The following is a 1132358-nucleotide window of genomic DNA, read 5'->3' on the forward strand; positions in this document are numbered from 1 at the left end:
ACTGCAGAGGAAGGCAAAAACCCGCAAGGTCTCTGCCAATCTCACCTGGGTGAAAATTCCTTCCTGAGCCCAAATATGGTGACCAGTTAAACCTTGAGCATGTGGGCAAGACCCACTACTCAGGGGAAAAACACCTGGGAAAGAAACCTCTGTAGTAACTTAGAACCTCCCCCATAGTGTCCCATCTTCAGCCATTGGAGATACTTGCTAATAGCTGTCATGGATGGGCCATATGCCATTCTAGGCAACCTCATCAAACCATCCCCTCCATACAATTATCAAGCTCAGCCTTAAAGAAGTTAGGTTTTTCCCCACATTACTCCCCTGGGAAGGCTGTTCCAGACCCCCACTCCTCTGATGTTTAGAAACTTTGCCTAATTTTAAGCCTAAAATTATTGATGGTCAGTTTATATCCATTTGTTCTCGTGCTAACATTGGCTCTTAACTTAAATAACGCCTCTCCCTCCCTGGTGTTTATCCTTCTGATGTATTTAGAGAGCAATCATATCTCTCGTGAACCTTCATTTTCTTAGGTTAAACAATCCAAGCTCCTTATGTCTCCTTATGTCAAGTAGGTTCTTCCTTCCTTTGATCATCCTAGTAGCCTTTCTCTGCACCAGCTCCAGTTTGAATCATCTTTCTTAAACATGGGAGACCAGAATTGCACACAGTATTCCAGGTGAGGTCTCATCACTTCCTGATATAATGGTCAAATTACTTTTTGAAAATAAGCTTTGAATTATTTCAAGAAGAACGATTATATAAGATTGATGGTTTTTGAACAGAAAACACCACATCTTGATTATTTTACTGGTATATAAAAATTAGTTAAAATGGAAGACTATCACTTGGTAGCTAATTGTATTTTGGGGTTCTGCTTCAGGTCTTGGGAAAGCCACGTGTGCTAGTTTTTGAGTTACAATTAAAAATTGTATTAGTATATTATTGTATTATTCTGCTGTGGAAAATACATATAGGAAAACCCCAATAAAACGTAGAAATATCCAAACAGTAAACAGTTAGATACATCCAAACTTGAATGCCCTGATGCTTCAATAACCTATACATGTGCTTACATTTATGCGGGGGAAATAATGTAAAATTAATCTCAGGGATCAGGGCCTAAATAATGATGCAGCACTGTTGTACAAATAAACGAAAGCAATTACAGAAGCTAAGAATATCTTTGTTTGAAAAAGATAATGATTGAAATATATTTCCTTCCTTTCTTCATTTTAAAGGGTGGAAAACAGCGATTGCTCACTCAGCTCCAATGGGGCAGTGTTATGAACTCTGTTTGAGGTCTTGCCCCATTCTTTACTTCTCTGCATATAAGAGACCATGTACCTAAGACTCCTCCCATTATGCCATTGAGCTCCCGTGTATATCCGGAGTCATATCAAGCAATCTCCAACTAGGAATCACTTCTTACAAGGCCTCTTTCCCCCTCTTTTTCTGACAGCTTATTAAGACTGATGTGGAAATGTTATGTAAAGCAAGCTGTTCACCAGAAACGTTATTTATGTCATACAAGTGCTGTCCTGACATGACACATTCTGTATCTGGCTGTATGCATTAAACATATTAATTAAATACCTCATTATCCAATTCTCATCTTATCAACACCAGTTCTGAAATATATATATATATATATATATATATGGAGAGGAAAATCACTGCACCTTAGCAACACTGTCAAATGTATAATAATTTGACATGAGAAAGGCACCAGTATAGCAGAAATATCTTCCTACACCCGTGTGGGTGCTTTAAAATCTGTGCTTGCACCATCCTCCCACATAAGTATAGTAGTTTAAGAGCTTTTATATGTGCCTTGATTTTTATGATAACAGATGTCAGGTTCTATTTAAGACAGAAGATATGAGAAGCAGCAAGGGGACAATTTTGATTTTGCCTGCAATGTAGTTTTCCTTTAGGAAAGTGACACAAAATATTAGCTTGTCTGCTATTGTGTATTGGGGCAAGTGTGAAAAGATTTGCGGCAAGTGCTGTTCTAAGTGACGAGGTGATAAGATCTTATCAATCCTATAGCTATATATTCTTTCCTTCTCTCTCTCTCTCTCTCTCTCTCTCATATATCCTATTTAGATTGCATCTAGGTATAATCTGATCGCAGTGCAAATCTGGAGTAATTCCACCCATGTCAATGGAGCTACTTTGGATATATGTGAGATCTAGAATGTGACCCATAGATGCTGGATCTGATCTTCTCCCATGTATATTAGATAGATAGATTAGATTAGATAGATGCATCCTGTTTTCACAGTGGGCATCCCACCTCATCTCATGGCCGTAGCATTATATCTCTTTTTTCAGAAGAAAGTTTTGGGGTCTGAAAAAAGCAGGGTCTACTTGGATCCTACTAATTTTTGGACTCTTGTCTCCAAATTGTATCATTAAAAAAAGGAACAAGTCTAGGTTCTCCTCCTGCACCAAAAAACCTGGACTCTGATGCATCTTGGCATTGCAGTGTTGGGACATGGATAATTCTGGTGGCTAGGAGAAGCTGCATATGAACTAATTTTATACAGTAAAACTGGAGAGTATGCAGCCAACAATTAGCTGGATCCAGCAAAATACTGGTACAGATTAAGAGTATTTGCAACTATCTTGTACCAAGATGTGTTGGGGTCCACATTTTTGGGTGGGATTGTAAACACAATACTTAATGTCTGTTTTGTTGGTACAATTTCCAGGGTCTAGATGCCAGCTCTGAATTTTTGCAGCACTGTTGCACGGAGGCACATCAGGGTGTGGATTTTTAAGGTGCAATAGGAGTGGGTGAACATGCTCTTTATTTAAGCAGCAAAATGACTGGTACTAAAAACTAGAAGGATCCAGCAACATTCAGCTCTGAGTAGTTGTGGCTCATTTGCTCTGGGTTGCATTGAGATCTGGATTGCACTGGTATAACAGGAGCATTTATCCTAGGGCTCTATTTGGGCATTAGCACTAGGGAAGTAGGGGTCCAAAAAATGCCAGGATCCTGATGCTGGATCTGAGTTTTTGCAGTGCTCTTGCTCTGAGGTCTGGATTTGATTGGTGCAACTCGAAGATTTACACTTGTTCTATATTGTGACAGCGTTGAGGGGGGCGGGGGAGAACATTCAGCAGAATCCAGCTTTTGCCTTCCCCAAAAGTTTTTCATCAAGGCACTCTGGTGCCAGCACCACCACTTTCCTGCTCCCTTGGCAGCTGGGGCGTGGGGGTAGGGATGTAGGAGGTGTGTGTTGGGGGAATGGGGGCGGGGGGGGGAGGGTTGCCTTGTGTTTGGACCCTGGGGCGGGGCTGCTATAAAGGCTCGCCTGGATATTGGTCCCAGATTCATACATAAATATAGCCAGGGTGGATTTTCCCCACTTCCCTCCCCCAAAAGAACCCACCCCAGTGAGGTCATTTCAATGGGAGTGAAGGAGGCGATCAGACAAGGTCGACTTTTCTGGAGGAGACACAGCCTGCGAGTGGAGCGTGGTGCTGAATTTAATCTGCGTCCCCCAGCCTCTGGGAGAGCGGGGGAGAGGCGCTGGAGTACAGCTCCAGCCCGGGGACAGCCGAGGGAGCCTGGGCCGGGCCCGTCAGAAGCCCCACTCCATCCCTGGGCGAGCCGAGCGCTCCGGTAGAGGCTGCTGGAGACGCCGGAGCGTGACCCCGGGGTGGGATCGGAAGAGGCGGCGGTACCTTGGAGAGCTCCGAGCCTGCCGCCTCGCCAGGCGCGCCGGAGGATTGGCCCAGCTGGCCGCAGCTGCGGCGGGCGGCGACTTGCCGGGCTCCAGGCATCTGCCAACGGGAGGATCCCTGTGTGCGAGGCTGCCTGGTGGGGAGGTGCGGGGGGGTGGGGGTTTCTCCTGTCCAGTGGCGGAGGAGAGCCGCCTTTGCCTTGGGGATGCCCGGCCCCCCAGCTGCGGATCTGACGCTGTGCCGCTAAGGAGGGGGAAGAAAAGTTTGGGGGAGCCCGAGGGAGGGAGGCGCCGGAGAGAAGGCGGATGGTTTGTTTTCCGGGCTGAGCTGGAAGGAACGATGACCCAGCGAGGATGTGCACCAGCAGCCACACCATTGGGAGCCTCTTGGTGCTCTCCGTGCTGGAGATAGGACTGGGGGTCTCCAGCGTGGCCGTGGGGGCGGTCAGTTTCAGCCTGGTCCTTGCGGAGCATAAGCCTCAGCTGGGAGACTCTTCTCCGGTATGGAGCGGGGTGTGTGTACGTTAGCCATTTCACTCTCTTTTTTTAACTCTGTATGGTGATGATCCGTTTGTGTGAACAAACCCCCTCATGCAGCCCCCCCCCCCCATGCATGCCGGGCTGGAAGCCTCGCTCTGTGCACTGGTCACGCACATGGGTAGGATTTGCACTTTCGGAGAGGTCGTCCCCCCCCCCCTTTTTTTTCTTTTCTCTTTTTTTGTATGCAAGTAATTGAACTTTCTCTGACCCTCTCCCCCCTCTGGTGTGAACTCCCTGGACGCTTGTGTGATTCCAGTGTTCGGAAGGTTGGGCCATAGCTTGCAAACCTGAAACCAACGGGGAGTTTTGCTTGTAAAAGCCAAAAGGCCCTGTCATTGGGCAGGAAGGGCTAAGGGCCCCTTTAGAATAATGGCCAGGGCGTTCCAGAGCTGCTGGGGGAGCAAAAAAAAAAAAAAAAAAAAAAAGAGTTTTTGGAGCTTTACAACATTTTCTTAGGATCAGGGACAATCTGAGCTTCTAGGAATCATTTAGCTAGAAAAATTAAAAATCTGGGCAAGCACAATTACCATCCCGCCGTGTTCCCCCAACCCCCCGACAGCTTTTTTATTGTAAGTGCCACCTCTCAGAACATATCTGATATATTTTCAGTTTGAGCCTTTTGTCTAGTAAGTGCCCACCTCCAAAAACAGTATGATAACTGATGAAGCCAAGACTTGCAAATAAGGACTATCTAGGGTAAACATAAGTGAGCATGTTTAAACTCTAAAGGGCTATTTGATTATGATTAAACAACTATATTGCTAAAGGGATTGTTTACTTTTTACTTCATAAGAAGCAGGAAAACTCTTGATTACTCACCACTGATGAAGCCACAGGTAATCTCTACAGGTCTCTTCTACCAAAAGGATTAATGTAATATTATCCTTGGCACTAATAATTATAAATAAATGTATGTACATAGTGCTGTAAATATTCCTGATATTGTACAAACATAGTGAGCCACAGTTCCTGCCCCAGACAGGAACAATCACAAGACAATACAACACACCTGATAACAGGTAAGAGAGTTACCAACAATAGCGCAGCTAAAGGGGGATTTCTGATTTAAAAAAAAATAGAGTGGCCAGGATTGCTCAAAGAGCCGTGGTTAAGGAGAAATTTGAAGACAGAGGGTGAAGTCAATGGGAGTTGTGACATCGACTTATATGGGTGCCAGGATTTCACCTCAAGTAATAAAAAATTACAATTGAAAATCTTTCAAAATAATGTATATTGCCTATATAATTGTCTTCTTTTAAATAGACTGTTTTTGCTTCTTTATAATATGCCTTTCAGCAAACTATTCTGCTGTCTATAATGGCTAAAGGATTGTATTTATATTGCTTTTAATTGGAATGTAAAAGTAGAAATCTTGGGCCGGATCCTCCCGCTCAACTGCACCCCTTTAAGGCCCTCTGTAAAGATGGCTTAACCAGCCTGCTGATGATTCCCAGGACTAGGGGGCGTAGCGAGGCATGGGGAAATGCTGGTGGTGTGGCAGATGAAAAGGGAGTGGCCAGAGTGCCACTCCTCTCTAAAAATCTGTGGCTGATAGAACATCTCTTTGTGATGTTCTATCGTAACTAGACACAACTTAGAGCAACTGTAGTGGGTTTAGCCCTGGCAGCTGACCTGCCTTCTTGCCAGCTTCCGGACTGTGGTACTCCAAAAGTGGTGTAGAGCTGCCTATCCTCCCCATTGGGTCTCCTACTAAGCATATCTTGGCTGGACCAGAGGTTCAGGCTCTTTGTATGTCACACAAAGTAACTGTGTTCTCATTCAGTGCTCTGGAATCAAGATTTTCCCTTTGTGGGGAAGGTAAAAGGGAGAAGGAGAACTATTACTTTGAACCTCCACAGGGTAAACCGCTGGATATAAGCTGGATAATATCATGTTTCCAGCAGTCATGTTACCTGACTGTGCAATGAAAGACCTTTTACCCAGTTCTGTGCTCACTTACATAGATGTAACTCAGCCAAGGCCCAGTGAAGATGTGGTTACCATGGAAACCTTAACTCTAGTGTTTGTGGATTTTAAATCACACACATTATATCTGTATCTGTCTATCATGTTGTGTGAGATTTAAAATCCACAAACACCATAATTAAGGTTTCCATAGTAACCCTCATTTTTATCAGCTTACAGGAGAAACTGGGCCTCCGCTGAGTGACGCCTACATAAGTGGGGTCAGAACTGGATCAAAGGTCTTTCGTGACATTTTCAGGTAATATTATTACAGGAAATGTGATATTTGCACAGGTATAATGTACACATATACATGCAAGCAACTGCATGCAGCTGCAATCAAGATTAAAATTGTTAATATTGAAATGACATTATCATTTCAATTATAGAATGTAATAATGTTGAGTCTAAAGCATATTAGCCCTCTTGTTAAAAAAATAGACTTTCTTGTTTAATAACAGCTGTCTTGTTTATGAGCCCGATAGCAAGGTACTTAACCATGTGCCTAACTTAAAGCATGTCAGTAGTCCCACTGAGGTCAATAGGCTAGTCACATACTTACATCTAAGCATGTGTTTAAGTGCTTTGCTCGACTGGGACCAGCGTGCTCTGCACAGTGCAGCATCGAGCCCAAAGGACCTGAATAGCTGGCAATGAAGTAAAAGAAAGATGTGAATGAGCCTGAATTAGGGTACTCATCTATTTAAAATACATGAGAAAACATATTATAAATTTATAATCCCACCCATTTAATTACCCTGTTCTCATAGTTTATGAAATTGACCCCTATTAAGGTAAAGAAAATTAGTAGAGAAAAAGATCCAAATGAAAACACCTCTGTCTATGACTGATCGTTCAATCTATCTAATTAATAGATGTTTATCTAATTTATTTACTACACATACAATATATAATGTATCTGTGCTCTTTGTAAAATATTATGGTGGCTGCAAGGTTATCAAAATCCTCTACTACAGTTGACATACTATTGATTTCTGGAGTTTTTTTCTATTTGTTTTGCATGTCTTATCATGATATATTCCACCTGCTATAGTTAGCTTCTCCAAGTGAGTAGAAATCATGTTACATTTCTAAATTCCACCACTTAAAATTCAGTTGTCTGACTTAGCATAGAAACAAATCAACCACTAGCATGAGCATGCTGAACTGCTCTCACACAAGTATAATCAACCTGATAGCATGCATTGCAATGGCTGCTGCACAAAAGAAAAATCAAAACAGTATTGTTTCAGAAAATATTCCTACATAACACAACCAAATGTTCAATGTTGTCAAATGTACTATAATCAATAAGAAATCTTAAGTTGTGTGTGTGTATATAAAGTATATTTATAACTATAATTCTCAAGTATATATGGGCCTGATTCTAATTTACATTAAGATGATGTAAAGAGCTTTATTGTAAATCAGACTCAGCCCCAGACCCAGCACCCATCCCCACCACACACATACACACACACACACAAACCAGGTCTTCAGTCAAATATGCCATTTATCTTCACTCATGTGGAGACACCTAATGATGCCCTTATGCTACAACACTCAGGAATGATAGTTTTCTCATTCATGAAGACAAATGTCAAAACACCTGTAAGTGTTATGCATTCTCAGAGTGTCAGTCAGTGGCTCTATAGAAACACAGGTAATCTTTCCATGTTTGTGATTATTGCACACCTAAGTCTTCCTTTCCATTAGGAACCTCCATTGTGAACCATTTATAATTTGTGGCACAAGTACTCCTTTTCTTTTTGCGAATACAGACTAACACGGCTGTTACTCTGAAACCTGTCATTTATAATTTGGCTATAAGAATTTGCTCCAATTTGACACCTGGAATACATGATTACAGGGAGTTTTTTATTTCCCAGGTTTTCAAAAAAGCAGTTTAGTCAGTATGGAAATTTCACAGAGTAAGAGATAAGTTTGGACTGTTAAAACAATGTTGGTGGTCTGTAATTTTAAAAAATGAAAGTTTGCCAATTTTAGTTGTCAGTGCTGAGTACTTGCCTAGTTTATTTTGGAAAAGAATAGTCAGACTAAAGGGTTATTTCAAAGGAACACTCAAACAGTTCACAGTGTTATTTAACATGTGGACAAAATGCAGATGTGCTGCTACTTTATTTAAGCATGTGCATTACATTTTCATAGATTCATAGTTTCCAAGGCCACAACTGTGATCATCTGATCTAACCTCCTGTAAAACAAAGGCCATAGAACTTCCCCAAAATAATTTCTATAGCACATTTTTTAAAAAATAAATCCAATTTTGATTTAAAAATTGCCTGTCATGGAGGATCTACCACAACCCTAAGTAAATTGTTCCAGAGGTTAATTATGCTCATTGTTAAAAATGTATACCTTATTTCTAGTCTGAATTTGTCTAGCTTACCCTTCCAGCCATTCAACCTTGTTATACATGTGTCTGCTAGTTTGAAGAGCCCATTATCAAATATTTGTTCCCTATGCAGGTATTCATAAACTGTGATCAAGTCACTCCTTAACTTTTTCTCTGTTAAGTGAAGTAGATTGAACTCCCTAAGTCTGTGTGTTTTCTCATTCTTTCATCATTCTTATGGCTCTTCTTTGAACCCTTTCCAATCCTTCTTGAGAACCCTCAATATCCTTCTTGACTTGTGGACACAAAACTGCACACATTATTCCAGCAGCAGTTGTACCAGTGCCAAACACAGAGGTAAAATAACCTCTCTACTCCTACTCGAGAGTCCCCTTTATCACACTAGCCTTGTTGGCCATAGCATCACAGTGGGAGCTCATGTTCAGCTGATTATCCATCACAACCCCCAAATCTTGTTCAGAGTTACTGATTTCCAGAACAGAGTCCCCCATCCTATAAGTATTGCCTACATACTTTGTTCCTATATGTATATTTACATTTAGCCATATAAAAATGCATATTGTTCCTTATGCTCAGCTTACCAAGAGATCCAGATCAATCTGTATCAGTGATCTGATCACCTCATTATTTATGACACTCTCAATTTTTGTGTCATCTGCAAACTTTATCAATGATAACTTTATGTTTTCTTCCAGTTCATTGATAAAAATGTTAAATAGCATAGGGCCAAGAACTGGTCCCTGCAGTACTCTACTAAAAATACAGCCACTTGATGATGATTCCCCGTTCACAATTACATTTCGAGACCTATCAGTTAGCCAGTTTTTAATCCATTTAATGTGTGCCATGTTAATTTTATATCGTTGAAGTTTTTAAATCAAAATGTTCTGTGGGATCAAGTTAAATGCTTTGCAGAAGTCTAAGTATATGACATCAATGCTATTACCTTTATGAACCAAATTTTTAATCTCATCAGAAAAAGATACCAAATTAGTTTGATAAGATCTAATTTTCCATAAACCTATATTGACTGACATTGATTAATAAACCCTCCTTTAATTCTTTATTAATAGAGTGGCTGATACAGGATTCTATCTTCTTGCCTGGGATTGATGACAGACTGACAAGCCTATAATTATGCAAGTCATCCCATTTACTCTTTTTAATATTTGTACAACATTAGCTTTCTTCCAGTCTTGTGGAACTTCCCCAGTGTTCTTAGACTTATTGAAAATCAATATTTTCATCAGACTAACCATGTTTTTGGCCTGCTCCTGTTGAAAAGAATGAGCTCAATGTAAGCAGAATCAAATCCTTAAGTTGAACACAGAATTCTGAAGGGCAGATGCTCAGCTGGGGTAAATTTTTAATGAAGCCATTGGCTTCGATGCAGCAATGACAGTTTACACCAGCTGAGGATCTGCCCCTGAAGATTTAACAGGTTTCCTTTTACGTTCAAACCCTCCAGCAAGATTTTCCAGTAGACCATTCTCCTAATCTTCAGGAAATTACATACACCATATACTCCAATGGAACTTCAGCATCTATCTAAAGTTCGGCACATATTTAAGAACATTGCTGAATAGGGATGGACTTAAACACATTCATAAATTCTTTGCAGATCTGAGGCCTTAGTTGATAAGCTAGAAATAATCTTCTGGTTCTGTTTTTTTTTTTAAAGGAAAGAAAAATGTACACAAGAACACTTACATACTCTGAATGAAACATCTGATGTGAAACAATAATAATCATGGTATACAGTGAAATTTATTCTGTCATTCAGTATTAAGGCCTGATTCAAACCCTGTTGAAGTCAATGAGAATATTTTTATTGTCTTCAATGAGTTTTAGATCTCGACATTTAGGCCCCTGGCAAGCAGGGTGTTTATTCACGACTGTGTTGGAATTTGAATCACCTGAATAGGTTCTTTTTTTTTTTTTTTTTAATTTTCTTATAGGGGGAGATTTTTAAAGACACAAATGGTAATTAAGCACCTAAGTCCAACTGAAAGTTAATGGGAATTAAATGCCTAACTACCAACTGTGTCTTTGAAAATCTCCCCATTGTATTCAATATGCTTTGCTGAGATCTTCTGAGAACATCTTTTCTTTTCTATAGGTTTGAGTTGGAGGGCAGGGTTGTTTGTTTGTAATCTCCTGTTTTCTTATGGCTGACCTTTTTTCTGTTTGGTCTGCCTACCTGCTGGATTCTCTCTCTCTCTCTCTTGCTTCCTGTTTCTCCTCTGACTTGATTTCCTTATCTGCTTGTGTGGATTTTGTGCTCTTTGTGATCCACTCTGAATGTTTTACCATTGCATTGCAATGTTACTCAAAATAGGAGCCCCTAGTGATTTCAGACACTTTCTCTGGTCAGTGCACCCATCTGGAATTTCAGCTTCTTTCTCTCTTTTCTTCAGTTAAAAAGTCAAGACAGTTAAATATCAGGATTTTCTTTCTTTCATGTTAGTGAGTTCAGTTTCCTGGCTTTGCACATGACTGTCTACTTCAGACTGCCTGAGCTGATCAGGAAGTTTACAAAGCGAAAGTCTCTGCTGCTTTGCTCTTTGGAGGCAGTATATAATAACAAAAGCTCTTTTTCCTTTGTGTTTTCTAAAACCAGACTTGTATTTGTATTTATGGTTTTCATTTTCAGATACCTTCCAGTATGAGAATAACTAAATTGGGAGTATAGGCCTAAATAAAGCATATTTTTGTGCTGCTTACTTTATCCTTTAGTTGTGGGGTAATCCTAAAAAATGTTGTTTTTTCTGTGCAGAATCTAGCAGGGATATGCAGAACTGGGGGGGGGGGGGTGGCTGGGAAGAGTGCTGTGGGGCTGGGGAGAGGCTAGAGCAGGCAGCCACATACCTCTCAGTGCCCCTCGGCAAAGGGAGGCTATGGAAGCAAACTACATTTCAAAGTATTGAAAACTACATTTCAAAGGCTATGGAAGCAAACTACAGGATGGGGTAAGACATGTCGACTATTATCGGCATGCTCAAAGGCTGTGGGATTTTGCAAAGGCATTGCAGGTGGGTGCGGGTCCCCTGGGACTCCTACAAAAATGGGGGCTGCTGGCCAGGGGCAGTGTTAGACACATGCAAGCCAGACAATTGCATCAGCTGTGAGGCAGCCAGGGTGACTGACTCAGTTACTTGTGAGAGTGGGACCCCAGAATCAAGCCAGGGGAGAGGGCAGATGGCAATGGCAGAGGAATAGCTGGTGCAGCTGCTCAGGGGCTCCTGCACTTCGGGGGTCGCTGCAGACTCAGGGCTGCTCGACTGCACAATATATATGCGGCACAGGCTGCTGCCATTGTCTGCAGCCTGGTGGAACCTCTAGGTAGAGCAGTGCTCTGCCCCCCACTGCCCACATTTGAATTTGCCCAGGGAGGGAGCCTCCCAAATGGTGGCTCTGCCATGAATTCTGATTAGTGGGACTGCCAATGGCAGAGCTTCCATTTTGGTTGGAGGCCCCTCCTCCTCTCCCTTTGCCTGGGCAAATTCAAATGTGGGCAGCAGGAACCAGTTTGCTGCACTTTCTAGATGTTCTGACTCTAGTTCTGGTGGCAGCAGCCGTGGTGGTTCGCAGCTTTGGCTCCCTCAGCAGCAGTTGTGGCTTTGGTGGGAGCAGTGGCAATCGTTCTACTGGTAGGAGCACTGGTGCAGGACCCAGGCCAGAGGGAGCAGATGGCACAGCGTGGACCTGGGCAGATGGGGCAACAGGGGAACAGAGCAGGGATGCAGAGGCAGGGACGAGTGGTGGGGGATGAGGGAAGTTAGAGTTTATTTGAATGTGGGACATGTGATGGCATGTGCAGGCCCACAATAAAAACCTGGTCTAGGACCCATCTTTTTGTTCCTCTGCCACTGGCATGTGGGAGAAAGAGATGGGGGGCCGGACCAGGTGGCGCCCAGTAAGCATTTGCTGACCTTGCTGACTGTTAAATCTGCCACTAATGCTGATTGAAGGTCCCTCCCTCAATGCCTGGCTACTCAGGTTGTTTTTTCAAGGCTGGTTCCTTTGACTTATCCCCATGAAAGATTTTATACTTTTCCTCAGCCTGAGATGTGTACATCTGGGCACTGAGTCATTTCATTTTTGTAAGGAGCTTAGGTATTATGGGGAAAGGCAATATATACAACACTTTAGATTAAAAAAGGAGGTAGGTAGATAGGAGGCCTATACTATCATTGCACCAGTGCCCCTCTATGCATATTTCAACTTTAGAAACGCAAGTCCAATTGTTTGATATTGTCTTTGCCTCCGGGAGGATAAATTCTCTCTCCATGAGTATGTATTGTTGTACAGCTCCAGCCAATGATCTTACTGTGTTTCCACTGTAGGGGGCAGTGCATTCTCTGCAAGTTGCAGTCTATGCTCCATAGGTCTCAATCAGTACCAGCACAGAGAGGTTAGTGGTGACGACACAATCCTCAGGCTAACCCCCATTCCCTCATTGGGCAAAGAAGTGTTTGAATCCTTTGTAGTGAATCAGAGAGGACAGCAAGGTGAAATGGTATGAAGTAGTTGAATGGCAAGTGCTGCATGGCTGCATCCGTCCTCTTATGGCTTATTATCACCGCTAGGAAATGTAATTATATCTAAACAGGACTTTTAACAATGGAGTGATCAAAGTGACAAGATGCTGACCTTGCTGGTCAGTGTAAACAAGGATGAGTCATGCTCAGCATCAGTCAGCTAGTTGTGGGAAACCCTGCACCCAGCAGCTCCATAGTTAAACATCCAGTTTAAACAAGATTAAATATCTTAGGGAAGATGAAGTCTTAGAGGCCAGCAATGGATGGACACAGTGTGGCAAGACAGAAAATGTTGCATTCCAGCTGGCAGTATTGTGAAACCTAAGAGTTCAAAACTCAAACGACAGATCAAAACAAACCCATTAGATTTATTTCCAATCTGAACTGCACACAAGCCCTGCTTTCAGTACACATGGCCCCCTGCCTCCCACGTACATTACACCACTATTGTCAGTAATACTGAGTCCTCAGAAAAACCCAGAAAATATATGGGAACACACCATAATTCCACGGTGGGGCACTGTCCAATTGTGTGTGCCTGGTTTGCCAGTAAGACAGCACTGGACAGAGTCAACGACATAATCTCCCATGATGTCCCATTCTCTCCAAAGCTTTCTGGGGTTTTCTGAGCTGGGTGAGGCAACTGAGTTTTATAGGCTAGAGTAGCAGTTCCCTGAGTAAGCTCCCTAAATCCCTCTACTCCCATTGTGCAGCAGATTTGCACCAGTTCCATTGGGTCAGGATACGCCACCATCAGACAAAAGAGGGATGGACTTAGTCATACATTTTCATAGGATTTTAAGTTGCCTGAAACATTGGACCAAATTCATCCTGGGTGTAACTGACTTTCATAAATAATCATTATTCTATTTATTGGGCAATCCCTTTCTCTGAAAATGTACTGAGCGTGACGCACAACAATCCAAAAATACAATAATAATAATAATAATACTGTACACTCAGCAAGTGTTTTTCATCCCAGCATCAAAATATGCTTCATGAACCTTAGCAAATGTAGCCTCACAGCATGCTTGTGATATAGTCAGTAGACATGGCGTGACCTGTCAAAGGTCACACCAGAAGTCTGTGGCAGTGCCTTAATCACTGCAGAGCTGACACCAACAGCTCCTGTGTCCTGGCCCAGTGCCTTAATCACAAAACACTCTTTGCTCCATTTATGTTGATAAAACTCCCTTGATATGGTAAAAGATACTAGAGCTTAGGGCAGTTTAGCACTATTTAATATCTTTTTAGAGAACATCACAAGGGCTAAGGTAGACCTGCAGTGGTGGCTCATTTCTTAGTCACTGGACTGTCACTGAAAATGTACATTAATCCATTGGTTCAGGATGAGCTGATGCTACCATCACATGGTGGTTTGAGAAATAGCTTGCTATGTCTAGGAAGGACAGTAAATCAATAGCAGATCTTTCCAATTAGTGGATTCCAGTCCACATGAGCAAAGTGAATCTGTAAGTCTTCTGTTACTCTCTTGGCAGAATGTAAGGCTGATATTACATGTTCAGGGAGCAAAGATGTTGCTACATTTTGCACTAGCTGAAAGCAACGGAATGACTTTTGATTGTAGCCTGAAGTAGAGGGAATTGCAATAGTCGAGTCATGATGGGTGGGATTTTCAAAAGTGCTCGGTATTGGCTTAAATCTGCTCCCTTTGAAGTCAATGGTAAAACTGTCATTGACTTCAGTGGGACCGGAATTAGGCCAATGTTGCAAAACTTTTGAAAGCCCATCCAATCTGATCTATACCGTGAAATACACTGCTTGAAAATAGAGGGAGTTTTGCTTTTTACATAGTTAAAATCTGCTAGTTATATGTTGAAAATAATATTGATTATATTTTCCGGATCCTTTTTATAAGCTTGCTATAACCCATAAATGCTCTTTTCTCTATGCATTATTTTCCTTTTACTCCTGTCGAGTCACCATTAGAAGGAAACAACATTATTTAGTCTGCTTACATTATTTAGTCATCAAGTCTAGATGCGATTTATTACAATATCTTGAACAAAGAATTGTTTATATTTTCTGTGTGGACGCTGAGAATCACAAAACACTATATGTGAAAACTATGCTGTCAAGCAATTAAAAAAATTCATCATGATTAATCACATGATTAAAAAAATTAAGCATGATTAATCCCACTGTTAAAGAATAATAGAATACCATTTATTTAAATATTTTTGGGTGTTTTCTACATTTTCAAATATATTGATTTCAATTACCACACAGAATACAAAGTGTGCAGTGCTAACTATATATTATTATTTTTTATTACAAATATTTTACTATAAAAATAAAATAATAGTATTTTTCAATTCACCTAATACAAATAATGTAGTCCAATCTCTTTATCATGAAAGTGCAATTTACAAATGTAGAATTATATAAAAAAACCCTGCATTCAAGAATAAAACAATGTAAAACTTTAAAGCCTACAAGTCCAATCAGTCCTATTTCTTGTTCAGTCAATCACTCAGACAAACAAGTTTGTTTACGTTTGCAGGAGATAATGCTGCCCGCTTCTTGTTTACAATGTCACCTGAAAGAGACAGTAGATGTCTGCATAGCACTGCTGTAGCCGGCGTTGCAAAATATTTACGTGCCAGGTACGCTAAAGATTCATATGTCCCTTTATGCTTCAACCACCCTTCCAGGGGACATGCATCCATGCCAGTGACAGGTTCTGCTCATATTCATTTTCATCATCTGAGTCAGATGCCACCAGCAGAAGGCTGATTTTCTTTTTTGGTGGTTCAGTTCTGTAGTTTCCGCATCGGAGTGTTGCTCTTTTAAGACTTCTGAAAGCATGCTCCACACCTCATCCCTCTCAGATTTTGGAAGGCACTTCAGATTCTTAAACTATGGTTTGAATGCTGTAGCTATCTTTAGAAATCTCACATTGGTACCTTTTTTGCGTTTTGTCAAATCTGCAATGGAAGTGTTCTTAAAATGAACAACATGTGCTGGGTCATCATCCGAGACTGCTATAACATGAAATATATGGCAGGATGCGGGTAAAACAGAGCAGGAGACATACAATTCTGCCCCAAGGAGTTCAGTCACAAATTTAATTAACACTTTTTTTTTTAATAAGCATCATCAGCATGAAAAGCATGTCCTCTGGAATGGCGGCCAAAGTATGAGGGGGCCTATGAATGTTTAGCATATCTGGCACGTAAATACTGTGCAATGCCTGCTACAAAAGTGCCATGCAAATGCCTGTTCTCACTTTCAGGTGACATTGTAAATAAGAAGCAGACAGCATTATCTCCTGTAAATGTAAACAAACTTGTTTGTCTTAGCCATTGGCTAGTAGGACCGAGTGGACTTGTAGGCTCTAAAGTTTTACATTGTTTTGTTTTTTGAGTGCAGTTATGTAACAAAAAAAAATCTACATTTGTAAGTTGCATTTTCATGATAAAGAGATTGCACTACGGTTCTTGTATGAGGTGAATTGAAAAATACTATTTCTTTTGTTTAGCATTTTTACAGTGCAAGTATTTGTAATAAAAATAATAATATATAGTTAGCACTGTACACTTTGTATTCTGTATGGTAATTGAAATCAATATATTTGAAAATGTAGAAAAATATCCAAAAATATTTAATAAATTTCAATTAGTATTCTGTTGTTTAACAATGTGATTAAAAGTGTGATTAATCATGAATAATTTTTTTATCACGGTTAATTTTTTTGAGTTAATCGCGTGAGTTAACTGCGATTAATCGACAGTGAAAATATGAAATACACTATGCCATAAACTGAAGTTAATCTATAATGACAGAATTTTGAGTGAAATTCTAGAATCCCACGTAACATCTGAGTAAAAGAGCTTTATGCACGTATCTTGCTCAAGAGCTAGAAGTTTGAAATGTACCCCAACTTGAGGGGGAGACAGGCCTGGGGGTCGTAGTGAATCATCTCACTATCCCTGCAATTGGTACCCCAGCCTATGGGGTGTAGTAGCTTCTGTAGTCCCTCCAGCCATTGCATTAATGTAAACATAGATCCAATAGCTTGCTACTTGACCCACTCCACATTTCCCCTTCATGCCAGCATATATGGACTGGCATGAAGCCTATATATCCTGTGCTAAGTATCCTAGTGAATAACAAACAAAATCTAGCTATTACTACTGTATGCAACTGATTCAGTGCAAAAATTAAGGATCTTGATTTTTTGTGCTCATCTGTGTGCAAACACCTAATAAAGGGTTGGTTTTTTTTTTGTTCCAACTGTGTATCGCAACCACTCAACAACTGAAATATTTAATATGCCAAAATTATGTGAGGGAATAAGACATATATGGTATAGTTTATACAGACCCTAAAGGTTAACATTATTTTTACTGACTGTGTAGGGGGCCAGGTCTGTCTTGTGATGTTTTCTTCCCAATTACGGGCCAAATTAAGGTTTTCCATGGAAAACCCCACCAAAGTGCAAAAGTTGGGTGGAAATGTCCATGGCTTTAAACCTATGTAGTTTCTTCCCAGTCTTTCTGTGATGTGGTAGGGCTAGTCTCACTGAGCACAGAGAAGAAAGAATAGCCCTCTTAGCCCATGGGTTTGAGGAAAGCCAAGGAAATCTCTTAATGATGTTAGGGACTCAAAGAAGGCCCAGTGCCTCTACACGACTACTTATCCCACCTTACCCTGTGGCCCTTGTCAATTTAGCTCCCTCAGGAACTGTACTCCCATTGGTTCCCCGAGCAAGCCTGAGTTAACATGCACACGTAGGGGGGCAGGAAAAGCCATTCACAGAAAGCAAAAGGGGCACAGACAGAGCTAAAGTGGATTCATTCAAAAATCATTTATGAGCCCTAAATTTGCGTAAAGAAAAAGAAAAGGCTCCTTTCTATGGTATGTCAGACAGCCACATGTCTGAAATATGCATGCCAAAACAGGCTATAAACAGTCGTCACTGTATATTCATTGCAGCTATTTCAAATGTTAGGCCAAGATTCTGCAATCTAATTCACACAAGTGAACTTCTGCTCCTGTGCTGAGGCCCACTGGCTTCAGTGTTACCCACATGGGCTCCCTGAGTGGTTCAATTTGTAGAATAAGGGGATAAGTACTTTATATGTTTTTAAAGTATCAGAATACCTGCTCCATATTGCTGATCACTGACTTGCCAAATTTAATATCTGAGCAATACGAGGGTAAAAGAAGCATCTTACACTGGTAACATTTGTTTTTCATTTTTTGTTTATCCTCATAGTTTAAAAACAGACATTATTTAATTTTTGCTATTTTTATGAGCCATCACCCTCAGACTGACTTCTCATCCTGGTTTCTTCCTGGATAAATGTGTTTACTGCAATGAGTTATAACTTCCAGAAACATAAAATTTGTAATAAAAACACTGACAATGGTAACAACTGTATAACCTTCTGTTGTGGTTCCCCACTGCAATAACAGAGCAAAGTTTAATCTAGCTCAAGACCTTAGACTATAAAATAATTGGTATTTTTTTCCTTGCAGTTTCTGCTTTGTGGTATATGTGGAATACTGTGTGCCAAAAAAAAATCGGGACTTGTCGTAAGTTTTTGCACTGCATGCATTATGCATAAGTACTTGAAATGTAAACTGCTGTAACTTGAACTCTTCACCATAGAATCATCCTTCATTTCCAAAATGTTGCTGATAAACAAAATTCAATGCAAAGTAAACACAGGCTGGCAAAGAAAAACAATCAGCTCTTTTGTTAACACAGCAAAAGGAGGACATTTTAAAATGGTCTATAAAGTCATGTCAAAAAATGTAGCCCCTGTAGTTATGCCCGTCTCATAGACTCATAGATTCATAGATATTAAGGTCAGAAGGGACCATTATGATCATCTAGTCTGATCTCCTGCACAACGCAGGCCACAGAATCTCACCCACCCACTCCTGCGATAAACCTCTCACCTATGTCTGAGCTATTGAAGTCCTCAAATCATGGTTTAAAGACTTCAAGGAGCAGAGAATCCTCCAGCAAGTGACCCGTGCCCCATGCTACAGAGGAAGGCGAAAAACCTCCAGGACCTCTTCCAATCTGCCCTGGAGGAAAATTCCTTCCTGACCCCAAATATGGCGATCAGCTGAACCCTGAGCATATGGGCAAGATTCACCAGCCAGATACCCAGGAAAGAATTCTCTGTAGTAACTCAGATCCCACCCCATCTAACATCCCATCACAGGCCATTGGGCCTATTTACCATGAATATTTAAAGATCAATTATTTGCCAAAATCATGTTATCCCATCATACCATCTCCTCCATAAACTTATCGAGTTTAATCTTGAAGCCAGATAGGTCTTTTGCCCCCACTGCTTTCCTTGGAAGGCTATTCCAAAACTTCACTCCTCTGATGGTTAGAAACCTTCGTCTAATTTCAAGGCTAAACTTCCTGATGGCCAGTTTATATCCATTTGTTCTTGTGTCCACATTGGTACTGAACTTAAATAATGCCTCTCCCTCTCTGGTATTTATCCCTTTGATATATTTATAGAGAGCAATCATATCTCCCCTCAACCTTCTTTTGGTTAGGCTAAACAAGAGCCTGATTCAAGTCCCATTAAGATCAATTGAACGATTCTGAATTACTTCAGTCGGAGTTGGATTGGGGCCTTTCTGACCAGGACCCCATTCCTGCGAAGTAATATGTGTGTGCAGGATTGGCCCCAGGGTTACCGTGCCAAACTGATCCCAGAAATTTTAGCTGTTCACTGTTTTTAATTTCAAACTGAGTCATGATTAAACCAGTTCTAAAATAATTACAGATGTTTTCTGTTTCATATAAGAATCTGAAGTATAATAACCTTTCTGACTGCAGACAGATGGTATAATTGCTACAAAAGCAACTGCAGAAATATTTTATCTGTTAAAAATATGATCCTATTATAAAGCCCAGTGTTAAAGCTTATTTATTGTTTAAGTTTATTTCAGTATTAAAACTGGCTTTAATTTTCTATAGGCCTGACTTTTCTCTTATGTACACAAGAGTGAATTGGAACTAACTCCATGGAGATATGCTCATGTAAATCTAGCATAAGTGAAAGAAGAATCACTCTCTCTAAGGTTACTTTTGAGAGTCAGTGAACTATTCAATTTCCTATAAGAGTGACTGTCACTTTTTAAAAAAATTCTGAGGACTTCTTTATTGTGTGGAGCATCCCAACCATGCCTGATCTTTATAACCCCCATTTCTTTTGTCAAATCTGGTGGGCTCATAGATCACAAGAAACAATCCCTTACTGGTGGACCATGAACAATAGTTTGAGAAATATGTTCTTGTTAAAATTACCATCCCATTGGCACACAGCAGTGATCCACTGAGTACTGGTGGTCCATGGAGCGGTTTCAGGAGCTCCACAAAGTTGCTTCCATCACTGTGGTAAAATATCTTTGTCTTCAAGCAGTGACACTTCCTGCTACTTTTAGCCCAGTTTAGATGTTTCTGGGACCCCTAGAAGAACTTTCTGACCAGCTAAACTTAAAAAGTAGCACCTCACTGCACTCTGTATGCTTCAGGTTTTTCTTTGTCAGTTTTTTCACTTGTTTAAATTCAACCATGATTACATTTGCAGATTGCACAAAAGCTGCAGGAGGAGCAAACAAGGAGGCCAGGACCAAACTGCAAAAATTGACCTGAAGAGATTAGAACAGGAGGGGTGGGTTGGGGGCACAGACAAGCAGGAGAGATTCAGTAACAATACCACTAAAGCACTGCACTCAAGCAGAGGAAATAAATGGCACAGCTATGGAGTCTGATCTCACTATACTTTACTGATTTAACTAAGATCAAAATCAGGCCTTTGAAGTTTAGGCTAGAGTTTTGAATATACAACTGGAAGGAAATTAGGAGGCCTGAATCCTAGTCCAGTTTTTCCATTGATCAGCCATCACCTTGGGGAAGTCACATTACCTTGCTGTGCCTCATCTCTAAAATATGGATAATGCTTACTTCCTAGACGCAATCGTTATTGGGGTTAGTAATTAAAGTTTGTAAAGTGTTTTAAATTATGTGTGCTATAGATGTGCTAAGTTTTATTATTATAGTCAGGCTAACTTTCAATCTGAGTGAACATGTCTGTGACGGTAATCTCTGAATAATATCTTTGTGACATTGCCTCTCTTCTCTCTCCTAACAGATGATCCTTTTTTCAGCCTGTTGCATCTGCGGACTAATTGGAGGAATATTAAATTTTCAGTTCCTTCGTGCTCTGACAAAGAAGTCCTCCACGCTCTATTCTTTGCATCTTACTTCCATGTCTCTTGCATGCATAGGAATTGGAGGTTGCACACTTTCTTCCTGGCTCACTTGCCGGCTAGCCAGCTATGAACAAAGGAGAATGTTCTCTGAAAGGGAGCATTCCCTGCATCATTCCCATGAAATGGCAGAGAAAGTGAGTTGGGCGCCTTTCCTTATTTGGTCTGCTTTTCTTACAAAGCAACTGTATGTGTTAACATATGCAATTATATAGTGTTGTTGTAGCTATGTTGGTCTCAGGATAATAGAGAGACAAAATGGGTGAGGTAATTTCTTTTAAGAAGTTGGTCCAATAAAAGGTACTACCTCACCCACCTTGTCTCTCTAACATATGAAATAACTGGCACTAAGTTCATTCAATTTTCAACTACATATGAGGAAGAGCTTCTGGGAAATAAAATGTTAACATTCTGTATAAGCTTTATTCTGTTGCAGTATATGTAGTTATTTTTAGGTGGTGCATCTTTGCAGTACATCCATTTCAGTGAAATACATCCATTTTCAACATAATTCCATTGTATAGCTATTCAAAGGCCTCGCTTCTAAACATAGCACCTCATAAATAATTGAAAATCTTAGTTATATGAATTATCATGTATTGTACTGGGGAAAAAAGCACAGAATGCTTTCTGCACCCACATCATTTCATGTTTCCAGGATTTAAGCAATTCTTTCCTCTCCCTTCATACTCAGTTTAAAAAGCAGGCTATGTAACCACAAAGGCCACAGTTTTCATTTACTAAAGTTAAGCACCTAGATCCATATTTAGACACTTAAATAAATAATCCTGTTTTCAGAGGTACTGAGCACTTACAGCTTCCACTGGTTAAAAGAATGTTGTTGTTTTTTTAATGTAGGTGCCTAAATAGGGATTTATGTGCTTTAAATTTAAGGTTGAAGATGTTGGCCATGAGGAATATAGGATTCTTAAAGCAATCTAATTAGTGTAAGGATATGCTTCTTGCCCTGGGAGTGAAATATTCATTTTGATACTGGGGCTTCTATAAGGGCAGGGTGCCCTATTCCTTTCATTCAAGAGGTATAGTGTTTATAGAGCAGGGGATCAGGAGTCAGGAACACGGGTTCTATGCATGCCTTTACAACTGACTCACTGTGTGACCCTGCCCAAATCTGCTCTGTGCCTGTTCACCTGCCTGCATTACATATACCACCTCCCGCAGAGGTACATTAATTCATATATATAAATCTTTGTGAGATTCTTAGATAAAATGTGATGTAACAGTGAAAAATATAATAAGGGAAAATGGCTACTTTTCAGCCTGATCACTATTCACTACTTTCTTAACTGAGATTAGATTCCATGCAGAACTATAGCCTGGACTCACCTAAAAATGTTAAGAAAATATTGCTACATTTTAAAAAATTGCCACAATTATATATTGCTTTAATATGACTAAACTTCATTATTTCTTTTGAATTCTGTATGTAACAGTCAAATGCACCTCCTAAATGTCCCAATTATAATAATAATCTCTAATGCAGTACTTTCTAATATGATAATAAAACATAATTTGACTCGAATAGTATCTTTCATGCACACTCTTTCACAAAATCTTTACAGAGTTAAATAGCGTAGGTACTACGTTAAAATAATGTACAGAGAATAAATTAAAGGGGAAGAAAAGATAAATTTCATACAAGACAAAGTCAATGAGGTAGATACAGGAAGACTGTTCAAGGTGGTAAGAGCTGCAAAGAAGAAGGCTCTTGCATCAACAGTGAGAAGAGGACAGAGAGGAGGCCTTATGCAAGATAAGAACAGGGAGAGGAGTAGAGAAAGACCATGCCTGAAAGGACAAATCTTTCAAAGTACATTAAGCCCAGGGCATGTCTTTTAAAGCAAGGGAAGGCAATTTAAAAATTAATAATAAATTAGGCCCTAATCAAACATACATTTAAAGTGTTTTATATACAATAATATTTTGTATATTATATACTGATACAGTAATATAGACATGTACTATATGTGCATATGTTTGTGCTATATTTATTGTATAATTGTTATATTTATATTAGAGATTGAGGGGTATTGAAATAACCGACCTGCCCAGCTGCCCGGTGGTTCCCCTGACACCAGAGTTACCTCCAAGGTATGCTGAACTCTAGGCAGCTACCATGTTATGACATGTCACTTCAGAAAGTCCCACCTCTAAGAGGAAGGCATAGTTTCAGCTAATCAATGTTGGCTGATGCTGTGATGTCACTCCCAGAAGTACTGCATTCAGGAAAGGTACTAACAGTCAGTGAAATAATTCTACATGGTGGAGTGCTGTGATTTGGAAGTAAGTCAAGTATTTAAAATATTCACTCTAGTTGTAGACATCCAAACAATCTTGTAGACATCCAAACTGTAAGTTCACATCACTTCTAATTTATATGCTTCTTCATGTCTTAAATCCAACACCGCTTTTAAACTTAACTATGGTTTTATTGTTTAGAATAGACATGTCAGGAAAATAATGATTGTGAATATTTCATTCTGAAATTATAAGTATTCAAATAGCAAATGCTGGCAATAAATTAAAGTGATAGAAATGGGAAACAGAGACTTTCACTTCATGGTCACTAGCTCACACGTAACCCAGCTGACAGAGCATTACTATTATCTAGAGCTGTGAGACTCAGACCTCAGTGGTTCAGAAGCCAAATTAGTGATCAACATTACTCAAAAGAGCCACAGTAGTGTGAATTCATTGTTTCATTTACTATAGTACCATATATGCATATTTGACCAGTATGACTTGGAACTATTTAGTTTATATTATTCTCAGAGCAAAATGACTGCCCATTTTATCAACTTTATTTATTATTTTATCAACTACCATTGGTTAATAGCCTAGTAAAAGCATCCTGATTGGCTCATAACTTAAATTGGTTAATAATCAATTCACACTGTGTTTTAATATCATGTGTTGCAAAGGACACATTAAAGAGCCACTTGCAGCTCTGGTGCCTTAGTCTGAGTATCACTGATCTAGAGGTTGATTGACGGTTTATGTGAAATGGCTTTGGTGACCTCAGCAGATCAGTATCTACATCACAATAACCACTTCCAGAGCTCGCATTAACTGGCACCCTTTGGGGGCATCTCAGCAGAGAGGCCAAGGTCTCCATGGACATGGAGACTTACGATTTCATTCCTGCTTAGAGTGCCCTCCGGGTATGAGTGGAAGCACAGTGGCAGGACAGTGTGAGGAAGTTTGCACTGCTGCCACCTGTGCTGCATATCTGTTCCGTGGATGAAGAATGCCCATCTCTAGGGCAGTCAGTCTAGCACCTTTCGTAAGAACTCAACTCACGTGAAAAAAATGTGGTGATTTTTCTTTTTATAATGTGATTTTTTTTAAAAAAAAGATAAAAGCTTCTCTGAATGTTGACATTCAGGGCTTGTTAAATACTTACTAGACCATGAGGTAAATACTTTTTCAAGATCAATAAAATAATTTTAATTTTGATCAGTCCTTTTTTCTTCTTGTTACAGGAAATGACAGACAATATGAGCAATGGAGGACCACAGCTGATTTATAATGGAAGAGTGTATGAAAAGATTTAAAAGTTAAAGGGAAAAAATATTTTTATGATTTTCTTCAGGACAAACAGACACCAGGAGACTGATATGAAATGGAAACAGTCTTGACTTTTATTGCTAGAATTTCAGAACTGCAGAACAGCACAGTTGCATTTACCTTTAGAAACATACCTGAAATTTCTCTCCCAAGGATTTTGTGGATATACAGTATTTATTCACTCCACCTCTATTCCTTTTTTTCTTTTTGTCTGAATAACGTTCCAGAATTATTATAGCACTCGAGATAGACTTTTCAGACTCTTCTTCTCATGAAGACTTTTTTAAAAAAACCCATTTAAATGGAGAGGGTTTAACCAGAAGATTGTACAGTGGAGAGAGTGCAAATTAGACTTGTAAAAAGCTTGCATTACACATGCAGAGTCCAAATGAGTGAAAGATGAGAGTGCTGAAAACAACACTGATGTCTTTGTTTTGAAAGACAGAATGCTTTAAGAATTCCTTAAATCAAAACCTCAACAATGCCTTGTTGTAAAGAAATTGTAAATATTTCCAATTTGTGAATGAAGTATATTTCGTAATTTGTTCATAATAGATGACAAATAAAATGAAATCTAAAACTGAGAATAATTCATTTTTGCTTGTTAGAAAGATCTGTTAATCTGGATCATTGTATTTGCATATTTTCACAAAATATCAAAACGTCCTTAATAGGGGGTGGAGCACAAACAAGCTGGAAGACGGTGAGGGTGGAATGGTGGAATGGCTGGGGCAGAACTGCACCTTGGCGAGTCTGCATGCTTACAATTGCCCCTGGGGGCTATTGAAGCAATGGTACATCTCAAGGGCAGCACTCAGCACTAACCTAGTATGTTTCTGGGACCAAACAGGTCCTCACAGACCCTTTATAGAGGAGGCATAATCTGCACCATAGCATGTATAATAGGTGTACATATATGGCAAGCAGAAAAATATATACAACATATTTTATAATATACATGAACATATGCAATATACATGTATACACATTTAGGTACTATACATAGACAGTGCATGATTGTATGGGGGTGATGTAAAAATCCTCAGCATGAGTTTTATATGGTACATTTGTGAGTGGTAACAAAATATAAGTGAGTTATGTTGGGCTTCCCAAATGATGGCAAATGGAATTTTTAACCCACCCCAGAGCATATACTGTAGGTATCATGTGTTTTGCAGAAAATGAATTAAGGAATGTTTTAGCGTTTTTAGAAATTTTATTCATGCTATTTAAAAAAAATCCCTCCATTATAAAGCCAGGTGCCGTAGTTACCCAGAGTGCATACATAAAAGGCTCAGAGGGAGCCATAAAAACCTCTGAAATGATGTAATATAGCTTTCTTTTATACATAAAAATATCACAGCCTTGAAGTCTCTTAGCTTGAGATATTCTAGGGCATGGGTGGCCAACCTGTGGCTCTGACTCCAGGGCTGGAGTTACAGGTGGGACTATTCATGTGCATAAAATGAAGCACCTGAATACATTTTTGCAGAGTAAGTGCCTAAATGGGCATCTCAGGAGCATCTCAGTGCAAAGGAATCCTGGCAGGCGTAGAACTAGAATAGACAGCTCTGCGGAACTCCCACTGCACCCAGTATAAGGGGAGTTACTAGGGCAAGGTAGGAGGGAGATGGAGTGTGACAGAGGAGCCGCCAGAATAGGGTTGCCAACCTTCTCATTGCACAAAACCGAACACCCTTGTCCGGCTCCTGCCCCACCCTTTCTCTGAGCCCCCCCGCCCCCACTCTCACTCACTTTCACTGGGCTAGGGCAGGGGATTGGGATGTGGGAGGGGGTGAGGGCTCCAGCTGGGGGTGAGGGCTCTGGGGTGGGGCCAGAAATGAGGGGTTCAGGGTGCCCAAGGGGGCTATAGGCTGGGGCAGGGGTTGGGGTGTGGGAGGAGGTTTGGGGTGTGGGTTCTGGGAGGGAGTTTGTGTGTGGGAGGGCTAGGGCCGGGAGTTGAGATGGGAGTGGGGGTGCAGGAGGGAGTTTGGGTGCAGGAGGGGTTTCGACCTGGGGCAGGGGGTTCAGGGTGCGGGCTCTGGCCAGGCAGCACTTACCTCAGGCAGCTCTCAGTCGATGGCACAGTGGCGCTTAGGCAGACTCCTTGCGTGCCCTGGCTCCGTGCTCCGGAAGCAGCCACCATGCCCCTAAGCGGAGGTGAGGCCAGACAGCTCTGTACAGTTCATGCTGCCCATGCCCGCAGGTGCCAACCCCACCCGCAGGTGCCATCCCCGCAGCTCCCATTGGCCGCGGTTCCCAGCCAATGGGAGCTGCGGAGGCAGTGCTAGGGCAGGGGCAGCACACAGAGCTTCCCTGATCGCACCTGCGCCTAGGGGCCGCAGGGACATGCTGGCCACTTCTGGGAGCTGCGCAGAGCCAGAGAAGGCAGGTAGCCTGCCTTAGCCCTGCAGTGCCGCTGACTGGACTTTTAATGTCCCGGTAAGTGACACTGACCAGAGTAAGGGTCCCTTTTCAGCTGGGAGTTCTGGTAAAAACTGGATATCTGGCAACCCTACTCCAGAATCCAGATCAGAACTCTGTGACTTAGGCTTGTCTCTAGTTATTACATTTGGGATGACTGCATTATTTAGGGGCAGCAGGTTCCTAAACTTTTTAGAATCCCAAAACAAAACCAACAACCATCTATATGAAGCAGTGACACAGTGAAGGTACAATATCTTGTGAGTCATCAGAACTAGAAATAAGTGCTTTATCCCACTAGAGAGCAGCTGGGAATTTCTTATGCTATAAGGTATTTTGTTTCAATCCCTGGAAGGACATGAGATCTCAGACGTTAAAATCATGTCATTATTTCGAGTAGAAAAGCTATTTACTTATTTTTGGAGGTTTATAAAAACAGAGCCACTGATCCTGCAAACACATCCACGCACACTTATCTTCATACATGTGAGTAGGTCCAGGTTGGGACTGCAGTTATAATTTTTCTTTCCCTGTGACCTTCATTGTACTAAGGTAGCCTGGCTCTATGGACAGAGGATTACAAATAACTAAATAATAGTCCCACAAAAATATATTAAAACATCTTTAAAAATTCAGGAATAGATTTTCTGTCAAATATGCCACATAAAACCAAAAACATAAGGAGGTTTTACTTATACTTTATGTATAAAGTATACTTTACTTATAAAAGTTTTTACTGACACTTATTTTCCATGTTTTGCAAAACTTACTTGGGCCATTGTCACTTGAGGAGAATAATGCAGCATTCTAAACTCATGCTCATAAAACCTTTATACCACATCACATTATTGTGCATGTGGTCTGTGTGTATCTATAAATAAAATATATTTATATAATAAATACACACACAATTTGATTTAGGGTGTTTTAGTATTGCAGTTAAGCTGTCTAGTGTCTAAAGCTATTTTTATTTGCCGTCTAATAAAATTAGTTACAAAATGTGGGCTGCAGAACACAGTCGCTGAGAAATTATATTACAGTTTTGTAATTCAGATATAATTCATAATGCCAGTACTGCCAACCCCATGCATTCACAAATCATGTGTCAGGCCTTAAAATATCATGAGATTGGTTTGAAATCATGAGGGTTTTTTTTTTTTCCATTTGCTTTCTGGTGTTTCAGCCTTTACCATTCATGTTTTCAAGCTTTTCTCTTCACTCAAGAGGGCTAGACGCTTTCTTCACATTTTAACTGAAAACCGAAATTCTTGAATAATCACATGACTACAGAAGGTTAGACTTTAAGAAAAGCACCAAAGGTTGTGAGACTCATGATAAAATCATGAGAATTGGCTACACTGCAATACAAAACCTTTAATCAGAAATTATACCCTAACTATAGTAATTAATTAACTAATTAATTCTTTAAGGAGAAGCCACTTGGTAATGGCTCTGTGAGAAGGTCCTGCTTATGACCTTGAAAAGGACTGTTTTAAACTTTGAGCCAAATTTTTAATTGGGCCCTAACCCCGCTTCCACTAGCCCACAACTGTGCACCACACTTTGAGTACCAACAACTATGTGTGCAAGTCATTAATACACACAAGACCATCACCTCCCAGCCTGGCGGTGGGTAGTGGTGGTGGAAGATCTAAGGCCCCTAGACCCCAGAGAGCACCCATTTCCTCAAGTTTTGCATAGGGAAGGCAGTCCTAGAGGTTGTCAGCTATCTGAAGCCTGGATCCCAATCATACAATGGAACTGCACAGTTCTGCTACTTTGCAGGGCATAGGCACTTGCAGAGGTATGTGTGTGTGTGTGTGCGCATAGGTTCTGGGAGGCGGGGGGCAGGGGAGTATAATTAAATTGCTCTTTCTTACTCTGCTGCCAAGTCTGTAGCATGTAGACAAGCGGGCCAATGACTACAATATGAGATTTACATTGACGCCTTTTATGAAAGCCTTTTAAATGCAAAACTGGTGATCAGTAATTGACTATGTAATTGAAAAGACTGCATCTGTCAGAGAAATACAAAGAGCTGCAAAATATGTTTAACAAGCTCTTTCTGATCATTTTTTTCTTACTGGTTAGCTCAGCTGACACTACTGACTGTTGTCTGGCTTTTCAGTACATGTGACATACTAACTAAGGCCAAATTTTTAAACTTGGGTGTCTAAAAGTTAGGCATCAAAATCCATTTTTGAGTTCCTAAATAAGTGGCATTATTTTCAGTGATGCAAAAGCACCCATAGATTTTGATTCAGTTATTCCCAATTAACATTGGTGTAAAAGTAGATTCAAGCCTAAGGTATATTCAACATGGAAAGCTCTTCCCCTTTCACAGCAATATAAAACTTTAGGCAAAGTTCTTAACCCCAGGAGGGTACAGGAAGGAAAGAAAACAGTACTATATCTGAGTGACTTCTATATTTGTCTCTTCTATATTCCAGTGACGTGTCCTATGAGGCCCTTGTATACCTATCTTGGCCCCATAACATCCCAGGAAAATTGGACTAGGATTATCCAGACAGAACCAGTCTCTGAATAAAATACACAGTAGATTTTATAAAATACAGTTTGATTAGAATGAACATGCTAAATCCACCAATTTTTATGAGACAGATTTTTGACCTCTAGGTGTATTTGAAAGGTGAGATTAAGGACCTCAGTTAGAGGGAGAAACTCCAGAGGAGATAGAGGAGCCCTTCAGCAAACTGGTGAGATGCTGCCAGAGAAAACTAAAGAGGAAGAAATTAGGGACTTTCAAAGTAGATGTTCCTAAACTCAGTAGAGCTAGGACTGATTAGCCCCTACTATAGCCACACTCAGCCACAAGGGGGTGTTTGGGAGGCAACAGTGCCCTTTCTTCAGGCCCCCCAGACCCACTCACTCCACTGGGTTCCAGCTCAGAAACAGCCAGAACCAGTCCTTCTCAGTCTGTCAGATTCTGTCACCCTTAACTCATTCTGAGCAGCATCTTCCTACACGAGCGATCCCTACACTACTTGGACAGTGGAAAGTGGACTACAAGTGAGTCTAAATATAATTTAAGCCCACTTTAAGGTTTGTTTACATGGAACCTTAAGAGTTCAGGCCTTTGCTTCATCAGCACCACCCAGTATAGCTATTGCTTCTCTTTCTGCACTTCCAGGAGTGAACCTACTGAGAGTCACTGATCCCTTGTCTTTATCACTAGCATTCTGAAACAAACTGTTAAAAATGCCACTTCAAACTAACAAATATATTTCCCCCCCCCAAGGTCTTAATTTTCCCATTACTTAATCTGGTGTAAATCTGGATTATCCCCATTAAGTCACACTGTTGTAAATCCAGTGTGAGAGAAGAATCAAGCTTTGCGCATCCATCACTAAGACACATCCAAAGTCCCACAGACATACAACGCACGCACAAATTAAATAAGGACTGGTAAGATTTGCAAGCAGCATGAACATTCAAGGAATGAATAAACTTGTTTCAGTCTGTGTATTTCGAGACTGTCCTTTCCTATGATCTACTAAAACAACAGTTACCGTAATTTCCAATATCACATCTTAGTAAGACTATTACCCAGAAGAATTACACTGATCTGTTATAGTGATCAGGCTATGTGAAGAATATGTGAAGATGCTGCCAGAGAAAACTAAAGAGGAAGAAATTAGGGACTTTCAAAGTAGATGTTCCTAAACTCAGTAGAGCTAGGACTGATTAGCCCCTACTATAGCCACACTCAGCCACAAGGGGGTGTTTGGGAGGCAACAGTGCCCTTTCTTCAGGCCCCCCAGACCCACTCACTCCACTGGGTTCCAGCTCAGAAACAGCCAGAACCAGTCCTTCTCAGTCCCTAGCTATCCTGGTGCTACTTCCTACTTTAGAGTCTTCCCCAGCCTCCTGCCTAATTTCTTCCTCTTTGGAGCATTAATTTTCTCTGGCAGCATCTCACCAGTTTGCTGAAAGGCTCTTCTATCTCCTCTGGAGTTTCTCCCTCTAACTGAGGTCCTTAATCTTTTATGATTAACAGGTCCTTTCCTACCTAGTTAACCGCCTCAGTGAGTTAACTACTCCCAGGTGAACCTGAACTGTCTCATACTCCCACGTGGACCCTGTCAGAGGTAGGTTAGGCCTCTGACCAGTGCCAAAGTTCAGCTACTCTCTGACAGGGCCTGATTATCCCCTCTTTCTAATTTAATGTCACTCTTCAGGAGCGCATGTAAGCATTTGCTTAACTTTAAGCATGTGTTAAACGCCATTCCTGATTAGGGATGCTTTCGTGAACTGAGATCTAATACTGAGTAACACTATGGACTTTAATAATTACTCCAGATTTGCACTGGTGTTACCTGAGAGGAGAATCAGGCCCTTTATCTCCACAAATGCAGCCCCAAAACCATTTCAAAATTTCAATTGATACTCATGGGAGCTGTGCACAGATCGAGGACACTCTGTGAACCATGGTGCTGATCGATCAGGATAAGTTTAATATGTGACCTATTTTATAGTTTTCAATTAATATAATCAGAAACATCTTAATTCTGAGCCTCTTACCTTTAGCTGTAATGATTCCCTTACAGTTACCATTTTGCACAAGATAAAAGTTCACATTTGAATTTTGAAGGCTTGGTTGGAAAGATTTACTGTACTTTGTATTTATATACATGTGCATTCTGGGGACTTCCAGACCATTCATCAAGTTTGGCAAGGAATGGAAACACAGCAAATCCCCACCATCTTATTGGCAAAGAGGACGATGATTCTCAAAACAGTGCATTTATTTATAATTAAGAGTTGAATTGTCAGTACTCCCTGTTTGGAGATGCTCATTTTTGGCATCTATATTTCTATGTTTACACTGATGTCTTAAGTAAAGCAAAGTAGGAACTTTATTTCCAAATAAAGTTTCATATCTTGGCCGACATGTTCATTTTACAAATATAAGAACTCTAAATCCTTTTCCATGGAAACATATATAATAGTTCATTCCAAAAGTGTACAACAGCCAAGGAGTTCAATTATTGTAAATCCACACATCAGAGATTGCCAGTTACTGCTAACTACTGGATCAGAACATGAATTAAAATCACATCTACTTGCCAGGAAAATTATATTGAATGTAAGAATGTTCACTTAGGTTCTCTTGAAAATTACACTGAATACAGTTAATTTGAGACGTGTGAGGAGACCATTTTCCCTTAGGAACCCCCAGCTTTCTCAACTGAGTTTGAAATAAGCAAAATACAGGCATTCATCACACAAACCAGCTATGTTTTTATCAGTGTGTATACAGGCAAGCGAAGAGAGAGACGCACTTGGCAGCTAGTGTTTCAGGTACTTCTGTCAGCTAATTATTTATGGAGCATGCCCAAGGTTCTATTCTGAACGGAGCTTACTTAGGCATGTTTCCTCCTACTCTGAGAACTAGAAAGAATGGATCAGATTCTGTCACCCTTAACTCATTCTGAGCAGCATCTTCCTACACGAGCGATCCCTACACTACTTGGACAGTGGAAAGTGGACTACAAGTGAGTCTAAATATAATTTAAGCCCACTTTAAGGTTTGTTTACATGGAACCTTAAGAGTTCAGGCCTTTGCTTCATCAGCACCACCCAGTATAGCTATTGCTTCTCTTTCTGCACTTCCAGGAGTGAACCTACTGAGAGTCACTGATCCCTTGTCTTTATCACTAGCATTCTGAAACAAACTGTTAAAAATGCCACTTCAAACTAACAAATATATTTCCCCCCCCCCAAGGTCTTAATTTTCCCATTACTTAATCTGGTGTAAATCTGGATTATCCCCATTAAGTCACACTGTTGTAAATCCAGTGTGAGAGAAGAATCAAGCTTTGCGCATCCATCACTAAGACACATCCAAAGTCCCACAGACATACAACGCACGCACAAATTAAATAAGGACTGGTAAGATTTGCAAGCAGCATGAACATTCAAGGAATGAATAAACTTGTTTCAGTCTGTGTATTTCGAGACTGTCCTTTCCTATGATCTACTAAAACAACAGTTACCGTAATTTCCAATATCACATCTTAGTAAGACTATTACCCAGAAGAATTACACTGATCTGTTATAGTGATCAGGCTATGTGAAGAATTGTATCATTCAGCTCAATGTATGCATTTAGGGAATTTTCTAATAACTACAGAAAATGCTGTTCCTGCATTGCTACTACTGTATTAATGGAAGAAATCATGTCATTATATAACCTTTTAATTTTAATATTTTATTATGTTAAACTTGATGGAGTTACACCAATGATGTATTTGGCCTGGTGCATTTATACCAAATCAATCTTCATGTAAAGCTGTTCAGAAGTCAGACAGCTCATGTATTATCTGCTCCACACCCTGACTGTCTTTTGACTCCCATGGTGTTGGATCATATTAAAGAAGTTCTGTATTAAAATCACAAATGAGTTTGATTCCCCATAGTTTAAATTCCAGGGTATTACTAATTAAGAGGTCTCTTGGTTTTTGGTACTGTTTCTATCCCTCTATGTGTGAAACTTGCAAGCTGCTAATTGCATTAGTACATTCTAAGACAGAGTCTGTTCTCAAAGCAATTCACACAGAGAGAGACTCAAAGCAATACTCTGTAACAACAGAAACAGCACCCAGAGACTCCCCGCCCTTTTGTTGTATTAACAATTGTGATTAAAATAGAGATAGAGGATGTATGTGGATGGATGCTTGGTGTGGATAATAACTGAATGATCAGGGAGGTGCCAGCCTAAGAATCCAGTGTCTATCGGCTGAACAAGGTGTCAAGTGGAAATAACCAGAGGACCCCTGGAGGGCAGACTGGAATCCACCCAACAGCCTCAAGAATGGGAGAACCAAAGAACAAGATAACATCAAGTAGCACGGAGCCGTCAGGAATGTGCTATCTGCTGATTGATTCAGCAACAGCATGATGAAGCAATTCCCATAGACTGGCATAGGAAAAAACTCCTATAAAAATGGACTCTAGAAAGTGAGAACTTAGGGATATGATTCTGCAAACGAACTTCCAGGAGCATCAGATAAGCATCTGACAAGGCCCTGCTCCCTCCTCATGTCCAGGCCACCTGGCCAGTGGCTTGGCATGAGCAACTCTAAGGCTGGTAACTATGATGACAACCTTGCAGAACCTGTGTGTGTGTGTGTGTGTATGAATGAATGTGTGAATAAATATGAGATTGAATGGAATGTTATAGCTATAACTAACTGCTTACTATGATTCTTTCTGTATTCACAATAAATGTGGTATTTTGCCTTTTCCCCTTTAATAAGATCCGGCTGGTTTTTATTTTATTGGTATAACAATGGCACTAGGCTGGATGACCCCAGGATTGGTTGGCCTCCTACACAACCACTTTCTATGGCTATGTGTATCTGGGGCTGCTCCAGTTCCCACTGAAAGCAATAGCATCTTTGGAGAAGAACCTTAACACACTCCTTGCTGTATGTAACTTGCTCCTAGGGCTTTGGACCAATGGAAAGAAAATGATTTGTTGTGTTAATAGACATTTTAAAATGGCATGGCTATGATGACTTGGTAAAAAATGTACATTTTGATTACTTAAACAGTTTTTCCTTAATGAGGTAAGTTAATGGTAACATAATGATGGTGTCAATAATAACAACAATAACATTAATGCTACCATAACCTAATTTCTAATTGCCAACGAATGTGTATTTAATTGCTGCTTGTGATAATCTCTCAAAGGGAAGCCCTAACTATGTGAACCAGCTGCTTCCCTGCTGAGAGAGGGGAAGTGGCATGGAAAAAGGAAAATTGGCATGTTTCCTGCTCAGTGTGATGAAATAAAATTAAATAATAATAACAATTAATAAATAATAATAATTAATAATATACAATATTTCTGAATTCTAAAGCACCTTCCATCCAAAGATCTCAAAGCACTTCAGAACTGTTAGTTAAGCTTCACAACATCAGTGTGAGATAGGTATTCTTGTACCAATTTGACAGATAGGTAAACTGAGGCAAAGAGGTTGCAGTAAAGCAACTACCCCAAAATCTCACATTCACTCAGTGGCAGAGCTGAGGGATACAGCTCAAGAGTTCTGGCTCCCACTTTAACCACATGCACCATGCACATGCACACACATGATTCCAAAGTCATGTCAAAGTTATTTTGTAAAAAAGCAATACTGAAACCTGTCCAGTACACATCAATTTTAGGGTTACCATACGTCCATATTTTCCCGGACATGTCCAGCTTTTTGGTTCTTAAATCGCTGTCCAGGAGAAATTTTTAAATATCTAAAAATGTCTGGGATTTTGCCATTATTATTTTTCCCCAAAGAAGAGTTGATCATTCAAGAAAGAGAGTGAATGTTGATCATTCGAGAAAGAAAGTGAATGCTGATCACTGGAGAGAGTGCCCGCTTTTGCCCCCTAGCTCCCAGCTGTTTCACGTGGCTGGGAGGGAGGGGGGACAAGGGGGAATGCGGTGCGCTCAGGGGAGGAGGCGAGGCCGGGGCGGGGATTTGGGGAAGGGGTCCAACGGGGCAGGGACTTTGGGGAAGGGGTTGGAATGGGGGCGGGGAAGGGGTGGAGTTGGGGTGGGGCCGGGGGCGGTGCAAGGAAATCCCCCCCCCTCCCCGTGGAGTGTCATCTTTTTTGAATGTTCAAATATGGTAACCCTATCAGTTTGTTTGAAAAAGAAGGAAGTGAAATTTATCATATTTCCAGACAATGCAAAGTGACTCTGAGAAACTCTTTAATGGCAAAAGGAGAAAAGAAAAAGAGGGTTTAATAGTAGTAATATATGGCTTTCTGATCATTACCAATGAGAACCTCCAGCACACTTTGCTTCAACAGGCCATTAAATCTTCTAACCAGTTATTATCTGACCAGCAATGACCAGGAAAAAAAATAACAAATCATTATTCTGTAATTAATCGCAACATACCCACGGTAACTGCAATCCGCGGGGAATACTTTTTAGTAGATTTTGAAAAAAGAATGTTCAAACAGTTAAAATGCATGGTTCAGTGATACAGTCCAGGAAATCTTTTAGCACATTTGGATCTTTTCTTTGGTGCTAAGATCTCAGGCATACAATGTAGTTGGAGATATTTATAAGCAGAGCAATTGACTTAAAGAAAAACAGAGTTATTTTCAATAGCATGCAAATGTTTTAATATTTTTAAAATATTTATAATTAATCCAATTGTTTACTTTGTGTCAGGTGTCTGCAAAAGATTTTAGTTGTGCTTTTCAATGAAGCCTTCTGCAAATTCAAAACCCTTCTTAAAACTTACTAATTCCACAAAGCGTTTCAGTAATAACCTGCTAAGTATTAGATGTATAACTTCACCAAAAGCATGAAGATTCATCCTTCCCACCAATACCTCATCTGCCTTCTATGTATACCACAGATGTATGGCTCTGATCCTGCAAAAATGAACAAGTGCACAGCTTTATGCACTGTGAGCAGCCACATCAGTTTCAATGGGACTACTCACAGTGTGTTTAGTTAAGCATGTATATAAACCTTTGCAGGATTAGGGTCTATGTGTGTACAATACTGTGTGTGGCTATGCTGTCTGTACACATAATTTAGGTCCCAATCCTGCAAACACTTAAGTATGTGAGTAACTTTATTTGCATTAGTGGCCCCACTGAAGTGCACTCGTGTGACCACTCATGTGAGTAAAGTTATGCATGTGTTTAAATGTTTGTGGGATTGGGGCCTTATATTTTAAATTCCTTGAGGCTGGAAAAGTTATTTCTTCTGTGTTCCCTTCTGCACCAAACATATTATTTGTATTTGGTAAATAAATAATAATAATCACATACTGTATTCAGCAGGAGAACCCAGCAGAGCTGGAGGGTCACCGCATTTTTTGAAGATGAAGTGTTTTGAAAAGCTAATTACAATTTGCAGACCTTACGCTGGTATGTTAGCTACCCCAGAAGCTATAGTGCAAATACATAGTAGTTGCGCTTTGAATTGTTCTTTCTATACCATACAATCAGAAATGTTACCTGAACTGTAGGTACACTGGTTGCTGTCACAGGGTGGCTAGCCTCTCAAAGGATGATGGGCCACAGTCCACCTATGACAAGCTCAACTTGTCTTCCCAGGTGTGGAAAATGGGTCATGTGACCAATTCGGTCCTGTGATAAGGGAGAGGCCTGGGTAGACAGAAGCTGAAGGACACTTGAATGGAATGGCTAGGTGGGGCAGACGCCTGGGAAGCTACAGCTAGACTGAGGCACAAAGCAGTGTGGCTCCCTCAGTCACGCTGAGAAATCCGGGAGGGGCTAGGAGAGCAGCAGAGGGAGCTTGCCTGCTGCCCTGTTGGAGCCAAAGAGTTGGACGGTGCAGGCAGAGGCCTGTGGAAGGATTCCGGCTAGAAAGGGTGGGAAGTGGTTCATTTTGGTAGTTCACTTTGAGGATTGTTTTGAACAGTTGTCACCCCCTCTCACACCCCAACCCTCTGCCTCAGCCCAGTGAAAGTGAGTGAGGCTGGGGGAGAGCAAGCGATGGAGGGAGGGGGGAATGGAGTGAGTAGGGGCGGAGCCTCAAAGAAGGGCAAGGGCCAGGGCTTGGGACAGGGTGCAGGGTAAGGGTGTTTCATTTTGTGCAATTAGAAAGTTGGCTTAACTCTAGCTTTAAGGTTGCATTAACACAAGCCAATTTAGAAGATGTTTATTTGGTCCTTATTCAGGCAAATTCCCTTTGACTTCAATGGAATATTGTCTGTAGGAGGACTGAGTAAGCTGAATAAGAAATTTAGGACTTGGCCCATTGCCTTTGAATTTCACTAAACTGCAAAAAGAAGAAAAAGGAAAACCCTGACTAATCTCACAATTTACATAAATGACATATTTGCTTAATCATTCGCTTCAAAGAGAAGTAACACCACTGAGGCTCCACTTGGAGAACCGAGGGCAAGATTTCAATTGAGAGCAGGACTTTGCCCACAGTGCATTTATTTGATCGTTTTCACAAGTATAGGGATCACTAGGGATGTGTTTTGGGCACTGCTCTCACAGAGGATGCCATTATTCTCATGTTTTGGTTTGTTTTAATATAACCATGACATCTTGGGATTTTTTCATGTGGGTGGATCATGGATGTGATGGTAAACAGTTGACACAGTTTCGCTGAGAACCTTGACAGCTGCCAAGCTAAACCCTGAGCTGAGTGGGAAGCTAAGGAAAAAGCAGGAGCTCTGCAAACATCACTGAGATTAATGCGACCCTGAAGACCAAGCCAATGAACTCTCAGAAAGGAGTTTCCTGTCCTCCAGGGACAGTGAGGCTTCCATTGCCTCCAAAGTAAAAGGCATTACAGAGAGAGAGTCAAGCTGAGTGTCCATCTGGTAAGGTAATAGCTAGGCTCATAAACTGTTCAGCTGTCACCACAACACAAACACATTTGTTCTAAGGACACAATCATGCACTATAATCCTATGCTATACACACTGCTGCCTCATGTCCAGGTGCCTGTCTCCTCCTTAAGCCCCAAGACGATCCACAAACCAGGGGAAGTTATGCACTCCTCTGCCTAGCTCACGTGTGGGGCCCAATTCAGTAGGTGTGCTCAGACGCTGCCTACCAGATCAGGTCCTATTGAAAATCTGGCTGGAGGAGGTGTTGGTGCTCTGCATTGCAAAGTTTAAATCCCTTTGTGGATCAGGTCCTAAAAAATGCCATGATAAAACACTGTAGAGCATAGGTGCTGGAAGTATGGGTGCGGGTGGTGCTGCCGCACCGGCTGGCTTGAAGCGGATTCCATTATATACAGGGTTTACAGTTTGGTTCAAAAGCTCTCAGCACCACCACTGTACCAATTGTTTCAGCACCCCTGCTTTACAGATGACACATTTACAGTAAACACATGACATGCAGCCATTAAACATGTGGGATTACTGAAACAGATGCAGTTGCTTCCATATCTGGAGCTGTCATGCCCAAATATGCATACTCTCAATGAAGCTACTAGTTAAACACTATTCATGCCAGAATACTTATCCACAACCTGCCTTAAAAGACTAAATTAGAGTCTATTTTTCCTGCAATACATATACCAAATTCTTACTGATGACAAATAAATCTATTTTCGTCTAGAGAATATAGGACATGGCCCAATTTACAGCCTTATGAATTGAAACATGGTTAAGGGCTCAGTACTACCAAGGTCAATCACATCACTGAGTCCCTAAAGCAGGGTTTCTCAAACTGGGGGTCGGGACCTCTCAGGGGGTCAGGAGGTTATTACGTGGGGGGTTGTGAGCTGTCAGCCTCCACCCAAACCCGCTTTGCCTCCAGCATTTATAATGGTGTTAAATATATTAAAAAGTGTTTTTAATTTATAAGGGGGGTCGCACCCAGAGGCTTGCTGTGTGAAAGGGGTCACCAGTACAAAAGTTTGAGAACCACTGCCCTAAAGCAACACAAGTCACCTATGCTAGCTCTGCAGAGCACCAAGATAATCAGTACATTGCCATCCCCTCTGGTTTTCATGTTTCTCTGCTCATTTGAGGACTTTGAAGAGAGAGAGTTCCTCAATAAACTCTCCAAACTAATTTATTTCTGATTTGGGATTAAAAATTGACCTTTTCAGTTAACAAAAGTTGTTCTTGGGAAAGGAGCTGTTGACAGTCATGGGTAAACAGCAAAATGTTTAAAGACTTTTTTTTTTAAAATAAACATCCAAAAGTCTCGGTGTTTATCTAAACCTCTTTGTTTATAACCAGGATGGAACTCCCATAAAATTTCTGGTATTCCTTGATTCCTAGTAAATTGTAACCACAATGGATAACATAAGGAAGGTTATTCCCAGCAATTCCACTTTTGGTCCAGAATAAAACCATGGAGTGCAGTCAAGTGCCAAAACAAACAAAAAGCTAATAGAACTTTTTGAACCTCAGAGAAGATTTGGTTGTGGTTTCCATCAAGTTTTGGATGAAAGGTCAGGTTGATTCTTTATTTTCCTAAATTCTTCTTTAGACTGCATGAAAAATACACTCTTCACTATAGATGGAAGGACAGAGAAAAGCAAGCATAATAAAGTATCTCCATATATCAGGGGACTTTCTTTTTCCATTAAAGTCCATAGTTAATAAATTTAAAAAAAAATTATTTATGTCCTGATCCTGAAACCAGATTTACCTGTGTGCATAGCTGCTAACTCTGTGGGTGCTCTGTGGCCGGAGCATCCTCAAAAATAGTGGGTGCTCAGCACCCACTGGCAGCCCCATGGGTCATCTCCTCCCCCACAACCCTCCCACTTGCCGACAGGCCCCGCCAATCAGCTCCTCCCCTCCCTCCCAGTGCCTCCCATCTGCTGTGATCAGCTATTCAGCGGCGTCCAGGAAGCGCTGGGGGAGAGGTGGAGAAGTGGGGGCAGGAAGAGGCAGGGGAAAGGGGTGGTCTTGGAGGAATGGGTGGAGTGGGGGCGGAGCCTGGGGCAGAGCGGGGATCGAGCAGCCCCAAGGAACTCTGCTCCTCTGCCTGTGTAGATCTTCATGGGCCCACTTACACAGATCAGATTGCAGGACTGGGGCCTTAGGGTGACATTTGCAAAGCAGTGTAAGGTGGGTGAGGTAATCTTTTATTGGTCCAAATTTTGTTGGTGAAAGATACAAGCTTATGAGCTACACAGAGCTCTTTAGGTGTGGGAAAGGTACTCAGTGTCACAGCTAAATACAAGGTGGAACAGACTAGCCATTATCTTTGAAAACTCATGGCGATCCGGGGAAGTCCCGGACGACTGGAAAAAGGCTAATGTAGTGCCCATCTTTAAAAAAGGGAAGAAGGAGGATCCTGGGAACTACAGGCCAGTCAGCCTCACCTCAGTCCCTGGAAAAATCATGGAGCAGGTCCTCAAGGAATCAATTCTGAAGCACTTAGAGGAAAGTGATCAGGAACAGTCAGCATGGATTCACCAAGGGCAAGTCATGCCTGACTAATCTAATTGCCTTCTATGACGAGATAACTGGCTCTGTGGATGAGGGGAAAGCGGTGGACGTGTTGTTCCTTGACTTTAGCAAAGCTTTTGACACGGTCTCCCACAGTATTCTTGCCAGCAAGTTAAAGAAGTATGGGCTGGATGAATGGACTATAAAGTGGATAGAAAGTTGGCTAGATTGTCGGGATCAACGGGTAGTGATCAATGGCTCCATGTCTAGTTGGCAGCCGGTATCAAGCGGAGTGCCCCAAGGGTCGGTCCTGGGGCCGGTTTTGTTCAATATCTTCATAAATGATCTGGAGGATGGTGTGCATTGCACGCTCAGCAAGTTTGCAGATGACACTAAACTGGGAGGAGAGGTAGATACGCTGGAGGGTAGGGATAGGATACAGAGGGACCTAGACAAATTAGAGGATTGGGCCAAAAGAAATCTGATGAGGTTCAACAAGGACAAGTGCAGAGTCCTGCACTTAGGACGGAAGAACCCCATGCACCGCTACAGACTAGGGACCGAATGGCTCGGCAGCAGTTCTGCAGAAAAGGACCTAGGGGTTACAGTGGACGAGAAGCTGGATATGAGTCAACAGTGTGCCCTTGTTGCCAAGAAGGCCAATGGCATTTTGGGATGTATACGTTGGGGCATTGCCAGCAGATCGAGGGACGTGATCGTTCCCCTCTATTCAACATTGGTGAGGCCTCATCTGGAGTACTGTGTCCAGTTTTGGGCCTCACACTACAAGAAGGATGTGGAAAAATTGGAAAACGTCCAGCGGAGGGCAACAAAAATGATTAGGGGACTGGAACACATGACTTATGAGGAGAAGCTGAGGGAACTGGGATTGTTTAGTCTGCGGAAGAGAAGAATGAGGGGGGATTTGATAGCTGCTTTCAACTACCTGAAAGGGGGTTCCAAAGAGGATGGATCTAGACTGTTCTCAGGGTAGCAGATGACAGAACAAGGAGTAATGGTCTCAAGTTGCAGTGGGGGAGGTTTATGTTGGATATTAGGAAAAACTTTTTCACTAGGAGGGTGGTGAAACACTGGAATGCGTTACCTAGGGAGGTGGTGGAATCTCCTTCCTTAGATATTTTTAAGGTCAGGCTTGACAAAGCCCTGGCTGGGATGATTTAGTTGGGGGTTGGTCCTGCTTTGAGCAGGCGGTTGGACTAGATGACCTCCTGAGGTCCCTTCCAACCCTGATATTCTATGATTCCATGATTGTTTAGCATAAGAAGTTAGCACACATTCTAAGGGACCGTTAAAGGTAAAGTGGCCCATTAATACCTCTGCAGTCACAGGACAAACCATTACAACAACAGTGCAAAAAGCAGCCTAAGGAATTTAGACAAATATCTTCCATTACAGTTAATGACTTTTTTGGAAATATCATGCTTAGATGGCAAGCTTCTTGGGTTAAGGGCCATGTCTATTGGCCAAATATACGGCCCGTGCCTATTAAGTAATGAAAAATAGTGAGAGAAACAGAAAAAGTAAAGTAATATTACTGGCCAGATCCTTCTGTGCTTAGGTAAAACCTCTATGGCTTCAACAGGAGTGTTGTATGAATAAGGATATTAGGTTCAGGCTCTAAATGTGAGTGTTTTTCTATTCATCACAAAAGATAAATTTTGCACTGATCCACAGGTGCAATTCTTTTGATAATTAAATTGCATAGAAGAAACTACAGAGAAAGAGAAATAAGAGGAGCAAAAGATAACTGATGAATTATAGAACATTATAATTGAGCAGTTCTCAAACTGTGGGTCATGACCTTTGAACGGGGTTGCTATGGCTGGCTTAGACTTGAACGGGGTTGCTATGGCTGGCTTAGACCGGGGCTGAAGCTCGAGCCCCACTGCCCAGGGCCGAAGCCAAAACCCAAGGGCTTCAGCGGGCGGCAGCAGGAATCAGGTTGCAGGGATCCTGCCTGGGGCTGAAGCCCTTGAGCTTCAGCTTTGGCCTTCCTGCCCGGAGCGGTGGGGCTTGGACTTTGGCCTCCCCACCCAGGGCAGTGGGGCTAGGGCAAGCTCAGGCTTCAGTCCCCCTGCCTGGGGTTGTGAAGTAATTTTTGTTGTCAGAAGGGGGTCGCAGTGCAATGAAGTTTGAGAACCCCCGTAAAATATAATAAATGGGCTCTTGGGCTGGATCCTTAATGGGTGTCAAACAGCTAGCTTCACTGGCTATTCTCCAAATTCTTTAAACAAAGCTACAATGGTCCTGATCCTGCGAAGTAATGAGCGTTCCATGGAAGTATGAGAAGTCAGTGCAAGTTGAAAGCACTCAGCATCTCCCCAAGGGTGCTCAACACTTTGCATGTTCAGGCTGCGCCTCTTCAGAAGGATTGGGTGTTATTTTCAATTAGAACCAGACCAGTCATCTCCATACAGTAAGCACGCTGAGCCAGGAAATGGGTTTGCAAAAATGACAAAACATTTTTTCAATAAAAATTAATCGCAGCGGGCTCTTCTGAGAGGGCTACCTTTGATCCTTCAATCTTATCATTTTCAATACTTTTACTTCTTTAAAAGCCTCAGAGCAGATTTGCTCAAAGTTTCTCACAGTGTGGACCCCAACTAATAGAGAGAGTGTCTTGTGGATCATGTCCCGTCCTGTTTACAACTGTGTGGGCTACTTCCCCTCTCATCTATAATCATGTCCCACTGACATCTCTGTGGGAATTACAGCAATCGTTTACATAGAAAAGTAATGTTTTCAAATCATTTAATGTGGTTTTAGCTACTTTTACTATGATTTAGCATCTGGAAACAAGAAGTGTTAGCATCATCTGACCAGCCAGTTCTCCATAGATCACACTGTGTGCTTCACGACTACATTTTCAGAACTAGTGCCTTAGGATTTTAAAAGCCAACATGGAAGCAAAGCAGTAGCTCATTATCTATCAGCTTAAGGAAGGGTCTCTTGAGTACATGGATATAAAGACAGATAAAAGAGAACTGCTTGGATAGGTTTTATTTTTGTATTATTTTTATTTCCAAAAAAGTGATTAATAATTTAGGCAATAATGACCTCCAGATCAGCCATTTCCTGGCATTTAATGACCCCCTAGGAGAATGGAGGTCCAAAGGCAAATCCAGCCAGTTATTAAATGCCAGGAAATGCTCATCGCAGACATCATAATTGCCAATACAAATCATGTAAAACTATTAACTGAAAAAATGTAAGGTAATTACTGTCTTATCCCATTTTTTCCCTATGTTTTCTGTAACAGTCTTTTCCTAACTATTAAAAATTGGCACAGCAATCACTGAGAAAACAGGACTGTAACTTGAATGTTGTATTCTAGTTCAGATTTTTAGCCTACCCTGCTGTTTTCAGTTACTATTCTTTATTGAGAATTATGCTTAATAGCATCAAGGCTCTGTTATGCCATCTGGTGATATATTATTGAATTGCATTTGATATATTTGGTTATCACAATGAAACCTAATTGCACATAAATGTTTAATGTATTCTCTTACTGAAATTTATACCTTTTTTAAAATCAGGTTTCTATTAGAAAAATGTTTTTCTAAATGTCATTTCATGTTTTCTTAGTATTACTTTATATAATTAGCAATCATTTCAAGTTTCCTCTCAAATGTCAGACCAAGAAGCCATGCATTTTATTAGTTTAAAAATAATAATTTATGGCAGTGTTCAGCTGTGATTTTAGCTATATGTGTTTAATCCTTTTTACTGAGCAACTTCATGTATATTTCAAATGCAGTTCTACCTTGAAGAGACTCCATAAAAATGGCCCAAGGGAGTTCTGTGTTTATATTCTGTAATTACAGATCAAACTAGTTTGTTATAGATAAAAACATTTTTCCTGTCAGCCCTGCCAATTCAACCTAACATCTGAAAGTCATATATTTATGTCCAGTTCTTTCATACTCATACATCTTTAGTAGTAATAAAGCATGTCAAGGTATATTGTCCATTTCACCTGTGATGCCCTGTTGAAAGTTAATATTGTCCTACCTTTATCTTATGTTCACCCAGTAAAAGTGTTCTAATGATGCAATGCTTGTAGTTTTATATAAGGATTTACATTGAATAAGAATGCCCAGCTTAACTATTTTTCTAAATCACATCTTTAGTTAAAAAGGTGCCACCTTGTGTTTAGAGTAGGTCTCTTTTATTACTCTTATTCTGGACAAACGATTGGGTTGTTGGTTGTTTCCCTGCTCCCAGTTTGTCATCAGACTCTGTGCTTATGAAGGCCTCTGCAGCTTGCTCTGATGGTCCTTTTTTGAGTGCCCAGCAGTGCAGCTGTGTCCCTTCTTTGAGTTTTAAATGTGTTGTTTTTCCTCCCTCCTCCTTTAATTTTAATGTGAATTTAATAAATGTTAAAGAATTACCTGTTTCGTGTACAAATTAAACTAAGTCAATGGCAATGGAATCTCAAATTCAAGTTGCTGTTAATGTGAAATGTAGCAAATAGCCAACCCCTCTCCCTAGCCTGAGCCACAACTTCAAAAGCACTATTTTTAGAGGGCTAGCATGAGCTCTGCCAGGCTGAGTCCGTTGAGCCAGGCTCAGAAGCTTGGTCCCATGGACTCCAAAATGATGTGGAGACATACTATGGGACATACCAGTTCAAGTGGGGGCAGGGGAAGGAAGGGAGAGATAGCTCAGTGTTTTGAGCATTGGCCTGCTAAACCCAGAATTTTGAGTTCAACCCATTGAGGAGGCCATTTAGTGATCTGGGACAAAAAATGGGGATCGGTCCTGTTTTGAGCAGGGGGTTGGACTATATGACCTCCTGAGGTCCCTTCCAACACTGATATTCTCTGATTCTAAGTCCCTTCTCTGCCAGATGAAGGGATTTGAAGGATTGTCTCTCTTTGATGAGTATCAAACTGGACTATAGAACATTCTGACATGTTTCCCTCAGTCCTCCTACTGGAGTTGTTCCTGTTTAATTCAACAGAATAAATATTAATTGGGCCAGAGAGACCAACAGAATGACACTAGAGCGTAGTAGTAAGGGAATTCCTGTGAGAGGTAGCAGAGTCCTCTCCACATCACTTCTTCTCACCAGGTGGAGGGGAGACTTCCACATAGTGGGTGAAATACACTAACCACTGGGTAAAGGTTGTAAGAGAGGTCCTTCTTGCACTCCCCTTGCCAACTGTTTTGTGTGAAATTGCAGATACTGGGCCCAATCCAGTAGGTGTGCTTAGAGGCAGTCTACCAGAGGGGGCCTTGCATACAACTCAGATATTTGAATGCCTATCTTCCAATGCTTTGCAAATTGCTTTGAGGCTTAGGCAGGAAATAGTCAACTCCTAGACTGCACCTGGGGAACTTTTACTGTAAAAACCTAGGGTTAGGTGGCAGCCATGCAGGAGCTCTGTAGATCACAATTGAGCCTATAAACAGGAATTAGGAACCTAAGTACTTTTGTGGATCCCACCCTCGGTTACACTTTCTTTGGTTCTTCTTAGTTATGTATTAAACCTGATTCCTTCCCATAATTTTTATTAAAGTAATGCTGATCACTATTGCTATAATTCTTAGTGCATGGAATGCTATTTGTTTGTAAGGAAGGGAATACTAAAGTAAGGCCAACAAATAGTTTCAGTGTGGCTCCCAAATTGGAAATCTGTACACTTGAAATTAAAATGTTTTGTTATTAGGTTAGATCAAATTAAAGGTAAGTAAAGCAATGGGGGTAGAAAAGGAATGTATGACAGGGCCACTAGCCTTCATTATTTTCAGGCCAACCAATATCACTCATTTCGTAACAGCCTTAAATACCCCAGAACTTTGGTTTAATTTTCTCTTCAAGTACTAACTGATTTTAAGTAATTAAGGGAATTCCCATCCTCCAAGAGCATCATCAGGATATGAACAATTGATCTCTGTCTCTCTCCGTCAAACTGCAGTCTATGGCACAGCTGTAAAGATGAAGCCCCAGGTACCAGACTCCTGTAGATTCAAGGCTTGCAAGTTAGAGCGCATTAAATCAGCCCCAGGTGCCCTAACTCCTGAGGTGTCCACACTGGCAAGGCACTTAGAGCGCCTGGACTCTGCAGCTGGAGTGCTCCTGGTAATCCACCTCCATGAGAAGCATAAAGCTTGCTGCGCCCCAGCTGAAACCCCTGGGTGTCAATGTGGACGACGTGTTGCATTCTGCACTGTGATTGGCCTCCAGAAACCTCCCATAATCCCCTGATGTCAAGTGGCCACTCTTGTCATTGTTTTGAACTGGGCTGCAGGTATGTGGATATCCCCTTTCAAAGCTCCGTTTCTGACACCCCGCATGCTTATCTGCTCCGGGACAAAGCAAACCATTACTGTGGAATGATGCTGCTGTGAGTGTGTGAGAGAGAGAGGGGCAGGGGGGGTCTGCTGCTGTCTGAACTTACAAGACAACATGCTGACACACTCTCTGCTCCCCAAAACACTGTCTCTCCCCCCACATACACACAACACACTCCGTCACACTCCCCCACTTCCCCCATTTGAAAAGCACGCTGCAGCAACTTGCACACTGGAATAGCTACCACAATGCACTGCTCTTTGTGGCATTGCAAAAGCTGCTAATGTGGCCACGCCAGTACGTTTGAAGCTGACAGTGTAAACACTCGGCAGCATTTTCCCTGCTGCGGTCTCCGAAGGCTGGTTTAACTCCCAGAGCTCTAAACCTGCAAGTGTAGCCAAGCCCTAACTTTTAAAAATGCTCAGTGGATTTACAGCATACCGTCAGTGGCCAGACCCCACAGGTGGGTCATACTACTCTTACAGTACCTTTTTATTTACAATTCTGAAAATAAGAAAAAACTTGTGAATCTCTAGGTACATCTACACTATGCTACAAGTGCTACAATGGCATAAGTGCAGTGCTGCTGCTGTGGACACCTCAGTGACAAAGGAGGTTTTTCCACTGCTGTAGTAAATCCACCCCCTTGAGAGGCGGTAGCTAGGTGGCTGACAGAAGGATTCTGCCATAGGGATCCCTCCGCCTAGCTGTGGCTACAGTGGGGATGAGGTCGCGCTAAGGATGTCACTGGGATTGGGAAATCTGTCCCAAGCCGGAGCTCTGCAGTTAAGAGCATAAGACCGGCCATCCCGGGTCAGACCAATGGTCCAGCTAGCCCAGTATCCCGGCCAGTGCTGGCAGGAAAGGGCAGGGAGGCCGGGCGGCGGGGAGGGGCTGGCAGCGCCTTCAGCCCTTGCTCTCCAGGCCCCGCAGCGCGGCTAGCTCGGGGACGGGGGGCTGTGGCGGCCGCGCTGCAGGGCAGCCTTGGTTCGCGGGTAATCGCTGGGCGCAGCGCGTCCCCGGCCCCGCGGAGGAGGAGGTGGCGCCGCTGCAAGCTCCGGCGCCCGCCTGACGTATCTCCGCGGGGGCTGCCCGCCCCATTTGCCCCGGGAGAGAGACGCGGGGCTGGGCAGGGCGGACTGGCCGGGAGCCGGGTACCCCCCAGCCCCGCCGCCCCCCCGCCGCAGGGCGCAGCGCCACGAGCGCGGATCCGCTAGGTCCTCCACCCGCGCGGGGAATGCACGCGGCCGGCCACCGCAGGGGCGGGGCAGCGACCAGAGTGCGCGGGGCTGGGATCACGTGTTCCCCAGGCTCGCTCCGCCCAGCGCTTGCGCGGGATGCCGGGGAACGTCGCTTAGGCGCGCGCGGGGTCACTCGAGACTTCGTGGCGCGCGCACAGGAATCAGGCGGCAACGGATCGGGGTGGCTAGCCTGGGGTCCGTGTGACTGACCAGGGCATCTCCGGGCCCCGCCCCCACGTAGCCCCAGATGACAAAGCTTCCGCTCGCTCCGCCCACCTCGGGACGGTGCCCTGCGCAAGTGTCTAATGTAACCTACAGCCGGAACGTGCTGCACATCCACACAACTGCAGCAGGGAATCCACACAAGATGGCTGCCCGGCTCAACCCTTAGTTGCGGCGTGAAACGTCACTTCCCCTCCAGGAGGGCTCGCGTGTGACGTCGTCAGGGAGCGCCAGAGTGAATCATGTGCGCGCTCCACAGCAGGGGGACGGTTGCAGTCCGGAGCGTAGCGGACAGTTGTGGCGGCAACCTGGGGACCACCGTGGAGCTGCCGCACTCGGCGGCCCGGCCGCTGCCCTGCCCGGAGATCCCGTCCTTCGCGGCCGCCTGCCGCCTGGTGCGGAGCCGCTACTCGTGCCTGGTGGCGGCGCCGCATCGGAGACACATCGCGCTGGCGCCGCGCTACCTGAACCGGAAGCGCACCGGGATCCGCGAGCAGCTCGACGGAGAGCTGCTGAGATACTCGGAGAGGTGCGGCCCGCGGGTACAAGCCCTTGCCCTCCCCCACCGAGCGCTCAGAGACGGAGCAAGGCCCCCCCCCCCCCCGCGTGAGAGCCACCTGGTCTCCACGCCACGCGCGTTCTCGCCCTTCTACGGGCCCCGTGTGGCGGAGCCCTCCCTCGGCCAACCTCAGCAGCAACCGCCTCGCAGCCCCAGCGGGGCATAGACCTAAACGTGGAGGAATTTTCTTCGTCCCACTCCCCCCCCCCCATCAAGTTTCGTGTTGATTTTGCAGTATCCGTGTTGGTCAGAAACATTATAACACCTGGTCTTTCCTCTCCCTGTGTAGCCTCAGCGGTGTGCCAGTGGCTTATGATAACATCAGAGTAGTGGGTGAATTAGGTGATATTTATGATGACCAAGGATTCATCCATTTTAACATTGAAGCAGATTTTGTCATTTTCACTCCCAAGAAAGGAAAAAAGCTTGTGGTATGTAAAAATACTTAAGTTTTATTGTATTTTGTAGTAAGTGAAGCTTAGCTACTAAGTAGATTGAACAATTGAATTTAAATAGGTACTGTTACAGTTAGTAGACAAATACTGAACTACCTTATCTGTGGTTTCAGAGTAGCCACTGTGTTAGTCTGTATCTGTAAAAAGAAAAGGAGGACTTGTGGCACCTTAGAGACTAACAAATTTATTTGAGCGTAAGCTTTCGTGAGCTAGTTGTAGCTCACGAAAACTTATGGTCTGGTAGTCTCTAAGGTGTCACAAGTCCTCCTTTTTACCTTATCTCTGTTACTGAATCTGTTTTTCCTGCTAACTTATCAACTGTAGGTATAATCTTGTTGTAGCAGTGTCGGCCCCACGGTATTAGAGCGACAAGGTGAGTGAGGCTGTATCATTTTTGAATCAACTTCTGCTGGTGAGAGACTAGCTTTCAAGCTATATAGCTGTTCGGGGGGGGGGGGCGTGTTTAGTGTCACGGCTAAATGCAAGATTAAACAGTTTAGCATAAGTAGTTGTGATAGACATCTGTAGGACCCAGGGATCTTGAAATGTATGTTGTGCGGACCCCATCCTGAAAGAAATCTTTCCTGAATCTCCTCTTCTGGCCTTCAGACTGCTCCATGCTCATCATCAGAAGCAAGGCCCCCACAGACCAGGACAAACCAACTCAAAGCTGCACCAAGCACTGCCAGAACAACAGGTGCAAAACTGGCAGACTTATCTCCACTGCTACCGGGATCAACACTCCACAGCCCACCTTTAAAGATCCATGGTCCTACTCGTGTCTGTCATAACAGGCCATGTACCTCACCCAGTGCACTAAATGCCCACTAACAACTATGTGGGTGAAACCAGACAATCACTATACTCTCATACAGGAAAATAAGACAAAAACACTGTATCGCCTGTGGCTGAACACTTTTCAGTCCCTCTATATGTGACCCATCAGTCCTCATCCGCAGAGGAAATCTGCATAATACTTTCAACAGACAAACCTAGGAGCTTAAATTCATAACTTTGCTAGACACTAAAAATCATGCTCTTAATAAAGATACTGGATTTATGGTTTATTACAGCTGTCTGTAATCCACTAACCTCTTTTTTTGTCCTATGACTGCAAGGGCATTAATGGGCCACTTTGCATTGAATGGTCCCTTAGGATATATGCTAACTATTTATGCTACACTATCGGTTCAATCTTGTATTTAGCTGTGACACTGTTAGTACCTTTCCCGAGATTTGAGGAAGAGCTCTGGGCAGGTATACACTTAAAATGCTGCACTGATGCAGCTGCACTGCTGTAGCGCTTAAGTGAAGATGCTCCTAAGCCAATGGGGAAAGCTTCTTCCGTCGTAGTTAATCCACCTTTGCGAGAGGCGGTGGCTATGTCGATGGGAGAAGCTCTCCTGTCAACATAGCGCTGTCTACATTGGGGGTTAGGTCGGTATAACTATGTCACTTGTGTGTAGATTTTTCACACCCCTGAGTGACGTAGTTTTATCGATATAAGTCTGTAGTGTAGACCTGGCCTATGTGTAGCTCAAAAGCTTCTCTCTCTCTCCAACAGAAATTGGTCCAATAAAAGATATTACTTCACCCACCTTCTCTCTCAACTGTAGGTGTGTTTTTCCTCCCAAAGAAGGGCTGGTACAGGCGTATACCTAAAGTAATACAGAGTCTTCTCCAATAATCATAGGCACAAGTACTTGTGGTTATGAAGTGCTCTCTATTGTGATTCTGTTCTCTTTGCAGAAAAGAACGAAACGCAGAATTTTTGCTCCTGAGCATTTCAAAATAAAGAGTAGGCATATGGATCTCCTAAGAGCTTTAACACAAACATACCTCTGTGTGAATGCTTGCAAGCTTCAGAATTCAAAAAAGTAGGTCAGAATATTGGCCTACTCACATTGACACATTACATTTTTTAGACACAGTAGTTTAATATATTAACATTCTGTTCCAGCTTTGGCAATTTTTGATTAAAGTCTACTCTAGGAAAAATTCTGCTCTCAGGCCGCTGTACATATCTGTGGAGAGGCTGTCTAGAGCAGCGGTTCTCAACCTATTTACCACTGAGAGCTACATATGCAGCTTTCTGTGTGTTACGTGGGCCCCATCCACACAATATATTTACTACCTGTACATCTTAAAAAAAAAAAAAAAAAAAAAAAAAGTTTAGTATTTGTGTTATGACAGCAATACGATTCAAGTCAATGTAGTAGCTTTCATTTCAACAGTGGCAAATGTCCACTAAGAGCATTTTAAATTAGCCAAATAAGTCAAAACATTAATTGCTAACATTAATTTAGAGTAAGGGTAGCGGTGCGACTGTGCTGAGTGCCCGGAGACCATGGGTGCGGACTCTGTCTGCAAAGATGGAGAGAGTGTAGGGTGCTCCCCCAGTCAGGGACTGCACCCCCATCAATCGATCTCCCTGCAACTGTCCCCCCAGCATCTAGCCCCAACACTGGGCTGGCACACGTGCCTGCCCCGCAGAGACCGGGTGCCCTGTCCATGGCAAAATGCTAGAGGGGCAGTCTCTGGGGAAGGGGCATCTAGCCCCCCATCGAGGGACCGTCCCATGCCACCAGTCCTTCCACGTAGAATCTGCCGCCCGTGCCCTGGCTGCATCCCTGCTCCCTGCAGGCCTAGCCCCCTGCAACTTCCTCTCCATGCCTGCTGGCCTTCTGTCTTGGCTGTATGTAGCTCAGCCTGCCCTGCCTGCTTGCCACTGCACTCCTAGTGCCGGTTTCACTGGAGCTGCAATCGTGCAGGGGTGTTGACCACCATGACCTCCTGCTGATGCTGCTGGGTTCTGCTGGGGGGAAGGGAGCTGATGCTGCTCAGTCTGATCCTGCTGGTGGGGGGTGATATTGGGCCTGATTCTGCACCGCCCCATTTTTTGCACCTCCTTGCAGGCTCTGTACCTAGGGCAGGTGCCCCTCCTGCCCTACTTACAGCCCTGAGGATGTCACATGGGCCACAACTGTGTGCTGATTGGGCCACAAGCAGCCTACAGCCCGAGGAGAACCACTGATCTAGAGACTTAGTGGGCCTGAAGGTGAAAAATAAGTGTTAGAATGTCAAATAGAACACCAATAGTAATAGTGCTATTTATGGAAATAGAACATTTAAAATTCTCTTAACAAATTGTATATATGCCTTTCCCCTCCACACACCTCAAAAAAGCATGTAGACTATTTGAAAGAGCACTCATGCAGCTGCATTATGCTGACGGAGAGAGCTCGCCCGTCGACATCATAAAACCAGCTCAATGAGTGTAGTAGCTTTGTCGGCACGAGAGCATCTCCCGCCAACATAGCACTGTCCACACCGGTGCTTCTGTCGGTGAAACTTAAGTCACTCGGGCTTTCACATCCCTGAGCAACACAAGTTTTGCTGACACAAGTGCTAGTGTAGAAGTGGCCTAATTCTTTATTTTTAATTTGAAAGACTTAGCAACAATTTTTAAAATGTGGCTTCCATTTGTACAAGTGCTAAACCCATTTGCCATGCATTTGATGGTGTAGATTTGTATGTGTAAACTTTCTTATCTACAAGAATCTACAGACAAATTTACAGTATGTGGAAGAATGAAGGTCTCTTACAAGTTGTGGCCCTTAAATGTAGTATAGTCTTTCTTACATGGTTTTCTTTTCTTCTTTCAGGGTGTGATCAATAAAGTGGCCCCAAGTCATATTGGCTGTCTGATACATGGGTGTTTCAATGCTTCAATCCCTAAACCTGATAGAATGTCAGCTATACAGTGGCAAGACCTTGGGTTAAAAATAGGAGATAAACTGGAATTTGAAGTGTTGCATTTAGATTCCGACGCTGCTGGAGTATTCTTCATTCGGGGGAGACTGAATAAAGACAGGTACAGTGCTATATTAAAGGATTTTTTTCAAACTGAGCTGATTTACTGGATTTATTTAAAAACATAATACTTAAAATCAGTGTCTTGCATTAACTCTGATTTTTTCTCCCCGTATAGCTATGAATATTATATTTTAAGTCAGATTTAAAAATCTGCTAATGAAGTCCATATAGGGTCAGACCAATGGTCGGTCTATCCCACTGCCCTGTCTGACAGGGGCCAGTGACAGATGCTTCTGAGGGAATGAATGGAACAGGACAATTTTGCGTGATCTATCCCCTGTTGTCCAGTCCCAGCTTCTGGCACTTGGAGGTTTAAGGACACCTGAAGGGCAGAGTTGTATCCCGGAGCATCTTGACTAATAGTCATTGAAGGACAACCTTATCTAATTCTTTCTTTTTTTTTAAACCCGGTTATATTTCTGGCCTTCACAACATCCCCTGACAATAAGTTCCACAGGCTGACTGTGCATTGTGTGAAGTACTCCTTGCATGTTAAACCTGCTGCCTGGTTAATTGGGTGACCCTGGTTCTTGTGTTATGTGAAGGGATAAATAACATTTCCTTATTCATGTTCTCCATACCATTCATGATTTTATAGACCTCTGTCATATCCCGCTCTTAGTCAGCTTTTCTAATCAGAACAGTTCCAGTCCGTCTAATATTTTCTCATATGGAAACTGTTCCATACCCCTAATCACTTTTCTCTGCATCTTTTCCAAATCTAATGTGTATATTTTTTTGAGATGGAGCAACTAGAACTTCATGCGATATTCAAGGTGTGGGCAAACCGTGGATTTATATAGTGGCGTTATATTTTTGTCTTATCTATCCCTTTCCTAATGGTTCCTAACATTTTGTTAGCTTTTTGGACTGTTGCTGCACATTTAGCAGATGTTTTCAGAGAGCTATCCATGAGTGGTAATAGCTAATGTAGAGCCCATCATTTTTTGTGTATAGCTGGGATTATGTTTTCCAGTGTTCATTGCTTTGCACTTAAAAGCATTGAATTTCATCTGCCATTTTGTTGCACAGTTACCCAGTTTTGTAAGGTCCCTTTGCAGTCAGCTTTGGACATAACTATCTTGAGTAATTTGGTATCATCTGCAAGTTTTGCCACCTCGCTGTTCATCCCTTTTCCAGATCACTTGTGAATATGATGTACAGCACAGGCCCCATTTCAGATCCGTGGGGTTCTGATGATTTATATTATATACTTTTTTGTGTGTTTTTGGAGACTTTTTGTGTTAAAGTGGATTAATCCAAAATGTTTAAAATATTTTTTAAAATCAAGGTTTTTAATGTGAGTAACTTGACTTGCATATCACTCACTGCATGCAGTTATAGAATGTCTTGTTCAGCGTCTAGATTCATTTTTAAACAATATTTATGTGCAGTATGAGTTTTCAGGTTTAACCCGCACAGGATCATGGTCATAAATCATTTACCTAAACCAATCAGAGCTAGTCTAATCTGTCAGCATCTGTAAATATTGTGTTTTCAGCAAGATTCCCAAGCAGATTTCCATGGCTTAATATTTGTACTCATACGAGAACTTACATGGCTACAGAGCCAGGGAATTTTGGTGTTCAATTTTGAATTAATACTTTTTTTTTAATATCTGACTTCGCAACTTCAGTGGGTGCTTTTTAGACAGAATATGTGGACGTTGCCTAGAGACAGCTACTTTTTTCATCTTCATGACTATATTTGCAACCGTTGTTTGGATTCTGAAGGTTGTTTGTTGTTTCATTGTTTTCATCAATGTGGTTATTTCCTTATCTTACAAGTATAGTGGTCTCTATTAGACTAGTGAAATCATGATCTAAAACACTAGAAGTTATAACTTGTCAGGTGTATTAAATTCCTTGATAGTTCAGCTGCATTCCCATGAGTCTGAAGAGCTAAGCATGTCCTGTGTTGTCTAGTACTGATCATCTATGTAGTCAGACTACAGATATTTACATACTCTTCATTTATGTGCTTAAGTAATCTGGCATGTATTTGCCTAATAGAATACTGAATCAGAGGAGAACTACATGAAAAGGAAAAATAATCAGAATGAACCCAAGTGACAGATAATATTAATCGGAGGAACTGGAATTTAAGAACTAAGGCTAATTCTTTAACAGAATAGAGACTAACCAAGTAGTGGAAATTGGACATGTATTAACAGGTCATAAGTTGCTTTTGTTACTAAAAGACCCTAATCTTTTTTTCTATTTGAATTGCTGTGGGTTTAGCACAACTCCCAGTCTTCAGTTATGTGCTCCATGTAATTATTGCATTTCAGCAAAGCATATCATGATGTATTAAATACCTATAGAGATTTCATTCTGTAAACTCTTGCTTATTTTGTATGTTCCTTCACAGTATGCAATCCAAATATCCTGAAACAGTAACTGAAGATACGAACAGTAGAGATGAAATACCAAAGAAAAAACACAAGAAAAGAGACAGAAGGAATTGTGAGTTAGAAAATGACACAGAGCTTACAGACCATGCAGATACTACTGTGGTGGAAGATGCAGAAGAGCAAAATGCTGATACAATAAATGGATTTTATGATAAAAAGCCAAAGAAGAAGAAAAAGCATAAGCAAGAAAAGCAGAAACCTGTATTTTATGGAAGTGACTGTAGTGGTTACCAAAGTGACCATAAAAAGGTTAAGAGAAAGAAAAGAGAACACTGTGATGTAGATGAAGAGAGTGAATTATCTCAGTTGTCACAAGACCCCCAAGCCAAAAAGAGAAAGGAATGACAAATAGACTGAAGAGTCCAAAAGTCCCTTGCTTGAATGTAAGATTGTCATCTTCTTTCAGAAGTATTTGATAAACTTCCAAATAAAATCATATTTTCAGTTTGTGTATTTCAATTTTCATTTATATGACAGTAGCACTTGGATGTCCCAACCAAGATAAAGGCCTCCTTATGCTAGGCAATGTGTATATATACTCATATTATATATTTAAGAGCAGGTTAGACAAACACGTCTCGGGGATGGTCTAGGTAATACTTAGTCCTGCCATGAGTGCAGGGGACTGGACTAGATGATCTCTTGATGTCCCTTCCTATGATTCTGTACATATTTAAGGATAGGAGATGCCTCCTACTCTCCAGAGATAAAACAAAGGGTGGTAAAGAGGCAGTACATATTCCTGTTTTACAGTCGAGGAAATGAGGTACAGAGATTAAGTGACTTGCCCAAAGAGATACACAAAGTGTTTGGCAGAGCTGGGAGGTGAACCAGATGTCTTGAGTGGTAGTCAGTGCCTTAACTACAAGAACATGTTTCTTTTGTTAGTGAAATTAAACGTGGTACTCAAATGCAGGCTTTAAGTCCTTAAATTTAGTATTTTTAATGCCTCCAAACAAACTGATTTCTAAAAAGGAGGTTTAAGGGCTAGATTCTAATGAATGTGCAGTGAGAACATAGTGCTTAAGATGACTCTTAAATTCCAGAGTGTACAAGCATGCCAGGGAGTACCTGAAACATTTGCAACAAAATTTACAGTATGCTACTCTAAATGGAAAAACATCTATTTGGAGAATTGGTCATGTATTCCAGGTGTGTTGGGGGTAGGAGGGAAATTAGGTTGTTAGTGTCAATAGTGCAGTTCACTTCATTTTGTTACTATATGGTTCCATTTCCTTGTTAATTAGATCTTACTGGACTTCCACTGAGAGACTGACAGTTTTATCAGATTGTAACTCATCACCAGGATTCCTAGTTCTCCATGATTAAAAAACAAAAATTCTCTGATTAAAAAAAAAAACAAAAATCCTGTTTTTTCCATGATTAAAATGGAAAAAAAGAATGTTTCCCAAAAAACAATATTTGAACAATGTTTTATTGATAAATTTACAATTTTTAAGCAAGTTCAAAGTCTACTGGTGCCATCACTCATAATAGAATTAAATACTTCTGTGTCTCTATTCTATATTTTCAGGATTTTTTAAATGCACCAAAAAAAAGCAAAAATTACTTTTATATTAATATCACTCACTTTGAGTTAGTCCTGGTTGTTAAAAATAGAGTTGCAGCATTCCAGCCACATTTTCATCTTTCAGACGTTGGCGCTGAGCAGAGAAAAGAACCCTGAGTTTGCTGAAACTTCTTTCCACATCCGCTAAATTTACAGTCAGTTGGAGGGGAACCATTGCGTGTTTTGCCAGGTTAGGAACATGATCTTCAACAGCCATCCAGAGTAAATGGGATTCTCAACGTCTCCAAATTAAGTCTTTGACAATCCCTAAATACACTCAGCTTTAACTGCAGTTTCACAATCTTCATTTTGGATCCAGTGCACAAACAGCACAGAGAAAATTAAGTGCTGGTTGTTTATTTTTTAGCTTGTACTGTCTCAATTTTTCAGCAGTGCTTTGAGCAGCTGCAAATCTGTTTGCATTTTCAGTTGATGCAAGATGCTCCAGCCATGAAATTAAATCCAGGAAAATTTTGTACACTTTGTGTATTCAGTGTTTTTAGGACTGCAAAACAGCCAGTACTGTCACCAAGTGTCCGCAGTTCTCTGCAATGTATTTCAGGTCTGCATGCACATCTGCTGCTAACAGGCTAGCTAGTTCCTGCAAAACAGATGTATCCCCATGTTCCATTTGTTCATGCTCCTTGAACCCATGGTAGAACTGGTAGTACTGTACATGGTATTTTATATAATTGAACCATGTATTCCACCTGGTCCCAGTTGGTTTAGGTGGAAGTGTTGGTGAATCAACACTCTGTTTACTCAGGTATCTCAAGTGTCGCTTACCACGAGCTGGAGACTTCACTAAAATTGACTTAATCTCAAAGCGATCCACTTAAAGGTATCTCGCCAAGTATTTCTTTCCAGAGCGCCTATATGTGCATAGCAATGAATATGAACACAGTTTGACCACAGGTTGCAAAGCATATCATTTCAAGCCTTTGCTGTGTAGCTCGCACTGTCTGTTACAAATGCTAATATTCGATCAAGTGATGGGATGCTGAATTCCACCATACAAGAAATCAAGGCTTGTGAAACAGTGGCATATATAAGTTTGCTGAGGTACGCTGTCTTTACAAGCTGTGGTGTGGTAATGTCAGCATGCTTAGGAGAATCTACCTTGAGCAGCTGAAATAAAATGTTGAAAACTGGTCTATTTTGGAAGTGTTGTTTTGTCGGCAATCATAGCAGTAGAGTCTCCTTTCAGGTCATTGAGAAGGCACCGTCTTTCTCTTCAAAAAGAGTTGGTAAGTAATGGGAATACAATTGATCTGACTTGGGAATGGCACTGCCTCCCTTAATGAGCTTGCTCAAAAAAATCTCTGACAACAGGTAAATCCATTTTGTGCGGAGGAATGTCTGCATTTATGCACATTTGAACAAAATCTGAGGTGACAGTTTCACTCAGTTCTTTGGCTGTTGTAAAAACGCTGGAACGATCCAGTCATGATGCATTGTTTCTTTACTGTTGTCCGTGTTTCAGCCTCATTTTCATTTAGTTTGTTTAGCACTTCCCATGTGTTCTACAGTTGTCTGCCTTCTAATGTAATCAACAGCCTTGCTCCATACAGTACAGAACAGCACATTACCATCAATGTGAAATTTGTCCTTGCCAGACTGAGTGAGATGGTCTTTAGGGGTGATTTTTAAAGTTTTCAGCATCTTTTCATAACTTTAAGTACATCTGCAGGCTGAAGTGAAATTTGAGATGCATTAAAACAAACCCCTATCCGCCGTTGAGTAACTTCTACAAACCGGAAGCTGTCGGAGTATTTTTAGTTATGTAAATTTAAAGCTAATTCAAAAATCAACCACAAGAGGGGGAGGTTGCATGCATTGAATAAGTGATACTGGTATTTTCAGTAAAATTTAGTTAATTTTATTTTATCTCAATGTATAAAGTAAAGATTCTCTGTAAAGATGCAAATTCTGTATTTTTCCATGGCAAACTGATTTCTAGGATCCCTGCTCACCACACTTTCCCCCAAACTTTCTTCAGTTTTATTCATGAGTTAGTAACTGCCTGGAGTTATTTGTATAAAATGTGTGCTGCATATGTGTGGCTTGAAGCCTTCCTTGCGCTAGCTGCAAATTTCAACATATGCTAGGTGCATAGAATCATAGGACTGGAAGAGACCTCGAGAGGTCTTCTAGTCCAGTCCCCTGCAGGATGAGGGCAGGACTAAGTATTACCTAGACCATCCCTAACAGGTGTTTGGAGGTTTTTAAGAGCAGGTTAGACAATAATGAAGATTCCACAACCTCCCTGCTTAACCACCCTGTCAGGAATTTTTTCCTAATGTCCAATCTAAACTGCCCTTGCTGCAGTTTAAGCCCATTGCTTCTTATCCTATCCTCAGAGGTTAAAGAAAACAATTTTTCTCCCTCCTCATTGTAACAACCTTTTATGTACTTAAACTTATGTCCCCGCTTCAGTATTCTCTTCTCCAGACTAAACAAACACAATGTTTTCAAACTTTCCTCATAGGTCACATTGTCTAGACCTTTAATCATTTTTGCTGCTCTTCTCTGAACTTTGTCCAGTTTCTCCACATTTTTCATGAATTTTGGCACCCAGAACTGGACACAATACTCCAGTTGAGGCCTAATCAGCATGGAGTAGAGCAGAAGAATTACTTCCTGTGTCTTGCTTACAACACTCCTGCTAATACATCCCAGAATGATGTTTGCTTTTTTGGCAACAGTGTTACACTGTTGACACATATTTAACTTGTGATCCTCTGTGGTACTCCTTCCTAGGCAGTCATTTTCCATTTTGTATGTGTGCAACTGATTGTTCCTTCTTAAGTGGAGAACTTTGCATTTGTCCTTTATTGGATTTCATCCTATTTACTTCAGACCATTTCTGCAGTTTGTCCAGATCATTTTGAATTTTAATCCTATCCTCCAAAGCACTTGCAACCCCTCCTAGCTTGGTATCGTCTGCAAACTTTGTAAGTGTACTCTCTGTGCCATTATCTAAATCAATGATGAAGACCCTGAACTGATCCCTGCAGGACCCCATTTGATATGCCCTTCCAGTTTGACTGAACCACTGATAAATAGTCTTTGGTAACGGTTTTCCATTCAGTTTTGCACCCACCTTATATTAGCTCCATCTAGGTTGTGTTTCTTGTCTACACTGGCAATTAACAGCGCTGCAACTTTCTCGCTCAGGGGTGTGAAAAAACATACCCCAGAGTGCAGCAATTTGCAGTGCAGTGCAGACCTCTCTCCCAGTGCTGCCTTGCGATCACACAAGGCACGTTGAAGCGCTGCTGCAGCAGTGCTTTAGCTTTGCTAGTGTAGACTAGCCCCTAGTTTGTTATGAGAAGGTCCTGCAAGACAGTATCAAAAGCCTTACTAAAGTCAAGATACATCACATCCTATCCACCAGGCTTATTACCTGTCAAAGAAAGCTATTAGGTTGGTTTGATGCTATTTGTTCTTGACAAATCCCTGCTGTTACTCATCGCCTTATTATCTTCTAGGTCTCTGCAAATTGATTGCTTAATTATTTGCTCCATTATCTTTCTGGGTATTGAAATTAAGCTGACTGGTCTGTAATTCCCTGGGTTGTCCTTATTCCCCTTTTTATAGGTTGGCACTATATTTTCCCTTTTCCAGTCCTGTCTTCCATGACTTTTTGAAGATAATCACTAATGGCTCAGATATCTCCTCAGTCAGCTCCTTGAGTATTCTAGGGGTTATTTCATCAGGCCCTGGTGACTTGAAGACATATAACTTGTCTAAGTAATTTTTAACTTGTTCATTCCCTATTTTAGCCTCCTAACTCATTTTCATTGGTATTCATTAAGTTAGATGTCCAATTGCTACTAAATTTTTTGGTGAAAACAGCGTCATTTAGCGCCACCATTTCCATATTTTCTGTTTTTGTTCCCTCCCTCCACCCCACCCCCGGCCCCATTGAGTAATGGGCCTACCCTGTCCTTGGTCTTCCTCTTGTTTCTAATTGTAGCTGTAGGTTAAGCTTGCCAATTATATTCACCCCTTTATATTCACTGGCTTGCCTTCAGTATATTTAGCTGCTTTTATTGTATTAAGCAGTAATACAAGAAACCTACAGCTCTGTATCCTGTAAGATATTAGCTGAAGCATAACTGTGGTTAAGTATGCCGTAACCCTTGGCATAGATCAGCAGTTACCTTTACATTTTGGGAACTAAGAAGAGCTTGGTCAATAACAGAATGTTCCAGTGAGCGCTACTGGAGGAAACATGGAAGTAATAACCGCAAATCCACTTAAGCAAGGAGTGACTGGTATGATCATGAGCTGAAATGGCAGTTATACGTATCAATACGTTAACCTATAGAATAAGTACACCTCAGTATTGTGTTGGTGAAAAGGCTAAATATGGGCACGGAAGACTGCTCAGGCCCTATAACAGGGCAGTCATCATGTCATTCAGGGCTTGTTCTTCCCTGGACCTTTTCCATTGCTGTCTGCTTCTCTACAACTTGACCCTTCAACACCGTGGCATGCCAGAGACAAGGTTGGTCCTTTGTCTCCCACCACCAGGTCCTCAACAAAGGGTGTGAATATGCAATTCTAAGAGCTTATGTATAGACTGATACCATAGGTAACCCCAATATTATCCAATATTCTAATAAAGATATCTATAAGGTTTTACTTTGCCCTCAGTGTGAGTGTCTTTGTCATCTATCCCAAGACCGCACAAGATATTGAACATCATAGTGTGAATTCTGTGTAGCTTGATTCTGGGGGAAGAACCTTATCACACATCAATTGGCCATTAAATCCCAACATTATTAACTTTCAAAGAGGGTCAGACAACAATGTATTTGTAGAATGTTCTTTTCTCGTTACCCTTTATGTCTCTAGCTAGTTTAATCTCATTTTGTGCCTTGGCCTTTCTAATTTTGTCCCTACATACTTGTGTTATTTGTTTATATTCATTCTTTGTAATTTGACTTAGTTTTCACTTTTTGTAGGATTCTTTTTTGAATTTCAAATAATTTAAGATCTCCTGTGTAAGCCAGGGTGGTCTCTTGCCATACTTCCTATCTTTCCTTCACAGTAGGATTGTTTGCTCTTGTGCCCTTAATAATGTCTCTCTGAAAAACTGCCAACTCTCTTGAACTGTTTTTCTCCTTAGACTTGCTTCCCAAGGGATCTTATCCACCAACTCCAAGTTTGCTAAAGTCTGCCTTCTTAAAATCCATTTTTTGTTGTGCTGTTTTCCCTCCTACCATCCCTTAGAATCATGAACTCTATCATTTCATGATCAGTTTCACCCAAGCTGCCTTTCAAATTCTCAACCAGTTCTTCCCTTTTTGTCAAAAGCAAATCTATAACAGCCTCTCCCCCAAGTGGCTTTCTCCACCTTCTGAAATAAAAATGTGTCTCCAGTACATTCCAAGAACTTGTTGGAACATGCAGATATGGTGACAATATGTTCCTGATTGTTGGACTAGGGCCACTGTGACATCAGTCCTCTTTCAGTCACGAAGCATAGCTTTGTATATGCTGGAAAAATGAAGTATTAAGTGTTAACTCACATTTTAATTACGAGCGCCTATTTTCCCTATGCGGTGGATTGTCACTGTGGAATTTTTGGGCTTCCATAATATGTGTAACTGCATTCTTCTGAACAGCTATTATGCTAGGAGTTCAGGATGATTGTGTCCGAGCTGTTCTCTCATCTTTTTCACCTCCGTTTGCTCTGATAAATTAAGTGACCTTGTTTTTGTGCATTACTAGTTGGCATCATCAGCAACTTGGACATAGTCTTCCACTTTCTCTTCAGATGTAGAAACAATTTTGTGGGCACTCACTTTTCCGCTGTGAATTCTTTTAGCCATTAACAGGCCATTTCTCAGGTTAGTGCAATCACCTGCTTGATTGTTGCATAAGTATTCCTATCGATTTTTAGGTTGTTTTCCCCCTTTATGGTATTGTGACAGGGAGCTGGCTAAGGAAATCTGAGCCAGGCCTATGTCAAGCTAGCTGTAATCAAGGAAGGGGAATTGGAGCTGGCTGAGTAAGCCCAGACCTGATTGACAAATGGGGAACAGCTGCCAGCCTCCTTAGCCAGGGGCTACATAAAGGCTGGCAGGAAAGTAGCCAGTGGGAGAAGGAAAGCGGGAGCTCTTCCTCTTCCCTTCTGGCTGCAGGAGTTAGCAGTCCCTGAGGCTGTGAGACTGAAGCTGTTTGTAGCTAGAAGGTGGTGGGAAACTAAACTGTAAATAAAGAGAAGGGGTGATTACACCAACACAGAGGTCTCTGGCTGGTTTGTGGGCACAGCACGGGCAGAAGTGAGGAGGACGCTGTGGTGCCCCACCATGTGGGGGGCTTGTCTGGGATTGTGAGCCAATGCAGCCCTGGAGCAGATGCAGAAGGCCCTGCAAGGCTTCCAGCAGTCCCACCAGGCCAAGAGACAGGCCTTGCTAACTTGGCAGGCAGAACAGCAAAAACGTCTACAGGACTTTATAAGAAAGCAGGCCAGCATGCAACAGCAACTCCTGCAACAAATGGTGAGCCCTGTGATAGGGGATGGCACCTGGCTGCTGGGCTTGGAACTCTGTAAAATGGGCCCAGCAGATGACCTGGATGCCTTCCTTGGCACGTTTGAGTGGGTAGCAATGGGCGCCGGATGGGATAGGGCAATCTGGGCCCTACAGCTGGCTCCCTACCTTGCGGGTAAAGCTCAAGTGGCCTACATGGCATTGAGCGATGAACAGGCCTGGAACTATGAGGCAGTGAGGGTGGCCATCCTAGATTGGTTGGGCCTGTCAGCGGAGAAATACTGCCAAAAGTTCCGGTCGGCTAGATGGACAGGGGGGCCGTGTGGCCCCGGACATTTGCCCAGAGACTGATGGACTGGGCCACCCACTGGTTGAAGCCTGAGATGCAAATGGTGGGGGAAATAATGGATGCGCTAGTCCTAGAACAATTGCTACTGAGCATAGGGGTGTGTACGGGGTGTGCCAGGTGTGCCCAGGCACACCCTAATAGGTGGTTAGAATATAGCCCATCAAAGGATGCAGCATTTTGCTTTTACTGCCATTTCTTCTTCTCTAATGATGCAGCAAACAAAGGTCACACTGATCCAGCATTTACTGATAAGGGATTCAGAAACTGGCATAGGGCTAACAGATGTTTTAAAAACCACCAACTGTCAAAATCTCATGTGTTGAGCTGTTCTTCATGGTCAAGTTTTAATGAAGGGAAACCTATTGATGTATTGTTGGATGAAGGCAAGCAGGCTTATCTGTCTAAACAAGAAGAACTGTGCCATAACTGAAGTGTAATGGAGCAATTGATAGACATTGTTCTGTGTTTGGCGAAAGGTGGGAGACCATTCAGGGTCATAATGAAAAAGCTGACAGTTTTGAGAAAGGTTTATTTCTAAATCTTGTCAATAAGCTCCAAAAATATGATCCCGTAATGGCAAAGCATGTGCAACAATCTCCTCGAAATGCTACCTATCTGAGTAATCGCATCCAAAATGATTTAATTGTAGCCTTGCACAACATTGTGCAACAAAAGATTGTCTCTTCACTAAATGGAAAAATGGTCCCAATAATTGCCGACGACACTACTGACTGTGGACACCATGAACAGATGTCCATTGTGGTGCGGTATTTTGACAATGAAAAACATAGTCCAGTTGAATATTTTGTGTCTGTTCAGAGACTATTAACAGCTGATGCTCAGTTAAATGACCAGTTAAATGACATCTTTGGCATTCTTAAAATTGACTGGTCATCAGTGATGTTTGTCTGTTTTGATGGTGCATCTACTATGTCTGGATGTACTGCGGGAGTTCAAATGAAATGTAAAGAAAGAAACAGTGAAATACTCTATGTACACTGCTGTGCGCATTGCTTGAACCTCGTCCTAGTAGATGCATGCACTTCAAGTAAACAGAACAGAACTGTCTTTGATTTTTTTGGTGTTATTCAGACTCTTTATGCTTTCATGGAGGGGAGTTCTGAACAACATGAAGTAATGGAGAAGATTTCACAAGAAGTAGGATCCCAGCTGTAGACTTTGAAGTCCCTGTCAAACACAAGATGGGCATGCAGAGTGGAAGCAGTGGCTGCTGTAAAACAAAACTACTCCATCATTTTACAAGCTTTACAAGAGATTATTGAAACAACTCGCCTTGCTGACGCTAAAATAAAAGCACAGGGGCCTTATCCATGAACTAAATTCATTCAGGTTCATCTTTGCCCTTCTCATGATGCATCCTATTCTCCAGATGGTAGTAAAAGTGCGTAAGGCTCTTCAAGCTCCACATCTCAACTTACTTACTGCAATGACAGGGGTGAAAAGCTTGTGTAACTCTTTGGCTGTGATGAGAAGTGGCCCAGAATATTTTCAATCTATTTTCAATGACAGTGTGAAAATGTGTGTAGAGAATGATATATCGATTCCTCCAGTTATGAAGAGGAAAAACGTCCACTCGTATTGATGACGCGTTTGAGTCCCAGCATCACTTTGATACAGAAGAAGAGCAGGAGAGAATAACTTCATTTTACCCATTCCTAGACTCAATTATTACCAGAATTGACCAGCGATTTGAACAGGAGACTTGTAAAATTGTGACTGTAATGGGAAAACTGCTGAGCTTAGACATTGGCAGGGATGATATGAGAATCATTGCCAACAAATTTAAAGTGTCCTTGGATGAGTTGGAAACTGAAGTCTGATTGCTTCGGGTTTATGACGAATCTGTTCCTAAAGGTAGCACTACGAACACCACCAGAGAGTGGCTTGATTGGCTAAAGGCATCTGGATTGATCTTCCATGTTCCAGGCCTTTTACAAATCTATTCAATGCTTTTCAGTCTTACTTGTTACAAGCTGTTCAGGTGAAAGGGCCTTTTCAAAACTAGCACATGTAAAAAACAAACTAAGAAGTAAAATGTCCCAACAGCGCCTCGACTCACTCATGATTTTGTACATTGAACAAAAATTGGCTTCGTTAGTTAATTACAATGATTTGATTCAGGAATTTAAGTCCATAACACCTGGTGAGTGATGTTTCATTCTCTAGGACAGGAAGATGTAGAAACCTTAATCTGTTTTGGTCAATTTGGGTTAGCTCATTACCTGTTTAAAGATACAGTCAATTTTCATGATCTTTATCTTTGTATACGCCTGGTTATCACTACAGCAAAAATTTGGTATTTTGTGTCTCATTTTTTAAGTTTGTATTTTTTAAGTAAAGTTTAGTTTTTAATTTAAAAAAAATTAAGTTTAGTTAAGTTTTAGTTTCTTTAGTTTGTTTGAATAAAAATAATGTCCTTTATGATTGAGTATTCAATAAATGGTTGTATTTAAAAAAAAAAAAAATTTCCTGGGAGCACATCCTAATGAAATGTGCTGCACATGCCTATGCTACTGAGTCTCCCTGAGAATATCCAAGTCTGGGTCAGGAGACATCAGCCAAGTATGCTTGATGCAACGGTCAAGCTGACTGAGGAATACATGGAGGCAGATGTCCCCTGAAGGGGTGGCTGCTGACCCTATAAAGACACAGAATTTGGGAAAAAGCCAAGGGAACCCCCACCGGGGCAAAGGCCTGGAGAGGAAGAAGGAGGAACCGTAAGGAGCTCCCAGTAGAGCCAGCACAATTGTTTGCTGGCAGTGTGGTCAGTCAGGATATAAAAATGGAGACTGCCCAGACATGGAAGGTGCTTAGGTTGAATTTTGTGGCTGGATTAATGCTGGAGGGTGTGAAAAGGGGCAGAGGCTGTCCACCATCCTGGTGAGGGTGGGTAGGAAACCCCAGAGGGGCCTGATGGATACGGCTTCAGCCTGCTCGCTCGTCCAGAGGGGGCTGATAAAACCGCACTGGATAATTCCAGGTGCGTGGATGACTCTGGAGTGTATCCATGGGGACAGGAAATGCTGACTGATGGCCTCGGTGCCCCTAGAAGTGTGGGGCAGATTTAAATGGAAGCAGGTCAGGATCATAGAGGTGTTACCATACCCCATTGTGTTGAGTATGGACTAGGGCCTTCTCCCTAGTGGGAAAAGGAAAGGTTCCCCAAAGAAGGGGGTGGTGACCCCTAGACTGAGAAACCCTGGTGAGGAAGAGGAGCAGGGTCTTGGGAAAGCGAACATAGAAACCCCAAACAGAGCCCAGATAGGGTAAAAAGAGGGGAAGGAGGTGCAGGGGAGATGGCCATCCCAAACCCCTGAGAGGGAGAAAAGGGGCAACTGGAACGCCACGCAATGCAGCTTCTGTAAGAGGAAACGTGGACTCTGCTTGGTGGCTTGGGAGAACCTGAGGCCCAGGGTGTCCTGCAGAAGGTTGGGAAAGGACAAAGGAGAAGGGACATCCACAGGAGTGTGATTGGCTTGATGACCTGTGGCAACAGAGCTATGGGGGAATCCACCCCTCACAGTGCACTTTCTGTGGGTGGGGGATGAAGGAACCCCCAGAAGTGGCACCAGGGATCACCTGAAAGAAGGGGAGAGACTCCCCCGGACGAACCCCACTGGCAGGTGGCAGAGGCCGAGGAAGGATGAACCTGGCAGTTCGTAAGTGGGGAGGTGTGACCCTTGGCTAAGGAAATCTTAGCCAGGCCTATGTCAAGCCAGCTCCAATCAAGGAAGGGGAATTGGAGTTGGCTGAGTAAGTCCAGGCCTGATTGACAAATGGGGAACAGCTGCCAGCCTCCTTAGCCAGGGACTACATAAAGGCTGGCAGGAAAGAAGCCATGGGGGGAAGAAAGGGAGGAGCCAAAGAATTAGAGAGTGTGGGAATGCTTCCTGGCTGGCTGGCTGCAGGAGATAGCTGTCCCTGGGGCTGCAAGACTGAAGCTGTTTATAGCTAGAAGATTGTGGGAAATTAAACTGTAAAAAAAAGCAGGGGTGATTGCACCAATGCAGAGGTCTCTGGGTGGTTTGTGGATGCAGCAGGGGCAGAAGCAAGGAGGATGTCTTTCAAAAGTTACTCATTTTGTATTTTACTCAAGGTAACGTTGACATTACATTTGTTCAAGCAGGTTGTCTCTGCTTTCCAGTTGTCTTTGACACAAGCAGCTACCCTTTTTTCAGATGAAGATAGATTTGACCTAAAATGAAGTCAATTAAGAGCTCCTGGAGGTTTTGAAACAGGGCCTTAAATTGCTGTTGTCAAAACCATGGTAGCAAAAATGTCAGACCTTGCAGGATCAAACCTAATGTTCTGTTTTCCTTTAGACAGTCTCATTGAATTGTACACTGGATCTTGAATCCAAGTTTTGATTTGGAGTACCAGTACTTCTTGATATGAGTGAATCCTACTATTGTGCTACTTCACTCATGACTTAGAATGGCTTTCACTACTGTTCATTTATTTGCTTGTTTCCTACCACTTCCTTCAACATGACTAAAGTTGAAAGGTCAGATAGCTCTCTCTCTAATGCTTACAGTAGTGCCTAAGGACCAGTGAAGCACGGGGCTGTCTTGTGCTTGGCACTATATAAATAGTAGTGGATAGTCCTTGCCCTGAAGAGCCTACAGCCTAAATAAACAAGACAGATACAGGGTGGGGGAAGAGGTATAACATAAGCAAAGTGAACAGTGTGGTGGCTGCAAGTGGCATATTAGTGCCAAAACATTTTTTGGTAGGGGGTGGGGAGCTAGGAGGGGATAAACTAAAGGGGAATGGAAGGAGGGTGAGAGGGACAGGGCAGGTAGGAAGAGGGACAAGTATGGAGTGAATCCATGCTGAGGAAGCTAAGGGAGGGAGAGTTTTGGAGCAAACAGTCAATCAGCACAGGGCAAAGAAAATCCAGATAACATATGATTGTTTCAAAAATCACTAGTATTCATCAAGAGCTTTTATATATATTACAGTTAAAATGAGAAACAGGCCACTTGTAACAGCCACTGAAGGCTCATAAATGAGATGAGCTAGCCAGCTTCCTATAGGACTCTTAGCACTTGCCCTGCCAATGTTCCAGAAGCTTCTAGATGCCAGCCATACCCCTCTGCACTTCTCTACCCGTTATCCTGTATCAAATAAGTTGAGCACAGTTCACTGCAGTGCTCTATTACCAGTGCCTCAACCAGTTTCCCTGCCACCTTCTAGATAGTTCTCACTCTTGTTTCCTAATAGGCATAAGAAGAACCTTGATGATCTCATCACTTAACTATTTTGAATAGTTTTCAGTCACCACTGGAAGAGTAATTTCTGGTACCAAACTTCTAAGAGTAAAATAGAAGCTAAAGCTCTATTACATTGGCTTTTTACTGCAAAAAAATAAAAATAAATGAAGTTTTCATAACCCTGTCAAAAGCAGCATAGTACAAAAATAAGTTTCTCGGCACCACTTCTGCTCATAATCCAGCCAGACATTTGACTGCAGTTCTACGATTCCAGCGAGCTAAAGAATAGCCTAATCTGGGGATGCTGAAACCAGCCGTCTGAAAAAATGCAAGAAATCTATCAAATCATTGATCACAGAATCTTTCTTTAACCCAAAATCTATAGCATATAAGTATGTCAGATGTGATGTACCATTTTCTAGATCCTACCACTCCACCCCTGGCCTTTTGACAGATAAAAGAAAATTAAAAATAAATGCATGGCTTTTTGGCAATAATTGTGCAGGCTGAACAACCTGTTGTTTCTATGTTGCAAATTATATCATATTCCACAGATTAGATTTCTGGTCAGGGAGCATGATACCATACCACAAGTTAAGTCTATGCAATTGGATATGTCAGGCAATGGGATCTACAAAATAGTTGGTTGTTTTCTGTCTTAGAGGATAAGTCAAGAAAAGACAAACAAAAGTTTTCGCAGTTGGAGCCAGTATTGGCAGCTTCACAGCTACACTGTTGATGTTGCTGACAACACTGTTTTGGATTAGCTAACTATGGGAAGAAAACTTGGATTTTGAAAAGCAAATTGTCACTCCATGCATGACTCTAAAGGAAAAAACCCAAAACTGATTAAAAGAAAAATGTAAGATTTTTCCAGTACTTCAAATTAACTAAGGAAAGAGCCAAATTCAGACATTTTCCATTAGAGTTCACATGAAGTCCGGTCACTATAATGTTTGGCTTGCTTTATTCTCCAGGACTACAAATGGTGAGTTGTGTAGCAGTTTGATTCAGGCCAAGATTTTTAATTGTAAAGATCAAGGCTGCCTGCAAGGCAGGTATTAATGTGGATTTTGTGGATTTCACATTTGTAGGTTTACTTTTGCCTTTTTACACTTCATTGTAGATTATGCATATGGCTGTTAATCAGGGATTTGTTTGTGTACATGTGGCAAATAGAGGACTGTAAAATAGGATTTAAACCCAAATATTTAGACTGATGAATATGCCATTAAGATCTTTGTCATCTACACTGAAAACTAAACTAGGCACTTGTTCCAAATCTAACTGAAGAGAAAGGGGACTTTATATAAACTATTTTGAAATGTACTTTAACTTTTGAATTAAGATTTTTTTTTTAAATAAGCATTTCAGATAGCCTAAGAAGTTTGAACATTTAGCTTGTATTTTACTCATTTGCTTAAAGCTAATAACAGGTGACAGGAGACCAGTCTTCCTGCCAGTAGTTAACCTGAAAACTTTTTATCTAGTATGAAAAATACATTTGCAATTTAACACCTTTACCACAGGGATTCTTAGACGTTTTAAGAACATAGACCACCTCTTAACATTGTTTTCATTCATGATTACACAGACTATCTGACTGCATAACATTCCTGTGGCAATTGAAGCAATTGCTTACAGAAGAAAGTACAGATATTTTAACTGTCTTTAATACAGTAGCAGTTTGTCCTCTTAGAGCACTGATTTTCAAACTTTTTGACCTGAGCCCCCCCCAACCTTTGAGTTACAATTTTTGATTGTGCTCCCCAATACCTACCCTGTTACACGCTGTATCTCAGAGTGACACCTGGGAACCCTGATATTCACCACTGTCATAAAATTATGTTTTGTACAAAGTATGCCTTGTGAGGTATCATTCTAAGTCTTGTTCTATTAAACATCAATATCATGTTGGATTGTATGTGCTATCATTTTATATGAGGTTATGAAGTATTGCAATATGTTGTGAGGTGGGAAACCCACAGTCAGTCTTTTAGGTACAACAACGCAGTAGCCAGATGTTCCAATGGCCTATTAAATGGAATCTACTCTCCCAACAGCCATCCCAGAAGACTTCTCAGAGAGAGCATATAGACAATGGAAACTGCTTGACCAGTGGGGCAGACCCCCACATCATAGCAAAAGATCTTTCCAGCTAGCTGGAAGAAATTATAAAAGAGGGGAACTGACATCATCACTTGGCCTCACTCCCCCCTCCCGCACCTCAACACTTGGAAACACATCTGGATGACAGACTTTGAACTGGAGGAGGGTGGTCCCGGGCTGGGTATTGAAGATCTGCAACCTGCTTGTACCATCTGTCAGGGTGAGAGACTGCTTTATTCAAATCCTGTTTAGTTTGTAGAACTGCCTGTGAATTTATTTTTATTTCTTAAGTAACCAACTTTGATCTCTACACTTGCTGCTTACAATCGCTTAAAATCTATCTTTCTGTAGTTAATAAACCTGTTTTATATTTTACCTAAAACAGAGTGTTTTGGCTGAAGTTCCTGGGAAATCTCAGCTCAGTTTACAAAGGTTAGTGTGTGTCCTCTCCACATCGAGGGACGGGCAGACTGGGTAATGAACTTCCATTGGCCGGGCAGACTGGGTAATGAACTTCCATTGGCCAGGCTTCTGACCAGTGCAAGATGGTACAGGTCTGGGGTGCAAGGCTGGGGAGCTGGGGGGAATTGGGTGGAGCCTCCCTAATGATGGTTCATGAGTGACTGAGAGAGCATTCATGTAACTCAGTTGGGAGTTTGTGCTTGTGGATGTCATAGCCCTGGTCTACACTATGAGTTTAGGTCGAATTTAGCAGCATTAGATTGATTTAACCCTGCACCTGTCCACACAACAAAGCCATTTTTGTCGACTTAATGGGCTCTTAAAATCAATTTCTGTACTCCTCCTCGATGAGGGGATTAGCTCTGAAATCAACATCACCGGGTCAAATTTGGGTTAGTGTAAATGCAATTCAATGGTATTGGCCTCCGGGAGCTATCCCACAGTGCTCCATTGTGACCGCTCTGGACAGCACTCTCAACTCGGATGCACTGACCAGGTACACAGGAAAAGCACCGTGAACTTTTGAATTTCATTTCCTGTTTGGCCAGCATGGCAAACTGATCAGCACAAGTGATCGTGCAGATCTCATCAGCAGAGGTGAGCATGGAGTCCCAGAATCGCAAAAGAGCTCCAGCATGAACCGAATGGGAGGTACTGGATCTGATCGCTGTATGGGGAGATGAATCTGTGCTACCAGAACTCCGTTCCAAAAGACAAAATTACAAAATATTTGAAAAAATTTCCAAGGGCATGAAGGACAGAGGCTAGCACAGGGACCCGCAGCAGTGCTGTGTGAAACTTAAGGAACTCAGGCAAGCCTACCAAAAAACCCAAGAGGCAAACGCCCGCTCGGGGTCAGAGCCCCAGACATGCCACTTCCATGATGAGCTGCATGCAATTCTAGGGAGTGCCCCTACAACTACCCCACACCTGTACATGGACTCCTGCAAGGGAGTTTCACGCAACAGGGATGAGGATTTTGGGGATGAGGAATATGGTAGCGCACACCAGGCAAGTGGAGAAACTGTTCTCCCTGACAGCCAGGAACTGTTTATCACCCTGGAGACACTACCCTTCCAACCCGGGCTCCTGGACCTTGAAGGCAGAGAAGGCACCTCTGGTGAGTGTACCTTTGTAAATATAATACACGGTTTAAAAGCAAGTGTGTTTAATGATTAATTTGCCCTGAAGACTTGGGATGCATTCACGGCCGGTACAGCTACTGGAAAAGTCTGTTAACGCGTCTGGGGATGGAGCGGAAATCCTCCAGGGACATCTCAGTGAAGCTCTCCTGGAGGTACTCCCCTCCCAAAGCCTTTGCAAAGGGTTTCTGGGGAGGGCAGCCTTATTGCATCCTCCATGGTAGGACACTTTACCATGGCAGGCCAGTAGCACGTAGTCTGGAATCATTGCATAAGAAAGCATGGCAGCGTGTGGTCCCAGGGTTTGCTGGCATTCAAGCAACATCCGTTCTTTATCTCTCTGTGTTATCCTCAGGAGAGTGATATCATTCATGGTCACCTGGTTGAAATAGGGTGCTTTTCTTAAGGGGACATTCAGAGGTGGCCGTTCCTACTGGACTGTTTGCCTGTGGCTGAAAAGAAATCATCCCCGCTGTTAGCCACGCAGTAGGGGGTGGAGTGAAGCGATCATCCCAGAGAATTGGGTGTGTGTGTGGGCGGTTTAGTTGGGTTTGTGCTGCACGTCAACCCGAAAACATCAGCCCCGCCTTTTAAGTGGCCAATGCGTCTTTTTCAATTATACTCTCCCTTTTTTCCCTCCCGCAGCTGCAAATGTTTCAATGCTGCCACTAGCATCTCCATCCCAGAGGCTAGCGCAGATAAGAATGTGAGAAAACTGCACTCGCGATGAAACGTTCTCTGAGCTCGTGCAGTCCTCCCGCACTGAAAGAGCCCAGCAGAATGCCTGGAGGCAGACAATGTCAGAGTCCAGGAAAGCACAAAATGAACGTGAGGACAGGAGGTGGGAGCAACAGGAGAGGTGGCGGGATCAAGAAGAAAGGTGGCAGCAGCATGATGAGAGGAGGCAGGATGCAATGCTGAGGCTGCTAGAGGATCAAACTGATATGTTCCGGCATATGGTTGAGGTGCAGGAAAGGCACAGACCGCCACTGCAGCTCCTGCGTAACCAACTGCCCTCCTCCCCAAGTTCCATAGCCTCCTCACCCAGACACCCAAGAACGCCCCTATTTGTGTGATGAATTAATAAAGAATGCATGAATTTGAAACAACAATGACTTTATTGCCTCTGCAAGCAGTGATCAAAGGGGGGAGGGGAAGAGAGTTGCCTTACAGGGAAGTAGAGTGAACCAAGGGGGTGGGTTTTCATCAAGGAGAAACAAACAGAACTGTCACATTGTAGCCTGGTCAGCCACGAAACTGGTTTTCAAAGCTTCTCTGATGTGCAGCGTGCCCAGCTGTGCTCTTCTAACCGCCCTGGTGTCTGGCTGCGCATAATCAGCGGCCAGACAATTTGCCTCAACTTCCCACCCCGCCATAAACATCTCCCCCTTACTTTCACAGATATTGTGGAGTGCACCACAAGCAGTAATAACAATGGGAATATTGGTTTCGCTGAGGTCTAACTGAGTCAGTAAACTGCGCCAGCGCTCTTTTAAATGTCCAGAAGCACATTCTGCACTTGCTCAGCCTATAGTTGAACAGCTCCTGACTACTGTCCAGGGTGCCTGTGTATGGCTTCATGAGCCATGGCATTAAGGGGTAGGCTGGGTCCCCAAGGATAACTATAGGCATTTCAACATTCCCAACGGTTATTTTCTGGTCTGGAAAGTAAGTCCGTTGCTGCAGCGGTTCATATAGACCAGAGTTCCTGAAGATGTGAGCATCATGTACCTTTCCTGGCCATCCCACGTTCATGTTGTTGAAATGTCCCTTGTGATCCACCAATGCTTGCAGCACAACTGAAAAGTACCCCTTTCAGTTTATGTACTGGCTGCCTTGGTGGTCTGGTCCCAAGATAGGGATATGCATTCCATCTATCGCCCCACCACAGTTAGAGAATCCTATTGCAGCAAAGCCATCCACTATGACTTGCACATTTCCCAGAGTCGCTACCCTTGATAGCAGCAGCTCAGTGATTGCGTTGGCTATTTGGATCACAGCAGCCCCCACAGTAGATTTACACACTCCAAATTGATTCCCTACTGCGAGACCACCAGGAGAGCAGAGGGCCAGCAGAAGCGGTGGATGACGACGGTCATATAGAGAGGACCTGCGAGGTGGATTCATAGCATCAGGAGAGCAGAGTGGCAGCGGAAGCAGTGGATGACGACGACTGTTAGCAGTCCTACTGCACCGTCTGCTGAAAGTAGTATGGCACCCGCATGGAAAAAAAGCGTGAAACGATTGTCTGCCATTGCTTTCATGGAGGGAGGGGTGACTGACGACATGTACCCAAAACCACCCGCGACAATGTTTTTGCCCCATCAGGCATTGGGAGCTTAACCCAGTATTCCAATGGGTGGCGGAGACTGTGGGAACTGTGGGATAGCAACCCACAGTGCAACGCTCTGAAAGTTGACGCTAGCCTTGGTACTGTGGATGCACTCCACCGACTTAATGCACTTAGTCGCATTAAGGGGACACACACAATTGACTGTATAAAATTGCTTTCTAAAAAATTAGGTCAAATTTATAGACGTCAATTTGGTACCTTAAGTGTGGTACCTGCCAGAGGTTTGTGACTTGACATAGCATCACAATGTGAGAGGGATACCCCAGGTTGGTGGGAGAAGTTCAGCAGTGCCACAGTTCAGGTTGCACCCCGGGAACCCTATTGCACCCTCTCCCCTAGAGTTTTCAGGGTGGAGGAAGGCATGTGTCTCAGTCTCTGAGGGCAGCCTTGCAAACTCCACCTGGCCTCTGAAAATCAAGATGAGTATTTCTTGTTTTCCATCACCAGTAAATAATAGTTCTACAGACAAATTACATGTCACTTGTGCCATTCAACACCAATCAGTTTGCAATTTGGAGCTTAGTAAATGGTGGTGATGCATGAGAAAGGAACAGATTACAACTTGTCCTGTTTTAGCTGTGGTGATTCTATACAGTTAACCTGGCTAAACTGGTGTCATTTCTGGTCAGGACAGTTGATTAAATAGGCTGCTTTCCCCTTCTTTAGAGAACTTATGAGAACAGGTCACTATTGCTTGTGTGTTTGTTTGTTTGTTTTTTATTTTGAGCTGAAAGTAAATACAAAAAGCTTCCCCTCCAAAAGGAGTTTGTTTGAGACAGTCATGCCCTGCGGAGAAGGATATAATAGAATGGAAACTGGAATTCACACGACACTTGTGACCACTACATTTGGTGTGCTTTTAAAAAAACCTCAGAGGACTTATATCGTGAGCAATCACAATGTAGCAATAAAAAAAAAAACTGTAGAAGAAAAATCAGGCAACTTCTCACTTTTAGAAATCATCCTAAATTTCCCCACCCACAGTTAGAAAACAGTCTTTTAAGCTGATTTTGTTGGTCTATCATGGGGTTAGCTACTTACTACTGTGGCACCTCCCTGTGGCCACATGTGGGGATTAGCTCTCAACCACAGAGGCACCAACTTTATAATGTGCCAGGGAAGGCTTGACCCCCCCCACACTCTGCCTGAGGCCCCACCCCCACTCCACCCCTTCCCCCAAGTCGCAGCTCCGTCCTGCCCCCCTCCCATCCAGCTCCACCCCTTGCCTGAGCGCACCCCACCCTCGCTCCTCTCTCTCCTCCCCAGCGCCTCCTGCATGCTGCAGAACAGCTGATCGCGGCAGGAGGGAGAGGAGCTGATTGAGGGAGCTGCTAGTGGGTGCTCAGCACCCAGCATTTTTTCCCATGGGTGCTCCAACCCCAGAGCACCCACGGAGTCAGCACCCTCTCTGGACTCCGTTGCTCCATCTTTGTGTCTTCTTGGCTCTTCAGCCAGCTCACTATAGCTTTCCCCTTCTGGAGTAACAAAGTCACTTTGGACAAATTGTCTCAGTCTTCTGCTCCACTGCCCAGACTGCACCATTTCCCCAATGGCTGATAGGGAAACCCACCCGCTACTCCAGGTTCCAGCCCAGGGATCTTATGTCTAGCAACCACGGTCTGCTTGCTCCCAGACCCTATTGCTATCTCCCTGGACTCCTTCCTACCCTTCTTTGCTATCATGTGGCCAACCCCTGGGTTCCGCTGGAACCGCCTCTGTTCCTTGGGGATACTTCACCCTGTCTCGGTTTCTAGCTGGATTCTGTATTCCACAGCAGAACCTCAGGGTTTACTCCCCTGCCTAGAATTCCTCCTTGTCTGTTACCGACTCCCCTGCTCTCTAGGTCTAGGGAGTGACTTCGGAGTTCCTTCCTGCAGCTTCTTCTTACTACCAACTTCCTCTTTATATGCTTCTGGCAGTTCTTCCCCCCGTCTCCCCGCCCCGTGCTGGGCTTCATCAGCCATTAGGCCTTATCAGTCCTGACTTTCCTTCAGGTGCAGCCTGTCACAGGGTTAATTGATCCTTTTTTTCTCTCCTCAGGCCTTGTGTGGGATAGACACCCCATCACATATTATATTTCAGGGATCGGCAACCTTTGGCACGTGGCCCACCAGGGTAAGGCCCCTGATGGGATGGGACGGTTTGTTTACCTGCCGCGTCTGCAGATTGGGCCGATTGCAGCTCCCACTGGCCATGGTTCGCCACTCCAGGCCAATGGGGGCTGTGGGAAGCGGCGCAGGCCGAGGGATGTGCTGGCCGCCACTTCCCGCAGCCCCGTGGCCTGGAGCGGCGAAACGCAGCCAGTGGTAGCTGCAATCGGCTGAACCTGTGGACGCGGCAGGTAAACATACCAGCCCACCATGGGGCTTACCCTGGTGGGCTGCGTGCCACAGGTTGCTGATCCCTGTTATATTTATTAAGGAAACAAGCAAAAACATAAGACTGACACTGTGGGATATTCACACTTGAAAGCCCACTTGCCCTTCTTCCCCCCCCCCTTCCCATTTGCTCTCCTTTTTTTTCCCTTCCAGTGCCTACTGGGTATGGAAATTCTCTGCCTGGGGAAAAAGAGAAGCAAATCTGCTCCTTCAAGGCTTCTTTCGGATGACATTCTGATTACAAGAACAGCACTGTTAAAAATGATCTCGTGTAAACTGCTCCCTCTGGAAACTTTAAGAGTCTATTATTATTTATTTGCATCACTGTAGCACTCAGAGGCTCCAGTCAATATTGGGGCTCCATTTTATAGGTACGGCACAAATATATTTTCTATTATTTACATTGCAGTAGTGCCAACAAGGCCCTAATCAGCACTTCATTGTGCTAGGTTCTGTATGATAACTAGAACAGGGACAATTCCTTCCTGAGAGCTCACAATCTTGGATTATGAAAAAATGCACCAGGTGGCTAGATGAGCAGTTAAGGGTCCAATGGGATCAAAGACAGGGAAGCAGTAAAGATGGATATGCTTTTAAGAAAACAGGTTCTGGTACGAATACCTATAGTGGAACATGTTTTGAAATGTTAATCCTAGCTGCAGTTTACAACGATCACAGTCCTGGAATTAAAAATAAATAATAAAACTAATAAAGAGAATTCTTTTGTATTTTTTACAAGAATTTCTTTTGTTGCAAGAACCATGTTTCAGTGTGGAGAAAGGAGATTGGAAAAGCAGATAAAAACTGAACTACATTCTTTCATATTCTATCTTTGAATTTGGTCCAGCAAAGGTTTATAGACTGGGACAAATCAAGTCATAAATGTGACAGCCATAATCTCAAATAGACCATATTACTGAAGCACAAATCATAACCACAGATTTTGTTCCATTTTTCTTTGGCGCTCCAGATAGTCAAGGATGTTCAGTGCTGTCTGAATTTTAGTTACTACTTACCTGCATATTTGTTTTATGCTACTTTATTGTCAGAATACAGCTAAAACAGAAAACAAAAATATTTAACAAAGGAATTACTTGGAGGTAAAAATTACAACTTTGCCCACTCTTTCCAATATATATAGTGCTCATTGCTTTAGTTAGTATTAAAGTGCTTTTGTAGTTTGCAATACTGGACAAAGTTTTATAAATGTACTTAATTTCCAGTTTAATTTCCCTGCTGGAAAGCAGTGCCTACTTCAGGGCCACTCTACTGCAGTGTATTGAGATATTGGACATGAGGATTCCCAAGAAAGACACAAGTGTCACTCTTTTACATTGTTCTGATGTATTGTGCGGGGAGAGAGAGTGTCTACAGTCAATACCTTAGTTTGTTGCCATTTCCCTTGATAGGACAAATGTCACAAAGACAATGGCATCTGCAGTAGATTGATAGCTGAGCAATAAAAAAAATGCAAGTCGGGGTTCCCTACAAATTGATGTTCTCCACAGCTGTGTATTGCCTTTGTCTGTGTAGACCATTTGTCAATGAAAACATCTTACCAAAAGTTAGTTTAAAGAAGCTCTTATCAACTCAAGGACTTGTTTCAATTCCCATTGAAGTAAAAAATATTCCAATTGACTTCAAAGGATCCAGGCTGTGGGGGGTGGGGGGGAGGCCTGGAGCTCCCAGCCACCAGGGGCAGCGGGGTGCCCCTGCAGCTCCCACCCACTGTGGGTGGTGGAGGGACCCCAGAGCTGTCAGGCGACGGGTGCTGGGCCCCCATCCACCCTTCCCTCCCACAGCAGGGCTCAGGCTCTCATCCCCCAGTCAGCCGCATTTTCTCACGGTTATTTTCAGTAAAAGTCAGGGACAGGTCATGGGCTTCCATGAATTTTTGCTTATTGTCCGTGGCCTGTCCCTGACTTTTACTAAAAATAACCGTGACAAAATCTTAACCTTAACCATAAGTTCAGTTTTATTTCTGATGTCACAATCTTCAAACACCCTCTTTCTCAGATGACCAAAAGCTCGGCTAGAACATTTGAACAGGTACTGGATTTCTTTGTCAATGTCAGCAGTCTGTGAGAGGTGGCTTCCAAAATATGGGAAATGCACAACGTTCTCTAGAAGGTTATCTTGGATCTGTATAGCTGGTGCTGGAAGTTGTGCACCAGGAGCTTGCTGATAGAGGACCTTTGTCTTCCAGATGTTGAGTGTCAGTCCCATTTTCTGGTATGCTTCAGCAAAGGTGTTGATGATGGCCTGAAGATCTCTTTCTGAGTGAGCACAAGCTACAGCCACATCCGCATACTGAAGCTCAACGACTAAGGTCGGCAATGTTTTGGTTCTGGATTGGAAGTGGCCCAGACTGAACGGCTTCCCATCCGTTCAATAGATTAGCTGCACTACTGCCGAGATCTTGTCAGTGATCAAATAGAGCACTGCAGTGAGGAAGCTGGAGAAGAGTGTCGGGGCAATGACACAGCCCTGCTTAACCCCTGTCTTAACCTTAAAAGGAGCCATAGTAGATCCATTACAAAGGATCAGTGCTTGCATGTCATTGTGAAGGAATTGAAGGATGGTGATAAATTTCGATGGACATCCATAGTTCAGGAGGATTTTCCACAGCACTTCCTTGTTGATGGAGTCAAAGGCTTTTGTTAAGTCAATGAACACCAGATATAATGGTCTGTGTTCTCTACATTTTTCCTGCAGCTGGCAAGCAGTAAAGATCATATCAGTAGTGCCTTTAGATGGTCTAAAGACACATTGAAATTCACGAAGTCCCAGCTTCCTCTGGGCAGGGCAGCCATAAATTTGGCAGGTCCGAAACCCCATAAGGTCTCTGTGATTCGGTCATCCAGTTATCTCATAGCCCAAGTGCTCCTAAGTCTCTCCCACCGTCTCCTTTAGCCAGGGAGATGGCAGGCTTGTAATCCTGCGGTAAAAAGTTAATGTGGATTTGTGGGCAATTATATGTATTTTATCTAGGCATTTGGGGCCATATCCAAAGCTCATTGAAATCCATTGAAGACATTCATTGAGTTCAGTGGGTTTAGGATTAGGCCTCTGTATCATAGTTATTTCCATGATAACGGAATGCATAAATGCATCCAAATTTTGCAAAAAACATCTTAAAATATGATCCCAAACACTAATTCAAGTTAAGCATCACTTTGTTCCTGGTTGGTTTGAACTTATTCTTTAAGTCGGTGACAAAAGTATTATGATTAATGTTAGGAAATGCTGTTTCAAAACTCTTTATCTTCATATGAATTAAATCCAACAGCATGCCCCTTTGTAGGCAAAACAAATTCCCAAAACTTGAACTCTCCTTTTAGTTCATGAAAAGGTCTTATAAATATACAGGCAATTATTATGCTTGTGAGTACAAGTCATTTCAACTTCTCAAAATGTAAACTGGGCTTCAGAGAGAAGATACCAGAAAGATGTTGACAAACTGGAGTAAATTCAGACTAATAACAAAACAAAACAAAAACAAAAAAAGATTCCAGGGCTTGTGGGCTTGTTTTATGAGTAAAGATGAAAAGACATACATCTGTAGTCAAACACTGACTAAAGGAAAGGAGAAAATTAGATAAATGTAGGCTGGATATCAGTGAGATTTACTGGAGTGACAGTTTCCCAATGGCAGTGGTTTTAATCCCAATACTTAAGTCATTTAGGTGTGGTGTATTCAGCAAAAGGAGTTAATATTCCGTTTCAGCTGTGCTAGACATGGGCAGGGCCTGTGCTTGCCAGCAGGACTGTGCCAGTTCCCTGGCAAAAGTAGGAGGGTCATGGGGCAGGCTCTTTGCCCTCAATACCTTGTGTTGAATATATGTAACAATGTGTAAGCTAACTAACTAGGGGCAAGATAAGTAAATGAACTGCCATGGTCTATGCTTCTTCTAGTTTAGTACTGGTTTTAATGAGTTTTTGTTGATTCTGTGGAAGAGCTAAAAGTCAAATACATTTCTATACTTCAATCATTGTTGGTGTCTTCTTTTGGGCAGAAAATACAGATAATTCTGCCGCATAAACATTTTTCTTTTATATTTGAAGTGATATGTTATTGTTGTCTGGAGCAGATTTAATTTTGTAATTTGGGCTTATTTTCTTTTAGCGCATGGTGAAGAAAACAATTCTCCATAGTCTCAAAATATATTTGAAGTAGAGATGTGTGGAGGATAAAAGTTCTGTTTTGCAAAGGATTTGGAAATTTCAGAGTTTGGCTCAGTTTTGAATAGGAACGAAAACTGAAAGTTTCAAAAATTCTATGTGAAGGAAAATTTTTAAAAAATCATTTTGGGTCTTTCTAAATGTTTTGTTTGAATTGCAACTTTTTTATTTTGTATTTTATTATGTAATACAAAATAACAAAAATTCAAAATGAAAAGTCGTTTCAAAATGAAAAATCAAAACGTTTTGTTCCAAAAATATTGAAATTTTGACATTAGAAAGAACTCTATCAAAATTTTATTGCCTAAACAAAATTCTGGCAAAATTGACTTGAATTCATGAAATGTTACAATTTCAACAATACTGCATATTCTGATGAAAAATGGTTCCTTCCAAATCTGTCTGACCAGCTGTAATTTTAAGGGTAATTTTTATTTGAACAATTTATTTTGCAATTCCTTTGCTGTTGTGGGAATTTCAGGAAAGCTTGTCTTGGTAGAGAATGCTGTTTTCTTTCACATAATGCCACATGGTGGAGTATTGCTTTATCTATAGGTCCTTTTCACCATATGGGTTTCTAAAGAGCTCGGTGCTCCTCTTGTACTTAAATGACCATTTGAAGTTTCTGGTAGGCATAGAAAGATTGCAGTATATTTCAGTCTTTACGACACTAAACAATTATTGCTGTATTACTGAAACATTCACATTTGAGCAATCTTGATGATTGATAAAATCATTATTCAAAACCTGGGACATTTTGATCCAGAAGGGACATCTATGCACATTGTAAGACTTAAACCTTTTGACTATTATTATTCCAAAGTCTCAACTAAAATAATAATTGCTTTTTAAAATTAATATTGTTTTTACAGTCTCCTATGTAATCGGACACATTTTTTCTCCCCTCTTGCTACATACAAGTCACCTTGGTTATAGCAGCTCACTCTAGCATCTTTACTGGAAAACTGTTCATTCAGATAAATAATGAACTAAACTAAAATACAGCACTCCCCATAGCCAGCAGGATGAGATATAGGTATAGCAACAACAGAAAAGCATATTGTACCAACTGAAAAAAGACTATAAAAGTTATTTCTATACTACAAGACTTAAACAGACCTTAGACTCCTTTGTACTTCAATGGCAAATTCTAAGTACCTAGCCAGATTATGCTGATAATTTTAGTATAGTTCATTTTCCAGTTATTAAAATATTAGAACAATCTATTGTTAATATATATTATTCCAGTTTACTATCTGTATATTATCACTATCTGCATTTTTGCTTTCTATTCTCTCTCCACACTTTTTCTTAGGATGTTATATATATATTACTTTACATTTATCCACAATGAAATTTAAGCCCATTGATTTTCTTCCACATTTTCTGAACTCTGGGTCAGATCCTGGTCTCACACTATCCCCTTTGCCCTGCACAGGTGGGGCAAAGGAGCCAAAAAGCTGGCTTCAGGGGCAATTCAGCAAAGCAATTAAGCATGCACTTTGTCCATCCCGATTAGAGAGCACTTAACATTTGCTTAACTTTACACATATGTTTACTTCCCATTGCCTTCAACGGCCTAAGGGCTTTGCTGAATCAGGGTCTTAAAGAGCAAGGAGGGGTGATTCCCCCTGTATAGTGACATAGCCAGCTCTATACCAACTGATCATAACAGCCCCAGTTTAGTGCACATCGGGGGGCTGTGTTGGTGCAATGACCAGCATTTTCAAACCTCAGATCAAGGTTAGTTAAGATTTAAGACTCCTCCATGCGTATACCACAAATTCTATTGAATTCCGTGACAGTGGCAGATGCTCAACACTTCTGAAAATGAAACTTTTTTTATTTAGGTGCCTACCCTCAGGGTCAAAAGCCTAACAGTAGTTGTTACCCAGATTTGAAAATTCTAGTTAATATATTTTTCAGGAAGTTTTCTTGTATTTCTCCTGATCTTGATATATTTTTTAAAAATTAACTGCAATGTTTAATGGCTCTACTCTCACATCCCCTGCCCCCAGTGCATCTTGCAGGGTCCTTGCAAGAAATCATCAGGTTCAATTGATTTCAGAATGTGTCCAAGCATTTTAAATATGCTTTTTGTCTCTCATTAGACCCAACTCATTCTGATGATCAATGCCACACAAGTTCTCAACTTTTCCAACTTTTGCTTTTTTCGCTTAAAGACAGAAGGAAAGTTCTTGCTACATAATTTATACTCTTCCAGTAGGCTTTCCTCAGTGGTTGGATTTACTCCTATTCTGGTTTTCCAAATTCCTCTGATACATTTTTTTTTAAAAAGTTCCATATGATTTCTTTGGCTCAATAAATTTCATGTTATATCTCTGCCTTCTGCAGTTGACTTTTACAAGTTATGAGGCTGATAGCAGGTTAATGACTTCTCTGAACATTAATGCAAATATTGAGAAGATGTTTGAAGAAATCATCCACAACTGTTCTCCTGAAATTCATCTGTTTTACTAGTACCATTTTAAGGAACACCATTTACCAAAAGCATGCAAATGGGGGCAACTCCCACCCTCTAGTGTATTGTCCTACAACTCTTACTCACCTGCATAATTCTCATTTATGCATCTTGTCCAATTGACTTAATTGAGACTACTCAAATGCTTAGGGTTTAGTCAATTGCATTGGAACCAATCTGGGAGGGGGAAATGGAAGAGGAAACAGCTCCCATTGATATCAACTAGTTTTACACAAAGAACAAGAGTAGAATATGGTCCAAAGTGCCAACTACAATTAATAATTTTAGTAAATGGGAATTATTATTGTGGTCCAGATTCTGCCACCCCTATTTGCACTGAGGAGTACCTTACATCACAAGTACCTTCTGGAGCCATGTCTGCACCCATTCTCCACTTTTCCTCACCCATCTGCTCTGGAGGAAGGGGAGTAGCCTGCATACAGTGTCCACCTACCTCTGTCTGTCAGACCTGACCCAATTTATGAGAAGCCCATGCAGGGACAGAAAGGGGAAGACGGCTTTCCAGTTCAGGGCAAAATCTAATCCATTGAGATCAGTGGGACTACTCACATTGTAATGCACTCTTCAGTGTAAACAGGGGTGTAGAATATGGCACTCTGTTTCTGGTATTGCCAACAATGTGCTAGATGCTGTATCAATGTGAATGAGGCATGGCCTCTGTTCTGAAGAGGTTATGGAATTCCTTCACATGATGGATTATGTACATTACATGTGTTTTGTAAGTCGAATATTTATAGTATTTTTAACACTTGTCCTTAATTCTGCAGTCCTTATTTGGGTAAAGTCCCCATTGAGTCACTGAGTTAAGAACTGCAGGATTTGGACCCCATCCTCAAAGTTACATGTAAATTGGAGTTCAAATGGGCTTATTTAGTATCTGAACCATAACAACTATAATTTACCGCATTATTGATAAGATTAAACATATACACAATAAAAAAGACAGTTAATGGAAAACAGTGAAGTTTTACTATTCTTCTAATTCATGGAAGATATCCACATTGCACTGTAACAAATAATAAAGTTAGGATAGGATTCGGTCTAGAAAAAATGATTTATCTTTGGGATTTGTGTTCATCCAGCTGCACTTACTAAAACTATAAGAAAGCAATCCCAAATCTTTCACAGATATCATTCCCAAAGCCTTTAATCCATTTTTTCTTGTTAAAAGATGCTTCACAACTACCTGTCATCATTACATCCTCTCTCACCATTGAAATTCAGCAAAATACTCTGATTGTAGTTGCTTATAAGAAAATGCGTCTTTCAAAAGCACATCTGGAAGTAGACTCCAGAAAACTGGCAGTGCCCATTAATGTTTAGATTCAGTAACCCTTATTCTAAATCCCTTATTTCTTTTCCCTTTGTGCCATTTTGCCAAAATTAGATCTGAGAAAACTTCAAAAACAAATTTAAGAGTCAGCTAGGTTGCACACTGGTGTAACATACTAATATTTCATCTGAGACCAGTGTTAAAATATTGATTAAGTGACAAGGTAAGTTCAGTGGTCTCATTTCTCTGTGTGCACTTAAAACTACTAAACAATCGGAAGCAATGTAGCACAACTGATAGTATTTTATAGGATGGAACTAGGAAAGATCCTGTTTAAGGGCTGAAGAAAGCTAGCTAGTGCTCTGTATCGAGTGGAGGAATGAGTGGAAATAAAAAGCTGTGATATCTTTTTTTTTAAAATCTTCATGGCTTAGCTCATTCGTCTTCATGATGTAAAAAGGACTGGATTTGTGATTGCTCAGTGTTTTTCTACTATTTTAGACTGAGTATCCTAAAGCATTGCTATGGTGTTTGTGAGGGGATCTACCACCAGGCTCTTTGAGGCCCCCGGCTGGAGGCATCATGATCCTAGCACACCCTGCCCCAGGACAGGAACAGTGAAGGTGGGTCCTCCAGGCCTGCCTAAAGAGGCTGCAGGGAATCAGCCGATCAGAGCTCAGCAGGCTCAGATAACAGGCACTGCAGGGCCGGAGCGGTTAGTTGCTGGCTGGGACAAGAAGGGTGAAGAAGGAGTAGAAGGCCGTGAAACTCCACAGATAAAGTGACTGGGGAGAAACCCTGCTCCAGCAGGGATAGGATTGTGAAGCTCTCCAGGCAGAGAAGTCTGGGAAAGAGAACCTTGACTAAAGGGGACCAGACTGTTGCAAGCTCTCCAGACAAAGAGGCCTCAGAGAAGACCCCGAGAAATCAGGACAGAAACTGAGAAACTCTCTAAGCAAAGAGGCTTGGGAGAGACCCTGCTCTAGGGTGACCAGACGTCCTGATTTTTTAGGGACAGTCCCGATTTTGGGGTCTTTTTCTTACATAGGCTCCTATTACCCCCCACCTCCTGTCCCGATTTTTCACATTTGCTGTCTGGTCACCCTACCCTGCTCAAACAGAGAACAGATGGAGAACCCAGTAGGTGATGGAACAGAACAGGAAGCAACCCAGGGTATGCAGCAGCAGCAGCTATCAAAGAAAGCAGCACATGGCTGCTATTTATAGGGTCCTTGGGTTGGGATCTGGAGTAGTGGGTGGGCCTGCTACGTCATTAGCTGAGAGAAAACTGACAAAACGAGTTACATTCTAAAGGTGAAGACTTCAGAAATGACTGATCCAATGGAAGAATCAGCTTGTTGATCTGAAAACTTCATTGGGTAAGACATAATGAGCAAAATTCAAATGGTTTGGAAGCTATGAAGCTATGATCATCCAAGAATATGGATGTCTCTCGGAACTTCTTTCAAACCCATTTAAACTAGTTGGGCCTGGAAATCTCATGAGCTTGAATTGTGTTGTGACATACGTTGAGTTGGTGTCACCTGGGCTGTACAATAAATACAAGGACAGCCGTTCACTATTTTAATATTCCTGTTTCCAGCTGAAACCACTAAGCAAGGAGATGCATGTATTTTTAAAAAAAGTTTAGAGAATTCCAGAAATGCTTTTGGGTAAAAGCTTGGATCACTTCTTGCCTACCTCTAAGCCAAGCATTGCTAGAGAGTTCCAAACTAGAGAGAGAGGAACAAAACCCCTCTCCTCTTTCCCCGCTTCCATATATTAAATATAATCTCCAATCCCATGCCATGTAATACATAGCTGCCAATATCACAAATACTGTATAGTAAGCAGTCACACAGTCAGTGATGATAATTTGCAAATTATAAGTAAGTTGTAAAACTCATGGCAATTTTTTTTCCCCCTTGACACAACAGCAATCCTCCCTTGCCTTTGGAACACCCATTCCCTATTTTAAAAAGGAGTCTGGAGCCCAGCATGCTGGGGATGACCCTTCTTAGTTGCTTGATGGTATCTGGGGCACACCAAATCATGATTCTGTCTTGGGCTCCAGGTCTATTTTTCAAGGTAGGGGGAAATGCTACATGGCTGGAGGTTGGGGTATGGTAGCAGAGAGGAAGTCTGTAAAGACAGTGAGGGGATGAAAAATCCCAGGAGCAGGCACCTCAGTAACATGTGTCCCAACCTTTCATTCACTCCTAGTCACATGCACACAGCCAGTCTGGAACTGGGTTGGAGATTATTGTTACTAGGGGAAAGGAGGATTTGGCAGTGGAGAGAGGTTAGAGAATTCTGAGAGGTGTGGAAAGGTTTTGCCAATTCAGGGAACTGGACTGAGAGTCCTTTCCCTAGGAACATCCATTCCATGACCTTTCCCCTCCCTCTACTTATCACGCACTGCAGCTTTAGCTGCCAGCCCCGCTATCTACTTGTTTCTAATTGTCAGATTCCCTGGCTCCTCACCCTCTTATTTTAGTTCTGGCCCTTGACCAATATATATAAATCTCTGTAGTGGTTGATGGTAAATCCTGCACAAAGCAAACTCTATCCAGCAGCTCCTGGTCCTAGTTTATTGCAGGTCAAGCTCTCTCTCCTCTGGACTTGTATATTCTTCGCATTTCCTATGTCTTTTTTCCCAGCTGATTTCTCATGCCTATTTTTTGGAATGTCTTTTTAATCATACTTAAATTGGTTTACCTCTTTATTCACAATTTAGAGCTACTTTTCAGAACATAACACACTGCTATATTTACTTACTGTACTTATGTAATTATCTTCTCACCTAAAAACTATATCTCAGCTTTGTGCTTTCTACTTCGTCCCTCTTCTCTCTTGCACAACCAACAACATCCCTGGCCTCGATGGCATTTTTCTTTCCTCAGTGTCTTCTTTGCTCCCATTTATTAGGTGCTCTCTGTCACTCCATTCTTCTCAATATGACTCCAGGGAGTTAATTCTATTCCTAACATTCTTCAAAGCATCACAGATTTCCTTTAAGTTTGTAATCACCAAGGCCTGGTTTCTGCAGCTGAGGCAGAAGTTAAATGGGGATCCCCATCTGTATTTAATGTGCACTTGGCACAATGCCACCATTATTTTTTTATGCTTTTTTCCCTCTATTTTAAAGATCAAGGTTGAAATCCTGGCCTCCTTGAAGTCAATGAGAGTTTTCCCATTGACTTCAATAGGCCCTGGATTTCACCTTGAGAGAACAAATCCTGAGAGACAGATCTTATATTCTTGAAATCAAGGTGACTCTGCTCTCTGATTCCTTCATTATGTTCCCTTTATCAGCACGAGATTGTAGTCTTACAAGGTCTTCCATCAGCTACCAGAGGTGGAAATATAGTTCTCTAAGACAAGTCTATTTTCATTTCTTCCGATTTTATTTGATTTTTAGATTGCTTTTGTTTTACATATGGCAGCAAAGGATTACCTTTTTCTAAACCTTCAAGAACTTCTTTAAATCTTAAAGATAGACTTGTTACTTGGGGAGAAATTTCAAATGTATTAGATTTTAAATGTAAATCCATCCAACTTTTCACTGGTTTTTTTTCCTTCCTCTTTTGATAATGATCAAAGATGTGTTTAAACAGGAGTTTTCCCCTCTTAACAGCCCATCTTCTCCTAACTGATCAGGTAGTGAAGAAATAATGCTGACTTTGCAACATCACAAGCCATAGAAACAGACTGATGTCAAAAGCAAGACTCTGAATTCATTTCAGAATCCAGCAAAAGGGGAAACTGGGTAAAATCTTCAGTAAATGGGAAGAACTAGAAAATGCCAGCAAAAATCAATTGATTTTCTTCACTGAGCCCAGCGAATGAGCAGATGGAGGCAGTAACAAGCTAGTCTCTTATGAGATCACTAGTAGCTGAAAGCCTGTGTTGACCCACAGGTGTGGCAGCTGGACCAAGTAACCACCATCTGTGCAATTTACATCATACACCAATGCAAGGAAATTAGCTGTAGAGTAAGGGGGGAGGGGTGATTGAGTTACCTCTAAGATTTAGACCTCTAGGATGGTCTAGGATTTTTGGCATGGCCTTACTGTAGCTGTACACCACACTGATGTCATTTGTAAAGGTCAAAATGGCTGAGAACTTAAAACTTGGAGGGAAATTCTTACTATGAAATGCCACCATTTTCTTTGAAGTTGCTTTGAAAAGGGGTATACCCCTGCTGGATAACTAACCAGGGGAACCACCCATGCAGACACTCCTTGTACAGCTCCTTCTCAGGATAAATGTGGTATTTCATTCCCCCAAGGCTGAGTCAGAGTGCTCTCTTACATATAAAAGGAATCTCCCCTAGGCTTTGCCCCCTGTCACAGGGTGACTCGCCTCTAAGATGGAACAGGGCCGAGTGCACCTGGGTTGATTACCTGCTGGCCAGTTGGGGCTTAAGGGGATGCACCTGGGCCTTATAAAAAATTAATCAAGCAGAGGGCTGGGGATATCGAGAGAGGCTCCTGTGGGCTGCAGAGAGCTGTTGCTTATGGCATGTCTACACTATAAGCTAAAGTCAATTTAAGTTGACATCCAGTCACTGGAGTAATTACATTGGTTGTGCATATCTACATCACACTCCTTGTGTCGGTGGAGCGCATCCTCACGAGCAGCTCTTGCATTTGAAGCAGAGAGCTGTGCAGAGTGCAACTCACTGCAGGGAGTTTGGGGAGGGGCTTGAAATGCCTCATGGGACCAAAACATTCTCGCTAGGATGACGCGGAACATGGCTTTAATGTTCCATGATGCAGTTTTCTCCCTCCTTTGATTTCATCTGCAGCCTATAGTATTTTGCGCCTTTTTTAAACAGGCTGGCGTAGCTGTGCATATGCCATCTCCAGAGAAGCGTGGACCCTGTGCACTATTGTGGTGAGTGTAGGGTGACCAGATGTCCTGATTTTATAGGGACAGTCCCGATTTTTGGGTCTTTTTCTTATATAGGCTCCTATTACAGCCACCCCCCCCCCCATCCCCGTCCCAATTTTTCACACTTGCTGTCTGGTCACCCTAGGTGTGTGTTGCAAACACCACACGCCTTATTCTGCAGTATTTCCAGAGCCACAAGAGGAACTGCTGCGCGGAACATGGCAACGTACTTCAAGTTTCACTGATGGAAGCCCTGGAACAAAACAATTCCTGGTTGCTCTCAGCTGAACATGATGGAGCGCTGGTTCTGGTCCCAAGAAACAAGCACTGACTGGTGGGGTTGCATCATTATGCGGGTATGGAATGATGAGCAGTGGCTGCAGATCTTTCATATGCATAAAGCCACTTTCCAGGAACTGTGTGCGGCGCTCGCCCCAGCCCTGCAGTGCAGCGATATTAAAATGACAGTGGAGAAGCGAGTGGCAATCGCTGTGTGGAAGTTTGCAACGTCAGACTGCTACAGGTCAGTGGGGAATCAGTTTGGAGCTGGTAAATCCATCTGCTGTGTGCTTCATAATATATGTGAAGCAAAGGGACAGACATTTCCACAGGGGTGGGGCATGGAGGTCAATAGGCTGTCTGCTAATTTTGAACAGCCAGATACCGCAGCTATAAGAAGAGGTCAGCGTGGAGCAATGCATTTCAGGGAGGCTTTGAAAACCCATTTTAGTAATAGCCCACAGTAATGTGAGCTGGTTTTCTGTGCTGTGCCTACCCTTAGTCTGAACCTTGCTGTGACAGAAACCACAGTATTCTCATGCACATCCCCTGTGCCTCAGTTTCCCTATACCTCCCCTTCCCCCACCCTGTGTTTTGAATTAATCAAGATGATTTCATTTTCACAACATGGACTTTTATTGCACACAGACATAGACATTGAGAGATCTGACAAAGAATTAAACCTTGGAAAGATGGTGGAATAAAACTGGGAGGGGGAAAACACATTCATTTTGTCTCTAAAAGCACAGTGGCCTTGCGTGTCATACATCAGTGTATGTGCGGCTGTTATTCTTCCCATCCTCCCTTGGGGTTGAGTGGAAGGACTGTTGCCTTGTGGAACATGTGTGTTGTGGGGATGGGGAGTTCGGCGATGTTGGAATGCCATTCTATAGGGACTGCAGAGGGAGTCGAGCCTCAAGATGTTTCTCCTGAAGGTCAACAAGATGCCTTGACATGTCTGTCTGTTCCTTCAGGATCCCTAGCATCTCCTGCTGTGTGCCACGCTCATTCTCCTGGGCTGCTCTCCTGCTCATAATGTCCATGTCCAGTTTTTCAGAGAGAGCAACCCTCCATGTCCTCTGCTCAGTGTCCACTGTCCCAGAGGCGTTCAATATCTCATTAAACATGTCATCACCGGTTCTCTTTTGCCTGTTTTTTTTATCTGGGAGAGCCTCTCCACCAGTGTGAAGAAAGAGCTGAAGGCCACACTTTCAGCTGCAAATCATGCAAAGCACAAACGAACCCTTGTCAGTGCAGACCCAGCATCTAGTACAAAGATGCTAAATAAAAAACATTCTCCTCATTCACACAAATATAAAGCAGAACATTTTCATCTCTACAAGGTATTTGTTGAACTGGTTTGCTCTCCCAGCTACAGTGAGTCAGGCCTGGAGGCAGGGGCACCAGACCCTCTGCGGCATTGGGTGGGCAACTTGCGGTGGAACAGGAGGTGGTCCGGGGGTCATACCACCGCCCCTTTGTAACATGGACATTGTTTGGAGGTCAGGGACCAGTGTTCCCGCTCCCAAACTGCGTGCCTTTTCAGAAGCGGTGCTGAGGGGAGTGCTTAGGTGGCGTCTAGCCACCATAACATTTTCCTTCCCTCACAACTCCTTTCCAGTGCCTGCAGCTTGTAGTTTCTGAGGTCAATGCTGACCTTGTTACCCAAACTATGGCTATGTTTTTAAAGTGTGAGGGAAGGGATGAAAAATCACAAGGCTGGGGGAGGAGGCTGCAGGCACTACCATTTGCGGTTTGAGCAATTGAAATGAATACTACCACGGTCTCCCATAGGTCACCTGAGCTAATATTGCACTCCTGAGAGTAATGGAGGTAGCAAGGGAACAACTGCTGCAAGCATTGGGGAACAGACTGGGTCCTTATGCTGCTTTACTGTGTACTGCAATGATACCTGCTGAATTAATACTGGAGTGGTGTGGGAAAGTGTCCTACCATGGTGGAAGAAATAAGGCAGCCCTCCATGGAAACCTTCTATAATGGATTGCAGAGTACCTCCATGAAAGTTTCTTGGGGATCTCTGTGGAGGATTCCCAGGACATCCCTGTGTACATAAATCTTTTTTGCAGGGCACTCTCTGCCTAGCTGGTGCGGCCACTGGGACGCAGATAGCCACTTTACCTCAACTGGATACAAGAACATGTCACCCCAAAATATTACTTGTAATTGCGTACTCACCAGAGGTTCCTTCTCTGGCATCGTGCTCAACCATGCTGCAACTGGCTGGAGTGCTCCAGGGTTATAAACAGCTCCTGGCTCTCTGGGAGAATGAATCCCCCGCTCACTTGTCTCCCATTCTCCTCCTCCCCTTCCTTGTCCAAGACTTTCTCCTCAGTGTAGCTTGCAGTGTCCTGGGACTCTGACTCCTCAGAGGTATCCACGTATCTCTTGGGGGTCGTGGTGGGGCCACTGCTGAGAATAGCATGCTGCTACTTGTAAAAGTGGCATGTCTGGGATGCTGAACCAGAGCAACTGTTCATCTGCCTTTCCTTCTGGTATGCCTACTGCAGTTCCTTCTCCCCCATGCCACGAGCAATCTGCTCGAATATGTCTACGTTTCTTCTGCTGGAACAGCCTCTTTTCCCCACAGACCCAGAAGATCCACCACCTCCTTTGTACTCCAGGCAGAAGCGAATTTGGAGCGTGGAGCTGGCATGATCAGCTGGGCTGGTGAGCTCTCCATGCCAAACAAACCAAGAAATTGAAATTCAAAAGTCCCTGGTCCTATAGCAGGGGAGTGTCGGTTTCCTGTGTGCCAGGCTGCTGGGCAGCGGAGTTGAGAATGGTGACCAGAGTGACCACAGTGGAGCATTGTGGGACACCTCCTGGAGGCCAGTTAAGTCAACATAAGCAATGAAGTGTCTACACTGCCATAGTGTCAACCTAACTACATCGAATTAAACGCTATGCCTCTCACAGAAGTGGAGTAATTTAATTGACATATCAGGGGAGTTACATCGGCTGAAGGAACCTGTTAGTATAAACACAGATATTATTAGGTCGATGTAAGGCAGCTTGTGTAGATGTGTAGTGTAGACCAGGCCTCATAGCTCGTCCTCTCTGCCTAGAGATAAGGGGAAGGATTATCCAAGGAATTGCTGAAAGGGTCCTGAAGGAAGTAGCTAAAAGAGCTGTTGGGTGCAGCAGTTACACATGTCAAGATATAGGTTAAGGCCAAATACATAAATAAGCATTTTGACTGACCTTAAAGCATCAGCTGAAGCAAAATATTTTCTATCTATTATTAGTCATGTTGAATAGAGGAAGCTAGCAAGATTGCCTGAATTTAAGTGGGGAGAAGTAGGCAATGGAAGAGGCCCTGATGCTATGAAAATAAGAGAAAGTCACAACATTTAGGGTGTCGTCTATTGTCCATAGAAAGAAAGCTGACCTTAATTGATCACTTTAAATATTATACAATGGCAGGATCCATCTTGAATCTCCAATTGGGTGCACAGGCCCAGGAGGGTGCAATTTTCGTCCCATGCACCAGAAATGGGGAATCAAGCCTTGCGTAAATACCAAAAGCAGTAGGAGGTTTGGCGCTACCTAGTTACAATATATAGAGAGGTATAGTATTTAAGATACCTCATCACATCCTGTCATTCAGCTAAGTGCGCTGTCTCTGTAGAAGACAGAGGAATGGTTCAAGCAATTCCTTAAATGAAGTTTTATATTAACAAATAAACAAAACAAAGGCCACTGTAGTGCTATAATAATCCATTGATTGCTATAGACCTACACAGGACCAAGTCCTCAATGTTCCAGTTTCTGCCTTAGGGCCTAGCTCCTTCTGAAATCAAGGGAAGCTGTTTGTCCACAGTGGAAGGCAGAACTTGTCCCAATTTAACTGGACTTATTTACCTCACAATAGTGAATCCATGACAGTGAACTGAGTGTCGGGGGGAGAGAATGTATGTCAGTCTCTGGATCCTCTCTGGGTTGATTAAAGGAGTGGTTTTGGCAGGCTTCAAAGTGAGCTAAATTCCACCCTTCTAGGGTATTCCCCAGTTATCTGATGGTCACAAAATGCTAATACACCTTCTAACTAACTCTCACCCCACTCCTGCCTCCACCGTAGACCAAGATCAACACCCCTATTTTGGCTCAGAAAGCAAGCTAATAAGCTCTCCCATGCAATAAAGCAAGCTCATTCACAGTTGAACCCCCAAGCAATTACTAATAGAATATTTCTGACTAAATGTCATCACTTTCTCAGAGAAAAAAACAACTTGATGTGTTTTCCATACTTGTAGGGCCTCAGCCATTTGGCACAGTAATAAGCATCCAGAAATCTTGTTTGGCTTCGGTGATGATGAAATATTGAAAACAAAAAATGAACATAAATCTTGTGTGAGATTAATTTGGAATCCTCATGTGACGTGTACCTGGCTCATCAGACTTATCTCACCTAACTGAAGTGATACATTCAGTCTTAGTCATGTCTAGTTTATCTTGTCATGGCCTGAAACAGATAGGAAAAACTTTTCAACATTGTACTTCAAAAAATTGTAACCAGACTGATCAATCAATTTATTTTTCCTTTAAATGTTCCCTGATTTCCATAAGAGAGGCAGCTTGCATGCATGCTGATGAATGGCAACTCTCCCATCACAGACCTTTATGGACACATTGCCAAGAAACTTCTTGTAGCGGGGTGATCACCCCGCTCCTGCCCTGAAGGAGTTAAAAGCAGCCCTGGAGAGGCTGGGAAAAGCTGAGTGAGTAGCTGACCACAGGTGTGGCCAGCTCAATCAGGGCCCACTTGGCCCTTATAAGAGAGCTGGGGGCCAGGACCTGGGGGATGTCTCACTCTAGCCCTGGCGTGGGAAGGGCTAGCTGCTGTGGGAGAAGGTACCTGAAGTGGAACAGTGCTGGAGAAGGGCAAAGGGAGCTGCAGAGCTCCAGCCTGGTAAACCCCCAGGCTGCAGGCCTTGTTAAGGGGCCAAAAGGTACTGGGACTGCAGAGGTGCAGCCCAGGCAGAGGCAGCTGGTCCTACCCCCTTCCAGTGATGAGTGGCCATTACAGACTGCAGTCTGCCCCAGTGAAAGGGGGCTAGATGATGACTGGCAGTAGCCACTGAGGCAAGGTGGGTTTAGAGCAGGGGTCCCCAATGCGGTGTCTGCGGGCGCAATGGCGCCTGCCGGGGCAGTTGTGTGCGCCTGCAGGACATCGTGCTGCTGAAATGCTGCCGAGAAGCGTTGCCGTTTCTTGGCGGCATTTCAGCAGTGATGCTTCTTGCTGCTGCCGCTTCTCGGTGGCATTTTGGCGGCGGGGTGTCTGGCGCCCGCCACAGTGTTCTGGAAATAGGAATATGCTATTCCCACAGAAAGGTTGGGGACCACTGGTTTAGAGGGTTGGGGGTTCCCCTGGGAGGGGAAGCCCAGAGTAAGGGGGTACTGCTGGGGGCAGAACCCCGAGGTAAAGAATCACTTTGGTCTGGGAGGGACACGGGGGCAGCAGCAGGCTAATTCCCAGACAACCAGCAGGAGGCGCTGCACTAGTGATTCTCGCCTCTCTACACTTGTTTTGTGAATTCTTTAACTCCTTCTCCCCGCCCCCTTAGCACCTGAAAACCTGCAACTGGCCTGGCTTGAAAGCTGCCTTGGCAATTTTATCAGAGCGCTTACTTTGATAGCTAAAAGATGATCCTGAAGAATGGTTAATACTGTTTGGGGGTTAATGGCATGAATCTGTTAATGTACAGCTTCACGTGCAAGAATGTACAGCCATATTGCTGTATTAACACAGTAACATTGAACAGACTGTGGCAGATATAAACTCTTCAAATAGAAGCCCCTGAAAAGGGCCTGGATTATGCTTACCAGCTTGTGACCAGAAGAATGCTCTGTGTAACAGTAGGCAAGAGATAGGCTAAATGAAAAATAATAACAATAGTCTTCAAACAGGATGTATTCTTGCTCCTTGTGTGTTCCCAGTACCTATGAGTGAGAATGTTGATGTTTACCCTAAGGGGGAAATTGTCCTTCCTGATCTTTTGATTAGAAGTTACTGAGTAATGTGCATACACCACAGTATTGCCCATTGAAGTCAATAACCAAAGGTGGCATGGTGACATGCAATGATGAGAATATGAACTTGATCCAAAGCCTGTTGAAAATAATGGGAGACTTTCCACTGGACTTTGATAGGCTTTGAATCAGGCCCTATGTGATAATGATCCACAACATTACATGTTTATCAAAACAGCGAGGCCAAAATGCTCATACTTGGGTTCCCTGTATTTAGATGCCTATACCCTCAATAAGTGGTGGGACGTTCAGAGATGTTCGGCATCCAGCAGCTCTCAGGTGCTCAGCAGCTCTGAAAATCAGGCCACTTATTTAGGGGCCTAATTATGGATTTAGGGCCTGGATTAAGCATGTGAGCAGTCTCACTGAAATCACTTTCAGCAGGACTACTCATGTAGTTAAAGTTAAGCATGTGCATAAGTGCTTTGCTGGCCTGGGGCCAGATTTTTTTAAAGGTATTTTAGGTGATAAAGATGCCTGTAGGTGGCTCATGGGATTTCAAAAGTACCTAGACACCTATACTTAGATTCACAAACGTATTTAGGATTGACTTCAATGGGAATACATTGACTTTAATGGGAGTTAGGTACCTAAATACCTTTGTGAATCTCAGTTCTAGTTACCATGGGAGTTATGTACCTAGGCACTTTTGAAAATCCCACTAGGTGCCCATGTGCATCTGTAGACACCTAAATACCTTTAAAAATCTGTCCCTCAGTGGCTAACATTTAGCACCCAAGCTTCAATATTCTGGCCTAAGTAATTTGAAGTGAAATAGTAAATCAATTCCTCACTAGCCTCAAAGCCATTCAACAGAATGGGATAGAAAGTTCTTTAATTTGACTCATAAGAAATAATGTCATATATAGTACTGCTGGCTCTAGACACAGATTTTTCATGTTCAAACATTTTACCTTGGTGCCTACAAGAAATTAGCTGAGTAATTAGCTTTGTAGAGGAGTAGTTGGGGACAGCTGACATTTATGAGCTCTCTTTCCCTGTTGGATCTATGAAGCTCTGTTCAGCTTAGAGGAAATGGCTTTCCTGGCCTTTTTGCTGTATAGTAAGGTTGAGCATAGTAACAAGCCCTCTTCCTACTGCAAGGGTGTTTCTTTCCCATTCTGAAGAGCTTCAGATAGTATGATGACTGGGTGATGAGTCTCCTAGAAATACCTGTTAAAAATACTCAGATTCCATGATCTAGTCAATCTTTCTGTTGTATAGATCAGCTAGCATGCCTCCAAGCAGAGATCCATCACTTTCTGCAGCTCCCATGTCACACAAAGTTACAGATTTTTATGATTGTACAGAAAATCTGAGGAAGAAGCTTCCAATTACAAGTTTCATGATCTAGTGTTCAGAGGATAGATTATTTTAGTTTACAGATATGTCAATATGGCACCTTCCACCAGCACTCAACTCATTTAAAATATTATTTGTTGCTATACACATTGTAAAAAAAGACACAACAACAACAAAAAAAACCCACAAAAACCAACATTGAGCTGAATAGGATTTAGGACATGGTAATTTTTATATTAAACACAAAATTCAACAATTTAAGATGACATTAAAGTTGTGAAAATAACAGAGAACAAGTTCTCTCCAGTTAGAGTGCAAATGAATAACATTTGTCATCCTCTTATTTTATATATATAATATAAACTGATTTAAGTGAAACTTTGTTAAAAACATTTACCCTTCAATCCCTCCCTATGATAGGATTCTGCATGCCAAATTTCTGTTCACAACAATTTTTAATAAGAAAATCATACCCTAAAAACAGGGCTTTTACATGGAACCGCTTATGCCTTAACCTTAAATGTTGTGGAACTAATACCATTCTTACTAGACCAAAGCGTAACAGAACAGAGACCTAAGGGCAGAGAATATACAAACATATTTAACCTGTTCTTTCAATTATAGGGAATATTAATATATATTTACATTTATTTAAATCATGCTACTGTATCTATATTCACAGATAGATTCTTACCAAATAAGACTAACACCAAAAGATATTGCTATTGCTTACTAGTCTAAACTTTGCTAGGCTTTCTATGACTGAGGCTGTCAGTTCAGTTAAAATCTTGCTGAAACTGCATGGTGGTTTTGTTTTGTGATGCAGACAAATAGCATTTAACTGAGTTGACTGACCAGAAAGAATATCTCATTGTATTTATGTTCTAAGACAGATATGAAATCAGGTGTCCAAAGTGGAAACTATTAATGAGCCTGCTTATTTATCATCACCAAAATCAACACCGCTGAAGTTTAAGAATAGATTACATCTGTATTTGACAGCACAAAAATTTGTCCCTAGGATTTTTAAATTCTCTTCTATCTCTCTCTTTTTTAAAAATTTTTTTAAAGCTAGATATAGTCAGTTTTATTTTTTATTTTATTTAAGTTATGCTTTTATTCAGTCCAGACCTCCCTAGATATATATGTGGTAACATGTTGGTATCTTTTTATCAGAACCTGAAAGTGAAAAACTCAGTGGAAAGAGACTATTTAAAAAAAATAATAATGAAATTTACAAATCTGTTTTCATTTTCCAAGCTCAGAGAATTGCAAAAACTCCGCAAACAGCATGTGAACAGAAAAAGAGATTTTTTCAGTTTGTGTTATAAAGTGTTTAAAAGTGTACGCAAGAATATTTTTAAAAAATACTGTATATGATTTTTAACCTGACTGCACCCTTTTCAAAACATACTTTTATGGGCTTATTGTGTGGAGATACCATATGCAGTGGCATCTTTTCATACACAGAAAGTTCAAGTTATTCCTATATTTCCTCATTGTGCTATGTCTCGTTTAGCATCTCGGAATCCGAAACCACCATGCCTATTCTTTTATTTACTCATATTTTCTTCAAAATTAAAAATCCAAAAGATAAGGATGAAGTAGTTCATCCATTCTTACCCTAACCCATAAAATGTAAAACCAACCCGAATATACAGGGAAACATCTCTCAAATCATTTCTAAACATGTTGTGAGATTAGTTTGATAATCTGGTGTAGGGTTATCATACATCTGGGTTTTCCTGGACATTTCCTCTTTTTTGATCCTCTGCCCTCAGCCCAGGAGGATTTTTCAAAGAAGAGACAATGTCTGGGATATTTGTGGAGCAGACGTTGCTGCTCAGAAAGAGCTGGCTCTGCATCCTGATTGGTCTCTCTGCTGCAGCTGCCAGATCCAACCCATCCAGGCCCCAGCTCCCAGCCCTGGGAAGGGGGAGAGGCAGAGAGGCGCTGACAAATGGCTGGCGCTGCTTTCTGGGCCTGCCCCAGCCGCCCTGCCACTGTGAGAGAGTAAGGCTGCGAATACCCCTTACAGCACCCCCCAGGTACTCCTCCCAGTGAGCACACAGCTCTCCAGCATCCCCCAAATATCCTATCCAAGAACACACACCCCTCCAGCACCTCCCAACTGTACCTCCCTCCAGGTCCCCCTCCGCCCCTCCTCTTTTTGGGAACCTGAAAGATGGTAACCCTAATCTGGCATCATCATTCATTTCAGGTATTATCTGATTCATAAGGTACCCTTGCACCCCCATCTTTTCTTGAGTGGATCATTGCAACAATTTCTTGGATAGCTGTCCATACTTATCCAGTATATAGCTACAGTCTATCTAGAAATTTGTAGTATATCAACTTTGTACCATTTCTCCTAGTAGCATGTCACAATTCAGGTTTTCTGGGCATCTAATAATTCAGTGTAAATTAGCAAATTTTGTGCCATTTTCATGAATTAAGTCAGCAGAGAATTTGATTTGGATTACATGAGATGTAAATCAAAGAAGAATTTGGCCCTCAGTCTTTAAAATACTTTGTACTTCATTATATGTTTTAAGTTTAATGTTCCAGCTCTGGTTTTTGATGGGAGCCATGAAGGGCCTTAGGCCTTGCAACGCTAAGCATCACAGACCTAACTGTTAGACACCTAGAAAATCACAGGAACAATAATGATGACCACAAAGCCTGAGTTAAGTGCCTAGGCACCCTATAGAATGAATGGGGAGAGATAGGTACCCAAGAATGTGACCCGCAAAAGCCAGAATGCTAGGTGCAGAGCTGCGTAAGCTACCCAGTGGGAGATGTTGATGACAGGGAGGTGTGGCAAACCCTGCCATTTCTCTCAGACAGAGGTACCTAAGTCTAGGCTGCAGGAAGGTGCCTACCTCTGCTTAATAATCAATGAAAGGGAACCAACCTCCTATAGGCACCTAAGGTGTTTCTTCTGGGAATGAGATAGGCACCTGTCTCACTCCACATAAAATAGCTGCTGAAGGAGCCTCTGCCATACACCTCACAACTTTTAGCCCAGAAGTTAGAGCACTAAGCTGGGATATAGGAGACGAGGTTCAATTCCACCCCACTCTCTGTTAGAGTGGGATTTGAACAGGAGGTGTTACCCGAGGTTATCTGGACCCAAAGCTCTGTTTTCCTAGTGGTGTCAAGAAATAAATCAGTGGGGGACACAGCACCTCTGTCTGATAAATGATTGGTACACACAAGAGTGTTTCCAACCCCAAATCCTTGTTTTTACTGAATACAAAGCACACTTCTAAAATCACAATAGTCTAGATCGGTGGTTCTCAAAGTCGGTCCGCTGCTTGTTCAGGGAAAGCCCTGGCGGGCCGGACCGATTTATCTGCCGTGTCCACAATTTCGGCCGATCGCGGCTCCCACTGGCTGTGGTTCGCCACTCCAGGCAAATGGGGGCTACGGGAAGGGCGGCCAGCACGTCCCTTGGCCCGCGTCACTTCCTGCAGCCCCCGTTGACCTGGAGCGGCGAACCGTGGCCAGTGGGAGCCGCGATCGGCCGAACCTGCGGACGCAGCAGGTAAACAAACTAGTGGAACAGTCATTGGGCCAGAGAGAATCACTCTGTAGTCCGGTGGTTTGGGCACCCACATGGGTGACCCAGGATCAAGTACCCCTGTTTCAATCACTCTTTCCAGAGTACCACAGCTTCAACAGGAGAGCCTGGGGATGCCCCACATCAGAAAGTCCATAGCTCAGTTGCTAGGGCACTTTAAGTAGGAGACCCCCATTCAAATCCTTTCTCCCACTCTGACAGGAAGGGGGGAATTGAACCTGGGTCTCCCACATCCCAGGCAAGTGCAGTAAACACTGGGCTAAAAGTTGTAAGGTGGGCACCACTGCCTCCTCCCACCAGATTTAGAATGGATTCAATCGGATAGGTGGTCTCTGAGCATGCCTACCAGCTTGGGTCCTGCACATGACTTAGATGGAAGAACTTCTGTCTTCCCCTGGTTTGTGAATCTGGCTTAGGCCAGAGATAGGCAGTAGTGCACACACTCAGAGGCAGAAACTTAGGTTGCTGTGGGAACTTTTACCTTGAAAATGTAGGCACTGAGTGAATTCAGGTGCCTATTGAGTTTGGCAGGAATTTTGTGGATTGCAGTGTGTAACCATACCTCAGTGGGCCACAACTGAGAGTGCCAAATTCAGGACAACCTGCTGAGAAATAGGGCAGATACACCCCAAGACTGGTGGCTAATCCCCCCAGAGGATATACCAAACCAGCAACAAAGATAAACTTCTGTTTCACCACACTGGCTAACAAGAAGTCATAAAAGCAGGGGTTTTTTAGGCATTCCAGTCCTTGTATCACCACTTAAAACACTAGACTTAGAGATGAGTGGTGCTTTAAAACCAATCTCTTCAAATAAAAGGTTATCTGATCCCAAAGGACCAGCCACACACCCAGGTCAATATATAACTTAGATCTGACCCAAAAATCACACTGATGCCAATCCTTTAGTATCTAAAATCTAAAGGATTTTCATAATAAGAAAGAAAGGCAAGGGTTAAAATTGGTTAAAGGAATCAAATACATCCAGTAATTGCAAAGTTCTTGGTTCAGGCTTTTAGCAGTGATGGAATAAACTGCTGGCTTGATAAGTCTCTTGTTGCTTCTAAATCATTGGAAGGACCTCAGTCTCTTGGTTGGAATGCTCCCATTAGTATAAGTCCATAGTCCAGAGGTTTGAGCAAGAAAGAGGCTGGAGCAGGATAGAGGCAAAATGGAGGTGTTTCCAGGGCCTTTTATAGCTTCTGCCACGTGGAGGGAAACCCATTGTTTCAAACAAAGCCCTCAGCATAGATAGTGGAAAATCACAGGTGACCAGATAGTGTTTGGAGTCACATGGGCAAGTCACATGTCCATGCATAATTCCATCTGGACATGTAGAAACCATTACCTATACCTCAAACAGCACATTTATAGGACAGTCGATTCAGTGTACATGGGCGTCTTCCATTGTGAGTTAAGTGTCCCTTTGATGAGCCACTTAATGTGACTAGTTCCTTCAAGATGTGCTGGCTGGCTACCTTGTGGGCATTACCACAGGAGCAAATATATTTGAAATACAAGTATAAAGCCAATGCTCATAACTTTAAATACAAAAATATTACATGCATACAAAGAGCATAATCATAGTCAACAAATCATAACCTTTCCATAGGCATCTTACACGTCACATTTATATATTTACAACAAATCTTGTACAAAGAGTGGTTGCAACAGTGATCTATATGGTCATATTTTAATCAGATAACCTCACACAGTGGAGCCAAAACTGGGCCTTGGGTCTAAATCTTACTACCTTTCTGGATCTGGGCCTTTGTGCTTTCCATTTTCTCTGACAGACTGCTAGTGATACTATCTGTAGCAGGTACAATTAGAAAATACTGTGTCTTTGCATATTTAGCACCCAAATGGGGGAATTCACTCTGGCACAATATCCATACATTGTAAGAGGATGCTTTTCTAATGCTGCTTTTAATGTAGCTGCTATGTTATGTCACTGCTATCTGTACAGTGCTGTGATGGCAATAAAGAGTACCTTGCAATCCAATAAATAATAATAAGAGGGAGCTGTAAAAATGTTAAGAGAAAATAATAGTCCCCACAAGAAAAAAACTCCCTCAAAAAGTCCTTTGGATACAGAATTCCACCCACCAACTAAATGACAGAGCTAATGGTATTCCATGAGTCAGCCATAAAGTACTGGCATATAACACTACTACCACATATGTTATGATCTACCTCAGAGTAGTCAGGTCTGAGACAAAAGATCTAGGAGAGCAGTTAAGGCCAGTTTTATAAGGATTTCTGTTGGACCTAATTAGGATAGAGTAATAGGAAGGCTTGGTTCTACTGACTGCTATTAGGGCTCTGCCTGCAATTATAGAGGCCTCAGTTGTGAACTCAGCAAGAGACAGAGCTAGTAGGTGGTTTGTGAAAGGTGTACTCTCCAAGTTGTTTTCCTTAAGCGTCATTTTTCTGAACAGAGGTTTTATCTAGAGAGCAATTGTACAGAAGCATTTTCCTTTGCTGGAGTGTTATCTACAGTGGTATTTCCCAGGAGATTCTTTTTCTCTTAGCAAGTGAATTTATTAATGGTAAAATACTTCTAATGGTTTTTTTTCATGAACTAAACACTCCTGGACAGAGAAGTTGTAACTATGGGGACTCTGAGTTATGTCCTGACCTTGGGTCAGTGCTGCTGAATAATCACTGCTACCACTATCCTACCTATGCTTTTGGAGATAATTCATTAGATGTTACCCTTTTTATCCATTTAAATTTATGTGCTTTTTGTTTTGTTTTTTTGGGCAAAGTGTGATTCGTCATTTTCTGAGCATCCTGTACTGCTTTGATTAGTTTTCAATCCACTAATTGCATGTTAACTACTTTATAAATTACAAATAAGTTAGAACTGAGTGGGAAATGGTTTTTCTGTCCTATGAACACTTTCAAGATATCGAAAAATATCGGTCCTGAATGGGGACCAAAAAAAACAAACCACCCCTCAACTTGTCAAAAACCAAAAGTCCAAACAACAACATAAAAACCAAACAAGAAACAATTTGGGTCATTCTCAACTTTGTTTCAGTTTTGACTATTTTAAAATTATTTTTATTAAAATTATCTTATATTTCTAAATGTCATTTTAATTGAACTGCAATTTTTCATTTCAAAAATCTTGAAATAGGACAGTGACAATTTTGAAACCCCTTTCAACACTTTTTGAGTTGAGAAACTTGTCAAAACCAACCCTTTCCTGCAAAAAGTTTTGGTTTTGACAAATCAATAGTAAAGAGAAACCATTCTGTCAAAAAAAATTCCCAACCAGCTCTAAATTAATATATATTTACCAACTTCCACCCAAGAACCTTCAAGCATGTTACAAACACTAATTTTTCAAGCCTCATAGTTTACCTGTGCAGTTGGCATATATTATTGTCTCTTGTTAGAGGGGGGGATTTGAATCAGAACAAGGTTAAGTGATTTGCCTAAGTAATTGGCCTTGCTGGAATTAGAATCCCAGTGTCTCAGCCCTGTCTTCAAATCACAGTACCAAAAGAAGCAGTGAAAATGTTAGAAGGTGTTTATCAAAAGTGTCCAATAGGGACAAAAGAGACCTCAAGAGCTCATCTAGTAAGTTCACCCTCCCGCTCCCAACACTGAGGCAGGAATATACCTAGACCATCCCTGACAGTTCATCTTTGTAGCACACTCTATTTATACCAAATACTGTTATACATATATTTTCTTTTGTACTGGCTAAATTTCACTCCTGTCACAGGATATGTTTCAGCATTATGGCTAAGAAACAAGAAGAAGGATTTTCAGCGGCATATTTCAACAGATAGGTAGCAAAAACAGATTTAAGTCAATTACAGCTGTCTTTTCAGAGTCATCTTGTGGGACTGATATTACTATTATCCACATAAGTAGCATTCAGCCAACTATTCACTTAATGGGCTATAATTTTAAAATCTTCTTTACCCTTGAGACTCACTTTGTGGGTGTGTTGATTTTACAGCAACAGTATATAGTTCCAAATGCACAACAATACCACAGTGAAAACGCTGACTGTTAGCTCTGAATATAAAAATAAATGTGCATTTCACCATTATCACAATATTTTGATATACATAATGTTTACTTTTATCTTTGCTGTTCTAAGTCAGTTACATATGTGTATGTCCCATATTGCAGGACAAAATCACCATTGGTTTATTCACCACAAATTGTCCCTTCCGTCAACATGAAAATATAGTAGAAGATGTTTCTCTGAATAGGCTTCTTAGTGCATTGGCAGATTGAATTTTCTCATAGTGCAGCCATTTTCTCATTCTCTTTTGGATTAAAAAGAGAAAAGCCATTGTTCTGAGAAGGTGAAGTTGCAATTTTTCTGACTATAAAGTGGGTTCCTAATTGCTTAAACACATGCAGTCCTTCAGGTTTGTGACCAAAGTAACTGACTAGCAACCTTATGCATATATATAAAACTTACCAGGTTTTAAATTAGTATAAAGTGAGAAAAACTAATTGGCTGAAGGGTAAGTATAATAAATTCTGAGGAAAAAGCGTAGCTGATCCCATCATAAAACAACCCGAATGAGAATGTGCTACATAATAAACTAAGTGTTGCTATTTTCTACAATCACTCAGGCCCTACATTTTGATTAATTGCAGATTCTGAATAACTGAGAAAATGGCAGTTAATTACCTCTAACACCTTTGCAGGAACAATTTAGAGGAGACTATGAAATTAGCACTCTGATGTTTGAGTAAAAAAAAATTTAGTTTAATGGAATTTAATAATTTTGTAATTGAAATTTATGTTTCACAAAACTAATAGCTTTTAATACTGAAATACTTTATTTGATCTATCCCATATTTTAAGTACACTGACTTTTATTGATTTCTTCTGAAATAACCCTCACTTCCAGAAGCTGAACTAGGAATATGTATTTCAGCTCTCGTATTATTCATAATCCAGAACTCACAATACTGGTCTGATGTGTTTATTTTTATATTTTGGATGACTGTCTGCTCTGTATTTTACGTTTCTAAATGGTTATTCCTAGTTTTAAGGCTACGAGCTAAACTGTAGCTTAAACCACAGCCCTTGGTAGGGGGCGGTAGAGAGGTGCATTACCCATGCCAGAACTGCCAGAATAACTGTGTAAGGCCTTGATCTTGCAAATTGTTCTGCACCGTTGGATTCCTGTACCATTCCAGACTCTGGATTCCAGAATCCCATTGGTTTCAGGGGTTCAATCAGATGGAGCAGCTTGCAGGACTGGGGCTTAACCTTGTCCTCTTATTACAGTGCACTAAAATAAATTTTAAAATTTTGTTTAGAGAGCAACAAAATCCTGTATGCATTCAAAGAAAAATTAAATAACCCAGCTTGTTCCACTATGTATTTGTGATAGGCTGGGAGTTAAAGCAGAAGGTAGATGATCTCATGGAGACTTTTGGCAACTTTTGATTCACGGGAATGATTTGTTTGTTTTTAACAAAGCCCACAGGGTGGTGCTAATCTGTGTGCAGCTAAAAAAACCTGATCACTCAGTACTCACTCCAGTTCACTTTAACACTGCACATTACTCACTAAGTTGAAATTTGCTTGGGCATATTAGAGTGGAAAAATAGAACCTGATGTCCACTCAATCTATCAAATTGCACAATGAAAATTATAAATGGAGTAACTACAGTAATACAAAGCAAACTAAACAATGGGAAAATTCTAGGTAGTCTGTCTTAAAAATGTCAGATTAGATTTTATACTTAGGGAAAACTATTTAGATCTCCTTTCAGACACCCATTATTGTATTTGTATTGCAATATCACCCACAAATCCTAACCCAGGTCCCATTACTATGTGCTGTACAAACCCATAGGATGACACAATCCCTGATGACATCAAGGTGGCAGTGGTTTTTGAGGAGTGATTTGAAGGACAGGTTCACGATATTTCAGAATCATACGTTTTTCAATCCTAATTTCAAGATAATTTTGAAAGTCTAAAATAAAATCTCATCTGTTTTTTTAATTTTTTCATATAATACACTGGACAAGGCCTGGGTTTAGATTAATATATTTCATAATGAGTATTAAATGGTTTTATGTGTTCATGCAAGTCTGAAAAAGGAACAATTAACAAAAATAAATCTTACTGGAGAAGAATCAATTAATTCCATTGAAAAGATATGGCAGAAACTGATGGAGGCTAAAGACCACCAATGAACATTTAGAGTATTTTTATGTGTCAGTACAGACATTTATGCAAAGAAATTGCACAGACTAGGATTATTTAGCAGGAAAGTTAGAGGGATCGGGAGGAATTGTTGAATATTATGAAGGGCACAATTGATCACTCTTATCCTGCTCCATAATACATGAACAAGGGGACACATAGAACCCTAGGTATCTGAAGGTTTCAGGCAGTACCCAACATCTTCAGATAAACAGGGGTTTGGTTGATCAGGGAGCACAGTATTTGTTGCTGTGCTCTGGGTTTAGGGGACCCAAATTGCAGTCTCCTCCATATTGCCAGGCAGCTTTTGGGAAGCCAGCTTGCACTTCTTTTCCTCTTCAGCTGAATGGCGTTGGTGGTGTGGGGGTGGGAGAGAAGGTGTCTCCTCTCTTCACAAGAAGACCTCTCAACCTGCCGAAGCCCAAATGTGGAACACAATATACGACAAAGATCCAAAATGAGGATCACCTATAAAATATTCATGTAGGTAACTTCAGATGCTGTAGAATTCATTCCTTTATGGTAACTACTTTCCATAATGTCATGATTATAACGCTTATAAGTTTTCAAAAATTAAAGGGCACCAGATTTGTGTGAAATGTAGGTAACTTTGGGACTAAAGTTAGTGACCCTCAAAAATGAGACATTTGAGAGGTATGCTCACAATATTAGAAGTCAGGGAGGGCAGTTTTTCTCCCACAATACTCAATCTATTTAGTCTCCCTCTCTGTCTCTCTCCATCTGTTCATGGTGCCCATCACTATGGTACTATAGGAGCTTGGGTATTTCAGCCAACCTCTCCTCTAGCCCCAGAGTGCAGTGAAGACCTGCAGCACAGACTCCCACAGAGTGCCCCGTGATCCTGTAGAAGCCAGACTGTACTCCTTCACCTCTTCAGATGGCCAGCCTTGGAGAATTTGGTTAGTTGCTCTCACTGAGCTCTGGGTTATACAAAAGATGGATCTTGATTTTCATGTTTAGCATCAGTGTCATAGTGCCTGGCAGCAGGTAAGACTCTATTGAGTTTAATTCTTTATAACAGCATTGGCAGGTTCTTGCATAACAGATGATTATTTTCAGTCCTTGCCCCCAAATAGTTATTTTAAATGCAATTTTACCACCAGAAACAAATGAATTATGGCCTTTAAATATTTTGTAGCGAGACTAGAAATGCTTGTGTATTTTTAAATGGACCACTTGCTACCCTGAACTATTTGTTTCCTGCTTTGCCTTCAAATATCAACCTTAAAGTAGCTAGAGATTATTCATGTCCCATGATTCTTCATCACTGGATTATAGAGGGGGTCCTTCAGGTGAGTTAGTGAAGAAGCCATTGTGTAGCAAAGGGAGGCCTAACTTTCAAAATAGATACATGTAACAGATTAATCTCCTAATATGGAATCCTTCATGCTTCTCTGGGATGTGATAAAGGAAAACCAATTCTAATGTGGAGGCTGGTTTTAAGCTTTTTAGTCTCTGGAGTAACTAAGTCTGTCTAGTAAGTCTATTGAAAGGAGAAACTTCACACAGCTGTAACCAAAGAAGATTGCCGAAGAAGGACTCCAGACAAATTTTCCTTTGAAGTGAATTTGATATCCTCTTTAATTTCCCTCACCCCCTTTGTCCATCAAAGCTCCAATTTGTTGGCCTTCTGTGGATACTACAAGGCCCCTCTTTTCTCAGGCTTCTGGGGAGGTAATGAGCTGAGGGTTTGGGTGAGTATATTCCTGGGCAGTCCTTTTGTATTTTGTGTGTTTTGACCTACAGAAAGGCATCCAGAATGCAGGATGGGGAGCCTATGTTCAAAGCTTGTATTACCTGGAAGAGAACTGGTCATGTTTTTGTTCAGCTACATATTTTTATAGGACTACTTGAGTCTTCCTTGACTTCAAAATTTGGCCCTTAACTATAATTAACTGTGACACACTTTTATGTAAATACAATAGTACTTAGAAAAAAACAGCTAGCAGTATTTTTATAGGTAGGTCTGATTGCTTTTAGGTTCTTAATTCTTAGCTAACACATACCATCTCATGTTCCCATCACTGTCACCCTTGTCCTCCCCTTTCCCTGTCTCTTGAGTTCTACTCTGATCTGTTAAGTGTTTCTTCTTATTTGTCTTCAGGGGCAAAGGACTATCTTTTATTTTTCAGCTTGTACAACACGACACCCAGCACAGAGCAAACTATTATCCCTTCCCTTTAAATCTAACGGAAAGTACTACACTACTTTGTACTAAGGCCATGATTAAAACAATAGGCTGATACAAGCACATTACATATACATGTAAAGATGAATTTGGTCCATTACACTCGTTATTTTAAAATAATATGTCTGTTTATTTCCATCAGACCACATCATCAGCAGATGCAGCGTATGTAATTTCTCTTGAAATCTTTGTCCCAGTTAGTTTATAGTTTCTCCCCACAAAAATGAACCCATAAGGCATCTTATGAGAATGGGAACAGTGACAGAATGGAATTTAAAGGCAGCACAGTATGACAGTACATTCTGTTCTGCTGATCAGATAAAAAGCCCTTCTCTAGTAAATTGTATTTTTCTTATCCCTTAATTTGATTTTAAAAACCTCCTACATTTTATATTCAACTAGAAGTTACCATTTTACCTGCTGATTTGGTAAGGACATAATGAAGATCTTGGGCCAAGAAAAGAACCTCGTGACAAGAGAGTCCCTCAACATGTCTAGAAAAAACAACATAAATGAGCAGTTGGTAAAGCAATCAGCCCTTCATATTGGAGCATACAGCACACATATGCAATGACCTGAGCCTTTCTACTTTGATTTACAGCAGCGTTGGAAAGTAACTTAACAAGGTGGTATGGAGCTTCAAGAGCAGTTGAAGTCAATTTATTGTCTAAGTTGCTATGGATGTTAATTAGATTAGGAATTTGCAGAGAGAAGAGTATGTTCCCTTTGAAACTAAGTTTTTGTGGCATGAAAACACAGGAAAGAAGAAATCCTACACTCAAGGAAATTGTAGGGTCCCACTGAATTCCACAAAATTGTAAAAATTCCAGCAATAACAATAGTTATGAAAGAGCCAAGAAAGTACCAGACCGTTTAAAAAAATAATATACCCCAACTATTCTTGCATTATTTGGTACAGTCATGACAACAAATAGAGGATGATGGGTAAATGGCATGCTTACTGGTATTTTCTACATAGTGCCATCTAGCTAGTGGATGGATTGACTATTTAGTGTCAAAACAGAAATGTTCATTAAAAAAAGAAATAAAACTTGACTAAGGGTTTTATACTGCTACCCATCACCACTGAACCCAAGTCTTCCACATAAATCAATAGTGACGTCCCCAGTAGACTTCATGGAGTCTCTGGCACTTCTCCCTGTTCTAGAAAAACAAGAGGATCTTTTTAATCCTGCAAATTAACATCCTCTTGCATGTCTTTTATAAATACCATAATTCAGTGCTTTAACAGTGCAATGGGAATTTGCTAGACACTTTCCCCGTAACATAACTCTTTTGCATCATTCTAATTCAAAGAACTTTATTCTCTTTGAAGCCTTTCACCAAAAAGGTACATCTGGAACCTCCAAATTCAGATAGGAGCAAGAATGATGCACCTAACTGCAGCCGGTGTAAGTGTTTTGACATTCAGTATTCAGGAAAATGTTTAAGCACCTGAGTAGTCCCACTGAAATCAGTAGAATTATTCAGGTGCTTGAAGTTAAATATCTTGCTGAACAGTGACCACAGAGGAAATAGGGATACCTACTGAATTGTCAGTCCCTTTTCGTGCAGCCTTGTTCTGGTTTTTATTGGAGATATTCCATCCAAGAATTGACCAGATCTGAAAAGGGCCATATGAGAGGTTGATGTGAGGCTACAGTGCAGAGAAGCAGCTCTGAATCTGTAAATAGGTTACTCCAACAGCTGGAATCTCATGCCGGGTATTCGCTGGGAACATTTGTCCCATTTTATTGAAAAATATTATAAGGTGAATCTTAGAGTTATAGGTTTAGTTGTGTGAATAACTGATTTATTGTTTTGTTTTGTTTTGTTTGCTGACTGAACCAAAAGTTGAACACTTTGTTTCAGGGTGAACTTATCATTTGGTTCAACCAAAACATTTTGTTTCAGATTTTTTTAACTGTGTAAATAAAAATTGAAGTAAAAATTCAAAACAGCCATTTCATTTGGCAAATGTGGAAACAAAATATTATTTTTTCAGATTTTGTTTTGGGATTTTTTTTTTTACTGAAAAAGATCAGCAAATTTGTCACAAATTTACAAGATGTTTTCATCAACCTGAGTCTAGATTGGTCAGTGGAAAAAGGTTTCAGCTGAAAAACTTCACCCAACGCTAGCTACAAGAGCTAGAAAACACTCTAATCACTCTAAAAGAAAACATAGGGCTGGATCCTTGGCTGATGCAAGTCAGGGTAACTCTATTGAAGTCAATGCACCCAAGCTGATTTAGATCGGCTGGGGAGCTGGCTCATAATTTATCAGCTGTCATCCGTCTCCAAAGCCAGTAGAATGTTGAACAGTCAGAATGAGTGGAATGTTCTTGGGGAAGGTTGTGCGCAGTTTGCATGTCTAGCTTAGTCTTTTATTTTGCGCTGCTCTTTTCACTTACATCTCTCCCAGGCCTCCTTGGAAGCAGAGCACAAGGGGTTTCTCCCCATTCAGATATATACCACTAAGTAATGTTCTTGTAAATGAAGTACTGGAGTCCATATTACCGCTGTCTGTTGATCCCTCCTCTACAGTCAGTCCCCGCACCTCTTCTGGCACACAGGACCACAGTTTCAAATATGCTCACAAAACATATATGCAAACACGTTGCATGTTCATAATCAGCATCAGTATCCTTCAATCCATACAATTATTCAGAATGCAGATGCAAACAACACTGTGCATTGCTATAGTGTCTTTCATCTGATCTCAAAGTACTTAATATGCGTTAGTTATCCCTTACACAAATGCCTATTTGTGCCCCCAGAAAGGTGGCTTTTTCATGTGCAGTGGGAGCACGTACATGTTACCCAGGAACAGTTTAGAAAATAATGTTTGAAAGATTGCCCTCGGCTGTCTTCCTAGAAGATCAGTGAGTACAAAACACTGAAAAAAGTAACCATCACAGTAATGCCATCAGGGTCAGTTCCAACAGCAAAAAAAAAAAAAAAAAAAGAAAAAACCAACCAACCAAAAAAACAAAGAAAACCCCATTACTGCACCTCTGCCAGTTCTGACTGCTGCAAAGCTTATGGATAGCTTAGTGTTGGCATTTTCTCATCAGCTTGGATGAGAGTAAGACATAACTGTGCTGCAGACTCAATACTCTGTACCAATAGGAAAATATTTCTGTAATAAAATATGTACACCTCAGGGAACCCTCTGTAATATCTTAAAAGTCAGTAGTGGTTAGTGCTGCAAAATCTGTAATGATCCATTACAGTTAATGTACTACTATCCAGCATTCATCTTCACTGATTTTGGTACCATTCATTTGTGTGTGTGTGTGTATTTACATATACTCTGCTAAGTGCAGCCAGTTTAAGGTTTCGGCCAAATTTTTCAATTACAACCATAAAACACTGTTGAAGTCACTGGGGTTGCATGGATGTAACAGAGGGCAGAATTTGCTGTTACAGATCAACATTCTTATAGAATTTGCAAGGTTATATATCTTGCATTCTGCCATGTAACCCAGAACAAAGGATGGGTCAACATTCATGCAGCCCTGTGGAGTCTGCTAACTACACAACGATCTACATCATCACTTGATCTTATTTTCTCTGGAACAGCTGTAGGTGTTCCCCTTGTTTATTCCCCACCCCCTCCTTCCAACCTTGCTGCTGGGTCGCTAACAGTTACACGCTGAAATAACTATGCATCGCATATGCTCAGCTGTATGAATGCTGGTGTTGGTGATCCAGCTGGGGAGCACATACACACAACAGAATTAGGAATTCTCCTTTGTTTTTCTCCATTGTTCTCATTTCATTCATCTCTCAGATTACATTTCTGCTATTCGCCCCCCCCCCATCTCCCTCACCCCTTTCTATAGCAGATAGGCTATGTACTGATGAGATAATACTAGGTGCGATTCTGAGCAATCATTTTCAAAAACATCTGGGTTTCTTGCATAGCTAATGTCCAGCTCACACTGTTTCAGGCAGTACGTGGATCAGGATTCTGGATCATGCTTAAATAATCAAACAGAGTGAGAAAGGGGGACTATATGCATGTAGTGGGGAGTGTATATCAGTGTTTGTCCACTGATAATTTTTAATTTAGATCTTTAAGTATTTGTATAGATGCATTTAGGGTCAACTGATTTAAATCTGTGTAGCTCTGATTACAGTGGAACTACTCCAATTTACACCAGCTCAGGATCTAACCTTGAGATTTTATATGAATACATTTTGCAGCTTCTCAAATCAGTAGGACCAGCATCTAAGTTTTAATCCATGCTTGCTATCTGTGTGGCATTTAACATATAAAAGACTGTAAATGCTAAAATAATTATTAAGCCTATCTGGAATTTCTTCTATGTCCATTTGTAAAAAAATAAAAAAAAAATCCAATAATAGCTTTCCTATTCCCCTTAATTTACTGGTTCGGGTGCGGGGAGGAATCTATTAATGGAAACAATTATTTTGAAAAGCTAAGCAAGTGTAATTACAGATCCTGTAAATCAAATAATTTCTGTCTGTTTGTTTGCCAAATGAGACCAGTGGTTCCTGGAAGAGAAAAACAACAAGGAAGTATTTAAATTGGTTAAAAATAGCCTTTGCTTTGAATTTTTTAAAGCCATGTGTGTGGGAGTGTTAACTACAGGGATTTATTTAATGGATTTTTTTTCTTTTTTTTTTTTTGCTAACGGTGACAGAATTTAATCAGTGAATCTTGTACAAAAGGTGGTTTTGGCTACAAAAATTAATAGTTTGAATATTTCATGACATCACTTTATTTTGAAGAGTTGTAAGTGTAATTTCTTTACTTGGAATAGCTTGTTAAATAGCTGTTTTTGCAGGCTGGCCTTTGAATTTCTGATTCTCCATAGGAATGTGAATGTAGGTCTGTTGTGAAACTTTACACACACATATACACACCCTCTCCCCACTATGAGACTGACAGTCTGGTGGCAAGTAAACATTTATTAACACTGGACCATCCCAAAACTAGTGGATTCAAACTAGAAAATATCTTATGGATAGAAAGTTCAGGACATGTCAAATTAATGTGTGCCCTCTGAATTGGCCAGAAGTAACAAAAGTGTTTAGTTTTGATTAGAGCCTGAAATACTGTAGCATTTTGTTATTGTACAGTATGACACAAAAGTGATATGATGTAATCTGCAGCACATCTACTATCAAACAAAGTGCTCCAATTTGTGGGCTAGATTGTACACACACAATCCGCCTTGTTAAGGGACAATGCAGAGGTGCACTGCCTCAGAAGCACAATTTATTTTCTGCTCCTCTATTTTACTCCTGGTGGATAGCAATTTGCTACTTGTCCTGACCAGTGGCCGATTACAACCCTCCCACCCCGACTCACGCCAATTTCAGCTGCCCTGACAATGCACTGAGAAAGGCAGAACCCAGGTTCTGACCACTCTCTCTCCATTTGCTCGAGGGGAGAAATGTAGCTGGTGCACAGTGCCCTTCTTACTTTACACATCTGCACCCCAGGTCTGGGGAGGCCACACGGGACCATGTGGTGGCGGGAGGGGAGACGGTCTGAGGTGAGGGCTTTTTTTTTAAATACCCTTGGCATATAGCTCCTCCTCTCTATGTAATTGTCCAATGGATGCAAAGTTTACTTGGTAAGAGAAAAGATGCTCACTTCATACTACAGCATTTACATCCACTCCACATTTTCCAGTCCACACACCATTAGGCACAAGAGTACAGGCTGCTCCTGAAAGAGCTCAAACTGCCATGAATGTCAGCAACAAAGGGGGCTGAGGCTGTTTGTAAAGTGGAAAGGCGGGTGGGGCATGGAGCTAAGCACCTTTGGTAGAGATTTGTTTAACATTTTGAAATATGCTACTGGATTTGCAATCAGTTTGGCAGTGGAATCTTATAACCAACCAGATGACTCCTATGAAAATCTTTGTATGTCTGAACTGGAAGAGTTTTACCTCTCAAGCAGGAAGCCTAATGCAGAGCTTACACAGTGATATATTTTCAGTCATGTGGCCAGGACAATAAACCTGTATCTTTTGATCCGTGTGGCAGTAGTGCATGAGCTGTAGTTTTGTGCAGGGCTGGAATGAGATGCAAATCTGTCAGAAATGAGTCTGTGCTCCTGGAGCGCTTCCACACATCCTAAATTCATCAAGTGGAGACCAGAGGATTTCAAATAAATGTCTAAAGAACCCATAAAAAATATCCAGCTAGCATGATGGCTTAAGTCCTAATGTTAAAACACCATCTATATGGTATGAAACATTTTTGTCCCAGGATCTATAAATTAAATATCTTTTTTGCAAATATAAATGTATCTGCCCCCTCTCTACTTCATATTATATGAATGAATGCAGAAATATCTGTCCTGGAATGGTTAAGGGCCTGGCTAGAATTTTAAAACATACGGTAATTTAAAATGATCTCCTATTAATTGCCGTAGTGCTCAAATTGAGATAATATCCTCAGGATATTAACTAGCACTGGTTCCTTTATACCTCCTTGCCGTAGAATGTTATGCAGCTAACTGCCGCGGAACGTTATTTCATAGACCGCCTCTATTTACAAATCGAAGTGCCTAGCTTAAGCACAGTTTGCTGAAATACAGTGCTGTTATTAGGAAATGTGAGTGGGCTGAAGTGGGGATCCCTGTAGAGTTAACTTGGCAGCATTTGAGATCCTGTCTCAACCTGATATTAAAAGTGAGTCATCAGTTTACCCACACAGCAGGCCCTCACTTTGTACTTCTCACTGTGAGCAACTCAGCAGAGGGCCAGAAGATTCAGGGTTAGCTTCTATAATTAATAGCCCACTGAAAGGAACTCCTTGTTAAGGAAGACTTGTTTCACTCTTGTATTTTTGTTCTTCAATGTTAGCCTCTGATAAATAACAAAAGCACAAGTCAAATCTACCACCTGGAAGGTTAGTTTACAGTACTTGTTAGTCATCTGTTCCAGACTGCCTCATTTCTACTCCAAGCCTAAGGCTTTGGAACTATCTCAGTTCACTCAAAAGCTATTTTTATATCTGCTAGGAACTGTTTGCTGTGCAGAGCTTTCATTTTCATCAGCTCTGTACTGGCTTGTTTTCCCAAGAAAATCCATGAACTGTCCTAAGCTCACATGGGGCCTCTATCAGGAAGTACTTTGGTATTCACCACTCTTTGGTAAGTAAGGGAATAGCAGAATCATAGAAATTAGAGATGCAAAAACAGTACCAGGTTAACTAGTCTATCCCTCTCCCAGGACAGGATTGTCTCTGATATTACATATTCCAGTGCTTTGTCCAGTCTAGTTTTTAAATGTCCCATCCATCTGGACTTTGCCTTCCAGGGAATATCTATCCATCTTGGTTGTTTCCAAAGTAGTACCTAGCACTGTAGTATCTAAGCGCTGGATCTAAGACCATTACATTGAATAGCCTGTTTCACACTTTAACAGGATGAGGAAATTTTCCTCATACTGACTCTAAATTTTCCCTTCCTTAACATCATCCAATTAATCACAATTATACCCTTTTGTACTATTGTAGGAATCTCTTCTGCCTCTTTTACAGTCTTAAAAACTTGTATATGATTTCCAGAACCCTCAGTCTTCACTAATTCAAGCTACTGGGTAGATATTTTGTTCTCATCCCCCCCTTGCCCCCTCCCCCGATCCTTATTTTTTGTTCTCTGTGGCCCTGATTTGCAAAAGAACATAAGCCCGTGCTTAAAAGTTCCATTGACTTCAGTGCATGTGCTTAAGTGTCCTTCCTGAATAGGGATGCTTTCCTGAACTGGGACCTGTATTTCCACCATGATTTTTCAACAATTTTTTTGGCTCTGAGGAGACCAGAACTGAATACAATATTTCAGCTATGATCTCATTGGATCCATGTTGCAGTAGTGGGAAAACAGAGTTACAGGAACTACCACCAAGCTTATGAAATCTAGTAAGTGGGTGCAACAAAAGTTCTAAGCATATACAAATGCAACCGAGGAAGTTTAACCCCAGAATGTAGTTTTGCACGTGCCTTTCACTTTGTTCCCTTGTTAATATACAGGGGTTCTTCCAAACCTCCTCTCTTGATTTGTGTCAAGATCCATCAGTTTTACAAACTCTTCTCAGTATGTTATCCTATACTTGTGTGTATTTATGATAACACTCTCATTTCCAATTCTTCGATGCAATACTGTTAATTACAACATATAATCTCCCTCTCTTGCAATGTCATACCAGTTACTCTAAATGCACACCATTCAGTCATATGCATACTCTTGATTTCAGTTTTGTGGGTGTTCAAAGTATTCATTTCCCCCCCCCTAAAAACAAAACACAAATATAGGGAAGAAGAGATCAAAAAATGTACAAAATCTATAGAAATCATAGCTATGAGAGACAGGAATGGAAGGAAAAATTTAAGCCATTCTGAGCTGTACATGATAGATGGTCAAATGAGCTGTATTATGAAAAGGAGAATGGCTTATGTCAAGTGCCTCTTCACCCTGTAATGATACTGTGAAATATGATCGCTTGTCTTGAATAGTCTTTGTCCTAACAGCTACATTCTTGAACTTATAAACACAATTAATTGTGTCAAACATGGAATTTGAATCCAGCAGCCCCTTTCTACATTTAAACTGAATGGGTCTCATAAATTGTTGGTGTAAAATCTACTGGAAACAGTGGAGTTATATGCCAAACAGGAATTTAGTGCAGTATTTAAAATTGTGGTACTGAAGACTTTTGCCTATAGATAATACAAGATTTTTTTTCATGCCCGCAAGGATCCTCATCACTCTTGTATTGTTCCTGTTTGCAGATCTTCTGTGTTTGGACTCTTCGTTCTAACCTACATTTTACACGTTTTGGACCAGACTCTGACTGACCCTGTGCAGGTGGTACAAGGGCATGGCACAATGAGGTTGGGGAATGCAGACATAATGGGAGTGATTGGAAGGATGAAGTGAGGCTAAATCCCTGTGTAGTGGGGCGGCTGTCGCACTCATGGAGAAAAGGATTAAGAGCAGCTGAGGAAGGCTGGCGAGGTAGTTGGCCCCAGGTGTGGCTGGCTTAATCAGGCCACAGCTGGCCTGGATAAAAGGGCTGTGGGGCCAGGAGACACAGGAGTCTCACTCTAGCCCTGGAGTGGGAAGGGCTAGCTGTCTGAGAGGAAGGTACCTGAAGCAGAGCAGAGCAGAGCAGAGCAGAGCAGAGGAAAGGCAAGGCAAGGCAAGGCAAGGCAAGGCAAGGCAAGGCAAGGCAAGAGGAGCTGGGGAGCTCCAGCCCGGTAAACCCCCAGGCTGAAGGCCTTGGTGAAGGCCTACAAAAGGTACAGGGGCTGAAGACGGGTAGACCACGGATAGGCAAAGGCAGCAGGTCCTACCCCCTTGCCAATGATAAGTGGCCATTATAGACTGCAGTCTGCCCCAGGGAAAGAGGGCTAGATGATGACTGGCAGTAGCCACTGAGGCAAGGTGGGCTTAGAGGGTTGGGGGTTCCCCTGGGAGGGGAGACCCAGAGTGTGGGGGTACTGCTGGGGCAGCACTGCGGTCCAGGAGGGACATGGGGCCTAAGGAAGGTGAGAGGGTGCTGTGGGCTGGACAAGAGCAAATACCCAAGATGACCAGCAGGAGGCACGGTGCCAGTGAGTCTTCGACTTCGCTACACCCTGGTATCTGTTCCCTGCTTTGAACAGCAGAATGAACTTTCCAAAAGCCTGTTCCCATTGGTGCTGATTTGTGTGCCTCACCATTACTGCTCACTGGAGCTTTTGCTTGCAAAGGACAGTGGCTCATATCATATTGACTCTATATAAATCCATGGTATGCCCACATCTTGAATACTGAGTGCAGATGTGGTCGTCCCATCTCAAAAAAGATGTATTGGAAAAGGTTCAGAAAAGGGCAACAAAAATTATTAAGGGGATGGAATGGCTGCCATATGAGGAGAGATTAATAAGATGGGGACTCTTCAATCGGGAAAAGAGATGACTAAGGGGAGATATGATGGGTCTATAAAACCATGACTGGTGTGGAGAAAGTAAATAAGGAAGTATTATTTACTCCTTCTCATAACACAAGAACTAGGGGTCACCAAATGAAATTAATAGGCAGCAAGTTTAAAAGAAACAAAAGGAAGTATTTTTTTCACAGAACGCACAGTCAACCTGTGGAACTCCTTGCCAGAGGATGTTGTGAAGACCAAGATTATAAATGGGTTCAAAAAAGAACTAGATAAGTTCATGGAGGATAGATCCATCAATGGCTATTAGCCAGGATGGGCAGGGATGGTGTCCATACCCTCTGTTTGCCAGAAGCTGGGAATGAGTGACAGGGACTGGATCACTTGATGGTTATCTGTTCTGTTCATTCCCTCTGGGGCACCTGGCATTGGCCATTGTCGGAAGACAGGATACTGCGCTAGATGGACCTTTGGTCTGACCCAGTATGGCCATTCTTATAACAGACTGGAAATCATAGAATCATAGAATCATAGAATATCAGGGTTGGAAGGGACCCCAGAAGGTCATCTAGTCCAACCCCCTGCTCGAAGCAGGACCAATTCCCAGTTAAATCATCCCAGCCAGGGCTTTGTCAAGCCTGACCTTAAAAACCTCTAAGGAAGGAGATTCTACCACCTCCCTAGTTGGACTCAGTTTTCTGAAGTTTATTTATCAAAATCCTTCTAGTCTGAATAACTTAACTGGGCACTGGGGAACTCCACCAAGGGCCAGAGAGAAGGAACCATTCCCCAATCCAGGTTGTAGAGTAGCAGTGGAGATGCAGATCTATGGCTGCTAGTTCTAGTGGTGGGGAATAGTCCTTGACTCTCTCACATCCCCTCTCCCATGATATGGAAAGTTTCTGTGCAGTAGCCTCACATCTGCCCTGCCACCCCAGCCCACCCCTGCCTTGTCCCTACTCTCTCTATGATGGCAGCAGGCAGGGAGCACCTTACAGAGCTAGATTCTGTTCTAGGCAGGAGTTGAACACCCCTTATGTGGTCCGTCTCTATGCAGACTCCCCTTGCATAGCAGAACTATTGAAGGCTCCACTGCCTGAAAGCCCCTACAACTGGGAAGGAGCAGGCAAGATTTTCCTCAATGGTGCTGATCCTGATACAATGATCAAAATGGAGAGAACTGCCCGAAGCAAATCCTAAAACTGATACTTCTCCATGTGAATTCCACTGTTTGAACTGAAAAAGCAAACGGACTTTGGCAGTGACCCAAACTGAGTTAGACATTATGTGATGCCAAAAAAAGCCCATGTACGTTTTGGTACGGCATCTATGTGCAGTGCATGAGAGAGGGTAATGTGGTTCATATGGAAGAAATGTGAAATGTGTCAGGAAGGGAACCTTTTTACCAAAGTAGGCAGGAATATGCACATGTTGTGGAAGCATTTACTATGATCCTGGACCCCAAAGTGAAGCCTGAGTGGCTGGGATGTACACTGGGACTCTCCACTGGACCAGGGGAGGGTATCCTCCCCAAATACCCATGCTTCTCAATGACAATTGCAGTAGCTGGTGTAACCAGTGCACTCCTGGTCCAAAGGGGAGAATGGCTTGTGTCATAACCCCCTAACCCACTTCTCCCTGCCTCTCAAAGTCCCTGTGCACTGAGTTGCTGAGTATCTCCATGGGTTAGGCCAAGAATGGTACAGACTGCTAACACTCCAGAAGAAAATATGACCGTGGAGGGATGATGGCCTGTGATGGGATGTTAGATGGGGTGGGATCTGAGTTACTACAGAGAATTCTTTCCTGGGTGTCTGGCTGGTGAGTCTTGCCCATATGCTCAAGGTTCAGCTGATCGCCATATTTGGGGTCGGGAAGGAATTTTCCTCCAGGGCAGACTGGAAGAGGCCCTGGAGGTTTTTCGCCTTCCTCTGTAGCATGGGGCATGGGTCACTTGCTGGAGGATTCTCTGCTGCTCGAAGTCTTTAAACCATGATTTGAGGATTTCAATAGCTCAGACATAGGTGAGAGGTTTATTGCAGGAGTGGGTGGGTGAGATTCTGTGGCCTGCACTGTGCAGGAGGTCGGACTAGATGATCATAATGGTCCCTTCTGACCTTAATATCTACGTATCTATAGATATATCTCTGTATCTTGAAACAGAATACACTAAAATAATAAGCACTTATATAGTGTTCTACATTTTCAAGCATTAACTAATGAATATAAAAACACTCTTACCAGGGAATGTAGTTCACAGCCTAAAATGATGATGATCAGACAACTTTAATCCAAATGACTTTTGTTCATGAAAAATACTAGTACCAAATTGTGCATAAAACATCAGTGTAAATTAGTGGTCAGCTAAAAGCAATAAAACTAAATGAGTTAATAGATTTCCAAAACTTTCTGAATGCCAGCTGTAGGCAATTTTATTTGTGTGCAAAGTTAATGTGGCAAATAGAAGCTGGCTACTGTTAAGATTCCGACACCTTTATGCATGTTCAGCCGTAGCTTAGCCTTCAAACAGTACCGTTGAAATGAATGAGACTACCCACGTGGTAAAGTACTTCTCAGTGTTTGTAAGGCTAACAGAATCAAGCCCACAGTAAATACCCATCTCATCTACAGTGCATTCAACAATCCTTTATCTCAAAAGTTATCCAGAAAAGAAGATGGAATTACTTGAGACACGTGTTAAGAATGAAACCCGTGTCTGCTATCGCAGGCGTGCCATTGGGCAGCCAGAAGAACATGCAAAAGGAGCAGACCAAAATAATCCCTCCTAAAGACGCCACTCAGAGAGGGAAAACTTATGTGACTTAACAATATAGCGGACATGCAAAGAGCAGCTCAGGCTAGACAGAGATGATGGAGCCTTCTCTGTGCCCTAACTGACATCTGATTGTGTGGGATGAATTCTGATATATAATAAATACCCGTAGGAGTAAAATATTAAGATAAAAATCTACTGCATAGAAAAAGAAAAGCAAGCTGGCATAAAAAAGGATTGGGAGACCAAGCACAGGAAAACACCAACTACAGATTATTGTATAATTTAAAAATAAAAGCCACGAAAGAGATGAAACCAGCAGTTCTCAAACTGTGGGTTGGGACCCCAAAGTGAGTCATGACTCCCTTTGAATGGGGGTCCCCAGGGCTGGCTTAGACTTGTTGGAGCCCACAGCTGAAGCTCAAGACCCACTGCCCAGAGCCGAAGCCAAAGCCTGAGGGTGGCAAGGCTCAGGTTGTAGGCCCCCTGCTTGGGGCTGAAGCCTTGAGCTTCAGCTTTGGCCCCCTTGCCCAGAGCGGTGAGGCTCTGACTGTGGCCCCCCCACGCCCGGGGCAGTGGGACTTGGGTGGTCTCAGGCTTCGGTACCCCCTCCTGGGATGATGAAGTAATTTTTGTTGTCAGAAGGGGGAGTCACGGGGCAATGAAGTTTAAGAACCCCTGGATGAACCTATAGGGTGCAATGGATGTTCTATCAAGATACAAAACAGCCGGTGGAGGAGTAATCCACAAACCAGTGGGCTATGGAGATCTTAGCCACTTTCTGTCCTTACTTAGACCTCTGATTCAGGACAGCAATTTGGCATGTGCTTCAAGTTTAAACACAGGCTTAGGAATGTTCCTGAACTGGGGCGTTATAGAGGGGACATGCAATCATGTTAAAATCAGTAGAGTTGCATAGGGTATAAGCCAGGTCACCATTTGGCCAGGCATATTACAACTAAGGAATAGGAGAAATAGGAGTAGGTGAAACAAAGGCTATGTCTACGTTTGAGCTGGGAGGTCTGATTCCCAGCTCATGCAGGCATACCCATGCTAGCTGTGCTTGAGCTAGCATGCTAACAGTAGAAATTTGGCTGGTGGAGCACGGGTGGTGGCTCAGTTTGGCCACCTGAGTACGTACCCCTAGGATCCGGGCAGCCGTGTACTCGGGCAGCTAGCCCGAGCTGCTGTCTGTGCTACCCTGCTAGTTTTAGAATGTTTGTTTGATCACGTCTAACATGAGCTGGAAATGACACCTCCCACCTCAATGTAGACATAGCCCAAGTGGCAAAGGAATTTAATAGACTAACCTGAACACCAGGCTGTGACAGAGCAAAAACCAGAGTTCTTTGATAGTTCTGAATTAGCAATTCTGGTACTCCTAAAGAGAAATGGTGATTGAATATTCCCCCTCATAAGTATAAACAGATGGGAAACCACCCTATGAGCCAAAGAAAATGTCTTCTGAGAGTAAGTCTAGGGCATTCTGTAGAATAAAACACTTTTTTTGTTTACAGGTTTTTTCATAACAGCGTTAGTGTCAGTGTTCTGACATATACATACAGTACTAACTGTTATACACTGAGACTGCTTTCACAGGACTGTGTGCCAGAGCCTGAAGCCAATGCTCCGGTTTTCCTCAGTTGACTTTTACCTGAGTAAAGATGTCAGGAGTTGGCCCTCTGAGATCCACATGAGAATCAACCGTTTGTTTTCTGCTTTTCTTCAGGTTGCAGTTTGAAGGAAAGGTGTAGCTTCTCTTCATGTTCATATTTTCCTGTGCTGAATAGGGGACACCTTGTAAAATTTACTTGTATTCAAGCAAGTTCAACAGCAATCAATCAGAACTATGCAGCACAAACATTCAAATTAACATCAAGTTGACTGAGCCCCTGTTACAAATAAATACTGTGTAGTTGGATTATTTTTATTTATCTTCTTATCTTTAAGTCTTTAGGGTTTACACGGGGAGAGGTCACACACACACACACTCCCGTACACCTCTCTCTCACAGAGAGTGTGACCGACCGACCTGACCCTCCATGCCTGGCGCTCTCTGCCCTCCATGCTTAGCTGGTACCTCTCCTGGTACCTGGTCCCGCGTCTTCCCAAGCCAACATGTGCGGGAAGAACACAGGGTCACATGTTTGCGCCCCCCCCCCCATTTCTGCCAGCATTCACACCAGAATGTGACCAGCAGCAGCCTTTTGGCACTGTGAGGGAGGGAAGGGACAGGAGCTGCTTCCAGCAGCAGGGGAGGAAGAGGGGGAAGGGATGACCTGGCCTATGGCTTTGCAGAGCTCATCTCTTCCCCTCCCTCCCCTGTGACTGGAAGCAGCTTGGCCCTTCCTGCCTGCACAGTGTTGAAAGGCAGTCAATACCTCCAGGCTGCTGCTGGCCACCGAGATAACACAGCTGCCTCCTGTCCCCCAGCTACAGCATGGGCAGGAAGGGGTTAAGTCCTAAGGATGCATTGTGCACCAGGGCCCAGGGAACCTGACTGCAGGGGCTTCAGGGAACCTGGCCAGAGAGGTGGCTCAGTAGGGGATGGAGCAGCCCCGTGCTCCCTGGGGGAGGACCCAGGGCTGGGCGGGGTGTGTGTGAAGAGGGTGCTAAGCCCCTGCCCCAGGATCTGCTGTGGAGCCTACAGGGTTGGGGCATGACCAAGCTGAAAATCGCTTCCCCACCTGACACTCCAGAGCTTAGCTGAGGGGCGGAGAGGCTTCCCGTGCCAGTGCTGTGTGGGGCTTTGGCACATGCAGGGCTTGGCTCCTCCTGGTCAGTGACCCGGGCTGGAGGGTCTTGGGCTTTTCCAGGGTGCTGGCTCAGCCAGAGGCAGTGGGGGAAGGAAGGAGCTTGCCAGCTAGGCTGCTGGTGAGCTGAGCGCTCCGATCAGAGGCTGGTTCTCAGCAAAGAGCTGGGAGCTGGATGCGCCCTGCTGGGGGGAAGGGGGTATGGAGGAGCAGCAGGGCTGGGGGAGGTGAAGGGGCAAAGCAGGGAGAGGACAATGAGAGGGGGAGCATGTAAAGGGCCTATGGGTGGGCAGCAGAGGAGACACATAACCAGCCTCTGCCTGGCGCTTGTTCACACTCACCAGTCATCACAGCTCGGAGCCAGTGCTGGCCGGAAACAGGATGGGGGCTGGCCGAGAACCAGCACGCAGCAGAGGCTCTGCTGATGGATCAGCAGGGGGAGCTGCTGGCCCTGTGCGCTGCATCTTTGCTCTGCTACCAGCCTTGCACACCCATCCACATCGTCGGCCGCTGGACCCCCGCACTCACCGCTGGTGGGCGGGTGGCTGGTGAGCAGGGATCCAGCCAGCAGCAGGACCTGCCAGTACTGATCAGGGGTGGGAGCTGAAAATACGGGACAATTTGCCTGTTTTAAAGAAAAAGTCAGGACACCTGCAGGAGGGCCTAATATGGGACTGTCACTTTAAAAATGGGACATCTGGTCACCCTAGTTATTGGGTTACGCGTGAGGATGTGTTCCATGGCCTCACTTCAGCTGGAGTTCTGGAGTGAAATCCTGGCCTCCTTGAAGTCAATGATAAAACTCTCATTGGCTTCATTAGGGACAGGATTTCATCCCGGGAAGCTAATTGGGCTATAAAAGCCAAGATAAAGGCAAAGATGGAGCAATCTAAGCTCCATAGATCTCATGGTGGGCTGGAGGAGCTTGTTTTATGTTTGTTTTCTTTTTACTGCCCAATACTCTATTTAAATGTGTGAAGTCTGTTTCTGAACTGTAACATGGGTCATAATTCCTCTGCACCAGTCAAACCCCTTCTCCTTCAAACCCTCCCTCAAAACTCATTATTTCCTTTAAGCTTTCTGTGACTATTCTCACCTCTGTTGTTATCTATCCATTTTCCCATGCCTGCCTGCATTAAAATAAATGTTTCCATATGATTTGTTATCACTTCTCCTTAATCCGTTTAATTTTGATGGTAGTAACACCTTAGGTAGCACCTTGGCACTTACATCCATAAGTAACTAGGTACTTTTAAGTATGTAAATTTATGTGCACTAATTAGGGATGTAAACATTGTTTAAAAAGTTAACCGTTTAAACGATTAAAATTATATCATTTAACCGATTAACCGATTAAAGGGAGAGGGGCTGGGGTTACTCCATCCGGCCAGCGCGGCTCGGGGCACGGGTCTGCCGGGGCGGCTCAGAGTGGGGGTTGGCCAGTGTGGCTTGGGCCTGGGGTAGCTCCGGCTGGCTGGCATGGCTGGGGCTGGGGTTGCTATGACCGGCCGGCGTGGCTTGGGCTGGGGTCTGCCACTCGGCTTGGGGCAGGAGTCTGCTGGCGCGGCTCACGGTGGGTCAGCGAGCATGGCTTGGGGATGGGGATGGGGATGGGGTTGGCTGGCATGGCTCGGGGATGGGGTCATTCTGGCCGGCCAGTGCGGCTAGGGCTGGGGTCACTCCGGCCAGCCCAGGACTGGGGGCTAACACTTAGGGTGAGTTAACCGGTAAGACTAATGCTTGCTGATTAACTGGTTAACTGTTTAATATTTTACATCCTTAGCACTAATTAGTGTAAAAAGAAGAATAAAAATCAGCCCAAAGTTTTGTTAAACCCCAATTTTTTTGAGGCTCCAACATCATCAGATGTAAGTTGATCTATGAACATTATAAAGACAGATATTCATTGCACTCTTCGGGCCAGGTTCTCAGCTGGTATAAATTAGCACTGCTCCATTGATGGTAATGGAACTATACTACTTTATACCAATTGAGGATCTGGTCCTTACATTTTAGAAGACATGTTATATCTCTCACACACATAGGAAGTCACTGTCTAGCCTTATAGAATATACACATGAAATAAAAGCAATGTGCAAGTGAATGGAGAATATTTGGAAGTGGGTTTTGTTCTTGTCCTTCAACATGGATTTTTAAAGTTTCACAATGTTAGGACTATGTGATGCAAAGGTAGTTTTAATATTATGAAGACTGGTGCTTCTCCCTCACCGTCAATGATTGTATGTTACTTTATCAAGAGATCCAACCCAGCAACTCAAATCAGTTATCAGTGATTATTCTAAAAAATTATATCAATACTGATGTTGTGGAGCATTTTCTAGTGATATTATTTTACGATTATGTTAGAATATTAAGAAAATAATAGCAATTTTGCAAGTAAAATAAAATAAAACCTTGGATAGAATAGCTTGGAAATATTAAACACTGAAATGTAAGGGAGGGAAGGCAATTAATCATTTCATTTCTGGCACAGGAAAAAAAAAAGCACCACACAACCAATGTCCCCATCTCATCTCCACCAACACAAACAAGATTTGTTTATGCCCCTGTAACCACTATCATTACATAACCTCTCTCAAGATGAACTCACCAGTGGGAATGAAGGGAAGTGTGCTATAAGGCTGTACAGTGTATAAGGCTGTACCCTGTACAGCGTCCACTGTCATTGGAACCAGGGAGTCCAAGAGGGCATGGTCCCCCACATTTTAACAAAAGAAACATACGTGTTCTCTGTGGGATATTTAAGTATTAATTCCTCCACTACTTTGGCCTGGGCCCTCCCACTTCTACAAAGGTTCCAGCGCCCTAAAGACCATTGTCCCCCACCCTCCTTTAACGCTGGGAGGGAGTGTGCTGTGACCTGGCCCAGTTGGCTGGCACTCAGGTGCTGCTGCTTTGAGCCACATGTAGACAGGTGAGGGCCCAGCTGCATCTACCAAAACTGCAGCGGAAGCTCCTCTAAGTGCAGGGGACCCGTCAGGTCTGGGAAGCAGGAAGGACCCATCATCTGAGGGCTTCGGGTTGGTCAGCAGGGAGAGTAAGGTAAGGAGAGCATGTGTGCGTGTGTGTGTGGGGGGGGGGCAGGGACCCCTGGAGGGTGAAGCTGGTGGGAGGGGAAGGGGCTCTAGTAGGGTGGGACGGGGGGCCTGGGGCTCCAGTAGGAGGTACTGGGAGTCAGGGTCTCTGGGAGGCACCCGGGATCCAGGAGAGTGAACCCGGTGGGAGGGGTAGAGGCTCTGGTAGGGTGCGGCTTGGGGAGAGGGGCTGGGCTCCGGGAGGGTCAGGCTGTTGCAGTCCTTCTGGCACCCATGACAGTACCTAGTCTCTTCCTATTGAGTGGCTATACCTCTCCTAGCATTATGTCAGGTATTAGGGAACTGAAGACTGTCACTTCAATCTGTGCTGCTGTTACCCAGGTCAGCTATTCTTTTGGATACTTCACATCTTCTATGCCTTCAGACCGTAGGCAGAGGCCTGTGTATTGCTGTGTATACTGACTGTTCTATGAACAATAATATTGTTCATTTAATGTATTTTAACCCAGCACATCTGATGAGAATTTTCCTAATAGGCTTTCAGATCTAGAAAGTTATCCAAGGAGTTCCATACTCCTATCTTTCTGATCTCTGCTGGAAGTTCCTCTGTTGTAGCTAAGATAGTGGGTCTACACAAGACAATGTTACGTCGTGATTTATAGCATGTTACTGTAACTTCAGCCATGTAGTCAGAGTTCCCTTGACTTTAGTAGATGCAGCCGTAGGACTGGAGCCTACCATTAGAAATTAATATGCAGTTAATCACTAGATTTGATATAGCTTGAAATACAAAAAGAAAATCTGAATTAAAAAAATCTTCTTTACAAAATAGTTTATTTCAAACCATTCTAAGACTGATAAATCACAGTTTCCCCCTAAGATTCCTGTAGGTAGAAATCTGAGATTATGATTGAATTTCCTCCTCTGTTGGATGCTTTCTCGCTCAGGTATTCTACACAGGGGGCAATGCTCCGTTATTTTTCTGCCACATTCCACACTCAGCACATAGTAAAATCCTTCTCTGCAGACTTTCATTTTCTTTTGCATGGGTAAGTTATCAATTTTCTGCAGGATACTTGAATATTTTCTTCTTTGACAAGCCGCAGATTAAGCTGTGTCTTAATTAATTGAATCTGGCTAACTCTCCATTCTCTATCAAGCTTTCCAGACCTGCAAAGCTTTGAACTTTGCACATGAAAGCAGGAGGTATTTACTGGAATCTGCAGTGGCCCTCATCTGCTCATCTGTATCACTTGTATTCCACTTCATAAAATAATGAACACTGGAACTGTCTTATGGGAACTAGACCAGCAGTCTTGTCCAATTTTAGTGGTAAAGGTAATAAAATTTAAGTGTTCCAGCAGTGAGACCAGCTCTGTGGTAGTCTTCAAAGGACTTGCTTCTGTCTTGGCCTCAGCACTAGGGATATAAGAACATCAAAAGCTTAACATAGAACAAGGCCTAATTTTAACTACATTTCCATGTTACAGAAGTTGACTAAAGGTTTATTGAGAGTTTAAGGTGTTCCAGCCTCTTTATTGTGATAGGAATTATATTTATGGAAGCTGTTTGTCAAAGGAGTTTAGACTTTATCGTTTTTAATTTTAATTCTTTGCTGTATTTTCCATTTTATGGGGGGCTTTTCCTGTCTCCTAACCCTTTGAAACCTTAATCTGACTTCATCTGAAACCTGTTTTACTTACATTTTATGAAAGCATTTACAATAAACTTCACAGTATATTTTTAAATCAAATCATAATTTGTAGAGGAGTTGCCCTTTCCAGACAGGTTAACCAGATATTTTCTCAAGTCACTTACCTCTTCCACATTTGATTCTGCTATCTTGGTCGGCATCATTCCTTCAGTCTTCTGAGCTGATCTTGTCAGATTTCACAAGCTAAGTAGTCTTGCATCTGATTAACAGTGGAAGTGAGAAAAGTTCTTCAAGGAAAAATCAGGGTGTTGCAAGAAGTCATGTTGATGATTCCTTTAATACTGATTGAGTATTGAACCAATGTGACAGCATGGTGGTATAAGGCACTGTGCTGCATTTCCTATTAGATTAGCTGGAAACTCAAGTCCTACTCGTGGTCTTTAAATAAGCAAAGATAGATCATCAGTTGGTGTAAATTGGCATAGCACTATTGAAGTTATGGAATTACACTGATATGCATCAGCTGAGGGTCTGACCCACAGTGTTCACTGTAGTTCTTTTGCAAGACTATGGCTATTAATCCCAAAGTCAGGCCTTGATACAAATCTGGATAATTAATATTGTTGAGCATATAATTTGCAACTGATAATTTAGCTGACTAATTTAGCTGATAAATATCCCTCTTTTCCTGCTGGCAGAATATCCATAAGCAGATCACGATTTCCACATATGTATTAGTATTTATAAAAACAGAATAATTTCAAATAATTTAAACTCTATCAATTGATCATGGACCATTCTTTGCAAGTATTTGCTGTTTGTCACTTGAGCTGTACTGTTTCATTGTGATTGGTCAGATAGGTCACATGGTATTGTTTCTGGTCTCTAAGAGGATGAGTGTGTTAAGCAAATATATAATGTATTAGAATATTCATACATAGTTCTTCAGGTTTTACTGGCACAAATGTCCAGGGAAAGTGAATTCCAATTGCACAAATTTGTGCAGAAAGTAAATACAAATAGTAGGAGTGCCAACCAAAGGTAATACACTTAAAAAAATCAAGCAAATATTTGCAGTAGACATCTAGCTCTAGTAAGTACATTCTGCTTACCTAAAATCTCCCTGTGGTTTCAAATGGATGTGTTAGTCTTCACTTCCTGTCACAATCTGTTATGCAGTATTATTGTGCGCTCTTAAACTGCTGCCACATTCCATCTTAGATGTGGCTGAACCAACTCAGAGAAATAGTAGGCAAGGCCCCATGGAAAGATCAGTTAGGAAGAAAAGGAGTGGAAGGGGGCTGGCAGTTCCTAAAAAATGTAATACAAGAGGCTCAACCTCAAGCTATTCCGATGCAGAGGAAAGATAAGAAGAGCCACAGGAGGCCAATGTGGCTGCACAAGGAGCTTTTTAGCTATCTAAAAGCCAAAAGGGATATATAAGAAATAGAAGGAGGGGCATGTCACCCAGGAAGTATACATGGGAATAGTCCAAGCGTGTAGGGACAAAACCAGGAAAGCCAAAGCAAAGAATGAGTTACAGCTGGCAAGGAATGTTAGAGACAACAATAAGGGGTTCTTCAAATACGTCAGACAAAAAAGAAAGTTCAGGGATGGTGTGGGTGCACTGCTCAATGGAGAAGGTGAGCTGGTAATTGAAGATAATAGGAAGGCAGAGTTGCTCAGTGCCTACTTTGCTTCAGTCTTCACAAACAAAATAACATGTGACCAGATGACTAGCAACATTATCATCGACAATAAAGGGGAAGGGATGCAGATCAGGATAAGTAAAGAACACGTCAGAGATTCTCTGACTAATTTGAATGAATTCAGGTCAGTGGGACCTGTTGGTATTCATCCTAGAATGGTGAAGGAATTAACTGAAGAAATCTCAGAACCACTGGCAATAATATTTGCAAACTCATGGATGAAAGGAGAGGTCTCAGAAGATTGGAGAAGGGCAGACGTAGTGCCCATATTTAAAAAGCGGGGAAAGGAGGAGCTGGGGAACTATAGACCAGTTAGCCTGACTTCGATACCTGGGAAACTACAAGGGCAATATATAAAACGTTCAATTTGTGAATACCTGGAGGATGAAGGCTGATCACAAGCAACCAGCATGGATTTACTATGAACAAATCATGCCAAACCAGCTTGATTTCCTTCTTTGACAAGGTAACTGGTTTGGTAGATGGGGAAATATAGTAGTCATAATATACCTGAACTTTAGCAAGGCTTTTAACACAGTCCCACATGACATTCTGATAAGTAAGCTGGAGAAATGTGGGCTTGGCAGAACTTCTATTAAGTAGAAACATAATAGGTTAAACAACCACAAAGAAAGAGTAACTATTAATGGAATGATGTCAGATTGGAAGGAGGTCTGAAGTGGGGTTCCAGAGGAATCTGTTCTGGGTCCAGTGTTGTTTAACGTCTTTATTAATGACCTGGATGTAGGTATAGAGAGCAGACTGATCAAATCTGCAAATGACACAAAGCTAGAGGTGGTTGCAAAAACCTTGGAGAGTAGAGCTAAAATTCAGAGGGATCTTGATAAATTGGAGAACTGGCCTATAGACAACAAAATGAAATTCAACGAAGACAAAGGTAAGGTGCTACACTTAGGGAAGAAATACCAAATGCACAAATAGAGAATGGGGGACAACTGGCTTGGCAGCAGCACTGTTGAGAAGGATCTGGGAGTTGTGGTGGATCACAACCTCAACATGAGTCAACAATGCCGTGCAGTTGCAAAAAAAATAAAAATAAATAAAAATAAAAATGCAATTTTAAGTTGCACTAACAGAGGCATAGCATCCAAGTCATGGGAGGTGATAGTACTGCTCTACTCGGTGCTGGTTAGGCCTCAGTTGGAGTACTGTGTCCAGTTTTGGTCACCAATGTCTAGACAGAATGTAGAGAAACTGGAAGGGATCAAGAGGTGAGTGACAAAGATGATCAGCGGGATGGAATGCAAGCCATATAAGCAAAGGCTGAAGGAACTGGGTTATGTTTAGTCTGGAAAAGAGGAGATTAAGGGGGACATGATAGTAGTCTTCAAATACTTGAAAGGATGCCATAAAATGGATGGAGAAACATTGTTCCCTCTTGCCACAGAGGGCAGGACAAGAGGCAATGGGCTCAAATTACAGCATAACAGATTTAGATGAAATCTCATGAAAAACTTCCTAATTGTAAGAAAAGTAGGACAATGGAACAAACTGCCTAGGGAAGCTTCTTCACTGGAGGTTTACAAAAAAAGACTGGATAGCCATCTGTTATGGATGGTTTAGACACAACAAATCCTGCATCTTGGCAGGGGATTAGATTAGGTGGCCCTTGTGGTCCTTTCTAACCCTATGATTCACTGATAGGTGAAGTTACTTGACTCTCTTGAGCACTGGGGGAGCACTACCACTGTAACACCCTTTCATAACAGCGTGGTGCCATTCATTATCTTCTGTACATTTTTTATTTTAATTGAAAGCAGTTCTTGAATGAATAAATGTTGAACAGTTCTAGCCCTCCAGCAGGCAGAAGAGCCCCAAAAAGTGGTCATCATTGCCTGGAAAGAGTGTCTGGCTAGAACAACAGGGGGGATATACTGATTCAGTGCCTCCCCACTATACCCAGCATGATCCCCGTGGAGTCCCAAACAGAGATTAAAGCTGCTCTTGATTTTTTATTAAGGAAAGCCTAGATCCTGTGGAAAATGGACTAAGTGCCTGTGATCAAAAATACTTATATGCATTTTCCACTGTACTGAGATTTTAACTCCCCTTTCTCACATTAATTTATTTGGTTTGATCATATGATACAATAAAAGAAGTTTACTTTTCAAAAACACCAGACAAATACTGAAAATAATATGCAACCCACAACTCAGTATCTTTCCATAGTTACCAAAGTACTATGCAAGCCTACAATTAATGTCACATTTGATTTGTCTTGCATTTTGCTGTCCTTATTACACCAAACATTTTTATTCCCCCCTCTAATCCTGTCTAAGGCTTTATAATGGCATTTATCATCCTCCACTTTCTTCCCTCTTTTATATCACTCTGGGTTTTTTATTCCTTATTATTGCCTTAATATTACCTTATTCTGATTTTTGTTCTGCTCTACCTTCCACTCTTCCATCTCAGTATCACTTACTCCACCCTAGTTTCCTCATATCCTCTGATGGTGGTTTATGGGAAAAGTCTTCAGCAGAGTGGTGCTGGAGGATGGTTGCTGGTTTGTTTGTGAGGTGTCTACACCATGTCTGCTTCAACCACTTGATAGAGATTATTTTACAGTCCTACTGGTTTGGCAGAGCTAATATATACTTTGGAATCGTTTTACTTGGAATGTTGATCTGCTTTTTCTAGTCTGCTCTGTAGCATTCAAAGTTGACTTTTTACCAACATTAAAAAAGTATATTGGTTACTATATCAGGCAAAGAATGGTGAGACTTAACGCTGCAAGTTAATACTTGAGAATACAAATAAAACATGAAATCTAAATATTTTCTATTCCTAACTTTGTTTAGTGATCTGAAATGAGAAGGATATTTTGAATTTTGTTCCAAGCTAATTTTTTTTTTTCTGATCTGAGGATATTTTCCCCAAACCTATTATGGTCTGTTGGCTTTTCCCCAAAAAACAAAAAAATATTTCTGAATCAGGGTTTCATCCAAAAGTATTCTATTTTCAGTTTATTATTGTGGCTGATATTTTTTGTGTGTGTCAGGATGGCATTCTCTCTGCCCTCAGAAACATTTGTTTTTCCTTCCCACTAAAAAGCCAAGATAATAATTTAGAGGCTTAATAACTATGCTGCAAACTTGTCACTGATGTTCAGATTACAGTTTTACTGCTACATAAACATAAACCCACTTTTAAGGGAAAGTGCTGTGGGGCAGAGTATCTGTGCTGTTCTGAAAGCTGGTGACTAGAGGGAGCTCCTTTCCTTCTTGCAGACAGTGACTCTTGGAAGGCAATGAGTCTTTTGCTAAAGAAAAGCTATCAGTTAAAAAAAAAAGACAGGAAAATAAGAGAAATAACACACTGACTTGGACTAAGGATCATTCAGGGTGGAAGGGAGGGCTGGCAGGCAATTGAATTAAATTTACCATTTCTACAGAAATTAAAAAAAAAATCATCAGATGCCCCAAAGTCAGATATAGTCATTGGTTACACATGGTTAATTGCCTTCTTAATAGTCGGTTCACTGGCAGCTGTTAGACTAGTTATGCCAATTTGAGTTACCTGGTTCCAATAGTGGATCTTTTTGCTTCATTCGCTTGGGAAGTGAAGGCATATACCACAATAAAGAACAGTGAGTTTACAGAGGTAGGTGAGGGAGTTAACTAATAGCTTTACACTTTTAGGCCCCTATCCAGCAAAGTATGAAACCACATGCTTAGCTTTAAATATGTGAGTCTTTCCATTGACTTAAGTTGAACTAATTGCATGTTTAAAGTTAGCATGTGCTCAAGCGTTGGATCAGGGCCTTAGAGCATATACATCCATTGTGCCCAATCCATGGCATCTCATAGGCCTATTTTTCATTTGTCAGACTCTCATAACGGGCTACAATATTACGTAGCCGAGAAGACTGGGTGAGGGGGACAAAAGTAAAGACGAAGAAAGGTGAGATGAGGAAAGCACATTTATTAATGCTGGTAATTAGCATAAAAATCTAAATGTCTAACTCACCACTGCATTTTTATGCCAGTACAACTCTGAGATCAGTGGAGTTACACTAGTGTAAAACTGGTGTAAAGCATGGTGCCCCTTTCTCCATCATTTGGGTCATCAGAAAAGTTTGAACCTGGGACCTTCAGGGATAAAGCATGAGCCTTGACCATGTAGTAGGCACCTATCCTCTTACGTGTACCAGCCACTAGAAGAAGACAAAGACCCATAGTCTCCTAGTGTGGATTACTAATGCAACGGTGAATAATGCCTAGTTGTTTTAATAATATCCATTTCAGCAAGCATGCTTGTTATGTCCCAGTCCTAGACCACTAGGAGCCTGAATTAATTATATGAAGACTCATTAATGAAAGGGGTTATCTTTCTTGAACATACTCACTTGGGCTGGTCTCCTACAATAGATTTTATCAAAAACTTTCAAAAATGTATAGTCTTGCATTCAGTGGGTCTTATGAAACCTTGGCTGGCTTCTTTTCAAAGTCTTGTAGATCATGGAGAGAGTCTTTTCAAAACTATATGTTTTCTTCTTTTCACTTACTTCAGTGGGACTTTTCAAGTGCTTAACACACACCTCTCCACCTTCTAATTTTCCATTGTGTGACAGAAGAAATCAAAATGTGTGACAAATGATAAAAATGTGGAATAACAGTGTTTTGTTGTGAATCATACCATAACTGATACATTATACAGGGGTGTTTTTTTAGTATACAACCCCTTTAAGGATGTTTTCTCACTGTGTGAATCAAATACAACTTTTTTATTTTTAATGGGATGTGTTTGAACCCAGCATCTTCAGATTCCAGGCACAGACCTCTACCATTTGAGCTAAAGGAGTGACTATTATCCTTCAGGATCCAGCCACTACAGGGGAAAGATTGATACAGGAGGTTACATATGTATTAGACAGCAGTAGAATGTGGGAGATCAGGATTCCTGAGTCCTCTTCCTGGTTCTAGAGAGGAGCACGTTCTAGTGTTCAGAACAATGTTTTACAGACAGGATAAACAAGCCCAAAGATGTAGGATAGGTCCATTAATGGTTATTAGCCAGGATGGACAGGAATGGTGTCCCTAGCCTCTGTTTGCCAGAAGATGGGAATGAGCAACAGGGCTGGATCACTTGATGATTACCTGTTCTGTTCATTCCCTCTGGGGCACCTGGCACTGGCCACTGTCAGAAGGCAGGACCCTGGGCTAGATAGACTTTCGATCTGACCCAGAAGGTCATTCTTATGTTCTTGTAGACTTGACACATTCATTCTGAGAAGCAATGCACTTGAGTATAGAAGACTTGGATCTGTCATAATACAGACCTGAGTTTCATTCCCAGGTCTGCCTAAAATGGCTTGTAGAACTTCTTAATTAACTTACTTGTAAAATGGGGAAATTATACTTGACTGCCTTCTAGGGTAAAAGATTAGACCTTGTTCAATAATAAAGACTCTGAAGTGCACAGAAATATAAACAGCAGGCAGTAGAGTTGAAGCCAGAACTCCTAGAAACCTGACTCCCGGCTTAGTGCTCTGAGAGTAAGTCTGTCTGTCTTTTTCATGCATGTCTGTGGAACTTTCCCTGATTTGATAGCTCAATGCGTAAGGCAGTTCAAGGCAACTAAAATGAGGAATATCCCACAAAATCTGATACATCCAGTAGCTCTGACTTAAAGTTAAGCACATGTGACTGCATATGCAGAATCAGGGCCTAAATCCCTCCTACAGGCCTGGAGTCACAGTAGCAGCCGTGAAACTACTCCACAGGAAGGCACTGGGTTGGAGGGACAATTCCTACCCTCAGTCTTTGGTTTTTTTTACAGTATTTAGCCCCATAGCCTTAATTTATGAATACTAGTGAAGTATGCTTGTCAAATAATGAATGATGAAACAGGTTTTTAGTTATAGATGTTGAGCTTGGTTTAACGTAGTTTGTTTCCTGTTATTCTTAACAGCGTTTGTCCTAAGGAGGTCTAGGTACTTGGTAGAAATATGAGTTTTAAGACAGCAGGAAAGTAAGGTAATGCAGTTGTGCCCATACAGAGATCCCTTTATCTCCCGGGACTGATTGCTGTTCATGACCTTTTGAGGATTGATCCCCAGGTGAGTATTTTCATCACCCAGAAAGTTCTTTTAAATATTTTTAGGCTTAAGGTATTGGGAGGGAATTGAAATATTTGTGCCAAGATTTTTAGAAGTGCATTGCCAAAAATGTCTGTGCAGGGAGAGCAAAAAACAATTTTAAAAAAATTAAGGGAATTTAGTTCCTTAAATACAAATTTCAACCCCTGTAAGCATACCCGATTTCATTCACAGAATCAAATAACAGGTTAAAATGATACATTAATACTCATGCACAATACACACATCCCTCTTTGATTTATCTGATCCAGAAGGTTCACTCTAGTTTTTATATGTTGACAGTATAAACTTAGAGAGGGTTCTTCTGGAATCTGTTCTTCTTCTACCTACTTTCCCTTTATAACTTTTCTCTCTCTTTTTTCCACTTTAAAACTGCACTAGGCATTTATAGAGCTATATCTTAAAAGACTAGACTTTTTAAATCCCTTCTGAAAACATATACAAGTCTTTCCTAACCACTTAGCATTCTGAGTCTCTGCTATTATTCAACATAGTGCAATCTTTTTGGATACATTTTGTAAAAAAGACAATGAAAAATACAATTATGTTGTAAAAGATTTGTGAATATCAAATTACTAATGGCAAGAAAAGAACAAGAGAATTTCAGAATAAAGGTCTTTCTAATGAGTGTATTGCTGTGACATATATCATGCTTACATGGGATTTAAATATTCCCACCAAGTGTTTGCAACCCAAACATTATACCTTAGTGATAACTCATGAGAACCAGAAAGTGAAATTGAGTATAAACTGATTAGGAAAAAAAGCGGTCTGTTTTCATTGCCCCAAAAGTACACATAAAATATAAACAATAAATTAGATATTAAAATTATTTCAGTTTTAATAATATAAGAGCTTGACTGCACATACCCTTACTTAGTTACAATGAAGTTAATGGGACTGCTTTACTGTCATAAGGACTATGTGAATGAGTTAAGTGTTTGCAGGATCAGGCTGTAAGCTGTTTTTTGTAAGAACCATATCTCTTTGTTATATTTCAGTGATTTAAAGAAAGGAAAGAGCAAGGAACACACACAGAGGAGGAAATACAGGAAACCTGTTGAGCCTGTGGGTGTCCTCACTCAGATTTGTGGGGTGTGTGTGAGATAGGATCTATCTCCATAACCCAGGGGCAAATAATAGGGCTTCAGCATAACCCTTCCACAGCTGCCACTCCAGCCTAAGGACTAGCACTGCATTCATAGATCCTCAGCACTCTCATTACTTGGGGGGACCAGTCACTGGATTTCCATAAGCATGGATCCAACCCCAGCCCACCACATCCTCTCCTACTGCTCACACAATCAGATATGCTACAAATAATAGAAAAGCTACCCTCATTCCGGTAGAATCCTTTGACTGTAAGGTAACAATTCTCCATTTGCCAGAACAGAGAGGACACTAGTACATTAGAGACGTTCATGTATTTTTATTGATTTTTTACTCCCTTTTTAAAAAGAGTTGTGCTGTACATATTACAGAAACTCAGACTTTTACAAAGCATCGAATTAAATTTTTATTAGGGTGCATTTTCCTCTTTTACAAAAATTAATAAATGAATAATAATTCTCCACCTATTCTGATGGTATATGTTTATTTGAACTGCCTTTGCCAATTAATAGTGTTCTTTTAAACTACAACATTTATTATTTTAGGCCATGCTGCATGAGTTAGAAAAGTTAAACCTTGCTAAAAAAAAAAATCACTCTTTACATTAAAATAGGTTATTGAACTGGACAATGTGTGTTATTAAAGTACTGTGTATGTCAAATGATATATGTGTGAACAGATTTCGAATTTAACCAAATGACTTAAAAACACAGATTCAAATAGTTTAAGTGGTTAGAAATCAACCAGGAAACAATCATACTCTATTTCTAATAATCAAGAAGGGGGATTTATTTTCAATGACTCACTTCTTTTTAAATTAAATGCCAGGCATCCTTAAACTGTAATTTACCAGCACAGCTGAATTCCCCAAGGTAACAAAGCAAATTCAAATTCTATGTTGTGGAATGCTCAGTAACCTTCCACCACTGGACACCAACAAGTCTACAGTGTCTCAGAAGTGCACAGACTCAGGAGCAGAGATGTAGCAAACCATCCCCTGGAACTTGTAAACAGAGAGAAAATAAAACTCCCTCTCCCAAGCTCTTCAGTGTACTGATATTTGCCTGGTAATATTACTCAAGACTGGAGCTGAGCAAATAAGATTTTTTTTAGTTTGCTAGCCAGTCTAAAATATTTCTTTTAAAAAATTGTCAAACCAAAACCATTTTTTTTAAAAAATGTGGCAAATTAAAATATGAAAAAAATGTTTCAGGTCAAATGTAATAACTCACCCCTTCGGGTACATCTACACAGTGATTAGCAGCATGCTATAGTAAGTCTGAAAGCCCAGACTGGCGGACTTAGGCTTGCGGGACATATGCTACAGCTCTAGCAAATAGCTGTGTAGGCTCAGGCTCTGAAGCATAGGGAGGTAGTCTATGCAGCTATTTGTAGCATGAGCCTGGGTCTATTAACCTGGGTTTTGAGACTCACTGCTGTGCACGGCCACTTGCTGTTCAGGTGTGTGAGGGCCCAGATTACAGAATGAGTCACACATGGGTGCAATCAGGTAATTCCCTATAAAGGCAGCAGGTGGCTATAATAAAGGGGTAAAGACTAGGAAGCCTTGTTACAGTCTGTAGAGAGTGAGGATAGGCTTCTTCAGGGGGAGTTGATGCAGTTATGGAGGCCTAGGAGAGACTGCAAAGACCCCCAGGCAAGAAAAGAAAACTTGTGTTGTGTGGATTTAGGAATAGACGTTTGGGGATTTTGAGTTTTATTTGCAGTTTGTTATATTAATAAATGTAGTCCCCAAGGAGGGTATTTTGACTAGCAAAAAGTCTGAAGGGCAGCTTTATTTGAACAGTGCAAGAAGGGAAACTGAGGTAGGCTGCCTGTAGGTTGGCCCTAGGCCAGCATGGAAGGCAGCTGGCCCAGTTACGTTACGAAAACATTTTGTTAAACTCACAATTAAACGTTTTGTTTTGATTGCAACAATTTTAAAACAAAAATCTTATTTTTTCCCTCCCCATTCAAATAAAACACTTCATTTAAAATATGTCAGAATGGAACATTGATTCACTGTTTTCAGAATTTTTTAATTTCTTTTTGTTTTTGACTAAAGCAAGTAGGCAAAATTGACACACAACTCACAGTATGTTTCAGTGTCATTTTTTTCCTGCGTTAATTTTTTTTTCTGGAAAAAAAGTTTAGTCAAGACGTCTGCCCAGCCCTACTTGAGATGTCCATTGAGCTCATAGGACTTGGTGTTTTTGGTTGATGACGACAAGCCAAAAACTGTAACGCTGTTATTTGAATTGTGAGGAATATTGAGGAGGGGCGCTTGCTTTCGTTGTGAAATTCAGCTCCCTTTTTTCTGATCCTGCAAGTCATCCATTTCACTGTAATTGCTACCTCAGATGTTTTTGAAGAACACTTTTTTGCCTCTGAAATACAGTAGGTTGCACCAAAGGGCAGGTACTTGCACATTTTTTTCTATTTTGATTATCCCTAGGCTTTCCACAATAACACTATAGCCTCTGCACTCACTGCTGTCCTCAGTAAGGCCCTGTTTCAGCAAGGTACTAAGCTGAGTACCTAACTAAACATGCAAGTAGCCCCCTTGACTTCAAGTTGGATATATTCTTAGTCCCTTGCTGAATCAGGTCCTGAATCACTCACTTCAGACACTGGGTAGCATCATAAGGAAGGTGCAATAGCATCCTATTTTTTCTGAGTAAGGATTTTCCCCATTTGAGTGTGTGGGCATCCCAGATCTTTCCCTGTCGAGTTTCCATCCAAAAGGATCCAGCCAAATTCATCACTGTTTCCCAATTCTTTAGGCCATGTCATGTCTCTCTTCAAAACTCTTCTACTTTCTCCTGGCCTTTGTTATCAAGCTCAGGCTTTTCATCCTCCTCTTCAAGGCTCCACGTAACTCTGCTCCGGAATACATTTGTGGTCTCCCTTCCTTGTTATTACTTGTATTATGGTATTGCCTAGAAACCCCATCTGAGCTCAGTTTCTCATTGTATGAAGTACTGTGCAAACACAAAGTAAGAAACAGTTCCTGCCCGGGAGACTTACAAGACAGACAAATGGTGGGAGGGAAAAAAGAAGCAAAAAGAGAAGTGAAGTGATTTGCTGATCATCACAAAGCAAGTTGCTGTAAAGGTGGGAATAGAACTTGGCTCTCCTGGTTCCCAGTCAAGTGCTCTACTAGATATGCTGTTTGTTCTTTTTATTCTGGCAAGACCTCCCTTCCTGTTAGATTCTGCTCTCACCCTCCTCTTTGTTTGTCCATGTTGCCTCTTAGGATATGTCTACACTAGAGCTGAACGATGTAAATTCCAGCTCAAGGTGACATTCCTGCACTAGCTCCAATCTAACTACCAAGCTAAAAATACAAGTGTAGCTGCCACCGTGCAAGCAGTGGGAGGGCTAGCTATCCCAAGTACATACTTATGAACTGGGACAGAATCATACTTAGGCAGCTAGCCCCTCCTGCTGCTCAGGTTGCCGTGGCTACATTTCTATATTTAGCATGCTAGCTCAATCAGAGCTAGTGTGGGCATGTCTCCTTGAGCTGGAATTTACACCTTCCAGCTTTAGTGTAGACAAACCCGTATATTTGGAATTGCCTTTCTGCTCCTGTGCACCAAAGGTCTGACACAAAGCCCACTGAAGTCAAATGAAAATACTCCCATTTACTTCAGCAGGCTTTGTGTCGGGCCTCAAGCTAGTTTATTCTCTTCCATCAAAACTCTTTCTTGGAACCCAGTGTCTCATGGGTGAGAAGATCTGCCTGCTTTGATCATCTCTGTCACCTTGTGTGTTATATGCCTCCATACTCTAATATCTGTTTCTGAATTAGACTCTAGACTTTGTGGGGCAAGCAGGACTGTGTCCTGTTACATTTGTACAGCACTAATACATCAGCAGTTCTCATTAAATAATAATGAAAAGTATGGTATGCTTGGATGAACAATTCATAACCAAAAAAACAGCGAGGAGTCCGGTGGACTTAAAGACTAACAGATTTATTTGGGCATAAGCTTTCGTGGGTAAAAAACCCACTTCTTCAGATGCATGGAGTGAAAATTACAGATATAGGCATAAATATATTGGCACATGAAGAGAAGGGAGTTACCTTACAAGTGGAGAACCAGTATTGACAAGGCCAATTCAGTCAGGGTGGATGTGGTCCCTTCCCAATAATTGATGAGGAGGTGTCAATACCAAGAGAGGGAAAATTGCATTTGTAGTGAGACAGCCAGTTTTTGTGAATACAGACTAACACGGCTACCCCTCTAATTCATAACCAAGAATCTATCCAGTCAAATTTGCTCTTTTTCTGTTAATTAATTGTCTACAAACAAAACACAATTTTATGAATTTGTTCTCACTTCCAAACAGTCTGTTGAACATTTTTTGTCAATACATTTCAGCCTCTGGATTGCTCGTGAACTGTTTGCTGTGATATTCCTTCAGGAATTTGGTACTCATGATTCAATAGCCAGATTGTGTCTTTGGTCACCTAAGTCACATGGTACTGTTTCTTCTCCTTGAGTGGATGACCTAAGTTTTACAAATTGCTTCTGTGTTATAAACTAATTTATTTTGATCATAAAATGATTTTTGTAATTATTAAACGAATCTCAGCTATGGGAGTTGGGACTGGCTTTTATTTAGAAATCACTAAACTGTTTGCAGATGATTTTTCTTGCTATTCACCCAGTCCCAAAACAGTGAGTAGAATATTGCATTCTAGTAAAGAAAGTCTGACAGTCAAATTCAACTGTTGCATATTCCAGTATCCAGTTTAGCTTGTGCGGGGAGGGAGGAAATATAAGAGGAATATATATCAATCGGCAAGACACTGAAGGCAGGACCTGAAGCTCTATATAATCTAAAAGAATTGTAGAGAAAGATGGTCTGATTCTCATTTACACTGCAGGTTAAAGGGCTTTTAAATTGGGAGTAAATGTTACTCCCATTCTCAGGCCCCTTTACATCGCCAGAGCAGCACTAAGGGGCCTTAGCGTAAATGAGAATTGGGCCCAGAGCAAGGAAAGGAAGAATGGCAAAGCTCATTATAAAAGAGTGCTTTGATTTCAAGCATCACCAGACATACAATACCAAAAGGAGAAGCATGGACCAAGGGATAAAGAGTTCACAATGCAAATCCCACAAATAAGTTGTTGTTTTGTAATTTAAGTTCTTCAAGTGTTACAAATCCCAAAAGACCAACTTTTAAAAGCTCAATTTTCTCCATTGACTGTAATTAAGGTTTTCCTTGGCTCGTGATCCTGGTGAACTTGTAGAATTTTAAATACTACAACTAATTATTAATAATAAAAATCTGCTTTTCTCACCAGGTGGAGTTTTCCCTTGCAAATCCCAAGCTTTCCAATATATTTTGTAAGATACTTTTGTCCACAAGTTTGATTGAAGATGGAGGCATTCCACAAATCCCTGAGCAGAGATCATTTTTATTAGCAAGTTTGAGCTCTGTATATACAGGAGAATATGGGATTATTTGTTAAGAAATTTACTGCCCCAAAATTTATGGCAGTAATATAAACTCACAAGTGTCCCTTTCTGCTGCGGGGAGTCCAGTTGGTAGCTGTATGACTGATGATGTGACAAAGTGTGATAGTGAGTGCAGCTGCTGGAACAAAAAATAATAATTTTGGAAAGACTGAGATAAAACAGGAAAATACTTTAAAGTGGTTATCTAATTTTTAATTATTGTGCTAATTAATCCCCACAAATCTGCTGCTTTCCAAAAGTATGAAGAAACATTTCTCTGTTCATATTTTTGAACTAGATTCAAAGTAAATAGGTTACTTCTGTTAAGCAGAAGTCTCATTCCTTCAATATATTTCCCCCTACCTTTTGAGGTGCCACAGAGTTCTGTGGTTATTGTTTGACAGCTGAAGGTTCTATCAGTGGGTTTTTGTGAGCACATGAGGTAACTAAGGAAATCCTGTTGACCTTTTAAATGAGAGAGTTATCCTTTGCTTTTACTATAAGCCATTTTGGGTTTCTTCTAGCACCTTCTCTCTCCTTTGCTTCCTCTTTTACTCCCACTCCTTCCCCCCGCCCCCAAAGTTTGAGGAATTTAAAATTTGGATTTGAACTTTGCAGCTGGACCCTCTTTCTAACACAGGCCGAACAAAAACTCCAGATGTGAACAGTCCTTGGCTTTGCATATTAATAGTGTCTTTCTATCTGTTTATACAGAGTCTAGTACAATGACACTTTGATCTAACTGAGGTGTCTGGACCATATTGCAATCTAAATAGTAATTTGTTCTTCTATGTAATCAAGGCTACTGGTGCTTTTCCCTGATGATAGTGTACAAAAGTCACATTACTAGCCCTTCAGCATCAGAGAGCTAATTAAAACTTGGCTAAATACAGATTAGTTCTTGTTAATATTAGAAATGTCCCAATTCACGTGTCCAAATCTACTTTGAGTATAAAATTATCTACTAATTACGCAGAAGAATTTGGGTCAGGAAGCAAGTACTCACTTTCATACTGGATTATGTTAAAACGTATGGGTGATCCTATGTTATGTTGGATTTGTGATATAACAGCTGACTTCTCCTTTCCATAATCTAATGCTTCTAACCTTTGAAAAAAGAGGGAACTGTTTATCATCACTATTAGCAATAATGTTTCTTCTCGAGAGTAAATAAAGCTATTGGTTGTGGGAAACTGAAATAAATTTGTTAGTCTCTAAGGTGCCACAAGTACTCCTGTTCTTTTTGTGAGTGTTTAATGATACTCACATCTCAATTTCAACTATTTTTCACCTTTCTAGTTAATAAACATATGGTTGTTCTGACTGATATTTACACTCCTTTTGGGTATGTCATGCTTGGCTCTTTTTGTTTGTTTGTTTATAGTTTGGTCAGTGTTTTATTTTGACAGTTTATTTTTGTGCTTTACTTTCTCTTTCCAAATTCACCATCTGAGAAGACCAGTTCATTAGAAACTATATGGAAGTAATATGTATGGTATGGTAGCTGTAATTTTTGTGTATATAAGCTAGAACTTTTAGAAAGATGTAATATAAGCATGCGAGTAAAGCTAACAGAGGAGATGGTGGAAATCTATTTAGTACTAGGATGCATGAATCCTTCATAGTGCAGGTGTCATGGGCTGTGCTAACAGAACCCAGCAGAGGTCTGTCAACAGGGATTGACCTCAGATGAAACTCTGCTGGTTCACACACAGATTTTGCTTCACGTAGGACACAGACCAGCATGAAAAAAAATCTAGTATCTCCACACTTAGCTGTCCCATCTCTTCCCTATTTATAGGGAGCCATGAAGATTCATTCATTCTCTGTGTTTCTGTCTCTGTCTCTCTAACACCAGCCATACTCCCACTGTTCAGGAACTGACTAGGGGGAAGTATCACCTCGTAAGGTGAACATGGAAGTGTCCTAGCAACTGTTCTGACAGTTTATTGACAGTTTTTGTTTATTGACAGTTGTTCGAGCACGTAGTGACTAGGGAGCTACCACAGAAGGTCCCTAGCTGCTCAGTAGTAAGGCACTTTCTATTCCTCATCACTCCCTTATCCACTACAGGGCTAAACCTTGACTGTGACTGTTTTCCTGCAGCCCTATGTGGGGGCGAGCTTCTAGAACATGTTTGGGGGACCAAAGAAGGCAGTTGCTTTTTCCGGGTAGCACCTTCTTCCCTGAAACATCTGCATGAGGGATGAATGGCACCCAAGATCCCTGAAGATCCAGAGATGGGAGAGAGATGCTGCCCCAAGGACTTGGTAGGGTTCACGACACTATCCCTTCTACAGGTAGCATCTAATTGTGAAGAGAGTGGTCCTGTATCTGAAACTACAGAAGCACTTGGGGGCGGGTGGTGGAGGGAGTGAATTCATTCCTATAATAATTGAATTGGCCCTGTCTATGGAATTTTTGTAGAGCTGGGATGATGTTCACTACTTGAGTTAAAAATAGAAAGCTTTTCCATCCTGATCTCTGGTTTCCTCTCAAATGCTTCACACATACACTTCTATTTACATAAATATTCAAATAATGCATGCAACTAACCCTTGTTTTAGTAATGAAATGGAGTTCCACACGTTAATTCAGCATTGTATACAAATATATTTCCTTTTCTCTGGTTTAATATTATTCTCTCTTGATTTAAATATGTTCCCTTTTCCTTCCATTAAGATAAATAGGCCTTCCCTAGAACATTTGTTAATACATAAACAATTAACTCATATTTCTTCGTATAGAGCAGGTGCTTAAACTTTTAATAGTTAGTTTAGGGTTTGATCCAATGCCCATTGCATAGATTCCTGTTGATGGCAATGGTCACTGCATCAGGTCCTCAATGGTGGGAAATTAGGAAGGAAGAGTGGCTGTCATTGGCTTTCAGTGGTAAGACTCTTTTCTCAGTCCCGTGTCAATGTAGTGCATCCTTTCCATATTTAGTGAATAAAATGAGACGATCATGCATTCTTCCCTCCCCCATCCCCTGATCTGTGTCTTTGCACAGTGATAATGTAGTGTTAAGGTGTCACTGTTTGCACTCTATTAAATGAACTAGCCAGGAAGAAAATAGTTAAACTGTAACAAAATCCCAAGAAGACCATGAACCTCCCAGAGCAATATTTAGAAGCCAAAAGATAATCCTGCCAAAAGCTGGGCTAATTACAAACTGCAGTCATAGACTGGTTTCTTGTTTTACTTTACTGCTGTATCAGCGTTTTGCAAAGGGGAAAGTGTACATTTTGAGCATCTTTGTATTTCTTTTGGAAGACAGTGTTCTCTAGTGGTTAGGACAGGTGAGTCAGGATTCCTGGATACTGTTCCTAGTTCTAGACTCATCTTTCTGTGTGGCCTTGGCCAAGTCATTTTGCCTTCTCTGTGGCCCATCTGGCCCATCTGTAAAATGGGTATCATTATACCTACTTCACAGGAGGACTGTAAAATATCTGTTAAGCACTTTTAAGATCCTATGATGAAAGGCACTTTAGAATTGCAAAGTATATTGTGTTATATTGTTAGATTGTGTCATTTAGGGGAAGAGGGTGCCAAGCAAGTGGGATCATCACACACTCCTGAAGCCCCCAGTTGCACTGTATGCCGAGCAATCTGTGACACCGTTTAAGAGTGGTGCATAGTCTCCTCTATGTAGCCAGCAAATTCTGCTGGCTTGTGCATGGTGGATTGGCTGCAGGTGTGGTGGGGAAGGGAAGCATGGAGTCATGGTTCTACCTGCTCCCCTCCTCCCTTTCAGGCAAGTTGCTCCCAGGGGACCAACTTTGTCTGAGAGTAGGAGTTGTAACTTGCCCTTATGTGGGACATGAAAGGGAAAGGCTCCTTACTGCCTCCAGTCCCCTCACCCCCACTGTGCTGCCACATAATGGGGCACCATGATCAGACCCATCTTTTAAAATTTTATTCATTGTTTACCCTGATGATCTGCTGAACTCTGTCACAGAAACTTGGCAAGGAAGGGAAATCCTGAGGTGAGCCTTGCAGTAGTAATACAGCATATTACAGTGTCTTTCGTCTGAGAACCTTGGGGGGAGTTACAAACATTTCTTCAGCTTCATACCACACAGGTGAGGTAGGGATTACCCCCATTTTACAGAGGGGAGAGGCACAAAAAGATTAAAAGACTTGCCAGAGGACATGGAATGAACCAATGGCAGAGCCAAGAAAGGAACCCTAGCAGCTGTTTTTTTGCTCTAACCACTGGACAACTCTGCCTCCCAAAGGAAGGGTTGTATTATGTGGAAATTGTCCATTATTTCCAAGATCATGGCTAAAAGTCAGACACACTTTTTCTACCGAGGAATCATGCCTTAGGACTGATATTTTTTCAACTCCCGGGGTGAGTTTATTATTGACCTGATAAATATGGGCAAGACAAAGCATCCTAGCAATGTAAGAGCTGGATCCTGCTCCCACCCAGAAAGGCTGGATGTGGGGTGTCTTGGCTGGCCTGCCCTTGAAAAAGAAAAAGGTCCTATATTTGGTTTAAACTTTTTCCTTTACTTGTGTGAGAACTGCAGAAAACATGGGCACTGAGCATGGTACATAGTCATGGATGTGAAAAGACACGTGCTATCACATGTACCCTTTAAATTCCTGGGGGCAAGGCTTTTCTTCAGATAATAAAGTTGGAAAAAGACAAACTGGAAATAAGATGCAGCTTTTTAGCAGTGTGTGTAATTAACCATTCATCATCACTTGAAGTCCTTACACTGAGTCTGAGTGTCTTCCTAAAAGCTTTGCTCTAGTTCGGCTGCCGTTTATTGGGCTCGATAGCGTTCAGCTACGTAGAAGAGAATATTTCTTTCCATTGTAGGGAGTGAAATTCTATGGCCTTTATGTAGGAGGTTAGACTTGATGATTGTTATAGTGGTCCATTCTGGTCTCAAAGTCATGTATCTCCTTATCTATAATTACATTCACCGTGCTAATGCTTCTGTTGGGCCTACTGCTACAAGTCCTCCATGTGCAGAACTCTTATTTTATGACTGAACTGACAGATACTATAGGAGCCCAGCTTGGAATCATGCTTCTCAGATGGTCACCTAGTGCAATAAACCATCAGAGAAATGATTTTCCTGTTTTTAGTTTATCCTTTCCTATTTTATGAAGAAGTTTCCTAGCAGGACATAGAGCAAAGCTGCAATGATCCTGCAGACAGTTGGTTTGGGATGGTGCTATTTGATATGAAGTAGTGTTGTAAAGGACACATTGTTGAAATAACTAATAATATTGCAGAAACATCCACTGCATTGGGATTACTCCAAGGGGAGAAAGGGAGCCAGGCTGCAGAGAAGCGGGTACATGGGAGTAGGAGCAAAGAGAGGAACAGAACAGGTGTGATTGGGAATTAAATGAAGAGCAAAAGGTAGGGAGAGTGAGCTAATTACTTTTTAAGGCAATGTTTCAACACAGTTAAAATATACAAAGACTTTTTTGATATTACTTCCCACGTAAGTGATGTGTTATTTGCTCTTTATGCAACAAAACCAATATGAAAGAACCACAGGAGCACAGTTGGATCCCAAATAACTGTTTACTAAATACACACAGGCCTAACTACATCCATACTGCTGCTCTAGCTGGTTTCTGGGGGCTTCTAAAGCAGAGAACACAGCAATCACCACTAGAGGGCTCATAAAATATTTAAAGAGATGCCCGAAACGCCAAAGACATAATAGGAACATGATGATGATGAAACCTATTCCTATATACAGCAGAAAGCAACTGCTGTAGTTCCCACAAGAATGTTGCTCTATCAGGAATGAGCAGGGAGATGCAAGAGAATCTCATTAGCCTATTAAGATGTGGTCCTCACTATATAAAAGTCAAAACTTTTGTTTTGTATGATTTATAGCTGAGGCTAATTCTGCTTACCTTTGGCACAACGGTTCATAGATTCATAGATACTAAGGTCAGAAGGGACCATTATGATCATCTAGTCCGCAAGCCACAGAATCTCACCCACCCCCTCCTGTGAAAAACCTCTCACCTATGTCTGAGCTATTGAAGTCCTCAACTCGTGGTTTAAAGACTTCAAGGAGCAGAGGATCCTCCAGCAAGTGACCCGTGCCCCATGCTACAGAGGAAGGTGAAAAACCTCCAGGGCCACTTCCAATCTGCCCTGGAGGAAAATTCCTTCCCGACCCCAAATATGGTGATCAGCTAAACCCTGAGCATATGGGCAAGATTCACCAGCCAGATACCCAGGAAAGAATTTTCTGTAGTAACTCAGATCCCACCCCATCTAACATACCATCACAGGCCAGGGTTCATATTGCCCTGCACAAAGTGTACGTGTTCTATGTTGCCAGTTCTGTGGTACCTTTGTGTGGCTGATGTGACCTGGCAAATCAGGATATATGTGATCTTTGATTTTGACCCTTGTGTGATTTCCTCAATAAAACAGTCAAGTGTTTAATGTATTATACCTGTTTCTGACAAGGTCTCTGTTTCGAACCATCATTAGCGTTGCCTGTGGGGCCACCTTTCTTATGGATGCAGATAAGGACTTGTGAGTCCAGTGAAGACCTGTGCACTGTGAAGGTCTGTATGGTGATTGTCTTGTGGCACTTGAGCAGTGAATCCTTCGATCTACTACATCAACTGTATCTGTATCTTAGCACATTGGGTTGCTGCCATGTGTATTTTTGCTTGTGGGTGATGACTTCCTTCCCAGTATCCTTGAAGCTAGGAAATGTGTCTGATATTGTTTTAGGGCTCACATCAGAGACAAGACTGTTTATGGACTGATGGGCCATTTGGCAGACATTGTGAATGGTGTTCAGGTAACCTTTAACAGTTATGTAATCCTGTTCACTCCTGAGTACTGCAAGCTCAGATGGATAGGGCTTGAGATGGGCTTGAGATGGCATCCACCACATTGCACATTCCTGAGAAAAATGTATGCTTCCTTTACCAAGTGGGTGATTTTTCCCCCATGACCTGCTTTCACCATCCTGGAATTTTGTTCGATTCATTAGCTGTGAGGTGAAAATTTAGGTAGCCATGTTTGTCTTTTGTTCTGTCCGGGCACCCTCTATCTGTGTATTTCTCTGTGGCCTTCTTCACATGCCCTGATCTGAATAGCAGTGCTGGATGCACCGTGATTTCCTTGGTGTTGCTGGTTCTTCGGTTTTGTCTTCCTATCCTTGATAGTAGGGACCTGCCTTTTTAGTATCCACAGAATCACCCGCTATATGAACAATTGTATTGCTGCGCTAAAACCCTAGTCCTTCCTCTTCTCATTCCTTCCCTAGAGGTTCATCACAACACGTTTAAAAATTAGATGATCTCTAATGTTGTAATCATTCCTGGTTTTGCCCATCTCTAAATGAGTCTGTCTTCTGCTAATGTAATAGTCAGTCAGACTATTGGTGCTCATGTTTGCTTGGTGGTTAGCTGAGCTATTGGTGTAGCTTCTGCTTTTTGCTGTTATCCTTTATTTATTTTTACACGAATCATTCAAAGGTTATCTTTCTTCTGTGTAGAACTGTAGGCAGTATTTTCTATAGACATGGAACGTGAGCCAGTATTTTCCACATGTATAGAATTGAAACCGTTTCTTTTTTTTAAGAACCGAGGACTCATTGCAGTGAAAGTTGAGACTATTATCAACAGTTAGGAAGCTCTTTTAAAAATTTATTTTCAAGGCAGATTAAAGAGAAATCTCTCTGGAAATTTTCATAAAAGACACTACACTGCTAGGTAACAGTATTGCATGGTCAATTTTGATATTTCAAGAATCCATTCAGGGATTTTGAGCTCCAGTATAAAACCATATGGTCTATCAGCATATCCCTTTACTCTGTAAATGCAGGGATACCTATCGGGATACTCTAGTCTATATACTATATCTCTTGGTCAACAAAATCACGTCCAAATCTAGTTAGTAGAAGATGGCATGGCCAAACCAGGGGCCTGCTTCTTAAAAAATGGTGAGGTGTTGAAGGATCTGCCCTGGTTTTGGGTGGAAGTCAGAGTATGTGTGACTATGAAGGTCAATATGCATCTAGAAGAGCAGAGCATAGTCTTCTGTTTTCACTCGTAAATCATACTTGATCTGAAAACAGAGTTTCAAAAAGTAGCTAATTTTTATTGTAGAAACAGCTTTTCGTCAATTTTGTCTTGGGCTGGGTGGCTAATAAAAATACTTTGCTTGTGAAAATCGATCTTGACTGTAGTCTCAATTTTCTCAGCTTTTTTGTTTGTTCGTTTAACATGGAAACAATGAGTTTTGTTTCTCATCCAAGTGGGAAATACTTAATTTTTTCACATGCTTTTTCTTCCAGTCAGCGTTGGATGATGACCCAGAATTGATCGTGTACCACTCACCGTGTTTGTTGGGTTGGTCAGTTTAGACAGTTATTTGAGATAATTTAACATAGGAAGAAATGTGTAAGGACATCTATTTGGCTCAATAGTCCCTTCATGTGTCATGTAACCTACTACTTCACAAGAGCCATCTAGGCCAATTCCATCTAAGATTTGTGCACATCAGTAGCTCCATTTAAGTCAATGGGACTGATCTCATGCATAAGGTTAAACATGTGTGAAAGTCTTAGCAGGATCAGGGCCTTACTTTGTGTCTGTCTAAAATAGGCTACCAATATACCAGAATCAGAAGAAAAAAATAATAAAACCTTCAAAACTGTGTTGAAATACTATGCAACTAATTCTGTAGTCCTGACTCAGGCAAAACTCCTATTTATTTCAGGTGAAAGGGGAATATTCCTAGCCACATTTTCACTGGGCTGTATGACAAGCAAACTGTTCAAAATACCCAGAAAACTTTGCATTGCACAATAAGGGCATTTGTATTTTGCATAGTCTTCCTATTGTAAATCCAGACTAGTGCGTGATAGTGAAATTTATATCACTGGTTTTTTTTGTAGGACTGGGTATTTTTTTATACACTGACCGGCTTTGCAACCTGGGTGGAAGAAATAAAGGGAGGATGGAAAGCATTTTAGAAATAAAATATTAGAACAAAAATGGCTGACATTGTTGGGAATGGTGAGGGGTTGTTGGTTTTCCCACCCCCTTCTTTCTTTCTGTTCTGGCTGCGTGTAAGCATAATATTACACCCCATTTCACAGCCAGTTTGTGACTGCATGCACTATTTGTATTCTCTAGGCAGGGATTACTCATTTCATACATCATTTAGTGTTAACTGTAGTGATTCCGCAAAGTCAGTACATATCCCGAACAGAAGGTTACGAGAAATAGATTTTGTCAGTCCTCTGACATCTCTGGCTATACATATTTCCTTTTGCTTCACCACAACAAACAATTGTACAATAATCCACACAATTCTCTGTTCTAGCTTTTGAAAAATAAGGATTTTCCAAATTGCCTCAATACATACATTCATACCCTACCACTGCAAACTGGAAAATTAGATGAAACTTGAGTCAGATCGGCATTATAAAGCCAGGTGAGAAGAAAACTTTAAGAGTAATCCCAAATGTGCTTGAGGGATAAGAGCTCGTATCCACTTACTCTGACCAATGTGATAAAAATTCCAGTTTGGGGATGGACAACATATCCTAGAATGGTAGATCATTACGATCTCAAATGTGTATGATTCTCCCGCTCTTCCCTGGGCAGACTAGGAACAGCCCACAAACTGCTTGTAGGCTTCACAGTGCTGAAGAGAAACTGAATCATGCCTCCCAGTCATCCATGGAGTTTTCTTCAGTGTTCAAGGGTTCCATATTCTTTCCTTCCAGCAAAGCAGAAGACCGTCACAAGCATTTAAACTCAAATTCCTGGGCATGTTACATTTAGTTTGCATCGAGCTAAAGCTTTTCTCGTTAAGACCATTACAGACTTTATTTTGGAAGATTTAGAGACCAATTTTCAGGATAAATCTGACAATTTTAGAGAGATCCTATTTGGGCTGGGTCAACCTTGACAATGTCAATTAATGAGTACTTGTGCTCTTTTTAAAAAAAAATTATTCAGAAGAATGTACAAGTAAATGCTGCTGAAAACAGAATTAGCTGTGTTATGATTGTGACTTGCAGTTTAATTATAATTGTAGATTCACAGTCTCATTATTTCAGTTTAGAATAAAAAGCTTTAATATGTTTCATCAGTTCTCAATTGAGCTAAAGCGATCCTGCTCTTTCCATTTTCCTCTCACTTTGTAGACTTCAGGTAATTTAATATCACATTAAACTGTTTGCAAAAGAGCTAATACAATTTTGCAACGCCTGATTACAATAATTTTCCATTTCTATTTGGCATGCTCTGATCTCATAATTGGAAATACTAACAGATGGATTGTCCCAAAATATGGTGGTGTGTGCATCATATTTCATGATGAATGAAACAAGCCAATCAGGATATTTTGATATCTTCACTTATGTTGGGGCCAGTGGAAAACTGCACTCAAAACTGAAAGACATAAACAATATTAGTAAAATTGTACAGAATTTTTCCAGTTTTTGCAGGGATTTTTTGTTTATATTGCCATAATGCAGTCTAATAACCCTTCACTTATTTCCTCTTTGTCGTCTGAATCATGGCATTTACCCATTTATGCCAATAGATAGCAGACATACACTGGCCAAATTCAGCTCACCAAGTCAGCCATTAATAAGTGGCTTTGATATATAGCCTTTCATTCCATCAGTAGATATATAGCACTTTACTGTCAGGGACCTTGACATGGACAGTTGGGCCTCATTGGTCTGAGCTGGTGTCAACAGCCAAGAATCGGAGCCCAGAGTCAGGGGCCAGAGCCAAGGGTCAGGGCCAAGGTCAGAAGCCAGGAATTGGCACCGAGAGTCAGAATTGGGTTACCTGGAGAGAGGCAAGGCAGGGCTGGGTCTGAGGTGGAGCAGGGCAGGAGCAGGCTGGGAACAAGCAGGCACAGGAGCTATTACAGCCAGGGGCAAATGCTTTAAGCAGCCAGTGAACTGTGCTCATTAGGCAGTCAGGAGACTGGGTAGGCTCAGCAGCAGGCCCTTATTCCTGACATTTACAAGGGATCATTATCCCTACTTTATAGATGGGTAACTTCAGTGGTGAAGTGATTTGTTCAAGGTCACCAAGCAGGCTATTGGCATAGCCAAGAATGGAACCCAGATCTTCTGAGTCCCATTCCAGTGCTCTAACCACTAGACAAACCGACTCTCCTCTACTAAGCATCTCTGTGCAGCAAAATGAGTGAGACCCTAACCTAAGGGCTAGATAGTATCTGGTCCCTGCATGGGTGTATAGGTGAAGGACACCAGAAATCTTCCACTTCTTTTGCAAGGGCCAGGGACAACTGCAATCCCTGTGCAAACAGGGAAAGAGGAAATGTGGCTGTGGTCCTGTCCCTGCAATAAACTTACGTAAATGCATTCTATACAAAAATGATATTAAAAGTATGTTATGAAGGTTGCAAAGTCAGGTACACAGAACTTGGGGAAAAGCATATGCAACCTTAATTTGACCTTCTCGTGTGTTTGCATTACACTAGTCAGTCATTGATTATATGCTCAGATACTATTTTGGCACAGTCCCTCTTTCAGCACAGATGTGGGATGGTTCTCAGGGAAGGATCAGTGTAGTGTAATGAATGAGGTTGTTGCATGGAGGACCTTCCTCGTTGACTGTAGAAGTTGGAAAGTGTGTAGAAAATGAGGTAGGGGACTACAGGGAGAGAGGATGGTTTGGGTGCTAAGACAGTTAAAATCCTTCTGAGACAGAATCAACCCAGTGCACATAATACTTGGCCAAAGGCTATTTTGAAGGTGAGGAAGGATCCATTTTGTCCATGTCCCATCTGAAGACTCAGTTTTGTGTGGGATGCTGATAGAAGACTCTGGGGAGCATGTTCAGTGGGTAATCTGAGACTAATTCAGAGTGCAAGTGCTGATTTAAAATGCTTCTAACTCAACCAAATCTAAATAGATTTTGATGGGGATAGCAAAAGGCAGCTCCCTGACCCCAGGAATTCTCCCCTGCCAAATTTCAAAATCCTGCTGCAACCCATGGAGGGACTAGAACGCTTCAAAAAATGTCTGGATTTTTTTTCTTATAATGGGAAATGTTTAGTAATTGTAATATTAGGGTCGCTAGTAGCAGTTCCTGGGGTGTGTGTGTGTGTGTGTGTGTGTGTGTATAGATAGATATGTGAAATAATGCACAAGCTCATTTTGGGCTGAGCTCTTTATGGACAACATACACCTGCTTTGTTTTCTCAGTTTGCTTGTTGTGGTATTAAATGCTCACAGGTTCCTTCATATCACAAACTTGTTCTTTGTACTGGAAGTCATTTTTGTATTGTAAGTTCACTAATGCGTATATTGTTTATGCAGGGCTTTCTCAACTCTTTAATTTACCTGGCCTTCATTCCTCTGTGCTCTTTTCCCCTGATCTTTTATATGAGTGAGAGGGAAGACCAAGACTATCATGTTAGTGTCAGAAAAAAGGTTTTTTTAATATCCTATTTAATGTGTTATATATTTATCATGTCATCAATAGAGAAGCATAAGGTGGTGGTCTAATAATAGATACTAACTGGCCTGTTGCTCCTTTATGTCATCCGTGTCAGTTAACATGATTATCTTATTTCTTTTTATCTAATATATAGATATTTCTGTGATAATTGCTAGGTAGAGCTGAGCAAAAACTATAAAAAAATTAATGTGAATATTTGTTTGAATTTTAAAACAAATTTATATTGGCCTTGTTTATATTCCTTTTGTGTTCACTTCATATGGCTATTCTGCAGAATGCATTTACTGGCAGGGATGTTAACAGAATCAGCAAATTTTAAGCAAATATTGGGGAATAGTGTGTTTTGAATTCTCAAATCTGAATATTCATTCCAGAGATCTGATTCCAAAAGCTTCAGTCACCCAATCAGGAACCAGAGTAGCAGCCGTGTTAGTCTGTATTCGCAAAAAGGAAAGGAGTACTTGTGGCACCTTAGAGGCTAACAAATTTATCTGAGCATAAGCTTTCGTGAGCTACAGCTCACTTCATCGGGTATTTGTTAGCCTCTAAGGTGCCACAAGTACTCCTTTTCTTTTTGCCAGTCAGGAATATATCATGTGACGTAAGCACCCAATCAAAACAGCTTGAGGTTTGAATAACTGGAATGCTAGCTAAGTACATGCCAAGAATTATTTGCATAAATTATTCAGTAAATAACTTCAAACAATTATATTTGAGAAACTTGTGATCTGCTCATGATAGGGACAATTTGTGACCAGAAAGAGAGGTGAAATCCATAACATGAATGATGCATTATGAATTATTCACCCAGCTATTCTACTTCAGTGTGTGTGTGAGTGAAGGAATTGAACTCTTTTAAAGACAATGACACTTTAAATGGATTAGGAGTTGTTTCTGCAGTGTTTCAGTGTATTGTCACTGAAATTATGAAACCTATTCTGTCTGCTGTTTGTTAATAATCCTAATTGCATAATTAATAGTAATTGAATGTCAGTATGAGGGATACAAATTCTAGTACTCTTAAAGTGCATTGCAAATATTTATCACAACACCTGTTGGAAGTAGCTAAGTAACATCATTCCTACTTTACTGATGTGTAAAGTGAGGCACTGAAAGGTCAAATGACTCTCCTAAGGCCACACAGCAAATTAGTGGCAGGACTGAAATACAATGCGAGGCAACTGGCTCCCAGTCTTGCTCTCTACTCACTGGACTACCTGAATCCCCCTATCCTACAGGGACAGTATCTCAGCACCCCCCTGGAGCTCCAGTAGGGAATTCCATTGGGTTTCCTCACCTCTAGCATTACAGTAACAAATATTGTTTCTTAAACTCAGCACATCAGAGCAGAGTTACTAGCTGGTGATCACAATGTAAACATGATTTATAAATAGCTGAGAAAGTTTATCTCTTTGGATTTACAGAAACATGCTGTCATGAAAACAGATTGTTGCTATTGTAAATCTTATGGGTGCATGACATAGATGAGGCTAAAGATGAAGCCGTTCTGTAATTATCTATGTATCTATCTGTCTTTTATATGGCCCCTATCTCTGTAGTATCTTAGCTCCTCAAAGTATTTATAAATCGAAATAACAAATAAAAGATACTGAGAACAATTGTTTAGAGGGACACTGTATACTTTCACTAGTCTCAGTGGAGTCATGATTCCTCTGCATTCTGTTTCATTGGCATGAATACTTTGGTCTCTATTCTCTTCCCCTTTCAGCTATGGGATGCAATTAGTTCATGTGAAATTGCATACCAAAAGGGCATGTTTTGATGGCTTGTCGTATATAATCTTACATGGTGTTGGCTTTGAAATTTCTACTTCCCACACCCACTTAGGGTAATGTGGTTGGTGTTGGTCTCTGTCACATGATAAATACTAGAAACAGTATTGTTAAGGTATGGAAGGCATAACCATTATTTTATCTAGGGAAATTCAATTTTAAAGCCATAGTGTCGCTTTTTCCTTAAAGAGGAAAACTACAACTAAATTTCAGAATTATTTAATGTACTGAATGTGTGCAATACAATATAGATGTATGCTATAGATTATCTCCTTGATGTCTACAGCACCATCTTTGCATACCATGGAAAAAGTGGGCAGAAATCTGCATTTCCAATTTCCACTGGCTTCAGTTGGGCCAGGAATTCACTCATTAACATTTTGATGCATAGGTGGAATTAACCTCCATATTTCTACTGGCTCCATCCAACATGCCAATGTGGGAGGAGGGATAGTTCTGAATTCGGGTCACCTTGGGAGAAGGCCTCTAACCTCCTTGCCAAGGAATCTCCTAAAACAACACTCCTACATTCATATCTGACCTGGCTGCAAAATAGAGTGGCAAGAACATCTAAAACTCACAGCATTTGCGCTATATTGGAATACTCTGGCCCCTTTCTTAATTAGCAAGTACCCAGGAAGTCTGAGTGAGTAACCAGGCCTGGATAAGGGCAAATCCAGGAGGTTTCCTCTTCATGCTGAGCCTGAAGGCAAAAGCGAGTAGTCTCAGTGCAGTCTTGCTTTACTAATAACAGATATTCTGACTGGAGAGGGGGGTTGAGAACTCAGTCTTTTTGCTAGTTTGTTTCCTGATTAAAGAGTTTTAGAATGTGGTTTTACTCTATTCTATTATCTTTTAACAGGTGCTGGCTCGAATTCAAATTTAAAAAAAAATTACTTCACCAAAACCAGAGCTTAATCAGAACCAGAATCCCTTCTGATTCTTCCATTGCTCATTTCTACAGTAGTAAAGAATACCGCCTTCAATTAGATGCAATTGTCATTTATATCATATAATTTACAATTGAATTAACTCATGAGAAATATTGGATTACAGGATGAACTTTACAATGGAATAAATGTCTCACCTCATGCAAGAGGTGCAGAGGTAAAGCTTTGATGCAAGCAAATACTAAACAGCTTATTGGGAAAGGGAGGAAATATTCATTCCACATTCACATTCATTGTGTGAATGGAAGATTTTTCGGTAAAAGAGATGTCAGGCCACTGAGATGTCAGCTTTTCCTAACTGCTCCAACTAACACTTCCTTGCTCTCCATGTTGTCCAGAGAGACAGCAGCTTTTCAGGACAGGAAACAGCATGAGCCCTTGCAAGCTATTGGTTGAGATGTTTATTTCCTAAACATCATTGGTTTTAAATGATTTTCTTTTGTCAAATCGCGATGTCTCCTGTTTTGCTGCTAGACATAATTACACTGGCTTTTAAATTTACATGTAGTGATCTTGTTTTTTTTAATATACCCATTAACCATTAAGTCAGTTTCTTTTTTCCTTTCACCAAGGATTCAGTAAAATCAGTCCCCTCTGGAGATTTGCTCGAACTCTGCGTGAAGCTGTGTCATGTTTCCAATTCATTTAAAAAAAAGTCTTTTGGTAATATATGCTATGGAAGAATACAGGTACTCTGGCTTCTGACTCAGTCCCTCCTGCAGCATCCTGGTAAGCAGAGAGAGTGTACTTTGGTGTCTCCTCCTCCACCATGGTATGTCCATTCCTGGACCTGCTCCTCCTTCAGCCTGTGCCACAGGTGGCAGATGCTCTCTTTGAGGGAGTCAGGGTTGGTGCCCTGCAAAGGGAGCAAGCAGAGATACTGAGACTTGGGGGTGGGGGAGCCAGCTCTAGGCTGGGAAGGGGGATCCCAGCAGTTCACATCTCTCTTTCCAGGGGTAGCTACTGGTCCCAGCCCAATCACATAGGTTCTTATCTGCTCCCAGCCCTATCCCTGACAGCCACTCCAGTCCCTTTGGGTCCTGCTCTCGTCTCCACCTCCCAGCAGCCACAGGGCCCTGCCTGACCTGAGCATGCGAAACAACTTGCTTAAAAACAACATGCAGGGTCAGAAACATAGATCAGCCCTCCTCCAATATTTCCATGGTGGGGGCGCTAGCCCCAGTTCCGCCATCCAGGCCTGTGCTGTGGGCCTGCCTCCTCACTGCCCCTTGGAGCATCCAGGGGTGCTAGGAGGGGAGCTGTGCCTGTGCTCCTCAGGCTTGGGGACTGCAAATGTGCCTGTCTCTTGCACAGGCTATGCAAGGGGTGGGGGTGACCTTAACCTGTTCATTAATGTAGCCAAGTTTAGATAATGATGCAGCCCATAAGGGCTTTCAGGGAATAGGCAATATTAAAAGCCTGATCCTAAGTTATTCTAAACCCTTGCAGTACAAACGGGGCCTTACAGTGGGTGAAAATACATTTTGCTCACATTTTAAGACCCCTTTACACTGGCTATGCCTGTGTAAAGGAGCCTTAGTGAAGATGAAAATCAGGCCCTCCATCGGTTATACGAAGCTACTCCATCTAGTTTAATCCTCGTCCATTGAATGGAAAGGAAGTAAGGGCAGGGGTAGGTGGTCTCACACTGGTTGGCCCTCAGTAACTTACCCTGTAAAAGCGAAATATGTTATGCTATACTGAATGTGTTTCCTCTGTTTCCTGCTGCACCTCATAATCCTCACTCAACCCTCACTAGCAAATCATTCTCCTCTCAGTCAAGCCGATGCTTGTTTTGTGTTTGGAGTTCCAGGAACACTAACGCTTTGGAACTTTGCCACACTGTTTCAAGGAGCTTAAAAAATTAGAACTGTTTCCACAGTGCAGTTGGGGATGTTTATCGTTCAAGTGGGTGGTAATGTCACCAAAGAGGCTTGGGAAACTAACGTGTCCTGTTTCTCTCCGTACTCCTTGCGCTATTTGACTCTGTTTGGTTTTATCTCTCTGTAATGGGCATTGCTGAGAATACAGTGCTTGTGCACAGGTGATGTGTATGTGTGAACTGACACAACCTGCAGGTGGAACAAGTCCTTTGATATCTTCCACTTTGGTTAACGGTGGGTGAGTGTCTGGCATTCCCATGTGTACCAGCTTCCAAAAGCCTGCATTTGGGAGATCTAGAAAGGCAGAGAAGAATGGCAGCTTGCATAAGAAGAGTATGTTTCTTATCCTTTTCCTTGCAAAGGTAGCCTGGAAAATGTAGGGTAACATGGTGCAAAGTGATGTGAACCAATCACAAGGAATGGAAGAAACAAGTAGTTGGGCTTCGCGGGGGGGACACCTGAAGATTACCCCCATCCCATGACAGAAACAGAAAAACATATTTATTATGTAGACTGAGCCAGTTAAGTGTTTGGGATGGGGGGGGGGGATCAAAGAATCCCCTCACTAGCCTCCTCTCAAATTCATAGGCTGGCCCAGTGCAAAGAGGTGTGATAATGGTGAACAGGAATTGTTTACAGGTGGGAGTAGGACAGCAAAACGTGGCTTTGACCTGAATTGCCCAGAATTGCTAATGCCTCATCTTGAGGAAGTACAGCCTAGATGATGTGTGTGTGCCTGGAAGTTGGGGATATGTGGGTGACACCAGCGTGTGAGTAGACATGGGTATCAGGTAGTGAGCTCTGTGAAAATGCAGAAACCAGTTATAGCCTAAACTCAACTGAGCTACAACCCAAAGAAAGCCAATAAGTTATCTGAGCTGGGTCTCCTAATTTTTAAGTTATTACCAAAGAAGCAGTTCCAAATATTACAGCACTAGTGTACAGAGCAATCTCATGGTAATAGCTTGCATGTTTTCCTGTGTAATCTTGCAGTGATCTCTATTATTGCAAAGCCATTGTTTCTATGTTTAAATTCTTGCTCCCTTGGCATGGTCTATGTTATAGAAAGTATGTTACTGCCTGGACATGGTGACTTCACACTAGGGTGACCACCCATCCCTTATTTAAGGGACCATCCCTTATTTCATTGATTTGTCCCTTAGGATGACCACATGTCCCTTATTTTAAGATGCATTTAAATGTATTTAAACTGATCCTAAGTACCATTTTAAACATTAAATTGAAGCTAATGATAATTCCATTATACATTTGAGGGCAATAGAAATGTACATTTGCGAGAAAAATACGTCATATTCTAAAGGAAATGGTGTTTCCCTAAAATGTCCCTTAAATTGAAGTGTTAGCTCCTATTTTTCATGTGGCTTTCCATCCAGTAAAGGTTGTCACGCTACTTCACACATCTCATGCCATGCTATATGTTACTGAATTTTATATCAGTCCTTAGAAATGGGAAATCTTTACTCTTTGCACCATAGATTACGAGACGTGTCAGGAATGCAGAAGCCAGATCCTCAGCTAGTGTAAAATGGCACAGCGCCACTCAAATCAGTCTGGCCCTCAGTTTCCACTGCCAGCTTTTATCTGAATACAACACCAAAACCCCCATTTTTCACTGGTTAGCCAAACCTTTTGCAACAGAGAAGGCAGGCATTGCAGGTTGGACTTTCTTCCACCTCATGATTATTAGCCACTTTTAACCCTGCACAACTAGATAAATAACCATATATAATTTAAAAAAAACCACAACAAACTCTGGACTCCGGAACTGCCTCTTGTATCTAGCTATGATGATGAAGAAAGCAATGTCCTTCAAAAGTACAGCCAGTTATATTCCATGAATTAGCCATTGGGGGAAGTGAAAACCTGCATTGTCAGCACTTTTCTTCCCAGGAGGGTAAGGTTCAATAAATCCAGTCCTAGGAATAGGGAATAATGGGTAAGCTAATTATGTGGAAAGACGAAAAAAGCATTAATGACTGACACTTGTTTCTCCATGTATATTTAAGCAAAGTATGAATGTGTATATAACTGCTTGCTAACACAAACCGGAGACCAATTCTTCACTGTCTTGCTGCAGATGCATTGTTATTTCAGTGTCCAGTGTTATTGCCAAATGTTATCCTGAGCACATTTTGAGTGATAAGTAATTCATTAATCTGAGAGAATCAGTCAGCACATTTTATTGAGGTTGTATGTCGTTAGCATGTCAGTCAGCTTGATTCAGTTCAGCATACCTACCCTGAGAAGGCATGTTGCTAGTTCCCAAGCTGCAGTCTCATTATCGCTCCCGGAATCCAAGCAAATAAATAAAAAATACAGACTGACTACATTGTCAAACTCGGTGGCTCCACTTTTAGGGCCAGATCCTCAGCTGGTGGAAATTGGCCTCCGTGATGCTATGTAATTTACACCAGCTGGGTATGTGGTTTCATTTGGTTTTCAGCTCTGGTTATCTAATTCTTGCCTTTGGGTGTGTGCAACTATTGTACTACTGAACATGAGTAGTTAATAACTCTGCAATATAACCATACAATAATCCAACTTCCCCTACATCTAGTTCTCATGCCTTAATCTTTAATACACTAGGGCAGCTTTGTGCTCCTCTCCCATTGCAACGCTACCCTAAACCCAACTTGGCCAACGGCTGGAGGATCCCCAATTGATAGGGGAATCTTTCATGAGGTAGAACCTCTGTAATAGCTCCAAGGCCACACCTTACAGGCCCCTGGCACAGGGGTGTGGTTGGGGTTCCCTTATGCACAACTGATCCCTGACTGCCGAAAATGGCCCTTTGGAGCCATAAGTAGCCAACATAGATCAGCCTCCAAGGTGTTCTAATTTATATCGGGGGACCAAACTGGTGCAGGGATGTCCCGAGGATCAGGGGAGTATAAAGTTGGCTTAAAGCCATCTTTGTGCCCCACATCTGGAGCTGCACTGAATGCTCTTGGCTTGCAGCCCAGGATCTGGCCCCTCAAGTCAGGCCTGCTGTGTAATATCCCTGCCAATCCTAAAACAAACTGCATATCTTGCTGAATTGTGTGGCAGTTTGGTGGTACATGTACATTTTTCTAAAAGATAGAGATGAGACCACCAAACTCATTTATACTTGTGGTCTATTCAGCATTTGAATCCAAGTCACCAGAGGTGAATGGCTTTTACATATGCTTGCTGTGTGATAAAATTACAGGCAAACAACCAAAGAAAATACACAGATGAGGGAAATGATTTAATTTTTGAGGGGGGAGAGGCAAAGGGCATTTAGGATGGACACAATCTATTTGGGGTTTGATTCTCATTCACCCTGTGGCCCTTTTACACCACTACTGCAATGCAAACAAGTCTTAAAATGGGTGAAAAGTACATTGCTATTACATTTACATCTGCTTTAAGGCCACTTTATGCTGCTAGAGTGGTGTATAATGAAAATAAGAAATCAGGCCCAGAATATTCATCCCCTCTCATTTTCTTATTCACACACTTTTCTTTACAATGGGCAGTTTGCAATAATTTTCTTTTACCATGTACCCTTAGATGCTGTATTACCAGTTCTAGTGCAATTCCTATCATCAGTGTAGGAACTACTTGCTCAAACCAGTAACATCTTACTACCAGTAAAGGAATAAAGAAAACTTTTTAGCTTTGTCCTTTGTAGCTGTCCTTTTACAAGCGTTTTGTAACAGCTCTTGAAATGCAATATATTTTACACTAATTATATAAAACAGAAAACTCTTAAACTCATTTACTCCATCTCTACAATTTCAGAGTGTACCATTTCTCTTAATACACAATTTGGTTTTGTTACATTTTTCCTCTAAGTTGAGGCTTTAATACTTAGACGTTTTGGAATATTGCTTTTTAATGTTTATAAATGTCAGATGATTTTGAGCAGACCAGAGTTCAGTGTCCTGTAATGTGCGCCCTTTCGAATTTTTGGGCTCTGGAAATAAGTGTTGAAAAGAGCAGGTAATCAGTTGTATAAAGTGCTGACATTATATTTTACCATTTTATTATATAATTAAGTTGGGCATTTTATTACTTAAAGCCAACCTGAGGCAAACTAAGATCAGTAGTTAAAAGTAGAATGGTCTCCTCTGAAAGAATTACAGAAATTTCAGATTGAAAATACCTGTTAGGTTATCCAGTCTATTCCTCTTCTAATGCAACATTTCCACCATAATACCTAAATATTCTCCATTGCTTTGTCCAGTCCTGTTTTAAATGACTTGGTAGATGGGCTTCTCAAACTTCCTGTAGAAGAGTGCTCAGTGGGACAGGAGCTAATTATTACATGCAGGGATCATACATATTGTAAGGACATAGGGTCTGATTCCCCATTAATACGAGTGTAAATCAGTAGGGTTTGCAACAGTATAAAACTGAGAAAGTGAGAGGAGAATCAGGCTCTCAAAATATACGCTCTCAGTTTTTGATGGAAATACAACCTTGGACCTAGGGTAGTACGTCACCCCCACAATTCCCAGTGTCGGGACTTTACTGTTGGTTGGAACTTCCCTTCCTTACCTCTTTCTAGTTTAGACAAATGATGCTGGCACCACTAATTGCCTGGTTTCTTTTTTCCAGATCTTTCTAGCCATGTGTATTTTTTTCTATTTGAGTCAAATGTCTGCCTTGCATTTTTACTTTTGAACCATTTGATTTATCAATTAGTAAGCCTTTAACTAAACACTGTAAAGAAGGGGACAATTGGACAAGCCTTTGCATTTGGCTGGAATCTTTAAGACTCACTGTGAACAGCTGGACTCTTTACAGTCCTAGTGATGCCGATTAAATGAAAATAATACATGGCAGAAAAAAGCTAAATCATTTGAACTTCACAAGTTATAGCCTAGAGCCATTGCACTACAGCTCATTAGGGAGTTTATGTTTATAATGTAATGCCTTTAAATAGATTTGATATTTCTAAACAGGGTTTTGTAAATTAGAACTTTCCCAGGGGGCTAACCTAGTGCAAGCTATTCCAGTTGTGGAATACATCCTGGCTGAATAGGCTACAGAAGAAATGCTTCACTTAAAAATGCGGAGTCCTGTGTATTGTAATTACTTGTGGATTTAGGAATGTCACAGCCATACAAGGGAATAGGGAAATAATACCCATACTAGGTATAAATAATACCCAGTTCCCTTGTGATGTATGATTCACATCAAAAATATAGCAAAATAAATTAATGAAAAAGGTCATTCTGCCCCTCCTTTATATTGATGCAGAGGTGGACCCATATAATCAAGAGCAGAATTTGATTTAGAGTGTTAATACGTTGCTGATAGATGACTGAGACAAGGTGAGTGAGATAATATCTTTTATTGGACCAACTTCTATTGGTGAGAGAGAGAAGCTTTCCAGCTTACACAGAGCTCTTCTTCAGGTCTGGGAAAGGTACTCCAGCTAAATACAAGGTGGAATAGATTGTTTAGCATAAGTAGTTAACACACATTTCAAGGGACCATTCAAGGTGAAGTGGCCCATTAACACCCCTCCAGTCATGGGGGGAATGGCAGGCAGGGGAGGAGAAAAAAGGCATCTGAGGGGCAGGGGGCGGGGTGTTAGTGGGTTATAGATTGTTATAATAAGCCATAAATCCAGTGTCCATAAATTCAGTCCATGTTGTTTAGTGTCTAGCAAAGTTATGAATTTAAATGCCTAGGACTGTCTTTTGCAGGTGCTGTGCAGATTTCCTTTGAGAATGAGGACTGAGAGGCCAAATATAGAGCAATTGTTTTGTGAAAAGTGTTCGCCATGGATGATATGATGTTTTTGTCGTTTAACGTTTTCCTGTCATTTTAGTTTTTTCCTATTTATAACAAAAAAGATACAGTTTCTAGTGATAAATACCAAACTGTTTTGTCCTCCACTTTGTTTTGAACAAAAAGGTTGACTCACATCCATGCTATTGTTGCCTAGAAATCTCAGGAGATAAGAATGTTCGGTTTTTTAAATTTTCCACGACCTGGTTTTTCACAAGGACAGGTACACTTTGAGAACAGCCTTATGTTGTATTTCAATTCATCTTCTTCTGGTGCTAGATGAAACCAGGATCTCCAGAGGTAGTATACAAATTGTTTTTAAAATTAGTTAACTAAGCTTTATTGAATCTCAAAACAGGATGATATTCTGTAAGCAAATAAAACCAATCCTGGTCCCATTGAAATCGCTGGTTATGTTGCCAGTTCATCCATTGCCATTTATTTCTTCTGTAATCTCTCACCCTTATATATCAGCAGCTGGAATGATATATCTGTCATCTTTTTTCTCTCTTTTGTTACACACATTTATTTATTTCAGACCATACAAACTATCACATAGTCCTATAATAATTTATACAAATGCACGAGAAAAGAAAAAATACAAAATCTAAGACTATTTAAAAACCAAGGTGTAAATCCTCTGCCCTGCACCTGGTCTGAATAATTTAGTGGGGGGTGTTGGGAAAGTTGCATGGGGCAAGGTAATTGAGAACTCTTCCTTCCTGTGCTTCAGAATAAGAGCAGAAAAACTAACAGCTGGTATTCTGGCCCAAATCACTCTGCAGAGAATCGGACCAGATCGGGTCTTAAATTCTCATAGAGTATTTCCCAGAGCCCCCCAGGCCCACCCCCAACATGCTATAAAAACTCCAGGGGGATTGAAAATATTTACCAGAGCTCTGCTCCAGACAGCTCTGGCTGACTTTAAGCCCTGGACCATATGATCCATGTAGCAATGGATCCTCTGACCCACTCCAGATGACCCATGTGCAATGGGCACAGACATTCCCTGGAGACCTGGATTCCAGGGATTAGATCCCCAGGGAATCTCCGCATTATGGGACACCCTACACCAGAGCAGGATTTCCCTGTGTGGGAGACTCTTCAGCTGCTGCCTTAAAACAGCTTTAAGAGCCAGGGCTTAGAGGAGCCGAGGCGCCGGATCTGTGTCTGCTGAGGATGCGCACCTCCTGTGTAGCCTCCCCAGATGGGATCCCCCTCGCCAAATCAGTTCCACTCCACGTAAGGCCATCTCATCCAGGGAGGCAGGAGGAAGAACTGTCCCCTCCCCAAATATTTAACATACGTAATTAGAGGTGCCATATACAGTAAGTATCCATCAAATTCTCCAGGTGCAAGTTCAGAAAACAAAGCTTTTTGGCTGCGTTATCAAAGACGTTACAGAGTCTTGTATGTCCCCAAGAGTCCCTCCTCTCCCCCATGTGTTCTGCATTTATGGTATACAACTGAGAAGAGTCCGTTTTGTTTGCACAAACGAAGTGGCAAGTTGAGTTCAGCAGAAAAACACTGATTACATACGTGGCAACTTATTCTGCATATCTCGCCACTGCCCGAGATGCCTTTTGCAGGCCCCAGCACCAAGTTAAAGTTAGCAGTACTATACACTATCATTCAAAATTGTTTAGAATTTTTCTTTTGATTCATGCCGTTGCTGTATTTTGTACATCCTCCCAACCACACTTAGCAGCTGTAACAACACTTGTGGTATTACCAGTAATTTGCAACTTATCAAACATGATTGAACCTTGTTCTTTTGTGTAAACGAAACAGAACTCTCTGGTTAGCGTTCTTTATACTTTGGAAATAGTGCAAAGGAAACCAAGGCTATATTTGCATGCCAGACAATGAAACATAACACAGAGTGTATACATGCCTTTGACATTGTAATTACTAGCTGTTGTTTAGATTCCATGTATGGTCACTGGTTTTGGCTGTGTTGAAATCAGCTGTATCAACATTTAATCAAAGTCTTATAGATTTTGGTTGTATATTTTTCTAATGTCAAAATGGAAATGCTGAGACTAAAAAATAAGTTCTTAAGGATGAAAATGCATGCCTGATCCACTGCAAAAATAATGAACATTTGTAGCATAACGAACAAAGCCCACTCTGAGGTTTTGTCCCTAATGAAAGAAATCAGAGCAGGCCATTTAAAATCTGAATTCTTTCTTTGGGGTTTCAGCAATTCTTCTGGAATTCATATTCAGAATTGAATTTTAATGTACTCTCATTTATCATGCTTAGGCTGACTACCTCTTCTTAGAAAATGAGTCCACATAGAGAACGAGAGTATATGCAAGTGTTGCCTGGGCTGAAACATATCTGGGTCTTTGAGAAATTGTACCTTTAGTGCACAGTTGCACCCAGTAACTCAGACTGTCAGCGACAGACTGATTAGCGTGTGTAGGTTATGAATGAAACTGTATAAAACCATCACCTGCAATACAGAATATGCACAGACAGCATTTCTAAATCTTTGTGAGGCAAACATATAACAATGAAGCCCCTGAGACTATCCCTGCGTGTTCTATAATGCTTGGAACGTGTATCAGTGAGAGGAACAAGGTCTGTACTTAACAGGACCTGTTAAAATGAAAGCTTTAAAAGTTATATAGCAAAATATGCACTTCTAATAACCCCCTACTCTACAAACCTTATAGCCCAGCTCACTTTTATCCTTTGGAAAACATTTGAACAATATTAAACCCCAGTTACTTTGCTAAATATGGTACCGCTAAATTTAGGGCTTCATTGAACTGCTCCTCCTGCTAGCAAACACTCTTCTTAAAGGTGTCTTGGCTGACTGCTTATATTAGAAATATTTACTTCTGACGTCCCTGTTTTTGAGGGAGATCTCTTTGGAGGACTGGCAATCCAGTGGGATTAGCACATCTCCAGGGCCTGAAACCTGAGCAGTTAAAAAGAAAAAGGATTTTTAGTCATTATTTGTTCTTTTTAATTACTATTATTATATGAATACCTCAAGCTCCAGATGAACACATAGGATAAAAGCTTTCTTTGTGAAAGTTGCAACACTTCTGCCCCTTCAACTGACAGTTGAGAGAGCTCACAATCTATTTCTTGAGCCATTCAAGGAGTTTGCCAGCAGCCACAGGGAAAAGAGAGCTTAATAGTCATGATGTTTCTAAAGTTAAAAGTAAGTTGAGAACACCTCAGGAAAAAAAACCAATAAAACTTATTTATGCTTCAGAAAGAAGCAAAAAGGGCACATTTTTCTCCCGTATTAGGTTTCCTTTAAATAAAGCAATCTGACTGCAGTCTTCACAGTAAACTAACTTATCCTTCTGTTTCATTTTGCCCACCAGGCTCACTAAAAAAGGAAAAGCTTAATAATAGCTTCGCTAACAAGATACTAGGAGAGAACAACTTTTCTAAGCAAAGTAGTTAACAGAATTGTTGATAAAAAGCTTAATGTTCAAACCATGATCCCATCATTATAGTAGTGATTGGAGCGAAGCTTTTGAGGATAACAATAGATAATAATAATGCCTAGCTCATATATAGCTCTTGTCATAAGTAGATCTGAGAGAGGGGGAGGCAATTACTGTATAATATTGCAGTGAATGAAATAATGCTTAGCTGGTGGCATTTGCAAGCCTCTTTAAAAATATCATTATGAAAATTCATTGAAACATCATTTATTTCTCAAGTTAAATTCTCAAGAAATTTCTCTTGATATTTTTAGGGTTTTTTTCAAGGATCATTTTAAAAAAATCCGGAAGCTTCCTAATTGATTAATTTTGCTATGGACTCTTCTCCAAGGTTTCTGCCTTGGGTTTTCTTTTTGATAGACCATAGATCTGGGATGTGCTTTGTGGTGGTGTTGCCTTTTTTATTGCATGGGATCATTTGTCAGTGAGCCCAGGGCTTGACTTATTGTCTGTCTCAGAAGGGAGGGGGAGAGGGTTCTATCAACATAAAAATATTTCTACAGAGTGCATTTGATCAAATGGTGACCAACAGCAATTTTCTACTGTGCATCTACTCATCAGTGATTGAAAAATAACGAGAGAAACTCTGGCACTTCTAATACAGCACTGCTTTTAGCAAAGAGTTTTTCCATGAAGATATATGGAGGGCAAAATTCTACTCTTAGTTCTACATGTGTAAATGCAAAGTAAGAGTGTGATTCAAAGCCCAGTGAAGTCAACGGAAAGGTTTCCATTGATTTCCCTGGACTTTGGATCAGGCTTTAAGATCACAGAAATCAATGGAGTCATTCTGGAATCTGATTTCTACCAATTTCACTGAGAACAGAATTTGGCCCTATAGTATGTAGGGGAAGCATATGAAAACTAGTGAAATCACTTCCAAAATACTCTCCTTGTAGAGAGATTTAATTATACAAATCAGTCAGCAGGCAAAAAGAATCTAAGTAAAATGAGATTTTTTTTTAATGTAGACATTTTTTGTTACCACTTTTAAAGATTTTATTATTAGGGGAATGGCAGAAGCAGCAGGTATAGTGATTTGCAAAATGCTTTCCATTATAAACCCCTATTTTCCCATGATCAGAATTTGCTAAACATTTGCCTTTTGGGCTGACATTTTCCATGCTTGATTTTGAAAGTTTGAGTAAAAATGATTCTGCTGCTTTTGAGATAATAGAAGATGGGGGAAAATGTGTCTCATTTTAGAAGAGTGCTTGTGCTATTTTGCTGTTTGTCAGACCTACAGCTGAAATAGCTGATGTTTGTAGGTTGCAATTTGACTTGCAAATAGTCCTCCCAGTGAGGAGCAGTGCATGACCTTGCTACATGGAGGAACCTGGTTTTGAGTGGAGGAACCAAGTGTTGAGTGTTAGAATACTGCATACTGAGTAAGATGAAAACAGGAATAGATTTTCCTTCACTCTAATGGTTCATGGTCCATTTATATTGTGTCCCGTCCCCCCCAAAATAACCCACACAGCAAGTCTCTGACCTTTGGTCATCTGACTCAGTTTCACAGGACTTGCACCATGGGGCTAAAAACAGCAGTATAGACTCTCCCACTCAGGCTGGAGCCCAGGCTTTGAGTCCCTTACCATCATCAGGTTTCAGAGCCAGGGCTCTAGCCCAAGCAGAAACATCTAGCTGGGGCACATGACTTACGAGGAGAGGCTGAGGGAACGGGGGTTATTTAGTCCGCAAAAGAAAAGAATGAGGGGGGATTTGACAGCAGCCTTCAGCTACTGAGGGGGGGTTCCAAAGAGGATGGAATTAGGCTGTTCTCAGTGGTGGCAGATGACAGAACAAGGGCCAATGGTCTCAAGTTGCAGTGGGGGCCGTCTAGGTTGGATATTAGGAAACACTATTTCACTAGGAGGGTGGTGAAGCACTGGAATGCGTTACCTAGGGAGGTGGTGGAATCGCCATCCTTGGAGGTTTTTAAGGCCCGGCTTGACAAAGCCCTGGCTGGGATGATTTAGTTGGTGTTGGTCCTGCTTTGAGCAGGGGCTTGGACTAGATGACCTCCTGAGGTCTCTTCCAACCTTAATCTTCTATGATTCTATGATCTACACTACTATTTTTAGCTCTGTAGTACGAGCCCCACAACCTCGAGTGTGTATACCCGGCTCTGAAACTTGCTGCCACGTGGGGTTTTTTGGTTTGGGTTTTTTTTTTTTTTTGCAGTGTAGATGTACCTTAAGTGTTCCCTTGAGGAACCACATGCTGCACATATGTTCAGCAGTGAACTAGCTTATTAAATTCTTCACATCACAACCTTTATTTATCAGAAGTTTGAAACTTGCCATTTAAGGTGTTTGTTGATGGTCAAATCCATAGCCATCCAGGGTTTCCTTGCAGCAGAAGCAGTGTTCTGCTGAGCAAAGGGTGGGCCCAAGATTTGGGGAGAAGCCCCATTTCATGGGTGTTGGCTACGTGGCAGAGAGTGGGGGCAGATGGAGCTTCAGAAGCAAGTAGGTGGGACTGTATCGTTGTCTAGTTAGCAAGCTATTGACAACTTCTTTATCAAATATCTTTATTGCATAAAGGAAAATAAAGAAAAATGAAATTTACAACAAAATGAGAAAAAATACAAAGGTCAATATGGCAGAATATAAAGGTTTATGTGTTTGCTGATTGAGAGCCACTGTGTTCTGCACCTTGCACGATCAAGCTCTTACTGAGGCAAAGCTACACTGAAGCCAGGTGTTCTGGTTTTTGTTCTGAAATGATGGGGGTCCAATGTTATTATTTCTCTTGTGGAAGTGCAGACTGTAGTCTCAATCCTGCTTCGCTGAAAGTTTTCTCTCTCACTCTCACAAACTTCTCCTTAATTTTGACAACTTCATTGGTCCAGAGGAAAGTAGCTGTTGTGGAAAGTCATGTTCTTAGAGGAAGAGGGGGGTCTGTCACATAGCTAAGGCCAATCCCATACTGGGCTTTGAATATGAAAACAGAAATCTTGATCTGGACTCTGTATTCAGGGTACAGAGTGGAGCATTGGAGTAATGTGTTAATGACAATCTGTGTTACTAAGCAGTTGGGCAACGGAGTTTTGTACCAGCAGGAGCTCTTTCAGGGTCGCTTCATTCCTAGATGTATTGAGCTGCAGTTATCCAGTTTAAAGATCATGAATGCATAACTCACCATAGTCAGGCCTGTGTTAATTAAAATATGGCGTAATTTTCTGACCAGTTGTAGATGGAAGTTGAGGTGGGGGTTGCCACCAAAGCTATTTGAGTAACCAGTAACAGTGAGGCGTCCTAAAGGACATCAAGGCTGCAAACATACTTAACAGTTTAAGGACAGATATCCTCAACAGGGGGAATATTTTAGAGAAGGAAGATTCTTCAAAGTACTTTGTTCTTCCTTCCATCATCATCTTAGGCTACGTCTACACTCCATCTCAGTAAGGACTACTGGGATGTAAACTGCAGCCCGCCCCAACGTGTTATGATCAAAGTGCCCCAGGTGGATGCTGCTGGTGCAAACTAAAAGGGACCTACTTCACACTAATGTAGTCCTATTGGAAAGAGATATTAATGCAAACTAGGTACTTTTTAGTTCACACCAGCATCATCCACATGGGGCAGTTAGATTGGAGTTCATAGTCAGCACTGTGGTGCAGCATAGACAAACCCTGAGTCTCACCTGTATTCAACTTTAATCAGAGATGACTTTACTTCCAGGTGTTAATTTCAGCTAAGCCTTTCATTTGAGGAAGCTCTTTACATTTGATGTAAAGGGGATGTAGAACTGGGATTTGTCTAGGTACTGCTGGCAATTCAGCCTGTGTTAGCTCATCAGCTCTCCCAACAGATGAATATACACGTGACTAATGTGGAGGAGCTGTGGGAAACTCTGCAGGTGGACGAACAGGCAATAGTAACCCTGGAAGCCTGAGTAAGGGAACAGGCTATACAGTGCTGGTTCCCAGTCAGTCCAGTCCAACATACCCAGGATATTCTCAAATCAATGAACAATTCAGAGAAGAGCTGCTGTGAGCAGAATGTACATTACGTATCTATGTTAGTGGCCTTCCATCATTCTACTTCATTGGTGAAGTAACTGTTAAAAGAACTAGACCACGAGCTGCTGTAGAACTAAATGCTAAACATTTCTGCACACAGTGATACCTCCTGTTGTTTTTTCATTCCAGTCAAAATGGTCTCATCTCTACCAGAATCCCCTCCTGTCCCCTAGTATTGAATAGAAGTGTTCAGAAATAAGAGACCTAGAAGGCTTGACTCCTCTTATACTAGTGTAACCAGGAGTAACTCCAGTGAGGTTAGTGTAAATAGCCAGTGTAAATGAGAGCAGAACCAGGTCTTCACAATCAGAAGGGAATGCGTGTGTAATGCATCTGGCTCAAGCACTGAGCCCAGTGTGGAAAACAATATTATCATCACTGCCAGTGACCATAGAAAGTTCTATCTCTCTGCAACATTTGTGAATGATCCACTGAAAAATCCAGCTGTGTGGCAAGTACATGTATATCACATATACACAGCTGTGTATGAACCATGGCTTATCCTTCAGTAGAGTTGAATGATAGGACAATCCATCAGAGTGAAAGTTCTCATAAAATAATAAACCATTTTCTCTTTATTTTGCTGCCTTTATTAATTTCTTCTTTTTTTTTTTCAGTTCCCTGTTGACTTCAATTAAGACTCAGGAGCCTGCCAAACTTGGAGATTTTTTTCTTTATATAAAGAAGCTTGCTGACAAGGCAGCTTTTCCCAAACTTGCCCAGTTCTGCTGTAATTTTAGCTCTGTCTTACAGCAAAACAAAATGGTTGACATGAAAGAACAATCAATCATAACTACTCTTTGGGATGTATAAATATGTACATTCCTGGCTTCCTGAACAGTGTTAAGCATCTGTGGTTAATATTTAAACTGCAAATATGTTAAATATATTTTGAATTTTGCAGCATTTGCAATTCCAGGCATTAATGAACTTTTCAGGTGTTCACATTCATTGATAATACTGGAGCTTTTTACAAATATTGTCAGTGATATTTAAATCGAAATTCTGGAACCCAGGCAAATTAGATAAGTTTAAAAAAGTCCAGAAATAAATAACATGTCTTGATTAGTGGGATGAGTTATGCAATAACTGGAATCCTTCTGAGTAGGAAAAAACGAGAGCACTTTAAGATTATAAAAGGTCTGCAACTTCATTTTAAGTGTGATACCAGATTCGACCACTTCATCTGCCTTCCTGTTTCCCTTTCACATAAACACAATTTTCTCTAAAAACAAATCCCTGAATATGTGTTTCTCATCAAGCTGCATCATAGTATTAATGCTGATCACTAATATTTGGCTTCTGCAAGCTGTCTGCAGTGGAAAACTTGTACGGTGAAATCTTGGCCCCACTGAAGTCACTGGGAATTTTGCCATTGACTTCAGTTAGGGTAGGATTTCATCCACAACCAACATTATTCCCTATAATTATTAAAATTAATACAAAATCTTACCTTTATATAGCCTTTCACCCCAAAGAATCCTAAAACACTTGGGCCCCAATTAAGTAAAGAATTTAAGTGCATATTTATCTTTAGCATGTGCTTACATGCTTTCCTAAATGGGTGCATCTAAGTAATGCATAAACTGTAAAGGGAGAATTTCAAACATCTTTGAAATGCAGCCATTTTTGGTGTGGAGCTATACAGCAGTTTTCCATTTTCCAGCAACTGTCCACAACAGATTAGGACAGGAAATAAAGGAAAACTTATTTACCAATTCAAACTACAGGGAACGTTTTGATAGGCAGGAATCTGAGTCTGAGTAAGAACTGATGCTAATGTCTTGCCTTTCAGAGCAGGAATGATTTTGTGGTTAAGGCACTGGACTGGGACTCATGAGATCTGGGTACAATTTCGCTTTGACCATAGAATTCCTGTGTGATTTGAGCAAATCATTTAATCTGCGCTTCGGAAGTCCCACATCTGTAATATAGGGGAAACAATACTCTGTTTCTCCTTCCCTTTGTCTGCCTTGTCTATTTAGAATGTAAGACCATCAGGACAGCGACTGACTCTTCCTATGTGATTGTGCAGTGCCTAGCACAATGGATCCATTGGATCTTTTTTGGGGCGTTTAGGCAGTACTGAACTACTACTACTAAGAACTATAACATAAATTGGCATGGGATTTTTATGATAGCAAGTGATTAGAACCACAATATTATGTCTCTTCCAAAATTCCACACCTCCACTAGGATGGTATGTACCTCAACCCTCCTGGGACACAGGTTCATTCCTGACTCAGTAAACAGTGCCACTTACTGAATAACCATCATCACTTTCTGCAGGACTTTGTTGATCTTCTGAGCTGTCCCATTCAAATTCTAATATGGTCTGACACTGTTTAACTTGTGAAATCTAGAAGTTATGCTGCTTCTAGGAAAAGTTAGAGGACTGGCCAAGTGGAAAAGCACCAAAGTCATGGAAATAAAAAATTTTTAACAATCCAACATCACAGGTATAATTTTTTACCCAGAATAGCCTTTATTTTTTTCTCTCTGCCTTGCAAATAACAAAATTTATTTCCAGATACATTTGGAATCTACAGTTGCTGCTCTAAAGTCGGCGTTTGAGTGCATTTTTGGTTATGGTTTTAAAAGGTCACCTACTTGAACAAAAATTTTTCACAATTGTACACATTAGCCATGTGACTTGTTTAGTCAATCACAGCCCAGGATATTTTACATGCATTTTACAATTGTGTATAAAACCTTGTCTCAGCAACCATCTGGAGAATATTGAATTTCATAACTGGTAGGAATTATTCAATATCCTCCTTCTCAAAGGAATAACAATTTCAAAGACTTCAAAGAGTGATATCCAAGTTGAGAAAAGGTATTTAATGTTGTTAAAACTGGAAATTGTGCAGAAATTACGTACTCTCTTTGATCTACCTGAAAAATGATTTTATGGACTACGGAAATATCTTCCCCCATTGTCAAGTTTTGTGTATAACCAAAACCTTTCTTTCTCTTTTACCTCACTGAATTATATATTCTGCCCTAACCCACAACATGTCACTTTTTGACTACATCTGTGGCTATGAAGTTGATTCTGTTAGTGGGAAAGTTTTTCTAGACGTGGTTAAAAATGATTCATTATGCATTTTTACATTTTGGACCAGTTTCTGGCCACTCTTGTGCAGGTGCACAAGGTTATGATGATGATAGTGGAAATAAGGAACTTTCCCCACAACCCTCAAGACTCCTTCAGAGTGGGAAATGCAAACTTGCTCTTCATTGGGCCAAGATCATCAGCTGGTATAAATTACTGTAGCTCCACTGAAGTCAGTAGAGCTATACTGAATTACACCAGCTGAGGATCTGGCCAAGTATGCGTCCAAGGCAGCACTTGTAGAGCCATTGAACTACCAACTGGTGCCAGATACCCCTGAAAGGGTTGGGCCATGGCCCTGCCACCAAGCACTGGCCAGCAGGGCACGTTCTACCCAAGAGGAATGCCCTTTGCACTGTGATACAATATAGAAATGGCCACATCTGTGTGTGCTCCCCAAATGCTGTGCAAGCAGAATGCCTCCAGCCACTGGTGTGGGATCCTTAAATGCACCGGCTACTGCTACTTCGGCTAGTACAATTTATCTGTACATACATTGATTTTTGTTCGCCTGATGATATCCTCTCTAACTACTGGTGTGCAAGCACATACTGCCAGCCACATCAGAACTTGCTTTTCATGCCAACCTTGAGGAAGAGCAGGTTTTTTCCCTATTGCCAGCTTCACTCAGTGTTTGTGACATAGCTTAGTATCCTGTCCTGTTGAACTTGACCAGCAAAACATTACATGATTGCCCGTGTTTCTGAAAAAATGTCCAAAGATATAGTAGAGCAGAGACTGGTTTTTGTACCTGTTCAGGGGAAATGGAATATTAAAAACTTGAAAATTGTAACCTTCCTGCAAGAAATCAGATTCGTGAACCACTGACTGATGCAAAGAGTGCCTTCCAGAAAAGATTTTTTTAAAGCAGAATTTGTTAGCTCCTGTGCCACCGGAAAGGTATTTCTAGGTATATGGGTCATGATGCAGCTACTTCCCTCCCCAACTCAATAACAAATGCCTTTGGGGGAGTTCTAAGCAAAAACGATCTCATGCAAAACACATTAGTGCATGAACTCTTTTGAGTGAAGATTTGCTATCAATTTGAAAGGATGGTAACCCCTAGAGTAAACACTTATCTGTAAAATAGAGATTATACACTTAATAACATTTAATATTTTGGCATTTCAAGCCTCCTGTATAGATCAGCCTGGGAGAGTGGTGTTTATTTTTTTGCTACATGTGAAAGTTCATTCTCAGTATCAAGTTTGTTTGGTCCACTAACTTTATTAACCTTTGCATTTATTTCTGCATTTGATGGCCTTTCATGAGCAGCCGCTTTAGTAACTAGGATAAAAATGGTTACATCGGGGTTAAAGATCATAGCCATTATGGGATTTCAACTTAAAACAGTCACTGCTTTACAGGGATCACAGTATGTTTGTGATTAATTATTTTCTTTGTGAGAGTTTCTATGCAAAAGATTATTATAGTAATATATAAACCATCTGGGTAACCTTTAATATCTACCTAGTTTCTTGATGAAATAATAATCAAAACTTTGTGAAAAACAGCTACATTCCTAACTAGAAACTATAGTACCTTTCATTCGTCAGTCACTGATGTGTCTATGGAATTTCAATTAAATATAAATGGGACTGAATCAACCTTAAGTGCAAATATATTTATTAAAAGAACCACAACACTTCACAATGCCATGCAAAGTCAAGAGATTTTACAATTTTTAAAAGTATCGTTTGGGGCTTTCTTTCATGTTTTTTTAAACACGCACATGTTCATGAAATTCCCAACATGAACTGAATTTGTTATGCATCGCTGTCAAATGTATTTTTATTGAAGTCAAAACATCAAATAACATTTTCAAAGACTAATAAAATTATATTTATATCTTAAAAAAATACATTCCTAATCTCACAGTTGAGATTCATAGCGCTCAGGAGACACTGAAATCATTGCTTAGAAACAGTATTTGCTGACTTCACCAGGGTAACAGTTTAATCCTTAAAGTAATCAACTTTCACCCTCTTCTTTGGGTCTTTTGACTTTTAAGTTCTCACTAGTCTTTCTGAGAAAAAACAGTGCTAGGAGACAGCTATTATTCTCCTCCATGGGATAGTCCACTTCACTCAGACAAGTAATATCATCTTCTGTTTACACTCATCTGAAGCAAGTGCACAGGGTCACCCTCTCCACTCTGATGTTTTACCAAAGCAAAAGGAAAGACTTTGCAGCAAGAAACAACAGAGTTCCGAAACCAGAACAACCTGGGAAGCAGACACTGCATGCCTATTTATTTTTTGCATTTGATCCTTTTGGAAAAAAAAAATCCCAATGTCATGTCCCTAAAGCATTTCACATAAGCCGAAGTGCTGTAACAGAGAACAGCTTTGCACAGTATTTTCTTTTCTCTCTCTTTAAAGACATTGAGCCAGATCCTCATCTGGTGTAAACTCTACTCAACTCACCTGAGGACTTGGCCTTTTCACTTCAGTAAGTATACATCAGATTTAGTATGCGTGTATTAACGTTTTCACTAATCAGCAAAGTAATTTAGAAGAAAAAATACTATTTTTCTTGGCATAATTCAAGCAGGGTGGCAACCAAATGAAAGGAATAAACCACAATATGTACCCCAAACAAAAGTCCTCATTATTTAATCACTAGCCCTCAATCTACTGGCTACCTCCATGATTCACACCAGCTGAGAATCTGGCCCAGTGATCCTTTCTACTGCCTGTCACTCAGAGCAGTGTGTGAGACACTTCATACAAAAACTCCTCATGCTGTGCCTCCTTCCAAAGCCTGACACTGGCTTATGTGAATATGAGGCTATAGGAAGATTACCCATGCTGGGATAATTATCCATGCTGTAAAAATCATAGCACTCCTCAAATATTTAATAAATAAAAGCCTCCACCTCTGAGGGAGAAATGCACATTTTAGCTTCATGTGACCTATTCATTGACTGACTTGTCTACTGCGCTCAGTCTCTCCTGAGTGGTGTGGTCACCCGAAATAAGCAGGGAACTAGCTGCTGGTGCCAGCAACATGTAATGAGACCTCTGAAAGCAAGAAAGAGGCTAACAGTGTGGTTACGAACCCCTAGGCACATGGCTGGCCCTGAAAGATATATTGAGGAGCAAATACTTCAGAACAAAAGCCCTCAGTAATTTAATCACTAGCCCTAAATCTACTGCCTGTGTGATAATTGACTAAAGAGTTTCCAAAATGTGTGTCTAAAAGATCATCTTACTAGCTGCTCACTCCAGCTATGACCGACGTGACCACGGTGGGAAATATTTAATAAATAAGGTAACATTTCTCCTGACACCTTCTTTTTCATTAATTCTGGACCACTAGAAACCTTGAAAATAAGTACTGAGATCTCTCCTCTTCCCGGTAATTGTAAATCCCTGCTGGACATCGACTGCAGCTACCACATAGCTCTGCCCTGAAAACATTCCAAAAAAGACATCCAAAAAGGCAACATCCTCCTTTAGCTACTTTATTACCCTAATGACAGGATGTGGCTTCTTAACCCGGCTATGTGGGTGCCCCTTGCTACATGACCTAAATATCTTCACTATGCGGTTGAATAACGCAGAACATAGAAGCAGGTTATATAACTATTTTCTGACTCATGCCTGGGATATGCTCAGCAGTATGATGGAGCAGCATGCAGTTTCTTTAGGATCACACCTAAAGGGGAAACCCACATGTGCTACAATGCTGGTTGATTTAATGGGACCACTATTCTCCAGCTGCTTCTCTAAATTGTTATTAAACATTTGATTTCATGTAAGGGCTGGTCTCAGGTCCCTAGCTGCCCGTTTCCTGTGCAAAAGGTGGTAACATTTTCCCAAATCCTTAAATCACAATTGCACTTTCACCTATTAGGATACTTTCACAGTAGGTCTTTGCTCTGTGATTCTGAGTGTTCTTGGTAGCACACCAAGACCTAGTTCTTCAAGTAGATGCAGACATGTATTCCACATAGGCATGTGCGTGCCCAGTGCGCCGAAGCTGGAGACTTTTGCACTCACCAGGGTTTAAACACTGTCCTTCATGTGGAGGGGCGGTCCCCAACAGCGACCCCCTCACACGGTGCTTGCTTTGTCTCAGCGAGGCTCACCTTAGAGAGCGCTGTTCTATTTGTAAATCATTTAAGAAATGGACTCAGGGGGCGCGTGAGCTCTGCCTGAAGCAGCTCCTTCTTGAACGGCGATGTGGCCTGATACACTACGGAGGCCCTCCTCAGGCCAAAGAGTGCCCTCAGGCTCAGCACTGCTGCCTCTCGTTCTGGGGTAGGTGCCTCACTAAAGAGACAGAGGAGCCATTCTCGATCAGTGGCACCAAGGAATAGGTCTCATAAGACCAACCGGGACCGCTCCAGGTCCTGGGACAACTCCTCTGCCTCCCCCAGGAGAAGCACGGACTGGTACGGGGCCAGTTCCGGCATGCAGGATGGCACGGGTACTGCTGACCCTTCCCCGGTATCGAGTGGGAAGGGAGAAACCCTGTACTGTTGACTCCAGTTCCAGAGTCCAGGCCTCCACTGAGTTCAGTACCGATGAAGGAGTGAGATGCCAGTACTGACTGTATCCAAGTCAATGGCTTATCAGACAGCCACAGACCTCCTCTGCCTTTTGGTCCCGCCCTCACAGTCCAGGACTTTCCCACGACTGTGCCACCTGTAGCCCCTCCTATGGAGTGAGCCGCAGAACCTCTGTGTCTGTCAGTACTGCATCCAGACACTCCCCTTCCCATGGTGGGGATGGAGCTGGTACTGGAATCAGTGCGGGGGACCTTGGCACCGGGACCCTCTTCAGCCCAGCTGCATTCGATGCCATGAGTGCTCCCATGGCATCTCTCACCTCCTTCAGCATTGGCTCATTCAGGACCTCCGGTACTGCTGTTTCCACTGGCACCGATGTTGCCTGTGGCCTGTGTTGCCAGTTTTGTTGTTATTATTAGTCTGATTATTAACATTTTATATTGCGATATAAGGCATCAACCTGGTCGATGCCTCATTGTGCCAGGTACTGTAAAACCAGGTGATAATTGATTGTGAGCAGTTTAAGACTAGGAACTATCTAAAAGATAAGACATAACGGGAGAGGAGTTAAACAAGTGGGGGGAGGTCACACACAGGGTGAAATAGGTAACAAAATAACAAGATATTTTAGAAACCACTAGCTGTGTGTGCAGTTCTTACTTCATCAGTAGCAGCAATCATGAGTTGCTACTTACCTAGTCGTTATCAGATGTTGTTATCGAGGGAGCTGGTGGTTACACCTATAGTTAAGGTTACATAACATTTTCCATTCTAAGACTTTTTTTCAATTGCTTATAATTTGCCAAATTTTAACTCTTTGGTCTGAAATTTTCCATACTTGTGTCTGCCTCATGCTGAATGTTTCTGGAAAGTTTCAGCTAAAACAGTTCAGCCATTTCTGAGAATGAGGTTCGCAAAAAATACAACATTTTGCACCATGTTAAAAAATTCTTGTGATTGTTTCATTGAGAAGATCTAGCACCTCCAATGCTTTGGATCAGGGACTTGAAATTTGCCAGAGAGAAGCACTGCGATCACATAGGTAATTTAGGTTTTCTCTATGAAAATCCACCCATCTTTGGCCTCTGAATATTGCAGGCTAGCAGCAAAATTCTCCAAAGATTCCATCTGTACGGAGTATGCTCCATCCCCAGAGAACTCTGGGGAAATCACAGTGAGTATGCTCCCCCAGCACAGAACTCTGTGCCAGGCATACTGGGCAAGCTCCAGCCCTACACAGTGCTCACCAAGCATGCCCCATGGCTCCAGCGGATGACCAGGACTTTCTCTGCAATTGCTCTTCTCAGTTGCCTGGGGCCACTCTGGTGCCAGTCACTAGTACTGAGAGAAGGGAGACTTTTTTGAGTCATGAGACTCTCCTGTGTGCCTTCAGTGCTCCCTTTGCGGATGCCCCGGCAGAACCAGCACCAGGCATAAGCAGACTAAGCAATTGCTTAGGGCCCCGAGCAGCTCAAGGTGGCCCCTGTATTTGCTTTTTTTTATGTGTTTCAGGGGGCATAAAAATTCCTGCTTAGGGCCCCCAATGGGTTATCACTGCCTATGTGGCCAGGCATCATGGAGGAGGAGGAAGTGGCATGATGGAAAACAGAAGGGTGAGGAGCAGAGGTGAGAAAGGGACAGGCTGTGGAGGGCGACAGGGGTGGCTAAGGGGAAAATAGTAGCAGAGGGGAACAAAGACAGGGATAGGAGCAGAGGAAGACAGGGATAGGAACAGAGGCAGAAAGAAGCGAAGAGGAAGGAAATATGTGATCATGTAATTAAATCATAGACCCGAGTACTAAAATTGCACAGACGGACTTAATTCTGGCATTTCCTAATTTTTCAGTGCTTGACTTGGGAACCTTAATATTCTTTAATATAATTTTTGTATGTAATCTATTATCTGCATTATCTCCTAACAGTCATTGCCTGAGTCGATCATTTCTGAGATAGGCATTTAAGTGACATGTTTTCCAAAGTCAAATGGCAACTAACTTCAACATTATGGGACCCCATTTTTTTTTAGGGTCTTTCCTTTTCCTCAGACTCTTCCTCTATTTCCAGAGTAATAGAAATTTAGGCTCTGGTCCTGCAGAACTTAAGCATGTGTGTAACTTTACTCATGGGAGTAGGCCCATTGTGAGTAGTCATCCAGTACATTGTGTCTGAATTGCTTTGTGTTTCTTCCTAGCAAAACCGGGCCCAGCACTGGGGTGGGGCTGTAAAGAAGAGAGGTCGGTGAAGCAATGACAATTTATACCAGCTGAGGATCTGCAAAGCTACTCTGGGCTGTTTTCCTGGCCGTCTACAGTGGATAGGGAGGGGATGGAGCCATGGCTCCCTAACGTCTCTGTATCAACAACCAGAGCTGACTGGTGCCCAGGGATGGGTTCTGGGGTGTTGGGCCACCTCACTGCCCCCAGTGGGTGCCTTACAATAGACAATAGAGCCTTCTTCAGCGTGCAATCTATGTTGGGGCAGGAACCCAAGGTTGTCTTTTTGTCTGTACAGCACTGAGCATACTTGTTAGGTTTTAAAATACTCAGTAATAGTAATACAATATTATAACACGTATTGCCTCTAACAAGTATCTCAGCAGACATCATAAAATACAATATCACATTGAATGGAACTCTGAATGTTGTCGTTCCATACAGTATAGTCATGGTTTTCCTCTTCCCACTACTCCAGAGAGCCTTCCGTAGCTCCGTCCTGCATCTCTCATTGACTGTCTCCACCATCTTGCTAGTATCCTGGTTGTGATGCACAAGACCTTGTATAAAGCTTATTTTAGAAGCCCTGTCACATCCTACCCACTCTAATTTGCATCCTGTAAAAGAAGAAGCAACACGCCTCTTAATCAGTGACATTTTTCCATGTATTGATAGGTATGTTCATTTTATTTTGTGCTCTGGGTCTCATTCTGTGATAACCTCTGTTCTAAAGAAAAGGATAATTTATATTTCAAGTATAGAGGTGTGGCCTCCATCCCAGGAGGAAATAACATTTGTTCCTTAGGGACTATGCCTGATCCGTGACACACCAGAACTTCCACTCCAGGAGGATTTTCTCCCAATCTTCTTACCCAATCACAGCAAAAAAGCAGTGTTTAAACTAACACTACAAATACTCATCTGACTCCAGCAGAGCTATATGGTTCCTGGACTGCCTATGTTATTTGGCATTTGAGTGCAAGGATTTAAGAGCAAATACCTTTATTAAATCTCTGTTATAAATCTTTATAAGAGCCAGACCACCCTTGTGGCCAAGTGGTCGTATTTTAGGTTGATTCCTACACCCAGCATCTAATTTCAAGGGACTGTGGGGTAGAGACTGGGTGGACGTGGTACACTAACCACTAGTGCTTCCCACTGCTCAGCAGCAGCACAGCTCTGCCACATACAATGTCTGCATATGGAAACACCAAGCAAACTGCTCAAGTGATGAGCCACAGTTTAAATAATATAAGAAATCTTCCGCTTTCTACTTAAAAGGACCGTTTAAAGCACTTTAAAGATTAAGCCTAATTCATTTACTTTGTATAAAGAAAATGTCTTTGGAGATTTACTTTCCAGCTGTGTGTGCTAAGAAACCTGCAAACAGAAAGAAAGGCTCAGTTCCTCCAGGACTGGGCTTTAGGAGACATTAAAAATGTATTAATTAATGTTCTACCCAGCAGCCTGATAACATTATTCTCACTTAGATTCCCAACCACAATGGCAACTGGCTGCAGTGGCAGCTCTCCAAGCACGGGCTAGAAGCAGCTAAAGTACGCCGTGCCAATGTTCGGTTTCTTTTTGGAAGGTTTCTAGTGGGAGTTCTTCGTAATGGATGCATTCATTCTTACCAAACCAGGCTTTACAGTAGTTTGGCTGTCAAAAAAAAGAAAAGAAAAGAAAAGAATAAAGAAAAAAGATGAGCTGTTACATCTTTCACTTAAATAAAATAAAGTGGGGGGAAAGGGGGGCTGGTGTGTTTAAAACATCAGTAATATTAAGCCAAATGTCGGTGCAAAACCCATTCAAAGAACCCTGTAGGTTGGGGCTTCAGCTCTTTACTATAACTTGTGCTTTTGAATTCAGCAACACTCCTGCTCGTCTATCAAAATATGCACCAACTTTAAAAAAAAAAAAAGGAAACATCTACAGAGGACATGGAAACCATATTGTCACATTTCTCAATGTGTAAAATAACAAAACTGTCTGCCGGCCTGCCGAATACAATGGGGCCTCATGTACACCTCTAAATTGCAGGCTTTTACAGTCATATTAGCTGGTAGCAAAGCTCTCTAAGTTTCCTAACACTTTCCATTATAAGCAACTTAAAGCAGGGGCTTATAACTTTACCAAACTCCAGCCATTTGGGGTGAACTTTTCCATGCCAGGTCTCCGCCTCAGGCTGAATGTATTTAGGTATTTTTAAGTTTCAACAGAAATGGCTCAGGGGGTTGTCTGAACGAGGCTAGGGGGAAATAGGTCATTTTGCCAATGTTAAAACATTCAACAGTTTTTTCAAAGATCTTTAGAACTGGGATGTCCAGCTTATGGCCCTGGGGCCACCTTTGTCCCTCCCTATGACCCCCGAGGGTGATAGTGTTAAGAAGAAAATTTGTATTTCATTATTAATTGAAAATATGTCTCCAAAACATCACACTTCAATATTTAAACTGAAGGGTTTGGATTGGCCTCAGCACCACAGGAAGGAATCATGGGGGGCACCACCTCCCAGCCATTTCTCACTATTTCCACTGAAGCCCCAGTATAAGACAGCAGCTCCCACTTTGGCCAAGAAGAAGGTCTCTGGTGCCCACTGTGATTTCTACCCTCAGATCTTCCCCAACTCATGGTATGAATTCCCTGCACTTCTCAGCCCTCATTATAAAATAAGGCCTCATACCGCTAGCTTAGAAGGTCAGGTAGGGTTGCCAGGCATCCAGTTTTTGGCTGGAACGCCTGATTGAAAAGGAACCCTGGCAGTTCTGCTGACTGGGCCGTTAAAAGTCTGGTCGGTGGCGCTGCGGGGCTAAGGCAGGCTCCCTGTCAGAAGTATCTGTCATGTCCCTGTGGCCCCTAGGCACAGGGACAATCAGGAAAGCTCCACATGCTCCTCCTGCCCCAAGTGCTGGCTCCGCAGCTCCCATTGGCCGGGAGCGGTGGCCAATGGGAGCTGGGGGGCAGTGCCTGCAGGTGTGGGCAGCACGCACTGTGCAGAGCCACCTGGCTGCCCCTGCACCTAGGGGCTGGACATGCCGGCCACTTCCAGGAGAAGTGCGGAGCTAGGGCAAGCAGGGAGCCTGCCTTAGCCCCATTGCATCGCAGACCGGGAGCTGCCTGAGGTAAGAGCCGCCCGGCTGGAGCCCACCCACACCCACACCCCAATCCCCTGCCCCAGGTCAGAACCCCTTCTTGGAGCCCACACCCTCTCCCACACTCCAACCACCTGTCCCAGCCCTGAGTCCCCTCCTGGAGCCCACACCCTGCACCCCAACCCCAAACCCTGAGCCCCCAGCCTCAGCTCACACCCCACACTCCCTCCCACATCCCAGCCCCGAGACCCCTCCTGCACCCAAACTCCCTCTTGGAACCCCCATCCAGCACCCCCTCTTGCACCCCAATCCCAGCCCTGAGCCCTGTTCCGCACCCCAAACTCCTTATCCCCAGCCCCACCCCAGAGCCTGCACCCCCAGCTGGAGCCCTCACCCCTTCCTTCACCCCAACCCCCTGCCCCAGCCCAGTGAAAGTGAATGAGGGTGGGGGAGAGTGAGCGATGGAGGGCTGGGGGATGGAGTGAGTGGGGGGTGGGACCTTGGAGAAGAGGCGGGGCAGGGGCAGTGCCTCGGGTAAGGGGCAGGGCAAGGGTGTTCGGTTTTGTGCTATCAGAAAGTTGGTAACCCTAATGTCAGTCTCCCTATTTTACAGAGGGTGTAGTTCTCAGGGGGCTCAGCACAGAAGGTGTAGCCCAGGAACAAAGGGGGCAAAATTGCCTTCCAGTTTCCAGCTGGCTCTGGGGCAGGTGCTGTGTTATTTGGGTCTCTGTGGGCTTCTCCACAGCCCTGAATTACCAAAAAGCTCTGGGCTTCAGCCCTGTCCCTTCCCACCCACCCTCCCCCTGGTATGCCCATACACTAGAGGGCTCTAAGGGAAGGGGCAGTGTATGGCTGTGTGTGGTAACCCTACACTGTCCCTGCACTGAGGGAATTCCCCAGCATTCACCCTACTTTACTGTCCCTCCATGTTACTGGAGCAATGAAAAGGAGCAGCAGCAGGGGTATAATCTGATTCTAGGTCACTAATATGGTAGATCCCAGTTTTATCGATTTGGCCATTTCAGAAGGAATATGTCAAATATATGTGCTTGGCTTTGCTCCCTGCAACCACTGGACCATGGTCGTTCCCAGAGGCAGAATTAGAATCCAGCGTTCCTGATTTCCAATATTCCTCCACTGTACAGCAATTAGCTGTGTAACCAATGACAAAGTATGTGTTACATTAACCTCTAGTGCAGTGATACTCAGATTGAGGCTCCTGAGCCGCAAGTGGCTCTTTAATGTGTCTAATGTGGCTCTCTGCAGCACATGATATTAAAACACTGTGTGATTTAATTATTAACCAATCTAAGTTATTAACCATCAGGATGCTTTTACTATGTTATTAACCAATTTTGCTGTGAGAATTATAAATAGATTGATAGATAGATAGTAAATGAAACAATGAATTCACACTACTGTGGATCTTTGGGTAATGTTGATCGCTAATTGGCTCCTGAACCACTGAGGTGTGAGTATCACTGCTCTAGTGGCTGATCCACATGGAAGATAGCCCAGTTGTCTGTTATCAGTTACTCCCTTAGCTCAAGGAGTAGAGAGGTCTGTGTGGTGGATCTAAACGTATTGGACTCCAAGCCTGTTGATAACCAGGCTGGGGAGAGGGATCCAATAATTTCAGCTGTCCTTTTTAATTACACTGAAAGACTACATTAAATGAATGTTAAGGTTGCAAAGTCAGGCTTTAAAAATTGTTAAGATGGTCTACTCAACCTTAATTCAGTCCCATTGTGTCTGTGCATTGTGATGCAGTTTTTAGTTACATGAGCACATCCTATATAATCAAGTTCTACTAGCTCCACAGGACCCCAGTCCAAATCACTACACAGGATATGCAGTGAATGAGACTGACAGTTGCAAGACGAGAAACAATGTTCCCTTCTGTTTATGTATTGTACTGGTGTGCTGAGAGTTAGCTGGATTCTATACTTGTGCAACTGCAGACTTACTATTAGAATTGAGTGAATAACTGATTTTTCGGTTCAGGGTGAATGGTACTTTAAAAAAAATTCACTTTGGCACAAACAGAAACCAAGTTTTTTCCCGGGGGGGGGGGGGGGGAAGGGGGGTAGGTTTTGCTCACCAAAATGAAAACCAAACAAAAATATCATTTGGGTCAAACAAAATATTGAGTTCAATCTGAATCAAACTTTTTGCAGGGAGGGAGTCTATTTCTGGTCATTTTTGAGAGGTTTTTTCACCCTTTTTTGTTTTGGTTTGTTTTTTTAAAATTAGCTCAGTTTTCAAACACTGTTTCAAAACAAAAAGTCAAAACAAAATATTTTTAAATGGTCAAAATAAAATGCTTCCCTTTGAATTCGCTGAAACAAACCACTTTTACTTTTTCCATTTTCTTTGGCCAAAATTATTTGCTGCATTTGATGCAAATTCGCAAATAGTTTTGGTACCCCGAAAGCTGCATTTTCTGGCAAATTTACTATACTCTTTTGTGTTCCTTTTCTGTAAGCAATTGTATAAGCAGATTTTCCAAGCTCAAATGCTTGTGGAAAGCACATTTTAAAAACGTGCTAAAAACCTCATATGTAGCTATTTTTAAATTTGCTTTTTATGTTCATTTGCACCACTGATAAGAGTTATGATCATTCAATCAGAGAAAAGAAACATCACCATGTGACCTATGTACAGGGACGGTTCTAGGGACAGGTGGGCAAGCAGGACAGTTGCCCTGGGTGCTAACTTCCAGGGGGCATGGCCACACTGGTGTGTTTTGTTTCGCCATTGTGAAAGATGCTGAAAATGTTTTAGGATGGCAAAATGGGCCAGTCCTGCTTATGTAACCAATCGCAAGTGAGTGACACATCTCAAATAGAAAGTCATAGGGTAAATGAAATGCAAAAAACAGAATGAATAAATTATTAAATGTTTATAATGTATACTGTGTAATTTATTATTACAATAGATATTCCATATAAAGAAAAGGTGACAAAATTTAATGAATAAATTATTTGTTAAAAGATATCTGCTCAGCCTTGCTAACAAGTATTAAATACAACACTTGGAATGCATTATACTTTTGCATAACTTCTGTGTTATAAATAGTGACAGGCGTACTAATTATCACTTTCTATGTTTAATGTTAGTCAACTCTACCACACAGTGTAGAAAAGGAACTGCTAAATAAAGATGTTCATTGCTTTGTAAAAGTACCACCAAATCTCTATATCTATTAGTGCACTTCTTATGTCCTATGTAGAAGTGTCCAAAATGTATCATGTAAAGTGTTTGGCTTTTGAAAATTACAAATATATCAACATAATGACTTTTACTTGGTGAAGTTTAACCAGTTAAAACATAATTAAAATGTTTGTAAATTTCAATCTTGCCATGAAAATCACAATGTGACAGCCAGAAAGTTCTTCCAGCTTAGAACCTGTAAAGCCATTTCAGATCTTATATACACCAAATGTACCCTGGCTTAGCACATTAGTTCAGCTGGGAGAGCCACATAAGAACTAATTGAATTATACAGCATTCTGTAATAGGTCAAATAACATACTTATGTAATTAAAGGATAACTCTACCAAACTTTCAAGCAATAAACACCTATTTTCAATTGGGAAAGCTGATTGTAGTGCAGAGAGACGCTTTGCCTGCTGAAATAACCTGGCAAACCAGTACAGCATGAATATGGATAGCTCATTGTAAAGCTCACAAACTGACACATCTGGCTCTCTGCACTGAAAGGATCTCAATTAACAGGAAATCAAATGGCCCAGTTCTAAGTTGGGGAGTTATGGCCACAAGTGGGAAAGGGCTGCCTGCCATTCAGATTAGCCAGTTGTCAAGATGAAGGAACTCTTTTCTCAAAAATGGTATGATACACCTTTGAAATTATGTATCAGAGCGGCCTCTCGTGTCTTATAGCTAAACTGTTGTGACCTGTCAGGGTCAGAACTGTGGTCAAGATTTTACTTACCCAATCCTCCATTCTTTATCCATCAATCAACCAAGAGTGAGCATTCCTCTAAGAATAACAAAAAAAAATACAGTAAAAATACCATCTTGTGAGGTGAGCTCATCAGATCTCACAGTTGAGGCAGGCTCTGATTAGTTCAATAGCTAGACAGAAAACCACCAGAAAAAGGCCCTACATTTTATAAGAAATGGTGCTGATGATTCATAGTTGTTGGTGACATTGTTCTATCTGAATCAGTATACAGCCAATACTTTTATGTGTTGTCAAGAGACACGTTTATGGATGCTGCTGTCTTCCAGATGAGATGTAAAACCGAGATCCTAGCCAGTGAAGGTCTTAAAGATTTTATGATACATTTCATAAAAGCGGGGTATCGAGTCTTCTTTCTTGTCCAAATTCCAATTCAGGTTATTATCTTAAATTAGCCCTGCAATTTCAGTTGGGCATTGATATATTTCTTCTCTTCCTATCCCAAGTTCTTGTGCAGTGTTGTTGTGCGCTATTAATTAGCTGCTTCTTTCTACTGTAGTGACCAATACCCCCTACCTACTTCACAGGGGTCATGTATACGGTCTGATTAATTAAAGCCAGATCATCCTCAGATGCTGCATGGATGCAGTAGCCAGGGACCATTCGTAGTCTGTGCCCTCTTCTAATTACAGGAACTACAACCTTAAAGATTCCCAGATTCACAAGCCATGTCAAAGGGAGTGGGAGGAGGTATGACCATGGCCTTGCCACTCCTCCACACCAGGTGACAAAGGTGGTCTGGCACAGAATGAGGAGAGCAGTGCTGGTTTTTTTATGCTGCAACTGTCTCTGTACTTTTTCCACCCCGTCATGATAGATGGAATATCCTTCCTGAACTGGCTGACTAGCTGTCAGGGGTCAGGCCAGCTAAAACCAGTTACAGGCCTGCTGTCCTGCTGACTTCACTGCTAGGCAACTAATAGGCTCAGCTGCACTGCCCTGGAGCTGCCTGATTAATCACAGTGCCTGATTGGCTGCAGGATCAGCAGCCTGATTTATGAGCCCAGCAGCAACAGCAGAGCACCAGCTGTGTAATGCACATGCCTGCAACCCCTGGTGTAAGGAAACATGTCCACAAGAGGCACAGTGCCCCCCACAGTCCCACCTGCTGCTGCAGAGATACCTCACAAGTACCATGACTTTGACGTATTTGACAAAGGAAATGATGACACCCTGCCCCTGCACTGGACTGATGGCTGCCCAATCAACCTTCAGCCTGGAGCCAAGGTTCCATTCAGTCTTATGTGTGCCCTCGCTGAATTGCAACTTCAGGCTCCTCACACCTACCTGCTAGAAAACCTACAGAAGAGGTTTATCCATCTGTCCAGATTTCTGATGGGGCCCCCAATCTTCTTTGTAAATAAGGACAACTACTTGAGGCGCTGCATTAATTATCTGGAACTCAGCAAGGTGATTATTCAGAACTGCTATCCACTCCCTCTCATCCACAAATCTTAGATCAACTGCTCTCTGCTTGAATTCTCATGAAACTAGACCTGGTGTGTATGCAGGAGAGAGATGAGTGGAAGATAGTCTCCTGCACCTGGTATGGGCACTTGAGTATTTGGTCATGCTGTTCGGTCTGTGCAATGTCCCAACAACCTTCCAGCACCTGATTAATGACATATTCCAGGACATGCTGGACTGATTTTTTATTATTTACCTGGATGACAGTCTTTTTTTCCTGAGAAGCAGGCACTTCACACCATGTATGTAGTGTCCTTGAAAAACTTCACCAGAACCACCTGTATGCCAAGCTGGAGAAATGTGAATTTGATGGGACAAAATGGAATCTCAGTTATATAATCTCTCGTAAGGGAGTGGTCATGGACCCATGTAAGGTGGTAGCCATCTTGGATTGGGTGGCACCAAAGGATGTCCATGGGATACAATGCTTCTTGGGCTTCACCACTTTCTATAGGTGGTTTATTAAGGAGTTCTCCAGTTTGGTCATCCCCCTCGCCACCCTGTTGAAGAAGGGAACCCATTTTGTCTTGGCCCTGGAAATGCAGGCCACCTTCGATCACTTAAAACAGAGATTCATCACAGTCCTCATCTTGATCCAGCCAGAGCCAGCTAGACCACTTACAACTATGCCTTGAATTTTGCACTGGGAGCAGTCCTCTCCCAGCTGTCTGACTCCAATAAGTAAGCCTCACCTTTGTGCCTTCTATTCATTCAAACTGACTCCAGGGGAGCAGGATTGCAATGTCTTAGATAAAGGTCTACTGGCCAACAAGTTAGCCTTTGAGGAATGGTAGTATTTCCTGGAGGTGGCTAGGGCCCCAATCTAAGTTATCACTGATGATAAAAATCTGGAATATCTAAGATGGCCATACACCTGCACAAATGACAAGCATACTGCTTCCACTTCCTTAAGCGGTTTGTTTTCATGCTTGCCTACTACTCAAGGACAAGGAATGGGAAGGCTGGCGCCTTGTCTAGAAAGGACAAATACTATGAACCCGGCAATGCGGCCTGTCCACAATCCTTTGAACTTCATTATTAGTACTGCAGTCCATAACCTGATCGCTGCCATCCATTCGCTGCTGCCCAGTGATCCCTTTGCTGTTCAAGCAGTCAGACATTAGACAATGCCAACAACCCAACTACCTCAAGGTTCATGTTCCAGAATGGAATTCTGTATTGCAAGGGACGCATTTATGCATTCCAGTCGAAAACCGGACACCTGAAAACCCTAAATCTGGGCCCATGTACCTGCAGCACCACTCACTGTACCAATGGACCAGTTGCTTGTGACTCTAAGGCCTTCTCTGTGGCCTTTGTGATAATGGGAAATCATCCAAAATATTGCATATACAGCCTAAGTTTTCTACAAGAGTGTTATAATTTCTTTGCAAACCTAATGGAATTGGAATAATGGATTGCTCCATCTTTGGCTTGTAATGCCAAATAATGTTTCTAAACACTCAGGAGGCAGGTCTGTTAGAGGAAATGGCCTAGCGCTTTTATCAACTGCACAAGCACTGAATTCAGTCTCTGCTCTGACTAAACTTAGCAGAAGAATTGAACGGAGTGCTTGTGCAGTTAATGGAGGTGCTCGGTCTTTTCCTCCAAGACACATGCCTAGTATACACTGGCATGCTCAGACTATTAACACAGTCAATATTAGCACGGTCACACCCATTGTACTTTCTCATTTGCACATCCAATCCCATACTAATAACTGGTGCAGGTAAACTTCAGCTAACACACCCAGAGGATTATTGAGAGCAAACAATACAGTGTGCAAAAAAAGGCACATGCCAATCAGTTTTGTGGAAGGCAGATTCTATAAAGTTGTTTGTTTGAGCGTAGTCAGCATGCTGTCTTTACAGCTTCCAAATCCAGCAAGAGCGTATACCTCCTTGTGTGTGAGATTTTTTGTGTGAATCGTGGCTTGGACGTCCAGAGTCTTTTGACCTGCAACAAAAATCACACATTTTAAATAAAAGCAAAAACAAAAAACCCACATGTATCAGTGCACAAATTTCTTGGAAGACAAAAAAATGGATTTGACCTAATTGAATTTTCAGTGTTTTGGTGCTGTGTTTATGGGATCAAATAATGCAGGTTGTGTTAGACACTGCCAGAAAGTTAAGGACCCCTTACATTTTTATACTGGAAAATTGAGCTGCTTGCATGAAAGAATTGGAAAGATTATTTTTCTTTGTCAAGCAAGGCAGCCTTTTTTTCCCTTCTATTTGAGGCTCTTTCAGGCAGTTTGCTGTTATCCTTCACACAAAACAGCATCAAAAGTTAGATTCAAATAGAGGAAGCAGCACAAGATAAATTGCTGAAACTAAAACCTGCTACTGGAAAAAGTGCTTTAAAAGTTTCCACAAGGCTGTAAAGTCTTTTTTTACCCCCAGTGGTGCTAGATTATGAAAAAAACCTAATACAGACAGACCTGTCTAGAAATTAATCTATTTCAGAGCTGTTTCATACAGAGGAAATTTTATTTAAATCGTCGCTCGTTACATGCTTAAAAATTTGCTCCTTTTAAAAGTTCTCTAAAGTTTAGAGCACAGTAAAACAAACTTTGATTTTTAATTGTAATGTTTAATTGTAATGTCTTTATTGTTGGTAAATGTTACTTCAATCCACTTGCTAATTAAAAAAATTATCCAAATTATATATATAAATGTTCTTTCAACAAAGAGTTTTTGCTTGAAAGGAAAGCAGATAATCCATGGCTGAAAGTCATTCTAATGCTAATGTATTATTAAAGGGCAGTGCCAAAGCCTTGACTCTGTCTGGATCCACTAGCACGACTAATATGGTATATTTGGAAGAATCAGTCTTTTCCAATAGTATAGCAGTGTCAGTTATAGCTGTTGGTAATAGGATATCTCTTAAAAACACAGGTTTGGATAACTAAAAAGCACTAATTCTAGCCCTGTATTTTTAGTAGTGGAAACTGAATTGGCAAATGAGTTTTAAATGGCCATAGTTCACTTTGAATTGGAATGCACATTCTTTAAAATAACTGGAGTGAAAATTAACTTCCTTCCCATTTCTATTGTCTTTTCCAGATTTTTCTGCTTTACAGTGTAAAATTTAATTTAAAAAAAAAACCAGATTGTTTATTTCCAAGAGTCTGTTCTGGCACTTTGTCTCACGATGTGCTAATTGCAATATCTTTGGCACACTTTACTTGCAGGGCTGGTCTCTTTTTGCCTGCTGCATCTGTGTTTACATATCTTCTGTGATCAGTCAGAGGCCTGCTCTGGGGCCTTTCAGCTCCTTTCAAGACTGGTCCTTGAGGAGTTTAACCAAACTCTGCGTCACTAAGATCAGTTACTCCCAAGAGTCTATCCTGGTCAATTTCTCCCTTCCACTGACATTTTGACATAAATAGGCAGGCAACTGCTCACTAGTCTGGAGATATGAGGTTTGAAAAAGTGTGAATTCAAATGGTTGTTGATAAATTGCTCTATAAGGCCTTCACTATTAATTTCTGTCAGTAGACAGTAAAATGGCAATGGCTGTTCAACATTGCTCCAAAAACAACACTTCCTGCTACAGAGTAAACCTCACTACACTGACAGATTGGAATTAATCTTGCTCAATTGGATATTGAGTGCTATCTAAAATTATACAGCTGGTGTTGAACAGAGGTATTGTTCTCACTTTAGTTTATGAAACTGAACCCTAACTAAATACCCTAGAGGGGATCATCCCTCACAGATCCGCTTGCATTGAGGACCTTTCCTTTGTAGCACCATTTTCTCCCTTCTCCAGATCCCACAGGGTGTTGTGTGGTATGGGGATCCATGCAGGGACTGTGGGCGGAGAGTAGACTGACTGTGAAGGGAGTGGGAAAGCCACAGCCAGAGTGAAGGGAATGCAAACATGCATGAATCATCCTTCTTCCAGTTTGGATTTTAATTGGAAAACAAGATAATACAGCCGGGAGCCACATTATCTTTTATGTGAAATCCCATTCACAGTAAGAATCCCCATAGGAAAGTGATGCCTGGGTGATCCAGGTTCAGGGAGTTTTCCAGATTGCAGAGCTGCATTGGACACACACTACTTGGGGATGTGGAGCAGAGCCCCCAAGGTCAGAGCTGCAGTGAAATTATAAGGCCTCTGCAGGGATGGCCCTGGGTTCCCATGGATCTTCAGGGGATCAGATGGGTGTCTGAACAGGCTTTGTGGCCATTTCCCTCCCGAGCCCTCTCCTGCTGATTTTACCATAGGAAAGTGTGAGATGGCCCATAGTTCTGATGTTATGCCTGAAAGTGTTTGGGACTAGAGCTGTGCGAAAGTCCAAAATTGTCACTGTCCCAGGGTAAGGCTTCCTCGCTACAGTGAGAACTCAGACTAGCTGAGTCATTACAACAATAATCGCTGTCACCAACATATGTATTAAACAGTTGGGTTTGAAACAGCTAATAAGGGTCAAAGAAAAACTAATGGAGGTTTCTATTGGCTAGTGCAGGAGAGACTAGTCGTCAGGATGTCTGGGTTTCATTTGTAGCTCTGCCATTAACTTGGTTGGGATTGAGGAAAATCCTCTTATCTGTAAATTGATTGTAATATAATTTACAGGGGTGTTGTGATGCTTAATTAATGTTTGTAAAGTGCTTTTAGATCTTCAGATGAAATGCACTAGATAATGGAAATTGCAAAGTGCAGTATTAATATACAAAGCTCATTCATCATCATTGTTCAAAGTGCACTATTAAGAGTCTCATGGCTTAGAACCACAAATCATTTTTATACAATGGACTCAGAATGAGGTCATAACTTGGGACATGTGCCCATCCAAACTGCAGCACTGGGTGTTTTATGCTGGTTTGTTCTTTCGCAAATCCCAGTGGCTGTCTGTGTGTTGCTGAGTGTAGAGGAAGCAGGATACCTGACTTTGTTGTAAAAGTATAAGATTGCACTGCGGGAGTGGAAGGACTGAGATATACTGTGGAAGAGAGAGAGAGAACCAATACTGAAGAGATGGTGAAAGCCCAAAGGCAGTCTCCTAAAAGGGCCAACATCTCAAGTCATTTCCTGTAAGTAGTTAGAAATTCCCTTGGCGCAGTCCTTGGCTAGGTTCAAACCCAGGCGATGCAAGGCCAGAAATATAATGACTTGAAATGGTTGTTTGATCAGAGTATAAATTAATAGTGGCAAAATGAAATGGCAGTTGATAAAAGCACCAGGCCATTTCCTCTTTGCAGTCAGCACACATGTTGTTTAGCAGGTGTCTTTCATACCGATTCCTTCAACAGTGCCATTTGACAATAGCTGCCATTGGGCAAAATCCAGTGACATGAAAATCTTCCACTAACATTCTTGTGAGATAATTTGTGTATTCTCTGTACGCCTCTCCCTATGTGTTTCACTACTGGAGACGTTTGTATGGAAACAGGACGTTTATTATTAAAGTCTACATTTTTAAAGCATTTTGGCTTGCAGTTGTGTCCCTCATTTGTGAATGCAATGACCACCATTGCATATGCAAATGAGATGATTTTACATGCAAATGGCAGTGTCGATTATTTGTATGTACAATCACCCACTTTTCACATACAGTCATGGTAATTCTACATGCCAGCTAGTCATATAAGTGTTCACACACGTTGCCTATGCTGCTGCATGCTTAAATGATTTTAAATTCTGACTTGAGAGTTAATCTTTCCCGGCTGCTTATTCTGCACACAACTTTATATATGCATATTTCTGGTAAGAAAATAATGTGATGTCTGTTTGTGTCTTCATATTTGTTTTCTGTGAGAGTTATGGTAATGTTACTAATAGAATAATATGGGTCAAATTCACCATACCCAGTATGAATTAGGCCCTATGGCTTTAAGTGAAGAATAAGCAGTGAGGGCAGACCAATCCTTAGTGATAAATACCGTAACTTCACATATGTATCCCTAATAATTTAAAAAAACAAGCAAGAGACATGTAGAAAATATATTAACAGGATTCTTTTGAAATCCATTTGGCTGATATAGAGCCTTGAGATCCTAGGCTGGAAAGGGTTATATAAGTGGAAAGTTTTCTCTGATGCATCAGCAGCTCTTTAAAGCATAAGGTAACAGAAGTGAATAGTTATCTGCAGTGGTGTTGTAGCCGTGTTGGTCCCAGGATATTAGAGAGACAAGGTGGGTGAGGTAATAGCTTTTATTGGAGCAACTTCTGTTGGTGAGAAAGAGACAAGCTTTCGAGCTGCTCTCTCTCACCAACAGAAGTTGGTCTAATAAAAGCTATTACCTCACCCACCTTGTCTCTCTAAGAAGTGAATAGTGTCTTTTTAAGGAAGATAAGTGAACCGACTGCATACTTGCACCTGTGACTGCTGCTTGGAGCAATTTCCAGTGCCCCTAAAGGTCAGCCCTGGGTTTTATATCACTCCAATGGCTTTGATGGGGTGACTAGAAAGATTCCTGTAGTCAGGCGATATAACCGACATATATTGGTAGATTTTAAGAGAAATGCATCCTCAACCCTGCAAAACAGGCAAAATGAAGTGGTCTTTCATTATTGTACACTGTGGTCTACTGGGCTAATTGACTGTATTCATAGGTGGTGGTGATAAAGCCAATGTTTCAAACTGGCTGCATTTAATGGCAGCTAAAGCTAAGAACAAGAGAGAGACATCGAGGTTTGATGTGAAACTGTAGAGAATGCATACGTCTCGCTGTTTATCCTCGCATCGCAAAGCTGTGGGAGAAAGAGCCAGATCAGATTTCTTTCCTACATTCTACCTGACTTTGAAAGTATAGCATTGCCTTTGAGTCCAAGAATTATAGGGAAAGAGTGGACTCCTTCACAAACACGTAGATTTGATTGTATGCATTCTATTTATCTGGCATACAGCTGCATCTAGGTAAACAGATGGAGAAATACATCATTTCAAACATGCTTTAGAAAACTGGGAGGTAAATACCTACCATGCCTGTATTCTTTATGCCTTCATGCCTTGTTTTGTTAAGCCAAGAATTTCAAAAATAGGAGCTTAAAGTTCAGCCCCTGAATCCTTATATTTCGACCCCCTTTTTGATTAAAAACGTACTGAGCATCCAACAGCTCCCATTGGCGTGATTGGGAGGCAGCATTTCTGAAAGTCAGACAGGTGCCTAGACATAGATTTAGAAGCCTAACTTCAAAGCTTCTAGTTTTGAATATTGTGGTCTTAGAGAACAACGTCAGTTTAGCATTTCTCATTCGCTGTTTCATCTAAGGTGGGTGAGCATTGTAGGGTGATTTCTTTCCCCCAGGACTATCAAAGGCAATGGGATTTTAAGACAGTCTGACACAGAACTTCCTGCTGTAGATCTCTCCCATATTTTACTGTATGCAACAAAGGAAAACACTGCATATGCTACACATAAAACATTCCATTGATTTCTGTGGCTGTTCCATGCATGGTACAAGCATAGAGTATGTACTAGAGAGCAACATTATGGTTCACAGAAGAGCAGTTCATTCATAGTATTCACAGCACTTTTGTATGGGATTTTTGGATGCATCTTTTAGTGCTCATGAAAAGCACCATATTGACAGTCCTAGAGATTTGCATATATCCTCTACTTATTAGGCAGAACATGTACAGTATGGGCAAAGTGCAACCAGGGCTGGGTCCATGCTAGCTACCAGAAGCTGAAGGTTCTCTATGCCATTAACAAACTGTCCAGTTTCCCAACATTATTATTTCTGAAAACTTAGTTCCTAAACTGACATATGACCGAGGGTCAGAACCCATAATGAGCACACTGGCTCACCTCTCTGCTGCTGCTATAACCAGGCCAAGCCCAATAAATAATTGCTGGGTGTTTTTCTTTTCTAGCCTGGCTGTTGTTTTGTTTTTTAAAATGTACCATGATTAAAGAAGTGTGTACTAGAAACTGACTGCTCAGGCTAATTGCAGAGCTGCTCTCCAGGCTGAAGAGGAGGAAGAATAAGAGAGCCAACTGCACGCCTACAAAAATAGCCGAACACCAAACTGTCCTTGAAATATTTCATATGGTGTTCCTTCTAACAAAAGTGAGAGGACAGTTTTCTTAGACTATGCAAGTATGTCATTTTATATGCACATTTAAAAACCATGTATGAACAGAAGAAACACATGGTGTTGTTGAGATTACTTTTCATGCTCTTTCATTAAAATAACTCAGGTAAATTTATGTAAGAAATCAGGATAATTACCCATTAAACCTTATTGAAATATCTCATTGTATGTACTGTTCTTTACACTGTCTCCTCTCTTTAACTTTCTAATTCTCCCTTCTAAAGCAGAGACCATACGTGAAATCCTAGCACCATTGAGGTCAATGGGTGTTTTGCCATTGACCTCAATGGGACCAAGATTTCCCTCTAAGACCAAGTTCTGCAATGCCCTGATTCCCATGTAACCCCTCTGAAACCAATGGTGATGTAAGTCACTACAGAATCTGGCCCAATATAAACTCATCATTAAGACCCTGAAGCATGGGGGGGGCATTTAGCTTATCTCCTACATATATTGCAGAGGTTTCCCTTTCATGAGACTTACTTGCTCTGAACTACAGAGCTTTTGGTTCTAGTTGGTGCACAGAGTCTAGGGTTCAATGGGCTCTTCATATTTCAACTGTGGTTTAAGAACAAACCAATTAAAATTGTAACCAGAACTCTGTGGGTGGTGTGTTTATTTAATTTTTTCTGACTATTTCCTTTATTCTTTCCCCTCCCAATAGTTTATCATCTTTTTCTTCCCCTCTTCCAGCTTCATTCTGTCACCTGTTCATCCGCACACCAATAGATTATTCTGGAAAATGTGTTTTCCCCATAGGGAAAGATTTATAGACTCCTGAAGGGAATCTCCATTGCAGAGCTTGGTCTCCTGGAGAAATCTATCTCTGCATTTTTCAGCTACAGTGACTGTACCTGCTCCTTATTTCCATTGCCTTTCTTCTCTCTACCTTTTGGTTACCTTGTCTCCATAATTTTGAAGCTCTCACTGAGGTGACACATTTGCTTCCACTCCTACTAGACAATGAATCTCTTTTCCAATGTGTTACATTTTCTGCAGCCGGTGTTTCCTGTCAGTCATTGACAAGGTACAGGACAACTGGACTAGCAGGAATAGCCTTAAAAGGTCACCATACTGGCAGGAACCTCTGCAGAGTGTGTATGGGTGTGGGGACTCAGACACAAAGGACACTTCCAAGTTGTTGAAGTTCTGTTCCTTCCTTGGGAGATAGGTGATGTGGATTCAAATCCTTTCTCTGCATCAAATAGAGAGAAGATTTGAATCCATGTCTTCTACCTCACCAGGCTGTAGAGTCATTCCCTTGCTCACTCTCTTTGGCCCAATTGATATTTATGTTTTCAACAGGAGATATTGTGAGCAGTATAGCCTGGTGATTAGGGCACTCCCCTGCTAGTGGGGGAAACTTGAGTTTAAGTCCATGTTCCAGTGAAAATTTAAGTATTTATACAACATGGAACAGCTTCAACAGGAGAGACAGAAAGCAGCCCACCCTAGAATGGCCTATAACCAGGTGGGTAGGCTCTCTTAGGAGGTGGGAAAGTTGAGTTCAAATACTCTGCTTCAGCATGGGGATTTAATCCTGCCTGTCCTGTGACAAAAGCAAGTGTCCTAATCACTGAGGTAAAGCTTATAAGGGGACAAACTTGGTTTTCTGAATGTGGCCTGGAATGAAAAGTTTTGTATAAGCCAAAATGGACTTTTCAAATTTGCTGACAAATTTTGGACATTTTCCCATTTTTTGGTTTCCTGTCCAAACTGAAAAATCAATTATTCCCCCAGCTCTACTTGAGAGTTCTATAGACTGATGTCCTGCATTCATTCATAGGAAAGCTTCCTCATAACCCTTCTTCCAACTTGACTTGGAGGGAGAAGGTGAGTAAGACTTTATGCTTGTTCAGTCCTTGGTCTCTTTGCCAAGACTCCCAGGACACTGATTAGGGTGGGGATGGTGCTTTTGGTAAGGTGCCCACTAATGTGTCTACTAAGAAGTGGACTGAGACCACCAAACTCCTTTCACACAGGACCAATATCTATTGGTTGATAAAACTGTTACCAGGTATCATTACCATTGACTTGAATGGGCTGTGGATCAGCACCCTAGGGTTCTGCAGAAATCATTATAGTTTTTAGAGAGTGGTATGTTTTGGGGAGCTTTTTTCCTCCTTGTGCACTTTATTCTTTGCAAATCCTCTATACATACTGTGAAGAGCCTTTGTATGCATTTATTTTGTCCTACAGGCCCTTGTGTTTTCTTCCATTCTATCTCTACTTCCAAAGGCTAGCTTTGTTTAGCATGATTACTACTGTTCATGCAGCTATATTGTTTTGATTACTATGTCATGGTGTATATTCTTTAACACTAAGTCAATTTGTATTAGCCATGCAATATAACAAGCCCAAATACATAGAAAGCTAAACAAAGCCCCCCTCAGCACTCCCACAGATCTCTTTCCAAATGTACCTTAAGGGGAAAAGACTCTACCCTTCCAGTCCCTCCATTGCCTTCCTGTACTCACTGCTAATGGCCTCGCTCTCCTCGTAAACCAAAACAGCTGATCTGCCCTCTCTTTCAGTCTAATAGGTATTTATTTTTCAACAATGGCTACATTTTATCACACTTCCATAGTGTAAACGTAGGGAAGGTTTGTTATTTTGCCTGTCTCTATGCTGCTGTTTGATTATCCATTCCCCACTTTTTGCAGCAATTCCATTCCCAGCCTTCACTTTGCCAATGTGTCTATGCTTCAGGAACATACACATCCCTGTTGAGTCAGGAGTCAAGTGTGTTGTCTGTGTTTCTGGAAGGGAGCCTCAAAGGTCCTTTGTATGTATTCGACTGGAAAAATTAGCTCCAGTAGCAATGCCTCTATCTTTGATTCAGCATGGCAAGAGACACACCTCTCAACTCATGAAGGCCCAGAGGTGGGATGCAACGTGGGTGACATGAGAATTTCATTTTTTTTAAAAGAATGTAATTTTCCAGCCCTGTGCAGTAAAAGTTTGAAATTGAGACCCCTAGAGGCTCAGAAACCCTGGCCGATAAAAAGAACTCCAACATTGGTGTTTTTCAAAACGTTATGATTTTAAATCAATCTGATTGTTTTGGGAGGCCTGGCTCATGATTTTTGAACACTTGGGTTTGTCAGTCTTGCAGCACATTTCTCAAGAGCACCTGGCTTGGGGATTTCTTGGTCCCTACTGACACTTCTCAGTGCAGTGTTGTTCTCTTCTAGAAACTTTCCCATCAAGTCTTTCTGGGACTGGGCGGCTAAATTTGGCAGAACCAAGCAACTGCATCTGTAAGGTGACCATTTTGCAACTGCTGTTTGTGTTCGCTCTCTTTCTCTCTTCCTTTCTTCTTTCCTCCAAGCTGGCAAGTGCCAGTTATGTTTCCCTTTCCTATTATTTAGGCAATGGGACCTCGTCGCAAGGAGAAAGTGCCAGAGAGGGAAAGGAAAACAGAGTTATATTTATGTAGTGGGCCTGGCACTGTGGAATACGGCACCCCACAAAAAGTTGGTGCTCAGAAAGGACCTTTTACTTTAATTTAATACTTCATATGAGTTTTATGGGGACTAGTATCTCACTCCCCACTCTGAGGGCAAATACGGGGCCTAACTCATCATGTCCTATTTTCTTTACTGAATAAGGCATTTTGAAGGGAGTTTTGAAATAAGACCATGATCTTTCTACTTTAGCAGCTAACTCTGGATCACCATTAAAATGGTCAATATATATATTTTTATTTTTTCCAATATGCCAATAGAATTACTTCTTTTGTTTTACTAATAAACCTCCCATCTGTTCTTCCTACAGAGGGGCTGCTTTTAAGCATATCAGATGAAAATTGTCCTTTGATTTATTGAGGCTAAAGACAACTCAGGATTCTGATTTCCTTTCCTTGATTGTGTTGTGAAATAAAACAAGGCCCAGTGATCGGAACAGCAGAGGACTTGCAAGTAAATAGAGCTGCAATCCTGCAAACCCACGTGGTTCAACCTGGGTACCTGGGTCTATATGTATAGATCTCAAAGCAGAATCGGGGCCTAAATGCCTGTGGAAAAGAAAAATCTTGGCAAGTTACTGAGATATCAGTTGGTAATGAACATCATTCCTCGCAGTTCCCTAACTAGAAATGTCTCCACAAATTAAGTAACAGGATCCCTTGAAAAAATGTAACAGTTTTTAATTTAGTTTGTTAGTTGAGTTTGATACTTTTCTGATTTTATGAAATTGGCATCTGACTCTGGGAACAATAGTACTTGAGTATAAATAGGTTTTCTTCCAAAATCACTGGCTAATCTAATGTTTAATTGAAATTCTGCATTTGTTGACTTCATTAGGTTAACAGATATAATTTTAAAATATTTTCCCCTGTTTTGCTTTGCTGTTTAACAAACCCAAATGAACATTAGATTGACTGGAATTTATTTGCTAGTTTTCAGAAATGTCTTAACTCTCTCTCTCTCTCTCTCTCTCTCTCTCTCTCTCTTTTAATTTCAAATGTAATGCCTCCCCTGATAGCAGACTTTGTAATTCATGGCACCAGTTCAAAAAGGTATATTAACTGCCTGCATACTGCTTAGCATCACATCATTCACTGGACTTAATTGTGCATTGGTTTAATATTAATTAAAATAATTCCTTTTCTCAGTGTGGAGTTATAAGAGATCTAGATGTGATGTCTGTCTTCTGAGCTCCCACACCCAAACTAGGGCAAAACACTAGAGGCCCAGAACAGCACATATATGTCCCTTAAAGTCCTTATAAGAGACCCTCAAGGAGATGGTTTCTTTCATTCTCAGCCAGCTAGAGATAGATAAACAGGTAAAAATGTGAGGGGGGAAAAGACCATTTACTCACTGTAGCAGCAGGAAATCAAGGAAAGAAAATAAACAGGGCTTGAATTCTGGGCCTTTAACCTGTTTGTCAGACAGTTTTTCTACAGTTTCATTCTGTGTGCATTTGTGTGCTGGTCAATGGTGAAGGGGAGGTAGAGGAACTGAAGGCTTCTGGGATCCCTGGGACTCCCACAGCTACAAGCACAGCTGTACAAACACATGCAAGCTTTGTTAAGGTAGGGTGGGCAAACGGCTGAAACTGCTGAGCCTATCTGACCTACAAATCCCTTGCAAAAGCTCTGCCTGAGAGAAAGCCAGAAGTTATGTGTAAATGTTTTACCCAGCCAATGGTTATTGGTTCTCTTTAAAAAAAACCCAACACACGCTAATGTCCTGGCTAGATAATTTTTATGTACTATATTTTGGTGCTTTAAATAACCCTCTGAATTGCTGATTATCTACCCAGCAGGGGAAGGGGGAGAGTAGAGGAACTAATAACTCAGTGACTCATTCAAATGAATTCAGAGTTTTAAAGGGTATGTGATAAATTACACAAACTGACGCTGGGCCAGCAGTTATCAGAAGTTTATAGAAAGGTAATATGGACATCCAGCAGCTGGTACTGAGGACTAGGTTGGTATGTCGTCACATTTAGTAGCAAGAAAATTCTAACATCACCTGATCTGAAATGGACTGATAGCCCCCTGAAATAGCTCTAGTCTGCAGTTACAATTTAGTGTAGGGAAGCAACATTGTTACTCACTGCACACTATTGTGAATGTATATGTCGTGACAGAGTACAGCCTGACAACTACAGAATGACAACTACAGTAGAAGTCACATAACTACCCCCCCACTCCCCCCCACACACATAGGGTGGTTGTTGGTTTTTTTGTGTTTTTTTTACTTTCTCAGGCTTTTTTCCCCCTTTTCCAAACATTTCTGAACTCTGCATGACCTCCTTTAAGACTGAGTCCAAGCACCTCCAAACACACAGCAGAGTTAGATGGTAGAAAGCAAGGATAGCATGTGAAAAATTGAAGGAAGCTAAATAAAGTAATGGGAAGTGAAACAAACAAAGCTTAAGATGAAAATTGGCCAGTCTAAACTTAACGAAAGTTAAAATAAAACACATGGAGTGGAGTATTAAAACATTGCAAGCCATGCAGTCTTCCCCATATATCCTCCCTCCACATCCCACTCCAATACAAAACCTTCAAAATATAGGGGGATAACATCACACCTGGGATTTATGAAGCAAAATCAATGAGACCAATGGGAGTAATGTCACCCTCGTAAATGACTGAAATCCACCAGTTACAGGAAGGTGCTAATCCTCATCAGACACTGTTGCTGCGGTGACAGCATTTGAAGTAAATCCACCCTAGCAGTGTTCAAAGACAAGTCGTTCTGGTGGCATTCAAAGAAGTGGAGGTATTTCAGTTGAGCCCACTGCAGGCTCTGGAAGAAGAGGTGAGAAGGGAATGGATAGTAGAGAATGAGGGAGAAAGAGGGATTTTTTAAAAATGTTAATTCATACATTGTATGAAACAAAAAGTCTAGCAAATGGTGAATTATGGGGCTGGAATTTCATCTCAGGATTCTGGTGCACTTGCTACAGAAACTACCGGAGTTTTTCTCATATGGTTTTTAACATCACCCCATCAGTGGTGTTATTCCTCCATAATTTAGAGCTGCTGCTTTTTATGCTTTCAGATGATGGAACCCTCAGTTAAAGCACTGTTAATTCTGTGTTTGCTATAGAGCACACTGCAGGCATTTCTAGCTTTACTGCCTAAACACCAAAGGTCTTGTATGGCTGACAAATCAGTCTACTACAGTCATCAAGCTCTCTAGCTCCCTGTTTTGTAAGCTAATGACTTCAATTGTCATTCCACATGCATGGGGTTTGCAGAATTGGCTCTAAAGGAGAAACAATCAAATAAAAGGCCAGAACATTATTTCTAAAGGGTTTTCCGCACTTTCTCTTTCTTTAAAATCCAAAATAATTGTGTGTGCTACTCTGTGTGTGTGTGTATATCTGTTTTGTGGTGTGGTTAGACAGTTAAACAAGTATATACTCTTTGCTTTAGCCACAATTAATTTCCCCCACAAAAATTTTTCTGCAAGTGTAAATTGTAGGCAGGATAGAGACTGGATAAAATCCTGGTCTTATAAAAGTCAGTGTCCTCACAAAACTATACGCACCTGCAACGTAAATAAAGGAATTCTTTATCTCTGGAGGTACTGTCAAAATATACTTTCTCGGATTAATATAGAAAAAAGACAGCTGGCTGGTCTCCACTGGTCATCTTAAACTATGAGTGGAATTAACTACTGAACTATGGCAGTTCGGGCTCACATTCACAGAATGTAGGGGCTCACCACATTTAGAGTCAGAAGGAAATTCTGTTGAAATTGATTGGTTTTTAACCATTCTTAAGGGTGACTAGTACATGAGATAGCTGCCTCATATATCCAAATAAATAAATATATGTAAAACTTAGACTGTGCCCTAAGAAATGTAGTAACACAAATAATTAAAAAATCAACTAAAATGGTGATAACTTTTATATTGGGATGAGAACTCAGGACTACATGGATCACTACTCTGTGCTTTTTCTGAAGATTACACGACATTCCTCCAGATGACCTCAGATGAAAATGATCCTCACCATCAGTTGTATCTGTTTAGCAGATTTCTGACTGTAACTCTGCTTTGTGTATTGAATGTGAAAGGGTGTGATAGCTGGAAAAAAATTAAGAGGTAGCTAGTGGTACATTTGGCATGGGATCTCAACTGTAGCTATTGTAAATCCCTTTGTCTATTTGACATGCAGTAGGTGCCACATACAAGACAGCTGCTGTGTAACCAACTCGAAGCAGCAAAAGGAGCCAGAACTATGAAGCTGTGAAATTTGAGGACAGAGTTACTGTATATTGGGATAACTTTTATTTGTCAAATATATTTTTTCTTTTTCTTTCCTTTCTGATGTAAAGACCGTCTTCTCTTTAGGTGTTAAAGGAATGAAGAAGATAAATTAAAATGAAAAATCTTAACTTGATTTATTAATGATTTTGGTTTTAGAGGCAATGACTTGAGATTTTTATTAGTTTTTTGAATGCACTGGATACAGTGCATTTTTCCATCTCTGCTGTTCTCTAGTCTCATCATTGTTCGTCCACAGTACAGCACAGCAACACAAAACTGTGTGCTCTTCTGCAGGCAGTAATTTCATTATAAGAAAATTTGCTGATGGCAAAGTCACATCCTTTCTTTAATCACACTAAAAATATTTTTGTCTTTTCAGAACATCGTCCATTGGAAGCTTGTGCAACATTAGGAGCAACTGCTGGCTTGCTAGCAGAATGGTTTTTATAAACATAGTTGAAATATGAAATTGTGCAAGGTAACAGCTTAAACCATTTAAGCTAAATTAAATGCCATTCAGGAAATAAACCTGGTATGCCAAGTGATTCTGGCCCTGATTCAGCAAGAAACTGTAGGCACATGAGCAGTCCCACTGACTTTAGTGAAATGACTCCTATGCTTAAGTTAGGCAGGTGCTTATATACTTTCTTGAATTGGGGCCTCAGTTCCAACTGGGAGCACTGAGCAATTCACAGGATTGGCCCCTAAATCATAGTAGGCTTTTATGGCTGAGTCTTTGGAACATAAGAATGGCCATTTTGGGCTAGGTTAATGGTCCATCTAGCCCCGTATCCTGTCTTCCGACTGTGGTCAATGCCAGGTGCTTCAGAGGGAATGAACAGAATAAGCAATCATTGAGTGATCCGTCCCCTGTCATCCACTTTCTTATTCACTTTTTCTACACCAGTCATGATTTTATAGACCTCTATCATATCCCCCCTTAGCTGTCTCTTTTCCAGCCTGAAAAGCCCCAGTCTTTTTAATCTCTCCTTCTGAAGTAAGCTAAAGTGCCTATATGAAGCACTGAGTCCCTGTTCCAAATGTATTGGCAGGGTAAAGTAGGCAAGAAATTAAGGACATTGTGTACATTTCCTGCATAATTCTGTATGCACAATTTTTCACTTTGTATGCTATGTTAGTGAAGCCTCATCTCTATAGTCTGCTGATATATATAATGAAAAAGTATCAAATAACGATAACATTAGGCTATAGTTTCCTTTTCAAAAGGCAGGTTCAAAAACGTCAGCCCAAAGTGCAGTTACAAAGCTGTAATGCTACTTATGCCACCATTGTTTCCATTCCTTTCTGTAGAACGTTATCAAGTATTATCCAACAAAACCGTCTGATCTGCTGATGAAAATCAATGCTATCTGCTAATTTGAAGAAACAAAGTTCTAATGAGGGTGGATTATCCCTTTCCCATTTGCTTTTCTCTACTGCACGAAACCAATAACTCTTTTTTAAAATATGAAATAACTTACTGTAGGTATAACGTGGTGGCACAGAACATGCTTGTGCCAATCAATGTCCCAAAGATAAATCTTACACCTAGTCTGGAAGACAAGGGATGAAATTCTGATCCCATTGAAGTCAAAGGCAAAATTCTCATTGACTGCAGTAGGACTAGGACTTTACCTGAGGCCTAGCAGTGGCTCTGGTTCTAGGGCTGGTGTGAACACTGCTGCCACACATGCAGCCACTGAAGGTCCCCAGGCTATGGGGGAATCCGGCCCACCAAGTGTTATACCAATAAATTATAAACCAGCAGGATCTTATTAAAGGGAAAAAGGTAAAATACCACATTTATTGTGAATACAGAAAGAATCATAGTAAGCAGTTAGTTATAGCTATAACATTCCATTCAATCTCATATTTATTTACACATTCATTCCTACAAACACACACACACAGGTTCTGCAAGGTTGTCATCATAATTACCAGCCTTAGAGTTGCTCATGCCAAGCCACTGGCCAGGTGGCCTGGACATGAGGAGGGAGCAGGGCCTTGTCAGATGCTCATCTGATGCTCCTGGAAGTTGGTTTGCAGAATCAGACCCCAAAGTTCTCACTTTCTAGAGTCCATTTTTATAGGAATTTCTTCCTATGCCAGTCTATGGGAATTGCTTCATCATGCTGTTGCTGAATCAATCAGCAGATAGCACATTCCTGACAGCTCCGTGCTGCCAGATGTTATCTTGTTCTTTGGTTCTCCCATTCTTGAGGCTGTTGGGTGGATTCCAGTCCGCCCTCCAGGGGTCCTCTGGTTATTTCCACTTGACGCCTTCTTCAGCCGATGGACACTGCATTCTTAGGCTGGCACCTCCCTGATCATTCAATTATTATTCACACCAAGCATCCATCCACATACATCCTCTATCTCTATTTTAATCACAATTGTTAATACAACAAAAGGGCGGGGAGTCTCTGGGTGCTGTTTCTGTTGTTACAGAGTATTGCTTTGAGTCTCTCTCTGTGTGAATTGCTTTGAGAACAGACTCTGTCTTAGAATGTACTAACGCAATTAGCAGCTTGCAAGTTTCACACATAGAGGGATAGAAACAGTACCAAAAACCAAGAGACCTCTTAATTAGTAATACCCTGGAATTTAAACTATGGGGAATCAAACTCATTTGTGATTTTAATACAGAACTTCTTTAATATGATCCAACACAAGGACAGATGAATATGCTAGTTACTAATCATGCTCCAGAGTTGCTTGGGGTGGAGTACAAAGTGCTTAATGCTGACAGTGCTCTGTGCAGATGACTTGAGATCCCTGGAAAAAAATACACACACCATTTCTATACATATACCCTACTGCAATGCCATGATGCCATCCAAAATAGGGTTCACTTTAGTGGCACATAGCCCTTTTGTTGTCTTATGCACAGAGGTAAATTTCACCCCTTGAGAAAACTCTTGAAATAGGAAAATTCAGTGATATGAATATTCATAAAAACTAATAAAGGGGGTTGTGAATATATTGAAGCAAATTTGTGGTTTTAAATCTAATGAGTATTAAAAAATACTTGATGGCAATATTTATCCAGATCTTGTGAAACATACTATTTTTCAAATTATTTCAGTGTTTAGTAATATAGAGAATTATTAACAGTATGGATAAAGACAGTAAAATAGAGATTTTTTTTTAACTCGAGAGTCCCTTAAAGATAAGTGACAAAAAAATAGCGACTGCTTTTAGCGTCCCCAGGAAAATGCGGGTTCTCCATTTTTAAAGCCTTTCCCAAGCTACTGTACTGGAATCAAATATAGCAACTGTCATGCTTCATTCTTTCTAAGCAATTGAATAAAGACAGGAAGTAACTATGTTTATAGAAATGATGAATAAGACCCCTAAAAGTGCTGTGAAAGAACAGATAGTGAGGTGAGCACATTAAAAATATATTAACGTTTTTCAAGGGTCAAGTTTCATATAAGAAGTGATGTTTTTCTTGGGGAACTTTAGCTGGACCAAATCACTTATGCTGTTTGAAGTTCTCCCTGAGATCCATGTGCCTGTCTACACTGTTAATCTCCTGCCTACTTTGATGTTTCACCATGACTAGATTATGTGGGGTCCCCAAGCCTTTTTGAGATCATTCAGAATTCTAATAAAAGATGAGAATGTAAAATGATGCTTTCTCTTGGTAACCTGTTCAGAAATGTGCTGACAGAACAAATGAATACAACATATAGTGCAACCCTATTTGTCCAAGTCCTACTTAAGTAAGACTCTTTCTTTACCAAGTCACAGAAAAGTGCTCCACAAACCACAATGTAAGTATCTTTCTCAACTCTTCCCCAAATGATCTGAACCTCATTTGTTTGACCAGGTTTTTTGATGTCCTGGAAATAGACTGGTAAAATCCAAAATCAGAAGAATTCAGTTTAATCATTAAAAAGCTGTAAAATTAATAGAACAAGATCCCCCCCACTGTACTACAAGCCAAATTCTGGCTGTGGGCATGGAAGTATGGGAGAGGACAAGAACTTCCTTCTCTTGTACTGCTGCCCAGGGCAAGCCAGAATCCCTTTGGGGAGCACAGTATCTGCTGCCTGCTAGAGGGTAGCTAAGGAGAGTTTACTGCAAAGAGCTCTTTACTAGCATGTCATATAAATAGCTCCATATAGAAACAAAGACAAACACCAGGAAAAATATTAGAGGCTTAATTCTCCTCTCATACTGATATAAATCTGGAGTAATTACAGTGAAGTCAGTGGAGTTATACTGATATAAAACTATGAGCTGACACTCAGCAGCCTGAAAAGACCAGCGCAAGACTGAAATAAATGGCAGAAACTGGTGGACACCCTGTGTATCTGAGGGTGAAGGAAAAGAAAGAAAGAAAGAAAGAAAGAAAGAAAGAAAGAAAGAAAGAAAGAAAGAAAACTCTGAGTAAATGAGAGGAAAATCAGGGCCCATAGTAGTATGTAAAGATGCTATGATTCCCTTTCTATAGATCTGAGGATCTGAACATGTGACATAAGGATCACCTTGGGTTGAAGTTAGTGCAGAACTTTATTCCCCGACTCCTCTACTGTGTTGCTAATTTCTCCTCATGCCACTTGCAATTGTGAAACAACCATCTATCCAAAGGAGTATTGGTGAGAAAGGTCTTTTAATACCAGAAATGCTGATACTATAACATGGAGTCATCAACAATGTGCTGATTCTTCATGAAGTATTTTAAAACATGATGTATTAACTTTGCTGTGTCCACAGATAAGGAAGGTACCACTTATCCACCAACAGTTAGTTCAGAGTAGCACAATTGTGTGTAATCTTGCAATCTGTAAGGCCTGGTTTACACTACAAATTTAGGTTGACATAAGCCATGTTAAATCGATCTAATAATGTATGTGTCTACATTACCGAGTCCCTTCCACCAACCTCGGTGGCCTGCAAAGTCAACTTCTGTACTCCACCTCTGCGAGAGTATATGCATCTTACTAATGGACAAAGCAGCATACAGGACATCCAGCTTACTCGTGTCAAGGAAATGGAATGATTTAGAAAAGAAATATATTGGGGCAAAAATCAAACAAATGATTGAGACAATAGAAGCCTTGAAATCAATGGGAGTTATGTCTGAGAAAGGTCTGTAGAGCTAGGCCCCATAGAGGTATCAGCTGAGCAAACAAGGATAGGCATAGTCCAGAACTGAATCCTGGTTCAATTCAGAGCGAGTTTGGATAAAGTAAGAAGAGAGCTGACCCTGGATCCAAAACTCAGAAATAACTGATTTGAAAAAGTTATATTTATTTTAAAATTTTGGCACAACTCGGAATTTCCTCATTTCTTCTGGAAGCTGAAGTGCTGAAACACTGCTTAAAAGTCTGTTCCTGAAGTATCTGCAGCCTGCAGAAACTAGCCATTTCTGGAAACCTTAACAGAAAACCTGATCTCACAACAATTGCAGCCCAATTTTCAAATCTAAGATAATCCAACGAGTGGGGATATGCCAAATCTTTTGAGGCTCAGCCTTCACCGTTTTGTGTTCTGTTTTTCTTTTGGTGAAGAAGCTCGTGACCTGATTCATCCTTCAGTAGCCCCTGTGTATTCTTCCCACATCTATGGAAGATTTCAGAGTAACAGCCGTGTTAGTCTGTATTCGCAAAAAGAAAAGAAGTACTTGTGGCACCTTAGAGACTAACCAATTTATTTGAGCATAAGCTTTCGTGAGCTACAGCTCGCTTCATCGGATGCATACTGTGGAAAGTGTAGAAGATCTTTTTATACACACAAAGCATGAAAAAATACCTCCCCCCACCCCACTCTCCTGCTGGTAATAGCTTATCTAAAGTGATCACTCTCCTTACAATGTGTATGATAATCAAGGTGGTCCATTTCCAGCACAAATCCAGGGTTTAACAAGAACGTCTTTGGGGGGGGGTAGGAAAAAACAAGGGGAAATAGGTTACCTTGCATAATGACTTAGCCACTCCCAGTCTCTATTCAAGCCTATTTCCCCTTGTTTTTTCCTACCCCCCTTCCCCCCCAAAGACATTCTTGTTAAACCCTGGATTTGTGCTGGAAATGGACCACCTTGATTATCATACACATTGTAAGGAGATTGGTCACTTTAGATAAGCTATTACCAGCAGGAGAGTGGGTTTGTGTGGGGGGGGGGGGAGAGAAAACCTGGATTTGTGCTGGAAATGGCCCAACTTCATGATCATACACATTGTAAGGAGAGTGATCACTTTAGATAAGCTAGTACCAGCAGGAGAGTGGGGTGGGGGGAGGTATTTTTTCATGCTTTGTGTGTATAAAAAGATCTTCTACACTTTCCACAGTATGCATCCGATGAAGTGAGCTGTAGCTCACGAAAGCTTATGCTCAAATAAATTGGTTAGTCTCTAAGGTGCCACAAGTACTCCTTTTCTATCTATGGAAGAATTACCTTTGGCTCCCTGGTAGTAATGTGTGATCAGGTAAATATCTAGGTTGAGCGTCTCTGCTGCACCTCTAAGGAAGGGGCAGCACAAAACTTGCAACCCAGAGGGAGAGATAGCTAAAGTGGCTTTACGCTACCTTTTGCACTCTTCCAATCTGGATTGTGCTAGGAGTTGGAGAAGCCCCCTGCTGTAATTTAAACAGCCCTAACCACCTATTTAAATTATAGAAGCCTCTCAGTGCTGTCTTATGGGTTCCAGCACTTCCAAGAATCTCCACATTGCTGCTTGCCAGGGACAGGCAGTGCAGGTTTAAAATCAATACTCTATTTTACAGGTCAAGAGGCAGGGAGGGATTAATATGATTAGTGTTGCTTAAATGTGCTGCTGCAACAAGCCATCTATCTGGTTTAGGTATTTGTATTATGAACCACCATAGATCCATGTTCTACAATATCTATGCTACCAGTCACAGAAACCATGCTTACACTATGAGTCTCACCTGAGAGTTTCCTCTTGCAGATTTTTCCAGATCATTCTTCTAAAGGGACAATGGAATGTGCATGGGGGCTCAGCTCAGGGAGTCCAATGATTTCCCCAAGATCCATGCGTTGTGATGTCGAAGTTGTTCACAGTACGAATGTATCTGATGATCATTACTATTTATTTGTCACAATAGCACCTACAAACATAGTATGCTCCAGTTATTAAAAAATCCAGCAATTTCATATTATCCAACCTAGAAAGTGAATGCACTATCTGCCTTTTTTCTTTCTGTGATGGATCCTGTGCATCCCATACAATTGCCTCCCCCCCCCCAGATTTAAAAAAATCTGTACGCACACAGCAGAACTCTTGCTGTTTTAAATCTCCTGTATTTTTTCAACTGCTGCTATAAGACTTTACATTTTAGATTTTCAAACCGAAATATACAGTGGCTTTGTGAAAAAAAGGTGTGGAGCATGCAATAAAGTGCAGTATGCCAAAAATATAGTATGTTTCCTCAGATAGTCTTCCCCAGGGATTGCATTTGCATTGGTTCTGGGCTATATTAACTTTGCTTTGTTCAAGTATTTCCCTTTCCACTGTCATTTGACCATTTGTTGAAACGATTTTGATTGGTTGACATCTTTTTTTATTACCACCTTTGCTTGAAGGGATTCTGTTCCAGCTAACACAATACTGGAACACAGTATCAAGAGATTCATAAAACCGTAACTCCACTAATTCTAAGACACTTCAGGCAAATTATATGTACTGGAACATAAAGTAGTATGCTATGCATTCTTGGAAAAGGTTTCACCGACCTGGGAAACATGTATATCACTCTAGTTCCTAATTTCCAGGGTATGACAAATAGCAGCATGGGACATGTTTACAAATGGCATGAAAAATATCAGTTTAAAACTGAACAGGTAAAGTGCACACTCAGCAGAAAGTTCTGGCCTCAGCGCAATTGTTTAACATTCTACAGATATGATGTCATTTTTAGCAAATTGTAAGGGAATGGGCTTTGAAGTAAAACTTCAAAAATACTGAGTCATTTCCTGATTAAAATATAAATGGACTTCCAAAGCTGTCATTACCTAAGTCAGCCATGGGTGCAACCACATGGCAAAAGCAATTCCTTATTTGAATAGATACACAATACAAACAGATACAGCCATGGTGACAGAGTATTTATTTTCCAAAATAATATGTTTCAGGCACTGTGACATCAAAGCAGGAAATAGTCAATACATTTTTTGTCAATACACTGGCACAAAGCAAAATACTTCACATTGTGATTTAACAGTTTGGGTAATATGGAGAGATTATTAGTTAATAATACTAACACTGAGCACATATAACAATACTTGGCCTTTTATAGCACTTTTCATCCAATGATCACGAAGCGCTTTACAAATATTGCCTCACACGAAACTCCTGTGCTGCAGATAAGTAGTATCTTAGAGATGGAGAAACAGAGACATGAGGGCAGATCTAAGGTTGGTGTCAGTTGTCACAGCTTGATTGACTTCAGCAGAGCTGTGACACCAGCTGAGAATCGGCCTCATGGAGAGGTGACGTGGCTTACCCAGTTCCATATGGCATATCAGCGGCAGAGCCAGGATTAAAACTTTCTCCTACTCTCACGTCGCCAAAGGACCTGATCAAAAGCCTACAGATCTCAATGGAAAGATTTCCGTTAGGCTATGGATTGAGCTCAAAGTATATGACCATTACATTATTTATTGATTAGCTATTTTTACGGCTACAGTGACATTATAGGCATCAGTGTTATTAAGATTATTTTATGACTGAAGCAAGTAGTTAGTATGTTTCAGACGGATTCAAATGTAACATCTCTATCATCTTATTAATGTCTGCTCTTCTCTTTCTGATTCCTTCTCTGTATTTTCTCTACTGCTCTTCAGGTTGCATTGCGTTTAGTTGTTTTGCTATTTGGTTACCTGTATTTAGTTAGTTGTTGACATATCTGTGTCACTAATCATCTTATTATCTAAGGGCCTCACAATATTAAACATGTATCCAACTATCTCTAGACGTGTGTTGCCAGCTTTCATGTTTTTATAATGAATCTCATGACATTTGGTGTTTTTCTTAAAGGCCCAACTCCTGAAATCAAGCGACAATGTGAGAAACTCAGCTCCCTGCTCTTTCATCCCTCCCACCCCCATTTCCAGCCCTTATTGGTGCAGAGAAAAGCTTGGAAACATGAACCCTAAAGGCTCAAAAACCCAAAGGCAAATAAAAGGAACCCCAAATGTAATGTTATTTTAAAATCACATGAGTTTTAAGCAAATCTCAAGATTTTGTGTGACTTGAGTTGTGATTTTTGAATGCTTGGATTTGGTAAAACTGGCAGATTGTTGACCATATATCTCTCTTCTCTTTCTAAGTTTCTTTCTTACACTGCTAGGATGGTTGATATCTTCTCTGTTGGATTTAATTACTACGTGGTTGTTTGACCATTAGCTATAAGCAATCTAATAGTGTTCCCTGAATTCCCATTTTTAAGAGTTATAATATGAATGAGTGAACTACAGTAGTTTGGAATAAAAAAGAAAGCCCCCCCATTTAGCTAATTATCCCTTTCTAAAGCCAAACCCATTTTAAACCAATTGAAATATTCAGTTACATTATTTTTCATTTTTACACTTATCCATACAAGAACATAAAATTCTGAAATATAATGAGAGTGGCAGTTCTTGCCTCACCAAGATAAGGAATTACTGAGAATTGCACATTAGCCTGTTCTCATGAGATTTTGAGCTTGGTTTTGGAGGCCTGGAGGTTTAGTTATCCATGTGAAATTTTGGGTGCTTATGTGAACCAAAACCATTTTCCAATTTTTTACATTCTTCTGTCATTACAGTAGTTTATAAACTGGCCAGAACAATGTCCACCAAGCTCACTGCTGTCATTCATTGGTGAGACCTGAAGGAACAAATAACACATTCAAAATTCTGCCCTCAAATCAAGATGACAGTTCTGAACTCTAATATTCTGCTTTCAAAACTTCAAATGCACATCACTGGGATTCTGTGCATGTTGGACAGCAGACTACCAGTTGGGATCTACTCTGTGGACCTGAGAACAGCAGTTTGTTCTTTGAATGCATTTTTAGTCTGGATATTTCTAATTGAAGGTACAAGTTAGCTAGTGGCATCAGTGAGCAATTTCTGTAAAGACATTACAGGACATGAATGTCTAACAATAAGAGAGAGGCAAAGTAGGTGAAGCAATATATTTTATTGAAACAATTTCTGGTCCAATAAAGGATATTACCTCATTCACCTTGTCTCTCTAATATCCTGGGACTGATATGCCTACAATTGCACTGCATATAAAAATAAGAGAGAAGTATTTGTTGATTAATACCAACATCACAACCGTGACAGAGTCATAAAAATATGCATAGTGAGAAACATTTATTAGACAGGATCTCTCATTTGTATTATCCTAATATATTGTTACTATATTTATTATAATCTATGTTAGTGGTTTTCTGTAGCACGTAGAACCATAATATAATCCTCGATTGCTGCATATTAAACTTTGCTGGGTTAGGTAAAAGTATCATCCTTCCACAGAGATCAGGAACTTACTGCATCATGCTTTGACTTATCTCTTAGGAAAGCAAAGGGGGCATGGGAGGTGAGGAGGACAGGAAGTAAAAAGCCAATTATATGCTGATTTGCTAATGTTATTTTTCAGATTAAATGCCACTTTGAGTTACAAAAACTCTAGTACTTCAAGCTGTCAGTTTTCTGAATGCTTTCACATGAAGCACTGTCACAGCAAACAGAATGTTGGATAGTCGGGCTCCTTAGGGGAGCAACAAAACTTTGACAGAGGTTTAACAGGCCTTGAAATTATATCCCCAAACCTTGGAAAGCCTGCTGGTTTAGTGGGAAAAGACATAAACCAAGCAAGTTATAAATAAACTCTTTTATCACAGGCAATGGTGTCTTGGTGACTTCAAAGAGCAGGCAAAGGATACTGAGTTCTCTGAAGTTCCAGAGACAGTAAGAACTTATTGTACTGCACAGGCAAATCTTTGACCAGAGCTGCAATTTGATCATGCTAAAGTTTTCTCTTTATTTCCCTCCTCTTGTCCTGTTTTGATATCTTCATTTGAATTTCTGGTAAACTGAGATCACAGAACTATTGCAATCTACATTTTATGTCCGATCTGGTTGTGTTAGTTTTGCACTTTGGTTTCCTGTGTAGATTTTCTCTAAACTCAAGGCCAATAAAAAAATCTGAATGTGTGGTGTAAAACAAATCTATAATGCCATACATGACTTCTCACTGTCACAACTTCTTCTATAGGTGAAACTGACGTGATGAACTTTACAAGCTATGAACTTTATCTTATAGCATCAGTACCAACACAGGACAGCATTACATGTTCTGGCAAAGAAAATGTAAGCCTGTTATTAGCATAGCTAATATTACATACATGTGAAATATTCTTTTTTTTCTGTCGGATGAGTTCTGGAGACATTAGATAATATTTGAAATTATCCCAAACTTTCTACTTAACACAATATTATCTGATATATAGGCCAATTGGAATGCTCAACAATTCCTGAAAATCAAGCCATTTCAAAGTGTCACAGGTTGAGTAACCAAAAATGGAGGGACCTAAAATCTCATCACTTTTTGAAAATCTTGGCTGTACTAACTATGGGACATTTGTGCTAAAAATATGACACTTGATGACCATTCTATAGTGCATTTGATTTCTCTAGGCAGGGTCAGATTTTCAGATTTCAGCTCATTTAGCATGTAATGAGCTAAAAAGTCTCTCTCATCATAGATAAATTCACTTTTTTCTTTCCAGAGTGATGCCGCTTCTGGTCAGTAGGCTATCTTTTCATGAGATGCTACCATCAGTGTGGAAAGAGTCAAATCAAGTAGAGGTATGCATGTCACTTGCTGTTGTCTTTTGTGGGAAAGAACACGTGCTTGTTAACCAGTTGGAGAACTAGCAGGACATAAAGACACATAAAAGGCAGAGAGATCAGGACAGCATCAACCTGTGAAATAACTGGTATCAGGGTTCTGTCAAATATGTAGGGGCACATTGTGGTTGATGCAAGCATCCAATCATAATTTGAGAGTTTTGTCCTCCTTCCCTTGTTCAAGAGATCCTGACAAAGGAGAAAGACAATCCTGGATTTAACAAAGTGAATTGTGACATCCCCGAGTCAGTCTCTACTGCAACATTAGCTTGCATAATGTCTGCAGGCAACTTGTTTTACTCGTACCAGAGGACTGTGTACTTTTCTCTGTGTTCAAGGAAAATCGTGTCAGACACAAATACACAAAGGAAACAATGAAGCACAGAGTATTGTCATTGGCAAAGCCAAGGAAAGAAGTTGACCATCTGCCAGTATGTGCGGAGAACCAACGGAAGGAGCTTTACTCCAAAGGACACAGGCTGTGGAGTACAGAGGTGCTAGGATCTTTCATGTCAGACAAAGACAAAGAAGAAACATTGCACCTGTTTCCTGTGCCAAAGAAGCAGACCTAATTTTGTTTTGCACAGTGGTAGATAAGTACCAAAGGGACTGTATCTGTATCCTAGACAAATTCATACCCTCTCTAGTACAAACTTATCCCTGCCTGCTGAAAACAGCTAATGTCTTATCACAGCAAACGCAAACTCAGAGATAGACTCTAAAGCAAACAACATAAAATAACATCTGTACAAAAAGCAATTTATTTTGCCAGTAATTTTGTGTTCTCTTTCTTATTTTAAAGATAGAGATAGATCGATACGGATATATCACACCTTGTCTCCACTGTGTGATCCTGATGTTATGCTTCTTTGTTTATGGTATCATGTTGTGTTACAAAGAAATTATTGGTTTCAGAGTAACAGCCGTGTTAGTCTGTATTCGCAAAAAGAAAAGGAGTACTTGTGGCACCTTAGAGACTAACCAATTTATCTGAGCATAAGCTTTCGTGAGCTACAGCTCACTTCATCGGATGCATACTGTGGAAAGTGTAGAAGATCTTTTTATATACACAAAGCATGAAAAAATACCTCCCCCCACCACACTCTTCTGCTGGTAATAGCTTATCTAAAGTGATCACTCTCCTTACAATGTGTATGATAATCAAGTTGGGCCATTTCCAGCACAAATCCAGGTTTTCTCACCCCCTCCCCCCCACACACACAAACCCACTCTCCTGCTGGTAATAGCTTATCTAAAGTGACCACTCTCCTTACAATGTGTATGATAATCAAGGTGGGCCATTTCCAGCACAAATCCAGGGTTTAACAAGAACGTCTTGGGGGGGAGGGGGGAGGAAAAAACAAGGGGAAATAGGTTACCTTGCATAATGACTTAGCCACTCCCAGTCTCTATTCAAGCCTAAGTTAATTGTATCCAATTTGCAAATGAATTCCAATTCAGCAGTTTCTCGCTGGACTCTGGATTTGAAGTTTTTTTGTTGTAATATCGCAACTTTCATGTCTGTAATCGCGTGACCAGAGAGATTGAAGTGTTCTCCGACTGGTTTATGAATGTTATAATTCTTGACATCTGATTTGTGTCCATTTATTCTTTTACGTAGAGACTGTCCAGTTTGACCAATGTACGTGGCAGAGGGGCATTGCTGGCACATGATGGCATATATCACATTGGTGGATGTGCAGGTGAACGAGCCTCTGATAGTGTGGCTGATGTGATTAGGCCCTGTGATGGTGTCCCCTGAATAGATATGTGGGCACAGTTGGCAACGGGCTTTGTTGCAAGGATAGGTTCCTGGGTTAGTGGTTCTGTTGTATGGTATGTGGTTGCTGGTGAGTATTTGCTTCAGGTTGGGGGACTGTCTGTAGGCAAGGACTGGCCTGTCTCCCAAGATTTGTGAGAGTGTTGGGTCACCCTTCAGGATGCTCAAATAAATTGGTTAGTCTCTAAGGTGCCACAAGTACTCCTTTTCTTTTAAAGAAATTATTGTGATTTCACCACAAATCCAGCATTATGAGGACTCATGTCAGTGCTACCACAGAAGATTGATGGTGAGAGAGAAGACTATTATTTAAATACAAAATGCCGAAGATCCATAAAAGCAACTAGTGAGTATGGATACCTCCATACCTGGGTGGCTAATTTGAGACATCTTAAAAGGGGGCGATATTTCAAATGACGGGTGTTCAGCACTTTCTGATGCCCCTCGAAATGTCTCAAATTTGACACCCAAAAATTTGAGGTACCTAGAGTCACCAGTTACTTTTGAAAATCTTGACCAAGTATTTTTTCCAAGCAAAAGGCACAAAAGACACGTGAAAGATGGACTCATGTAATTTTAAAATTCAATGCACCTTGTAGGATTTTCAAAAGTGCCATCTGCGTCTTTAGGCATCTAAATACCTTTAAAAATCTGGCCCAGATTTTTAGATAAAAAATATCTAAATATCTGTAATTTGATTAACCTTTCTCAGCTACCTTAATTACCATCTATTTGTCACAGAAATGGGTCTCACAAGGGCACAGAAGGAAGAGACTTTCCCCAGGCAAAGTAAATACTTTAACTGATAGAGATCAGCCAGAAGTGAAATACTGGGGTTTGGATCTGGATAATGACCCCTTCAATGTTTGGAGCTGTTCAGATCCAAGGTCTGGGCTCTTGACATTAATTCCTTTTTTCCTTTCACAAGTTACAGTGCTAAAGGGAGGATTCTTGGTGTTGGCTGCGAACCTTCATACATTGCAGATGGGACTCACCTCTGGTTTATGCTAGTAGCTGCGGGTACCAGTGGCAGCTGTTGGTCCATCGGGGATAGAGTAATAACAATAAAAAATATTGCAGTTGGACTTAGAGGACCCAAATGACACTGGGGCCCCACTGTGCTATGGGTTTCACTTAGTGAAAAATGCCCTTTCACTTAGTGAAAAATGTCCCAAAAGGTGGCCAGTAATGTGCTTATTCTGAGCATCTCTTTGACAGCCTCCATTGGTGGGGCTCCTGGTATGAACTAAAGTTGCCTTTTTTTGACATAACCTCTGAGGGAAAGCAAACAGTGTTTGTTCCTGAAGTGCAACAGTCCACACTGGTACACTGAGATGCAGGCTCCACCTCCTTGCTTCAGTCAGAATGAATATGGCCTAATTTCCTTTTTCTATATCCAACTCACACATCTACAGAGAGGAGGAAGATTTATGTCTTAAGGAGAGGCAGTATGGCCTATCACACACTGGAGCGGGACTCCAGAGATATGGGTTCTATTTGTGACTCTGCTATTGGCCTCCAGGATGACCTTGGGCAAGTCACTTAATATCTCAGTCTCCCTGTCTTTAAAATGGAGATAATGACACCTTCTTTGTCAAGTACTTTACTTGGCGCTCTACTGCTGCAAAACTCTATGTAAGAGCTATTAACCCCTCCTCAGAGTTGCATAAATATCAAACTACAATATCTTCTTGGTTTTGCCATGGAGAAGTTCACATTACTAATACACTTATAGAAAATTATTACTATTATTATTTATTACATTATTATACTATTCATCATCTTTTTTTTGAGTGCCTAGAATGCCCCCTCAAGCCATGTAAGAACATCATCCCCACCTTGAAGAATGTCAGTCTAAATTTAACCTGACATTCACAAGTGGATTATAACCATAGAGTCGGGGAAGGGGACAGGAAAGACAAAGGTAGCAACAGTGTCATGGTGTGGTTACTCAGCAAGACCGGCACACCACCAACTGTTCAGAGTGTGCTATGACTATTAACAAATGAATCCTCAGAACGCTGCTGGGTGGTAGGTCAATACACATTACTATGCCTGTTAGACAGTTGGGCAAATGGTGGCAAAGAAATGAAGTGATTTGCAAAAGGCCACACCACACCACAAGTGAGTCGCAGAGCTGGCGTTAGAGCTTGGGTCTGCCTGATTTACAGTCCAGTGCTCATGTGACCAGCCCATGCTGCCACCACTAGCTTTTATCCTTTATTCTCAACGACTCACCCCTTGCTTCCGATGGTATCAGCTATGTAGGCCCTGATCCTGCACTGAGAATTGTGCAGAATTTCAGTGTGTGGGGAAGGAGGGGCGTTGGCCTTATGGGTCTCAATCCAGAACTGAGGCCTTATTGTTAAAAACAAACAAACAATGAGAATGCTTCCAATAGCACATAGTCTCTCTATCATAGGTACCTATATGGTCAATGTGTCTGCAGGTCTCATAATCATTAATGTGTTTACCTTCAGAACACCCTGGTGAGGCAGGGAAGAGCTATCATCCCCATTTTACAGATGGAGAACAGAGACACAGAGAGGCTAAGAGACGTGCCAAAGGTCACACAAGAAGTGTGTGGCAGAGCAGGGAATTAAATGCAGGTCTCCAGCATCTGAGAATAACAACCTAACTCCTGAGCCATCCTTCCTCTTTTTTCAATCACTTTCCTTGCTTTTCACCATTGCTCTCAAATGTTGGGTTTGAAGGGGTGCGTGAGTGGGTTATAATCACAGTTGCCAACTTTCACACGGTAAATAAGCACTCCGACTTTCACAGTAAGCCAAAAATCAAGCTAATCCCATTTCAAAACAAGGCCAAAACAAGCCAATCCCTAAGAACCCCAACACTCTATGTGACTAGATCACCCCTGTCTGGGACTATGGTGGGCCCCCTGTACACTCTTGACTCTCTCTCCCCCTTGCCCCTACTTGCCCCTTGTCCCTGCTTGCCAGGAGCTGATAAAAAATAGAAGCAACAAGCTACAACAAGCTACAAGCCAAAAACTAGCCAACAAGCAACTCACAAACCAATTAAGCCAAAAACAAGCCCAATTTTTGAGGTTTTTTCATGGGTATGGCGTGTCTGTTTATAATACTGCTAATCAGTAAAGGAGGTCTTAACATTAATAGTTTCACATTTTCAAGTTCACTTGTCTAGTTTGCCCCTGTGGTCCCTAAGAAAATTCTGCCCATTTCTTGTTTATAACTGGCTAGGGGACTAGCACTAAGAAAGGCTGGTTGGGGTGTGAGGGCTTTCTGACACGTGTGCAAGCTTTATTCATGGAACACTCTGTTTCTCATGTAAGTTCTTTGATGCTGAACAATCCATTTTATTCAGGGGATCACGTTTCACCTCTAATATACTTAAGTTTTGTACGTGGTTCAAGAATCACTGTTAGGGTTGTTGCTTTTTCAGTGATTTGGTCTTGGAGACCTAACAAATCTGCAGCCAACAAAAACTCATTCTTTCTGTTTCATGCCCAAAAAATATCATCATGTAACTAACAAATATCATATTTTGGTTACAGTATCAGATGGGCAGAGCTTGTTACCTCCCAGCAGATTAACCTTTGAATCTGTACCGATTCATTAACTGTGCATATCAGTCACCAGATTGTAGTAAAATTTATTGCAATTAAACGTTGCTGCACTGTAGAGGCTGAATAGGATTCTCCGTTATCAGCACTGTTAATGGCTTTCTGAACTGTTGCCAGTTCATTCACCCCACCCAGCCTTCAATAATAAAATAATTTTGACATAGGGCCCATGTTTCAACATTTTTAATAAAAACAAAATAAAAAATCCATCCATAGCAGAGCAGTAAAGTTTCCCCTCTCTTTCCTCTTTGCCAAAACTAACAGAAAGGAAAATGTCAGCCTGGCCTGACTCCAAAAAGGGAGGAAATTGAATGGTCTTAGTTCTGATTCTTTGACTAGTAGCATTGTGTACATAGAAGACTTGAGTCCTGGGCTCATTTTGATGGATCTGAAACACAGATAAGAACATAGAAGACTAGATGCTGTAATTTATAGCCAATGATTCTGTTTAAGATCTTTCAGTACCACATAACAAATCAATGTGATTTAGAAAATAACATGGTTTCTGCCATTGACATAAGCCATATGTGAACTACTAAGCTACTATGTAAGCCACAGTTATAAATTTTAGTCAGTAGGAGGAGATGCTTTATATTTTTGTGCTCAAAACAATTTAATCCATTATCAAAATTCTGAAAAAGCCCTTGCTAAATTGCAGTCTGGAAATGTACTGGAAGTTCTCTCTTACACTAAGTGAAGATATAAGACTGTCTTCCAATCAGTTTCCTGTGCAGTTCACTCAGGAGAATATGACAGTAGCATCTGTTTTAACAGCACAACCTCTGTATCGTTCAATATTGTTACTGCTTTATCACAGCACATTAGCAATACAATCAAGAGATTAAATTACATATAGTGTATTTCTGATATGGATGGCAGGGGATGCAGATCTGTAGTGAGTGGGACAGCTAATTAGCCATAGCAAGACTCAAATAGCAGATAAATGGGCCTGAATCTTCCCTGCAGTTATTACCATTTTTTAAAACAGAGTTTTTAGCTCACCCTGAACTTCTTGCTGGGAAGGATCATGACTGCTTGTCCTGATCACGGAAGTCTGACATTTCTGGCAGTTTTGATGGCACAAATGAAAAATTAAAGAGCCAGCCCTCAGCATACTGAACTTGATTTCTGATGTGGTACCATGTCTCTGACCTTGGGTGAATATGCTACCAGCTGACTCATACAGGGCCACGGTTTTCAAAGCACCATGCAAAATTTATGTGCACCCACCATGTAGGCAAAATCCCACACTTTCACATATAAACAGCCATTTGCACGTGTAGTTGCCTGATTTACACACACAAACATCAAGCTACACAGGCAAATGTGGGATTTTGCTCATTTAGGCCTAGGTTATGAAGCAGTCCTATGAAACTGCACATGAAAGGAAAATGCCATTAGACTAGACTACAAACCTCTGCACCACAGCCCACCCTGCTCTTCAGTCAGGGTACGGGAAGAGACCAGGGGCTAAGGTCCAGACTTTCAAAGGTATTTAGGCATTGCTTTGTTCAGCATTGCAATGCCTAAGTCTCATTTTCAAAAATGATGTAGTCATCTAGAAGTCTAAATCCCATTGTCACTGGTGCCGAAATCCCTTTTGAAAATAAGACTTCTGGTATTGCAACTCTGAGTGCAGCAATGTCTAAATACCTTTAAAAATCTGTGCCTAAATGTTCCCTACTCTCCACGTAATGGCTCCATCCCTACTTGTCTCGTTAATGTGCCAGCCAGCAGAGCTCATTGGATTTAAAGGGATCATGTGCCGCATCTGGTAGCAGATCTACACAGCATATTCCCCTGCTTGTGCAACAAGAGACCCAGAGGAATTGTCACTCTTAAGAGCTGTCTAAATCATAATTCCTTGGGCAGTTATGCACCACACCCTTACTCAAGACCAAGTAAACATTCAATCTGACTTTTAACATGAACATACACATTCTCCTGCTGCATGAAAAATTGATCTGCTAACTTCTTTATGGAATGAATATAAAATAAACAGCAAATATATACCCAGGGAATATTTGGCATTATATACATTCGTTGTATAACTTCAAAAATATCACAGCTTTTTGACAATGTAAAGTATTTGGAAGCAGATTTAGTGCTAAGGATAGGAGCAGATTTTCAAGGTGAAAAGACTATATAAAAGGAAATGAATCTACTTTTTTGACTGCACTTTTAAACAAATAATGGCAGGAGTTGAACATTTCTCCTTCTCATCATCAGTCTATGAAGTAGGCTTAGAAAAATGTGTTTGGACTGCCCTGCCAAAGTGTTACTACCCCTGACAGTTAGCAAAATACTGGATCTTAAAGTGTGGGAGTCAGGTAGTTTATTAAAATATTTGCATGTGTTATTGAGTGTTAACTATGTTCAACTTCAATAGTTCACAAAACCTAAAAGAAAATTAACATTTGTACCTCCTCAATGAGTCTCCCTCCCCGCAAAACTGTCTGAGTCACATGCTGTTGTTGACATCATAATTAGTTCCTGTTTCTGCCAAAAAGAGAATTTACCAGGACCAGTAAAGTTAAGTGGAGAAACTATCAGACTTAGGCTAAAATTTGCAAAAGTACCTAAGTGACTTAGGAGACTTTGTTCCAGTTTCAAAAGTGACTTGAGTACTTAAGGCCAGATTTTTAAAGGTATGTGGGTGCCAAGAGATGCAAATAAGCCCCAGTGGAATTTTCAGAAATACTTAAGAAGTTTAGGTACATAAATCCAATTGAAACCAATGGGAGTTAGGCACCTAACTTGCTTAGACACTTTTGAAAATCCACTAGATACTAACCTGCATCTTTAGCTGCCTATATACTTTTTAAAATGCATCCCTTAGGTGCTTTTGAACATTTTACCGAAGAAAACAGATGTGTAAATCTGGAGTAAGATGGTAGGACTCCTGAAACTATTAAAGTTTTAGTTCCTATTCAAATGAACTCCCAAATAGTCAATAACACAGCAAAAGTATTTTAATAAATTTGTGACATCCATGCAATGACCCATGCCTGCTGATAGGGGGGAGTCGCAGAGTGAGGGCAGCTGGCTTCAGCAGTGTTACTGAGCATGATCAGTCCATATGAGCATGCTCACTACAAGCCAAGTGTAAGGGGACTGTTGCCCCCTTACTAACATTCAGTGGGGATGTTTTGGTTGTCTAGCTCCCAGTACTAAGAAGGGGGAAGGGTCGATGGGGAATCAGGACCCTGAGACTGACAGCCCCCAGGAACAATGGGGAGAGGCCAATGCTCCAGGTCAGCCTGAATGACAGGGTGGGCAGGCTAATCAGGGAGTCAGGAGGCCAGGGAGGTCCCATCCTCCGTGTGAGCTGGATTTGCCTGGGTCAGCCAGAGTGGGGCCGAGCTAAGGAGAGAGGAGGGGCCCAAGCTGAGCTGGGGAGCAGAGCTGTGCCAGATTCAGAGGCACAGCCCAGAGAGAGCAGACTTGCCCTGGGAGCAGAGCTGCAGCCCCACAGCCAGAGGGGCCAGAAAAGCAGCCCAGGAAGCAGGTCAGTGCTGGGAGCAGAGTCACAGAAGCAGCCTGCAGAGCAGACCCTGTCCTGGGAGCAGAGCTGTAGCAACCAGAGCCAGAGGGGCCAGAGAAGCAGCCCAGGGAGCTGGAGGCAGAGCAGTAGCAGCAGTGCAGAGACCGAGTGGTGGAGCTGGGGCTGGAGCAGTCCGGAGCTGGGTGCGGTGAGCAGCTGGGGAGAGCGAGGGGGACCCTGGGCAGCGGGCCCAGCACAGGGAGACGCCTCAGCCAAGAGGCTCTGCAGGCCAGGCTTGGATCATAACCCCGACAGGGTGGGGGCGACACTGGGAAGAAGGGTCCTACCACTTAGAGCCTGAGAGCGTGTGGCCACCACCAGAGCAAGTGTCCAACCCACAGCATCCCTGCAGCACAGCCAGGCCTGAGAAGAAGGTGTGGGACTTACAAGGAACAGACTGTGAACTGCCCTGACATTCCAGAGACACTGTTTGTGATGTTCCCTGCCACAGAGCGGGTTGATGTGTTTCCTTTAACCTTTCCCATTTTTCCTTATTCTTTTTAAAATTAATTAAATAACTTGCATTTTCTTTAACTTGTATGTAATGGTCAGTGGGTCAGAGAAGTGCCCAGTGCAGAGAGAGTACCCTGGAGTGGGGACACCCTAGCCCCGTCCTAGGTGACCGTAGCAGGATTGGGGGACGAGCCCCCCAGGAATCCTGGGTCCAGCCTTGTTGGGGTTACGAGGACTCTGCCAGACAGGAGAGTGGAAGGAAAGTCCTCAAGGGCAGGGAGGCCACTGGGTAAAGGAAGTGGGAGCAAGGATCCTTTCGCTAGCCCACTTCACCGGGATAGTGCAGAAGCCAGGAAAGTTCCCCACCATAGCAGGACTATTCCCCCGCTTACACAAGCAGCAAGTGGGGAGGGAGGGTCTGCATGCCCTCTCCCACGTCTCCTCTGCATCCATGCTTAAAGAATACTGTATTCATTCTTAATACCATCTTTTTTCCCTTCCTTCAATTTCAGCCTGTTTTTACTAGACAACATTCTAATGTACCCCTAGATTTAGAGATTATGAGCTTCATTCTCATTTATACTAAGTCTCATTGACATCACTCTGACAGTGTAAAGGGGCCTTAAAGTGGTCCCAGAGAAGTTTAAAGAGACTTTAGTGAAAATGAAAATCAGGCCTTGTGTTTTTAAAAATTTTCTGTTATATTAGAACCCCAAAAGTTGAACGGAGCTACTCTGGATACTCGAACTGGTGTAACAGAGAGCAGAAGCTAGCTCTAGATTACATCAGCCATGACTAAGATAAAAGAATGCTGATGTTCCCCCATTTCTTTGTTGGAATCTGTGGGTACCATGTTTTAGGATCTAAGGGCCAGACTTTCAAAGGCATTTAGGCACCTACATAGGTGCCTAATGGGATTTTTAATAGTGCCTTGATGCCTAATGCCCATGAAAATCTGCCCCAAAACCACCACTCCTAGCAGATCCACAATTCTGTGCTTTATGAGCCAAAAGAGAAGACTCCACTGGTCTTACATTGCTGAGAAGCTATAAAGATAGCTATGTAGCTAACTCTGCCTAAAGAAGGAAGATATTGGGCTACATCCTGCTCTTATTTCAACTATACTAAATCTGGATTAATTCTGTTAAAGTCAGTGGAATTACTCCAGTCTAAGTAAGAGCAGAACTTGGCCCCCGGGTACCATATGTTCTGTATTTACTTCTCAACATGATTAGAACAGAAGTAGAATGTTGATAAAATCTGCTATTTAAATCAATAAGGGACTATAATGACATGTAATTTCTCTAGTAGTCACCAGATTTTCCTAAATACACTTTCCCTAGCTGAAGCGCTACCAGCAAAATGTAGAACATCATGTCATGGGAATAATAGTCAGCTTTCAGGCAGCTGGTAACTTATATCTCCCAAAGCGCCTGCCCTTCTCTCCCACATTGTGTTTAATCCAACTTTAGGTTCTAGACAAGCCAGATAACTAAATGGTTCATCTTAATTACTATTTCATGGTCAATATATGATGTAACAACTGTCTGAAAGTTACAGATTCATGTTTCAGTTTTATGCAGTATTGTGGTCGTTGGCCTCCGTACTAAAACCAAAATAAATGTGAGCATTTTTGGACCCTTTGCTACAACTATACCATGCATTCCTTTCATCTTTCTTTCTGGAGACATCATACAATAGTTTCCTTGTTTTAGACCTTCAGCATTGTTGACATTAATGCAATTATTTTTGACAAGTTGAAAATCTTCTTGTAATTGAGTTTGTATTTGACTTCAATGTTTGCCCCATTTGGAAAGCCCTGTTAACGGATTTCAAGCTGTGATAATAATATTTCCTTCCTCGATTATCAAACATTCTAATCTATTTTCTTTCCAGAACAGCACGACTCAAAATGGCTACAAGATATTTTTAAAGGTGGAAAAGGTCCTCTTTTTAAAAAGCCTTTTGGATTTGTATCATCATGTCCAGTGTTTTCCAAACAAAATGAAAGAGAGTATTAGTACCTCAAACTAATAGTCTGTAGTTAGAATTTAACAGAGCTGCGGTCTGTGCAGCTTTACAGAAAGTGTTATATTTTTTGGAAAATACCATGTAATATATATGTATTATATTTATTAACAAAGATATAAATAAAGATATTTGCTTCTAATTTATTTGTCTTTTCAGCTGGACCTTCTCCTCCCAACCTTTTCTGACTCAGGTTATTTTCTTTGCTTGTATGAAAAGTCTGACTTCCACACGCAAAGACAAATGAAAGCCTGGAAAATTTAAAGGCTTCAGTCTTACCAGTCTTGAACTGCTTTTCATAGAAATTACTATTCACAAACTTTCTCATTTAAGGCACGCTGACAGTGAAGTTATCGTTTTGGTTTCAAATTGATTTTTTTTTTCCTGGCAGAACAGTTTCTAGGCATTTATTCTGAGCTATCCATGCCAGGGATCACATTACTCTTAAAAACAGAATCTGGGATTTTTTTTCTGAGTATCTGATGGTTTGGATTTAAGAGATAAATATCAGCTTCTAGTCTCCCTTCAACACTGTTTATATAGATATTTAAAGGCCAAAGTTGCATTCTTCTTGTACCCACTGCTCCTGTCAAAAAAATTAAGGAACAAAAGGCAAGGCATTTATAGAAACTCTGCCAAAACAACCAAACAATGGGAATTTACATGGAGGATCATTTTTAAGACATGCCCCTCTAACCACCTCCATTCTCAGGCTATATCAGCTGTCTGCCCCCAAGACCACCAGGTTCGGCAATGATGTCCACTACTGGTCCTCAGATATTGGGGGCAGGGAAGGGTGTGTGCATATGAAGCCTTATTTAAAACATTGTTCCGATTTCATTATAGATTTTTCAGGATGTATAGATGCTAAATTCCGATCAGAGCGATGATAATGGGTGACCTCAGATATTCTTGCGTTGATGTAATCATTGGCAATTGTGCTTACATCTTTTCTCTGCAAAACTCAGGGGCAAGTCCTGTCTTTCCCAACTGGAGTGGAAGGCTCAGAACCATAACTACAAGGGCGCAATTAGGTTTATCATCTGCAGTGGAGGGGCTAGGCTTTGCTTTTCCGGAGGTTTTCTGCCCTTGTGCATAAAGGAAGTGGCAAGTTCCCAAGAAGATGCTAGACTGCTAGTTGTGAGACTACACAGATTCACCCTTAGCGATGGTCAGAAGGGTGTTACAACCCTGAGGCTGTAGTAGCTGCTGTGGAAACATTCTGTTGCTGCCTCTTGAGATAGGGACAACCCGCACCACCACCACCACCAGATCCCATGGACCTTCTTAGCACACAGGCGCTGTATTAAAGCTGTGCACCAAGAAGAGCATTTGTGCCTGAAGAAGTAACAGTCCCCATACAGATAAGCTATGGGCTGTCTATGGGTTGCAAAAAAATGTAGCTGTGAGACTTTTGATGATAAGTGGCATTACAATACATTGCAAACCTCTTAAGCCAATGACAAAACAGTGTTTCACTGCTATCTGGGTTCCACTAATAGATTATGTTAATAGAACTTGTTTCCAATTTAAAAAAAAATGAAGAATTGCCCATTTACTAGAGCTGGTCAAATAATGAAAAAAGATTTGCAAATATAGTCATGAATAAAATACTCAAAATCAGTTTGCTTCTCTTTGGGGTTCTTGTTATTTGGTATTACCAAATATTCATACTGTGCTCCTGCTGGTACAGTATCCATAAAAAGCTTGATGAATCCCCAAAGTTTCATGAACAGGTGCAAGAAATGTGGTGGCGTTCATTATTTCCTCTCTATTCTCCCTCTAAAAAATATAATTAATCCTAATCAGAGAGCAGGAAATGTGACCAGTTGCATGGTATGAATGGCAAGCAGGGGTCTCTCATGCCTGAAACTTGAGGGAATGGAAAGAAGGTGAAAACCTGCAAAGAGCAAAACCATGGAAAAAGTGCAAATGAACCCTGTGTGATGCAAAAATGCTGATTTTCACAGGACTCTAGCATTGGTACTCAAGGCAGTTAGACAAATATATGAAAGATGTGACTTGTATGATGGGGGGTTATTAAATATTTTGTAATTGATAATTTGCCACCATAACTCATTGCCTTGTTCTAAATCAGTCTCTGAGGTGTCATGCTCCCTGCTAAAAGCTCTAATAACATTCAGCTCCAGCTAGCTCTAAATAAATCTATAACTTAGCATTTAACTATAAATTGCATTTAAATATCAAAATTCCTAATACCAGCGGAGACTGCTTTTTGAGCTGAAAAGTACAGGAAGAGCACCTAGACTTGCAGTATCTGCTCAGAGTCATAGCAGCCACAGCAGCTGTGCTGGCCTGTCATCTGCCCTTCCCATTAAAGGGATACTGCTGGGGGTAATAGGCAACAGGATAAATGGGAATGGATCCCAAGTGAATGAGTATCCGTGTAAATATGATTCAGTGGCAAGTCATCTAGCGCCTACTAGTTCGCTCAGTTACGGTAATAATACATACATTCAACTGCTTAATCTTTTACTGCAGCGGTTCTCAAACTTCACTGCACTGCAATCCCCTTCTGACAACTACAATTACTACATGACCCCAGGAGCCGTGACTGAAGCCTGACCCCACCGAAGCCCTGCCGCCCTGGGTGGGGGAGGCCAGAGCCCAAGCCCCACCGTCCCGGGCACGGGGGCCAAAGACCAAGGGCTTCTTCAGCCTCAGGCAGGGGGCTTGTAACCTGAGTCCTGCCACCCTGGGCTGAGACGGTGGGGATGGGGCCTGGGCTTCGGCCCCAAGCCCCAGCAAGTTTAACACCAGCCCTGGCAACCACATTAAAACGAAGTTGCGACCCACTTTGGGGTCCTGACCCACAGTTTGAGAACCGCTGCTTACTGTCAAGTACTAAGGCATATGATATGGTTATGTGCTTAACCCTTTTTTATTCCTTTCTTTATATGAATGGTTTGTTTTCTTTTTATATGGGAAGATTTACTGACACAAACTTGAGGGACTGAACTAGAGTATGGATTCCAATTTTGCATCTGTTTGTACTATATAAATTGTCTTATAATGTCATGTGCCTTCTTAGGCACTTTCTAAAATACCCGCTTCTGAGAATCTTATGAGAGGATTCCCTGGGGACGATTCTAGTTCTCATACTCACTTATTCAGTACAAAGAATGAAAGCTCCAAAGCTATTACAAGGCTGTAGTACTTCAAAATTTAATCTGGTGATATTAAAAGTGTAGGAGTTGAAATTCCTGATATCAAGTATTTCAGAGACCCATTTGATGTATTATCAATCTAATCTTATTATTCAATCAGACTAAGGATTGAAGGTCAACTCATCAACCAGACTGATGAGTCAGCATCAAATTGGGTTTCATATATGAAGGCTTGGAAGGATTAGATTTTTATCTGTAAATGTTGGTAACTATCAGTGTCACCACTCACAAACAGAAGAAGAAAATTCTGTTGATAATAATCAAAATGTGTAGATATGCAAAGTAAAAAAAATGCTTCTTGAGAATTTATTAGAGATTGATTTAAGGATGTGTTGCTTTGTATATTTTGATATGTGATGTTGACAATTTGTGTTTTAATGGCTATAAAGTTTTAATTTTTTTAAATCTTAACGTCAACTCTCCTTAAATAACTATTGTCTGACTGCCCCACACATAATTTCCCACAACTGTGAAAATTTAAATTGATAAATTGAAAATTTAAATTGGTAAATTTAAATTGATAAAAATTGTAAAAAATACTTTAAAATAAACAGTTATATTATCAGTCAAAAATATAAACAAATAAAAAATAGAATTCTGCCAATCCTACATATATGGTCCTGTACACAAAAAAGATAATGTGAACAGAACAAAAAATACCCCACTGAAGTACATTCTCTCTGTTTAATTTTGTGTTATCTGGATGCACATGAGTGTAGCGGAAACCTAAAAGATAATGTGTCAAAGAATTGTACTCATTCTGCTGTATTCCATCCTAGAGGAGGCTGCATTTGGTGTTGGATGAATTACACAGCATATATACAAAAATCTGCTTTCCCCCCCTTATTCCCATAAATGAACATGCAGGACAAGGTGTTTTTTAGTAATAGCTTGCTTAGCTTATTTTTATCCTGATGCTTAGACACTAGCTTACTGATATGTGATTTGAAATTAATTACAGATTTAGGTAACGTTTAATGTTTTATATTTTTATAACTGATGCATAGCAATAAACAAGAAATGGAGAGAAGATAAAGAAGGAAACATTAGAAATAGAGTTCTCTACATATTGTAGCAATGAAAGTGATTTACCAATCTTGCCAGAAAGAAAAGGAGTACTTGTGGCACCTTAGAGACTAACCAATTTATTTGAGCATGAGCTTTCGTGAGCTACAGCTCACTTCATCTGATACATCAGAAGGAGTAAATAATACTTCCTTATTTACTTTCTCCACACCAGTCATGGTTTTATAGACCCATCATATCCCCCCTTAGTCATCTCTTTTCCAGACTGAAGAGTCCCCGTCTTATTAATCGCTCCTCATACAGAAGCTGTTCCATACCCCTAATCATTTTTGTTGCCCTTTTCTGAACCTTTTTATCTTTTTTGAGATGGGGCAACCACATCTGCAGTCAGTATTCAAGATCTGGACATACCATGGATTTATATAGAGGCAATATGATATTTTCTGTCTTATTATCTATCCCTTTCTTAATGATTCCAAACAATCTGTTTGCTTTTTTGCCTGCCACTGCACACTGAATGGATGTTTTCAGAGTCACCATTAAAGACATTGTTTACAAATGGTTACCACACAGCTTGCAGGGATTTCACTTCTGGCACTGGTCCTTTTAACTAGCTTCTTTGTTTTTGTGTAGTCTCCCTTTCTGAAATTAAATGCTACAGTGTTGGGCTGCTGTAGTGTTTTCCCCGCCACAGGGATGTTGAATTTAATTATATTATGGTCACTATTACCAAGCAGTCCAGCTATATTCACCTCTTGGACCAGATCCTGTGCAGCACTTAGGACTAAATCAAGAATTGCCTCTCCAGGTCTAGCTGTTCCAAGAAGGAATCATTTAAGGTGTCAAGAAACTTTATTTCTGCATCCCGTCCTGAGGTGACATGTACCCAGTCAATATGGGGATAGTTGAAATCCCCCATTATTACTGAGTATTTTATTTTTATAGCCTCTCTAATCTCCCTGAGCATTTCACAGTCACTATCACCATCCTGGTCAGGTGGTCGGTAATATATCCCTACTGCTATATTCTTATTAATCGAGCATTGAATTACTATCCATAGAGATTCTATGGTACAGTTTGGTTCATTTTAGATTTTTACTTCATGTGATTCTACGCTTTCTTTCACATATAATGCCACTCCCCCACCAGCATGACCTGTTCTGTCCTTCCAATATATTTTGTACCCTGGTATTACTGTGTCCCATTGGTTATCCTCATTCTGTCAAGTTTCTGTGATGCCTGTTATATCAATATCCTCATTTAATACGAGGCACTCTAGTTCACCCATCTTATTATTTAGACTTCTAGCATTTGTATATAAACACTTTAAAAACTTGTCACTTTTTAGCTGTCCTACTTCTTTTATTTATTACTTATTTTTAATAAATTGTACTGAAGGCAACTGGGCTTTGGGCAATTTCAGATTCATATTATTGTGGCCCCTGTGGTGAACAAAATAACAAAATGAAGGGCCACATTTTAATGGGTGTCAGCCAGGCCTCCATTTCTGCACACATAGTTTTGACCACATAAGTGAGGGTGTGGCCCAAAGTTTTGCGTAGCCAAATGGAAGTGCCTACAATGAAATCCTGACTCCATTAAAAAATGGGAATTTTGCCATTGTCTTTAGTGTGGCCAGGATTTCACCCCTAAAGTGAGCTGAGTTGAATTAACTATTACAAAAATATTCTGTGTTACTGTGTTGTCATACTATGGGTTCAGTCATGAGTGGCCTAACTTGCCCTCTTAGCGCATCAGCCAGGATAGCTGAGCCAGTGCAGAGAGGAAGTAAGCTGCCCTAGGAAAAGGGGTGGTGCAGTTTACTTCTCTCATTGGGCAAGGAGGTTTCCGTTCTCTTCTGCTCCAGACATAGCACAGCTTCATACTGCCTCTTACTTGGACAGAGTTGCCAGTCTGCCCTGTATGAATGGTTACAATTGTTCCTGTGCATGTCATGAACTGTACCCTTTTCAAACGTTTCAATTTTTAAAATACAGGTTCATCTCCTTTTGTTTTGACCTTTCCCACAGGGCCAGTGGTTTCCCTTGCTGTATGCGCTGAGATCATTTTGTTCATTCAGTCAAGACCCATACTAGTATGTGCCATTGGTTCTTCAAAAGGGCATCACCAGTGGTCTGTGGAGCCCTTCATGTTAATCTACCCAATAAAATACGTAGGGAAGTGGAAGTGAGAGATTGGCTGGGATGCTCTCCTGTAGGGACCTGGGACAGATAACCAGCTGCAACCCTAATCCCTCTGACTGATGCAGGTTTCAAAGGCCTCCTTCCCAGCTAGTAAGTAATGATGAACCCTTTGTTGTCCTTTTCTCCTGACTTTCTGCTCTTTCATTCCTCACAATCTCCAGTTGGTAACTGCAACTTATCAGAAGAGAAGAACTTTGCTAGAGGTCTAAATAGCAAACTGGTATAGCGGGGACTTTGTGCTATTTGAAAGAGAAGGAGGATGAAGTTGGTGGGATTTGGTCTTTAGTTTTAGAACTTTGTGATGATTCAGTTAGTTGTGGTGTTGATGGCAATGAGAGACGCTCCTACTGAGGTCAAGGCGGAGTTTGGTTCAGTGTGTTTGTCCATAGAGGGAATAATGGCTTTTTATTACTTTCATTTTTAGCAACCTGTTGTTACATTATTGTAAGTGTTCATCTCTCAAAGTGTGACCGAGTGCTGGAAGATAACAGGTGAACCAGCATTCTAATCATTTAGGCACCAGTCAGTTCTGCTGGAGATGGCTGATTGGAACTACGCAGTTAATTAGCCTGCGAGGGCTGATGGACCAATCAGCCATCAGCTGAGGGGTATAAAAGAAGATACAGGCTGCGTGGGAAACTTGGGTTAGCTGGGCCCAGTATGCACTGAGATCTCAAGCAAGGGAAACCTCTGGGCTGTGGATAAAGGCTAATGGGCAGAAACACTGTAAATACTTAGCTGCATGTTACTGTATTGGTGTTAGTGATGGGAATATAAATAAAGTTGCTACCTACTGACAGAACCTGAGAGGTTCCTAGGACATCAGGGGATGGGGATGGTGCATACCTCATTACACAGAGTAGTAACTATTACTATTAGTAGTAAATGTTTATATTATGAAAGCATCAAAAAGCCTAGTGGGGACTGGGTGCTGTACGAAGCCCTGAAGGGTTTACTCCCCTTTTAACTTTTCCTATCTCCTCTTATTGGTGTTGAGGGAAATCGGTGGAGTGATGATGATTTACATCAGCTGAGAATCTGGCCCAAACTATCTTTGAGAATGGTCTTGCCTTTGGCAATTTACTGTGCACTATTGGCAAATATACAAATATTAGACAGAAATGCAGGGCATAGCTTTGAATTTGGATTCCCAAGAATATTTATACTGTTGATTCAATAGAACAGTTAGTGCCTAGCTGTAATGCTAAATGGTTAATATGCATAAAATACTGTTATGCACTGTACTCAGGTGCTGATTGCTTATTCCATCACCTCACGTACTTCATAGCTTGAATATCATTGCGAGTCCAAGCAGTGCTCAGTAAGGACATAAGTAGCTGACAATGACTCATAAAATAGAAAGGAGAGAATTCTAACCCTGGAACCGACAGGGGAACATTGCTAATCTTCATGTGTTCCCACAGCTGGAGAGTCAACATCTTACATAACTACGGACTCTGCAAGGATGCCTCATACCCGGTTGCTGAAGTGGCTTTCCTGTAAAACACAGAATGGTTAAAAACACTCTGCAGATCCTGCACAATCAAAGGCCGTTGGCTTTATAAGTTCACTTTACTGCCTGAGTTTGAAGTTTTCATTTTCAATGCCAGACAGGTTCAAAAAGAATGTCTGTTTTCATTTCAACAAGCCTAATCCCTACGTAACATCCTTTCCCACTATTTACTAGACTGCAGCTATCAAATGCAGATATGATGTCTGTGTTTGGGTTAGTTAGTTTAAATTCTAATGACCATGATGTAATCACTATAATCAAGCAGAGCTTGTCTGTCTTTGCATTTTGGTCTCTTTGCCATCAGCCCAATGTGTACTCTCTAGCCTGGTCATTAAACAAACCACAATTCTGCCTAATTTTCAATTAGCAGTAAGCTTGCTATACAAAGCTGTGTGGCCCTAATTTAAAGCTTGTTTCTTAGGGTTCTTTGTTCTTTCTTAACAGTTTACTAACATTAGTAGCCCCAGCTGAACTGAGCTTTCACTGATTCCCCTCCCTCACCAAAATCACTCATTAATTCCACTCACATTCAGTGCTGATGAGACTTCTGAGTAGAGTTGCCTAGGAAGGGCTTAATTTAAATCAATGCAGAAATGTCCAAGAAAAAGCAAAACAAAGTTTTTTTAATGTGCAATTTACCGTGTGTGTGTGTTGCTGGTTAATCAGAATTTCCAAAAACACATTGGGGGGAGGGATAGCTCTGTGGTTTGAGCATTGGCCTGCCAAACCCAGGGTTGTAAGTTCAATCCTTGAGGGGGCCATTTAGGGATCTGGGGCAAAAATTGGGGATTGGCCCTGCTTTGAGCAAGGGGTTGGACTAGATGACCTGCTGAGGTCCCTTCCAACCATAGTATTCTATGACCTTTATTTGGGAGAGCAGCAAAGATCAACCCACTGCAGCAGGAACTCTGAAGTGATAGTAACCCCAAAAGCAGGAGAAAGGATAGGGGATTCAAACTGTTATGCTGTTTAGCTAACACAGTTTCTTGAGCCAATGGCTAATAATAGATTTCTTACATTTGAAACTGATTAGCTGTATTGTCGAAAGCAATTTTTCATTGCTTCCCTCTAGCTTGATCAGTCAGATTGTGAATGCAAGGTATGACACACAATAGTTTTACATTAGTGTTCTCACCTGGTCAAAAGATTTTAGTGTCAAAAACTATTTATTGTCAAGCCATTGGCTGAGAGAGTTACATGAACCTGTGTCCCAAAGCAGAGAAGGGCAAAAAAGCCCTGTGCTTGGAACATTTATATGTATCTCACAACTTGTGGGGGGGCAGTAATATTCTACTACAAACTTTAATTTTAGTTCAGTTTAGTGGCTCCAATTTATATCTCAGACTGCTCTCATATGATATCACCTATAAAATTCCATGTAATTGTGGGCTCCGTGTGACTGGAAAGATGTAAACAAATCAGAGGGAAATCAGCTAATAGTGGCAAAGGACTTGAGGAAATATTAAAAGTATTAAATGTGTGTGGCTTGGCAGATCTACAGTTAAGGGCATCTTACAGATATTTTCAATGTAAATATCAAGGAGGGAAGAAGGGGTTTGTTTTTAGTGTGATAGAGAGAGGTACAACTAGGACTAATGGGATGAAACTAAATAAAAAAGGCAAATTTAGGCTAAACATAAAGAAAAACTTCCTGACAGTGAAATGTCCGAGGACAGTACAGTAGTCTCCATAGGGAAGCAGGGGAAGCCCAATTTATTGGGACTTTTAAAACTACATTGAAAAAAAGGGACAAAATATGCTGTATGGAATAATCCTATATTAGCATAAACATGGACTGGTTGATATAGTATACTTTTATAGGTGAAAATAATTTCTGTCTATTATTCTATCTACTATATTTATATGCATTCTATATGATCTATACATTAGTGTGATATTTCCTTACCCATATTCTGCCCTTGTGGAGTTCACTAAGCTCCACCTACACCAAGGATGTCATGGTTTTCATAGTAATTATTGTACTTTAAATAGAAAAAATGCTTAGAGAATTTTAAACCTACAAAAAGGGACAAATATGTGGACTAAACAAAATGGGAGAGGGTGTTATGGTATAAAATTTGTATTGCAACTTGTTTGGGAAGCCCTCCATTATTCACGAGTGAATAATGAGGTCATCACAAACTTATGTGGATCAGGTATTCTCTCAGTATGATAGATGCAGCTTTCTTCAATCTAACCACTGAATAGCAATACATTTTTAAGGCTATCCGAGGAAGTGAAAAGGGCTTATTTGCCAAAGATCAGATTTCTAACAGTTTGCTTTAACTTTAATTCTGATGATGTCTGACTGCCCTATATTATCCTTTATCCATGTGAGAAACTGCCATTGATATCAAAAGGATTGTCAGAGCCACTGATACTCATTTATTTGTACACTTAGTAAATTTTGTGTCATCTTTATAGCTGCCCAATAATCTGCTAGAAAAATTAAGAAGCTTGAATATTAATATCAAGCCAGAGGATAGCTGTAATAAAAATGAGCTTCTGAACCTAAGCCAACCTAAAGCCCATTAGACCTTTAAAACACATGTGTAGAGAACAGCATCTATACTGACGTTTGTAATCCGCTGTGTGAATTATCACTGATGATTCAGCCATACATTATTGCCCTCATGTCAGTAAAAACTGCACTAAAATGTTCACAGTGAAACCCAACAGTATATGAAACTCATTTGTTTTCGATCTTATTACTGCAACTGCTCAAAATGTAAACCAGGTTCACAAACCTTTTGAGCAAACATGGGGCCAATTTTTGGTTTTGTATTGAAGTCAAGGAAAATCTGCTGGTTCACATGGTACTGATAAAAAGAAAAGGAGTACTTGTGGCACCTTAGAGATTAACAAATTTATGGTGCCACAAGTCCTCCTTTTCTTTTTGCGAATACAGACTAACACGGCTGCTACTCTGAAACATGGTATTGATAGAAATTCAGCAGTTTTGACTAAGTTTTGCATTGCAGTTTTTAGATTGTTCAAACCCCAAACTTAGGAGTGTGAAACCAAATAAAATGTTTGCGCAGGCAGATTTATCCCAGCTCTAGGTATGCAGATGTGGAAAAGAGCAGGAACTAGATGAAGAAAAAACACAATAAACACAAGAGGTGAAAATGATCCATGCAGAGGTCTTTACACTAAGTCAGAAGAGCTGCATGCTGTACATTAATACCATGTAACCATGATTTACTGAACACTTGTTAAGTGGAACTCCCAGTTAACCAAAGCTTTGTAATGCCCCCAAGGGTCATATTGAACTCTTCACTCACTTCTACATTTTCCAAGCCCAGAGCAAAGTGAAGAATTAGAAAGCCAGCCAGCCAGCCAGCCAGCAAAGAAAGCCTGCGTTCCAGATTACCCGGGCCCAGAGCAGAGTGAAGATTCCAGCCCAGCCAGCCAGTAAGCCTCTGTTCCCTGTTCCTCCCATCTGGAAAGCAGTGAAGATAGTTGCTTTGCAGACTGGCCAACTTTAAAGCAGCTGTACTAGCTGGAATACAGCCCTTTTAAAACTGACCAGAACCCTCTGAAATCAACAGGGTACCTCCCCTGACCTTCTGAATCCCTACTGTCTGAAAGTTTCTAGAGCTCCTGGACACCATAGGTCAATCAGGGTGGTATTGTACATGTATTTGATCTCTTTCATGTAATGAAGGCATATAGCTGGCTGTACACCTTCTTAGTCTCCTTATTTTGACTGTGATCTCCCAAGCTTTTGACCTTCTCATGACATCTCCTGAGCTTTTGTCTCACTGCCATACTCCCAAAGCTGTGAGATGCTTCCTTACTTTGTATGTGCTGGCTCCTTTTAGCTCTACTCTCTGCCCTGCAGAAGTCTGCCATCTACTGAAAATTGCAAGAGCAGAGAGCACAGCAGCTGGAGCTCTGTGTGAGTGGAAAGGAAGTCAGCTGGGCAGGCTGACTTGACCAGCTACAACTTCCAGTGCCAAAAGCTCCCCACTAGTTATGGCTGCAGTAGTGCAGAGCACAAGAAATTGTGGGTAGCCCCTTCAGAGTTATAGTAATGGAGAGAAGGATAGTGAGGCAAGGTGGGAATTTGCAATGCTACAGAGGGGAGTAGGGTTGAAGGAGAAATTGCTGGAGGATATTTAGAGCCTCAAGAAGCATTTTTGTGGGACTTACCTGGACCCCTTAACACATGCTTTACACATCTTCAAATATAACTGCGATGTAGCTGCCATTCTTCTTAAATAAGCTGTGCCTTCCTGCATTATTAATTGGTCTCTTAAAATGTTTGTTTAACCTTTAAAAACTGTTCTCTGGAGCATGCTGTCTCTCTAACTTTGTATTTAATTTTATTTCTCTCTTTTTTTGAGGAGTGAAGAGTAGCTCGGCTCCTACATTTCTAGGAATATAAGCACTCCCATACTGGATCAGACCAGTGTCCTGTCTATTCCAGTATCTAGTCCCCAACAGTGGCCAGTGCCTACCTATAGGCAAGCACTGAACAACCTGCCCACACTACAGTTTCTTCCTAGCCCTCCATTAGTTAGAGATTGACTTATGCCTGTTTCAATCCCACTGTTTTCCTTCTGCCACTTCTAGTCTCTCATGAGACATGAATTTTTTATTTTTATTTTTTCCTGTTGAAGCTTTAGAGATTTGTGTATGTTGCCTTTTATTCTTCCAACTACCTGAGTCCAAATGCTAATGAGAATAGCTTCCCAAGAGCATGAAATAATTGAACAGAAATGATGTAATGCTGTGTAAGTATGTTCAGACTTTCACAGGTCACTGTCCTGCAAAAAAAAAAAAAAAAAGGCTTTCCTCCCAAATTAAAAAATATAGATGATGAAGGCTGCTGCCTACCACCCGCAGCCACCCACCCACCCACCTCCCCAAAAAACTTGTCAACAAATGTTACAGTGAAGTACCTGATGCTTTAACTACTCCAGTCAACAGTAGTGTCCGAGTTGTCTGAAAGGCAGATTGCATGACACTTCAGGTATAAAGCAAATTACATACAAGGCCACTACTTTGCTTTAGGATTATTCTAACATATAAAATGACATGTTGGATGTGGTTAATTAATGTGTTCACTCAAACTTCATTCACCTATGGTCATCTGTTGCATGGAATAACATAACTATAAGCCAAACTAATATGAGGAGGGAAACATGCTCATTCATTTTAGGGAAACCTAAACTTTTTTTTAAAAAGAGAAATAAGGAAATACTTACAATTGCTCTCGTATTAGAGCCAGCAGTAAAAAAACAACAAACCTAAACAATCACAACAACAAAAAATGCAGATGTTAAAACAAAAACTGTGATGTTTATGAAGAATAGCAACTATTGAATGAGCGTAAAAATAGAAAAGAGCAATGTTTAACATTTTTGCCCGTTCTTATTTTAGAAGATGACTGCACAAAGCAAACTTAGAGTGGGATAGGATTTCACATTTTATTGGCATTTGGGGAAACTTTATACTCTGTCTCTGGAAAATCAGAAAGGGAAGTGGTTGCAAGGAATCCACATAATAATGTATGGGAAAGCCAACTAGAATTTACAAGGGAGTGGACTGTGCTGGTAAATCAAAGGGTTGCCAGATCACATGGTTCACAATTAATAATAGTGGGGTGCTTACCAGCAAGCAGCTTCTCCATTTTCTTCTCCTTTATTACTATTTTATTCCCACTAAGCCATTAAATGATTTTTGCTTAACTGTTGGTGCAAAATACATGTTATTAGTAAAACCACATTGTGTATAAAATGGGAAAAAAACAAGCCTATTGCAGTTTCATAAAAAGGCAAAAATGTTCCAAACTGCGGAGTGTTGTGCTTTGTTTTGCTGGGAAATAATATTTTATGGCTGAATGTTCTGAGAGACCAAGTATTCACAAGGACTAGAGTTTCTGTAGCTTGGTTTTGAGGCTCATTTTAGGTATATGGAACTAACTTAAAGTGTTGGCTATTGACTTAGCTCCAGTTTCCCAGCTGTGACTCCCAGTAAAGGAGGTTTATAGAAAACCACTGACAGAACAAGCTTGAAAGTCTTTTTCTGATGTGCTCCAAAATGCCAGATATCACATAAGCTAGCATTTTGTCACACCATGTGACTATACAGCACTCAGCTGAAAAATATGGTAAAAAAAAATTGCCTTATAAAGCAAAAAGGAATGCCAGCTGTCTAGGTAATTGACGTCTCAAAACATGGTTTACCCTAAAACCTACCAATTTTGGTTTGTTAATCCTCTTCCATATTTAATTATAGTATGGCTACCTAGAGGGCTTTGTAAGAGAACAGACTGGTAAAGAGCATTCTTGCCGCTCACATTTAGAGGAAAGAAAGGGAAAGGGAAATTCACCAGAAACTATGCATATCTTTGAACTATCCCTAGAAACATCCAAAAGAACTCGAAGTGTTTTACCAACTAGGAATTATAATGCAGCCACTACTGGGGTAGAATGCTGCAGCTGTGCATAGCAACATTTCACATCAGTTACGTACAGGAAGCTTCACTTTATAAAGTGTGTATGGTGACCTAGCGATGTATAAGAAGATAAGATGTAAGATTCAGTTTGATTTTCAATTTGAGTTCAGTGGGAGTTTGCCCTGTAAGGATTCAATAAAAAGCAAGTAAGAAGCTCAGGATTTAGTCCATAACCACTAGAGTTGAAGCTTTAATAAATAGGAAGCATGAATATTTTAGGATGGATGAAGTGAATGCAAAATGCCATAAGGAAATTTGATTGCAGTTGACGTAGGGAAATATAGTAAACTATCACCATTAAAGAACAGTTCAAACCCCAGAGGTAGAAGCTTAATATAAGAGTAAAGAAGGATTTTAGTCAGAAATATTTCACTCAAAGAATAGTAAATATATGGACTATATTGGCAAGTAAAGCCATTGAAATAAATAGTTAAATGAGTCTGAGACATCTAGACACTTTTATGAAGAGAAAAGAGAATAAAGGAGTCACTGACAAAGTAGAGAGGTAAAGCTGAGATAAACTGAAAAGATACAGGCCTTGTAAGCACTCGTTTTATAGAAATCTTACATCTTTTGCATGACTTGCATACCATTCATAGTACTGAAAAGCTATTCTACACAGCTGCTGAAATGAGAATATATATACATAAGGGAAATTGTTCACTATAGGTCCAGAATCTTGTTGGACATACTGTGTAAAAAAAAGAAAAAAAAGTTCATACTCACACAAAAAACTCAAGAAACAAGGGTACTTGTCTTAAAGGGATAAGACATCGGACAATAGGATATCTTTAAATAAAGCACTTCACTACAATGGTGCATGGCTACCAGCCTTGGGAGGGATTTTCCAAAGCACTCAGGATTGAGCAACTCTGCTCCCATTGAAGTCAGTGAGAGGAGAGCTAAGCTGATGCTGTGTGCTTTGGGGCATCCTACCCCTAATATTCACAAACGCTGAGTGCAAGGCTACGTGTCAGAATCCCCTTCCCACTCAGCACAAATAGACGCATCCACAGATTAGCTCAAACCTTCTCCCAAACTGTCTCATTTGATCATCATCCCAGTGCTGATTGCTGGACTTTCCCTTCCTCCCAATACTTCCCTGGTACCTGCAACAGAATCACTTCAGTTGCTGGATAAAGTCTCACTGTTTCCTTGTGCCACTTTGGTTCCTGAAATGCTGCCACTACCACTGCCCAGGAAATCTGGGAGGAATGTTTCTAGATTTGTCATGAGACAAGTCTCTTTCGCTCTCTTCCCCCTTCACTCTCTCCCTCCATTCTATTCCCCCCTTCCCTCAATCAGTGCCCTGGACTTGTTTTCCTTTTTCTCTCCCGTGCCTAGATGGCAACCTGTGAGCGATTTGGCAGGGAAAACTCTTCTAATAAGCAGAGGGCCTACGGGCTGCCAGGCCCCAGTGCAACATTCAGCTCTTTGGTATTCTGCTGAGTTTCAGTTGGTGGGGTTTTGTTTGGTTGCTTAGGTGGTGATGGTGGTTGTGGTTGCTCTCTCTCTGTGTGTGTGTGTGTGTGTTGGTTTTTTCTCCCTAATGAGGGGAAAGGCAGTAAAATGTCACCCAAAACTCCCAGAAGCCACAACTTTTAGTGGCTCTGGCTGATCTGAAAAATCATCCCTGGAAAAAAGACATAGTTCCCCTCTGTGCTACCAGTGCAGATCCCCTTACTCCCAGTAGATTCTCTCTTTTTCCAGCCTATTTTCCCACCAAGGGCTGCTCCCCACCATTTGCCCCATCTCTCTCCTGTTGCCTGGGCTTCTTTTAGCTCGCATAGAGTGTGCAACCCCCCCAGCTCCTTGCAGGCTGCTGCTGTCTACTGCATGCTGAGCCTGGCTTTAGGGGTAACTGAAGGGGATCAAAGCTGACAAAAGCAGACATCAGGGAGTGGAGGAAGGGGCTGCTGAACACCTGCCTTCTGCACATTCCCAGAGCATTGGCTGGGCATAACCTTCACCCTGCCAGGGCCTAAATGTGGGATCCAGTATACAACAAAGACCCAAAATGAGGAACACATACAAAGTATCCATGTAGGAAGCTTGGTGTGCTGTCAGATTAATCCCTTCCTACAAATAGTGCTTTCTGTACCCGCCAATGCAGGAGTCTTCATTTCTGCTGTAAATAATTTCAGCAACGAAAATGAGGGGACACCAAATTTGTATCATGGAATGTAGGTAACTCGAGGACTCAAATGAGTACTCATATGAGCCTCATAGCCACTTTACAACTTTTATGAGGCTCACTGTTACGTCTACGATGCAATAAAACACCTGCAGCTGGTCCATGTCAGCTGACTTGCGCTCCTAGGGCTAGGGCTCCGGAGCTATAAAATTGCAGTGTAGCTGTTTGGGCTTGGGTTGGAACCCATGCCGTGTAGATGTAACAAGAGGTATTTGGCTAAGACAGTGGTTTCCCAGGATGGGTTTTCAAAACCCAGGACTGCCCTGACTGAAACATGACTATTGGTGGGTGTGTTGGTTGCTACCCTTCTCTGCTCCCCCTCAGACTTCCTGGAGGGATCTGTGCTGGGAGACAAAGGGGAAAGATGCCTCTACTGGGTCTTTGGGAAGAAGCAGACTCATGTGCAAAGGGTCTTCATATAATGACAAAGATTATACAAATCTACAGAGCTCCATTATATTGAAGTTTTAAGTAATAAGAATGAATTATGTCACAATTATAATCCTATCAAACACACCTCTAAGGTGGTTATGGGAAGGAGCTGTCTGAGATCACCTGTTTCAAGTACAAAAAAGGCAAGTGAGAGTCTGCGGGAAAATTTACAAGAAAAAGAAAAGTTCAAATTCAAAAGTTCTTCAGAAACCAGAGGGAATAAAAATTTAGATGGAAATTGGCTATATATAGGTCGATATTTTGTGCCTCCATCACCAATTCTTCATGCACAGCCCTTTGATTGATAGAGATTTTAGTGCCAAAAATAGGGCTGCTAGCACCCAGTCTCATGATAGCATGGTACAACACATAGCCTCAGCTTAAGTCAAGTAGCTGTTGTTTATGACTTTAAGCCAAGCACACTGGAGTCCTTATTTAAACAGAGATGCAAGTTTTGTGGAATGCTTTTGGCAAGGATAGTGCTTCAGAGGTAAATCTTAATTTCCATGTCGGTGAAAGATCTTACAAATATAACATTTGTGGTAGCTAGTTTACAGCAGAGAACCTTAAGATGCATTTTGAGACTCTTAAATAATACAAAAGGCCTCTCATTCATATGACTATAAATCCAGAAGCTGACCATCTGTATAATGTTCCCACTAGCAATGGCATTCTGTAAGATGACCAGTCCATCATTATGTAGCAAACATGTAATTGTGGGTTACAAACTTGTTTTGACAACACTGCTTGCATTGGTGAGGATCGACGTGCTCCCGAATCGCTTTTCTTCAGATGGTCTGAAAAATTCATAGTGTCACAATATGACAATTCATATTCAATTGACAACTTATCAGGGAAACAAGGGCAAATATAAAAAATTTGACACGGTTACCAGAAACCGAACAGAAATTGTGTTGGCGAGCTAGCAGCAGTCCTAGTGGCTTTTGTAGAAGTAGGAAAAAGAAATATAGGTAAGGAGGGATTTCAAAGTTCTATCACTTTGAGAATACGAGAAAATCAGCAAGAGAGTCCAATGTATCAACTCTATCCGAGTCCAAAGTCCTCCAGAGTTACTCAAAAGTATATTTCTACTCACAGTAGATATGGCTCGTGCAAGATTCAGTTCTGGCCCCCAAGAAATGCCTAGTGGATGGGGGGGAAGCAATAGATGTGATAGATCTTAATTTTAGTAAGGCTTTTGACACAGTCCCACATGATGTTCTCATAAGCAAACTAGGGAAATGTGGTCTAGATTAAATCACTATGAGTGCAAAGCTGGTTGAAAAACTGTATTCAATTATTAGTTATCAGTGGTTCACTGTGATATGTGTATACATAGCTGGTGGGGTCCTGCAGTGGTCTGTCCTGAGTCTGGTACTATTCAACATTTTCACTAATGACTTGGACACTGGAATGGAGTAAAATTTGCAGATGACATCAACGTGGGAAGGGTTGCTAGCACTTCGGAGGAGAGGATTAAAATTCAAAATAATCTTGACAAATTGGAAAATTGGTCTGAATTCAACAAGATGAAAATCAATAAGGACGACTGCAGAGTACTCCGCTTAAGAAAAAAAAATCAAATGCACAATTACAAATTGGGGAATAACTGGTTAGGCAGTAATACTGATTAAAAATATCTAGGGGTGATAGTGGATCATAAATTGAATATGAACCAGCAAAAAAAGTAGCAAAAAAAGACTAATATCATTTTGTGGTGTATTAACAGGAGTGTCACATGTAAGACACAGGAGGTAATTGTCCTACTCTACTTGGCAGTGGTGAGATCTCAGCTGGAATACTGGATCCTGTTCTGTGTGACACACTTTAAGAAAGACATGGACAAATTTTGAAGAGAGTCAAGAGGAGAGCAACAAAAATGATAAAAGATTTAGAAAACCTGATCTATGAGGAATTGTTTTTTGGTTGTTTTTTTTTTGAAAAAAAGGGGGCATGTTTAGTCTTGAGAAAAGAAGACTGAGGGGGAAACTAATAACCGTTTTCAAATATATTTAAGGGCTGTTATAAAGGGGATGGTGATCAATTTTTCTCCATGTCCATTGAAGGTAGGACAAAAAATAATCTGTTTAATCTGCAGCAAGGGAGATTTAGGTTAGCTATGCGGGAAAACTTTCTAACTATAAGGGTAGCTAAGGACTGGAATAGGCTTCCAAGGGAGGTTGTGGAATTCTTGTCACTGGAGGTTTTCAAGAATAGATTAGACCAACACCTGTCAGGGATGATCTAGGTCAGCGTTTCTCAAACTGGGGTCCATGGACCCCCGAGGGTCGATGAGGGAACTCCAGGGAGTCCGCAGACCCCACTGTTTAACCCTTTCCCTCCCAGGCAAGCTCCCTACCTGCCCTGGTTCTGCACAGCTCCCAGAAGCAGCTGCCAGATCCCTGTAGCTCTAGGCACAGGCGCACCCAGGGAGGCTCCGAGGGCTATCCCCGCCTGAGTGCCGGTTCCACAGCTCCCATTGACTGGGAACCGCAACCAATGGAAGCAGCAGGGGCGGAGCCTGCGGGCGTGAGGGCAGTGCCCAGAGCCTCACTGGCTGCGCCTCCGCTTAGGGGCCACAGGGACCTGGTGGCCGCTTTCTGGGAGCCGCGTAAGCCACCAGGACCCCACACTTTTCATCCCCCTGCACCTCAACTCCCTGCCCCAGCCCAGAGTCCCCTCCTGGAGCCTATACCTCCCCAACCCCAACCCCACCTCTCAGCCCAGAGTCCCCTCCCACACCCCAAATCCCTCATCTTCAGCCCCACCCCAGAACCCGCACCCCCAGGCAGAGCCCTCCTGCATCCTATCTCCCTGCCCCAGCTTGGTGAAAGTGAGTGAGGGTGGGGGTGAGTGGGGGCTTGGAGAAGGGGTGTGGCCTCTGTGAAGGGGTAGGGCGGGGGGGTCCCTGAAAAATTTAAAATCCAAATGGGAGGGGTCCTCAGGTTGCTAAAGTTTGAGAACCACTTGGTCCTGCCTTAGCACGGCAGGCTGAGCTAGAGGACCTCTCAAGTTCCCTTCAAGCCCTACATTTCTATGTTTCTATGCCACTACTTTGCTTCCACAGTTTTGTGGCCCTGCATGGGTAGAAATAAGAGCTTTTTAATATTGGGAAGGGAAAACTCCCAGATTCTGGATGGGATCCAGCACTCTAGCCCTGGTATGAAAAAATGTATCTAGAAAAAAGCTATTTTGTGTCTTATTTTATAGATTTTTGTTTCAGCCTCTGAACCTTGTATAGTTGGACTTTACAGTAATGAAGGCACATAGCATTATTGTAGCCCCCCAAAATTTTTAGACATTTAAAAATATTTATAAAGACACTTTTTGCCAGCATTGTGGTGTATACAGAATAGAGTAGTGAGGTTGAAAGGTTTTATTGGTACTCATTTGGGATGACTAGAATAATTCACTCATGGTTTTTCTACTCATAAGGAATTTGACCATTCCAAACTCATATCAATAAAGCTTTTATACCACATGACACCATTATGTATTTGCTAGGCATATCGTTCTCTTATGGTCACTTGCTTTTTGTCTCCCTCTCATCCGTATGTGTGCATTTAAGCCAGTTCTACATCTTTGAAGAACATACTATGATATGGTAAGACAGTCAGCTTTTAAACCCAGAAGTCACAGTGGCAGGGCTAAAAGTGGCAGCTAGGACAGTGAAAGAGCAACATCAGAAGGTCAAACACACGCACAGCTACCATTTCCAATCCTCTTGTCTCCTGAACTGTAAATCGGCTTTCTTACCACATAGGCTGACTCTGAACTGATTTCCTAAAATTCTGTTGTCGCGGCACTTTTTCTGTTTTTGTTTTGTTTACATTATTTGAAGTGAAGTTAGCATCCAGGAAAGCTGTAGGAGAGGACGTAATTGGAACGTGAAGTCCTGTATTCAATCACAGCACGGGTGCAGCATAAGCAGCAGCAGCGTGCCAGTTGTAATGGTGTTTTTCATAATGTGGACGTATTTTTCCGGGAGGAACTGAAACGGCCAACTGACTTTAGATCAGATTACAGAAAGTGATGTGGTTCTATTGACTTATGCCAAGCCATCATTTTGACCTCCTCTCCTTTTCCAAGGCAAATTCAAGCCTTCGTTGTTAACAAGCTGCTTTCTCCTAATGAAAGATACCCCACGAAGCCACCTTTATTAGAAAAGAGAACCATCCATTTAAATGCCCAAAGTCTGTGCTAGCAAAACATATAGACTCCTTTTTCTGAGGAGTCTCCCTCCACTGCTTACTCTGATGTTAGCAGCATCAGGTGGGCTAGTGTTGAAAGTCTCCCATGGGTAACACTATTTTGAACACCATGTTGTTTAGACCTTCTTTAAGCTGGGTTAGACGACATGGTGTTAAAAACAATTGCAGCTCTGACAGCTTTGCCTACACTAAGGCTCCCACATGCAAACACTGATGGAGTGGCACCAGTATTAGCAATGATGGGAGATATTTCAGGGTAATGCCTACTGCAGCCCCCCTTCCCCAAAGAGTTTTCTTGGCTAGCAACTAGAAACATACCAGTTTTCACTTTGTGCATATTCCTTTGCAAAATCTAGTGTTTTTGCAAGTATTTTTATAAGATAGATAGTCTGATAAAGTACCTAGATTATAAAACATAACAGGACACTTAACTATGGCCATAGTATCATGATATGTCTCTCAGATCTTGCCAATATCCTTATACTATATATACACTCAAGTTCTTTTTTACACTACAAAATTAAGATGCATGTGTTAATGTAGCACTCTGGTAAGTACTTTAAAGTTCCTCTGTTCATGGAAATGTTATTTTGTATTGTCCCTTGTGTATTCCTATTGAAGACACTTGTTAGGTAGCATGACCTAGTGGTTACAGCTTGAGCTTGCGAGTCAGGAGGGCTAGGTTCCAGTCATGCCCTGCTACTGCCTCACTACGCAGCTTTGGACATACCATCTAAGCTCTGGCTTAGTTACTAAATCTGAATTATATAAAGATCATAAGAGAAACCTGTATCACTGGGGTGTTGTGTGGATTTGGTTAATGTTTGCAAAGCATCTGGAACGTGCAATTCAGTTATTATTGTACCTAAGCATGGCCTGTTAATTATTATTTCATTATCAGTTTGGCCCTTTAACAGGTGTGTAACTGCCACCCGTCCAGCTGCATGGTGCTAGAGAAGTGGGAGGCCCAGCAGGAACTGCAAGGGTTGGAGGAGGGTGAGGAGCCAATCTGACTGGACTGTGATGTCGTGTGGAACGAAGCAGGACGACATAGGCAGGCATGGTGTCACAAATACCCAGAGGCAAAGGGAGCAGCAGTGGGTAGAGAATGCTGCCAAATCCCTTCCTCTCTCCCTTGGAGAATAGCTCCCATTGCTGCTTGATGGTCTGAAGCAGGGGAGCTGAGAAAAGCAGCTGTTCTTTGAAAGGGCTCAAGCTTCTTGGCTGGGAGCAAGCATGGGAAGCTACCACTTGCCTAGCCACCAGAAGTATTAAATGGGAGTCTTGAACAGCTGGAAGGTTGGCAAAGAGGAGAGGTTGCCACAAGTTAGTAACTCATTGTGACATAATGGCAGCCATCAGCTACAGGGGAGAGGAGGAGGAGGGCAAAGAGAGAAGGTGGTAGCAAAGTAGCGATGAATCTGGCAGCCACCTGGTGGGAGGGGAAATGGAAATGGAGGGTGGTAGCCTCTATGGACAGTCAGAGTTGCATGGGCTAGGATAGACATTTTGGGTGAATGAGGAGAAAAGGGCAAACTCTGGGTTGGGGAGCAGTGTGAAGTTGTGTAGGGAGAGGGACCTACTTTTAAATTTTGCTTGGATGGGTTCATCCAACTATCATTTTGCCCTGGCCCATTCTGTCTGTTTAGAGTCACATTCTCTTATATATTTATTGGTCTTCACTGTACCTCAGGCACTGAGCATTAGTAGGTAACCAGAAGGGTGAGTGAACAAGTTGAGAAGCTAGTAACATTCAGCGATAGGGAGAGAACCTGGACATGCAGGCATATCTTGACAGCTTTGAGGAAGATAATGAGAAGCCCTGAAGTAAAGACCCCACATTTTGGCCAAGAAGAGGTGGGTAGTTATTTTAAAGCTACAGGCTGGAGCAAATGTGAGCACGGCAAGTTATGAAGCGATGCAGCTGGGGTGCAGAACACAAGCGCGACCAGCACGGATGACAAAACAGAGAGTTTCTAAAGTGTAGCTGTAACATGTCGGATTCTACTAGCTAAGTTATCAGAATGCACGACATAAGACAATGCACTCCAGTGTAGTCCTGGGAAGGAGTACTGTACTTACGCAGCCATGTTACCATTACCCTCTACATCATAGTGTTCCACTACAAATGAGAGTGGAAATTAATTAAAAGACCTGGTGGTCCAAAATGTGCACAGAGAGCAGTCACAGAAGGAGTTACTTTTATTAGGAGTAAAATTTTTGATGTAATGTAGTATTTCCTAGCCTCATTACCAAAAGGGCAAATTGAGTCCGAGTGGAAAATACAACTATATGCTGTGTGTATACATCTGTGCGCCTCTGCATGTGTGTCATATCTTACCTGCACACATACAGAAATAGGTTATTATATAGTAAATATACAGTATAAAAAGGATATCTGTAATGGTTGCTCAAAATCTATGGGAAATTTTGTCAAATCCTGCAAAATTTGGGGGCTTGGGGTTTTTCTTCAGATTCTGAAGAATTTTTTTGAAAACGTGCAAGAAAATCAATGTAACTTTTTTTCAATTGTGTCCCAAAAATATAATTCAACAGCACAAAAGGATCACAAAATACACATATTACAATCTACACGTTCTATAATAAAATAGAATACATCACCATGAAGATAAAGGGGCTCAGTCTTGCTGCCACTGAATTTAAGAGAAAAACTCCCATTGACTTCAGTGAGAGCAGGTTCAGTACCAGGAAGGATACATTTTTCATGCACAGCCCAGTCACAAACAGTCCTTTTCCTCACCTCACTCCTCCTTTAGTTCATTGTATTTCAGTGTTTTTCAATATTGACATATGAGCAGCAGGATCAGCACTAATGTAACTACAGTCTTAGCGGGCTCCACCATCACAAGGCCTCTTCCAGCTGCCTCCTATACCACCCTACCCATCACAGAGTTTTAAAGGCCCTCACCCAACCCCAGTACTCCTGGCAACCCATTTTTATAGTCTCTAACAGTTTTCTTGATGTCAGAGGCTGCATCTTTCACCCATGATTCTCTGGATTTGATCAACTAATTGATTTTGTAGCTGCATTTTTTATTTTTGTTTAATTAATTCATTACTTTCTTGTATTGTATTCAACATAATCAAAAAGAGGAATGGTTACATAGGAATCTGAATGTACCCCATGTTGGTATATCAGAAAGCAGAAGTCAGTGGAAACTGTTTTACATTATGAGGTACTCAGCTTATATGTCAATGTTTAGTTTTATTTTTCATTTAACTAATTAACAATATTTATCACAATTTAAAATCCTACATAGATGGATGTCAAGGAATCCTATTAATCTTCAGTATAAATCTAAATATCAAATCATAATATTATTCTTGGAAACCAATTGATTGGCTTGAACACCCCTCAGGTATCTTTAGAAGTTAAAAGTGGTAGTCAATTGATTTACTGTTTTGTGAAGTCCCAGGAGTCTGCTGGGTATATTTGTGTTTATAGAAGCTTTCTTTTTTGGTTTTGATATAGCATGTTTTTTTCAGTAGGTAAAGGTAGGTTCTGAGTTCATGTCTGCAAATCTGTAATGTGGACTTTGTTGTTACAGTCAGTAGATTTATGATAAGCATTTTTTTCAGCATAAACATTTTATTCTGTACTTAATTTTTTTCTTATCAATGCCTGCATTTTAAAAATAGGCTTTTTAGAATTTTATCTCATGGTCAGTCACCTACACTTCTCACACCCACACATACATTTATCATTGCCTTGAGATGGCTCTTTGTTGCAGGCAGAAAATGTGTCATGCCTATCACCAGTTAAGGTTAAAGCCCTGCAGAAATGCCTGAAAGTACTGGATATTTCATTTTCCGTTATCTGTAGTTCTCTGTTGATAGCAATGATTCTGTCTCATCCTGAATATGTTTCTGTCTTGGTATCTTACTGAAGAAAGGATAAAGGTCTTTTATTTTTGGTGAAGGGGACTGGGTGGGGGAGGTTAAGCAATTACAAAATACAGTAGTTCAATTAACAGCAATAAAGAGACTTGTGTTTTTGGACTAGCAGTGTGCAAGCCTTAGGGTTCTCCTTTCAGTCTCCATCAAGATGACCAGAAGGCAGCTAAATTTCATGTCCTTCCCTCCTCAACAAAATGAAAAGGGTAGTTATTTGTGAAGTCCTTTTGTAATAAGGGTGCCATCTCCTCTTGGCTGACTGTTTCTCTATTTCACTGTGCCTTAAAGAAGAGTGTTCCTTTGTCAAGAAAACAGTAGCTCTGTGGGGATTATGAAAACTGATGGGCAATTTATGAGAGACAGGCCCAAGAAGAGAGGTATACCTAGAAAGTTTATGTCTCCGTATCCCAAAAGTAAGTTCAACCTTTTATTTAGGTGGAAATCCCTTAAGAAAAGGGATCAAGATTTTCCAAAGTGATTAGTGACCTTAGTTGCCTCATATTGTAGGTCCCCAACTTGAGTGAGTTTAAAGGGGCCTTGTTTTCAGAAAGTGCTGTGCACCTATTCTCTGAAAATCAGCCCACTTTAAGGAATTCTATCATGTGACTAGCCAACTCTTCTCAGACCAAAAAATGCTATATATTAAACTGGTGCATTCTGGGATATAAGGGAAAGTGTTAATTTATTCAGTAAGTCATCCTGACACAACACTCAGAGATTATATTATTTTTTTGGAAGCAACTTGGTTATAAAATTAGTTGAAAATGCATTTTGGAGCAAATATTCATTTTAACAATTTTCAAAAAAGTATTAAGGTGGAAAGGACGTACTGGGCTAACTGTACAAATACATGAAGCAAATGTGGGCATGCAAAACAGGCAATTTGGTGTGCAAAAGGAGACAATTGGGAAGCCAGTTACAAATTCCACAATAAAAAAGTGTAGATTGAGGAGCTAAATATTCTGTATGTGAAGTTGGATCTTTTGCATGTGCACCTTAGATACATATTTCTTTAAACTCAGCCCACTAAGTTATCTGTTCCATTATCTTGTCAATAAAAGATTGGGTTATTTGTTTGTTTACTATGACCCTAATCTAGGAACATAGGTGCTGAAACTAGGTTGTGGTGGATGCTGCACCACCACCCCCTGGCTTGAAGTGGATTCCATTATATACAGGAAAAAGAAAAGGAGTACTTGTGGCACCTTAGAGACTAACAAGTCCTCCTTTTCTTTTTGCGGATACAGACTAACACGGCTGCTACTCTGAAACCTGTCATTATATACAGGGTTTCAGTTTGGTTCAATGGCTCGCAGCACCTCCACTATACAAATTGTTCCATTGACTAAGAGTCCTGAAGTGAATTACAAAAGTCACCCAATTTGCTTAAAGTTACACCCATGTGCTTTGTTGTATCAGGACTTTCACTGGTATGTATTTTATCAAGGACAGTTAAATACTTGATGGAAAGGGACTTCCTTATTTTCCTACATAGTGCAAATTTGAATAAAAGATTTTTGGTGTTGATGTTATTGGGGTTGGGGGTTGGTTTTGCTTTTGCTTTTTGCTATGGTTCAGTTTTCAGTATTGAAGTTCTACAACAGCCAAATGCATTATTAATCACAAAACAGTGGAATGTTTTGAGGTGCCTACCTTTTTAGCTTTAATTTGCTGTATTTCTTTGCCAGCACTTTGCCTTCATTGTTTCAAATGGCAAAATGATGATGATAATAATAATGGCTTTCACATAATTCTTTCTTTAAAACATTCTGAAGGCTGAATCAGGAAATGGGAGATCTGCTTCTGGGTCACTGTGGCATGAGGGGAGAAAGAAATGCCATGATAACTAAGAATGAAAGTCCTACACAAGTAGGTGAGCCCAGAAAAGATAACTAAGAATTCATTTTGAAATGAAAGTTTGCTTTTCATTCTGATTGTATCTGGAGGAGTTGGGGACGGATTCAAAGTTTGCTACAAGGCTGCAAGCTGTCAGACACGTAACTGAAACCTACTCCCGCTCCTACTGAAGTCAATAGGAGTCTTGACATTGACTTTACTATAAGCAGGGTCACCATGCCTCTGGTGATGACAACCACCCTACCAACCTTTCATCTCTGTTTAGTCTCCTTTTGGGGGATGAGGGTACAAAGAATGCATATTCCTTTCGGATGATTTAGTTAAATATTGTTGCTTGCCTTTACAAAAAAAATACTGTTGTGCTCGGGAAAATACGCCAAGTAAAAGCCTGAGACAAACCTGTTTGTTAAAGGCATACAGGGAGGTGACTTTGTTTAATTTATTAACTTTATTTTATTATATTTCAGAATTAGAGAATTCAGTAAATCTAGAAATAAATCAGAACACATGATGATTGTTCATTTGTCCCTTATAAAGCATAGGTGCTATGGTTAAGTTTTTCAAAAGCACTTAGGCTCCTAAGTCACTTAAGTCTCATTGAAAGTCAGTGAGAGTTTGGCTTCTAAATCCCTCAGTCACTTTTGAAAATGGAACTTAGGATTCTAAATCACTTAAGCGCTTTTGAAATATTAGCTCATGCTTATGCATTTCTTTTAATGTCTGTGTCTCTTAGTGAACATGACAGTACATAACTCAGTTAATTCAGTTCCTCTTTTTCAAGTGATTTATATTACTTTTCCAGTGCTCCTTTAGCTGTGTTTTCGTAGAGAAATATGTCTGCATATAGAGACAAGTAAGGACTTTCAGAAATATGTAATGTCTAATCCTCTATCCAAATTCCTTATTGCCTACTTAAAAATCTACATGTGAATTGTTCTCAGAATCCTACATACAGTAGTTCTGAAAGAAACTCAGAAAGAATCTTCACCCTGCCATTTAATCTGCAAATTAGTGGAGTCTAATCATTTGCTAACCATATAACAAAGGTTCACAGATCTTAAGCGGGAGAGATTTCCTGGGACACTCAGTCCACCTCCATACTCAAGCATTCATCTGTCCTATTCTTCTGATTTCCCCTTGGACTCCGCAAGTGTTAGTGCCTTGATGACTTCCCTGGGTATATTATTCCATATAATCCTCATGCCTGTCTAATTTCAGGCCATTATTACTGTTCTTGCCTTATTTCTCTATCCTGAATTTTGTCCTTCAATTTACCCTCAGTTCTAACAAAACCCTGCCTGGTTTATTGCCAGTTTGCTCACCCCAACTTCTAGGCAGCAGATACCCCAGGGCTTCCAGGTCCACAGCTCTGAGGCAACCCATCAGCTGGGCTGCCTCTGAATCAGAGACCCAAGGGCATCCAGGAGCTGCAGGACCAGGACAGCATACCAGGTTGACTGCCTCAGGCCAGGGACCCCCATGCAGGGTCATGGCTCCAAGGCAGCCAACCATGCAGACAGCCCCAGACCTGGGACACCACCCTCTTTCACAGGAAATTTCAAAGTTTTGGGGTTTAATTCCAAATCAGAACAAAACCATATTTTGAAATAGCAAAATACTCCACAAAACAGAATACATCTCTCCGCCCATCTCTACTTTTCAGTGCTTGGTTTTGCTATCTTAATAATAATCTTTTAACATAGCTGTTTTGGGCGTAATTTGTATTGAAGGGCCCTAGTAGCATTTAGGAAACATGTAGACTTCCTTTCTCCTCCAAAGGGGCCCAAGCCACTGCCCATTCTCCTCTTCATCAGATCTCTCTTTCCGTTACCAAGTCAAGCCCTGCTTACTTGCTGTAACTTGTCATCTGGACGGGGAGGTCTGGTGGCCTTTTAATCTCCTTCCAAAAAGAGTTCTGCTACTTTCCTCCATTAATTTTGGATGGAGAGAGCTGCGTGAGTAATAGGATAAAAATACAAAAGACAGACGAAGCTCCATTAGATCTGGTTCTGAAAGTTCTTCCAACTTAGGTGGGGAGTGGAAAAGATCTCCTGCTTTGGCAAACCCCAGTGTTTTCACAGTATATGTGTTTTGCCAGAAAACCTTAAGGTCTACTTGAAAAAGTGCTGGGGTTGGCCTGGGAAGACTTGGGTTCAAATACCAGCTCAGCCACTGTCTTCCTGTGTGACCTGGTGGAAGTCACTTAACAAACCCTGTGCCTAGGCTCCTGCTCTGTGTAACTGGGATATAAATCCTTCTCTTCCACACAGGGGTGTCAGGAGGTGAAATTGTTAAATCTACTGATGATTGTGAGGGGCTCAGACAATGAGGGCAGATGGTGGCTGCCCCTTACACAGCTGTGTGGGGAGGCTGGCATAAGGAGCCTGGATAGGGGCCAGCTGCAGCTGAAGTCTCTGTGCTCAGGGGAGTGCATGAGCTGCTTTAACCAATTCAATCCCAGTAGTCCCCAGCACCCCCAATGTCATGGGGAGGAGATGTGGACACAACCTCACCCTCCTTTACGCTGGCACCTAGAACAGGCTGCACCACACTAAAGCATAGTGACCTCTACTCATCCCCTGTGCACCCCGGGGAAAGATTGTGCTTCCCTTGTATTTGGGTGGTTCTGCACTATAGCAATGCAGGGTTGTCCATTAACTGCCTGTCCTAGCCGTAACTGTGTAGTGCTGACCAGAAACTTTTATGTTTAGAGGTCAGGACTCAGACAATCTGAATGTGAAATTAAGTGTTTAAACTTGGGGCAGAGGGGTGGGGGAGAAATCATTGTCATCATATAAATTCATGAAAGCCCATAAAAAGTATTTGCACGTCACAGCTAATCTAACTTTTTTTGGCCCTTGACTAACTCATCATTATAATGAAGTATATTTTTGGTTACTTTATTTTAGTTTTGCTTTTTTACAGTTCATATTTACCAAGTCTCTGGGGCCTGAAATTACCTCCGTCTTTTCCTTCAGGTCTACCGCTGCAGTTTCTTGCCATCACTATAGCAACGCTTGGAATGCAAGCATTGTGTTTGCTTTTCTGTTAGGAAAATAAGTGAAGTTAAAGTAGCAACTACCACCAGGAGACAGATAAATGCCTTTATAAATGACTGTAATTAAGAATTTAAAGTTGCATGGTTATGTGGAATACAAGAATGACTTCTGAGTACTTTGATATTCTAACAGGCAGTAAGTCAGCTACAACACATGGCATATTCTATCGTGCCCTCCAAATAGAAATTCAGCTAGGTTTATCATGTAAACATCAGCCAAGATTAGTTTACAGAGTTTGTATGGAAAAGAACTATTGGCTTTTCAGAAGTGACTGACTAGTTATTTTTGGGTTCCTCAATCTTTAGGTGTCCAATTTAAAAAAAACCTAAAAGGGAACTGAATTTCAGAGGGTGGGCAATCAAGTTTAGCCTCCAAAAACTGAGGCACCCAAAATCACTGTTCACTTTGAAAATCTTGGCCCTTGTCTTTTTTAGGATAGAAAAATCTCACAAGAAGAATAGAGCTTTTTTCCCGCTGAGCCAATAATCATATCTTTTGGATCATGCCAAAAAGTGAGGTGGAAGGAATTGAAATAGCTTGAAGGCCTGGAGCTGATAGGATTTGGCTTTCGATAGTCCTCTAGGGTCAATCACATTTTGTTGTTGTAGTGCCATATGACTAAAAAACCCTATAAGTATAGTGTATTGATGATTATCAATGGTGCTTTACTTCTTCATTTGTGTTGCCTTTGCTGTGCATGTATTTAATGTCAAGGTCAAACAAATAGTAGTGTCAAGTTTGTTATTAGTTGGACAGAGGAGATATTGTTCATACTTTGCATTTGAAAACGGAGATAAACTAATGATCACATCTCTGTTGTTAGCATGGCTTAGCTACTATCACTCTTCTCTTTGGACTGACAAGGTCATGGGCTTGAATTTGAAACCATGCCTTGGACACAGTAAATGCTGACATTGTAGCACAGGGGATACCAAGCCCCTAGGAATACAAAATGTAACACCGATAGACCCCAGTCGTCAGGAGGTAGGATCGGACCTCTGGAGCTAAATGCTTGAGCCTCTACTGCATGAGCTAAAAGACACAGAGCTCTTAGCTAAGGCTGTAGCAGACTCATTTATCTCTAAGTGGTCTCGGTGTGGGACAGAACACCACACCCAGGAGGTGTGTGGGTTACATACTTCCCCCTAGCTGAGGAAGCATGCCCTGAGCTTCAGAGACTTCCCAGTTGAAATCCTGGGCAAGCCCCCACTTGTAACACGGCGGGCGGGATTGAACCTGGGAACCTCTGATGCTAAATGCATGAGCCTCTACTGAATGAGTTAAAAGGCAAGGGGCCATTAGCTAAGGTTGTAGCAGACTCATTAATCTCTAAGTGGTTCAGTGCCACTAGAGAGGACAGAGTAACACTGGTTATTTATCTAGTTTTGAATTTTAATAATCAGCATTGACATCTGTTAACAATCTGAAAATCGTGTGTCCATTTGATGAACCTGACTTGGGCTGCTTGAAGAAATGTGGAGAAAACACCATTACATTTAGCATCACTTGGCCATATATAGAGATGGGCCTGAGCTGCAAAGCTGGTCACAGCACTTGCAACTACCTCAAAGTTCAAGGATTATTTGGATCCAGGGGGTTGGTATGGTCAATTACAGGATTAGGGCATCTCCACAAGTCAGATCTGCATCCAGATCCAAACTTCCCTATAGATTGGGGCTGTTTGGATCCAGAGATTTGTTTCAGGCCCATCTCAGTCATATCAGCGTTGGCTTTACCATACATACCAAACAGAAAGCTATCAAGGCAATCAAATATGCAGGGCAGCACCATGTTCAGTATCTCTTAGACTGTCAAATTTTTCTGGAAAGGGACTGTCTTTTACTATGTCTCTTACTAGCACCATAGGGCCCAGATCCTTTGGCGCTGTTGCAATTCAAATACATACATATTAATTGATAATAATTCATAATAAATGTTTGGGTGTGGGGCAAATATTTTATGGATTACTTACAACAGCATCTACAACTCGCTCAAAGCCACAACATTGATAAGGGAAACAAAATTATATATTCCAGCCCCTCCCCCTCCCATTGACTTCAATGGCAGCAGACCTTAGATCTTTTAATTTATAACTACTATATGAAAGTAAACAACACAGAATCATGCTTAATTCCAGGTGACAGCTTACTAGACCCCTACCCTTTGCTGACAGGAAGAACAGAAAAGAGTTATTAAAATTACATCCATTTGCTTGGCATATCATGTCTTCATTCAAAAAGGTTGGGACAGACAGGGTGAGGAGCAGGGCCAAGACACACACACACACAAGGCTAAATTCAGATCTTATTTACTCCATTAACTTCAATGGCATTACTTTGCATTTATGTTGGTGTAAATGAAATCAGAATCTGGTCTTGTGGGGCCATTGTTAATTAATATTTTTTTTTGTCACTGCTGGACCATGTAACCATTACAAATTGCAAATAAGGTGGAAAAGAATTTACTTTCCCCATAGTTCAAGTGGGTAAGTATTTACATATCCATGCCAGCAAATAAATGAAAGAGGGAAGCCAGCCACAGTATTGACTACTAAGTCAGCTGGATCAGATAACTCTGCACTCTATAATAAACCTATCATATGGGACTTAATTACCTATGATGCCTAAAGTACTGCCAACCATACACTGATTCTAATCACTCTTTAACTTGGTTCCCAAGAATGTTTGAAGAATTTGTTTTGTAATGTATAAGATCTTAGTTCAGGGGAAAAAAATCATACTATGTCTCTTAATTTTCAGAGAGACAAGGTGGGTGAGGTAATATCTTTCATTAGACCAACTTCTGTTGGTGAGAAAGACAAGTCTTTACATAACAGAGCACTTCTTCAGATCTGGGAAAGGTACTCAGAGTGTCACAGCTAAATACAAGTTGGAACAGATTGTTTAGCATGAGCAGTTAATACCTATTCTTAGGAACCATTCAAGGTGAAGTGGCCTGTTAACACCCCTGTAGTCACTGGACAAAAAAGGCAGATTAGTGGGTTACAGATTGTTGTAATAAACCATAAATCCAGTGTCTTTATTAAGGGCATGACTACATTTGCAGATGTAAAGCGCTTTGAGTTAAACCAGCCTTTGGAGAGTCCAGTAGGGAAAGCGCTGCAATCTGTCCACACTGACAGCTGCAAGCGCGCTGGCGTGGCCACATTTGCGGCACTTGCAGCGGCATTGGGAGCGGTGCCTTATGGGCAGCTATCCCACATAGCACGTCTTCCCATTCTGGTGCTGTGGCTTGTGGGAAGGGGGTGGGGGAGGGATTCTGGGTCCTGTCCCAATGCCCCGTGATGCATCGGTTCGCATCCCAGCAATCCCTGTCCACATTTGGCACCATCTTTCACTGTTTTTTGTACTGTGTGCTCTGTCTTCCCTTTTGGTCTGTGGTAATGGAGCCCGAAGTGCTGAGGAATATGCTGACAAGTCTTGCCAGCACATCACGTTTGGCAGTCGAGTTACTCCTTTAGATCCAAACTGACAGTGAGGACTCCGACGATGATATTGACTCCAGTAATGCATACTACACGAGACTGCTTGTGGCGTTCACGGACAGGCTCACCACAGTGGAACGCCGCTTTTGAGCTCAGGAAACAAGCACTGAATGGTGGGATCCCATCGTCATGCAAGTCTGGGATGAAGAGCAGTGGCTGCAGAACTTTCGGATGAGAAAAGCCATTTTCATGGGACTGTGTGATGAGTTCGCCCCCACCCTGCGGCGCAAGGATACAAGATTGAGAGCTGCCCTGATGGTGAAGAAATGGGTGGCTATTGCAGTCTGGAAGCTGGCAACTCCAGACAGCTACTGATCGGTCGCTAACCAGTTTGGAGTGGGAAAATCGACCGTTGGAATCGTGTTGATGCAAGTTTGCAGGGCCGTTAATCGCATCCTGCTCAGAAGAACCATGACTCTGGTTAACATGCATGACATTGTGGCTGTCTTTGCACAAATGGGTTTCCCTAACTGCGGAGGGGCGATAGATGGGGCGCATATTCCAGTGTTGGCACCAGCCCACCTAGCCTCTGAGTACATTATTTGGAAGGGGTGTTTCTCTATATAGTTCTCCAGGTGCTTGTGGATCACCATGGGCATTTCATTGACATTAGCACAGGCTGGCCCGGAATCATGCATGATGCACACATATTTTGGAACACTGGCCTGTTCAGGAAGCTGCAAGCTGGGACTTTTTTTCCAGACCAGAAGATCACCATAGGGGAAGTCGAAATACCCATTGTGATCGTTGGAGACCCCGCTTATCCTTTAATGACATGGCTCATGAAACCCTACACTGGGAGCCTTGACAGCAGCAAGGAGCGGTTCAACAACAGGTTGAGCCAGTGGAGAATGACTGTGGAGTGTGCTTTTGGCCATATAAAGGGCCGCTGGTGCTCTCTTTGTATGGGAAGCTGGACCTGGCCGATGACAACATCCCCACGGTTATATCTGCATGCTGTACCCTCCATAATATTTGTGAAGGGAAGGGTGAACGATTCACTCAGGCATGGAACTCAGAGGTTCAACACCTGGAGGCTGAATTTGAACAGCCAGAGAGCAGGGCTCTTAGAGGGGCTCAGCGCAGGGCTGCAAGGATTAGGGATGCTTTGAGGGAGCAATTTGAGGCTGAAAGCCACCAGTAATGTTTGGTGCCCTGCACGGGAGTGAAGTGCAGTGGTTCCAATGTTAGTAGGAATCTGTGTTTGCAACGCTGACTTGCAGTGCCTGTTGCTTTTCTGGGCTAAGGTATCTTTTACTTTATGCAATAATAAAGAATGTTTTCAAAGCCAAAAAATCCATTTATTGAAAAGAAGATGCATTTATTGAAAAGAAACACAACTGCCTGGGAAACAGAAAGGGCAAGGGGGTGGGGTGAGGAATGGTACAATCACAGATTTGCGTATGTCCTGTTATCATACTCAGTCTTCCTGTCTGGAGTGCTGTGCAATAAGTGCTGCACTTCAGGATGGCTATACTGCATGGTGATGGGGGTTGAGTGCAGTGGGTAAGGGTCATAGTTTTCAGGGCTGGATGGTGAAGCTACCGGTGTTGGAGGCAGCTGGTGGCAATAAGAACCTGGATGTTGGGGAAAGTGGGTTGGAGGTGACATAGGGGCACAAGGGAAAGAGTTTTGGGACAACGGCTGAGGGTGGGGCTGGGGGGAGCAGCTTGTTTCTGGTTATGAGCTTGGTGAGTTTGGGTGGTTGTTTGAAGGCCAGAATAGGGCGTTCAGGAAAGCTTTCTTTCAGCATGTGGTCCCCATCAAGTATGGGCTATAGTTGTTTGATGATACCCCATATGGTTTCCAGTGAGAATGTTGGTGACAACTAGGGATGTGCAGCTGGACTGAGGGTGGGAGGTTCTGTATTGAAGCAGGTTCTCTTGGGGTACTTGGGTGCCCGGTTCCATGATGCAATCTACTTCTCTAGTGGAGTGTCCTTGTTTGGTGAAGGTGGTTTTAAGTGTGTTAAGGTGTGTATCTCTGACTGTCTCCTTGAAGCATATTCCATGTATCTGAGTGCCTGGCTGTAGGTAACAGATTTCTTGGTGTGTTTGGGGTGGTTACTGGATCTGTGAAGGTAGGTGTGGAGATTTGTGTGTTTCTTGTATATAGTTTTCTGGAGGGTTGAAGCTGATTGTGGTGTCCAGGAAGTTGATGCTAGTGCAAGGGGGACATGCAGGGTATGATTCTGTTCCCACTGAAGTCAATGACAAAAACCTCTAATTGATTTCAGTGAAATCAGGATCAGGCCCATACTCTGCAGATGTATCTTTAACTAGATATCAGCTTTCTAAAACTTTGGTGAATAATAAATAACTGGCAATTAATCTATATCTCCAAAATGGCATACAAACATCAGTTAAACCTCACAACACCCCTTTGGGGTAAATGTTCTTACCTACATTTTTAGATGGAGAAACTGAGGCAGGGAGCTGATCTGATTTACCCAAGTGCACACAGTGAGTCAGTGGTAGAGCAGCGAGTAAATCACAGGAGTAATACAGAAGGATCAGCTTTATTAACTACTCCTTGCTCTATGGAAGCTCTATCTCCTTGTTCAATAAGTAAAACTCCCAGAGTATTGTCTCCCAGCATGCACTGGAATTTAGGTAAAGCCTAGAGTGACTTCTTCAGTGTTTCTAGTTTTGTTTTTCTAATACCCTTGAATAGAACATAGTGGGGATCTTTCATACATCCCACACTACCAAGATCTCTTCTATCCTCCTACCTTTTGTAAACAGTCCCATTGAAAGTGGAGTCCGGTTCACAAAAAAATGACACAGTGAGTAGAATATACCCAGCAAGCTTCAGCTGTCCCTGCCTCTAGACCTTCCTCCACTCTTCTTTGGTTCTGAAGCAAAAATCTTAAGCATATGAAATTCTATTCCTTTACACAGCTCCTTATCACCATTCTTCATGCTTAGGAGCTTTGATTACATGACCAGTTAGCACTGGTCAGTGGGACAAATGTTTATTTTACAAATATTCGTTAGCTAGGCCAAGAACAAAGACACATTTCCTACACTAATTTCAGTATGTTATCAGATTGTACAGGTAAATTGACATCTGAGAGGTTCCCTATCAGACAGGCCTATCTTAATATATATTCACAAGGGATCCAAGATAAAGGAGATGTGGGAAGGGAGATGTAAGAATACTGATGGTGGGAGACCAAGGAGAGAGGAGAAATCTTATCTTTGAATTTCCTGACCTCTTCAGGGTTAGATCTCACTCTTAATATTCCATCCGTGTAGCATTTAGGGCTGAATTTCCTTAGTTGTAATTTCATTTTAAGAAAAGAAAATGCAAAATGGTGAGAGAGGAGAAGGAAAAGATAAGAGAGCAAGCAAAGCAGAAGAAAGACAATAGGAGAGAAGAACGAGACTGATATCTTCCTAAGGGTATATCTGCATTGCAATTAAAAACCATCAGCTGGTCCCACTGACTTGCACTTGCGGGGCTTGTGCTAAGGGGCTGTTCAATTACAATACAGACATTAGAGCTTGGGAAGCCAGGGCTCTAGCTCCCTGGGAGGTGGAAGAGTCCCAGAGCTCAGGCTGCAGTTCAAGCCCGAATGTCTACAACGCAATTAAGCAGCCTCTTAGCCTGAGCTCCATGAGCCTGAGTCAGCTGCCGTGGGCCAGCCGCAGGTGTCTAATTGCAGGGTAGACATTCTCTAAGGCCACGTCTACACTACGCGCCGGATCGGCGGGTAGTGATCGATCTATTGGGAATCGATTTATCGTGTCTAGTGTAGATGTGATAAATCGATCCCTGATCGCTCTGCCATCGACTCTGGAACTCTACCACAGTGAGAGGCAGAAGCAGAGTCGACAGGGGAATGGCAGCCGTCGATCCTGCACCGCGAGGACATGAAGTAAGTGATTCTAAGTCGATCTAAGATACGTCGACTTCAGCTAGGCTATTCTCGTAGCTGAAGTTATGTATCTTAGATCGATTTCCCGCCACCCCAGTGTAGACCAGGCCTAAGTGTTCACAGTAGAGCTACATGCCCCCTTATAGAGCGCACAGCTTTTCCTTCTGCTAAGGAATGGTCAGTATGCTTATGCAATAGCAGCAACGTTGGGAACCCTCTTAAAGGGTTACATCGTGTTGAATTTAATGGCCAAATTTCCATTGGTTTCAATGGATGCAGGATTGGGCTTATCTACGGTGTCTCTATGTACCATGGCCCTGATTGGCCATCTTTGTAGCAGTGCAACTGTTTTGCTTTTTTATAGCTAGCATTTAAAAAATTAATGTCACAGACATAACTAGGTGTGAAACTCCACTGTGATCAAAATCAATTCGATGAATTAAAATAGCCTAGGGAAGGTGCAGCCTGTTCCTTTCTCTGTGGTTGGCCAGTCTCCAAGGCCAGAGTAGAGAGAAGTGGTAAGGTGTGTTAAGGCAACCCAGTGAGTTAAACATCAAATTAAGGATTATCTTTATTTTCCAACACTATAATTACCTATAAAAAATGTCCCATGAGGGATTGTCCCCATTTCCTCATTTGATACTTCGTCTCTTGAGACCGAGGCATAAGCTGAAGATATGAGCCCAAGCCTAGGTGCTGGGAACCTTTGAGTTTTAACACTGGTGCAGATTCCTTCAATAACCTTGGGCAAGCCACTTTTACCCTTCCTCACTTTCACTGCCTTATCTAGTGTACCTGACAGCATTGGGAAGATGAATGGCATGATCCTGTTCTCTTTTGAAATTACTGGCAAAACTTACTTGGACTTCAATGGGGTCAGGAGACTCAAGCTCCAATTAGTTTCTAGTGGCCCAATTTTTCGAGATGCTGAACCCCCACAGCTCCATTGACTTCAGTGGGCATTCCAAGCACTCCACACCTCATACTCAGGTGCCAGAAGGTGCAGGATGAAAAGTGTTATCTAGGGCCTATGTATAAGAGTTATGGATTTGGTTACTTTGTCCAAAACTTGACCCAGCACCCAGCATAGTCGCTCTGCCTGTTGAGCTAAGGGATAATCTAGTATCTATCTATCAATTGAGACTGATAAGCAAGGAATTTTGGCCTACTCTAGCCCCCCACTTTACAGGGACAAAGGCCAAAATACTACAGAATGCAGTTTAGCATAACACAGAAAACAAGAGATGTTCTAAGCATGGGGGAGCAGCGTGGGGAAAAGACACAAAAAGTCACATTCTCTGCTGGGGTAACCCCATTGAAATCAATGGCATTATTCCAGAAAAGACCTTAATCCAAAAGTGGAAAAGGAGAAAACAGAAGCAGTAAAGTTGCATGTTTGAAAAAAGGTGGGGCCAGACATGTGAGACACAGGAGGAGAAGACCAGGGCAGAGAGAGAGGCAGAGGGGGAGCTGTGTGAAACAATGTTGAGAAGGAAGAGACTGAATTTAATACACAAAAAGATAAGAACATAGCAGAAGGTTAGCGGCACTGGACTGACATGGTCAATGTTGTGAGAGAGAATAGTTGGCTGGCCCAATATGGTGGGAGGCTAAAGCATTCCTTTAAAGAAAGGCCATTCCTGAAATAGATATTTCCAACCTTTTCAGCAATTTGCAGACAGATGCAGTTGTGGAAATAATGGAAACCCCACTGTTTAATGATCACGCACATTCCCATATGCATCACTGCATGCACCACACACATTCTGGTCCTTATAGGCTTGTCATGTCCACAGTGCACTCCAGGCAATGTAGTTAAGTCAGAAGCTAATAAAATCTAGTACACGTGACTTTGGACATTAATTTTACTTTGTGTCTTCTTCAGTGCTAATCACTGTGGAGCACATGCATTGCTAACACACCGAGCCAGTGTGCACAGTATGCAAATTCTCTTGGATAATCATCATGCATAAGTCCAAGTCCTTATTGCCAGGGCCAGTTTCTGATCTGTTACACAATTGCAAAATCACATCTCCACTTAAGTCAATGTGGGTTGGAGTGAGAAAAAACTTAGTAAGAACCTTGAGGATTTTATGCAATGAGCCACAACTTACATGGGGATAAAATAGATTTCAGTTTCATTTTGTCTGTGTTTTAAGGACATGATTTTACAACTTTTTGTCGCATTAAGCAGCACTTATTCAGGTGAACATTCTACTGAGCTGTGGACTGCCTGTGTTTTGCTTGAAGTATTTATCTGGATCTTATGACAGATTCAGATTCTATAGAATCTAAGATTACAGAATCTGTTGTTTCTCTGTGTGGACGCTGCAGGTGCAAACTTAAACTAGTTTACACTAATGTAGTCCTATTTGAAGAAGGCTGCATTAATGTGAACTAGGAACCTTTAAGTTAGCACCTGCAGTGTCCACACGGGAGAGTTACAGCGTGGCACTTTAGTGTGCACTGCAGTTCACGCCCCAGTCAACTGAGCTGCAAGGCAGTGTAGACATGCTCTAAAGCTTTTTTTTTTTTTTAAAGGAAAGATTCTAGCCCTAAAAGCTGTGAAGAAAAATGTTTAAATGTGAACTGATCAAAAATCAGAGTAATCATTTATGCTTCACTTAATCAAGGAATAATAATCAGTAATAATATGGGTTAAAACTGGTTGGATAGTTTTTTTAAAAACTACAAATATTTTTGAGACTACAATTACTAAATTTTGGTTACCTATGATTCTTCTGGTGATATTATTTGTAAATAGTCAGACAGCCGCTGAGCACTTCTGAAAATGTTCATGAATCCAAAATTTTCAAGAATTTCAGCATGAATGATTATCTGAAAAGTCATACCATAAGCATGTTGCTTATTTCCATGCTCTCCCCTCTCCCCTCCCCCCCAACCCCCGCCACACACACTACTCTCCTGTTCCTTCAAATGTTTCAGTTACCTAGTCAGACAATATCAAGCAGAAGCAATATCAAGGGCAAGATTAGAGATGTCAAACATACAGCCTGTGGGCTGGATCCATCTCAATTGTTTTATGTGGCCCATATGACGTATTCAGATTGTCCAGAATCTCCGCTTTCCTTTTTCTAAGAAGAATACTTTTACCTTATAAAGTGCCTTGCATTCAAGAATGGAAATTCAGGGCCAAATTAATCAGTGGTCTATGTGGGAACGATCTATTGACATCAATGGAGTTGCGCACTTGGTTACATTAATGGTGAATATGAACCTTAGTGTTTAAACCTTTTCAGAATGAAATCACGCAATCCTGTTAAAATGTTGAGCTGTCACTTAGTAGATGCTGGCAACTTAAATCCCAAGCACATTAAATCCCAATAATGCCAATGGATGAGCTAAACGTTCCACTCTTTATTCGTGCAAATAGAAAGCCTCAAAGAATGTTATAGAAATTATTGTGCAAGATTCCCATGGCTTATTGTCTCCTAACGCTTAACAACTAAAAAATGGTCGTTCAAATACTTGCAGGGCCAGACTTGCCAGCATATGTGAAAGTTAAGGGACAGAAGGGTTAAAGGAAGGATGTCAACCATATTGTTGAAAAAAATAGCTGCAGTGGCTCGCCAGAAAGTGTTATGCCTGACAATCTCCATCATTATCTTATTTCTTAGTATCTCAGGCTGTAATTAGGGTACAGTTGCTGGGCTGAGAAATATTTTTCCACTGTTTACAGAAATCAGGGAAGTACTCCTTCAAAACCTAGTTTGGCTTCCAAATAATGTTTTATTCAAGTTACATGCTAATTTCCCTAGATATTTTTATTAGGAGAGATTTATAGGCTCTTAAAGCAATACTATTTATTAGTATGCATGTATATTTCCATATTTATATTTACCAGTCTCAGCAAGGCACAACATAGGTGCCACTAGGTAAGAAATATCATCCTTGTCTTGTGAAATCCTGAAACTGCTCAGATGCAGCTATAAATTTGTTTTATGTGGCGCACTATTTAAAATTACTTATTTGGCATCGAATTATAAAAAGACATATTTTATGTTACAGCTGGAATGCTACATCTTTGTTGTGGTCTTTCGACATTCATTTGCAGGCATCATTTTTGCCAGGGTATTATAAACCATTTTTATTTATATGAATATAATGTCAAAAGAGTAGCAGCAGAAAAAGCTAGCCTAAAACACCTTAAAGCCCCCCTACAGTACAAGACATGAGATTTATAGTACCAGAGTGAGCTCACATAAACACATTTACCATATGAACTGTCTGACAAGCAGATAGTGTTGCCTAGGACAATTATCAAGGGGCTCCTTATATTTTTTTTTATCATGTCCCAAACTGTATCATGTCTCACAAATAATGAAACCACAGCAATCCCTGCAGAGTCATTGAGACAAGAAAATAATAGAAGCAGAAAGCATTGGTAAATCCTTTCTGTAAGTTAAAAGTTTTGCAATTTGGCACAGACTTTACAAGCAGTGATATAATGAAGTTTGTACTTACATGATACATGATCTAAAAGAAAGTCCTAGAGTTAAGAGCCTCCGTCTTTGGGGGACTAAATTTCCAGGACTTTCAAGACATGAAGAGTGAACAGCCCGACTACTGAAATGTGAAACTTAACATTATCATCATGCATATCCATCACTTTTGTTTGTTAACCTATTTGAAATGACAGCAATTAAAGGGAGGAGTGGTGGTGAGCATCTGGCATGTACTAGAGTAGCCTAACCATCTTCAAAAGAACCGAATCTTGAAGAGAACATACTGACAGAGACAAACTAGCATGAACATGAACTCCTTTAAGTTATAATTCAAGCATCAAGTGTCCAATTCAGTAAAACATGTGGAGTCTGTTTGTGCCCCTCTGAAGCCCTGATTTTATGATTCCAAGCTTACACAGGCTTTTGAGCCACAAAGACTTGATGTATTAGGCCAAATCCTCAGCTGGTGAAAATTGGTATATGCCAATTTATACCAGCTGAAGATCTGACCCAGTATTTTGAGTATATATGGGCTTGGGCCCATGAGAAGTTGAGCACCTCCTGAGAGGTGCTTATTGCCCATAACTTCTACTGAAGTTGAGGGCTCTCAGCACCTCACAGGACTCAGCCCTTTGACCATATCAGAATATATAGCAACATCCACATGAGCTGTTTCGTTGTTTAAAGCCTATTTAAGGATTATAGCAGAGAACACTTGACTTTCCAAGAGCTCTATCAGGGGCAAATCCAGCCCCAGTCCACTGTGGAGGCTCCTCAGACTGGGGCAGTATCAGTGCATAGAGAGGGGGCTGGATGTAGTAGTGCTCATCCCGTGCAGCATGAGCCTCTGCTCTATGCAAGCCCCTTGAGAAGAAGCATGAAGGCATGAAATAGGTGATGCCATACAAGCCCCTGCTACAGAGACCCTCTGATCTTCTGCCCCATGGAGAAGCCATGGAAAGGCTTATGAAGGCTAGTCCAGCCATTGGAGATGTTGACATTTCAGAGCTGGTTTCACAAGATTTTGGCATCAAACTGCAGAAATCTCATTCCACCTGCTGAGTATGTGCGGTTTCTGCTGTCTTGAATTGGGGAAATTGCATGAGCTGTTTCCATGAGATTACTGCATCCTGGAAACTGCATCCATGCTAGAACCAGACAATAAGCTTTTTGGTTTGTATGGTCTGGGATCAAACCCAGAACCAAAACCGTAAGGGCAAGTTCAGATCTAGGGATTCAAACCCAAACCCCCACTGAATCAAGTTTCAAAGTGTTTGGTTTGGCTCATCTCTAGTGCTGAGGAAGCTACTGTTGCTTATGCAACAAAATGTTGATGCAGCAGTAGTTGGTAGGCTCATCAACTGAGCAATTAAGAGGAAAAGGTGCAGGTCAAGTAAGGACTTCTGTGTTACCATTTATGAGTGCTTTGAATGCATACCTAAGCACTGACATTGTCAAAAAAATTAATAAATACTCTGAAACTGAACCCACTTTATTTTACCACTTTGATGTCATGTGGCATCTAAACAAGGTTATACAGGTTGCATGTGTTATGGCTCCATGCTTTAAGTACATCTTTTTTATTGTTTCTGATGCCAAACATTGCTAGAAACGTTGCTGATAAGGAATATCATTGCCACTATTTTTGACAATAAATTAAAATCCAGAATAAAGAACATGCCAGAACAGACTCTCAAGAAATCACACATGGCCACTGCAAGCCTATAAAGTTCTTGTGACAAAACTGTAAAGCAATTAATATCCTGAATCACCAACAGAGGTGGATAAAAAGCTCATATTGTAATTATGAATCTCCGTTACTGAATAGGGAGCTCAGATATTGTGGGTGATGGGCACCATAGGAATGAATACATTGGTGACCCTGTTAAATGGCGAAAACACATCACTGTTAGTCCTCCAATAGTGCTCCTCTCCTTCATTGGGATGCAATAAATCTGATGTTATTGTTTTTATGTAACATATACTTCAGTAGTGCCCAGAGGCAGAATCTGAGCCCCACATCTAAGGTATTGTACAAACACACAAGAGACAGTCCCTGCCCCAAACAGCATAAAATCTATGATAATTTCCAGTGCTGTTACTTGTCGAATAATATTCTGAAGAAAAACATGAATAATGAATAGTTATGTGAACAAAAATGTTATTTGCTTAAAAAGTTAAGATAGGTACCAAAAATCTAGCCAAACTAGTAATTACAAATTCCAACCTACCGCAATGATTTACTAAATTATAACTCCTCCTTTTAAGAAACACTTAACAACCACAGCCCTTCAAGCAGATCTACAACCCATTAAAACTACAAATTTTTGAGTGAAAAATCTGAAAGGTTAGAATTTTGTCTTCAAGTCAAATATACTGTTCATTCCTTCCTAATGAATAGCTATAGAAACCTTTCATCCACATCTTTATCTCAAATTAGTAGTTCTGTTTTCAAGATCTGAAGTGAGAACCTTTTCTACATGTGATTTTATTATGCTTCTGAGCCAGAAACCAAGACATGGAAATACAAGAAATGTTGTTTTCTGTCACAGAAACCTGTTTTTTGTTGTTTTGTGTGTTTTTAAAATATCTTGGATCTAACCCAGTTTGTTTGTGTGCACATCACAGCAGAAACCTTAAGGACAAAAACCTGTTACATTTTTGCCTGGGACCCAAATCTCTGTAGTTCAATTCTTTTAAATATTGATGGGCCACTATCAAAAGGTCAAGAGTATGAGTTTGATTGGGATAAGCATCCAGAAGTACAAATTCTTAACCTATAGGAACAGACTCCATATGGAGTCCCCTTCCTTTCATGTCACAAAAGTCATCTCCCACACAGGCCCTTCCCTTCTACCTGGGTCAGCCAATTACATAATACCCCCATCCTCTGTTGTTTCCAGCATAGTTCCTTTTTTCCTTCTCTTCCAGAGGGAATAAAGCACTTATCTTACAGAGCCACTACTTTAGCAGAGCAACGTTATACTCTCTGTGCTTTGTGAATTTGTTCTCTTCAGTTACCGTAAAGATGTAATTCATCTTCCCAACAGTCAGCGTGATGTGTAGTATGGTTTTGCACACTGTGCCAGGGTGGCATGCAGTACCCAGGATTCATTAGGCCAATTTCTGTGCTCTCATATTGCTGTAAATCTGGAGTAATTCCATTGAGATCATAGCTGATATCAGAATCCTGGCCCATTAATGCCATACGAAACTATGGCAACTGAAAGTATTGCTCCTGTGAAAAAGCCAGTTCATTCTTGTGCTCTCTCTGTCTTCTCTCCACAGTATTCTTGTTGGATACATGTCAGAAGCTCACTGTAATGTGTTGGTTACAAAGAAAGAACCAAGTGCTTCTCACTGAATTTCATCCTGAACTCTCATGTGCAAATATTTCCTCAGTTAACACATATCCCAATTCCCACTAGGATTAGATCACTGTACCTCTAATATTTCACTGCTGGTTTGATAAATTGAAAAGATGGCATCTTCTTTACCACAAAGTCCTTTGCCCCACCAAAGAACCAGGCTGTAATAAATAATAAATATACGGTACTGCTTCTGTAGCCAGATTCCAAGAATTTTATATGCTGTAATTTAATCCTTAGAAAACCAGAGGATATTAAATGAACTAAACTGTCTTAGCCAGAAATCTCTGATTTGGGCTGCTCTTTGATGTTGGTTTCTGCAACTCTTTGATGTCTTAAAATTGTTTCAGAAATTAGAAAAAAAATCTTGACTTTGTAAATCATTTTGGGATTACAGCAATGGCAATATGATGATGAATGGCAGAGAGTTTGAAAAAAGAATAATTTCTCTGAATGTTATATTAAGCACAAAACCAAGACTGTCTAGCATTAGTTCCTGGTGACTTAGCGATCCTTTGGCATTCCAGATGCACAATGAAACAAAAATAGTCCAACTTTATTATGAGCACCTTTCCACATCTGCAGTCCTGTTATACAATAAAGTCTTGTTCTTTTGTTGCAGGATTGCACTGGCTCTTTATGTTTTTATTATCATTAATTTAAAACATGTGGGCAGAGGGTAATCCAGTAAACCATAGGCATTTCATATCAGAGCTTTCATACAATCATATGTAACATCAACCGTCTGGGTGGATGGCTAGATAGAGATTGTCTTGTATAGATAGATCATGAATGAAAACAAGGTAGAGAGACGGCAGTGATCAAATGGATATAAAGTATGTATGTGTATTTATTCACTTATATACATTAATTATTACATAATTATAATTCATTTGGACAATGCCCCATATATGGAACAAACAGTTCCTCTCTATTAAATAAAATAGCAAACACATTTATTTATACACATAAACATCTATGGACCCAATTCTCATTTAAACTAAGGCCACTTTATGCTGTTCCAGCAGTATAAAGTAGTCTTCAAGAGGATGTAAATTACATTTCTTCATATATTACACAATGTAAAAGGGAATAGGCCTATGTTTGTGTGTGTGCACACACACACAAGTAAATTATATTTTATATATTTCATAGTGTAAAAGGAGATAGTCCTCTGTATGTCTGTGGTCTGTGCATGTAAAAGAGAAAGAGATTCCTGCAAGCAAAATATTTTTTTATGATTGGAAAAACAAATTCCGTTCTTAAAATTCCACAAATCTTCTGGATGATTCAGCTGACGAGAAATAAGGCAATAATTTTCAGACAGGATCTCTGCTTTAGTTTTCAACAGACAACAATTATTATCTCTGTGAATACATTCATTTATCACCTATTTCCAAAGAGAACTTCAAAATGACCACACAAAAAAAAAAGTGTTTGGAACAGAGTAAAACAATCATTTAACAGATATCTGAAAGGGATAAGATGTATTTTTCTTTTGCCTTTTTGCCATCACAAGATATCTTACAGCACAGCCTTATGGAAACAAATAAAGGAACATTATTTTTTTATGATTGATAACCCTATTTGGGAGTTTTGTGAAAACCTGGTGAAAATTCAATAATTTGTACATCAACGCAAAATGGACTAAAACTGACCACCAATACAGACATTTTCTACTTCAGTTATTTATAGTACTGTGAAATCCAGCCTGCAAATGGGTGGAATCTTGCATATGATTTTAAAAGGGTTGCACCACATTACAAGGTATGGAAAGAAAATAGTAGTTGTATCTGAAGATTTGTTCCTTTCTGAAGCAGAAAGGAAAAATATATGAACTATGAAGTACCTGCTGCAGCATGGTATGCATTAGTGAGTTTCCAGTGTGTTTTGTAGGTAATATATCATCTAGTCATTAAGTGTACTCCAAGCGGATGTGTTGTTTTAATTTTGTATTTCTGATACTCCCTATTTCACTATGGAACCTGTGTCCATACTGGCACCTAAAGTAATGATCTGGACACTAAAGAGATTCTGGCTTGGGTGGTTGAAATGTTTGGCAAACAAGTCATCTCAGTCAGTATCTGGAGACTTTTTGTCTCCCAAATGACTTGCTTAAATCATTATTGATTTGACTGATTTATTTACTTTTACTCATGAGCTTTGAACATTCAGCCCCGGCCCCCATAGAGAACACACGAGAGAGGGAAACATTTTAAAGAAGGAGTAAGGCAAATCACTTATGCACATGCTTAACTGAAAACTGCTATGGGACTTGAAGTTAATGGGATTACTCATCTGTCTATAGTTAAGCACGTGAATAAGTGTTTTGCTGTATTGGGACCAAACTGCTGGTTTTGAATCTGTGCTAGTAAAGTAGCAGGCACATAATTTTAATCAGTGCCAAAGCCAGTCAGGATTAGAACCCAGGAGTTCTTGGCTTCCAGCGGCCCCATAATAGATGTATATATAAACATTCAGAGTTCAGAATTTCCACCAATACCTAGGCACAAAGAGCCAGACCATCTCCACCCAGTGACTAACCCAGGGGAGGGAGACAAAAAGGCTGGCAAACGCCTCAAGGTTCACCACGTGGAGTTTCCTTTTAATGCTCAGTTAGTGCCCTAACCACTGGACCACCCTCCCTCCCTTCCTCTATCACTGTTGGAAAACTTTCTGTTGTAACTGTGAACACTTAGCTTCTGCTGGTTTAAATCAGAACTTCTCTTGCCCCTACATTTTGAGTCCAGCAATTTCAAAAGTGGGAGTCTAAAATGAGCTACCCATCTTTGAATATCTTGGCCGGAAAACTTTGTACTGAATTTTATCTATGACTTGGAAAATATAGCAGGATATGATTTTAATGCAGGTGTTTTTATCCCTGTGCACATAAAAAATCAGGGCTGGTGTATACTAGGAACTTACATCGGCACAGCTACATCTCTCAGGGGTGTGAAAAATTCACACCCCTGAGGGATGCAGCTATGCCAGCCTAACCCTGGTGTAGCCAGCACTAGGTTGATGGAAGAATTCTTCTGTTGACCTAGCTACCACCTTTCAGGGAAGTGGATTACCTATGCTGACAGGAGAACCCCCCATGTCAGAGTAGGTGGTGTCTACACTGAAGCACTACAGCAGTACAGCTGCAGCAATTTAAGTGTAGACATATTCTCAGTTGCAAAAAGTCCTAATATGTGACCTTGGGATCTGTCATGGAAAAGTATCCTGTATCCACTGATATTAGCCAAAATGTGTCATGGGGAATCTGTTTAATAATAGTACGCAACTTCCTAGGTTTGGGAATGAAGTTGTTTTGTTTTCCTCCATTCATTAGTTTTTAACTTAATTAGTGATGGGATTATTGATTTGAGTATTAAATAGCTTTTGACGAGGACCCTTTGTTCCACAGACGTTTTTTTTAAATACTCGCTGGGTGTGTGACTTGCAATAACAATAACATTAAATTAATACTTTTAACCAAATACGTGATGTAATTAGGAAAAACGAGTGCATTAGTTAAAATGTCCTAAAGAAGTTTCTTCTAACACTAAAGATGAGGGGAAAACCTCACAACTGATATGGATTGCTTCTGAATGCATTAAGAAACTCCCTTTCAACACAGGCTTAAGGGAATGAGTCAAGAAATCCTGGAAAAAAATCTCTCATGACACTAAAGACTAAACCATAACCACCGTGGCTAATCTCTAATGTCCTAGGATGCTCCGTTTCAATAAACAGTATGTACTGTATGTCAGTAGCTTAATTCAGAGGGCTGGTTTTATAAATGTACCTGAACTAAGCAAAATGGATTTCTATTTCTTTCTTTTCTGTTTCCCTGAACCCTGAAATAAATATGTCCATTTTTTGCAGTCTTTCTGGAGCACCAAATAAAATGGGACATCTCATCCCCAATTTCTTTTTGACTGGATCTGACCTCGCTTCCCAAATCACATAATCCTGCTGAGATTTAGTACCTCAAAGGTACAAGTTACTGATTTCCACTGCAGTTGGGAAGTAGCATTGCCTAGTGATTAAAGCAGCAAACTGATATTCAGCAGCTAGTGATTCTGTTCTCAACTTTGCAACTAACTCATTTGGTTGATGTAAGGCATCATTTAACCTTTCTGGGCCTCAGTTTACCACTTTGTAAAATGTATCATGTACAATATATTTAGGTATTACTCAGAGGCATTGTGGCCTATGAGGTCAGTTTAGATGTTTGAATGAAAGACCCTACAAAAGTGCAAAGTAATGTAATATTATTAAGCTATGTAACTATTTTTATACCAGTCATACCCAAAAGATTCCTATGCTGTCGTTAAGGCCCCGTGTATTCCAGGATCATGTAAACTAATGTGTAACTGCAGATTATTTTTAAACTGCTGCATGGCATTGACATTTTTTAAAAACATATAAGGGCTGGATTTTTCCTCCCATTATGATCCCTGTATGCCAGTGTACGAGGACCAGAGCGTCTCTTAGCTGGCCGGGAGAAAATCCCTGCAGTGCGAGCACTGCATAGAACAGCTATAGGTTGTTTTACACAAAACCCCACAAACTCTGGGGTGGGGAGTGTGCTGGGGTGGGTCTAGAGCAGGAGGAGCATGTCCAGGATGGGAGGGAATGCATATAAAGTGCTAGATTCTGGGACAGCTCTGGGTTTTGGAACTGCTCATAGGCAGCACAAGGGAGGCTGCCATAACTTAGAGCAGCACGTGGACTGCATAACTTACACCAGGGACCATTTTGGCCCCCAACCAGCCCAGAATCTGGAGATCCTAAAGCTACATTAATGCCACCTTTGCTTGCCCTTCCCTCGGCTGTCTATGTGTGCTATGTCTCTTAAAGGGATAGCACGCAATCCCACCCTAAATCTCTAGCCCTTGTGGTTGCAGAGAGAACTTTTGAACTGTGAGCTGAATGTACACTGATGCAGCTATCTCTGCCTGAGCCTGCAAATGGCCTGAAAAATAGCCCTGAGAGAAGTGTGAACTGTTAGTATTATGGCAGTTCTCAACTGGCTCAATCAAATAATGGGGCAGCCCATTTTGCTAACTCTGTACAAACACATGGGAAGAGATGGTCCCTGCCTAGGCAATATTATAATCCAGTGCAAAACAAGAAGCAACAAGGGATTAAGACAGACAAGAGGCAAGATGGAGGGAGGACAAGGCTAATAGTATTAAGTTCAAGCGGTTACACTGGTGAGATATCTGTGCAGCTTGGTGGTCCATTTAAATAAATAAATAATACTCAATTAAATATCAGCTGCCTCTCAGTCCATCCATTACTAGCTGTCTGATTTCTTGTAGGCGTTGCAGCAGAAGTGAAGAGCTAGGGGGTAGCTAGTGAAGAAGAAGGGTGTAGTGAGTTTATTAGCCAGTTCAGGGGGAATGTTCCATGTGTAAGTGAAGGAATCTTGGGAGAAAGCACAAAGATAATAATGGGTAGCCAAGACTGGCATCATTAGAGGACTGCAGGGGACGGGGCAACACAAAATGGGCCTGGTCCATTGAGGTGCCCATTCACTTCAGTGGGCTTTGGGTCAGGCCTAAAGCGACAACAGCGGATAAATTGGTCGAGGCGGAGCAAAGATGTGAAGGGTCTTGAAGATGAAGGTCACGAAATTTGAATTTGCCACACAGGGAAACAAGGAGCTAGAGGATAGAATCAAAGAGGGGACTAATATGGTCAGAGTGATAAGCAAGGCATATGAATTTTCAGATGTCTTTTGTATCTCAATGGGCATTCAGACTGAAGTTTAAAATGCCAATTTAAATGCCACCATTAACTATTTCAATGCAGGTCATTTTAACAAAAATATCAGACTAGGGTGCTAATCCATCATTGTTAGATGTAATGGCAGATTTTTGGGCAGGTGTGGTAGGACAGCTAGTTGCTTGGAAGAATTGCCGGTGCGAGGAAAATGAGGAATTTATATTCCCGCAAGAAACCATTTAAAGTAACCCCAGGTTTTCTAACTGGGAGAGGAAAGAAAGAAATGTACCTGCCCACCAGTAAGAAAAGCTTCAGCTGCTTCCTGGATAACCAAAACCACCTCCCAGGCCTCTCTGGGTGCTAAAAGACCCAATTTCCCCCTACTCAGCTGTGAAGACTTCCAGCTTTGTCGCTGGCAACTTCCACAGTGTAATTACTTGTACTTGTACTTTGTGCTTTTCAGTACAAAACTGCAGCACACTGCAAATTTAGAATTTGGCATAATATAAAATAGCAAACTAAATAACATGAGGGGCACTGTACTGATTGGACTGGTGTGGGAAGAAGGAGAGGTCTTGAGATGACTGTGCTGCGTAATTCCAGGGTCCTGATTCATAATTTAGGTTTAATGTTCTCTACAGGACATAGTGCTTGAGCTATGCTGGTTTGCTATCACCTAAAACAGAGGAAAATTAAAACAGATTAGACACTGTACTGTGTGGATTACAATCAGGTGATTTGGAGGCAGTTCCATACATTTTCCTTTGCTGAATAAATAATGCAACCACAGGGCCTCCAAATTAGCTGGCAATGCATTTGTAGGGGAAAGAAGGCAAAGGGAGATCATGAGAGATGTAAACATGTGAAAGTCTATATGTAAATTCACCAAGAGATAATGAATCATGTAATGGGGTAAGGTGAGCCCAGGCCAGAATTTTAAAAAGCCTGATGCTCCCCTCTCCCGACATGTTTTCCCTCTTCCTTGTCCATCACTGCTGGTTTGGAATGTGGTCCCAATGTACATCCCTCCCTTAACCATGCACCAAAGTGGGACTATCCAATCAAGTCAGTGGGGATGAATGGCTCACATGAAAACCAACAAGTCTGGGATCTCGGCTGGATCTACTCAATCTCATTCTGTGCCTCAGGAGGAATAAAGGCAGCTCAGCTGGACTCAGAAAATACTACAGAGCATCCATTAAGAGGTTCATAATACTCTGTCTCAGACAGGGCAGACTCAAGCTCTCTGTGTGTTATTAGCCTTCATTGTTCAATATGAAGAGACTCACACAGGATCTTAGAACATGGTCATAGCTTTCCTGAGGGTAGTATAACATTGAGGCTAGGGGATGAGACTGTAGTGAGATTGAGAATGCACTAAAGAATGTGTGACAAATGGCAATGACAAGGTAGCCTGTGAAGCCATGAAATGGAACTCTTGCCCAACAGCACAGAGTTCAGCCCCCAGAGCAGTACAACCAGCAGAGCCCCTGCACCTGCATTTGAAAGTCGAGACTACTCTCACGAGAAGAATTCAGTCTGTTTTCACAAGCAAAAACCTCTGAGTGATATCAAGGCTGCTGCTGGCCTTCAGATCAGGAAGCTGTAACCAGCTCCCTGACAATCCCTAAACCCTCCCCTCCTGCACTGAGCATGGCAGAGAATTTGATCAAACACCTCTTTTGGTCTTCAGAACCAGTAGCAACACCAGAAGTGAGGGTGACCCACACTTACTGAGACTGATCCTGGGTGCAGCCATTATGTACTTGAATCCTTGAAGATTGAGCATTTTGCAGAATTCGTACACTGTTGCCACCTACGGGGCAGGCCAGTAGGACAAATAAATCTGAAATAGAAATGAGACCATCTCACAATAAGGAAGTACACAATCTTAGCCATACACAAGGATTTTTTCCCCTGTTGTTCTTCTAGAATAATAGAGATCCAAATGGCATCCCATAAAAATTAAAGTGAACTTTTCCTTCTTTGGATTGCCACACAAAACAAACCAACAGAAATGTGTCTTTACTACTGACATCAAATTCACCCAACATGTCTTTTTTGTGGAAGGATTTGTCACACAACTAAAGGTGTCGAAACATGTCACAATGAACTATCCTTGGGATCTTCACATACCTATTTTGTAAACCATTTAACAGATCACCTTGTCTCTTGTCCACTCGCTAATTCTAATCAAGTTGCAGAAAAGATTATGCACCCAAAATCGAATGTTTCTACTTTGGCTGGGATTCAGTACTTCTTTTTTTATTATTAACAGGTCCAGTTAAAATGAACACATTTCAATTTATATTCTTTATCAAGGAAATGGCTTTTCTTGGCTAATCCAGATATATTAAGCGCATTTTATTTAAAAACTTGTTGTAAAATATTGGCATATACCTATAACTTGTTTTCTGTGTTCTCCCCAGCTGTTACACTCAACTCCTTCTAAATACCTTTTAACCTTACAGACAAAATATTTGTATAATCAGAATATATTAGTATGTGGGGTCTAATCCAAAAGTCCACTGAAATCAGTGGAAAAGATTCCCCAAGGCTTTGGATGGGGTCTGTGGAGACTAACGATGATATAAATGTAGCATTGATTAGTCAAACATTCAGAAAACTACAAGGTCAGAAAGTAATTATTATTTGATAAAAGATAAATCCAGTACAAAAAATAATATATTTCTTAAATGCTGTTGAGTGCAGTACAAGCTGAATGTATTACAGGAAGCATGTGATTACATACATACAAAATTAACTATATTTCCATGGTGATTTCAGTATTGCCAACCCAAGCCAGTCAAATATTATGAATCAGTCAGGCCTCTCAAAATTGTGCAGTTGGCTTAAATATCATTATATTTTTTTAAACAACACATTTGGGGGTTCTTGTCATTTATCATCTGGTTTCTGAGCCTGTAGGGTGCACTTGGATAACACTTTCCAGTTTTTCTATGCAGTAACGAGGGCTAGAAACTTACTTTAAAAAAAAAAAAAGAAAGCTGAGATTCCCATGACTCCAAGAGCGGGGGGCTAAATCCATAAAGGGACTTAGGCACTGTAAGGCTGAGCATTGCAATACCTAACTTCTACGTGTCTAGCCACATAGTGAAATCCAGAGCCCCATGTTAGGCGCTGAGGCTTTCTATACAACACATGGGGACAATTAGGCACCTAAGAATGGGAGCTACAAAAGCCAGCACACTGAGCAGGGAGCTGGTTAAGCAAGCCAATAGCTCCACCCCTCAAAGGGACTTAATCACCTAAATCCAAGATGGAGGGAAGTGCCTATCTTTGCTTGGGATTCCTAGCTGTGAACCCTCTCCTGGAATTAGGTAGCTAAGCAGTTCCTTGCAAAAAATACCAGAGGAAAAGGTAGTGGTGCCTCTTCTTATAAGTTTTAGCCCAGCGGCTAGAGCACTCACCTGGCATATGGGAGACCTGGGTTAGATTTCCCCCCTCTGTCTGATGTAGAAAAGATCTTAGTCTCCCCCCTCTCAGAATACTGCCTTAACCACTGGGCTATGGGATATTCTGTGATAGGTTGCTCTTAAACTCTCATGTTGAAGCTGTTGCACCATGTACAAAAAAACAAAAATGCATTAGGCCTTTGAGAATGAATGTATATCCCAATGGTCAGAGCATCCACCTGGGATATGGGGTTCCGATTCCCTTGCTCCAGACTGGGACTCTGCAGAGGTGGTGAGACTAGGACTTGTGGATGAGGCTTCTGGGACTGGAATGAGAAGTCTGAGGAGTGGAGACTAGGACTAGTGAGGTGAGGTGAATGGGACTGGGATGAAGAGCCATGCATGGGGAAGAGGCAGGATTGGGACAGGGAAAGGTTGGTGGGGCAAGACAGAAGGAGGCGAGCTTGGAGGGAATGAGTAGAAGACCCTGTGCCCACGAGAACACAGTCCCCTCCAGACTTCAGAATGGAACCCAAGATTTCTGATTCTTGCCATTCCTGTGCTGTCAGTAAATGCTTGTGAAGCTCACTGACAAAGTGTCCCATCCCCCTCTACAGCTGGTCCACTTAGAGAATAACAACCTACTATTACTCTCATTTATTTCATTAGCTCACGTGGCAGAGGTCTGTGTAGTGGATCTAATGGCTCCTGTTGATGACCCGTGTGGGTGTCAATCTGATGTCACATAATGGAACTTCGGGGTGGGGGCTTAGTTTGCTTTTTAAAAACCTAGGAAATTGCATACACGCAAAACTATATTAAAAGACAGTCTTAATGTTGCAAAGTTAAATATTCAAAAGTTAAGAAACGCCATAATTAAGGTTGCATGTGTAATCTTAATTCAGTCCCCCTTCCCCTTTGTGCATATGCATTATGATACTGTCTTTAATTACATGATCACATACTATTTTTTCCACAAGGCCCTTGCTTGATTCAGTGCACAGGATGAACTTGTTCTGGGGATGAATCAGGGTTGTGTGATGAAAGAGGCCATTGTCTATAGGATCCCTGCCTTATTTGCTGCAGAAGCTGGAAGGTATGTAGTGAATGAAGTAGGGGATATGTAGGGAGAGAAAGAACAACCTCATGGTTAAGGTTATTGAATGCTGCCCTGGAGAATTAGATTCTTTCCCTGGCCCTGCCACAGAGTTCTTATGTGACACTGGGCAAGTCAGTTTTCACAGGTGGTCAGTAATTGTGTGTTCCTCATTTTCTGAGTGCCTGACTTGAGGCACTGGGCTTTGATTTCCAGAAGTGCAGATCGCTCACAACTATAATTGAAGTTAATGGGAGCTGTGCATTAAACGTATAAAGAGCTTCTAAGTACTCTGAAAAGTCAAGTCCTAGATGTGTCAGATTGGGCACCCAAAATTAGTGGATAGTTTTGACAATCTCTTGAAGCCTCAGTTCCCCATCTGTAAAATGGGAATAATAATACCCCTCCATCTCAGAGGCGTGTTGTGAAAAGAAATTAATTAACATCTGTGCAGTACTCAGAAGCTATAGTGATGAGTGCCACAGAAAAACCCACTAGAAATTTAATAATTCTGTCTTCAGAGCAGTATTTTAATAGTGTGCAATAAATGGGCCCACATACTGAGTAATAAGGATACAACAAAATATTGAATAGCTGCTCATTAAGTGAGCACTGTCCATTCTGTGCACTGGAATGAGGCATAGTCTAGTGGAAAAAACAGTATGTGATCATGTAATTAAAGTCTATATCATAATGTATATTCACCAGGGGACCAAGTTAAGGTTGCACAGACATCCTTAATTCTGGCATTTCATGGTTTTGAGTGCTTGACTTTACAATCTTAATTATATTCTTTTAGCATAGGTTATTTTTGGGGTGGGACTTCGGGGTGGGGTTATGTTTTTATATATATGTGTGTGTGTGTGTGTGTGTGTGTGTGTGTGTGTGTGTGTGTTTCAAGCGATGCTTTCAAGGTTTAGGCAGAGAATTTAAGCTAGCTTCATTGCTACAAATTAATCATAAAGGTTCTCCTCATATAAAATATTTTTCTTTGAAAAAACAAGTCTACTGGTCCACTGTGAAGAAATAAAAACACCAAAACATAAACAGTCTCTTGTTTTGTAGGCCCTACAGAAACCAGGGTTCTGGTGATCCTCTACTGCTGCTGCTTCAAAAGGCTAATACTGTTCCCAAAGCAGGGTGAGAATTGCTGATGGTGCTGTTGTGCATGGATTGTTTGGGATGATTAGGTGGTGACTAAACCAAATGGGATGTCAACCAATAACAGATGTCAGTTTCTGCTCCATTCAAAGCACAAGGAAAACTCCACTCTGAGGCGGTAACTGTGATTTAGTGGACTGAACATATACTTCATTAGGAATTGCACATGCACAACTGATGGGACAATCAAACCCTCTGATTCTAATTATTGCTCTGATACTAACTTGCTATGTGACCTTGGACAAGGCTTATTCAAATGAGTAACGTTGTAGGATCCCTAACCTCTCCATGTCTGAGCCTCCCATCAGTAAGATGATGATATGTGTTTATCTACCTACCTCCCAGACATTTTTTAAGATTAAGTGATAATTAGTTAATGTCTGCACACTGCTTTGAAGATGGAAAGTGTTAAGTTTTCCTACTATTATTTTATTGCAGAAGGGAAAGAAGCAAGATGGGCATGGAAAAAATATTTCCAAACTTCTAAGAGGGTATCAAATACAATCATGAGTGAGACAACTGGCTGGCTCAGTGGTTTCGCAAAGGAGACAGAATCTTTGTGTCAAATGAGTTCAAATCCCAGCCTACTTTGTTAGTGGCAGAAAGTAAATGCCATGTGATGGATGATCTGTGCCATATAAGAAACAAGCTTGTGGTCTTCCTCCCTCCAGTTCTCCGTGAGAAGTCTCCATATCACACCAAAACAATACTATTATAATTGTCATATGTGCAAGGACAGTCTCCAAAGAATGACCAGAAATTAAGCAGGTGTAAAGACCCGGTTACCCATTCAGCCTAGAGATGGTCCTACCGGATCAAGGTTAAGGCACATTGGTAGGGTTGGTTGGTGAATCTTTCTCTGCCAGTATTTATGCTGTACCTGATCTGATGATAGATAAACAAAGGACTTCCATCTCCAGAGCATTCAATCTGGCATTACCCTCACATTCTTTCAAAGGTGAGGGGAGAAAAAAACTATAAAGAAATAATCATTTATATCATAATAAAATTAATGATTATAATAATGACATGGGGAAAAACATTCCACTCTCCTAGGTAAACAATATATGTTTATATTACATTTCAGTTTCCACAAATAACAATATAGAGAAATCAAGATGAATGAAGCTATGTTTAAATTACATCACAGTTTTCACACAACCTGATAAAAAGCCAGGAAATTCAATAATACATGCCCTGTTCTCATTTCCCTCAGCCCCAGGTTACGGACTAAAGAATAAAGTGTCATTCATAAAACTGTGCACACATGATGATGAATCACATCACACCCCAACCTCAGCTATACATTTAATTTGTCTATGATTTACCCAAAACTGAACTTTTGACATTCATTCTTGGTTGTTCAGTCTCTTCTGGGGAAATATCAAGAAGTATTTTCTTAAAACCTTCCAAATGCTGTGTAATAGAATTGTAAATAGAAATGAATTGAACATTACTGGCAGAATGCTCCCTGCTTTAATTTCTTTTGCCCAGAATGCACATTTTGCCCCTGGCTTCCTACGTCAGAGAGCTGCACTGTAGTGAATGTCACATATCTCATGAAACTCCCGATCCTGCAATCTGATCTGTTCAAGCAGATGCCTATATACCCTTATAGAGTCCTACTGACGTCACACTGGAATGTGGTGGTCCATCCGCCATCGGGATTGTGGGATAAGTGCCTAAAATGGTCTCAGGGACCAGACTCTGATGTCAATAAGAGTGTTAACTCCTTTAACTTCAATGAAGTTATTCTGGATTTAGGCAGAGATCAGAATCTGTCTCCTGGGCTGCAACTCCAATAATTCACTAACTCTGAAAACAGATGGTGCTGAAAAGATATGTCATCAACACAAGGAATTTATACTGCATGTTAGGGTCAAGCTTTTGCAGAAAGCTAATCTGAATCTTGGGATTTCAAGAGGTCTCTTACAGATTCCAAGTTCCAATCAATCCAGTTCAACAAAAACTCTGAAATGGTTGCTTTTATTTTTTTCAATAAGTTGTAATGCTTACACACAAACTCCCAGCTCTGTGTCTCTATTTTGTCTTCCCCAGATGGTGTAGTCAAGCAACTCACTTGGTGTGTGGTGGCAGCTTCCAGAGGGCTAGTTGCTTGAGGCCCAGCCCAGGCAACTCAGCTCTCTCTCTAGACCCTGTCTTTAGGCTGTGTCTCTAGCCTGTGTGCTTCTATTTCCATAACATTTCAAAGGCCTTTTCTGGCTCTCTAGATTGTCAAGGGCCTCCATCATCTTGCATACTGACTTCTATATTCTCCTCTTCTCTGGTCTTTATGCCGGCTACATTGTCTCCTTCAAATCCATTCAAAACACTGCTACTAGACTCATCTTCCTGACTCATTGCTCTGCCCACATCACCTGAAGCTTTTGGTCACTCTTGGCTACCACTCCACCACTGGATCAAACACAAGCTCTTTGTCTTCGCCTTTATGATCCTTCATCATTTAGCCACTCCCTAACTATCAGATCTACTAACTTATGAAGACATCAGCCCTCCCCTTCATTCTTCCAGGAATGCCAGCCCCAATCGCCTGATTTTCTCCATCCTGCCCTCTATGCACAAGAAAAGTTCTGTTAAAATCTGTAAAGCTGCCTTCTATCCTCATTTACATCTTAATGCCTACTCTGTGGTGATCCCTACAAATCACTCCCATCTGCCATTTGTAAGGTGTGTGACGAGCTGAGAGTTCTGCTAGACGCTATTCATCATTTTATTGTAATCTCTAACCCACACACACCCTTCTTGGCTGTTCTGTCTGTATGTTGCATTCTGTCTGACATGCGAACTGCAGACTGTCTGCAATAGGGGCTGTCTTGTTTATTTGTACATCACCCAGCACAATGGGGCCTCAATTCTTGATAGGGTTCATGAGTACTACTGTAATGTTCAACAACAATAGACAAGACAGAGGTAACACTGGAGAAAGCAACTGGAATATCTAGTGGAGACTACATCAGCCCTCCTAGATTCCAAGAGCACCCCTGACATTTGATATTCAGGGTCACAGATTGAGAGTTGTGTGAGACCTTTGGCAGATCCTAGATCAAGTGTAGCCAAGGCTACTTTTCTCCATGTGAGTTTAGGAAGAAGGGTGGGGCCTTTTGTTTGGATGCAGAGCTACCTACATTTATCCATGTCTTTCTCACTTTAAGATTAGACTGTTGTAATGCATTCTGTACAGTATTGCACCTTCAGAAACTTAAGGTACTGCAGAATGCAGCTGCCTGTCTATTAAATAGCATTTCACAAAGAGTGCAGGTTACATGAGAACTTTGGGATCGACACTGACTTGCAATTAGTTTCCAGGTATAATTGAAGGTGTTGGTTTATAGCTATAAATCCCATAATCATTTGAGACCTGGCTCTCTGAATGACCCCTTCCTCCTGGTGCCACACTGTGCCAGTTGTGATCAGCAAAATGGCTGACTGTCAGCATCCTGGTTTAAGAGGGAGGCAGCGGGGGTATTTCCATACCAGTGCCTTGAGCTCTAGAACTCATCCACCCCATTTATTTTGGTTTAAGAGACACCAGATTTGCTCTCTGAGTGAGAAAGCTATAATTATTTTGTTGGGAAGCTATATTTTTTGGAGGTTGGGATGGGTTGGTCAGGCAAGCCAATTTTTTGTGGGTTTTAATCCTGCATATTTTTAATGATTCATACAAGCACCTGGACTTGTGGTGTAGGTGATTTTAAAGAAATCTGAATAACTAAATGTTTGCACAGTTCTTTGAAGATGTAAACCATCTATCTACAAGTTCTAGATGTTGTTTTTAAACTATGTGGTGTCTGTGACTGAAAAAAACCCAACCTTTGACACACAACAAGCTGAGGTTCAAAAATTAATGTGAAGCACTGACAAAATTTCAGAGTACTAGTTTAAATGATCACTGAGCAATTACTTTGTCTGGTTCAAACAAACATAGAACATAATAATCTAAGGTTTCATCAACCACAGAGCTGTTCTGGGAAGGTTTCAAAGCAGCTTCTTACAGAAAAATATCTTCCTCCCCCCACATTATTTCCGCTGAAATGGAAAACCTCTATACAAAAGTTTTGCATGGACATTATATATTTCATCCCCTCCATTTCTCTCAAGCTGTTACAATCTGCTGCATTCAAAATGTGTTAAAATATGTCTGAAATGATAGCTCACTGAATTTACTTTATGCATCTTTGAAATAAGAAGAAAATTAATATTTTAGCTTATGTTCTTTGGAAAGAGCTAAAAACAATCTTACAGCGGAACAGAATTTGACAACAGGATCCCCTTGGATTATACCCATGTACCTTTTCCATTAGAACTTCTCATTTGTCCAATCAGAATACTATGTTCTTATTCAAACCTTAATAGCAGGTGGACTCTGTAATAATCTTTCCCTGTGTATGTTACTGTATTCTGTACCCATTGTGATGCAAGCATAGGGGTTTGGTTGCTTTCTTGCTTGCTTTGCTCTTTGTGTTTTGTCTCCTAAAATTTTTAATTCAAAATTTGGACCAGAAACCAACAAAAACCTCCAAGAACACCAATCAGTGTTTCAGGAGCCGAGGCTAATCATCTGATACTTCTTCCGATCTATTTTAGCTTCATACGTCAGTGGAAATGTTGAGGAGATGTATATAGTTGAAGATTTTCAATCCCCATCCCGGTTGGTTTAATTTTCTAACGTAAATATATTCCTGATAAGGAAGTTTGCAATGGAAATAATTTGTTGTCAGCTATCCCCCTTGCCAAACAACTTTAAACTATTTTTTAGCTGTATATCTTTAAACAAAACAGATTTGAAACGATGTAAAATGAAAGAGAGCATGTTTAGTTCCTTTTCAGATAAATCGCCCTATGCGTTTAATTGCTCGTCTTCGCTCTTCAGACACTCCTGAACAATTTGAACTCTTCAACTTCTTGTGTTACAGTTCCCATAGTGCTCTGTGATGATCTTGGTTTACAGCAAATGTTTACTTAAACATATGCACAATAAATACCACACTGTCGTGGTATGCTCTCTCCTTTTTAATGTAAACCTCCTAACCACATTAGTGAGAGTGAACTGAATCTCAGCGTTGTTTCTGTTTCTTTATTATTAGATATTTAGTTAAGTAATTTAAATGCACAAAAAGCCACTAAACTTTGAAATAACACTACTAATAATGCGGGTGTAATAAGATGCTGAAGAAAGGGGCACTTTAATTTGTGAGTAAAAGGGCAGGATACAAAAGCACTAATTGATTTGAAAATGGCGCATTTTGCCTCTATTTCATACTAATTGGCACTCAGACGGTGAGTACTTGCAGAAATATTGCTTACCTGTTGGGTCGCTCATGAACGCTCCTGAGTTCCGGGAGCTGTCCAATGTACCTCTCTCCTTGTCGGTTTACCTTCAGGGTGGTGTCCCAAACTAGGTGATGTACCAGACTCCTCTGTTCTCTCCTGATCACATCTAACTGTGCGGAATAGCTCTTTCCATTTGTCTTTGGAAGCCCTGAATTGCTTCATATAAAATATATGTAAGGAAGAGTGAGAGAGTCATGTGGGAGACATAGTTCCAGCCTCAGAAAAAGATATTTGGTTTGCAACAGCTGCTCAGTGTGTTGGAAATAGGAGGAGAGCTTTGCCATCGACTGGCAATGTTTGCAGTCCTGTAGCCAAACAGGAAGGATTTTCCCGGATGGTTTGTTTGTTTGTTTGTTTTGTTTCTGGGGATTTTTTTTTCTGGGGACGTGTGATGGGGTTTGAAATCCCCGCAAAAAATTAAAGGCTAAATAGCCCCAAAGCGGACGTGGTGTGCTGACGATGCATGATAAGCATTAAAGAAATTACCGATACGTTTGCTTTTCAGAAATAAACTCCAGTCAAGGACAAAAGGTACCCCGTGTACCAACGATGTACAGTAGGAAATCGATAAAGAGATGCAATTCCAATTAAAGAGTGGTGGGTCTCACAAATGATTATACCTCTAGGGCTAGTGTGCATATCTAAATACAGTAGGTGGTGTCTGAACTGAAAAATACAACCCTCCTGCCCCCTAAAAACGCTAACTCGGCAAGTCAAAGGTAGTCAGCAGGATTCCGATTTAAAAAATCGCATTGTTCTCATTGCGTGACTTTAGCTGGTTTCGAATATGCCCAGGCGTTGATTGGGATTAAAGCCTATATTCTTCTCAAATGCAGGAAGAAAGAGTTTCACATCAAGTGCTTTGAGACTGGCTGAAACAAAATGGGCTTTACAAGCCAGTGTTTTACTGCCCCGCTGGATAGATGTTTGAACTCTAGTTGAAAGGGGAAGGGAGGAGGGAGCCGATTCCAACAGTTACTATTGGGAATGCAATATGGGGTCCCCTACAATGCTTGCTTAGGCTAATGGAGGTCCTGCCATTCAGCTCTCCTTGCACTGGGATACAGGGTAAACATTTCCCCGGTGACCCTTTGCATGCAGGTCCCCTCTTCGGGACATCATTAAAAGCCTACATGCACTTGTCTGACATCAATTGTCAGGCACGGTCGCAAGGTGCAGAGATCCGTGCAGCGAGCAGGGAAGCTAGCCCAGGGGAGAACAATCTTGGCCGCTCGGGCTTGAAAGAGGCTGAAAATCGCTTGGTTGCGGGGGTGTCGGAAGAGACAAAAGCGCGCAGCAGGTAAGAGCTAGGGACGGTTGCCAAGAAGGAACTGCCCCGATCGCTGTGACAGGACTGAAGCCCTGGGGACCTCTCTCACTGGAACATCCACGCGTCCCCGAGGGGCTGCCTGTCTCCTCTCATCAGCATCGAGGGGAAAGAGTTCATAGCCTTCCTCTTTGGTCCAGCTAATCCGGTTATCTGTTGGGTTATAAATATTAATGCCCTCGCGCCGTTCGGCTGGGGATGGTACCAGCCAAGCCCTCTGTGGAGTGAGATATCAGCCTCTTCCCAGCCCGCACACGCCCTGGGAGAATCGATGAAATTCCCAGCCGAGCGCAGCAAATGGCGTATCAGGAAGGGCCGGTGGGCGCCTCGATGCTGGACTTCGTGGCCGATCTCTCCCTGGGGTCTCCTGAGTGCCACCCCCGAGGGGTGCCCAGCCTGGACCTGTACGATTTCTCCTCCGCACCTCCGTTTGGGGAGAGAGCCCTGGCTCTCCGAGAGGGCATGGCCAGGGGGCTGCCTCTGGCCCCCTTTGATGATGGAGACCCCGAGGAAGAAGAGGAGGAAGAGGAGGAGGAGAGAATGAGGGGCACGTCTCTGCTGGACCGACCCAAGAGAAAGCGAGTCATCACCTATGCCCAGCGCCAGGCTGCCAACATACGGGAGAGGAAGAGGATGTTCAACCTCAACGAAGCGTTTGATCAGCTGAGGAAGAAGGTGCCCACCTTCGCCTACGAGAAGCGGCTCTCCCGGATAGAGACCTTACGCCTGGCCATAGTCTACATCTCCTTTATGACTGAGCTCTTGGACAGCTGCAACAAGAAGGAGGCGAGCTAGAGAGCCGAGGACGCAGGGCTTCTCCATCCAGGGATGGAGGCGGACAGCAGCATCCCAGCCCGGGCAGGGGGAGGAGAAAGGACGGGAGGCGCAGGTGAGCACGGGCAGTGCTTCTGGCGCTCTGGCTAGTGTCCGGGGTCACGCAGAGGGTTCAGGGGACGATGGGATAAGATCAAATCAAGGGGCACTCCGGGAGGGCGGGGCAGGGAGGAAAGCGCCACCATCTGTACATTCGTTGGTATCTAATGGGACTTTTGGCAAGAAAAAAAGCGACGATGATTTTTGTTTGTTTCTTTTTACTTCAAACTTTTGCAACCTGCTGCCTTTGGGGGAAAGGTCTGAGGCTCCCCCGCTGACATAGACCTGGTGGCTTTCAAAGGGGTTTTCCTTGGAGGCATCCCTGCCTTACAGTGACGAGGAGTAAATGCTTTCCACGTGCTGCCTATTGGCTCCGTTCATGTTAGCGGGGTTCGCCTGTCGAAAGTCCTTACTCTTTTCTTCTAACCGGAAAAGGCCATCTAATGCATCTCATGACAACTCACGCGTCGAATGGACCACTTGAACAGCGCTGGGAGTTGGCACGGGGGCTTCCAGCAAGCCCAGCACAGTTTCTTGGGAAAGGAGTGCTGGGAAAGGACGGGGCGGGGGTAAGGTCTGGGAGAGAGTCCAGCCGCGTCCAGGCGATGTTGAAAAGTCCCCGAAGGAAAGGAAGAGACAAGGGGGGAGGGGGGCGAGCCTGGGGGAGGGGAGCCAATGGCTCCCGGGAAGAACGTGCCCTAGGAGCGATCCGTGCTCCGGGTGAGCAGGGAAACACACGCCCCTGGGCCCGATCCCCGGCTGGCGTCAATCAGCCGGCCTCCCTGGGCTAACCGCCGCTGAGGCACTGCGATGAAGGAGCCGGCCTGGCAGCCAGCGAGCGAGGCAGGCCAGAGGGATCCTGGAGGGGTCCCTGCTCCCCCCGTCTCTGGCTCGGCTGCAGAGGCCGGCTCCGTTCGCCTCCCGCGGGCACATAGCTGGGCGCAGCGGCCGGGCGCCCCTAGAAAGCCCGGCGCGTCCTCCGTTGTGCCCCCTCGGCCCAGGCCAGGCTAACTGGCTTGCGCTAGCCCGCTCGCTGCCGTCTCTCCGCCTGCAGGTGGGGGCGGGCGGGCGCTTACTGCAGGCCCGGCGAGGGGCGAGTTTAATTATTTTGGCATTATCCGAGAGCGCCGCCGAGGTCACCCGTTCCCATGTGCCCGGGACCTATGGCAAGAGCCAGCGGCGAGTGACGAGATGAGCAGCGAAGGGGAAAACCCCCTGTCCTCCCAGCTGCTCCCCCCCTCCCCTCATCTGCCCTTGACTCGGGGCTGCTTTCCCCGGCAATAGCTCTGGCCTTTGCCCTGCAAACTGAGTCCCTGCAGGGGCTCCTGAGTGCTTTCTGAGCTCAGGTCTGGCCTGGCTCTCGCGCCTTATGTGCTTTCCAGCTCCTCTGCCAAAGCAATGGGGAAACTGACCGAGATTAGTCACCCCTGGCCATTTTTACATCCATCCTGGATGTGTTTGTAAAAGATCTGTGTAGGAATTATTTTGGCCTGAGTTATGCAGGAGGTCAGACTAGATGATCACAATGGTCTTGGACTCTAGGAATCTGGCCTTGGACTCTAGGAATCTGCCTCCTCTATTAGTATCACTGGAATTGCATCTGGTCTGGGGAAAGGAGGGTGGGCGAATTGGGGCCCCGGGGAGTGAAAATTTGACTTGTCTAAAAATAAATTTGAGATTTTGAAAAGTTTCTTAAAAATTGGCTAGCCCTAAAGGTGATCTGAAAACAGAAAAAAAATCGTAAATTTTTCATTTCATTTCCCCCCAATTTTTAAAAAATTCAGAATGTTGCAATTCAGAAAATTCCAAACACCTGTAATCTAAATCTGGAACATCTATATCTACATTGCCGACAAGTGTTTCTCTCTCTCTCTCTCTCCACATACATTCTAGTGTTCCTGCTCCCTCTCGCCTTCATTTCTCATGGTTTTCCGTCAATGGATCCATTGTTACTTCTTCTCCAGTGAGATAAATAAAACAGGTTTATTTACCCTGACCTTACATCAAAAGCATCTTAATAAACAGGTTAGGGTCTGAGTGTGCCCTGAGTGAAGTCAGTGACAGAACTCCCTTTGAATTAAGTGGTATAAATCTGCAACAGTGCGAATCAAAAGAGTGTCTCTGGATTTTTGCCAATATATCCGAGATCAGAATCTGGCCCAAGTATCTATGATTTATAGTCCATGGTTTTGTTAACTCCCATAAGGATTGTTATTGCTGTTTCTCATTATGTTTATTATTTACTATTAATATTGCTATTAACATTTGAATTGCCAGATGCTTATTCCTTACCTGTGCTGACCTTCCTAATTCAGATATCAGTTGCTTTGCAATATATCTGCTTTCTGAGTTGTTGAAATATCTTTTCTAAGAGAGGGTGGGCTGGCTAATACAGGCCAAACCTCACTATAAAACTGGGGTGCTTCCTGTATTAGAATATATTCTGCTAAAAATGAAAAATTTAACTAGAAGTGAAGATTAAACCCCTCAAATCAACAAATGGTCCAGTTGTATATTGTTATTACCACTGTATAAAGCATCAACATGAAGACAGGTTCTTTAAGGACAATGGAGTGTGCAATTAGATTTTCATTTCTTAAAACTACTCTATATTATAATTTTTATATAACTGTGCTCTCCATAGAAAGGCTGTGTATCTCTTCATGAGTGTTCATTTCTGTGTCACTGGATAAAATTAGGTCTCTATAACCCATTTTATTTTAAGCTAACAGCTTCAAAATGTAAACATGTCTGTGTCAGATAATTCAGAAATTATTGGTTTTCTCTTTTTTTGGCTTAATAACAAAACATTGGAACATTTCAAGATCCAAATTGTTTTCATACTTGTGTTAACAATTAGGAAAAAGCAGAAAGCAAAGTCTGTGTTTTATTATTTATGTATGACCCAAAATCCTGATCCTTTATAATTAATTATTATTAAAGAATTCACTGGAAATTTGACAATGGTAAGTCAGAGCTATAGTGAAATTCCTGTTTGAATCATTGATTTTGAAGAAAAAAATGCCACTGCAGTTTATGCCAGAGGAGAAAATGTATAAACAGCTCAGGGCAAATGTCAAGGACCTCCACTGGTATAAATTGCTATCGCACTATTGCCTTCAAGGGAGCTCCTCCAATTCTGTGTTGATTTACATGAGGGGAGGAGCTGACAAATGTCTTCCTACAAACCAACTATCAAGTGCAAGTGTCTGGCTTTGCTTGCTTCAATTGATTTATCACTGACTTGGATGACTTTATTAAAAAAAGCATGATCTGATGCAATCGCATCCCTAGTGCAGTGCTCTCTTGGGCTCCCATCAACAACAGTAACTAGATCTGTTCAGGCAGACCCCTTCACCCCTGTGGGACTCCACTGAAGGCAGTGGGATTCCACATGGGCCCATCCATCTGCCCCTGTTGATCCAGTTGCAATACTGGGGCCATGGTGTGCCAGACATTTTAACACATTTTGGAACCATACTGGGCAGGTTTCCAGCTGCAGTATAATCCCTTCTCATTGCAATCAAATGTACAATTGGCCTGATTCTCATCTCACTTACTCTGGTCTGATTCAGGGGTAACACCACTAAAGTCAATGGAGTAGTATAAATCTGGTATATCTGGGATCAGAATGCGATCCAGTGAAATCCTGGCCCTATTGAAGTAAATGGCTAAACTCCTATTAATTTTAATGGGCTAGGATTTTACCCAGTATATTTAAAGGTCTCCAAAACACAGCAGCCTCCAATGCACAAGCTAATCACAGCTATTGGTTCTCCTAAAGGTCCATGCCTTTATCACCGCATTAAAAAGAAAAACTGATGGTGTCAATTATTCCTGGGAAAAGATAATAATGGGGTTTTTTAAGTCTTAGAGCTGTTTGAACAAATACCATTTTTAGATCTTGCTCTGAGGCGGGTTTGTTTATATTCTCTTTGCTCACTGAAGGCTGCCTTTTGGTATAAAGCTGAGTTCCCTCATAGCTATCAGGTTACTCTTAGTATTCAGACATGTAAACCAAAAAATAAGTCTAAATGAAATCATATTTGAAAGACATTACCAAGCTTTCCAAGAGAAGGAAAAATAATCAAAAGACTTTACAATCTATAGTCAAGCTGATCTTGTTTTACAACTGCCCAACCTGAAAGCAGATTTAAGCAAATTAGTGCTGGAAACAGAACAAAATATTATGATAGCATTGAAAACTCCTGCATCCACATTCTGACTAGCTACTAAGGCCCCATGATTGGTGTTTATTATCACATTTGTCAGCATTTCCATTATAAACACACTAGTGTGGAGGGTTTATAACTCAGCTATAAAAATTCCCTCCAGGATGAAACTTGATAAGTGAGGACTTGCCCAACAACTCTTTTTTTTTTCTTTTGCAAAATTTAAAAGAAATTAGGTTTTAAAGTCACAGGGGTACTAAGCAGAATAGATGGGGTGGAGGCTTAGACTTTTTTTTTTTTTTGGTACTTCTTTAACTTCAGATCAGCTGTGTTTCTTAAAATGATTTTCTCTGCAGCTATTTTGCTTCTTAATATGAACTTGAACCCTTTGATATTTTTTTAAAAATTGCAAATAGCTGAGATAATGAGGTTTAAAGGGTGACTGCTCCATATATGTAGGACCAGTTTTCATAAGGATCTTTTTCTGTGCGTTGATATTAGTGATCCGTAATAATGAAAGTGCAGCAGGCCTCAAGAGCACCGGTTTCATATACTAGCCCTGTGCAGTACGCCTGCACCGTTGGTGGCACAGACTGCCATTCGAGAATAGGACTTTTTAGCCACTTGTGACACTTCAGCATGATACCGGGCTTGTCATCACGTACAGCCCTATAGCAGCACTGCTGTACTGGTGCAGCTGCGCCACTGTAGCGCTTTAGTGAAGATGCTACTATGCCGACGGGAGAGCTTCTCCCATCACTGTAGTTAATCCACCTCCCCGAGAAGCAGGAGCTGTGTCAACAGGAGAAGCTCTCCCATCAACATAGCATTGTCTACGTTGGGGGCTATCTCAGTATAACTACATCACTCAGGGGTGTGGATTTTTCACAGCCCTCAGCAACGTAGTTATACCGATATAAGTCTGTAGTGTAGATCAGGCCATTGTAACTGCTTTGGCGCTTGTACCATCATCTTTTGAGAAGGAGAGTTGTAATCTAATAGGGCAAACCATGCTTTTGCTAGTATGCATACACCATAACAGTTGCAAAGGCTGTTGGGTAGGCTGAAAAGGTTGTTAACAGTTCTACACAAAACTTTTTAAAGAATTGCTACATCTGAAGCATTCTCATTTAGGCCTTGATGCAAAAGAACAGACTGATCCCAAACAGCCTCGACAATTGACAGTATGCCCAGGTAAAACTACCAGTGACTTCAATGGTATCAAGAATTCAACTGCAATTGCCTTCAAGACTTTGTCTGTTTAAGGACTGTAGGATGGAATCCTTAATGGAATATAGACCTGGTTGATAAAAATTCCTCAGGTAGGTCTTTATGTTAACACGATAGACCTTAGAATGTGATTCAGCTGAATAACGTATGATCTTAAATGTTGTCTGAACCTCTTTACAAATACTTTTGTTTCTCACCTTTTTCTCCCCTAATTTCAGAGGTGACTCTCAGGTCTGGTCTACAGCAGGCTTTTATCCTCTAAAATTTTCCACTGTTGCTCCACTGGAGGTAAGAATAGTGAGAGTCCAGTCCAACAGTCCTTGGCCATTTGAAATTCCCATTGATTTAACCAAAGAATTCAAAGTTAAAGGGGTGATCCTTAGTTTTGGGATGTATAATGTTAATATTTACATGTGTATATATACTTGTAAGAGAACATATGAACTGTAAAGGTATTCAAATCTTTATGTATATTATCTTAACTTAGAATTATTTACATACATTTTAATGGCTTTAATTGTAACATTCTGGCATTCGGATCATCTTCTCCCATGGCAAAGCATTTAGGAGGAGGAAATTTCTACAAAGATCCCTTCATGGAATTCCTTCCCATTGCAGGAGTATGGACCTCACTGCCGAGGAGTAGACCAGGGGGTTTAATGCCAAATCTGAATGATCCGAGGATGGATGGTTCTCAGGAATCCATGGGAGGCCAGGGCCATTCATGCCTCTGCACCAGCTCTGTCACCTGCATATTCTCCCTCCTTCCAGAACTCCACAGAAGATAGAGTAGAGCTTCATGCTGTATCACCTTTCTCACCTCAGCTCATGGGGCCAGAAGGAGACCATGTGTGTCCACTCCCTTTTCTGAGCCACCTAGTCTCTTCCCCCTAACCCTGCATGAACCCAGGACCCCATAGGTGGGGAGTGATGCTACAAAGGCAGCTGACCTTTCACACATGTCTACATGGCAAGGGGGAGATCTGTGTGTAGATGGTCCTTTTCCATGCACAGATCAGGAGTTGATGATCCAAACTTTGATATATATTTTTTCTACTACATGTTACTTACTGTAGCATCCTTCACTTCGTTAATGGCTTTATTTTTTAAGTCTGGAATTCCATAGGTCAGAGGGAAATGGGGACAATATTTCTTATTAATGATGACTGTAATGTAAATATATAATCTCAAAATCTTGAAGCCAAGCCCCACCAGAGCTTCTCCAACAATTCTGATTCATCCCTAATGTTGCAGATGATTCTTTCTCATTAGATAAAAAAAAAATAGTCAAAATTTTCAAAGGTGACCAGTGATTTTGGGCGACCTCCATTTTTGCATGCCCAACTTGAGATACCTTACAAAAGTCCTGATATTCAGAGGACGAGTGCTCAGCACTACTTGAAAATCAGGACCCCTTAAAGAGTCCCAAATTGGGCACTAGTCACTTAAGAAAATGTTGGCCTTTATTCCAAATAATGAACACCCTTCTACACTCAGGCTCAAATGGATGTGTGCAAGTGCAATTGTACACTTCTGTATGTGTGTGTGAAATGCCTAGTGCATGTGTGTAAGTCAGGCAAATGCTGAAGTGTGCAAACACACTGGAAAGTGTGGGGCTCAGAATCTCTGCATACCGGAGCTGATGTAAATTTCTGCCTTGCACAACAAAGATTCTATGGAATCTGGTCAGTAGGCGCCATCAATCATAGATACTTTTGCTCCACTGGATTAAAGGTTATCATTTCTTCTTCACTCACTGTCACCATTCCCAACGTTTGCTATTCAATTAACAAACATGTTCAAAGTGGATGGAATGCCAGCATGTATTTTACCTTGCCCTAATGAACTACATTAACTAACCCTTCTACCTCCTCTGGAGATCAGGGAGGGAGCAAGCATGGGGTATGTATAGGGTGGGGAAGAGCCAATGGCCACATGGCTCCTAGAACTAGTGACCTGGAGTGATTTGAAATGGAACATTCCATCCTGAGTAGTTGCTCCCAAGCTCCACCGCCTCACCCACAACCCAACACAATGAAACAGAACCTTGGCCAGACACTATTTACCGTGGGGAAGGGGAGGCTTCTGCAAGCTCAGGGGACTCATACAGCATAGTCTCTCCTCTTCCAGGGCAAGAGGCTCTTTGAATTTTTTTCCTCACTGCCTCACTCCTCTTTACATTGTCAGCAGAGGGGAGCATAGAGCCCTTGAAGAGTGACTAACATTAATTAAAAGAAATCTTTTAAAATAAACATGAAACCCCTTAGGACTAAATCCAGCAACAATGCATGAGATCTCATGTTGCAACAGGGGTCAGATTTCTGTGCAAACTGGCATGAGTGCCCACATGCTGCCACTCAGCCCACACTATGTAACTCCATTTCCCCCGCCCCCCCCCCATAAGCCAAACAAGTGATGATCTGAAATCAGCCCATTAATTTAGCTGACTATCTGCCAGAAATCAGACATCTTCTAAAATGCAGAGATCCACCTGTTGTCTGCTTCCACGCAGGGAAGTGGATTTCCAAAGAGAAGTGGGTGTTGGCCCCAAATGGCTGGAATTATCCAAATGCTGAAGTACTTCATAGATTATTATGTTTTCAAGGAGCGTTTGGACCCAGTCTTGGCCACCTAAGTTACAAGTGACGTCTTTACAAATAATGTATACAACTGATCTGTGTAGCTAATGGAGTACTTTTTACATACTTTTTAAGTATCTTTAAGCTGATTCAGAGATCCTAATGTGAGATCTAAGACTCAGGACTATTCCCTGGAACACTTGGGAGTCCTTAAATGTATAAATGGTTTACACTGCGTGGCTTAAAAAGATTATTGTAATTATATATACGAAAGAAAAAAGTAAAGAGCCATAACAGCAGATCAGATATTCAATGAATATACAGAAAAGTTGAGGAACCTTTAAATCCCCATTTTAAAAGATGTGTTAGAATATGTCTGAATAGCATTAATGAAATGATTCCACAGTATCCTTCAACCTTACAATGAGAATCATTAAATCCAAGAGAAGTTGGAGGAGGGTAAATAACAGGCAGGAAAAAGAATAAAGTGACTGAGAGACAATGAAAGCAATATTTTTCAGAGGTCTTCCCTTGTTGTACTAAGGGAAGCTCTGAATTAATTTTATCCTATGTTTGAGTTTGTTTTTAATTTCCAAGTCTTCTCAGATATCTTGAAGCATTGCCATTAAGTTGATATTTTAGCTCTTCATAAAATGCTGTCCTATCCATACATAGACTCCAATTCTTAATTGTGGGTGGAGGTGAATTTCTCCATCAGCCTAACAATGTGCCCTTCATGCCTCGTATTGCAAGAGCAAGCCTTGGTTAGATGCAAAAGATAGTTCAAACCCTTAACATTATTAACAATATCAAGCTATTAGATCTAGGGGTATTTTCCCCACTACTCTGTCTATTATTTTACCATACCAGCTGTACATGCTTCCCCAAACAGTGGGTCAGTTCTCACAATTATATGTTTGATACCATAAGTAACTAACAGGCTTTATGAAGGCCACATTGATTGCCAGCTCAACAAGTGGGCAAACCCCACACCCTGACAACATGGTACCTTGGAAACGCCACAAGTTTAAATGCATGAAGTTTCTGAGTATTGCCTTTGCGAGTTTTTCTGCAGGAGGGCTTGATCTGGCCCCATATTACTGGCAATAGACTTGCAGATTTGAAAGTACCTCCACAGGTATTGTGGAGGTTTAGCATATCTTTCCTGAACATGGCTAAAAACATTAAAGTGTTATCCACATACAAGTCTCATATGCACTTGGGCTCAAATCCCTCCCCAGTGCATAACCCAAGTAGTTGACTAGGGATTTCTTTGGGGACAAGGGTTAGAAGTCTTCTCTCCAAGCTGTAGAGCCAAAGCGGATAGTTAGAAGCAGGGGCAGGGGAAGTACTGAGAAGCAGGCCCTACAAACTCTTCACAACCTCCACAGGGCCACTATTTGTGAATATGATTAGAGTTGCCCTCTCAGGGACATCTGAATAGGGAAGGGCTCCTGACACACAGCCCCACGCCCTACCCCGCACTAGCACCCAGCATAATCACAGTGGTTCCACTGAGTCTTGGACCTCTGTATGGGTAAGGGTGGAAGGATTTGTGCCCATATTCCTGTCTTTTACATTGTATAAATGTCACTTGCTCTGTTTTTCTCCATTTATTTGAACAAGAGTTGTTCCGCATAGAGAGGTTTAACATTTCTATTAGATGAATCCATACAGAGTAAACCTACTGCTTGTATTGGGAAGATTTTCTAACTAATGCAGTGAGAGTGTGAGCTACTTTGGCTTCTGTCTCCCTCTAGCATTCCAGTGCTATGATAGTGTCATGTCAGGCATGTATTAGTTCCCCTGAACCATGAGGATTTTTTAATGGTGTTTAGTCCAATCTTGACCTCAACCTCACATTTTAAACTGTTTTTTAAAATATGTTTTAGCAACTTTTACTTGCAACTTTTTAGCTATATAGTCATTTAGCTACAAACCTGAGTTAGAGGCAATGTCAAACCTCTTTGCTCTAGAACAGTGTCTGAAGAAATACACTACTCCTGTAGCTTTGGGGACTACACAGGGAAAGCATGTGCTGCACTATCCTTTAGAACAACTCAGCCTGCTCCCCCTTTACAGTGAGCCTCTGCAGGTGGTCAGCTTTGCACATCCGAGGTAAAGGGTATGGCCTGCAGAACTGTTTGGCTGAATTGGTTATGGACCCACTCATCTGCATGCCATGGGGGTGTGGTGGATTTGCACTCGGATTGCCCCAGGTGTTTGCACAGAATGTTTAGGTGAGTGTGAAGGGCTTTCCCCCTTCCTTGCACAATTAAACTAGGGTTAGGGACTATCTAGCCCAGTGGTTTTCAACCTGTGGTTGGCAGACCCCTGGGTGACTGAAGACTATGTCTAATCGTCCATGAAAAGTTGTGACAGTGGTTTTCAGCCTGTGGTCTAAGGACCGGGGGTACACAGATTCTGTCTAAGATTTCCAAAGGGGTCTTCACCTCCATTTGAAATGTTTTAGGAGTCCACAGATGAAAAAGGTTGAAAACTACTGACCTAACCCATAATTTTCTAAACACAATTAAACTGTGTTTCAAACACCATTTCCCCTCCTCCATTTTTTCCCCTTAAATGAAAATTTCTGTGCACAATTTATTGTTGGTGCAAATGGAAACATTTAGACATTTAACTAGCTGACTTCCTCAACAAATCAAGTACTTTGACACCTAGATGGAATCATTTGTTCCTGCAATTAATTGCAGGCAAAAAAAAGAAAAGAAAAGAAAAAAAAACAGGCACAATTATTTAGGGTTGAAAGATTCTGCTTCCAAATTGGAAGCCAAATTCAGCCTCCACTAAAATGCAGCCACCTCCAGAGGAGATTCCAGGAGATGCTTCACCATGCACAGCAACACTACACAGTAATTTAGGACAGGAAGTATAGAAAATTACCACGGTTGTTTGAAATGTAAGCGAATTGGACCATACCATAGCTAAGCAACTATTGATGTTAAATTTAAATAGACAAGCTGTATTATCCATAATAGAATTTGGCCAAGACATTGGGGTTAACACCTTTACTCTTTCAAGGCTGCTCTATGATTTTCAATGACCAAAAGAAGTCTGCTCCTCAGTTTAAGATCTTGACTGATAATGGCTGGGTTGAGGGGCATTTTAAATGGGATTGTATATTTTATCCCGCTTCCTCACTCTTCATATGCTACTTTCCTTTTTAGACCGTAAGGTCTTCCTCCGATGCAGACAGCATCTAGCTGTGCACTCTGCTATAATGCAAATAATATATAATCATCATCAGTGGCACCTCCACCACCATATATTCTAATATCATGTGAGGACATTGAATCAGCACTGACTCAGAGAGGAAATGCCACATCTACTGTATCATCTGTACCACTTCCTCAAGTCCTGTGGATTTTTGCTAGAGGTCACCCATCTAAGTAGAGATCAGTCCTAACCCTCATTAGCTTTTCTGATCCAACAAGATAACAACATGAGTTTGTATGGCTGCAGGCCACGGAAAGCTATTTGACCAGACACAAGTTTATCTGTAATGAATGACCATAGCATCATAGAAATGCAGGGCTGGGAGGGATCTCAAAAGAGATGTCGTCTAGTCCATCCTCCTGCACTGTGGCAGTACCAGGTATACCTAGACCATCCCTCACAGGTACTTTCTTAAAAATCAATAAAGGGGATTCCACAACCTCCCTTGGTAACCTATTCCAGTGTTTAACTGTCCTTATGGTTCCTAGTATCTAACCTAAATATCCCTTGCTTCAAATTAAATCAATTACTTCTTGTCCTATCTTCACGGAATATGGAGAACAGTTAATCAGCATCCTCTTTATAACAGCCCTTACCATATGGGAGGATGGTTATCAGCTCCCTCTTCAGTCTTCTTTTCTCAATGCCAAATATACATAGTTTTTAAAAGATTTCCTCATAGATCAGGTTTTCTAATTTTTTTTTATCATTTTGTGTCCTTCTCTGCACTCTCTCCAATTTGTCCATATCTTTCTCAAAGTGTGGTGCCCAAAACTGGACACAGGACTGCAGTTATGGCCTCACCAATCCAAGTAAAAAGGAACAATTACCTCCCATGTCATACATATGACGTAATACATATAACACTCCTTTTAGTACACCCGAGAGAGATATTAGCTTTTTTTGTAACTGCATCACATTCTTAGCTCATACTCAATTTATGATCCACTATAAATCCAAGATCCCTTTTTGCAGTACTACCACTTAGCCAGTTATTTCCCCATTTTGTATTTGTGCATTTGATTTTTCCTTCCTAAGTGTAGTACTTTACATTTGTCTTTACTGAATTTCATCTTGTTGATTTCAGACCAATTCTCCAATTTATCCAAGTACTTTTGAATTCTAATCCTGTCCTCCCCAAAGTGCTTGTAACACCTCCCATCTTAGTATCATCTACAAAATTTAGACGCATACTCTCCACAAAAAGATGGAATAGTACCAGACCCAGGACAGACTCTTATTCGTTATGACTTTCATTGAATAATCAATGTTCAGCAGAAACTCCAGGAGACATGTTTCTTTCAAATTACCCAAACTTTTGGGATAAGGAGTAAAAACAACCAACATTATGACCCTCAGTCTGGACATGGGACACAATGGGGTAAGTGTTGGGAGGTTGGAATTTGGATTTATAATGGTTTTCTTTTAATATGTGTATTGCTATCCCTTATGTGTCGCTGGGGGGAAAGGATTACTGACCCAAGAGATGACATAAACTTCACTCTGCTTCATTCTGGAACTCTTAGTACATTCCATTATAGATTATTTACCTTCTAATTATTTACAACATTTGCTATCACTGAGGGCTGCATTAGCCCATTTGCAAAATGTGTAACAGCAAAGAAAAACGTTAAATCAGACACTAGAAAACTTCATAACCTGTCTGAGTATGAACACAGACATAAACTTGGAAATATTTCAGTGGCAGGAGAATATTTTGGAATGAAGTCCCTGCTCCACCTCTGGCAATCTAGGTCATATCTTACAATTTAGGACCCAGCCCATACACATATCATTAAAATAACACACCCTTTGCACTTACTTGACCAACATACTTTGAAAACAAAGTTTTAAAGCACTAAGGAACTTTCAAGTTCTCAAGAGTGCAATTGAGCCAGAATTCTGATCAAATGAAACATTTTGTTCACTCCTAGAAATTTCATCAACTCACTTTAACTAAAATTAAAATAAATATTAATGAACAGTGGGTGAGTACTGGATGGACTAATTTGTGCCCTGTGCTCCAAAAGGGACCTCTCCAAACATTTTTTCACCAGCATCAGTCACCTTCTATGAGCCCCAGGAAAGCCCCTGTTTCCCTGACTGATCCAGGCCACATGTCATTTTAATTTACACATGGTAGGGCCTGACCTAAAGCCCTTTGAAGCTATTGGAAACACTCTCACTAACTTCAGTGGACTGTGGATCAGGCCTGTTATGATCACTGACCGCAAATGTCTTAAAAGAAGAAACAAATATTTCTCTGCTCCTGATGTTAATTATTTTTAGTGCAGTAAGGTTGAATAATGGACTCGGATATGAAAGTATGTTCAGTACAGTAGACAAATTTCAGGGTAGAATCTGTATTAATATGCTATATATATAGTCATGGAGTGGTTCACAACCATGAGTGTGAACCTCAGGGCAGACTGTCAAAAAGCAGAGCAGAGACCCCATCGTAGTTGTATGTTTTATAATTGCTAGATTTCATCAACTCAGTAACAAATGTGAACTCCTGATGCACTATAACAGTCTTACTATGGAATCACAGACGGTGGATATATCTACTCCAATCTATCTTGCCACCCAGGCAAGATGGATTTAGTGACAAATTGTCACTTGCACCAAAAAACACAAAATATTCAGGTAGCTCCCAGTCCTAAGAGACCAGTCACTCACCCCAGATCATCTGTACCTTAGATCTCACACCAAAGACAATGCTTGTAGCCAATCTTAGGATTGTAGCCAATCCTAACTAAGGATTTATTAACTAGGAAAAAGGAATTTGAGAGTTATTTACAGGTTAAAGCAGGCAACATATATACACAAATGAGTTACAGTCCATGGTTCCAAAAGATGACAGAGTTGTAGTAATCTGTCAGCACCAAAATGTCTTTTAGGGCTAACCCATGCCAAACAGCATGGGGATTTCTTGCATATGGTTAGGAATTGTTGCCATCAGAGTCCAGACAGCCTAAAAGATGGAAAATTTTCATGTCAGCTATCTTTATTTCCTTCTTTCAGAATTCAAGCTGATGGGACAAGCTTTCTTGCAGGTGTGATGGGGCAATTAACAAAGCCTTCGTATTGTAATGTAACACTATGGCCAATTTGGATTCGATAGTCCTTCCTGATGAGCTGGAGAGAACACTTTTTGTAAATATTCAGTGTTTTGTGTTAGCGAGTTACATAGTTTGGAACAAACATTTTACAGTTATGGAGTAAACACTTAAGCATTACCTGATAGCATGGGGTACAGACATTTCAAGCATTTCATAAAATCTAAACACTAACAACATTGTTTTAAGTCCAGTCTCCATCCTAACTATGCTAACACATAGGTGAGCTAGACTGGTTTCCAACAATAAATTTGTCAGCACTAGGCTGTGGCCTAAAAAGCCTTGGCCAGAGATGGCACATGGTATGCCAGCATCACATATATATAATACTAATATGCCACTAGCCCTTCTAGAAAACATTTTCTTTTAACTCCTGTCGAACTGTGAGTTAGTGAAAGATGGTATCTCAAAATAAATCATTGTGGATTCATAACTCTGATATAAAATAAATAGAATATATTATTTATGCCCAGAATTAAGCCATAGTCATAAACAAGCTCCATATGTAAAGAAGGTTCCCTGGCTGAGTATCTTTCAAGGACCCTGTGGAAGGAAGTAGGTTTTCAGCATGAAATAATGTTTGTGTTTGTGCCTCTAAGATGTGCAGCACAGAACTCACAGCCAGGGGGGTAAGGGTCTTTTTAAAGCGATCTCTGTACCTTCAGTCCTAAACTCCTATGGGGGCTGGAAAGGCCCCTGGCCTTATCTTAGAAAGCCCTTGGAGCCTGTCTAAGTTACAGCAGCCTTCCCTGGCTGTCCTATGGTCACAGCACTGCCCAGGATCTCCACAGTACTGCATGCTGTGGCCCCAACACTGACATACCTTTCTCACCCCCAGCACATCCCCTACGCCGGCATGTGTGAGGGTCAGGGGTAGGCAGCCTGCAGCTGTCTCCTGCAGTGCATCTTATAGTGGGATCCTCCCCTCACTGCATAGCAGACTTTCAGGGTCTCTTAATGCCATTCCAGACCTTTCAGACAGTGTAAATGGGCCAGAGCCAGGGGAGGGTTTCACCTCTTGTCTTCTAGTTGTGTACATCATCATAAACACTTAGGGTTAAATTCGCCTCTGTGCAGAGGGCCAACACAAGGCATATGAACCACTTTTTTGAGGCTAGAGTGGGATTTAAGTCAGACTCCTTTTTCTTCCCACCCTGTCAGACACTGTGAAAATCATACTGCATTGAGGGGTAGCAGTTAGTATTCTGTGATGTCTTGGACAATGACAGAGTTGCACTCTCCCATCTACAGAGACTTTATAGCTTCTCCTTTCCACAAAGGATATGTCTACCTTGGCATAAAAGGGATATGTTAAATAGCCTGTTATCGAACACATTTACCCACAATTTAACACCCTAGTGTAGACGGGCATGTTGTATTTTGACATGAGTTGGCTTGTGGAGGTGTACTATTGGTCCTAGAATACTAGAGCAAGGTAGCTTGTGATCCCATAACTAAGTGCTGTAGTTATTCCTTGTGCAGACCTCCCACTGGAATCAATAGCAATCTTGTATGTAAAGAGGCTGTGGGATTGGGCACTAATGTATCATGGTTTCTTTTCTTTAAAAAAAAATCTGTGTTCAACTAATGATTAGGACCTGATCCTTCCAGGGACTGAGCATGCTTACTCCCATTGATTTCAGTGGGATCTGTGAGCACTGAGCTAGTCACAAAAGCTACTTAGCACCCTTTGGGATTGACCCCCTTGAAAGGAAGGATGATCTTGTGGCTAGCGCACTGCACAGGGAGCTGGGTAACATGGATTCTGTAACTGACCTACACTAGGCTTCTTGGCTGGCTTTGGGCAAGTTACTTAATCCCTCTGCCGCCATCTGTAACATGGGGATAATAATATTATTAACCCACCTCACTGAAGGTTGTGAGATTAAATTCATTCCTGTCTGTAAAGCACTTACAGATCCTTGGATTCAAAGTGCAACATTACATAGCAATGGCAATTGTTAGCACTCTAGCTAGCGAGCTATCCTCTAAGTTTTTACATTAATAAATAAGATTTCATACTTGATTAGTGGTAATTATTTACTCACAGAACATTTGATTACCACTCCTCTATTCTAAAGCGAGGTGCTATGTTTTGTTAGCATTTGGACTACAGCTGTTATAAACTTAGTCTCTGTCCTTCAATTGTCCAAGACTCTTGGACATTAATTCTGTATTCACTTATTACCATGGTTTATATTCTGCAGTGCCCCAGTGGTTCAAACAGATTTAATCGGGTCCCGTATACTCCATTCAGAACACTCTTTTATCACCATTTGATTGATTAAGATATCAGCATACTAAGGCAGCAATAGTAGTAATGTAAACATCTCCTTTCTGTGTCCCTTTAAATTGGTGGCAACAGCAAAAGTAAACAAGTGGCTGCACATTCCACTGCTGAACTATGAGGAAACTCCTGGGCACCACATTTGGACATTTCCACTGCAGCACTGAGCAGTGTGGCAGGGTTGCACAGGACACAGGAGAGCAGGAGGTTACATTTTGGTCACCCAATTCAACGCGCTATCCAGAGGCAGGCAAATGAGATCCAGGACCATAAAGTGATTATTGGGTTGCATTTAGAAGTTATGCTCCATTGTAGAGCCTCAAGGTGTCAAAGCAGAAGGCCCTACGCAGCACAAAATATTCATGATCTTTTCATCTACAGAAACCTGTTGATCCTGGCACTACTGTCCCAGATAGACCTAAAAAAAAGGATAACCTGACACAGATGCAAACAAAACCCCTTCCCTAGAGCTATTCCGGCCCTAGAAAGGAATCAGACTGTCCTGAGAACCAGGATAACTAGGGGAAGTATGAGGTACATGTTCATTTACATAAGCTTTGACTTCCCCTAATCAACTCCTCTCATCCACAGGGCTATTGTAATCTCCTTTTGTGGTTCCTGGGTGGGAGGAAAAGATGGATGGGATCCAACCTGGCTTCCAGTCAGCCAGACTTCCAATCAGGAGAACACTGCTATTGACCTAGGAGAACATACATGTATGGTGGGACAAACTTCCATTCCATCTCACTCACACCCACTTTTGCTGTCTGCTTTAGCAGAGGTGGGGACTCCACTGATTGGTGGTCTGCTGCAGAGTCTTCCCAGTCACTGTCCTTTCTTTTATGCCTCCTTTCTTCATCTCCGTATCTCCCTCCGTGCAGCTATCAGCCAGACAGAGAGACCCTTTGGGCAACAAGTTCTTGATGTTCTCCCGCAGGTGGCTACTGTTGTCTTAGCAAGGGAAGAGACTCTCACCCTCACAATTTGTATGATTCTAACATGAATCCCATGGGCTCTGGGGTGAGTCACAGAATCCACATCTTAAAAGGAGAGCATTTGTGCAATGCTATATCCATCATCTGTGCCTAAAAAAGAGAGGAAATTTTTCCTCCTTGGACAAGAAAGTAGCTTCGGTGGCTGAAAAGACCAGGAGTCTCAGGGTGTTTCCATGAGCCCACAACACTGAAGGATGGGGCCTAGAAATCTGAGTAAAATGTGAGAACAGTCAGAATACAGAAAAGGAAATATATGGTTTAACAGCGGTGGAAGGGAAAAAACCAAAAAGATTAAAATAGCAAATAAGATGCATTATTAACATAAATAACCATTTTCCTCTGGAATATATAAACTCTCAGCAATTAAGCCAGTTTTTAATTGATACTCTGCTAAAATTTAGACATAAAACCACATACATAAGGTTCACAACTATAATTAGGAGTTCTTCCCCAGTGTAAGAACCATTGCCACAGGACTGTGGGCTTATTTGTGCCTGGCCCTACATGATCTTGCAAGAGAGAGAGGGATGAGAGTGAGAAGCTGTAAAGGGGAGAATACACAGATGCTGTTGCACACTAGGGCTTTCTTCCCCAGAGAGCAGAGGACATGTGGGAGTGCATGCTCCCCCAAGGCTCCTGTAGCCTTGAATCCTGATGCCTCCTGGAGCTGCACCCCCCCTCCTCCTGGATATGGCTCAATGCCACAGCTGAGTCCTGTACGTGGAACATAAATCAGGACTGATGGTCAACAAACAGCCCATTATCCTGGCACATAAGCTATAAGGACATTATCCTGGCTATAAGCAAATAAAAACAGAGGCAATCTACTATGATATACTCTGAGAAATATGACAAACCAACATTTGGGGGCGGGGGTCCAGCTAAAAGAAGCTACGACAGTGTTTTAAAGCAGGATGTCTTTACCCGTAGGGAAAGCAGAGCCCAACACAAATCTGGTTCTGAAAATACAGTGATTGGCTTTTTAAACAAAATCAAAGTCCCAGAGAAAAATAGAGATCAAAATGGAAGGGGAGTGAAAGTGAAATAAACACTGTAAAAGGTAAGCACATGTTGAAATGAAATGATTTCTGTTCAAAGCAGGAGAATCAAAGGTGCAGTAACATTCTATTCTGTACAGTGAATCCACAGCTAGTCAGAATTTTAGTGACTCAAAAAACAGATAGCAGAATTCCATTTTTTTTAAGTCCTGTTTTGTTTCTTTTGGCAGTTAACTAAATTAAATGACTTGATTTCCTTCAAATTTTCAACAGGTAAAAAATGACTTTAAGCGTAAGAAAAATATTAGAAATGTCAATGGTTTCATTTCCATGTAGAAGTGTCCGAACATAGATGAACAGCTTGGAAATGCCTCATAAGCAATCACTAAAGTCTAGCTCATGGCATCACTCATTGGTACTTGTAAGAAAAAGCAAATTTGCATTTGAAGAGGGTGGTAGTGAGTTTGTGGGACTAAGAAGAAATGGTGGTGGTGAATTAAAATATACCCACTCTGACTTACTGTACCCCTGAGATTTTGATGTTCTTCAAGCCCAATGTTACTAGAAAGGAAAAATACAGGCTCTAACTCTGCCCTCAGACACATCTGTGTAAATCCTATGTAACTCCAATGAAATCAGTGGAGTTACTCTGGATTTACTCAACAGCAAATAAGTATATTTTTGCATATTTTTGTACCAACATTTTAAGTAGGAAAGAGAGGTAAATTATTACCATTTCCTCCACTGATGTCCTAGTTAAGCTCTTCCTGAGCTACCTTTATTTAAAACGGGGTTCTATAGGAAATTGTGCCCTCTTGTGGTATTAGCATTACAACACAATACCTTTGCAAGTAATGTATACTTACAACTGGATAAAAAAAATCACACACTTTGGAGACAGTGTCCCAAGTGAACAGAAGTTGAACTCACGAATCTTTGCTCCTCCAGAGCAATCACTAGACTACCTGAATTTTAAAGTTTATATAGCGATAGTTTCTGAACAACAACAACAATAACAATGGAAAGATTGAAAGGTGACATGGGGTAAAAGAAGAAAGGAAAAAGAAACTGAAAAATTGGATCTGTCCTGTTCACTTATACTTTACCATATCCTTCTGGTTTGTGCTCCTCTGGATCTGTCTGTACTGTAGCATTATAGAATTTATGCACATTTTCCCTCTACACGCTTTGAAAATAGTATTCAATATGAAAGTATGTGGGTGAAATCCAGGCCCTATTGAAGTCAGGGAACTTTTGCTATTGACTTCAAAGAACCACAATTTCACTCTCTGTCTTTAGGATTAGAATGTATAGGATTGACCACAGTCCATAGAAACCAGTGGAAAGATTTCTCCTGATTTTAATTGGCTTTGGTTCAGGCCCTAAACGTACAAAATATCAGGAGATTCTAAATGTAAGGCTTTTCACATCATCAATGCAGCCACCTTGTATGTGTGTCATATGTTGCATTACTGGACATCCTGTTAAATCTGTGCTTGCATGTGTGTGTAATGAGTTAACACTGGTAGAAACATTACCTTTCTAATTCATTGACTGTGTGTTTCAATTTGTATGCTTTCTCATTGAATTTCATTGATTTAAAAAAATGTAAACTGGAATTCTCATGGTTCCATAACTTGTAACTGAACACTGAGCCACTACACCTAAAAGCAGTGGGGTTATCTATTAAGCTAAGGAGAATCTGATTTTATTTTTCAGTCTGGGGTAGTCCTATACTGGATGGTGCCTAAATTGTACACGTTTCACAGACTCTGTTCCTTTTGAGGCCTTCCATCCACATACTAGCCATGACCACCCATGACAGTTTTTAAAACCCAAATAAGATCAAGGTCATACTGACCAGCACAGACCTGATCTTTCAACCATCTAGTTGCTGCAAACTCAACTTCCTATGAGCCCCATCATTTATTCATTTCAATATGCACTTATACATCTGTAATATATATTTTAATATTACAGTTTTATAAACTACGGCTCAATAAGGAAGTCATTTTGCTGCTGTGTGCTAAGCAGTGTTCTCTCTCAGTCTAAGATCCAATCTCATAAATGCCAAGGAACTGTCTCCTTCAGTCCTCGCTCAAGCAAACCTCCCATCGAAACCACACGCTGCTGAATCCCAGTTGGCAGATTTTAAATAAAGATAGTTTCATGTTATCTGAGCACAAAAAATGACCAAGATATCTTTTTGAGTGGAAAACCCCCCGCAGTTGCATAATTCGAAAATACCGAACTGATTCTCTTTGAACTTTACACACACACACAGAGGAACCTCTCACCTTTGGGCTGAAATCAAGAGAACTTTCAAACTTCAAAAGGCTATTTCTGAAAACGTTCAGACCAGCTGAAAAGAAGGGTTTGGAATGGAAAGTCCTTCCCAGTTTTAACTTGTCTGCCTAGCAGCTCGCTTACAGTACATTCGCATGCTGTGAGAAGTACACATTCGATTTCCAGACTTCTTCTTGTGCTGGCAGTACCTGAAGGGACTTAGCTTAATTCTCTTTCTAGCAACTGATTTGTGGCTTATTAAAAATCAATCTGATGTCGATTGTTGGGTGGTTATAGCAGATCGGAGGGTATAAATTACAGATAATGCAACTGTTGGCTGACAATCCCCTGTGCAGTTAAGAAAACAGGGCATTTCACCCCAGTTGCAATAAGAAAATAACTGAGCTTGGCAGACGTCAGCAACCCCATAGTTAGGAGATTTTTTTTCTTGACCATGTTTAACATTTATTCTGCTAGCTATGGCCATTTGCTTGCCCTGAGTTTTTCATTAGGTAGAGAAGAGTGACTCTAAAGTCCATCCATCCACAAAGATCACTTTCTCCCCAGCCACTGTTTCCCTTTTCTTTGAGGTGGAAAAGAAAGAACGTTTGTTTAGGCTCCTCGCATGGATTTTCCTCTCACCGTGTTCTGTCGATTAACCAATAACACGCAGACTAGACTCTCCCGCCCCATCCGCCACCGCCACGCGCTACGAAGCGCGCTCGAAGTTCAGGGCTCTGGTGAAGGAAGGGTGCCACTTCTTTTAGAACCACGCCCCGGGGATCAGCGGTTCCGCGGGCAAGGCTGTTTTGATTGTATCCTTTTAGGCTAAAGCCTTTTACTCTTTGACTAGCTTACTGTGGACTCTCTGCCCCTCCCCACCACCTCCCTTCACCATTTTTTCCTGGCTAGATAATATTTAGGTTACATTTTGCCCTCCGATACCACGCATTTTACAGCTTTACTGCCTGCATCATAGTGAAAGAAAGAAAGAAAGAAAGAAAGAAAGAAAGAAAGAAAGAAAGAAAGAAAGAAAGATGTTATTGTCATCCTAGCAAAGGGTACGCTTGCATTGCCAGCTGCCATCAAAGCAGAAGTACTAGATTACTACTGGGAGTTGGGCAGATCCTCCTTTGGGAACAAATGATAAAATGGTGCCACCCAGGCAAGCCCTCATTCTAAGGGAAGGTGGCAATGTCAAAGGGGAAAGGCCTGTTGGTCATTGGAGAGTGACACACGCGCAAAGCCAACGGCATTATGACAACTAGCGCTTTGCACCTGCACCTTGCCAACGTGTGCGGGGCAGCGCTTGGAGCTGGCTGGCGCCTTTATCGCTTCTCAGTGAGTAACCCATCTGCTTTTCACACCCCATCGATAAAGGATCGAGCAATTTTTTGTTTAAATCAATGGGGGAAATGCCACCAGGAGACCAACCTCATTGTTCGTAACTATAATAATAAAACAACAACGAAGTAGCCAGTTTGCACAGTTATTTCGAAACGCCAACTAGAATAGTATCTAGTATGCATGCCAACGATGAAGATTCAAGCCATGCATAAAGAAATCAGGGCATGGGATTCCGATTTTTATCAATGAAAGCTTCCATCGCAAACGGCCTCAACATACCCAGGAGCAGATCCTCAGCTGGGGTCAATTGCCCCAGCTCCACTGAAGTCAAAGGGACTATGACAATTTACACCATTTGGGGATCTGCTGAGGCTCTCTGTGTTTCTTCATAGTAAACAGTCTGAGACTGGGGGGGGGGAAATAAAGCTAAATTAAGTCATTAATAAAACAAGTCACCGTTGTCTTCAAAAGTGTGAGCTTTTCCCCTTTCCTGGGATTTTCCCCCATCCATCTTTCCTGTTTAGAACAGCCGTATTAATATTCTGGATTCCTTCAATCTGTATATTTCATCTTTCTTTTCTTCTTCTAACCCAATACGTGCGGGGAACAGAGCAACGTAAATTCGGGACTATAACTGTACTGTCCAGTGCTTTGGCTTTCGACAAGGTACCCAGACAGACACTCAAAAGGTTGAGAAGCGAGAGCTACCAAAGTGTTGTGTAAACCCTGCATTAAAGCCCTGCGCTCTCCAGATACTGTGATCTAAAATATTGACCGGCCGCATTGCAACTCCTCGCCTTCGAACTCAGGCTTTCTACGGTTTGCAGCTGAGATGTTGTGAAAAATGCACAGCACCTGCCCTTTTCTGGTAGGGAACTGGGAGGGGAGGACCAAGAGCGGTGTATGCAAACCTAAAAAACCAAATGTAAAACAGACTGGCGCTATGTTCCCCCCCAAAAACACATCTGAGTGAGGGAAAACTTACTGCCTGAGCACCAGTAATGAAATCTCAGCAGTGAGGAGTTATACAACACAGTCTCCTCACTTACTTCCCCCTGTATGCGAAGTGTTGGATTGTCAGTACTATGTCAAATATGTGGGAGGTGGGGGGTTTCCAAAGCAGAAGAAGAACTCCAGGATATGCGTGAAATGAGCTAATATCAGCATTTCTCCATATTTACATAGAAGAAGGCTTCCCCCTTGCAGATTACATCACCCCAATAGGACAGACCGCCCAAGAAACCCTTGGCTCCCCCGGAAATGCAGCCCATGCACCAGAGGTGATGGGAGCGAGCGGTGTGTGTGCTAGCACCACACACTGCGTCTTCTTGTTAATTTCTTCTCCCTCCCTTAGTTCTGCAAACCTTTGCCCATCGCACGGGGAACTTGGGAGAGGGGCAGACTGCCCCAGCTGCTCGTGCTGCTGCTGCTGGGACAACCCGCCCTGTGCAGCCCGAACCATAAGGGCCGTGCTCCCAATTATTAACGGGGCTCAGGGCGCAGTGGCAAAGCCCCCCACCCCCACCCCCCAAAGCGGTCGTGTAAACGGGAAGAGCCCGAGCGGGAGGGATGGACGAGGGAGGGGGGTAGATCTCTTGTGAATGGTTTGGAAACATAATTGGGGGAGGGGGGGAGCGGAAACGTCCCTATAAAGCTCAGCAAAGTCCCTCCTCTCCACGTCAGGCCGATGACACCGCCGCTGCCCCAAACTTTCCGCCAGCAGGAGCTATAAGAGCCTCCAAGTCTGCAACTTTCTCCCAATCCCAGACACCTCGAAGGGGCTCCAAGGAGGGATCGGGAGGGGTGGGTTGTGGTGGGTTTTTTTTTTCTCCTGGATCCTGATGCCATCCCCCCACCCCCCGAACTGAGGTCCTCCTCCCTCTCCTCCTCCTCCTCGCAGGCCCGCAAGCCGCGATCCAGGGGGAGCTGGCGGGTTAGGTGCCCCCCTCTTCTCCCTGCCCCCCTCCGGGCCCGCGTCGTGTGTCCCCCCCAGAGATGATGCAGCAGGACGAATCGAGCTCTCCAGTCTCCCCGGCCGACGACAGCCTGAGCAACAGCGAAGAGGAGCCCGACCGGCAGCAGCAGCCCAGCGGCAAGCGAGGGGGGCGCAAGCGGAGATCCAGCCGGCGCAGCACGGGAGCTGCCGTCGGAGCCGGGGACGAGCCGTGCAGCCCGGCCCAAGGCAAGCGAGGCAAGAAGTCCGGCGCCGGGGGAGGCGGCGGCAGCAGCAGCGGCGGAGGCAGCCCCCAGTCCTACGAGGAGCTGCAGACCCAGCGGGTCATGGCCAACGTGCGGGAGCGCCAGCGCACCCAGTCCCTGAACGAAGCCTTCGCCGCCCTGCGGAAGATCATCCCCACCCTGCCCTCGGACAAGCTCAGCAAGATCCAGACCCTCAAGCTGGCGGCCAGGTACATCGACTTCCTCTACCAGGTCTTACAGAGCGACGAGCTGGACTCCAAGATGGCCAGCTGCAGCTATGTGGCCCACGAGCGGCTCAGCTACGCCTTCTCCGTGTGGAGGATGGAGGGCGCCTGGTCCATGTCCGCATCCCACTAGCAGGGAGGGGCCCCCACCCGCACCCCCAGGGAAGGAGACCTAGGTAAGGGAGGACGCGGCACGGGGGCGAGCCCATCCCTGCGCGCGTGGGGCTGGGAGGTGGGGGGGGGGCGGAGAGCGTGGGGGGATGGAGCCGTGGGGCAGAGCTGGGAAATATCAGGGCTTGGGCCTGCACCGAGGGAGCCCAACGCTAGTGAGCGGAGAGGGCTCCGCTTGCTGGGTGCCCAGCGGGAGACGTCTGGAAGGGGCCTGCTGTTCAGCCGGTGCCCAGCCAAGCGCCCCCGGGCCAGGCCCCTGGGAGAGGGCTCGAGCCGGGCATCAGAACCACTCGGTACATTTGCAACGCGTGGGCGGGTGTAACATACAGACGGCTTCCCGTGCGGGGGGCGGGGATTGGGGGGGACGCGGTCGCTTCGGCCAGCGTTGCATGAGCGAAGGTGGGGGTTCGGATGGTTTCCTGTCCTTGCTCTGTGTGTGTGTGTGTGTGTGTGTGTGAGAGAGAGAGAGAGAGAGAGATTATTAGTCCACCAAACCTTCATTGTAAATTCGCTTTTTAAACAGAGGAATCGGTGTCTCTGGTACACTTCCCAGTGTGCGTTTCCCAATTCCTTTCCCCCCTGCTACGGTCCCCCTTACCCCATCCCCACCGCCGGGTGCTTTAATTCCTCCTGATTGTTTTGCGTGGTGGATCACGGGCAGTTGTGTCGCATGCAAAACAGCACAGCTCGCTCGCTCTCTTTCCCCTTCTGCATACATTTTTTTTAATAAAAAGAATCAGTAACAAACCTTTCCTCCCCCTCTCTGGGTTTTTGCAGATGACATTGTTTCCAAAGAAGGAGAAAATGGACAGTCTAGAGACTCTGAAGTTGGATACCATTTTTTAAAAAAATAATAAAAAAAAATATGCCAAGGATTTTCTTGGAAATTAGAAGAGCTATATCCAAATTCAAAGCAGGGCGTGGGGAGCACTTAAAGAAAGAAAGAGGCAAGGGTGCTTGGACAGTGACCACCCAGATAGGCATCTGCACAATCCACACCTCTCTGCATTCTGATAGAAGTCTGAACAGTGGTTTGGGTTTTTTTTTTTTAATTTTGACGAAGAATGTTGGAATTTAATTTTTTTTTTTTTTTGCATGCATGCATTCCCAAGAGGTCGGGCCTATGATCCATTGAGAAAAGGAAAATACATTATTGTGGACTTTCGCCGTTCTTGAATGGTCATAATGAAAAACAAAACAAACGTTAGAGACGAACACTTTTTTAGGGGGAAAACAAACTGGGCTCAAACTGTTATACACAAACCTACCCGGTTCCTACTTTTTTATTATTATTTTTTCCTCTGAGAAAAAAAATAAACATTTTATTTATTTATTGATGACCCATGTTAAAATGCAAATAGATCCGGTGTCTAAATGCATTCATATTTTTATGGTTGTTTTGTAAATATCATTGTATATTATTTTTCTGCAATAAATAAATATGATTGAAATTTTAAGAACCTTAAAGTTTGGTCTATATGAAAACGCTGGGTTGAAGCCGGAGATAAATACCTGCTTGTAGAGCTGTAAAGACACCCAAGAGAGAGGGGCACTAATATAAACAAACGGGGCGAAAAACGCAAATAAACTAGCTACTGGCAGACACCGGCAAGTTATTTATAGAGACAGCTTTATTATTCTACTTTAGTGCTCATTGGACTTTGGGGTCGGAAATTCTCTGTGTCTCTTTATTTTAATCAGAACTCCAAATAATGTTACAATAAGTGAAGAACGGAATTGTTTTAGCCACCGATCTAAAGTAATGGCATTCTTTTTCCAGACCATTTGCCTCCGACATGTAAGCCAGAAAGATGGCATATGCCCCCCTGCCATCGCTCTGTGCACAGCAAATTGTATTGATTTAGCTAAAAAAGAGTCGAGGACAGAGAGCGCATCCGTTTTAAAGAGGCCTATAAACAGACAAGGCGAAGGCAAAGAGAGGCTGGAATAAGAAACCAAATGGATATTTGGGTTTTATGAAGAAGGTGTTGTTTTAATATTTGAATTGCAAGGCTTACAAGCCTTATTTTTGGTTGTAAAAGGGGGTGGGATACAATAACCTCACGCTGGTTTCCTTTTCTAACTATAAACAGGAGGGCTTCGCCATTTAGGAAGCATTTTTGTCTCTATTTTTCTCCGCTTTTATGGTTTAAAATCTAATGTAGGGTAAAACTACAATTGTAAATATCTTCTGGCTTCAATGATCAAAGTAATTATGGAAGGGGCAGCTATTTAAAATACTAAAAATAGCTAGTCTCTCTAGTATAGTCATCGGTACCATTGTATTTGTATTGTATTCCACCGATTAATATATACAGCTAGCTATAGCTGTTGTTTTTATTTAAAGCAAACCACAAAACTGACAAACAATGCTTCGTTTATTTTATTTTGTAAATTACAGGTTGTGATCAATATGCTAATACTAACAGGAAAGTGGGCGGTCACTGCTTAGCTCCTAAATAAGACTCTAGATCAAATTGTAGAAACTCACAAAAGGCTGTGGGTTGCAAACTATAAGTTCCTTTTGCTGAACAGATTCAGTCAATGTCTAGGGTAAATAAGATGGTGTGTTTACTCAAAACAAGTCATGTTTGCTTAGCCCAGGTTGAGTTTACTTTATTGCCTGACTGTTTTTGTTTCCATATCCACATATTACCATATATTGCTGACATAACAGTATTATGAATTTAATATCGTGCATATTTTAGACCAGTGCGCAATGTTTACAGTAGAAAGCCTGCAGCGTTTGTTTATATTAAAGGATTAGCGAGGACTTTGAAAATTGGATTTGGGTTGTGGTGGTCCCAGCACTAAGCATCGGACAGAAGGGTGAAATTTGTGTGTGTGTGCTAGAGAGGGATTCGCTATTTTTGGTGGTCCTACCAAGTGGATTTCTGACTCTCTCCATCAAGGTCTGATCGCTTGATATTCAGATTTCTTGAAAAGCTCCAGCAATGATGAGAGCCCACCATCAAGGAGAAGGTAATGCTTATCTCTGCTACCTTTGCTTACGTAAAGAGATGGTGAAAAGAGGAATGTCTTGTACCTTTTGCTGGTTTTCTCTTAGAGAGGGGAAGGCTCACCAGAAAATGTGTTCAGTATCATGGCAAATGCTAAAGAATAATTTGTCCTAAATTTGCAAAAGAGAGAAATAGGTAACTAACTGCTGGGTAATTTTGAAGGAAAGGGGAATTTACCGAACAGATTATTATATTACTAAATATAAAAAAGCAGACCAGTGGATAATAACATGGGGGAGGAGGGGGGAAGAGCAAATTCTGCTCCCATTTTACTGGTGAAAAATCCAGACTAAATCAGCTGAGTTGGATGTCGTTTGTCCTGATTGACACCATCATAAGTGAATGCAGAATTTGGCCCAATCTACATCAACTCTTTCCAGCAACTTACAATACGCTGAGGGGGGGCGGGGGATCAAGTCACTTCCAACATTTTTAATTACTGCATATACTATCCTTACTTGCCTTGTACCTTTCCTAGGAGGAAATGTAATCTGTATTTTGCAGTGATCACTATAAAAAGGTGGCAAGTACCATATACCCAATATTTTTATTGTTCCCATTACAAAAGGGGTCTGTTTTATTTGTCTAGTATCAATCGTTATCTTTATTTAAAAAAAATAATAACAGGAGATGATCCTGATTTAAAACTACAAACGTGACCTTTCCCGTTTGGTACTTTGTTACTGTGTGGCCCCCTACACTTGAGTCAAGAGCTATTAACTCAGATTCAGCCTTATTGAAGAAAAACATGAATTCCTCTTCTGGGAATGTTAAGCACTGCTGCAATCAAAAACTGACTCTGTCTTTGAAAGTTATGATTTCTGATTGATTCTTTTTGCAAGGCACAAAGCTGGACAGTTTATTTCCAGAACAAAATGTAGCATAGATGAGGTTCCCATGCAGAATGTTCCCATGTTTTGTTACACTAGCTATGAACAGACTAAACGTGTTCTGTTGGCAATCCATGGACAGTTGTGCAAGCTAACAAACCCAATGCCTGTTACAAGGAAAGCCAGGGAACAAGGGGCCGGATCCTGGAACTTTTACTCACGCCTGTAGGCTAATAGAGCGAGTAAAGGTTCCAGGATTCGGGCCCAGATGTATAGCTTGTGTCTCTCTGCCCCACGCAACAACCTCACGGCTTTGCAATTTTGAGGTTCAGTTTATTCCATGGAGATTCTTAGGACGCTACCCTCGGCCTTGTGCAAGAGAGTGGAGCATTTTGCACATTCCACGGTTTGGCAAGCTCAGAACTAGCGATTTTCTCTAGTCCAGTATCAAATTCTTCTCAGGCATATGATTTCACTTGAAGTCCTGCCCAGGAATCCTTCAAAGTGAGCGTTTGTCCCGCTCTCATGATGTCAGGCGGTTTTCCCTGCATCTGTAATTTTAAGAAAAACAAACAAACGTGTGGGGAACAAATGTGACGGAAATCCAAACAAAATTCAGTAGAGAAAAGGGGTTCACCTGCGGTGTGGGTAAACAGCACTGCCCCTGCGTGTGGATAGGGAGGACCTGGCGGGTAAATACAGTGCGGATCCCTCCCACATGGGAACCGCAGTTAACAACCAATGCTGTAGCTGCGACAAGCTCTCGTTAAAAGAAGAGACCAGTAGATACAGGATAAAAGATTGTAAAAGATGGGGAAGGATCCTGGTCCCTTTGCCGTCAAAGAGCGTCTACGGGGAGCAGGATCGGTCCCTGAACCCTCAGAATGTATCGAAAGAGAACTGTAAGGAAACAGAGGCGGAAGCGACTTTGGGGCCATTCTCCAGAGTCCTGTGTGCCCTTGTTCACACGATCAGTCACTTCACCTGCATCCCTGCAAGCTGGGAGCAGACCCCTTGTGAAAAGCGGGCTTTGCCATAAATTAGTATCTTTTGGAAGTCGGGGGGAAATGATCCGAATCAACTGCCATGGGATGCATGTGGCTAAGAGCAAAGAAGGCGCACACATTTAGTTCGCGCCAGAACTTGTTTTATTTGCTGAACAACACACAATCTGCCCGCAGTAAACATTGCACAGGGTGCATTTTACATTAACTTCTGCACCAGTTTCTTTAGACTTCAGTCCGCTTAATGTTCTTAGCAAATCAAAGCACGTGTCCTTTGAAGAAGGTGTGTAATTGGAGTTTAAGGCATGTATGGAATTCCCAGATGTCTATAAAATAAGAAAGAGCATTTGGCAGGTCACTTGAAGGTGGAGCAGGTTAAAACCACTTGCACAAATTCCCCCCTTGCCCTGTTTTTAAGAGTCTACCATTTAAAAGGGCCAAGTGATAAGAATCCTGGAAGACTTTGCACACGTTTACAAAGTAGGAATAATAAAGAGCTACAAATAGTAACACACGTTTTAAAAACCCAGAAGAAATAGTAAAATAGTTTGGAACAGCCCAGTGGGAAAACTGCAGTGAGACCCTGCCCTGCCTGTGTCTAATGCCCTCCTTGCTAGGATTATACCGTTTTTATTTCCATCGCTTTGTCGTATATAGTAACCAACACGTCGGTAATGACTTTTATAATGTGATCTGAAACTTAAAGGAACTGAATCAGTTGAACTCGCGCTCTTTGAGAACACCTACAAGAGACTGGGGTTGAGTTTCATTCCCAAACCATCTCGTTGCAAAACAAGTCGAAAACATTATCATTAATAACAGAATAAAAGTGTCTCGCTTTCGGATTTAGCCGATTAAGCTATCAACACCTGGCCTGCGGAGTGTTTCCTATAAGGAAGAGCGCAGGGAAGATATTAGCATACGCCAGAATTGCAGGGGTGTGTTTTGTTTCGAATTCCGTTATTTGGTCCGGAGCAGAAACCAACGCACGAGGATTGCACTGGGATGGTGTGAGATGTTACCTTTGGTAATCCAAGCAAAAGTTGGAATTGTTGGGGGTCAAAGCGGGGGGGGGGAGCGAAAGTATTGGCACTTTAATATTTTAGGGCTAGGATTTATTTTATTTTATTTTTTTATTTTATTTTATTTTATTTTTTGCACTGTGAGGAAAGAAACAAAGCATCGGGGGAAAGCAGCGCACAAAGCAGCCGTGGGGGAAAGGGGAGCTTCAGAGGTGGAGGGCTTTTGACATGTGAAAAGTTAAGCAGGTACCTGAAAGAGGTTTATTTTGACCAGATGTTGGAGCTTTTAGGAAAACGTCACGTGAAGGGAACAGATGTACAACTCGCAAATGGAGCCACGCCTTCTAACTACACGGAAGGAAAATCGAGCATAAATCAGTCTTGCCTTTTTCCCCCTTTATAAATGGGCTTTATTTAAACATTAATTTTTGTTTGTTTGCGGAATGGAGGACGCCCATGTGTGATCCAGGGGCCCTCTGTCTGAAGATTAGGAGTCTTTTAAACTCCACCTTCCCTCTTTGTTGTTGTTGGGGTTTGGGGTTTGGTTGTGTGTGTGTTATTTTCTCCCCCCCCCCCCCAGCCCCTTTCAGAGTCGTTTGATCCTGAGAAAAGTATCGGATCTCGGTTGGGAAAAAGCTGAGACTAATCAATTTTTGTTTCGAAGGTGGGTAGCGGCTGATAAGAAGAGTGGAGGAATGCCTCTCCGGACAGAGCCTAAATTTCAAACTCCAGGGAGGAGACTCCAGGCTGGAAGGGAAGACAGGCGGGTATGCTACTTCCAGGCTGCGGAGCTCTGCACGTTCTGTCGCGCGTTTCGCCTGGCTGCCACTGCCTGCGATCTGCTTGCCAGGAGCAGATGAATATCTGGCGTGAGTGAACGGCAGGTCTGGGACAAAAGAAGTAACGCCACGACTATGCAGGAAATCAAAAGCTGCCCAGAGGTTGACACTTCAGCAGGGCACTCTCTTTCTTTGCCACTTGAAAGAAGTTAAAGGACAAATGCACAAATCCTTCGTTCTAGGCAGAATTCTAACGTTAAAAAATCCAGGTCTATTTTAGTGTAAAGGAGAAAGTCCTGTTAAACAGGCACTGTCCGTGTAATTTCACAGGGCTTATTACATCTTATGGATGGGGGGAAACCGCAGGTTTTCAGTTGTTGTTGCTTTAAAAAGCTAACAACCTGCAAAGCCTAAACGAGGCGTCTATATCAATTCCAGTCCAGGAAAGGAATCATTCCCTAGATGTGTGTGTCTTCCATAGGTCTGGTACAGCCACGGCTTACCCTTTTGGCGAGTTGCAGAAAATGGCAACGAACTGTCCATACTCCTTATTTATTTCTGCACATATATTCATATACTCAGGCGAGTACCCAGAGCGAGTCTATCGTCTGTCTTCTGTATTTGGGGACAGACGCTCTGTATAATGTGTGTCTCTATTAAATAGTTCTTTGGTTGAACTTCGACATCGGGAGTCTACAGAGGTAGTCATAAATGCGCCCAGATTTACTGTGTCTTTTGAACGATAAAAAAAAAATGTAATTGATCACATTAGCTTTAGGGATGACAATTTAGGTATGTATAATACCAGATGAATAGTCTGCTTTGCTATGCACTGTTTATAGTCTATAGCATCAGTCTAAAAATCCCTCGGGATTCTTAATCTAGATTTATTGCCTTTGAGTCCCTCTCACATGATCTCGTAAAAAGTTTTAAACGAACGCACATACAAGATTTTGAAAACAAAAGATTAACTCTGGGGTCTTTCTTCCCTGTTATGCACCTCATAATATAAATGATGCACTTCAATTATGCAGTGACACTACTCCTTTCTGCGAAAGCCAACTTTCCTTACAATACATCCTTGACAAAAATATGGCCGAGAAGCTTTTTTTCTTTTGCCTTTTAATTTAACAAAGAACTAAGATCTTTCTTCGTGCGTATGTACCATGCACTCTCCCTCTTTCTCTCTCGGACCCTGGAGCTATCAAACACGTTTAGTGACAGAGTGATGTGCTGTCTATAAAGGGGTTGTTGATGTAGGAGCTAAATTAGTGTTAATTTCAAACAGGCGGCTAATTCTTCCATGGAACCTCAGCACTTTCAATATGTGTTGATGTGCTTCAAATTTAATTTCTGTCGATGGAAAATATATCCTTTTCCCACGTGGATAGTTACATGGTTAATTATTTAATTTTGCGGTTGTGTTGGCTTTCTTTCTTTCTTTCTTTCTTTCTTTCTTTCTTTCTTTCTTTCTTTCTTTCTTTCTTTCTTTCTTTTCATGCATCTTGGAGCACCTTTCAACTTTAATTTTTTTACACCAATATAAACCAGATCCAAAACAGAGACTTTCCCCACCCCCTTCAGATCTAAACTTAAAACATATATCATAGATCAGTTTTCATCCAACGAATTTAGGCATAGTGCTCGACCTGTACTTTCAAAGAGAATCGAAGCTGGAGTCTGCAATATTTAATCCAGTCAGCTATTAAATGTCCTCCGGCTTGAACCAAGAATTTAAACAGGAATCTGTATCGGGCATAATGACAGTAAAAGCTGGGGGAGGGGGACGTTGGATTAGGGGGAGCCACAAAAATAAGACAACTTTTGTGCCTTTGATTTGGAAAATCCCTGATTTTAGGAGACCTGTCAGAGTAATAAAGAGAAAACATGAAAGAAAATCCTTTGTTCAAGGATATGGTTTTAATGAAAATTGTCCTATTAATACCTGACAATGCCTGCTTCGGCAACTCCACTTTCTTCCCAGCCCCCAAATTATGATAAAATACGTATTTGGTTTGCCCTCTTCCTCTCTATAAATATTCCGCTCCTTGGAATGCGTGTAACGGTGCGTTTCTCTGATCATTCCCTCATTTCGTTCCCATCAGAAATCCTCCTCTGAGGCCTCGTGTTCCCTCTTCATTACTAGACTCATTTTTCATTTCCAAGGGGCTGCACCTTGAGCTCATCTTGGCGCAGTGTGGGAGTTAGCTCTGTGGCTGAAAGGGGCACTTTAGACCGAGAGGGCATTTTTTTAAACCTGGCAATCAATGTCTAGAGTTACTCTGAAAGATGATTTTAAGAATATGGGGCATTAATAAAATCTAATCAGGCTTCAATGGGAGGGGAATTAAAGGGGGACGTGGGAAAGAGGGTTAGGTTTGGTTTTTATGAAGCATATGTCTGCTCCTGCGGTTAAGACAATTAAAACTCTTTTCTGATCAAAGGGCTGCATAAATCACCAGAAGAAATGGATTGGAAAGAGGCATTTTGTCTGTGTGATTAGGACCCGGGATCAGGCTTTCGTCTGCGCCTTTTGGATACTGCCTTTAATTTACACTGCCCTCAGTGCTTCTCATTTCGAGAGTGGATTTATGGCACTGGTTTTTGTTGTGTTTGTTTGTTTAAAAAACAGCAGCAAGAATGGGAAACCTTCCTGATCACTAGTGATAATAAGACCCTGTGCACAAGGAAGTTTTGTGGGAAAGAAAGAAAGAAAGAAAGAAAGAAAGAAAGAAAGAAAGAAAGAAAGAAAGAAAACCTAAAACTGGCACTGTTGGCTTTTGGATAGAAGATAACAATACTGATAGCCAAGGAAGAAAATACGCAGAAACCTAATTCCCTGGTCCCTTAGAATTAATACCTGCGCCCTGAAATATCTGATATAATTCTTTCTCAGGAGAATAGGGCCATGTATTTGGATTACATTGAACATGTGTAAACCCCTATGCTGAAGCAGCTTTGTCAGCTTTGTTGACCGCCCCCCCGCCACCCCCCAACGCACACAACATAGAATAATTTTCTCTTGCCCCATGGAGGGCTTGTTCCGCCCCAGGGCTTTTTGATTCTCCCGGAGGGGTGGAAATCTAAGGCATCTTTAAAACGTGGCTCCTCTGACCGTCAGGGTGGTCTCCTCGCCCAGCTTGTATCTGAGCATAGGGTGGGAGGTGGGCCGAGGGCGAAGCGTATACCTCTGCTGAGTAAACGCGCAGCACCTTCTTACCACCAAGGTCCCTGCAAGGCGAAGGCAAGTTCGCTGCAAGGTCTGTTCTGGGCGCTCGCCGGCTCGTGGCGTTTCCTAGCTGTGGGGTTCTGCGGCTGTAGGTTTCAGAGGGGTAGCCCTATTAGTCTGTGTCAACCTCCCTCCCCCATCTTTACTCCATGCACCCTCTCGATAAGTCGGCCTTTGCATATAATAGGTGTTTATGGCTAGAGGGGATGCTCTTTGATCTAGGCATTTGGAGGTGAACCTCTTAGGGGTCTCAAGGCGTTTGTCTGACTTGAATGCTTCTCAGGGTGATTTATGGCTAAAGGCTCCTTCCTGACACCTCCAGATGCCAAACCTCTTACCTTGCAGGAATCGGGGGCGGGGGTGTGTGTGTGTGTTTGTGTGAAAACCTGTTTCCAATAGCCAGGGCGAGTGGTGGCTGCTCCTTCAGTAGCTGGGCTGGGTTAACAGGAGGGGCACCAGCTCTGCAACAGATCACTAGCAAGAGTGGTCCTAATAGTGTCTTCCAAACATGCACGTGCTTGGTTGGTGTCTCTTCGGTTAACACCCACAGAACTGAACCTGTCCTCATGGAGCCATGAAAGAGGACGGCCCCTTCACGCATAGGGTGACTTTCCCTAACACTTTGTTCTGGGCAGTTCACAGCCCTCTCTGGGGCCTGGTTGTGCATTTATGAGTTGTCTACTTTAAAGAATTCGAACCCCATGATCCCATTACCACAGGAGTTCCCAAGCGAGGCAAACCCAGGCATTCTCTGCCCAGCAATCCCTGGGGCAATCTAGTCAGTGTCAACCTAGGCAAAGGAGCTGAAGGGGACCCACATGCATTCAGAAGGCACCAGGCAACATGAGGCATGTAGGAATGCTAGTACTGCACTGGAATCCCAGGAGAAATCGATTGTGGTTGAATTACTGATGACCCACTAGTTTAATAGGTTTGTCCAATTGCAGTGAAATGGGTTAGATGAACATCCACAGTAAAACACTGCAGCAGTCCTGCTCTAATGCACTTCACAAAGACAATGAGCAGCAGCTGCATTCCTTGTGCAGCCCAAATTCCCATTGATATCAATGGGAGTGAAGCAAGGGAAAAAAACTCACTAAGAGTAAAGGACATCAGAATCTGGCTCAATATTTGGAAGCTGCATCGGATTTCTTGTAGCAGTGAAAAGGTGGGAGAAGACAGTTGCCACCCACTCCTTGACTTCTCTCAAAGAGGAAGAAATTCTTCCGTCTGAAATGTTATGCATACTACCAACACTGAATAGATCAGAGACAACAAGGAGCCCTGAGTGTTGAGAAGAATAGCCCAGGAGGACAGTAATAGCAATATACAGACACTGACAGTTAGGATTTGTAATAAGAAAAGGAGGACTTGTGGCACCTTAGAGACTAACCAATTTATTTGAGCATAAGCTTTCGTGAGCTACAGTTCACTTCATCGGAGCTGTAGCTCATGAAAGCTTATGCTCAAATAAATTGGTTAGTCTCTAAGGTGCCACAAGTCCTCCTTTTCTTTTTGCGAATACAGACTAACATGGCTGCTACTCTGAAACCTGTCAGTATTTGTAATGGAAGTTCTGGGGCCTGAGCCTTCCCCCATTGAAGTCAATGGAGATTTTGGTAATGGGATTAAATAAAAAGGTTACCAGACGATCTAACGTCTCACGCTGGTATCATCAAATTATTACAAAGCTTAATGCTATAAAAGATAGCTGTCCAGGCACCTAGATAGATACAACTACATTTGATTATAGTGTTCCAAACCTATATTACAAGCCTGTGTAATGTAGCCCATGTCAGTTTACCTGCTCTTAGTTTATCTGCAAATTCACAGATAAAGTTTTACTGGGTAGAAGGTAGAGAACAGGTTAGTTGGGAGAGGGGGACAAACACTCTATATAGATTTAATTTTCTCTCAGTATGCAGATGGACCTGTTTTTTCACCTGGAGGATGATTGCGGGACTGAGTCAGCTTTTACTGGTTTGCGGCTAACAGCTCCTTAGTGTAAAAACCTTAATCACAGGACAAAAGCCAAGTAAAAGTAACTAAAAATGGTGTCTGGCCTTAAAGAAAAAGGCTGCTTCTCCCCACCCCCATCCCCATGTTTGCCAACCAGATCAAATGGCTTGGATCACTTTTGTCCCGCTGCATGTATATTTTCAAGAAAATTAAAAGAAACTCCCCTAAACTTCAAACCTATCGAATGTTTAGCAGCTGAAGGAGATTCATCTTTAGGAGGTAGGCCAAAATGTCAATAACAATTTAATTATTTCTGAAACATATGGGAGCACTTACAAGACCAAACCCGTGATAGTAAGTATTGATACTGGGAGGAAACTCAACAATATACTTTCATATTTGCTGGTCAAGACCCTGTCCCCCCAAAAGGCAACACAAGCCACTGAAATTGTAATTAATCCTGACAGGGCCTCTAAAGCTAGTACTAAAGATAGATCAGTGACCATGGGGGTTACCTGCATGCAGCTTAATGATAGATTGATGCTGAACATCTATGTTCAGAGAACAACATGTGTTTAGCATTTATTAGTGTAGTCAATACGAAAAGAATATTTGCATGGGTGAGATTCTTGCTGTCTGAAATGAGTTATCTCCTTTGTGTATGTGGGCCTAGGAAGAAAGTAGAACTAGGAGACAATCATTTCATAGTGGAATAAAAAGGAAGGCCCAAATTTTAAAGTTAGAAATAGTTTCAACATAATGATTTTTCAAAGGTATTGTCAAGCCGGGGATTGTTTTCCAAGGGCTGAATCTGACGGCTGTTGGAGTCTTCCACTGACTTCTATGGGTGTTGGATCAGGCCCCTGGAGAGTGACTATGGCATAGCTAAGACAAGGCGTTGAATAAAGGAAAGAGTTGTGTAAAGTTCTTCTGGCTTAATGTAGGAGGTTGAGATAAAATAGTTTGAGAAGGCCTTCTCAACATTTTCATCGATGAATTCTTATATGGCTCCTGGGCCTGCCATATTCTTCAGAGCCATTTCAATTCTAATGAGTCACTCTTTCAAATTTAAGATTGCAATCAGATTATACATGCCAGAATTTGCAGGAATAACACTACATACACATCACTTCTGTCACTGTTTTAACTCCTGTATTTTAATAGACTGCAAGTAAAGCGGGAAATAGTAATATCACAACTGTTACAACATATAAATTTGCACCAACACAACCCTTTTCCCTTTTCATCATGTGGTGGAGACATCTATGTGTTAAATTGCAAAGCTGTGTGACAAATTGTTTTTAATCATGTTTCTTTGATCGTCTCACCTGCACTCTGCCCAATAATCTGTCTACACTGGGGCTGTTTTCAATATGCCAAATATCTGAGCAGCTTCAAATAGGCATCACTACAAGCAAAAGAAAAACAAAACACTGCCAGACAAATTTGGAATTACGCTTTCCCTCACTGTCCCCCTCCAATCCCACAAAGATGACATCTAAAACCAATCCAAAACAATGGAGTGAGGTACAGTTCAGGAAATAATTAGGCCTGGAGCAATGGCAGGTTTATAGTCTGATATCACTGAAAAACACAGTTTTCCAGCTTTCGAATAGAATACAGCACTTGCTTCTAACCTGGCAGGTCCTGAAATAGTGGACAAATTGTGACATTATGTATGAAAAAAGTTATTTTATTTAATGTGTCGAGGTTTCTAACATTTATTAGCTATCACCTTTCTCTTCCTTGGAGACCTGTACAGTTGGATTCATGGTAATTAAGGCAGCCTGGCTTCACAGAAGCTGCCTTAATTGCCAGGAATATGAAAAATAGACCCCCCCCAGTGTTGAAAACACTCTAAAATATTGTTTTTATTCCAAACATGTGGAATTAAGGATACATGATGGTCTGGTATGATATAAAGGTTTTATTGATGCCCATTGTGAAGCCCTGCACGAGTCATGCATAGATTCACCATGCCTGAGTATTGCAGCCATCCCAAATTCATGCCAATAGAATCTTTATACTGTACCATGGCATCATGTATTGTATGGACAAAGAGAAAGGCTAATCTGGTACTTAAGGGAGAGAGTTAGGAATCATGGGATATGTTTTCCCCCCTCTAGTTCTGCCATAGATTTCCTGCATAACACAAGCAAGTTATTGGGGGCAATACTGATTAATTAGTACTGATTAATCTCAAAGAATGATGCAAGGCTTAATTCATTAATATTTGCAAAGTGCTTTGAGGTCCTCAGCTGGAAGATGCTGTCAGTGCAAGGTATTATTTTACTATTCTCTGTCTCAATATATACTACACCAGTGGGAACATAATCTATAGGTTTTATAACCTATGGGTTATGTACCCATTTGTAGATATTTAGCTAATTTAAAGCAGTCAGCTATTATGAAGATTCACAACAGAAGTTGACTATGCCATTCTGAGTACTTCCCTTTATGCCCCCCTATATTATATAGCATGCTTGTGTTACATTAAATATGTTTATTTTCTTCCTAAACTCCTGGTTTGTTTCATTCTTTCTCCTTTCCTCAACTGAAATGAAATCTAGTTCAAGCTGAACCAAACAGCCTGTGTTGATGTTACCTTTATCTGTATTTGCTGTAAGCAAAATATAACATAAGGTAGGAGAGGGCAGTAGGGGGGTGTTTCTCTGGTTATTTTATGTAGCCAGTCATGCAGCACGCTATACTTACTGGACCCTGCAGTGACCCCTTTACTCACATTGAGTAGCACCTCACTCCATAAGTAGGCCTACTGAAGCCAATTGAGCTATTCATGGAGTCAGGTATTAGGACGGTCTTTTGGTTCTATATTTGTACAGCATATAGCGTGACGGGGGCCTGATCCATTACTAAGGCTACTACTTGCTACAGTAATGCAACTAAATAAACAAATAATAATTCCACGTGGGCAGAGGTCTTGGAATCTGGCCCTTAGAATTTCTTGCTTCTATTTTTTAGAAAAAGAATTAAGATCCACAAGAAATGGCAAAAATTCGCATTTATTGAGGGCTTTTGGCAAGTCAGAATAGGTTTCCAATGCAAGAGGGAAAAAATAGATTCACAAAGTAGAATGTGACTGGTGGAGTGATTTTTGTGCATCACCTTGCCAGTAATAACATGTCTTCCAGTCATAGTAATGATCTTGTAGCATAAAGTGAATAATTCTTGCAAACAGAGGGGTGGCAGGGGGAACGATGACCTTTTTACATTCTTTCCAACAGAAGTAAAAGAATAATTATGGGAGTTCGGCTTCAGCTAGGAATATTGGAACAAGCTCACATGTCATTATTTTAAAATGAACTGTTAATATTTCTAATTAACTTATTCATTTCTCCTGGGAAAACATTGCTAATTCAAGGAAGTGGTGTTTGTATAACTTGTTTAGGCTGGACATCACACAGGCTCATGGCCTAAAGTGAATTTTGCTTTGCAGATGTAGATGGCCCAGAGCCTCAAAGGCACGTAGGCACTCTTTGTTTGTGTGTCTTAGAGCAATTGTAGTCCCTCCTCTTGCCTTGAGACCATGAAGTTAGGCAGACTCTTCTGACCTGCAGTATTACTTCATTGTCATACACTGTAAGGAAATATGAAAAAACAATGAATGTGACCATCCTCTTCATGCCCATATCTTCCTACTCCTTCACTCATTCCTGGATGGAGTGAGGAAGCTGAACGTTGCTCTTGAACCCAGTCCACCAGACAGTTCAGCCAGCCCACTGTTCCGTGGTTTCCCAGATTGCTTCCCCGACATATTTTGGATTAAAAACTAAGCTCTGATCTTGCCTCTGGATCACTGTGGGTGGACTCTGATGCCTAGTGGAGCTCCTTGAAGTCAGTGATTCGATGATATACGCTTTATAAACAGGAAGCTTCTCTTTCTGGTCACAAATTAACAGTGAATGTTTCTAATTGCTCAGCAAATCTATGATGTGAATAACAAAAGGAGCTTTTCAAAATGGCCATGAGAACAAGCCCAGTGTAAACACCTTGATGCAGATTTAGCTGTGCTAGTTTTCCCTGCTGTTTTTGCTTCCTGAAAACAGTCTTGTGAACAAACACTCCTTCTCCCAAATGTTTGCAAATAAGCAAAGATATTGCAGGCACCAACAAAGTGAATTATTGGGCTTTATGCACAATGGGTGAAATTCACCTAGGGTGTGGAGGGCCCAAACAAGATTCTCTCTACCACTACTACAAAGCCCCATTTTCAGCATATGTGGACAGTCTGCTGACAGTGATTGCAGCAGGGATATCTGCCCACCCTCTATGCATCATGGAAAGAGAATGCATTAGTTCCGCATAGGCTGACAGACCAGTTGTAGGTGGGGGCAGGTAGGAAGAGGAGCTATTGATCCACATTTATACAGGTCCAGTAACTTGTTCAGTTGGCATACAGGGGCTTAGGTCATTATTTTAGCCCAGCAGTTGAAACAGCAGCTGCAGAAGGCTGGTCCTTGGTTGGGGAGATAGATTTCACCTCTTCAACTCCCCGGGCTTCACCCACATAGAGTCTGGCTCTCTGCAGGTGGAGTAGGTTTCACCCAATAATATCAATTAGCTCTTTGAAAACTCCATTCGCTCAGCTCTAGTAAAAACACTTTTGCAATACCAATTATCAATCTTGTTCTGTTTTCCTTCCATGGGACTGACAAAATACGGATATTTAATTAGCGGTAGAACCAAACAGCAATAGGAGCCTTCTCAGTTCTGTCTTTTCTTCATCACTTGACAGTAATAGGACTTATCCTCACTAGTCAGGATACATTTGTTATTCAGCAGCTCGTTTTTATCCTGTGTATGTATGGGAGGAGGGCAGTGTCTCCGATTGTTTGCATGTATGTGCAGCAGGAGACAAAAAGCTTTTGCACCGACAGGCAGAGATGATGTATTTGGTAATGTTTATTTGCAGCTATGCTTCATAAAGGTATCAGCCATCAGCTCCACACTGAACTTTCCTTTCCTATGTGTAACATCAAAGTCGAGGTTTAAAGCACTATAACCTTTTCTTGAGAAGAGCACTCGCGAGTATTTCTGTTTCTTGTTTTGCTTTGTGGTCACTAACCACAGGAGAAATTTGTCTTTTTTACATATGCTGGAAATAATTTACTGCCCTTAGAAATATTAAACCACAAAAAAAAAAACCCCTACATTAAAGTAACGTTAAGGGTCTGCCTAAAACCCACAAAAAGCCAGGAAATTGAGAGTTAAAGCTGAAACGCTGCTCGGCTACTCAAGCCTTAATTTACCTCATCATGCCTAGGTACCGCTGGCGTCTCAAGCCAGTGAGTGACTGTTGTCGTGTAGCATACCCTGTATCTTCTGCAACACCTAAACACGACAGGATAAGTTAAATAAATATTTACTCTTCATAACCCACGTATACTCTGGAGTAAGAATGTGAAGCACGCACTCCCTGAAGCCACTGTTAATTCCATTACGAGCAGCACTAGCATCCTTAGCCTGCAAACTGGTTTTGGCCAGCAGATCTGCCCATTTGCAGGTACACAGGCTTCCATTCCAAATCCTACCTCTGCGAGATACTCAGAGATTTGCAGCTCATGCCCAGAGAGCTTTGCTTCGTTGCACCCAGGGAGTCAGCAATCCCCCTACATAGTCTGCCCTTGCCCTGTTCTGTCCTGTGCAGCTTTCACTGCATTTTGGATGTTCTACAACCCTTCCATGCCTGAGAAAATTCTCACACAAGGGTCTCTAGCTTACTGACAGGACAGTTATTGATAAAGGGGAAGGACGGATCCCTCTGTGGCTTGTCACCTGCTTTGCTTTTCCAGGACAGCTGCATTTCCTACACCCTAATCTACATCATTAGCCCATCAAAATGACAACAAATGGCCGGATTCTGGTTGATTGTTAGTTAGTTTCTTATTGCATTTGTGATTTGCTAGACTGAGCCATTAGGCAAAGCTCATGTAAGAAGTGGCATGGAACTGCTCTGCCCTGGGGGCAGCTTTGGGAAGGAAAGCTAGACTGGTGCTCATCTTACTTAGCTGAGTAGCCCCTCCCTTGCTTGTCCTACTGGGCTCTTGGTCCTCAGCTCCTGCTGTCTGGATACACTGCCATATGAGCCAGTAGGTAGGGACAGGATGGAGAGAGCCCGTGGGTGGGTGGAGCTTTGCTTTTTGTTCTCCCCCCCAACTCACTGGCCAGAGTAGCTGGGGAGGAAGAAAGCGGGGACTAAGTTGCACCCTTTCAAGGTGCAAAGGGAAGAATTGTGCCAGAGGGGAGTGTCTCTGAGAACTACAATCTCTTGGTCTGCTTCTGGGGTCATGCAGCTTACACACCAACCCTTGTTCAGGGCCATGCCTGAAAGTACCAGATTGTCCCGAACATTTAGAGTGCAATTCAGAGTGGCCTGCTACAGGGGTTCTCAACATGCGGTCATGAACAGGGCTCACAAGTTGCTCACCCTCCCTTTCCCATGTTGCTAAATGGGAGAGAAATCCTGGGTAGACTGGCTAGCTAGAAAGGTGGTTTGAAGGGGTTCTGTTATGAAAAAGATTGAACCCCACTAGTCTTTTACACAGGTTTCATCCTCTCAAACAGGGTTATCCAAAAGGCACCTGTATGCTCCCAATCCTGCTTCCAGTGAGGTCAATGGCAAAATTCCCTTCGGTGGGAGCAGGCTTGGGCTAGCTCAGTAGAATTTTATAATGCCCTAGTGCTAATGATGGATATTTCGTTCCCGAAATGAGTGGAGCGGGAGGGCTGGTAAGGTATGTAATCAATACTGAATATTTAAAATTACAGCATGTTCTACCCCCAGATGCATTATCTTCTGTAATACATTAGGCCACTGATACTGTTACCTCTGCTCCTCCTCAGTGTGGAAAGTTGATCTCTGCTACAGAGAAGCCACCGAGCTGTTGAATCTGTGGGGTCTAACTTGTGCTGTACACAGACAAAAGGCCTTATGAACGTATCAGGATTTTAACTCCTCCCACTAGCAGTATCCTGTGAGGGTTTTTTTTGTTTTTTTTTTAAAGCTTTTGAGAGGCAAAAATCCTAAATACCTCGCATGGAAATGATAAACAGCCTGTTGTGCCTTTACGTTGCCCAAGTTCTCCTGCAGAGTATCATGTTTAAATAAATTGCCATTGAGTGCAGCAAGCAACACAATCATGCACGTTCAGCTGGAGCCTTTTGATCATATTCTGCAATGCAATCAAGACTCACATGAGGATTCAAGTACACACCGGCCTCATTCTATGCTAAATAGGTGATAGGGAAAAAGGAGTATTAATTGTGGATTATGACTAATTGGCCGGTGCATTAGAGTACATCTGTACCCATAGAACCTTAAACTAGTTACATACAGTGCTGTATAATTGCAAAGGGATCATATTCACAGCGCTGTACTACAAATGTATGGTCATTCACCGCTGAAAGATTATTAACATAGATTTTTGTTCTGTCTCAGCTAAAAAAAGGACTTGGGGGCTTTTAATCCACAAGGCACATTAGGGTCACCAATTGGGAATTGCTAACTGATGGATTAATTGAGGAAACTTATGGATGCTGTTGAACTTCAGCCAATAATTTAGCTGATGGATTTAAGTAGAGGCAACAGATGTGGAGTGGAACCTTTCAAGGAATGTACTGCATTGGTAGAGTGGTATCTCTGCTCTCATTTAAATTACAAATAAGAAAAAAAATCCAGTGAGAACACTGAGAGCTGATGCTGTCTGAAAATATTACCTGCTTGACAAAGATGTGCAGTTTGGAGAACAAATTCTTTGCATGATCACATGGAGATAGGCTCTGCCAGCGACAACAGCCTTGCCTTCCCTGTTTGTCTGCCTTGCATACATTTCTTGGTGCATTTCTTCCATACTGTCCCTTATGAATGATGTGCCCTCCCTGAACTGATCTGTAAGGCCACTTTTCTCTCCTACCTCTCTTCAGGACCCACTTCTTCCAGCTTTCTTGCAAGAAGTTAGCCAACTAGCACTGGCTTGTGTTGAGGGGCACTTGGAGAATGTTGATGTTTCTTTAATGTTTGAAATGAATACATTTTTACCTCAGGTTTTATTCATCTTCTCCATCCCATTCTTTGTCTTCTGAATCCGTGAGCTTTTCATGGCAGGCTACGGGTCAACTCAATGGCACTGAAGTCCTGTTGAGTAAGTGGCAAAACTCCCCTTGACTTCAAAGGGGCCGGGGTTTCACTCTGTGTCTGGACAGCATCAAGCACACAGGGATACCACGATAGTACAAATAAAGGAGTAATAATGGGCCTAGTTTTACCACTCTTATCCACACTGAGTAGTACTTTACTCTTGGATGGTGCTGGATGCAGGCATGGAGACATCTTTTTCTGGCTCAGTCCTTAGTAGGAGGGGAATCTCTGCCATTCCTGTTCCTACTTAGCCGGGGACAAGAAAAGTGTCTTTCACAGGGCCCTCTCTCATTGCCCTTCAGTGAAGCATATCTCACTCAGGCTCTCCCTCTTCTCGTGCTGAAAAAGGAAAATGGAAGAGGAAAGATTCCCTGGCTAGCCCAGTCTGCCTCTTGTTTTCCTTCACTAAAAAAGATGGGCCAAACTTAGCCCTGGCATGAATGGGTACAGCTCCATTGACTTCACTTGGCTCCATCCCAGCAACATGTAATCAGCGCGAACTGAAGGGATAACAATAGCTCTGCTTTTTGCAGAACCAATAAATAATTGTTTGCTATGATGGCTATACACTGCTGTAAACATTTAGGAACAGAAAGCATGACATGGAAAGACTTTTCAGCTACATGGTATTTTTCAAGCATCATTCATGTGTGGGGTTCTCCTCGGCTTTACTTTTCTGTGTTTGCTGGGTTTTGGGGATTGTTTCTTAAGAAAATTCCAACAGCGTATAATAGGCCGTCTCTTTCAAATGGCCCTCATTCCCCACCTCCCAGTGTAACCGCCACTATGGGACCCAATCCCATTGACAGTAATGGGAGTTTTGCCATTGATTTCAATACAAGCAGGATCAGACCCATAAACAACACTGTGTGCAACTTGAAGCCCTACCTTCAAAGCTGAGGAAAAAAAAATGTCTTTTGGAAATGCGTTACCTTGACTTCATCTGCATTTGGTTTCAGGAATGATCAGCAAAAAATTCCTGTGGTCCATGGGAAAGGCACATTTAGTGTCAGAGCTGTAGCATCTCTATATCCTGCCATCAACGCCAAGAGAAAGGAGAAATAGTTGAAAAGAAATAATGTTGTGTTTCCTATTGGTGGGGAGGAAGGAGTAAAACAGCTTGATTTTTTTTTGTTATCCTAAGAGAGATGTATTTAAATGTCTCTGTTGCTGAAGGCTATTTGGCAGGCCCACATTGTTAAATTTACATTTGTTCTTAGACTTAAAAGGGGTTATTTCATATTTGAAATATTATTCACTATTTCTTGAGCCTCCTGAGAAGTTTTTGTTAGATTGTATGATTGCTGTTTTGTAGGTAATAATTCTGCTGCATCTCTCCAGCGGTGAGGTCATTTTCTTTGTAATCTTTATTGCATTTTTCTGGAAATTCTTAGCAAATCAGATCAATTCCCTTGTCTCTCTGTAGTTCTGGGAAAGCATCTTAATTTCTCGCTACATCTGATGAACTGATTATCACCCACATTGGACCTGTAGTTGCATATTCTATGTATGTTAGGTATTTATGTGAACACCTCACAATCTTTGATGCATTTATCTTGAAAACAACTTTGTGAGCTAGGGAAGTGCTATTATCCCCCTTTCACAAATGGGAAACTGAGGCACAACTGGACTGGACTTTTAAAAGTTATTTAGGCAACTAAAAAGGCAGATGGATGCTTAGTAGGATTTTCAAAAGCACTAAAATAAGTTAGGGAACCAATCTGTTCAGGAGCTTTTGAAACTCCCACGAGGTACACATTTAGGCACCTAAATACCTGGCCCTAAGTGACTTACCTGAAGTCACACAGGACACCTGTAGCAAAGCAAGGATTTGAACACAGTTTGTCTATGTGCTGCCCTTGTACTCAAACCACTAGACCATCCTTCCTCATAGAATCACAAGGGCTTAACTTTGTAAAAGTCCACTTGTACACACCTGCTGGTACACAGGGATGCATATTCAGTGTACCAGTGGCTACCCTGTACATGGCACTGGTTTGCACAGTCCATCCTATCCCTTTCTCAAGTCTGCCTGTGGAGCAGGGAAAAAAATGGTTGTGTTTGGGTGGAAAGGGATGTGACAGGGCCTAAGAAGAGATTCTTCATATGCTGGATGCCAGAACTGGCTGCTGTTAGCTGGGACTGCAAACTTTTAAATATTAAAAATAATTAAACATTAAAAATAACTGTCCTTATGCAGTTAAGCCCCCACTCCAGTAAAGCATTTAATTGTAAGCATGTGAGCAAGTCCATTGATTTTACTGGCTCATTGAGACTACTAACATGTTTAAAGTTATGTTCAGAGGGGTTGCTGCATCAGGGCCTTATTTCTGATGGGAGTCAAAATATATATGAGTGTGTGACATTTCCCAGTTCACAGAAATGGGTACACAGGTCCAGGGTTCCTATCTGAGCTCCCAGCTAGAAGGCTTCCTAGAGACAGCTGGGACAAGCCCATCAAATCTGCAGTCATATAAAGGGAACCCGGGTCAATGTACTTGTGCACACATGGAGTGAATGTGTCCGTCCTAAAAACATGGGATGAAGTGTTTTTAGTTACAGTCTTACGGCCGCACAGCGCCCCCTGTACTGCTGATGCTAGTGCTAGCCCTGGACTAGCTGATGGCAACCCCCCCCCCCCACCTCAGTAGCTTTAAAAACATTTATACCTATTACTTGTGGTGGACATTGTTCTTCTGAACTGGGGCCTGTATAACCTCAGACTTCCTAGCCTGCATCCATTGGTTCTGTGGCATTGTTTTTTCTGAGGGGATCCATCTGTAATATTGGGGAAGGTTCCATTCTGACCTTTACCAAATGATAACAAAGGAAATGTCTTGAATTTTAAAGAACCAAAAGAATAAAAACCTACATGGGTCTGCCAACCCCTCTCCTGCTAGCTCCAAAGCTGTGGTTGGTGGAGGACACACCTTGTGCTGAGAGGGAGAGAGAGAGAGAGAGAGAGAGCACATCTTCCCTAGCTAGGCAACCCTCCCTCAGGCTTCTCACAGCCAGATGTGAAAATAGTAAGCTTCAGAGTCTGATACCCTTGATCACATTGAGTAGTTTCTTACTCCACATTTAATCCAATTGATTTATCACTCATGAACTAAGCTACTACATGTGTATGGAAATCTGGCCCAATAGTTAGTTCTAGGACTTCTGCTGGTGGCGATATAGATAGATGTACCCAAGCACGGGGCTACTTGTTTGTAAGGGAAGTGTTGTTTATAGGGACTGACAAATCCTGACAGGAACCCACCCCCCGAAAGAAACAAATGAAAAAGCAGCACTTGCTGAAGAACTCATCTTCAACTTTAGCTTCTGAATCTGGGATATCACTGGTGGTCAGCTGTGAAGTTATTTATAAATCCACTTCAGATGACAAAGTCTTGTACTATATGAATGCAATAAACAAAATAAAAGGGAAATGCAGCAGGGAAAGGGTAAACAAACATTTACACCTTCCTCAGCTCTCTGTCAGCTGCCAAAAGTGCTTTTCTAACTGCTTTTTTTGAGCGCTACATCTATCATGCATCCAGCTAAATTTGGAAGGTAATAATTTGTTTCCGCCCTTGATGTTAGAGATGCTAGAAACTTCCTGGAAACTCCGTTTAAGGAAAGGGATCTCTCGGGTGAAACAGGTGTTGAGGGTGAATCATTTTACGTGACAACTTAGATCCCTGTAACCTTGTCTGGGAAAGCGGGATCCAAACATGGAATAACACAATTCTAGATTCATTTTCGTGTTGGTTGTTGCCTGCAGGCTGGTTATTTTGTTGTCTTTTAATATTTCCCTCCCAAACAAGTAGTGCAATGAAGAAGTGTCTCTTTTTGCTTGTGGCTAATATATATACAAGGGTTAAACTAAGGGGGCTTTAGGGCAGCACAGATCCCGTCCTCTGCTATAAGCTTCCTTTCTTCTCCTGCGCTTGAGTAAACAGTGATCCCTCATAACTCCTCTTCTTGCTGCTAACGGTACACCTCCCCCTCCTGTTTCAAGGTAATTTAACTACTGTATATGCATACAATGGTGCTAGATTGTGCGGATGCACAAGAATGGGGCCTCCCTTTTACTCCTGCACTGGAGCTGAGTAATGATCAGAGTCCTGAGACTCACCTGAACAAGGGTAACGCTGCTACTGGCTCTAGTTGTTTTAAGGAGGCAAGAAAGAGGCAGGGTCACAGCCCAATCCCCACCTCTGCATATGCCGGCTGCAGAGGGGCGTGTACAGTGCACCTTTTTTAAAGGGTGGTACGACAGCCTAACTATGTTAGACTTCTAACCAGCATGGAGCAGTGCGCACCTGGCGTGATCCAGGCTAGCGTACACAACATCTATGAGTATTTAGATTTGCGTGTGTGTGTGTGTGTGTGTGTGTTTAGCATATAAGGGTGTTTAGAACTTTTTTAAGGACTTATTTTCAATGTGGGCAGAAGCAGCTGAAAGCTTTCCTCAAAATTGCAGCTGGCCTAGAAAGCATGGCCCCTGTACCGGATTCTGTCGGAACACTTTCTTTTTCACTTGGCCTCCTTTGGGAGACACGTCACTGCATATTTTGCAGCAGAGCTGTTACTTTTTTGATCAATTGCTTGCATGGCAAAGAATTTTTATTAATTGATCTCTAGCTGGCCTGAAAGTTTCTTGGCCCATCCCAGCTGTTTGCTGGGAAAGGCTCTTTCTCCGGGAATTCAGTTTGATAATAGCACAATCATCTTAGCTTCAGCTACAGTAACCCTGAGTGTTACACTCTGTTCAAAGCTATCATTTGATCTATATTTAGCAGGCCAGATTCACTCTCCCAGACACAGAGGTTGCAATTTATGTTCCTGCCCCTTCCCCCCCTCCCCCTCCCCACACCCATGGAGCAGCTGCACTAGAGAAGGGATTCATTCCAGGTGAGAGCAAATCATGAAGCTATTATTGCTCTTCCCCTGGGCTTCTGTTGGGGGAGGAGAGCTGTAAATTCTAGCCTGGGCTCTTTAGGGGCCCTTCCCACGGAGGCTGCTTGGGAGTGGCATGGAGTGAGAGCATCTCCCGTCCCAGCTGGCCTGGGTTTCACCAGCCCTCTGCCATCTCCAACCCATTGTGATGCTATGCAAGTCAGCCACAAGCCCTCTAGCAGAGCTAGTGTGGTGAGTAGTTTACATCATTGTGCTTCTGCTCTAGGTGGATTTTCTGTCACTGAGAGCCCAGAACGTGGTTACCTCTGGCTTGGAGCCATGCAACCCCTGGAGTGAATCTGGCTGTGTTTCTGTTATCAAGCCATCATTTAATCACCTTCAGAACATTGCCAGACTGAGCCGCAGTCTAAACAGGAAAGATGTGAAATGTTATGTGAGACATTCATCCTTTCAAGGACAGATTACTGTAACCCACTGCTGGATCTTCCACAACGTGTCACTGACAATTTGCTGAGGCTATGTCATGCTGCTATGGTGCTGTTACTGGCTGTGGGTGATTCGGTCAGATTACTCCACTGGATGTGTGACAGCAGGAGAGAAATGAATACGTGTGCACAGAGATCTGTGCAGGAGAACTTGATATGTGATATGGACTGCAGTGCAGATCTAACACCAGATCACCCTCCTCTATTTGCTGGAAGGGTGGGTGAAGACTATAGCATCATATGGTGGAATACAGAATTAGATGGCATGTAAGCAATGTGTTTGAATTAAGGCTGGCTTTGGAGCTTTAACTAGAAATGTCATGCTCTTTTGGGGACAGGTCCTGGCCCCTTGTTGCAGCTGCTTGGGGTTTGGCTTAGCTGGCACCTCAAGTGTTCCTCCAACATAGGGGAAATCCCTGGATTAGCTGATTTAAGGCTACCTTCTCCTGGCCTCCAGTATATGGGATAGTTCAGGAGAAGGGGCTGCATTCTGTGGCCATTATAGCGGCGTGTAAGTTAGAATATCTCTGAGGTTGCTCTGACTTGTGTTGGGGGCCAAACTGGCTCTAGAATTTGTAGGTAAACAAAGCCCACATACCACAGCCTTTATCACACCATTCTTTGTGCCCTGCACCAAACAGAGCTCTGCCAAACCAGAAGATTGAGATATTTGTGTTTAAAATATCTACTTTAACCTTACAATAAGAAAGGATTTTTGCTGTAAGTTTTTTGGGGGGAGTGGTTTTGTCTCTAGGGATTTTCATGTGATTTGGATAAAAAAAACTGCCTGGATCTCTTATTCAGATCATATAAAGGCTTATTGCCTTTTTGCCATGTGGCATGCATTCCAGGAAGCTTGGAAGTCACATGAAGGGAGTGTGGATAGTGAATAGAGGTCAGCGATGACATATAAAGGGGGGGGGAAGTTGTCAACATGAACAAATTGCACGTATTTTCCCCTCTGAAAACGTTCCCAAAATATATGTGCCTAGGGCAAAAGCTTGAGAGAAGAAAGCAAACGATCCAGCACACTTTGTTTCTAATATCTGGCTTTCAAAGTAGATCCAGACGTTGGCCAAAGAAAGTATATAAATTCTGGGTTCTATTCAGTGGGAGGTAGGAATCCCTTTTGGATTCATAACTCAAACTGAAAACCATCACTCATGGAATCTGCTCCATTTTGTGAAAAACATTCTTTCCATCTCTATTTTCCAAAAAAATATTTAAAAAAGCTCTATCCCAGACTATTTTGTATTTACACACCAAAATCCATATGGATGGATTTGAAGCAGAAGTGAAACTAGTGAGCAATTATTATGACGCTCCAGAGCTAAGGGGCAGCATACAATCTTGAGCTATCTTGATTTGGGCCATAGCTTTGTTAGCCTGTCCTTATGAATTTGTGTAAGTAAATTGAACATAGTCTCGTATGTTTATTTTGGAAAATAGAGTTGAAAAGAATTAATTTGCACTAAAAAGGAGGGCATTCTGGGAACTATTGTTTTCATCAGATAAAGTTTTTCTTGGCCAAATTTAAGTAACACAATAAGCTTGGTCACAACACTTAGCATCATCTCACACCATAGCCACTGTATTTATTTAATTAAAATTGCTACTTTATAGGATATTCATTAAAGTTAGCAACAAGTAAAATCACCACCCATTGCCAGAGAAAACAGACACTTATGGGAATTTGGTCAAATTTTCTGAGTGATATTTTGGCACAAATGTTGGAGAGTTCTCTTCTACTTATCCTCAAGCTTTGAAATTTCCATGGGCAATTTTCTTTCTTCTTTTTAATTCCCATTCTTGTTGGTCTCACTAATATCAGAAATCAATACAAGACAGAAAGATTTCAGATATTTGAGGTATTAAATTCAGGTTTTTTAAATTGTACCCTAAGTAAAGATAATCTCTGGGCCAATTGGAATCTATAGGAAATGCTGATAAAACCTGGAGAAATTTCTCAGCACAGTTCTGTGGAATATAAATTTAACAGAATACTCCATGATATTAGAATATTCCATTTCATACAGTGAACTGCTCTGTAGTCATATTTATAATAGATGCAAAAAATGGAATGACAAAGGATGAAGACCTGGTCCCACTGAAATCAATGGCAAAATTCAATGTCATGTAAGTCTGCCTATGAGGGTCGATCCTTAGCTGGCTTTGACTCTGATGGAGCTATGACAATTTACTCCAGCTGAGGATCTACCCCCTATTGTTTAGATACTGCGATGGTCCAGATAACACAGTCATTGATGCAGTATGTACAGCTAGACATAGGTAGACTTACATAGAATATTTTAGCACTCTGGGTCCCAAATAAATTGTCATGAATGTGGGTAGCTAACCTAAATGTGCCCAGGGTGGTCTGGCGTTTATCCAATAATTCCCTGGTTAATTTGCTTCATTTCCAAGAGAAAAAAATTTTTTTTCTAACTGCCAGACCTGCAAACTCAATTTTGGATCCGAAAGTCAAGCTGTTAGTTCTCTCACATGAATTATATGTAACCGTAATAAAGAGTCAGCAACAGAAAGGCAGAGCTAAATTGTGACCCCTTTACTTCTACTAGTGAGGAGTTACTCCCATGAGTTATCCCACTGACTTCAATAAGATTGCTTGTGGGCTGCTGATCAGTGGGAATAAGGCATTCACAATCTGGCCCTAAGGTAACAATTTTGTCTATGATGCTTGAAGCAGTGTAGAACATAGTTCTGTCTCCCACAGATGTGTTGCTTCTCCAGGGCTGACAGGAATACATATTTTTCAGAGTAGAATAGCACTTTAAAACTAATTCAGCAAACACAGTTTCCCTTCAGAACACTTCAGGCTGGTTCCATAATCAGAAAGGATTAAAAACTGTATTTTTTTTTAAGGTACAACAGTTTCTACAGAACATCCAGGTGGATTTCTATTCTATTATCCCCACACTCTCTACTCACCTCATAACACACTTAACATCCTCACCTTCAGTTTACACTTTTAAAAATGATTCATGTTAATTCCTTTGTGAAGCAACATTTGTACAAATGGAAAATGGGTCGAGACTAATGTCTGCTCTTCAGATTTACTGCAATACATTACCGCAGCCAACCACAGTACGTCTTGAGGCAAAATAATGCATGGAGATATAAACAATAAAAACACAAATCTGGCACATCTGGGAATATCATATTATAGAGGGCACACTCTAAGTAGACCTGATGAAGAAAGCAGACAGCAAACTGAGATAAAAACGATGATGCTGAGACAGAGTGTATAATGCAAGTGATACCGTGACAGAAATAGGGCAATGGATAACAACATATATAGAAATACCACATCCGATGAAGTGAGCTGTAGCTCACGAAAGCTTATGCTCAAATAAATTTGTTAGTCTCTAAGATGCCACAAGTACTCCTTTTCTTTTTGCGAATACAGACTACACGGCTGCTACTCTGCAACCAGAAATACCACCGTTCATATTGTTACATCCCCATAGAAACTCACATTGTACATATTAAGAGAATACACTTTCTCCTCTTACGTGCACAAATAACTCACCTCCTTGTAGATACAAATAGACATCACATTAGGCACCTTAGGAAATTACTCAGCAAAATATATAATATGTTAAATTTCATTGACAGCTGCATTCAATAATTCTTAAGTCTTTCAATAGCCATGGAAAAGATAGATATCTGCAGCATTTGGAGACGCAACCCTCCGATCATTTGGGGCCTGATCCAAAGCCCACTGAAGTAATTGGAATAAGACTCCCATTAACTTCAGTGTGCTTTGGATGAGGCCCTTGGCAATACTGTGTACTGTCTCTCTAACAGTAATTCTGCAAGCTCTTACTCTGGCATGTAGCCATGTTGAAGTCTCTGAGATTGTTTGTATGAGCAAGGAAGTTTCTGTCAGTCACACTGACTGCATTCAAGAAATGAATAAATACATAATAAGAATAATGTTGGTTACAGAGATGTGCTAGTGTTACGGGTAAAAGCAATACTCTTAAACACCCTTTTCTCTCTTTTCTCCTTACTTGTTTTGACTTAACTGATCCTTGTGTCTGTGGCAACCATTTTGAAAAAATTTTTATGCAGCTGCCCACTTCCTGTTCCCTGTGTTGGCTTATCTGCCTTTTCACCAGTAGTGATGTGAATGGGTGGAGTTCAGGATCAAGATACATTTCCTTGTTCAAATACAGAGCAAGCTGTAAATTGCTATGGGTTGTATGAAGACTGTGTTGCTACTGCCCAGATCCTCAAAGATATTTAGATGCCTCACTCCCATTGATGTCAAAGTAACTTAAGTAAGAACATAAGAATGGTTACGCGGGTCAGACCAATGGACCATCTAGCCCAGTATCCTGTCTTCCGACTGTGGCTGTGCCAAATGCTTCAGAGAGAATGAACAAAACAGGGCAATTATTGAGTGATCCAGCCCATCACCCAGTCCAGCTTCTGGCAGTTGGAGGTTTAGAGACACCCAGAGCATAACATTGTGTCCCTGACTATGTTGGCTAATAGCCATTGATGGACCTACACTCCACGAACTGAGCTAATTGTTTTTTGAACCCAGCTATACTTTTGGCCACCCCAACATCTCCTGGCCACAAGCTCCACAGTTTGCCTCTGTGGTGTGTGAAGTATTTCCTTACGTTTCTTTGAAACCTGCCACTTATTAATTTCATTGGGTGACATCTGATTCTTGTGTTATGGGAAAAGGTAAATAACCCTTCCCTATTCACTTTCTCTGCACCATTCATGATTTTATAGACCTCCATTCACCCTACCCCCGCTTAGCACTCTCTTTTCTAAGCTGATCACCCCCAGCCTTTTTAATCGCTCTTCATGTGGAAGTTGTTCTATGCCCATAATCATTTTTGTTGCCCCTTTCTCTACTTTTTCCAGTTCTAACGTATCTTTTTTGTGATGAGGTGACCAGAACTACATAAACTATTCAAGGTGTGGGCAGACCATGGGTTTATACAGAGGCATTATGATATTCTCTGTCTTATTATCTATCCCTGTCCCAGTGATTCCCAACATTCTGTTAGCTTTTTAAGCTGCCACTGCACATTGAGCAGATGTTTTCCAAGAACTATTCACAATGATGCCAAGAGCTCTTTCTTGAGTGGTAAAAGCTAATTTAGACCCCATCATTTTGTATATATACTGGGGATTATGTTTTCCAATGTGCATTATGTCACATTTATCAACACTGAATTTCATCTGTCATTTTGTTGTCCAGTCACCCAATTTTGTGAGGTCCCTTTGTAACTCTTCACAGTCCACTTTGGACTTAATTATCTTGAGTAGTTTTGTATCATCCTGCTTCTGATGTACTTAAAAATATTTCGTTGTTAGTGTTTGTGTCTTTTGCTAGTTGCTTTCAAATTCTTTTTTTGGCCTACCTAATTATACTTTTACACTTGATTTTGCCAGAGTTTATGCTCCTTTCTATTTTCCTCAGTAAGATTTGTCTTCCAGTTTTTAAAGGCTGCCTTTTTGTCTCTAACTTCAGCTTTTATTCTGTTGCTTAGCCAGGATGGCATTTTTTTCAGTCCTCCAATTGTTTTTTTAATTTGGGGTATACATTTAGTTTGAGCTTTTGTTATGGTGTTTTTAAATGGTTTCCATGCAGCTTTCAGGCATTTCATTCTTGTGACTGTTCCTTTTAATTTCCATTTACTCATTTTTTGCGTAGTTTCCATTTTTGAAGTTAACTGCTATTGTGGTGGGTTTCTTTGGTATTGTCCCCCCTACAAGGATGTTAAATTTAATTATATTATGGTCACTGTTACTGAGCGGTTCAGCTATGTTCACCTCTTGGGCCAGATCTTGTGCTCCGCTTAGCACTAGATCAAGAATTGCCTCTCCCTTGTGGGTTCCAGAACTAGCTGCTCCAAGAAGCAGTCATTAAAGGTATCTAAATATTTTATCTCTGAATGGGTACCTGCCACCTCAGGTCAGGAGTCAATGTGGGGATAGCTGAAATCCCCCATTATTATTGGATTTTCTGTTTTTGTAGCCTCTCTAGTCTCCCTGAGTAATTCATGAGCACTGACACTATCCTGGTCAGGTGGTCGGTAGTATATTCCTACTGCTGGGCTCTTATTATTCAATCATGGAATTTCTACCCACAGAGATTCTATGGTACAGTTTGATTAAGATTTTTATTTTATTTGACTCGATGCTTTCTTTCATATATAATGCCACTCCCCCACCAGCATGACCTGTCTGTCATTCCTATATATTTTGTATCCTAGTAGTACCATGTCTCATTGATTATCATCATTTCCCCAAGTTTCTGTGATGCCTTCTATATCAATCTCCCCATTTAATACCAGGCACTCAAGTTCACCCACCTTAGCATTTAGACTTCTAGCATTGTATACAAGCACTTATAAAATTTGTCAATATTTAGTTCTCTGCCTTCCTGCGATGTAATTGAATGGGATTCTTTTTCCTTTGACTATTTCTGTTCTGCTCCTACCTGTACTTTATCAATTTCTATACTCTCCTCTTTACTAGGATGTTGAGGATCCGTTTTAATAAATCCTCCCATAAGGGAAGTGTCTGTCTGAGCCACGTGCTCCTCTGCACCTGTTGGCATTCCCCCCAGCCCTTAGTTTAAAAACATCTCTACAAACTTTTTAATTTTACATGCCAGCAGTCTGCTTCCGATTTTGTTTAGGTGGAGCCCATCTTCCTGAATAGACTCCTCTTTTCCCAAATGGTTCCCCAGTTCCTAATGAATCTAAAGCTCTCCCCCAAATATCATCATCTCATCCACACATTTAGACCCTGCAGTTTTTCCTGTCTAACTCATCCTGCATGTGGAAACTGGGAGCATTTCAAAGAATGCTACCATGGAGCTCCTGGACTTTAATTGTTTGCCTACCAGTCTAAATGTGGCCTCCAGGACCTCTCTCCTCCCTTTCCCTATGTTATTGGTACCTACATGTACCACAGCCACCAGTTCCTCCTCAATACTGTTTAGATGTTTCAAGAGGTCTGCAATCTTCACACCCAATGGACAATTCACCATGCGGTTCTCCCAGTGATCACAAACTCAATTATCTATATTTATAATAATCAAATTCCCCATTACCTGTCTTTTCCTAATAACTGCAGTTCCTTAGAGGATATCGTGATGTCATCTGGAAGGAGGGTTTCCCTTTGCTCCAGCTTGATGTTCTGCTTCCCCAAGACTTTCATACTCCTCAACAACACAAAGGCTGTCAGAATAGGGTGGGACTGCTCTGCTGTGTCCTGGAAAGTCTCATCTATGTATCTCTGTCTCCCTTAGTTCTGCAAGTTCAGCCACTCTGGTCTCAAGAGCCTGTACTCACTCTCTGAGGGCCATGAGCTGCTTGCACCAAATGCACAAATATGCCACCTGCCCACAAGGCAGGTAATCATACATGCTGCATTCAGCACAGTACACTGGATAGCCTCCACTCTGCTGTTGGACTTCTGCCTCCATGATTTTGATTCTTGTAGGGTTCTTTTTGTTTGTTTGTTTGTTCTTTGGGATTTTTTTTTTGGGGGGGGGGGTGGGAGGTGGGGTTATTGGCCTAAGTTTAGAGTATGTTTGTTAGGTGTATCTGGCTCGTGCTCCCTCTCTGAACTCTCTCACAAAACTCCCCTGATTGCTGTTGCTGTTTGCTTGCTTTGCACAGCAAACGAGGCAGCACACAACAAACAATCTAACAGACAACAAAGTCACCCCGAGGGTCATGTGGTTGCTTCTCATTCACTTGGAGAACGTCCTGGCAAAACTGCCCTGTTTGCTGCTCCTCTGATTGCTTAGGAGCTGGCTTTTATTAAACCTGTTCTCTCTGAGTTAGACCCGCTCCCTTGTCAAGGGATCCTAAAGGAATTAGGGATCAAATCATAGCCGGCTAGAGCCTCATTAGGAAACTCTCAGCCTTGCCTAGCAGGTCACTAGGCTCAGCACACAGCCGCCAAAACAGTCCAGAATACAAACTTCAATCAAGGAGGCGCATGGCAAGCAAGCACAAAACAAACTCATGGACAGGCAACAAAATTAGGTACCTAAATAGCTTTGACGGTCTGGGCCTAAGTCACCAAAGCTCTGTGCAATGTGTGTGGTTTTATAGCTCTAGTATCACCTCAAGCAGTAGAAGTGGAAGTGATGTGCAGTGCTGGATCATCAGGAAGAGAGGTTTTAGTGTCAGGGCCTCCTAGTGTGGGGTGGCACCCACAGGGAGTATGTTCTAGCTTACCTTCATTTCTGTGGCATGTAGCTAGCAAAGTAAGGATAAGTGTAAATTGCTTATGTTGATTGATAAAGATAAAAAGTAGGTGTTTTCTTCACCAATTTATGTATCTGTTGGTAAAATGTGCAACGAGATAACTGCATCAGTACTTTACCCATTTGTATAATTTACAGTCACAGGGTCTGATTCATTTTTGCCTTAAGGTCCCTTAGCATCATCTATCATTGATGCTAAAGGGCTGGAAAGCAAGTGTAAGGACCCTTCCCAGTGACTACCATTGGTGCAGGAGATCTCTCCACCAGGCACAGAGTTGGTCCTGCCCACCCTGGAGAAGCTCCTAGCACAGGAGATGTCCCAAGGCAAATCAGGCTGAGCAGGGTTTGCGTTAGGTGTTTCTAGGGAGTTCATCTTAGCATCCAAAACAGCCCTTCCTCCTAGCATCTTGATTTCAGCCTAGCAGCCAAAACAGCCCTCCACTGCATCATGACTGGGAAGGTGCAAACCATCCTACTTCTGTCTCTGTAAGGCCTCAGAGTTGGCTCTTTCCCTGAGAGATCAGGAGATGGAGCAGCTGATAAAGTCATCCACAATGAGAAAAGAAAGTTACTCATAAACACACAAAAAACCCAGGCAAGTCTCCTAGTCTTCATGTGTGGCAGAAGGAGATGGAATGAAAGGGAAATACAATACTTTGGTGTATTAAAAGAAGTAATTTTAACTTGGTGCTAAGTTGAGGCAAAAGGCATAATGCCTAACTGAAACTATAGTTCCCCAATTTTGGAATTATCTTAGATGAAATGCAGCCAAATCCCTGCTGACTTCAACGGGAATAGGAGTTGGCCCAACATCACTATGTAGTTGTTAGGAAACTAAATTTATTTTAGCACCAGATATGACAACCTTCTGTTTGTGATGGCTCTCCATAGAAGAGATTCCCGTAATAATAAGAGCTGACTTTGGTATTTCCATTCTAGCAAAAGTACTAGACACAGTCTACATAGTTCAAATTGTGCTTAAGTCATTAAAAAAAAACAGGATACCACACCCAGTTCATAAACCAAGGATTCTTAACAAGCTACCCTTTTAGGCACTCACAATGATTTTCACTGTGAATAGTGGTTGCTAGAAAGCAGTCCTGAGACTCCTTTTTACTGTTGCAAAATTGTACAGTATTTTAAGAGGTTGAATATAGTGAATTGCGGGAATCATTTGAACATATTTTTGCTGCTGTTGCTATCAAGATGTCGCCAGACATAAAGACTGGTAGAAACTGGTAAACTAAGTGTTTCTAATTTTAGTTAGGGAAGCTTTGTTAAGGCTGTACCTGCAAAAACACACATACAGTACAGTACTTTTCACTGTAGCTTTCTCACTGAAATGATGGGGCTGAGATTCTGAATGGCAGCACTATGCAGCACTTTACACAGCCAATAGAAGCCCCAGTGTCCAACATAGTTTCATAGAGTTCCCAGTTAGTGTTTTATAAACATGCAGCCTGTTGGCAAATTAATCTAGCATGATGAGCTGGTAAAGAGTTACTTGAAAAGGTAAATAGACATAAAAGTGAGCCTTGTAAATAGTACTTATACAACGGCTTCCTGAAAGGATGTCACTTGGACTTCTCTGGAGCTCTCTACTGGGTTTTTTTTGGTGCGCTCTTAAAGGTCTCATGCATTTCCCCAGCCAAAGCCTAGCTCTAAGCCATTTTAGTACTGCAATTTGAGGGCTGCCATAACATTAAATTACACCCACTTAAATAATTACATCTCTTGAGCTACAAATGATAAAATAAACGTATCAGGTTTAGTGCACACCCGTTGCCTGCATTCATACAGCAGTTTACACATAACAACTTTCCCAAAGTAAGTTGTGGGGTGGGGGGGAACCCTTTTGGAAAGCTTTACCAGTCTGTTAACATATTTTATTGTGGGAAACAATAGCTCAAACAAGCCAAAAGTTTTGGTGGAAAAATAAACTAAATCAAATGGGAATAAACTACAGCTAAAAGGACAAATTTCAGTCAACATGCCCTTTATTTTCATTCGTAACCTCAATTAACTGTTTAAGGGCATCTGCTTGTTAAATGATGTCGTCTGTTGACTTCACAAGGTTTATTATACATGTTTGCCCTTTCAGGGCACATAAGACTTTGTCTCTCATTCAACTTTATGCTTGGGATCATCATTCATTGTACTGAAGTATGACAAAAGATGTGTGGGCAGGAGAAAGCAGATGGATAATTGGATGCCTGGCTGTAGTTAACAGATTTCTTTGTATGTCAGGGGTGGTTGCTGGATCTGTGGTGGTAAAGTGTGTTGATCTGTGGGTTTACTGTATATACTCAGTTGTAGGGTTCCATTGCTGAAGCTGATCGTGGTGTCCAGGAATTTGATGCTGGCGTGGGAGTGTTCTAGAGAGTTTGATGGATGGGTGGCGGTGGTTGAAGTTGTGGTGAAAATTTATGAGGGAATTCTAGAGGATGAAAATATCATTGCTATATCTCAGGTATAGTGGTGATTTTGTGGTGCATTCCCCCCCCCCACAGAAATTCTTCCTTGAAGTGGCCTGTGAAGAGGTTGGTATTTTGAGGCACCGTCCTAATACCCATGGCTTGCAGAAAGTGTTTGTTGTTAAATGTGAAGTTGTTGTGGATGAGGATGACATAGATGAGTTTGGCAATGTATTTAGGGTGGATTTCCAAGCATTGTACATTATCTTGTAGGTATTTGAGACAGACAGTGATGCCATGGTGGTAAGGGTAGTGTTCAGAGGGGAAGGGGGAAGTTGGTGAAGTTGCGGTAGTGTATTCAGGAAGCTGGCCCTTTATGTAGTGAGTTGTTTGAGGATGGTTTCTATAAGTCCCGATATTCTCTCAGTGCCATGGCCCAGCTATGATGGGGCTGCCTGGGTTCCCTTGTTCATGTATCTTGAGAAGCATATAGAAAGTCCCTGGCCTGGATTCAAGTGGGATGAGGCGATAGAGTTTTTTGTGGCATTGGATTTGATGGTATATTTAAATTCCCGTGTGACCTGCAGTGAGGGGTCTTTCCTGAGTTCTTTGTAGTAGGTGGTGTCAGAGTGTTGTCCGTTGGCATTATTGACATAGTCATTGTGATTAATTATTTTTTATTATTATTAATTATTCGCTCCTATATTGTCCTTTCCTAAAACACATGCATATTATGGAGAGAAGACAATGTCATCGTATGTATGGTTTGCAGCCTTATTTTTAGTCCTATAACTTGGCTATGCTTCCCCTTTTCTCTTGGCCTTCAGGAACCCTTTTACCCCATGTACCTGGGTTTGGAGCTCAGCTGGTCAGGAAGCACCATCTGCTTGAACAACAGTCCATGGTTCCCTCTGGACTGCTTTGATGCCAATCTGCTATCCACACACAGGGTTAATGATTCATTCCTGATTGGAGCTGGCACAGCATCTTCCTTTTCCCATAGATTCCCCCACATGCCTCCTCTACTAGGGGATCATTCCAAGAAAATACTGCAAGATGAACTTTACAGAATTTCCTGGACTCTCCAATTCTCAACCCAAGTGTTTTACCACAAGACAGCAAGATATTCCCTTTGGAGAGGTTTGGTCTGAGGAGCCAGCTTGTACATAATATGGGCGGCTTAAACAAATGGCATCCTCAGAAATCCACAACGCAAAGGAAGGCAAAACAATCAGAAACAGGCATGCGGAGGGAATTCTGAGAAATCAGTTTCCTACAGAGAGACAGAATTTTATAAAGCTCCTAAGGCCTGATCTAATTTCCAGAATCAACACTCATCCCTAGGGCCTTGCACTACCTTCTACTATGTTGTGAAGGTGCATGTAGTTTGTATCTGTTATGACTTGTGTCTGTGTACTGCATCTTTAAGAGTAAAGAGCACCCTTGCCCCGCCCCTCCCCCGCTCCCACCTGTCTGCAGGGGCATTCCCCATAAAACCATTCAAGATGATCTTCTTGCTCTCGGTGTAAAATAAAGGCCCTTTGAGACTGAAGGACTATAGTCTTGTAATATTTAGCGTATATTTGAGCCCAAGCTCTGGGAGTCATGTTATAAAGTGAGAATCTCAGATTTCTTTTTTTTTTTTAAAGAAAAAAAGCTACTATCTGCAATGGCTGCAAGGAAAAGATTGAAGATGTGAACTTTGAAAGTTCAAAAAACAGAAGGCCAAATAAATAAATCATTTTAAACATTTTATTTTTAAGCCTCTCTTGAGATTTTTTTTTGGGGGGGGGGGATTTTTTTCTGAATCATGACTTTTGAATGCTTGGGGTTTGCCCACCTATGTAGATGCAAGTAGAGAGGCCATACAGAGGCTGCTTCCCCCTCCCCTCCATCCCTCATGCTGTGACCCACCATGTGGGAAAGCAGGAGAGGGGGAGTAAGGCAAGTGACAGTCTTGCCCTATTCTCTAATTATATGTACACCTGAAAGGATGCTGTTGATCCAATTTCCTTTCAAATCCCCATGTGCACTGGCAGCAGCATTATAGGAGACCCAAAGTAGTTTGGTTGCCATGATTAAAAACAAAGGCAGTATTTAATGATATGTGTTTGTTCTTCATAACAAAAATTCAAACTATTCCTAACAGCTTATCTAATAAACTGATGGAATTATCTAATTCAGTATATTTAATTCAGTTATTCCTGCATTTCATACACAGCCCAAATAGTTCTTTTTTGGTTTTCCTGGAGATCATTCTAAAAAGGTGGTAGTTAGAAAAAACAAGAAAACTACAGGATATGATTTATATAACTGCTACATCTTCCCTATAAGCTCTCAAAGTCTTCTTTACTCGAGAACAAAAGCTTTATTTTCAATGTTCTAGTTAGCAGTTGGCTACCCTGGCTTTACACATACTAGAGACCAAGGGGGCTCAAAAGGGGGTGCTAAAATTAGAGGAAGAGGAACATTCAGTAACTAAAGAAACACATCTAAAGACCCATATGACTATATTGGGGTGGAAGGATGGTCTAGTGGCTTAATTGGGCATTAGATTAGGTTTCAGGATTGGGACTCAGGAGCTTCCTGGATCAGCCACAGACTGACCTTGGACAAGTCCCTTAACTCACCCTATTCCCCATCTGTAAAATGAGGCTAATACTTCCCCGCCTCATGGGTGTTGTGAGGATAAAAATCTATTAATGATTGTGAGGCACTTGGGCCGAGATCCTCACCAGAATTAGGTACCTAACTCACATTGAAAGCAATTGGAGGTAGGTGCCTAAATACCTTTGAGGATCTGGGCCTCAGATACTACAGAGATGAGGGGCATATAAATAGATCAATATGGTCCAATAACTTTTGCCCAATGAGAGCAAATGTAATTGTGACATCATGGCTGTTTTGTTATTCAAAAGAAAGCAAACTACAGGGAATATGAAACTAAGCAACTCCTACTGGTGTTGAACACCAGTTGAGAGCTGGTGCACACTGCCATCGGAAAATGTCTGTTTTGCTACATGAGCTAATAAAATGAGGGAATAAAAGTGGCCCATGTGCAGAGGGGGATTATGGCAGAGGGAGCTGCAAGAGGGACTGGGACTCCCTCCCAAAGGCCAAATTCTGCCCTCATTTACACCTATGTAGCTCCACTGGCACCAAAATTTCCTGTCAGGGGGGTTGAATAGAAGTAGGTGTAAGTGTGGGTCGTTTGACTCATTCTGTCACTTCTCAGTCATGCTGACACTATAGCGCCACTGTTAGGTGAACAGGGCAAAGCGTGGTGGTGAATACTGTACTAAATAACAACCTTTAAAAAACATTTGAAGCTCTTAGTCTTTCCTTCTAGGAATCAAAAGGAATGTTGTCTCCATACAGCAATGTACTTGCTTGGATGCCCTTTGCCACTTGGGGCCCATTTAGAGGTTTGGTAAAACTCTTACGCATCCCTTTTGGCCATGTTTAGCTACACTAAAGAAGAGCGTCAAGACCTGAATGGGGAGGTTTGAGGTGTGTGGTGGATGATGATTCAACTACGCTTTATCTGCATCAACAAACTGACAGACATAGAAAGAGACACTCCTAAGCAAAAGAAAAGGATGCCATCGTGAATAAATACCCCAACTGCCTGTCTACCCACACCAAGAGGATTCAGCAGGACTTGACTGACATCACCTTAGATCCACAGCCCAACTACAGTGCAGGCCTCAAAGGAGATAGTATCAGCTTCAGATTAGGCCTACAAAGGTGTAGTTTTCTTCCTTGGCATCATATGTGCACCAGAATGTCCCTTAAAGGCTCCAAAACTTACATTTTAGACAAGAGTCTATCACTGCACTAATGCCAGTCAAGGAGTGATGTGCCTGGACATGCTAAAAGACAACTGGAGTGCAGCACTATTTCTGAAGTTCTCCTCTCCACCTGCTCCCTTCTTACAGATTGCACTGCTGCTGCTCCCATGGTTGGAACTATTATGCCTCAGTATGGGCCTAATCCAAAGTCCCTTACATTCTCAGCTGGAAATGTTTTTCAGGAGGGGGAAGTGAAACTATAAAAAAGAGGGCCAAACACCCAAAGACACCTCTCCCTCCCTGTTCAGCTCACTCTTTGCACCTGACAAAAGAAGCAGCAATTGGACTCTGGGGAAGGGGTCCTGACCTGAAGAGTTTGGTTAGTAATGCTGTTGGAAGTTTGTGGTGAGAAACTTTGCCTTGAATCTAATATAGTTTGCTAAGTTAGGTGCTAGAAAATGTGTTATCTTTATTTTTCTTGTAACCATTTCTGACTCATATGCCTCTTTGCTTGTACTCACTTAAAATTTCTCTCTTTGTAGTTAATAGTAGTTGTATTGTTTTAGCTAATCCAGTGTGTTTAAGTTAAAGTGTCTGGGTAACTCTATTTAAGATAATAAGCTGGTGTATGTTATTCCCTTAAAGGAATAATGGACTTAATATATTTGGACTGTCCAGGACAGGGCTGGGCCGTGCAAGACACATTTTTTGGGAGGGAAATCCAGGACTTGGAGTGTGTTGGGGGTCACCTTGCAGTGTAACCCAGGCTGGTAAAAGCCAAAGTGTAAACCAAGTGTGGCAGGTTGCAGTTACACACAGACACTCAGGGTGTGGTGGCATGCTGCAAGGGTGTTTGTGAGGGGCCGAGGTGGGAGCTACTGCAGAAAGGCATTGTAAGGAATCCAAGGTTGCAGGGTAGGGGTGACATACACCTTTCCTGGTCTGCATTGTACCCTGGGATGTCACACCTGCTGCAAGTAACTTAAAATTAATGTTCCTAAAATGGTGTTTTCTGTAAGTAAAAACATCATTCATTAAAAGTTGTTGTAGTTAGTTATTAATAGTTGATCATTATTAATTTAGTTATGGTAGTGCTCACCATGTGATGGGTGTTTGCACACTTGTTAGAAGAGAGAGTCCCTGCCTCAGAGAGCTCACAGTCTAAGGGCAAATAGGGTGATAGCTGCACAAAACATTGGCACCAATAGCTAGCTCTGCCACATAGGGAATCTCATCCTAGCCTTGTAATTGGGTTTACTCAGAAACTGGCCCCCATGCAAAGCCAACCCCCACATTGTCCCCAGACAAAGTGCAATAAGCATGGAATGTCACACATGGATCCTACATATCTCTCACTTCAAGCATCCAGGCTACCTGTGGGGAAGGCAAAATGACCCATAGTGTCTAGTGAGGGGAAAAAGTCGTTCTCAGCACCCTTTCCTTTCCCCCACCACACACACACAATGATGATTGGCATAATACTCACAGCATCCTCAGAAATTTGGTGTCACCTTACTCTGGTTGGAGGGGAGGGGAAAAGCAAGGTATCAAACATGAATGCGCAATGTGGACATACACTCCAACCCTTGAAGGGCTATTTATCTCCTCTGAGGAGAGGAAAGGGGCCAAACAGTTCCCTCTACCCCTTTCAAAGCAGCTGGTGGGCTGTGATTGTTGAGAAGAAAACCTCTCCCCAGCTAGGAGGAATCCAAAAGGAGGTAGGGAGGAACTCATTCCCAATGGCAGAAGGATCTCAGGAGTGTCTTTACCTCTGCCAGTCCACCAGAGCACCTCCCTTTTTCAGACAGAGGAGCATTTCTGTGGCAGGTTGGTTTTAAAACAGAATTGGTGTCTGTTTGAAGTTTCTCAGAAGTTTGGAATGTTAGAACTAGTCCATGGGGAGATGGTCTAATGCACAGTGTGCAGGTGAGGCTGCAAAAGGAGACTGATGAGTGTAATTTATCACATAGCTCTGCAGTTTTTCATATGGATATCACTAACTACAGACAACCAGAGAAGCAGATAGATGAGACATATAAGCTGTTTGGGGGCATGGAACATTTTTTTAATATTCCATGTAAATTATATGGCTACAAATATAAATGTTATATAATCACAATATGTTGTACAAGGCAGATTTCCCCCCACCCTCCCTCATCAGGATGATTAAGAAGTAAAAAGACATTGAATTCTGGAGAACTAATTTAAACTGAAATAAGGCTTTTTTTTTTGCTTTTTTTTAAATGGCCTCTGAAATAGTGCCTGCAAAATCCCCATTTGTGTAGGCAAACAGGGATTTTCCTTTGCAAATCAGATACTTGTGCACCCAACTAGCCATTTGCATGCTAGATTTTCCAATTCTGTGAGCACAAAATACCACACACAGGAGCAGATTTCATAGGCCTAAATTCAGAGGCCTCTTTGGATTATGTGAATATGATGAAAATTTATTCCAAGTTAAATATGACATTTTTTATTTATTCCACCCTGGTCTTTAGCTCTTAATGAAAACTAGTATGCTATCACACAATAGTAAGCCCCCAAATTATAGTAATACGGTAGTACACTGTAGTGTTTGTACTATCACTGTGGTATACTGTATATTTCTTCCCCAAAAGGAGTAGGTTCTGAAGAGCTTTCAAAACAGGGTGTGTGATAATACATATTTTAATAGGGGGAGGATTGGGCCCACTGCAAATTCCGCAGTGCCTCAGAACAATGGGCGAAATTAAGTACAGAATATGAGCTTGGGTTTTCAGCCTTAATTCTGAGTCTTTTTTGCCTTATGTGGGTTTTAGTCTGACATATAACATTACTTTTACATTAACGTTTGTGGTTCAGTTTTTTATGCACTCCAGCTTCATCACACTCAACCCTTTATGTTTTATTAGTCAAATTCCTCTGATTCAACCAGGGTGGCAAGTTCAGATGCTGAACGTCTATTTAATCCAGATTTTTAATAACAGAAAAAAAACCGCAAAACCAGAGCAGAGTATGAAACAATCTTATTTCAAATAGCCTTTATTCACACTAGAACAAGATTAATAGTCAAATAATTATACAAAACGCAAGACAAAAGGAATTTTCACAACTTGATTGAAGTCTACTTACACCAGTCCAACGCCTATATATCTACAACCAACAAATTTTTGGAGCACAACACTACTCAAAGTCACCCAATGGATGCTTTCAGATACAAAAACGTATCAGGACTCATAATGATCCACTGGCTCCTCTTAGTTGCACAGCAATATTAATATTAACCTTTTATTCTAGAAGAGTTTTGCACATTTGGGATGATCCCACTGCTTTCCAAACAGGTTTGGCAATTTAAATTTTTCTCAGCAGCTCCTACGTTAATGAAGCTGGAAAGATAAATGACCGATGAAACTTTTAATGCAGAGAACCCAACGTATCGCTTTTATTATAGAAACAGATAGCAAACAACAATTTAAACTAAAAATTGACATTTCAACTGTGCATCTTTAGACCAGAGAAAAAATCAGCATTGTTGACATACACAGCAACAAGCTTGTTCTGAAAGATTTAACAACAAATGTACCAGGTGTTGCTTTTTGTTGTTCTACTGCATCCTTATTTTAAAATGTTAAACCTAACCGGTAGTTTAACACGGCAATAAATAAAGTAGCAAGGGTGAGGGGTCTGCAGAGCAGGACTGGCTCTAGGCACCAGCAAAGCAAGCACGTAATTGGGGTGGCACAATTCCGGCCCTCCCCCCTGCCCTTTTTTTTTTTTTTTTTCCCGCTTGGGCAGATGTGCATGTTCAGGCATGTTTGGATCCAGAGTTTAGGTCTGGATCCAGCGCTGCTTAATGGACCTCATCCAAAGCACATTGAAGTCAATGGGGGATATTCCATTGTCTTCAGTGGACTTTGGATCAGGCTCCATGCAACTTTGCCTTTGCAGATGTGCCTACAGGCAGCGAATATCCAGAAATACCCTGGGGAGTACCTTAAAATTCAGGAAAAGCATTTGGAGATTTAGCAAAGAAGAATCACCTCTCACATAATATAGTGACAGAGCTCCTAAGGTTTCTCGTTCATATTTCTGCGGACCTTATGCACACTCCAAGTACTACATGACTGGACCTACAGTGTTACAGCTTAATCATTCACATTCAGCTTTTAAAACCAAGCAGCCTCATATGCAGAATACTTTATAAATGGTCATAAAATGCAGAGCTGCAGAATCCAGCTCTATGAGGAGGGACTGGAGAGTACATACAGTATATGCAGTACCAGCTGGAAAGTTCTTTTTGTTTTTAGCTTTTCTCTTGTGGTGTGCTAGTTACTAGTGCCTAAAACTTCGCTTCTGCTGAGCTGGTAGCAAGATGCCATGGAACAAAAATCCCCCTTTCGGACCAAATGAAAATATTACATTGCTAGTCCCCAAATGGGCCATTTTTGAGGTTAGAAAGGAATGTTAGTTTCAAAGTCACAACAATCAGCAGACAGACAGTGAAATCGAACTAATAAAATACTGACTCCAGTTTGGATCTGTTACAAAACTAAGCATTTAATTGCAAATAAAGAAGACTGTTTATTCTGTGAGAAGTGACGGAGATAAATTATTCTTATTCCCACATCAAGCACAGAGGCTTCTGTCAGAACTAACAGATTTTGTACTCTGCAAAAAAAAGCATAGTTAAAATGAAACACATAATAAGTGAAGTGAAAAAGTAAAAGCTAAAGAAACAATGAAATCCCCAAACCCTTCCAATTCCAGGTAGCAGAGTTAAGAGAAATTCTTTCCCAGCAGGTTTCCCCTATCAACATATTTATTCTCTTTTACTTCCATATGGAGTCTGAAAAAAAATAACCAAAACGACCCCTCCCCCCTACCCACACACACTTTACAGTGGTTCACCAGGTCCTATGGGCGACCTTTTAAAATAAAACAACTGTGCACTGTTATTTAGGCCCTTGGAAGGACCACTGGAGCAGAACCTTCTATTTCTCTATAGTTCTCATGTTAGACAGCATCTCTCCTCCAGGCTTGTGCATTTTAGGTAAGAGGGATGACTACATGGAGTACATTTTAAGGGCAGGGCACCTAATTGTCGCTATTCTTTTTTTCCTTTTTTTTTTTTTTTTTGGAAGGGGAGAGGAATTTTCAGAGGTGTAGATGGCAGTTAGGCACTTTGCGCTACAAGTTAATGGGAGTTAGGTGCCTAATTGCCATTTGTGGCTGTGGCAATCTTCCCCTGGGTTCCTCGTTCCAGACAGATTGCCCTGGAAGTGTTTAGCTGTATGTCTACACAAACTAGTCTGTCTCCAGTTCTTGGTCTCTGCAGTACCTCTGGAGTTGGCTGCAGCACAACCTTTCTAATATTTCATCTCCAATTATGCTTCCTAGCTTCTAAGGGAGTCTGTACTCAGACAAGATATCTGCAGGAAAAAAAACCCCAAGATATTCCAGTCAGAGAATAATTTTGCCACCTTATCCTTAGCTGTGCTTTGTTGGGGTTTTTTTAATATAAAAGACAAAGTAATCTTTGCTTATATAAGAGTTATTTTTATTCTCTAGTTATTTTACTAGTTTTATATAAGAGAGGTTAGTGGATTTTTCAGGTTTGATTTCCTCAAACTAGTTTCCTCACTTTCATGGTAAGTAAAATTAAGTAGGTATGCAAGCAAAGGACCCATCCTGCAGTCTTCACATTGGCTAGACTTCTGTGGGCTTGGATTACTTTTGTGGGAAGTAAGAACCACAGAATCAGGCCCATAATTGCTGCACCTTGTACTAAAACAAATTAGTACACATATGATTCCCACAAGAAAAGTTAGAAAATGAACCACAGCATACATTGAGTTATTAGCAGTTGAATATTCATCGTTATTTCCACCCCAGTCCAGTAAAGGTATTATAGTGCAGAAAAACAAGTTGGTCTTGATATTATGCTACATGCTATCTCCATCTGGTTTATCAGATACAGGGGCTTGGAATCACTATGAGTTTCGATTCTGAATTTCCTGCAAGGTCTCCCACCTGAACCATGAACACCTATAGAAATGACAGGGGAGTGATTGTCCCCAAAACTGGCTGAGGTTCTGACTTCCACAGTAGGTAAGAGAATCACATTGAGGTCCCAGGCCTCTGTATACCTCCCTTGACTCCACCTTCTCCATGACATAATGGCTCCCATACGAATGTCCCATTGTATGAATATTTAGGCCCACATTTTCAGAAGTAATCTAATTTTGTGAGCCTCATTTTTTTGGTGGTCAACTTTAGACACCGGGGACTTAATTTTCAGAAGTGCCAGTCATGTCCAACTCAAGTTTAAGTCAATGGATGCTACAAGTCTGCCATTCCTCTGTAAGTCAATTCTTACATGTCTAAACTTGGAAACTGAAAAATGGAGACACCTAAAATTAGTGAACACTTTTGGAAATTTGGGCTTGATTTCAATTAAAAACAAGCATTTTTAAGTGGGTGGGTGTGATTATTGACCAAGAGATATGGCTAAAATCTGTGCTTAAATGGAGAGAGTCTAACAGCATCCCATGGGGAGCTATTGTTGGTAATCAAAATTAAAAAAAAAAAACAATGAAAATAAAACAGCAGCAAGTGAAACTGCCCTCTCAGAAAGCACTGGTTTGTTTTAAAGAGAGTGTTGATATTCTCCATAAGCTTCAGTCATGTCCCACAGGGCTATGCTGTATCTTGTAATGGTATAATCAAAAAGCAATGGTGCTCTGAACTTGCAAATACAGGGCCCAATCTTCCTTCCATTGAAATCGATGAGAGTTTTGTTATTGACTTCAGTGGGAACAAGAGCAGGCACACAGTCATATGTCATTAATCCTATGTGTAGTTTATCTGCACATTTGCTTCTCCAAATGATTCTAACTGGAACCAACAGTGTACAGTCTCATATATGAATGTTTGTCTATAGGAAAGCATGAATGTGTGATTGCTTTAATAATGTATTTTTAATCAAATGGTCTTGGAAATTGTAAAATGATTCCAATTACCAAGACTGACTTAGCTGATGCCTGCACATTTCCCCCCATAAATACAGAGTTAAATTAGTGTAGATCAGTCATTCTTATTTGCATATATGCTAGAAAATGCAAATAGATTTTTAGGTTATTTTTAAATCCTCCCAATTATGTATCCAAATAAAATATTACATCACGTTGTTTTAAATCAGGACAACCGTTTTAAAATACCCAATCCATCAGCCATGGTTCTTGGTTTCCTTGGAGCACAGTTTCTTTGATGATTACTAGAAAATTGCAATAACTGACAGGTAAGATTGTCATAACTAGCTCCTTTGATAATACAGGACCAAATTCTGATTGCTTTATTCATCTGAATAGTCCCATTCAAGTCAATGGACCATATTCAGCTTTGGTGTAATTCCATGGGAGAGAATTACACCCGAATGAATTTAGCCTGTTGGGACTATTTGCATTAGTAAAACAAGCAGGAATTAGCTCATAGAAGTGTGGGTAGAATTTCATTTTATTTTAAAAATTAATGAATGGTATATATCCATTTTAACATAACTCTTTCAAAATAGAAGTCTACTTCATGTTATAGCAAATTACATTCTTTTCAGATTTCCTATTTCAAAGAGTGCCTCAAATTTCCAAGATTTCCAAGAGAGTTTTTGTATAAGTAATAAAAGTCTTTAAAATTAAAATGCTAATTGTAAACAAACCCAAATGCATGAAAAATATAGTCTGACTGCATAACAAAAGAGAATTATATAATTCTATTTGAGTGAAATCTTTCATCTTTGATTTACAGGTTTGAGTCCCCTATAACTGAAACCATATTGTTCCATATCTTTCATATCATGGCATTCCCCAAAATCTTGTTTTAATTAAGGTTTCTTTCAGATTTCTGAATAAAAAGCATGACAGTCTTCACTTATGGCTTTAATATATCCTTTGAGTTTGGAAAATATATAAAAAATGAACATCACTTACTTTCAAAAGCAAAGCCAGCTTTCAAATACTGCAAGTAGAATTCTTCAAGGTAAGTAAAACAGCTCCCAGGGTTCACCGGGGGTGGGGGTCGGGGGACATTGTAAACAAAACTAAACTTGCTGTATCACAATTTGTGTTCATTTAAAGTATTCTACATAAATGCCCTGTTCCCTTTTACCTTCTCTGACAATAAGGCAGCATGTGTAATAGTTTAAGTGTTCATTATCTGCTAAAGGCACAGTTCTATGTTACACTCTCAAACATTAATTTAAGGAGTTAAAGTCACTTTTCAAGGACATTTTGCTACTTTTAAGGATCTAAAATATAGGCTAAACCCTTTGAAACTTTTTAAGCAACACTAACTTCTGTGAGTCTGCAGTAATGAAAATAATCTGTTTGCATTCAGATGGTGACGTGTAAAAAAACCTCTCAACAAACTATCACTGCAGAAACACCTGAGCTTCCAATGAGCTCCACACAAATACTTAAGCTTTCTCTTCTTAGAGTCAGGATGCAAAACAAACTAAAACAACTTTTGAAAAGTCATCCATTTTTCAGAGACTATTTGAATCTCTAATGCACATATGCTGAAAGCTACTGTCAACTCTGCAGAGTGCAGCATTTTTAAAAAGGCAGAAGATCACTCATTGTAGAGAACCTTGATTATGGTGTCATTGATATAAAATTATACATTAAACATGGATATAATTCTAGAAAGAGAGAAAATAAAACAACACACCACTAAGCACAGTACTTTGGGGGACTTAAAGTCCAGCAAGCAGTGCTTTCTTTTTAGCTAAAATTCTCTCATCCTAATTTACACGTCTTTAATTTATCCAGACAAGAATTCAATACATTGCCTTCAAAAAGACACGGTTTATGAACTATCCATTATTTCATTACACGAAGCACAGACAACAAGTTCTATTAACAATTTAACACAGTGTGAAAACGATTACCCAGTAAAAAGTTTTTCAGAATGTCAGAAAGAGTGATTCATGGAGTTTCCCCAGAATTTTGCTGGATGTTGCAATTTTTGTAGCTATCAGTAATCTATCATGTAAAATATTTTAATATTTCTATTTCACAATTTATGTCAGTGAGTGGGTCACACAGCATATTAAAAGCATGCACTAGGCTCTTTCTCTCAAGCCTAATTTATTGTAACTTTAGAATTGTAGCGGTTACATTTAAGGAATCTTTAGGGCCCTTTCAAGTCCATCCAAAGAACAAGTGAAGCTGCTGTTCAGAGTTTTGTGCCCAGTGTTTATGTTCCATCTGATCTGTGCCACCCAAGCAGCAGACAAGACATGTCTGAGGGTGCTTTGGGGGGATACACAATGATGTCACACACAGGAAATATCAGGGAGGACTTGGCACTTCACAAGGCTGGTTCTTCTTCCATGGGCTCGCCAGCAGCTCTGTAAAAATAAACAGGCAATCAGAATACAGCGCAAGAGTACACAATGACATTGTAGATTTTCATGCATAATCAAAGCTGATTTTTCAACTCTCTCTGATGTTTATTTGTGTTATTCAGCTATCCATAAATAGAGTTTCTTTCTTAGGAAGTATAAACAAATGTCAAGTGGAAAAACATTTTAGATCTAAGCAATCACTGCAAATGTTCCTGTTTATATTAAAATATGTCAGAATATTTTATAACGTCAGGTTCAGAAATGTACATGCGTTGTGTCAGCAGAGTCAATTAATTTAATGAAAAAATCAGCTGGGATACTTTTATTTTTCAAGCATTTGCAACTAAAAATTAATTACCCTTCTTCAGCTGGGACCATACCATTAAAACCAAATAGTTACCATGTAGTTAGCTGACATGCCAGTCCTCTGATTTTTCCTTCTGCACTTTCGTAACTACAGTGGTTGGTTGCATGCCTTCCTAAAATTTCTAAGACCAAATTCTGAATTTGATTAGCAGATCACTGCCATACAGCAGGCATCTGTTAATCATGTATAATCAGATTAGACACCTATCCTTTATTAGAAATCATCTGGGAGACATTCCACTCAGGCAAAACCAAAATCGACTGTTAAAGATGTACAGCTGGTATAAACTATCATAGCTCTACAACAAGTTACGCCAGCGGAGGATCTGCCCCAGTATCAGCATCCACTATATAAGGGATTGTCAAAGATTATATTAGAAACCTCATTGTTGACGATCTTAAGAATTTGGACATGACCATTTTTTTTTCCTAAGAAATAATTTGACAAACAATATCTAAGCTTGGAACTTCAATTGAAAAACAAAAAAGGCAGTTCAAGCCATTTTTTACATGAGAGGAAGGCTAAACCAAAAAGAGGCATTCACCAGTAAATCTCACTTAACGTTTGGATTCAATAAAACCTCCCCCAGGAAGTGGAAGCTCTCATGCAAGCCCTAGAAAATTAATTATTTAGGGCTTGCATAGTCTTACATGGGTTTCTGCAGCAAGGAAGCCAAAGAACTTTAACTGAATCTGGACTTTATTTAAGGCTCATCCAATGAAAATTCAGCAGTGTCTCTTTAAAGGAATTTATACAGGTTATTAATCCAATCACTAATCACTTCTGGTATTTTGAAAAAAATAAAATAAAACGAGTGTAATATGAAAAAGCAAATATCTTGTAACTAACTACTTTCCATAAAGATTTTTACAATGTGTTTGGATTATTAATCCATAAAGCACAAATCCTTCCCCCTTCCCCACGCTCTGGAGGGTCTCATATGCAAAGTAACCACTCACGTTCTGCTGCTCCTGGGAGCTGAAAGGGAATGGAATTTATGGGAGCTCTACAGAAGTGTACTCCCATGCATACAGTTCTGTGAAGGTATGTTTGAAAATGTGGCAGGAGCAGGGCTGGATAGGATTGGTGTATCTATTTCCAGACAGACTATTGCCACACATGGAAGGGGGCATAAGAATATGCCCATGTTCATGGACATTTTAGGGAAAAAGTAGGTTAAATTTTTCACTGGTATTTTTTAAATGCTTCAATGAGCTACGCAGCCATTCTGTGGCCTGATGAAGGCGTCCCAGTCCCCTCTTGAGATCACTAACACATGGCCCACTACTCAGTGTGGTGCACTGAATTCCAGTGATAGGGTATAAATGCCCCACTGACTCTGTGGTAAATATGCACTCATCACAACATCTCGAAGTGAGTCATCGCTGCATATACAACATGTATATTAAGGCGAACAGAGAAAATGTACAAAAATCAAGCTACAGATAGACAAATTATCTTAGGATGGTTGATTTGTGTGAGAGAGTAGGGATGTGTTGTATAACATAGGGTTTTCATAGCATTTGCCCCCAAAAATGCACATCATTGTCAACAGAAATGGGTCCCAGAATAGAAGCTACTAGGTTCTGCCTATCTGCTACCACTGGAGGTGAAGAGAGAGCCTCCTAGCATAACCTCTCCACAAGGCTTATCATAGCATTCCTATGATTCTATACTTGATGTATTGGCTTTTCTATGATTCTGTGATTCTTGACTGTCTCACCTGAACTCTGCTAATCCATCTCCCCAGAGGATGCATCTAATATTTCAAACTTCTGAGCAGTTTCAAATAGCTGCCATTTTGTGCTATAGACAACAGGCTGGATAAACACAGCCATCTTTCCCACAATGTGAATTCTCCCATATTCTAATTTATCCCCCATCTGGAAGGATTAGGTCCTATACCAGTGACATTAGCTACAGGTCCATTAGCTTCCTATCCTTCAGAGCTCCCCACCAGTTCCAAGGGGAGAGTCCCATCTTTTCACTAAATCCACTTACAGCCCTGGAAGATCACAAAATATCAGACTATAAAGTCATGCTATTTTTATGTATAGAAAAGTTATTAGAGAATAGTTTTTAGGGATTTCGACAATTGTGTTGATTTTAACAGACCATTTTCTTTCATTTATATTCATGCAAACCATTGACTTCAATAGGATTGCAAGGATTAATCTAAAAGCAGAAATTGGCCATATTTTACATATATATATATATATATATATATATATATATATATAATATATGTGTCTGTGTATATATATCATTACACACACACACACACAACCACCTATGTAGAAGTGATACCCACATGCCAAATTGAAAATCCATGGATTCTTAAATATATTATCTTGCAACTTTGATCACTTCACCTGGTTTCTCTGCTCACTAATCCATCTTCCTTTGAATTCATTCTCACATCACAATCTAGGAACTGACATATGGAATCGGACTTGAAACCCATCTAGTCCAGTGTTCTGTTTCTGAGAGTGACTGGTAGTAGATCCCTCCAAGAAGGTGAAAGAAGGCGACTGTAGAAAGGTCTGGGATAATCTGCCCACCCCACCTCCACCTCCCAACACACATATACGCACATTAGGTCTCATCCTTGTCTCTAATAGTTAGAGATTGGCTTGAAACCTGAAGAATGAGGTTTTGGAATCCTTTCCAAATTTTGTTATTAATAACAATAATGTTGGATATTCTTGCTATCCATATAAATAAACAATCTCATTTTCAATCTTGTTAAATTCTTGGCCTCAATGACTTCTGTGGCAATGTTTAATACATTTCCTTTCTCAGTTTTCAATTTTTGTCTTTGTTCTTGTATTTTAACAAGGAGAACTGAAGATCCTGATGTACCTTCTCCATACCATCATTGTTTTATATGCTTTATCATGTTCCCTCTTACTCGTCTCCATCTAAGGTCAAGAGTCCTAATCTTTTCAATCTCTTTTCATGTGAGTATTTTTCTGTGCCCTTGCTCACTCATCACCGTTCTCTGAGTCCCCTCTAGTTCTGTAATTGCTTTTTGAAGATGGGGTGATCAGCACAGCACACAGTGCTGCAGATAAGGATGCACCATTGATTTATATACTGTGTGCTGTGCTGATCACCCCATCTTCAAAAAGCAATTACAGAACTAGAGTATACTATAGCTGCACACAGAGCAGAGGTCTTCATTGAGCTGTCTACAATGATCCCCATATTTCTTTCTTGAGCTGATACCATTAATTTAGATCCCTGAAAAATGTATGAGTAGTTCAACTTTTTCCCTCCAATGTGCACTTTATCAGCATTGAACTTCAGTTCCCATCAAGTTGCTCATTCACATAGCTTGTTTAATTCTCTCTGAAGTTCCACTCAGTCCTCTCTGGTGATAACTAACCTAAATAACTTTGAGTCAAATTTTGCTACTCATTATTCACCCCACTTTCCAGATCAATAATAAACATATTAAATAACACCTGAACCTACTACGCACCTTTGAGGCACCCTTTGTTAACCTTTGCCATGATAAAAATTACTCTTTACTTTCTGTCTCTGAGCCAGCATTTGATGCATTACAGCACTTTGCCTCTCACCCCATGACTATTTAATATCTTTAGTAGCAGTCAAAGCCCTTTTGAAAGTCTAAACCAATTGTGCCAGCTGTTCTTCCTTATCCACTACTCTACTGACATGTTCAAAGAATTCTAAGCGATTAGTGAGACATGATTTTCCTTTGCAGAATTCAGGCTGGCTAGATCCTAACATCTTATGATCTTTCAGATACTTTGTTATTCTGCCCTTAATGAACAGTCTGGTTTTCAAAAAATCAGCCTGCTGAAAAAAAAATCCTCCTTCTGATCCCAAATCTGGAATTAAAACATTTATTTGGAATACTGTTTAAAATGATTTGTTTCTACATTTGTTTCATTCACTGTTAAGAATACAGGAGAAAAAAATTATATGTCACCGAAAAAGTGTTTTCCTCATTTTAGAAACTGGAATTACACAGATTTCTCAGCTCAACATCATCACACTGAGATTAAAAATAAAAGTACAAGGTATGGTTCTAAGCAACAGAGGACTGTCAAATGCTCAAATAGCGTAACAACATAAGAATAGCCATACTGTGTCAGATTATTGGCCCATCTAGCCCACTATCCTCTCTTCCAACAGTGGCCAATACAGGTGCTTCAGAGGGAATGAACAGAACAGGTAATCATCAAGTGATCCATCCCCTATCGCCTAATCCCAGCTTCTGGCAAACGGAGGCTAGGGACACTTCAGAGCATGGTTTTGCATCCCTGCCTATCCTGGCTAATAGCCATTGATGGACCTATCCTTCATGAACTTATCTGGTTTTTTTAATGCTGTTATAGTCTTGGCCTTCACAACATCCTCTGGCAAAGAGTTCCACAGGCTGACTGCGAGTTGTGTGAAGAAATACTTCCTTGTGTTTGTTTTAAACCTGCTGCCTATTAATTTCATTTGGTGGCCCCTAGTTCGTGTGTTCTGAGAAGGAGTAAATAACACTTCCTTATTTACTTTCTCCACACCAGTCATGAATTTATAGACCTCTATCATATTATATTCATCTCTTTTCCAAGTTGAAAATTCCCAGTCTTATTAATCTCTCCCCATATGGAAGCTGTTCCATACCCCTAATCATTTTTGTTGCCCTTTTCTATACCTTTTCCAATTCCAAAATATATTTTTTTTGAGATGGGGTGACCAGATATGAACACAGTATTCAAGATGTGGGAGTACCAGGGATTTATATAGAGGCAATATGATATTTTCTGTCTTATTATCTATCCCTTTCTTAATGATTCCCAACATTCCGTAAGCTTTTTTGACTTCCACTGCACATTGCATGGATGTTTTCAGAGAACTATTCACAATGACTCCAAGATCACCATTTGGTATGTATAGTTGGGATTATGTTTTCCAATGTATATTACTTTGCATTTATCAACATTGAATTTCATCTGCCATTTTGTTGTCCAGTCACCCAGTTTTATGAGATCCCTTTTTAACTCTTTTCAATCTGCTTTGGACTTAACTATCTTGAGTAGTTTTGTATCATCTGCAAATTTTGCCACCTCAGTGTTTACCCCTTTTTCCAGATCATTTATGAATATGTTGAATAGGACTGGTCCCAGTACAGACCCCTCGGGGACACCACTATTTAGCTCTCTCCATTCTGAAAACTGACCATTTATTCCTACTCTTTGTTTCCTATCTTTTAACCAGTTACCAATCCGTTAGAGGACCTTCCCTCTTATCCCATGACACCTTAGTTTGCTTAAGAGCCTTGGGTGAGGGACCTTGTCAAAGGCGTTCTGAAAATCTAAGTACACTATATCCACTGGATCCCCTATGCCCACATCCTTGCTGACCCCCTCAAAGAATTCTAGTAGATTGTTCAGGCATGATTTCCCTTTACAAAAACCATGTTGACTCTTCCCCAACAAATCTTGTTCATCTATGTGTTTGATAATTCTGTTCTTAACTATCATTTCAGCCAATCTGCCTGGTACTGAATTTAGGCTTACTGGGCTGTAATTGCTGGGATCGCCGCTGGAGCCTTTTTAAATAATGGGCATCACATTAGCTATCCTCCAGTCATTTGGTACAGAAGCTGATTTAAATGATAGGTTACAGACTGCAGTTAGTAGTTCTGCAATTTCCCAATAGAAATGCATTCTTAGGAACAGGTTTTCTGGTGTGGTGTGGCTGTTTCAGTGCCCAGCAGAATGTGGCCCTCGTCTAGCTCAGCTGTGGAGGATCACTACTTTGTAAAGGTGATTTCTGGTATAAGGCTCTTATCCTTGCCCTGGAATAGCAGGACAAGATAGGCAAGAAAGGAAAGGGTTTGGCCAGAATACCTTGTGCCATGCCAATCCTAGAGTGTGGTTTCCTCCCACTCGCGCTGTTTACAGTTGGCATAAATTAAAGCAGCCCTCACGATATTCTAATTTGATGCAGGTGGATTAGTCCTGCGCAGAGATGACACGAGGGTCAGAGGAGTGCAAAAACCAGCATTATGCACCTCTGCACATACACCCCCCACCATGACTGGCAGTCTATGAAAAACAGCTGCATCTCAGGATCTGGTCCTTAATCTTTCCAACAGAAATTATAACATGATGAAAATCCCAATCCTTAGTTCAGAAACCACAGAATCCTCTAAAATGGATTTTAATCCAACATCTCGGAATTACATTTCATATCTCATTTCTAATTGGGTAAAATCTATATCCAGGTAAACCAGGGCCATGAATTTAAATTCTCTTAAATGTATTCCTAAAATTTATAATGACTTGCTGTAAAACAATTAAGTACCAGATAGCCTTTGCTCCTTAAAAAAAAAAAAAAGAAGTAAAAGAATCAAGGAGACTATTGTACTGAACTTTTTCAAAACAAAAGATTTGTGAAACAACTGTTGGCCACTACAAAGCTCTAATCAGTTAAATGTGTATCTCATTTAGGTAACAAGTAGTTATCAACACAAACAATGTGTTGTGGTTAAACATGTTTATAGGACCATGGCTGTTTATTTAATTGTCTCTGTATTTAAATTTGTATTTGCATCATTCATATTTTCCCTTCTGTCCTATCCATAAATCACTTCTCCCTAATCTATTCTCTCCTGAAGTCTACAATTTCGTTTCAAATGTATATTAAAATGCACAGAGTATTTTAACAAAAAACCACCAAGAACAAAAATAGCTTTTCATAAAGTCTGTTTCACTCAGCATGTCAGGGCCAATCAAATTGAAACAACTGTCTACTTTGTGTTGTCATTTACCCCCGCAAAAATAAAATAAAATAAAATAAAAGGGAAAGAAAGAAAGAAAATGAAAAAAATACTTAGAATGGTTCTTAGCCAGGAGCATTTTATCCTTTATTCATCAGTGGTAAATGAGTCAGATATGAGTTGGCCAGAAAAAGAGCTGCTTTACCCAAAATCTGAGTTTAAAATGAGTCATCTCACTCCAAACACCAATATATCCTCCAACATAACTGGCAAGAGTTTCCTACAAAGAGACTCTCCTGCTATTGCTCTCTTCATCTGGGAGCCTGATTCTACACAGCTGAAGTCAGTGGGATCTTTACCATTGATTCAGTGAAGCAGGATTGAGTCCTTAGGATGCCCCTCCTAGAAGCACAGCAAAGAAGCTGTAGGCCAGATGCCTGTATACGTGGAGGGAGGGAGGGAGGGGATTTAAGCCACCTTTGCATCCTCTCCGGTTGCTCTGAGCTGTGGAAAGGTTCTTAGCATAACTTATACAGTTCTGGGGGCCTGTCAAAGTTACAGCACCCTTCCTAGACTGTCATGTGGACTGCAGCACTGTGTGCTTTGGACCTACCTTCAACATGACCTGGCATACCCTGTGTACCAGGGCTTGCCAGGGGATCCTCCGATGGCAGCCTTACAGTTCTCATCTTTAGTGCCAGTTCCAGTGCAATGCTCACGCAGCTGAAACCAGAGCTTAGAGGGGCCCTCTACATCTGGCATAAACGGCCTGGAGCAGGGGTGAGGCTCTCTTACTTGGTCTGTAATTGTTATATGTGTTACTGTCCTGTATGGGTCTGTCTCACTGCAGTGCTCCTTCAGTTTTATGCTGCTGTACTTCACAGAACTTAAGGGAGTTAAGATGGGGTAAAATTGGAGTAATGCAGTGGTAAATCAGGCCCTTTGTTTCTAATGCTGCTTTAGAGTTCCTCCATGCCTGTGCTAAGCACACACAATTCCTCTCAGGAGGTTCCCTGCATCTCAAAGAAAGCAGGCCTTAGAAAGCAGATTTTAGAAGTAACTATTTTTGTTTGTCTCTGTTAATAGGAAGGTGGGGGTGGGGGGGAAGGAAACATGGTGGCCAAAGCTACTGGAGAGCCTGGCTATCAGTTTGGTCCAACAGGACAGGTCCAAAGGTGCCCCTGTCATTCACTTATGGAAAGGCTGGTTTTGAGTGACCACTGTCCAGGTTATGAATGTGGTAGTGTAATCAGCAATGCAGGCATGCAAAGGTTTTATTGTGCTGCTGAAAAACCTCTACAGCACCACAAACGATATTTCAAGTGGAGCCATTTTTCCACAGAACAATTCATGACAGATTCATTCCTATTACCGTCCAGAACTGATGAAGTGTAGTGAACCTGGCAGCCAAATGAATTCCATTTGTATACATATCAGTACATCCGTTTTTCTCACACTCCCTTCAGCTGCACTCTCAATTCATTCCATGTCAAGACGGGGTGGAAATTGCCACAGGTTATCAGTAGTCAGGTGGTATATTTACATAGCATTAAGAATATACGTTGTTAGCAGAAGTACTGCTTTATTGAAGTGACTATAGAATCAATTACTGTGAAGTAGCTATAGTTTTAGATTAATATAGGTTTGTAACATGACTTTTAATTACTGATTATTCTAACCTATGTAATTTTATATGCAAAATTAATTACATTTTATTTAAGAGAGCCTAAAACTTGGCTTTATTTCATCATATTAATTAGTTACCAAAACCTAAATTATAGTCCCTTTACATTAGCCCCTCACTCATATGTGGAAAAGGTTTTTACATCCTTGGCTAACAAACGAGAGCACTAATTACCACACACTTAGATTATAAACATTTGGGTTCATTCCTTAGCTGAGGGTTAATTGATAATGTTGTGGATCAAAAATAAGATCGCTCATATGGACCAACTGTCTGTCACTGAGAGAAAAAAACGGTTCCTTCCTATGCATTTATGTATTTGTAATAATAATAACAACAATAATCATAAAAAGAAAAGGAGTACGTGTGGCACCTTAGAGACTAACCAATTTATTTGAGCATAAGCTTTCGTGAGCTACAGCTCACTTCATCGGATGCATTCTCTAAGGTGCCACACGTACTCCTTTTCTTTTTGCGAATACAGACTAACAGGGCAGCTACTCTGAAACAATAATCATAATCTATTATTCAAGTACAGATCACTAGATCTGTGTCTTTGAGTCACAGCTGCTTACTTTACTGAAAAACCCAAGTTTTTACTCTTGTGAGAGCCGATACAACTACAGAAGATTCTACAATATTCTGCTGAGTTCTATAGTTATCCCCCTTGTGCATCATCAGTAAAATTGTCAGCTGAATTCGGATTAAAACAGCCAGTGCAGGTTTTGAAGGGACTAGAACCTTACCACTCAGCCCACAGGCAGCAACTGCCAGTACATTCACATAAGTCATGGATCCATTGGCTACACTCCCACTGCTCCTTTGGCCCACCCACAACTCTCTCCTCCCTTCGATGCTCCTGTGGAGAGAGCTGTCATGGAGCACAGCTTCACAGTGCACAGGGAGCTGAGGAGTCCCCTTGTAGGGCCTCCCTATCTCCTGCCCCTTTTTCCTCTTGTCCAGTGGAATCAGAAGGTTCCACTGCATTTTTGGGTCTCTCTCCACTGCAGAGAGGCCAGGCGCGTTTGGCGGTGAAGGAGAATAAATAGGAAACTCCATAATGTAATTTTTATAATGCGACATTTCTGACTCCAACAATTCCTTAAAGAAACATTGTACTGCATATGGCCCTATTCAAGAGACATCAGTGCTTCATTTTGAAATACAGTATTGACAAAAGCGCATTGGCAGTTATTGTTCCATTTTATAGAATTGTTACATTCACATCCAAGTCGGTCTTACTGGATCAGTGTGAAATGTCAGCTGACAGGAAGGGAAAATCAGCACTCTTTATTTGATGACCTATCTTCATCGTGGTACACTAAATACAGTAGGCCTGATTCTCCACCGTCTTACTCCAGTTTTACATCATGTCACACACTGAATTCAGTGGAATTACATTAGTGTAAAACTGAAGTAACACGGTGGTGATTTCAGTCTATCCTGACTAAGTCTGTCTGAAAGCAGTTTAAATGCATTTTTATAAAGTCAAATCTAAAATAGGTCTGAATGGCCTCTCAGGAGAAGACCATGATCAACTATGCTTTGGCAATTCATGCTTTTTTCACATCAGTATTTTGCTTTTTAATTTAGTTTTTGAGGGGGGAAGGGGTGAATTTAGTAACTGTGGATCTTAATAAATATTTATACACACATTTTCAAAGGTGATCCCTCATATAGGGTGACTCTGTTTTTTGGATGCCCAACTCAATATACTTTCCTAATGGTCTCAAGCTGGGGAGTCAAAACCCAAAGCACCCAAAATTATCAAATGCTTTTCAAAATCTGGGTTCTGGTTCTTACAACACCAGGGTACAAAATCTTGCCATCTAGGTTTCCAACAACGTCCACTTACCTGTTGCCTTCCCGAGAAAAAGACTGTTCAGCGCCCACCGACAGTGAGGCCATCGCAGAGACAGTCTCCGTCTCCTCTCTCTCTTGTTTCTGAGTCTCAGCCAGAGCACAACCCACTAGCACAGGATACGGCTTCACTGACTTCCAGTACTTGCCTAAAAAAAAAAAAACCACACATAATAATTTATGGGAATTTTAGCTAGCATGGTGGTATAAGCACAGTAATCACTTCGGTCCAGCGCAGAGTGATTATAAGTTAAAATCTGTACTGTAAGCAGTTGTAATTGGGATTTCAAGCTGCCACGGATCTAAGAATGCCAAATTGGAAAGTGCTCTCATTCCAAGGACTGTGTCACACCCTTCCCCAGAAGGTAATAAACTAAAGGAGTAACACACAGCCTAACAAACTCATATTATCAGTCAGACTGTTGGCTATATCTATGGTAGGAGAAGGAAGTTCAGAGCAGATAGGTATGATAGTGCTGGGCAATAGGTGCATTTGCAACAAATGGGACTAGAAATAGGAAAATAATTGTACAAAGTGCTCACATAGCACTGACTTGAGGGGGTGGGGGGTGGAGTCACGAATGCCAGCATGGCCTGCAGTTATGTTGCCAGAACAATCAGGTTTGTTAGTCCTGGATGTTCTTTCTCGTCCAACCTCAGGGTGTGTACTAGAACAATAATTTATTTAAAACATTCATATATGCACTGGCTTTTGTTGGAATGCTACTAGGTATTATAAGAAAGACATTTTTCTGGTTTTGGGGGGTAAAAACACACCAGTGGAATAAAAGTGTGAGAGAGTAGTCAGCCTTCTGCCTGCAACAAAAAAGACTTTGAAAAACTTCCCAAGTGAAGCAAAAAATAAAGTGTAGGTGAGTAGGAATGAAAAATAATCACTCAATAATATGTTATTCAAGAACTGGGGTCAATTAGTGGTAACCAGGTGAACAACTTAAAACTTGCATACATATTCCTCATAGTATAATAATCCATAGAATTCTTACTAAATTCCAGGTGGATGCCACCTGGAAAGTAGGAGCTAGAAGGGGGCTGGAAGGGAGTTTGGGACCAGCACTTATCCAGTGGTTAGCAAGAGGCTTCCAGCCGCTGGGCCAGCGGCAGGGTCAGAGCACTTATTTGGGAATTAGTGGAAGGGTTTCAACAGTTGTGACAGAGGGGGGCTCAAGTAGGGGATCTTTTCCAAGGACTAGGAGGAAGATTTGGCAGTTGGGAGGTGGGTTGGGTCAAGGTGCTTAGCTGTGGGATAGCTGGAGGGTTTCAACAACTGGCAGGCAGGGCCAATTGTACTGCTGTGTATTCTGGACTGAGTGTTAAAAATTCCTTCTTTGATAACATGGCATATAACACCATTCCAGGCTTTTCAAAAGATGAATGTTTTTAGTCAAATGAGACAGCAGCAGTCAATCAAGATAGCAATAACCTTATTTAAAATATACTCAAAAGATGAAAGCATGAGTCAATCTCCATGATTGATAGGCAGCATGGAAGACGGGTGTTCCTTTGAACCCTAGTACTGTGCATGTTTGAACAGTTAGCAGGATCTTTAAATAATAGGGATGGTGGGGGGAATAAAATCTAAAGTGTATTAAGTATACTACAAAGTTAAGATTAAGTGTTAGAAGCTGGATTTTCCTCCAGATACATGAAAGCCATGGCTAAAAAACTATGCACATAACACTAAACCAAATGGCTAAGGCCTGGCAAATTCTATAAAAACAAGACAAAAATATTCTATGGAGACCATATTCTCTAGTCTTTAAAATAAAAAAAAAAAGTTATGTAGGCATTCCCCAATGTTCTCACAGCAGTTATATGTAAAATCAGACTGTGCAATACACATGGCATAATTTATGGGCTACATGTTCACAAGTGGGCAGGGTTTTTGTTGCAGAAACAGATGTGCAAGAAAATCAGATCTGTTGGCATGGGAATAATACACAGTTTTGCCCGTAAAAGAAATGAACCCATGTTCACTGCTGGAGTTTTCAAGGGCTCCTATTCATAAAATAAAATAGTAGTAACCAGCCACTACTGTGCTGCTCTCCTGCAGCAACAATAAAACAGCATCGGAGAGGACTGCTACATCAAATACACGCGCACTCACACACACACACACACCCCCACATACACACACAGCAGCTGCCCCCTGCCCCTGACTTTCTTCTAACACTGAAACTAACAACCAAATTCAAGCATAACTGTTGGCACTGAGTATCCATTTTACCTTCTACTCCATGTGATCATTCATTACCCTCTCCCCTTCCCTTTCCCTACACTCAATTAACATTGTGAGAGGGGGATTGGAGGTGGAGGGGAATTGCAGAGCAGGCACAGGAAGCAGGTGGCAGTATCCAGGTAGTGGTCATCGCATCTAGGTATCGATATCTGGGGGATGGAATGAGCAATGTTTGGGGAGGCAATTCTGAAGTAGTCCCCATTAGGGACAGCATCCAGTTAGCAGAGGGTACACTAAACAGGCTCATGGACTAAGTGCTCCCTGATACTTACAAGAAAATATGAGATAAATGTCTTAAAAACACAAAGCTGTATCCTATGCCAAGATGATTCTCTTTGGAAAATGAGGGTTGTAGGATTGTTTTTATAACAATGGGATGACCAACACTGTGCACAAAAGGCATGTGTAATTTATCACCTATTTTTCATGCACAACTACAACTGAATGTACAAATTGGGCCTTTGTGTATTTTTGACACCTGATTTGCATGAACAGTCTCAGCAATTGTATATGCATAGTGGAGGCAATTGCACAACTGCTTTTGCTAGCAGCCCAAATCAGTATTAAAATCCAGCTCTGTCTGAAACAAATGCACCAGGGACAAACAGCTCACAACTGACAAACTGACATTTTCACTTTCCAAGGCAGAAATGTGAAATCCCCCTCATCTTGTTATATTTTCTAATAAGAACATTTTGGAGTTCATGAAGTGGAATGAAGTGGGTTCCCGGTCCCATACATGCCCAGCTTGTGGCATAGATTACTTCTAAGAATAAACTATGAAACCAAATAAGTAATCTAGGTATGCTTTTGTTTGATGCATGAAAAAGTGCTCAAGTCTCCAATAAGGCAATGGGAACATTTCCCATTCACAAAGGAAATAGTAACAGTGAATGTTTATATCATGTAATTTGGTTACAGACATTTCAAACTTCCTTTAAGTATGTGGGAATGTTGTATGTGGCTTAGGATGACATTTTCCATGTATAAAGAGCTCGGTTCCGGGGTGGCGCCTAAGCAAGTGAGAGCAACTTATTTAGAAATACATATTGTATGGTTGTGGGGAATACTACTTCCAATTGTATCATATTCCCATAAATACATGATACCATTGTCACAAACAAAGAAGTTTATACAAATTCCATTCTACTTAGAAACAATTTGGGTTTTCTCTTTGTCTGATCTAAAATCTGCAATTTCCAGCTTGTTTTTGAAACAGAGATGGAGCAAAGGCAATACTTGGACTAAAACACTCATCAGAGGTTGTAACATTTAAATACTTGACATCAGAGCTGTATCACAGAAACATAAGCATTAAGTAATGCACATGCCAAAGCAGAATTTGTCAGTATTTTGTCCTGTCTAGTTTTAAATGTTATATGTGATGGATTTCCCCAGGTTATAATTCTACAGTTTAACACATTTCACCCCCAAAAGTTGTCTCTGATATTCAGCCTATATTTTCCTTCTTTTAATTTCATCCAGTTGTTCCTACTGAACTAACTCCCCCATGTAAAATTCATATTAGTTCCTCTCCATCACTAGTGTTTACTCCTTTCAAATATTAGTAGGCTGTTATATCCTCTCAGTCATCTCTTAGCCAAATTATGCAGATTTGGCTCTTTTAAGTCAATTCCTCCAATCACTTCCATCATTAATATGACTCTTCTCTGAACTCCCTCCATTTTGTCAAGATTTTTCTGGTTATAAGTTGTACAGAACTAAATGCAAGATTCAGGTCACATCAGAGATCTATAGAAAAAGACTATTGCCTTTGTGCTCTGTGATGAATATGGCACCTAAGTTGTTTTGATGTTTTTGCTGCCATATTACCTTGTACATGCATGTCTCATTTTTGTCCACTATTATCTCTAGGTCTCTTTCAGCGTAACTGCATTCCAGATTTCTCTTTCCATTCAACTGTTTTCTTTTTCTCAAATATTTTTTCTCTCAAATTGAATTGTGTTTTGTTATTTTTTGTCTAGGTTTCTAATCTCTCTAGCTCTCTATGTATTATTTCTCTTCCCTCATTAGCATTTGCAGCTTACCCAATTTTGTATGGTATGTGATTTTCATTAACATTACTGTCTCCTCCAGATCATTAGCAGAAGATATTAAAGAAGATTGAACCTAGCACCAGCTCCTGCAGTACTCCACTGCACATATCTCCTCAAACCTGACACTGACATTTATCATGAATTCCTGAAGAAAGCTGATTTAATTGTGACATTTATTTACCTCAGTGCATAAGTGGGAGCAGGGTAAACTTATCAGTTATGTAGCTTCACATGAGTTTTCCAGTGTCTCTTCACACGTGAAGAAATATATAAAGAACTGACCAATAATTCTGTATTATGCACATTTTAAAATATGGTGAATCTGGTTTTTTTTTATTCACCTAATACTAGCAGAACATCTGGTATTCAAACCAAATCTAAATCTAAATGGCACCAGAGGGTGATGAGAAAGAACTGGCAAATGATAGGTAGGAAACAGGAAGTCTCCCCCACCCACCCACTTAGCATGGCTTGAGGTAGCACATGGTGGCAAGTGGAGGAAGGTCTCTATAGCTGAGTTGAGGCAACTGGGAGCAGGGCAAGGTAGGAAGGTGCAGGTGGAAAACGTAGCAACAAAAACTGGGTGGCAGTAGAGGGCCACAGAGAGTTTATATGGGGAAGGTTCAGGACTGGTGTGGAGATGCATAAGTGATATGCATAGGGAAGGGGTGGTGGGAGGGAAGCACTGAATATTTTCCATGACTATCCCATGTGGCAGCAGCCATTTTAAATATCCGGATGTACTGTAGTTTTAAACTCACGTCCATTTCAACATGAATACATTGAAAAGGTATTTGTCTACAAATTGAATCCAAAGAGACAATGTCATATCCCTAATATACCCACCATATAGCTACACACACACACATATTTCTCTCACTGGATTGCAAGACTAAAATGCTTGAAATGAGAGTTATGCAAATGAAAGATTTTCAACTATATGGGAATAGGAACGCTTTGATTAACGTTAACAACTCAGCATTTTAAGTGTTAAATCATCAAGGAAACAAAAGATGTGCCAAAGAAACAAGAGCACAAGCATACATGTTATAAACATGTATCGTGAATATGCTCAGATATCATATTTTTGCTTAGTCTTTACTCTGTAGCAAAAGTTTAATCAGTTTTCTCTGACATTAATTAATAACGAGAAAAAACACTGAAACATACTTTGAATTTCAGTGGTCTTTTGTAAAGAAGCCATTGCATTCATATTAGGGGTTTGGTGCAGCATATCTTCTGGGAGAGGCTCCAGCTGCAAGAATAGAACAGAATAATATGAGCAGAATATTATGAATTTGCAATAAGACACATGGAAATAAACCAAACTGAAACAGCCTAATCCTCAAGAGAAGCTCAGCCCAAGAACTAGTTAACATTTTGCTGGTATCACTTCTAAAAGTATAGCCACAATTTTGTTTTTTGTTTTTCAGCCATGTAATTGAATTCCAAGGGGCTTTTCTATTGGCTGCAAGACTAATCTATGGAGTCTCTGAAGCAGGTGCATGTCTGTGTATTATTCATTAAAAAAATGTTAGTTATTTGTGTAATTTTTGTAGGTTCTTCACAAACCAAATTCCATTGCGTCTGTATGTGCAGCTGGGCACTCCAAACAAAACCTTGCTGAAGCCGCATTGGGACTAAAGTGTGCACTCTATTATCTTTATTTTTCTAGTGTTATTACATCTAACCATCTTACACATTTCAACATTTTACAGTGGAAAACTATAAAACACAGCTGCTTTTAGTAGCCTTGCGTTAATTTCAAGTAAAATAGTAGACAAAATGCTTAAGCATATCAACAATAAAAGTCATATAAATTTTATTTGGGCTCCACTGTACTTTTAACTGGCTACATTTACTTTCAATACCCTTTAGTTTGTTTATGTGTTTGAGTGTGCACATGCATGAAACAAAATGCCAACACTTATATGTTGTTTTCCCTATAATTCCATTTTCAGTGGCACTACCTATTCTGAAAGGAGAGCTAGTGCAGTGGTTAGGGGCCTAACCAAAGCCTTTATAAACCTGGGTTCAAGTCCCCCATAAACCAACAGATTTCCTGTATGACCTTAAGCAAATCACTTAGTGTCTTGCTGCCTTGGTTCCCCATCTGTAAATTGGGAATAATAATACTGCTCTATTTCATACTGAAATGGGGGTGGAGGGCTAATAAGTACCTTGGATAGAGAACCTAATATATCAGACATGAATGGATCCTAAATTAAATACTGGGACTTGTGAAATATCAACATGTCATGATATTGAGCACTGACATGATGACATTGTATCATGATGCATGATGATATATCATCACAAGAGCTAATCAAAAAAGGCAAATCATGTTCCACGTACATTCATTTCAATTTTTAAATGAATTCAGCTGTGCTTATGCCCCTTTCTGTATACCTTCCATTCTACACATATTAGGGCAATTAAGGTTTACTGGCACAAATGCTCACAGCCATCTGTGTGAGTTCTCATGGAAACAGCAGCTGAAATTTGTACACATAGATATTGATGGCAGAAGTATTTGCATACCCATACAATCAAAGGGTTGGAATAACATCATGTGAGTCATCTGCCCAATCATGACTAAGAAACTAGCTCTTCTTTTGAATATTTGTAAACTAAGTAAACAAATTCAAAAATATATTTGTTGAATAAATTTGTATGATGAATACTCTGGAGAGAATTTCAAACTTATATGGATATTCCGTGGGCAGAAAAAGAGGCAAAATTGTCTCACTTATTCATTGTCAATGATTAGATCAGCTCTAGTCATTAACTCAAGGAGGTTAGCCTGGATTATAAAGAGGTGACAAACTAAGCAAATTTACCCAAAGTCTCAGAATTGCTGGGATTCAGGTAAAATGATCAGCAAAGAAATATTTTAATGCTGATGAAATTCCAATTATCATCAGGCTTTTGGGTTAATTCTCATGAGATGAATGGCGCTATTCATACATCTTGTTTTTATCTGCCTATAGTCCTGCATTGGGAATCTACCTGGAAGATTTTCTTTGAAACCATAAGAATTAGCAACATAATTTATATTAAGGTAATATAAATGTTTAAATTCTCTGGAATTCAACAGGACTGCCAGAAAAAGGATGGTACAAATATCAGCCTGTACTAACTCCAAAAAACCACTGAGGATGCCAGATTGTAATGGTGGATTGCCGCTATTTTAAATGATGCATTAAGACATGCCAATCCAGCTTTAGGATTAGAGCTAGTTGAATAATAAAAATCAAAGTAAGTGATATATTTGCAATTAACAAGTCAACTTTGCTTCACTGGTCTTCATAGGTCCTAGTATTCGGTTATTTGCAAGCACTTGGATGAAAGCTGAGTATTTGTGAAAATGTTCACAAATCACTAATTTCACAAATTTTAGCACAAGTGATTATTCATCTGAAAATTCATACTGGAAGTCAGTATTTGTTAATAACTATTATTCATTTTTGTCATACATTATTCTCTATTTAAAATGTTTCAGGCATCCAACCAGGAAGCAGAAAAAATACTATGGGCCCAATGCTCAGGACCAGCTGGGCTGAGCTCAGCACAGGTCCACAGGCAGGAGAACAAAGGTGGCTTAAAGCCACATTCTTACATTCTTCCAATCCTTATGGCTACTGGGACCCAATTTAGCCTCTGGAGTAAGTTAGAACAGATTCAAGGCTACTCTAACCTGCACCTCTGGGAGCCATCGCACAGGCTGTGGAATTCTCATAGTGCAAGATGCTCCAGCTTTGCCTTGCTCCATCTTCAACATATCCTTCCTGTTCCTCTGCAAACTCCTTCTCTTGGATAGGAGTTGGTGATGTAGACATAGCTATTGTAGCTCTATGCCAACCAGTGTTTCTCCTAATCAAAGGGAATCTCGTCAGACAACTTTCATAAATTGATTGGACTGGGGTCCAATGATATGTCCTTGTGTTATTTAGGAGGCCAATCACACACCTTAATTAACCAGCAATGAACAATTAAAGTGACGAGTTCACAAATAACTCATAGGCTAACTCATCTAAAATGTCTGATCAATACTTATGAATACCAAATGCATGCACAAAAATCAGGTTAGGTTCATGAATCAACCGCAAACAGAAAAAAGGGCCAAATTCGCAATCATTATTATGCAAGATGAACATTTTGGTCAGCTCTTGTAACAGACCTGTAGCTGACATGGATTTTCAGTGTTTGTTATCTAAACTTCTTCCCCACCCCACCCAAAAAATAAATTAAAAAAAAACCCTCCCTGTAACTATTCCAGCTTGGTTTCAACTGTAGAAATGTGCTCTGTCTCCATATTCTTTGCAGTAGCCAAGCAGAATGCTGGATCCTGTTCCATATCAATAAAACCACATCAGACTCCAGACATAAGTTCATTACACTGTATACCCTGTTCAACCCTGATGCACTATTGTTACAAAAACACTGTAAAAATAAAGACAGTGGATTATTACAGCTATTTCTATACTCCTTTGGAACAGGGCCTTCTGCATCAGGGAGAATAATTTCAGTTGGCAGTGATCCACTTTTTGGATATAGCTACATAGACATAGGGGTGTCCCTGGAAAATATCAGGACACAGACCCAACAGTGAACAAAAGAAATCACTCTACACCTGACAGTCATAGCACCATCACCTTCACTCCTACACTTCTTGGCATTCAAATCATGCAGTTTATTAGAACTGGAGCCGAAGAGAATAGAAGTCGTAAAGAGCACTGGAAATATATTTGCAGAACAGAATCTTTCAGAGAGGAATGACTCAGGTCAGTGCAGGACCAACAAAGCCACTTAAGGGAGAGCTTGGATCATTTACAGAAGGCAAAATTTTCAAAGGGTTTGCACCACTAAGTTGGGCTTTTTTGTGCCCAAGGGAATGTAATGGAAAGTGTGTCCAATAAACATTTTCAAAGGAAAAAAGCAACTTGTGCACCACATTCTTTGGGTAGTCAAAAGTTGCCACAACTGAATTGTGCTCCTATCAGCAAGTGGCATAAAAATACACCGCCTATCAAATTTTCACATGCTTGGAAGGTGGCGTAAGTGATGGTAAGGGTGTAAGCAGTTTGTCAGAATTTGAGACAACTGTCATCTGCACTGGATGAGCAGCCCAGACTTGGTACCTGACTGCACTGCCTCCTTAGCCCTGCCATGTTTTAAGGAGCAGAAGCTAGATTTATTCATGGGTGTTGGTGAATTTGTTTAGAGAAAAAATGACACCCAGGAACATTTTAGGCAATCTGAGGCTTAAAGCAAGGGTTCTGGAGAAGGAGATGGTGATGGTAATAGATACGGGCTCCACAGATCCCATGGATGCCTGAGAGTCAACCATACACTTCAAAGTGGGTCTACAGGCCATGGGGGGTTTATAGATTTACTGGAGACGGGATTTTTCTTTAGTACAAGTTTGACTTGATAACCATTTTACAGCTCTGTGAAGAGGAGCCAGAAGGGTATGTGGAGACTCACACACATAGGAGCCATGACTGAGGTGGTCAAAGTGGCAAAGAGTCCTGTGGCACCTTATAGACTAACAGACGTATTGGAGCATAAGCTTTTGTGGGTGAATACCCACTTCTTCAGATGCATGTAGCCTACATGCATCTGACGAAGTGGGTATTCACCCACGAAAGCTTATGCTCCAATACGTCTGTTAGTCTATAAGGTGCCACAGGACTCTTTGCTGTGTTAGTCTATAATGTGCCACAGGACTCTTTGCCGCTTTTACAGATGCAGACTAACCTGGCTACCCCTCTGGTACTTGAGGTGGTCAAAGTCACCATTGTTCTGGGTAAGTCATAATAGCAGGCTGTTTGCTGCCTCCAACTCCATTCAACAGTTCTGTTAGCAATTCCCAGGAGTTTTAGTAATTATATTGACTTCCCTAGGGGCAGACCTGACCAACAGTAGGTTCATGAGAAAGATCTTTGACCCAGCACAGCTTCTATTCCATCCTGTGCAGATTTTGACCTCTGACAATATTCCAGTGATCATAATTTTGCACTTTTGATCATTTAGCCCCTAAATATAGGGGAGGTGATAACAGAACTGAGTACAATATCTGCAGTGAGAATAAACACACTTGAAATTCATCCCCTTTCAAATATAGAAGGCTTATACCCACACATTTTTTTTTTTAAAGTCTGACTCTTAATCTCCCCTCTTTCTTCCTCTAAAATGGCTCAAAGCTTCCATTTGAGGTCCTGTTCCTTATACTACTCTTTATTTGGATACCTTCCTTTGCTTGAACCAGCTTTTTAAATATTAGAAAATCCCTGTTAGGAGCCACGCTACATAGTAAGTATGTCAACATAAAGCTGTGCCATGATGATAGCTGTAGGTATCCCCAGGTTGTATCAGAATTGGAACAATGCTGTTCCATCTAGTCTTTCAATCTAGGAGAGATTTCATTTAGGAGTCATATATCCTTCTTGTTTTGAATGTTAGGAATTTTCTGAATATTTCTATATTTTAGGTTTATATAGAACTATTTTTGGGTGGAAATTTTTCAGTGATCCATAACTGTTATGTACAACATGAATAAATCCATTTTCATTAGGGAGTATATTTTAAAGATCTTAAGGGTGGTTAGGAACCTAATGCCCAAGGACAGTCAATGGGAGTTAGGCATATAACTCCCATTTGTGCATTGGAAAATCTCTCACTAGTAATATATCACTTTTGAACCAGTTCCTCTTCAGTCTGCTTGGCCAAGCCATCTCCTGGCTAGCACTGGCCACTTCTGGGACTATAATGTCACCCTATTGGCACATACTTAGCACTATTCTAGACTCCTCCCACCGCCGACTTTTCATTTTTGGGCCCCTTCTCCCAGGTTTATGCCAGCCAGAGTTGACATAAACCTCAGGTGAACCAATGATTGTAATTGTATTAATTATTTGGCAATAATGACAAACTCAGATTAACAATGAAGATATGAGCTGTGACCAGGCTTAACTTTCAATTTAAAGTTGATCTCCGGCAATTTTCACTTATATGTATGCTATTTGGGAAATATTTCCATTTTAGAGAGAGAAGCATTTACCTATTCTGGCAAATCACACTCCCCCCCTCCTTTTTTTCAATGCCGTGTCTGCGTTCTTAGCAGAGCTCTCTGCATAGCTGGCAAGCTTCCCCAGATTCACACCAAATTCCACAAAAATGGGGAAATGCCAACTTTTCATCATCTGAATGAAAGCTGCAGAGCACTAGTTTTCCATTTAAATGGCCACACACACCCAAACCCAAGATCCACTAATTGCAAGAAAGCAGCACAAATTTCACACTTTACAACAACAGTGTCCAGTACAGATTTTTAAATGCACGTGGTAGCCAACCAATCACGATGTTTTGTCAGATTACGCTTCAGAAGAATAATTCAAGCAGGAAGAATATTTACTAGAAGATGTTAAATTGAGCCATTTAAAAATGTTTTCCTACTTTGGGCCAAATCCAGGCTTGGCCAGCACAGTAAGAAAGAGCAGACACACTTCCTGGTGTGTCCTCTGCTACAAGGATCCCGCTGGGTGGAATGCACCATGGACTACACTTTGCTGCTCCCTCTGAGCAGGAGGACATCTGGTACTAGTTAGCACTTGCTACAGACTCTGGGACACTTGCTACAGCATACGGGGCTGGCTACTAGATACCTCCCTAAGCCATAGACCATTTCTTCTTGGGGACAAGTTGCATAGGGTACAAGTTAGCACTTGCTCCAGACCATGGGGCTAATAGCTAACCCAGAGACCATTTCTTTTGTGTGACAGGGTTCATATTGGTTTGACTGTGAGCTATGGGGAGATCCTGTATGGCTGCTTACAATGGGGGTTGAAAAGGTTGTTGTGGAGAGAAGAATTAAGCCTATGACTTCAAACCAAAGTAGTCTGGGGAAAGAAGGTTTAGCAAATCTGTCACTGCACTGATATATTATTAGCCATCACCTACCAGGGCATGGTGATGTAAGGGCCAGAGAGGTTATTCTAGCCCAATGACTGGAGTCGAAGCCATGGTTTGGGACCACTTTTACTCCCCAGCCTGGGCATAAGATTCTCACCACTACCACCCTCACAGAGATGCCCAACACCCACTCCAAATACATATATAGTAAAGTAATACACTTAATCTGTGATGGAAAAATATGGATTAATCCAGGGGTGCCCAACCTACAGCCTGTGGACCATACATGGCACACCAGAGCATTTCATAAGGCCCATGGTCTGCTTCAACACAGTACACTAACAGCTGATTCATCAGTGTTTTGTCCTCATGTTAACATCATTTTAGTTTACACAAGTGTGTATACAGACACTAGTGTACATAGAGACAACCTATCTAAATACATACAAAACAAGAGGAACTTAAAATATAAATCGATACAGGTGACTTTAAATCTTATTAAAATATGTAGAATGTGTTTGGCCCACACAAGGTTTGTGCTTGGGTTTGTGTGGCCCTCCTGTGTAATAAGATTGGGCACCACTGAGCTAGTAACGGAAGCCAACAGGGGAAAAGCACCGTTCACAGAAAATGCGGGAGCTGAATTTTCAGTGTAAGGTATCAGCATCTCAACAGCTTCCTGGTTTAAAAGTAATTTCTCTTTTCTAATTAGCTGAAACCATCTTTTCTTTTGTTTTGACAGGTGCCCATGTAATGGATGTGATCTAAAACCACTAACAGAAGACGTCTAGGACATTTTACAGCAACTTAACCACATCCTTCTTTCTGTACCTGCAGGAAGGATTTCACTGTTTTGATTTTGGATTTCAGGGGAATCCAATTGCTTAATCACTTCTCGCCTCTCGGGAAGATTTCCTTCCTAGGAGGCAACCCAGGGTGCTTCTAATTAGCTTTGCATTTAGTTCAGTAAATTGTCCTTAAAAGAAATTCAGGTTTTTCTTTTTGTGTACAAAAATCTGAATGATAAAAACTGAAATCTAGATATATTTATGTCTACAATTATGTCTACATTGTATAATTTTTGCTTCATTTATTGTCTGTACAAATAAACAACTGCTACGCTAAGTCTTTCTGATTTAAAAAAAAAGCCAATGGTGTTTATTTTGTAGAGTTCCATATATGTTTCTGTGGAATTTCCAAAATTAATGGTCACAAAACTTCTGTGGAGAAGTTCAAAAGTATTCATCACCCATTGATTGGGCTGATAACTCATTTAAATGTTGAGGTCTTCCAAGAAAAAGAGACCTTCTGAAATGGATTTTTTGGTGAGTCTTCAAAGTCAACATTTGCACGAAGGACTTTCCTTTACCATGCTCAAATTATTTAACAAAGGTTAATTCAATAGCATATTATTTTCATATTTACCCAACTCATAATTATTAAGGAAAAAGTAAAAGCTATCTTCCTAAACAGATCACTTTCATGAAGGCCACATGTAATTAAAAGCAAGTTTGGGTTTGGGTTTGGAGTTGAGGGATTTCTTTTGGTTTTGTCTTTTTGGGGTGTCAACATGTTTTTCTTGCAGAGAATCAGACACAAATGAGTTAAAGCAAGCACTTCTAGTCTGTAAGTCTGTTGTTTCATCTGCATGTCTGACTGGCTCCTCACGAAAGCTGGAAGTTACTGCTAATTTTACGGTTACTCTTTTTGTTAAAAGTTATTCTGCTGATAAGAAGACATACGTAGCAGCGTATTGCTCTGCTGACAGGTCCTGGCCAAGAACAACATAGGCAACGAAAAAAGAATTTAAAAAAACCCTGCAAAATGTCTATGAATTCTAATCCTCAGCACATGAATAAATACAACCGACAAACTGCAGAGTACCTTACAAAGGCCTTTCCTGACCTTTCTAATTTGAGTTCAATTGTATGTGCAGTGTTTAGAAGCCAAAGTTGGTCTTGCCAATGTTTTTAAACTACGGTTGCAATACCTATCGTTATTTGTAAAAGTGAAGTGCCAGATAATAAGTTATAATTACCCTATTAATCACCTGTAAATAATTGCGTTCAAGGAAGAATGCATCTTCAAATTACAATAATTGGTGACTTAAAGGAACCGATTTTTTCTGTCCTTGACTAGAGGAGACTTTGTAGTTGGCTGGGCAAATCTACAAGTATTCTGTTGAAATGAGGCAGTGTACATCCATATCCTCATCTAGTACTGATTGGCATAAGTCCATGGAAGTCGATAGATCTGTGCCAATTTACACAAGGCCCTATATCTATATGCCCTATATCTATATGCCCTTCCTTATCAGCCTACCCATCTCATCAATAACTTTAGTCACAGATTTTCTGTGAGCAGTTTCTTATGGTGGTGATAATGACATAGTTTCTGAATCTTCCAACTCCAAAATTAGCAGGAGCAGTATCTACTCTCTCCTTCCTGTAACGTTGTTCAGTTTTGGTTCGGAGATGTGTGTCTGCCTGTTTCCTGCATGTCCCTAGTTAGATTTAATACTTGGAAAATAAGCATGCTTGTATTATAAATCATAATGTAAGTGTACATGAGAAGAATATTTCTTGTGTGAGAGGTTTCAAGATCTTAATGTTCATGTCTTTCCTCAAGTGAATTATAATGCACATGCACTCACACTTGTCTTCATCTTCCATTATTAAAAGTCCTTCCTTCATTTATTACGCTATATTTTGCAAACAGATAAACCCATTGAATCACCCAGCCTACTTTATTGGCCTCAGATTACTGGTCTCCCTTAAGTGCCAATGGAGTTAGGTCAATATTTCAGCACACTCACACATAACTCACAGTGAAATACATTTCATGTCTGTTTCCAAGCATAGATATTTTTCTGAGAATGCAGAGGGTCAGCAGCTGTAGAAGCAGTAGCAGGGGTGATCCAACATTAAAACAAAACGAGGCCTTTCTCACAAAGAAGCAAAGTCATCAAATGGTTATTGTTGGCTGTAGAGAGTCAGGCCCCTGGCATAGTGGTGGGAGCATAGTTTCATTAGCATTATTTGTCTCCCCACGAGGCTGCAAACCTCAGAGAGATATTACCTTAAATGTGTCCAAGCTAACCACAGCCAAGCACAAATCAGGCTGACACATCTCCAGTCTAAAGCTGGGCAAGATTGCACCATGAGAACATTGTTGTTGTGGCTGATTTTGGAGGAGAAGGATTCAGAGGATGTGCCACCATCACCACCACAGGAAGCTGCTGTGTACGGATATGAAGTTCATGAATGATGGTGTGGGTGAGGATGGGCAGGAGGGCAGGCTGGTCAGGAGGGGCAACAAAACCTTATGAATAAGATTTTCAAACAGAGGTGCCTGAAGTCAGGCTTCTAAATTCATATTTCAGCACCCAAATAAGAAGCCTGACATTCAAAAGTGTTGATCATCCATCTCAAAAGGAGACACTGGATGTTCAGCACTTTTGAAAACTTTTCTTTATGGGCCATCTCATAGGTCACCCAGCATGGAACTCAAATAGGACTGAATATTCTGTTATGGCATGCCTGTTCCCACAGAACGCAACGGGATGGGGAGAGGAGAGACCTTTCCAGCTACCCCAACCCCAACCAGCAACCCCAACCACCTTCACACAAGGTATCATTTTTCTTTGCTCACCCCTCCATGGTGGCATTCCCTTAATGTATTAATTCCTACACTGTCCCTGGTGCCTGCAAGGGAGAAGGCTGAGGAACTGTTTGGGCTTGCTCAGAAGAGCTTCTTTGCATTAATTTCCTGTTCCCAAGAAGCTCTATAGTTCCTTTTCCTAGAAGAGGTGCCTTGTACCTTCTGAATCAGTCTACTTGTTCTCAAAACAGGCCACTATGGTGCAGAGCTAGCATATGCAGCCTGTTGGGGCATACTATGTTGACATGTAAACTAAGTTCAAGACTTGGCATATAGTAAATTTTCTTCAACCTGCAAAGGAAAAAAATTATGAGCTTGTGTCCTTTATTGCTTCTTTGTGATACATAAAGAAAGCCTGAAAGGTTTTGGTTCAAAGTAGGGGGGAAAGGCTTAGGATACGGGGGTTTCCTGCTTGTTTTAACGCTACAAATTCATGTCTTTTCTACTTTGGAAGTTTCTATGGATACTAGAGAATTGATGAAATTGAGACTTCACCAGAGCCAACAGATAGAAAACTGAGCAGCTGAAAGGGGGAAAGGATTTTTAGACAAATTGTTTAAAATTGTTTTTTTTAACATGTATTCAACTCAAATGCTTGAAGAACATTTGAGAGAAAAGATATCTTTGTTAAAGGTTCATTACTATTACCCTTTTGATTGAGGTTTGAGAGCTCCCAATACACATCTCTGAGATGCTCAATAGGTTCTCCAGAAAAACTAGGGAAGGCCTCATGTGACATTTTTGCTATTATAAAGTAAAACACAAGCAGAGAAAAACCCTTTCAGGCATTCTGTATGCATCATAAAAAACAAAACAAAAAAGGGCACAAAGGTCTTTACAAAGTCCTTCATAGGTGATCTTACAGGTTATAAGCAATTTCCACTATAAGAAACAGCACTTCACACCAATCTATTAGGCATAAAATGGTGCCCTGAAAAGGAATTAGGAGACTAGTAAGTGAATAAGTACTCTAAAGAATACTGATTATTGTAGCTGTCTCAGTTTCCAGTAAAAATAATGACTTGCAATACTGTTCCCCACAACAAGATTTCACAGACCACGGCATGAGAACACGTGACAGGGCCACAATTTAAGGTAAAGATATATTGCCTTTATGTATTTGATTCTTGTATGTGCCTTTAGCAGGTTTACCCTTTATCATTTTCACCACAGAGTGAGCATATGCAGAGAGCAGAGATTTGCCAGTGAATATCAAAACAGGCATGAAAATGTGCTTTTGCTATTTTCAGTCCAAGAAATTACCAGCGATCTTGCAAGAAGAGCCTGTTTTTCCATGATAGCTCACTCGAAGACTTGATCAATGATGAGCATCAGTGACCCCCACTGATGTCAAGGCAGGTTCTCAGCAGGTTCTCAGCACAGCATATTGAGTCCTTCTCAGGATCAAGAATAGTTTTGCAAACCCTAGAGATTCATATAAACATCTGATGGTGGGGTGCTTATCAAAACCAAAATAACTTCCAACTCTTTTGCATTTTGCTCATTACTAAGACATGTGCAAAAGGCACTTAGTTCTACACACAGGGAAAATTAAAAGAAAACAAAAAGACAGAACTGTTCGAAAACATGGATTGTCCTCTGAAACTCTAGGACTTGTCTTTTACCTCATTTCCTAGAAGGGCATTTACACAGGCTTCAGATGCATCACAGATGGCAGTAAGGTCATGTCCTCCCTCGAGTGCCAGCACCACACGACCAGCTGCTAGCTTCAGCAACTGCTTTGTTAGGTGACCAAAACCTAGCATGCAAAGACAGTAGTGCAAATTATTAAAACAGAACAAATATTAATGACATATTTTGCATCTGTTGTATCAGAAAGTAGGAAACATGAGGCTATTGCACAAAAATATAAGATCAGGACCATGGTCCATCTATTTCAGTAACCTGGCTCCAACATTGGTCAGCCCTAAATGCTACAGAAGAAAGTGTAACTCTGACCCTAGGCACCTCTGTATTCACACCCTACTGCAATGAGATTTGTACAAAATATGCCTTGTGAGGTATCATATGAAAGCTAATAACACACTGGTTATTAATATCATTGTAAAATGATACACATTCACATAGTTATATGTGAAGCTATGAATTCCCACTGTGTGACGTTACTAGAACATGTTTACGACCAGACAGGCTAGCCTAGGTAAAGGTGATGAACAGGTCTGTCCTAGAAAAGACATTGCAGATTTACCCCAGTTTACATATTAGCAGTAAACAAAACCATGAAGCTAAACCAGTGGCATTTATCCTGATCCTGAACTCAAGAGGTAGAGATTTAACATGATTCCTGTATCCCGGAGAACACAGGAGACTAAATCCCCAGGAGGCCTTCCTAACCTGCAAGACATAGACATTCCTTTGGAGTATAAGGAACAAAGAGAGAATCCACCTTTATCCTTCACCACAGGAGACAAAAAACAAAAACAAAACCAACAACAAGCGATTTGAGCTCTGTGATGGATCCTTGCCAGGCAGGCTAGTAAAAGCTGAAAATGAGCCTATGGGTAAGAGAAACTATCTTGAACAAAGACTGTATCTTGCTAAATTAAGTTTTAGACTCTTAGATGCATTTTTTCACTTTGTACAGGGACCAGCACAATGGGCCCTGATCTTAATGCACTACCACAGTGTAAAAAATAAATAATACTATATGTTACATTTTGGTGTTTGTTAAAGCCAGGGCACTAACAACAATCTCTGGAATCAGGCTTAGTGCAGGCTGAAACTGTTCAAGGTTTACCAGACAGCTCTGCTAGTGTTCCTCAGTACTGATCCACAACACTCTGTATCCCTGTATCACAACCAGAGGCTCCCAATGGAGTTCCATTGTATCCAGCTTTATGAGGGTATTCAACTCAGGTAACACCACCACTTAAATTTCATCTGAGATTAAAGTTCGGTGAAATTCTTTTATTTTTGTTTAATCAAATTTCATAAAAAGATAGATAATTTGGGGAGGAAAATTTTGAAAATGGTTGTGTAATTTCCAAGGGCAGTTTTTGCTTTTGCTTGACCTCCCTTCCAATGGTTAATGGCAGGTTAGGCCTTGAGACTTTTTAAGCTAAATTCAAAACACACTTGCAGCCTGGGTCTCACACTTCTATCCACTCTGTATTAGTTGCTCTTCTGCCAGTGGTCCCTACCATCTCCAGAGCACCTCATGTCCCCTAGGTTTAATAAACAGATTGGAAAGACACCCAGGGGTCTAGGGCTCCAGAAAGACATTTTTACTGTGCTCCAGTGAGAAAGGAATGTAGAAATTCGACATTGCAATAAATGAAAAAAATATTCTGGAGAAATGTTCTGAGGCACAGCCTGAAGCCCTGACCCTGTAAGCATTTACACAGATGCTTAAGAAGTAAGCACACAAGTAACCCCATTTACTTCAATGGGACATATAGTTAAGCATGGCTATAACTGTTTGCAGGATCGGGTCCTTAATTATTCCACATTTTGCCTAATTGTTCACAAAATTCTACTTGCCGCTTGTCCCAGGGCTGATCCCAGAACACTTGAAGTGAAATGTTAATTCTTTAAACCGTTTCACAACCTAGCGTAGCTCTCTAAGAACTGCAGTGTTGACTCTACAGAAGCCACTACACTGTGCTTCAAATTACACATGGTTTGAAAAACAAGCAAAAATTTAAATCTCTCATTTAAGCTCAGCCTTCACTCACAGTGGGGGAAAAAAAAAAAAGCTTTGCAAAAGACCAAATTTAGTAGGATAATAAAAGTGAAGGAAGAAGTGGAATGAGGATAACCTTTGATCATTAGCCAGTTTCCACTTTCTTTTACCTAGAGGATTTATTTCTGTCTGCAGACTACACATGGGATCTTCAGACTCATATCAAGACAGTGCCAGCAGTGGTACCATGAGATGAACACATAGCGTTCAAAGGAAATGAAGAAGAATGAATAGTTCCTGGGCTCCCCACATCCACATGCTGTGTAACTCTCCCTTCAGCTTTGTGGGAAGTGCAACAGGACTTTGAGATGCGATTATCCCTCACTTCACACAGTTTCTGTCAGGAAGGGAAAGTTCTACTGAAACCAATACCCTGCACAGTTTGAAAACAATATACGAACACAAAGGTCACTGCAGCCACACCATAATTTTCTGGCAATAAATTCAGAGTCTCTCCCAATAGATTTTTCTTCTTTTTGAAAATCATACTCAGTACTTGTGACAGAGACCATTACCAGGTTATTTCATTTGCTTGCTTTCCTCAAACTACTAGCAAATATCAATGTTACAATATTGTCAAATAATGTCAAATAATTAAGAGGTATGGGGGAAGAAAGGGAAACAAGCACTGTGAAAACAAGCAGCCATTTCTCCTGGTATAAGGAGACTGAGCGTGTCTCTAAATTCCCAAGTGACCAGAACTGGGGTGACTGGGGCAAGGAAGGGGTCAGACAATCCAATTTTTAATCCTAAACCTTCAGACTCACCGGAATCCTTAAAAACCAGTGGCAGATTCAATTCTTGGCCTCTTGCCTGACATTGCTGACAATCATGCCAGTTGTGATCGTGGCTTCAAAAAACAGTTTCAGTTTGGCCTTGCCCTACTGTAAAAGGGTCTGCTTTTGCTGCGGTGTATAAGATGTATAGTATGGTAGCATTTTATGCGAACAGAACAGGTTCCGATAGAGGTTTAAAATGGAAAGTCATATTAAAAACACTAAGAGCTTGATTTGCAGCTTAGCCTGAAATGGGCATCCCTTTTTGAGCCTGCAATTTGGTGGACAGAAATAATTGCAAGGACAACTCAGGCCATTTAGACATCTACGTACATTAATTGGTGAGTGCAGTCCATTACTTAGACGCGTAAATGGCTTAATTGTGCCCACAAATACTTGCACCCATGAGTGAGGGTATAAAAAGAGGATGTCATTTTGAAAACATCCAGCCCTATAGATGTTAACAATTGATTGTTTCAAGTGGATAAATAATAAGGAAAAGATTAAACACAGCCTGGTATTTCCCAAATGCTACTGTGAATGTGCTGCATCAGTACATTTCTTAATACTTACACACCAGTAGCCAGATTTTTTAGAATAGCCATTTTTTTTTGTGCCAGGAAACTGTGAGCATGGTTTTGTGTCAACAATTATTTTCAGGCACCCTGTTTATAATTCATACATTGAAGTACCTGTTTCCCTCTCAAATGCAGTACTTAGATATCCAGGGGGTGGTTTGCAAAAGTGCCCAGCATTGGCTAATTATGAGCCTATTGTATTCAATGATAAAACTTCCACTGACTTCAATGGGACCAGAGTCAGGATGGTGCGGAGCAGTTTCGAGAAGCCTGCCTCCTAACTGCCTTAAATTTTGCCAACAAAAAATCGTGGGTGCCAAACTGTGCCACAATCTCTAGGCTCAAAAAGGAAGGACAGATTATGGCCAGGTTGAAAATCAGACTTTATAAACCAAATTTTTTTCTTTGGAATCTGTAGAAATTATAAAAATGTTGAGTAGTGGAACTAAACAGCAGTGGTGTAAACAGCAAATTGTAAATTTGACACTAAAATACACGGTTAGCAACATACATCAAGGCTATGCACTTGATGGGTATTCTTAACTACAGACCCACGCCTGCAATGATTGATGCACATGTTTAACTTCACACACTACAAGTGGCCCCATTGACTTGAACTAAATGTCCATATTACTCCCCCATTCCCTCTCTCCCTTCCCGTCCCTCATTTTCTGATTAAATATAGTGCTGGTTGGAATTTTAACAAAATTCCAAATTAAAAAAAATCACAAATTATGTTCCCTTTCCCCCCCAAGCTTTATATTTTAAAGTGGGCCCTGTTAAGGGGTGCTGGATTCTACTGCACCAGACAGCATACAATCCTAGGCTGGGGTGAACAGCCTGCCGTACTGCTCCATGATGAAGGTCAAAAGCAGAGTATGCAAAGTTAACCCCTGGAGCGGAGACTTGCACAAGTGAGCTAGCTACCTGGTGGTCACCCCCAAAGCACTCTGACGTAATGAGCTAGTAGTAGGGAGCAAAAAGATAAGTCATTTCCTAATGTTAACCCATCCATAGGATAAATCACATATTGTATTCCTAGATGCCTTAAAGTAAAATCTCTCCTATAGTCACTCTGAGAATGAAACATTCAAGAATATATTGTATCATAAATCGTAACCATGGAAGAGACCATAAGGAACACTTGTTAATACACTGTGTTCAGTGCTCCTCTCTCCAAGCAGATGGGAGAGTCACATGTGGAGGGGCTGCTCCAGGCCAGTATTGTGCTACTTATGTTTTCCATAAACTGTAACATGCATAGTCTCTATTCTCTCATCAATGCACGTGCAAAACTTGTATTCAATAGGCTCTTGGTCCCAAGGCCAGAAGGAACCATTGTGATCATCAGGGAAATCCACTGGCAGGCCGGGACGGTTTGTTTATCGGCAGCGTCCGCAGGTTCGGCCGATCGCAGCTCCCATGGGCTGCAGTTCCCCGTTCCAGGCCAATGGGGGCTGCGGGAAGCGGTGTGGGCCGAGGGAGGTACCATTGTCAGGATTCTTTTGTATACTAATACACTTTTTAAAAAATTAATGGGAGCTGTGCTTGCATCTGGGAGCATAGCACCTCTACTGTATACAAGGAAGCCAGTCCTATCTTCTACAGGCATTGCTCCCTGCTAGCTGGGTAAAAAGGTGGGGTGAGATCAGAGACGTGGTCCCCCGCCTTTCCTGAGGAGGTGGTTGGTGGAAAGAGGAGGGGACAGTGCAGCCACTGAAAGGGTGGTGGAGCTGCTAAGTTACCCAGAAAACCTCCCAAGAGCTCCGCTGCAGCAGGGTCTTTGTGCACCTCCCCCCTTTCTCTCCCCCCCTGTGCTCCCCACCCCCACCAGCATAGTCAGTATCTTAAAAGCCACAATCTGACCCTAAATTACTAGCAGACAGCTGGTGATCTCCTCTGGCTATTCAGCACAGTACAGAAAGAAATACTCCCAAAACACAAAAACTCCACAGTCTCTGTCCTGGACCTACAGGCATGCATTTAACTATTATTTACCATTTAATCATGTCATTACTCTCTAATTTACTTGAGAATGTGTTTTCCTCTCATTAAAACTTTTGTGATGGTCACTGCCAAGAATCTACCCACCAGTGTTCTGCACTCTATCCTTGCGGTTCTTTCATGACTATTTGATTATTTTTCATTGATATTCTTCCAACAATCGCATCTAAAATTAAGTGGGTCAGTTTTTACATAACTTCCTGAGTCATCAGGCTACGTGTCCTAAATAAATATGTCCACACAGGAGTCAAATGACAGTTGACCCTTCCAGTGCTGGGCTACAGCTAAAGCACTTTGCAAAGCTTGTCCTCTGTTTGGAGAACAAGTTATTCTTTTAGGGTTTGAGCCTTACTTTTACTCAAGCAAAACTTCCTTTGAAGTCCATCAGAGTTTTGCCTGAGTCAGTAGGATCTGGACTTTGAGTGAATGAGGGAGAGGGATTCTCCATTTAATGCCAAATACATTCTTATGAAAGGCACTTTCCAAATGGCAGAAGTTCTTAATGCCAGTACTAAAATACCTGAGTTTACAAGACGAATATTTGACCTCCAGGCAGAGCTGGTAACTTCATGGTTTTAATACTACAGAAAGAAGCTCAGCTTTAAATTACATGTCTCATGCAGGCATTTAATTTAGATTAAATTAGACAGTAATTGTTCATTAAATAAATACCAGCATTCTCAGAAATGCATTTTTTGAGGATTAACAATTTCTATAATAGATGTTTTCCTACACAGTTGTTAGTCCTACAGTAGTATGTTTTTCATAATTAATTGGTTTTTAACTGCTACCGTGTACCTATCTTACGTTATCAAACCTCTATGGCGTACATACTTGAGGAGACACAAGACACCTAACTGAAAGCCAAGTAATATTGACCCGTCTCACCAAATATGTGCTGGAATGAGGGAGAAAAGTGGAGAGTGCAGGAGCTAGCCTTCCCCACTGGGCACAATGGCTCGGGCTTCAGAAGCCATGTGCACTGCAATGCCCCCGTCTTTCTAGGTACTTCGACGGTGGCCCACATCCCCTGAATGCCTCCTTACTACTCCTTCCGTAAGAAGCAACTTGTGCACCTCTACCACAAGGTGGCCCCTTTTGGGTAGTGCAGACATGTCAGCCAACTTCTCTCCAAGAGGCAAAGGTAGTGCATGAGGGAAGAAGCAGTTCCCCCCTCACCTCTTCCTTCAATTATCTTTTGCACTGTCTATCTCTATGACTGTAATACATAGATAAAATTAATGGAAAGGTACAAGATAAGGGAACTATTCACTTTTAGTGCTGTTATAACATTACGTTTGTAACTAAATACAGTGGAATAATGCAATGCATTTTATCGTTATGTAGTATCCAAAATACAGAGTATGGCTACAACTTTCACAGACATATTTATAGGGCTAAAGAGAAAATGAAGGTTTTAAGAAAGTGTTTAAAGAGCAATTGCCTCAGTGGCTAAAAGAGAAAGAGAGTTCTAGGAGGATCAGCCAGAACAAGAGGGAGTGACCTCTGAACAATGAACAAGGGTCCACATTCACAAGGAGGGGAAAGAGTTGCCAGGACTGGAGAAATTTATAGGAAAGTACTGCAAGTGGCTATGAAGTCAGAGAGGTAGAGTGGAAGGGATAAATGGAGAGGGTCTAAATACCAGAAAACTTGGCTTTGTCACTGAGGTCAATAAAGCTTTGGGCTAGATCTTGGATTTTATGCCACAGCTATGTGTAGGGGGATGTTCAGAGCCACACCAGCCCAGGAGAGAGGCAGGCACACTAAGTAAAGTCATTAGGCTGGCACAGATTGCTCCACCCAGTGAATTGGCTTAAAGGCTGGGCTTCCTCCTGGCCCCTTCTCAGGTGAGTTGCTTCTCATGGAGAACCATGAGTGATGTCAATGGAACTACATCAGTTTACACTAGCAGAGGATTTGGCTCACCCAAATTACTGGTCTAATCCTGCAAGGTGTTATATATCCCCTGTGACTTGCCAAGGGACCTCAGCACCCACTTATTTAAACTAGAATTGTAGACTATTATGATCAAGGAACAGTTAGAGGCAAAAAGGCATCTTTAAAAATTGGAAGTGAAATCATACTGAGGAAAATAGAAAGAAGAATAAACTCCAGCAAGTCAAGTATGAAAGCATAATTAGGCAATCCAAAAAAAAAAAAAGATTTGAAGAGCAACTAGCCAAAGACTCAAAAACGAAAGCAAAAATATTTTAAGTACATCATAAGCAGGAAACTGGCCAAACAATCAGTGAGGCCACTGGATAATCAAGGTGCTAAAGGAGCGTTCAGTGAAGATAAGGCCACTGTGGAGAAGCTACATGAATTCTTTGCATCAGTCATCACAGCAGAGGATGTGAAAGAGATTCCCACATCCGAGCCATTCTTTTTTGGTCACAAATTGAGGAACTGTTCCAGACTGAGGTGTCAGTAGAGGAGGTTTTGGAACAAACTGATAAATTAAACAGTAATAAGTCACCAGGACCAGATGGTATTCACCCTAGGTTCTGAAGTAATTAAAATATGAAATTGCAGAATTACTAGCTGTGGTATGTAACCTATCATTTAAATCAGCAATCATAAATTTTAGGAATAAATTTAAAAGAATTTGATGTCACAGCCCTGATTTACCTGGATATAGATTTTACCCAATTGGAAATGAGAAATGAAATGTAAATTGTAGATGTTGGATTAAAATCCATTTTAGAGGATTTTGTGGTTTCTGAACTGATTGGGATTTTCATCATGTTATAATTTCTGTTGGAAAGATTAAGGGCCAGATCCTGAGATACAGCTGTTTTCCATAGAGAGCCAGTCATGGGGGGTGCATAACACTTGGCTTGCACTCTTCTTACCATAGTGTCATCTTTGTGCAGGGTTAATCCACCTACATCAAATTAGAGCAGGGGTTGGCAACCTTCAGCGCAGACCACAGGAACGTGCTGGCTGCCACCTTCCGAAGCTCCCATTGGCCGGGAACGGTGAACTGCGGCCACTGGGAGCTGCAGGGGCCTGTGGCTGCGGACAGTCAATGCAAACAAAATGTCTCGTGGCAGTGGATTATCCTGATGGGCCGCATGCCGAAGGTTGCCAACCTCTGAATTAGAGCATCTTGAGGGCTGCTCTAATTTATGCCATCTGCAAACAGCTCGACTGGGCTGAAACCACAGTCTAGGATTGGCATTGCACAAGATATTCTGGCCAAACCCTTTCCTTTGCCCATGCCTCTCTTGTCCTGCTATTCCAGGGCAAGGATAAGAGCCTTACACAAGAAATCACCTTTTCCCAGTAGTGATTCTCCACAGTGGAGCTAGATTAGGGCCACATTCTGCTGGGTATGTGGCACAAAACAGCCACACCATACCAGAAAATCTGTCCCTTAGAATGCATTTCTATTGTGAAATTGCAGAACAACTAACTGTGGTACGTAACCTATCATTTAAATCAGCAGGTCTATAAAATTGTGACTGGTGTGATGAAAGTGAATAAGGAAGTGTTATTTATTCCTTTGCATAACACAAGAACTAGGGGTCACCCAATGAAATTAATAGTCAGCAGATTTAAAACAAAGAAAGGGAAGTACTTCTTCACACAATGCACAGTCAACTCGATGCCAGGGGATGTTGTGAGGGCCAAAACTATAACTGGGTTAAAAAAAGAACTAGATAAATTCATGGAGGATAGGTCCATCAATGGCAATTAGCCAAGGGTGCAATCCTATGCTATGAGTTTCCCTAGCCTCTGTTTGCCAAAAGCTATGACTGGATGTTAGGGGATGGATCACTTGGTGATTGCCCTGTTCTGTTCATTCCCTCTGAAACACCTGGCATTGAGCACTGTGGAAAGAGGATATTGGACTAGATGGACCATTGGTCTGACACAGTATGGCCGTTCTTATGTATGAAAATTAAGTAAAATACAGAGGGCCAGATCCTCCAGTTAGGCTGAATGGTGCTTGGGGCAGGACTTGTGAAGTAGAGGGCAAAAGGTGACTTGAAGCCAACTTGACAGCCCCAGAGCCTGGGATCAGTCTCCAGTGTAAATCAGATGAGCTTCAAGGCTGCTCCCATCTGCATCAGCTGTCGATGGTTCTCAGGGGCTGCTCTCACAGAGATCCTCAAGAGACAAGGAAAATCCTAGTGCCTTATCTAAGCACCTGCTAATTTTTTTCCATGGTGCTCCCCAAAGATTCTGACTTAAGCCCACAGCTCAGAAATTCAGAACGGATTGGTGCTGACTGGAGAAGGTCTACAGAATTCTGCCAAAAAGGCAGAATGGACTAGATATCTCCAGTCTGACCTTTTCACAATGTGCAGATCTATCATTCTGTGAACTAAGGCTCTCACTTTGTCATGTATTTACCCAATCACACCTACATAATCATTAAATTCAGGGACAAATCCTCAGCTTGTGTAAAGCAGCACATGCCGATGAACAGTAGCTGAGGATCTGGCCCCCATATGTAAAATAATGCACCATGCCGAGATTACGGCAATACCTACAATGGGTACAGCAAGGTTGGGTTTTCAATGATCAGGTAGCTTCAGGGTTAATGTTGAATTTCCTGGCTCAAATTGGCACCCACTCTACCAGTGAAGTCAACATGAGTTGTGGGTGCTTTGCATTTCCTATGAGTTGGTCCCTTATGTTTAATAAACTCGATTTCCTACTAGCAAGAGGAACTCAAGGAAGTGCATTTCTAAGGGATTACTGGGTAGTTAGTCACTTTGTCTCTGGCTTTATGCCTTCAAACACCACCTGACACATGTTATAATAACCCAAAAATGCACTGCCTGTCATTTATTATTGCAGAAGTAGTGTGTAAAATTCAGCAAAAGAGAGGAAACTGTGTTGAAACTGCGTTTGGGTTTGATTAATCGTAATTTCCAAATTAAATACACTGAGCACCATTCTGCTGTAGTCTGTTCAAAAGATATATGAGAATGAAGGGTCAGATTCTGCCTCATACGACAGCACTTTCTGCCTCTCTGAGGGTTCAAAGGGGCTGTAAGGATGCTCTGAAAGGGCAGGTAAGGATTCCCCCGGTGTGAGGAAAATGGATGGCATATGAATGACATAGCTGGATCTATACCACCACCTCCCAGCTCCCCTAATGTAGGAATCATGTTAGAGTCTTGTCAGGTACATTGTTATCAGACAGCAGAGGGAGGAAGAGTCCTGAGGCTGGTCTAACTTATGCCAGAGGCAAAACCAGTTCTCAGCTGCCCCAGGGAACACACAAAGGTGGCATACAGCCATCTGGGCTCCAACAGAGGACCTTTGCCCCACAGAGCAAGTCCGAAGAACTGGGACCAAGGTTCAGAATTTACTTCACTTTATTGTGATTCACAGTCAGGTAAACATAGTAGAAAATGACAAGGAGTCTGGTGGCACCTTAAAGACTAACAGATTTATTTGAGCATAAGCTTTTGTGGGTAAAAACCCCATTTCTTCAGATGCATGGAGTGAAAATTACAGATGCAGACATAAATATACTGACACATGACGAGAAGGGAGTTACCTCACAATTGGAGAACCAGTGTTGACAGGGCCAATTCGATCAGAGTGGATGTAGTCCACTCCCAATAATAGATGAGGAGGTGTCCATTCCAGGAGAGCCAAAGCTGCTTTTGTGATGAGCCAGCCACTCCCAGTCCTTATTCAAGCCCAAATTAATGGTGTTAAATTTGCAAATGAATTTTAGTTCTGCTATTTCTCTTTGAAGTCTGTTTCTGAAGTTTTTTTGTTCAAGTATAGCTACTTTCAAATCTGTTATAGAATGTCCAGGAAGATTGACAGGTTTCAGAGTAGCAGCTGTGTTAGTCTGTATCCGCAAAAAGAAAAGGAGGACTTGTGGCACCTTAGAGACTAACAAATTTATCTGAGCATAAGCTTTCGTGAGCTACAGCTCACTTCATCGGATGCATTCAGCGGAAAATACAGTGGGGAGATTTATATACACAGAGAACATGAAACTATGGGTGTTACCATACACACTGTAACAAGAGTGATCAGGTGTTCTCCTACTGGCTTTTGTATGTTACCATTCCTGATGTCCGATTTGTGTCCATTTATTCTTTTACATAGGGACCGTCCGGTTTGGCCAATGTACTTGGCAGAGGGGCATTGCTGGCACATGACGGCGTAGATAACATTAGTAGACGTGCAGGTGAATGAGCCTCTGATGGTGTGGCTGATGTGGTTGGGTCCTCTGATGGTGTCACTAGAGTAGATATGGGGACAGAGTAGGCAACAAGGGTTGCTACAGGGATTGGTTCCTGGGTTAGTGTTTCTGTGGTGTGGTGTGTAGTTGCTGGTGAGTATTTGCTTCAGGTTGGGGGGCTATCTGTAAGCGAGGACTGGCCTGCCTCCCAAGGTCTGGGAGAGTGAGGGATTGTTTTCCAGGATAGGTTGTAGATCGTTGATAATGTGCTGGAGAGGTTTTAGCTGCGGGCTGTACATGCTGGCCAGTGGTGTTCTGTTATTTTCCTTGTTGGGCCTGTCCTGTAGTAGGTAATTTCTGGGTACCTGTCTCGCTCTGTCAATCTGTTTCCTCACTTCCCCAGGTGGGTATTCTAGTTTTAAGAATGCTTGATAAAGATCTTGTAGGTGCTTGTCTCTGTCTGAGGGATTGGAGCAAATTCAGGGGTATCTTAGGGCTTGGCTGGAGACAATGGATCGTGTGATGTGTCCTGGATGGAAGCTGGAGGCATGAAGGTAGGCATAGCGGTCAGTAGGTTTCCGGTATAGGGTGGTGTTTATGTGACCATCACTTATTTGCACTGTAGTGTTCAGGAAGTGGATCTCTTGTGTGGACTGGTCCAGGCTGAGGTTGATGGTGGGGTGGAAATTGTTGAAATCCAGGTGGAATTCTGCAAGGGCCTCCCTCCCATAGGTCCATATGATGAAGATATCATCAATGTAGCGCAAGTAGAGGAGGGGCGCTAGGGGACGAGAGCTGAGGAAGAGTGGTTCTAAGTCAGCCAATAAAATGTTGGCATACTGTGGGCCCATGCGGGTACCAATAGCAGTGCCACTGACTTGAATGTATAGGTTGTCTCCAAATCTGAAATGGTTGTGGGTGAGGACAAAGTCACAAAGCTCAGCCACCAGGTGTGCTGTGGCCTCATCAGGGATACTGTTCTTGACAGCTTGTAGTCCATCCTCATGTGGAATATTGGCATAAAGAGCTTCTACATCCGTGTTGGCCAGGATGGTGTTTTCAGGAAGATCACCAATGCATTGTAGTTGCCTCAGAAGGTTGGCGGTGTCTCGAAGATAGCTAGGAGTGCTGGTAGCATAGGGTCTGAGGAGAGAGTCCAAATAGCCAGATAATCCTGCTGTAAGAGTGCTGATGCCTGAGATGATGGGGCATCCAGGGTTTCCAGGTTTATGGATCTTGGGTAGCAGACAGAATACCCCTGGTCGGGGTTCTGGGGGTGTGTCCGTGTAGATTTGTGCCAGTGCTGCAGCAGGGAGTTTCTTGAGCAGATGGTGTAGTTTCTTCTGGTACTCCTCAGTGGGGTCAGAGGATAGTGGCCTGTAGAATGTGGTGTTGGAGAGTTGCCTGGCAGCCTCCTGTTCATAGTCTGACGTGTTCATTATGACTACAGAACCTCCTTTGTCAGCCCCTTTGATTATAATGTCAGAGTGGTTTCTGAGGCTGTGGATGGCATTGCGTTCTGTACGGCTGAGGTTATGGGGCAAGTGATGCTGTTTGATCATAATTTCATGTCTGCGGAAGCATTCTATGTAGAAGTCCAGTCTGTCATTTTGACCATCAGGAGGAGTCCATGTAGAATTCTTCTTCTTGTAGTGTTGGTAGGAGGGTTCCTTTGGGTCACTGTTCAGTGGTGTGTTGAAAATATTCCTTAAGTTGGAGACAATGAAAATAGGCTTCCAGATCACCGCAGAACTGTATCATGTTCGTGGGGGTGGTGGGGCAGAAAGAGAGTCCCCAAAATAGGACAGACTCTTCCGCTGGGCTAAGTGTATGTTGGATAGATTAGTAATATTGTTAGATGAATTGAGGGTACCACTGTTGTAGCCCCCTGTGGCATGTAGGAGTTTAGATAGTTTACTGTCCTTAGTCCTCTGTAGAGAAGTGAAGAGTGTGTTGTAACTGGCTTGTCTTGTTTTTGTAAAGTCCAGCCACGTGGAAGTTTGTGTGGAAGGTTGGTTTTGTATGGGAGTCTCCAGTTTTGAGAGCTCATTCTTGATCTTCTCCTTTCTGCTGTACAGGATGCTGATCAGATGGTTCCTCAGTTTCTTTGAGAGTGTGCGGCACAGTCTCTCACCATAGTCAGTGTAGTATGTCGATCGCAATGGATTTTTTACCTTCAGTCCATTTGGTATGATGTCCATCTGTTTGCACTTGGAGAGTATGGTGATGTCTGTCTGTATCTGTGTGAGTATTTTTTGAGGTTGATGGATTTCCACTCCATACGGCTAAATTTAATGTCTTGCATGGTGTCAGGTATCAGAGGGGTAGCTGTGTTAGTCTGTATCCACAAAAACAACAAGTCCAGTGGCACCTTAAAGACGAACAGATTTATTTGAGCATAAGCTTTCATGGGTAAGTTCTTTCTTGCTACTTCCTGAAGTAAAACATGTGACTGCATCACCTCAGATGCTTTGGATTTTTGAAAATCTAGAGCAAGGGTTTTCTTGCTATTTCATTCAGTAGACATGTACATGAGAATAAAATTCTTCCACAGAACATCCCTCTCCCACCCCCCAATATATGATGCTCAAATGTTTCATTCTGTGCACTACTGAAAACCAGTGGCTCTAGGGACCACAGTTTGAGGACTGCTATTTTCAGTATTTAGAGCTTTGTCTGGAAATCCTCATCCATTAGTTTTCTGGTTTTCCAAAGGGAAACTTTGAAATAGTGCTGGCATCCAGTTACATATCCCCACGGGACCCCCGCATGAGAAAGGCCTTGAGGCAGATCAGCAATTGTCTGATACTACCCTCTGGGTCTCGCCACTTGAGTTGCTGCATCTTCCTCACTAGGCTCTGCAGATAGGTTAATGGCCTCTAGCTATCTAGGCCCCTGTCACCATAGTATTGGAGTAGCATCACAGACAGCTGACAGATCTCTAAAAAGAAATCAGTGGGATGCCTAATCTTCATTCATCAGCAGAAGGATCAATCAACAGTGCAGTTTCTGTACCATATCCAGCCCTAAACCCAAACAGATTGGTATTGAGGTGACCTGAGGAATCTAGATATTGCTGCAGCTGCAACCCCATAGTCTTCTCAGTAGTTCTTCCTTAAAGCAGAAGATTCAAGATGGGGCAATAAACGGAGAATTTCTCTGTGTTAAGAGATGGTTTCTTCAGCAACAATAACAACAGCTTCCTTAAGGGAAGAAAGCATCTTGTCTGCGGCAATCAATTACAATAATAGCCACTGTGTCTCTCCTGACTTTTACTAACTAGGAGGGACAAGGACCTAGCTCACAGATCCTGAAGGTCTCCAACAACTCCAGGACCTTCTTGAACAGCATGTACTGAACTGCAGCAAAGAAGACTGCATTTGTCCCCCAACAGACACAGCTCTGCAGCCACAGAAGCTGAAAGCTCAATCCAAAGCTAAGCAGTCCTATTCGCAAAGCAACTCCAAAATTCCTGACAGCAAGAAGTCTTTGACTCTCTCACTAGGTACAAACAGACAAGATCAAGTAAATTGTTCTAAAACTGGAGCAGTTCCACAGATCACAACTTTTCAGATGTTCTACTGCATGCAGGGAAATTATTTTTCCCTTCTCAGTTTTGGCAGAACTCCTTAGTTTCTTTTTATGAGGGAGATAGGCAAGAACCAAAATTCCAGATCTAAACACCACTCTGCTATTCAGATCCAAATGTCACAGCTGGACCCTAGTGTAAGACAGAGAGGATGTGGGTGTGTCAGAAAAGGGATAAGTGTGTGTGGTGTGTCAGTGAATGAGTATGACAATGAATAAGTGTGTGTGTTTGTGCCAAAGAGACAGTATAAGCATGTAAGGGAGAAGACTAGATATCTGAGTTCCTGTGTGAGTGAGCAACAGTAGAAATGAATGTATGTATGGGGCCAGAATGATGACAAATTGTATTTTCCTGTACTGTATATCCCATCATGAGATTTGGAAGGAGGAGGGAGCAGTGAGGGCTTAGAGATAAATCACTTCCCTCTACAAACAGAGGGGACCTAGAGCCAGAGAATCTCCCCAGGGGGATGAATAAGGGGAGATGCTTTGGTAGCTCCTTTGTAGGTGCTTCACATGGACTGAGTAATGTGTGTTTACAGGAGGTGAGCTGGAGAAGAAGGTGGTGGAACCTGGGAAGGGGTCATGAGTGATGCTTTCTGCAACATTAGATCTCACAGGCCCATGCAGCATCCCAAAGCAGGATAATGCTGACCCAATCCAGCACTGTCTTGACAGTGTAGATCACTACACAGTAAATCACACTTTCTGAGGGAGAATTCAGGGGCAACAATCAGCAGGGAAGTCCATGGAGCTGTGCTGCCATAGAACCTTGAGGTCAGTGTTGAAGTATGGTGCTCCTGTGGATCTCGAAGGATGTGTTTAGGGGCCAAACCCCCAGCCAGTTCCATGGGAAGCGCAAATCCCACCTCCCATGAAGACAATTCCAATATAACCTTCAGTGTAATCAAGGAGGACATTCCTGTGAAAGGCTGATGAAAAAAAGAGAAAAAATAAGCAGCAGTGGATCATTTCTAAAACTTTTATGCCAAATATGTAGCTCGGCTTCTGATTTTACACAGCAGAATTTATTGACCATTTTTCTTATTCACTTTGGAGGGGTGAGTTGGTATCAGTCATTGTTACCAGTTGTTTGCTCAACTCTCCTTGATATCCCATCCAGTGTGGGGAGCGCTCCTGGACCCAGGGCTTGGCTCATGCTGTCTTTGACCAAGTGTGAGAAAAGTCCTGATCAGATACATCCATTAAGTCTTTAAGGGTACGTCTTTACTGCAGGGTTAGGCCGGGCGATCAGCACCAGGCAACCAGGTTAGCCTAACCTGTGTCTGAACAGCCAGACTGCAAAGTCATACCTGAGTCACTGTGTCCCCACCGGTGTTGAGTGATCTTCTGTGTGATTTGGCAGCACTACTGGGGCCATTGTCCATGGTTCTGTGTGCTGCAGTAAGCTGAGTTGCTCTCTTTGTCCGTGAATTTTGGGAGAACTCGTCTGTCGTTCTGGGCACATGGGGGGATTTGGAGGACTGGACTATCAATACTCAAGCAGCTCAGCCTGCATCCTCACTGCAGACTGGGCAAGTTACCAGCCCGAGTGAAAGTGGAACCTGAGCTCTAACCCACACCCCCAGCTGTGCCAACTAGACCTGGTTCAAAGCATCTCTTAACGCAGGTGAGGGGTTAGTCTGTGTAGATAGGAGGCGGGTTGAGGAGAACACCTGAGGAAGAGGCTGCAGTGAAGCCATAGCCTAATAGCCAGGCCCCTGACAAAAAACATGTGGCCCAAGAGGAGATCTCACCCCTTGTCACTGCTTCAGCTATGTTTAGTATCATTGCTTCAGTCATGTTAGTCAGTGGGGGCCAATGTAAATCTGAAGTAATCCCATTGACTACAATAGAGTTATACCTGTGTAACAGCGGGCAGAATTTAGCCCAATAATTGCAATATCTTCCCCATTCTTTAATCATCACAAAAACAACCCTAGAAATTGTGTGTAACATCTACGTTCAAGCCAAAAGGACAGAGATGCATGTTTGGGAAGCAGAATACAGACCATAGCAATCACAAGGCATTAAAGATTTTCATAAGCTTCTGTAATTACACCTAAACTAGACAGTACTTAATAGCATCCAAACTTTGGTCCTACAGTTCTGTAGGGCAGCTGCTCTTTCAAACTTGTCATCATGTATGTTTTTACATATTGTATTTTGTTCTGATGGTTTGTCCAAGTGTTAAGGGCAACAGGGCAGGAGGTGCAGGGACAATATGAGGTGAAGCGAATAGTAAGGAGTCATGAGTGGGAGCAACATAAAAAGGGAGAGGGACTGTAAGAGGATGAAAACAGAAGCCTGTGGAGCACAGGGGAGGGCATGTGTAATTTGTTGGGGATTTTTTTAACCTTTTAACCTTGTAGGCACAGCCCCGCACTGGGGCCACATCATCTTCGCAGGAGCTCACACCCCTTTACAGGGTACAGCACACTACCCCAGCCAGACAGCACCACTGGTTAGCTGGGTGGCTGAGTGTGTGTGTGTGTGTAGTGAGGATCTGTGGCCCTGTTTCCTCCCTGCCCCCTTTGGGATACTCTATGTACTCAAGGAAGCAGGGAAGCAGCAGTGCCTGTGCTCTTTGAAGAGGAGGGGGCTGAATTTCTTCCTGGTTCTTATGCACTCTGTGCTGTCGATATCACCTCATTACCTCCTATCCTTGCCCTATTTTGCACCGGGATTAGGCCCAGACAGAATTTTTCTCTTTGATTTGAATATTGTCAGCCCTGCAGGACTAGCACAAGTCTGGGAGAGTGAATTGAGTTATTTTTTGCCTTGCACATTATCAAACATTTTTAACTAAAGTACATTGGCAAGGCCACCTGTGCAGCCCTACTTTCACCTTCAGGTTATCACCTCACTGATATGCGTGCAATTAGACTGTCTTCAAATTATGCACACAGTTAACCTGGCAAGCCCCACAAAAGCACTACTAACTATAATAGCTGCTAATAGGAGAAGGCTGTTATCCTAGGGGAGGGAAAGGCCCATTGATACAAAGTCCTGGTGCTGGTTGTGGAGGAATCCAACCCAGCTCTCTCTCCCCCCACCTGTGAGATGGAGGAACTCCTGCCCCATGTGATGCCCCCATAGGGGAGAAGGGCTGCTGGGGCCCATGCTGGGTTTGCTGGTTGCTGGGGGGGAAGCCGGGCCAGCATTCATTCTCTCTCTCCCCTCCACTGGGAATTGAGGGAACTCCAGCCCCACATGGTGTCCCCAGAGAAGCGGGGGCATGGGCCACTGGGGCAAACATGTGCCACTTTCTGGGGGAGCCTAGCTCAGCAATTTCTCCCACCCAAGTCCAGCTGGTCTGGCAACTCCCAATACAGTGCCTGCAGTTGCTGTTTTAGTGGTAGCATGGGTCTAGCTTTAGGATGTTCATGGGTTTATTTTGCCCAACTGCTAAAATTTTACTGAAGAATGAAAGTGGGAAAAGGGAAATGCCAATTTTTAAGTTATATATCATCTGGTATATATTGTCTTAGCTTAATGGATCCACAAGCAGATCTCAGCAAAAGCTGTACAGAATTTTATGGAACAAACAAAAGGCATTTCCCTAGACTGAGGGTGTTTTTGCTGCCAGATATCAGAAGTCTGCTGCAAATAATGGAGGTGTGAGAGCTTCTCAAAGAAAAGGTCAGAGGAATCCTTTATAATGGAAAGTGTTAGGCAACCTAAATAAAGAGGTTGCTGCAGCTCTTCCTCTAATTATGGTATTTATATAAGAACACAAATAACTGTATTTATTTTTTTAAAGCAGTATTTCAATTAATCTTTAAAATCTTTTCTTTCCTCAGTGCAAGAACATCACTTTCATTACACTGCTAGAAGTTGCACAAGTGCACTGAAGCAGTGATAGACCTCTCTGTTTGGGTATGGTTCTTCAAACCCTTACTAGAAAATTTACCATGAATAAAAATGTAGCTGCTAGATCAATAGTGCCCACCAAAAATCTCTAATGGTCCAGGACCAAAGAGAATCTTGGGTTGTCCAGGGGGTTTTACATGGGAGAGGAGAGAAAAATTAGCTACCACATAGTAAATATCTCAAAGTCTGCAATTCACCTTGAGATATGCTACAAATGGTCCCCAGCCTGACAGGCTTTGTGCAATACGAGCTGCATGCTGTTTAAGGGCCCAATTCTGCTCTCTTGGAAGTCAGTGGTAGTTTTTTCCTATCGACTCAATGAGAGCAGGATCAAGCCTTAAATGATTACAGCTGATTACATGATTCATTTGCAAATAAATTATCTAACACATTTAGCTCTGATTTATGTTCATAAATCGTTTGTGAATGCATTTGTTAGTATTTGCCAAATAATCTGTTCAACAAACTTCAAACTATAGATTGTTTGCTAACTGTTCGCTTTGACCATTCACCAGTAGTAATTCATGGCACATGGGTGATCACCAAACTTACATGGTATTGTTTCTGCTCCCTGAGTGGGGCTTTACACACAGCAGAATAGTGACTAGACAAGACAGAGTAATAAATACAAATATTCCTGTCCACACACATACCCAGGTAGTCATACAAGGAACAGCTGCTCCTCACACATTAAAGGGAACAAAAGCTTGTGCTTGAAACTATTCTTGAATAGGAAATAAAAAAGGGGAAGAAGATGGCTGGAAGGGGCAGAGGTTTGAAATTCAAACACATGTTTGCTGACTAAAAAAAGAGCACTCACATTCAACCAGCTTTAACATTAACCCGTGTCACTAGCCTCCATTTCAATCCACTACCTGATGAAACATAAAGAATGTGCTGATAAAAGTAAAGAGGACTTGGCAGAAGAACAGCAAATGATAATTCTACAAGTACTGTTTAATGAAGGACACACCAAAGGCCCCAACATTGTGATTTGATACATGCAGATGGACTGGTACACCCACATGGAGCCCTTCAAGGCGGAGACAGGCAGATATGTCATTTCCTTTGAGAACAACAAACTGCAGGATAGGTTACAAAGAGAGTAACAGAAAATGCATCTGTAACTAGGGCTGGTCAAAATGTTTCAAAATTTGAAGGCTGGGTTTTTTTTATACAACACCAGAAAATTTACACAAACATTTTTGTGAACAACTTATCCCATTTTTTTATCCAAATCTATCAGCCTAGAAAACATATTTAAAACCTTGTTTTTAACTTCATTGCTGCACTTCCATTTTTTATTTCAATTCTTTACCCTGGCTGTCAAACAAAACCTTGGCAAACTGTGATTTTTTTTCATATTCACAATCAGACAAATCACTGAAAAGCTTCATTTTCTTCCTTATGTTCCTGCCAAACTTCAAAACAGCCAGATACCGGTGTTTAGACATATTCTGACAACGTCTCTTTCTCTATTTTTTTGGTCTTTACCATGGTGAAAATGCCATGTTTGGTAAACTAAGATCAAACCAATACAGCTGATTTACAAAAAAACAAAATACACACCCTTAAAGGAACTGAATGCATAAAAAAACAATTTGGGGGCCACATGGGAGTTTAAACAGCACATTTATTTACATCTAATTTTTGTGCTGTCACACATCAGCACTGAAGGCCTGATTCAGAACACATGCAATTTCCCTTTGAAGTTTTGGCTGCTTTTTTAACAGTGGCAAAAAAAGATATAGAGAAATTAAAGTACAACACATATTATAAAACTGGGCTTTCGTGCTCTTGATTTACAAGCTGTTATTATCTCATGTTTGTAAATAAACAAACAAATAAATTAAATAAAATAAAAACACCACACCTTTATTCCCAATAATCTTTCACAGGAAAAGTCACTGATATATCTTTCTACATCAAATACTTCTCTTCTAAACTTAGTTCTCTTCTTTTTTCCTCTCTGAGTCATTCTGCTTTTATTTTAATTCACTGAAAACAGTTTATTGTAGTTTTCTGAAGACAAAAAGGGAGTAGAAAATCTGCAGCGTCTGCACATGTCAAACCCTTATTGTGTCAGTGTTTACTGTACTCCCTGTACTGTGTCCTGACTGAATTTGCAGGGTAGTTGAATGAAAAAAGAGTGTACTCGGTCTTCTTGGTCAAGTTACCTAGCAATGGCATTTTCCAAGGCTGTGCATGAAAGCTGATATTTATAGCTATTTGGTGTTATTGGTGCTGGCTTAATGATGCCATCTATATGGCTTTGAAGCATATCTACATAATAATAATCTATGTGCCTCTGAAGGCTGAAAATTTCAAAGGGAGAGGAATTATTGTTTAAGGAATATTTATGGAGATATAACCAGGAGCAAATTCAGAATAAATATTAGTTAAGTTTAAGTGGACCACTCTCCCAAAGAAAGTTGTACAAGCATAAAATACAAGCTGTATTTCAGTTGTACAAGCATAAAATAAAAGTTGTACAAGCATAAAATAATGTAAAATGAGAATGGAAAAGGCATTCAGTAATATGGTATATAGAGGAGGGAATAATCCTGCACTAGCAGAACAGATCTTTTCCATCTCTGACTTCTTTGATTATGTCATTATTTATGGTTCTTCTCCAAAGCAGTCTCTTACAAACATGAGTTTTTCTTAAAGAGTGATGCAAAAACCTGAGCACAACCTAAATCACATGTGGTATGGCCCTCCCACTGTAAATTTGATAAGGTACAGTGCACCTGCAACCATAACATGCTGACAGTGTTATTCATTGTCATAAACTAGGTAGAGTTGAGTCAGGTCAACAGGATGAAAAACCAGACTTCCAAGGAAAAAGTGGGTTATTCAGGAAGTAGGGTAGGTGATTTAGTCTGTGGCACTCTTCCCTCTGAATCAGTATTGATTTAATGCCAAAGGTGTGCTGGAGGAGCTGTTATCTTCTGGATGAGATATAACAAAAGCCCTGACTATTAAAGCATTGAAAATATCTCCTCCCAGTTTTTGCTTAAAGTAAGTTTGTATTTACCTTGGTATCCATTTTAATGGTAATACCATTTTAAATTGGAGAAATTACTCCTCATTTCCCCTCTTTAAAATAATGTGCAGTGTGGCAAATACAGACTGGTTGACATGTACCCCCACAGAGGAGGTTGCTTTACAAAAGTAGCCAAATGCTCTCTGCGTATTATCTGATATGCCCAGTCCTGTTTTCATTGAAGTCAGTTGCAAAACTCCCATTGCTTTAATGCAAAAAAAAAAGAAGAAGAAGAAGTCAGGTCAGTGATCTGTAAAGCACTTTGAAAGCTTTCAGAACAAAAGATGCAGCTTATCAATATTTTTTCTTTATTTACTATTGATTTCTATTTTTAACCATGAAAGTCAGACTACATAATACTCTCGGGCGATCTACTTGATCTTTAGTACATTGTTTAGAAGACAAATGGGTGATTCACTGTATGTTTTCAGTGTGTATGTGTGTGTATTTCCCCCCAAACTTTACTATGTCTGCGATAAAGCATTAAATGTGGTCCAGCAGATTTAATTTCCCGTTCTCTTTAAAAGCACTAGGTAAAAACTTATCTTCATTAAGTGCCACTGGGAGTCTGGCACCACATAACTAATCAGAGAATTCAGTAGCTTCATGTCCATGTGATGCCTCAAGTTCAAAGGGGACCAAGACATCCTGTTTGGTGTTTTGTTTCACTCAAGCTATTAAAACTGCCCAGGCCTCCTTAAGTGTATTTTTAAGGTAATCTTCTTTACTCCTCATCAATAACACTAACCATTATAAAATCCAATGTCAGCCTAGATAATTTTCAAATTTGCAACATGATTAAAAAAGATCAGTAACCATCAGTGAAATGGAAGGTCAGAAACTCTTGAAGGATACTCCCATTTCTAGTCTATTATTGTTTTCCATAGACCTCTAAGCATTTTGGTTCAAACGTTATGACCCTGATGCCTCTACACCAAGATGTAGGTAGGCATGCTGGGAAATTTGCCAGAGATGTGTGTTGTATGCAGGAACGAACACATCCAAGAAGGGTCAAACTAAAAAAAGGTATGCGTCAGTACACTTACCCTCTCCTCTAAAGTGCTCTTTTAAAACAACCATTAGTGGTAGCTGATACAGCTAGAAAAACAAAGTTTTACAAAACGGTCACTTTCTCTTCAGAAGGTATAGAAACATCACAATTTTATACACTCTTCCTTTGATCTATTTACATTAAATTATGAGATTTGAATCAATATGTTATCACTCGATTCACAGATTTACTTCATTCTGTTCCCAGGACCTGATTAATACTGTGTAGCTTTAGCAAACTTGCTCACTTATTTATGTTTAGTTTAATAAGAAAATATTAAATGCATCTTTTTGTGTTAATTTTTATGGTATATACTAAATGCGAGATTAAATACTATGTACCACTTTTATTTCTTACACTAAGTGTTCTGAAATATCGAAGAAAATGGGTACGTACATGTTAAAGCTGCCCCCAGACGCTGCTTTTTTCAAATCTTACTGAACTTGTTAGCATTTACAGGAATCACGTTCAAACAAATAACTTGTTCTTAAGCTATTTCTCCAGTATATGGAAGTTCAAAAGTTCTCATTTGGAGTAAATTATGAATGGTATTTGAAAATAAAGGATTTAATTTACAAGTCTCATATCTGAGACTATAGGTAATGGCTATCTTACTAAAGGAAAGAAAAAAAGATAGCATTAGTAACATCAATAGTTAGCGTGCCAGAAGTTGGAAAGTGTGAAAAATCTTGAAAGAAACAAAAATTGCTCATTTTTTCAAGTTTTTTTGTGTGGAAATTTTCCATGTCTTTTGATGGAAAAATCAAAAGGGTTTTGTTTTTTTTCACTGAAAAATAAAAATATTTAAAAAGAACTAAAATTTTCCATGAACATCTTTGATTGGAGAAAAGGCCATTTTTTACTGAAAAAAAGTTCTGGATGAAAAATTTCAACTGGATCTACTGGCAGCATGAGAATCCCATGCAGAAGATTTTAAGTTAGGGTTTTTTCCATGCTTTAAACCTGATTTGACATAGAGAAAAAGAACGTTAGAACTGGACTTTTTAAAGAACAGTCGATGCAGAACTGCACACATACATCGTCTGTGCAATCACACATGTAATGTGCATGACTGCAGGCACAAATTGGGTTGTAGTGTGTATACAAGTGATTATCTGATTCATACCCAAACACAGTAATGACACGTGCAGATTAGGCATGCAATTGTGCACCTACCACTTTTAAAAATCAGACACTTTATGTACAAGGAAATCACATAAATGTAGGACTGGAAGGCACCTCAAGAGCTCATATAGTCCAGCCTTCCAAGCTTGAGGCAGGACCAAATAAACCTAGACCATTCCTGACAGGTGTTTGTCTAGACTGTTCTTAACCTCCAATGATTGAGATTTCATAAACTCCCTTGGTAACCTACTATAGTACTTAGCTAGTCTTACAGTTTTTCCTAATATCTCACCTACATCTCTCTTGATGCAGATTAAGCCAATGACTTCTTGTCCTACGTTCAGTGGACATTCAGAACAATTGATCTCTGTCCTCCTCTTTAGAACAGCCCCCCGCCCCATTTTTTAATGGTAAAGTCTTGTGTGTTTTTTAAGATTGCGAAGCAAGTACAAGTAGAACTGAGGCTGCTTCACAAACCCATGCATCACCATCAATTTCCACTACCCAAAGGATGGTGTATAGGCAGATGTTTGTTTTGGAAGTTTTTGGAAGTGCAGCCAAAGAGCCATCCTTCCAGGATCTATATAGGGGATGAGGCTGAGAAGGCTACATGATAAAAGAGACAGAGAAAAACTCAATAGATATCAATAATTAGTAAATATGAGCAACCAGAATGGAATAGAACTGTGATGGATTGGCAATATTTAGTTGTTTTTGTACAGTAAATTATTCTTGGCTTGCTCTTACTTTACTGAACAATCTTTCAGCAATCTGCCTTTTGGACATATTTGTGCATGTTGTTTGAACCTCAATCAATGGGAAAAACGGAATCTAAAAATGTGCTTCTTTTTTATGCATTTTAAAGTACACTGCTTTTTATTAGGAAAACTGCTTCAGCTTCTTCCAAGTTATCTCCATGAAACTGAGGGAAATATTAAATCATTTTAATATTTCTCATGTGATTTCTCATGTGAGAAGGAATGTGAAGTTTTCCTCCTATAGTGAATATTTATATATTATATTAACACTTACAAACCTGGTGCCTGTTCCCAACATTATTAGAGTACTCATTTCAGTAAATCTTAATCATGCTAGTAGAGTAGTCCCACTTAAGTCAGCAGGACTACTCAAGTGAATAAGGATTTGTGGAATCTGACCCTACATTCTAGCACTTCTGGCAGTTTACGGTCGTTCATTGATAGAAGCACGAACCATTTCCTTTTGACAAAATATCTTTTAAATATTGATAAAAAGTAATAATTTTTATCATGTTCTGATATTGCCAACTTTCGTATTTTGTTGCAAATCGCATTAAATTTGGTACTTGTATTAATCTCCAACTGCTGGAATCAAGAAATGGCATGAGAATCTCAGCTTTCCTTAACCAGAAAGTTTTGAGTTCTCATGGTTACAGAGAAAAGCTTGAAAATTGGAGCAAGCATATGTGAAGAGTTCACAAACAAGCAGACAAAAAAAAAAAACCTGCCGCCAAATTTCTTATTTTTAATATATCTAATGATTTTGGGGGACTTGACTCAAGATTTTTTTAACTTTTGGATTAGCAATACTAATGTTCTATTTTAGTTATTGGTTAAAATTCAAATATAATGCACAATATTGCACATAAAGTAGATTTCTGCAACTATACTGTCCTGGGTAGGATTGCAGGATTGGGCCCCATCAGCGAATGTTCAACCAAAACAACTCCAATTATAATTCCATGGGTTTTTCTTTTTTATTGAATCTCTAAATGGACACAAAAAACTCCTACACCTTTGTTTTAAATTTGATATCTGTTTGATTTTGAATGTTTTACAAAAATAACAGAAAACAAGACAATTGTTTGGATCAAATGTAAATGAGTCTAGAAAATATCATTAGACAATTGAGGGATCCCTGTTGCTGACACCAGTCAAGCATGAAGTGTACTTGATACTGGGACAGTGTGAAAGAGATGAGTTTTCAGACCAGAAAACAGATGGCCCCTTATCACCCCCTGAGGCTAAACACACAGCAGCAAACTTCAGAGATGCCTTTACCTTTACCCTGTCTGTCCCTATCAGGATAGGATCTGTTATATTAAGGGTTATTGCCTCTCTAGCCCTCCCTGTGATCAGCTTTTGAAGTCCATGGCCAAGAGGCCAGTGTGAGAATATCACCACAGATAAGAGGTGTTTGCTTTGTGAAAATTTCAGGACAAGAATCTACGGAACCCTTCATAGTCCAGTAGGGAACCACAAACTCAAGCTAATATCTTCTAATCCCCTGTTGGTTTCAGAACTACCCACCATAAAAAGCATAACTGGCTGTTTATTTGTGCAGCCAAGCGATAGCATCTTAAAGTTACAATCTGCCTTAAGTAGTGGGGATATGAAGCCCAAGAAATGAACCATCCAAGCTCATAATCAAAATTGTGTGTGCTCTCTCCTTCTCTGCCTAATGAGATGTAAACATTTTGGCCACTAATTCTTTTTTTGAATATTAATCAAAAATAGTGGTCAAAAATCACAAAGGATAGCTCTGCCCCCAAATTAAATGGCTTGCGTTGTAGTTTTTTGAAGCTTTGGACAATATGTTAAGAAATGTTCCCATGACACAGCCAAGTAAATACTTGTGGCACATTTCTATTTATTACAAAGAATACTTCAATTCTAAGACATAAGTCATGCTCTTCTAATAAAGGCTTTACAAATTCCCAAAGAGAAGCTGAATTCCCAATGCACCAATGCTGCAAAAGATCAGACCCTTCCTTTTATGTAGAAATTCACATTTTGGAGACTGATTTCAACATTCTCCTCTCAGACAAATGCCAAGAAACTCATGCAAGTTGCTGAGCACCCTCAACACCCTTCAAATAGGCCCTAAAACTTAATTGTTATTGGTTTTCTTTGCCTCACAATTTTGTCAAGTTTAAAATATCGTGACTGGAACAAAATCCTTCTCCATCTCCCTCCCTCTTACAATGGATTACCCAAACCTTTTTGATATCAGGCAAAAGTGTGGATTGACTGAGTTTAAGTTGCAGAATCTAGATAATACACCACCAAAATATTGATTGCATGGGTTGTATTAGTTATTATCTCATCATCATTCAGTGCCTCTATCATAGCACAAAGGGAAAAATAATGTGAGTGTGAAAAGAGATAAAGGAAGAGCAGTGAGAGGGAAAAATGTTTCTTAACGGTGCAGTGGGTTCTCTTTCCATTGTAATCTATCCTCCTCCCTGTCACCAGCAAACTACCTTAAATCAAGTAACTGGCACCTGATGTATTCTGCAGATGGGTCAGCACTGTATATCTGGAACACAGTATACAGGTGGTTTTTCACTTGTGCTTGTTAGTTAACTAGCTAGAAGACACATCTTCTTTTGGGGGGGTGCGGCACTTGGAAAGGAAAATATCTCCTGGATGATTCACAAAAAGTAAGAGTAAGTGAAGGAGTAGATCCATTGAGTGTTTATCTATTAATACGTTTAGTTGTCTTCACTTCCTCCTTAGGCAGACTCTTCCTGGAAGGAGTAAGTGACAGTTGCAGCGATAAAATCTAAGTACATTGGATAGCCAGATGAATTTTTGAAAATGTGGACACAAAAAAATCAGTGCTAAGAAGAGTTCTGTATAGTTCAGATATGCTTTGGATAAGTATCCAGTTAGGGGCATGTAGTAAAACCACCAATTTATGAAGTTCTCCCTTCCCTAGTTCTAGCCAATTGTTTACTTCCTTTACCTGAGGATTTCTCTCACCTTGGCATAGTAGGTAAAATGTTCAGAAAGAGCTCTGGCTGTCAGCCCTCGGTGGCTGGGGCTTGTGCTGAAGGACCATGGACACCTGGGAGGTGGGGATAAAGGGGAGAGCCGGAGCCCCGCCATCTGGGCTCACCTCTCCCCCAACCCCAATTCCTCACCTGGAAGTGGCGGGGCTCCGGCTGTCAGCCCCGAGGTGGTAGCAGCAGTGCAGAAGTAAGGGTGCCAATGGGGCACTAAGTCTGCTGTGAAAAGTGATATTGCTGAATATCACTTTTCACAATCGAGACTAACAAATTTATTTGAGCATAAGCTTTCGTGAGCTACAGCTCAATTCATCGGATGGAACCGATGAAGTGAGCTGTAGCTCACGAAAGCTTATGCTCAAATAAATTTGTTAGTCTCTAAGGTACCACAAGTCCTCCTTTTCTTTTTGCGGATACAGACTAACACGGCTGCTACTCTGAAACTTTTCACATTGCCACCCTTACTTCTGTGCTGCTCCTGGCACAGCTCTGCCTTCAGAGCTGGGGGCCTGACCAGCAGCCACTGCTCTCCACTCTGCCTTCAGAGCTGGGCACCCGACCAGCAGCTGCTGCTCTCTGCTCTGCCTTCAGAGCTGCGTGGCGATATACGTACTTAGGGGGTGTGGGGCTGTAAATGACTACAGACACAAAAAAAGAGGGCCCCGGTCAAATAAGTTTGAGAACCACTGATCTAGTATACAGCTAACTCATATATCAGTTCCACCTCTAAAACATCTAACAGAATATGTTTCTCTGTTCTGATGCAGATATAGTTTTGGAATCTTCTATATTTCAGATGTATTACACTAGAAATGCAGATTACGTGTCTGATCCTACACTCACGGAAATCAACAACAAAGCTGTAACTGATTTCAGTGATGTAAATTCAGGCATTAGAAATGGAAGATGTGGATGACTGATGGAATGCTGCCAACAAGCTTGGCAACTGCTTTGATGAGGAGAATCTACCACCCACTCTATAGCATGCAATAATTCAACCAGTATTAAAGAAATCACTGCAAGAGATCTCACAAACTCCCATTGTTTAACATCCCTTTCCTAAGCAAGCTAATGGAGAAGAAGCCAATACTGCAATTATCCTGTATCTCCCTTGAGCAAGTCTGGGTATAGTAAAGGAACCAACACTTGTTGCTTTGGTAGATAACCTTCTCCTGTCTGTAACAGGGGAAGTACATCCAAGTCATCCAGGTGGGCCTCTGTGGAGCCTTTGATACCATCAGTTACCAAGTACTCCTGACCCGACTCCAAGAGGCAGCAGGAGTGAATGGAAATTCCCTGGCACAGCCACCTTCCTCTGAGATTGATATTCACATTATGGACAACTGTTCCTCCACCTCCAAGCTGTCACCTGCAGAGTTCCACATCTCCTGTACATCAAAAGTAAACAGCATTATCTGCTTTCCAACCCAGCTCACCCTTTGGATGAAAAGCAGCAGGCTAACAGGGAATCCAGAAAAAATGAGGTAATGCTGAACTCTCAAAGCTCATATTTTGTTGGGCTGGCTGTTTGCTTGTAGAGAGAGGAAATTTGATATGGCATCAGTGAGATACAATGACCCTGAAACCCTACAATTTACAAATTTTTGTAAACTAGAACTCCACTTAAAAAGATACCAAACCAACATTAATTTTATATGCTATCTATCATATATTTATATGGGCTTCCCTTGCCTGTCTCCTTTATAATGATATTATGTTATCTGTACATTACAGTAACTCCTAGAAGACCCAACTAGGATTGGAACTCTGTTATGCTAGGTGCTGTACAAACACAGAGGAACACATGGCCCTTGACCTAAAGAGTTTACAATCTATCTAAGGTACTCTGTATCAGACTGTACAACATTCTCTTGTGAGCCCTCTGGACAATGCAAAGTACCTCAAAAGACCACAGAGGATCAGTTATTGGAATAGCCAAATAGTTACTGAGAACAATTTATCAATCCTAGTGAAAGCAAGTAGCAAAGTCATGCTTATAGAGACAAGCCTAAGTCACTAAGTTTAGCTCCAGATCAAATGTCCCCCAAAGATTAAGGGCTTTAGTTCAGATCCTCCCCTTTTAAACATATTACAAATCTAATGCCACAGACAAACTGAAGAGAACTTCATGAGACGATGTAGCAACTTTGAACCTGGGAAAAAGCTTCAGGAGGTCACACATGACTGAAGAGACACAGAGAAAGAACCAAATAATTTATTTTGATGTAAGACAGCAGCCATAATGAGCACCCAAAAAAGAGCATAAAAATATTATTTACTACTCCCTGAGACTTCATAGTTTCTAATGTCAGAAGGGACCATTATGATTTAGTCTGGCTTCCTGCATAACATATGCACCGTAGAATTTCACCAAGTAATTCCTAGAGCAAGTCCATAACTCCTGGATGAGCTAGAGCACACCTTTTTAAAACACATATAATCTTGATTGAAAGGGTTCGCGTAATGATGGATCTATCATACTAGATAAGCTGCTTCAAAACATGGGTCTTATTTCTAGTCTGAATTTGTCAACTTCAAACATTCGATTTTAGATTAAAGACCCCTCTACTGGCAGACATATTTTCCCATGTAAAGCATGTACACTGTGATCAAATATCTGAAGAGCAGAACAGAAACTGGGGTTCAAATTGCCCATTCTCCCTCTGAGTTCTGAGAAGAACCACCAGGACCCAAAAAGCATGAGGGCTTGATCTACAGGATGTGAGCACAGCTAATCCAAGAAATGGGAGCTGCAGAGCAACCCTAATTTGCACATTAAGTTTTACAGCAGAAGGCAATATGTCTCTCGGGAAAATATTGCTGCTTAGGATGTTAGTGAATCCTGTGCTGTGATTAATGAGGCAGGCCCTGTGCTGTGATGAGCGGGTGCCCCATTCCCTGTGCTGTGATGGGAGGGTGCCCCATTCCCTGTGCTGTGAATGGTGGGATGCGTTCAGTGCTTTACAACTGATTTTATTAGTCACCATTCAAAGTATTCGATAATGCAATATTTATTTCAACAAGCTTAGAGAAGTCAATTTGACTTTCTTCAAGAAAAAAGCACGAGGATAGCAAACCAACACATCATGGGCAATATAATGGGCCTGCAGCACATTAACTTAGAGTGAGTTGGAACCCATGGATTCCATATACTTGAGCAACCGTGCGTCACTAATTTGACACAGCAGTAAGTAGGTATCCAACCTGACACTGAATGATTTACTCTTTAAATGCCTGCAGTGGCGTCTTTTCCTACTGCTAATTGTTGATCTCATTTTGCACCCTGGTGTCAAATAGTCTCCCTGGGATAAGAGAGTAAAAGGACAGGAAAACTTCAGCAAATCATTATAGCTCTTAATGAAATGCAGTTGTCAAAGAAGATAACAGACCCCAAAACATCTTACGTCTTGCTTGACACGTCTCTGTTTACAGTTTTTATGGAATGATCACCATTTAATGACCAATTGCCAATAATCCTTACTTAAGTGGGAAAATGATATAAGGGACTTTACTGCAGACAGTATACTAAGGACTATACTATAAGACAAAAAGAAAGCAATTCACATAAGGATAATATTACAGGGAGAAATTTTCTATTTATAATCGCTAAATTTGAAATTGTTGCTTTTACTAGATCCAACAAACTGCAAATTTATGGCCAGATCTGGCAGTCCTTTCTTAGATCTGTGTGCAGAGTACATCAAATGGCATAAAAATCTGACCTCGCATAGGCTATAGAAATTAACTGTAAAATAAAGTACAGGACATACCAGCTACATCTCAGCGTTCCAGATAAGGCTCAGCAAGCCAACCCAAAATCTTAGAATACCATACTCTCAACATCATTTCTCCTTCCTCCCTTTCATCCTTAATGGAGATTTTTTCATTACTCCAATATCAAAAATGGTATTTTATGCTCATATTTTTTTTATAATATACTATATATTATACTGAATTTTTTATGTTACATTATTGAAAGTTTAATAAAAGGTTAGCCATAAAAGAGAAATACTAAGATTATTCAGTAACTGATATGGGCTTTCCCCTTAAATGTTTTTGGATTGTATTAAAATGAACATTCATATACTGAACTTGATCCACACAAAGAACTTCCAGTAATATCAATAGTTGCTCTGTATGAAGATCAAAGGCAGCAGTATATGGTCCTAATTTTGGTAAATCTTTTATTGAGTGCTACAGTAAATGGCCAATGGAATATCCATAGTAGTACATTGTGTGATGAAAGGTGCTATAGAAAATGCTCCAATTGTTAGATAACATGTATAAGTTTATACAAGCTGAATAGACAATCTATATGTTTGTTTTGCATTTTTCATACAACTGTGTATTGTGCAACAAATTAATTTACAGTCAGGCTTCAATATTACTTTTCTTCAACCCAATAATAAATACACACATACATACTTGATGGTGTGGTGTACAGATTTGATTGGCATGTGTTTAGGGCATGTATCCTGTTACCATCTCACCTCTATTTAAGCTTTTGGGCCAGATCCTCAGCTGAGGAAAACTGGCATAGTGCCACTGACCTGGGGATATACCATTTCACCCCAGCTGAGGATGGTGCCCTTAGATATTTGCACATATATTTACAAGTAGCATCGTTAAGGAAATAATGCCTGCTAAGCCAGTAGAGGCTGTCAGCTGCACAGGAATGCCATTCTATCTGGATCATGATAGCTTGCTGAAAGAACAGCAATACAGAGAGAGAGCCTCCCGTTGCACAGGGCCTCTCCACAAACAGTTTTTGTAATTGATTTAACGCACCAGTGTGGATATAGTTATACCAGTACAAAGGTGTTTTGTAAACTCTCTGCAGAAACATTATGGGGTTTCACTGATTTAACCAATTGGTTTTTCTATCAATTTAGTTGAATTAGTACAAAACTGTGTGCAGACAAGCTTTTAGTAACTTCAGCATGAGAGTAGTGTTCACATGTACCCCCGTTGAGGAAGGTACTAATGCATGTAAGCTCATCCCTGTTCAGGAGAGCACTTAAGCACATACGTATGTATTACATTTAAGTTTAAGGCTTCAATTCTCTGCTATATGTGGATTCAGCTCAGAGATAGTAACAAGTGTCAGCTGCAGGGAGCTGGGTGTGGGTCCCTGATCCTCAGCTGCCCGGTCCCAATAGAAGCTAGAGAACTATGTGGCCTACTCTAACTTCTACTGCTAACACAAGATCCATAACAGGCCCTATGCCAGTGGAGGATCAGGCACCACGGCTTCCCCTTGACCAGGCTCCCTCCTGTTATGTCACATAACTGAACCACCCCCTTCCCTTTCCTTACACTGGAGGTGGTGTAGCTCTGGGAGGAGTGGTGGGTGAAGGAATCCTCCCTTCAGCAGCTGGCAAGATTAACTGGGGCCACAACTGCAGCTCAGAACTGCAGAAATACCTGTGGTTCCTCTGAATCCTCTTCATAGGGTGTTTTAGGCAGTGGATCCACATGGCCCACTGGTCATGCCACCTCTCTCCCTTATTGCCTTCAAAGCCCTTCTGTAGAACTCCACTTCATGGTACGGCTTCTCCATGACTCAGACCCCCCATGAACTGCAACTGTGCAGTTTGACTCCTTTGACACCTTTGACTCCTTCCACAACCTTTCAACAGACTGCTGGATTTGGCTCATAAATACTTGGTAAGCTAACCAAAGAAGGAATAGCTCTAGCTGTGGACTGTGCAATAAGTTAGTCTGGTGACAGATCCTCCAGCACCAGCATTACTATCATCAGAGGACTCAACTGTGCCTTTAAACTGCAGTGCTCTATCAGGCACGGCAAGGAGCACCACCACCCCAAAGGAATATCAGGGAAAGACTCTGCTTCACGGGCCATGCCGGGTATTGAATGGGAGCCAGCTGAAAGGGTATGGAGTAGTCATTTGCTGCTGATGTATTCATTTACTGTTCGGAAGCTGAGACCGGGCAGTGGCCCAGACTACACTTATTTTAAATAAAGTAACAGGCAAAAATGTGTGATTGCATTAATACAGGCTATAAATTAAACATGCTTCCCAAAATAACAGACCACAGTCATTGGACACATAGCTGGTGAGACGAAAGCAGCTGGGAGTCTAAGGGAGTTAACCAGCTGAGTTCACCAGTGGAGGAAGGTTTTTTTATTTTGTTTTGTTTTTCCCCCCTTTCGTTAACTTGCAGGTAACTCCACAAGGAAGAACCCACAATGGGAGGAAAATGGTGTGTTGCCAACACCACTGCTAGCTCCTTCTTTTCCTGCACCTGTGGGGTACCTAGTCAGACAAGCATCCTGACCCTGGAGCCTTCTACCAAGATCCTGTTTTTGACTTGCTTGGAATGCAGCCTTCATGTCTGAGCCAATGAAAGCCAGGCAAGGGAAATCACCTGGTGTGAGAGGTGTCTTGGTGGAGTCCTTCAAGAAGGAGGTAAGAGAGCTGAAGGAGGAGGTGGCTAATTTGTGTAATATCTGGGAGCATGAGGACTACATTGACAGGATGCAAATGGAAACACCTGGGATGAAGGATGGTAGCCAACTACAGATGACTACAGCAACACCAAAGGAGGAAAGAGAACTGGCTGCTCTGTGTGGAGGAGATTGGCTGCCTGCCACCTAGGGTAGGACACAGTGCTCCATCCTCCACGCAGGTCTCATTTCCAACGTGGTCAAGAACCAGTATGCTGTACTGGCAACAGGACGTGATGCCAATAACAGAGGAGAAGGAGCCATTTGCCATGAAGAGTGGGAGGCTCACGGCCACAGCACCTAACAGGAGGCGTGCTGATAGCTGGGGACTCCCTTCTGAGGGGGATGGAGATATCCATCACTCTGACCTGTCATGATGCCCCAGGAAGTGTGCTGCCTGCATAGAGCCCATATCTGACACATAAAGAAAGGTTGTTGAGGCTCACTATCCCTCTGATCACTACCTCATGCTGCTCATTCATGCAGGCACTAACAGTATGGCCCTGAGCAGATCAGCAGTGACTACAACGCTCTGAGAGTGATGGCAAAGGAGTTGGGGGTGCAGGTTGTGTTCTTGTCCATCCTCTGAGTTAGGGTAAAAGCCAAGGCAGAGACGCACACATCCTGGAAACAAATACATGGCTGCACAAATGGTGTCAGTAGGAGAGATTAGGTTTCCTTGACCATGAGATGCTGTTCTGGAAAGGAGGGCCGCTGGGAGGAGATGGGGTCCATCAAAGAAAAGGAAGAGCATCTTTGCCCATCAACTGACTAACCTAGTGAGAAGGACTTTATACTAGGTTCAAAGGGGGCAAGTGACAAAAGCCTACAGATAGGCATAAAAATGCAACCTTGACAGCTAGATGTTGTGGGGAACATGGAAAATTACAGTAGGGTCATAGGAGCAAAAAGATAGAAATCAGTGGGGGAATCTGCTCAATATCTTAGTCTATACACAAATTCAAGGAGTATGGGTAATAAACAGGAGGAACTGGACGTATTAGTGCATAAGCCAAATTATGACTTAATTAGCATCACAGTGACTTGGGAAATATCATGCTGGAATATTCATATAGAGGGGTATATCTTGTTCAGGATGGACAGGAAGGGGAAAAAAGGGAGGAGGTGTTACATTATATATCAAGAATATATACATTTGTTCTGAGGTCCAAGGAAGGAGGTGAGGGGCAGACCACTTGAAAGTCTCTGTGTAAAGATAAAAGGGGGGAAAATAGAGATGATATCATGGTGGGGGTATACTATAGACAATGAAATCAAGAACAGGAGGTGGATGAGGTGTTTTTAGAACAAATAACAGAAATATGCAAAACATAAGACTGGTAGTAGTGGGGGAATTTAAGATGTCTGCTGGAAAAGTAATACGGCAAAACACAAAATTTCCAATAAATTCTTGGATTGTGTTGTGGACAACTTTTTGTTTCAGAAATTGGAAGACATAAGGACAACAGGACAGTCATTTTAGATTTTATTCTGACCAGCACATGAGAATGGGTTATGAATCTGAAGGTGGAAGGCAATTTGGGTGAAAGTGATCATATAATGATAGATTTCATGATTCTAAGGAAAGGAAGGATTGAGATCAGCAGGGACAATGGTTAAAAAAAACAGACTTTAAAAAACCCAGAGAACTGATAGGTATTGCTGCCTAAGAAGAAAATCTAAGGGAAGGAGTTCGGAAGAACTGGCAGTTTCTCAAGAAAGCAGTATTAAAGACACAAGTTAAACTATCCTAATGTGAGGAAAAGGTAGGAAGAATAGTAACAGGCCAATATGGCTCCATCTGAAGCTCTTTAATTACCTTAAAATAAAAAAAAATAATCCTACAAAGAGTGGAAACATGGACCAATTGCTAAGGAAGAATGCAAAAGAATAGCACAACTATGCTGGTACAAATCAGAAAGGCTAAGGCACAAAATGAGTTAAACCTAGCAAGGGACATAAAAGCCAATAAGAAGAGATTCTTTAAATATATTTGGAGCAAGAGAAAGATGTAGGAAAGTGTGGGTCCTCTACTTAGCAGGAAAGGAGAGTTAATAACTGACAACATCAAGAAGGCTGAGGTGTTTAATGCTTATTTTGCTTCAGTCTTCAATAAAAAGGTGACCAGATAATCCACACCAATTAATATTGACAAGAAGAAGGAAGGAATGCAAGACAAAATAGGAAAAGCAGAGGTTAAAATCTTTTTAGATAAGTTAGATGTAGTCAAATCAGCAGGGCCTAATGAAATTCATCCTATACTATCCTATACTACTTAAGGAACTAGCTGAAACCATCTTGGAACTATTAGCAATTATCTTTCTGAACTCATGGAAGACAGGTGAGGTCCCAGAGGGCTGGAGAAAGACACAAAGAAGATCCAGGGAATTACTGACCAGTAAGCCTAACTTCAATACCTGGAAAGACACTGGAACAAATAATGAAATAATCAATTTGTAAGCACATAAAGAATAATAGGGTGAGAAGGAATAGCCAGCATGGGTTTGTCAAGAACAAAACATGCCAAACCAACCCAATTTCCTTCAGTGACAAAGTTACTAACCTAGTGGATGGGGGAAAGCTATAGATGTGATATATCTAGATTTTAGTAAAGCTTCTGACACAGCCTCACTTGACAGTCTCATAAGCAAACTAAGGAAATATGGTCTAGATCAGGGGTTCCCAAACTTGGTTTGCAGCTTGTTCAGGGTAAGCCCTTGGGGGAGACGTTTTGTTTACCTGAGCATCCCAATGGCCGCGGTTCGCCATTCCCAGACAATGGGAGCTGTGGGAAGTGGTGGCTCAGACACCTGGTCTAGATGAACCCCTGCCTAGAAGAAATTACTGTAAGGTGAGTGCACAGTTGGTTGAAAGACCGTACTCAGAGTAAGATATCAATTGTTTGCTGTCAAACTGGGAGGGCATATCTACTGGGGTCTTGCAGAGGTTAGTCCTAGGTATAGTACAACTCAATATTTTCAAAAAAAAAGGAAAGGAGTACTTGTGGCACCTTAGAGACTAACCAATTTATTTGAGCATAAGCTTTTGGGAGCTACAGCTCACTTCATCGGATGCATACTGTGGAAAGTGTAGAAGATCTTTTTATACACACAAAGCATGAAAAAATATCTCCCCCCACCCCACTCTCCTGCTGGTAATAGCTTATCTAAAGTGATCACTCTCCTTACAATGTGTATGATAATCAAGTTGGGCCATTTCCAGCACAAATCCAGGTTTTCTCCCACACACACACACACACAAACCCACTCTCCTGTTGGTAATAGCTTATCTAAAGTGATCACTCTCCTTACAATGTGTATGATAATCAAGGTGGGCCATTTCCAGCACAAATCCAGGGTTTAACAAGAACGTCTGAGGAGGGGGGGGGTTGGAAAAAACAAGGGGAAATAGGTTACCTTGCATAATGACTTAGCCACTCCCAGTCTCTATTCAAGCCTAAGTTAATTGTATCCAATTTGCAAATGAATTCCAATTCAACAGTCTCTCGCTGGAGTCTGGTTTTGAAGTTTTTTTGTTGTAATATCGCAACTTTCATGTCTGTAATCGCGTGACTCTCTGGTCACGCGATTACAGACATGAAAGTTGCGATATTACAACAAAAAAACTTCAAAACCAGACTCCAGCGAGAGACTGTTGAATTGGAATTCATTTGCAAATTGGATACAATTAACTTAGGCTTGAATAGAGACTGGGAGTGGCTAAGTCATTATGCAAGGTAACCTATTTCCCCTTGTTTTTTCCAACCCCCCCCCTCCTCAGACGTTCTTGTTAAACCCTGGATTTGTGCTGGAAATGGCCCACCTTGATTATCATACACATTGTAAGGAGAGTGATCACTTTAGATAAGCTATTACCAACAGGAGAGTGGGTTTGGGGGGGGGGGGGGAGAGAAAACCTGGATTTGTGCTGGAAATGGCCCAACTTCATTATCATACACATTGTAAGGAGAGTGATCACTTTAGATAAGCTATTACCAGCAGGAGAGTGGGGTGGGGGGAGGTATTTTTTCATGCTTTGTGTGTATAAAAAGATCTTCTACACTTTCCACAGTATGCATCCGATGAAGTGAGCTGTAGCTCCCGAAAGCTTATGCTCAAATAAATTGGTTAGTCTCTAAGGTGCCACAAGTACTCCTTTTCTTTTTGCAAATACAGACTAACACGGCTGTTACTCTGAAACCTGTCAATATTTTCATTAATGACTGGAATGATGGAGTGGAGAGTAGGCTTATAAAATTTGCAGATGACACCAAGCTGGGAAGGGGTGCAAGCACTTTGTAAGACAGGATAAGAATTCAAAATTACCTTCACAAATTGAAGAACTGGTCTGAAATCAACAAGATGACATTCAATAAAGACAAAGGTAAAGTACTTCACTGAGGAAGCAAAAATCCTCATTTGGATCACCTATCTTCATCCTTTTTCTCCCAGCTCTTCAGAGCCAGGACTTGCTGTTCTGTTAACGCTTTACAGTTATTCCTGTGTGACTGTGCTCTGACTGAAGGCCATAAAATGCTCTCCATCAGTGGTGCAGCGTCTCTGTATTGCTTCTTTACCAAGTGGGGAAAATAGTCAAAGAATCAGTTTTCCTTTTTTGATGTAAATGTCTTAATTATCAAGTGCAAAGATTGTATTGGGTCATTGGAAATCAGGGAGACCAGTGTATTAAATGGGTTCAAAGCATTAAAAATATATAAATGAAATGACAATAATCGTTTGGCTACAAGCTACAGTTTGGCCTGCAAAAACATGTTAGAATTTCTCTGTGCACTTGCTTGTATTGTACGTTTTACAAGTCTGAGAAGTAACCAATGATATTACTATTTCTTCATGGATCCACATTTAGATTACCTTTGTACTTCTTTAATATGGAGTTTGTCTCTCAAATGTTAGGTGATTTTTTGTTATAGGCAGTATGCACTTTTCTCTATACCATATGCAGGATATATGCTCTAAAAACGTATGGTGAAATTTTGAGAATTTTGGTTGAGGGAAATAATAAAATCCTTTGGCTCTGTACAAAGGACTTTATTCGTCCTTTAGATACGTGATTATTATCTGGGCCTATATTTGCTTTTCCTTTAATTTAAACAAGAGCCACTTACTGTAAATCAACTTTTTGTTTACATTTATACTGGTGTGTATGTGTGGCCTCTTGTACTAAAATTTTAAGACAATTTCAGGTTCTGTATGTGCTACGCAAAGAGGGTAGAGTGGATTCAGAACACAGAGTGGATGAAGAAAAATTTTCTTCACTGTCAGGGTGAAATTCACTCCATTCTCTTTCTCAGCGTTGCGGGGGGGAATAAGATACATCCTCCAATATACTGGTAGGTTGTGGAATTGCTGCACAGCCCATCCTGCCTGGAACAGCAAGGGGTACCTCTCAAGCCCACTGAGCAAGGGTTCCTAGCTGTGACATCCAGGTAAGTAAGGATCCCTCTGAACCAACAATTTTAGAGTCATTGTGAAGCCCTCTTGCCCTGCACACTGGGAGTGTTGAGCTCATGCAATCACAGCTCTACCCATTCCCCTTATTTGTAAAGGATAATAATAAGGACTGTGCAGCGTGGAGGGCCTTGCACGAGCCCTCCGCCAAGGAGGGATTTCACCCCCAGTGCATATCTTTGCAGAAGAAATTTAGAGATATAATAAATTAAAGGTCATTTTTTATTTGCACTCTGCGTGCATGCCACAATGGAGATAACATCCCAACCTTGAAGGAGATGGCAGTTAAGCTTCTGTGGCTGGTCAGCTCCTCACCATGGCCATGTTCCAGTTTCCTCTCCATTCCCACTGCAGATTAACACATCCCATTGGCATGCAAGGACTCATTGAGCTAAACCTTTACACAGTGCTCCCTCCTTTGCACACCAACACACAACTCCCCCTGACTCCTATGGAGTGATTTTAAATTACACTAAATAAGAATCTGGATTAGAAAACAAGTCTATTTTGTATTCCAGCATAGAATGTCAACAGTGTCTTATATATTGCAATGCTACACTGCACATTGCTCTACATATTGTTATTGGGCCAGATTTTTAAAGGTATTTAGGTGCCTAAAGATGCAGCTACCTACTGTAATTTTCAAAATGACCGTGTCACCTACTTCTTATTGATTTAATCAGCACATCCCTCGGGCCGCGCCACTTCCCGCAGCCCCCATTGGCCTGGAGCGGCGAACCGCGGCCAGTGGGAGCCGCGATTGGCCGAACCTGTGGACACGGCAGGTAAACAAACCGGTCCGGCGTGCCAGGGGCTTTCCCTGAACAAGCGGCGGACCGGCTTTGAGAATCACTGCGTTAGGGGCTTAAACTGGGCATCCAGAAACTGAGGCACTGCACATCACTAATTTCTTTTGAAAAACTTGACTTTCATGAACAGTGGTGTAAATCAGGAGTAACTCGTTTAGTGGGTTATAGTAATATAAAAACAATGTGAGATCAGAATTAAGCCTCCAAATTTAACATGTTCGACACAGTTTAAAAATGACTAATTTATTACTTCATTTGGAAGTGGGGCCTGCTGAAAAAAAGCATGAAATCTCTGAAAGGTTATTTGAATGCCAGCAAAATAAAGCTTTCAGACCTATACAAAAATATGCCAAGAGGCTCTGCAACAAGGAGTGAGCTAGAATAGCTAAGATATAATTTTATTTGTATCACATTCAGCTGGTTCCTGCGAGTTCTATGGCTACTCACGGATATTAACTAAAGGACAAATTCTTCTGTCAGTTACACCAAGGCAATTTTATATGTGTATAAATGAGGGCAAAATTTGGTTCTAAAATGAAGACCTGTCCCAGAAGGACAGAAAAAAATAACCACTTTATGACTATACATACATTTAGCTGTGACTTTGTACCCGCCTAATGGAGCATCGTGGCCTTCCACAGCATCAAATCCCGCTGATACTAGGATAATGTCCGGATCAAACTCATTGGCAATAGGCATAATCACAGTCCTGCAGAATAAAAAGGCAGCCAGTTACAAACTACAGCTCACACCTTCATTAAGCATACTGCTTGGCATGATCCCCAAAATCCACTATACAAAAACAAAAGTCTGGGCATCAAAAACATTAATATCTTCCTTTAACTAAATTCATCATCATTATATTTAGTCAAAAAATCCAACTTTTCCCATCTCTGCTTTCATTCTTTTTCTTTTCCAATTTTCTAGGGTTTTTTTTAAAGTACAGGTACATGTGAAAACCTCTAATATTACACACACATCTGTGCCTGTTTTATCCCGCTGCCTATAAAAAGCTGGCTCTTCCAGGGGAGTGACTAATGGTTTACAGAGAATATTCAAAGCCTCAGTGGAAACCTGGACGGCTCCAGTGAGTGCGAACTTGGTGTAAATTTGAACTATAAATTTCTTTTGGGAAAATGTTTGCTTTCCAAACATATTTTTTCTTAACATTTTAAAATGTTTGTCGAGGTGGGGGGTGACTCTAGCAAAGGAAAAACATGAAATTCCCTTAATCAAATCCAGGCTACATTGTCAAGCCTTTCCAAGGTCAAGCATAGCAGGAATGTGACAACCACAAAATAGTGACAGCAACCCCTGCTGGTTTCAGTCAGATAATTCAATGCTTCACATTCCCAAATGTTCTCGTTTTTTTAACCCTTTCCTTCATGTAGGTTTTATCCTGGGTTAGGATTTTTATTGTTTAGCTTAGCTTTATCAGCATTTAAAGATTTCTTTAAAGCAAATTTATTAAAGAAAAGGTAAAGCTCAAACTGGATTCACAAATATTTTCTTTGACTTGACTTTTCAGGATTCCTGCTCATACGTTGACTTAAAAATTACAGGTTCAAACACTGATACTTTATTATTGTTGACTGAGTTTAATTCTGAAGGTCTTCAATTATACTAAAAGTCAATTAAGATGCTAATCTAAATTCACTAACTCCAGAATTCCAGACTTCAGACTGAAATTCTTCTTAAAATGGATATCTTTATATATTAACTATGATAGCACCTGCCTTATTTCAAAGCATATGTCCATTTCCTTACTGATAACTGCACATAGGAGAAAGAAGACCATGTTAAGGATCTAGGTTTCATGTTAAATAAGTTAGACTGTTAACAGTTCTCGTCCATTCTGTGTGATTTTTGTTTCTGCATTTTAATTTCCTTTGTTTTGTTCCAAATTCCTCAACAGTACTTTTAACACTAGTGACCATATCCTGCACTCTTTACTCCCACAAAACTCCACTTGAGTTGCAGTCAGTCGGTGTTTTATCTAAATAATGAGTGTAGGATCAGGACACTGGAGAATCAAACGGCTGTCATGTTAGCTCAGAAAAGAGGAGAGTTCAGCTTTACTGCAGGTCTGTTACGCTTATTCCATTGAGATTGCACTGAAGCACTACAATGCAAGTATGCAGACAATTCCATAAAGACAGAACAATTATTATGTAATTACCTTTAAAGAAAGCTATGTTGAAAGAACGTTAAGTTTGTAAAGCAAGTAGTCAAAAATTAGGAAATGCCTGGGCAGCCTTAATCCAGCCCCCCCTGTGCATATTTATTATGAGACAGTATCTAAGTCCATGATCACTGCCTCATTCACTACACACCTTCCAGCTTCTGCAACAAACGAGGCAGGGGCCCTACAGACATCAGCCTTCTTCACTGCACAGCCCCAAATTCACTCTGAGAGCATTGTGCATCCTGTGCACTGAATGAGGCGGGGATGATGTGAAGTCCCAGCCCAGGTAATGCTTCTAACTCCCTTCTCCCTCATACTCCCAGCTCCTGCTCCTGACCTACAGCACTGCATCTCTCCTGCCATCCTACCACCACCCTGGTTCCTCACCCCTCTGCATTCCAGACAGGCTGCATATTCCTTATCCAAGCTGACAGCATGCCAGCAGGGGCAGCATTGAGAGCACAACAGAGAACAATTGCAGGGGAAGTCCTGCTCAGGCCCGCAGTCCTGGGATGGCACGTGCCTCTGTGGGGAAGGTGCATGAGTAAAGCCCCATGTTCATCACAAATGCAAAATAACACAAAATGAAAAAGAACATAAAAAATGGCATAAAACAAAAATGCACCCTGCAGTGGCAGCTCCTGCAGCTCTTGTCCTTCAGGGCTGGATCCAGATCCCTGCTCTGGGTGTTGCAACCTGGCACATGGGATCATAGTGCTGCACAGGTTTGCCTGGGCCCCACTGATGAAGGGGCAGCTGCGTCAAACCTGAGCAATGCTGCGAACCCATGTCCAAGTCACAATGCCTGGCATGGGGAACTGGGCCTAGACCTGCAGGACAGGAGCCACTGCTGCAGAATGAGTGCAGGTGGGCTTTATCTGCAACCCCCTGGGGTCTCCCAACCCCGAGGTGCAAGACCTGACCCCTTCCCCCAGAGTTTTCCACCTCCTGCGGGCAGGACCCAACCCCTCACTAGGTTCCCCCTCACCCAGAGGACAGGGAAAATATATAAGGAGGAATAAGTGAGGGGTCCTCAGGACTAATGGGGGACCTGGGGGGCTGGGACTCAGTAGGGGAGGTGGAATATTTAAGGGGGCTAGGGAAGGGGTTTCTGGGCCTAATGGGATTGGGGGGCTGAAGGTCAATAGGAGAGGGGTTTGACAGGTGTTAGCAGTAGTATTCTGATCACTGACATTGCTGTAGCTTGGAGACGGCTGCAGGCCCAGCTGAGGGCAATTATGCATTTTCTGATGGGGGATTGTGAGCCCCTGGGTGACAATCACTAGGTTAACAAGGTAATTGGGGAGAATATAAGGAGAGGAAACAGGAAGCCAGGGGAGCTCAAGAGGTGCCCAGAAGGAAGCTCAGAGAGTCAGCCCGAGCTGGGCAGTGAGGGCTGCAGGGGAACCTACCATGCTGTAAGCCTGTATTGCACAAGTACTGTTCTGTAAGAGGGACATAAATGCACACCTTGGTGAAAGATAAACAACCCAGTGTGTATGTTTGTGATGGTGAAACCATCTGAACTGGCCAGGCTGCGAGATTCACCGGGTACTGACGGAGGTGCCCTGTTACAAGGGGGGATATATAAGAGGGCATGAGGGTGCCTGGATTAATGGGTAAAATAAAAGAACAAGAAATTCCTAAAACAAAACAATTATAAAAAATAAAAAGAAGATCATGGGCTCTACAGTTGAGCAGCCTGGTCATCAAATAGTATCTGTGAATGGATGGAGAATGCTCGCTACAGATTGAATCTTTGGAAAATGTAGCTCCCATATTCTAACAGGTTTCTAGTGAGCATATGCAAACTGAGGCTATTATTATAACTTGACCACATTTGGTCACAGTTCCCCTGGGCAGCCAATAGGCTTATCCCTGATATCAGGGCATCCCACCCCATCTGCTGACCACTGTTCCCTCTAAGCTGTGCGTATGTGCGCGCGCACACAGATCCTAAACCCCGCACACATGGCAAAACACCGTGTGCACAAAAATTTGCACAGAAGAAATTTTTTGCGCACACAGCCTGTCAAAAATTAGAGGGAACACTGCCGCTGACCAAATTTCAAGTCCCTGCTCCAAAGCCTGGAGACACTAAAGTGTCTCAGTGAAATGGTTGTAAGAATTTTTTAGCTCAGGCAAAACATGTTTTCCCCTAATCTTGTTCTCAGAAACAGCTCAAGCATTTTAGCTGAAACATCCCAGAAAAATTCAGACTGAAGCAAAAATGCAGCATGGGAAATTTCAGCTGAAATGGTTAAATTATGGGAAAGTTATAAGTAACGAAAACAGCATCTTACAATTGGACATGTCAGGCAACCATACTTAACAGGTGTCACTATTTAGCGCTACCTGTAATGGTAGTAAAAAGTCTGTCCAGAGAGGATACATGGAAACCTCCAGACAAAAGAAAGAGATGACTTTTACAATGATAGTAACTGGAAAGGTGGGGGTGACATTTAGTACGGTTCTGTCAGTGATAGCTGAGACTATAAGGTTGAGTAAATGCCTCAAAACGCTTTTCTGAAAATTAGCAAAAAGAAAAAAAGAATGAGAAATTCTGCTTTTGAGAATGCAGATGTAAAGCATCAACTTGGATGAATGTATTTCACACCAGAGCAGTACTGCCACTCCCTCCACAAAACAATGAAGTTACTTTACAAACTGGCAGACTTTTGCTAGTACGATTCAGTATATTGCACACAGAGCTGGCCTATGAAGACCAGAAAACCTGTGTCATTGCTTCTCCTCCCTTTCATCCCTCCAAATCTGGAGGTAACTGGAATATCAGGCTTAATCTAATTCATCTTTCATGTTTTAATAATAAAAATACATGTATAGTTCTTTTCTTTTCAAAATACTAAGGAAAGTATAATTTGATTGCTAGGATAGAAAGTTAGTCCCTATTTTCTTCTAAAAATCATTAGTTGTTTATGGTTCTCACTACAGCAGCTCAAGGCTGGTCTTTGGCCTCCAAGAAAACCATAGCTGCAGGTTCACTGATTTTGGGGAGGACTCACATGGTAATGGATTCCAATGCTCCATAAACTGCTACTGATAGCACTAATGTCGCTCTCTCCCTCAAACCTAGCAGCATGAATCTAAGCTGGTTACTCTGTTGAACAACCAATATGTCTGTAAACATGACGGGGCAGTTCATCATGAAGGTATAATGCGCCTCGTCTAATGGACTACATGTAGAACTGAAAGCCAGGGATGACTCCTCTCTATGTCCAGCTCTGACAATGACTCCTTCTATGGCCTAGGCAAGTGATGGAACATCTCTGCTTACATTCCTCCATCTATAAAACCAAGACAGTGATACTTTCATACCCCATGGGGTTGCTGTCATGAATAATTTGTTTGACTCAAATATATAGATAATGCATTTCACCAGAATGCACACCAAACCCTGTGGTCACAGTGGCTCTCACAGACCCCCAATCTCCTTGACTTGTCTGGACAACTGTCCTTTGCAAAAGCTTTTAGAAGTTGACCACCATGCAAAGCCCTGTTCAAGCTGCACTTCATCAGGGCTGCACTTCATCAGGAGGCTGGGGACCCCTTGAAGATCCATCCCTTTCCCCCGCCCATACTTGAGGCTCTGTTCTTCCCTGAATCCAAGTTTTGTTTAGCTCCGGGCAGAAGGAACAGTCAGAGAGCAGGTTACAGCTCCCTGATCCTGTGCTGGCCTGGCAAGCAGCAGAGAGAGCAGCCCTGGGACCCTGCGTTAGTGAAGGATCTGCATCACACAGAGAGCTCCATCATGATCTACCCTCCCTCAGACACACCCATGACACTAGTGTGGGGTGGGGTAGTTGGCCCATAAGCCACTTCACTGAGTTTGACCAGAGTGAGTTCACCCATGCCATGGCAATTCTCCTCTGGCCTACTTCAGCCAAAATAAGTCTGGATCTGATAATAACAGAGGAAAAAAAACAATAAAATTACATTTGGATGTATTCTAAAGAATCATCTTGTTAGCCATCCCTAATTCCTCAGGACATACCTATGCTCAATAGTATATCACATCTGACAGGTTCTGGTTATGATGAATGTCAAAACACTTTCTTACAATCCCAACAAAAATACTCTAAAAGTCTCTGTAGATAGAGGCTGTATCCAAGATTAAGACTAAGGATAGTTATTATTTTATCTGGAGGGGAATTAAGAATTAGATCCAGGCAATAGTGCACTAGGGGCCAAATTCTTCTATCAGATGCAATAGTGCAACCCTATTGAAGCCAGCTGGGCTGCATGAGTATAACAGAAAGCAAAATCTATTACTAAGATATTTCTGAGACTTTAGATGGAAATACTATTGTCTGACTAGATCTGAGTTTTATATTTTAACTATTAGTCATACCCTCCTTCCCTCGCTAAAGAAAAAAAATCCAAAAGAGAGACTGATTTTCTGTTATCCTGTGTCATACAGAGCCATAATTATTGAATATATAAAGTATTCAGATGAAAAGGATTTTAGGGACTTCCCTGCTCTTTTCTTCCTTTTGCTGTGCCACTAATTGCACGTCACATTTTAAAATCTTGAGCAGTCGGGTCATGGTTTATCTCGCACCAGCGTTTACTTCACTCCATTAAGCCTTACAGTTATAGTGGAGTGACTCAAGACAATGCAGCCCCTCCTTTAGTTTGATGGCACTGGCATGGAGCATGTGCCTGGGAATTTGAAGAGATTAATTTTAGTTCCACAAAAGAGATTTCCCCATGGAATTAATGCATTCAATTTGGGTATGCTGCTGTCTGCAAAGAAGCCATGGGACGGCTTCCAGTTGGGTGTAGTCCTAGAGAAAACATCAAGCATGTGTTCTTTCCCCTCCCCAACAGTATGAACATCAGATGCAAGACATTATAGAGACTTTACCATTTACTTGATCTCATTCCTTTTATTCTTCTATTCTATTTTTGTGGTTTTACTGCACATGGGAAGCATGCTCCCAAACATTTGTTCTCCCAGAAGACATGCAGAGAAGTACCCAAGCCAGAAATTCATCGGGATGTGCCACCAAATAAAGCCGAAGATATCCAGAGAAAGGGCTAAGTTGACATAAATGACCACTCTACTTCGATAGAGTTTATAATTTAAGAGGAAGCACAGACAACCTACACAGAACATTGAGGGTGGTAATTAGTATAACTGAAGGGCAAATCCACATTTTTCTGAACCTACAGGGCATAGTGGTTTAGTAACATCAATTATTCACACTGACTACAAAAAAGTAGCACTTTCCACCCACAGTTCTCAAAGCACTTTATAAATGTTAACTAAGGAACACAATGATCCACATCCTCAGCTGGTGGAAATTAGCATAGCTATGATCTGGCCCAACATCCCTTTAAAGTAGGCATTATTATACCCATTTCACAAATGAATAAACTGAGGCAGAGGACAGGTAACTAACTTGCTTAAAGTAACACAGTGATCATTAGGAAAAACCTGGACAGACAACAGAAATCAAGAATGCATGTCCACTGTTTTAGTTACTAGACAACACTAAGTATTATTTCAGAGTAGCAGCTGTGTTAGTCTGTATCCACAAAAAGAAAAGGAGGACTTGTGGCACCTTAGAGACAAACAAATTTATTTGAGCATAAGTTTTTGTGAGCTACAGCTCACTTCATCGGATGCATTCAGTGGAAAATACAGTGGGGAGATTTATATACACAGAGAACATGAAACAATGGGTGTTACCATACACACTGTAATGAGAGTGATCAGGTAAGGTGAGCTATTACCAGCAGGAGAGCGGGGGGAAAAAAACCTTTTGTAGTGATAATCAAGGTGGGCCATTTCCAGCAGTTGACAAGAACGTCTGAGGAACAGTGGGGGGGAGGAATAAACATGGGGAAATAGTTTTACTTTTTGTAATGACACATCCACTTCCAGTCTTTATTCAAGCCTAAGTTAATTGTATCCAGTTTGCAAATTAATTCCAATTCAGCAGTCTCTCGTTGGAGTCTGGTTTTGAAATTTTTTTGTTGAAGAATTGCCACTTTTAGGTCTGTAATCGAGTGACCAAAGAGGTTGAAGTGTACTCCGACTGGTTTTTGAATGTTATAATTCTTGACGTCTGATTTGTGTCCATTTATTCTTTTATGTAGAGACTGTCCAGTTTGGCCAATGTACATGGCAGAGGGGCATTGCTGGCACATGATGGCATATATGACATTGGTAGATGTGCAGGTGAACGAGCCTCTGATAGTGTGGCTGATGTGATTAGGCCCTATGATGGTGTTCCCTGAATAGATATGTGGACACAGTTGGCAACGGGCTTTGTTTGCAAGGATCGGTTCCTGGGTTAGTGGTTCTGTTGTGTGGTGTTTGGTTGCCGGTGAGTATTTGCTTCAGGTTGGGGGGGCTGTCTGTAAGCAAGGACTGGCCTGTCTCCCAAGATCTATGAGAGTGATGGGTCGTCCTTCAGGATAGGTTGTAGATCCTCGATGATGCGTTAGAGAGGTTTTAATTGGGGGCTGAAGGTGATGGCTAGTGGCATTCTGTTATTTTCTTTGTTGGGCCTGTCCTGTAGTAGGTAACTTCTGGCCTAATCACATCAGCCACACAATCAGAGGCTCATTCACCTGCACATCTACCAATGTGATATATGCCATCATGTGCCAGCAATGCCCCTCTGCCATGTACATTTTTATTCTCCCCCCTTCGCCCCCCCCCCCCCCGCTGTTCCTCAGATGTTCTTGTCGACTGCTGGAAATGGCCCACCTTGATTATCATTACGAAATGTTCCCCCCTCCCCAACTCTCCTGCTGGTAATAGCTCACCTTACCTGATCACTCTCATTACAGTGTGTATGGTAACACCCATTGTTTCATGTTCTCTGTGTATATAAATCTCCCCACTGTATTTTCCACTGAATGCATCCAATGAAGTGAGCTGTAGCTCACGAAAGCTTATGCTCAAATAAATGTGTTTGTCTCTAAGGTGCCACAAGTCCTCCTTTTCTTTTTAAGTATTATTTATTCAGTTTCCCCACTGGCCCCTTTTGCTGAATATACATAACACGTTAGTTCTAATCTACCTCGTTTTTGATCCAAGAGGGGCCCTCCTTTAATTTGAAGTAATGTACTGCTATCTGCTAAGACTCTTGATTTCCCATCTTGAAGAAAAACTATCAGAATCGTCTCCACCGGACTGAAAGTTACATATGTTCAAGTATGTTGCTGAACCCAGGCCCAGTGAATAGATCAGTGAAGCCCAGGAGGTTGATCCCCAGCATTTCAAAGCGTATGCAATACTTGTTGGGAACAGTACCCTATGGTATCTATTACTTTTACGCATTGTTTTCATGTATGTTTTAATATAATATCATGTAAGTTACCTACTTACATAAAAGAAAACTGTTGCATTCCCTCCCTCCTCCCCCCAGAACTTCAGGTTAATTTTTTCTGTATTATTTAGTACAGTTATCTCTCCCAATCAATCTAGCTAACCTTGGATATGGCACTAAATCAGAATAAATGGGGTTTTAAAACAGGAATGAATCTCTAGCATACTTAAGGGACCTTCCCTTCTTAGACCCCAATCCTACCGACAATTAGCCAAGTGCTTAACTTTATTACTGTGAGTAGCCCCACCAATTTCCATTGAATCAAAAGGTTTAAAGGCACCCTCAGCTTTGCATCTTTTATTTTTCTTTTTATTTATTTATTTATTTTTGGCTTTTGCATCTTACATTTTTGAGCCTGAGATTATTATTCATGGGTTTCTTTTTAAATGAATAATGATTTAGGCATCCTGCCTGAAATTTTCCTAAGTTCTGTTACAACTGGAATTGCAACATCAACATCAACCAAAAAACATAAGGAATATTTACTACAATATGTGCTGATCCTTCCATTTTTAAAATTATTCTTTACAAAGGTGGTTTTCATGTAATTACAAGGGCCCTTCTACATTTGAGCTATGGCATGCCTAAATCTGATCCACTGAATTAGTTCAAACATAACCAAAGATGGGAAAAATAAATTAGCAAACAGGAGAAAGTTTAGAAAAATATTACTTTGAAATTTTCAGAAACTACAAAGAAGGAGCTGATGGTATTGTCACATGAAAATATCCAATTTCTGGAAACTATGACATACAGACATCTACAATGAGAATAAGGATCTATATTCAGATTTCAGTTTATTCACAGCTTAGCAGTGTTTAGATATAGGGTTTTAAGTTTGGCCCAATATGGAGACAAATTTCAGGGAAGTTTAGATCCATAACCAGGGCCAGGCTCCAGTGTTCAAATATGTGGCTTTAGTCCAAACCCATCCAGAATTTGCTACTGAACATAGATGCCCATCTGCGTACAGATACAAAGTGATATGTGGACGATATTTGAAAAGAGGCCAAGAGAACACATACAATAGTATGCCCCCTTAAAGAGCAGTTTTATTCTGAAAGGTCAGTATGTAAAATAGCACCTGCTTACTCAACAAACCTGCTCCTGCATGTATTCATAGTCATATGTGTTTACGTATTTTAGTGATAGAAATAAGTGTTTTTGGTCTTCTCCTCTGCAGAACCAACACAGCTAAACACTGATCAAGTTGGATATCATTCCATCTTATAGATCATAAACAAAAGTATTTAAGTTTCTTTCAGCTGCGGACCATGGTACTGACAAGTGTGACTGCAGGATTAATTTGACCTTGGAAGACCTTTATTATTGGTGAAGATGCACAAGAAGCAAGAAATCCAGCTTAACTTCTAGATTCTGCAAGGCTGGGAGTTAAAAAAACAACAACATCGTGTTACCTGTAAACTGAACACAATGACTAAGGAGAAGTAGAAAGATGATAAACATGAAACCTTATAACCACACTAACATACGTTATGCACACACACAAATACCCCACAAAATTTTGCTCTCAGGAATACCTTAGGCCAGAATTTAGCGCATGTAGTGTAACATGTGCCTATTGGAAACTCGTTTACTGCCCATCTGTTATTACTTTATTTTATATATATATACACACACACACACACACACACACACATATATATATAATCCCCAGAAGTTTTTCTGACATAAAACATAAAAGTAATAATAGGGATTAAAAAAGAGTTTTCTATTTTAAAATTTGGATGGCGTGCAATGTGGAGCTTAACACTCATATTTCACTTCTATAAAATCTGGGTACAGTACAGCATATCCTTTTTGTTAGGCTTAAATAGCTATCAGTTTTGTCTTTCCGTTAAATCATTTCTTTCAACAGAATTTTATCACACAAATCAATGGACTTGGCCTAAATCTTTGCCACAATAAGCCAACAATACTACTAAAATCCCCACAGTAAACCTAAATATTACATACTAAATGTGGTCGTTCCTGACAAGAAAAAAAAATCAAAATTTTTAATAATAGAAAAAAGTAAATGGAGAGGTCAGACTTTATGGTAAGTAAATGTAGTGTGGTTTATGGAATGCACAAAACAAATGATAGCTTGTATATGGAATTGTTTGTTTCTATGGAAAAATTTGTATTATTTTCAATAGAGACTACCTTTTAACGTGGTCTTTCCAAAGCATTTGACATCAAGAATTCCCTAACTACATAACAATCTGAGAATGGTAAAATAGAAAGGATAATTTAGTAGCTAACTTACATGCCAGAAGAATATTGAACCGGTGGGTAGGGAGAAGAAGGCCAAGGGTACTGCTTGGAATAAACTAAAAAACATTCTGCTTTCATGACCCAATGGACCCTTTATTTGTTGCAGAGACCATACAAAGCAACAGGCCAAGCCACAATTTAGAGCCTAAAATTCCCCAAAGTTCAAAAGGTATTAGGGTATGTCTACACTGCAATCATGGGTGGTAACTGCAGCTCATGTATACATATCTGAGTTAGCTTTAATCTAGCTAGCTTGAGTAGTGGTAGTAATGAAGCCATGGCAGCACGGGCTAGTTGCCCTAGTAATTACCATGGATTCTCAGCAGGCTTAATCCCAGATCAAGTTTAGGAATATTTGTGAAAATATCACTTTTCACATCCACTAGTCAGGAACAGTGTTATGCAAGATAACTTAGTTATCTTTTTACATTTTTTCCCCATATTTCACATATTCATTTTCCTAGATGTAATGAAAGCTGTGTGAAGTGAAGCTGGAAGTGTCCTCATAGTTTATCTAGTCTGGCTCCTAGTATACTTAGCATAGCTTCTAAAATGTAGTTCCTCTGCTTTTTTCTTTCTTGCCTTTAAAAGCTCTTGTGGTAATGATTTCACAACTTTTCTGGGCAGCCTATTCCATTGCTCACTTTTCCCTTGAACTGAAGGAATTCAGAAGTTGCTTTTATGTGCTTAAGCTGATTTTGTCAACTCTTAAGAGATATTACCTCAAAGGGAAGAGGTATGTATATGTTATTTCCTCCTACTTTGTCCTAATGTATAAAATGAAGCAATTGAGAAGAGTGACATGGAGATTTCCTTACACCCAGGCCAAATTCACTATGAGGGAGTCTCTCTGATCTACAGTAAGATGATGCTGTTGTCCGGCTATACCAAAAGAGGGACAGGAGACACTTGATATGAATTTAACCAGGCTGCAACTTTATTATTAGATGTCTGGGACTACCCGGTGGATAAAAGTGTACAGTGCAGGCAACTCCATGTTCATGTTCATTCAAATAACTACCCAGGACTTCCATCAGCCCTCTTTCATTTTCCATCCAGGTCCCCCAGCCAACTCATAGCTTGGACCTTACCATCCCCCCAGTAGGAGGGTTAAGGTGGGCTATAAGAAAGTGGGGTTGACTCCTTGCCATACCAATCATAGGAGCCCTGAACACCCCCCCTCACCCCTCTCTATTCTGTTCCTTTAACCAGCACCTATTTTTTTATTCCTTTACCAGGCCATTTATCTGGTCACTGGATGCCTTCCCAATGGAGTACTTGCACTGGACACCGGCCACAAGGAGGTGCCAGCAATTAGCTTGGCTGCTCCCCTCCACCCCAAACCCAGTCGGGTTCCCAGACATCTCCCAATGGCCTATTTTATAGCATCTAAACATGCCAGCCCTCAAGTCTGAGAGGTGAACCGCCATCCTCACAAAATAACTCAGTTGCCCCTTGCACGATGCCAGGATTGTCAAGGACACCAGCAGCTGGATTGCCAACGACCATGTACTGCAACACCTGCCCCGCTCTGATGGGCCATATCGGTGACTAGCGTTCCAGATCCTGAAATTGGAAGAATTCATTAAAATTTCCTTCATAACTCAGCCATGTGCCCGGAGCCAAGGATCTCCATAGCACTGGCAACATCGTACGCCGAGGCTCAGTAGTGCCAGCGGCATCTGCTCGGGTTCATTGCTAGCTCCTGGTGTGAGCTCCTGATATCTGTGGAAGTGAAAATGAGACAAGGCATCTGCTATGCCATTATCCACCCCAGGAACATGCTTGGAAGAAAAACAGATGTTGAGGCTTAAACATTGTAGCACAAATGCCCTCACTAACGTCATAACTCTGTGTGACCTGGATGTTTGGTGACTGATAACGTGTAGTACCACGGCCATGTTGTCACATCAGAAGCACAACCTTTTATTCGCTAACTCTGGTCCCCAGATAACCACTGCAACTAAAATGGAGACAAATTTCAGGAAAATCATGTCATGCACTACCCCGTTTTGCATCCAGATGGCTGGCCATTTCTGGGAACACAACCTGCTTTGGTAAAACACCCCAAAACCCATACCCCTGAAGCATCTGAATGGATTTTCAAACCCGCCTCTAATAACCATTCCTCCCTCCATAATGACACCCCATTAAATTGACTCAGAAACTGTTCCCACACCTTCAAGTCTTCCTACATCTCTCTAATAACTCATATATAATGATGTGGCCTGGCTATTTTCACTGTTGACACTGCAAGCCTGGCCACAGAATGCCCCACAAATATGCCCCATCTGCTTTATTAGGGTAATCCCATAGGAGAACCATTAAAACCTCTGGCCTACCTGGAATTGGTGCCCATGTCCATTGCACCACCCCCAGCTTGGCCCCCCTTCCCCTGCTTGTGTTCTGTGCGCCATAACCTGCTCCAACCAAGCCAAACCTGCCACTTGACACCCCCCCACCATCCTGTTTCCCCCTTGCAACCGTCCCCTACCCCTCTGGCAAGAACGGGCTGAAGGAGTTGAGAAAAGTGACATGGAGATTTCCTTATATGTAGGTTATGTGGGAGTCTCTCTGATCTACAGCAAGATGATGTTGATGCTACAGACAGTGTCCCTTTTAGGAGACGCAGGATGGTTGGCACTTCTCTATCTCAGCAGGGCTATGAACCTTTCACTGAAACCATGACACAATATTGCCAAAGAAAAAACCATTACATCACTACATTCTTTTCCAAACATGCATTTAAACAGAAGCAGGATTTCACACCCACAGTGCTACAGCTAGAAGTGAGCTGTAGCTCACGAAAGCTCATGCTCAAATAAATTGGTTAGTCTCTAAGGTGCCACAAGTCCTCCTTTTCTTCTTACAGCTAGAACAGACATTAATGAAGTACACAAACCAAACACCAATTCTGCTAATGTGGGCTGTGCAGAATTCTGCATAACTAGACATGTAGTAGAGTCCCAAGTCAGGTCCTTACAGTGATGTGCTGTAATCAGTACAACTTTTTGGCCTCTTGTTTGTTACACTACATAAACCCCCTTCCCCTTGTTCATGGGACAAGGCGGAATGCTCACAGTAATGCTACAACCTCTAGATACTACACAGTGTTAGAAACTACTACTGATTCAGTAAAAGTTCCAGCCACTGTTCAGCTAGAAATCTGACCTGTTTTGGCTCTGGATAACACTGTCGTCCTGCTTTTCTCATTTTCCCTCTCTCTTTTTGCTCAGCACAATAAAAGAAATTATAACAGATCCCAAAGTAGTGGGGAAATTCAGTGCCAGTGATCACAAACCAACTGAAGCAGGTATATTAAGAAGGGGTGGTATCACAGACAGCCAAAGGAAAGCGCTACACTTCAAAAAGGAGGAGACTGCGAATCACAATGGGCAATATCAGATTGCTGGCATATTAAAACATAAGTACACCATCCTGCAAGGTGTTCGTGGTCCTTGTATCTCACACAATGTGCTCACCTTCTAAAAGGATGGGGTCAAAAAAGGTAACTGGAGGGATGGGAGACATTGGCAGATTTGCGGCCTGTTTTTGTATAGTTGAAGTGAATGGGAATTTTGCCATTGACTTCAATGAAACCAAGAAATCAATCTTTATCACTGAAATATAAAAGAAAGATCTCATACAGAAGGAAATCCAGAAGAGAAAAGAAACACTGTCACCAAAATGAAGTTTCATAAAAGCCCAATGTCACTGAAATGATTTGCTTAAAATTGTTATCTAAAGCAGAAAACAAGATAGAGGTCAAGAGATAAACTGGGAGATTATGAGACACTGAAAGAAAATCAATGAAAACCTGTTGACTAAAGCAATGAATGGAAACTAAATGTTTTTCTCAAAGGTATCAAGCAGAGAAGAAAGATTGAAGACAAAGTAGGACCTCTGAAGAATGAGGATGGAGAGCAATAACAGAGGAATCAGGAATGGCAGAACGCCTAAATAAATATTCCCCAGTTTTTAACAGGAAGGAATGGGGAATAGACATATACACTGGGGAGGTCAATACAAGAAACAAAAAGGGAAAATACAGAGCTAAGTGGCAATAAAATGATGTTAAATAAGTATTTAATTAAACTGCTGTTGACTTCAATGAGATCAGTATTTCACCAAATGGGTTTTATTAAGGCTCTGCCAAAAAGGGGTAAGAGATGCATTGTTAATGCATGTGGCCCTGTGGCATTACACCTGTGAAAGCTAGAGCAGACATAATTCTTCCAGAAGTACTGTGAGATGGAAGTTTTGAGCAGCACCACCAGCAGATTCTGGACAGAAAGCTAAGACATCTGGCACTGGGAGGTTTACAATAGTGCAATGGGGTGGCATTTGTTCTCCTATACAGAGTAGGGGCAAGTTCAGAGGAAAGGGGCATGGCAGGATTTGCACTAGCATCCAATGTCACTTTAAAAATGATGTTGCTGAATTTGTCTTTTATTCATTCACTCACTTACAAGATACTGCACTCTTCCTGTGAAGCAAAACTGCTCACACCTCTTTCAATCATTTTTTCATTCCCATTTGAAGTGATATATTGGGTAGCCCCTTTCATGAGCATTTTTTAAGTCGCATGAAATAAGAAATACTTTTTCTACCATATGTTATAGTTAAAATACTTAAAGCTGTTTCCCATTATTGGCTGGTCCATCTTTGTGTCGTCAGTTGCCTTGGGAACTGAGATTGATCATAATTTCAAGAACATTTAAGAATGAATTGAATAGCATATTTCCGTATGCAATGTGCAGCTACATTTATATTATATGTTGGAACTATTGGCAGTGCATGCAAATAAGCATGATTTCCACTTTTACCTACGTTTTTCACTCACTTGTCTCCCACAGTTACAGACAAAATAACATACTGACATAGATTAAATACATGAGTTAATGATTATAAACTTCCAATAATCTATTGGGAAAACACCGTAAGGAGGATGTATAATTCTAATTACACAAGACTTGTTGTATACCTGTTAAATCCTCATTTTCCAGTTTGAATATCTGAAGCCCATGTTATCCAAAATCTTTATCTGGTCTTATGTCTGAAATTTTCATCGAAATCAAATTTGGTTTTATTTGGTTTATTTTATTTTGATTTTCCAAATATTCCGGAGGTCCTCCAAGACTTTCATAAAATTGGGGAGTTACGTGTACACACACTCTTCAGTTACATAAGCTCCTTCATAAACATTTATTAATCCTGAACGAGGAGTTGTATTTATAGGCTTCAATGTGCTTAAAGCAAACGGGAGAAAAGCAAGCATTTGCTTATTGACACAGTTTTGCCATTTTAAATCCTTTGCCATGGAATAGCCAGTAAAGCTTGTAAACTGTGCTCAAGAGCAGTAGTTTTCAAACTGTCTTTCATGAACTACCAGCAGTCCCCAAAGTATTTGCTGCTGCTCTGAAAAATCTGGCTGCTGAAAGAGAGAGCTCTTCATTTCCCACCTGCCACAATGCATTTAAATATAGGCAAAAATTCAATTCCTGTCTTGGACCAGTTCCTCAGCTGAAGTGAAGCATTGCCAATTTGCACCACCTGAGAATCTAACCCATATATATTTCAATAAAATGATTTTTTCAATGAAAAGTTACCATAGTTGCCACAGGGAAGTTAGGCAATTACAATGAGTGGGAAGGAGTTCTATGTGATCACAAATGGATGGGGAGACAATCTAGAGATAATCTAGGTTATGGCCCACACAGTGGAAAGGACTGAGGACTTCTGCCTCCAGAACTAAGAATTTGTCAGCCGTTCAAGATGAATAGCTATGGATTTAGTTCTGTTTTACACTTTTTATTCTTTGTTTCATTTTTCTTTAAGAACAGTCCAGGAAATTATATTTTAAAAAACCAAATGACCCTGCATATTATACAAAAACTTAGGTGATTAAAGGTTACAAACAGGATACACAACATGGCCAAGTTAAGGTTGCTTTTGGAGGGGTCACGTTAGCATATTCTGACTTTTGTGATTTAAATTTGAGCTGATCAGATAATATCCAGAGTTGATTTGGTCCACTTTTCCTCTTAAATTATTGACAAATAAGTTTTCACATTATTCAACCTGCTGCATAAGCAGGTCAAATATTATTCATCAAGTGATTTATGTGATGAATTTGTTCCTACCATTAGTTAAATTATTTTGAATAGTTTGGATGTTTATTGGCCAGTTTTAACTTCTCAATGTATCTTTCACATCACAGCAACCTGCTTTTTGCATTTGATGTACGTCCTCATTAAGTAATTAACAATCCCTTCACATTATTGTACACCTCGAGTTCAAATTAAAAAATGGTGCTGTTAAACTGTAAAGCTTAAACTTTAAGGTCACAGTCCAAAGACAATTAGTTCCAAGACATTTGCAAAATCCTGGCAACTTAGCAAACCAACTGGAGACCCACAGTCAGGGAGGAAATGGCTATCTTTGAGGAGACTTGCTTGGAAAACCTGAAACTGGAAGAGGCTTGCTTGTTACAAGACAGAAAAAATCAGCATAATTGTCCCATCACCTCGCCGCTCTGTTTTGTTAGCTGTCAGAAATATACAGGGAAGGGTAAACACCTTTAAATCCCTCCTGGCCAGAGGAAAAACCCTTTCACCATGTCAAGGTTCCTTCCCCACTCTGAACTCTAGGGTACAGATGTGGGGACCTGCATGAAAACCCACCTAAGCTTATTTTTACTAGCTTAGATTAAAACTTCCCCAAGGTACAAACTATTTTACCTTTTGTCCCTGGACTTTATTGCTGCCACTACCAAGCGTCTAACAAATTTATAACAGGGAAAGAGCCCGCTTGGAAATGTCTTCCCCCCCCCCCCCGCCCAAATCCTCCCAAAGCCTACACCCCCTTTCCTGGGAAAGGCTTGATAAAAGTCCTCACCAATTTGCATAGGTGAACACAGACCCAAACCCTTGGATCTTAAGAACAATGAAAAAGCAATCAGGTTCTTAAAAGAAGAATTTTAATTAAAGAAAAAGTAAAAGAAAAACCTCTGTAAAATCAGGATGGTAAATACCTTACAGGGTAATCGGATTCAAAACATAGAGAATCCCTCTAGGCTAAACCTTAAGTTACAAAAAGACAAAAACAGGAATATACATCCCATTCAGCACAACTTATTTTATCAGCCATTTAGACAAAACAGAATCAAACACATATTGAACTAGGTTGCTTACTGACTCTTTACAGGAGTTCTGACCTGCATTCCTGCTCTGGTCCCAGCAAAAACATCACACAGACAGAGAGAACCCTTTGTCGTCCCTCCCTTCCCCCGCCTCCAGCTTTGAAAGTATCTTGTCTCCTCATTGGTCATTTTGGTCAGGTGCCAGCGAGGTTGTCTTAGCTTCTTAACCCTTTACAGGTGAAAGGGTTTTTCCTCTGGCCAGGAGGGATTTAAAGATCGTTAGCCTTCCCTTTATATTTATGACATTAGCTAACAAGGCAAAAATGGTGATGAGGAGTACCAAGAAGCAAACAATACTTTAAAAGAAGCCTGTCCTGCAAAGACTGGTCTTATCCTCCCCCTGACTCTTCTCCGTTCTCTTAAAATGTCCTTGAATCTCTAAAGGTGTGCTCTGCCCTGACTATGGGGAAAAAAAATCTGGTAACTAGACCAACTATTTCCCCAGAATCAAAAGTACTCTGCCACCTGTGATCTGAGCAGCACAATTTTTAGCTGTATTGTTGAGTACTGGTGAACATTTATCAAGAATGGCTTAGAAGGAATTAGGAGACCGTGCTATAGTTTTAAAAAGTGAAAAGACATCCAGTACAAATGAAAATTTAGAAAATGGAATGTGACATGATGTTGTTACATCAACCATTAGGTTTAAAAGAATTTTCTATTTGTCCCCCTCTTTAGGTGCAACTGGGTTAAACTCCTGACCTACATTTCCTGTAGTATTGTTGTGTGCTCTTTACCAGTTGCTGCACTGTACTCCAGAGGTGGCTGCATTTTAATGAAGAAGTAATTGTAAAGATAGATGACAAAAGTCCTTGGGATTCTTTGGGCTAAAAGTCACCAGGCAAATATAAATTATGATGCATTTTTAGGAGACAGGAAATTATTCTCAAAATACATAATTATGAGACTGGACTGTTGAGAGATAAAATAGATATTTGGTGTTGTGGATCAACTGCTTGAAAAAATAGGTTGTGTTTACGTATTTTATACATATGTTCAATTTTAGGTTCAGCTTAACTTCAAGAGGAAGTGTACATTAGCAAAGGACAGATCTCAAGAGGTTTGGCTTGAATAAACACGTAAATGTTTTGATGTTTATCTGAAGCTCATCTATGAGGGGTCACCAATATCATCAGAATATCCCTCTCACAGTATCTCTTTTTCCGGTCCCAGGATGAAGAGGTTCACAATAGTTTTGTTTTAAGTTTCCCAAACTTTTTCAAATCTTGTCAAAGATTTGGTTCATTTTGAAGTCTGACTGAAGGTATGCTTTGGTTTTTATTTTATCCAGACTAGTTCTTCCATCCCTTGTGTAAATCAATGTGTTCTTGTCTCTCTCACTTCATTGGCTTTTTTTGCCTCCATCTGTTTTCTCTCATCTTTTCCTCTCCTTTCCTCTGCCTCATCTATGTTCTCCCTCTGTTTTCTCTCATCTCTTTGCTCATTACTGTTTCCCCACTCCTTGCTCTTCTTGTTTCCCTTTTTTCTTTTCAAGTATCCTGGAGCGGATGAAGACGAAGGACTCAATCCTGTAAGGTGCTAAGTTCTTTCAACACCAATTGACTTCTTTTAATGACAGTCAGTCAATGACTGTCTTTTAATGACTGTTGCTTCAGTATACATGAAGCATTTGAAATCACTCACACTATGTAAAGTTAAGCATGTGCATAAATCTCTTCTGGATCAGGGCCTAAATATCTATATTAAATTATTGGTGGTGACCTGACACTGTAGGCCAAATTCTGCTTAATATGTCACCGATGCAGCACCATGTATGTTGTGATTTGGATGGCAGAATCTGTCCCAACATAAATGTGCTAGAAATAATCCTTAATCTGAATTCAATCTAAAACCCAAAATAGAAGTCACTATAATTTTTTCACTTTCTTTCTAAAGAATAACTATTAACTAACACTACAAAATCCTGCAGCTGTCAGTGGTAGGAATAGGATATTGAACTTTAAGAAGCACAGATGTGATCACCATCCACTTGAGAGGAACTCACAACATTTGCTATTTGTGCACAACACCTGGAGTTCACTAATGATACTCTGAAGATATTGTCTGAGCACCTACAACTTGCTTGCGTCCATTGAAGTGGATGGGATGCATCTCAGGATTTGGCCCATCATTTCCACTTAGAGCAAAGATTTCCCAGAGCATTACCTATGTGTTTATATATCTCACTCATTATCACTCTAGTCGAGCACCTAACAAAGTTATCACCAACACAGTAAGATTCAAACATTATTATTATTAAAAATTAGTTGTATTACCATAGTGCCTAGGAGTCCTTGTTATGGATCAGGACCCCATTGTCCTAGGTGCTATACAAACACAGAACAAAAAGACAGTCCCTTCCCCAAGGGTCAAACATGGTCTACTTTCCTCTCTCCTTCCCCTGCGACAGCTAGTGGAGCTTCTAACTGCAACAAAGGAGACTACCTGCCATATCCAACAGCTAAAAATACTTCATATAAGGAGCCAGTTTTTGTTTTGTGGGACCCACAAGCTCTGCTCTGGTGCCAGTAGTCTGTATGATTCTGGAACCTTGGCTCACTCGCATATGGAATTTACAAGCTCTGCAGATCCAAAGAGCACAGTCTGCAGACACTCCTGAGCCAAAAGGGGCAGCTCAGAAAGCATGACCACTGCTCTGCTCTGGATGTTCTATCAGGCATTGGGTGCTTCCAAAATGTTCAGGGGTTTCCAAATAGGTTTTAGAAAGGAAACTGTTTATCTTGAACCTGGAGTTGCTATGACAGTTCCAAAATTATGAAAACTTTCAAAGATTTACCCCAGGGATACAATGGGCCAAGTTCTCCCATGTACAACAACTCCCACTGAATTTCCAAGAGCTACACTGGTATCAGTGGAAAGAGAGTTTGACCATACTAAATTCTACACAACAAAGATAGCTTGTTTCATTCTATCTTCCATGACATATCATATTATAGTGAACACTAGAATTTAGTAGAAACTAGGGCTACTACTAATTGTCAGTGTAAGCATAGCTATGGGCAATGGAAGCGGTAACAAGCATTTTACATTTTCAACGAGGCACAATCTGAAAGTGCCTCTTGCAATAAAATGTTGGACTCATGAAACTGAGTGATTTGGCAAAACCCTATTTATAAACAGTTATTCAGGACAGCATTTTTGGAAGGCAGCCACCAGAGTGTACTGTATTACAGAATAAATCACACTAAAAAGACACTCTCTGTCAAGCTGCAGATGATCTCAGAAAATGTCAATTACAGAACCCATCACATGTATGTGACTGTTTCTCTCTTTGCTCATGACACAAGCTTATTTCATACATATCATAAGATCCCACATGATTTCTCATAAGATTTCACACTGATCGCTGATTTTAGTTCTGTTGGAAAGGACTTGTTCACTCAGTAACATGAAGTATAACTACGGCAAGATCTTCATTTGACAGATCCCATCTATCTCCCTGAGGAATGTGCTGCTGTTTAACTATTTTAAAAGACCTTTATCCACTATTTCAGCTGCTCTGAAACTCATATAAATATTATCAGCTGTGTGTACAGTCCCTTTGTGAAGGTACTGCTCAGGACTGGCTATAATGCAATCTCACCCCAAAGTTTTATTTTGTTTATTAGTTGTTTTAAGGTAGTGCCTAGTGATCCCAGTCATGGATCAGGGCCCCATTCTGCTAGGTGCCATAGAAATACCTAACAAAAAGACATTCCCTGACCCCAAAGAATTTACTAAGTACCTGTCCCGCCATTTACTTACTTCATCAATGACCTGAAGTGGTTATCCTGTCTAGGTAAGGGAGATGGCTCTGTCCTCATCCCTACCTTCACACTAGCTTACTCTTGAGCCTCTCCTTTGGACCCCGTGTATAATGGCAGCATAATTGCACTCCTTTTCAAAAATCATCCCATAATTGTGCTCTAGAATCCTGCCATTCTGGCTGTGAAGTTAACCTTCAACATGTGGAGCAAATATAAACTGGATGCCCAAGTCTCCTGATGGACAGCCTAAAATATTAGCTCTGAGAGAAGTGTAAACTACTCCCATTATCTCAGACCTCAATTCAGGAGTACCCCTGTTCAGGACAGCAAGTTTGACTTAAGCACAAGCTTAAAGTTAAGTATATGCATAAGTATTGTCCTGAACAGAGATGGACTACAGCAAGCGTTGAAATGTTTTCCTCTATCAGGACCTAAATACAGTGTTCAATCTGAAGCCTAATGATCTCATATTAACTGTCACCAATGTTAACTATTGCAAACTGAACATTTTAGCAGAAACATCAAGCTAATATGCTCACTGTTATTCATAGAGTCCACGATCAAAAGGGACCATTGTGATCATCTATTCTAATCTCCGGAATAGCAGGCAACAGAACGTCCCCAAAATAATTCCTTTTGAGCTAGTGCATCTTTGAGGAAAAACATCCAATCTTGATTTAAAAACTGGCAGTAATAGAGAATCTGCTACGATCCCTGGTAAATTGTTCCAATGGTTAATTACTCTCACTGTTGAAAATTTACACCTTATTTCCAGTCTGAATTTGTCTAGTATTAACTTCCAGACTTTGATTATTGTTATGCTTTTCTCTGTAGATTCAAGAGCCCACTATCAAATATTTGTTCTCAATCTAGGTACTTATAGACTATGATCAAATCACCCCTTAAACTTCTCTTTGTTAAAGTAAATAGATTTAGCCCCTTGAGATAAGGCATGTTTTCAAATTCTTTAATTATTCTCATGGCTATTCTCTTCAATTTATCTACATCCTTCTTGAATTGTGGACACCAGAACTGTGCACAGTATCCCAGCAGCAGTCACACCAGTGCCAAATATAGAGGTAAAATAACCTCTCTACTTTAACTTGAGATTCCCCTCTTTATGCATCCCAGGATCGCATTAGCCTTTTTGGCCCCAACGTAGCCCCAGGGGCTCATGTTCAGTTGATTATCCACCAACCCCAACCCCCCCTCCCCATCTTTTTTCATAGTCTCATAGACTTTAAGGCCAGAAGGCTAGTTTGGATTATCTAATTTGACCTCCTGCACATTGTAGGCCACAGAACCTCACCCACCCACTCCTGTAATTGACCCATAACCTCTGCCTGAGTTACTGAAGTCCTCAAATCTTGATTCAAAGACTTCATATTACAGAGAATCCACCATTTACTCTAGTTCAAACCAGCAAGCGACCCAGGCCCCATGTCGCAGAGGAAGGCAAACCTCCCCCAGAGTCTCTGCCAATTTGACCTGGGAAAATTAATTCCTGATATCAGATATGGCAATCAGTTAGACCTTGAGCATATGGGCAAGACCCACCAACCAAGAACTTAGGACAGAATTCTCTGTAGTAACTCAGAGCTCTCCCCATCTAGTGTCTCATCTTCAGCCATATATATCTGCTCGTAGCAGATGTAGATAAGCCATATGCCTTGTAGGCAACCTTATCATACTATCCCCTCCATAAACTTATGAAGCTCAGTCTTGAAACACATTAGGTTTTTTGTCCCCACTACTCCGCTTGGAAGGCTGTTCCAAAACTTCACTCCACTTCATCTAATTTCAAGCCTAACCTTATTGATGGCCAGTTTATATCCATTTGTTCTTGAGCCAGTGTTTACCCTTCACTTAAATAACTCCAGTCCCTCCCTGGTGTTTATCCTTCTGATGTATCAATAGACAGCAAACATATCTCCCCACATCCTTCATTTTTTTATGCTAAAAAATCCACGCTCCTGAAATTTCCTCTCATAAGGTAGACTCTGCATTCCTCTGATCATCCATTCTCTGCACCTGTTCCAGTTTGAATTCATCTTTCTTGCCTGATGCATCCTAGGACTACATTGCCCTTTTTCGTTGCTGCAACACACTGGCGGCTCATAGTCATCCTGTGATCAAGCAATACAGCCAGGTCTTTCTATTCCTCTGTCGCTTCCCACTGATACGCCCCCAGCTTATAGCAAAAATTATTTGTTTTAGTTCCAAACTGCATGACCTTGCACTTTGTATTATTGAATTTCTTCCCATTTCTATTACTCCAGTTTTCAAGGTTGTCCAAATCTTCTTGTATAATATTCCAGTACTCCTCCATATTGGCAATACTTCCCAGCTTTGTGGCATCCACAAAATTTATTCGCACACGCCCACTTTTTGTGCCACGGTCATTAATGAAAACATTAAATAAGAGTCATTGCTTCCCAGGATACAGTTCCTCATCCTGTAAGTTTGGCCTACATTCTTTGCCCTTAGATGTATACATTTACATTTAGCTGTATTAAAACACATATGGTTTGCTTGAGCCCAGCTTACCAAGCGATACACACTGCTTTGTATCAGTAACCAGTCCTTGTTATTATTTACTACTCCCCTAATTTTTGTGTCAAGTGCAAACTTTATCAGTGATAATTTTATGTTTTCTTTCAGGTCATTGATAAAAATGTTAAATAGCATAGTGCCAAGAGCCAATCCCTGCTTGATGATTTCCCATTTACAATTAGATTTTGACACCTATCAGTTAGCCAGTTTTTAACCATTTTAATGCATGCCATGTTAATTTTGCATCATTCTAGCTTGTTAAAATAAATGTCATGTGGTATCAACACAAACACATTCCAGAAATCTAAGTATATTACACCAACATTATTACCATTGTCAATCAAACTTGTAATTTTATCAAAAAAGCTATCAAGTTAGTTTAACAGGATCTATTTTAAATAAACCTATGCTGATTGGCATTAATTATGTTAACCTTCTTTAATTCTTTATTAACCGATTCCTGTATGAGCTGCTCAGGATCGATGTCTGACTGACAGTCCTATAATTACCTAGGTCATTCGATTTACATTTTTAAAATATTGGCACAACATTAGCTTTCTTTCAGTCTTCTAAAACTTCCCCACTGTTCCAAGACTTATTGGAAATTGACATTAATGGTCCAGTGAACTTCTCAGCCCCTCTTCTAAAATTCTTGAATGGAAGTTGTCCAGACATGCTGATTCCAACTAACTTTAGTAGCCGCTGTTTAACTTCATCCCAAGATATTAGTGGCATGGAAAGAGTGTCATCATCATATTATATGACTACATCATCACTACATTTTTCCCAGAACAGAAACATTTATTGAACACTTCTGCTTTTTCTGCATTATTATTGATAATCCTACTATGTCCATCTAGTAATGGAATAGTGCCATTGTTAGGATTCTTTTTGTTCTTTTTGTTTGTGTTATGAGAAGTAGTAAACAACACCTCCTTATCTACTTTCTCTACACCTTCTTATTGTCCTTAAGTACTCTGCAAGCTATAGATTTTCCCTTGTGTCCCTGTGCTTCCCTTATCAATTTTCTGTGATTCCTGTCTTCTCATTTATATTCATTACTATCATTATATATAAAATAGCTGTCCTTACTTTCCTCTAAATGAGATCAGTTTTTCAATCCATACAGCCTTCTTCCTGGATGGTGAATTTTTGGGCATTTAGTAAAGTGTCCTTAAACAACTCCCAATTACCATTCACCTTTTTCTGACTAAATTCTTCCTCCCAGCTGATCTGGCTGATAATTGTTTTCAGCTCTTCGAAACTGGCCCTTATAAATTACCAAGGATACACACTACTAGTCTGGACTTTATTCTGTTTACACATTACAAATGTGATCAAGTCATAATCGCTTGTACCTAAACTACCATTAATTTTAAGTTTGTGATCAACTCCTCTTTATCTGTCAAGACAAGATCTAATATAGAATCCTCCTGTATTGGATGCAACACTTTCTGAGTTAGAGCAACAAGAAATTCCAGTTCCTCTTCTTTGTTGCCATGGTCTCCTAGCACTGTCATGTAGGCCATTAAAGAATTGGGATTAAGAAAGAATTTATCCAAAAGACAGCACACCATCCTGTTCTTTGCCTGTCCCTTGCAGAATGTTCTTTCAATTCTTCTTTGTACAGAATCCACATCAAGGATCATCTGTCTTCCTTAAATGGTTGGAGATCTCTGTGGGAAAGCTTGCTTTTCTTACAGGTTGGCTGACAGAATTGCCAGGCAGCCAGCTGAGGCAGAAGCAGATGCAGGCTGTAGCAAAGGCTGGCTAGTGTGGAAACAGGCACAGACTAGAGCAGAAGCAAAGCAAGGGCTGGCTGCTGCAGGAGCAGGATCAATGGCAGTCTATCAGAACTATAGGCAATAGGAGTGTTCCCATCCAGGTAGCGATGTTGAGTAGACTGAATAGATGGCTTCTCTTAGGAGTCTATAACCTGCCTTGGCTCTCTTGTGGATTGACTAAACCCTGGTTGAATTGTGTGGGGCCTGTCACAAGACCAGCAGATAACGGACTCTGATGACTTATCACACTCTCTGGGAGGACTCATCTGGCGTAAACAGGCTTAGGTTCAGAGATAACTCAGCGTTAGGCAGGCTCAGGCTCAGGGGTAACTCAGAGATGAGTCATCACATCAGGCCAAACAGCAATCCGCAGGTGTGTCCCATACATCTCTCCGTTCCCTTGGACCAGCTGGATTTTGAGAGATATCTTCCACAGTTTCCATGTTGAGGACCTGGTATTGAGTGTAAATTCCTAATTGTGTGAAATTCCTCCTGGTCCTTCTTACTCTGGTGGGCACAGCCTGCCCATCCTTGTCTATCTCCAGCTCTATAGAATGCCATTTGGCCTCTTGCCTCTGGAGATTATGAACTGCCAAACCTCCTCTCTGACTCCTTGGTGCCCCATTCCTTTCTTCCTTGAATTTGGGGTATTGATGTTTCCTGAACCTGGCTGTCCAGGAACTTCTCTGATTCTCAGTAGCATTTCTATCTGCCTATCCAATCCAAGAATCTTTTCTTCCAGCACAGCCACCAACATGCACTTCATATACAGGAAGTCCCTTCTGGCTTTAGGCAAGAAAGAAAATATGGCACATCTGCTGAAGGTCACCACCACTATTCCATTGCTGGCCATTGTGGAATCACACTCAGAGCTGGACCTGGAGGGAAAGTCTCTCATACCGTATCTCCAAACTCCTTCCGAAACTCTCCTTCCTGTTAGCTGCTTCTGTTCATAGGTCTTGAGTTTGTTGAGCAAGTGCCTTTTTATACCCAATCTTCCCGTTTAGTTCAGCTCCGCCCCACCCCTCAGTACTAGGGAGCAATTAACCACTAAGCGATTTCAATCAGCAGAGCTGATCAAAGGTCTGAGGGTCAAAGCCACATGGCCTTCACCAAGACACCAACAAAACGACCTGTCTCAGCTGCTTACTTAGGGACCCACAGCCCAACATACAGCCCATACACAGAGAACTAACAAATAGCAAACAAACATCCCACAGATGGACTAACTGCACCACTCCCCAAATCCTGCTACCTCCAAGCACTGAGTCTGCAGCTAAATCCTCCAAAACTTCCCTTTTAGGTGCCTCTGTTTGCAGCTCCCAAGTTTGCCTAGCAAATAACATTTTATACTTAGCCTCCCTGTTTAACTCAACTCAGCTCCACCCCTCACACCAGGGAGAGATTAACCACTCAGAGACTTCAAACCACAGGGTTGATCAACGGTCCAACGGCCAGAGCCAAACAGACATACCAAGACACCAACAAGCAGAACTGTTACTCCATCCTCTCTCAAGGTAGAGGGGCATTTAGTAGCTGTGAAGCTTGCCTGGGGTGAACAATGCAGAATTCAATTCCTCTTCCCAAATATAAAGTCATCTTTGCCCAAAAGCGAAAGGAAAAGAGGAGGTGAATCCCATCCCCCAGATCAAATTCTTCAACTAGTTCCTGGGTGCCAAAAAAAATCAAAAACACTTCCCAAGCTTTCCTGAATGCTAGTAACATCATCTGTCACCTACGCAGCTGCCAAAACCTTAGTTTCCTTCTGATGATTTCTACATTTATGCATTTTCAGTTAAAAAATCATTGGTAAATCTGGGCAAGTAAACAATTTCATAGTGATGTAAATAATCAACACCAGGAGCACTGTACTGGAAATGGAGTAGTGGTCTTTTAAATTAATGATCTCTGCCACATAATTTAAGTCTAGAATGCTAAGTAGAACATAGGGCCTTGCCTCAATGATTGAAGCAGCTATTAGATACAAACTGGATTTACTGCTAATCTCATCTAAATTATTGCACTCTTTTTTTCGGAAGCTCAAGAGAGGACCCCTCACAAACATAAACCATGGCTCTAAATTAAAGATAGAAAAACAACATTTCCCATTTCCAAAGATTTTTTTAAGTGTAATAATAAATGGAATCTAATAGGAAGTCTCTTGCCATTTTTAGCTTCTTAAAGAAACTTTAAATTCCTGGATGTTTTCCTGAGTTTCATTACCGTCCTATCAATCACTGCAGTTGTACATATGAATTAAATTAAAGCAACTCAGTACATTAGGAGAAAACACGGCAACAAAAAGCACCCCATGCTTTTTCTTAATCCCAATTTTGACCTTGTTAACAAGCAGGTGTAAGTCTTCACACCACCACTACAAATAATAAAGAAGCGTGCTATTCTTTAAACCACACTAGCTACCATTTGTTTTGTGTGATGTTCCCCATTATCCTTTTTGTTTTTTCACATTTACTGTAGTCAGAAAGGAAAAGTACAGTTCTTTGATCTCCTACATCACACAAAAGTAATCTTTGAGACTGCAGCATGTGCCGTGGTATGAGAAATGTGTCCCAATGGAATTCCAGAGTCCAAAGTATAACCTAACTAGAATATCCTCTATGCACGGTTTCTGCAGTGAATTACTCCCACTGCTATTACTGAGTATAGCAATGAAATATCACAGCCAAAAAAAGCCACATTTAATACATCAGCTAGATAATTTCCTTACATTATAGTAACTCTTTCATTCTCCCTTAGCAGCACAAATATACTGTTGTTTTAAGGTAATTTGGAATTAGAACAACAGCTGAAGCATCCACACTCCAGCAGTTAAAAAAAAAAAGAATATTATATTATGTTTTATACTTACCTAGAGAGGTGAATTAGACTGTGTGTATTAAGTGGTTTTCTTATTCAATTACTACAGGATACATTTTGACAGTTCTGTATTTGGTAGGGTCACACTAAATGTTGGTAATGCACTTCAAAGACAAAAAGTTCTAAGTAGATATAAAACATAATAAAATATACAAAAATACAAATTAAGCACTTTACATGTAACGTCACTGGCAGGTGTAAAAGAAGAATAATTCCACTGAAGTCAGTGAAGTTACACTGATTTAAAGAAAGAAGAGAAGCAAACCCTAAATTCAGAAAAAGTCGGAACGGGAACAGGTTGCTACATCAATACATAAAGTGAACATGGAACAAAAGGATTACTACTACTAAACACTTTTAAAACTATTGAAAAGTAGGACATAACAACAACAGTAATGTTCTGAGCATAAAGAGTAGTCAGGAAAACTACTTGGCCTGGAGGAATCAGCATAGAGTTGGTTATACTTCTAATCCTGTCTCTGCCAGTGATTCATTGTGTGGTCTGTTCAGTGCTTTAAATATACACAGTGTTACAGAAAGACCGTTTTACTAATATTTTTATTGTGTTTTGCTTTTCAAGTTGCAGTCTTAAAAAATGTTTTTTTCACAAAAATTGTTATGGTTGAAAACATGACTTAGTGAAGTGAGAAAATTCACCAGAAAATTACCACTTATATAAAGAACACTCTACTCATTTTAAAAAAAGTGCTGTAAAGCCTGGAAATGAACAGAATGAACAATGGAATGCTTCATTATCACTCTACCTGACTTACATCATTCATCCACCCTTAACTTTGCCCCATAAAATTTGCAAAAATAAATGCAAAGGTCAAATTAAATTACTAGTGGATTATAAAATCAAATCACCTATTCAAAGGATCACTGTCCGATATAGTATAACATTAACAAATACTACACAGACACATTCCCTAAAATCACATTAGTTGCTACAAAATACAATCAATATAGTTAAAAGTGGAGACATGCAAATTTTACATACACTTGAACACACGCAGCCTCCTCACAAACGAATATCATTACAGCAAGCAGATCAGTCATTCCAATTCTATTCATCAAAGTATTCTTCTGCTTCACCAGTACATTACAGGACGGGTATGATCAGGCTTCTATCTGATTTTGTTATGGGATTCAAACTGCATCTTACCTGGGTAAATATGAGTCCAGAATATGTTGGTTTACTGAAGTGGTAGTTTAAACTATCTCTTATATCAAGTATGGGATCAAAGAGGAAGTCTCTTGCATTTTTTTAATTTAGCCACTAAAAATGAGAGCAAATAAAATCTGCTATTTAATAAAAAGCATAACATCTGTCCATCTGGAAATATTATCTACTGAAACTTACAACCATTCACTCTATGACACATAGAGCACATTTTCTCATCAATTATATTATTATTATTATTGGATTGTACTGTATTAGAAGAGAAATCATTATATTCTGAATATTTTACTGCATTATCACTATATAAATGGATATTTTGTCATCTTATTGCATAGAGTTGTACATGCAAGTTGCTTATGAATGATAACAAAATCTCCATCAAGATAAAAAAGCTCTCTATAATGCTACCTATATATTGATCATGCTAAATTCTTGTAAGGTATTGATTAGACTCAGACAATGCTGATTATCTTTAAAGCATTACAAAACTAAATTATTATTTCAGCGGAGTAAAATGCATTAAAATTATAGAACGTACAAAGGGAAAGAAAAAAACATGCTTCTTATACATGGGTCGTTTGTGGTAAAATATTTTTCAGTTACAAGTAGCATGGCTGCATGCAGAGTATTTGAGGTATATCACAGAATGGCATAATTCCAGATTACAGTGTCTTGATGCGTATAATATTGCTGGATTAACAGAGGATCTATGCAATGTATAAATCCCAGCTCATAGATGTAACATTAGAACATAAAAAAGATTCAATTCTTTCCCCCAATGGAATCTAAAAATGTTGAGAATATTAAAGAACCCAGGAATAACTAAGGGAGACCTTGAAATTCTGGGATCCACAGTTTAGTTTGCATGCACAATTTTGTCCTTTCCTGTTTATCGAAAGACAATTATTTTAAGGGGCTCTGAGTGTGTTATGATGATATTTACAGTCACTGCGCACAAGTTTTCCTAACAGTAGCCCCGGTGCTCATTTGGCTGGAGAGGGAGAACGATCACTGCACTGTCACATGGGTGATGTGTCTTTGTTAGGCTCCACTAAAAAAACAAAATAGATGGCCCTCAAAAGTGACTCTTCAGTCCCTTATAACTTTTTTATTTTTATTTTTCTGCATGTGTATTTTTTTGCGGGGGGCGAGGGGGACAGGGGTAGAGTTTGGATCTGGATCTGAGCTTTGTAGTTTGGACCCCGCCTCCAATTAATATTGCTTTTATAACATGCCAGTGGTGGTAATATAAAATCTGGCTCAAATTTGCCAACAGTAAAGACTTTTTTCTTGAGAGGCCCAATAATGCAAACGTTTATGCAGATGTGTAATTTTACTTATGTGAGTAGTCCTATTGACTCCAACAGGACTATTTGCACAAATAAAGTTACACACTGCCTAAGTGTTTGCAGGGTCCATTCCAGGCTTCTTAAATGCTGTCTTCCCATTGACCTCAATGGGCTTGGGCCTTAGAACACTCCCTGCTTTGGTGTGCCAAGATCTGGACACTCATTGATTAGCATGAGTGCAGATCCTTATTTATCCAGCAGCACCAGCAGCTATGGGGCTAGGACCATACTCTGAAAGCAACCATCCTTGAAAGAGTAACTCACAGCTAACAGTGCTGAAATGCTGCAGTTGTTCCTGTGAGCTACAGTATTTCACTTTTAAAAGCACAGATGTGCTCTGCATTCACTGTAGGGGTGTTCACAGGATCCCTTTTGCTTTTGCAGAACACCTTTGCATTCACTCACGTTACCCTGAAGATATCAGGCCAGATATAAGGGAGTTGGTTCTTTAGGGTGTCAGGTCTGCAAACACACCACAGGGGTTTCCTCACTTATTTCCACTTCAAAGAAGCATTAAAAATAATTTCACTTTATGACAGATTTTAACTAGATTTCTTTCCTCTGTGATGATTAATTAGGCATTTGTTATAATTTGCCATCTTTGCAGCCCGAAAAATAAATGTGCCCTTCTGCAAATCAGGCACAAACAAAATGTTTTGAAAAGTAATCACTTGTTAAAAAAAATGGAAATTGGGCTTCTGTGTTGTTAGGAATGTACACACATAACAGAGTGAAATTTAACACTGGTAAATGATCTGACTACCTCAAAGTGAAGTTTTTGCCTTCCTACAGTGGCCTTTCACCCTGCCCTTTCCTCCAATCTGAAGAGAGCTGATGTTGATGGAACATATAATGGCTCCTTTCCTGTGTAGTAAAGTCAGCAATAAAGCTCAGTAATTAAGGTGACCGGGGAGGCCCAGCCCAGCAGGCTAGTGGTGTGGCGAACACTTTTAGAACTTCAAACAATATCAAAGTCACTGAGAAACGGACCTAGTTCAGGACTGGTTTGAATTAAGCCTCACTTCCACACGCACTTTTCAAATCCAAGCTCAAACAAGAAAGCCAAGGCCTTCTGGATTTCATTAGAGCCAATTATCTTATCTGTTTCATCTCAGGCCTGACCCTAAGGCTGGCAAACAGCTATTCAGTGCGTTTGTGTGGTTGTTTGAGAAAGCCTCCAGCCAGCCAATGGCCTGAGGAACTGCTAATTAAAACACTGTTGCCCCCTGCCTCTAGTGATTAAATATTTTCAAGCTTTTGTAAATAATTTTTCCATTCTTTGCCCCAAGCCTCGGAGGTCCAATACATTCAGTAATTTATTTAGTTTGTCAGAGAATACTGCTGGAAATCTGACTATAATACAAATTTAGGAAACTTTTATACCTCTCAACTTCTGAAAGTGACATTTTATAAACGAGCAAACTATGTATACTGTTTCTGATGTAATTAAGTCCTAATGACCTTATTCTGTTTGAAGTGATATAGTGTATAACAGGGCTTACATTTTGTTGATGATCATCATATTTCCTCAAATGTCAACACGATATCTAGGCTCAGGGGCTTAATGAGATCATACATATCCTACAATTGATATTGAGGTACATATATGGTCTTTAGAATTGTAACTAGAGGGTGGGGTCAGTGTTCCAAAGCCTGGCCTGGGAAGGATTGTATCCCAAGACACCATATTCAAACATAAAAATCTGCCAAGCTAGCCTGAGAATACCTTATCCATTATTTATTATTATTGTTATTACTTGTATTACCATAGCACCTACAAGCCCTTCTCGTGGACCAGGACCCCATTGTGCTAAGTGATGTACAAACACAGAACAAGACAGTCTCTGCCCCAAAGAGCTTATAATCTAAGTATAAAGCAAGAGATAACAGATGGATACAGACACATGGGGGAGTAAACGAAACAATAACACAATATTGGTCAGCATGATAGGCAGTGGTATCAGCTTACCAGTGGCCTAACCATGGTCAAGTTTTTTTGTAGGCATCACAAGGAAAAGCTTTAAGGAGGACTTTGAAAGAGGATGAGGTAGTTTTGTGGATGTTTACAAGGAACTCCTCCTAAGCGTGAGGGGCTGTGTGTGGGAGAAAGCACAAAGGTGCTCATGTGAAAATGTAACAAGTGGGCAATGGAAACTGACATCATGGGCTGCTCAGCTGAAATTTTGATACTGAATTAAAGACAATAGGTAGGATGGGGATAAGCCATGATGGGCTTTGAAAGTGAAGACAAGCAGTTTACGTCTGATGCAAAAGAGACAGGAAGTCAGTGGAGGGATGTAAAGGTGGGTAACTTGGTCAAAGTGACAGGCTAGGAAAATAATCATTACAGCAGCATTGTGAATGTATATGAGAGGGGCAAGGTGGCATTTGTCAAGACAAGAGGAAAGGATGTGGCAGTACTTGAGATATGAGATGATGAGAGCTTAGAGTTTTAGCAGTGTGCATGGACAGAAAAGGACGTCTCTTAGAAAGGTTATGCAAAAAGAATCTCCAAGGTTGATATATCCTAGATGTAAGGACCTAGAGAGAGGTCCAAGTCAAAGAAGACATATTGGTTAGGGGCCTGAATGACAGGCAGAATGATTGTGTTAACCACAGTGAGTGAGAAAAGAAAAAATGGGGAAGACTTGGGGGGAAGATTAAGAGCTCCGTTTTAGCTATATTAAGCTTAAGCTGATGGCTAGACATCCATGAGGAGATGTCAGATGGGCCAAGATTTTAGTTTGGACAGAAGGAGACCGGTCTGGAGTAAAGAGCATACCATAGAGATGGTAGCTGAATTTGTGTTTGTGGATGCACTTACCCAGAGAGAAAATGTATACGACCAAGCCTTGTGGAACCCTCAGTGAAAGATGAACGAGAGATGAGGAGGATCACCAGAAGAACACACATGATTAAAAGCAATTTGAGAGGTAGGAAGAGAACAGAATCACGGAAGCAAAGGGACGACAAGATTTCAAGAAGTGTGTCAAAGGCAGCTAACAGATTCTGTTCACCAGAGTGATGAGGGTTGAGGATGTAATTGGAAGAGAAGAACTCCAGATAGCGATTATATGCAGCGCACTCAATGAATTTATAGATGAAAGGGAGAAGGGGCGGTAGTTGGAGGGGCAAGTGGAGTCCAAGGTAGGGGTTTTATGATGGGAGAGACTAAAGTATACTTGTATTGTGAGGGGAAAGAGACAGAGGAGAATGAGAGGTTAAGGAGAAGAGTAAAGGAGGAGATGAGAGTGGATGTGAGGGAGATCAGATGGGATGGGATGGGGTCAGTGGGACAAGTGGATGGTTTAGAGGAGGCAAGTAGATGAGAAACGTCTGTGTTTATGACAGGGGAGGTGAAGAGAGTTGTAAGAGGGAAAGGAAGGCAAGCAGATGCTGTTTCAGAGAATTTAGTGAGTGCTTCTAGTAAAGAAAGAAATTTGAAGGGAAAAGGGTGCAGAGGAGTCTTAGCAAATACATTTCCATTGCTTAAAGGAAAATGCAAATGACTTGTTCTAATCATTTAAATAGCTAAATAGTCAATATATATATTGAAAAAATAAATGTTAAACCAGAGGGCTTGATTCTCCCTTTCACTTCAACTTTTACATGTGCTTTGGATTGGTGTAAATGATTGCACATCTTACTACCATTCTTATTTGGTAACATTTTACACCCAATTGCATGGTGTAAATGACAGAGAATCAGGCCCAGAATCTCCATTTGTTGAATGGTGTCTTTCAATGGTAGCTGGCATTTTGCTGATCCTCCCTAAGAGTGCATCTGATGGTGCAAAGTAGGAGTGAAATAATTGCCTTCCTTGTCAGTTACTGTTAGTCATTAGACAGTATCCGAGCTGTTGTAAATTCTCTATTTTTTTGAGTTAGCATTGATTATATGAAAAAAATTATAGCAACAATGTTTAAACTGTTTGATTTTCAGGGTTATTGGTGGCTGGTTAGTTTTTTGTTTCTTATTGAAGAAAAAGCATTTATTGTCTGATAAATGGATATTGATTGTCATTTGAAAAACTGAATCAGCTGTAGCTCACGAAAGCTTATGCTCAAATAAATTGGTTAGTCTCTAAGCTGCCACAAGTACTCCTTTTCTTCTTTTCCAGGGAGTTAGTTAGTGGAGAGGGAGCGGGGGCAGGGCTGTGCTGATGCTCCTAAGCCCTAGGGAATGATGATACCTTATCTTGTGAGAATGGAAGTGGTGGAAGGGGAAAGAGATTATCATATTCATGGCCACAGTTCCTTCATCCAGACACCTCTTGCTGGGTATTTGTGAATAAACCCACAGAGTTCCTTATCAGCCCAATAACTCAGGATCACTCAGCATAGAATGGAGAAGTCAGACAAAGCTTGTAGCCTTTACAGTGCTACTGCTGTCTAATGCATTTTCTTTATTCTCATTCTTTTCTGACATGTTTGTATTTTTAAATGTATTGTTAATGTGTCTACAGAGACTCAGATAGGCAAAGCATATAAGTTAAATAAATAATTAAAAGGACAGCAAATTATTTCAGCATATGTTGATGCAGGTGAATGCTTGCGCATTTTTTTTTTAACTTTCGTTACTTGAACAGTTGTTTAAACATAGCTAAAATAACTAATTTAAAGTCAGATTCTACCACCTTTACCCTGTTAGTAGTTCCACCACTCATTAGCATTAATGAGATTACTTCTGGAGTCAGTTGTTATTCAGTGTGAGTAAAAGTATCAGAACTCAGTCCTTAGAATATATACGTATAGAATTTACCCTGTAACAATGCCTTCTTATGATACAGCTGATTGATTCAGTCCTATGCCCTGATCCTCAGGTGTGTACAATTCTGCAGGTGTGTGGATAAAACGGAGGCCCACGTTTGCATCATCAAAAATAGACGACGGTAGCTTGCTATCTGAGCATTCTTTTATTACTATATGTAAAAAAGCAATTAAACTTTAAGACCTCATTCTAATACACTACCTCACACTGAGGAGCACCTTACTCTACAAGTAGTTCTATTCACTTCAGTGGGGCTGTTTGTGGATAAAAGCAGTATTGCCAATTTCAATAATCATGGGCCAGGTGCTCCAAAAACATGAGACTTAAAACAAAACAGGGTTCTCTTTTTTGTGGCCTGTTTACGAGCCCTTAGGGATCATGTTTTCAAGATTTTCTGCACAGCCATGTAGACTACAAATTTATGTTAAAAAAAATAAAATAAAAGCTGAAATTCTCACAATCACAGGATTCCAGGTGCTGGGGCTTTTAATAAAAATACCATATATCATGGGACTCAGGATAAAAATCACAAAAATTGGAAACACTGAGTCAATTGCTTCTCAGCATAAGACAGTGTGTTAGAATATGGCCCTTAGAGATTTATTCTTCCTTGGAATGACTGCACAGGCATTGTTCGTAGTGACCTGAAGAAGAGTTCTGTGGTGCTCTAAAGCTTTTCTCTTTCACCAAACAGTTGGTCCAGTAAAAGATATTACCGCACTCAGCTTGCCTTTTTCATGTATAGGTACTGAGTAGAATATATTTTGTATGAGAAAGGACGGAATTATGGTATGAACAATCTATGATACAACCACTCAATTCCTCTAGGATTAAAAAATACAACCCCAAGAAGTTTGTGCTACTCAACCATTAGTACACCCATGTGCACATATGAGTACACACACATACATACCACAGATGGACACACACTGACATACACAATGACACAGGTGCTTGCACGCACTTCTCTGCAATCCAAATCATGTTTTAATGGAGGCAAATACTAATTCCACTTCTTTTTTCTTCTTGAAGTATTTAAAAAATGGTGGTGATCTCATTAGCTAAACTAACTAAAGAAGGTATGAAAAAGAACTATGTAACTGAAAGGCCTCTGTTGCTGCTGTTCTTGAAATAACACTTCTGTCTGATTCTGGATAATGGGCTTTTAATAAAAATATCCACCAAAGGAAAACAATTAAACAATACATAAAGCACTAGGGTGCAATCTAGTGGTTCTGTTACAGTCTGGAGCTCTGGAGCTGTTCCAGAGGAGAACATGTGGCGATAGATAGATAGATAGATAAATAGATAGATAGGCTATAGTATAGTTATCATAAGTTATTATAAAGAAACAAAATTTTAAACTAGGGCTGGACAACTACACAATAAACCAGTGTTGATGCAGGACTTTACCTTCAGACCTGAGGTTTTGCCTGACCTAAATACTACAGATATTTTGACTATCAAGAAAAATCCTCTAATACCACTTTTTCTATTTAATTTCTTCAAGGACATATGAGGTGATATTTCTTACCTCTTCACCAGAGTATTCAAAACGTTGGCAAATTCATTCTCCATATATCCCTAGTCTTCCATCTTTTTGGCTTGACAGAAATTGGAAAATAGTAATAATGCTACAAAAGCTCAGGTACATTCCTGCTCTTTGAAAACCATGGACATTGCATGGCTTAGGGTTTTAATCAAATAGTTTTTAAGCTGAACCCCATAAACTTGACACATGCCATATTTTATTATCCTTTCTCCCCTACCCCCTAGTAGGCCATGTTAATAAAAGAAACTGTGCATCTGTAGGAAAGTAAGCCGACACTAATTAATTTCTATAATGAAAGGTTTCATATCTGTAGTTCCAGTAGGTTAAAGGAGCTTCATCTGCAATTTTAAAAAGCTGGTGCAGTTAGGGAGACAAGAAGATTTAGAGTGTTTTAGTGAGAAGTTGGGATTTCCAAATAAAAATACATAAGAGGGAAGAACAAGAGGCCACAGGATATAAGCACTGTTGCCACTTTTAGTTTGATGGTAAACTTTGAAGTCCAACAAAATGATGAGAGGCCATTTTTGCACTGTTTCAAATGACTCCCTTCTCGATTCCTTATCCAGAGCAGAAAAAAAAAAAAAGAACAACCTCTCCCTACCTATCAATGCAAATCTAAATGTGAAATGGCACTGGTCACTCTGGAGTTCTTCAGATCCAGAGGGAATGTCAGGAAACAAAGAAAACAGCACAGCTCCAAAATTTACCACCCACACTTTCAAAAATGTTACTAGAAAATCTCAGTCCTCATTCAGGACAACTGAATAAACCACATTAGAAGCTAATATATTAAGCTATTTTGAGAGAGAGCGTTCCAAACAAACATTTACATAGCAAAACAGCTCTGCATTTTAAAACCTTCTCTCTCACAGATGCTTTGTCCAGTTACCTTTACATTTTCCCCAAAACATTTTCTCTGGCAGAAGAACATACATGAGAAATTGTTTATGTGGCTATTTTCCCTTTGCACACATTCATCTGCAAAACTCACTCCTGCAATGCCTTAGTATGATGATCCACAAAGTAACAAAATTACATATTTTTAGCCTGAATAGAGGTGTGACTACTCTGACTATAGGAAAAAAAAACAGGAGTACTTGTGGCACCTTAGAGACTAACAAATTTATTTGGGCATAAGCCTTCGTGGGCTAAATCCCACTCCCATGAAAGCTTATGCCCAAATAAATTTGTTCGTCTCTAAGGACAAGTACTTCTCGGTTTTTTTGCTGATACAGACTAACACGGCTACCGCTCTGAAATCTGACTATAGAGTTATTTGTGACTCCTCTGTATTGTCTTTCTAATTTAGGGTTACATTGTGCAATTTTCACAGAAACCAGTATATGCATCTCATCTATTTATACTGTAAGCGATTCAGGATTGAGACTATCTCGGACCATATGCCTGGCACAAACTGAGGTCACCAGGCAAGTACATACAACAACACTGATCACTCTGGTTACAGTGTGTATGGTAACACCCATTATTTCATGTTCTCTGTGTATATAAATCTCCCCACTGTATTTTCCACTGAATGCATCCGATGAAGTGAGCTGAGCTCACGAAAGCTTATGCTCGAGTAAATTTGTTAGTCTCTAAGGTGCCACAAGTACTCTTTTTCTTTTTACTGATTAAAGGATATCTAGTAATAATTTTCAGAAGAGGCAATTTCCTCTACAGAGGGATATCCATAGTGGAATTGATTCCATGTAGTCACTATACTAATGTCCTAATAGTTCACTTACTTCTAAGTGTAGCTAGGGGAAACATTATCTGTTGTCTCATATTTTATTTTCTTATTTTATCCGAAAAATACTAATTCTCAGCTAGAGATTTACGCAGCATTGTAGAATGGGCATACTACTTATTAAATAGTACCATAATAATATTGAAAATATTATACAACCATTATATAAATCAATAGTATGCCATCATGTGGCATGTTACGTTCACTTCTGATCTCAAAGATGACATTGCAGAAAGAGAAGGACTTCAGAGATGGGTGACGAGTTTTAGTTATATGGGTAGTTTGAAGAGTCTGTATTATTCCTTTACTGAGATATTTAGGGTTAAAATAAAGTCTGACATCAGGTGCTAAATTTCTTGAAAGACCCATTATTTAATTAATTTTAACTCTCAAACTAATTAATGGATTAACTTGTAAATTCTCTGAAAATTCAGTCTATTCTCAAAGAATAAGTGCTGAATTTTTAGAGGGAAATGCTATATTTCTCATATCTAAATAAGAGGATGGGTGCCTGCTTTAAGTGCAAAACTCAGCTCAACCTTAAATCTGAAGCCACAAATGGCATCTCCATAATACTCAGCTATGTGCTGGTCAGCCAAAAGGTCTGAAAAAGGTAGTGAGCATACAAATATGATATGTACTTCATACTGACCAATAACTTAGAGCAACATTTCCCAAACACGAAAGCTGAACCTCACTCCTCATTAAGGAAAATGAAACCAATCACTTCAATCCTTCTAGGTTAGCAGGGTAACATGGAGGAAACTAGCATTGCCATGACTCCTCACTGCATACTTTTGGAAAATGCTGCCTTAATGAGATTCTCTTCTTCCCATGAGTGAAATATCCTGAGAACTCTGGGCATAACTAAATTACTGATATTATTTAACACATGGGGCACATACTTTTAGGTAGTTTTGGAAAAATGAGTCAGCCATGAAGTAAGAAACTACATGTATGAATGGATACAGACATCTAAGTACTATTTTAATACACAATTAGCCAATTTGCATGTACAACTGAATAAATGAGAGAGAGTGTCAGGCCTCATATTTATCCAAATCTGTCTCTCAATATTATTAACAGTTGTGTTTAGTGATGCCAAAACAAGCAAGCATAAAATAAAAACTAGTTGGCAGAATGAAAACTCTGAATTATTTTCAACACCAACTTTCCTACTTGTGTTATAGAAAGCTTTGTCCTTCTGTCTTTTAGCATCGAGCTAAATTTTCCACTTATCTCTTTGTGGTCAACAAATCAAGCACTTCAGTATGTGTTAAACTTAACATGAATAACCATACAAGCCACAGTCTTAGCAGAAACGCAAAAGAAACTGAAGGAAAAACATTTTCTTTTACACAATAGAGAGAGACATTTTCAAGCTGGCTGCATACATTTAAAACTTTTGTTTGTATTGAAAAAAATATGTGATCTGAACTCTATCTGTGCTGAAATGTGTTTTTGTTTTGTACATAAATGAGTGTCTGTCAGTTTAAAGAAGTGATAAAACAGCATGAAACCAACATGGCAGCCACAAGCCAGCATGGTGGTTTTTCACAGCTCTCCTAGCACGCCCATGGGAGCCACTCATCCAGCACACTTTTAAAGTGACTGCTCTGTACTAGGCTTCTAGCTCATCTGCAACTGGGTTCACGGGTTCTTATACATGGAAGGTGGTTTGTTTTCACTTCTTCTGTGAATACTACAGGATTTTCCTAGGTTGCTTTAGAGGGAAAAGACTGAGATTTACTCTTGTTCAGCACAAATAAGACATGTTAATTGGATTCATCTGGTGATAGATCAGCATATCAGACGAGATGTGCATTTGTGTCCGTGTGAGTGCGGGTTCCTAAGAACAGATATCTACATAAAGCATTACATTCATGACATCGAAAGTATCAATGAAGGCCGAATACCTGACTATAAAACAAAAATCTAATAGAGGGAAAAAAGCGGTGTCTGTTTCTATGGCCATTATTGTTTAGAAGGGCCTCTGTTGTGAAATTAGTGTCAATCAAGCAATAATTGGCACCCTACGCCATAGTTGCCAACATTTTAAAAAATGTGCCTACGGCAATTCTGGGAAGAAGCCAGAGCTCTGAGGACTGTTTGTATTACCGCTATCGGAGGGGGATTTGCTTCTACCTTGTCACTGCCTTCATTATGTTGGGTGGCACCATCTTGGTCCTCTGTGTAGCTCATATACCTCATTTTTTTTCATTTCTCAACATCAGACCAGCTGACAGCTGATGCTCTTTTTACATCTTCTTGGTCCTGGCTTTGGCCCTATCTGTCTGGGTGTGCCAGCTGACTGCTGCTACTCTGACATTGTCTTTGGTTTTGTCTCTATCAGTGTCCTGAGTCTGTTGCTACTTCATACAACCTGTCCCACTGCAACTTGAACAGTTGCCTTTTGCCATTGCTTTTGGACTATAGGACCGCTGGACTCAGACCTGCTCACCAGCGTGTAACAACCTCAGGTCCTCGGCTTTGTTGTAGTGGACTACCCGCTTAACTTGGTATTCTCTTAACTGTTTCTGTTTACCTGTTCTGCACTAGTGGTTGTTATTGTTTTGATCCTTTCCCTGAACATTTAGCTGCCCTTGCTATTTGGAGGCATTTCTCTAGGGATTTCTCTGTTTCTCTCAACAATCATTTCTGTAAGTTGAGAACGGGTCTTTAATTTAGGAATATTTAATGTCACCAATGTGGATGCCACAGTTCTCAGCTCTGTAACCTAAGAATTTATCCCCTCTTCTGCTTCTTGGTTTCAGGTAAAAAAAATCAGAATCTTTCTACATTCTCATTCTGTTGGGGTCACAGCACTCATCAAGCACCTTTGTCAGCTGTTCCAGTGTTTCAGGCATTATTCCAGGCAACAATATCTTCGTGAAAACCCGGGGGACTGTGGACAGGCCATTGGGAAGAGCGGTGAATTGGTAATGAGTCTGGTTTACAATAAACCTGACAAATCATCTGTGGCCACAGAAGATAGAAATATAAAAGTAAGCGTCCTTCAAGTCAAGGGCGGATCCAGGGAGGGAATGACAGAGGCCAGGAAGAGCATGCAGAACCTCAGTTTCTGAGCTATCTCTTGAGGCAATGCAGGTCCAGGATGGGATGAAGGCCCCCATTAGCTTTGGGATTAGGAAATAATGGGAGTAAAACACCTTCCCTCTCAAGTTTTGAGGTACCTCCTCCACAGCCCCCATCCATAGGAGGGTCTGCACCTCCTGGGAAAGGAGTTGCTCTTGAGAAGGGTCCCTGAAGAGGGACGGGAATAGGGGTGGGAGGGAGGGGTGGATAAAAATTGCACAGTATAACAAATTGCCACAGTATTTAGCATCCAGTGGTTCAATGTTATGCAGGACCATGCTGGGCTGACGTGGGGCAGTCAGTCCAAAAATAAAGGGGAAGCAGGATCTGAAGCAAGAAGTGGTATAATACCCTGGGGTGCACCTTCTAAAGGCCTGCTTGGACCCACCAGAGAACCTTTGTGACCCCGACGGGAGGTTGAGGTGGATGGAAATGGTTGACAGCACTTGTAACCTCTCTCTTTTCTCTGATAAGGTTCCTGTCTTGGAGGCGGAGCTGAGAAGTATGGCAGCTGTTGGGGCTTGAAGTGCTTCGTCGAATCAGATGGAGCACACTGGACTCAATGATCTCAGCAGAATCAATGGTGCCACCATGGGACCGGGGATGGAGGAATGGCCCAACGTGGGTCGCACTCCACCACCTTCCCCTTGCTTACCTTTCTTTGGCAGCAGCGAGCACCCTCTATCTGTGTGCCGCTTTTTGTGCTTCTTTCTTGGCACCAGGGATGGAGAGCAGTGCCGGGATGCACACAGTGGCGGAGGAGCACTTTGCACAGAGGCTGAAGTGCTGAATCCAAGGGGCTTAGTTCTGAAGCCGGTCTAAGAGCCGCTTCCATTAGGATATCCTTAAGTCTGATCACTCTGAGCTTCTTTGTGCAAGGTTTAAAGTCCCAACAAATTTGGCAGTGGTCTTACATGCGAGATTCTCCCAGACACCTCAGACAACTGGGCTGTGGGTCGCTCATGGGCGTAGGCTTAGCAACCATCACGGGCAGTAAGAAGGAACTGAGAGGGTGTGGAGCCGGCAGTGCCCCTTATACATGTGCATAAGCGCGCAGCACCAGAGGGCATCAGAGCTGGCCCAATGAATATCACTGAGAGAAAAATCTCTGGCAACAATCTGGCAAATAATCTTAGGTGTTCACACACCTAACGTGGAATGGACATGAGCAAGCACTCAACGAAGAGCTAAACTGGCTCTTTTTAAAGACAACTATATACAGAGATGCTGTATCTGCAGCTAGCATTCAAGCCAAGAGCACACAGACTGACTTTATGGTGCCTCCTCCAAACTCCTCCTTCCTGAAACCTGCGCTCCTCCCTCCAAATTCCATTCAGGTTGCTATATTGACAACTATGCTAAACCATCATCACAATTAGTACTAATTGTATTCATGATGGCAGTCTCAAAAGAGAGGCAAAGATTACTGAGGCAAATAGACTGAATTATCCTCTTATTCTTAAAGGAGTTCTATTCAGGGAAGGTTTGAGGCAAGGGGTGTGGTACTGAAGGGACACTTTTACTACTACACCTGCTCTTTTAGATAAATGGAGCACATCAGTATCCATTACAAACAATCCCATGCTGTTTAGTAGCATCACATTCACAAAAAGAGTTTCAAAATAAAATAATAATAACTTTAGAACAATGCAGAAGTGGTATCCACATTATTTGGACATAACTATGGGTTTTAAAGGGACACTGTTAGAATGGCATTACCAAATTTTGACATAACAGCTAGATAAAATGTGTTAAGCTGCCTACATTTTTATGTGAAGGCATAGTAGTAAAATTAAATTTATAAAAGTCTGGTTTTTTTTCAAAGTTGGAACAAGTTGTTATAGTATGGTTGCAGACTTGCTAAAATTATTTATTCTTTAATAAATAACAATATTTTTCTTTTTCTAAAATTTGCCTTTCAAAGTCTGAAGTCCTCTTTTTAGTCATGACACCAGCACAGCATGGACAGGAGCAAAACAAGCTTCTCCACAGTGTTCATGAATGTGCCTCAAACTTGACCTGTGGGGAATAGATTTAGGCTGGATCATTAATTTCCTGTCTCTGCTGTCAGTGATAAGTATGGCAGTGGTCTCTGTGATGTAAACTTCTACCCATTAAAAAGGGCTGAGACCACCAACTCATTTCACATAAGCCATAATATGGTGACAATTTCACTCACTACCAACCTGGGCTGGAGTTGAACCAGGAACGTAGAGGTGAGAAGCACTATAGCCCAGTATTAGTCCTGAGTCAGCCAATCTCCTTGCTTTTATAAAATCTCAAACAAAGAACAAGACTGACCTTGGCAACAGAGTAAATGAAACTTTTAAGGGAGTCAAATTTTGGGGCCTACCACCTTGATAATGTCCCTTGAAATAACTGGCTGTTTGGTTAGACTGTTTTAAGTAAGGCAAATGGTGTAAGTAAAATTAAAACCCTTTTCACAAAAACAGTAACAGATTGTGATTTTCTATGTTTAGGGTTTAGGCTTTGAATTCAGTTGTGTGATGTCTAAATACAAAACCTTCTTGGATACTGTACATACCACTTCATGGACCACCCAAGAGTGTTACAGAAAAAAAAAGTTTTATATGTTTGTGGTATATTTGCTTTATCGTACAGGTTCAGAGTTATATATTTTAGATATACCATTTCAAATTATAAGTCTTGACAGGGTCAGAGGTACAAGTTAGTGGACTCACTGCCATTTTTGAACTGCAGCCATTACAAATTGAAGCCTGGTATTTCCCAGCAGTTACAGTTTGCCCAGTCTTGACTGGCACTTGTTCACCAAGCCCTTCCACAGCAATAAGACCAAATGCATTCTGCTTTACTGTGAAAGGAAATGATGTATGAAATGTAGGGCTGCTGGAAGTAATCATAGAATCATAGAATATCAGGGTTGGAAGGGACCCCAGAAGGTCATCTAGTCCAACCCCCTGCTCGAAGCAGGACCAATTCCCAGTTAAATCATCCCAGCCAGGGCTTTGTCAAGCCTGACCTTAAAAACCTCTAAGGAAGGAGATTCTACCACCTCCCTAGGTAACGCATTCCAGTGTTTCACCACCCTCTTAGTGAAAAAGTTTTTCCTAATATCCAATCTAAACCTCCCCCATTGCAACTTGAGACCATTACTCCTCGTTCTGTCATCTGCTACCATTGAGAACAGTCTAGAGCCATCCTCTTTGGAACCCCCTTTCAGGTAGTTGAAAGCAGCTATCAAATCCCCCCTCATTCTTCTCTTCTGCAGACTAAACAATCCCAGCTCCCTCAGCCTCTCTTCATAAGTCATGTGCTCTAGACCCCTAATCATTTTTGTTGCCCTTCGCTGGACTCTCTCCAATTTATCCACATCCTTCTTGTAGTGTGGGGCCCAAAACTGGACACAGTACTCCAGATGAGGCCTCACCAGTGTCGAATAGAGGGGAACGATCACATCCCTCGATCTGCTCGCTATGCCTCTACTTATACATCCCAAAATGCCATTGGCCTTCTTGGCAACAAGGGCACACTGCTGACTCATATCCAGCTTCTCGTCCACTGTCACCCCTAGGTCCTTTTCCGCAGAACTGCTGCCTAGCCATTCGGTCCCTAGTCTGTAGCGGTGCATTGGATTCTTCCATCCTAAGTGCAGGACCCTGCACTTATCCTTATTGAACCTCATCAGATTTCTTTTGGCCCAATCCTCCAATTTGTCTAGGTCCTTCTGTATCCTATCCCTCCCCTCCAGCGTATCTACCACTCCTCCCAGTTTAGTATCATCTGCAAATTTGCTGAGAGTGCAATCCACACCATCCTCCAGATCATTTATGAAGATATTGAACAAAACCAGCCCCAGGACCGACCCCTGGGGCACTCCACTTGACACCGGCTGCCAACTAGACATGGAGCCATTGATCACTACCCGTTGAGCCCGACAATCTAGCCAGCTTTCTACCCACCTTATAGTGCATTCATCTAGCCCATACTTCCTTAACTTGCTGACAAGAATACTGTGGGAGACCGTGTCAAAAGCTTTGCTAAAGTCAAGAAACAATACATCCACTGCTTTCCCTTCATCCACAGAACCAGTAATCTCATCATAAAAGGCGATTAGATTAGTCAGGCATGACCTTCCCTTGGTGAATCCATGCTGACTGTTCCTGATCACTTTCCTCTCATGTAAGTGCTTCAGGATTGATTCTCTGAGGACCTGCTCCATGATTTTTCCAGGGACTGAGGTGAGGCTGACTGGCCTGTAGTTCCCAGGATCCTCCTTCTTCCCTTTTTTAAAGATTGGCACTACATTAGCCTTTTTCCAGTCATCCGGGACTTCCCCCGTTCGCCACGAGTTTTCAAAGATAATGGCCAAGGGCTCTGCAATCACAGCCGCCAATTCCTTCAGCACTCTCGGATGTAACTCGTCCGGCCCCATGGACTTGTGCACGTCCAGCTTTTCTAAATAGTCCCTAACCACCTCTATCTCCACAGAGGGCTGGCCATCTCTTCCCCATTCTGTGATGCCCAGCGCAGCAGTCTGGGAGCTGACCTTGTTAGTGAAAACAGAGGCAAAAAAAGCATTGAGTACATTAGCTTTTTCCACATCCTCTGTCACTAGGTTGCCTCCCTCATTCAGTAAGGGGCCCACACTTTCCTTGGCTTTCTTCTTGTTGCCAACATACCTGAAGAAACCCTTCTTGTTACTCTTGACATCTCTTGCTAGCTGCAGCTCCAGGTGCGATTTGGCCCTCCTGATATCTTTCCTACATGCCCGAGCGATATTTTTATACTCTTCCCTGGTCATATGTCCAACCTTCCACTTCTTGTAAGCTTCTTTTTTATGTTTAAGATCCGCTAGGATTTCACCATTAAGCCAAGCTGGTCGCTTGCCATGTTTACTATTCTTTCGACTCATCGGGATGGTTTGTCCCTGTAACCTCAACAGGGATTCCTTGAAATACAGCCAGCTCTCCTGGACTCCCTTCCCCTTCATGTTAGTCCCCCAGGGGATCCTGGCCATCTGTTCCCTGAGGGAGTCGAAGTCTGCTTTCCTGAAGTCCAGGGTCCGTATCCTGCTGCTTACCTTTCTTCCCTGTGTCAGGATCCTGAACTCAACCAACTCATGGTCACTGCCTCCCAGATTCCCATCCACTTTTGCTTCCCCCACTAATTCTACCCGGTTTGTGAGCAGCAGGTCAAGAAAAGCGCCCCCCCTAGTTGGCTCCCCTAGCACTTGCGCCAGGAAATTGTCCCCTACGCTTTCCAAAAACTTCCTGGATTGTCTATGCACCGCTGTATTGCTCTCCCAGCAGATATCAGGAAAATTAAAGTCACCCATGAGAATCAGGGCATGCGATCTAGTAGCTTCCATGAGTTGCCGGAAGAAAGCCTCATCCACCTCATCCCCCTGGTCCGGTGGTCTATAGCAGACTCCCACCACTACATCACTCTTGTTGCACACACTTCTAAACTTAATCCAGAGACACTCAGGTTTTACCACAGTTTCGTACCGGAGCTCTGAGCAGTCATACTGCTCCCTTACATACAGTGCTACTCCCCCACCTTTTCTGCCCTGCCTGTCCTTCCTGAACAGTTTATAACCATCCATGACTGTACTCCAGTCATGTGAGTTATCCCACCAAGTCTCTGTTATTCCAATCACGTCATAGTTCCTTGACATCACCAGGACCTCCAGTTCTCCCTGCTTGTTTCCAAGGCTTTGTGCATTTGTATATAAGCACTTGAGATAACCTGTTGATCTCCCCTCATTCCCAGTATGAGGCAGGAGCCCTCCCCTCACAGACATTCCTGCCTGTGCTTCCTCCCGGTATCCCGCTTTCCCACTTACCTCAGGGCTTTGGTCTCCTTCCCCCGGTGAACCTAGTTTAAAGCCCTCCTCACTAGGTTAGCCAGCCTGCTGGCAAAGATGCTCTTCCCTCTCTTCGTAAGATGGAGCCCGTCTCTGCCCAGCACTCCTCCTTCATGGAACACCATCCCACGGTCAAAGAATCCAAAGCCTTCTCTCCGACACCACCTGCGTAGCCATTCATTGACTTCCACGATTCGACGGTCCCTACCCAGGCCTTTTCCTTCCACGGGGAGGATGGACGAGAACACCACTTGCGCCTCAAACTCCTTTATCCTTCTTCCCAGAGTAAGTACAGTAGGGCATGTTTTAAATAAGTTCTTTCTCCTCTGGCCCCATGAAAACAGATTATCAAAAGCCAATGTTTCATGGCTGAAAGAGTGATCCATCATTTAGAATGAGATATTTCACTGATATTATGATGTTTCACAAGTACTTATTTTAAAGCAAATAACACCTTATTGTATTGCACAGAAGATACCATTCTTGGCCAAATCCATGAACCTTAGTAGGAGTTTTACCTGACTAAGGTGTGAAGGATTTGGCCCATATTATACTTTACTTGGTATTTTCTATACTTCTATACAATTACAATGCAGTTAAAACTATGTATTTTTCTCATGCCGGGTAAAATTGTTTACATTTAACTTTAATAGTGGTACATGTGAGGAGGTAGATGTAAAGTTGGTTTACTGCTATCATATAATAATGATGTTTATCAGTGACTGATTAAATTATCAAACATTTTCTTGTATATTTTGAGTTGATGGCCAGAACAAGTAAATTGCTTGTTTATTAAAACCTATAATGTTTCCAAGAATCATGAATTTTATAAAAAGTCTAGTTTTATATATTTTGTAGTATATTAGCTATATAGTGCCGGTATAAAGTTGCATATTCTTGATATAACTTTTCAAATTGCAAGTCTTGACAGACGTCAGAGGTAAAAAAGTTAGTGGTCTTGTTGCCATTTTGCTTAAACAGTTATTTTAAACTAGTTCCACCATGGGTCATTTTTTATGTCTTTCAGGATTACTATAGTTGTTACTTGTGTGAGCTTTCACTCTACTGCCAGTTTTGGCACTTTTAGAAGGAAACAAGTACCAACCTGAATGCTGTTAGGTACTCTACATCTCCCATGGGGGGATCCAAGCCACCTGTCCAAGCAATATTTACATTATATCCTTTGCCAAGGCCTCTTCCAACCTGAAAAGACAGGGGTAAGTGCCAAAGGGGGAGGGGAGCAGGAAAAGGGGAGATGAAAAAAATAAGAAAACATACAAATGTGTGCTTTTGAAACAAACATCAAACACCATGTCAAATCAGCCCAGCCTTGTTTGACAGGGACTGTTCTGGGTTATACACTTGTTCTCTACTGGTCCTCCAGTCCCAATGGACAATTTGGTAATCTGGTGTAATTTAAAGCACCAGCGAAGGACGAGAAAATTAGGGGTAATCATGCAAAGCAATTACCTGAAAGATGCAAATAAAAATGGGTCTCTAAAGAAATAAACCTAACCTCATTTGGGGCTCCACTGCCAGGGAAGAAGTTGCCTTCATCATAGCGATGGAGGGAAACATACAGGATGCTGGGGTCAGCATAAAAAGCCTGCTGTGTACCATTGCCATGGTGAACATCCTAAAGGGGAAATTAAATAGATGACAAATGCAATAATGTCCAACTCGGTGAGTAGAGATAAGTTCTTCTCTCTCTCTCTCTCTCTTCCCCTCCCTCCTCTTTTCTCTTTCCCACTCCCTCCACCACCCCTATACTTCCTGAACTTTCAGGCAAATTACTCTTTAATGCACTCATTTTTTAAACTGGCTTCTAAAAATCAGGAAACCACAGTGAGCGTGCCCTGGAGACTCCAGATGAGCAGTCATTGAGAAATCCCAGTCCTTTTGTACAATTAGATATTTATACACCGGCTCTTTGTACTCCTTGCCTCAGTGATGGAATCTAGCATCCTGTTTTATGGAGGAATTTTATGACTTATTAACTGCCAACAGTTCATAACCCCTCAGGCTTAATTAACTAGCCTCACTGGCCTCTGAAGAAAGACTAATGTTTAAACTACAAACTAGTATTCTGCAAAAGGATCTATGGTTTACAGAGCATTTTCGCAATTCTTGACAGAACACTAACCATAAGTGCGTTCATTGATTTGCCAAGTTCCACTACTGAGGTCAAAGGCTTTGCGACCAGCTGAGTAAATTGGCTTTCTTGAAACATTCAGTTCAGTTAGCAGTCCCTCAGCAGTTAGATCCACATCAAAAGATGCCAGATGCAGAAGGACTTCATACTTCATTTTTGCAAAATCATGACGGCAACAGTCAAAGACATAGCAGTATGATCTCATTAGCTATTAAATCATCTGGCAGAGAAGAGCTGATAGTATGGTGCCTTCCACAACCAGGGAATGACCATAGCCAATTTGCATATTTCAAACATTATATAACAGCCCGAACACCAGTGCACAGGAAATCTCTTTCTTTAAATAAAATATTTTAAAAAATATTTAGAGAATGAGCATACGATAATGGATAATGGTTTAAACTTTTCAAATTTCTTTTTTGTTTCTTCACAATTGTCTCACTGTACAGTATATGGTTAGATACATATGGGGTTTTATAAGTGAAAAGGGAAAACCCAGGTGCACTGTGGTGGAGGAAAACTGAAGGTTTTTGGGTTTTTTTCTAAACTTCCACATTGAACCTTATAAGAGGCTGAAAGATTTCAGATGTTGATTCTGCTTCTTTACTCCATCTCAGTAAAAATATAGATTTCAAGAAGCTATACCGCAAGGAGAGTAAACAAAATATTTTGAAAAGCAACCCTAATGCTTTGACTGCATTTTCATTACAAACAAGTGTCCTTGGGTCTGGGCTGATATATAGTCTTCAGAAAATATTTTATTCAAAACCTCTCAACAAAATTGCCATCTGTTCATCATTCATCTATTCACTGTGATCTCTGGGCACCAGATACAAATTAAAGGAACATAAAAATAAATGATATAAAGGCCTGTGCTCTCCATTCTTAAGTTGGCTTCTACTGTCATGGGGTTTGATTTTTTTAATATGTTCTTGTTCCGACAATTTTTAAATTATAGGAATTAAAATAGACACTTGGGCCTTTTATATACTTCTTCACCTTCTATCCTGCAAAAAAATAATTTCCTATTGTAAACTTAAATTTTGCCAATGAAAATAGTCCGGAAATGCCATTGAGTAGACAAAGATATCTGCATGGTAAGGATAGTGTATTCTACTATTAATCAGTTATATGGTTTGTGTATGGACTGGGTTCTGAGCCTATCCTTCTTGGATGAAATGTATGACTTATTCAGAAACTATGGATCAATCCAAAAACTGAGATTTATTCATAGGAAGGAATGAAAAAAGGAAAGCAGAAAGGGAGGTGTTTTTTTCCTCTGGCGTAGATGTAGAAAGTTTCAAAATGAAAAACAGAGAAGTTAAAGTTATATATACAAAAGCATTTCTGAACTTTAAGGAATGCACTGGACTGAATATTATTAATTATTATTATTATTATTATTTATTATTGTAGTAGCCCCTACAGGTCTCAGTCAGCTTGGGGCCGAATTGTGCTAGCCACTATAAGCATACAGCCTGGAAGGTCAATTAGAAATCCCAGGGTACATCTACACTTGAAATGCTACAGCGGCACAGCTGCAGCGCTGCAACTGTGCCTCAGTAAGTGTGGACCCTGACTGCATCCACGGAAGGGATTCTCCCACTGCTGTAGTTAATTCATCTCCCCAAGAGGCAGTAGCTAGGCTGATGGAAGAATTTTTCCACCAACCTAGCACTGTCTATACTGCGGATTAGGTCAGCATAGTAACATTTTTCAAGGATGTCGATTTTTCACGCTCCTAACATCTATGATTTGATGTTATCTTTCAGGTGAGACCACTAAGGGCAGTTCTCCTTTGCTTTGAATGGACATTAATGCTCTCATAGGTAATTAGTTATATTTGGATTGTGGCTTTGCCTCTATGTTCATAGAAGGGGCAACACGTTGTTGCATTGACCCTGGAGGAGATCAGGGACCAGACTGTGACTGTTCCAGGGGTGAAGTCATCTGTGCCAGCCCTCCGTACCAGCTCAGCTCAACATGTTTGTGGAGGAGAGCCAGAGGGGAGCTGAGCATTACTTGCTATTCAAAATTCAAGCTGGGTTTCTTAGTGGAGATTGGTCAAATAGGCCTCTTGTTTATAATTCTCTTCCCGGACTGGATGACAGTAACACTTATAAGCAGATCTAAACTTTGCATAGGTTTGCTAGGAGTTTATAAACTTAAAATTTACTTCATGCTAGTAAATCCCAATCACCTGACTAACCCCAGTGAGCAAATGGACACAAAATACAGTGGAAGTGAATTTGTTCACAAATCCTGATGAGTTTCTGCAGAAATATGTTTGCACTGTTCTTTCTCTCCATCAGTGCATTCCTAAACCATAGGGTAAAACTTCTGATAAATATTTGAAACCTATTCCAAGAATATCAATATTACTTTTATATTTATTTTAACCATATATTTCTTCATTTGCTATTTCTCTTGCTTACACTTTCCCCTCCCCCCTCTCTTTTTCCTTAACTACTAGTATGCACACTTAAGTAAACAAAAGTGCTAGATGGTAAGGCCATGACTTCACAATAAGATTTAATTATGAGAGCAGATATGAACAAGATTTAGACTATTAAGCCATGCACTTCAAAAAACCTTTAACATATTTTGTCTTTAAATCTTTTATCACCTGCAAAAATTAATTAAGTGCAGATGTAACAGGATAGGTTTTGATGCCAGGGTTCATTTCCTGTCTATGCTTTGTCAGACAACCTATTACACCTCCTCATGAACTGTAGGCAAAACAAAAATGGTGCTCATAAATCAACATTCAGCTTTCTCTGGGCTGTGTATTGAGCTGATCCTTTAAGTATGAAGCAAAGCTCCAATTCATTATTCATGAAAATAATATAGACAACATGCCAAACGTCATCTGTATTTAAATAAACCATCTGTTAAACAAATTAGAACTCCATTGTGTAAGAATGCATTCTATTAAAATACTAGATTAATCCAATGAAGTTGACTTTTAATCATTTTGCTCTCCTGCAGGGAATCATCCAAAGCTGGCATATAGGATTTGAAAACTTTTCAGAGAGAATGACTTGTTGATTTGTTTTAATAATATCAATGTTACTCAACAAGCAGATGGGGGAAGTGGCCAATTTGGTTACCAAAGCAACAGCATTCTTTAAAGCATATCAGACTATTTAAAGTCTGTATTCTGTAGGGAAAAGTAAACTTGGGTTCTGTTGGGTTATTTTAACAGTGGAAGTATCAATTCATTTAAGGACCATAAATGTTGCCCTGATCTGTGCCTTCTTCTCATTAAGTTGCAGTTAACACCATTAAAGTGAAACATAGATGTTTATAGTTTCAGTACTGCCATCCTGGCTTTAATGAGTTCCCAAATTCAAAGGAAATACACACCTTTATTTCTTGTAAGTATTAAAGGCAGGAAAGCCTGACATACAAATATAAATACATTATATTTTATCTAGATGCACTGAAAGTGTGATGCTTGCCAAGAATACATACCAGATCTACAATCAATATCTTGCCTATATTTAGCTTGTCTCTCAAGTATTTGGCAGTAATTGCAACGGAATTAAAAAAGCAGAACCCCCTGTGGAATAGAGAAGAACAGAAATAAGAAAGCAAATCAGTCAGGAAAACAGTTATAAATAATGTTCAGGGCATTTAAAAAAAAACCCTATAAGATCTCTGAAGCCATAAATCTGCTTCTGGGAGTACCTAGAAAGCCTTTTCAGTCATCTGCTAACAATTAGAGTTCTTCAGAGACATGCACAGTGCAGGTGATTGCCAGTAACCCTAGCGCTCCAAGATGGGCAATATTCCCTGGTACTTACATGGCTGTTGATTCTTCAGCATGATGGCCTGGGGGCCTTACAACAGCAAAACCATTCTGTAAGAACAAGATAGGTTTTCAATTATCAGATTTTTTTTGGAAAAAAAGCTGGTTTCTCTGTGTAACACAGCACAGCAGGCAAACAGAATTGGATTCTACCAGAGGCTCTTGAGCACGTTTTGCTGCCCCCATTACCCTTTCATAGAATTAGCAGAAACAATATATGTGATCAAAGCTGCATATATATCATAACTTAAAGAGAAGCAAAGAGACAGACTCTAATATAGCCAGGATAATTTGGAGCTGTACAGCACATAGATGGCAAATATACACAATAGCTATTGTTCTGTACGACACAAGCATAACTGATTTATTCATTTAAGTCCAGAATTCATAGTTGGTAGAGAGAAAGTATCACTGATCCACCCAAATTAACATTTCATCCAAATTAAATTGCTCCCTGTTGATCCATTTCAGACTATAAAACAGTAGAAAGGAAAAAAGCATTGATATTTACATACAATGGTTTCGAAATGTTGGCTCTACCTTCTGTGTAAACTAAATGATAAATTTACACTCGCACACAGAAAAGGCAATTCCTAAGAGTAGAAAAGGAGGACAATGAAAATCTCATTCTTCTCCAGTCTATAAATTAAGCTTGGAGGCCTGCCAAAGCTTGCAACTTTATTGAATTCCCTTAGTCAATTTCTAACACACATTCTGGAGTTTTATAGAACATTTTCATACACAGCAGCTATCAGAAGTAGTGATGATCAAGGAATTCCTTAACCTACAGATTCACTGCAATGCATCACGTAAAAAAAAAACCATGAAGTCCCCCCTACATGAAGTAAAGGAAAGATCTATAAATCCTTGCAGGACAGCTGCTGTTCAAAAATGTAGGCTGGATAGTCATGAAAATAATTTGCTATCATAAGGAAAAAACTGTTAATCAAAACCTGGGCCAAATTCCACTCCCTGTTATACCAGTGTGAATCAGGAGTAACTCCATTACTTTAGCAGATTTACTCTTGGTTTACACAGATGCGACGGGGAGCAGAGTTGGACTCTTGTGTGTTCAACTACTGCTTTAAAACCATAGCCAATGGAGATTTAAAAAAATGAGGTTCTAATCAATGCATAATTCTGGCAGCCAAACCTATATTTTAAGTAGTCAACAAGGAGTGCCCCAGATCTCTCATACAAAATGCAGCAATGGATTTTAAGAAAACACTGTAGAGTACTGTTGAATACATATGCCTTTTATTGATAAATTATTCTAATAAGAACTAAAGAGGCTAGTTAGGCTGCAGTGCTGCAGTACTTACTTATCCAGGAAAACAACTATGAGAATCGATGGACCTGATTGTCCTTTCACTTCCACAGGTGTAAATAATGAGTAACTACAAGTAAATCAAGGGAGCTACACTGGTGTATGTGAGATCCATTTTCTTAGACAAAAGTGCCATTGAACGTAAAAATAGCAGTTGCCTTACTGAAGGCTAATTTAACAGCCAAGCAACCCCACAATAGCATCTCATATAACCTACCTGCTAAACGCAATTCGAGAAGCCAACTACAATATTTTCTAGAGTCTAGACTATTGTGTTATCAGTCTAAACGGAGCCCAAGGCAGCTGCAAAGGGAGTTCCACTGACCCTCATTTAGAGATTTTCAGGACACTCGGCAGCATCTCTCATTGTCATACTCCTCATTTGCATATAAATGTTCATACTTTATCAAAAAGAGACACACACGTCAGATCTATGTGTCAGTTCTGAGCTATATCTCCCTTGGCAATTGAACAGAAATTGCCTGTAGATTGAATTCACCAGCGATGAAAACCAAAAACCAAGGCAACTACAAAGCCATTAGAGAGGAATATCCAGGACTGCCTGCACTCACCGGGTTTGTTGTTTTTCATAAAGCTTCAGATCTTGGAGTCAGGTGATTAAAAAAAAACGTTTCTAGCCCTCATAATTGCTGAGAAAAACTTGAAAATGTAACCTTTGAAGGCTCAAAGGCCAGATGGCAAATTAAAAGTACCCCAAATTTACTATTTTTAAAAAATTTCATCATTTTAAAGCCAATGTAACGGATAATGGGGGTTCTAACTCATGATTTTTGAATACTTAGGGTTGGCAATACTGAACAGCATTGGCTGTTTAAAGTAATTAGTCTGCTGATTGTACTTAATATACAGTATAGTGAATCAGAAGGAGGATGGGCTAGCCTATAGCTGTCAAACCAAATACTGCTAGCTAAAATCTTAGTACTTTTTGCGGCCTCTTTTTTCAAAAAATATGTTTCACAGGCAAGTGTAACAAATTTCATTCTCATTCAGACAAATTCTGAGATGTGTTTCTCCCCTCTATCATTTGTGAAAATCTAATAATATATACATTCAAGTACATGTAGGTAGAGAACCAAGAGAACACATAGTCAAGGAGGCATCACTCATCAAGTTATGACGTGTATTTTGCTCTTTCAATCCTGGAAAACAATTTGGAAATATCAGTGCAAGAATTATAGCTGCCCCTGCTCAGTTCACAGATCATTATTATCTAACCTTATCAGTATTCCCAAAAGATAGATATAATTAAGATGATTATCTCTCAGAGTACATCATGGGGGTATCTAAAGGGGAGAAAATGGGACACTTTCCTGTTTTTGACAGCATGACAGATACATTGTACACTCCTCTCTTCTGTTTCTTTACTGTGGCAATCCACAAAGGCAAGGAGAATTGTTAGAATGATCCATTTGGAGATCTAGTTTCCTTACCAGTGGCTAATTTTGGACATCTTGGGGTAGTTAACCCTGTCAGTCCCCTATGAGCATCCAAAATACCTGTGACCCCTCTGGAGCATGCATTATATATCTGTACATTACACTGAAATACAGTGCATTACAACAGGCATGTGGGGAAACATTTTTCTTAGGAAAAAACCCTATGCTGGTGATCAAGCAGTTAATTTAATCTAATCCATATTGAGCAACACTGAACAGTGATTATCAGCTAACACACAGTATTAAAAAACAACATTCATGCAACTGATAGAACACTTCACATGTCCTTTAGCTTCAAGCTTTGCACAAACATACTCTATATTAGCACAACTGAATGTCAACTCATTTATTTAGGCAATATTCAAATACCAAACTGTGAGCTCTGAACCGCTCTGGCTGAGGATTAGACAGAAATGCAAAAATACACTGTAGAGATAGACAGAGTAACGAAGAACAATATGTTGAAAATGAAGTGAACACATAAATTCAAAACATTTTTTACATACACCTATTTATACTAGGATACAGAAACCATTATATGTAAACTGATTGACATAAATGCACATTAAAGGAATGATTCACGTCTGTGGCATTATATACTTAGTTCTCTGGTTAAACTTGAAGATAAGGAGTAGACCTGCAACTAAGATGGTATAAAGCAGTGGCTCTGAACCTTTCCAGACTACTGTACCCCTTTCGGGAGTCTGATTTGTTTTGCATACCTCAAGTTTCACCTCACTTAAAAACTACTTGCTTACAAAATCAGATGCAAAAATACAAAAGTGTCATAGCACACTATTACTGAAAAATTGCTGACTTTCTAATTTTTACCATATAATTATAAAATAAATCAATTAGAATATAAATATTGTACTCACATTTCAGTGTACAGCATATAGAGCAGTTTAAACAAGACATTGTCTGTATGAAATTTTAGTTTGTACTGACTTTGCTAGTGCTTTTTATGAAGCCTGTTGTAAAACTAGGCAGATATCTCAATGAGTTGATGTACCCCCGGAAGACCTCTGCATACCCACAGCATACGTGTACCCCTGTTTGAGAATCACTGGTATAAAGTCTACACAGGCTCAAACTGGGAATGACAGAGGAGTCATATATTCAAACTTTCAATTCACAGAGAAGATGCATTTTAGATCTATGTGATCCTGTCTCCGGGCTACTGCAGAGAAAAACAAGGAGAATTCATTCCCTTCCTGTACTAAGGTAAGTATTCTGCTCCCTTTCAATGCTATACATGTGGCTGGATGCCTACTTTCCAAAGAGTAGCTGGGAGATCAGTCATGTATGCTAGCATTCTTTTCTTCAGTATTTTACTTAATTCCTTGATGCTATGCTATGCTATGCTATGCTATGCAACAGCACAATCGGACATCCATCCTGTTTCTGCTGAAATGCGCAGTCAAGGATAGTTTCCATCACATTATTGGGTTCTCTGCTGTTTATGTACAGGTTGTATGCACTGATCTTCTACGGTGGATCCACGGCATAATGGGGTAATATAGGCCTAAGAAGCATTTTGCCACAATGTGAATTTGTCCATTCACAGCAATGTGTGAGAACAAGAGCATGGTTACTGATGTTCTTCTCAAATATCCTGTACCCATACTCAATGATTCATGTGTTTATGGACACACTCCTACAAGGGGTGAATGACTTCTACAGGTGCTGGGCACCATCAACTCTCATTGGATTCAAAGAGAGTTTAGGATGATTAATAACTTGCAGTCAGGCCCTGAGAGGGTAACATTGATTCAGCAGTTGAAACCACTGCCAGCCAACTTTGACTAGTTAATTGATAAATATAACTTTTGTATTAAAATGAATGGTATTTAGTATATTATGTCTTGTTACAAAAACCGTACAGCGTTTGTAAAATATATTTATTGCGGCAAGAAGCAGGGGTTCCTTCGGAAAAAAGACATCTAATCCTCTTTTGCTATCCTCAAGTTCAGTACAAAACTGGTACTGTATGATATTTATAAGCCCACTTGTGCATTGACTGAAAGCACCTTTTGGATCTTTACAAATGAGTTTCACATGACTTCACCCTACAGGACAAATAAATGCTCCCGAGAAAGTGTTCCAGTCATTTGCAGTGTCATGCATGCCGCTGCATCCCAATGGGACAACTTGTGTGAAAAAAGCTAGCCCTGTTTTTTTTAAAGACACCGCTTGGCTGTCTAATTTTGAAAATTTAGCCTTCTTTGTCTTTTATTTTGACTGTGTAAATAGGTAAAACAGTGTGATGCTGGGACCTAAGGCTTAACAATAGTAATATTCAAAGTGCCATTCTTGGTCATCAAAACATCCCTTTGATTTTAATAGGAGGGCTTTAGCTCTGTTTTAACAAATTTTCTGGATTTTTACATAGTAATTGGGTGCACAAGGCTTCTGGATCAGGCCAATAATGACATAAGACACTACTACATTTCTCTGTTTAGACTGCACTAGTTGGGTATATGACAAGTTCACCATGCTTTCATAAATAAAATCCTTTACAGTAGCATACTTTAAATACCTTTACTTTTAATATAGTTGGCCTATGTGATTTAAAAAAAATAATTTTGTAGCCAGATTTGCAGCTGTGCAGGAGTTCCATTCAGCTAGCCGATGGGAGGGGACAAAGGTGGCCTTAAACCACCTTTGTGCTCCTCCAGTCTCTGACACTGTCAGCTCCTGGGCACAACATGGAGTAGCCACAGGGCTGCTCTAAGTCCCATCAGCTTATAATAGTCCCTTTGAAGCTGTTATCCTGGATGAGAATCACTGTGTTCCAATCATCCTGCTTCCGCATGACCCCAAGACATGCCATACCTCATGGTGGAGGGAACAAGAGTGTAAGAGGTAGGGGAATCTTCAGGTGTCTGTTTTAGGGTAGCTTTAAAGGCTATTTGCCAGAGCAGGAGCTAACATCTGGCCCTTGGTGTCTAAGAATGCTGTGTACAAGAACTCATGATATTAACAGAGCAGTACAAGCAGCATGTAGATTTGCCAAGAAAATTATAACGAACATGCAGGAATGCCATTATTTCTCACAAAAGAAGCCAGCAGAGGCCAGAAACACAAGAAATCGCCATTAAACATGTAACTGTATGATGGAAACAGAGTAATACGCAGCTGCTTGTCTGCATCCGTGACAATTCTGTAAAGATGACAGTACTGGAGAAAACTGGAAACGTGGGACTTGTAGTCTAAGATGGCTGTACCTGTGTTGGCCTGTCTAGCCATGTATATTAACTACCCTAGTGAAAAATCAAACAAACAATGGGAAGAGAAGGACAGTTGCTGTGAAGTTCAAGTGAATAATTCAAGTTGTATTGTTGTATAAAATAATAGCAATCACTTAGCTATGAACATAGCCATAATTACTAGGAGAAAACATCTAAGAGATGTTTTTGAATGCACTTTTTAAAAGACTAAAAGTAGAGCAAATAAAGGAAATGGTGTTTATTTAAAAAGCCATACTAGGCAATTATAGTTGCCAGCTTTTATAAAAACAATACAAACAATATAACAATAACTATAAACAAAGCAATTCTGATGATAGCAATTTACTCTGTGTTTGTCTTTTTTCTTCTTTCTTTTTAACTCAGTGTGCATAGATGCTGTTGCAATAGGCAGAGGGAGAGATTTTCAAAGGTAGAAATGACAGCTAAGCACCTAATCCTGAGCGTCAGTGGGAATTGGGCACCAAACCGCCCTTTGTGCCTTTGGAAATCTCTCCTGCCATGGACATTAATTCATTCATTAGGAAGATGAGAGCTGGTGGCGGTAAGTCCTTCTCAGATAAGTGGCTTGTGTTGCTGCACTCCCACAGAGCTGGCCAGCAGAATCCCAAATGTGAGTGGGGCCACAGCCACAGGAGCAGGCAGAGACAGGTTTACTAGGGGCTAAACTAAATCAGTCTCTGCTGAAAAGCCTCTGTTACAGTGGAGCTGGGATTGAATTTTAAAACTGCCATTCCCCAGCGGAACTCCTTGGGCAGAGTAGCAGTGGTATCACCTCTGGAACAGTTACCCCAGGAGAAGGTGAAAATTGCATCTGTGGGGTTGAATCTGGCTCATTTTCTTTCATGCTTCATACCTTAATATTTCTTACTTACTTCAGTGTAGTTCAACAGGGATGCATTTGGGCATTGTTCTTCATTTCCCCCTTTGCTATACATCTGAAGTTGCCTTATAGAACTACTTATCAGTAAAACAGTACCACACAAATACCTGCTAAAGTAAAGCATAAACCATGAAGCAGTTCCTTACATAATCAATATATAACTGCATATGTAACACATTAGGAAGATTGGTACAGATGAAGTTAATATGTCATGTTACTAACATGCCTCAGTCATTTTATGTGATGTAACAAGCAGAAATAGTATAGTTCTTTGTACCCAAATGGTATAACTTGTCATATTACAAAGATGGGAAGAAAAAAAATAAATCATTTCCCCCAGTATCTATTATGCACACCAACACACATTCAGGTAACATAACTAATTCAACTCTTTCATGATGATTGAAACAATATGGACATTACAACATCCCACTCTATCTGCAAATCAGCTGGTATCCAAGTTCAGTGCTGCCAAAAGTATCTGACAAACTGTATGGCACATTTTTTGCATCTCATGCACTTAATCTTGTCTGACCGTATACGTTACAGACTGAGGTGAGACAGTGGTTCAGAGACCAACACCATATTCAAGCATATGGGTCTAATTCAAAGCCCACTGAAGTCAATAGGAGTCGCCAATGAAGTTTAAATCAGTCCCTATGTTCCTAGAATAGTCTTTTAAAGAAGTTTTTTTCCTAATTGTTTTTAAGATATCAGGAGTAAAGCTCTTGTCATGCTTCTCTTTGACTGATTTCACAGACTTTTATAAAGATGCTTTGAAGCAGAAGCAGAGCCGTATTCCAATCCATGTTCCGCCCATCTTTTGACTAATAAATAACTATGCCGTCCTCTGCTATGTACAGGCCTCAATACCTTTCTCCCACGGTAAAGTCTGAACCAACTTTTTCCCTGCTTGCCTAAACTGGATTTTAGCAATACATCTGAACTGAGGGTATGGGCAATTAAAAAAAAAAATTTTTAAAGAGGTGCATTATTGAAGGGGGAAATGAACAAATATATGCCTCTCCTTTTAAAGAGTAACAAAGAAGGAGAATATTTTGGGACAAATTGTGCTTACCCTCCTCATATGAATAATATCATTGATTTTATAGTGCTAGTTCCATGAGCATGACAGGCAGGATCTGGCCCTGTATGACTTGAGCCTTGAGCAATATCAGTATCCAAACTTATTTGGAATGACAATTTCAAGTTCAATTCCAGTTACCCAGAAATAGCAGGGAAACAGCACAGTAACAATGACTGAATACAGCAAATTTATTTTGTTCCTGATGCGTGCTGACATATTGCAAAGCACCACCCCATAAAAGGATATAGTTTTTGTTTCTGAGGATATTAATTTCAAACTGTTTTAATTCAATTAAATGATCCCTGTCTAGTAAGAGGGTAATTACACCCACCCACACACCTGAAGATATGGGAAGGGGCTTGTGTTTGTTTTGGTTCAGTTTAACTACATGCTCAAGATAGTATCGGACCTTGTCATCTTTTAACTGATTTGGCCTTTTTCTTGAGTGTCCTTGCGCATAATTGCCATGGAAACTTTTAAAACAAAAGGGAATAACCAGACAAAATCCACCAGTTCTTCACAGTTGTTTGCAGAGGTCTCTTCTGTTTCATATTTGTCAAATTAAAAATATATGGTGCTTATGTGTTTCTCGCACAGAATAGAGTGTTGCCATTGCCAATGTTGACATATTAAATGAATATAAAAATAAAATGAAGAGAAATCCTTATTTTGAGTATTGTGCTTAAAATAATTAACTCCAACTTATAGTAGCACTTAATAGGGATATTGGAAACTGCAGAAAAGAGTATCAGAAATGTTCCTGTGGATTCTAAAGGCCCAGTTGTGCAATCTTACTCACATTGAGTAGTACTTAATTACAAAAGGCCCCCCACTGCATAATTAGTCCCCAAATTAGGCAGCCCCTTTCTTCAGCTACATTAGTTCAAGAATTAACCCATTTCACATCTGTTAATTTTTCTGTCAATGGGAAGGTGTGACGGGGTAGCCAAAGAAATCCAAGGCACATTACATAACCGGGAAAGACACTCAGAGATTGCATTTTCACAAGATACTATCCAGTAAAACTAATATTGCAGCATCGAAAAAGTATTTTTTAAGAATAATATTACTGAGCAATGTGTAAACATAACCAATTATAGTATTAATTTACTTATTGTTATATACTTATAAATTAATTTTAGAGCCTTAAAAGCATTACTAATATCATGAATAAGCACTGACAATAAATAATAATAGTAAAATATCTGGTTTTAAAAAGTTACCAGTATTAATAATGACAATTTGATTATCACTAGGGAAATACCAAAGACCCAAACACTACCACAGAAAGCAATTATTGGCTCCATTAAACATTAAAGGGTGAAATTCTGTGCTGTGTCGCTAAGAGGTGCAGCACAGAACTTGCAACCTGGAGGAAGAAAGCAAGGGTGTGCCCTTTTGATGCTGGGCTGCTCCAGGGACTGGTGAAGTCCCGGACATAACTTAGGCTATCTCTGGGAGCCTCTCTAAAAATATCTCTACACAGCAATCAGGAGTTGTGACTGCAGTATGCATAGCGATACCGAAGCTAGCTTTGATCTAGCTAGTTCAAATAACAATGGCAGCATGGGCAGTGGCATGGGCTAGCTGCCTGAGCACGTACAAGAATCCCGGGCAGGCTTTTACTTAGGCAGCACCACAGCTGCATCACTATTCTTATTACAGCTACCTAGATCAAAGCTACTCCGGGTATGCACACATGTGCTGCAGTCACACCTCTGATTGCCATGTAGACCTATCCTGAATTACGGCAGCATTCCTGGGTGGTTGTATCGGTTGTAGCACTGTGTACGCTGACCCTACCCACACCACAATGCCTTGTACTCACTCCCAGCATGCCTCTTCCCTCCCACTACACCAGGGCTTGCACGGAGGGAATGCTCCCTCTGGAGGACAAAGGTCTTCTTCTACAGGAATGTTTGGTCCCTTTACTTGTCTTAAAGGGCCCAGCATAGGGGTGAGGATCTCATCCCAAAAGCCTAATTCACCAATGAAGTCCATGGGCCATATTTGATAAGATCTCACACATGCAAAGAGCTATACACAAGAAGTTATTTGTAGTGCACAACTACTATTGGTCCTAAAACCCGCAAGAACTATGTTCTGTATTCTTGAGCACCATCTAGTGAACCTTATCTATTAATTATTTACCTAGACATCTCTCATCTACAGAGCACTCCTGTAACAATATTCACCTAGGTTTGACACTGGCCTCTGCTTACATACACCCAAGTTGAGGGTCCATAGCTGAGAAAAGTTTACCAGGAATTGTATTGTAGTGCCACAACTCTCCACAACCTTCCCACCACTAGGGGTCTACAGTCAGCCAGTGGAGCGCCAAAAGTTGATGGTGCTGAACAGTGAGCGGAATGGGGGATGCAGCAGGGCTGGCTGGGGAATGTGCTGATTCAATACATCTAAGGTGCAGACTTCATCAGCAGGGCTCCTAACAATTGCATTTTGTGTCTCTCAAACAAATGTATGACAATGTTTTGAGTATCTGAATTATAGACAAATTCAATTTTCAATTTATTATTTAAAAAGTAAATAGCAGATTAGCATTAGATTTAAAATATTGACTTCCAGACTGCAACCACTTCAGTGGTAACTGAGGTCTTACAGTGGCTTACACTTTATTCTTCTCAGCTACTCATTACACACAGATAAACAACCAAGAAGAATCACACAGTGTGCAAGACCCCATAAATCCGTGGAGATAAGCAATAAAGGTCTTGCAGCAGATCCTGGTCATGTCAACTGCACATACAGCATATCTGTTTATTCTTATCTAGTCCTCCTTTTAAACTCGGTTAAGTTCTGCAGGGCAACCTACAGTCAACAAAGATAAAAGCTTGCTAAAAATCTCTACAGGTCCCTCATTGGTCCCTCTGGCCAGGAACAATGCACGGTAACTGTATGCACAGTACTAAACAGGGCCCAATTTTCAAACTTCTGTGCATAAAGGCCTGACATTTAGTCAGCAGGATTACTCTTCAACCTGAGTAGAGGGCTCCACAATATGGCCATATGTTTGGGTGCCCCAATTCTTCATTTGGTGCTTCAAATCACAAATACTTATTATTTATTCATTTATTTATATTATCAGACCACATAGAGGCCCTAGTCATGGACCAGGAATCAAGCGCTGTACAAATGCAGAGCAAAAGAGCTTACACTGCCCACTCTAAGTAGAAGACAAAAGGCAACAGATGGATACAGACAGACTGACAGGAGAGTACAAGGAAACTGTCAGACAATAATCATGATTTAAGCACCTAAATGTCAACATCCAGGTTTGAAACTGAGCTAAAAAGGTACTGTCTTAACTGAACTACGCTATCTAGGGTATAATTGAAATACTGACGGAAGTAAAATTGAGATGAAGGAAATTCACCATAATTTCATTCCAGTGTATATTGTTGGTCCTAAAATATTTACCTCCTACCTAGGCTTTGGTCACGGGACTAAGTCCACCAGTATTTGGACAAGAAAATGTATACGCAGTTGCATTAAGAAGCCATGTTAGCTCCAGCAATATTTATTGGGGTAACTCTGCATTCAAGAAGAGTTATGGTGTACCTTAAATAGAGGTGTTAAAATACCAAATAAAATGTCAAAGTCTGTCATGTCTGGAGCTTTTATAAATTGTTTAGACTGGGAATAATTTGGGTTTTGTACATCATTCTGTTCAGATCACGTAGAAAAGAGAAAAATAAGGTGAGAGAGGAAGAACAATGAAGCATAGTCAGTTTGAAGTTGTTTGATGGAAAAGTATACCCTGGATCATTACCTCCCTAATCAACAATTTCCCTATTCCTCCGTAACTTGCAAGTCCACTCGTTACCTTTCCTCTCTCTGGGTGGTATTCTGAGGCTACACATACTACTCAATAATCATATTAAAAATCACTTCAAAAGGGAATTCCAGTACAGCTTGCCAGATATGTACATATTATGAGTAATTTTAACTTGGACTGTAGCTCCCTAATCACCTCTGTGTTAAAAAAAAAAATACTACAGTATACCGACAGCAAACCTTTCCCTTGTGAACAGAAGGTTTTGAGTAATAAAATCTGCCAACTACCTAGCAGAGTATTTAGATTACCACACCTTAGTGACCATCTTTCCCACTCTCTCCTCTTCCACCCTCGCCACAACTCCAGAAAAATAACATCTCTCTTTCAGCTTCTTCCCTCGTTTTCCCACACACCACGCAACCCAGACCTCACCTTCAGCTCTCCAGAGGCTACTTTGGAAGCCAGTTCGATGACACAGCCAACAGCCATGCGTGCAGCGCCGGACGAATGCAGCTCATTCCAAATGGTGTCACTGTCCACCTGAGCAAACAGTCAGTAGAGAAGGAAAAAAAAAAAAGAAAGAAAGAAAGAGAGAGAGAGAGAGTATAAGAGAAAACAAATCAGTGAGGGAGGGCTGGCAGGGTGACAGCCAATGTACAATAACATTAGTCTTCCGCCTTGGCCAGCTGAAAAGGCCTTCTGGACATGGCTTTGCTTATACTTTTTCTCTACACTGACTTCTCCAATGGAAACACATTCCTGTCATGCCTCACTGCCATTCCCTGTTTAGATTTCTCATTACAAACAGCATTACATAGGCCGGATCTGGCCTAGTTACAGGCCTGTTAGACACCAGGCCCCAGTAGTAGATACAATATATCTACTACTTAGAGGGCCCTTAGTTATACATGAAAATGAGTTTTGCAAGTGCCAGGACAAAGAAAGAATTTTAAAGAAATTTTTGACTACAGGCATTAGGAAAGCAAAAGTTTGTGTTATTAAGAAATCAGTAGCACTTATTCTTCGCAAGACGACAGCTACCGTTCATATTCCTTAAATAAATGGAAGGAATATTTTAGATTTACTGAGAACACTCACTAAAGCCATTTAAAAATTAGAACTACTAAAATAATAAATCAGATAAAGAAAAGCATCCTCAGCATAATCCCACATTTTTATAATCCCAATCCTATTTTCTCTATGCTACTTTGCTAGGATTTGCCTAGTGGAAAATAGAAATATAATCAAATAGTTTGTTAGATTTCTGAATGCAAACTATACATTTATGGTTCATTTGATTCATGCTTGAGATAGGAGCAAAATAAGGAAGAAATACAATGTGAAAAATTAATCTCTGCTGCAATTCCACTGAATTTGATGCAGTTATATCAGGGATGAATTCGGACCAGTATGTTTTAGCTACTAACATTTAATTAAAGATTAACAGGATTGCTGACTCTTCAAATTATTTTCTGTCATAAGTATTAAATGAGATCCTGCCAGCTATTAAAAAAAATAAGGGAATACAGCAGACATGAGACAGCATAGATTAAGAACTTTAGTAAATATGTTTAAAAAGTTATATTTATTAAATACTTCTGTTTTCAATAATCCATTAAATGTGCTTGCATAAAGTAATGAATGCAAAGCAGAATGAAAACTAATGAATGAAAATGGTGAAGGGTTGCATTTACATCGTATGATTTCATACCAAGCAGACACATTAGTATGAAATACTTGAATCTAGCAAATATGCAGCCTTCTTTGATGCTCTATAGGAAGTACCTTTAAATGGGAAAAATATCACACAAGTCCACTATGAAAAGAAAAAAGCTTTAGAAATACCGATTCTAGGTGGCAGATCCTATTTTTTAAAGTTTCCAAATACACTGAGACATGTTTTTAATTTGAACTTCTGTTCTTAATTTCTCAAAAACGAAATCAGGTAATTGAAAATAGATGCAACTGTTACTTGACTCTGGAATTTCTGAGGAATTCTCTGGCTAGTCAGTAGAAATAGAAAGAAGTTTGATCTTCTATACACCTGTCAAATGTGTTCATCATTGATGTTACATTACTATTAAATTTCAAGCTGTCGTAATGATCTCATTTTTCAGTGTATTGCACCTGATTCCTCTTTCTCTTTCACCAGGTTACACTGGTATAACACAACTGACTTCAAGTTGGTTAGTCCACATTCTCATCAGTGTGAGAGGAGAATTAGGCCCTTTGAATAGTAAGACTTGCATTTGCTTGTCAAGCTTAGTATAATGAAGATATTTTGTATTTTCATCTGAGGATGTCAAAGTGCTGTACAAACATGAATTAAGCCTCATAACACAAATAAGTAATGATTTATTATGCTTCTCTTACAGATGGGTAATATTATTTTTTAAGAAATTAAGCAGCTTTTCCAAGGATACACAGTAAGTCAATAGGTAGATCGCAGAATAAAACCAACAAGCACTAAGTCCCGAAGCTTCAGCCATTAGACAACACTCCTGCGGCGTTTGTCTCTAATGCTTCATATGAAGCAGCTGCCATTAAGATCTATTTTAAGTCAAAAATGGAAAAAAATAGAAGATATTTGTTAAACACAATAGAGTAGGATAAACACAGTATTGTATTCAATTTGAATGCTTATTAAGAGAAGGGCTAAACAGGAGCCCTTTCCTACCATGTGCATGGCTAGCAAATGAAGGTTAAAAAACCAAAGCAGTGGTTGATGAAAATGATTCAACTGCAGTTCAACGTGCCAAGATACAAGCAAGCAGGGAACCTACAGCCTTGGAGGGGCTATGATTCATTTCCAGAGTTGCTTGTTGAGTCAAAAATTGTAACCACAGTTTGTGAATGTATCCGCCCTTCAAAATGGTTGTCTCCTCTAGAACATGAGAAAGGGATTGCTAGCAGCTGAGCACTATCCCTGTTGCCCAGACTGTTTATTGTGTTAACTATTTTCTGTGTTCTACTGTGGATGAGGAGAATGAATTGGAACAAGGCCCAATATTTACCACTGGAAATTTCCCTATGAGCTCTTGACCCACGAGAGCCTAATTTTAAAGGGACTTGAGATAATAATGGGAAATTGGAAAACAAAACAGCATGTTTCTCCTGCTGATAATAGCCCATCTTACCTAATTAGCCTCTCACAGTTTATATGGCAACTTCCAACTTATCTGTATGTATATATATTTCTTCTTACTATATGTTCCATTCTATGCATCCGATGAAGTGGGCTGTAGCCCATGAAAGCTTATGCGCTAATAAATTTGTTAGTCTCTCAACTGCCACAAGTACTCCATGTCTCAAGGTATTTTCAAATATGACTAACAGAGAGTATAAGGGAAATTCAGCACTTTAACAGATGAATTGGGGATGGCACATGTCATGCATTTGGATCTCCCAAAGCAGCAGGTGCACACTTCCAGCTACAGAACTGTGTGTGCTGCAAGAAGGGTACAAGAAAATTAACACACACACGAAAAAGGGACGATCAACATGGGGAGATACAGCATTACATTTTACCCCTTAAAAATTAAATTCTGGAGTCCACACTCCTGCAAATCTCTATTGAACTCCATGGGAGATTTCCCTGAGAAACAACTAAAGAAGACCTTGGCACATAAAATTCAACTCCTGATGTCAGGAATGGAGGAGCTCTATTAGATGATCTAGTTCATCCCTCTGCCAGTGCAGAATTGTTTCTTTCCCTATTATTACTAGTTTTAAATATCTCAGTTGTTTGGGCCTAAGACATTTTCTTAGAGGCAATTTACTCAGTAGTTTATTCAGCAGCATGCTATTGAACTACCACTGTATAAAAAGGCAAACATGTGAAAGTTATGTCTCTTAGTTTTCCTAGAGTTCACTCTTTAATTGCAATACACTGAGATGTAAAAGAAAGCAGAAGGTAGCCCTATGTATCTTCTTGATTGCCACGATGGGCCAAATTCAGAGGTGTCATAAATAGGCTGGACACTGCAACAACCTAGTGTCTGAATGTAAATGTATGTGTGTTACTACTGTAAGAAATTGGAGAGGAAGGAGAAAGTTGTAGTAGAAAAAGTAGCCAGAATGTAAGAGGATGGGAAGCTTCTTTTTGCTTTTATGCACCTCTTGTTTATTTTTCCTGTTCCAACCCCACTCTTCTGTGTGTTTTAATGCCACCTACATATACTCACACCAATGTACTGGGATGTAACTTATACCACGATTTAAGTATCTTCTGAATGTATCATAGTCTGAAAAGAGGTATTTGAAGAGAAACAATTCTGACTAAATTGAAGGGCAATATTTACAATTATTTCGACTCTACAGATAAATGATTATTTATTAAATAGGAAACAGCTCCTCAGAAAATGTCTCAAATGCAATCCCCTGAAACATTTAAAACTACACAAATGACGTTTAATTTAAATATTTTACTGGGTGTTCCCCAGTGAAATGTGAAGACAACTGCTGTGTTAAAGTCCAGTCAGGTATACAAGACCAATTTTTGTTTGGATTATTTGTACAAGATGAATACAACAGGACAACATATATGAATAAGTGGAGTAGGATTTGAGTCTTTGTGTAGTCCATCATTACTTCCTGCCTACCTCAGGTCCACCTCATGGACAACCTATATACTTAGTGCATAACATTCTTGCTAAAGATGTCATAGTTTCTGAATCATTGCTTTATGGAAAAGTCCTATAGAATTTAATAGAAAGTGATGCCTTTTCCATAGGTGTTTTGGACCATCCTATAGACTTTAATAGAAAATGTTATCCCTGTTAGATATTCCTACAGAATGTTTTAAATAAAACCCTATATAAAATTTAGCATTTTATACTAAATTCGATTGGTTTCCAGCACAGGATCCTTTCACTTTAATCCCTATTAATGGTTGTTTTTTTCCCATGAGGAACATATGCTTTGGATGTTTTGAAAATTAACTTAGAGCATTCAGTATCTTGATAGAATAAAATATACATAACATAAAACAAAAAGGGGTTTTAATAGAATTTTGATAGCACCAAAACTTCAGTATTAAAATATAACTATACTCAGTGTTTTGGCATCAATGTTCTTATCATTTATGCAGACCTTCAAAGAATAAGAATAATCTGTGATAATGCTGTGAGCCAGAAAACACAACCCCAGTCTGAAGAGTAAAGTTTTTAAGACCCATATGAATTTACTTCATTCAGAGTTTTCTGAATGAACACTATACTTTGCAGGCTCTTTCAAGCACATCTATCATAGCTCAACCATTGGTATGAATAGCAACACTAATACTCTGTAAAGCTGCAAACGATAAAAATTAAACTACTTATTCTTGATGTAGATGTGACGATATTAAAAAGGAAGAGAGAATGACTTAAATGAAAAGCATTTATACTGTCTAAAAGCATCTAATGTTTCAAGTGTTTGATGCAGAAATGCTATATCTTATACTACCAAAAAGAACTTGATAGGAATGTATTTCTTATGATCAATTTACATCTGATATCTTGAGGCCTAACAATGAAAACCTTAACATTCCAAAAGCAAGCAAACAAACAAAAGACCTCACAGCAACACATAACAGTCCAGTTTATAGGGTGCTTGTTACAACAGCAAGACTGGGACATTCTGTGTTAGGCTGGATTGGTTAGTAGCTGAAAATAGCTGTTACCACTATAAATTACTGCCAGATGCATTGTGTGGGGAGAGGTGGAGAGGTGAGGGAAGATACATTCGGGTGGGTGGGGGGGACTGTTTATCTTAATGGCTTTTTTAATTACAAAAATCTGAAATACTATATGCCTAATACTGTAAATATACGCTTATCTTTGGTGGCCTGGATCCTATCTGAGGGATGGGTTAAACATTTTCTTGCAACTTTTCTCTCTTCTCTCTCTCTCACCCATCACATATCCCAGCCCCCACCCTTGATCTCTATTCCAAACTCTCTCCCTCCTTAAGAAGGATCCTTTCAAGATCCTGGCACCAACTCTACTCTGTGGGCATTTGGGATCCAGATTTTCTGTTCATAATATAACAATATAAGTGTGTCATTTCCAATGATCAGAGAGAGAGACAGGCAGGCAGGCAGGCAGAGTGTTCTACAGCTTATCTTCTTCTCTGAAACTAAGCTCAGTCTCAAATTCACATATACCAATAACCGGGAAATAATACAAGACAAAGGCAATGATCAGGGCCATTCTTTAGGTCCCACACTTACAAGCTCTGTAGGTTCTTCTGATTAATCAAACAGGTCCGAGTTGGAGGGGCACAACTGCGACTGAATATTATCCTTTAAAAATCAGAGTGCATCCAACTCAAATTTTAAGGTCGGGGGGTTTGTCTCAACTGCAGCGTTAGCTTGAATGATCTACTCTCTAGTTAACAGCTCTTAAGTTAGCCTCACTCTAGTGAGAGCAGTCACACTACAAAAAAACACTCAAGCCGCTCAGAGTGATGGTAGTAGCAGTTCAGAGTAGCTGAGTCCCTAGTGAATTAGTAGGTCCTGCATCAGCAGCTCTTGAGCTTGAACCCACACCCCCTAACAGGCCAGCTAGCTTGAGTTTAAAGTGCCACTTAACTGGAGCTATTCGTGTGTATCTGTTAGGAGTCAGTTAGGGGTAACACTTGAGTTACACCTTGAGCTAAAACTGCAGTGAAGACAAGCTCTAGATCTCAAATGCAAAGGGCTAGAATAACTGCTTGGTACCCTCTGACTCCTAATGCATCTCTCTCACACACACATATTGAATTAAAATGTATGCAGCTCCCCCAGTAGGATCATATGCCGGTTGGTGGGAACTGTTGGCAAAAGATGACCTTTTAATGGCAGTTACTGTATATTATATGCACAGTATCTTGGGCAAAAGCAAAAACGGGTAATTGTGGTTCAAAAGTAATAGCTCTTCGGAGTGATTTAAAGGGACTTCCCTCTCATCCATTGAACCACTAGGAGTTGTGCTAAAATATTCTCAGATGGAAGTTGTACCAACATATATTTCAGGGGAAATTGGTAGCTTAACACACACTCTGGAGAACCCATTACATTGATTTTATGTTGTGGTCAGACACGGTAAATATAAAGATGGAATGCAACAGAGTAATATTAACTAGCTAAGTTATTGGCCTTCATGGAATGGACCAACAGAAAATTGTAAGAAATACACTCGAAATCACAGATTTCCCATGTGACCATGTGATCCACAGGAATTTGTATGTTGCTTAGTGAATTTATGTGCCTTAGCAGGTATAAAAGTTTTCAGAGTCTCACACTCTGCCACTTGTGCCAGAGCAAACATGTTTCCTTCACTGTTTTTTGTTACTGGCATGTAAGTAGTAACTGAATATTTTCCTGAAGCATTACAGCCTCTAAAACGTGTGTGTGGCATTTTGAGATGTCTGCCAGCAACGAGCCTGTCATCATTGGAACGAGCTAGTGCCAAAGAGTGTTAATGCACTAGCCTGCAACAGTGTGCTCATATCCATGCCCAGTGCTACACTCCAGCTGCCATGCTAATAGTTCCCGTCTCCTATCCATATGGAATCACTGGTCACAGTGATCATTCATCACATCCATGATTTCACTAGGAATCAAAAGATCCTCTGTCTTGCTTCTCTGCTTCTGTTTCATCTCACCATGACTAAAGAAGCTAAGGTGTGTACATCATAACCTAGAAACGATCCTTAATAAATGGCCTGTCATCCATGTCTCTCAATAGTGAACAAAGGAGAGAAAGTATGTGTGCCTGGCCTGGTGTTTCCTTCATAAATTTCGTTTATCTGAAGCGTGTGAGTAGGATACTTTAGAAAGAATATATTCCAACACTGGCATACTGAGCTTCTTATAATAGTATAATTACTTATAAAACTGCAGCAGTTTACTAAGATTTTGCTTTGATAATGGTTTTCCTGATATACGAGTACTCAGAATAGCAGCTATTCAGGAATGTACTTGTACTTCCAGTTTGATTTATAGGGAAATAATAAATATGCAACCTTTAGAATCTGAGCTGGATAAATACCTCAAAATATTTTCACAGTTACTTAAAAAAACCACGCCAACAACCTGAATTCACTTGGGCTGTGTTCACTCCCCATTTGTGTTTGCTCCCTGATAATATTCTAATAAATGAGTCTACTGGCTGGAAAGTCCACGGAAACAGCAAATTTTAAGAAGATTTTGGAAAATGTTTGCAGTGTTGCAACAGCTGTGTCGGTCCCAGGATATGAGAGAGACAAGGTGGGTGAGGTAAAATCTTTTATTGGACCAACCTCTGTTTGTGAAAGAGACAAGCTTTTGAGCTTACACAGAGCTCTTCTTCAGGTATTATTGGAGACTATAGCCAGAGAGTGAATTTTGAATTTAGAAAGGCAACTATTTGCACAAGAAATGTGAATATAATGGTATGTCTACACTGCAGTCAGAGGTGTGACCACAGCACCTCTAGAGGTACCTGAGCTAGCTTTGATCTAACTAGCTTGAATAACAGCAGTGAAGCCATTGCAGCACCGCCCAGAACTCTAGGTATGTATTCAAGTGCCTAGTCCATGCTGCCCCCTGTTCTGTCTTGGTTTCACTGCTGTTATTATTTGAGCTAGCTAGATCAAAACAAGTTCGCAAAGTCACACCTCTGATTGCAGTGGAGACATACCATAAGAGTACGACATATATATATTTGGAGCTAAGCCACTCCAAACAAGGAACAGAAAAATGCCATGTTACCTATGCGTTCCCTAATCAAGACTTCTAAAGTTTGGAATAATAAATACAAATAATTAGCTACTCATGAATGATCTAAAGTCCAAAATTTATTTAGAGAAAATATTCCTGCTGAAGAAAAAAAAGAACGTCAAGGGCCCTATTTTGCCCTGTTGCATTGGTGATTGGGCTTAAAGTTTCATTGTGAATTCAACTTCTGAGCCATAAATGCCTGAAGAAGCAAGTTTGTAACAGCAGTGCTAATAGATCTTTAACAGTGAATTGGAAAACATTTCATTTTTTTAATTTTAAATGATCTTCTTTGGCTTTCAAATCACTAACAAAACTGTATCAATATAAGTGCAAGAAAAGTATTAAAATAATGTTATCTTTAAAAGAAGTAGTTGAACTTAATAACCCTCCTTAAATTCTTGGAAAGATTCAAGTTCAGGGTTCTGTGTGTCTCTTGCAGCAGCTGAAGATATTACAAACACCTCACAAAAACACAAAGTCTTGAACCCAAATTTGGATGGATATAATAGTGGTGCTAGGATCATTTCTTTTGGGGAAAGGATGGATTAGAATTTATTTTTAGAAAAAGATCATAAATAATACAGCTCGGCACAGATTCAAGTCTCAGATATGTGGCACATATCACCAGATGCTGGTAAAAAAGTTACTGCAGACCTCACCCTAAGTATTCTATTAACTTAACTCTACATTTGCTTCAGTTTTCAATGTATTTGTGTGCAAAAATCCATACGCAATTGCCTCCCTGTATTTGATGATGCAGTTCCTATGAGTTCATGTGCAAATTGAGCCATTTGTGCATGCAATCACAGTAACTGCAGATACTTACATGTAGAACTCAGGCCCCCTCTTTGAAAAGTTTGACCTCTTACTACAGAGTTCATTTTTCGGATGCATCATGTTTCAGCCCTCTTCTTGGACATAGATGATATTCTTTCTGTTAGGAGTCACCATGGAGCTATTATGGAGCCTTGGTATTTACTATGATAAAAATTACATGAAAAATACAAAGAAGTTCTTGTGCCAATTCTGGAGGCTGAATTCCATCACTGAAGCATGTCACAGTGGGATTTCAAAGTACAAATGCAGAAAGCTAAGGGGTTTCTATCAAAATCTCATGTGTGTGCGCATGTGTAAGCTTGTTTGGGGGCTATGAATATATGTATGTTGCATGTATGTTTGTAAACCGTATATAATGTAATATAAAATTATTTATAATTAACTTATGTGTATAATGTTCAATACCACCCTTATAAATAAAGAGGGATTCTCTGTTTTACATAATACTACTCTATACTTCGCAAGCTTTGGGATACTTGATATTTTTGTGGAAGCCACAAAATGAAATAAAATCCTCAAGGGATTGAATTTATGACACTTTATCAGCTTCACATTCATTCTCTGCGTTCCACATGATGTTTGGTGCTTTATAATTTGGGTTGTCTTAGTACCCGTGAAATAGTGAATGCAATTAAGAAAGAGCTTCATTATTAAAAATGAGGCAAAATAGATCTAAAGGGACAGATTCTTTGCTTTACCGAGATTACACCAGGCAGAAAAGTTGCGTTGCAAAGGGTTACACCTCTTCAGTTTTCTGTCCAGTCCCCAATCAGAGGCCTGTACAAGATTGAACAAATTGAAGCTCTTCCAACTTTTACCCATTGGCAACAAAGCCAAGGGACTGTCTGCTAGTTAAACAACACAGGACAGCTCTCACTGCCCCCAGCATGACTCTGTGCTGGGGCTTGTGGGGGAGGGGGGTGGCATAGGAGTGTTACAGAGGGAGAAGAATGGAACAGAGTATCTGCTCTTAAATCTGTATAGACTGGTGAATTGTGCTGTGGGCAGTGAACTGAAGGTAGAATCTCAGCGCCATCCATTCAAAGGGGAAGAGAAACAGTTGCGAGATCCCGGACTCAGCAGATTTGGTCTATGTCCACAGGTTTGTCAAATGGCTGCTTCAGGACATGAAAAATATCAACATTATCACAATTATATAATGTGCCTTCCAGATTCCTTCTTTGCGCCTCTACCCAAATGAGGTCTTATGTGTACACAGTTTTGTTCTCTTATTTTCTTTTTCACATACATTTCATTCTTGAGAAAGATGCTACCCTGATAGCCCTGAAGAGTGTAGTCCTCTGTGTGGACTGCTTGAATTTGCACAAGTCCAGCCCTGTCCTGCAAATAATTACTCATATGACTCGTCCTCACTAACAGAAATAATACCATTGCCCTAATAAAGCAAACTCACGTGAGTAAGGACCACTTACATGACCCAGGATTTTCAGAATTGTGCAGCTACCAATCCAAAAGATACACTAATAAACCACTATCAAGAAGTAAAGCTGTATCACTGAGAGATACGATAATACCAATCAGACGACCACATTAATTAAAACCAGAGAAAAAAAGAACAATACATAAACAAATAAATTATTCACCGACTTGATTCAGTATTTTAAAAGATAGTAACTTTAGGGGGGAAAGCTGCATGCATTTTTAAAAATATATTTATATAAACACACACATCTACACTTTCTTCTTCTGGGTAGTCAGATGGTAAAATTCTCTATTGGTGTAAATGAGCAGGACTCCACTGCAGTCAGTGAAACTGCACCCATTTACACCAGCGGATACTTTTACCTATGGTTCGTATATATGAAAGCAAAGTCACAAGGAATTCACCGTGCATGTACAGAATAGCCCCAAACCCATTGTGCACCGCAGAGAGTGGCTAAACTGATCAAACTACATCAATATTTAGTACATGGACTACTGTTCATTTAGTCCTCTCAACATTGATGCTGTGTAAGTCTGATTTCATGCAGAGTATTGTTTTGACTCTTCCACAGCTCCTCCTCTTCCAATTTAAAGATCTGACTTTGCACATCGCAGGGTGGTGGTGGTTGTTTTTTCTTGGTATTGGATGACTGCCCTATTTCATGATAAAAGTGGAATTCTCTTCTGTCTGCAGGGCAGTCCCCAGGGATCAAAGTATGAAACCCAAACTTAAATAAAATCATATCCTGTTTGCAAACATCATATTCCCTTTGCTATTCACTAATCTGGACCCATAAACCCTAGCACAGCTTGAGAGCCCATTCCTCATCTAAACAAATGCCATAAGCCTCTTTATACTTTTACAACCATGTCAGAAAATAATATTGACTGCCAATAGTGATGTGATCGGAGTTGCCTCCTCTGAGCCATAAAAGAAGTGGTCTGTTATCAATTTCTCTAAATGTATCAAGGGAACTATGGGTTGATTCAGTTCCAAGTTATAAATGACAACTCAAAAGCCGCAGAAGCTTTTGAAGCTGGGAGCCGATGATGACATTATCATAAAAGCCTGCTCTTCCTTACTTTTGTGGGTTTTTTGCCTATCAACTGGACAAAAAATATAGCTGAGAAATGATTTCAAGATTTCTTCACACAGCAGCAAGTCAGATGGGCAGGAAAACAATCACTATTTTCCGTGACATACTGGGGGGGGAAGAGATAAATTTGCCCACATTAAAATTAGTTTCTGCTTCCCATCATTATCAATTTCATAACACAGTTCATAGGGAGGTGTTGTAATAAATCAATCGCATCTCAGGTGGCATCATGTAATGATCAATCAGATCTCAGATGGTGATTAAAAAACTGTGGAACCCTTTGATAACTATCAGAGCCACAAGATAATTTGCATTTAGAATCCTCTTTTGGCCATCTCACCAACACTTTATTCATTTTTCCTGGGATACTCCTAACATCCGAAACCTCTGATCAACTTCAGGGAGTCATCATTTATTATTAAAACCACTGGCCTTAATACAGTCTTTTTCTTTCTCCAACATGTGCAATTTCTCCCAAAAATTACAACAGCATGAGGTATGGAATTGATAATAGTCCAGGAATAGTATAAAGTCCAAAAACGTGCATTTCTGAAGAAAGAAAATTAGGAATATCACTGGAAAGGGGAGATTCCCAGCCATTCAACAGTTTCAAACTGCTAGTCCTGGAAGGGCCCTGGATATAAAACCTTAAAAATTGAAATATTTGTGTGAAAGAACCTATTTCAGGCAAAGTTTAAGAGGTTAGAATTAGTCATCATTTCTCTCTCCCTGTGAGACCTGTACAGTTCAGCTCATAGTATAAGGCAGCCTGACTTTATAGGAAGAGGAATAGATTTATTTCTAATACAGTTTCTTGTAAAATTCTATAAATATTTTTAAAATATTTTTTCTGAAAAATATTTGGCACATACAGAGTCCAATTCACCAGTGACCTGTACTTTTTATGATCATTTTCACTACAGGAAAGTGAGGGCAAAGTGGATATAAAATGCTTACAAAAGGTAGCATTTTACACCTATTTTGCTTCTGTACAAAAGGTGCAGGGCAAAGCTGAATCACAGAAAATATGGGCTTCAGTATTTATTCTGGCCTCCATTTTGATTATAAGATCTTTGGGACAGGGCCTGTCTCTTGCTATGTCTATACATGGTACCTAGCACAAAGCGTCCCTGATCTTGGTTAGGACCTCTAGGTGTTGTAATAATACACATAAGAATTTGACAGGATAATGTGTCATGAAGGTTGTACTGGCCCTCATTTGGGATCATTTGTAAGTAATCCAGGCCATCCCAAACTACTACTTCTAGCCTTAGCCCTATCTATATGCATCAGCTCTTTGAGTCACTCTTCGCCATTCCAGTCAGTCTTGAAGCAGTTCCTTGGAAAGTCTGCAGCTAATCATATCCTTTTGTATGACATCCATCCATCTAGGTTTGAGTCTTCCACCCCTTCTCTTACCCTCCACTTCTAAATTTAACACCCTGTTTCCTACATATTTTTCCAATCTTCTTTTCACACGCCCGAACCATCTAAACCTGATTCTCTCAACTTTTCTACCATCTTCACATCACCTCTAATCCATTAACTCCATGGTCCATCCTTGCAACTCCAAGCCTCCATCCTAACATCTTCATTTCTACTGCATTCAAGATCTGCTCCTGTCTCTTCCTCAGTGCCCAGCATTCAGAGACATACAAAAGTGAAGGCCTAATTACCATCTTGACAGGTTTCAGAGTAGCAGCCGTGTTAGTCTGTATTCGCAAAAAGAAAAGGAGTACTTGTGGCACCTTAGAGACTAACAAATTTACTTGAGCATAAGCTTTCATGAGCTACAGCTCACTTCATCGGATGCATTCAGTGGAAAATACAGTGGGGAGATTTATATACATAGAGCACATGAAACAATGGGTGTTACCATAAACACTGTAACGAGAGTGATTACTCTCATTACAAGGTTCTCGTTACAGTGTGTATGGTAACACAGTGTGTATGGTATGTATGTGTGTATGGTAGATCTTAATTTGCAATGAGATAATTCTCCTGTTGCAGATCACGCCACTCAATTCTCTCCATTTAGTCCATGTCTTTCCTGTTCTGCTTATAAATTCATCTCTGAGTTCATCATTATCCCATACGATCAAACCTACAGACTTAAACGTCTATACTGTAGTAGTGGCTGACCCCTCAAACTTATGGTATTCTTTGTCTTCCTGAAAGGTATCATCGAATCTACAGACCATATAGTCTCTTTCAATGCTGCTAATTTTCATGCCATTTCTTTCAGGTACACACCTCCATCTCACTAAACTTTCTTCCACTTCCTTTTTGCTGTCCCACATAGCACAGCATCATCTGGAAAGAGCATGTGCCAGGGTGCCACTCTCTGGATGTTTTCTGCTAGTGCATCGTGAACAAAAAGGGGCTAAGGACTGAGCATTGATATATTCCAATTCTTACTAGAAACTGTTTAGTTTCTCCACATGGCCTTCTAACAGTGGTAACAGCACCGTAGGACATGTCCTGGATAAGTCTGGTATAGGCTATGTCCACATTTACGACAGCATGTAGTGTACAGGCACTACACGTGTAGTTACCTGCCATACTGAAAGGCAGGCTGCATCAACACTTGCCACTGTGGTGTGTAGCTACATGTCACAATGAACTACTCTGGCAGGGGGAGACAGCTGGGTTAGGTTCTGCTGCGGGCAAGCAGTGGGGAAAGGTTCTGGCAGTGGGGAGCCTTTCCCTGCTGTCTCCCCCAGCCAGAACCTTTCCTCACTGCTGGAGCTTCTCCCTGCTTCCTCCCCCCACCAGTGCCTTTCCCCACTGCCAGAGCCTTTCACTGTGGTGGGGAAAGGCTCCAGGAGGCAGTGGGACATTACACTGGTAAAAACTGCTGTGCAGACACAAAAGACCCTGCTTCCATGTGTAAAGAGCCTATGTAGGGTATATACCCTGGGCATTCAGTTGTGTAGGGCACTTTATTCTCCTTGCTTCACCTAAGCATGCCATGCTATTTATACCATGCTAGCTGGGTGTTCAGTGTTTGTACTCTACATGATGCCATAAATTTAGACATACTTACAGTCTTCCAGTATCTGTTCCAGTCTCATAAGCCACCAGATTACTTCTCTCTGAATGTGGTCATAAGCCTTCTCAAGACTGATAAATACCACATACAGGGTTTTCCTCTTTTCTCTATATTTTTCCACAAGCAATCTCAATGCAAAGATAGCATCCAATGTTGAGTTGCCTGGCATGAATCCAAACTAATTGTTACTGACCTTTACTTCTGTTTGTAGTATCTTATCAATAACTTTTTCCAGATCTTCATCATGTGGCTCATGAGTTTAATGCCAACATGGTTACCAAAGTCTTGTACGTCTCCTTTTCTCTTTAATACTGGTACTAATGTGCTCTTTCTCCAGGCATCAGGCATTGTCTCAATCCTCACGATACAATTAAACAGTTATGTCAATATGTTCATGTCTGTTGCTCCAGGCACTTCCGTACTCTGCTGGTATGCCACCAGGGCTGAGATTTTTCTTATTTTTCATGTGGCCCAATGCTTTTATAACTTTTTCTTTTAGGTCTGGTGCTACCAGACCTTGGTTTGGTTTTATTATAGGGCATGGTCCTATTGGTTTCTCTCCATTCATTAGCTTTTCAAAGTAATTTCTCCACTGTTCCTTAACCTGGTTCTCCTTTATTAATTATAGCCACTTTCATCTTTAATTACTTTGATCTCACTACTGTCTTTAGTTCACTTATCACAGGTCTTTGCCAATGAATATATTTATTTCTCACCTTCCTTCATTTCAAAATGGGCATTTAAAATGGGCTTCCATGGCTTTAGCCTTAGCTGCTGCTATCTCTTTCTTTGCCCTTTTTTTTTTTTTGGTTGTTTTTGGCTTTTTTATACTTCTGAAAATCCTGCTGTTGAAGCATTGCTTGCCAAAGTTTAAAACACTTTTTCTTCTCCTTCTCAGCCTCTCAAACTTTCTCATTCTGCCACCAGATCTTACTGGGGACAAAGGTTCTTGCTTCTGTTCACCAAGCGGGCTCTGTGCACTTTCTTGAATTTTGCTTGCAACATGAATCTACCTTTGATTCGTATTTTCTCTTAAGCCTTCTAAAGAGATCTCCTCCAACACTTTCATTTTAAACTTCCTGCTAACTTTTTAAGCTTACACCACTTGGTTTTGTGTATTGCTTTGGACTGTTTTCTTCTAATGTACTAGATGTATCCATAGTCAAGACCCAGCATTCTATGTTGAGTTGCAGTCCTTTTCCCTAGGATGACCTTGGTTCACCAATCATCATATATTCCCTATATTTTAATGCAAGAGGAGTTGATAAACTTGGTAAGTATCAAGACAACTTGACAATTTTCTATAAGTCACTAACTATAATAACCGACTCATAGACTTAATAAGCAAAGCAGCACGAAAACAATTTCTTTCGAACCAGCACCAAAACAATATTTAACTTAATAAAGCTGGCCACTAAGGCCCCAAGCCTACCAAAAATGATGCACCTACTTAATTTTAAGCATGTGCACAATTCTTTGCAAAATCGGGGCTTAAATTCCAAAAATACTACAAGGGGAGGTCAAAGTAAAAAATCTTATCATTCTCTCCCCTGTGCAAGGAACTAGGCTTAAAAAGAGGTTAGCCATATTATTATAGTAGCATAGAAAGGAAAATCACATAAACCCTGCTAAACACCCTGTGCACACTCAAATAATAAATAAAATAATAATAATAATAACAGAAAGAAAGGGGAAAAGCTACCTTCTTCGAATAACACCACTGTTTATAATATACTTTGAATGAGTGAACTTTCTCTGAGCTAGACTCTCAGCTGGTGTCAATGGACTTCAATGGAGCTACTGCAATTGACGCCAGCTGACAATCTGGCACCAGATATTTCCATTTGCAAGTCATTTCTGATTATTTATCAACGCCCCAAACACAGAACAGAGAACTCCACACAGGCTCAGAAGATCTTCTTAAAGAAGGGGAGTCTTTCATATATTCTTTCCCACTATATTCTCTGCTACAGAATACAGACTTGAATTTCATTTTCATACAAGTAAGCAAACGAAAACAAAGATCTGCTCACCAGCAAATGAGAAAACTACATTCGAAGTCATCCATCCCATCACATAAAACATTCAGACAAGCAGTATGCTGGGTTTACTGCATTATGCAGTACAACCCCCCCTTATCCCAAAAGCTATCAAATAACAATGACCCTTCACTACTTCCACCCTTATAATAGAAAGAGCTCATTTTAAATAAGAGACAACTAATTCAGCCAAAAAAAGGTCTCCTCAACTGAGCATTTACTCTGGAAAAGGTCATAACCTCCCCCCTCCCTCTCTACAAAGAGTTCCTAACCAAACACGAAAATAAAATAAAAAGAGGCAAACTAACTAGCGGTACACTAAATAGAGGGTGTAATACAACAATATATATTTCTGTTTATATGATTCTTAATCAGAAATGAGTCAAATGAGTTTGACAAAGTGCAGGTTCCTCTAAACATCTGAAAGAACAAAGGTTGGCTGAGTATTTCCTGACCTGTGTTAGTGCCTCCCATTTCTAGAAGCACTGCAAAGCCCCCCTCTCTCTCTTCACTGATTTTTCTCATTGCACACATTGGTCAATATCTTGATGACCTATTTCTCAGAAGTAAGATTTTCCAAAATTGTACCCTCCAAAACAATGTGAGCACATGGCAACCTACTTTCCCATGCTCTTGAGCAATCAGGTACCTCTTGTTAACTACTTTTTGCTCATAAATGCAGATAACATCTCCTGAAGTTATTCCTCATTTCTTGCTCAGTCCTTTCTCAAACAAAATTCCCAATAACTTCAATGACAGTTTTGCCTCAGTAGGACCTGATTTGGCCACACACACACACACACACACACACATACACACAACCTGAATATATATAGCACGTCATTACCATTAGTCGCTAGGCTTACAACACTGGACCCAATCCTCAGCTTATATAGCCACATTGATTTACATCCTCTGAGAGTCTGTTCCTTAATTCCTAGTAGTGAAATCTTTAGAAATTACCAAATAATAACAACAATTATAAAGAGAAATTGATGGTTTGTTAAAGCCTGGTAGCCTGGATATGCTTTTTGTCAGGTTCAAGCTTCACGATAATATCTCATAATAAGAAAAACCCACAGCAAAGATTACAGTGGAATGGAAATTATCCTATGTGGGGGACAAAAGCATATACAATGTGTTGGCAAGCTTCAGTAGAGAAAAAGCAAACTTGTAGTATTTCAATGGAAGTTGGCCTCTAGCTCCAATTGCACTCTAGAGACTGTGGTTTCACTCCTGAAGACAAAAACAGTGAAAGGGAGCTAGAACAAATGTGCAACTCTCAGCCAGCATATCAGTGGCCAATAATCTAAGCATTGCACCTTAATTTTACTGACAGTGATCGTTTACAGTTCCATTTAGACCACAGAACATAGGGTAGCTAAAGAAAGCACCAGTGAAGAAAATTGTAGATGGAAAATTGTTTCTAACTGTTAACGACCTTCAACAGCAAATAACAGGAGAGTGGTAACAAATGTTGATAGAGCTCTCTTCTGTGGGGAATTTTTTTTTTAATTTTGATTCTTTTCCTAATATTGGAACAGTTTCTCCTAGAAATCTGGACCCACTGGCTCAAAATGTAGCAGAATAAATAGTTTCCATAATTTGGTATTAAAAAGGTTGGTCAAAAATTCTATTTAATATTTTATTAACAAAAATTATGCCCTGAAAGTTAGTAAACAATGCCCATTATGCAAAGTGCTATTTGTGTGTACTTTATTTTTTTCCTTTCAGTGGAACATAGTGCTGGATTAACTATTCAGGACTCTTTATCAGGCTTTCGCTATAGCTAAGAACATTTCACTACAATACAGCCCCTCTAATTATCACATTACTTTTCTCAAAAACCAACGCACAAAAGAAAATATGTTCAGTGACAGACAAGTAACATACCTCCTATCAGGACAAAAATATTGCCCTGTGATACTGCAATCTCAAGATTATGAATATATTACAATGCACAGTATCTAGAAAAAAATCAGTATGGCAGTACGACAAAAGCTTCATTTTTATTTTCTGTCATTGTATATTAGCTCCTCAAGTGTAGGACCCACTGAACATGAGCCTGAAGATGACCAATAACTTTAAAAATCTATTTATGCTGTACAGATTACATTGGAACAGCCTCTACTTACCCCAAGTCCCCCACAAGGCAACAAGGAAAAGATTTTTTGAGACACGCTGCCTATATGTTAAAGAGAAAAGACAACAATAAGCATAAAACTGAAAAATAATCTTCATTAATTCAATCCTAATTTATTAATCTCTCTCAATAACTAGTCAACTAAAATACAGTTTGCAGTGTTGCTGTAGCCATGCTGGTCCCAGGTTATGAGAGAGACAAGATGGGGGAGGTATTATCTTTTATTGGACCAACTTCCGTTGGTGAAAGAGACAAGCTTCCAAGCTCCTCAGAGCTCTTTTTCAGGTCTTCCTGCAGAAGAAATCTGTGGTGCTCGAAAGTTGTCTTCTTCACCCACAGAAGTTAAACAAAAATACTATAACTTTAGAGTAACACTGTGATTAGTACTAAAAAGATCAGAATCAGTCTTTGGATTTTGGGGTTAAATTTTGAAACACTAATAAAGCTGTTAAACTGGTTAGGTTGGGATTTCCAAAGGAATGGGGGTTAGGCATGAAACCTCACTGAAAGTCAATGTGAATGCCGGTACTTTTAATGGTCCAGAAAATTACAGTATGAGCTCATTTAAAGTGTAATTATGTCTGTATTTTAATAGCTTATAATTAACATAGATAACTGTATACTTCAGCAGTACTATATGAATTGATAGCATTACTATACCAAATGAAACTTAGACAAAGAACATACAGATAACACAGTCTAATGTATTACTTTCCTTAACTTACACAATATGATGACTCACTGGATCCTGCAGTTGTTACTTAGTTTTAAGTCAGTCCTATATTCAGTTTTTACTACCTTTGAACTTAGTTTCAGAGTAGCAGCCGTGTTAGTCTGTATTCGCAAAAAGAAAAGGAGTACTTGTGGTACCTTAGAGACTAACCAATTTATTTGAGCATAAGCTTTCGTGAGATGAAGTGAGCTATAGCTCACGAAAGCTTATGCTCAAATAAATGTGTTAGTCTCTAAGGTGCCAGAAGTACTCCTTTTCTTTTTTTGAACTTAGTGTTTGCCTTATTGAGGACTATGTTAAAACTAGGTAAGAATTTTAGAATTTGACCCATTCACTGTTGGAGTATGTAATTTGGCTCTAGGCAAATCTTTCCAGGGCAGTTGTGGAAGAGAACATAGATTTCCCCCACTGTACCACTGAATTAGTTTTGTAACTTCAACACAGAGGGAATGCTAGATGGTGGATCAATTCAAGCTGCCTAGGAAGTAGCAATCCATTGCTGAGGAAGAGGCAAAGGCTAGAGTTACTTGTGTTTAACCAGTATAAATGAAGTGTATAATGAAGATTATAAACTATAGTCTTTCAGCACTGAGAGACCAGATTGGAAAGTTGGAAGAAAGTGCCTTAGTCTGATAGTAAAATCCAAGACACACTGAATTTGCAGCTATTTCTAATCAGCAGAACAGGGCATACTGATCAATTAACATAGGGTGAAAATCATACAGGTAAAGAGGGACTAAACAAAGCCATCTGCACCAATTTAAGAGCTCCCATGTGACTATGCAAGGGGATTGCCCATGCAGTAGCTGTACAGAATATTCTCTTACAGTATGCCATAGAGGGATGATTACCCCAGATATACCAGGGTAGGTAGATGCTCTGGGGCATGCAAGAAAGGGGATATGGAAGGGGGTCATCAGGTCACTTGCAATGCAGATCCAGTGGCTGAGGTGGATGGAACTTTTTCACATTTTTCTGAGGAGATGATGGAAAAGTCTGGGAAAGGGCACTAAAAAATACATAATTAAAAATAACAGGTTTGAGGTGCTGTCAAAGTATTAGGAGGGGGTGACTAAAGTTTCATGTGAGATAAAGGATGACATTTTGAAAACATTGTATAACTAGAATTTTTTTCAAGAAATCCAGTGGCTAACTGATGGAACGTGAGAGAGGAAAGATGAATTCCCAGATATCTTAATCCTAGATGCATATAGGAATTGTCACGAAAAGAGAGCAGATGGTGAAGCAAGATGTAGAAATCCATCAACAGACAGTATTCAACACTGAAGTATTGACACAGGGGAAAATATGTACAAAGACTTTTCAACACATCAAGAAATTTACCAGAAACACTCATTCCCTGTTGCACAATTGCCAGAGAAGCAGATAGCAAAGTGATAACAGAACAGGAAAAACATCAAGATCTCTTTGAAAGAACAGTATGAAAAGGTTTTGCTTAGAGGGAATAGGACGGTCACCTAATGATCCTCATAGCAATGAAAGAACCTCCAGCTTTGTTGACAAAACAAAAAGACACACCAAAAAAAGCAACCCAAAACCAGCAGTAAAAATATTCAAAATGAGACAATTCAAGAGGTCCTAATGATATTTGGAAAGATTCAAAAGTACTTGGCAAATGCCTACTGCTTGATTTTTCACAAAATGAATCAAAGAAAAAAAAAAGGATTTGAATATACCAGATAAGGTGGAAGGAGAGTGAAAATTTCACAATAAGTTCTTCAGTCTTGCATCAGGACAGGTCTTGTAAGACTGAGAGCCAAACACTTGAAGAAAATGACCATCAGGAGAAGATCTGAGGGATATGGTGTTTCAGCGGCCTACTCCATTAGTCACGGATACAATATAGAGCACAAATAAAGGAATATTAAAATAGGAGAATCACAAAGATTCCCTTTTCTGATATGTGAGACCACAAAGGAAAGGATTCTCTGATGAACTCTCATACAAAGGAAACTGTTTGGAGGAGAGGATTATGATGCAAAGTTAAGCGCCAGGTCAGCAATCCACATGGAGGCTGTAGTCTGTGTGAGTGATTCACAATGCAGGATTGAGGCTTTGGTGAGCAAAAGAAGAGGCAGCAGCAAAACATGACTTTGTGGAAAGATGGACAATCTAGTAATACTGTATGAAAGCTTGCAGAACACAAGGGAGGTTTGGGGACCTGAACTGTTTTCCAATATCAACCGTCAGATTGAAGAGGGTATTGCTAAGTGATCCCATAGGAATGCACAAAAATTGTAACATACTTACATATGCTGTCTAAATGTATCTTTTTGTTCCACTTAAAATGAAGCATATGAGCTGACAGCAAATTTTTCACATTTACAAATTTGTGGTAATTGGAAACTTTACTTTTTTAGAAACATTTTCATAATGACGGCAGGAGAGAAAAAATTCACACTGAACTTGCGGGATCTACATGGAAATGACTGGTTGTTCTGCATGTTAAAAGAGGTTTGAAATGGTGTTTCCTGTCACATTAAACCATAACGTAATATGACACATCATCTCCTGTATTAATTTGCATCACATCAAGATGTAATGCAACATGCCATGTTGTTTAACACACTGTAGTGAAACATGAGTAATCAAAAGCTTAACGTCTGAATAGTGCAAAGTTACATAATTTCTAAAAAAGTTACACAAATTGTAAAATGGTCATTTGTAATAACTGAACTCTTAGGCCCTGATTCAGAAAAAATGTAACCACGTGGATAAATTCATCCCTCTTCAGGAAAGCACTTAAGCACTTGCTTAACTATAACCGTGTGCTTAAATCCCATTGATTTATCAGGACTTAAGTATGTGGCTAAGCACCCTTTTTGAAGATAGATGTTTTCCTGAATCAGGGATTTAATATGTAATTTGTAAAACACGCACTTAATTAGCTAGTACTCCATTTCTCATGCTAGATTTACCCCATCTCCTGTAAGTCACTTTTAACAGTAGCGCCCTAAGCGGTATCTTTTTTTATTTTTAAGCTACAGAGAAAGGTTTGGATATTTCTGAATATGAAACAGTTTAATGCCATATAAATCTGTTGTTTCCACTAGGCCTACGGTCTGCGGTGTTCCACTGAAAAGTGTCTACTGTGCATGACTGTGTGAACGGTCGATGAGGGTGGGGAACAAAAGAGTGTATGATTTTGTCAACCATCATCTTTCCTTCGAGTTAGCACATGAAGCCAAATGGTAGAGCTAGTCAAAAATATTTCAACAGAACAGTTTTCTGTCAAAAAATGCAGTTTTGTTGAAATTGAAATGCTTTGCAGGAACTTACTGATTTCATGAAATTTTCAATGGGAAATATTTCACGTAGACTTTATAATCTCAATTTATTTTGCTTTGACATTTATATATTAATTCATTATATTACATTACATTAAGGCTTGGAAGGCGTACATTTTTATCAGTGAATGTTAATAAGCACTGATTTACACTGTATCACACAAATCAATGAAAAAATATTTCCATCAATAATAATTGATATTTACAGCTAGGTAAAGTAAGAAAAATGATGATTGAGAACTTATTAGAATTTGATTTAAGGATATTTACTTTGTATATTTTGACGTGATGATGACAATTTGTGTTTTAACAGTTATAAAGCTTTAACATTTTTAATCTCAACATGTACTGACATTAAATAATTATTGTCTGACCCACATTGTGTGACTTTCCCCATAATTTCCCGCAACTCTGAAAATTTAAATCAATAAAAATATAGAAGTTTAAAAATAAACACTATTATCCCTCAAAATTATAAAAAAAATTCAAATTCTGCCAAACCTAATTACATATAATGTTTAATATTGTGTGTATATAACATATTACAATTAATACAGTACAAAAGTCAAAACAAAATTGATCAAAATGATAAAGTCTCAGTGAAATATTTCAAATCTTCAGTGGTCTAGAAGTGATTTTTTTTGGAATTTTTGTTTTGTATGAAATTTCAAAATTTTCAATTTCATTCCAATTTGGACCAATTTTTTTTCCTAAAAGTCAAAATTTCCATTGTCACAAATTCCAGTTCTTGACCAGCTGAATCAAATTGTTGTGTAGTTTTTTATTTTTGATATCCCATAGACCTGGCCTAATAAAAATATAAACGTTCATAAAAAAGATCATTGTGTTTTTCTTTATCTATTCTAGTGCCTCACTGCAGAAGCAGTTTATCATTATACCTGAAGAAATTATTAGCATCACCATTTCCATACCAAAATAACTATTCTATTTTAATGTAGTTGTAGAAATAGTTATAATGAATCTCTGGGGGAAAAAAAGCTTTTGAGGGGAAGGGCATGTTATAAATATAAAGGTCCATGTCTTATACTGGGTGAAATAATAGTAGCTAAGAACTCTAAAGTGTAGAGTGCAACATTCACTATTGTAGGTGTGTCAAGATATTTTGCCTTGTGCACTACCTATCTGAGATTAGAATCTAACCCTACCGTTCCTAAAATTAAAGTATATGCTCAGCACTGACCATGCATCCGAATATAATTCTTGAGACACATCAGTGCTGATAGCTTGTTTTTATTTTTACATATCCATTAAAACCATTTAAAACTTTAAATATGATTTTATGTAACTCAAAGATACTATACACTGCATACTGCACAATTACACAAAGTTCAATTATCAGCAAAATCTGATGAATGGTATCTATATTCAACCCAACCGAAATAAAGATTAAAATAAATAAAATGAATGAGAACAGCAGAAGAACAGTTTTGACAAGCAAGTGTATTTTTAACTCCTATTTTTAGATCAAGAACATAAAGAAATAGAAGATCTATTGCATTCCAAATTTCCATAGTTACTGACTTCTGGCGGAAATGACTTAAAGGGTTAATATTAAAATGATGTAAAAGCAAATGTGGAGAAACTTCCATTGTTGTTTTCCAGCCAGTGCATTTTACTAACGTATATTGGCTTCCACTGTAACATTCTCATTTCACTTAGCAATGCATTTGGAAAAAGTGAATTTTTGTCACACTGCTTGCCAAGTATTTTAAACTGACACCAGCTATGACTAATGACAGTGCTGGAATGTGCTGTTCTCAATAGAATAGAGGCCTGTACAGACCTAGGAGTTTCCTGGGGTCCAGCTTCTGTCTGTTCAGGGGGCTGGTGCCATATAGCAGTGAATGATGTTCAGAGTGAACCAGCTGTATTTCCTCCAGACTGGCTTTTCGACCTCGAATTCGCTGAAAGAAAACAGCAGAGGCCTACAATATTCCACTGACAATATTTAGGGGGGGAAAGTAAAGGTCCAAAATAACATTTAGTATGATTAATAATGGGTTGAAATTGCGTCATGCAGGAATGTGACACTGATTTGTTTATTAAAGTATAGTAGATGAAAAACAAATGCATGTGTGGTTTATCACAAATGCTGTGCTTGAGTCTTAACTTATAGTTGGCAAGATACAGTATTTCACATAACAAAAAATAGAAGTCTCTCTCTCTCTCTTTCTTACAAGCCAATAAGTGTTAGAAAACAAATATAAATGTGTTTTCTATAGCACCCAATCCACTTTGAATATCTGTGTATTAAAGAAAACAGTGTATTCACACCTGGCAGCCACAGATGAATTTTGAAATAAAGATCACTGTGTTTTGCTAGGGCCACTATTACTTACCACAGTATCAATTTATTCTTCTAGAAAGGAAAATATAAAAGTCATACATTTAAAGGAAGCTAAAAGTACTTTTTTTCTTGAATTTAGGGTTGGTCTCCATAGAGTTTCATTCTGCCAGAGTCAGATTCATTTGCTGCCTCTTTTTTATTTGTATTGCTTCCTTGCATATTGTAACTGGAGTTTGGCCCTTTAAATACTTACCCAGCTGTTATCCTTCCCATACAGCTATGTTAAACTTCAAGGTTTAACTCCATTAAAGCTAGCTCCATTAAAGTACAGTCAGTTAAAAAAACTGTAAAAATGACACTTGCTTACTCAACAGAGCTGCTCCCTGTGTGTATTTAGTTATATTTGCTTACTACAGTGACATAAATAAGCATTACTACTTTCTTCTCCTGTTAGTACTGCACACAGTTGATACAGCTACAGCAGAGTGAAATGGATTTTATTCTCGTTCATGCATAATCAGCAGCAAGTTCTGATCACAATATCTTTATTACTGTAGAAGCAGAAAGAAAACAGTTCAACTTAAAAATCCCCAGTTTTATTTGCAGTGTTGACATTTGGAAACAGCATGGGTCAAATCCTCAGCTGGTGCACACTGTCATAACTCAGGCTGAGGATCTACATCCATCAAATATGTTCTGTATGTAAGTAAATAGATATGAAATTTACTGAGGGACAATACACATGTAACCCCCATGCTATTTTCATGGAGTCATTTTTCAAAGTATGTTTTTCCACGCTTTGGATGACTCTTCTTTTGGATAATTTCCATTTCGGAACTTTTTTTTCCTGGAGGTAAATTTCTAGCACTCAGTATTACATAACCACCCCCCACACACACACACATTGCAAAACACTAAACTCTTCTCTTCACCAGGGCACAAATGCAACAATTACATATATTTAGTGTCCTACCAAATTCACGGCCATGAAAAACATGTGACAGACTGTGAAATCTGGTCTCCCCGTGAAATCTGTATAGTCTAGGATAAAAGTACACAAAAGTTCAGATTTCACGGGGGAGACCAGCGTTTCTCAAACTGGGGTCCCAACCCAAAAGAGGATCATACAGGGTGTTGCAAGGTTATTGTAGTGGGGTTGCAGTATTGCCACCCTTATTTCTGTGCTGTTTTAAGAGCTGGGAGGCTGGAGAGCAGTGGCTGCTGGCCAGGCGCCCAACTCTGAAGGCAGCACCCAGCCAGCAGCAGTGCAGAAATAAAGATGGCAATACCATCCCATGCCACCCTTACTTCTGTGCTGCTGCCTTCAGCATTGAGTCAGGACCCCTACAGTTACAACACCATGAAATTTCAGATTTAAATATCTGAAATCATGAAATTTACAATTTTTAAAATCCTATGACCATGAAATTGACCAAACTGGACCATGAATTGGGTAGGGCCCGACATATATTTGAAGAAAGCAAGTTTTGAGGGAAAAGAGGTGTCTAGGGTGGTCCAACCAGACTGGGCATAATTTATACTAAGTTAAGCAGAGGCAAATTTTTCTGAATAATCAGAAAAATATCCCTAAAAACTAGATCTAGGGGACTGTGGAATAGTCTCCCAAAGGAAATGGTGGAAATCCTATTTGGTGCATAATTTAAAACTAGACTGGACACAGCAACGGAAAATAAAATTTAGGGAACAATCCACGGACTAAATGACATCAGCTCTTTTTTCATTTCCAAGTTCTCCAGGCCTCTCCAGTCTCACGTGAGACTTTGTAGCAGCACCTTCACATCCTTTTGACACACTGTTCTACAATCCAAATCAGCACATTATGTTTCTGCGTGGAGTCAATGATAACAATATTTTTTCTTCACAAGCGTGGTGACTGGTAAGATTTGTCCATTCATCCATTCTCTCTAAAAATTGTATATATTTCTATCAATTGTTTCACAACATATGTACACAATTCTCTACAGAGATAGGGAGGGAAGGATAGTTCTTAGGTCAGCTAAAAATGTTTTCTAATCAGATAGATAAACAGATGTGGTGTCAATGTTTTATCAGAATGAGCTTGGAATGGCTGCATTAGTCACAAGTGGCAAAGGCCCAAGTGCAATAAGCAGGTCATCTCAACTAGGTGCCCATATACCATTTACACTTCATGTTCATACACTTAGATCACATAGAGGGCTTGTCCACATGCCCATTCAGTTTGCAGCAAGTCTGGGTATAAATCCACCCCACATCAGTCTGCCATGCAACAACTGTCCAAGTGAACTGCTGCCACACACTAACAGTTCCTTAGGGCATGTCTACACTGACCGGTAGATCAGCACTGCTGCAATCGATGCAGCGAGTGTTGATTTAGTGGGTTTAGTGAAGACACACTAAATCAATGGGAGAGCAATCTCCCATCAATTTGAGTACTCCACCTCCCCGAGAAGCGTAAGGGAAGTCGCTGGGAGACATTCTCCCGTCGACACAGCTCAGTGTAGCCACCGCGGTAAGTGCATCTAACTACGTCGACTTCAGTTACGTTATTCATGTAACCGAAGTTGCGTAAGTTAGATCTATTTACCATAGTACTTTAGACTAGCCCCTAGTGCACTTTGATCTACTTCACTTTGAAATGGGACTAGACCACAGTGCACTAAAGAACTGTTAGTCAGTGTCAGAAGATTCCACATAGTTAATGTGCGGCAAGCTAGTGCAGGGTAGATTTATACCCCAGCCTGCTGCTAACTAAATGTTCATGTAGACAAGCCCATAGATTATGGAAAAACTATTTTAGAAATATTTAAGAGGGTTAGGTTTTTTTTTAACTGCCATTAATTGTTATAACCTTTGCCTATAAAGCCAATTTCTACAGTACCAAAACTCCAACTACTCAGGACTCAGGTCAGAATAATGTCAAGTTTTTCAGGTCCAATATGTCAAGACCTACCAGGGTTATATAAGTAAATGCTGTAACCCCATTATAAAATTTGGAGTCTCAGTTTTTCCAATGGTGCAAAGTTCCTGTTTTAAGTCCGCATAGGCCACAAGATGTCAGACAGCATAATATAGGCATTTCTGTATCTTTAAGTATACACAAATATAATTTATTTGTTGGGGGATAAACAGAGAGATGTGAACTGCTTTATCTGTGTCCCCTAATACTTTCAAGGTCTGAAATATGGCCAATGTAATGTCCTAATTAGTTCTAATTGGCCCTGAAGGTATCTCAACCTTTAGTAAAATACAGTAACAGACGTAAAATCATGGTAAAATACACTTTTGTTAAGGAATTAGCAATAATGTAGCAGAACAGATGGATTGCATTGGTTTTGTATTATGGAGAACTTGAAAGGGCTCATTTTGGGGTAGATCCACAGCAAGGGCAAACTTCTCTTCTCTGAACTCCACGATATTCTGCTTCCCCATCATGATTGGTTCCCTCACTGACATCAGCTTGGAGGTATGCATATGTCAAGGGAGTAGAATATTGAAGTTGGGTAATGGGAAATGTCCACCCTAGAATCAGCCAGCTATACCTGCCAGAATTGGAGGGGCCTACATCTTCTCCATTGTATTAAACTAAAAATAATTGATAATATGGATTAAACAATATTTATCACTCAAGTCTCTCAGTATAAGCAGTTCCTTTATCACAGTGACATAGAGGGATCTGCTTCCTCTAAAATTCCACTAGGTTCTCTTGTCTGCAAACATACAAATAAACAAACAAACAAACTAATGGTCTTCATAGTTTTTTCATCTTTCTTGGGATTTTTCACAGTGGTTAAATTCTCTCTCAGTTCCTTAAAACACACACACTAAATGGACCTGTTGCCCAGTTAGCAGATCAGGGTCTCTCTCTCACTCTCATATGTGCGTATCTTTCTCTTAAAAACACATGCACACAAAGACATGTTCTTGTTGCTCTGTACATACCTTCGTCTTTCCTGGTCTTTCAGTATCTAATGTGAATGTGTTTGTCATTAAAAAATAATGTTTTTAAAGTGCCCATACAGCTTTCCCTCCTGATGCCCTATCACTCTCCTACCCACACCCTTGCCTTTTGTGTCTCCTTTAGAGTTAAAGTGAGATTATGAAGAAGGAATCTTTATTTCAAAGTTCAATAATAAAAATAATCCAGGAATCTCAGACTTCTTTAACAAAAACTTCTTCTCCTCCCCCAAGAAAGTTAAAGCTCATGAACTGGCCAATGCAGCCATGTAGTAAGGCAGTAGTACCGACCTCGACAGCATAAAACATCTCCTTAATCCCCTGTGAAAGTACTGCAGGTCACATTGTGAGCTGAGAGAGCAGCCAGGACCGGGTCCATGGGCAGCGTGTATAAGAGGTGTGAGGAGGCTAAGCCTCCCTAAATGGGGCAAGAAATGCCAGATGTGGCAAAACTCCCTTTGGAGGTGTGCAGTCCTGCTGCCTTTGGAGTGCCACTGCCGGAAGCTCCTGAGAAGTGCATTCGAACCACCGGCACCCAGACCGGGGTTCCGCCCCGAGGCCCCTCTCCCGCTCAGTCTCTTCCCTCGTGGCCCCACCCGCACTGCACCTCTTCCCGCTGAGGCCTCGCCCTTGATCTGCCTCTTCCTGCCCCCACTCTGTCTCTTCCCCTGAGGCCCTCCCCCGCCTGCTGCTGCACCTTTCCACTGCCTCTCCCCCATTGCTCAACCTTAAGGCAGGATGGGGGAGAGAGGAGCAAGCAGTGGGTGGGGAGGCCTCAGGGGAGGGGAGAAGAGGAGTGGGGGGGCTCAGGGGAGGGAGGAGCAGGCAGGAGGGCCTTGGGGGAGGAGGGAGAGGGTCCTCAGGGCAGAGTGGGGGTGGTGCCTCGGGGGAGGAAGCCAAGAGAGGGCAAGGCCTTGGGCTAGAGAGGGGGGCGGGGCCACAGTCCAGGCACCGGTGGCCCTCCCACTTTTAGGGAGCTTCCAGCACTCGTGCCAGCCTCCCCAAAACACAAGAGGTATGTGCCACCTATGGCTGGGTCGCTACTTCCCATCTCATGCTAGGGAGGGGAGGAATAGCTGCAGCCTTGTCTCTACTCTCTTCCCCCCATGTGCCAGCCAGTGTAGCTGAGCCAGTACATTTGGGGATGTACTCTTCTGTGCCAGCAAAAGAGTTGGTACAACTTATTCCCCACACCGGAGCAAGTGGGAAGCAGTAATCAGACTGTTATTTGTGAATCACAATTCAGTCACTGTTCTGGCTCCTGAGGCAGCACAATTCTGCACTGCCCTGATGGTATTAATTTTGATGGACTATATGGGGACAAAGAGTTAAAGGTGTCAACATAACTCTTTCACTTTAAATAGTTTTAAACAAGGTTCGGGGTTTGGTGTATAGAGCTCTTAGTCTGCTTAGCGCTGTGGCAAGTACACTATTAAAAATCTTCTTAACTTTTTAGAATCTTTGGAAGGAAATAACTCTAGTCTGACAGCCTCTTAGATGGTAGTAATTGTCCTTTGGGGAAAAAGAGAAAAAGTTAGTTGAGATGGGTTGGAGTTGTTAAAATCCAAACTTATTTCCTAGAAGAAAAAACAAGACAAACACACACAAAAGGCGAAAGAAAAGAATAGCAAAGATAAAAGATGCAGCTTCTGTCTCTTGTGTTGATATTCACTTGCAACCTCGCTGCTGGAATAAACACGTGCATGGCACACAGTTGTATTAGTCACTCTGAAAATTAGCAAATTTGTGCCAACATCAGGCTGTTTAGGGAATTGCTTTTAACTGCCTCTTTGATTGCAGGCTTACAGCAGTGTTGCAATATATACAGTCTTGTCTGACTGAGTCAGACTCTTACTAGGCAGAAGACAAATGGAGAAGGAATGAAAAGAGAAGAAATAAGGTGGGTGTAATATTTTGGGGTGCAACTCAGACCAGTGAGAGGTTGTGGAACTGCCTGCTCTGTAAACCCAGGTGCCTTAAATGCTCTGCTGCTGTGCTCACAGCCTGTACACCAACAGCCAGCAGACAAGCATATAGTTCCCTGTGTCTCTGTGTGTGCTGTGCAACACTGATTCAGCACTCTGACCCCAGCTGGCTGCCTACAATACAACAGCTCTACCCTGGCCTCCAGCAGCCTCGGTGACTACTTGCTGTACACTCCAACTCCCAAATTTCCATCTGCCCGGAAGTCTTGAGCCCTCTCCTGGAACACTCAGAGAAGTAGTAAGGTTCATTGAGCCTTAAAAGAGATAAAAGTGCAGTTTATCATTTTAACTGGAGTGAACAATCTCTTCCATTCAAACAGGGCACTGAGCTGGATTATAGTAAAAATAAAGCAAGTTTATTAACATAGGTTAAGTGATACCAAATAGAAGGGATTGAAGCTAGAATGGGTGAACAAATGAACAAAAGTAAAAATACACTTTCTAATGACTAAGACCTAACTTAACATGGCTGACCAGATGCTCTGGCCAGGACCCAACACAGGGACCACAAAGCACTAGCTTTCTTTGTCTCCTCAGGTGTCAGATAAAGATGGAGTCTCTCTTTGACCCTTATGTTCCAAAGGAATTGTCTTTGTCCTAAAAGTCAAGAAGGTCTCCTGGTGAGTCAGTCTCCTGTGTCTCTCTGGGATGCAGGAGCCATGTTCATTCTCTGTCTCTCGAGTACAGTTTCAGGATAACCCCTGCTCATTTAGCTTGATGGCTTTGTTTTTGCTAATATATGAACTGAGGTCAACCCACATTCCTTTGTTTATGACAAACCTGTTTATCACTTTTACCTGGGTTAAGCCGTCTGGTTTTAAAGATGTTCTACTAACATTACACAGAGACCATTCATAACTTTACATATGATGTGGTTACATTCATTTTATAATGATATTACTGACCAGTGTGTTATTAGTTTTCAAATGATACCTCACAGGGCATATTCTGTATAAATATCCTTGCTGTAGTGTGTAATATGTGAATACATGGGGACCTAGGTTCACAGTGGGGAAGAAAAACGACACATGAAGCGCAGCAATGACAAAGTTTCACATTCCAGGTGTGGTTCAGGTTTAGCCAAAGCCGGTGGAGGTGATGATATCTTCTGGTTTCCCCTCTCTGGCCCAGCCTGGTCAGGCCACCTTTCAGGATCAGAATGACAGAGGCCCAGCAGTGTTAAAGAAGATCCCAGTGTCCCACGAGATAGTGCAGGTGGCAGCCATTATGTTGAAACTTGCTGCAGTGGTTGCTGGCAGACAACTTCTTCTTCTTCATTCCCCCCCCCCCAAGTCTTTTCTTTTGAGATCCCAAAAGGGAGAAAGACTAATTCAGTCTTTTTGTCTCCCATTTGCACATTTTCCCATCAACATTTATTGCTATAGGCTATTGTGTCATTTTATAAACTTTCAGTCACTTCTCATAGTTGAGCTAATAATTAGGGTAAATCTGTAGGCCCAATTATCAAAACACTCCTTACTTAGGATACATTGCAAAGTCCAATCTAGCAGCTAGGTAGCACTCTGCAACTTTCAGTTGCTCAGTTCTGATGTATCACATGACACTTACTCAGTTATCCTATGTCCATAGACCTTTGTCAGGCAGAGTATATGCACAAGCAACAGCTCATCTTATATGAAAATATTATGTCAATGTTTTACACACAAATTAAAGTCCCCAGTATTGCAAATGCTGTATAAATTATTCCATTCTAACCCTCTGTTTTCAGTCACTAATAACTTTCTAAAACTCACCATTCAAACTAAAATTTTCATGGTTTGGTCATGGGCTGAATGGGAATTCTTACTTTTCTTTAAGTTGATGGGGAAATGATCCAGGCATTTTGGAGTAAAAGCAAAGGGGAAGGAGTAAAAAACAAACAAACACCTGCTCCATTCAATACATTTTTTTTTGCAAATCTTTATATGAACAGCTAAAATGTCTACGGGTAGCCCAATGCTGCAAATGCTTTGTTAAATAAGGTTAGACTTAAGCATATGCTTAATGTTAAGTATGTCCTTAAGATGCTTTGCTGAAACTGGGCCTTAGAGTTCATGAAAAGTAAAAGACAGACTGGACTGTCAAATGAAATCCTCTCTTTAGCCAGAGAACAAGTTCAAGACAAACACCTGCAATGTGCACTTCCCTTCATCTCCCTATCAAAGCGCCTCAAATTTATATCCCCTCAGATTTCACTTTATTGGATGAAAAGGCTATTTTTACACTGGAACCATTAAAATAGCAATTTCTGAATAGTTTCAACAAAGAAGCCATTTTCCTTCAAATAATTAAACATGAATACACAACAAGCTATGAAATGTCATTTGTAAAACGTAAGTAAGCTTTCACAAAATGCTTTCTTTGAAACACATAGGTGGACCAAATTAGTTGAATGCAGCTTGAGTTAAAGTGCTTTGTTTCCTCAAAGCTCCTGCAAACTTACAAGATCCTACAAGATCTGAAAGGCTACATTTTAATTTCTAAAATAACTAAATTGTAGGGGAAAATCTTAAATATTTAATATGAAAAAGGTTATTTTGGCCTAATTTTACACATAATAAAAACGTAACATTTTTTTTACCTTTAATTGTATTCAGACCTATAAAATGTTTGAGGTCCCATTATATCACCCTTGCTAACATTGAGTACTAATCAGTGGGATGATTTGTGAAGTAAAGTGCTATAAGATCAGAGTAAGGGCATCTGAATCTGGCCCTTAATGATTTACATAACAGTGTATACAAAAGAAAGGAAACCATGCAGACCACCCATGACCAGACAACTATTATGGCAGCTGCTTTGATAGTGTTTGTAAACAATAAGGCTTTTTTCTTTTAGATGTCTCTCTGATTATTTTTTACACGCTGCTTGTTGCAGCTTCACGTAACCTGTTAACATGCCAGTTGCATAATTCTGTACATTTTCCAGTATGGGTCTGAACCACAAAGTTCCAGATCCAAATTTCCCAAAGTTTTAGAAGTGTTCAGATCCAAGGTTTGGGATTGGCTCATCACAAAGGTAGATAGGGGGCCACTCATAACATATCTATCCAAATGTAAGGGGACTGTTGCCCCCTTACTAACATTCAGTGGGGGTGTTTTAGTTGCTAACTCCCAGTACTCAAAGGGGAAGGGTCCATGGGGATTCAGGACCCTGAGACTGCCAGTCCCCAGGAACAATATGGAAAGGCCAATGCTCCAGGTCAGGCTGAATGACAGGGCGGGCAGGCTAATCAGGGAGTCAGGAGGCCAGGGAGGTCCCGTCCTCCGTGTGAGCTGGATTTGCCTGGGTCAGACAGAGTGGGGCCGAGCTAAGGAGAAAGCAGGGGCCCAAGCTGAGCTGGGGAGCAGAGCTGTGCCAGATCCAAAGGGACCAGAAAAGCAGCCCAGAGAGAGCAGACCCTGTCCTGGGAGCAGAGCTGCAGCCCCACAGCCAGAGGCACAGCCCAGAGAGAGCAGACTTGCCCTGGGAGCAGAGCTGCAGCAACCAGAGCCAGAGGGGCCAGAAAAGCAGCCCAGGAAGCAGGTCAGTGCTGGGAGCAGAGTCACAGAAGCAGCCTGCAGAGCAGACCTGTCCTGGGAGCAGAGCTGCAGCAACCAGAGCCAGAGGGGCCAGAGAAGCAGCCCAGGGAGCTGGAGGCAGAGCAGCAGCCATGCTGCGGCAGAATGGAGCTGTAGCTAAGACAGAGTGGAGCTGGAGCTGGGATTGCAACAGTCCGGAGCCGGGTGTCATGAGCAGCTGTGGAGAGCGAGGGTGGACCCTGGGCAGTGGGCCCAACACAGGGAGACACCTCAGCCAGGAGGCTCTGCAGGCCAGACTTGAAGGGGGATTGGTAACCCTGACAGGGCAGGGACAATGCTGGGAAGAAGGGCCCTGCCACCTAGAGCCTGTGGCCACCACCAGAGCGAGTGTCCAACCCGCAGCATCCCTGCAGCACAGCGAGGGCCTGAGAAGAAGGCCTGGGACTTACAAGGAACAGACTGTGAATTGCCCTGACATTCCAGAGACACTGTTTGTGATGTTCCCTGCCACAGAGCAGGTTGATGTGTTTCCTTTAGCCTTTCCCATTTCCCCTTATTCTTTTTAAAATTAATTGTTGATTAAATAACTTGCATTAGCTTCAAATTGTATGTAATAATCAGTGGGTCAGAGAAGTGCCCAGTGCAGAGAGTACCCTGGAGTGGGGACACCCTAGCCCCTGTCCTAGGTGACTGCAGCAGGGTTGGGGGTCGAGCCCCCCAGGAATCCTGGGCCCAGCCTTGTCGAGGTTACGAGGACTCTGCCAGACAGGAGAGTGGAAGGGGAGTCCTCAAGGGCAGGGAGGCCACTGGGTAAAGGAAGTGGGAGCGAGGACTCAGATCCTTTCGCTAGCCCAGTTCACCGGGGTAGTGCAGTTCCCCACAATAGCGGGACTATTCCCCCGCTTACATAAATCCAACTTTCCCAAAGACTGGGAGTGTCAGGATTCAGGGTTTCAGTTTAGGTACATCTGTAATATGAAGAGTAAAAGCAGACTCCATGATACGCTGTTGTAATGAGATATGCCGTTGGAACTTCATGGGTTCCAGAAAACTACTGGACTACAGAACTATAATGTACCCCAGTCATGTGACACTTATACCTAAGAATCAATTTATACCACATTATAGGTGCTGCCTTTCCAAGATTCGACACAGTTTACTGATTAGTAATGTCAGCTTCTTTACTGCAGAGATTATGTAACGAAAATCCACACTGCACCTTACTTATGTTCTTTTGTGTTCACTATGACCCTGAGTCAGCAAAGTAATTAGGCCTCAAATTTAGCAAAGCACTTAACTAAGCATGTGTTCATGACCCATTGTAATCAATGGAACAACTCCTGTTAGAAGTTACACATGTGCTTGAGGACCTTGCTGAGTCACGGCCTACTAAAACATTAAAAAAATGAAAGCAAATGAAAAAAACAGCCTGTTAGAGTGTTGCCATTTTGTTAAATTAGTGTATATAACAAATCCATTACAGTGCTTGTTACTTCATAGTTCTATGTGCTCGGTTCTCTACAGAGCAAAAAATCTCTGTGAATAGTTAGTGTTTCCTGAAGAAGTGACCTACAGTGCTAGTTCATGTGGATTTGCAAAAATATTAGTAAACAACACAATTGTAATGTGCAAAACAGAGTATGTGAGCCGAGGAAATGACTTGATCCTGCAAAACATAAGCACCTGCTAACTTTACTTATGGGAGTAGTGTGCACTGAGCTCTGCTAGGGCCTACTCCTGAGAATCAGTGAGCACCCACAACTCCCAGGGACTTCAATAAGATGTGAGCATGTTCAGCACCTCTCAAGAGGCATTAAAATGCCTTTCAAGATTGAGCCCCTTGTGCGTGTTTCCAAGATTTGCAAAATGATGACTGTAGGCTGTTTTCAGTCCACTTTTAATTAACTTATTATGCACTAATACACAATCATAAAATCATAGTAATGTAGGGCTGGAAGGGACCTTGAGATGTCATCTAGCCGAACCCCTGTGTGGAAACAGAACCAAGTAAACCTAGATCATCCCTGACAGATGTTTGTTCAACCTGTTCTTAAAAACCTCCTATAATAAGGATTCCACAACCTCTATTGGAAGCCTGTTCCAGAGCTTCGCTTCCCTTATATTGAACAATGTTGTAAATGTAAAGGAAATTAAAATATAAATACATTAAATGCCAAAGTTGCCCAGATATTGTCTGGAGAATTGGGCTTCAAGTGTCTTGATTTTCTGACCCAATGTCCATCTCACTCCTGGGACAGTAAGAAAAGCCTGTGAAAGCAAGTTTTATCTGCAGAAACATGACAAGGTGAAGCATGCAATTATGAAGACAATGGAGATGATTAATAAATAACACAAATGTTCTTATGCTGTTACAAAAGTAAAATCGTTAGCTGTCTGAAGAAACAATGATCCTATTGGAAAGACTGTAACTCCCTTTTGATCGCTATCCATCCATCCATCCATCCATCCCTTCCATCCTTTACATTATCTCTCTCTATGTATCCCCAGGTGGAGGACACAGCTGAAGTCTGGATTTCATGCTATGGTATTACAAGTAGAAGAAATTTACACAACTACAGGTGGAAAAATTAATGTCAGTGTGCAGATCCCATTTTAGGAGAGGAAAGGAGGCATCAGAATGTGCAATATTTTAGTAATGACAACCAATCATTATAGAGACAATGTATTCTATTATTACAGAAGTGACACAGATTTAGGCTTTATTATTTTGCCGTTTGAAGCTACCTGGTCTTTATTACCTCGCACTTGTTTAGCAACCCAGTTTCTTGCAGCCTCGACCAGATGCTTTGTATTCTTCCAGCGTGCTCGGGATGGTTGGCATAGTTGCCACACATGCATTGGTGCTTCAGCATTAGACTGTCATAGACAACACCTTCAGCATAAAGACAACACAACAAGAAAATAGAAGTAAAACTGAAATACCAGTTATAATATTCTAAACATAGTGCTTCCATCATGAACAGATTTTATTTAATACCCAAATTGACCAAAACCAAATTCCCAGATCTGAACATCCCTTAACTTCGGGCATATCAAAATATGGATCTCAAATGTGCATATTAATTATTATGACAGTACCTAGGGTCCCCAATCATGGACCACGCTCCCATTGTGCTAGACACTGTACACACACAGAATGTCGTGTCCCAGCATAGAAGATAAAAGTAGAATCACTGAGAAATAATGCTACCAGACCACGTAATCTGCAAAGAATTATATTGAAAAGTACCTTGTGAACAGTTTTGAATAGGTAGCATAATTCAATTGAATTACTGAATCATTTATTTACAGTTTATTCAATTGATATTTTTTGTGGCATGGGAAGGGCATATATTTATTGCAGATTATGGGGAAATCACTCACACAGCTCCTGAAAGTTTGATTCAATGTGTTGAAAATAATAGAAAATAAAATGTAGATTTTAAACATGCTGTGTATGACATTTAAGTGAGTGGTACAAACACAGCAGCTGGAGCCAAAACCCTTCTTTCATCAAAGAAAAGAGTTATACCCTGCATGAATTTATGACCAAATTTTGCTGTCAGGTCCAAATGCAAGGCTCCCTTTGAATTTGGTTTACTCATACATCCAAGGCCAGAACAATTTAGTACCAAACAACTCTCAGTGTCATGTCAATTTTAGTTGTATCTTGGGAGCAAGAAGCTTTTAGGGTATTTTGGTCATTGGGCTCAGTGCTAGCCTTTCATTTCAAGGCATGATTTAAAACCAAGTCTAAGACACTGACAAGTCATTTTTATTTATTTATTTTAACTCTGGTGTTTGTATTTCCCTCAGAAATGACTGAAATAAAAAATATGTTCCTAACCACTTTGGATCTTTTTCATTTGGAAAAACTTTGGATTTTTTCCCCCTTGCATTTGGATGGGACTGAAATTAACAACTTCGGTAAATTACACAATTCAACGCTTAAAACGTCCCTCTTATGCACCAACATCAGGGGAGGGATAGCTGGGTGGTTTGAGCATTGGCCTGCTAAACCCAGGGTTGTGAGTTCAATCCTTGAGGGGGCTATTTAGGGATCTGAGACAAAAATTGGGGATCGGTCCTGCTTTGAGCAGGGGCTTGGACTAGATGACCTCCTGAGGTCCCTTCCAAACCCTGATATTCTGTGATCACTGAGGATGCCAACACATTTCTGGTAAAATTGTATTAGCCTGCTGTTTCTGAACAGTCAGCCAGGGAGGAAAATATAAAATTAAAGTTCAGATTCAACAAAGCACTCAAACACATCATTCAGCATATGTGTAAATTAAGCACAAGCTTAAGTGGTTTGCTGAATCGGGGCCTGTTTGCACTATGGGCAATGCAAAGTTAAGGTTGTATTTAAAAGGTAGAGCATTCCAAATTATGGTGCTTCTGATACCTTAATTCTTCTGTATTACCAATCCTGTGCACTTTAAACCTGATCCTGTGCTGGAAGGTCTTCTATTCACTTCAGTGGGTATGAATGTAGGATTGCACTACAAAATGATAATACGCTAGTAAAGTTTACATATAACAGGAGCAAGAAAAACGACCTATATGCAACATAGCAAAGTTCATGTTGATTGAGCATCCTCGATCTAACAAACTTAAAAGTGCGTTAATGCTAACTTTTTGCATTGACTTACCTGGTTTGTTTTCTTTTAAAGGAAAAAAAAAGGAAAAAACAAAATCTGGAGGTAATCATCTAATATGGTTTAAAAGCTCTGCTGGCATGGCCGATACAGTTTAGAATTTCCTTTCTCTACAACTATTTGCATTTCACAGTTAACAAGCTTTCCTGCTTCGTCATCGGGGCTTTTAAATTGTCAGAACCAACAAATGCACACTCATGTAGTTGCATACTCACATGCTATGCATCTCTCTTCTGTGCCCATATAGCTTTATTTTTTATGCTCAGCGTACAGCTTTCCAGTGGGCATTACTTGGTTAAATAAAGCACAATTTTTTTCAAACTAACTAAAACCATATGTCTCTGGTAAGTACTATGGCCAGATTTTCAAGAGGTATTTAGACACCTAAAGATGCAAGTAGGTACCTAATGAGATTTTCAAAAATCACCGAAGCAAGTTAGGTGCCTATGTCCCATTGATTTCAGTGGTTCTGGTCACAGTGGTTCTGCTAAAGTTAAGCATCTGCAAAGTCTTTACAGGATCAGGGCATATAAAACGTATCCCTCCCTCCCCCTGGGATTTGTCCTGATTATGCTAGTTCCCAAGAGGGTCTCCCAGAGTAACCCCAATTCTAATCAACAGAAATAAAAATACTATTAAAATAAATTAAAAGGTGCTGTGTAATAGTAACTTTTTTGGAAATTATATAGACATATGTGGCTTTGACAATTTTGAGGCTATTGGGTTGATGATGCCTAGCAATGCAGATAACCATGCAAACATTACATTTTTAGAGGTGGCAATAATGTTCCATTAGCATGTTCCCTAATACAGAATAAAACAAAAATATAATTTTGTGGTAATTGAGTTATTTTCTCCAAATCAAAAATTCAGTTCAGTTTGGATGAGGTAATGGGTCACTCCTATAATTTTACGATGGAAACATCCACCCCAAAATTTTAAATGGTAAGATATTCACACCACCAAGTGCATAATTTACTTCTAAATAGGATTATTTGGTTTAAAAAGAGACTGAAATACACATTTTCATTTACTGAAAGCATCTAAATTGATTTAGGATGTGCAACTAATTCAGTGACACAAAGCACATGTGTTTGGTACAATACCACAATGCAGCAGCAGTGCTCACTGCTAAAAATAGCCTGTAGGATTTCCCCAACAGGATTCAGCCAACAATCTCCCCACCCCCACAGAGGAAGAGACAACTGTTTTCAATTGCAGGCTGCTGTGGATCATTAGCAAAAGACGGTTACTCTGTCTTTCTAGAAGAAATGCCTCGGGCCAGATTCTGATCTCATATGCCTTTGTGTAAATCCACTGAGGCCAGTAGAGTTATTCAGGATTTACACCAGTGTAACTGAAGTTCGCATCTGGCCCTTGGTGACGGAATGGAATGGTGACCTCACTCAACCATGCAATGAAAGATAAGGGACCAAAGAAATCTATCTTTCATTTGTGTCAGAAAAGGTGAGTTGCTCCTAGTCAGGATTGCATAAGTCTCATTCTATTCCAAAATTCCTTATCTGGAAGAACTTTTTTAATGCCATTTGAAACAATGGGGGGACACCTAAAATTGTGGCTAACAAATATCTTGATAACAATGTTTTCTATGAAGCTGCAGCCATAAAAAGTCATTGAGAACAATAATACCTTCAGCAAAGCTCAAGAGAAGGGGTTCTAATAAATTAAACAGCATAACAATCTAAAATAAAAAATGTCAGAAGTCTGATATAAACTGACCAAATGAATATACATCAGACAATGCCGTCATTCTCCATCTTTAGCTCACAGTCGTGTGCCTAAATACTGCAGAGCTTGCATGACAGTATTCTGAATCCCAGGATTTTCCTAATAGCGTTCTCTCCCACATCTCGCAGATCAATGGCAGTTTTAAGTCAAGCATTCAAAGGTTTGGAAATGCCAAAATTAAGGTTGACTCTGCAACCTGAATTCAGCTCTCTTGTGTGTATGTATTATCCCAGACTCCATGCCTAGCAGCACCACCTATAACACTATCACCTATCACACTTATAGCACTCCCAGCATTATCTATAATAACAACTCCCTCCTCACACTATTGGCATTTGCCTTATTGCTGCTGCTCATTGCAGGTTTATACGCATTTCTTTTGGGACATCTACAAGCTTCTTACTCTCCAAGAGTGAGAATCCTACACCAAGGATATCTTTGGAGAAGGAAAAAATGCTTAAATTGTTATCTCGTTTCTCTGAGGATGTTGTCTTGCAGTCATTAACCCACTCACCCACTTCCCCTTCGTGTTTACAGGTTACCTTCTTCAGGTGTTTTTTCTTTTGCATCTTTTTCATTTTTTCTCTGAGGCACATTTTACTATATCATGCTGATCACCTCCAATTGTTATTTCTCTCTGTAAACTTTATTTCCTGCATACTCAAGTAAATGAAATATTTGGAGAGCAGTGACTACACTTGACAGGCTGATCAGTGGTGGCCATTAAGGGGTCTGGCTCGCACTCTGTTCCACTACCCTGCCCTCAAGAATTATAAACTTTAAGAGCTAGGGTAGCTCTGCCAGTCTCATGCTAAGGAGCTAAGACCCAAGAGAGAAACCTAAGAAATAATATTTTAAGAGAAGCAAATTTATAAGTCATTTTCCCTTTCTTCCTATCAGAATAAGCAAAGCATGATTTATCTCCCACTTACAGGCACACACTGTATTTTTAGGCCAAGACCTATATTCCTACAGGTTAGATTCTATTTCTTCTGATTAGCTGCAATTGGGGAACCAGGCTTTCTGTTTAAGGCATTTTCTTCCTATCGTTGGAGACTTTCAGGCCCCTCAATCTTTCTATGGATCATATACGTATGAGCTGCTCATTGAATGTCTGGAATAGATGGTGACTGCCCAGCAAAACCTCTCCATTGATAGCTTTCACACAAAACTGTTAAAAGACTTCAAGCCTGTAGCTGACATCACTGTCCCGTGACTGATCACCTCATTTGTGCTGCCAGGACTTTGTTTTTCATAGTGAACAGCAGCACCCCTGCAGGACTGAGTGACATTCCCACTGGAATCAAATGAAGATGTTGAGAATCATATCCCAGCCTTGACACTTACTGGTGGTCTCTTTTCAATGCATTGGTGGTCTCTTTGCAAAAAGAACATGAAGAAGAGAGGCAGAGGATGGGGAAATGAAAGAAAAAATTGTAAATGACTTAAAGACACCAAAAATGCACCTGTTGCTACATTGCCAGAGCTAGTGGACAATAATAATTTATGACTGTGTGAATATTAACCCTGTGATTTATCAGCTGCATTGGTTGATTTAATGCCAATAAAGCATCATAAAACTCAGTAACGGTGAGATTAAAAATGAATGCATTGCTACAGGAGATATTCAAGGCATTTAAATCAGTTGACCCCAAATGAACAGTGCATTTACTCTGCCTATTAAAAGAGCTCCTTAGGGAGTCCTACCAGTCATGTAGACGGGCTGGATGGGCCGGTCCATTGCTGGATGAGGTAATGTGGAAGCAGCAGGGGAAGAATGGGTCCTGGAAACAGGCCGATGTTTATCTAATCCTGCCATGCCAACTGTAGCCATCTGAGCCTGGTACATTTGCAACTGGTGGATACGTTGATGCTCCAGGATCTGCTGTTGCCAAGAAAACAGCACAGTAGAAAGAAATGTGAGAAGGGATCAAGTAAGACACTGAGAGAAACATGTCAACAAATTAAGTTCATTAGGTCAGGGCTGTAATAAACAGTGTGAAAAAAAACCCCACCTAAGACCTCGTCAATAAATCCATTCAACAGATGTTTTCACACTGACACTGAGGGGCTGCCCGCATTGCTGAATAGTATGTGATGGCAGGCAATCTCTCAATTCTCACTGATGGAAAGAAACAGCTCTACCCACAGAGAGTAACATTTGACTGAAGACTTTTCTAATAAGTTGATAACATAATATTAAGCAGGCTCTCTACTGTTATAAGACTATGTGAGGGAGAAAAAAAAATCTTCCTTTAGTACCTCATTCTAAGAGAAGGATTCTGAGCACTTGCACTTAAAATGTGTTGAATCTAGTGGGCCAAATTTTACAAAGGCCTCAATCTAATTTTCATCAAGATGGCAGGAAAATGAGTAACATTTTAACAGAAATTTTTGTGAAAAATTTAGGAACATAGGAATTGCCAGGTCCATATAGTCCAGTAACCTGTTGCTGACAGTACCAGATGCATCAGAGGAAAGTGGAAGTACCACACAGTAGACAGATGTAGGAAGATAAGGGAAGGTAGATGTATCCCTTTTTTTTGTTTGTCAAAAAATGTGGAAATGCAAAATTTTTCAGTGCACTCTTGGGTGAAATTCTAGCCTTACCGAAGTCAATGTGAGTTTTGTCATTGACTTCAATATAGACAGAATTTTGTCCCTAGTCTTAATTTTTTATGCACAGTCTTAGGCCCACAACTGATTGCTGATGCAAAACTGATGGTGCAAAACTGAGATTTTTACAAAAATATTTAGCTCTAAAAATAACTGAAATATAGACCTCCATTTTAGGGTTATATGCTGCATTTTTCTTTTCCAGGCACTTATGTTTACCGATTTTCTTTGGAACTAAGCAACATATAATCAATGCATTGGCTCATTTAGTACTGCTGCATACCTGTGTGCAATAGCAAGTTCAGTTTGCCAAAGGCCTGGCCTGCCACGGAAGGTATTTTTCAATGTTCAGAGAGTGGAAGCAGAGTTCAGTTTGTACACAAAAGCAGGCGGGAGTACACTATTTCCCCTAGCTAGCTATAGAATTAATCCAAGATCCTGTGAAGTGTAAGTGGTGGTCCTGTGGGAGAGGGAATTAAAGCTTTTCCAAGGGACAGATGCTCAAAAGAGTAGTATTCAACATGAGATGAAATGGGAACCAACAGTTAAAAGACATGAAAGCCCCCTCACCCACATTAATACCCAGAGTCACCACTTCAGTGAGGTGATGTTGAGTCACAGAGAGGATAAACTGCCTAGTTTTATTGCCATAAAATGACTCAACATAGAAAGAAAATGCAAATAAATAAAAAGAGCTTTTACAGAAAGTTGCTTGGTTTTAGGTCATGAACTATTTTTTTTCTTTCTTTTCTTCTTTCAGTGGTGGTGGCATAGGGTGTTATAAATTCCCAGAGTTACTTGGTAATAGCTCAAGAAATCACTGCACCCCACTCCTTCACGAACATATCACAGGTACCAGACACACAAAAGAATCCCCCTTGCCAAAAATGCTTAATAGTATGTTGTTTTAACACATCTGCTGAAGTTGCATAATGTGTTAGTGAAGATATGTGTTGTACACCAGATTGAATGTGTCTTTTGTAGCCATAGCTGTGTGAAGCGGTCATCGAAGGGAAGGAATAGTTGTGCATTGGCAGCATAAACAGGAAACATTCTATCTGTGGAGGACAGAGGCAGAGTCGATCTAAGTGAGTTTATTCTGTTCATATCTAGCTGTGGTTTCCTGGAAGAAAGCAGGAGCAAAGTCTGAGAACCTGGATATGTGAATTCAAGAGGAGAGGGACATTGGACATCCAATATTTTTTATGTGCTTTTAAATAGTTACAGTACTTTTGACCTCACTGCACTCTATATTTGTGTTTGATCTACATGGTATCTATAAAGGGTACTGTTTTCAACTGTAGCCAGAAGGACTGATTTTAATACGTGTATTAAGTTGCGTGTATTGTATCTAATAACTTGTTTAGCAGATATTTTAGCAAGATATTTTTCTTATAAAATTTGCTGAAGACCGAGAGAAGAGCTAATTCCTGGGTTTCTTATCCTGCCAAAGTCTGTCCCCACATAAACCTATACAAGTATCTAGAAATTGCAACAAGCCTATTTGACATAACCAGTTTAGAAAGAGGAATCGTGGTAGGATATTTATTTTAATAGCCACTGCTCTACTGCTAGGTTAACACTAGAACTAATAATCTGGGCATATCTTCTAAAATTTGTTAAAATAACTTGTAGTAATTTGTATAATGGGAATTCATTTTGGGGTGGATTATTCTTTCAAGATATCACAAAGCCCCTTTTACTTTAAGAATCAAGATTTTAGATACCAAGCGGATGTCCTCTTATCATCATTGCTTCTGTTTTAGGTTTGATTAGTTTTGAGCCAGAGATTTAGGCTGAATTGCAGAATTAGGTTAAAGAGCACAGCCACTGAGCTCTTTGATTTTTTGATAAATAGCAGTGCATTCAGAAATTCCTCCTCCTATGTATTTATGCCCTGTATCTGTGAATAATGCTGTATCACACTAGTTAGGGGTTTAATTGCTAATGTATAGAGTAGCAGGGTTAATTAACACCCTTATCTGGTTTCCCAGAAAGTGCACCTGGACTTGGAAGGATGATGCTTAACTCAATACTATGAATTCATCCTTGGATTCCCTGTGCCGTAGCACTGCGAACATACGTCCATGTGTCCAGTGATAGGACAAGAGAACTGTCTGCACATCTGTAGTTAGTGATTTGTGTGAATATATCTGGAACATTTCTTAGGTTATCTGAGCCTTGTCCTCCCTGCATGAAGCCTGTTTGTTCCAGGTGCATGAGATTAGTTCATTAGAGGAGTTAGGCAATTAGGGCCTGATCCAACAACTATCCAAGGCAGTGAAAAGATATCCATTAAATTCTCTTGACATTGGATCAGCCCCTTAGTAATTATTTTGAGGAGGATTTTCAAAGCCGTATCTAAAAAGGAGATGGGTCTTTTGGAGGTATGTAAGTTAAATTCTTGTTGTTCTTCCAGTATTACCATAATAAGTGTTGCTTGTAGGGAATCTATCTCAGTTTAGACTTGATGTGAGTGCTCCCTGTAGGGGCTTATGTATTTTTTTCCTAGGAAGGTTATATACGAATTTGATTCATATCCATCAACCTAATGCTTTGTATAGACTATGAAATTTAATGAGAGCTATTTCCTTTGTTTCCAATGGGTCTGAGAGTTGCTACCTGATGTTTAGCAAGGTAAGTCAATTTTGTTGTTGTCAGGAAGTTATAATTTTCAAGATGAGATCGGGGTTCCTTCTGTTCACTGTAAAGCTGATATAAGGTTTAGTACCACCTGCAGTAATTTCTTCTGCTCCGTTGATTATTTTGTTCTGTGCCTAGTAAAAAATAGGTGCATTCATGCTCTTCTGGAAGGTTGTTGTTTCTTCACGTGGAACCCTACCAGTCTACTTGCCCTTTTTCTAAACAGTTATGTAGTTTCTGTACTGTTTTATCTGTTCAATTTATCATGATAGTTTTAGTCTACAGATTTGAGTACCTCCCCTTGTACATTTAGAAATAACACAACGAGCTCAAATTTCTCTTTCCAATATTTTGTTTTCTGATATAATTATTTTATTCTGAAAACTACTTTTCAGGCTTTGCACAGGATTATTTCTTCATTGGTTTTCAGGGAAACCTTTTTTATTTCTATCCCTATAAAATGTTCAAAATTCGAATTTCCTAAGATTGAAATCCGTGTAAATGAATTGTTGTCATAAGTCAAGCAGGTGAAACAGGTTGCTTATGCTTTATAATCATCTACAGCACCTTCTACTGATGTGCTTCTAACACAGTTGTTTTCAACCTTTTTCCATTTGCGGGACCTTCAAATGGAGGCAGGGACCCCTTTGGAAATCTTAGACATTGTTCCGTGGACCCTTGGGGGTGCACAGACTAAGTTGCAAACCACTGTTCTAGCACATGGTGCTCAGAGCCGTAACATGCGTAATGTCCATTCATCATGTTAGCCCTTTTAAAAATGCGATGGCGTCAGTATTGCCAACCCTGCAAGTTGAAAACTCATGTGAACGGCATAAACATGGTTTTAACTCTGTGGAAACTGCCCCTTTTTGTGCGGTCGGATTTCCAGAAACGACCTGGAAATGCACAAAAATAAATACATGCACAGGGTGGAGCCCTCCTCCTCCTCCTCTCACTTCTGAGGGCGGATGATGACCCTGCCTCCCCTGCTGCAGGCAAGGCCAGGCACCTTCCCCCAGCCATGAAGGCTGCTCCTGATCTCTGCTCAGCGCCCTCTCCTCTCTCTGCCCTGGAGCCCCGCTTCCGGCTGCCTCCCCCCGCACGCTGCGCCTGGAGCGGCGCAGGAGGGGGGTGCTGGTGAAGGGAGGATCTGCTCCGCCACCCCGCGCCTCCTCAGCGCATGGGAGGGAGGAGGCTGCTAGCGGCAGCTGGCCCACGCTCCGCACCGGCCGCGCGCTCCGCAGCACGCGAAGCCTCTGCCGCCGGCCGCCCCCCAGCTCAGGCTGGCAAGAGCAGCATCTGGCGGCGGAAGGCGGAACTGCAGCACCGGTTTCGGTTCAGCCCGGACCCCTGAGCGGCCGGCGGAGGCAGGTCGACGCGCTCCGGAGTGACCGGGGGACGCGCGGAAGGAAGTAGGACGAGGGGGTGGCAAGGCCGCCATGGAGCAGCCGGGCTAGGCTCCTGCGGGCAGCGGGGTGGTGTGGGACCAGCCCAGGGAGCGATGTCTAGCCAGTTCGTGCTCGGGCGCCCAGGGAGGGCGAGCCCGGTGCAAAGGGTGTGCATGGGGGAGCCGGGCCTAATCCCTGCTGCCGGGCTGGGCTCTCTCCAGCCACCCTGTCTGTCCTGGCGAGTTTTACCACCACCAGGTCAGAGCTTACGTGGTGCTGAGTCTTCGTCTCCGCCATGGCGGTGTCCCGCGCCCCGTCTGTGGAGTTCAGGGCACGCACTCCCCCAGCCAGCCTGGGCAATGTAGGGAGCACCTTGGGGGGTGGCTCTTTCCACTCCTACTGCTAGGGACCTTGGTGTGGTGCACCTGTATTTAGTAAGGAGAAAAGTCCTTTCCTCTCCAGGCTCTCTAAATAGGAGGAACTTTATGCCCAGGTTTCCCAGGGAAGGACGGGTGACTAGAAGACTGTATTTTTCTAATAAGTGAGTGACAACTTCTTTTTTCTGCTTTGGATTCAGAGTGAGAAGAGCAGGAAACTTGTCCTGTCCATCTCCTTTTTGAGATTTTTAGGTTCTTGCCTAGTTGTGTTTCCTGTAAGTAGGAATGGAACAAGTTACTGATTTAAATCAGCTGAGAAATCTGCGTTATTGAGTAGGGGAGACATTATTGCTTGCAGGAGAGAGCACCAGACTGGGACTCAGAAGACATGGGGTCTGTTCTCTGCTCTGCTGCTGACATGCTGTGATACTGAAGTCACTTCACTGGCCCATGCCTCAGTTTCCTTTCCCATAAAATGGGAAGAATGAGACTTTGTAAGCTGATTTTCAGATCTACTGATGAAAAGCGCTTTGTAAGAGCAAGGAATTATTATCTTCTCTTACACAGGCCCCTTTGTGGACCTGAGCCAAAATCCCAGATCTGAACAACCCCAAACTTTGAACAACTATTAGAAGTTTGGAGTCGGGTTACAGTCCAGGACTTGGATCCAAATTTCACAGCTGAGCCCTATCTTTGTCTTTCCAGAAGAAAGTTCTAGATGCAGACACTCCTGAACAAGAAGGTTTATTTAAAAAAAAACAAAAAATAAACCCAAAATCCTATTTGCACTTAGAAATCTTGCAAAAATAGGTTTTGTGCACATAAATAAGCACATATACATTCACAAACATTCTTCACACAAGTGACTTGTCAGTGCAAAACTACATACAAGTGGAAACCTGCCAGGAGCCTTTAATAATGTAGATCTTAAGGTTACATTTTTTAGTTGTCCTATCATTTGAAAAACCACATATAAAACTGCAAAACCCCAGCAATCCCACTGTAAAAAAAGAAAACAAATACAAAACTGCAAATTTCCATCATTTTAAAGAAAACCTCAGGAATTAACCATTTAAAATATATGTATAGCAAACTACACATAATTTAAAAATAAGTAAATACCACAATCACAAAAGGAGGGCCAGAACAAGATTGGGGCCCTGACCTGATGGATGTGAAGGAGTCAGGCTTGTGGTAGAAGTAAAGAACAGGAATCTCTGGTACCTTAACCCAAGAGAGGCAATACTTGGTAGAAATGGAGGAAACAGGTGTGTGGCCCTGACTGTGTGAAAAAAGGAGGCAGCAGGAAAGAGTGGGACTAAGACAGTCACTAGGCTGAAGGCAGACAGGGATGAAGAGGAAAGCCACAGTGGAAAGTGGTGTCTGGGAGTGACAGAGAGATACTGTGGTAAGATGGCTCCAAAGCCACCTGGGGGCTGTTTTTGCTTCCTGCTCTGTGTAAGACCTGACTTTTCCCCACAGGTGTAGCTGCAAGTATTTGACTTCTGTCATCTTTACCAGAATACCAGCTTTATGGAAACTGAACACACCACACACTCTGGTAAATATGGTACTTCGTCTAAGGTTGGATTCCTGACTCAACCTTCTCATAACTGTTTCAACACTTTGGAGGTAAAAAACAAAACAGAGTGGAAATCTCATGAATAAAAAAAATTGTACAAGATTTCTGGTACCTTCTCAGGCTATATATAGCACAAGGATCTCTCTCAGTATTTTGATGCTTCCATACCAGAAACAAGATATGCAGAGATGCACAAAAGCGAACTCTACTAGAAACTAATGTATCCCCGTATTTTACATTCAATTCAAACTAGAAGAAAATACATATTTACGATGCATATACAAGGCTCTACATGTACTAGTACATAAATAATATTGCCACAGAACCCCAGCAGCATTTAAAAAATTCAGATAAGAATCTGGTTAGCTAACCATCTACAAAAGCCTCTTGTCCACCCATTCATAGTTATAGGAAGCTTGTATTCTCAATGCTCTCCAAAAACCCTGTCAAACCAGTATGAATGGGTTATTTTATCTGAATCACTTCATCCCTGATCATAAGCCTAAAGCCCTTTCATTTTTGTTTTTGCTCAGTTAATTCATTTTTGGTATTATAAATATGTTTTAACAATGAGCACCATCTATTTTTTTAAAAAATAAAAATATTTTGCCCTCATTCTGTGCAGAAAGTACAGTGTATAGACTAAATTCAGCAATAGGCCATGTGCTCTGATAACATACATGGCCTGATTCTACTTTTACTTCATTGCTTTTATACAGGTGTAACTCCACTGGCTTCAAGATTTCTTGTGGTACAAACAGGAGAAGTCTCAAGCCCCATTGTATGAAGGAAATGCTGGGAACTCTTTGTTCAATATACTGCCACCATACATATGAACACACAAAGGACCAGATTCATAGTTGCCTTAAGGGAAGCATAAGCCCCCCTAGCAAAGATTCTCTTCTGGCCTGTGCAGAAGACTGCTATGCCAGGACTGCATCTCCTCAGTAGGAGCCCTCTGCTCAGAGGGCATTCTGGAGAGAGATAAGTGTGGTCAACACATTTTTACAGCTCAGCAATCCTGTGCCCTGGCCATGGGCCATATAGGTCACTGCAACTGGAGCACAAACTCAGCCAGCCTTTAGGGCTGCAATCATCTGTACACAATTGTTTTCTGTGAATAATAAAGAAGGGCTGTCTTTTTTTTTTTTTTTTTTTTAAACATGGAAGTTTAACCTTAGAAATATCAGAGATGTCAATATCTGGTCTTACCTTGTTTTGTTGGAGGACTTTTTGCGGGTTTCAGAGATGCATATTGTTAGTTCTCATGCCCTACTTATAGTGGGATTGGAATCCTTGACAGACTTCCTTTCTCCAAAATATTAGTCATTGGAGTTTAACAGGGGGTTAATAAAAACAAAAACACACACAATCCTCCTCCCCCCACCCCACAAGGAGAATTTTAAACAGTCTGACTCAAAATCCCTTCCCCTCTCAAGAGCTCAACTTTCACCTCCTTGGCTTTTGTGATGTCATCACTTCACTAGTTCTTCAGTCGTCATAAAGTCTTCCAGGACACAAGACCTGATTTTTTTCCTAATATAAATATACAGGGAAGAAAAAGACCCTTAAGAAAATAAAACTGAAAGCTTTCCAGACCTTCTCTATACATCATTATGAATCAAGAAAGAACAAAAGCCCGCCCCCCCCCCTTTTTTTCTCACTTGTAACCAACCACCAGCAAGTATCAGTTGAGGGGTAGAGTGGATGTTTAACTGAAGTGAGAACAAAATTGTACTGGAAACCTTGGGGAGAGTTTAAAATGTTCACTAAAGACCAGGATTGTGTGTTACAAGTAGAATCCTCAGGTTTCACTGTATTTAATATGAAGAGAAAATAAAACACTACCAGAGGGGGTTAATTGATTGGGGGAGAGGGGGGAAATCTATACTTGCTGATCTAGGAAAAAGTAGACGATAAAAAAATTGGAAAATAGCGCTGTGTCAGCACATACTATATTACAGACTGCAAAATAAAGTGTAGTCTCCAATTTCTCGACTCTCCAACTGATCTTGGACCAAGGAAGGCAGAGTACATTTCAGAAATAATCATAATATTTATTATGTTGCATGGTAAGGATGGGTGAACTTGTTTGAACTTTGATCTCACACAAATATAACATGTTTGACTCTATTAAATATTAGTCGATGCATATTCCACTTAGGACAAGACTTGAAAAAAAGACTAGGGGTTGAAGTGAACCAGTGAGAGCAGTATTGCCAACTCCAAACATTAAAAAAAAAAAAAAAGGGGGGGGGGCAAAATAATGAGATTAGCTTAAAAATCAAGAGATGTTTTAAAATTAATATATTTGGATTTCTTTTTATTTGCCTTCTGTTTTTTGAGTCTTTAGCATGCATTTGGGTCACATTTTCAGACTTTTCTTCTAACACCATGGGGAAAAGAAACTTACTTTTTATGTAAATGGAAGCTGAGTTTCTCACATAATCAGGCTTCTCAGAAAGGTTGGACTTTAGTAAATCCTCACATATCACAAAACTTTCATTAAAATCACAAGAATTGGCAACCATTAGAGAAACTGAAAAGGAACAAACTAGAGAAGAAGGAACAGAATATATTTTTTTAAAATATTTTAAAATATACAAACACACCCACCTTTCCCCAATCTAGCTTTTGGGGGTGGAGGGAAGGGACTGATTTTTTTAAAATCACTGGTCACTTTTGAAAACATAGGCCTTTATATTTCATGAAATTAGGTTGCTTTTGTTACCTAGTTACCTTAGAGAGGAAAACAGTGATATAGTCAATGAAGGAAGTCACCTAACTCAACTGGCTACTAGAATTAAGATTCACAAAACATAATTCATCATTGTGATTTGGTTTTGAGGCCAAATTCTGTTATCATGTACGCTGGTGTAAATCTAGATTAATTCCACTGAAGCCACTAGAGTTACCCTGGATTTACATTAGGATAAGGAAGTGCAGAATTTGGCCTTTACCAGCTATTCTTCAAAACAAATCCCAGAAAAGAAAAGAGAGAGTACTTCTAAAGCCCAAACAAGTTAGAGGAAAAATGTAATAGAGAATGTTGCCTTAAGTGAAAAACCACAATTTTAACTGCGTATAGTAAAAGTGAAAAGAGCCTTAAAAACCAGTCAAAGCAAAATGTTAATTCTAATTGTTCTATTTAGTTGTCCTTGATTTGTGACAGGTTTGTTAGTATGCAGATTTCCTACATGCCACTTTCCATGGGGGTGTTTACCAAGTGAAATTATGCAGACGATTTCCCCTCGCATCTCACGTCTTTATTCCTAATTATGTTGGCCCTGTGTTCACTCAGCGTTATGTTACAGTTGTCCCCAAGTGTTCTTGATTTGGGACCAGTGACAAACTAAATCATCCGATGAAGTGAGCTGTAGCTCATGAAAGCTTATGCTCAAATAAATTTGTTAGTCTCTAAGGTGCCACAAGTCCTCCTTTTCTTTTTGCAAAACTAAATCATATAGTTTATGCAGAACATTTAAAAAAAAATCATAAAAAGTAAATCCTGAGATGCTGAAAAACAGGGTTGTGCTTGCTTATTCCTCCCAACAGATGTTTACCTGTTTATTGGCATTGTTCTATTATATTTCTTAATCCCTTTTTGATTTTCCTGTTCTGTATTTAGGATTTAGCTGTTCAATAATTTCACATGGACTATATGTTTCCTAATAAAAATGTACCTGTATAACTACTGGCATGCTGCAGTCCATGGGCTGAAACCAGAGATTCAAACAGTGATGGCTAGACTGGGCATTATTGTATTCTATGGTATTTGTATTGTACTTGGATGTTCTGCCTGTGAAAGTGAAGAGCTGGTTTTATTGGTACCAGCAGACCCTGCTGGCTAATGCCTCATAGTGGACTGAAGAGTACCTAGTGCTGAGTGTCCTGAGAAGCCACCATGCCCATATCTGAAGTCCTGAGTGCTGGGACAGATAGCCAAGCAGGCTAAGGAATCACTGTGGATAGTGTGATGGGATAAGGGAACTCAAACCAGGTAGTCAGGAGGACAAGGACTCATGGTGTGTATCTAGGATGCTAAGCTCAGACCTTCACCTGTGATTGCAGTCACTGGACACTTGCCCACGAAAATTAAGGGAACAAAAAAGGATCAGCCTGATTGCCATGGGGTCTGTTACCAGCACATACAGTATTAATCAGTTCTGCCCAAAGTTAGTGTGTGATTATTCCAAAATGTGTGCCTCTACTATTGTATCAATGGATAAGGCTCTCTGGATCTTAGTGATGATCTCTGTCCATACAGGTTTGGAATCCAGGATATAGTGAACATTCACTGCAATGTATTGTTTATTTGGGAACTCAGTCATTCTGCAACTGATCATGCATCTCTGCACTGGCGTTAGGCCATGAGGACTCCAATCCCAAGATCACATACCGTGGTAGCTGGCTCTTCAGTTTTACGCCTTATCTGTTTTCCATGACGCTAATGCCAATGTCATTGGGATAATGGCCCTTAGAAAGTTATCACCTGTCAGCTGGTTTTGTGTGTATGTGGTATACAGGTCCATTGGGAATCTAAAGGAGTGGACGAGGAGACCTCTGGGACCAAAACCTGCATGTTTTTTTTAATGACAATGGTGGGAGGTGGGTGCGAAGGAAACAACCTGCAGGAAATAACCAGGCACAGTGGCTACCTCCTTTCCTCTGGTTATGGAAAGGGAGAAGGCGCCACTGAGTGCCAGGAGGAAGACAAGGAGAGAAGCAGGTGGATCTCATTCTTAATAAAAGGAGCTGCTGTGCTCCAAACAAAGGTGGTAGAGAGATGCCGAGGAAATGTTTACTTGGGTGAATGGTTCAAAGCCCTGGTGCTTCTTTGCAGGGCAGGGGAGGATTCAGATTGGAGTCCATTTTTGTTTGTTTTGTGTCTAGACTTGAGTCTGAGAATTTAAATAAATAAAATATTCCTGGGGCGGGTGGCCCAGTGAACAGAGCACTAGATTGGGAATCCTAAAACCTGGGTTCTGTTTGCAGCTGTTACTGACCAGCTGTGTGACCCTGGGCATATCATTTAACTTCTCTGTGCCTTTGTTTCCCCTTCATCTGTGCTGTCAGTTTAGACTGTAAATTTGTCAAGGCATGGAATGTCTTTTACTGTGCAATTGTTCAGTGTGTAACAAAGTGGTCTCCTGACCTCAGTTGGGGTCTCTACATGCTATTGTAATACAAATAATAAAATAATGAAAAAGGGATCTTTTTATTGTTGAACCCACCACCAAAAAAAAAAATGGTGCATTTCTCACAATTTGTTGGCCCTCCCACAAGAATTGTCTGGGGTTATCTAGATAGGGCTAATCATATAACAGATAAGAGTTAAAAAACCCAGCGAGATGGAACTGAGGAGCAAGGGGAGTGGTGGAAGAGAAGTTAGATTGTTCGCTTAGTATGGGTCTGACTGCAATATTCAATGTAGGTCCCATTGCTGAGAATCTGAATCCAACTGGTCTGTCTATCTCATGTGACTTGGAGATCATCCTTTAACCCAATGCTGATGTGCAGGGTTCCCAGAATTACTTGTTTTATTTTCAACTATGAGTGAGAAACATTTGACTTCCTGAATAGAGAGAGTATTCAAGGGCTTTTCTTTTTCTTTAAATTCAAGGGCTTGTCCCTTCTGTAACCATCTACCTGAAAAGTCAGTGCACATTTTAATAAATGTCACTGCACATCCATGTATGAATTTTTGGTCTCCACGTACTATATAAAGTGTTCTGAAGAATAGCCCCTCTGCCTCACTTCAACAAGTGCTACACAAATCTTCAAACATAGATATTGAATGGCCGTAAGTATTAGTCTGTATCCACAAAAACAACGAGGAGTCCGGGGGCACCTTGAAGACTAACAGATTTATTTGGGCATAAGCTTTCGTGGGTAAAAATAACACTTCTTCAGATGCAACTGAATTGAATAGTCTCGTTCATTGCAACATGGTGCTTTCTGAATCTGCGGCTGGCTTTTTTCAAAGCCCCTGTTCTGATATAGCAAACCTATATAACATGGTAAAGAGCTGGTTTATTTGAAGTCTGCTAAAAAGAGATGGTAATTAAACTACCACAAACATAATGACACTGTGACAATTAATAGTCAAACAGAATCAGCTGAGAAAGCAGATCTGATTCCATGCTGACTGCAGCTTCCACCTATTGCTGACCACAATAACCTTTTTGGGAAAAGTCACTTCCATCAGTCAGGCCACTATAGGGCACTGGCCGCAAGGCAGCAAAACAGTACTTGGAATAATTCTTTGCAGATGCCAGGAACCGGAAGTTTCAGGAGGAAAAATGAAAGCCATTCACTCTTCCAATGACACAGGCCTTTGATACCACAAAGTCATTTGGGCAGAGAGCTCCAAGGTCAGGAAGGCACGTAAAGATTGGTGATTAGAGAAATACTATATCAGCAAAGTGTGGCAAGCTATTAAAAGAAACTGTAGCTTTTATGATTGTGTTGCTGAAGCTTCCCCAGGGCTATTTGTATTAGATATTGAGTTAAGCATAACTTATTTAGTCCCAGCATTCCAGAAAACATTTTGATGTCAGCTACTGCAGGAAAGTAAACACGAGGCGAAGGAGGAAACAGTACTGATCCCAAACAGATAAAATATTGTAATTTAATTTTATGAACCCATGCATTTCAGAGCATTAAGAATGAGGAATTTTTAAAAGGCTCTTTTAACTTTTTTTTTTTTTTTTTTTTTTTTAAAAAGGGTGGTGGAATGAGGGAAAGCTTTTAGTCATTTTGTTGGGAGGGGGTGGGGAAAGGGAGAAGAGAGAAACCAAGTCATGATTTATCAAACGTATACTAGTATCTGCCAATACATTAATGCATTTACTCTTATGAAGGATTTTATGCACAGCTATAGCTCTCTTCTAATTTTATATACTTGCATACACATAGTATTTTTTTCATTTCTTTGTCCAGTGGCTCTTCTGCATGTCTGCTGATGGGGACTTATAACAAGTAAAAAGGACCTCGAAAATGGAATTGCAGTTTGGTGGAGCATGTCTGAGGAAGGAGATCCTTCTTTTTGGATTGTGCTGGCAAACACTGATTGAACACTGTTCACGGTACTTAGAGAATAAGAAGTAGTCCCTTACAATGTTGTGCACAAAATCTGGTTGCATTCAACGCACAGTGTAGGGGTTCTATCTCCATCCCATCTGCTTCATGCTGATACTCCCAGCTGTGCCACTCTTGCTGCCAGCGTGTTTTCTGCTGTTGGTGCCACTGCAAATCCTCAACTGGTGATATTAAAATTCTGGATTGTTAGTCACTAAATTGAGATTAACTGGTATAGCCAAAAGATTGAACTCTCAGGAAAGGTGGTTATCCCACAGATTACCAGCTCCTATACTGTACCAGAGTTGGTTTGTTTTAAAGAGGAAGCCAATAAAGCAAACAAGGAATTTTGTATATGGATTATCTATTGAATCACTGTTCTAGGATACCACAGCAGGGATACAAGGGAATCACAGACTTCAATGAATGGTCAGATTTTCCTTGGATTGACCACAATAACTGTGTACACAAGGGGGGGAAAGCTGGAACCCCAAAAGCCATACATACCTTATGGTGAAGAATACTCTCTCTCTAATACATTGGAGACACTGTCCAAGAGCAGTTTTTTTTTTAACATAAAGACTGACCTTGCAGTGTTGACAAAGCTTTGCTTACTGGCTATAGAATTGTTATGGCCACAAGTTAAAGGATCCTGGAAGTAGCTTGTTCACCTCACTTTTGTGTAAGATTTTTGGTAGCTTTGGGTTCATTCACTGGTGTTGCCTGCTCACGGGTGCCTCCCTTCTCTGCCTGTCTGTGAATCTACACACCCTCCCCAGCTTCATCACTGTAAGCAGAAGTACAGGGTACAGAATATTAGTTTTGCTTTGATGGCCAGTTAGAGTCTGATCTTGAGAGATGCTGAGCTCCTTCATTCTCATTCACCTCAATGGAAGATGAGCTATTTCAGTACTTTGTATGGAGTGCTCAGTACCTGGCATGATCAGTACAGTGCTTTGGGGGAAATTGTTCTGTTGTAACAGTGATCTCTTTTGGATCACTACAATCCTCATTCAGGACTGGAAAAGAAACCTCTCAGAAGAGGACATGTATTTTGCTGGGGGTGGTTGTTTGGGAGATGTTTTGTTTTTTTGCTGTATAGTGTGTCCTAACTACTTATGTAATTCCTCTCCAGTGAAAATATGATTATATTAGGAATATCCTGACTATGCAGGCAACATCTCCGTGATTAGTTCTTCCAGACAGAGGGTTGTATTCCACTTAGAAATGCAAATGCTTTGACTCCTGGTTATCAATATCTCCATGCAAGATTTAGTCAGCATATTAATTCCTACTACGCCCACTGCCTGGAAAGATACTGATTAATAAAAGGACACTAATGAGAAATGTTTTCAAACTATTTTATCCAAATTTAGATATTGTAGCTAGAGTAGAACCTCAGTATTACTCCTTGGGAATGGAGATTGTTCATAACTCTGAACAAAATTTTATGGTTGTTCTTTCAAAAGTTTACAACTGAACATTGACTTAATACAGCTTTGAAACTTTACCATGCAGAAGAAAAATGCTTCTTTTAACCATGTTAATTTAAAAGAAACAAGCACAAAAACACATTCCTTACCTTGCCAAATCTTTTTTAAGCTTTCCCTTTTATTTTTTTAGTAGTTTACATTTAACACAGTACTGTACTGTATTTGCTTGTTTTGTTTTGTTTTGTTTTGTCTCTGCTGTTGCCTGATTGTGTACTTCTGGTCCCAAATGAGGTGTATGGTTAACCAGTCAGTTTGTAACTCTGGTGTTGTGCTATTTACCCTTGACATATTAAGTTACAATTATATGGTAATGTCTTGATTGTAAGTCCTTCACTTTTAAAATACATTGAACTGTACTTAATCACTAATAAAACGGAAATGAGAAAAGTATGGAACACTTCACTTAACTATAGAGTTTAAGTCCATTACTTTCAGAAAGTGCAACTAGTGGGTTTTTTGACTCAGTGGAGGCATATTTGAAATTGTTTATCTTGGAGGATATAGGTAAGTGTCAGTTTTTTGGTTTTGAGCAAGGGAGATCAGCAGGTGGGTGGCTTAACAAAGAGAAAGCAGAAAAGTGCTTCACTCTGGAGCTAGCGTGAATTACTTTTGCTAATTTTGGAGAACAGCTGAAGGATTTTCCAAGAGTTTGACAGGACATGTTTAAGTGAAGTTTTGTTGTGTTAGAATTAATAATGTTAAAGTGCATTTCAGTTTTTTAGGAGTTTGTGCATTTTATAGTAATCTGGGGAAGATAACATGCTCCCAGTTCTCCATTGTATAAGTCACCTGTTTTGGTCCCTGTATGCTCATTGGGCTGCTTTAACTTACACTGCGGCTACAGTTGTGCTCTGTGGGCTGTCCTGCTGAGAATAGCAGTGTGCAGCTATTCTCTTCCTCAGTACACCCCAGGTTTGTCCCTTACTCTGAAAGTCAAGAAGGGGCTGGCATAGAGCCATCCTGGGGAGGTTCGCTATGCTGGTGATATTTGCCAAAGCCCAAATCTGGGGTATAGTTTAGTTTTATTTAACTGTTAAGGTTTTTACTGCCATGAATTCTTGTATGAAAGTTACACACTAAGAGTCAGTAATGTGTGTGACTTGCAAATTGTCTTGTCTTCATCTCTGCTCTTATTTTCCTAGGCCCCTTACTCTCCTCGTTTCGTCTTTCATTCCTAGTGTAGACTTAACCTAGGCTACACACTCTGGGAGAAGCTAGACTGGTAGCTTCTACATCAAGCTGCTGCCTGTGGGCACCTGTATGGAAAGTACCATAACGTGTCTTATTCAGTATTTGAGGGCGGTACTTCATGCCACTTTTTTCCCCTTTTAAACAAGACTAACTACAGTTCTAGTGAAGGAAAAATCTGCAGAAAAGTTGTAAAAGCAAAGGAAAAAATAGTAATGTATTTCATGCTAACATTCTTTAAATAGGAAATAAATTCTCGTTTACTGTTGAAAGATACTTGCCTTTGAAGATAAAATACCATTTGCAAAAACTGTAAGACCCTCTCTAATGTAGCTTTCATTATCTTCTGTGTTCCCCTCTCTCTGAAAACCAAATGACTGATGTCAAGATCAAGGGAGCCAATCAAAGTAGATACACTCCAGGACCTGGCCAGGAAATAAATCACTCTTGCCCCTATCCAAGGTAGATACTAACTAAAGGAGAGAGTTTACATGTTCACTATCCTGCTGGGGGAGGCCAAGTTTCCCAATCAGTCACCAATCAGGGTGCTTAGTATCACTTATCAAATAGGCTAATCAAAGTTTGAGATAAACCAGCTCTTGACCACTTCTTGCCCTTTGAACACTCCAGGGCCACCTCCTACCCTTAGACTTTTATCTCATTAAAGTTAAAGAGGGAAAATTAATCCATGGAAGAAAATGAGATAACAGCCATTGTAGCAGACCATCCTACAGACTGTTTGGCTTTCATCTATTGCTACCTGACAATTAACTCTTCAGCCGCACAGGAACCCTCCTTCATTAGAGATGGATCTGTCCCTTAATGCAGCTATTCTTTTGATTGTCTTTAACTCTGCTTCAGCTGTTTCATTTATTGCTCCACTCTGTAGTTCTTTGGACTTGTAATGGGTGCAGGTAAATAAAAAGGTCATCATTTATTCTGCGTTTCTCAAGCTTGACTTAGTGCTGTTTTCACTTACAAAATACAAAAGTGAAAACTGTAATTTATTACAGTACTAGCAATTCAAGATGTTTTGCTTGGATTCTGTGCTTGCAATTGGTTACCAACATTCTAGCCTCTCTTGCTTTTTTTGGCTACTAGCTTATTGCCCATAATTTCATTTCTCTCAATCTGCATTTAAAAAACAATTTAACACTTTGATTTTGTTTGGAAGAAATAGTGGTGTGTTCCCTTTGCTAATGCACTGCAAACTGTGTACTGTGTGATTGGTTGTTTTGTTTTAAGAAGCCATTAGGATTCTGACGACTCTCAAATCAAAAGACTCTTCCCTATCATCAGTTTAATTTCTCATCTACTAAAGTTTTTAGCACAGTGAATATCAGAAGTGGGTTCACTTCAGTAACACAGCAGCAGTCAGTTGCACTGCCAACAGAGAGACCTGCATTTTACAGAAGACTTGGGAGTCCCACTGATTGTACTTGCTTCTCTTGGAAAAGAGTGCAGGCCATGCTGTTCTTACAGCAACACCTGCTGGACACTACATGGTGGTGTCCTGGTACAAGCTTCAGAGGGAGCTTTCTCAGTGGAAGTTTAGCTTATATGAAACTGCAAGGGAGGGGAATTTAAATCACTTCAAAGACATGACAGATTTGCATTTTCAACATCTTTAATAGGAAACATTAGATTATAAAATCTATGGGGCAGGACAGGCCAAATTCAGAAATCCATGCATAATTCCTCCTTACACTCAGACTCCCTTTCGCCCACTGTACCCTGTGATAAACTATCTAAGTGGTGTCATTTACAGGCCGGGGAGCTCAATGTGTGATTTAAAGTAGCCCCCTCCTTACACCCACTTAAACTCCTGATCACAAAGAGAAAACTGGTCTAATTTATACTGCCTTTTGCATTACTTCTGAAATTGGCCACTGTCATGTGTTTTTTAGTCTGTAGAAACCACACCCATCTATGGCACAACAGCCAATGACAGCCATTAAATTCCCAACAAAGCTACCTTTAATATTGCCTTGGCCTTTGTGTGTGGGGGTGTGTGTGTATATATATATATGCAATTCTCCACACTTAGTATAGGGCACTATATAATACAATTAATTACTTACAAATAGCCATTGTAAAAGATAAGGCTTAATCTACTTTCATCCAAGTCCATGGGAAATCTCCCATTGACTGAAATGCCTACATTTTAGAGAGATGCCCAAACTAAGCCCCTGTACATGGAGCTATTCTGAACTTTGGGAGAATTTGAATCCAGTCAATATCTGAACTAATATATAGCCCTTCTGTCTATAATGACCTGAACCAAACCCCCAGATCTGAACACCCCCAAATGTCATAATGATGCCCTGAAATTTTCTCACAGGCATTTAGCTAAGGAAACAATATTGTGGAGACTTTTAGGAGTGAGAAATTAAGTGTTCATAGCCATTAATTACTCCCTCTGTGAACCTTTTGGGCTACAAGACACCCCATAAGGAGTGGGAAGGAACTGAGGCCAGCAGTGAGGGGAGTATATTTTACTTCCCAACACCCCCACCCCTGAAGTGGTGGAGCAGCAAGGCTATTTCCACTGTGTGCAGAGTTCCTTCTAAAGCACTCATTTGAATGATGCAGCTCCACTCCACAAAATGTCTGTATCTTGAAGGCACGGTTTCTTAGGTGCCAGTTAGTGCCAGCTCTAGTGGTTTTTAATGTGGACAACTATCCACTACAAACTGGACAAACTACTAACTAGAAAACGTACCACAGAGAACAATTCTTCACTGGCAGGGGGATAGTTTCTATGCATTCATTTTATATAGGCCACTGCACAGTTAGGTTATAACCGATCACGGTCACGATCCACAAGAGACCGATTTGAACCACTGACGCAAAGGCGAAAGGCTCTGTATCCAATTACCAACCCCTTCAGACATGCAGTCCCTCGTATAGTTTTTATTTCAATAACTAAATACCATTAACATTCACAGGCTACACGGCAATGTTTTCAATGGTCCTGATTCCTCATAAGTTCAAAAGGAAAGTGAAATTCAATCTTGCACTAGACTCTAAAACTTGGAGGGAACTTCTATTCCAAACAATGGAACCTCATTGATGTTTAATAATACCATTGTTCCTTATTTAAATGGGGGAAGAATAATAATAAAAGAAAAGCAATGGCTGGATTAGGATGAAATGTACTTAAAAATGTCTAAGGATAAGACGTACTGTACTAGTGGAACACACTATCCACTGGTCCTGTGCTGCTGTTCCCCCACTGTCTCATATGACTGACCATTGGCAAGAGTTCTTCTGTCTTCCTTACTGGCAGTTCTAAATCTTCTACTATAATGCCACAAAGAATGAGAGTCTGAATTCCATCCAGCATCCGAAGGTTAACACTGACTTGATCGTGATCTTGGTAAGCATGATTAAAGTATTTCAGGATATATAAACTTAAACAGAATAAGGCTGGGAAGACATAATATCTTAATCTTCTATTAAAAGATAAATTTGGAAATAACCAAAAATAATTTATGTTAAATAGCAGTTGGAGGTCAGTATTCATGTTGGAGGAGGTCTAGTTCTTTTTTCCCCCTTTACCTACAAGCCAAGTATCACTAAGCCAGAAACCACCAACCATCACAGTCTCACAGTAAGAAGATATTAATAGCCCATGGAAAAATCAACATATAATTTTATATTATGCTACTTACTAGAGTCCCTGTATTTTTTTAGTTCTGAACTAACTGTAATACTAGAAAAGGCAACAAAGTGACATACGCACATCTATGCACACTTTATTTTTTAATATATTTCAAATACTTTAAGGACTTTCTTGTGTAATTTTTAAAGCACCCTTACTTCATCCCTCAGATTACAGAGGGCTGTGGAGTTTTCTGATTTTACCCCCCCCCCTCCACCCCCTACACCTCATCTTCCAATATTCAGAGAAATATGAAGTAAGCTTGAGAGTGTATAAAATAATTCTGAATTTCTGCCATGTACCTCCCTCTCTGCCTACATCATTAATTATATGAGCCTTATTCACCCATAAAACAGAGCTGATGCACATGGAAGTATTAAGTAAATACACATGTGTTTTCATTGCATGGCAAAGAACATTTGCATTATATTCTGGGCCCTCTAGGAAGTGACCCACATACTACAGGCATATAGCCATATCCCTAATAGGTGCCTAAAACACATTAGTGGTTTTTACCTTAACCATAAAATGACTGTACAGAGGTTTGTACATGTGGAAATGGCTAACAAACTAAACTTGTTTAAACCACCACACCATGTAAAAAATACCTAACTTAGCCACCTTCCTTACTACAATTAGTGTACTAGCATTTTCCAGAACAGCTTTTACTGTTTTGCTCCCATGGGCCAATCATGTAGTATCAATAACTTGAAGTGTCCTGTTGCCATGTCCCCTAGTGGGGATTATGTAGATTAAACCTAATGCATTGTACTAAACATTCACCCCATGTGCCACAAATGTTTACAAAAACATATTTCTTGTTTGCTTTAAATTTTTGAATCAGAGCAGGCATTTGATATCTTTTGTTGGTGAAATCAAGTGAAAATAAAGGACAGCTACAGAATCATTTGATCTCATTAATTCAACGTTAAATAGCAATAAACTTTTGACTTGTCTGTCTCCCATACCTAAAAAGACATGCAAAGTGATGCCTAGACTGTCAACCAGAGTCTTTGAATCATCTATGCTTTGCAAGAATTCAAGCTAGATATGATGTGCAAAGGTGTTTCTCAATGTCAGAAGGAGTGTCAAAGAAGTAGAGAGAATGCCAAGCGAGAGAGAGGGAATACAGACACATTCTTTCTGAAGACTCATCCCCAGCAATAAAAAAAGAGCCCAAATGGGGGAGTCCATTAAGCAAATGATTTACAGGATAAGATGTTACATGGATAACTCCATTCTCACAGGCAAGTCAAGAGTCACAGTTAAAGTTCAAAGATACAGCGCTAGGTTAGAGCAGAAATGTCAGGTCTTTCTAAGAACTGTAAGTCTTATTTCAGTTATGCTGTAGAGTTCAAGGTACTTTTAAAGCTACAACATGTGGAATTGCAGCCTAGATTCATGATTATATTAAATGTTTTGCTTCTGTTTATATTCTAATGCTAAAAATTCACTTTGAAATCAGATTAGGCAGTTGGAGAAATGTTGGGTTAATCTACTCCACAGGAATTCTCACAGGTCATCAGAATGGAGTGAGGTCCTGCTGAAAGGATTTAAAAGTAGGCAACAATATTGGAAACTAAGCCAAACCAGCAGTGTTGTTTCTAAAGCTCAGGACTCTGTTCCAAACTTACTATCCCCTCTTCTCAAGCAGCCTTGTCTTCAAAAACAGGTCAAGTTAGTTCTTTTAACTACCATGATTTGGTGTCAATAAATCTTTTTTTAAGGTGACAAATCACATAAGCACCCTATGAATTGATCTACCTCACACCATCATGGAATCTGTTGTCCTATTTTTTTCTACATACCCAAGTATTTCATTCTGTTCTTTCTCTAAAACATGGAGGATTTGGATTTCTCCTCCTCCCCAGATAGTTATTGTTGGCCATCACATCAAAAGACTTCTTTTAGTGAACTCCAGCCACAGAACAAACACACCAACCAAACCAAAGGCGCCCTATTCAAAGCACAGCCCCATTTGGCAACCAATTCCTCTCATACCATTAAATCCAGTGCAAACTATAAATCTTTCATCTTGCTACCTCAACTGTGTAAAACTAGTTATTATGATGATTTTAGTAAAATGATCAGCTGCTAGAAAGGGATTGTACTGAAGGTGTAACATTTCACAGGGTTTGTCTCATATAGTTTTTTTTTTTTTTCTCTTTCCCAAAATGCTTCGAATGCTGTTCTCCAGAAAATTTCAAACTATACTTTTTGGGGTCTACTGCTACATTCCTTTTATTGTTAAATTTGCTTATGCTTTCTAGTCAGGCCCCTTTCTTTTGACAGTAATTTTTTTCCTCTATGACCTCTCTCCTCCTCTGTTGCTGTTATTGTTGACCTCAGTGACATAGCTTATCATCCGTATGCTACCAGCAACCATGGTACAAGTTTCTGCTTTAGGAAAGAACACCACTGTCACTGCCATAGGTGAGATACAGATTTGTTAAACTCTGAATCAAATTCAGGTCCCATTCAGAGCAGACGTCCGTTGAATGTATTTAATCATGCCAGAGTTGAATTTGGTCTAGATTAGAACCTGTTTCCCCAGGTTGGTGTAAACTGAATTCTTCGTCATACTGGAGGGGAAAAATGGCAGGAAAGAGATGATCTCCTCAGGTATGATTTCCTGAAAAGTTAGGCAATTAAGCTGTACTACCCAGAAAGTTCCTTCGCATCTTTATCACCAGACAGCAAACTCCTTCCTTCCCTACTTCACTGATAAACTTTGGGTCCACCTCAGATCTGAAGCTCAGTTTACCACCAGTGCCTATCTCCCACTCACTTATGCATGCTACAACCTGTGACAGAACTTGGCATGTTGCACTAAACGAGGGTTTGAGTCACAGAGATTGCAGTGGGAAGGACCTGTCAAAATGATGGCCATTCCAGTACCAGTGGCAGAAGCTCAAAATACTAACACTGGTTCAGATACAGTGCTTGTGGTAAGAAACTCTCTATACTAATTATTCTGAATGGCTAGAGTGGTGATAATTTTGGAGAAAGTTAGTTTGCCCATTCAGGGCCTGATCCAAAGCTCATTGACTTCATGTATCCCATTGAGGATAACTGAAAGTTGTGAATGGAATATGCAACTGCTTTACAGAGGTGTGCTTAGGTACAAAAGAAGGTGAAAATCATGAATGGAACATAGGTAGAAGACCATAGCTACAGAAAAACAATTAAAATTAGTATTTCCTGACCATTACCACAGTTGTCCCTTGCAATGCTTTGTAATTCTTGGTAAAAGCCAACTTGTAAATGGTAACTACTGTATATGTGGAAAGTTTCCTTAATCCTCTAATACGTTTATGGTTACAAATGCTCTGTTGTCATCTTCAGTGCAGTGTATTTATTTTTCACCAAGTCTTCTGCCGAGTGAGCTATTATACTGAAAAAAACAATGAGGAGTCCTTTGACACCTTAGAGACTAACAAATTTATTTGGGCATAAGCTTTCGTGGGCTAAAACCCACTTAATCAGATGCATGGAGTGGAAAATACAGTAGCAAGTATAAATAGACAGCACATCAACAGATGGGAGTTGCCGTACCAAGTAGGAGGTCAGTCTAACAAGACAATTCAATTAACAGTAGGATACCAAGGGAGGAAAAATTACTTTTGAAGTGGTAATGAGAGTGGCCCATTTCAAATAGTTGACAAGAAGGTGTGAGTAACAGTAAGGGGAAATTAGTATGGGGGAAATTAGGTTTTGTAATGACCCAACCACTCCCACTTTTAGGTCTGTTATTGAATGACCAGGAAGATTGAAGTGTTCTCCTACTGGCTTTTTAATGTTATAATTCCTGATGTAAGATTTGTGTCCATTTATTCTTTTGCGTAGAGACTGTCTGGTTTGGCAAATGTACATGGCAGAGGAGCATTGCTGGCACATATCACATTGGTAGATGTGCAGGTGAACGAGCCCCTGATGGTGTGGCTGACGTGGTTAGGTCCTATGGTGGTGTCCCTTGAATAGGTATGTGGACAGAGTTGGCACCGGGGTTTGTTGCAGGGTTTGGTTCCTGGGTTGTTGTCTGCAACTCAATAACAGACCTAAAAGTGGCAATTCTTCAACAAAAAAATGTCAAAAACAGACTCCAACATGAAACTGCAGAACTGGAATTAACTTGCAAACTGGACACCATTAAATTAGGCCTGAATAAAGACTGGGAGTGGTTGGGTCATTACAAAACCTAATTTTCCCCATACTAATTTCCCCCTCCTGTTACTCACACCTTCTTGTCAACTGTTTGAAATGGGCCACTCTCATTACCATTTCAAAAGTAATTTTTCCTCCCTTGGTATCCTACTGTTAATTGAATTGTCTTGTTAGACTGACCTCCTACTTGGTAAGGCAACTCCCATCTGTTGATGTGCTGAGTATTTATACCTGCTACTGTATTTTCCACTCCATGCATCTGATGAAGTGGGTTCTAGCCCATGAAAGCTTATGCCTAAATAAATTTGTTAATCTCTAAGGTGTCACAAAGACTTCTCATTGTTTTTGCTGATACAGACTAACACGGCTACCACTCTGAAACCTATTATACTGAGTGACCTAAGTTCTGCTCTCATGTCTAGTACAGTGGGGGAAAATTGGAGTAACTCCACTTAATTTAGCAAGTTATTCTGGGAGGGATATTTCCTCCAACCATGGTCCCAGATCCAGCCAAAAGAGAACTCCTTCAGCACAAGGAACTGAGTAAAAGAGCCAGCAAGTCTTAAAATGCCCACTCCACAAGCCAATGGTGCTATTGGCTGCAGGGGATGGGCCAGGAGTGGAAGGGATCAGGCTTATGAAAGACTTCACTACAGTGATTAGATGTGGTGCTATCCATATAGGCAGTTTGGCTTGAGCTACATAACATAGGTTACATTGGGCACCCACAGCAGGGCAGAATTGAGAGGATATTAATGTGGCTTAAAGCTGCTACCTTAGCCTCCTTCCCCTTGGGCTATGTCTATCAGTTGCTGCACAAAACCTCACCCTGTGTGCAGACACAGTATAAATGTGCATGGACTTTGTCCCGATTATATGTACTACATGCAGAAACACACTCAGAGGACATTTTCACAGAAAATACACAGCAACAGATTCCAAGTCTGAAGATGTGCGGCTTCCCATGACCATTTTGTTTAAGAGTTCTCCAGCTAACCTTCTGTGAGGTTGTGGTGAGCCACAAACAGGGTGGAGATCTGTTTGCTCTCCATAAACAATCTTCAAAGGGACATTCAATCATACTGCATTTAAAAAATAAAAACTGTCGGAACTCAAAGAAAGAAAAGCAACCCTCGCAGCCATTATGCTTAAAGCAAAACACACAATAAAAATTTTTACAAAAGAAACTAAATTCTGAAAACAAATTACATTTGTTTAGACTAAATATTAGAGAGAACTTTTAATAACATTTCAGAACTAGTGGCTCGTTTATTGTTCTTTGGCATATAATTGTCAATGTAAAATCACCTGATATTGATTCTGTTCTCTGCTTAGACGGCTGGAACTTTTGAAATAGAATAACATAGAGTAAAGAATAAATACCCTTATATGTGTAGGATGCTCTTGTTCATATACAAAAATGGGCCTTCGTACCGCCATTCCTCCACATGCAAGTGTTTTAAAAAATAACATCCATTTGTGAGACTGTTCACAAACAGCAACAAAACCACGAGGCCCAAAAAGTGGATAATGTTCACCAACAGAGTTTCAAAAGTAATAGATTATCTGTGCTTACAATATATAGCTCAGAAATCTAGCCCAAAGTCATGACAAAATCACCTCACTGTCCACCCAGGACTACTTAAATAAGAGCTGAAGTAAACAGACAGTTGAAGCCAATCCTGTATGGGCCAAATTCTGCTGTCACACTGGTGTGTAAGGTAACAACTGTGGACTTACACTGGTGTAGCAGAATTAAGCCCTGTATGGAATGAATTCAGCCTATGAATAAGTATTCTCAATCCTTCATCAGAACTACAGCAAATACATGACATCACCAACTGATAGAACTAGAGAAGCAGAATTGGTGCAATTAATGAACGATGGTGTTCTAAGGTTGTCCAGCAAGTTAAAGACTTTAGCATGTGTCTCTTTAAGGCATATCTGTCTGACAATAGCATGAATGTGGTAATGTGTTATTTACTGCTCTTGAGTCATGTAGCAAATGTAGTGGCTCCATGGTGCAGAACTGATTAAATTTGTGAGGTTCTCCCTACAGCTATGGAGCAATTCTCTAGGTGAGTGAAAGTACCATCACTAAGGTTCATAGTATTCATGCAGCCAACCAACTTCTCCTTTTTGCCATAGGTGGAGTCCATGGCTCCTTCCCCGTAGGAACTAGTGGATTTTAGGAAAGTGCTGAACATGCCCAGTGCCTCTAAAGACTGATGGGGAAGGCAGGTTTCCAATAACTTTCAAGGTGCTTCACATCCCTAAAACACCCACTTTGGAGTCCCAGACCTTTTGATTTAGAACTGTTAGGAGAGATTATGAGGTAATTGGTCTGTGATGAACAGGCAGGAAGAGGGAGAAAGATCACCTGTTGTCCAACACAAAAGCTACTATTTATTTTTATATTTTTAGGTTTACAGTACTTTCTGCAACTTCGTCTAAGAAGCCACTAGCATAGGTTTTCAGGGGGCGAATGAACCCTAGACCATCAGCAGTAAAAGCAGAGGTCTCTACCACCTAAGCTACAGGAGTGTCTCTGTTAGCTTGCCGAAGTAGCACAGTCTCCTCTTCGGTTGCCCAGCCATTAGAGGGGGGTACAAGCAAAGCTGAAACAGTAGGTTGTGCGAGAATGAAAAGCAAGAGAGGCAGTTTAAGTGGAGGATTGCTTCCATGCAAATCCCTTTCTGCAGCAAGCCATGATACTCAGAATAAATTGGTTGGTGGGACACTGGTTTGAGCAACAACAGGGGATTTACATAACCCGTATTACCACATAATGGAGGTCCAGGACTTGAAACAGGGTGTGACTGCATAACAGTCTGGTATTTAACATGAAATACGTCTAGTTCAGATTACTAAATCAAAAAGAACTATTTCACTTGCTTTTAGTATGAAAAATTAGGCTAGCTGGTAGATGGATTAGAGATACATTTTTAAACACAGGCATATCACACAGACCGTTAAATACAAGTAAACATATATTGTAATTTCTAAATAGGTTAAATATTGAATGTGAGAACAGGTTAATACACCGATGGCCAGATTTTTAAAAAGTCAAGCATATAAGACCATGTGCAAAGATGTACGCAAAGACAATTCCATACCTGTTTATACAGTTACCACAACTGCAGAGGCAAACCATCGTGCAAGTGCCTGACTTGCATATGCAATTATGGTACTTGTGCGTGCAAATGTAGGCACTTTATTTTCAAATGATCTGGAGTTGCAAGAGTTTTGAAAATCAGGCCCTGAGTATCTGTCACTTGTTTATTATGCCCACATGTCCCCAGGAAGGTCCCTTGTCTCCAGTTAAAAAAAAAAAAAAAACACAAAAAACAAAACACAGCAGGGACTCCCCGGATATGCCCGACAGCACAACCACATTTTTGACGAATTGCTCACAGATATGTCAACTCTTGACTTGATTAATGTAAGCTTTTCCTGCCTGGCCTCTCTGCCTCTCCTCTTTCCCACCACCTATTCTTTCCAATATGATGCAGCAAAAGCAATCGTCTCTGCTGTCTCCCTCCCCAAGCTCCAGTTGCATCACCTCTCCCTTGAATCACTTCACTGGTTTCATTTTACTGAATCAGGCTCAAGCTCCACATCATTACACCACAACGCAGTCATGCAGATTACAATCACATATTATTTTGTTTTATACCCGACTATTGTCTGCTTGCACACTCTCACCCACACACAGTCACTAGATCAATGTCTAGGTATATGCACACATCTATGTACAGTTGTCAGCACAATACCTCTATAATCGATTTGCAATGACATGGTTTCACAGCATATCAATGTGTGTTTCTAGGTAAATGGAAAACAGAGAGAAACACCTGTTAATATTGTGGGAAGTGGTGTCAGCTTGTGGTTCTCAAAACCTGAGAGCCAAGTAGATCCAGAGCTCTGATTCAGAATGAGCTTCTGACACATTACTCAGGGAATTACTTTACTTTGTGACTTTGGAGAAACCAGTTTGATTTCATTTGTAAGCAAATTCCACCTGAATACGCTAGGACATAGGTGCAGTACCATACTCAAATATCCATGAAAGTGAAGTCTGTAACTTAAACTGACTACAAAGCTATTAACTGTTGTCCACAGTCACACTTAACTTGTTCAGCTCTGAAAAAATGTAAAATAAAAAGGCTTTCCACATATAGTAGTTTCTTAAATCAAGGAATTCACCTTGATTAAAGATGCTTTGTGGAACTGACACTGTGAAAGTCTGCTTTCTTTATTCTCCGTCATGAAAGATAGAGCCCCAAAAGGCTCAAGTATGTATTACAAGTGGTTTTCCGGTCTTTAAATATTACTTAATAGCATTTACCATCTGTGGCCTTAATTCAAGAAAGCACCCATTCAGGATAGCACTGAAGCATGTGCTCAGATCGTATTGAAGCCAATGGAACTTAAGCACATGCTTAAAAGTTAAGCACTCTTAAGTGCTTTCCTGAATTGGGGCTTATAAAGTTCAGCACCGTAAATGTCATTTTACCAAATTCTAGGATTTACCACACAGATTTCTGTTAAAGTTTGTTACATATATTTCATATAACTTCTGAATTACTAAAGGTGTTTTATAAAGTTAGCCCTTATCAGGCTACTTGTGTGATGACTTGCAATGCAGTCACGCTTAGTTTTTCTTTTATAATTTCATCTTTTAAAAAGAAAAACTGAAACCTGCACCATGTCAGAGAAGAACTAAATGCATTATGATGGAACAGTTATACATAGTGTGGGGCAGCTGGAAAAGTCCTAACAGCCAAGTCTGAAATAACACAATGATACATGCTTTAAGTTTCTGCTAACAAAGCTTATTTCTGACCAGGAAGCTAGAGTATTCTTTTTTTTTTTTTTGTATATTAAACCTCCAAAAGTGACAGTTCTTCTTCATATCCTTACTATTTCCTTTTCAGCTCACCAAGGCCAAAATGTCATCTTTTTTGTAAAACAAAAAATCAAAGCCAAATGGTAAAAATGCAAAGTTTTGGTTAAACAAACAGTCAGTATTTCAGTGGTTTTATCTGTAGCCTCCAGAGCAGCTAAACAAAGCCAAGATATTGTCCATCTCTTTGACAGACAAAGAGCCTCAGAGGTCCAGAATGACATGCCCGAGGCTGGCACGTGATTGGAGTAATTAAATTAAATAGCAGGAAACATGTTTTCCATATGCCATTGCCTGGCCACACACAAACTGTAACAGTAAATCTTTTATATAACAACGGTTGGGGGGAAAGCGTAACCATTTTAGAAGTGCACGGTGCCCACAAAAATAATGTTAAAGTGAGAATAGCAGCATGTTCTGCAAGCTCCCTGTCTTTGGTCATTGTCCTCAAATGTTAAGTCAGTTATTTATTTTTAAAGGTGCGGCTCAAACTGCTAAGGGTATGTGAAAACTCAGGAATGTTCATTAAGACAAGCTGAAAACAGGTTAAAGAAAAAAGAAATCTCCACACTGAAGTCAAGGGAAATTTCAGGTATTGCCTGAAATCAAGGTGCTAACACATTTCTGACAGCATTTTATCCTAATCCAGAGCTCAACAAATACTTCAGAACTGAAAGATAAATCCCTTTTCAGATTTTTAGTAATGACGTGAACTTAAATTTTGTATTTTGTGACAACTTGTCTGAAGGATACAGCACATTTATCTACACCTTCATATATCCAGATGAATTGCACTTAGGTGGAATTTGTCACTCTTGTTTTTGGTTGGCACTGTTATTAGCACTATCTAGAATGCTAGTTTGGAACTAATATCTAGGAGTAGCTTTTAAATAGATGAGGATGTCAGATTAGATCACTGGTACAGTTTTTTGCACCACAGGGCCAAGACTGAAAACGGGAATGGAAGGCACTATTAATGAATGATTGTCACTGTGGTTTAAATGTCCAGTCACTGATATTTCTAGGAGATGACTAATGACAGGTAAACCATTTCCCATATATGATATTCTCGAAATTATAAAGTGTTTTTAACATAAAGAGGATTAAAAATCTGGGAAAATCCTACTTGGCACATCAAGACCTGTCTTTTAAAATAATTTTAATGAAACAAGAAGAAAAATGTGCCCAATATCTTTTTGGTTAAGTATTTATTGTGTATTTTTGCTAATATTTTTATCCCTAATGTGTTTCTGTAGCAGTTGGTCATAGCCTCAGCAGATATTTGAAGAAGTTTAGATTTCAGGGCAGGCACTGTATTAACATGTTAGTCTTAATAATTGATAATGATATAATGAAATCAGGATACAGTCTTCCAGCTGGAAAAATAATAGTGTAAATTTGTATTTCATAAATGGTATAACAGAGATGACAAGAGGTTGATACTCTTGGCTCTGCCTCTGGTTATTATAATATGCACTCAAATTGTTAAATTGAGATTTAGATGTAACAAGTATAGAGACTAGAACAGAGGATAGGTTTTTTTTTCTCTACTTTTTTAATCCTGTGCTTACTGATTATAATCTCCATTACTAGACCAAGAAAATTCTTGTTTAACAATAAATCTAACATTATTGAAGGAGTCACAAAGAATAGAAATGCAACAATCAATTTGGGTGTCATGCTAGGTAGCCATAAATAGTATAGTTGGTAGAACATTTTTGAATTTAAACTTTTTTAAACAAAAATTCTCAAGCTTCATGAATTGACTCCCTGAAAAAAATTCAGTGAAAATCTGTGTTTTATTTATTCAACCAGCTATAGAGCTGGTCCAAATTATTAGATTTTTTTGGGAAAACAGAAAAAAATAGAAAACAAATCACAAAATTGTACTTAAAAAAAAAACAGCTGTGATAAATAGTTCTCTAAACTATTACGTGTAGTAGGTAAAACCCAGGATCCTCAGTCTTTATCTATTCCAGAACTTCCCATTGAAGCAGTGATGTTATGAGGAAGGGGCAGAGGTGCTACAAATCAGTAGGTACAAAGGGACAAAACCCGCCATCCAGTTGAACGAGAGGGGATGCAGACCGGGCTAGAAGGGGTGGAGGGTGCTGCTCCTGTGCCATCTTCCTCTGTCCCATCCCTTTCTTCTTTCCTGAAGAACTTATGGGTGGGCTTGGAGATGGCAGCAGGGGCTGTTGTCCTCTGTTTACCTTCCCACAGAAGTCATAATTATCCACTCAGGTACCTGGGACCTAAATTAATACTGTGTGAAGCAGCAGTAACTAGGGCTCTATGCTTGTAACCCTTCTAGAGAGGGTTTCCTTTGTGCAACAGCACATGCCTTCCAATGACCATGCACCCAGGAGGCAGAAGGCCCAAGGAACACTGTGGTGGGTCTGATACATCTGGGGACTTGTGAGGATATATGAATTGTTCCACTAAAACCATAGCAGGAAGCCAGGAAGGGGTGGGCTAGGGAAGTTTCTAGGCCAAAGCTCTTCAGTGAAGCAGAGGGAAACATAATAGCTTTAGGGATAAGATTGTTCTCTTTATTCTGATAAAGTTAGAAAAGCAAATGTTAGAAAGCAAATGTTCCTGTAATTATTGTGCTCTTTATCACCGTAACGCTGAGGAACTCATGCTGCTTTCTCTGAGGAACACTAAGCCAGTTCCACAGTGAACCCCACACAATTGTCCAAAGGGACAGTTTGAAGAACATTTTGTGGCGTTTCCTTGCTGTTTTATCTCCCGCCTGTAGGTAACTTTAGTACTGCAGCCAATATTTAAAAAGGAAGTTCCCTCAAAACCTTTCTCCCTTGGTCTGTGATACATGATATTCTCTCTGGTTTTCCCACTCAAAATCATATCGATCCTTTAACCTGAGCACACTATATTCCCAATCCAAATCATCCATCCCTATTCCCCTAGCCAGACACTTCTTTGACCCACCACATTTCCCCCAAAAGCTCCTCCAGAAGACTCCCCTACCTGACAGCTGTTCCTCACAGCAGCAGCAGTTGTGATAGGTGGTTGTATTGTGACCTCTCTTTGTAGCAATGGTGGAAGATGGTTTGTACTATGGCCTCTGGCTGTGGTGTGCATTGTCAGATGGGGAGTGGGTCTTCTCTGATGGTGGGCTGGGTAGCTAAATTGGGAGCGAACACCTGCTGGTCGATAAGCTACTAAAAGAAAATATCTCCAGGCACACCGGTCATCTGCTAGTGTCTTGAATCCTCTCAGATAGGTGTCAGGCCCCAACACTTGTTCTGGTGGACGGCCTTCTCCTTGCATAGATATGTGAAGTACAGCTATACTCCTTCTTGACCCCTCTGAAGCATTTGATGCTGTTGATCAACAAAAACTTCTGTTCGTCCTGCAGATTGAATACAATCAGCCCAAAATGGCTTGTGTCCTTCCTCTCAGACTGAGTCCAGAGCCCTTACCTGCAGAGTCCTACAAAGTTCAGTCTCATCGATATTATTCAACATCTATACCAAAATATTGCTGCAGTGGGTGAGACAACAGGGGTTGAAGTATCAACAGTACATACGCTACCAGCACTCCCAGCTACCTTCGAGACACCACTGACTTCCTGAGGAAACTACAATCCATCGGTGATCTTCCTGATAACACCATCCTGGCCACTGTGGATGTAGAAGCCCTCTACACCAACATTCCACACAAAGATGAACTACAAGCTGTCAAGAACACTATCCTGGATAATGTCACGGCTAACCTCGTGGCTGAACTTTGTGATTTTGTCCTTACCCATAACTATTTTACATTTGGGGACAATGTATACCTTCAAATCAGCGGCACGGCTATGGGTACCCGCATGGCCCCACAGTATGCCAACATTTTTATGGCTGACTTAAAACAACGCTTCCTCAGCTCTCGTCCCCTAACGCCCCTACTCTACTTGCGCTATATTGATGACATCTTCATCATCTGGACCCATGGAAAAGAAGCCCTTGAGGAATTCCACCATGATTTCAACAATTTCCATCCCACCATCAACCTCAGCCTGGTCCAGTCCACACAAGAGATCCATTTCCTGGACACTACAGTACTAATAAACAATGGTCACATAAACACCACCCTATACTGGAAACCTACTGATGGCTATTCCTACCTACATGCCTCCAGCTTTCACCCTGACCACACCACACGATCCATTGTCTACAGCCAAGCTCTGCGATACAACCGCATTTGCTCCAATCCCTCAGACAGAGACAAACACCTACAAGATCTCTATCAAGCATTCTTACAACTACAATACCCACCTGCGGAAGTGAAGAAACACATTGATAGAGCCAGAAGAGTTCCCAGAAGTCACCTACTACAGGACAGGCCTAAGAGAGAAAATAACAGAACGCCACTAGCCGTCACCTTCAGCCCCCAACTAAAACCCCTCCAACGCATTATCAAGGATCTACAACGTATCCTGAAGGACGACCCAACACTCTCACAAATCTTGGGAGAGAGGCCAGTCCTTGCCTACAGACAGTCCCCCAACCTGAAGCGAATACTCACCAGCAACCACATACCACACAACAGAACTACTAATCCAGGAACCTATCCTTGCAACAAAGCCCGTTGCCAACTGTGCCCACATATCTATTCAGGGGACACCATCACCTAATAACATCAGCCACACTATCAGAGGCTCGTTCACCTGCACATCTACCAATGTGATATATGCCATCATGTGCCAGCAATGCCCCTCTGCCATGTACGTTGGGCAAACTGGACAGTCTCTACGTAAAAGAATAAATGGACACAAATCAGATGTCAAGAATTATAACGTTCATAAACCAGTCGGAGAACACTTCAATCTCTCTGGTCACTCGATTTCTGATCTCAAAGTGACTATCGTTCAACAAAAAAACTTCGAAAACAGACTTCAACGAGAGATTGCTGAATTGGAATTAATTTGCAAATTGGATACAATTAACTTAGGTTACTTTTTATAATGAATCAACCATTCCCAGTCTCTATTCAAGCCTATTTCCCCTTGTTTATTCCTCCTCCCCCCGCCACTGTTCCTCAGATGTTCTTGTTAAACCCTGGATTTGTGCTGGAAATGGCCCACCTTGATTATCATACACATTGTAAGGAGAGTGATCACTTTAGATAAGCTATTACCAGCAGGAGAGTGGGGTGGGGGGAGAGAAAACCTTTTGTAGTGATAAACACCCATTTTTTCACAGTCTGTGTGTATAAAAACATCTTCTGTATTTTCCACAATATGCATCCGATGAAGTGAGCTGTAGCTCACGAAAGCTTATGCTCAAATAAATTGGTTAGTCTCTAAGGTGCCACAAGTACTCCTTCCCATAGCTCTGGCATCCCACAGAAAAAAGTCCAGTTCAAGCTCTTTGTTCTGATACTGAAAGTCCTTTGTGAACTGGACCTAGGTACCTGAGCAGTTGTGCTTTCCCCAGGACAATGACCTGCTATACAGCCATGTTCCACTGGAAGAGTGAAACTGCCAGTCAACAGTGGGAAGTTTTGAGAGTGCAGGAGACAGAACTTTCCTCAGAGCAGCATCTAGACTGTGGAATTCACTGCCAGATGAGATGAGAATAAGCACTGGCCTCAGTGCATTGAGAGCAAGATACAAAACTTATTTCTTTGACGAAGGTTTCTCTACCTGCCCCCCCACCCCCATATCTCTAAAGTGAAATAACTAAACTAACAGAGTTATTTCTTTGAAAGGTTGGCGTAAAAGAGACATCCTTGTTTCTAAATATGCAAGCGGATTCAAATACTGTAAGGGCGGGAGACCATATGAGCACATAACTAGAGAGATCAAGAGCAGCAATTGGTGCAGTCTCAGAGAGGGCTGAAAGTTACAAGATGCAGAGTCGTTTTGGGCAGGCTGCAAAACAATATTATCCTGCCCTTAAAACCAAATGTAATGGATTCCAGTCCACCTTCATCACACATCCAAGGGTTGATTCTGTGGGATATCTCTCAAATTTAACAAGTTTATTTTACATAAAGAGTGTGGTTGTGTCGTGTGCAGTATTCACCATCCCCTCCTGCTGCAGAAATGGTGTTCCACTGCTCTTCCTTCCAACCCTAATACTTGGTTTGCATTGGTTTCCAAGGCTCTCTGTGCAAAGAAAATCACTAGAACTAATATAAAAAAAAAAAGATTATAATGAAAACTTAGTGTCCTTCATGGGGCACAAAGGACATTTCTGTTAGCAAAGGGGTTTGTGCAAGTTGATATAGTCCAAATTGCTTGCCTTAAGGCAGGGGTGGGCAAACTACAGCCCAGGGGCCACATCTGGCCCTTCAGACATTTTAATATGGCCCTTGAGCTCCAGCTGGGGACCGGGGTCAGGGGCTTGCCCTGCTCCATGCATGTCAGGGCTCTGCTAGGCTACCGGAAGCAGCAGCATGTCCCCGTTCCACCTCCTATGCATAGGGGCAGCCAGGGGGCTCCGCACACTGCTCCCACAGTTCCCATTAGCTGGCACCCACAGCCAATGGGAGCTGCTGGGGCAGCGCCTGTGGACGGGGCTGCACTTCTGCATAGGAGCTGGAGGGAGAACATGCCACTGCTTCTGGGAGCTGCTTGAGGTAAGCGCCGCTCAGAACCTGCACCCCTGCCCCAGCCCTGATCCCCCTCCGAACCCCTCGGTCCCAGCCCAGAGAACCCTCCTGCACCCCAACCCTTCATCACCAACCCTACCCCAAAGCGCGCACCCCCAGTCGAAGCCCTCACCCCCTCCTGCACTCCAACCCCCAATTTAGTGAGCATTCATGGCCTGCCATACAATTTCCATATCCAGATGTGGCTCTCAGGCCAAAAAGTTTGCCCACCCCTGCCTTAAACGCATACGATGCAAATTCTTCCTTAGGAATGAATAGATTTGAACTACTTGATGAAGTGAAATGTAAATGGAATGAGCAAGGTGGTGATGAATAGAGATCATATTTAGTGTTATTTTCTTCTTCTATCAAAACTACAAAAGAAATTGTATTGAAGATATAAGCATATGGTCAAGAATTCAGCACATTTAAAAATATCCATAAGACAATCCATCACACTACTCCACAGGAGATAAAACTTGAGCAATTTTCCATTTTGAGACAAAAGGAAACTATACAGATAAGAGAGAATAAGAACTATAAGAGACTGTTAGATAAAATGCTAGAAGACCAAAAGTAACCATCTTGGAAAAAAGAGGAGGTTTAGAAGGATTGCTGATAGGGAGTTTTTCATGTCTAAATCACTGTTTCAGCCATGGATCAAGCCTGATATATCCAAAAGATGGTCCTGCTGGCTGCTGTTTGGTGGTGTCTGTGAAACGAGTTGGCAGAATCTGGTTGCTAAGAGATGGGTGGCCAGATAAATAAAGAACTCAGCCGCATAACTAATGTTAACTGTCAACCTTACAGGCATTCTCAGCAGAGGGGGGACTGGCTAAAGACTGAACGGTCCTGAAGAGGCCCTAGAAGAGGTCCCCCATAGTCAGGTCTGAGGTTTATCGCAGAGCAGCGTGAGGAAGCTCCCCTTTCAGTTTTGCTCAGAGTCTGACGGAATCTCTTCCTGAAAACACACATTTTAAATGATAACATAAAGAATAAAAGAACAAGCACTGGGAGTCACTGCAGCGCACAAGTTGTGTCACTTCAGAAGATTGACAATGACCTAACTGTGTTGTCAGATGTGTAACCAAAACATCCCCACTCTAGCTCCCCCTCATGGTGCAGAGGGGTTCTGAAGACATGCTTGGAATGCCCTACACTCCTCCAATCCCTGGACGCATAATGGGCCCTAATGGGCCGTTACCAGATTATAATATTCAGAGCAGCTTTGAGCTGCTCTAAGTAGCACCTGAGGCTGAACTGCTCCCAGGACTGAAGGGGCAGAAGATTAGTGTAATGGCAGCCTCCACGCCTCCTGGATCCTGTGTGACACAGACTTAAGGAGCTGGCCTAGAAAGAAGAGTAATCTCATCATTGCTGAAGGCATTGAGTTGAGCTGGTATGCACTGGAGTTTTGTACCTACACTCTTCTGGTGACACAACATTTTCTCTAGAATTCTAAATACATTCAGAAACAGAATTAGGCCTCTATCCCTTCTTGTTGTGACAATATTATTCTGAACATGAACGGCAGTGCCACATCTGTAAGGCCAAAATGCTGTCCCTTGCAAAAGACACAGAAGGCTCTAAATTGGCCCAACCCAGTATGGTTACAATGTGCAAGTGGAGACTTTGAAGGGGAACCTTTCTTGCAGGGCTTTCTGGTGGTGTCGCTGGGGCCTGTGAAGGGGAGTGATGAGGAGATTCAGTGCGAAGTGAATGCATGGGGTTAAAACAACTGGCCTAGGACTGGGAGCCTGTGAAGAGCTGCTTGCTCCAAGCCAGCCACTTGGTTGTGGAAGATTATTCCCCAGCCCTTCGTAGAGCCTCCATGAAAAGCTCTTTATTCACACTCCATGTGGGGTAAATGAACATTTGGTCTTAGGAGTTGTGGACTGCCCCCCTTTGAATGTTGACTCTGAAGCCCAGTAGCAACACTTTAAAATCTTAGCATTGTTAACTGTGTCTGCACACATCATTGTGACAGGCACATCTACCTGCTCTGATTTATGGCTAGAGTTTGCCATTATAAGTGATGCTTGGTTCCACACTCTTCCCATCCCCTCCTAAGAAGGGCATCTCATTAATTTGTACAGCACCCAGCACAATGGGGTTCTGAGCTTGACTGGGCTTCTAGGCACTACTGTGTCATAGATAAGAAACTGGCCGTTGTATTGTACTGTGCTTTTAGAAATATAAGAACCATTCAGTTTTGTGATATAGAACAGAAAACAGATGCCGCTCCTAAGAATTGAAGTATACCATAAATGCCAGAAAACAGGGCTAAAAATAAATATATGCTCTATAAACATACGGCATAAAGCTAGAGCAGCACAGGTAGGAACACTGTAGATCTACTGGGAAAAATACAGACTGATATACTCTACCTTGGCTATGCATTTAGATCTGACAGAGTTAGAATAAAAAGCAAAATAAAAATCAAGTTGGGCTGAATTATACTGAAGATGAAAGGCACAAGGGACAATACACAACCAAATACACCGATGCAAGCCTGTTACAGTCAATGGGATTTTACCAGAATAAATGAGAGGATAATTTTACCCATGGTGAACTTCTGTTTTGCCTGAGGAGGACTTCAGTCAGTGTACAGTATAATGCTCAAAACTATGATCCTCCAGCAAGCAAATGAGGTACTGAAAAAGCTCTGCCACCTAGATGATGGGAATTGCATAAGGAAATCAGAAAGTAAACAAATAAATGACAAGCAAACAACATCCTTTAAATGGATAAGTAGGCCAGGCTGCTACTCGGACAGAACATAATACAGCAAAGTTAATTTTCTCACTAATTCTGGCTGCAAATTGTAGAGAGTTCATAGCCTAGCGTTTTTGGGAGTAATGTTCACAAAAATGTTTACCTCAGAATGCCAGTGAAATAAAAACAGGGTACAGCTGGATTGCTCAGGATGGATACGCAGAGTAATCTCAGCGATCCTGAAGATGATATGGTAATGATAAAAGGTGCATGACTGAATTTCTGAATGGTAGAGATATGTCAGGTTTCAGAGTAACAGCCGTATTAGTCTGTATTCGCAAAAAGAAAAGGAGTACTTGTGGCACCTTAGAGACTAACCAATTTATTTGAGCATGAAGTGAGCTGTAGCTCACGAAAGCTTATGCTCAAATAAATTGGTTAGTCTCTAAGGTGCCACAAGTACTCCTTTTCTTTTTTAGAGATATGTCAGCACTCCTCAGATTACTTCTTCGCTGCTCAGAGATTCAGCTTTTAATACTATTTTGTTAACAACAAACAATGAACAGATATTAAAGGGAAAAAAACTGTATAACAGCAGTGTATGGCTGAATAGAGTTTGTTTTCTCAGAGTACATAACTTATATGAAGCATTTTTACTAATTTCAAAGTGATTGTTCACAAATGCTACATATACAGGCTTTATTTTTGACAACAGGACAGCATACGTACCTATTGTTCCAAAGAAGAGACACCTTACCTCCCAAAAAAATTACATGTGGTATTTATTTGATTATAACTTTTGTTTCATCGCAACTTGCTTGGAATCATGGCAAATAAAGAAATCTTTTAGCTACACTCAGAAAATGAATGCTGTAAAATAAGCTCTTGGGTTATAGATGGAAAATGTTTAAAACTGCTATTCTGACATGTTTATTAAAATAACAGGCCTCATTTCAAAATTTTTTGTCAGCAGTATTCTCTACTTAAAGACTTTAGTTTATAAATAGGAGATCAATATGGTAAGTTGTTACAGCTGTATGGTTAATGCTAATTAACCTGTTTAACTTTTTCAAATTAAGCCTTTTACCATTATTCTTTTTAGCTAGTAAGTATTTTGAGTATATCACTCAGATCATGGAAAAGTAGTGCTCATACAAATAACTGTAATGTGAAACTGTATTTATGGAAACATGTTTATTCATATCTATTTATTTTAGAAACCATTTATCTTGGTGCAAGAACCACTGGAAGTGAAAGCGTTAAGAACCTAACCATTGCAGAGTTAGAGAAGATGGATAATAATTCTGCCAGGCCACCTTTTCAATATCTGATTTTCTGGATGCTTTATTTGCCCTTCACACATTCTTTGTAGCAAAATCTCAGAGACTCCTAACAATGAAAGTAGTTATGTATATTGGAATATGATTCCAATATATCTTCGTTAAAGTTAAAGCAAAGTTAGGGTCCAACTCAAGAAAGCATCACCCACCATTCAGCAAAGCACTTAAGCATATCGTTATAGTGCTTTTCAGAATCAGTGTTGAAAACCACCCTATAATTAGTCTGAAGTTCTCTCTCCAGGTTTATATTTATAGGTAAACTTTGTTTTAATCAAGGTTTCAAGAGACATCCAAAACTTTCGTCAGTTTCAGATCAACAAATTGTAGGTTATATATGAGTTTTGGAAATAGGAATGGAAATGATTTTCAAATAGCCCACATATTGGCTAATCAGGGGTCAGAAAATTTGGGTTTATCTGTATTTTATTTGTTCTGTATGGTACCATTGATAATCACATGTCCAAGACAAATGCCATGATGGGAAAATGAGCATGCATAGATATTATTTCCATTTGTTTTACAGTTTATAATGGCTGATGTAGGATCAAATAACAGACCAAAATAGACTTTGTGTAATCATTGTAAAAATAGTGTAATAAAAAATCTTGCTCCTAAAAGCTTTAATGGATTTTTTCAACAATGCGTAGCCAGCAGATTTGGTTATACAAAAAACAGAGCACCAACTAAAATTATCAACTTTACACAAAGCCAGATATATGAAAGGGGATCTTTTAAAAAAAGCTTTATTTGAGAAAGAAATAGACTTATATCAGAAGGCAAGAAAGGGAACATACAAACAGAATATATTTACAACACAAAACAAGAGATCACCTCCAAAGGTGTAGATTATAATAAATACAGTAGATTTAAAATGTAAGAGACATTTATCAATTAGAAATATTGTTATTTAACCCAGTTTTCCTTTTCACTGGTTCCAGGTAGTTTCTTGATTCAATTCAGAGGCTATCAAATTTGAATAGAATTAAAGTATGCTGGCTTTACTGGGGTAACTTTCCTGAATGACACTATAAAAGTATCTTTTGTTGTTTGTTACACTTCTTTGAAATGATATTGTACAAAAGTCTTCTCATTTGCAAGTTCCTCTGTAAATAAAATGTATTTTAAAAGATTGACTATCCCTTTTTGGTGAGGCTAAAATTAGGCTTGGTAGGAAATGAAATATAAACAGAATGGGAAAATACATATTTTCCTCTTTATATGCTTCATTATGTTGAATGTGCGTGTTATTTTCCCCCTTTGTATTTAAGCGCGGAGGACGGGGGGTATATTTAAGCAAAAACCATATATTGTCAATTAACAAGTCTTTCCTATCAAAGCTGATATTAATGTTTCAGGAGGCCTTTCTTTTACAGCAACTATTTAAGTAATTTAATTTGTTTGGAGACTTTTTATGGAAAAGGATAATGTATCTTTAGAAGTCGCAACATTTTATAAGGGACTTTTATAATATTAGAGCAAAATGTAAACAACACATACTAATAACATATATTAGAACAACTTCTACATTTGGCAAAACAGCTATCTCTTTTGAAACAGGATACTGCACCTTAAAATACCTTAGCTTTAGAAATATAAATATTTTGAATAGAAAAAAAAAACTGACAGGGACTCCAGGTCAGTTTTGGATTATCCATATTAAAGAGATCTTAATACAATGAATCTTTAACTAGCTTAACAAAAGTAAACCTATAAAACAAGGTAAACATATCAAAAGGGAATATGAAGGAAATGTTTCACTGGAAAGCTTCCTTAACAATTTCCCTACTTGCTTTGTTATTTTCTTTGACAATAAATCAATTCATAGAGTGCCCTTTAAAAACAGAGTAAAACACTATCCATCCCCCCATTCCTTCCCCCACCCCCTTACATTCCTCAGTACATGAATCACTTGGACTTCCTGTTTCCATAAGGCATTTCCTGTTCACCCCCACAGAATCACTTTTCTGCAGGAGAACAGCAGGGACCTGACAAAGTACTGACTTAAATAAACAGTGCCTTCTATTGCATTCAGAGTTGTTCTGATTTTATAGCAAAAAAAGGACACCAGCATTCTGAAAGTACCGTCTGTATAAGTGCATTTATCATTTAGCAATTGTTAAAATATTTAATTTGGTAAAAAGTGACCTTTTGCCACACTGGTGTCTTACACACTATGTCATTAATTTAGCACTTCAGTGAGACCCTAATGGTAAAGGTTATACAATATTATATGATTAGTCTTTATTTAAAAAGTATTGACTATCAGATGATCTGTGTTTTTTTCTACAATTACAGATATACCCTAATATCTGATTGGAACACAATGTTGCATATCATTCCTTGCCAATATTTGAATCTGCTTCATTTGATCATGCCTTTGTAGACAACATAATCAAATAGGGAAGAATGAAAAATACACTAAGAAGTGCAAAAGGAAAAACCTTTTAAATAGTGCCTTGCCTTGTATGTTTACTTCCACTTTGCACTCCCAATATCTCCATAATCATACTCTGTACACAAACCTAGGGCCTCTGGTATTGCAACCAATATCTGCCTAATGGAGAAAACAATCCTACTCTTAACAGTGTTCAAGACTACAGCATGATACATTATATACATATAGGTGAAAGGAAAAAGTCAAGACATCAGAAGAATTCAAAAACAGAGAAAGAATGTTTCATTGATCAGTTCTGGAAACGGACTCCAGCAACTACTGATCTCAACAAATTAGTTAAACAACAGTGAGTTCTGTTTCCCTAGAACTAACTGATGTAATGAAGTCGAGAGCGAAAACAAGTTCTCTGTATTATGCACTGACTTTTTTGTAGAATACTTGAGTGCAGCAAGTATTTTCTCAATTAGTGGCCTTTAAAATGAGCGTCACTATGTTTTAAGAGTGCACACAAATGCACCCACCTTTGTTAGATACTCTGAACAGTAAAATGAAATTAGCTAGATCCATGAATCAAAAGACAGTCAATCTCTTATTCAAGCCCTAAAAATGCATTTGATGTTCAAATAATAACTTTAATTACAAATCCTGGAGCTAAATCTTTGCCTATTACCTGTTGCATAAAAGCAGCCTGCTCCCCAGATTCCATTTGCTGGGTTTGATTATCGTCATCAGTGTCCAGTGGCTCCTCTTTCACTTTCACAGCCCCCACATGCTGTCCTATTCTGTCATCCACACAAACGCTGCAGCTGTCGTCCCTAATGCTGTTACCACTAGAGGGAGCTCTTTCTTCCTGCATAGCATGATCTCCATGAAGTTCTTCTTCAGCTTCTTCCAGATGATTGCCAGGCTGCTTTAGCTGTTCAATGGATTTAGAGAGCAGCTGAAAGAGAGAGAGAGAGAGAAATTTAAAGTTACTGCCAATATTTCTCCACAGATGCCACACGCTAAGGATTACTATATTAGTATTGACAAGTGAGTCAAAACTTTCCTGGCAAAACTAGTTAAGATGCAACTTTGCAGCAGAAGTTTATCAGAATGAAGAATGTAAGCTCCTCACTAACAGGATCCTATCGTCTTTCAATTTAGAAGATGCTATGTACAAATATAGCATTTTATAGTAATATTAAATTTAATAATAATAACAATATAGCAACATAGTTAACAGACGTGTTTATAAATACTTCCATATAGACATTTTTAAAAATGATGTTCTTCCTAAAATACCTTAGCAGTCAGACATAAATACGTTTTAATTCAAATATTTGACTTGCAGTTCAGTACATTTTACATAATATAGTTTGCATTGAACTTCTAACAAGCTTAACAGAATTAACAATACACAAAAATATAAAAAGGGGAGAATTGAGTCATTAAAAGCTCATTTTCCACGTATAGCTTGCAAATACTGGAAGGCTGAAAAACAGGGTTTCTGTGATATTCAAAATTTCAGCAGCTGAAAGGTTAATATATTTTCCCTATCTAACTAATTTAGTCTGCACCTGTGGAACTAAATTTTGTGGTAAACATTTCCCCATTTATCTTCTGCAAAGCACAGAAACTTCTGCTTTTGTTAGATTCTGTGCTTTGCTGGGTTTCCCTCTTTCCTGTCATTGATGGAGCTATGCCAATTTACACCAGGGAAGGCGCTAGGGCCTTTATTTTAAGTGGCAGTTAGCTTTTAGCAGATCTTTTTGTTAAAATATTATCAGTATTGAAACATGTTTACTGATGATAGAAAGAAAAGAGATCATGATTTACTTTAACTCAAATAAGTAGCCACATTGAAGCTGCTCTAATAATGAAAAGAAAATTTTATGTAGTGGCAAAATTAATTTGCAAAATGTGATACATGCTAAATCTTGTGTGAATTCTGGTACAGAACCCCAAAGTGAAGAATCTATTAGAAGGGAAGAGGAGGTGGTGCAAGAAGGTGTCTACCAGGACACAGAGAATCAATGAATTTCAAACAGTGAATAGCACTGGCCAGGATATGCACTTTGTCCCAGATTCACAAAGGTATTTAGGCACCCAAACCCTAGACTTAGATGTCTAACTCCCAGTTTTAGGAACCCTTGTGATCCTCAAAAGGCTGCCTAACCCTAAGTGTTCACTGCAAGAGTTCCCTTGGTGTCTCTGTTTCTGCTTCTGAGTATGGACACTGCTACCCCACTCTAGGCATCTGCCTATCTCCTGCCTAAGCATCGGAACAATCAATGAAGTGGGGGGAAGATAGGTGCTCCGCCCCCTATTGGGCCCAATCCAGTAGGAGTGCTCAGAGACTGCCTACTGGAAAAGGGGTGTGTGGGAGGGGAGGGGGGGCATTCCATAACTTTCAATCCAATGGTTACAACACTCACCTGGGATGTGGGAGGCCCTGGTTTATTTTGTTCCTTCCTCTGCCTGCTGGGGAATATAATTTGAATAGGGCTCTCCCACCTCTCAGGTGAATACTCCAACCACTAAGCTATGGAATATTCTGATGTGGGGGCTCCCTCCGTTTCTCCTATTGAAGCTGTTTCACTGTGTATAAATAGGGGGTCATTGTAGCAGGGGGACTGGACCTCCGGTCTCCCCATTTCCAGGCTACAGAGTCTCTCTCTGTCCCAATCACTCTAATTAATTATCCACCGTGGAACAAGTTCAACAGGAGAGATTGAAGGGGCCCCACCATCAGACTATCTCGTAGTTCAGTGCTTGAACAGGGAGACTCCTGTTCAAACCCTTTCTCTCCCTCTTGTAGGAGGATGAAAATAGAACCTGGGTCTCCCACAGGCGAGTGTTCTAACCACTGGGCTAAAATTGTTAAGGTGGACACTGGAACCACCAGCCCCACCACCTCCTCCAGCCATTTTGTGTTGTGCGAAACTGGCCCCTAGCTCTTTCTCACAAGAAATAACTTAAGCACCTAAGCCACCTGTCTCCAAAAGGAGGTAGTTCCTGGCTGTGGATCACAAGCAGAGATAGGTGCCTCCCAGCAGTTCAGACTTGGGTATCTATCTCCATGAGAGGGTCCCATTGGCTAGCTTAGGCAGCTCCTTGCTTAGCATGCTGGCTTTTGTGGAGAGCATTCTTAGGCACCTATCTTTCCCCATTCATTGTATAGGGAGCCTAAGCACTTAACTCAAGCTTTGTGAATTGCTTTGTTGTTCCTGCAGTTTTCTAGGTTCTGGAAAGTTAGCCCTTGCAACGCTCACCATCACAATGCCTAAGTCTCTTTGTGGATCCGGGCCTTCCTGTCTGTGCAGCTCACATGGAACTCCCTGTTGAAATTATAGCGAATCCTCTCAGCAGCAACCACAGAGCACAGGCATTAGTGAAAACAGTCAGCCATCTGCTTGCTTAAATATCTGCTGCAATGTAAGAGGACTTTCTGATGCAGGAAGGTGTGTTTTGCACTTCCTTGTGTGAGTTTCTGGAATGTGGTCCAGTAACTGCACCTCTAACTTGCTGGAAAAGATGCAACTGGGTCTGAACCTGCAAATGCCTAATCACAGGACTAGTCATTATTCATGTGAGCATACTGATTTGAAGTGAATAAGAGTTTACAGGATCAAACCCAAGATTTATCATAGAGAAGTCTTCTGTGGTAGCAGAGTCGTGTCTTTGAGGACAAAATGTAAAATATTTTCAGATCTGCACTGGCTTGAATAGAAGTTGGCAGAAAATTTTCAGTGAAGAGTCCCTCTACTCTGGAACTTATTCTCCTTTTGGTGCAGCAGAGCCCAGATGTGATATTTATTTTCCAAGGGTTTGTTTTTTTGCCTCATAGGGAAGGCTTAATGGGGTATGAGTGGATTGGGAAGTGGGGATTTATGGTAGTTTGAGATATTTATCCAATAGCATTTTGTATGATGTTTAAAAAATTAACAAATAATGTGCAGGTGCCTAAAATTTGGGATTAGTGGTTTTTTTATAAATGCAAAACATCCCTTGTAGGCTGTGGTCCACCTCCAGAATCATGGGCCGGTGTGAAAGAGAAGGATTTATGATGGTCACTGATGGAGGCAAGGGCAGAATTAACACCCCACTTTCACCCATGTAGACGTAGGATTTATGAGCAAAGTGCTGGAGGCCATAAAATCATCTTCTATTCTATTACTAGATCCCACATGCAGATCATCTACAACACATCAGTCAGATTGTTTGCCATAAACATTAGGAAGCACTGACGTGATGTAATTGAAACAAAGAGCTACATCTCCTAGGCACCAATCATTAACACTAACCAGAGCCTGCAACAGCAAAATAATAATAATAATTAAAAAAGGTTACTTTACCATTGTTGATCCTGAACAAGTTGTGTGTGTTACAGGGATAATTGGGGTTCTGGTCATTCCCCCTTAGTGGGACAGGATTACCCAGGCCATTGAAGGTGCTGAGCCTAAAAGCAGATGCGTGCACCCACTTGTGCAGCTGCATTTGCAAGCTCAGCGCTTACGTCGAATAGTTCAGCTATTTAAAAAAATTTGTCCATGATGAAAGTCTTCAGGCAAGAGAGAGAACCCTTTCGGACACTGGTACTGAGGGCCACAGCAGCCCACTTAAAAAATCTCTCTGTTACTCTAGTATTCATCTATCACTTCAAATGCATCTTCAGTGCTGCAGGTGGCATCGTTATAAGCAGAGGAATCCCTGCTAGCGCAACTAACGCTAACTGACTCCTTATAAAGAAGAATCTGGAAAATTTCTCAGATCATACCAGTAAATGTCTTCCAGTTATTTCTCAGGGGCTGATGCTGCCCAAGAAGGCAGTGGAGCTAACTACATGTATGCAGAATAGTAGACTATAATCTGTCTTTTTGTTAAACGTCTGTTGGTGATCCTGCAGCAAAATAAAATTAAAAAGAGTCTGGCTGCTGGCTGGCTAGCAAGCAAACACAAGCTAAAACATCTGTGTGACAGATAATCATATACAGCTAGCATGAGTCACTGACACTGATCCATCTGTAAAACATTCCATATGCCAGTTGTCTGACATCAGGTGGGTTACTCGGTAGGAGAATCCAAGAGAGACTGAGAGCTAGTCCACAGCACAGTTAGGGAGCATATTTCATTTCCTTATTGCTCTCCTTTCTTCTGTGCTTTCTCACTTTTATGTGGGCTTGCTCGCCTTTCATGCTACTGTATGGCACTGTTCCTGAAAGCTGATGAGGCTACTGATACAACCCCATTGTGTCATTTGGGGAAATTCACCTAAGTATGGCACGTGCTCAAATGCATTTTTGCATGACCTAATGAGTAGAGTGATGCAAGCACCTATAGGAGGGGTATTTTATTCTTAGACTACATTTACTGGTGGCATGCATTTAAATCTGCAATATTGCTGTGTTAGGGCCTGATCCTGAATTACTGAAATCAATTGGATATTTGCTAAAGACTTCACTGGGATCAAGGCCTTTGTAAGTAATAAATGTGTGCCTTGTTTCATAGATCTCAAAGTGCTTAACCAGGTGGGTATACATTGTCCCTATTTCTGGAGAAATAAAAACAAGGCAATAACTTTCCCAAGACCACATGGCAGATTAGAAGATGGAACCTTGAGTTTCCTTGAGTCCCAGCCATGTTCAGTCCATGAGTCTACAGCTACTTCCCCTCCCTCCTTGAACTTTCATTTTGTTTATGTGGTTTAAAAGAGAGCTTGGCACTATCATATTATATTGCCAAATATACCTGATACCACACGGCTCTTCTAGTCATATATATTCATCATTAATGATCTGGATGATGGGATGGATTGCACCCTCAGCAAGTTTGCGGATGACACTAAGCTGGGAGGAGAGGTAGATATGCTGGAGGGTAGGGCTAGGGTCCAGAGTGACTTAGACAAATTGGAGATTGGGCCAAAAGAAATCTGATGAGGTTCAACAAGGACAAGTGCGGAGTCCTGCACTTAGGATGAAAGAATCCCATGCACTGCTACAGGCTGGGGACCGACTGGCTAAGCGGCAGTTCTGCAGAAAAGGACCTGGGGATCATCAGTGGACGAGAAGATGGATATGAGTCAACAGTGTGCCCTTGTTGCCAAGAAGGCAAATGGCATATTGGGCTGCATTAGTAGGAGCATTGCCAGCAGACTGAAGGAGGTGATTATTCCCCTCTATTCAGACTGGTGAGGCCACATCTGGAGTATTACGTTCAGTTTTTGGGCCCCCACTACAGAAAGGATGTGTTCAAATTGGAGAGAGTCCAGTGGAGGGCAACAATAATGATTAGGGGGCTGGGGCACATGACTTGCAAGGAGAGGCTGAGGGAACTGGGCTTATTTAGTCTGCAGAAGAGAAGAATGAGGGGGGATTTGATAGCAGCCTTCAACTACCTGAAGGGGGGTTCCAAAGAGGATGGAGCTAAGCTGTTCTCAGTGGTAGCAGATGACAGAACAAGGAGTAATGGTCTCAAACTGCAATGGGGGAGGTCTAGGTTGGATATTAGGAAAAACTATTTCACTAGGAGGCTGGTGAAGCGCTGGAATGTGTTACTAGGAAGGTGGCAGAATCCAATCCTTACAGGTTTTTAAGGCCTGGCTTGACAAATCCCTGGCTAGGATGATTTAGTTGGGGTTGGTCCTGCTTTGAGCAAGAGGTTGGACTAGATGACCTCCTGAGGTCTCTTCCAACCCTAATCTTCTATGATTCGATATGTTAAAAACATCAGTTTACACTTTACTTCCTGATATTACTCCTTCAACTTGTCTGATCATTTTGTTTCTGAATCTATAGTTAAATACATAGATTTGGATACTGAAAATGAATATGTTGTTTGCTAGCATGAATATTTAGTAATAGTTTTGGAAAGAGGAGTCCTTAATTTGAGCTCTAATGAGACTATACTTTAAAATAATGATAAAGCCATGTTTCAGTTAATGTTCTAAATTAGAATTGTACAAACTGGACTTCTCCAAAACAACATGCATACATTTTAGAGTTATTCAAATTGAGACAGCAGCTTAGAGAATGACCTCAAGCTACTGTAATCCATATTGTTTCATTTTTTTGTTTTAAGGAAATTAAGCTGTAAGGAATATGCATAACCATTTTTTAATTACAAGAGTCCAACCAGAAAAGACATTAAGAGACAATTGTGGCTGCTTAGCTCTACAGGAAAACGGGGAGAGTGCGTAAATAATCTGGCCATTGAACACAGGCCTTTTATAGCTCTTTCCATGGCATACATGTATCCTTTACAATGAATAAACTGTTGTAAAATCCATAATTTCCTGATACTATTTAAATGAAAGGTTTCAGAGTAGCAGCCGTGTTAGTCTGTATCCGCAAAAAGAAAAGGAGGACTTGTGGCACCTTAGAGACTAACAAATTTATGTGAGCATAAACTTTCGTGAGCTCCAGCTCACTTCATCGGATGCATTCAGTGGAAAATACAATGGGGAGATTTATATACACAAACAACATGAAACAATGGATGTTACCATGCACACTGTAACGAGAGTGATCAGGTAAGGTGAGCTATTACCAGCAGGAGAGCTGAGAGGAAAAAACCTTTTGTAGTGATAATCAAGGTGGGCCATTTCCAGCAGTTGACAAGAACGTCTGAGGAACAGCGGGGGGGAGGAATAAACATGGGGAAATAGTTTTACTTTCTGTAATGACCCATCCACTCCCAGTCTTTATTCAAGCCTAAGTTAATTGTATCCAGTTTGCAAATTAATTCCAGTTCAGCAGTCTCTTTTTGGAGTCTGTTTTTGAAGTTTTTTTTGTTGAAGAACTGCCACTTTTAGGTCTGTAATCGAGTGACCAAAGAGATTGAAGTGTTCTCCGACTGGTTTTTGAATGTTATAATTCTTGACGTCTGATTTGTGTCCATTTATTCCTTATGTAGAGACTGTCCAGTTTGGCCAATGTACATGGCAGAGGGGCATTGCTGGCACATGATGGCATATATGACATTGGTAGATGTGCAGGTGAACGAGCCTCTGATAGTGTGGCTGATGTGATTAGGCCCTATGATGGTGTCCCCTGAATAGATATGTGGACACAGTTGGCAACGGGCTTTGTTGCAAGGATAGGTTCCTGGGTTAGTCGTTCTGTTGTATGGTTGCTGGTGAGTATTTGCTTCAAGTTGGGGGGCTGTCTGTAAGCAAGGACTGCCCTGTCTCCCAAGATCTGTGAGAGTGATGGGTCGTCCTTCAGGATAGGTTGTAGATCCTTGATGATGCGTTAGAGAGGTTTTAGTTGGGGGCTGAAGGTGATGGCTAGTGGTGTTCTGTTATTTTCTTTGTTGGGCCTGTCCTGTAGTAGGTAACTTCTGGGTACTCTTCCACACTATCAGAGGCTCATTCACCTGCACATCTACCAATGTGATATATGCCATCATGTGCCAGCAATGCCCCTCTGCCATGTACATTGGCCAAACTGGACAGTCTCTACGTAAAAGAATAAATGGACACAAATCAGATGTCAAGAATTATAACATTCAAAAACCAGTCGGAGAACACTTCAACCTCTTTGGTCACTCAATTACAGACCTAAAAGTGGCAATTCTTCAACAAAAAAACTTCAAAAACAGACTCCAACGAGAGATTGCTGAACTGGAATTAATTTGCAAACTGAATACAATTAACTTAGGCTTGAATAGAGACTGGGAGTGGATGGGTCATTACACAAAGTAAAACTATTTCCCCATGTTTATTCCCCTCCCACCCTCCCCCCGCTGTTCCTCAGACATTCTTGTTAACTGCTGGAAATGGCCCACCTTGATTATCACTACAAAAGGTTTCCCCTGCCCTCACTCTCCTGCTGGTAATAGCTCATCTTACTTTATCACTCTCATTACAGTGTGTATGGTAACACCCATTGTTTCATGTTCTCTGTGTATATAAATCTCCCCACTGTATTTTCCACTGAATGCATCCGATGAAGTGAGCTGTAGCTCACGAAAGCTTATGCTCAAATAAATTTGTTCATCTCTAAGGTGCCACAAGTCCTCCTTTTCCTTTTATTTAAATGAAATGTCTCTACAAACATACGAGGTACAAAGCACCAAGAGTGAACCTGCAGCAACAGCCACTTACATTTATTTCCATCAGAACTCAATCATTTTATTTATTAATCAAATAAACATTGGAAGAGGAGGGAAAAACAATTTTCCATAAGCATATACGTTTTTTGAATCAACATATCCATGCACTTAGCGAGCTATGCTTGTAACCAGCTATGCTTGCATAACCAGTGTATTGGCCTGTTTGAAGATAGAAATTTTGTATTGAGCATGTACATAAGAAACTAATGAGTCAGCTGTTCATTCAAAATTATTTTCCAAAGTAAGCACTGGTTCTAGTTCTCAATAAATAATCTGTCTATGGCAATGCATTATTCATTTATTGTTGCGAAAGCCTTGTCCAAAAAAGTGTGATTAGAATTTTTAAACCAGGAAGTGTGTTTGGGGTTCCCTCCTCCACCCTACTACTTGCTGGACATGGTGATCACACATAAGGATATGATGGAGAGCCAGATCCTGAGCTGGAGTGAGCTCAATGGAGGTATGCCAACTCACAGCCGCAGAAGATCTGGCCCAGACCCAGTTTTAGCATTTTGCTAAACAGCTGTTCATTTATTGCTTTAGTTGCCGAGAATTAGTTGACCACATTAAAAGTTCCTATTGAAAAACTCAGTTTTTTCTGTCAACAAACTCATGTCAAGAACTAGAAACCTCTAAATTATTTTCCCTCTCTTTATATGCTTTATCTCAGTTATTATTATAATCATAGAAACATAGACTATCAGGGTTGGAAGGGACCTCAGGAGGTCATCTAGTCCAACCCCCTGCTCAAAGTAGGACCAATCCCCAATTTTTGCCCCAGATCCCTAAATGGCCCCCTCAAGGATTGAACTCACAACCCTGGGTTTAGCAGGCCAATGCTCAAACCACTGAGCTATAATCTAAAGTACTCTCAATTCATTTCCCCATGTATTTTTCTTTCTCCTTTTCTCAACTCACAGTCATGCCTAACCATTGTTTTCTCATCCAAGTAAAAGACTTTATGAACAGATTAACAGCCTGAAGTGAAAACTGAAGGTCAAGCCCTCCTTCTTTTATCTTTAAGTTATGAAAGCAGCATTGGGAATTATAATGTATATTGCAAACTGTCCCATAACTTGACTGTTTAATTTCCCTCTCCAGTACAAAGTTTCATCATTACAAAGTAACACTGAACACTTAGTACAATATAAATATGTTATGTAATGACAATATGTGGAAGTGCTCCTACACTGATGGGGTAAAGTCCTAGTCCCATCAAAATCTTTGGGAGTTTTGCCATCAGCTTTACTGGGGCCAGGATTTCACCCACAGTCTGCACTGATATAAACCACTTCTAAAGGAACAGCGCATGTTCACTTAATTCCCTCACTGCTTTAATTTCTGAGGTTTTCCTAAATTCAGACATCTGCCAATGGCCTTGTGTTTATATTAATTATGCAGAAATCACATCTTTTAAGTAGTAAGGTCAAGGTTCTTTAGATACCCAAATAACATAAGGAGCGAAACAGTAAGATTTTTGTTGCAATGTCAGTATTTTGGTACCTGCTACAATAAGTTTAACTGGGTTCGTAGACATGCTGTTCCTTTTATTGGGTAAAATGAAGTTCTAAAATGCTGATCAAAGGACTCCACAAGGAAACAAGCTGTCATTTGGACAGAAGTGTATTAAATCTGACAACAGCAAAGCCTATCTTCCAAAAGAAAAGCCCAGTTCAGGTTTCCACACATTTGATTTTTCAAAAGCAAGGGCAAGGCTTTCCACCTACTTCTGGATGGGATGTCAAAATTTGCATTTCAGCTAGAATGTTTTGAAAAGGTCAGTGTACTAGATCCCGTAGGTATAAAGTCAGACTCTAGTGAGGAGGTGTACTATTTCCCACATCAAAAACCTGCCATCTGACAATTGACCAGAAGTAGTCCACAGGGGAATCTTCTCTTTGTTACTAAGGATAGAAGCACACCTCTTGGCTCAATGATTTGTTTCTTTTTAGAGTGGAAATGATCCAGGGAAATCTTTACCTTTGGCCTGTGTTAGGTTTTGTTTTTTATCACTCTAATCACAGCCTTGGCTTGTGGCTGGAAGTATATTTCCCTTACAAAGAAAAGGAACCATATTTTATGTCTGTAGTTTTGCAAACTATAATGCTTTACAAATCATGAGTTTAGCTGTATTGCCACTGTTTTTCCCTTGTCACTGCTATAGCTCAATTTTCCCAATTGCCATAAAAAGAGATTCCTTGACGTTCAGGGGTTTATATCATGCCATAAAAAAATATTCCAAGCTGAAACATCAAATATAGCATTTCCATTTGCATTATTAAAAAAGTATTGATTTAAAGTTTTAAAAATAAATATGTCATGAAATGCCAGTAATTTCCAGAAGGGCAGAGTAAGAAGATGCAGGGGAAAGGGATAGTATCTTGTCCTGAGCTCATAAACAACTGAGTGTTATTTTATTTCGAGAGTCTTGCCATCTCAAAAATTGCTTTCCTGGCTTTCCAAGTTAAAACTGCTAAGAAAATGCTTCAGAGTATCTGATTTATTAAATAAAGTGCACCTTTTCAGAAACAAAATTTAGGAAATAGAATGATAGATTTTTGCACACTTCACTTTACTGCCTTCTTACAGAAATGCAATGGGCAATAGGACCAGTGGGAAAACATTAGATGCACATATATGCTTGGGACATGGAAAGACGCTGCACTGTATTGTTTAAGAACCAAATAATCCAGCTTTGCAGCCGTTTTTATTTTATTTTAAATAGCCCCACAAACTAAAGTCATTAGTAGGATATTATGAACAGATAACTTTAACTTCAAGTAGAGCAAACTTTTAGCTGATCAACCCTATCCTATACAGTTGATTAATGCCTTTACAAATGTTTTAATCCAAAACAAGCGGACCACCTGGAGATGAAAAGACAGTTTTGAATTATTTCTTTTTTGCAAAATTTTAAGAGTGAACACAGTACACTCTGTGGTGAATAATTTCATAGTTCAGGTAAACATCAAAAGCTTATTGTAAGTGAAGGGCTGTTCAATCTCAAGCAATAATTTAATAACACAATTGTATGTTTCACTCTCATTCATATAACATTTTAAGTTACCACAGTACTCAAGATGATCACCCGCCTTCTCAGTTGTTCAGTCATCACTCTCTTCTATAGCCTCATGGTGGCTGTTCTTTAAATTTAATTTATTTATACAGGTTCTCCCTTTAGATATATGAAGATCACCTCTTGCTTTGTGTAGGTTTGCAGAGAACAGCTACATAATCAGAACAGCAGCATTTTTCAGTAATCTCTCTAAGATGTACAGTTACAAGAATGGTTTCAGAGCATCTGCAAAAAGAACAGGAGTACTCGTGGCACCTTAGAGACTTACAAATTTATTAGAGCATGAGCTTTCGTGGGTTACAGCCCACTTCATCGGATGCTGGCCCAGAAATCATGGCCACAATCTCGTGATCAGAAGACCAGTAAAAACGAGTGTGACAAAGTATTTCCAGGAGATATTGGGCCACTGAATACTATGGTCCTTGCTAATTTCTACCATAGATGTAAATCAGTAGTTAGATGCTGCTGACTGGCTGAACATGGCACAGTTAAGTTTACCCACAATAAATAAGAGCAATATTTCAGAAGCATTTATTCTCCAATGCCAATGATTAACTAACTAATTAAGTGTATGTGTCTCAAGACGTGATTAGTCCCACAAATTTTTGTTTCTTTTCTTAGAATTACATTTTAACCAAGAAACAAAACTTCACAATGGAACCACAGACTAAATACAGCCTTTACAGTCCAGTTCCTAGTGGGTGAACTGTGTGCCTGGATAAAATTAAAAGATTAGTAATTACTAGTTCAGTATCATTCCATTCTGATGTTGTTTGACTCAAGTTTCATTAGACACATTTAGGATAGACATCTCTAAAGCTCATATTATTTATCCCTAAAAGCTACAGACTGTCTTACAATAGAGGTTTATCTTTCATAAATACAGGTTTGATTCTTCATTTTGTGAAAAAAAAGCATGATCATTGTTTGCTGTGGATACCTTTTAACAATGCGAAGACTCAGTCCTTTACCCGCTAATAAAAAGTTCTCTTTTTTTCAGACAATTGAGGGCAGGTGAAATATTTTCAAAACCTGGAGGCTACAAGATGTACATATGCCATCTTGATTAAACATATGGAACGCATACTCGAAGAAAAGCCAACTGGAGTCCTAGTTGAGTAATCAAAACACCCTAGCTGAGAGGGGTTAACATGCAAGGATCAGCTCTGAACTTTGAAGTTTTCTGGTCTTCATTTTTCCTAATTAAGACAAGATTTAATAACCAAACCACTGTACAAACTATGTACTTAAACTCTGGGTTTGTTTCTAATTTTGTTGGGAATTCCTAACAGATTCCAAGGAATCAGCACCCCATGAGAGAAGTTCACCAGTGAGATGGGTTGATCCTTTCTCCGATGTACAAGGCCAACATGCCTGCTTTTCATCTTATTTTCTCCCATGTGACTGACTTTCATAGATACCCATCAAATAATTCTCTGACAAGATAGAAAAAGGGAAGATGCATTGATTCACATGTGTCAAAATTATTCAAAGCAGTCTGGCAAACACACATTTAACTTCAACTCAAAAATGAGTATAGTACAATGAGTAAGACGGAAGGGTGTGCACTAAAAAGGTTTTCCTGGGATTAGATCATTTAATTACTCACATATCTCAGTATTGGAGTGTGGCATTGTTCATGGCTATAACTTACCTCTTTTATAAAACTATATTGTCTCTGCTATGAATAGAATAAGGTATTACTTTATATAAGAAAGTAGTAGAATTGAGCCCCAAATGTATTAGTAGCAATAGTTGGTTCTCCTCTGACATACTAATCTTTTATCCTGACATGCAGGCAATGAACTTTTTATTACTTGTCAATTTTATATGGAAAGCAGTGTCTTGATGGAAGGTTATAAAAAAGTTGCTTTGGCTTATCAGTAAAGCCTCTAGATGGAAAAGGAGGTGGATTTTGAAGAAGTACCAATGTATTGCTCACCATTAATCAAGTAAGCTTAAAATATGAATCACAGGTAGCAACACAGAATTGCCTCCCAACAGTGAAATGGGAAGTAAAATAAGTGAAAAATAAATCCAATAATCTTTTGAGGAATCATTTATCAATATGACAGGAAACTGACTTAAAATGGTAATTTAAAACTTTGAGAGACTCTGGTTGCTGTTTCATTTAATTATATTCTTCCTAATGCTGATGCCCAGAGAACCAACTTTGAACAATCTTTAGGAATGACAGAAAATGGATATGTAGTCTAACATTAACACTCACACCCAAACCTGACATGCCTATGTATATATAATGTACACGTGTAGCAGGAACTTCCGTGCTGCTCAAGTACAGCATTGTACCAGATATCCACACTATCTTGTTAGTTTTTCATTCTCTGCATGTATTGGAAAGGCTTTAGTTTGGGAGCTCACTTTGTTCATGTGAATCTGTTGCTGGTACTGTTTCTGCTTCTCCAGGAACTGCTGGTGCTGCTGCTGAATGACCAGCTGGGCCAAGGTGCTCTGAGGCAGTGGAGCTGACTGGGTTCGATTCAGGGGCCTATGACGAGGCAACTTGTGGGCAACTCTGATGCCAGGTGAGACTCTTTCCTTTGTTGCTAATGGAGACTGTGGATGGAGAGGAACCCCTCCTGCAAAACAATGACATTTCACTCATCAAATATGAGGATCAGTAAAACTAAGAAAACATAAAAGTCAGGGAGAGCTTCAGGGTCACTGGGGTACTGAAGAACTTTGCAGTAGTATCAATAAAATGATATTCCTAGCACATGCCCAGCAACAACAGGAAGTTTGACAGCCCCAAGAGAAAGCTACTACATTTTCTGCGATCATTTTACCCTTGGAGGCAGGAGCAAGAGATTGGAGCAGATCTCACTGGAAGCACGAGAAAAAAATCAAACACCACACTGCTTCCCCCTCCTCCACAAATGGCTGAGCACTGTAGCATTCATGTATTGCATTTCATTTAAAAATGAAGTCGCTCTCTTGTAAAACTCCAGTTTAAAAAAAAGCTCTAAAGGACACTCCAGTGAAGCCTTTGATAATTACCAGTCACTAGAAGCTTTTGCTGTCTCATTTGCTCCTTCAGTAACAAATGTTGCAGGAGAGCCTGATGGCTACTGTTAGGTTTTCCCTCTAGAGCAATATGAGGCTGAGCTGAAGAGGGAGGCACGTTTCCCCCATACAGTCCAGGAAGAGCCACTCCCTGCCTCAGGGTCTGGGTCTCACACTTCTGTTTTTCTTTGAGTGAAGATGAAGCCTGTGTTAAGACACATCAGAAATGTTAGCTGCTTTTCAAAGACTTGGTCCATTAGGTCTCCACATAATTAGCTCTGCTATTTATACTATAATTTAAAAGAAAATCCCCATTTTACCCTGTGTCTATTGACTGAAAATGGAAAACATGCCAATTATTTTAACACAGTGGCATCAATGCACAGGGAACCAGAAATAAAGAGGTTGTTCTCGAAGGGCAAGACTGTGACCTTTCCTTACAATGGTGTGTAAGGAAGTGTGGCCTTCCCTAGTGCCCTGCATAACTCACTCAAATCAACACTTTCTGTACAGGGGGAAGGAGAGCAACAGGGGTAACAGGTGCCTTGAATTCAGTGGGAAGCAGGTGAGCTTTGGCTTTCCACACATCTCACACAATAGATCAATCAGCAATACTGAGCCAAAGTGAGATGGAATGTTAACTACAGCTGGTATAGACCTGGTGAATGTTATTTCCCCCAAAGCAATTCCTTCTCTGGCTACTCCTGGGGCAGCACAATTATACACTGCCTCCTTACTCAGGGTGGATTATAAAGTAACAATCTTGATTCCAGGAGTCAATGGGAGCTGCTGGGCAATTAGCACTTTAAAGCCCCCTGATTTAATTGCCTACATACAGACTATAGGACCTAAATTTAGGCATCCATTTCAGAAAATCTTGACCAATTACCATTGCAAATCTACTTCAGACATCTGTGTTCCAGTTAATGGATGCTTACATTTTCATTGAAAAATATAAACTAGATTTTTTAAAAGGGTTGATAAAAAAGTAATAAATAGCAATAATAAATATCCAATTGAGTCTTCCCAGGTTGTACATGGTTACCATTCAGTTTGTAATAGTAAAAAAAAGCTATTCCCGGATTATCTGAATTCCAGATGTTCTAGTCAGGCAAACCCTAACCTTTTTCATTAAGTTTCTTGTACATACGTTTTACTTCACATTCTGCCTCTGCCATTCTCTCCTGAAAAAATACCATGGTGGGCTACATTCAATTTAAATTACACTATCTTATTCTAGCAATTGCATAAACATTACCTTGCAAAAATCAAATACCCTGTTTGTTCAATTTCCAAAAGTAGCATTTAGTATTAACTGATCTCAATACAAGCTTATATGATGTGTGTGTGTGTGTATGTGTTTTTTAAAGAGAATAGCTTTTAATTTCACGTAATAAATTACTTTGACATTACTTAGTACCTGTTCTCAACTGGACAAGACATTTTTGCAGAAAGGAAAAATTATTTATAAGTAGTGCATTTTGGAATGTTACTCACTGTTACTTATGACCAGTATCTTAACTAGAATCATTTGCTTACAAGTGTCTGATGCAAGATTCCTAGAGAATTTATTTAGAGTTGCAAAATTTTCTTTTGCAAACTTCTCCAGGTGTCTGACGTTAGAAAATAGTACAATATTTTCCCTCAGAAATGAACTAAGTAACAACAATATATCAGAGATAATGACATTATATTGTACTGGAAAAAAGAAACAGGTATGATATAAAACTTGAACTAGATTTAGCATTCAAATTAAGTACTACCTTACTGAAAACCATAATAAAGTGCATATTTAAAATGAAACTTGCCTACTATAAAGTGACACATACTCATTTATACATGTAGAATTTATATAAATTCTACCAAATTCATAAGTCATACCACTGTGTCATAAATTAAATCTTAAATTGCAGAGATTTCTTAATAATATTCCATATTATTGTACAGAGTCATCATAAAACCTATTTTAAATCCTTATTGGCAGTCCAACTGAACTAAGAAGTCCTAGGGTAAAATTTGGGCCCCACTGAACTCAATGGCAAAACTTTAATTTACTTGAACGTGGCCAGAATTTCACCCCTAGAGTTCTGTGACTTTTTCTCAACCTGATATTCTCTTTATGAGTAAACATGAAATGTCATTCATTAATAGACTACTGTGTCTACATAGTCATGCACTTATTTTAACATTTAAATACAAAGAAATTTAAATACAAGGGACTTCTCCAAATATATTAGCTCCAACTCAGCCTGAGTCAGTATTAGAATGCCATCTTAAAGATTATTGGCTTTGGAAGGGTATTCCTGGAAGAAATTTTATTGACGATAGTAGTCACCGGTACAAAAGTAGTTCAAAAGGTCAAATTGTATGACCCACCCAGGTATCTCTCACCACTTCTGTGGCTTCAAGAATTTGTACCTATAATTCAGAAATTGTGTTTGGTACATCACTGTATGGAGCGTTATGCTTACGTTTGTTTATTCATTATTATTCAGTGTGATTATTTATTGTTTCAAGTAGTGCCCACAGTGTATCAGGTCCTGTATAACACAAATGAAGTCATGGGTCTTGCCCTGAATTGCTTACACTCCAAAAAGACAAACCAGAGATGGAGATGGCTTTTTGAGGAGAAAAGAGACCAGAGTATTCTTGTATTGTGATAGAAAGTCGACAGAAGAGTGAAAAGTTGAAGAGGAGGGGGTGGTGAAAGCAGGGATAAGGGAGGTTGGTCTCAAAGAAAAAAACATGACAGAAAAAGGACACCCTTTTAAAGTGATCACTTACACTGAGCTGGGATTGTACTGCTGGAAGTCCCAAGGTAATGTTGGGCAAAGAAGGAGACGTATACAAGCTCAACAGGTTCATCGATTCTTCACGAATCAGAATACGTTGTTGAGAAACCAAGTGCTGAAACAAGAAAAAAAATCACCTCCAGATCTGTAACACCTATTTCTATTACCCTTCGGCAACAAAAGCCAGTTAGTTAGTTATCTTTGTTAGTGTGCCTAAGATGCCAAATATTGGGGAAAAGTACTTCATTTCCTGATATACTGAGTATCCTGAGTATTGGGGCCTACTAATATTTCCCCAGGATAGCTCTGAGATTCTTTTCCTGAAATGGAGACAAATATTCACCTGCCTACCATGCTGCCTTGGTTAATCAGTTAAATTCCTATGCCGAACCAAAACATTAAGGATTCCCTGCTCCATTACCTCTTCTCCCACCAACCACACATTCATTGCTATAGGGTCAACGCGAGTTTTGCTTGAGTAAATATTCAGGAAGGATTGCATAATATGTCTTATGGAACACTGATGATTCACCTCTTAATGGATGTAAGGACACATATATAGCTGTATTGGATATCATTTGGATATGCTGAGGGATATCCTCCTTGCTAGAACTAGAGCAGATAACCTAAATGAGATTTTCATTAAAATGGAAGAAAAAGTTCTAAAGGAGTATAATTCATATGCCTTGCTGCAAAACTTCACCCAATGTAATTCAACACTATTCATTCTGAGTATCTTATCCCCTTGCCACTAAATTACCATTAGGCTACAGTGTTTAATATGGATGGAGAAAGTTTGAGTAAAAAGTGATTTAGGAAGCAAATGCCATTTAAAAAAAAATAATGTTAAAAAACATGGCCCCCATTGCTGTTGGGTGCTGAGCTGCCCCGTGAAGTGCTTAGCCTCCTTAACTCCCTCCAATTTCAACACCTTGCTGGACAGTCCCCATACTTGTTTTGAAACCATATGATAAAACCATTTATGAAGAGGACATATAATTTCTGATATGATTTTTTAAATCACCCTGCACAGAGAAACAGGTATTCTGAAAAGATCCCCCATAAGCACCCATTTTACATTCAGTGGGAAGAAGCATAAAAAGGTTACATTATCACATGCTTACTGCAAGAGGAATCTTTTTGAAGCCTCTGCCATTCTGCTTTAATGGTCATGTTTTTCAACATGTGGTCTAGTATAGTTGCTTGAATTACATTTTCTGTTTAACTCTTACTTCCCTCCCAGAACTTTTACACAATAAGAGCTACAAAGGTCTTATTAGGCTTAGGAACTCTGGCATGATATGGTCCCCAAGGGAACAACATCCCTGAAAAAGAATACCCTGTGTAACAGTATGACACAGTGACTGCTTTCTTCCCAAACAAAAAGCATATGGGGCTCCAATAATAGACCACCTCCAAGAGGGATACTGCACACTCGGGCTTTGACTAAAGTAAATATAATAACTTGTCAAGCATGTTGTGGGGAGCAGTAGATTTTCCCCTGGACAAACCTGGGATATCAATTAACTTTGAAAATACCTTGTGCTAATACAATGCAACTTCAGACTGTCACTGAAAACTAGTGCTGCACAAAAAACACAGGATGTTATTCCAAAACATAACCTTCCTCATAGTTTGTTTGGAAATAAGACCTATCACTGAGACAATAACAGTAGAAGTCTCGATGTGTAATTTTCTCTTGGTATCTTGGGAATGCTAGAAGACAGTATATGAAAGAGAAGAGATATGGACTGTATGGAACGCAAGTGTAAAGAAACTGCTTCATTTGTATATTACATTAATTTCCCATTAAAATTGCACTTGCTTGATAACATCCAAATATATACATTATTAAAATGAAGTATGTCCAAAATACACAAAACTAGTGTGAAATGCTATAAAGGTCTTACCCAAAGAGATGCTGTAAACATGTAATCCTCTTTTTAGGACATCATCAGACTTGTACTGGTTGCAGCATCTATATGGTGCTGCATTTAAAAAATATATGTTTCCTTTTTGGTTTTATGATATGCCACTGTTAAATTCCAAGGTGTGAATTGAGGAACAAGAGTGAAATGATAGGATTTAAGGAATAAGTCAAGCAACTAAAAGGCAATGCCATGGCTGTTAAAACTGAATCTCTCCTAATCTGTTCTGTTAAGCATATGTAATAAGACAGCTGTGTTAAAAAAACTGATTATTAATAACATTTGCACTGAAATTTAACAGCATGAATATGCCTCTACAACATAGTCATTTTCTTTTAACAATCAACTGGTATTTGTTTTACAACCCTCAGATTAAGCCCATATTGAGACCCGTATCCTGAAATGAGCTTTATGCTGACTCGGGGGCCACTTGCATGGAGGTTACTGTGGAATCAGGGCCTATGTCTGTCTTTGAGCAACTGTAAGTGTTACTCTAGAGACAATTTACTAAGGCTGCTGTGCCATGCATTTACTAAAAGTTGTGCAGTGTGTGTAGCTGCTGTTTGTTGGCTCTCCTGCCGACAAAAAAACTTCTACCGCCAATGAGCAGCATTTGCCCTGTTCACACTGGCACTTGTCGCGGCAAAACTTTTGTCTTTTCGGAGGACAGTGGAAGGGGGGACGGTGTTTAACACCTCTGAAGACAAAAATTTTGTCTTTCAATTGCCAGTGTAGACATAGCCTAAGCTGATGGAGCATAGTCCTGTCCCCCACAACATCCATTTGTTGAGGCAGAATTTCCAGCTTGCCAGTGTTTTAAAAGAAACAGTCCTATCAGTCAGGTTCACTTAATTCTTAAAATGTAAGTACAGTAATTAGATGTAGCAGTGTGTGGCTTTACTGTCTAATATCAACTTCTCTCTCCCTCTCCCACACACACACACACACACACACGTTATTGGAGGAAAAGGGACTATTTTCTTTTGGCTTTAAATCTTCCAAGTTGCAGACACAGTGTCTGAAGTTACCATTGCTTTGAACAGTCAGAATAAGTGGCACTCAGAAGTAAGAACTTTCTTTTATTTTATACTTCTATTCTTTTCGTTAGTTTTAAAAATTAAGTAGATTCCTTTTTCATGTTTGGATTGAATTTCAATTTCATAATGCTGGCTAGAGACTTAAAAGTTTTACCGTTGAAGACCTACTAAGTGTGCTTCTCAAAGCTGAGGTTCATAAACTAATATTATGCAAGATGGGTTTAAGAGACATTTATACCATGTGTGTTTATTTATGTCCTCCATATAATCAGGCAGTTCAGTTTCTCCTATTACCTTCAATATACCAGTCTCCAAAAGTTCTGTACACCAAATGTAAGTGGATTCTGTATGGGCCTGAATTAAAGCCCATTGAGATGAATGGGATGAATGGGATTTCATTGGGCTTTGCCTCAGGCCCTCTCTCTGCTTAGAGTTAGCACGTATGTTTGAATGGTGCCTTAGTGAGGCAAGCTGTCCCAATGAAGTCATAGGGAATCCTTGCATGAGAAAGGCAGGCAGGATTTAGCCATGCACAGCATGTCATTTGAAAATATATGGTTTGCTCCAACAGACAAATAGTTACCGCAGTGAATCTTGAACCATCAGAGACAAAACCTAGGTCTAATAAACTTATAATTGCACCTTATACATAAAAGTTGTTTTTAACTTTTAAGGCTCATATAATGACAGAAAGTCTTTTAACAGACTGGTTACTGAAATCACTATTAGAGAAATTGATAGCAAGGGGTTTATCTGCAAGGTTTCTTACTCACAGTGCTCTTCTGTGCTTTCAGAAAATTTAAATAAATGGTTACCACACTGCCCGCTGTGGGTTAAAGGGATTGCTATTTAAATGATTAAGGCAGAAATGTTTTAAAAGAATCAACATTTCATTACTGATATTGCTCTAGTCACTAAAGTGTGATCATTTACAGTATTGACTCAGATTTTTACTGGTAAATGATTCTTCTGTCATCACAACCTGTTTTTCCCCAGCAAAAAGTGTTCATTTGCCGCCATGAATACCACGGCCATACGCCCACTCGGATGTGAATACAACACTTACTGCAAATGTCACAATAACTATTAGGAAACAACAGCTGAGTGAGTCATGCAGGGTTACGGCAAAACAAGTGACATTTTGCATGGTTTTAGAACACAACCTATTATTAGAAACCTCTGTACTTTGTGTGTCTGACAAAAAATTGATTAGATAAAGATCATTCGAGAGCTGGAAGTTAATGTTCAACTACAGAAGAAATATTCAGCTGTTTGGTTACTAATAAACTATCAAATAAAATCAAAATGTACTGATGTTGAGATCTATGGAAAAATGTTTGCACCCACAGGACCACAAAATTAACAATCAAGTAACCAGTGAGGTAAAGAAGTCTCTGACTGGAGCTAGAAATGGAAGCCAGTGGTTTCAGCTTCCAAGTGTTCTGCCAAAGAGCTAAGTGAGTGGCTCCAGCACATAGAGCGCAGCTTTTAAAATAGCTTTTTAGGCTCATTTCAGCCTTCATGTTAGCAAGAGACTAATACCACCATTGCCTGGCACAGCAAGGGAAGATGATTTTGCAATGTAGTGTTCTAGCAATGCACAGAATACAGTCCTAATGGTCCTAGAGCTTCAGTCTTTCCAAACCTCTCCTGAACAGAGACTACCCATCACACCAGACTGGCCAGTTTTGGTTGTGGCCAGAGGGCTCTGCTCTTCACTGATGAAGCTGCTGCAAATTGGCTTTGGAAGTTCCGCATCCGCTAAGGAGACTACCGGATTGTAAACTGTATCTGTGGTGGTTTAATGATGTGAACAAGTGTCTAGGAGCTAGAATATTCAGAGTACCAAACACCGTAAATAAGCCCAAATAAGCATCATTATTCCCTTTTGTATTTTGTGGTGTTAGCATTAATGGCAAAGTATTCAAGTAGCTGTAGTATCCAATTCCATATGATTTTCCATCTAATATAGCATTAACACCCCTATTATACCCCTATTTGAAGCTGTGCTTCCCCAGGTGAAAATACACTATTTTAATCCCACTGTACTGACTAGTCTGTGGTCTGAACTTTTTTATATTTTGCAATACATAATCTGAATTTCTTTACAATCCCATACGGGGGCTATGAGGCAAAACCACATGTTAGCCATCAATGTAACTTTTTTGTTTTCTCTGTGCCACAGAGAGGCTACTAATCAGTGTGCAGAGGTCACCTACCTGCCCTCTGGATCATAGTTCACACACACAATTAATTCATTATGGGGAAGAGTCCCTGCTGGAGGTTGAACTAGCCAATCCAGTTTTTTTGAGGTGAATGTCCTGCCACTGACCTGGAGAAATAGCTCCATTAGCCCAAACTCTGGTAAGTCACATTTCCGCATGCTCTTTTGTTTAATCAGTAGATAATATAAAACAATTAACAGCAAGCTAGGCCATCAAAATAGTTATGATTATGGACATTAGCTGCAGAAGATAGGGTGGAATACAAATCTTAGCATTGAATGAGATGTCCTTTTGTGTGTATTGGCATTAATAGGGAAAAACTGTCTTTGGCATGTGCATTGCAAATATTGTATGAGGGAGGAAAATAATAAATAATTAGTACCTGTATTGTGCCTTCCATCTAAAAACCTCAGAGAGCTTTACAAAACAGTAATGAACCCTCCTCACACCTTTGTTATGTTAGGGAATTATTATACAGATAGGGAAAACGAGGCACAGAGAGACTGAGTGACTTGCCTAAGGGCACACATGATGTCTCGGAGGATAAGACTCCTGACTTCCAGCCACACATCCTTCATTTAATAATAACTGATAACTAATAGATTATTCAATAATGCAGTAAGGCAGAACTTTGCTTACCACAAGTTAGCATGTTTTCCAAATGTCTAGGGGGGCGGGGGGGGAGTGTATACATATGTAGTGTGCTGGGAGCTATTTTTTTATCCCTTTAAAGCCAGTTCATTAGGGCCCGCATTCAGCAGACCACTTACGCACATGCTTAATTTTAAGCATCCAAATCAATCAGAGATCAATTAGATTACTCACATGCTTAAGGTTAACTTGGATGTAAGTGCTTTGCTGAGTAAGGGCCTTGAATACCCTCTGCCTAACTGCACGATACTCAGCATGAGAGAAAAATGACTAAAATTCAAAATAATTCAAAAAATGACAAAATCATGTTTATAAATAAAAAATGTCAGGACATTTCTGTCTAATCCCTCAAGACTTTCCAGGGCTAGAGGTATATGCTGGTTGGCCCCTGGGGAAACTAGGAAACTCCACTATCCTACAGCACTGAACTTCTGTTTGTTGTTCTGACAGGTAACAAGATATTGGACTCTACACCCATCTGGAGTGATTAATATACATTTGGGTCTTAGGCCAACATAATTGGAGGTGGGGGAAGGGAGAATATTCACATTTTGAGGGACAGGGAACCACTTCCTTAGAAAGTTTATTTTTAAAATAACGCCAGATGCTTGACATTCCTGAGAGTTTTGGAATGTTAAAAGCAGTCCTGGGGCAATGGATTAGTGGGCAGAGTGCAGGTGAGGCAGTCAATGATGATAAATACAATTTGTCACATGGTTGTCAATACCACATTCTGGAGGTGTCAATAGTGACTCCATTATTAAGGTTATGTTGAGATATATACTTGAAGTAGGATTAAAATCCTTCTATTTCACTGAGAATTTTGTTTCCAAATAGCACAGTGAGTTTTCAGATGGCAATTGAATTTTCCATAATTATTATTATTAATTTTATTTATTTATTTTTGGTAAAGTATTTACTAATTTTTACAGAGGAAATTTAAAATGAGCCCCTTTTGCAATTTTTTACGTGTTGTGTGGTCCTTGAAGCTAAAGGTCCAGGGTTCCCACAAACACCCGGGTATATGCAGCAACCTTTTTGTGCCTCACTCCATTTCCCCTCCCCATAGTGTCTTACCGGAGATGTTAACCTTTTGCAGTGGAAATCTGACAGACCTGCTCAGGTCTGCTAGATAGCGGTTCCACTCTGCAGATGCACAGGAAGCACAACCCAGAGGAAGAAATTGCCCCTCTAGCATCATTCCTGCAGGATCTTAAGCTGCAAGTCTCCTCTTCCTCTCCTTGCCCTTTGTTTATAATAGAGGCTGGGACAGGGCGGGGACAGGAAGAAGTAGAAAGTTACAGTTCAGGATGCCTTATAAGTGGAGGAAATAGTAAAGGTTTAATATACATTATGGAATCGATGAGAACGCTCTCTCCGTTAATAAAGCTATTAGCCCTTGTGTCTAGCTCGTACAATCTGCTCTTTGATTTCTAATACATTTGTCAGCAGTTGGAGGGATGCTACGACCAATTATGCCTTACTGGATGTGTTGTGGTGTGTGTGTCATATCTGAAAATAAACAAAATACATTATCTTGTGAAAGGAATTTCTAAACATACTGCAAGAACATATATTTGAATGTATATCTCTATTTAATTAACAAAGCAAAACTCACCTGGCCAGCTAGTTACAACTATGATATAAAGCTATTTCACAGCTATGCTATCAACAGATTACAGCATCTCTCTTTTGTTTTTGTTTTTTAATTCAGTTACTGGAGTACGCTGCCACAAAACACCTAAATTTATTATTTTACTACCTCTGAGAAACATATGTAGGAGAACAAACAAATACATAAGTAATAAGAAAAACAGTAAATGTTGTCAATTACTATATATTACTTGGGGAGTTTACGTTACATATCTGTGCTTTCTGTTGGTCTGCCCACATTAAACAAGATGCAATACACCTGAAGTGTGCATATTGTAAGGCTGTATTTCTTTATTCACAGTTCTGATGAGCTATGCTTCACTCTTCTGGTTTATGTTTTCACTGGAAACCATCATAACTTCACTGTGCCACTTTATTGACAGTGAGTAGTGCCTTATTGTATGAGCATTCCCATGTACATTAATGGGACTATGTAACAGTGTCTCACCACTCTGACACAGGTACGGCTGCTGCCGCCTCAGTTTCCTCAGAGCCTCCCTTTCACGGTTTAATGAGTTTAGCCCTTTGGCTAAACCGAAAATATCCTACTGTGTAAACGAGAAGTCCACAATACAAGTCAGTGACTCTGGGTATAGCCCTCTTTTTGCGGTCTGTGTAACCCTGTGTAACCCTCCTTCCTTTGAGGAGCATAACCAAGCCCTTCTAGCTGGCACCTTAGTGCCACAGGGGAGCTCATGCTTTGGCCCTAGAAACCCAAAGAGTGAAGGTGACTGCCCACTCCAAATTCAATGGTCATTGCTTCACTTTCCCCTCAAAGCCGCCTCCTATATTTGTCTTGCCCCCACAACTCCTTTCCCTTTATTCTACAGTACGGCTCCCCCGGGCTCCTTCTCTGACTCCTCTTCTGGGTGTACCACCACTGGTCTTCAAAACCTGGACACTGAAGTACCTCCCCAGCTAGCTGTACCCTGCACACCAAGCAAAAAGGAGATCTTTTATATCCCTGGTCCCTTTCCCAGCATATTTTGTACCAGCCTACAGTTCCCTTGTTCCTCAGGGAGCTACAACTTCCAGAATTCCTCTGTTCCAGACTGGAACTCAGAACAGGAATGGGTCGGACCTTAGCTAGCATAAACTGTAAAAGACTATTTACAGAGCAAGGTACTACTCAGCATGAGTAAGAGCTTGTCTACACATGGAATTATTTCGGATTGTACACACCTGGAGTTAATCAGAGATAGTCACTCAGGAATAATTCCATGTGTAGACAAGCCCTAAAGCAGATAAAATTTAGCCCTACATTTATACGTGTGTGAGAGCATAAAGCATTTTGCTGGAGTATCATTTGCTCCAAATAAGATTCCAAAGCAAAGTACTTTGCAGTATCCTGCGTATCAGTTGTTTATGTTAATATTTAGAAACACTGGTGTTATTTCATGGGATTTCATTATTTCTAAGATGCCAATATTCATTATGATATATCAAAACAGTCATTCCACAATGTATCTCAGCACCATCATATCTCTGCCGTAGACCAGTTTCCACTGCCATCTGAAATACAAGACAGTTTCTCTTTCACACACAGTTACTGTGACTTCCAGGTGAAGGAAGGAAATCAGAGAGCAACTATGGTCTTTAAGGTGCTGTTTGGAATCTTTCCAACTTTAAAAAGCTAAGCAATTACCTGGTCAATAAAAGGACTGAGTGTATTATTCTTACCTCAGCTTGAGAATTAGATGGCAAAAGTGAGGTTTCATTTTCTGTCACACTTCCAGTAGGGCCATTGCTTGGTGAGCTGGGCCCTGTTCCTGGAGAACTGCTAGTAACTGATGACTCTGAAAAAAGATTAAGCACACATGAATTTACAAGTAACACAGAAATCCAGCTGCGATTATAATGAACAATATATTGCTTATGGCATAGTCTTTCTTTTGTTGAAGAATAGTTTTCCTGTATGAATGGACTTTTTACTGTCTTAAGGATTTTCTCTCAGTCCCAATTTGTTTGCAATCTTAAAAAGATAGATAGTTTCATACTTTTCTCCTCTTGATCCCTTCTGCACAAAGGGGGAATTTATTACTTGAGTTTCCTGCAAAGATGGCAAGTTACTCAGTGGCAGGCAGAGATGTACAAACAGAACTCCTAATGAGGAAAAAGGAAAGGAAGTACTTTTTATTGCATACTCTTCTGCCTCTGTGAGAGATCAAAATGACAGAAACAGTAGACTTGCAAAGGTCATGATAACATGTCATCAATTCATGAGGCCTACTGTCATTCCCTTGCTGTTTGGGAAGGGCTCCGGAGTATTTAGTTGTGAACTAACCTCTATATGAGTAACCAATAAAAAATAATACACCATTTGCAATACATCTCTGTCAGCAAGGTATGAGGGACTGTTTGCAGCATACAAAATCTTAAAATAGCATTTTGAGGGCTATAATTTACCCGGGCTTGGTGAAAAAGCTCCCAGGAGTTTTGGTTAAGACGAAAGGTAATATCAGTTTAGGAAATGATACATCTGCTATCGGTGATGTATACCATGGGAAGGTATTCTGCACTTGTAAAGGAATGGACTTAATGATCTAGTTGATCTTCATCACATCTTACTGTTATAAATCCTATACTGATGACGAGAGTTTTTTGTACAGAACAAGGAAAGAATATAAATAACTAAAATCAGAATTGTATGGTGTTAGCAGAGATAAGAATATTTTATAGAACATCTTTCATACAAACTATCTCAAGAAAATTAAGATAATTTAGAGAATTTCTTTAATTAGCGAGCTATCAATTTATGGCTATCACCAATTCTTTGCTCTCTTTTTGGGGTCAGTTTGTTAGGTCCCCACTCCTCTTGTCACTGAAGAAAACGGAAGTTTTGCTGGTGACGTTAAGGAACCATTCCTACTCCCAGCTAGAGTACATTTCTGCAATTCACTGTCCCATCAATAAACTAATAATATAGGTCTGGTCAGGAAATGTTTTTGCTCAAAAATATTTCAGGTTTTAATTTTTTTTTTAAATGAAACCACAAACTCATAATTCTCGCTTTTCAGATTCTAACAACTTTATGATCATTGGGGGTTTTTGTATCAATTTTACTTTAGTCAAAAAGCCATTTTCTTTCTAAAAAAGGATTCAACAGAAAATGTTTGATCAGCTGTACTTTTAGCCGATGGGGGGGTTATACAAAGTATGATGGGGAAAAAAATCACAAACAAGTCAATGGCAACCTTGTAAAAAGTGAGTCCTGGGAATATAATTTCAGGAATATAAGCAATCATTGATAATAAGTCAGTCACAGAGTCAAGATTAGAATAGAAACGTGCCAACACCCAGTCATGTACTTTAACTATGACTATAGGTAATGCTCTATACTAAAATCATTAATGTTCTACTTTGAAACTCACTTGAAAATATATGTATCACAAAGGAATGGGCCACTCTAGAAATATATGGAAAGAGTGTCAGTAAAGAGAGAATCAGCAATAAGATGCCAACCCTTAGATCCCCAACAAATTCAGCAATTACACTTAACACCAGTGTTTGTGAAATTAATTGGGAATATCTTGGTCAGACAGCAATATTATGGAAAGCTCTGTATTCAGCTGCTCCCTGGAGATTAAGAACAGGAGAGTGATTTTTTTTACATTTGCACCCATGTCACAATCCCATAGTCTGTAATAAACCCTGTGAAAAGCTGTCCTGAAAACTGCACTTATTGGACAGGGAACTTAATTTGTTTATATTGTGTCATATCTACATGGTGATGTAAAATCAGTGAGATGCACTGATTTAATTAAACCCTTCCTTGACTAATGGATGCCGATGTATATAACCAGCTGAGGAGTAATCAAGCACCCTTATATACACAAGGCCTAAGTCTCATCACATCGAAACAAGTGTAAACCAGGTGTGATCCAGTGGAGTTGCAGTGGTGTCAAACAAGAGCAAGTGACATCGGAATCAGGCCCAGACATTGTAGATTCTACTATTCTATTCAGATTAATGGGCCAGGCCCTGAAAGCATCCTATGTCTGCATGTTCAGGAGTCTGGATTCCAATGTGCTTGCAGAGGGGACATTTCAAAGAAAAGTTCAGCCATAATTTTCCAAGATAACATATATGATAATGGTACACTAACGCTAAACATATATAACCACTTTATGAGCATACATAATATGCAAAAGTATACTTTATTATCCAAAGATAACTGGCCTCTTCATTTACTTAGTTCAAATGTGTGGAAAGGAATTCAAAACCAATTTTAATTAACCTAAAATCTTTCACTTTGCATTTTTTTTCCTCTCTGCAACTTTTCTCCCTAAGGTGCAAAACTTTTATGTTATAACTGCTAAAAAATCCCTTCTAATTACTAGCAGCACCATCTGCTATGACTGAAAAATGTGCCAATGAATATTTAAACAGGTCTGTAAATACTTCAAGTCACATAATACCTTGGTGAGTTCTTAAAATCAAAAACAATTAAGGCTGACATTTTCAAACAAAGGGAACCAGGAGGAGTGGTCAAACATATGATTTCAAAAAGGTTGTGAAGAGTTGCCCTCATTTCAAGTTCTTTCTTTTGAAAACATCAGCTCTCACTCATCAAAATTGTTAATCCAAGCAACACTTCTAAGGAATCAGGTATCCTCCGCCGTGTTTGGAAAAATCATCAAGATGATATTTCTTATTTTGCCCATCTTGTTCAAAATGTTCAGACATTTCTTTAATCCTGGGAGATCACTCAATTCAGAGAAAGCCTAACACAGGGAAAGACATCCCAAAGACTTAGGTTGAATTTGTAACCTGCACACTCCAAAAGAAACTAAACTGTCAGATCACCCCACTATAAACTAAGCTGGCAGATACATAAGACATAATAGTGCCACTGAGGGCTATTGAATATTATGGAACATTTCCCTCTATAAAAAAAGAGTACAAGTTCTCTCACACAGCATATCTCGGTTCTCTGGGAAAACACACAAAGCCAAAAAGCAGGTGGAATTTCAATTACTTCAGTGGAGTTGTATACAGACACATGCATTCCCATCCAGAAAGCTTCATATGGTTTGTGGGTCCCTACACTTCAGAGGTCCCATGAAGGTCATTAGGTCTCCAGCAGCATCCTCTGGCGACTGAGCTCCAGAGTTCCTTCAGTGGCTGCCACTGTACTGCCTCCCTCCCTCCACTAGGAGCTGCTGCTGAGAGCCAAGAGCACAGTAGAGCAGTAGTTCTCAAAGCCGGTCTGCCGCTTGTTCAGGGAAAGCCCCTGGCGCGCCGGACCGGTTTGTTTACCTGCTGCGTCCGCAGGTTCGGCCAATCGCGGCTCCCACTGGCCGCGGTTTGCCGCTCCAGGCCAATGGGGGCTACGGGAAGCGGCGCGGGCCAAAGGACGTGCTGGCCGCCACTTCCCGCAGCCCCCATTGGCCTGGAGCGGCAAACTGCGGCCAGTGGGAGCCGCGATCGGCCGAACCTGCGGATGCGGCAGGTAAACAAACCGGTCCGGTGCGCTAGGGGCTTTCCCTGAACTAGTGGCGGACCGGCTTTGAGAACCACTGCAGTAGAGCATCCTCTCCAGCACTGTCAGCTGCCAGATGCTTCTCAATCATTCTAGCTCTGAGTGCATGCAGCTGGCATTTGACAATGGGGAGAGCTGCAGCTGGTTACTTCAGGTTGCAACAGGGGACCAGCCCTCCTCTTGACTTAATGGATGATTAACCATGTGTGCTCAAGACGTGAGTATGCTTTGCATAGTCTTTAGTTAAGCAACTATAGATAAATTAAATCTGTGTCTATTACCCATGCATTAATTAGAATACTGTTATCCGGCTCCGCTCCTCTTGGTTAGAAGAGCCCAAGAACAAGCGAACACACACACATAAGAGTGTTGCAAATAATGCTCTGTCCTGTTTTAGTTTGAGAGAACATACTTATTCAGGACATTATTTAGGTATGTGCCCAAGTCCCATTGAAGTTAATAGGATTTAAGCATGTGCATAAGTACTTTCCTGAATCAGGACCTTAAATTGTATTGGCTTCAGAGCTGTTCGCAAGCCTGTTAAACTACTGCTTTGATTTGTTAAAATCTGTGTACTGTTCGTTCTCTACATTCCTAAAGGTCTGCTTTTCTCGAAGAGATTTATTTGGGTTTAGTATTCCCTTTTTAGCTGGGAGTATGATGAGAGCTATTCATTCATTTCTTGTTCAAATTAAAGGGACAGGAATTTTGTTTATATTAAGTATTGTTAATCTATTTTTCTGATAGTGCAACCTTTACATAGTATATATTAGTATTTTAAAAGCATTCTTTTATCCCTTTAAAGCATTATATCGGCTTTTCTGTGCCCTTGCTGTCTTTTGGGAGGGGCATGGACTGCTCCTGCCTCCCTCCTTCCTCTTCCACTCTGTACATACAGCTGCCTTTTCAGTTTACATTTCAGCTTTGCTGCTACTACTACTAAACAGCCTCTTACAGAGCCTGAGGAAGAGCTTGTACACTCTCCACAGAGCAGTACAGGAGAGCGATGCGAGACCAGCAATGAACCAGTGACACTGACTACACACAAAGTGCTACCAACCCACACACGAAACAGACAGGAATAATAGAGAATCTTTTTCCTTCTAATCTCTTTTTATTCCAACAATTCTATGGGTTCCTTGTTTTTGTACTTATTATTATAAGTAAGAAAAAGTGTCCTGATGGAAGTGTGATTTTTAAGTTGACAGTGCCCTTCTCACAAGTGAATAAAGCAAATTACTGTATGCCTTACGTACTGTATGTGTACCTTAAGTACGGTTGCGTTTCTGACAGAGAAATCTCTCTCCACACCTATGTTCAATACACAATTACATTTCCATTAAACTATTTTTCAGGTCTTCTAAACTAGCATAGTAGTTTCGGCAGAATCTCTCCAGTCCTTATATGATACCTGTCACTTCAAACAGTCTCTTCTTGAATGAACTGACAACATTTCCATCCTTCCGCCTGAGTAAGGGGCTGCTTCTCCTTTCTGTCACCTTCTGTTTTAACCTGGAACGCACCTTCAAGTTGGGCTCTGAGGCTGGGAATTAAGAGAAGAAAATGGAGAATTTAAAATTAAAAAGCTGTTTCACCAAGCAGTGCTTCCTATCCTTGAAATACCGCTCACTCAGCTCCCACCTAATCAGAGAAGAGAGAGCAATTTAATTACAGCTCCTCAGCCCCCTCAAATGGCCTTAACCCTAAGATGGTGGATGGGAGGAGGACTGAGGCAGTTGCAAAGCTGGTGCTCCCACTACTGTTACCACTTCATACCTAAGGTCGGACCTAACCTCTAAGCAGACCAGAGGAGGAAGGAGAAGCTTAAAATATGCTCTTCCCAGAAATGGTGCCACTCTAGAAAGCCCCCTTAGCCACCCCCTACCGCAGCCCTGAGCCAACGGTAGGAGACAGCAGAGAAAGTACTTTATTTTTATTTCCTTTTTTTCTTCTAAGCAAAATCACTGAATCTCTTTGTTTTATAAATTTCTGTGGTTATTATTCTACAGTACTTGAATGGTATTGTGACAGGGTCGGGCCAGATGGCTATAGGAGAGTAATAGAAGGCAGATATATTAGCCCCAGGCTAAGTAGGTCCCTTTTCCCTCGGTAAGGTAACAGGGAAGGTTCCAGAGCAATCAGGAACCTTCTGGAGACAATTAAGACAGGCTGATTAGAACACCTGCAGCCAATCAAGAAGCTGCTAGAATCAATTAAGGCAGGCTAATCAGGGCACCTGGGTTTTAAAAAGGAGCTCACTTCAGTTTGTGGTGTGCGTGTGAGGAGCTGAGAGTGAGAACACATACTGTTGGAGGACTGAGGTGTACAAGCATTATCAGACACCAGGAGGAAGGTCCTACGGTGAGGATAAAGAAGGTGTTGGGAGGAGGCCATGGGGAAGTAGCCCAGGAGTTGTAGCTGTTGCACAGCTGTTCCAGGAGGCACTCTAGACAGCTGCATTAAACAGGGCCCTGGGCTGGAACCCGGAGTAGAGGGCGGGCCCGGGTTTCCCCCAAATCCTCCCAACTCCTGGTCAGACACAGGAGGAGTCGACCTGGACTGTGAATTCAGAAAAATGGCCAAGCTGAGGGCTGCCATAAAGCTCCAAGGCAAGCAAATCCGCCAATAAGCGCAAAACCCACCAAGGTAGAGCAGGAACTTTGTCACAGTATATATGTACCTAATGTATTAGGTCGAGATGTGCTTGAAAGATTTAGCAGCACAAAGCCCATTAAAAGTCAGTGAGACCTGTACTCCTAAAACCCTTAAGTTCTTTTGAAATTGTCTCTAAACAGATATATTCCCCATATACTTTTCCCTCTCTTTAATGGAGTACAGACCTACCACACTGTCAAAGATATTTATAATAAGAGTGGCATTTTGGTGGGTATGTTAAAGAAGAAAAAGAAAGAAATTTCACTAGTCAGCCACTGAGTTTATTTTTGTTTCCAGTCCTTAGCGAAATCCCTGCTATTTCTCGCTCTCTCTCTCTCTCTCATCCCAGCTGTGATACAAAGAAAAGTATCTCAACATAAGGATAGACAAAGTTTTCTATAGCAGTGAACAAACAGCAGAAATGTGGGTTATTAATATGCAGTTTTATTATTAAAATTATCCAGAGGCCAAGGAAAGCTTCATTTTACTACATTCCTACTGTAGGTGAAAACTGGTAACAGTCTCATTGGGAATCCCCTTCTGGGTTTAGACTTTGGTCTGATGGTAGAAATAGCAAAAAGCTTCTGCTGAGGCCTTTTGATTTCTTATAGGCATATAATTTATATCAAAGCCCATTGGGAGAGCATTTCTTAGTGAGCAGTTCTGAGCCCGAAACCTTCAGTATTTTCTGAATAACTGCACCAAAACAACTGCATTTACTGCCGTACTCTGAGAATATTGATACATGAAAATATAAACTCAGTCTGAAAAGGAAGAAGTAAGATCAAATGCCAGGAATCCTAGGGATTATATATGTAATGAATTCTGGCAAGTTCTTCCACCTTTTTCCTTTACTGAATGGACAAGTCTTTGAATATGAATGCTAGAGACCAGGTTTTGTGGTGTTTATTAATTTGTGGCATCTCTAATATGAAAAAATGTTTCATGTACCCATTTATCTGCTCTTCTAAGTAAGCCTGTAACAAACAGACTGCTAAGGATTAGTGCAGCCACCTGGTAGGTAAATTTAGGGTAGAATTTGTTTATGTTTCATTGTCTGGCCATGCATCTTGGCTCATCAATATCTTAACACGTAGAGGGTTGGAAAATAGGATCAGTTTTCTCTCTCTCTCTCTCTCTAACACACACACACACACTCTCTAACTATCTCTCACATGCTCTCTCTCCTGTGTGTGTGTGTGTGTGTGTGTGTGTGTGTGTGTGTGTGCACATGCGCACACACTCACACAGAGTTAGAAATGGAGGAAGAAAAGAAGAGATGAAATCCTGGCTACATTGAAGTCAGTAGAGTTTTGCCATTGACTTCAGTGGGGCCTGGATTTCTAATTCCAGCTCTCTTCTCACGTGCACTGTGAAGGCATTTGTTTCCTGTTGTTCCATGAGCTTCTAAAGTGATGAGCACATTCAAAATGCCTGAGATAGATCAATGGGGGTGCCATTTCGCCTGCTCAAGAGTGGTACAAAATGTTTAGTAAACTCAGGACTGGTTGGATTTGCAATATCTCTAGCCAATATTTGTCATACCTCTTCTAATGGTGCTAAATAGTTCCTGAGAGAACACTGCCTCCTGTGTGGTCTACAGTGTGTGCTGCTTTCAGGGGAACTATATAGCACCCTGATACAAAACTAGAAATCTTTGAAGAAAACTTTAAATTTAACTTTGATTTTACACTTTATCAGTCACTATATGACTCATCCACAGGAAAGCAAATCTGATTTATTTCTTTAGAAAGATATGGTTTTGATACAGAACTGTCAACTTACAAATTAACGTGTGATAAGATTACATTGGTGTACTAGGAACATATCTATGTGTGCTCAGACCATGAATCTCATCTAGTTATAATTGCATTTGGAAGTAAAGTAACTCATATATTGTGCTGACTCAGTTTGCGGTTAGGGTTCATTCTATTTATAATTCTCCAAACTCCCAAGCTGCAGGAGATGATTTCCATACCAGTGACTAACTAATGTGATGTAAATCCTCTGGGTCCAGAGAAAGAGCTCTTCAGCGTTCACTGGGGAGAAGTTCCACTTGTATATGAATGTATTTCATGCCCAGTCACACTGATTGCCTTTCTATTTTTAATCATGTTGCCATCACACTCTGCATTTCAATCAATCACATAAACAGAGATGGCAGTCTTTTTATGTGGATATCTGAGTTTATGCGCCAGCTGAGAAGAAAACCCTTGCATAAAAGAGGAATATCATTATTTAAATGAAAACAATAAATTTTCAAATGAAGAGGAAGAAAACAACCCAGTTTTAAATATTCCAAATAAAAGATAAAAATTAAAGCTTTAAAGAGTATGAGGTTCAGAAAAAGACTTTCTTGAATATCTGTTGTGAAATGCAGCAAACTCAGAGCACTATGCCAGACAAGACTCTTGATGATAAGAGGTGAAAACTCAGATTTTAATACAGCAAGAAGAGGGTGTTAGGGCTGATTGTTAGAGTATAGGGTTGAGGAAACAGTCCTGGGTTCTAATCCTGGCTGAGATATCAATTTGATCTGTTATCTTGGAAAAGCCCACAGGGTAAAATCCTAGCCCTGCTGAAGTCATGACAAAATGCTCATTGACTTCAACAGGTCAGGATTTCACCCACAATCTCCACAGGCCTCAGTTTATTCTGGTATCAAAAGATTGTAACAACAGGCACCTATCAGCTGTTTTGTCAGCGTTAAAAAGATACAGTCAGGTAGTTTAGACTCCAAATATAGTCTTTGTTCTTAAAAAAGGTTTATCATGGTTCAGTATTCATATAAATGATTTGTAAAATTAAAATTTTCATTGTTTAAACTGAGTGAAATGCTGACAAGTAAACTAAAATAAAAAATAGGGAAAAGTAAATTATATGTTTACATTATTTCACTTCTGACATTCAAGCTTTTTTATTAGTAATTCATACTATATAATTTTTAACATTTCATTATCCCTTTATTTAATTAATGTTTCTAAAGTGCTTGGAGATCCTTGGATAAAGATGCTAAAGAAGTATCAAACTTATTCAGTAGTAGGTTTTAAATGAGTATTTGGTATGATGGTTTAACTATTGGTTCTTAGAAGTAACTTTTGTTATGTCCCATTATCAGTGAAAAAAGACTTTTATGACTCCATATAGTGGTTCATTGATGCATTAAGACCCTGATTCAGCATGGTATTTAAGCATGTGCCTAAGTTTAAGCAAATGAGTAGTCCCATTAACAAGAGTCTACAGCTAGATTCAGCCTGGCTGGTACAGGATGGCGCAAATTCCACCTTCCTGAACCAGCAGTCCCTTACATGCCAAGGAGGATGCATCCCTAAATCAGGGCAGGAGGTGTTTCCACAATTGCCCTTCATTGGGGAAGCTATACAGGGATAGGGCAACTTAAGTTTCTCTCAGGGCCTCCATAGCATCCCTGGTGGCAGAGGCAGAAGTGGGATTACGCTGACTAAGAAACCAGCATAAACCAGAGATGAATCTAGCTCATAGCTTGTAAAGAAATTTGCATCTGGCTCTCAGCTCCATCAAGCTTTTGGATTGCCAGTCAGCACAGCACTTTGAGCTAGATCCACAAAGGGACTTAGGTGCCTAAATGCCTCTTTAGGTACCTAATGTCAACATTTAGGTGCCACTAGTATTCACAAAACCTTCACTGTCTTGCTGCCTAGCCTGTGGGTGCCTAAATTTCTGCCACTAAAGTCCCCTATGTGCCTAAGTTTCTGCAAGTGGGCATGTGCAAAACCACCTACATTCAGACACTGCTGAGTCACTCGGTGCCTACCTCATTCCTAAGCTATGGCAGGATTCTCAAACTAGGTGTTCCCTGACTATCTCACATATAGGGGCCAGTCTGGTAGGAATGCTCTGAGCATGACTTAACCCTCACAAAAGACAGCTGGGTATGAGACTTTGTGGGGCTGGCTATTTATTTCCCATTATACCCAACAGCCCAGTGGTTAGAGCACAACCCTGGGCTGTGGGAAACCTAGATCTGAACTCCAACCCTGCCTGATTTGGAGCAGAAATTTGAACCCAGATCCCAACTGTGTGCCCTAGCCACCATGCCAATGAGTATTTTAGGGTGCGTTTCTCAATCTCTCCCTTTTAAGCTGTTCCACTTGGTATAAATAATTAACTATTCATTGGAGCAATGACTTGAACCTGACTTTCCCACATCCCAGGTGAGTTCCCCTAACTACTGGGGATATTTAATTATTTATGCCAAGTGGAACAGCTTCAACAAGAGAGATAGAGAGACTTGTCTCTGAATACCCAACAGCCTGGTGATTTGGGCACTCTCTTGGGAAGTGGCAGGCCCTGGATTTAAGTCCCTGCTCCAGAGCAGGGATTTGAAAACAGATCTCCCACATTCTTGGCTAGTTTAAGTGGCTTCCTTGCTGGCTTCTGTGAATCCCTTTCTTAGGTGCCTAACTTTTCCCATACAATGCATGGAGCCTGGGCACTCAGTTTGGGGCTGTGAATTCTACTGGGCAGAAGGGCAGCTAGGAGTTGCAACACCTAACTCCATTTGTGGATCTAGCCCTTTGTGTCTAGTTTTGCTGGTATCTCCCCAATTTAAGGAAGGGAAAATGTATTATTCAAGTTTGCTTTGGATAAAAGGAAGCAAAAAGAGAGGTTGGTGGTAGACAGTTGGTGGAGTGTCAATGCACTAGAGAATCATTCTGCACGTGCAACTCTCATTTGCAGTGTGTGTTCAGATCTAAAATGTTATGGGCCATTTCAGTAATGTTGGCAGTTTAGCAACCCATCGTTATCAGTTTGCTTAATGTCTACTGAAATGCTGACCATAATATCATTCGATATTATTTCTCCAATCTATTCTAAATGGGCTACACCTAGAAATCATACAACACATGTTTTTAATTTAAACCAGCACATAAGAATTATAGGCAACTCAGGAGGTCAGCTGAGAGCAATAGCAAGAGTGCTCGAGTTCCTTCAGCTGAGAGAGGAAGGTAGTTCTGCAGAGCTGATGTTTCTGGTCCCAGAGGAAGGAGGGTGGGTTACGTCAGAATGAATTTTTGGAATTTTGAGGTAGGTGGCTGTTGAGTACCCTTGCAGGAGATGATGTTACTACTCCCTGCTATAGAGCTGTATGAACCATTAGCAAGGAAGCCAGTCGCAATGGGGTGGACTCAACCAAATGGTAGGTTAAAACTTTGTGACGCCCACCCCTTACACCATTGCAAGTTGCTCTCTGGGGCAAGTGGAAATTTCCTTAATGGTTGGGTGAGACATACAACAGTTCACACTTAGGTAGCCAGTACCTGTAGGGAGACAGTACTGCAGCAAAGAGCAGCAATCCTATACTGTTGACATTAGAAAGAAAATATGACACTGTACATAAGTACAGATGATTTCACTGAGATCACCCCTCTTACTCATCTGTATGATATCCCAAGTAGGCCCAGTCTCTCATGAATAGTGTGATGATGTAACACAAGCATGGGAGACAGAAAAGTAATACACTGAAATCATGTCACATATTACAGTGTTCTTAATTACTTGCAATGTACAGATACTGGCATTAAAGAATGCAGCCCAAGAACTGGATCACTCCCCAATGTGAAAACAAGGCTGAGATTTCTTGGATAGGATTACCTTGACTATTTCTTTAATTGAACATACTCAGATATTTAAGAATCCTGTTGGAGGAATCAAAACACCTAACATTGAAGGGGGAAAGCCTTATAAAGAAAGGGTGTTTAACAGATAATAGTACACTGCTTTCTGATGGTGCCTGGAAAACAGTAGTACTTTTGTATTAGAAAAGTATGTGCCAATTTCAAATCAGCATTTAATGAACCAAGGCAGGAAATGGGGGATGGGATAGGGGTATAGTGAGCCGGTCCTCATCTTGAGGCTAAAACCATATATAGGAAACCTGAGGAGCAGAAAGTGAGCTTTTGTCAAGGCTTAGGGTGGATCTATAGTGAAAGCATTTCCTTTTATTAGCTCATAGGCTGGTTTTAGAAAATCGTAGGGAAGCAGAGGTAGTTGACACTAACTTTGGCAATAGTGACTGTTTATTTTTTTTTTTAAATTTAACAGGCAGCAACTTCTGTATGTTTCCAAGATTTGTTGCATCCCATGTAAGAATGTCAAATTTGTTCCCTATAGTTCATGCTAAAATCACTATTCCTGAGTTCATTTAGAGAAATAATAATAAGGAATGTTGTGATGTGTTTAAGTCCACAAAGAGAAATACGACAAAGATAAAGAATTAGCAAACTATTTATTTAGTAATTTTAAAAAATTGTTGGTATTTTCTCTTTATTTTTGGGTACAGATGGCCATTTTATTTGGGGCATGGAGGGTCATATTTTATTTTGAATATATTATGTGGTATTACCATAATATATTATATTGTATTGACAAAGAAATAAAATTGCTGACATGACTAGTAGTTGTATTTCTAATCATTTAAATTGTTTTTAAACTTACAGTGTTATATCGTAGAAGTATCAATAAAGGCAATAACATTTTCAAGGGCTGATTTTCAATAAGCAAGATGATGCTTTAGACTGGAGCAATTTACCAGTCAATTACTGAAATAAAAAAGAAACCTTAACATAATACAAAACTGGTTTTAATATACTCTCATCCCTAAAACAGAGTGGTTTAACATATATAATAAAAAGGGATAACATGTACCTCTGGTACATTCTATAAAAGTGAAGGTCAGGGAAGATAAATGGACAGTCTTTTAAAAATATATATAATGTTTTATACTGAGGGCCCCCAATTCTTCTCCTAATTCTTTGTTTCCAGAAGCCTGAGCCTGCATCCTGACTTAGGTATGTTTGTACATCAATATGGGTGGGGCAGCCACAGCAATACTTGGGGAAACTGAGGCTGCTGAAGAGAGGGGACTGCTCCTATTTCAAAGAGCAGCAATCAAAAAACTACTGGGGGTAAGCATCTTTGTCCTTTTCTGTCCCCAAAGGATCCGGGGGAAGGACACACATACACACTTCCCCAATAAAGGCAGCTGAGGGAGGAATACCTGTGTCACGCCAAGAATCTGAGGCTAAGGTGAGTGCCTCATTTCACCTCATCAGCATGCCATTCCAGTGAAGACAGCTGAAGAAAGAGGAGCATATTTGCTTCCCAAGAGTCTGGGCAGGCAGGGGTGGAAAGAGGGCTCAGGAGAAATACACTCATACACAAACACCTCTGAGGTAGGAGGGACCAGAAGCTCCCAAGTCCTTCCCAATAACCTAGACAGCATAGAGGGCACAAGATTACCACACCTCCATTAGCAAGGAGTAGTTGACGCTGCTGTAGGCTCCCTCCTGAAGCTTCTGGGATGCCCAGGACCCTTCCAAAGATGGCAGAGAGCTGAGGGAAAGGGGTTCAGAGAGGAGGGTTGCCAGCTTTGACTTCCTGCTCCCTCAGTGGCTTGCTGGAGAGCTACCAGTAGCCCTTACTTTACTGGAGGTGTGTGAGGATCTCAACTTCATCCCAGGGTGCACTAGGTTCTGGGAGAGGCATAAATACTCACTGTTCTGCCTGGTGGTTTCTGGCTGCTGCTATTTTAAGCTGCCCCAGCCTCTTCAGCTACCTCAGAATATCTGTATTTATTAAAGGCCAAGATATGCCATTTAGTTCTCCCAACCCTATGATTCACTAAGTGACCTCTGTGCTTATAACGTCACTTTCCAACAAGATCCAGTAATGGGGAGTTAACTCTTTGGATACTACGGGCATCTCTCATGGCTGGCGCTCTGGAAAATGCCAGCACACTATACTAAAAGGTTCTTTAATTCTGATATTCTGATATTTAATTCTGATATTTTAAAATGCCATTTCAGGTTAAAGTTAGATTTATGAGAGAGAGAGAGCCATTTGCACCATTTCCTCTAAAGCTTTTCCAAGAACTACATGGAGCATCCATTCGGATGGGCCTGACTGTTGGGTGGTCCCAACAAGGCTAAAGCATCATGTACTGTGGTGAAGGATGAAGATGCTTTATTTTTCTGGCTTGCATCACCTAATGTGTTTTCAGCATGCACAGAAACTGTTTCCTGATCAGCCGCTTGGTTTAAAGGGAATGTTGATCACATGTGAAACCTTTTAGCCCTTTGCTTTATTTTAGTTTTGTAAAAGGTAAAATGCTTTATTTACTCAGGCTAAGGTAAATATTCAACCCCTAAATAAAAAAACAGGGTTAGTGAAACACATGTTAAAAACAGCTAATTAGATTAGAGGGATATTTCAGCCCTTTAGCTTTCTTCGGGCTATGGAAGCAGATTTAACAAGGTTAGTTGTTTTTCGTCTGTAGCCTAAAGAAGGTTCAGAACTGAAATCTTCCCTCAAGCCCATTTGTAAATTTCTACTATGCATTTTAGAATCTCCCTCCCTGTTTTTCTCTATAGTCTACATATTAATGTAAAATCTGTTTCACTGGCCATCCCAGGAAGCATTAAGTTTGGCTCATTAAGTCTTTGCTGATTTAGGTATATATATTTTATATTGTACCATATCCTCTTGCAGAGAATTAGGTGCCTTTTAAATCTAGGGAGGTGGAGCAAATGATGAACACTGGGTTGGATTCTCTATTGACATTTGGCCTCTTTGTGTCACTTGGGAAGCAAAGGCAACAGATTCTGGCTGCCATCTGCCAGAAGAGAATTCCCTGGCTATGGGGAGCTCTTGCCATGTGTGTATATGCCAGATCTGGGCCCTGCATCAGCCTTGACAAAACTCCCATTGACTTCAATGGGGCCTGGGATTTTACCTATAGAGCTTTAATACATATTATGTAGGACGCATAGACCACATTTTGTTTGGGGTTTCCTGGAGTCTTAGACATGTGCATACCTAGCTCCAGGTCATTAACTGCCCTTGCCAAAACTGAGGTGTCTCTTTCTTTCCCCTTCATACCATTCATAATTTGGATATATTTCAGCTCATGGCTTACGTACATTAGTGGGGTGAGATAACTATGTAGTTTATGCAATGGAGCTATTTATTCACATTGCTTTCACATAAGTTTGTATGTAACCACTCCATGTACTGGCCTCCAATAAAAGTCAATTTCAATAAGAACTATGTGCATGAAGTGTTTCCCTGATCAGACCCATAATTTTGGTGTTAGCCTACAGAAAAGTTTGTTATATTAAGTTATGGTGTAAGTCTGTGATTTACTGGCTTGTCCTAAATTTTCCCGTGGCATCACAGGGAAAGCCAGATTATTTTAAAAGAGGATCCTGTCTGCTATAAGAAACAGAGGAATAATAGATAAATTAAAAAACAGTCTTGTAATATGGTGGAGGGGGGGAAGGAGATCATGAATACTTCATAGTGAACTTCCCCACTCCCTTACCCCTCAAATTTAGAAATTTTGACCCCACTTTAACATTATGGGAGGAAAAAGGTGCAGGAAGTCAAGTACCTCTCAGTACACCTGTGTGAGGGACAGCCCTGATTTGGTTAGTTAGGGTTTGGGTCAGGCTCAGTGGTGAGCTGGAGCCGGTTTGCACTGGTTCGCTGGAACCGGTTGTTAAATTTAGAAGCCCTTTTAGAACCAGTCCTGCGAGAGACAACTGGTTCTAAAAAGGCTTCTAAATTTAACAACTGGTCAAAAGTGGCGCCTTAGGCGCCAACTCTGTGGGTGCTCCGGGGCTGGAGCACCCACGGGGAAAATTTGGTGGGTGCAGAGCACTCACTGGCAGCTCCCCATCCCACCCTGCCCCCAGCTCACCTCTGCTCCACTCTGCGGGAAGCCTGGGAGGGCTGAGAAGCAGGTAGCAGCTTTGCGCTCAGGCCCAGGGAGGTGGAGCAGAGGTGAGCTGGGGCAGAGGAGCGCGAGGAGGGCCGCCTGCAGGTAACACGGGGGGCGCGCAGGGGAACCACTCCCCACCCCAGCTCGCCTCCGCCTCCCTGGGCCTGATCGCGAAGCTGCCGCTTGCGTCTCAGCCCTCCAGCCCCGGAGCACCCATGAAGTCGGCGCCCAAGCCGCCACTTTTGATGTGAACAGTGGGCAAACCGGCTGCTCCCCCTGCTCCCACCCTAGTTTTGCTACCCCACTCCTAAGGGCCAGAGCCACCCCAGGTAAGCACCGCTGGGACTCCCCACTTCGCCCCCTGGCAGGCCTCTCTGGCTCTTAGGGGCGGGGCAGAGTGGGCACCCACTACAGTGGTCCACAAGACCCTCCTGCCCGGTTCCGGGGGCAGTCAGGGGAGGGGAGTGGATTGGGCAGGGGTTCCGGGGGGGTGGGCGGCAGGCTACGACCCCCTCGTGGGGTGACGAGGGAACCGGTTGTTAAGATTTTGGCAGCTCATCACTGGTCAGGCTCATGGCTGGCAGTGCTTGGTTTAAAGGAGATATCCCTGCATTGGATTAGCATCATCCCCTCTTCCACCCCAGTATACCCAACAGTGCTAGCTGGGAAACTACACAAAGCTACACTTTGTGTGAGTGTAACTAGCTAGTCCCACTCCCCATTGCACTCCCCCTAACATCCATGGAGTCATTATACTTTACACAAGCAAAATGACTCTCTCCATTGAAGAAGTGCCAGAGATAATCCCCTTACCCTGGCACTCCAAGCTTTTGCAGGGCCACAATTTGACCCTTAGATGCTTGACTTGTAGACTGCAGAATATTCATGCTCACTTCCTCTAGTCCCCACACAAGAAGGAATTATTTAATGTGATGATTAAATCCCAGGGATATTAATCTAGGAGAAAATCCAACAGTGATAACTCATCTGATGGCAGGCAACAAACTACAACACTGTATTTCGCCAGCCTGTAGAAGCCCAGTATTAAACATCACCACCTTCTCCCCAAATTTAAAAGGACATTAATTTCCTCAGTAGATGAAAGCTCAGGAAGTCTACACTATCTAGGCATACTGCTTAGGTATGGTGCAAAGGTAAGACAGAATGTCAGCATGTAGGGACTTTGCTATAGCAGTACATGATGCCAGGAAAACTAAACACAAAAAGCAATATGTCTTGATTTCAGAATGGATAACTCTGGGCCAAATTCAGCTCTGGTATAAGAAAGTGCAACTCCATTGAAGTCAGTGGAGGCTGAATTTGGCCCTGAATATTTGTTAAACATATGTTTCAATAATTCCTATGATTCTGTAGGTATGAAGGCTGATTTTGTAAAAGGAACTGTCATGTTAATCAAAGGGAGGGGAGAGAAAACCACCTGTTTAAACTCTTAATTAGGCATAGATACTGCACATCCACAATGAACTTAATTAAAACAAGTTTACTTTCAGATATGCTCTTTTTGTTCTGGGATATAATTCCAGTCCTCTAAAACTTAATTAGCTAAATATACAATGTAACCTTCCATCTGGTAGAGTAATTTAGCTGGAATAATTGTACACCACCATAACTCAATGAGACACTGAGGAAAAGCATTGAAATGCTATTTCCTTTCCTTTGGAAGAGAATTATGTACAATTTCAGCATGCTTTGCATTTCTAACAGTTAAAGCCAACAGGGAGGTATCACTCTCATTTATATTACTTTCCCATGAGAAAATCAACAGCAAAGTACAAAGCTTGTGCCGTTATTCATGAACAACTCTGTAATACTTATTTGGCTTTAGCCAGAACATGTTATTTGGCAGCTAAACCCTTTAATTAGAGTTGTGGGTTTGAACAGATTTTCATTGAAACTATGTTTTGTAGGAGTTTAAAGAAGTATAATCTTTACTAACCAGCATATTCTATTTTGGAGGGGCTGATGTCATGTGACTTCCAGTATTCACCTCTCTCTCTTTTGTCACCTTTCTATATGCTTTGATTTGTTTTCCCCAGTTTTCAACTTTTCCCTGCCACTGGTACAGTAGTGGTGAAATCCTGGCTCCACGCCATTGACTTTAATGTGATCAGTATTTCACCCCTCATATTTTGACTCTCTGGGAACTCTCTTATTTGTAGGGGAGAGATTTTCAAAAGCACCACAAAAGATTTAGGAGCTCATATCTCACTCACCTTACACGGGATTTGTGCTCCTAAGGCTCTTTGGAAAATCTTCACCTATATGTATGTATTATGCGATCTATTCTATACTCAGGCAAGTTTCCCTTGGCTTCAAAGGGATCTTTGCCTGAGTAGAGCATGTAGAGAAAGTGGCCCAATGTCTGCTGTTTGCTTTTTGATGCAGAGTATGTTCATATTTGAAAGCCTTTTTCGAAAGCTTTCTGCGTAACAAAATCTGCATGTATCATGTTAAACAATTCACAAATGTAAAATACATAGGGTGCAGTTTTGACTATTTTTCTACTTAGTAAACAAATTAGTGTGAGCTCAGAGAAGAGTAATACAAATGATAACAGGGCTGGGAGGACTGATGTAAGAAGAAATGATTATGAATATACTGCCATCTGTAAATATGGGTCTTTAGAGATGTGGTAACACAGTTTCCTTTGCTGAGGAACTTACAATTTAAGGACCTGATCTTGCTGAGGCTTATGGCTGTGCTATTTTTAGTCATGAGAAGTCCAATTGGCATCAGTGGTTATGTGATTAAAGGTAAGCATAAGTGTTGATCCTGCACCAGAGCTTACATTAGATATCACTCAAAATACATTGTTAACTGAGAATTCAAGTTTCTCAGGTGTATTTCCTAGCAACTCAATCACTTAAAATCACCAAAGTAATATCCAAGCCAGTCTCCATTCATAAGACTTGCCATCCAATCATCAAAAAACTCTGCAGCACTCACAACTCAGAAAATGAAGGAGACAAAGGGAGCATTAACAAGACAGTAATTGGACTAACTTTGCATAGTTTGGCTAAATGATGACTAATTGGGGACACAGTAATCATCTATCCACTAAGGAGGCAGAGGAATTATTTAGTGTAATACAAGGTGATGTAACTACAAGTAATGGGACTAAATTAAGAAAAGAACATTCACATTAAAATATACTGGGGGGAAGGGGGAAGCATCCTGAAAGTGAGTTCGAATAGTCATTTAAAGGGAACCCTTTTGTTTGACACACTGAAAAGTAGAGTGTGTGAATAAAATACATTACAAAAACAATCTTCCGCAGACAGGGGGATGAACTAAGGGTTTCATCCTGCTGGACTTTAAATATGGATCAAATCCTAATAGGGTGGGTCCTTTCTGTGACGCTGTCTTTAGGTTTATTTTAGCATATTGTTATTTTTGTGTTCGATTATTTTGCAGTGCTTCACAGACTAAACTGCAGCAACACAACGTTTACAACTCTAACTCAGGTAGCTACAGAACATTAATAGTACCAAATAGATTGCAACAGTATTAGATTTCTTCAGAGCTATTGGGCTCCAGTACAAATTGATTGCAACTTTCCTCTAGTCTGTTCATTATATAAATCCGGAAGAAGCTGTTAACGTCAGTTTGCTTCAGATTCATTCGTTAATCAAAAGTGAAAGTCTCCTCTGTTTCTCAAACCTATTATTACTAATTATGCCCTCCAAACTTATCAATAGAGACTTTAACAAGGCTAAAAATTCCACCTAGTAATTAGCTGTTACAGGAGAAGAAGAGTCTCAAAGCAAATGGCCTGGGAATCAGGAGATTTGACTTTTATTCCCAGCTCTGCCAAAGATTTCCTGTGTCTCCTTGGGCAAATCAGTTAGGGCAAAATTCTCAGGAGTGTCTACTAAATTTGGCAACCAGTTTTGGGGAGCCCTGGATTGTCAGCACCTCAAAGTCAGATCACAAATAAGGAGAAGTATGTTTTCTTTGCTGTATTTTCACTGTTTTAACAAAAAATATGCCCTTGCTATTTAATAACAGTGTACACTGTCCTAACCTTTAAAAGTTTATGTATATGCCCAAAGAACCTGAAAATAACTCCCTTCTGGAAATCTGGTAATTGAAGATTTGGGCCCTTTCTAGACTTTTTAAATGGAAGATTTGCAATTAGGAGACCCAGAAGAAACCTACAAATGCAGTCTTTTCCTATACTATTACTTCATGCGGGAGGGGCTGGGGGTGTCCTGGAAAATGTAGACAGAGGCAGAATGAGGTGGGGGTGTGGGTCAGGAAGGAGAGGAAGAAAAGACTTTCTCACACAAAATATTTTTCTTCTCAACTGCAGTCACTCCTGCAGATTAGTGAATCCGTAAGCATAGCAGAAACCACAGTAAGGAACAAGTTTAATTACTTTCTTTAAAAAATACATTTGCTGAATTCTGACACAAGAATCTTCTACCCCACCATAATAAAGCCAGATTACCTGCTCAAACTGTGTTGTTAGTATGCTACCTAATTAGGCTAGTCCAGCATGGTCCCATTGTTTTTGTGTTTGGAGCTTCACTGTACACAGCACACCTCTCCTCTCCTTTACCACAAATGAACTCTTTGCTTACACTAGGTTTTTATTTTCCAGTCTGAAATAATATAACCTAGCATCAAAACAGCACCTTGTGCTATTACTAACTAAACATACTGTTCTGAGTTTCATCTGTACACACTTCCAATATTTGGCTAGTAAGCTGCAAACAATTTTCTTAGATCGTACTAAACCACAGATGAAAGTCTGCAGTTGAGTCCATAACAAAGTAAGGCACTAAAGACACAAAATCTAGAGAGCTCCTTACAGAAATAGAAGTGTTGATCAGTAGCGCTGGTTTTCAATGTCTGCTTCAGGCATTTGTGCTGTTGTGCAGTAGTTTTCAACCTTTTTTCATTTGCAGACCCCTAAAAATATTGAATGGAGGTGCAGACCCCTTTGGAAATCTTAGACATAGTCTACAGATGCTCAGGGGTCTGTGGACCACAGGCTGAAAACCACTGTTTTGTGGTAATGACAACCTTTCATGGACCTCTTAGATATAGTTTGCGGATCCCCAGGGCTGTGGAGAACCACCGCCCTGTAGAGCTATTAACTTGCAATTTATGCTCAGTGTGAGGAAAATAACCTCCAAAACATTAGTCGTTAGCACTAGCTAGCACTCAGGTGAAACACAATCTATAACCCTAGAAAAATGAAAACATTATCCTCAGTAACAATTTCAAGGATAGCACCATAACTAACAGTTTATAAGAGCAACACACAATTTAAATATGAAAGTAACATGCAGAAAGGATAAGAAGCTCCTATTAGAATGTTGCAATATAAAAGGTATTCAAAAGTCTAGTCTTTTGATTGCCAGATTAGGACTCCAACCAATGGTGGTGTTCTCTGGAATTTCTTCCAACGAACGCCAAGAAATGATGCAAAATGAAGGCAGAGGCTCCATCTATAAGCAACGTTTAAAAAAGACACATGGCTTTAGTTAAAACAGTGGGCTAATCTTCATTTGGAATTTACTGGCTTTTACTGGTTTGCATCAATACTAGAGCATAGAAAGTGAAATGTTGCAGTTCCAAGAAAATGCAAACATTCTGGCTTTATGCCAGAATATTTTGTATTGTTTCAACAAGGTGAAAAGTAAGTTTTGTAGAGAACAACTCCTCCCCCATGAAATCCATCTGGTTTGTTATATTTTTTACTTTTATTCATTTTAAAGGAGCCTAGTCTAAAGATAACGTCTTCCCAGTTAGACACACAAAGAATTATGGTGTTCAACACCAAATGGCTCTCATCTAGACACCTAAATATGTGACCAGATTTTCAAAAGAGATCAGTTCCCTTTAGGCCTCCTAAAAATTACCTGACTTTCAAAAGTGTTCAACATTGAGCAGCTTCCATTGAGTGGAATTTTCAAAAACACCTGAGTGATTTAGGAGCACAAGTCCCATTGGAAATCAGTAAGTCATCTAGGTGCTTTTGAGAATTGCCACACTAATCTTAATGGGAGCTCCTGGGTGCTGAGCACTTTTAAAAATCTGACCCTACATATTGTAGGCCAAATTCTGCTCTCAATTACACAGGTGTGACTCCTCTACATGGTAAATCTAAATCCATGTATCTAACAAAGCGATGGCTTCCCCAGTCCTCCTCCTGCTCAGTCCTTCAAGAGCCTGTCAACAAAAAGCCTATCACAAAGTGATCACTCCATATCTGACCTCCCAGTCCTCGTTATTACACGAAACCTGCACATCACCTTCAAAAGATGAGCCTGGAAACTTAAATTCATAATTCTGGACACCAAAAGCCATAGGTCTAAACAGAGACACTGGTTTCATGGCTCATTACAACAATTTGTAACACACCCTGCTGCTTTCTATCTTCCTTTGTCCTATCACTGCAGTAGTGATAATTGCCCATGTCATTTTAAGTTGTTTCCTACAACATATTTGAACCACTTATGCTTAATAATCTGTCTCAGCTTGTATTTGGCCTGGACATTATGGTTCCCTTCTCTAGACCTGAGGAAGAGCCCTGTGAAACTCAAAAGCTTGTCCTTTCCATCAACAGAAGTTGGTCAAATGAAAGATATCACGTCACCCACTTGCGACCAATATGGCTACAACAACATTGCAAACAACAAATGTGAATGCCACTGTGCAAGGAGCTGCAATCCTTGTCCTAAAGACCGCAAACTAGTGTCAAACCACTGTGCACTAGAACTGCACCAATTTTACTACACACAGGTCCCTCTACACCCACTGGGGAAGGAACAATACCTGGGCTCACAGTCACTGCAGTGGGGTGATTACTCTGGAATCTAATGATAAGCATGTAAATATCAAGACTGCTAACTAATTAGCTACAATATCCAGTTATTCCGGATTTTTGTGGCTTGTAGGCAGAACTTGAGTAGAGTAGTTCTCCCTTTTACAGTCTGACCTTTGAATACAGTTGAACAGATTTAGTAGCAAGACACCATTTCTCCATGATGACAATGGTGGGATGGGGAAGGGAAGGTTGGGAAAACATTCTGCTGAAACAAAAAGGAGGAAAACCTCATGACTTATGTATGTTTCTTTCCTAACACTGTGTTTCTTGTTCACAGTTTAGCTGTTGGGATAGCATTTTTCAGCTTTGCTTCTCATTCCTATATGCTGAATCTAAACTAACTAAATATAATCAAAAGTATCCTTTGAGGGCACCATCTAAATGTAGAGAAGAGAAAGACACCTCTTGATTTTATGTTAAGAGCATCAGTAAGAACTGCGGAAACAAATCAGAACTATTATTAAAAACTAACCCTTAATTTGGGTTTTAGGCATCCCTTTCTTAATGTTCAACAGAACATAAAGGTTCGTTTTCATAGCTGACTGCATGCAGGTTCAGAATCACAGAATTCTGCTAGAAGCCAGTGGCAATAAGCATTCATAGCCCCAGGAAAAGGCTCACCCTGATGGCAAAGGTCAGATTTCTGCAGGCAGAGAGCCTGTCTATATATATGAATGTTCCTGGGACATCTTTGTCTGATATGGTCCCATGAGGATGACACAGGCTCCACAATGTCCCCTCTGCCTAAGGGATGGCCCTATAGCCACCCAGATCAGTTTGGGGTCATTTGACTTGTGTTGTTCCAGTTCCTGTTGATTTTACTCTGAACCTGGGGAACAATCATTGGAACCTTTGTGGAGCTGTTGCTGAAGGCTTAAATTAAGACTCTTCTGCTACTGGGAGTATTTAATAGGTAAACAAGATATTTATAAGAGTTGCTATATTAACAGATATAGCTAGCTATCAAATAGAGTTCTTGTCTAAGAAATGACATACTGAACATATCATCTCTGTTTACATAGTAGAATGTTGAAGTAAAAGTATCAAACACTGAAGTGACAAAAAGACTGCTACGCTAATGAATATATCATATCATTATTTGTCTATTTATGTTGTGTGTATTTTTTAAAGAGAATTATACTTATGAGTTCTATTTGTAACTGATGCACTGCATGCCCAAATATTTGGAATAATGTATGGAAAACATCTGCATTTAATTATATTATAGTCCTCTTATACAGACAATGGGAATTGAATTAAGGAATATTTTGAAACCCCCACAGAGATATAAAAGTATTAACAGCTGCACAAGAACTTTAGTGCTACAGTGTTTGAAAATGTTTTGTTTTACAGATCAACAGTCTGACACATCATAAATATCAATCATACTATCTAAAATATGTAAAAATGGAAGGAAAATTAAAACCTGCATTTTGAAAATGCAGAAACATTCACAGCATTTTAGAAGGTGCAGACTGTATTCTTTTTTTTTCCAAACCAATGTAAACATATAGCATGTTGGCACAGAAAATACATCTTGTACAATGCCATTAAGCAAAGAACTGCATAGGGCTTATTATGACAGAATAGCCTGAGCAAGCTTTTTATAGGATCCTTATATTGCCACCATAGTGTACCAAAAGCAGACTGAATAATTCAGACGGAATAAATTAGCAGTTTGTTTTTCATTCTTTACAAAAACAAGCACTAAACTATTCTTGTGAAAACATTAGGGGATATAACATGAGCTCTGAGTGTCTGTCCTGAAGAATTAGATGTAGATTGGATTTTCTTTCTGGATGCTTACTGGTTTCAAATGCCACATCTCTTCTATGTCAGTACCAGTTCTGCAGTTAGTTTTCAATCTCCCAGTGACTGAAGCACATTCAAAGGCAGTTAGCACAGCAGGGGGGTAGACTTTCTCTCAGAATGTAACTATATCACTCAACAGCAGCCTCATGCAATAAGGGATCTAATGTTTTCTTTTCTCTTCTCCCTCACCCCCTTAGTGTCTCCCTGCATTCTTGGATGCCAGTCACCTCACCAACAACCTGGGGCAAGAGGCACCAAGTCTCCATCACCAGCCCCTTAACACACTCTATGGTGTAGACAAAGTCAAGTCTACACTTCACCGATTGTCAGGAAAAGAGGTTCAGCTAACGCTTGTTTTCTAAGTGAACACTTTCTTTTAAAATGTTTCACATTTTTATTTGAAGGATTTTAAAATAGATATATTTAACCTTGGCAACCACCCAAAGAAAATGGTCTGATATAATAATTATCTATCTCCTCCCAAAAGAAAAAGAACTCTGAAGACCTTAATGTAAATTTAGTATATACTGTATGTGAGAGAGAGAGAGCCATGATTGTCAAATTAAACTCAGAATTAATATTAGATTTATTAATAATACTGCACAAGTTCCCCTGATATTGTGAAATATTAACAACAAGTACATATATCAGGACTGCTAGCATTGGGAGATACTGGTTCTTGACACCACAGGGTCAATCTAAATTGGAAAACTATACACTCAGCACCTTTGAACCTTTCCAATGAATCATGCAGCTGAATAGGCTTTTCGGGTTATGATATATACCTTGCTAAGCGACAGCCTGATTAACAACCAAGTGAGGCAGAATTGTGGGGTAGGAGATTAGAACAAACTTCTCTGACTCACCAGTTTTTCGAAGTGGAAAATCATCCTTGGCATCCTGTGCTCCTGGTAAAGTGTATTTGTATGATGGAGAGGCCCCGCTCAGGGGTGGAGAGCTTTGATCCAGTGAGGTATGGTGGGCAGCCCTGAAGCAGACACAGAGAGGTCACGAATTAGCAGTAAGTGAGGTGACCAACAGTAACCATCTACACATGTTGTCCACATGTCTCAGCTGTGTTTATGTTCTTACTCCTCCAAGTGTGCACAAACCACAGGCTCATGTAACCAATTTCACTTTTACAGTAAGTTATGGAACTGCTCAGGATTCCCAAGAATGCCATTTTTGCACTTATCAGAAAAGTCACAAAGGATAAGAGTCATGTTGCCACACAGGGATCCATACCAGATCAGGGAATTGAACATTTTAGGTTGTTGCATTTTTTTAAACTGTACCAGCTGAAGCAAAGCCATTTGATTCCTGTTTATTAAATACAAATATAAATTTAAAGTGGCCTTTACTCTGCAGTTGTCACTTTTTGTAGGGCAATTACCCAATATTTTGAAGAGGAGGTGTTACTCCGCTGGAAAAATATAGATGAGTTTGCCAGGAGTTGTAAAGGAGAAAGCAAAACCTTGTCTTTAGTTTGGGCAGCAAATGAAACTTCATAACTGCAGTACTTTGCAGCACGTAAAGTTAGTGTCAGCAGTGAAGTCCCACACTGGAAAGCTCTTTCTGACACCTGGGCAATGCAAGAAAAATTGTGGGCAGCTCTTTCAAACCATAAATGCCCAAGGGAATTGCATAATTTGGCTCAAGGACAACATAATTTACAGAGCTTTTTTCTTGTGGGGCCCTTCGTGGAACCTCATATCTACCCATTTTACTCCTGTCCTCTTGGCTGCTGGGCCAGAAATTTTACATAGTTAGTAGAACAGTGCACATTATATAGCACAAACTATTAAGCACAGTACTGCCATCGGAAACAATGTAATTACATATTAAAACATGTTACCAGGATTCTCAAAGTGTACAATACAGTGAAAACCCCAGAGGGAAATCTTTAATAACTGTTTAAAAAAAACTAACTCCAGATCAAAATGTTTAATCAAGGGACATCTAGGTGTCTTGGTAGATTGCACAACGGACTATCTTGGTAGGAATCTTGGGTTTGCTCCTCAGGTCTCTAAGCCTCTCTTGGGAAGGAGGTGAGACCAGCATGCTCCATATATTTCGCTCTATCCAGGCAGACTCAGGAATGGTGTTGAAGTCTCTTGGAAACATGTCCACTATCCTGTTTGCAGGATTGTTTTATATTGATACAGCTGCTATGATAAGGATGGCAGAAAAGACTGGACTGAAATAGTGAAAAAAGTGGACCAGAGGAATGGAAGAGTGTAAACCCTTAGGCTATCTTCCAGCCATTGCAATGCTTAGCAGCATCACTATCTCAGTAACCTGAGAACCTCATCGTCAAGGTCTCTCTCTGAGATCAGTGTGCATTCTTGGATACCTAGGGCCAACAATTTCAAAAAGAATGGTGAAAAAAGCTTAGAGATCTTTTACCACTTCTCAATATGCTAGAGAATTATTTCTAAAATCCCACACAACACATTGGACCGGAGAGCAGCATTCTACAATATCTGTTAACTTCATCTTCTACAATATCATGGCTTTGCATTATACCTGAGGCTAAAAGGAGGCTGTTTCATTGTCTGAGTCTTAATCTGATAGACTCAAGCACAAAGCCATTCCCAATGGAAAAATAGGTCAGATTTGCAAGATCGCTTGAGATTTTATATAAAAGATATAGCAGAAGAGATTACAGACAATTAAAACTTCAGAAAAGTTGAAAAGAAATCTCCACCCCTCCTAGATCCTCAAATTACATCAGCTTCCCTTTCTGGAAATGGGATGGCTCACCCTGAGTCTATCAATCTGTTATCCATGTTCTCCATGAGCAGGTGAACCACAAGGCCACAGCAAACTTTCATAACCAGGTCTAAAGCCAGACAAAAATTGCCTAGCATCATTATAAATCCTAAACTTGGCCCAGGTTCACAAGCTTTTTAGCCAGCTGAGTCAGCTTTTGAGTGAACCTGGGAAAATTATGGGTGTGGGTGGAAAACGGATGCATTCACATATTCTGTCTCCAAATGTGACAGTTTAGGCTGAGCTCTGCTTTGAGTTTGATAGGGGATGGTTTGAATGTGAAACTCAAGGTGAGACACTTGGGACTTGAAATAGGAAAAAAAAATACAAACTCCTGTGAATTGAAACCACTTTGTTTTGAAAAGCTCTAAGTACATCACTTTGAGTACAGGCTCTCAGTACTACTCCATTCAGTAAGAAGTGTTTTTATTTTGTTTCTTTATTAATGTTCTTGGGAGAATTTTTACTTTGGCCTGGAGACAGGTTCTCAATATCCCTGTTGGGGAGGAATTCGGGTGACCACCCTTAGCAAGTATATCGGTGAGACATGAACACATCTTAACATAGAACATACGTGTACCAGAGCTTGGGGTGGCGGCTCGTGGAATGATTCTTCCCATTAGTTGGAGAGTCTTTTGTTGCTGATTTACTCAACAGGAACTCTTGAAGTTTCTGCTTCACTTCTGTGCTTGCCACTGCCCCTAAAACAGATAAAGATTGAAAGCTCTTCCCATTCTCCACAACACCAGGGGGGAAAACAAAAACAAAAAAGAGCCAACATCTTGTGGAAAGTGATGGAAAATAGTAGGAGCCCTGGTGGAAATCATAGTCAAAATGGGACAGAGTCTAAATTAAATGTTCACTCTGCAGGAGACTTCTCTTTCAGGGCCTGATCCAAAAGCCCACTGAAGTTAATGGGAGCATTTAAGTTGACTTCAGTGGGCTTTGAATCAGGCCCTTTCTCCTGTGAATCCTTTCCAGGTACAGAACCAACTCTTAAATATCCCCAAATCATTAGGAAAAAGAAATGCTGACAGAAATAAAATATGGTCTGAGTCCCTTTGAGTTTGAGTTACCCACAGATAATATCTTCACTGAAAGCAATGCTAATAGCCCCTCAAACCTGTCCTCTGCCTACTGCACTGACCCCTAACAGAATGCTGCATGACGCCTCAGAGCTAAGTCTTTATTTTCAAGGCACTTACTGACCTAGGCTTGAGATCCTAAAAGATCACCTAATGATAAGGACTATGGTTGACCATTTTGCTCTTGACATAATGGAACTTTCCACAGTAAGAGTGAAGCTCATTTGTGCTGGAGACAGCTTCTTGTGGGCCAGTTGGGACAGCAGAACGAACTGCCACAGGATATGGGAACCACCTTAAACCTCACCCACCATGTTCCATTTCAAGTGCAAGCCATACTTTTTCAACCTGAAAAATAAGAGCCTGAATAGAACAGAGGAAATCTTTTGAAAATACAATTTCAGAGTCAAATTTTGCCTTCAAACACTTGTGTGCAGTTTCCACTAACGCGGGATGGGAGTTCCAATGAGTCTTTAGTTTTTAAAACCAAAAACATATTATAGAAGCTCCTGCTAAACTGGTACTATTTTCCTTATAACTAAAAAAGGCTGAGGAATGTAAATCCTGTGGGCATGGTATGCAGATCTCTTCTGGTTTGCTCTTTGTGCTCCTTCAGCTGCACCAGTAGTAATACCTCCTTGGAGCAATTCCATTTTGAATCACTTTACATTTTTGATACCCTGGAACAATCTGGTTTTAAACTGACCTTACTGAGGGAATTATTTGTATCTGTCTCCCTCTAGTGAGCATCACATTCCAGCAATGTTCTTTCTATCATTTGCCTTAAAGCCACACTGGAGCTGGAAACAGAACTCTTGGGTACATCTCAGGAAGCTGCGTCAGCAACACTGATATGCCCGTCTGAAAAGAACTAGTGATGTAGCTAGACCAGATGTGCTCACTTGAAATACTAAGTTTTCCATCTTGAAATAATGTTCAAATGAATTTCTTTGCCAGCAAGCACCCTGCTCTTTGGTAGTGCACTCCGCATGAGGTAATACAGAAACTATCTGAGAGAGAAGATCTCAAACGAAGCTTTGTGCTTTCAAACTACATAACATTATATTTTTAAAAAGGCAAGGTAGGTATCTGAGAGGAAGATATACAACCATGGTGCAACCCGCCACATCTGCATAAACTAACAGTGTGGCTGAGCCGGTGTAACAGGTGAATCTGCATTTTGCAGGCACACCACTTACTCCTGTGGCTGAATATTAAACGTTGAATAGGACCACACTTATTAGCCTTGCTCCTGGCCATTACCCATTGCAGGGGGCGGGGAAGGACATATAATCTTTTTATCCTGAGTCCTGGTACCGTGGCTCTTACTTTCTCGGCCTCTCTCTTTGCCTCTGAGGGGAGGAAGTTGCTGTTCCCTGCGATGTCTCTCTAGTTCCTGCTCTTGCCTCTGCTGCTCCAGTTTCTGCTCCTTTTCAAGGAGTTCTTGCTGTTGTTTAATGGCAAGGAGTTCCTGTTGTAACTTGCAAAGAATAAAAGACATGAGCAAATGCAGTCTGCACCGCTGTCCAGGTCAGTGTTGGCCAAAATAACCCACTTCAATAGCTGATATAAGAGCTTTCATCTGTGCTCATATTACTCCGTAACCCACTTTTCTATTCTTTCAAGTGGAATACTGTGTTATCAGCTGCCACTAAAATCAGCTCTAATATCACAAAGTAGCTAGCTGCATTGGTTTTGCTTCTTTTTCTTTTGCCAAATGTGGGTATAACCTGCACATTATTGTCACTCTCTACCAATGCAGCATCAGACTCGAGATGCTATTCTCAACTGGATTTGTCAGTCGCATCATAGAAGGGCTCACCACATTAGCAGAGCAGCAGTCTAAGATATTTCAGAAAGAAAAAGAAAAAAAACAAGACCATAATCTCTCAGTCAAAAAATCTACTTCAGTGTTTCTTCCATGACAGGTTTAATCCCATAAGTCAGTTTCTTTCATATTCTGTGAGGTAGCCTGGAGAAGGGCAAAGTGCCAAATTTGCAGCACCTGTCCCCATTTTTGCAAATATCAAAAGGCAGGAGGCCTGTCTATGTGATTTGCGGACACAGACTCAAGCAGGTGCAAAAAAAAAAAAAAAAAAAACCAGCCACATTTACTAGGCAGATCAAAATCGCTCCTACAAAAAAGGCAGCCATATGGAGGCCTGACTGAAAATTTGGTTAAAAATGTGGACTTTGATTGACTGAGAAGGTCTCATCTGAATGAGACAGAGTATTCTATTCTAATTCACAGTGCCTTGATTTTCTGCTTGTATAGTACAACACTGCAATAGCCTCTACCAATTATGCTTGACAATCTTTTTTTAATAGCCAAATGTTATCACCATCAAATCCAGTGTGGGTTTCCATCACTTCTCTATACTATGCACATGGACAACAATAATCACTCAAACTACATCTTTAAATCACAGTAAAACTTCCAGGAGAGGAGCAAACCCTTTCCAGTATTCAGCTGAGAATATTTAGCTTACTGTGGAGGAGCCCCAAGATAAATGAAAGATTTTGCTACCTTTATGTGCTCCTGGAGCTGGGCCTGGTGTTGTCGGGTCAAGTTTTCATGCTGTTTCTGAAACTCCGCAATCAGAAGTTGCTTCTGAATTTGCTGCTGCTGCTGGATCAGAAGTAGCTCCTGCTGGAGCTGCTTTTCACGCATAATTGGGTCCACCATGGGAACCATCATCCTGAGATCTGTTCGCAAGTCCAGTGGTGTGATGGGCTCCAATCCCACAGGAACCTCTGACTTTACATCCACTATAAAATAACAACAACAAAAGGAAAATATATGAATGAATGCAGATAAAAATGAATTTATGCTGCATATTGGGGAGAAATAATTTAATTATACCCCAAATTCCTTCAATCTATCAAGTTAGCAAAATGCCTGTCATTGTAAGCCATATGCAAAATCTAGTCATTTCCACTAGCAATCTAACACATTCACACACCATCCTATCACTTTCCTCCCATTTTTTAAAGAAATCTCCCCCTGAGGAATAATGAGAACCCCAGCTCCTACAAAACATTGCACAACAGGTCAGAACTTGCCAGTTTGCTAACTTAGCATTATTTAGTTTAATTGGTGAGATATTACTGGGTATGCAGTGTTGTGTAACAATACACATTTAGTATACTTGTGGTGTTTGGAATAAGTTGAAAGCCCTGGAGTTGTAAGAGTTCTTATTTTCAGTGGAGAAAGCTTACATTCAGACTGACTGCATACGATTTTACACCCTTACAGATATTCTGCATTATGCAGTGAGAGCCATAAATGTGCTACGCACAGAGGAAGACACACAGGATTATATGGGACAATACTGGGAAAAATAAAGTTTTAAAGTTTTAAATAATGAACACTCACATGCTTATAGGAGATAGAATGTGGCACATACAATGCATTACTCATCATAGAAGGAAAAGATCTTGCTAAAAAGACTGTTTTAATTCATCCTCAGTAATGGAATAAACTGCTAACACAACATCGAACCAGGTAATGAAGAATCCCTTGATCTTTCATTCCCTGAATTCAATCCAAGGATATATACAAACTTAATGATTTTCACTATGCTACACAGCAGAGCCATTTGGGTTTTCATACCAACTGAGGGGAGCAGAACACAGATCTATCTGTTCCAAAAAGGCAGAAGCACCCACCACTTGTGCTAAAAGAGAATCTCCATTGGTAGTTAGCAGTATAGGGTCTGAGCAGTTCTCACTGAGCAGAGTCTGAGCAGTGTTTTGATTCACTAAAGGGGAATTATACACAAACACACTAGTTCACTGCAACTATTTCTACTGAAAAAAAATTTAGTGGATATAAATACAGTGTCTCAAAATGACAAGCTGCACATACTTCTATACATATTTTCTCTCATGTTTTATTTACTTTTATTGTTCCCTCGGTTCGAAACAAAGAAGAGAAGGACAGAATACAGTAGAAACATTCCAACACACAGTAGTAGTATGCTGGCTGTGACAGCTAAAACTCACAGCCAACATCTTCAGCTGAGTTCTAAGCATATGCTAAAATCTGTTGGGTATACTTTGGCATCTGACATATGTGAAATAAAAAATAAACTTTTTTTTTAAAGAAGACATGAGACACCAAATCTTTCCCTTTTTATTATATTCTCTTTCTGTCAATAAACTGGTAACATCAAACATTTAGTTTTACTCCTTGAAACAGTGCTTGTAAACCTCAAAGTATAATTTGACTTCTTAACCTGCTATCCCAACAGAATGATTATGCCTAACTGCTTGCTTTTGTTCTGAGACTAATCACTAAATTGTAAAAAATCACCCTTAACTTACAAAAACTACTCTTGATTATAAATAATTGCCCCAGACCAAGAGAAAGCAGCAGTCAAGAACCCAGCCTTTCATCCAAATTATTCAGCTGCAATCCACATTCCATTTGTCTAGACTAAATATAGCAGCGTTTATACAAGAAATCAATAGTGCTTCCAGAGAGCAGAGCAGAGACATGAATATTTCATCAAACTCAGAGAGAAATGGCAATCAGCAAACTGACAGTTCTGTGTAGGTTGACTGGCCCTCCAGATAAGTCCCTGTTACTTGGACAATGGCTCATCGCCTGCAAGTCACAATCTTATCATAGGCACTGTTCTATTTTTAACATTAATTGTGTTGTAGGTGACAAAGGCTTATGATGTTTAAAGTGGAGAGATGGATTTTCTTACATCTTCTGTGACAGGATAATAAGCCTCACCAGGAGCAATAATAGTAACTAGAGCTGTGGAAACCCTGCGGGGTTCAGTTTGCAATAGTGTTTGCAAACTGAACCCTGCAGTTTGGTTTGCAGGCACTGGCTACAAACCAACCCCTGCATGTTTGCCTGGTGATTCAAGACTGATTATAAATCGTACCTCCCAGAAGCATCCCACCTCTCTATCCCCAGAAAACCCCTATCTGGTTAGGGTGAGAAAGTGAATAGATTTTCTAACAATGGAAACTTCCCTCTCTCAATCAGCAAAATGTAGCAAACCTGAAACTCACGCTCACTTTGAAGGGATTCAAATTCTTGCTGCAAAGAATTCACACAGCTCTAATATTAGCTGCATACTGGTAGCTCCATTTCAGCAAGTTCAACTTACCACCCTCACTAGTGGGGAGAAAATCAACGAGTGGGTATTCAGAAATAGAGACTGTGTAAATCAGTATACAATATTTACAGTGGTCATTGTTAAAGAGTCAATATTTTCCTATAAATTCGCATGATCCTGGAGACAATGCAGATATTTCCTGTCAAAAGTATTGGCAGCAATTGTGTTATCTCGGATACTACTGTGCAGTAACTATTGGTACAGTGATATTGACTTTTTAATGGCAACCACTGTACTGAGACCGCATCCCTGGTAACAGCTAACCTCATCAACCAAAACCTCAAAAATGATTCTGAACAAAATGTACATAAAACCATTAATTAAACAGACTGCTATGGTGCTGGCTGTTGTACAGTCCTGGGCCATTTTCATTATGGTTATTTCCTACCAATTCATGAGGATGACACAGAGGGAGCCAATCAGTGTAAAAGTGGAATAATGGAGTTCAAAGTCAAAGTCAGAGTGTATAAGAGCTTTGACATATTATGGTTGAGGTTCCTTTCCCCCCACCATTTTCATTTTAGAAAGATCAAAGAAGGCACAAAAATGTTTATTCTGATCACACTTCATGTGTTATGCACAGCCACATCACAGTAGAACACGTGTGTTTTTCAAGTGCACACAAGGTGCCTTAATTTTCAGTGTTTGCAACATGTGCACAGCTGAACTAGGAGTGGGAATTTTTAAACATCCCAAGAAACAATGGGTTCAGGTCTCCCATCTGAGGACTTACCAAAATCATTGGCTGAAGGAGTGGGAGAATGGGCATAGAAACAGTAAGCTTTGACATCCTGCTGTCTGCTGATGAGACAACTAAAGATGTTACTCTAAGCTCCAGCGATTCAGGAACTATGCCAAAATGTTAGAGGAACAAACACTCAGCAAGTTGCAAAAACAAGTATATTTGTTTCCCTTAAGAACTTCTTTTGCCTTAATCTTAAAATATAACAGCACAAGGGTCACAAAAGGGTCTCTGTACAGGCTGCATTCAGTATATGGGCCTTATGGCAATGTTTTTGACACACTAAGGCAAATATTAGCAACACCTGCAAAACAGCATGGTCCACATGGAGCTTGCATATCCATGTATAACAATACAGAAGGTCTGATTTTAACTGACTGAGGCTTTGGTTCTTGAAGCCACTCTTACACATGGGCATCAGTGGAGGAGCACAGCTCCTTTGTTGAAGGATGCCATTTCAAGCTGTTTCCAGTGACTCATAGTTTAAATTTCCGCTGACTGGCCTATTCAAAGATCAGGGTCTTACTCACCATTTTTGTAAGAAAACATCAGGAAAAAATAACAATCAGTGGCACTGACCACCATTTTCTCACAAAAGGGACAATCTTCCCATCCTTTGGCAATTACCTTCCTTGGTATACAATTATGTCATTTTTAAATACAGGAACTTTCACAAGAGATGCTGTAATCTGCTGATCAGGTTACCATTTGTCTGCTATTCTTTATTTGAAATTTAATGAAGAATTCTAATAGGTTTGCTTACTGTAACCTGTTTGATGCATTTACAGTTCTGAGGCTAGAGGAACTGTGTAAGTGCATTCATTGGCAGTGTAGAAATTCAAGTTAACCCCTCCATCACTGAATTTCCTGGGCAGCAGGTTGAGTTGTTCAGATGGGAACGGGTGGCAGACAGGTTAAAGAAGCTAAGATCAGGTCAAGTTTTTTTGGTCACCTTTTTTGCCGGGGAGAGGGTAGCTGAAGCATTTTAGAGTTTGGAGGAGTGGCTCTTCTTCTGTGGGGAGAAGGAGGGCTGCAAAAGTTGGTGAGCTAAAATTAAATGACACATTGCAACAGGGAATATGTAAAAGACAACAGGTAACCATCCTTTTCCTAAAGCTAGCAATTTTAATGTTAAGAGGTAAAGGACGATTTCTGAAAACTTATAAGATTTATTAAAATCCCAAAGAAACAAACTTCAAAGAAAGGGACACAAACTATCCAAAGTGTCAGCCCAACTTTGAGACACAAGGTATAAAAAATAGACAATCCTTTCTATAGGGCATCATTGGGAAAATGTTAGTGCTACTCTTTTTAATTATATTCTCCAAAACAAGTAAATCTTGAAATTATTACTAAGTTGTGCAGCACCATCCACAAGCATTATCTTCACTTCATAAAATGAAAACAAAAACAAACTAGAACATAATAAAGAGTTACGAACATTCAGAGAAGATAGAAGTCTTAAATTAAGATTCAAAAGTAGAGGAGAAATTAATGTATAAAATTAATATTTTTCAATGTGAAAATAGAAGGGATCGGTTGACCAGCAACAAATCATCACATGTCCATAACCAAAGTGCTGGAGAACCCACAGAAATTAGTTTCAAATGGTAAGAGTGTGGTGTGGTGGGAAAGCTTAAAAAAATCAGTTACAATGCTTTGAACTTACTTCTTACTTTAACCCCTGAACTTTGGGATTTACGTGCAGAAAATCCAGGAGTTGGGAGGAATCACTGAGGTAAAGGCTGGGGGTGTTTTCTCCTCAGGGATTTCTGCACCACTGCGGAATGCAGAATTCATGCAGAATTAATGTTCTGTGCAGAACTTTATTCTTCCCCTGCATAATTGGTGCTGCAGAGTTGCTGGTCACCACTAGGGACCACTGGACCCAGCAGAGCCCAGTTCTCCAGCTCACAAATAAAGGACACTGCCCGGGGGGAAAAAGGAGGGGAAGGGGAGCTGGAGGGTTCCCGGGAGCTGTAGTTCCCAGCATGTCCTGAAGGAAGGAGGCAGCGTGCAGGAAACTCCATACAAGCCTGGGACCCAGCATCAGGCTGTTTCTTTCCCTGGATCCCTGGGCTGTAGAGTGTAGGGGGATGGGTGTCTGGGCTGGGGGGCATGACACAGCAGGGCTCTGGTGGGTTGGGGGTGTGGGTGTCTGAGCTGCGTGGGCTCCCCATGGTTGAGTTCTGGGGGGCGATGTCTGAGACTGGAGGGGCAGAGTTTTCCCCCAAGATGTGCCCAGCTGGCACATGTGACACATCCAGACTGAGGTGCCCAACAAAAGCATAAAGATAAACAGGAACTGGGTTGTCATACGGTTTTCTTTAATGCTCTACTCCTGGGGGAATCTCTTTTGTTGTCTGTATTGTTACAGACATACTTGCTGACAAGTATTTTGAAATAAAGTTCCAAAATAATTGAAACTGGTGTGATTATGTAGTGTTATTTTAACAAATAAAATATATAGAATTTAAAATATTGAGTGCAGAATTTTTAATTTTGGGGCGTGGAATTCCCCCAGTGCTGTGATGTCCTGAAGCAGTGTGTGGAGGGAGTAGGAGAAATGGAGTGCTAGGGGGTTGCAGAAATGAGATATAGGGGGACAGTGGGAGAAGGTATAGAAGTAGTGGGCCACAAATGGGAGTTGGTAGAATTATGGGACAGTGCAGGACAGGCATGTGGGGACTGAGTAAGAGAAGTAGGGTGAGGCAAGGCCACTGGGAGAGGGTGCAGGCTGAAGAAGATCTGCCCATGCAGGGAGATCTTTGCAATCATCCAGAGACAGAATATAGGGAGAGGAGGTCAGGAGCTCAGAGCCAGTTGAGGAAGAAATTTCTCCCTGTTGGGCAACAGAATTACAGGAACATTGCATACCCTGTAATCTAAGAGCAGTTCTGGCATGCTGATAAAGTGGTGTGGCAGGACCATGCAGCCAATGTAAATAAACAAATAATGGAGTGATGTGTCAGTAGTGAGAATACTGGAAAATTAAGAGAGCAACATGGTTTTAAACAGCCAGGGATAGAGGAAACATGGAGTCTGGCAAGAAAATTATTGAAATCGTCCAATGTGAAATAGTTACACAATAATTCATCATTTTGGACATGTTCCTGAGAGAAGCTGAGCGCTCACAACTGTCATTCGCTTCAGAAGGAGCTATTTGTGTTCAATGACTCTCAGGATTGGACCCATACATTGCAGAAGGGGGCTAGAAGTTTTGATTTTTAAAAGTATTGAATACATAAAGCCAGACAGTCCATGAGCAATGAGATATGTCAAATTGAAAGGGATGCCCAGGACCAGATTCTCAGCTTCAATGGAGCAAAGTTGATTTACCTCAGCTGAGAATCTGGCCCCAAGACCTTAGCCACTAGTACCAGAATGACATGAGTCAAGACGGCCTGGAGAGAATCTCATTTTAATTATCCTTCCAGGGACACCAGCATCCTCATTTAGGACTAAAATTTAGGTTTTGTAAAAAAGGGTTTTACAAAATGTATGATCAGTAGGAATGATTCCCTACCATCACAACTGGCAAGTGAAGGCACTTGCACTGTAGATCATGGAGTGGTCACTTAACAGATTTCACTGTAATATTTTCTCTAAGCAGTTTACATGAATTACATTTTCTCTATCATAGTCTGTCCTCTGGACATCAAAGAAAAAATGGAAGTGTAGAAAAAACGATAGTATACACACAGGGAGATTTTCAAAGCATAAATGGCACAATGACTTTCAATGGGAGTTAGGTGCCCATTTGTGCCTTTGAAATTCTCTCCTCCTTTGTATTGGCCTGGAAGGGAAAGCACAAGAAATTAAACAACAGTTATTATCTTCCAGAACATAAATTTATACTTAGATCACTCTTAAAGGACCATTGTGAACTGGAAATATAAATGAATTACCAAACCTGATGAGACACTCATCTAATGTTACAGTACCCAGGAGCAGAGTAATAGATTGGACTAGAACTGTATTCCCCCTTGTTCTTCATAAGGGATCTTACCATGATTATACCTTTTCTCTCTTTCTTTTAAGCATTTGCATACATGTCATAAATGAGAAGTAAAATAAATGCAAACAGCGTTCTGGGCTTTGATTTACCATTCTCTTATTTCCCAAGGGCCTGAAAAGGAAGCTCAGACAACCACAAACTTCTAAAATATCAGTGAGAGGCCTTGAAATACCAACACTGAAATAAAAGCTAGCTGGCTGGCTGTTTTAAAAATCAAAGACTGTATTATATTGATTTACTAAATTCAGACTCTTTCTCTGCAAATATGTTTTTGAGTTAAACAGTCATAACAAACCATAATACAAACATGAATTCCACATAATTTGTAATACCCAAGAAGTTCTTAAATGTTGCAGTGTTTGCTATTACTTCACTAGTGAGTACTTAGCAAAAAGCTCCATTTATAAGCTTTCCAGTTTTCTTGCAAACATCAAGCCAACATCTTGCTGTTAACTAGCAGGGGTCAGAGGATTACAGGCAAATGAACACAAGATGTTACATTAAAATCTGAAACAAATTCAAAATCTGTTAAAACCAAAACCATGATGATATGTTATCAAAGTCAGACCTGGGCTATATTTGGATTTCCATGTTGCTCTATTTATGCTTCTGCCAGTACTGTTCTTACCCACAGATTCTCTACACCTGCTGACATATGGGACTGTTCATTTTTCAGAAACTGCCCTTTTCTTACAGGGAATCTGAATGGTCTTAATTCTAGAAATTTCTCCTGCCAGCAAGATAAAAATATGCCAGAGATAAATGTAGATATATTTTAAAATGCAGAATCTCTCCCCAACCTTTGAATTTCCTTCACAGCTCCGATGTCCATGCTACACCCATGGTGACAACTAATTAATGATAATATAATATACACACAGTATAAATGCTATGTGTAGACACGTCATATCTGTATCTACCTGGCCAGATTGTGCCTGACCGCTGCATATGTATGCAAGAAAGGGAAGGTGAGAATGCAAATGGAATAATAGAATCCTAGAAATGTAGGACTGGAACGGACTTTGAAAAGTCATCTAATCCAGCCCCTTTCGCTGAGGCAGAACCAAGTAAATCTAGACCATCCCTGAGAGGTGTTTGTCCAACCTGTTCTTAAAAACCTCCAGTGACAAGGATTCCACCACCTCCCTGGAAGTCTATTTCAGTGCTTACCTATCCTTATAAAGCTTTTGCTAATATCTAACTTAAATCTCCCTTGCTACAGATTAAGCCCATTACTTCTTGTCCTACCTCCAGTGAACCTGGGGAACAACTGGTTGCAGTCCTCTTTATAATGACCCTTAACATATTTGAAGACTGTTATCAGATCTCCTCTCAGTTTACTTTATTCAAGCATTCCTCAACCCTTATGTCCCCCATGCAATGACCAGACACAACTGTAGCCCTGTTTTCCTGTCTTTTCTTGATCATTACTGAAGACTGGATCTAATGTGACACCATTGTCTGCAGCACTCAATACACATGTATCCCCAACTCAATACAGTTTATCAATACCCTTGTTTAAGATCATGTAGCCAGTTTTCAATCCATGTGACATAAGCAACAGAATTCTAAAGTGTGAATTAGACAGGAGCATATCACTGGCTGTGTGTCTATGTATATACGCAGCCACAAACACTGATCTGAATGAATCCTTGGTGTTCAGACATGCACGCACATATCCTGTCATATTTGCAAAAAGTAAAGGATAGCTGTCATACACTGGCCACATGCTTTCCCCATCCTCCTTTCTTTCAAAAAAATAAAAACCTAGACTGTGATTTCAGCAATCCTGCGGTTCCCATCTCAAACTACTGCATGTAATCAAAGAAGGCAAAAAAACTCTCAATGACTTTTGTTCAAAATCTAACAAAGAAGGATTTTAGCAAACACCACTTTGAAACTGTCAAATGAATGTAATGTAATTCCTAAAAGGTCATTTTTACTCCCAGTCGCTGAGATTGAATAGTAAAAATATCATGGGCCAGATTCCCTGGTTTACTCTGAATAGGCTCAGAAAACAAAGGGATGGTTGTGGGAGACAGGGTGCGGGAGGGTTACATAGCTGATTACGGATCCCTGATTCTGCCACCTGGCTCTGATGGCTCTCAGGGCTCCTGTAACCAGTGCTAGCTGCCAACACGACCAAGGCACTGTCTGCCAATAAAACTTAGCCAGAGCGCACTATGTTCTGACTCCTCCTCCTCACTCCACCATTCTCTTGCGCTGGAGACTGTAGGAAGGCTGGTGGCTATAATGGCTTTCTATCAGTTGACCAATCTCCCGCAGTGGGGATAAAACCAGTTTCCATCAAATCACAAAAGTATAGGAAAGGGGCCAAGAATTTTCTCCTATCGCTGAGATCCCAAAGGAAGTATCACTTGAGTGGGCTGGTAGCTGTGTCCCCTAATACCATTTGCTACCAAATGCAGCTCATACAGTAGGCAGACATGTGCAAGTAAACTGTCCACAAATAAAGCTCAAACATGGGCTACCCATTGCCCATGAAAATATGAGTGAGGGCTATGTCAGGCAGTCAACTCAGTGCAAACCTGTCAGAGGACAGCAGATAACATAATCTAGAAAAAGTATACAAAAAACAAAGACGCTAGAATTTACATTTCTAAAAGGCATACTTAGAAAGCCTCAGCCTTTTGAATTTCTACAGCTACATGTAAGTTGTTGAGATATGAGAATGCCCAGGTTTTATCACATTGCATAGTGTAACTTAATGTGCCACAACTCACTGAGCTCACAACCTCTTGAGATGTCATTATACCCAGGAAATTAAAAAAAAGACACTTGATTATTTCAATGCCTTTAATCAATGTTTTTGGAACACCCTGGTCTTTGACAAGCAGGGAGCTAAATATGGTTTCTAATCACAGAAACAGAAAAGGGGAGGCATTGAACTTAACCTTCCTACAGTGGAGAAACAAAAATCCCGAAAGGAAGATAATAATATCTCTTTAGAAGTCTTTTGCAGTGGGGGACTGGATAAACTGGTAATGAGATACATATTGAAACCTGAACTGCTACCCAAAGAGTAAAGATCCTGTACATACAAGGTTATTAATTACTGTTTATATTTATTAGTAAAAATGATATATTTCATTGTATATTTTATCTCTCTCTTCCTCTACCTTTAATATGTTCCTTGTTTTCTTAGACTGCATGCTATTCAGGCCAGGGACTGTGTGTGTGGGGAGGTGGGGGGAAAGGAGTGGGTGTGCGCACGCATGTGTACACATGCCACACCTAGAATATTTTGGGTACTACTAGAACACAAAGGGATACAACATAAATGCAAAGAGACCACGATGATAGCAGACACATGCCATGCCAGTTCCATATTTTTGTGTGTGTCTGGTAGTGTAGTTGACACAGGGAAGACGAACGCATTGTTGAAGCAAATGAGGTGAGTGGATAAAGGGACAGGAAAATTTAGGGGTAGACTGAAGGGGGAAATTAAAGGGGATGACTGATGGAAAGGCCTCCTGCAGTCAGGCAGCACCAGTTAGGCACACCTGCAGAACATGCTTTACCTGGAGAAGTGGAGTTTAGAAGGGCAAGATTAGCCACAGAAGGGGTGCCGGGGGGCAGTTTTCCTAGGAGTAGAGAGGCTGCCAAGGACTGCTTGTGATATTCAGTAGCAAGGGCAGCTCAAAGGCAGTTACTAAAAACTTTTCCTTCAACCACCCTGTTTGGGGCAATCTAACACAATAAACTCAATCTGAGCGAAGGCCCTGGAGAGCTGCTTCTAGCCAGCAACCTGTGGTGGGTTCTGGGAAATGCCACCAGGGGATAGATTCTAGGGGACTGTAAATTGGACTCAAAAAAGACCCCAGGAATGACTTGAACTCCTGCTGTGAATAATAAGATTGCTCAGGAAAGGGCGGCTCCTGTAGGGGACTCAAGGGCAAGAGACTCAAGACACTATAGCTGAGCCAAAGCGGAGGGTCAGCTGACTACAGGGGCTCAGAAGAAGGGGGGAAAGCACAATGAGCAGGCAGCATGAGGCTTGGTACGATGAAGAGCTGCAGTTTTAGGAGTGGAGTGGGATGATGGGGACAAACAACCAATGGAAAAATTATACAGGGCTCAAGATGCAGAGCTGAGATGATTTTGATATTAGAAGGCAGCTACTGCTTCAGTTTCCCATGAGGAAGGGATGGGGAAACTATTGGGACTTGCTTCCTGGGAGGGCCCCTCTAGGTCTGGTGAGAGGATTATAGAGGACTGGATGGCCCTGATATACCCACTGCACCCTCTCCTGCAGCTGGTGTATACTTTGGAAAACAATCCTGGACTGGCTTTGGGATGGACTATATATAAATCAATAGATCTTTTCCACCGCTGGTGTTTATGCTTATAAGAGAGGAGCTTCAGTGTGAGGGATTACACAAAATGACACACAACAGAAAGTAAAAAAGGAAATCAAGGAAGTACCCATCAATCGTCACAAACACTTAGTGCATGCTACTGCCTCCCAAACATGAAGACATTTTGGTTTTACAGCATCCAAATTCAAACCACAGCAATTTACAGAAAATAATCCCAAGTCAGCCTTTTTTCCCCTCTGTTATTAAGAATGAGTATGGGGATTGCTTAAGGTAGAGAAGAAGAGAAACAGCACATATTCACAGTTCTACTCAATCAACATTTTATAGGACTCTTTCCACTGTAAACAGTGAGGTCTACTTGGCAAAGTCATACTTTGTGGGTTTTCTTCAAATATCAGATTACATTCTTGAGCTGAAAACAAAATTAAGCTGCGGAGAGATCTAATATTTAGTTCACACAATTATGTGACTTATCTAGCTTCCCTAATCTATTATACTGTGTATTTGAACACTTCTTTTTCTAATTTGGCTTCTTTGAACACATGAAATGGTTTAATCATAGAATCATAGAATATCAGGGTTGGAAGGGACCTCAGGAGGCCATCTAGTCCAACCCCCTGCTCAAAGCAGGACCGATCCCCAATTAAATCATCCCAGCCAGGGCTTTGCCAAGCCTGACCTTAAAAACTTCTAAGGAAGGAGATTCCACCACCTCCTGGTAACGCATTCCAGTGTTTCACCACCCTCCTAGTGAAAAAGTTTTTCCTAATATCCAACCTAAACCTCCCCCACTGCAACTTGAGACCATTACTCCATGTTCTGTCATCTGCTACAACTGAGAACAGTCTAGAGCCATCCTCTTTGGAACCCCCTTTCAGGTAGTTGAAAGCAGCTATCAAATCTCCCCTCATTCTTCTCTTCTGAAGACTAAACATCCCCAGTTCCCTCAGCCTCTCCTCATAACTCATGTGTTCCAGTCCCCTAATCATTTTTGTTGCCCTCCGCTGGACTCTTTCCAATTTTTCCACATCCTTCTTGTAGTGTGGGGCCCAAAACTGGACACAGTACTCCAGATGTCGAATAGAGGGGAACGATAACATCCCTCGATATGCTGGCAATGCCCCTACTTATACATCCCAAAATGCCATTGGCTTTCTTGGCAACAAGGGCACACTGTTGACTCATATCCAGCTTCTTGTCCACTGTAATCCCTAGGTCCTTTTCTGCAGAACTGCTGCTGAGCCATTCGGTCCCTAGTCTGTAGGGGTGCATTGGATTCTTCCATCCTAAGTGCAGGACTCTGCACTTGTCCTTGTTGAACTTCATCAGATTTCTTTTGGCCCAATCCTCCAATTTGTCTAGGTCCCTCTGTATCCTATCCCTACCCTCCAGTGTATTTACCTCTCCTCCCAGTTTAGTGTCATCTGCAAACTTGCTGAGGGTGCAATCCACACCATCCTCCAGATCATTTATGAAGATATTGAACAAAACCGGCCCCAGGACTGACCCTTGGGGCACTCCACTTGATACCGGCTGCCAACTAGACATGGAGCCATTGATCACTACCCGTTGAACCCGACAATCTAGCCAGCTTTCTATCCACCTTATAGTCCATTCATCCAGCCCATACTTCTTTAACTTGCTGGCAAGAATACTGTGGGAGACCGTGTCAAAAGCTTTGCTAAAGTCAAGGAACAACATGTCCACTGCTTTCCCTTCATCCACAGAGCTAGTTATCTCATCATAGAAGGCAATTAGATTAGTCAGGCATGACTTGCCCTTGGTGAATCCATGCTGACTGTTCCTGATCACTTTCCTCTCCTCTAAGTGCTTCAGAATTGATTCCTTGAGGACCTGCTCCATGATTTTTCCAGGGACTGAGGTGAGGCTGACTGGCCTGTAGTTCCCAGGATCCTCCTTCTTCCCTTTTTTAAAGATGGACACTACATTAGCCTTTTTCCAATCGTCTGGGACCTCCCCCGATTGCCATGAGTTTTCAAAGATAATGGCCAATGGCTCTGCAATCACATCCGCCAACTCCTTTAGCACTCTCGGATGCAACGCATCTGGCCCCATGGACTTGTGCACGTCCAGCTTTTCTAAATAGTCCCAAACCACTTCTTTGTCCACAGAGGGCTGGTCACCTCCTCCCCATGCTGTGCTGCCCAGTGCAGTAGTCTGGGAGCTGACCTTGTTCATGAAGACAGAGGCAAAAAAAGCATTGAGTACATTAACTTTTTCCACATCCTCTGTCACTAGGTTGCCTCCCTCATTCAGTAAGGGGCCCACACTTTCCTTGATTTTCTTCTTGTTGCTAACATACCTGAAGAAACCCTTCCTGTTACTCTTAACATCTCTTGCTAGCTGCAACTCCAGGTGTGATTTGGCCTTCCTGATTTCACTCCTGCATGCCCAAGCAATATTTTTATACTCATCCCTGGTCATTTGTCCAATCTTCCACTTCTTGTAAGCTTCTTTTTTGTATTTAAGATCAGCAAGGATTTCACTGTTAAGCCAAGCTGGTCGCCTGCCATATTTACTATTCTTTCTACACATCAGGATGGTTTGTCCCTGTAACCTCAATAAGGATTCTTTAAAATACAGCCAGCTCTCCTGGACTGCTTTCCCCCTCATGTTATTCTCCCAGGGGATCTTGCCCATCAGCTCCCTGAGGGAGTCAAAGTCTGCTTTTCTGAAGTCCAGGGTCCATATTCTGCTGCTTTCCTTTCTTCCTTGTGTCAGGATCCTGAACTTGACCATCTCATGGTCACTGCCTCCCAGGTTCCCATCCACTTTTGCTTCCCCTACTAATTCTTCCCGGTTTGTGAGCAGCAGGTCAAGAAGAGCTCTGCCCCTAGTTGGTTCCTCCAGTACTTGCACCAGGAAATTGTCCCCTACATTTTCCAAAAACTTCCTGGATTGTCTGTTTAGATCTGACTTTGCTCATATATTTATTTATTTTGCTAAGGGTCCATTTTGCTTCTTTAACACAAAGTTGTTTAATTTTTCTTATTCAATTTAGAATATTGTGATGATAGACATAATGAGCACTAAAAATATGATCCATCCGACACTCAGAGAGAACACAGATATTAAGATCTTTTTAACAATGAAATCCAAAAATACTGTATGTTATTAGGCATACTCAACATTCCCTATACCAAATAGATCTATGGATAACATCCACTGGAATGTAAAGCTATTATTTTAGCCACCAGAGGGAGTCTATTTTTAAGTCAATAAAAACACATTTAGAATTAAAAGAAAAGAAAATACAAGGGAAAGAGAATGCAAACAGACTCCCTGGTTTCTATCAAGACATATATGAATGGGCAATTTAATTAAAATCAGGTTGAATTTAGTGTGGTCTTTACTTTATCAAAAATGAAGAATAATCCTGAATTGTTATTAGAAATGTTTTCCATGAATAAAATTTCTCTTAATATAATCTTTCATGTATGACTGTAGAGTGATCAGGCTGATCTAGAATGATGTTCTAATATTCCCATTGTCAGGACAATACCCCAGATTTCCATTCAGATTAGCGTTCTTTCCTTATTTGTCTTCAAGTCACTTCCATGAGTCTTAGTCCAACTGTTTTAGACATGCGCTGGCTCAACTAACAACTGTAAACACAGCAGATTGTCTCCAATTTACTTCTGATTAAGTCATCTTGTGAGCAAGCACAGTTATGGTTTTTAAGATGCTGGGTGAGAAAGAAATTAGAATTTCCCTTCATTTAGACAAACGTTTGCCTTTATAATTTTTAATCACCAAGCAAACAAACTATAGGATTTTTTTGTGATGGCAACTTTCCAGGTACTGCTGCATTAGATAGGGAAACGACTCTTATTCTGAAAAATCACAGAAAAATGTTTGTATGTTCCATAATACTCTATAACCTAATTGCCTAGACAAATGAATCACTTCTAAATATATACAGAAATAGGACCATTAGATGAAGTAACTACACAGAACAAGTTTGTACAATTCTGCTAGGAAATAATAAGTAAAGCAAAGTATCACATCTGATTCAGAGAAACTGAGACAGAAATTATAACCCATTAATTGGTTTTCTGCATCTATGCACATCAATTTATATATAGTGGGTTGCTTCTCTTTTCCTTGTATCTGACAGGTAACGAGTCACTCCAGTAAGAGGATTTTTGGTACATTTTCCTCAGATTCTCACAAAAGATTCTTTTCCCCAGAAAGATTTTCCATAGCTGTAAGACTGCAGTAGGCCCGACCGTAAGGGACTTCCATTGATTTTAGTAGGCTTTGGATCAGACCCAGTATAAACACTCAGGTTGGAATTTTCAAATGAGTCTAATTAAAATTCAAGGATCCCAGCCTAATCAACCAGACACTGAAAGAACTATTTACCACATTAAAACTAGTATTTCTAGGTTGTTTCTGGTCTGAACTAATAGTTACGTGAGACCATCTTAACATAGTTCATTGTGAAAAAAATTGAATGGTGTTAACTGAAATTGTAACCTAATTGAAGGGGTCATATTGTGATACATAAAGACTATGACCAGGTAAGAATTTCTATTTCTGCTCTCTCAGGACATCCTCTACAACTCATGAGACCTGACTCACAATCCCTTATGGAATTATTGCACCTGATATGGTACACCAAGAACTAGGTGAAGAACTAAGTGGGAGTAACTGCTCTAAACACCAGTCATGCTGGCAGACATGAAGAAAAACTTTAAAAAGGATGGGGCTACGCGGGGGTCACAATTAATGGCTGAGCTGCAATTAAGCAAGAGGAAGGATGGTTCAGTGATTAGGGTGATAATTTAGGACTTGAGACGTGGGTTCTATTGCCTACTCTGCCCCAGACTTCCTGCGTGACCTTGGGCACATTGCTTAGCCTCTGTTCCCCATATGTAGAATGAAGATAATAAGAACATAAGAGTGGCCATACTGGGTCAGACCAAAGGTCCATCTAGCCCAGTATCCTGTCTTCCAACAATGGCCAATGCCAGGTGCTCCAGAGGGAACGAACAGAACAGGTAATCATCAAGTGATCCATCCCTTGTTGCCCATTCCCAGCTTCTGGCAAAATATTACCCTACCTCACAGGTATATGGTAAGAATAAATACATTAAAGATTTTGATGCACTCCAATACTACAATAATGGGGCCTATAAGTATCTCAGATACAAACCCAGCCATTACATTAAAGGGACAACTTTGAGGTGGGTGGATTGATGGTGAGTTCGCATTTAAACTAGAGGGCTGAGCTGTAAAATTGTGGATGAGGTAGTATCTCTAAAATTGTGTTCGTTAGTGAAATCCCATCAGTCAGCAAAGATACACTCAAAACCTTTTTTGAGATCACATTAAATCTTGATTGTAAAACTAGCTGATAGTGCTTAGAGAAAGCATCCAGGGAGGAGAGGACAAGACCGCCTAGATATTTTGGAAGCCATATGGGTTGCCAAGGGGATCATGCCACGTTTCCAGACGTTTTCAGGAAGGAATCAAAGATGGTGAACAACCTGTAGAGGCAATAGTTCTGGGGAGGGGAAATTCAAGTGGTTTGTGAGAAAGATGATAGTCATAAAGGAGGAGAGGATACATCTGTGGTGGAGGAGGTCCTTGGATTGTTCAGAGGGATGAGAATAGGAGCAGAAGATATGGGCTGTGAGCCAGGATTGAGAGTCCGTGAGATGGAAGGTTCATTGGGGAGTGGTGAAAGAGGGAATGGAGTTGAGGGGACTGATTACAGATTAAATGGATTGAGGAAGAAGAGAAGAGGGTGCAGAGCTCCAGGGAAGTCAGGGTTTAGATACTAGATTGATGGGAAGAAGTATAAAATCCTAAGATATATACACTTCAGATGCTTATCTAATTAAATCTCTAGCCCTTTTGATGTTTACTAGCCATCATATAAATTACCCTAAAAATACACCACAAATAAAAAAAGCATAGTCAAACCTTAATCTCTCAATCACTGCCTTACATCTCCAGAAGCCTTCCTTTGATTCATTAGTGCAAGTAGAATATGTAAAACCTGGTTTTAGAGCTTGCTAAAGGAGATTTCTGACAACTTTGAAAATCCTTTAGAGAAACCAAATTCAATTCCACCAAAGAACCTCTTTCCCTAAAAGAGAAAGCTGATAGGGGACATAACAGTTTTCTAATACATAAAAGATTGTTACAAGGAGAAGGGAGAAAATTGTTCTCATTAACCTCTGATGATAGGACAAGAAGCAATGGGCTTAAATTGCAGCAAGGGAGGTTTAGATTTGACATTAGGAAAAACTTCAGCGTGGTTAAGCATTGGAATAAATTGCCTAGGGAGGTGGTGGAATCTCCATCATTGGAGATTTTTAAGAGCAGGTTAGACAAACACCTGTCAGGAATGGTCTATATAATACTTAGTCCTGCCACGAGTGCAGGGGACTGGACTAGATGACTTCTCAAGGTCCCTTCCAGTCCTATGATTCTATGATTACGCAGGACCTGATCTTGCTCTAACTGAAGTCAATGATAAAACTCCCATTGACTTCAATGAGAGATGAACTGGGCCGCTATTCAATAGATATATGATAAAACTGAATTGCACGGGGAATACACTGAGAATGACCTTGAGCACTGTTGTAACTATATTGGTCCCAGAATATTAGATATTAGGATATTAGCGAGACAAGGTGGGTGATCGTGATCGGCTCTTTGGGGATAAATGCTTCTAGAACTTCAAGTGGGCATTTTATATCATATTATTTGCAGTTATATTAATTTTATTTTTCAGAAATGTGCTTTCCTTAGTTAGCTCATATTAAAACAACATTCCACAGCCAAAAGATGTTAGATTTGAATTTGAAATCTTCACTGTCCATTTTGGAAAGTTTAGCAAAACAGATTTTGAATTTTGGGTGAACAGTCAAAAACCTACAGGCATCTAATCCTTCAGTCTTCACCTCATTTCAACAAGCAGTCATATTTGATAACTTCTGGAAACTAAAGTTAGTTTTCCAGCCAAAAAGCCATTGCCCACTGATCACACGGATTCTTTTGACAAACATGGCCTAAAGTGAAACTGCTGTTATGTAAGAGGAGCTGGTTTTCCCTCAGGCATATGTATCTGTTCAAATTCCATCATCAAGCAGTTCAGTAAATAAACACACTACAGCAAGAAACTACTTGAGTAAAGAAAGAAAGAAACTGGCTCTGGAGCTTCCTTGTCATACATGCCAGATACCTAAGGTGACCAGTCATCTTGATATTATTAGGAATGTCCCAATATTAGGGGATTTGTCTTATATATGCAATTATAACCCCCATCCTCTGAAAAAAAGTGACTCGATTTTTCACACTTGCTACCTGTTCACCCTCCACACACCTCACCCAACTTTTAAACATTTTTCCCGATGATATTAATCTATTGATTTTGAGCATTGCTGTTTAAAAAGATACAGCAAAGTACTCTTCAGTAGCTTACACTTACTGTAACAATCCCAACGCAATATTAAAACTGAATAATATTAAAGACATTAAAAACAAAATTAAAATAGTTCATTGTGGAACCCACAGTAACAATGGCTATGCTTTATTGGATTATTTTAAAATTATATATTGTTAATATTAGATTTATATTTATTTAAAAATAGATATTTAGACTATGGAGGAACTTTACCAGTCAAGTTACTCGTATGACTACTTAGGTATAATCATTCTTGGGCTGAGATCATAAGCTATTGCTAGTTTTAGTTAGTGTTACTTTAAACTGTGCATCAGTTTTCCTCTCTATAGTAGTAATATTTGATGACAATACCCAAGCCCATATTACTGCACTCTCATGGGCATTTATTGAATGTAGAATTACTCACACCATCTTCCAATCTAATAAATAGAATCTTCTGCTCAAAAAAATCCAATTTATATTTCCTCTCTTCTTTGTGTGTCAAATTCCACAGGTTTCTGGGCTCTAACTACTGTCATAACAATCACATCATATATCTTGATAATGACAGTCGGGCTCAGCTCCTGGTCCACCAAACTTAAAGCTCCGCTGGCTTTTCCAGTTGTGACGTCAAGAGTCTTAATAAGCTAAAATGGTCTATGAAACTGCCTTCCACAACTTCCTAGTGCAATTCGGCTGAAACGTTTTTCCATCACAAATTCCCCATTATCATTATGAGAAAGAAAAACCAAATAACCATTATTCATTCTGAAGCAAATGTCAGTCTGACCCAAGAAGTAAAACACATTTTTATATAATTAATGTTGCTCAATTCTAAGGACTTGCATGATTCACTTCCTTTGGTATTTCAAGACAACAGGTTTTTTTAGAAGATATCTATTTATTCCCCAGCACATCTCACAGCTCTTGTTTCTACACGAGAATCATATTGACACAGAGTACACAGGCACAATGCAATAAAATGTACTCAATCTCTTATGAAAGTAGGTTTCATTTATTTATACGCACAGTGTTGGTTCGGCGGGTTCCAGGGATAGATGGCAATGCATTTAGCCTCGCAAAAACTACTGAACATTCTTGTGACCTTGCCAAAATCAAAGATAAAAAATAAGATGCAGTGAAACAGTAGCAATGATTGTGTGCATTACTTTACAAGTAATTTCTTACCTATACTCTGCCTGCTTTAAAACAACATCAGGAGATACACTTTCCTGGAAAGCATATTTGTAGCTATTTATTCTCTGATAGATTACTGGACCTTTGTTTCATGCATTAATGTCACACTGGGTTACAAAAAAACCCCACTGGTATATGTTACAGTAATTATGACTGATGATTTTATATATATATACACACATAATAAATGACACACACAGGTCAGAATGCGTAGTGCCAATAAGTCCACTCAGTATACAGCTATTACCCATCTCTTATTATGGATGAATACTATTTTCTACACAAGCTATACAACATATGTCCTATCTCATACAGCAATATCGGGAGCAGCAATGTATGCAAATAAACAATCTGACTGACAAAACACAGAGGATCGCAACACAGACAGTGCCAAAGGAGTGGCAATAAACAAGGACTTAAATGGACACCAAATTTAACTGCAATGTATTGGATAATTTTTTAAAAAAACTATTATAAAAGTTTCCTTCCATATCATGCTCTCTCTAAATCTGTGGGATCAGAATGGCATGTAAGCAACATCTCCAGCTACTAATCTGATTGTGGAACCTTATTGAGACTAGCCATTGATCTAGTGGTATTTATTGGCCTTGGAAGGAGTGCAGAGACGCTGTAACTCCTTCTTTCTGTGGTTTCCTTTTCCACAATCGGCTACACAACATTGCAAGGTACATTCGAGACCAGTATAAACTTCCTGCTAAATGACTGTGGTTCCCGACTATGGGCACCAAGGACTGAACCACAGTCTCTGGAGTAAAGAAGTATTAACACACTTCTTCAGTTGCTGAGTAAAATGATTAATGTATCCAAATACCTGTATTTTCTAGCACCGTTTGTTCCTAATGGTTTTACTAGGCTTTTTGGAATCTGTAGCTTGCATTGCTGTTAAAAAAAAAAGCCCACTTAAGGTTTCTTTTTGAAATACACGATTGCCATGATTTATATTGCACTGGATCTTTACATGCCATTAAAACTTGGTCATTTAGTCTTCGGAGTGACTATAATCTTCTTTGGGAAAAAAGCACCCTGAAAGTACGATTCTTGAAATCTTTATTTTGTAATAAAACCTGCCACAAGCAAATAAACACAGTTCTGAGCTAAAGCTGCAGAAGCATTGGGTTTCAGTGCTATCATAAAACCGTCAGTCTGGGATGGGAGATGCTGAAGAGGAAAGCAGCCTCAGCTCAGCTACCTAGACTTACCAAAAACTCTCTAAGACTTCAATCCTGCAAACCCTTACACATGTTCACAATTATACATGTGAGTGGTCCCACTGAATGTAAAGTTAAACATATGTGAAACAGAGCTGGATTACGGCACAGGGACTACAGGTTCCATGCCCAGGGCTGCAGCTCTGAGGGTTATGTGATTACGTCAGAATCTAACCTTGCTTTCTTTCTCTTTCTTCTGTAACTTTCTAGCCTCAGGTTGTGAAGGAAAGGTCAAAAATGTGATCTAAGTATAAACAATGCAGTAGCATCTGCCTGAGTCTGAAGAGAGCCTGAAACAACGCCTCTGAGAGAGGTGAACTTCCCCCATGCATCCCTGTGTAGCATCAGGGCCTTAGAAAGTTAGGCCCCAATATTATGAAGTAAATGGGAGCTGTGTGCACGCAAAACATAGAGGGATTAGAATTTCCTCAGGCATGAATTTTGATCATTGTATGCTTTGCTTGGCTACAAATACATTAGCAACTACCTACTGTAGTTCTGTATTTAGCACCAACTACTTAAAACCATATTGATGCTATCTTAAAACCTAAGAAGTTGGCTGGTCTACTGGCTTGGGAGCTCTTGCATTCAGGAATGATCTAATCCTTTCTACATTTGGCAGAGATCTGACATAGCACAGCAGTGACACACACTTCAGCGCAGGGGGTGGCACATCATAAAGGCTGATGGCTGCTACACAATGACACTGCGAACCGTTTCATAGACCACCATCATGCGTACTGGAAGATGGGGCCACAAAGTGCGTGGATGTTTCACAATATGGACGGGGGCAAGGATCCTTAGCTAAAAGGGATACAGACATGGACAGAATTCTCACTCACGATGCAGGGGGAAGTTAAACTGCTTTATTGAGCCTGGCTGCCACATGGGGTCCATCACTGGGGAAGTGATATCAAATGTCACTTCCCTTCCTTCACTGCCAGACAGGTCTCTGTCTCCCTGTTGAGACACTACAGTCCCCTCTCTTTTTCCATTCCCTGCTGGATGTGCCTGCAAAGCAGGGAGCAGCTAAATCTAGCCAGGAAGAGTCTGGCGGGTATTCAGGGACCCAGCGCAGACCTAAACAGAACCCAATAGCCTCCCACCTCAACACACTCAATAAGGGTGTGTGAATGAGGTAGGAACCCCAGAAAGAGGGAGTACATAAAACGTCTCATGATCTTTAGCCTGTAAGAAAGAGGTAGTAGAAGTGCACAGCAGAGGGGAGGGACAGAGAGGAAGGAAGGAGATAAGGCAAGAGGGATAGCTGGGATTGCAGAGAGGTAGGAGAATGCTGCAAAGTGCTAGGAAAGGGTGGCTGGGCCTGCAGAATGCCAGAATGGTAGAGCAGGCTTCAGAGTACTGGGAAGGTCTGAGAGAAGTGGCCTGTGATTGATGCTCCAATCTTCAGCATGACACGGCATGTGATCTCCACCAGGGCAGATACTGGACTTCTTTTTACTTTTTTTTTTAAATAAATGGAAGAGCTAATGTAACAAGGGCTGTTTTTCCATCTAGGGAGGGCAGCCGAGGCTGCCTAAAAGAGAGAACAAGACAGTCTGCTGCTGCTTCAAGCAGCTGCTTCCCTTGCCTCAATGTACATGAGACTATGGCAAACAAGGAAGGAGAGCCAATACCACATACAAAAAATCCTAATGACTTGGCAGGAAGAGATTTGAGTGGGACCTATGGGCTTTAAATCTCCCCCAGCCCATAAGTATGTACAAAGACTGGAACTGAATTTATTCACACTAGCCTTCACTTGTGATTAGTGAGGTTTTTAGTTCCCAGCCCCTGGCTTGCTTACAACAGCCATTAACCTATGTAAAAGTATTTGGCCAGTCAAACTGACTTATCTTATCAGTCCAATAGCCACTGCACACTATTTTGCTTTATGACCTCTGAGCACACATCCAGGAATGCTGCTTGGAAAAGTGAACATTTTCTAGGCCAGATACTCACAGAAAATCCCACAGGGGAGAAAAAGATGTTAAAAAATAGTTATGAGTTTACCTTTTTCAAGTGAGCAGGAGGCTGGGCCTACAACCCAACCGATGTGTCAAGATCTGCAAGAAAACCCCATGAACCTCACAGTATTCATGCACGGCTTGACATTTGAAAAGCATGTTGGGCCTTCCATGCTACTCCCTGATCCTCCCCTCCCCTCATGCTCTTGGCACCAGGGCTCTATTTCAAGTCATGCGGCCAGCACCTTACTGCTTACAGCTGGCCCCCCTTCCTACTTCCACCACTCCTCTAGGGGATTTGCAGGCAGCACTCACATGTCCAAGTTTTGGAATCTCTCACCTGTGCATCTAGAGTTGAAAAAATAGAGACACAGAAGTTTGCACATGCACAAACCAAAACCCGATTAAGCCCTTGGAAATGTCACCATTACGACAGCTTAATAATTACTTGGTAAGTGAATAATAAATTAGCATGTACAGAGAGCACACTTTCTTTTAAATGACAGGTTTCAGAGTAGCAGCCGTGTTAGTCTGTATTCGCAAAAGGAAAAGGAGTACTTGAGGCACCTTAGAGACTAACCAATTTATTTGAGCATAAGCTTTCGTGAGCTACAGCTCACTTCATCGGATGCATTCAGTGGACAGAGCTGTAGCTCACGAAAGCTTATGCTCAAATAAATTTGTTAGTCTCTAAGGTGCCACAGGTACTCCTTTTCTTTTAAATGTATCTCTTGGTTTTGCACCGCATCTTTAAACAACTCATGGCATTTATTACTTTGTCACACTGACAGTTTTTGTGGACATCGTATGATTCTTTGACATTCCAATAGCTACAATGCAATAGTATTTTTCTTGCAAGACTGATATCATACAATGATAGCTCTCTTGTAAAGACTGCCTTGTGATTTGGTATTGACATCATACTAAGTAATGTTTCACTGGATTAAAGTTGATCATTCACTATTTGTTATGCTGCTAGCAAAAGCTGGGCCATGGTAACTTCAGCACAATTTATATGTAACTTAGTAACATATTTATTACAGATCTTCCTAAAACTAAAAACACAGCCTGAAATCTGAAAGTCTAATTTCATGTGTTGTTTATTTATAAACACTTTCATCTGAAAACACTGCCATATTTGTTCATCACATTTGTGCTAGCAGTTGTGAAGGTAGAACACAGGTAACACAGCAATCGGGTCCACCACGAACATACAGATATAATAAAAGACAGCAGATAATACCTGCTCAGAGTAGTATACATATAATACAAGCACGAATGATATGTTGGATACAACTGTCCTTCAGAGGGAAATGATCATCCAAGACAGGATACATTTCCCTCTCCAGGTACCTAATAAGAATATATGAACAAATATCTGTAGTACTCTTTAAGAACATATCATAAAATGGAAAGATTTGAGAAAGTCATCCAAAAAATCATCCTCTACTATTTCAGTTCTATTGGCGAACCATGTATTTTCCCCCCTATAAATACTGCATGTGAACAACAATAAAGACAAAGATTTTTAAAATAGTTCACCTGGGTTAGGAACAAGCAGCATTGTGCAGGTGGGAATCACCTATCTCTGGTACAAGTGCAGATTATGTCCATATTCGACACATAGGAAGTCTCTACCAATATAAATCAGCTGTCATCACCACTTAGTAATTCATGTCACTTCAGAGCACAGCACAAATCCTTGATGTTGGTCTGTTGTCTCATGCGACATATTACCATGTCTCGAGGGAGGAAAGAGTCAGGAAATATGAACATTTTGAATGTGGAATGTGAAAGATAGATTTGTGATGTGTGTCTACAACCAGATAAGACTGCTTAGTACTGATCATCACAGGTAACAGCTACGGAATACAGACACAAATCACACAGAAGAGATAGATTTCCCATTATTAGGAGAATCAGTCTCAATGGCTCAGCACTTACTAAATCGAAACTAAACACTGAACAGGATATGGAAGTGCTTAGTGCCCCCAAAGAGTAATAACTCCACAGCAGCACTGCTTACAGCTACACTCTCATGTGTCAGGTGAAAAGGAGAATTGTACGGCTGCTTTTGAGAGCTTTCAGTTTTGCAACCTTTACTCACTTATTTACACCATTTCTGGAGGGGAGTACACAGCAGAATTCCTTTGGCCATGACCACACCTTTTTTCAGAAGTCTCAATCACTTTCCCAATATGCACCCAAGATATGAACAACTCATGCACCTTGCTTTCTGCCCCATCCCACAGATGGATGGGGCACAGCCTTTAGTCTTGTGTCACTCGCTCATTTCTTTGCAGTAAGTCTGACAAAGAGCCCAAAATGAGCAGATATGAAAATGAACCCATACTATCACTCTAGTCTTTCCATGCTTTTTGAAGGCAGATAGAAGACATTATGGCTCAATAACATGGAACAGCAGTGATGTGCTGCAGGGAGCAAGCTGGAGCTACTTATTAAAATGTCACCACGAGGGGATTCCTCCCACTTCTCCTACCTGGGTCTGTTAGCAAAGAAAACATGTATTAAAACCTTACTCCTGTGAACCAACTGGTTGGGTTCCTCTTCACAGTCAGAAGCTGATTCCTCACTGCTTCCACTCTCCCTTTCTGTCCTCCACAGCACAGGAGCGAAGGAGCAACAAGCACAAGGAAAGCACACAAGAGGCTGCAGGGTGCTTCACTTGAGAGCAAGACACCTCTCTATCCAACTTTAATTCTTCAGCATCTATGTTTGAAGGCCAAGAAGAGATTTTCATGTGGGAAAGGAGACTCAGGGGAGGATAAGAAACCATCCGGGGAAGGGGGACTCTGTGAGAACAAGACAGTGTAGAAACCCTCTGAGTGACAGGCACATTCAGAAAGCAACATGTCAGTAAGAGACTCTGAAGCAAGAGACTGGATTATGGAGCTAAATAAACAGAGGCATCTTGATTTGAACTACTTTTTTTCATTCTCCAATTTTCTTCTCCCTGACTTATTTCACAGCCTGACATTTTTGTGGTCATTTTTGGATCCAGTCGTACAAGGTCCTGAGCATGATCAACTCCGGGTGGCTTAACTGGCTCTTGTCACACTGCAGGGCAAGTCCCTCTGTGGCTGTCATGTTCTGTAGCACGTAACCGCGAATGGTAATTTGAAAAAAAAACAACTTGCTTGAATGGAATTTGCCATCCTTTCTATTTGTCTTCCAAGAACATTGATAGGAGTGGTATTTTTCCCTTTAGAAAAAGAGAAAGGAAGGATAGTCTTCTAGTCCAGGCACTTACGACTAGCCTCAAGAGAGTGAGGTTCAATTTCCCTCTCTGCTTTCTAATAAGAAAATGATAACATGTACAGAGCCTCAAGGATTCACGTAGCTTTGCAACAATGCTATTCAAATGCATCCTCACAAAGAAGTAAGAACTGTTATTTATAGCCAAATCATATTTGCTTTAATACAAAAATAAATCTGCAGTTAGACAATTAAAATCAGCTCAAGGTTTTTTGAGATATATATATATATATATATATGTGTGTATATGAATATACATATATATATATGAATATATACACACACAAACATATGTAAAGAGAATCATGAAGACTTGACTGTTTAAAGACTTATTTCAAGAACTGAGGGGGTCCTTCTACTGTTTTAGGACCTTGACCAGCGTGCCACGCTGCCAAGGGCGTCCTCTTCTGGCACACAGTGGAAGGCACGAGTCCATACACATTAGCAAGTGATCAGATGCCAATGGAAAATCATTTCACAGTCAATTTACTTCATGAAAAAGAAATTTCTAAATCAAATCAGCGGCACCTGCTACACTTTCTAAGCCATTTTCCATAAAATCAGATTTCTTAGCTGTCTAAAACTATTTAAAGCCGTCTACTTAATGCAACATATTATGGGTTACTTTTTATTTATTTTTGCAACACATAGAATCATAGAATCATAGAATATCAGGGTTGGAAGGGACCTCAGGAGGTCATCTAGTCCAACCCCCTGCTCAAAGCAGGACCAATCCCCAATTAAATCATCCCAGCCAGGGCTTTGTCAAGCCTGACCTTAAAAACTTCCAAGGAAGGAGATTCTACCACCTCCCTAGGTAACGCATTCCAGTGTTTCACCACCCTCCTAGTGAAAAAGTTTTTCCTAATATCCAACCTAAACCTCCCCCACTGCAACTTGAGACCATTACTCCTTGTCCTGTCATCTTCTACCACTGAGAATAGTCTAGAACCATCCTCTTTGGAACCACCTCTCAGGTAGTTGAAAGCAGCTATCAAATCCCCCCTCATTCTTCTCTTCCGCAGACTAAACAATCCCAATTCCCTCAGCCTCTCCTCATAAGTCATGTGTTCCAGACCCCTAATCATTTTTGTTGCCCTTCGCTGGACTCTCTCCAATTTATCCACATCCTTCTTGTAGTGTGGGGCCCAAAACTGGACACAGTACTCCAGATGAGGCCTCACCAATGTCGAATAGAGGGGAACGATAACATCCCTCGATATGCTGGCAATGCCCCTACTTATACATCCCAAAATGCCATTGGCTTTCTTGGCAACAAGGGCACACTGTTGTTTGCCCACCTCTGCACTACAAGCAGTTAAATCTCTACAGAGGGAAAGAAATGTGATAAACCGTGGGCTGGAAGACAGAGTGAGAGCAAAGATTAACCAGTGTCAGGACAAGAGTAAAATGCCCTACTTGGGAGAAAAATGCAAGTAACATGAAAAACTGCATCCCAAAATGTGGTAAATGCTTTTCAAAATTTGGCCTTTAGTGCATTGAGGTAATTTAGATTGGTCAGATGAAAGTTTGACTTACGAAATTCCTAGAATCCCCATGAATATAAATAATTTTAGAGTTCATGGCAAATGTTTATGTTTGTGCAAACATGTTGGACAATGAAACCAAACCAATGTCACTGTTTTTGTCATTTCAGTGTTCAGTTCTTATAAATTATCTCTTTTATATTACTGCAGAATTCAATTAAATCCTTCTGGCATCCCCACTTGGTAAATGATGCTCCTCCTTAAATAAAACCTCTTACAAATGTTTTAAAGTACAACTGGAGAATAAAGGTAAGATTATAATCAATTTTACTATTACAAATATCTAAAGGATGTCCAAGAGAGACTACCCGTTGGATAAAGTGACAGATAGGTAGCACTTCAGATTAAGAAATCTTGTTGAAATTTCACATTAGCCTTGCTCCTTTTTGGTGCCTAATTACACAAGTAAGGTCACCTCTATTCTTCTCTGACATTCTTGTCTTTACCATTTCTAAGTGTCTTTGACTAGTGAAAAATCCCTTCTTCCACAGTCTCAGAATGGTAGCTCAATAATTTTGACGTTAAATGTAACTGACACACGAGTTCCAGGAAACAAGTTCAGAAATCCCTCTTTGGAGACTTAAGGGGCCTGATTCAATCCTGAGAGTCTTTCCACTGATTTCAGTGGGTACTGCTGGACCAGGCCAAATCCGCCCCTTACTTTGCAACCACAGAGGACCCTGACTAAGCAGAAATAGTACCATTCTGCAGCAAAATCAGAAGGCAGGATATGGAGATCTTATGCAGAAGGTTGACATCCACTGCATGCCAGGGAGCTGTAGCTCACAGGCTTGCCTTTACTATATTCACAGCCTTGCCTTCATTATATTTGGCTGGTTTTATTATATTCAGCTGTAATGTAAGAAACCTACAGTATCCTGTAAGATATTAGCTGAAGCACAAGTTAGCATAAGTGTGGATAAGTAGGCCATAACACTTGGCACAGGTCAACAGGTACATTTAGATTTTAGGAACTAAGGAGGGCTTGCTCAATGGTAGGAGGTAGAATGTTCCAGTAAGTGCTATTGCAAGGAACATGGAAGTATTAACTGCAAAGTTTAAGCAAGGGGTGATGGGTATGCCCTGAAATGGTATGTACATGTATCAGTATACTAACCTATAGAAGGAGGACCCCTCAACATTAATAGGATGATGAAATACAAATAAGGAAAAAGAGAAAAATCCCTACTGAATATGCATTAGATACAATGGCATCAGTGTCACATAGTATAGAAGTTGCATCCCAGCCTGTGGAGATAGGAAAGAGAGAGAGAGAGATGTAGCCCTTGGAAGAGGCCAGAATGACGGTCACTGGTTATAAGGAAGAAGGTGATGGTGATGAGCAAGATAATGGCTAACATTTTAGGTCATCCTGCAATGGATGGATAAGTATATGGATGTGCAAATATACATTCTGTAGTCTCTCTATCTACCTTACTGAGTTAGAGTGTTTGTGTCTTTGCTAAATGTATTAATAAACTATTTGGAAATATAGAAGAGTTCCTATAGTGTGAGTACTGCAATTGTGCACATCAGGGTTCCCAACTATATAGTAATTTTAACAATACCAGGCCTGATCTTGGGACGAGAATCTGTCAACACTCAAAGTGATAAATGGGAATCCTTAGGTAATCAATATAATTAATTAATCTATGGACCAGGCTACAGAGCCCTGCTCCACAGAGGCTCCTTATGCTTTATTGCACAGAAGGTTGGAGGAGTATGCGCTTATGGGTGGGATATTCTCCTCTGTTCCCTAAGCCTGTAGTGGAGGTTGTGTTCCATGTGGGAGAAGGGTTCTTTCACTCCAACTCTGCAGGGCTCTCCACTGCAGATCCCACCCATTTTGGTTGCATACTGGTTCCAGGACTTGGTCCTGTAAAGTTAAGCATCTGTGGATGCTTAGCTTTAATGTGAAGAACAATGCTGATGTAAGGTTTCAGGTTTCTTTGTGACTGTATATATTCAAGTGATGCCAACATCTACTGGTTGCACCTTCCATTTCTCTCCTCATTTTCTTTTAATACCGATCAGCACGCTTACCTCCACAGATTCAGTAACTACCCCAGACACTAAAAAAATAAAAAATCTGTTCTCTACAGCCAAGCACTCAGATACCATAAAGAGACACTCCACCAGAGAAGTAGATTGCATCATGGAATGGGCCACCTAAATATCCTGGGAGAACCTACTTCAGTGGGGTGGGGGGTGAGAAACAGCCCTCCTTGTCATCTGCTACCCCACACAGGAACACATACAGAGGATTATCAAAGAGTTATAACTAATACTTATCGGGGACCACATCCTGAAAAAATCTTTCCCAAACCCCCTCTTCTGGCCTTCAAATAACCCCCCCAAATAACCCAACCTTGCCAAGCTCATCATTAGAACCAAGCTCCCCACAGACTAGCACACACCAACTCAAAATGACACCAGACCCTGCCAGAACAACAGATGCAAAACTTGTGGACATGTCTCCACTGCTACAATGACCCACACCTTCCACAACACACCTTTCAAGATCCATGGGTTCTATATGTGCCTATCACATGTGGCGTACCACCTGCAGTGCATCATATACCCCAATAACAACTATGTGGGTGAAACCAGACAATCACTATGCTCTTAAATGAACTCACACAGGAAAATGATAAAAGACAAAAACACCTGTGGGCAAACAGTATTCACAGAATGATCACTCCATAACTGATCTTTCAAAGGAAACCTGTGCAAACACTTTCAAAATGCGAACCTGGGAACTTCAATTTATAACTCTGCTAGACACCGAAAACCACGGACTTAACAGGGACACTGGTTTTATGGCTCATTACAACAATTTGTAATACATCACATTGCCTGCTACCCTTAATTGTGCACTTCAAACCCTTTATGGATAACAATCTGACCCCCACTTGCCCACTTCATTTCAAGTAACTGCCTCCAACTGTATTACCTGTTCTGCTTAACAATCTGTCCCAACTTGTATTTGGCCCAGACACTCTGATTTCCTTCTCCAGACCTGAAGAAGAGTTCTGTATAGCTCAAAAGCTTGTGCCTTCCACCAGCAGAAGCTGGTCCAATAAAAGATATTATCTCACCTATTTTGTCTCTCTCAACCTCTTCTAAAGACATTCTGCCTGCATGTCTTATTGGATAGACACTACACCTAAATTCAGTCCAGGCCTTTGAATTAGTTACTGTCTCAAACTGCTGACTGACAGTGATCCCATTGCTTTCCTTTCAGGGTGCTATATGCAGCATACCTCTTTAAGTTCCAGTTAGCCTCCTTTCTTTTACGCTATGTAGGCCATTCATATCCTTTGTAGTACAAATAGAACTGATACAGTTAATTGAAGGCTTCCCTGCTGCTGAATTTAGCTTGTTACTCTGTCGTTTGAAACTTCAGAGAGAGTTCCTATAATACAGAGCCAAAGGCGACTTCAATTTCCTCTGACCCCATTATGGGCAATAATTTTTTATAGTAAGTTTTGTGATGCAATAGCAAGCAGTGGTTTTACCCACCCAGCACTTTAGTGCATTACAGCAGTTACTGTTTAGCACTCCACTGGCTAGAGCTATAACTTTATTAGTATATACATACTGGTAGAACCATTTTGATTCTCCAAAATGAGAATTCCACCTCAATAGTCAGAGCAACATAAACAAGATATATAACCATTCTAGGTCAGATTTTTTTAAAGGTATTTAGCTGACTAAATGTGCAGATAGATGCTTAGTGGGATTTTCAAAAGCTCCAATAGGAGTTAGGTGTCTTTCAAATAGGAGGAAGCATCATCATCCCCATTAGATAAGAAAAAAAGAGACACAAAGCGGTTAAGTGACTTACCCAAGGTCACACAACAAGTCAGTGGCAGAACTGGGAACAAAACCAGGGTCTCTTGACTCCCAGTTATGTTGCTCATCCTCTAGGCTGTGTTCTTTTTGCTTGGCCTTCCACTGCTGTAACTTAGACTCATTCTATATCCATCCCATTTTCAGAGTTTCATAACTTATGCTACTGTACCATTTTGCCCCTAAGTGAAATTTAGTGCGAAGGTCTCAGCCCTAAATTTAATATAATTTTTTACCAAACTTGAAGAAGGAAATAAAGTGGGGGCTGTTTACAAACATTGCTGTTTTATATTTTCTAAAATAAATTTCTTCTGCTCCTATGGTTCAGTAATGGCTTTGTCTCTGGAAATATTTTTTCCAAGCCATTAAACCATTAAGAGCAGTGCTGCCTTTCAGTAATTAAAGGGTGAAAAAAAGCACAAATTATAAATGACTGAGATATTCCATTTAGAATATGCATTGATTGCCTCCCACAAAAATATCCTAAGGATTACAGAACAATATTACATCTGTATCAGGAAGGCTGTGCAAGACTGATGAAGCCGAGCCTATTTATTGAAACAGGACTCAGTAAGGATATGCAGTAAGTAATAATGGGGCTTTAACTAACCCAAATTTGCCTCTGTAGCTACGGGTCTTAGAAGTTTCCAAGAGACAAGGAGAAAAGGGAGCCACTACAGCAGAAGGTAAGTGAGGAAGAGCTGAGGTCTCTCCCCATCTCCTTGGTATGCATGCTTCTCTCCTTCTTGGCACTACGCAAAGGTATAACTCCAGCCCTAAGACTAACATCTCTTATGGACTGTGCTGCGCTATCAGGGGATTTGTGGGGGTGAGTGTTGGGGGAGGGGGGGCTGATCTAACAGAGAGGTGAAGTGTATGGGAGTTTATGGATATTTTTATGTGACCTCTCCTTTCACCCTTCCCCGGACCTGAGCGGTCCATAACTTCTTGGACACAAACTTGGGAGATTTTTGGAGGCATTATTGCTCTTCTGCAGTAGGCACAGGCCACAGAGTTAACTATGGGTATAAGAGGGCGATGGGAACTATAGCCTTCCCACACTTGGACATCCCAGACCCCTGCATTGGGTACCATAGGAACACCTTTTAATAAAAGCGCATCAGATATTTATGTGAATAAATATTATTCAGTTTATAAACACCTACCAGAGAAAAAATAATTAAAAGAATGAAATTAAATGCAAAACATGATGGGCCTGATGGTTGTGTCACAATGGCTTTACACTAACATAACTCCACTGTCTGCAACTGAGTTGCTTCCAGTTGGCACAAGTGTGAGTAAGATAAGAATCATCACTTGTTTACATAATGCTAAAACACACAAAAGGCCCAGGACAATGACAGTAAAGTCTATCACTCACTGGAGCCTTTTCATTTGCTAGGTCTTTTATTTTTCACAACAGTGTGAATAAAGGGATGAATATAAGTCACAGCTGTGCTATTTAGTTTATGGCCATCTATAGCTAGTTAACATTATGTAACACAATTGATGTAGTTACTGTACTTCAAGGCAATTTGTCAATAGAAAAGTTAGCACAACCGGAGTCATATTATAAATACGTTAACTAGGTATTTGTAAGTGATTTTTGCATTTATATAGAAAAACCCAAATAGATATATTTTTACAATCTTCACTAAGTGAGGCAAATGGGCTAATCATTTTTACTGTGCAAATAACATGTCCTCTAGGCCCTAATCCTGCAAAGAGATCCAGGCGGTGGACCCTTAGGCTTACAGTGAGTCCACTGACTCTCACGCATGTTCGGATCCTTGGGGCCCTAATCAGTGGCAAATTTTGGACAGAATAATTGTATCAGACCAAACCAGTGTATCAGTCAGCTTCCTCCTAAGATTTATAGAGGTTTCCCTCTAGGCTTCAACTCAACCAGTTAGCATGTGCTAAAATACAAATGCCTTTTGTTCTAGTCTACATATACCCTTAGAGATCCATAAAGGTCCTAAATTAACAGAAAGTGACAGGAGAGGTGATGGGAGGAGCTGAAGGAGCTTTGGATAATATTTTAATTCAGGCAGTATGTTATGCAAGCTTTTTATTTTATTAGTAGTGCTCTTAAAACTATGTTTTGACGCGGAAGGCCACTGGTTTTCCTTTGTTAGTTCATTACTACTTTCTCAAAACATTTTCTTCCTCTTGAAAAGTTACATAATACTATGAAGAGGATGGAAGGAGCTGTGACTTATATTCATCCCTTAATTCACACTGCTGTGAAAAATAAAAGACCAAATGAAAAGGCTCCAGTGAGTGGTAGACTTTACTGTCATTGTCTTGGGCCTTTTGTGCATTTTAGCATTATGTAAACAAGTGATTCTTATCTTACTCATACTAGTGCCAACTGGGCAGGGCTGGCTCTAGGCACCAGCAAACCAAGCACGTGCTTGGGGCGGACTTTTCAACGGGTGGCGCTCTGGCCCTTTTTTTTTTTTTTTTGCTTTGGCGGTAGTGCGGCTTTTTTTTTTTTTGTGCTTGGGGTGGCAAAAAACCTAGAGCCGGCCCTGCAACTGGGAGCAACTCAGTTGCAGACAGTGGAGTTATGCTAGTGTAAAGCCATTGTTACACAACCATCAGGCCCATCATGCTGGCATTCATCAGAAGTTGGCTTTATGCACATTTCTGAACAAAAACATTTCAGTCATCATCACGAGTGATAGACTAAGGAAATAATACATTATTTCAGAAAGAAATGGATTGCCTCTCAATGAGGAAAATTAGAGAGGATGACACTATTCTAAACATTGCCTTTTCCTCATAAGACATCAGTTTTCCTATAACTGCATTGGTTAGTCTCTAAGGTGCCACAAGTAGTCCTTTTCTTATAACTGCATGGTATCCATTATTGTTCAAATGGCTTGTTCTCTCCTAATTGGATTCCACATCATTATTTTTGCCAAAAAGAAAGGTTTGCTGTGTTCTTAAAATAATTAGGCCTGATTGCAAATCAAATTATCCAATTTCAAAGCTCTATTTTCCTCTCTGAAAATGCCTGTTAAAGAAAGACTGCAGATGACTAAGCCTTGTGTCATCCCATGTCTTTATTAGGAAAATGTTCTAAGTCCTTCACTTTCTATGTAATCAGAACTATAATTTCTTCAGGTTATTTTAAGACCCAGCTATGGCTAAAGCAGGAAACTCAATTTTATTGTGCGCTCCAGACACATTGACGCAGCCAAGCTGGGCTCCAGTTTTATAGGCTATCTTCTTACATAAAACCTAACATTGGTATTAGACTAGTCCCCCAAAAGATGCACTATGCTACCTAGTATCAGATAGCTTTCTATTCATGGAGCAAGACATTAAGGGTAGTACAATCTGCTTACAAGTCACTACTCTAGAAGTCAAATAGGCCCAACATGGCCACTGCCTTTGTCTCTTCTATTTATTTTTTCAAACTTTGAAGAACAATCCTGTACACAAGGGAATTAGAAGAGCCATAGTAACAGAGATGTACCCTGAAACTGTGGAACAGTAAACTCAAACTATCCAATTCCACTTAGTTCTTGCTCATTGTTATTGGTATTTGTTTCATTATAATTCTAGTAAGTTATAGAATTAATTCTACTAAGGCATCCTGTTCATGCTAAGACACTAATCATGCTGTAAATAGTTATATTAATAGTGTATAGCATCACTTCATAACAGGTATAATCATCCTTAAGAGCCATCTACTTTCAGCAAGCAAGTACATCTAACTACAACACTCAAAAGAAATACAACAAACTTTAAAAAAAAAAAGAAAATCAAATCAAAGTGCAATGAATTGTAAAAGCAAATTAGCTGTGACACTGCAGCTACGAGGTCTTCTTGGGGCTGTGGAAAAAATAGAACATGGTTAGTACTACACTATTTTTCAACAGCCTAAAGAAGGCCTTGCAGCTAAAATGTCATCTTGCATCTGATTTTCTGCTGCTAGGATATAATTTAATTAACTCTTACTTTTTATTATTTTGCTGTTCATAGCCTATGTAACCCCTGTATTTGCTCAACCCCTCTATCTCCCCCCCCCAAAAAAAGATACAGATAGAAGTCCCAGATAAAGAAAACTTTTGACCAATGCCTCTGGGATTACCCAATTGCCTACATTTTCATTAGATTACCTACTTCATTGCTCTTCTTTCTTCCCATTTCTCCACCTTTCTCATTTCACTCCACAAATGAATCTCACCTCACCACGCTCTATTTATCCTCTTTGTCTTTTCTTCATTTCTTTTATGCTCCCTCCTGTTACAGTGCACTGAGTTCTCGCTCTCTTTTTTTCATTCAAATCCATCCTCAGAACTCACTGGGAAGTACACAAACACTAACCCAGATTAACAAAAGTACCACGAATCACCTTTTGCCTTCCCACCAGTAGAAATGTTGTTCTAAAGCAGAACCTTCAACTGGGTCCTCTAGGATGTTTTTGCCTATCTTTCTATTTAGCCTGTAAGTTCCCCAGGAAAGAGATTGTATTTTCTTCCTTTCAAATTACATATTTTTTCCCAATTGATCAAACATTTTAGATTCGTCAACAACTCTTGTTGGTTTGTCTGGCCTATTCTGAATAATAATATCATCCACTTATACAACTATCATTAACAGGGATTGTATAAAGCTTTACAGAGGAAGGGCTCGACCGTACCTGGGACTTACCTGAGTGCACAAGGGACAGAGAAAAGTAGAACAGAGCTCTCTCCCCCTACACCATCCTTACCTCCCATGTGCAGTTCAAATTTTGAATTGCAATTGTCACTCACATCTGAAACGTTTTCTCCATTACTGTAAAGTTTAGAAACTTTTAAAAATTAAAATATTAAACCTGCAGTTTCTTTTCATGTAAGAAATGCTGGTACAAGGTACTACAAAGGACATGTCTGATTCCAATCCACTTATACAGTTCCTCCAAATCTGTGTAAAAGTCAACAAATCTTAAACGTACAGTATTTCACATAATGAAGAAACACTCCAATCCTAGGAGCAGTACCGGATATACGTCACCTGCCATGGCGCCAGGCCCACACTCAGAAGGGTCCCAGCCCGCTCCACTTGTGCTGCACCCCGAGGCCCTGCCAGCCTGCTGGCTCCTCTGCGCTGCCCACTGCTTGCTCCTCTCCGCCCCTGACCGGACCCCAGTGTGGCTCTGGCTTTGGCCAGTCTCAGCCAGTGTGGAGGGGAGGGGCCAGTGTGTGGGGCTTGGCTGGGCCCCTCCAGGCAAAAGGGTCCTGAGGGACCCCGGTTTGGGTGGGGTCAGGCCTTGGCCTGGCCGATTGTGCTGCTCCTGAAGGACCGGAATGATTCCCCACCAGGGACTGGGACCGGCCCTGGCCGCACTGCCCTCTCAGCCCAGCAGACAGTCACCTCCCAGCAGGACCGGTGAGTGCGGCCAGGGGGGCAGGGCATGGGGAAGTGGGTCTCTGAGGGTCTGTGGAGTGGTGCTGGGCTGTGAGGGAGCAGGGGGTGCTGGGCAATGGGGGAGGTTTGTATGTTTTGGGGTACTAGGAAGTGGGTGTCTGTTGGGGAGGCGCTGGGCAGTGGACAAGATCTGTCTGTGTTGGGGTGGTAGGAGTGGGGGTGCTGTGGGTGGTCCTGGGCAGTTGTGGTGGGGTGTTGGATGGGGGGGGCACTGGGCAGGGGTGGTGGTGCGCAGGGCACTGTGCATTTGTGGGAGTCTGGTGGGGAGGGGCGCTGGGCATAGTGGGTCCAGGAGCGCTGGGCATAGGGAGTCGGGGGGTGTTGGGCGGGGGGTGGAGGGAGGGCTGTGTGGTGCGGCATGGGCCTGCCCCTGAGGGGAAGGGACATGCTGGTACACAAGGCCGGGCAGGCCAGTGTGTTTCTGGTAACTCAGGTTTGTAAACAGTGCCCTTGCACTGGGCTGGGGCGGAGCAGGGCCACTCCTGCCATGCCAAGCTACATTGCCCCTGGCCAGTACCTCACTCTGGGGACTGACCTCCCTGCGCCTTCCTCGATTGCCCCCATGGGGGCCCAAATATATATTTGGTGCCAGGCCCACAAAGAATTAATCCAGCCCTGCCTATGAGAAATCCTTCATAGGCCAATCTATTAGACCCCAGTTCATCAAGGTACATACACACAGGCTTCAGTGGGACTACTCATATGTTTAAAGTGAGGTACATGCTTGAGGCCTTAATTACCTGGAATAGCTATGTATTTTATATGTCACCTTTATAATAGCGATATTTACCATTGGTTTGTTTAAATGTTTTTAGGAAGATCAGGACACAAGAAATGCTCAGAGGCATCACTATACCACACATTTGGTTAAATCAGATATTTCCTGCTGAGTTTGACTAAAAAAGTTGTGAAATGAACAATGAATTTAAAGGGATACCGTATCAACCCCAGACATGGGGACCTAGTTGCATGTCAACTGCTGCATCATCTCCATTCAGAAAGTAAACCAATTCTGAATAACAAACAATACAGAAGACTGCTATCCCTGACCAAAAGAAAATGATCTGACCTGATCTTTAGCAAACAATAGCAAATATTTCATTCAGTTTCCATTGACGCAAGGCCTGACACAAATGGCAATATTTCTGGGCCTAGGTAAAACCTGAATGTATTGCCCGGGAAGATAATCATCAAAGGCAATGAGCAAACAGGCCATTTCTGCCCTCTACACAAATAGTAAAGAGAGAGTTTATACCACAGTACTAAACTAAGGTAATTTTTCAATGGAGCAGCTGAGCAAACTAAGGATGAAATTGTCTTTTCTTTCTTGTCTTTAATTTCTACATGTTAGAAGCCCATAGGTCAATAGCATAAAGTCCCTCTGGGGACCTCTGTGGCTGACCATTAAGAGTCTTAAAGACATGCTGGAACATTTTGAATCCCTCCAGCTTTCTCATGCTCAAAATTAAAACTGTAAAATTACTGTTCAATATAATACAAGATCCAGACGAGGTTTACGTATCTGATTCAGTGTGGGTTTGAAATAAAGGTGCAGAAATAACATTTATGTTTCCCCTTTACAATAAAGCAAGTTGCCTGTTAAGACCAGTGGTTCTCAAAGCTGGTCTGCCGCTTGTTCAGGGCAAGCCCCTGGCGGTGGTTTGCCGCTCCAGGCCAATGGGGGCTGCGGGAAGGGTGGCCAGCATGTCCTTTGGCCCGCGCCGCTTCCCGCAGCCCCATTGGCTTGGAGCGGCGAACTGCGGCCAGTGGGAGCCGCGATCAGCCAAACCTGTGGATGCAGCAGGTAAACAAACCGGTCCAGCCCACCAGGGGCTTTCCCTGAACAAGCGGCAGACCAGCTTTGAGAACCACTGTATTAGACAATTTACTGAAGAACAGCAAAAAACTATTGTACCTGTCAATACTGTGTACTCTTAAAGAACCAGTAATTCAGCAGTATTCATGATTAAGAGCTAGGTGAACCCTGAAGGGTTTGGAACACAGGAAGGTTTACATGCTGAATTCTGCAATTAGGTTTGTCGGGGTGCCAGTAAACCAATCCCTTCATGTTCACTTGGCGGTTCAAGGCCGTAAACGTTGATTTCTAATAGACAATTTCTTTCTCCTCAACTCGACATCAGTCAACCCCTGGAATTACCCTACCTTCCATTATTCTCCTCAGTGGACTTAGGGGTCAGGGAGATCCTATCCTGGACTTCTAGCATGCCTGATTGCCCCACTCTCCTATCTTCAGGGGTCACCAGGCACGGCCACTATTCCACAATTCCAGGGGTCTTCCAGGGAGACTAAAAAGTATTCTGAGCACCCCCAAGAGTACCAAGAGAGGGAGGACTTCCTTCTCATCCCTCCCACTCTTGCAGTAGCAGCTCTGAACTGAGCTCATTGGCATTAAGGGCCTTTTAAGGTCTTGCTTAGTAACTAAAGAATGCTTGGAGGTTCTCCAACAATTGCGTTTTAGAAATTAGAAGGCTTTCCTTCCCAGTGCATAATCTCTAGACCTAGAGACAAGGGAACCTGCGAGAAGTCCCTGGATACTGTGCTAGAGTTTATGAAAAGTTGCATATGAAGAGCTGCACAAGCAACCTTAGTTTTGGCATTTCCTAATGGTTGAGTGCTTGACTTTGCAATCTTAATTATGTTCTTTTAATGTAGTTTTTGTGTGTGTTACTACTGATGGCTAACTTTGGATGCAGTCGTTAAATAAATGAGTAAACAACTGAGTAGTAAGGCAGAAAATTACCTAAAACAACACAAAACGCTTTGGCAGAGAAAAAGAGATGTGCTTTGTTTGCAGAAGTTTTTCTGAGATCAGAGCAGCAGGTCAGGAAACTTCCATTTTGCAGAAATGCTACCAGAAACAAATAAATAATAACAATAGTTCAACAGGTACTGACATAAGTCCCCATATCCTATTATCTTCTGCATTTGGTTTCTCTGCTCTCGCTGTCTCTGTCTTTTGTGACTTCGTATCTAAACACACTGTAACAAGATCCAAACCAGTGATATGCTCGAAGGGATATTTATGACTCCCAGGAACCACACAACACTTTTGCCTACTTGAACAGAAAAGTGGGGTAATATTCTCTGCTGTTAATCAAGGACACTCCACTCTGGATATGGCTAAATACTACATGGCCTTAGAAAAATATGCATGAAGAACAGATATTTTGTCTTTAAAATAAATCAAAACAAATTCAATATATAGTATAACAAAAACCTACATTAAAAGAACATTATTAAGGTTGCAAAGCTAAGCACTCAAAAGTCAGGAAATGCCTGAATCAAGGTTGTCTGTGCAATCTTAATTCAGCTCCCTTGTGTGTATGCATTATGACACAGTCTTTAATTACCTGATCAAATACTATTTTCCCCCACAAGATCCCGTCTGGAGCAAATGAAGCAGGGGTCCTATGGACAATAAACTCCTTCATAATACAATTTTGATTCAACCCCAGAAAAGGTTTATCCTGTGCATTGAATGAGGCAGAGGTCCTGTGTGTTTTCCCAAATCTCCCCCAGCCCCCTCACCAGTTTGCACACATGCCTCCTTCTGTTTATACATTGATCACTGTGCTGTATTATACTAATAATATACTCAGCATATTTTTCAGGAACAAAGTATAAACATTTCCATGAAATATATTTAATATAAGTTTGTTTAACAAATGATGTTGCCTCATTGGTCATGAGAAAGTTTCTGATTAATTTCTGTTTAAATAATAAAACAAAGGGTTATCCAGTCCCTCTTCTCTCTGCAACCACATGCTCCCCTGATGAATGGGGTCTCCCATACAGTGCTGTTTACAAGCAAACTGGAGTGTGTTGAACCACAGTTATGACTGGGTATTCCACTTAGACCTGGTATGAAAGGTATGGCCTTAATCCAAGGGCAACAGACAACATGCAAATACACTGCACTGAAGGAATGAAATAGCCACAGCAGATGAATGAAATATCATACTGGATCTCTTCCTGTTAACTGCTAGCTAAAACTTGGGGGAAATAGATGATGTCAGCAATTGGACTTGATAATCTTTCCACCTTGATTTCAGAGGCATCCTAAATTACACTTTACCTTCCCAACTAAAGGGCTTGAATAATGTAATTCCAGGTAATTGATAGCTATGCATTTCTGAAGTCCCAAGCTCATAAAAGGGCCACTCCTGCAAGTTGCCACTCCTGCAAGTTACAATATAGCACCGTTCGTTGTCCTGGACCAGGCACTTTATATGTACGACTGTGTGTAATAATAATAATAATTACCCTTGTACGAAGATTCTGGATGTGTGATGTAGTCGAATATTATAGTCTATCCAAATACCTGATTCAAGGTTACACATGGTCTGGCAAGATTCACTCCTATCTAAACAAATTCTCAATTCACTTCACCTACAAATTCTGTGTCAAAATGAAACCAGGGATGAGAGAATGTATTAATTAATTTCTCACCATGCAACAGGTGCCACTTCAAAATATTAATTTCTGTTTTAAGACAAATTATTTTAATTAAAGCAATATGAACAAGACAGCACTTTTACATACTGCTTTTCAAAGGAAGAAAGAAACTCACGTAAGTCAGCTGACCCTAGTGGAAAAGTTCCACAGAATTTAATAAAATATTGTAAACTTGCTATAGGTTTCTGAACTGTCCTACAATTTAACAGAAAATCATATCTTTGATACCATGGTTTAAAAACCTACAGCAAATATCTCATTCTCTAGAGTGGTTTCTATGGAACTCACTGACTTTTCTATAGGACTATTCATTTAAACAAGTCTTTTCCATAAGAGGAATCAACTGAGATAAAGTCAGAAATGGTTCTTTATTTTTATAGGAAGGGGTCTCTTTGCTTCCATTTGGTGTCTTATGTTCAGTCCAAGGAAAGAGGCAACTTTAAGGCTTCATCCAACTTCCAGTGAAGTCAATGGGGAGTATATATCTATTTTTGAAAACCTAACTAGTATCTGTGTCATGAATACTTACCATTAGATCCCAAGTATTTCCAGAGTCAAAGGACATATCTGGGGACATATCCACTAGGTTAATAGAAAATAATTACTTTTATAACTTTACCATAGTAACTGTAAATACTCTGTTAGCAAATTATTATTACAAAACAACTATGCAGCACTTTAAAGTTTCACAACATAAAGAGCTATCTCCTGACCTGAAGAGCTTACAACTGAAAGACAAAAAGATTTCTGCCATAATATACTTATGCAGTGTGATCAAGTTACTGTTGCAGTGGTTGCCATTTCAAATCAGTAAGGGATATGGGGTTTGACTCTGCAAAGTGCTGAATGCTCTGGCCCCAGTCCAGTAACGTACTTAAACACATGACTAACGTTAAGCACAAGAGTAGTCTCTTTGCAGGATCAGGGCTAAACTACTCAGCAGGATATTTCCCATGATGTACCAAACATGCACAAAACACTGTTTCACTCCTCACTTATTTCTCAACCAATTCTTACGAAACTTGCGTTAACCATTCATTCCACATACAAGTCAGGACACTGACCCTTCAATGAACTCTGCACAGCGCCTTCATTGAGCCCACATTAATTACAATGGAATAGGTAGCTCTGTACGGCACAGGGCTCAGCCCACATTCATTCCTATGGAATACGTAGATCTGCATCGGAACTGGGGTCAGCAGTGCATAGCTCTTTGAAACATTGGACCCTAGTTTTTTAAAAAATAGGCATTTTTGAGTTATCTCCAAACTCTCCAAAAGTCTGAAGAACATCTTAATACATGATTTTATTCACGTTCTGGCAACTAAATATTGGACAACTTGCTTTTACACACACGTGCACAAAACAAGGATGTGAAGTTTCAAGCCAAAGAGTATTTTTTCAGGAAAGTTATTGGCACATGAAAATAGGGATTAGAATGAAGGTGCCTCCTTTAACCCCAGTACCATATAATTTCAGCCATTAATACACAGTGTATAGATTTTCATTTTGTAGAAACAAAAAAACATTTTTCAGATTATTTTGGGCAACTTGAACACAGTCATATCAGTGTTAAATGCTAATTAGGTTTCTTAATGTCCATCATTACTTAAGAATTCAGGGTACTACTGAAGAAGAATATAACAATAAAAACAAATATAGTGGACTGGAACTGAGGCCCAGAAAAGGTGGGGGGGGGAGAGTGTATCTACACATTTTTCAAGCAACTAAACATGTCCTTGGGAAGTCTGGCAGAAATCTGAAATTGACTATTAGCTGTATAGGTGATCTGTGCAATTTGAGCTGATTCTAAAAACTGCATATCTACATAAAATGCAAACAAGTCATGACTCATATTTTTCAAGTTTTAAATTATTTAAAAACAGCTTGTTTGGTTGGTTCCCCCACCCGCTTCTCCCAAGGACAGATTTTATAACATGCAACAAAACAGAATTCAAGCATTCAGAAAATGTAATTAAATCCCCAGCTCTGGGTGAGCAGAAAATGAAAAAGGAAAAAAACTGCAAAGGAGAAATATTAATAAAAAAATTGAGTATCACTTCTTTAACTTTGGGAAGATCTATATGAAACAAGGATACTGTCAATCAAGAACATGAATAAACAAAATGATAAAGACTTTTACAGTATGAGACAGCTGCCTCTTGGCAGAGAAAATATATGAAAACATTTATGGACAGCTCATTCAAAATGTAATAAATATTAAATGATGAAATGTGCCAAACAACATGCCAGAAAATTAGATTTTCATATTCATGCCATTTTCACTTATTTGAAACCTGCTGGATTTTAGATCCCTTTATCTAAAAAAGAAACATCACAATGGTGACAAGGCCCTCTTAAGATAGTTGGGAAATGAATAATTTTGGTATCAGTTTGATTTAGTGGCCAATTCTCATTAGTATCAAGGGGGAAAAAAGCCAGGGCTATCTACTGTAGATTTTGTTATTTTTTAATACACAAGGGCAACAACAGTAATAAAATTGTACCTTGAATTTATTTTGCACCATTCATGCCTAAAGATCCCAAAGCAAGTTACAAAACCTTCTTACTTTCCTGAGTCACACAAGGTAAGTGGGATCATTGTGGAGCTAGCAGATTGGTCCTTGAATTCTCCTGGCAGTAGAGTGGCTCAGGGAAGCCAGAAGAGGAGAACAAACATGCTCTGGAGAATACCTAACTGATCTTCCAAAAAGAAGCAGGAAGAGAAACCCAGAAACACTCAATTTTTCTATAGGCTGCAAGCATGCAAATGTACATTTTATGCAAATTAGATGTCTGGTTTCTTGATGGTCTACTGTAGGCACATATGGTCTCATCTGACAGGCAGCACCTTCCTCAGCACAGTTCCTTCTAACATCATGCTGGGCACTTGTGCGTTAGACTAGGAGGTAACAGTACCACCTAGTGAATCACCAGCACACAGCACTACTTACTGCAGCACCTCCCTCTGAGATTCAGTATCCATAATATAGGGGAGGGAAGTGGGGCAAATTACTCCAGGAGGTGTGGCGTCCCTCTGGCCTTCCTCTCAGGGAGAGATGATAGGCCACCAGTGCTTGCCCCATGTTCTCTCCCCATTACTGCTGCAATCTGCTACATGCCATGGAAGAAATAGTTGCCATCATTCAGCTTTCCTGGGTAAGTAATGTGCAAAATAAAATGCCTCAGTGCCTCTGTTGCAGAAAAAGTATTAGACAGAGGCAGAAAGCAGCAGTGAGGAAATTAAGTGACAGAGTGAGTAAACAGCACTGTTGTCCCACTGGAAGTTATCAGTTTTGCACCCATTCCTGTAGGCATTTTAGTGCTATTATATGCTATATTCTAGTTAACATAAAATCATAGATAAGGCTAGAAAAAATATTAATGTCACCCTTCTAACCCCCCTCAATTCTGCAACTCTTCTCCCTATGTTACTCCACTTAATCCTGATCTCTTGGTGAATACCTGCGGTGATGGTTTTTCAGCTTCCTCCCTTGGCTGGTTATCTATGTCACTGCTCTCAATTGCTCTTACTGTTAGGAAAAAGTTCTTGCATCTTTCATCAGCCTAAAATTCCCCATCCCCTCTGCTTCAGGCCATCAATTCTTGTTTCACCACCGTCTGAGAACAAATAATTCCCTCCCTTCATTTATATTGTTACCTTGAAGTTATTTATAGCTTGTGCCCAGGGCCTCCTGAGTTTTCTCCTTTATAGGCTATAAATATAGCTCCCTTAATCCCGCTTCATATGTTTTATCCTCCCAACTTTGCATCAGTTTTGTTACTCTTCTTTATGTTTCTCTAGCTTTTAAACTGTTGAGACTCAAGCTCTGCAATTGTGCAGTGACATAATTACCTCACTAGTTTTAAAAGCTATACCACTATAGTTTTGACCACTACAATTAAAGTCAAAATACAGTTTCTGTTTTAACTACTTTCCCTTTTTCAGTTGCTCTTTCTAAAACAAATTGCTTTGAGGCTAAAATTTCCCATGTTTTGTTTCAATACAGAGATTAATCTTGTAAAGTTTCAGCAAAATACATTCAACCATTTTTGAATTATGTATGTGTGCAAATTGAGAGAGAGAGAGAGAGAGAGATGCCCTTTCACCATATGTTCCTCAAACTTTATCCCCCATATAACCCAACAGCTAAATCAATTTTGTTTAAACATGGCTTGTTTTGATCTTATTGACATTTACAGAACAATTCAAGTTTGAAGGAAACTGGTTCTGTAGTTCTGCAGTAATAAGCTTTGAATTTTTGCTATACATGTTTGTTATACAAACTTTGGGGCATTTGAGGCAATGGATCAACAAAATAGGTCTAAAGGAGACAGGAGCAGAGCCTCAGCTAGAAAAATTGTCATAGCTCCATTGACTTCAACCTGCTTCCAAAAAATGTATCTGGACTTTCAAAAAACCTTTCACAAGATCCATCACAAGAGGTTATTAAGGAAACTAAGGACTGGGCACCTGTTAACTTCTTTGGATCAGGCTTCACTTAGTCATAGGCTGAGAGTTAAAGTTTTATCTGGGATCAGAAACTATTTTAGAGTTTAAAAAAAAGAGAGTAAGAATAAACCATGGTAAAACATGGTACAAGGTATACAGTGGCAAGCCACAAAGTTCTGCAACAGTATTATGCTTTAATATATTTATTAATGATGTCAAAAAATGGGAGGAGGAACAGTGATCTGGATAAAACTGTAAGTGAAAAAAATTATTTAGGATAGTCAAGGGAAGACTGTGAGGAACTCTAGGGGTCCTAACACAGCTATGTGATTGGGTAGCTCATTGGCAGATTAAATTCACTGTTGTCATGTGCAAGATACTTCCTATTGGGAGGCTGTGACTACCTGGGGAACGTTCAGTACAGTCTATGAATACTGTGTGAGATTATGAACTCTCTGTATGTATCTTTACCAACCTGCAATCCCCATTTTGAATGTTCTGCTCCTTTGCCTTCTCTGTTGGCCACTGGACTTCATGAAATTCCAAAGGCTAGTGGCAAAAGAATAGCAAAAGAGGGTCTTTGATATTAAGTGCTGTTCCTTTGAAATGGAATAGCTCTAAACAATAGACAAGCTTCCAACCAGGAGAACTGGATTGTCAGGGGAGAGTTCACGAAGTCACCTGCCAAAGGTACCTGAGAAAGCTGATCAGGACATCCCTGACAGCGGGGGGCTAAAAGCAATAAAAGGGCAGGGACAAACTGGTCTTCTTCAGGGCCATTTTTCTCCTGCTCAAGGAGGGCAAAGCAACATAGCATATAGGATTCAAATGAGTCAGGGGACCCTGCCCACCCTCCTGAACACAGGCAGTCTCCTAACGGAAGGATGAGCTAGTGACAGGCATTGCATTTAGAATGTTTACTGTGTTCTACATTATCTGTACCTTCTGTGTGATGGAAGAGCAATGGTGCTAGAATCCTATGAAAAGTGTTTCTATCTCTATGTGTTAAGTGTTTACATCTACCACATACTCCTTGAAGAGGTGACCAGAAGGTTCACACCTTTGAGTGGAGTTCTGGGACAGGATGTGCTTATGTTACAGGGATGTCTGAGGGGTCAGCACTGAGTCCAGGGGCTAAGCAGCTGGACAACAGGTTCCAATTCTCAGAATTCTCCGCTAGGCAGAGGATCCGTGACTCAAGAGTGAGCCTAAGGACCCTAAAATGGGGCCAGTACCTGTGTTCCATTCTGGCTCTGGAGACTTAAAATACCTGGGGATCCAGCATCTGGGCCCCCTCACAGCAGTGACCAAGAGAGGGTGCTTGACTGGACCCAAAACAAAGGCATAATTTGAACTACACCTTGCTGGGCTCTATATTACCTTTAAACAAGACCTGGGTGGCATTGTGGACAAGTCAATGTAAACAGCAGGTCAATGTGCAGCAGCCAGAATTTGAAGAAAAAACAAAACAAAATTGGAAAGTATAAAGAATGGTATAGAATACACTAGGAATAGAGCAGTTCCATGTATATCAATGGAGCATGTTTGCTAGGAATACTGTGTTCAGTTCTTGTAATCCCAACTCAAAAAAGACAGCAAAAATTAAAAAAAGCATAAATTGGATGAAAAAATTATCAGAGATATGGAAAAACTTCCAGATGAAGAAAGAGTGAAAAAAGTATAAATCTGATTCTCATTTACACAGTACTGTGGCACTGTAAAGGGGCCTTAAACTGGGAATAAACATAAGAACAGTAAGAGGCCAATATGGCTGCATCAGGAGCTCTTTAATAATCTGGGAATCAAAAAGGAATCCTACCAAAAGTGGAAACAGGACAAATTGCTAAGAATAAATACAAAGAATAGCACAGGCATGTAGGGACAAAATCAAAAAGACTAAGGCACAAATGAGTTATACCACGCAAGGGATATAAAACAATAAGAAGTAGTTCTATAAATACATCAGGAGTATAAGAAAATCGAAGGAAGTTGTTGGTCCACTACTTAGCAGGGAAGATATGCTATTTACAGATAACATAAAGAAGACTTGAGGTGTTTAATGCCTGTTTTGCTACAGCGTTTTCTAAAAACATTAATTGTGACCAGATGTTTAACACAATTAATATTAACAACAAAGAGGAAGGCGTACAAGACAGAATACGGAAAGAACAGGTTAAAGACTACTTAGATAAGTTAGATGTATTCGAATCAGCAAGGCCTGACAAAATTCACCCTAGGTACTTCAGGAACTAGCTGAAGCAATCTCAGAACCATCAGTGAGTATCTTCAAGAACTCCTAGAGGATAAGTGAAATCCCAGAGGCCTGGGACAGGGCAAACATAGTAGCCATCTTTAAAAAGGGAAACAAAAAGGACCCAGGGAATTACAGACCAGGAGGCTAACTCTGATACCTGGAAAGACACTGGAACAAATGATTAAACAATCAATTTGTAAGAGGATAAAAGAGTGACATGGATTTGTCAAGAACAAATTATGCCAAACCAACTTAATTTCCTTCTTTGACAGGATTAATGGCCTTCTGGATAGGGGTGATATTGTAGATGTAATAGATCTTGATTTTAGTTAACCTTTAGACACTGTCCCACATGACATTCTCATAAGCAAACTAGGGAAATATGGTCTAGACGAACGTACTATAAAGTGGGTGTACAACTGGTTGACAAATCATACTCAAAGGGTAGTTATTAATTGTTTGCTGTCAAAATAGGAAGATGTATCTAGTGGGGTCCTCCAGGGGTATGTCCTGGCTCCGGTACTATTCAATATTTTCATTAATGACTTGGGTAATGGAGTGGAGTATGCTTATAAAATTTGCAGATGGCACCAAGCTGGGACGGGTTGTAAGAAATTTGGAATTCAAAATGACCTTGATGAATTGGAGAATTAGTCTGAAATCAACAAGTAAAGCAAGAAATTCAATAAAAATAAGTGCAAAATTCTACACTTAGGAAGGAAAAATCAAATGCACAAATCAAAATGAGGAATAATTAGAATAAATTAGGAAAAGCATCTGGGGGTTAGAGTGGATCACACATTGAATATAAGCCAACAATGTGCTGTGGTTGCAAAAAAGGCTATTCTGGAGTGTACTAATAGGAATATCAAATGTAAATGTGGGAGGTAACTATTCCTCTGTACTCAGCACTGGTGAGGCCCCAGCTGGAGTACTGTGTCCAGTTTTGGGCACCACACTTTAAAAAAGAGTGGGAGTAAAGAGGAAACTGAGCTCTTTCCTACAGCAGGATGAATTTTTGAGCATATCACTAAGTTTGTGTTTCAATTCTTCTCTCACCCAATTCCATAAGCAGGCAAAATGGTTATTGTTATTATTAGTTTTATATGTCTATGTTTCCCATTAGAGCTTTGGGAAATCTAAGACAAAGAAGTGCGTCTTGCATTTTGCCCTGACTGTGGTTATCCTCAGCTCGTGTGGAAAGGGTTCCATCACAATGGGCCCGCCACAAAAAAAGGCTCCATCTCCAGCTCTGACCAGTTTAACACACTCTGCTGAGAGTTTCGCAGGGATGAATATAATTGTCTTGGGAGGTCTTGGTAAAGGAAGAAGTGCGGTTAGTAAAGGTAGTTTAGGCACAATCGACTGACAGCCTTGAAAATCAAGATTTGGGCATTAAACTTGACCCAGTATTCAGCTCCACCAAATGGTGCACTACAGTCATATGGCCCTTTTGACTTGTGTTTGCTGATATGTGGGCTGCTGATGTAACCATCACTTCAGGGTCAAGTGGGCTATATAAAAGTAAGGTATTTTTATAGTCTTTTCTTTTTACTGGGACATCCTGAAATTTAGCCTATGGACAATGAACGGTAATGGTGCCTCTTTAATCAGGACAGTATTAGCACACATTCCACTTAATGGGGAAGTGCTATGTAATTAAGTGGTGTTTAATACAGTGTTAATTAGGTGTGAAATACTAAGCTCTGGTCTTTTCATATACAAATTACCAATTAAATTTTGAGAGGTGCTTTTTCTAGGCACTCAGGGCTTGTCTACACTTGAAATGCTACAGCGCTATGACACTGTAGCACTTCAGTGTAGATACTAACTCCATAATCCACCTACCTAAGAGGCAGTAGCTAGGTGGATGGAAGAATTCTTCAATCAACCTAGCACTGTCTACACTGGGGGTTAGGTCGGTTTAACTATGCTATTCCAGGGTTTTGATTTTTCACACCCCTGAGTGACATAGTTAAGCCAACTTAATTTTCTAGTGTAGACTAGACCTCAGTCAAGAGCAACCTTGGTCAAGGGCAGCAGAGTTCAGGTGACTCAGTGAGATCTTCCAAAGAGACCATTCCTCAAAGAGAAAGCAAGTTGTAAAGTCCTAGTTGAATACAAAGGAGTTTCTTAATACAAATCCTTCTCGGTTGAAGCAAACAAAATCTTAGACATAAATGCAGCCAGCAGATGATGGAGTTTCACAGCTGAGTAGAGTGTGTCGCTACTGTATATTGCCATCAATTTTGTTTCTCCTATAAAATAAAATAAAATTTAAAAAAACCCCAAACCCTGACTTCCAAATTGGGAAGCTAGACTGGGGAATGAAGTGGAATTTTTCTACTAAATTTGAAAAGAGTTGGCCGAGGATTGTTATGGCACCCTAAATAAATCACTTTGTAGCAAAAAAGGGGAAAAAAGGAGAAAGCAGAAAAGAAATAAATATTAAATTTACTGAACTCCTGCTACTGAAGTTTGGCATAGCAATAAAATGTAGTATATTATTTATTAATCTGTGTTTGTATAGCACCTAAGCACAATGGGGTCCTGGTCCATGACTGGGGTTCCTAGTTGCTATGGTAAAACAAATAAAAATAATTATCAGCACCACCACCACCCCTCGAAGAAAACAAATTAGGCCAAACTCCTTGAGATCCTCATGAAGGAAGCCTTTCATAGAGTCATAGACTGTAAGGTCAGAAGGGACCACTGTGAATGTCTTGTCTGACTTCCCATATAACACAGGCCATAGGACTTTTCTGAATTAATTCCTGTTTGAACTACACAGACATCAAAGACATCAAATTGTGATTTAAACATTGCCAGTAATGGAGAATCCATCACTGCTGCAGACCTATGAATATGTGCAAGTGGAGGGTGATGGGACAGAACAGTAGGTTTATGGTGCTTCCCCTCTTCCTGTTGACCTACTGAAGCCTGCAGAATGGGAGAACTACCAGATAACCATAGGAGAATCATTGGCCCCACTCACAAGCCTTAGCAAGCTTGTTTGAGCTCACCTAACCCTTGAGCCTTAGGCTACATCTGCACTGAACCAAGGATGTGATTTGCAGCCCATGTAGATGTACCCATAATAACTTTAATCTAGTTAGCTCAATAAAAAGAGCAGTCACGATGTGGCAGCACAGTCTGCACAAGCCTGCCTTACCTCCCAGGGTACATAACCAATTGTGCAGCCCACAATGAAGTGCATGCTGCTATGTCCTCACTTCTATTTTTAGAGAGCTAGCTAGATTAAAGTGAGCATGGGTACATCAATACAAGGTGCAAACCACACCCCTGACTACTGTGGTGTAGATGTACCCCCCAGAGTCTCTTGCATTTCCATGAACCTTTGTAAGGTCAGTATTACTACCATTTATTCATCTGCAGTAAGAAGAAAAGGAGTACTTGTGGCACCTTAGAGACTAACAAATTTATTTGAGCATAAGCTTTCGTGAGCTACAGCTCACTTCATCGGATGCATCCAGTGAATTCCACTGAATGCATCCGATGAAGTGAGCTGTAGCTCACGAAAGCTTATGCTCAAATAAATTTGTTAGTCTCTAAGGTGCCACAAGTACTCCTTTTCTTTTTGCGAATACAGACTAACACGGCTGCTACTCTGAAACCTGTCATCTGCAGTGTCACTCTATTAATCTTAGTTACAGTAGCTTTCCTTGTCTCCGTTTCCACTTTGCTCATGGCTTTTCTACTGTTGTCACTTGCAATTTCCTTGCTTCCTGCATAAAGTTTTCCGATTGCCTCAGTATTAGCCTTTATGTATTGAAATCAGCATAAAAATAGCAAATGGGTGCAAAATTCTAATTGGCCAAAAAGATGAAGGGGAGGAGAAATGAGTGGAAGTGTTCTGGTCTAATTCTATGTCCCCACGAACCTATGCAGAATCTGCTCTGTAAGTGCTCTATGAATGCCAAGGTGCATTCCAAGAAGGAGCCTAGGGATGTATCCCACACATTGTGACACATGTAACTTGCCCATAGTCCTATGCACCCCACACTAGACGGGTAACTAAGGGCTTGTCTAGATGAACAAATAGGTTCATGGTAAGCTGGGGTATAAGTCATCTACTCTTGTTTCAAAACAGAGTAGATCAAACCACATTACGGAACTTTTAGTGCATGGTAGTAGGGACCACACGGACAGTTAGTGTCCACATACTTACGCGAAGTAGATTTACATCCCAGCTTGCTGCGCACTAACTGTTCATGTAGATAAGCCGGTGTTGTTCTGCCAAAACACTATATGTGGTGGGGAGAGGGATGCCTGAATATTGGCTCAGAACTAATTGCTTTTGCAGCCTTAATGTACAACTGTTTGGGAGAAAATCAACGTGTGTCTGAATTTGGCCCTTACAACTTTTGCTTATTTCATAATGTTCTCATTTTTTCCGTGTGTTCTTCATTATTTTCCTTTTTTTGTATAGATCCTCTATTCTTTCAGTTAAACGTGGCTATTTCAGAATAGTTTTCCCCTTCCTTATTTTAGGTTCACTTTCCTAGCTGGCTAATGTGTATTTCAATCTCCCTTTTCCACTTCCTATGCAATTCCCTTTCATTTTCAGTTCTTTCACCAATCTCCCTGGCAGCAACATTTAACATTTTCTGGAGGTGCACCTACAATGTTAACCTTTTTGCTCTCAGTACTATGTTTCTTAACCTCTCTCATCCTTTTCCAACCACTTTCCATCTGGGGTCTTAATCTATCATACTACCTGAAGAAATATACATGAGAGCTAAATATTATTACTGAGGCTGAAATTATTTCAATGGAAACTATTCTCAATCTTTAAAAATGTACATTGTTGTCCTTTCTCTGAAAAAAGTCATTGGATGGAAAATGTCTTAAAGAAACAATGACAAGAAATAATGGCATAAACCCTTAAGGAAAATATACTATACACCTGTCTTGCTACTTTTATTAATAAAGACATATACTGGCAATCTTTTCTTTCTACCTCATACATTTTTTCTTGTGCGTCAAGATATTAAATCTCTCTGACATTAAATTATTCATCTCAGAATAAACTCCCCAAAAGCCTGTGTTTAAATGTATTTCATCTTTTTTGTTGTTGTTGTAATTCATACATTTTCCGCATGCATTTTAAACAGTTTCAAGGTCATTTCTAACCGATTCAAATTTGACTGTCAAAAACAACAGTCTAGAAGATTGGGATTGGTTGTTTAGATTCTTTTAGACCCATGAAAATATAATGTTGATCCAGTTCAAGGAAAAAGCCATGCCTTTCAAAATGACTGATGAACTAAGGATCACACAGGTGGATTAAGAGGACTAAAAAAATATTCCCAGTAGACAGTAGAGTTATGAAGGACTAAGTAATAAAGTCAATTGCTAACATATTTACTGTGGTTGCATGCAGAAGAAGCACAAACCAAACACAGTTACTGCATAACATTTGGCATTTAGAGGCTATATTCCCTCATCCCTGCAGTATTGTTACTGCTCAACACCAACAGGGCGATGGCCTCGGGCACAAAGAAAGAAAAAGGAAACTTGGATTAAGAACAGAACAAATGGGGGAAATTATTAAATTAACATTAAGCTTTCTCATTATTCCATTCCAGGCTGCACATAAATTGAATAGCTATCATTCCTCCCTGGGGTATGCATACCTCCAGCTGCATGCACCCTGGGAGAGAACAATAACCTTTGATTGTAAAAACATGATTTTGAAAATTGGCATTTTGAAAGAATTCATTTTGTGCTTGGTCTTGTCTCATTTTGATTATACTCAGTCTCAATACCAGAAGGAATGTGCTATCATTAGAATGAACCATCCTGCATTTCAAGCACCCTCATCAACAAAGGGCCTGAATTCTTGAAGCTCTTGTCATGTTTATATGCTTCCCGAAGCAGTAAGTGGTTTATAATCAGGAGACAAAAACAACTAAAGCAGATGTATCAGCTATGTTCAGATGATAATGCCAAAGTAGCCTTAAAGTAGTGTACAAAACTGCATATCTGACAAAAACAAACTATTGCTTATCATATATTATATGAATTAAGCATTAATGCAGCACTGCAACACCATATCATGGATGCTGCCATTTTTTCAAGTATTTTTAAACACTTGCATTCCAAAGTGGATATAACCCAGGGACATTTTGTTTAGTCAGGAATGTGCACAGAGGTCACAATAAGCTGTTTAATTTGGGGGAAAGTTTGTTAGACTGTTATGATATTACTGCAGTATATTTCACCAGCTCCCTGAGCAACACGTACCTATAGATCTGTCACATTATCTTCATTCTTTCTTCTTACATTGCCTACAAAAGCTACACTGAGCCTACTACTGCCCTTCATTTCACCTGTGCAACCACACTAACTTCAGTAGGGTTCTATGGGTGTAAGCAAGGGGAGAATTTAGCCCATCATAGTTATGACCTATAGCTCTCTATGTAGGATTTGAAGCTGTACAGGTAAGCATGCATGTTTTAGGGGCAGTCGGAAGGGGTTTGCTAAAATGTGTCAAAGAACTGGAGTTGCTGATTGTGTCTTTGCATAGAGAATTACAATGCACATTGGCATGTAGATGAATTGAAGACGTTTCTATTGTGGTTAATGAGTTTTCACTAGAAGGGTTGAAGCTGGAGGAGCTGTATATGTGTGACATGTTCACACTGAACACCGAGCTTGACAGTGCTTGCCCCTAAAAATAGAACCTGAATGACCCTTGTTGTCTTTGTCAACCGAAATCTTGTGATCCCTGTGACATGGTGTGTTAATTTGGACCACTTTCTCTGCCTGTGGAGAAGAGAGCGCTATCCTAAGGCATCTCTTTTTAGTTGAAGTAGTAGAGATAAAAGGGATGTTGCATCTGCTACAAGCACACATTTTAAACGATATCATCGCCCCTTAGCAGGCTGTTATCATGTTGTTTTGGCAGCAGGAAGGAATCTGTGGTTTTTCTTGAATGTTGCTCTTCTTTATTTAAACTACTAGAAATAACCCAAAAATGACAGAATGCTCTGTCTATAAATAATCATTCCGGTGTAGAGTTATATTAGGAGGTAACTCAGATGGAATGATAACGCCTAGCAGGCTAATCTTAGACCTGTAATGCCACAAGATGAAAATAACTAGGCTAAGAATAACTGACCCATTGGAGTCAGCCTGCTGAAGAGATCCACAATATAGGGCATGTTAGATTTTCATAGATTTAACAATAATCTGTCATCTTCTTTCCTCAGAATGCTTTTGGGTTATTTTGTGTTTTTAATCAAAAGAAACTGTATTAGTTTATACTGGGTTACCATGTAATGCCATCTGAAACCTCACATGGCAAATACACACGCACACACGCAGATGTGTATTAATGTTTGTATACTACATGGTCAGTCATTCTGCCTTCTCACAGCTTTTGCTTTCTCCACAAACACTGTGCAAGAGAAAGGGAAAGAATGGTTAATGCAGAAATGGAAGTTTGATTAAAGCTATGACAATGCAAATTGTATATTAAATGGGGTGAATTCTCTCCTTGCACTCAGTGCATGAAATCAATGGGTTCATACACAGGTATAAATTATGACAGAATTTGGTTCATACTATCTGCTTTTAAGTGCAATACATAGCAATCTATGGAGTAGAGCTGAAGATTTGAATACATGTGGCTAAAATAATATAACGAAAAAACCAGAAAGAGTTTAAGTCCTCCTCTATTGAAAGTTATCATGCACTGTACGCTACAGAGTTGTTGCTGGTATCAGAGAGTACCTGCAATTCAGTCAAGGAGCAGCTGCAGTACTTTCAATGCCAAGCATTCAGAAGTCAAGAGACTGGCTTAAAAGTTTTTTAAAAATATTACATATTGGATTGTTTTTATCTGAATTGGGCGGGGGGGTGGGGGGTTGTGCCTTTAAGCGTTTGTATTTTCACACTTTTCTCCATAACCGTGAGAACTAGAAATTTAAGGAAAGTTGAGATTTTCACATAATCTCAGGTATCCAGGAGCTAAGGCTTTAAGAAAAATATCAAATATCACAAGACACATGATGAAATGAGAATTGGCCAATTCCATGCCCTCTTTTAGGAAAGGTAAAGTCCAAAAGCAGTGTCGCTCAGAACAGGGCCAATCTAGCAGGTGCTTTCTGTTCCCCTTGGCTGTTCACACAGCTCATTGTAGTATCAATGTCCAGTCTTGCAGCCCTAGAGCAAGCAAAACTTCCACTGAAGTCAATGGAGTTTTCACTGCATGAGGACTGCAGTATCCATAGTACTTTGGCTCTTCTAATTCCATTAAAGGTGATGGCAAGCCTCAGAATTTAAACAGCCGTAACACTGAATAGATCCTATTTTCTCCCTTTGAGTCTGTGGGACAGAAATCACCTGCTAGATTGGCCCTGTTCTGAGCGAGTTTCTGGGTTTCATATCTACAGCAGCAAAATATTCTCTGTTTCTTGGAACATGCTTAATGCTCAGCTTTTCTGCTTATCCTCTTTCCAGAGCTCTAGAGAGAGCCAAAAAGCACAAGTTCAGGGAAACATCAAGCGTTCTCTGTCACAGTAGTGTTTTAACAGCCACAGTGCCATTGCCTCAAGATCACGAGATCCATACAGCCCCTTACCAATGTAAAATGCTATATGGTATCTAACTGAAATGGACAAATAATTCAAGTTTTCCATGAATATTAGAGATGGGGTTCTCAACCTTTTCCTTTCTGAGCCTCCGCCCCCCACCCCCAACATGCTATAAAAACTCCCCGGCCCACCTGTGCCACAACAACTGTTTCTCTGCATATAAAAGCCAGGGCCAGTGTTAGGGGATAGCAAGCAGTGCAACTGCCTGGGGCCCAACACCACAGGACCCCCACAAAGCTACATTTCTCAAGCTTCAGCCCCAGATGGCAGGGCTCAGAGCCCCAGGCTTCAGCCCCATGTGGTGGGGCTTCGGGTTCCTGCCCTGTGTCCCAGCGAATGTAATGTTGGCCCTGCTTGGTGGACCCCCTGAAACCTGCTTGCAGCCCCCCCGGGAGCCCCAGACCTCTGGTTGAGAACCATTGTATTAGAGCAAATCTTCAAATGAATTGGATTCAGCCATCCTTATGATCATTTTGCATTCACTATGCAAGAACATTTGAGCAACTGAGTTTTCTTGGCCTTGGGAAGTGGATTTCAAAGTCACACATGCTAGTATTTGCAGTCGACCATTCACATACTTATCTAACCACAGAACAGAAACAACAAACATGATTTATTCCACTCACCTCTAAGCAATGCAACTTGAATTTCTTGATCAAACCACAGAGTAAAATATTTGAAAATACATGCACTGACTAGATTTCAGGAAATTGCAGATATTTTGGAAGCAGATAGAGAGGCTGCGTTAATCATATACGTCATTCTGAATTATTTTACTTCACGGGGAACATCCTTGTGAGCCTGATAAGTAAGAATTATTTTCCTGATTTTACGGGAAAAACTGAGATGTACCAAGTTATGTAACTTGCCCAGGGCCAGCAAGTCAACGGCACATTTAGGCTTAGAACTCAAGCTCTTTCTTGAGCTTTGACCAGGCTTGTAAGCACAACACAACAGTATAGGATCAGAAGAGAAGAATTCTTTATCCAAATAAAAATGCAGGTAGAGTGCAAGGAGGAAGAATGCAGGAATCCATGTTGGAATATGGCCAGGAAAGCAGGACCAACATCCCTACCCTTCTTAAAAAATGGCAAGGAATATTTAATGAATAAAAGGATTCATGATCTTGGGTTTACTTCTCAAAGCCATGTATCCTCAGTTCTCACAGCATGGTAAATCTACTTCTCCCCTCTACACAAAGGCCAAATTCATCACTGGTTAAGCTCCATTTAATCCAATTATTATTGTTCAGTGCAAATTTTTTGCCCTGCTCTAAAAAAGCTTAGTAGTATTAAACATCAATTATTATTGTTCTGGGCAAATTATTTGCCTTGCTCTGTTAAGCTTACTGGCCTTTCACTAGAGATCAGTTTGACCCAACACACTTTCCCCATTTTCAGTGGGGAAATTAACAAGACAAAGTATTTTTTCCTTAGAGAGAAAGAGAGAGAGAGAAAGAGAGAAGTTCACTTTCTTATGTCTAAAATACATATTTGATACCATAATTTTAATCAGTATTGTCTTGTTGAAGAAACCTGCCGAGTACGTGGTAGTGCATTTCAGAGCAAATAGTACCATACATTAACATATAGTACAGTCTTTTTCAAGATCGCTGATATTCTTATTATCTGACATAGGGTGTAGGTGTTTGTAATTATATAGCTTCTTGATTTGGTGCCTATCTGGATTGTCCCATTCATGATTATACTTTGATTGGTACTTATCCAGATCATCCCATTCATAATGTGATTTACAAGCTGAGATGGAGGCAGGCAGGCAAAGCAGTAATTAAGGGAATACCAGAAGTGCTGTTTCACATGACAGGAGTATTTCATATGCCTGGTATTCTTAGAAATTCCTCAGACAGTTTGGTTTGCGAATACATATCAGATGCCCATTGGAAGTGTCTTCTTTGGGGTTGACTCCATCTATCTTAAAAATAGAGCTGAGGAATGCATGCACAGTGAATCTAGAGATTTGCAAATCTAAAAATCCATTAACTGAGTGCTAAATTTGTGCTAATTCCTAGATTTCTGAAGGATTAAGGGTGCACAGTGTAAATATTTAGAGGTCTAGTCTCTTATGATAAATATGCATAGCGCATTAATAGGAATGGAAGTTACACATGTCTACATGAGAAAACAGACCACTAAGCTATTAGTGTACACACACAAAAAACCACTACAATTAGCTGACAATTTAGCCACCCTGTCTAACACAGCCATATAGCACTCTAGCAGCCTTAGAGGAGCAACTCCTCTCTCCTATAAGCAGTAGAGCAGGTTCTGCTGACACAGACGTCTTTCACAAATTTCAGAAATGTGGGGGGTAAGGGTGTTTTCATTTTAAATCACATTAAGGTACAGCAGCATCTCATTTATTATTTGTTGCATAACAGTGTGATAAAATATTATAGAACAAATGGGAGGCGCCTTTCCAGTTCAGAAATATATGGATCCTTAGTGTTTTATTAGATTTCATCGATTGATGTGACATTTTTCATAAGTTCTGTAAAACATCAGTCAACATATAACACTGGACCCTCTAGTCACACATGTGATGGATTAAACTGCAGACTATGTAAAATGTCAACTAGTTGTATTTTATTTGTGTATTTTAAAGGTCAGCATAAATACTGAAAAATGTTTTTTGTTTTAAACAAAGTAACTTTTAAACTGTTTAAAGCCTTCAACTGGAAAACAGTCTTTTGTCTCCCAATTAAGAAAGGAAGCCATTAAAACATTATCTATTGATTTAGAAGAAGTTTTATATGTTACATGGATCTAACAATACCAGATAAAAGTCAGATGTTATCTGACATTCTTGTCTCCAAGGAAGGAAAATAGAGCTATAATCTCACAGAAAAGTACCAGTTTTTCTTGGGTTCCAAATCAGATAACTGCTGTTATTCAAATGGCACTGACTGGTAGTTCAAGGCAGCACGATGGGCTATGCACTAACTTTCCACCTCTGTAAAACTGTGTTCAAAATTGGCTTTTTTGCAAATGAAAACGAAAAGAGTGGTCCTAGTCTGATCTCTGGGTTACGTCGGTGCCTATTACAAAACCACCATACAACTATTAATCTGTGCACAGTAGGCCAGTGATTATAACAACAGGTCTATGCTTAGGTGGCTTGGCAGAGTTGTGAGAAAGCTTGACAGAAATTTCGGAGCCTAGCCTCAGTCTGAGCCGTGGCTTAAACCTTTACACTTATGAACAAATTTACCCCCAGATTTTTTTTTAAACAAGGAACCTGGCACGAGTGGCACAAAACCTATTCCCAAAACACAAAGAAACAGCTTTGGAAATTCTTGAAGAGGAGACCAAAAACTGAGTCACAATGGGAGGGGAAAAAAGCTTTACAACAGAGAAAACGGACAATACTAAGCAGTACTGGTCAAAAGTTCCCTCTCCCATTCCATTATCTCCAGGCTTGAGATTGCATTTAAGCAGTTCTTCAGTCTTTCATCACTTCTCTCAATGTATAATTATTCCTAGGTGGCCTGGGTTTTCTGCAACGGAAATTATTTACTGTGCTGTTAAGACATGTATATATCTTGGATGAAAAGGCAGGCATTCCCAGTTGACAAACTCTCACAACATTACAATTTATTTTAATATCTGAAACCAATATTCTGCTTCTCAGTTCCACCCCAGTATGAAACAAATACAACTCTCAGCTTATCCCTGTCCACAAAACAGGAAAGGAAGTAGATATCAAATATATATACTAATCATAGAAGGTTCAACAGGTGGACCAAGGATATGACCATTAGAACAGGCATGTTGCGAAGCAGCAAAAGGGTTTTTTCAGACATGCTCACACTTCGGAAAGTGGGAAGCACTGCCAAGTTTTGTGACTGTTTCAGGGGGGTTAACTAAGATTGAAGTCTATGTGAGCAATTCACAGCAAATTTCACATGCAGGTCTTATGCAAAGCCAACTTTACAAACTACTGTAATAAAGGAGAACCAGAAACAAGGAGTTGAAAGTGCATAAAGCAGATAACATTGTGTCCCCAAACATAATGAAGTTAAGCTCTGTAAAACCAAAGCCAGAACCTCACAGTGTTAACCAGAGAGAGACCAAATTTGACTTGCACTCTGGGTTCTTTTACTAAGTTATCTTGTTAAACTCTTGCAACTTAATTCAGTTTCAGTGCATCATTTGCAAGGTCTAAAACACAGATACTGCAGAAACTAGAAAATACAAGGTCTTCAAAACTGTGAGATAATATCTGTTATTCTGTAACTGCAGCTTTAAAACACCTGCTTTAAAAACACATCCAACTTACATTTTCAGTGAGTCATCACATCTGACTGGCACTGCCAAGGTTCCCAAATATGTTTAAAGGTACAAACAGGTTTAAAGTAAAGTAATATGTTTAAAGTTACGGGAGCCCTATGTAAGAAAGACACATATTTACTTTAGAATAACCAAAAATGACAGCATTATGAAAACAGAAAAGGACTTTTACAGAAAACTCTGTCTGTAAATTGAGAAAAAGAAACTTACAAATTGACCTATTCCTGCTTACAAAATGATATATGAACAAAACTGACTAATATGAGTTATATGAATTGCAGCCTGCTGATACGGTCTTGTTTGATGGAGTCTCATTCTGACTGAGCCTGCAATCATTGCAAGCCCCATTTTGCCATCACAGAAAAAGAGAGAAAAAAACCCCGCACTGCATTTTACTTGCTAGTTTTCTTTCTGCTTGGAAGCAGCAGGCTTAAAAGAAAACCACAACAGCAGCAGCAAGTGTTCACATAATATTGTTGTAGAGATAATCATTTAATAAAAAGCAGAATAAAAGAACTTGAAATAGAACCAACTCCTTAAAGCAGAAGTGCTTTACTGTGACAGTTTGTATTTCCTGAGAAAGTCACCCTCCAGACAGAGAAGCCTTAGTTATTGAACTGCCTCTTACCTGAGCTGATCATACTGTGCATTCTTTGCTGAGCAAAGAGCTGTTCACGTCCAGAAACTCCATCTGAGGAAAAACACGATTCGCTCTCGTAAATTGTCTGCAGCATATTCCAATCAGTCTGTACTTCAGCTACATGAAAGATTCATCACTGTATACAGGGGCGTCAGGAGCTACCCTCTCTAATTCTACCTCCTTCACAGGGGGGTGGGAGAAATAATAGACTTTGGTAATTAACAATATTTAAGCATTTGAATAAATATCTATTTAAAAAACAAAAGAACAATCCATTTTTACTCTGCCCCAGTCTGCTGCAAAATAATAAGGAGGACTCAGTGGACTATGCACCTCTGAGTTGGAATAGTTGTGTTCTGGAAGCCAACAGCAGGTGGATGAAGAAATGTATTTGTGCTTCAGGCTTTCTTGTGGGGTGGTGGTGGGGAGAATAAAGCCACTTTAAAAAATAAAACCAAATAAACACCGTTTCCAGGGACTTCAGCCCCTAAGGGCTTAGTTTCAATTACCCTCAGCCTTGACAAGTGTTTCTGTCTCTGTGCCCTCCTCCTTTCTCTCTCTCTTCTCCGTCTCTCCTCTCTCTCTCTATCTCCCTTTCTCTGTGTCTCTGCAAAGTTGGCTGAAGCTAGTGATAACTCATTTGCATATGAATCAACAACAGTGTGGCCCACAGGCAACAGAAATAGAACAATGGCCAGCCTGAGCCAAAAATAGGTCAAGCATGGCCCAGTGATTGGAGCCTGCATTAATGCACTTAAAAATACCACAGCAAACACAGCTGTCCAGTCTCTGTCTTTCAAACTGCAATTCTCTTGCCAATCCTCAAAAGTAATTAACCCTTTCCCACTGTCAAACTTATTTGTGCACAAATGTATGTTTCTGAGCAGCTTTTCAAGCAAGAAAACAAGACGGGAACTATAAATTAAAATTCTAGATGTCTTTGATTTCTTTCTTTCTCCTCTGATCCTCCCCATGGGTATTTTGTGAAAAGAGAACAAAATGAGAAGGGCTCTGGATTGGTTCTAAAATAATACTGGAAGCTTTTGCTCATAATGTGGTTTCTGCCTCACCCACGCACAGCAATCCAGGCATTCTATTTTTGTTGCCTGTTTCTCTGGCTACGCTGCACTTGGCTGTAGCACTAGAATCTTGCTGCTGTCTTTTAGTTTCAGGTCGTACAGTACACTCAGAAGCAGTGGCTTCTGAAACCAATCAGACTGCGGTGGGTGGGAGGCATGTTAATGAGGGATCCATTTTTTCACTTTCATTATAAGCAGTTTGTTCATTTTTAGGATGATTGATATAGTCCTAATGTCTGTTTTCAACTGCAGTACCGCATATTAGAGATGCGCTATTCCAGTGATTTATTAGTCTTTGGACAAGAGCTGCACTAGTCTGCCTCTCTCACAGCTTCAGCTCTAAACAATTTTTACTGCAGTTATCTGAGTTTAAAAGGAAACGTGGACTCAAAATAGCAGCTTTTAGACTTTCATAGAAACGTTAAAACTACGTGTTGCTGTGCATCTTGCAAGCTACTGTGTGATGCAATGTCAAGTGTAGCTGTTGCCTGCTCCCTTCTCCCCTTACTCCCAAGAACTGTTTATTTGCATTTTAAAAGGCAGGTAGGTGCAGATTATATTTGCTAATTAAGTACAAAGGTCTTTTTCCTGCACACACAGAAGTAGATACATAAGTCAATGTTACAGATGATACACCTGGTTTCTTTTGGTTCAGTATTGCTATATAGAGTTTGCTATGTGTACGCAAATAGTGCACCATTGTTCTAGCCAAACCATATCAGCTTTTTAATAGACCATATAAAGAGTATAAACTAGCCACAAACCTCTCAAGAGGTACATCAGAGTATTCCAGTTCTGAGAAGGGGAAGGCAACCACAGCAGGTTAGTAATTACGCTACTAGAAAGTCAAATAAGGCAGCAGATGCACATGTTCAATTGTCCTTATGAGACTCAACTAATCTCTGAGCCATTTCAATCATACCTCTTTTCTCTCTTGGAGGTGCAAGGTTACTAAGCTGAACTATGGATTCAATTCTGCTTTTAGGTCAAGTGTAGAGAACTGAATTGTTTGTCACTGAACTGACAGGATAGAACTAGTTTCAGCACAGATAGTTCAATGCATCCACACTAGTCATGCTGATTCGGTCTAAAGACCATTATAGTTGTAACCACAGATTCACACTAGCATTGTTCTAAATGTTTCAGTTGCAATGCCCTATGGGTAACCATCCTGTAGTTCCCCACACTGCTCCCAGAAGTGGTTTCTGGGACATTTATATAGACCATGGATGCACTGCGGGTCAGTAGCTGAAGGCCTGCTGGAACAATTTAATCCTGCATCCACAGTCTGGCTGCCGTTCTGATCAACCTTGCTTTAGGGTCCATACAAGATTTTTTGTGTGGATTCTGTATCTGAAGACCATACATTTTAAGAATCTGATGATGACCCTCTACCACTGTTGAGCATATTGAAATACTGACTTCTCATCCCACCTTCACCACCCCCCATAATCATTAAAAGAGTTTGCATGATTTGGGGCAAAGAAAATCAAGGCAGAAGAATTCTAATAAGTGAAATGCAGGTATTTAACATGTGCAATATCATCAATAACAATAATATTTGAGTAATAGGTGTACATGAGGATGAAAATTAGGGGATAGCATGGACCTCAATTATCATTTTATATAGTGACCACTCTTTTTAATGTAAAAAATATTCAACACACTATATATATCAACAAAAGAATAACATATGGAATCATTATAAATGATTACTAGTGTTCTCTCTCATTCAAACTACAGTTGAGTGTCTGCATATGAGTAATACCACTGACTACTTGTCATTGTAGTTTTCATCTGCAAATGCTAATGCTGATTTTTTTAAATCATTGCAACACAGTACACCTCCTTGACATGCACACAATATGATTGGGACTGTTACATCTACATCTCATAGACTTACAAGGCATATCACTCTCACAAGAGTACTTGATTAACTCCAAAATATATGGAGGAGAACATGAGAACGGCCATACTGGGTCAGACCAAAGGTCCACATAGCCCAATATCCTGCCTTCTGACAGTGGCCTACGCCAGGTGTCCCAGAGGGAATGAACAGGTAATCATCAAGTGATCCATTCCCTGTTGCTCATTCCCAGCTTCTGGCAAACATTCCTGCCCATCTTGGCTAATAGCCATTGATAGACCTGTCCTCCATGAATTTATCTAGTTCTTTTTCTAACCCTGTTATAAGCAAGCATGACATTGTCTGGTACAGTTTTTGAAAACAGAGACTTGGAACTGTCATTGTGCATCCATCCATACTGCAGTGGATCAAGTGCCGGTGTCTCTGGATTCAAAGCACTTTTCCACACACATGCTTGAAAATGTACTCATTTTACATTTACTATAAATGCTTCAGTTGTTAGTGGTAGGAAACTGAGATTTGGTGTTGACATTTGCCATTTTTTGCTACTGATTTCTACCATGCTTCTGACATGGTGGCACAATTTGATTGTCCGTAGCATGCAGCCATGAATTTCAACGACATCAGGCATTGCTGCACTGAGTCATCCAGAAGAGGGAGGGAGCATCCAGCTCACAGAAACTCAAACATAGTGCTTTTGCCGAGGCCGAAATAGGAAACTACTGTATCACCTGAGAGTGCATGGACAGTTAAGTCCTGGTACAATGTTCTGGTGTTGCTCTGCAGGAGCACGGATGTCTATTACAGCTCTCTCTGGTAGCTGGGGTTCGAAAATCACAGAAGAGGTTAGACTCTGTTCAAGGTAGTGGTGCAAAAATAAGACAAATACATCAGTGTCATCTGATAATAATGATATTACCAACAGATTAATGTTTTGCAACCATCACTCTTTGTTGTGCAAGGATGTTGTTGGCTTCCTCATGAGAGGTGGCCATATACTCTCCATTGATCACTACATCTCCCTGGTTTATTTCAGCTGTAGTGTTGTCACTGCCTGTGATGACTAGCTTGTGCTTTAATGTGTGTCACTGGTGAAATTTCTTGTCTTGAATGAGTTCGGTACAAACTATGCCAATCATCTGTGTCTTATTTTCAGTTACTGTCAAGTAACCTTTCTGTGGAGGAAGCTGTGTACTTGTACTCAACTGACACACTCTGCTTGTTTCTGTAGCTCTGCTAAATCTTCTGCTGAAGCCTTTGTACCTGTCAAAGACAAGGTATACATCACCTACTGCTGCCTTGTGTTTAATGTAATCTCTGAAACTGGTCACAAGTCGTTGATGATACCTCTTGCTGGCTAGTGTATTAGCCAAAGAACTACGGAACTGTCAATAATTGTGCAGGTGACCTCTTGTGAAGTATGCCTAGTTGACACCTCTGCCTGCAGCTGCTTCTATAGGTTAGACATAGCATGGGTAATCCTTATGTCACCAGAGCCAGTGAACATTGAGGTTGATACAGGAGCCAACTCACATGACAAAATATTCTTGATGCTCACCCCAGTAAGTGTCTTGTAAGCCTCTTGAACAGATAAGGTTAGTATCAAATATCTTTGTTGGACCAATCTGCACATGCTTTTTTGTCACTGCCAGTTTCTCTGTTATCCTTAGTATTGTGTCATAGAACTCTTTGGTCAGCCATGTTCAAATTCTTGCATTTGGCGAATTCCAATTTTAAGTGTGTCATGTACATTGATGGATGGTGGTGTCATTCCACCACTGACAATGTTTACCATTGACTTTGGGTGCTTAGTGGGGTGTAAAGGATTGATGCACAGCTCTAGTTTCTTACTAGTGGCTTCTCTGTCCCCATATCTGCAGCTATCCTTGACTTCATTTCTTCTTTGTAGAGCTCTTGTATTTGTGCCTCATTGGTGCTCTTTATGTCTGCAATGTCTTCTACCAGCCAGCTGCATATGTGGAGGCTATGAATCTAAGTCTTCAGGGTGATCCAAATGATGCCACTATGGCTGTGGCCATAACTCATGAAGGTAGTTTCAATGTACATGTCACTCCATCTGCCATTTCATATTCCTGGAACTTGGTGCATGACATGTTTACCCTTCATAGACCACTCTAAGATGTTACCTGACATGGATTCCTTGGATCACAAGTAATTGACATGTCCAACTACAAAGACACAAAGCAGCATCAGTTTCACAGCTTCTAGATGCAGTGGCCCATTTCCTTTTCTTTCTGCTCTTACCTATATAATGATGTCTTGGTTTGCGGGGATAAGAGGAAAGTACTAATAAGCTATACAGTTTATACAGACACTAATACAGATATATCATCTGTACCTCCTAGTTAATTCTGTTCCACAACAAAATATTAGTGTGAAGTGTTCAATAAAATAATTGAAATTTAATTAAAGTAATTTCACTGACATCTGGCTTGTGAATCAGGAGGCGGTGGTGTTCATATTCCAGTGACAAAGTGTCATCAAGGAATTTCTTTGAATTCAGGGTCTTGAAATCCATAATGCACAAAAACATTGTATGGACACTAAAACAAGATACTGCCAAAAACGTGCATTAAGCTGCCAGACCACACTGGAAAAGAGCAGTGCAAACTGACAGTTGAGAGAGCAATGATTCTTAAGACTTGTGGAAAGCAAGAATAATCCATTTTTTTGTGGAACACGCGCAAAATGATGTATGGAGCACGTTTGTGTGTGGGTGTGAGGTGACTGACAAGTGGGGTTGGGAAACCAACATTACTTAGAATAGAAAATTTCTCTAGTGTAGAAAAAGCTTTTGTCACACATATGTATGTCACAAAGCCTTTGAGCCACTCAGAGTGTGTGGCTCAGTTTCCTAATTCAGTGCCTCAAATCAACAAATCCTGTGTTACAGAATACCACCTAAAGGGTAAGTTAAAAACGGTATACAGTATAGAATGTTCATAATTTTCAAACCTAGCTGCCTAAATTCATATTTAGGCTCCTAAATAAGTGGACTGATTTTCAGTGGTGCTGGCCATTCACAGGTCCACTTGACTTCAAACAGAAGTTAGGGAGGCTTAGTTAGGGAAAATCGGAATATTTTGTAGGAGTATAAATATGCACTTGAGTGCCTAACTTTAGGCAACCTTAAATTTTAGCATACATATATAAAAACATAAACATACTATACTATCTAAATTATTATACCAGCGATCATCAGTGTTGTATCTGAGCATATATAAGAACACACAGTTTAAATTTTATATATAAAACTACATTAAAATAATGTTATTTATTGCAAAGTCAAATTTTTTTTTGCAAAATCAAGGAATATGTTAGGACTTTTGCAACTTTGATTCTTCCCCTTTGTGCACATGCTGTGATTAAACAAAGCGAAGAATCACAGAAGTGTAGGACTGAAAAGGACCTCAACAAATCATCTAGTCTAGTCCCCTACACTGAAGGCAGGACGACATAATAACAAGACCATTCCTGACAGGTGTTTGTCTAACCTATTCTTAAAAACCTCCTATGATGGAGATTGCACAACATCCCTAGGCAATTTGTTCCAGTGCTTAACTACCCTCATGGTTAGGAAGTTTTTCCTAATGTCCAACCTAAACCTCTCTTGCGACAATTTAAGCACATTGCTTCTTGTCCTATCCTCAGAGATTAATGAGAACAATTTTTCATCCTCCTCCTTGTAACAACTTTTTATGTACTTGAAAATGGTTATCATGTCCCCCCTTCAGTCTTCTTTTCTCCAGACCATTTTTTTCCAATCTTCCCTCACAGGTCATGTTTTCTAGACCTTTAATCATTTTTGTTGCTCTCCTCTGGACTTTCTTCAATTTGTCCACATCTTTCCTGAGATGTGGCACCCGGAACTGGACACAATACTCCAGCTGAGGCCTTACCAGTGCAGAGTAGAGTGGAAGAATTACTTCTTGTGTCATGCTTACAACATGCCTCCTAATACGCCGCAGAATGAGGTTCACTTTTTTTTTTTTTTGCAACAGTGTTACACTGTTAGAACATAAGAACATAAGAACAGCCATACTGGGTCAGATCAAAGGTCCATCCAGCCCGTTATCCTGTCCACCGACAGTGGCCAATGGCAGGTGCCCCAGAGGGAGTGAACCTAACAGGTAATGATCTAGTGATCTCTCTCCTGCCATCCATCTCCTCCCTCTGAGGCTAGGGACACCATTCCTTACCCATCCAAACTAACAGCCATTAATGGACTTAATCTCCATGAATTTATCCAGTTCTCTTTTAAACCCTGTTATTGTCCTAGCCTTCACAACCTCCACAGGCAAGGAGTTCTACAGGTTGACTGTGCACTGAGTGAAGAAGAAATTTATTTTATTTGTTTTAAACCTGCTACCCATTAATTTCATTTGGTGGCGCCTAGTTCTTATATTATGGGAATAAATAAATAACTTTTCCTTATTCACTTTCTCCACACCACTCATGATTTTATATATCTTTATCATATCCCCCCTTAGTCTCCTCTTTTCCAAGCTGAAAAGTCCTAGCCTCTTTAAACTCTCCTCATATGGGACCCATTCCAAACCTTTAATCATTTTAGTTGCCCTTTTCTGAACCTTTTCTAATGCCAGTATATCTTTTTTGAGATGAGAGGACCATATCTGTATGCAGTATTCAAGATGTGGGCATACCATGGATTTATATAAGGGCAATAAGATATTCTCTGTCTTATTCTGTATCCCTTTTTTAATAATTCCTAACATCCTGTTTGCTTTTTTGACTGCCGCTGCACACTGCGTGGACGTCTTCAGAGAACTATCCACGATGACTCCAAGATCTTTCTCCTGATTAGTTGTCACTAAATTAGCCCCGATCATATTGTATGTATAGTTGGGGTTATTTTTTCCAATGTGCATTACTTTACATTTATCCACATTAAATTTCATTTGCCATTTTGTTGCCCAATCACTTAGTTTTGTGAGATCTTTTTGAAGTTCTTCGCAGTCTGCTTTGGTCTTAACTATCTTGAGCAGTTTAGTATCATCTGCAAACTTACCACCTCACTGTTTACCCCTTTCTCCAGATCATTTATGAATATGTTGAATAGGATTGGTCCTAGGACTGACCCTTGGGGAACACCACTAGTTACCCCTCTCCATTCTGAAAATTTACCATTTATTCCTACCCTTTGTTCCCTGTCTTTTAACCAGTTCTCAATCCATGAAAGGATCTTCCCTCTTATCCCATGGCAACTTAATTTACGTAAGAGCCTTTGGTGAGGGACCTTGTCAAAGGCTTTATGGAAATCTAAGTACACTATGTCTACTGGATCCCCCTTGTCCACATGTTTGTTGACCCCCCCAAAGAACTCTAATAGATTAGTAAGACATGATCTCCCTTTACAGAAACCATGTTGACTTTTGCGCAACAATTTATGTTCTTCTATGTGTCTGACAATTTTATTCTTTACTATTGTTTCAACTAATTTGCCCAGTACTGACGTTAGACTTACCAGTCAATAACTGCCAGGATCACCTCTAGAGCCCTTCTTAAATATTGGCATTACATTAGCTATCTTCCAGTCATTGGGTACAGTAGCTGATTTAAAGGACAGGTTACAAACCATAGTTAATAGTTCCGCAATTTCATATTTGAGTTCTTTCAGAACTCTTGGGTGAATGCCATCTGGTCCCGGTGACTTGTTACTGTTAAGTTTCTCAATTAATTCCAAAACCTCCTCTAGTGTCACTTCAATCTGTGACAATTCTTCAGATCTGTCACCTACAAAAGATGGCTCAGGTTTGGGAATCTCCCTAACATCCTCAGCCGTGAAGACTGAAGCAAAGAATTCATTTAGTTTCTCTGCAATGACTTTATCATCTTTAAGTGCTCCTTTTGTATCTCGATAGTCCAGGGGGCCCAATGGTTGTTTAGCAGGCTTCCTGCTTCTGATGTACTTAAAAAACATTTTGTTATAACCTTTTGAGTTTTTGGCTAGCTGTTCTTCAAACTCCTTTTTGGCTTTTCTTATTACATTTTTACATTTAATTTGGTGGTGTTTATGCTCCTTTCTATTTACCTCACTAGGATTTGACTTCCACTTTTTAAAATATGCCTTTTTATCTCTCACTGCTTCTTTTACATAGTTATTCAGACACGGTGGCTCTTTTTAAATTCTTTTACTGTGTTTTTAAATTTGGGGTATACATTTAAGTTGAGCCTCTATTATGGTGTCTTTGAAAAGTGTCCATGCAGCTTGCAGGGATTTCACTCGAGTCACTGTACCTTTTAATTTCTGTTTAACTATTCTCCTCATTTTTGCATAGTTCCCCTTTCTGAAATTAAATGCCACAGTGTTGGGCTGTTGAGGTGTTCTTCCCACCACAGGAATGCTAAATGTTATTATATTATGGTCACTATTTCCAAGCGGCCCTGTTGACTCATATTTAGCTTGTTATCCACTGTAAACCCCAGATCCCTTTCTGCAGTACTCCTTGCTATGCAGTCATTTCCCATTTTGTATATGTGCAATTGATTGTTCCTTTCTAACTGGAGTACTTTGCATTTATCCTTATTGAATTTCATCCTGTTTACTTCAGACCATTTCTCCAGCTTGTCCAGATCATTTTGAATTTTAATCTTATCCTCCAAAGCACTTGTAACCCCTCGTAACTTGGTACCATCTGCAACTTAAATAAATAAATGCTTAACTTTAAGCATGTGTGTAAATCCATCCCTTTTCAGCAAACATTTAAGCACATGCTTAAATCCTATTAATCTCAATGGGATTTAAACACATGCTTAAATGCATTGCTCAATCAGCGCTTATAATACAATCTTTAACTACATTGTGATCACATCATTTTATATACATCTTTTATAGCCCCCAAAGGGGAAGGATAAAGAGGAAAATCTGTTTCATATTTCTAAATCTATGCATGTTTCAATCTGCCTTTTCATGCAGGAACATGAGTTTTCTATTCATTTTTCCCCCCAGGCATGTAACCTAGAGAGCTTTAATGACACTAGTCTTAAGAGTACACTCTTGAAGTGACATAATAGCGATGAGGTGGCAAGACATTCAGCAACACTGAAGAAACTCCAAAGCACTCTAGCAGCACTGAGATCTCATTACAGTGATTTCACAATGTTGTTCTCTCTTTGCCCCTCTAACTTGAAATAAATAAATAAATACAAGTAAATTACATTAAAAAACAGCATTAATGCCATATTAATGTTGATAAATCAAGCACTCAAAAACAAGGAAGTGTTAAGGTTTCTACTGCATGAATAACTCAGCCACATTGTAATTAAGTAGTAATTTTTTATTCCTGATTTCTTTGTTAAATGCAAACAATTACTGGTTGTTTTTTAATTTGCACTATTCAATATACATGCTATTTTTTAAGATGGCTTAATTACTGTTTCAGTGAAGCCTTAACTTTTGGAATTTCCATGCTTGTGAGTGCTAGACATCTCCGCCTTGATGTTCCATTAATGTAAGTTTCACAGCATATGGATATTACATTTAAAAAATGAAGTTAAAAGACTGCTATTTAGGTTGCAATGTCATGCCCTCGGAAGTTAGGAAATGTCAGGTTTATGGTTGCCCATGTAACCTTAATTTGGTCCTCTTATGCGTCCTTCCTTTGCAGAGGAATGAGGCAGCAGTTCTGGAGAAAACAGAGTATGTGATCGTGGAATTAAAGACTATATCATAATGAATATGCACAAGGGGCAACCATAAAATCTGGCATTTCCTAACTTTTGAGTACTCAACTTTGCAACCTAACTAACCTTCTTTTAATAAAGTTCTTTTCTGTGTAATTTTCTAGGACTCTTTTTTTTAAAGAAAAAAGTTTTAAAAATTCTATCATAAATTCTATCTAACTTTAACGCCTCTGCACCCTGTTACAAATCATTTGCAGGGTGTGAACCTAGCACCTTCAGCATTGCAGCTACCACCTAAGCTACATTAAGACTAACTACATTGGCTTAGAATCATAGAATCATAGAATATCAGGGTTGGAAGGGACCCCAGAAGGTCATCTAGTCCAACCCCCTGCTCGAAGCAGGACCAATTCCCAGTTAAATCATCCCAGCCAGGGCTTTGTCAAGCCTGACCTTAAAAACCTCTAAGGAAGGAGATTCTATCACCTCCCTAGGTAACGCATTCCAGTGTTTCACCACCCTCTTAGTGAAAAAGTTTTTCCTAATATCCAATCTAAACCTCCCCCATTGCAACTTGAGACCATTACTCCTCGTTCTGTCATCTGCTACCATTGAGAACAGTCTAGAGCCATCCTCTTTGGAACCCCCTTTCAGGTAGTTGAAAGCAGCTATCAAATCCCCCCTCATTCTTCTCTTCTGCAGACTAAACAATCCCAGCTCCCTCAGCCTCTCTTCATAAGTCATGTGCTCTAGACCCCTAATCATTTTTGTTGCCCTTCGCTGGACTCTCTCCAATTTATCCACATCCTTCTTGTAGTGTGGGGCCCAAAACTGGACACAGTACTCCAGATGAGGCCTCACCAGTGTCGAATAGAGGGGAACGATCACATCCCTCGATCTGCTCGCTATGCCCCTACTTATACATCCCAAAATGCCATTGGCCTTCTTGGCAACAAGGGCACACTGTTGACTCATATCCAGCTTCTCGTCCACTGTCACCCCTAGGTCCTTTTCCGCAGAACTGCTGCCTAGCCATTCGGTCCCTAGTCTGTAGCGGTGCATTGGATTCTTCCATCCTAAGTGCAGGACCCTGCACTTATCCTTATTGAACCTCATCAGATTTCTTTTGGCCCAATCCTCCAATTTGTCTAGGTCCTTCTGTATCCTATCCCTCCCCTCCAGCGTATCTACCACTCCTCCCAGTTTAGTATCATCTGCAAATTTGCTGAGAGTGCAATCCACACCATCCTCCAGATCATTTATGAAGATATTGAACAAAACCGGCCCCAGGACCGACCCCTGGGGCACTCCACTTGACACCGGCTGCCAACTAGACATGGAGCCATTGATCACTACCCGTTGAGCCCGACAATCTAGCCAGCTTTCTACCCACCTTATAGTGCATTCATCTAGCCCATACTTCCTTAACTTGCTGACAAGAATACTGTGGGAGACCGTGTCAAAAGCTTTGCTAAAGTCAAGAAACAATACATCCACTGCTTTCCCTTCATCCACAGAACCAGTAATCTCATCATAAAAGGCGATTAGATTAGTCAGGCATGACCTTCCCTTGGTGAATCCATGCTGACTGTTCCTGATCACTTTCCTCTCATGTAAGTGCTTCAGGATTGATTCTTTGAGGACCTGCTCCATGATTTTTCCAGGGACTGAGGTGAGGCTGACTGGCCTGTAGTTCCCAGGATCCTCCTTCTTCCCTTTTTTAAAGATTGGCACTACATTAGCCTTTTTCCAGTCATCCGGGACTTCCCCCGTTCGCCACGAGTTTTCAAAGATAATGGCCAAGGGCTCTGCAATCACAGCCGCCAATTCCTTCAGCACTCTCGGATGTAACTCGTCCGGCCCCATGGACTTGTGCACGTCCAGCTTTTCTAAATAGTCCCTAACCACCTCTATCTCCACAGAGGGCTGGCCATCTCTTCCCCATTCTGTGATGCCCAGCGCAGCAGTCTGGGAGCTGACCTTGTTAGTGAAAACAGAGGCAAAAAAAGCATTGAGTACATTAGCTTTTTCCACATCCTCTGTCACTAGGTTGCCTCCCTCATTCAGTAAGGGGCCCACACTTTCCTTGGCTTTCTTCTTGTTGCCAACATACCTGAAGAAACCCTTCTTGTTACTCTTGACATCTCTTGCTAGCTGCAGCTCCAGGTGCGATTTGGCCCTCCTTATATCTTTCCTACATGCCCGAGCAATATTTTTATACTCTTCCCTGGTCATATGTCCAACCTTCCACTTCTTGTAAGCTTCTTTTTTATGTTTAAGATCCGCTAGGATTCACCATTAAGCCAAGCTGGTCGCTTGCCATGTTTACTATTCTTTCGACTCATCGGGATGGTTTGTCCCTGTAACCTCAACAGGGATTCCTTGAAATACAGCCAGCTCTCCTGGACTCCCTTCCCCTTCATGATAGTCCCCCAGGGGATCCTACCCATCCGTTCCCTGAGGGAGTCGAAGCTTGCAGCAAGAGAAAGGTGTTTTCCCAGAGGGGTGGATGAGTTACTGGGTCGGGGAAGCCCAGTTGGCTTGGTGCGATCTCTTTCTCCTCCTGCTCCGCCGCCCCTGGAGTTAGGGGAGCTCCTTCCCCACATAGTGCACCTGGGGAAGTGTAAATGGGTATGGGCCATATGCTGGGTTTGGGAGTTTACATGTGGGGGCAGCTCAACAATTCCCCCATTCTTCTTTCCACTACAGCTGCTCCAGCAGCTCACTGGTGTCCCAATGCACTGTGTGCTGCTGCTATTCTTTGACATTGCCATGAGCCCACTCACAAGGTGTTCTGTAATTCTGGGATGTTGGTAATTTCTTACAAGTGAGAGAAGGAAAATTGTGATTTGTAACATTTTTTATCTCAATCATATTTGAATGGAATGTCCTGGGACAAAGAAAAGGTAGTTCTGTAGCCTCAGGGGGCTGCATAGGAAGTCTGCTGCAAACAGTGGAGGTGTGAGAGCTTCTCCAAGAAAGCGTTGCAAGGATCCTTTGTAGTGGAAAGTGTTAGATAACCTAGGTATAGGGGCCTCTACCAGTCCCCTGTATAATAATATAGAGTCTTTTAATACTGTTGTCTTGTTATAAGATTGTATCGTTTTGAATAAAATAACACACTGGGGCTTTTTGTAACTTTCTTGAAAATACCTGTTAATTTTTGAACAATCATGTCAAATCAACCTCACAACAAAAATAAAAATCAGTGTTATCAATATATTTACTGGACTGATGATAAAGTGCTTGAAAATCACAGGACAATCTTTTTAAACGAGATAATTTGATGCTTAAATAATGGCTAAGGCTTCTCACTTGCACTGCTAAATTTTTAAATAAACCAGAGTGTGTTTTCTATTTAATAATAATGATTAAAAACAGCAAACAAAAAACAAAATATATCTTGTTAGGAAATACAACAACAACCCAGCTGAAAGATTAACCCATGGCAAATGGTTAACATAAAACTTTGAAAGAGGCACTGTTTAAATTGGTAGATCAACAATGTGACCTATTGTACCAACTGTATTTCAGATTGTAGTTACATGCATTCACATGCCACTTTTCCCTGCTGTGATGTTCTGCTCTCTGATCGTCTTTTCTGCTTTCATTATTCTACAAACTGTATTTATTGCAGAGCAGACTAGCACAGAGAAATAATATTACACATGCAAACATACCTCTGATAGCAGAGACAAACTTAGCACTCACTGCTCTATTATTAAAAAGTCACATCTAGAACCTTTCAATACTTTCATTATAGGACCCCAGGAAATCCCTCTGGTTTTGGATGTTGATAGAAACCTGAAACTTGGCTTGGGTACTCTGTAAGTTTGCTGTATTTCTCAAAATGTTTTAGTAAACCTGGATTCATTTTTGAGCTAATCTTGTCCCTCCTCATGGGTTCTAAAAAGAGATTCAGGGGCAGATCAAGGTTCTTTCCCCACTCTGAACTCGAGGGTACAGATGTGGGAACCTGCATGAAAGACCCCCTAAGCTTATTCTGACCAGGTTAGGTTAAAAACTTCCCCAAGGTACAAACTTTGCCTTGTCCTTGAACCCTATGCTGCCACCACCAAGCGTGTTAAACAAAGAACAGGGAAAGAGCCCACTTGGAGACATCTTCCCCCAAAATATCCCTCCAAGCCCTACACCCCCTTTCCTGGGGAAGGCTTGGTAAAAATCCTCACCAATTTGTACAGGTGAACACAGAGCCAAACCCTTCAATCTTAAGAACAATGACAAATCAATCAGGTTCTTAAAAGAAGAATTTTAATTAAAGAAAAGGTAAGAGAATCACCTCTGTAAAATCAGGATGGTAAATACCTTACAAGTCGATCAGATTCAAAACATAGAAAATCCCTCTAGGCAAAACCTTAAGTTACAAAAAGACACAAAAACAGGAATATACATTGCATCCGATGAAGTGAGCTGTAGCTCACGAAAGCTTATGCTCAAATAAATTTGTTAGTCTCTAAGGTGCCACAAGTACTCCTTTTCTTTCAACTGGCATAAATTTTCATAGCTACATGGACAGTTGAGCATCTACCCTTACTGTTTCATTGAAAACCAGGCAAAACATGAGAGGTGAAATCCTCATGAAATAAATGCAAATCAGCAGAGGTTAGATTTCTCCTGAGGAGTTCAGTAAATTTAAATTTTCTTATTCAAACCTCAAACAAAAAGGCTGAAAACCACAAATAAAGCAAAATAAAAGTAAACACAAATCACTGAGCTTTCCAAATTCTGGATAAAACTAGGGCAAAGGTTGCTTGTTTTCCCCCCCTGCAAATAAATCATTAAATGTGCAGGCTACTCAAAAAAAAATTACTTTTACTTGTAACATGCTGAAGACCAAATTTTGGCACTACCAAATCACAGCTTGGAGCGGCTTCTTGATTTTTTAAACATTTGTATTCAACATTTTAAAACTAAACAATAGCAGGCCTTATAATGCAGTACCTGGAAAAATACAGAGAACTGAGAATTACAAGGGACTATGGAAAATAATGAATTACATGCACTGTATTGTCCTTGTTCAGACAACACTTCCATTTAAGTCAGCTATATATAAGTGGGGGAATAGTCCCACTATTGTGGGGAACTTTCCTGGCTTCTGCACTACCCCAGTGAAGTGGGCTAGCGAAAGGATCTGAGACCTCGCTCCCACTTCCTTTAACAAGTGGCCTCCCTGCCCTTGAGGACTCCCCTTCCACTCTCCTGTCTGGCAGAGTCCTCGTAACCCGAACAAGGCTGGGCCCAGGATTCCTGGGGGGCTCGACCCCCAACCCTGCTGTGGTCACCTAGGACAGGGGCTAGGGTGTCCCCACTCTGGGGTACTCTCTCTGCACTGGGCACTTCTCTGACCCACTGACCATTACATACAAGTTAAAGAAAATGCAAGTTATTTAATCAACAATTAATTTTAAAAAGAATAAGGAAAAATGGGAAAGGTTAAAGGAAACACATCAACCCGCTCTGTGGCAGGGAACTTCACAAACAGTGTCTCTGGAATGTCAGGGCAGTTCACAGTCTGTTCCTTGTAAGTCCCAGGCCTTCTTCTCAGGCCTGGCTGTGCTGCAGGGATGCTGTGGGTTGGACACTTGCTCTGGTGGTGGCCACACACTCTCAGGCTCTAAGTGGTAGGACTCTTCTTCCCAGTGTCGCCCCCGTCCTGTCGGGGTTACGATCCAAGCCTGGCCTGCAGAGCCTCTTGGCTGAGGTGTCTCCCTGTGCTGGGCCCGCTGCCCAGGGTCCCCCTCGCTCTCCCCAACTGCTCACCGCACCCAGCTCCAGACTGCTCCAGCCCCAGCTCCACCACTCGGTCTCTGCACTGCTGCTACTGCTCTGCCTCCAGCTCCCTGGGCTGCTTCTCTGGCCCCTCTGGCTCTGGTTGCTGCAGCTCTGCTCCCAGGGCAAGTCTGCTCTCTCTGGGCTGTGCCTCTGGCTGTGGGGCTGCAGCTCTGCTCCCAGGACAGGGTCTGCTCTCTCTGGGCTGCTTTTCTGGTCCCTCTGGATCTGGCACAGCTCTGCTCCCCAGCTTAGCTTGGGCCCCTGCTCTCTCCTTAGCTCGGCCCCACTCTGGCTGACCCAGGCAAATCTAGCTCTCAGGGAGGACGGGACCTCCCTGGCCTCCTGACTCCCTGATTAGCCTGCCCACCCTGTCATTCAGGCTGACCTGGAGCACTGGCCTCTCCCCATTGTTCCTGGGGGCTGTCAGTCTCAGGGTCCTGGTTTCCCATAGACCCTTCCCCTTTTAGTACTGGGAGCTAGCCAACCAAAACACCCCCACTGAATGTTAGTAAGGGGGCAACATATTTCTTCCTTATGAACTTTTCAGCAGTTGACAGACACATTAACTCTTTGCAGTTCACTTTTATATGTGTTTTTGCATTCATGAAAGTTGACATAGTACCCACAATGGGTGAAATCTTGCCCCATTGAAGTCAATGGGAACACTCTCATTGACTTCAATAAGACCAGGATTTGACCCATTACGCTTTAAATATTCTCAGTGAGGATGCTGAAGGAGGAAGTTGGCAAAACTCAGGCCACCATGTAAAGGGGAGTCCAGGAAAAGAGCTATTTTTTTTATAGAAGAGCAAAGCCTTAAACCCATAATTCGCAGCAGAGTTAGTGTATCAGACATGGGCTTGAACCTCACGGTGGTCAAAATCTGGATCAGAACTTTGTGGCTTGTCCCTACCTCTAATAGTAATGCAGGCCTCAGTGTATCATATAACACTGGTACTTGGTAAAAGCAGGTGGGAAGATATTGACAATACTGTCAGGAAAAAACACTTCTTAGGCCAACCAGTCAGAGCTCTTAAATGCTCAGATCACACATTCAGTAATGTCTGAGCTAGCCTGCTTCTGAATTCTCTATCTGCAGAGATGGTGCCTCAACTTCTTCCCTCACGAGCCTATTCCACTGCCACACTGCTTGGAACATTTTCCTAAGGTCCAGCATAAAACTTTCCTTCCTAAGCTTCTGACTATTGCTCACTGTTTTACCAGCTCCTAAAACCCATCCGCTTACCCTTAGACCATGTCTACACTTGGAAAAATAGGTGTGTTTTGCAATGAGATAGCTCACATGCACTAGCTATGACACTGTAAAATCCTAGCACAGACAGGGCAAGTTGCAGTTTTACCTCAGTGTTGCTGGCTGAAGTGAACCTCAGAGGAATGTGCAATGTGTTTGCTGTCATGTATATCATTATGAAAACATACCTGTTTTTCCTAGAGAAGACATGGCCTAGTGTGCTCATGGATTTTCTGAGTCCTCCTTACTCTTGCCCCTAGTGCTGTCAGGATTCACCATGGGCTTGATTCACAGCAAATCAAGAAACAAAGATTGTAACATTAAGAAAATGTGTCTTGAAAAATGTTTGTTTGGAATGGGTGAGGAAGTCTTCTCTGTCTTGGGAGATGAGTGAACATGCCCAAAAGATGTCCATGGTTCTACCTTTGTTTAGTCTGATTGGGGTAGCAAAACTGGGCACCACCCTGACTAAAAATAAATGTGTTCAGAACATCAACAAGGCTGAAAACCACACAAGCAAATAACCAACTGCTATGAAATTGGAATAAACCTGCAAAAGTTGTTTTTCACAGCACAGTTCATATGAATTATTCTAAAAAATAGCATTGTTATACTTCACAATACATTTTCCTACCATCCCCAGTCCATTTCTTTCTCTATTTTCAAGTTGTGTGCATAAAACAAGACAGCTCTTAGATTTCACAGCTATTGTCTGCAATAAGATAAGAGGGCCAGGTTTATTTGGTCAAATTCAAATAAAGTGCTATATTTAAACTTTTGAATCATGTCACAGTCTTTATATGAGTACGTATCCACATACCATTAAGGATAAAAATCTCTCTCCCACACACACTGCACAGTACATGTTCACGTACGCCACGCAAACCATGCATTTTTAGCCACTGGCATTCCAAGACCCTGAAGTTCCTATACAGACACATGAAATGAGAGTGTATTAAGGCCTGGATTTAGCAAGGTACTTAACCACGTGCTCAGCTTTAAGCATGTGAGTGCTTAAATACTTTGCCGAATTGGGGCCTAAAACATTACAATCAGTTTTGTTAAAGAATTCACAGGTACTCTTCTTTCATAAATTTTCAGACACTTCCAAATACAGCAGAGAGCCACTGACCAGCAGGCCATTTTGCTGTTTTATGTCTCATCTAGAAATGAAACAGCTGGCAAATATCAACTATCTAGCCTCCAAACAAGGTTCCAAAACACATTACCTACTAGAAGACCCCACAGACTAGCAATGTTCTTGGAATTGCTGCCAACAGAAATATCCATCAAAATCTTTTCCTGTGGAGTTATCCATTTAAGTGTCACTTTGGAATGCAGTATTTCCAGGAAGGGCATGAAATAAATTGTATGGATGACTCCTGAATCAGAAGGTAGCCCTGGCTCCAACCCATCTTGCTCTTGTATTATTACAAAAACACAGTTTGTGGAAACTCCAAATTCTTTGCAGTATCTAATGACTGCATTTTGGGACTGTCCTTTCTGTTGTGTGTGACACTGCTTCTTTCTGGAGAAGAATTTTAGGACTTTCAGCATCATTCCCTTTGGTCTCAAGGCTCAGCCAGCATTAAACTTATAACTACTGCCTCAGTGACTCATTGTTGTTCTACTTATTAGCATTAGAATTACAGTGACAGAAGTTCTAATTATCTTTCATATTGTATTAAACTGTTCTACTGAAGTTATCTTTAGGAGGCTCTAAGAGGATGACATTCTTTCTAGACAATCTATATGTCTGAGAGTCCCATGACAGTATAACAAACATCCCTTAAAGATTATAACTCTTGGCGTATACAAGGCAAATATCAGTCTTTGTTTTAAAAGTTATGAAATATATTTAGGACACAGGTTGCAAAACATTTGAAAATCAAAACCTCTAATAATCCCCCAAAATTATAATCATGGTCAGTTTTGACAGCACAGGTCTAAATTAAATTATTTTTATGCATAAGCATGGACCAATTATTTTTTTAACATTGAAATTTTCTCTTCAGTTCATTAAACATTTCTTACATAGGACCCAGCTCTATACATCATAACTCTGCATATCATCCTATTCCAGGTGTATGGAAAACAGAACGTAGGGTGAAACCATTTCTACTGGATTTTTACCAACTTCAGCCTTTCCTTTCTGTAATTTCAAACTGAGCTGATTTTCACTGCACTAGCTCACAGATCTTTCTCGTTCCCATTCTTGCTGCATACACGCACATATACACATGCTTCTCTGCAGCCTGTAATTTTCCTGTCCTGTGTCCTACAAGAGAGAACAATGGGAGCGTACCATTTGTGCAGTGAGAGGACAGAGTGACATTTCAGACTGTGCTGACATCACTGGAAAGGCTGATAAACAATCCATACAATTTGGCTGCTTTGTTTGCTAAGCTTTATATTGATTTTTTTCTTTTTAGTAACTGTGCACGAAAAAGTGGGTAAACAAGTGGTTTTACTATAAGTAACAGCTGTACATAAATGTGAAATTAACCAGAGTTGTCGATCTTCAGATTAATGAAGGAGTCTAGAATTTTTAAATTTTAATTTTAGATACAGATATGGCAGCATTCAGTCTGATTTGAAAGATATTGACCTGCATCCATGATGTCTTTTCAAAGACTTGTTTTTGCAAGCTGAACAAACCAGCCTGAATGTGACTCATTCTCCCCACTATTATCCTGAGCCAATGCTCTATTCTGCAAGCTAGCGACAAGGTAACATTAGTTACTTCACCTGAAGCAATGACATTCTGTACTATGACAGCAAGTGCGGCGTGCAGCAGTTGCGTTTTGGCTGTGCCAGAAAGGAACCTTGAGTTCCATTCATATACTGGAGGGCAAATATCCACTAGTAAATTACTGGTTATTTTTAAGTTTGCATGCTTCCATTTTTCTTGAGTAACACAGGTAAAGAACATACATAGCAACCACAATTTTTGTATGTTAATAAGGTACTGTAACTATCCGCGAAGCCCCTATTTGGAGGGCACTGTTAATGGCTATTTAATATATTAATTATAATACTTAATATGAGAGAAAAACAGTCCAAGAGAGGAAGGATGATGCAGTGGTTAGGGCATTAACTTAGGACCTGGAAGACGTGGGATCAATTCCCTGATCTGCCATGGAATTCCGGGGCAAGTTAAGTCTTGTACATCAGTTCTCTATCTCTAAAATGAGGATAATAGCACTTCCCTACCTCTCAGCGGGTTTGTGATGGCAAATACATTAGAAATTGAGGGACACTCAAAGATTGTGGTAATGGGGGCCATATACATTCCTTAGATTAGAGTATAAAGCATTAACATCTCTATAGCACCTTTTATCTATTTATAATAATCTGTAAGCTTCATTTTTGCCACCTAAAATTGGCAAACTGCAGGAGTCTACTGTAGTCTTTTATTTATTTGCATTGTTGGGAGGTACAATCACTGTTGAAAAGACAACCCTACATGGTCTCCCAGTACCACTGAGCTAGGTGGCTTCTACTTAAACAACATAAAGAAGGCACAAACAGCCTACACAAGCTTTCCTTTTTAAAAAAATGTTGTCCTTATGTTATACTTAATCCAACCTCCCACCCTTCAGAACATTAGAAGTCATGTTGTTCCACTTTATGAATGGGAAAATATCTAGTAGAAACACTGAGGAGAAAGAAGCTTCTCTGCTTGAGCATCAATTCTAAAGTAGCTTTTTAAAAATATTTTAAATTAATTTCCCAAATACAAAAAATATACCAAAATATAAGATTCATCATAATACACAAAGTAAATAAAGAGGTTAGGACAAAGGGAGGGAAGGGGAAGTGACCTATCTATCTTCAGGGCCTCCGTTAAACATAGACCTCTAAAGAGTCAGCATAAATTGCTTTACATTTTTTGGGCAGTTGCTTTCTGTGGAATGCTGGTGATTTGTTAGCTGCAAGATCAGTCATATCACTGAGCCAGGCATCAATATTTGGTGGGAATCAATTTTTCCATTTTTGCAAGATTAATTTTTTAGTAACCAAAGCTGCACTTTGGAACCACACTACCTTGTTACCAGGTGACCTTCAGGTATCAGGAATATATATCCAAGAATGAAACTCAAGGAGGAGGGCTACAACTTACCATCCAATATCAAGTTGGTCCTTTGACCCACCTCATACCAAAAATTCTTGAACCAGAAGCATTCCCAAAACATACGAGCTAATGTAGCACGAAGAGAATTAGATTTTGAAGAGTTGTCAGCATTTATGAGGCCAATTAACATTAGGCTAAGTGGTGACTGGTATATTCCAAAAAGTGTCTTTTGGTGAATAAGCCATTTTCTCAGCTCTATAGTAGGTTGTTTTTTTTTTAACATTAGATACGATTGTATTCCCTGGGTCGGAAATATTTGTGTATCCAAATTTCCATTCCAAGCAACTCTCAAATTATCAATCTTTGGCACAGTTTTTCAGGCCAGAAAATCATAATAGGATACTGCTGGCTGAGAAAATCCTGGAAGTTCCTCCAAAATAATAAAAGTTCTTGAGGTTCTCGAGCTCCCAATGCATCCAGTCCAAATACATTCACAAGTAAATGCTTTAATTGGAGATATTTCCATGCTCCGGAGCAGGGCAAGCCAAATTGTTGTTGAAAACCTACAAATGGTTTAAATTTATCATTGGCAAATTAGCTTCAACACAGTCATAATTCCTCTCTCCAGCCAATCCCTCCACATAAAGGTTTTAATGATAGGATTGCGCCATACTATTGCTTTTACATGGAAGAATGGATGGAAGCAGAATTATTTAGCCACATTTGACCAAGTTTGTCTCACAGCCATGATTGTAGGAGCTCTTTAATCATCAAATCGATAATAATTTGATCCCACAGTACCTGGAAGGAAGAGAGGGCACACAAATTATCATTCAACTGTACCCAAAGTGGGGGTCTGTGTGGTCATATCTAACAGCCACAAAGATGCCTGGCTTAACAAATAGGAGATATGATAATTTTCCAAGTTGGGAAAACAAAATCCTCCCAGAGATGGGGTAGCTGTAATTTGTTCAGAACCTGTCTAGGTTTCTTACCTGTGCTCCAAAGGAACATTCTGAAAATATTATTGAATTTCTTAAAATAAGTTTGAGGAATAGAAATAGGGAGACCCCTCTGGATATATAAAATTTAGGAAAAACATTTATTTTCAGTATATTAGTTTTACCCCTCAAACTGAGGGTTAACAACTCCATCTCCCCAGATCATTAGCCACATGGGCAATAATTGGTTCTATATTTATCGTAGTGATGTCCTGAATATTTTTGGGAATCAGTATTCCTAAAAGTGTCATATAAGAGGACTGCCTTTAAGAGTCCCAATTTAAGAAAAGGCCTTTGTGGACATATTTGTCAATGCCTAATATTTTCTGATTTACCCTAATCACTTTCATATCCTTAGATCCTTATATCCTTAGTCCAAACTTACTAATAATGGTTGAAAGATTAGGAATGGTAACCTTGGCCTTAGATACAAATATAGGAGCATCATCTGCATAGAGAATAATTTTGTGCTCTTCTTGGCCCACCTTGACACCATGAATCTGCTGATTTGCTCAGATGGCAATGGCTAAAGGTTCTAGAGCTAAATCAAACAGAAGAGGAGAAAAGGGGCAGCCCTGCCTCACACCTCTCGGTAATAAATAATACCATCGGTAACTACCCTAGAATTCAGGTTACAGTATAAAATCTTAATCCAAATCTTGCTAACACATGAAAAAGATAGTCCTTGGCTATGCTGTCAAAGGCCTTTTTGGCATCTAAAGAAATGACAGCTGTGAGTCCTTTATAATCTCGCAAGTGGCAATAATATCAATCAGCTGACTCAAACAATCCGAACCACATCTATTACAAAGGAAGCCTACTTGATGTGTGTGTGTATAACCCTTTTGCCTGTCAGAGTTGGCAGCAACAAGGGCCGGGTTCAGTATCTAGGGGTTCCATTCCAATAACACAATGCAAAACCGGCTTGAGCCCCAACCCAGTGACCTGGGACAAATATATACCACCCCCGCTGGGAGCCTCCAAGAGGCAATACTTCCTCTCTCGCAAGCACAGAGTCTGAGTGTAGCAAAAGCCTTTTAATAACAGAGAGAAACAATGTGGCATTATGTTGGGGAAACACCACCAACAGGATTCAGAACACAGCCAATGAGCAAAAACCCACCCCAAGCAAATTGGGGCATGTCCTTTCCCTTTGGTTCTTGAGTCCAGCAACCCAAAGTCACCCAAAGTCCCAAAAGTCCAACAACCCAAAAGTCTCTGTCCCTGGTCAGTGCAGCGCCAGAGTTCGAAAGTTTATCTGCAGTTTTACCTCCCAACCTGGGTGGAGATGGGGGGGCTAAGGGGGCACCTTACGTGGTTCAAAGCCGATTGTCCCCACCTCTCCATGGGGCTCCACTCTCCATAGTAAGAGCTTTAGCTAAACTCTTAGCATCACAATTGATTAAAGAAACTGGCCTGTAATTACTACATAGTCCAAGGTCTTCCCCAGGTTTAGGAATAACTGAAATTACAGTTTCTATTAAAGTAGGCAGGAGAATTTGCTCATTCTTGGCCTCAATGAACATATTCAATAACTCCTGGGGGAATTTTTGTGTCTCTCTGTAGGTTACAGACATACTTGCTGACAGGTATTTTGAAAAACATGATGAAAGCAGAGGAAGAAAAATTCGCTGTCACCCAGAGAGCAATGGAAAGGCAAATGTGTAAGATATCGTTCCATGATCATATACCAAATGAGGAGATCAGAAGGCGTACAGAGGTGACCGATGTAGTGCAGGCAATGTATGATGCAAAGTGAAGATGGGCAGGTCATGTAGTCCACAGGCAAGACAATTCGTGGACAACCCTCATCAGTGACTGGATCCACAGAGACCACAGGCAACTGCTGGGCAGACCAAAAATGTGCTGGGCTGATCCCATGATGAAACTCTTTGGCCAGTAATGGAAAGAATGTTTTCACAACAAAATGGAATGGTGGACGGATGAGGACAAGCTGGATAAATGTGACAAAGGTGATTTTGAAATAATTTATCAAAATAATTGAAACTGGAGTGATTATGTAGTTTTATTTAGACAAAATTTGCGGAAATTTAAAATATTGTGCACAGAATTTTTAATTTTTTGATGCAGAATGCCCCCAGGAGTAGGTGTTTCAATGCCCCTTGCTTTAAAATTAAAGTAACTAGAAAACGAGGCCTACCCGATCTCTATTCAGTTTACAAACTTCAAGTTCTGTCAGATGCATCTCTTGGCAGATGGCAATACCAACATTCTCTTTTTTAAACATTGAATATATTTGTTTCTTTTATTAGGGTTACTAAAACCCTCTATATTCCAGGACAGATACTTAATTATTGGAACCATTGTTGTTAATATATACTGGATAAAATATAAAGTCACTTTGTGAATAAATGAGAAATTGCAAATTTTCCTGAGCAACACACAGTTCTTGCACATCTCAGTAGCAAAATTTATATAATCTAGGAGTAGGGTATTGCTTCCCAGTACATATTCTATGGGAGTGGAAAGAAAATTCCCAGAGTGGGACAGAACAGGAGTTAAATAAGTGAAAAAAATGAAACAGCAAAGATAGTAGAGAGAGAAATATACATTAGTACCATACAATGAAAAGGAAGAATCTGTTTAAACAGTTCAAAAATAGGTTTCAGAGTAACAACTGTGTTAGTCTGTATTCGCAATGTGAATGATAATCAAGTTGGGCCATTTCCAACCCAAATCCAGGTTTTCTCACTCCCCCCCCCCCCCCCCACAAACCCACTCTCCTGCTGGTAATAGCTTATCTAAAGTGACCACTCTCCTTACAATGTGTATGATAATCAAGGTGGGCCATTTCCACCACAAATCCCGGAACGTCTGAGGGGGGAGGGGGGAGGAAAAAACAAGGAGAAATAGGTTACCTTGCATAATGACTTAGCCACTCCCAGTCTCTATTCAAGCCTAAGTTAATTGTATCCAATTTGCAAATTAATTCCAATTCAGCAGTCTCTCACTGGAGTCTGGATTTGAAGTTTTTTTGTTGAAGAATTGCAACTTTCATGTCTGTAATCGTGTGACCAGAGAGATTGAAGTGTTCTCTGACTGGTTTATGAATGTTATAATTCTTGACATCTGATTTGTGTCCATTTATTCTTTTACGTAGAGACTGTCCAGTTTGACCAATGTACATGGCAGAGGGGCATTGCTGGCACATGATGGCATATATCACATTGGTGGATGTGCAGGTGAACGAGCCTCTGATAGTGTGGCTGATGTTATTAGGCCCTGTGATGGTGTCCCCTGAATAGATATGTGGGCACAGTTGGCAACGGGCTTTGTTGCAAGGATAGGTTCCTGGGTTAGTGGTTCTGTTGTGTGGTATGTGGTTGCTGGTGAGTATTCGCTTCAGGTTGGGGGGCTGTCTGTAGGCAAGGACTGGCCTGTCTCCCAGGATTTGTGAGAGTGTTGGCTCATCCTTCAGGATAGGTTGTAGACCCTTAATAATGCGTTGGAGGGGTTTTAGTTGGGGGCTGAAGGTGACGGCTAGTGGCGTTCTGTTATTTTCTTTCTTAGGCCTGTCCTGTAGTAGGTGACTTCTGGGAACTCTTCTGGCTCTATCAATCTGTTTTTTCACTTCTGCAGGTGGGTATTGTAGTTGTAAGAATGCTTGATAGAGATCTTGTAGGTGTTTGTCTCTGTCTGAGAGGTTGGAGCAAATGCGGTTGTATCGCAGAGCTTGGCTGTAGACGATGGATCGTGTGGTGTGGTCAGGGTGAAAGCTGGAGGCATGTAGGTAGGAATAGCAGTCAGTAGGTTTCCGGTATAGGGTGGTGTTTATGTGACCATCGTTTATTAGCACTGTAGTGTCCAGGAAGTGGATCTCTTGTGTGGACTGGACCAGGCTGAGGTTGATGGTGGGATGGAAATTGTTGAAATCAGGGTGGAATTCCTCAAGAGCTTCTTTTCCATGGGTCCAGATGATGAAGATGTCATCAATATAGCGCAAGTAGAGTAGGGGCGTTAGGGGACGAGAGCTGAGGAAGCGTTGTTCTAAGTCAGCCATAAAAATGTTGGCATACTGTGGGGCCATGCGGGTACCCATAGCAGTGCCGCTGATCTGAAGGTATACATTGTCCCCAAATGTAAAATAGTTATGGGTAAGGACAAAGTCACAAAGTTCAGCCACCAGGTTAGCCGTGACATTATCGGGGATAGTGTTCTTGACGGCTTGTAGTCCATCTTTGTGTGGAATGTTGGTGTAGAGGGCTTCTACATCCATAGTGGCCAGGATGGTGTTATCAGGAAGATCACCGATGGATTGTAGTTTCCTCAGGAAGTCAGTGGTGTCTCGAAGGTAGCTGGGAATGCTGGTAGCGTAGGGCCTGAGGAGGGAGTCTACATAGCCAGACAATCCTGCTGTCAGGGCGCCAATGCCTGAGATGATGGGGCGCCCAGGATTTCCAGGTTTATGGATCTTGGGTAGTAGATAGAATATCCCAGGTCAGGGTTCCAGGGGTGTGTCTGTGCGGATTTGATCTTGTGCTTTTTCAGGGAGTTTCTTGAGCAAATGCTGTAGTTTCTTTTGGTAATTCTCAGTGGGATCAGAGGGTAATGGCTTGTAGAAAGTGGTGTTGGAGAGCTGCCGAGCAGCCTCTTGTTCATATTCCGACCTATTCATGATGACAACAGAACCTCCTTTGTCAGCCTTTTTGATTATGATGTCAGAGTTGTTTCTGAGGCTGTGGATGGCATTGTGTTCCGCACGGCTGAGGTTATGGGGCAAGTGATGCTTTTCCACAATTTCAGCCCGTGCGCGTCGGCGGAAGCACTCTATGTAGAAGTCCAGTCTGCTGTTTCGACCTTCAGGAGGAGTCCACCTAGAATCCTTCTTTTTGTAGTGTTGGTAGGGAGGTCTCTGTGGATTAGTATGTTGTTCAGAGGTATGTTGGAAATATTCCTTGAGTCGGAGATGTCGAAAATAGGATTCTAGGTCACCACAGAACTGTATTATGTTCGTGGGGGTGGAGGGGCAGAAGGAGAGGCCCCGAGATAGGACAGCTACTTCTGCTGGGCTGAGAGTATAGTTGGATAGGTTAACAATATTGCTGGGTGGGTTGAGGGAACCATTGCTGTGGCCCCTTGTGGCATGTAGTAGTTTAGAAAGTTTACTGGGAGTGGCTAAGTCATTATGCAAGGTAACCTATTTCTCCTTGTTTTTTCCTAAACCTCCCCCCCCCCAGACGTTCTTGTTAAACCCTGGATTTGTGCTGGAAATGGCCCACCTTGATTATCATACACATTGTAAGGAGAGTGGTCACTTTAGATAAGCTATTACCAGCAGGAGAGTGGGTTTGTGTGTGTGGGGGCGGGGGGGGAGTGAGAAAACCTGGATTTGGGCTGGAAATGGCCCAACTTGATTATCATTCACATTGTAAGGAGAGTGATCACTTTAGATAAGCTATTGCCAGCAGGAGAGTGGGGTGGGGGGAGGTATTTTTTCATGCTTTGTGTGTATAAAAGATCTTCTACACTTTCCACAGTATGCATCCGATGAAGTGAGCTGTAGCTCACGAAAGCTTATGCTCAAAAAAATTGGTTAGTTTCTAAGGTGCCACAAGTACTCCTTTTCTTTTAGTTCAAAAATACACACTTGGCACCCAGATCAGGTGGTTGGATTAGAGATCCTTACTGCTGTTGAGGCCCCAAACACTACAACTATAGTAATCACATATTACCAATAGAACCTTCATACATTAGTCCATAAGGAAACGCCATCTAATAAAGCAATGATTTTATATATATATATAAAGTTCCTCCTCTGCCTTGGTGGGTCCTGCGCTTATTGGCGGATTTGCTTGCCTCAGAGATTCACGGCAGCCCTCAGTTTAGCCACTTTTGCTAGTGGCTCAAACCTGCCATTCACTCAGCTAACTTCATCACTGGCCAGCATGGGGGAAAGGAAGGAGAATAATCCCTGCAGTCTGCTGATCCACCTAGTGGGTAGGGGAACAGGCCAGGGACCTTCCACTCTGGTGGGACCCACAGTCCAAGTTAACTCCTCCTATATCCAATAGGGAGTTGGGGGGATGGAGGGATGGGGGGAACCCTGGCCCACCCTCTACTCCAGGTTCCATCCAGGGCCCTGTGGAATGCAGCTGTCTACAGTTTCTCTTGTAACAGCTGCATGACAGCTACAACTCCCTGGGCTACTTCCCCATGGCCTCCTCCCAACACCTTCTTTATCCTCACCTCAGTACCTTCCTCCTGATGTCTGGTAACGCTTGTACTTTGCAGTCCTCCAGCAGTATGCCTACTCACTCTCAGCTTCTTGCACCTCTTGCTCCCAGCTGCTCGCACGCACCTTACTAACTGAAGTGAGGTCCTTCTTAAAACCAGGTGCCCTGATTAGCCTGCCTGTCCTAATTGATTCTGGTTTTTAATTGGCTCCAGGTATCCTAATTACCATGCCTTAATTGGTTCCAGAAACTTCCTGATTGTTCTGGAACAGCCCAATTCGCCAGGGAAAAGGGACCTGCTTCATCTGGGGCTAATATATCTACCTTCTATCACTCTCCTGTAGCCATCTGGCCTGACCCGTCACTATATATATATATGTATATATATATATATATATATATATACACACACACACACACACACACAGAGATATATAATTACCAATCAAATTATAGGTTTTACTTCAATGCTCCTTTTCCATGAATTAAGGCAATAGGAAGTAAATTGAAAATAACACTTTCATCCTTCAACCGCAATGAGAGAGAAAAGGAAAAGAAAAGGAACTAACATATCAATATCAACTAGCACCCATCAATTTGTTTAGAGCAGCCATATCAGATCTCAGAGAGCAATACATAAATTCCATATGGTTGGATGATTCCTAGGTGTCTCCTGTTGCAAGAGAGGAGATGGAGATTTTTGAGTAATTTTTCTGCCTCCTGAGGAGAACTGAATGATACTATCTTCTCATCATTCTTAATGTGGAGTGTTGCCGAGTATTTAATACAATACTTCAAGTCCATCTTCCTGGCCAGTTGTTTTGCTGATTGCAACCATATCACAGGGATAACCTTGAAGGAGCAGTATTTTCATTGCTGGTTTTCTCTATAACAGCTCCTTTTTCTTCTCTGGATTTCTGCAATATAAGCTCCTTAGTGGTAAACTTCAAGAACTTCACAATCAATGGTCCAGGACAACCTCCTGCAGCTGGCTTGGGGGCAAGAGCCCATTGTGCCAGTTCTATATCAAAACAAAAATCCACTGGCAGATCCAACAACTTAGTTACCAGTTTAGGAACAAATTCAGAGAATTTACCTTTCTATGTTCCCTCAGGGACATCCACAATCCTGATGTTATGTCATCTTGAGTAGCCTTCTAGATCAGTGGTTTTCAACCTCTTTTCATTAATGGACCCCTAAAAAATTTCAGATGGAGGTGCGGACTCCTTTGGAAATCGTACACAGTCTGTGGACCCCCAGGGTCCGTGGACCACAGGTTGAAAACCACTGTTCTATGATAATAACAACCTTTTGCATATGCCTTAGACATAGATTGCGGATCCCCACAGGTCCGCAGACCACAGGTTGAAAACCACTGTTCTAGATCAATTAGCTTGATCTTACTAGTCTTGATATCATTATAGTTCTTCATAACCTGTAATTTGCTCTCTTTGAGATCATCTTTCACTTCACAAATTCTGCCTTCTGTTTCACCCATCCATCCGGATAGAGCTTGTAGTGCACTCCCACTCATAGTCACAGTGGTCTATAGGGTGGAAACTGTAGATTTAATTTCAACAGTACTGTGGCCATCAGCTGCATTCCATGAGGCACCATTTTGTTTGTATAAGTGGGAGAGACAGGTCTCCTCTTGTCTTTTCGGCACTTTCAGGTTTGAAAAGGGAGACGCAGCGCTAGAGGGCATCTTGGGCATTTCAATAGTCCAGCACATTATTTCTTGAGGTTGGATGACGGGTTTTAGGGTACAATGTTGGGGATTCCCCATGGGCTGCTAGGGAACTCAAGCCAACTGCCTCCACCTCGCAGCACTATATGATGTCCTGGAAGTAGCTTTCAGAAGTGATGGTCAAGCAGAGAAGCCTTCTTTCCCTCTGTGTCTCTAGCTCCCCAGTTTTCCTATTAGCAATCCCCCCATTCATAAAGGGGAACAACATGACTGAGAGGATGCCTTCAGTAAAAACTCTTAGCAGGAAATGAATCCAGCTAATGTGCATATTAAATACCTAATATGCAAAAACAAAATAAAAAACCAACCCTTTTTATATCTTAGGTGGAAATGATACATTATTTTTCAACATGGGGGTAAATATCTTGGTCTTTAAATCTGCATCACATAATGACTTGTTGAGATTGAATGGAGGAGTCACTTTTATGCCATTCAGCTGTAGCTTCCTTTGTGGTCATATGCACTTGCTCTGCTCACTTCATCTCCAACATGGGCCAGGCATGGACAGCTAGTTTTCCTTCCATTTTGGGCTGAGGATACTTCAACAATGATAGACAATGATGAACTGCATCTTCTCCACTACATAGCTGTCTGGCCAACCTCCATCCATAGCACCCCTGACTCTGGAACCACAAGAGATCTATCCATATCGGGGTACTTATTTCCAAGGATTTTTCAGCTGTCCATGGAAGATATTTTTGCATGGCTGGAGGCTCCTGGTGTCCCTAAACCTCCAACCTGCAGAAGCTGGGACTGTACAACGGGGGATGGATCTCTCAAAATTGCCCTGTTCTATATCAAAACAAAAATCCACCAGTAGATCCACTGTCAGAAGACAGTATATTGGGCTAGATAGACCATTGTTCTGACCCAGTATGACTGTTCTTATGTTCTTAACTTCATCCACAAACACAAATTAAAGCGCCATCTCTGTGTTGAAGACTCACAGATCCACTTCCCTACTCCAGACATGTCTCTTTCTGTCCAAACTAAAATCTCAGCCTTTCTCTCTGACATCTCCTCCTGGATGCCCAGCCATCAGATCAAGCTCAACATAGCTAAATCAGAGCTCTGAATTCCACCCCCCCCCCAAGCCTTCCCACTACCTCTTTTCTCGATCACGACCTCGATCACGACATCTCTGACTCAGACCTCTCTCTCTAAATCTTTACAGCCAGGTTATATCTACATCTTGCAGATTCTTTTTGCATAACGTCTTTAAGACATGGCTTTTCCTATTCATCCACATAGCTAAAACTCTCACCCAGGCCCTCATCATGTGATGTCTCAATTACTACAACATCCTTTTCTCTGCTTTAGCAAATGTAATATTCCTCTGCTAATATCCATTCAGAATGCAATTCCGAAGGTCATTTTCCTAGCCCATCACTTTGATCACCTCACTCCTCTGTTTGCATTGCTCCACTGGCTCCCCTTTCTCTATAACATTAAACAAACTGCTTGTCTTCACTTTTAAGGCCTTTCACAGCCTATCACAGTCTTGCCTATTATCTCTCATTCAGTATCAAAATGAGAGATTCCTGATATCAATCAGCCCATGATGCCAGCCTCCATCACCTACTTCTTAAACTGTCAAGCAATCACCTTAGTGCTTCCTTCCTCCATGCTGCCCTTCAAAGTTGGGAGGAGCCCCCCATAAACATCCACAAAGCCACCTCATTATCCACCATCAAATCCCTCCTCAAAACTGTCCTTTGTCATGATGCCTAAAAAAAACTTGACAAGTGCTACACTGCTGGTGCGCTGAGACCACTGTCTGTCATGTCAACCAGTGCTGTCTCATTGTTTCCCCATCTATCTTTCTGTGTCCATCTGTAATCTCTTGTCTTCTACCTAGTCCCTGCCTCAAAGAATTTAAAAGCTATCTTTTAGTTCTTTATTTGTACAGCGTCTAGTACAATGATCCATGACAAATGCTCCTAGCCACTTCTGCAGTATTAATAAATAATAGTAATAATGGTCGATGTGTATTATTTGTAGCCATCTGTTCCTGATATATAGAAAATGTGAGTCTGTTACAGCCATGGCTCTTTAGCTCAAGTTGTAGAAACTCACACTTTTAGCTCTGTAGGTGTTTGGTTCAATCCCAGGATCCGCCAAGAAGGCATTGTCACATCTGGAATCTCCTAGAACCTAAAATGACATGAATAGTTCCTTTACTCCATTCATCTGGGCTTTCTTACTAATGGTACAGTCTGCCATCCAGCAGTATACCCAACTAGAGCATCAGGGGCACTGCTTGGAGTGTGGAGACCCCCCCACTTTGATACAGATAGTCATTATAAAGAAACTGTTGGCCATGCACAGACTGAGCAAATGTGTTGTTATTCCCATCAAACAAACAGAACAGCCCGTCCTTAAAATAAAATGAAACCTTTTCTTGCTCTATTATCTCTGACTCACACAACAGGATTCCATCACAGAATCATGTATTGTCTCAAAACATAGATTAACAAACCCCTGAAGAACTCAACCTTTTGAACTGAGTTATCACAAAAGTTCTTACACTTATTATGGGTTGGAAGCCAGGAGGGTATCAAAATTTGCTGTGGCAAATCAGTTTTCACTCCTCTACTCAGGGATGTATCCAAGTTTATTTATTTGGTTAGTTTGTTAACTTTATTTTATTAAGAGAATGTGGTAGGCCAAAAGTCTGAAGCTGATTAGACTATATGTGCACTAGGTTTATGCTAGTGGAAAAGAAGGTAGATTTTGCAACAATTTTTTTATTATGGTTATCAACATAAAGTGGCCCCTTAACAGACATGAATTTAGGGATCATGGCTCTATAGCCCTAATTATAACTCCATTGTGATCACTGCAGCTTCAGTACTACTTTGTTAATCCAAAATTTCTGCTACTCCCAAGAATACCATCAACTGCATTTTTTTTGTAGGAAATGCTCATTTGGATGAATCCCAAATAGGTTTGGGGAGCACCTTGCAGTAATTAGAAATGGCATTTGTTCCCAACCTATTGTTCACTGTTTCACATAATTGAGACTTCCATGATCCCTGTCTGTGTTGAACTCCAGTAATAAATCCAGGGCATCTATCAAGGAACAGCTGACACCAAATATATTTGTCTAGACTCCCATTGTTCCTGATAAATAAACATCTTTCCCACAGATTTTCCTTTCACTTTTCACAGCTCTTTTTTCTCTGATGCTTGCTTTCTCTATTTTTTTCATATTTGCTCCATTTTCCAAAAAGTTCTTCAGAATCCCCCTCCCAAAAACTATGATTAACACTTCTCAATTCTAATCTTCTTAGCTGCCTAAAATTATCACATATTTCAGAACAGTTTTTACTCTTTGATCCATTAATTCGTATCTTACCCCCGGTCCCTTTGTTCTTCATGTATACATCCTGAATAATTTTTCATGTTGTACTATTCAAAAACACTTCCCTCACCCACTTGTTTCCACGTTGTACTCACAGACTTTCATCTTTCCTTATACTACGTACATGCTTCTCTATGACTCAATGTCTTTTCCACCTACTGATATGCCTCCTTTGAGTTCCCCAGCCAAAAGAAGACTTCAGTCACAGTCAAAAAACACTTCTAATCCTCTTTCTTCCTCGTTTTTGGCAGGGTGTATGACCCAAAAGCACCCTTGGAGTCACACCCTACACATTAATTATCTTTGTACAAAATATGCTCATGAGATATCATTTGAAAACTAATAAATCGCAGGTCGATAATATCATGGTGAAATGTTTGTAGCAACATTATCTGTAAAGTTATGAATTCTCCCTGTATGATGTTACTTGTTCAAAACAGACAGTCCTGCCTATGCAAATGTTGTTAAAAGGGTCTATCCTAAGCAAAGGAAAGTGTGTTTACCTCAGTTTACATATGAGTGGTAAACAGGGTCATCAAGACAGCAAGGGGAGGAGATGGCAGGGAACAGAACCATTTGCATTTCAGCAAACACAAGTTGGGGAGCCTCCTTCACCACAACTCCATGTCTTCTTCCTCCCTACCTAAATAGACTTTGCTTGGAGGGGTAACCTCCAGAAGAATCCATTTCAAAGGTTCACTGGACTATAAAAGAACAGGACAGAAAACCCCAGTTATCTCTTTCACCTAAGAAGACAGAGGCACCAGCACCATTGGGCATCTGCAAGAGATCCTGACAGAGGATAGGGTTAATCACCTTCTTGCTGGAAGACTGTAGATGAGAAAGGCAATTTTGAACAAATCCCTTAAGCCAAAATTTACTAGATTAAATTTTAGACTTTTAGATCAGAGGTGGGCAAACTGCAACCCGCAGGCCACATCCGGCCCATGGGACCGTCCTGCCCAGCCCCTGAGCTCCCCACCGGGGAGGCTAGTGCCCAGCACCTCCCCTGCTGTCCCCCATCCCCTGCAGTCACGCTGCCGCGCAGGCAGTGCTCTGGCCCGCTGCTCCTGTCAGGCAACGTGGTGGCGTGGCTGGCTCTGGCATGGTAAGGGGGCGGGGAGCATGGGGGGGGGTTGGATAAGGGGCAGGGGGTCCCAAGGGGCAGTCAGGGGACAGGGAGCAGTTTGATGGGGCGGAGGTTCTGGGGGGGGACAGTCAGGGGACAGGGAGCAGGGGGAGTTGGATAAGTGCTGGGGTTCCGGGTTGCGGTTAGGGGTGGGGGCTCCTAGGAGGGGGCGGTCAAGGAGCGGGGGGGTTGATGGGTCAGGGGTTCTGAGGGGGGTGGGCAGTGGGAGGGGGTGGATAGGAGGCGGGGGCCAGGCTGTTTGGGGAGGCACAGCCTTCCTACCCAGCCCTCCACACAATTGCGCAACCCCAATGTGGCCCTTGGGCCAAAAAGTTTGCCCACCCCTGTTTTAGATGCATGTTTTAATGTTCATTTGCTTGTATCTAACTTTCTATCTTATATCTGAATTCAGTTACAATCCCATCTGCGTTTGTTAATATGCTTGTTTTACTCTCAATCTAAACCAATAGTATTGTGTTGGTACTAAAGTGAATGTCAGCTCCAGTTAATGTGCCAAACTGGTATGTTTTGTCTCCTTCAAGTAGCAAACAAGCCATATTATGTCTCTGAACTGTCCAGGAGAGGGCTGGAGATTGCAGAGCACACAGTTTTGGATAAAAAACCAGGACTGGGAGTGTGTTGGGGGGGTCACCCTACAAGTAGTAACCAAGTCTGGAGGAAGCTAGAATGGGGGCTCTGGGGCTGTAGACAGGCTGCTTAGGTCAGAGCTGCTGACCCAGGGCTGTCTAGCACACAGACTCTCAGGGTTTGACCTGCCTGCTGGCAGCTGGTTCTGAGTAGTCCAGCTTGGGATCTACAACAGCAAAGCATTGTGAGGCACCCAAGATTACAGGACAAGCAGTGAACACAACCCCTCAGTGGTGTGGATTGCACCCCAGTACATGACTGGGGGGAGGGGGATTGTGACGTGTTATAGATTCAGATAATTTCATTTTTGATTTTGTAGAAGCTACAATTTTGTCTCTCATCCTTCTCTGAGAAAATGTGGTCCTTCATATGCAACTCAAAGGGTCTGAGAGATCTTGACCCATTTGTCATCTACTCAAAGAACAAAGGCAACATCTCCTGAGTTGAACAATTTTATTTCCCAAGCCAATGTAAATCCAATGACCAGACAAGAGAAATAGAAAACACCCAAAGGGCACCAAATTGTTATGATTCTGAGGACTCAACATGTCAGAGACTAAAAATACACTGAGAACATAACAGGAGCTTTGTGTACTTGATTTCCATAGTTTGTGGTCATCTCTTTTTAGCCAGTTTCATTCCATGCCATTTGGGAAACAAATGGGAGTGAAAGCACTGTTTTTAATGGAAATCACACTAACTTAGGCTTTTTTTAATGAAAGAGGACACACTCTGTACTCTGGGAAAGACTGGCTAAGAGAAGGGACAGGAAGCTGCTGAATGCGTAACAAAGAAGAAGGAGTGATGAGGTAGTTCCCAAACAGAGATGGGAAACTTTTAAGAAACCCAGAGCAGTTTGCTGGGAAAACAAACAAATGTGGCACTTCAGGAAAAAAACTAAGATGGACCTAAATACGATGGTTTCATAGCATATGATCAGCGTTACCAGACAACACTCATCATGGATCTTAGCGATAAGCTTGCAAAACATAAAGCGAGACTCTGCAAATCCAATTGTTAATTAGTTTAAAAGCTCTCTCTCGCTCTCTCTCTCTCACACACACACACTCTTTCAGTATTTTGCTCGCTTTCTATGGATGTGTTCATGGTTCAGCTGCACCTTGCTTAAAAGGTGCTCAGGAAAAGCAGCAGAAGTACAAGTAATACTGCTCAGTTGCCTGATTGAGCAGATCCTCTGGCTGTCAACAGGGCAGCATCTGCAACTTCACTTTCCATTACCCTTTCACTACCTCTCTCTCTGTTCTCTGGTATGCCCGCTGCCTGCCTCATGTTGAAGGCGCATGCTGATCATCCATACACTTCACACTTTTACAGTCCCATTATTTGCTAGTTGATTCACAGTGACAAATGTCTACACAACCCCCCATTGCGTCATTTCCAGTGTAACTCCTCAGGACAGGGCCCACATCTTATTTGTGTCTGTAAAGAGCCAGGCACAACTGTGGTACCATACAAATAACAATGGCCCTGATCCTCCAAACACTTAAGACAGGCTTAACTTTACATACACAGAATGTAATGGGACTGTTCAGTGCATAAAGTCAAGCACACGCATATGTGTTTGCAACACTGAGTCCAGTATGCCCATTTGTTATTTATCAAATAATGCTATGCACCATTTAGCATGTCAGAAAGCATGAAGGAAGGAGAATCAATGGCTCACAAATTAAAAAGTAAAAAAAAATAAAAATCAGCACTCATCTCAGTGGCTCAGTCTATGTTTACGATAAGCCAAACTTTATAGAAGTAACAATAACAAATATGTGTGAGGTCTATCATTCTACTAAGATGTGTAACACTAGTGTTTACAGGTGCCTTCTGCCAGTTTAGCAAAAATAGCAAAGAAATTACTAGGTTATATTAAAAGATGAGTTTAAAATAAACATCATGGGCTTATGCAATGCACTTAGTTAAGTCACATCTACAGTATCTTATTGCCTTGAGCTCTGGCAACTCCTTTGCTGAGCTCTACAAATGTGCTGGTAAAGATGTAAAGAAGAGAGTCAGCAATAACTATAACATCAAGTCAGGAATCTCTCACAACCTTTTGCTTTCAATATGTGATAAATATTGCTACAATTTCCTCTTTCTTTCTTGTTTTATAGAAAATTCTGATGCTTATGTTAAGGCAGATTATATCAAACACGTGACTGATTTCTTCTGTTTAGCCATGTGGGAATGGAGTTCAGTTATGTCAAGGTTCCTTCCCCACTCTGAACTCTAGGGTACAGATGTGGGGACCTGCATGAATACCTCCTAAGCTTACTTTTACCAGCTTAGGTTAAAACTTCCCCAAGGTACAAACTATTTTACCCTTTGCCCTTGGACTTCCACTGCCACCACCAAACGTCTGACCGGGTTTATTTTATTAGGAAAAAGCCCGTTTGGAAACGTCTTTCCCCCCAGAAGCCTTCCAACCCTTGCACCCCACTTCCTGGGGAAGGTTTGGTAAAAATCCTCACCAATTTGCATAGGTGACCACAGACCCAAACCCTTGGATCTTAAGAACAATAAAAAAAAGCATTCAGTTCTTGAAAAGAAGAATTTTAATAGAAGTAACAATAAAAAGAATCACCTCTGTAAAATCAGGATGGTAAATACCTTACAGGGTAATTAGATTCAAAACATAGAGAATCCCTCTAGGCAAAACCTTAAGTTACAAAAAGACACACAGACAGGAATATCCATTCTATTCAGCACAGCTTATTTTCTCAGCCATTTAAAGAAATCATCATCTAACGCATATCTAGCTAGATTACTTACTAAGTTGTAAGACTCCATTCCTGTTCTGTCCCCGGCAAAAGCATCACACAGACAGACAGAGAGAGATTTGTTTTCTCCCTCCCCCCAGCTTTTGAAAGTATCTTGTCTCCTCATTGGTCATTTTGGTCAGTTTGCCAGCGAGGTTATCCTAGCTTCTTAACCCTTTACAGGTGAAAGGATTTTTCCTCTGGCCAGGAGGGATTTTAAAGGTGTTTGCCCTTCCCTTTATATTTATGACAAGTTAATATAGCAGACTTCACCTTCCCAAGGTATACTCACCCTTATTGTTCTTATATTAAATATATAGCTAAAGATATGATCACGATTAGCCCCCTCCCTCTCTCCACACACAATTTAGACACTCACAAAGGATGAAGTGGCATATCTAAATTAGAAACACGTCACAGCTATGGTGTTTCAAACACTGAGCCAAACACTGAGAAGTGCTGAGCTCCTCTGGAGAGGTGTTGAGGCATCCTCAAATCACATCATCTTCAATGGGAATACAAAACGATGGGATTTGAGGGTGCTCGGCACTTACAGGATTTGGCTGAATGGTTGATCAAAGAACAACAGCAAAATGAGAGACCTTGTAGAATGAAAGGGGATTTAGAATGCCCTGTTGCTGAGGCGCATTACAGAGTTGCACTATAGAGTGCTATCTATTTATATGTAGCACACACTTGTCCAAGGCAACTTGTTCAGGCAACTATCACAAGTTCTCAGTGGCTGGTACTAGGGTAAACCTGACCTAAATTATAGGGCTCTCTCTTGACCCATAGTATGTGAGATCAACACCTATTCAAAATGCAAAATGTGAACACTACTCCAAGATGTTAGAAAATGAAGGGGAAAAAACCTTCTAAACAAAACTTGTGGAACTAACAAGACATTTGTTAAACCTCACCCCTTGGTCACCTTGCTTTTTGGCCCATTCCACTTTACATCCTTTTTCTCTCTGCTTCTGTTTAGAGGGCAGCATCCTTGTCTACATACCCATCTGTAAATCAACTAATATGCTCTGAGTGCTATATAAATAATAACTAATTAAATAAAAAGTGATAATTGATGATGATGATGGTGTGTGTTAAGGAAGAAATCTGGTATTTAACTGTAAATTTATTTCAAGGCATGTTTTAACATTATTCATTTTTGTACATTGTTATTTAATCTTCGATGGATTTTAGAATACACATTAGATTAAAACGAGGCAGAAGGGAAGTGGCACTGCTGTAGTATGAGAGATGAAACTTCTTTAGAAAAGATATCAGGTCAATAGAGTCATTATGACTTAGATAAGTTTTCTCGCGATTGGATGCAGGTTACTTTGCCTTTAAGGCAAGCCAGACTCAGCCTCACCTGTGAGCAGACAGCAATGCCGCAGCTGAAGATGATGGATACAGTTATAATGGCTGACCCCAACTATGAGGGATCAGAGAGAGAGAGAGAGAATGAACTACTAAAACTGTGCTGTGAACACAGTTTTTAGGAAGGGCCAACGAAGCCAGGCTGGAAGAGACTCACAGGGCTCAAGCTCTGAGATAGGACCTGCAAAGAACAAGGAGGTCACTGATGTAAACTGCTGGAATACCTGGGGAAGGATCCATGGGGAACTGGTTGGGTAAGAGACAGCTTAGGAGGGCTAAGCCATATAGTGCTCAGATAGGGTACATCTGCCCCTGGGGGGTGGGTGGGGGTGATTCCCAGCTGAAGTAGACATACTTGTACTAGCTCTCATTGAACTAGTATGATAAAAATAGAATGTGGTTGCAGCAGTCTGAGCTGTGGGAGGTCTAGCTACCCTGAGGACATACCCAGGGTCTTGGATGGACCCCGGCTTGAGGTGGTTACTCCTTCCTGTAATTTGTACTATGGTGGTCACATTCTGTTTGTTAATTCACCAGCTCAATGAGAGCTAGCTCAAGAATGTCTTCTCAAGCTAGGAATCACAGAGCTCAAAGTGTAAACGTACCTTATCCGAGTGTTCTGTGACCTGGCCCTCCCAAGCTGTTTCTTACCCAACACTGCCCCCTTCGCCTACATTACAAGCTAGGGGGTGTGATTTCTCATGATTGCGTACACATACTTACGATAGCTCTCATCAAGCTAGCGCAAGGATAAATAGTAGTGGAACGAAGATAGCAGCACCACAGGCATGGCTTAGCTGTGCTGAGTACAACCCTCCCTGAAACGGGGTCTATACTTCGCATGACTAAGCCATGTCTGTGCACCTGCTAACCATGCTACTGTGGCTACACTGCTATTGATACTTGCGCTAGCTTGATGAGAGCTAGTGCAAGTGTGCGCACATGAGCAGGGACATCACACTCCTAGCCTATAGTACAGCTGTAGCCATAGAGATGGTCCAGCCCCGGCACGCCCAGGGAAAGAAACAGAGGTGAGGAAGTGGTCAACACATGGTACTGCACTGCTGTGTCCAGGCATGAGGGGGCATCCTAGAGTTGAGGGTGTGCTATAGCAATGCCAAGTAGTTGCTTGATCAACTTTGCTACCTTGATTGTTTCAACAGCTGTTTTGTTTAAAAATAAACAAACTATATTCAATGTAATCCTCTCAGATAGCCTGGAAAAAGCTACTGAATTCTAGATTGCTACTACTCAAAACACCTGACTCCAAAGAAGGATTGTGAAATGCTATAAATGCGTATCAGACTTCATCAACATGTAAAATACCTGGGGTGAAATCCTGCTCCATTGAAATCAATGAGAGTTTGCCATTGACTTCAGAAGGGCCCGGATTGCGTCCCTGGATCCTGCCCTAAGGAGCCTACAATCCAAATAACAAGGAATACTATAGCTGTGTGAAACGCACACACTTATCTAACAGCATAAGGTGCTGCAAAAAGGTATGTAGACATTCTGATTATGTATTGTACTTTAATATAGGTATTAACCTTTAAACGTGCAGAATAAAGATACCTGTTCCAATGTTTTTTATAGGAGGACTTTAAAACTCTACTAGCCAACTTACCAGTAGCAAGCAGTGTTCACTGGAGAGTGGGGCCATCAACTTCTGTAGAGTTTGAGCTCTCATTACAAATAATTACATTTCCAGCACTTATGGTAGGAAGATACCCTTATATATGTGAATTGCTGTAGTGCTGTCTTCCTGAGCCTATAGAAAAAAGGACATTCCCAAGCATCTGCTGCTGCATCATTGGTCCCAAGCACAATGAGACTGAAACTGACAGGACTGTGATCAATTTCCTGGCTGTTACTTAGACCCCTGGGCTGCTTGGATATTCAGGTGATAATGTCAGTTTATTTCTATTGCTTCCTGGGAAAGGTGGAAGAAGTGGAGGTGGCGGGGCACCTGGAAGGCTCAGGCTATGAGTACTACAACTTCCCAAACATGAAAAAGTAAATTCTTCACATAGGTTTCTTTTCCCCCCCATCACAATCTGATGTACAATAACACTTTATATGGTCTCTAGGTAACTCATAGGAAATTGCTTACAGTTGCCTACAACTGATAAGCTCCAAAAATAGAGTGAAACTGATCCTACAGGATGGACTGGATTGGCTGAAAAAAATAGGAAAAGAAATAAACTTTATTTCCTTTGAAAGGTTATGAATAAAATATCTCCAAACTGTAAAGCAATGAAATCTATGTCCAATCCAAATGTTTTGTTTTCCCACCTGGAGATAAGAGCTGACAATACAATTGTTAACAAAATTAGTGCTTTGTTCAGAATGTCACTATAAATAGGCCTGTAATAAAAAACAGGTGTACTGCCTATTACTGTTTTAAAGGCTTATCAAGCCACTAAAGGCCAAGTTTATTGTAATAAAAACAACACAAGAATGCAGTGGCTAGATAACTTATTATCACAACTAACAGAAAAACATGTACAAACCTGATTTATAACATACATATTTAATGTTAGAATCCCACAAACGAACCTATGGAGAAAGCATGTATTTAGGTGGAAACAGCTGTTTTTGTCAGGTATAATCCTTTTCTTATTACTAGAAAATACTGACAAATGTGAACAACAATACTCCTCTGTTAGTGGGTGAAACAAGTCTTTTCACAAATACATTTTATTTTCTTAAGAGACAGATCACAATTTTCAACACTTTTTCCCCAAGTCACACTGAAACACCAATGTCAATGTCAGCTGTATTGAAAAATGTTAGCTACATGCTAGGGAATTAGTCTTGAATTTACACTCTTGACCTTCATACCAGTTGTAATCAGTTAGTAAAGTAATTTTAAATCACCCTGATGAGTATATTTCAATCTTTTCAACCAACCGTATTTTTTACCTTTTCCTCTTGACAAAACAAACCATTTGCATTGTTTACTGAATAGACGCAACAATGTTTTTACTAAAAGTAATCTAATTTTGCTGTAATTTTTCTATCACCCTAATCTAATATTCTATTTCTAGCATTTTTTGTAACTCTTGTTTATTTTCTCAGTCTGGCATAACAAGCAGTGTAGCTGCAAGTGCTAGCAAGGAGTTAGCATTGGACTGTTTTGACTATTAAAATAAATCCATCTTTCACTGCATTCATATAAGGGTCTCATAAAAATGTCCTATTGGAACTTATGCATATGAACAGTTTCATTGTAGGGAAATCCCTTGTTGAAGTGCACAATGTAAAGATATTATAAACTGTTAAATATAAAAAGCTGTGATTTTTGCAAACACAGCCTGATCTCTGATGTGTCATAACTCTACAAAATTACATGTGACTTCAGATAGGAATTGTATGATCTGAATTGAAATCTAGTGAGACTGCTGCCAAAAGCAACAATGTTGATTTCTTTTTTTAAAAAAATACATTGTATTTAAGTTAAAGGATAAGCACAACTGAAGCAGAAACAGGATACTAAACAGTGCTGTAAATTATGATGGTTTGTGAAGAAGTTCACATACAATACTGTAGTAGTATATTTCCTAATGCAATGTTTTTGAAGGTTCATGTTATTTAGATTTAGCATTTTATAATGTATCTTGTTAATGTGTGTGCACAAGTCTGATGCTATTTATCAGATGAGTAAGCAACAAACTCAGAGACCCTGATCCAAAGGCCATTGAAGTCAAAAACTCTTGACTGGATTCAATGGGCTTTGGATTAGACCCTAAGTGTATATAATTTTGGATGTTCAGAGTGATCAAGTGTGAACTACACTAGTATGAAGAGATGGGCCATATATAATTTCAGAGGTATTTTTTCATGGACTTGCAAAAAGGTGTCAGATTTGACTGAGGACCTCAAGAATTTCATCGATCATATTATATCTTTTTCTGAGATGGGGAACTCCATTTTTTCCTATTATTGTCATTTCAGTTTTATTGTTTGTTCTCATTTTGTATTGCAAATATTTCAATCAGAGTTGAGCCAGGAAAATGGTGCTTGGATGTCACTTTGGTATGCTAAATGTTTTGGAATGTGTATTCGACAGTTAATCAAAGTTAGGGTTCAGGTTTGGATTTGATACCAAAATCTAATGACATTCTTGCAAGATTTTATCCCTAAATGGCACAATCTTGTAAAATCAGATAACCTAGTGAGATTTCTGCCAGTACAAACAGTAGCGATCACAACACTTTTGCCATCTTGGGTGAAATCCTGGCCACATTTTAAATCAGTGGGAGTTTTGTCACTCACATCAATGGAGCCAGGATTTCACAACCTGCATGATGTTCTGAGTTTTCATCTATATCATCGCCAGCACAGAGGAAAGTCTTTTTCTCTTTTGGATTTCACCTCGAATCCAAAAGATACGAATTTTTTCTTTTTTGGATGTCACCTGGAATCCAAAAAATCTGAACCACCTGAAATTCAACAGGGATTGAGATTTGAAGTTCCTGTTTCAGCTATCTGTAATATTTCATAGATATCCAAACCTAGTATCAATACTATCAGTTTTCCAAAGAAGGGCTGGTAAAACCCAGAGATGGGGATCATAAGATTTCTCTTGTGCAAAACTTATATTCATAAACTTGAAATTGTACAAGTGAAGTTTCTGATTGAATGGAAAAGTCTCTGTCAGAGTGACAACTGGATGCAAGACACAGAGGAAACCTAGGTAAGATACGGTAGGTAACAGGACTGGGTGAAATAGATGAGATTCAGTAACAATCATACAAAGTCCAATATCTGGGGAGAGGAAATGAATAATACAGATAAAGGCAGAGGGACAACCAAAAAAGACTCATAGGTGATGGGTAGGCAATAGCACAGTAAAAATGATCTTGCTGTGTGATGTCATTGCAAAAACCAGTCAGTTCCAGTCTCATACATATATTGCATATAGAGGAATAATAATATGTAATCATACCATATTTTATAAACCTGAAAAAACATGTTCAGAATGGTTAAGGAAATGTGCACACAGAATATTTTTCAGTCTCCAAGAGGTTAAAACAATCACTCGTGAATAAAATGAAGCCACTGAGAAGATTTCAATCAAGAACCTACCATCCTGTCCTACAGACAATCTGAGATTAAGATACACTAGACTAATGCCTGGGAGTAACACACTGCAGCACAGCCCATCCCCACTTATTTCCTAGCATCACCAGTCAGTGAAAGAAAAACTGTCCCCATAATATTATACTAACAACTAACGCTGATACCTTGAGAACCCTATAGTTACCAAGTCCCCTCAGGGACAATGAATTGCATATTTATAGTTTTAACCAGGGAAGTTGTTGCCTGGTAGCAGGGATGTTCACACCTGTTATAAAATGATCTCAGAGAACCCCAGGAAAGACTGAGTAAAAACATAATACTGAAAGCTTTATAATCACTTACATTAAATTCATGGACATTCAAGATTTCCGCTGAATTAATTTTTTATTTAAATTTGTATTTACATATTTTTTGTATGCCTTGTGAATTGTTTTTAAACTTTGCACATATGCCACCATGGTTTTGGTATTAAGGGGGGGGGAGGAGAGAAAGGGGGTGGGGGAGAGAGAGAGAGAGAGAATCTTTTCAGTGTAGTTTATATTCTGCTTAATGTTGTGCAAGTGCATTTGTAAAGGTAGTATGTGCCTGCAAATAATCAAGTGTAATCAAATTCCATGCAAGTAAAGCTAGTTCTCAGGAGAAAAGACCATAGTCCAGAAAATTGTACTTAATTGTTGTTAAGCACTGAAATCACTGTCTGTACCACTGAATCTGCAATGGATACAAAGATAATCCTCTAGGGTATTTTCCTCACAGGTAATCCCCAGGTTAACAAAAATACATCTTAACTACCCTTTTTTGGTCTAAGAATGACTAGATGTGGCTCCCATCACACATCCTTGCCAACTCTCACAATTTTATCATGAGTCTTGTGATATTTGGTGTTTTTCCCTTCAAGCTCTGCCTCCTGAATGCATTTAATTAGGTGAAATCTCAGCTTTTATTTTTAAAAAAAGTTTCTAGCCCTCAAGGTCACAAAGGAAAGCTTGAAAATTTGACCCAACTGTATCCTAAAAACAACAATCAGAAGGCAAATAAACAGAACCCAAAATGTATTTTAAAAAATAAATGATATTTTAAATTATTTTTTCAACTCTCAATTTTTAAGCCAATCAAAAGCATTTGGCAACACTGAGGCTGGTAATATAGCATCATTGCCCAGTAATAATATGCCTTAACTGGACAACAAAGTCATAGCTGAGTAACATGAGACATCCACATGTACCTCCTCCCAGGAATGAGAGGAGAGGACAGGCCTGGAAATTGGACTCATTTCTCCTGCACAGCAGTGCAGGTCTGGCCAATAAGGCCACAGAATCATAGAACTGGAAGGGACTTCGAGAGGTCATCTAGTCCAGTCCCCTGCACTTATGGCAGGACTAATTAACTAGACCATTCCTGACAGGCGTTTGTCTAACCTGCTCTTAAAAATCTCCAATAATCGAGATTCTACAACCTCCCTAGGCAATTTATTCCAGTGCTTAACCACCCTGACAGTTAGGAACTTTTTCCTAATGTCCAACCTAAACCTCCCTTGCTGCAATTTAAGCCCGTTGCTTCTTGTCCTATCCTCAGAGGTTAAGAAAAACAATGTTTCTTCCTCCTCCTTGTAACAGCCTTTTACATGCTTGAAAACAGTTATGTCCCCTCTCAGTCTTCTCTTTTCCAGACTAAACAAACCCAATTTTTTCAATCTTCCCTTATAGGTCATGTTTTCTAGACCTTTAATCATTTTTGTTGATCTTCTCTGGACTCTCACCAATCTGTGCACATCCTTCCTGAAATGTGGTGCCCAGAACTGAACACAATACTCCAGTTGAGACCTAATCAGCGAGGAGCAGAGCGGAAGAATTACTTGTGTCTTGCTTACAACACTCCTGCTAATACATCCCAGAAGGATGTTCGCTTTTTTCAACAGCATTACACTGTTGACTCATATTTAGCTTGTGGTCCACTATGACCCGCAGGTTCCTTTCCACAGTACTCCTTCCTAGGCAGTCATTTCCCATTTTGTATGTGTGCAACTGATTGTTCTTTCCTAAGTGGAGTACTTTGCAGTTGTCCTTATTGAATTTCATCCTATTTACTTCAGACCATTTCTCCAATTTGTCCAGAGCATTTTGAATTTTAATCCTATCCTCCAAAGCAGTTGCAACCCCTCCCAGCTTGATATCATCCACAAACTTTGTAAGTGTACTCTGTATGCCATTATCTAAATCATTGATGAAGATATTGAACAGAACCGGACCCAGAACTGATCCCTGCGGGACCCCACTCATTATGTCCTTCCAGCATGACTGTGAACCACTGATTGTTATTCTCTGAGAACAGTTTTCCAACCAGTTTTTCACCCACCTTATAGCTTCATCTAGGTTGCATTTCCCTAGTTTATTTATGAGAAGGTCATGTGGGACAGCATCAAAAGCTTTACTAACATCAAGATATACTATGTCTACTGCTTCTCCCCTATCCACAAGGCTTGTTACCCTGTCAAAGAAAGCTATCAGGTTGGTTTGACACTATTTGTTTTTGACAAATCCATGCTGACTGTTACTTATCACCTTATTATCATCTAGATGTTTGCAAACTGATTACTTAATTATTTGCTCCATTATCTTTCTGGGTACAGAAGTGAAGCTGACTGGTCTGTAATTCCCTGGGTTGTCCTTATTTCCCTTTTTATAGATGGGCACTATATTTGCCCTTTTCCAGTCTTCTGGAATTTCTCCCGTCTTCCATGACCTCTCAAAGATAATCACTAATGGCTCAGATATCTCCTCAGTCAGCTCCTTGAATATTCTAGGATGCATTTCATCAGGCCCTGGTGACTTGAAGACATCTAATTTGTCCAAGTAATTTTTAACCCGTTCTTTCCATATTTTAGCCTCTTCTGATCCTACCTTCACTGGCATTCACTACGTTAGAGGTCCAATCACCACCAACCTTCTTGGTGAAAACCAAAACAAAGAAGTCATGAAGCATAGGGCCAGCCAAAACAAAATCATTTAAAAAAATGAGACAACAGATAATACTCTAGAGCCTTAGGGAGGAAAGTTTACTTCCCCTTTCGGTTCCCCAAGTAACAGCTCCCCAAGTAACATAGCTTATACATTTAAAAAAAACAACAATAAATTTTGGTCCGTCAAGCAAAGCTTGAGCAAAAACATATTTGTCCATGTTAATTACCCAGTGGTCAGTAACAAGGAGCTTCTTCCAACAGTTAACAGTGTCTGGAACACCCACACCGATAAGACACTGACTCAACTACAGGGCACATTCTTACCTATCTACCTAAGTTTGTAGATAAGTGTATCTGTGCGGTGCATACCTCCACTAGTTATGACTCATCCAGCAGAGAGAGTTGCTCAGCTTCACATTACTAAATGCAAATCAAAATACTGTTTGATTTCTTCCCTGAGGTCCCCAAATTTTCAAGCAACTTATCACCAGAATTTCAATCAACTCTGGGAAATAGTTTTGTGCTGGTAACTGCACAGAGATGTGCCTCTATCTCCCCTTTATTTACATATGCATCCTCTCCAATTTATGCTATTGTATATAATTTGCTGGAGATTGTAACACGGTTTCTACTGCCTCCTTCTTTCTCAGCCTCTTTAACTAAGAAGAAAATCAGCAGCAAGTAAAAGCTCAGTTTTAATTACGCTAGGGCCAAGATGTAATTTAATTTAAATAATACACCTTTTCTTTTCCAAATCTCCTTTAATTCCCCATAGATATCAGTTGCAGTTTTTCATACACATCTATGAAAACCACTAAGAAGAGCTCAAAACCTCTTTGCATTTCAACTCTATTAGCAGGACAAATAACGTCTGCCTTCTCATTTTCACTACATATGATGACAGTTAGCTACCGTAAACCCTTCCTCTCTGGCCTTGATGTCAGCCATATTTGTCCTCCTTGAATAAATTCTGCTGCTAAGATCATCTTCCTAGTTTATTATTCTGACCTTATCACCCCTTTCTTTTTATCCCTCCCCTGGTTCCTCATCCTTCACCACATCAAACACAAGCTCCTTGTCTTTGTTTTTAAGGCCCTTCACCATTTAGAACCACCCTACTTATCAAAGCGACTAGTTTATCAAGCCATCAGCTCCTGCCCACTTCTCCACCAGCACCTCTGTACTTTTTTCTATGCTACTGTTACACATGGAAAATTTTCACCAAGAAAAATCACAAAATCTTTTCATGCAGACTATCATCATGATTTCAACCATACATGTGCGTGTGTATATATATATATATATATATGGGGGGAGTGGGGATACTTTTATATCATTAGATCGCATTTGTTCCTTCTTTTTATTATGCTATTTGCTTATTGAAACCGTGAGGGCTTTTTTCATACTGAATTTTTTTTAGCTTTCTTTTGAGATTTAAAAAAAGATGTGCCACATGTTAACATGGACAGCAAATAATGGGCAGGAATACATTTTGCAGCACAGAAACGTAGTTCTGGAAATTCACTGCAATATGTCTAAAATGATAGGGATTATCAGTGCTTTTGTACCACTTCTGCAATGCAGGCAAATGAGCTGGAGTGAGAATGATCATAGACAGCATGTAGAGTGCAGTAGCAACAAAATTGAGGTTAATATCGTAAACCAGATTTTTGGCAATGACTTTAGGAAATGTTTCTGCAAAATGTAGACAACACCATATAAAAATAAACTGCTAAAAGCTATTGCTCCTTTAAAAATATCAATAAATATGTACAGAAATCACCCTAAATTCATGCCCTTTTAAATAACTGCTTATATGGCACAATCATTTACAACTGTTGAAAAATAAGGCTAAAAGTAAGGGATACTTTGTGCCCAGAGCTCTCCTTCAGAAGTCAGAACACACTAAGCCTGAATCTTGTATGCAGTGCGCATGGTTGGACACTTGCTCCCAGGTGGAGACCCAGCAATTTACATGGAACTCCATGTGTACAGCAGTCCATCTGCACACATCATGGTACTGGATCAAGACCTCATTCGCATGTAGGAATTACAATGGTTTAATTTAAATGGGTTTTTAAACTGATTTAGTTAACCTGGAGCAAGTGTCTGTGACCACCTTTACTTTAATTCTATTTAAGAGTGACTTATTTTGGTCTAGTTAAAATCTGTCCCAGATTTTTAGACTTTTAGACCTTTTTTTTTAGACTTATGCTAAACCAAAATAAGACTAATTTAATGTGAATGTCCATGCAGGGGTTAGACCTAGTTTAAGTAAAGTGGTTTAAAATCATATTGTAAATTGAATCAGTGCCATTTCCTTGTGTGAACAAACACTGTTTGATTTCCATGGAGCTAAACTGATTTATGCCAGCTGAAGACCTGGCCTATTTTGATTAATCAATAGAGGGATTGCTAGTTTGCCTAAACTATTCAAAAGCATAAATTCTGAAAAGGGATAAGAAAACCTGTAACCAGCTGGCTTGCTCCATGGGCTGGAGAGCCTGGGGCTCAGCCAGCCCTGATTACAGTCTGGACTCTACCTGAGAGAAATCAGGTATTTCTTGTATAAAAGGAGCCAGCTTTAAGTGCTGAGAGGGCCAAGGTGGGGAAAAGCTAGAGGGAAAAGACTGCAGGGAGCAGGGAGGCTCCTGAATGGTCCCATGGGTAATGGGACCAATCTTATTTAATCTTTTTATTACTGACCTTGGCACAAAAAGCGGGAATGTGCTAATAAAGTTTGTGGATGACACAAAACTGGGAGGTATTGCCAATACAGAGAAGGACTGGGATATCATACAGGAAGATCTGGATGACCTTGTAAACTGGAGTAATAGTAACAGGATGAAATTTAATAGTGAAAAGTGTAAGGTCATGCATTTAGGGATTAATAAACTGGTGACACATTACTTGGAATAAACAGAGGAGGAGAAGGACCTCGGAGTATTGGTTGATCACAAGATGACTATGAGCTGCCAGTGTGTTATGACCGTGAAAAAAGCTAATGTGGTCTTGGGATGCATCAGGCGAGGTATTTCCAGTAGAGATAAGGTGTTAATACCGTTATATAAGGCACTGGTGAGACCTCATCTGGAATACTGTGTGCAGTTCTGGCCTCCCATGTTTAAGAAAGATGAATTCAAACTGGAACAGGCACAGAGAAGAGCTACTAGGATGATCCGAGGAATGGAAAACCTGTCTTATGAAAGGAGACTCAATGAGCTTGGCTTGTTTAGCCTAACTAAAAGAAAGCTGAGAGGAGATATGATTCCTACCTAGAAATATATCAGAGGGATAAATACCATGGAGGGAGAAGAATTATTTAAACTCAGTACCAGTGTGGACACAAGAACAAATGGATATAAACTGGCCATCAGGAAGTTTAGACTTGAAATTAGACAAAAGTTTCTAACCATCAGAGGAGTGAAGTTCTGGAACAGCCTTTCAAGGGAAGCAGTGGGGGCAAAAGACATATCTGGCTTCAAAACAAAGCTTGATAAGTTTATGGAGGAGATGATATGATGGGATAGCCTAATTTTGGCAATTAATTGATCTTCAACTACTAGAGGTAGATATGCCCGATGACCTGTGATGGGATGCTAGATGGGGTGGGATCTTAATTACAACAGAGAATTCTTTCCTGGGTGTCTGGCTGGTGGGTCTTCCCACATGCTCAGGGTTTAGCTGATCGCCATATTTGCGGTTGGGAAGGAATTTTCCCCCAGGGCAGATTGGCAGAGGCCCTGGGGGTTTTTCGCCTTCCTCTGCAGTGTGGGGCACGGGTCACTTGCTGGAGGATTCTCTGCACCTTGAAGTCTTTAAACCATGATTTGAGGACTTCAATAGCTCAGACATAAGTTAGGAGTTTGTTACAGGAGTTGGTGGGTGAGATTCCGTGGCCCGCATTGTGCAGGAGGTCAGACTAGACAATCATAATGGTCCCTGCTGACCTTAAAGTCTATGATTCTATGAAAAGACTGCAGGGAGCAGGGAGGCTCCTGAACGGTCCCATGGGTATGTCTACATTTCAATAAAACACCCGCGGCTGGCCTGTGCCAGCTGACTCAGCTATAAAAGTGCAGTGTAGATGTTCTGGCTCTGGGACCCCATAAGGGGGAGGGTCCCACAGCCCAAGCTTCACCCACAGCCTGAATGTCTACACAGCAATTTTACAGCCCTGCAGTCTGAGCCCCATGAGTTCAAGTCATCTGTCATGGGCCAGCTGTGGGTGCTTTATTGCAGTATAGACATACCCTGAGTGATCAGGTGGGAAGTGGCACAGGGAAAACTGCCATGTGGGTAGAGGATTTGACCTAGTTATGCAGTACAGGGACCTGGGCTGGAACCTAGAGTCAAGAGTGGGATAGCGTTCCCCTACTGGCCCCAAAGAGGGGCCATACAAATCCTTCACAAGATGAATTGAGCTCAGCAAAGGGGCTACAGACTGAACATGACCTAGCAGAAGAAAAGCCCAGAGTGGGTGGAAGCCTTTTGTTTCTGTTAATGAGTTTTGAACTTCACTTTGGACCAGTGGTGGGCAACCTGCGGCCTGCACGCAGCCCGTCAGGGTAATCTGCTGGCAGGCCGCAAGACAGTTTGTTTACATTGACCATCTGCAGGCATGGCTGCCTGCAGCTCCCAGGGGCTGCGGTTTGCCATTCCTGGCCAATGGGAGCTGCAGGAAGTGGGTTTGGGCACATCATTTTCTATTAATGAAATGATGGATTTTCTATGAGCTTGTATTGTCCAGGAGGGTGCAGGACAGTGCAAGATGCACAATTCTGGGGACAAGTCTAGCACTGAGAACTTGCTGATGTCTCTCTGTAATATAATTCAGGCGTGACTGGCACTCATATCATTCCACTTGGTCCATTTTTTGCATGTGGGTGAAAAGAGCAGGAGTGGTTGTTCTCACAGAGAAGCAGTGTAAAAGGCACCCCAGGTTGGAGAGTTGACAATACACAGCTGTTTAACAGTCCAGATTGTATCCTAGGTAATGTCACACAGAGAAACCAGCACAGAGCTGGAGTGACCATCAACAGGAGGCACTAGGACAGTGAGGCACTGCTACTACTATGCACCCCTCCTGGCCAGGCACAGTGTAAGTGGACTCTTACAAAACCCCTCCCTATTCAGGGAATAAACTACTGGACAGGCCCAAATGGTTTTCTTGCCTCAAAAATACTATTAATCCTCAATTTTAGTAAAAGTCCTGGACAGGTCATGGGCAGTAAACAAAAATTCACGGCCGTGACCTGTCCATAACTTGTACTATATATCACCCTGACTAAATCTTGGGTGCTCTGGGGTGGGGGGAGGCGGCAGTGTGCAGCCTGGCACCCCCCGCTGCTGCTGGGGGGGGTGTTGGTGGCAGCACGCAGCTGGGGATCCCCGCTGCTGCTGGGGGGGTAGGGTGGGGTGGGTGTGTAGGCGGAGCCCAGGTCCTCTGCTGGTGCACAGGAGGGTGCGGCGGTGGCCACTGCGGAAGTCACGGAGGTCCCAGAAAGTCACAGAATCCGTGACTTCTGTGACCTCCATGATGGACTTGCAGCCTTACCTATGATTTTCAACTGTTAAACAACATAAATTATAGCTGATCAAAAATATTCACTTGAGAAATTGTTTTGATGCAAAATGACCTTTTTTGCAAAATGAAATATTTTGAGGAAACTTTCTTTTTGAACTTTCCTTTATTTGACAAAGAGTTTACAATTTTGGCCTTCATCCTCCTGTGTCTGTAGATTTTTTTAAGAAGCAAAACAAGACACATTTCTTTCTTTCTAAACTTTTTGTGGAAAATATTTATCATTTTCCTACCCATTCTAGTACAGCCATTTATCCATGGTTGGAGGTTGAAAATAGCCATAGGACTGAACGTTTTGTAATACACAGAGGCAAACTGTGTGTTCAGTGATAGCATTGCAACCCTATACGTTTTCACTAGGGTTTTCACAATGCAAGGGAGGGCATCCTGTGGCCTACAGGTTTTTAGAATGGAATTTTTGAAAGTGTTCAGCATTGGTCTAACTCTGCTTCCTCTGAAGTCAAATCTAATTCAAGGGGAGCCCAATTTAGGCCAGAGCATTTTTGAAAATGGCACCCTTAATAGTTTTGAAAACTGCTAGCACTGATAAAATTTAAACTGATTTAAAACTTTATTAATTTTTTTTAGAAAGGACTTTGGAGAATAAATTCAATTTTTTTTCTAACCTTGGTCTAAATAGAAATAGCTATATAGCCAGATCCTGAAGCTCATGGAGTTATACCAGTTTACAGAAGCTGAGGATCTGGCTTGAAATGTTTAACATTAATCAAGCAAGCAGGCTATCCTCGAGTGAGAAACACAAAGTCAGTTCAACCCAATGACACAAACCTAAAAACTGCTACTGAAGAACAAAATAACATTAACTTGTCTATAAATGGTCCCCGGTTCAGCAAAACCTTCAGTGGACAACAATGAGGTATTAAGTGGCAAAATTAAAGTAACTTACTCTAATTAGATTTAGGCTACTACTTAAACAAAGTTTTGACTTGACACTAATAACTAATTTTACCTTCCGTGATCAGTGCAAGCTGATTACAGTTGATTAAGTACATAATCTGTTGGCTGTGACATGATTGTTGTCTTAAAAACTGCATTATTCATTTTTCTGCAGCTACAATTTTCTTTCTAACAGAAATGCTCAGCACACTGCAAGCTATTCTGTAACCCATATATTATGGGGGACCTTTGGACTATAAGATGATCACTTACGCTCTTCTACAATTTGAGAAATTAATTGCTGATCAGAGATTTCAAAAAAATATTGGTACTATTCATTATGGACCTGATCCTGAGATGTGAGGAACATCTTCAGTTTCAGGGCATATGTTCTCAGAGGTAGGGAGAGAGAGCAATTCAGCAGATTCAGGTGTCTGGAAGTTCCCAGTAAATAATTCTATCTGAACACAAGAAATAAAAATAAAAGTTATAAAACTCTTATCCTTGAGCTGATAGATACTTTGGTTCCAAAAGGGCCCAGTGAATAAAATGATACTGAAATTATCCACCCACATATCCCTCTTCATTCAGACCCTATTCCCACTCAGTCCTAACTACATGAACAAGGTCATGGCAGGACAATACAAAAGGCAGTTTGGGATATTTATAGTAATTCTGTGGGGTTGACAAAGAAATATCCTATAAGGCCAGATTCTGATACCCTGACTCACACTGAATAGTACCATATGCCACAAATGGTCCCATTGACTCAACATGAGTAAGGGGAGCTGGCCCCGGTGTTTTCCCCATTTAACACACATGTTGCTATATACATCTATTTGAATGTTGTTGTGATTAGTTAGCTAGTATCATCCTGGAATAGGTGAATGGTAGTAACATGTACTTGTATTTAGAGAAGGGGGGCCAAAACGCCCTAAATTCCTCCATCTTCAATAGTTGCATTCAGTATAACAAGGGTGAGAAGTTGGCCCGAAATTTACATTCTAAAACTGCAAAGTCAAAATAAAATAAATTGGAAAACAATCATATAGACACCCCTCTCTCTCCTATATATTTCTCTTTTGAAAGACACAGTAAATGAAATCTCATTGAAAATTCGTAAGTGTAATGCCTGTTCTCTATACACTGAGCCTATAAAGAATGCATATTAAAAGAATCTTCATTGTATACTAACAAATTCAAGCATGAAATTTGACAATCATGTCTTTGTCCACGACCGCTTGAAAACTGAAAAAGACTTGAGACTTTCCGAAAACCGGGAATGATTCCGTTTTGTTGTATTCAGGTTTTTTAGTAAAATTCCCCACCCTCCATACACACTTCTTCATTATACAGTGAATGACAGGCCTTTTTAATTATTCTTAAAGTAACTGATTGTCCCTGTTGGTGAGGGTCTAGTAAAAATGTCATCAGACTGATGTTCTGGGTGATTTTTTCATGGCTAGTGATGAGCACTTGCTGATCTGATTTTGTAGTTTGTTGCAGAAAAATGTTCCTCTTCGAGCCTGTTAGTTTCCTGTCTGTCCATTTGCAGTAACTGGCTGATTTTGGGATACCCTTTGTATATTTATGTAGCATAAAGTCAATGTCAGCTCTCTGTGTAAGTCAGTGAAGTTGTGCCTACTCTCACCAAAGACTGAATTTGGGATCTGAATGGGTCATAGAGGGAACATGAAGATCACTGTGATGGAAAAGCTGTTCTTATAGCCTCTTACTAGAACACTGAATTTCTCAAGGCCAGAGACCCTCCCCCTAAAGTAAATTCAGGTGTAGGGCCTTGGCAGTGGGAAGTCCCTAATGGAGAATTTGCAGCATCCACATTTCCAAGGGGGTCACAGCAGGCCAGCATAGCCCCGAAGTGCATGTAGCTGGTTGGAAATTTCTCAACAAACTTTTTGGTTGGAAAATCCAGATTTGTCAGGAAAAGTTCCTCAGGTCCAGAATGGAATTTCTGATCAACACCACAGAGAAACAGCAAGATGCCAGAACAGCCAATAGCTCAGTGATTAGGGCACTCACCAGGGATGTAGGATACCAGGGTTCAAGTTCCTACTCTGAATCAGATAGAGCAGGGACTTAAAGCTAGGACCCCCCCACTCCCAAGTGAGTGCCCTAACCACCAGGCAACTGACTACTCTGGGGTGGATCTGGGTGTGTGGTTTGTTTGTAACATTTTTTTAAAAGATTTTGTCCCAATGTACAATGGGAATTTTATTTTAAATCTCAAATTTTTCAGGATGGCAAAACTGTTTCCCACCAGCTCTATTTGGAACAGGCTTGGGAAGGGTGGACAGCAGCCATACTGAGGCAGCACATCCCCTCAGCAGACTCTGCTGATGGGGATCCAATGGAGCTGTAGTCATAAATTAAACATATTTTGTGGTAGAAAACATGAGGAAGATAATGGTGGCAATGCAGCCTGCCCTCCCCCCAGGCTTTAGTGAATCTGTTCCACATTTCATATTCTATATGCTCACACATATGCTTGTGTCTGTGTGTGTGTGTGTGTTGCTAAGAGGCTAGGGTTGCCAACTTTCTAACAGCACAAAACTGAACACCCCTATCCCACCCCATGCCCTGCTCCTTCCCAGAGGCCATGCCCATGCCCCGCCCCTTCTCTGAGCCACACCCCCACTCGCTTCATCCCCTCCCCCCCGTCACTTGCTCTCCCCCACCCTCACTCACTTTCACCGGGCTGGGGCAGGGGGTTGGGGTGCAGGGGCAGGAAAATGAGGGCTCACTCTGGGTGGGGCCGGGAATGAGGGATTTGGGGTGTGGGAGACAGCTTATGGCTGGGGGGCGGGTACGGGGTACGGGCTCTGGGAGGGGGTTTGGGAGCGGGAGGGGACTCCGGGCTGGGGCAGGGTGTGTGGGGTCCTGGCAGCACTTACCGCAGCTCCCAGGAAGTGGCCAGAGAGGCTCCACAGCACGGCGTGCTACCCTCACGCCCACAGGCACCTCCCCCGCAGCTCCCATTGGTCATGGTTCCCAGCCAATGGGAGCTGTGGATCTGGCACTCAGGCAGCGCATGTTGCCTCCGTGCACCTAGTGGCCGCAGGGATCTGGTGGCTGCTTCTGGGAGCCGCCTGGAGCCAAGGCAGGTAGGGAGTCTGCCTTAGTCCTGGGCCCCTGCTGTGCCGCTGACCGGACTTTTAACGGCCCGGTTGGCGGTGCTGACCAGAGCCACCGGGGTCCGTTTTCGACCAGGTATTCCAGTCCAAAACTGGACATCTGGCAACCCTATAAGAGGCTAGTGATCTTCATTCATGTGTACATAGGAGCATACAGCAAGACATTTAAAGAACAGGGAAAGGACATCTGGCCCAATATGCGTGCTTTTTATGGTTTATTCAGTGCTGTGCAGTTATTTTTTATGTAGAGTTTCTTTATTATCTAGAATTTTCTGCAGCTGGTTTACTGAATATACAGTAGGATTATACAGCTCCTGTCTCACACTGAATGTAAATGGAGCATTTCAATCATGCCAGTATGAATGGAGTATTTCAATCATATTACTTCAGATTTATAGTCGTATAATTGAGGATCGAGCTCAGGCTCTCTAAGTGTAAATAATCAGAACCCCTTTGTTTGTGTCCCTTTTACTATGTATTATAACTTCAGAGTGCAAGGCTGTTATTGTGGTTTCCTTCCCGCAGGGCACATATATTGGTCTGCGGTCTACAACTGAATTTACAGGGAGAAAAGAACTTTATAATATTTTCTGACTAAACTCCCAAGATGGGCAAGTTCTATCAGAATTCATTCAAGTTTCAACTGGGATTTTAGGCAAATACAACATTCCAAAGAAACATGTAGAGGACATGAACTCCTGCCAACTGCATGCACTGATCTGAGTTCAGTAAAACTGCCTGAAGTGAAACTGACCAGTTTCCCTAAGTCCAAACAACTAATTTTCCTTTGCTAATTTAAGCAAGTACCTGAAAACTTCACCTGTTCGCAAGCCTGTCTCATCTGCCACCTGCTGGAGCCCTACATATTAACTCTTCAAAATCTGCCTGAACTTCCAAAAATAAATCATAAACAATCTTACTATTATTAGTATAAGTAAATATACATCAGAAAAGGGTGAAGAATGGTGTAAGCTATTGTAATTCATTCTGATGACCTAGTATAGTGATCTCACTTTTATCTCTCCTTTGATCTGATGCAACAGTTAGGTCAGCATCCAAAATCATGAAATATGTGCCTCATAAATGGTGTACTGAATATCACAGTAAAAGCTACAGGGCCAAATTGCAGTCTTAGGTACAAGGGGGCATATCCAGAGTAACTCCCCTGTTGTCAACTGAGTTACTCTGGATATATCTGATTGTAATTGATTCCAGACTTTGTCACATTATTTTCCTGTAAATTTTTAAAACAACCTGAGTGCCAAAATATTTAGAGCATGAGAGTCACATATTGTAGGAACCTGTAAAAGACATGTGCCTTTTAGGAACCTGTAAAAGGGGTCTGTATATATTAGACAAGCATGCAAATATCTTTTCAGAGACAAACTTAGGTATAGTATTTCCAGACATGCCATATCTCACTGTAAATTGAAAGAAACTTCTTTCCTTTGCCAAATGTACCAATGTGTCAGTCCTCATGAAAGGCCAGACTCACTTCTGAATTATCATTACCAGGGCAGGCTGCATATTGTAAACTGCGAGGATGGACAACAATTTTAGTTAGGCTACTAGACTTCCTTAACCAAAGCAATGAGACCTCCTTACGCAAAGCTTACCTCCTCACTGTAAGATGAGAGGAGACATTTCTGGACCCATGTCGGCGATGCTTACTCCCAAGACAACCAAGAAGGATATCCTTTTTACTGCTTTTGGGTCAGGCAGGTGTCTCCTCCGTGGAGTAAGGGCCTAGATTCTTGTTCTGAACATTACAAGTTACCAGGGTCTTAAATGGATGTTGGGGATGCTGACCGCCTCACAGTATGGGGACTTTTGTGTGTGACCCTTTGAACCTGCATTCCCAAGTTTCTGGGATATTATAGATGGCACAAGTAGCGAAGACTATAGTTAAGGTTGCCCAAAACTTTTCATTATATGACCATGTTTTTTTTTCATTTGATTATAATTTTGCCAAAGTTTAACTATTTGGGCTGTAATTTTCCATACTACGTGTCTGCCTCAGGCTGAATTTTTGGGAAAAGTTGCAGCTAAAACAGTTCAGCTCTTCCTGAGAAGGAAGTTGGGCAAAACGATGTATTTTTTCCTTTGTTAAAAAATTCTTATAGCAGTTTCATTGAGAAGCTTGAGTACCTCCAAGCTTTGGAACAGGGACTTAAAATTTGGCTGGGGAGTTACCCTATGGTCAGAAATAGGCCTTTTGCCATTCCCAGTGAAAATTCACCTGAATCTAAAAAATCACTATTTGGACATGCTGCATAGAGGCTAGTCAGCAGGCAGAAGCTGGCAGTGAAGTTTCCTGAGCATTTTGTTTCTACTGAGCATGTTCCACCCTCACAGAGTGCACTGAGCATGCACACTCCAGGCCAGGGCTGAGAAAGACTTTTCTTGCAATTGCACCTTTGGGCTGCAAGGACTTTCCATGGCACTAGACCTATGAGTTAAATGACTGTCTGTCCTGTACTCTCTATGTGGAAGGGCAAAATCAATTCATGTGATAGATTTTTTTCCAATTTGTGTTTAAAAATTTAGGAAATTACAGGCAAGAAATCATTTTAAAAGAATGTTAAGGTTGCAAGCTCATGCACTAAAACATTAGAAAATTGCCTGTGTAACCTTAACTTGGTCCCCTGGTGTGTATGCATGATGACAATACAGTCTTTAGTTTACAAGATCACATATTATTTTTTCCACAGGATTCCTGTCTCATTCAGTGCACAGGATGGATGGTGCTCAGGAAATGAAACAGTCGTGAAGTGAATGTTACTGTAGAACCCCTACCTCATTTATTGCAGAAGTTGGAAGGTGTGTAGTGAATGAGAAAAGAAAGAGAAAAGATGGTCTCCTGGCTAAGGCAATAGAATACTGCACTGAAAAACTGGATTCTGTCCTTGCCTTTGCCGCAAAGTTCCTCTATGTTGTTGGACAAGTCATTTAAAACAATGTTTTCACAAGTGGCCCCAGCATATTCCTCATTTTCTGAGTGAATGACTTGAGATACTTGGGGTTCTGATTTGCAGAAGTGCTCAGCCCTCCGAATTGCATCTGAAGTTGAGTGCATGGTTCTATGAATATACAAAGTGCTAAGTACTCTGCAATATCAGACTTTAGGCTTCTAAAGTTGGTCATCCCAAATTCGTGGTCACTTGATAATTTTGGCTTTAATCTATGTGTCTCAGTTCCCCATTTATAACATGGGGGTGTCATCTCACCTTTCAAGGATGTTGTGAAAATAAATTAACTAATCTTTGTGAAACATTTAGATACCCTGGTCATCAGCATCATAAAAAAAAATAATTCTGTGTTCAATGCAGGATTTAGATGGTGTGCAATAAGGCAGCCTGGGGCCACACACTGAATGAGTAGAGTAAAAAGAAATATTGACTAGCAACCTATGCACTAGCAATGTCCATCCTGTGCACTGTTTAGGCAGAGACCCTGTGGAAAAAATAGTATGGGATCATGTAATTGACTGGTACATAATACATACGCTCAAGAGGGGAGAATTAGATTGCACAGCAATTTTAATGTTTTAATATTTTTGTTACATCTTATGTATGTATAAAGTCAGAATAATTAAATGTAATAATTAAATGTATTATTTTTGTTATATCTTATGTATGTATAAAGTCATAATAATTAAATGTATTTTATATATTTCCTCTATTTCTACCTGATTAGTTTATATTTATGCTCTTAAGCCTATTTATGGTATTTATACCAGGTTTCTAAAAACAAACAAAAGCAAAAATCCTAATTTCCTCAGTTAGGATATTAAAGTTCTATTTATGTAGAGAGGTGCATCATTACATCTCATTCCGAGCCAATTAGGCACAGAAGGTTAGCCCTATTTATAGATGGGGGAAGCACAAGGTTTTTTGGCACGAGGGTGTTAAGAGTCCTCTCCCGATTTCAGATTTAAAATGACAGATAACACCAAAAAAAAAAGTAATTATTCCCCTCAAATAAAGAAAATTACCTTTTCTAAACTCAAAGGTAATCTGTTTTAATTATAAAAGACTTAAATAGAAGTGTGTATGTACACACACACACGCACACTACTTACCAAAGATTATTTTAGTCAGAAATCCAAATGGAATTGGGGCTAACATCAGCTTTAATTAAAATCAGCTCAGTAAACCTGATACTGGATTTCCAGTGCTAAATGGAGGTTTACAGGGCTTTAATTAGGATATAAAGTCTCTGTTTCTAGTGGAATAGATCCTCCCTAAACCCCTCTGCTATTCCATTATCCCCAGCCCAGGATGCATCATTAGATGCCTCTGTCTATTTTAGCCTTATTAATGTGTTTAGGCTCATACATCAATGAATTAGCTCAAACTGGTCTAGAGTTTCAGCACTGGGGAGTCAGTCATTTCCATCGCATCAGCTTTACCTCTCACCCTTCCAGAAAAATAAATACCACAACCCACTCCTGGTAGTTTCCTTAGTTAACTACTTTAGATATACAACAGGTTTCATAATAAAAGATTGCATTTCAGCAAAGGTTTATATAACAAATACAAAGTTTCTTTTAGAAGGCATATATGGAGCAAATAATCCATTGGTATTCTGATTTACAAGAGAGACTTACTATCAGGACATGGGATATTTCAACCTTCCAAATGCAAAGAACTTCAAGAAAAAGTTTACTTTTAAAATCAAAGTACTCTTTTCTCTCGTTGCTATAATTCCATCAGATAAATATAGAGCTACAACTATTTATCAGGACAGATGGAATTCTTACAAGAACTATTCTTAAATTGCTTTCCTGGCTCACTTTTTGACCCAAAATACTCAGCAGGGACCCCACAGCCCTTCTATGGGGAGAACTTTTCATTGACAGAATCTAATGTCTTTGCCAATATCCCAAGTAAGAATATGTTTGTTACCAAAAGTTATTTGTTCTGTATTTTCCAGAATGTGAAGTCCCATTTTGAATTTTCAAGATATTTCAAAGCCACCTGGAACTCCAGAATTGCCATGCTCAAGTTCACACGAATCAAGAAGAATCTTAATTTTGTTGCAACTGCTGCGCTTGATTTTCAACTAAACTGAATTTTGAAAAAATGGGAAAAATCACAGGATGCAACAAATAGAAGGTAAATGTTAGTTATTTAGCTGAACATCACAATGATACACCAGTCCCCCAAAAGTAATTGAACACACTTTACTTAAACTAAACGGACCAGTTTATTTTATCTTCAGACACACCAAATTAAGGGCTAGGTTGTATCATTAGACTCAGCCCTGAGTAAGGGGCAACACCCAGCTGCACCATCCAGGAGGAACTTCAAGGACTATGACCCAGTCACAAATCCTCCTGTTTCTTCATTGGTCTGAGGAGGCCAGGCAGGGGGAGTAAATTCTGACACTATTTTTCAGCATTTTCTATTTTTCACTGTTTCCCCTCAACTGCTCCTGGAAAGAGTATCAGGCATGTAGCCCCTGCTCTTCTCACTTTTACCCAAGCCACATGACGAGTCCCTCCCCTTAGTCCCATGTTGGCGGCCTAGCACAGCCACTAGTGGTAACATGGCACAGTAAGTCTGCTACCAGCTGAACTATGGATGGCCCCTATGCATAGGTGCAAGAAGGAAGAAGGTTCCTTGCATCTTCTCTATCTTTCCCCCAGCACCTCTACCAAGCTCTCAGTTTTGGGTCAAATGTTATGCAGAGAAATCTATTATTTCACTTCAGAAGGATTTTTTCCTGAGTGGGACTGAGAAAGAAATTCAGAATCTGGTCCTACATTTCTCATTTTAGAAGGAATTGTTCTGTGCTTTGAAATGAACACAGAACTAGTCTCACTCACTGAGATAATCTGAAAACCACTGTAACAGTGAACACATAGTTACCACTTCTGCAGCACAGTATTAAGCATCATGTTTAAAATAGCTAGACTCTTGGGAATCATAGGTTCAGGTTTTGAGGGGGTCAGCTAAACCTTAATTGGCAGATAATCTGTGAAATGCAGTTTACTGGATATGGACTATGTGTTGAGACCTTAAAAACCTAGTCCAAAATTTTCAGATTTGAGTGTCTCTAGTTAGGCACCTAAATCAATATTTAGACATCTACATAAGAGGCTTAATTTTCACAGGTCCTGCGTACACAGAGCTTCCTTTGATTTCAGTCGGTGTCGTGAGTGATGTGTAGAGTTGTGCAGATAACTTATTTTTTGGTTTGCTGGAAGTTATGGAAAAATAGTTTGGGATTGAAGAAAACATTTTGTTTTTATTGTGGGCTTTTTATGCTTTAAAGTCTTTTTAAAATAAAATTGAAGGATATTTCTAAACAAAAAGTCATTTTGAATTAAAAAATAGAAACATTTTATTTCATAAATGTCACAGAGGAATGTTTTGAGGATTTGTTTTTTTGTTTTTTTTTAACTGAAACAGTTTGGTGAATTTGACACTAAATCACAAAATGTTTTGGTCAACCCGAATCTGCATTTTTTGCCCCAAAATTTTGCCCAGCTATAGTGCAGAGCACATCTACAGTGAAAGCCACTCTTATTTAGTTGCACAAATATAGATTTAGCTACTTATCAATAGAAACCATAGTCTGAAAAACTTGACCTTACCGTTTGTTTCTAGCTTTTCTCTGCAATTATCTTAAAGATCCCATGGCATTTTTCATATGAGTAGAGGTTTGCACAGAAGTCCTTGTTCAAAATGCCCCCTTCCTGTATTAGCTGCTTGCCAGGCTCAACACCAAAGATAGCTGTAGTTTGGTGGTGGTGAATGTGTAGAGCTTATAAAGTGTTTTGGGATCTTTTGGGATAAAAGGTGTATCTAAATATAAAACAGTGTTTGTGATCTTGTCAGTGCTGCATGTCATTCTCCATGCCACACCTTTGTGTTCTCTCTGAAGAATGAACCTATTATTCAGTCCAATAGTATGGAATTACTTCTGCAACTATGATCAATAAATTCAGAAATGTTCATCAGATAATAGGCCAAATTCAGAGGTGCTGGGTAGAATGGTGTAAGTTACATATCAATAAGGAACATTGGTTAGATTTGTAAGGAACACTTTGTTGGCTAATCTTATATACCGAGGGGCTAGAAGTGACAAGAAGGTATAATGACAGGTTTCAGAGTAAAAGCTAAACTTGAGGGATGAGGCGGCACTATCTTAAACCTCTCAATTGCTACTAGATACATGTCTTGTGGCCCCTTCTCTTGGAATTTACACCAACATAGACTCCACGGAACCCTCTCTTATGGACACGTAGAAATCCTGTGAATTTGTTCCATAATTTCTTTGTTAACATAACCCAATTTCTCTGTATTTCTTGAGAGAAACAGTCTATATTTGGGAAACCCACTATATACCTGGGAAAGGAGATTTTGCTGCTTTCTTGAATCGTCCTGTGACAATTAAGGGACGGGCAGAAGCAAGACTTGTCAGCAAGCCAGTTACCACTGAACATGAAGATGTCCTCAGGAAGAGTAAGGTTGTCTCTCTAAAACCTGCTGAACATGAGCAGAAGAATAGATGAGTGTTTGTGGAGGGGGTTAAAATCTACTACTATTAAAAAATTTTTGTTTGCGTTAATTTAAGATTTTGTTTTCAAATTTCCTACTCTTTCCTACTGGAACACAATGCCAGAGGCCCAAAGTATAGCCAGTGGTCCAAATTCTTCCACCTAATAATGTAGGCTTCAATGGGAAACAAGGGTACATCTGGGCATATTTTGGCCCTGTCACTTATTCTTCATCAGTATTTGTTTATAGTCTAGCTCACAACCAACATTTTCTGCTATCCAATTAAATGACGAAGTAAAATAAAATAAATAGTTGAAACTTTTTAATATATACTTGGATGTGCAGTTATATGTCAATAGATCCCTGTAAACTGATTTTATTAGCAGAAATATGGTCGTGCCTAGAGGCCCCAACTGAGATCAAGATCCTATAGCGCTAGACTCTGCAAACACAGAGTGAGAGAGAGATTCTCCACCGAAGAGCTCACAGTCTGAATAGACAAAAAGAAGAAAGGAAACTGAGGCACGGAGAAGTAAGATGGCTTGCCCAAAGTCACTTAGCGGATCGATGGCAAAGCTGGGAATACCACCCCAGTCTCCTGAGTACTAGTCTAATGTTCGACCTAGTGGACCACATTGCCTCCGAAGGTTGAAGGTGGAAAGCAGGCTGCATAGGGCACCTGAAAATTTGGGGCACCACTGGGACCATAAGTGATGATTTCTCATCTTGTCAGGGGGTGCTTGACCCCCCCAACTCTGCTCCAGGCCCCGACCCCATTCTCCCATTCTCCCAAGCCCCCACCCCACCTCTTCCTGCTCCTACTTCACCCCCGCCCCACCTCTTCCCCACCTGCTCCCCTGAGCGTGCCCCATTTCCACTCATCCCCCTCCCTCCCGGAGCTTGAATGCCGCCAAACAGCTGTTTGCTGCACTCTGGAAGCGCTGGGAGGGAAGGGAAGGAGCTGGTAAGCGTGGGGCTGCCGGCATGCGAGAGGCACAGGGAGAGGGGAGCAGAGGGGGAAGCTTGGTGCTGGTGGGTGCTCTGCACCCACTACATTTTCCCTGGGAGTGCTCCAGTCCCAGAGCACCCATCCACGGAGTCTGTGCCTATGACCGGAACAGCAGTTAAGAAAGGGTCGGCTCCCGCACACCCAGCACATGCTGCAGTCTCCTTACTAGGCAGAAAGCAGGGACCATATTCACAGAGCTGAATGCGCCAGCATAGGGGCACCAGTATAGGGGCAGTATGGGGACACCAGTATTCACAGAGCCGAATCTGCAGGTGTAGGGGCACCAGTTTAATAATACTGCGTAGGGCCCCATAAATCCTAAGGATGGCCCTAGTGGAAAGTGTTATGTACAGTAAATTCTATGTATTATTAGTTGAATGGTTAAACATCAGCTTTTCTGTTGATCAGCTATAATAGTCAGATAGCATTTACAAGATAAGCTTCATGAGGACGGTGGATACAAAATAGAGTGGGCAAGGCAACTGGTAAACTATACTCTTAGTAATACATAGGACCAACTTTTAAAAATTTCATTAGAGCTGTTTTGGTAACCAATCCATTTATATGATATGAAATTACACTGAAAATTGATTGACAAACTCATCAAGAGGCTGTGGAATCAGCTCAAATCCCTCTACCCATTAACAATTCTGTCCTTTTATGAATCCAGGATATAAATGTGCTCTTTATTGTATTCACATAGGAAAGAATAGAAAAGGTAATATTTTACTCCAGCTACTGTGAGTGTGACAATGCATTGTATGAGTCTGACAAGAATATCTGATTTCATGCATCATACTTGTGTGGAGTAGTCGACAAGACGTTATGAATATTCAATTATTGCCAAAAATCCATGGAATTTTAGACATTAATTTTAAATATTCTATTACCTACTAAACAAAAGTCTATTAGGATGCTGTCATGGCTGTAGAGGCTGCTTGTTAGCTTTCCGGCATGGCAATAAAGCTTGGGCAATGAATGTAATTGTACTGGGGATCAAAGAGTTGAGCTCCTACTGAGAAGCAAGTGTATATACTGCCAATATTTCATCATTCAGGGCCACCTTCCCTCCTCTACCTAATATGAAAGCTATAAAAACAAAACAAAAAAAGCCCCTGAAACTGTTATTGTTAAAGCCAAAAACTAATTAGTCATTGCTTCCCAAAGTGTTATGTGAAAAGTCACTAGAAATAATGGGCTGCATTCTCAAATTTTATAGGTTTACTGAGTCTAGTGTTCTCTGGTATTTCCTGTTTCCCTTGCTAGGGAAGATTGAGTAAAGTTTACAAGTCATCTTGAATAACACACAAACCTTTCAATAAAGGCAATAATTTGTGGATTCATAAAGTGTACAACTACTCTTGAAATAAAGACAAGGGCGGCAAATAAAAAAGCAATGGTTGGATTTTTGTTTGTTATGATTTTAGTTACTCACAGTGTCCAGTAACATAAACCTTCTTTAGACAGTAAATGAGTTTCCAGACTTGAGATTAGGTGACAAACTTAATAATTGTCCTTGTGAATATTTTTGTTTTTGATAAGATATCAGTATTAGGTCCAAAGTTTACAAGTCATCTTGAATAACACACAAACCTTTCAATAAAGGCAATAATTTGTGGATTCATAAAGTGTACAACTACTCTTGAAATAAAGACATATTAGAATTCGATTAAAAAAGTGTCCTGTATAAGTTCAGACTCTCTATGTACATACACAAGCTTCATAGCAATTCTAGACTGCTAAAAATATGTTAAATAATGAACAAAGAAAACCCTGACATATTTGAGACATTTCATCTAAAAATCCCAAAGCACTCAAGAAGCTGATGACAACACATACTGAGACCACTTCACCCATATTTGAAACGCACAACCTTGGCACTCAGTTGAAGGATGTTCAAAGCCATGAAAAGCGCATGAATAATGCTAGAAAACAGTTAATAACAGGAAGTACAGCATACCTTCTTTTCCAATAGAAGCTATAAAAGAACCAGGGTTAAATGTCGTTACTCTTGAGAAAAGTACATGGGTGAGTGAAATCCTGACCCCATTGAAGTCACTGCGAGTTTTGCTAGTTTTTTCAGCAGTCGGGATTTCACCTATGAGATAGTTTAATGATCCCATATAGTCAGGACTTTGGTTTTACATCTGAAAGACTCTCTAGCACAACTGTGAGGCATAATGTTGTGGCTGGCCATTGGTTTAGTGTTGACTCAAAGGGAAAAGGGCCATCTATTGAACAGCCAATAATAATTCTTCCAGCACCTGGGGCACTGGACAAGCATGCCCAAGCCTGCTTATGAGATCTAAAAAGATCACAGTCCAAGGGGCTCTGGCTGTTGCCATTTGGTTCTTTGTTTTGTTTTTAACATTTCATTTTATTTTGCCTTCAGCTGCATACATTTACACAAATCTATGTATATTTTATGCAAATTAGGGGCAATGCTTGAGGTCCTGACAAGTTGTCTACATGACCATTGGTGCTGCAAAGACTGTGCCCCACTGATGTTGAATAAGTTAACTCTCTTATTCCTAACCAGAACTGCCTTCATTTTTGGATCTGGCACAATAAGCACACTCTTAATGTGTGACAAAAAGTCATTGTCATAAAATGTCTATGTATTGTTTTTAACACAGAGAGCTTTTTGGTTTTAAAAGTTCATAAAACATATCAAAATATTTTTAGAAAAGAAATCCAAGATACCTGTTTTGAATAAACTGCTGTGTTCTGAGGTAACTGGACTGTAAAAACAAATATGAGTATTAATAAAAATGTTCCATCAGTTTAAGCCTGTTCTGATTTAGTAAAATACAGTATACCCACCCACTAATGCTGTGCTATAAAGTTACTTTGGACCTAATACCGATGTATTTGTGGCTGAATTTGTGGCAATCTCCATTAATGCTGAAATTCTTTTTGATCCCACAAATAGTCCTGCAGAGAGATGCTGGAATTATTAATATCAGTTAAAGATGGGTGAGTTAATTCAGGACAATAAAACAGAAAAACCCACCGAGAACATGTACCTATGCCCCTAGCCAAACAATGATTTTTCTCTTAATGGGGTAGAGATATTGATTTATCTAAGAACTTGCCTTTTCCCTGATTCTCAACAAGCTATAGACATAACTGCTTAGGGGTGCCAACATAGAGGTGGTGGCCTTTAAGGTTTAAAAAGATGCTGGGTACTACTAGGATTGCCACCATTAAGTTCACAGGAAGGATCCTGCCGATTGTGGAGTCTCAACACTGAGTGATTTGAACAGCTGTGGCAGTCGGTGTGTCCCTGAAGAGGATCTTTCTACCTGGAGGATTCTCAGTGCCACAAACCTGAAGAGGAATGGGGAAAAAGCACTATTTGAAATACAACAGACCTTTTGTCCTTTCTCCCTGTACTCCAACAGACGACAACTCCCTCCCCACTTTGAAAAAACATGTTGAACCCGGTATTAAATGGAAGACTATTACAGCCAGTGACCTCCCCGGGAAATGTACAGAATGAAACTGTCATAAGCATGAAACAGGACCTTGTACTTTGGGGATAGTATATGAAGATCACAGAGGAAATAAAAGGTATGTTGTTTTGGTTTTGGTTTTGTTTAAAGTCTGGTTTTCCTTGCACTAGCTTCAATAAGTGTGTTTGTTCATGGACAAAGGAACAAAAGGAAGTGCAGACCTCATGGTAAAGAAAACCATGCCACATCCATGAGAAAACAATTTGCGTAAACCTTATAATTATTTCACAAGGATGATGATTATCTCCATAAATCTACCACTAAGTTTCACACCTCATAAGTTAGTGAGGTTTTTCACTGATGCAGCCTAATTGGACCATGGATGGAGTATTGAATAGTCACTCACAGAATTAGGGTTAAAAATTAGCTTGTCTTTTCTTGGTTATTGCTTTCTTTCTCCGAATATTTGGCAGAGTGGCTATTTCTTGCTGGGCTACCAGACCCAGCTTTATGTTAATTATAATTATTCTTTACATTCTTTGAAATGCCCAGATATGGTGTCAGGGCACAATATAAATAAATAATCCTCAGTTGTGTTCCTCACTGGACGAAGAATGAAGTGACACGAGAAGCAGTGTCTATTGAGGTAAAAATAAAAAAAAGATCAGTTTCTTTAAAAGTACGTGAGAGCAACCCTAGGAGGATAATAATAATAATTAACTCTTATATAGTGACTTTTATCCATAGAGAGGTTTTGACAGGGCCTGATGGGAAGTGCTAATGCCAAGAAGGATAGAAGTAAAGGAGCTGTTGTGCTGTGGACCCTACTGTGGGAAAGGAATCTGTCCCGTATGCTACCCTAAAAGTGAGAACTGTCATCTGAAAGGAGGTGTTTCCCCGAAAGACTACTTCAATTAGCCCAGTTAATTAGTACTAAACCACTGTGACAGTGATCAGTGATTCACAAGTGAGAAACGGTTAGGGAGTGGCCCAGGCTGCAGATGACATGCATCCACCCCCAGTGGCCCTGTACAGTTCCCCATTTAAAAAAAAAAAAAAAAAGTTAATACAGCTCCAAGCTATAAAGTTAATACAGCTCCACAGTGCAGATTCCCTTGTTAATGGGGGCCTAGAGGAAGCGGCTGGCTGCTTGGGGTCTATTGGGAGTACAGAGACAAAATGGAGGCACAAGACATCTAGAAAAACGTATCCCTAGTCTCCTGAATGATCTGGGAGGGTTTGCTGTTGGGTCCCACAGCTTGACCCATGAGTGTGAAAATCCTGCCCCCCTCCCCACCCCGCGTCCAAGATGTAACAATGGAGATGCATATTGGCCAGAAAAACCTTACTAAATTTTCTCTCCCTTCCCATGGTGATTAGGCCCTCAATTTTTACTCAGGCAAACTCCGTTGCTTCCATGGGAGTTGTATCAAAAAAAATCCAAGAAAGGAGCTCTGGATTTGGTGGTTTTAGAGACATGGCAATAAGATGGATGTTGTGATGGTCAATCCCAACAGCTGTTTTCACAGGAGTACAAGGACACAAGTAGGAAACAATGTGTTTTTTTAAAAAAGATGTAGTAAATTTAAACAGCAAACCAAACAATCAGGGCAACAAGCCAGGATCAATTGATGAGTGGTAGGACGTTCATTGCTCTTTCATTACAAATGTATTTGGGGCTTGCTCCTAATAATGAATTTATTTTGTATTAACACAGATGTCATTGCCCTTGCATAAGAATTCACTTGAAGCGCCGCACTTGTTTTATGTACCATTAGAAATATAATGGTGTTGCCAAAGGGAAGCTGAAGGACAACAAGATGAAAAGCCCTAGCTGAAAGGAGGAAGTAGGAATTTGTTTGGTCTGCCAATCAGGAAGCATAATTCAAACAGAGACCAAATGACTGATTTTACTATTCAAAATGAAAGTGTTTAGGGAATGTGGATCCTGATTATATAAGTTAACCCTCCCTTTTCAACATCAGATATCCGGAAAAGCCAAGGTTTTTGCTTTGTTCATTTATTCATTGGAATGAGAATACAGTGAGTATCAAACATTCCTGCATCATCTAGCAGCATGTTTTACAAATAAATTCCTTGATTATATAAAAAAAAAAACATTTAAAATCCATTCAGTTAAGCCCATGCAAACATCTAATTTAGATGCACCTTAGTTTCCTTAATCTTTAAAGACAAGCTAGTCACTGTTCCGGAGCCTGGGGTAACTGCTGCTTGTGGAGCCCCTCCCCTCCCCTCTTCCCTCTTTCCAGCAGTAAGGAATCCTGCTGTGCCCTTACTCAGGAACTCTCAAGATAGGGTAGGGAGATGGACCTATCTGCTATTCTCCATCTTTCTGAGCTGTCTGGCTCTCTTTTAAACTCCTCCTCCAGCCGGAGAACACTCCACAGGTATGATGACCAAAACTGTTCTTTAACTCCTATCCCAGAGGGGGCATTTATATACCCCACCACAGTTCTGAAATAGGCCATTTTCTGAATATATGAGGAATAGGACTTATGAGGATTTGTTTAAATTATTTTACAGTGTAAGGTTAAAATCTCCAGCACGTGTCAAAATACAGAAAATAAATATCTTTAAATCAAGCTCTAAATTCTCAAGCAGCCTTTTTATACTTTTCCTATTTGTAAATGTTGATTACTTTCAATGGAATTTTTTTTCCCCATTGGTTTGTGTGTGTACAGTAAAATCAATATTTTCCGACAAATATCTAATTCTTCCAAGCCTAATTATACTATTTTGCATAGTCAGATTAAGGTAATTTATCCCCAAATGCTGGTAACATTCAACGTCATGTAACATTTTTAGAATTACTGAAGTAGGGAATAAAAATTGGTCACAACTAAAAATACCACTGGCCTGATCCTGCTTTCAGCTACAGCAGTATAAACCAGGAGTAATTCTATTGCAATCAAGGGAGTTATACCTATGTAAAACCTGTATAAGTGAGAGGAGAAACAGGTTTTGTACATATTTCTAGACAAAAAATATGTTAAAATGAAGTTAGAGTTAAGAACATAAGAATGGTCATACTGGGTCAGACCAAGGGTCCATCTAACCCAGTATCTATCCTTCATGAATTTATCTAGTTCTTTTTTGAACCCTGCTACAGTCTTGGCCTTCAGAACATCCTCTGGCGAGGAGTTCCACAAGTTGACTCTGTGTGTGTTGTGTGAAGAAATACTTCCTTTTGTTTTAAACCTGCTGCGTATTAATTTCATTTGGTGACCCCTAGTTCTTGTGTTTTGAAAAGGAGTAAATAACACTTCCTAATTTACTTTCTTCACACCTGTCATGATTTTATAGACCTCTATCATATCCCCGTTTAATTGTCTCTTTTCCAAGCTGAAAATTCCAAGTCTTATTAATCTCTCCTCATATGGCAGCCGTTCCATACTCCTAATCATTTTTGTTGCCCTTTTCTGATACACAATTTTTGAGATGGGGCAACCACATCTGCATGCAGTATTCAAGATGGATTTATATAGAGGCAATACGATGTTTTCTGTCTTATTATCTATTCCTTTCTTAATGATTTCCAATCTTCTGTTAGCATTTTTGACTGCTGCTTACACTGAGTGGATGTTTTCAGAGAACTTGACAGTCATTGTCAGTAATTTAAGGTAGAATGTAACACAGGGCTGTTGTAATTATTTCAGAAACAAACATTATAAATCCAGGAAATTCAGAGTTAAACCTAAAAGAAATTCAGACATGTTATGCTACTGAAATGCACGGTTAGGGTACCCAGACAACCTTAACTCTGTCCTGTAGAAGTTCCCTAGGGAAGGAAAAAGAAATGAAAAAAATCAAATGTGTTTGGAAAAATTAATTTAATCTAATCTGGGAACACAAACCCTAAAAAACCTTGATCATAAGCGTATGGTTATTGCATCACCCTTCCCCACCCAGCTCTGCACAGCAGATTAGGAGGCAGGCTCCCAGTCCCAAGCTGCATGGCCAGCAGCAGCTTCATGGTGGCGGGAGGGGCAGGGGCAGCGCAGCAGCTGCAGATAGCAGCGGAGCAGGGTATAGGGTTGCCAGTTTTGGTTGGACATATTCCTGGAGGTTTCATCACATCACATAGTCTTTAATTTGAAGATTAATCTTTAATTCCTGGAGACTCCAGGACAATCCTGGAGGTTTGGCAACCCTAGCAGGGCAGTGGGGGGAGGTGGGGCAGCATCTTCCCTCCTGCTGCAAACTTCACCCAGATGTGGTACCAAACTTGCAAGGGGGAAGGGCAGATGTCCCTCCTGTCCTCTCCAAATAGAGCCCTCCCCAGGGGCACCAAGTTACTACAGAGAATTCTTTCCCAGGTGCCTGGCTGACAGGTCTTGCTCACATGCTCAGGATCTAACTGATCACCATATTTGGGGTTGGGAAGGAATTTCCCCCGGATCAAATTGGGAGAGACCCTGGTGGGTGGGGGAGGTTCACCTTCCTCTGCAGCATGGGGAATGGGGTTACTTGCAGGTTCAAACTAGTGTAAATGGTGGATTCTCTGTAACTTGAAGTCTTTAAATCATGATTTGAGGACTTCAGTAACTCAGCCAGAGTTTATGGGTCTATTACAGGAGCGTGGGTAGGAGGGGAGGTTCTGTGGGCTGCAGTGTGCAGCAAGTCAGACTAGATGATCACGATGGTCCCTTCTTGCCTTAAAGTCTGAGTCCATGAGCGTATCACTATGGTGACTTTATCACTGTATATATCAGCATACAAGTCATATCTAGATGGAAACACACACATTCTCCACAACCAGGTTAAATTCATATCTTTTACACAGTGGGCAAATGTCTGTGTTTGGCATCCAAAACATGCAGAGCAAAGAATGAGAGTCATTTCTAGCTTGACAAAGAAAAATGATACATCACTGACAGGAAGACATAGTTTTGACACACTGTAATTGCACCACATATAGCAGGAGTTGCTGTGGATCTACTGAATAATCTCAAAATATCTCCTGATAATTTAATTTTTTTCATAGGAACCAAATGGCAACGTCACAATACCTAATAACTCAACTGATAATTGAAGATGAAGCTGAACCAAAACAATGGATCTGAGCACCTGGGCACTTAGGTGAAATTTGCATCTGAATCCAATGTGTGTGGCTCAGGCCCCTTCCAAATACTACTGAATAAAAAAACTCAGCCACTCAGGAAATTCATAATCTATATCAGGGTGTCAAACTCCTGGCCTATTTATTGTATTTTAGCTGGCCTCCAAGAAATATTCAGATTCTGTTGAAATGCAGCCTTGTTTGATAGAGATGTAATTATATATTAATTTATCTTCACAATCATAAGAAATATTATAAATATAAAATATTCCTTGTGATTTTGATATATAATATTCCTTATGGTCGTGAAGTTAACTTTCTAAATTTGAACTGATGCAATACTATTGAAGCAATCTGAAAAATAGTTCTATGATATATGTGAACTACCCCTGCACATCTTATTGGGGTGCTCATTCCGATGCCTAATAAGGACATTCAAAACTCATATTTTCAAATGATCTTAGTATGCAATTGTATGCTTAAGCTGTACATGTATTAAGGGCCAGGGGCCAAATAAACAAAAGACAGACATCTTAAAAGAGCTCTGCATCATTTTTTCCCCCAAATGTATGAAGCTGGCTGTAATAACAGTTTTATTAAATTTAGAGGCCAGCGCTAATTTAGGACACTTACTCAAGCTGAATAATACCTTATTCCAAAAGTAGAAAGACAGAATCAGGCCATAACGGTGAGCAACTGTAGAAGGGCTGTAGCCTATCCTTCAGTCTTTGTGCAAGCCTCCCACCCTCACCATCAGGAGATCTACTGTGAATTAAGGGCAGCATATGGTCTTAAACTTTGCAGCCACCAATGGACAATGATCAAAAATGTCGCTACCCAAAGACCTGACTACTGATCTAAATGGGTAAGGAAGAGCTTTCCTAAAGTTCTTGTCCAAGGCTTCTGTCTGTCAGTTTTACAGTAGCTGTGAAAGATCGCCAAAAGCCTCAAAAGGTAGAATGGGATCCCCATATTCCATGGTCAGAGCTATTACCTGGTAAACTGGGTTAGCAAGAGTAGGTCAGGCATGTCTATCCTCACTGACTCTTCAGAACTGAGAACTTCACAGATAATAGATTTTATTCAATAGAACTGCGAGGATGGATGAATTTACCAAGTAGATATAAAATCGAGATTTGCTTTGGCTTAACCTTGTCAGTTGGTGAGGTGCTTTCACAATAATGGCTCATTCTTATATAAAATGGTAACTACACATTAATGAAGAGACCCAGTGAAAAACACTATTACCAATAGTGAAAAAGCTGAATGCAGAGAGTTATATTCATGTTATTCAGGAAGAGCAGGAGGGGAGAGAGAGAGAGAGAGACCCCAAGAGGCTTCAGATGTTTTCATAAAAAAAACCTAAATCTGTTGTTCTGCAAGTCTGAGCACAATTAATTCTTAAGTGCTGTGTTTCTGGGTAAGAGACACCAGAGATTAGCATGGTATGTAGTCATCTGACAATATGTGTAAAAGGTGCTCTACTTTGACAAGCATGACCAGTAAAATTTTTATAAAGGCAAAGAATGTGCTCATAGTGGTTGTGTAAGAGATATACAAAAGGGAATTGGGGACATGCAATGCCAGCAACCAAAACAAAGCTGTCTTTTTTGCTACTCCAGGTTTGTTTTATTTAAACTGCCTTGCGTGATGTTTCTTTGGAAGAAGAATTTCAAAGGTACGTGCTTTGAAGAGGTTTGGCTAGCATTAGCCAAACAAACCTAATTTTAGTGAAGATGCTCCAAACCATTGGACACACCCCTACATCTCTTTCCAGCCCCTTTCTTCTACTAATTTTTCCACCACTGTTAGCTGAATTATGCTTAGAAGCTAAAAGAAACTCTCACAGAAAACTGAGCGTGGTATTTTTAGTAGCATGGAGGTGATGCATAAAAGGATAGAGTCTGTCTGAGATTATTTGTATTACAAAAGAGTTGAAGCTACTGCTCCAAACACCAGCAACCAAGGCATGGAGGATTGATCTATTTAAAACACCTCTTTGATCTCAAAGATGTAACTATCTTCTCTGAATAGACTAAAGAACTACAAACAGATGGATAATATGGAAAATAAGGCAATAATTCTGAATTTAAGTATTCTTGATGTTGCAAGAAGATTAAAATGTAGAGAAATTACTAATTTTATTTTTATTTGTTTTTTTAAATGTGTGAATACCTGCTATCTTTGAAACAGTTTTTGATAAATTGTCATGCTCTATATCTGCAAAGATGAACTGCATAACCAAATTGTTAGACCTTAGTATCTTGTCCTACTGGCAAGCCAGAAACCAAAGACTATTTATTGCAAGATTACCTCAAGAATTTGTGTTGAAAGAATCCTAAATCTCTGCTTTAGCCTTAGATTTTACCCTGCACTTGCTGAAGACAGCATCAACTTTCAGACATGAACGGTAGCTCTGAGCATTAGGACATCATTCTGCTGTCTTAAACCCGTCCAAAGTATTTGCTGACTCAGCTGGCCAATTGTATATTGAGCCAAAAACATTTGCAACAAAGAAATGGGAGATACCAGAGAACATTTCATTGTATGTGCTATGTGCACTAGATATTTGTAAGGTGTTCTATGCTTGGAGTCTTCCATTAGAGCTGTAAGAGCATTAATGATGTCTAGGGGCAGGATCTTAGCAGCCATGTGTTACTTGTTAGCGTACTAGAGCTTGCCAAGCTGTACTTTGCTAATCATACACTTTATAATTCTCTCTCTCTCTCTCTCTCACACACAGAGGACTTCTCAGAAAAGATTTAATAGAAGAATGATGTAGTGAAGTGTAGCATTACTAAGCCTTAATTATTTGCACTACAATACATTTACTAATATATTATGTAGCATTATAAGTGGTTAAAATTATAATAGACTACTGCACAGGTGTCTTGATAAATGGTATGTTTTGTGATGCCTTATCCTTGTTTTTTCAATATTTATCTACTTGGGCCTGATCTAAAGCCTATTTAAACCAATGGAAGAACTCCAATTGTCTTTTCTGGGCTCTAGCCAGCAAAATTCATACAAAATACTCTTTGAATCTACAGTAACTCTGAGTAAGGTCTGATGGATTTGGTTCTTATTCACTAATATGCAAATTTCAATAATTAGCAGTGGGTCTGACATTTATTAGTACACATTGGGGAGGGTCTCTCGTGTTGTTTGATCAAGAATTCTTGGCTGTATATTGCTTTATTGTGTTTTTTCCAACATTTTAAGAGAGAACACCTGCAAACCTGGCAGCTCAGTTAGTGAGCACACACACAAGAGAGCGTAACATCGGCCTTTAAAGGTCCAAATATTGATTGGCTACTTCAATAATACAAAATACATAAATAGTTTAATATAAAGAGAAGAGACAAGAAAAATGGATGCTTTTCATGAACAAATAAACAGTGTTTAACTGCCGCCTCATTCAGGGTCACTGTTCTACTAGAAGGATACACAGAACTTGAACTATTCTTCCTCAGATTAAACCTTTGTGCCATATAATATATCACAGATGTTCTCTTGGATGGATGGACATTCCCCTTTTCAGGCTCATTGTCCCCGGTCTGCCTAACTCTGACCCTTTTGGGGATTTACACACACACTTATTATTTGTACAGCTTAGTGAGATCTCAATCAGATAAATGCATCAAGGAGCTATTTCTCACCAAGAAAAAACAAAAGTGTGTTCTGTCCTTTTTATACATCTGAAACCAAAACCACAGCTAGAAGTGGCCTACTTATTTGCTTCACAACATATACGGTGTTGAAAACAATGAGTATTATGGGCTATAACTATTTGTAGATGTTATCTCCTGCCTACAAAAAATATACTGGCCCCAAACGTTCATGCTTGCTATGCTACTGAAAAAACACTTTTGTGGTGTAGGAAACAAATGTGATATGGTATTATATTTTTCTGTGGCAAGGCCCTTTTAAGATTTATGTTCAGGCATCTTATTTAGATATGGTTGAAACAAAAGAAATGACCCATTCAGCTTTTGCTTCAGCAGTTTAAGGCACGTTTTGCATATGATTGCTGGTATTATAATCATTACTGAGAAGACATTCATTTTCGGCAAACGTGTTTCATCGACCCCGAAACATCAGATGACAGCTTAGCTACCCAGGAACTTTAAGAAAAAAGAAATGGAGGAAGTTTCTTGGTTGCTTTAGTTTTTTCTCAAGTAATTTAAGTTTGTCATGACTCTGAAATATGTAAATGATGGATGCAATAAGCCATATTATTTAGGGTGTAAAGAATACTAATGACTGAATCATTCCTTCCTGTGGAAAAATACACTGGAAGACTTAAGAGTCTTGCCACATTCTCCTCTGTAGCAGGAGTAGTTTTGGGGCCCAGCTTGCTAGTATCACAAATCCTGGGAACCCATGGGGAGGAGGATTAACAGATGCATGATTGGCCATACAGAGGGGCCAATTCTCCATACTATTACTCCCCCCTGAAGGCAGCATGGTTCCAGCAGGGCCCACATTGTCATTGGTTGATTGTCCTAGCTGCAGCGTAGGGGACCTCACAGGAAGCAATGCTGCCTGAGTCAGCATTAATGCCAGAAGGTGTATCCCGTGGGCCCAGTTGGGAGAGATGCCGTGAAGAGTGACTGGTGTCACCCCTTCCCTGCCATGATCTCTGCTGATACCTGCTCTAGGGCTCTGTAGCATGACTCCACAAAATATCTCATGGAGGGACTTCCAGGAGGTTCTAGGAATGGAGTGACAATATCATGAATGAAGCATTCTTTCTCTGCCATACCCTAAAGGGGCATTTTGCCTACGTTGGGTCTCCTCCGGTTACATAAAAAAGGGGATGATATGGGCCTAGGTCATTATCTTCTGTCTGATACCTGCTACTCTGTTAATTTACATTGAATGTGGTGCTATGACTGGACAGAAAACAAAGGCCAAGAGACATTACCTCACTAGTTAAAAACAAACAAGTTAATCTCATTTAGAGACTTCTCAATTAATTAAATAAAAATGCAGCCACCAGATTTGTATTGGGGGAAGGACGTTTTTAAGAATGTTTCTAATTCAATACAATTTTAAAAAAACTTCACAAAAACTGCTTTGTAACATTTTCAAGAAAAGCTTTCCAAGATTTCAATTGTTGGTTTTAGTGCAGGGAAGGGAGCTGGATTTTTGAAATGTAAAGATATAAAGGGCTGTTTACCTTATGAAATGAAAAAAGAGCCAATAGCCATGAACGGAGTCTGAGTTCAGAAGCCAGACAGAATTCTAACAAGAATCAACAAAATCAATCATATATGCACTTGGGAACACAGTATGTCTACACAGAGAAGGAGTTTAAGAAGACATTTTAAGACAGTAACATCTAGACAGCTCTGCATTCACTAAGAAACATTTCATTTAGCAAACAGTTGGGAGAAAGAAAAGGAGTACTTGTGGCACCTTAGAGACTAATCAATTTCTTTGAGCATAAGCTTTCGTGAGCTACAGCTAGCTCACGAAAGCTTATGCTCAAATAAATTGGTTAGTCTCTAAGGTGCCACAAGTACTCCTTTTCTTTTTGCGAATACAGACTAACACGGCTGTTACTCTGAAAGTTGGGAGAAAAATGATCTTCTAAAATATCAGTGTAAATTCACAGGCAACTCTCTCTCTATTATCCCATTCAAAACACAGGTTTAGGATTCAACTGAGGATGATCCCTATTCCCTTATGTATGTGATCAGATAAGTATAATTACTCCTGGGAAAAAATATAATGGACATCACTGTCCATCTTTTAAAGTTGCTATGATTGATCAAAATAAATACCGGCTTAGTGAACCGAATGCACACATTTCCCTCTAACAATAATTACTGACATTTAAAGAATATACATGAAGAGGGCACATTTTCAAACCCAGGCCATACAGTTCAATTGTCCCTTTTTGTGGAAAAGTCTACCAGAGACAAAAAATATTCTGCAACCTCTGCAGGAGGAGCCTCACAAAGCTCCCTTCAAGAATTCTGTGAGGAAACCAGACTGTATCCCTCAGGGATCCAGAAGCAACCAATCGGAGCATCCCCTGAGCAGTGTGCCTGCAAGGGCTTCAATTATATTCTCCCTAAGTTGTTATACCACCTTCATCACCCCAGTACAGCGGTTCTCAAACTGTGGGTCAGGACCCCAAAATGGAGGCCAGGGCTGCTGTTAGACTTGCTGGGGCCTAGGGCCAAAGCCCGAGCCCCATCGCCTGGGGCTGAAGCTGAAGCCTGAGATCTTCAGTCCTAGGCAGCTGGGCTCAGGTTACAAGCCCCCCGCCCAGGGCTAAAGCCCTTGGGCTTTGCCCCCCCCCCCACAACTTAGGTGGGTTCAGGTTTTGGTACCCCCTCCTGGGGTAAGGTAGTAATTTTTGTTGTCAGAAGGGGGTCGCGGTGCAATGAAGTTTGACAACCACTGCCCTAGTATATCAGTGCCTTCCATTAATGCATTAAAGAGACAAGTTGGGTGAGGTAATGTCTTTTGTTGGACCAACTTCTGTTAGCGAAAGAGATAAGCTTTCTAGCTACACAGAGCACTTCTTTGCTTGTCTCTTTCACCAAAAGAAGTTGGTTCAATAAAAGATATCCCACCTACCTTATCCCTCTAATATCCTGGGACCAATACAGCTGCAACAACACAGCAAACATTAATGCAGCAAGTCATGTGACTACCATCTAACCAAGAACTGTGTTTAACCAAGGGGAGAATTGTGCTTGCAATGCAGTGCTATGTTTTGCTAGGATTTTGGTTTTGAGGTTGGTTGGTTTGTTTTTTGAAGTATAAACACTGTTGTGTTAATGTTAAAGGAGGCTTGCATTTGGAGCAGAAGGCAGTGAGTTATTTCCTGTGAGAGTCTGTTCCATAGTCCTAGACTGGCTCTCAAGAAAGCTCTGTCTCCTGTACAGATACATTTTACATTTATGGTAGGACATTCCATTGTGCTTGAGGAGCAGAGTTGTTGACCACAGTCCTCATCACAGAGCAGGAGGTGATCTTTTATATATCCTGGGCCCAGGCTATGGAGCATCTTGAAGATAAGGACCAAGACCTTGAGCTTGAGCTGATATTTTATGGGAAGCAAGTGTAGAATGGAAGACAGGGCTGATGTGTCATGATAGTCAATGTTGCAGAGGAGACATACGTCTGTATTTGCTGTGCTTCTGTGGGTGTGGGGTTGTAGACAGTCCCAGCCTAAATTTCCACTTCCTTTTGCTCACCTCTGCCAGCAGAAAGCGAGGGGGCCTTCAAAATTATGGACAAAATTATGGACAAAACAACAGAAATTTAAGCTCTGAACTGATGGGTGCAGTTAGGTACCACACTGCTTTTGTTAGGCCAAAAGAGGTACCACTGAGGCTAATTATTTTTCTGTGTTTCTGTCCATAAGCATTATACTTTTCAGTGTTCCCAGAGAAAACCTTTAGTTAATGAGATCCATAAAGATTCCTTTATCAGCATATATTGTGAAGGAGTATTAGAGTCTCCACTTTCACAACAGGCACATGAAATATACAGTTTTATGATATATTACTAGCATGGGAACTCACCTTCCCCTCCCCCGAACCACCTGCAATTTTTAATAGTCATGTATCGCCAGGGTACCAGAAACCCATAAAAGTTTAACCTGCCAATTAACAGCTAGGTAACGTTCCAGCCTTGTACATTTTGATTGATTCCTAGAGCTAGTCACAAATATAGCAAAGATTCCCTTCAAACCATCAGCCAAAGTTTTGATCTGATCTAGTTCAAAAAAAAAAAAAAAAAAAAAAAAGAACAGGGCAGTGGATCATAGAAGCAGCAAACCTAACATTAGATAGAAAATTGCCTCTTTTATATAGCAGGAACATTCATTCAAATATTTCCTGTAAGTGGCATACACAAAGAATGGATAGTGTTCAGATGTTAGAGATCTCTGTTAATCACGATGTGAAGTACTGTAAAATGCTTCTCATGCTATTGTTATAGATATACAGTACATATACAGACACTAGAAAGAATGGAGGATAAATTGAGTTCCTAATAATTTTCTTAGTCCTGTTTCGTCAGTTAAAACCATGTCAGTTTTCATGTGACATGAAAAGTGTTTTAGAGTTGGATAAGAAAGTACAGATCTCAAACTGTCTTCAGGAACATATCAGTAAATGTAATCTAGCCAATTGGGCTCAGGACGGGGAAATCAGGATTCCTGATTCTAATCCTGGCTGTGCTGCTAACCTGCAGTGTGACCATGGGCATCTAATTTCACTTCTCTCTGCCTATGTTTTCCCTTTTATCTGGTTAGGGTAAGACCTTCAGAGCACAGACTGTTTCTTCCTGTGTGCTTAAACAGTACCTAGCACAATGGGACCTGGTCTCTAGGGGTACTGAGAGGGTAAAAACTCATAGTCCAATCTCTCACCTTCCCACAGCACCCTGCAAAGCATAAGATAGCTATACTATGATAAATATTAGCCATATGCCCTAGACACAATGAAGTTGAACTCTGGTGCAACTCTGCATTGCCCTTAGATCAACAATTACTTGGATTCAGGCGTCAAAAACTCCAATATGGGGAGCTGTATGCAGGTTACCTGAAGATGGATTAATAGCTATGGAGGTGCCCTACACACTCTGCCGGCAGGCTGGGGTGCATTTCAATCCCCCCCCCCCGCCATTTAGACTCTGCAGAGAAAAGAGTCAATTTCACCCCATCAGAGAGGTTTTATTTTACACTATTTTTACTGATGAAGGAAATAATAAAATTTACACAAGAGTAAATTTCAGTGCTGCTAACTCTCAACATTTTATCACAAGTCTCGCAAGAATTGCTTCTTTTCTGATTGACTCCAAAACTGAGGCTCTCTACTACATCAGTATCTTGGCTTTCATTTTTTTTTTAAAATTAAGTTTCTAGCCTTCCTTGTTTGGAGAATGGCTAAAAAACATGAACCATAAAGGGAAATAGAAAGACCCAAAATGTATTTGATTTTTCTATGTTAGGGGTTGGCAAGATCAAAATTGTGTGTACTCTGCGCTTTCATTAAAATCTCTCTTAAAAAATGTTTTCTCAGAAAACACTACTATGCTTTCAGCTTGCAGTGAACTACCATTACTATTTGACATCTCATGAAGGGAAATAACACAAATGTAAGGAGTGACCACAACTTGTGCTCTCTTATCAGGCCATAAATTGAGTGAACAAACAGCAGTGCACTTCATGACACTTTCAAATATTCCTCCATCATTTTATTAACCAACTGTCTGGCTTTTTCCTGCACACACAGATTTCATAATGTGTTTTGTATCCCTTTCTTGCCTTATGAGCAGCGGAATGAAACCAACATTTCTCAGTGTGCTGTTGTTGTTGCTTTTGCAATACAGGAGTAAACAAAAACAAAAAAACCTAGTAGTAAAATCCATAGGCTAAACTCTAACATTAGGTACAAGCTGTACAGCCTGACTAAAATCATTTTGATTCCATGTCATTTTTATCTCTTCCTATTTCTCATTTGCTTAAAATCTCTCATCAGTTTCTGGATTATTTTGATTCAAGTTCCCCCCTCCCCCCCCAATAATATAACAGAAGTTACCATATTACTAGGGAATCCATTCCACCCCAATTCAATGGATTACAAAAGAATACCATCTTCTTGTTCACACTACACCATGCTGTAGGAACATGCTCCAAAATTAGGCCTCAATCCTGAAAGACTAAACACATGCTTAACTTGATGTACTGTGAGCAGTCCCATTAAAAAGCTTACCATGAGTGCAAATTTTTGCCAGAATAAAGCCATAGGTAGGGCCCTCTCAATTCTAAGGAAAGTACCATCAGAAGACTCAGGGAAGCTGGGAGCATGGCTGCCGAGACAACCATGGTGCAGGATTGGTGGATGGGCACTGGGCCTCCATGCAAATGTCCGGGATTTTCAGCATCCTGAGATGTGTGGGATTTCCCCACAGACCTTGCAATATCTGGAATTAGAAGGGCTATGCTCTTTATTGATTATGCTGTGGTGAAAAAATGCATATAACCATAATTAAAAGTTATTTTTGGGGTGTGGGAATTTGGAGGCTGGATGAGGGTCTAGACAGGTAATGAGCCTGGGGAGCCAGTCAAATCATCAGACATACTCCATTTAAGACTTCCCACACCCAGGGAAGAAAGTGTAACCATTGCATAGCGCAGAGAAAAGTTAGCAACTTCACTTGTCAGTCCTCAGATTTTATTATTGCAAAGACACAGAGTATTAGAAACCCGGGGCTACATCCTCAGCTGACATAAACTGGCATAGCTCTGTTGAAATCAATGGAACTAGTCAATGGAATCAACATAAGCAAAGCACAAATTATGCTGTACAGCAAATATAGCCACCTTGCTTGTTAGATAGCATTACACAAACACTGTTCAAGAGTCTCATGGGGGGGAGGGATAGCTCAGTGGTTTGAGCATTGGCCTGCTAAACCCAGGGTTGTGAGTTCAATCCTTGAGGGGGCCATTTAGGGAACTGGGGCAAAAACTGGGGATTGGTCCTGCTTTGAGCAGGGGGTTGGACTAGATGACCTCCTGAGGTCCCGTCCAACCCTGATATTCTATGATCATGAAAAGGGCCTACAATATTTCCTGTACTAAATATAGTCTGATATTTAGTATGTTCAGACTTTACAATCATAGACATGTAGTGTTGGAAGGGACCTCAAGAAGTCATCTAATCCAGCCCCTTATGCTGAAGCAGGACCAAGTAAACCTAGACCATCCCTGACAGGTGTTTCTCCAACCTGTTCTTCAAAACCTCCAATGAGGGTGATTCCACAACCTCCCTTGGAAGCCTATTCCAGAGCTTAACTGCCCTTATAGTTAGAAAGCTTTCCTAATATCTAACCTAAATCTCCCTTGCTGAAGATTAAGACCATTACTTCTTGTCCTACATTCAATGGACATGGAGAAAAATTGATCACTGTCTTCTTCATAACAGCCCTTAACATATTTGAAGATTTATCAGGTCCCCCACTCAGACTTCATGCCCATGGTCAGATTTTTTAAAAGCTGTTACCATTTTTGTTGCTCCCCTCTGGACTCTCTCCAATTTCTCCCCATCTTTCCTAAAGAGTGGTGCCCAGAATCGGAAAAAGTACTCCAGCTGAGGCCTCACCAGTGCCGAGAAGAGTGGGACACCTTCCATGTCTTACTGATGACTCTCCTGTTAATATACCCCAGAATATTAGCCTTTTGTGCAACTGCATCACATTGTTGACTTATATTCAGTTTGTGATCCACTATAAACCTCAGACCCTATACAGCAGTACTACCACATAGCCACTTTTCCCCCATTTTGTGGTTCTACATTTTATTTTTGCTTCCCAAGTGAAGTACTTTGCACTCGTCTTTACTGATTTTCATCTGGTTGATTTCAGACCAAGGTCATATCCCTTCCTCCCTCCTTCCCCCCCTTTCCACTTTTATCTTTTTAGACAGTAAACTCTTCAGGACAATGACTATGTGTTAGCAGAACACCCGATTGGAGGCTTTGGGCACTGCCCCAATAATAATAGGTTACATAAAACCCACTCCCCAGAATGCAGCTGAGGTTTTCTCTTTCTCAACTCTGAATCTACAGCCAGGAGCTTAAATGGTATCTTCATACTTTGGTAGCACCAAATCCACTGTGCTGGACACAATGCAAAGACATAGTAACACATGTTCAACACATTTGTTATAGTTTCTCCCTGCATTTTAATGCCCCGGTATCCTGTAGTATATTTAGACTTCAACTGTAATTAAAGCACCATCAAATTTCATTTGAAACATTCTTTTTTTATTATGTATATATAGCGTGAACAGTATGGTGTGTCTTATATGTGGAAGAAAGGTCCTAGCTAGAGAAGCTTGTAGTCCACATAATCTAAAAATGTGAAATTTTACAGTTTGCATTTTGTAACCGCCAAAAATCCATCAATAAAATCTAAATCAACATTATAATTATTTGTGTAATACCAGCTTAATACATGTGAGATGTGCTACACGTAACAATAAGTAATAATAAAATGACATTCAGCAGCAGCCTCTGTGTTTCTACATTACAACATACATGAAGGGAATGTAGGCAAATGTTACACAACTTAACATCCCCATTTTCCCCAACAAGATTCCACACATGTTAAATCTATTACTGGGGGAGGAGGTGGGGTAAAAAGTCTCCCTAGGAACTCTGTCAATTTTTGGATACCTTCAGTATTCTCTGGTGTCGTTTCCAAGAGTAATAATTATATTGGTCAGGGTCTGGGACAGCTCCTCAGCTGGCATAAACTCTCGTTCCTCCACTGAAGTCCAGTGATTGAAACTATGACAATTTACGCTAGCTAAGGCTCCGCCCCTTTGAATCCGCCCCTAAATCAGGCATCATCTTAGGTGGCCAATTTTGACATCACACAGACTTTGGCAATGGACAAGAGGTAGCAGTTTCAATAGCTCCAGAGTCCACAAAACCCATGGAAGAAAATTTGGGCCAGATAAATAGTTCCCTTGTTGCTATAATAATCCCATCCAGTTTATATTACTTACACAAGAAGGCAAATTAGGCATCAAAATAACAGTGTCAAATAACAGCTCCTTTTCATATTGTTATAACATTTTGTTTCACACTGATATTCAAAATCTATAATCAGCTGGATTCTTCCACATGTTGCAGTTTTGATTCTGCAGTTGATTTATCTGGCTTTTTAGTTCTGAGGGTCATAGGAGATTTTCCTGTTTGCTGCCTCTGAGAATGCCCTTTTTAATTTCATGATTGCAGAGAAAAATGGATCATGCAGTCATACCATATTGTTTTACTCAATGCTACAGAAATTAGCTTTGTCACACACCAGTGACCTGCCTAGTCATTTTTCAGCTTCATAAACAAGTCAAAAGGAAAGGAAATCTATTTTTATTAGCCAGCTTCTAAAACTAAAGCCATTTATAAAAGCTCTGTACTTCACTCCATTGAGACCACTAGTCAAAGGAAAAGAAAGCCAACTGCAATAAGTTTACCAGTAGGTTGCTTTATTAAAACCTATAAGGTGAAATTTTTCAACACAATCAAATCATCATAAAATATGTTATGTATTTATGGTAAATTAAACTGTTATTACACTGCTTCCTCTCTATGACACCACCCGAGGGGGGGGAAGGGTGGAAAGGATTTTGTAGGTTCCAAATGTGTTATTGTAAGGTGCTGCTCTAGTTAAGGTTAACTTGCATTTTCCATTATAAATGCTTATTTCCAGGGATTTATTACTCAACCATAAAAATCTGCTTGGGGCTGAAATGTGGTATGTAAAGACAGCTCAACAACAATTTCTTTTTTCTTTCCCTCTCTCGTTTTTTTGCACTGAATTTAAAACAAAACAAAAGTAAGAAAAGAAAACCTCAGTTTAGCTATTTTTAAATCAGACAAGCATCAACAATTCCATACAAGCAAGGATCTGAATTGGGATCTAAAGTATGCTACTAAGATCCTAAGGATGACAGAGGATAGCTCAGATAGCTCAGAGGATGTATTTTGTTTATTCACCTTATGTCAGTCACAAGCGAATTACTCCACCTAGCATGCTAGTAGTTCTGTCCAGACTTTCTACTGCCTGAGCCTGCACCCACTGGAGTCAATGGCAACACTGGCATTGACTTCAGTGGTGCAGAATCAAGTCCAGAGGCTAGCAGGAGGAACATCATGTCTGGCTTTCTTCGGCATGGTGGCAGATGTTCAAGAAAGGAAAAGGATCCCCTCTTTCCAATTTCTTTTTAAATAAGTATTATTTTATTTTATTTTGCATTTGTATCACTCAAACATAACTTCAGTGTCAAACAGGCAACTAACCCAAAATTTGATTTTATCACTTTTAATACTATGGGGAAAAAAATAAAGTGTCCCCTGTAGAGGGGTATTTTATTATGCATCAGAGTCCTAGAAGTTAATAGGGCAAGAACTTTATGATGCAGTTGCACTACTCTTGCATTGCTAGACTAAAGATGACAAGACCGATTGCATTATAATCCCAGAATTTTCATCTCATATAAATTTCTGGAAAGAAGATTTTGAGCTGAAATTTCTCTGGTTATTCTTGATTGAAATAAGATTATTTATTTTTAGCACATGAAGTACAAATGATTCGGAGCCACTGTAGTCCCCATTGTAGACACAAAACCCAATTATGTTAAAAGAATGTTATTAAGATTGCAAGGTTAAGCACTCAAAAGCTGGAAATGTGAGAATTAAAGTTGCCTGTAAAACTATAATTTGGCCTTTTTGTGCACATACATTAAGATACAGTCTTTAATTACATGAACATACAATATTTTCCCCACAGGACCCAGCCTAATTTAGTACACAGAATGGACTATGTTAATTTGAATAGCTGCTCCTCGTTTGTTTTTTCCTCATTGTTCTATGTGTAGCCACATGCCTTAATTACTGCATACTAGTCAAACTCTGCTCTGAAGACAGAACTATTAATTTTCTCATGGACTTTTCTAGGACACTCATTACTAGAATATCTGAGTGCATTACAAACATTAATTTATTTTCACAACACCTCTGTGAGATGAGCGGCTCGTATTATCCCGATATTACAGATGGGGAATTGAAGCACAGAGAGATTAAACTCAAAAGTATCCAGTAATTTGGAGGGCCCAATTTGAGATGTCTATGTCCTGATTTTGCAGAGTACTTGGCATTATATAACACTTTATATGTTCAAGCCACAGCTTCCATTGACTTCATTTGTGGCTATGAGCGCTCAGCACTTCTGATAGCAAGTCAGAACCCAGGTATGAAATCAGGAACCCAGAAAATAAGGAACACAATTAGTGACCAGTGAAAAGTTTGTTTTAAGCGGCTTTCCCATCATCGGATAGGAACTTTCAAGCAGAGACAGGGATAGAATCCAGTCTCCAGGGCAACATTCAACTGCCTTAACCAAGAGACCCTCCTTCCTCTCCTTGCAATCCTCTGCCTCATTTACTACACACTTTCCAGCTTCTGCAATAATTGAGGGAGGGGGTCCAACTGACAGTAGTCTCCTTCCCTGCAGGTCGGGCTCTCATCCCCTCTACATTTGAATAAAGCAGCTTCCTTATCCATGCTATCTGGGGCCAACAGGGGGTCAGAGAGAGAGCACAGGAGAGATAGGTTCCCTGCTCTCAGTTCAGGTGCCCAGACCTGGATGTGGTGCAGCCAGTAGTAGCCCAGAGCTGCAGCTGCAGGGAAAGTCCTGCTTAACTCCGGGCTGGAGCACATTCAGCGTGGATAGAATCATCAGGAAATTTAGCTGCTAAAATCTAAGAAGTCTCTACTGAGCATGTGCAAACTGCAATTTTTCAAATGCTTATAACTTTGCCAAATTTGGGTGGATTTTCACGGGGATAGAATAAGTCACATCCCTGAATGTAAGGCCATCTCTGCCAAATTTATAGTCCCTGCTCCAAAGCATGAGGACACTAGAGCTTTTCAATGAAGACGTTTGATTTTTTTTTTAACATGGGCAAAACAATTTTTCCCTAGCCTCATTCTTGGAAACAACTGAACTGTTTTGGCTGAGGGAGGAGAAAACAGCCTGAGGCGGATACCCAGCATGGAAAAATTCACATCAAACAGTTAAAGTTTGGCTAAGTTATAAGTAACTGAAAACAGGGTCTTATATTGGAAAGTGCTACCAGCTCTGCCGCCTTTGATAAAATTCTATTAAAAATGATCGTTTCTTTTCTCCTCCCCAATAATTTTGCTAGGAAGTTGAAAGTGAAAAGTATCTATATTCATATTAATAATTATACAGATGTACATATATAATATACACACATTAACATTTCAATGTATGTGAATGCATAAATGTCAATGTGTGTGTAATATAAAGCACACGCTTGTAACAGGTCACTGAGTGAATGACTGACAATTATTTTCTATGGTCCCATGGAGCTAGTGTCTTGCTATTTAGCACATTGATTAATTTTGGTCCACTGAATTTAAGAAAAATTATAAATTTGAACTCTGGCCTTTCCTTCCCAGGTAATCAGCAATTTCTATCAGATTGTGCATGGGACTGCTTAAATGCTTTTACATGTATACTAGCTTCAGGTGACAATTTACAAAAACTGCATGTTTATTTCTTCTGTAAGCCATTGATGCTGGGTATAAGGCCTCCACTTTGGGGAAATGAAGGACATACGAGGTAACCGTTTCTATTTATGGATTTTAGACACAATAACTTCCATATGATGTTTCTGTGAGTTATTATGGTTGCAAGCCTTGATACAATCTAAATAGCAAAGTGTTCCAATTGAGAGGCTCTAATAGATTGCATAGTGTAATACAAATATCACTTATAGTTTGTATATCCTGGAGTTTTAGCCACATGCATCTAAGGTAAATACCTAGTGTAGACACGATTTGTGCTGGTGCAACTTAATCCAGTTTGGAACCATATGTTCACTAGGCACTGCACAAGTACAAATCATCTCCACACCAAAGGTATGCAGTGGTACAGCTGCAGTGACAGCTAAAAAGCCAGTGTAGACAAGACCTTGCTCTCAATGTTTTCTAAGTAGTATCTCGAAAGACATTTTACTTTAGTACAAATTGAAACATATTGGGCTAGACTCTACGCAGTGTGAGGGCAGCTTTGCCCCTCTTTGTTAGTGCTACAGTACCATCAAGCTGCTCGAGCTCCTGCATAGTGCTGACCTGGCACAGCGTAGCTCTGGCTTAAAGCTTCCTTTGCATTTTCCCATCCTGGGTCACCCATGTATTCCTCAATCAGAGCTGAGGATCAGGACCACAACGTTCACTATTAATTAACTGTCAGAATGAACACACACATGCACACACAGAGTATATTGTGATTATGCAAGACTACACAAACCACATAAAACTTTGTGCTATAGTACTCATAATAGGAAGATTCTTCCCACTCCCTCAACATACACACCCCATTCACAGTCAAAATGTGATTTCAGGTATCCTCTTCCTAAAGGTTTTAAGGCCCCTTGTGAAAAGCTAAGTGGAGATTATTTAAACACTTAAATACACAGAAACCCGACACACTCATTTTTAATGGGCAAGCAGACTGTTTATTTAGTTTTTGAACTCTAGTCTAGATTAGGCTTTAAGAAAGAAAAGAAAAAGTCTAGGTTTCAATTAACAGATTGAAGGGATAATTTGAACTTGAGTGAAACATGTGTATGAAGTAAAAATAAAAACAAGCACTTCCTCAAAATGCATACTGCTTTGTATCAGTCCGGTTATCTGTGGTTTCGTGTTCTGGTTACATTTACACTGGAAATTGACATTGTTAATAGATTTTTTTATGAGATATCAGTCAACATAAAACAAGAATGATTCTTATTCAAAATCACTGTCTAAAATCAATTGTCAAATCTTTTAGCATTGTCCAGCTTATTAATAATGCCCGGCCTAAAGAAATCAGAGCAGTATGATCAGAATAGTAGGAACAAGAAAAGTTTCCATAAGGAACATGTCAGTGGAAAGCAGTGAAATGGAAATATTATTGTAAGAGAAAATGATGTCCCTTTGTAATGTTACTGTCAAATTTGGAAAAGCTCTGACTTCCATTGTGCAAGTTACTGACCTAGACCAGTACTTACTAGTGCTGAGAAAAATACTCTTAACAAAATGTTATAATGAAAATACATTTTCTCCAAAATCCTTGCTTTTCACAAAACAAAAGCAATTTTTTAAAAATTCAAGAACTTCCCACAATAAAAATTGTTCAAATTCTTCGGGTGAGACTCTGCCACCATTACTCAAGTGTATTATCTGATTAATAAGGCTACGATTTCATCACAGGCATTTTTAGTAAAAGTCATGGGCAGGTCAGGGGCAATAAACAAAAATTCACGGCCCTGCGACTTGGCTTATACTATAAACACCCCTGAAAAAATCTTGAAGTGCGCTGCTGGGGATGGTGCGCCCCAGGGGCCACTGCTGGGGGAGGGGGAGTGCCGCGGGGCCAGCAGCACCAACTGCTGGGGGCCACTGAGTAGAGGCTGCTCCAGCAGCCCAGGGCTGCTGAGCAGCAGCTGCTCTGGCCGCCCCAGGGAACATTGCTTGGGTAGTCCCGGGGCAGCTCCAGCGGCAGCCAGTATGGCTGGCTGTGGGGCCACCCGAGCAGCTGGCTGCAGAGTTGCTCCAACAGTGGCAGGTGTGGCTGTCCCTGGGGCCACCCAAGCAGAAGCCCTGGAGCCAGCTGCTTGGGCAGCCCTGGGGTCAGCCATACTGGCTGCGGCAGAAGCCACGGAAGTAGCGGAAAGTCATGGAATCCGTGACTTCCATGACCTCCATGACAGACATGGAGCCCTACTTATTACACATATAGTCCCACTGAATTCAGTCCAACTACTTGCAGAGAAAGGTACTGCTCAACAAGAGTAAGGCTGTCAAAACATGTTCTTTTGTTATAAGGACTAGGAAGAAGGCACATTAATCATTGGGGGGGCAGGGTTGGGAATTAAGGTTAGACTGAGTGAGAGTGGTCTTGGGATACTGATTTTGGTGATACTGTGCCAAGCAGCAATGGGCAGGAAATATGCCAGTCGTTTTGACTCATTCTTTGAGAAGTGGCATAAGAGAGGAGATCTGTGCACTGCTTTCTGTTGTAGCTACTCATGCACCTGAAATCAATCCAGGTTTTTAACTAAGGTTGTAGCCTTCTCAGGCTGGTCTCCAAAAACACTGGATGAAAAAGTGTTTCTCCACTGAAGACACAAGAAAAATTATAATAAAACAATAGCTTAAATTCTCCCTCCTTAAAAAGAACCCCTCAAACTGTTTGTACGTCTCAGACGCTTAATAACATAGTGGGTTGGCATTAAATACAGTAAAGTGCTTTTAAGTACAAAGCCACTGAAATGAGGTCCAGTCAGGAAACACGGAATATGAAGACTACTGATTCATAATTAGTATGAATGTTTTCTGTGATACAACCAGTCATAGGGTTTGCTTTACTATTCCTTTAATCTATTAAGAAGATAAATGGGCCTAAACCACAAAGTTAAGATCCAGATCTGAACTACTCATCTCTGGGTAATGTCTACTCAGCACTTTTTGAGACACAGTGCTACATAATTGTTATTTATTATTATTCTGCTTCGGTTCAACATGCTGGGGGAAACCATTAATTTATTAGTTTGGTGAACAGATCCTATGCAAAAGGATGAATGATAATTATTTGTTCAGGGTTTTTTGGGATCTGCATGTACATAGAAAATGTGGAGTTGGAAGAAGCCCTGGCTCTCCTCAAGCCTGAGAGTTAACAGGAAAATGTACAGAACTGAAAACACGATTTGTTCACCTTGCAAACCCTGAAACTAAAGCACGAGGGTTTTTGTACTGCTGATACGTTTGTGTTACCTTGTAGGAAAGTGTAGTTATAAATTTTAAAACCATTTGTATATATAAAACAAGCTCAACTTCCTGTTCGCCTCCAATTTTAGGTTAAGGGTCAGAGGTCACTCCACTTGTTCAGGGAAAATGCTTTGTTGTTTCAGCTCTTTAAACTATCTTACATCCCTTCTAATTCCCTAGTGTCTCCATTTAGGCATTCACTTTTTTGGGGGAGGGGAGGGTCTTGCTTTGAGGCCCCTTTCTTACGCCTCTAAACATTGTAACACAGCTTGGAAAATACCTGATTGCACAGTAAACCACATTTGCTGTATGTGGTTCTCTAACCCTTCTTTAACTGTTACTCATGCATATAATCCTTACTTAAATGAGTATCCCCATTCAGTAAGCCTGTGTGTTCTAGGGAGGTTTAAAAGAGTATCCCCATTCAGTGTAGATACTCATCTGAGTAAGATTGCAAGATCAGTCCTAAAATTCTAACATACATAAATGAATATTACATGATACCCTTCCTTACACTGTATCCTCAGGAAGTCACACCATCTTGTATATTACCAATGAAAACTCTTGCCTCTCTTTGGGCTACACTGTCCCTGGTCCTTGGTCAAGTGCACATGGGGACTTCTCTGCCCTTTCACACCCTACACAGAAGCCTGGAACAATGTGCTCAGAGAAGGACAGAGTTGCTCTCTCCTCGGGATCCAACGGGTGCACATTGCCCCACATGGCATTCAGACAGCATGTTGATTAACACAGCATTAAAAGTTAGCTAAAAAGCAAAGGGTCAAAAGAAGCTAGGGTCATTTGCCTCACATGCCCTATCCAAGTGAGAGCAAGCTGCCTTATCCTGTGCCACGCAGAACACAGGGAAAGAGCGTGCCTCCCCTACAGCCCAGTGTATCATGAACAGCCTCCATCCTATCAAGCTGTGAAATGGTGTGCCAAGACATGCATAAAAAGGGGACTCTAATATGGGGGACCTTCGTGTTTCTGGGTGGTAGATGGAACGTACAATTTTGCTCAGCTTTGGGGCCCATTGTCACAAGTGACTGCAATTTACAGCAAGCTGCAAAGGTAACCAGTGTCAACTGTGAACTTTTCATGGGATAAATAGTTTCTGCTTGAACACAATGACAACTGCATTGCCAAAAACTGCTGAAAAAAATCTAACAGAAGTTCCATTTGAAGGCTTAGTTTGCATACTAGCCAACCCCAACCTTTGCCAGTAGTAGCTCTGATGGCTTTGTAATCCAGTGCCCAAAGTGAAGGGCTTCCTGTACAGAGGTTTGCATCACTGCTGACTGAGGCCTCCCTTCCCTAGTGGCCTTCTCCAAGTTTTAAGTCACGTGGGGCAACAGCAACAAAAGTGATGAATGTTCCATTCTATCAGAAACCTGCCTGGGCTGGGGCAGCAGGCACTGGGCTGGAAGTCAGGAAGCACCAAGTTCTAATCACAGCTCTGCCACTGACTCACTTTACCTCTCTGTCTCGTAACACTAAATTCACAGCAGCATGGGAGGGTTAAATTAGTTACTATGTGTACTATGGTTTGAATATGTATAGCTCTAGGTAAATGCTAAGTATTGCTGGGCCAGATGGCTTCTGTTGTTCAAGCGAAGAAAAATGCAAAAGGTAAAATCAGTAACAAATTAGATTTACAAAATACTTTCACTTTAATAACTGAGGGTGCTATTTTGTTGCATGGAAAGAATTTTGTTCTTTAAACATATAGGGGCTGAATTCTCTGCCGCATCAAACAGTCCAAAATGAGATGTCTAAGTCTCCAGTTACTTTTCCACCTGCCCTCCTGTTCTGTGGCTGCCCTGCAAAGGTTATATGAGCCAGCACATCTCAGCACCCATCAGCTGAGGATTCCCCCTCATTGAGATTCCTTGCCTGCCCATTTAAGGCAGCTTTAAAGTCACTTTGACCAGTAAGGTGGCACAAAAGCCCATGATTTGGCCCACATGATTTTCATCCCCGCAATGTCCTTTTTTAAATTCTATTACGCCAGCTGAGGGGGACAGTAATGAGTTGGGGGGTGGAGGGGAGTCGTGTGTTATGGTATGCAGCAGAAATTTTCATTAGTGGTGTGCATCTATGGTAATCATGGATAAGTTTCACTGTAGATTAAGAAAATTGATTTTGTCTATAGGTCATAGTCCATCTAGGCATAAGACACCTATGGCAGATCTTAAAAGCATTATACATTTTAATACAGTTGATAATTGATTAGTGAGGCCTGGAATGATTAGAGCCGAATGTGGGATTTTTTTTTAAGAAAGAAAAGATCTTCAAGTTAAAAATGAAATATTTTTGTAGCTATCTTTGACTAAGTTATTCACTGTTCTAGTAATTTATTTTCAGATACTAATGAACAAGGGCCTGATTCTGATCTCACGCTGTTTTTTTTTTACCAATGTAAATCAAGTGACTTCACTGAAGTTACATTTGATTTACCCTAGCATAAATAAGATCAGAATTAGACCCAAAATCAGAGCTTAAATTCAGTCAGAGCTGCCCGGAGCAGAGCTCCGGTAAATATTTTCAAAACCATGGGAGCACCCTGTGGGGCAGAAGCCCTGGCAGCACCTTCCCCCCACCATGGTGCAGATAAAGCCCCGAGCCCTGGCACCGCCCCCCCACCCCGTGGAGCTAAAGCCCCGAGGAGTCCTGACTGCTCCCCCTCAAAGCCCCAAGACCCCCTGCCCCTGAGCTGAAGCCCGGAGGCCCGAATGCAGGGGGGGGGGGGGAGGAGAGCGCGGCTCCGGGAAATAATCTGTGAGAATTTAAGCCCTGCCCTAAATGTATAATGGCTTCAGAGTTACAGAATGAGCAGAAGATCAGCAATTATCCATAGAGAATAAAAGAGAAAGTACATGCGCACACTCACAAATTTATGACACTAAAAAAAAGTTTGCCAAGAAGACAAAACAGCACTCTAGTTTTCTAACATGCACTAGAAGGGAACATTATAGTCTGTGCCACCTTGTATCCAGAAAATAGAATTGAGCTAGCTAATTAACACAGTCACCACCACCATTCTGTGGATGAATTATTGTACTTCTAATGAGACTCAAACTGGGTCCCTAGTGGTACATAGGCAGCATTTCTGCCGGGTGAGCCAAAATGAAGCCTCCCTCCACCAGGTCAGTAGGAGCTGTGAAAACAGGTCTCAGCTGGAAGTTGCTCTGTCTATCTTACATATCTAACCTTACATTTGCGTTCCTTAAATTTGGGATTGTAACTGGGGAAGCCTGCAGAGTGTGCATCTGGTTCTCTACAGGAGATGTCAGTGGCAAACAAAGTTAATCTGACACAGGGACACTTGCACATAACACACAAATCTGTGTGTGTCTCTCTCTCAGGCTACTGCTGTACTGTACACCTCATGCTGTGGTGTGTACGGTATGTGTAGCTACACACTGCAGTGAAAAGCAGGTTGCGTCCATGCTGCAGTGGATGCAATGTCAGTAGAAGGCTCTGGCAGGGGAGATGGCACAGAAAAGTTTAACAGTGGAAAGTTGCGGGCGTCTTTCCCCACTGTCTCTCCCTGCCAGTCTTCCACTGCGGGAGGAAGTGGGGAAGCAGGGCTAGACTTAGGGAAAATGGCGCCCTGGGAGAACTTGTATTATGATGCCTTCCAACTCCCTTCTCCCAACTCCTCCCCAACTGCCTTCCAGGGCTCCCCACCCATCCCCCCATGGCTCCTGGCCCTCGCTGCCTCCCCCAGCCCCCTGCCCATCTCCCCACGCTCCCCCCCGACCTATTTCCCCATCTCTCCTGCTGCCTCCTTGGGCTCCCCCCACACTCATTGCTTCCCCGCCATTGCCCCAAGCTCCCTTCCATGGCCTCACACCCCAGGTCAATCCCGCTCCTTGCCTCTTGACCACAGCACCCCCCTGACCATGAAGCCCTGGGCAGTCACCCACATTGCCCACCCATAAGGCCAGCCCTGGGGGAAAGGCTCTGGCAATTTCCTGAGGTGGTGAAAGGTTCCAGCATTTCCCTGTGGCTGTGAAAGGCTCCAGCTGCAGGGGGCAGCCAGAATCTTTCCCTGTGGTTGGAGCTTTTCCCTGCAGCTAAAAATAGCAGTGTAAACAGGGGTGGCACTTGGGTGAGAAGAGATCTTGTAGGGTACATAGCCCCAGAGGGTTCAGGCATGCGAGGGTCTCACCATCTACACTGCACCGCTTGCAAAAGCAATCTCTGGTCACGAGACTAGCTCTACTGAAGTAATCGAAGTTGGGCACTAGATATTTATTTTATGAACCATGCTCATATTTTAGAGGAAAACTGTAGTTTGAAAAGCTACAGCTTTTTTAAAATGCTGCTTGCTCCATGAGTCCCTCCTCCCCTAATCCTTTGTTTGCAGATTTCAGTTATCTTGAGTGGAAACTGGCCACTACCACCTCAACAGCAGTGTTTCTAGTGTTCATAGGGCTCTCTAAAGGGTCTGTGGAAGGGGAGGAAATCTCACAAAGGAGAGGGGAGCTGATGGCAGGCCCAAGTGGCACACAGAAATTACAGAGAAAGATCATATGGCCCCAGGCTTTGGGGATTCCACATTAAGGGGAAAAATAAATCAGCCCCGATGATGGATTTGTGGGGGGTGAGGGGGAGAGATCTCCACAACAGCTGCAGAAGCCATGGAGCCTGGCTCTATTTGAACTGCAACAGCAGGGAATGCAGTATCTGTCCAGGGAACATGGTCTCAGCACAAATGCTCCTGGCTTCCTGCTGATCACTAGTGATCCGTGCAGTTTGTGGGTCACATTCTGTTGTCTGGGGGAGGCAGAAGCAGCATCTTCCTCACCTACAGTGTAATGATCAGAGACAAACCTCAGATTTCATGCCCTTTAGTCCCCTCCAGCAACTTTTATTGCAGGAGGGGGTGATCAGGCCCATTGGTTTTTATTCTTTTAGGCATAGCATTAGTTATGGGTAGAGTTCCTTACTTGTTAGACTAGTTCAAACAGAGTCAACTAAAAATATAACTGTATATACACATAAGACATTTAAATTAAGTTATGATAGTTATTGTACAATAGTGCTGGAAGTGCTGCAGAAGTCACACTGTGCCACAGAACATTCTACAGAATCCAAGCTGTTATTTAAAAATGTTTCTGGCCTTCATGGTTGCAAAGAAAACAATGGGCTTATACTTTCGAAGTTAAATGAAGCAGTGCTTTGTTTTTGAGTCTGCAGACAGCCAGCAACAAATGAGATGAGAGCTATGAGCTGTCTCACTCATCTTAAAGGTGATAGCTCTGAAACCTAATGATTGCAACACTGATGTCAACACTTAATCATTTCTTTACTGCTAATTTTCCTCACAAACATCCTGCTAGGGATTGTGCTCCTGTGATCCCAACCATACCTCACCTGGTGACAAAAGCCCCACGTATCCTCTGCACAGCAGCCAAAACCTCCAGCTTGCTGATGACAACTTTTATGATGTGGTTATGTGTTGTCAATACAAAAACAATGGCCCACTGAAAACTGACATTGCAGAGACAGTGAAAAAATAAACTGAATGTAATGCATTGCTCAGGTTAGCACATTTTCATATATAATTTATAATACTGATTTTTTAAGAATTTGAATCCGCTACAAGTATTTACAGAATTTCCACTCGAATACTGATTAATCCAATGAACTTGCAACAGACTTGCCTCAGAACATATGGGGCTTTGGTTATTTCTGTAAATTTCTATTAAACTTTTATGAGTCAGTTGAACTAGCACAGCCAGGATCTTTTTCTTTACTGTAGGGTGGACATATATTTCTAGAGGCCCTTATATTGTATTGGGACTGTGGTTTTAAAATATTATTTATTGTTTATGGCAGTGCCCAGAGGGCCCATCTGATATCAGGGCCACATTGTTCTAGGCACTGTTCAAACACTCAGTAAGAGACAGTCTCTGCCCTGAATAGCTTTCAATCTAAATCGACGAGGAAAACAAAGAGTGTGAGAAACGGAGTATTATCCCTATTTTACAGAGAGAGAACTGAAACACTAAAGAGATTAAGTGAATTGTCCAAAGTCACATGGACAGTCAGTGGAAAAGTTGTGTACAGACCTCAGAAAGCCCAAGTCCCAGCTAGTGCCTTCAACACAAGACCATCCTTCTCTATGAATTCAAATGAAGTTATTTTCTTTTTTAAAATAAAAGAGTGAGAGAGCATAAGTTTCCTCTTCTGCAAGTTGTTCTGTGTAGGAAAACTCATGAAGCTAATGGGGCACCGTGCAAGTAAAGGAATCCGTCTGTGTGGAATAACTTGTACGACTGATTTTTGTTTTAAAATCTAAATGGGAGATAGATCACTGGCCAAAACAGATCTACAATGCCCACCAATAGTCTCTTGAACAAAATGATTTGCTCTCCAGTTGCACAGAAGGACCCAGACTCATCCTTCCCTGAGCTGTTCTAAATCTGTGAAGCAAAATCAGTTCCTATGCTATCAGCCTGGTATGTGCTACTGATTCAATTAAAACATTGTATGCTATCACCTTCTTTTCTCCCAATCTTTAAGAAAACATAATACCAAAGTGTCACAGTAGTTTGGCATTTCAGGAAAAGGCCATTGTACAGCTGTTTAAAAACATCCCTAGAGACATAGGACTTCAGATCTGATCAGTATATTGCAGACTGAGTCATATTCAGACTATACACTACGACAGTAATAATTGCTATGTGTTAAGAAAATGTTTTTTATAATCCACATGGCGTACTGTTTTGTGCTGTCTGTTTTAAAACATCCAAATATCTGTGTGGTCTACTGAAAAGCTAGTTGGATTGTCTATTTTTAACATTCATCCTTGGTCATTCCAGTACTGAGCCATATTCACCCTGACACAGTTATAGCGTTAGTTAAATGTGTCAGTTTGAAAGGTATTCTAAAACTTGACTCTTTGGAATACATTTTCAAAGGCAGGCACAATTAGTGCACCCCATATTGTGCATATTGTACAACTGGGGCAACTGCATATTCAGTGAGCTCGGTGTGCAAATATGTATTTGTGTATGGGAACATGTTTGAAAGTCTGTCTCATTAATTATGAGTCCCTAAACACACACACACACCCCATATATAATTACATACAAAATCTCTACATTGTAAGATTTATTTAGGTTGCCTTCATGCACCATTCTTTGTTCTGAATGAGGCAAAGCACCCGTAATCATGTAATTAAAGACTGTATACATAATACATATGCACAAGGAGACAGAATTAAGGACCGATGGGCAACTGAAATCTGACATTTTTTAACTTCAATCTAAACCATCGTCTTTTTTGTGTAATGTTTTGTATATAATTTCCTAGGGATGTGGGGGTATGATGGGAGCATTGTTTTTAAGAAAAGGGTAAAAATCAAATCCTATTCTGTACAACCATAACAACCCCCACATCATGCATCAGCATTTGAACCTAGCACCTTCAGCACTGCAACCCACATTTCTATCACATGAACTGAAGGACTAAAGACATTAACTGGGAACAGCAGAAGGCAGTTATTACATGGGGTGGGAGGATGGGTCACTGAGGTCATGTGCTGAGGCTGCAGGGATGGTCGTGGGAGCCTAGTTCAGCTCTCCCCTCACTACCCCACAACAGGGGTAATACATAATTTTTTGTCAAGGTCCAAATTTTTTGGTCAAGGTATAATCAAGGTCCAGACTTCAGAAAAAATAATAAAAAACTCAATAATGATAATAAGTAAATAAAAAGATTTTGTGGTCCATTCAAAAGCATCTGGTGGTCCAGATTTGGCCTGTGGTCTGCCTGTTGACTGCCCCGCCACAGGAATTGGGTCGCTCCTGTCCCATGAGACACTCCAGGGGGACTGGGTCGCTGGGTACATGTGCTGGGTTTAGGGGTTAGACAGAGGGGGAGTCCTGCCTGCCTCTCTCTCTCTCTCTCTCTCACCTCCACCACTGATACACCTGCTCTGGCGGCTCCCGAGCATTCCCACCAGCCAACTGCTGCTGCTGCTTGGGCACCGCAGATGCCAGCTCTTTAGAATGTTCTTGTTCGGTGCATGCAACAGGAAGGAAATGGCCATTTTTAAACTATTTATATTTTAGATAAACCTGAATAGAAATTCATAGGATAAACAAAAAGGCACATCTCTAACCAGAGGGCTTTGTCCCTGCTGAATTTCAAAGGCCTGCTGCAAACAAGAACTTCTCAAAAGAAGGTTGCAAGAATCTTTTATAATGGAAAGTATTAGGTAATTTAACTATAGCGGTTTTCTACCAGCTCCCTCTATAATTATGTGTGTGTATATACACACACACACACAATAGACATGTGTACATCATAGAATATCAGGGTTAGAAGGGACCTTAGGAGATCATCTAGTCCAACCCCCTGCTCAAAGCAGGACCAATCCCCAATTTTTACCCCAGATCCCTAAATAGCCCCCTCAAGGATTGAACTCACAACCCTGGGTTTAGCAGGCCAATGCTCAAACCACTGAGCTATCCCTCCCCCCATGCTGAGTTGGGATGTTTCTGATGGCAACTTCAGAAGAAACACAGTCTCATCAACAAACCACTACCAAACAACAGTCTTACATCCAGAGTTTTGCCCCAGTGATTCTAAATATCTTCCCCTCTTTTAAACAACCTAAAGTCATTTAGATCATTTTCAATTTAATTTTTACAAGTTAAAAAACAAGAAAAGATTTAGCCAATGGGGCCTGAATCCCATGAGCTCCAGGATAGTACCACGGCTGTATTTTAAAAAATTTCTGGAAATCCATAAATACCGTATCAGAAATAAAAAAGGATTGTCATACACCGTTATTAGTGAGTTGGAAAAGCCAAAACAGCAACCCAGTGGGAGAGAGAAATGTTAGACTGATATGATTATGAGTCAATGCAGTTTTGCTTGAATCATGGCCATTTATTTGAAAATCTGCTGTCCCAAAATGTTTCCTAATTTGCAAAGCCTTTATTTTTTTAACTGGAGATCTTTTATATAAATTTGTTTCCATCACTTTATTCTCAGGAATTTTTCATGTTGGCCCTTGTGTAGCATGATGCCAATAACATCCAAAACAGAGGGCTCCAGGATGTCTGCCATAAGAAAATATACTGGCTTTCTTTATTTTTAAATGTTAATACAGTTGGCAACCATGAGGACATGAATGACATGATTTACAAGTTTGTGGGCCAGACAAAGAAGGATCAAAAGATTATCTGCAAGCAAAGAGTCAACGTTCCAAATGGAGGAAATAGAAATAGAAAAGGCCTCAACTGTACCCAGCCCAAATCTTTTCAACAGTCAAAGGTAAAACAGCAGAGATAGAGTGAAATCTTCTACTCTAGCTCCCTCTAAAGGAGTTAAAGTGTAATCATGTGGGAGAAAGAAGAAAATTAAGGCTAACAAAACCCTTTTTCAGATCATTCTGTCCAGCTAGGACACCAGTGCAAAATTGGGTACTCCTCTGTTGTCTGATAAATGGATAAAATTAAGAGGATGATTCCTGGCTATTACCTATGCAGTAAAATTGAAATTAAGACAAAATCTTCTGGACACAGAGGAGTCCTTTTAACCTAAAAAAAGCTTGACCAATCTTTTCACACCTCCAGTATTTCTTCCCTTCCAACTCGTCTTCCCTGCTGTCTTAACTTTCTTCAGCTCTCTCCCTTGTTGTACCTAATTTCTCCTTATTACCTCTCTGCCTCTCACTTCTCTACCAGTGAAGTATAGAATAGAAGTATATACACTCACTATCCCTGAAGTCATCCTTTCTCCCAGACCCTTAAATAAATCTCTCTCTGCTATTACCTTTACAACATGAGATAGGAGGGAGACACTGCAGACAGACACCTTCACCACAGTGAGTGGTAGGGACAACTGGTCACAACCCAACCAAAAAAAAAAAATGGAATGACTATGTCTAGTTTTAGTTGTAAACTCAATCTTTGCAAGAAAGAGTCACATTATAGAGTCTTTGTCCTCTAGGTCAGCATTTTTCGAAGTTTGGGTGGCAATCTAGTACTGGGTCACGGCATGTAAGACACTGGGTCGCTCTGGTCAGCATCGTCAATTGGGACGTTACAAGTGCCCTGGGCGGTGCTGCCCAGCTAAGGCAGGCTAGTGCCTACCTGTTCCGACACCGCACTGCACCATGGAAGCAACCAGCAATAGGTCCAGCTTCTAGGCAGGAGGGCCACAGGGTTCCATGTGCTGCCCCCACACTGAGCACTGGCTCCGCACTCCCATTGGCCAGTTCCATGGGCGAGAGCCACGCAGAGCCGCTTGCACGCCTCCACCTAGGAGCTGGACCTGCTGCTGGCCACTTCAGGCACAGCACCGTCCGCGGGGCCAGGACAGGCGAGAAGCCTGCCTCTGCATCTGGGCTGTGCCGCTGACCAGGAGCTCCTGGAGGTAAGTCCATGCCCCAACCCTGCACCCCAATCCCCTGTCCCAGCCCTGAGCCCCCCCCAAAACCCTGAGCCCTTCTGCACCCCAAACCCCTCATCCGTGGCCCCACCCCAGAGCCAGCATCCCCCACCCCAGAGCCCTGACCCTCTCCCACACCCCAACCCTCTGCCCCACCCTGATCTCCCCCAAACCCGGAGCCCTCCTGCACCCCAAGCCCCTCATCCCCGGCCCCAGCCCAGAGCCTGTACCCCCCAGCCCAAAGCCCTGACTGCCTCTTGAACCCTAACCCCCTGCCCCAGCCCAGAGCCCGCTTTTACACCCTGAACCCCTCATTCCCAGCCCCACGCCACAACCCTCACCCCCACACCCCAAACCCTTCATCCCCAGCTCCTTTAGGTCACAGGCATCTACAATTTTCTTCAACTGGGTCTCCAGAAAAAAAAAGTTTGAAAACTACTGCTCTAGGTCCTAGGTCACTGGGTTGAATGCAGCATTGGCTGGTTGTGACAAAGCACTTAAGGGGCTGTTAATTGCCTTTGTCAGCTTAGTTGTTTGCCTCCGTCTTGTCCCTAATGAACAGGTGTTCACAGTTACCCTTGCTTTCAATGCCTACAGAATCTGTGTGAAGGAGAGTTTTATATTACCAATTCTGAAGAGGGGTGTGTATATTTTAAAAAAAAGTAATCTTCTTTCCAGCTACTTTTACAGATCTCCAGTCTCTTCTTTGAGATTAAGATCCTGGATACCTGAAGAAGCAGCTGGAAATGAGGAGGAGGAGATACCATCACTTGAGCAGCCAGCCTCTACATAGCTGCAGTGGTCCATGGACTATGGTTTGGGAACTAGTACTCTAAGGATTATCCCTTACACTAACTTCTCTCTTTGACAGACACATCTGACTGCTTTCTCTGCTAACCCCATGGGAAGAAATATTTCTGTCATTCCCTCCCCTAGCTCAGCAAGGAATGTGAAGGACAGTTTTTAGCAGGGGAATGGAAAGGAGAAAAAGCAGGAACTGGATCACAATGGGAGTGAGATGGAATATTATGGGAATATTCAGCCAAATCAAATACCCTCTGGATATCGTAACAGTGCACAAGTCCCAAAAACAAAAGTAACCTAATGCTGAATATGCAACCCTGCAGACTTTATGAGCTGTACAATGAGGATCATGCAGGTATCCCTTCAAGGACATGTGCCATTTATGAATACAGCATTTGAGTTGTTAAAAAGAGTCATTACAATTTTAAATTAACACCTACTTTTAAAAACAGTTCTCCAAGTAGATTGTTGACGCAATACAGGGCTCACATTTCCAGATTTCTCTTTTTTCTGTACCCAAAAGGGCATTTTCTGAATGCAGTGACTGGGGAAACTGGTCTTTCCCCTGGAGCTCTGCAACCATTTATACAGGCAGTCCCATCCACTGAATAATGAAAGGTCTGTGTTTATGGATGAATTGTTTAACCAGATGGGCACAACTCCAACCTGCAGCTCTCTCTACCAGCAAAGTCAAAAGAAGTTCAAAAAAACTGAAATGGCAGAAAGTGAAATGGTTTTTGAATTGAAAAGCACCAGGTGTAAAAAAAAATTTTTTTCCACCAACAACAGCAACAGTTCTACAGAAGTGCAGAAACTCATATTCAAAACCGGCAACAGCCTCTAAAGAGTGGTGACAGTGACATTGCACCTCATAATATACCTGATCAGTGGACAGCAAGGGTGCTGCTGCACGTGCCCCAAAGCCACTATTTAAAATATTCTACTCATTTTAAAATTAATTTTAACACACATTATACATTTTTCACATTTTGTGATATAAAATGAAAGATAAATTCTGCCTTGGCTGCATGTACAAGGCCACCATTAGCTTCAAAGGGAGCTCAGTGAACACATCTGAGAGCAAAGGATTGTTGTTGTTCTTGTTTTATTCACAACATTGTGAAAAGCTTTCAACAACAATAAACCACAAGGGCAAAGGGATGGGGTTTTATAATATAGTACACATACATACCATGTGTGTTCAAATACAAACGCGCACACACACACACATTTATCTATCACATGGCTGTGTAATTTATCACATGGATATTATCTCCAAATGCGTGTGTATTATACAGACATACATATGTGTAACGCATACACATTTTTAACATGAAGAAAAGGAGTACTTGTGGCACCTTAGAGACTAACCAATTTATTTGAGCATAAGCTTTCATGAGCTACAGCTCACTTCATCGGATGCATCCGATGAAGTAAGCTGTAGCTCACGAAAGCTTGTGCTCAAATAAATTGGTTAGTCTCTAAGGTGCCACAAGTACTCCTTTTCTTTTTGCGAATACAGACTAACACGGCTGTTACTCTGAAACCCATTTTTAACATGTGCACTCTAATAAACTAAGTACAGATGAATGGATCTTATTTTTTAATTGTGGACAAAATACTCATCGAGTGAATTTTTATGCTAGAAACTTTTCAAATTATATCTATTCAAATTATAACTATTCAACTTTTCAACTCAACTCTTCCAAAGTTTTTATAGAAAATGAATGGTTAAATCCCCTGCACTGCTGTGAAAATCTCAATGAGCAGATAAGCAAATGGAAGTGAATCATGAATAGAGTCTATATTCAGATCTTCCAGACACAACAGATACTGGACAAAATCTCATTGCTATTTGATTTATGCTCTTATATTGCTTGGGTACTTCAACCAAATGTTTCAAATTATTTATAATAGATCATTGTGGGATCCTTATTTTTATGATTTCACTAGTTGTTGACTGCAAAAGTGATATATGCAATTTACTTTACCTTTTTGCAAACTTCAACAGAAAAAAGGTTATTAAAATTCACCCAGCTGTAGACTCCTCTTTATTCTAATCCTTCTTAGTGTGTCCTTAACCTAAGTTCAAAAGGTATGAATCTGACATTTGCATTATGTAAGAATCTTTCTTTCATTAAATCCATGCAGGAATTAAAGGGGAAAAAAAGCAATACTATATAGACATATATTACTGTATATGCACTACTATTTATATAGAAAGTCTACATGCTTATTTAATCATCTCAGGAATCCTGTACACAATCCTTTGAGCATCAGTATACTGGCAAAGAGGAAATCTATGTTTGCTTTCATAATATTGCATAAATCTAACTCTAGGGACATACCAAAATTCTTTATTAGTCACCTGCAAGTTACTGTAATATATTAACCATATCAAAAACAAACTGTCTTTAACTATACAGTCTCATTTACAATTCCCTAGCTTCCAGTCACTAAATATGAACCAGCCATAGAATAAACACTCAAAACCCTACAAACATCAACTATTCCAAAGCTAGCTTTGGTCTCTATTTTTCCTAATGCTTAGATATTAGTTGTTTCATTTTTGCTGACTGATCATTTAAACTCATATCTATTAAGTCTTTGGGCTTTAGGAGTTTCCGTTCTAACTACTGAGGAATCTGAGATCTCCTTTAGGTTTCCTGGAATGAGAGGTTAAATATTTTTCAAGAGGTGTGAAAAATGAACCATTTCCTTTAGCCTGTCTGTGGATAACTCTTCATCTCTTACCAACAAAAGCAACAGGATAAAGCTTCACCACACTAGCATTCCATAGTCTTTAAAACTGAATTACACAACAAGGAAGTAAGAAGCTTTACATTTGTAAAAATGCAGATCTTGGCAGGTAAGGAAAAAAGAACATATTGTTATTATTATCTGTTTTTTATCTTAAATCCATCAGTATATCTTTTCAGTAGTACATTCAGAGAGCTACACACATGTTTCTAATTACAATGATTGATAGTTTAGTGTAAAATATTCACTAAGAAATTAATGAAAGTCAAAATTTGAGGTTTTCCCCAAAATGGTCCAATTTCACACACACAAAAAGTTTTAAATGAAGAATAGGATAACTAACAAAAATGTAATCATATTACTCAAAAATGGCCTAATTTTAAAGAAAAAACTCATGATAGTTTAATTCAATTCAGAAAATGATCCATTTTCTTTTCAAAAACATTTGCCCAAAATTGAATGTTTGCATATTTTGGTGCCAAAATTCCATTTTGTGAAATTTGTGAAATTTTATAAGAACACAATTTTGTGGGCATGATATCATACAATTTCACAGCTGCAGTGAATGTTGGGCATGTGTGTATATGCCATCATAGAATATCTATCTATGTATTATCATTTATATTATTTCAGGTCACACTAACATGAGTATCAAGTCTACAGAATTTTCATATTCTCAAGGATGAACATATTCAATGTAATTCAATTACAGGCCATACCTGCAGACGTCCCACTGTACCACCGAGTCCGGATACAGTCGCTGGGGTTCTGCATGGGCGCAGCAGCATATTTGTGCATTACCAATTTCAATGTCAGAACCCCCATGTAAAAAATGAGTTCTATTATTTAAATTAGGATGTAATCACACAACCCTCATTTGGTTTCAACAGGACTCTTTGAATGTGTAAGACCTACTTTTACAAGTCAGGGCCACATGATCTAGCACTTTCATTGTACCGCTCCCCAGTGCTAGAGATCTGTCATTTATCTGTAAAGCACCAGGCACATCTACTATACTGAATAAATTATAAATAAATAAAGAAATAAAGAAATAAATAACAGAATTTATTATATAATAAATCACCGCAGGTGAAATCCTGGCCATTTAAAGCCATCCACTGAAGTCAATGGCAAAGTCCCATTGACTTTAATGGAGACAGGATTTCACTTTGTATGACTACTTACCTATTTGTTCCCTAGGTCAAAGTAGTGGGGCTAATACTCTGTTCCTTAACACTGGTTTTGAAGTCTATGAGTGCTATGCTGGTGTAAAACCAGTGTAACAGAATGGAGAATCAAGCCTAATAATTAACAACATTGATCAATTGTCATAATGTAGCTCAAATTCAATAGCCAACTGCAGAGGCAGGAAGAGTTTTGCACATAGGAGCTGCAATACAATGACATAACTGAGTGAGCTAAGATGGAAGTGAATTATGAGACTCTTTCAGTAGAGGACTTAAGCTGTCATCTTTAATTCTGGATGTCTTCGGTTTTATGGCAAATTTTAAGTCACACTCTTGAAGCTTTTTAGCACAGTTTTTATATTCAACAAGATGAGAAAAAGACCAATGAGTTAAATGTCTTAAATTCCAGTGTAATGGTTTTCACATATATTTTTAAAAGGAAAACATGTTGCACCGCAAAACACAGGTTGGTAGGTTTTGGCAGAATACAACAATACCAAGGCTATAAATTTGTTTTAAAAGAAGTTCAATTACTTACACGAAGTGTCATGATCTTAAAGCAAAGAATATATACACCATCATAACCTCATCCATAGATAACTGAAATTTCAAGGAACAGCTGAAGAATGTTAATGATCAATAAAGAAGATTTACCTCACAGGTTCAAAGTTGGAGAGTGGTATTAAATATATGTTCCTTGCAGAGCTAATTTTGTTTCACTTACACTTTGGTTCTGAAAGGGCTGGTATAACACAATGACATTTCAATAGCATGACACTGCATTCATTTGCCACAAAACTACAAAAGGCATTGCTTTTCCGAGAAAAGAAACTCACAGTCAAGAACCTGTAGCAGAATGAAAGACAGTAGAGAAACTCTAAGAATTTCGGTGCCAATTTTAATCTTGCTTTAAGGTTTACTGACAGCAGTACTAGGGCTTGAGTAACCGATGAAGCATCTGTTTCCACCCTTCTATCATCCATAACGTAAACGAGCAAGATCTATAAAAATCTATGCAAGTCTGAGACTCCCAGTCTGACACAAACACATAATTATGTCTGCAGCTACACAGATAGAAAGTTAGAATGCCTTTCTTAACTACATCTAGATATTGACACCCTGCTGTTAGTTAACCATTAGCTAACTGTTAAGGACAACTGGTCTGATTCTATCATCTTCCTCAAAACGTTCCTTTTAATTTCCTTTTTAAATTGATACTTTAAAATATTAAGGTCTATTTTGCCATATCCAGGAGAATTTCTTCTGTCCTTTCATTTAATTATCTATTTCAGAAGTACTGTATGTGAGTCACATGAATCTGAAGAATCAATAAAATATGTAAAATAGTTGTTATTTTAGTGCCTAATCTGAATAATCTATCTAATAAGTATAGACGGTTCCAAGCTGCAAAGTTTGGAACAGAGTCTGAACTTCTCAGAACTGAGGGCTGTTCAGATCTAAGGATTTTAGCTAATGTTCATCTTTAGCAGCAGTGTTTTCTAACAGCTTTAAGATACTGAAAGCAGGTGGAGTACAGACCTGACATGAATACCTCATACACAGGTGCGGTACCAGCTAGCTCCTTATACGCCCGTCAGGTAAGATAATGGACTCAAAAAGAAAACAGTTTTGTTCTCAGAGACATCCATTCAACCCCATTAATGTTAATGGTGCTGCATGGTGTTATTTGAGAGCAAATTTTCACCTGGGTTCTAAATTGGAAATACTAATACAATGAATCTCTCCCATGTCTAATTACATTATTTGGATACAGCACGTTGCATTTTGGTATTACATCTATCATGATATGCCTTATGTTATTTCTGACCAGCAGAAGGGCAACCAGAATTTTCATAGAGCTCTCCCTCTGCTGCCCTCCACCCAGCACCCCACACTTCCCCCTACCTACTGCCACTGTACCCAGCCCGGAGCTCTCCCTCCTACACCCACACTCACTCCCCTCCCTGCTGCCCCACACTCAGACCCACTCTCTCCCCACTCCACCCAGGTCCACACACACTCCCCTCCTGCTGTCGCACGCTGTGTCTTATGCTCTTCCCCCCGCACAGACACACATTGCCCTGCACCCAGCTCCGAGCTCTCCTCCCCGCACCCAGTCCTGTGGTCTCTCCTTCCCACACCCAAACCAGATCTCTTACCCATAGAGGTGATGTGACAGGACAGTTTGCCCCTTAAAGGCATAATGGTCAGCCCACCACATCATATGGCATGGCATGGCTGCTAAGGGTTTGAAAAGTCTGATTATACATGAGGACCCAGGAGACACTGGGTGAGAGGAAGCGGTCCTGGGAGTAAGAAGTGTTTGGGAGGAAATCCCATTACTATTTCTTAAAGGGCCCCGGGGCCAGAAGCCTTGCAGAGAGGGCAGGGCAAGGCTCCCCCTCTCTTCCCTACCAACTGGGGATAAGCTGGGGGAGCCTTATCATAAAGGCTGCCTCCGCACTCAGAGTGGATACCAGCAAGGAAAGCTGGCCTGCTGAGCAGCCTGAAGCCTAAGAAAAGGGGCCAGCTGGGGGAGAAGCTGGTTAAGGCTGCACGGCTGGCTAATCCACAACTCAGCTTCAGAGAGGAGAGGGGAGAGCTAAGGGCTCCTGCTTAGGAGAGACTAGAACATAAGAACAGCCCTATTGGGTCAGACCAAAGGTCCATCTAGCCCAATATCCTGTCTTCCAACAGTGGCCAATGCCAGGCGCCCCACAGGGAATGAACAGAACAGGTAATCATCAAGTCACCCGTTCCTAGCTTCTGGCAAACAGAGGCTAGGGACACCATCCCTGCCCATCCTGGCTAACAGCCATTGATGGACCTATCCTCCATGAACTTATCTAGTTCTTTTTTAAATCCTGTTATAGTCTTGGCCTTCACAACATCAAGAGAATCTAATTAAGAGAACTTGGGAGACTCCTGAGTAGGAAGAAAATGCGGGACTAACTAATATAGCTCAGTTCCCGACAGGAGAGCTGGGAATTCCTGCTTAAGGAAGGACAGACAGAAGTAACCCAGAGAAAGAAGTAAAAAGGGTTCCAGAAACAGAGTGTTTACATGCCCAGGAAAGAAGAGTCTCTTGAAGGAAGACCGGTAGTTGTGTGAAGCCTGAGACGATGAATGCCCCAGGTGTAGCTGAGAGCGCTTGTACTTACACTCATGGCTCTTGTAAATAAAGGAGACTCTTGGAAGGGGGCACTCTTTGATAAAAAGATCTGCCTGGATTTGTTTATAACTTGGGTGAAGGGAAGTGAGGCAGGACTCACAAGCATTACCATTCCTGACTGAAAGGGGGAACACCAGGGTGGACCACCACGCCATCACAGATGGCCAGGCTGAGGCTCACCATCCCCACCAGGGGCCAAGCAGTTCTGGGAGCCTCAGACACCATCCTCCTTCTGTGTGTCTGCTTCCCCAAGAGGCAGCAAAAGCCCGGATCCAACCCTCCCATCCTCCTGAGAACTGGGGGTTCCTGGTGCCTCATGCTCTGCTTCTCCTTGATGGATGGGAGTACCTGGTGCCAATGGATGCTGGAAGATCTACAAAAGTATGTGGGGCGCGGGGCGAGGATTAAGCTGGTCTAAGGAATAACAACGTCATGCAAATTTGACCCAGTCGCCCCTCCGTCACACCAGCCAGGCAGGGGCTCCACCATTAGGTACCCCAATCCAGTTGATGCCATTATTATGCCCTTGCTTATCAGCTCTCTATTTAGCAAAAACTGACAACTCGTTGAGACAGGCAATTCTAGAATGGATACACAAAATGTTTGGGGGTGGGGGTGGAGTGTATTCCTTACCTATTTTAGGCCCCAGTGAAGCAAGATAAATAAGCACATGCCTAACAAGTGAATAGTCGCATTGACTTGTATAGGACTATTCAGAAGCTTAAAGTTTGACCCGTTTATGTAAATTGCTTAATATGTATTTGGACCAAAATGCAAACAGACACCCACATTTTTATATGAGCAAGGGAGTCAGATAACCTAGGTGCCTCAATCTGCAAGTCCTATAATCATTCGGGATGCATCTGTTCTGGTTTATTTATTTGTTCCTGTGCAGTGAATGTTTTTCTTTAACATTTTTTTTAATACTGAAGTTTCTTGAACATATTTTTACTCTTACTAGTACATCTGATTATTTTTAATTCCTCATACCAAACCTCCAGGCACCTTTGAAAAGAATATCTACAAACAGTGTTTAGCACAGATTGAATACATTCTAGGCAATTTGTCCTAAGGCATGCAAATACTAAGAAGTAGGATACACTCAGACAGATTCTTTCTCTTATTGAGGGGTGAGGAGAGGGTACTGACTTAAATTAAAAGTATCCTCTGGAAAGAGGAACAGAGAGTGTGGCTAAAGCAGTCTGCAGTTAAAATCACAAATCGTCCTGTTCTGGACCCTGAAATCCATGTTAGCCAGCCTCTTTCTGCAGCTCCTAACTTGTTTCTTTTTGTACCTCAACCTCCTACAGGTCCTTTATCCTTAACATACTCTTTTACCCATCCTCATACACCTATTTTCTACATGCGTTTGTAGAGCAATATGATACCAGCATTAGCCCAATGCAAAGCACATCCAAGAAATAAAGTGGTTGTTGAAATCTTTCCTTGTATTAGGCTGAAATGCAATACAAGTAAATGTTTGAATGAGAAAATCTTTACAATAATAGTCTAACCATTATTCATTATTATATGTTTATTGTAGTAATATTAATTATGACAAATAAACTCATTTGTTAATAATGAAGATGCCAAGTGTATTTCAATGGGATTTTTTTGTTCAGTATTCATTAAAAGGACTATTATTTTAAACGGCTTCCAAAAATATTAATACATAATGTTAAACTGAAATCCATACTTCAGTTATGTCCGTGAAGCAACTGGCAAGGTTTGCTTAAGAAATTTCATGCCCGAGCTTTAGAAGTGTGCACCCTAACCTTCTTTGACACATAATTCAAGATAAACACTTTCTTCGTGACAGACATTTCAAGAGATCAAAGAGTAGAACAAAGGCAGAGGGTGACATGAAGCACAAGTTCTGGACCATTAAGATGAATGGATAGATTAGCTGGAAAATTCATGATGACACATTGGGCTGGCTGAAGTGGCTCTGTTTATGTAATTACAGCTTGGGTGCCTAGGGGATATGATGCTGTAAACAACAATTTTACAGTACTGCCCCTGTAGGAGAGCTCCTGCAGTATTTCAGCAAGCCCGTCCATCAGTGCCAATCAATGCAATTCACCTCACATCTCATTACAGGTTTTAAGCACTTAGATGTCATCTAGCAGAGGACAAATAGTTCATTAGAAAAACTGTTATGGAACAAATATAACCTTTATGCACAACATTCCAAACAACATTCAAGTGTATTGCCAAATAGGGCTAAATAAAAGTCAAACAAGTTAAATTAGCTATAATGGAGTGCGCTCTTTGTATAGCCCAATCACCCAACCGGCCCATGTTTATGATTTATTGACATAGTGTTCTGCTTGCCAAACACAAACGTGTTTTATAACGCATATCCCAGATACAGAGAGTGAGATTGGGAGTGTTGCTTTCACCTCTGAAGCTTTCTTTGTGATGTGAATAAGGAATAAACCAATGATTTGTTTTGTTTGCTGAAGCTCAATGTGTTCAGCCCACCATCTAAATTAATGTTTTCAGCAACGTTGTAGACCGTAAGACGGACTTTAGAGCATGCCATGACAGCAAAAACCTGGCCAAGGTTTCTCTTTCAATGGCAGTTTGAAAGGATATGTAATTAATTAAAAGTGTGATTTATGAGATTCTAAGTGGAGCTACACTCACTGATTTGCTGATGATTACAGGAAGAAAGCTATCCACACAGCTGGCAAATCCTAGAGTGCTGGAATATAGAGATAGTGGGGTGGGGGGAGGGAGAGAGCTAGGGTTTCTTGAACTTGTTCACAGGTGCCTTCCAAACAGTTGCACATTTCTTTTTCATGCTAGGAACTCCACTGCACATTTCTCAGAAAAGCAGAAGGTCTCCTCTAAAGCTAAAATTCCCTCCCCTAGAAATGAAAAAGCATAAGTGATAGGGAGCAACCCTGCAATGGCAGGAAGATGGACTAGCTCAGTGATTCCCCATATTTCTTCTCCATAAGGTGGATAACATGTTAATAGAGAATTTGTTGCCTGTTTGCAAACACAGAGACCACCTTCCTTCTCACTCACAGTCACAGCCTCCATGGCAAGAATAGCAATTGCTTACTTGGAAAGGGAATATATGAACAATAATGTATTTTTAGATCCTTTAAATGCCATTTAACAACTGGAAGCAAGGAGGATAATCAGTACCATGATGAATGCCAGCGAGTGCGCCAGAGAGCCCAGTTTGCATTCTAGTCTAGAAGTTTGCATAGTCTGCAAACTGTTGCACTAGATGTCCTCGTTGGCATTTCTCATTTCTAATTTTTTTTATTGCTATTTTGTCATTGTGGGTAACATTTTACTATGTTAGCAGGATTTAGAGGTTATAGTGGACAAGCAACTGAACATGAGCTCCCAGAGCAATACTATGTCAAAAAGGGCTGATGTGATCTTTTGCTGGAGTAGAAGTATGCTTTTACCTCTGTATACACCGTTGGTGAGTACACTGGAATCCTGAATACAGCTCTGGTGTCCACATTTTAAAAAGGATGATGAAAATTTGGAGAGCGTGCTGAAAACAAAAGCCACAAATATTATTTGAGGACTGGAAAAAATGCCTTTCAATGAGAGACTTAAAGAATCTGTTTAGCTTTTCAAAAGGAGGGCTGAGAGGCAACTTGATTACAGAATATAAAAGTACCATCCTGGGGAGAAAATACTGGTATTAAAACATTTTTTAATCTAGCAAAGAAAGGCATAACACAAACCAACGGCTGGAAGCTGAAGCCAGACAAATTCAAAATAAAGATCAGGCACACGTTTTTAACAGTGAGAGTGATTAACCATTGGAACAAACTGACAAGGGAAGTGGCAGACTTTTTATCTCTTAATGTCTCCAAATCAAGACTGGATGCCTTTCTGGCAGATATACTTTAGCCAAACATAAGTTATGCTTTAGTCAAACACAAGTTATTCGACTCAATATAGGGGTAAGTGGGTGAAACGTAATGGTCTGTGCTATACAGACTAGATGATCTAATGGTCCCATCTGGCCTTAAGCTCTATGAATCTCTATAGTAAGAGAATTAAAGGAAAAATGGCAGAATGCCAGTTCCAAACACCAGTGTTAAACTGAAGTGACCACACAACACATTTCCAGTTCTGGGTTTGATCTTGGGGCCACATTCCAGCTGCTTCATTGGCACAGGGAAGCCCTCAGCTTGGTGGATCAGGCCCCTGTGCTGAGGATGCCAGTGCAGGGGCTGTTGCCAGGATGAAGAGGTAATTGCCAGAACTCCCCTACTCCCAGGCTCCCTTAGGAAGCTGAACCAACACAGAGCAGCCCCAGGCATCTCTGCATAAATCCCTCCTAGCTGCACTGACTGCTCCACAGCCATGGCAGGAAATCTGACCCTCTGTCACATCAAAAGCACACTCTCCTTCAAGACTCTGCCCGGGGCCACCCCTGCTTACATCTCTGCCCTTGTGTCCTACTACAAAGCCATTAAAGTTATATATTTTGTCAACTGCAACCACCTTACAGTCTCTTCCAAGCTGTGCTCCAGCAAGCTTCACTGATGTAAAACATAAATTAGAGCAACTCTTAGGTTGCTCTAACTAGCAAGGCAGAAAATCAGCTTAGAGGCACATATGCCTCCCCAGGAGTTGTGTCAAGCATGACTGGCACAACTAAGGATTGCCCAGAACCTGAAAAGCACTTTCGGCAGCTTCAGGATAAAAGGTGCTATATGTTGTAAAATTAAAATATTATTTCCATCAGTATTAAGATTTTTGTCCTGGAGAAACCATGTTGTCAGGGTTTGAAACCAAGGGTACGTCTACAGTATGAAATTATTTCGAAATTATTCTATTCAAATTTTTGGAAGTTATTTTATACATTTGGTCTTCTGTGTCCCACTAAAGCGCGTGAATTTGGCAGATTGCATCCACAGTACCAAGGCTAGCATCGAATGTCGGAGCGGTGCACTGTGGGTAGCTATCCCACAGTTCCCACAGTCCCCGCCGCCCATTGGAATTCTGGGTTAAGCTCCCAGTGCATGATGGGGCAAAAACATTCTTACGGGTGTTTCTGGGTGTGTGTTGTCAGAAAGCTATGGCAGACAATTGTTTCGCGCCTTTTTGGCGTGCAGATGCCATACTTCTTTCAGCAGACGGTGCACCGCTGCTCTCCTGCTACTATGAATCCACCTCTCCAACTCAACTCTGCTCAGCCATCGTGAACCGAGCAGCACAGCTTCCGCTGCCAACTCTCCCCTCCCGCTATTGCCATGCTTCCAAGCTTCTCCATGTTGTCTGTCCTGGGGTCCCACCTCCGTGAAAGCCACAGAAGACAACCATTTTCAGCCTTTGTTCGGCTACCGTGAACCAAACAGCACAGCTTCCACTGCCACTTTGCTCTCCTACATTTCACGTCCTTTTTCCAGGATTGCCTGTGCAGGCGCCATAGCCATGGAGCCCAATCAGATCTCCGCTGCAGTTTACACCATTGTAAATACCTCGCGCGTTATCCAGCAGTATGTGCAGTACCTGCAAAAGCGGGCAAGGAAGCGACGACAGCGCAATTACTATAGTGATGAGGACATGGACACAGACCGCATGGCATGTGGTGATTGGGAGATCATGCTGCTGTTGGGCCAGGTTCATGCTGTGGAACGCCGATTCTGGGCCTGGGAAACAAGCACAGACTGGTGAGACCACATGGTTTCCCAGTGGCTGAGAAACTTTCGTATGTGTAGGGCCACTTTCATGGAACTTTGTGACTTGCTGTCCCCTGCCCTGAAGCACAAAGACACCAAAATGAGAGCAGCCCTCACAGTTGAGAAGTGAGTGGCCATAGCCCTGTGGAAGCTTGCAACTCCCGACAGCTACCGGTCAGTCGAGAATCAATTTGGAGTGGGGAAATCTACTGTGGGGGCTGCTGTGCTGCAAGTAGCCAACACAATCATTGACCAGCTGCTATCAAGGGTAGTGACTTTGGGAAATGTGCAGACCATTGTGGATGGCTTTAATGCACTGGTGTTCCCTAACTGCGGCGGGGCAATAGATGGAACGCATATCCCTATCTTGGCCCCAGAACACGGGGGTGGCCAGTACATAAACCACAAGGGGTACTTTTCCATGGTGTTGCAAGCACTGGTGGATCACAAGGGACATTTCATCGACATCAATGTGGGATGGCTGGGAAAGGTTCATGAACGCTCGCATCTTCAGGAACTCTGGTCTGTTTGAACAGCTGCAGGAAGGAACTTACTTCCCAGACCAGAAAATTACTGTTGGGGATGCTGAAATGCATATAGTTATCCTCGGGGACCCAGCCTACCCCTTAATGCCATGGCTCATGAAGCGGTACACAGGCACCCTGGACAGTAGTAAGGAGCAGTTCAACTATAGGCTGAGCAAGTGCAGAACGGTGGTAGAATGTGCGTTTGGATGTTTGAAAGCGCGCTGGTGCAGTTTACTGACTCAGTTAGATCTCAGCACAACCAATATTCCAATTGTAATTGCTGCTTGTTGTGTGCTCCACAATATCTGTCAGAGTAAGGGGAAGACATTTATTGTGGGGTGGGAGGTTGAGGCAACTCACCTGGGTGCCAGTTTCGCACAGCCAGACAACAGGGCGATTAGAAGAGCGCAGCAGGGTACACTGCACATCAGAGAAGCTTTGAAAGCCAGTTTCATGACTGGCCAGGGTATGGTGTGAGAGTTGTGTTTGTTTCTCTTAAAGTTACCCACCCCCTAAATATATATTAAAGGAAGTAAAGTCACAATTGTTTAAAAACCGTTCTGTATTATTTGTTGCACAAAACATTGAGAGAAATCAGAAGCTAGACGGGGGAGTGGGGGTATTGGGTTGGCGGGGGGTGGAGGAGGAGGGAAGAACAAGTCCAGAAACCAAATAAAAATTTAGGATATGCCAGCTTTCTGCTGCTTGTGTAGTCCTCTGGGGTTGACTGTGTGGGTCCCTGCAGCCTCCCTCTCCGTGTTCTTGGGCGTCTGGGTGAGGAGGCTATGGAACTTGGGGAGGAGGGAGGGCGGTTATTCAGGGGCTGCAGCGGGGCAGTCTGTGGTCTTGCTGCCTTTCCCACATTAGATCCACCAAACAGTGGAGCATGTCAGTTTGCTCCCCCATGAGCTTGACAATAGCATCCTGCCTGCTCTCATCGCACACGTCCCTCCTCTCTTCGTATTCATGTAACGCTTTAGGGGACTCCATAATTATTTGCCTCCATGCATTCAACTGGGCCCTATCAGTGTGGGAGGACTGCATGAGCTCGGCAAACATGTCGTCCCGAGTTCGTTTTTTCCGCCTTCTAATCTGGACCAGCCTCTGGGACAGAGTAGATAGGGGCCACATTGAAACGTTTGCACCTGCTGCAGAAGGAGAAAAAGGGAGGATAGTATTTTAAAGATACATTTTAGAGAACAAAGGGGACACTCTTTCTCAGTGAAACAGGCAATTCATAGTACACAGCACATGTTCTTTCTGTACAAGATCTCATTTTGCCTCTTATACTGAAGTTCCTCCCACTTTGGTGTGAGTAAGCCATCACATGCGGCCAGGGAACAGAATTCAGTTTGCAGGCAGTGGCCAGGCAACAGAATTCATCTTGCAGGCAGCCTACGGGCTCTCTGGGATGATCGCTTCACACAACACCCTCTGCCCCCGCCCCCAAACTGTGGGGCTCCGATGAGACTCTGAGCAGGGATGAGCCCTTTAAACTAAATGCGAACAGCCCAGCGCGGCTCTGATGAGGCTCTGAGAAGGGATGAGCCCTTTAAACTAAATGCGAACAGCCCAGCTGTTTCCCCCCACCATGTGGCTCCGATCAAGCTCTCACTCACCAGAAGTGCCTTCTCCAGGGTCATGGTCCGGGAGCATGCTTTGGGAGTAGGGGGAGGCTGTTGGCTCCAGCGTTAAGAATAGTTCCTGGCTGGGGGGAAAACAGATTCCCCACTTGCTGCCTGTGCACTGTCCTCCTCCTCTTCCTCTTCGTCTTCCAAAAACTCATCCTCTTCACTCCATGCTACTCCCCCCTTGCAGGTGTCCATGGACAGTGGTGGGGTAGTGGTGTCATCACTCCCCATAATTGCATGCAGCTCACGGTAGAAGCGGCATGTTAGGTGCTGTGACCCAGAGCGCCCGTTCACCTCCCTAGCTTTTTGGTACACTTGCCTGAGCTCCTTGATTTTTGTATGACACTATTCTGTGTCCCTGGAGTAGCCTCTTTCCGTCATGGCCCTGGAGACTTTAGCATACGTATTTGCGTTCCTTTTTTGGGAACGTAGTTCTGCCATAACATATTCATCTCCCCAACATGCAATGAGATCCAGTACCTCCCTTTCGGACCATGTTGGAGCTCGTCTGCGAATCCAGAACTGCGTGGTTACCTGTGATGGTGGACTGTTCTGATGGTCACCTGTGATGGTGGACTGTGCTGATGGTCACCTGTGACCAAACAGGAAATTCAAAAGTTCCCGGGGCTTTTACTGCCTACCTGGCTAGTGCATCGGCGTTCAGAGTGTTGTCCAGAGTGGTCACAAGGGAGCATTCTGGGATAGCTCCTGGAGGCCAATATAATCGAATTGCGTCCACAGTACCTGTAACCCGGAACTGCGATCTCGATTTTAGCGCTACTCCACTTGCCGAGGTGGAGTACAGAAATCGGAGTAAACAGCCCTTTAAATCAAAAAAACTGGTTTGGTCGTGTGGATGGAACCAGTTTTATTTCGAGGTTACTCAGCTAATTCCAAAATAACTGCGTACTGTAGACCAGGCCCAAGAAAGAATGGATGCAAACACCATTTAATTACTTCATGTGATATTACCATAATTCTGTTACTAGTATGAAAGATGCTAGCTGCGCTACTTATGTTGATAACTTAGCATACTTTTTATGGATCATATAATTACCCTGTAGAATGAACTGCCACAGGATACTATTGATGCTAGTTATTTAGTCAGATTGAGAAAAGGATTATACATATATGTGAATAAGGAACAGCATTTGACGTTGTTCTAGCTACATTAAAACATAAGCCATATCAGTCCTCATGCTTCGAGGCATAAACTAATTGCCATCTGAGGTTCGGTAGGAATATCTTGCTCATTTCATATTTGGCTGGGTGCATTACCTGTTTTTTTTTAACCTCTCTGTGACTCATCAGTTACAGTATGCACAACTGCCTAGAGGCATACAAAAATAACATGTTTTAATATTTTGTGTAAAACATAATACACATTAAACTTGCCCAATATCGTATCCTTTCTTTGTATATTATCCTTTAATACTCTCGTAAGTGAAAACTTTGTGTTGCTGTAAAATCTAGGAAGAACACTGAGAGAACATGATAAATACAACATGTAATTTGGTAGGATCATACAGGACTCAGTTCATCATTCAATAGAATAAGTCAACAGCAGTCCTAACAGTTCAGGATCATTCTTCACTGCAAAGTCAAACTGCATGCACAGGATTTTAATTTTCTAAAGTAAAATGTTGGTCCATTCAATTACTTTTACCAGTAGCATACCCTGGTATTTAGTCTACTTTTCCCACATTTTTAGACCAAATTAGTCCAGAAGTAGCCCTCAAATTCATGAAAGCAAAGTTTATCTGAGAATTCTATTACTATACAATACCATCATTAAGTTTAACTAATTTACAATGATTCATGTTCCTGTTTTGAAAATGACAAAGGTTCTCCAATTTATAAATTGTAAAAAACCCTTCATTGTGCAGGAAGAAACACCTAATGAAGAGCGATAGAATAAACCTAGTTTTGTGCACACCAGTAACAGATTGTTTCTGTTTACATCATATCTATATTTAGAAAAGGGGAAAAAAGTAAGCCAGACCAGCTAGTCTGACCTCAGTAGTATGTAAGCTTTTAAAACAAACTGTGAAGGAAAGAATAATTAAATTAATGGAGATAAACAGTAAAGGGGATGTAATGCAACTAAGGTAGATCATGCCAAATTCATGTGATTTCTGTCTTTGAGAAAATAACCGACTTTTTAGATTAGGGATGTGCAGTAGATCTATGGGCCTGTCTATACTTAAAATGCTGCAGCAGCATTTTGTAGTCCTTCAGGGACAGACAGTTTACCTACACTCCCGTCAACGTAGGTAAACTGTCCACACCGGGGATTAGCTTGGTTTAACCGCATTACTCAGAGGTGCAGCTATTTCACAACCCTGAGTGACGCAGTTATATTGACTTAATTTCCTACTGTAGACCAGGCTTAATATACTTGGATGTAAGTAAAGCATTTGATGCAGTACTACAAATTCAGGCTAGAAAACAGAAGGTTTCTAACCATCATAGAATATCAGGATTAGAAGGGACCTCAGGAGGTCATCTAGTCCAACCCCCTGCTCAAAGCTGGACCAATCCCCAATTTTTGGCCCAGATCCCTAAGTGACCTCCTCAAGGATTGAACTTACAGTCCTAGGTTTAGCAAGCCAATGCTCAAACCACTGAGCTATCCCTCCCCTCTCATCAGAGAGGTGAGGTTCTGGACTAGCCTCTCAATAGGAGTGTGTGTGTGGGGGGTCAAACAACTTAATTAGTTTTAAGAAACAGCTGGACAAATTTAGGAGTCCAACTGTATTATGGGGTTGCTTCTGATGCTAGGGGGTAGGACTCAACAGGGCTCACTTCCAGTTTATGTCAAATATTCCTAAAAGCTCATTCTTCAGGGCTTGAGCTGGCCACCTACAGGGGTCAGGAAAGAATTCCGCCCCCCCTCCCCCCGAATGTATTCTGAGAGGGTTTGTTTTAATCTCTTTCCTCTGAAGCATCAAAGGTGGCATGGCTGGAGATGGGCCATTGGATGGGGAGGGCCAGTGCTGTGAGGTGGCACTGAGCATTCTCCCTCTCAAGTGCTAGGCTGGCTGGTTCTTGCTCACACGTTCAGCATCTAACTGATTGCCATATGTGGGGTCGGGAAGGAATTTTCTCCCAGGTCAGACTGGCAATGACCTAAGGGGGTTGTCGCCTTCATCTGCAGGGTGGCAGTGCAGGTCATTAGTCAGGATTATCTGTTTATATCTCACTTAACCATTTCCCGGCCATTGCAGGGCCTCACACACCGGTGCACCTCAGTCCCTCCTAGTCTCTGCCTGTGGCACACAATACTCTAGTCTCCTGAGTGATGGAATACTTTGATCTAATTTCTGTTTGGGGTTTTGTGTGGGGCGCTGGGTGGTGTTGGCGGCCTGTGATATACAGGAGATCAGACCAGTTGATCTGCTGGTCCCTTCTGTCCTTAAACTCTAACACTCTATGACTCTCTAACAAGATCAATCATTCACCCAGTTCCCGAGAGTCACAGGAGGCACGTATGCTGGTCTGGTGCACAACAAAACACTGGGGGGCTAAGTAGCCCAAATTAAAAGGTTAGATTGTGCAGCAGTTTAACAAATCAGACTATTCTCTTGCAACCAAAGTGCATCAAACTAGAAGAACTATAGATCCTGTGGGACTTTGCCTGGAGCTCTAGTTGGTCGACTGATGTCGACTCCTGTAAAAGCAGGAATGTGCTCCAGCTAACTAAAGAGCTAGCCAATGCTGAATTAGCACTTGCATTTGGACCAAAGTAGAAGAGGAAGGGAGAGAATCTCTCAAGAACAACAACCAAAAAATTGGCTGCAAGTTTTTTGCCTCTGTCAGTAAAGGACTGGCAAAAAAAATCCTCTCTCTGTGTGAAGTAGAAACGACAATGCCACATTAAATTGCCTTTGTAAACCAGATATTTTTAAAAAACCTTGAAGGCACATTTCTTCAAATGGCTTGAACTTAACTCTTCTGCTCTGTTAACAGAGAAAGTTAAGCTGAAAAACAAGACACAGGTCCCTAAGCCACGCAAATCTATACGATTCTTTGGATCTTGAGTTCACTTACCTCCTTTTGAACACTGCTAGGTAGGCTAGGCCAGAAACAACATGTGATTTCCTCTTCCCAGATCAGAGGAATTTGAGTTAAGAGTTTGCAAAAGGTATAGCCTGAGGATTCTCATGCTTGAATTTGATTTAAAGATGCAGTTTAAATTTGCAGCTGTTATTTAAAAAAAGGAAAAACAGTTGACAGGCATAAACTCAATGTTCAATGCTTCTGGTTAAACTTTCACTAGTGATTCAAGCTCAGTAATGCCAGGTCCTACCTTGACAGCTTGTCTGATTCCAGCCCTTCTTTCCAGTGACCAAGGAGCCAGTTGGCTTGTTAAACTTTCCATTAGATTAGGAACAATCTACTCTCCAAATCACATAGGTACTGTAAGTGATGCCATTAATTTAGTCTGCCGTGCAGTTCTTTGCCTTTTATTGTGCCTTTTACTTCTATAAGCACTCAGCTAAAAGAAAGACAATGGGACTGATTCTCCATTAGCGTACCCCATATGTTATCATTCACACCAGTGCAAAGTGAGTGTAGAAGGCTGCCATTTTCATTTAGTAGTATTTACGTCCACTTGGCTCTGGTGTAAATGACTGCAGATCACGCAGGTTAATGGAGAAATGGCCTATTTATACATTAAACTTCCTTCTGAGGAGTATGTAAAGTTGAGCATAAGCTATTCTTTCCTCTCTTTAATTCAAGATGTGTTACGTTACACTCACTAGCCAATTGCTTATCTGATTTTAAAAGGTAATCCTTAATCAAAAAGGCAATAATGTTCTGTTATTCTTTACTACCAGTGGCAATATCCCCCAGGTGGTGAACTCAGGTACATAAGAAGTACCTCAACAGATCCCCGAAGGTGGATGGGAGTGGATTTAGGGTCACATTAGCTAAGCAAGGAGTCTCCACAACATTTTGATATACTTTAGGTAAAAAGCATCTCGACTTCTGGGTGCTAAAACACATTTCATTTACAAGGGCCTCATGCAAAGTCTATTGAAATGTTCACTTAGCACTAGTTTCACTGACATATTTACTCTAAGTTAGTTTTTTGTAGCCATAGACAGTTTTAAAGGAATTGTGAAAACCAATCAAATTTGAGGTGTAAGTTTTTACTTTAAAGGGCATTGAGGGCTTTAACAAGAGTATAATGTTTCTTTAATGTTTGTCCTTATAGCTAGCTTATTTCACATTGCAAATTCTACGATCCCTATTATTCCTCCTAATAAAAAACAGTGCATTTCCCTCTAGAGGTAACCTGGCAAAAGGGCTCAATCTGTTGGAAATTCACCAAAATAAATAAAATCACATTTATTCTTTAAGTTTTTGAGTATTAGACTGGTAAATCACTGGTGTTTTCCAACTCTCCCTACAGGATTTTGCCCTCTTTGGTAATCTCCTAATATAAGCAGAAATAATAGCAATAGAAAGATAACACAAAATTGTCTCTGAATGTAAACTCAATGATCTGATGCAGGCTAAAATTTTCCCTGGGGTTTGTTTATATTTTAATTTATTAAAAGCTGAAGTTACATGGTCAATGGTGCTTGCAACACATATGCAACAGATAATCCTCAAGGAAAATATGCTCCACGTAGTATCCCGTTTTCATCTGACATTTATATTTATCATTACCCTACTCTATGTTTTGAAAAAGCATTTAAAGGACATTTTATTTTTAATTGATTTTTTTGATGATGATGGTATTGCAGATACAAATAAGCCAGATCTAAGCCACAACATTTGGATTTGAATGTCTCCTAAATTGGGAAGTGTGTACTTGGATCCAGAGGTTTGGTCCATTTCCAGTTGTGGCAGCAAAGACAGCCATTTAGAAAAGGCACAGTAACACCCGTTGTGCAGTGTAATTCCCTAAAGTCTCATTAGTTAGAATCTCTCAGGGTACGTCTTCACTACTCGGCGGGTAGTGATCGATCTATCAGGGATCGATTTATCGCGTCTCGTCTAGATGCAATAAATCGATCCCCAAATCAACGCCTGTACTCCACCTCGGCAGGAGGAGTAAGCGGAGTCGACGGGGGAGACGCCATGGTCGACTCGCCGCCATGAGGACTTGAAGTAAGATACTTCGACTTCAGCTACGCGAATAGCTTAGTTCGTAACCACTCACCCCCGCAGTGTAGCCCAGGCCTCAGTCTCTCTCATTCCAGAGTTACAATGGCTCAGTCGGTGACACATTTGCCTCTGGGCTAGAACAACAGTCCTTAAGGCTGCAGCATTCTTCCTTTTCAAAACACTTTACAAACATTAACTAGTTACTTCTCATAACACTTATGTGAGGTAGGTAAGTATTAACCCCATTTTACACCTAGAGATAGGAGGTGGAGAGTTTGTGACTTTCCCCAAGGTTGTGGAGAGAGAGCAAGTGACAGTCAAGATGAAAACTACAGGTCTTACAGCACTTTCAGGAAAAAGAGAGGATAATTCCAGTGTCTAGGCTAACCCTCACAGGTAAATAGGCTCTAAAGCCCAAAATATGGTGAGGGCACAATGGCTGTCTCATTTGCCTACACAGTCACTGTACTGCAAGTATGTAACTAATTGCATCCAATGCCTTGAAGTACCTAGACATCAAAAAGGTCCTCTGCCAAATCTACTTCTATTTTATTCTTTACCTGAATGTCTAGATATCTCCATTTTCAAACGGTCATTGGGCACTGGGATTTATCAGCCATTACACAGGATGATGGGATAGAAGATTAATTCAAAAGGTATTTTACTACAGATGACCACCTTTGTTTATGAACAGGTAACAAAATTCATTTTAAAATCTGAAGGAGATTCATGAACACTACCAAGGTCACATACCACATACTCTATAATCACACTCAAGTTCCGTCTCTACTCATAATGAACTGCAATGTAGAGCAATGGTAACATGGCTGCATTACTGTATCGTGTAATTGTGTATGAAAGCTACTTGGCATCTTGTGGGTTATAATGCATAATGAAATGAAGCTAATAAGCTAAACAAGGGTGTAGCTTATTAGCCACTTTACTTTGAGTCAGTATTTTAGGAGACAAGGTTTCCTTTCATTTTCTCCATGTATTTATACTGTGACTAACCTTTTTCAGCATTAAATCTGCAGATGGATGCATCATCAAGCAGCACCCTCCCCAACCAAAACCAAGAGAACCATCAACTGTTCCAATAGACATTCATCTAGCATGATGCATCTGGCACCCTTCTGCACTAGCCCCCGCCTCTGCCTTTAGAATTCACGTCTGCACATTAGCTACCGTCAGTCTTTTTCTCCCACTTTCTAATAGTGTGAAGTGAAGTTTCATAAACAGTGAAGTGTGTTAATTCAAACAAAATACAAGACAGCAGTTCTTTCTAGGCGGTAAAGCCCTGTCTGCATATTTCAGCTCTTGCATAATTGTTACCTTTAGCCCATAAACTTCAAGGTCAATTCAAGGTCAAGAAGAAGTGGTTAGCACATGTAACGGGAAGGAATGTAGCTAGAAAGAATACATTTGAGAAAATACAATGATTGTTTTTGAATTTTTATCAAATTTTCTTCACAAAATGTATTGTTATACAGTACTTCCAAGCAAAATGTATGCATGTATATGCTATTATATGTACAATAACTGTATATCTAGAATACAAGATTAACATATCATTTCTATATGCCAGATTCTTTTACTTTCCCCTTTAACCTCCACATCAAGTGTTCGTGTTTATGGTTGTGGAAGGGCAGAACTCAGCTGGCCATTCAAACATTGATCCATTTATTCATGGGGGCCATGTCTGATCATTGAGGGTCCTTATGAAGACAAAACACTATTGAGACTGGCATTCCAGACAAGTTCCTCCAGATTGAAAAAGCTATAGGTGTTTTACAGTATATTTAAAACCAAGTACATACAATTTTATTTAATTTATATTTCTCTCCATCATTTCTAAATGATGAATTCTATATGCCAGCCATAGCTAGGACAAACTTCTCATTACAATATATATATTTGCTCCCACACAAAATAACAACACATTGTATAATCATGAAGAAAACATCCCAAAATATTTAGAAGTATATTACTGCATACAATAATGTGTGTGAAGTAAGTAATCGCTTAAATTTCTGCTAACATGCAAAAGTGGTTTCGAAAGTTGACTGTTTTTATGCTCCATTTTCACTTGCATGCTTGTTGATACCCAAGATACAGCAAATAATGTCATCAATTTCCTTACAAAGGATTAATTTGCTCCCTGGGAATACAAGGTTGCGACAGTAGCTTTTGGATCACTTGACAACAGAATCCAGCATTTATAACGAGGCTCAAAAGCACAGGGGAAGGGGGCGAAAAAGTCATTTACTTAGCATTCTTTAATTCTTTGAGGTATAACAAGAATATGTCATGATTTATGGTTGAATAGCACATTTATTTTGCTCACAAGAAAAGCCTTTCATAACCTGCTCATTTCTGTGGCACTTTAGAGTTATGAGATCTAAGTCCACTCATAAATGTGGTGTCCTGCTGAAAGCTATCAGATAGCCTTTCCATTCCAAAAAAATAGTTGTATGTACTGCAAGGATTCTAAGTCTCTGGGTTAAAAATTCTAAGTACCAGAGTTTGTAAGTATGTATCGAATGATGGATACAATTATTTATTGTATTACTTGTTTTTGAATATGGGGTCATTTATTTCTAATTAAGCATTCTTACCCTGATTTGATTACATAAAGAGCTAGTTTTGTAACACAATAGCGCGTGAAGGTCAGTATGGCTAGAGAAGAAACCTTATATACTGTGACAAATCCAATAACCATCAGGGCATTTGGTTCATAGAAATACAGCATTTCTGAAAATATTTTGCTGATTCGCTAAGGTATTGGTAGACATTTTGCTGACTGTGGAGCCTGACCTACATTGAAAGGCATATAGAATATAGTGAGGCTGTCAACAAATTTGCTTATGAGATGAAAGTTTTCACTTTGGGGAAGCTAAGGGTATATTGGCAGAACAAACAGACGTGAAGACACAGGGGCTGCTGAAAGAAAGGGAAAAAATGAAAAACAGCTACTTTTCGTCTCTGATTTCACATCTCTGCCTATTTGCAGAAACTGGAAAGATTGTGTTGGGCTTTCCCTTTGCTGGGCACCTTGAGAAACATTTTTAGTGTTGTTACATTTAACCTTTTTTAATTTTCATTAACTTTTAGAAAATTTAAGGGCATTAAGGATGTTAATCGCCATTACATTTCAAGGAGTTAAAACATGGTCGTGATCAGCAATGTATACTTCAGTCTGTAACTTGTTGGTACAATTGAAAAATGTATTTAAATATGGTATGTTTAAATCTCAAAATAAAAAAATTAGCAAAAATACCATCCCAGAAGAACACACACTAACTTATTCCAGAAATTAGTTTCAATTCTCTGTAAAAGTGTCTCAAGTAAAAGCAAAGCTACCCCCTCCCTGCAAAAAATGGTAATAATAAGACTTTAGCTCCCCCTAGAGGCTTCTAGCTTGTAGCCTGCCTTCTTTCCATTTATGCTGATTTAAGTTCTATTCCCTGATAAGGGAGAAGGATTTCAGATGCACTAAGCTAGGTTTCAGATGCTTACTGATTTCACGTTTTTAGGCATATGAGACTGTTAGAAGAATATCAGGAGAGAGATGCAGTCAAAGTAATGTTTGTGCTAGCAAAACTAACTGTCAAATCACCATATTGTTCTAACCGCTATAAAACAAGTTAACACAGCCTGATGCAAAGACCTTTGAAGTGAATGATTCTTTCCATTGACTTCAAAGGGCTTTGGATCAAGGCCTTACTGTTTTGCGTATCACAGCATGAAAATGAGATGGGGCATCAAGCCATTTACATTTACATCAGTTTTAAAAATGTAAGGGCCAAATCCTGTTCTTAGAGCACAATCTGGGGAAAGCCATTGCCCTCTCATGTCAAAGTGGTATTGATGTATACAGTACATATCCACTAGCCTGGTCCCTACATTTTTCCTGCATACTGGGCACTGCGGCACAGAGCGTGGACCATTTGTGTGGATCTCCTAGCTCCTGCCTCATTGTACAGTAGAATCACTCAGGCTCCCCTGTGTTCTCCCAGAAAAGGGCAAGTCAGCAAGTATTTTCAGCATGATTAAAAACACTGGTTCTCATTATTCTAATGACACTTTTTACTGGCAAACGTACATGATTTGTTTAGTTTTAATCAGATTTCTACACAATGGTAAAGCTTGGAAGACAGTCCAGTCCTCTCCAAACCACTGCAGCTCAAAGCTGAAAAACAGGTTAAGAAGAAACACGCCAACAACAAAGCTACTGCATGCATGGTCATAGTACTTATGGGGATTAGTGGTGGGTCAGGATCCCATGGCTGCACCTGCAAAGCTTGACACTGTGATATTAGTTAATATCCTGCATAAATTATATTCCTTCTGTTTTAAAAGCAAATAAAAAATAGCTGTGTGTGTTACTGACCTGTATTCCTGGGAAACTTGTGTAGTTTATCTTTATGGCAATGGAAGCACTTGTGGCAGGGCTTCTCCCTATTGTTCAAGTAGAATGGAAATTCAAAGCTCCCACCATCCTTTTTTTTTTTTTTTTTTTTGCTTGGAGGGGGTTGGGGTTTGGTTTGGTTTGTTTTTTTAAGAAGGGGAAAAATCTAAGAGCACAAAATCAGAAAATTCAAAAAGAAATATATGGTTCACTCTGCATGTACTGTATTCAGAAATAAAGAGAAAACTGTGCTGTCCACCTGTTTAAACTGTTTGAATATTTTTGATATGTCAAATAATGATATAATATACAAGCCAAAATTATAATGCTGGATAGCAAGGGCCTTGTGCCTTTGATCTAGGTTCAGGTTATGAAGCCAGACCTGGATGTGAATTTCACCCTAACTCCTGTTTTAATAATGGATTAAATATATCCAAACACCCATGAGCATAGTTGAATTGAAATTCAAATCCAGATCTTAACTAGTGGGTAATAGGCCTCAGCCACAAAGTATACAGATGAAGAACTTGTAAATTTTGTTTGCAAAAATAGAAGATTCGGTCAATTATTTCTCAGCAGCAGCTCATAAATCACAACTAAACAGTCTGTGTTTGTATGACATTCATATTACTATATGGAAATAATGGTGATCAAGGATGAAAATTTTTCTTTTCTGATGACTTCCCAGAATCAGTACCATATTGTTTTTAGGTCCTGGGGAAAAAATGATCCCTCAAAGTATATCTGCCCATGATAGGCCATGAAATACTCATAATCTAAAAAAAATAACATAATTCTGATCATGCTGCTTTCTTCTAACCTCCAATCCCAACATGATTTTAAGTAGTCAGTATCTGATGAATTGCTACATTTAGAGACTAAAATATTGTTTTTTTTAAACAAATCATGAACAAGTTGGTGAACCACACACATGAATAGCTATATTAATTCTTACTTGTGCATGCAACATGATTTATACACCTGATTTGTTCAAAAATCACTTCCTTAGTCTTTTTGTGACTTGAAAGATTTTAAATTGTATATTACAAAAGCACTGTTTTCTAGTTTTAGCAGTTCTGTTGACAGTACCTTCTAAAATTATATTTGAATTGAAATGTAGGAATGAAGACGCAAGAATGCAATCAGAATGGTATGGTTTTATCATCTTAACTCAAGCTTTTTGGTCTGGAAACAACTGTAATTGACTGCTGAAAGATGAGATCTCCAGTCTTCCAGAGGTAGATAATAGTCATTTCTTGCCTTGATTATTTATGACATACCCAATGTCCAAAATGTCACTGGTCCCTTGGCATAAACAGAACTTTTTTTTTTTTTGGCACTGCTGAGGAATTCAATATAGCAAGTCCCTAGGCTGGTATCAGTTTCATTTGCATTCCAAGATACTGACAGAGCCTCGTTGCCTTGTTTTTCACATGTAACGAGAAGACTGATCTCCCAAATTCTCTAGGACTACGAGGGAAATATGTGTTTTAATATGGACCTGATCTAATAGCTGCACCACATACAGAAAAGCTCACTGACTTCATAGGACTTCTGTGCACAAAAAAACTGCATAAATGGACCCTAACCCCCTACTGGGAGTAATACTTGCATTTCTGACCTTTCACAGCAAGGCCAGTTTATAAAAATGCAAATCAGTCAGAAATGGAACAGGAATCTACCTTCATTTTGACACCAAACAACAGAAACAGTAGGATAAATGGGCAAAGAACAGATAATATGCAAGTTAACCTAAATCAATAACAGCTAAATACACACAGAAAAATATGTGCTGTTCTTTAAATGTTCAAGGTAAATTAGGATTAAGGCTGATCATGGTGGGGCCACGAGATATAAAATATTCTGCCTCCCAAGACAGCAAAGACTAGGGAGTATTTTTCTTGGTACTGGGTTAATGAATAGCTAATAAAAACTGTATCTCTATAGTTCTAATGTATTATTTTCTATTTGTATTACAGGTGCACCTAGTACCAAGCCAATAGCAGGGCTCCACCGTGCGACAAACACATAGTAAAAGTCCTGTACAACCTGTACAAACATATAGAAAAAGTCATCCCTGCCTTGGGTTTTTATTCCAAATAGACAAATCAGACAAAGGGAGGGAACAAGGGGAAAACATGCAAGTAGACTACTGGGAATTGAGCCACAGAGAGGTCCAGTGAGTGGCCTAGGATCGGACTTAAACCTTGTGGCAGATCTGGGAATATCACGCAGACTTCTGAATCCCAGTCCAGTGTCTTAACCACAAGACCATTTCTCCTCCCTCTAGTTTATGGTGTAAATCAACACTGGATAGTAAAAATATGAAGGACTGCTGAGCAGAGACGGAGTCCACCTATTAAGGAAGGGGAAAGAGTATCTTTGGATACAGACTGGCTAACCTAGTTAGGAGGGCTTTAAACTAGGTTTGATGGGGGCAGGAGACAAAAGCCCACAGGTAATTCAAAAAACATGGAGACCTGGGGGAAGGGTCGGAATTTGAGGGGAGCATGGGCTGTTGTAGCAGGGATAAGGGAGAGAAGAGAGGGAACACAGAGAGGAAATCAAATCAGTATCTTAGATGTCTGTATGCGAGAAGTATGGGGAATAAGCAGGAAGAACCAGAAATGCTAGTTAATAAACACAACTATGACATAATTGGCATTACAGAGATTGATGGGATAATATACATAACTGGAATATTGGTATGGAAGGGTACAATGTGCTCAGGAAGGGCGGGCAGGCAGGGAAAAAAGGGAGGAAGTGTTGCTTTATATATCAAAGATGTCTACACTGGGACTGAGGTTGAGATGGAAATAGAAGGTAGACTTGTTGAAAGTCTCTGAGTAAGGATAAAAGAGGTAAAAAAACAAGGGTGATGGCATGGTAGGGGTCTACTACAGACCACCTAAACAGGAAGAAGAGGTAGATGAGGCTTTTTAAAACCAACTAACAAAATCATCCAAAGCACAGGACTTGGTGGTGATGGGGGACTTCAACTACCTAGATATCTGTTGGGAAAATCGCACAGCAAAGCACAGATTATCCAACAGATTTTTTGGAATGCATTGCAGACATTTTTTTATTTCAGAAGATGGAGGAAGCCACTCAGGGAGAGGCTGTTCTAGATTTGATTTTGACAAATAGGGAGGAACTGGTTGAGAATTTGAAAGTGGAAGGCAACTTGAGTGAAAGTAATCATGAAATGGTAGCGTCCATAGGTCTAAGGAATGGTACGAGGGAGCTGGTAGGTAACATCCCATGGGAAGCAAGTCTAAGGGGAAAAACAGTAAAAGAGAGTTGGCAGTTTTTCAAAGAGACATTATCAAGGGCACAAGAGCAAAACTACCCCACTAAATATGAAAGATCGGAAGTATGGCTAGAGTCTACCCAGGCTTAACCAGGAGATCTTCAATGATATGAAACTCAAAAGAGAGTCCTTACATGACTTTCCAATTAAAAAATTAGGGAAATAAAACCTAGATAGAGCTACTATAAGATGGGTGCATAACTGGTTGGAAAACCATTCCCAGTGAGTAGTTATCTGCAGTTCACAGTCAAGCTGGAAGGGCATATCAAGTGGGGTCCAGCAGAGATCGGTTCTGGGTCCCGTTCTGTTCAATATCTTCATCAATCATTTAGATAATGGCAGGCATAGTAAAATTATAAAAAGTTTGCGGACAATACCTGCCCTGCCCCTCCTCCAGGAGCCCCACTCCACCTCACCCCTTCTCCAAGGCCCCACTCTTCACTCACTCCATCCCCCCTCCCTCTGTCACTCACTCTCCCCACTCACTAACTTGCTCATTTTCACTGGGCTTGCTCAGGGGGTTGGGATGTGGGAGGGGTTGAGGACTCTGGGGTGGGGCCAGGGATGAGGGTTTGGGGTGCAGGAGGGGGCTCTGGGCTGGGACCGAGGGGTTCGGGTGGCAGGAGGGGGATCTGGGCTGGGGCAGGGGGTTGGGTGCAGGCTCTGGGCGGTGCTTACCTGCACTTGGGGTGGGGGCACATGAGGAGCCGAAAGGGGCACATGCCACTGCTTCCAGAAGCCATGCGGAGCCACGGCAGGCAGGGAGCCTGCCTTAGCCCAGCTGCACTGCCGACCGGACTTTTAATGGTTGCCTGGGTCCCTTTTCAACCGGGCATACCAGTCAAAAAACAGACACCTGGCAACCTGGCTCATACGCAGGAGTGTTGTATGCAAGACACAGTAAGTGATTCTTCCTGTCTACTCCATGCTGAGATAGCCTCAACTGGAGTATTGTGTCCAGTTCTGGGTGCCACATTTCTGGAAAGATGTGGACAAACTGGAGGAAGTCCAGAGAAGAGCAATCAAAATGATTAAAAATCTAGAAAATATGCCCTATGAGGAAAAATTGGATGTTTATTTTGGAAAACAGAAGACTGAGGGGGGCCATGATAACAGTTTTCAAGTACATAAAAGATTGTTACAAGGAGAAGGGAGGTAAATTGTTCTTGTTCTCAGGATAGCACAAGAAGCAATAGGCTTAAATTGCAGCAAGGGTGGTTTAGGTTGGATGTTAGGAAAAAACTTCCTAACTGTCAGGGTGGTGAAGGACTGGAATAAATTGCCCAGAGAGGTTGTGGAGATTTTTAAGAGCAGGTTAGACGATCACCTGTCAGGGATGGTCTAGATCATACTTAGTCCTGCCTTGAGTGCCAGGGACTGGATTAGAAGACCTCTCAAGGTCCATTCCAGTCCTACAATTCTGTGATCTTGGATTAAAATGATTCCTTTCACTGAAGCACTAAAATCCATTTTTAAACAAGCAGAAGCATAAACGGGTTACAGGCTTTGTTTTCCCTTCAAAAATTCCTCTGAAATTGACTGAATAAATGTCTTGCTTGACACCTCCAATGCGCGAGTTTAACATAGGTCTTCTGTGAAAACCGGAGCAACATCTGACACCCTTCAAAATTCCAATCCATCCTCAGGCACAAACAAATTTTATTGGAGCTCAGCAACTGTAGTAATTTATTCCTGTAGTAATTTTATTGATAAAAATGAAGAGGGCCAGTTTCATTAGGGTTGTCTGAAATGAGAGCAGGGGGATAAGAACATTAAACCCTTACACAAATGCTAAGGCCCCAGGGTGTCCATAAGACTAGGTTGTATGCTACAAAACAAGCTGGCATTAATGCTTTGATTTACAGTACCTCCTCACTCAAGTCAAAACAATACATAGTGTGTTTCAGTCTTTCCCACATGAACCTCTTAGTGCTGGGATCTGGGACTGTTTTTATGCAACACCCCTCAGTAAATCTATAATATAAAACAACAACAACATATACTGCAGGGAGTAATCCCGCATTCTCAGATAAATTACTTAGATGACGTAATACATCTTTTCCGTCTCTAATGTCTGTGCTTGTTTAGTGTTTCGGCACTTACAGTGTTCATTGGAACCTGGGTTTTTCACAATATGTGAAGCATTAAGTTAAACCTGATGCAAAGTTAAAATTAAATTAGAATACTATTAACACATGTTCTGGAAAGAGCTTCTAGTTTTAACCTGCTTTGTTGAGTAAGCTCCATAGATAGATTAGTGAAATTAAAGATGCACATTTGACATGATCTCCGTTCCCACAAGTAAAGCTAAATATTAACTAAATATAGTTATGGAATTTAGGTTCTAGGACCTCAGACCCTTCTTAGACTACGTCAGGAAAAACCTGTGGATTGTCGGATATTGCCATCTGTCTGTTCAGCTACAGAAAGGGAGGAGACAATCCAGCCTGCTGGAAAAGAAATGTACATGAAACTTCAAAAATTGAAGCTTGTGAAGCTTATGGCACTACAACCCTTTTTTTTTTAAAACCACATAGGAGGCAATATGGGCCTAGAAGCAGAAAATGAAAAACATTTAATCTTTAAATGAAATGTAATCCCATGAAATAACTACCAGTATAAAAGAAGGTAGCAAAGGATGGAGTGGGGAGTAATGCTAGGAACAGCAGAATTCTCGGTGCCTTCAATTCTTCGTGTCTAAATTTTAATTGCAGTGTCAATGGAAATAGATGATTTTTCTGGGTTGTGTATGTATAGATATGCATGCCTGTATGCATATAAATATATATAATCACACACACACTTATTAAACAAACAATTCTGAAGACTTCATTGAATTTTGTGCTTTTTTTAAAAATGATTTTTTCTAAACAATGTAGAACAAATTACACCGCATTGAGAAAAGAGATCTCCCTCTTAACCAAGCACACAAAAGTATTTAAATATAGCTTTAATGCCTTTTAATATAAAGCCACCTCCAGCACTTACTCATTTAGAACAGCTTTGATCTATTTTTTCCTCTTAAATTAACAAAGAATTTCTAGCAGTATCAGAAGCAGTGAAATCTTATGAATACATTAGTATATTATACACTATAATATTAAACTTTGCTGTTCACTTTTATCACATCTGTAGCATAAATGATACTACAGAGGAGGCTGCTTTGAAGACATACTCAAGCATATTATTTGGAAAACATTCAATAATGTGGTCAGCAGGGGGAGCCATAATGCAAAAATAACTAGTCCAGCTGCAGAATAAGTGAATAGTATAACATTCAGATGATATTTGGATTCATTTGGGTAATGTTCAGGCATCCAGAAGCAGTTATTACACTATACAACCCCTCAGTCCTTTCTAAGAGACCTTCAGCCCATACCCCAGGATACAGATATGTCCGACACAACCTCTTCTGGAGAGGTTATTCAGTATGTTACAAACCTCCCCTCCTGCTTCAGTTCACATTCCACATCCCATTCCTCCTCTCAAGCTCTTTATGGGGTGAGGACTTTCAAATTATTTTTTAGAGTTGGGAGAGATCTTCCCCATCTCATAGCATCTGATAGGCAAAAGTTCAGTCACTAGGCTAAACTAGCTTGGGAGTTGTGACGCAGCATAAACACTGTTTGATGGAGTAACAGAAACCTGTAGTTGTAACTAGCTACATCATTAAAAATGCTTTGCTATCACAGTTAAGTCTTTCTGATTCATCTCTCAACCCCATATCCCGTGTAGATGAGGGGCTGGACTAAATGTCAACCTTACAACTGCAGGGTTGGGTGTGGCAGCCTGGAGTCCTCCTCCCAATATAACCTACCTGTGGCTTTTCAGGATGCTGGAGACTAAAGAAAAAGCAATACATGGGAAATAAGACTGCCAAACCCATCTATTGGCTCAAGCCAGCAAAAAGTTCTTGGTGAGTAGAGGAGGGACATTTCTGACAATACTCCATGTTATATTTAATCTTTCATGAAAGATTCATTCATTCATTATAATCAATAGTGTAATCCAGGGTTATATATATGGTATTTTTTTATTTGTGATTACCTTACTCAGACACACTTTGTGCAAAGCACTCTGTACAATTATTGCACCAGTTTTTAATTTGCACTATTCTAACTAAACCATTGTGCTGCATTATTGCATGATTTCCTTTTTCAATTTGCAACACTAAAGCCCAAATAATTAGGATCAACAAGACTCACATATAAGAGGATAATTATGCACAAATCAGGTAAATGTGCACCTCACCATTTGATGATCCCAGCAACTTCACAGGCCAGCTGGAAGCATGACCTTCTTCTATTTTGTTGCACTAACAGAAAAATATGAGAACCAATTCATCACCAAAATAAAATACCTGAATCCTCAGAGATGTTAACTAAATAATGTTTAGTCTAATGCATACACAGATCTTCACAAGATTCACAGATCTTCACAAATCTAGAGCAATGAGGGACTCAGTGGTATCATATGCAGTCCCCAGAAGTGACATAAAATTCTCCTTTTTTACATTACATTTTATTTATTATGTAGTGTCCTTGAACCAAAATACTGAAGAAGAGTAATAGAAGGATACTGCAATAAATCAACAGAAACCCCCCCAAAAAGAATCCACAACTGGTGGTCTTGAATGAGAGCAATATATTAAGTTCATAAGAAGACTACCAGGAAAAGAAAAGGAAGTTGTGTAGAAACTGTAATTCTTCGAAATGGGTCTCCCTATGGGTGCTCCCTTGATCAGAGATTTCTAGCTAGCAGTGTCCCTTTGGCCTGTGCACACACCCTAAGACTCCTTGTTGCAGACATCGAAGCTATATAGGAGTGTGCAGGTGAAACACCCTCTTTCTCTACCCAGGCATCCTCTCAGGAACAATCAAAGTAGAGGGGAAGAAGAGCACCCATAGGGACACACCTCAAAGAACTCCAGTTACTGCACAGGGTGAGTAATCCTTCCTTCTTTCTCAAGTAGTGCTCCTACAGCTGCTCCACCTCAGGAGACGTCCAAGCCATACCCCTCCAAAAGAGGAGAGAGCTTTGGAACAGAGTCCAGAACTGAAGATAGTAGTGCAGAGCTAATTGCAGCATCGGATCTGACGGCATGGAGCAAGGCATAATGCTTTGAAAATGTATGAACTGAAGTCCAAGTAGTGGCTCTATATATATCAGATACTGATATATTCTTCAAAAATGCAGCAGACGTTGCCTACAATCTGGCTGAATGTGCTCTCACCCCTTGAGGGGCTGAGCACATGCAGACTCATAACAGGTAGAGATAAAAACCCAATACCCATTTGGAAAGTCTTTGAAAAGAGACACGAGCCCCTCGAGATCGATCTGCGAAGGAGACTAAGAGTCTAGGTGATCTCCTAAACTGTTTAGTCCTATTCAGGTTGAAGGCTAAGGCCCTTCTAAAGTCCAGGGTATGGAAATAGGATTCCTACTGAGAACTACAAGGTTTTGGGAAAAAATCTGGTAGATGGCTAGATTGATTAAGATTAAAATCCAGTGTCATCTTCTATAGGACTTTAGAATGTGAACATAAAGAGACCTTATCATTAAAGGACACTGTAAAGGGAGGATCTGCCATCAAGGCTCCAATCTCTCCGATCCTATAGGCTAACATGACAGCAACAAGAAGACAGTCTTCATAGATAAGTGAAGTAGGGAGCAGGTTGCCATTGGTTCAATTAGAGGTCTCGTGAGGGTGATTGAGGACCAGGTTGAGGTTCCAAGATGGGGTGTGGTGTCTGATGAGGGGGAAGAGATTATGCAGACTCTTAATAAATCGGGACAATACTGGGTGAGCAGAAATGGAGCAACCCTCAACTGGGGAATGAAAGGCTGACATGGCAGCTGAGTACACCTTGACTGAATTGATGGATAACCTGGATGTCTTCAGATCTAGCAGGTAATCTAGGACCAGGGAAATGGGAACCAATTCAGGCCAGAGGTATCTACGACTGCACCAATGACAGAATCTCTTCCATTTCTGCAGGTAAGTAGTGTGGGTTGATATTTTTTCTACTGTTTAATAACACCTGCTGTATATCTGCTGAGCAGCAAGCCTTCATTCCTGAAAATCATCCAGGAGCCATGCCCTGAGATGCAGAATCATTAGATTGGAGTGAAGCATGAGACCCACATCCTGAGACAGGAGATGAGGAAGGGTCGAGAGTTTGATCAAAGTTTGGACACAAATCTGAAGCAGGAAAGGGTACCAAGCTTGTCTATGAGGTACTATGAGGATAACTCTGGCCTTGTCCTGTCTGATCTTGCTCAGCACCCTTAGAATCAGGGGTGTTGGAGAAAAGGCAGAGAACAGACTCTTCTCTCCAGACATCCCCCCCCAGGAAACAATGACCCAGCTCCTCCTTGAACAGAAGAGAGGGCACTTCCTGTTCTCAGAGGTGGTAAAAAAAGATCAATCTCTGGCTGTCCCCATCTCTGGAATATGCTGTGGAGAACCTAAGTGTCCAGCTCCCATTCATAGTCATGGGAGAAGTGTCTGCTGAGCGTATTGGCTGTTGTGTTCTGGATGCCTGGAAGGTAGACCGCTGAAATCTTGTTGTGCTATACACTAGTTCCAAAGCTTTAATGGATGTAGAACGTGCAGAACACGTTGTCCATCATGACCCCGATTGCCTTGCTCCTAATGAGGGGCAGGAAATGGGGACAAGCATTCCTGACTGTCCTAAGCTCCAACAGATTGATGTGCAGACTGGCTTTGTGAACTGTCCATCTGTCCTGAACCAAGATGGGCTGCCCATCCTAACAGGGATGCATCAGTAGTCAGAGTCACTGATGGGTTTGGGCGACAGAAAGGGATGCCTGAGTTGCTCCTTCCACCAGTTTAGGAAGTTCTTTATGTGCAAGGGGCTCGTCACCTGCCTGTCCAAGTTGACCCTGCTCAGAGAGTAGGTTGTTCTGAGCCAACCCTGGAAGCAGTGGAGGCATAGCCTTGAGTCATTGGCCACAAAGGTGCAAGCTGCCATATGGCTCAAGAGTTGAAGACCGTTCCTTACTATGATCCGAAGGCTTCCTTGAATTGTCCCTACTGACAATGTCACAAATCTGTCTAAAGGGAGATATGCTCTGGTTGTCAAGGAGTCCAAGTACACCCCTATCTGTATCCTTTGTACTAGTACCAGTGTGGATTTATTTACATTCAACTGTAGGCCAAACTCCTGGAACACAGCGAGCGCTGTCTTGAAGGAGCAGCCCTTGAGTAGCTAGTTGTCTAGGTACAGGAAGACCAGGATCATTTCCTGCCAAAGTAAGCCGCCATTACCACTAGATCCTTCTCAAAACACCCTTGGGGCAGAGGATAGGCCAAAGGGGAGCACTCGGTCCTGGAAATAATCTTGGCCTCTGGTGAAACATACGGTAAGTATTTCCTGTGTGATGGGTGTATAGTTATATGGAACTAGGCACCTTGTAAGTTGAGGGCCGAAATCAACCCTCTTTCTCTATTAAAGGAATTATAGTTGCCAGGGTAACCATCCTGAACTTTTGAGGCTTTACGAACTTGTTCAACAGTCTTAGATCTAAGATCTGCCTCCAATTTCCATCCTTCTTTAGTACTAAGAAATACTTTGAGTTGGACCCCCTGCCCATGAGGGGAAGGAACTGGTTGTAGTGGCTTTAAATTTTAAGCTCTCTATCACATCTTTAATTCTAGCAGAATGCATAATTAAGTAGATGGAGGTAGTCAATGAGCTAGTTCAGTTCATCACTTTCCTCATTAGCCCACTCCCAACACTCAGTCAATGACTGATCACAGTGTACAAATAAACCTTAATTAAGGTCAATTAACCCTTCTCTTCTCAAGCTCCTTCTTCTGTGTTACCTTAATTACAAAGAAAAAACAAAAAGATCTCTTAGGAGCCCGCCAGAAGATACAGAAAGACTTATCTTGATTGCATACATGTCTAAAGATATGGCAAAGGAAATGTTCACTAACACTTCTCCTATTCAACGGGAGCAATCAGCAAAAACTTAAGTAATACTAACCACCCAGACCCCAGAGTTACAACCCCTTCCTTTTGTTCAGTAACTAACGCCCTTGTTTTAAGTCCTGAATTGTGTATATGAATATGGTCCTGAATTGTGTAAGATGCATTTTGTCACCAGAAAACTGCAGGAGGAAAAGAGCAGATAGGTTTTAAATAAACCTGAATCTTCCTATAACTCCTGTGCCTGCCTCTGCTGTCGCTCATATGTCTGCCAGTCAGCAGCAGCAGCATGAAGCTAACATGATTATTAAAGTTTCATGCCACTCACAGGGTTTTGAATAGCAGGACTGAAACTGTGCAGTCTTATAAATTTCACTCTGTTGCAGTAGAAGCTGTGGCATGGGATCTACCTGTCTGAAGATACAGCAAAATAATATTGAATCAGTTTATATTCCTGTCACAGTAGAAAGGGTTCTTTATAACCACAATGGATAGATTTCTTTTTTAAAACGAAAGGTTATGTTCTGCAAAAACTGGTATCTTAAGCCCCCACATTCACCTGGGAAAGCTTCCCATTTGCCACTGGCAAGTCGATTTTTCTAACTCTGTTCTGTGACTTATCTCAGATCTTATATTAAATTAATTTTAGTGTGTTTACCACTTTTAGCATCATAACATTATTGCTGAGGATGATTTCGCAGTCAGAGATTGTCAAAGCTCTGATTCAGGCTTGTATTCATATCCAAGACACTCATTTCTCTCAGCTTTTCCTTACCTGGGAATATTACAAAAGGTATGTCAACACTGCAATCATAGGCTGTGACTGCAGCTCATACAGACACAACCGAGATAGCTTTAATCTCGCTAGTTCAGGTATCAGAGGAGTGAAGGCACTGCAGGCTGGGCTTCAGTGTGATCTGAGTAATTACCCAGGGCTCCAGGTGGACTTGTACAGCTGCCACTGAAGGCCATGGTGCCACGGCTTCACTGCTAGCTTGGTATTGCAACTTGTGTAGATGTAGCCAAAGAGTGCTAACAAGCTCCTTCTTACTTTTACTTCTTTCTTTTTTGTCCATCTGCATAGTGGGCAGACACTTTATATTGGAGAAAAACCTCAACCCCAGAAGGTTTTTTTTCTCTGCATTGGTTTGGAAATGTTTTGGTACTTGCTGCACATGCAGTCTACTTAGCTGCCTTGCACCACAACAGTGGCCTAAAGGAGAAGTCAAAGTTTACAAGATTTAGTCCCTCACAACAGCGTTACTAGTGATTCTCCCATCTGCTAAGCACTATGGACCAGATCTATTGAGCTATGACAGTTTATACCAGCTAAGAATCTGACCCATGTATATGGACACAAGACATGACAAAAGCAAGGACATACTAGACAGCACTAGGATTTTGTTAAGAAAACACTGCATAAAAGCCATAACATTTCAGAAGATTACCCATTTATATTTATGTCCATGCAGGAAAGATTATCTTCTCTAGAGATTTAATCGGGGTTTTTGTGGGGGTAGGGAAAGAGAGGAAGTATTTTGCTAGATCTGGGCCTAAATGCACAGAAATTACTACATCCCTAGTCAACAAGGCAAACAAATGCTGTAACATGTAAACATGCTGTAATCTTGGAGAAGGGGCATCCTCCATGGATGGCCTCATCTCTGTGAATCACTTAAGAGCTATGTATGCCTTTGAATTTTTTTTTAATTATATGACCATTTATAAAACTGTGCCCCCTCTCATGCCTCTAGATGTAGGTATAAACTCAATTTAAAAACCAAAGCCATGTATCAGCCAACATGAACACATGAAGACATCACAATCATGAACCCACAATCACCGTTCCTAAGCAAAGGCCTCAGCCAAAGTATCAGGGCCTACATTGTTGCCAGCTCCTGCAATTTTAATCATGAGTTTCAGGATATTTGATCTTTCTCTTAAAGCCTCAAAGTTCTGGAGTCATGTTGTGTTGTAAGAATTTCAGATTTCATTTAAAAAAAGAAAAAAGTAAGCCCTCCTGGAGAAAAGCTTGAAAACATGGCTCTTAATGGCTTTAAAAGAGGCAAATAAAAACAAAAAAATTAAAAATCTCAGAATTTCTAAACTAATCTCATCATTCTGGGGTCCTGACTCATGACTTTTGAGCATTTGGGGTGGCAGAACTGAGTGATTCACAGAGATGAAGGCTATCCATGGAGGATGCCCCATCTCCAAGACTACAGCATGCAAATCTGTGGACTGTTAGATGAAATGCACTGGCTGAACTCAGCTGCCACACAGGGTAACAATTGGTCCGAGACCCACACCAAATAGGACTTGATAAATCATAATCAACACCCTGAACTGCACTCACAAGCCATTGGAGACTCCAGAGATAAGTTTTAATATGTCCTCAACAGTTTATACTGTTAGGTAAATGAGCAGTGTTAATCTGATCTAGCTGAACCATGTCCCCATTTGCATTCTGTGGCATCACACTCTGTAACAGCAGCAGGAAGGTTAGGGCAGAGCAGAGGCACAAAGCAGGGCTAGCTGTTCCAAAGTTAAGCAGATCTACTGGCCAAAAGTGTTCTAAAGTCCTATGTATGTGTTGTGAGAAAGTTCCTCCTCTGCCTTGGTGGATCCTGTGCTTATTGGTGGATTTGCTTGCCTCAGAGATTCATGGCAGCCCTCAGTTTGGCCCCTTTTGCTAGTGGCTCAAACCTGCCATTCGCTCAGCTAACCTCATCACTGGCCAGCATGGGGGAAAGGAAGGAGAACAATTCCTGCAGTCTGCTGATCCACCTAATGGGTCGGGGGGGACAGGTCAGGGACCTTCCACTCTGGTGGGACCCACAGACCAGGTCAACTCCTCCTGTATCCAATAGGGAGTTGGGTGGATGGGGGAACCCAGGCCCGCCCTCTACTCCAGGTTCCATCCAGGGCCCTGTGGATCACAGCTGTTTACAGTGTTTTGTGTAACAACTGTGTGACAGCTACAACTCCCTGGGCTACTTCCCCATGGCCTCCTCCCAACACCTTCTTTATCCTCATCACCAGACCTTCCTCCTGGTGCCGTATAGCGTTTGTACTCCTCAGTCCTCCAGCAGCACACCCTCTCACTCTCAGCTCCTTGCACACCCCTCACTGACTGAAGTGAGGTCTTTTTAAACCAGGTGCCCTGATTAGCCTGCCTGTCTTAATGGACTCTAGCAGCTTCTCAATTGGCTCCACGTGTCCTAATTAGCCTGCCTGCCTTCTATCACTCTCCTGTAGCCGGCTTCGCCCGCCCATTTCCCGGATCCCAATAGGATCACTCTCCTGTAGCCATCTGGTCTGACCCTGTCACAGTGTGTACTTGCGAAGGGATCACAATGGGCATGGACACTACTACAGAGCGTGCTCCAATGCTCCGCTGCTGTCACAGTAGAGGGGGACAGTTTCCCACTCAGCGTTCACTCCCTAACATGAATTCCAACAGCTGAAGCACTTACATTCAATATCACTTCTGTGATTCCACAGGTCTGTAGATGCATTTTCCACTTTTAATCTTGGAGGAGTCTCAGTAAAGGCCAGGGTTGGTTGTGGCAAAGGGATGGTTGTGCTGGGGTTTCTACCCCACATAGGCATAGATGGGGTTAATCATGCTCTGACCTGGAAGGAGTGATGGAGGTGAGTCTTTCAAGGCCCAGAGGGGCTACATGAAGTACACCCAATCGGGGGGAGTTGCAGGGAGCAACCAATCAGGACACAGCTGGCTCAGATAAAAAGGGAGCTGTAGGACAGAGTAGGGTCAGTTGCTGCTTGGAGCACAGGGAATAAGGATGGTATCCCTGGAGGGCTGAGAGAACGAATCACCTTGGAGAGCAGCTGCTAGCAGGGACTGGGGGAGCGAGAGGGAGCTCCTAGATGAACAGCTGAGTGCCCTGAGGTAAGGACAAAGAAAGTGCTGGGACGATGGGGAAGTGGCCCAGGGAAATATAGCAACATTGACAGAGGTTTCAGAGGACCATCAGGAGGTTGCTATTTACAGGGTCCCTGGGCTGGGCCCCAGAGTAGTGGGCAGGCCTTGGTCCTGTCCCCCCACTTGCCACTGGGGAAGCGGCTGGACTGTTGGACAGAGATGCCCTCTCCCCCGGAAGGGGGAAACACAGATGACAATGTAGCCAGAGGGCTGAGTCGCAATGAGGATGCTGCTGTTCTAGGAGCTGAGAGAGGAGCCATAGGCACAAGCAGAGACAGAGTGCCAATGTGCAGACCACAGCCATGGGTGTTGGCCTTGAGCTAATCCCCAGCATGACCGGGGGAGGCACCAGTCTGGAAGTGAGGGCTGCACCCCATGACAATGGTAATCATGGTAATCCAATTCACACAACACATGGGAATAAAAAAAAAGAGGTTTTAAAAGAACTAGGAAAGAAAAATATTTAATAAAAACGGGACATGAATGAACTCCCCAAAGACCCCAGCATCATCCAAAACAAGGTGTCAATAACATACCAAACAACCTCAGAGGAACTGGAGCCTGCTCCCCCTTTACTAAGACAGTTTTCTAGATAGGTAGGACTAAGGAGAGTGCTCTGACAGTGTGAAGGAGGATGAGGAGCCGTGGCTAGGAACAGCTCATTGGAGAGGATGGAAGCCAGATTGGAGTGGATTTAAGAGGGAGTTAGAAGAGACCAGCTCATTACAGTTGTTGGAATTACCCCATTTAAGCAGCACTGGGTATGTCTACGCTTCAATGTAAGCCTAGGGTTAGTGGAACTCAAGTTAGCGGAGCCTGGGTTCAAGAACCCAGGGCTTGAACATCTACAACGATTGTCAACCCTAGGTTAAGAATTTTCTAACCTGGGCCCAAAACCAGGGCTCTGGCATCCACACTGCAATACAGAGACCTGAGTCCAATGACTCATATCCCAGACTTCCTCGGGCCCTCCCTAAATGTGGACACTCTAGCCCTTTTTTCTTGGTGCAGTGTGGGAAAACTTGACTGTTCACCAAACGTGACTGTCCAGAGGACAAAGAAAGTCAGCCTGTAAGATTGTGGGATACTTCTGATGGACTCCCAGAGCACAGGTCCAGTGGGACCTAGTCTACACTGCAAAGCAATAGGGTTGAATCCTGGATCCCGGCTTGGCTCAAGCTCGGACGCTCCACCTCTGTGGGGTCCTGGGACCTGGGTCCAAGCCCTTGGTTAGTGCAATTTGTGTGTAGGCGAAAGGAGGGTTAGACTTGAGCCTCAGTTCAAACTCTGGGCTCATACTGCAGTGTATACGTACACTTACAGGCAAAGGGAGAAGGAAAATGGGATAGCTGGTGGAGAGACAAGTGGGTTCAAGATTTTTGGGTAGGGGATATTCATATTTTCTTGATTTTAGGGTGGAGACACCAGGTCATGCTTGTATACATATGTAAAGGCACTTGACGATAAGAAGGTGAAAGGAAATAGGAGGGCTGGAATGAGTGTAAGGTATAGAGAAGGCAGTAACCAGGAGGAGATGAGGTTCAGGATGCAGGTGGAGGACTGAAGGTGAGAATAGGAAAGATATCTCAAAGTGACTGAGATAAAGGAGAAAGTAATATATGGATGAGAGGGAGAAGGAAGAGGTGTGAGGCAAGGATGGGGCTTGGGCAAAGGACATGTTTCATCTTGTCAGCCTTCTTGAAGAAGTCAGAAAGATATTGGGCAAAGACAACAATGTAGGAATTAAAGATGGTGGAATAGTGGAAAACACCATCCTGGCGACCATGGATGTAGAAGCTCTTTACACCAATATTTCACATGAGGATGGACTACAAGCTGTCTGGAACAATATCCCCGATGAGGTCATGGCACACCTGGTGGCTGAACTTTGTGACTTTGTTCTCACCCACAACCATTTCAGATGTGGGGACAACTTATACCTTCAAGTCAGCGACACTGCTATGGGTACCCACATGGCCCCACAGTATGCCAACATTTTTATGACTAACTTAGAACAACGCTTCCTCAGCTCTCGTCCCCTAGCGCCCCTCCTCTACTTGCACCACATTGATGACATCATCATATTGACCCACTGAAAGGAGGTTCTTGAAGAATTCCACCTGGATTTCAACAATTTCCACCCCACATTCAACCTCAGCCTGGACCAGTCCACACAAGAGATCCACTTCCTGGACACTACAGTGCAAATAAGTGATGGTCACATAAACACCACCCTCTACCGGAAATCTACTGACCACTATACTTACCTACATGCCTCCAGCTTCCATCCAGGACACATCACACAATCCATTGTCTACAGCCAAGCCCTAAGATACAAACACATTTGCTCCAATCCCTCAAACAGAGACAAACACCTACAAGATCTCTATCAAGCCTTCTTAAAAACTACAATACCCACCTGCTGAAGTGAAGAAACAGATTGACAGAGCCAGAAGAATACCCAGAAGTCACCTACTCCAGGACAGGCCCAACAGAGGAAGTAACAGAATACCACTGGCCATCACATACAGCCCCCAGCTAAAACCTCTCCTGCACATCAATGATCTACAACCTATCCTAGAAAATGATCCCTCACTCTCAAACCTTGGGAGACAGGCCAGTCCTCGCTTACAGATAGCCCCCCAACCTGAAGCAAATATTCACCAGCAACTACACACCACACCACAGAAACACTAACCCAGGAACCAATCCCTGTAACAAACCCCATTGCCTATTCTGTCCCCATATCTACTCTAGCGACACCATCAGAGGACCCAACCACATCAGCCACACCATCAGGGGCTCATTCACCTGCACATCTACTAATGTGATATATGCCATCGTGTGCCAGCAATGCCCCTCTGCCATGTACATTGGCCAAACTGGACAGTCTCTACATAAAAGAATAAATGGACACAAATCAGACATCAGGAATGGTAACATACAAAAGCCAGTAGGAGAACACTTCAATCTCTCTGGACATTCAATAACAGATTTAAAAGTAGCCATCCTTCAACAAAAAAACTTCAAAAACAGACTTCAAAGAGAAACTGCGGAGCTTGAATAGGGACTGGGAGTGGCTGGCTCACTACAAAAGCAATTTCCCCTCTCTTGGTATTGACACCCCATCAGTTACTGGGAGTGGACCACATCCACCCTGACTGAATTTGCCTTGTTAACACTGGTTCTCCACTTGTAAGGTACATGTTTCAGTATATTTATGCCTGTATCCGTAATTTTCACTCCATGCATCTGAAGAAGTGGGGGTTTTTTACCCACGAAAGCTTATGCCCAAATAAATCTGTTAGTCTTAAAGATGCCACCAGACTCCTCGTTGTTTTTGTGGAATAGTCAGTAGGACCTATCAATTTCTTCCCAAGAATTAATTTTCCGAAGTTCCATACCTCCAAGGCACCAAATAATGCCATCTCCACGCTTGTATTCTCGCCTTCTTTGCTTAGATTGAGCAGGTTACTTCTGCAACACCTGATTCCCCCCCCCCCCCCCCGGCCTGGAGGCTTGAGTCCTAAATTCACTTCCCAACCCAAGTCTCACACAAAGAAAGCATTTGTTTCTGGAATGTGGTTAGCTTTGTGATAACCACAGATCATAACAGCTAAAAGGAACACTTCTGAAAGCCAAAGAGCTGAAACTGCTAAAAAAAAAATCTGTGTTAGTAACAGTAGGTTTCAATGAGCTGATCTGGGAGAAGCTGGGGAGCTAATTTTCCTTTCAACAAGACATTAATGCAACAAACATTTCAAATGTCAATATGCCGAAAGAGATACAGTGCCACAAAGGACAGGCATTTCCTTATTTTATTGCTATCATATTATGACTTTATTTTACAAGGGGATTTAAAAGAGTTGAAAGGGCCCTCAAGACAAGCTAGGGCTCCTTCCCCCTTTTCTTTTTCACATATTGAGCTCTTTTAAACAAAGCAATATGAGATACAGGAAGTGCTTATCTCTCGCGGTAGTCATTTTGGATGAAACCAAAATTTAAATAGGATAAAAAGCTACTTGAGAAGAGAAAAATGACTGAGGAGAGGAAAAAAATAAGAGTTGTTTAGTTTACCATATCAAAAAAGAAATTATATCTGTGATTACTCTGCATCCTTGGCTTAAAGCTAAGCAGGAGAGATCCTCGCTAGTAAACATCATCTAGCTCATTCTTAAGAGGCTTAAGAAATGCCATCAAAATGTTTTGATGTAGATTTTTGCAATAACTAACAAAATGCACACAAGTTAAATGCATATTTTAAGTACTCTATTGGAAAATTTTATTTTAAACATTTGAAACTAAATCACTCTGCTCAGAGGATTTTTTACCCAAATCCTTCAAGATACACCTTTGGACTATCTGTATGGATATTATTGTGAAGAATCCGGGGAAAAAAGATTCTCTCTTCTTGTGATTTCCTAAATGCTGCATGTTACAGGACAGAAATGGATTTCAAAAAAACCCTCAGTGCCTCAGTTTTCTACCAATAAACTGTTAGTTTTAAAATGACAGCAGTGGATTTATCTCTATAGCTGTGATTATTGCTAATGCTTGAATAGACATTAATTTCCTTATCAGATATTCAGAGACTGGTGCAATATTTTATTCATGGATAGCCATCAAAGATTATGGGTGGAATTCAGTCATTCAAAAGTAGTTTATCAAGCTGGAAATGATGATGTCACTTACACTCTGCAGTATTAAAAGGAGGTGAGGTTCAGGGCTCCCTTGATCCCCCATGCTTTTTAGTGGGAGTTGGGAATGCTTCTTAGGGGGCTGGGAAGAGAAGACCGAAATCAAAGATAGTACAGGGAAAGGTAGCTGAAGGTGGCAGAGTGGGCCTAGAAAGGAGAAGAGCCTGCTATCAAAGAACTGAATCACCAACAAAAAGTGCTGCAACCCTTTGAGAATCTTATCAAATAATTAAAAAACCCCAAACAGCTGAAATATAAACACTTATCCAACAAATACACTGAATCCTATAACCGAATTCAATACCCTTAATTCCCGTGGGCTCATACATAAACCAAGATAGAGCAGCCATAGCTTTACAATTTATTTTAAACACTGCATCAGATGTTATCCACTACAGCACACTATGTTCTTTTTATAGAACTAAGTATTCATGTGTCCCAGAACTATGCAATCAATTTACACTAGAAAAATAACCACTGTGTCCTCTAAAGACAGAGGCCAGCACAATTACAACATATTGGAAAATGGCTCAAAGGTGCTTTAAGCCAATTTCAGTGTAACTCCCCCTTCAGAGGGAAAGAACAAGTAAAGGAAGGTCACATTTTGTTATAAATAAATTGCAGAAGTATGGAAAAGGGACACTTGAAAGTTGGCTGGGTTTTCAGTTCCTCTTTAAAAATCCACAAAATGTAATGTGGAAAAAAGTCTAAAATTATTTATATAATGCTAACATAACAGCTAGTCTTTTTATCACATTGCTTTGGTTTGCTGTCTGAACACTATGTTGATGTTAATCCTGTACACCTTGACATTACAACAGAATCAGAGTAAATGGATTTTCAAAAAAAATAAATATGGTAATTACTTGAATAATTTAATAGCCACCCTGATTATTAGTTTGGCCTTATCAAATATTTAACACTTAGTATAGTGCTTTTCTTGACTAGATCTCAAAACGTTTTACAAATGGAAAGCATTTTTACTCCCATTTTAGAGGGAACTGAGTCAAGAAGAGGTAAGTGACTTGACTATGGTCATATAGCACATCAGAGGCAGTGAGTTGTAAGTCCTATGTCTCCTGGCTCCCAAGCCATGTTTACTATCCATTAGACCTCAGCTGACTCCTTTGTCAATATTCATTGGCAGAAATATCTAGTCATCTTCCTTGAAACGAAGGGCTTGTCCACACGGAAAGTTAGTGTGTGGCAAACCAGAGTGTGAATCTACAATAGACTAACTGGCCGTGTGGACCCTGCTGCCTCTGACAAAAAGTTCTGTGCCTTTTGACGTACTTCCATTTGAAACAGCAGTATGCCAAAGTGGACTACGGAACATTTAGTGTGCCGTAACAGGATCCAAATGGCCAGTAAGCTAGTGTGCTGTAGATTCACACACTGGCTGGTCGTGCATTCTCTCCATGAAGACCAGCCCTTAGGTTCTGACAGCATAGCTTTATTAACATAGCTTTACCAGCAAATCCTCCTATTGTAGATGCATCTTCAATGTTCAGAAGTGTGCTGGAACAGGTTATACCAGTTCCCCAAATGAAATAAGCTATATTGGCAGAAGCACTTTTTGGCTGGTATAACAGTATGTACACTAGGGCATTTGCAGGTATACAAATATAAAAAATAAAAACATGAGACCCCAAACCAACATTACTGGCAAACGTTTCTAGTGTAGTCTTGGCCTTTATCTTGAAAATTTCATTTGCCTGCCATTTCTGAAACGTACACTGATTTATGCCAAACTTTGAACTTCCTAAAGTGACGGTTTTTCCAAGGTTATATTGTGCCAGCAATCCCTGTATGTGCCTGTGAAAATATATACTTGATGCACACAATGACCTAGTTGTAGGTGCAAATGCCAGTCTTCACAAAAATGCCAGTTCAGTGAGCATGCACACATATTTTGCAGGTACCCCTTAGGTGTCAACTTTTCAAAATATGGCCCTCAATTTTCTTAAAGTGATACTGCATGATTCAACAACATTTCTGTCAATAAATTTTGTGTTCAAAAGCTATTTAAGTCCAAAATATTGAAGACAATTTCAAAGGCCCACTATATTTGAAAAATAACTGTGCTTGAATACCCAATATTCACTTCCAGTATAGTGCTCAGAATTTTTTAACTTTAAATGTTAAAAATATAAGTATATTTCTTCTCATTCCCCACCCCTTTTTTTACCAGCTCTACTTCAAAACTTTTGTATATGCAATATTTCTTTTGATACTGGATCTGAGACTGTCTCTATCTGTTTATTATTACTATTATGTATCCAATATTTCTCCCTTTGGGTCTGAGCCAGAACTGGAGTGGGATTTTAGTTAACTTCTTTCATAAGGAACACAGTTTTACAAAAGCAACAGAACCACCTCTCTGAGTTATCCTAGTGCCACCCTTAGGATTTACAGAAAAGCCAGAGATAGTTCTTTATCACATCTGTTCCCTTTAAGAAACCCAAAGACTTATTTTTAATACAGAATGATTTTTGGACCGCTACCATGCTTTTCTGCTGCTGGAGAAGTGGAACCCGGCAGCTTGTACTGGGGTCTAACTCCACAAATCTCATTCACAAACCGCACTGGCCTTACTTATATTTTTTCCACTTCCATTTGCTCCCCTCTTCATCATCAAACAAATCAGTTTCTAGTGGGATACTGCAGAGATCGGTTCTTAGCTCTACACTATTTAACATTTTTATCATGACCTGGAAGAAAACAAAGTCATCACAGATATAAAATTTGCAGATGACCCAGAAGTATGGGGAATGGTAAATAATTAAAAGGACAGGTCATTGATACAGAATGATCTGGATCGCTTGGTAAACTGGATGCAAGCAAACAATATATTTTAATATAGCTAAATGTCTATATCTAGGAACAAAGAATGTAGGCCATATTTACTGGATGTTGGACTCTATCCTGAGAAGCAATAACTGAATAAGATTTGGGGATGATAGCAGATAAACAGCTGAACATGAGGTCCTAGTGAGATGCTGTGCCAAAAAGCCAGTGCTGAAATAATGTATTTAGTTCTGGTGTCCACAATTCAAGAATTACATTGATAAATTGGAGAGGGTTCAGATAAGAGCCACAAGAATGAATGAAAGATTAGAAAACTTGCTTTACAGTGACAGAATCAAGGAGCACAATCAACCTAGCTTAACAAAGAGAAAGCTAAGGGGTGACTCGATTACAGACTGAAAGTACCTACATGGGGGAACAAATACTTAATAATAGACTCTTCATTCTAGTAGAGAAGGGTATATAGCATGATCCAATGGCTGGAAAATGAAGCCAGACACATTCAGATTGGAAATCAGGCATAAATTTTTACTGGGGACGGTAATTAACCATTGGAGCAATTTACCAAGGGTCGTGGTGGATTCTCCATCACTGGTAATTTTTAAATCAAGATTTTATTTGGGGGAAGTTCTATGGCCTGTGTTATACAGGATGTCAGAGTAGATGATCATTGATCACAGGGGGCCTTTCTGGCCTCGGAATCTATGAATCGTTGGGTAACCGCCTGCTTCTGCTCTCCACGGAACTCTTCTCACCTGGAACAAACCATCATCACTTGATCCCAGCCCACTGAGAACACTGTAGCTGTGGTTCCCAAGAGCAAATAAGAATGCTTTCAGTTTTATAGGAAAGTGATTTTCAGCAGTACTATATTATTCTTCAGCAGCTATGTGAAGCTGATGAAATTTAGAGGAAGAAAAGCTAAACACCCTGTTAAAAAAAAATGGCAAACAATGCAGAAGTCATAAATAAGATATTTCCAACTACACACCCAGGACAGGAAATGCACAATTAAACTGCTCCTCTCTTAATACTCAGTCCCACCCCTACCAAGAGCCATTAGGCACTATTAATAGTTATAATTAAATGGTTTTGGTCCGTCAAAGTCCCTTACAATAATTCTACTAACTATTTAATTACTAAAAACTGTTCTTGCCATTATGCTAACAGTTGAGATTAATAACAAAAGCACAAGATAATTAAACAAGGATATTTTAACCAAATGGAATTCATGCATTTATTACACACTTGGTTGCCTGACTAAAATTAGGCAACTAATCTGAATATGACTGATGAGAAACAACAATAAAAGAACAAATAAAAACAATGTGAAGATAAATGCAATGATTTTTCTCTTTTTAGCCTGAAGTGCCATTTCTATTTCTGATTATAAAAGTGGCCTAATCTGATTTCCTATTTGGTTTATCATTACAGGCCAAAAGCAAAGCACACTGTTAATTAGTCAGCACAAACTATATAATTTGTTTTTATTTATCTCTAGGCTTTGATCTTAATTTCTCTTGTGCTTCCTGTCAGAACTGTTTGTCATATTTCTGCAAAATCCATGAACCACAATGGATATGCTGATCTTATATTGAGTCCTTTACTTCTGAGTAATCTTCCTATATACTCTATTTTACATAGTTGTATTTTTAGGGGATTTTTTCCATATGGCTGTATTACTGAAGCATTTGCCAGTACAAATGAACATAAAGAGGTGTCCGTGGCATCTGCTTTTGAGGGTTACAGTTTGCATACAATAATGCTCCCTAAGCTACGATCTGGCATACACCATCAGGTAATGCCTTAGAGAAAATTCATTTTACAAAATGTCAAGGGAAAATCAGTTTGGCTATTCTTAAGCTATAGGAATGCAAAATAAAAATAGGAATTGGTGGTTTCTGGAGCATTTGTATAACTCAAATCTGGGTTTTCATTAGGCTTGCATTTGTGTACTTCTGTGGATTTGTATCTTTAGGTTCTGGAGCATTCATGCACAAATGAATAATGAATGAGCTGTTACACTTAGGAAAAAGTAGCTATCACCTATGTGTAGGACGTCATGCCAGACAAGCATTCGGGAGAAGCCATCACTATTTTTTGCCTACTTAGAATAGGAGCGCTATACTCTTTATATATTACATATAATTTAGCAAGTTATTTCAGTTCTCTCTGCCCATCCTAATCACTTGCTATTTTCAGAGATGCTGGCACTTCCAATTCCTATTAAGATCAATGAAACTCTAAAAGGGTGGCAGGATCACTGTCAGTAGAGTGGTTGTCCCACTCAGTTTTAACCCTGGAAGGGGCTGCAGACTCAATCTTCGATCATATGGCCACCATTACTGTATGATCTGAGTGGCTCACAACCTTTAAGAGTATTCATTAAACACCCAGTGAGGTAGGGAAGTTCTATTAGCCTTGCCCAAAGCCAAACAAAGTGTGTGGTGGAGCAGGGCATTGAATTAATGTCTTCCAAGTTCCAGGTTAGTTCTCTAACCACTAGATCATCCTTTTTCTCACTGTACGGTGATTCTTCCTGACTTACTGGGTAAATGTGGATCGTTAATGCCACCATGGATAAAAGGGAAGTTGGAAGTAGCCCTCTGGGAAAAGGAGCTAGGGCCTGGGGAAGAGGCTTGGGCTTGTTTTGTTTTTGAGATGCCTTGTACGAAAGCCAAACTGTAGGGGGATGGGGGAAGAGGAAGAGACAGTGCATGTGTTTTTTTCCTGTGCAAGAGCAGGGCAAGCACACAGATCATACACCGGAGCTTTGAGGATCTCAGCACCTCTGAAAATTGACGGGAAAAAAACCCTTAATATCCACACAATCAAAATGTAACAACAACAACAAAAACCCTACCCATATAACAAGATCCTAATCCCCAAAGAATAAATGACACTGTAAACCCTTGAAATAAGCCCCCAACCTTCAAATCACCCCCCTTCAAAATCTCAGGAAATAAATAGTTCGGTTTGAAACTGGGGTATCAGTTATTTAGGTCTTTTGTTTTGGTTTTGGGGAGGTTTGTATTTCTAAAGGAAGGCTGTACAAAAGCTAATATGTAGAAATATTTTCAGAACATTTTGAAAAACTTTAAATATTAAAAAAAAAAAGTTAAACATTCCTCTGTACATTGTGAATGTGAACTCATCAGCTCTGCACTAATGCATGAAAACTGGGAAGTGAAACTGAAGCAAAAGAGAAAGTAAATATTCTTGAACAGAACAGGCTTGTTTCCCTGTCCAAGTTGAGGGAAGTGTGAAGAGCAAACAAAAAAGCATAAAGGGTAAAAAAGTAAATGAGATTTTTACAATTCTTTCTGTTTTAATCATCTGTTTTAAAATATGATTTTTATGTTGCTGATATCCTGCCAAAAAGTGGTCTCAACAATCTATAAGCAAATATTTTTATTCCATCATTTTAACTAATGTTACAAAAAAATGGGGAAAATGTAGTAAAAATAGGTTCAAATAACTTTAAGGGCTTGGTTTAAATAAATATAAGCCAGGAAGTGCAGTTAAGATCGACATTCTCGTCATCCTACTCTGTTGTGGCCAGTTAATGAAGCTTATATGATCCTCTGAGGAGCAGGTAATTTTATATATGCTGGCAGCAATGACACATTAAGGAAAAGGGTTTTAGTGTTTCTGGCTTCTCTCAGTTTAAGCCAGATCTTTAAATACTATTTTAACGTAAGTTTATATGTGTGTGACTTTCTTCCCTTGTGTATGCATACTTTTGGACTGTTTGTTTCTAAGCTTTGGTGTTGTTAGGTTTTATTGGCAGGTTTTTCCTCAGTAAGAATGCGTTCTTCCTTTACTTTGTACCATAAATGAGCTGTTTGGTGGGATTTCCGCCTTGTTAGAGATTCTGCGATTTGAGGGCAGGAAGTCAACGATTTATTTTGCTCACAAAGAGTTTTGACACTTCATACCAGAAAGTAAGCTCTACTCGCTTTACATTTTTTGTTGTTGTTTCCAACGTTATATACCTGACTCAAGAGAAATATATCTTTGCAGCTACTGAGTAATTAAAATAGCTCTATTTTTGTCCACATACAGTAATTTAATACAAAGCAACCATATGTACCACCGCTTAACCAAACTGATTTTACAACAGGAATCTAGATAATGTCAATTACAATAAATCCTGTAATACCACTTTCTCATATGCATATTATTTATCATTAGATTTAGTAATTAATATGCATATTAGAAAGAGGAAATAAAGGATTCATTTAAATTTCAGGAATATTTTACAATGAACTTTTCAAGGTAAAAACTGACTTCTAAATTTCTCCAAAATACACAAAATTCTAAGGAAGGCTGCAAAATGAGGTACTTTACGGATGCCACACTTGTATCACCCAAAAGCCTTGTTTATATTGAAACTTTGCATCATGGTAACATGCTTTAGTAAACGGAATGTTAAACACATTTTTGCTCTTCATCTGGACAAAAACAGCCATGTTTACAAACATGTTAGCTAGTCATGGTTAACCCCAAGGGTAACATCACACTTAACATAGTGCTACTTAAAATGTGTTAGCTTGTTTTCTAACATGATGCATTTAAACAGTATAGTACAGGCAAAAGTGCAGCCACTGGTAAAGCTCTTAGGGTATGTCTGCACTGCACCTGGGAGCGAGCCTACCAGCCAGGTAGACAAACTCATGCTAGCAGGGCTTGTGCCAGCACAGTAAAATAGCCATGTGGACGTTGTGACACCTGTGAAGGCTTCAGATAGCCACTTGAGCTCAAGCCCACCTTACCCCCGGGTCCAAGCACAGGTGGACAGTTCAAACCATCACCAGTGCTGCAATGTACGTACAGCTATTTTTTTTGCAGGCTACATGGGCCCTGCTAACACAAGTCTGTCTACCCAGGCTGGGCAGCTCACTCCCAGCTGCAGTGTTGACATGCACCAAGCGTGGTGCAGGATCAAATGGTTGGAAAGTGAATGCAACCTGGTAAGGCCACTGACTGGAAATGCTATAGAGAAATGCTGAAGAAACCATCCCTGCATGTCAATAGCACAAAGGAAGATTTAAAAAAATATATAAATACACCCACCCCATTCCATCCTTAGTCAACCACAGTGTGCGTGGGCAGTCCAGGGATTAGGGTTGCCAGGAGTCCGTTTTTTGACCAAGGGACCTGGCAGCTCCGGTCAGCATTGCTGACTGGGCCCTTAAAAGTCCAGTTGGCAGCGCAGTGGAGCTAAGGCAGGTTCCCGGGTTACCCTGGCTCCGCGCAGCTCCCAGAAGTGGCCGGCATATCTCTGCAGCCCCTAGATGCAGGGGCAATCAGAGAAGCTCTGCGTGCTGTCCCTGCTCCCAGCTCCGCAGCTCCCATTGGCCAGGAACCACAGCCAATGGGAGCTGCGGGGCTGCACCTGCGGGCACGGGCAGCGTGCAATGCACAGAGCCGCCTCGCCGTGCCTCTGCTGAGGGGCTAGACATGCTGGCAGCTTCCAGGAGCAGCACTGAGCCAGAGCAGCCAGGGAGCCTGCCTTAGCCATGCTGCGGTGCCGACCGGGAACCACCTGAGGTAAGCGCCGCCCAGCCGGAGCCTGCACCCTGGGCCTCCTCCCACGCTCCAACCCACTGCCCCAGGTCGGAACCCCCTCCTGCATCCTAACTCCCTCACAGACCCAAAACCCCGCACACCCACCTGCGCCCCAACCCCCTGCCCCAAGTCGGAACCCCTTCCCAAACCCTAACTCCCTCCCAGGCCCCACACCCCAACCCTCTGCCCCAGCCCTGAGCCCCGTCCTGGAGCCTGCACCCCCTCCCACACCTCTACCCCAGCCTGGACCCCATACCCACTCCTGCACCCCAACCCCCTGCCCCAGCCTTGAGCCCACTTCCGCACTCCAAACCCCTTGGCCCCAGTCCAGGGCCCCCTCGTGTACCCCAAGCCCCTCATCCCAGCCCCACTCCAGAGCCTGCACCTGCAGCCAGAGTCCTCACCCCCCCCCCCGCACCCCAACCTCCTGCCCCAGCCCGGAACCCTCTTCTACACCCTGAACCCCTAATTTCTGGCCCCACCCTGGAGCCTGCACCCCCAGCTGGAGCCTTCACCCCCTCCGCACCCCAATCCCCTGTCCCAGCCCAGTGAAAGGTGGGGGAGAATGAGCAACTGATGTGGGGGGGCAGGGCCTCAGGGAAGGGGCAAGGGTGTTTCATTTTGTGCAATTAGAAAGCTGACAACCCTACCAGGGATCCCAGAGCAATGGATGGATTCTTCCTGCCACAGGTGCTATAATAACTAGAACAACAAAGAGTTGAAGATGGAGTAGCGTCTTCATACAGAATTTAGGCCTTGAACTTGCAATGAGCTGAATGCAGGCCAGTTCCTGTGCTTGTGTGGAACCCCCAAAGCACTGACCAGAGGGGTCTGCCTGGGAGCTCACTGTAGGATAAGAGTCTGTTTCTTCTACAGTCTTTTAAAAAGGAGGCCGCAGGTCTGTGCACAAATGTGCAAAACCTGTATTTTTACACACAGTTACCGTGACTGTATGTGCAGATATGCTGCTGATTTAACTGAAGCAAACAAACTGAATGAGATATTAGTTAAAACACGAAATACAATTACAGTTGAGCAGTTGACATGTAAACTGCACTCCTAATGTCAGCTCAGTGAAAGTTATAACAACTGTATTGTAAACCATTTAAAAATAAAGATTATAATGCAAACAAGTCACGGATCCCCCAGTATAAAAATGCACATGGACATAATTATAATTAAAAAATGTAACCTTGAACACATCCACTTCCACTCCAGTTATCTCTACAATGTCTGTCCATTTTATCTACTCAGTAATGTTTTTGCTATTCTCAGCAACCAAGGCTTAACACAGCGGAAGAAACTGCAGCTGCGTTCACTCTGCTTCATAAATCATCATCACCAGTCAGAGATAATGACAAAAATTTCTGACTTTTCAGTGTTCGTTTTTATATAAAAACTGCATTAAGTTAGAAGTAAGATCCAAGTGAAACCCCAAAAATGGCAAAAAGAGTCAAGTTAAGGTTGAAATTAAATGTTCTCTTACATCAAGGCACAATATCCAGGCATTACATTCAGTATGCCTTAATTCTGGAGGACATATGGTATATTTTTACCTTAATTTCAAATGTTCTCACCTTTATGGGTTTTAATTAGATCTTTAATGTTAAACTACAACTATTGTAAGGTAATTTCTTTTCATTTGGGTATTTAAAGAGACCAATAACTTTTTTATGAAGTTTCAGTTTTATCATTTATATTCTCATTGTTAGTAAGAGCCTTAAAATAGTTTGAAAACAGCTTTCTTTCGCCTCTGATTTTCTTCTTTTCTAACTGGAGACATCATTTTCCCTGTATTTTGAAGGGGGATGGAATTTTCATTATAAGTTATTTCCGAGTGCTCAGGATTGTGCTATGGACTTTAGAGAAATATCTCTGCCCCCAAAAAGCTAAACTCTAAGATCTGATCCTGAAAACACTGACACGCCTGAGTAGTTCTATTGAAGTCACTGGGAATACTCATGGGCATAACATTACTCACAGGCGTAAACCTTTGCAGGACCAAGACCTAAGTTCTAATGTGATACAACAAAAGAGGCTAAAAGACAAACCATGAAGAGGGAGGGAAGAGGGAGGACAACGGTAACAATAAAATCATGTGGTTACTTGGTTAAGGCACATACACATCTTGAGGCTTCTGGGATGTTTTAGTTTATTTACATACAAGAACTTGGGATATCTCCCTGATTACCTTGGCTAATAGCCATTAATGGACCTAACCTCCATGAACTTACCCAATTCTTTTTTTAACCCAGTTATACTTTTGGCCATCATGACATCACATAGCAATGAGTTCCACAGGTTAATTGCATTGTGTACAAAAGTATTTACTCTTGTTTGTATTAAACCTGAGGCCTATTACATTAATTAGGTGACCTCTTGTTTCTGTATTCTGGGAAAGGTTAAACAACACTTCTCTATTCATTTTTTCCACACCATTCATGAAATATAATGTCTTAATGCACTTTTCACACAACAAAGTGAGTTTTTAGGGATTTGAATGAAGGGCTCAGGGTTAGCAACTAGGGTTGGGGAGGACTGTGTTTAAAAAGGCACAGACAGGAGGAGGAAATGGATGAAGAGGACACTGAGAATGGTAGTGATTGATGCAACTGTTTAATTGAACTAGCCCCATGACTTCAGCTTCCACAGAAACAAGGACTGGTGACTAACCTGGGTAAAATAAGAAAAAACGGCTACTAATCTTTCTGTAACTGTTGTTCTTTGAGACGTATCGCACATGTCCATTCCACTTTAAGTGTGCACATGCCACATGCACAGTAGCCGGAAATTTCTCCCCTCAGTAGTATCTGTTGGGTCAGCTCTAGCAGCCTCTGGTGCCGTGAACTCATGAGCTGATATAAGGGGTCTGGCCAACCCCGCACCTGCTCATCTCCTCCTTGCCAGTAACTCTGACAGAGGGGTTGGAGGGTGGTTCGTGGAATAGACATGTGCAACACATTTTGAAGAACAGCAGTTACGGAAAAGTTAGTAACTGTTTTTTGGTCTTTGAGTGCTTACACATGTCCATTCCATGTTAGGTGACTCCCAAGCAGTACCACAGGAGGTGGGATTGGAGTTCATGGACATGCTGACCGCAACATAGCTTGACCAAAACCGGCCAAAACCTTACTATGTGATGGCATAGTGGGATGAAAATATATGTACCAACGACCAAATCGCGGCTCTACAGATGTCCTGAATCAGGACCTGGGCCAGGAACACCACTGAGGAAGCTTATGCCCTTGTACAATGGGCCATCAATATAGCCAGTGGTGGAACCCAATGCCTGCTCATTGCATATATGGATGCATGATGTGATCCAGGATGAAATCCTCTGAAATAGGAAGGCTAGTGTGTAGAGATATTGTTCCTGCTCGCATGTGGTTTCAGGAAGAAACTCGGCAGGCAAATAGCCTGATTACTGTGAAATTGCGAAACCACCTTTGGGAGGAATGCAGGGTGAGGACGAAGCTATACCTTGTCCTTAAAGATGACCATGTATCGGGGTTCTGATGTAAGGCCCTGATCTCTGAGACCCTCCTGGCTGAAGTGATAGCTACCAGAAACGCTGCCTTCCAGGAAAGATACAAGGGGCATGTTGCCAGTGGTTCTAACGGAAGGCCTGTGAGTTTTGACATGTTTAGGTCCCATGGGGGAATGGGTTCCTGAATCTGTGAGTACAGTCTTTCTAGGCCCTTGATAAAACGAATGGTCATCTCATGCAAGAAAACCAATTGGCCATCCACTTGAATGGGAGAGCTCCCAGGTGTACTTTAACTAATGAATCACTGCCAGGTGTACTTTAACTAATGAAAATTGCCAGACCTTGCTGTTTCAGATGTCCCAACTACTTCAGAATGGTTTGCAGTAACAACCGGGTGGGTGAGAGACCTTGCTGGAAAGACCAAATGGAAAAGCGCTTCCACTTGGCAATGTGTGTAGGCTCTGGTAGAAGGCTTCCTGCTACCTAGCAGAACCTGGCAGACTTGCTCCGAACACGTCAGCTCCTTGGCATTTAACCGTATCATTCCCAAGCTGTCAAGTGGAGGGTGCTGAGGTTTGGGCGGAGCATTCAACCATGGTCCTGCAATATCAGGTCTGGGAGGAGAGGAAGCGTCATTGGAGTTGCTACTGAAAGACCTAGCATTGTGGCAAACCAGTGCTGGCGAGACCAGGCTGGGGCTACAAAAATGACTCACATTCTGTCCTGCTTGCTCTTCAGCAGAACCTTGTGCACGAGAGGAATGGGGGAAGCAGTAGAACAGGAGCCTCATCCAAGGGAGCAGGAAAGCATCTGTGAGCGAGCCCAGGCTATGGCCTCACAGGGAGCAAACTGGTGACATTCCCTATTCTGCCTGGTTGCAAAGAGGTCTAACTGGGGAATCCCCCACTAATGGCAAACTACTCTTACTACAGGGACCATTAGACTGGAGAAATACCTGCTGAGGTGATCTGCCAGCTCATTCCGGGCCCCTGAAAGGTGAGATGGATAGAGTGCATTATGTAGAACTCCCAAAAGCAAATAGCTTCCTGGTACAGGGAGGAAGGGAAAGCCCTTCCTTGCCCCTGTTGAGGTAAAATATGGCTGCCATATTGTCCGTGAGCACTAGCATGTTCTTGTTTGCAATGTGGGGTAACAACACCTGACAGCCAGGCATTCTTTGCTCCTTGACATATATATGTAGGGAGAGTGCCTTTGATGGGGCGGCAGAGCTGAGAAATGGGTGGAGTGCTGGAACCTGAAGTACTTCCACAAAGGTGCTGGGGTGTAGAGACCCAGGGGCTTGAAGGTGGCTCTGGAGTCTTTCAGGCCGTGGAACTTTGCAGCCGTTTTCTCTGCTGGACCTCTGTTGGCCGTCATGTGGACTGTACTTTGCCAAGTACTCGGGGGTATCCCTGCACCCAGATCAACAACCAGATAGAGTTGACTGGGGGGGTGGGGTACTGGCTGGGGATACGACGCCACTTCCAAGTCCGATGACAAGCCTTCCTCTGGGGACCCATCGGTGCCAGGGAACAGTACCAAGAGGGGACCTGTGTCGAGACCAGCAGAGCCAGTCTCCCTCTAGACAGTATCAAGATATGCTCCCTTCTGCTCACTGGCACAGACGCTGCTAACTCTTGTATTGCCGGCGACGGCTGTACCGAAAGCACCAGCAAGTTCCTTGCCAAAACAAATGCTTCCAGGGTAGATGGAACCGCGATCCCACTGGTGCCACATTGTCCCTCCGGTGTCAAAGGTTGGTCTGGGACCAGACTCAACAGAGCCTGCATACAGGACAGAGTTAACAGTACTGCCCTCGGAGCAGGGGCAGAAGAATGGCCAGATTCAGGTCATACTCCACTGTGTTCCCCATATTTGGCTTTCTTTAGAGTCGGGCAACACCCCCTCTCAGCCAGCTGCTTCTTACGTTTTTTTCCTCGGCACCAGTGAAGGGGAACAGTGCCAAGAGACAACACTCTGGTGGGAGGAGCACTCTGCATCATGCCAAGGTACTCGGTGCCAAGTCTAACGGGCTTGGTTCCAATGCCAACTATAGACAACAAATTGACAACAGTCCAAATGAGAAATAAAGAACTGGGATGAAAGAAACAAAGGGAAAGGTAGTAATCTAAGACCACTTGAGCCATTCCAGCAACTGTCACAGGTGGTAAGAAGAAACTGAATGGGTACGGGGTCAGGCAGAATCCTTATGTTGACGCATGAGAGCACAGCACCAGAGGGATACCCCCAAAGGAAAAAAATTCTGGCGACTGTGCACATGGCACGTGCACACCTAAGATGGAATGGACATGTGCAAGCGCTCGAAGAAGAAGTAGCAGTTTTACTGTAGGTTAAAAATATTGTATTTGTTGTTTGTGTTGTTGTTTAAAGTTCCCCATGCACTCGCACTTTCTGATTTCAGCCAAAGATAAAAATAGAAGTATCTGAGATACTTGGGGGGGCGGAATACTTCTACCCTCCTGGTACTTTCAACCTCAATTCCAAAACATCTTACAAAAGAAAGAAAGAAAGAAAGAAAGAAAGAAAGAAAGAAAGAAAGAAAGAAAGAAAGAAAGAAAGAAAGAAAGAAAGCTATTTTCTAGGGGTTCCAGTTTCATTTATTGACCAAAGAGGTCTGATAAATTTGAATAAGCTTTTTGAATGTTTAGTCAAACCAAATATCTGAGTCATTTAAGGCTCAGCCTTCATAACCTGTACAGCTTGTTATAGTGTCCAAAGATGTTTGGGTTCAGACATCTCCAAATGAGCTGATCTCTTGGACAAAGTTTGTTCATTAACTTCTGTTGCAGAGAAAAAAAATGTATGTTTTGGTATGGTCGACAGAACGAGTGGCTACGCTGGGTTGCTGCCCTGCCCCCATATTTCAGCAATGAATTGTCAAATTAAAAATTAAAAGTAGTTAGGTAAAATTCCCTGATTTTTAATTATGAAATTATTACAATTATAAGGCTATTTGGATCTAAAAGCCATAACAGTTCAGTATTGTTTAGTGGTCTGGGTTAGTTAAAGCTGATTTAAATGTAGTGGTAATGACAGATACCTCATTGCTAGCTGGAGATATAAAAGTTTGTTACAGGGTTTATTTTATTTTTCCTGAAAGTTAAGTCCTTGTTTTGTTTGTTTATAACTGAAGCATAGCAAGTTAGCTGTTTGTTTTCCAATATTACGAGTTTAGCAAATAACTACAGTTATGGCAGAACAGTTCCGAACATTAGAGAACTGATCATCCCAGTTCAATGTAGAATGATCATATTTTTATAATAGTACTGATGCTGAATGATCTACAGCAAACTACCATGTATAGTTTTGGGGCAATCTTAAAGTGCTTTGCCATAAAATACACTGTATATTCTGAAAGAAACCAGGGATTAAATAAAACCAGTTCCAAGACTTCTTTCCCTATGAAACAGTACCAAAATAATAAAATAAAACAAGAACTTTTCCCCAAAAAATTTTAAAAAGTTTTGGGGCAACTGATTTAGTTTGAAAGCTTGTAAATTAAGGATATTTTGTTTGCTATTTTATATTTGTTTTGCTGTTTTTTTTATGTTCTACTCTTCAATTTACAACTCTTTATAGTAGTGGTGGGCAACCAGCAGCCCGCAGGCTGCATGCGGCCCATCAGGGTAATCTGATTGCGGGCTGTGAGACATTTTGCTAATGTTTACCGTCTGTAGGCACAGCCCCCCACAGCTCCCAGTGGCTGTGGTTTGCCGTTCCTGGCCAATGGGAGCTGTGGAAAGCAGCAGGCTGCAGGGGCATGCTGGCCGCCGCTTCCCACAGCTCCCAGTGGCTGCGGTTTGCCATTCCTGGCCAATGGTTTATAGACATCTCTCCTTCTCCTTCAACACTTATTCTAATATACTTCTCTAGTCTATATGTATGAGGGAGACTGGCTAGATTTCACAGTTCCTAGGAACGTCTCTCTCTCTTTCTCGAAAGCATTGAGTATTTACAAATTATGACTCTCAAATCCTGTATATAAAATTAAGAAAGCTCAAGTCTGCTTTCAGCTAAAAAGCTGTCCAAATAGAGCTGGAACAAAATGTGACTGTTAACACTGTTTTAATGTACTACAACACAAGTGAAGTCTGTCACATTACAATCCCAAGGCACTTTATAATTTTTAACAAAAGCCGACAAACCCCCATTAGATATGACAGAGAAAACAGATGTTTCTTAAGCATCATCTTGTATACTAAAATAGTATCTGAATCTCAAACAAAAGAAGTTCAAGATCACAGTAGCACTACAATTAAAAATATGAGACTTCCCTCCTCTTCCCCCCAGGTCTTAAATCTGAGGCTAGAAGTTCTCTTGGTTACCTCAGGACAAAGGAGTTGGGAAGTGACCAATAACCTCAAAGAAAGTGTCCCAGGCTCATGTGTTATCCACATTATCTGACTATTCACAGAACACAATTAACATTCATGCAGTATGGCAAAGCCCTCTAATGACAAGAGCTAAGTACCAAGACACATGGATAAACTAATATGATCGAGACAGACCAGTGGTTCTCAACCTATTTACCACTGTAGGTCGCATATGCAGCTCTCTATGTGTTATGTGGGCCACATCCACACAATATATATACTCTACCCATATGACCCTGAGGATATCATGTAGGTTGCAGGTGTGTGCTGATTGGGTCGCAAGCATCCCGCAGGCCACAGGTTGAGAACCACTGAGATAGACAGATCTATATAAACAGGAGCAACAAAAGCATGCTATTCCACTTACATATCATCCATGCTTTATATACGTCTGGCCTGTATGTATGTGTTTGCAGCTTTATATGTGGAATTGTCTGTGTAATATTTATATGGTCAGCTCCTTGGAGCAATGACTACATTGGCAATGACTGTATTTGTACAGCACCAAGCACATATAAATAGATATAGACATTTACATATCAACAAATTCATCTTTCTGACAAAGATTAGGGACCCAATTCTGTTTCTACTCATATCAATGGCAAAACTGCCACTAACTTCAATGAAATCACACTCAAAACCATATGGTCTCTATCCCCTAATGGTCCAAAGTACATCCCTAATATATAAGAGGATTGGCAAGTTAGATATTTTCTTCCCAGACTTATACTAATGATAAAACAATACAACTTACAGAATCTTTAACTCAGAGTTCAAAAACTGATTTGCAACTACGTATAAGGGTTGCATTTCACTGTTGCACAAAGTATTTACCTTCTGAGTGAAAGGTGAGAGTTCCTTCACAGTTCATAGCAATACCGCCTAACAGTTCAAGACAAAAGTGAAGAATCCAGTTAAAGGTGCAAGAGGCAATTTAGATATACAGAACTTAGAACTGCACCTTCTCTCCCAGACAGAAACGTGTGGAAGATATGCTGAAGCTATATCTACACTACAGCCTATGCCAGCATAGCTATAGTGGCATAGCCCCATAGCGTAGATGCAGCCTACACCAACAGAAGGAGTTTTTCGGCTGGTGTGGGAACACCACCACTCCACACAACATTAGCTATGCTGCTGATGTAAGCAATCTTCCACTGACAAAGCTGCACCCGTGGGGATTTTGTTGGCATAGCTATGTCAGTCAGATGTGTGTTTTTTTCATACCCTTGACCAATGTAGCTACATCAATTTAAGTTTTAAGTGTAGACCAAGCCTGAGTAACACTCCAGTTTCTGAAACACTGCAATACTCAAGTACTACATAAATATAGGTTGGTGACATCCCAGATTATTTGCCTTCATCCTGTTTTGTTTGGGTGTTTTCCATGTTAGTTTAATCATAAATTACTGCCTTTGGTAATTTCTTGTCTCTTCTTCCTCAGAACAAGAGGGTTCAATTTTCAAACTCAGGAACAGATACACACACTCACTCCATATGTCCTTTACACAATTATTTAATCTGGTAACTAAAGGGTTATGCACCTGTCATAGTGTATGCACACAGGCTAAGATGGAGCCCACATGAGCCATTATGCTGCTATTGTCTAGTACAGTAAAGGTGATATGCTCTTGTAACCAGTGTTGCAGCCCCAGGGTACTCAAATGTATTCAGAATATGGCCATATCATAAAACAAGGATATTAGCCTTGATTCTTGAGCAAGCAGGGATGCATGTAGCTGGTTGTGGTTCCCTGCCTTGGGGCTGCCCCGGCCTCTCACAATTTAGATCAGGAGGAATCCTACTTTAATTTACAGTGCTGGTGTAAGGATAAGAAGCTCAGCTCTCTCACACCTCCCTGCTCCTGACACACCCTCAGCCCGCACATGACAGTGCTCTTTCTTACATGGAGTGGAGTGTGGGGTCCTCTACCCTAGCAGGGGAAAGCTCTGCTGGAAAACTTCAGCCAGTTTAAGGCTACTTTGTACAACATGAATGTGAAGCATAAACTGGCCTTAGCAGAATAATTAATTTGGGTCATTTTCTCTTGGATATCTCCTGTCCAATGTCTGATCACACTTTCAAACACAGATCAGAAGGGAAGTGACCTAGCATCCCTATGGCAAATACAGCAATTACCTATATGGCAAAGTAATATTAGGATGGTATTTGATTCACCTTGTGATTCTTTTACTGTGACTTAACAGCTGGAAATAAGGAGGAGAGCTGACACTGTGACTATCCCCACAGGCCACCAGCAAGATCTATGTGGTCCACTAGTGGACCGTGGAACACACCATTTTGGAATCACTGCTCTTTTTGTTCTGTGTCTGTACAGCACCTAGCACAATGGGATCCTGGTCCATGGCTAAGGCTCTTAGGCTCTACTACACTACAAATAACAACAACCACCACCACCTGCACCTGTGTTAATTCCATTAAGGCAGACCAATGCAGAAAAGAAGCTGGGGAGCGACTACTGTGCTGGCTTTTGAAGATGTTTAGTCTGTTTTTATCGTGTTGCTACCTGGAAAACAAATCTTGGTTTAGTCTAAGTTTCAGGGATGAAATCCAGATGGGTGCTTCATGATTCTTTGATTCACAGGAAGGTAGTTACATGCTGTTTTCAACTAGGAACCAAAAGATATAGTAGGCACTGAAAAGGAAAGAAATTATCTCACGAGCTGGAAATGTTAAACTCCTCTTTAAGAACTAGGCTACCCATTGCAAGCAGAAGTATTTAAATCTATGCCCTACTTTTGGGATGAATCCCAAATAAGAGACTCAAAACTGCAAAAATATGCTTACCCTAGACCTCTATACCAACAAACTTCCAGTTAAGAAAGTAAGGGGCTTGTATTAAAATCTTCGGTCATGAGGTTTTGAAGGCAGCTCTCTTTCCCTGCATTTGCTCGTTCAAAAGTAGAGAAGCTGCTTTAGTTCAGGGTCATGTACCCGGTTTTTGGAGTGTGCATGCCTGACATCTGTAAAACAGCAGTGCTCCTGAAACGTTCATCCCTCATTTAGCATATCTGTATCACTCAACCACTGTCACAATATTGTAGGACTTCCTGTCTGGATCAGCTCTCGGGGCTCTGCTGCCATAGGCAAGCCAGGAATGGTCTGCACCCACTATAACAAGTTCACATGCTACAGACAACTGATAACAATCATTATAAAATCTAATGAACATGTAAAGCTCGGACCCAGGACTAGACTCCTCATACTTCTGCTACAGAAACACAGAGTTCTACCACTACTGAGCAGAGTAACTGCTATAGCTCCTAGCAGTAGGTCCTCTATCCCTTTTGTGGACCTGCCTCCAGGGGCAATATCACTCACTTATTCACAAAGCCAGTACATTACACTGCCAGCCTGCACAGTTTGGGAACATTTTGCTGCCCTTGGGGGTGTGTGATTAAAGCCATGATGATTTCTGCAGCTCCCTATAAGACAATGCAATGGCACCTCCCAAAATAATGATAGCTCCACCTGACAGGGAAAGGGAGGTAGAGTGGCTCTATTCAGGTATATACGCTGAATGCAGAAGGAAAACAGCTACACTGGAAGACATATTTTATGGAGCCACTTTCAAAGCTGAGTGAATTTTGGGGAACAGAAGGGACGGAAACATTTACACAAAAAGCAGTTTAATCAACCAACATTTTTTTAATTTAATTTTTCAGTATTTCAGGTTATTAGTGTTTGTTCAGCATGATCTCTCACCCAGTCCTGCCCCACCTTCAATCTAATCCTGCACTGAAGACAGAAAACAATGTCTGTGATCTCAGAACCCGTAGACATGGGAATTAACTATTAATTACAGGGAGCCAAATTCAGATATCCCGAGGTAAGCAAAGACCAGCTTAGTAGAAGGAAATGAGCCATGAGGAACTCAACTTGTGATCAAACATTTATTTTTGGATCACTCACAAACCCATCCTTCACTCCATAACCCCACAGCAAAAAAAAAAACAAAAACCAAAATCACCAAACAAACACCCTAAAATGTGATCAAATTTATTGTTAAATCTGATATAAGTGACATGGTTCTATGTTGTGAAGTTTTTAATCTCTTAATAAAATTAATTATAAGAAATATTATGCAAAACATTTTTAGAAAAATATCCTACTCAGTCACTGATTTGTTCTACACGCAGGCAGATTATTTAATATATAGATTATGCTTTTGATAGCAGTGATAACTCTTCTTCCCCTGATTCTGAAATCCTTTTCAAGAGAAAGGTCCAGATTCTACTTCACTTGCACTGGAGTAAATCAGTAATTCCACGACATCCACTTATACTGTTGTTACAGTGAACAGAATTTCGGTAAAGACCACTTAACGCTAGTAGACCAGGCTGTCAAGGATACAGGCAACTCACATTTCAAAAACCGCCCACTGAGAACAATTACTACCAGATTAAATAAAATAGATTCTAGATGCACAGGAACAGATTCTGATACCCTTATTCATGTGAAGTAGCACCTTATTGCATGAATCATTCCACTGACGTCAAGGAACAGCTTTTGGAGTAAGGTGTTATTCAGCACCAAGAAGGTTATCAGAACTTGGCCTACAATGGGGGAAAAAAAACAAAAAACCAACAGGACCTTTTCTCATTTCATCCTGATCAGTCAAGAAGGCAAACTATAACAGGTTATGTACTCTTTTTTGTTTGTTTTTAAAAGTACCAGCAGCTAACAACATGAAGAGCAGTCAAGCCATATATATGTATTTCTACCTGGCTGGAGTGTATGCTTGGTTTATTTCTGTCTTTAGCCTGATGCTGTTCATACTGTCTGTGGTGCAACAGTTTCAAGATTACACAGTCTTGGAGCCATTAATGCTGCATGTTCGTATATTTATATTTGGTGCTCAATAATAGGAAGCACATGAAAAGTGCTTTAAGAGGACCATTTAATTTGAAAAGCACAGTTTATCAGAGTATTCCATGGAATTTAGACATACTCGTGTAATTTTACTAATTTCTGTAGCGTCTAACAGAACAAAAGAGAAACAATTAACCAAAAACTAAACAAAATGCTTTGCATCATGCCCAGAGCCCGGCAAGGCTACAGCTTTGTTGAACTGCCTAGGGAAGCAAAAACTATAGACGGGGGAGGGCAGGACCTCAATTAAGAAAGCACTGGAAGACATTCTTTCAAACTTACTGATAGCAAGTACTTAATCTTCAGTGCTGTGGTAGGGTACAGAGTGAGAAGAAGATCTGTCAGTTAACTGGTTCCTGGGCTGTTCAGGGCTTTGAAAATCATCACCAGCACTGAACTGTCTGCATAAATGAAAAGGTAGCCAAAGCAGAGACGTGAACACAGGTGTCATATATTCACAACTTTCTATCTGCTACTTTGTTTCTACAGTGCCTAGCATAATGGGGCATCGTTCTTAGTTGGTCCTTAGACACTACCATAATGCACATGATCAGTAATAATGAAAACTGTGCAAGGTCTGCATTTGAGAGGAAAACCCAGTCTTCTGTCCAGTAAATGAAATCAATTTGTAGGTGCAGGTACTGCTACTATATGGTCTAATCAAGGAGAAATCACATCATCGATGGTGTAGACATAGCCCCTGCCAAATAATTCCCTACCAACAGACTTCGCTCCAGAAGCATCCAGAACTTGGCCATTACAATGGTGGGCACAATCAAAAAAAAAATCTACCTTAGATACAAATAGGCTGAGTCAGAGTCGGTTCACCTTACATTAATCCTACTTCAGAAGCTCTGCCAATTCTCATCTCTTTGAAGTGTGCATAATAATGTTACAGCAAAGTTTATTATAAAGAATGGCTTTTGGATAACACCATTATGAGCTAATAGTTGTTGGTTCAGTTTCATTTCAGGGTCCATTTCTACACAAAGTCTGAGAACATTTAGAAACGGGCTCAACTGTCATACACAGCAAGTGCAATAAATATTTCATTCTGTCTTTGGACACAACACTCAGAATCAAAGAGAGCAAAGAAAAGAAAATCCTTTAAACAGGCAGGTGATGTGGTGAGTGCTGATGACCTTTAGTACAAGAGAGGAGAAGGATGCAGCATGCAAACTACAGGTCACATCAAAATCATCACGCTTACAAAGAAAAGACAATTACCAAGACAGTTTAAATAAGCATTCAGGTCACTCTCAACCTAAATGCATTAATTTTTTATAAACAGGAATGCCCTGAAGTCAGATTGCCAATATTTTTCATTGTAGTCAGTCCCTCTAATATTGCTGCTTTGCAGCACTTTATCTGGTTCATTTTTACATGACCTGGAATGCAAACAGTCGCAACAAAAGGCAGTAGAAGTAGATCACAAAAGACAAATATGGGTCTTCAAGAAGGATCCATATGTGTAGGGGAAAGAGGTTATGAAACCTGGACCTCTCAATATTCTTACTGAACTTATCTCAAAATATAATCTCTCTTTGCAACCTAACCAACAGCTAAAATCCAATGTAACATTGACATCATTTATGACAGGCATTGGTCCAAACAAATACTAAAACGTATTCTGATGGTGGCTGGCCTGTTTATCTTACTTCGGTTCTCAGGTCCTTTTTAGCGATCTGATCTAAAGCTCATTAAAGTCAATGGAAAGACCCCCATTGACTACAATGCCCTTTGGAGCCTACTGAATTGCACAGAATGCACACTACAAAACCAGGTCTTTCCTCATTAAAAAAAATTTAAAAGTGTTATCTTAAAAAGGGGTCTAAGTTAATGAAATATACTAACACTCTTGAGGAGTTCAGCCCTTCCCAAACCAACTCCTGAGCAAAACTGGATGTTTTAAAAGTCTTCTGTTTGCGTATGGCAAACAAAGCTGTGAAGCAATGGCCAGGCAATAAGATAAAGAGTTGAAGAGAGGTGTGTGATATGCAGCAAGGTCTCATACCATCTACCTTGCCACAGGCAGGAAGTTCACTCTGTCTTTAAACAACAGTTCCACAAATAGATACAGACTTCTTGCCTTTTCTCAACAGTGTTTTTAGTATGTGGTTTAATAAAGTGGTTCTCTGAGAAAACAGATCTGGCACTTACAGCAACTAGCAAAATACCATTGAGTATCTTGCTGATTGTAAAGCTAACCAAACAATACAGTTACCAAATATTCTACTATTTTTTCCAAGTCTGCCAGGGATAGATACTTCTTCTACATCACCCTGAAATCAATGCTCCATTCTTTTATTGATTTTTTTCAGCTTATCAAACCTATCAAAACCTAGAGCTAGATTCTCTGCAAGCATCAGAGATGGGCTGCTGGAGAGCTGGCTACAGCTACCTGATTCTCTGCCCAGACCTAGCCGCACTACTGGGAGCTGCTCTAATATGTGTCTTCTGGCAACAGCCCCTTCAGCTGAGTGTCTGTCTTTCTGCAGCTGGGTGTGGCCCTGCCTGTGTATGTGCTAAAGGAGGCTTAAGAGCCTGACTCAGCAAGATTGGGTAAAGGGGGCCCAGCCTGGCAGAACAGGAGGGTTCAGTGGTATCCCAGTACATCAGGTGGCACTTTAAAGGGGGGCAACCCGTCACAATCCCTTAGGAAAAAAGGTGTGCTAGCTAACTCGAGATAAGGTCCTAGTGAAGACAAGGCCATTTGCAGTTGTCGCACAAGTTAGAAGGTTGAGTGAAAGATCTGCTAACTCGTGTGAAAACTGCAAACGGCCTTGTCTTCACTAGGATTTACCTCAAGTTAGCTAACTGGAATTAAAAACACACCTTTTTTTTCCAAGTGAGGACAAGGCCTAAGGCAGACTCAGCTGAAGGGACTTGCCCCAGCACTCAGGTGCCCACCTCCCTTGGATTGCAGACTCAAAGGTATATTGTCTTTCACTGTATAGAAAGAACTGCACAACACAAGCTCATAAAAATTTGCCCTCTCCCTCAATGTGAAGAGAGATATGCACAGCTTCTTTCCCTCCCAGATATGGATTGCACAAACTGGGTTTAATAATAAAGAAAAACAAGTTTATTAACTATAAAAGGTAGATTTTAAGTGATTATAAGGGATAGCAAACCGAACAAAGCAGATTACCAAGGAAATAAAACAAAACACGCATACTAAGCTTGGGATCTTAAAGAAACTGGTTTCAAGAAGCAATTTCCCACCCTAAATGTTATTTTAGGTAAGTTGCAGAGTTTCAGTAGCTTCAAGTTCCAGTTATTTCTTCTTACAGACTGGATCCCTGTCTCAGCCTGGACTCACCCCTGCCTTTCACTTCAGGTTAGTACCTTTGTCCCTTCAGGTTCTTTCAGCAGTCTCAGTGGTAGCTGATGACAGAACAAGGAGTAATGGTCTCAAGTTGCAGTGGGGGAGGTTTAGGTTGGATATTAGGAAAAACTTTTTCACTAGGAGGGTGGAATGCTTTACCTAGGGCGGTGGTGGAATCTCCTTCCTTAGATATTTTTAAGTTCAGGCTTGACAAAGCCCTGGCTGGGATGACTTAGTTGGGGATTGGTCCTGCTTTGAGCAGGGGGTTGGACTAGATGACCTCCTGAGGTCCCTTCCAACCCTGATATTCTATGATTCTATGATTCCTTCTTCTTGGGTAGGCAATGGAGAAGAGTCCAGATCAACCCCCTCCCCAGTCCTTAAAAAAGGATTTACCTAAGGCGGGAATCCTTTGTTTGATCCCCAGCCCCCTACAGTGGAAAAGTACCAGTAGTGTCCAAGAGGTGACATCATCACCTGACTTTGCAGTGTCAATGAAGCATCTCAGGAGGATTGCCTACTCTCTGGTGGGCATTCCCCCCAAGTATACACAGAGTTCAATTGTTACATAGTCAATATTCCTAACTTTAGATAAAGAAATGATACATACATACAAATTGGATAATCACATCAGTAATTCATAACCTTTCCAATGATATCTTACATGAGCCATCTTGCATAAAGTATATCTTAGTTATGCCATATTCATATCATAACAATATTTCTATGAAGAAACGTGCATAACATCACAGGGATCATCCACAATTGCGGGATACCTGGAGCACATCAACTTCTGGCAGTTCCTCCTCCAAACCATGACTTTGATCTTTCTGTCCCAGCGTGCCCCCTCCACTAGTGGCTGCAGGAAGGAAGGCATAGGAGCCGGCTACATCAGCTCTACATCTGCTCAGGACTCCCCCACACTAGAGGGATATGGGCAGTCTCTACACCAGTGTTCCCCAAACTTTTTCTGTCATGTCCCTTACCTTTAATGGAATCTGTCTGCACCTCCTCCCCCAGGAGCTGTGGCCACAGTCGGGAGCCAGGGACTGAGGCGGGGGCCGGAGCTGTAGCAGGGAGTGGGACCTCAGCCAGGGCCAGGAGCTGTGGGCCTCGGCTGGGGCTGGGGCTGGGCGCAAAATCCGGGGTTACAGCTGTGACTATGGGTGGGGCTAGAGCTGGTGGCAGAGCGAAGCAGGGTGGCGCTCTCTCCCTGCCCCCCATGTGGGCTGGCCCTGGTTCCTCCACATCCCGCCTTGAACGTTACTCCCCGCCCCCTAGGGGGACATGCCCCACTGTTTGGGGACCACTGCTCTACACCCTTTCCTGTAGAGGGGTGCTAGGGGAGCAAAGGCAGGCTTTAAAATTCCATCCACTGTTCACTATAACAGAAAGAAAAAAACAGGTTGGCTTTCAACAAGGTGAGTAGGGACCTAGCAGCACAAACCAAAATGAGATTAAAGGGGGTCAATGGAGTGAGACCCCTGTGCATGTTACATTTGCTATTCCCCTATCACTCACTCATTTTTCATTCTACAATCTTCCTTAACATGGAAAATATAGTTTCCATTAATTGTCCCTTCCATTATGATTTCTTTGTTTGTTTATTTAAATGGAACAATTTTCTAAAAGGGAATACTACTATCTGGGAGAGTCTCACACTTAACTCCAAATTTTTGGCAGATCTCTATATAATCAGGGCAGCACCAATTTTAGCAAATTGACAGTTCCTCCTGTAGTTACCATACTGCAGTTCTAAAGCCCTCATTAGAAGATTAGGACATTCCAGTGAACTCAGATTATAAAACAGATCTTTCCTTAGGATGCATTTTATCTCAGAAGGATATGAGTAGCCAAAGGAAACAAAAGAAAAAGAACAAAGCTGTCTAGAATTGCAGTCCCTCCCCACTAACTCCTCAGCAGAACCAAATGTTTAACAACTTCTGCAGCAAATATTACAGCATGTAAATCTGATTGTTGGAGCAGTCTATTTCTGACCTGGTGGGTGTTAGTAGCTAGTCTCAAATTAGGTGACAGACTGAATTTTGGGGGCATTAGCGCTTTTTGACCTGAACAGCTTGTCAAAATTTGAGTCTGTGTGTGTGTTTCAGTTGAGAATAGAAATTGGTGGTAGCCACGTATTTTTAGTTTGATGCAATCTTGTTTACTTACAACAAATGTACAAAGTCCTGTGTCTCTGAAAGTAGAAGGAACCAAGAACAAAAATGAGCAGTTTCTTAGCTTACCAGTGCCCAAGCCTCTCTCTAGCTTTTTTTTCCAGCGTCACATAGGGGTCAGCAATGTGTCCGTACACTGACACAAGTGTCTGTGGTAAAAATGTTGAGGTCCGTGGCAATTTTTTAAGAAACGTTGAATGGCTGAATGACATAACCCTCCCAATGCCCATCATTAAGTACAGTAATTTGGTCAAGTGTCCGTCGCACAACATGGTGGTGCCAACCTCTGGCGTCACACTGTGCTTCCAGGCTCCTGCTTGGCTTTTTATTGCCTCTTTCTGTTCTTGTCTGTGACCTTGACATCAGTATCTGTGCGTTCTCTCACACTCCCATTTACAATTGTGCTGAAAGACCAGGATCCCAAAGATCAATCTAAAAACAGTTCCATGAGGGAATGTGTTAACATAAACAGGTCAACTATCATGTAACACTTGTGCAGTTCATGTTTACTGTAACTAAGAAGTCAGGATTTGCATAAAAGCTACGGGTAATGAGTGTTTGTGGTGTGTGTGCAAGTGAAAAGCATGTTAAATATCTGTTTTGACACTTGTGGCATGCTACACAAGCTGTACAATGCTTCATGGTTTTGGAGAGTTGATAGTCGTCGTCAGTACACAGTCAAAAAACGGGAGACAAGTCTACCACCTCCCTAGCATGCCTGTCACATATTGGTGAAACACCTCACCTCTTGGACGAAAAATTTCCATTGTGCTGTAATACTCTTGCAAGAAGTTTGAGAGCACTCAGCTTTTTCATCCCCAAAGTCTAAAGCCTCCAATAATGAAGGCAAATTCATTTCCAGATATATTTCTTAGTTAACACAGACTAAACAAGGATTTTAAGTTCTTTCTTAGTCTAAGCTCTTCAAGTGGATGTAGTCTTCCTCTATGTGTCTGGAGAGAACACCCCATCACTGTGCCTCAATCCTGATTTAGCCTGATTTCAGAGTTCAATAGAAACATGAAAATGTGGCTAACTGTATTTATTTTTAAGAAAGTCTTCAAGGGGATGTCTCAACATCATAGGCCCAGACTCAGGCCAAGGTTATGTCAGATTTTTCTAGGATTATCCCAAGGGGCAGGTTCCCAGGGTGGACAATCTGCGAGAACAGGTTGTGGTAGCAGAAAATAGCTGAAATTAGCTGATATTTCCCCTCCATCAGGAGAGCAAGCTTGGTCCAAAAAGCCGGCAGCTCCGCTATAGGGAAGGCACAGGGTAACTGGAGAACATGCAGCGTCAGCACATCCCCCTCAGAAGCCTCCAACTAGGCTCCTTTGGAATCTGGACAGCAACTTAAAACTGCTCCCCATGGTGGAAACCCAGAGGAAGGACAGATGGCAGCAATACCACCTACCTTCTGTTTAGGTTAATTCTCTTAGAGTGGAATGGACGAGAGCTAAATCCAGACTATTGTACTCTGCCTCCTATTTCACCACTCTGTTCTGTCCAAGCCACACAAATCCCTCCACCCTTCAGGTCCTCCTCTCACTATCTCCTATTCCATGCAGAGTCACACCCTGTGCTCATAACTCTCTCCTGGTCCCACTCCCCTATGCTACCACCTCCTCCTTCGTGACTACCTTTGCAACTGTGTCTTCCCCTCTGCCTTTTCTCCACTTCCACTCCCAAATAAAAGTCTGTTAAGCATCTAGCAGACATTAGCACTATATACATATAAATTGTAACAAATATAAAAACTGAGTTGCAAGATAAATTCCCCTATTTGGGTTTGTTGCTACTTTAACAGTTGGCACACTGTGTTTCTAAGGTAGGTTAAATATTTGTTTGCCCTGTGATTAACTGTAGAGGGTAATCATAAATAGGAAAGTACAGAGTTTTAAAGCTTCAGCTGAATAGATAATCTCTCTCTCTTTCTACAGATAAAATTTCAGATCTCTGTCTGCTCTAATCAGACCTACTGTATTGTGCAGAGTTTAGTTGTCAAGCCAGTTTGAAGGACTTTAGTTTACATGCAAACCAATGAAGGGGACTAACATGCAGAGCCATCAAGTGCTATGACAAATGAAAAACAAGTGAAGGAAAACCAAGTGCAAGACTTCCCTTTTCCTTGCTTAGATTTTGTGTGTCATGAGAGACATTTTCATAATGCTTTGAAATTATTTAGCAAAAAGTACAAAGATTCCACTTCAAAACCTATGATGCAGGACTTCCTTCAGTTTCAAAGAGCAGCTACACAATGCCGTAGAACACTTCACATAACTTGACAGAAATAATAACACTAATAAGACCACTGGTTTTAAGGACAATACAATTTCAAGACTTGCACAACACTCCAATTTATTCATTTTTTCCAGTGTATAAAATGCAATCTAATGCAACCTCTTGGCATGTCCCCATAGCTGTTAAAAGTAATAGAGAATGAAACATAACTAAGCTGAAACAGTGAAGAAAACTAAAGAAAACTCAGAAAGAACTGCCAGAAAAAGAAACTCAGAGCCCCCACCCTACTACTCTATCTCCACCTCTTTGTCTTTTTCCCAGCGTTCACTCCCCCAGTGCCTGGAACCCTCCTCCTCTGTTGATTCACCATGCCTACTCCTATGTTGAATCACCATGTTGATTCACATAGACTACTCCAAAAAGAAAAGGAGTACTTGTGGCACCTTAGAGACTAACCAATTTATTTGAGCATAAGCTTTCGTGAGCTACATCGGATGCATACTGTGGAAAATACAGAAGATGTTTGTTTTTATACACACAAATCATGAAAAGAATAGCTTAGTATTCAACCTGAAGCGAATACTCACCAGCAACCACATACCACACAACAGAACCACTAACCCAGGAACCTATCCTTGCAACAAAGCCCGTTGCCAACTGTGCCACATATCTATTCAGGGGACACCATCACAGGGCCTAATAACATCAGCCACACTATCAGAGGCTCGTTCACCTGCACATCTACAAATGTGATATATGCCATCATGTGTCAGCAATGCCCCTCTGCCATGTACATTGGTCAAACTGGACAGTCTCTACGTAAAAGAATAAATGGACACAAATCAGATGTCAAGAATTATAACATTCATAAACCAGTCGGAGAACACTTCAATCTCTCTGGTCACGTGATTACAGACATGAAAGTTGCGATATTACAACAGAAAAACTTCAAATCCAGACTCCAGCGAGAGACTGCTGAATTGGAATTCATTTGCAAATTGGATACAATTAACTTAGGCTTGAATAGAGACTGGGAGTGGCTAAGTCATTATGCAAGGTAACCTATTTCCCCTTGTTTTCCTAACCCAACCCAACCCCCCCCCTTCCTCAGACGTTCTTGTTAAACCCTGGATTTGTGCTGGAAATGGCCCACCTTGATTATCATACACATTGTAAGGAGAGTGATCACTTTAGATAAGCTATTACCAACAGGAGAGTGGGTTTGTGTGTGGGGGGGGGGCAGGGGGGAACCTGGATTTGTGCTGGAAATGGCCCACCTTGATTATCATACACATTGTAAGGAGAGTGATCACTTTAGATAAGCTATTACCAGCAGGAGAGTGGGGTGGGGGGAGAGAAAATCTTTTGTAGTGATAAACACCCATTTTTTCATGATTTGTGTGTATAAAAACAAACATCTTCTGTATTTTCCACAGTATGCATCCGATGAAGTGAGCTGTAGCTCACGAAAGCTTATGCTCAAATAAATTGGTTAGTCTGTAAGGTGCCATAAGTACACCTTTTCTTTTTGCGAATACAGGCTAACATGGCTGTTACTCTGCAACCTGTCATTAGACTACTCCAGCTCCCTTCCGAAAAAGCATTTCTGCCAAAAGGCCTAATCCAAATCCTAATCTTCCCCGGACAGAAGTGTTAAATTAATGATAGGAATTTCTCTCTCTCGCTCTCTCTCTGAAAGTAAGACAGAAAGAAAGAGGAAATCGCCACAACTAAACCCCACATCTTTTCAACAACATCCCTTAGTAGTTTCTACATAGATTATTCAGATGGTGAGCTCATTGAGGAGAATACCTTGGGCCAGATTCTGAACTGGTGTAAATTGGTGTCCATTGATCTCAGTTAACACCTTTGCTGGCCTGACCAAATATATTCATAACTTCCTGTAAAGTACCTAACCCACTGCTAGTGCCATATAAATAATAAATAAATAATCATGTGAATTGGTTATGTAAATATGACATTTCTAAAATGTCTAGATGAGACTAATCTCTGTACTGATACTTCTTTTATTCTCCACACTGAACACTGGCTCCTTTTACCTTTAATAATGCCTCCAACCACACTAAAGAGGTGCCCTGAAAGTGCACTGGATGGTGGACAACAGCAATTTTTGCCAGAGCTGACATCTCAGATCACAGTACAATTGGTTTTCAAATATATAACTCACAGTGGAATGACAGTAAAAATTGTCAAGCTCAACATCACCAGCTAATGAAAACTAAAGTTTTAGTGGATGGACTGTAGATTAAGTATTTGGCATTTTAAATACTATTTGGCACAGTATCTCTCTTCCCCAAGGAATTACTATCATAAAACAGCTAATAAAAATGCTGTACTATCAGGAGCCTGGAAATCTTGACGGTGATAAGCACCCCTTTTAATATTAAAACCCATCATCATTATGTCTGTTTTTCTAAAGTAGTTTCTACCTATGCCTACCATTCAAAGAGCAAAACACTGCGATCTCAGAAGACTGACAACAGACAGCCTTCCGTTGTGTGCCCCTGCTACAATTACAGGATGCTGACTTTTATCAAGAACCTGTTTGAGATGTGCATTGAATATAGGGTTCACATTAACAAGACCTGAGAAATTAAACAGCCTTAACATGTGACAATCAGGGGTCAAAGTATAATTTTTTCATGAAAATGGACTTTCCCATTTACCATTAATAAGATAAAAAAATATATACCATGCACATTTAAATCATCTGCATTTCAAAAGGCTTATTATTGTTTTCTGTTCAGAACTGATACTTTTTACTGTATTTGAGATATGTGGATGCAGAGAAGACCTTATGCTTTGTTTTGTCCTCCCACTTGCCTATTCCACATTGAGAAAATTCAAGTAAAAAATTATGACTCTGATGTGAAAAGGTAGAGGAAGGTTATACAGGAGCATGCTTCTGTTTACATATACTTAGCATAAATAATTACCTCTTGAAGGATAAAACAGACAATTATATGAACTATAAGAGCAACAAAGTTTAATTCATTTTGAGATGTTTCTACATTTTGAGATGTAAATCCATCTTAAAGGAACTTGTTCCCTTAATCAATGTTTACTTGAAAGTCATACATTGTATAGGATGTATTCTGTCAGTAGCCCAAGCCGTTTTTTTTTTGACACAATCTTTTTCAGCTATTTTATCCATTTTGTTAAGAACATTAGAAATTTCTGCTACACGTCTGTGCATGCAATCAAACTTCAAACGGTCGCATCAGATGCTTCACTGCCTTGAAACATTCTAGCTAACTCAAAGCACTGCTTAATGGTTAGGAAAAAACTGCAAAAGAGCAATGGAGGAAAATGGAAATTCTGTTAAAGATACATTACAGTGACAGGATTTACATAACGCTGATTTCCATGACAGCCTTCTGCTCTTAAGTGATGAGCCCTATCACATACAAAGCAGTATTTGGACTCTGAAATATAGCTGATTAAGTAAATTGTATTTCTTCAAACTGGAAAATCCTCTCAGTAAAAAAGGATTGGTCATTAAAAACTATTGACTTCATTGCATAGTTCATTAACAAACACTGAATATCATGGGCCAAATTCATCTCCACTGTAATTCCAACAGAGCTAATGAAGTCATCCTAGGTTAAATTTGGCCCTGACTTTTCAGCAGGTCAAATTGTTTTACACCATTTTATTTTTAAGTGTTAAACATCTGTTTTGTGTACATCAAAGCTGAAAAACATACCACAGGAATGCAAAGTTAGGATGAGCTTATTATCCTTGTTTATTCAGACTACTTCCTCAGACTATTTCAGAGTATACAGGAGCTCCACAGATAAGAGACATCCATATGTATAAAATAAAAGGTCCATGATAAGATGGTATTAGAGACCTTTTAAAGAATTCCTAAGCATTTGCCATTAGTAGCTCATCTAGGTTCTAGATTTGGGTGCATTAGAAAGAGGCACAGATGAGGAGTACTTATCACCACTTCAGTTACAATCAGACAGCTGACATTTATAAGAATATTTTATACAGTAATGTGCATAGTCCAGGTAATGATAGAGTGCTGTCCTGGCAGTGACTTGTGTTGGATAGCTACTTGCGTTAGGCCATCAACCCTTGGAGTCCAACACTGAAAGTCAACTTCTCAATCTATTTAACAAAGGTACTTTTAGCCTTTACTAGGTGTGTGCGTACGTGTGCGTGTGAGAGGATATGTGCATATGCATGTGTGCAGTATCTAGAGATTAGCATCCTCTTCCCTTTTATTCATTGGGGGGGAAAAAACAGTACTATACTTTCACCTGCCTCTACACCACCTGCAGGCTTGAGGTACTGTTAGGAATCTCTACTGTGGTCTGGGTGGATACCATTTCAATCTATTACCATAAAAACAAACCTGACACTAAATATTTTGTCTGAATTTATGCCCAACGTTAAGAAAGCACCTACTTCACTTACAAATACCAAAACTATAGTAACTTCCTCAGAAATAGTGTATCAGTGATCATTTTATAACACAGGCATAAGTTCTACCTTCTTTTCCATGCAGGGTCTGATCCAAAGCCCATTGAAATCAGTAGAAAGATACCCATTGACTTCAATGGGTTTTGTTGTATTAGGCCCTTAATCCTCACTTATTTTAAATCTGAGAGCAAAATTTTCTGTTTTACAGTGTATTATTACAGTGTGTGAGCACTGATCAAAAATTAACAAACTGAGCATCACAACATATCTATGAGACACACACACACAAACCCCAGGGTGGGTATAATTAATCCCATTATACCAATTGGGAAACTGAGGTTAAATGGCTTGCCCAAGGTCACATAGGACATCTGTGGCAGAGCTAGGAACAGAATTTTGACTCCCAGTCACACATCTTAATCACAAGATAATTGATCAGTTATAGCTACAAGAGAAAATGACATTTGTTAAAATTCATTCAACATTGGGTTCTTCATTGTTCCCCTTGCAACTTCACAAATGCCAATGAGGTTGTATGAATAGGCAGAATTTGGCCGAGTGTTTTGAACTAATTACTGTAAACTCTCTTGGTTAAATCAAAATAGCACTAATTGGGTAGGATTGGCTGGAAAACAAGAACTCTGTTTCACAAAAAAGTTTTGAAGTTTCTAAATAGGTTTCTGAACCGCACTGGAAAAAAAAGAAGAAAAAAAAAGCTTTTTTGAAAATCTGGGCCAAAACAACAGCAACAACAAAGCAAAAGAGGGAGGGATACACACATACCACCTGGGGGTTAGTTTATTCACCTGGGATGGGGCTGACCCAGGTTCAAGTCCCTGCTTTTCCTGATTGGCAAATGCCCAAACCACTGGGCTAAAGAGTCAGTTTCTCAATCTCTCTTCTTGGAGCTGTTCTACTTTGTATAAGTAATTAAATATTCATTGGGCCAACAAGATACTGACTCTATAGCCCAGTAGTTAGGGCACTCACTTGGAATGTGAACTTGAACTTGTGTCTCCCAAATTCTTCATGGGGATGGCTGAGTGCTCTGCCCTGGGCTACTGACTATCCTGGGGGCTCTCTGTCTTTCATTTTGACCAGAAATTCTATCCTGGACCTTAGAACCCATCTCAATAAATCAGATTTTCTGATGAAAAACATTTCATTGAAACATTCCCAACCAGCTCTACTCATTGGGACAAATTCTGCCTTGGCTTAACTTTACTCCCATATGGAAGTCAATGGACTTGGGCAGAATCTGGCCTTTCAGTGCTTATTGGAGTGTGGAAAAATACATCCACTATTATGGCTTCAAGAACAAGTAACAAAATATATATTTTTTTAAATAACAAAGAAGTGAGAATATTTTTTCTTGCTTATGGATCCATACGTCCTTTGCATATAGAGCAAAACCCTCAAGATCATCTTCTCTTGTCAAAATATTGTGACTATAAAAGATATGCAGCAAACACAACAGTCAATGACCAAAACAAGCCCTAAGTCCCATGCATTCCACTGTATCAGAGAAGCATCTGAATGTGATGTTTTCAAAGATAAGATCAAATCTACCTCTTTCCAATTTTTTCCTAGCTCAAAATAATTTTGAACTGAGATTGAAACATTTTCCCATCTGTCAAAATATTTTAAGTAGAATAAAGCTGGTGGTAATTTGTCAAAATATTTAATTGCTTATAGTATCTAAAATTAAGCAAGCAGCTCCCTGAACTATTTAAAATGAATACGCTGACAAAGAAACAAAGCATTTTTAGAAAAGTTTGCAGGATTTTGCTGTATAACTAATGAGGTTATTTAAATTGACTGGAAGACTGATGAGAGTAGTAAAATGTATACAGAGTGAATGCTGGGCTTCATTTTCTGCCTGGAGGTTCCGGGCTCTAGATCACCATATATACATTAGATAATGAACCTTACTGGAGAAATGCTTAGGGGGATGGATATGTATCACCAGATGAGCTTCCTTTCTGCTTTCAAATCCTTCATTTAAAAATCAAATCTTCTTCTTCCACGAAGACTTTCAAAAACACCCACCAGAAATAAAATAAAGCAAAACCATCAAAAATGCAGTTTCATGGCTCTACTTTCAACCTACTGATTTTATATGTATTTTATAAACACACAAAAAATGTGTTAAAAGTCAAGCACTCAAAAGTTAAGAAAATGCCAGAATTAAAGTTGCCTGGACAACCTTAATTTTCCTCCCTTCTGTGTAATTTATCGTGATTAATCGTGCTGTTAAACAACAATAGAATACCATTTATTTAAAATATTTTTGGAGGTTAAATACATTTTAAAATATATTAATTTCAATTACAACACAGAATACAAAGTGTACAGTGCTCACTTTATATTTATTTTTATTACGAATATTTGCACTGTAAAAAACAAAAAAAATGTATTTTTCTATTCACTTCATACAAGTACCATAGTGCTACCTCTTTATCACGAAAGTTCAACTTACAAATGTAGAATTATGTACAAAAAAACCTGCATTCAAAAATAAAACAATAGAAAACTTTAGAGTCTACAAGTTCACTCAGTCCTACTTCTTGGTCAGCCAATCACTCAGACAAACAATGTTGGTTACAATTTGCAGGAGATAATGCTACTTGCTTCTTGTTTATAATGTCACCTGAAAGTGAGAACAGGCATTTGCACAGCACTGTTGTAGCTGATGTTGCAAGATATTTACATGCGAGAGGAGCTAAAGATTCATATGTCCCTTCATGCTTCAACCACCATTCCGGAGGACACGCATCCATGCTGATGATGGGTTCTGCCTGATAATGATCCAAAGCAGTGAGGATTGACGCATGTTCGTTTTCATCATTTGAGTTAGATGCCACCAGCAGAAGGTTGATTTTCTTTTTTGGTGGTTTGGGTTCTATAGTTTCTGCATCAGAGTGTTTTTTCATAGATACTAAGGTCAGAAGGGACCATTACGATCATCTAGTCCGACCTCCTGCACAACACAGGCCACAGAATCTCACCCACCCACTCCTGCGAAAAACCTCTCCCGTATGTCTGAGCTATTGAAGTCCTCAAATCATGGTTTAAAGACTTCAAGGAGCAGAGAATCCTCCAGCAAGTGACCCATGCCCCATGCTACAGAGGAAGGCGAAAAACATCCAGGGCCTCTTCCAATCTGCCCTGAAGGAAAATTCCTTCCCGACCCCAGATATGGCGATCAGCTAAACCCTGAGCATATGGGCAAGATTCAACAGCCAGATACCCAGGAAAGAATTTTCTGTAGTAACTCAGATCCCACCCCATCTAATATCCCATCTCAGGCCATTGGGCCTATTTATCATGAATAGTTAAAGATCAATTGATTACCAAAATCATGTTATCCCATCATACCATCTCCTCCATAAACTTATCGAGTTTAATCATAAAGCCAGATAGGTCTTTTGCCCCCACTGCTTCCCTCGGAAGGATATTCCAAAACTTCACTCCTCTGATGGTTAGAAACCTTCGTCTAATTTCAAGTCTAAACTTCCCAATGACCAGTTTATATCCATTTGTTCTTGTGTCCACATTGGTACTGAGGTTAAATAATTCCTCTCCCTCTCCAGTATTTATCCCTCTGATTATATTTATAGAGAGCAATCATATCTCCCCTCAACCTTCTTTTAGTTAGGCTAAACAAGCCAAGCTCCTTGAGCCTCCTTTCATAAGACAGGTTTTCCATTCCTCGGATCATCCTAGTAGCCCTTCTCTGGACCTGTTCCAGTTGAAATCATCCTTCTTAAACATGGGAGACCAGAACTGCACACAGTATTCCAGGTGAGGTCTCACCAGTGCCTTGTATAAAGGTACTAACACCTCCTTATCTCTAATGGAAATACCTCGCCTGATGCACCCCAAGACCGCATTAGCTTTTTTCACAGCCATATCACATTGGCGGCTCATAGTCATCCTATGATCAACCAATACTCCGAGGTCCTTCTCCACCTCCGTTACTTCTAATTGATGCGTCCCCAGCTTATAACTAAAATTCTTGTTATTAATCCCTAAATGCATGACCTTGCACTTCTCACTGTTAAATTTCATCCTATTGCTATTACTCCAGTTTACAAGGTCATCCAAATCTTCCTGTATGATTTCCCGGTCCTTCTCTAAATTGGCAATACCTCCCAGCTTTGTATCATCCGCAAACTGTATTAGCACACTCCCACTTTTTGTGCCGAGGTCAGTAATAAAAAGATTAAATAAGATTGGTCCCAAAACTGATCCCTGAGGAACTCCACTGGTAACCTCCCTCCACCCTGACAGTTCACCTTTCAGTAGGACCCGCTGTAGTCTCCCTGTTAACCAATTCCTTATCCACCTTTCAATTTTCATATTGATCCCCATCTTTTCCAATTTAACTAATAATTCCCCATGTGGCACAGTATCAAACACCTTACTGAAATCTAGGTAAATTAGATCCACTGCGCTTCCTTTGTCTAAAAATGGTGTTACTTTCTCAAAGAAGGAGATCAGGCTGGTTTGGCATGATCTACCTTTTGTAAAACCATGTTGTATTGTGTCCCATTTACCATTGACCTCAATGTCCTTAACTACTTTCTCCTTCAAAAATTTTTCCAAGACCTTGCATACTACAGATGTCGAACTAACAGACCGGCTCATTTTTTTTTCCTTTCTTAAAAATAGGAACTATGTTAGCAATTCTCCAGTCATACGGTACAACCCCTGAGTTTACAGATTCATTAAAAATTCTTGCTAATGGGCTTGCAATTTCATGTGCCAATTCCTTTAATAGTCTTGGATGAAGATTATCTGGGCCCCCCGATTTAGTCCCATTAAGCTGTTCGAGTTTCGCTTCTACCTCAGATATGGTAATATCTACCACCATATCCTCATTCCCATTTGTCATACTACCATTATCCCTAAAATCCTCTTTAGCCTTATTAAAGACTGAGGCAAAGTATTTGTTTAGATATTGGGCCATGCCTAGATTATCCTTGACCTCCGCTCCATCCTCAGTGTTTAGCTGTCCCACTTCTTTCTTTGTTTTTTTCTTATTTATATGGCTATAGAACTTTTTACTATTGGTTTTCATTCCCTTTGTAAGGTCCAACTCTACTTGACTTTTAGCCTGTCTCACTTTATCCCTACATGTTCTGACCTCAATAAGTAGCTTTCCTTGTTGATCCCTCCCATCTTCCACTCCCTGTATGCTTCCTGCTTTTTCTTAATCACCTCTCTGAGATGCTTGCTCATCCAGCTTGGTCTACAACTCCTGCCTACAAATTTTTTCCCCTTTCTTGGGATGCAGGCTTCAGATAGCTTCTGCAGCTTTGATTTAAAGTAATCCCAGGCCTCCTCTGCCTTTAGATCCATAAGTTCTTCAGTCCAATCCACTTCCCTAACTAATTTCCTTAATTTTTGAAAGTCAGCCCTTTTGAAATCAAAAACCCTAGTTGCAGATTTATTTTTGTTAATCCTTCCGTTCAATTTGAACTGAATTAGCTCATGATCGCTCGAATCAAGATTGTCCCCTACAACCATTTCTTCTATGAGGTCCTCACTACTCACCAAAACCAAATCTAAAATGGCATCCCCTCTAGTCAGTTCAGCAACTACTTGATGAAGGAATCCATCAGCTATCACATCTAGGAAAATCTGAGCCCTATTATTATTACTAGCACTCGTCCTCCAGTCTATATCTGGGAAGTTAAAGTCTCCCATGATCACGCAGTTTCCATTAGTATTTACTTCATTAAAAACATTAAAGAGGGCTCTATCCCTATCCAAATTAGATCCCGGCGGTCTATAGCACACCCCAAGCACTGTCACAGGGGAGGCTCTAGTAGTTTTCTTCCTCAATGTAATTTTTACCCAGATGGACTCTGTCTTATCCATTCCATTGCTTCTTATTTCTTTACATTCTACCTCATCATTGATATACAATGCTACTCCACCACCTTTACCTTTATTTCTGTCTTTCCTAAACAGCACATACCCTTCAATTCCTGTAGTCCAGTCATGACTACTATTCCGTCATGTTTCTGTTATCCCTATAATATCTGGTTTCACTTCCTGCACCAGTAGCTCTAGTTCCTCCATTTTGTTACTGAGGCTCCTCGCATTGGTGTACAAACATCTTAATTTTTGCTGTTTGGCCTCGCTCACATTCTGTATCCTATTAGGCACAGTCATTCTACAGCCAGTATAACCTATTAGACTGGAATCCACACTGCCCTTCCTCCTTATATACATTCTCCTACCCACGGCTGTATCCTTTCTTACTTCGTTTTCTTCCCTCACAATGATAAATCCGGCGTGGAGATTACCTGGACATCTCCCAACCATCTCCCCCAAATTCCTAGTTTAAAGCTCTCTTAATCAGTTGTGCCAGCCTCCATCCTAGAAGTCTATTTCCTTCCCTACTCAGATGAAGTCCATCCCGAGAGAACTGTCCTCTGTCCGTGAATGCCTCCCAGTGGCCATACATCCCAAAGTCCTCCTTATAGCACCACTGCCTAAGCCATCTGTTGATAGTCCTAATCTTGTCACACCTTTGTTGCCCTTCTCTAGGAACAGGCAGAATCCCACTAAAGATCACCTGAGCCTCGATTTCCTTAAGCGTCTTCCCCAGCCTAGCATAATCTCCCTTAATACTTTCCAGAGAGAATCTAGCCTTATCATTTGTTCCCACATGAAGGATAATTAGGAGATTCTTTCCTGATCCCTTTACAACCTTAGGTCTACATCCCGTATCTTAGCACCTGGAAGACAGCACACCCTTCTATTCTCTGGATCAGCTCTGGTTACTCTTTTAAGACTTCTAAAAGCATGCTCCATACCTTGTCCCTCTCAGATTTTGGAAGGCATTTCAGATTATTAAACCTTGGGTTGAGTGCTGTCACTATTTTTAAAAATCTCACATAGGTACCTTCTTTGTGTTTTGTCAAATCTGCTGTGAAAGTGTTCTTCAAATGAACATGTGCTGGGTCATCATCCAAGACTGCTATAACATGAAATATATGCAGAATGTGGGTAAAACAGAGCAAGAGACATACAATTCTTCCCCCAAGGAGTATAGTCACAAATTTAATTGAAACTTTTTTTTTAAATAAGCATCATCAGCATGGAAGCATGTCCTCTGGAATGGTGGCTGAAGCATGAAGGAGCATACAAATGTTTAGAATATCTGGCATGTAAATACCTTACAATGCTGGCTACAAAAGTGCCATGCAAACTCATGTTCTCACTTTCAGATGACATTGTAAATAAGAAGCAGGCAGCAGTATCTCCCGTCAATGTAAACAAACATGTTTGTCTTAGTGATTGGCAGAATAAGAAGTAGGACTGAGTGGACTTGTAGGCGCTAAAGTTTTACACTGTTTTGTTTTTGAGTGCAGTAATGTAACCAAACAAAATCTGCCTTTGTAAATTACACTTTCAAGATAAAGAGATTGCTCTTCAGGACTTGTATGAGGTGAATTGAAAAATACGATTTCTTTTGTTTATCATTTTTACACTGCATATATTTATAATAAAAAATAATATAAAGTGAGCACTGTGCACTTTGTATTCTGTGTTGTAACTGAAATCAATATTGAAAATGTAGAAAAACATCCAAAAATATTTAATAAATTTCAATTGGTATTCTATTGTTATAAATGTGATTAATCGTGATTAATTTTTTTAATTGCAAATTTTTTTTTGCGTTAATTGCATGAGTTAACTGAGATTAATTGACAGCCCTATCAGTTATTCAATATTTTGTTTCTCCTCATTTTTCAGTGTGTGGCTCCGTATCTTATTTATTGTACACTATTCAAAACACTGCTTGGATGACAGAATTATTAATTTCCTCATGGGCTTCTCTGTGGTGCTCATCAATATAGTATGACTGTGCTTTGCAAATAGTTCTTATCTCCAGAAGCCCCGTGAGGTTAAGGAGTAAGGTATTATTCCCACTGTAAAAATGTTGAGGCACAGAGAGGTTAAGGACAAAAGTTTCCACTCATTTTGGCATATCTAGGACTTGTTTTTTCAGAGTACTTAGCATTCTGTAGCACTTTATATGTTCAAAGAACAACTCCCACTGACTTTAGTCCCAGCTATGATCACGCAGAACTACTGTAGTGCATGCCACAGGGTACTAATTCAGGTACTCAAAAAATTATGAACGCGCAATTAGTGACCACCTCTGAAAAGTTTGGTTTAAGTAACTTGCCCAGCACTACACAGGAACTCTGTGTCAGAAGAAGGGATAGAATCCAATTCTCCAAGTCAGCATTCAACTGCCTTAACCATCAGAACATCCTCTGTCTTCCTACAAGCCCGGGTCCATTCACTGAACACCTTCCAGCTTCTGCAACAAATGAGTTACGGGTCCTACAGACAACATTCATTCTATTGGTATCATTCTTTTCCTGAGCACCATCCATCCTGTGCACTGAATGAGTCAGGGGTCTGATGGAAAAAATAGAACGTGATAATGTAATTAAAGACTCTAGCATAATGCATATGGCGGGGGGGACTGATTTAAGGTTGCACAGGCAATCTTAATTCGGGCATTTTCGAACTTTTGAGTGCTCAGTTATGTAACCTTGATCATATTTTAACATAGTTTTTAAGTGTGCAATTTCCTAGGTTTTTAAAAAAGCAAATTGGAAATTTTTTTTGATCATGTGGCATTATATTGACATCCACACGGGTCATCAGCAGGGTTGGAACCTTTTGATCCACCATACTTACCACCTGAGCTAACCAAGTAACTCACAGCAATAGCAGACGGTCATCCTCTTGGTGGACCAGCACTAGAGGAGGTGGGATACACATTTTGCCAGTGGGTTTCCAGGTATTTGCTGATATCAGAGGAATATTGAAATTCATATCTTGGGTTCCATTGCAGGCTCTGGAGGGAAGTGTTTTCTAGTGGGCACAGACTCATTTACCTGTTGCCCCCAAACTGGACCCCTTCTTTCCAGTCCCCTCTGACGTGCTGCTGTCCAAGATCTGTCTCTTCCCCATTCCTTGTTCCCACGCACATTCTTTAGTACTCAGGCTTCTCATCGCAGTCTTGGTCTCCCCCTCTGGGCTTTCTATGGTCCCAATCCCTTTTCTCACTCCCAGTCTCACCTACTCCCCACATTCAGTTCTGACCTCTTTACCCAGCCAGTCCAATTTCTCCCCCTCCCATCTGTCTCTCCTTTCTCTTGCCACTAACTCCCAGTCCCAGTCTCCACTCCTCAGGCTTCTGATTCCAGTCCCAGTGTTCTTGGCCAGCAAGTCCTAGTCTCACCCCTCTGGAATCCTCATCTAACCAGTCTTTCCCTCAGTCCCAATCTCCTTGTCCTATCTCAGTGTGCCCCTTCCCAGCTAACTTGTCCCAGTCTCTTTGCCCAGCCAGTTCTACTTCTCCCCCAACATCCCAACCCCCCACCATCTGTCTTCCCTCTCTCCCCCAACCCTCATGGTTATCAGTTCCAATCTGCTTGTCTAGCCATTATCAGTCTCCCCCAACTCTCTGTCCCAGTCTCCTGGCCCAGCCAGTCCAAGTTTCCCTCCCCTCTGTTAGCCTCCAACTCTTATCCCTCTGCAATCTAATCTGGCAGTTTCCTCCTCCATACTACCTGGTCAATTAAGAGTGCAGGAGAAAGAGGCACTCTGCTCTCAGCTCAGGTGCCAAGACCTGGCATAGCGCACACAGCAGTCCAGAGCTTCAATTGCAGGAAAAACCCTTCTCAGCCCCACACTAGAGCATGCCCAGTGTGGATGGAGCCTTCAGGGAATTTAGCTGTTAAAGACTTGTTTCAAAGGCTTATCACTTGGCCAAATTTTAGTAGATTTTTCATGGGGACAACAAGAGACACAACACTGACACAAAGGCCACCCCTGCCAAATTTAAAATCCCTGCTGCAAAGCATAGAGGTGTTTGAGTTTTTCAAAGAAATGGTTGCCAGAATTTTTTACCTGGGCAAAATGAAGTATTTTTCCTTATCCTTGTTCTCTGAAACAGCTGAACTATATTTTGGTAATTATTCTCCCCCTCCCCACAATATCCAGCCTGAGGCATTAAACTAGCACGGACAATTTCAGCCCAATGACTACAAGTTTGTCAAAGTTACAAGCAACTGAAAACATGGGAAGTGTTGGGCAACTGTAATAATAGTGCTACCAGCCCTGCCTTGCACATGCGAAAGAGAGAGTTTATATGTAACCTGTCTGAATACATTGTCTGTGTCATTCAAATGTAAGATCCTTGTGGGAAGGGGACAGTGCCTTCCCCTACATTTCCACAGTGTAATCACATAGATGGTGCGCAATAAAAAATAATAGTAACAGCAAAAACATAACTATCAGATTGATCCTTACCTTCCAGTCACGAAATCAGTGTCTACTTTTTCCTCTTAGACAATATTCTAGTAAGAATAGATTGGAAATCCATGCTTTCTTCTTCTTCTTCTTCTTTTTTTTCCTTAAACAAGGGGCAGATTTACATGTCCAACTCTCATTAACACTTGTGTTATATACATTGAGAAAGAAATGAATTCCTTTGTAATCCTGCAGGAACACACCATTTTTCAGCAAGTATTGTTACACACCGCACTGTAACAGTCGCTCTCTCTATAATCCTAATGCAACTCCCTTTAAAGAAAATAGAAGGATGATCATTGACTTCGATGGGACTGATCCAACTCCAATGTGACTTGATGTACCAGCAAATCTAGTAACATTACACCTTCATATTCCATTCTTTTGGAGTGAATAATGGCTAGCACATCATCCCCTTTACCCAGGCTAGCTTTCAACTCCTCCAAACCCTTTCCAAAGGAACAGGGCCACTTCAGTTGCTTCAGCAGATCTACAGATGGGCTAGTAATTACTAGGGAAAATACTGTCTGCAAACAAACAAACAAAAATTTGGAAAGGATTGTGGTGCTGGAGTGTGTCAGACTTCAAAATTTCAGTTCAAATGAAAGGCCTTCCTGAGAGATGCAAGACTGCCCTATGGTTAAGACAAAAGATTGGGAGTCAGGAGTCAAGGCCACACGACAAACTTTGTGTGTCTTTGGCCAAGTAACTTAGAACTAAAGTATGATTCAAAGTATATGTAACTGCACAAAAGAAGCAAGAAGGATAACAATCTCCCATAGGCCCCTACTGATGCTATCCAGACCTCAGGCAAAATTCTGAGCTGTGCCTCTAAGAGGCGCAGTATGGAACTTGCAGCCCTGAGGCAGGAGAGGCTAATGTGGTTTAATCCACCTTTGCACCCTCCTGCTCTGGGGGCTGGAGAAGCCTCTTGCATAATTTAGACAGGCCTCCCAGGGCTGTCTGAGTTCCAGCAGTCTTCTCAGGCTGTCTGATGAGCGTCAGTACTGCCCAGAATCTACACACCATACATGCTGCAGTCCAGCCCCGACACCCCCCTCTCCCCCATTTCCCAGCCCCACTCCTGGGACAGCCTCTAAACTGGAACTTCCAAAGGAGTCCTTGGAAGGCAGATTTATTGCTCCCTACTGCAGTATCTTCACCATGGGACTCCTCCCCACATTGGACCAGGGCTTTTTAGGCCCTTTTACGTGGCAAAAAGTGGCTAGAACAGGAGGGAGGATCCCACTCATTAGGTCCAAGTGCACAGGTGTAGGTGGAGCTGTCTGTCTGCTTACTCCTTTCCCAGAGTAGAAAGTGGTTGGGAAGGGACAAGGAATGGGGGGGGATGAAGTACAGTTTTGGTTCAATGCCTCTAATCTGCTGGCCATTGTAGTTGAGCCAACACAGAGAGGATGGTCATTAATTACTGGTACAGTTCAGCAGAAAATTAATATCCCCTGGGAGCAAATGTGATTCAGTTACATCTCTGAGGCCCAGTGACTACCAGTGCTACTCTTGGGGTTTATACACTATCCCTTGTTCAGGACAGTACCTAAAGGTAAACTCTAGCCCTTTATCTCTTTGTGCCTCATTTTCCTCAACTGTTTAACAAAGGTGTGGAAGGCTTAACTCATTCATGTTGATAAAATGCTTTGAGATCATTGGAGTGAAAGCACTATGTAAGTGCACAGCAGTATTATAGCGATCAGGTGTGCACAAAGAGAGCTCCTGTAGCCTGTACAGGGCATCGTCAGTGGGGATTTGCCAGAGACTTCACTAAGAACAGGATTAGGCCCATAATCCATGGAAGCTACATTTTAGCTAGTACTATCGCCATGTATTATTTTAATAGATAGTTTCCACTAGGTGACATTTTCAGTACTAGTAAAATATCCCTGGTCTATAACAATGACTACAGTTGCATGACCTTCTGAATAGAGCTAAATTTTTACTTTCTTGCTTAGGTATATAGAGTGTTAGACAAATGCCGTTTTTCTTCTAGACTTCTCTCTCACGCTATTTTCAGATAGCCAAATTTGTATGTGCTTTTATAACCGGATTGAAAAGCAGCATTTTATGCCAACGGGTTAAATTTTTTAAGCTCTCAGAAAAGCTGCGTAAAGCTGTATATTTGGAAAAGAAACGTATACAGAAGCGAGGCTAGACTTTCAAAGGAACTTCCATTACTTAGGCACTTACATAACTGGCCAGATTTTCAAAAGTCGTCAGCATGTTGAGCGCTCTGCTTTTTTGAAAATCTAGCTCTACATGGCACAATGGGAGCTGCTGGCTCTTCTAGCAGTTTTGAAATTCTGTTCCCAATTGTGAGCACTGAGCACATGAAAACATGGGCCTGCTCTATTTTGAAAATGCTTATGTTTTCAGAACACCTACAATATGCTATGATGCAACTACTATTATATTATGTGCCTAACCCTTTATTGAGCTAAAAAAAAGCCACATGCACTACTTTTCTATAGTAAATAATGAATAGTATGTGTGTACACACACACACACACACACACAATTATATATATTTTTATATATTTATATATATATATATATATATATATATATATATATAATGCCACTCTGTAACTCTCATTTTTTGTTCTCCTCCTTGTTTTATCCTGGTGGTGGTTCTCCAGCCATAAATTAGCAGAGACATGGAATCTTCTAACTCTGTGATTTGTGTTTACATAGCTTCAGATGCACCTGAAATGTCAATGAGTCACATGTATTTCAACTACTCTTAAAATACTGTAGCTGCCACTGCTATCAGGGACTATACATCCAGCCAGGAGGCCAAGGCAGAGTGTCAAAATACAACCAACATGTCCAACAAAACTAATCAACTGGGCTCCTCTTCCTGTCCATTCCACACTCAGATCTCCAAGCTATCTGAAAAAAAATCCCATTGTACATGAACCTAAAGTAATTTAATATACACGTCAAGTAATTTAAGTAGGCAGTTGGGCATAAAAAAAACTTGCCCAATTGCACACTTAGGATCTGATCTTGCAATTGATAGCATACAGGCAAATTGTTGCATCCACTGAGAGGCCCACTGAAGTCCATTTGTGTGCTGCTGTCTGTTGCAAGATCTGGACCACACCTTGCGTGTGCAGTTAACATGACTGAACAAATAAAACAAGTAATTGTGAAGGATAGTGGATGAATATTTTGTGTACACAATTCTACATACAAATTAGCTATGCAACTGCCTAATTTATTTGTCAATGTAGTATATTTGTTTTGTTTAATGAATGTTTCCTTACACTTTTCAAACCCATCTGTTTTATAGCATTGTCACAGGCTGACCCTTGAGGGAGTAGGGCCAGTGCACCTATGACTGGTCAGCAGACCCCAGCTGAACTTCAAAAGGGGGCACCTGAGCTTAGAGGGAGGAGACCAAGTGAGAGAGACCCTGAGAGGGGGAGCCTGGGTGAGTCAGGCTGACAGCTGGTCAGAAAAGGAATAGGGAGACCTGTAGAGCAGGGCTGCCAGAGTCCCTGGGAAGGGAGGCAGAGAAGCAGGACTGCCAGAGTACCTCAGCAGGGGAGTCGGAAGTAACCTGAGAACTAAAGGAGGGGAAAACCCTGGGAGCTGTGGCCCAGGGTGAGTTGAGGAACTGTGTTTTTCTTGAGTCCTTAGCAAGCTGGGGAGAAACACGAATGTGTTACTAGTTATTATTGACATTGTGGACCACACTGACTAAAAAAGGTAAGCACAACATGGATAATTTTGTATCAACAATTATACCCAAACAGTTTCAGAGGATGATGCTTAATAACATAAAAACAACTGCATGGCTAAATGAAAAAATATCTATAAATGGGTGGCCCTTGGGTGTTTCCAGCTATTGAAGAGCATACGTGAATTTTATTGGTAAGGAATTAGGAATTACTGAGGTGTACTCCAAGCAATACAAATCAGGTTACTGAGCAATATATTTGCTTGTGAATGGACTGAGAAAATATTTTCAGGTAATTTATAATACAACACATTTGTTAAAAATTCAGAAGTCAATCACAAAATACAAAAAAAAAAATCACAAAAATACCTAAGAATAAGTAATCAAAAATAAAACATTACAACAACGCAGAAACAGTAAATTATTCCCAACATATATCATCCTAGTGTGCACAATCATACAAAAACTTTACTCATGTCTATTGTTCTCAGACAGTCTGAAATTTGATATATTATCTTGCAGTCCAAGTAACTATGAAAATGTGCCATGTAAATACAAACCCTCTCAGACATATCCATCGTAGGCCTGATCCTACATTCCTGGCTCTGCCAAAACTCCCACTGAGCAGAATGATAGGGTGATGGTGCTTAGCACCTTGCAGAATAGGGCCCTAATTTAACTGGACTGTGCTACTGGTCAGCCCAAAAAAAAAAATCTCATTTTCAGTTGCACTCCTGAATAATTTCCCACAATAAGAATGGGAAAGTCCTATCAAAAATTAAGCCAAACATTTAATAATGTGTCAAGTATTTCCCCTGATCTTACTGCATTTCGTACGAGTTTGTCTTGACAAGAGTGAAGGTATAATTTGATAATACTGCAGGTATACTCTAGAACAGCAATCTCACACTTTGAAGTTGTTGCCGGAGATTTGTGTAGCTGCCAACTTTGATATAGCCTCAGCACCCTTATGTAATGACAACTTATTCCCTCAAGTGAAACACAACAAATCTGTTGTCCAGAATAAGTTTTACTACATATCCAAAATTAGCTGGTCACATTTGGAAAACTCACTCATATCTGAACATTTACTTCTGCCTAATCTAGAAGCCCTCTTTGTTACTCTCTGTGGTATTTGTGAGCAAAAAACATTAATTTATAAGATTCCCGTCTCATTCTAAGCAATTAGCTTGCGAAAATAAAATGTTAGTAGTGACAGCTATATTACTATTTTAAAATATAGTAAAAACAAGCAACAGAAAATTAAAAACCATCAACACTGGACTAATTTTTTTAAACTTGCTTCATTCATTCTCATTACCGAGCATGAAATTGCTTTACAGTATGGATGAATGATCTTAGAATACCATATCTTGGTCTCAGAGGAGAAAATCCAATGCAAAGAGAAAAAATATATTTGTCAAACACTTGTGCCCTGTGTTAAAATGTATTTACATTACTTACCATAGCCCCAAAGTCTATTCCAATACATGGCGGGGGATACCGTAGAATGACCCCTCTGCAGGCGTCCAAATCGTTCTGGGTAGTTAAGATGCTTCTCATAAGAGGCTTCTGTAATGCATCCCAAACATTTTCCATCTAAATCCATTTTAGTGCAAAGTAAGAAAAACACTAAGTACAGGAACATGAAACACAATTTTGATTATAGTCAACTTTCTCTACCTGAATGAACAGTTGACATTATGTTCCCCCCAAAAGCATTTTAAATGTAGCAGCCTCGCACATAAATCCATAAGAAACAAGAGCTATTATGCAAAATAGTGGATATGCTAACAATGGCTATACAAAATAAAACCACAAAATTCAGTCTTGTGACTTTCAGCTCAAGAGAGAAAATGATCATTTTAACCATATTCCACAATGGAAAATAATACTGTGATAGATCTTAGCGTTTATTTTAATTACTTACTACAAATTAGAAGCGATATCCTTGTCAAAATAGTATTTCTTGTCATAAAAATCATTTCAGAAAACACCTACGAGGAAAAGTAGGACTTGTCTACACATAGAACGCTGCAGTGGTGCAGCTGCTAAGGTTCCCAGTTTTGGTTGGACGTATTCCTGGAGATTTAATCACATGACATAATCTTTAATTCACGATTAATCTCTAATCCTGGAGGACTGGCAACTCGAGCAGCTGCACTGATGCAGGTGAAGACACTCTACACCAATGGGAGAGAGCTCTCCCATCGGCATAATAAAACCACCTCTGCAAGAGGCAGTAGGTATGTCGGTGGGAGAAGCTCTCCTGCGAACACAGTGCTGTCCACACCGGTGCTTATCTCAGTGTAATTTATATCGCTTGGGGGGTGGTTTATTCACAACCTGCGCAACATAAATTATGTTGACATAAGCTGTAGTGTTGACATCTTTTTTGTCTTTTCTAACTGTAGCGAGGAAATACCAGTATTTAAACGGATGTTGAAAACAATAGGCATATTACTTTAATTGGACCTAATTATTAAATTTACATGACTGTCCTAAGAGGGAAGTATTGGCCTTTTCTTCATTAATTTTGCCTTCTTGTTTTATTCAATCAGGCATTAAAACTTTAGACTTGATGTCAAGTATGATAACCATTCACTATAAAAAAGGCTGCCACTATAAGCAAGACTGATATTTTTATTCATACAGTCAAAAAAGCTAAACTAAACTACGAGGTTTATGTGCCTCTTAATGGAAATGATAGTTTGCCTTTTGCTGCTTCATAAGCATCTAAGGTCAAGAAGCCCAGGAGGTTGCTTTTGGTTCCAAGCGGTATCTCTCTTGGCAGCAAATATGCAAAGCCAGACCAAGTACTTCCTTACACCTTTCAACCCAGGAGTGGAGTCACAGGGCTGGTTTACAATGAACAGTGACATCTGCATAGCTACATCTCTCAGGGGTCTGAAATATCCATACCCCTGAGGGACATAGTTAAACTAACCTAACCCCCAGTGTTGGCAGCAGTAGGTTGACAGAATAATTTTTCCTTCAGCCTAGCTACCACCTCTTGAGGAGGTGAATTACATACAGCAACAGGAGAACCCCTCCCGTCACTGTAGTAAGTCTCTACGCTTACAACACTACGTCAACACAGCTGCAGCTGTGCCACTGTAGCATTTTAAGTGTACAGTATAGCCTAGAATCTACCTAGGCCAATACAGATTTATTTGAATTATACTGGTGATTGGTAGGTCTACCACAATGTAATAACTAATACAATTCTTCCTTGGCTGCTTTGATATGGAAGAAATTTTAAAAGGTCCTCAGGCTCTTCACAGCTGAAAATTTAGAAACAGAATTAGAGAGACAAGGTGGATGAGGCAAATTCTTTTATCAGAACAACTACTCCTGGTAAGAGAGACAAGCTTTCGAGCTTATACGGAGCTCTTCTTTAGGTCTGGAAAACATACTCAGGGCATATCTACACTACAAAATTAAGTCGACATAACTTACATCAGCATACAGCTACAGCAGTAGTTACATTACTTGTGTGTGTCTATACTTTGTACTCCTGAGGGAATTGCATGCCACTGCGCAATGCAGAATTTGCCCAGAATTAATGTACTGTGTGCAGAATTTCATTTTTCTCCACAGAATTGGTGCTGCAGAGCTGCTGGCCACCACCAGGGGCCGCTGGACCCAGCAGAGCCAGGACACTGTCCAGGAGAGGGGGAGGGGGAGCTGCAGCTGTGGTTCCAGGCACATCCTGAAGAAAGGAAGCAATGTGCAGGAAATGCTGTTCAAGCCTTGGATCCAGCATCAGGCTGTTTCTTTCTCTGGATCCCTAGGTTCTGGATGGAGGGGGCAGGAGATGTGGGTGTCTGGGCTGGGGCGGGGGGATGGATGTGCCGATGTCCGGAATGGGGGTGGATGTGTCTGGGCTCGGGGGGCAAGGGCACAGCTGGGCCCTGGGGAGTATGGAGTGCAGGTGTTTGATAGCAGAGGGGCAGAGTTCTCTCCAAAACATACCCAGCTGACATGTCACACAACCAGACTGAGGCATCCAACAAAAGCATAACAGAGAAACAGGAACTGGATTGTCGTAGGGGTTTCTTTAACTCTCTACGCCGGGGAGAATCTTTTGTTGTCTGTATTGTTACAGACATACTTGCTGATAGGTATTTGAAATAAATTACCAAATTAATTGAAACTGGTGTGATTATATTGTGTTATTTTGACAAATAAAGTATGCAGAATTTTGCAGAATTTTAAAATATTGTGCACAGAATTTTAAAGTTTTTGGTGCAGAATTCCCCCAGGACTACCTCCTTCTGTCAGCGATGTACATTCTTACCAGGAGCGCTTGCACCAATTGAACTGTCAGTGTCAGACATCATGGGATTGATTCTGAAAGCCAGCAACAGTCAATGTAAGCAACACAGTGTCTATATAGACACTGAGTCGACCTAAGTACATTGACAATGACGCTACACCTCTCATGGAGGTGGAGTTATTAAGTCAGTGTCATGGGCGAATTATACTGGAGTGAAATTTTAATGTAGACACTTAGGCTATGTCTACACTGCACTTTTATCGTTAAAACTTTTGTCACTCGGGCGTGAAAAAAATACCCCCTGAAAGACAAAAGTTTTAACGATAAAAAGCACCCATGTGGACAGCCCCTTGTTGGGGTGACTTTATTTTGTCATCAGGAGAGCTCTCTCCTGGCAACAAAGAGTGGCTACACTGCCTATCTTACAATGGTGCAGCTGTGGTGGCACACTGCACCATTGTAAGGTGTGCAGTGTAGACACAGCCTTAGAATTAGGTTGACGTAAACTGCCTTGCGTCGACCTAACCTTGTAGCATTGACCAGGGCTCATAGTGTCACAGCTAAATACAAGATGGAACAGATTGTTTAGCCTAAGTACTTAACACATATTTCAAGAGCCCATTCAAGGTGAAGTGCCCCATTAACACCACTCCAGTCAAAGCGGGGGGGTGGGGGGTGGGGGATAAAAGTGAGAGCGGGAGGCAGCTGGGGGGAGTTTGTTAAACAATCTGCTCCACCTTCTATTCAGCAGTCACATGCAGAATGTTTTCCAGAGCTGAAGAAGATCTCTGCAGAAGAGGGTACTGATGTCAAAAGCTGGTTTAACACTTCAGCAAACTCTGTTTCCAGGTTCTTAGTCAGTGACTTCCAGTAGTTCAGTGGTCTGACTTTCTTTAAAACTTGGCAGAAAATATGTACTGCTTAATATTACTTTTTGTATTTAATTTAAATTATTTAGGCCTTAAAATGGGTTGTCAAAAGTAATTTAAAACAGATTATTAAAAATAAACCTATATTTTATTTAAATAAAAAAATTAAACAAATTTTAAAGATCCAATTTAAATTAAAAAATTGATTTTTATGCTCAATGGTGTTCGCTTATGAGATCTCCTTTTCCAAGCACCTTTGCAGCCCACTGATGTGAAGCTGTGTGGTGTTGATTTTACCTTTTGTGGCAGGCAGAGTTTGCAAATGGATAGGTTAACCCACACAGAGGCAGAGGTACTAATTTTGGTCTTCTGGGGCCCTACTAGTGTTGCTGGGCATCTGGTTTTCACCTGAAACGCCCGATCGAAAAGGGACCCTGGCGGCTCCAGTCAGCACCTGTGACTGGGCCGCTAAAAGTCCAGTCAGCTGCGCAGTGGGCCTAAGGCAGGCTCCATGCCTTCCCTGGCTCTACGCAGCTCGCAGAGCTGGTGGCATGTCCCCACTCTGGCTCCTAGGCTCTGGGAAAGCCAGAGAGCCCTGTGCGCTGTCACCGCCCTAGGTGCTGGCTCCACAGCTCCCATTGGCCAGGAATCATGGCCAATGGGAGCTGCAGGGGCGGCACCTGCAGGCAGGGGCAGTGCGCAGAGATGCCTGGCCATGCCTTTGCCTAGGAGCCGCAGAGACGTACTGGCTGCTTCCAGGGAGCCGCCCAAGGTAAGCGCTGCCCGGAGCCTGCACCCACACTCCCTCCCATATCCCAACCCTCTTCCCCAGCCCTGAGCCCCCTCCTGCACTCCAAACCCCTCATCCCTGGCCCCACCCCAGAGCCCGCACCCCCAGCCAGAGCCCTCACTCCCTCCTGCCCCTCAACTCCCTGTCCCAGTCCGGTGAAAATGAGCGAGTGAGCAAGGGTGGGGGAGAGTGAGCAATAGAGGGAGGAGGGATGGAGTGATCAGGGATGGGACCTCGGAGAAGGGGCGGGGTGGGGCCTCAGGGAAGGGGCAAGGGATGGGGCATGGGTGTTCAGTTTTCTGCAATCAGAAAGTTGGCAACCCTAGGCCTTAAACATCGATACTCAGCTAACTACACTGTGTTATGACCTCCTAAAAAAGTAAGTGAAAACTTGTCTTTGTAACAAAAAGAGACTGATTAAGCTTTACTAAGTCATGCCATCTGACTTCAAGGGAAGACCTTTTTTTTTAATCAGCCAAAGTTTGCTGGTAAGGTACCTCCAGTTGATAGAATGTAGTATTATTAAAATTTAGTATCATTAAACACAGGTCTGTATCCAAGGGCTAAATTAGGCAGAAGTAGTGAATAAACTAAATCTTTAAATGTGATAAGGTCCATTTACACTCCTAGATGAGATTACTTTTCTTTACATTACCCAAAGGTACTTGCAAAACAGAGGGAATATATTATGCTGGTGTTAAGCAGAACTTTTTTTTTTAAAGTAGGTCAAATTTTAAAACAAAACCTTAAAATCTTATGCAGTGTTACCAAGAAAAAAAAATCTTGAGAGCTGTAATACCAAGGTGCTAATCACTTTTTAAAATATAAAAAGACTTACTTTTGCATAAACATTGAATGTAACGCTTTGAAATGCATAGTCACACACCTAAGGCTGTTCTTTCACTGTCATTTTAATTTAGTGTTTAATAACCAACTGAGTTTTAATTAACTCCATTGTTTTATTCATTTATATTTCTTGCACTTCACAAAAGACTGATTTGATGTCTGACATGCATATTTTCTGTCATCCAATTGCCCCCTTTCCCAAATAGTCACAAAGGGTTTGGGCGTTGGGACTAGTTTAGTTCTTTGGTGGGAAAGTAATAAGTGTACTTTAGATTCAAGATATTGCTGCCTTGCTTATTTTTATGTACCATATGCACATTGTTCCTGTTAAACAAAGATGGACAAAGCAGTAAAACTAGCAACAAAACTGAGACAGAAGCAGCACCACTGCCAGAGCTCCAGAAAACACAGCTCTAGCTTCAGGTTCCATTCAGACGGCACTTGCACACAGAGTACTGCGCAAACCCAGATGCATGCAAATCTCTTCATAAGAACATCGTAAGGGCCATCATTCCAATGCCTGGTCAACACCAGGAAGTTTACCCATTGCTAACAACATGACCTGTCTACATTAACCAATTTCAGAGCCATAATTCACCACTGGCGCAATACATTCAGGCTCTGATCCTGCAGCATAGAAGTCAATGAAAAGTTTGCCATTTACTTCAATTAAAGTAGAATTAAGTCCTTACAAGATGCAGTGTTAACCTCCGGCCTTGCCCCCATGAGTCCTATCTATATTACAGCTACTATTGGTGGGACTCCACCGGTGCTGGATTATGACTATAAACTTCACTAGCATAGACAGGGGTCAGCAGTGGGTACAGCTAAATCAGTTCTGAAAACAGTCAGTTACTTAGGTGAGACAAGACTTATTTTCAGAGAAATTTGATGGAAAGAAGGAGGCAGCATACTGAGAGTGTAGGCGAGATGAAGCACAGGAACAGTTCTAGTGTCTATGTCCCTGTACCATATGAGATTTAGAAGGGAGCAGTGGGAAGTGATAGCCTTAACACTGTCAGTGTATACTTTAATATTGGACAGGGTGGGAGAACTGAGATCCCAAATCCCCTGTGGTTAGCAATTCAGGAAATATTTAACAAAAAAAGGAATGGGAACAATAGAACTTCTCCAAAATAATCCCTACAGCAGATCTTTTAGAAAAACAACCAACCTTGATTTAAAAATTGTCAGTGATTGAGAATCCACCATGACCCTTGGTAAATTGTTCCAGTGGTTAATTACTATCACCATTAAAAAATATGCCTTATTTCAATCTGTATTTGACTAGCTTCAACATCCAGCCAATGTGTTATACCTCTCTCTGCTAGATTTAAAGAGCCCATTATTAAATATTGTTCCCCTTCAAGAGGGTACTTAAAGACAGTAATCAAGTCAGCCCTTAACACGCTTTTTGTTAAGATAGACTAAGCTCCTTGAATCTAAGGCCTGGTCTACCCTACGAGTTTAGGTTGAATTTAGCAGCGTTATCTCGATTTAACCCTGCACACGTCCACACAACGAAGGGATTAGCACTGAAATCGGCCTTGCCTGGTTGAATTTGGGGTACTGTGGACGCAATTCGAAGGTATTGGCCTCTAGGAGCTATCCCAGAGTGCTCAGTTGTGACCGCTCTGGACAGCGCTCTCAACTCAGATGCACTGGCCAGGTATCCAGAAAAAGGCCCGTGAACTTTTGAACCTCATTTTCTGTTTGGCCAGCATGGCGAGCTCACCTGCACAGGTCACCATGCAGAGCTCATCATCACAGGAGATCATGCAGTCCCAGAATCGCCGAAGAGCTCCAGCATGGACCAAACGGGAGGTACGGGATCTGTATGGGGAGACGAATCCGTGCTGGCAGAACTCCATTCAAAAAGATGAAATGCCATAATATTTGAAAAAAAATCTCCAATGGCATGAAGGATAGAGGCTACAACAGGGACCTGCAGCAGTGCCTCGTGAAAATTAAGGAACTCAGACAAGCCTACCAAAAAACCAGAGAGGCAAACGGCCTCTCCGGTTCAGAGCCCCAGACATGATGAGCTGCATGCCATTCTACAGGGTGCAGCCACCACTATCCCAACCCTGTGCTTTGACTCTGTCCAAGGAGTGGGAGGCAACATGGACACGGCTTTTGGGAGCGAGGAAGATGATAATGATGAGGAGGTTGTAGATAGCTCACAGCAAGGAAGCGGAGAAACCGGTTTCCCCAACAGCCAGGATCTATTTATCACCCTGGATCTGGACCCAGTAGCCCCCGAACCCACCCAAGGCGGGCTCCCGGACCCTGAAGGCGGAGAAGGGACCTCTGGTGAGTGTACCTTTGTAAATATTATACATGGTTTAAAAGCAAGCGTGTTTAATGATTAATTTGCCCTGACATTCGCAGCCAGTACAGCTACTGGAAAAGTCTGTTAACGTGTCTGGGGATAGAGCGGAAATCCTCCAGGGACATCTCCGCAAAGCTCCCTTGGATGTACTCCCAAAGCCTTTGCAAAAGGTTTCTGGGGAGGGCAGCCTTACTCCATCCTCCATGGTAGGACACTTTACCACGCCAAGCCAGTAGCACGTAGTTGGGAATCATTGTAGAACAAAGCATTGCAGCGTATGGTCCCAGTGTTTGCTTGTATTCAAACAATATCAGTTCTTTATCTCTCTGTGTTACCCTCAGGAGAGTGATATAATTCATGGTCACCTGGTTGAAATAGGGTGGTTTTAGTAAGCAGGCATTCAGAGGTGGCTGCTCCTGCTGGGCTGTTTGCCTGTGGCTGAACAGAAATCTTCCCCGCTGTTAGCCACGCGGTGGGGGGAGGGGTGAAGCCATCATCCCAGAGAATTGGGGGGGGGAAGGGTTAGTTGGGTTTCTGCTGCACGTGAACCCGGAAACTGCAGCCCCTCCTTTTAAATTGCCAACCCATTTTTAATGGCCAACCCAACGGCTACATCGTATGGGAAATGAGGGCGCTGCTCTTTGAAACCATTCGCACATGAAGGTTAAAGAAGCCAAAAGACTGTGGCTTACCATGGCTGCCTGCAAGCCGAATTCTGTTGCCCGGCCCTGCGTGAGTGATCTCTCACACCAAACCGGCATACCCTCAATAAGAGGCAAAATGCGACCTTGTAATGAAAGCACATGTGTTATGTAATGTTAACAGCAAGGTTTACCGTGAAAGAGTGTACCCATTGTTCTATAAAATGTGTCTTTTTAACTACCACTCTCCCTTTTTTTTTCCTCCACCAGCTGCATGTGTTTCTCCTTCCCAGAGGCTAGTGAAGATTAGAAGGCAAAAAAACGCACTCGCAATGAAATCTTCTCTGACCTCATGCTGTCCTCCCACACTGACAGAGCACAGAAAAATATGTGGAGGCAGACAATCTCAGAGTGCAGGAAAACACAATATGATCACGAGGAGAGATGGCGGGCTGAAGGTGGTAGGTGGCGTCAGTTTGCTGAAAGAAGGCAGGAGTCAATGCTCAGGCTGTTGGAGGATCAAACTCTCATGCTCCAGCGTATGGTTAAGCTGCAGGAAAGGCAGCAGGAGCACAGACCGCCGCTACAGCCCCTGTGTAACCAACTGCCCTCCTCCCCAAGTTCCATAACCTCCTCATCCAGGCGCCCAAGAACGCGGTGGGGGGGCCTCCGGCCACCCAGCCACTCCACTCCAGAGGATTGCCCAAGCAACAGAAGGCTGGCATTCAATAAGTTTTAAAGTTTTAAAGTGCTGTGTCGCCTTGTCCTTCCCTCCTCCCCTCCCTCCCAGGCTACCTTGGCAGTTATGCCCCTATTTATGTGATGAATAAATAAAGAATGCATGAATGTGAAGCAACAATGACTTTATTGCCTCTGCAAGTGGTGATCGAAGGTGGGGAGGGGAGGGTGGTTAGCTTACAGGGAAGTAGAGTGAACCAAGGGGGGTGTTTCATCAAGGAGAAACAAACAGAACTTTCACACTGTAGCCTGGCCATTCCTGAAACTGGTTTTCAAAGCTTCTCTGATGCACACCGTGCCCTCCAGTACTCTTCTAACCGCCTTGGTCATAGAATCATAGAATATCAGGGTTGGAAGGGACCTCAGGAGGTCATCTAGTCCAACCCCCTGCTCAAAGCAGGACCAATCCCCAACTAAATCATCCCAGCCAGGGCTTTGTCAAGCCTGACCTTAAAAATATCTAAGGAAGGAGATTCCACCACCTCCCTAGGTAACTCATTCCAGTGTTTCACCACCCTCCTCGTGAAAAAGTTTTTCCTAATATCCAACCTGGTGTCTGGCTGCGCATAATCAGCGGCCAGGCAATTTGCCTCAACCTACCACCCCGCCATAAATGTCTTCCCCTTACTCTCACAGATATTGTGGAGCGCACAGCAAGCAGTATTAACAGTGGGAATATTGGTTTCGCTGAGGTCTAAGCGAGTCAGTAAACTGCTCCAGCGCGCTTTTAAACATCCAAATACACATTCTACCACCATTCTGCACTTGCTCAGCCTATAGCTGAACTGTTCCTGACTACTGTCCAGACTGTCTGTGAATAGCTTCATGAGCCATGGCATTAACGGGTAGGCTGGGTCCCCAAGCATAACTGTAGGCATTTCAACATCCCCAACAGTTATTTTCTGGTCTGGAAAGTAAGTCCCTTGCTGCAGCTGTTGAAACAGACCAGAGTTCCTGAAGATGCGAGCATCATGTACCTTTCCCGGCCATCCCACATTGATGTTGGTGAAACATCCCTTGTGATCCACCAGTGCTTGCAGCACCATTGAAAAGTACCTCTTTCGGTTTATGTACTCACTACCTTGGTGCTCCGGTGCCAAGATAGGGATAGGGGTTCCGTCTATCACCCCACCACAGTTAGGGAATCCTATTGCAGCAAAGCCATCCACTATGACCTGCACATTTCCCAGAGTCACTACCCTTGATATCAGCAGTTCAGTGATAGCGTTGGCTACTTGCATCACAGCAGCCCCCACAGTAGATTTGCCCACTCCAAATTGATTCCCGACTGACTGGTAGCTTTCTGGCATTGCAAGCTTCCAGAGGGCTATCACCACTCACTTCTCAACTGTGAGGGATGCTCTCATCTTGGTATTCTTGCACTTCAGGGCAGGGGAAAGCAAGTCACAAAGTTCCATGAAAGTGCCCTTATGCATGCGAAAGTTTCGCAGCCACGGGGAATCATCCCAGACCTGCAACACTATGCAGTCCCACCACCCTGTGCTTGTTTCCCGGGCCCAGAATCGACGTTCCACGCCATGAACCTGCCCAATTGACACCATGATGTGTACATTGCAGGGGCCCGTACTTTGTGAGAAGTCTATGTCCATGTCCTCATCACTCTCGTCACCATCCTGCAGTCGCCTCCTCGTCACCTGGTTTCACTTTTCTTGCAGGTTATGGTTCTGCATATCCTGCTGGATAACGTGCGCGGTATTTATAGTGCTCATAATTGCTGCGGTGATCTGAGCGGCCTCCATGTTCCCAGTGCTATGGCGTCTGCACTGAAAAAAGGCGTGAAACAATTGTCTGCCATTGCTCTGATGGAGGCAGGGGTGCTGACAACATGGCTTACAGGGTTGGCTTACAGGGAATTAAAATCAACAAAGGGGGTGGCTTTGCATCAAGGAGAAACAGAATGGCCCCCTCAAGGATAGAACTCAAACCCCTGGGTTTAGCAGGCCATTGATTTCACGGAGGGAGGGAGGAAGGGGAGAAAATGAATACAAAACAAATCTGATCTATTTCTTGTTTTGATCCACTTCATCTATCTTTATACATCTTGCTGGCAGCAGACGGTGCAGTATGACTGCTGGCCATCGTCGTCTCCTGGCTGCTCATTAGAAGACGGTGCAGTACGACTGCTGGCAGGACTGAATCACCATGAGATGAAACTTAAAAGGGAAATGACCTGGCTGAGTCACTCCCATGTTTGCCCAGGAGCCCCGACCAACCTCACCGAGGTTGGCTAAAAGAGCACCCTGGAATACGGCGACGATGGCTACCAGTCATACTACACTGTCTGCTGCCAAAAGGCAATGAGCTGCTGCTGGGTAGCAATGCAGTACCGCATCTGCCAGCACCCAGGAGACATATGGTGACGGTGAGCTGAGCGGGCTCCATGCTTGCCGTGGTATGGTGTCTGCAGGGATAACCCAGGAAAAAAGGTGCGCAACGATTGTCTGCCATTGCTTTCATGGAGGGAGGGAGGGAGGGAAGGGGGGGGCCTGGTGATATGAACCCAGAACCACCCGCAACAATGTTTTTGCCCCATCAGACATTGGGATTTCTACCCAGAATACAAATGGGCGGGGGAGACTGCAGGAACTGTGGGATAGCTACCCATAGTGCAACACTCCGGAAGTTGACACACTCTGCCGTCTAAGTGCACTTAGAGCATTTGTGTGGGGACACACACAGTCGACTGTATAAAAACGCTTTATACAAAACCGACTTCTATAAATTCAACCTAATTTCATAGTGTAGACATAGCCTAACACTGTAAGGCATGTTTTCGAATTCTTGAATAATTCTTGTTGCTCTTCTCTGAGCCTTCTCCAATTTATCAACATCCTTCTTGGATTGTGGGCACCAGAACAGGACACAGTATTCCAGCAGCCATCGCACCAGTGCCAAAAACAGAGGTAAAAGGAAAATGATCAGGAAAAGTAACACATTTTCAGTCTATAATGCTAATGTAAAGTTCGAGTCTGGTTCTTCTGAAGTAGGGGCTGGTTTGAAGAGAGAGAGAAAAAAAAACTTTTTTACCTCAAGTTAATTGATTGCCATTTAACATATTTTGCACAGTGCTAATGTGGACACTTCCCATGTCTTTAATCTGGGCTACAAATTGACAACTAAGAGCTGGTCTACACTGGGAACTTACACTGGCAACATCCACACCCCTGAGAGATGTAGCTGTGTCAATTCAGCCCCCCCAAGTAGACAGCACTAGGTCGACAGAAGAATTCTCCCATCACCTAGCTACTGCCTCTTGGGGAGGTGTAGTACATCCAATGGTGGGAGAACCCCTCCCATCAGCATAGGTAGTGTCTGCACTGAAGCACTACAGCTGCACTGCTACATGTTTTTGCCCTTTGCCCAAGCCCTTACTAACTAGAGGTAAAAAAAAGTCTGGGGTAGATATACCCCAAGTTTTGTCATTGACTTCACCAGGAGCAGGATTGGTCTCTTAATTTAATCTCTACACTAAAAACTCCTAATAGATATGCATCACGTATTAAAAAGAGATGGATGAAGACTTGATCATACACAAAAAAGAATTTTCATAAGATGTGCTTTGTTCCTCCATAGGGAAAAATGGACTTGGAGAGGACGCAATTAATTAAAATTCTTGCTAAAGGACTGTTACATAATGATACTATTTGTACATGTCTAAATTTAACTGTTAATCCAAACCAACTGACTAGATAAAAGGATAATTCCACTTTACACAGTCAAATGCCTTATCATTAACCAGGGAAAGCATCACCACAAAATCCTGCCCCCACTAAAATGAGTCAGTGACAAAACTGCCATTGGCTTCAGGGAGTCCAGGGAAAACATCCCCAATCCTGCATTGTCATAGAGTTTAAGGCCAGAAGGGACCACCAGGTCATGTAGTCTAGCCTCCTGTTCATCACAGACCACCACCACCACCCAGCACCACACACTAAACCCAACAACCGAAATTAGAGCATTAAATTAAATTAAATTAAAATTAAATTAAATTAAAGCATTGCAGCCCTCAGGAAACTAAACTATTATGTTCCACTGGCAAAAAATAGGAGAGTGAGGTGCACCAATGTCCAAGGCCCCTACAACAGTAGGGAAATGATTCAGTGAGATATACCCAGACAATCCTGACAAGTGACCCACACCACACACTGCAGAGGAAGGGGGTAAAACCCCAAGGTCACTGTCAGTCTGAAGAAAGGAATTCCTTCCCAACCCTACATATGGCAATCAGTTTGATCTTGAGCATGTGAGCAAGAACCAGCCAGCCTACCACCTGAGAGGCAGAACATTCTGTGCAACCTCAGAGCACTGGCCCATCCCATCCAGTCTCCCATCTCCAGCGATGGGCATCTCTGAGGCTTTGGATAAACAGACACACACACACAAATCTTGGCACCAAGCACTAGAAATGGTTGAATATTATTGATAAACATTATTCAGCAAACTTTGCTGTTTTTCTTCAAATGATTTATTTGATGATTTTTTAAAGTATTAGATCAGCTCTACTGAGCCCTGAAGCTTTTGTTTCACTTATTCTTATCTACATATTTGTAAAGAATTGCATAGAATTTGCAAACTGGGATGGTGTGAACAAAGTAGTGGCCCTTTGGGTTATACAACCTTAGCAGTCTCCTAAGTTAACAACAGTAATAATAATCACTTGGATATCTATGATTTGATCATTTTTAAAAGAAAAATAAAATTAAGACTAAATAATAAACTACAGTAACAGGATGGTAAATTACAAAGTCGCAGGATTAATTTCACTTCTGAAGCCAAAAGTAATCATGAAAATGAAATAACAAGAGCTCCAGTGGCAGGCTTGCTTAAGAATATTAAATGAGTAACAAAGCTAAGCACAATTTGAAGATTTCAACAGCACTAAAGGATAGGAAGAGTGAAAATGACTATCAGCATCTGCTGTTTCATTGCAAGATTAAAAGAAATCTGTCCCCAAATACAAAGCTGCTTAAAGCTTTCTGACTAAGTTATATGCAGTATATTGCCTGCTCTATCTAATTTTGACTGGAGATACACAAAATTTGGGAATCATCATTCCCAGAAGTACAATACTTGCACAAAAGAATCAGGAATGGGATTAAAGTGATTAGCCAACACTGATATTTCATGAGTGATACTGTTCTGGAGAGGAATTCAAGTAACAGGATAAAAACATTGAAGCCTCCACTCTAGAGCAACCTCAAGTAGGTATTTAAAAACACAAACACACACACAACCACTCCCATGATTCACACATCTCAGGATTGGTTTATTGTACAGCACACCTTTTGTTTCCCTAGAATTGGGTAGAGAAAGTGACCCAAAAATGAAATTTATTTGGTCAATCATGCTAGTCAATCCCCAATGTATTTAACTCTCTCTACTGGCTCTTTGAATGTATATTGCCAGATTACTCTGTTGAAATCACCTTGATTCTCTGGAAGCTTGCTTCCAGCTGTAGAAGTGTTCAGAAAAGCTGCAATATGCAAAATATCTTTTCTAAGCTGCCACTCTACATACTATAAAACACGTAGGGAAATGACACTGGAAAATATAGCTCAGGCACTCCCTTCAGTTCTTACCCTCCAAAAAAAAAATTACATTTACACTAAGATACACATAATTTGTGTATGTGACACTTGCATGCAGCCTTACACTCACAATTAGTTGCAAAGGAAAAAGAATGAATCGTGGTCACAAACTTGTACCTGTCAAAATGAAGGCCAAGTCTGAAAAGCAGGCCCCATATCTGGGCTTGGAAAAATAGATTTTCCATATCTCAGAAGCAAAAGCATACAAGAACTTGGTAAGATTCAGAAAGGGAAATCATGTTTATATGGATAACACGAATATCCAGAGTTATAATTAATAACAAAAAATCTGAAAGGGATATTATACCTCATGCTTCAGGGATTAAGCTAATACCTAACTATTAGAGATCAGGATAGGATCTAATGCATGGGGCAGACAACCTTACTAACAGTTCTGATGCCTTTCTCTGAAGCTCCTGGTACTAGACACTGTCAGAGATAGGACATTGGCTCTGATCCAGTATGGCAATTCCTATATTCCAAAAGAGATTAATAGTGAGCTGCCTTAAGGAACAATACTAGGTTCAGTGCTGCTCAATTGATGTATTAATGATGCTGAAGTGGAGGGTGCATACAGTATTGCCAACCCCAACCATGAGGGCTAGAAAACTTTTTATTATTATTATTATTATTTAAACTAAAAACTCAGATACGCAAATGATTCCAGCTGCGGCTTTGGGAAAAAACAGCAACAGCCAGATCCTTAACTTGGGTAAATCATCATAACTCAACTGAAGTTAATGAAGCTATGACAATTTGCAGCATCTAAGGCTCTGACCCCAAATATTGCAGTAGTTGCAACACTGAAGAATGAAGAGTCAAAAGCTATTTATGACACACATAATATTTTGAGGGATTAGGGAGAACCATGAAGATTTCCAGAAGGAACTAACAGAAGTAGATAACTGGGCAAAAGAATAATAAAGAAATTCAATGTAGATACGCACAAGGTAATGCACATTGGGTGTATCAATCTCCCCTGAAAACAGGCCAGATGAGCCAGCCAGTTTTGATTTGTGTGATAGCTCAGTGTTAAATTATTTTATGACAAGACTGTATGTCTCTCCACTTCACTCAGATGACTGAGATCGATGACCTTAAACAGTAATGCATTCTGCAGCCCCTGCTACTGCATAACTTGTTCACTGTAAGAATTGTTATCACATTGTTTTGTTCCCTTACCTACTAGATTTAAAATGTGCTTCTTTATGGCAGTGCCCCCTAGTGCCATTAATGTTATAGATACTTTATGATTAAACTTCTGTAATAAAATATTGGTTTATTACAATATAAGAGCCCATTATTCTATAGCTGGCATATAACATTTTGCTCTTGGCTGAAACTTGACACACAGGTGCCCACGTTTTTTCTTGGACTAACCTTAAACTAACCTGTTTAAATTATTTCCACAATTTTTCAGTGAGAGAGCAGCAGGCAAAGCAAGCATGTTTAGTGGTTTCAGATGCTGTTTTACCTTCCTGTACTACATCTGTTTGTTTTCATTAAGTTTCCAGGTGATTTAGTGGAGTGCTTTCACTATTTAAAACAAAAAAGCCAAGTATAATCCAGTCAGTTTTTGGTTTTTTTAAAGTGATCACTCGCAAAAGGAAGAAACTACTTTGAAAAAAAAAAGTAGGAATCTGAGAGGGTGATGAAGTAACCACACTGACTATAGAGCTTAACATCTGTGCTCACATACCAACTGAAGTGACTCCAGGATGGCATTACCGTGGATGATGACTCCTAAAAAGCCATCAGTTTATTTTTTGTCACACATTTTTGAAAAAGCTTTCCCCAGGAACAACACTCATAATTAAATAAAAATAATTGATCATATAAATTGACCCATCCCTGTAAACTAGCAGCCCAGGACAGAACATGCCATTTATTTTGAATTTGTTTGCTTTTTTATAGTTTTGTTTGGGGCTTATATACTCAGATCACAGGTGCTGTATTAAAAAAAAAACAGCTGAAACTCCATTGTCAATACTTGTGCTTGTGTATTTAGGATCCAATCCAACTCCCACTTAAACCAATTAAATGTAGGATCAGGGCCTTAAATTGCAATGGTCTCCAAATAGTGGGTAAGCCTAATGAGGTAAATTAAGATTAGAGTTTCAGCCTTAATTATATAAGTCTAAAATAACATTACTTCAATTCAGGTTATTTAGTGCTGGTCTCACCCTCCCAGCTTTAGTAGACAGACAGACATACACTAGCGCTGTTCAAGTTAGCATGCTAAAAATACCATTGTAGCTGGGGCAGGATGGGTGGCAGCTTGGGTTAGCCACCCAAGTATGTACCCAGGGAATCCAGGTGGGTTGCACTCAGGCAGCTAACCTGAGCTGCTACCCATGCTACCCCCTGCTACACTGGTATTTTTAGCACCCATCTGTCTACCCATGCTGGGAAGCATGCTCCCAACTGCCGTGTAATCATACCCCCCGAGAATGAAATCCTCATCAACAAGGTACACACCAGGCAGAAGCAATACTAGTGTGATATATCTCCACCACAGATGGGGTAAGAGGATGGTTCAATATCCATTCCATGGCCACTGCTTAGACAAGCTACAAGTTTTCAAATTACAATAGAACCTCAGACTTACAAACACCAGAGTTACTAACTGACCGGTCAACCATACACCTCATTTGGAACCAGAAGTAGACAATCAAGCAGAAGCAGAGACCAAAAAAAAAAAAAAAAAAAGGAAATGCAATACAGTACTGTGTTAAACAAACTACTAAAAAAAATAAGGGGAAAGTTTAAAAAAAGCTTTGATAAGGTAAGGAAATTGTTTCTGTGGTGTTTCATTTAAATTAAGATGTTAAAAACAGCATCTTTCTTCTGCATAGTAAAGTTTCAAAGCTGTATTAAGTCAGTGTTCAGTTGTAAACTTTTGAAAGAACCATAACATTTTGTTCAGAGTTACAAATATTTCAGAGTTATGAACAACCTCCATTCCTGAGGTTCGTAACGATGAATTTCCACTGTAGCATCAACTGTGATGATGTTCCCTGATACATGAACACTTATTTACTAGGAACTGGATTGAGACCACCAAATTAGACCTAGCAAACAGCCACCAAATGGTTACAGGAATAAATGAGGCTGCATTCAACCAAGTGACATGGGGGCAAAGGGCTGCACACAATAAAGTACTAATACTTAACATTTACATACGGATCTACATTTTCAACTCACTGCAAAAAGATCAACTAATCAATTAATCTCTTTATCATCTTCTACTCTCCCCAACTCAGGATTGTCCCCCAACCCCCTCCCCACCTTTTTTTTGTGTGCTCTTAATACTTTGAAGAATAAACAGCATTAACAAGAATCACTAGTTAAATATACATTTCCTCATCAAGGGAAGGGGGACCTAGGCAGACAGCATGACCTCCCTTTAAGTCAACTTGTTATTTTAGCACCTGTGTCTATGTGATCTGCATTTTTCTGCATAACGCAATCCGTTATGCTGTATTTCAAATGATTATCCAAAGGCTGCAACTTGTAAAACAAAGTTTTTAACATTGCACTTAATTTCCACTTTAACCTTCACCTTAGATCTTAAATAAAATTAACTTACCGATCCGAGTGTACATTTGTCTCATTTATATAGCTCACAGTGGTTTTGAAAACTAGCAGGGCTCTGCTAATATTATAACTGACATAAAAAATTACAAGTAACAATGAAGGGAAGTGGTTAGTCAACTAGCTGTTTTTATTACTACTCCCTCCCACTGTAACAGTACCTGCCGTAGACACATCATTCAACTTTCCAACCAAGTTCCTCCTTTTGGTTGTTTTAAAATATAACTAGTTTTCAGGGGGTTATATTCAGTGCAGGTGTTACATGACTATGGCCACGATATGCAGAAGAAACTAGATACAGACTGTCCAAGCAGTACAAAGCTTCAGTTTCCCAGGATGTAAGCTCGTAAATTTATCTGTTAAAGTACCAATTTATAGAGTTATCCCTAACAGTATCCACCCTCTTTGCTGTTTAGAATTTATGCCAATAAAATGTGGACCACTTTGGGGGTGGAAGAATGTGGTGTTGTGTATTATTTATTACTGTTCAAACTTGGGAGTCAATACAAAGTTTAAAGACCCTCCAACAAGCAGGAACCCAGGCATGACCCCATTTTCAACATATATATCGCACAACATTGTGTGCTGTAGCATGGAGAAAATCAGGGATTGCTGACGCCTCAGAGGACAATACTGAACCCCAAGGATCAGGTTCAGCTATGTAAATATCTTCCTTTTACACAAGCAGGTCAGCATTTTGAAACAAGAACATAACTCTCTGTCCAGCTGCATATTTATATTACCATGGGGAATACTGATATGTGTGTTTTCTGCTGAGAGCTTTAAGAAGAAGGGGATCATTTTTAGCAGGAAACAGTGTATTGTAAAGCAGATTTTCCATCATTTCCTGCAGAATCTCACAAATTCTCCTCACGCAAAGTCATAATCCTTTGCAATCTTAACGATCAGTTGCTGACAATGTTAGTATGAAATCAAAATGACAAAGAGGATTATCAGTTAAAGCAAAGAATAAAAAGCGTGAGCAGTTCGATTTCTAAGAAGCAGAAGTTTCTTACTCAAAATAGAAAGTGTGACTCTCCCCTGCCTTGCACTTAATGCAGCCATTTACATGTATGCAAAGTGAGTGCAAAATGCATTTTACACCCACGTTAACACAGGTATAAATGAGTACTGTAAGTGCAAGGCAAGGCAGGGTTGGCTCAGAAGATGCACAAACAAAATTATTTCTGAACAGAACATTTTTCAAAGGTTTCTGAAAGCCACCTTTGCACACACCTTTCCTGAGCTGCACTGTGCTCTCCTTGGCTTCAGCCAATAATCTTGCCCACTATATCTTAGCAAATGCACTTTCAGGATTAATATGCAGCGTTCCATTAGATCATTTTATGGCATTAATTCTTAGACTATATACTCACCAGATAATATCATACAGTGCAATTCTCCCTCATCCACGCCCTTTCCCTGCCCAGCTGTGCCGCCCACTGAACTCACAGGGCTCTTATGTGGAGACTGTGAGCACGGACTTCCACACAGTAGCAGGAATGGTGAAATGGTGGCACTCTGAAGGAAGGGAGCCGAGCCTGATAGATTTGGGGCTGTTTTAGAGGGTCTTCCATGACTTTCATTGCTTCTGCAGCAAAACGCAGAGTGTATAAGCCAGCCCTTAGCCAGGACACGGGCCCCAAGAAAGTCTGTTCTTTTAACAGGTTGCTCATTTTTTTAAGATGTTCATTTCTAAACAAATTATAGCAGTGGTGCACACTGCGAGCCTCCGTCAATGTATAAAGCACCATTGCTGTCACCTCTAGGTGCCACTTCGACCGTTTATGAAACAATCATCCTCCAAGAAAACCCTATGCTCCTTTCTGCTTTCAGATGGAGGTGGTCAATGAGGCTTTTTGCATGCGTAATGTAAAGCAGAAACTGGGCCTCTGTTTTTTGCTCTCTTTTTATATTTTTTGCCATGTGACTTTTCACAATATATTTTCAGGTTCTTATGTTTACTGAATCCAAATAACTGCTGGTCCATTAAAATCTCATACAAACAACTGCCATTTAGAGATACATTTGATTTTAATTATGTGTTCTTATATACAAAATTTCCAAGACATGGCACATTACATAAGTTATACCTAGAGAAAAAGACAGAATAATAACAAATTCAGGACATCTTGAATTGCTATTTTCTGAGTATCTGTTATTCACACTGAGCAAATTTTAGTCTTCAAGACAAATGTTTAAATACAGTGCTTGATCTATGCTTAAAAGGCTAAAAATACCGAGTATTGCACAAGGTGATGGTTAGATAGGAAGGTGTTTAGAATACAGTTAAACAAAAGCTAAGGTAATTTGACTGTTAAGATGTACAGTATAGCCAGAACAATCCTACACCTGCCTTTTCTTCAATGGAATAAATCTGGTGCAATGCTTTTATATATATTATATATGAACACAGAGTCAATCATATCAGGAGTTATCTATGTCAGGAAATTATCCGGCCTTATTTACTTTCCTCCCATGTTTAGCAATAGACCAGGACTTCAGCTGTTGTGTGTCATAAAAAGAAGTCCAAAGTCACTTAAACTCAATGGGCCAGATCCTGAGCTGATGTAAATCTTCATGACTTCAATGGAACTGCACTGACTTACACAAGATCAATCCTAATATTTCACAGGGGTATGTAAAATAGGTTAAGACTGAACAGTGAATTGACCACTGTTCAGTGTAAAATTTACTGTCTTCAGGGACAGTAGATTAATTTGCACAGTCTAAGACTTAATCTAAAAGTAAACATGACTTAGGTGGAGGTGAACATCATGGAAGCACAATACTTTTTACATCATTACTCCCCAGCTGCACTTCAACAGAACTATCTACCAGCATATTAACTGCTGTGTCAATATCACCATCATGCAAGTGCCACTGCAAGGCATATATACCCTATTAAACCTTTCAAAAGGTCAGTTAAGAGGTTCTCTCAAAATATTTCCCCAAATGTAAAATGAAAAAGACCCAGCAACCCATTAACCCCAGCTATCCCCCACAGAATATAAATAGCCCTCAGGTCAGCTCCCCAGCCATTAAATAAATTCCTCTTCAGCATCTAACCAAAATAATCCCCATCAAACCCTCTCATCATGAAAAACCTGAGACTCTTTCAGAGCATCTTGAAGATTGCCAAATCTGGGCTCTTTTGAACCAAAGAGAAAAGCAAGACCCAGAGCATGAAAATAATCCAACCTGAAGGCAACTAAAACACAGTTAATAAAGTTCCAGGTCTGCGTCCACATAAACTGGCTGCTACCTGCTTCTTAACAGGAGACAATAAAAAGTCCTCAACACCAGCTGAAATCCCAACATTCAGGAAAACCTAGGAATACAATATACTTAGTTGCAGCAACTTTGAAACAAAGTATGTATATATTCCGCTCATTTCGGGGTACTGGGATAGCATAATGACTATCATTTCTTCTTCTTCAATATACAATTTAGGGTCAATATCTCAACATCCACCAGAAAGTTCATGTTCATATTAGTATCACAATGTTTATATCCATCCCCTATCCATACCACTCAAAATACACACACAGCTGCATTTATTCAACTGTTTCTGTTCAGTTAACAACAATGTAACAGAAAAGATTTCCAGACTTTTTAAATTTAAAATAAAACCCAGTGAAAAATAAATATGTTTGCTATTTTAGGGCTGTTTATTTTTTAGTAGATAAATAATTGTTTGCTGTGCTGACATAAGTAACATATAACCCTATGATTTCAAGACAGATATCTAAACATTGCTTCATCTGCTCTCTTGAGAAATCATTACATGCTCCTTCCTATTTAAAAAAATAAAAATAAAGAAAATAAAAATATCTCAACTGCTTCAATCCCCTTTTAGACCAGTTATGCATTGCTGAAATTCCTTGAGGAAGTGCAACTTTCAGAAGTTTGGACAGCTTGTTTCATTTCCCCACGCTGTTTCTTTTTAATATCTTTGCCTAAGGAAAAAACAATTTTTTTCAAGAAACAAACGGCCATGTTCACACAACATATATTGTCTTTTTAAAACTGACTTTTAAATATTACTAGTAAATCAAACTACTATAAAACAATTATGGGGAAAGAGATCATCACCATCCTATTTTAGTGTCTTGCTTTCTAATGTACCGGGAGAAGGTTCCATGGTTTTTACGAGCAAAATTATTTTACAATCTGTTCCACATATGGGGCAGCAAGCAGCTGTGTTGCTCCAGAAGCAGACCAGGAAACAGATTGTGAGAGTCACAATCTACCTCCTGGTTTTCCTCTGCTTGGCATAACACACTGTGCCACAGCACCTATATCTGGGACAGTGCACATCTCCCACTGCCGCCCTGTTGGTTGGTGAATTGTGGGGAGGGAAGTGGAGCTACTCCTTCTAATTCACACTCCATCCACCCACATGTACAGAGGCGACAGAGTCACCCCACAGAGATTGAGTAGATGGCACAAGGAAGTAAGAAAGCACCTTACACCCCTAAAAAATTCCCCTGAAAGGTGACAGAGGAAAGGCCACAATCTGGCTCTATAAAATGACTTCCCTCGGGCATTATAGAGGAAAATGAGTTTTATTTTTATGGTTGAAACACTTACTAAATTTTTCATGACATCAAAATGCCTTTACCTGAAAGCCTCAGTGTTTCCATGTCCCAGTGGTCAGCACAGAAAGGCCTGCACAGTCTAGGCTTTTAGTTGCTCCTGAGAAGCAGTGCTTTCAATGTGAGTGAAAAGAATGTTCTAACTGATTGGAAGGATCTGACCATCCTAACCAATGCAGAATTGACTTGGAAGGATTAGATTTTTTTAATCAGTAATGTTGGTAAACAGCAATTTCACAATACACTTGCAAACCAATGGAAAATAATATATAATCAAAATTTACAGATAAGCAAAGAAAGAAAAATGTTTCTTCAGAACTTGAAGTCTGACTTAAGGATGTTTACTTTGTATATTTTGACGTGTGATGTTGACTTGTGTTTTAACAGTTATAAAGTTTTAACTTTTTGAATCGCAATGTCCACAATAATTAATTTATTGTCTGACCTCCCTATTGTCTGATCCCATCCCTATAACTTCTGCATCTGTGAACATTTAAATTGATAAAAATTGGAAAAAATCAAACCCCATAATTCTGCACAACTGTGAAAAATAAAATGGATAACATTGTTTTTGAAACCCTTAAAAATGAAAATTGATATTATCCATGGAAATTATTTTTAAAAAATCAAATTCTGCCAAACCTATATACAATTATCAAGGTAATATTAATGGGCCTGATCCAATAAGCAGGCAGAACTCCCCTTTTCCCATTACGTATCAACTTACGGCTGAGATGGCTAAAAATTACTATAACAATTCCTGCAGTATTTTGCACTTGCCCCTATTACAAAATCGGGGAGTTTTTGTAAGATCCTATAGAATTTGTACACCCTCCATAAACAATTGTACCAGAGAGACTGCTTTAGTTGTCTTCATTGTGTTTTGTGGGAAAAGATATTTTGAGCCTGATTCTCATTTACACCAAAGCCCTTTTACTCCACTCTGGCAACACAAAGGGGCCTTAAAGCCTGGGTGAGATTCTGTGTTGTGCCTCTAGAGTCTGGACATGGACAAGACCACAGCACTAAGAGATTCCAGGAAGCTCTGCCATCCGTGGGGCAGCCTGGGAAGGCTTTAAGCCACCTTTGCAGCCACTGAGCTGCTCTCGGGGCTAGAGAGGCTTCCAGTGTAATTTAGATAGCTCGAGGGTGGGGTGCGGGGGAAGGCTGTCTATGCTATGGGAGATTACTTAGCTGCCCAGAATCTCTGCAGCCCTGCACCTGGCATGAACAGGTTTGCAAGGGTATCCTCAGAGTGCAGCCTTACAGCTCTCTTCCACAGGAACTACACCAGGAAAATCCTACCCAGCCAGACATGGGGCTTTTAAAGCCTCTTTATGACACTCCAACTCTTTAACACATAAAGGGGCCAGAGTGAGGGCTGTGGTATAAAGGGCCACTGCTGTAGACGAGGATCAACACTCCCCATTTTTGTTCTTTCACTTTACAGTTTTCTATCAGGTTCAAATTTTAGTGAAGTTTAAAGAAAAAAAGTTCCAAAGGTTACAAAAATAAAACACCCAGTCTCTGGGTCAGTGCTAGTGGCCTGGGTGGAGCCTCTTCATGAGCATTCAACACTGCTCCCCTCTCCCCCCGTAATCACATTATGCTGTTATTGCTGCCCCTAAGGATTGAGTAGAGACCACATTTCCCAGTTCTATGTTCCTATAACATGGACTGAATGTGTTGGAAAAGGCAATGAGGATCTCAAATCTTTGCAGACACCTTAATTTTCTTAGCAAATGTCTTTTCTCATTATCTAACATCTCTGCATTTCCCTGTGTGATCTGGTCCAAACTCCACAGCTGGATTTAGAAACTGGAGATGAGTTCAGCTCTAAATGTCAAACTATTATGAAAGGTTGCACATTTCAGTAAAACTCTTCAAGTGCTACATACTATCAGGACGACGCTAGTCCACTTTTTCTGTAAATTAAGATTCTGCACATAGACCTGTCAAAACCCACTGAGATCAGCATCTCATGCGCAAGGCCAGCCCATTGATGGCTAAAGTTTAATGGTTTTCCTATCTGCTGTGCAGTGCTCTCTCATTTACAGGAACGTTTGTGTAACGAAAAGCCTCAGCTTCAGAGTTTTCCACAGGCATCTGAGCCTGAAATGATAATAAGATCTTTTGCAGCACCTCTTTCTTGTCCACGTACCCTCTATACTATTTTCTCTCTATTTTCAATACTCTCGGTATGGAAGAAGACAGGTTGAACACTAAAGACTGTGTATAATTCCATTACTAAAATGACTGTTGGAGGCTGCCTGGGGTGAAAGTTTAAAAATTACTAGAACCTCGAGGATGAACTCTCTGGCCCTCCCCCATCTTAGAGATCTCAGAATTAAAAAGGGCCAAGAGTGGAAATGGGCCAAAATCAAAATAGCTATATTTGTAAGTCAGATCTGGAAAGCATTTCCCACCAAAGGATAAGAACTTTAAACAAGGTCAAACAGCAGGCTAAGATAGGTTGCCAATGAGCCTTTAAACTTTCCTTTAGCTTTTAGAAAGCAAATTGAATTTGAGGTGAAGTATGAAAAGTGGCACATTGAACAGCAAATCTAAAACGTGGTATGTACAAGTGGCCAATATTTTCAAAAGTTACTAGTAATTTGGGGTGCCCCACCTGAGATGCTTTAAAGGAGTCTGATGTTTAGAGGGAGGGTGCTCAGCCCTTTGCAAGTGCCTCAAGTTGAGCACCCAAAATTTAAGGCACTGAAAATCACTAGCGTTGGGACTATATGTTCCCAAATATACTAGTCCAGTATATTTGGGAACATATAGTCATAAAATAAAGAGTGTGGGGTGGGAGTTTTAATTCAGATTGGGTCTGCTTTTTAGTATGAGATGTGGGTGGGGAAGGACAAGTGCTGCTGCTGCTTTGATTAACTACATAAACTTTTCTTGATCGTACTTTTAATGTAAGTCAAGGGGGCTCGGGGCTCAGGATGAGTGGTCTTTGGGATGGAACTTTTTAAATCTAAAATTAATTAATTAAATAAATGAAATAAAGCATATTAGAAAAAAAAAAGTGCAACACCGTAGAAATTGGAAACTTCTGTGTGGAAGAAATATCAGACACTGTGATCACTCCTATGGGGGGCCCTAAGCATACTAGACAGACCCAAGGATCCTCCACTTTTTGTCCATATCCAGTACCCAAAATGGCTCATTTTATCCGAGGAGGACTGCACTGCATGGAACCACCCTTGGATCTAATCAGTTTTGCTCTTTAACTGTCCAGAGGTCACTATTGGGCAGTGTTGTCTAGTGGTTAGAGTAGGAAAGTGGCGTTCCTGTGTCCAGTTTTGGGCCCCACACTACAAGAAGGATGTGGATAAATTGGAGAGAGTCCAGCGAAGGGCAACAAAAATGATTAGGGGTCTAGAGCACATGACTTATGAAGAGAGGCTGAGGGAGCTGGGATTGTTTAGTCTGCAGAAGAGAAGAATGAGGGGGGATTTGATAGCTGCTTTCAACTACCTGAAAGGGGGTTCCAAAGAGGATGGCTCTAGACTGTTCTCAATGGTAGCAGATGACAGAACGAGGAGTAATGGTCTCAAGTTGCAATGGGGGAGGTTTAGATTGGATATTAGGAAAAACTTTTTCACTAAGAGGGTGGTGAAACACTGGAATGCGTTACCTAGGGAGGTGGTAGAATCTCCTTCCTTAGAGGTTTTTAAGGTCAGGCTTGACAAAGCCCTGGCTGGGATGATTTAACTGGGAATTGGTCCTGCTTCGAGCAGGGGGTTGGACTAGATGACCTTCTGGGGTCCCTTCCAACCCTGATATTCTATGATTCTATGATTCTATTGCTAGCTCTGCCAATAACTCACAGTACAGCCGCAGGTAAATCACATAACTGCTCAGTGCCTCAGTTTCCCATTCTGGAGAACACTTACCTCTCAGAAGTGTGTGAGGCTTCATTAGTGCTTAGATGAAAGATGCTACATAAATGTCATTTAGGAGCTGAAATCAAGGCTTCCAAAGCTGGGGGGAAGAAAAAATCAGGACCAAAATCAAACCCAGGCCACCAGCATTAAAGCCAACTGCCCAACCATAACTAAGTAGGTTGTGTAAATTAATCATTTTTTCCTTAAAAACAAATACACCTCTACCCTGATATAACGCTGTCCTCGGGAGCCAAAAATTCTTACCATATTATAGGTAAAACCGCGTCATATTGAACTTGCTTTGCTCCACTGGAGCGTGCAGCCCTGCCCGCACGGAGCGCTGCTTTACCATGTTATATCCGAATTCGTGTTATATCGGGTCACATTATATCGGGGTAGAAGTGTACTTAATTTTCATTTTGATTATTAAGGCTTATTTTTCTCTCAACAAGGCTATACAAAAAATGAATGCGTAACACAGCAAATATGAAAATGCTAAAAGTGCTCGGGAATGCAGTAAGGTCACTAAATTCACCTTAAACACTACTACTGTACCTCTTGTGATTCACAGAAAGCACCAAAAGTGTACCAGATACTGACAGACCAGTGTGCCCCCATTCCAAAGCATTAATAGACATAAATAAGGTATTCCACTTATCTCCTGTATGTTCTTCTTTGGCAGTACTTAATACAAGAGAACCAGACGTCCCTTTCTCAGGAAATCATAAACAAAGGAGCTGCTGTTGTTACTTGTGTGACAGGGCTACAGGAAAGTGATGGAAGGCAGATATATTAGCCCCAGATTAAGCAGGTCCCTTTTCCCTAGGTAAGGTAACAGGGGCGGTTCCAGAACAATCAGGAACTTGCTGGAACCAATTAAGGCAGGCAGGCTAATTAGGACACCTGGAGCCAATTAAGAAGCTGCTAGAATCAATTAAGACAGGCAGGCTAATCAGGGCATCTGGTTTAAAAAGGACCTCACTTCAGGCAGCAAGGGGTGTGCAAGGAGCTGAGAGTGAGAGAGTGTGCTGCTGGAAGTCTGAGGAGTACAAACGCTAACTGGCATCAGGAGGAAGGTCCTGTGGTGAGGATAAAGAAGGTGTTAGAAGGAGGCCATGGGGAAGTAGCCCAGGGAGTTGTAGCTGTCACACAGCTGTTACAAGAAACACAGTAGACAGCTGTGATCCACAGGGCCCTGGGCTGGAACCTGGAGTAGAGGGTGGGCCTGGGTTCCCCCATTCCCCTCCCCACTATTGGATATAAGAGGAGTTGGCCTAAACTGTGGGTCCCACCAGAATGGAAGGTCCCTGGCCTGTCCCCTGACCACTAGGTGGATCAGCAGAGACTGCGAGGATTGTTCTCCTTCCTTTTCCCCATGCTGGCCAGTGATGAGGTTAGCTGAGTGGATGGCAGGTTTGAGCCACTAGCAAAAGTGGCCAAACTGAGGGCTGCCGTGAATCTCTGAGGCGAGCAAATCTGCCAATAAGCACAGGACCCAACAAGGCAGAGGAAGAACTTTGTCACACTTGCCTCCTGCTTTTTTCTCTTTACAGAGAAAACTTTTGGGGGGATTTCCTGGTGGGTATATTTTCCCTCCACTCTCTCCTAACTTCTCAAACATTCTCCAGTCTGATTTTGTGGAACTTTTCTTCTCTTCCCCTCTCTGTTCCTTACTACAATCCTGCCAAATAGCAGCAACACACGTGGTTTACACCAGCTACCATATAAGTTCTAGCCTCAAGGATTTTAACAAAAATAAAAACACAAAAGGCAGATTGGGGATTTTATGCCACTTGTGAACTGAATTTTCTCCCCCCAGATTTTCTTCAGATACCCACATGACCACTATCTCTTGCCAACATCTCTCCCAGTTATGGTACATGAGACCTGCATGATCATATAGGTCAGTGGTTCTCAAACTTTTTTTTTGCGGACCACTTGAAAATTGCTGAGGGTCTCAGCAGGCCACTTAATGATCTTTCCAAATGTCATTTGTACCATTAGCTAACTATTGTAAAGCATTTGGATAAAAGCGCTGTATTAAAAAAACCTTAATAATTAATGTTTTTTTGTTCTACAAAAAAGCACACAACTCATATTTTAATATCAGTAGTCTTACCTTTCTAATGTGATGGATGTGCCCTCTCTTTCCCGCTGCAGCAGTCCCTCAGCTGGGACTGGGAAAGAGGGGGTAGGGGTCTCTCCCGCGAGCAGAGCCACAGAGCTGAGGCTGGGAAGGAGGGCCATCTCTCCCTGGCAGCCGCAGCCCCAGAACTGAGGGAAGTCACCTCTTTCTCTGGCCGCTGCAGCCCTCCACGTCCCAAATTTTCCCCCACCCCCTCTTCTTACCCCACTGTGCCCTCCCACCTACTCCCTAGTCCCCCCAAGGCCACCACCTCACCTTACATGTACATCTTCTCCAGGGTCCAGGCACCTAATTAGTGGAGCCACACCTGCACGGCACCACTAATTAGGTGGGTGACCCTTCATTTTTGTGTGCGGCCACCAGGCACAAACCTTAGAGGGAACTATTCACAGACCACCTGAATGGAGCTCGCACACCACAGTTTGAGAACCTCTGATCCATGTCATACAGATTGAGAACTGATGACACAGCAAGTGGAATTTCAATTTTTGGGATGCATAGGGTACAGGAAAACAGAGAAATATCCCTCCTCCCAAACCCAAATGAAAATTGGCAAAAAGCTGTCCCACCAAAACATTCAAATTTTTCAACCTGGCACTAAAATCCTCTGAAAAGCACATTATAAAAACTGCACAGTCGGTGCATATTTTATTTTATACAACTTCTACTGTTATTAAAACTTTGGGAGCATCAGACAGGGCTTTATGCTGAATGATCAGACCTTAAAAAGCAGAGCAGTCTGTAGCTGAATCTCATTTACAGGGGTTTTAGATTTTAAGCAATTCTAGTTATAACAATTCTGATTGTAATTTGATATCTTCTGTGACTGTATTGCTCTGGCATAAGACATATGTAAACCAGCTCTTTAACTGGTATGCTCTGTAAGAGGCTTAAAAGGATCACTGATCAGTTAAACATAAGGATTTTTAGAGCAGAATGTGCATGTTCATGATGGCTAAATGGATAAAGGGATTGGTGGCTATTTGTCCCTTATTTACTCCCAGAGCAAGAGAATCCCAGAGTTATAGTGTGCTAGAACTTTGCTGAAACCAGCCATGAAGTAGAGTACTTTCTATGGCACTCCACGGAAAGAAGTGTTTTAATCCTCAAAACACTGCTTTAATCCTCAACTTTATTGTAACAAGAGCAATTTTGCTGCATTCAGTGATCTCTCATCCACTGAAGTGCACACTCCCTTTGAGCTGGGTCTCACAAGTGACAATGACAGGGAGTGTTTTATCTTCAAAAACCAGGGTTTCTCAGCCTGTGGGTTGGGACCCATAACTGGGTCACCAGAATGTTTCAAAGGGTCACGTGGCAGCTCCTGTGGCTCCTGTCTCACAGGACTGGCTGGGTTCACCTCCTGGCTCCAGGTACTGCAACCTCTGGGTCCCTGCACCACGCAGGTTTGGCCGAGCTATCATGACGACAGGTAGGCCAAATTTGAATGAGTGGCACTGCAATCCCATGAGCCTGGTCACAACTTCACAGTCACAAATTTGGTCCAGTCAGAGGGGCAGGGCCAAACCTGAGCATTACTGCAACCCCAGAGATTGCAACACCCAGAGCCAAGGGCCAAGCCCAGCCAGCCCCACAGCAGAGGAGCTGCAGGAGTCACTACTCTGGGGTAAGTGCCAGGCAGAACCCAACCAAAACCACCCCAGGATCTCCACCCTCAGACTATTTACTGTGTTGTGACAGGCCATAAACACTTACAAATGGGTCCTGGGCCCAAAAAGGTAGAGAACCACTGTTCTAAATCACCAGACTCTCTGTGATAAACATTTCTTTTAAACCTTCCCCTTCCTGTCCTGGCCCTCCTTTGATTGAGCTCTCAGACCTATATAACTACCTCTCTTACTGGCAAATAAATTAGAGCCAAAGTCCAATTTCACAATGGAAAACTGAATATTATATATATATACACACACACACACTCTGACTAAATCACTTTATAATCATTAAATAATGTGAAAATGGTTCTACTCAGAGCTCCTCAATTTTTTTCCTTGATTGATTCCCAGCTAAACTGTTAAATGCTCAGTTCTGACATTCAGTAAGAAGTATTTCACTCCAAATCAGAATAAATTATATTATGGTAGACTTTCTTCTGTGTCCTCATTTCAGAAAAGCATCCACATTCAGAAAAGCACTTAAGCCATTCCTAAATCCCCTCTATTTCAATAGGATGCTATAATCTAACCCTGTTCAGGAAAGCATATTAAACACATGCTTAAGTGCTTTCTTGAACTGGAACACAAGTAGGGTTGCCAATTTTGGTTGGCTGTATTCCTGGAGATTTCATCACATGACATAATCTTTAATTAAAGATTAATCGTTAATTCCTGGAGACTCCAGGCTAATCCTGGAGGGTTGGCAACCCTAGGCATAAGAGATGCACAGTTGCATTTGATGACATGATCTGAATATGAGGCAAATAGAGTGTTCCACAAAGCAACTTTTGTACAGTTCTGTAAATGAAAACTATGCAATTACCACTGTATTGCCAAATCTAAGGAGAGAGCCATTCATTTTAATGCAATGGCAGGCTATCAAGTATGTATCTCTAAAGCAACGCAATGTTTTACAATGATAGTGCATCTTTAAATCCCCCCATTTTTTAGGCTGAGACAACATTTAACGACTGCTTCTAGCACAGAACTTAGAACACTAAGCTACTGATCCTTCTCATCAGAAATGTATATTTAGATAAACAATTTATTTTATCTGTATACCAGTTTCTCATTATTACAGAACATAAGTTCTTCCTCAAAATAACTTGCTATTTTTATATCATCACTCAGCCACATACTTCCACAAAGCTGCAAGTGTTACTTCAGATAAACTTATTGGGTTTTTGGCTAGTTTCCATATTACTTTATACCAACTTTACTTACAAGAAGATTAATTTAAGGAGGCTTGTTTCCGGTACACCCTCCACCATTACTTGAACTAAGAAAGAATCAAGAACTGATTTCTTTGTCAGTCCTCAGAAGAGCTTATGCAAAATGTGAGTTTTATGTGCATTTTCCCCCTAATGGAAATTCTTGGGTGAAAACAAATCCAACATCAAAACCACTCATCTGGCTACCTTTTATTGCAATGCATAATGTTTTCTGGACATAGGATGGTAGCGTTCCCAATAACAATATTATCCTGCCCTAAGAAGCAATTTAAAAGAGTGCTAAGAAAGAGTTAGATCTCCTAACAAAATTGTTAGTGTAAAGTTCTGACAAACATTTTTCTAAATCTGTGTTCCCCAGTTGATTTTTCTGTCATGCATTTAGCTGGAGCAACTTGAATTATTTTAAAAATACTTCAAATTTAATTCAGTGACCATACGGCATTTGAACACCAAGAAGTCAGCTAGTGCTACTTTAACAAACATACACGCTCTCCGAGGTTTAGGATCCACAGAAACTTTGAACAGCAACCTTCACAGTCAATTAAACATTTTATTTACTCATTCACAAGTATCATGGTGTGACATATAACACTATGGCAATGCCAAAAAGAAAGCCAAGGTGTATGTTGAGCTCCCCAAATCTCACAAAATAAATATTTGCAGCCTGATAGCATTCTTCTTTTGTGATGCTAATTTTTTTTGTTTAAGACTGCCCTACACTTCTTATAGAAGCAGTAGTAGCTATATATTTCCACTGTTCTTTACAGGAGATACTAACTTGTCTTCCGTTCAGGTTCTCAACATGAGTCTCTTTTGATAAAAATGGCCTGCATGTGAAAATCTCATTGAAATAAATAGGAGTTGTGAACTCAGACTGACAGACATCCTGCATAGTGCCACTTACAACTATCATGACTGATTTAGATCATGTACTGATTTAGATTGATTTAGATCAGTAGATATATACTGATAAAGAAATGCATGGAAACACAGATTATCTATAAGTACCATACTGTACAATAATATTTTTCTTCTTTTCTCTTCTAAAATATTCTAAATAGCAAATACAGGAATATTTACACATTTCTTACCAACTATGCACTTCTTTATTTACATAGGTACTTTGGGCCATATCGTGCAATCCTTACATAGAGTAATTCATACTCGTACAAAAAAAACCTTATTACTTCGAGGGGACCATTCACAAATTCTACACAATGTGAGTAAGGATTACAGAATCAAGCCTTTATTATTTAGGCCTAGAAATAGTTTAAGAGCTAGAAATATCTGGTAATGACTTAGTGAAGAATTTTGACTCAAGTAATTTACTGAATACAGTTGAGCTCTGATTTTACACTGTTATGCATACAGGTTATGCTGAGCAAGTTGGCCGTGTGGAAGATGGATGACTTTCTTTCTCTGTAGCTCTGCTCCTGTGAAGAACAGTAAGATCCACAGGAACAGGGTTTGAAGTGTGTACCTTGGAGACAGAACCAACCTTCGATTAATCATGAGTTTTCATTAACCAGAGTTCAGTACATCAGGATAAAACTGTGCAAAACCAAACTGCTTTTCAGAGCTTCAGCTCATATTAAATTCAATGGAGTTGTGGATATTCAGCAGCTCTGAAAATCAAACCCTGCATGCCTTATAAATTGCTGTTCAGGGTAGGGATTGTTTTATACTATGTGTTTGTTCAGCATATAGTACAGTGGGACCCCCCCAATCCTTATGGTAGCCTACGGACACCACTATAATACAAATAAATAACACTGAACAACTTGGAAAAAATGAACATTTTTGTAACTTTCACTTACACGTGGTTTATTATGGTCCTTCATTTTTATTTCTATACCTACTTTACCAACCGTTCTTTCTGTTTACAAAAAAAAAAAATCTTTCTTCTGGACCAAATTCTGTCCTAAATTACATATAAACTTAAATGTTACTGCCCAGGTATAACCAAAAGTGGACTCTGCCTCTCTGATTTTAGCACACAAAATTAATTGAATCTACATGCTTAAAAAAGGAGGCAAGAGGGAGTCTCTTCAGGGTTTTACTCCAGAGGGTGCTGTTTCAATAATGAAATGGTTTGACACATCCAGAGAATAAAAAGGTAAACTCCTAAATTTAAGGTACAAGCATCTCTTTAACCATATGAGTAGATGCTCATATAGCATTTTCTGTATTCTCGTGTGATTCCCTCTAAGATCTCTTCCTTTTACACTGCCCTGTATGTCTGCGAGCCTAGCAAAGAGAAAAATGCAGTGATCTATAATTTATTAGCACCTGCAAGACTGAGTGCACACTGTGATGAATGTGAGCTACACAGAAGCCAGTAATCTGCCTCAGGAGACTGTCCCTCATCTCCCTAATCGTTCTGGAGGGTGCAAACAATTAACGATTAGATTATTTACACCCGACTGTTCACAGATATTAGAACCGCAAATACAATTTAGTGCAAGAGCAAAGATACTGAGCTGGAGGTGCAGTTTTATCAAACTGCTCATCTGAATCTCTGCGGCACTTGATCTAGGTTTCCTAGTGCTGGTGGTTGTTTAATTAGCTAAATCGTAGCCTATTTCTAACTAGTCAAATTCTACTCTGGAGTTCTATGGGCCTGATCCAAAGCACAATGAAACCAACAGAAAGACTAGGCCACATTAAAGTTCACCAGCAGCATCTTGCCCCTCTGAAATACTGGCTGAAGAGAAAGGGTCTCTGAAAGATCTTTTAAACAAGCTATTTTAGTTCTTCATATAGATGCTAAAACTCTGTTTCTTCCGTAGAGGAGAAAGGGGGTCAAGTTCTGGGATGCTGATAGCCTTATATTCAAGTGTTTCCAGAAATTAGCGGAGAATAGGCCATATAGAATCTGATCTTAAAGAAACAAACTTGCAAGATTACTTATTAAAAATAACAATTTGCTAATTAAAACTGAAAGCATCTGAGAACCAAGTCAAGGTTCAAGACAGCCATATCCTGGGAATTCTACATGATGTTGATCTTGAGTCCATGCCATAGAAAACTCCATTCCAACTCCTAAAATTGCACACTGTACTGTGGAGAGGAATTATAAAATCCCTACACTCAAAAACAAAACAAGAGAACAATAGCAGCAGCACTATTACTGCAACCTTGTCCAACACAAGTGGCAGGGAACAAATTCTGGAAGCACCTTAGGAATAGCCATTTATAAAGTTCAAGTTACTGTTTTTCCCTTACCTGAGCACCATCACAGAAGCATATCCGAATGAGCGTGCACCTCTGAAATTGGCATGTGAACATCCAGAAGTGCAAACAGCTATATTATTCCCTGAAAAATCCTGGGTTATCCAGAAAGAAAAATTCTTAGCGCCAAGTTCTCAGCTGGTGTAAATCAGCATAGCTCTGTTGCAGACAGTGTTGCTATGCTGATTCATACCAGCTAATAATCTGACTCTGTCTTCTGGGACATTAATTTGGCTAAAACTGTAGTGGTAGAGGTCCGGAAAGCCAGCCAATCCTGCTTCTTGGAATTCTCAGAAGTGGAGGACTACTTATATGTTAATGTTTTAATCATTGTTCAGTGTAAGAAAGATGTGTCTGAATTCCCCTTGTTCCTTACCCCCACTGAATTTGTTGTCCATCCTTCACTGGAATGCCTTTGATTTTATAATTGTATTCAGGTGGCACTACACAAAGTGAAAGCCACCAGGCCAACTTTTGTGGATCCTAACAAGACAACTTGTCAGTTTTCATCAAAGGTAGTTTACCATTTGACCCACTGTGCTATAAAAATAAAACATCTCTCTTTTTAGACAAGAATCTTTATTGTATTAGCTAATTAACTATGTATGTGATATAGGGATATGACCTGGACTTAACCTTTGTAGTTGTATGTGTTATCCCATTTTTTTAAATCTGAATATGACACATTACATTATTTTACATATATATTAACAAAAACTATTTAAGAAAATAAATATAGCCACCCTCAAAGGAACCTTGCTCAGTGATCCTACATTTGTAGTATGACACTGCAAGTTTAAATGATTGAAGCATACTATTGTAAGCATTTCTAGTGTCATCGGACTGCAAATCTGTATATAAAAAGCATATTATGTATGAGCATTTAATTTCATAAACTGGGTCATATTTTAGTATATTAATTCAAGTTCAAGGATATTGCTGGATTGTCTTTACATTTAAGGATACCATGGTAATGGGCAACAAATAAGTGCTTGTAGTTACAAACAACAACATCATCATTATAGTCCATTTATCAGACATGCAACTTCTACCAACATTGCAGCCCTGTTTGCATCTGCACTAAAAATAAACTAGTTTCAAAAATGATTTCAGAATGGTGTGCTAATTATGAAGTAGGATAGAAAAGAGAATCAGAAAGAAGGAGACAATACCATGTACAATACTGCATATCAGAAGGTTCTGAACTGAGAAAACTGTTGCAATCCTAAAATCTTACTGATATTGAAAACATGGTGGGTGTGTGTGTGCGCACGCGTGTGTGTTTTAAACTAGCGGTTAAACCAAAAGATTAGTCAACTATGAAAAATTTCCTATTTATAATACCATCAATATTGACTCTATTCTGGAAAATTTGGAAGTCATCTAGTTTGAAATGCAAGGAAATATGAATAACTATACAGTACTTGTATATATTCAAATGCTAATGGAAAAGATGGATACTTAAGGCCTGCCATGGGAGAGGAAAAATCTCACTACCAGTTGCAAGTAATCAACCTTGCAAGATATTCAGTATAATACAGTATTTGGAATTTATATGTAAAAGGTGAGCCTACTCATTTTACTTGTATATTTGCACATCACACACTAGAATTTCTTGTCTAATTTCTGGAAAGTTAAACTATTTTAACAAGTTTGCTACACTCAGCGTATTGTTACACAGTATCTGATCAATACAATTAACCGTGTTACTACACGCTAGGATTTTAAAAAATCCCCATTTCCTATCAATGGAGGTGAAATAAAATAGCGAAGTAAAATCCAGAATTTGAAACTGGGATTAGCAATATTAGTAAATTCTTGGAAATTAATAAGTAATCTTATCTCTCTGAGCACCCCCGGGACTTGCTGAATGAACGCCTACAAGGTATTTGCATTTCTTTTTCCTCTAAATTGTTAACATTTCCACCAGATTAGAAAACCTGAACAGGAATTGAAAGATATGGAAACTCAATTCCTATGAAGCTATTTCCAACAAAATCATTTTAATTTATTCAGGATAGAAATGCAAATAAATCTTTTGAACACATACCGAGCACAGAAGATTGCCCTGAGACTTAAATATAATTATTCTGACATGAGGGGAGAAAATTGAGAAAAGTATTAGCATGGCAGCTTAGAAAAGAAACATTCAAAGCATGCAATTCATCAGATAAGCACTGACACGGGTCACATTGCCACCAAATCAAAGAGTACCAGCAGTAGTTTTCAAACTACAATCAGAAATCCAAGAGAAACAATAGAACTCTAACATAGAAGCCTGACATGCAAAAATGTAGGATAGTAAAAAAAAAAAATTCATAATATTTTTAATGGAGACAAGGTGACAGTAAGCAGCATGTCTTATTGTTACTTGATGCTGAGCAGGTTTGGGGCTGGGTGGGACAGCCTTATCATCTTCCTTTTTTTAAAAAAAAAGTGCTTTTCTCATGTAAATTTGGGAGACTGTTTTATCAGATGAATTAGGCATTTTACTTCCACCTGGGAGGAACTGCGATAATGATAAGCTATTCAAATATTTTGACCTTTATATACAGCTTATTTTCAGAGAGAGAGGTAAAACTGCAGCATAGTATATTGTGGAAATGTTCATGCCAGTCATCAAAAGGACCAGTGAAGATCAGTTGAGTTTTAACCGGAATATGCCTACAGAAGATTTAAACACCTAATATGTCAAGGAAAAGGCAGAAAAAGCTGACCCTTTCCTCTTCTGCATCTACCAGCACAAGAGTCTTCGGTCATTAGAATAAAAAGATCCCAGAAATAACAAAGGAAATAACGTAGACTATTTCCCATCAAGGTGACATTTTGTTATTTATTAAAACATAAAAATAGTTTTGTCCCAGGAATTCCACACCTTACTATTAACAAGGTGTACGGAGGAAATAAATTCCAAATTACTTAGGAAAAGTATATTTGAAAGTCTCATCAGACTTCGACTCAAATTATTTTAAGAGAAATTTGCCCACATAATGCAGTATTAGGTATTCTGAATCCTAATTACTACCCACTTGCCTGATTTAATTTATACTAAAATTGCTTTGTTGTTAAATTTTAATCTGAGTTTTTGTCTAATTTCTGTATGCCCAATTCAATGTAACAGGGCAACTGCAGTATCCCTCATCAATGAACGCAGCCATAAGATCAACATCACTTCTAACATAAAGAGATAAGAACAAAAATTATGGGAAGCCACATTATAATACTAGCAGTCACTTTAAAGACCTTACAGAGGCCCAGAAACAAAATCCCGCAAATACCTATCCATGTACATAGATATTGAACACAAGGTAACTCTATGGACATCTCTTATTATAAATTATATAAAATGTCAATAGTTCACTAGAAAAGGGACTGACACCCCCAGTTTATTTCTTATAGGTCACCAAAAGGCAGCAGATGACAATGACACTGTACCCATACCAACATTGGCTCAAATCAAAGTAGAGAGCTAGAGATGAAAAGACAGACCATATTCCAGTATTACCAATCCCCTAAATCTGAAAGGGTCATTAATTCCTAGTGATGTTTAATAAGAAATACAATATTGGATTTTACATGAAAATGGACCTCTGAAAGCCCTAAATCCATCAGATTATAGTGAAAAGATAGAAGAAAGTTATAAATGTACATCACAATATTCCATTTGTTCAGTCATTATCCTTGTCTAAATTTAAGGGCTGGAAGCAAACCTGTGTGAAAATTATTGCTAATGACAACTGGTAAATCTGCAAGAGGAGGAATCTAAATAACTGCGAAATGTGTAAGTGCAGTTGATGTTTAGGAGGGGCCAGGTGTTTAAAAAAAAACACAAAAAAAACAGTGCAGCTGTTCTCAGACTTGGGGCTGCAACTCCAAGATGAGTTATGAAACTGTTTTCTGGGTGGATAGGGCAGGTGCAAAAATGTTATAACTTGAAATGATTTGTAATAGGATGTTCCTAACCTACCCCACCTGGTTTCAAAGATAAACTTCCAAAGAGAACTGAGATAATTGGATGTACCAGATTGGCGAATGTGCAAAATATTTTCAACCAAAATACACAGGGTGAATCTGTGCCATTTGGACAAAGCCTTCTGTACGGGGAAGGGGAATGTCAAGGAGGTGCACCACACCTCAGGGAGCCTCAACAGTGATTGTGCCTCAGGTGCAGTTACTTCTAAGACTGTTCAGTGTACAAGGGGATGATGAAAATTGCCCCCCCCCCGGGTACATTGGTCTCACTGTGCACGCCAATGTGGAGGACACATGGGACCGCTGCCTTACCTTCTCTCTGCCTCCTTTTTGGTTAAATTTGGGACAAGAGAAGGAAGAGCAAGGACTGAGGAGTCCCTTTCTGTGTGATCACAATCTGCCGCATAATTTATACTCTTTTCCCCATATACTGTAAATAAAATATCAACATTAAATGCAGAGGACCAGTTCTGCACACAGCTACAAAGCTTCACATTCAGAGTAATTCCATTGGCTGTAATGGGATTACTCTGGATTTCCAGAACTGTAAATGAATGCTGAATTTGGCTCCCTGCATGTCTGTACCTACTTGAGCGATACATGGCACAATGAGCTTAAAATATCTAGCATGTTATGTATTATAGCACTTTTAGAAATCTTGACTGACATATTGCAAATGATTCTGGGAAATGGGATCATGGGAGAAAATCCTGGGCGGTTTTAGGAGCACAAATATTTAGTATCTCTGCTTTCATGTTTAGAGTCCTCAGAATTTGTCCCAAATTACTGCAAAACTTGATACTTTTTAGAAGCAGGACATTTTAATTAAAACTAATCATATTTTTAGAAAGAGAGCAGAGTTTGTTTGTACTAAAAGGGAGACAAAGATGCACTCCTGGTAGAATAATAAAAGTAATTTCATTCTACCAGTTTCGTATTTCTTTTTCTGTTCATCACTAGAAGGAGGATTTCCTGCTCAGTCTAAAATCAGTTAAAATATTCAATATGCAGAAGTGCTTGGACACTTATTTTTATGTGAGAAATATAGAAATCTGTGTTTCTGTTGAAAAGTCTAAATTTAGCTGCAGAAAAAGAGGTAGTGCAAGTGTGAAATCTGTGGTCATCTTGGAACTTCCACAGCGTTTAACTTCTTTCCTTGTCTAGATAAGCGTGTAAACTAGCTTCAGTCACGTACAACACAGAAATACTTCAGTTCCATTTGCAAACTTGGGCAAGCTGTAAAATACTAAGCTGATCTGCTACCTGCAAGAACCTCCAGAAGGTATAGTTCATAATAGTTCCTAAGACTTTGTGTAGCAAAAAAAATCACCAGTGAGAAGGCAGAGATGCACCAGGGATTGGGAGGGAGTCTGAGTTGAGGGGTAGTGCTCGATTCTGAGAACTCCTGCAAGGTGCTGGATACCCTCAACTCCAGTGCGATCAAGACCATATGTCTTAAAGCCTGATGTTACACTGATTTAGTTAAATAGGGGCAACTGTGTGGACACGCCTTTATCAATTTAAACCTGGCTTACCGCAGTTTGGCATGCTGCCATTTAATAATGGGGTCAGAGTCACAATTCCTTCCCTGTTCATAGATGCATAGATTCCCAGAAGGGACAATTATGATCATCTGGTCTGACCACCTGTATACCACAGGCCATATAACTTCCCAAAAATTATTCCTACAGAATCTTTTAGAAAAACAGCCAATCTTGATTTTAAAATTGCCAGTGATGGAAAATCCATCGTGACTCTTCGTATATTGTTCCAATGGTTAATTACCCTCACTCTTAAAAATTTATAACTTATTTTTCCAGTCTGAATTTGTCTAGCTTCAGCTTCAAGCCACTAGATGCTGTTATACTTTTCTCTGTTAGACTGAAGACTGTTATCACTTATTTGTTTCCAGTGTGGGTACTTATAGTCTGTAATCAAGTCACCCTTTAACCTTCTTTTTGTTAAGCTAAATAGAGACTCAAAGAGCTCAATCACAATAAGGCATGTTTACTAACCTTTCAATCATTCTTGTGGCTTCTCTGAACCCTCTCTAATTTATGAACACCCTTCCTGAATTGTGGATAATGGTAGCCCAGCAGCAGTCACTTCAGTGCCAAACACAAAGGTAAAATAACCTCTCTACTCCTACTCAAGATTCCCCTGTTTATTTATCCAGGGTTTTGAATTAGCTGTTTTGGCCACAGTGTCACTCTGGACCTCCTGTTGTGCTGATTATCCACCTCAACCACCAAATCCTTTTCAGAGTCCCTGTTTCCCAGGATAGAGTGTCTCCCTCTACGCCCCCATCCAGTAAGTATGGCCTACATTTTTTGTTTCTAGATGTATTCATTTAGCCACATTAAAATACATATTGTTTGCTTCCGCCAAGTTTTCCAAGTATTCCAGATCGCTCTATAACAGTGACCTGTATTCTTCATTATTTATCATTCCCCCTATTTTGTGTCATCTTCAAACTTTATCAGTGATTATTTTGTTTACTTCCAAGTCATTGATAAAAATCTTAAATAGCGCAGGGCCAAGAACCGATCCCTGCAAGACCTCACCAGAAACAGCGCTCAATGGCATTTTCTTGTTCAGTTATATTTTGAGACCTATCAGTTAACCAGTGTGACAGACCCAGACCAGTGGGGTACAGGAGTCAGGCAGAAGGCAAATATATTGGCCATTGGATGAATAGTTTTCTGTTCCCTGAGTGACCAGAGCAGGGGCTGCACTAGAGCAATCAGGAACCTGCTAGAATCAATTAAGACAGGCAAGCTAATTAAGACACCTGGAGCCAATTAAGAACATACTAGAATCAATTATGGCAGGCAGACTAATCAGGACACCTGGTTTAAAAAGGACCTCCCATCAGTTAGTGGAGGGCATGCAAGGAGCAGGGAGTGAGAAGGCATGCTGCTGGAGGACTGAGGAGTACAAGTGTGATCAGGCTTCAGGAGGAAGATCCTGCAGTGAGGATAAAGAAGGTGCTGGGGGGAGGCCCTGGGAAAGTAGCCCAGGGAGTTGTAGCTGTAGCTGTCATGCAGCTGATAGAGGTGATGTAGACAGCTGCTATCCACAAGACCCTGGGCTGGAACCCGGTGTAGAGGGCAGGCCCTGGTTCCCCCCAACTCCTGATTGGCCACAGGAGGAGTTGACCTGGTCTGTGAGCAACACCAGAAGGGAAGGTCTAATTTAGAAAGGGATCTGGCCTGTCCCTGACCCACTAGGTGGGACAACAGAGACTGCGGAGCTTGTTCTTCATTTCCCCCATGCTAGCCAGTGATGAGGTTAGCTGAGCGAATGGCAGGTTTGAGCCTCTAGCAGAACTGGCCAAACTGAGGGCTGCCATGAACCTCTGAGGTGACCAAATCTGCCAAAAAGCAAAGGACACATCAAGGCAGAAGAGGAACTTTGTCGTGCTGGTGGCAGGCTTGGGTTTGGGTGCACAGTGTGGTGGAAAAAGGAGGTGTTTGGTTTGTTTGTTTAAAGAGGGTTTATTATTTTTCTTCACCACAGTGGAGGACGTAGTGCAGGCACTGATACAAGCCACAGCTGCTCTGCAGGAGGCTACCCATGTCCAGGCAGGCGCCCAACAGGAGGCAGGGCGGCTGCAGCAAGAGACCAATCACCTGTTGAAAGACCAGGCTGCTCAAGACAGTGCTATATTGTGGGAACTGGTAAATCAAGTGAAGGCCCTTACAGAGCTGAACCGCAGCCATGATCGGACATGGGTCATACGGGCCAGCAATTGGCTGCAGAAAATTATGCAGGAGGATGATGTAGAAGCATACCTCCTAGCCTTTGAGAGGACAGCCCTACAGGAGGTTTTGCCCCAAGAACAGTGATCTGGCATCCTCGCTCCATTCCTGTGTGGGGCGGCCCAGAAGGCGTATTATGATATGTCTGAAAAGGCTGCGGCAGACTAACCCCAGCTGAACGCAGAGATCCTGGCCAGATCTGGGGTAATGACTGCAGTGAGGGCCCAGAGGTATCATGAGTAGAGGTACCAGGAAAACAAAACCCCGTGGTCCCAATTATATGACCTCATCCATCTCGCACGAAAGCGGTTACAAACAGAGTCTCAGAATCCAGAAGAGATACTAGAGGTTCTGGTCATCGACCAGTACATGTGAGGACTACCGCCAGACCTTCACACCCAGGTAAGCCAGAACGACCCCTCCACCTACAACGAGGTCGCCGCCCTGGTAGAGAGGCATAGGACAGCAAGGGAACTGACCTGACCAGTTAAGGAAGAGGCACCCCGGATTAAACTAGTGGCACCAACCCCCAGAGCTCAGGCAACTGAGCCCCCAGGAAGGCCCAGGTGGAAAAAGAAAGGGTCTGAAGGCCCACTAGAGGCCACTAAAAGTCAGAGCACTGAGGGTGAAGAGGATTGTGATGTTAGACTGCCCAAACCAAGAGGCCGGGGAAAGCCTAGGGCCCCATACAGATGTTACGCCTGCGGGGAGTGGGGACACATAGCTGCACAGTGCCCCAATGCTGAGGAGTCTGTGCAACGTAACCTAGGCAACTGGGAAAACCCATGCTCCCTAATTCACATTGTGGGGGTTGCACTAACCCCACACAAATATATCAGGCCACTGGAGGTTAAATGGAGTAGAGATCACAGCACTGATAGATTCAGAGAGCACCATCACGCTCATCTCAGGAAAGCTCATGAAACAGTCAGTTACTACAGGTAAAACGCACAGGGGTGACATGCGTCCATGGGACAGTTAGTTATTACCCCACCATCCTGGTAAAAATTGAAATCCAGGGGAATCGCTACAGAGGTAGCAGCAGGTGTAGTGCCTAAACTCCCTTACCTGGTGCTCATAGGGAGGGACTTCCCAGGATTGGATGATTTACTGCCAGTAGGTGAATTAGAGAAAGGGGAGGACCCTGAAGCTAGTGAGGCGTCCACGGTAGAATGTCAACCCCCAATTTTCTCTGAAATTTCCCCAGATTTTTTTCTCCACTTCCAGGCGGGGCAGAAAGACAAAAAGGGAAAGAAGGGCAGCTAAGGCCTTGAGAACCTGAATACTGACCCAAAGCCAGAGGGTCACCCTTGTAAGTAGGTGGAACCGGGCAGCTGAAAAGGAGGCTGCCCAGGAGGGAAAAGCACCTGAGCCAGACCCTAATGCCGCCGAACCAGCAGAAGCAGTACAGACCAGTCCCCTAGAACTTGGGCAGACCAGCCCCAGGAGGAAAAATTTCGGACGGGACCAAGCCAAAGATCCAAGGTACGACAACATTAGGAAGGAGGTAACAGAAATAGATGGGGTCCCCGTGGAAGGGAAAACACAGGGACCCCGTGGAAGAGAAATCATAAAGAAGGATCTCCTGTACCGGGTTGCACCAGGACAGGGACAGAAGGTAGAGCAGCTCCGACTGCCTCACAAACACCAGATGGCTGTATTAAGCCTCGCGCATAGTCATCTTTTGGGGGGGCATTTAGGGGTAGGGAAGACCCTGGCAAGGATCCTACGAAGGTTCTTCTGGCCCGGGATGCACGAAGAAGTGCGGAGATACTGCGCTTCCTGCCCAGAGTGTCAGCTGCACCGTCCCCATCCCCACTTGAGGACACCTTTGGTACCTCTTCCCATCACAGAGGTCCCGTTTGAGCAAATAGCCATGGACCTAGTGGAACCCCTAGAGAAGACTATCTGGGGCCACCAATATATACATGCCATTCTGGACTATGCTACACGGTATCCAGAAGCCATCCCCCTGTGGAACACAGCTTCTAAAACAATAGCCAAAGAGCTAGTGGGGATCTTTGCCTGTGTGGGGCTACCAAAGGAGACACTGACGGACCAAGGAACCCCATTTATGTCAAAAATAATGAGGGACCTATGTGTCCTACTCCACATATATACCTGAGGACTTCGGTCTATCATCCACAGACCGATGTGCTGGTAGAAAGGTTCAACTGAATCCTGAAGGCTGTGATAAGGAAGGTGGTAAGTTGAGACGGGAAGGATTGGGACACCCTACTACCATACCTTATTTTTGCCATCCAGGAGGTACCTCAGGCCTTAACTGGGTTTTCTCCCTTTGAGCTATTATATGGGTGCCACCTCTGGGGCATCTTGGACATAGCCAAGGAAATTGGGGAGGAGGAGCCCAATGAGGGGAAGAATGTAATCAAGCACATGTTACAAATGAGGGACCGGATAGCGCGGGTCACTCCCATTGTGCAGGAACACCTAGAGAAGGCCCAAGAGGCCCAACAAGCTCAGTACAATCGCCAGGCCAAAGTTCAGCAGTTCCAGCCCGGAGACCGAGTCATGGTGTTGGTACCCACAACAGAGAGTAAACTTTTGGCCCAGTGGCAAGGACCCTATGAAATAGTTGAACCCGTAGGGGAGGTAAATTACAAGGTGTGACAACCGGGACGTTGGAAACAAGAGCAAATATATCACATCAACCTTCTGAAACCCTGGCATGCACAAAAGCCATGCGCAGCTGTTCGAAAAGACCTACTGCAGGAAAACAAACCTTCCGAACAGGTGACAGTGTCTCCCAATTTAACGCCAGACTAGAAGAATGAAGTGTCTGAGACGATCTTCTGGAACCAAGATGTGTTCTCGACAAAACTGGGTCGAACCACTGAGACATATCACCACATCATCACAAACCCTGGGGCCAGAGTAACAATGAGGCCCTACCAGGTGCCAGCGGCCAAAAGGGAGGAAATAAAAGTGGAAGTAAAAAAAAAAAAATGCTGGAGTTGGGGATCAAAGAATCCCACAGTCCGTGGTCCAGCCCAATTGTGCTGGTGCCCAAACCTGATGGCACCACAAGATTTTGCAATGACTTCTGGCAACTAAATGAGGTATCCCAGTTTGACACGTACCCCATAACTTGCATAGATGAGCTAGTGGACTGTCTGGGCAATGCCCGGTACTTGACTACCCTAGACTTGATAAAGGGGTACTGGCAAATTCCCCTTGCTGAAGATGCAAAGGAAAAGACTGCATTCTCTACACCAGAGGGTCATTTCCAATATACTGTCCTCCCTTTTGGACTACATGGGGCCCCAGCTACCTTCCAGCATCTCATGGACAAGCTATTACGCCCCCATAACAATTATGCTGCTGCCTACCTGGACGATGTGGTCATCCATACCCCAGACTGGGAACCTACCTAGAGAAGGAGAAGGTAGTCCTCGATACCTTCAGGGGAGCTGGCCTTACAGTAAACCCTGCCAAGTGCACTGTAGGGTTTACGGAGGCCAAATATCTTGGCTACATTGTGGGAAAAGGTCTGGTAAAACCCCAACTGAATAAGTTAGAGGCCATCCAAAATTAGCCCCAACCAAGTCACAAGAAACAAGTCCGGGCATTCCAAGGTGTGGTGGGGTATTACAGACTATTTATCCCCCACTTTGCCACAAGGGCAAGTCCCCTGACAGACCTAGTGAAGGCCCGTGGACCTGATCTTGTGAGATGGTCTGATGCAGCAGAGAGAGCATTCACAGACCTACAGGCTGCCCTCTGCAGTAACCCTATACTGATAGCCCCAGATTTCACCAAGGAATTTATCCTGCAGACAGATGCATCGGAAGTAGGGTTGGGGACCGTTCTATCACAAATGGGGGGGAAACTCCTTCCGAGGGAATAAAAATATGCAGTGGTGGAAAGAGAGTGCCTCACCGTAAAATGGGCGATGGAAACATTGCGCTACTACCTGCTTGGGCATAGATTTGTCCTCATGACCGACCATGCCCCTCTTCAATGGATGCAGCAGAACAAGGAGAACGCAAGGGTGACCAGGTGGTTCTTATCCCTCCAACCTTTCCAGTTCCGTGTGCAACACAGAGCAGGGAGCCGTCACAGCAATGCCGATGACTTGTCAGGTGTGCACTGTCTGGCGTCCCAAGCTGCCCAACCCCTTGGTGTTGAGCAAGGGGGAAGGATATTTGACAGACCCAGACCAGTGGGGTACAGGAGTCTGGTAGAAGGCAAATATACTGGCCACTGGATGAATAGTTTTCTGTTCCCTGAGTGACCAGAGCAGGGGCTGCACTAGAGCAATCAGGAACCTGCTAGAACCAATTAAGACAGGCAAGCTAATTAAGACACCTGGAGCCAATTAAGAACATACTAGAATCAATTATGGCAGGCAGACTAATCAGGACACCTGGTTTAAAAAGGACCAACCGTTAGTGGAGGGCATGCAAGAAGCAGGGAGTGAGAAGGCATCTGCTGGAGGACTGAGGAGTACAAGCGTGATCAGTCTTCAGGAGGAAGATCCTGCAGTGAGGATAAAGAAGGTGTTTGGAGGAGGCCATGGGGAAGTAGCCCAGGGAGTTGTAGCTGTAACGCGGCTGATACAGGAGATGTAGACAGCTGCTATCCACAGGGCCTTGGGCTGGAACCCAGTGTAGAGCGTGGGCCCGGGTTTCCCCCATTCCCCCAACTCCTGATTGGACACAGGAGGAGTTGACCTGGTCTGTGAGCAATACCAGAAGGTAAGGTCTAATTTGGAAAGGGATCTGGCCTGTCCCCGACCTATTAGGTGGGACAACAGGCTGTGGAGATTGTTCTCCATTTTCCCCCATGCTGGCCAGTGATGAGGTTAGCTGAGCATACGGCAGGTTTAAGCCTCTAGCAGAAGCGGCCTAACTGAGAGCTGCCATGAACCTCTGAGGTGAACAAATCAGCCAAAAAGCGCAGGACCCACCATGGCAGAGGAGGAACTTTGTCAAACCATTTATTGATCAATTAATATGTGCCATCTTAATTTTACATCTTTCTAGTTTTTTAATCAAAATGTTGTGCAAGTCAAATGCCTTACAGAAGTCTAAATATATTACATTAATACTAGTATCTTTATCTCATTAGAAAAAGAGAGATATCAAGTTAGTTTGGCAGGATCTATTTTCCAGAAACCCATGTTGATTGGCATGTATTATATTAGCCTCCTTTAAATCTTTATTAATTGATGTCGTATCTGCTGCTCCATTATCTTGCCCAGTATCAATGTCAGACTGACAGGCCTATAAATTAGGTGGAACATCATATTTACCTTTTGTAAATACTGACAGAACATTAGCTTTCTTTTCTTCCACAACTTCTCTGGTGTTCCAAAACTTATTGAAAATCAATGTTGCTGATCCAGCCAGCTCTTTTAAAACTCTTGGATGTAAGTTCTCCAGACCTGCTGATTCAAATATGTCTAACCCAAGTAGCTGCTGTTTAACATCCTTCTTAGATACTAGTGGAATGAAAAGAATGTTATAATAAAATACAACTACATCAGTAGTTTTTTTTCCAAATACAGAATAGAAATATTTATCTGCCTTTTCTGCATTATTGAGAATTTTACCATTTCCATCAAGTAATGGGCCAAGACCATTGTTAGGATTCTTTCTGTTCCTAATAACTGTAAAAAACTCCTTATTGTTCTTAACTCTGCTGGCCATAGATTTCTCCTTATATTCTTTTGCTTTCCTTATTTTTCTATCCCCTTTCTTCCATTTGCCATTTTTTTTTAATAGTCGCCTTCACTTGTCCTCTAAACCTGACAATTTGTGTTACTCAGTTATGGGATTGTGGCTTTGGTGGGCATTTAGTAAAGTGTTTTTATATAATTCCCATTTATCATTCCCATTTTTGATCACTTGTACCTAACCTATCATTAGTTTTTAGTTCTGTGTGCAGTTCCTTTTTGTCTGCCAAGTTGAAGTCTAACATTGAATTCCCCCATGTTAGATGTAACACTGAGCAGGAAATTGTTAGTTGTAACATTCCCTATTACCCCCCTGCTCCTGGGGGGATGAAGTAACTTGCTGTAATTACTGAGTGCAGCCTACTTCCCTCCTTGTACTGGCTCAGGTCTGTAGGCCAACCCATCTCGAGTAAAACCAGTGCTCTGTCCAAAACCAGCCCCTCTCTACCCCCTTCTACCTATCTGCTTAGTGGGTTAGGTAGAATGCTAGCTATTCAACCCCTACTCTCCCTCCTCCACCTGCAGCCAGAATGAAGGCCATGCAAGGATCATCAGGGGGCCTTACTCCCCTGTATGTCCGTTTAGGGAATGGGGCCACAATCATCCCTTAGTAAATGGACTGGAAACCATTTGTATATCACTGACTGACTAAATATTTAAATTAAAAAAACTGGAGCAATCATACTAATCACGGAACTGCTCCTACAGCTGGGGTGATCTAAATCTGGAAACTCATCTGTTTAAGACCCCATGTTGTGCAACCATGTATATATCTACTTTAAAAATTACATCTGCGTAGCTTTATCGCTGCTCCTGTCAAAAACTAATAAACACTCAGTTTGATTTCCCCCTAAGACATCTTAGAACTTGACTACAAGTGGTACTATTTTAAGATCCACTTGTAAGTGGAACATGCAATCACATGCAGGAGATGTCAGACCTGCAAGTTCTTAAATCACTTGTTTCAACCAATGATAAAAAAAAAAAAATTCTTTAAAAAAACAAATTCATCCACTTCTAAGTCACTTTTGAAAGTTATTTTCATGCTTTTATATTGAAATGCTTCCAAAAGCTTTTGGAAATTGTAAAATTCTGCTTAGTATCAGTTAGTACAAAAAATTACAGGCCCGATAAAGACTGATTAATGTGATTCTTCTGCATTTCAAAAAAAACCAAACAAACCCATCACTTGTGATGGATGCAGAAGAATTACATGTCGAGGAGAGAATGGCAGTTTCATCAGAGATGACCAGTACCCGCTGACAGTGGGGGGAGGGGCAGGCAGAATGAGGGTGGCAGAGTCAACAGATGTTACTGAGCATGCTCAGTCCATGTGCGCATGCTCAGTATAAATCAAGCAGCAACTCTGGGGGGCATGTGACCCTGTATAGCGCCCCCCCCCCGACGCATTGCCTCTGATTTCAATCTACTTGTGTGGTAGAAACTGTAGTTGTGGCACTGTTAGTCTTTTGAGTGAGGGTGTGGAGTAGAAGGAAGGAGTAAAGATGCTGCTTGCTGAACACAGAGAGGCACAGAAAACAGTTTTAAAGTAGGGGAAAGGAGTATTTAGGTCTTCTCAATGAAGTAAAATGCAACAGCTAAAATTAATTAAAGCAAATAGCAAAAGTTAGGGCAGAAATTGCATTCCAAACATCAAAAGTAAAAGGAAACTGAACATGAGATTTAAGAAAAACCTTAATGCTCTAACAAAACAAACTGTCAAAGAAAATGGAAGGAAGTGATGGGACAAGGGTATGGAACTTCACTTTATTTAAGACCCCTCTCTTTGAGACTTGGACATAAAGGGTAGCTGTGTTCAGATACTATCAATGTTTTCAGATCCTGCTACCATGTTTCAAGCAAGTGCACAGTTTGGCTGTTGCCATTATGGCTCCTAAAATAAGCCCACTTGCTTCTCCCCAGGAATTTGTCTTATTCCATTTCTCTCGCTTTAGTTAAAAAAAACCAACTGTTTATTGTAGAGGTTATTCTTACTTTGACCGTTCTTGGCTCTATAGTATTTCACTTTTTCTTTTCCTATACTGGGACCTGTTTGATTCATTATATTTGTCAGACTTTGATTTGGCTTTTATTTTAATGCATTTTATACAGTTCTTATGATGTACATTACCATGAGTTCTTTGACAGTTAGTTCTGTGTGTGATAAGGCAGAAAATATTCAAATCTGTACCTGCAAGTACAATTATAATGAGATGCTCAGATTCTACACAGAGGAACATCTGATATAATACAGCATTAGGATTAGCCACAGAGGCGTACTGAAACATGTTTAAGCTCTTTGAAACAGAGAACTTGCGTATGTATGGCACCTATTATTTGAGTTGACCACCAGATGACAATTCTATTTCCCAGCAACTTTTGAAATCTGTTTTCATTCCACATCTGTGAAAATGAAAACAAGAGAGAGGAGAGCATGTGAGAGAAAGAGATACTATACCTGGGTGGTCTTAGAGTGCTGGCCTGGGCTTTCCACAATATTTTCATTGGGAAAGTCTTTGGGATGGGTACAGAGCAGGAGAGTGTGACTACAGGTGGGTGGTTTGGATAACAACCTGTGATGTGAGAGAACCAGGTTGAAGTCCATGCTCTGCCTGATTCATAATGAGATTACCTTCCCAGATCACTCCAAATCAGGGACTTCAATATTAATCTTCCACATCACAGGCCATTACCCACCCACCCAACTGAGTCTCTCTCACACTCTTTCTGTTGACCTGGACCCAGAAACCTTCCCAACAAAAGTCTCGTGGAAATTGCTAAATCTCTGTGAAACATTTCGGCAAAAATGTTCCAACTACCTATACCTGTTACAATGGGGACCCGATCTTGATTAGGGTTTTTGGGCACTATGCTAATATAAATATTAGTAATTATCTTAGGCAAGATTCTGATACCCCTACTCATGTTGAATAGTACTTTACCCTTAATACCTTACTCCACAAGCAGTCCCTTAATACCTTACTCCACAAGCAGTGACTTCATTGGGACTATTCATGGAGTAAATTATTCTAAATGTGCAAATTTGGCACATTTCAAATAGGGCTTTTCTTGTGAACATATATGGTATGTGCCTATGAATTTAGCATTATGAAACCATTCTTTGACTTACCCATGTGGGGAAATATTAAAATAAATTAGCATTTTTACTGGCTCTCTAATTGGTAGTGTCTGTTCTAAACAAATATGTTTATCAAACAGTTTGACTGGCAAAATATATTACTATAGCTGCAGTTACCCAAATTACATGCTGTCTAAAGCAAAAAGGGCAAAAGCCATCTGGCTCATATAACTTACATTTTCTAGACAGCTTGCAGCTGGTTCTGATTAAGCAGCATCTCAAAACTCTCAGAGATCTATTTTTATCTCTAAGTTTATTTTTAGGGCTCACACATCCAAGGCACATGGTGTTTACATTAATAAATGAACAACCGCCTACAGTTAAGAAGTTTGTGCAATTCTTGTGGAACAGGAACTGTTCAAGATGGATAGAAGGCTGAATAAAATAGCTTGTGGCCCAATTAGAAGAACTGTCTGTTCCCTGGCTCTTTACAAAATTGCAAGGAGTGACTGGAGAATTGAACAACGAAGGAAGCAAAACACTCATGAAAAAACCTGAGTTAGATAACTCTATTAAAGCCTTTTTTCCCCATGAAGATCTTTATTCATATAGTTTACCTCCGTAGTGAAAATTGATTTGGTTGATCTTTGTCTCCTTAGGACATTGGTACCAAGCAAAAAACTACTGTACAGTTCAGAATGATTGGCAGTCTCTGTTCAAGACAAACCCCAGAACTGTAAGGGCAAGGGTGTTACTCCTCAATCTTTACTTGCATTAGCAGGCCAATATGCAGAGACCTGTTAAATTTAAGGCTTTCCAATATTATCAAGCCTTAATTTTCACACATACCAAATGCATGCAGAAGCCAAACATTCAAGCCAGGACATTGAATTACGTATTTATTACTGTATAATACAGACATACAAACTGACCTCATCATTATATATTCAAAAAATCAAGCAGATACATAGCTATAATAAAATGCAGCAAGAACTAAAGTCAACTAGCATCTCTGCATATGCAATATTATATTGCAATATTTGTTTCCTTAAGAACAGTACATGATGGGAGAATGAGCAAAACAAATAGAAATAAGTCATCACGATTAAGACCTGACCTGAATCACAGTATGATCTTCAAATAATTGTGGCTGAGTTTTGGACAAGACATGGAAAATTGCAGAAAATGAATAATGGACCTTTCTTAATAGCAGTAATTTGGAAAAGCCACAGTAGACCTACTGGTTTAAGAAAAAATTGCTAGAATGATATAAACACTCAACTATTATGCTATGCCTGCAAATTTTTTGATAACCAGAAAATCTGGTGCAACTAGATCACATTCATTTAAAAAGAAAAAGACAGCTTAATTATAAAATTCAGAAGACTAAAAGTCTAAACACAACTGCTGTAGAAATCGAGTCTAGTCACTTTAGCCATTTACATTTTACAGGCATTGAATGTTAGTGCAGTACACCCTACTACAATGGTCTCCTTCATGCCCTGTCTTTGCTTTGTGAAGATTTGTCCGTACCGAGATACTGCACACTCAGAATCCACAGAATTAATATCGATAGTGGTTGCTTTGCTGTCTCTGCTAACTCTGGAAAATGTTGTAGAACTGAAGGTGAATCCCAAACTCTCCAAGATCATTTAATGTTCTAATGAGGAAAAAAGTGTGTGTGCTCTAATGAGGAAAAAAATGTATGCAAAATTGTGGGCTGTGCAAAGAAGCCTAACATTGTGGAATCCACCATTTCTGCAATATCGCAAGTGAAGTAGAACCTTAATCGTGATTTATTTCCTTCCAGTACATAAAGAGTAAAACTAAAAATCTTTTAGTACTTCAGTCTGTCTTGGGTTTTAAATTCCAATCAGTTTCAGTTCTGGAATGAACATCCAATGGAAGTGGTAAACAGCCCTGTACAACATGAACTGTTGAGGTGGAGTGAAAAGTCCCTACCACAACAAACATGAATTCTGAAGCCCAACTTGCCAGAGTGCCTCCAGAAATCTTCAATCCGAATAGCTTTGTTTTAGAAAAATTAATTTCTTAAATCTGCCCCTCTAATTGGGTTTATTTCAGCTTTCAACTCAGGGAAAAGTGAAACAGCACGTTCACATTTATGCTTTGTCTCCCCTATTTTAAACCTTTTTTTAAAAATGTATAATTGAGAAGTATTGGTATGGCATACTCAACTATATCCCTAAATTAGAGAATTAACATCTAGAAGTTGTATTGTCCTTTATGCATTAAGCAATTCAAAGAATAATATAAGGTAGACAGTGCTAGTCATGCTGTATATTATGCAACTGAACCAAATCAAGCAAGCAGCTTATTCCCGTTAGACGCACCTCACTTTAACTTTCATGTACTTCCACTCTACTGGTAAGTGCCTTCCCTAATACATCATTCCCTTCTATCCCTTTGATGTGCATTGTTATAATGTTATTATAATCAATGGTGCGGCCTCATCTAGAATACACTGTGCAGTATTGGTCACACACTCCACCTCAAAAAAGATATTGCGGAATTAGAGATGGGCAACAGTATGATCTGGGGCACAGAAAACCTCTCATGTGGAAAGAGATTGTTTTCCTTTGAAAGGAGACAAACGGGACAAAGTAGTTTGGGATCGTTGGTTAGCGCCACATCAGGAACTACTCTAATTTATGGGGGCTGTCCACAGCTACCAATGGGCTGCTCTGCAATCCAGAACTGATGGCGCACAGAGCATTCTGGCCACTCCCACTCTGGCCCCCAGTCACACTGCCATGCAAGGGGTTGTGATGGGGGGGGGGCACGGGTGGGCAGCACTGCCCCAGCTCTGAAGATATTCCCTAGAAGCCAGTCATTGCAGCTGAGCTATAATAAAGTCACCAAAATGGCACCCACATTGGGCTGTCTGTGCCTAAGGGAGTCTTAATTGATTTTGAGATTTCCAGATGAAGGTGTAAATTGCACCAGCTTTGAGTCCCTCATTTCAACTCAGATCTCAGCTGGACCCCATATTAGCCTGAAAAGTGTTTGGGGCTTTATTCTCTTTCCTTGCCTCCTCTTCAGAAAACAAGCCTAACCCATGCTACCACAACCCAGCACCTGTCTTCTGGGATCAGAGCTGACTCACAATCCATTTGCCAGCTGTTGCACCATGAGACAGAGTGCTCCTGACACCCACTAATGGTTGCTGCCACTGCACGGAAGAATAGCCAATCTAAGAAGTGCTGCAGCATGGAAACTGAAAGCTGAATATGGCTTCCCACTCCTGACTGAGAAGGTGCCATCAGAATACCTTGATCTTTCTATGGTCTTCAATACAGTTATAAGTTAACTATTTATAGTACACCTATGGTAGGGGAGCAATCTGAATCACTAATCAGTTTTTGACTTCACTGGGGTCAGGCTTTCACCCTGTGTGCTGCTCTTCTAGGAATGTGAGCTACTTGGTTACTCTGATGCCCTCACTGATTTCCTTATTTATGACAACAGATTTTTGACCACTACAGTCAGTGATGTAAGGATACTCCGTAATAACTATTAGGCAATGGTTTCAGAACTCTGGACACAAATTAAGCTCTCTTAATGTTTGGCAATGTCATATCCATGTCACTGTTCATGATCCCAGTGAATGCACAAGTTTAGTATTTTAACCTTATTTTACTTGGAGATCCAATGTCAGAATGATAAGACACTTCCAGGGTTTATTATACTTCTGAGATGAATAAAGATCTTCATGCTTTTCAGCATCACGCAACAAATGAAATATTTACATATATATTGCAAGTTATGCACATTGCTTAAGAATACCAACCATGTTTAGCATTAGTGCACACTATTTCTAAAGAATAGAGGTGTACTTGATTAAAAATATATATTATTTTTGTCACATTTTACCATTAAGGAGTCAAATATGGATATTTTTGGAGACAAATATCAGGAACTGGTATTTTGGGGTTGAGATGAGAGCTAGGCAGTTTACCAACCAATCTATGATTTGTGCTGTATTGCTCGCTTGAACAATGCATGTTAAAATCCAGATGTTTAAAATATGTTTCACAGGATATGGCAAGAACAAGGTCATAACTGCTGCAAGGGTGTGTTTGCATTTGAAAGATTCTCAAAGTCTGTAAGAAAACTGTTTTCCTAAACCTGTTCTGCATGGAACATCCTGCAAACTACCTAGCAAACATCTAGACTATAATTTAAAAAAACAAAAACAAACCAACCCCCCCCCACACACACAAAATCCCTCCTCTCATCTGGATGGCAAATCTGCTTTTAAGAACCAAGGAACATAGGAATGGCCATACTTGATCAGACCTATGGTCCATTTAATCCAGTATCCTCTCTCCAACAGTGGCCGGCACCAGATGCTTCATAGGAACGTGCAAGAAACCCCATAGAACTGGGATAATTTGCCCTCCATGAAAGTCTCATCCTAATCTCTAATAGTTAGTGATTGTTTTAAGATCTGGAACCTGAGATTTTTATCCCAAGAACCTCATCATTTTAGTGTACATCTAAATGCCATCTCAGTTGCAATAAAATATACAGCATATACAAAAATCAGAAAGTTCTTTATTAAATAGCTGCTAAGATTGTCTCACCCAACCTAGTCCTTTTGAGCTGCCCCAGAAACAAAAAAAATCTGGAAGCTAGCTACATTGGGCCACCTGAGAATTCGTCCAGCAGAGAAGCTCTGAGTTGGCATAAAGTCAGCATACCCAGCTCCCACACTGCTCCCTGACACAGCATAGGGTGGGTCTCAGCACATGAGAGAATCTGGTCCAGGACTTCTCATGACATCAATATCTGAGGGAGCTTGAGGCATTTCCCCATAATTAGGGCCCTACCAAATTCATGGGCATGAAAACCTCATCACGGGCCATGAAATCTGGCCTCCCCCTGGGAAATCTGGTCTTTTATGTACTTTTACACTATACTATACAGCTTTCACAGGGGAGACCAGTGTTTCTCAAATTGGGGGTCTCCAAAAAGGGAGTTGCAGGGGGGTCAGAAGGTTATTTGGGGGGGGTCATAGTATTGCTACCCTTACTTCTGCACTGCCGTCAGAGCTGGGCAGCCGGAGAGCAGCGGCTGTTGGCCGGGTGCCCAGCTCTGAAGGCCACGCCCCGCCAGCAGCAGCACAGAAGCGTGGCAATATCATACCATGCCACCCTTACTTCTGTGCTGCTGCTGGCAGCGGCTCTGCCTTCAGACCTGGGCTCCCGGTCAGCAGCCGCTGCTCTCCAGCTGCCCAGCTCTGAAGGCAGTGTAAGGGTAGCAGTACCGCAACCTTCCCGCAAAGTCCTTTTTGGCTCAGGAACCCTACAATTACACCATCATGAAATTTCAGATTTAAATAGCTGAAATCATGAAATTTCTGATTTATAATATTCTTTGACCATGAAATTGACCAAAATGGACTGTGAATTTGGTAGGGCCCTACCCATATCTTTTTTAAAATTATTATTACTCTTGCCTATGTGGGTATTTCAGTATCGTCCATCTCTCATCTTCCTCTCTCTCTTCATCTATTTCTTTTTCATCTTCCCCACGCTCCTCCCTCATTCTATTTTTTCCAGTCTCTTTCATTTGTCATCTCCTCTTGTTTTCTGTTTCATACCTGAGTTTTCCTCCTCTTCCCCCTCCCCTGCTTTCTCCCATTCCTCCCTATATTTCTTTGCTTTTTCTGTCTGCCTCTTAGGCCTGGTCGACACACAGATTTTGCACCAATATAACTATTTTGGTTAGGGTGTGATTTTTTTTAAAACCAAGATCATTATACCAGCACATCCCCTACTGTTGACACAGTTATGCCAGCATAAATGTGGATTATGCCAGTACAGCTTATTTCCCTTCTCATACAGTGGGACTGAAACAATTTGTATAGTGGGGGTGCTGAGAGCCATTGAACCAAACGGTAAACCCTGTATATAATGGAAACCACTTCCATTACAGCAGCACCCCCTGTTCCAGCAACTATGTTCTCATATGAGAATAAGCCATGCCAGTATAACTCTGCTACTTGGGAGGGAGAAGGGGTGTTGTACCACTTTATTATACTAGTATAGTTAAAGCATGGCAGCGTATGGTCCCGGTGTTTGCTTGCATTCAAGCAACATCTGTTCTTTATCTCTCTGTGTTATCCTCAGGAGAGTGATATCATTCATGGTCACCTGGTTGAAAAAGGGGAATTTTATTAAGGGGACATTCAGAGGCGGCCGTTCCTGTTGGGATGTTTGCCTGTGGCTGAACAGAAATCATCCCCGCTGTTAGCCAGGCGGTGGGGGGAGGGGTGAAGTGATCATCCCAGAGAATTGGGGGGAGGGGGGTGGTTAGTTGGGTTTGTGCTGCACATTAACCTGAAAACTGCAGCCTCTCTTTTAAAGGACCAACCCATTTTAAAGGGCCAACCCAATGGGTACTTGGTATGTAAAATGAGGGCGCTGCTGTTTGAAACCATTCCCACATGTTATGAAGGTTAAAGAAGCCAAAAGACTGTGGCTTCCCATGGCTGCCTGCAAGCTGAATTCTGTTGCCCACCAGCCCTGCGTGTGTGATCTCTCACACCATACCAGCAGGCCCTCAATATATGAGGCAAAATGTGACCTTGTAAAGAAATCACACGTGCTATGTAATGTTAACAGCTTGGTTCACTGTGAAAGAGTCTACCCATTGTTCTCTAAAAGTCTCTTTTTAAAGACTAATCTCCCTTTTTTTCCTCCCGCAGCTGCAAATGTTTCATCGTTCCACGTATCATCTCTGTCCCAGAGGCTATCAAAGATTAGAAGCCGAAAAAAACGCATTCGCGATGAAATGTTCTCTGAACTCATGCAGTCCTCCCATGCTGAAAGAGCCCAGCCCAATGGATGGAGGGAGACAATGTCAGAGCCCAGAAAAGCACAAAATGAATGCGAGGAGAGGAGAGGAAGGACGAGCGAGAGGAGAGGTGGCAGCAGCAATGCCAGAGGAGGCAGGATGCAATGCTGAGGCTACTGGAGGATCAAACTGATATGCTCCGGTGTATGGTTGAGGTGCAGGAAAGGCAGCAGGAGCACAGACCGCCACTGCAGCCACTGTGTAACCAACCACCCTCCTCCCCAAGTTCTATAGCCTCCTCACCCAGACGCCTAAGAACGCGGTGGGGGGACCTCCAGGCACCCAACCACTCCATCCCAGAGGACTGCCCAAGCAACAGAAAGCTGGCATTCAACAAGTTTTGAAGGGCAGTGTGGCCTTGTCCTTCCATCCTCCCCTCCTCCACCACCCCACCCGGTGCTTCCCTTCTCCCCCACCCCTCCCGGGCTACCTTGGCAGTTATCCCCCTATTTGTGTGATGAATTAATAAAGAATGCATGAATTTGAAACAACAATGACTTTATTGCCTCTGAAAGCAGTGATCAAAGGGGGGAGGGGAAGAGAGTTGCCTTACAGGGAAGTAGAGTGAACCAAGGGGGTGGGTTTTCATCAAGGAGAAACAAATAGAACTTTCACACCATAGCCTGGCCAGTCATGAAACTGGTTTTCAAAGCTTCTCTGATGCGCAGCGCGCCCTGCTGTGCTCTTCTAACCACCCTGGTGTCTGGCTGCGTGTAATCAGTGGCCAGATGATTTGCCTCAACCTCCCACCCAGCCATTAATGTCTCCCCCTTACTCTCACAGATATTGTGGAGCACACAGCAAGCAGTAATAACAATGGGAATAATGGTTTCACTGAGGTCTAAGTGAGTCAGTAAACTGCGCCAGCGCGCTTTTAAACATCCAAATACACATTCTACCACCATTCTGCACTTGCTCAGCCTATAGCTGAACTGTTCCTGACTACTGTCCAGACTGTCTGTGAATGGCTTCATGAGCCATGGCATTAACGGGTAGGCTGGGTCCCCAAGCATAACTGTAGGCATTTCAACATCCCCAACAGTTATTTTCTGGTCTGGAAAGTAAGTCCCTTGCTGCAGCTGTTGAAACAGACCAGAGTTCCTGAAGATGCGAGCGTCATGTACCTTTCCCGGCCATCCCACATTGATGTTGGTGAAACATCCCTTGTGATCCACCAGTGCTTGCAGCACCATTGAAAAGTACCTCTTTCGGTTTATGTACTTGCTGCCTTGGTGGTCCAGTCCCAAGATAGGGATATGTGTTCTGTCTATCGCTCCACCACAGTTAGGGAATCCCACTGCAGCAAAGCCATCCACTATGACCTGCACATTTCCCAGAGTCACTGACCTGGATAGCAGCAGGTCAGTGATCGTGTTGGCTACTTGCATCACCGCAGCCCACACAGTAGATTTGCCCATTCCAAATTGATTCCCAACTGACTGGTAGCTGTCTGGTGTTGCAAACTTCCAAAGGGCTATCACCACTCGCTTGTGCACTGTGTGGGCTGCTCTCATCTTGGTATTCTGGCACTTCAGGGCAGGGGAAAGCAAGTCACAAAGTTCCATGAAAGTGCCCTTTTGCATGCCAAAGTTTCACAGCCATTTGGAATTGTCCCAGACCTGCAACACTATGCAGTCCCACCAATCTGTGCTTGTTTCCCGGGCCCAGAATCAGCGTTCCATGGCATGAGCCTGCCCCATTGCCACCAGGATGGCCAAACTGCCGGGGCCTGTACTTTGAGAGAAGTCTGTGTCCATGTCCTCATCACTCTCCTCACCGCGCTGCCGTCACCTACTCTCCTGCTTTTGCAGGTTCTGATTCTGGTTCTGCATATACTGCTGGATAAGGCAAATGGTGTTTAGAGCAGCCACAACTGCCGCGGTGATCTGAGCGGGCTCCATGCTTGCCATGGTATGGCGTGAGCAGGAGAGCAGAGTGGCAGCAGAAGCGGCGGGTGGATGACGATGCTGACAGCAATATGGTGCCTGCACAGAAAAAGGCGCGAAACGATTGTCTGCCATTGCTTTCATAGAGGGAGCAAGGGGTAGGCTGGCAGCAGACTGTGCAGTACGATTGCTAGCGGTCATTGTCTCTTGGGTGCTTACGGTGCTGCTGGCTGGAAGAGCAGCCTGAGGCAGAATGGCCTCCTCAAGGATTGAACTCACAACCCTAGGTTTAGCAGACCAATGCTCAAACCACTGAGCTATCCCTCTGCCAATATTCCAGGCAGGACTGAATCTCCATTAGACAAAACTTAAAGAAGAGAATGACCTGAGTCACTCCCATTTATGTCCAGGCACCCCTGACAGACCTTACTGAGGTCTGCCAGGAGCACAATGTCTGCCCAGGTGCCCCGACCGACCTCACCGAGGCCGGCCAAGAGCACCCAGGAGACGACAAGGACAGATACCAGTTGTACTGCACCATCTGCTGTCACAAGGCAATGAGCTGCTGCTGTGTAGCAATGCAGTCCCACATCTGCCAGGAGACGTACGGTGATGGTGAGCTGAGTGGGCCCTATGCTTGCCATGGTATGGCGTCTGCACGGGTAACCCAGGAAAAAAGGTGTGAAACGACTGTCTGCCATTGCTTTCACGGAGGGAGGGAGGGATAGGGGGCCTGACGACATTTACCCAGAACCACCCGCGACAATGTTTTTTGCCCCACCAGGCATTGGGATCTCAACCCAGAATTCTAATGGGCAGCGGAGACTGCGGGAACTGTGGGATAGCTACCCACAGTGCAAGGCTCCAGAAGTCAACACTAGCCTCGGTACTGTGGACGCACTCCACCGACTTATGGTCTTAAGTGGGGACACACACAATCGACTGTGTAAAATCGTTCTAAAAAAATTGACTTCTATAAATTCGACCTCGTTTCGTAGTGTAGACATACCCTCAGGCTAGTGGGACAACCACCACCCATATGCCCTCTAGAGGAAGCTGTGATAAATATTTGTGTAAAAACAAAAAAGAACTCAATCAGAATTTCTGAGAGGTAAGGTTTTAGGGTGAAATCTTGGGTTGATTGAAGTTAATATGAATTAACTAAATACAGCTTAATAACCATCAGATTTGTCACCCTTAGTCACACTGAATATCTCCAATGAACTACAGCCCTGGAGTCTTTATTCAGGCACAAGTCCCACTGTGCTCCATGCAGGTTGTAGCTGAGTAAAATCAACAGGATTTGCCGAACATTCTTGGGAGGAAAAAGGACTACTAATGTAGACCCAGAAGTTAGTGAGCTTGTTGTTTCCTGTAATAGTTAATATTTCTTTTTTGATTCACATGACTGATTCACAGAACACAGAGGCAACAGGATAAGTAACAGGACTGTGCACCTACAGAATATGCAGCATGTCTTTGCCACATCACTTTCCCCAGCATTAGTCATTCATAAATCTTATACTCATGGTTGCAAATATAGTGTTCTTAAACAGGCATAATATTAATGAATAGCTACCTCTGTAGTTTTACTTCTGTGCATTTATACTTTCTGCGAAATTGAAATTCTGCTTCAACTATTACCTTTCCCCAACGCTTTGTGAGTGATGAAAAACAGTTCAAGTCCCGAGCTCAGGCAACGAGTGCACCTGGAAAATGGACCAACATTTAACCCAGTTAAAAAAAAAAAAACAGGTGATGGATGTGTATATGTTAATTATTTTCATTGATAACTTCCTACACAACACACAAGATTCCATAAAGCCATATGAGAACACAAAACATCAAAATGTGCTTTTGACAGACATGGTAATGCAAAGATCTTACAAGAACGTGAAATTATTTTCCTTAATTTCCTTCGCATAAAGAACCTTCTGTAACAAGTTTAATGTTTCACCATTTATGGCATGAGGCGACTTGGGCAAAGATAAAATCTGTGTCTAAAACTAGTTATGAGTAACAGTTGCGAGGTAGCATGCTTAAAATTAACTAATAAGCCAGCATTCGCGTCACCTTCTAGAATATGATGCTCAATACATTGTATCCTTTTACACTATGCTGTACAGTTTTAAAATTGCACCAACTTCCACATCAAGGTGCTACAAAATAGCTCCACTTTGTGAGAGTTAATCTGCAAATTACCTGTTATAAGTATTCTCATTATCATTACAGAATCACTTATTCTGCAGACACATCTGGGCTGCCAGAGACAAACTTAAGAAGTGGTGTGTGGGTAGAAAAAAATTAAAAGTTCTCAAACATACTTTCTTTGGTTGTTCAACTTAATCTGTTATTCCAATTATTTCTCCTGATATTTATGCAGCTAATCTAGTGAATTCAGAAACTACAGAAAAAGTTTGCGATGCTATAACACTTTTTACTTTGTATTTATTTAGGGTGTTTTGTGAAATTTTCTGTTTAAAACATCTTATTTCTGCAATTATCTGTGTATCTGTAGAAATATACGTACACTGACTATGTGTTTATGACATCCAGGTGCTGAACTGTAAGTCCCGGTGATAAAGGAAAAAAAAATGCATTCTGCACATACCTTTAGCAGTTTTGTGGTGACTGGAGCTTTATGAACCTTGCGGGATGTGTGTGGGGTCTAGAACATTCTGTGTAGACTTGTCATTTGGTAGCCGCTGCAATTGTTGTTGGAGAGGGAACCCAAGAATGAATTATGTAGTTTGTACATAAAGACCCACAAACTGGGCCATATGACACTTTTTTGTTGTTACTGTGTTTTCTTGCTGTTAGTCTCATCCATGAAAAGACTTTGTAGTTAGTTAAAAGGGCATGACTGGCTTAAAAGGATGTAAAGATATAATACACTTCATGTGCACCTTGCCCATTAGGATTACCTGTGACATGCCAGCACTCTGAGCAGCATCAAGCAACTGGCTCCTGCTTTTTCTTTTAAACAACTTGCCAAAGAAGTGTTTCCTTTTTCCACCATCCGCCATGATCCAGGGCAGGCAATATTCATTCCTGGTAGTTCACAGCCTATCTGGGATAGGGGCTTTGTAATGTTGGGCAATTCCTAGTTCTCTCTTTCCTGGTTGCAAGAAACCTCACAGAGAAAGTTAGCAATACCCAAGCCTCATTGCCAGGTCCCTGGACTTGGCTCCACTGGCTGACAAAAAATCTTCCCAATTAGATAGAAAATAGGATCAGCACTGACCTGGGAGAGTCCTTGGAAGCTGGGTACTGAAAAAGCAGCTCCTCCAAGGGCAGATGTCAAGCCCAACAAGTACAGAGGACAGGTGGGCAGTTGAACTATCAAGTTAACTTTGTACAGCTTGGGAAGACTGAGCTGTAGCTTAGAGACTGTCCCATAGAGACTGTCCCTTAAGGTTAAAAAAAAAATAAAAGGGGTCTTGGAGAGCCTATTATGGTGCTGTAGTGGAAAACAGAGAAACACTACCCAGGGACATGGACAGAAATGGACAGAAGCCACAGTGGAGCTATAGCAACCAAACCAGCCCAGAGTAGCCAAGAATCACCAGAGAGAGGTATAGCTACTTCAGGGGAGTTTCAGTACCACAAAAACTCTAATGGGCTCCATTATGGTTTGCAAAATCATAGCTCCAAGATCCAAAGGACATGCTGGAACCTGCCCAGAGGTTGTAAAGCCATCCACAGATACGAAGAGCAGGAGCCATAAGTTAGCACAAACCTTGGGGCCAGGGGAGGGGTGAGACAGAATACAGAGGACATTTATTCCAGTGAGCCAACCAGGGACCAAATACCAGAGCGGTAGTATTAGACCCAAGACATCCTGGACCAGCAGACACTAAAAAGAAGGAAGCGTTTAGGAAAAGAAATGTAGTTGTTCTGAAAAAAAATTTCAAGTGAGATTTTTAAAGGACAAACATAAGGATTTTTTTTTGGTTAGTTACAAGGGAAAATTGTATGGGTAGTTAACATTTGCTTAATCTTATTAACACAAGGTGATTGTTTCAACAAAGCAAAAATGTTTTTGCTTAAAAAAAATCCCTATAAATTTGCTGTGCATGTGTGCGCCCATGTGTGTAAGAGTCAGATTGCTGGGAATCAGAAGTAATATTTATAAATTTAAAATTTTAAAAGTGTGTGAGAAATAACATGGCACAATTGGAGCTGGCTGAAATTTTTTAAATTCCAGAATTAAAACAATTGTGAATATGGGGTCATCACCATCCATTGTGCTAGCATGCCTTGCTGGTAGTGTCTCTTACACCTGCACAACCAGCTCCCCCATTCCCTGTAGGGGTTCTCCTATCCACTGGCATGGAGAAAGTTGGGTATATGTTGCATTCTTATGGAAGGACCTGTATCAGCCTATTACCTCACAAACCTTTAAGCTCTTGCTTGCCGCATTCAGCAATGGATTATCTAGCAAGTCTGAATGCTTCTGGGAGGACTTCTGGATTGGAGACTGAGTACCTGCATAATCATGTGACAACTTTGGTGCCAGGCTCTTCTTTGAAATAACCTTCAGGGGGCCAATGAGTACATCCTCTCTCTAAGATCAATCAGAATGAAACTGGGTGAATACAGTACTATGGGAGTGTGCAGAGAGAAAGCATGCCCTGGTAAGGCTCAGAGAAGTCACCTTTCCAGTCCCCTGACTTGGTCAGGCTTCTTCGTGGACATGGCAATTTCCTGACCAAGGTGCGATTAACTGCAGTACCACAAAGAGCTATTGATTTTAGTGGGTTGAACCTCAAAGACTTTGGGATGCATTGTTTAATCAAGTTGGACACCCTAGTAGCTCATTACGATCAGTCTTGCAGGATACAATCTGAACATTAGTCATATGTGAAGGTCCTGCTAGAACAAATAGAAAATTCACTGGATGGTAGTAGCCACAGCACCATCCATTGGGCCCAACAAGAGGATTGGATCATAGCTCATTATGTGTGTGACATGTACTAGGATTATAAAATGTTGTGGGATCATTTTGCTAGCTTGGATCACTCTTAGATCCTGACTGTTCACTGAGGGAAGAATGATACAGTTATCAGAGCCATGGCTTCTTGTAATAAGGCTAGGCTTTTTAGCTGAAGATCAAATGGGATGTCATGCAGTGGTAGTGACTCTCTTCTGGAATAGAACAAGACTCTCCTAATTTGAACAGCAACACAATATTGGCCAGAATTGCATGAGACAGCTACTTCTGTCTTCACTTTTTCACTAAGTATTTGTTGGGAGACAGGTCATCAAGCATAAGGGCATCATCTACAGCTAGAAGCTGCCCTCCTCCCTGGGAATTTTTCAGGAATTTCATTTTATTTCATTTTATTTCCCCCACCCCCAGAGGGATAAAACAAAATAAAATTAATTCCTGAAAATAAAAAGAAAAATGATAGAAGATATTAATTTCACAGGACTCTACCTATATAGCTCGCCAAATTTGTTGTAGCATGCTGGTATCCATCTGGCTAGCACAGGGGTTGATGTATTTTTGTCAGATATTAAAACCCAGTTGAAGCAGTTTCCAGTTCCCTGACAGGACTCGGATTTGAAGGTCAGATGAGATCATTAAGACAATTTTGACCTTGTATATAGCACAGGCTAAAAAACCTCACCCAGTGAGCTCTACATCAAGCCCTCTTTGAGTATACCATATCTTTTAGAAAGACATCCACTCCACTTTAAAGGACTTAAAACTGGTGTTGAATCCATTGCATCCCTAGGTAAATTGTTCCAGTGGCTAATTACCCCTACCCTCAAAAAATTACACACAATTTCTAGTCTGACTGTCTAGATTCAGGTTCCAACAATTGGATCTGGTTATGCCTTTTTCTCCTAGATTAAAGTGCCATCTACTATCAGAAATCTCTTCTCCATGCAGGTGTTTTTAAATTATGATCAAGTCAGCTCTTAATTTTCTCTTGGATAAATTAAATAGATTGGGCTTCTTAAGTTTCTTACTATAAAGGCATGGTTTCCAGCCCTCAAATCATTCTTGCAGCTCTTTTCTGAGCCCTTTCCAGTTTTACAGCACCCTTTTTGAAGTGTGGACACCAGAACCCTCTAGCTATTTCATATGAATTAATGAAAATCTGGACAGAATATTTCAGTAATGTTCTCACTAATGAAGTACCCAGAGGTAAAATTACCTCCCTACTCTTACTTGATATTCTCCTGCTCAGACAGCCGAGGATCACATCCATTCTCTTAGCTACAGCATCAGACTGGGAGCTCATTTTCTATTGCTTATCTATTCACGCCTGTAATTATTGTCACTGCGTTCCAGGATTCAGTCTTGTAAGTGTGACCTATGCACTTTGTTCATAGATGTATGATTTTACATTGGCTGTATTAAAAATGGAGTTGTTCAAATGATCCCATTTTATCGAGCAAACCAGGTTGCCCTGGATAATTGACCCGGGCCATTATTTTTTTTTACCAGACCACCAATTTGTCACCTACAAAATTTAGTGAATTAATTTTCTTCCAGATCATTAACATTCAAGATGTTAACAACATTAGCAGAGAAGAGATCCTTGCTGGACCACACTAAAAACACCTCCAGTAGCTGACAGCTCACCATATACAATTACTTTAAGATCTATCAGTTAACCAGTTTTTAATCTATGTAACATGGGCTATTGATTTTCTTTAGTATGTTGGGGTTTTATAAGCAGAATGTCATGTGGAAGCACATCAAATTCCTTACAGAAAGGTAAGTATATTATATCAACACAATTACCTTTAACAAATTTGTGATCTCATCAATAAAAGATAACATCTTTCACAAGACTTGCTTTCCATAAAACCATGTTGATTGGCATTAATTATTTTACCTGTGACAGATATCAGACCTGGGAAGCATGATGTCTTCAAAAGATTATTTGTGAAGGGGGTGTTCATCCCGCACCAGAAAGGAAAAGGTTAAAAGCAGCTTAGGGAGGCTACACAGGGGGCGGCCAACCAGAGAGAGGCTGCATGGAGCAACCAATCAGGGCTCATTGGGCTCACATAAAAGGGAGCTGCAGGGCAGAGCAGGGTCAGTTGCTGCAGGGAGCCCAATGAGAGAGAATGGTGTTCCTAGTGGGCTGCATGAAGATAGCACCTTGGACAGAGCAGCTGCTGGCATAGACCGATGGAGCAGAAGAGAACTCCTGGCTGGCTGCTGGGACCCAATGGCTGGAGGCCCTGGGAAGAGGGTAAAGAAGGTGCTAGAGCCACGGGGAAGTGTCCCCGGGACTTGAAGCAGCACTTGTGGAGAAGTTAAGGAGAGGCAGCAGGAGCTGCTATCTATAGCGTCCCTAGGCCAAGATCTGGAGTAGTAGGTGGGCCCAGGTTCCTCCCATTTGCCACTGGGGAAGTGGCTGGACTATAGAACTGGGAGATACTTTTCCCCCAGAAGGGGGAAAATACAGTTGGTGGCACGGCCGGAGGGCTGAGTTATGAAAAGGAAGCTGTGGTTCCTGGACTGAGGAGAGTCTACAAGAGAAGGCAGGGAGAGAGGCACCACCAGGAGCGGGCGCATCAGCTGAAAGAGCTAGTCCCCAAGAAGGCCAGCAGGAGGTGCCGCTCTGGTGAGTGAATTCCATCACACTATTATATTGAAATATGCCACATCTAGTTGTATTACTGAAACCTGGTGGGATGATTCACATGACTGGAAGGTTAAAAATAAATGGCTATAGTCTATTTAGGAAGGATTGAATGGGAAAAAGGCAAAGGGAAGCAGCACTCTACGTCAAAAAATGTTTCCAACTCAGAAGAAAATTAACTTGAATGCCTATGGATTAATATCCTAGCAGATAAAGTACATGATGGGGTATTGGTTGATCTGTTAAACCAAAATCACACCAGGGAATAGGACAATCAGTCCCCATTTATAATATGTAGTAGAAAAAGCTCCGTGATCATGGGGGACTTCAATTTGAGTGATATTGAGGTCTGATGCTGCTAGTACTAAAACATCCTTGGAATTTCCAAATATAGCAGATAATTTCCTAACTCAAAAAGTGTTACATCCAACATGAGGGAATTCTACATCAGATTTCATCTTGACAGATAAAGAGGAACTGGTCACAGAACTAAAAATTGATACCTGATGTACAAGCGATCATGACTTGACCAGATATATAATGTTCAAACAGAATTCAGTCCAGACCACTAATATATTGTGATGAGCTGGGTGAAAATTTGTCTGGGGAGGGGGTTAAAACTCCCCTGAGGTTGGTAGGTGTGAACTCTCCCTTCAGTTAAAATAAGTTTAAACATGCCCCAAAACCCACAGTTTTACAGTAGAGGAAGAAGGCTATATTGGTTAAAAAAAGACTTGGTTTAGAGGGGAAGTTAAGGCAGCTATAAAAAATAATATATAACAAGTGGGGGGAAATAGGGAAGGTGATAGTAACGAATACAAATCAAAAGCTAGGAATTGCAGAAAATTGATAAGGGAGGCTAAGGAAGGGACACTAAGAGAAGTCTACAGCCAGCAGAGTTAAGAACAAGAATGTTTTTAAAAAAGTGTATAATGAACAAAAAGAATCCTTACAAAGGTATTGGTGCACCATTTGATAGAAATGGTAGGATTATCAGTAATAATGTAGAATGTGTTCAATAAATATTTGTTCCATGTTTGGAGGGCAGAAGGGGGGGGGAACGGTGTTGTAGTCAGATCACATAATGATAACACTCTTTCTATTCCGTTAGTATCTTAGAAGAGTATTAAACAGCAACTACTAAAGTTAGACACTTTTAAATCAGCAAGTCTGGATAATTTACATCCAGCAGTTTTAAATACTGTGTCCAGTTCTCATGTCCACAATTCAAGGAGGACGTTGATAAATTGGAAAGGGTTCAGAGAAGCCACAAGAATGAAAAAGGATTAGAAAACATGCCTTATTGTGACTAAGGCCTGGTTTACACTACACTGTTAGGTCAAGGGATGGCAGCTTACGTCAACCTAGCTGTGGAAGTCTCTTCACTTAATCTGGCTCCTGGTGATTATGCCTGGTAAATGCCTCTCTGTGACAATTTAATAACACCACCTCCCCAAGCAGCGTAGAGTTGGGGTCAGTGTAATTAGATTGACAATATTAATGTTGACACTACGTTACTTATATCAACTGTTACTGACCTCCAGGAGCTGTCCCACTATGCTCCCCAGTGACCACTCTGGTCACTGTTGTGAACTCAGCTATCAGAGGTCAGGAAGACAGGAAGCCGCCCCTCCCCTTCAAAGTCCCACAAATTTTTTAAATTTCTTTTCCTGGTTTCCTGGCTTGGCAAGCCCACCCAGCAACTCTCCGTTGTTGTTTGCAACGTCCCAGCTGACCATGATGACTACACGCTCCAGACACACTCCTGCGTGGAATAGACAGGAGGTATTGGATCTCCTGTGCCTGTGGAGAGAAGAGGCTGTGCAGGCACAGCTCCAATCCAGATGTAGGAACGTGGACATCTACAAGCACGTTGCTCAGAGGATGCAGAAAAAGGGCTACAAACAGGGACCAGCAGCAGTGTCAAGTGAAAGCCAATGAGCTGTGATAGGCAAACCAGAAGGCCAAGGAGCTACCCCCAAAGTAGCAGGACCTCTTTTGATTTATTTATTTTTACATTTGCTAGAAGAAGTACTGGAACAACCAAGAGAGGTTGAGTTGCTCTGCTTTTCATTCCCTTCCAAAGTTAGGCAGTAGGGGTCATGTGGAGCAGTTGTTTATGTGCACCAGGATGTCCTGTGAATCCTCTGTAGAGATCAACTTTCAAGCAGGTACTCTGCAATCCACCACTGAAGGTTTCTGGGGAGGGCTGACTTATTTCTTCATCCACAGTAGGACATTTTCCCAAGCCACTCAGCAATTACTTCAGCAGGCACCATTACAGTACACACACTAGCAGCATACAGGCGCAGGAAGAATTGGGATGCCAACAGAAGCTGTGCTCTCTTTGCCTCGGTTACCCGCAGGAGTGAGATATCAGCTAAAATCACCACTGCCTGTGGAAAATGGTGCCAGTTCTATTGCCTATACAACTAGAATAATGCAAGCGACCTAGTCCCTCTTCATGTCCCAAACCCCCTGAGGGCCACACTCACCATGGCTGCTGTGACTGGCACCATGCTCTACCAATCTCAAGCAGAAATGAGAATGGTGCTTACAACTTTTGGGGCACAAGGGGAGTCAGTTCAGCATCTTAAGTTTTGATTTCCATCATGAATACACTGACAATGGTACCTCTGTGTTTTATCTGCAGTTGCTGCCATTGTGGCCTTCAGGGTCTCCCCCTCCACACCCACAGAATGCCTGAACCAGAAAAAGAACAGAAAGAGGACTTTGGATGAAAAGTTCCAGGAGATACTCTGATGTGCTGCATCAGAGACTGAGCAGAGCCTGGAGGATCACCCTTGCAGACAGCATGGACAAGGGCAGAGTGGAGAGGAGAAGGATGTGCACCAGATGCTTGTGCTTCTCAGACAGCAAACAAAAATGCCAAAGATTCTGGTGATCCTGCAGGTTCAACAATCCCATACTCGTCTCCCTCTGCAGCCCATAAAGAACTCTATATTGGGACCTTCCTATATATGCCTCTCAACATTCCATGTGGCATCAAAGGTCGGTTCATTACCCTTATCACTCCATCCGGGGGACATTAAAGATAATCTCAGCTTCTTATACACCGACCTGAGAAAAACACGGTTGGTGTATGGAAAGTTCTAAATGACTTTTTAATTGCCTGGTTCATGTTACAGAATACAATTCTATTTTTTTGGAACATAAATTTGTCTTTATTAGTTCACAACATATGCTGGCTGTTGATGAGCAGATCTGATAGTGATCAATTTCCTGTTAGTGCAGTGTCAGAGAACCCACAACCTCATTCACAAACAATATTAAAAGGTGCATTGACAATGTTATATGCCTACATACATAGCAATCACTACAAGATTCATTCTGCTCCCCAAAAGAGCAAGGCCAGATAGAGCGTACTACATCAACACAAACCACTATGGCTCACTATTAAAAGGGCCCTTCAATGCCTCCTTGAGCCATATAGTTCTGTACTGAGCTCTTCTTATAGCCCTTGTATCTGGCTGTTCAAATTCAGCAGACAGACACTCTACCTCTGCCCTGGTGGAAGCTTTTCCCCTTTTGCTTCATAGATATTACCCAAGACACAGCAGGCAGCTATAACCATTGGGGTATTTTTTTCCACTGAAGTCCAATCTTGTAAGTAAACAATGTCCGAGACCCTTTAAATAACCAAAGGCACGTTCAACTGTTGTTCTGCACTTGCTGAACCTGTAGCTGAAGTGCTTCTTGCTGCTGCTGAGGTTGATGTTTGGTTTCATGAGCCATGGGAGCAAGGGATAGGCTGGGCTGCCCAGAGTCACTACTGGCATTTCAATGTCACCAATTGCAGCTTTCTGAACAGTCCTGTGCTCTTAAAGATGTGTACATCATGCACCTTCTCTGATCAGCCCATACTGATGTTAAGCATCCCTGGTGATCCACCAGCACTTGCATAACCACAGAAAAGTACCCTTTTCTGTTGATGTACTCTGTGGCAAGGCAGTCTGCTGCTAAAATAAGAATATGCGTGCCATCTATTGCCCTGCCGCAGTTTGGAAACCCCATTGCTGCAAAACCATCCACTACATTCTACACATTGCCCAGAGACACATCCTGCATAGCAGGGGGTGATGAATGGCTCTGCACACTTGCATGACAACAGCCCCTGCAGTGGATTTCCCAGCTCCAAAATGAATTCTGACTGACCGGTGGCATTGCAAGTTTCCACAGTGCAACTGCCACTTGCTTCTCAACTTTCAGGGCTGCTTTCATTTTGGCGTCTCTGTGCTGGAGGGCTGGGGCGAGTTTGGCACACAGATCAAGGAAGGTGGCCTTGCACATCTGAAAGTTCTGCAGCCACTACTCATCATGCCAAACCTGCAGGACAATGCAATCCCACCAGTCAGTGCTTGTTTCTCGGGCTGAGAACCAGCGCTCCACCATCTCCTCTGTGAATGCCACCAACCTTGAATTGTTTCATTCTATGTCCCACAGCAATCTAGCCTCCAAGACACTGTCATGCACTAAGTATGCATTTAAAAACTGAAAAATGAGCATGGAAATCAACGGTAAGGAATCTATAAGCATGCACCAAAAGAACTGCACAATAAGGGCAAGGAGTAGGAGAATCTTACTGTTTGATTATTTGTTTTCTGTGGAAAAAATGTGTGAATTGTTTCCATATGGAAAGGGAAATGTAAATGAATTAAAAGGTCAATTAAATAACTATTGATAATATGTGTGCATGCATGTATTAGGTAAGCAGGCTTCTAGTCACCTGTTTGAAAGCTGCTAAAATATTTCTATGGGAACTGAAGGGAAAAAGCAGCTGAACAGACATAAAAAAAATGCAACATCTTCAACCAAATCTTTAATTCATACTCAAGTTGTTATTCAGGCAAACTCCCACACTGTCTGAGAAAGGACTTCAGGGTTCAACCCACTATGAGAGAAAAAGAAAGATATATACTCTATAAACAGCAACTTCTTTCAGACCTCACCAAGGGACAAGTCAGGTTGCACAGTCAGACTAAGGCTATTTTGGATGTCTGTAAGGAGATTTGAAAGGTCAAAACACTTGAGTTTGTGCATTGCATTTAAAGTTAAAAAATGAATCTTCCTTTAACCTAGTTCAATCTGCAGGAGCTTACAGAACTTATTTTCTTTTAATATACAGTGCAGATGCAATAGCAAGCCAGACATGAATTCTGTTAAGCCATAATAAGCATCTATTCATTTGGATAATTACTGGGCCAAATTCAGCACTGGTGTAAATCACTGCAACTCCCTTGAGCTCACTGGTCTTACACTAGGACTAAATTTGGCTCAGGTTTTATTCAAAGATACTTTTGCATTCCACCTCAAAATGAAAAATTATGGCAAACCACAAACACATTTGATTCCCTCAATGTGCAGTTAGGCCCCAATTCAAGAAACTGCTCAAGCACATGCATCAGTTATATTGACTGCAATGGAACTTACAGCACATATGCAATTGTGCTACATATGTTCTGCGTATTAACAGAAGACATTCTTCAGTTCCATCCATCAAGCATCTTTTGTGAGCACTAAATTCTCTGAAATATTTTCCAAAATGAGTGGAGATGATTAGCTGGGGGGATGATATATTAAAAAGTGGCCATATGCAGTCTGTCCCTCAAACTTCCTCTGGTTTCATCTGTCCATGGTGTTTGTTGCTGGGTCTGATAGTATCAGCAGGCTGGGGTTACCCACCTCTACTAGTGGGATGTTTTCCTTCCTCTACTGGTGAATGTTAACACTGGGTTAAGGTACATTTTCTACACATGTAGGGACCACAGAAAAGATTTTAAAAATAAAAGCGAACAAGAAAACAGCTGAGGACAGGAAGAGTCAACAACTGAGAAACATGGGAGTGGGCACTATGAGGAGGAGATCAAGTCAAGCTATTCTACGACAGGAACATTAAGAATCAAGACTGCCACCAAAGCAAAAGAGCAAGGTGGCACAGAGGAGCTGCAGAAGTGGGAAGAGGAACAATTCAACAGAGGCCTTCTGTCTCTTTTCATAGTCCATCAAGAAAAAGTCAGATTCTGATGAACTCTTGTAACAACAAGAAGCTCTTGCAATGTACAAAAGCCTTTGAAAGGTTAACACTGTTACTGGAGAACAGGCAGGAAGTGTAGACAAAAGCACTAAAGAGGAGGAAAGACAAGAAGAAATCCTAGCCATCCAACAGGGACTTCTACATGTTGTTCCCAATGTTGTTCCTCCAAGGGGTGTCACTGTAAAACACCCTTGTCATAAGTCCTTCCATACCAAACCTGGAATACAACACATACAAAAATCACAGAAACATGAGACTTTGGTCAATGAGAAACCATGTGTTTCAACAGTTTGTAGTTTGAGTCATGGGGAATTTTATTTTGTAGAAAATTTACTTTCACTGTTTAAATAGCTACTGACATCTCATTAAGTTAGAGAATGAGAAAGTGAAAGGAAGTAGGGGGAAGGAGAGAGAGAGAGAGAAAAGAACAGTCACAAAGAACGAAGCCAGGAATCAGGAACTGAAAAGGACCCCGAAAGTGTAGGTGGGACAAATATAAAAGAACAAGACGATCATATAAACAAAATGATGTGGAAGCATTATCTGAAGGGGAAAAAAACCCCACCACCTGCATTTTAAATGTACTTTAATTTGGCCTACTAGAAGCAGGCCCCACAGCCAAAGAATAGTGTGATCAGTAAGTTTGGCTTGAGTGAGAAGTATAATTGCCACTTCCTAGATTTGCTTGGGGGAAAAAAAAAATCATTGTCCTGTACTCTGCTGCTAAGCCAACAGGCATCACTATAGAAGCCAGATTCTTTATGCCACCTGTGGACTGTCCCCTGTTGTTGTGGCTTCCGTAACCAAAAAGGAATCTAAACTAGCAAGCTAAATAGGGAATAGACGAGTTTTGCTATAACTTAGAAAAAATAAAATGGAGAACAGAAAAACAACACACACAGAGGTGAAAGTAAGCCGGTACGCCCCGTAAGAGCCGGTACGTACCGGTAAGAGCCGATGCGCCGTACCAGGACCAGCTCTCAGAGAGGGCAATTTAAAGCCCTGGGGTAGCGGCGGCGGGCTCAGGCGGGGATTTAAAGGGCCCTGGGGCAGTAGCAGCGGCTGGAGCTCCAGGGCCCTTTAAATCCCCACCAGAGCCCCGCCACCGCTACCCCAGGGCTCGGGCAGTAGGGCTTAGGCCGGGATTTAAAGGGCCCCGGAGCTCCAGCCGCCACTACTGCTCCGGGGCCCTTTAAATCCCCGCCTGAGCCTTGCTGCCGAAGCCCTGGGGTAGCAGCAGCGGGGCTCCAGAGGGGATTTAAAGGGCCAGGGCAGTAGCGGCAGCTGGAGCCCCAAGCCCTTTAAATCCCCGCCTGAGCCCTGCTACCCGAGCCCTGGGATGGGGGGGCTCTGATGAAGATTTAAAGAGCCCCGGAGCTCCAGCCACCCCTACTGCCTCGGCCCTTTAAATCCCCACCGGAGCCCTGCTGCCAAAGCCCTGGGGTAGCAGCAGTGGGGCTCCGGCGGGCATTTAAAGGGCCGGGGCGGTAGCGGCGGCTGGAGCCCCGGGGCCCTTTAAATCCCCGATGGAGTCCAGCCACAGCTACCCCAGGGCTCGGGCAGCAGGGCTCAGGTGGGGTTTTAAAGGGCTCAGAGCTCCAGCAGCCACTACCACAGCAGAGCCCCAGACCCTTTAAAGCTCTGCCAGAGCCCAGAGCCCTGGGGTAGTGGTGGCAGCCAGGAGCCCCCAGGGCTCCTCAGTGATTTAAAAGGCCCAGGGCTCCACTGCAGTAGCAGCAGCTGGAGCCCTGGGCCCTTTAAATCGCCCCCGAGCCCCACGGTTCTCAGCCGCCTCTGCAGCTGGTAGCTCGGCGGTGATTTAAAGGGCCCCAGGCTCCCAGCCCTGCCACTACTGCAGCTGGAGCCCTGGTCCTTTAAATCAAGATTTAAAGGGCCCGGGGAATTTAAGGCCCTGCCTCTTCCCATTGAGGCCATGCCCCTTCCGGTTGAGGCCACGCCCCCTGCTCAGGACTCTGGCGTACCAGTAAGTCCTCTAACTTACTTTCACCCCTGAACACACATGAATGTTATTAAGGCCACTGCCTTTCAGTGAGGAAAGAGATGGAGGAAACAAGCTGAATAGTACACAGATAGGGGGAAAGTCCACTTACTCTCATAGACCCTTGCCTAAAGTGGAGAACAATCAGTGCTTCCAGACTGGTGAACTGATGATGCAGAAAATGCAGCAGTTAAGGTCAAAGCCTATTTGTAATAAAAGCATGGAAAACAGCCTGGGACTGCCACACTAACTGTGGGCTGGGCTGTGCCTGGGGTGGGTTTGTACTGGAGGGGAGGAAGCCTGCACACAGCCAGAGATAAATGTAATGGATTTTGAATGGACATAAGAACGGAATTGCTTCCTATAAAAAGAAGCCATCTAAAATTGTTCAAGAGGCCTCTCTTCCCATATTTCAAATTTCCTTTTCCCCCCTCTAACCTGAATAAGCAGATCTGAAATATAACTGGGGGCATTACCTATTACTAACACATGGTGGCAATGACAATAACCTTTCATGTAACTCTGGATAAACCAGCATCTCTGTGCATAAAGGAAGGGTGCTCAGGTTATTTCTAATTAAATACAAAAACTATGTTAATGGAACATTGAGACTGCACAATTAATAGGCATCAGGTTTAAAATGAACACAAGGAAGTATTTCTTCACACAACACATAGTCAACCTGTGGAACTCTTTGCCAGAGGATGTTGTGAAGACCAAGACTATAACAGGGCTTAAAAAAAGAACTAGATAAGCTCATGGAGAATAGGTCCATCAATGGCTATTAGCCAGGATAGACAGGGATGCAAAACCATGTTCTGTAGTGTCCCTAGCTTTTCAGCATTTGCTCACAGGCTTTTGGAAAAGGGGCATGGTTCTGGGGGTGTAGAAAAACTCTTACTAATCATCTCTTTTATGTATTGATCAGTAGCTTTCAGTGCTACAGTGAGAATAAAAAAAAACCTGCTTAGTAAATTTACTGTGAAATTGAATAAGAAGTAGTCAGCTTTATATTGAATTGTGCTATGAGACACCTTGCCCACTTTTCAGAAGTTGGTAATTTCTAGAAGATCAAGACCCTTGACAGTTCAGAATCCACCCATTTCCCTGTCTTCAACATGTAATGACATTAGTCACACTGCTCTCTCCAACCACAAGTGACTCCATCCTATCCCCTTCTTCTCCTGGCCTCGAAACAGCTCCAAACCCTTTTTTTTTTAAAGTTTCCTCATAAAACTGATGTTTTCATCACTTTCCTTCTTTCAGAATAAAGTTTTCATTCACAGATGGAAATTAGGGCCACTATTTTTAATATCATAAAAATTTCAAATAATACATTCTGCTGATGTAAGAACTTTTTGAGTGACATACTGGTTCAAAAAAAATGGGGGACAACAATAAAACCTACTGGGGGGAAAACCCAGTGTTTTTACATAACCCTGCTTTTTGCAGGCATATTAGAAGTATGTTCCTTTTTGCAGGTGTGCACGTATTTCTTTCCCTTGAAAGTCTGGACAACTGCCTTTAACATAAAATAACTACCTTTCATTGTCACCCAATTTATTTAAACTGTTCTCCCGAGACTTATAAAAACAGCATGTTGGAAAGAGATAGAACCATCAGAAACAGAACTGGCATTCATCTGATGTAGACAAAACCAGCCACAAAACCATGGATTATTATTAAAAAAAAAAAAAAAAGAGCCAGCTCTCAGCTGATGACTATGTATTATGAAGTAAACACAAACACCACTAAGCATCTCTCGCCATAAAAAACATCTATGTATATATTAATCCACTACTGGGGGTTTTGCTTATTTAACCACTATTGGCAAGCAAACAAAGGAGGAAAAGTTTTCCACAAACAATACCAAGTTAACCACACCCTTTAAGAGCAAATATTTTCTTTTTTCCCCCCAACACTTTTATGTACATGGATTGGTTAAGAACATGTAACAGCAACAGGATGTAAACACTTCCTTAATGATCTTACAGTTTATAACAAGCAAAGCAAACAATCAAACACAGGCATTTTACCCCCTACTGGGATTCAGCATTTACTTTATAGCTACATGAATTAGCCACTCATTTAGCCAGGGCCTGGTCCCTAAAGGTTCACAGAGCTGCTTTCAACTTATTGGGTTATGGTGTTGTTGTAAGTAGACGTTGCTACACAGGAGGCCTATTTATTGCATCATGCAGTGTAAGGAAATATTTATTATGTGTATTGGTTCTGGAAACAAAGCCTACCCAAAGAGGTTCCTTGGATATCATCTGGATAAAACATGTACAACTCTTGCTTGGTCCACATCTGTTCTTTCAATGGTTTTGTTGGACAATGAGTTTACAAACTCAATATAAAGGGAAGCCTGTTAAAATCCAGCTCGTCTAAAGAAAGTAACTATTTCCTCCTCTTATTGCTCCAGCCCTCAAAGTTTCTAGCAATACCAACGCCCAGAACACTTCCACAGCTCATGTTCTGAAATTATAAATGAGTTTAGCAGAACATTTTACACTTGAACAAAATCTGAAAAGATGTTAAAAGAAGATTAATAAATAATGAGTATCCCATCTATAAAATGGATCAGCATGAAACATTCACTTACATACCAGTACCACTTAAATGCATAAATGACACCAAAGTGACAAACTGATATTTCACTTATTATTGCTGTCACCTTCTATGTAAATAGCATGTGTGTTATTATTTTTATATAAAAGATAAAATGTAAACTCAAAAGGGTTATCGGCAACTTTTCTCTACATCTACACCAGTGGCTCAAACCACCACCAATGCCAATAGCATTCCTGCAGTTCTTTCTAACCATGTGTGTAGAATCATAAAATCATAGAATATCAGGGTTGGAAGGGACCTCAGGAGGTCATCTAGTCCAAACCCCTGCTCAAAGCAGGACCAATCCCTAATTTTTGCCCCAGATCCCTAAATGGCCCCCTCATGGTGGGTTTGTTTTCAAATGAGGGAGCATTCCATTCCTTCACAAGGGAAAAACAACAGTACTGTAAACCTGACAGATTAAGTCCAACAATCATTCCCTACTGAAAAGTGATTTAAAATCCTTCTCAACTTCTGGCTATATTTCAGAATAGCCTTTCCTGGGTCAGACGTGGGCCCCTGGAAGCATCAAGGCCACTGGGAGTGGTCGTGCAATGGGGCAAGCTACCCGCAAGCCCTATGCTAGCCTACTGTAGCCTGATTCAACACGCCTCCTGTGAGCCTCCGCCAGTCAGGCAGCTCTGGAGCCCCTGACATAACTTAAAAGTGGCTTCCTCAAGGTGCAACTGCCAAGGGAGGGAGCCAGTAGTACTACTGCTGGCCATGCCCAGGGATGGATTCCGCTGCCAGTATAGCTGCACCCACTGGTAGAAGGGGATGCAGTTTATGTATGCAGTACCATCTGTAACGAAAAAGATGTATGCTCCTTCCACTTTGAATCCCAATGTTGCCAACCACAAGCCATTCAAAAATCACAAATCAGGCCCCCTCATCATGAAATTGACTTAATCTGATTTATCTTGTGACCCTTAAGCCTCTAGGGTTGGTGTTTTCAAGCTTTTCTCCACAACCATGAAGCTTCCTTTTTTCCCCCTTTTCTTTTTTTTTCTTTTTTTTAAATGAAAGCTGAGGTTCTTTCATGTTCACGTGACTCCAAGACCCGGGATTTTATGAAAAGTAGGAAAATTTGCAAGGGTTGACGACAAAGTGTGCAAGCAAGTATGCTTATTAACACAGAGTTCCTGTTTTTTAGTACTAAGTGAATACACTATACAAATCCATGAGTTCAACATCACATACAGATGACAGATAACTGTACACTATGGGTAGGCAGAAGTCCAACACAAAGTCCTCTATACCACACATGGGGAACAGAAGTTGGAGTGTATGCACAGGACTGCCTATACACCATGGAAACTATATCTGCACAAAGCCTAGAGGGATGTAGGCAAACCAAGAGTAGGCCAGGAAAGGAAGGTTCAAAGGATCCACGTAAGCAAAAGGACTGAAAACCCAGGGGTAACTCATGCAGTGGGGTCAAGGTTGTTATTCCAGCCCACTGGCTGGAACAGCAACTAAGAATGGGAAGAGGTAGCAGTCATGGGGAAGGTGGGGATTTTCAATCAGAACTAATACTGGCATGGGGCGGGGTAGATTTAACCTTCCTAACTTCTCTGCATTCCAGCCTAACAAGAGCCTGATCATAGGGACTTTATTTGGGAGGAGCAGATTTTAGCCTTCAGGAATAACAGCATAAATCAGCAGATCACAAGTTATCTATCTGCAGCATTTAAATTTACATTCTCATTCTCTTATGTTTGATATATAGTACAGGAATTATGTTTCTAAAAGCACATTTTCTTTTTATATGAACTTTCTTAGATTTTTGCTGCTACCCTGCATGGTGCTGGAGCAGCTACAGGTTATAAATTGCTTTCCACCTGCAGACAGGTCATTCTAAACATATACACTCTATTTGTTAAAAAAAAAAAAATTAAGTCAAGTGGAACTTAACACTATTAATTTATCTTATTTCGTTACACAAAGCTTGAAGCAACACAGCCATAGGCACAATTACTGAAAGTTACAAAGCTGTCACTTCCACCATCAGTTGGAGTCATGTTTCCCTCGAGATGAGAAACATTTTTTAAATTAAAACCAAGAATGAGTCTTAAAAAACTATCCATTGTAGCCTTCTTAATTTTCTTCCACACTGCCTGTCCCCTGCCAGAAACTTTCACTGCAGAGGGGAAAGGCTGCAGCAGCATGGAGTCACCAGGACCTTACACTGCTAAAAACAATAGGGTAGATGTTGGAGGCACGGCTTGGGCATGTAAGGAGACATGTGGGGTATAAACACTAGGGGGTTCAGGTGATTAGGGCACTCTACTCACCTAAGCCACGTCTCATCACCTACACTGCTATTTATACCTGTGCTAGCTGGGGATGCAGTGCCTGTACTCAAAATGCCACCGTAAGTGTAGACCTACCTCTAAATAGTAAAAAGCAGCCTGGTCACAGGCCGGGCCCTGTTGAAAGCTGGGATCAGGTCAGCAGTTTATTTTAAGAGCTCCTTTTTTTTTTAATTATTTCATTTGTCAAATTTTAAAAGAACTAGTCCCATGAAACACTGACCAACTATTTTATACTTTTGTGTCATATCATAGTCATTACCATATTATCTGTAATTGTTGCTTGTTACACTGTCTGGAGCAGTGGTTCTCACACATTTTTTTTCACGGACCACTTGAAAATTGCTGAGGGTTTCAGCAGATCACTTAATGATCTTTCCAAATCTTGTTTGTACCATTAGCTAACTATTGTAAAGTGCTTTAGATAAAAGTGCTGTATAAAAAAGCGTCAATAACTAACTTTTTTTTGTTCTACAAATAAAAGCACACAACTCATATTTTAATATCAGTAGTCTTACCTTTCTAATGTGATGGATGTGCCCTCTCTCCCCTGCCGCAGCAGCCCCCGAGCTGGGGCTGGGAAGGAGGAGGGTCTCTCCCCCGTCACAGCAGCCACAGAGCTGAGACTGGGAAGGAGGGCCATCTCTCCCTGGCAGCCACAGCACTGGAGCTGGGGAAAGTCACCTCTTTCTCTGACCGCTGCAGCCCTGCATGTCCCAAATTCACCCCGCCCCCTCTTCTCACCTCACTGCCCCCTCCCACCTACCCGCTATTCCCCCCCCTCAAAGCCACCACCTCACCTTACATGTGTATCTTCTCCAGGGTCCAGGCACCTAATTAGTGAAGCCACACCTGCGCGGCTCCACTAATTAGGTGGGTGACCCTTCATTCTTTAGTGTGCGGCCATCCAGATGTACACCTTAGAGGGAACTATCAGTGGACCACCTGAATGGAGCTCGTGGACCACAGTTTGCGAACCTCTGGTCTAGAGCTCTCACTGTTACCTTATACTCCCACCCCTCCACCTGTCTTTTGTATCCACCTGCTGTCTATCATCTTAAAACTCAGCCTGTACGCTCCTTTGGGCAGGGACCATCTTTCTGTTATATATTTGTATAGTGCCTTGTATAGTGGGGCCCTGACCTCCAGGAGCTCCGCCAATAAAAAAAAAATACAAAATATTTGACCTAAAGAAGTCAGTGCCCCTGTATTGTCTAGATCTGGAATCTGATCATATATTCACAGTACAGAAAGAATGATACCTGCATAGCAATTATGGCCCAGAGTCCAGAACTGCATGGACACATGTTGGGTCAGTTTGTGGCTGGCCTGCCATGTAGGTGGTAGAAAGGGTGGGAGCAGTAAAGGTAGGCTGCTTTCCTTTCCCTTTCCCCTACCTCTACTCCTCCATCTCCTTGCACAGAGACAGGTGCAAATAAACTCTCTCCTAAGGCCCCTCAGGGAGAGTTGCCACACAAAGGTCAGAGCTGGTCAGCCATGCAGCATTGTATCTACCTAAGGAGCAGCAAGTTCTCACTATAGGCCTGAGCACACTAGGAGGAATCACACCTCATCCAGCATCGTCCAGTGAACATGTGGCATGCCTTCACCTATCAGGGACATCAAGTGTAGACTAAGAGGCAACTTGAGCATGTGTTTAGGAGCTAGGACATCTGGGTTCTGTTCTCGGATCTGCCATCATTGACCTGCTGCATGAACTCAGATAAGCCATTTCACTCCTTCGCATTCTCTCTCCCCTTCCCCCCCCCCTTGTCCATTTTGACTATTTAGACTGCAAGATCTATGTTGTTATACACCATCTAGCACAAATACGGCCCTGAACTGGATTGGAGACCCTAGGTACTATTGTAATATAACCAGTAATAGAAATAATTAATAATCCAACTCCCATCAAAGTCAACAAGAGTCTTTCCAATGACCTCAACGGAAGTTGGATTAGATACTGTGCATGTGCAATTCTGAAAAGTGAGGCCTGTGGATATTTTTATTAACAATAGTTCCATAGGATAACTTGGCAGTCTAGTGGCAGCACAAAGCAGTCCCATAAAAAGATACCCATTTAGGTCTCCAGCACCAAGGCCAGAAGGTTTTTATGATGTCAGTAAACATCCCAATCCACTAACAGACACGCAGTAAAATGTAATAGCACCATCGTTCACTCTCTCCCTTTTTCTCTCTGAATTAAGAAACTGATATTTCCTGACCCATCTCCAGGGTGACAATTTGGGACAAATGAATTATGTACACTTAAAAGTGTATTATAGGCAGGGCTAGTAGTTCTGCCATTATTAAAGTTGCCTGATACTTCCCATTGTAACTTTGCCAATCTTTAACCAGTTGGGATGAAATTTTACACACTGTGTGTCTCTGCCTCAAGCTGAATTTTTATGGGGAGGGGGAAGAAATCAGCAAACAATCTAGCTGTTTCAAGAATGAGGCAGGGGAGGGGAAATATTTTTGCCCACATTAAAAAAATTCTAGCGACTTTTTCTTTGAACAGCTCTAGCACCTCCGCATTCTGGAGCATGGATTGAAATTTGCCAGAGATGTCTTTCTGTCAGATATGTGCCTTTTACTGTTCCTGTGAAAACACAAGTTACAAGCCTTTGGAAAAAAAATCTCAGTTCACACATGCTCAGTAGAGACTTACCAGAGTCTCACAGCTAAATTCCCCAAAGATTCAATCTGCACTGGGCATGCTCCAGCCTGGGGCTAAATAGGATTTTCCTGCAACTGCAGCTCTGGGCTGCTGCAGGCAAGGCCAGGGCTGGACACCAGAACTGAGAGCAAGCAGACTGTTTCTGCTGTTGTCAAGGTTCCTTCCCCACTCTGAAGTCTAGGGTACAGATGTGGGGACCTGCATGAAAAAACCCCTAAACAAAACTGGGGACAAGGAGCTAGGGAGAAATAGGAATGACTGGACAAGGAGACTGGGACTAGGTTGAGAAGTCTGTGGAATAGAAACTGGGACTGACTGGGATGCAGAGAATGATACTTGGGACAGAGACCAGGAATGGGGAAGAGGGACAGAATGGGGAAGGGACAGCACAAAGGAAGTTAAGCTTGGGGAGATGGGCAGAAGAGTCTATCCATTAGAGCAGAGACCCTCAGAGTCTGGAATGTAACCCAAGTAGGGTGACCAGGTGTCCGATTTTCAACAGGAACACCTGGTTAGAAAGGGATCCTGGTGGCTCCGCCCAGTACTGCTTACCGGGCCATTAACTGTCTGGTTGGTGGCGCCACGCAGTGGGGCTGGCAGGTTCCCTGCTACCCTCTGTGCCGCATGGCCCCCAGGAAGCAGCCAGCATGGCACCTCTCCGGCTCCTAAGTGTAGGGGCAGCCAGGGGTCTCCGCATGCTGCCCCCACCCCAAGTGCTGCCCCCAGAACTCCCATTGGCCGGGAACCACATAGCCGCCTAGCCACGTCTATGCATAGGAACAGGAGGGGGACATGCTGCTGCTTCCAGGAGCTGCTTGAGGTAAGTGCCGCCTGGAGCCTGCACCTCTGAGGTCCCCCCCGCATCCCAACCCCAGCCCCAGCCCTGATCCCCCTCCCACCCTCTGAACCCCTTGGTCCCAGCCCAGAACACCTTCCTGCACCCCAAACCCCTCATCCCCAGCCCACCGCAGATCCTGCACCCCTAGCCAGAGCCCTCACCCCCACCCATGCCCCAAACCCCTCATCCCCAGCCCACCGCAGATCCTGCACCCCTAGCCAGAGCCCTCACCCCCACCCATGCCCCAACCCCCTGCCCCAACCCTGATCCCTCTCCCGCCCTCCGAACCCCTTGGTCCCAGCCAGGAGAACCCTCCTACACCTCAAACCCCTCATCCCCCGCCCCACATCAGAGCACGCACCAGCAGCTGGAGCCTGCACCCCAATCCCCTGACCCATCCCAGAGCCCCCTCCTGCACCCCAAATCCCTCATCCCTAGCCCCACATCAGAGTCCGCATCCCTAGCCAAAGCCCTCACACCCCAAATGAGCGAGTGAGTGAGGGTGGGGAGAGCGAGCGACAGAGGGAGGGGGGGATGGACTGAGCAGGGGTGGGGCCTGCGCAGGGCCTTGGAGGAGGGGTGGTGCAAGTTGACAACCCTAAACCCAAGATTCCCAAGTCTCACAATTCCTCTGCTATCAATAAATATTTTTGAAACACAGTGGCAAAGCATGTTTTATCCCCCTCTATAGCTAGCCTACACTGAAGATGATAACTTACTACAGCTATCAGTTACTCTGTTAGCTCAAGTGGCAGAAGTCCGTGTCGTGGATCAAAAGGTTCCAACCCTGCTGATGACTCATGTGGGTATCAATACAGTGTCTCATGTGGAATTTCGGGGTAAGGGGGTGTTCCAGTTTGTTTTTTTAAAAACCTAGGAAATTACATACACTCAAAAATGTTAAAAGAACATTAAGTTTGCAAATAAAGCATTCAAAAGTTACTAAATGCCACAGTTAAGGCTGCCTAGTCAACCTTAATTCAGCCCCCTGGTGCATATGCATATGAAGGAGTCTTTAATTACATAATCACATGCTATTTTTTCCACAGGACCCCAGCCTCATTCAGTGTACAGAATTAACAGTGATTACTTAATAAGCAGCTATTCAATATTTTGTTTTCTCCTTGTGTTCAATGTGAAACCCCATGGCATTAAAAAGCTACTGAATGAAATCCTGGCTTCATTGTAGTCAATGGGAGTTTTGCCACTAACTTCAGTGGAGCTAGGATTTCACCCAGTGTAATTTCAATATAATCTTGGTTAAAGCACAAGAGCTTTCCCGTGGATGAGGCACGGATACATTAAGGTGACAGGTACCTTAGAAATACCATGGATCAATCTTGCCTCCATGTAATTTTACAGTATTGTACATAAGGTAAAAACAATGTGATCTCATACCCTGCAGATTTACAATGTACAAAGATGAAGATTAGAACGGATTAACACAATTTACAAATGCTCCATATATATGAAGGTAAGAAAGAATTTACCATTTTCTATCATCCATTTGGAATAAGAACTGAAACCACTGAAGAGATAATCCATTTATATACAGGTCAAGTGCACTGAGTAGTTCATACTGTATTTCTTGAAGAAGTCAACTGAGAGAGGCACTAATTGTTCATTCAAACCAGATACAATCCAGTCTGTTACTCCCAAGATTTTGCAGTGTTTTGGTTTTTTTCCCCCACTCATCCTTTGATTGTGTAGCCCATCAGGAGAAGGAAGGAAGCTATGCAACTTGGGGTTATAATAATTGTTAGATATGAAACTTTTCAATTTTTCCACTTTCCAATTGAATGCCATAACTGTGGGCAGTGGAGCATGACTGGTAGTTTCAATAAGTCATCCACAACTTTTGAAAACCAGACCGTGTCTTTTGGGTAATCTACAGTGCTTGTACAGTACACCCTTGCTATAACACCCTTCATTATTACAAAACTTCAGCTATAATGAACCTGGTCCCTGGATCCCTACTGCAGTACAATACTGTAATGTTAAATAAATAAATATAAATATGTTGCACACGCATGCACAATTTTTATCTAGCCTTATACGTTGGGGCTAGGGCCAACTCCTTAGTTTCTGCCCTTGAGCCCGTCTCCCTCACTTCCCAGGGCTGAAGCTAAAGTCCCAGGCCCAGCCGTCCAGGGCTGACAGCCTGAAGCCCCAGCCCCAGCTCTACCACCCACTCATTTTGATTGTCCTTTTGCTGTAATGAACAAAAGGCTTGGGTCCCGACAGGTTCATTATAGCGAGGCTGTACTGTAGTAAGATTAGTGCTGTTTTAAATTCAACAGTGATTCCATTTTACAGATAGCCGTTTTTGCCACAAAACAATTTTACTGAATGACCTAATTACAAATAGTTAGAGACACTAGATTACCATACGGTGACTTCACATTCAATTTTTTATAAAAAAAAAAAAACAACCTCTACACAGAATGGAAAGATTTCTTTATATTAGGGGTGGACACAAACACCAACCACCACCTAACAATGGCTAATTCTTTTAATAAATCAGAGTTCCAGTTTTAGTCTATTAGGGGTAAATATTCAGCATGAGGCACGGTCATAAACACACAACTCTTAACATTAATGGAAGTCAGATAAAGACCCATTGGGAGTTGAGTACTGTGCACCTAGCAGGAATAGACCCTACATACAGAACTCATATCAATACTACCCTGCTCATCAAACTGAAGAGGTCTCCTTTATGGCATTTGGAATGACAGTAGAAACTTCAATGGGCACGCATAATCATTTTCCTCCTAGTAACGAGGGTCAATTTGACACCTTGCATTAACAGCCAAATCATCTCCAACTGGAGTAGAGAGTTACACCAGGAATAAATTCAACTAAAGATCAGCAATATACATTAGAAAAGCACCATGCAAAGTGGAGGGCTGTAACATGTACGGTATATGAGAAAAGCACAGTAATACATTTCATATTTGTTGCCAAGGGGCACATACAAAACCATGAGACTACAGAGCCAAAAAGCAGAGCACAACTCCTTCAAGAAGGCAGAAGGAGAAGTCAACAACAGCCTTAACGTTCAGATCATCTAGTCCTCTTCTACAAAATTTGTTCTGCTCAGACCCAGAACAATAGGGACTTGATTTTTAAATCAGGCCTCCATTATCGGAGGCATATTTTGTATCCACAATAAATTACGTCCATCAGTTTTGACCGCAGGTCATTCAAGCTTTTTCCTGACAATTATTGCAGATGCAAAATTGTGTTTGCAAAAATGGAGGCCAAGTTTGAAATTCAGGCCACTTTTTGAGGCACTAATGTGGATACCGTTATTCCTCATTTCCATCACAATATCTCTGATATTGCTTTTAAAAAAAAAATCTTAACTGAAAAACATTCCTAAATTGAGCTGCATGATATCCCCCACAAAAAATTCAGTTAAGAGCCCTGCTTATTATTACAATTTCTTTCTTGATGTTTTATGCTAATTATTTTCACAAAAGCCAAAAGCAGACATAAATAAAATCACCTGTACAGTGTTATGTTTTTAAAGTGGAGGTGAACTGGAGTGTGGGCTATATGGGACATTGTGCAGATTTGATTCTCACTCCTCAAAGCAGTGGAGAGTAGGCGTGTTCCATATGTAACTTTTCTTTCTCTAGAACGATGGGTATTGGCTGTACCGCTCACAGTTCATCTCCTGCCAGCTGAACCAGAACTAGCTCATTCTACTGACATCAGATAAAGCAGGTGCTCAGACTTATATTAACTAAGCATGTGCCTACAAAGAAAAACATAGCAGAGCATGACAGTGTGGGCAAGTATCCTTCCACCATAGGGATATGATGGAAGGGACAGAGCAATGAAGCTCAAACTCAGACTGTTCAAACACGGCTATAATGTAAAGGTGCACAGTAATTTAATGCACAAGTATACAAATATTAAGAAAGAATAAAAATATGTTAAATATGTCTATTTGTGTTTCATTATGATTATTTGGCTCCTAAACAAGTTATATGGAAAACATTACACAAGAATTACAGAATCATTCAGTTTGTAATCCAACTGAGATAAGATATCCACACCATATAATTTCTTCATGCATACTCCTGTATTTCATTTATATGACAGTCAAATCTTAATTAGATGAAACTGGCATATGGGTCACTTGCCACCTCTAGTTCGGCTTTGAACACAGACACAGAATGAAGAATTCTGCAAAATTACAACAAATGTTAATATTCTGTGACATCTGAAAAAACTGACCTGGCTGTGTTGTGGAGCTCATTGTTGCTGATGAAACGATAAATTGTTAACAGATTGAGCCCAAATCTCGGCAGCAGTAGACCAGGCTGGAATGTTCTGGCCAAGATGAGGTGAATCTGAAGATGAAATCTAAAGATGAAAAACATAGATCTGTGCATTAACAATATACTATCCGTGCATACTTTAGCCAATTCTTCTAAACAAAATTTCTTCTACAATCATGCTCTGTAGGTTCAAGTAGCTATGGCCCCAAAAAACAAAACTTTAAAACTAAACATCCTCAAACTTTAGGAAAGTTCAAATTCAGATCTAAATTTGCACCTTAGGCCCATCTCTAGTTTCAAAATTAGCTTGGAAAAAAAAAGTCAAAGGCATGATTTCTCTTACCATGAGATCAGAGGATTAACTGTGGAAACTGAAAGGCCTGAGGATAAAGTAGGTGGATTACTATCTTTCAGTTAAACAATGGCTAATTCACAATCTGTTTCCTAATTTAGGCTTTCGGTTTCTGAAACAGTTTCACATTGGGAACTCTTTCCAGCAAATATACAGTCTTAATTTCTAATGTTTACCTTGTTTAGAAATAGACAAATTTCCTTGTTGAAATGTGTAGCATCACTGAATGGATCTCTTACTACTAACTAATGACGTCTATGACACCGTCAGGGGAATGCCGCTAGTAGGGTGGGCTGGCTTGAGAGTAGGTCAAGAAAGTTCATAGAATCATAGAATATCAGGGTTGGAAGGGACCTCAGGAGGTCATCAAGTCCAACCCCCTGCTCAAAGCAGGACTAATCCCCAACTAAATCATCCCAGCCAGGGCTTTGTCAAGCCTGACCTTAAAAACTTCTAAGGAAGGAGATTCCACCACCTCCCTAGGTAACGCATTCCAGTGTTTCACCACCCTGCTAGTGAAAAAGGTTTTCCTAATATCCAACTAAACCTCCCCCACGGCAACTTGAGACCATTACTCCTCGTTCTGTCATCTGCTACCACTGAGAACAGTCTAGATCCATCCTCTATGGAACCCCCTTTCAGGTAGTTGAAAGCAGCTATCAAATCCCCCCTCATTCTTCTCTTCCGCAGACTAAACAATCCCAGTTCCCTCAGCTTCTCCTCATAAATCATGTGTTCCAGTCCCCTACTCATTTTTGTTGCCCTCCGCTGGACGTTTTCCAATTTTTCCACATCCTTCTTGTATTGTGGCGCCCAAAATTGGACACAGTTCTGCTGTTAGACTGAATTTTTTCATACCCTTCCAGAATATTACAGTCAGAGCAAAAGCAAAAAGAAGCAAAGCTTTTGTAATACTTTACCTACTAAAAACTGAAAGTTGCAGATATATTACACTTTCAGAGGTATATTTTCATTCCAGCATGATACGAATAGCATAATGCACAACCTTCTATCTCCAGTTGCAGTGCTTTGTAACTGTGACTACCTTATTCAATCAGTGCTGTAGATGTGTCTGAAGATATTTTAATGCTGTATCTTAGCAGTTTTTGTCAAAATGTTTTTTTAGACACTAAGGGGTTTCAAGTAGAGCTGAGATGAATTTCAGCTAATAAATTAGAATGGCAAAATTTGGTAATTTTGCATTATCAACATTAGCTATGCAGGGAGAGAGAGTCTCACTTGTTTAGATGAAGAACCTGTATTAGTGTTACCATTAAAGACATAATTCACACAGATCTGATACTTGGATATACCTGGCATTCAGATATCTAATATTCAGATAAGGTGGTGGTGGGGAGAGTGCAGCAGAACGTTATGAAAAGCTAAAACTTTACAAAATTATATTTGAATCAAAATTCTTTACCATGAGTCACATCAAGAGACAAGTGTCCTCAACTCAATGAAGGCTGCTACTAAACCTGAATAGTTCCTAAGATTAGTCTGCGCTGTCTATTTTTTCTCCATTTACAAGGCTAAAGTAAATGCTACTGTGGGGAATCACTGTACTATCCAAGATCGAAGGTTTCACACAAAACAAAAAGGCAGTATCTTGGATCAGAACAACTATTATTCAATTCATAGAGCTAACAAGTGTGCTAGTGGCTCCATAGCAAAGAAATAAAAATACAATTCCTGCCTCAGAAAACTAACAAAGTTAAGCACAAAATTCTGCAAACACTCAGATATGAACTCCTACAGCAAATACTCCTATTGACTTCAATACAACTGCTTAACTAAAGTAACATGCATAGAACATTAGGCCCTAAATTTCAGACAAACAAGGAGGGGATAGAACAAGAATGAATGAGTCTTACAGCACTTATGGTCAAGAGTCTGTCACAGGTATTTTTAGTAAAAGTCAGGGACAGGTCACAGGCAATAAACAAAAATTCACAGATGCCCACAACCTGTCCCTGACTTTTACTAAAAATACTCAGGGGAGGGAGGAACACAAAGAAAGCCCTGCCAGGGTTTGCAGCTGCTCCAGTCCACCGCTGCCCCTGTGGCAGGGGGCTGACCCCCAGCCACTGCGCCAGTCAGCTGTTCCAGAAGCCCCAGGACTAGCAGCTGCTCCAACCTTCCCCCAGGCGGGGAGGGATAGCTCAGTGGTTTGAGCATTGGCCTGCTAAACCCCGGGTTGTGAGCTCAATCCTTGAGGGGGCCATTTAGGGATCAGGGCAAAAATTGGGGATTGGTCCTGCTTTGAGCAAGGGGGTTGGACTAGATGACCTCCTGAGGTCCCTTCTAACCCTGATATTCTATGATTCACAGAAGTCATGGAACATCACATGCCATGAAAGAATCATAGCCCTAATTATGATTACATAATGATTCATTTTAAGTGCATGCATCTCTTAGTAGTTTAGATAAAGTTTCTCTCTTTGGGGGGAGGGTTCCTTGAAATAACTACCATAATGGTATAAAATAATAAATTGTAATGACTCATTTACTGTGGGCATTATCAAAGGAGTCCTAGATATGGCGGCTGAAATAGTGCTTTTGTAGTGTTTTCAAGGAGGGGTTTTAAATCATGCTTTGAAATGAAATAAAACAAAACAATTGGGGTCTTTTAATTTGCTCCAAATGTTACAAAAGCACTATTTCAGCCACCATATCTAGGGCTAATATGTTAAATTTTATATGATGTGCTGTCCTGATCCTGCTTAACACTTGGGAGAAGGCTGCCAGAAGTCATGTTTTTAATGCAGCAAGTGACAACTCCACCTTGTTTACAAGGAATGTCCACTGAACTACTGAAAGAAAAAAGCCATCCAAAGAGGAAAAAAAGTTTACCAGAGATCCAGACACCATTTTGGTTATCACCAGCTGGGAGAAAAATGCCCATCACTTCAGAATGATGGATCTGATGGGTTGAACGGGTCGTTCAACTGCATCTAATATTAGAAGCAAAACCAAAAGGTGTTTGACTTTTTCCCCAAAAAAAGGTTAAACTACTTTTTGTATTTGAGAGAGTTTTACCATTAGTGGCAATTTACATGTACTTTGCGACACCCAATTGTTTAAGTATTTAGTTAACATTCAGTGCTTCATCAATAAAAGTTAACAATTGTGGTTATCTGCATTGTCGATGTCATTTCACCGATGTTCATTATTAAACTGCTTCTTTTTAGATCCTTGATATGAAATGGAAAACCCTTGAATTCCAAGATACTGATAAAGAGAATCAGCACTGAATATTTATTGGAGGATAGATTTGCTGAAAATAACTCTTGTATAACTAAGTATTTTGCTGGGATCCTTATAAAATACCTGCATAGAAGTCTTTTATAAATTCCTCTCCACTGGTAATATATTTTACAAAATGACAACTGGCATCCTGCCTAAAGAGACAGTATATTTCCATTTCTTTCTTTCAAATACAGAGTTTTTATTTCTAATATAGTACAATATTTGGTTTGAAGAGTTGTTAAAATCAAACCCGGACAACAAGATTCATGTTTTCAGAGCTCCCATTTAGTCCCATGAAAAATACCAGACCATCACTTACAGAAGTACAGATGCAATCCAATCACTCTCATTCAAATACACTTACATTTTAAAAGCGGGTATACTTCATTTCTCTTAGTGAGATGGGATGTGCAGAGAAATCCTGGAGGGAATATCATATTGTGAGCTACAGTATAAAGTGCAGTCCCAGATGTATTTTAGTGTTGTGTTTGAACTGAAGAGAATCAGAATAGTGCTGGCATTAGGTCAACATTTTATGTGGGGCACTCTAATTCTCCTTGAAGGGTAATTCCATCTCCCCAACTCCTCCGCACCCACAAGTAGAGGTGCAAAGGTCCTGACCCCAGCAGAACCATTAGTGTTCCATGTGCAAGGAGTGGTTCAGGATGCTAGGATCCTATACAGATCTGCACTCCACATGCCCCAGGATGGTGGGTGGTGGTGAAGGATAGCTCAATGCAGGCCCAGTGGATTCACCAGCCATTTCCTTCATAGAGGGAAGACAGTGGAGCAGGTGCTGCAAAGGTTAGTGCCATCCTGACCAGCCTCAGAGGTGATAGATTTCCTTTCCCTATGGTCACCATAAAGCTTAGATGCTTCTTGTGACTGTAACGAGGTACAACATTTTTAGACAGAAATGTGAATTTCAAGTTAACGTTGTTCCTTTAAGCACTGTCCTCTTCTTTCACCCCAATTCCCCAGACCACTCACTCACTCCCATTCTTTATGTTGTGCCTATATTGCAAAATTTGAGAGAATATGGTTTCTAAAATAGGATGCACTGAATAGAAATTAACAGAATTTAGATAAAATAGATGTATCTATTTCCATTCCCTCCCACCCCGAGCAGATGAACATGTGTGTGTGCGCACTTCCAAAATGCACCCAGTGGCATATACTTTTGAAATAATTTCTTAAGGAGGAAATCTCCAGAGCCCCCTCCAGAAGGATTTTACACCTTTCTCTAAAATACTTCCTTTTGAAAAGTGCATGAGGAAATTATGCATAGATTTTACAAAAATAAAATACGGCATGCTGTACTCCCTGAAATTATAAACAGGTTGGCATCCCTAATAATATGTTAAGTAATCAGAATCTCTTTCCAGCTATTTTTGCTTTTCTTTTTCTTTTTACAAGAGTAGCTTCTGTTTATCACTTGCTGCAAAAGTTCTCTTTTATTTTGACCACAAATTCTCTGGCCCTTTGACCTCAAGTAGCACAGAAAATACCCTTCCTCCTAAAGCTGTTGTATATGAATTTTTTAGACCCAAATCCTTTGTTAATACTGGTAGAGTCCCTATTGTCCAATAATATAATGGGTTTTGCAGTGTGCTATAGTTGGAAATACAGTATTAAAAAATTCTATGGCTTCAAAAACAAACCCTACCCTCTTATCACCTTCAACAACAACTATCCCTACAGGGCAGCAAGAACAGGCTTCTTCAACATAAAAACGGACTTATTCCAAATTATGGAAGTTAACACCATAATTATGAAGAGGTATCAATGTCATATATGGTGGAACCTGCTCATAAAATACTCGGATACAGTGAAAATCTATTGAAGATGGATCAAACTGACTGCAACATTGTATAGCAACAGAAAGACTACAATTCAGGTTACAGCAAACTTTGAAACTTAGATAGCGGTAAACTGACCCCTCTGCAGACAGACAGCACTCCAAGTCCACACCACTCAAGTCCTGCATAAACCATAAAAATTAGACTAGGAAATAAGATGGTATAAGGGCATGGAGACAAACAGTTCCAGGGTAGAGGTCAGGAGTCTAAAGAAATGCATACGTGAAACTGAAACAAACTGGTTTTAAAAAACACCTGTGTTTATTTTGGTTTTAGTACATTTTACATTTATATATTAACAAAATTAATACAGTAAGATAAGAATGAAGTATGTGTAAAGCCATTAGGCATGAGGCCTGTTCATAGAGTGCAATATGCATTTATTTCTAGCTCTAAAAAACAAACTATGGCCCAAATTCTGCAGTGACCTCTGGGCAATCAGATTCTTGCGCCTGCACCTTAGTCATTGTAGGATTGAGGACTGTAGCAGGGTGGTCACCCCGCTCCGGCCCCGAAGGGGTTAAAACAGCCCTGGGAGAGAGCTTCCCTGGGGCAGCCAATAGTAAAAGCAACCCTGGAGAAGGCTGTGGCTGGTAATGAGAGGAGTGAGAACAGCTGGGGGAAGCTGACTGTGTAGCTGACCACAGCTATATCCAGCTCAATCAGGGCCCAGCTGGCCCTTATAAGAGGGCTGTGGGCCAGAGGCAGAAGGAGTCTCACTCTAGCCCTGAAGTGGGAAGGGTTAGCTGCCTGAGAGTAAGGTACCTGAAGTGGAGCAGTACTAGGGAAAAGGGCAAGAGGAGCGGGGGGGGCTCTAGCCTGATAAACCTCAGGCTGCAAGCCTTGGTGAAGGCCTACAAAGGTACTGGGGCAGCCTGAGGCTAGGCAAAGGCAGCAGGTCCTAATCCCTTGCCAGTGATGAGTGGCCATTATGCTACAGTCTGCCCCAGTGCGTGGGGGCTAGATGATGACTGGCAGTAGCCACTGAGGCAAGGTGGGTTTAGAGGGTTGGAGGTTCCCCAGGGAGGGGAGACCCAGAGTGTGGGGATACTGCTGGGGCAGAACCCCAGGGTAAGCCAGCAGCAAGCGAGACGTTGGCCTACAGATGGTGCTCTATAAGCTGGAAAAGAGCTAATTCCCAGATGACCTGCAGGAGGTGTCGCACCAGTGAGTTATTACTATTGAACAACCTACTCGCCCAATCATAAGTGGGGAAAGTATTTGATTTCCATCTCCTCAGCTTGACTTTTAGCTTCTAAAATATATAGAGAGATCTATCCCTGTTTGACAGCATTATTTCACCCTCTCTTCCTAATACACAAAGTGCATGGTGGTTGAATGAGCGTTCCTGCTACTGAGGTAAGAGGACTTACTCCCAGTACTAACTCTCATGTTTAAAATTTAAGCACAAGTTTAGTCCCATTGAAGCCAATGGAACTACTCACATGTTTAGTTTAAGCTTGTGTGTCAGCACCTGTCTGAACTGGGGCCTAGACACATTAGACAGTGGGGAGGGTGCCAGCGAGGGGGGGGGGGGGAACACACAACATCCAGAAGATCCCACAGGATTTGTGGGCAGTCCCCAAGGTGTTCCCAAATGGAGGTACCCAGTCTCCTGACACAACAATCAGGAAGAAACTTATGCAAGCTGAACCTTGGAAGAGATGTTCCCTTCCTTGAGTTTCACACCAAGGAGGAAGAAGAGGTAGGGCAGAGTTGGCTACTGAACTCAATAATATTTTACAAATAGATTATTTTGAAAGAACTTCTGGTATGAAGAACTCTGCTTTTCCAGGAATCGGGCAAAGCAAGCACATTGCACCAAGTCTGGACTGAAGTCCAAGGAGCACAACTCCACCTATATCAACAGAGCTCATCTGCTTACACTCATGCTGAGTTCAACCTAATTATCCTCTCCTTTGTCTTGGAGTTTGCCCATTGCCCTAAAAACATAGGATTTCTGAAAAATTAAAAGGAGACTAAACATCATTTAAACACTGATATTGTGTTTATTACAGTAGTGCCTAAGAATGAACCAAGATCAGGATCCCATTGTGCAAATAAAGTAGTTGACAACCCCTTCCCCAAAGAGCTTACTCTCTAAATAGGCAAGACCGACACAATGGAGGGGAAAGGGATATAATTCCCTATGCCTAAAAATGTAGGGTCTTAGACCAGAACATTGTTAAGGATTTACACAAACTGAATAAAAGCCCAACAACAGTATCTGTCTAGAGCAATGGCTCTCAACCTTTCTGACAACTATACCCCTTTCAGGTGTCCGGTTTGTCTTGCATACCCCCCAAGTTACCTCACTTAAAAACTACTTGCTTACAAAAAATCAGTGGGAGCCGTGATCGGCCGAACCTGCAGACGTGGCAGGTAAACAAACCGGTCTGGCCCGCCAGGGGCTTTCCCTGAACAAGCGGCGGACCGGCTTTGAGAACCGCTGGTCTAGAGCGCTAGCAAAAAATGGTAGTTTTAAGGAACTGGAAATGGATAGGCAAATTGAACTCTTTGGAACAGTCTAATAGATAGCAACAGACACACAACAGTGTTTTACCCTTGGCTCATCTTTTATATCAAAAGTTTAGAAGCTTCTTTTTTTTAAAAAAAAGAATTGAAACATTTTTTAGATTAAAAAGAAAAGGAGGACTTTTAGCACCTTAGACCAACAAATTTATTTGAGCATAAGCTTTTGTGAGCTACAGCTCATTTCATCGGATGCATGCAGTGGAAAATACAGTGGGGAGATTTTATATACACAGAGAACATGAAACAATGGGTGTTACCATACACACTGTAACGAGAGTGATCAGGTAAGGTGAGCTATTGCCAGCAGGAGAGAAAAAACCTTTTGTAGTGATAATCAAGGTGGGCCATGATAATGAACCTCGATGAGCAGTGTGAGCAGCTAACATACAGCCCAGGAAGAAGGATGAGGATATTGAGGTGACATGATTTTAATTTCATGATCTCCTTATTCGTTTTATCCCTTTTGACTTAAGAGGTAGTTTTTAATTATGTATTTTATTACATTGTACTCTGCCTGAGCACTTCAAGAAGGATTATGAACAACAATTATCTTTATGAGAGAGTCAATAATGGTTCCAATTGTTGGGTTTTTTAGTAGTTCTTCCTCACGTGTAATAATCTTTAGTGTTATCTTGCTTTAGGCTTCATTGCTATCAAGAGTGCCGCCTTCTCCCCCTGCCCCCGCATACTATCCCTGTTCCCTCCTGCATTGTTAAATTTAATACAGAATTTTCAGTGCTTCCATTTACATTGATTTTTTCAGAAGTGCTCAGGTTTGGCCTAACTCTGCTCCTTATGAAGTCAACAGAAGTTTTACTGCTGTCTTCAATAGGAGCAGAGTTGGACCAAGGCTGATGGCTTCTGAAAATCCCATGCTAGAAGCATAAAAATATATTTCTCTAATTTCAGTGCAACAACTGTAATGATCTTGGAGTTCATTAAACAACAAACCAATGAATGAGAGAGGAATAAAACTTCAACAAAACAAACTAGAGCACATCTTTGGTGAACTGCTTGCACAGAGCCAGGCGGCGTTCCCAACTCCTGCCTCCATTTGCATCTCCAAATACCTATGTTCGTAATACTTGTCCCTTATGAGGGAGCATCTCTAAATTATGATCTTCTACAAATCTCTCTACAACACCAGGTAAGTGTTTGGGGTTTTTTTGGTTTTGTTTTTAATATAGCTATTTACAGAGCTGTGCTAAATTCAGTGGTCTTGATATGCAAAGGGTTTAATATATTTTCGGACAGGTTAGTAGATTCATGTGCATTCACACCTAAATTTTGCTTTGAATTTGGAGTTTAATTGAACTGCAGAACAATGTGAAACAAGCATATCTGCCATGGTTTACACAGTTTTTGTCTGAAACCATGATACACCACCAAGCTACTCACTGTTTGAATGAAACCGTTATTTCTATTAAAGTAGTGCCAAGAATGCCCCACCAAGATTTGAGCCCTTTTCTAAGAGATCATTTCTGCCCCAAAAAGCTGACAGTGTAAACCAGCTAAAGGACGTGGAAATCACAAGGCTACCTTTTCTCTCTATAAATCAATATGAAATGTCATGAAGGGGAAATTTCATTTTATAATACATGGTCGTACACCGCGGGCCTGCTGTCTGAGGACTGAGGAATAGTTTTCAGAAGCAGAAAGGCAAAGTAAGTTGAGACTCACCCTTAGCAAATGTTTCAAACTGCCCTGCCTCCCCATTAAAGGAACTATCTCCAGTCCTAGACACAGCATCCCTTCCACAGTATAGAACAAGATTTTTCAAATTTAACCTAATTTAGTTTGGTATGATTGTTTCTTTCTGGCTTCTGGAAAGCTAGAGGGGCACTTATTTCAGCTGGATATTACTGCTGCTGTTTCAAAGAAAACAGAACATAATATTGATATGCTGTAAAATCCGAACAGACAATGAGTATTTGGATTTATGATTCACTGCATTTTGTTCTTTTCATACTGAATGCGAGAATCCCTATCTAAGATTTATATCCTATTTAAAAACTCAGGAAAATAGTTTGACATAAAAGAAAGCAAAGGACTCGGAACAGAGTCCTGTGGGACTCTGAGAAAACGATGGAATTAAAGAAGCTGATGTGGCTACAGGGCAGAAACTGCTTGCACAGATAGATACGTGAACTAAGAAAGAATAGTCTGGTTCAAGTTGTCATGTCTCAATGTTTACCAAGGAGTGAATGTCCAATTACTTTTATTTTCATATTACAATAGCATGTAGCCGCCTCAACTGTTATCAGGGCCTCCATTGTATCGGGTGCTGTACAAACACATAGGACAGGGAGCCCCTGCCCAAAAGAGCTTACAACCTAAATAGACTAGACAGACAAAGGGGGTGAAAAAGGGATACAACATCAAACAGTTGGTGATTGCAGTCAAATGTCATCTTAAATGCATAAGTTTTTAAAATGTTGACTTTGTTTTGTTCATAATGTGTGCTTATTTAAAAAAAAAACATGGGGAGAAAAGTAAGAGATGGGTTAAGTCAAAAGGAGAAGATGGACATTTAATAGAGGGAGAAAGATATGAGAAACTGCTAAGGAGCTAAATTCTGCCCCCAAACTACAGGCACATACAATTCCCATTGACTTCAATAGGAGTTACATACCAGTAACCCACATGTGAAATTTTGTCCCAATTTTCAATCTTAGAGGAATGTTTCATATGCTGTAAACAATCAATAGCTACTAGTCAAAGTATTTCCCATGGATGCTTTTATTTAATGGAAAATTGGGTTTTTGGCTAAATGACAATTTTCAGAAGAAAGTGGGGGTGGGGGTTGTTTTGTTTTTTGGTTGTTTTTGAGGAAAGCAAAGATTACTCCCAGATTTTTGGTTTTCAACAGTTTTTGGCTGAAACTGTGGTTTTTGGTTCCTGGAAATGACATTTGTTTTTTTGACAAAGTAGAAGTTTATTGGGGAGACACATTTTCCATCCCGATCTATTAGAAATGCCTCGGATTAAGAACAGTTTAAATTTTTAAAAATTCAACCACTTGTCATTAGATACACTCTGCGTTTAATTTCTCTAAACTGGGAGGATGAAAAGCTTTGTCAGCTTTTATTTATAGTCATTTTCACTTTTGGATTCTCAGTGCTGCAGTGTTTGAAACCCAAATTTGCAAAGGAAAGTTTAAAACTTATAAATAGTTGTGGTGTAAACACAACTATTTGCATTCAATTTGTTTAATTGTAGAAACACACCTATTGGTCTTATTTAAAATAAACCTTGGTCTCTCAAAATTTAAGTTATGGAGTAAATATAAATTGATAATACCCCTTTAATTGTGGGTTTCTCTGCAATAGTTGGCTTGTGTCCGAACTATAATAATCTAATCATGGGACACAGGTATAGGCTGGGGGAGGCTGTGCTTCCTCAAACAGCCAGGTACGGCCCCGTCCACCCTCGGGCCCCCTCCTGTCAGTTCCCCTGTGCCATGGTCCCAGCTAGGACTGGGGGCTGCTTCACCCGCCCTCCTGGCACTCCAAGGCTGGGGGCCATGCTGCCCACCCTCCCAGAGCTCCGAGGTCTAGGGGCTGCACTGCCCACCCTCCTGGTGCTCCGGGCAATAGCCTGGGGCAGGGGCCAGCAGCAGCTGCGGTGTGGGGGGACGATAGGCTCCCCAGCAGGGGGCATGCAGAAGGGGTGGGCCCTCAGGCAGAAGGGGTGCAGCTGGGGCCTAGCCTCCCCCAGCTGGCCGTTCACACTCTCCCCATGATTCTAATATAATTTACTGTATGCTGATGGCTACTTTGGCAGGCATTAAGTAACACAGGAAGATTCAATCAATGCTTTGGCATGCCAGCCATGGAACAGAAGCAAAGAAAATCTAAATTCCAGCAGCAGGTAGTGAAACTGATTTCACTGAGAGATCTGGAATAATGCTTTCAATACAGAAGGAAATTTCTGTGAATTCACCCCTGTGCATATTAATAACATTTGAGAAAATATTGAAATCCCAATTTACAAGTTAGTTCTGGAATATTGCAGATAAGGTAGCCTTCAGTCAGCATTCATTGACTCTAATGGGTACAGTATCAGGCTCAATCAGAAGACTCCTTTTGACTTCAATGGGTACTGGATCCAACAACTGAGCAGAACTCAAATGAAAAATCCTGTGCCTCTGCCACAAGTGCAAAAGGGTGCTTTGGCAGCATTCCTAGAGTAGGGCAAAACAACAAAAGCAGACATTGGATTCAATAAAAAAATTAAACAGGAATATAATGCCAGTAAACATGGTTTTATGGAAAACTGTCAAAGCTGATTTTTTGATAAGATTATAATTTTGGTGTTGTCAGTGTGCACTCACCTCTTGTGAGCATCTCCTGTTCGTTGTGTGCGAACCTGCACTCTATGCTCGCTGTTGCCCTTGTTGGGCGGGTCAGTGGCTCAGACCTCTGGCTAAGTCACACAGTCTCAACACATGAAAGAACTGCTTCTGGGGCCAAAGGTCTAACAGGGCCATCCCTGTACCCTTCTTACTATCTTTAGCCCTGCCTGTGGGCTCAAGCCTTAGCCCCGTTCTGGCCTAGCTTTAAGTCTATGCCTGCCCTGGTATAGTGTAGTGCCCCCAGGGCTTTCTCCCTAGAGACTTTAGACCTTTACCAGTTCTCTAGTGTCCCTTTAAGTCTTGCCCTTTACTTGGGCCTCTAAACAAAATTTATATCCTTCTTGGGGCTTAAGCCACCTCCCCAGTGGCTGGTGGGGGGATTCAGGCCTACCCTCTACTCCAGGTGCTGATCCAGGGATCCTATAAATAGCAACTATGTGCTCCTTCATGTGCTACTGCTATTCCCTGAGCCACTTCCCACATAGCTCCTTCCTCTTCACCCTTATTTCAGGGCTGAAGTTCTTGCTCCATCCTCATGGAATAAGAGTGTCACCATCTTCTGGTTCTCCCTTGAGCTCCAACCACCATCAAGGAGCAACCTTCCTTACTCCTCTGGTAGTAAGGGTCAGATCTGCTCAGCCCCTGCAGCTCCATTTAAGTGAACCTGCTACACTAATTGGCTGCTTCCCTGCAGCATCTCTAGGCAGGACTGGAGGACCCACCTTCACTTGTCCTTTTCTGGGGTGGGGTATAATAGGGCCTCCAGCTGGGGGCCTCGAAGGGCCTGGTACCCCACATCACAAGTTGGTAAATGTGATTGCAAAAGTTATGTATTTAGACTTTTGTAAGACGTTTGACTTTGTACCACATGATAGCCTGATTAAGAAATTAGCACTATACAATGTCAGTACCACACATGTTAAGTGAATTAATTGGCTGATGGATCTTAAAAAGTAGTTGTCAATAGGGAATCATCTCTAAATGGGGGTGTTTCTAATAGGGTTTTTATAAGGATTCATACTAGGCTTGACATTCAATGATCTGGAAGTAATTACAAAATCACTGCTGATCAGCATATACGTGGATGACACAGATTGGCAGAGTGGTAAATAATTGACAAGTCTTGGATCACTCGTTAATCAGGATCCATTCAAACTATTTTTTTAACATCTAAGAACAGAGAATGCAGACCCATCATGCCTACAGAATTGGGAAATATGCCCTGGAATACAGAGACTCAAAGAATTTAGAGTATCAGCCGTGTTAGTCTATATCTGCAAAAAGAAAAGGAGTACTTGTGGCACCTGAGACTAACAAATTTATTTGAACATAAGCTTTCATGAGCTACAGCTCACTTCATCGGATGCATACAGTGGAAAATACAGTGGGGAGATTTTATATACACAGAACATGAAACAATGGGTGTTACCATACACACTGTAACGAGTGATCAGGTAAGGTGAGCTACTACCGGCAGGAGAGGGAAAAAAACCTTTTGTAGTGATAATCAAGATGGGCCATTTCCAGCAGTTGACAAGAATGTCTGAGGAACAGTACAGTGTGGGGGGAGAGGGGGAATAAACATGGGGAAATAGTTTTACTTTGTGTAATGACACATCCACTCCCAGTCTTTATTCAAGCCTCAGTTAATGGTGTCCAGTTTGCAAATTAATTCCAATTCAGCAGTCTCTCATTGGAGTCTGTTTTTGAAGGTTTTTTTGTTGAAGAATTGCGACTTTTAGGTATGTAATTGAGTGACCAGAGAGACTGAAGTGTTCTCTGACTGGTTTTTGAATGTTATAATTCTTGACATCTGATTTGTGTCCATTTATTCTTTTACGTAGAGACTGTCCAGTTTGGCCAATGTACATGGCAGAGGGGCACTGCTGGCACATGATGGCATATCACATTGGTAGATGTGCAGGTGAACGAGCCTCTGATAATGTGGCTGATGTGATTAGGCCCTATGGTGGTGTCCCCTGAATAGATATGTGGACACAGTTGGCAATGGGCTTTGTTGCAAGGATAGGTTCCTGGTTTAGTGTGGTTGTTGGTGAGTATTTGCTTCAGGTTGGGGGGCTGTCTGTAAGCAAGGACTGGCCTGTCTCCCAAGATCTATGAGAGTAATGGGTCATCCTTCAGGATAGGTTATAGATCCTTGATGATGCACTGGAGAGGTTTTAGTTGGGGGCTGAAGGTGACGGCTAGTGGCGTTCTGTTATTTGATGGGCCTGTCCTGTAGTAGGTAACTTCTGGGTACTCTTCTGGCTCTGTCAATCTGTTTCTTCATTTCATCAGGTGGGTATTGTAGTTGTAAGAATGCTTGATAGAGATCTTGTAGGTGTTTGTCTGAGGGGTTGGAGCAAATGCGCTTGTATCGTAGAGCTTGGCTGTAGACGATGGATCGTGTGGTGTGGTCCGAGTAGTTTTTCCCTGAATACAGCTGTTCATCCAAGAAATACAAACCAGTGGTTTTATAAGAATACTTAAAATGGAAGTATTATCTCAAGTCCTAGCCCCGGAGGCAAAGCTCAATTAAGCTGTGCCCACAAAATTGTAACCATCAACCGGACACAAAATTTCACATCCTATAAATGAGGAGTCTTGCCTGTAGTAAGGATTCCTGCATCTCAGTCCACAAATATGAAAAATACTGGGCTATTCCTCTTCCTATTTCAAATGAGAGACATATTTTGGCACTGACTCAGTTTCCCTTCCAGTTTTGACTAGGCCTGTGAAAATAGCAGTCTGCACAATTATTTCAGTTTTTATCTATGTGGGCTTGTTCCCCTCCCCCAAAATTTAATTAAAGGTTTAATAAACCACAAAATCTCAAAAAAAACCCCTAAAAAACTGAAAAGTTGACAATTGACGTGTTAACTACACATACAATCTATTAGCTCCATTATGACAATATTACATTCTGATCTTAATCACTTCAGTGTGAATTCCGAGTAATTCCATTAATGTGAATGACCATAGCTCAGAACGTAAAACCAATACTGAAGGAGTTAAATATTGGTAATAAGTAATTCTCAGGTTGAGGGAACCATATTAACTATATATTCTTTTTGGTTCCTAATGACAGCATATTTGCTTTCCTTTTTAAACCAGTTTGTTTTGTAAAGCATTTTATAGATGAATAGACAGAGGCACAGGAAGTTAATTGATTTGCCCATAGTCACTCAGTGAATTAATGGTACAACTGGGAATAAACCCAGCCTCCTGACTTATAGTCAGGGACTATCCCTTTAGACAGTATTGCATCCAGTAAGAAACTGTTCAAGTATTGGAAGTGGCATTTCATATGTCCAAATGTAAATATTAAATGTAATTAGCAAACTATAATCATATTACCACAGCTGGTGCCTTGAATATATAGGATGAAGTTTTCAAAGGGCAACAACCCAGCCCTACAACATTTGTGGGCTTCAAGTACTGTAGTTCAATCTCTTTATCGTGAAAGTATAACTTACAAATGTAGGGGGTTTTTGTTACATAACTGCACTCAAACAAAACAATGTAAATCTTTAGCGCCTACAAGTCCACTCGGTCCTACTTCTTGTTCAGCCAATTGCTAAGACAAACAAGTTTGTTTACATTTATGGGAGATACTGCTGACTGCTTCTTGTTTACAACGTCACCTGAAAGTGAGAACAGGCATTCACATGGCACTGTTGTAGCTGGTGTTGCAAGATATTTACATGCCAGATGCGCTAAAGATTCCTATGTCCCTTCATGCTTCAACCACCATTCCGGAAGACATGCATCCATGCTGATGATGGGTTCTGCTCGAGAATGATCCAAAGCAGAGCATGTTCATTTTCATCACCTGAGTCAGATGCCACCAGCAGTCGGTTGATTTTTTTTTTTTTTTTTTGGTGGCTCGGGTTGTGTAGTTTCCGCATTGGAGTGTTGCTCTTTTAAGATATCTGAAAGCATGCTCCACACCTCATCCCTCTCACAGATTTTAGAAGGCACTTCAGATTCTTAAACCTTAGGTCAAGTGCTGTATCTGTCCTTAGAAATCTCACATTGGTACCTTCTTTGTGTTTGTCAAATCTGCTGTGAAAGTATTCTTAAAATGAACATGTGCTGGGTCATCATCCCAGACTGCTATAACATGAAATATATGGCAGAATGCAGGTAAAATAAAACAGGAGACATACACTTCTCCCCCAAGGAGTTTGGTCACAAATTTAATTAATGCATTTTTTAAACTATCATCAGCATGGAAGCATGTCTTCTGGAAGCATGTCTTCTAGTGGTTGAAGCATGAAAGGACATGAATCTTTAGCACATCTGGCACAAATACCTTGCAAAGCCAGCTACAAAAGTGAAAGTGAGAACAGGTGTTCGCATGGCAAGTGACACTGTAAATAAGAAGCAGTCAGCAGTATCTCCCATAAATGTAAACAAACATGTTTGTCTTAGCAACTGGCTGAAGAAGAGGTAGGACTGAGTGGACTTGTAGGCTCTAAAGTTTTACATAACTGCACTCAAACAAAACAATGTAACAAAACCCTACATTTGTAAGTTACACTTTCATGATAGAGATTGTACTACAGTACTTGTATGAGGTGAATTAAAAATTTTTACAGTGCAAATATTTGTAAAATATAAAGTGAGCACTGTGCACTTTGTATTCTGTTGTAATAGAAATCAATATTTGAAAATGTAGAAAAATCCAAAAATATTTAAATAGTAGTATTGTTTAACAGTGCAATTAATTGCAATTAATTTTTTTTAATCACTTTACAGCCCTAATTTATTACACCACAGGAAATGCCTTAAATTAACAAGTCACAATGAACGAAAAATTCAAATATGAAATAAAGACACAAACATTAACTGCAAGACACCATCATGTAATGAAACACAGAAAACAAAGACCATCAGAACTCCAACCCTCTACTGACTTTACTTTAACCCTATTTGTTTATTAGGGAAACAGAATTAAAGCTATGCACACAAAATTAAAGGTGACTGCAGAATAAGCAGTTAAACTGTGCCACAGTTTGAAATGGTTGTATGATTCTTCAATAAAACCTGTTTCCCAAACCCTATGTATGCCTGAAGGTCCTGCATGAAATGAATTTGTTGGCCTCATCTCACTTCTGGGGATCTCAATCTATTTAAGAAACCCACTCTGAAATGTTGAATAATGGTTAAATCTCAATGAAAAAATCAGACTCAAAACCAAGCACCAAGAAACTCTAATTTGTAGGGATCTCACATACACAAATCACAAATGCACTTTATATGGCATCACAAGAGTTTGGTGGGAACCATTCGTAAAGAGAAGTAGTATGATCTTTTTTAAAACAGGAAAAAGTTCCAAATGTGGACAGTCAAGAGGAGAGATGAGGTCAAAGTTGCAGAAAGCAAATGGGCAGGAAAGTAGGTGGATACAAGGTCAAAAAAATTCACTAGAGTAAGTCCATGGAGAGAGTTCAAAAACAGAAGGACAATTCTCAACTGTATTCTGAGACAGGCCTCCAGCTGAGACAGTCAATGACAGCGATAATGTAAGAGGACAAGGTAGAGAAGCAGGGAGTAAGACTTTAAAGGTTTCAAACATGAATTTTCATTCACAGATTAGAGGATCTTCACAAGTGGAGGAAATTAGTGAAAAGGGTTCATGGCAATTTGTACAGTAAGTGAATCAAAGGTGTCCTGCACCTTTTTGATGTTAAATGGAACAATACAGCCAATGTCTCAGTGTTCATCAATGGGAAGATTGGAGAAAAAGTGTTTTCAGGGAAAGCAGAAGTAGAACAGGTCAATAATCTGTTAATGTATTAAAGCTTCATTCTATGCCCATTGAAACTAATGACAAAGCTCCTATGACCTCAGTGGTGCAGATCAGAGCCTTAAGCAGTAAGAGCCATTTGGACCTCACGGTCTACAGACAGTTTAGAAGATAAGGAGCTGAGCTAGCTATAATCCCAGTGGATGGTGATCTTCAGTTGCCCCACTATCTCCCCAAACACCAGCAGCTGAAACTGAATTCATGGAACTGGACAAATAATAGCCAAAAGATAAGAAAAAAAGACATAAAATGTAAATCAGTGGCTTCTCTGAAGTCATAACTTGAAACTCTCTCAAGATAAATGTTACAGCCCATAGTGCTTAATACTTCAACATACACTGAAGCACATGAAAAAATTAGATTAGAACCAGGGACTATAAAAACATAATTTACCGTTTTTTAATGCTGCTCATTTCTCCCAACTTGAACAATGAAAACAGAGGAGTTAATTTCACTTTCAGCTTCTCTCACACACAGCTGAAGCTTGTGAGTTGCAAATACTGCATGCAGAAGAATGTTTAAAAAATTGTTTGCAATAGAATTTTTTAAATTAATGGAAACATTTCAATTGGCCTTAGATTTTATAAAAATCTTATTTTCACAAAACCTAAGTTTTGAACCAAGTTTGTTCTGAGAATATTCCTTTTATAATGTCCTGATTATGAACACTTACAGCTGAAAAGCATTCCATATTTCAGATCTCCATTTGGCAACAAATACAGTCTATAAGAGCTTTGGCTACAAGTTGTGTGCCCCTAGTGCAATGTTGCAAACAGACATTGTCTTGCTTTCTCCACAAAAGGAAAAAATTGGGGTGTAGGGATTGGGGATATGGTACCACTTTTAGTCTATTAGTATAGTTAAAGCAGTACCACCTCCACACCCCAGCTAATACAGGTAAAGTGACACACTTGGTAAGGGCAGGAGGGGGAATAAAGACACTTCAGTGATTAACTAATAAGTCATGTATACAATAGCATAAATATAAAAGAAATTGCACAAGTTACCGTGTAACCAAATTGTGTGATTACTTCTAGTTTCATAACATTTTAAGTGTTAACTGACATAACAATTATGGATAATAAGGAACGTGTACTGTTTGCTTTATCCAACTGTTTCATTAAACATGAGGTATTACAAGAAAGGATTACCCCATTATGAATAAAGAGGAAGTAAGAGTTTTTGTCCCCTTGTTTTCTCCCCAACACCCGCCACCCTGCCATTAGTAAAATAAAAGTCTTTATGGAGAGGTACTTACAATTGAAAAAGCCAACAAACCGAGAGAGAGAGAATCTCATGTGTTCTTTTGTTTTGGCAGTCTAGTGAATAGTGAACAATTAGGATTGCGCCAGGAAAAAGATACATAAATAAACACAACAGATATTGAGAACTTATATTTAAAACAACTTTTCCAGATGCACTAGAAAAACTACATATAACAAAAGAATTCAATTAAAGGTCCAGAAGCAAAAATAATAAATGATTAATCTAAAATAGTAAGTCTTCTGTAACTCAGAAATAGCTTGTTAAATCTCTGCCAATAAGCAAGACACCTTTCTCACAAGATGGAGAAAATTTAGTGACCTATATTTAGCAATGGAAGTCATAATTAAATATAAGTGTCTGCCAGAAAAAAGGCATGAAACTATAGCAGCTGCTTTGATGAAAAACACCTTCTATTATTGTTTCCCTGCCGAAGCTAAACCTGGGTTCAGATAAAGAGGCAAAGCTACAACTCTGTTTTCAGAAAATGAGATCAGCTAAGTCAATAGCTTACAATAATTAAACTACAGATTCCAGATTTAACACCTCCAATTGGAATTTTCTTCACTAGTGCTTTGGATACCAATTAGCGTAAGAAAAATATTTTTATCTTTTATAACATTTCATTAGAGGATCTTAAAACATTTTAACATTAATTTAGCCCAACACCTATGTGAAACAGGAATTACTAAATTCTCTTGAGAGTTGGGAAACATGAGGCAGACCAGAACTAGAAAACCCTATCTGCCTACTACATCACTGTAGTTTCTGATTGCCTCACAATTTGTATTTATCCTCACAACACCCCTGTGAGCAAAGGAAATACTATTATTCCTATTTTACAGATGGGGAACTAAGGCAGACAAAGTGGCTTACCTAAGAACACACAAGCAGGTGGAGCAGGAAATCAGGGTTCTGTAAGTTCCAGGTTAGCACCCTGACCACTATAATGTCCCTAGAAGTCAGAGACCTGGTACAATGGCTGATTTAGCTGTGAAACACACACCCCTTTAAAACACCAGGTGACGCAGATCACCACCAGCTGTAAATCAGGTTACTAGATTATGGGTCTGATCCAACACCCTCACCTTAGACCTTAGTTCTCCTCCTGTGCCACTGACATGTTGAGTAGTCCAGTTCCTCCACTGATTATGGTCTCTCTCTCTAGTTGTGATACTTCTTCCCAAGTGAAGATAACACATTCATGATCCTCTGTCACAGTCTTTCACCAGTTCTTCCCTTGGCCTTCCTCATTTTCTCTTTCCTCTTTCAGATGCCCAGTTCAATACTTGCTTAACATGCCTCCCATCTTCCATACAGTGTACATGTCCCAAAATACCTGAGCCTTCTTTCTCTGATGGTAGTTTTTAATATGTCCCACTCTGTCAGCAACCTTACTCTCACAGTTATTATTTGGTCTTTCCATGACGTGTGTAATATCTTCTTCAGCCATCTGTGATGGGCAGCCTCCAACCTCTTTTTGTTAGCCACTGTGTAACATGGTGGCACTCCTCTTCCGAGCACCCCCTGGCCAGGTGTGTGTCTGCACCTCTGGCAGTCTGTGGTGATAGCTATTGTTAGGATATACATATTCAGGCCTGTCTGTAAAGGCCTCTACTCTAAGAATTTAGGTGTATTCTTATCACTTAGCTAGTTATAGAGGTATAAAAGAGAGAATCAAAATCACTGTCTGCCGATGTAAGGTCTTTCTCTTACTGTGACAGTCTGAGGCCCTGTGCTTAGGCTAAGATTTTTGGCTAAGCAACAGAGGCAGCCATAAGCTGGAAAGCGAATGGTCACATCCTCACATTCCAAACTAGTCACATTGAAATAAGGTGCTATTGGGCTGTTAGGAATACAGTCCTGTCCTGATAATGCCTATCACCTCCAGAGAAAGGGAAGTGCCTAGAAAATGTAAAAGGAAACTTAGTTTGATAGCATCCTGTCTGGCAAGAACTCACTTATCAATAGCTGGGATGTGAAATCCTCACTTCTGTATTGCTTTGTCATTATAGTTCCCACTTTGCTATTGTTTGTCTGTATAATCTCTGTCTGGTTCTGTGATTGTTTCTGTCTGCTGTATAATTAATTTTGCTGGGTGTAAACTAATTAAGGTGGTGGGATATAATTTGGTTACATAATCATGTTACAATACGTTAGGATTGGTTATTTAAATTTCAGGAAAATGATTTGTTAAGGTATAGCTAAGCAGAACTCACGTTTTACTATATAGTCTGCAGTCAATCAGGAAGTGTGTGGCTGGGAGGGAATGGGGGTGGGGAAATTGGAATCATGTTTTGCTAAGGGGGGGGAAATTGGAATCATGTTTTGCTAAAGGGGGGAATGGGAACAGGGACACAGGTAAGGCTCTGTGGTGTCAGAGCTGGGAAGGGGGACACTAAGGAAGGAAACTGGAATCATGCTTGCTGGAAGTTCACCCCAATAAACATTGAATTATTTGCACCTTTGGACTTCGGGAATTGTTGCTCTCTGTTCATGTGAGAAGAACCAGGGAAGTAAGTGAGTGAAGGAATAAGCCCCCTAACAGCTATCTGTAGTTTCTCAGGTGGTTTCAGTGACTGAGCCCTCTGGCCAAGTCACAATCTGTGTGAAACAAACGAAGCAGACCCCTTCCAGGATCAACAGTCCACAGGGCCTACCACAAAGCCTCTAAGTCTTTACACAGTCCCAGCCCTGGTGTGGGGCTATGCCCCCAGGAGGCAATGATTTCACCCTTTCTGGGCCCTTCTGGCCCCAGCTAGGCCACCCACAGGTCAGATCCCCTTCTTAGGGGGTGTCAAAGTCCAATATTCAGACTACTTCCCCAGTGACTAATGGGGGAACCCAGCCGCATCCACTACTCCAGGTCCAGCCCAGGGACCCTATGAATAGCAGCTGTCCCCTGCATCCTTTTGACCACTCACGATGCTTCTACATTTCCCTTGGCCACTTCCCTGCATCCCCAACCAGGGCTTGTCTATCTTCAGTCCCAGAAGCCAGCCAAGAGCTCCTTCTTGCTCCCCCGGTCTCTGCCAGCACTTCTCTGCATCTGTACCTCCCTTGGGTCAGCCAGGAGCACCATCTACACTCCTCTAACTCCAGCAAGGAACTAGCTATCTGCAGCTCCTTTTACATAGCTCTCCTGGGCTCTGATTGGCTGCTCCCTGCAGCCTCCCTCCAATTGGCTCCCCCCCACAACAGCCCCTTTAGGTCGTTTGGAGGATTTAGCTCCACATCTCCTTTCTGGACAAGGTGTGGTAGGACACTGAGGCCTCCAACACCCTGTCACACACCTCCCCCCTCACACAGGATCAGGGTGCTGATTCTGCTGCAGGTAAGACTTCTTACCCAGTGCCCCACTCTAGTAGGCTCTTCTCCCTCCCTATCTCTATCTGGAGAGCTATTCATAGTTTCTATGCCCTTTTCAAGCAGGGTCCTTTTTCTCTGAGGACTCTCCACCTTGAGAGTTCATCTTAGTCCTTGCCCCCTTTTTAATCAGAGCTCTCTCCCACAGACTAGTCTTTTCCCTGGTCTCTCAGGGTCCACTCTCCCAGGCCTTTCTTACCTGGAGAGCATGTCTGAAGTCCCTTGACTCACTTTCTTCTCCTGGATTTGGGGGTCTCTCTATGCTGAGCCTCTAGCTGTGTCTCAAAATCATATACCGCATAGAGCAAGTGCTATTTTTCATCTTCAGTTAACTTGAAATTTTCAGCCAGCTGTTCCTTCTGGAGCTTGAGATCCTTTAGTTCCCTCTCTGCTGCCTCAAGTCATTTTGCCAGGCCATCACCCCTTAGGAGGGAGCTTATAAAACCTGCCTGCACTACTCTTCCCTGTCCTAATGTTCTGTTTTCTACTCCAGCCCTTCTATTTCACCTCTCCCTGTTGGAAAGATTCTGTCTGGGCCTCTGTGCTCGTTAGCAAAATGGGTATTTTAGCCTGGGGTCCCCCAGTATCCTGCTGGAACTCGGAAATCTGTCTGGGTCTCTGTTGTAGCCCTCTGAGTTTTCTCCCACTGGGCCTGGGCCAGTGCTTCCTGTAAAGCCAAGCGTTGTTTTCTTTGCCCCTCAGCTTCCACCTGTCCTCAGGCCAACTCCTGTTCTACCCTGACCAGCTGGCCAACAATTTTCCCTCATGCAGTGTTAACCTTGTCCAACTCTCATTAGCACTGTCCCAGCTGTTACCTGAAGTCTTGGTCATTCTGGTATCATCTCTGTGTTCTTTTCTGGGGTCTCTTTACCCTGGCTCCCAGTGCCTCTGTTTCCTTTCAATCACATGGTTAGTTTGGTATAGACACTTCTGTTTCACCAGATGTTCACCAGCAAAAGTGGTGTTTGCTTTTCCCAATCTTGTATGAATCTCTTTATCATAGCCACCTTCAAATGTCACCACTCCCCAGACAGCATCTCTTCTTCCTGTTTGATTTCTTTTCCATCCTTTGCATCTGTTGTCCAGTTTCCTACCTTCATTATCTCAGTTTTCTCTGCATTTACTTTCAATCCAATATTCGCTGCTTCCTGTTCTACCTCTAACAAAAATGATTAAGGGTACTGAACAGCTTCCATAAGGAGAAATTTAAAAAAAATACTGGAACTGTTCAGCCGTTGACACCAGCTATGTTAAGGTCACGTGGCCCAACGTAGGCTCTAAAGAGTCGTGCCCTGGAGGGATCGAGCATCCATAGCTCTGCTAGAGCTCGATACCAGTTGAGTAGCATGTGGATGGTGAAGTGACGTCCCTCACTAACACCAGGTCTGTCAGGATTGGAGACTCTGGATCTGTATATTGCTGGGTCCTTGAGCAGGGCATGCCAAGGTTTAGCTAGAGGAGAACAGGTAGAGTCAGTCTGGGATCCTTCGGTGCAGGCTTGGGAGCACAGTGTGGTACTGCTGGTGATGCAGGGGCTGAGTGGTGTTTAATGTCCTTGCATGCTTTGGCTGGCAATCTTGGAGCACAGGAAGCTCCTGTTATTGTCGATGCCTTCCCCCATTCCCTGTGAGCTCCAGGCACACCAGCTCCAGAGTGTGGAGTCTTGTTCAGTCCTGAGGGAAAGGGGAAAGCCACCCATCATTAATAGGATTTGTCTGACCTCTTACAAGGGTGCCTCTCCTTACTATCATCATGCTTCCATTTCATGGAATCTTTGGGTCTGCTAGAGGATTTCAGCAATGCCGGCAGGGCATTGCTCAGCAGCTCTGGCTGATGAGGTGGGTCTCAGATCTGAGAAAGGTTTCATAGCAAGCTCCATTAGGTGTCAGCAGAGTCTGAACTCCTGAGACTGCCTAATGCAAAGGGGGAAAGAGCACCAGAACTTACAGTTCAATGAGATGTGTGATTCCCTGAGGCAGTTTTTGTCCAGGTTGCTTACCAGGAAGACCCAGGGGCGAGCAAGACAAGGCTTGAAGCTCGAGACCATGGGCATAAGTGCCCTGGCTTTGATGGCGAGAACCCTCCAAACCCCATTAACTACACTAAGATACTAAAAAGTGCTAATTAAACAATTTAAAATATTTATAGGGAGTAGAGTTTTGAACAAGCTGGAGAGTGTGGACACAAGAGGATTCCATCCCAGCCCGCAAGCGATAGAAGAGGAACTGAAGAGAGGTGGGCAGTCCATACTGCCACTTATGCTTTCAGATTGCAGAACAAAGCAGCATAGCATGCAGGTGCAGACCAATGAACACTGGCATTGAAAAATTTCCAGTACTGGACACACAGAGCACATGCGTACCCCACAGCAAATGCCCAGAGGGCCTGGCACTTGAAGAATTGCACCCGCAAAATATCCAAGTACAGCCATTATAAGTACAGAATACATACCTGAAAACAAATGTTGATTTGCATTCTCAATTACCCAACATGCGTGGGCTACGTGATTGTACTCATACATTTGAAGGAGGCAATTAAAGGGCCTGCCAATAACCTTTTTTAATTATTATATTAACTATTGGAAAGAATTTTTCAATGCCTAAAAATAAGCTTGCTATAAGAAGTGAGTAATATAGAGTGGAGGATTAAGCCATGACAAGAAAATACTGGCCAGATCTTGTCCTACACTGTTTAGGAAGTTTTACTAAATAATTTTCCTTCAGTGGCATATTCTTCCTTCCAACCCACACACCAAAGCACTCAACTGCTTATTTACTGGTTTTCCAACCTCATGATTTCCACACACCTCTCCCCCCCAGTAGCTCCCAATCTTTTGGATATTCCTCACCTGTCCCATACCTGTGTTACAACCTCAACTCGTGGACTTCTTCCAGCATCCTGAATCCACTAGAAAGTTACTTGAAGCCTCTAGCTTTTGATTCAGCCACCTTACTTTTACATTCTCAGGGATGGATTCCGGCTAAATGACCCACAGAGTGGGATTTTCATAAGCACTCAGCCTTGGCCTAACTGCTGCTTCAGTGGGACCTGAATTAAGCTAAATGCTGAAGTGCTTTTGAAACGCCCACCAACAGCAGTTTAATTTAAAGACCCCTTGACAGCACCTCTCCCCCCAATTATTTTTAAGTAGTTTTACTGTATATTAAAGATAATGGGATTGACAATCCCAAGGACAGAAACTGCTTATTTTTACACAACAGGGACAATATCAGTGCAAGTGTCTCTGCACTGCCCTGACAACGTGCCTCAAACCTAACCTGATGGGTAAGTGGTAAGAAGCTAGTTTAGTCTCCATGGTGATTCAGGCTATAAATGCTAACTGGTGCTGAATATGATGTTGGTTTTGTGATGTGCAGCATTAGCCACTCAGAACAGGACTGAGATCATTAATAAAAAATTAAAATTGCATACTACTATGACTTTGCTCTTATATAGTGTCTCCTACTTCAGCCCTGTGAAGAAGAGGGGAGGGAAGGAAAGTGTTAGCTTGTTTTAAACTGAGAATGGAAAAATATATATATTATGGCAGTAAAACTATATAAAGCCATTTTGTTAGACCAAGTAAAGCTTGAAAATGGAGGTGAAATAGCTGCTATCAGTAACGTTATGAGCAATCACTTTTATTGTCATTGGTGTTGCTTAATTTCTGTCCTTACGCCTGATCCTGTGAGGTTCTGAGCAACCCCAGTGCCCTGGCCCCTAGAACAAAACTTGACCAATGTCAATGAAAATACTACTGATTACCCAACCCATAATTGGATTTGGGCCCAAAATTCCATGTGCTTGCTTCACCAGACAATATTGTTTCAGACATCTTCGGTGTGCTTTTCTCTGTGTTAGTTACAAACTTTAATATAGCTAAATCTTAATAGCAGGCCTGAAAGGAAATTGCTGCCAACATGATCTTGCTACTTCAGTTTTAAAGTACAACTAGAGTCTCCACTCCCTTGATATTAATATAATTTACTTTCAGTATACTGTGCAGAAGATGGTATGGTATATATCCTCAAAACTAATGTGGGTACTGTCTGTGGTCCCAACTGGTTTCTATGCACAAGATTCTTTTCTTCTGGAATAGACTATTACGATTCAACAATAATTCAGTGCTGCTATCCTTAAGTGAATACAAACTCCCACTGAAGTCAATGGAATTTGTGTGCATAAAGACAGGATATATAAAGGTGCTCGGTTTTGGATGGGAAAAACTTCAGGCACTTATAAGCCTGATTTCACATCCACGTCAGAGTTTGACGGGGAACAGCAAGTAAGAAATCCTCCACTGCTGCTGGTAGAAGCCTCTAAAGCAGTGATGCTCAGATCTCTAATTCCGGAGCCAAATCAGTGATCAAATTACCCAAGAGAGCCAGAGTAGCGTGAATTTGTTGTTTCATTTACTATTTATATTACTATACTATATAGATATAGATATAATGTATTATTTTATCAACTACAAACGGTTAACATTAAGTAAATGCATCCTAATTGGTTAATAATTAAAAAAAAAATCACACAATGCTTTAATATCATGGGCTACTCAGTCACAGGAGACACACACAAAAAAAAAAAAATCACTTGCGTCTTGCAAGCCAGTCTCAGTATCACTGCTCTAAAGGTGTGGCCCTTTGTGCTCTTAATGTTTTAAAAATGACTAAATCGAATGTTTGTACTCATTTCTTTTTGGACAGCTTGACTGCTCTGAGTAAGAGGCTCTGTTTTCTTCTCGGAAGGTTCTACTCGGTGTTAACTTTCTATGTTATGTTTGAGTGTGTTCTCAAGTGGGCTTTAATTTTAGTTCATTTTGTTTCTACTTTCCCACTGCAAGGTATTTTTATGGTGCACTTAGATTCCCTCTGTTCTGTTAGCAGTGTGCTCTCTTTCCTTTATGTAAGTTGTGCATTTATTTTGCTGTGCCCTGATTTTGTCCATTCAGCCTGTTTGTAGAAGAACAAAAAAATAGCAGCTGTAATGGTTACTATGCATTCTGAACAAGCTTCACTTATTGTATTAGTGTACACAGTACAGGTCACTGTGCTATGTATTGAAGTACAAATACCCCTCCCCACCCTGCCAATGGGGTTTTATCCACAAGTTTTCAGGATGAAAACATTAGACTGGATTCATGTTGATGCTGAATCCAAATGTAAACTAGATATGATCTCCCAGACAAACCCTCACTTGGATCCTATTTGCCATTCACAGTGCCTCCTTAACACCTATAAATCCCTACTGGTCAAGGAAGAGAATAATTTAAAACATTCTCCTTGTAGCACTTTTGCCCCACAGATGCAACTCCGACCTGACACCCCCTACCCCCATTTTCATCCCATGATTCCTACCAGAGACTGCCTAGGTCTGCAGTATCCAGCATCTGGGCTTTTCGTAGCCTAGTAAGGCTCTAACTACAGTTCTATTTCCCAGGAAACCATGGAAAGCAAGCTTGACTTAAATAAATCTGATAATTGTTGATCTCTTGCGCATAGCCCCACTTGTCTCATAATCAGACTTGAGAAAGGAAGAAAGCAGTGGTGCTAAACAACAAAGAAAAAAATCAATCTACAGACAAGAAGGAAAGATGTAGAACAATATCATCATCATATGCGATCCCTTGATTTGAGGATGATCGCTACCATGGATTTACATACGAGTCCTGAGATGACTCAGGAGTCCAATCCTGGAACCATAGATCCACCCGCATTAGGTACAGACAGTTCCTGGCAGGCCAGATGCCTGCTGGGAGAAATTTCTCTTTTTCCTTCCTTCTCTCTTTCTCTTTAGCTTTGTGGGCAAGGCACTTCACCTCAAAGTGGGCCACTGCCTAATGGAAGATGTGGCATCATTGGGGTTGGTTGGTGGCTTGCTCCTCCCAGCTTGTGATGTCTATGTCAGTTTTCCTGAGATACGCTTTCAGTGTGTCTTTGTAGCGTTTCCTCTAACCACCATAGGATCTCTGACCATGGGTGAGCTCAGAGTAAAGGACTTGTTCTGGGAGGAGAGAGTCTGGCATCCACACACAATGTCCAGCCCAGCAGAGTTGGTGCATGAGGATCATTGCTTCATTGCTGGTGACATTGGCTTCAGTGAGGATTCTGGCGTTAGTGCAGTGATCTTCCCACTTGACCGTTGGTGATACCTCTCCAGACTCTTGACGTGCTGTTGATGGGTCACCCAGGTTTCACATCCATAAAAGGAGTGTAAGGATAACAGTTGTCTTATAGACCTGGATCTCGGTGTCCTGCCATAGGTCATGGTCCATGAAAACGCGTCAGAGCAATTTCCCAAAGGAAGCACTTGTGCACTGGATCTCACTGTTGATTTTTGTGTTTTGAGAAAGTTGGCTACCAAGGAAGCAGAAGTGCTCAACCATCCCCAAAGTCTGTCCCTTGACGGTGATTTCTGGTGGGTCATGTGCAAGGCCTGAAGCAGGCTGATAAAGCACTTTAGTCTTCTCAATATCAAGTGAGAATTCTAGGCTTCTGTAAGCTTGTGCAAAAAAATCCAGTGTGGACTGAAGGGCATTCTCAGTGTGTGCAAGGATGGCACAGTCATCAGCATACTGAAGATCAGTAATGGACACCCTGAGGACTTTAGACTTCGAATGGAGACGAAGATTAAAAATATGTCTGAGACAGGAAATATACACCATTTCTGGTGTATAGTTACTCTGCATATATATAGGGTTCTGATTTAATCTTTAATCATAACCATATAGATACACAGAGTAACTCTACACCATCAATGGTGTATATTACTGGTCACAGACATATTTTACAATTTACTCCTGGGGAAATCCTGCGCCACTGTGCAAGCACAGAATTAATGTCCTCCACAGATTCCTCCGCTCCAGAATAATTGATTCGGACTGCGAGGCAATGGGAAGCTTCAAATACACCTTTCACACATCAGGGGCTGATGTGGCACCAGAAAAGAGCAGCTGGCTCACAGGCTGGAGCACCCAAATGCGGAGAGGGAGGGGCAGAGGCTGCCTTCTTCACAGTGCCCTGCCCATGGGGTCAGGTGAGGAGGCATGGGAAAGACAGAGCAGGGCATACAGGGCTGCTGGGGGTGGTCACACTGACTGCAGTTCAGAAAGGCTAGTGGCGAGACACACTGGAGGGGTCATAGGAGCTAGTGGGATGACAACATTGAGCCAGAGGCTAAATAGGAGTGGGGATGCAGGGACACATGGGGATGTGGAGTGGCTGAGTGAGGGTGCAGGGACACATGGACAGAGGGGCAGCTATGTCTGGCTGAAAGTGCAGGGCTACATGGGGACAGGGAGGTGGGGGTGCGGGTGCGGGGACACGAGCAGATGTGCCTGACTGAATGGGAGAGGCTAGGGATCAGCCAGGGTCCTTACCTATCCATTCCTCCGCCCTCCAAAAAAAAAATGTTCCATACTTCTGCTACCCAAACCCATCAACCCTCCAGGTTCACTCCCAAGCTCCTCCCCAGCAATTACTTCTCTCTCCTTCAGCTCCTCCATTACCCTGACTCCCACAGTCTTTTGCACTGCTTCTGAATGGAACCCATGCATGAACTTCTGAAACCATGGTAATCACATCCGTACTGTGTGGCCTATGGACACAGAATCAAATTCTTCTGGTATCATGGGATATTTTCATACTTCTTGCTAGACCTAGAGAGAAGCTGCACTGCTATTAGTGATTTTTAGAAATAATGTCTTGGGGCATTGTGGCATAGTGTGTGTTAGAAACTAGATATTGTGATGAAATTAATGGACCTGTGATGCATTTGGAGCTTCTCTGTAATAATTCATGAATACCATATGTTGACATGGTTATTGGTCTGTTTACTGTACAAATATATTAGTTTAGTTTAATTAGGGGCTGTTGGAAAAACAAGCAGGAAGGGGGAAAAAAGCTCAAGCCAGGCCTTAGTATACACATGAGGGTTGTTAAGTGCTAATGGCAGAGCCATTGGCTCTGAGGACTTGGCCTGATCTCCTCCTGAGCGTTCAGGACTGTTTCGGTCCAGAAGGACCAAAGCAGGAGAACGGAGCGGAAAAAAACAAAACAGCAGCAGCAGCAAGGTTCAAGAGGAACACTCTCTCAAGAACCAGACAGAGCACAGGGACTCGCTGAGGGCGTCTGAAGAAGTTAGGCCTACTGGTGTTACCATCAGGGGATGGTAAGCCTTTAGATAAGACAGACATGTGTATAAGTCTGTTTCAAAATCCTTTTTGCTAAATGCTTTGTTCCCTGTTAAAACAAATAATACTTTGGTTTGAGAAGGCTGTCTGTATACCGCTGAAAGAAGAAAAGGAGGACTTGTGGCTCACTTCATCGGATGAAGTGAGCTGTAGCTCACGAAAGCTTATGCTCAAATTTGTTAGTCTCTAAGGTGCCACAAGTCCTCCTTTTCTTTTTGCGGATACAGACTAACACGGCTGCTACTCTGAAACCTCTGGTCACTGATTCACGAAGGAAAGAATACCAGAACTCAGTCAGATCTGCTGGGTTGATACACAGGGTACAGTAGTCCAGGACCTGGTCCAAGAACAGGAGTTTTATGGAATTTCCACTCCAGGAAAGGTAAAGGCTTTATACGACTTGTGTTCTCTATTTACAGCAGGATGAGAATGCCATCAGTTCTCATACACACTATGGCTTTTTGCCAATATATTCATCATTAGTTGCCTGAACATCTCACCGATGTGTTATAGAACAACAGTTATTTTTCCCTTCTACAGCATGGAGGACCCTAACTCCCCAGGAATTCCCCAAGGAAGAGTGGTAAGATTTGGAAACCCTATGAGCAGGGCTATTTCCCCATACACCAGAGAACAGGTTTGCAGTGGTTCTCTAAATCCTATCAAAATGGGTTTAGAAGCAGGGACAGGTGGATCTGATTACACAGAACCACTAGCTATTATTTCTTGGCATGCAGGAAAAGCAAAAACTAATGTGGTATCAATGCAGACTGACTGTGCATTCCCCAGCCATCTCCAACCCAATTACCCAGACTGCACTGGCCACAGGCTTTAGATGATAGTGATCAAATGCAAAGCCTCTAGTTTTTGTTTTCCTCCTCCCCCATCTTTTGGAACATTTAGTTTTCTTTTTGGTTGCTCTTGTAATGAGGTGTTTTGCAGCTTTTATTATTCTGCAAACAGTTCTTTGAATAGCAGTCACACTTTCTCTCTTATGCTATAGTACTGCAAGAAAATGCTAATAGTCGCTATTAATATCCCTATGTTGTAAAAGGGAATCAATTAACTTACTTTGAAATATCAGCATTAAGGCTTCTAAAGGTATTATTAGGAAATGAGATCCCATTGTGCTAGGTGCTGTACTAACATGCAGTTTGTGGCCCTAAGTGCTTCCAAACCTATTCCAGTTAGGAATTATCTTTTACATTCTCCTCTCATACTTATCTCTGTTTTAAATGGCATCAGATTTCTCAGTATAAAAAACCAAACATTTTTCCAAGATGGAAACTAAGAGAAATATAAGTGGTTACAAGTGGTGTTTGAGACTTAACTTCAATGATTCTTGCATTCATTCAGAGTATCAAACTTTGGCCCCAAACAAGTGACCCCTGGCAGAGAGTTAGACCCACTTGAATTCCGAGAGAATTATTTCCTCTAGCTGAATTTTGCAGGAGAGGAGAACACACCATTATGCTGTGTGGTAGCCAAGACTCACCCTGATATAACACAGCAGAATTAATCTGGAGTACCTCTGGAGCAATACAGCAACATTTAGCCATAAGGATACTCACAGCTAGCAGTCCACTGCCCTAGTAAACATGCAGCTATGTTTCAGGTAATGCTGATTTAGTCTGTCTAAACAAACAGGGCTTTGCTTTTAATTCAATAGAAATTTACATTATGGCTGAGATTTTCAAATGCTGCCTATGGGATTTAGAAACCCAGTTCCCATTAAAAGTAAGGGCATTTGTATGATGAATTTCTATAGGCAACTTTGAAAATTTCATCTTACATTTTCTGATGAGTTAGACAACGTATGGCCAAATATTCCATAGCTTGGATACAAGAGAACGGAACATAAGCAAGAATGAAAACAAAATGGAGATGATGCAGTGACACCAGGGGACGATTAACAATACCAGCAATGTTAGCCCCCCCCCGGCCCCCCCCCAAAAGGCAGGGGACACGAGTAACTTTATGCATATGTAAGTCCCATGCAGTAAAATTACTCATGGGCTAAGTGTTTTAAGGATCAAAGACTATGCACTCATGATGGGTGAGGGAGTTGTGGATTTGACTCCATCCTACTGCCCTTTAGCATGAATCACATTTGATTTCCCAAGGAGTTTAGAGTAAGATAAACAGTTTAAAACTCAACTCTGTCCTTAGATATGTGCTTAGAGCTCCCATTGACTTCAATGTATAAAAATACACTTATCTGATGACAGAATTTGGCCCTTAATATCTTCTGTTTTACATGTCTGGATCAAGAAGGTGGGTAATTACATAGTATTCTCTTTCTCAAAATGCATTAATATAAAATTATATTCTAGAAACCACAGGAATAGGCACCGTAAAAATATCTGAAAGACAGAATCATCTGATATTTTAATAAATAACTCAATATCTTAAAGCTAACCAATTTCATGCAAGAAAATGGGCTTTCACCAGAATAAGCAAGGAGAACTTGCCCCCGAAAGAGGTTTTTAAAATCTAATTTACTTTTCACTTTTTGCCATTTATATTTCTGTCAGCCTCAACCATGTGAAAATAGACTTTTACGTTCTCAGTGCTGCAGTATTTGGATTGCAAACACATCAGAGCATACAGATTTTTTTTTTTAAATTCATGGAAACATTTCTATTGCTCTAACCCAGAAGTGGGCAAACTACGGTCTGCGGGACTGTCCTGCCTGGTCCCTGAGCTCCTGGCCAGGGAGGCTAGCTCCCAACCCCTCCCCTGCTGTCCCTCCTCCCACGCAGCCACGCCGCTGTGCGGGCAGCACTCTGGCCCGCCTCTCCTGTCAGGCGTGGCGGCGGCATGGCTGGCTCCAGCATGGTAAGGGGACGGGGAGTGGGGGGGTTGGATAAGGGGCAGGGGGTCCCGAGGGGCAGTCAGGGGGCAGTTGGATGGGGTGGAGGTTTGGGCGGGGGGGGGGAGGAATCAGGGAACGGGGAGCAGGGGGGTTGGATGGGGGCAGGGTCCCAGGGGGCGGTTGGATGGGGGGGGTCTGGAGAGGGGGTGGTCGGGGTCAAGGAGCAGGGGAGATTGTATGGGTCGGGGATTCTGAGGGTAGTGGGAAGTGGGAGGGGGTGTATAGGGGGTGGGGGCCAGGCTGTTTGGGGAGGCACAACCTTCCCTACCTGGCCCTCCATACAGTTGCTCAACCCCGATGCAGCCCTTGGGCCAGGAAGTTTGCCCACCCCTGCTCTAACCTGTCATTTCTGTTTGTAAAGCCTAAACTACAATCCAAATTTCACCACTCCAATTTCTTTTTCCTGGCATAAAGGAGCCAGAGGACAAGGAGGATCTCACCCCCTTTAAGTCAATGGTAGAACATCCGGTAGAAGTCCGGGATCGCATTTGTCACAGTCTCAACATTAGTACTATACTGTTTAAAACAATGTACTGGGTAGCAAGTTACTAAACACACTGTAATCCGAGTATTTTATAGACTATAAACTGCTCACATTAACTCACATACAGATTTCTCACCTTATCACCTTCCTCTGTAACTTATTTACCTATCTGAAAAACTGTGCCAACAACATACATTAGGCTGACAAAAAGAGAGAAAAGGTGTATCAGTTATTTGAACAACAGTGGAACAAATCTTATCACCGCTATGGGTCCAATTCACCACTGGTGGTGCTCCTGTTTTATCCCAATGCAATTCCACTGAAATCCATGGAGTATAAAGCTACAGTAATGCAGTGATGAATCACACCAGCCCCACATCTCTTTCTCTACCAACAGTTCCTAATGAAAGCCTACTGGTCCAAATATCACTGATAACTTTATTTCCCAACTTAAGGATGTTTGAATCTTATTGTTGCATGATAACTGAAGCATATTGAAATGTAGTGATAGTTTAATATCTGGTGATCCTGCTCTTCTTTCAGTGGGGGAAAAAGGGTATATTTAGTGAACACTCGTGGTGAAGGAATGATTAAAAGTAAAGTCCAAGTGCAGAAACTCTGTGCTCCTCCATCTGACTATTTACATATTAATCTGGTCTTAAAGAAGCGTTTTTTCCTCTAGTTGTTCCTTGATTTAAAGCTCTTGCTAACATGAGGCTAACATATTTTCAATAGTTGGAATTAACATGCCTAAACACTATACTGAATTTTTGTGTTACTTCATATCAAACGGTGCTGTGTGTTATGCACAAAGCATCCACCCTAAACTAGGAACATGCTCATGCAAGCCAGACCCTGCTTATAAAATGGAGTACATTAGATGACTTAACTGAAGGATACCCTGAGATATATCATTAAAAAGTGATTATGGCTTTCAGTAATTTAGACTGACTTGCTCACCAAACTTCACTAGCATTTGTACTGCTAGCGTAACACCATCTGTTGGGATTGAACCTGGGGCCTCTGAAGCTTAGTGCATGAGCCACTACTGCATGAGCTAAAAGTCATATGGCCCTTACCTAAGGCTGTAGAGATTACCATTAATCTCTCTCTAAGTAGTCTTGGTGCCACTAGATAGGACAGAGCACCCCACCCAGGAGGTGTGTGGTTTACACTAACTCAATGGCTGACTTTATCTGATTCATGGTTGTTGGGGTTTTTTTGATGTATGTAGTTAAATGGCAGTTATTTACCTGGAAAATCTCTCTTTGATATCAATAAATCTCTCTTTGATATCAATAGTTTAAGGACTGCAGTGATTAACTGCACTTTAGTCAAATATTACATTGGCTCTATTTGTCAATTCTTCCACAATCACCTTCATGCCTTCTTGCACACTGGCTCTGATGCCTGAAACATCCTCCCTGAATTAAACCATAAACCTTATACCTTCTCTTCCTTCAAATCATTCCTCAAAACCCTCTTCTTCAGTGACACATACAAAAACATCCAACCAATAATGGTTTGGTTGTACTTCAGCTGGAGAAACATTTAAAATTACAAACATACTCACTTGAAACCATCAAGCCCCTTTTAGCTGTGCATAGAGCTAACTTTGTAGAGCTATGTGAACTTATTTTGTTATCCTCATCCCTCTTCCCCATTTTCTCCTTATGTCTGTCAGTCATACACACACTTGTTGCATCTTTTCTCAAAGTACAATCACTATCTGCATTTACAGTTCTTAGTACAACAGAGCCCTGATCCCAACTGGGGACTCTAGGTGATACTATTTATTATTTGTATTGCAGTAATAACCCAAAGTTTAAAGTGACTAGGTCTACTACCTTACTTTAGCCAAACTACAATTAAACATTTGTTTTAAAAAGAAAACTAAATTAGTTTCTCTAAGACTGAATTATTGTAGTGTCTGTCGGTGAGAACTGAAAGTGAAGTCAGCTGACAAAGCAGCATATTTTATCCCCAGTAATCCACATATAAATCAAGGACAGTATAAGGCTCTGTAGGACTTACCAGAATGCGATAAGGAGCACTTCAGACAGGGGAAGAAGGATCCCCACAGCTGTTAGATGGGGTTAGGCAGAGAGGCAGCACACTCATCTAAGGAAGGCTGAAGCCTGGAGTCACCCCAGGTCACTTGAAAACATTCAGATTTAAGGGGAGTTTCTGTTGGCATGCAAAAGTGAAAATCATCCCACAGAAGGGAGACAGTAGACTGAATCTGGGGTGTAGTTCACTTAAACTGGTTTCAAATTTAGCCAGCTTGACCTACATTGACTGAATGATTCATGAACCACAGCACACCTGAGCTGTGTTTGTGATGGAGGACAAACAGATGGCTACATTATGAGCTATTACCCTAATTAGGAGGACCCAAAACAACATCTTCTCTTCTCTTTGCTACAAGTGGGAGATGGGATAATTTAAAAATTAGCCTGACTTCATTTGCATGTTGTAACAAGGGGAAAACATAAATTTCCCATAAAGATATTTAGTTTTTTCAGAGAAAAAATAAAAATGCATTTTTGAAACACAAAAACATTTGGGTTTTGGCAAAAATGTTCATTTTCAAAAACTGAAACTTTAAAACTTTTTTTATTAATTATTATTATTAAAGAAAAAATGTTTTGGTTGTTTCTGGTTGTTATTTTTGGTGAAAACAAACCAAAAGTTTGGCAGGGGTCGTGCCTGTAAAAAGATTGGGAACCACTACCATAGGGAAAGTTTATTCCTAACCCTATCCATTAGTAGTTGTCTTATATCTTGAAGTCTAAGGATTTATATCCCTTAAAAAAAATCTTTGTATCCTATTTAATGTAACTGAATATCCTTATTATCCCTATAAATCTCCAGGTTATTTGTAAGTCCTGTTAGGCAATTCAATATCTTGTAGAAATGAGTTCCACAGGTTAAGTATATGTTGTATATAGAAGTATTTTTGTTTATTTATTTATATTCATTGCCTTTCACTGTCATTGAATGCCTCCCGTTATTGTATTATGAGAAAGGGTAAATGTCCCATCTTTTTTTGTCTTGTCTCTACCTAAACGCTCCAATCTGTCATCATAAAGAAGTCTCTCCTTGGCTCTAACCATTTTTATTACTGATTTTTGAACCTCTTCCTGTTTCTACTACACATACACAGGTTGACTAGAACTGAACACTATTTTCCAGGTGAGGACATGCTATTGATTTAAACAATAGTATTATAATATTATTTGTATTATTTTCTATCCCCATCTTCAATCCGAACATATCCTAACATTTTCTTTGAGTTTTTGATCACCAGTGCACACTAAGCAAGGTTTCATTAACTTGTCTAACAATGGGGCACCCCAATGTTTTTGCCATGATGAACACACCATTTATTTCTACTGTTTGTTTTAGACAGAACCATGTTCAGATGGAAGAAGAAGGATGGCCCACTGGTTAGGGGCACCAGCCTAGGCTATGGAGATCCAGGTTCAATTTCCTGCTCCACCACAGGCTTTCTACGTGACATTGGGTAAGTCACTTAGACTCTCTGACCCTCAGTTTCCAAACCTGTAAAATGCAGACAATAATACTTCCCTACCTCACAGTAGAACTGTGAGGCACTCAGATAGTACGGGAAGAGGAGCCACATAGTTATGAAAGATGGGGTGCAGAATGACTCAAATGCTTATTTCCTTGCTGTTTGCACTAATGCAATATGCAATCTAGAAACATTAATTAAACATAATTGTTTAAAAAGAAATATTTTTGGAATGAGTAGGGAGGGAGGATTATACTAGCTATATTCTGACAACTAAGACTCTTTGCAATCCACTCTACAAATCCCCTTTAAATGATACAGAATGACTATATGCTCCGATCAGGTTCTATTATAGGCATCTATACTCTGATGTAGACTAGACAGTCTCCATGTTTCAGAAAATTGGAAAGTACAATATGTAGACAATTTGCAGCTGCTTCTCTTATAACAGGGGTGGGCAAACCTTTTGGCCTGAGGGCCACATCGGGGTGCGAAACTGTATGGAGGCCGGGTAACGAAGTCTGTGCCCCCCATACAGCCTGGCCCCCACCCCCTATCTACCCCCCTCCCACTTCCAGCCCCCTGCCTGCCCCCCTCAGAACCCCCGACCCATCCAACCCTCCCTGCTCCTTGTCCCCTGACCGCCCCCTCCGAGGACCCCCTGCCCCAAACCCCCCCCACCCAACCCCCCTGCTCCCAGTCCCTTGACTGCCCCCGACCCCTATCCACCCCTCCTTGACAGGCCCCCCCCGGGACCCCCACGCCCTATCCAACCCCCCTGTTCCCCAACCCCTGACCGCCCCAGAATCTCTGCCCCATCCAACCGCCCCCTGTCCCCTGACTGCCCCCCGGGACTCCCTACCCAGCCCCTGCACCGCCGCACATGCGCCGCCACCACCGCCCCCTTACCATGCCGCTCAGAGCGGCAGGAGAGCACAGCTCCGCTGCCCGCACAGCAGCATGACTGCGGGGAAGGGGGGACTGCAGGAGAGGGGCCAGAGCTAGCCTCCCCGGCCCAGACCTCAAGGTTTGCCCACCTCTGTCTTATACCTGCCTTCTCATAGGGCCCCTGTTTTGTGGAGGTTTAAAAACATTCTCTTAGGTAAAAGCTAATCAGTAAAAAAATAAATCAAAAGTCACTACTCAACTATTGATTATTAATTCCATTTAGATTCACTGATCCTTTCATTCATACCATCTTTTCAAAGTTTATTTAATGTGTCTATACTGTAAATATAAAAAGAAAATGGTAGTTTCAGTTTCAGTGTAAAATACCTAGCTTTCAGTTTAAGGAATGCATAATCTGGTTTGTTAATTCATGGTGGTTGTACGATCTATAGAATAGGGATAGCTGTAACGTTAAAGAAGTAATTATACCTACAGCATACTGTCAGGGAACAAATACTTTGGAATATTAAACATTTCTTTTAAATCAGAATAGCATATAGAGCCTCTGGAGAAAACATAATTAAACAGAGCAGACTTTATTAAGGGTACGTCTACACTACAGCAGCGTACCTATGGCACTTCTGCTGTGATGCTGCAGTGTAGACATTTCCTATATCAGTGGAGGGGAGTTTTCTGTCAATGTAGGTAATCCACCTCTCTGAGAGGCAGTAACTAGGTCAACAGAAGAATTCTTTCGCTGACCTAGTTGCAGCTATAACGGGGGTAAACCCAACTACACTGCAGAGGGTATGAAATTTTTCACAGCCCTGAGAGATGTAGCTAGATCAACCTAAATTTTAGATGTAGACAGGCCAGAGGAGGAGTGTAGGACTGAAAAGGTTCAAATTTTCTGTGCATACACTGACAACTGTTTTCAAGTGTTACTTGATTTCAAGTGTTACTTCAAGTGAATCAAACAAATTAAATACCAGTCAGTCATTTCACACCCATTTATTTAGTGCAGTTGGTTTGTGCATGCCACATGAGCCATATTTATAGCTGTTTAATTCCAAGGTTTGCTTTCTATTTGGGATTTATACCTCCAGTATTTTTCCCCTTCCATCTTGGAAATATTATACTCTTGCCTCAAGCTAATCCATCTCTCTTGAAAACAAAGCTTGAGTTTAACAGCTTTGCCTCTTCGAGGCCTAATGATAGATGTCAAAAAAACCCTGAACAATTAGGGTTTTGTTCAGTTAAACACCAAGGCTTACTGCAATGTTTGTGTTATGCAACTTTCCTGTTCAACTTTTATAAAGGAGTCATAGTACTATATGTAAGGAGCTTCAAAATAAAATTCCTATGTCACACCACCTCATATTACAAGGTAAAATGATTAAGGAACCTTTGCATGCCAAAAATTATCAGTGCATTTGAGTTTCCTGTAGATAAGATGCACAAACAAGTTCTCCAGTGGAATTTATTATGAACTTTTAAAATCAACTTTATGGGTTTCAAGGAGCTGTGGTTTTGATCAATGCCATAATGGTGCATTATCTTTTACCAAATTATTAATCTATTTACTACTTGTCATATTCATCAATGTGAAGTGCTGTGCTGAAGTGTAAGGAAGGAATGTGTACAGGATTTTTTATTTTAAATGTATAGTTCATGTATAGAGTGCTGAAAGGCAACAGAAGTGGAGCAAAGCAATTTTTCGACAAACATTTTTCAGCAAAAAATGCATTTTTCAGGGTTCCAAAACTATTCATAAATTCAGGTCAAATTCGACATATGTTTTCAGCCAAGAAAAAAAACCTGAAAGTCAAAACATTTCATTTCAGCAATTGTTTCATTTTGACTTTTTCCTTTTTCAAAATAGTATTTTGAATTCAAGTCTGGCCAATTAACCCACCCCACACACACACACACACACACACACACACACACACACGGTGGAAGACACCTGAAAATGGCCAAATTCACCAAAACATTTTGGTCAACCCAAAATGAATAAAAATACTGAAAAAAAAATTGTTTCAAATTGACCCAAAACATTTCAGTTGACGTGGAACCAAATTTTTAAATTTAAAATAGAAAGTTTTGGTTTGAAACAAACTAGATGTTTTTTTTTTTTCGTATTTGGTCCCAGAACTGAAAATCCATTATTCACTCAGCTCTAGACAGAAGAAAGCATAAATCAGGAAAATTAGACTTTCAGTTTGGGGTGACTGAAGAGACTTGTCTGATCCAAAGTCCATTGGGCTTAAGATCAGTCCCCTAGTGCTAACCTTCCATCGGCCACTTCCTAAAAAAAATTAAGATTAAAATATTAATTGGAGAAAACACCTCAAAAATGAACAGCATTTTATATGTACACTTGCAGAGTAACCCCACGGTTGTGCAGTTAGGACATTTAGGTTATGCCTTCACTGCAGAGTAAACTCCTCTCAAGTTAAAAAGAGAATGGCCATCCTGCAAAAAGACATTTGAACTACATACACAGCAATATCCCTACACAGCAATCGCAGCTCATATAGACATACACGAGCTAGCTTTAATCTAGCTTAACACAGATACTGGAGCACCGAAGTCTGCTGCTGCTGTTTCACCATGGGATGTACTTGCCCACCCAGAACCCTCATAATTACCCTAATAGAGTATGCCATACAGCAAAAAGGACTTTTTTGTCAATATAACTGCATCAAGACTAGGGCTTTTGCCAGCACAGCCATGTCAGGGGATGGGAGGGAATTGCACCTCTGACTAACATAGATATGGGGGCAAAAGTTTAAGTGTAGACCGGGCCTAAAATCATTATTTAGAACCATTTAGGAAACCAGTGAAAACCCTGATGTGGGCACTCTTATTCCTTTCTAAAAATAGAAATAAGATGACTCAAAATAAACCAACTCTTAATCAATTTACAATGAACCAAAGTAAGCTGGGTTCAGACTGAAATGAGTGTCTATACTGCTTTAACTGAATCTTTAATAAAAAATATTTTTTTTTAAAATCACAAGTTAAACGAATTCTCAACTTTCTTTCAACAGGCAGTGTAACCTGGATAGAGCGCTAGACTGGGACTCTGGAAACCTGAGTTTTGTTCATAGTTCTGTGACTGGGTACCATTGGGCATGTCATTTCCCTTTCTGTGCCTCAGTTTTCCTCCCATATGTGAAATACAGATAATACTTATCTCCTTTGTTTTCAGACCTACTTATAAAAAACACTCTATAAGAGCTAGGAATTATGATTTCTTGTGTAGACAAGGCTCTGCTGTCAAAAGCTCACAGCAGCAAATCCAATCTTGAGCAACTCTTCTTGTGTGAAAGTCTATGATGAACTGAGCACACAGGAGAGACCTGAGACAGGCTGTTTACTCTTGGGTAAGTTACTCCCTCCTGCCTCTGGCCAGCACCAGGAAGAACCTTCAGATAATGGAAATTTTGAACATTTGAGTATGTAACAGCATATGTCATCCCCTCGCACCCCTTTTGCAGCCCAGTCTGGGAATGTGGACATGCCCTGCCTTAATTTCTCTCAGTTGGGGCAGTAATAGGTTCACTTGAACAGTCCAGGGTAAGGCGAAGCCAACACACATTAACAAAACAGCCTATCCTGTTTTAATAAGATTTCAGGAGAGGAGCAATGACAATAAATACTTCATCGGGTTCTCACCTCAGGACCCTGGTTCAGAGCTCCCAAACTTAAAGTCCACAAAACAAAATCCCTGAGTGTGATTAGGCAAGTCTCCTGGAAACAGAGAGAAATCGCCATTCACTGCACCTTGCATGGTTTCTACTCCCCTCTCACTCGCTCAGCTTCCTGTTCGGCATTCTGGTGGCACTGGGGGAATATCAACCACTGTAGGCTCTTCAGACCTAGGTTCTAGATCCCAGCTTCTTAAGCATACCGAGTGCTCTTCCTGTTTAAATAGCTCAGCTCTAGGGTAGGGCACAGCATCCTTGATTACACCCCAGAGTGTTCCAGCCTGTCCCTTAAAGGGGTAGTACATTCCTTCACAAAGTGTTTCTTTTGTTTTCTTTCTTTCCTTGCCCCAGGTTAAGCAGGAGGTAACTGTGGGAGCAGGAAGGCAGGAGGACAAGAGGTGATGTAAGAGGGAACCTTTATCCCGGGTTACCATAAGGAATTGACAAGTCATGGTTACAGTGGTAGCAACAAGGTCAACTAGGTAGAGTTTATATTTTTAAAAATGGAACTAACAATAGCCAAGTAGAGTGGAAATTGTAGATACTTTGTCATAATAAATTTTTTAAACGGAATTACCAAAATTTTGCCAGTGATCATGCTCATCATTTTGTTTATACAAAATATTCCTTTCCCTTATCCTTCCGTTTCTTGTCTTTTTAGATTGTAAGATCTTCAGGTCAGTGACTTTGTCTGTTTGTTTTGTGAGTCATCTATTGTACCTTCAAGGAGGTACAGATAATAAGTAATCAATTATTACAATTTTTCTCCTATAGATTTGTGCAGTTGAGAGATCATCCATATCTTCATGCAATTTCTCAACATTCTTGTCCTTTAAAAATAATACAATTTTTATCATAGTACTTGATGGAAATTTTTCAAAAACATTCTAAAACGTGTTATGTTGCATGAGAACTGTGTGTGCTGTGGGCTTATCTATGCTGGGAAAAAGGTGTATTTTTTCCCAGCATAGATAAGCCCAACGTATTAAAGTCCCAATGAAGACAAGACAGTTGTAGTGCTAAAAGGTGTCATCTGGTCAAGATAAATTCTAGACTCCCCCATAAGTTTTACCTTGACCAGCTGACATGTTAAAACTATGATTGCCTTGTCTTCATTAGGACTTTAGCATACGTTAACTCATGTTTAAAAATATACCTTTTTGCCTAGTGTAGACATATACCTTTTACATACAAACAGGCTAACACTAGGGATGGTCTTCTTCACTCAAGAGTACACAGATTATTTGCAGGGGACTCAAAGCAGAAGTTGAAACATTCACCAGAACAACATATGCATGCAAGATATTTTCATCAGTTGTTTTATATTCTCCTCCCTATCCTAGTCAGTATATAGTCCATTATTCTCTATTGCTGTAATTTGTTTTTCTTTACTTCTGTGAAGGTTATTCACAAATGGCAAAGGGACAGTGTAACTTTAAGCTAAAGTTTGGGTTCAATTTTTTAAAAACTGTATTTTTGCATAGTTCTGAGAATTCCAATGAAAACCAGTCTGCTGGTTTTTAAATTTAGCTGTTACTCCTGCAGTACTGGACTTCCAGAAACAATGGGATTTTGCTATGCAGAGGTTCTTACACTTATTTTCATAGTGTGGACCACATCTGCGTAGAGATTTTCCAGTGAACTGCCTCCATAACCTTTCACAAACACTGACAGTTACTTTTCCATGTAAGTAATATGAAGCAGCAATGTATTCTATCTGTCTTTAAGTATGATTTAGCAGGTGGATAAAAAGACAGCACCATGTGACATGTTTGCTCTCCCCAGACCACCAGCAAGTGCTCCATGGACTGCAATTTCAGAGCCACTGACTGTGTTAGCATATAGGAATCAGAAAGTTAAACTGACTAACCAGCCCAGTCTAGTTTCACTGAACAAACTCAGTGAGTTGAAAAACAAACAACATAAATCAAAGTACCTCATTTTGAATGAGCCAAGATATATATCTATTTTATTTTGACTGTCATTTCAGTGAAACAGAGCTTTCTCATGCGAAGACACCCATCTGCAATGATACAGGTGACTCCTTCCAGTTTTTACCTACGGATGGAAGTTGACCATTTTCTCCTCCACAGATCAGACTGATGGTTACCTCCCCTGCCAGGAAAACAATGTTGTCCTTCTCATGCTGGTCTACGCTCCAGAGGTAGGTCAGTTTAACTACATCACTCAAGACTTTGAAAAATGTTGTGCCCTTTACAATGTAATTAAGCCAACCTAAGTCCCATTGCAGATACCACTAGGTCAACGGAACAATTCTTCCATCAACCTAGCTACCATCTCTTGGAGAAGTGGATTTACTACAGCAGTAGAAGAACGCCCTGTGCTTCTGTACTATTTCTAGTGCAGACATACTCTTGGAGTCCAATTCCTCTATTACGGTTCCAGTCCCAAACTCCATGCCATCTACCTGTGAGTTAACAATCATTCCTCTTCAATTCCTGTGCCCCAGTTCCAGAGCCTCCACACCTATGGCAGTTCTTCATGTTTCTTGTGACTCTTTTTCCATAGTTCACAATTCAAGGCTTCTGCAAGAGGGCGCCCCACAATGTTCCACCTCCAGGCCTCCATTGCCTGCAAGTACTACCTTTGCTGAGCAGTTTCTCATAAGAACCTCCCTCTACAAAAATATAACCCTCTTTTTTCTGGGCTCAGCCTGCCCCAACTCGGCTGATTCTCCCACTTTGCCCAGAGGGAGACATGAGCCTTCTACTCAGTAGGTTCCCCCAACAGTCTAATTCTCTCAAACAGCTCTCAACCACAGCACTCTCCTATTAGCTCTCTACACTGTTACCTCAACTTCTGCTCTCTCAGGTGTTATACAGGCAACTCCCTACAGTTTCTCCCTACTCCCCTTTCTCAACTGCTGCCTGATTCTTTACAGAAGCCAGGTGCCCTCTATCAGAGCCCACTGCAAAGCAACTAACTAGTCATAGGTTGAACTTAAAAGGGCCAGTCACCCTTGCACACAGTTTATTAGCAAACAAGAGGAAGATTTTGTTTCTTTCTGCAAAATGCTCCACGCTGCACTCTGAATGCACTGACTTAAATGAGAACTTTGCCTGGGTAAGGAGTGCACTCTCAAGCAAATCCTCTTGCCACTGCCCAGCCTGGGTAATCAGGCCACATTGTGATGGGGACCCTGAGTACCCTGCTAGACTCCTCCCCCCCAAAGACAACAGAGCAACAGATGAGCAGCTCTAGGGCTAGTGGCCAATATTGCAACCTCAAGGCAGAAGAAACCAGAGGAGAAGCAGGTGAATCGGTGTAGTCATGGATCCACCAGCCCTGTAGCTGCTGCTGCTCCTTGAAATCCCCTTGCATGTGGTGGCACAGGGGAGTACAGCTTGCCGCTGTAGTCCCTGTGTGGTGCTCCTGAACCTCACACAAGCAGACACAAGTATTCAAGGCCTTTCATGGCCACAGGGAAGGTAGTCAGCATTTGCCTACTAGCACTTAATCCTCTAGTGTAAACTCAAGCAGTACCACTGATTCAGTGGGCCCAATCATGGTAGTAAACACTGCATGTCTACACATGGAGTTGTTCCTGATTAACTGTTCCTACTTAACTCCATGTGTTAACACTCCTATTCCACAATATGAGTGTCTTTTCCTGTTTAGCTTAACCCAGTAGTTTAACTCCTATCATTTTTATTCGCTTGCAATGATCATATTATTATAAATGACTATTAACCATTCACACTACTATAAGTGCTTGAATTTGATCGTGGTTCTCTGCATGTGAATTATATCCTTTAGCAATACCGGAAACCTTCAATTTAAATTAATTAGGGTGCTGGGATAAGTAAATGATGATTATTTCTCATTATTAGAATGTTTCTGATGTCCTAATATTTAGACATTTTCTTTTAAAATGACCTTTTTTATATTATTCCGCCTCAGAAATTTGAAATGTTTTAGATATTTGACATTAAGACTTTTCATTTTGTTTTTCATATTTAATTATTTTTTTTCATTTACAGCTCCAAAAGAAACGTCTGTCTCAAACATATAAAGTCAAATCACTAGTTCACTTTTGTTTTAGAATCTTTGTGACAGATGAAGAAAGATGGTGGTAGTAAGTTAAAAGCAACTTAACAGGAATTACTGTTCCTCCAGTCTTTAGTGGAGTTTTCACTAAATCCTGCTACTCATTTGTGGATAAGTACTAGTTTACAGAAGGTGAACAGGAGGCCAGGAGCCATTGTTTCCAAATACTAAAATTGGTATTTTAGTCTGGATGAAAACCTGCATCTCTATGTGCATTTTTAAATGATCAGAATGAAATGGAATATGAGACAGAGAACAGTGTTTTGAGTAAGGTTAACCTTACTCAAACTTTAGTGCTGTAAGTGAGAGTACCTTGACAGCAGCAGAGGTAGAATGGAGTGCTTTTCCCTGCTGCTGGAGCCTTTCACTGCGGGGAGGAAAGACTCTGGCAGGCAGGAGGCAGAGGGAAAAGTCTGAGCCTTTCCCAGTGCCTCCCCTCTGCCAGAGCCTTTCCCTGCTGAGGGGAAAGGTTCCAGCAATGGGGAGCTGACAGAGCCTTTCCTAACTTGCGGGAGTATTGGAAGGGGCCTAGTATCAGGGAGCTGCCGGAGACTTTCCCAGCAGCTTGCCTGCTGGCAGAGATTTTCCCCACTACCAGAGTCTTTTTCTGTGGTGAGGAAAGGCTCCAGCAGTGGGAAGACAGTGGGACACTACACTGCTAAGAAGAGCAGTGTAGACAGGGACGCACAGATTGGGCAAGTAGAGAAGCATGTAGGTTATGTACTCGAGTACAGACCCGCAACCTTCAGGCATGCCTTTACTCACCTAAGCTGCACCTCACTGTCTTTGCTGCTATTTATATCCATGCTAGGTAGACTATATACGTATGTACACTACACACGGCCAAAAGAAGGTGCAGTGTAGATGCACTCATAGAGCAGAGATATTTCAATGTGTACATGAGGGGGCTAGCACCAATGGCAGGCACAATACAGCTGGGATAAAGGCATGTTTTTTCTAGGGGTTGGAACAGGTCTGTTTGCTGATATAGTCAAAAGGAGGTGTGAAAATGGTGTATTGTTATAACGTTAATTTTACAAATGTGTTGATTGAGTTATATATACACTTGTGAACTGTATAATGTACATCTGTAAAATGATACAACTTTTCTGGGTGAGGGCAGGGAATTGCCTTCCAATACTACATTGGTACTGCGTTAGAGCATGATTCTGAACTAAATAGGAGTTTGGGGTATGAAGCAAATGTGGGACTGGGCCCTTCCGAAAGGAATGGGTAGGCTTGTCACAGAAAATTTAGAAAACAAAACAGGGTGAAAATCAAGAGTTTTACAACTCGAGCAGATCAAGGAAGATGGTGCTGAGAGGAAAGAGTTGGGAAAGCCTTAATATGAATTGCTTTTCCTCTATTGCTCATAGAGTTTACGGTAAGGCTTGCAAGCCCTTATACTTCACAAATGTATTAAAACTGCTTTACGTGCTTGTCCCAAAACTGTTCTTACTTCTATCATTTCATTAAACTAAAAGTGTCATAAAGTAGACAGGCAAAAATATATATGAATTCCTTGATTTACATTATAATTTTTATCTGTGCTTATTCTGTGTTGTTTATGACAAAGAATCATAACAGCTATTGCATTAGAAAAGAACGCTAAGACCTTTTCAAATGTCAAAAGGTTCCCAAAACACACCTCATTAAGCCTGTTTTAGGCTTGTTTTAAATATTCCTTCCATAAATTCATTTCACTCTTGTACATTTTAATAACACCTTTAAGTTTTGAAACTGCTGCATGGCTCTTAAAACTACAAACTCCATCATGATGAATGTAAATCTTTCAAGAGTGGATACATTTTCTGCAGTATTCACAATCATAAATCCTATTTTTCTAAAGTAACTTGAAGTATAAATTATCAAGTATTACAGTTATCTATTTCAGATTGTACAGTAATATACAGGAAATGTAGGCATATTTACACTGTTTGCAAAATAGCAAAACAATTTTACCTTATTCTAAAGAGCCAACACTAGTCAGTCATTCTAGGCTTATTTCAGTTTCTTACAAGCTTTTGGGAGTCGAAGTCACTCAACCACTTAGTCATAAAAAATAAAAACTCACATCTTCCTGAAATTAGGGATATAAGAGTCTCATATGAGGATTCAAATTAGCATCAGGAAATGCATCTTTAGTTTTCCTATCACTGCATCATCCAAATACTTCTAAAATAGCTACATCTGGCCCATTCCTATTATTTAACCAAATGTCTTATTACACCAGGAAAGCACACCTTAAAACAAAATCCCTACAGGTCACAATGACTGAAAAAACCACTTAATACTGTGGATACAGACATGAGCTCTTCCACCTCTGCAGTGGGTAGCAAAACATCTCCCACTGTGACACCCCAGTGTAGGTTTTAATTACCCAGTTAACCTTAACGAGCATATAATTTCCTATTCACCTTCCACCGGCCTAGAAATTATTTTTGTCAGCTCTTGAACTTTCATGAAAACCTGGCTGTTTTATTAACACTGTCGCTGGATAGGGCACTGCAGAGCACAGTGACAGCCGCTGCTGGAGACGAAGAGAGGCAGTCAGGAAGATTTCCCTCCCAGTACAAGTTATATTATTAAAAGAAACTTCTCATTATGTATCTGCTCTCCAAAGAAATAAAAATGCGTTGGGGAATAATCGTCTCCAGCAGCAGATCCTCATGCCCTGCACACACACACACACACCCCTCCCTCCACACCATCACCACCACCCTAACATTAAAGAACCATGCAACTAGCCCACCAGGCTTGACCCAACCAAGAGCTGAAGTTCTGACAGCCCAGTGAAATGGTCCTAAAAATCCAGCTGGCGTGGGAGAGCCAAGGGACCGCCTGCCCGGGCACGGATGGAGAGGGGGCCCCAGGGAAGAGCTAGCTCTTGGCTCGCAAGACTGGTGGATCAGAGGCTTTTGCAACCTGGCTAACAGGAGCCACCCAGCACTGAGCCCCCGCCGCTCTCTGGCATTGATGCCACTCACCTTCCCTGCCGCTGCCTCTTACCGCTCCGCTCCCGGGCTGCAACTTCCAGCCCTTCCCCAAACTGCCATCTTCCAAGGGCGCGGGAGGGGAAGGGAAAGTTGCCGCGGCTGCTGGAGGCTAGCTGGCCATGGCCCGGGCGGCGCGCAGGCAGCAGCCGGGGCTGGCTCTGTGTGTGCGGGGCTGAAGGGCGGCAGCGCGCGGCGAGGGAGGAGGGAGGGAGGGAGGCAGGCAGCCGCGGCTGCAACCAGCGAGGGGCTGAGCGACGCGAGCACAGCCCGTGGCGACACAAGGAGGATTTGCTAAAAATAGCCCCTCGCTACCGGGAGGAGGAGAGGCCGGCGGGCTGAGCCAACCCGCCCCGCCGCTGGGGGGGCGAGCCCACGGACGGGGAGGGGAGGGGGAGAGGTCGGGGAGCCCGGCCCGGGGGTGATGGTCCAAGAGCGGGGGGAGGGAAGAGGCGCCCTCGGGGGCTAGGGCTATGCGGAGGGGGCGGCTGCCCGGCGCCTGCCTTTCTTGCCACGGGAGCTGGGTCCCCGGGGCGTGCAGCCCTGGCTAAAGCCCTGGAGTTGGGGAGGGGGGCGGCTTGTTCTGCAGGGGTCCTTGGCTGGAGGCACAGCCCAGTGTAGCAGGCTGCTCCCCAAGTACAGTGCCCCGTCCCTCCCATAGCCCCTAGGGTGTGGGCCTGCCTGGCCCTGCGCTTTGCAGCGCCCAGGGGACAGCCAGGGGTACCTAAGGAAAGCGGCCTGGCTGAGGGCAGGTGCACTGGGAGTGGAGCCCTTCCTTTGGGATAGCATCCCATCTTCCTTCCCACTAGACCCTGTAACGGAAAGGGAGGGCGCTGACTCAAGTGCCACAAAGTTCTCATTGACCTTCCCTGGGAACCTGATTTACCTTGGCTTTTTGTTGTGGTGTTTTTTTAAACCCGACCCTCTCTTTGGTGAAGTCTGACGCTCCATTACCCGCTGGCTTTTTCTATGCTGCGCTTTCTCTTCATGTATGTCTTGGTGGTGGTACCCACGGTGAGAGCGCTAATGTAAAGTAGGCACCAGCAGCCTCCCTGCTTTCCCCTACTGCCTTATGTCGACCTGCACTTTGCAGGATTACATGGGATGATTTGCAACGCTGTAGCTGGCCCCCATTAGCACTTTGACCAGTGCTGCAACCGGTGAAGCTGCGACAGTGGGACGTTTTAGGATAGAGCGTAATGAAGACACCAGTTGCCAAAGGAGAAGTCACCTCCTGGGTGGCATCTTCCATTGGTTCTATCCGTCTCTGACTTTCTAGTTCTGGAAGAAGCACCCATTTTAGCCAGCTACTTTGCCTTCTACTACAGAGTAGATAACTTCACTCCCTTGGGCCTTTATGCCTGCAGACCTTTTCACCTCCCAATTTTGCCTCCTTTTCTCAGGCTCAACTTTATTCTTTCTGCCAAAGTGGTATGTTTGGAACAGTCTTACTATTTTCATCCACAAGATGCCCCTCTTCCTCAAAAACTTTTCTTAAATCTCTCCTTTTCTAATAATTAATAATCCCCACAGCCTCCCTCTCCTAAAATATTATCCTATATATTGTTTTATATGCACTAGGAGCTCTTCAGGGGAGGGAATGTGTTTTATTTATGTTTATATCTTAGCCTCTCTTTTGCTTAGAAAAAAAGCAAGCTTCTACTTTTTATTTCTTCCCTTGCAGAAGGAGGATAGCCTCAAAGCAGTTTGGTCCTCAAAAATTTGAACAATCCAAAAGCTCCTCAAATTTTTCACTAGCCTCAGCCTGGATACAGGCTTTAGAATTTTAATTTGGATTTATATTTGTTTGGTTTATTTTATTGAGGAATTCTCAAGTTCCTGGGAAAAACATTTTATCTACATATTTATGTTGATGATTAGAAGAGAAGTTTCATCTATTCTGGTTGTTTCTATTTGATTCTTACTTGTTTTCTTGTAGCTTGTTTTCAGTTTTTTTTTTCTTTATGTGACAAAAACGTTAAAAGCTTCTTGCTATGCCTTATTCTTGTTTTTGTCTCTGACTCTGCCTGAGAATTGGTTCAGGTAACCGCTAGTTGTAGAGAAGGGGAATTGGAGCTTTTTGGCATGAATGTCCATCACATACACACAACCCTGCGGTGGAGCTCCCCTCTCTGAACACTCAGCAGGCTGGGGCCAAACTCAGCTGCGTTCTGTATGCTCTTTTAGCTTCCTGAGCAGGGGCCACTGTCTCTCACTCTGGGTCCCTAGACAGACTCTCAGGGTACAGATCCTCTTCTAGCAACCCCTTCTGAGAGTTGAGATCCCCACAGTCGGGGTGAAAGAGGTGCTGGAGCTCAAGCAATTAGGTGCCAGAGCTCAAGCAATTTTTTTACATTAATTGGCGCAGCAAGCCCATATGTGCTGGGGCTATGAACTGCCAAGCACAGAGGGGCTGGGGCTCAGTCCTGGCAAGCCCTGGCACAAATTAAGGACTAGTCCATCTGCCCAGATCCTAAGTCAAGAGCTGGCTTGTAAAAGGTGCCATTCCAGCACACCCCTTCATAGAGGGCCATAGCAATACAGCAGCTCTCTGCCTCAGCTTCCCCACATGGTCCTCAGCCCACTTTTGCTGTTGATGTGACTTAGCCCTCAAGTCAAATTGCTTCAGGAAGTTCAACCTCATCTGGGGTAACTGAGGCTATGTCTACACTGCACACCTTGCAGCAGCACAGCTGTGCCAGTGTAAGATATGCAGTGTAGCCTCTCTTTGTTGGCAGGAGAGAGCTCTCCTGCCAACAAATTAAAACCACCCCCAACAAGGGGCGATAGCTTTGTTGGCAGGAGAGCATCTCTCACTGACAAAGTGCTGTCATAGAATCATAGAATATCAGGGTTGGAAGGGACCTCAGGAGGTCATCTAGTCCAACCCCCTGCTCAAAGTAGGACCAATCCCCAATCAAATCATCCCAGCCAAGGCTTTGTCAAGCCTGACCTTAAAAACTTCCAAGGAAGGAGATTCTACCACCTCCCTAGGTAACGCATTCCAGTGTTTCACCACCCTCCTAGTGAAAAAGTTTTTCCTAATATCCAACCTAAACCTCCCCCACTGCAACTTGAGACCATTACTCCTTGTCCTGTCCTCTTCTACCACGGAGAATAGTCTAGAACCATCCTCTCTGGAACCACCTCTCAGGTAGTTGAAAGCAGCTATCAAATCCCCCCTCATTCTTCTCTTCCGCAGACTAAATAATCCCAGTTCCCTCAGCCTCTCCTCATAAGTCATGTGTTCCAGACCCCTAATCATTTTTGTTGCCCTTCGCTGGACTCTCTCCAATTTATCCACATCCTTCTTGTAGTGTGGGGCCCAAAACTGGACACAGTACTCCAGATGAGGCCTCACCAATGTCGAATAGAGGGGAACGATCACGTCCCTCGATCTGCTCGCTATGCCCCTACTTATACATCCCAAAATGCCATTGGCCTTCTTGGCAACAAGGGCACACTGCTGACTCATATCCAGCTTCTCGTCCACTGTAACCCCTAGGTCCTTTTCCGCAGAACTGCTGCCTAGCCATTCGGTCCCTAGTCTGTAGCTGTGCATTGGGTTCTTCCGTCCTAAGTGCGGGACCCTGCACTTATCCTTATTGAACCTCATCAGGTTTCTTTTGGCCCAATCCTCCAATTTGTCTAGGTCCCTCTGTATCCTATCTCTGCCCTCCAGCGTATCTACCACTCCTCCCAGTTTAGTATCATCCGCAAATTTGCTGAGAGTGCAATCCACACCATCCTCCAGATCATTTATGAAGATATTGAACAAAACCGGCCCCAGGACCGACCCCTGGGGCACTCCACTTGACACCAGCTGCCGACTAGACATGGAGCCATTGATCACCACCCGTTGAGCCCGACAATCTAGCCAACTTTCTACCCACCTTATAGTACATTCATCCAGCCCATACTTCTTTACCTTGCTGACAAGAATACTGTGGGAGACCATGTCAAAAGCTTTGCTAAAGTCAAGAAACAATACATCCACTGCTTTCCCTTCATCCACAGAACCAGTAATCTCATCATAGAAGGCGATTAGATTAGTCAGGCATGACCTTCCCTTGGTGAATCCATGCTGACTGTTCCTGATCACTTTCCTCTCGTGTAAGTGCTTCAGGATTGATTCCTTGAGGACCTGCTCCATGATTTTTCCGGGGACTGAGGTGAGGCTGACTGGCCTGTAGTTCCCAGGATCCTCCTTCTTCCCTTTTTTAAAGATTGGCACTACATTAGCCTTTTTCCAGTCATCTGGGACTTCCCCCGTTCGCCACGAGTTTTCAAAGATAATGGTCTTTCTCCATACCAGTGCTTTTCATCAGTACAACTTTTGTCAGTCAAGGGAGTGTTTTTTCCACACCCTTGACTGACAAAAGTTTTACCGACGAAAGTGCAGTGTAGACATAGCCTGAGTCTTTTATTCAAAATTCAGCAGTGGTTTCACATGAACAGATAGTGATAGTGTTCCCCCTAGCATTTCATCTATTTGCTTCCCGTCAGTTATGACGTCTCCATTAAAAGATCTGAAAGGAGCAGTCTCCTTGACTGAAGGACCTGTTGCTTTCTTGATTTTATTTTACATACCTCTTACATACCTCCAATCTCAAAGGATGTTTGTATCTTCTCGCACAGATGGAGACAGTATGACTCAGCATATTCCTTTGCTTTTCATTGCAATGTGCTCTTGCCCATGCTGAGGTTAGCAAATGCCTCAGGAGAGGGGTTCATGTTGTGGTGGAGATATGCTGTGCGTTTTGCTTCAGCTACTGGAAGCATATATTCAGAGTATGCTGCAAACCAGTCTGTATCTTCTACAGTCTTTTTACTAAAAGCTAAGGTTGCAGCTGTGTGGATATTCATTCTGAGTGTGTTCCATGCTGCACTGGAATTCAGGGGAGGTACAGTCGATGACATAGCTTCCCTGAGATTCATAGTGAATTGGAGACATCTTCCTTTATCTTTTGTGTTGTTGATGTTAATGTGTGGGCGACAGCTTTGTTTGACATTATGGGATTTCTGGGTTTTGCGGGGGATTTCTGATTTTAGTTTTTAGCATACAAGTGTGTGCTCTGTGTCACAGTCTGCACTGTGAAAACTAAGAGTATGGAGAAGATCCTGTGTTTTCTGTGGGTGGCAGTTAAATCCAGTTGGTGCCAGTGTCCAGATCTGCGCTGTCTCCATGAGACCTTCCAGCGATGAAAGCCTTGGAATAGGTATTGGTAATGCACAGTCCTTGCGGAGTGCAGCATTCCAGTAGCCTTTGCCCTTTGTTGTTCATTTTTCCACCTCCATGGTGGCCACATCTCATGATCTGAGCCAACTGTAGCATTGAAAGCTCCCAGTAGATATAGTTGCTCACTCAATGGTAGCTTATTGATAATGCTGTCAAGTTGCTAATAGAACAAGTCCTTCTCTTCAGAGACAAAGGAAAGTGGTGGGGAATATGCACTGATGATATTGGCAAAGCCATCTGTAGTAAATATTTTTAGTGACATGATATGTTCTGATGTTGCAACAGAACATTAGAACATGAGTGTTAATGAGTGTTTTGAATGCAAAATGCACTCTGTGTTCACAGTGGTCTTTCTCCATGCCAGAAAAAAGTACAATGCATCTTGTGTATAGAGCCTGTGTCAGCTAGTCAGGTTTCAGAGAGAGTGGCTACATACATGTCTAACTTCTCCATCTCTCTATCAATGTTGACAGACTTTCTAGAGTTATTGACCTCCTCTAGATAATTTGACATACCGGTGAACATTGTCTTCATATTCCAACGAGCAGCTTCGAAGAGGGAGACCAATGTATACAAACCTTTGGCATGTACGCCCAGGCAGAAAAAATAAGGAGCCAGATTCTTGCCTTAGGATCAAAGCCTTCCCTTTTGTGGTACCGACTTACCCCAAAAGCTTGGAGACCAAGACATTTGGAAGTCTGCATGGCTGCAGGAGATGCTGGAGGGCAGAGCTGAGTTGCAGTGCCAAAGACCTGACATTTTCTCTGCAGTGGATTTGATTCAGGATTTTCTCCCCTAGCCTTTGTTCAGCCAAGAACTACCTGCTGTAAGGCAGCAGCACCAGATGGCAGCATTCCTTTGTGGATATTGTTTTTCATTCCAATGGGTATCTGGTAGGGGATTCATGGTTTAGTTGCCAAGTGCCTGATCCATGGCAAGTTGTACTGGGTTACGTGGTACCAGTAGCAGGCTTACGTGCCTGACCTTATTTGAAAATAGACACAACAGACAAGGAATTAAGGGGGAAGGTATATAACAGAGTGAACAAATGCAAATGTCATAATAGTTCCACAGTTTCTGTTATTGCTTTCTTTCAGTGTTCTTGTTTTGTTTGTGTTTATTTATTTATTGGGGGAAGGGGCTTGGGAGGGGTATTAGCTGAACAGTGAGACTAAGAAGTAGGGACAAGGAAGATAGGGGAAAAGAAAAAAATGATAGAAGGGAGCATGGAGATAGGTGGAGTGATGCTGAAAAGACTATGCAGCAGGGGATAGGAGGGAGTTGGACCCAACAGCTAATCAGCAGGGGAGAGAATGGCCAGAGTAACTCCTGTAAAAAGCAGTCAGGCACTGCTGACATAATCAGTGTCTACAGGTCCCTGCGTGACTCCTTCGCTCTGCTCCTGCTGGCTCAGTTTCAAGAAGGCCTCTTCCAGAATTTTTTCGTCCATGAGATCAGTGTCTACAGGTCCCTGCGTGACTCCTTCGCTCTGCTCCTGCTGGCTCAGTTTCAAGAAGGCCTCTTCCAGAATTTTTTCGTCCATGAGATCACTGGGATCACTGGGCTGGGAGGAGAGGTGGGTCCATATGGGGCATGGTGTCCCTGGAGAGGGACTCTCCCCTGCATAATTCAGTGTCTTAGAGCGAGGGGTATCCCCAGCTTGGTCTTGGCTCCCCCTCCCAAGTTGGAGCTGTTAACTGCTGCACCTGTTTGTCATTGCTCCTGCTGGCTTAGGCACAACTTCCATTGGCTTGGTAGCGGTGCCTGGGTAAGGACTGCAGGATGCTTCTCAGGAGTAGAGCCAGCTGGAAATTTTCTGACAAAACTGATTTGTAAGAACAAACTTGTCACTGAAAAATATTGCTTTTGACAAGCCTTTCATGAGAAGATTTATCAGATCTAAGATAGACTTTCATGTGAGCAAGAGACCCAACCCTATGGTAAGGGCATTCACCTGGGCTATGGGAGACCCAGGATCAAGTCCCTGATTTGCCTAATTAAGTGCAGGGACTGTAACCTGGGCCTCCTTCATGTCTGCTGAGTGACCTGACTACTAGGCTATGGAGTCAGTTTTGTTGTATCCCAGTGAGTATTTAATTACTTATTCAAGTGGAATAGCTCCAACATAAGAGATTGACTCTTCAGGCTGGTGGATGGGGCACTCAGATGGCAAATGTGAGACCCAAGTTCAAGTTGCTGCTCTGAATCAGGGTCTCCCACAACCCAGGTGAATGCCCTACCCACTGAGCTATTGGCTATTCCTGGGTCGCTCTTGACCTCATTTTCAAAAAGTCTTGCTTTCCTTCTGATGTAGAGCCACACATTTTGAAACCTCAAAAAAATTGTGAAATTCTTGTTTTCCAGCCAGCCCTACTAAGTAGCATTCGAGTTCTCAGCTTCTTTAAACAGCTCCCCACATATGGCTTCAGTTTGTAGGGCAATTTGGTATGAACACTAGTATTTTACAAATTCATATATATTATTATAAGTTGATGTGGATAATGAAAGTGAAGTAATTGGAATAAAATATTGTCATGTGATTGGGTTCTGTTTGAAAAATTTCAGCTCCCTTTTGGAACTCACCTACCATCAACAACATAATATTATTTACGGAAAATAATCAATTCCATTTACATTTTACCTTGAAAAGAAAAAGTTTGTGTGACAGCGAGTGAGAGAAGGAACAAGCCATCATCTCTGTTTTTTGTGATTACTGCCCACAAATCTTATCACTTTTTACTTTTCAAAAATATTCTCATAAAAATATTAGTACTAATAGTACAGTATGCATATGTTGTTAGAGTATAAATAGTGCAACTCAATCTTTGTAGTCTCACAAGCTTGCTAAGGGCCCAATCCAACAACTTCAGTAAGACCTGAACAGCTCACAGGAAGCACTCAACACATGAAGGACTGGGCAATATATTAACGGCCTAATCAAAGGATGTACTAAGCACCATCATCTCTCACTGAATCTAGTGGGAGTTATGGACCTCAGCACCTTGCATCATCAAACTCTCAGTTTTCAAATGTGTGTTGAAAAAGAGTTCCTTTTTATGTTGCATTGTGCCACCATTCTAGTGAAGGTACAAAACACCACTTTCAGATTGTTCATACAGTGACCAAAAGGTGTCTGCTTCCTTTAACGCCTTACCAGATTCATTTTTATTACGTGAAGTTTTAAAGAGGAAATTCATCAGACAAGAAAAACAAGAACACCTTTTTAGTCTGTAGTAGAAACAGGCCTACTCTTAAGTAGTTCCTGAGTTCCAAAAGCTAATACCAATAAATGCTAAAACGTACATTGCCATCAAACAGGGGTACTATGTTTAATAGCACCAATAGTTTAAAGTGCAATGCATCACAAACTCAAAGCTACATTAAAAAGCAGGCTACAGACAATTCTTAGAGACCCAACATAAAAAAAATGTTGAAGATGTCTGACAAAAGCAGGCACAAACACCTGAGAGGAGGACAAAAAACTAAAGACTTTCAAAAGAAAGATCAAGATCAAAATTAACAAAGGATGTCTTTTACTTTGACAGAAATCTCATTGATATTTGAACTATTTAAATATTGCATAACTTTGTGTGGTTCACTGGGTAGTTTTGTGCTTTTTGTCACAATTAGTATCTCTCTGCCCTAAGAGTTCCATTTTCAATTCAGTGAATATTCCTGGACAACAACCTCTGATTCAGCTTTTATCAGCCTTCTGTGTACAATACCTTCTACACTAAACTGAATAATGGTGTAGAGGTCACACATCCTCATTGTACTGCACGAGTGCCCACTTTCTGAAAGATTTCACAAAATGTAATAGGCACTTTAGATTAAAATATATATGCCCATTGAATACGACCTATTCAGCTGGAGTAAAACATTCAGTGTGTGTGTGTGAGAGAGAGAAAGAGGAAGATTCAGAATTATGTCTTTGTTCATGCTAACCCTTGAGTAACACTGTATTATACATTGAAGGTTATAAAATAAAATGTTATAATACTGTTTCATATACCTATCCTGTGTGCAGCTGATAGCTGCTTTGTGTGCGTGTGTGCATGTGTGTGAGATTTTACCTCAACAATTATTAAAATTCCTAGAAGAGGAGGTTAGGGTTAAATGGAAATTCACCTTGTGAGTAATCTTTGGTGTCTAAGAGATTTTAAACTTTTTCCGTTGCACTGAATTAAACTACTAGAATTAAAGGAGAATATGAGAGAATAGAGAATCCATTCTCTCTGTATCCCTGTCTTTTTCTTGTCAGGCAGCTGAACTATGAGCCCAATCTCGATGTCCTTTATTCAGGAAATAATTCTATTGAGGGGGTGCCTGAGTACAAATGTAAGTTCTTCAGAAGGGAGTTCATTAAGGAAAAATAAATACCAGTAAATAAGCAAATGGGTTGTTAAACTCACATTTTCCCTGTACACAGTCTGTTCAGATGAAACAAGTGTATATTACTCTATTCATAAGAAATACAAACAAGAGACTAAAAACTCAAAAGCTGACTTTAAATAAATCTCAGATGGATTCACTGGTGAGCTTTTAGAGAAAATATAGGTTTATTGATATTGATGTTTCTTTTTGTTTGCATTTATAAAAGCCTCTTTAGACATCCATCTATGCATTGAATGTTCATCCCATATGTTAAAAATGTATATACAAAAATATATACACAAATAATAACACAACCTAAAAGTGTGCCTATCCCATCCTGACAGATAAATATTCACCAGCACATATATAAAATAAAATCAAAGTTCTCTGGTCCTTAACTCACTCTCTCACCCCAATAAACAAGTCTTGGCACCTAGATTCCAATTGTGTTTCTGATGAAAGATCAGTTGCCCATTCTGCTAACATGGCACATTTTACCCCTATTGCTAAAACCCAGCAAAGACTTTCTTAATACTGATCTCACTTTCGCAACATGATTGTAAGATACTGTCAAAAATACTTGTGAGCGGACTACAAAAAGATATAGGCACTATAACCCCTCAAGAGTAAACAGGATTAATAATGAAAATATTTGAAGCTGACTGCATTAGAACCCCATTGATTAGAAAGGAGCTGTTCTCATGCATTGCTTTACCTCTCAATGACTAAAGCGTTTGATAGTGTTGAATTGAATCATCTTTTTAATACAGTGTCTAGAAATATGCACATTTAATACAATACTAGAAAAAATGGATTTTATGCCAATTTTATTGTGTGTGTCCAAACACTATACAATAACCAACAGGAATCCAAACCCAGTTCAGCTATTTCAAATTCTTTGAAGTTAACTAGAGGCAAAAGGCAAGGCCTCTCCTTTCCTCCAATATTGTTATTGTGACCCTTGAATTTTTGGAAACAACCATATGAAGCAACCTTCAAATTCAAGCTGTGAGTGGTCAGCATGATGGTGGGAGAATACTCCAGTTACATTTGCCCTAAAACTTGTGACATTTAAAAAAAAAAACACTACTGAAAACTATTATGTGTCCAAGTTTTGTGCCAAAGAGGCCATAATTCCATAAAAAATTAACAGAAGGGGGCTTGGAATTATAAATTACCTTTAACAATGTCATATGGAAAGCTATTAATAAGAACATAAATAAAGCCTTCACTAATATAGGGGGCAGGGACCTATCTGATTCAAAATCCTAATGTAACAGTATAAGTCAATTTTCCTTTTAGGAGACACTGAAGGCAAAAATAATCAACTCAGACAACCAGTGGAGACGTAGTACTAGTCCTGGGTGCTTATGCCAACACTTTAAACTATAGGCAGATAGAATTAGGCAGTAAATCTACATTACTACGTTACTAAATAAACATCGTCTGTCCCAGCTGGTGACTTCATAGTTCCTTTTAACTTCAGTGGGAGCTATGAGAGCTCAGCATCTCTAAAATCAAGCCGCTTGTATATAGGTGCCCAAAAGTAGAATTAGAGCTCAACTCAATGAAGAGCAGCTCCTGGTTCCAGAGGGCCCCTGCCTGGATTCTACCCTCTCAAGAGCTGACGTCAGGGAGACAAAGGTTAAGGGAGGGTGGGGTGGTATACGCTCCAATGGTAGGGCAGCCTCCAAATGACCTCACATGCCACAGAGGTGATGTCAGAGAGCCTGGAGAAGGGATGTTTTTTACATTTCCTCTGCCCAGGGGAGAGCATGGGTTGGCTCCAGATGGCCTCTACCAACAACCTGACCCTGGGGAGCGGGGATAGTGCAGGAAATTATAGCCTCCTTCTCTGCAGTGGGGAGTGGGTGCCTGCTTCCAGAACACATACATCTTTCCAATTTAAGAACAGTGAGGTGGGGCTTTTGGATTTTGTAGAGTTTGGATACCTCTGCATCTGTATAACTTAATTAAATCTTGTTTATGCTGAATGACCATGTGTGAGCCTAAGAGCCCCTCAATGCCAACTGGCAAAGAGTTCGCTGCTATGTAACAGCAATGTCTATCTGGCCTGACCAACTCACTATACCTAACACCGCTGTCATGGTATTTATCTACAAAGAATATTGTGTACGGTATCAAACAAATACCTATATCATGTTGGTCATCATGATAATTGTGTGATGTATGTACAGACAACAATTAAATAGTTGTGTGTTTATACTGAATATATGTTTAAACCTAGCAAACCAAGGAGGGTTGATAAGCAAAGGTTTCCCAGACAAAGGAATGTTGACTTGTCTGTTTGCCCAAATCTTAAATGTACATGGAGCAAGGTTAGCCAGAGATAATGGGAACTGTATTTGCATATTGAGTCAACAGGAAAACCAAATAATTCCTTTTTAGGCAGCTAACTTTCCCACTGCATTATATAGGGATCCTGGGTGCATAAGTCAGGATTGTGAATTCCACTAGGACGAAGGGTGCCTGAAAGATAGATACTGCAGTACTCAGCATTGCAACACTTAAGGGCTTGGTCTACACATACAGTGCTGCAGCAGCGCCGCTGCACCACTTTAGTGCTTTAGTGAAGGAGAGCTTCTCCTGTCAGCATAGTTAATCGATGTCTGGGAGAGGCAGTAGCTATGTCCCGTCAACATAACTCTCCTTTCAACATAGTGCTGTCTACACTGGGGGTTAGATCAGTATATCTACCTCACTCAGGGCCATGGATTTTTCATACCCCTAAGCAATGCAGTTGTACCAATGTAAGTTTGCAGTGTAGACCTGGGCTAAGTCCCCTTTTGAATCTACCAATAAATGGGGCTGAAACTGAAAAGAGATTTTGTCTTTCCTCACAGTCACATCACAATAATATTCGTTGAACACTGTGGCTTAGAGTGTAGAATTAGCCGATAAATACGCCAGTGCCAAATCTATAATTTCTATAACTACTTCTAAAGGCATTAATCTTTTTTGTTTGTTTTAACAGACATAGAGGAGGTTTCTCAGGAGAGCAAACATTTTGTAATAAATTATTTATAACAAGAACTCATAGATTGAATGGTTAAAAAGGAAACAGAATATCAAGCAGAATTTATTTACACACAGGGTGGTTGAACATTAAATAAACTTCTGAAGTCAATAACAGACAAAGGGAACGTGCTATAAATCAGTTTGATCAGCTGAGCAAATCAGAAGAGATTAGCATGTTGTAGATTTTAGTAGTTTGTACATAGGTTGATTTGTATATTTCTCAAGAGGTCTGTGGTCTTCTTCCCCTTAAATATTCCTTTGTACAAGTGAATTGATTGAAAGGAGGATGGCTGAGGGCATATAACCCCACGGTCAGCCTCTGTAAGGAAACTCCAAGGTGCAAGATGTCAGTCCATGTTTCAAAACAGTATTTGAGTAGAGTATAAATGAACTGTCTGTTGTTTCCCCAAATGAGGCAATAAATGCTGATGTCTTGAGACAAATAGAAACAGTACATTTGTTTTCACATTTGTGAAGTGGTAAGCATTTAATTGTATGCATGTAATTAGGGCTAAGTGAATGGTCTGTAACCAAAACAAAATGAAAAAAATCCCCCAAAATCCCTCCGTTCAAAATTCAAGGGCTTTAGTTGTCTGAGCCAAGATAGAACTTCATAAATATTTCTAAATGTTTTATGATCTTTAGGAATGAGCATGAGTGCATCCCTTTCGTAATTATATAACACTATCACTTCTATGACAGTAGAAAGTACAAAACTTCAATGCTACAAAAAGCATAGTATAACTGCCCACAATGTTCCAGTTTTGGGGCTCAATTCTCCAATGCACAGAGCACTTTAGTCCTGATCCAGCAAAGGACTTAGGCACCCACTTAATTTTAAGCACTTAAGTTGTCCCATTGACATCAATGCAACCTGGCCCCCAAACTATTTTCCTACTTTTCAGGATGTAACCAACTACTTTTAACTATTTAGCTATTTTTAAAATGTCTGATATAAATACTTCAGCTAAATAGTAGGACCACGTTGTGAGACCTTGATGCTATATATCATCGATGACCTCCCTATTTCCGGATCTCTGGTAAATGGTTGAATTACACTTCACTATCTATTTCACTGGGTTGTTGTGGAACAAAATTCACTCGTACTAGACTGCGGCCAATCATACATGAATTGTGCAAAGATTGGGAAAAGTATGGTAAGGATACTTCTCCCTGCCCATCCCTGTTCAGGGACCTGTCCAGGAATAATTCAGGTGTTAGGGAGTGTTGTTAGCACTTTTTATCAGTAGTGGTGACTCTAGCTTTAGAAAAAAGGAGGTGGGGTGATTGCAGGGCTCCACCCACTCTTCCGGCACTGGATAACAGAACTGGACTGGTGCAGGTGGGCAGGCATGTGCTACACTCATTTAAACTGGAGCGGTGATGTTGCTCCGGTATTTGCTCCCCAAGAGGCTCAATGACAATTCAGGCTGACTCAGCCAAAATTCTTTCTGGGGTTCCACAACAATGTGATCCCCTCGTCACGGTTACAGGGAGACATGCACTTTAGACCCCTTTTAGTCCTTCTCGAGTGCAGTCCTTTGGAGTTATATTTTGCGACCTTGTTGGGTGGAACCACCTGGTCTGACTACTTTTATATGGGATCTCTAGGCTGCAGTTTCTTGTTTCCCAATCATGTTAACCTGAAAGGCCCAAATATGTTTGGCACGTGTAAGCCCTTTTCCTCCAGGAGCATGCCACAGCAGCTGATTAAAGTGACTCAGAAACAACTTCTTCAAAACACAACATTATTTATTCACCCAGAGGTACATAGCAAGCAGAGCAAAGGGTAAAAATAATCTTTACGATTTTAACATGCCTTTTGACCAGGCCTAGGAACAGTAAACCTTCCCAGCCTGGTTGGAGACAGGCAGGAACATTTTCCAATTAATAGTTCCCCCCATTATTCCCTTAGGGAGTCTTCTCTGTGTCTTTGTTTAACTTCCTGTTTGCTTCCTCACGTTCCTCAACAGCCCCCAACAGCCTCCTTTGATTTAACTCTAAGTAGCCAGGCAGGATAATATCAAACAGTTAAACTGAAGAACATATCATACTCATAAACAGAACCACAGATATCTCCCTCCTGCTCCACACTCCTCTTCACATCCTTCTCCCTGCCATCCGTTGACTTTTTAGCATAGGCAATGGTTTAAAATCCATCATCTGGTCTGTAATCTTCTCAAACAGTTTGATATTGTCAGATGAAAAATGCTATATGATGCACATGGTTATTATTAATTAATTAATTATTATTATTATGTATAGTTACAGATCTGACATGATATATGGGGCTTAATATATTATTCCAGCATCTGTGTACACCACGAAGCTTCCTCCTTCTCTTTTTGCTGTTTCACTCACTCTTATTTGCTTTCCTGCTGTCTACCCATCCATGCATAATATGACATATTTTCAACTGTAATCTCAATATGAAAACACTCAGAGCTTTAAAACTTTCATACATCTCCAGAGCACTGTAGGTTACTTTTACTTCAGACTATACTCAGATGACTGTCATGAAGAACATTAAAGTGAAACATCAAATTCTGTAAGTATCAGGAGTTGCGCATGGTAGATGCAAGATTCAATGCACAAAGTAACTCCCTCTTAATAAACAAGCAACACATTGTAAGGAAAATTTCCCTGCATATGAAATTTAACTGCCAACCATCCACATCCTACACATAACTGTCATAAAGGATGTCTAAATCTGTCCTTGTTTATAATACATGTTGTGACAAGATTTGACAGTTTCTGAAAGAGCTATAATTGCTACCTAAACATCCAGCATTTTGTCAACTGTGATCGTAGTTAGGGAAAGCATTTATTTCACTTAAACACACACACACCCCAATTTTTTTTCCTTCTTGGAAGATGACCATTTTTTTTTCTTCTGATTAGTGGTTGCAAGTCAGGGTTTTTTTTCGTTGCACTACTTTTCCAGTGAAGGAAGTTGGAACTTTTAAAAGAGGAATCCAAAATGAGCAAAATGTAATGTCAATTATAACAATTTAAAAGGTACTTCTACAAAGATACTGGTACTTCTGAGAGTTAATTAGTGTTTTTTGACCTGAGAAGCTGATTTAGGCGGGTACTATGCTGTCTATCACAGGAGCAAGGGTGAGAATGGGGAAATAATGTCTCAGTGTTTGACATTTTGATACACTTGACCGACAGTTATGTAGCAAACCCATGCGGGTTTGGGGCAGGGTTTGGTGTTCCCCCCCCACTTACCAGTAGATTATAATACTGTTGTACAAGTTTTACTCAAATGTGTAGAGTTATTCTATATATACATTCATTGCTACAGGGTTGAAGGTTGTCATTGCAGGAGGCACGATGTTCCTGCTAAAGGAACTGTGTGATGTTCCTCTCATGCAGTAATTTTCTGCATAGATGAAACTTCTATTAATCTAAAGCTGATAAACTTTCATTCCCTCCAAAGTATTATAGCAGAGCACCAGCTCTGCTATTGTTAAAGTTAAGTCTTTTAAAGGACATTTTTTCTAAGTGCTCTAAATATGCATGCTTACTTAGATTGTCTTGACATTTGATTTTCCTCATTAGTAGTGTTAGAGGTGCAAATCTGGGTTCATTTGAGCAATGGGTTCCTGAGATACTGCCTTACAAAAAACAGCATTTTACAAAATCAACAAATCCTTAATTTTTTAATTGCACACTCCTGGGTTTCAAACTCTGGCTTTGATTGTCCCCACAACTGATCTCAGTCAGTTGACCTTTACCTCATGTAGTGCATGGCACCCACTGCTCCTTTCGGGAAGCAATATTGAAAGTGTTATTAAAGGAAGTGTGTGGCTCTCAAGAAAGTTATCTGCCAAACACTCATGCACCAAAGAGATTGAAACGTACATGTATAGCAAGACTAGGTAAGAAGGTTTTTAAGCAGCCCATCAGCATAGTAACTGGATGGCTCAATGGGATATGTTATCATTGAATCTGAGCTACATCCATGCACAGTAAATCTGAACCTTACCCTCAGCAGAAATCTGTAGGCATGTTGCTATTATCTGCCTCTGTTATGTTGTTGGGTTTTGTTTGTTTGTTTGTTTTCTTTTTTTGAAATGTGCCCTGATAATTTAGAGAGTGCTGTTTTCTGAAAAATAATAAATTACACATGCACTGGGCAAATATATGAGAATGATGCTGGGCATGTTGATACTTTTCCACCTGGAGTCAGCGTTATCTATAGGACAGATGAAAGACAGGATAATGTAATCATGATTCCTGAGCAATGGGATTGAGTGAGTTTATGGTCAAGGGGTTCCTAATATACAGTCCTCTGAGGTACTCAGAAAACTTTTAGATTTTTATAACTTTTTTGGTGGAGATCTGGGGAATATGGGGGACCAAAGCAGTGAGGGGGAAATGAGTGTGTGTGAGAGAGAAGCGCTGTGGGTGTGAAAGTTGGGATAGTACAGGGAGGAGAGATTTAGAGGCCAAGGAGAGGCAGGGCCTAGGGCAGTGGTGTGCAAGCTGCGGCCCAAGGCCATACGCGGCCTGTCAGGGGAATCCACTGGTGGGCCGCAATACAGTTTGTTTACATTGACCATCTGCAGGCATGGTGGCTCGCAGCTCTCAGTGGCCACGGTTCACCATTCCAGCCCAATGGGAGCAGTGGGAAGTGACAGCCAGCATGTCCCTGCAGCCCGCCAGTGGATTACCCTAATGGCCTGTGTGCAGCCCATGGACTGCAGGTTGCTCACCACTGGCCTAGGGGGAGAGAGGTTTGGGGCTGTGGCAAGTTGCATAAAAGGGGATGGATGGTAGGGGAGTGGGAGCAATTGTGGGGAGGCCAAGGGGAGGGGATGGGGGTATACGAAGGACACGGAGAAGGGACATGAGGGTGAGTGGCAGGGGATTAGGGGTAGGGACTTGTGAGCCCAACATTCTCTCCTCTTGTGTGAGTGCTGGGATCTAGGAGGGCCCTGCCAGTTGAGGGCGGGGGGGCTGAGCCCCATTCCCTGCCTTCTGTGTGAGCCAAGTTTGGGGGCCTGCCCTTATGTAGGGTCTGAGCCTCTCTCTCAGTGCCCATGTGTGTTCTGGGATCTGGGGGGGGAGGGCCTGCCCCTCTTCAGTAGAAGGTATAATGTAGCTCAAAGCCATTAAAAGCAAGGCTATATGCAGCAATAACAAATATTCTTGTGGACAAGAAGGGAGAGAAATGGATCTAACTTATCAGGTTTAAAATAGGACCTTGTGTTAAATATGAACTGTACTTATCCATGAGGCTATTTTTCCAATGAAATGCAATGTTTCACCTTACATATATCAACTGCAGAGGTGAAGTTCAAAGCAAATTTAGTGCAAACATTTTGTAAAGTCATCTTTTTATAGTCACAAAATCCCAGCTCCCCTGTATTTAAGAATAAGCAACCTCAGCTGCATTCTCTGATGTGAAATGGCTAAACAGAAGGTAATCCTGGTTTCAAATAGCAGCTCACTCATACAACAATGGGGAAAAAATAGACTTTTAAAAAAAGACAAACAGCTTGCTGAACTGCAACACTGATTCTTTTCCTGATGGCTAAAATGCTTTTCTTATGTGCAGATAAGGGTTTTTGTGGCCTTTGTGATGGCCTCACTTGGTAGCATTTGGAGCATCCACTGTTCTGATGCAACATGATGTCAGGGTTCAGTTCAGCTATTAGTTGAATTTGGATAATTTCTCTCTTTCCTTTCCCTTCCAAGAGAAGGTGGTATATGGTAGGGAAGTTTTGGGGGGATGGGAGGCTAGGATATGGTGGTTTCATAAGGGAGGAGAGAAGGGGATATGGGTTGTATTTAGGCAAGGAGGTTGCAAAGACTGATCTGGAGATCTCTCAGAGAGGAAGTCCATAGGGGGTCTATTGAAAAGAAAGTTATAGAGAGAGGGGAGATGGGATCTGATGGGTCTTTATAGGAGAGTAGGGTACTGAAGGATGTGAGGGAGGGGAAAATGGAATCTAGGTGGATCTCAAGGGTGGAGAAGATGTGATCTGGAGCGTACCTTGCAGGTAGGGGAACAGGAAAGGAAGTAGACTATGGTCTCATTTATGGGGAATATTAGGGGTTGGGCAAAGGCACCATTTCAGATTTATGTGGGGGACAACTTTAACTGTCATTCCAGGGGATACTTAGGCACCTGAAAACTCAAGGGTTTTTTGTTTGTTTGTTTGTTTTTTGCAGATAATAACTTAGAAATTAGCTGACAGGAACACTGTGTCTAATTCCTCAGCAAGACCTCTTTTCATAACAGGGTAGTAGACACCAGACTTTAAAAATTCTTGAGTGCTCTTGAGAACATCATGTGTAGATGACCGACCCAGTGTACTAGAAACAAAAAAACAAGGCCAGCTTGGAGGATATTTTGTAAGGTTTTATTGCTGTGCTTAGCAGTTGTGACCGCCTGACCTGGAATAGCAATTTCAAGTTCTTTAGCAATGATTTCAGCTTCACCACATAGCTCCTTCCATTTGCTTTCAGATGCTCTCATTTCTTTAAGAGCAACAACATTTCTTGCTACTAATTCCATGGCACTTGACAAGTTCAGGTTTTCATTTTGCAATTCTTCTGAAGCACTATTCAAAATCTCAAATATTCTTTACAAAACCAAGAGCCTCAACAGAAAGGAATAGCTCTTTATCCTTGCCATCAAGACCTTTGCAGTGCTAGCTCATGGTCCATCAGCTTTCTGAACTATAATGGGTTCCAGTGTTTCCACTACAATGCCATATCTTGCATGCAGTTTTCAGAGGAAGTTATACTGGCACGACCAGCGAGTTTCACACAATCTACTTAGCTCAAGTACCTTCTGGCCTATCTCCTGCTGTGCCTTAACAGACAGTTCATGGTGCTTGTAACTACGGCTAGGTCATTAACTAGGAGAGTGTGCGGTCTTGAGGGTAGAGTAGCAGAATGGGGATGAGGGCTGAGTTACATTTCTAGCTTTAATACTAACATGCTCTGACACCTGGTGGCAAGTTACCTAAGTGACACTGCTTAGGCTTAAATTTTAATGTATATTCTTACTTTGTTACTAGCTCTTGAATACAACAATTGCAGAAAAATCTAGATTACTTTTTATCATTTAGGCTGCTTACTTTTTGCAGTTCACCAAGCTTGGAATAGATCATTTAACTTTTGGAAACATCCTACTAGGGCAAGGCCCCATGAGTTTATACTGCATCTGCCAGGGCTCTAGAGGGTGTTACCCTACTACAAATAATAATAGACTAGAAACTGACTTTAAACAGAAGTGAAACTGACACTTTCAAATCACTTTCACTTCTGTTTAAAGGCTACTCACTTTCCAGAAGGCTCTTAAACACAACACTAGAATGACTCAGTTGCAGTTCTCACAGGAGAATATTTAAAACCAAACATCAAGAAAATTCCACATTTTAAAGTTGAGAAAAAAATGGAGTCTTGTTTATTATTTAAAGTTTGTATATATGTTTCTTTAAAGTACCATTCTGTGTTTGGACACTGTGTCTCAGTTCCCACTGTTGTAAAATGGAATAATAATACTTTCCTGCCTGCCATCTGGAATTATAAGGATTAGATTGAGATCTGTTGGGCAGTGTGACAGGGTGGATTAGGTCCAGAGGCCCCCTGCTGGAGGCTTCATGGCCCTGCCTCACCCTGCCTCAGAAAAGAGCAGAGGGGAAGTCCTCCAGGCAGCCTAGAGTGGCTGCAGGGGAGCAGCCAATCAGAGGGGTTGCTGGAGCAGCCAATCAGGGGCCAGAAGGATCTTATAAAAAGGGGCAGCAGAGGCTGTGTAGTTAGTTGCTGCCTGGAACTTGAAAAGGGAGAACTACGCACCTGGGTGGCTGGAAGAGCAGCAGGACTGTGGACAGCTCACTGCAAGCAGGACTGAGCCCAGAGAAGGCTACTGAAGACTGGCTAGTTGGAAGAGCTGCAGGACCATGGACAGGTCAATGTGGGTAGGCTAAGCCCAGGGGACTGAGCCCAGAACCTAGCCAGACTGGGCGAGGGTACTCTAATGGGCCCTGATGGTCTGGCTGAAGACTGAGCTCAGGTGAGGGCTGCTAAATTGACATCAACTGAGGGTACTAAGATGGGCCCCTGTTGAGTGATTAAAGAAGGCACTGCCTCTGGGGAGGAAGCCTTAGAACTATGGCCTCATACGAGGGTTGTGAGCAAGAACTAGAGACTATATGCCCCGCAATGGGGGACAGTGTGTGTGACTCAGCCAGAGGGTTGAGTCACTGAAGACCTGCCAAAAGAACTATTGGCTGGGGCGTGGGCAGGCACTCATGAGAGGCAGGTGGCACTGTGTTGTAAGAACTGGGAAAAAACAGGCTCACAATCCCCCAAGAAAGGGGGTGCCTGCAAAAGGTTGGTGCCACTTCACTCAAAACTGAGTGATTGCAGGCACATATCAGCCAGAGAGGGGGTGCTCATGAGAGGCAAGTGCTGATGCTGTTACAGGCAGGAACTGAGCCATCTTAATGGTTTATATGGTGCCTAGCACAATGGGGGCCTCCTATTGATTAAGGTCTTTGAGCACTACTAGAACATTAGTCAGCTGTTGAGATGCCCGATGGTAGCTGAAGGGACTTGCCTGGTGGGTGGGATATCGGTGGCATACAGGTTGATCTGTGTTGGCCAGCAGCTGCAGCACAGCCCTCATCCCCTGCGAGCTCAGCACTTGCTGGCAGAATTTGCAGCAGAGGATGGATACACACCTGTCCTTGAAGCCGCAACCACTAGTGCACATGATGGCTCTGGACTGGAAGGGTCTGTCCCCCATCTCTTCCCAGGGAGAGGTGAGGGTGCTCCCTGCTTTTCGGAAGACAAATGGACCCCAAGTCCCTCTTAGTGCCTCCTAGCCCCCACCCTTCTTCAGCTCTTGCTCCCTCCAGATCTTTGCCCCAGGGATTGTTCCCCCTCAGCTGCTTCTCCCACACTCACTGTCCCTCCCTCAGGGCACAGCCCTATGCCATCTCTCTCTTCCCCTGGGGACTGACTTCCCTTTCCCAACCCACTATCCCCCCAGACTCCAACAACCGCCCTGCCACTAGTGCCCTGTGCCCCCCTCTTCCCACTGCCATCATAGGGGGCCCTGTATTTCCTCTGCTCCCCCAGCCACCAGGGACCCTCTTGTCTTCCTTCCCCTCTGGGGCTCCTGTGCTCTCCCCCCAACCCCGACTGATCCCTTCCTTGCCAAACTCACTGTTACATTACTCAGGGTACAATTGTCACAACCTCAGGGGTTCCCCTGGGGAAGGCAGGTCAGCACTGCACGTTGCTAACACTGTTGCAAGCATCGCAAAGCATTTTGGGGAGGGTCAAAGGTGTGAGTGAAGAGTGAAAGATTCTTCTGCGGGCTGCAAGAGACCAAAGGGGGAAGGAGAAAGAGAGCCGAGAACGGGTTAACTCAACACTGTAGCTAGCAAGCTCAGTCCAATGATAAGATGCTGGCCCCAGCCCAAGGACACTGCTCACAGCCGAGACTTGGCTGACAGCTGAGAAAGACGGGGGCGTGAATGTGCTGGAGCAGCCATGAGAGAGAAAAACCCAACTGTACAGACCTGCAAGGCAGCAAGGCCAGCAAAGAAGGAAACAAGGTCTAAGACTGCAGAGATTGAAAACACCGGCAAGATGGCAAGAGGGGGAGCCAAACCTTGCGTCCCTGGAGCTGGGGTGTTTTGAGAAAACTGAAGACAACATGGAAAGGCGGTTTGGACTAGCACAGAGGGCACCAGGAGCAGAGGTCCCTGAACAAAGCACCCTCCCTCCCACAAGGAGCCCAGGACTTAAAACCCTCCTGAGAGCTGGAGCAATTTGGAGATCACAGTGGACCCCGGACGACCTAGGCCCAGGACAGAACTCCCATCCACCCTTCCCCCCTCTTCTTCTTACGTTACACCCGGGCCTGGCCAGCCTCGGGTAGTTCGTGTGTGAGTATGAAAGTGGGTTAGGCTTGGGGCACTAATGCTTTTTTCCTTTTTGTGAGTGATGTTGTTTTATTATTTTATCAATAAAGCTTTAAAACTCGGACATTTGGTGTGTTCCGTTATCTCCTCCCTTAACAATCCTGTGGCCTCAGACTGATCACCTGACGCTTCAGGCAGATTGGTGTAACAGAAATCTGTCACACAATCTGGACCAATGAATAGCTGTGTCTCCTCCATTCTCCAACCTGGGGTGCCTTTTGCACTGCTTCGCTGTGAGAGCAGCTACTCCTGGGCCTCCTCACACACAACCTCTAGCATGTAAGTTTTATTCCCAGCTATGCTGTATGAGTGCTATAGTCAGCCACTCCTGAATTACACTGCAGAGCAACCCCAACAAATACCCAGCCCCAGACTTTCCCCAGAAATGTACGTCTTGTACTGTCCTGCTCTCTCCAGGACAATTCAAGCTCATATAAAGTCCATCATGTCATTAATAGAAAATGATTTGCACAAATCCTGTTATCCCCAATGGAATTTTCCAAACTCTTCCATCCAAACAGAAAAATCAGTAAAACAAGTTTATTAGCTACAGAAAGATAGATTAAGTGATTACCAGTAATGAGGCATAAAAGTCAAAATTGGTTACAAGAAAATAAAAGTAAATTGCAACTAACTTAACAAGCTAAGTGAATTCAAAGCAAAGGTTTCTCTCTCTCTCTCTAAATGTTTCAGCAATCTTTCTGGCTGAATCTCTCAGTCTGGATTTCTTCCCCAGTCCAGAGCTGTTGGCTTTGTTCTTCAGGTGTTGTGGATGCTGTGGGGAGAGAGAAAGGGAGACATAATTTGGGGCATTTGCTCACCCTTCTTATAGCTCTCTCTTTGAGAATCATCTCCAGCTGAGGTTCAGGAGACAGTCTATGTGGGTGGAAATGCCAACCTGTTTCTCCAGGTGTAGATTTTTTTTTCCCCACCCATACCTCTTTCCTGCTAGAGAGTGGCCACTTAACAAGGTGATGGTCCATCTGATTTCATTGGCACCTGACGGAGGCATTGGTTAGCCTTTTGTCTCTGGTGAACTGGTTTGTGATTGCTCTCCAGATGTGGAACATGTCTTAGTAATATCCTACAATAGAATCTTAACCTTACATACAATGTTGCCACAGATTTTTACCATGACAATAATGATCAGCAAATTGAGTTTTCAAATGATACCTTGCAAAATCTATCATAGTTTTGTAAAAGGGGGTGACCCCCTTCTCTTTACCCCAGGCCAGTTAAGTCATTCTGTATCCTCTCAGCTGCTGACTGGGGGAGGCAAATGAGGGGGCAGGGTGCGTGAGCTAGCACAATGGAGGAAACTGACCATGGGAGCCATAGCTGGAGACCCATGACAGCTGGAGAACCATGACTCCTGGAGGTCTGATGGTACTGCCAGGTAAGAGCTGGGGCATGTGTCACAAGCAGACCTCTAGTATGAAACCTTTCCCCTTTCCTCCCTAAATGGCATCTCTGGGGTTGGGGGAAGAAAATGCACAAGTCTGGTCAGGTGAAAGAATGAGGAAGTGTAAGGCTTAGAACAATGGTGGGGAAGAGAGAGAGCCCCAGACAAGAGGGGACGTGTCTGAAAGAGAGGAATGGGATTATTATTGGTAATAATCAAAAGACCTATGCTATGTCTACACTGCAGAGATTATACCATTGTCAAGAAGCAGGGCCTGCAAAAGAGCTAGTGTCCAAGCAACCTTGTCAGTACAGCTGGCCTGCTGCAGGCTGCCTGACTGGCCAAAGGGGCCAGCAGACTGGCCCTTAAGCCAGCAGGAGCTCACTGCCTGTTCAGTGCTCATACCCACCACTGTAACTGCTCCTGTGTTACCTTGTTCCTGCTGCTCCTATATTGTCCTCAGCCTTGCTTTGGTTCTGCCCCTGCCTTGAATCCCTCTTTACCCGCTACCCTGGCGGCTCCAGTGCAAGATCTCCACTTTGACCCATGGCTCTGGCTTCTAACTACTGCCTCTGGCTGGACCTTCAGTTCTGGTATCCAGTTCCTGCACTCTAGTTTGAGCCATGGCTCTGGTCTCTGACTACTGACTCTGGTTCTGACCCTAGTCCCTGGTTCTGATACTTGGTTCCTGCTCTGACCACTAGGATAGACCACCCTCATCCTGGTTACCTGACAACCAGCATAGCTATGTTGGCATAGCTATTCAGGCATAACCTGTAGTACAGATCAGTGGTTCTCAACCAGGGGTACATGTAGAAGTCTGCCATCAACTCATTTAGATAGTTGCCTAGTTTTTCAACAAGCTACATAAAAAGCACTAGTAAAGTCCATACAAACTAAAATGTCATACCATGATTTGTTTATACTGCTCTATATACGCTTATAAACATAAGCACAATATTTATATTCCAATTGATTATATAATAAGCAATTTTTCAGTAATAGTGTGCTGGGACACTGGTATTTTTATGTCTGATTTTTGTAAGCTAATAATTTAAGTGAGGTGAAACGTGGGGTATGCAAGACCAATCAGACTCCTGAACAGGACACAGCAGTTGGGAAAGGATGAGAGCCACTGGTATAGACATATCCTACACAATGGAAGCAGGGTTTCTCTTGGTTTAGGAACACCACCTCCCCAAGCAAACAGCTACACTGATGGGAGCATTCTTCCACTGACTTTGCTGCATCTACATAAAGGGTTAGGTCAGCATTGCTGTGTTAGTCAGTGTTTTATGTGTATTCCACACCCTTGACTGATGTAGCTATGTCCACCTAGCTTTTTAGTATAGACCAAGCCCTAGCTTTTATACAGTGCTTTTCATCCCTAGATCTCAAAGAATTTTACATCATTATCCCCCTTTTACAGATGGGAAACTGAGGCACAGAAAGGTGAAGTGACTTGCTCAAGGTCAGCCAGAACTACGAATAATCCCAGGCCAGGGGTCTTTCCAGTATGCCCTGTGGTTGCTATGTTTTTCCTTGATGCTCCTCCCTCAGCTCCTGTATGCTTTGTTGTAGTACAATGGGGATATGGTTGTGCTTTGAAATGTTTGCAATGTGTGGTTGCTAACAGGCCTGGGGAGAGAAATCTCATCTGTGGTCTATATCCCCAAACCTTGATGCCTTTATTACAAGGTCATTACAGTTATTTGAAGCATGAGAGAGAAGACTGGTGTGTGTCTTTCCTTCTCCATCCTCTGCCCCATCATTCCCTGCAACTTGTAGCCCCCTGCCAACATTTCCAGCTCCCCTGACCCTTCATGTCCCATTAAGCCATTATTTGGCACAGTAGATGCCATTAACATGTAAGTAGAGCCCTACAAATCTGTGGATAATCACTTTATATCCATGGATAGCCACATCTGTAGATGCAGGTAGCCGTGGACCATTTTTGTGGATAGCCGCTTGGCAGGGACATGGGCTGGGGGCTACTCGGGGGGCCCCCCGCCCAGGCCAGGTGAAGGGTCTGTCATAGCTCCCCACACCTGCCTGCCCAGCTCTCCCTGACCTGGCTGGGGGGGGGGAGGTCTTGGAGCTACAGTCTGGCCATGATGAGAGCTGGGTGAGCGGGCAGCTGTGGGGAGCCATGGTGGACCCTCCACCTGCCCTGGCTGGGGGGCCTGCGCAGCAGTGACCTGTGGTGCCAGAACAGGGGTCAGGGGGGCCCTTGCCTGTCCACTCTTCACAGGGGTAGACCCTTTCCCCTCTTCTTCTCTCTCCCCCCTCCCCCCTCAGCCAGGCCATCTGGAACCCAGATGGGGAGCTGTGGGAAGCTGCAGCAGACCCTCCATCTGCCTGTGGGGTGGGGGAGGAGGGGCTGAAAGCAGACCCTGGCAGCATCCCTGCCCCCCAGACTCCCTGCCCGGGTCCATGATGGCTTCCCACAGCTGCCTGCATAGCTCTCCCCAACCTAGCTTTGGTGCATGGGGGGTATGCCTCAGAGCCTCAGCCCAGCCCAGCCACTGTAAATAGAGCCCTGCAAATCCACAGACATCCACCTGACCTGGTGTGTCTGGGGCAGCCCTCACTGGAAATGCCATGGTTGGGGAGTTTAACTTCAGGGTTACTCACCAGTCTTAGAAGTGTAAGACTGGTGAGTAACCCTGAAGTTAAACTCCCCAGCCAGTCACAAACTGTTCTTCTGATCCCCTCCACTGGTTATCAAGAAGCAAAAAGAGAAATCACCCCACCCCCATCCGCAGTGCATTCCAGTTATCTGGCTCCCAATCAGCACCTAGCTCCAGCACAGTGAGAAATTATTTAAAAAACTCTGCTCACATATACAAAATGTTCTTCTGACCCCAAAGGGCCAGCCACATACCAGGTCAGAACAGGTTTCGATCTTGCCCAAAATACCATGCTTCCAGCCAATCATTAAGTGTCTGAAACTAAAGGTTTATTATAAAGAAAGAACAAGAAGAGAGTTGTTAAATGGTAAAACAATCACATACATACAATGACTTCAAAGTCCTCATATCAGGTTCCTGGCAGTATGGGAGAGTTTGCTGGCTTGAAAGTCCCTCTGGAACACATCCACACAGCTTGGATGGGTCATTCAGTCCTTTGATCAGAGCTTTGTTTGTAGAAAGGTTACTCCAGAGGCAAGAAGCAGGCCTGAAGACAAGAAGCAGGAGATGCAGCTGCCTTTTATAGTCTTTTGCCATGCAGCTTGATTTCCTTGGTTTCAAACACAAGCTGCCCAGCACATGGCCTGGAAGCCTTAGAGTTCTGTCCATGCTTGCCTTGCTGAGTCATAAGGTGTATCCCTTGCCTTCTCTCGAGGGGTCAGTTGTGTAGCTGACATCCCTTGATGAGCCGTCAAGCAGGGTAGGCAGTGCTAATTGCCATCAGTCTGAGGGTGCCACCCAAATGCACAGCACAAGTTTGGAACTAGAGATACCATACATATAACTTGCAATACAAAGGTGATACAAACATATAAACAAGATTATCGTAGCTGGCAAATTATAACATCTTTGCAGATACCTTACGTGACATATCTGGCACAACTCATTGCAATTTTACAATATTGATATTGATGATATCCTCAGGTGTCCCCCAGATTCCATAAAGCATCACAATCTGCACCTAGGGATATCCACACACTATTATTGCAGATCGGATGTGGATACACATTTTTGTATCTGTGCGGAGCTCTACATGTAAGTAGCTGCTCCTTGCTGTCTCCTGTCCTATGCTACTGAGTACACACATCACAGGCAGCAGCTTACTGGAGGGCTGCATGCTACCTTGGTTATGTAGCCTGAAATGGGCCCCTTATTCCACCTACCCACCCTGAGCTGGGACTCCTGCCCTGGTTTCAACCAGATGTCCCCTGTGCCCACCCAATCTGTCCCTCCCCCTCCACTAACTAGCCCCACCAGCACTAACACATCACCCCTGGGTGTGTGTAGATCTTACCTACTCACTTTCTGGATTTCAAATGTTTAAATTTGTGTTACCTTCGCTCACCACCCCAGATCCCAGCTCACATGGGGAGAGGGGCTCAGACACCCCATGAGGAGCAAGGTCCCTAGATTCCAGAACACACAGCAAGCAGGGAAAGGGACTCAGACCCTTGCAGAGGGATAGGGCTCCCCAGATCCCAGCACACAGGGAAGGGGAGAATTCAGCCCCTCCCAATCCCCCAACTTCCTCTGCTACCCCTCACATTCTCCAACCTCCCCCATCTTCTCCATTCCCAATCCCTACCCCTTCCTCTTACCTTGTGATTCTAAAACTTTTGTATTGCTGACCCCCTTCACATAGCCAGCCTCTGAGTGACACCCCCCTTAAATATAAAAGTTTTAAATTTGTCTCCAGCACTTATAATAGTCATAAAGCAGGATTTGCAACCCCCACATAATATCCTCATGACCCCCTGAGGGGTCATGACCCCTGCTCTTACCTGATTCCCCGCCAACCCTTCTTTCCTCCCCTATCACCCATTCCCATTTATGCACTTCCCCAAATACTCCGCCCTTTGCTGCAGACCCAAACCCCTCATTCCCAATTACTAACTACTCTTGCATCCCTAATTATCCTTCCCCTCCCAGTGAGCATTCACATGCGTAATTGTTTTCAAAAACAGTTTGAGTCTTCTGAATATTCTGCTGTACTCAGATTAGATTGCTTTAAAAAACACACCCAACATCACAATATGAAGAGGCCCAAGGCAGGTTTCAAACTTCAAAGTTGCTAATGTCAGGGTGCACTTAATGAACCTGTTCTCAGAGCTGTATCTCTGGAACCCCTTACTCAAATGACCCCACATTTGGATCACTAACCCTACCCTAAACTCTCAGGTGGCATAGCAAATGTCAAGACAATCCATTTAAACACAGCTCTTAGATTAGAGTTGTCCTTCAAGCAGGAAAGGCTTCCCCACCTTAGCTAGAGCAAAACTGGTGCTCTTTTATAATTATGCTTGGCAGAATTCTGTTAAATGTTAAATTTTTCTATAAATTTAAATTCTGTTATGGGAACCTCTAGGAGAGTCAGACAATTTATATAATAGATCTTGAGATTCAAAAAGTTAAAGCTTTGTAACTGTTAAAATACAAATGATCAACAACACATGTCAAAATACAGAGAAAATATCCTTAAATCAAACTCTAAATTCTCAAGCAGCATTTTCCTTTCTTTGCCGATCTGTAATTTTTGATTACTACTGATGGAAATATTTGTCCTCCATTTGTGTGTACAGTGAGATTGATGTTTATGGACACTAACTCATAAAAACCTAATCCTTCCAAGCCTCATTATACTACTGTATGAAACTAAAAGGAGAATGGAGCAGAGGGTCTCTACACATCCATCAGCAGCTTAGCAGACTTAGAGAGGTGTGAAGTGTCCCAGTCATCTCAATGGGATATTCTCATTTGAAAGTGAATACCCAGTGGAGATGAAAATAGCATGAAACACTAGATCTGAGATATGAATTGCTCCATTCAAGTCAGTGGCCTTTCTCATCTCCCCTCCCCAGGACTGTAGAGTTTCTGACATGCCCATTCTCAGCTCCCCACCTCCCTCAGCAGTGCATGCTCTGGGCATGCCTGTTCTAAGCTTCCACTCAGAGGGCCAGGGCTTCCCCAGATCCTGGGGCCCTCCCAGGGGATAGTGGGGAGAGGGGGCACAGAGGGTGGTCTCAGACACCTCCAGAAAAACAAGGGCCCCCACTTGTCTCACATCAGGGTGGGGCAGGGATAGCAGGTCAGACTGCCTCAGATAGGCAGCCCCACATAGCCTGGAACAAGGGGGACAGAGACTCCTACTCCCAACTCACATAGTAGGGGTAAGGGGAGGGATTCAGACCTCCCTCTGACAGGCAAGCCCCCATAACCTGGATCACATGAGGGACCACACCCCTGGAGATGAGACAGGAGGAGAAAGTGGCTCCAACAAGTACCCCTGCCCTATTTTCCTCCAGATCCCCTGTCATTCACTCCCATATACCTCTGTCCCATCTTTCCTTCCCACTGCCCCTAGTCCCCATCACCTGATCTCACAACCCTTCTCCCTCATTCCCACTAGCTGTTCCAACCCAATCATACTTTCCTCCCAGTGAGCATTTGTGTAATCTATTTTGTTTTCAAAAAATAGTTTCATCACCTTTTGAATATTCTGTTGTACTGATTACATCTCCCCAAAATAAAACCCCCCTCAGACAGGCAGCTTGGAGGAATATGTGGGGTTTTTTATTTCAGATTTCTTCCCTGAGTTGAATTTGAATTCAGTGTTTGGGGTGGGTGGAGTCAATGCCATGACATATCTCAGAGCCACACACCTCCTGGGATATCAGAGTACTTTTCCAGATAGTTAGCCTCTCTCTCTCTGCACATGTACAGTATAATCCACTAAGTGTACAAATAAGCCTGAGCCTTAGAGCTGCTCGGCGCACACCTTACCATAGAAGTAAACTCTTTTTCAAATAACATTTTAATTTAGTTTCCCCCAAAGGGCTTGGTGGGTGATGTGCATTCTTTTGGGGGTAACACTCCAGCTTCTGAGACCTTGATGCAATGATTAGAGCCCCACTTTGAATTCTATCTGGGCACAAAAAAGGTTGCCAGAATGTGTCCACATTTTAAAAAAAAGCTGTTTTGGGAGGGGGCTGTATCTCAGAAATCCCTTGATCAAATGGCCCTTTAACAGAGTGCACTCAGCACTAGATGCCCCCTCATGGCCTTGTGTGGCATAGTAGCTCTCACAGGGCTAGCACCCCCTGCCAATGATCTGTATGGCACTGTGGTGTATGTGGTTTTGTTTGTTTTGGTTTTGCTTGGTAATTCAGCCATTGAGCTGGGACTTTAGTCTACCCTCTTTAAGGTCACAATTGCCCCAAACTAAAAGTCCAAGAGTATCTATAACAGAAACAAAATTCCTTCTGCACTCTCTGGGGCTCTTCCTCAGCATGTTTTCAGCTCAGCCTGCTGGGCAAAACCACCCTTACAGGTGGGGCTTATTCTGTAATCAGGTTGGTTTAGCCCAGGCTTTCCAACTCCTAAGGCAAGCCACCCTGTTACAGACTCCCAAATCTGGATCATTGACAGTACCTCACACTCCCACAAGGCATGCCACATTTCAAGGCAATCCAAGTAACCAAATGGATTTTAGAGCACTTGGAAGCATCACATTTTAAACAGGAAGCTGGTCTTAGTTCAACTATAGTTAAAGTTATCGCTCTCTTATATAGCAATGGATAGTTTCAACATACGACCCTCCTCTAGCAAACTACCTTTTCTTTTTGGACTTTTCTAGAGCAGTTGAATGTGGAAGTTACATCTGAAGACAGATAATATTGCCCTTTTCCCCATCCTGAGCCCAGGTTTTCTCTAACCTCTTTTCCCCTTTTCTGCATTCTTCAGAAAGCATTGCTCCATATTCCCTACACCTTCATTAGGTTCTCTGCTACCATGGCAGTATGACAAAATAGATATTCCATAAAATTCCACATGTGCGGTTTAGTCTCTGATGAAGAATTCTGTGGTGTGTTTTTAACGAAGCATTCAAAATCTCTGCTCTCCCACACTTCACCCCCATTGAAACGGTAATAAGCTTCGTGGTCTGTTAATAAGTGTCTCTCATTTAGTTACAGTATATTTTAAAAGCAAACAGCTATGGACTTCCCCCTCCCCATTTGGAATCTAAACTCCCAGACACATTTTGCCTTTAAAGGAACTGAAACCAGTGAATTTAGTTAGTAAATGTGGTTTTGAATTAAAGTTTAAGGTAAATTTACCTTAAACCAGATTTCAAATATGCCATCTTTTCATGCTGATCTCTGTAGAACAGTTTAATTGCTTTCGCTTCATGGAAATGCCTGCCATTGAGGAATAGCTTTTTTTTAATCTTAAATACAATATTTTTGTTGGTGATTTTAGTTTTATGCCTGATTTCTGAAGAGTAAAAAATACTGGTATTTATTGTTTTTTAATTCCTCAGTTAGTGGCCATCCTGACTATGCAGTGATAATGCTGTGTACTCCATTCAGACTCAATCCTGATATTTGTTCTCTAGGACAGGAGAGATTTCCTGAAAGGAATTTACTGCCTAGCTTTGCTCAACAGTGAAACCTCTGGGCAAGGAAATAATGGCACTGTCAGATTCCAAAGGGTAGCCTCCTGGAAAGATGGCAGATGATACAGGGGCTGAATGGAGGGAAATTAAAGTGGGTAGACCAGGCCTGTGTTTAGAATGGAATTGTTTTCCCTACAGAGTTAGGTCAAAGAAAGCTGCCTTAAGTCGACCTGTTAATGTATGTGTCTACACTATCGGGTCCTTTATGTTGAGCTAAGTCACCTCTGATGTATACTTCTGTAATCCACATCTCTGAGAGGCGTAGCACTTAGTTTGATTTTCATGGGCCAACTGCGAGGTAGTGCAGACACAGCATTGTGTAATCTGACTTAATTGGCCTCCAGGTGGTGTCTCACAATGCACATCTGTGACCACTCTGGAGATCATTCTCAACTCTGCTGCACTACAGCCAGGTACATAGGAAACAGCCCCTCCCCTGCTAAAGCCCCAGGAACTTTTGATTTCCCATTTCCTGTTTGATCAGCATTGGGAGCGTGCCACTTTGAGGACAGCTGATCATGGAAACTAGATGCCCCAAATGCGCTCCAGCCTAGTCTGCACAGTAGGTGGTGGATCTCATCGCTGTGTGGGGAGAAGAGTCTGTGCAGGGAGAGCTCTGATCCAGCAGAAGAAATGCTGACATCTATGCGAAGATCACTTGTGGAATGGGGGAGAAGGACTACACGAGGAACACACAGCAGTGCTGTGTGAAAATAAAAACTTCGCCAGGCGTACCAGAAGGCAACAGAAGCAAACAGTCATTCTCGTGCTGAACCCCACACATGCTGGTTCTACAACGAGCTGCATGCAATTCTCAAGGGTGACCCTACCAGCACCCCCACCAGCAACGTGGACACCTCAAAGGTGTGTGAGTCTAGGGACAACAGGAAGAATTATATGGTGGATGAGGAGGATAATAGAAGACAGGTGAGTGGTGGATCCATTCTCCCTGAGAACCAGGAAATATTTTTAACCCTGGAGCCTCACAAGACATCATGGTGGCCGACCATGGGGAAGCACCCTTGGTAAGTAGACAGTTAAAATGAAAGTCCAGTTAAACTTTAGCAGGTACACACATTTGGTGGTATTGCATGTTTACTGTGAAGAAAAAGCGAGGTGCTGTGGTTCTCTGCTTACAAGAGACCACTCCAGCTGGGCAGAGAGTGGCCCCCAGAAAAGACTGTTTATGTGGACTGGGATAGCCCAGGAGGATCCTGGGAACTACAGGCCAGTCAGCCTCACCTCAGTCCCTGGAAAAATCATGGAGCAGGTCCTCAAGGAATCAATTCTGAAGCACTTAGAGGAGAGGAAAGTGATCAGGAACAGTCAGCATGGATTCACCAAGGACAAGTCATGCCTGACTAATCTAATTGCCTTCTATGACGAGATAACTGGCTCTGTGGATGAGGGGAAAGCAATGGACGTGTTGTTCCTTGACTTTAGCAAAGCTTTTGACATGGTCTCCCACAGTATTCTTGCCAGCAAGTTAAAGAAGTATGGGCTGGATGAATGGACTATAAGGTGGGTAGAAAGTTGGCTAGATTGTCGGGCTCAACGGGTAGTGATCAATGGCTCCATGTCTAGTTGGCAGCCGGTATCAAGTGGAGTGCCCCAAGGGTCAGTCCTCGGGCTGGTTTTGTTCAGTATCTTCATTAATGATCTGGAGGATGGTGTAGATTGCACCCTCAGCAAGTTTGCAGATGACACTAAACTGGGAGGAGAGGTAGATACGCTGGAGGGTAGGGATAGGATACAGAGGGACCTAGACAAATTAGAGGATTGGGCCAAAAGAAATCTGATGAGGTTCAACAAGGATAAATGCAGAGTCCTGCACTTAGGATGGAAGAATGCCATGCACCGCTACAGACTAGGGACCAAATGGCTAGGCAGGAGTTCTGCAGAAAATGACCGAGGGGTTACAGTGGACAAGAAGCTGGATATGAGTCAACAGTGTGCTGTTGTTGCCAAGAAGGCCAACGGCATTTTGGGATGTTTAAGTAGGGGCATTGCCAGCAGATCGAGGGACGTGATCATTCCCCTCTATTGGACATTGGTGAGGCCTCATCTGGAGTACTGTGTCCAGTTTTGGGCCCCACACTACAAGAAGGATGTGGAAAATTTGGAAAACCTCCAGTGGAGGGCAACAAAAATGATCAGGAGACTGGAACACATGACTTATGAGGAGAGGCTGAGGGAACTGGGATTGTTTAGTCTGCGGAAGAGAAGAATGAGGGGGGATTTGATAGCTGCTTTCAACTACCTGAAAGGGGGTTCCAAAGAGGATGGATCTAGACTGTTCTCAGTGGTAGCAGATGACAGAACGAGGAGTAATGGTCTCAAGTTGCAGTGGGGGAGGTTTAGGTTGGATATTAGGAAAACCTTTTTCAATAGAAGGGTGGTGAAACACTGGAATGCGTTACCTAGGGAGGTGGTGGAATCTCCTTCCTTAGAAGTTTTTAAGGTCAGGCTTGACAAAGCCCTGGCTGGGATGATTTAGTTGGGTATTGGTCCTGCTTTCAGTAGGGGGTTGGACTAGATGACCTCCTGAGGTTCCTTCCAACCCTGATATTCTATGATTCTATGAATCCTCCATGGATATCTCTAGGAAACTTTTGTGGAGGTACTCTGCAATCCTTTGCAGAAGGTTTCTCGGCAGGGCAGACTTATTTCTTCCACCATGATAGGACACTTTTTCCCACAAAACTCCTGAATTAATTCTGCTGGCATCATTGTGGTACACAGTGTAGCAGCCTAAGGACTGGGTCTATACCCAGATGCTTGCAGCATCTCCTTCCTTTCCGACTCTGTTACCCTCAGGAGACTGACATCACATAGGGTCGCCTAGGGGAAACGGGGGAAGTTCTCATTAAAAGTGCTCTTACACAGGGGAAAAAAGGACATGTAGACCCCCCCCCCCACACACACACACACACTCATTCTGGATCGCCAAACCATGTGGCCGCTAATGTGCCTTTACTGTGCTTGGCATGGGCTTGCACCAGGGCTGCTTGCAGGACATTGCTATGTTCCTCGCGGCAGACCCTACTTCGGCTCTGGAAATACTTCAGGAGAAGGCATGAGGTGTTTGAGATGCTCACAGCAAGAGAACAGAACTGAGCAGGCTCCATGCTTTTGGGGTTATGGCATACAAAAACAGCGGTTTTAAGGCGCGAAAACCACTGGGTTGTTTGCCATTGATGTGAGGGAGGGAGCAAAGGGCATCATGGGATGCTGACACAATGTTCCCATTCTCCCCTGCGACAATGTGTTGGTCCCATGGGGCCCTGCACAAACTTCCCAAAACACACTGCGGCAAGTTGCACTTTAGGATAGCTTGCATCGATGCAGGCACTGCTAGTGAGGATGCACTCCATTGAGACAACAAGCATAGTGTGGCCATGCACAATCTGTTTCATTAATTCAGGGGCTCAGGGTCAAATTAGATAAAGTAGACTTAATTTTGTAGTGTATACAAGCCCACACTTTCTGAAAGTGAAGGACCCCCTTGGAGAGGTCACATCAGCAGGTGATAGAACTCCACACATGGGGGATTAGCAAGCTTTGATGTATTTATATGAATAGAAACAATCTTTTTTTAAATTTGTGAACACAACTTGACAGGCTAATTAGTCATGCACTACAGCACGGCCCTTCAACAATTTATTTCCATCAGCAGTATTAATCACTGCAAAGCAGATGTATTAGGGACAACCCAAGGTTAAAACAAATTATACAAAATAATGAACTAGAGCACAATGTGATAACCTGGAGAACTTCTTGATTTATTATTCTGCAAGAGTCTGCTGTGGGCTTCTGCAGCAATGTTATGCAAACCTATTTCCCTTTTAACCAGATAGGATCACCATGATCAGAGATCAGAAGGGTAGCCGTGTTAGTCTGGATCTGTAAAAGCGGCAAAGAGTCCTGTGGCACCTTATAGACTAACAGACGTATTGGAGCATAAGCTTTCGTGGGTGAATACCCACTTCGTGCATTAATTTTATCTGCCTTTAGAGGTAATGTAACTGTGATAAGAGTCAATTAGTTTTGCACCATCAAGGAGGACAATGAAATGTGACTTGGCAAAACAAAGATAAAACGAACCATTTGTGTAAATGGGGCTATTCATTGTTGTTGTTCTTGAAAAGCTTATTCTGTATACGTTCAGCTCCATGAACTAAAGAACAGTTGAGGATATGTAAACTTACTCAAATAAACATGTTCTGGAATTAACATGACACTAGTCTAGTAGTAACATTGCCCAGTAATTCAGGGCTAACTTTCCATAAGCCATTAGATCTCTGTCTAAAGATTGTATTTCACACACCTGAATGTCTAAGTGGCACAGTGAGAAATGAACTAGCAACAAGCTTTTGTAGTCCGGGCTTGCTAAGTAAGAAGTGAAATGAGCTGATGGTCTCAGTGAATTTTGGGGGGGATATAACATAAGCACAACAACATCATTTTGTCACAACTGTCAATGTGCATTCACTGCTTCAGAGTGAGCCTGTACTGGAATTTCTCACCAGGGAGAAGCAAACTTAAACTGTTTGGTAGACAAAAATGAAAAGCTATTTCTTATGCTATAGTAATACTGTGTACCACTACAAAACCGATCATACAAATAGTTTTACATAAACCATGCATCACAATGTTCCTTTGATGTAGATAACTGCTATCCCCATTTTACCAGGGAGAAAGGCTCATTTTAGAGAGTTAGCAGGATAATATTATGATCATATGTCCATGATCATAATCTGTACTATATTTCAGTAAGAGAAACCCTTTCTAAGTCCTTGTGACGTTAATTTAAGGCAGGGGTTTCCAGTGAAGTGTATGGCAGTTTGGTGCCTGACTCCTATTGAAATTTAGTAAGATTTGGATGCCTATGGCTCCTTTTAAATTCCCAGCCAAAAATTCTGCTGCCATTAGCTCTAGAAAAATCATCATCTGAAGTCAGTGGAGTTACTCCAGATTTATACTAGCATAAGTGACCTTGCAATTTGACCCACTTTTTAAAATGGGGTTTCTTGTGTTTTTTTCATAGCTCTGCATTGTTACTGTTGGCTCATAACTTTTGTTTGTAGTTATTTTAGTAGTTAATAAATTAATAAATATTATTTATTTATTTAATATTAATTGATATTAATGAATTTTGGATCAGGCCCTTAGTGAGAGGTCATATGTGCCTCTCTGTGGCTGTTTGGCTGTAGTTCCTCGCTTGAGGACATCTTTGAATCAATTTGCATAACTAATAATTTCATACATCTTAGGTTTTTGCACGTTCAGAGCCCCCATTGAAACCATTGGGAGTTATGGGGTTGTGAAGGATGCAGGATCAGGTCCAATAACACACGGCAGTTGGATAGAACATAAAGGACTTGTAAATATGACATTTACAAAAAAATACACAAGAAACAAACCAGCAAAAAGATGAAAATTAATCATTTCAGATATAGAACATTTTCATCCAATGGCCCGATTAGGTCCGCTAAATAGTCTTGTTTCCATAACAGAGTACAGGATTAACTGCAATGGATAGCCTCAGACTAAGAATCTAGATCAGGTAGAAGATAATTGTTTCTCAGTCTAGTGTCTCTGTACTGAGGTGTAAGCAAAGAGTCCTTCAGGTTATGAACTTCTTTATTCTCTTATTATCAAATCTATTTTTTCCAAACTTCTTTTAGAACTGTGGACTATGAGGCTATTAGAGGAATGGGATATTTTACTAAGACATCTGGATATAAGCTTGGGGATCTGCACTTTCTGAGAGACTTCACACTATGGAAAAAGGTACTGTGATACTTGAAGTAAATTATTTTATTTGCCTGGATGCTTCTATATAGATGTCAGTTCTGAAACACACTCATCCAGCTGGTGCTCAAATTCTATAGTGCAGGCATAGAGATAACATGGTGATGAGACACATCAGGAAAAACAAGATAGATAGAAACTTAGACACAAGATAATTTTGAATTGCCATGTATATTTAAAATGAGCTTTTCTATGGAGATCTGAACCCTGGTTGACCATCCCCTCATTTTAAAATTTGCTGTCTTCTTCATGTGGTATTTTGAACTTGCACCATTCTTTTCAAAAGCTGAGTAAATAGAAAGTTTTAAATTGCTTCAAGCAAAGGCACCCACCATGGCACTGAAATGGTGAGGCAATCTTAGCAATTTAATATTAATATTTATAACAATTTTCATCTGTAGATCTCAAAGTGCTTCACAGCGGTGTGTGAACATTATGTCCATATTACAGATGGGGAAACTGTGGCACGAAGTTAAGGTCTGAATATTCAGATGCAAGTATCCATAAACTCTAGGTGCCTATGATTTTGAGCACTCAACTTCAGAAACCTACTGTAGGGTCAGATTTTCAAAGGTTGCTAAGAATCTTCAATTCCAATTAAAGTTGATAGGAGCTGCATGTCATTAGCAGCTCTCAAAATCAAGTGAATTAGTTGGGGGCACAAAAAAGAAGAAATCCAAAGTTAATGGAAATGTTTGCATCGGTGATTTAGCCAAAATCAGAGGGTCAGGAATGGAACCTTGGTCTCCTGGCTTCAAGCCTGTGCTCAGTCCACTATACCACAGTCTTGTTCAAATCATCTTGATCTTTTTATTTTCCAGCACATGTGCATGTATTTAAGTGACCTGGGGGGTGAATACCAGAGTTAGGGAGAACTGATGAAACACTAATTAAAAGATACATTATTTATAAGAGTGTAGGGGGTGGGAGAGTTTCTTAAATAGAGAAAGCAAGAAAAGGAACAATCATTGTGTCCCACCCTATGGAAAACTCTGAAAGCACTCAAGCCAAAATGTACAAACCTGGGATTTTTAAAGTTTTATGCAACTAAACTCTCATTGGGTTCAATGGGAGCAGAATCAGGCATTCCGGGGCTTAATTGGTGCCAGGGCTGAGTCCTGACATCTCTAGGTTTGGCAGTTCATAGCCCTGGCACTTCTGAGCTTGCTGCATTAGTTATGAATGTAAAAAAATTGCTTGAGCCCTGGCATCTCTTCCATTACAAATTAAGCACTCAGGCCTTCCATAACTGGCCATAATCCTCTGTTTCTAACATTCCAGTTGGTTGCAGTGGAAAAGGATTGAATTGGGGCGGGGTGGGGGGGAGATTAATGACCTCATGTATGGAATAAACAGTAGGAACAGATGATATGATTCTGCTTTCATGCAAATGACCTTAGCAACAGAGTACAAAAGGGAAGAAAGCAGAAAGTGTTTTTTCAAAGCTTTCCATAAGACATCAGCACTCTTTAAAGACTTTCTTGAGCATCACAGAGACTAAGACCTGGTCTACACCTAAAACTTAGGCCAACCTAGCTATGCCACTCAAGAGTGTGAAAAATTCACACCCCTGAGAGATGTGCCTAACCCCACCACCCTATATAATAAAAGATAGGTATGTAAATAGCACAGACTGGTAGCTTGTATTCCCTCAGACTAGCCCTATATCTACTTTATTTCTTAGATTATTTGTATTTAATTTCAATTTGACACAGATAGTGGGCTAGATCTTTATGAATAAAGAAATAACAACTCTGCATTTTTGGAGCTCTAGACATGACAGCTGCAAAAAGTAAATTACTCTTACAGTAAAAATTGTCATAACAGAATATTCATGTGTACTAACAAATTACAACTTTTAGAATCTTCACTTCAAAACTAAACAAACTTGAGAATTACAGGCCACTGACAAAATACATTAGGTCTGAATTAATGTCCCATGAGAAATTCTTCAGTGCCCTTATATAAGTTACAAATGTTCCACTTTGCAACAGAATATTATCTTGGTTTAAGCATTTTCCTCTGCAAGCGTAGAATCTGACAAACTTTCTTTCAAGCATTGTAATTATGTGTTGTGATATTGAACTAAGCTTTTATGTTGTCATGAAAATTTGGACATTGATTTCTCACCCTTTGTGAACACTTTTTTATTAGCTACTGAAAGAGCAAAACCTGCGTTTATTAGCCTCTCCGTCAGTTAGATATGGGTGTTTTGCTAGCTACTGAACAGAGCACTGCCTTATCTTCAGGAAAACAGCATGGGTACCAAAAATACTCTCAGGTAATCCAGTGAAAAAACACATTACCCAAAAATGACTGTCTGGGGTTGCATGAACTATTGATTCAGAATTTCTGCTTTAGCACAAAGGATAAAAACACAAGCTTATGGAGAGGAGATACTATTATACAAAGAATAGTAAGCAAAAAACCCAATGCTTAAGTCTATGCTGTGGATTCATCCCAATCAACTCTAAAGCAAGCAATTAGCATATGGTACAGCCTGCAAATGGATAAGGTGAAGCACACATTCCCATCTGACATCATTTGTAGGCCTGATCCTGTTTCTACTGAAGTCAGTATAGGTTTTGCCACTTCCTTTGATTGGAACAGGACTGGTCTGTTTAGTAAGTAGTTCGCTAAAAGCAAAACAAACCAGACTACAGAATGCTGCTGTTAAAAGCCTCTTTCTCTCCTGGCATTCAGATCATGTTACTCCCTTCTTGAAACCTTTCTTTTAGCTTCCTCTTTCCATCAACCTACTACCTAAGTACTTCCTAAACCACCCTCCCAACTAGTCATTTCATATCTTTCCAGCCAGCTCCTAGACTTAGGTTCTGGCTTTGTATGTCTAAACTGTACTGAAAATCCAATTTAGAATATTACCTCTCATGAACAGCAACCATATCTACATACATACAGCACCAAGTACAAAGTCATTGTTCCATAAAAAGCCAGTTCTGATAGGGCTGTTGGATCATCCACAGTTTCACACCCAGAGAGAACAGTCCCAGTTGACCCATCTCAGTTCTAACAGTATGCTCAGTGCTTAAGAGTGTCATGCTCTACATTTGCTTTTTGCCTATGGCACAAAGCTGAGTAATCAGATTCAGACTAATTCATAGATTTTTTTTTTCAACCCCAAAGGAAGGGGGGATAGCTCAGTGGTTTGAGCATTGGCCTGCTAAACCCAGGGTTGTGAGCTCAATCCTTGAGAGGGCCATTTAGGGATCTGGGGCAAAAATTGGGGACTGGTCCTGCTTTGAATAGGGGGTTGGACTAGATGACCTCCTGACGTCCCTTCCAACCGTGATATTCTATGATTATATAATTTATTCTTACGTCAGTTGTCTGTCATGAAACATTTGCTCTACATTAGGGGTAACCAAACTGTTTAACATTAGTTGGTCTTAATTTCATTTTGTATTAAATATCTAGTTTAAAATTTTTTAGGGTGTGGGCCATCTACAGTAAATATTGTAGGCATTTCCCTCACTGAGGCCTTGGCTACACTTGAGAGTTACAGCACAATAAAAGGAGCCCCGGGCACACTAGCTCACTATCCGTCCACACTGGCAAGGCACGTAGAGCGGTCTGACTCCGTGGCTACAGCGCTCCTGGTACTCCACCTTGGCGAGTGGAATAACTTTTGCTGCGCCCTTGCTGGAGTGCCGCAATGCCAGTGTGGATGCCCTGGTCTGTTAGTGCGCTCTTATCGGCCTCCAGAAGTATCCCACAATGCCTGTTCTAGCCACTGTAGTCATCACTTTGAACTCTATTGCCCTGCCGTCAGGTGACCAACTGTCAGACCCACCCTTTAAATTCTCTGGGGAATTTTGAAAATCCCCTTCCTGTTTGCTCAGCCAGGCGTGGAGTGCTCTCAGCGAATCTTTCCAGGTGACCATGCGCCAGGCGATCCCAAGTATGGAGCAATGGCGAGTTGCTGAATATTAGGAAAAACCTTTTCACCAAGAGGGTGGTGAAACACTGGAATGTGTTACCTAGGGAGGTGGTAGAATCTCCTTCCTTAGAAGTTTTTAAGGTCAGGCTTGACAAAGCCCTGGCTGGGATGATTTAATTGGGGATTGGTCCTGCTTTGAGCAGGGGGTTGGACTAGATGACGTCCTGAGGTCCCTTCCAACCCTGATATTCTATGATTCTATGATCAGTATTTGGGGGGAAGAAGCTGTCCAGTCCCAGCTGTGCTCCAGCCATAGGAATTATGATACCTTCGGGCAGATATCAAGGGACATGATGGCAAGGGGCCATGACTGGGACACACTGCAGTGCAGGATTAAAGTGCTGCGGAATGCCTACCACAAAGCCTGCGAGGCAAACCGCCGCTCCAGCGCTGCCCCCGCGACCTGCCGTTTCTACAAAGAGCTGGATCTGATACTTGGGGGCGACCCCACCTCCACTCCAGGGACCACCATGGACACTTCAGAGCCCAGTGCAAAAAAGGCAGGAGGAGGAGCAGCAAAGCGGGAGCGAGGGTGCTGAGGTGGAGGAAGACACCCCAGAATCCCCAGATGCATGCAGCCAGGAGCTGTTCTCAAGCCAGGAGGAAGGTAGCCAGTCGTGGTGGCCAGTGCTTGGGGAAGGACAAACACCAGAGGAGGCTCCTGGTAAGTGGCTTTTATTTTGGGAAGGAAATTATTCGGTGTGGGCTCTTGGGGCGAGGAAGGTTAGGGCTGCATGCATGCCTAGATGTGGAATAGGGTGTTGATGTGCTCTCTCACATTGCGGTAACCGGCCTCAGTGATCTCTTCAAAGGTCTCATCCAGAACTTGGGCAATGCGCTTGCGCAGGTTTCTCGGGAGAACCACTGCGATCCTTGTCCCAGTCAGGCTAACTTGTCCGCGCCACTGTGCCATGAGGGGCAGGGGGACCATTGCTGCACACAGGCAAGCTGCATATGGGCCATGGCGGAAGCCGCATTGCGGTAGAAGACCCTCCCTTGCTTCCCAGGTCAGCGAGATATCTTCCAGGACGAACTCTTGTGGAAAATGTGGGGACAGTATTCAGTATAGGGGCCCCTTGCCACTGTTGGCTCTCCCCAAGGTACAGAAACCCAGAGGACAGTACAGCCGTGAAACCATCAGTCACGCTTGACCCTGTGCTTACTCACCATTTTGGGGCTCCCGTGGGTTATGTGCACTCACTTTGGGACGGGCAAATTATGCTATTGTGTAGACTGTGCTTGCCCTTAAGTAAGGGGGAATCATTACTCTGTCTGGTGTGAACAATGCTGCCTCTGTTAAGTGTTGCATTTTGCCTTTACAGATGCAACCTTGAGATCTCAGCCGTCTGTGTTATCACCGGCTAAAAGACTCCAAAGAATCAGAAAGAGGCCACGTAGAAGCAAGGAAGACATGTTGCATGAAGTAATGCAGCATTCAAGTAATGAAAATCAAAAAGTGCAGGAGTGGAGGGAGAGTGAAAGGAGGGTCCACCAGCAGAATGCGGATCGCCAGCACCAAAGCACGAAGCGGCTGCTAAGCATCATGGAGCGCCAAGTGGACTCGATACAGGCGCTCGTAGCAATGCAGGTGGAGCACTACCGTGCCCGCTTCCCCTGCAGCCCTTGTCCCAAAACTCTTTCCCTTGTGCCCCCATGTCACCTCCAAGCCACTTTCCCCAACATCCAGGTTCTTACCACCACCAGCTGCCTCCAACACCTGTAGCTTCACCACCCAGCCCTGAAAACTATGACCCTTACCCACTGCACTCAACCCCATCACCATGCAGTATAGCCATCCTGAAGTGCAGCACTCATTGCACAGCACTCCAGACAGGACATAGGCAAATCTGTGATTGTACTGTTCCCCACCCCCTTGCCCTTTCTGTTTCTCAAGCAGTTGTGTCTCTTTTCAATAAATGGATTTTTTGGTTTTGAAAACATTCTTTATTATGCATAAAGTAAAAGATACCTTAGCCAGGAAAGAAACAGGCACTGCAAGTCAGTGTAGCAAACACAAATTCCTACTAACATTGGAACCACTGCACTTCACTCCTGTGCAGGGCACTAGACACTACTGGTGGCTTTCAGCCTCAAATTGCTCCCTCAAGGCATCCCTAATCCTTGCAGCCGTGAGCTGGGTCCCTCTAATAGCCCTACTCTCCAGCTGTTCAAATGCAGACTCCAGGTGTTGAACCTCTGAGTTCCATGCCTGAGTGAATCTTTCATCCTTCCCTTCACAAATGTTACGGAAGGTACAGCACGTGGATATAACCGTGGGGATGCTGACATCAGCCAGGTCCAGCTTCCCATACAGAGAGCACCAGCGGCCCTTTAAATGGCCAAAAGCACACTCCACAGTCATTCTGCACTGGCTCAGCCTGTTGTTGAACCACTCCTTGCTGCTGTCAAGGCTCCCTGTGTAGGGTTTCATGAGCCACGGCATTAAAGGGTAAGCGGGGTCTTCAAGGATCACAATGGGCATTTCGACTTCCCCTACGGTGATCTTCTGGTCTGGGAAAAAAGTCCTGGCTTGCAGCTTCCTGAACAGGCGAGTGTTCTGAAAGATGCGTGTGTCATGCACCTTTCCAGGCCAGCCTGCGTTAATGTCAATGAAATGCCCATGGTGATCCACAAGCGTCCAGAGAACCATCGAGAAATACCCCTTCCGATTAATGTAGTCGGAGGCTAGGTGGGCTGGTGCCAGAATTGGAATATGCATGCCATTTATCGCCCCTCCGCAGTTAGGGAAACCCATTTGTGTAAAGCCAGTCACAATGTCATGCACATTACCAAGAGTCACGGTTCTTCTGAGCAGGATACAATTAATGGCTCTGCAAACTTGCATCAACATGATTCCAACGGTCAGCTTCCGCACTCCAAACTGGTTAGCAACCAGTCAGTAGCTGTCTGGAGTTGCCAACTTCCAGATTGCAATAGCCACTCGCTTCTCCACCATCAGGGCAACTCTCAATCTCATGTCCTTGCGCCGCAGGGTGGGTGCGAGCTCCTCACACAGTCCCATGAAAGTGGTTTTTCTCATCCGAAAGTTCTGCAGTCACTGCTCGTCATCCCAGAGTTGCATGATGATGTGATCCCACCACTCAGTGCTTGTTTCCTGAGCCCAAAAGCGGCGTTCCACGGTGGTGAGCATGTCCGTGAATGCCACAAGCAAACTCGCATCATATGCGTTACTCGAGTCGATATCATCTTCGGCGCCCTCACTGTCACATTGAGGAATAACTCTACTGCCAAACATGATGTGCTGGCAAGACTCATCAGCATACTCCTCAGCAATTCAGGCTCCATTCCCGCAGACCAAAAGGGAAGACAGAGGACGCAGTACTAAAAACATTGAAAGATGGTGCCAAATGTGGACGGAAGCAAAGGGGATGCTGGGATGCGAACAGATGGATCATGGGGTGTTGGGACAGGACCAAAATGCCCCGCACTCCCCGCCCCCTTCCCACCAGCCACAGCGCCAGAATGGGAAGAGGTGCTCTGTGGGATAGCTGCCCATAATACACCGCTCCCAATGCCGTGGCAAGTGCTGCAAATGTGGCCATGCCAGTGCGCTTGCAGCTGTCTGTGTGGACAGACTGCAGCGCTTTCCCTACTGCGCTCTACGAAGGTGAGTTTAACTCTACATCTGCAAATGTAGCCATGCCCTGATTTTCTCTGTGCCAGGTTGTCTTTCCTGTGGGTTGGTTTGTCTGTTTATAACCTCTTGATGTCTTTTATTGCTGATCCTCAATTCATATATTCTTCACTTGAGAATTCTTAGGGAAATTAGAGATTTCAAATGAGAGCCCACGTTTGGTTTTTTAAAATGTTAGCTCTTTTCACTTTTTTTCCTTCCCCAAAATGACTTGTCTGTGGTATAATTTTATTTAGATTTTTTCAGAAATATTTGTGCATTTGATTCTTATGCCAATGAAGGATTAGTAAGTAGCTCTAGTTAGTCAGTTTTCATCCAAATATCCCCACGTAGAGGCAAATCTTATGGCCAAAATCCTGCAGAGTGGGCAGCAGCCATGCAGCTGTATAAGCATAAAGCATGTCCAATACCAGAAACATCCAGGATACCACAGGCGGAGCCTGGTCTTGCAAAAATGCTCAGATGTTCAAGGCTTGTGTACAGTACTGCTTCCAAAGTCAGGAGCAACATGCTCACTATAATCATGGCAGCATATGTGATCACAGGATTTTGGCTTAGCTCTATTCCTTTTTCCTGAAATCATGCATCTGTGTGAATGTCCAGCCACGCTGTTTAGGAATTTCCTCTAGTGCTCCTGGATTTTGTCTCTTTGCACAGGTACAGAAAGTACAAAGAGGGGATTGACATAAGCAGGAATTTATTCACACTGACTGTGACATATGGAATATGGGGGACCACTTATATTATCGATACCAATGTTACAAAACTGTAATAAATCCTATACCAGAATTGCCATATAAGGTATTGGAAAAGGTATGATTTGCTAAATATGATAAGCTTGTTTATATGTATGTATCATCTTTGTATCATGAGTTATAAATGTATGGTATACTGATATCTCAAACTTGTGCTATGGATCTGGCTGATACCCCCAGACTGGCATCAGCACTATCCAGCCTGCTTGATGGCCCATCAAGGGGAATCGGATGTACAATGAACTCATTGAGAGAAGCTAGGGGATACACCTATAAGTCAGCTGTGACCCATGTACTGTGAGTTTATGTTTGGGACAAAGGATGCACAAGCCGCATGGCAAAGGATATAAGAAGGAAGCTGCATCTTCATTTTGTCTTCAATCTTACTTCTCACCTCCTGGAGTAAATTTTTTACAAACTGAAGCTTTGAACAAATGCCTAGTAGACCCATCCAGGCTTTGGATGTGCTCCAGCACGACTTTACAAGTCAGCAAATGCACCACTACTGCTAAGAACCTGATATATGGACTCTGAAGTCATATGTATGTATCTGATTGCTTTCATCATTTAATTCTCTTCTTTGTTCTTGTCTAATAAACCTTTCCTTTTAGATACTAAAGGATTGGCTGGCAGCATGGTATTTTGGGTAAGATCCAAATTAATACTGATCTGGTAATGTGGCTGGTCCTTTATTCACATTACAAAATATTCTTCTAAGCCTTAGAGTTTTAAGTAACTTCTCACTTTACTGGACCTATTTGATTGGGAGCCACAGAATGAAATGCAATAAGGGGGCTGTGTGGTTTTTTTTTTTAAGCTTCTTGATCCCCTCCTCCCTGATCCCTCTCCTCCCTGTTTATTAGGAGCACAGTTTGTGACTGGCTGGTGAATCTAATTATAGTGTCAACCATCAGTTCTGGGAGAATCTGCTCTTTTTTGCAGCCTGCTCTGACCTTAGCATTTTTCAATGTGGGATACCCTAGGCACCTCAGGTCACATTGACTCTGTCAATGATGCTTACTCCCTGAACTTTGCCAATTGTGCCACAAACTTATAGGTGCAAATTCTGCAAACACTTACACTGTAAAGTAATTTACACACAAGTAGCCATCTCAGGACTGTTCTACAGCTGAGTCTAGTGCAGTGGTTCCTCAACTGTGGTTCATGAACCCTTGAGGGTTTGCACATGTTACAAGAGGTTCTCGGAAAAAAATCCATAATTGCAGACAGAGCTGTCCCTCGGGACCCCAGGCAGGGCCAGCGGGGGAAATCGGGTGGCATGAGGGGCAGAGTGGGAGGGGGAGCCACGCTGTACCTGGGGGGCCAACCCTGGTCTTGCACCCCCCTAGAGACAGCCGTGATGGAGGAAGAAAAAGTGGTTGCGCATCAAACCAGTCACAACCAAGGTCATTGTAGCCAATGTAGTGGCGGTAATGTCCCTCAGTTAGTCGATACTCAGTCATTCACTGTGGAGTGCTGTTTTGCTCCAGTGAGAGGTGAGTGAATCTTCTCATTTACTAGTTTGTTCATTTGTTAGCATTCTCAGTCTGCTTTTATTTGAACTGTTGTACACCCAATAATGGACAAGTGGCTGAAAATGCAAAGTGTAAAGACACTAAAAAACAAACGTTCGACTTCAGCTAGTGTTTCATCATGTCTAAGTCAAATGATCATGATGGACCTGGAAAGTTGCTTATGAAGAAAAAAAATTACTACAATTATATAAAATATGGCTTTACATGCATTGGTGATCAAGAGCATCCAAAACCACAGTGCGTAATTTGTGGTGATGTTCTAGCAAACAGCAGCCTTAAACCTTCTCTACTTCGACACCACTTAGAAACTAGGCACCCCGCACAACTCAACAAGCCTGTTGATTTTTTCAAGTGAAAATTAGCCGAGTGGAAAAGTGACATTACCAGTTTTGTATCCAAAGCAAGTATTGATAATGAAAATGCACTTGAAGCGTTGTACTGAGTAGCAAAATCATCAGAAGCCCATACTGTAGCAAAGATCTTGATTGGTCTATGTATAAAAGATGTAGTTCATTGCATGTTCGGAGAAAAGTCTGCAAAAAAGATAGTACCTTTGTCCAACAATACATTGTCGCAGAGAATTAATGACGTCAAGTAATGTAGAGACCACAGTTGTACACAGAGTGAAAAAGTCACTATTATGCTATACAGTTGAATAAATCAACTGATGTTGCTACTGTTTGTATGTTATGTGAATGAAGGTATGGTTGAAGACGACTTGGTGTTTTGTTGACCATAGAAAGAATGTACAACTGGATAAGATATCTTCAGTCTGACTAATGCATATTTTCAAGACAAGGAAATAGATTGGTCTCATTGCCTAGGCACTTGCACTGATGGGGGCCACATCAATGTTGGGGAAGTGTACCGGATTTTTAGCTCAGACGAAAAAAGTTGCATCAGATGTCTCTTGGACTCATTGCAGTATCCATAGACAAGCCCTCGTGGCAAAACGCATGCCTGAGAGACTGAAGAAAGTGCTGGACAATGCAGTGAAAACGGTGAGTGTCATAAAATCATGGCCAACAAATTCCAGAATATTTTACATACTTTGTAAAGAAATGGGTAGTGTACACAATTGTCTGTTGACCCATACAGAAGTTAGATGGCTCTCACGGGGCAAAATCCCTGTGTGCTTGTTTGAGCTTAGAATGGAAATCCAAGGTTTTTTTTTCCAACAGTCACTCTTTCTACCTTGTCAGCTGTATGGAAAATCATGTCTGGCTCCAGAGCCTAGCTTATTTAGCAGACATTTTCTCGAGGATTAATTACCTAAATTTCTCTCTTCAAGACCTCAGTATAACAGTTTTCAATGTGCAAGGCTGAGTTGAATCCATGATAAAGAAGTTGCCGTTCGGGGAAAGGTGTTTGGAAAACAATCAAACTGAGTGTTTCAGTACTCTTCATGACTTCCTGGCAGAACATAAACTTCAGTTGGATCAGTGCACTAAAACCAATATAACTGCACACCTAAAAACTTTGTACAACATCCAGTGAATACTCTCCAGCTATGTCAGGGGATAATGACTGGATTTGCAACCCTTTGATGATACCACTTTCTCAGCGCAGTTATTGAGCACTGAGGAAAAAGAGAAATTGATAGAGATCTCCTGTGATTACGAACTGAAAAGTAGTTTTAGAAATCTGTCATTGATCAACTTTAGGCTGATTTTAAGAAATTAGTATCCCCTTCTGGCACAAAAAGCTATACAGTTTTGTTACCATTTTCAACAACATACTTTTGCAAGAAAGTATTTTCCTCGAATGCACATTTGAAAACCAAATATCGAAGCAGACTCAATGCCAAACCAGACCTGAGACTTTATCTTTCTCCAGTGCTTCTGGACTTCCAAGACCTATGCAGATCAAAGCAAGCGCATCCATCACATGGAGGAGATTTAAACTTCAAGGCTCCTTATGAGAAAAGGAAAGGGATATTTTTGGTGTTTTAAAATTATAGTCTACTAGTGTTTAAAATTATGAAGAACAAGTTTAAGCTTTGTTGTAGTCGTGCATTGTTTGCCTGGACACCTCAAGACCTGAATGCTTGTGTTGGAGGAACTCTTTATTTGAGTTGGTTTCTTAAATACCTTCATGCTGTTTCACGTCTGATACTCCTTGATGAAACATAGGAGCCTTGTCCTATAACAGGCTTAATCAAAGTGATCCAAGACTTCACTTTGGTAGCTTGTAAGAGTGTTGCTGTTTTCATAATGTAATAAAATGAATACTGTAATGATAAATAAGTGTGTAATAAGCGTGTCATAAAAAACAAATTTTATATTTCCAAGATCACTGCTTTTATAATTTATGCTCGGGTAAGGGAGAAAATCCCTGGAAATATTCATTTTTAGAAGGGGGTTCGCGAGATCTGACATTTTTGTGAAAGGGGTTCATGGGTTGTTAAAGTTTGGGAACCACTGGTCTAGTGCAATGTAGTCTGACTATGACCCCTTCCTTCTCCAGTATGTGCCCTGCACAGGCGACTGTAAGGGGTGGAATGACATGCAGGAGTCAGAAGGGCAACACAACTATTCCAGCATCTCTACAATGCCCAGGCAACTCCTTCATGTCAACAGTGTTTCGTAAGGGTTTTTTCCACCATTTTTGCTTACTCCAGTAGTATGAAGGTACTGCAGTGGAACACAACCTGTCCCATCTACTACAGACAAGAGCATAATAGAAATAGGTGGTGCAGCAATAGAAACAAACAGGGTACAGCAGCTAAAAGCAGCCGTAGCTTCCCCACTACCTGACGAGAGCCAATACAACCAAAGATTGGATGGACCTGGCCAAGAAGAGTGTAGACCAGTTGTCCCCAAACTTTTATGCTTACCTGGTCCAAACCAGTCAGGAGCAGGACCATGATCAGGAGTGGGGCCAGCACTGCCAGCGGGGTATACCCCACAAGTTGGGGACCACTGGTGTAAATAGACCAGTCAGGGGATGTGCTGGTTCAGTGCATTCCCTCAGCAGCTTCTATCAGCAGTTCTCTTTTGGAAGCCAAGAGGAACTACCAAAGAAGGACAGCTAGTAGATACCTGCAGTGAATCTCTGTGGGGGACTAGGGGCCTTGCTAGTAGCATCAGGTGCAACTTACACCTCCAGAAAGTCCCTTCTGTGAAAGTAGCCCCTATTCTGTGCATCCTATAAGAATACCTGACCCACACTTCTTTAGTGTATGCTATAAAAGTTAATATGAGGTTTTAAATTACTTTATTTACATTATCTGCAAATGAAGACATTGGAGAACACAAACTTAAATAATTTAGTTCAATAATATACAATTATGGTACAAGAATTGTCTTGTGGTTGTCTTGGATATGCACCATGATATTAAAATCTCATAATGCTTAAAATAACATTTGGGTGCCTTACATGTGACCCTTTTTCTAGATTAACCAAAGAAAACTTGAGTTTATAGAAAATATTCATCTTAAATTAAAATCACATTTCTGAGCCAAATCCATACCTCCTGTAACCCATTCACTTCCAAAACATTACACCAGAGATGAATTTAGCCATTCAGCTATAAAATCAAGATAGCAAATCGGTGTAAGAGTCTAGTTTTCTTTTTAAACATTTACATTGTAATGCAAAAGCTTGAATATTCTGCAGCCAATATTTGTTTCACAAAAGCAATGGAATAAGCTGCCACCTAGAGTTGAGGCCTAGGATGATACTAGTATTGTGTTATGACTACTCCAGCATTACGATATTTTAGGAGCTATGTGCCACTAGTCAGCACTAGGCTTTGAATATTGGCAAAGGATTAGAAATTTGGTACTGAGCACAAATAAATGTGAGTCTGATGTGAATAATTTCTTGACTGATGTCGATCTGTTTCAAAGACACAACAGGATTGGGAATTATTTTTTAGAATCTATATTTCTCAAACAGTTTGGATTCCAAATGTAACAGCTGATCAGCAAAATGAACCAATATTTTAAAAACAGGCAGTCATTTTTCATTTCTTGATGCTGTAAATTTCAGTCTAGTGGGATTGGACGTACACATATGTCACGACCTGACAATTTCATCAGCTGCTTGTTTTTTTCCCCATAGGTGAATTCTGAAGCAGAGATAGTCCTACGGCTTCTAAATCTACTAAATAAGAAATCTGAATATATGCATTCATATGTAAATGAGACATTAATTATGATGCTAAAGGAGTTCCCTGCAGCCCACACAGGTTGACAATTTATTGCTGTTGGAAAGTGCTGTATAAATTTGTGAAAGTCACCAGAATACACACAATCTTCAAGTAATGGGAGCATCTGGCTACCTCCTGAACCTCAGCTTTTTGGACTATTATCACATGCAAAATGATTAAATATTCAAAGTGAGCTTGATGCTTGGCCTGGGTGTTTGTGTAACCCATGCCTGATTGGTGTGGTGCTCTGTCCCCCTCTAGTGGCACTTAGTGTGCTAGAGATTGAGTCTGTTATAGCCTTAGCTAAGAGACACAAGGCTTTTAGCTCATGCATTTAGCTCCACAGGTTTCTTGTTCAGTCCTGGCCGCTTATGACCAGGGTCTGTCAGTGTTACATTTAATTCCTTTTTGGGGCCTCAGGCCAGAACTCCTGGGAGAGGGCAGATGGGGTCCTCTCCTTAAACTGGACCATGCCGAAGTGGAGCAAGCCACAGCTGCCTTCCATTCATAGTAGCAAGAAAAGATTATAGATACATTTCTTTGAAATGTTCTAGAATTTATATGCATGAGATACTTTGCCCATTTTAAACAAAGGTGTTTTACAAAGATGGACCAGTATTATTTGCATTTGGGGAAAGGGAGACAGAGTGGTTAGGAGATTTGCCCAAGGTCATACAGGAAGTCTATGGTAAAATGGGAAACAGAACTCAAGTTTCCTGAATCCCCCTTCTCTGCTCTACCTACCAGAACAAGCTGCCTTTCCTGCCAAATACAATAAGTTTATTATGGACACCATTATAAGTAAAAAATGGCTTTTAATTCTTTTGCCATTTTATCAAACAGCAGCTTTGGACTGTATCACTTACCAATTAAAAAATTCAAAACAGCCTAATTCATAATCATATTCTACCAAGAGTACATACAAATCACAGTTTGGTGTGCATGGTATATAATAACCAAGTGTGTGAAATCTAGTGAAAAAGTATTTGTAAAGAAGTCATGCCAGCAAGGAAATGAACCAGGGACCTTTTACACCAAACACAGGACTAGTTATTGAGCTAAAAGAGAATTTGTAGTCCTCTGTAAGTCTTGTAATCAAAGGCCAACGAGGATACCAAAGAGTACACTGGTGCTCTAGGAGTCCCCTCTGACAGGTGGTTAATGATGACTAGAAGTGTGTATGCCCTTAGACTTTGGCCTGTGAGTTGGAAGAGTGATTATTTGTGCATGGGTCAAAAGGGGCATTCTGAAACAAGTATTCTTTGTATACTTTTCGGGGGCAATGTGCTTTGCTCACATATTTACACAAAACTGTTGTGGAACTTTTTAATTTTATTTAGAGAACTAAATTATAAAGGAAAACTATACAGAATGAGCTCGCAAAGATAAAGGCAATCTATCAGATTGTCATCCTTGTTTAGTATCCCAGTATACTATTATTATGATAAACAGTAATGCCTCCTATTTAGCTTTAGTCTCAGTTGTACTTACAATAATCAGTTAACACAAATCTAGGGCCTGATCCAGCCATTCTAAGTCAAACAAAGCTCCCATTAACTGTCATAGATGTAAACACTACAATATCAGACCCACACTGGCTTCAGGCATTGTATAGTAAACTGTTTATACCTGTGTCATCTTTCTCCCAAATCAATATTCTTACTTTTTCAGATATTGTCAATGAGTGTCTTTTGGGGATTAACATTTAAATTTTTGTGCATGTCCCTATCATTTTACCAAGCCTGAAATGAACAGAAATGTTCACATGATTCTTTAAACGTTCTTTCTTGTACTTTCAAAACAAGAATCAAACTGTTCTTATTGAATTTTTTAAATTAGCAACATTGATCTAATACATAGATTTACCATGTGAACTGACTGTAAACCAGAGTGTAACTGAGCATTCTGGGCCAAATTCTACTTTCACTTCGGTGTATGTAAATTTATTGACCTTGGCCTTACGTTCATTGTCCAAATGCAAAAAATAAACAATATATAATATAAGGAAGTTTGAATTTTTCAAATGATTGATGTTTAAATAATCTAAGGCAGTAGTTTCCAAATTTTTTCAGTTGCGGACACCTACAAAATTTCAAATGACGTGGCGGACCCCTTTGGAAATCTTAGACATAGCAGGTTGAAACCATAGAGAAGTGGTTAATGACAATCTTTCATGGACCTTTTGACATAGTCTGTGGACCCCACAGGTTGAAAACCACTGATCTAAGGTATTGTTAAATGTTTACAAATTTTTGAATATTTTGACTCTTGGACCCATTATTTATCATTCTTTAAAATTTTTTATTGTAGTAACATCTAGAGACCCCAATCCAGATGGTTGCCCTATTGTGCTAGTTGCTGCACAAACATATAGGATGACATGGTCCTGTCTCAAGGGCTTTATAATTTTCTGCCTAAAGGTCAAGGGAACACAAGTTATGTTCTTATGAAGGAGTTTGTGATATTCTTTGGCCTGTACAGGGAATTGAGCTGAGTGAACCTCTGAAGCTCAGAATGAGCTTACCGTGCTACGGTGAGTGTATAACCTACAACCAAGCAGTGTAGCACTGTAGCGTTAGCTGAGCCATCTAAAGAGGTTGATGGGCCTCCCACAGTCTTGGCTAACAGGGCTGAACCTTTTCAGTCAGGCACATAGAGCCTCATGCTTTTTGAGCCAAAGGTCTCACGTACACGCCCCACTGCCAACAACCCACCCAGGGGCATGTTACCTATGGAGAGTTTGTATTTAACACTTAGATTATTTTTTTATTTATAGATTGCATAATGCTAATACAACAGGCTGTGTTGACTGCATCTTGCAGCTCTCTGCCTTCCATGATATAGAATGGAGTTTGGTCTCTGTAGTCATACCCCACATCCTGATGTAACACTGGCAGCTACTCTGCACTCAGATGAAGTGCAGTCCTCCAGTGCTCTATTGCTTTTCAGTAGAACTTGTACTCCTAAATACTTAGATGCTTGTGAAAAGCCACTAGATAACTGCAAGCATTAAAGCAAATCCAGAGGTTTGTATAAAGTATCCAATTTGCATCTAACATACGTATTATACAGTACCTCTTTAGAGTCAAAAATACCTTTTGCTACTTATCTTGCATTTCTGAGTGCAAGAGTCGAGTAGCAAGATAGTAATGCAAACTATGGGACTGACTGACCCCCAGAGCTCCAACCCATGAGTTAGACCACCAAAAAATTATGATTGTCTCAATCAGAGCTTTTTAAAAAGAAGACCGTAGTGTGGTTTTGGTTGTTTTTTGATTTTTGAACTCCCCCTGCCCATCCCCTGTGTGTGTTTGTATGAGTGCGTGTGTGTATTAGTGCTGTCAGCACTTCTAATTGTATTGAGTAAAGTGAATTTGTCTCCTGCTGCTGGAGCTCTTACTGGCTGCCAGTTTATCCCTAAACTTTATAATTTTAATTAATTGTGTGTCTTCCCCACCTGACACCTGCCTATCCTCCAGCCAGCAATTAATTCTGGTCCCCCAGCATCCACATCAATTATTCTGCCTCTGTTCCCAACCCCCCCCCCCCATCAGTTCTGCCTCTGTATCAATTCTACCTCATAGGTGCCGCATCTTTTTGTCCCATTCGCACCAGCCCTACCTCTGCTTCTCTTGGGGCCCTGCAGGTCTGGGGAGCAGCTGAAGAGGGTTCACTTCTTGTCTTTCCAGGGCTGGGGAGCAGCTGCAGGGCTCTCTACCCCCTCTCTCCCTCCTCAAGGCAGCTCCAGGAGCCCTGCACCCCATCCTCCCTTCCTAGACCCAGTGTTTGAGGGAGGGTGATGGCACGGGACCGGTACTAGACACAACAGAAGACCACAGGGCTATGGCCTGCTGACTGGAAGATTGAATGAAGAGGTTATAACACTGTTTCCAGTAACAGGGTCTAAAGGTCTGTGTCTAAGGGCTGGGTTAGAAACTGTCAGTTCATCTCTTTATCACTCTTAAAGCAATTGTGCCCAGGGTATTTGCACCTCCTCTTTTGGGCAGCCCTAGCTAAGAAATTCTTTGTTGTTTCATCACACACTCTGAATCTTTTAGGAACCCACTGCAGGAACTACAGCCTGTAGAGCCTCGTGCCTGGAATATCTACAGCTTTTGCCTTTGAGCTTGTGTTACAGCAAACATGCTACCAAACATGTAAGGGACTAGTACGCCACAATACTCGCAGTGACCCCCTGCAAGGGGGTTTGTTACACTGCTGTAAATCTGGAGTAATTCCATTGTCTTGTATCCTTGTAAAGCAACAGAACTTGGCTGGAGTTAGAATTATTCAAACACAGAGATTTCCAATTTGTGGGGAAACCCACTTAGCGGGCATGGAGGAACATTCCGGGGGCGGGGGGGGGGTAAGTGGTGACACCAGGCAGCTTGGGCCAGCCCTGCTCAGGGAGGGAGCGCCACCTCCACCTCAACGGGCCACCCTGCCTGTGGGTCAGTGCCAAAATCTGCCACGGCTGTGCTGATTTCTGCCCCCGGCAGCTTCCGCCCCCAGTGCTCGCTCTGCCCCCAGAGACCATCGCACACACCTTCCCCAACCCTGAAAACCGGAGGGGGAGGGGCCAGTATTAGGGGGAGGGCACAACCAAAAATTGTAACTTAAGGGGGGGGAGGGGGTGGCGGCTCAACTCAAAGTTTGACAACTGTTATTCAAACAAATCCCTCGGTTATGGTATTTTAGAAGTAATACACATCTGCTATGCAGTAATCAACAGTTAAACTGCAATTAACATGTTATAACCACACTATCTAGTTGTCTCTAAAGCATTCAGTTAGAAAGAATAGTGCCATTTTGAAGCATTCAGCAAGTTACTATATAAAAAAAACATCTGTAGAGGAAGACAGGATGTTGCTATAGATCAGTGATCACGGTTTGTGTAGGCTTATGATGTCATGCTCATCCAAGCAGTAAATTACTTTTTGGACAGAATTAATCACCTCAGAGAGTTGTAGCTCTTTTTGAAATAAAAGTATTGACAGCTCACAGTGTGGGAAGACACATTGCAGTTCACTTTACATCAAATATAATTATTTTGCATTTGATCGCTATACATAACAGTGACAAATGATGGCTTCCTTACTTTTACTGAACTCCTCTACTATACTTTTCAGTCTGTGTTTCTTCCCTCTCCCACGCACATACACACTACATATTCTTGCACTCCCTTTAATTTTATATAACCTGGTGACATCAAAAAGAGATTTGAAAAGCTGTTGGCAGATAACAACATCTCATACATTTGGAAATGTTTGTCAGGTTTCATTGCTTATCAATAGCACATTTTTTAAAAGTGGTAGTAGTATTATAAGGGAATGTTTCTTCTGTCTTTTTAATGATTAGTTTAAGGCTCTATTCTGCCCGTTAATTGTACCTGTGCACCTTAAAGGCTGGCATAATTTAAATGTTATAACAGTGGTTTTCAAACTTTTTTCTGGTGACCCAGTTGAAGAAAATTGTTGATGCCCACTGTAGCAAGGCAACGACTCACTGGCATGGTGCCTCCTGCTGGTCATCTTGGGAATTAGCTCTTTTCCACCATACAGAGCACCCTCTGCAGGCCGGTGTCTCGCCTGCCGCTGGCCCCGTGTCCCTCCTGGACCCCGGTGCCCTTTACCTCAGGGGTGCTGCCCCAGCAGTACCCCCACTCTCTGGGTCTCCCCTCCCAGGGAAACTCCCTCCCCTCTAAACCCACCTTGCCTCAGTGGCTACTGCCAGTCATCATCTAGCCCCCAGCCAGTGGGGCAGACTACAATCTGTAATAGCCACTCATCATTGGCAAGGGGTTAGGACCTGCTGCCTTTGCCTATCCTCAGGCTGCCCCTCTGCAGCCCCAGTACCTTTTCATAGGCCTTCCTCAAGGCCTGCAGCCTGGGGGGTTACCAGGCTGGAGCCCCTCAGCTCAGCTCAGCTCAGCTGCCCACTCCAAGGCTAGAGTGAAACTCTTTTAGCTTCTGGCCCCCAACCCTCTTATAAGAGCCAGCTGGGCCCTAATTAAGCTGGCCACAGCTGTGGCTGCTTCCCCAATCAGCCTACCTTGGCTGCTTTTAACCCGTTTTACTGGAGTGGAGCAATTGCCCCACTACATCTGTGACTCAAGGGAGCTGGGGATAAGGGATTTGGGGTGTGGGAGGGGCTCAGGGCTGGGGCAGAGGATTGGGGTGCAGGAGGGGGTGAGAGGTTCAGGGTGTGGGAAAGGGCTCTGAGCTGGGGCAGGTGGTTGGGGTGCGGGGGGGTCAGAACTCTGGGCTAGGGTTCAGGCTCTGGAGTGGGGCCAGGCGTGAGTGGTTTGGGATGCAGGAGGAGGCTCTGGGTTTGGGGGGGCTCAGGGCTGGGGCAGGGGATTGGGGTATAGTAGATGGTCAAGGCTCTGAGCTGGGGATGAGGGGTTTGGAGTGCAGGAGGGGGCTCAGGATTTTGGTGGGGCTGAGGCTGGAGCATGGGGTTGGGGCATGGGCTTTCCTTGGGTGGCTCCCGGACAGTGGTGCAGTGGGGGTGCTAAAGCATGCTTCCTGCCTGTTCTGGCACCACAGACCATGATGTACCCTGGAAGCGGCCAGCAGCAGGTCCGGCTCCTAGGTGGAGGTGCACAAGCGGCTCTCGCCCACAGTCCCCGCCCGCCCCAGCTCCCATTGTCTGGGAACCGGAGTGCGGAGCTGTGCTCAGGGTGGGGGCAGTGTGGGGAACCCTTTGCCATCCTCCCCCCCGCACCTAGGAGCTGGACCTGCTGCTGGCCGCTTCCGGCGCACAGCACGGTGTCAGAACAGGTAGGAACTAGCCTGCCTTAGCCGGGCAGCACTGCCAACGGGACTTTTAATGGCCTCATCGGCGGTGCTGACCAGAGCCGCCACGACCCAGTACTGGGTCATGACCCACAGTTTGAAAGCCACTGTTCTATAAGGTATTCTCCTTTTAAGAATTATGTATATTTAACCCAGACTAGGAGCATGTGGGTCTTTGTCCCCTCTAATGTCTGGTCCACATAATGTGTTTCCCACTAACCATCATAGCCCTCAGTTACAAAAGTTATGCTCAGTGTGGATGCTGAAGTCTAGTAGACCTCAGATACTTGGAACAAACATCCCCAGCTAGGGAAATATATAAGCCACACAAGGAGAGTGTGGATCTTTGTCCTCCTCCAGTGGCTGGTCCACATAAAATTTTTTATTTTGCTATGGCTTCCACCTGAAGGACTAGGACCAGATTTTTAAAGATATTTAGGCACCTAAAAATGCAGATAGGTTCCCAGTTGGATTTTCATTGGCAGTAGGTGCCTAGGCACTTTTGAAGATTCCACTAGGTGCCTATTTGCATATTTAGGTGCCTAAATACTTTTAAAAATCTGGCCCTAAGTCCATTAGCTCACATAACAGACTCTCATATTTTTAGCTATGTAGGATCTGGGTTCAGTTCCTACTGATGAGCCAGATGGTGTTGGTCCCATAAACTTCCTGAGAAATTGCTGGGTGTGCATAAATATAGATGTTCATTTTAAAAGGGAAGAGAAGGAAGTAAATAAGGATTCAAAGGGTAAACTGATTCAAATGACCAAGTCATATAGGGCCACTATCTCCTTCCAGTCACACTCCAGCAACACTGCTTACTTTAATGGAGCTACAGTAGTGTCAATGGAAGGAAAATTTGGCCCATTCTCTAAGTTTTTTGAACTCAGAAAAATTGAAAGTGTACATTAAATCTGCTTCCAGAGAGATGGGGGGAGAAGTAGAACTGATAAACACACAGGGTTAAATTTTGCAATCAATTATGCTTAGAGCTGGTCAGGAATTTTCCAGTGGGAAATGAAGTTGACCCAAAATCAGAATTTTAATTTTGCTGAAAATTTTCAATCTAATGAAACATTTCATTTTGAGTCTGTTTGACATGAACTGGAATATTTAGGGTTTTTTAACTGACCTGTTTAATTTCAAATTAGCTCAACAAAACGTTAAACTGAATTTTTCTATCAGGGTACATTGCCTTATGGTTGTAGTTCTGATCCCTGTTCTCTGAAATGGGCTGAGTTCCTGGAGGATTACATCTCCCTAAGGCAATGTTCACTGATTTCACTCTGACCAAGCTGTGTGGTATGTAATAGGAGTCACATGACTTTGGATGCATTATGGGAGATGCAGTACTGCCAGGGAGACTGGGCCATAAGGACGAATGGGGGCATCAAGGTCTCGAACGACAGTTCTGATAAGGCAAATGCACCACCATAAGGAAATACAGCCTGTAATGTTGACATGAATCTAAACAAAGTTTTTTGGATCACTTCAGCAAACTGAAACAAAACATTTCAGTTTTGGGAATATCTAAATATTTAATTTTGTTTGAAAATGTCAAAACAAAACATTCCAGCATTTCTGTGCAGATTTTTTTTGAATTTCTGTTCTGCAGAAAATTTCTACATTTCAACTTTTTGTTCCGTTTCAGGATAAAAACAAATGTTGAAATATCAGAATGTCCTGTGGGATTAAAATTCCAAATTTTGTACAGTTCTAGTAGTTATGCCAGTGTAAGTTTAGTGCAACTCTGCTTAAGATATGAAATTCTTATGGACTTACACACCATTTTAACTGAAAATGTGTCCCTCTATCTGTCAAACACACAGGCTGATGCTTACTTGTCTATGAACTTTTCTTTGCAAGCAAGAGCCTGGCAGAAAGCAAACATGCATGTGCAATTAAGGCATAAAAGTCAATATACATCCCTGAGTATTTACTGCAAAGTTCAACAAATGAAAGGGAAACATTACAAAGAGAAGTTTCATCACAGACAAGAACATCTATTCCTGCTAATTTTGATAGCTTATAAATAAAAACCCTAGCCATATGTACAGTACCCTAAAACAATTACTGTGTTACTAAACTTCACATATTGGGCCAGCTTCATCATTTATCTCCCACAAAATCAATGTGACTTCAGAGATGGCCCTGTGTGCAAGAGATTTTATTGTATTGTATGGATACAAGGTGTGGCTACAAAGGTCAATAAATGACCCTCCATATTGGAATTTGGGACTCTAGATTGTTACTACACAGCATAACAGACAAGCTGCAGGCTGAAGTCAATAGCAGGCTCAGATTCCTGGTGCTAAATTTATATAGTCTTAATAATTTAAGTGCCAAAGAAAAACTCTCTGCTTTATTGGGAAGAACAAGGTACCCACTGTACTAACACATACTTCTGCTTTAGAATTTCAAAAGTCTATTTAAAACACTGAAAAAAAAGTACAATTAGTTTGTTTAAATAAACCCTTTCTTAAGGGGCCAAGCAAAGAAGCTTTTGTATCTAACTGCACAAGGCAGGACAGGATCTGTTTTACCAAGCATAAAGTAGTACAATGTTATCAATTAATAATAATATTAAAATTTTGTTGGAGTTCTTACTTAAGCCTTTAAATAAAATAAACTATTTAACTGTAATGAGTAATTTAGATAAACCATCCTCTGACTGGCACAGAATGGGAGAAATTAGATGCTACTTGATGTGTAATCCTGATGGTACAAGACAAGCTTTCCACAAGACGGACCAGGAAAATGCACCACAGGCCTGATTAAAATGGGGGTCTTTCCATTTCCACATGGCACACTTTTTTGTCCCTCTTAACAGGAAGATGTACTCCAGAAACTGATGAAGCAGTGTAACACTGAAAGTAACTATATGGTGCTCTTACAGATTATCCTACATGTTGTTTGACTGCATAGGTTGTTAGGTTTTGGAGCAACTGCTTAGTAGTAATGAAATTCTTTATTGGAAGCTCAGTATATTGCCAGTTGGTTCTCCCTGCCTTCATCCCTCTGACTGAATCATTTAGTAGGAGCAGAGCTGCTGCCTACAAGTTCCACACAAGCAAACAAAGCCTATACAGTACCTGGTGTCAAGTTGCATATAGACTAACCAGATGCAGGAAGGGTAAGTAGATATACCTTGTCATTGACAGATGGGGAGATGCTTTATTAGTTAACTGTAATTTTCACACAATCCTGACTAGCTATTTGTGGATGGGTGGGTGAGGAGGAAAGTGGTGAAAAAATGGCCTTCTAAAGCTTCTGATTATGCCCCCTTTTGCACCAATGCTGAATAGGGCAGAATTTAGCCCCAAAGTGGAGAGATTAGGATAAGTGATTCTGTCCAAAATGTCATAACAGGAAGAAATCTTCAGAATGTATGAACATATTTTTGTGTTATTGTAATTTGTCAAATCTGGAAACAATGGAGATAGATTGTTAACTTGTACATTACATCTTATTATAAAACAATTCTATGATAACATTAATTTTGCTAACCCACAATTTATTTGGCACTTCTGCAGGAGGCAGGGGAAACTAGTCTGAAAAATGTATAATTAGATTTAATTATCTGTATTGTTGTATTAAAGAAGGAAGACAAGTCTTATGTTTTGGCACATTCCAAAATGGATTATTATACACTGAGGAACTACATTTCTTCAATACCTTATTAAATTGGTTACTTTTTGCTGAATTGCACACAGTAAATAGATCAGATGTCATTATAATTCATAGCCCCTATTAAGGCCAACTTTTTCTGTGAAGCCTACAAGAAATTAGCCATCTAAGACTTTGTTAAAAATAAACATCTACATAATACCTTTGATTCACCTTGCTCTGCACTAGCTCTCAATGAGTCACTGTTATTTTACTGGTACCTCTGTCCTTCTTCTTCCCTTCTGTTTTGTTATTGTCCTCATTTAGAGCATGTCAGAACTTAGGCTTGGTCCACACTACAAACTTACTTTGGTATAACTATGTCACTCAGGGGTGTGAAAAATCCACGCCCCTGAGCGATGCAGTTATACCAACCTTAACCCCCTGTGTCAACAGCGCTATGTCATCGTGAAAGCTTCTGCCGCCTACATAGCTACTGCCTCTCACAGAGGCGGAGTTGTTAAGCTGATGCAAGAGGTCTTTCCCATCGGCTTAGAGCATCTTCATCAGACGTGCCACAGTGGTGCAGCTGCGCTGATGTAAATTTGTAGTGTAGATCTGCCCTTAGTTTGGAAGTTCCTGGGGACAGGAATCATATCTTTTATTTGTATTGGGAAGTGTACTTTGTAGCAGGAAAAATGTTGTGTGGGTTTTTCAAAAGCGCTCAGAATCAGCCTAACTCTGCTCCCATTGAAGTCAATAGTACAGGATTTTACTTTAGATAAGATAAGAGGGGAGGTCTGCTTTGAGGTCTGCTTAGCTGCAATGGTCTTCAAGTGACTGATCAGTCCAAGCTGAGCCTTTGTGGCTTCCTGCATAATACAAGTGGTTCTATAGAGCAGTGGTTCCCAAACTTGTTCCACCGCTTGTGCAGGGAAAGACCCTGCTGGGCCGGGCCGATTTATTTACCTGCTGCGTCTGCAGGTTCAGCTGATCACGGCTCCCACTGGCCGCGGTTCGCTGCTCCAGGCCAATGGGGGCTGCAGGAAGGACGGCCAGTACGTCCCTCGGCCCCGCTTCCAGCAGCTTCCATTGGCCTGGAGCAGCGAACAGCGGCCACTGGGAGCCACGATCGGCCGAACCTGCAGACGCGGCAGGTAAACAAACCGGCCCGGCCCGGCAGGGGCTTTCCCTGCACAAGCAGCAGAACAAGTTTAGGAGCCACTGCTATAGAGCATTATGCTAGCCCTCCAATCCTTGGACAAGACATTACCCAGCTTGCTCAGTATATCTGGTAACAAGGCTCTTAAGAATTATGCTCAGCAATTTATCTAACATCATTAAGAATGGGCTCTACTATGGCTATCACTCAGCTGGGAAAGACTTATAAAGGCATCACAGATCAAATTAACTGGGATCTCTCTGCCTGACAGTTCCTTGCTAGAGAAGGGGCATCACAGCCAAAGGTCTCCCTCTACCTTTCCAAAATAAGATGATCAAAGAAACACCCTCCTTTCCCTCACATACATACACAAAGCAATCCAGGATGGAAACTTGCCATCTCCCCAACATCCTGAAGGCTATAACCCCCCTTCAGGCTCCGCAAAAGAGGTTTTAAAATAAAGTTTAAAGGTGTTCCAGAGGCTGAGCCATGAGCTATCCGTTCTCATCCAGGGGATGCACAGAGGGAGTTAGTGTGGCCCTAGAATTAGAGGAAGTCCTGTAAATAGCACAGTCCCCAGCCCAGTGGGAGTGTAGGGAGACACATGGAACAAAACTCAGAAGTATTGTGACGAAAGCCTCAGCTGGTATAATTAAAGAGCCATCTTGCCTCTGACATGCTGTCAGTAAGAGAACTTCAGAGAATTTCTGACAATTTCCTAAAAAGATAACTGGACACTTGTATACATTTGTAACCATTACCAGGGCAACCTGGGACAATGAGCATGAAGAAAGAACTCTTCATCTCAGATGTTAGTTGCTCTTTACATTTTAGGATGGGCTGTGGGTTTTGTCCTTCAAGAGATGCTGATGAAACCCAAAGCCCTATTTGTGCCAAGTAATTCTAGAAATACATAAAGGAGAATAATTGTTAAACAGAAAATAAAGATATGGTCTCTGCACCTAATAGTCTGCAATATAAGGGCTCAGTCCAGCAAATACTTACTTGTGAATAACTTGACTCCCATGCATAATGTTGGTATGATTAGGACATTGTTAAGTAGTTCTTTGTTTCTGTGCACCCCATTGTAAACAAACTGTTAGGTGCAATAAACAGGAAATGATATGTTACATATTATTAAAATATTGGCTACATTTTGACCACTGAGCTTTCAATGAAGTGAGTTGTCAAGACACTTTGCAAATGAAATTTTTAATATTTTCAGCTAAAAAGATCAGAATGGAACCAGGAATATATATCCAGTATTAGAAAGACACCGTGAATGATCATAGTGAAGGAATTAACATAGGAATTTTTATATAGATATATTTAATCACTTGTTTGTATAGTATTACAAAAACAGGTATGCCGAAAGAAAGAAAGAAAAAAAATAAAACAGCCCAAAACAAAAACTCTCTCTCAAGTTGGTAGTTCTGTTGCATACAATAGTCTCCAAAATCTTTTGATGGCATCGCACACATAATAGATTTTGTAGACCATTGGTGGGCAAACTGCAGCCCATGGGCTGCATGTGGCCCATCAGGGCAAGCCACTGGCAGGCCGCCAGACCATTTGTTTACATTTGCATAGCTGCCTGCAGCTCCCAGTAGCCGCAGTTTGCCGTTCCTGGCCAATGGGAGCTGCAGGAAGCGGCACAGGCCGCAGGTTGCCCACCACTGTTGTCGACTGTCTCACGTAACAGAATTACCATTTTGGGATTATTTCTGCGGGGTTCCTGCACTATAAAATTTAGCACTACATCACTTCTAATGAGCCTTTCAAGTTGATGCAACTCTACTGGAAGTAAATGAATGAAGTTGCATCACTGTAAGAAGGGAGTAATGCAATGGAGACTCACGCCCCAGTCTTTACACCTGAACACACAGTTTTGCCCAGGGAAAAACTTGCAATTTGCTTTGCATTTACCAATCATGTGGCTGGGCACCAAATGCAAACAAGTGTCACAAATATCCAGACCATTCTCAATAGTGCATTCTCTGTCTCACAAACCAAACAAGGATCCATACTGCCAGCGAATTAAAAATAAAATAAAATAAAACCCCAACACTCTCTTAAAACAACTACATCCTCAGCACCTTTCAAAGATCCTGATAGCTAGTCCATTTTACATTACTAGCTAAGTTATGCTATGTGTGATTCCATGTAATAAAAATGTTACGTGACCTAGATAAAAACCCAGCTCTCACCAACATCTGTAACATCTTCTGAGTTACACTAGGTGGATAGGGTTTGATCCTACCCCATAAGGAGCAAGAGTCACTGCATGTTCCAGCTCCTTTTTGGGGTACTCTATAAACCCAATTTAGCTGGGTTAATTTGATCAGAGCAGGTTGATAATCATTTTCCATTGTAAAATATTGCATAGGAGCTAGAGTGCACCAGTGAATCTAGCCTAATTAGGAGAAACACATTCTAACAGAGTAAAAAGAATACTTTTGATCAGAAGCTGCTTCCCATCCTGTCCTGCAGAACTCCCCAGCCTCCACAACCTCCCCTGGCCTCCTCCTTCTCCATCCCCAGTGCCAAGCACCCGCTTCCCATCCACCCTCCACAACCTTCCTTCAGGAACCCGCTCCCAATCTGTCTCCTCAGCTCTCCCTTGGTCTCTTGATCCTCCACCCCCTAGGACCAGGGACACTACCCACTCACAACCTTTCCCCTGAGCCACACAGCTAATCACAACAGAACCCAGGTAGCCGCAGTACCCCTCAAAAAAAAAAAAAAAAAAAAAGAGGAGAAGGATTTGAGGCTTGTTGGTTTTTAAAAAAAAATGTTTACATTAGAAATTCAGATCTACTGTGGAATACTCTTGGTGATCAGGGAATCAGAGCCTAGCTTAAAGGTCTTTGGATCCAGGCCTCTAGTGAAATTACAATACAAGAAAGAAAGGAGGCAAAGATGAGTAAGTGAGAGGAGAAGGGATTCATGCTCAAATTATTTTTTGTTTGAGATAAAGATCAGTTTAACTCCAATGTCTAAAGAATCCATAAGAGAAAGGTTACCTTTGTTAAAGATTCAGTACCCTGCTCCTTCAGTTAAGATCTCAAAACAGCTGAGCTCTCCTGGGTAAGGGCACAGTCCCACTCCTGTCTTCTTGCTCTGTCTACACAGACCGTTCAGAGATCCTCCATTGTTAAGACACCACTGTGTAGCTTATTTACATTGCTCTTCCCACCACCTTAACTGATCTATATACCACATCATTTACAGCATCAGTTTCTCCTCTGCCAAGGAAGGGAGAGATCTCACCACCGAGAAAGCCTTCCATAGTGCTGACTCTGCTAGCCTACACCTTCTTCCTCTGCTGCCTTCTATCCGCTGTGTTGATGGGCTAATTAGCTCTTTAGTCCTGCCCAGCACAGTCTAAGCCATTAATTAGGCACAGGGAGGTTCACACTGGAGGGACTTAATTGGTGTTTAAGTGATCAGAGTGCTGGCTCAACTGTTGCTTCCCAGCACTCTGTCACACACCCACAAAAAGTTGACATTCCTAAGGTTAAAAAACCTAGCCAAATACCCCAAATACTTGCAAGGCTTCATTTGCATCATGAAGTGGTAAAAAAGGACAGAAGCCCAATTAAAATAAATTATTTGCAGATCACTTGTAATTCTTCTATTCCAGTGTTTTCATAATGTTTTGAATATGCAAGGAAAATATTCTGGTATTTAAGGACCAAATTTTGTGGCAAGGAACACTGGCTTCTGTAGCATTAATAGGCCAGTTAGATAATCCTGACCTGTACAAAAGTATGTGATACCAAAAAAGGGCCAGGTGTTCAGCCCCTTGCAGGATAAGGCTCTGAGCAAACGTTTCTAACACAATGCACAGCCTACTGAAATACTCACAATCTAGCCACATAGGCAGCCCACTGTGTGCAGATCTTTTCCATGTAGCATAGTCGGTCAGCCACGTCCATGGCACAGCTGTCCTGTGTATAGGGAGGACTGGAGCATGGAATGATATATGCATTGCAATGATGTGACTTATCCAACTTTGTCTCTGTCAATTGAACTGTAATTGCTTTCATGTATGAAAACCTGTAGTCGTTCTTGCTGCTTTCCCATGCTTCCAACATTAGTATAGTGATATATCAGGCTTCTTCATTTTGCCAACTTGTACAATACTCTGTCTGAACTTCCTTTATTAGTCACTTTATCTTTTTTTTCCCTTTCCTGTGTAAGCCCGTAGGGAGCTAATTTGGGGTATTAAATCCTCCATAATATGACTCTACCTTCACTGCTCAGTTTAAGAAATGACTACAAATTAAAAATAAAAATCTATACAATCAAACAAGGAAGTTAGTAATAGGTGCATGCATCTGTAAAATTATTTAAAAGCAACAAAGTCTATACATAACTGAGTTAGCACCTGTCAAACAGACAACAATGACTAAATAACACAATTACTATAAATTTCCTTTCTATTTCTGTGAAGCATTTAGTGTACTTTTGGGTGCTCAAAATAATTACTACAACAAAAATATACCTTTAAAATTCTGAAGTAAGATTAACAAGATGGAAAAATTGTCAAGTCAATGTTTATACCTAAAGATCTTGAAAGTGATCTTTTGGAGACAAATTACAATCATGTACAAGCCCATGGAAGTTGTATTTTCCCTTGATCTTCATCTTACTTTAGGGCCAAATCCAAAGCATACCTAAATCAATGGCAAGCCAAAACCCACAGTTTACCTCATACTCTAGAAAGAAGAGAATAAAAATAAAATCAGAATGACTTCATTTTTTTATTGCGCTCAGCAGAAAATAAACATTATTACTGAAGCTTTTAAAATAGTACAGGAAGTCAAAGATTCTTAGGCTTTCTCACATTCTAAAATCCTGCAAATTACTTTATGTAATTACAGTACTAGTAAAACACACCTGAATCTGAACCACCAAGCTATTAACTTAAAACTGTTAAAATTAAATTTCTAATTGGGAAAAGCCCTCCACAAAGTGCCACTCAAAGGACCTAGTTCACTCTGCTTGTTCACAAAAATGCTGCTTCTAGCTCTCCACTCTGCAATCTTTTAATCGACACCTGAACTCCTCAATGTGATAAGAATGTTGACTGCAAAAAAGACAGAAAATATTTTATCATAATAGCAGAATTTACATATCCTCATTGTTTGCAGAGTTGAGGCCAGACATTTATTCAGACAGTATATGCAGGCTACTCACAGGCATGAGTATTTATAGCATCAAGCCTTTGTGGGCATGACAGTAAAGATTCTGAATGCATTTACAAAAATAAAGACAGCTAGTGTGTAACCAGCTAAATGGTGAATAATGTAAAACCAGGATTTCACTTACAACATTTTTTACCTACCTCAGGTAAGAAAAGAGTATTTTTCTTTATATAGTCTCAAAAATAAATCACTTCAGCAGTCACTGGGATAGTAAAATTAAGTATTCTCATAAGTGTTTTCAGGATCTAGACACTATTGACTAACAGAGATACGTAGCTGTTGAATCCAGGGGGTCTTTCTGACCCTGCTCAAATCAGTACAGAAGAGCTTCAGTACTGCCAACCCCCAGTGTTCAGAAATCATGGATTAGCCCCTAAAAACACAAGATTGGCTTAAAAGTCACAACATTATTCAAAAATAAGTTTTGGGTCCTTTTATTTGCCTTCTGGTTTTTAAGCCTTTAGAATTCACATTTTCAAGCTCTTCTCTGCAGCTATGAGGGATAACAAACAAATTGAAGCTGAGAATCTCAAATAATCACATGACATAATGAGCTGGAGCTTTAAGAAAATAAGAAAAAATATCACAAGACTTGCTACGATGTGAGTTGGCAACACTGGATAGTTTTGGAAGGAGCAGGAAGGACATTTCCTCTCTCAATTTGAGCAGAGGGAGACTGTCAAATATAAAGGGAAGGGTACCCACCTTTCTGTATATAAAATCCCTCCTGGCCAGAGGCAACATCCTGTTACCTGTAAAGGGTTAAGAAGCTCAGCTAACCTGGCTGGCATCTCACCCAAATGACCAATAAGGGAACAAGATACTTTCAAATCTTGGGGGGGAAAGGCTTTTGTTTGTGCTCTTTGTTTACATGTTTGTTCTCTCTTGGGACTGAGAGAGGCCAGACAGAAATCCATCTTCTCCAACCCATCCTAATCCAAGTCTCCAATATTGCAACCAGTATAGGTAAGCCAGGCAAGGCGGATTAGTTTATCTTTTGTTTTATGTGAATTTTCCCTGTGTTCAGAGGGAGGTTTATTCCTGTTTTCTGTAATTTTAAGGTTTTGCCCAAAGGGGGAATCCTCTGTGTTTTGAATCTGAATACCCTGTAAAGTATTTTCAATCCTGATTTTACAGAGGTGATTCTTTTACCTTTTCTTTAATTAAAATTCTTCTTTTAAGAACCTGATTGATTTTTCATTGTTCTTAAGATCCAAGAGTTTGGGTCTGTGTTCACCTGTACAAATTGGTGAGGACTATTATCAAACCTTCCCCAGGAAAGGGGGTGTAGGGTTTGGGGGGATATTTTGGGGGAAGACGTCTCCAAGTGGTCTCTTTCCCTGTTCTTTGTTTAAAATGCTTGGTGGTGGCAGCATACTGTTCAAGGACAAGGCAAAGTTTGTACCTTGGGAAAGTTTTTAACCTAAGATGGTAAGAATAAGCTTAGGGGGTCTTTCATGTGGGTCCCCACATCTGTACCCTAGAGTTCAGAGTGGGGAAGGAACCCTGACAGAGACAATAGTACTTCCCCTTGAATTAGAGGGAATGGGAGAAAGGTCAGAGGCAGAAGGGGTTCTTGCAGGGGCACTCCCTTATCCCTGGAAATGAGACCTCTCCTCAGCCAGCAGTGGGTGATAGAAAGCAAGTCTCCTCTGCCTTCTGAGAGCATGCTTCCCCCACAGAGCCTGCACCCTACTGGGGAAAAAAGAGTGGAGACACTAGCCAGAGTCCCTTCCCAGTCCAAGGGAAGAGAGGTACTTCTGTGAGGGGAAAGGGAGATAGCTTGCCCTATTGGGGGGACAAAGATGGAACACAAAAGTGCAGTGACTGAGGAAGGGGACCAGAACAGGAGTAGAATGTAAGAGGGTTCGGTGTTTATTGTATCTAAGTCATACCAGAAGAAACATGTTTAGTTTGAAGCTATGCAAACTCACTCTGGGCATTCAGAATCCAGAAGAATTCTACTGCAGGCCAAATGTCATCTTCACTTAATCCTGAGCAATTCCATTGTCTCCAAATGATGTCAGCAGTGTGATTGCAAAGGTGTAAGTGAGGATATCATTTGACTGCAGCATCTTTATTTCTTGTAATGATGGGTAACAAGTAAAGATCTCAGACTAAGTTTGCTGGGTTGGTAATTACAGAAGAACTTCGGTTTATTATTAAAATGAATGGATTTGATATAGGAGCAGCAGGACACTAACACTGAATCCTATAATGCTATTTTAGGGTAAGTCTTCACTACAGAGTGTGAGCAGCCACACTTCAAAGCCCTACCTGAGTTATTCTGTCCTCAGTAGTGCTGTGTTCCTCTGTCTGAGTTACCACCTCTGGGGCATATCCCATGGTTCTTTATGCTGCAGTAAACTGAGCAGCTCTGTGATTCTTTACCAAAAAATTGTGGGAGAACTTGTCTGCCCTTCTGGGTACACAGAGAAAATTGTAGGAAGACACTACAGGAGTGGATGATCAGTAGGCTTGGAAGGATTAGATTTTTATCAGTAAATGCCAGTAAACATTGATTTCACCAAACACACACAAACCAACAAAAAATATTTCCATCAATAATGAAATTTACAGATAAGCAAAGAAAAATGTTTCTTGAGAAATTCTTAGAGTTTGACTTAAGGATATTTACTTTGTATATTTTGATGTCACATTGACAATTTGTGTTTTAAGAGTTATAAAGCTTTAACTTTTTGAATCTGTGTCTACTGTCATTAAATTATTGTCTGCTCCCTTGTCCCCCATAATTCCCCACAACTGAAAATGTAAATAGATAAAAATAAAAAATGCTTAAACCCTATAATTTTGCACAACTGTGAAAATTTAAATAGATAAAAATTGAAATAAGGTGATCAGCACGACTTGTAAAACCTCTAGTGCAGACAAAGCCGTGGATACTGCTTAGGTCTGAGTAAACAATTTACAAGTTATTTGCTTTCAGATAGGTCAGTGACTATCGTTGCAGGACAGTCTTTTCCCTAATTTATTGCAAACTGTCACCCAGTTCCAGATTTGTCTCTTAGGATTTCCAGAGGTTTTGATGACTAAACTTAAAAACATACAAACAACTCTGGCCTTATGTTATTATTTTGTCTGTCTTTATTGTGATTTTTTGGCATAAATTCAACCTTGATCAATTTTTGCTAATAGTGCCAAACGGGAGGGGTATCAAACCCATGGGAAACAGAACCAAATTGCAAAGTGTCCTGAAAAGAGTGGAGCAGTGGGGGGCTTGAGGCAATAAGGGAAGATACATTACAAATAATAAACTTCTCTACTCGGAGACAGAAAATAAATAGTAGAGAGACACATTAAGAGAGGCTTACAACCAACCAGCTATAGTCATAACAACTAGTGCTGCTAGTTCTCCCAAGTTTATTGAAACCCTCACAGTATTTGGTGTATTTTCTTAAAATTTCAGATCCTGGAGTCATGTAATCAGGAGATATTTTTTCCTTTAAATGAAAGCCAGAACTAAGTTTCTAGCCCTCATGGTTGTGGAGAAAAGCTTGAAAATGTGACTTGAGTGAACCCTAAGAGGTTCAAAAACCACAAGGCAAATAAAAAGAAGTAAAAAAAAAAAAAAAAAAAAAAGAGATTAAAAAAAAATAAATGTTAAGACCTGACTAATGATCTGTGAATGCTTGGATTTGGTAATGCTATGGTTAGAAAGTTTTTTCATCTTGTCTACTTAATACTGTCCTAATAATACATTTTCTTGTACACAGGAGGCAGGCTTGTTGCCACAGGAAAACTGTGGATTCTAGATTAGGAGTTTGGGACAGGAGGTGACCCACAGTATAAGAAATCTTGAAAGTCACTGGTATGGATTAATATTTTCCTTTTCCAGGATGATGAATTTATGTTCAAGGAGCTAATCCTCCAATCAGCCTTTCTTAAACTCATTTTTAACGTTTCCTAATTAAGAACACTTTCTCTGATGAAGTGTCAAAGCACTGAGATTAATTTTTCCTTACAGTTCTAACAGTTTTCAGGATGGTGTTTACAGCTGATCTTGCATAACAAGGACCTTGTCCCTTTCCCGGCATAGTCAGGACTACAGGGGTGAATCATGCTCCCCATTCTCCATTTCCTTGTCTTAACACATAATGAATGGCTTGGTTCTTCACTGTCCTTTTTTCCCACTGGTCCCCCATTGTTAAACCTTTAGCAACCACTGCTATTTTTTACAGCTGTTCCTAAGCAATATTTCAATTTTAATAATAGTTTGGCATAAGAATACAGATACCCTGATTTGGATTTTGTCATCCAAAAAGCTTAGATGACTATCAACATATACTCTTATTTAAGCTGCCTCCAGAATACAACCAGTTCCTCTGTTCTCGGGTCTTTCCTCTTTTCCCTTTCTACTAAGAATCCAGTGTTTTCCTTTTAAAATGGTAAAATAAAATATTTGGGGTGGATATATGTTTTACCAACTTATTGATGTGTCTCTCAGAGCGAGGCTATGTCTACACTATCACTTATGTCAGCAAAACTTATATCGCTTAGGGGTGTGAATCCCCCAGCCCCCTGAGTGACATAAGAGGTAGTGTGCACAACACTGTGTTGGAGGGAGAACCTCTTCTGCCGACATAACTACTGTCGCTTGTTGGGGATGATTTAATTATGTCGACATGAGAGCTCTCTCCTATTAGCATAGAAAGGCTACATGAAAGATCTTACAGAGATGCAGCTGCATCGGTACAGCTGTGCCACTGTAAACTCTCTAGTGTAGACTTAGTTTAAGACACCTTTTCTTTTGGCTCCCTCTATCCTGGGGTCATTCAGCCACTAATGTGACTCTGTCTTCCTTTCTTTGTCAAATTTATTGCATTGATTCAGTCTTTCATTCCCACCCAAGAATCTCCCAGTTCCTTTAGAAATCCTGGGTAATCCCTACCTACAAAGCACTAGATTACAGCATCTTTGTGTGTGACCTGTCACCTGTGCTCTCTCTCTGTCATATAGAGGATCACTAGATACTCCTTCCACACCACTACCCCACCACCAATTTCATAACCTGCTGACATGAGTACTCTGGCCCCATACTTTATTTTAATAAATGGTATTGTCCATATCTTCATAAGGAGATGCGTGCATGTTACAAAGATTCAAACAAATCCTGCTTGCTAACCACTGGAACAAATAAAGCCCATCCCTGTCTTTAGCTCCTCTGATCACTGACAAAAGAAATAGCCTGGGCAAACAAATATAGGCTACAGTATGTTCTAAAAATGGTCATGGTCAAATGGAGCTCAAGAGGAAGCAAATTTCACAGCTGTTGGCCCTTCACCCACAATAACCTGTCAGCCACCGGCAGGAGGAGTTCAGACTTTAGGACAAAGAGGAAGAGCATTCAAACATTTCACAAGAGGGCATAGGAGAGACATCCAGGTCAAAGGTCACTTAGATTTGTATAGGTAATACCCAATACCTTGATAGGGACAGGGAGCATTTGCAGAGCACAGAGATGTATGCCTGTAACTCCTGACCCACTTCTGTGACATGTGGCCACATATTCCATACTAACTGAAGTGTCTGGCTTCAAGAAGGATTTCACTTTAAAATGAAAGCAAGCAATAAAAAATGATCTTTTAAAAGTCCATTTAAAGAAAAAAATACTAATGAAAACAGGCCAGTTAAAATCCCTATTTTCCCAATCATGCTGTCTACTCTCTTTCATTTACTTGTTGCCCATAGCAGCAACAGCGTGGTAAGTGGCGCAGGGAACACTCTGTTTGCATGCTTTTCAGATAATGAATGGCCAGAAGCTGAGTGACTGATGCTTGCGTCATTGTTCTGAAATGATCTTAGTCACGGTCATTATAGACTAATGAAACGATTTAATCTCTAAATTATGCTGTCTCCATAAAAATAAATCCATTTTTCTAAATGCAGAAGTACAATCTAGCTCCTGAATGCTACAAATAAGTAAAAATAGTAAAGAAAATCTAGAACCTTTGGGCTCATTGGAGTAGTCCAGTGTAGCATAACGGAGCTGACAAACATATGTGTAGTGAGATCTATATCAGGGAGGAAAGGCCAAACATGATGAAAGGCACTTCAGGCCACAAGGAGCAATGATAATTCCAAGAAAACTGTTAAAATATTGACAAGAAGGGTGGGCATCGCATCCCCCTTACAACGTAAGAAGCAATGATAACACCTGTCATTTCCTCAAGATAAGTAGTTCTCAAACTTTTGTACTGGTGACTCCTTTTACTTAGCAAGCCTCTGCATGCGACCCCCCCTTATAAATTAAAAACGCTTTTTCATATATTTAACACCATTATAAATGCTGGAGGCAAAGCGGGGTTTGGGGTGGAGGCTGACAGCTCGTGATCCCCCATGTAATAACCTCACGACCCCCTGAGGGATCCCAACCCCCAGTTTGAGAACCCCTCCTCAAGATCCTTTCCTCTAACTGCCGATATCAACCTTGTCTGGATTGATCCTTTCAGTCATGACCTCTTGTGTTACACCAGTTAGTTTTCCTCTTATACCTTTTCTCAGCTAAACAGTGGGAAACCAAGGAGAGGGAGGTATCTCTATTCAGTAAGCTGTAGTGCTGATTCTCACTAGCATACTGATGGCACAGGAGCCCAAAACATCCTCCAGTCTTCTCTAATGGCCTTCCATGCACACTAAGCAGGAATAGGTGGTAGGAGGGAATCCTGTGAGATTTGGAATATGAGTGCCCTGAGATATAAGTAGCATCACAACCCTCTGGGTCCTCTGTTAAAAGAAAAGCACAGTCACTTTAGACAATCAGGTATTAGCAACAGTATCAAATCTTGAAAACTGTCTCACATCAACAGCTATTCCATCACATAAGGCATTTGATTTGCTATGTATAGATGGACATTTTCCAAACAGACTGCCAGAAAGGGTCACAAAAACAACAAAGGTGGCTGAATAATTGAATCAAGTCAAACTTGGATCTATCCATTCCTAAACTACACAATCTGTCAAAATAAAAAGTGAGGCTGATCAATAATATGTAAAAGTAGGGAGAGGTTCTCCTACCTAGAAAAGTGGGAAATTTCAGATTTTGTTTTTGATGATTTTTGTTCTAATTAGAAAAAGCCTAATCACTATTAAAGCAAAGAGCCGTATAGAACAAACTTTGTCTCCTCTTCTTTTCCTATTCTCCACTTTTCTTTTGTAGACCTTTTTCTTTGGTCTGGCCTTCTCCACCTCTTGCATTTAGTGTTTTTCTTCTCCTGTCTCCTCCGTGTTCAGATCTTTCCCCTTCCCCTTGGTCTTCTCTCCTGTAATTCGGAGTTTCTGGGATGGAGCTGGAGTATATGCCCTCTCCAAATGCAGATGACCAGTGATTTGCTGAGTTTGTTGGGTTTTGCCTTCCAGGTGGGTTGACAGCTCTGCAACCACCACTGTCCTCCTTTTAGTCTCTGAAAAATTAATACTTTCCCTTCTGTTGTCTCATTTTCAGGTCAGAGCAGCATCTCTTCCCTCTACTGCTGCATCTTTTCCGTTTGATCTCTTTCTTTACACTCCACCCTGTTCTTCTATCATCTTTCTTCCTTCCTTTGGTCTTTCTTGTGTCCTCCTGCCCATATCTGAACTTTGTTGAGGGGCAGATAAATTCAATGTTTTCACAAACTGTAATTTGCGAGAATCACTGGTAAATTTCACAATGTATCCAGGGGTGCACAACAGATCTAAAGGAACAGAACTGCAGGACTCTCAGATTCTCTTTTCTGCTCCATCCCCTGGTGGTGTGTGTGTAGGCTGCAGGCTTAAAAGCAAAGTTCACCAAGGAATACATTAAATATTGCTTTGCAGAGTCTCAGTGCCGCAGGACAGGAGTTCAAGAAAATCAGGGACTGCCCTTCGGGCAAGCTTGGATCAGGAAAAGCTGTGGATGATCTTGTGTGGTACACCAAACCCTTTTGGTGATATGCAAAGTATACCATGAGTTGGAGAGATCACACAGGTGATCTTGGCATTTTGTGAATGATTCCTCAAGCCTAGTATCAGGATTGTTCCTTGAAGCTGGTTCCTGTTGAAGAGCAAATAAGTGTTTGGTCCTTGGGTTTTACGGGACAGGGCTTGAGCTTATCTTTGGTAGTTTTGTTGAAGGGACCATCCATATTGTTATCCATTTATCTAGTGTGAATGGCCTTGTTTCCAGACTGTCTTATACTGCCACAGGAAAAAGCCAGAAAAAATATGCATAAGATGTGCAAATGTAAATTTCTGCATTGCAGTAGAACCTCACTGCACAACTTCTCATAATCCACCAATGACCCACGCAAATGCAGTTCTCTCCCTTGCTTACACTTCAATTCTAATCTCAGCTGGCCTTCCTCTCCTAATTCCTCAATTTCTACTCCCGTCCCAGACCTTCATTTCTCTTCCCCACTGCACACTCCCACTGCTGCCCCATGTTAATAACTCCTCTGCTAGGGGGTCTTCTGTTCCACTGTGTAAATGCCTTTGTGGTCCTGCCCTCCTTTGCACCGTCCTTCCTGCGGTTTGCAGCCACTTTATTCTTGCCTTCTGAAGTCAAACTACTGATAACCTAAAGTTAGAATACTGTATTATAACTTTCATGGATGATAATTTTTGCATCAATATTGATGTTTCACGTCCATGGAATCCTTGTTGATATAGGGATAAAGAACAGTAGTGAATACACTATTCAGTAGCTTCATTGCACCAGTACAGGAATGCTAGGTGGTTCCCCGCGCAGCATGTTGTTTGCCATTGCCAACCGTCAGGCAGAAGAAGGAATAGGTTTGAAGATGTCAGGCATAAAGTATTAGTTAGGATTTGTTTTTAATGAAAAGAAAAAATATCTATATATTTATATAACTAAACTCTGGTTCAATAATTTGAAAATGATACATGTTGCATTGAGGCCAATTCAAGCTTCCCATCTGCACTGAGCTCAGTCAGGAAGTGCTACTTGTACTACGAGAAGGAAGAGGAGTGAGTTTGTTTGTTCAACTCAGCCAAGATTATTATGTCACTGACAATCTCTGAAGTAGATTTTCCTGTGTGTGTATAGCATATCATAATATATACACATTTAAGAGGGGAGAAAAAAAGATCTTACCATAAGGTAAGGGCTGTTTTTTCTCCTCCCCACTCACCCCCACCAAAGTTTGAGGTTAAGGATACTGTTCCAGAATTTGGGACATCTGACAGTAGCATGTACAGTTGCCCAGCCTAATATTCTACTCTTGTAACATTGACAGTTGGGATTTTCAAAAATGCTTAAATGAGTTAGAAGTACAAGTTCTGTTGACTTTCAAATGGATGTTTTGTTTTATAAGAACCATGTGTCCCTTCTTTCTGCACATAGCACGCTTAAGAAATTAGGGTGTGGTTCTCAAAAGTGTTTTTTCTTCTTCAATAGGACTTGTGCTCCTAATTCATTTGTTTTTTTTAAGAAATCCCACTCTATGCTCTTCAGGGCGCTCAAGATGCAGAAAGAGGAGAGATTTGATTGTAATCACAAAGTATCCATTTTACTAGAACACCATCTATGATTCAATTACAGCAAAACACAATGACCCTTTCTCTATATATGTTCACTTAATCCCTACAGTTGCGCTCATGATTTCTCCCTACATTTTATAAACAGTAATTTATCTTATCATTTTGATAGTTCTATACCTCACGCACAGAGAACACACTAATGTCAGCCTGTGGATGTTACCTAATTTGGGTACAACCGATATAAAAATAGCTATGTGACTATGTGCTCACACTCTGTTTTTGCATAATTACACAACTGATGGTTTACCAAGCACTCTGGTATACTATTGCCCCCTTTAGAGCTGTCTCTAAGCACAGTGCAGCTAATTGGCTGAGTGCAATTAGATATGTGATGAAGACTTGAATGTTGTGAATGCAGACTTACTGCTATGCATAATTTTTTAGTTCTGCCAAACAAATATCCTTTGTGTGAAAGAAAATTAAGCTATGATAGGTTTCAGAGTAGCAGCCGTGTTAGTCTGTATTCGCAAAAGAAAAGGAGTACTTGTGGCACCTTAGAGACTAACCAATTTATTTGAGCATAAGCTTTCGTGAGCTACAGCTCACTTCATCGGATGCTATGATAATTCTTTTATGTCCTTTTTTATAACATGTAACGAAAATCCAAATGCCTGATGCAGTGGAATACCTATGCTCAAATAAATTGGTTAGTCTCTAAGGTGCCACAAGTACTCCTTTTCTTTTTGCGGATACAGACTAACACAGCTGCTACTCTGAAACCTGTCATTCTAGAACTCAGTAGTCCTAGTGGAATTGTCCATTACCCACTCCCACTCATCCCTCTACTACAAAGAAAACAGGTTTCCTCCCCTTCCCAAGTCCAAACTAGACCAAATATAAAGTCCCCTGAGCTCTTGCATTTCTGGTTCCAGGCTTTCTCTGACTTCTACTACTACTTTTCCCTTCATGCACATCACGAGACCTGTGATGCAATATCCCTTTATCCACTCCCACCTACACTTTATTTACCCATGCCTAATTTCACATACCTTGAAGATCTGCCAGAGATCATTGAGTTTTGCTTTCAGCACAAACTGAAGGCTTTAATAATTTAATTTTAGTACATATAAAACTGGACGAATACTGAACTGTCAAGACAGATTCTCTTGAAAACAGGGATAACAGGCCTGTCCTTGTTTGAAATTTAAGGTCCTGATCCTGCAAAGACTGGTGCACTTAACTGGGGATTATCATTCCTACAGATTTCCGTGGGACTGTTAACGTGGGCCAAGTTAAACATGTGTGTGTTTTTGCAAGAGCAGGATATAAATACTTTTATACGTTTATATTTTTGCTTTCCTAAAAGTGCAGCAAAATCTGCGGAAGTTTTACACAATTTACTCCCCCCCTCCCGAAGTGTGCTAATCGTCTAAGAAAATACTTGCTGCCTTAAAAACTGATGCCAGAGAGCAGTTAAGCCCATAGGAGATCTGTTGTCCTAGGCGTTTCTCAGGTCCAGCTGCACCTGCAGGCAGCAGCCAGCTAAGCGAGCAAGCGAAACTCAGCAGGAACAGGACCAAACCCAAAACTCAAAAGGAGCCAGCTAAGTAAAACAAAGACCAACTTTCTGGAGCAAGAGCAAGCTCCCAGTCAAACCACCCCCGCCCCGCTGCTGACACGTGGGACATTTCAAGACCCCTCCCCTCCATACCATCCTCATCCCCGAAGTTGTTTGTATTCAACCCCTGGGCTGGGCGAACGCGGCGCGGCTCACTGAGGTGCATTTCCCAGCCCAGGCCCTGGCTCCACGCTGGGTCCTAAATTCCCCGGCTCC

At 41.3% G+C, this 1132358-nt stretch overlaps 5 protein-coding genes and 1 long non-coding RNA gene across 13 annotated transcripts; 5 read left to right on the top strand and 1 right to left on the bottom strand.

Annotated features, from left to right (window-relative positions):
- Window positions 1–3973: 3973 nt before the first annotated feature.
- Window positions 3974–25518, top strand: TMEM196 (transmembrane protein 196). 3 transcript variants are annotated; one of them, XM_074943344.1, is made up of 4 exons: window positions 3974–4217; window positions 18627–18683; window positions 21278–21532; window positions 24899–25518. In XM_074943344.1, the coding sequence occupies exons 1-4, from the start codon at window positions 4053–4055 to the stop codon at window positions 24968–24970; spliced, it is 549 nt and encodes a 182-aa protein (XP_074799445.1). In that variant the 5' UTR covers window positions 3974–4052; the 3' UTR covers window positions 24971–25518. The 3 variants fall into 3 exon arrangements, with proteins under 3 accessions (XP_074799445.1, XP_074799446.1, XP_074799447.1); XM_074943345.1 differs by having other exon boundaries at window positions 3974–4211; XM_074943346.1 differs by having other exon boundaries at window positions 3974–4199; window positions 24899–25516.
- A 23497-nt stretch (window positions 25519–49015) lies between these two features.
- POLR1F (RNA polymerase I subunit F) lies at window positions 49016–56756 on the top strand. Its single transcript, XM_074943347.1, has 4 exons — window positions 49016–49607; window positions 49927–50068; window positions 53758–53966; window positions 56339–56756. Exons 1-4 carry the CDS (start codon window positions 49321–49323, stop codon window positions 56724–56726), a joined length of 1026 nt encoding a protein of 341 aa, XP_074799448.1. The 5' UTR covers window positions 49016–49320; the 3' UTR covers window positions 56727–56756.
- A 240091-nt stretch (window positions 56757–296847) lies between these two features.
- On the top strand, window positions 296848–297523 carry FERD3L (Fer3 like bHLH transcription factor). Its single transcript, XM_074943348.1, has one exon. The coding sequence runs from the start codon at window positions 297026–297028 to the stop codon at window positions 297521–297523; it is 498 nt and encodes a 165-aa protein (XP_074799449.1). The 5' UTR covers window positions 296848–297025.
- A 24297-nt stretch (window positions 297524–321820) lies between these two features.
- TWIST1 (twist family bHLH transcription factor 1) lies at window positions 321821–329010 on the top strand. Of its 2 annotated transcripts, none has more exons than XM_074943350.1 (2): window positions 321821–322450; window positions 328986–329010. In XM_074943350.1, the coding sequence occupies exon 1, from the start codon at window positions 321847–321849 to the stop codon at window positions 322405–322407; it is 561 nt and encodes a 186-aa protein (XP_074799451.1). In that variant the 5' UTR covers window positions 321821–321846; the 3' UTR covers window positions 322408–322450; window positions 328986–329010. The 2 variants fall into 2 exon arrangements, with proteins under 2 accessions (XP_074799451.1, XP_074799450.1); XM_074943349.1 differs by lacking the exon at window positions 328986–329010 and adding an exon at window positions 323223–323798.
- Window positions 329011–371338: 42328 nt separating this feature from the next.
- Window positions 371339–914081, bottom strand: HDAC9 (histone deacetylase 9). Of its 5 annotated transcripts, none has more exons than XM_074945808.1 (26): window positions 914027–914079; window positions 714484–714546; window positions 652119–652360; window positions 650921–651071; window positions 649081–649207; window positions 646601–646722; window positions 626060–626191; window positions 620847–620962; window positions 611665–611787; window positions 608875–609085; window positions 608239–608456; window positions 594358–594627; window positions 551238–551415; window positions 545883–546016; window positions 533157–533277; window positions 527304–527353; window positions 508411–508518; window positions 496176–496231; window positions 495844–495931; window positions 491734–491853; window positions 491323–491420; window positions 441255–441373; window positions 399868–400001; window positions 387839–387923; window positions 382350–382503; window positions 371339–371698 (listed from the first exon to the last, which is right to left on the bottom strand). In XM_074945808.1, exons 1-26 carry the CDS (start codon window positions 914052–914054, stop codon window positions 371659–371661), a joined length of 3288 nt encoding a protein of 1095 aa, XP_074801909.1. In that variant the 5' UTR covers window positions 914055–914079; the 3' UTR covers window positions 371339–371658. The 5 variants fall into 5 exon arrangements, with proteins under 5 accessions (XP_074801909.1, XP_074801913.1, XP_074801908.1 ...); XM_074945812.1 differs by lacking the exon at window positions 371339–371698 and adding an exon at window positions 621152–621269 and having other exon boundaries at window positions 382346–382503; window positions 620847–620973; window positions 914027–914081; XM_074945807.1 differs by lacking the exons at window positions 371339–371698; window positions 914027–914079 and adding an exon at window positions 715005–715085 and having other exon boundaries at window positions 382346–382503.
- On the top strand, window positions 555996–566906 carry LOC141983093 (uncharacterized). Its single transcript, XR_012638294.1, has 3 exons — window positions 555996–556156; window positions 558037–558186; window positions 565079–566906. It is a non-coding gene; the product is annotated as an uncharacterized LOC141983093 (long non-coding RNA).
- Window positions 914082–1132358: the final 218277 nt, after the last annotated feature.

Source organism: Natator depressus, chromosome 2 (genome assembly GCF_965152275.1).
Source record: "Natator depressus isolate rNatDep1 chromosome 2, rNatDep2.hap1, whole genome shotgun sequence".
Classification (NCBI taxonomy): domain Eukaryota; kingdom Metazoa; phylum Chordata; order Testudines; family Cheloniidae; genus Natator; species Natator depressus.

Coding starts and splice junctions, on each gene's coding strand:
- TWIST1 (XM_074943350.1), top strand. CDS start 321,847: ATGATGCAGCAGGACGAATCGAGCTCTCCAGTCTCCCCGGCCGACGAC.
- TMEM196 (XM_074943344.1), top strand. CDS start 4,053: ATGTGCACCAGCAGCCACACCATTGGGAGCCTCTTGGTGCTCTCCGTG. Junction 4,218..18,626: donor CGGTATGGAGCGGGGTGTGT/GTACGTTAGCCA, acceptor TTTTCCTTGCAG/TTTCTGCTTTGTGGTATATG. Junction 18,684..21,277: donor AAAAAAAATCGGGACTTGTC/GTAAGTTTTTGC, acceptor CTCTCCTAACAG/ATGATCCTTTTTTCAGCCTG.
- FERD3L (XM_074943348.1), top strand. CDS start 297,026: ATGGCGTATCAGGAAGGGCCGGTGGGCGCCTCGATGCTGGACTTCGTG.
- POLR1F (XM_074943347.1), top strand. CDS start 49,321: ATGTGCGCGCTCCACAGCAGGGGGACGGTTGCAGTCCGGAGCGTAGCG. Junction 49,608..49,926: donor CTGCTGAGATACTCGGAGAG/GTGCGGCCCGCG, acceptor CTCCCTGTGTAG/CCTCAGCGGTGTGCCAGTGG. Junction 53,967..56,338: donor GGGAGACTGAATAAAGACAG/GTACAGTGCTAT, acceptor GTTCCTTCACAG/TATGCAATCCAAATATCCTG.
- HDAC9 (XM_074945812.1), bottom strand. CDS start 914,054: ATGTATTGGAATAGACTTTGGGGCTATG. Junction 652,361..714,483: donor GCACAGTATGATCAGCTCAG/GTAAGAGGCAGT, acceptor GTTATTTTATAG/TGGATGTAAAGTCAGAGGTT. Junction 551,416..594,357: donor AGGCTGCTTTTATGCAACAG/GTAATAGGCAAA, acceptor TCTTGGCAACAG/CAGATCCTGGAGCATCAACG.